Source organism: Ambystoma mexicanum, chromosome 8, assembly GCF_040938575.1.
Source record: "Ambystoma mexicanum isolate Mex_15411 chromosome 8, UKY_AmexF1_1, whole genome shotgun sequence".
In the NCBI taxonomy this organism is placed as follows: domain Eukaryota; kingdom Metazoa; phylum Chordata; class Amphibia; order Caudata; family Ambystomatidae; genus Ambystoma; species Ambystoma mexicanum.
Genome location: NC_090929.1, coordinates 1,239,912,158 through 1,240,873,108, shown reverse-complemented (window position 1 = coordinate 1,240,873,108; position 960,951 = coordinate 1,239,912,158). Strand labels below are relative to the sequence as shown.

At 46.2% G+C, this 960,951-nt stretch overlaps 1 protein-coding gene and 2 long non-coding RNA genes across 5 annotated transcripts; 1 reads left to right on the top strand and 2 right to left on the bottom strand.

Moving 5' to 3' along the window:
* Positions 1-152,334: 152,334 nt before the first annotated feature.
* LOC138472928 (protein FRA10AC1 homolog) lies at positions 152,335-888,139 on the bottom strand. 2 transcript variants are annotated; one of them, XM_069611349.1, is made up of 14 exons: positions 887,995-888,139; positions 838,163-838,242; positions 739,526-739,621; positions 739,368-739,413; positions 711,478-711,554; positions 710,064-710,147; positions 687,557-687,641; positions 545,754-545,799; positions 469,561-469,674; positions 375,792-375,834; positions 257,794-257,912; positions 216,514-216,552; positions 178,651-178,732; positions 152,335-152,451 (listed from the first exon to the last, which is right to left on the bottom strand). In XM_069611349.1, the coding sequence occupies exons 1-14, from the start codon at positions 888,052-888,054 to the stop codon at positions 152,409-152,411; spliced, it is 1,014 nt and encodes a 337-aa protein (XP_069467450.1). In that variant the 5' UTR covers positions 888,055-888,139; the 3' UTR covers positions 152,335-152,408. The 2 variants fall into 2 exon arrangements, with proteins under 2 accessions (XP_069467450.1, XP_069467451.1); XM_069611350.1 differs by lacking the exon at positions 216,514-216,552.
* A 31-nt stretch (positions 888,140-888,170) lies between these two features.
* On the top strand, positions 888,171-905,578 carry LOC138472930 (uncharacterized). 2 transcript variants are annotated; one of them, XR_011268694.1, is made up of 5 exons: positions 888,171-888,273; positions 893,949-894,052; positions 894,299-894,389; positions 900,206-900,393; positions 901,447-905,578. It is a non-coding gene; the product is annotated as an uncharacterized lncRNA (long non-coding RNA). The 2 variants fall into 2 exon arrangements; XR_011268693.1 differs by having other exon boundaries at positions 888,172-888,273; positions 894,302-894,389.
* A 21,543-nt stretch (positions 905,579-927,121) lies between these two features.
* Positions 927,122-954,525, bottom strand: LOC138473762 (uncharacterized). Its single transcript, XR_011268898.1, has 3 exons — positions 954,475-954,525; positions 954,009-954,103; positions 927,122-927,632 (listed from the first exon to the last, which is right to left on the bottom strand). It is a non-coding gene; the product is annotated as an uncharacterized lncRNA (long non-coding RNA).
* Between the last annotated feature and the right edge of the window lie 6,426 nt (positions 954,526-960,951).

Below are 960,951 nucleotides of genomic sequence, written 5' to 3'. Positions count from 1 at the left end.
AAATACGCACATGAAATGGCGCAACCCATCGGAAGGCACCTGTCCACAAAGTATTTGCCTTCCCACTGCATGCATAACCACCTCTGTGACTCTTCTGTCACTGGTAATAGGCGGAAAGCCGACTTTATGTCTGCTTTTGCCATCCATGCTCCCTTTCCTGCCTCTCTGACTATGTGTACGGCTTCCATGAAATCTGAGTAACTGACTGACACTGCCTCCTTGTTGATGCCGTCATTAACTGAGGCCCCTGTTGGGTATGATAGGTGGTGAATCAGCCTAAATTCACCTGCTTCCTTTTTTGGAACTAATCCTAGTGGTGAACATATGTACTCTTTAAATGGGGGAGAACTGTAAGGGCCTCTGATCCTCCCTAGCTCGATTTCTTTGCTGATTTTCTTGGTTACCAAATCTTTGTTTGCTAATGCTGATTTCAGATTTTTGGGCATGTTCGTAGAACCGTGCCCGTCAAACGGGATCTTAAAACCTTCTTGAAACCCTTGCCTGATCGTTTCTGCCATTTCTTGATCTGGAAACACCCGTAGCCATTTCTCCATTTTTTCTATCTTCACTGGAGTGACCCCTTTCTCACTTACCCTTTTAGTTTCGCTTCTCTGATCCCCTGTACTTATTGTATGCTGTTCTCGTACATTTAGTGGTAATATGCTCCCCCCCACAATTCTCGCATTTGTGATTGAATTTGCATTTTTTCCCCCAGCTGCATGGCACCCCCTTCTCGAAATTTCTGCATTGCCCCGGCTGTGTTCTTGGACCCCCATTCTCTCCCTTGCCACCCCCTTGTGCTGTTGGTGGTATGTTGCTCTGCCAACTTCTCTGTGCCTCGTACTGCCTGCTCCGAAAATTCTGCTCGCTGGCCCTGTCACGACTACTATCGAACCTCCTGTTGCTGTATCTGTAATCGCTCCTATAATCGTTGTACCCATACTGTCTTCTGTAATAGCTGCCTGTATTTGACTGTTCTCTGCTGTCCCATTTCTCCTTTAATACATTAAAGATGTACAGATTGTAATTCTCTTCATCCCACCCAATATCCGGGAAACAATCCATCTCTTTCCTAAACTCATGATCATACTCTTTCCACGCATCACCCCCAAATGCTTTGTAAACTTTCAGTACACTCTGCTGATAGGTGACTAGCGATGGGCCGTCCTCAGGGAATTTCTGCAAAATGATGGACGACATTATCTGGAATGCTGCTGTCCAATTGTCAAAGTTCCTTGTCACTGCTGATCTTTTCGATAAACCTTTTTCATCCTCCTTTATATCCTCTTTTGCTATATCATGGCCCCTTTTCTGTACATCTAGCAAGGTAAATATGTCTATCAACACTTTTCTCCATATTTTTTCTTTAACTTTGTCGCTAATATGCCAGGCTTGTGCTTTCAATGACCGCCCCTGTGCATCTTTGCCTAACGTGGGTCTCCCATACTTTGTCATATTTGTGGCTGGCTCAGTTACTGTTACTACGGCAGGCGCTGGCGTTGCTATAGGGTCTGGGCTTTGGGGAAGCCCCGGTGTTGGGATGGTAGCCCCGCTGTCTGTTGGCCCCTGCCCCCCTGCCCTCATGCCCCCTCCTGCCCTGTCCTCTGTATTTCTTCCATTACCTATTACCCCTTTCTTTTTCACCCAGGCTCGCAGGTGGTCTCTCTCTTCATCATCACTACTTTCCCATTCTGATCCCAGGTTATCTTGCTCTCTTTTCTTTCCCTTCTTGGCTCTGGGCGACATACCCTGAGCCCTTATGCATTTGACATTCGCATTTAATACTTTAATCATTTTGTTAATATTGTTATTTAATTTTACGATACCTTTGTTTTTCTGCTTTTTCTTAGGCCTCTCTGGCTCTTGCGACTCTTCCGCCACTCCTCTTGCCCTCTTCTGTCCTTGGGGTACCGCGGCTTCCTCGTCGCTGTCCGTGGAATCCTCTAGCAGCAGGGGCGACATTGCCCTAGCCCTTTCTTCCTTTTGCATCACATCCAGCACCCATTTGGCCCCATAGACTTTTTCTGCTTTTTTGGCCCATGCGCTGAATTCCTGCGCTCTTCTTGTTCTTTCTTCCGTCATTCCCAACTTTTGCCTCTTCTGGCTTTCTTGTAGACTTTCCCTCACTTGCTTGTTCCTCCTGTATTGTTACACTGAGCCCCTGTCTGGCTTCCCGTGTTGCCTGTTCCGACCGTTTGTTCTAGTTTATGCTTTTCCTTTTTCCCGGTGTTAATTGTTTCCTGGGCAACGCTGCCCTAACCAGCTCGGACTCCAGACTGTTGTTCCAGCACGTTGCTGTTTTTCGCTTCGTGCTGTTTGTCTACACCGGTATGTACTGCCGCTTTAAAGTTTATACGGCGTGTCCTTCGCCCCGCCCCCTAGGCGCGACGTTTCTTCCGCGACCTTTCTTTTCCTCTCTCCGCGGGTGTAGGAGGCGCCCGCTTCAGCTCTCCGGCTCTCCTACTTGGCGACGTGTTGCCCGGCCTCTCCCGCTTCTTCCGCCGGTAACGCTGCCTGTTCTTCCCCGATGACTTCTGCAGCGGTCTTCTTCCGCACCTCCGACTGGTTGTGTTGCAGCTCCGGATTCCCAGGTACGAAGCCGAGGGTTCCGCTTCTCGCCTTCCGGGGTCCCGCTCTTCGCCGATGGATGTCGCCGCCAAGCAGAGGTGGGTCCTCCTTCTTCCGCTCCTCCTATGCCTCGTTCCTTTGTTCTTCCCGACACTTAAGCCCGCAGAGGCGAAATTGACCGGGGAACCGAAGACACGGACTACGCATAAGCCCGCAGAGGCAAAACGTATCCTTGTCCCCCTTTTCCAGGCCCTGGGAGCTTACCCAAGTGAGGTGAGCTCCTAACCTGGTTGTGTCTTGGCCACGCTTCCTTGGGTTACTTTTACCCCTTCCCCCTTTTGTTGTGCCGTTGGGGGCCGGCTTCTTCCTGTCCTCCCCCCCTGTTACTTTCACACCTGGTCTTTTCCTGTTTGGCGTTTCCTGGGGAACGCCGAGGGTGGGGGCGCCGCTCTGGCTGCCCCTCCCTTTTGTTTTCCCGACGGTTGTCTCCCCCACCCTGCGCCTAACTCCCCAGGCCCTCCATCGTGTCGCACTTCGTGCAGCACGGGGCCTGTGGTAGAAAGGCGCATTGCCTTCGGGACCGGAATCGGGAACATGCAGCAATGCTTCGCTTGCTGTGGCTGTCGGGCCTCGGGCGGGCCCATGGATGCTGCGCCGCTGGTAGATCGGGTGCTCCGGGCAGGTCACCATTTTTTTTTTTAACGTGGTGATGTGCTTGTTGTGAGTGCGTGACTGTCCATGCGTGTCAGCCAGGCAGGGGTGCACAAACTCAGCGAGTCTTTGCACACCCTGCTTGGTGCACAGGGGCAGGCAGTAGCACAGTTCAGGAGTCAGCAGAGGTGGGCGGCCGGCGGGAACTGAGCATTTTTTTTCAGTCTTTGCAGTCAGGACCAGGACAATTAGTCCTCTACTCAGGCTCCACTCTAGTCTGTCCAGCTCCAACTCCCAGCACCCTCTCTCTCGCTCCAGGTGATTAATTAGTAAAATAAATGTTTCAGCCCATCCCCCCATGCAATTCGCATTCTCACTGGGCCTTACCCAGGGGTGGAAGTGGAAATGTCAAGGGGGTCTACTCCTTTTAGTTTTGTGCGATTTTAAAATTAATGGGTCGGGGGGAGTGGGACTTTTTTTGTTGTTGCTGACAATCGCATTGTGTGTTCACCTACTTGAGAATGGGGAGAGGTAAATAGAAGGGTAAATCGCGCTGTAAAAACAAAACAAAAGAGAAAGATCGCCATTTTGCCTGCCAATACATTAGGCTCCTTTGCTCCTTGTCAGTCAGGCCATTCGGGAAACACACGCATGCAGACACAGGCCTTTGAGAGTTAGGCCCTCACACGTGCAGCCACACTTATAGTGATCACTTTATGGCCCCACTGGGGCTGCTGGTGGACAGCATGCTCTTCTCTTGGAATGCTTCAGCACTTAATGTGCAATATTTTTGGTCTTGAAGCTTTTAACAGGGCCATATGGGGGACACCTGAGACCTGAGACAGGTGTCTGTCTAGCATGAGAAAACACAGCGACTGCCCATGCCATTAAAGCTGAAGTCGCAAATGCTTAGTAACACGCAGGGAATGATTTACAAAGCATTTTTCAATGGGACTGTCCGATTGAAAAACACTTTTGCAAATCAGGCCCTATTGCCCCCATGGTGAAACACTAGAACAAATAAGCCTCCATACCACAGCCACCCCCATGCACTTCCTCCTTCTGCGTGTCCAGGATCACAAACTTTGGCTCAAAGACACGTTGCATAATAAAGCCACATGACAGCAACACATTAAGCCAAAAGAATATCATTGTGGCTTTAATTTTCACACCCTGAATGGTAAATTATAAGTCCCAGAATGCACAATTATGCCAACCTGAAAAATCTAGTTAACCCCTCGGTACTTTCGGTGATTTAAGACATGTAATAAAATAAGTTGTGTAATAAACAAAGATAGATATGCAGATTCTTTGTCTCAAACTTCCAGCTCGTTGTTATTCATGATATTGAAAAGATTTGATTAGTGACTTAAAGCAACTTAATTGTTTTGCATATCAAGATAGTAGACATCATGGCTATAAACACATCTTCAAATGGGGATTTGTTTTGATCACTTTCACTTGCACAGATTTGCACGGTTTATTTAGTTATTCATTGTGCAATTGTAAGGTGCTTATGCATCAAGTAAATTGTGTTTCAAAGCACCCACAGGGCAACAGGGAGGGAAAATGGGAATGAAAGGCAAATATAACAATGAAAAGAGAGACGGTCCTACTAGGCCTTGTGAGCATTCAGAGCGTGCAAGTGCAGTGAGAGAGGGATGAGGAGAGTGCTGGGGGGTCAGTGCTCGGAGTAACAAGGCAGTAAGTACAAGGGAGTAAGTTGCAAACTGTTAAGTGACTGGCAGAGATCACTTGGTGAGAGTGATCAACTGGCAATAATAAGTAAGTGCCGGCCTGTGATAGCACAGACCAGTGGGCACCTAAGGCAAGTGCTGGGAGTGGGCGGAGGCTGAAGGCGATTGGGGTGGGAGGCCAGGACCCAGGTGGAAACATAAGGGCACTGGTCACCAATCTCAGCGACTGTGGGGTTTTAGCAGAGGAGGGGAAAAGGAGGAGATGAAAAGGAAAGTCTTCAGGAGCTTCCTGAATTTGAGGATATCTAGCTCAAGACGGGGAGGAAGGGGGAGGTTGTTCCAAAGGAGGGAGCCAGCTGAGGAAAGAGATTGTCCACCAGCTTGCTGTTCAGCAAATGGCTTGTCACGCAGAGAGTTGGTGCCGGAGGAACATAACGATCTGGAGGGAGTGTATTTAGTGAGAGCCAGTTGTAGATAGCGTAGTCCCCGGCCCCAGATAGCCTTATGGATGATGCAGAGGGATTTGAATTTGATCCTTGCAGCAACCGGGAGCCAGTGGAGAGTTTTGAGGGCTAGAGAGATGCGGTCCCTGGGCTTGAGGCCAAGGATAAGTCTTGCGGCCCTATTCTGGATTAGCTGGAGGGGACGCAGAGAGGAAGAGGGTAGATTAAGGAAGAGGCTGTTGCAGTAGTCAAGCCTAGAGAGTACCAGGGCTCTAAAGACATTGAGCTTCTGGGGAGTCCTTGGATCAAATGTTCTTGGGCAAACCGGAGCACGGCGGAGCACGGCAGCTCCGGTCGGCGCACGGCGGTGGATGGCTGTCGGGTGCTTCTCTTCGTTCTCCTCGGCAGTCCCCTTCTCCGGTCAGCAGCCTTTCGTAGGTCTGTGTACCAGAGAGCTTTGGCAAAGATCAGCTGGTGCACGATGGTCCCTCGTAGCTCGGGGAGAGGTCCCCTTACCAGGTCCTCTCTTGGATCAGTTCTTGAAGACACAGCAGCTTTCAGATTACATGGAAGGGAACAGCGGTTCACCTTCTTCCTCCGGCTCGGCTTCGAGAATAAGCAACAAGTATCAACTTCAGCTTCTGAACGATTTCTAGCAGTGAGAGGCCCTCAAATATACTGTTGATCTCCCATTCATTCTGCTGGGTCACACTCAGGCAACCAATCACTCAAAGGGGCATCCAGGCAGTCAGTCAGCCAATCAGGCGCACAGTGCATTCAGGCCATTCTTCTCCATCCAGACACTCACAACACAGAATGTGGATTCGGACAAGCACTCTGCCATTAAGCACTACACACTGCATTCATACCAGTTTCAGGCAGGGCTGTCTCAGTCATTGTGTCAAACACCAGATAACTAGACACCCACAAGACAGAATGCCTATTTGTCACACACTCCATTCACCCAGGTCCCACCCCACGTGTGTACCCACAACATATGGTTGTTGGGAAGGCTCCAGCCAGTCTGGTCGGCACTTCCCCACTCTACCATATATGGAACTTCCACCCAACAGCCAGTCAGGGGGAAGGGACAGAGTAAGGGCTTCCCGGGACTTCGGGAAGACACAGTAACAGGCGATAGAACGCAAGAGGCCACAGGGGCCATCTTGTCTCCATCAGGAATCTACAGATTCCAAGGACAGGGCCTGGGCATCCCAAAATGGAGGACACTCAGGGCACCTATCACTTCAGCACAGAGCTGCCACCAGCCCATACCCTGCTCTGTGGGCCACACACAGGTGCCCAAAAACATACACTAGGAGTACAGGGTTGTACTCCAAACCATGGGTGCCATAAGGGTACCCCAAGGGTCTGTTCATCAAACCAAGTACAGGAAGAGCCGCACCGTCAGGAGTCCCACATGAACTCCTGCGTGGAAAACAAGACAGAACACATGATAAAAAGTAATAAAGGACAAGGATTCAGAGGCCCTGTCCCTCTGATGCATTTCCAGCATCACAGTTGGATAGTGTGTCGTATGCGACAATGTTAGAATGGCAAGCCTGACTCTGATTCAAACATCAAGTCGCATTGAATGAAATGAATTCCGAAAATATACAAACGTGTGGATGACTGCCCTAAATGGACTCAAATGGGTAAGATTAGTCATTGATAAATACTCAGTCTGTATCATTGGGTATATTGAGAAAAACGCAAAAGGGCAGACATTTTGGAATGGAAACTGAGCAAATATAGACTCATGAACAGAAGTTAACATAATAATTTCTGGAGCAACAGAAGAGGATTGCAGATTAAAATAAAAATGATATCCTAAATTATGGCCAACAGTTGACCAACCTGAAGAAGCTAATCAAGGGCTACACATCATAAGTGGTTGGCATTGACTAGTTTATAAAATCATTTGTTATCATAATATTATAGTTCAAAGGCAAAATATAGCAAGCAGTTTGGGATATATTGCTTAGGAGTCCATATTAAAGGAATTAATCTTTTTTTAAACCGGTCCATCATCCCTGTCCTATTTCCTTGAGCTGCAAAGTTTCTTCTTGCACGAGGAAGAAGAGGAGTGGCAAGACTCGTTCCTCGAACAGTATCACATGCAATGTTGTCTACGTTTTTACTCTGGCCTGGGCTTCCTCTCCACAGCAGGGTATTTTTTTGGTGTTCTTATGATTGATAGGGTCAGAAGTTTTCTCTTCCTCTTGAGGTCTACAATTGGAGGAGTACCTCAACAGGGCTGAGCCAAACATGTCTCTTCGCCTTCAAGTTCCTGTACTGACAAGACCCACCCATGGCATAACAGCACCCCAAACCCAAATACAAACATTGTGGTGTTCTGTGATTCATGTTCTCAAGATTCGGTGCCTAGAGGATTTAGGTGTTCCGGTATGGTGAGGAAGAAACAATCTCTCTGGGGAGGAAGCAGTTCAAGACAGATTGCTGAGCGCACAAAAAAAGGAACTGAGGTCATGGGTCTGGTGTGCTCTATATGTACTGCTGTTGGTATCACTTACAGAGCCGAGAAGTCGGAAATCTGAAGCCAGATGACATGGAGTCCCAGAGTGCCCCTGCAGAGGAAAGGTTTTTCTGATGACAGATGCCGCTGGTGATGTATATATCAGATGAGGAATGTGTGGGAGAAATTAATCAGAATGGGATAATAGGCAATCTGAAATGGAAAAGAAGGCAAGAAACATGTACAGTATTAGAGGAAATGTCATCAATCCGTCTGCATGGAGCGTGTGGAAGCGAAGGCGCTTGAACCGCCATTGATGTTCTGCCACGTTTCCTCCGCATTTGACGGATCGGTCTAGTCTTTTTTAAGATGGCCGCCGCCATACTTATCAACGCCGGCTTTCTCTCGATCACGGCGTTGCAACCCAGTGCATTCTGTTTCGGGTAAGACGCTGTTCACGCTCAGCATGTGCTATCCTTTGTCTCTCCTTTGTCTGTGTTCCAGGCAGTTTCACTACCATCCTCCTCTCTGCATTCTTCTGCCTGATCACTCTCTCTCATTATGCCTTGTTCTTTTGCCTCCTTCCCTTATGCTGTGGCTTACGCTCCATATGTTATTGTTCTTCCGCTGCTTCCTCTATCGGCAGGGTGCTTTCTTGGCGAGCTCTTGCATTGCTTACCGCTCGCACTTTCCAAGGCACCTTTGGCTTTCTCTGAGGAGATTCAGCTTTACACTTCCACAGATTCGCTACATTGTATTTGTATTTACTGATTTATAGAGCGCCTTACACCAAAGTGCTGTACAGTGGAACAACTTAATACATAAATACATAAACAATATAACGGTGGAAGCAAAATTACAATATGAATCAATCAACAAAACAGTGAGAAGAGCAATTAACTGAACAGGATAAGGAGAATAGAGGAGTAGGGCTGGGTAGTGGGGGGAGGGGTGGTGATGAGTAGGAGGAGGGAAGGGGAAGGGTGAGAGTGGGGGGGAGGGGAATTGTACTTACATTGGACTTATCCACATACCTCTCAGGAAATAGGAGCACTTTTTTTATATCTTTATTGTTTGATTTTAACAAATACAAATAGATTGTAAATACAAGGAAATTAATACACTAACACAAACTTTAAGCTTTATCACAACAATATTACACTTCAGTCATATCTTTAGAATATTTTGTAGAAGACGTATCTAGTTCTCTCAACACTTAGACGAAAGGACAAGACAAAAGACTACAACATAAAAAGTCTTAGTTACTTACCTGTAACTGTATTTCTCCAGCATTGGTATCTTTCATAGATTCACATGCTTGAATATTCCCCGTCGTCAGACTGGGAATCCTCGGTGATAAATTAAATAATAATATATATATATTTTTTTTAAATATATATATATATATATATATATATACATACACTGCCACCTAGCAGTGCATGTACATAGCCCATTATAGCCTATGAGCCACTTCATTGTGTAGTCCCTCCACCTCACTTTGGTCCTTTATGGCCCCAGCCAATGAGGTGGCAGGGCTTAAGCTCCGCCCCCGGCAGCCATCTTCAGAGATTAGAGATTACAGTATGATGGATGCCGAGCATAGGAGCAGCCTCTCAGGGGAGGCGGGCGGGCGCATGTGAATCTATGAAAGATACCAATGCTGGAGAAATACAGTTACAGGTAAGTAACTAAGACTTCTCCAGCATTGGATCTTTCATAGATTCAGATGCTTGAATAGAATACCAAGCAGTTAAAACATGCCACCATTATAAACAGATATGCATAAGTACAGAAAAACATATTTCTGATCAAACCTTTACCATGCAGCAACACAACGGTTACATACTTCGGGAAAGGTGGGAAAGGAGGCTGGTCCTACCTTATACAAAGAGATGGCGGAGCAATGCCTGTCCAACTGCAGTTTCTTTGTTGGTATCTTCAGTCAGGCAGTAGTGTTTCGCGAAAGTATGTAGAGTGCTCCACGTGGCAGCTCTGCATATGTCTTTCAAGGCCACCCCTGCGTGAAATGCTGTTGACGCCGCCCTTCCTCTGGTGGAGTGCGCAGACGGCGGTCTAGTTAAAGGGTCGCCTTTCAACTGATGACAGTGGGTGATGCAGGACGATACCCAGCGTGCCAGGCTTTGTTTGGATATATGTTGGCCCTTGGTACGGCCAGAGAAGGAAATGAATAGCCGGTTTGAGGAGCGGAACTCCTTGGTTCTTTGCAAGTAAAACTTCAACACCCTAGAAACGTCTAGAGAGTGTAATGTCCTTTCCGCTTCCGAAGCGTGATTCTGGAAGAAGGTTGGTAAAACAATGCGCTCAGTGAACGACATCTCCGAAAGTACCTTGGGGAGGAACTTCGGGTGAGGCCTTAAGATGACGCGGTCCTTCTGGAACAAGGTAAATGGAGGTTCCGAAGACAAAGCTTGCAACTCACTGATCCTTCTGGCCGATGTGATGGCTACCAGGAAGGATGTCTTCCAGGACAAGAATTTCATATCGCATCTATGTATGGGCTCGAAGGGAGGTTGCATGAGGGCTGTTAAGACGGTGTTGAGGCTCCAGTCCGGAACTGGTGTAGGTGTAGGCGGATAAGTACGCATCAGCCCTTTCAGGAAGATCTTGATCGCTGGTATGGAGAGTAAGGCTTGCCTCTCCGCGGTTACTGTGTAGGCCGCTATGGCTGACAGATGGACCTTGATAGAGGACAGTGAGAGCCCTGATTTAGCCAGGTGCAACAAGTAAGGCAGAATTTGATCAACCGAGGCCGTGAGGGGATCGATCGCAGAGGTCTCGCACCATTTGGAAAACCTGGTCCATTTTCTGGTGTAGGTGAGTTGCGTGGACGGGGCTCTAGCGGCCCTGATGATATCCCAGCATTCTGATGGTAACTTTAGGTGCATTAGTTTACGCTGCTCAGGAACCATGCTTTGAGGGACAGGCTCCTCGGGTCGTGGTGGAGGACCTTGCGGTTCTGTTGTGTCAGTAGATATTGATGTGATTTGAGACGAATCGGGGTTTTGCAGGATAGATGTCTCAGCGTCGGGTACCAGACTTGCCGTGCCCAATCGGGTGCAATAAGAATCAAGGAACAATCCTGTTCTTTCACCCTGCGAAGTACCCTCGGCATGAGGGGAATGGGTGGGAAGGCGTAGAGGAGCTTCCCCGACCAATCCACTGAGAACGCGTCTCCCAGCGATTGGTGCTCGGGGTATCTTGACGCAAATCTCTTGCATTTTTTTTGTTCCTGGTGGCGAAAAGGTCGATCTGCGGATGGCCCTATAAGGCAAATATCCGTCGGGTTTCTCTGTCGTCCAACTCCCACTCGTGTGACGCTGTGTATTCTCTGCTTAATCTGTCCGCTAGGACATTGTCTACTCCTGGAAGGTGCTCTGCCCTGATCTGTATCCCGTAGCGCAAGGCCCATGCCCATAGCTGTTGGGCTTCTTGCGACAGAATCTGAGACCTCGTGCCTCCCTGCTTGTTTGTATAGTGCATGGAGGTCGTGTTGTCTGTCTGGACCGTAAGAACTTGACCAGCTATAACCGGTAGGAAGGCTTTCAGCGCCAACCTTACGGCCCTGAGCTCCAACACGTTGATGTGGAGCTGGGACTCTTGTGCCGACCAAGATCCCTTGGTTTGGAGGTCCGCAAGATGAGCGCCCCAGCCTGATAGGGAAGCGTCCGTCCGCAGCAGGAGGGTCGGTGTCGGTGCTTGAAACGGCATTCCCTGTAGAAGATTCCTCGGAACGTTCCACCATCGAAGGGCCTTGTGCAACGTCGATGGAATCTGGACAATGTCTTCCCAGCATCCGAAAGCTTGTTTCCATTGGTGGTCCAGAGCTTCCTGAATGGGCCTCATGGGAAGCCTGCAGTTCGGTATGAGGAATATGCATGATGACATCATGCCCAATAGGGATTTGTAAGAGCGTACAGATGTTGTCTCTTTCTGTAGGAAGTTCGAAGTTGAGCATAGAATCGCTGCTATTCTCTCTGTGGATGGTCTCACTCTGGGAATGCTGGAGTCGAGCTCGGCTCCCAGGAAGAGAGCTACCTTGCTGGGAACGAGGCAGGACTTCGTCTGGTTGATGGAGAAACCTAACTCTTTTAGAAGGTTGACCGTCCTCGACACTGCCGAACGAGCCTTTGCAGCTGAACTTGCCTTTATCAGCCAATCGTCCAGGTATGGAAAAACGTCCGTTCCTGCTCTCCTGAGACTTGCCGCTACCGGGGCCAGGCACTTCGTGAAAACTCTTGGCGCCGATTTTAGACCGAACGGAAGCACTTGAAACTGAAAGTGGAGCCCTCCCACTGTGAACCTGAGGAACTGCCTGTGTGCTGGATGGATCGGAATGTGGAAGTATGCATCCTCCAAGTCTAAAGTGGCCAAGAAGTGGTGCTTGTTTAACCAAGGTAGCACCCCTTGTAGAGCTACCATCTTGAAAGTTATGCGCTTGATGAACTTGTTGAGAGCCCTCAGGTCCAAGATGGGCCTCCATTGACCGTTTTTCTTTCTGACGAGGAAAAATCGGGAGTAGAAACCTTTTCCCCTCTGAGAATAGGGTACTGGCTCTACTGCTGCCTTCTGGAGCAGTTTTTGCACTTCGGACATGACCTGTCTTATCATATGCACTCTGCGGGGAGTTGGAGGCAGGGAAGGAGGTTGGTCCAGAAATTCCAAGGTGTGACCCTTTCGGATCACCTGTAACACCCATTTGTCCGACGTAATTGACCGCCAGCGTTGGAAAAACTGGCTCACCCTTCCCCCCACCGGGGCGTGGCGAAGGGGGAGGGGAGATTGGTCGTCAGTTCTGCTTGCCTTGCGACCTCCCTTGGGCGGAGCCACGTCTGCCTCTATGGGCGTATCTGTTGGATGACTGATATTTATTGCCTTGGTACGTGCCGCCTTGTGCTTTCTGACCATAGGAGGAGGAACGACTGTATCCCCTGAATTTGGAAGATGAACCTCTAAAGGGCCGAAAAGACCGATGGTCCTTACTTTTGTCCTTTAAAGAACTGATGGCTCTGGCTGTGTCAGTGTCTGTCTTGATTGCTTTCAAATGGTCGTCTATCTTTTTCCCAAAGAGATCTTGACGGTCAAATGGCATGTCCAGAATCTGTGCCTGAACTTCAGGTCTAAAGTTAGTAGCCTTCATCCAGGCCTGCCTTCTGAGCACTGTACCGTGCGCCATCTGTCTGAAGCCTGATTCGGCCACATCAACTGCCGCGTCGATCATGTGATCCGATGTTGCTTCATCATCCGCGATAATGGATTTTGCCTCCTCCTGGAGCTCCGGTGGTAATTGTTTCGCCAAGTTAGACATGCGGAGCCAAAGCTCGCGATCGAATCGTGCGGTCATGGCCAGTGCATTACCCGCTCTGATTGTAAGTGATGCAGAAGATGAAACTTTCCTGCCCATGGCTTCCAATTTGCGTCCGTCCTTATCCGGTGGTGCCGACAAAGGTGAGGAGGGGTTGGCGAGTTTCTTTCTGGCCGCCACTGTAATAACTGAGTCCGGTTTCGTATGACCCCTTAAACAAAGTGGTGCCGAATCCGGAGCTTTATATTTCTTTTCTGGCCTGGACACCAACGCCGGAGTCGATAAGGGCGTAGATAGGATCTTGGATCCGGAATCCCAGATGGTATCGAGGAGGGGAATTGTGGTCACTGTCCTCCTTCGTTTGTCCCTGTGCTCATAGAGCACTGATTGCCTTTCCTCCGAAGAAACCTGAATTTTAAACAGTTCTGCGGCTTTACCTATTATGGTGTGGAAAGAAACGAGATCATCCGGTGGTGAGGCCTTGCCCGGCGAGTCTCTCCTCCTGGGCTTCTCGACGACGTAGTCATCCCAATCACTGTGTGCGTCTGGCTCCTGAGTTATTTCTCCTTCTTCTGGTTCCGAAAATTCACCAAAAGGATCCTCCTGCCAGTCTGATACCGAGATGGTGGACGGTACCATGGTGGGATCTACGTCCGGAGATTGCGGTCTGTGCGATGACTGTGGTGACGGGACTCTTGTAGGTGAAGCACTGTGGGTGCTGCTCCTCGGTCTTCGAGCAGGTGATCTCATCCGTTTCTGCGGTTTACTCCTGTAAGGAGAGCAACCCGATGTGCCTGGAATCGGGGATGACTCTCTAGGAATGGGATTAATCGGAACTTGCTTCTCCCTTTGCCGTTTGTAAAATTCTTCTACAATCCTCTGCACGGATAACATGAGCACCGGGTCATGAGGATATTCGGATTCTCCCGTGGACGGGTGCCAAGGAGGGCTGTATTGTTTCGGTAAGGGACCGCTGGACTCTTCCGCCACTTCTGCATCAGAGAATTCTTCCTGAAGAATTATATGCGGAAGTTCTGCCATGTGCCCCAAAGGTGAAAATTGTTGCACCAGAGGTTCAGTTACAGTATTCTTCTCAATGATATTGCTTGTAATGACAGGAGCTTCCAAAGTAAGAGGCAGTAATTCCTCTGTAACTGCCGAAATTTGCGGTGCCTCTGAAGGCGTTATGGATGGTGTTATTCTCGTCGACGACTGAGATTTTCCCGTCGACGAGGGCTTCGCCGACGACTGAGATTTTCCCGTCGACGACTGAGATTTTCCCGTCGACGAGGGCTTCGCTGTCGGCTGAGATTTTTCCGTCGACGAGGGATTCGTCGTCGACGACTGACATTTTCCCGTCGACGAGGGCTTCGTTGACGAATGAGAGTGCTCCGTGGACGACTGTGTCATGGATGAATGCTTCGTGGACGAGTGGTGTTTCTTGCTCGTCGACGATTGCTTCGTGGTCGACACGTCCGATGACGATGATCTAACTGTCGACGATGTCTTAAGCGTCGTCGTCGTCGATGCTGGTTTCGTCGACGGTATGGCCGATGACGGGCCTTTACCTTTCCCCTCATTCGTGGGCGGTTTACCCGCCGACGACTGCCCCCCCCCGTTTTTTGCGAACTCCTCCTTACCTCTGGAGGCAGATTTTGCTGACTTTTTCTGGCTTGAAAGGTCAACTGGAGGCAGAAAGGGTATCAATTCCAGCTTCCTCTTTTTGGATTTGGGAGAGGAACTCCTTTCCACTGAAGAGGCCCTTCTCTTTGAAGTCTGCCTCTCAGATGGAGTGCTGGATTGGACAGGAGCTGTTCTGACAGACTCTTCGTCCGAAGATTGATCCCTGGATTCCAGGTATGAAAGGAGTCTTCTATGCCTGTCATGAAGGGTCTTGGTGGAAAAAGTTTTACAAATCTCGTATTTTTTAATGTCATGTGGGTACAGACAATAAATGCAATGCTCGCGGGGGTCCTTGTAGTAAACCAATTTCTTCCTGCACCTCGTGCAGTCCCTGAACAGGGAAGGCTTCCTGACAGCCTGAGGTGCCTCCATTTCTGAAGAGAAGTTCAGTCGACGATTTTGAGAGGAAAACAACAAGTTTGGCCACCAAGGTTAATTGGAAAGAAAAGCCCCTAGGAAGGGGAACAAGATGGAATATATTTTACAAATATATTCCACACAAAAGTAGAAAGAATTTGGAAAAGCTCAGAGAGCTTGAGGATTCCCTGTGTCTGATAGACTGCGGTGAAAAATCTGAAGATAGCTGCCGGGGGCGGAGCTTAAGCCCTGCCACCTCATTGGCTGGGGCCATAAAGGACCAAAGTGAGGTGGAGGGACTACACAATGAAGTGGCTCATAGGCTATAATGGGCTATGTACATGCACTGCTAGGTGGCAGTGTATGTATATATATATATATATATTTTTTTTTTTAAAAAAAATGTATTATTATTTAATTTATCACCGAGGATTCCCAGTCTGACGACGGGGAATATTCAAGCATCTGAATCTATGAAAGATCCAATGCTGGAGAAACATCTCTACCATTAACACTACCAAACCTATTAAAACAACTCATTCATCTTGACCAACATTATGCACTCCACTACCATATAAATCAATGAAAGACTTCCTTAAGGACCAATAGTTTTCTTCTTTGTCTTGTTTCCTGAAACATAACCAATTCAAATTCAGATAACACAAATAGGAGCACTTTTTGATTTTAGGTAAGATAGCACTTGAGATAGAATTTCCCCCTGCAAGGTTCCCTCAACCCACACATAATCAATTCTAAGTGGATAAACAGAAGCAGCAGGTAATCAGGAATGACAAATGGAAAACAGAATTAAAATCTGACTTTCCACCCCCAATCAAGAGAGAAAAGCAGATTTTAAAACCGGGTAATGCTAAAATCACACTCGAAAATGGATGAATAAATAAATGAATGAATGTGTCTAAAACGCTTGAAACAAACACAATTCTGTACTGGAGCAACACTGGAAAGATACTAGCAATCACAAACAATGGATTGAGCAAAAACATATAATTTGAAATTAAATGGAAGATTTAAAACAGTTAATAATCAAAATGACACGTTGGAAATTTAACACACTTTTGCAATTCCCGCCTGAATTTACCAAAACGGTTTTTAATAAAAACGGGTGAAATATGGGGTGTAGCTATGGAGCCTAGGTACAATATGAAAGTCAAATGAGGTCTCCAGCTGTTAAATTGAGTGAGTTATGCAAGATCTAGTGAGGTGCGTTTTTGAGAAAATTAAGGCACGAAAAAAAGGAAAATAAATCAATTTTGACAAGGACAGTTTTACTCTACACTAGGGCATTCAGGCTAGGCTACCAGATTGAGATACAGTAAGCTGCGGGGTTGACTCGCAAGTTCAACCCTAGCACCTCCGCGCCCGACCTGGCGGACCCAGTCCGATCACTCAAAGCAGGATTAATAGCTTAGAATTTTACAAGACAAAATTATTAAAGTTGTTGGCACTAGCAAAAGGAATCAAAGGCAGGGTTTGAAGAATGATTTTGACAATATTACAATTATCAGGATAAGGATAGGATGACTTAGAGATCGGGATGGAACAATGCATGGCAAGGTATACTATGGTTTCTATGGTTCCTATTTATACTCACAGTCCACTTTAGTTAGGATTTTGGATAGTCAGCACTCTGGTCGCCACAAGGATCTGGTCTAACACAGGACAGCCGGACAAAATCAGCGGGACAGGATCAGCGGGGCATGGACTGGATACCAAAGGATAGTTCTTCTGGACTGGCAATTCTGGTTACTGGATACTATTGATCAGCTGGATGGCAGGTTTACAGCAGGCATGCATTTAGTGGCAAGCCAGGTTAAGTCAGGATGCTTCCCAAAACACCACAGCGTTTCCCTTGGTTATTGGTATTATTTTAGAATAACAGACAGGAACAGGATACCGGCGTAGGAAATCAGGAATCAGTGTGTGTTTGCGTGTTGTCAGGGGCTCTTATTTATAATGCAGGTGACATCATCACAGTATATGACAGGGGTTAGGCTTTACTACATAAACCCTAACAATAGGATTGGGCAAGGGTAGTAATCTCTGCCTTGCTCTCTGCTGGTTGGATTTCTAAGGGAATTATGTCAGGTTTCTGAGGTGAGGTTTACAATGTCCAGAAACACCCACATTTACTTTACTGAAAATCTGATTTTGCCAAAAACATACATTTATACACTTGCAATCTCTTGGCAAATTATACCCATAGGTTACATATGATGTGCAGCACAGAGTAGTCCAAACCTCCAGTCTGTGCAACCTTGTTCGCCTTTCTGACACATTTTGGTAATTTTACACATTAAAGATTTAGGCCAAAAGTCCACAATTTTATACACAAATGTGAATTATCCACATGTATGTACAAAATCTTATGTTTGCCCTATTAATACTTTCCTGGGAATCTGTCATATTTCATAACTTCTGTTCCCCATGCAGCAATGAGTTCTACCAAGTTTTAAAATATGCCCACAAAATTAGATTTAACACTGCAAACATTTAACATTTTTGCTAATTCTTGCTACAGAAATAAGAGTGTTTAAAGTTTCTTTATAACATAGTCTCTGGCACCAAAAGGCAGACCCTTTGTTACTTGATCCTGTTTTTTTTTCTTCCTTCAATTGCAAGCAGCGGTCATTTCCTTTCCAGTCTTAATTGAAAGTTTTATGGTCCCTTCACACTTGACAGGTGAGTGTCCCAGGACTGCTATTGTTCCAGCCTGGAGCACAGACGAATGTCTGATGAGCATGTGAACTTTCATTGTCCTAACCCATTCAAAGTTTTTCAAGCTGGCACTTCGCACCTACGTGTCCTGGATTTAGGGTGTATCTCCCTTCCTTGGAGGAGTTTCATAGCTGGCAACTGGAATAACAGGTTTTTCTGAGAGCTTGCAACTCCAGCCTATGTGTTTTAAACTTTTTAATTTCTTACTTTGTGTCTTGAATTAAACAAACCTATGACAGAAGATATCCTATGTGTGTATTATCACCCCTAACATAATTCTTTTACATGGCTAAGTAAGCAGGGTTTCATTAACAATTGTGTTTTAAACAGGTCATTTTTTCTCCCTTCAGTCAGCACAGCCCATTTTTCCACATGTGTTAAAAACGGCTATCATTTCTTTCTTTAATTCGGTTTGCAGCTGCTCAGAGTGCCACTATCTTGGCAGCTGTAGTTATTTTCCTGGCAGGAGGACTCTTATCTAAAGTATAGATACATTTATCCTTGACCTGTGTCATGGCCACAGGCCCTAGAACACAAAACCCACACCATCTAGTGATGGGGGCAATGGGTCACTTGACTCGCTTATGTCCCTTTGGGAACCATAAACACAGGGGCCCTGGCTGGCCTCAGTACTGGCACCTTTTGTGCCAGGCTCATATAGAGATGTGAGCAGGAACACTTTATTTCATTGCAGGAGTGCTTTTACTTTATTTCAGTGCAAGAGTGCTTTTATTTTACGAGAACTTTCCAGGAGCTGAAAGCCTTTATTCCAGAGAACATCCTCATGTGCTGGCTCATCGGGTGTGGCTCCCTATGCCTGATCTTCATGTGCTGACTCATCAGGTGTGGCAGGCAGGCTGAACCTGGTGGGTGTGGCTTCAGAAGCTCAGCTATATAAGCTGCTCCATCCTTAAGGCTGGTGCTTCGCGTTACTGTGCACTGGCGTGCAACGTGACGCTCACCACCACTTGGACCAGTTTACTCACCTTTGAAACCATGAGTTCTCCTGCATACTCCCCTCCAGGAAACCAGTGCTTCATCGCTTCATCTGCAGACTCATCTCCTGATATCCAGTGATCTTGATCCCGACGCCGCAGCACCAAACTCTGCATCCACGAACTCGGACCCGGTGAAGAAGAAGAAGAAAGACAAGGTTAGAACATCTGTCCTAGGGCCATGCCGCATTTGAACCCAGCGCACCCCCTAGTTAACAATTTACCAGCTACTGTACCGCTGCAGCCTCGTTCCTTATTCCCTCCGGCTGCCGCCTCGAGCTCTGCAGCTTCTGCCGGGCCGGCAATATCACCTGCAAGGGAAGAAAGCAAAAGAGCAAACATCAAAAGTGGAACGGACAGCAATACAAGACAACAACATTTAAAGACAAAGGCAAACAGGAACACTTACCTGAAGTATAGTGGCTTAGTCGCAGCAGGATTGGACTACCACATGCAAGGGACCATTGAAGGAACTCGGTCCAGATCACACAAGCGCCCATGCCAGAAGCAGCAGGACGGAGTGCTCGCCAAAACTAATGAACAGGTGAGCTTTCCAGGGACAGCGCATCCCACGGTACCACGGTTTGGGACAAGGGGTGTGGAAGGGGATCAGGTGCAGAAGCTGGCATACTCATGCCCCCTATTCTCCACGCAGGAGCAGTCCCAAGCAGCATCACCTATTACCACCAGTCACCACATAAGCGCAGAGGGCGGAGTCGGACCTGAGCAACTTCACCCCCGGGAGGGCTGCAACCGCGCCCTAACACCTCCGCAGAGACCAGGTGAGCGTAACAACCTGGCTCAGAGAGTAAAAAGTCTCTTTGTACTGCTGCGCCTGGATACATTTTGTCAAGAAATTAACGTGTGTTCCCGTGCGAGAGAAAAATGAAGTTGCTTTTGATTTCTCTGAGAGTTGGTTTGACTGGGCCTTTTTACTCACAGTGGTTTCAGAATGACAGGTGGAATTGGCACCAAAGCAGCATTTTGAAAGGGTGAAAAGGTTTCATTCTGAAGGGGAATGTTTGGCTTTTGCAGCAATGCAGTGCTGCCGGTTCCCTTGATTCCATATATATCTCTCAGAACACACTGGCATACTTTTTCAGTGTGTCCCCTTGTTCCATTTTGCCTGAAGTGTGTGAGGCAAGATGGTGCAGCCATTTTTCTGTTGCTGCCAAAACACAGTTTTGAGGTCCTGGTGCGCACAGGAGCCAGCGCAGCCATTTTGCTGTGTCTTGCACAAATGCAGCAAAGTGATGTGGTAATGCGTTGAGCGGGTCAATATATCCGACAGATGATTTTTCACGTTTAGCGCATTGGAAATATTTTTCAATCTTTGGTAAATTATTTCCTAGGATTACCTCTACCTTTAACCCCAGGAGCACTGCTATCTCTGCTTCGTAGGTCTACTCTTTCACTGTGGATTTCAAATATGCTTTGAGATAGATGTCCCTGTCCCCATTGACACAGGTGAAGAACAAGAAGGAATCCAGTGAGGATAGCTACGTCCCCTGCACACTTTCTAAAAGGCTAAGATAGCCTAATGGAGGTTAAATAAAGAATTACAATAATTCATGATACTTTGAATCATATAGGCAGGTAGTTTTCAATAAAGAATTCAACAATACATATGTATTTATAAGAAACAATTTCTTCTTTTAATTTGTTGCTTGGTTGGCCCAACGCGTTTCGAGTTATACATACTCTTCATCAGGGGCAGCATATTCAACAATAAGGTCTAAAAAAGGAAGAATTATATACAACATTAAAATAACCTGAATTTTCAAACATATTTAGAAAAAAAAATTTTTTAAATCAACTTCAAAAGCATGCCAAAAGTTAATATTAAAGATCTTTGCACAATTTCTCTGAATGCTTGTTTCCAGAATAACATCCTGTCATCTATCCTGTCATCTATCTTCATCAATAACCTAATAAATCCTCAACACCGGAGTAGCTCATGTTGTTTTGAAATATTATTTTGTTGCAATGGGTAAAAGTATATTGTTTTTCGTAATTCCATACAACGGAAGCCTAATGTATCCAGCCCTAATGGTTAGAGCCCGGAGTGTATGTAAGGATAATTTCCATGTGGTAAAAAAATAAAAAAATTTATAAAAACAAAAAAACCTCCAACAGGATATGAATCTGATCTAAACGCCAGATGTGATTTTGGAGCAAAGTAAACCTATATATAAAAGGCGCTAAAATGTGTGGTTATGGAAAAGAGTGAAGTTATGGTGTCTTTTAATAGAAAAAAATGTACAAAGTACAGAAAAAACAAAGTACAGAAGAAGGCTTACCTACAATAGACTCAGAAAATCGGTAGAAGAGATCCAAAAGAGATCCATACAACGGAAGCCTAATGTATCCAGCCCTAATGGTTAGAGCCCGGAGTGCATGTAAGGATAATTTCCATGTGGTAAAAAAATAAAAAAAATAATAGAAACAAAAAAAACCTCCAACAGGATATGAATCTGATCTAAACGCCAGATGTGATTTTGGAGCAAAGTAAACCTATATATAAAAGGCGCTAAAATGTGTGGTTATGGAAAAGGGTGAAGTTATGGTGTCTTTTGATAGAAAAAAATGTACAAAGTCCAGAAAAAACAAAGTACAGAAGAAAGCTTACCTACAATAGACTCAGAAAATCGGTAGAAGAGATCCAAAATGGAGCCAGCTAGTGAAGCACCTACCACCTTTGAAACGGGCCTGAATGAACAGTCAATCATCCAGTCTGAAAACAAATTAAGAGAGCCGACCTTTAGAATACTTAAACTAATCAGGTTGCAGATAAAAAGGTGGGCGAAGGAAGCTATAGTTTCACTTACTTTGATAAAGGTGTAACCGGCACACTTGGAACGTTCAGACGCGGACGGGAACCACTGCTGAATGTCCAGTGTGAATACACGGCCATGTATTTATACGTAAAGAGGTTGTGACGTCATCCGCGCATGCGTTAGTAGCATCGGAACTATCCGAGACGTCACTCGCGCATGCACGGGGAGACGTCAACAATGTAAAACGGACAGAATGAGTTGTATACCTCATTTTATAAAAAAAATGGTGCGGTGGATCCTGGAAATAAAGTAATGTCACAGGAGTTTAATTTCTATTGTGCTTGTCATGTCAATATATAAAGAGGTATAAGAGAATTGGTTAGTGCGATTCATACGGGAAGTATGAAGCAGAAAGATAAGTCCAGTATGTAAAAATAAAACCCGAAAAAATGAAGAGATGTTTAATGATCTTAACATATGTGAAGAACGCATCAAGAGCGGCTGTAGGTGTAAAAGAAGAAGAAAAGAAGGAGGTTTTTCAGTGTACTTATGTGTTGTGTATTTATTATGTCTGCAACTTATAAATGCATATGCCGTATCCAAGAGATTATAAACAAAATATATATATTTTTTTCAGGAAAGTCTATTTCGTATAATGCACTAACTGATTCCCAATGCAGCCAGGAAATACATAGTATACACACAATGTCATTTCTATCCCAGACTAGAAAGAATGGGCATACATTCTGTTACTATGAAATGTCAGTTCTTAGAAAAATAATAATAAACATGATCTTAGTCATGAACATGTGATGCAAGAAATACACAACATTGTCAAAGACACTTTAAACATGAATAGAAACATAGATACATTAAAGAAGCTAATTCCCTTGTCATAAGAAATAATGCTAGCGGTCTATCACCTTGTATGTCTGTAGCTAAAGAGGGTACCTCCATATATCTTAGTTGTGAGCCTGTGATGCAAGAAAATAAAACATATTGTAAGAAGACAATCAAAAATAGAGCCATTAAAGAAGCTAATTTCCTTGTCATAAGAATTAATGCTAGCAGATTGTCACATTAAGTATGTCTGTAGCTGAAGGGGGTACCTCCAAGGGACATATATGTATGTGTAACCTTTACAGATAGTCAGGTCTATATTACAAAAAGGGGAAGATTAAATGTTTTGTTTTTATAGAAATTGTCCCAGGTAATAGTCCTCATTGATCCCAAGTGGGGTCATCGCATCCAGTTTATTTATCCAAAAGAGTTCCCTTTGGGCCAGAAGTCTGGGAAGATTGCTGCCTCTGCTTAGAGGTCGTAAGACTTCTAATACCACAAATCTCATTTGTGATATATTGTGTTTCATATCCCGAAAGTGTCTGTAAACTGGGGATGTGCAGTTTTGCGTCCTGATGCACGATTTATGCTCTGTCCACCTTTCTTTGACTTTCCTGTTGGTTTTGCCAACATAGTATTTGCCGCAGGGGCAACGTATGGCATAAATAGCATTGTTAGTGTCACATGTTGCAAAGTCTCTTAGCATGATTTTTTTGCCATTATGAGTGTGTCTGGTGTGGTCGCCTTTTATCAAGTTGTTACAGTGTTGGCAGTGGAAAACAGGCGAAAGTGCCCGTTTTTGGTTTGCTGAGCATCATCTTAGGTGACGGTTTGGGCTTCTCTGCTTTTATCAGTTGATCTCTCAAATTCTTTCCCCTTTTGTAGGCCATCATTGGTGGTTTGGGGAATAGTTTTGTTAGTGTGCTGTCAGATTTGATAAGATGCCAGTTCTTGTATATAATTCTTTTAACCTGGAAGCTTTGGCTCGAGTATCTCAATGTATGGATTAGGCCCATTTCATTTTTCTTAGGATTCCCTTCAAGTAGTATGCTTCTGTCCTGAGTTTCTGTGCGTGTTATGGCTCTGTCTACGACTTCAGATGGGAAGCCCCTGTCCAGGAATCTTTTCTTCATAGAGTTGTATTCCTCGTGAAGTGTATCAGTCTCTGATGTGATTCTCTTTAGCCATAGTAGCTGACTGTATGGCAAATTTTCCTTCAGATGTTCAGGATGGTGACTTGAATAATGGAGGCAGCTATTAATGTCCGTAGGCTTTCTATAGATTTTCATTTTCACGGTGGTGCCTGTTAACTCTACTGTGACATCCAAGAAGTTCACAGATGGTTTTACGATTTCAATAGTAAAACCTATTTTTGGATTACATGTGTTAAGAAAATTCCAGATGGTGAGGAGTTCTGTTTCCGTGCCCATCCATATTCCAAAAATGTCATCGATTTATCTCTGCCAACATTTTATTTTGTTTTTCCAAAGGGAGTTGTCTAGTACATGGGTTCTTTCAAAATGGTACATGAAGATGTTTGCATAACATGGGGCCACTGAGGACCCCATTGATGTTCTGGAAATTTGAAGGTAGAATTGTCCATTGTGTCTGAAATAGTTATTGTATAATATGATGTTAAGTAGTTCCAATGCAAAATGTATTTGAATATTCACTTGTCTGTGTGTTAGTAAGAACCATTCTAGGGCCTCAATGCCTTCAGAGTGTGGGATGGAAGTAAATAGACTGTTGACGTCCATAGTAAAGAGTATTAGATTGTCCTCTGTAAGATGTAGTTTTTGTAAAATTTTCAAAAAGTGGGTTCTATCCGTCAAGTGATTTGTTGTAGCTTGTACCAATGGTTGAAGGGCTGTGTCTAAGTAAATTGCAAGTGGTTGGAAAATGCTATCTGTCCCAGCAACTATGGGATGAAATGGTGGGTCATTGTCAAAAACATCATAGGGGAGGGAAGTGTCAACACTCTCCCGCGAACCACAGAAGTCGACCCTCTACCCGTGGTTGGCACAGATACCTGATATTCAAAACACAGGATACCACGTGGCAGCCAATGGGGGGTAGAGGTTTAGGAGGAGATTGTGGACGGGGAAGGGGAGGTTAAGGGAAACCAGATAGAGGGTTAGGAAACACCTAAAGTGGATAAGATCAGGGGAAGAACAGGAAAAAACCCTACACTGTCTAATATGTAGATCGTATACCATGAAACATAACACACACATAGGTCACCAAACATGCCCCCTTCGTACAGGCCACATAAGTACCTTAGCTAGTGTATTTGTGCTCTCTAATAGCCCCTTGATACAGGCACATGTAGAAATTACCAGGACATAGAATACATGTATGCAAGCGTAAATGAAACAAACTCATGGGATGTGATTCCCAACATGAAGAACATGACACCTGGCCCTTTGGGCAGGCATAAGCAACATAAAAACTCATAGAACATGTAGGACCAAAGGTGTGAGTTCAACACTAACAGAGAATGGATTCCAACGAACAAATACACTGAGGGACCAGTCCCTAATCTAAGTTGTATGTTGTACTGCATGCCAGTTTATTGCCTCCATAATAGAAACATTCAGTAATCCCTTAGAGATGGACTAATCATAGAGTTCTACCCATATGATATGCTCCTGAAAGTCTCTGTTTATCTTCAAAGAGATAATTATGCAAACATTGCCTCACGTTAATTCACGCAAGCAAACAAACTCATTGAGCACTTATCTGTGCGTCTGGGAGACTCACAAGCCGTCCCAGACGAGGAATAATGACGCCTTGATAGAAGAGAGGCACTGTTCACAGTGTCAGCGCCTGTATGGGAGCAGATCTTGAACGAGGCGGCGCGAGTCCTCCTTGCACTTCCCGTGCTCCGCCGTTCGTTCTCTCATGGACTGCATAGTTCTCCGTGTGCTGCTGCTACCACATACCCGGAATCCTTTAGGAAGTTTAGGACGTGCGTGAGACCGCACAAACCTCCGGCATGGCTTCACCTCGTGAAAACAATAAGCCACACCTGCCATGTGCCGTTAGCCCGTGATAAGCTGTTGCTAATTAAAGACAGCTGGCCAACGCGCATGGCAAGGACTACGAATTGTCAAAGGGGCTAATGGGAAATGTAGTTTTTCCAACCCCATGTACCAATACTTAAGCTGTTTTCATATTTAAGCACCTCCTCTTTCGCCTCCACCACCCCATATTCCTGACAGTCATGAAGGTTTTTGTGCATCTTCGGGAGGCCGTAAAATACCAGAGTCACTGGGTATTTCTGTATTAAAAAGTCGGCTGTTTTTTCAGATATCCAATCCATTGTTAACGCTTTGTCCACAGTGGTCTTGATAATGTTTGAAATTCCAAGGATCGGGTCACTGTCCAGTGGTGTATAGGTCCGAGTGTCTTGTAATAGTTTGGAACAACCCAAATTGTAAAGATTGGTGTCCATCAAGTCCAGCGCACTGCCTTTTTCTGCTTGTTTTAAGGTGAGGCTATTGTCCTCCGCCAATTGCTTGATGGGTTTTAATTGTTGTTTCCGAATATTGCTTTTTTTTCGGTCGGGAGTATTTCAACCTTTTGAGGTCCTTGGTGGTTCTTTGTTTAAAAAGGTTAATCAATGGATGGTTAACTTGTGGATAGAAATTACTTTTGTTTTTAATTTCTAGGTATAGTGATTTGGTCTTAGGTTGTATATTGTCCTCGATGTGGTGATCAAGACCAACCTCTGTGATTTGACCTCTTCCACCACAACCAATTCAGAACTGACCACAGCCTTATGACTTCCTGAGTAGAATGCCATGACCTTCTCCCTGCCACTTGAATTGGAAGGTAGCAGTTTTGTCCTCCCCCTAATGGATATCTTGGTTTCCTCTGCTTTTTGAGCGTCTTGATACTCTGGAACCAACCAGGATCTGGTTGACTATTTTGTCTACTTGGAACTCAATAACTTGTATACATTGATTCTGGTGGAAGAATGCTGGGTCAAGAGTAACCCATGTAGCACCACCGAGTATGAGTGTTAATATTTTTGATTTTCCAAGATTGGCTGGCTTAATTGACAGGCCTGGTTCACATTCCATAATCCACCTGGTTCCAGAGCCCATTAGCATTTTCTGGCTCCCTTTTCGGTGTCTTTGAAACCCATTTTCCTCCCCTGAGGATCTGGTCCTCTAGGCCTCTGACGCTAAGCACACTGCACACGGTAGCCAACTGGGTGATGAAATTGTCACACATGTCTATGCAGGTGGGGACACAGGGAGGTGAAGAATTGCACAGACATGATCTCTTGGTTCTCCTCTTCCAAATGTAACTTCCCAAGCCATTTTTCCACAAGGAATCTGATCCACGAGGCCATCTGGAAAGAAGTTCATTGGGAAACAGCTTTCCCTCTTGCAGTTGATGTTGTTGGCACTCTGGATCACCGTACCACCTATCCAGGATGCCATATATCAGTTTGTCGTAGCCTATGACACTCCAGTTATCAAGGGAGCAACACAATGAGGCCCCCTGTTTTCATCATACTTGGCAACTTCAGAAATTCTTTCAAAGGTGTGAAAGAAAGCATCCTGGTCATCACCTTGGGAATACTTTTGGAATAAGGAAACAGATAGCACCAGAGTCCAGGTTTGGAGTTGTCCCAAACTTGTACAGTCACAAATTCAAAATTTCCATTGAGAATCCAGCATTTCAACCCCACTATTGAGAAAAAAGGTTGGCAAAGATAAATTATGTGCAAGTCAGGATGGGTTATTAAAAAAGGGATAAAAGGGAAAAGCAAAGGGGCAAAAAAGTAATTCTCAGAAAAAAAGAAAAATTAAATGAAGGACACATATAGCCAACTCTCCTGAAAGAGCAATTCAAGTTTATTACATGTACCCATTACAACAATGCCAATTGGCCAGTCACCAGCATGTCAAGGATCGAAGTCAACATAAAATTCTAATCAGCGTGTGACGGGCCTTGAGGAAGGAGTAGAGGTGAGGTTTAAAGAGTAGGAATTGGTGTTTTTGTGATACAATCTGTGTTACCTAAGTTTGTGGTTTTTAGTGTGCCAGGTGTTGTAAGGCAACCTGCGTTGTAAATACCCTAGTTCTAACATGTATCTGTGCTGCACCTAGTGCTCAGAAAACGTCCCACCACTTAAAATGCATACATGTCCAGAGTCCTAACAAACCTTGAGCATTTCCAGTGCGCTCATACTTGAGTTTGTTTATTATGATGACATTACATTGAAAAGCATGCATTGATAAATGCTGCGTGTTTTTTGTGGATTCTGTATTCTAGGTGTCATGTTGCTCCCTAGGTTACAATTGCGGAAACATTTTAATAGAAAAGGTATGTAGTAAAAATGAACAGTTTTGTCATAATATTTGTACACGTAGGTGTTATTAAAACATGTCACAATTACTTGCGTTTCATACTTTGAGTGCTTCTTCAGAGCCTTTTGTGTAAAGAATTAAAAGATAAAAAAGAAAAAATAGTATGCGATTACAAAAATAATGCATGAGCGCATATGGGGCACCTTAATGTAGAAATTCCAAAACACACTATTTACCTTGGTAAAATGTAAGAAAATAGCAACCAGCATTACAAATATTTTGTATTGGTTGTTTCATTCATGCAGACACAAATCAATTGTTTCTTATTGTCCATTGTACAGGATCTGTGTGAAAAAAACAAATATGGTGCTGCGCCATGTATTGCTTTAAATACTTGTTCATCCTTGATATACAAGATCTTTTTGTGTACATTAGATTGATTCTAAATATACCTAGAAATTAATCTTGGTGGTATTTAGCCTATATGGAAAGAAAAGCTTCTTTTAGTTCTGATAATATGTGTGTGTTCAACTTCTATGTATAATGACCTACATTTGTTTTTGCAATTATTATTATTTTTTTTTTTAACCCTTACAGGAATCTGTGTAATCGACTTAGCCAAGGTGTCTGAGTGCTAGCATGGTAGCTTTGCCACGTGGTTTCGGCATTTGTGTCGATAGGGAGAGCCATATTAATTTACTTGAATGCATATTTCCATCCTCTTGGAAAAGGATAAACTAGAATGGAACAAACTTGTCTGCCATCTTTTAACATATCAACTATATAGTAATCCTTATGATATGAACTGATTATGCGTGGACTCCAGCTTCTTTCATTCAAATTAAATGAATTGTGATTCATTTTCCTCATTAGTGCCATCCCACAAATCGTGAATATGGAATTTAGATCAGAAAGCCAAGTAAATGGTGAACTATAATAGTTCTGCTGTTATTATTTCTATTCAATATGTAATGAATGATGTATTATATTATCAGATCCTTAACGGGCTGTATTTTAGTAAACTATACATTAAAAACTACTGGTGTATGCTTTAATTCATGAATTCTCATTTCTTTTACAAATTAAGATAATCATTTAGTCAAAGAACCCATTAAGGTATTGTGTAAGGGTGCAGAAGTATGACTCTGACAGAGTGGCAGCATAGTGGTTAGCAGAAACATTTATTAAAGTGGAAACATGAAAATAAAACCCTAACTTGCCCTTATTCTAAGAGGGGATTCCCTGTCTCAACAAAAACTAAGGAATCTGTCAGAATGTCCAAGAACCAAAATGAGTCCAAGTTCTATATCAAAAACCTATTTCCAACCCTTACACTTACAACTAAACTAAAGGGGTTTGCTGTCCTCTTGGTCCAGAAGAATGACTCCCTTCTTATGGACAGACACAGTTCTATATATCAGGGAAAGTGGTTCCTGAGGGAATGGCTCCCTTGCTCATGTCACAAACCTTTTTCAAAGGATCAAAACAAAGCACCTAATTGGGGAAAAACAAAGTTCAAAAGTGTGCAAATCGAATTCACAGCATAGCAAAGTTTTTGGTTCACAAGGAAAACATAGTGCGAGCTCAAAATCTTGATACCAAGAAGTTGACCCCTTTCTCTTGGTCTTACCTAGACAAATCGGAGTAGCTCACTCAGACTTCTCACAGTAGTCACAAACACACCAGGGGGAACGACTCCCTTTACCCTGGCTTCTTCCGGTTTCTCACAATTCCAAGAGAATGCCCCCCCTTACGGCTTTTCACAGTGTTCATAAAATACTGGGGGGAATAACTCCCTTGCCCTGTGCTTCTCACAATGGCAAGAGAATACCTCCCTTCTCTTGGTCTGTCACAGTATCCACAAAATACCAGGGGGAATGGATCCCTTCCCCTGGCTTTCTTAGACTTCACAAATTCCAGAGAGAAGGACTCCATTCCCCGGCTTCTTTCTGGTTTCACAACACCAGGGGGGAATAACTCCCTTCCCCTGGCTTCTTTGGCTTCGCAGTTCTGAAGGCTAGGGGGAATGCCTCCCATCCTCTAGACTTTTGTAAGCTTTCCAACACCAGGGGTATTGACTCCCTTCCCCTGGTTATTCTCAGGTTTCACAGTTCTTAAGACTAGTGGGAATGTCTCCCTTCCCCAGGGCTTCTTTCTCTCAGGCTTTCTAGTGTAGGTCACCAACCAATGTTTGCTAGGTTTGGCAAAACCTGGTTCACTATCCTGCCAGGTCTCGCTTGGCATACCATAACTCCTGTTGACTTGTTATTTTACATGAGGGTCCCAGACCCGTATATCCTCGGTTTGGGAATTTGGCAAACCTGGTGCACTAACCTCCCAGGATCCCCCACAAGGAAGATGACCCAGGATGCAACCTTGCATTGGGTGCGGGTCCCAGACCTGTGCTCTACTGTCCTTCTGCCTTTGGGGTCACCAGCAACCATCCCAGTCCTGGTCTCCCAACACTCTTCCAGGCGCTTATCAGTGTCTCTCAGTTATCTGCAGGCTTCTTCTCCCGTGTTTGCTGTGTTCCGATATCTCCATGGAATGCAGCAGCTCTGCAGCATTTCCCTGCTACTGGGCGCGTGTTTCGACCCGACCACGTATTCCAGCTCCCCCATTCGGCTTGTTGCCCGGGCGCCTGCTTCTTCCTGATGCTCGATCACAGCAGACCTATCAGGGATGCCTCCACCAGTGGGCAAGCATCCTGTCCTCTGTCTTCTCAGTGTCCGATTTTTCCAGCGGCTCACAAAGCTCCTGGTTCCTCCTGAGAGGGTCTCTTTCTGCTGCTCTCGTTCTCCCACGTTTGGGTTTCCGGGGTTCCCTTGGATGGTTGTCCCCATCCCTAAAGGGGGAGTCCCTCCCAATTAGACCCTCCCGCCAAGTACCACCCCCAGGGGTACTATCGGGTAGCGGCCTCACTACCGGGCCTCATGGGACGGGGCTCCCCCCAGGGAGGCAGGGAATACATCCTGGGATTTGTCACAATTGTGATACATTTACATATTTACTTGTCTTGAATTGCATTTTTTGCAAAGGGAATAGTAATATAAAATATTGATATCTTGCCAAATGTACAAATAGGTAGTTTGCTGCAAACCCTGATGATGCATAGTGAAGCAAAAGTACCTGTTGCATGCTCCAGTTTGCTGTAAACATTTCTGAGCTGGTTGCTTAGTGCTCATCATTTGAAGTGCATTATGAAATATATCTCGGTCATTGCATATGTACAGTGACAACAAATTGAAGCCTTACATAAATAAAACAGCAGCTGTTGATTTTGTGTGCAGGTATGATACAATGCTGAACCCACTGTTGTTAAACATATCTGGTTATCAATAAGTTATTTAGACAAAAAAAAATAACATTATTTTAGAAAAGTACTGCAATTCACATCTAATCGTCACAGAAAAACAGTCAGTTCCTTATCTTGTATTAATCCCTGCAAATTTTTCTCTAAGCTGAAATATTATATTTGCCTCTCTTTGGCGCATCAATAGCCCCCTGCCACCACCTCTTTGTTATGGATATATCCTTTCCATACAAATAAATCTTATTTACAACATGCCAGGATTCCTTCTTCTTATGTGCTTTAATAGGAAATCTTTCATCTTCCAGCCTTATTACCCTTAGATCAGTGGTCTTCAAACTTTTTTTTGCCGGGGTGCCCCTGAGCAAAATTTGGGCAGGTCGGGACCCCCCAGAAATGCCAAATGGACAGTATATATTGTGCGCCGTCACCTGCTCCCATCACAGTCGCTGGGCTCCCTCATCCCACTCCTACCCAGTCCCTGGTCTCTCCCCACCCCATCACACACCCTGGGCTCTCCCCACTCTGCTCCCACCACTATCCCATAGTTCCCGCCCATTGTGCTCCCACCATAGTCCCTGGGTTCCCCCCATCCCGTTCCCAACACAGTCTGAGGCCAGTGGCGTCTGGTAGTTTTTTTAAGTGGAGGGGCATAACTATTTCCCCCAAAAATGCCATAGCGACCGAGCATAGTGAGGGAGCCCGAACCAATAAAGGGAGGTTCGGGGGAGGGGGGTTTTCCCCTGTGAATTTTTTTTAAATAATGGGTTAAAATGTTGCATTGTAAAGCATACTTTTAACAAAAAAAAGGTTAAATGACCAAATAGTTTGCAATTGGTGCTGGGGGGGGGGCCCAGGGTGCAGGCATGACATTTTTTACTGGACATCTATGATAGATGTCCAGTAAAAATATACCATCCCTGTCCCTTGGGCCCCACTGAGCCTAACACAATCAACATGATTATGTGTGTATGCAAGGCACTGCACATTCATACAGCAATCACTCTATCATTCACACGAGCATCCATCACCATACACTCACTCATAATATAAGCATACACGCATCCATACACATGTTTAAATAAAAACAACGAACATAAACATACCTTCTGCATTGGCCTGCGTGTGGGTGCTGAAACGCCCTGCTCCAGGCTGCTCTGTCCGTATGTGCGAGGAGGCGCAGGAGCTCCCCCTGGGACATACAGACATGCAGTGCCCCAGCCAGCATTTCCAATGAGCTATGCAATGCTGGCGAAGCAAAACGCCCCAGCACTTGCATGGCTCAGTGAGCATGTGCGGCTGGGGAACTAAACTGAACTGTCAAAGGGAAACAGTGGGGGTCATACGAGTTTGGAGGTAGCCATGGTGCTGTTAGCACCATGGCTGCCTCCAAAGTCGGGTCTGGGTCCGGGTTCTCTGAATGGGGACTTACCGGGTCATTCCAACCTTGGAGGACCCGGTAAGTCCCCATTCAAAAAACCCATCCCCATTCCCATTCGAGCCCCCATAGGGCTCAGGGGAATGGGGAGGGAGCTAATAACAGGCCTGTAAATTACAGGCCCGTTATTAGTTCCCTGGTCCCTTAGCGGCTCCCGCTAAGGACGGCTGGTTTTACCAGTTGGCCTTAGTGGGACCCGCTAAGGGACCTCGGAATGAGGCGGTAAGGGGTTAACGGCACCGGCATCCTTGCCGGTGCTGTTAACCCCTTACCGCCACACTCATAATGAGGCCCAGTGTTTCCCATTGACAGTTCAGCAAGCCCAGGAGCACTCCATCAGCTGGAAAAAGCAGCTGAGGGAGTGCTCACTGTTTCACTGGGCTGGCTCCTTAGCTCCTCCATAATGGGTGAGTGACCACTGGGTGGGCGCCCTCTTCCCATTATGGATGAGCTTCCAGGCTCGGACTGGCCTATAGGGCAATGTCTGTACCAGAAATGTAAAATCCTATTGTGGGCCACCCAATATTTTGATTATTGTCAAAATAGGCCACCATTTTGGCGTGGTGGTGTGTGCCTGTAATCCCAGAATGAGTGCGGGAGGCTGAGGTTGTGGATGGGGGTTCGCAGCTGCTGTTCCCATCCACTGGTGATCTGCGCTAGAGCTAGCCTAAGTATGTTCTGTGTAACCCCAAGTCAAGAGGCCTGTGTTCTGTTCCTGGTGAAGAGCAGTGAGCTGTGCCTCACAGACATAACCTCCAATGAAAATAAATAAATAAATAATAATAATAATAATAATTAAAAAAAAGTGGACCAGTTTGAGGAGTTACTTAACTATGCAGTTAGTAATTTTGATCATTGTTGCTGAATATATCACAATTTACTTACATTTTAACACAATGCACCCCCTTGGGTACTATTGAAACAGTGGGCCTCATTACAACCCTGGCAGTAGATGTGCCGGTTAAACCGGCACGGCTACCGCTGGAGTTGCATCCGGGTCCGGCACCCGTGAATGGGCAACTACCGTGTCATGCCAAGTTAGGCAGACCTGAAAATTGCCCTTTCGCGGGTGCCGGTACCGGTAGATCCCCATTCCCATTGAGCCCCATGGGGCTCATTGGGAATGGGGAGCTCGGATGCACCGGCACCGTTAATAACGGTGCCGGTGCATCCGACGAGCTGTGCTTGTGGGTGCCGCACGGCCTGCCAGGTCAGACCTGGCAGGATGTCAGGCAACCGCGAGCACAACTCTTACTTTGGAGGTACGGTAGCAACGGTGCTGGTAGCTTACCGGCACCGTTGTTACCGTGTCACCATAGTTGTTATGAGGCCCAGTCTGTGACTAAAGGAATGAATATCCATTTACAACTGTGGGCCACTTTTTCATTGTTGCCTGAGACAGTTTCATGCTTCTGCACGACCATGTGAGCCACCCCTACCCATTTCTTCCCATCTAAAAAATATATATATTTTTTTATTTTTTATATTTCATGCTGAGCTCTCGGGGCCCTCCAGGGATGCACCCGCGGACCCCTGGCGGGTCGCGCCCCACAGTTTGAATACAAGTGCCTTAGATGTTTGGTTATTCTTTCCTTGAGTTTCTTTTGGTACTCCCTACGTATAATCTTTTGCAGATGGAAACTATGACATAAATGGCAAAATTACTATTAAACATAATGAATTTATTATTGTCTGAATCTACAGACATTTTCAAATAATTAAGTGCACATTTGCATTTTTAGAGGTTCCACACAGGTAAAAACCCACTCTTTCCTGATCACACCATGTGAGCTTCACTTTGCCCACAGTCAATAAATGGATGGGTGACAATCTTTCCCTAAGCGTTCTGGCTTTCTTGTATACAATGAGTGATTTTTCTTTTTCACTCAACATTTCTCTAATATCAACATCTGATTGTAAAACATGTCAGTATTTATGGATCCATTGTATCTAGGTCTACTTTGTGTGCTATATTTAGTATCTTGTTTTGTTTTTGTTGTTGTCTCTGTTTATTGTGTCTTAATAGCTCAAACCTCTCTTTATTCTTAACATTTTGTGCAGGCTTGTTAAATGTGGTTTGTTTGTACCCTCTTGCCAAAAGCCTCTTATTTATGAGGTCAATTTACTTATCGTAGTCCGCTTCCAGACTGTAATTTCTTCTGGCTCGTATATATTTACCTACCAAAATGTTCTTAACACCATTTGTATTATGAAAGGTACTGCTATACTGCTAAGTATTGTGTTGTTGGCTTCAGTGGTGTTTACGAAAAGCTTCAGTTGGTAGTTTTCCTTTGGATACAAAAAGTGTGAGATCTAGAAAATGTATTTCTATTTTAATAAAAATGTTCAGTGTAGCTAATTCCAAACTCATTTACATTAAGGTATTCAAAATAATTCATCAGACTCTCTTCAGTGCCATTCTATATCATTAAAAGATCATCAAATCATCTCATTCATATAATGAAATTGGCCTTTTAATTTAGCAGCGTGTTTGCTAGAGTGGTGGTGAATTTCAAGCCCATAACTCATATTAATTGATGATAAAGCTCACCATTAAAAATATATTGGGCCTCATTACGAGTCCGGCGGTAACCGCGGCAGTAAAACCGCCTGGTTACCGCCGGACTCGTATTACCATTCCGCCTCCATGACTCCTGGAAATACCAGGGCGTTACGACCATGGTGTCCTGGGAATCCCGGAGGTGGAATGATGTAAATCCCCATTCCCATTGAGTCCCATAGGACTCAATGGGAATGGGGAAGTGGAAACACCGGCACCATCTCGTGATGGTGCTGGTGTTTCCCTGTCCGCCTGCAGGCGGGAGGTGTTCAACCCGCCAGGTCAGACCTGGTGGGAAGATCACCTCCCGCCAGCAGGAATCGGGATCGGCGGTCCGGAATTACCAGTGGCGGCGGGTTTACCGCCACTGTTAATTCCGGACCGCCCGACCTGTAATGAAGCCCATTGTTTTTCACAGTTAGATCTACCATCTGGCCCACACCAATGCCCGTAATCTGGGCATTAGGATACCAGAATCCTTGTCTATGGAAGTCCGGGTCAACATAGTATGCGGATCAGGGTTTGTTAAACTCAAACAGTTGACGAAAGTTCTTTGTTTGTTACGGATAAAATCCATTCCCAGATAGTGGCAGCATATGTAAATGGATATGTTGATTATTGCAATGCCATATATTTGGCACAACCATCCTCATTCAGCGCTTGCAAGTGCTACAAAATACATCAGTGCACTTGGCTACCCATATTCCGGTTGGAGCAGGAGCTACGAGGGCTCGAAAATCTCTCCACTGGCTGCCGATCGAAGCCAGGGTCAAATTGAAAGCTTTGTGCATTATGCACCGGGCGTTGAATGGCAATGGTTGTGTGGCCATTCAGGAGAAACTGCATAGATATACTCCAGTCCGCCCCCTGAGATCCTCAAAGGCAGCTTTTCTGCATATACCTAAATATAGGAAGGAGCGGCTGGGCGGCTGAGCTTTTTTGCTGCCGAGGCCCAAGCTTTGGAATTATCTGCCCCTCCATCTAAGGACTACTGTGGACTTTCTCTCTTTTAAAACTTTTCTGTTCCGGTAAGCTTGGTTTCTCGTTCTGATTCCCTTCACTTTTCTGCAATGTCTGCTTCTCAAGTGCCATGATGCCTTCGGTGAAAGTGCGCTATATAAGTAGTGGTTTGATTGATCTGCTAAATCATTTTATACTCTGTAAAGTGTGATGCAAACTTTTTCTGATAATGATAACGCACAGCTTTTTTGGCTGATTCATGATCTACTGATGGATACAATGCTAACACACCTAGAGTAGCCAACCAGTACTCTGACTTTCAAATGGGTTATTGTAGTAATTGTAGTACATGCATGGAAACTGTAATTTGAAATGGAAGACATTGGCCCTCATTACAACTCAGGCGTTAAGGGTTTAACGGCGCCGTCGGTGCCGTTAACCCTTAACGCCTGATTACAAGTGTCCCTTTGCGGGTTGGTTTTTAACGCCTGCTTTTAGCAGGCGTTAAAAACCAACCCGCAAAGGGACTTTGGAGCTAATTACGGCACCGTAATTTACGGTGCCGTAATTAGCACCTTCCCCATTCCCATTATGCCCTATTGGGGCAAAAATGGGAATGGGGAAGGGCAAATGGTGAATGGGGAATTACCGCCCCACTCACCATGGAATGGGGCGGTAATTCCGCCATCAACCATGGCGGAATCGTAACCTTAGCGGCATGGACCATGGTGCTAATAGCACCATGGTCCTCCGCCAAGGTTGTAATGAGGGCCATTGGCTCTGTTATTGAATTGATTCCACTTGCCTTAGGTTTCATTGGTGATAAGTTTTGAAATTCCTCATGTATTTTAGGTAGAAAATAAATAGTTGGTGTTACTGTGTTGGCCACCCTTAAAACCTTTTTCTTTATTTATAATCATTCCTGTATGTGGCCAGGGGAGGCAGCCATTACCTGATCCTGACCCTGGGGGTGGCTATATAAGGGAGGATCACATGGGGTAGACAAGCTCCAGGGAGATGTCATGGCATCATCGGGTTAGACATATCATCATCCATTTTCCCTTGAAAATATCCCTCCCATATCGAATAGCCTCATGGCCTGTTGTCACACATCTACTCAACACCCTATGAAGAATAGAGAACATCTTCCCCAAGATCCATAGGCCAATCTTCCAACTTTGGTCTGCCTTGTAAAACTTATGAAACCACCCTCTCCAGTTCCACATATTAATCATCCAGGACTGATCTGCCTTTTAAAACCATTGAGAATGTTTATCCAAGTTATTCAAACCAATTGTCGAAACTGGACTTCCTTTGACAGAATGACCAAAATACTGGGACGAGGAAGAGGGATTGAGCAATGCAGAACAAAAAAGGCCACAAGCCCAGCAAGCGCTCCAGTGTTGCTTGCATAAACCTGTGCCTGGGAAATTTAAAGAGCAGAAGCAGAGAGTCGATATCTGCTGTTCACAGGACAGAGCTGAGCCTCTCCACAAGGATCGAGAAACAGAAAGGCTGAGTCCGGCATGGTGGAGCCAGGCTGCTCAATGACGAAGGACAAAGAAGCTGCTACATGAGAAGGACACGGTGCAGGATGGCCAGCAGCCAGCAAGAGACTGCTGGGTACTCGCAGGTGACAGAGAGCAGTGCTTCACTTACCAGAGCCTAGAATGAAGCACTTGTGTCAAGTGGAAGTCGCGAGGGACGGGAAAACCAAGAGGAAGTGGTTGAGAGAAGGAAGCAGACGGAAATGCTTGACCAGCTGACCTTGGGAGAATCCAGGAATGCCAACAAGAGCCAGTGAGTCCACCCAAAGACAGCAGGGACAGAGGGGCGTATCGGCGGTGTGAGAAACCTGAAAGTGTCTCCCTTACTAATCCCCACGGATCTGTAATCCAGGTGGCCAGGACGCAGCCATCAATGTTGGATCCAGTTCCTGGGGGTAGACCAGTGCAGGAGGATCACCTGGATGGGGGTCCTTGGGGAGTGGAAGTGGGATGCCGAAGGGTGAGAGGCAGTACCCCCTTTCTTATAACACCTTTTTCCCATCCTACCCTGTAGGATACACAGAAACTCTACCCTCCCCTTTCCTGACACAAACACTTTCCTACACCGTAGCAGACAACGGACTAACACAGAGCCATTTGCCTGACATGTCTCAACACAAGGGTCAGGCAGAGTCAGGCAATTAATAATAACAACACACAACTAACGGCCCTTTCCCTTCCCCACAGGGATAAAAGGTGAAGCATGAGAGCACAATACGATCAAGGAAAACCGCATGACGAGGCTGCTATTCCAGGACGACCATTCAAGAGGAGACAAAAGGCGGCGAGAACCGAAGGGACGACAAGGAGAGAAGTACCCTTGCCCTTTTTGACCTATGCCCACAATGCCTCCCTGAAAGGAATCATAAGAGCACGAACAATAGCCAGTGTGTGTTGTAGCAGATGTCAACAGTGCACAGAGCCCTCTTACACTGATAAGCAAGGCAGGGAGAGACGCCTGCTACCGTTTACCATCCTTGACTCCAGGGGCAAGACAAGCCAATGGGCCCAGCACAGCCGGTGAGTCAGAGAGAGCTGATAGCAAACCAGACTGTGTTGAGCGCAAGGTTGCGAATGGCAACATTGTATGAACTTGTGAACAAAGAACTTGTGTGTGTCTAAGCTTGAAAGAAAGTCTGCTGAAGGACCGGCTGCAGAGTGGTCAGGCACCACGTGGCACTCATTCAAAGGACTCTGGCTGGTCCCCTTTGTTCAAACTACAAGTACCAGGAGGCCCTAGGAGAGCCCCATGGGAAAAGGTCAAAGTGGCCATACAAGATAGTAGAACAAACGGGATCCTGTACTTGTAAAGTAGCCCAACCGGACAGAAAACAGAAGGTCCATTTAAATCACGTAAATCTTTTGAAAGAGTGGAAAGAGAACCCATCAGCCACCCATGCCAAAGTAGTAGCCTTTTTGGTTCCTGAAGAGATAGATAACTTTGACTTAATTCCTCCCGAGCTATCCACCAACAACAAGAAGATCTAAAAGATGTAGTTGTCTCATTTCCCAATGTATTCTCAGAAAAACCAGGAAGAATAAAGGGCACATACCAGTATATTAGAATACCTAAAGGTAAAGTGGTTAATTTAAAACAGTATAGACTCCCAGAAGCCCGAAACAGATGGTGATTGAGGAGGTCAACAAAATATTGAAAGCCAATATTATCGAGCCCTCTTCAAGTCCATGGTCCTCTCCTATCTTGTTGGTCACTAAACATGACCGTTCCTGGTGATCCTGCAAAGATTTCTGTCAAGTCAATGCCATTTCGGACATCGATGTATATCCCATGCCACGCATCGATGACCTAATTGATAAACTCAGAGCAGCCACCTTTGTATCTACCCTAGATTTAACCAAAGGGTACTGGCAAGTTCTCGTGTATAGGTCCGATAAGGAAAAGACTGCGTTTTCCATGCCTCTAGGACTGTTCCAATCCAAAATCCTTCCTTTTGGATTACCCGGCGCACCAGCCACTTTCCAAAGCCTCATGGATCAAATCTGACAACCCTATTCTGATTTCTGTGGAGCTTATATTGACGATATCGTCATTTATAGTAAGACTTGGGAGGACCATCTCTTACATCTTTATACCACCATGAAAGTCCTCAAACACGTTGGCGTAACTGCTAATCAAGCTAAGTGCAGATTGGCCCAATCAGCCGTAAAGTACCTCAGCTCCTTTGTAGGTAATGGGAATGTACAGCCCCAACATGAGACGGTAAAAGCCGTCTTAGATACACCAACCCCCAAGACCAAAAGAGATCTTTTCTCGGGTTAATAGGATATTACCGTCGGTTTATCCCCATCTTTTCAGACAAAACAGCCCGGCTGGCAGATAATCTTAAGAATGCCGAACCCCAGAAACTTCATTGGAACGACGCGGATGATATATGTTATAACACCTTGAAAGAGACTCTGTGCCAGAACCCAATCCTGAAGGTAGTCAACTTCTCTAAAGAGTTTGTATTACAGATGGATGCCTCCCTTACAGGATTAGGAGCAGTCCTGTCCCAGGTTTGTGACAGATTGGAACACCCCATATTATTTACTAGTCGCAAGCTGTTCCCACATAAAAAAAAAATCCTCTGTGTTGGAACTAGAGGCCCTGGCCATCAAGTGGGCCATTATCCATCTTAGATACTACCTATTAGGATGAAAGTGCACACTTGTTACAGATCACTCACCCCTAGTTTGGATTAGCCAACGCAAAGACTCCAACCCTCGGGCGATGCAATGGTTTCTAGACCAACAATCCTATTGTTTCACTGCGCAAAACCGAAAAGGAAAAGACCAGGGAAATGTAGATTTTCTTTCACAGTTCCCCTGTGAAACAAATGTGGCTACATCGCATGGAGGAAGGGTATGTGAGAAACCTAAAGGTGTCTCCCTAGCTAGTTCCCGACAATCTGTCATCCAGGTGACCATGACACGGCCATCACTATTGGATCCAGTTCATGGGGGCGGACTAGTGTGGAAGGATCACCTGGATGGGGGGGTCCTCTGGGAGTCGAAGTAGAATGCTGATGGGTGAGACGTGGTACCCCCTTTCTTATAACACCTTTTACCCATCCTACTCTGTAGGATATACAGAAACCCCCCGCACCCACTTTCCTGACATGTCCCAACACAAGGGTCAGGCAGAGTCAGGCAATTAATAATAACACACACCTGAGGGCCCTTTCCCTTCCCCACAGGGATAAAAGGTGGAGCACGATAGCACACGACGAGCAAGGCAAACCACACAATGAGGCAGCTATTCCAGGATGGCAATTCAAGAAGAGACGAAAGCCGGCGAGGACCAAAGGGACGACAAGGAGAGACGTGTCCTTTCCCTTTTCGACTCAGACCCACAAAGCCTCCCTGAAAGGAATCATAAGACCATGAACAGTAGCCAGCGTGTGCTGTAGCAGATGTCAACGGTACGCTGAGCTCTCCTACACTGATAACAAGGCAGGCAGAGACAACTTCTACCGTGGTACTGTCCTTGACTCCAGAGGCAAGACAAACCAACAGGTTCAGCACAGCCAGTGAGTCGGAGCAAGCTGATAGCAAACCAGACTGTGTTGAGCCCAAGGTTGCGAACGGCAACATTATATGAACTTATGAAAAAAGAACTCGTGTGTGTTTAAGCTTGAAAGAAAGTCTGCTGAAGGACAAGCTGCAGAGTGGTCAGGCACTACGTGGGTGCTCATTCAACGGACTCTGGCTTGTCCCGATGTTGAAACTACAAGTACCAGGAGGACATAGGAGAGCCCACAGGAAAAGGTCAAAGTGGTCATACAAGGGTCGAGTAAAACCCCTTGTACAATCTAAAGTCTTTGTCCCGTGAACAAAAGGAAAGCTAAGGGAAGTAAATCGCATATCGTGATAAAGCAAAAGGAACTGTAATGCTGGCAAACGTGAACCTGGCTGAAGGATGCCCGCAGGAAGGGGTGAAGCACGGTAACCCCATGAACATTGCGTTGACAGGAGTTAACCTGACTGAGAGAACCTAACTTTTCATTTCCTTTTTTGTACCTCACTTTCGACACAGTCCTCTGACCTCTTACTGCATTTTTTATGTTTTATGTTTGTATAGTCTGTCCGCGCTGTGAGGCCGCCGGGCGAGTTGGCGTTAACAAAAATTCTACAGAGTAGAATAGAATAGAATGTCCACAGTGGATTGTTTAAAAGGACATTGAGACTTGTGAATGCAACAGATTAAATCTTTTGAATAAAAGCCGTAGTGAGCCTGACGGGGGGAGGCTAACATTCGAGAAGGGTGTGAGCCTGGAAGAGGGCGATCCAGGGGTGAAAAGTCATCATCCAACGTACATACGGAAAGGAACTTTTTGTTTTGTTATTTTGAACAAATAAGGTCATCGGAAGACTTTGGGCCTCATTATAAGTTTGCCGGTCTGGTAAGGTAAGCTTGCTGGTACTGTTGTTAATGGACCGGAAAACAACGAGGTCTGCGAGCGGGTGCCTTTTCGCCCACCAGGTCTGGCCTGGCAGGCGGAACGGCACCCGCTCGCAGACCATGTCGGATGCACCGGCACCATTCACGAATGGTGCCGGTGCATCCGACCTCCCCATTCCCATTGAGTCCAATGGGATTCAAATGGGAATGAGGAGTAATATTTGCTGGCGCCCAGGAATGGGCAATTACTGGGTCTGCCGGGGTGTAATGCCCCGGTAATTGCCCATTCCCGGGCACCGGAAAAAAATGGCTCTGGCTTACGCCTGACTCATAATGAAGCCCTTTTTGTAGAAAAGAGACTTAACCACCGAAGATCTTAATACAAGCGAAAAGAACTGTAGCCTGGTTCTGGGAAAGCCAGAGAGTGTGCTATGCTCAGGAGTCCCGCCTTGTCCCGTGCTAAAAAACGTGGGGAAGGGAGACCCAGCCACACCATCCTGACTTATCATTTGGGGAACACATTTTTCTTTTCTTGAGAACATTATGCCACACTATTTCTAACTTAGTTGTAAGGATTGCCAATAGTTTTTTTTTAGTATGGGCCCTTTTAATTTTGACAAGACGCCACTAGGACTGCTTTATTATTATTTGATGGTCGTAGCTTGCTCCCATCTTAGAGTTAGGTTTAGATTAGGCGTTTATCTCACCCATTATACAGTTTAATAAACACCCTTGAACTGTGATCACTTGTGTCTGTCTTTACTGTTGCCACCATGCTGTAAGGAAGACATGGTATCAACAGTAAGACAGACACAAGTGACCACAGTTCAAGGGCGTTTATTGAATTTCAGCAACGGTGTGATAAACGCATATCTAATCCTAAATCTATAGATGGGAGCAAGCTACGACCATCAAATAATAATACTGCAGTCCTAGTGGGGTTATGTCAAAATAAAAGGGCCTATACTAAAACAAAACAATTGTCAATCCCTACCTCTAATACAAATAGTGTGGTGTAGTGTTTATGAAAAAGAAAGAAGTGTTCACAAAAATGATATGTCAGGATGTTCAGGCCGTTGGCTTCCCTTCCCCATGTTTTCAGCACAGGACAAGGCAGTTCACTCAAGCATAGCACACTCTCTGGATTCTTCGGCATGAGGATACAGTTACTTTATCAGCATGAGGGCCTTCGGTGCCCAAGTCTCTTACTCATCAAAGTCTCTTAATTCAGAGGGCCTGATATATGAAAACAAACAAAAGGTTCCTTTCCTCTTACAGTGCTCAATTCAGGTGATTCACTCTTCACCCTGGATCCCCCTCAGCCGGGCTCAGATCCCTTTTATACAATGATCGTTACTTTGGATCCTCCTCTACCGGGCTCAAATCCCCTTCTCCAATGTACAGAGAATATTCTTTCTCGGGTGACACACGGCTCACCCCAGATCCCCCTCAGCTGGGCTCAGATCCTTTCTCTTACACAATTAGTCTCCCTAGGCCGGGCTCGGACCAATTTCAGTTTGCATTAACTATCGAAGACATTTGAATGTGCATGGGGTTTAGCTTGACCCATTGCAGGACCACTTCGATTTCACAATTTACATTTGACACCTCTCAGCTGGATACCTAACAGAGATCTTCGAATGAGCACCCACGTGGTGCCGGACCACTCTCTATACAGTATCTATCTTTCCTTCAAATGTTCAGTCACTCCTTTGATGTTCAATTATATTTGTGTCTCTCATCACATACGTTGGTTCTAACACAGACTGGTCTGCTATCAGTCTCCCAGACTCACCCGCTGTGCTGACTTCACTGGTGCTGCTTTGTTATAGGAGCCAAGGACAGTACAACAGCGACAAATGCTTCTCCCTGCCTTGGCTATCGACACAGGAGAGCCCTGGGTACCTCCAACACATGTTGCACGTTTCTCCAGCTTTAATTCCAGGTCTTATGTTTCTTATTCTCGAAGGCTTGTGAAAGTAATGTTTTTTTCTCTGAAACGGTCAAGGGAACTTACCTCCTTGCAACCCTCTCTGGTCTTGCCATCTTTTTCCTCGTATTAAACTGCCATCTTGGAACTGTTGCTTCCTCATGTTCTTTGCCTTGCTCAGAGTGTGTTTTCCTGCTATGCCTTTTATCCATGTGGAGAAGTGTGATGGAAGTCAGGCGTGTGCAATGATCAGTAATTGCCTGACTCTGCCTGACCATTGAGTTGGGACATGTCACGTATACGGCTCGGGTGTTAGTCCATTTTCTCTCCCAGTGAGCTGTCCGTGAGAAAGTGTTTGTGTTGGGAAAGGGGGGGGGGGTTCGAGTTCCTAAGTATCCTACCTGGAAAAATGGGGAAAACGTGTTAAAGAGAAGGGGATACCACATCTGACCATCCAGTGTCCCACTCCCCAAATACCGCTTATCCAGGTGATCCTCTGCCACTGGTCCAACCCCAGGAACTGAATCCAAAAGATATGGCTGTGTCCTGGCCACCTGGATGACATATCCCCGGGAACTAGCGGTTAAGACACCTTCAGGTTTCTCACAATGGTCTTCAAAAAGTTGACTACACTGATCAAAACTGTTGATGGCGAGCCTTGCACAATGTATCTCCAAAAGTGTTCCGACTTCAGAGAGTCGATTTCATATACAAATCACAAGGAATGCATGTCTGAGATTTTGCTACAATAGGTCGAGGGGCACCTCACAAAGATCCATGATCAACTTACAATTCCCTTTGAACTCACAGCGGATGCCCCCTTCCCCTTTAGATGCCATGTTGCTGCCCATCAGGGCATAACGTGAGTTTTTTCCAATAACAAGTAGCTTCAGATATAGTGGTATGGTCCTCAGATGTACGATTGCCAACTAGGATTTTAACCCTAACTCAAAACTGACCATTGTCAAGGGGACACAATTAGGTACCCTTAAAGCCTTTCTCAGTATAAACCTTCCAGTTTATCCAACTCCAATTTGTTAGTCCTAGTAATAATATCCAGACCATATGATAGGTCTTGAATCACCTTGGATCTATAGAATTGCACAAGAGGTTTAATGGTAAAGCAGCAATATTTTTTGCAATGAGCAACATTTGTGCCTCAAGTTGGTGACCTTTAGCACACAAGTCCTTCTTATAGTAATTGACTTCCTTAGGCCTCTTTAACCCAAAACCCAGGTATTTCAAAGAGGGAACTACCGGTACACGTAACCCCCCCCCATTGACCACTTCAATTCACAAGTTGAGTGTTTGCTTCCTTTGAATCACATGAAGTTAGATATTTTAGGGTTAATGGTGAGTGTATTTAATGTTGCATATTCCTCAAGGCTCGAAAGCAGCCTCTGTAGACCCACCTGCATTCTGTCTAACAGCAGTAGGTCACACAATAGCATCGTTCATCATTTAGCTGAGGTGCAATAAACGAAGCTGCCTTCAGGAATTCCCACAGGTCCGCCAAGCACAAATTAAAGAGGCAAGGGGCAGGTACGCACTCCTGTCTCAATCCACATACATACTTATAGGTTTAGAAACGTCACCTTTCTAATTCAGGCTAACATTTACCACTGTGCCCCTGTGCAACTGAATAAAAATATCCAAAATATATGTTGGCATACCCCATTTCGAAAGCTTACACCAAAGCCTTGCTCTGTCCACATTGTCGAACGCAAGGCTCAGATCTATGCTGGCCACATACAAGGGGTCCTTATCCACCTTACACACCTTATCAAATAATGAATGTATACATGGGCCACTGGCATCAGTACCAGTTTCTCGCCTTAACCCGGTTTGGAATGTTTAAAGTATTCCAGAATCTCTAGACCAAGCTTCAATTTCCTAGTACACATCTAGTGAAGATCTTGCTTTCAATGTCCATCAGGGCAATGGGTCTGTAACTGGTGAGTTCATTACGGTTTCCCTTTTTGTAGATTGGAACTATTATTGGCAAAGCCCACGAGGGCGGGGTGGTTTTGGTATTAAGAACATTTAGGAAGAGAATATGGAGCACCTTAGCCAACACTTCCGGCTCTTATTTCAAACATCACGTTACAGAGGCCGTTTGGGCTGAGTGCACATGAATTTGACCCTGTTTTTATAATAGCTTTCAAGTTACCCTCCAAAATACCCAGGTCCCAGTCTGCACTGATTCTCTTGTTATTTTCTAGGTGTAGACCTCTATATAGTTTGGAAAAGTGACTCACCCAAACCTCCTCTGAGATTGGGTTTGTCAGGACTTGCTCAGGCCTCCCCTTCCTATGATTTATCAAGTTCCAGAAATGTTTACTACTTTTAAGCAATACTGCCTCCAGCATTAACTCACCATCTCTTTGGAGGAGGAGACACCTGTGGCATTTAAGCCAGCTTTTGTAAGCTTGTTTTTCTTTTTTATCAAGGAGGTTTTAGCCGACTCCTTTATATTGCTAGTCTTCATTTTCCAATCTTAGTACGCATCTCCCTTTTCCTAGCTTGGATCTCCGCCACATACTCATGGGTACATTTAGAGCAGGTACACCGCACCCTGCTATGAATACACAAGTCTATTTTTTCCACAAGAAAAATGGGGAAACTCTCAACCCAATTCCTTCAGTTTTGTTTCCAATGCTGTTGTCTCCCAGAGGTCCCTGATAAGCCTATTTAAGTGTTCCATGCACTTCTCACTCCAACCAAGCCTGTTCTTTGGGATATTTGCAGTGATGTTTTTACACTTTGTCATGTCTGGGGGTAAGATCTTTAAGTTAATGTGTAAGCTCAGTTTATCATGATCGCTTACAGGGCTACTAATTACCTCCAACAGGGCTACATACCTGCAAATGCCCTCAAAGGCCAAAACATAATCCAGCCATGATCTGTGCCATTTCTACGCCCAATCAGCAACATGGTCACTCTCCACTATGAGGAAGCCGGCCGTAATCGCGGCAACCCCACCGAGGGACACCCGCATCCCACTAAATACACACTGCACAACATCCATCTACAGACTATAAAGTACTGATATATCCATGAGTGAAATAGAAGCATTAACAAACCCATTGCTATCGCACACACTCCCGGCCTCCTCAGCGTCCTTCCACATGCCTGGCCTCTTAGGAAGCTTATTGTAGCACAGCCAGCCCACCTAACTGCTTATCTCGACGTAAACTCACAAGCATTCTAAGCCTCAAGACATCCTTCACATACCTGGAACCAGGTATTAGAATAGCCTGACCTCTGCACTTACTCCCATCATTATACCTCGAATACCCATAATTTTAGCCCGTCTACTGCACTTATATGTATGACAATTCCCTGCCAATTGCAATTAAAGATAAGCGCGTAGCCTTGATATCGCACCTAGAAGACAGTAGGACAACCAGTCTATCCCACTTAGAAGATGCATTAAGATAGCTTGTTCATGACGCTTAGAAGACCTATTATCGCAAACTGGCAAGTGTGCCTAGAGGACTCTCTCACATGGACAACTTGATCCAACAGTGGCATCAATAACAAAGCTTCACCCGAGCCTCAAGTTACGTATAAACGCATTACTTTGCCTCATTACACCAGATTAAGCCTCAACACTTCTGTCATCAGAATACTGCAGTGATTTAGGACAAAAATGTGGTCCAGCGTGACACAAAGAGTCTCTTGCACTTGGGCGCTCTCCTGACCTCCCCCAGCACCCATCCACATTCCTGATCTCTTGCGTTGCTTACTGGAGCCCAGCCAGCCCACCTAATTCCTTATCTGGGCCAAATGCACACACGTATTCTGGGCCTTTTGTGAGAATGTTCCCATACTCTGGACTGGAGGGAGTTCCCACCATAGCAACGTTGAGGCCATATTAATGGGAAAAGGCGCCATATAAATGACTACTACTTCTACTACTAATACTACAGGGAGCAGAGAATGTGTAGAGTGAAAGTGATGTTGCTGTCCAGCCGTCCGGGCCATACAAAGCATTTAATCTGTGGTTTGTTGGAGAGGGGAAAGCTGAGGCCAAATTCAAAACCGTCCAAGGTCTGATGAGGATCATGTGGTCATTCAATTCTGGTCCAAAATATACATTCCTTTTGAAAGCCATTGAGCTGGAGGAATATTTTGGAAAAGCGCAACAGGAAAAGTGGCTTGTTTTCAGAGGTCAATCCACTTGCTGAAGAACTGTTTATAAAGCACATATCAACACTTCCCATGTCATTCTGGAGACGCTCATTCACCAATTAATTTTTCTTTGCGTTTTTGGAAAGTTAGTCCTAGATTTAAAATTGGAAACGCAAAACAAAAAGCCCCAGAATGCAAAGAAAGACAGATTAGGACCAGAAGAGTGCGCCTGGATATGATATGATATGGCATTTGTAACGCGCCTATACACAAGTGTTTCAAGGCACGACGAGGCAGGGAGGGGGAACAAGGGGAAGACAGACAACGATCCTACTAGGCCAGGTGTCATTCAGATCGCGCAAGTGCAAGGGTAGAGGGAAGGGAAAAGTGCAAAGGGAAAGGGAGGAGGGAAAGTGCAGTACAGGGCAAGTAGAATAAAAAATAAATAATAGGGCCAGCTGGTGGCAAGTGCAAGGTAAGTGCAGACAAGTGCTGGGAAGGAGGGCTGTAGGGATACAGAGACAGTCCCGCAGTGCAGGGGTTTCCAGGGAGGCAGTGCAAGTGGAGAGTGGCTGGGCCAAGGACCGAGATCGGTGAGAGTTTCATTGAGGAATTTAGCAGGGGAGAGGGGGAGAGAAAGCAGAAGCAAAGAGGAAGGTTTTGAGGTGCTTCCAGAACCGGAGATGGTTCTCCTCAAGTTTCAGGGAGGTAGGAAGGCTGTTCCAGAGGGAGGCCCCTGCCGCGGAGAGAGATCTACCCCAGCTCGTTGCTTGGAGAAGCGGCTGACCCTGAGGGAGTTGTAGACGGATGAGCGAAGAGCTTGAGAAGGAAGATATTTAGGAAGAGAGAGTTGAAGGTATTTAGGCCCCAGTCCCCAGAAGGCCCTGTGGACAATGCAGAGGTTTTTGAACTTAATCCTCGCAGCCACTGGGAGCCAGTGTAGAGATTTCAATCCTGGAGAGATACGGCCCCTGGGCTTGAGGCCAAGGACAAGACTCGCAGTCCTGTTCTGGATGGGTTGCAGAGGGCGGAGAGTAGAGGCAGGCAGATTTAGATAGAGGCTGTTACAGTAGTCCAGCTTCGAGAGAACCAGGGCTCGGGAGACAGTGAGCTTCTGGGGGAAGGAGAGGAAAGGAAGAATACCTCTGAGGAGGTGCAGCTGGTAGTGTGACTTCTTAGAGACGTCAGATATGTGAGGAGAGAAGGAGAGTGTGGAGTCGAAGATAACCCTGAGGTTTTTTGCCTTGCAGGTAGGAGCAGGAAGAGGGCCAAGAGAGGCCGGCCAGAGAGCTGCAGGGAAGGAGGGAGTGGATGTGCCCATGAGTAGAATCTCATTCTTACTGGCATTAAGGCAGAGGTCATTGGTGGCACACCATTCTTGGATAGCAGACAGACAGTCGGAGATGATGCAAGGAGAGGAGGAGGCCGAGGGTAGCCTGAACACAGGGCATGTTGGCATCCACTGTAACAAGCAGGTTAAAAATTCCAATCCCTCATCAGGTCCAATCCCGGCAAGATAATGAAGAGATTTAATTTGTCTTCTGCTGTGATTCCAAATGAGCATGCAATTTCGAATACCAGTGAGATAGCTCAGGGGGTAATGTGCCTGCTGCAGACATCTGTATGAATTCTTCAGGCCAAAGGAGCACAACCAAGTAACACATCTTAATGGGATAGTGTGCCTGCTGCTATCTGTATGTACTATCCAAATAAAACAAAGAATTCAACCAAAGCCCGATCTAATATGGGCAAAATGAGTAATGGTCAGTAGAAATTATTATTAAAGAAAAGTACTTAGCTATCCCAGACTTTGAGCAATATATAAAAACAATCTATATTTGTGTATGTAAAAAAGAGGAATGTTTGGGTAGTAAATACAGTTCCAGGGTGTATTTCAAATAAGGCAAATAAGTTAAAGGCACATGCATGTCCTAATTATAGGTCTGAAATCAGCACTGCCCCTCCTAAAGTGGGTCAGCTGAAAAGTGTGAACAAACAAATAAATGCATAACCACTTCACTAGTTGACGGGCTCCCCCTATAAAATCATAAAAACTCAGAGGAGATGTATGCTCTTCCTGCATAACAATACAAGAGCTGCCCGACTCACAAAACACAGCAAAAAACATTGAGTTTTCTTATTGCTCCCTCCGTAGCTCACCCTTTTCACTGAACCAAAAGTGAACCACATTGTTTACAAGGTATGCATGAATCTCTAAATAGTTAAACAATCATCTTGTCCTCTCAGCACCTCTGTTTAGTCACTGCTTTAGCATCACAAAGTAGCATGTGTTCAGAAAGTAGGGTGCCAACTAGTGTCATTTCTATCCTAGTGTAACAGTGCATTGCTGGGGCCAGATGACAAAGAATGGGACCAGGACTTTCTTTCATTTTAATAGATTTTATTGGCATTTTTAACATAAAATACAACTTTAGAACAATGCAGAAATCCATGAAGCCATAAAAACATCAAGGTGCACTACGTAACAATATTAGATATATGACCTTCATAAAACAATGACTGAATTAATATACAGCAGCAAATAATGGAGAAATATTGAGACAATGAATTCTGCGTAAGAGGTACCATTAAATAGCTAAGACAGACAGGGGGAGACAGACGGGGGACATACATAATTCAAACAAGAAAACAGAGGAAGGAAGGGGGGGTATAGCAAGGCAATGGATAACGTACAAAACTGTGGAAATATGATAATGATGGTATTGAGCGCAATATACAAGTGAATCTAATAGTTATTCAAAACAGATAAAATCAAATGTACATAAAGTTCAGGTTCCATGCGGAGAAGCATTAAAACAGTCTAAATAGCGAATGAAAAAGTCAATTTGGCATTATATTTGGGAATAGATTATTAGCCATACATAGTTCCATTCTTTGTATGTGACAGATGTCATTCCACCAACCTCTAGCAGTGAGGTTTTCCAGTTGGCTGTGATGAGTTTTAGAGCTTTGACGATAAATAGATCATACATTTTGGCAGAGGCATGCAAAACGCTGGAGTTGATGGCCAGGCTTCCCAAAAAGATATTCAAAAAAGATAGTGGAACATCTACCATAAAGATTAGTTTAAGGTATTTCCATATGTCCTGCCAAAATCTAAAAACAAAAGGACAATTAAAAAACATATGCTTTCATGAGGCGGGCGTAACCGCATGACCAACATTTATCATCAGCATCCTTTTTAGATTTAGATCATTTTACCGGAGTAATAAACACTCTGTGAATGAAGAAGAACAAATGTTGTGTAATATTGGCTGACACTGAGATAAATTTGATTTTGGAGAATACAAGCGACCACATGCGATCATCAAGAGTTCAACCAAGGTCATTTTCCCATGACAAACCTACAGGCCATACCACAGACGTTGAGGGGAGGAAACTATAACATTTTGAAGCCCTGACGTCGGAGATCATAGTCAACTGCAACATTTGAAAGGCATCAGGTGAAAGGATAACATTTGAGAAGTGTTGGAGAGCATCAAGACAAGAATTGACTAGGTTGTTAAAAAAAAACTTAAATCCGCATTAGAGATGGAGAACAGATATCGTAATTGTTGAAAAGAAAGAATAGAAGAGCCATTTACAATTTGCTGAATGAATCTAATGCTTTTTTTTTTACCAGGATCTCTGACACAGGGCACTATTGTTTATTTATTTATTTATTTGTATATGGTTTATATAAACCTTTACAAAGATAGAAATCACATATAAAGGTAGAAAATCACAAAGTAAATATTACGTCACATGAACTGACAAATAGTTTAAAATCAACAATGCTCAATTATCTTAAAATTTCTTAAAACTTATTTCATAAATACAAAATTCATCGTTCACAGTTAGACTGACAATTCATGATAGCGCACAAAAATTCTTTAAAACGGCTATGATTCTAAGTTTCAATACCGTAGAGTTGTTATGTCGAATCTGAAACCATAACAAATCCCTGTCTACACAGTGCAAATGTCTTATGAATTGCTGAAAGTATTGTATTTGTTCCTTCATTAGCGCCGGGCATAGCAAAATCAGATGCAGCAGGGTTTCTTCCTCCCCTTTTTTTTTTACAGTATTTACACCAACTCCACTCATCTTTTAACATATTCCATCTTTTTAAAACATAGTTAGTTTTAAGAACATCAAAACGAAATCTCATAAAAGTATTTCTAAAATTTCTTGACAGATATTTTTCCAGATAAAACTCCAATCGGGGTTTAAGTTTCCAACATGAGTAGGCTTGATTCATTGTTTTCGATTGGGCTACTGCGTCAAGCGTCAGTTGCCAATCGTTACATTTCAAAATGTTTTTTACTTTCTGGTGATCATTTATTAGCAACTCAAATGATATACCTGCTTTCCTCAGTATTTCTTCAGTGTCTTCTTTAAGTTTCATACAAAAGACATTTGTTACATCTTTCCCAGCTATCGTATATAGCGAATTAGTGTTTAAAAGTGAACATTTTCTCCATAATAGTATTTTTTTCCAGGCAATAATGGATCCCAGAGAGTGTAAACCAAATTCGAAGTATAGAACCCCCTTCCATGTGACACTTTCGAGTTTTATTATCAAATCCGTGTTTTCCAGCTCATAAAATTCTAGACAGTATACCAATTTAGGGATACATGACATGATGTAAAATTGTTTTAATGGAATTGCTGTAAATCTCCCAAATTTTGCATCAAATTTGCGCATCTGTCTTAAAATTTTGTCTGCTTTATTTTTTAACTGTTTTTTCATAGTAACCATTGAATCATTACCTACAAACTCATATCCCAAATATTTGAAAGACTTTTGGCATGTGATTTTTTTCCCTTGACAAGACCAGGATAACTGCAAATGCTTTTTACATGTCTTACCCAGGCATATAATAGTAGTTTTGTCTGCATTAATCTTTAACCGAATACTGGAGATAAACAGCACGAAAGCATTTATAAGTTTCTGCAAACCAACCTTAGTGCAATCCATAAGTAAAAAGTCATCAGCTTAAGCTAGCCATTCTATAGTGATATTACCTAGTTTAGGTGCTACCAAACCTTTACCTTTCATTTCTTTGCCAGCTCTGCAGACATAAAGATTAAATCAAGTAGCTGCCAGTTTACACCCCTGTCTCAGACCATTCAGAATTAGCTGTTCAGAGGATAACTTCCCTTCCGAATTAAGTCTGATTTTAATTTTTGTGTTAAGAGTGTAGCTCTATAATCATTTCTAAAAGATGCTGAGGAATGGATAGTTCACATAAGGTTTCCCATAATTTATTCCGAACAACCAGATCAAACGCCTTCGAGAGATCCATTGCTGCTACAAAAATTGATCTTGTTTTCTGACAGTTTTTGATTGCAGACTTTTCAAGACCAAACCACCACAGTCTGTATCCAATTTTTTCCTGAAGCCTATTTGTTTAATATCAAGCACATTACATCTGATGATCCATTCATCCAAGTCTTTTAGTATGATGGACGTAAAGATCTTATAATCAGGATCTGTTATTGCAATAGGCCTGTAACTTTCAGGAGCAGACCTTAGGCCTTTTTTATAAATAGGAATCACAATGGCAAGCTTCCAAGATTCTGGGATTATTTTGTTGGTAGTTATATTGGTAAATAGTATATTTAAGATTTCCCACCACAAGACAATATCAGTTTTCATTATCAGACTAGATAAATTGTTTGGCCCAGGGGCTCCTGATTTTTTAGCTTTCCCAATCATCTTAGGTATGTGGCTTGGGGAGATATCCAAATCCCATGTCACCTTTTCACTTTTTCTAGTAAAATTATTTTCACAGAGTTTTTCATCACAGGGCATCTCATATAAAGCTACAAAATGTTTTTTCCAGGTGTCTTCACTAATTTGCGTGAAAAGAATCTCTTTTTGCGTCGTCAAAGTGTCATTTAACAGTAGCCAAAAGTTGGAAGTGTTTTTGCTCTTAATTACCGCCAGCATTTTCTCGCCATCGATGTGGTCTTTATACACTTTTCGTGCAATTTTATATGCTTGTTTTAATTTTTTTATTTGTTTAATTTTCTCCGATATAACATCGGTGCCATTATTCAGCTTGCGGATTTCCTTTCTCAGCTCTTTTTTTTTTACTAAGGTCTGATTGTCAAATACATGAGTATGGGACCTTTTTTTATTATTACTTATTTTATTTGTGCATATTTTTTGTGCAATCGTGTTTATATAATCAGTAAATCCATTTGATGACAAATTTATGGTTTTCTCTTCATACAACATAATTCCCCAATCTTTACACAGTTCTGAGGTGAACTTTTTGGTCTTGGTATAAGACCATCATATCCTTGTACCTTTGATGTTGATAAGTATTTCTTCATCATAGATTGCATGTTTTTTTAGATTCTCTATATGTGGAATTTCTATTGAAAGCAAATTATGGTCGCTAATAGACATTTCTACAACTGTTAGCTGAGACATAAAACATTCAAAACCCTCAGTTACAAACATATAGTCAACTATAGAGCTAAAACCCTTAGCATGCCATGTATGTTTATCATTGTAAATTTTGGTTAACCCCATCACTTCTAAAAAGTTCGACCAAATAGCACCTCTCCATTTGTTATTAGATGACATGGCTTTACATTTATTATCTACATCCTCTATATTCAATATCAGTTCATCACACTCTGCCTTGCTAAGGTTACAATTTACAATCAGGTCACCCGCCATTAGCACAAAGTTGTTAGCATTTGTTTCTCTCCATCCATCAATTTTGTGTGATAAAGTGTCTATTTCTTTTAACAATTGACTTTCGGTGTACGTTACATAAGTAACTGCAAGGAAAACCTCTAGGTCCGCCCATACTTTAATATTAACTGGTTCCATGTCAAATTTACACGCGGTAAGGAGTCCACCCATTGGTCTTCCTTTGTCGCCTTGGACCGCCGGAATTTGCCAGGTGTAATAATTCTCCCAAGCTAATTGCGTCATCGCCCAAGTTTCCTGAATAAGGATCATTTCAAAATTATTCAAGTAATCCGTGACTTCTATGTTACATAGCAACTGTGAGTGACCTCTCGAGTTCCAGGATGCTATGGATACTTTACCTTTGTTGTTAAAGTGGCCTAAAGGGCACTGTTGTTAATTACAATGTTTTTGTTGTGCCATAACATAGGGGAGAGGCACTTGTTGGGAATTTTAGTATGAGGAAAGAGAAAGACCCTCAAAGCTGAAACTGGTGCTTTAATGGGATCAGATGTAGCTATAGAGGAATAGTTTGATATGTAAATAAGGTCCGCCAATTCATAGGGATGAACCAAATGTTTCTCATATATGCACCATGAGGGAATATCTGATATCATGCAAACCAGACGCGGGACTGTTTAAGGAGTAAAGCAGAGTGATATAATGTGAAATCAGGAAACCTTAGCCCAACCATGTCATAAGATGCCTTCCACTTAGCAACAGCAATTCTTTTACTTTTACCATTACCCCACAGAAAATTGAGGAGGATAGAATAAATAGACTTAAAAAAGGAAAGAGGCAGTGGGACCGAAGGGAGCTGCAAATATTTTAAGACAATAGTGGAGAGCATCATTTTGATTGTGTCAAGTCGACCCTAGCAAGAGAGATAAAGGGGAGACCATCTGGATGTTAAATCTTTACGTTTATCCAACAATATCTGCAAATTGAGTTTAATAGTGTCATGAATCAAGGAGGCAAAAAACGAATACCAAGATATTTGATAGAGTCATCACACCATTTGAAACCAAAGACATCAATATCATGCTTGAGACAGTAGGGGTTAAGGGGTAGAATCTCAGATTGATCTTTATTAAGTTTGTATCCCGAAACTTGGCCGAATTGATAGTGTGTGTTGAGCAAATTAGGGAGCTGAAGTCTGGGATTTTTTATAAGGATAAGGATGTCATCAGCATATGCAGCAATTTTGATATGTGATATACCCCATATAATTGGAGGTATGTATTTTTTTATCTGATAAGTTCTAATAAGGGCTCCAGGGAGGGAATGTATAGAATTGGGGAAAGAGGACAGCCCTGTCGGTTGCCTCTTAGTAAGGGAAAGAGGGAGAAGATTGCCCATTGATACTAATTGCAGATTTAGGGCAGAAATAGAGAAGTTTGATAAGAGAGATAAACTTTTCACCACAAACGTGTCACTGGAGGTATTGAAACATGTAGTCCCAGTTGACGTGGCCGAAGGCGTTTTCTGCACCAAGTGCAATAGCCGCATAACCTTGTTTATCCTTTTTGTCTTTTGAAGCTAAGTAAATGGCATCCAGTAATAGTCTAGCATTAGAGGAGATGTTGCATCCTTTCACATATCCAACTTGGTCTGATTTAATCAAAGCAGGGAGGGATGATTCAATTCTATTAGCAAGAATTTTAGCGAAGATCTTGGTCTCGACATTAATGAGAGATATCGGCCGATAGTTATTAGGAAGCATGGCATCTTTGTCGGGTTTAGGGAATAATATGAGTAGAGCTATGGAGAATGAGCCAGATGAGGATTTATGAGAGATGAAGTAGGAAAATAGCGATTTGAGTTTAGGTGTAAGGGAATGTGCTAGGCGGTCATACAATTATTCACCATGGAACTATCACAATCATGATTGTCAGCATAGAATTTTTGTAAAAATGATTGAACTGATTGAATAAACTGCAGATCCTGTAATAGGAAATTAAGTTTCCAACGGGAGGAATTCTTGTTGACATCTTCAAGATTAAAGGAGGTGCATACAGGGGCGTGATCAGAAATATTGGTGTTGGAGATTGTAGAATAAACAATGGTACCAGTAAGAGATTTAGAGGAAAAAATATAGTCTAGGTGGGAGAGTGTATTATGTGGAGAAGAGTGAAATGTATAGTCAAGTTGAGTAGGATGGGAGAGTCTGCAGGAATCAATTAAGCCAGTTTCAGCCAAACAGCCTACAAAGGACTTATGAGATTTAGTTATTTTGAATACACAGCTGGATTTCCGATCAAGAAACGAGTCAAGGACCTGGTTGACATCACCACACATAATAAGATTAGTGAAGCTGCTTTTGAGAATCATTTGTTTAAAAGAGGTCCAGAAATTAGGATCGGGTAGTGTTGGCCCAGAGATGTTCAAAATAGAGACATGTACAAAGTTAATCAAGAGCTTGACCCACACCCAACGCCCATTTGAGTCAGCACCTTGATCTAAACATTTAAAAGGTGTTTTTTGCTAAGTAATCTGCCAACACCATTTTTCTTGGCTACTTCGGGGCTAGTAATGACTTCTTTGACCCAAAGGGATTTGAGCTTCATTGGCTCACTGCTAGATAAATTAGTTTCCTCTATGCAGGCTACATACAGATGGTTTAAGTTTATTAAGATGAGATAAAACTTTACATCTTTTAATCTGATTGTTACAACCCTTAATATTCCATGTAGCACACTTACATATTATACACTTGATTGGTAGTAGAGACCTAGTATGGAACCATAGTGAATGGCAGAATTCAGAGTAGTTATGGTACCATTATAACTCCATATACCAAGGAGAAGACAATGAAAACACATAAGGGATCAAGGAAGAGGGGAGGGAGTCTGATCAAGGACTGCTGGAGACAAAGAGGGAGGAAAAAGCCTCAGAGTCAGAAAAAACAAGAACTTCAGCATATGTGATAGTGGGATAAAAAAGAGAAGGGAGATCAGACCAGGAAAAGGGAAGAAAAGGAAGAAAAAGGCAGCAGGTGTAGGAGACACCTGCGGAGCCGCCAAAAGGAAAAAGACGGCATACAGTGGAAGAAAGACGCCAAGACAGCGCCCGTGCCACCAGAGTTATGATAACAAGATAATAATAATGGCATTAAGTGAAATTCAACAAACAAGTCAGATAACCAAAACTTCATGTTACAGAAGAGGTAGAGGAATTTGCTGCAGAAGACGTATGCATGCCTTCAGTTTTGATGGAGCGTATGAAATCCTTAAATTCAGCCGGATCATCAAACATGGCAGAGCGACCTTTGTGTGTGACTTTGAAGGAACATGGATGATATAACTCATACTGGATATTGTGCTGCTTCAAAGCTGGCCGAAAAGATAAGAATACCTTTCTGCGTTGAGTCCTACTTCTAGCCACATCCTGTGAGATGTATAGCTTACTCCCATGCCAAGTAAGAGATTTGTTTTCTCTGGAAGTTGATAGAATAAGCTTGAGCTGGGTGCATTCAAGTAGGTAGAATATAAAAGTTCTGGGAGAAGGGGGGCGAGAGGAAGCAGAGACTCTTGGTTGACCAATACAATGAGCTTGTTCTATGTTGAATGTGGTATCCAAGGGCAGATGAAGAATAGCTGGTAGACATTTTTGCAAAAAAGCGATGGGGTCTGACCCTTTGCAACCTTCTGGCAGACATGAGATTAAGATTATTGCGTCTACTCCTATTTTCTAAGTCTTCTTTGTGTTTCTGATGGTCTTTGGTGGATTTCTCAAACTGCACCACTCAAGGGGATACATCCTCCAAAAGACCTACCCTTCTCTCCACCTCCTCCATTCTGTTTTCAAAGCTCAGCCATCTGTCATCTAATTGTTGGAGTTTTTGATTTGTAGTCTCAATGAAAGGTTTCAGTGCTCTGATTTCCAGTAGAATGGCCTCAATAGCTGGACCAGATAAGCTAAGCGGAGGTGGTGGGTCACTTTTAGGCCTTTTTTAATTGGGAGAAGAAAGATTAGAGTCTTTTGTGGCTGGCAAAGATGTTTGATTGTTTTTGTTGGTAGCCATTTTCACAGCAATTGGCATATGGGTAATATTCAGCGTAGAAACACTAACTCAAAGGTAGCACAAGTTTGGAGCCAAACAGAACGTATATAGTTGAGTTGGATGTTGGCAACACTGGATCCCAAAATCGAAGTCAGCACTTACATAGATTAATGACTTCTAATGGGACGCTTCATGGTTTACTGTTTGTTATACTGTACCTCTTTTTATTTTTTTATTTTTTTTGCTTGTATCTATTTTTTTACCGTTTTTAACCCTGTTGCTTACCTCCTCATTAGTTGGTATTAACAGGATTCAAATGAAGAAGTCCTATATTGAAAACCAAAAAAAGCAATAGTTGTAGATGGGCAACTCAAAACCTCCTTTTAGTGGATTGGAATGCAGCGTAATTTAACAATGCTACTGTGACTTAAGTAACATTTGCATTGCGTCGTGGTAAGAGCAGCTGGGAAGCACAGGAATTCAATCAAATTCATTAAATGCAAAAAGATGTTGAGGAAGGACGCGCAATTGAGAAACTATGTCCCACAACTAATCCTATTGAATAAAATGTAATGCTGGTATTTTTCGCAGCACTTGGTGACCAAGTAATGTTTTACGCGTGCCGTGATAGAAGAAAACACGATAAATAGCACTGAAGACAAGTCAAATGAGATGAAAGGAATAATCAGTACAAAATGCTGTTCAGCATCCTCGTCTTAGTATTTTGTAACGTTATGTGGGCGCACCATAGGACCAAGTAAATAAAATGAAGTGCACTTAACTCAATGATAAAAATGGTCAAATAGTTGGATTGCAGTTTAGAATACTGCGCTTATGTTTGAACAATATCTGCAGCTGTGCACTGTATGACGTACGCCAGTGGTGGTGTTGTCCTGGAGGAGGAGGCGGTGAGGCCAATGCCTGAGCGTCCCGGTAGGAGGGACGACAAACATTTCCACACGAAGGGTGGTCACAGCGAGGAGCAGCTGAACTGTTGAGCTACGCTGCTCCGTGGAACAAGCTTCGAAAGGGCGGAATAAAGTTGAGCTTCCGCGTTAGCCTGCAGAGCGAGCCTCCAATGCCAAAACAGGAAAAATGTAAGTAAAACAAGATAAAGAACACACCAAATGCTGTTTAAATATGATGGTGGGATGGAGCAGCTAAACTAAGCGGCCATTTTCTTCAGCGTCAGGCCATGCCCTCCCCAAAGGGACCAAGGGTTTAAAGCAAGTGGAGACGCATCCTAGTCACTCCCTTCCCCAGATGTTGCTAAAACGCTTTCTCTACTCCTGGTCTCCTTTCAGCCAGGGCTGGTCTGATGCCCAGCGCAAATCTGCCCAATAATAATTCAATCCAGGGATGCTGTTGAACGGTTACCTTTTTCTAATTATGGGCAATTTTCCTGCGTTTCACCTGGTAAACAAGCATATTACATACATGACAGTAACAGAACTAAAAAAAGATCACAAATACCTTTTCAAAGGAATGTCTTTAATTAATGCAGTGTGTTTATCAGGTTTGTAACCTTTTTTTAATCAATAAACAACCATAAGGCTACGTATTTGGCTCAAACAGAATACTAAATATAGTATTTGGTACACTCCTACTTGAAAGTCATACAAGTCTAATCGGATCCCATTGCTAGGTGTGGCAAACCAGACGAACTCAGACTATTGTGTGCCATGATAAGAGTTTTTATTCAAAATAAAATGCCTATCTAGCCCTACTACGATGAGAGAAGATCCCTGCCTAGCAATACTTAAAATAATGGTGCTCGTCAAAGTCAGATAAAAAATAGTCTCGAGTCCAAATCGAAGAAACTAACTGCCCCTACCACCTAGAAAACAACCAACAAAAAGGACGAGGCTGGAGCCATGGCCTCGGTCTTTGGCTTCTGCCTGCCCCAAACAAGTGGTTCTCTTTCCAGCAGGTTTACAAAGTTAGTCAAAGTCTAAAAAACACAGTTCCCAAGGATCTCCTTTCCATAGGTTTACAAAGTTCGCCAATGTCTCAAAACACAGTTCACAACCTCTTTGCATGTTCTGTTGGTTAAATGTTAATATCTTCCATACGGTTTCCTCTTCTTCAGGAAAAAGACATTTTTTTTCCAAAGATGTCTCCAAATTCGACTAGGTGCTTGAAACCGTTCCAGTTTCTCTTTCTCTACAGTTCTCCTTAATAAACTGTGTTATTTGCAGACTCTCCAAAGTTCTCTGGCCCTCTGACAGGCTTAAGTTCTCTCAGTCTTGCTGGGGTCTCAGCCTGTTTGGGTTTTCTCGGTTTCTGCAACCCTTTTGCTTCTCCCAGCCTCAAATGTTATAGTCTTTGTTTCTCAGGACTTCCCAAAGTTCTGTGTCTTTCTATTCACTTTGTTGCAACTTGATTTAAATAGGGCATCAGCCCACTTGGGTTAGTCAGGCTCCAGTAACCTTGCCGGCTTCCCTAGCTTTGACAGACTCTTAGTTTCGCAGGGCTGCTCAGAGCCCTCTGGTCCTCTGATAGCATTGCTTTATCAAGACCTTGTCAAGACATCTGCCCATTTTGGGTTTTCCGGGCTCCCGTAACATTTATGGCTTTTCCAACTTTTATTCTTACTTTCTTTGTTTTCCTAGGGCTCCCCAAAGCCCTCTCGTCCTCTAATGGCCCTGTTTTTATCAGGGCCTCTGCAGTTCATCTGCCCGTTTGGGTTTTGGGGGCTCACCTAACCCTTCCAGCTTTCCAGCTTCTTAAACTACAGTTAGCCACTCTCAATGGTGTTACCTTTGGCAGCAGTCACTTGCCTTATTCTGCCTGGTTCGGCAGGGGTTGCACTTCTTAAGTGGAGATCAGGGATATAACTTCTCCCAGGAGTCTGTTGAAGGGCCCCAGGCCCACCACGGCTTGCACGTGGTTACGCGACCAGGTGAGATGGTCACCGTCCTGTCTCGTCTCTCTCCTGACCTTGTCTTCTTGGTCGGTCAGGACACCCGCCTTCCAGCGTTTTGCTAGCGACTCATTTGATCTCCAGGCTATTGCTGGCTCTGCAGTCTAGTGTGGCTCCACCCCACCACAATGTCTCTTCGTCAGAGGCTCGCCTCTGCGTCGGATTCTTCCTCTTCGATTCAGAGTTCTGCTTTCACCATTCAAAACAATAGGGGTGTGATGTGTATTTCCCCTTTAACTGTGGAGTTGAGGGGAGATCCAGCATCAACTGAAGCCAAAGAGATTCAAGAAAAGTCACTATTTGGTGAATCCAAAACAGAAGTCAAGTTATATTATGTTAGCTGCATTTATTAAGCACTGCCTACCCCCAGCTAGGCAGCATGGCACTGAGTGGTAAACTATGCATGAACCAGGAAAAGAAACAGAAAAACTTGGGCAGAAAACAGAAAAGTTTTCAGGGCGCGCCAAAAAGACAGGTCAATCGCCCGTAGAGACAGTGGTGAGGAGTTCCATAAAAGGCCTGCAGCCACAGAGAAAGAACAACCTCCCGCCCGCCACAGATTGAATCGGGGAACAAGGATCCGCAAATCAGCAGAAGAGCATAAAGAGAAGGCGGGGACATACTGAATACATTCTGCATGCAAGTATTCTGGCCAGGTTTTATAAAAAGCCTGGTGAACCAGGCAGAGGGCCTTAAACTTTGCCAGTTTGGCCACAGGCAGCCAGTGCAAGGCATGTAGAATAGGAGATGCAGAAGCATAGCGGACAGCACCCATAGCCAGCCTGGCTGCAGGATTTTTAAGGACCTTTAACCGCTGGAATTAAAAAACGGGCTGCCCCCAGGAAGAACAAGTTACAATAATCCATGGAGCTGGAATTAAGCGAAGACATTACCAAAGAACAGAGAGAACAGGGAAGGTAGGGCAAAACCTTATGCAGAATGAGCAATTTAAAATAAACTGGCAGATAGTGCAGACCTTGGCCTGCATGGACAATGAAGCAGAAAGCTCCACACCTAGGTTTTTTATCACTGTAGACGGGGTGGCAGGCCAGAAAGATGAGGACTCGGGAGTGGAACCAACAACCAGGACCTCCATTTTATCCCTGTTAAGACAAAGCCAGTTTTTGCCCATTCAGAAGTGGACGGCTGGCAGACACTTACGCCACCGCTCAGCCGTGGCAAGAAGAGAGATCAAGCTGCACCAAGATCTGAGTGTAATCCGCATATGAGAAACACTGAAACCCAAAAGGAGTGAATCAGCTTGACCAGAGGCTGAGTATAAAGATTGAAGAGAAGATGAGAGAGGGCAGAGCCCAGAGGCACTCCATAAGTGAGGGTCTTGGGAAGTGAAAGACAGGGCAAGCGTGAGAGAGACTGTGAATGGTCTAGGAGGAAAGACCCAAACCAGTCAAGGACCGAGCCTGATGACCCTGCAGATGACAACCTTTCAAGGAGACAGCCATGGTTCACAGTGTCGAAAGTGGCAGAGAGGTCCAGCAGTATCAGAGCGTCAACACCACCCTGATCCACAATCTGGGCCAACTCATCCACTGCCGTTACCAGGACAGATTATGTACCCTGGCCAGGGCAGAAACCAGACTGGTATGGCTCAAGAAAGCCTGTATCCTCCAAGAAAGAACAGAGAAGGGGAGTAACCAAAGATTACAAAGGTTTCATGGGATAGGAAAGAAGAGAAAGGACAGATGGGTCCACTGTAGGCTTTTTCAGAAGAGGGATGATGAGGGTGTATTTGAGAGAAGCAGGGATGTGGGAGTTAGAAAAAGACAGATTAAAAGCTGTAGTGACAAGAGGAGCAATAACTGGGATGACAGTTTTGAGTAGGCTGAGCGGGATCAGGTATGCCGGGGAAGCAGGCTTCATATTAGCAGACGCTGTCCTGTCTTCCTTTTGTTGTCCTAGTATTGGTGTGCACCCTGATGCCTGCGGGCTCCGGCGCGTAATAAATGAATGAATAAATAAATATTAAGAGTTGCTCAAACCATGTCCGCCTCCTGAAAAACCGGGAACGTAGACCAAGAATGACCAGACTGTCCAGGAGACCTGACGGCTGAGAGATATTAATTTTATCATCAAAGAATGAGGATAATGAATTGCAAAGGCTTTGTGACAGAATCACCCAATTGAAGGAAGGGAGAGACAAAAGGGACTGAACCATTTTAAATAGTTCCTTCGGGGAGTTAACAGCAACTTCAACCTGATAGTCAAAGCTAAATGTTCCTACTTTGCCTATCGCCTGTTGATACAGAGCCGTAGCTTTGCGGAATGCAAGCCGAGTAGCAGAAAAATAGGAGATTTGCCATTTCCATTCTGCTTGTCTCCGAGACAAGTGGAGGCTGACGGGATCAGCAGAAAACCAGGGCTCGGAGGGACGACAAAGGGGATGTGCGGCTTTAAAAGGTGATAAATAATCAGCTGCAGTGAACATTGCAGAAGAGCGAGCCAAGAGGTCTCACAGAGGGTCCACTGGGATAGCGTTGGCGATGCCCGAGGCAATGACACTGCCTTCAATGTTACACCAGCGCTGTGAAGGGGGGCGAGGATGGGTGAGAACCAAGGTTTTATATTCACAGAAAAAAGAAATTACCATTTGGTCAGACCAGATAATCGGTAGGCAGGGAAAAATCTTAAGCAAAGAAGGGGAAGCAGAAATGAGGTCTAGGGTATTCCCGAGGGCATGGGTAAAGCCCTGTAATAGCTAGAAAAGGCCATGATCAGCGCAGGTAGAAATGAGGCGATCTGCTTGGGCATCACTGGGGTTGTTGGGGTGGAGATTAAAGTCCCCAAGGATCACAAAGGTCCCATGTTGGAGGCATAGGCCAGACACTATATCCAATAGGGTCAAGCCAGAGTCTGGGCGAGGATAACAACGTTAACGGTGTAGTTAGTCAAACAAACATGTTATAACACATTACAAGTCATAACATGCTTCTAATTAATAGAGATTCATATTGAGGAGGGATCGGCAGTAAAAAAAAGATCTTTACACCTCTCTAACTTTGGTGGTCCCATATAGGTGGAAAGTACAGATTTTATCGCAACTCATCCTATCCTGGGTGTCCTTGTCCCAAACGGGGAGTCTTTCTCAGTGAGGTCCCACTTGCCCAAACTCCTAGGAAGGGTTTGGCTGAGTAGGCTCCCCGCCCTAGCCTCAAAGGGGGTGGCTCCCTCTAGGGGAGAAGGGACGAATAACCTTGGATCGGTCACATATGATAGAAAAAGGTAAAACATAGAAAAGAAAGAAGGGAAAAGAGCTTTATAGAAAGAGAAATGTTGATGAAACAGGCAAGTGTCAAATAAGTAGCATTCCCTTAAGAAGGACACATGATCTAGGACGGCTTTAAATGAAAAAAGTCAAAAACTTCACCAAAGTCACATATGCTTTGAGTGTCTGAGCTATAACTGCAAAGAAATACTGGATCTGGAAGAAGAGATAATAAACGGCATGAACACATGCATTCATATGTGTCCCTTTCTGGCACTAACACAGCATTTTCTGCTGCTGTCCTATGTGGCAATTCCTCCCCACTAATAACACCCACCTTATGGAGCTTGCAGGGTGGTTGAATAGGTTGCCCGGCAGTTTTGAATCAAAATAAGAAAGTAAAATAATAAACGTATTCAATCAGGGCAACACAGATGCAAAAACACCAACACTGATTTTCTAGTGTCACAAGTTGTAACAAATGACAAATGAAAAGCAATAAGGATATTCAAGCTTATGCTTTTTATTTAAGGTGTCAAGATTTGATTTGATTTTGAGACTTGTAACGCGCATATCCCAAGGGGAAGCGGGCAGAAACTGCTTCTGGGCGCAGGTGAAAAAAATAATACAGATCATAGGTCACGCAGACGTAGATTACCTGACTTAGAGAGACAGGGGAATTAGAAGAAAATATATGTGTTTAATTCTTTTCTGAAAATAGACAAAGATTATATTTGCTGTAAGTTCAGTGGAAGGGAGTTCCAATACCTGTGACCTGTGGACCTGTGAGGGAAAAGCATCTATCCCCCCAGGTTATGGTCCTAGAGAAGGGGACCACCAAGAGACCTTGGTCCATGGACCGCTAGGATAAATTGGAGCAGTTAGTTACGATTTTGATGGCAAATAAGTTGGGGGCCAAGCCGTGAATACATTTAAAAACCAGGCACAGAATCTTAAACAAAATCCTCTGCTGTACTGGTAGCCAATGAAGGCTTTTTTCGACACTACGAGATGGCTGATTTCAACTTTGTATGTCAGAACTCGCTCCATTGCCTTCAGTGATTGCTTTAGACGGACATAGATCTGGGTGTCATCGGCATATGAATGATAACATAAGTCAAACTGAGAAACAATGTTAAGCAATGGGTGAATGTAGACATTAAACAATAGTGGAGACAGAGAGGCGATGAGTAATGAATCGGACAGGTATGGACCTACTGAAAACAGTCTGTCAAGAAAGAGGTGAACCATTTGGGGGCATCATCAGATACCTGTGCCAATAGTGATGGTCTTAACCTAAGAATGGTTAAGTCGACTATGTCGAAGGCTGCCGACAAGCCTACCATGAAAAGCATGCTAATTTCTCCATTGTCCAGTGCACGCAGGGTCACCCCTACCATGTCCAGGACCAGGCAAAAGTAAGATCCATCACAACAAAGTGTCCCGGCAGGTAGAATACCCTATTGATCTAGCGAGATGAATCACTAGATTTACACTTTGGTTTGTTTATAAATATCATACCCAGATTATTAGGGAGTGCGTTTGGATGTTTTACATATGTTTATCAGAAAACGAATAATTTACCAGTTGATTGGTCCTTTCAAATTGATTTATTGAATTAATTTACAAATGACATAAAAAGTATTGCCATATTTTTAGACATAAAAACATGTGCAAAAGAACAATCAAATATATATATATGGTAAATATTACATACAACCTAAAGAAAGTACTGCAGGTAAATCAAAAGACAAAAAAGGAAAATGACAACTATGCTAATGCAAATCCAAAACAAATAATAATTGAGCAATTGATAAAGCAGAGAGAATACAAAAGGTATCAAGTTTTCTTTGCCTATCTAACTTGACAGCTCTAATGTCTCATTTCTAATAATGCCACATGAATTAAATCAGACAGTTCAGGTGCCACATGAATTACATCAAACAGTTCAGGTGTCACATGAATTAAATCAGACCATTCAGGGGTCTACATAGACCGCTAGTATGTATGTAACAGTAGCGTGGCCTCTCTTAGGTGTGAGTCAATCAGACACATGGGGCTATATGTTTCGGTGGTCTTGTGTTGATATCTCTGCCTTCCTCAGGACCAAAACTGAATGTGACTGGTGACCCCTGAGGAAAAGAAAGCAAACTGGTCTTAGATCTACAACCAGTGTGTTGTCTCAATATAATGGGCTCAAGTCTCATGCATAACAAGCTCAGGACAAAAATGGTGCTACCTCATGTTCCCTTCACCAGTAAGAGCAACAGGAGATTATTGTATTGCAAAGACAATGTATCATTTAACAAGAGGAAAATAATCTCTGGGGGTGGTAAAAGGCCTCTCCAAGCTATCAGAAGCGGCACCTAAGGGTTAAGAAAGTGCAAAAGCCAATATCAGTAAAAGGATTTGTGTGGGCCCGGCAAGGATAAAATAATGTGGATCTGTGTCTGTTATGCAGCTCTAGCATGCCTGAATTACACACGAGCTGACAGATACTCGTGAGGGATAAACGTCTCCTTGTATCCTTCAGTGCTTTGCTGACATAAGCGCCCTCTATCCGGGCCACTCGGTCTGTGAAGAGCGGTCGTTTCCACGGATATGGGTCTGGATGGAAATCTAAAAGACATATGAGGGTACATGAGTAGAAACTATAGACTACCCCTAGGATTACTAAAAAATATGTTCAAGGGCGTGTTGTTGAACACACCGTGTGATATGGCTTGAACTTACATGCCGGCCGTCTGGTGTATGAATTTCATTAGCGGCAGCATCCGGTTGTTTTGGTGTGGCAATGTCGCTATGGATACCTGGCAAAACACATAGTTGTATATCGCGAGATCTTGACTCTGCCTAATCTGTAAGGTGGCGGTAGGCTGAGCTCAATGAAAGATGTGGCCTCAACTGGGTATTGCAGCTAATGACATGTGTTGCTGTATCTGGGTGCTAAAAAACAGATTCAGTATACAATGAGGCATTAGACATGTTATAACGGGTTGCTCATCAGAGTGCATATGCTGCTTGTGTCACCCCAATGTCAATTTTATATTGCAGGGGAACAGGATGAGCTGTGTCTTCAAGAAACAGTCCCGCGCAGTGTGCAGACTAGTACTGGGCACGTATGTAGAAATAATTACCTGGTGTGGGACTTCCCTGTAGGACAATAATATCTCCCAGGTTGCATGCAGAGATGAGCTAGCATGCTGCTGGTCTAGAACCAGGGTATATAACATCAATACTCAGTAAATAATCAGTAAATAAGAGGGTCATGGTTAAACTAGTTAATAAGAAACAGTACCTCTTCATTCAGACCCCTTTCAATTGATTTGAAGCGATGTATCCAGCGTGCCTCTTTGTTGGATAGGCTCCTATGCAGATTCAGTGCATTGCATACCATATCTATAATCCACCATTTCAAATCATCTGGTCAATGTTGGTATTCCAAGAAGTGAGAAACTAGGAGCGCTGTGTGCTTTCTGCACCTAATTCTAGACCTATGCTCATTAATCCTAACATGGGCTGCCCTTGTCATCTGTCCAACATAACGTAAACCACACGGGCATTCTATACAGTACATGACATTTGACGTTTTAAAGTTTGACATAACCCTAAGTTCCCATGTTTTATTCTAAATTTTGAAAGAAAGCATTTTAGTGGTAAATTTACAGGCTTTGCAATTACCACATAGGAAATGTCCCTTTAACGGGAGTAAGTCCAAATTGCATGCGCTAGATCTGGTCCGTTTGGATCTAGAATGAACAAGTTGATTCTTTAGATTTTTCGAGCGCTTGAATGCAAATAATGAATATATTGGGCATGCAAGTAGTAATCATAGGCCAATATTTCTTCAACATTTTCTTAATCACAAAGGAGTTGGTGTTGTATGTTGTGACACAGGTGAGTCTTTCCTTTGTATTATTTCTCTCCTTAGGTTCTTGTAAGGTGTCTCTGGGTGTTCGTGCATTTGAGACCAGTATTTTAGGGAAGCCTCTTGCTCTTAAATCAGTACTTAGGTTATTGGCATTGTGGTAGTAGCCTGCTATTGAGGTACAATTTCATCTCAATCGTAGAAATTGACTGAATGGAACATTTTCTTTCAGAGATCTCGGGGGAAACTCGAGTAGTGGAGCGTGGTGTTCCGGTCTGTCTTTCTTATACACGGTGCAGGTCAGATGGCCCAATTCTGTTTTAATGATCAGGTCCAGGAAGTTCATTCAATATTTATCAAATTCAATGGTGAATTGTACTCTGGGATGAAATCCTCTTATGTACTCCAGGAAGCTTTACAGAGATTCTTGATTCCCTTTCCAGATAAAAATAATATCATCTATGTACCTATACCAACTGGGAATCTTTGGTCTGTACTGATTATTGTCTGTCAGAATATATTCTTCCTCAAATGTTGGTATGAAAGGGTGGCAAGACTTGGTGTGAAAACCGCACCCATTGCTGTCCCATGAGTTTGAAGATAAAATTGGTTTGAGTACTGAAAGAAGTTTTTCTCAGGACTATGCTCATTAGTTTGACAATACATTCTGCCAGAACCCTTTGCTGTGTTGCACTGTGGGCCAAAAACCCACATATGTTCTCAATTGCTTCATCTCCATTGTCGGCAGCCTCGAACATGGATGGTTGGGGTTTGTTATAATTTTCTCCCACACTTCTAAAAGACATGGTATCTTCTTCTCATCACCTTCTCTGTCTCCCAGTGCAGGGTCTCTACCATTCTATTCTCTGCCACCTTTGAGGCACCTCACCGTTCTCTCTGTTCAGGCCCTCTGCCCTTTCCTGCTCTGATGTCCCCTTGGTCAGAGGCCACCACTGGATCTATGTTTAGGTCTCTCCTCAGATGATATTTGGTTAAAATAAACCACTCTACTCCAGGTCTTACAATCTACCCAGGAATCTTCCCCATCTCTCTGGGCCTTGCAAACCATTTTTCCACTCCAGGTCTTATAGCCAGCCCAGCAACCTTCCTCTCCTCTCTGGGTCATACAATCTGGTATTCCACTCCAGGTTTTACAGCCAGTCCAGCAACCTTCCTCTCTGCTCCAGCAATTTTCTTCCTCTTTAACATCACATTCTCTGTCCCACCTTCCACTTTTGTCATGGGAGTTGGCCTTTATATAGTGCTTGGACTGACTGGCTTCACGCTGATTGGCCAGAGGGGTCACATGCCCCCTCTGGGCATGCTACATGACAGGAGTGCTTTGTAGTCATGAGTGCACGGGTTAAGTCTTTAAGTAGGGAAGTGTAAGGACCTCATGGTGGCAACAGTAAAGACAGACACAAGTGATCACAGTTCAAGGGTGTTTATTAAACTGTAAATGCACGGTGGAAAAACGCCTAATCTAAACCTAAATCTAAGATGGGAGCAAGCTTTGACCATCAAATGAAAAATAAGACAGTCCTTGTGGCGTCTTGTCAAAGTAAAAGAACTATACTAAAAAACATTATTGCCAAATCCTTACAACTAATTAAAGAAAGAGTGTGGGATAGGGTTTTCAATAAAGAAAAAAGTGTTCATAAATAATAAATCAGGGGTCTCCCTTCCCCACGTTTTGAGCACGGGACAAGGTGGATCGCCTGAGCACAGCGCACATTCAAGTCTTCTCAGCACAAGTCAACAGTTGCGTACCAGCAATCAGGTTCTTCGATGGTTACGTTTTTTTCAATAAAAGTCTCTTGCCTTCGAGGGCCTGATGCATTCAATAAACAAACAAAAAAAAAGTTCAACTCCAAATGAACATTGGGGTGATGACTTTCCACCACCTGGATCTCCCTCTCCTGGGTTCGGATCCTAATGCCAAGGGGGACAATCCACTTCCCCTGGTCTTACAATCCTTCTTGCATTCACAAACCTTAATGTCTTTTCAAACAATTCACTGTGGACATCCCTCCATCGAGTGCAATCCTGTCAACACACTGTTCATGCGGCTTCAGACTTCATCCCTTCTTGTCAGCATCCCTCCGCCGGGTTCACTCTTGCCAACCATTTGTTCATCTACTAATTTCCCCATGCAGGATTAATTTGCCTTAGCTTTCACAATCATCTGTCGGTCAAAGACTTTCGATGATACAGAGGATTTTACAAGACCCCTGTATGACCTCTTGGAACGCTCTTTGCCTCTTCCCAAGGCCTTCTGGTTACAGTAGTCTCTACCATCAGGTAATCACCCAGCGTTTCCTGCATGATCACCCATGTGGTGCTGGACTCCACTGTTGTGTGGTTTTCCCCCTTGTTCATCAATTGTTTCTTTAAACCTTTCAAAGTTCAAATTAGCCATTTGCTATTTTTTGTTCAACAGTGTTCGGTTTCTTATCAATTCTCTCCCCTCGATTCTTCGGCTGTGATGGACGGCTTGGCTTTCTTTCTCTTTGGAGTCAAGGTTGGTACCTCTGAGATAAGCGTTGCTCCCCGACTTGGTAATCAGTGGAGGAGGGTCTCGTGTACCGCTGGCACCTGCTGTAACACATGCTGGCTATTGTTTGCAGTTGTATGCTTCCATATGAGGAGGTTTCACAGGCTTTGATCGGAAAGGGCAAGGTTGTGTCACTCCTTGTCACCCTCTCGGTATGAACCGTCTTTCGCCTCCTCTTGAACTGCTATACTGGGTTAACTCTCACGTCATGCGGTCTGCCTTGCTCGTCCTGTGCTCTTGTGCGCCACCTTTTATCCCTGGGGGGGAGGGAAAGGGCTATCAGGTGTGAGTGATTCTGGTCAATTACCTGACTTTGCCTGACCCTTGTATTAGGACATGTCAGGTAAAGAGCTCTGGTGTTAGTCCATTGTCTTTTGTGTTGAGCGAAAGTGTTAGGGTCGGAAACGGGGGTTGGCGGGTAGTGTTTTGAAATATCCTATGTGGTAGGATAGGGAAAGAAGGGGGATACAGTGTCCCACCCATCGGTGTCCCACTCCCACAGGACCCCCCCCATCCACGTGATCCTCCCTCAATGGTCCACTCTCAGCAACTGGATCCAATAGCGATGACTGTGTCCTGGGCACCTGGATGACAGATCCCTGGGGACTAGCTAGGGAAACACCTTCAGGTTTCTCACAGAAGCCACCATCTTGAATCCACTTTCAGTCTGTGTTTGCTGGGTGGGAAAGAGCTGCTGATTTGTTTCACTGTCTCGGGGTGCAGTTTCCCTTCTCTGAATTTCCTTTTGCTGTCCTCCTGTGTAAAAAGCTCAGGTTATGTAGTAAGCATTCCTCTTGTGGGGTGGGAGTTTGGAAAAATGTGTTTCTCCTTTGGTGCAATGCTGCTATCCTTTCAATTTCTTTTAATGAAGAACGAAGCTGCAGGTGATACGGTCTTACTTGTGCAGGCAATTGTGAGTAAGGAACATGTTACTTACCTGTAACTATTGTTCTCCAGCATGGGTCTGGCATGGATTCACATGCTCATGAATAACAAATACACAGCAGTACCACATTGCTGTCATGACCACTGTGAGGGGGACAAGTTGTGCCACAAGTAGGCTCCCACAGAACCCTGAGGGCCTTAAAACCACTGCAAAAGGGCTCCTGGAGCTAGTCCTGGTGCCTTTGGCACCAGGCTCATATGTAGGAAGGAAGGGCTGTTCAAACTAGGTCCCATTTATGTACATGGGCCTTTAAATCCAACATGGAAGCAACCACACAGCCTAGATCTAAGAGCCAAGCCATGCGGTCTAGTGTTTTGGGTATGGCAGGCCTGGAACTACTTTCCCTGGTACTACTTTACCTGGGATATATAAACCACACCATGACAGCAGAACACGCTTCGCGTTATTCTGCAACCAGCAGCGTGACGCTCAACGTGTCCAGATCCTGGTCTTCAGCATCTTCCTGTAGTCCTGCAAGAACAAGATTATTCTGTCTTACCTGAGAAAACACCATCCAGCACTCAGCATCTCAACCGGGCTGCAATCTGTGGAAACCGAGAGAAGAGAAAGATCACTCACCTGTGAGTACTAGCTTAAGGACTTCCGGTGAACCGCTACCACAGCTGCTGCTCGTACATAGCGACCTGCAATAAAGAGAAAATGAAAAACAATATTAGAACGCACGCACTTCCAAAACATCGAATTCCATCAGTTTTACCTGAATTCCATCGCGCTATGCCGCGCTTCCATCTGGAGCACCACAGCAACATCTGCAAAGGAAAAAGACATATTTAGGTTCGCTTTCAATATTAAACAACAGCACAGCGCTGTACTTACCTTAATGAATTTCAGGGGCCTGTTTTTCATTGTGTTCTCATCCACTCTCAGCACCACAGCAGCCTGTGAGGAGAAGAAGAAGAAAACACAGGTTAGCTTTAAAAGACAATAAATGCGCAGCGCTTTCTCTTACCTAGAAACGTGCCTCTCCGTCCGGCACGTCAGCATCAAGACCTTTGCACCTGAAAAGAAGGAGATAAAGACATTAACGAATTCCCACAATAAATAGAACAAAGACTTACAATTAACAAACCTACCTGCCTACCAGCAGATTCAGGGTCACAGCAGGCCTACGCCCAAGGAAGGCGTACTGCACCAGTGAAGCAACTCGGGCAGCTCGCCAACAAACGTCAAGTGCCCCTGCACAAGAAACGCAGGACGGATAGCTCACCCTATAAATAACTAAGAATTATTATTCAGCACTGGGCAACTACGCATCCAGGGTTCCAGATCTCAGACCCTTCCAGACGTCCTCGGGGATATCAGGTGAGCGTAACAATTACATAACCACGGGAGGTGGCAAGGCTCAACAGAAGCAATTCACTGTTACCTATGGAACAGACTCGCCTCAAGCAAACAGGTTGCGTAGCAATTCTTGGCCGACTCTGGACTCCTCCCTGGAATCCCTGTCTACGCAGTAGAATTTCGTGAAGGTGTGCATGGAGCTCCACGTCGCAGCCCTGCAGATGTCCAGCAGGGGCACACCAGCCAGGAATGCCGTTGTCACAGCGATCACTCTGATGGAATGGGCTCTGGGATGGCCAGGCCGTAGTCGGTTCATCAACCGATGACAGTGCATGATGCAGCCAGAGAGCCACCTTGAGATGGAAGCCTTCTACAAAGCCTTCCCGTGGTTCACAGGACCAAAGTTCATGAACAGCTTTGAAGTCTTTTGAAAACTCTTTGTGCGTGCCCCATAGAACTTCAGGGCACAAACATCCAGTGAGTGCAAGGCCCTCTCAGCCGGAGATGAATGTTTCAGGAAAAAAACAGGTAACATCAAAGATTCCTTGAGGTGGAATTCCGACTGATCCTTCAGCATTAAAGAGGGGTGCGTCTGCAGAACCATCCTTGATTCATGCAAAGTCAGGTAAGGCTGTTTGCAGGACAGGGCCTGTATTTTACCCACCCTCCTGGTGGAGTTGATGTCCACTAGGAAGGCTGTTTTCCCCAAGAGGAACTTGAGAGGGGCCTGATGCATAGGCTCGAAGGGGGCCCCCCATGAGTCTCATCAGAACCACGTTGAGTTCCCACGCTGGGGTAAGCGCCTTCATCGGCGGGAAATAAGTCCTTTGAAGAACTCCTTGACAAGCCGATGAGACCAAAGTGAAGACCTTCCTGGAGACCTGGTGTAGCGGGAGATAGCCGCCAGATGCACTTTGACCGAGGGATGCCCAGTCCAGCCTTGGCCAAGGATAGCAAGTACGGACAAATCTGCGGGGCCGTGACCCTCAGAGGGGTAATCACCTGCGACCAGGACCACATAGCGAAATGCTTCCACGTGTGACTGTAGCACTTCAGAGTCGATGATACTCTGGCCTTGGTGAGGACCTCTCTGCAGTCTGCCGGCAACTCATATCCTCCAAACTCTAGGGCTGCAGGAGGCAAGCCCTCAGATTGAGCAATCCTGGGTTGTGATGAAGGATTGCGCCTCCTTCTCTGGTGAGAAGATCCGTGACTGCTGGTAGTTTGACCGGTGGTAACGCTGACAGGCTGAGAAGGTCCGGGTACCAAAGCTGCCCCAGCCACGCCGAGGCGATGAGTATAATCCTGCAATGACGCTGTCCGAGTGTGTTGACGACTCTTAGCAGGATAGGCAATGGAGAAAACACGTACAGAAACATCCCTTCCCACAGGAAAGAGAGCACGTCCCCCAGGCTCCTCAGCTGATGGAATCTGCTGGTGAACTGCTGGCATTTGGAGTTTGCCGCCATCTCAAAGAGGTCGATCTGGGGCCTGCCCCACCTGGCAAAGATGTGGTCCACTTGGTCCTGCCGTAAGTTCCCACTCGTGGCAGGAGCGCTACTCCCTGCTGAGGGAGTCCAGAATGGTGTTCTTGACTGACGCTACGTGAAGGGGGATGAGGAACATTTCTTGTCTGACAGCCCAGCGCCACAGTTCCTGCGCTTCCTTGAAGAGGGTTGGGGAGCAATGGCCCCCTTGTTTCCTGATGTATGTTGGTAAGGAACCTAGTTCTTTCCTTCATTTTCAAACTTTCCAAGCGCTTTAGAATTAGGCAAGACTTCTGTTAATTGTTTTTTGGGCAAGATTATGTTACTATTTTTAGGCACCACAAAAGACCAGGGGGTAGGAGGGCATTAATAGAAGGCAGTTATTTAAATATAAGGTGCATTAGCTGAATGAATTTGTAAATGTTGACGCTTATGCAGTTCTTAGCACATGACTCAAAAATACTCCCCCTCCCGTCCTGGAAAGAATGCAGCCTGTACTAAAGTGCACAATGGGCCTCATTACAACCCTGGCGTTAAGGGGTTAACAGCGCTGTAAAAGGCTGCGGCGCCGTTAAACCCTTAACGCCAGATTCACACTTTAACGCCTGCTTTTTGCAGGCGTTAAAGTCCAACCCGCTAAGGGACCTTGGTGCTAATTACGGCACCGTAATTTACGGTGCCGTAATTAGCGCCTTCCCCATTCCCATTGAGCCCTATGGGCCAAAAATGGGAAAGGGGTAGGGGCCATGGTGAATTGGGATTTACGGCCCCTCCAATCTTGGAATGGGGCTGTAAATCCGCCATCCACCATGGTGGAATCCGGCATGGACCATGGTGCTAATAGCACCATGGTCCAACACCAGGGTTGTAATGAGGCCCAAGTATTCCTGCATAGGCAGCATACTGTTATGACTTTGCAGAATCCCTTGAAAGGCAAGAAGGACAATTTTGGATGAGCTCTGCCAGTATCCAGTAACCAAGTCAATAGTATTTAAGCTCCAGGCCCACCACCAGTCCTCAGGACCCGGGAGCAGCTGAGGGACAGAATATACCGCTCTCGGGCAGAGTTCTTTGCCAATCCTCACTTCTATACAGATTATATGTGTTATCTTTTGCAAGATAGACTCATGGCCTTAATTCCCTAGAGGGGCGTATTAACTCTGGTGTGAGCGTGATCAGGGGGGTACCCCATATATATTTAAGGGGTTCCCCCTGCCAATTGGGGTTTGCTTTCATGTAGAACATCATGGTGGTCTTGTCCGTGAAGATCCTCACCACCTTGTCCTACAGAGATGGAAGGAACGACTTGAGGGCCCAGACCACTGCCCGCAGCTCCTGGATGTTGATATGGAGATCCTTCTCCTCTGGCAGCCACAGGCCTCTGGCGTGAAGACGTCTGGAGTGGGCTCCCCAGCCTTACAGAGAAGCGTCCGCCATGACCGTCTCCTGAAATGGAGGGTTCTGAAACCCTGTGCCCTGGGTGATTTTGGGGCGGTTACCCCACCACCATATCGCCTGACAGAACTTTTCGTCCAGACGGATCTTGTCGGTGAAGTTTCGTGACACCTGCACCCAGCGAGCGTCAAGGAACTCCTGAACAGGTTGCATCTGTAACCTACAGAGCTGGATGAGGTAGATGCAGGATCACATCATTCCGAGCAACGACTTGATGGTCCACACCGTGGCCGTCTTCATCGGCAACAGCCGCTGCCCCTTCCCCTGAATGGCTGCTACACTCTCCTCCGAGGGCAAAACTAGGCAGGACACTTTATCGAGCCTGGCTCCCAGGAACAGTGCATTCTGCAATGGTGTTAAGCAGGACTTTGGATAATTGATTGAGAATCCCAGATTCGTCAGCAGCTTGATGGTTGCCTCTGTGTGTCCGAAGTCCAACTCCCACGATCGGGCCCGGATGAGCCAGTCATTGAGGTACGGGTATACGGGAATCCCCCGTAGATGCAGATGGGCCGCCACCGGTGCCAGGCACTTCGTGAACACTCTGGTGGCCGATCTTAAGCTGAAGTGTAGGGCCTTGAACTGGTAGTGCTGTCCCTGCACTACGAAGCATAGAAACGTACAGTGTTTACTGTGAATAGGGACATGGAAGTAGGCGTCCTCCAGGCCCAGCGATGTCAAGAAATTCCCTCTTTCCAGTTGGCCGAGCATGTGCTGCAATGTGACCATCCTGAATTTCTGAGACTTGAGGTGCTTGTTAAGGCTTCGCAAGTCTAGAATAGGCCTCCAGCCCCGTCCCCCCGGCTTCTTTCTTACCAAGAAGTATCTGGAGTAGACGCCGGAGCCCTGGGGTCACTGGGGAACGAGCTCCATCGCCCCTTTTCGCGGCATTGGCCCGTACTTCCTCCAAGAGCTGAGGGACGTGCTGCTCCCAACAGGCCACTAGCAGGATCGGCCATTGCTGGCGACAACGCCGCTGACCTCATCCTCGGTAGGCCTGGAAACGGCCTGTGTGTGCTTCCTTAGTCGTGGATCTGGAAGGCTGATGGTACAAGGAGGAGAAATCTTTCAACGACCTGCCCAACTTTCCTCTGGAAGAACGAAAGGAATAGCAGTGCTGTTGGAGTGGGCCCAGGGCACGGGCCGGCTCTGTATATCTGCCTTGACGGCCTGTAGGAACTCATTATTCGCCTTTTTGAAAAGGTTATCTCCATTGAAAGGCATCCAGTACCATTGTTTGGATCTCCTGATGGAAATTTGCGGCCTTCATCAAGCCTTGGCGACAAAGGCAGACACTGTTCCGCATCTGGTGGAACCATGTGTTGGCAATGCGATGGCGCGATCCGATTCCTTCTGTCCCTCCTAGAAGAGGGCGATCGCCTCCATCCTCTTGTCATCAGGGAGGAACTACAGAATAGGCCCCAGCTTGTACCACAGCTCACTGTCGTACCTGGCTAGGACCGCCACTGCGTTGGCCGCCTTGATGGTGGATGGTGCTGTGTAGTTTACCTTCCTTGTGATGGCGTCCAACTTCTTACCATCAGTGTCCGGAGGGACTGAAAATGACGAGGACGGGTAGGATGACCGCTTCCTCGCAGACGCCAAGACCACCGAATCCAGCGATGGTTGCGACCTCAGGCACTTGGGTGCGGATTCTGGTACCCAATACTTCTTCTCCAGCTTATCCTGTTTGGCTGGAGCTGTGCAAGGTTTCTTAAAGAGGACCAGGACCTCCTCCCACAGGTCATCCAGGATGGGTACCGCCATGATAGTATTCCTCTTGGCAGCTCGCCTCTGGTAAACCCTCCTTGCTGGTCTCCTCAGGCACAAGCTGGAACAGCTCAGAGGCTTTGGCGATCATAAAATGGAATGATCCCACCTCATCTGGCGGGGACGCCCTAGCGATATCGTTGTCATCCGTCATCGTGGCCGTATCCGTCCCCGTACCCGTGTCCAGGTATGACAGGGGAGATGGAACCAGACGCAGGTGTGGAGGCTGAAAATGGGGTTTTAGATGACGCTTTCTTTTCTTTGTCGCAGTTCATTGGGAATCTGGGGGACCATTGGAATAGGCCCTTGTGGAATCCTCTTCTGGATCTCCAACACCAAGGTGTGGAGGGTTGATAGGATGTCCAACGGTGGAACTGGCGTGATCAGAATACGGGGCCCTGCGCCATCATTGCCCTCGCTGTCACCCTCGTTGTCGCCCTCATCCACATCCTCATGGACCGTGTGCAGGGACTCCATATCCTCGTCCTCCGTGGATGAAATTTCCATGGCTTGGGCCCCAGCCTGGGACTGATCGGGGGCATCCCTGCACCCTTTTTTCCACACTGAGAGGCTGGAACTTGGTTCTGAGGGGCCCCTTCTTCAGAGTGCCGGTAGACCTTGTCAAAGTCACCACAGCGGCTTCTCGTCTCAGAGGGAGGAATACCTTCAGAGCAGTGGGGGCTACCCTCTTAGGGTAAGCCCCTTTAGCTTACGAAGGAGCAGCCACCACCAACTCTATCATCGATAAAGACTTTTCTTGTGCGCCCTGGGTCTTCTTGGGCAGCTTGGTCTTCTTCTCCTCCATCCGTGGGTTCTTGGGCTTCTCCTGCGGCTTAGCCGGGTTGGACGACTTTCTCTTCGGGGAGGAGCTTGATTGCCAGCTGGCAATGGAGGCAGAGGGTGATGTTGATAGCTCCCTGCCTGCCGTGGGATCCGCTTCCGCAGTGACCCCGGAGCACCCGAACTTGCGGTGCTTGGCCTTATCTTGGGCCCCCCACAGCTGAGGTGCTCTCACAGGACTTAGAAGCCCGCTCCTCAGACTGACCAGCCTTGGGTGAGTAATGCCCCTGCTCGGGGCACGGGTCTTTGGCATTTAGCCACGTTGCAAATCTACTGTGCCTGTCCTTTGTTGTCTTCTTGGAGAATCCGCGGCACATCTCGCAATCCTCTTCCTTGTGGTCCAGATACAGGCAGTAGAGGCATTGTAAGTGCTTGTCCTCCACAAACACATTGCGAAGCCCGCACTTGGTGCACGGTTTGAAGAGGGATCTTTCTTCTATCTTCTCCTCTGTCATTTCGGAGGGCGCAAAGAAGGCACGATGGCCTTCTGGGAACTTTGACGATCTTCGCCATTGAGGGGCGCTGAACTTCACCGACAACGGATCCCGCTGTCGGCAGATGGAGAGAAGAGCACAAAGGCTCTTTTGGACCAAAAATAGAACCTTTTTCTGCAAAAGAACACAAAAAACCTAGAAGTAGCTTGCAGAGCAAAACCCGAGGACTCCCAACACTAAAGCGTGCGGTAAAAATCTGAAGATGGCTGCCAGAGGAGGGGCTTAGGCTGTCATTGGCTGGGAGCAGTATGACCCAGAGGACAGTGATTGGTTCATGTGAGAAATACAGTTTTGTAAGTGAACGTGAAACTGTTGATCTTTTACTGAGGATTCCCAGCCGGACGACGGGAAATATTCATGAGCATGTGAATCCATGCCAGACCCCATGCTGGAGAAGACAGGAGTTATTTTCTACCCAGTGTTCCTGGTAATGTGGGAACGAAGTGGGGCTCTGTATGAGTGTCCATTAATTGTATGTGTAAGGACTGGGCTTCTTGCTGCCACTTTGGATACCAAATGGGGAAGGGGTGCATGCTCCCCAAGACAGTGCCTTTTGGGGAATGTAAAAAACTGCCGTGGGTTACCCTGGTCTTCCTTTATTATCTTCCTGAGACAAAATCTGTACATGTGTTTTGCTAGTCGGTCCATGTGTTACTCTGCTTGGATGGAGGGACTATGGGAGATGTAGGTCCTTTAAAGTTTTTGTTTGTTAGTTAATATGGTTTGGGCCATCTGACCCCGAGACTTATTTTCCAGCCTTCTTCCTGGCAAATTTGCTCTAACTATGTTTTCTGTATGGGTCCATCCTCTCCGGTGTCCAAAATTTCAATCCCTGGATCCAGTCCGGGTTTTTAAAAAAAATAATGTTTTATTTGTATTTGGTTGAAACAACCTTTTACAAAAGAAAAGCACAACATATTTCATCCTTTTCCAAAAGAAAAATGCAACATATTTCATTCAACAATCACATAATACAAAAATTCTTAAATTACAAAATATAAAACAATCCAAAGCAGAAAATTTAAAATAGAAATGAAAAACAATATGAAAATCTAAAATTCCATACAATTTCTGTACCGAAACACATATTACAGAAGATTATGACATTACTCTTCTATTTCTTGCAAGAAACCAAATCACTAAATTCAAGTTTTGAGGGACGAGGAGAGACCTGCGCGACCTTGATACACATTTGAAAAGTGGTTAATCGACAATGTTACAACTAGTGAACGCCTGCACCACTGCGATTGTTAAGGGATTATGGTCACCAGTGATTAACCAATCCCAAAACATTTACGGTATAAAGTTAACACTATTGAGACCGAATCTAGTGAAAAATCGCGACCTGGCTTGTCAGTCCATTAGGAGATGTCTCAAAGTTTGATCTTTTGGATTAGAAAACCAATCACATAACTTTGTCACTAGATCACCTTGATCTCTCTGTGCCAGAACCTCTCCGGTTCTTGCTACATTGAGCCGAACTCTAAGGAAGTTATTCCTCTTTTTCCAATCAGGGACTTTTACTAGGTATCTTGGGATGTAGCCTAGATTCTTTTCCTCTGCCATGAATTGATGTGTTCTTGCTCCAGCAAGCATAGTTTCTATTGTTTCAATCCAAACCATTTCCTCCAGATTTTTTTGCCTTACAGGGCTTTTGTATTAGAGTTTCCAGGTCCGTATTTGCCTTAGATAATTTTCTTAGTACCTCAGAGCCACCTATCCCCAGATGCTCTCAGATATCCCAAACAGAGAGTCCTCTTGTGCGACAGTGGTAAGCCTAAATGGGGAAATTAGTTTCCAGCCTGCTAGGGTTTTTAAAGAGTTTAACCCTAATTCAAATCTGAGGAGCCCCATTGAGACGCTCATGGGGAGATTGAGGACTTTCTTCCAGACCAAACCCTCCCATTTCTGCCAATCTGTATGCCATAAAAAGGGTTTGGTTTCCAGCCTATTACCGGGATAACCTTAGCCTTATAGAATTTTATCAGTGGTAATATTGAAAATCTGCAATATTTTAGTGAGATTTCTTTCATCTGGGCTAATAGTTGTAGAATTTTATTTTGCAGATCCTTCTCAACCTTAAACATAGCGGGGGAGGCATAGATTTTAAAGCCTAAATATATCAGCTCATCCACTCTCTCAATTTGCTGTCCCCCATCTCCCAATGACTACAAGGCACTTTTGTGAGACTGTGTCTGAACACCAGAATCTTTGATTTTTTCGGATTGAGGGCTAAGCCGTTTTCGCTGGCATAGCTATCCAGTCTGTTAAGCAATCTATGCAATCCTACAGGTGTAAAGTCTAAAAGAATCACATCATCAGCGTAAGCCAGCCAGTGAACCCTTGATCTACCGATCACCGGACTGGCCAACGCAATGGGTTTCAGACATTCTCCTGCATCCGCCAAATACAGGTTAAAGAACAACGGCGCACCCAGAGAGGCTTGCCGGACCGCCTTTTCCACTCTGATAGACTCTGACAAGTTCCCTTCCTCGTCTACTCAAATTCTTATGGTATTGTCTTTGTGGAACTCGATCAGCATGGCAAGCAACCCCTCAGGAATACCCCAAGCTCTTAACTTTGCCCACAATCGGCTCCTGTCCACCTGATCGAAAGCTGTGGAGAAATCCACGAGGCCCCATACAACAAATGTCCTTCTTTCTTCCCCGTCTTCTCTGACATGACATTGAGAGCGACCCCATTTATGGCTGTTGAGAGGCCCTTCCAAAAACCGGTTTGATACTTGGAGAGGATCTTGAGTTCCTTTGCCCATCTTTCCACTTCACCCAGAAGGATTTTCATGAAGATCTTTCCATCAATATCCTAGAGGGCGATCAGGTGGTAATTTATTGGTAACGTCCGACCCCCCCCCCCTTGAATAGTGGAATAATTATAGCCGACTTCCAGGCGGAAGGCAGCAATTTCCTGAGCAGGATCTCCCCAAATAACCAAAGTAACAATTTAGCCCATAGTGTTGGATTCTCTTTTAGCACTAGATACCTTAGCCCATTAGGGCCTGCCGCCTTGGAGGATGAGCTGTTCCTGATCAGATATTCCAAGATCTGTACATCTAACGGCAGATCCCATTTTACACTCTCCAAGGCTGAATAGGTGGGGGTTCTACAGGAGCCAAAGGGGAGTGAAAGATATTCCACCCAAACCTTTTCAGGGACCAGGTTACAAAGTGAGCTTTTTGAGCTACCCTCCATTGTGTTCATCACCTTCCAGAAATTGCCTGAATCCCCGTTTGCCAACAACTTCAGCATGAGTTCAGCTGAAGACGTATGGTCTTCCTTCCCACTGACCATTGTTTATACGACGGGCGTAGTGCTTTGTATTTCTTTCCCAATTCATCCTTTCCGATGTTCAGATTTTTTAGCATCCTCAGCTCTTGATTCAGATATTTTTTCTTCAACATATAATCTTCACCAAAAGCATGACTATGTACTTGCCTTTTACCCCCTCCCTCCATACTCGGTGCACAGGTGGTGCAAATAAATTTGGAAAAACTGTTTGGACTACAGTTAAACCTTAGTATATGATCTGGGGTTTCGCTCAGACGATTATTCAATTTCATCCCGTCCCGTTTGTATTTTTGGAGGTGTATTCTACCTTTTCTGCTTTCAACTAACTGTCTTTGTCTACATTGCCCTTCAAAAACCGTATCTGAGAAAGTCAGTACCAGCCTAGAATGTTCACTCCCCCCTCCCTTTTCAATGATCAAAGAAACATTCTGAGCAAAGAGGTCAGAGGACAGGAAAAAGTTGTCAATAATTGAGCTAGTTTTGCCCCGAGATCATGTCGCATTGACTGGTGTGTCCTCCGGGAGGGACCCATTGCCCATTTTCAGATCCCATCCTTCCAGGAACTCTGCCCAGGATCTACCCTTCTCTGAGGGTTTCCTCCCCTATGTGGCCTGGCCTTCCTTTATCGGGCGCAGCCAATGAGAGTTTAGGAAACCCCCCCCCCCCCAATATGATATGTGCTCCCCCATAGTGGAGCTTGATTTTCTCCAATGAAACTGCCGAATCCCTCAAAAAAGTCTTCCATACTAGCACGTGCAGGGTTCCAATATACATTCACAAAGATCATCTCTGACATAAAAATCTGACATTTCAAGGATACCCAACAAATTTGGATCCCACCATAATTTTTTAAGATTGATAAAGAGTCCCTCATTAGAATATTTCTAATTGCCAAAAGCAACCCGCCCGATGGTCTACCTTTCACTTTTTGGGTGGCAGCCTGGGAGATGACTCTGAAGCCTTTGATTTCAATTGGGTTAACCAACCATGTTTCTTGGAGCATTACAATGTCCCCCAATTTAAAGAGGAACTCCTTCATTTTTTGTGATGTGAATGTATTGGGACCCCCCCCCCGTGTTCCAGCTGATTACTCTAAACTCATTTTGTCTAAAGGTGCTGGGTCCCTACACCCAACTTAAGGAGAACCTGGGACACAATTTCTGGCAGAAGAGAGATAGATTAATTGTCTCTATTGATCCCAATGACCCACCCTCATGGCCATGGAGTGACCTTCATGTGAGTCCCCTGACCATTCTGTTGCTCTTGAGTTCCATTTGGGCAAGTTCTGTTTTGGCTTCTGAGGTTCCACCGGACAGGTATTTGATACTCAATCCCCAGCCCTTCCAACTCTTTTGAGGCTCCTTTTATTGCTTCTTTACACTCTCTTGTGGTCAGACCGAGTTCTACCAGGAAAGCATTTTGGATGTTAGGAAAACGGACATATTCAAAGTCTTCAGACTTGACCATATAAAGTAATACAAAAAAGAGGAAAAAAATACAAGACATTGTGCCCAATAGGGTGGAAAACGTGTTTATTATTAGGTTGGCCCTTAGGTGATAACACGTGTTTCAGCCCTTCCTGGCCTTCCTCAAATCGTATCGTACGTATCTTGGAAAAAGCCAACACGTATGACTGAAGCATTACTACATTTTATGTAGATGGGATTAATCCCATTACAAGTCCGACTTCACTAAAACAAATTTATGACTCCCGGCGAGGAATTATATGGATGTACAATGAATGTATTAGCCATGATTTGAGAAAGGCCAGGAAGGGCCGAAACACTTGTTATCACCTAAGGGCCAACCTAATAATAAACACGTTTTCCACCCTATTGGGCGCAATGTCCTTGATTTCTTCCTCTTTTTTGTATTACTGTTCATGACGGGTTCTTTCCCGGTTTACCGTCAATCCAGTGGCCTGCGACCATACTTGAATTTGTATACCTGGTATCAGGGGTCTCCTATCCCCATTCCACAGTGGATTAAGATACTTTAAGTAATACAGTCGTATTCAGTTACAAGTGTTGAACTACGAGTCGCCGACCAGACCAGCTGTACCCATAAACCTGGCTTACATTTGAAGTATATATCATATAAAGACTTCGCACTTTTTTCAGGTGTGACAGAATAACACTTCTGCAGAGTGTTCTAGTGGCTTTTTTGTTCTATACCAGGGATAGCCAAAGCTTGGGGATTGCAAAAATTGACGTTTCTTCGTCAGTGGCTGCCCCCTGGTTGAACTGGTGGGCCTCCTCTTTTGAAGCCTCCACTGAATGTCTCTAATCTCAATCACTTCCCGGACTTTCCCCATTCCATTATGATCTATATCCAAGGAACACTGTTTGCGCTGCCCCAATTTCACTTCTTCCAGCATCACAGTTTTCCCGGCGATATGGATTTTAGATTGCCCCAACAGAAAAATGGGAGCTATCCTCCTGTTGGAATCGACTGATGACTGTACTTTACTATTTTCACCAGCCACCTTCAATGCTGCATGCTGTTTTTTTTATTAAGAAGATAGGTGCCATTGGGATTTTCTTGTTATTACTGCCCCAGCAGAAGTTAGGGCCCAGTGATTTGTCACCGACCTTCCTTTGCACAGATCTTTTTCCGTTTCCTCCTTCTCTGCTTCCTTCCAATCAGTTTGAAGCCTCACACCGACATTAATCACCCTGATTTCCTCTTGGTTGATGTCTTCCGGCTCATCCTCTTTCTTATCTTTGAGAATAGGGTGCCCTCCAATAGGACATTCTGTTAGTGGGTCCTTCTTGAGAGCCTTTACAGAATCGAAAGCCTCCTCTCAGTTGGAGGGGCTGCCCTTGTTTTAGGCAGTGATTTCAAAAAGGAGATTGTTTTTGTTTTCTTTATTTTTTCCCTCCCTTGATTTTTGGGTTTCTTCCCACGCTCCCGGGCAGGCACCACCCTTTTGCTTTTCCTCCTCCTTCTGGCCTCTCTTTTCCTTTGTCTCTTTTTATTTTTGGATAAACGCTGCCCTGTCCCTGAACTGGGCTGGCTTATCAACTTTATCTGCGAGTTATCTTCCTCCTGGTTTGACAGTTGCTCCACCATCTCGAGAGGCATCGACTACATTGGCCATTTGTAGAAATTCTTCAAGGACAGATTCTGACAGAGGAGTTTCGTCAAAAATAGAGGAATTTCTCTCCTCTGAATCTTCTATTTTTTCCTCTGGCAGCACTCTGATAATTGGTTTGATTTTTGTCAAGAGATCTTGGAGAAGGATCGATGTGCTTACTTCCTCCTCTTTTTTTGTTGCCAATGAACGTTGAATTGCTGATATAGCCATTCCCTGTTTAACCAGTTCCAGTCTAATTTCTTTCACTGAGGGTGCCAGAGAGGAATTCATGATATTGTTGCACCCTACTAAATTTGAGTCCAGGTTTGCCACCTCCCTTGTGAGTTCCAGGAGGATCCCAGCTTGCCCCTGAACCTCGGTCCTTAAATGTTCAAAAACAGAGACCATTGAATTCAGCAAAAAATTGAGGGCTGCCAGGGTATTATTGTCCCTCACTTGCATAATGTTCTGCGGTGATGAAGACTCTGATAGTATAGAGTGATCCCCCAGTTAATTTCTTGAGCTGTCTCCTGATGGTAGAGAATGTATTTCTCCCATATTGCAAGTTCCCTCATTTGTCCGACAAATCTCTCTTTCATCTTCATGAAGAGAATCATTAGAGATAGAGACCTCATGCGTGTCCTCTTTCCTTCTGTCATTCTCTCTTAGCTGAGATGTTGATTCTTGATCAATTAGGAGGAAGTCTTCATCATTCATGCTTATGCTTCTTTTTTACCGAAATGACTATCAATTTTCCTCTGAATTTTCTTGGTTGTTATTGTGTATTCTAATCCATGCTTCAAAGCGCGAACTATGCTCTCCTTTCCCTCGGCTTGACCAGATCTTGATACCGGAGTGTGCAACACCATTCCGGCCCGATTGTGAACCTGAGTATGCACTTGGGCATGGATGATTTGTTTTTTGGGACCCGCTACTAGGTCTCCACTATGTGTCTGCAGACCCCTTTCAGGCTCACTGTTTAGAACTTCAGGGCTGTGAAACCCATTTAGGGGTATTGTGGCATTGTGTTCCGGTGCTCTCAGATCGTCCATCATCGAGGTGCTGCGTAGTTTCATCACCTTCGTGTGATCGGAGGATTTGCCGCTGCCCACTCAACGATGCAGACGGAAATAGAGCACTATATAAGTGAGGCACCTCTTTTGCTTATTACGGTCACTTTTAAGACCTGTGCCACTTACCGCGCCTCAGGCAGCTTTCTTACCCACTTGGGGCAGTTTAGGCCCCTTCCCAAAGCCCAGGACAAAGAAAAGTAACTAAAGAGGGCGAACAGTAAAGAGAGAACGGGGTTTAGTGAGACACGCCCCCTTAACGTGCTCCCCAGACCACACCTTCGTGTTTCCTTTTAGACTATGAGAGTGACGCTTTTGTATAGCCAGCTGCAAGTTTAGCACAATTCCTTATACAACCCTTGACTACCCCCAGCCGTGTATGGACTCACTGAGGGAGTGAGGTTTGCTTTGCCTTGCTTGTAGGAGGCGCTGTTTCAAGCGACGACGCCTCCACGATATCCTGCAAGCCTGTCTGCCACGGCTTGCGGCAGCTGCTTTTCCAGCAGCCAAGGAGATCTAAAGCTATGAAATAGTCTTTTACTAAACTGTAATGCTTATACTATGCCTCCCACTCCTTCTATGCCACACACTTACAGTTCAACAGATGCTTGCTTTTTTTCCAACTTGAGAGTGGGCAACCTAGGGGGTCAATGATGCGCACCAGAAACAGCTGCTATCGGCTTGTACCAAAAACAAAATCAGCTGCGCGGGATCAAAGAGACACGGCTCCACAGTCTCCGGCTTGGTTCTACACATGGCTCACGGCCGCTAACAACTCTTCCAAAAACAATGTCAGCTGCACGGGATCAAAGAGACACGGCTCTGCCGTCTCCCACTTGGTTCAACACGCGACTCACGGCCGCTAACAACTCTTCCAAAAAAAATGTCAGCTGCACGGGATCAAAGAGACACGGCTCTGCAGTCTCCCGCTTGGTTCTACACGCTGCTCACGGCTGCTAACAACTCTTCCAAAAACATTGTCAGCTGCACGGGATCAAAGCTAACAGCTGCTCACGGCCACTACCGGCCGTTAGAGTCACAAAACTAAATGAATAAAAGGTACAATACAGCTGACTTAGTCTCTTACCCCAATGTCACACAGTTGTCGGTTATGGCATTGTAACGGGGACGTTCTCTATGCAAGCTAATTAGAGAAAGATGGGATTTCTTCTCTGGCCCCCAACTGACCACAACAGACCACTTGTCCTCCACTTCACTCCGTGCACGCTCCACACTTGAATGAATGATTTATACAGCTCCTGCTGCCTCTCTCCACATGGGCTCCTCCTCCAACAATATGGGTAGAAAAAAAGACTCTGGCCCCAGACCACAACAGACCACTTGTTCTCACCTTCACTCTGGGTTTTGGCGTTTTCAAGAGATATTTATGGAACATGTGGTTTTTTTTCTGGTTTGTTTATCCCAAATGGATTGGTCTGTGACCGGGGATATCCTTTTACTACAGACAGCTGCTATTGTGGGCCTATGGGTACCATACCCAGTTCAGTGTGGAAAAGTCAATGTGGTCACTTTGCCACACTAGACTAAAAACCCATTTAGTTTGGTGCCTGGATGCAAGTGCTTTCGCTACCTTAACCAGTTAAATCTTGATGTTTCTGGAGTACTCTACTAGAACAGATCAAAATGACACTTAACAAAAGACAGAACAGACAAAACAGATAAACTGTTCTTTTATTTAATTGCTTAAAGCGCAAACCTAGATTGAGAGCAGCTGAGCGCATTACAATGGTAGGGTGCAAGCATTGGACTTGACCTTTTATACAGTAAGGCAATAGGGAGTTTTGTCAGGCAGGCATTGTTGAGAGAGCCATGTTTTGAGTATTTTTCAGAACTGGAGGATGGCGAGGGGCATTTCAAGCATCTACTGATATTGAGTTCCAGATGGTTGGTGCGTTGGGGAGGAGGACTGCATGCAAGTCTTCTCTCTATGGGTTTAGACTGATATTTTTGCTACGTGAGGGAAGAGAACCAACAGAGGCGTGCAGGTCAGCTGCTGAGTGTGTTAGTTTTCCATTCAAGACTGCTCTGTAGGTGATACATGCAGTTTTGAATACGATTCTGGCGGGGAGGGAGAGCAAGTACAGCTTGCGCGATAGATACAGTTGAATTTGCAGGCACAACGTGGAACCTGTCAGGGCTGCTCTTTATCCCCTCTCTTGTTCAACATATTTATTGAGCCCTTGGCAGTGGCAATTTGGATAAATGATAACATTCAAGAGTGGCATTTATGTGTCTATGGTATGACGGTATGCAGATAACTTGCTTCTGTTTCTTTCAAATCCGGAGTACTCATTTCAGAATGTGTTTGAGCTATTTCACCAATTTGGTAAGATATCGAATTTTAAAGTAAGTAAGTCTAAGACGGAAATGTTTCCCATTACCCAGACATGTTACAGAGGTTGTATGCCTGGAACTGAAATCCTGCTGGGCTAAAGATGATTTTGTACATGTGGGAATTTCCGTCTCTAGGGATACTGTTTACATACTAGAAAGCAACATCCGCAATCAAGCTCAAGGATATGATTTCTTACTGTAAAAGGTGGTCCAATATCAATCTTACGATATGGGGGAAAGTTGGCACGATTAAGATGAATGTGCTTCCTAAAATTCTATGCTTGTCTAGCATGCTACCTCTGCCTCTCTCACAAACCTTACTAAAGGAGATTAGGAAAGTGTTTACAGATGTTATATGGTGGGAAAGGAGTGTGCCCGAAAAATTCCAATGTCCATCCTTTTTCGGTCAGTAGAAGGAGGGTTTGGCTATCCGGATGTAAAGAAATATACTGCTTTTTCTCTGAGAAGCCTGCACCACTGGATCAATGACACCAGAGGCTGTCCCTGCATGGGTGTGTATAGAAAAGGAATCAGTTTTGCCTATACTGCTTGATTGCCTCCTTACAATGAACGGGCAACTTCGTCAAGATTAAGTTTCCCCTTCAGTGCGACACGTTGTATCAGAATGGAGATATGCAAACCGCATCTCTGGGTCAAAATACCTGTTATCTTTGGAGTCATGTATTTGGAAGAATCCAGCCATTGCGATTGACAATATGATGTTGCAGTAGTGTACCCGGCAACGTGCAGGTATTTGGAAACTGAAACATGCCCTAGAAAATGGTGCATTAGTAGACTTTGGCTTCTTGAAATTGCAGTACAAATTACAAAATGTTTAAAGGTCAAAGCTCATATTACTATGGAGAATGTTCCCTTCCATTCTCTCTTCACTAAATACCAAGATTCATGACCCTCCTGGCTTATATATCATGGCGAAGAACTGCCCTCTCTCTGCATCTGTACTTTACAGACTGCTCTCTAGAACCTCTACATTATCATAAAAACAATCAGAACGGAAGTCCTGAGAGTCTGAGATGAGTATGGCGATATCTGATTACGACTGGCTGACGAAATGCAAAAATATGAAAAGATTTAAGTTGGAGCTAGGCTTGTATTTACTTGTCATTTGTATTGCACCATGTTACCTTTATTATAGTATCAATGTGCTGTTAGTGTAAACGCCATCAGAAGACCCAAGTTCAGAGTGTTAGAGGTCATGTAGTACGATTAGGATGCATGTGTGCATTTGGCCAAATAAGGCTTAGCATGTCTGGCCAGGCTCTGGTAGACAAACAACCCATGCGGTCAGGCGTGTGAATGGGTGCTGAGACGAGTAGGGGTGGCGTCAGTGCTAGAGACTCGCTATGTGTTCAGCGTGCCCGAATTTATCAAGGTCTTCACTGCATTCTGCTGTCAGAGGTGTTGAGGCGTAGTCTGGTGCAAGTAGGCGGAGAATGTATGCGAACAGCACAACCAAATGTTGTCATAGATCTTGCTGTATACTGTAAACTGATGTGTGTGGCTAGGGTATCCGTAGAAATAACTGAATGCAAAAAAACAAGGTAGAAATGACTGAGTTTCTTTGATCGCATTTGGTAGGGATTTTTGTATATTTTCAATGATAGGTGGGGGTGGGATAATGGTATTAGTTAAGGTAAGGTGGGTGATGAGGTGCTGGGGGTTTCCCCCTGCATTATCCCCCAATAAAATGCAAAAAGTAATTTTTGTTTTTCGACCAAATAAATTTGGTAATTTCTCCTTTGTTTTTTTATTGTCTGTTATTTCATGGACAACCTGTGGATAGTCATGCCTGCGGCCAGTGGAGTGGTTTAGTATATGTACCCTGCCACCGTTGATGGTGCTTTGTTGTTGAGGCACCCGCTCAGGTACTTGGCTTCTTTTGTCGGTTCTTGCGGCTGTAATAAAAATGGTTAGCAGCAGCAACAGTCTATGCTCCAGCTATTTGCTGTGCGAGGCGTGCGGGTTGTGCTTCCAGATTCTTCTAGGTGGGTCGGGTAGAGAGTCTACCCAGATATCGAACTCTTAATGATCATTTTAAGGAGGTACCTTTACCAAGGGCTGCACATCCTATGATTCATATTTGCGCAATACCTACCTACCCCCCCCCATTCCTTCTAGACCGATGCTGAGCTGGTTCTGGATTGCGCCCGTGTGGTGGTGCACAGGGGACCCCTAACTGGCCTGCTGATCTGGGATATGGCTATGGCGGCCCGACTACCCATGAATTCCCCACAGTACATCCCAATCTGCACTATTGCGGTGGTGGGGTTGTTGCTTCTATCACACCACTGTGCTTCTACCACTATTATTGCGATTTGCCCGTTGTCTGTACATGCCTGGTGCAGTCATTCATCAATCCTGTAACATTACATATATGAGGGCTGTGAATCAGTTAGTGGTGCTTGAGGGAAAGCAAGGTCATGAGAGGTGTGTGATAGTGTGTGTGGTATGGCCCACCGCGAACATAGTCAGCACGTCAGGTGTTTGGAGGTTGGTCCGGCCATGAACGCAGCTGGTACTGCCATGCGAGACTGTTCCTATACTCAGGATTTGAAGATTTTAGGGGGGGTTTCAGGATAATGCAGTAAATAGTGAGATTATTAGGGCTTTTTTGAAGTAGAGGTAGTTTTCGGTGCAGTGGATGTGCACAGGAAGAGTGTCCTAGATGGTGGGCGTTAGGGTAGAGAAAGCTGAGCCGCCAACTCTGGTGGAGTGGTGCGGTGGAATAGCCAGGAGAGCTGAGCCCGATCAGATGTTTCTGGGGGGCTGGTAGTAGTTGCACATGGCTTTGAAGGTTGCTCTTGGGATAACTGGGAGACAGCGCAAAATTCTGAGTGTGCGGTTGATGTGTTCTCTGACCGAGAGGGCAAAGAGCAGTCTGGCTGCTGCGTTTTGGATACATTGATGTTTCCTGAGCTGACGTGAAGGGACACGGAGATAGAGGGAGTTGGCGTAGTTCATGTGGGAGATGATAATGGACAGTATTGCTGAGACTCTTTGAGCATAAGAGAAATAAGGAAAGATTCATTTTAGGATGCGTAGGTGGAACTGGCAGGTTCTGGGTCCATGTTGCATCCAAGATATTGGTGGAGGTGGAGGCGGTGGTGGGGCTCCTGGGGGATCCGGCCACTGTAAAGGTTGGGGGATAAGAGGCGTTTTGCCGCATATTAGAGTATCTGATTTGCCTTGGTTGGGGATTAGTTGGATGTCAGTTATCCAATGGTCGATGTCCGAGAGACAAGAAGCAAGGTCAGGAGTTGTGGATGTTTGGATGTTGGTATTTTGAAAATTATCTGCATATCGTCTGTGCATTTGCAGCAGCTAAGGTTATGTGAGCGGATGATAGCTGGCAGTGGGCTTGGGTAGAGGTTGATAAGGAGTGGTGAAAAGGGAGACTCCTTGCGGCACCCCTTTTGTGACTGGGTGGGGACAGAGGAGAAGGGGGAAGGAGAACGATTTGTGAGCAATTCGAAATAAAAGGAGGTAATCCAATTAAGGGCGGAGTCTTTGATGCCTAGAATGAGGAGCCTGTTCCTCAGTGTTGTGAGGTCGAATGTATCAATGCAGATAGATCCAGGAGGATGAGTGCAGCACACCTTTCTGAGTCTGCAGTTCTTTTTAGGTCATCTCAGAAGGAGACAGAAGATTCTGTTCCACAGAGCAGAGAATAATCCACTGTCTGTACTGGTCATGTGGAGGATGAAAGTATGTAAACTGTTACAATCAGATATTTCTTGGTTCTGCAAAAAGGAATCTGGCTCCAATACACATATGTTATGTTCTTGTGGAACAATCTGTCAGTATTGGGAGGGAGTCCTTTCCCGGTTGGAATTGGTGAATCAGTCAGTTTAACCACATACCCCATAATTTTGTGTTCTGTGCTTATTTCCAAAAGACTTAAAGCTATCTGCTTGAGCCTAAAAACAAAGCTTTATTACTGGCTTAGAAACAGATTCTTAAGAAGTGGAAATCAAAGCCCCAACTTGAGTATTGGCTCCAAAGTCTGTCACTATTGACAGCAAGGGAAATCGTATCATATGTTAAAAGACATTTGATTGAGGACTACGGATTGATTTGGGAAACTTTTTTATGTATAGACTCATGAATGTTGATTTTTAATAGTATGTGTGTGATCTAGAACCTGATAGATTGGCTCACCCTTATTACTTCCCCTTCCCTCACCCTTGTCTCGTTATGTGTTACACCGGTCTTGTTTTCCTTGTGAGTTGTGTAAACACATGGCTGTTTAAATTGGTGCTTAAATATGTTTGGCAGGGATGGGATATTAAGTTTGTTTAGGACAATGTTGGGATCTTTTGAAATGTTTCTCTCTATAGATTATTTTGCAGAATACCTCCCCAGTGGATTGTTTTATCCCCCCCCCCCCCATTTTGTTTGTTGTACTACAATTTGACAATACCTTTGTGTACTATGTCTACCTTTTTACTTAAAAATGATAAACAACATATTTTTTAAAGAAAGCTTTAATGAGGCAGACTGCAGCCTGGTGGGCTGCCTTTCGGGGGACATGGTGCACAGCTGGGAACTCAGTAAGGAGGGTATTTCCGCATCGATGTGTGAGATCACAAGGGCTTAGACCATAGTGGGTAAGTCACACAGGGGGATGAAGGGTTTGATTCTGCGGCATTGAGGCTATGGGCTTTAGAAAGGAAAGACTACTGTCATCAATGAAGCCCAGGGATTTGGATGCATTTGACAGCAGTGGGGTGAATCCAGCCATTGATGCACACGTTGTTGTTCGGTGGGGGTATCAATGAGAATACATTTGGTATTGGTTGGTTCGGCTTGAGGTAAGAATTGAACATCCATGTTTGGATGATAAACAGGCATTAGCAGAGACGAGCAATGTCCTATGGGCCACTGACCTTAAGGCAGACCTGAGTGTCTTAAGCATACTGATGGATGGCTATGTTGGGTTCTTTAAGGAGGCTTCCCAAGGGGTCCATGTATATGTTGGAGATGATTGGGGAGAGGATGGTCTCTTAGGGGACTCTTGCATGTAAATGAGAGTCTGTTGCATCTGAATGAGCACTTCTGATTGGGTGTCTGCCGGATAGGTATAATACAAGTTGTTTTAGGACGGTTCGAAGAAGCCTGTTGTGTCATCGAGGAGAAAGAGAAGTGCTAGGTGGTTGACTATGTCAAAGGCAGCCGAGAGATCTAAGAGGACTACGAGGCATGAATTTGTTTTTGAGGTTGGGTAAGCACAACCAATGTGATCTCTTCTTCTGGTAATTAAAATAGTGTTCAAACTGATTTAGGGTGCAAACCCGCTGAGGAAAATGCCTCCGTGGAATGGCACTGCAAAAGACTGTGTTCAAAGACCTTGGCTGTGAAGCTAGCGGTGCGGGCTGCACTCCTATGTCCACTGTTTAGTGGTTTCTTGAAACTTGGGATGGGTTGTTATCCGAACTCATAAAAAATCAATCAAATGTGCTTTAATTCTTATTTAATTCAAAAAATGGTAAAGGTAGGTAAATTAAATTAATGCAGGTGCCTTTAGGAATGGCCAATGCATTTCGGAAGTCCAACTTCCTTCATCAGGGCCTGGTAAGGGTTATCATTACAAAAATATAGCAAAAAACATCAACAATCCGACCCGGTATTACCAAAGTGCCGTATTCAACCATGTTGTATTAAATCATTTGATGCATGATCATATTAAATCACAGTTATTATGCAGTTCGTTCCAACAGTATTTATCCGTTAAATGTCCCAAAAACACAACCCAAAGTAATATACATTCAAACCATAAGAAATCAAAACAAAGAGAGTATACATACGGGTTGCATGAAAAAATGCAGCATGTGTATGTCATCACCACGTATATGTAGATGTTGTCAGAAGAAAAGAAAAGAAAAAAGAAACAGTATGAACGATGGTAGGCGATCGTTCCATAGGGAAAAATTCACTTAATACATGAAAACTCTGCGGGGAAACTAACCTTGTTTCCCTTCGGTGTAGGGGTGCGTATAGAGTAAAAGTCTCCCTGCTTGTTATCTAGTGCACGCGCGTTCATATGTAGCGTTTTCACTGACGTTCTGTAATAACAAATTAACGGTAAAAGTTAGCTTCACCAATGTGTCTGGTCAACTGAATAATTTGGCACACGGATGCTAAAGCTTACCTTTACTCTTCAAAAACGATCGTGAAACTGAATGAGAAGCCGCGAGGACGCGTGTAACTTCGCAAATGGCTTAGTTGTTGTGCGTTGTTATGGTTACCAATATAGGCTAGACAGGGGAGTGTGGTTGGGTCGTTCTGGCGGCCATGTTGTAATGTAACGGCCCCTCTATAAAGGAAGGTAAAGCGTGTCATGTATGGTGCAAACTGAGAAAAGAAACGTTAAGAGAGTGAAATAATCATCAGACTATGAAACTGGGTTATTATGGAAATCTGTGACTCACATATGAGTTCGGTTATAGATGGTAATATTAATTGTTTTCCATCCCTTGCCTTATAGAGAGGCCGTTACATTACAACATGGCCGCCAGAACGACCCAACCACACTCCCCTGTCTAGCCTATATTGGTAACCATAACAACGCACAACAACTAAGCCATTTGCGAAGTTACACGCGTCCTCGCGGCTTCTCATTCAGTTTCACGATCGTTTTTGAAGAGTAAAGGTAAGCTTTAGCATCCGTGTGCCAAATTATTCAGTTTACCAGACACATTGGTGAAGCTAACTTTTACCGTTAATTTGTTATTACAGAACGTCAGTGAAAACGCTACATATGAACGCGCGTGCACTAGATAACAAGCAGGGAGACTTTTACTCTATACGCACACCTACACCGAAGGGAAACAAGGTTAGTTTCCCCGCAGAGTTTTCATGTATTAAGTGAATTTTTCCCTATAGAACGATCGCCTACCATCGTTCATACTGTTTCTTTTTTCTTTTCTTTTCTTCTGACATCTACATATACGTGGTGATGACATACACATGCTGCATTTTTTCATGCAACCCGTATGTATACTCTCTTTGTTTTGATTTCTTATGGTTTGAATGTATATTACTTTGGGTTGTGTTTTTGGGACATTTAACGGATAAATACTGTTGGAACGAACTGCATAATAACTGTGATTTAATATGATCATGCATCAAATGATTTAATACAACATGGTTGAATACGGCACTTTGGTAATACCGGGTCGGATTGTTGATTTTTCTTTGCTATATTTTTGTAATGATAACCCTTACCAGGCCCTGATGAAGGAAGTTGGACTTCCGAAATGCATTGGCCATTCCTAAAGGCACATGCATTAATTTTATTTACCTACCTTTACCATTTTTTGAATTAAATAAGAATTAAAGCACATTTGATTGATTTTTTATGAGTTCGGATAACAACCCATCCCAAGTTTAAGAAACCACTAAACAGTGGACATAGGAGTGCAGCCTGCACCGCTGGCTTCACAGCCAAGGTCTTTGAACACAGACTACGAGGCATGAGTCATCTGTGTCGGTAATTCATAGCGCTTCATCCACCTCTTGGATGATTGCAGTCTGGAGCTCTTCGCAGAGGAGGTCAAGCTAGTCGATTTCGGCAAGTATCTGGGTCACAACTTCTTTCTCAATATTGTCTTCAAAACATCTGGGAAAGCAACTTCACTGAGGGAGGTGTTCACAATGCAGGGGAGTGCACTGAGCAGGTGAGTTGTTTAATGAGGAAGGCTGGAAGGAAGTTGTCTGTGTTTGCGGTAGGTTTAAGGGAAGCAAGTATGTCTGAGAGATGCTTAGGCCAGAGGAGGGTGAAGTCGGCCCAGGAGGGCATTGCCTGGGGGCAGAAAAGTGGGTGAATATTGGGGTTCTATCTGGTATTGAGGCTTTGATGAGAACATTGATCTTATAATTTTTGTAAATGAAGAAGGTATTGATTAAGCTGCATTTCTCTTGTGAAGCCAGCACCTGAGGTGTGAGCTTGTTCCAGTGCTTGACTACAAGGCGTTGCTTCTGTTAGAGGCTGCCGAAATGGTAGCGATATAATAAGCAGATGTATGTTTCTGTGCTGGGTGCGCAGGGATTTAAAGGATGACAGATACTCTGGGCTGCGGTCCTTGCACCACTTTTTTCCAAGGGGTTTGATCAAAGGTTTCTTGGCTGAGAGCTCGGGTGTGTACGAGGGTGTGAACGTTTTGACTTTGGCATGACTAGACTTTAGTAGTGTGTGTGCTCCACTAGTTCTGTGGCTAGGTGGTTGTATGTATCCAGAAGTGCTGAGGTATTTCCTTTTGGGGGGAATGTTGCAAAGGTTGCCACTAGTCTGTCTAGTGAAACATTCTTGAAAGAGCACTGCCCAATCACAGAGCGTTTAGCCTGACCTTTGTGCAGCAGATTTATGTTAATGTTAACGTTAAAGGATATTTGTACCGCGCACTATCACCACCGGAGTGGTCCCCTGGCGCTCTTTATGTGTGATATGAGAAGGGGGATTGCGGCATGGTCAGTCCAACAAGAGGCTGCAGGTTTGAGCACAAGAGGAGCGCTGAGGAGGTAAAGACAAGGTCAAGCTTGTAGCCTTTGGCATGCAAAGGGGAGAGTTTAAGCTCCATGGTGTCAGCCAGAGAAAATGGTCAACTCAATGTTTTGCTGTGTGGACTCCGGGACGCTGAAGTGTTCATGGAGGATGTGAATAGAGTAAGAGACTGTAACTGAGGAGAGGGGGTTGGAGAGATCACTGATTTAGTTACCTCTTCCTTGGGGTGGTTTGTAAATAAGGTGGAAAGTGATTGAATCTTTGTTGATAGCGAACCAGCACGAGAGGGACTCAAGGGATTCAAAGGAGCTGTGTGCAGAAGTCAGGATTACAGTGCAGGGTCAGTCGATCTTATGAATGACTTACACTCCGCCTTCTTTCTTTTCTTGTGCTATAAGTATGTTGTTTACTGTAGCCATGGGGTAGGAGGATGTTGAAAAGTAGGGGGATGAATATGTGAAGTACGTTTTTGTAATAAAAAGGCATCACGATCTTTGCTGGTTATGAGGGCGGCGATGGCAGCCTGGGTGTTAACCATTATACCAGTGCGGATGCGGACAGTAGGCATGTGTTGCAGGGGTGTTTGGGGGTTATTGGTTATGTTCGCCATGGTAGCTGCCTGGGGCTGCTTCGGGCATTTGGCTTGTGATACCTGTAGAGGATTGGAATGGGTTGTGGTGAGAGGAGACACGTGGTAATGTAAACCTGGTGTAAACAGGCATAGTAACTGTCCTTTGGCCCTTACCAGGGTCTAACAGGATCCAACAGGAATGGGCCTTTTCTTCATATACTTAACTTTGGGTGCCCGGGTAAGAACCGCCCTGTGAACTAACAATTAAGAAGGGAATGGAAGAGGCAGGGTTAAGCAACTGGATGGGGCAGAGGTCACGTGACCTAGATCCACTTGCAGCAGCTTACCAATCGTATAAGAAAAGAGGCTGGAAGGCAGCTTAAGTAGGGGAAAAAAAGAGTGTCAAAACATGAAGGCACCAAGAGATTAGCAGTGATTGACAGGTCAGTGGGCAGAGGACAAGTGACAGATTCACTTGCGCTAGCTTAACAACCGATTTTCTGAGTGACCTTTAAATGAAACGTTTCATGTCCCAGTTAATCACAGGGTTCCTTCGATCCACGGATGTTCCCTACAGTGGGTTCCCCTAACAGACAAAAGGTGTCTTATCTGTTTAGAGGGCACCAATTGTAGGAGGACGAGTCAGCGTTCATGTGGGTTTTGGTTCTGGCCAATGGCTCAGAGGACCAAAGGCACTGGACTTGATTCATTAAAAGCAGAGAATGTTTAGCGGTGGGTCACACTCAGGAAAATCTTAAATCCACAGTGCTGTAGGAAACAAACTGAAAACCAATAGGTGCAATTTCAGAATATTTATAAAAAACATGAAAGGTGCTAAAACAATCCCTGATTTATGTTACAGACCTCAATAAGGAACACCTTTTTGTATTCCTATCAATAAAATTGTATGCCAAGTACGCTCCACTTTATGCACTTGATATCAATATGCCACCACATTTAAGATAAAGAATCAAAATAGAGAAGATAACCTCCAAAAGTATCTTGGTAATAGTTAATGTCGAGAGAGGTAGAATCAATTTCACTAGTGTACAAACACAGCAACTGATCGAAAGCATGCGGAGGTCCATAGCAGTGCTTATGATACAAGTTCTAAGTTAAAAGGGGAAATAGGTTGGCAGCGAAATAGAGGATACAGAGAAACAAGATGACAACTATGAATGAGTGCAGTTGAGTGTACGGTCTTGCCGGTTCTTCTAAAGGAAGTCTCTTTCCTACCCAGACTCTGACTGCTTCTACACCTTACCCTCAAAATCCCATGGCTGGTGTAAAGAATGCCGCGTGGAGTGCAGTTGAGTGCATGGTCTTGGCGGTCCTGCTGAAGGAAGTCTTATTCCTACCCGCACGCTGACTGCTGCTTCACCTTTTTTTCTATAATGATTGTTCTTTTATAACGCACTTAATATTGTAGACCAGTTTCTAAGCGCGAGACAGGGATTCGAAACCTGTGTTGCTATGGGTTGTCTTGCTTCCAAGACAAACGTGTTGCCCCTGAGCTAATCTCCCGGCCTAACTTCAAAATCCTGCGTTGGGCGCGGAGTGCCATATGGAGTACAGCTGAGTGCACGGTCTTGGCAGTTGGGGTCGGGCAGTCTGTCTCTCAGCACCAAAGAATCATATTGATTTGCTGCCAATCACAATTGAGTGTTACGCTTTTGTCTTTTGTACACAGAGCCTGAGGCAGCTCAGTAAAGAGCAATGATGTATGAGCTCTGCAGCAAAACTATGGGTACAGGGTCTATTCAGCTTTTTCCCCTGTGCCTCTTATTCCTCTGACAACTTACCACACACTGACAATCCCTCCTATGTGGCAGTCACTGGCAGACCTATTGAACCTCCCAGTGTCAAATCCTCCTTAAAACCTTCAGACTCATCATCTAAACAAAATCCCAATGTTTCTCAAAGAAAAATGACTGCATTTTGGCAAAGTAAATCTGTTCACGGTGCGCCAATCCCTCTTACAGATGATAACCTTGATAAGAGGTCTGAGCACGGTGCTGAGAATGAAGCAGCAACTAAAGTGACTAGTGATAATTCAGAAAGTATTGCTCCTCCTCAAATCAAAGCCTCCCACAATCTCTCATCAATATCTTTGGGTCTGGAAAAACTATCCACATCCACAAATTTGTTCAGATCTACAAATAAACAGTTTAAGAGAAACAGGTGCCTATTCCAGATTCTCTTAAAAACCCTCGCCATCTCAGCTTTGCTCACCACAGCTTATCGAACCATAGGCAGAGCAAACTACATTGGGCCAACCTTCTCTTTTAGCCCTTAACGTTATCCTGAATTCCTGGGTCAAACTGTACTAAACATTTATGAGGAATTCAAGAACCAGAAAAGTACACTGCGAGCCATACATTCCAAAATTCTTTTTTTGGAAGGATACATTTGTGCAAAATCCAGGTTAGGAGCCAATGAGCCATCATTAATGGCTGAACCTCGATTGTCTGCTCCTTCTCCAACACACTCTTTAGACACTCCAGGCACTAGCCAAGACTAAGTGGGTAGTCTGTAAACTTAATCCATCTCAAACTAGTTCACCTCAGACCCGCAAGCACTCTGCACTAAAAAACGGGAGGCAGAAGCCAAATGGAGGAGAACACCTTCTGATCATCATAAAGTCCTCTTTTCTACCACCTCCAAAGAATACAAAACAGTCCGTCCTACTAGCAAAATCACAACATACAATACTAGAATCACCAATGCCAAGTCTATGACCTCTTCACCATTCTTAGAGAGCTGAATCTCCTGCCGCACTTCTTCCTAACCTCATCAAAGACGTGACCTGGTGCACGACTATCCAAAAAGCCCTCCTAGGTAAAATCTCCTGCATGAGAAAATTAAACTCCAGCAAAATGCCACCTGCAAGAACTTACCCAAAATGCCATCTGCAAGAAGTGACCCACCCCGCCCAACCACACCTACGCTTTTTCCATTATGCATCGACCCATCTCCGTAGCGGAAGTCACCTCAATCCTGAAAGGCCTGAAACCATCCAGGTGGCAAGGGTCACGCTTGCCCAGCTTCAATCATTAAGGACTGCTCAGAAGCCCTAATACCATTCATCACCACATTCGTTAACGCCTCCTTCGCTGCATGCGTAGTTCCCGCTAGTCTTGGGAGGATAGCTCAGGGGCAACGTGCTCGCCTTGGAAGCAAGAGGACACAGAGCAACACAGGTTTGATCTCCGGGACTGCACTTAGAAACCTCTGGGTATTAAGCGCGTTATAAATAACCTATCATATCATATCAAAGCCTTAATTAATCTTGGATTCTTCCACTGTTAAAAAAACCTTTGCTGGGCCCCAGTGTACCCAACAACTACAGGCGCATCACTGCAGTCCCCTTCCTCTTAAAGATCCTGGTTCGAGCAGTATACCTCCAAATCCAGCAATATTATTTGGAGGCCAATGGCATCCTGGGAATTTGCCAATCAGGATTTTGCCCTGGCCACGGTACCGAATCAGTCTTGCTGGACCTGAAGAGTCAATTGGACAAAATAAAAGACAGTGGAAAGCCCACACTCTTGCTACTCCTAGACCTCTCAGCAGCATTTGGTCTGGTAGATCACAAAATCCTCTGCCAGCTTCTGACCTCGGCTGCAAAGTTCTTACTGGAAACAACTAGATGGATCACATCTTTCCTGGCTGACAGATCCCTCAGAGTGTTCTCTGAAAATGCAAGTGCCCTCCTTCCCCAATCTCCTGTGTAGTCCCTCAGGGGTCTTGTGTCTCCCCCACCCTCTACAACCTTTTCACCAAACCCCTATTTGACCTACCAGACTGCCGCGGCATCACCTACAGAAACTACGCCAACACGCAAATTCCCCCCCTTTCAGGTAACTGAACAGATTACTCTGCCACACTACTTGCAGTATACCATAATATTCAGGAATGGATGGCCTCTCACTTGCTTTGTCTGAACGATGATAAAACTGAGCTTCTCCTTTGGCTTCCCCTGCTATGTTGAAGAACCTCAACAGTCTTTACTGCTCCTTCACCATTGATGGAATCTCAATCCCAGTCTCTCCGACTGTGAAAACCTTGGGAGTTTCACCTTGACAACGCCCTCTCCTTAACTCGACATGTCAACGCTATTGCTTCCTAAGTGGCATACTCTACTAAAATCATCAATGCCTGCAGGAAGTTGCTAACCCTCGACAGCAGCCTCACAATCACCCAAGCACTCCCGGCTAGACTATTGTAATGCTCTCTTCGCCGGTACTTTAATGAGGAATATGCACAAAATGCAAGTCATACAGAACAATGCCCTCTGTGCAGCCCTCAAAATTCCTAGGCAAGAGTACATCTCTGCCACCAGAAAAGCTGTACACTGGCTTCCAATACAAGAACGCATAACTTTCAAAACGTTGTCTATCACCCACAAGTGCTTTTCTAACTCCGTCCCGCCATACCTGGTACAGAAATTCATCAAAGCTGAAGCTTTGAGACCAACCAGATCCCACTACGCTCACCGTCTCATCACTCCAAGATTTACAAGCAACAGAGCTGAGGGGTCCAGTTTCCCTGTCATTGCAGCAAAACATTGGAAGGAACTACCGGCAGTTCTAAGAGCTGAGAAATTATAGTGAACTTGCCGCAGACAGCTGAAAACCTGTTTTTTTGCACAGTGACCCATTCTCTGTGAATCTCTGCCCATGAACATTCTCTGCCACTTACTATGACCTATGACTGTATATACAATAACTTGCTTTCATAATTCTAGTGTAACTAGCGCCTTGATGCGTAAGGGTTTAGAGCATTGCTATAAATGTAAAAATAAATAAAGGAGGTTTTGCCTGTTATTCCAGTAGTTGTTCTGACCTTGCCTAAGCCTTCAAACCCTAACATGGGTAACAAATCTTATAACAAGAAAAAAGTTGTGGCTAGAAAAAATAGAGGCACTAGAAAATGTTTGTGCAAACTAAGAAAATCATTGCAGGAGGTCAATTATTCAACTGCTGAAGTTCCCCCTGACCTTTCCACTAAAAAGGGAAACAAATAGATAATGGTGCTTCAGACTCGGGTGGCTCAGCTATTCCAGGCAAAAGTGCTGCTAAGCCGTAGATGGGTCAAACATCATCTAATCTAAAGCATCAATTAAACACTATCTAAAACATATTGCCAAAGAAACTCAGGAATAATTGGTATATTTAAACCTCAGCATACTTAACACGTACTCAATAGATGAAGACCAAAGCAAAGCTGAGGGGAATGATCCTGCAGCAAACTCCTAACTGTACCTAAACTCTGATGCATCTGTGGTCCTTCGCCCTCCAACTTCGAACAACTACTTTGATTGTAAGTTGACTCAAGCCTGACTAGCAGGCACTCACAAGATCAATAGCAATCTCGTCTTTGAGGAGCCTTCTTTTCGAGCCCAGGAAGATAAAAGAAAACCGGTGCATTCCAAGTCTCAGTGGCTCACCATGGAGTTAAATAAGCAAACCAGACAGAAGACATCTGGAACATCGTGGGACGCAGCCTTAACTGTCTGCCAGGAATCGCTCTTTCATTCTGATCACCCATTCCAATTAAACAAACGATCCTGCATCTGTAACAATACATTGCTGGCGCTGATATTAGACAAGTTGAATTTACTTTTGATGGCAGAACCAACCACATCATCATTCACCTTTGTATCGCAGCTGATGGCTTCATTATTATTGGAAGATGCACCTTCCTTCCTAACATTGGATTATGACATCTACACTTCAGGAATTCTAAATAAAGATAAACATCAGACTCTCACCTTCTGCAATAATTCTTCAGCCCCGAAGGAGAGGAAATTACGTATATGCCTGAAGAACAATGGGCCTCATTACACAGTAGGCGGTAAGGGTTTACCGGTACCGGTAAATCCTTACCGCCTTACTACGAGGTCCCTTTGCAGGTTGGGGAATTTAACGCATGCTTTTTGGAGGCGTTAAAAACCAACCCGCAAAGGGACCCAGGGAGCTAATTACGGTACCGCAATTTGCGGTACCGTAATTAGCGCCTTCCCCATTCCCATTATGCCCTATGAGGCAAAAATGGGAATGGGGAAGGGCAATGGTGGAAGGGGGAATTACCGCCCCGCCAACCTTTGGAATGGGGTGGTAATTCTCCTTTCCACCAAAGCGGTGGCAGTATTTTACCGGCATGAACCATGGCGCTAATAGCGCCATGGTTCTCCGCCTACCGTGTAATGAGGCCCAATATGTCATCGCCCAGAAGAACTGTTGTGGAAGCCATCCCGGATTTACATCATGGCAATGCCTCAGATAAGTGGTCAATCATAACTGTGTTACATGGACTGAAGCCGGATCCTACAGTGCCAGCATGAGCAGATAAACGTTTTCTCTGCTCAGTAATTTCCTGGAACTCAAGGGGCCACTCATTTATTTAACCCTCATGTTAATCCCCTAAATTCAGTTGATTATATTTTATTTTTACAGGAAACATGGCTATTAACCAAACCTCTAATAGGCAGATGCATTGTATTGGTGCAACCTGTTGTAACGGGTGTTCTGGGACGACCTTTTGGAGACTATTGACCGCTATATGCCCTCAAATTCAATGGATATTTCAGCAGTGAATGTATGAAGACGGGGACGAGAATTCAGAACTCCTATTGGTGAATCTTAACTGGAGCCCACAGAAAATTAATGCGTTAACTTTTTTGCACACCTTAGAACAAACTCTGTATTCTTGGTTCGAAATGTCTAGTGGGGACATTCTATTAGCATATCTCAAACTTTATGTCCATAAGAAGCCTACATAAGGTCAGTGATTATTTTGGTAATGCCACCCTGGTTAACAGCACTTGGTCTAGAGGAGCACATAACTCGACCACTGATTTTCGAGTGAGCCCGTCTGAGAGAAGTGATCACACCTTGTTGCAGATGGACCTGAATCTGAAATGGAATCATAAGACCCCTTTGAAAATGGTTTTCAAACTGTTTGTGAATAAGCAAAAAAAATAGAATTAGGTGGTCCCATAATACAATATCTGGATTCAACACCTCTCTGAGTGTGTTCTTTTATAACTCCGTAAGCTGATTCCAACAGATCTTTGAAGATTTTTTTCTGTGTGGGCGGGGGTCAGAATTTTAAGACTGACAAGTAGAAAGATTTTTATCACAAGTCGCTATTTATTAAATAACTAGTGTACAGGCCTGTGAACACGGGCCAAAGTGCAGGTTTCCATTGACACAATAGGACCACTATTAATCCTAAGCCTCAGCCCTCTAGCAGTGACAACAGGTGAAGCTATGCAAATTGGACCACTGTAACAGGCGGAACTATGCAAATTTGACCACTGCTACAGGTGGAGCTATGCAAATTAGTATTCTCTCTATGTATCCTAAGGCAATAGCTCCCTCTAGCGGTAACAACAGGTGAAGCTACTGCATCGGACAAACATACAGGAACAAACATACATTTGGCCTTTTATTATATTGTTATATAAGGGTGTGATAAATACCTCGCTTTCCCTAACCTAATGAGGATGCCCTTGTCTGTTAAACTAAGACTAGAGGAAAAAACTCTAAACAGTGTGTCCCTCACACTCATACATACAACATAAATCATATAGGTAGCATATGGTTGTTTCAACTTAAATAAACAATAGTTGCATTTAAATGTAACTTTGCAAATATGTATCCTTGTAACCATCGTTGGATCCCCTTCCCCAGGAATAAGTCAGGATTTTCAACAAAAAAGTTTGTATCAAGAAATATATTTCCAAGATATAAGCTATGTCTTTCAATACAACACAAAAGTTCTTATTTCACAAGTCTTCTACTTGCTGCATGAATCTGTGCGTTTTCACAAAGATTGTCAGAGGTCCCCAAGTTCTTGCTTAATAACCACAAAAAACGTTATTTTCCTACTTACGGTCAGTATTTAAAGTAATCTCTCTTTGTTGAAGAATAACTACTTTCACACTTCTTCATATTCATAAAAGGTTTACCAGGATGATTTTTTCACAGTTCATTATAACACAGCATCCACTTTAATACGTTTGTTCCAACACAACTTTATACCACATTGCAGTACTTGAACAGTCTTCTTTCTGTTCCACTAACCTGCCAGGACTACCACTAACACTCCTGGTGTACTCGCTTGCCAGGATAAAACTCCTACTACTAGTACAAGTACGTTGTGGTAAGGTTCAATTCAAGCTTTGGAAAAGTATTCACTTTTAACAACCACATTGGAGTTCATAACTTCTTCCATATAAGGATACAATACAAATTGATGCTGTTTGTTCCTCTGATTTGATTGCCATATGAAATGCAGGTAATTTCTCTCACCCCCTTAAGGATTTCTTCAATGAGGGCTTTTCTCATGCCTCTTCTGGATTCTTCTACAACATCAGTTAATTGTTGGTATTGTTTCTTTTTCAATTTCCCCTCTTTAGGAAAGTCCTTCTCATTTATAATTGCATCTTCTTGGCTTAGGCAATGCTGGATATAATTTCCCTTTTTAAGTAATCTTCCTGTCTGCAGATTACATTTGTTTTGGTTGAATATTGTCCCTTCTTTACTTGGACGATGAAAGTTACAATGTTTGTCCTACGTTCGATCTCTTTCAATACAATTGCTGTACCAATATTGCTTTACAGCATTAATTTGATATTCAAAATGATTGTGTCCCCTCTTCACTTTAACATCAGGGTTACAATGTGCGTCTGCTTGATCTTTCTCAGTGTAAGTGTTATGCTTAAATGTGTTAGTTGAGTATTCAAAACGGTCACTTTGTCCGAACGGCCTAATACAGATTGCACAGGGGTTACCTAGCGAAGGACAACTCATCTGTTTTTCTCTGTGCCTTCTTTTCGACCTGCTGACACTTCCACTTCTTTTCTCTTCTGGATCTGGGCATCAAACAACTCTGGTTGTATCCTCGCTGCTTGCGTTCTCGGCAAAAGAAGCCTGCTTCACTTCTCAAGTACTCTGATGAACTCCAATCACCGGAGTGAGCCACACAATCAGGAGAGCCTTCCTCTTTCACAGGACAGCTGGTCTCGCTACTGCTTTCCACTGCGTGATATCTGCAACTTGGATTACCAGATTCAATGACCCTCTCGGCTCCGCTACTCGCTGGATACACAGCAGCGGTACCAGCTCCCTCTTGCTTCTGCTCTTTCCATCTTCTCCTACTGTTTCTCATGGCCCGCACCTGAAGCGGCTTTGAATAATCTAAAGTTCTGCTCAGGTGTGTGCCATTACTGCAGTTCTGTGCCTCTAAGCCCCTCTTCCTCGTCCCAGTATCCATAGCATTGTGGGACTTTAAGTCCCTAATGTTCGGATTTCTTTTTATGTTAAAGACCTCCATTTTACAATAGGCCATCAAAACTGTGTGATCATCAGGGAAGTTAGCTAGCGGGTTCTCCCAATTCTCCTGCCCCAAGTCCACTCCCATGTGATCCTCCCGCGGAACAACCCCCAGGGTCAGGATTAGGAAGTGTCTGCCTTTCCCTGGCCATATGAGAAGGGTCCTAGGCCAGGGTCTTTGGGACAATCGCTTCTGATTCATCACATTTCTAATTTGGAATTTTATAAGAAATCGCTAATCAATCTGAATATTCAAGAGAAGAGGAGAATTGTTAATAGGAATCTTTGTTTTAACATTATTGTAGCCAGCAAAAAAAAAAGACCTAGCCTAAAATCATTGCAGAATAACAATAATTCCCATTCTTTTAAACTACAAAAAAAGTTAAAAGAAGCCTATACGAATTGGCTGAAATCCCACAAATACAGCCTATACCAAAATGAGGAAGAGGAAATATTTAAGGCTCTTAACCTTTCTCTGATGAAATGCTTCTGGGAGATCATCAATCGATCTGATGTCATTCTACCTGATTCCCAAGTAGATTCGTTACCTGCCCGAATTTGGAAGTCTTATTTTAATGAGTTATATTCTCCTCTAGCTGCTCTGCAGCTTCCAGCTCCACCTTGGAAGGATGCTAAATGGTCGCTTGATTTTGACGAGGACGAGACGAATGCTCTTATTTTAAACACAAAAGCCTCGTGTGCACCGGGCACTGGTGGGATTCCGATTACTATTTTTTTTCTCCAAACTTTATTTATTCGTGCAGAGTCGCAGATTACAAACACATTCACCAACAATGTTATTCATGCGATTACCTCAGTTGCACGTACATTAAACCCGGCTAGCATTATCTTACATGGCTACCATGACTATGGGTTTTATTTAATGCATTCTAACCCTTTAACTATAACCCCTTCAACTCTTCCCTCCTCCCCCCTACCTCTTCCCAACCAAAGCATGTGCGATTACGTCTTGTTCACTCGGGTATAGATTCTCATTAAGCGTCCTTCATGGATTTGGCTTCCTGCTCTCCCCTTCCTTTGTTCAGCATACATGTACGTTCTTCATTAGTGTTGGCCTATAATACTGTCCTTCTCTTTCTTTTACATACTCCTGAAAGGGGCTCCACACCGTCAGGAATTTCTGATATGTCCCCTCCTTCAAGGCCCCTACTTTCTCCATGGCCTTTACAGATTTTGACCCACCAGCACGCTATTACAGGGCCTTTCACCCTTTTTCACCCTTTTGCTAGGGTCATTCTTGCTGCCATTAACAGGTGTGTTATGAGGGTGGCATTATGACCGGGTGCTGCGTAGATCCCTTCCGCTTCTGCCCCCAGTAATACTACCGTTGGTGCATTTGGTAGTTGAGTAGTTCATGTGATCCTTTTTATGTGCCCTAGAACCTCCTTCAAATACATAATCGCCTTAGGGCATGACCACCACATGTGATATAAGTCGCATTCATTCTGTTTAGCACATGGGGGGTCAGATACCATCTGTAGCATATTTTATATGCAGTTTTTTTATGGCTGTGCTCTTGGATGTCTTGTGCGCTCTCCTCCAGATTTTCCCCCATTCCTCTTCTGTGATAGGTGCTTTTAGATTTATCTCCCAATTCTCCTTGTACAAGAGCTAATCTTCCATTTGTGCGTTATCCAGCAGCCTATACATCCTCGCTATAGCTCTTGTTGATAAACCCTCCTGCAATGTGAGTTCCTAGTCCCACAGAGGTTCTTGTACCCGCCTCTCATCTCCTTTCGAACTATCCAATGCCTGATCTGTATATATCAGAATCTCTCCCTTTCCCTTATGCCAACATTTCTATTTACATTCCTCGAACAAAAGGAGAATGCCACTTTGGAAGAATTCTCTTAACTGGGGGGTCTGCGTCCAGTTGTCTCCCAGAATGTCTTCTACCTACCTGGGGTAAAATCTGCATTATGTGCCATAGGGGTGCTATTTTCGACCTCTTAAGTGCTGTATCCCATCTTTGCAGTGAGACTTTGCTACCTTCTAACAACTGCCCTTCTGCCCCTTCTGGCCCTTGCTTCCAGTGCATGCAATGTCTTCAAAGGAATGGATGTGACCCCTGTTCGATCCCCAGCCTTTTGATTCATCCTGCCCTGCCCACTTCATCATCTGTGCTATTTGTGCTGCCAGGATATATCTCTCAATGTCAGGGACCCCCAAAACCCCCAGAAGCGGTGGCCTCATCAGAGCTTTCTTATGTATTCTTGGTCGCTTTCCGTGCCACACAAAGGTGGTTATTTCCTTCTCTGTAATGCCTTACTCATTCGGGGTGGTATATCTACCGGTAAGGAGCCCACTATATATAATAATCATGAGAGTAATGTCATTTTAACTGCCGCTATTCATGCAAACCAGGAACGTTACTGGACGTCTCACCTGTGCAAGTCCTCCTTCAGTAGTTTCCACAATGGAGATTTATTGGCCCTATACAGGCCTTTCTATTCCCCTATTAGGTTTATGCCCAGATATTCTATGCTCTCATTTTCCCATAACAGGGGGAACACTTCACTCAATGGCCTCATTCCGAGTTTGGAGGTGGCCATGCCGCTATTAGCGCCATGGCTGCCACCAAAATCGGTCTGGCGAAGGGAGTAATTACCGGTCCAGTCCCAGGTCGGCAGGACCGGTAATTCCCCATTCACCAGAGCCATTCCCCATTCCCATTTGAGCCCCCATAGGGCTCAATGGGAAGGGGGAAGGCGTCAATAACAGTACCGCAAACGGTGGTACCGTTATTAACATCGGATTCCCTTAACAGGTAAAACCAGGCGTTAAGGGAGGGACCCGCTAAGGGAACTCGGAATAGGGCGCAAAGGATTACCGGAACCGGTGTCCTTACCGGTGCCGGTAATCCCTTTTGCGCCCACCTCGTAATGAGGCCCAATGTATCTATCTCTGCCCTTTCCTAAATTATGTTCAATGCCTTAGATTTGGAGTAATTTATGGCGAGCTCTTGAGCCTCTCCATTACTATGAGTAGAACAAGTTACTTTCTTACCTGGTAACGTTCTTTCGATGGGATGGTCCGACGACGTATTCCATATCTATGACATGTAATCACCACAGCAGTGCTGCTTCGGAAACTTTTTTCGGTGTCTGCTTCCTGCGTTGATGACGTCGATGCGCCGTCGTCGAGGACGTCCTCCGACGTCATCCGATGTGATAAGTAGGACGCACGACGCCCGTAGCCTCAGTTGTAGTTTTTTCCCCCAGAAGGTGTGACATTAGTCAACTGCCAGTCAGACACAAAGCCTTGCGGAACGTAAGCTGCAATGGCAAAAGAAATTCTGCAGCGGGGAAGGCAGGGCGGGAGCGATATGGAATACGTCGGACCATCCCATCAAAAGAACGTTACCAGGTAAGAAAGTAACTTGTTCTTCGAGGGGATTGGGTCGTCCGACGTATTCCATATCTATGACAGACTCCCAAAGCAGTACCAGAGCAAGGAGGAGGGAAAGAATTTAGAATCAAAATTTAGAATAGCCAATCAAATAGCAGAGCAAAGGACCGCCTTGCCAAAGGCCAGATCCTGTCCTCGGATGGAATCGAGGGAATAGTAACGTACAAATGTATGTACTGAAGCCCAGGTGGCTGCATCACAGATGTTGCGAATAGGAACACCCCTCTACAGGGCAGTAGATGCAGCCACACCCCTGGTAGAATGGGCCCGCAAGCCAGCCGGTGGGTCCTTACCCGCCAAGCGGTAACACTCAGAGATGGCTAAAATAATCCAGCGAGACAAAGTCTGTTTCGACACAGCTTGCCCCAAACGCTTTCCAGCGTAACCAATAAAGAGTTGATTGTCCACTCTGACCCGGGACATGCGTGAAACATAAAAGCTTAAAGCTCTCCTAGGATCAAGCCTATGGAGCCTCTCCTCTTCCTTACCAGGATGCGGAGGAGGATAGAATGCCGGAAGAACAACTTTCTGGGCCAAATGAAATTCCGTCACTACCTTCGGAAGAAAAGAAGGACGAACTCTAAGGACAACCCTGTCCTTGTGAAATACAGTGAAGGGTGGCTTAACTGAAAGTGCCTGTAACTCACTCACTCTGCGAGCGGAAGTAACCGCAACTAAAAACACAGTTTTCAGAGTCAACAGCCTCAAAGGGCAAGAATGTAAAGGCTCAAACGGAGCACCCATAAGAAACTTAAGAACAAGGTTTAAATCCCAACTGGGCACCAGGAAAGGTGACGGAGGGAACACATTAGTGAGCCCTTTCAGAAACTGTGAAATTAAAGGGATTTTAAAGTAAGAACACTCTTCAGACGAGCGCTTAAAGATGGACAGCGCCACCAGGTAACCTTTAATGGTACCCACTTGCAAGCCCCTTTGGGACAAAGAAAGTAAAAAGGACAGAACCATGGGGATGTCACATGCAAAAGGATCCACATTCTGAACTCTGCACCAGCCGCAGAATTTACGCCAACGGCAACGGTACAGAGACTTTGTTGCTGGCCTTCGGGCCGAAAGCAACACCTCCATCACGTCTTCAGGGAGGTCCCAATCCTTATACCTCAACCTTTCAGAAGCCAAGCGTGAAGGTTGAGGGATCTGACCTCTGGATGGAGAACCTGACCCCCTCCCGTGAGAGCAGATCATCTCATTAGGGAAGACGACGTGGAGGGCAGATGGACAAGTCGAGAAGGTCCGGGTACCACGTCCTCCGAGCCCACGCCGGAGCAATGAGGATCATCCGGGAACCGAACTTCCGTAACCTCCGCAGCACTTGCGGGATGACGGGGACTGGAGGAAACGCGTACAGCAGCGGGAATGACCACTCCACCACAAACGCGTCTCCTAAGGCTCCTTTTGGAGGAAATTCCCGCGAGCAAAACCTTTCGCACTTCCGGTTGACACTGGAGGCGAAGAGATCCACTTGAGGGGTCCCCCAAAAGGCGAAGATCTCCAGGAGAATCTCCTGAGCCAACTCCCACTCGTGAGAGATTGCGCTCTGCCTGCTCAGAGCGTCCGCCGTCACGTTTTCGTCTCCGGCCAGATGAACTGCCGAGATCGAAACTTCCTGCTGGATGGCCCAGAACTCGAGCTGCATCGCCTCCCTGCACAGAGGAAGTGACCCTGCACCCCCCTTTTTGTTGAGGTAGTGCATGGCCACTGTGTTGTCCGTTAGGATCAGGACACTCTTTCCTCGCACAGTCGGCAGAAAAGCCTTCAGGGCTAGGCTGACGGCCCTCAGCTCCAACAGATTGATATGGAGTCTGGACTCCGACGGAGACCAACGACCGCTGACTGTCAGCCCGTTGGCATGAGCTCCCCATCCCGTGAGGGATGCATCCGTCACGATCGTCACCTCCGGCCAGGGAAGCCAAAATGGAGCCCCCTTCATCAAGTTGCCTTCAACGGCCCACCACAGAAGGTCCCGGGCGACCGAGGGCGGCACCTGAACCGGGTCCGACATCCTGCCGGAGGACTGCGACCATTGCGTCTTGAGTGCCCACTGCAAAGATCTCATCCGCAGGCGAGCCTCTGGCACCAGAAGAATGCAGGATGCCATGAGGCCGAGCAACCTCAAGAACTCGAACGCTGGGAGCGTCTGGGCATGCTGAAACTTGTGCACCATCTGCTGAATGTGAAGACCCCTCACATGGGGAGGAAAACACTGCCCCAGGGAAGTGTCGAGCACTGCTCCGATGTACTGGAGCCGCTGTGTTGGCGTCAAATGGGACTTCTTTAAATTGAGGGAGAAGCCCAGCCTGTGAAGGGAGTGGCAGGTGACGGACAGATGATCCAGGACTTGCTCGGGAGAGCTCCCCCTGACCAACCAATCGTCCAGGTAGGGGTAGACGTGAATCCCCCCTTGCCTGAGATGCACTGCCACCACCACCATGAGCTTGGTGAAAACCCTCGGGGCGGAGGTCAATCCGAACGGCAGGACCCGAAACTGAAAGTGCGAGTCGCCAACCGCGAACCTCAGGTACTACTTGTGCTTGGGATGGATCGGCACATGGAAGTAAGCATCCTTGAGGTCGAGTGACACCAACCAGTCCTGAAGCTGAAGGGCCTGGAGGACTTGAGAGAGAGTAACCATCTTGAACTTGTCCTTCCTGAGGAGTTTGTTCAAACCGCGCAAGTCCATGATGGGTCTCAATCCCCTGTCTTTCTTCGAAATCAAAAAATAAGGGGAATACCATCCCTTGTTCCTCTCCGCTACAGGCACCAGTTCTATGGCGCCTTTCTCCAGCAGGGCTTGAATTTCCTGCGCAAGGAGCGGATCCGGACTCTGCAAAGAGAGGTTCCCCGGTGGATTGTTGCGAGGCCTGTGCCGAAAGGGAAGACAGTAGCCGTGGGTTATGATCTCCAGAAACCACACATCTGAAGTAATGGCTTGCCACTCTACAAGATGCTGTGCCAGCCTTCCCCCAATCTGCGAACCAGGGACATGGCCAGGGACATGGCCTCATGACTGAGTGGGAGCGGCTGTGGCGTTACCTGAGGGCAAAGAGGCAACTGCCCGAGCGGCCTTGGCACCACGGGTACCTTGTCGTCCACCTCTGGTACCCCTGCGTTGGCCTCTTTGACTGCCAGCTCCTCTCGCTTTACTGAAGGACGAGTAATAGCGAAAGGAACCACCCCTCCACTGCTGTCCCCTAGGACGAAACGGCGGAGGTTGGCGAACTGCAGCACCCAACGACTTCGCTGCAGCTTTTGAGGTCTGCAACCTCTCAAGGCTCTCGTCAGCCTTGCTGCCAAAAAGGTGTTCACCGTCAAAGGGCATGTTGAGGAGCCGGGACTGCACATCAGGAGCAAACCCCGACTTCCGCATCCACGCAAACCTGGGTATCACGGTGCTCGCCGCCATGGACCTACTGACGCATTCAGCTAAGTCCAAACCCGACTGAACGGACTCACACATGGCATCCTTACCATCCTGGACCATAACAAGGAAACCATCCCGTTCGTCCCCTTCGGGAATATGTTCAGCCGCTAACGCAACACAGTTCCACAGAGTGTGTGTGAAACGAGATAAGGCACAAATGGAGTTGGCCGCCTGAAGCGCCATACCACAAGAAGAAAACCCTTTCTTCGCCCAGCCATCAAAACGTTTGTCGTCCCTATCAGGAGGGATAGTAGGCTACGACGCCTGCTTTGCCGGGGCCGTGGCCGCCTGCACCACCAAACTCTCCGGAGTGGGGTGCCTGGTCAAGTAGCAGGGGTCGCTACTGGCTGGACGGTATTTTCGCGACAAGGATCTGCCCACCGCCGGGAGACTCTCCGGAGCAGTCCAAGCCGCCGCCACCCTTCTCTGTAAAGCCATATGGAACGGCAGTACCGGGTCAGTTGGGGGGACCAACATCAAGGATGTCCATCAGATCATCCTGCACAGACTCCCCTGGGGGGAGCAGACCATCCCAAGTACTCAGAAACCCTAGCCATAAGGCGCTGGTACGAGGAATCGGCATGAGAGCCAGGCTCAGGCCTACAAAACTCCACCTCCGGAGAGGTGTCCAGTCCACTGGCATCATGCAGTGACTGCCTCAAATCGTCAAACTGACTATGGCCCGAGACAATTTCATCTGGAACCTGACTAGGAACCAGGCCATCAGAATCCTCATCCGCCTCTGAAATATATTCCAGGTGGCGAAAAGAAGGCACCGGAGAGTGCTTGCTCTTAACGAGAGCCTTCCTAGGGGGTTCCCCCGTGCCACGGGGTACCTCTGACACGAAAGGCGTCGATGGCGTCGAGCGAATCGGCGCCGACGTTGAGAGAACAGATGCAGCGCCGCCAGCATCAGCGGCGTCGACACAGCCCTCGAAGCCGGAGCCCCGAGCGTGTCCCTCGACGACCTGAGCGTCGACGGCTTCGACGACTTCCTCGGAGCCGGAGCCTCGAGAAAGCCTGTCGACACCCTCGACGCCTCAGACGTCAACGTCTTCCTCGAAGACTTCACAGGTGCACACGGTCTCGAACGCGTCGAGGACCGGGACCTGGAACGGGTACGTCGAGAATGAGTCTCCTTGTCTGAACGGGACCTCTCCCGTGACTCGTGCCGACCACTCTTGCGAGCAGTGTCTCTCGACCTCTCACGACCGACCCCACTCGGGGGCGCGGACGGCTTAGTACCCTGCGACTCAAGAATCGCCAGCATTTTCTTCCCGAAGGAAGCCCATTCCTCTGGCGTCGCACGGCTGGTGGGGTAAGCGACGTGCCGGGCAGAGTCCTCCGAAGAGGACCTGGAAGACGACTGGTGTCGGCGCTTCCGAGAATGCCTCGAAGAGGCTGAGGAGAGGGGAGACCGACTCCTAGAAGGAGACCCACAAGACTCCCGACGATGATGCGGAGAGTCACCCCTCGAATCATCCGTCGAAAGCCCCGCAGACTTCGACTTCCGGGGCTTGGACACCCGACCTACCGACAACTTCTTCTTACGTTCGCGTAAGGCTTTGGACGTGAGCGACTGGCAGTCGATACAGTCATCCGTGTCGTGGGCCTCCCGAGGCACCAGAGGCAGGCGTCGTGCGAGTCCGTCACCGACATCTTGGACCCACACTCCCCGCACTTCTTGAAACCCGGACGCGGGTTCGAAGACGAAGTAGAAGACATCTTCACACGAAGGATTTTCACAAAACGAACAGGTTCGAAGAACCGAGAAGAACAGAACTCCAAAGAGTCGAGGCGTTAACCGAGATTCACGAAGCAACACGTTCGCGGAAAAAACGGAACTGAGGCTACGGGCGTCGTGCGTCCTACTTATCACATCGGATGACGTCGGACGAGGTCCTCGACGGCGCATCAACGTCATCGACGCAGGACGCAGAAAAAAGTTTCCGAAGCAGCACAGCTGTGGTGATTACATGTCATAGATATGGAATACGTCGGAGGACCCAATCCCCTCGAAGCAATGTTTTAGTGTTTTTCAGGAAAAGCAAGATGTCATTGGCATATAGAGCGATTTTATGTGTTTCTTCTCCGCAAGTCACTCCCTCAATCCCCTGGTCTTGTCTGATTGCCTCCGCTAGGGGTTCCATGGCCATAGCAAATATTAGGGGGGATAAGGGACATCCCTGGCGCATGCCTCTCAGTATTCTAATATGAGCTGTGGTTTGCCCATTGAACAAGAAATTTGTAGTCGGAATTTGAAAGTTCGCCAGTATCATGCTAATGAATTTGTGTCCACATCCAAACTTTTCCAGAACTACCTGCAGGCATTGCCAGTCTAGGCTATCAAAAACACGCTGTGCATCTAGCGCCGCTATGGACAACCACTGCCCTGTCCTGGATCCGAGGTCTATTATGTCTACAGCCCGTCTTATGTTGTCCTGCGTATGTCTTCCTATTATAAAGCCTGCTTGGTCCTCATGGATGATCCCTGGTAGCACTTTCATTAATCTTTTTGCCAATATTTTAGCATACATTTTTGCATCACTGTTAAGCAGGAATATGGGACGACAACTGCCGCAGCCTGTGGGGTCCTTACCCGGTTTATGTATTAGGACTGTAATGGACCTCGCCATGTCCTCAGAAATCCTGCCTTTTTTTGTTATATTATTGAAGAGTTTTGTTAATGGACCTAGTAGCTGGGTCTGAAACATTTTGTAGTACCCATTCCCTAGCCCATCCGGGCCTGGTGTCTTATTACAGGGCAGGGATTGCATCACTAATTTCTTAATTTTGCTGTAATAGGATCTTGCATTGTGTCTCTCTCCTCGTTTGTTATTTGGGGTAATTGCAGTTTTCATAAATAGTTTATTTTTTGCTGTGGTTTCAAGCCTTCCGAAATCAAAAACCCTTAGTGAAATCTCTCCATTATTTCCAACTTTCCCTCTTCCGTTACGCATACTTCTCCTTGTTCATTTTTAAATTGGGCAATGTAGGTGCAGGATTTTTGTTTACGTAATTTGGCATGCAGATATCTGTTGGCTTTCCCACACTGGGTGTAATATGTCTTTTTGATGCTTAGTAGTGTTTAAGCCGTGCGATCTGCGATATGTGCTTTTAACTGTCCAAACCTTTCTCAATGATTTTTGGGTTGGCTTTGTTTTATGCTGTGCTTCCGCTACCTTGAGTTCTGTCTCCAGATTTTTAGTGATACGCCCTCTTTCCTTCGCGTATGCAGTGGCCTATGACATGAATTCCCCACGAACCACCGTTTCCCCGCATCCCACACTATTTTACAGTCTGTCTCCCCATTGTCATTATTTTTAAAGTAATTATTTATTGCTTTCTCCATGTGTTCTCATAAGGGTGTGTCTCTCAATATCATTTAATTCAACCTCCAATTATTCTGTGTTTTCCCCCTTCCATTTGTCATCTCAATTTGGACCATCACTGGTGCGTGATCGGAGAGGTATTTCACTCCTATTTGTACCCTGCCTACTTGGGGGATCAATGTAGCCGAAACTAAAATCATGTCGATTCTTGAGTATCCTTTGTGTACCTCTGAGTAATGTGTGAATTTTCTATCCTGTTCACGAAATAACCTAAATGATTCTATAACTCATAGATCCCTAAAGAGTTTCCCCAATGCTTGTCTTTTTTTCCCATCCATAGCAGTGGGTGGGGGGGTGTTTTGCCTAGGTCGGGGTCCATTACGCAATGAAAGTCCCCGCCTATCACGATCTGCCCTTCGCACCAACCCCCAGCTTTAGCAACATCTCCCTGAGATATACATTTTGATTCTCGTTGGGGGCATATATTGTGAGGCGTTGAAGAGTGTGTATAGTTGGCCCTCGAGTATGCCTTTGAGAACTAGGTATCTGCCTTCCCCATCTTTGTACAGGGATCCTCTTTGAAATTTAAAATTAGCGCCCAACAGCTTTGCCACACCCTTTGTCTTTTTCCCCACTTGCCGCATAGTATTGTCTGGGATAGACTTTCTGCGTCATCCTCCGTTCGTCTGCGGCAAGTAGATGTGTCTCCTGCAAGAACACTTTTGATGTATGAAAGTCCCTCAGCTTCCCTATTATGAGGTGACGCTTCACTGGGGAATTTAAGCCCTGTACGTTCAGGGTTATAATGTTAAATTCTGCCATATCCTGTACATCTAGTGTTATCCATATCTTTGATCATCTTTTCCCACCTATCCGTGTCCTCGCCTCTTCTACGCACTGAACCATACCGCCATGTCATCCCAAATCTCTGGGTTCCCATTTCTCCCTTCCAGTCCCCTGCCCCACCCTTTCCCAACTGCTCCCATTGCCCATATCTCCTGTCTTCCCAAGGCTCTTCCAAGTGTCACCCGGTACCCCTCTGGGGCATTGGGCTCTATACATCCACGGGCTAAGACCGAGCCAGGATATTCCCATACCCTGATTAGATTCCAAGCTGCCCCCGACTCCCGTTCGGGCTTTCTCTTCCCTGCTCTTTATCTCTTCCCTCTCTCCTCCTCTCCCCTCCCCCCGATCTTATAGTACCATCAGCAAAACATATTTGATTCTACATTCATATCGTCCACCCCTTCTTTACTTCCTTTGTGGGCTCGTTAGTTTGGCTTCTTTTCCCAGACTCCTTCTGCTGCTCGCCGACCATTCCCACATTCTAGTATCATCCCTAGTGGTGTTTTGTTTCAGTCCCTGGTCTTCCCGGTCTTCCTCCTCTTCTATCTGTAACAGCACCAGACCTTCTTCACATGTGGAGATCCTCTGCTGTTTGCCCTCTCAAGTGAATATTAGGCCAAAAGAGAATGTCCATTTATAGGTGATCCGTTTTGCATTTAGCACCCTGGTGACTGGTTGCATCATTCTCCCCTTATGCAGTGTGGATAGCGCCATGTCTTGGTATAGATTAACCTGTTTCCCGTTGATTGCCACTTCCTGTTGCGTTCTCGCTGCCCTGAGTATCTCCTCCTTCATGGTGTAGGAGGTTAAGACTATTAAGACGTCCTGAGGTCTTGCCCCTGAGCCCCTTTTCTTAGGTCCAACTCTATGTATTCATCAATTAATATGTCCTCTGGTTGTGTGCTGGATAGAAGGCTGCGGAAGCAGTGCTGCACTGCGTCCTTTAGATCCTTATCTGTGATTGTCTCAACCAGGTCTTTGGCCATAATGTTGGACCTACAGGATCTGTTCTCAAGGTCCTCTGCCTGGATTTCCAGGTTGTGAGTTGCTCTGGCAAACTGTTTGAGGAGTATGTCATTAGGTTTAATTTCTTCTGAGATCTCCAATAAGCCATCTTCTGTTACATCGACTCTGTTTCCCAAGTCGATAATCTCCTTCCTAACCCCTTGTAGCGAGGTCTTGAGCTCTTCTTTCATCTTCTCAAATTTTTCCTGGAAGGAATCCAGCATTCTAGTCTCCTTTCCGCTCAGGCAGTCCTTTAATTCTTCCTTGTTTAGTGCCACTGCGGGCTCTTCCTACTTCTTGCGGCTTCTCTCCACTCCCTCTATTGCTTCTGTCTCTTGAGACTCCAGCTGCCGTTTCCAACACCGTTCCAGCTGTCCCCCTAATGCTCTTGATGCACCTTTAGATCCCACATAGGTGTCCTTGGGCTTGGATCCTGCCATCAGGGCTGGGACTGTCCGCCTGTGCACCTTTCAATGCTTTCGATGTCGCATCTCTCTATGGGGGTGCGGGTGGTTAATTTCGAGTTTTCTTTGCGCAGTTCAGCTTTTGGCAGGGTTTCAATGCTATTTATTAGCTTGTGTGTGGTCCCTCCCTTCCTTCAGGCAATACTTCTGATATCCCTTGCGTCTCAGTGAAACTGCTCCCGGGTACTTGCTACACCCATGCTTGGAGGGCCCTCTTTCATCTTCTCACCAGACTAAGGCACTGCTAGGTGTGTTTCCTGGGACCGAAGTTAGGTCCTGTTCTGGAGCTTCTCCCCTGGCATTTCCCGCTATTTAATTGGGTGCTCTCTGCAAGCTCTGGCGTGGTCTAGTGTGGTGGTGTTTGCACAGGGCACACCGTACTCCTGTGTCCCTGTGTGCTCCTTGTTCACTGGTCTCACTCAATTCTGGTGTATAGGTGCTGTTGCGTCTCAAATTGCTTCCCCCCTACCTGTTCTAGGGCCCCTTTGAACTGGAGAACTCCCAGCCCTTTAAGAAAGGTCAGCAATACATTTGAGAGGAATGAGGATGCAGAGGTTACTCAAACATCAATAAACGAAACGACTCAGGAAGTTGGCAAAAAGATAACTGTTTTAATATCAATTATCTAAAACACGGAGTACAACGAATGTCATAGGACGGATCATAGTAAGGTCTCTAAACAAACTTTATAAAAAAGCACACCTTTATACTAAAATCTCATCATAGGTGATGTACAACCTACGTATTACGAACGTCATACTACGTGGCAAACTACAAAATCCTACTGAAGAGAGTGATAGGGTCTAGGGGAACATCTAAGTATACAATTCATACTTGCCTAAGGGGTGTGAGAAAGGTGATAGGTTTCTTATCAGGTGGGGCAACTAAGCCCTTCCTTTAAAACAGGTCACTTTGAACATTACTAAATATATGACGTCCTATTGGTTATAAAATTGTAGGACCCCTCAATCATGCGATCCTCTATCATTGGTTGGCTTCTAACCTCCATCAGCATCCTTCAGCCCACGCTAGCCGCATGCATGCCAGACTGTCAGGTGCTGGTGAGTTAGCCTTAATCATCCGCTTACCAATAATTAGAACATCATCCATCCTCCCCTCAGTGGTCGGTTGTCAATTAGAGCCTTTGAACTTGTCCTTGGAAGTGGTCTTTTGCTCTGGAAGATGCAGGTGAGTAGAGGCACGCTCTGCCCTCATGTGTAGGTATGACCATCATGCTTGTCCAACTCCTTCTCCCCACGTGACTGGAGACCACGAAATTGAGCTTTCAGTATATTAAAAAGACTATTTTCCAATGAGCCTCTGACATTTTGTTCTCGACAAGTTTCTGAACAGGAGGTTTATTCCTTCACAAGATTGTAACTAATTTCTGTTCTTCTCAGCCGAATACGACCTTGGCTTCTTGGCTCGTTCAACCTCGCCTTTCTGAAATTTGCTTGTAATCCATTTGTTTTCTAACTGTGCCATTCGTGGAAAAGATGGCCTTTCTCCTTTAGCTCAGCTCTGTTTATATTTCATAATGGGACCACCCATTCCTTACTCATTGCTATGCATCTATACATTTGGCACTTGCTGCAATCTTTTTTACTATAAGGAACAAGTTACTTACCTGTAACTGTTGATCTCCAGCATGGGTCTGCATGGATTCACATGCTTATGAATATTCCCCATCAGGCTGGGAATCTTCGGTAAAGAAAAATTCAGTATCAGTTTCGTTTCTGATCTGTCTTTCTTAGTAGTAACCAATCACTGGTCTCTGGGTCATACTGCCCCCAGCCAATGACTGCCCTCTCCCTAAGCCCCGCCCCTGGCAACCATCCTCAGATTTGGTAGCACGTAAAGTGGGAGTATGACCAAGTGAAGAGCTGCAGAGGGGTAGGAGAGAGGGTTTGCATGTGAATCCATGCCAGACCCATGCTGGAGAACAACAGTTACAGGTAAGCAACTTGTTCCTTCTCCAGCATGGGGTCTGGCATGGATTCACATGCTCATGAATATAAGAATACATAGCAGTACACACATGCACAGCCACGGGAGGTGGCAAAGGCTCAACATTAAGCACTGCATAAACTCAACATTAAGCAACTCTTACCTCCTCACCAGGCCCACATTCAGGCGAACAGGTTGCGCAGCACTGCTTGTCTGACCCTGGACTCCTCCCTGGAATCCCGGTCGACGTAGTAGAATCTCGTGAAGGTCTGTGTCGACCTCCACGTAGCAGCCCTCCAGATATCCAGCAGAGGCACACCAGACAAGAACGCGGTGGTATCAGCGATCGCTCTGGTCGAATGGGCTCTCGGACGGCCGGGCAACGGTCGGTTTTCCAACCGGTGACAGTGCATGATGCAGCCGGAGAGCCATCTGGAAATGGAAACCTTCGAGGGGGCCTTCCCTTGGTTCACAGGTCCAAAGTTACAAAAAGCTGTGATGTCTTCCGAAAACTCTTTGTGCGGTCCACGTAGAACTTCAGCGCTCTAGCTACATCCAGCGAGTGCAAAGTCCTCTCGGCCGGCGACGAAGGTGACGGGAAGAAAACTGGCAACATCAAAGGCTTGTTGAGGTGGAAGTCCAACGGCACCTTGGGCATGAAGGAGGGGTGCGTCCTCAGCACCACTCTTGTCTCGTGGAAAGTCAAATATGGAGGCTTGCAGGATAGGGCCTGGATCTCTCCCACCCGTCGTGCGGAGGTGATGGCCACCAGGAACGCTGTTTTCCACGCCAGGAACTTCAACGGTGCCGAATGCAGAGGCTCGAATGGCGGCCCCATGAGCCTGGTCAGCACCACGTTGAGCTCCCACGCCGGGGATGGAGCCTTCACCGGCGGGAATGATCGGAACAGTCCTTTCATAAATTCCTTCATCAGGCAATGAGACCATAGGGATTTTTTTTTTAAAATATATTTTATTTTATTTTAAATGAAAACAGTACAAAACAAACTTGTGGCATTATGTGCAATGAGACCATAGGGATGACCGTCCTGCAGTCCTGGTGTATCGGGAAATCGCTGCCAGATGTATCTTGATGGAAGCATGAGCCAGTCCAGCCTTGGCCAGCGACAGTAGGTACGGTAGCACTTGAGGGGCCGTAATCCATAGAGGGTTAATCTTCTGTGCACGGCACCAGACCGAGAACCTCCTTCCACTTGTGTCCGTAGCACTTGAGAGTTGAGGACGCCCTGGCCTTTGCAAGAACCTCTCTGCAGTCTGCCGGGATATCGTACCCTCTAAACTCTAGTGCTGCAGGAGCCAGGCCTGCAAGTTCAGCGACTCTGGGTTGTGATGAAGGATGGCACCTCCTTCTCTGGAGAGATCTGCGTCCGTCGACAGTTTGACTTGTGGGGACGCTGACAAGTCCAGAAGGTCCGGGAACCAGATCTGTCTCGGCCACGCCGGTGCGACGAGGCTCATCCTGCACCGGGACCTCTTGAGTTGGTTGACAAGTCGCAGTAGCAATGGCAACAGAGGGAACGCATACAGGAACAGGCCGTCCCAGGGGAACGAGAAAGCATCGCCTATGCTCCTTGGCTGGGGAAACCTGCTGGAAAATCTCTGGCACTTGCAGGTCGATCTGGGGTTTGCCCGATCGTTGGAAGAGTCGATCCACTTGGTCCTGACGTAGTTCCCACTCGTGGCACAAGCGCAGCTCCCTGCTGAGTGAGTCAGCGATGGTGTTCTTTTTCCCTGCTAGATGAAAGGGTACCAGAAACATCCCCTGGGCAACGGCCCAATGCCACAGATCCTGGGCTTCCTTGGATAGGGTTGGGGATCTGGTTCCTCCCTGCTTCCGGATGTAGAACATTGTGGTGGTGTTGTCGGTGAAGATCCTCACCACCTTGCCCCTGAGGGACGGGAGAAACGACCTGAGGGCCCAGAACACTGCTCGGAGTTCCAGGATGTTGATGTGGAGTGGCCTCTCCTCCGGGAGCCAAAGGCCTCTCGCGTGAAGATTTCCGGTGTGCACTCCCCACCCTTCCAGGGAGGCATCCATCGTCACCGTCACCTGGTGTGCTGGAGTCTGAAAGTCTGTGCCCGCCGCGAGATGCAGTGGGTGCCCCACCACCGAATTGCTAGGCGGAAAACTTTGTTGAATGGGATCTTGTCCTCGAAACTGCCCACCGCTTGTATCTAACGGGCATCGAGGAACTCCTGTAGGGGACGCATCCGAAGCCTGCATAGGCACACCAGGTAGATGCATGAGGACATCATCCCGAGAAGGGTCTTGATGGACCTCACTCTGCCCACGTCCGTGGCCAGCAGACGCTGCACCTTGCCCAGGATGGCCTTCGTCCTTTCCTCCGACGGCGAGGTCAATTGCGCTACCTTATCGAGCCTGGCTCCCAGAAACAGTGCGACCTGCGATGGAACCAGGTGGGATTTGGGGAAGTTGATGAAGAATCCCAGGTCCGTGAGCAGCTGGATGGTCTTCGATGTGTAGTCGACGGCGAGTTCCCTTGTTCTTGCTCGGATGAGCCAATCGTCCAGGTAGGGGTAGACGTGGATCCCTTGCAGGCGCAGCCGCGCCGCCACTGGTGCCAGGCACTTGGTGAATACCCTGGGCACTGACTTCAATCCGAATGGGAGGGCCTTGAATTGGTAGTGCCGTCCTTGGACCACGAACCTGAGAAACTTTCAGTGTCCTTTTAGAATGGGGATGTGAAAGTATGCATCCTCCAAATCCAACAACGATAGGAAGTCGCCCTCCTCCAGCTGGCCCAGCACGTGCTGGAGGGTGACCATACGGAACTTCTGTGCCTTGATGTATTTGTTTAATCGACGCAGGTCCAGGATGGGACGCCATCCTCCTGTCTTCTTTCTGACGAGGAAGTATCTTGAGTACACTCCGGAGCCCCGGAGCCTCTTTGGGACGAGCTTGATGGCTCCTTTCTTGAGCATTGCCTTTACTTCTAACAGCAGTTGAGGGACGTGGTTTTCCTTCCTGGCCATGGGAGGAATGCAGGGGCACTTTTTTAGAAATTCGAGAGTGTGCCCGTGGGCAAGGGCATCCAGCACCCAACGGTCGGTGGAGATGGACTCCCACACGCTGACGAACTTCGCCACCCGGCCTCCCACTGGGGTGCTCAGGTGGGGGCCCGATGCTACGGCCGGTTCAGTCTTGCTTGGCAGCGGCCTTGCCGCCTTGGCCTCCCTGGCGACGACGGCGAGATCCACCTGACTTGCCTCGTCCTCTGTAGGCCTCTTGCGACGAGGAGCGGGCCGCCTGCCGGTACGTTGAGGAGCCACCACTGAATGCTGTGGAGGCACCTTGCTTGCCTCTGGAGTTCCGAAAGGGCGGCCGTCATTGTTGCAAAACTCCCAAGGCCCGAGCCGTCTCTGTGTCGGTCTTGATGGCCTGAAGTGACTCATCCACTGTTTTTCCAAACAGGTTTTTCCCGTCGAAGGCAATGTCCAAAACTCTGGTTTGCACGTCCTGGCGGAAATCTGTTGCCTTGAGCCATCCCCGCGGTCGAAGGCAAACGCTGTTGCCCAACTGGCGGAAACCGGTGTCGGCAATGTCCATGGCCACCGTTATGGCATGGTCCAACGCCACCTCACCTTCCTATAGGATCGCCAGGGCCTCTGCCCTCTTGTCGTCCGGTAGGAAGTCCAACAGGGGGGCGATCTTGTACCACAACTCCCTGTTGTAGCGGGCCACAATCGCTAGGGCGTTGGCCACCTTAATCATCGTCGCCGCAGACGAGATGACTCGTCATCCCATGGCGTGCAGTTTCTTTCCCTCGCCGTCCGGTGGGGAAGTTGAAGCCGATGCCCCCGCCGCTTTCTTCTTGTCCGCTGCCGAGACGACCGAATCCGGGGTCGGCTGTGCCCTAAGGCACAAAGGGGCAGCATCGGGACCCGGTATTACTTCTCGTACCGGTCCCTCTTGGCAGGCGTCATGGACGGGTTCTTCAGAAGAGCAAGTCCCTCGTCCCAGATGTCATCCAGTAACGGCACCACGAGGACCGTCTTCCTCTTAGCCTTGCACCGTTGCCAGAGGAAGCCTTCCTTCTTCTGCTCTTTGGGGCAGAGCTGGAAAAACTCTGATGCCCTGGCAATCATGGCGTGGAAGGAGCCAATTTCGTCGGGCGGGAAGGCCCGAGGAGGTGGTGATGGGAGGCCCATCCCGTCGTCACCACCGTCATCATCCATCCCTGTCGTGGCCGTATCTGTTCCCGTGTCATCCCCAGGGACAGGGGAAGGAGATAAAGGCTGAGAGGGCCGGAGGGGCGGGGGTGGATGAACTCTCCTTCTCTTGTTTGGAGGACTTCCCGATGGGCCCGGTTCTGCTGGGTCGTCCGTTGGGGGTAGGGGCCATCTTGTCCTTATCTTCGTGCATAAGGTTTAGATTGCCATCAAAATGGCCACCGAGTTGTCCCGTGGCTCGGGTTGTGACGGGCGCGATTGTTGCTCCTCCACGGGAGCCTCGTCGGCGCCACATTCGCTCTCTTCATCCTCCTCGTCGGGATTCCTCCCGTGTGACCGGACCTCCTCAAACTTCTTGTTGAGGCCCTCCACGATTTCAACCAGCTCCTCCTCGGAGGCTGGATCCGTGTCCGTAACGCCCACCGGCCCCCCCCTCTTTTTCCACCGGGGTCTTCTTGATGGGCTGAAAAGAGGATTCCCTCCACGGTGACAGGGAATCTCTGGGCCCCGAGGTCGCCTCCACTGGGGTAGCCTCCACAGGCTTCGCCAGGGCCGTCGCGACTACCTCGATAGGGTGAATCAAGGCTTTCACCACCTTGTGCGAGCTTGAGGCCTTCACCTTGGGGGGAGGGTCACCGCCTCGCTCCCCCTCGGCTGGTTCCTTCGAGATCGACCGGGGCCTCTCCAGAAGCTTAGCCGGGTTCTCTGATTTTCTCTTCCCCAAGCTAGAGCGTTGGCTCGTGGTTGATGGCGCCGGTGAAGGAGCGCCCTGCCTGGCAGCCGAGGAGCCCGACCGTTCGGCGCTCCCAGTGCCCACGGACTCGCAGTGCTTTGCCTTTTGTTGGGCCCCCGTCGCCGGAGCGCCCTCACAGGACTTAGAAGACCGCTCTGACTTCTTCTTCTTCTCACCTGCTGGGCTCTTTCCTTCCAGCCAGTTGGCGAGTCGGGTCTGACGATCGCTCATAGTCTGATCCATCATGTTTATGCAAAACGCACAGTCCTTCTCCACGTGTGTTTTGTCTTTGTGAAGGCAGTAGAGGCATCTAGAATGCTCCTCCTCCTTGAACACATTCTGTAACCTGCATCCAGGGCAGTTCCTAAACAGCTTGGATCCGGGTGTCAAGCCTTTTTCCTGGGCCATGTCCAGGAGGTAGGCCTCAGAAACTTCTGGAATCCTCCAAGAAGCGTAACTCGACGAAAACTTCACCCTTCAGGGGCGTAGAAAATTCCGAAACGGGTCCCGATGATCGGAAGTATAAACGGTGGAGCTTGAGGCTCGATTGACTGAAAAAATGAGATAAAACTCTTTGAAAAAACGCAAAACGCAGTAAAAGCTTGAGAGCTATAGCACGAGGACTCCCAACACTTGAACGTGCGGTAAAAATCTGAGGATGGCTGCCAGGGGCGGGGCTTAGGGAGAGGGCAGTCATTGGCTGGGGACAGTATGACCCAGAGACCAGTGATTGGTTACTACTAAGAAAGACAGATCAGAAACGAAACTGATACTGAATTTTTCTTTACAGAGGATTCCCAGCCTGACGACGGGGAATATTCATGAGCATGTGAATCCATGCCAGACCCCATGCTGGAGAAATGAATAGCTGATGAGGGTCTTTTTGGTTGACACCTTAAGAAATAGTACCATGCAACCTGATAAGAGGTATGGTCATAGTTTTTAGATATTGTTAATTCTGATAGTTGAATATTATGATCCGACGTCCCATCCGAGCAAGTTACTATGGAGACATAGAGACCCTCCACTCCGTTTGTTTAAGTATTGGTTGGGTGAGCTTACAACTTGCAATGCACCATACAATGAAGAGATGAAAACGTCTTGAAGAGATTATTAAGTTTCTTTTAATTCAAAGTTGTGATGTTTTAGCCTTTAAGGATGACACGTGTTTCAGCAAGTTTACATTGCCTTTTATTGCTACATGAACGTTATTCCTAATACAAAAGAGTAAAAGCCCTTTATACTTCAATTGGGCATAACTTAGCATTACAAACAATTGACTACATCTTCATGGACAAATCTGCATCACATTTCAGTTATGTCTGTATGTTAAAGGAAATGCTGCTAACCACGTTGGAAAACAATATATTCATCTTTGAAAATAATTTCTTCAAACAAAGATGTGAAGTCGCAATGGGCATCAAATTTGCACCTGCTCTTGCCAACCTGGTAATGGGAATGTTTGAAGATCTGTTCATCTATCAACTACCAGCTTTCAAAAATCATATAAATCAAATGGACTTGTTATATATAGACGATGTGCTACTAATTTGGAATGGAACTCAAACTGATCTTGACATCTTTTTGTAACAATTTAACAACAATACGTTCGGTTTACAATTCTCTGGAATCGCCAGTGACTCGGAAATTAACTTTTTAAAAATGTTTTATTTGTATCCTTGTTTATACAAAATAAACCTTTACAAAGTCAGATTAAAACATATCGAAAGCTTAAAACAATGTACTATGTTGTTCCAAATATTTAACCGGTCTAAAACAATATACAATTTCAATATGAATATTTCACATTTTCTTACAAAAAAAACAAAGAGACACAGATAACAAAGAAAAAGACAATTTCCATTCAAGTAAATTCGCAGATCTGATGAAACTTCTACTAAATTTTATGTATTTGGAATTGAAAACATAAAAGCAAGGCAGATAGGAGAAAAGAAGACACTACACTATACATTAATGTAAATGCAGAGATCAAATCAAGATTCTTTACAATACCAGTTTTTGTTTTCTATAGTTGCCAGGCCGCACACTTAAATTAGGAAGTTTACCACAGCTAATTTTAGAGCGTTTAACTTCCCATGGAGCATGTACCACCATAATGTTTCAGACAATACCCTCGAGGTATTGTGAACAAATCTACCAAAGTAAGTGAGTCGCTAAGGTGCAACTGTTTCACAGTAAAGAAGTAAATGTTCAAGTGACTCAATTGTGGTTTTACAATTACAGAAGCGACAGGGGAATTTTTGACCAGTACGTGATCTAATTTCTAGTATTTCCCCCTTTGGGAGAACATGAAAACGTAAGTATACTGCTCTCCTAGTTGGATCAGTGAATTTAATCAGGTCGGATTCCAACATGCCTATTTCTTTCCCTTCTGCAATTAGTTGTTAATAAATCTTGGAAGCGGCCACCATTTCCATAGTGTTCGCCCAGTCCAACCATTGCAACCGTTTTTTCACGCCAATTGGGTTTTGAGTTAACATTTCATGGGTTACATTAATGGACTCCAGGAGATCTACACAATCTTTCTGCAACTTTAATATCCATTTCTATTCGCTGGTGCCACTTCTCAGTCTACATCCCAGTAAGGTATATGAAGAATTATTCTTAGATACAATCAAATTCCGATACAGTGCCCTTTTTTTCCACTTAAGTCTCATATTTAAAGAGATGAGACCTAATTCGTAACGAATTGCGGATATGGGCACACTTTGGGGTAGGTAAAAGATGATTTTCAGCCATATTTTGGATTCCATTTTCTGTACCAAACGCGAAGTTTCGAAAGGTAGTATTTCAAGATCATATAATAGTTTTGGTACAATTTTCAGGTTATAAAACCTGATCAAGGGGATAACAGAACATTTGCAATATTTATTGGCAACCTTCCTCATTTGGAGGATAAGTTTATCAACCTTTTCCAAATAGAAATTCCAGTAAGATTGTGTACACGCAGTCCGAAAGACCGGGAAGCCTAGGTAGCAAAGAGATCTTACTTTTGCTAGAGGGCATGCATTTATTCGCCACTTATATTTTACAATCTTTTTCCTGGTGGTGAAGGATATTACCACTGATTTCTTTTCATTTATCACAAGTGCATTTTCATGGACGTATATTGCCAGAGCTGTGAGTTTACATTGTAGACCCACGGGGGTGTTATCAACCAGGAGAAGGTCATCGGTGTACGCGTTCCAGCATATTTTGATACCCTCTACCCTGGGAGAAACAAGGGAAAAGGTCGTGAGGGGGACATTTACATTATCAGTATAGAGGTTAAAAAGGGTAGGATCGAACAAGCAACCTTGTCTAAGGCCATTATAAGTTTGACTTATTTTAGAAAGGTCACCGGACATGTTCAGTCTCACTTGGATTGCAGAATCCTCATGCAAATTAATGAGAATTGCCAGGAGTCCAGAGGGGAGCCCCATTAGGGCTAATTTTGTCCAGTGTCGCACCCTGTCCACCTTATCAAACGGCGAGTGAAAGATCGACTGACGCCAAATATGTAGGGATTGCTGTTTTTTAGACGCCTTTTCTAATAGAAGACAAATAATCAAACCCCCTATCTCAGTTCCCATCCCTTTTCAAAAACCAAACTGTTGGGGCTGGAGGATCTTATTAGAATCTGCCCACTCCTCAATTCTCTATAATACCAGCCCCACAAAGATCTTTGAGTCGGCCTCCATGACCGAAATCGGGCAGTAGTTAGTTGGGCAGGTTCTGTCCCTCTTTTTTTATATCGAGACGACATAGGATATTCTCCAGGACTGAGGAATTACCCTGGATTGCGTGATGGACTGAAAAAGAATGGATAACGATTTAGCCCAATGTTCCGGGGACCTCTTCAATGTATTTTTAGTCAACCCATTTGGTCCAGCCGCCTTTGAATTGTTTGCCCTCTTAATCTGAGATTCAATATCTGTGACTGAGAAATTGAAATCTCAGGTCCCTCTTACAAGTTCATTTGTCATTTCCATTTTGCCTTTATATAAGGTTGAGAAATGTTTTTCCCAGGTTGCTGCCTGTACACTTACAGATTGAACAGTGACCTGACGTTTTTCCAGTGCATTTATCAGACTCCAAAACTCACGTCCGGACGAACCCCTAAGTTCCTCGAGCACGTTAATATTATCGTTATTCTGAAGGACCATCTTATGATTTTTCATCCAGTTTTTTTTGGCTTGTTTAATTCGGAGAATCTGTCTCCTTTTTTCTGTCTGAGTCAGATTGGTTTTCAGAATTGCTCTAATTTGGCGATTGGCAAGATTTCTTTTTTGCCTTACCAACGGGTCGTAGGCATGTGAGTGAGGGGGTTTCACAATGCCTTGTCTACTTACTTTTATCAACCTACCTATCATGTCTTTGATATATTCTGTAAAATTAGATACAGAGAAGCATTGGAGTCTTGTAGACAATGGCATATGATTATATTCTTGGACAAAGACGGTATTACATTTGTTGACATTGCCCTCATGCCAGGTTATGCGATTTCTACCACATGACACTGTAGAATGCTTCTGCATTGTGCTTTGTTTAGATGTTCGTGTTGGATACCATTTTAATTTCCAGAAATCTGTGATCACTCATGTTTGTATCATTTATCAAAAGTTCTAAACATAAGGCAGGTAGAGATTCAGACATAAAAATGTGATACATCTGCGATTTGTAGACACCATTAGACCATGTATGCTCATGCAGAGAGGATATGAAGAGACCATTAATATGGTTAAGTCCCCAGTAGTCAAATATACTCCTCCAGCTCTCACCATTAATTAGCTTTTGTTTAATTGCAAAGGGGCCACCCTCCACATTTTTCGTGGGCTGCATGGAATTTATTACTGACGCACCCATCTTTTTTGCATTACCTTGTCCATGTCTAATTTCTGAATTTAGATCCCCCACAATTATGATGTCTATTCCTCTATATTTGAGCAACATGGAAAATATACAGTTATTCAGATGTGGTGTAACATTTCCCAATGGTACAAGGGGGTTCCAATACATATTTAGCACAACAATCAATTGGGGTATGGATAACTTCCATATTCCAATACAACAACAAGGGCAAAATTCAATAATTCCATTGATTTCAGGACTTGTGTGCCAGATGCAATTTTGACCGCTGTGAGTAATCCTCCAGTCGGTCTCCAACGAATCCCCGTTTTAGCTAAAAGATGTTTACATACAAAACCATCAAGGTACAAAGGGAGAGTAAGCCATGTCTCCTGTATACAAACTAGGTTGAATGTTTTAAGTTTTGCACCTAGAACTCCCGAGTTTACTAAGTTCTAGTTACCCCTTGAGGTCCATGAGAGCAGTTTCCAGTGAGATTTTCCTTTTACGGAACTAAAGTTTTTGTTTCATCTTTTGAACTTCAGAGATTGACTCTCTAAGGACTGGGCAAGCCAAGTCCAGTCCTGAGCCTCCTCCCCCTTATTAGCCATGTTAGTTTCCTTTTGTGTGTCAACTTCCTCCCTTGGTTTGTTGGGATTTATTTTTTGGTGCATGGGGGCGTTTCCATTCTGCCAACCATTGCTAAAAATCAGAATATCATAACCCATTCTATTAAATTGTTCTGTCTCCTGTGTTATCATATCAAAAAGCTATTGAGAGTTGGGGACAATGCGGACATGATCAAGTTGTGAGGGATGAATGAAATCCACTAAACAAATATCCGCCGAAGCAATCAGCCTCAAACGTGGCATCTCATTAAAGAGTGACAGAATGCGAGGTCTATTCAGAGAGGATGGTCCTCCAATGTCACAGGTTATACAGAAGGATACTTGGATATTCCGGAAAGGAGGCCTTCCGCCACATTGAATTCCTTAGATCACTATACTTAATATGAAGCGGCCTAGCAGGTTCATATTGTAAAGAGTTTCTCAATTCCTGTGGGCCTATAGAATGGGACATTACATGTTCATTGGTAGACTGTGTAGGTGCCCTCACATATTCCTCCCTCTGTCCCCACCAGTCCCGTGAGATTGTACTTTTTCTGTGTCCCCCCCTAGACACAGAATCAGAAATAATTTCACTCGATGCCCAACCAGAATTTTCCTTTTCCCCGTGGTCCCTTCCCATCATAGCCTTATTTCCAGGCAGTGCTAGGTCGGGGAAGAAATTCATCATAATCCTTTTTATGGCGTCTGGAAGGCTCGAATTTACCCCTTCATTCCCTATCAGGGGCTGTTGGTCTCCAATCAAAGGAAGTTTGTGCCCCTCGTTCGTGTCCCTCTCAGGGGGTGGGGGTTCCCGGAATTGGAGTTCATATTCCCCTCTATAACATCTGTGCCCGTGGTTTTTGAGGTCCCGGAAAATGAGGGGCAGAAGTCTGAGCTGAGGGTATGGAGGAAAAGCCCAGTCTATTGGATTCAGCAGAGGTCATAGGACGATCAGCCATGAGGTTACGGGGATCTTGAGGCAGTATCTGTCGAGATGTCGATTTCTCGAGAACCTTGTAGAAATTTGAGTTGTAACTTTTTTATTTCCTTGTTCCCCCCCATTTGTTGCAACATTACTTTTTCATTGGCAGTACCCTCTGTCTTATCATCTATATTTAGTTTCCTTTCACCCTCCTGTTTTTATCTATATTTTTTGTTTTTTTCAATTTTTTTGGTTTTTATTATTTCCCGGGGTTACTCCCGGGATGGATTTCAGAGTGTCATCATTGTTTAATTGCAAGGCCTTCCTACCTTCCTACTCTCCTCATTCAATTGTATAAGATCAGATAGGGCAACTTCATTCGGGGGCACCTTCAGTTCTTTTTTAGGAATGTTCGACTTAGTGGGGATCGATCCCTTCTTCATTGGCTTTAAAAGCAAAAAAAGGCTAATCGTTTTTGCCGCTGTGAGAGAAAAAAACATTTCCACGGACACTTTCATCGTCTTGTTTTTTTTTTACCTCTTCTTTCACCCCTATGCCATCGGCAAAATCCATTATTTTGATTAGGACAGATGGACTATCTGGTGTGTCAGTGAGATAGGTGTCCCTCTCCTGAGCTGGCAATGGAGGCCCTGAAGGCATTCTGGGGACGGAATTCCCTAACAATACTTGCATACCTTTTTCCAACATGGACATTTTCACTGAAAGATCATCAAGTACCTCCATAATCTTTTTTTCTTCTTCTAATTCAGGCTTTTGGGCATTGTTTCCATTTTCTTCTTAGCCGTATTCATCCCGATCCCCATGGATATCATATTGGCAAAGGTCGGGCCCTCCTTTCCACTGACTAGGGTTTGAGATCCTTGTGAATTAGTTATTTTTAGAATTGGTGGAATATCTGTCTTCATTGTGGGTACCTTATCGTCCTCTTTGGCCATGAGGAAACCTTCCACTTTGCTGAGTTTTATTTGGGTGTCTAGTACAATTCTTTTCAGGTCTCATCTCCCAATGGGTTAGCTTGTGTCCTTTATCTAAAAGATTCAGTATCCTCAAAATCACTGGAAGTGATTCCTCGAAGTTATCATTATTGTCATTAATCGGGGAGCTCGTAAGGGAGACGCCGGAAATTGGAGGATTATTAATATGTGAGGGCACTGCAGTGTTCGCCAGATTCTCCAGCGGCAAGTGTCCCCCCTGGACCCCATAACGGTCTTGGGTTCCTCACCCCATCCTTCTTGTGTATTTGTAAATATAGAGGCAGAGAGTAGAGGGAATTTCACATTTGCTGAGGAGACTCTATAGGGTGCAAGGGACCTCAATGCGGAAGTGTATTGAACAGATATACGTGGTCAATTCCATTTCGAGCTGCGTTAACAGGCGTGGAAGGGGCCCTTGAGAGCCTGGCACGCCTACCCAATTCCATTCTCACTGTTTGGCCCCATCATAGATACGTCCAGGTTTATATCCTTTGGCATGTTGTCTACTCCCTCAATAAGTTTCTGATTTATTGATTCTTTTACGCATAGAAAACTAGATTGAATAGGAATTTGAGGGTCAAAGCACATGCCAGCAGGCACAAAGGATATGTCTTCCTCCCCCAAAGATTGAGCGCCCAGTTGTGTGTGGAGTTGTGGGTGCATGTAAGAGAATTCCACCTCTTGCTTAATTGCATCCCATTTTTCCCTTTCATCCTCTTCCACATTAGCTCCCTGGGACTTCTCTTCCTGAGTAATAGTACCCAATAGAGGGACCACAAGTTTTTGTGCTTCATCCCCCTACCCCATAAGGGATATTTCATGTGTTTCCCCAAAGAACTATGTCTCTGTCCCCACACATTGCGGTGTCAGATTGTTTTCCAAGGTTGTGGGGAGCACAGGGGTCTTTAGTGCACAAATGTTCCCATTACGGAGCACGGTTGCCATAGTGCCGAGGGTTTGTAATTTTAGCAGAGCTGAGAGGAAGAGAACAAGGGAGGAGGGGGCTGCTTACCCCAGGGTAAGCAGTAGAATTACCGGCCCGCCGCTACCGCTCCCCGGCACACCCGAACAGCCAAACAGCCACTTGGTAGCGCCCACTACAGATGTGTGTGCACCTAGCAGTTATAGGAGGTGGCGAGGGGCGTGACTGGCTGGAGGGCGCGCCGGGAGCAGGGCAGGAGGTAGAGCAGACCAACTGTAAAGAGAAAGAGAAAAACAGAAAAGGCAGGTTCAAACAAACGATGAAGGCGGAGCAATGCAGATTAAAGCCGCGGCACACACTGAAAGTAGAAAAGAACAGAGTCAAAGAGAGTGAACACGATTTGCTCAATTACTTTGCAGCTGAGTAGTCCAAAACAAGCCGCGTTGCGGCAACAGTAGAGATTCCTCTTGCCGACGGGCAGTGATTAAGTCCAATAACCAGTAGTGGGATTCCGGCAAGAGAGGACCAGCGAGACCAGCCAAACAACCACTTGGTAGCACCCACTTCGGACCTTTAGATCTCACAATTTCCCCTTCAGGAGACAAACTAATTACCAAAACATACAGAAAACAAACTGAAGTTAATTCAACTCTCTTCGCTACCAGCTGCCACTACCAACCTGTTATCATAAACATTCTCAAAGGGGAATTCATTAGGGCTAAAAGGAACTGCACAAACTCATCAGCATTTGAATCAGAATATGAACTACTCTCCAACAGGTTTCTTGCTAGGGGATACTCAAAGAACGCAATTACTGATGCTAGAACCAAAGCCAAACAAATGAATAAAACAGCAACATTGACTCCCAAAATTAAATCAACCAAACAGCAGGATACAGTACAATTTATCACTACTTTTTGTGAAAACAACAAAGTGATTAGGAAAGTACTTAAAAAGAATTGGTACCTTCTTAAACTGGATCCCCATATCAACAAGATTATTAAAGATACACCAACCTTGATTTTTAAAAGAGCAAAAACACTAAAAATGATTGTCAGTCCATCCCTATTACCAGACCAGGATGATAATAAAACAACAAATTGGCTCCAAAAACCAGCACTTGGTTTTAGAAAATGCGGATTCTGTACTATATGTAAGCACGCTCTACCGGAAACATTGTCATGCTGTAAAAGTATGTGAATCAACGCCCGCTCGAAAAAGGACAGAGTCAGAATTCCAACATCCTAGCAAACTCGAATCTATTAGTTGTTATAGCTCATCGAGTTCTGTGCCCAGTTAAAGGAGTGACCGAAACGGTTCATCGAATTTTGTATCGGGTTAACGTGGAGAGAAAAAAAGTGCCCGAGACGGTTCAGAGTTGCGGAGATAGCAATACAGATTCCCATCCGAGCAGTATCTTACCGTGGTGTTCGTGTCCTCTAGTGCCCGCCGTCTATGCTTGCAATGCCGTAGCTGAACGGTACTTTAAGTCACCTGACTTATAAATAGTGCTGAGTGGTCGAACATTGCATGTGAACCATGATTGGAATGTCCTTCGAACGGACGCACATAACGTCAGCTGATTTTTCGTAGTGGAATGTTGTCCATCATTTGTTTCCCTTATCCCTGTTCCTCCACGCCGATGCCGTGGCTCGGAATCATGCCTCTCTAGGAAACACTAATTGGGTATGATCTGCGCATGATGTTAGTGAGCCCATGTTAATTGATGCATTATACTGATGTATTGTATATTGTATGGAGTTCTAAGATTACGAGTTCCAATCTAATTTCTCATTGAGGCCAGTCCTAGAGCTACCGGTTAGGAAAATAAGTTGTTGTTCTTTTCTTAGAAGGATCGTTCTATCCCTATTGATGTCCATACTGGGTGTCAATTTGTAGAATATTGTCCATTTCAAATCTTCCAATGTGTGCTGGTATTCCACCCAATGTTCTACCATAGGGGCATTTTTAGTACGGTTTCGGAGTTTCGCTTTACGGTCTGTTTTTCCAATATATACTTTCCCGCATGGGCACCAGATTGCATAGATTACCATGATAGAATTACAATTAGTATATAGTTTTTGTTGCCATTTGAATTTCAGCTCTATGTCGACTTCAGTGCTCTTGGTTGTGTATTTGCAATATACGCATTGTCCACATGGGTGGTGTCCCACAACTTTAAGAAGACCCCATAACTGGGTCAGGCTCTTTATAGGTCGAGGTCTTAGCATCACGTCATTCCTGGTGACCTGTTCTTTCAGATTTTTGCTGCGTTTGAAGGCAACTACGTGTCTGGGCACTGGTATTTCTCCTTTTTCCAAGATTGGCCAGTTTTTCAAAATTATTTTCTTGATGTCATTCGACATGTTGCTGAAGGTATTGACGAAGATTATTTTTGGATCCTCCTTAGTTTTAGAATGTTCTTTATATTCCAATAGGGACTCCCGATTGTTGTTTTTGGCTCGTTTGAGAGCTTTTCAAATTATCTTTCTCGGGTAGCCTCTTTGGAGTAGTTTGGCCTGCATCTTGCCAGATTCTTCAGTAAAGTCATCTTTTTTGGAACTGTCCCTTTTCAACCTCAGGAATTGACCCAACGGGAGGTTATCTCTTACATGTTTTGGGTGTGAGCTGCTATAATGCAGCAGCGAGTTTCTGTCTGTCGGTTTGTTGTATGGCTTAACAAAAATGCATTTCTTCATGGGGTCTACCATGATTGTAATGTCTAAGAATTCCAATTTGGTGGTGCTGTAGTTCGATGTGAATTTGAGATATCTGTCTTTGGTATTGACCCAGACAAGGAACTCTTCAAGGGCTATTTTAGGGCCGTGCCATATGATGAGAATATCATCAATGTACCTACGCCAAGTGCGTATATATTTCAAAAAAGGGTTGGATATGTGCCTAATTTTGCTGATTTCGAAATATTCCATATATAGATTTGCTACACTCGGGGCTAGGGTAGCTCCCATAGCCGTACCGTGTATTTGTTGGAAAAATTCACCATTAAAGTGAAAATATTTTTCCACTAGGCTCATTTCCGCGCACCATAAAATGAAAGATTGGTGTGGAGCCAACTACATGATCAGAAAGGAGTTTTTCTTCCAACATTTCTATGGATGCCCTCTGCGGGGTACTTGTATATAACGCTACCACATCTAGCCCTACTAAAATTTCAATGTCAGGATCAAAAGGTAGTTCTTCCATTTCCTTGATCATCTGTGTGGTGTCCTGAACATAGGATGCCATTTTGCAGACCATAGGTTGGAGAATGGTATCCGCAAACTTCGACAGGGGTTCTAGTACAGAACTGACCCCTGAAACAATTGGGCGGCCCGGTGGTTTAATCATAGATTTGTGTATTTTAGGGAGTGTATAAATTTGTGGTATGCGTGGTTTATCCCTTTTGAGGAAATCAGCCTCTTTCTTGGTAATCCATCCTCTTTGTTCTGCTTTGTCTACTTTATTGATGATTAAACTCTGTAGAGTCAAAGTCGGATCTTGGTCAAGATGTTTATAGCTACTCAGATCCAGGAGTTGTCTATTGCACTCAATTATATAATCTTCACGGTTCGATAGGACAATAGCTCCACCTTTATCTGCCTTGCAGATGACTATCCTTTCGTTATTGAGGAGATTTTTCATTGCTTCATCTTCTTTCTTACTGGTGTTGTTGTATGTATTCCTATTGGTTAGGTTGAGTTCTAATTTACCCAAATCATGTAGGACGCAATTTTCATAGGTTTTTGCCTCCGCGCTCTGTGCTTGGGTAGGTACACAAAAAGCTGACTTGTTTTGCAGACCTGAGTCAGAGTCTTCAGGTTCATATGTTGTTCCTTGGAAGTATTGGAACAAGTGGATCTTACGCATAAACTGGGCAAATTCCTGGCGAAAAGTAAATCTGTCGTGATAATTTGTAGATACGAATCCCATTCCTTTTTCCAGTACTGTACACTCCGTTGGTGTAGGTGTGTAATCTGAAAGATTTACCACAATGCTTGCATGCTTCGTGTCACTTGTGGTTCGAAGCCCCATTCATCCTGGCCCCTCTCTAAAAAAGGTTGTTGTTGCATATTACCCCGATTATGCTGGTTGCCACGATTCAGCATGTTCCTGCCTCTATAATTTCGTTTTCCATGGGGGCGTCTGTTAGATCCTCCTCGGTTAGGATAAGTGTCTCCACTGAGGCTGCCATCACTTGAGCTGAAGGAAGTATTCTTAAATGTTACTTTTTTGGTTCCTCCAGTAGGGGGATCATTTTGTCCAGTTTGTGAATAATTCTCTTGAGTATAGGCAAAGGCCTTCTCATGGGTAAAGTTTGTTAAATCCCGGTTCATCCTCCGAACCCTTTCCTTTAGTGTATCCTCTTTAAAGTTCGTCATCTCCAATAGGAGTGTATCCAGTCTCTTTTTATAGAGTTCCAAAGGAACTGCTTTCTGCATCTCCTCTTCCAGGGTCTTTAAGTCAATTAAGATTTTCTCAGTCATTTCGGTTGCCGTGTCTATTATTAGGATAACCCATTCTCTGCCACACTTGTTGGCTACGTAACTCCATTGTAGGATAAAGTTCTTATTGTCCAAAAAGAGTCTTGGTTCATTCCTTATGACTAGCCCCTGTGGCAGAGTACCGTTGCGAAGATATTCCAGCATTATAGAGCCATGGAGTTCAGTCCTTATGAGTCTTTTTTTCAATTGGCTCAATTCGTTCCAATTACTTATGTTAGATGTTTCTTCACTAGACCCTCCAAGGCCTGATGCTTCTTCCAACAAATCTTTAACATATTGTTCGTCGTAACTTTTGCATCTATCTAGAGCCATCTTGAAGGATCCCTTAGTACTTGAACAAGAAGGAAAAAGTCTCTAATAATAACAAAGGTAAGAAGAAAAAAATGCCGATCTAGACTGGGATTTAGCTTCAGGTGTTGTATCTCATGAAGCTGTAAACTGTATTGAAAAACATCCCTACAGGTTTCTATATAGAGAATGACTTTACGTTGAAGAGTCTATTTATGCAGACCTATAAATGTGTCACCGTTAATCCATCGTGCCCACTGGGCGTTTGAAAAAATACCTCACGGGTCATTGACCGTGCAAGAAATACAAAGAACAACTTAGGAGAGGTAAGAGGATTTTTAGCCCTCTGCTTAGCACATCCTCAATAATTTTAGGCGAAGCCTAGAGCAGCAAACAAACAAGTGCCAAGAGGCTATTTATGTTCCCTTTAATGATTGGGGTCCCAATACCTGAGATGTCAATCAATAATTACAAATCAGATGCCAAACCATTTTACAAAAATATATAGCATTTATTTATTTAATGTTTCGTCTTAAAACCAGAAGTATATTCAATATCAACACAGTTTAGTAAAAACTTAATTCACCAAATAAATGATATAAAGTGCAAAAGCTAATAACGTGTACCCCCTACAGATCAAGAGGTAAAAACAGCAGAGTAAACAGAAAAAACGCAAACAATTCCCAATTAATACCAAACAATGGCAGATTGTGTGAAAACAGAGTGAAAAGGGGTTAGAGTCACTCGGGGGTAGTGTTTTATAGATGGTAACCAAATAAACTTAATCACGCACTACATTCATTCTACTTCAAATTCAGACATACTCATTCTTTCTCCACTCTTCCCAACATGTTTCTTTCTGGACGTGTGTGTAGGTAAATTGAACAGAAATTCATCAGGGGCAGTCTGCCGTCTACCAACTCAAAACAATTAGAAATAACGTAAAAACTTTAATTAGGGTACATTTCTTCTAGTAACTATCACAATTTGATTAATGTGAAGTGAAACGAGAAAAATTAGCTAGAGAGCCAAATAACAATTATAAAGGCCACATGCACATTTCCATGCGGATAGAGTGTCCAAAACTTTTTCTGGTCCTTTGAATGGTCCAAAATTCGTTTGGGACTTGACCTCAGAACTGGGACTCCATACCTACAAAAGGAACTCAGGGTAAGAATCAAGAATACCCTATTTATTCATCCTTTATAGAGTAGAATAAGCATTAAAAAAAATTGACCTATTTTACTAATATTGGTCGAACGGTAATAAACCTACCCTTACTGGTTGGTAAATTACTTTGCGTGGACTGAAAGATAGCGGTGACACCTCTCATAGGTGATTGCATACACAAAAGAGAAAAGAAGAAAAGAGAAAGAATAGGCTAAAAGTCTAACCAGTCTCATCGATGGTAGTACTGTGCGGGATAAATGAACTTCCCAGAGTGCTAATTTAGACCTTTGTTGCCTCCAGTCTGCCTGATCCCTTATCTGCTCCAGCACGTGTCTCCTCCGGTCTCCTGTGCCCTGCATGTCCTCTCCTCTCCTCATATGCGTTGTCTTCTCTGTGATTATTCTCGGCTGTGTCAGGGCTCAGGGTTTCTGTCAATTGCTGCGTTATGGTGGCACCAGGCTTTTCCCTTTCTTTGTGCTGATGTCCCCCATGCTTTCTCCCACTGTGGCTCTGCAGTGTTGTGTGACCGTTGGGCTGGGCGCCTGCTGCTGGTCTCGCACTGCTCTGTGGTAAGGCTCAGGGGCTGTGTTACGGCGGCGTACTTAGTTATGCGGGCAGAACGCCCGCTGCAGATCTTCCACTGCTGTTCCCACGCAGCATTGCGCCTCGGCACCTGATCTCAGGCCCATACGCCCCCGCACTCCACGCACCTTCCCAGGCTTTATTTGGTCGTGCTGGGGCTTGTCACTGCTCCCTCGTCAGCTCCTTAGGCGTTGGGTCAGCACTGATGAACCACTACTCCTCTCCACTTTCTTTCGGCTTCCTGTGGACTAGTCCATCTGCTTCCGTCTCCCGGTCCGCCGCTGCTCACCAGGTCCATCTCTACATCAATGCGAACACCCGCATTCTCCAGTGTTCAATCTGCCGGTCTAATTGTAGTCGGAGGCTGTCACGTTGTCGGAAGCAGGATCCCTCGCTGCTCTTCTCCTCCCCGCTACTTTGTTGGTGGGCTGCCGCAATTTCGCTCTGCTGATTTCCCTGCTGGGGCTCTCAGGCGGGCCCGTTCCGCTCTGCACTTCGGGTTGCTGCCAGAGGTGCGCTGAGGTCGAGGTCTGTGGCTTACTCTATGCCGCCGTATGGTCCACCTTCGCTGTGGGTCTTGGGGAGGTCAGGGGTGTGTATAATCCACCTTTTTTAGCTGCTTAAGTCGCCTCATTCATCCCGCACGGACGGAGCTCGGGAGTGTTCACCCTCATCGATCCGCGGCCATCTTGGAATCCTGATTACTATTTTTAAAGCCAATCTGTCTTTAGGTCCAGACTGCCCTTTGATCAATGTTCTCATATTTTATCATTGAAATCCACTACCTGGTCTTGGAAGACATCCATTATAGTCCCCATATTCAAAAAGGTATAGAGAACTCCCTTCCAATTATAGACTGATAGTACTCCTTGATGCTACGAGCAAGGTTTTCTCTGTGCTAATCTTTAGAAATCTGAACAAATGGCTCACCCAACAGTCCTTAGGAAATCCCTAACCAATCTGTATTCAGAAAGGGTTTAGATTCGGCTTCAAATAATTGTATCCATTCTGTTAAAGCAGCAGTCCAGTTATTCCCGGAAACCTCTCTAATTTGTTGATCTGACCCACACTTTTGACCGTGTCACCAGTATTATCTTTGGTCCAAGCTCTCTCATTTGGGGTGTCCATCTGCAATCATCAAGATTTTAAGCTACTTCAACACAGACACAGTGGTTCAAATTCGTTTAGATATGAGTGCTAAACGTTCAGATTGAATTTGTTCTTTCCAAGGTCTTCGCCAGGGCTGGGTGCTGGACGCACTACTTTTTAATTGTATACATCTCCGATCTGGGGAAGCACAAAGGTCTACGCTGACTACATTGTTTCAATCGATCGAACCCCTATGGGTCGCCAAAGATCGCTGAACTCCCTTTTTGAATACATGAGTAGATTGGACATAGAAATTAACTTGTCCAAGACAAAATATCTTATCTACAATCCAGTTGGTTTTATTGGATGTCGTCAACTGGAAATATCTAGGAGCCAATATTCAAGGCAAAACTTCTGTAAAATCTAGAAAAATTGATCTCTTGGACAAATCCATGGCTCTTGTTTCACAAATGAAAATAATAGTTATAAAATATGGCAGTTTTTCCATCCTACCCCTCACTAGATTTTATAAAGGGAAAGTTGATTTATGGAAGTGAAACATACTGACGTGTGTTGTCACCCATTTTGCCCTTCAGGGGAAAGCAGCAACATATAAGACACCATGGGCCTCATTACGAGTCTGTCAGTACGGAAACAAGGGTGCTGGTAGGAATGTAACGCCACCCTTTCCGGACTGGCAGACTACAACTGTGCTTGCCGGAGCAGATGCGCCTGGCAGGTCTGACATTCCGGGTGCATCGGCCCAGGTAGGCACAGTTGTCACAGAAGCACCAGCACCGTTACTAATGGTGCTTCTGAGTCCCCATTCCCGTGGAGTCCTATGGAAATCCGCTATGGGACTCCACGGGAATGGGGGCTAACATTTTCTGCTGCCTGATATCTCGGGCCGCCGGGACCTGTAATGTCCCGGTGGCACCTGGTTCTCATGCTGCAGAAACAGTGTTAAAGCCAGCAGCAACCTGCCGATAGCAGCAAAGGGTTACTGCCGGACTTGGAATGAGGACCCATGTCCTGTTAGAATTCCCCTCGTATAAGCACAACTAGCCTAAGTCGGACCAGGCCTGACCAGATACTGTTGGTAAAGTTTAGTGCCTAGATGCTATTACATAAGTGATGAGCTAAGCGCTCAAAACAAGATGTATTTAGAATAGCATCATAGTGCCTTGAATTGCAGGAAACACTGAAAGCGCTAGGCGCCTGGTTTAACCAGTATTTGCTTTTATATGCAAACCAACCTCTCCAGTGAGGTTTGTGTTTTAGGGTACATTCACATTTATGAGCATATATATATATATTTCTGCAAATAATTCTATAGCTTGCAGATTGAACCAGCAAAGGAACGCATGGATCCTCGCTTTAAAGGCATTGAACGAACATATTGTATCTAAAAGACAATGTACAATTATTGTGCATTCGACCTGGTTAAAAAGACTGAATCCCAAAATACTGAGCAAGGGGAACTGGGTTTACAGGGGTGTCCCCGCTCCCCTAGTTCGGCATTATGGGATTTGGGGATTGCAGGGTACATTACATGTGTGGCGAGGGGCAAAAAACCCACCAAAAGATTGAGTTACAAAATGCAAACTTAGACACGTAAGACACTTTTTGCTACAGAACGATAGGCAGATGGAGGCAGACAATGCAGTCTTTTGGCGTGTGACAGATATGTCACTGAGCATTGAACATTGTTTACCCCAACTTACTGCGGAAGAAGGTGTACCATTTAGATTGTTGCTAAACATCACACCTTAAGGGCAGGACCTTGACATCCCTGTGCCATAGATCTGTATTAGATTTATTAGTCCCAGAGAAACTCTCCATCAAGTGACATGCGAGTATAATGACTGCAGGTTTTTCCAAATTAAACCTATATAGTGCCATGCACGTTTTAGAAGGGGAGCCTGACTAATAGGATTACTGACGAGATACATGCTGTTAGAGGGTCCTGTCACAGCTGAATAAGCTACAGCCATAAGTGGATGCCTGTTTAACTTAGCAAGCAGACATCTTAAAAGCGATATGGGGAATTTCTTGTGCTAAATTGTGCTCTTGCTGGTCATTTTTCATTTTTCATAAATGAGTGATTGCTTCATTTACATTGTGGTTTTTATTACTGCATTTTTGCTTTTGATTTATACAAACTGGAGAGACACGATTGATTCATTAACATTGCATTAATACTGCATTTTAGCTTTTGATCATTGCTAATTGGAGGTATAGAATTGTACTTTTCTTATTGCATTTTCTCCCACAGTGATATATTATATATTCTGCAATTGTTTTGTTTTAATTGTAATACCTAATATTGCTAGGATTCTCTTAACTGAGTTGGTAATGAAGATATTTGGTTTTCTAAGGAGCCCATATGGGTTATGAGCAGAGCTGCTTTGGTTTTCGAGAAGTGGTTTCTGGTAATCACTGCTCATGAATGTGAGTTGAGAAATATGACCTGGAACCTCCAAAGGGTTGATTTTTCTTGATTTGGTAGTGATTCATTGAGAACAGACATCTGAGAGTTTATATTGTAAATAAATATGTACTCTTCTTTACATTAGTACTTTTTGATTCACTATGCAAATGATGTGCTGATGTATTATGCCATTGAATGCTCTGGTTTGTCGCTCTCTATCACTTCTACAATGCGTGTGATGTAACACTTTATTATTATTATTTGATAAGTTGCAAGGGTTGTGTCAATTCTGCTCATCTGTAAGGTTTGAAAGAGGGAGCTTGCTTAAAGTTCCCATGAGGTTACCTAACGAACCCCATTAATCAACAAGTACCTTTGTAGCAATGCATAAAGTGTCTTTGTACTCAGACATGAAGAGACATCCTTTTTTAAATCTGGGCCAAAAAACAACCACATCTAACCATGTTGCATAGAGGGGATGATAAACCTTTCCTGTGAGTTAAACTATAGGTTGGGTGGGTGGGTGGAAGGGGTTACCTTTCCCTTAATGATCAGCATTCTTGAGTCTAGCCGGGGTTCCAAGGAACACTGCGACAATACCAAACCTTGGTCGAACGGGACAAGGTAGAAAGCAATCTTTGGAGACAGGTTCTTAATTTTCCCAAGGGTTTACCTATTTCTGTCATCCACACTGAGCTGGGGCTGAATTCATTGCAAATGTGCCTTGGTTGTAACTCTCTTCTTCTTTATACTAAGATAATGTACCCTCTCTCCACTTTGGTGTTTACTATGTTAGCCGGACTAAAGGAAACACTGTCTTGCACTGTGCTAAACAACAGGGTCAATAATGCTAAAATGTACTACACAAACTAGGCCGTAATGCAGATTGGCCCTATTGGAAGGAAACATGTTTGGCCAACATTTCACTATATATTGAAAAATCATTTAACAGAAGATGGGGAATTAACTTTAAGATTTAGGGTTAATTTGCACCCGACTCAGGAAATTATTCTTTCTAGATTAAAGGTTTCTACAACCTCCAACGTATGCAGGTTCTTTAATGATCAATTAGCTACAGAACCCATAGAACATTTGTTTATGTCTGCCCTGCTTTACCCTCCAATGTGCACTAAATTTCCGGAAATGTGTAGAGATGTTTAAACATCCATCTGGTATCTTATTATAAGTGAAGAGCAAACTTCAGTGAGTTGCAGCACTGATTTCTTTAGCTGACACATTAGCATTTTAGACACATATACAATTAATGTTTTCTGTAAATGTTAAAGCAAATTTGTTGTTTACACTCTGATGTCAATAATTCTTATTTCCTGGTTTTTTTCCATTTTCTTTTCTTTCTCTGTCTTTCGTTTTCCATATTTCTCTTATATGTCCATATGAGACTGTTAATTTAATTGCGAGAGTGTTATCATCAGAAACCAAAACGCAAATAAAATTTAAAATGTTTTAAACACTATGAATGAGGTGGAATAAAATTGACCACAAGGATTTGAGCATCTCATTTCAGGAGACAGAAAAATAATTCTACAATAAAGCCAGAGCTTGAGTTTCCAGTCAACAGGAGGGAAATGACGATGAAGGGAAGGATCCCTTGTGGAAGGGAAGGTCCACAAAGAGGTCACTCATCTACAGAATGAAAGTGAGCCTCTTCAACGGGGTAGCTAATAAAAACGAATCCCACTTAATACAATGAGGAAATAGAAGCAACAGGCGATATGCTAGTCTTACAATTTACTCAGCCTGTACAGCTGAAGAGGGCATATTCATAGCCCCGCCCTGTACTAACATGCCGGTACCCAGCAAGTCCTGCAACATGATCAATGCTTTATGCCCAAGCCCCATTCTAGCTATCTGCTTCTGAACTGCTGAGAAGTCCTTCCATTGCTGCCTGATAGCATAAGGGAGGGTTACATCTGAATCTGTTGGTTGTCTTCATGACCATCAGTCTGGCTTTAGAGCATCCAGAGGCACAGAAAACGGGATCGGTCTTTTAAACACCCGTGAAGACCTGCTCTCAAACCTTGACTCTAACTCCCCCTCTGTACTCAATCTCCTTGACCTCACCACTGCTTTTGATACAGTAAAAACCACAACATCCTGATCACCAGTCTACGGGATACTCTGGGCATCACAGATCAGGCCCTGGCGTGGCTTGCTCCTTTCTCTCTGATCGTCCTTTCCAAGTGGAACTTGGGTCCTTTCTCTCCACCATCACCCTCTCTACCTGTGGTGTCTCCCAGGTATCTAATCTATCCCACTGGTTTTCAAATGTCTACACGGCCCCTTTGGCCCACATAATCTCTGCCTTCACCTCCAACTTTCAGTGTTATGCAGATGACACACAGCTCTCTTTCAGGCTACCCTCGGCCTCATCCTCCTCCTCGCTCATTCCCGACTGTCTTTCTGTCCGCAATTCAGTCCTGGTGTGCTGCTAACAATCTCTGCCTTAATGCCAGCAAGACAGAGATCGTCCTCATTGGGACCCCCGCTCCCACGTTCTCACTCCCACTCTGGCTGGCCTCCCCCTTGGTCCTGCGCACCTACTCATCAGTGAGGGAAAAAACCTGGGGGTCATCTTTGACTCTATTCTCTCCTTTTCTCACATCTCGGATATTGCCAAAACGTCTCACTACCAGCTGCACCTCCTCAGAGGTATTCTACCTTTTCTCACTTTACCCCAGAGGCTCACTTTCTCCTGAGCCCTGGTTCTCTACAGACTGGACTACTGCAATAGTATCTTTTTCAATCTTCCTACTTCTACTCTCCGACCTCTGCAACTTATCCAGAACGGAACCGCAAGACTTATCCTTGGCCTCAAGCCCAGGGTCTGCATCTCTCTGGTGCTGAAATCACTCCACTGGCTCCCTGTGGCTGCAAGGATCAAGTTCAAGTCCCTCTGCATAGAACACAAGGCTTTCTGGGGACGGGGCCGTTACTATCTACAACACTCTCGTCCTAAATACTCTCCTTCTAGAGCCGTCCGCTCAGCCTCCGCCAACTTTCTGCGGGTGACCTGTTTCTTCAAACAGAGATTTGGAGGTAGATCCTTATCCTCTGCCGATGTCTCCCTCTGAAACAGCCTACCTGCCTCTCTCTGTCTTGAGCCTGACTTAAGTTCTGGAAACGCCTCAAGACCTACCTCTTCTCCTGCTCTTTCTCTCTCCCTGTCCCCTGCTATCCTCCTTTCTCCTCGCTTCATTCCCTCCTTCCGTCTCCTCCCCAACCTGCTCAGTGAGATGACTGGTCGCCTGATGCACCTCCAGAGCCTCACAGGTGCCTGGCTCCCCCGCCAGTCCTGCACTTGCCTCCGGGCCTCAGCACTTAGGCACTACTGCAATATGCTCCATGAGAGGGGCACCCACTTGTCCGCCTTCTCCTCCCTCACACTTACTGTTTTGCGCATGTGCACGTTCCTTGACCTTGAATGTTCTAGGCCATGCAAGTCTGTCTGTCCGGTCCTCCCTCTGTTTCCCTTCCCTAGGTGGGCCTTGCTTGAATTACTCATGCAAAGGCACATTGATGACCAACTACCAAGCAATCCCAAAATGTTGGCCAGGTCAGTACTGTTCTATTGACCTGAATGCTCCTCTTCCTCCCAAGCCCCCCTTACTCCCTCACTCTGTGTCAAGCACTTCACTAGTAAATATGCCTTTGGTCTAGCATGCTAGCTAATGTTGTAAATCATTCTGAATCTTCAAGGCCTAAGAATGACAACTGTACTCCCATGTTCCCATCCCATTTTGAAGCGCTTTGAAGCACTTCACCTGTGTATAAGCGCTCTACAAATAAACAATTACAATTACATAATGGGGGCTGTACCTCTCCTCCGCACAGTTGTGGGACAACAAACATCAGTCATGTGGTGTATAGGCAAGAGAGTTTAGGAAAGCAATAAGCAGATAACTCAAGACTCCCCAGATACAAATCCTGCTATTGGGGAATAGCATCCTACAGTACTTATGTTGCTTCACCGAACCAACAGTACTCTGCATTTGTAGAACCCATGCTCAGAAAACCTTAAAAACCCATTTAAAGATAAAAGGATAGAAGCACCAAGCATGTGCTGAGGAGTGCTGATCATTTTGGATTATATGTTATGTATTTACATTTTGTCTTGCATAAAAGGAGCAAAATCTTATGTACAGCATATTCGAATCTTGTGCCTGCAGGCTCTGGAAAATGTTGTTAGTTCACCTATCTCAAATCAAATTTTTAACCATGTAATTGCTGGCTCTTTCCAGGTTGTACGCTTCATCTGTTGTGAATTTAGTGCTCATCATTACAAGTAAACCCCAGATCACTTCACGTTCTCTTATTCTCTGTGCAGAGTGACTTTTCTTGGTCCTTTTAGTATGGTCACTCCGATCATGTGTCTGCCTATGGTGAGTGACATTCAGCATGTTTCGCCATCTAGAGTTGGTGGCGTATTGCTGCTCGAGAAGGTGCATTTATCAGAGAACTGAGAATGACCATATTCAATCGTCATTATTATCAGAGATGGCATTAAGAACACAGCAACTGTCAAAGTCGGTTCAAGGGTTTTTATTATGAATTTAAATAGAGTCCCAACTACCTGGAATTCCTCTCTCTCGCCTTCCCAGGGTCTCCTTCTGCCTAGCCTAGACGTCCCTAAAACCTAAGATGGTCACTAGAGATGGGTAACGCCTACTATCTAGAAAGAAAAATGATAACAGGAATAGATGCCTTCTGACATGTCTCACTTGACCTTTTCCTTTAACTCCCTTGTATTCCTCACCTTGATGTTCTTTCCTTCCTTTCCCTTCCTTCTACTCTTGTCTTTCTCCTCCTCTCTCTCTGTCCCTCCAATGTTATTCCACCACAGGTATACTCCAACTCTCCGCTTCCCTCAACTACTCCTCACTTCCCACCCCACTCCACTCCTGTCTACACTACTCCCATTACTCTCCACTGCAGGGGGTTATTTCTCTCAGGGGGTGAGAGCAACTACTGCCACTTAAACTCAGGCTATATGGCTATGATGGAGACATGAGTGAGGTGTGGGCAGGTCACCTCTGAGAGAAAGGCTTCAGGAATTTGCCCTTGTTTGGGAATCTCTGGATTCAGACACCTGGTGACAGGCTGTGGTAGAGGCAGACTATGCCACAGATCTCCTTAAAAGTCTACAGATTCAGGCATCATTCCTATAACTTGACCCAGGTCGCAGACCGATGAGTGAATTTGATCTGGGGACCAAGGAATTAATCCAGAAGGCAGAAGTAGTGCCCACCAGGAAGGGGAAACTGGACCAGGAAGTATTCTCCATTACCTTCCTGGTCCAGAAAGTATCAGTGAAGTTCTCCAGCGGGTCAACAGGTGTTTCACGAGAACCCCATTCAAGATGGAGATGCCCTAGAACATTATCCAATGAAATGCCTGGAGAATTCCTATTCTCCTTAGACCAGGAGGGCACACATTTCCATGTCTTAATAAGGCCATCCAACCAGAGCTTCATGCAGTTTGACCCTGCCAGTGCTTTATTCTAGATAGGAACACTACCCACAATCTAGAATTGGCACCAATGTTGTTTACCAAAGTCCTAGCTCCCAAAGTATGGCTCTATAGTCATATTTCCCCACCCCATAGCTAGCATATTGATATGATCATATAGGGGAGACAATGTGTGAGGGGTGTACAGGCCTCTTATGCTCTCCCACCAGAGGGGGCGAGCAAGGAGATGGCCTGTTTAATTAAATAATGAAATGCCTAAATAAAGAAATAAGTGATACAAATAAAACACATGATGCTCTTCCTCCTGTTTGAGCAACGGGCCCCTCCCTTGTGAATATTCTTTAGTAAACCTGCTCTTAATAGGCCATACCACTAACGTATATTCTCCGGGCACTTGGGATCCCCATAGCATTTGTAAACCAAAATAAAAATTGACCAAAGAATTTCACTTGATACAAAATTTAGTTTTAAAGTGAATAAATAGGTACCCTATTCAAAAACACATTTTGGAGGGAAAAATCTCTGAAATGCCCTAATTTCTCAGGTTAGCGTGCTTATGTGCACTTGCTTGCTTGCTGCACTCAATTTCTAAGTTGCTGCAGCATTAGACTCAGAGAGTATTCCCTTATTAAACCGAACATAAAGCATTGTCTTATGGTAAAGCATTATACAGTTGACAAGAAAAATATATAAACTTACTTCAAACAACTTAACGTAAGCGTGTGCCTAGTGTAGGATGAATATGTGTTCCCTGTGCTCAGTTAACGCCTGAAAGTTGTGTAAATGGTATATTCTTGCTTGAGAATGCTCTGGAAACAAGCAAGCACAAGGGTGGCATGTTAACCTGCATCAATACGTTTTAAACTACATGTTAATATTGTCATTCTTGTCAAAGGGGAAAAGGCAGTTTACTGTTGTTTCAGATTAGTTGGTCATGGTCCGATGTTTTATTTTCCGTCTTTCTGTGTTTGACACATGGAAGCAGCCACCCATATTTCGCATATGGTAATGTACTCAAATGCACCTGAACAATTTGACATATTGATTGTTAAAAAAGATTTGTCTTACCGTGTAAGTAATTACAACCCAGACAATAACATGCAGTAGTCTAAAATAAAATGGCAGAAGCTTATTTTAATGTAATTTGAATATGTAACAAAATAAACTGAAGAACATCTGTTTGAATGTTTATAGAAACATGTCTTGAAAATAGTCATCAAATTCTTCTTCCCTGTTAAAGAAAGAGATAATATTGAACATTTGTACATAACGGTTTACAGGGTAGTATTTTAAAAACATGGCTCAACATTTTACAACATTTTAATTTCCCAAAGCAGAAGACTGGGAATTAACTGCAAACTAAGGATACAGACACATATAAACATCATATGTATTACACTACGTTTGCTTTAAAATGAACAGTTTTTCCTCTGCACCACATTTATGATAGACCAGTTATCCAGAAGCTAAAGGTTCTATAAAACAGACAGTTCAAAAGATGAAAATACAAAAGATGACTGAAAACACGATTTAGCAGATTTACAAGGACATAGTTGCAGCAAACAAAGAAAGTGCCTAAAGCGCACACTGTTCCCTTGAGCACCCTTTATACAAATAAATGTGTAGAGGTTTGTGCAAATTGCCTCTGTTCCAGATCACACCTTAATGTAGCTGGCTAGGACAAATGTGTCCTGCTATAAATGATAATAAATAAATAAAAGAGGTGGATGTTGGGTGAGCGTTGGTCACCTGAAGGAGGCTACCAATGCTAACATTTAACATGCCTTTTTGTTTCCCGAACCCCTTCAACCTCAAGATGGAAAAATTACTTGAATATGGGCAGAATACAAACTGTCAAATGTATGACTACAATTCTAAAATGATGAATCTGGTAGTGGGATTTTCCCTGTAATTTGTGTCCCCGAGACATGTTGTTCACAGTGTCCTTGGAACATAAAGATGTGTTAAAACGAACCAATTATTTACCTTCATTAATGCCCTGTCTGATGGATACGCATATTGCCCCCACAGATTCATCAACATCTTATAAAATACAGTCCAGATGCAGTCTGCTCAGACGTTTTCAACAAGATGGCACTGTGCAACTCCGAGGTCTGCTTTGCCACGAATCTTTGGTATTGATTTGTGATGGATGTGACCTCAAAGATAGATATAAACCCAAAGCCAGAGCCATCTCCCTCAGTGCCAACATTTTCTGACCCTGCATTGGCAAGGAAAAGAAGACTTGTCACTTGTAAAAAAAAAAAAAAAGTATTGTACAATTGCAAAAATACCAATTAGCGGACTGAATTTAGCAGGGTGGATTGGGAGTGAAATGAGGAATCTGTGGGAGGAATCAACGTATCCATCAGACAGAATATTACTGAAGGTAAGTAATTTGTTATTCTAATTGATACATTCCTCCCATAGACTCATTTTATAAAAGACTCCAAAAGCCATGCCAAAGACAGAACGGATGCTGGAGATGGAAGAGAGTGAATAACACATTTTGTAGAAATAATCTACAGAGTCTTACATCATTACCAGCATGGAGTCCACGAAGTAGAGCTATGTGAATAGGAGTATGAAGGCTCAAGTGGCCGCCTTACCAATGTCTAGCATTAGGACGCTCCTTTGCATAGCTGAAGTAGCCGCATGACCCATGGATAAGTGCACGCACAAACCTTCGGGAACCTTGTTGGGTGCCTGGCCATAACAAATCCTAATGCAAATGGCAATACATCTAGAGTGTGTCTGATGATTGCTTTTCCTTTTTTGATCCAGCAGAAACCACAAAAGTTGATAGTCTAAACATTGTTTGTTGGCTCTTGAAATGTAAAAGGACAAGAATGCACAGGCTCAAATGGAGTCATCATCAGGTATGTAAGCACTTATTTAAGATCTGTGACGAATCTGAACTATTGGTCTCTTCTTCCAAGAGGGGAGCAACCCCTTTTGAGGCTAGGGCGGTAAGCCCACTAAGCAAGACCCTCCCTAGGGGTCTGAGAAAGTGGGACTTCACTGGGAGTGACTCCCCTCTTGGGGACATGGACCCCCATTCCTATAAGGAACTCCCTATTCAGAATACATTGTCTGCCTACATGAGAATCTAAAAGACTGTTTTAATCCTGTTTTGTATTCACCAAATAGTGAAATGTCTTCCATCTCTTTGGCTTCAGATAATGCTGGATCACGCCTGATCTCCACAGTCAAAGAGGAATGGCACACCCCTTTTGTTCGTGAAGATGCACATAAAAAGACGAGAAACTGTGAATGGAGGAGAGCGAATCCTACGCAGAGGCAAGCCTCTGATGGAAGGATGTCCTGGAAGGGTTTAGCCACGCTAGACCGCAGAGCCGGAAGTAGCATGGAGAGCGGGCTGACTGCTAGCAAGATGCCAGAATGCTGGCGTCCCAAGTGGCAATGAAGCTAAAGTAGTGAGAGAGACGGAGACGGTAAACAGACCGGTTTGCCTGGTGGCGTGACTACACAGAAACTGTGGTGGGCCTGAAGTAATGCCGTTGAGTGGGGTGAACTATTATATACGAGGCTGGGGAAGCAACAAGGGTTATGGGAGCCAAGAAAACCCAAATGCTGGATGCGGGCAGACGCCCAACCGAGGCCCGCTAGAGGAAACCTACCCGAGGGCCAAGGTCCCTTGGAGAGCCCGGGAGAATCAAGATACATTGATATTAGAGGCTGGGAAAGCCAACAAGCTTACGGGAGCCAGGAAAACCAGAATGCTAGATCTGGGCAGACGTCCCACTGAGGCCCCACTAAAGGAAGCCCAACAGAGGGCCACAGGAGTTTGAGGAGCCCTGGAAATAATAATCACCCCTTGGAACCAAGTGACACTGGTGGGTTCCAATGCTCAAACCAAAGACCAGAACATAAACAAACACCAAGTCAGAAATGGTGGAATTAAATTAAGAAAACTATTTTTTCACGTAAATAAGTATTGGATGTGTGTGAAAATGCAAGACTTGCCATTCAGAACCTTCACAGAGGCTGAAAGACTATATTGGGAGGAATTGACAAACTGTTAAAAACCTTCCTTTGGAAAAAGATCCAAAACTTGACAAACTTTTAAATCCTTCTTTGGAGAAAGATCCAAACCATTGGATCAAACAAAGCCAAGGATACAGCTATTGCTCTGGCATATTTTTGTTATGTTTTTTCTAAGTGGTAGGGCCAGAGAGCATGTAGGTTTTGGACTAAGGACTATTATTTTTAGGACATTTGACGATCACCATTAGTTTTAGTTTGCTAGGTAGGGAATTACCCTCATAGCAGTAGGGCTTGATAGGCGTTTTATGATTATTTAAATAAATACACTTGAACATGGCACATCTGAGTCCTCCTCCTCCTCCTGGTTCACCACAGATCGCAAGACCGAACAACATGAGGGTTTAGAGCAATGGTATTTAAAAAAATGTATGCCGTGCCCCCCTTAAGTAAAAATGTTGTTGACGAGCCCCCCCTGGAGTAAAGATATTGTCTGCTGGACCGCCCCCCCCCCCCTGATGTAATTTCTGCTTATATTTTCTATATAAATGTGTCAGCGTACTGCCTTTTGGAAGAGTCGTGCAGCACCCCTGAACACCCTTTGACCCACAGTTTGAAGACAACTGGTTTAGAGGCACACAGAAGTGAAGCCCTTCAGGAGCTGCAGAATCGTCACTATGGTAAAGTATGAGGCCAGCTCTGATGTTCTCCTAAAGCCAGAAAGGGCAGCCAAGTAACCCAACATACCCAATACAGTGTACCAATATTTCAAACCAGATTTAGCTGGGGACAACTAAAACTCGAAACTGTAGAGTGGAGCACAACAATGGGTCAAACTCCCTGTCCTGGCACCAATGTGCAAACATGCACCAGCTACCAGCATAGATGGAATGCAGAGAGCACCAAAACCAGAACCTCCTAAGATAGATCCCAAACCTTGTACCTCAACCTCTCGTTAACAAGGTATGCAGGTTCAGGGACCTGGTGTTGGGGTGAAGCACTCTCCTAGAAGTTTGCGTGAGCAGATACTCCCTCCAAGGTTCCTCCAAAGAGGGTATGGTAGCATGTGCCGCAAGACTGTGTACCAGGTCCTCCATGCCCAGTAGGGCATGATCATGGTTGTTCTGCTATGTTTGAACTTCCTCAGCACAAAAGGAATGAGCCCCTTGGAGCAGAAGATCTTACAGTTCCTGCCTGAGCTGGTTGCCAAAAGGTTGATCTTGGAAAGCCTGCGCATGGAGAAGATCTGCTCAAACATTTCTCTGTTCAGTTCTCACTCATGTGATACTTGTGTGAGATGACTCAGCACGCCCACCTGAGTGTTCACAGGTGGGCCGACAAGGCAAGATACTGTCACTGACACCTCATTATTGATCCCCCAAAACCACAACATCATGGTCTGCCAACACAACTTGAGTGATCTCACACCACCCAGCTTGTTGATGTATTGCATCGAGGTGGTGTGATCAGTGAAGACTTGGATAGCCAAAGTTCTGGTTGGTTCTGGATAATAATAATTGCAATGCCAGACATACTGCCCTGAATTCCAGAAAGTTGATGTGGGCAGACTTCTCCTGGCCATCCCACAGACCGCTCAGTGAAATATCCTGCAAATGGGTTCCTCATCCCACCATGATGCATCAATAACCAAGGTGACGGTATGCCATTGCTTGCCTGAATGGGGACTACAAAGCAAGTTGGTTTAGGAGGCCCACCAAAACAGTGTTACTCTCACCTGGTTCCCACAGGGGCGCCGATCGGACCCGTACAGCTGCAGTCTCCACCAACGTGATGCGTAGTGCAGAGATGACTGCCTGGTCTGGCCCGCCTAACCTTGTCTGCTGGACTCGTAGAAGTATTCTCCTGAAAGTGGAGAAAGGGATTTAGCCACCCGTGGACTTTAGTGATGGCCCCCCAACTGTTCTCGTTCTCCCCACTAATCACCTCCGATATCCCCTCTTGGTAACCTCACCTTATGTTTTTAAATGATGAGCTCTCCATCCTGCATGGCATGCAGGGGCGCTTAGATACCAGTTACTTCACTGGTTTGAAGGTACTGGAGGAGTTGTGGAGGAATATTGACTCCAGTGTCTATAAAGTTCAAAGAGTTCAATATGTCCGATGCTCACTCTTGTTCCATTCCCTCGTTAGGTTGCAGCTGGGTCCAAAAGAATATTGCCTGGAGGCAGCTGATGGCATTCAGGTAAGAGTCTGTATTACCAAACACTGTCCGGTAAAAGTTGCATGAGTTTAATTTGCTGTTTTCTCTCCCTTTATAGGTGCGGCATAGGAAGATGCGGCGAATTAAAGGATAATACCTCTGGTAGTAAAGCAGGTAAGCCTATGGTGGCAAGAGATTGTCTTTGTCGGTTTTCTCGGCTCACCTTGTTATTCCTTTTGTTTTCCCCCCAGGTGCTGGGTTTCGATGAAGAAAATGATGGAGGCAGCGCTGAGTCGAAAGATGCGGTGGACTGGTGAGTATAACATGGCGTTGCTGCTGGCGAAGCGACGCGTGCTGAAATAATGTCCTTTCCAGGCTTGGAGCTGTGTTGGGTCTGGAATCAGGTAAGGAATCAAATAATGTCCGTGATCTAACCTCTTCTCCTTTCTTTTCCTTTTGTCTAGGAGCTCCGGATTCGAGGCGGGCGTGGCAGAAGACTGGATGCTAACTTTCAGACACGGTGACCGTTACGCTGCTGGATGCAGAATAACACGAAGCATGGGCTGCTGTTCGGGCGTGGTTTAAATAGCCTGCAAAGTAGTCCCAGGTAAGAAGTTCCCCAGAACCACACCCGAGTGAAAAATAGTCCCTGTAATAAAATAATCTCATCCAGGCCTCATGTTGGCTTGGACTCATTTGCAGCATGGTCTGCATAAGGTAAGTAAAGTCTATGAGCCTGGCGCCTAAGGCGCCAGGACTGAATCCAAACAGCCCCCAGCCGGGGCTGTTGGGGTTTTAATAAGTATCTGGATGCCTGCTCCCGGGGCTGATGGACTCGATCCGGATGCCCGGGGTAGGCATCATGACAAACAGGTACATGTGGATGTATGGGGAGGACCAGGATGTCGGTCATTCCTATTGAACTGGGACGACTGGCTTCCCAGGAACCACTGTAGCAACCACATTTGCAGTCTTGCTTTCAGGACTTTGAAAATGCAGGATGCCATGAATCCTGGCATCCTCAAGCAAACCCCAGTTTAGCATCTCCTGTTCGGATAGAAAAGGCTACTGTGGTTTGGTTGCTTGTCACTCTCTATGGGGAAGGGAAAGCTATACTTTACACTAAATCTAAGATTGCCCCTATAAACGTCCAAGTGTGTGCAGAAGGTCCGAAAGAGTTTCTCTCTGTTAGAGAAACTTAATTTATGGAGACAGGGCACATCATCCATAGGTCATCTAGGGCTGCCTCTTCTGACCTGATCCGCAAGAGCCAGTCATCGAGTTAGAGAAGGGCAGGAAGAAGCGGGCACACACCATGAACTTTGTGAATACTCTTGGGACTGGAGTGAGCCTGGACTGGGGTACTGTGAAATGGTAGTGATGGTTTCCCACCACAAAATTAAGGTGTTTCCAATGCTTGGGGTACCATGGACAGGTCACTGGCTGCACAAGTGGGAGTACCAAGAGAATGGCACATGGATTGGACTCTCAAAGAGTTTGTTCCTGCAAAACAAAAGTATGTCCAGTAAACTTTCCTCAAAGCAAAAATCAAGATCAAAAGAAAGTCTCTTACACAGTACCGAGCTGGGCTTGTCCTCTTGCCAGTTTCAAAGTCAACAAGATTATCCTTGCCTTTGTCTCTGGGAGGTAGGCTTTCAGGATTCTGAACTCTCCTCTGTTGATACTGGGTGTAAAGGCAGTCCAGGCCCACACACAGGGAGCAATCAGATGGTGTCCTCCACATGACTAAGGAATTGGTGTAGCTTCCATTCCAAAGATCTACCTCCCCAAGACCTGGTGCTGGGATCAAGGTCTACGATATCTTCCAGAATCCTCCCTCTTCTGGGCTCTTAGTGCTGGGGGCACTCCAACTCGGACTGTTCCTGCCATAAGTCTCTTAATCTCTGGTAAGGCTGACCAATCTCGTACCACATCCTGTATCTGAAGTCTGCCCTGGTCAAACCTTTTATGCCAGAACCTCCCTGCCCTTTCTTACTAGCAGGAGCACCCGTTCTCCTCCACCTCCTCAGGTGTTGTCACTTTATGTCCCTCATATAACTTTCCTCCATCATCCTACATAAATGGTATTGGATCTCTCTCTCCACACCCGCCTTACCTCCTTTAATAAAGGTGATTATTTTCCTACAGCTGCCACAATCTCTCCCACTAGATGTTACCAATGTCTCTTCCAACCTCCTCACTGTTCTCCTTCCAACCTCCAATTCGCTTATCTGGAAGGTAGCCTGCCTCCCTCCCTCCAACCACTACCACCTCCTTTCTCCAACCTTAATGTCACTCCTCCCAAAACACCTCTAGCTCACCAATCTCCTCCAAACACCCCTTCTAGCTCCTTCTGAAAGACTTTACGCTGCCAAAAATGAACTGGTTCCATTTTATAGGGTGGTCTCTTCCCCTCTTTGGTGGTGCTTAGGAGTGTTGGTTGCACGTAGGCTGTGGGATGAGAAGAACAAGTTACTTCTTACCTTGTAAAGTTCTTTCGACGGGATGTTCCTCCGACGTATTCCTCATCTTAGATATCTCCTTCCAGCTCTGCTGGCCTCGGAAAATTTTTTCTCTCTACAGGGCGCTGCGCGTCGACGTCCTCCGAGTCGATGTCCCTCGACAGCCGACGTCATCCTGCCTATAAAGGCCGCGCGCAGCGTCCGTTGCTCAGTTCCGTTTTGTAGCCCACAATAATACTTTAGGGACTGAACTAATCACCCTGAAGGAGCGTAAGCTGCAACAACAAGGGAAGTAGAACTGCGGGGATGGATGGGAGGGTCGATGAGGAATACGTCGGAGGAACATCCCGTCGAAAGAACGTTACAAGGTAAGAAGTAACTTGTTCTTTGAAGGGATTGTGTCCTCCGACGTATTCCTCATCTTAGATAGGCTCCCATAGCAGTATTCTATTATCGGAGGAGGGAGTACTGACTTCACGCTGTCTTCTATTGATGAATAGAATGCAGTACAGCCCTTCCAAACCTAGTCTCTTGACTGGAGGAGGAATCCAAATTGTAAAAACGTGTAAAGGTATGGACAGACGACCATGTAGCGGCCGCACAGATGTCTTTAACCGGCACGCCTCTTTTGAGGGCCGATGAAGCTGCAATACCTCTGGTCGAATGAGCCCTAAGGTTTTGAGGGGGCTCTTTCCCTGCCAGTTTATAACATTCCAGAATGGCTAGAATGATCCATCTGGAAATGGTCTGCTTAGTTATTGGTAACCCCAGCTTGTGACCTGCGTAACCTACAAACAGCTGATCTGCCTGTCTTATCCTGGCTAGTCTACTGATGTAAAAACTTAAAGCCCTCCTAGGGTCTAGCCTGTGTAACCTCTCTTCCTCTTTCCCCGGGTGAGGAGGAGGATAGAAAGATGGTAGAGTAATCTTCTGAGTGATATGGAATTCAGAAACCACCTTTGGGAGGAAATTAGGCTTCACTTGCAGGACAACTTTGTCTTTGTGAAATATTGTGTGAGGGGGTTTACAAGAAAGAGCTTGTAATTCGCTCACCCTTCTAGCAGATGTAAGTGCTATTAATAAAACAGTTTTAAGGTAAGGAATCTTAACGAACAAGAATGGAGAGGTTCGAAAGGTGTGCCCATCAGGAAAGTTAGTACTAAGTTTAAATCCCATAGGGGAACTTGGAATGGTCTTGGGGGATAAACATTGGTTAACCCCTTTAGAAACTGTATTACCAAGGGTAATTTGAAAAAGGATGGTTCTTCCGCAGTACGCTTAAAGATGGATAGCGCTGCGAGATAGCCCTTAATGGTGCCAACTTGAAGGCCTGAATTTGCCAAATATAGTAGGAAGGACAAAACCATTGGTGTACCACATGAAAAAGGGTCGATATTATGTTCTCTACACCAGCTGCAGAATCTGTTCCAACGGCAGCGGTATAAAGACTTTGTTGCTGGCCTCCTTGCCGAAAGCAACACCTCCATAACATCATCAGGGAGGTCCCAATCCTTGTACCTCAGCCTTTCAGAAGCCAAGCTTGAAGGTTGAGGGTTTTGATGTCTGGATTGAGAACCTGACCTCCCTTCTGTGAGAGTAGGTTCTCTCTGAATGGAAGTCGAATTGGAGGGCAGATGGACAAGTCTAGAAGGTCCGGGTACCACGTTCTCCTGGCCCAATTCGGGGCAATTAGGATCATGGTTCTCCGGAATCTTCTCAACCTCCTGATCATTTGAGCAATGACAGGGACCGGTGGGAACGCGTACAGAAGCGGAAACTCCCAGTCCACTATGAACGCGTCTCCCAGAGCTCCTCTCGGGGGAAATTCCCTTGAGCAGAACAGGTCGCATTTCCTGTTTAGGCTGGTGGCGAACAGATCTACCTGAGGGGTTCCCCAAAGGGCGAAGATCTCTTGAAGGACTTCCTGAGCTAGCTCCCACTCGTGGGAGACTGTGTTCTGCCTGCTCAGAGCGTCCGCTGTCAAGTTCTTCTCTCCGGCAAGGTGAACAGCCGATAGAGAGATTCCTTCTGGGATTGCCCAAAACCAGAGCTGCATCGCCTCTCTGCACAGGGGTAGTGATCCTACGCCTCCTCTTTTGTTGAGGTAATGCATGGCCACCGTGTTGTCCGTCATTATCAGGACGTTCTTCCCTTGTACAGCTGGCAGGAACGCCTTCAGCGCAAGTCTGATGGCTCTCAGCTCTAACAGGTTGATATGTAGTCTGGACTCCGATGGAGACCAATGACCGCTGATGGTCAAGTCGTTGGCGTGGGCTCCCCACCCCGTGAGTGAGGCATCCGTGACTACTGTTATCTCCGGCCAGGGTTGCCAAAACTGTTCTCCTTTCAGAATGTTCTCCTGACAGGCCCACCACTGAAGGTCTCGAGCCACCCTGCCGGGAACCTGAAGAAGATCTGTCATTCTCCCTGAGAATTGTGACCACTGATTCCTCAGTGCCCACTGGAGGGATCTCATTCTCAGGCGAGCCTCTGGCACTAGGAAAATGTAGGATGCCATGAGGCCCTGCAACCTCAAAAAGTCGAAGGCTGGGAGACGTTGGGCATGTTGGAACTTGGTAACCATCTGTAGAATATCTTGAGCCCTCACCTCTGGTGGCGAGGCTTTTCCCAGGGAAGTGTCCAGGATCGCTCCTACGAACTGGAGTCTCTGCGATGGTATCATTTGTGACTTCTTTAAATTGAGGGAGAAGTCCAGTCTGTGAAGGGAGTGGCACACGTGATTTAGCTGGATCTGAGCTTGTTCCGAAGAAACAGCCCTGATCAACCAATCATCCAGGTAGGGGTAGACGTGAATGCTTTCCCTCCTTAGACTTGCAGCCACTACCGACATTAACTTGGTGAAGACCCTCGGGGCGGAGGTCAGCCCAAATGGCAGCACTCGAAATTGATAGTGAGAGTTGCCAATTGCGAACCTCAGGTATTTCCTGTGTTTGAGATGGATAGGCACATGGAAATAAGCGTCCTGAAGGTCCAGAGATACCAACCAGTCCTGGAACTGAAGGGCCTGGAGGATCTGAGAAAGAGTGACCATCTTGAATTTGTCTTTTCTGAGGAATTTGTTCAATTCTCGCAAGTCCAAGATGGGTCTCAGTCCTCCGTCTTTCTTTGGAATGAGAAAGTAAGGGGAGTACCAGCCCTTGTTCCTCTCCGCTACAGGTACCGGTTCTATGGCACCTTTCTCTAGCAGGTCCAAAATTTCCTGCAAGAGGAGCGGATCTGGAGCTTTCTGAGAGCTGATCCCCGGTGGATGACTCTGAGGTATACGTAGGAAAGGCAGGCAGTAACCTTGGGCAACTGTTTCCAATGCCCAAGCATCTGACGTGATAGCCTGCCATACCGCCAGATGTTGAGTCAACCTGCCTCCTACAGGTATCCTGTGAGGGAAGTCCTCAAAGTGGTTTTGGGGCGGCTGATGCAGATGCCGGTGGTAAAGAGGCACCTGCTGTTGCTGCAGCTTTTGAATATCTACCCCGTCCACCTCGGGTAGATCTTCTTTGTCCCCTTTGAGCCGGTCGTCCTCTACCTCTTCCGAATGCAGAGTAGAAGCGAAAGGACTTGCCCCTCGCAGAGGTTCCTGTGGGACGAAAGGGAGTCTGACGGATTGCAGCTCCTAGGGATTTTGCTGCTGCTTTTGAAGTTTGCAGTTTCTCTAAACTGTCATCTGCCTTTTTCCCGAACAAAGAAGAGCCATCGAATGGCATGTTCAAGAGTCTGGCTTGCACATCTGGGGCAAAACCAGACTTTCTCAACCAAGCGAATCTCCTGGTTGATGTACTTGCCGCCATTGCTCTGCTGATACTGTCAGCCGAATCAATGCCTGTCTGGAGGGATTCGCACATAGCGTCTTTACCGTCCTGTATAATATTCAGGAACGCATCCCTTTCTTCTCCCTCCGGGATGCAGTCAGCCGCTGTAGATGCACACTCCCAAAGTGTATGGCTGAACCTAGCAAGGGTGCAAGTAGCATTAACAGATTTTAACACCATGCTACATGCTGAAAAGACTTTCTTTGCCATAGCATCATATTTTTTATCGTCCCTGTCCTGTGGGACGGTAGGATAAGCCGTCTTGACATCGGTAGAGGATGCTGCCTGTACCACCAGACTTTCTGGGGATGGGTGTTTAGACAAAAACTCTGGGTCGGTAGAAGATACCCTGTACTTTGTAGACAGTTTTTTATTTACTGCTGGTACTACATCTGGGGTTTCCCAGTTTGTCATGATCTTCCTCTGAAGAGCTTTATGAAAAGGCACCACAGGATCCTCCTGTGGGCCTTTGTCAAGAATATCCGTGAGGTCATCTTGTTGGAAAGATTGTGAAGGTGCAGACCACCCCATGAACTCTGTGATCCTGGCCATTAAGGCTCTATAGGGGGTTTCAGCATGCTCCCCCGGGTCTGGCCTAGCAAACTCCACCTCAGGGGAAGTGCCTAACCCACTTGCCTCATGTAAGGAATCATGAAGATCCTTCAACCTGCGTTCTTCAGAGGAAAATTCCTCTCTAATTGGGGTTACAGGTCCCTGCAACTCAAATGTGTCTTCCTGTTCAGACAATTCACCCTCTTCCAAAATTGAGGACATAGTTCTCAATTGTTCTGAACTCATAAAGGGAGTAAATCCCATTTCCAAGGCAGAACTTGCCATTATCGGCCTCGAAAACGTCGATGTCGTCGACGCCGACGTCGAAGGCTTCGAACGTGGCGTCGAAAACAAAGGCGGAGGCCTCGAAGACCTCGACAGAATTGGAATTCTACTCGACAATCTCGTAGCCATCGACGTCGAGGACCTGGGGATAGTCACTGGGTGTGTCGTAACCGTGACTTTTCTTGGCGTCGACGCCGGTGTCGAAGCTGGCCTCGAGTCGACAGACCCGTGTGTCGAAGGTCCCTTCGACAATGGCGTCGAAGACACCGACCTCGGCGTCGACGGAACCCTCGTCGACGGCGTCGACGGAACCTTCGAGGAAGGTTTGGAGGTCATAGTCCTACTCAAGGGTTCGAGACGCGCTCGAGAGGTTTCCTTCGCCGGGTACTGCGACTCGCGGCGTTTTTGACCTTCGGGTCTTTCGACCAGAGCATCGCTCTCGGCAGTCTTCGAGGGGGTCAAGGCCACTTTCTCGAAGACGCTCATCATATTTTTGCGGAATTCCTCCCATTCAGCCCAGGAACTATGTTTCGTGGGGCAAGGGATTCTTTTTGGCGAAACAGAGGAAGATGAAGACGGAGAAGGGGATCTTCGACGTCTCCTCTTCGAGTGCTTCGATCTCGAGTGATGGGACCCACTCCGAGACCTGGAGCGCGAATGGTGACGAGGAGACGAGTGTCTCGACTTCGTCGACGAAGAAGAAGCTTTAAAAGTCTTACCTTTCTCCAGCTTCCCCCTATGCTCCTTCAGGGCCTTAGCTGTCATGGACATACAGTCCTCGCATTCCGAACAATGGTGTTCAGCTCCCAAACACCACAGACAAACTCTGTGAGGGTCAGTCAACGACATCTTTTTCCCAAAATCTCGGCATTTTTTGAAGCCGGATCGAGGAGTTGTCGGTTCCGACGAGGAAGCCATCGAATACGGATCGAATGACTCGAGGTAAATAGGATTAATCTGACTAAGAACTGAGCAACGGTATTCCGAGGCACTGAGTAAGCCCGGAAAAACGGAACTGAACAACGGACGCTGCACGCGGCCTTTATAGGCAGGATGACGTCGATACGGCGGCTGTCGAGGGACATCGACTGGGAGGACGTCGACGCGCAACGCCCTCTAGAGAGAAAAATTTTTCCGAGGCCTGCAGAGCTGGAAGGAGATATCTAAGATGAGGAATACGTCGGAGGACACAATCCCTTCGAAATTGTGATTGTGTAGTGTGATTAGAGGCACTTGGGCTTAAAGGCGGCTTGCCAATTAATATTTTGAGCCCTGTGGCCATTTTGGATTTTTGTAATAGGCTTGGTTTGCATGAGGACTCTCTGATGAATCTGATGGTGTCATCACTCCTTTCCCGGCAGTGACCACTCCCCATGTGGCCAAGGGACGGCAGCCGCTACTTGACCCTGGGGTGTGGCTATTTGAGGGGGGATCACCTGGGGGAGACAACCTCCGGGAGAAGATCATGGCGCCATCAGATGAGACATGCTATCCCCTTCTTTTGAATATACCCCATCACTGCCTAATACCTTAACAGCATACTGTTACACCTCCCCTCATCCACCTAGGAAGGATGCTGCAGATCTGCTAATGAGAAATGTATCTAAGACATCACCATCTGACTTACCCTCTACAATTAATGGAAACTCTGTCTCAGCCTCTACCTGCAATCTTTATCTTTAAAGAACAATTATCCAAACTTTACCTGTAATACCGCAAGAGTGGACTTCCATTCCCATAACTACCAGAAAACTCCAACGTGGAAGAGGAACAGAGTAATGCAGATCAAGGAAGGCCAGGAGCACAGGATGTGTTCTAGTTGTTGCAAGCACATACCTGTGACCGGGAGATTTAAACAAGCAAAGCAACTGACTGATGGGCCCTGCTGGAGAGAGAAAGCTGCTTCTCTCAGAATGAGCTGAGAGACTGTGAGGCTGGAGAAAGGGTCGTAGAGAGAACCGGCTCGGGAAGCAGAGACAGGGAAGCTGACCGTGAGAAGAAAGAGGCTGCGCGAACACTGGAAGCCAATAGAGGGCTCCTGGGCGTTCGCAGGTGTCGCCTTACCGGAGCCTGAAGACATGAAGCAGATGAGCCCAGCAGGGACCGCAGCATGAAGAGAAGCCAAGAAATGGATGGGGCAACAGAAGAGGAAACACTGAACAACCATTACCGTGGAAGAAGCAGTATTTATGAGCCAGAGCAGGTGAGTTCACTCTGGGGAAGCAGGGATGCCAGGGCGTATTGGCAGCCATGCCAACACCGAATGAGTATGTATGAAGCCCATGAAAGAGAAAGAGCGAGAGAATATTCTAACTGTAATTGTTTATTTGTAAAGAGCTTATACACAAGTGAAGTGCTTCAAGGCGGGGAGGCAACAAGGGGATAACAAGTGCCTGACAAAGAGTGGGGGAGAATTGGGAGGGGGGGATAGTGGAACATACAAGACAAAAAGTTTGGTCATCAATGTGCCTACGCGTGCAGGCAGAGCAAAGCTGAGGAGGGGAGATAGAGGAAGACAGGACAGACAGACATGCTAAGGCCTAGTACATTCAAGTTCGTGCAAGTGAGCAGACAGAAATGCGAGGGTGGGGAAAGAGGACAAGTGTGCCTGGTCCAGCATGGGTCAAGGTTAAGTGCAAAGTTGGTGCCACTCTCATGGAACGTAGTCCGAGTGCAGTAATGCAGGCAGAGTACGGAGGCCCGGAGGCAAGTGCAAGACTGGCGGGGGAGCCTGGGACCTGTGAGGCACTGGAGGTGCACCAAGCGACCAGTCAGTTGACTGAACAGGTTGGGGATGAGAATGAAGGAGGGGAGCAGGAGAGAAGAGAAAGGCGGTTGGAGAGGGAGAGAGAGACAGTAAGAAGAAGAGGAAGAAGAATGTCTTGAGGAGTTTCTGGAACTTAAGGAGGTCTGGATCAAGAGAGAGAGAGAGAGGCAGGTAGGCAGGAAGGCTGTTCCAGAGAGAGGCACCTGCAGAGGCTAAGGATCTACCCCAAAATCTCTGTTTGGAAAAGTGGCTCACCCGCAGAGAGTTGGAGGAGGCCGAGAGGAGGGCTCTTGAAGGACAGCATTTAGGAAGAGAGCCTTGTAGATAGTGGGGGCTCGGCTACAGAAAGCCTTGTGGACTATGCAGAGGGACTTGAACTTGATCCTTGCAGCCACGGGGAGCCAGTGGAGGGATTTCATTGGTGGAGAGATCCAGTCCCTGGGCTTGAGGTCAAGGATAAGTCTTGCGGTTCTGTTCTGGATAAGTGGACGAGGTCAAAGTCAGAGGTGAGAAGATTGCGAAAAAGACTGTTGCACTAGTCCAGTCTGGAGAGAACCAGGGCTCTGTAGATAGTGAGCCTCTGGAGGAAGGTGAGAAAAAGTAGAATACCTCTGTGGAGATGCAGCTGGTAGTGGGAAATTTTGGACATGTCCGAGATGTAAGAAGAGAAGGAGAGTACAGTCGAAGATGACCCCTAGATTTTTTGCCCCACTAGTGGGTGAGGGTGCAGCACCAAGTGTGGTCGGCCAGAGTGAAAGTGGGAAAACGGGAGCAGGGGTCGCTGTGAGGACAATCTCTGGGCAGAGATCATTAGCAGCACACTAGGACTGAATTGTGGACAGACAGTCAGGGATGAGCGAGGGGGAGGAAGAGGCTGAGGGTAGCCTGAAAGAGAGCTGTGTGTTATCCGCTTATCACTGAAAGTTGGAGGCGAAGGCAGAGATCATGTGGGCCAAAGGGGCCATGTAGACATTGAAAAACCAGGGGGATAGATTAGATCCCTGGGGGACACCACAAGTAGAGAGAGTGATAGAGGAGAGAAAGGAACCAAGTTCTTCCTGGGAAGGGCGGGTCAGAGAGAAAGGATGCTAGCCACATCAGGGCTTGATCAGTGATGCCCAGGGTCTCAAGGAGACGGGAGATCAGGATGTTGTGGTTTACCATATCGAAAGCAGAGGAGAGGTCAAGAAGAATGAGGACAGAGGGAGAGTTGGAGCCAGGGTTTGAGAGCAGTTCTTCACAGGTGTTCAGAAGAGCAGTGTCCGTGCCTCTAGATGCTCTAAAGCCAAACTGATGGTCATGGAGACAACCAACAGATTCAGTATGGCGGGTAAGCTAAGAGATCGCCAACTTCTCCACGGGTTTGCCCAGGAAAGGAGTAATGGAGATCGGGCGATAGTTAGCTGAAATAGTAGGGTCGGCATAGGGTTTTTTGAGCAGAGGGTGCACAAGAGAATGCTGAGAGAATTTGGGAAGTCTCCCGTGGTGAAGGAGAGGTTGCAGAGGTCTGCCAAGGCTGGAGCTAGCGAGTCAATGTTGTACTTGATGGTTTTGGAGGGCCAGGGCTCCACCTGTTTGGAAGAAGCTTTCATAGACCGGACTTGTCTAGAAACCTCCTCAGGTTAGACGGAGGTGAGACGGAGGAGAGGTGGGGACGGCCGAGGGGGGCCCAGGAGATGATGGTGTTCAAATGGGTGAAAGGAAGAAAAACACTTTGTGGGCGTATGCGATACACATGTGAAAAAGCAGAAACAAGAGACTATCAATTTTGGAGGGGTGCACAGACGCAGAGCCCACCTGAGAAAAGTCCTGGCACGGAAGTATAGCAGGCAAGTTGAAAGTGTAAGGATAGATATCCAAGAAAGCCCTGGCAGGAGAGTATACCAGGCAGTTACAAGTGTGTACATCTAAGAAAGCCCTAGCAGGATAGGATAATGGGCAGATGCAAGTGTGTGCATAAAAGAAAGCTCTGGTAGGTAAATACAGCAGGCAGAGACAAGTTGAACATTGATTAGGAAAATACCTAACTTTAGATCCTGAGAAAGATGTATCAGGATTAACAAAACGCTGTGCTGATCGCAAGAAGAGGAGTGGAAACCTGGCAGGAGAGTACACCAGGTATCCTAACAAGACAAAGACAGAGAGGCAAGTTGTTTTGTACATTTGGCCCTTCTGCTGGTCTGTTGTGGGAATTACAAGTCAGAGCTCCCTCTGGTAAGCCTGTGGAGCTATCTGGTATATTTAGAACTTCCATGATGTAGGATGGTTGTAACTTTGTTACTCCTGCAATGTTCACTAGAAATGAAAAATGGGCTTTGTCAATAATTTTTCTATGTGTGTAAGGCAAGTAATTTTACTTGTTCGCACATAACCTTGCATTTGTGGGGCCTTCTGCTCCATGCGAGTGTGACTTAATGAGAAATAATTCCCTCTGCATAGGTGCTGAAGAAACCAATGCTTTTGCCCACTTGCTTCAGCCTTTGAAATGTTGCAAGTTTGTTTTCTTAATGGAGAAGGATCTATTTTCTCAGCAGAGTGTCTGGATCCGACTATGGAGCTGGACCATCTCTTTAAGGGGGTCAACCTGAGAGAAAGGGACATCTTCAAGGGTCTCTGGTTCCCTCTCTCTTCCTGTTGGCCATAAGTGCTGAAAGAGATGGGTGGGTATAGGTGGTCTGATTACTATCTCCTGCTTGCAGGGAGCCAGTTGGTGTTGCCTGGGGATCCCCTGTATATCTTCTACTAGTTAGGTATCCACTAGTTTCAGTTGGCCCCTGACCTCTTTGACCACCACACTGTGTGCCCTCCAGGTCAGGTAGGGGACTCTGCCACAGACATGAAATTACATATCCAGCAGATCTGAAGGCACATGCCAGTCTTGCAACTCATGAGCTTGGAGGATCAGCGCAAGGATGACCACCTTGAAGAGGTTCTTTCATATGAGCTTGTTGAGAAATCTCAACTCTAGAATGGGTCTGTACCCTCCATGCATCCATCTTTGGTACCACAAAGTAACAGGAACACTAGAGTTTCCTGACTTAGACTACTAGAACAAGCTCCACTGTTCACTTCAGCAACAGGCAAGCAATTTCTTGAAACAGTAGCAGCCTAGGAGGCGGCATAGGCAAGATGAGGGTGGGGGGGTTTAGAGGTCATTTTGGTAACAAAGTCAGGCAACATCCTTGGTTTACAATCTATAAGACCCATTTTTGTTGTCATAATAGCCCGGCAAAAAATCAGTGAAAATTCACAATCTGCCCCCACAGATGACTCGGGATGGCAAGAAAGGGGAGTAAATTAGGACAATTAGAAGACAACAAACCTGATACTTCAAAGAGCCTCTACCTCGTGCAGGGCAGATCCTTGCCCTCAAAAGTATTAGAGCGGTCCGTAGACAAAGATGTCACAGATTCCATCACCAGAACTGTGACATGCTCCTAGGAAGTCAGTAGCAAATATATTGACACCAAAGATGTCGGCAGTGAGGGTTTTGGCAATGCAACTGATGTTCTGCGAGTCCTGGCGCCAAAGGGCCCACTGATGCTCGCATGCCCAGTGCCCTATCTTTACCCGAGAGTTGAAGTGTGAGCAGGCTTTGTGAGAACCAACGCTGTCCTTGGCATGAGCAGTATGGTCAGGGTTGGCATTACGATCCTGCTTGTGTGCTCTTATCCTTGATTGACAAAGTCACTACCACTCAGGGGTGGAGAAAGTAGTACGGAAGGCAGGTCTACTTGCTTCCTTTAGTGTTGACACACTAACCTCAGATTCCGAACAGTTTCAGAATCTCTGGTGCCAGTTCTGAGAAGTAGTAGAATAGATGCAAGGGGAGGAGGACTTCCTTCCCGAGTGGTTGTGCCTCTTTTTTCTTCTCTTTTTCCTCAGTTTGGAATGGGGCACTGATGTCTGCTCTGAAAACCTATAAAATTACCTGATCAGCACCACAGACGTCTATAGGAAAGAATTTGCAGAGGCCAGAAGCTGCCTAGTGATTCATTCTCTCACCACTTTTAGGGGCATCGACTGACAGGATCCACACTCCTCAATATGATGGTCTTTTCTGAGACAAAACAGACTTGAGGAGAATGGATCCCTCACATACATTGAACAATGGCACTTAGTTTTGAAAGAAGTTGATAAAAACGTTGAGAGATTGGAAACATTCCTGCCAGTGACGTGGCCAAAAAGTAACTATAGGATACGGCACTGGCGGTTTGGGTATATTTATGGGTAACATAACTTCCGGCACTAGATGATGCCAAGGAGTTGTGACAAGGCTAACCTCAGAGTCGCACAACACCACCTGGTGGCTGTTGAAATGCTCTTAAACTGGTTGCATCTCAACTGGATTCATAAAATGAGAAATCTGTGGGAGGAATGTTTCCATTGGAATTAATATCACGGGCTGATCCACCCCGTAATATAAAGTGTAACGAAATTAACTTATTAACAGAACGCTCTAACAAAGAACTGAAAAGGGGTTTTGTGGCCATTATCACTTGCAGAACAAGATCATTTAAATGATGTGGGATCCTCAAGTGTATTATGCTCCTGTGACATTAATGAATCAATGGACCTGACTGACTTGCAGATATTCCAATACTGAAAGTGATGAACTTAACATTGGTATAAACATGGATGATTACTTTATTGTCGAGAACTTTACAAAACCAAAGATAGAAATGAAAACGATGGCGGCAAGCTGCTGTAGTTATGGGTTTAGACTTCTACTTCTCCCATTTGTTATTGGATGATTTATGGGACAAGGAGAATTATGTGATTGGGGAAATTCTCTGTACAGTTAAGATACGAGAAAAGAATAATTTAGGGCCTCAATGAAACATTATCCTGGCTCCTCTTTTCATTTTGCTTTATTTTCTCTGAGTGAAAGGAAATGTTCCTTATTGAGGGGTTTGGTCATAGCTTGATCAAACGGTACCCAAGGCTCGGGTTACAGGTCAGAGCGGTGCAGGTGCCTTAATGTGAGCCCGAGCACCATTACCTCACAGGTAAGGCGCACCCATGGGTGTCTATAGCTATAAGCACCTTGCATGCTTTCTGGCAAGCTAATAGTTTAAGTTGAAAAATGGTACAGTTTCCATTTTTACACTTAAAGAAAATACAAAACAAAATGGGCACAATAGACCTAGGGAGAAGAGAACTAAATATAGTCCCTTCACCCTTTCCGTGGCAGCCATTGCCATGAAGTGGAAGGGGCAAGACAGTGAGTGTTCATGGAGGTGGCGAGGGATGAGGTGACCATAGGTAAGTGGAGCTAGGGTTGGGGAAGAGGTGAGGGGAGAAGGCGGGGGAGGTGGAACTGGTGAGGTGGTGGAGTAAAGGCTTACTCACTGGGAGGGAAGATGGTGGCCTCCTGCTTCTCTGGATGGTTATAAAACCATGGGGTATATCCCTTCTTCCTAGCTTCTGATTGGCTGGGAGGCCCCATGTCCAGTCCTCCCGAGTGTTAATTATTAATAAACGGATGGTGTTCTGATCAGGAATACAGAACAAAAGGTCACACCATAGCACTCACAAAAACCTGTGCTTTACATGAGGATAGTTGTACTAGATTGTGGTGTAGTTGGTGATGAGGGTTTAGGGGAACCTATAGTGAGGACAATTAAGATCAACTCATAAACAACATATACAATTAGTACAACTAGCCAAAAGAATGTAATGTCATTAGGTAGAGAGATTGTCGATGGAGTGAGAAGGTAGGAGGGGTGATGGGATTGATTAGCAGCGAGAGATAGGAGATGTTACTTGAGGGCAGATTTTAAATCAGGAAGCATGGTGGTATTCTTTGTTTCAGGGTGGAGGAGATCCAGTGTAGGGAGCAAAGATTGAGAAGGAGGAAGTGCAGGAGGTTAAAAGGCAGAGACATTAATCAGAACATTAGAATGATGGGTACGTGGTCATGAACCAAGGTATACTGGGGTAGTGGTGTAAAGGGGGGGCAAGTCAATGGATAGATTTAAAGGCTAGAAGGGGCATTTAAAGAGGGATCAGTGATGTATAGAAGGCCAACTGGTATCGAAGTGAATGGCATAGGTGTGGGGAAAGTGAGGAAGATTATACAGAATGTGGGATTGAAATGTAAGAATTGTAATTAGGGTGCAAATGAGTTGTAGACCCACGAGGAAACTAGAGCAGTAAACATGTCTGCTTAGTACAATAGTAGAGAAGAGAGTTTTTGTGAAGTGGAAGGTGAGGTGGAGGCAGATCGTCCAGGCGTTCATGGTGTTCCTTCTCGCAGCAGTGGAGGTAATGAAGTTATGGCCCTTAAGTTTGCTGTCAAAGAGAAAACCAAGGTTACAAGCACTGGGGCTGGTACGTTGGGGGAGATGGGAGAAGAGGAGCATCACAGACAGGAAAGTATTTATTTTGGTTTTTGAGGAGTTGAGCGTGAGAAATCTAAGTGCCATCCAATGCTGGGTGACCGAGAAAGAATTACAACTATGTGTGGATAGCTAAGGGGTGAAGTATGAAACTAAGAACATCTGAGTGACTTCAGTGAAATCATGGTAGGAGAAAACAACAGAGAAAATAAGGTTTACGAAGGATTAGGTCAAGAGGGCAGTGTCCTATGCACAGATACTTGGGGCACTGTCACTAGGACAGAGATATGACTGGAAATGTTCAAACTCATTGTGCAAGAGAAAATACAAAGTAATAGATTTGAGGCGATCTTGTCAAGAGGAAAGTTCTGGATTCTTATGTGGGAACGAGTATGGTGGCAACAGGAGTGGTCAACAGAGTCAAACGCTACCTAAATGTCAAATCAGATAAAAGTTAATCAGAGTTTTGAATGATGAGCATTAGTAAGAAATTGGAACACATGGTTCATGCCCGTTTCCCTGGAATGTCTTCTGGTAACCCAGATAGAAAGCGGTTGCAGAGTGATTGCCCTCGAGGTAGCTTGTGATCTTGTTGAATACCATTTACTGTAGAATGTTAGAGCACGGCGGGAAAAGAGAACGGTCAATGGTTAGTACAGTTAATGTGGTCAGCAGAGGGCTTTTTAAGATGGAAAACACTGTCTATTTTTAAGCAACTTGGGAAGATCCCTGAGGCAATAGAGAGTTTGAATTGAATTCAGAGTTAAGGGGTGCAAACTCTTTAAGGCTTTGTGGTAGAAATGCATCCAAATGGAGCATAGTATTGGTTGGCCGCTTGGAGGATGGGTGCCAGTTCAGGGTGGGTGGTTGGGGAAAAAGCTGAGAGAGGGGATTAAAGTGGGGATGAGAGGTGGTGGTTTGAAGGAAGAAGGAGGAAGGGGGAGAAGTCATTGTGTCTTTGATTTTAGAGTAGAAATAGAGGGCAAAGTAATTTGTAGAAAGGGAAGGTGTGATGGAACATGGTTCCGGGAGAGAGCAGAAAAATTAAATAAAGTTCATATAGTAGCTGGACTTAGCAGGGTCCAGGGCTATAGCCAGGATAGAAAGGAACGCCTTATAGGAGTCAAGAAAAGACAGGTAGCAGAACTTACATCAACAGTGGCTGTCTTGAGTTGGAAATGTCAGGGATGATCCAAAATTGGGGGGTGAGAGGGAGCAAAGCTGCCTAATGGGTTGTGATTTTAAAAGGGGAAATAGATAGCAGATTCGAAATCATGGAAAACCTGTTCAATGGATGAAGCCTGGTGTGGTTAGCATGAAAGGAGAGAAGCCCTGATCCCAGAGTACAAGATCAAGTTTTAATGTGTATTTTGTTAACAAGAGAAAAACAAGGGGTTTGGTCGCAATGAAGTGTAACAGGGAGTGCTCAGATGGAGAGGAATCAAGGATCATGACAGACGAGGTGAGGGAGGATGATAGATGGATGTGCTCCAATGTGTTCCCTCTGTCATTTACCAGTTGGTGGTAGAGGGTTGCCAGCAAATGGTCTCAGAGGATGAGCCATGTTCCAGGCAGTGGGTAGTAATAATTTAAGGAAGGTTGAAGTGTACAGTATAGTCGATGGGTTCTCAGTGGGGACTATAGAAGGTGGTCCAGGTCAACGCAGGAGTTGGGAAGGTCTGGAGGCCTATACAAGCAGAATATTTAAAGGGGAGGGAGCAATATGTTGAATGGCACTGTGCTTTGAGGAGAGAGGGAGGAGCTTGCATGGGGCGGAGGTACATATGGGCTTGCCTTCTGACCAAGAGTTCAATCCCTCCACCTCTTAGTCAAAAAAGGAGAAGGAGAAAAGAAAATGCAGGATCTGTGTGAATAGCATCAAGCGTGGCTGTGTCATGAGGGTGGTCCAAGTTTCAGTGATAACCATGACAGTGGGTTTGGGGTAGGGGGAGCAGGGACGTCATTTAGGGGTCGCCAGAGGTCGCAACTGCGACCTCGGCGGTCTCCCTTGCGACCTCTAACAAAAAAAGGTTTCATTTATTTATTTGTAGTGCAACCTCCTGGGCAGTGGCTTTACTGCTGGACTGGCTGGCTTTCTTGTTCAGGCCCCTTAAAAAAAAAGAAGAAAAATAAGAACAGGAGTGCCACAAGCACTGACCCTAAATACGAAAGAATAGGAATACCAAATACCAAATAATGTGCCAAATAATGTGTCTTTCTGGAATTCTATACAATAATTGCTAGACTCATTAAAGGTTTATTTCAGGCACACTTCAGGGGGTGAGTCACTAATTTAGTCTGTTCTTAAACGATAAATGAGTACTAACACAGGTTGGATGATGTTGGTTGTATATTTATTCTATATAAAGCGCTTAAGCGTAAGTGCTATATAATAACACATTATCATTTGGTCATGGACGTCTGCTTGCATTCACAGTCATTTGGTAATATGGGCCCATACACACTGATATTAACAATGCATATGGCGATCCATTCTTGTATGAAATGTACATCACATTATAGTGATATTGTAACCATATTTTTCGTAGTGTACAATGCTATGTGATGCCACTTCCTGTTTTGTCAACGGGTGAAAGGTCGTGTACATCGCTTCTTGCGATATCACTTCAGGGTGGGGTCAAATAACATCACTTCCTGTGTTGTCATCAGGGGGTCAAGGGTCATGTGATGTCACTTCCGCTATCTCTGGCATTTTGGTGAAATGACGTCCCTGAGGGGAAGTCGGAGTGGTTGAGGAGGAAGCAAGAGCTTATTACAAAGTGATGAAGCATACAAGTGTACGAGAGGGATGGGAGTAGGTGAGAAGAGACTGGATGGGGTAGAACTGACTGGGAGAAAATGGCAATAGATTTAGCGCTATACAAAAATTATTATAGATAGATAGATAGATGAGGTTAGAGCAAAAGGTATAGTCAATGAGATGCCTTATTTCAGGTATGGCAGACCTACGAGATGTGGAGAGATACGATCTGTTTCCACCAAACATCACCCCACCAAGGGCTTACAGATCAGTACCCAAAAGATGGTGGCCAGAAGGGGAACACCAATAGAGGAAAAAACTCTAATTGTGTTAAAGGTTACAAATGTTCCAGGAGTGTAGCAGATATTTGATTGTCTTGCAGTAGCTACGTACAGATTTGAAGAGCACTGGATGTTTGAGGGTCACTAGAATTTGCACTGAAACAGAGCGTAGCTATAGAGTTCTCCAGTGGCAATGGCTAAGAATCGGCAGCAAATACAGATAGGGAGCAACAGCAGCAGGGTATCGGGATAAGCCAGCAGCATGATAACTGGAAAGGTAAATTGGAGACCCAGAGCAGCAGATTATTGGGAGAAACCAGCTGTGTGAAGTCCTGTGCAGTTAGTGGAGAAGATAGAAACAAGTGGGACACAAATTACCTGAGTGTTGCGACATGTAGATTCAGAACACAGAGTTCTACTAATGCGTACCCCCTTGCGATCTCCTAGCAATAAACATAGAAATGACTCTGGTTTTGAAATTGCTGGGAGCTGAGAGCTATTTAAGCTCCAGCTTCTCCCTCGCTTAGGTTAGCTTGAAACCAAGAGTTTCCAGGAGCTACATTTGCACACCGGCCAACTGGTGCCATACAAACATACATGTTTGATAACATGAATAAAGAACACATCTAAGGGACATTTCAAGCAGAATGCTGAAAGCATCATGGACAATGATTTAGTGTTTGCATCTCATGTGCAAGGTAGATTTGCGTACCACTGTGTAATAGCTCAAGGTTCTCCAAAGGTAGCTCCTGCCTACTGGGTGATGCCCGAAAACCAGGAGCTTCTTTTAGCTCCTGCTCATTAAATCTAAATTTTGATCCCTGAGTGGTCATGTAAAAACGAGACTCATTCCTGGCAGCCATCTTAGAATGAAGTGTGCATATCCACATTTCACACAAGTTTCAGGTTCAAAGTCCCCACTTTCACCTGTGCCGCAACCCATAGTGATGCATCACACGGTTGGCCATAGTGCCATGGTGCCTCTTGAGATTGGTACAAATGACAGGAATTGAAGTGGAGCAAGGAGACTCTTGAATGTCTGTGCATGGAGTCACTATGAGAGTGGCAGAGAGAAGAGGAGGGCAATGATCAGTGCATGCATAATGTAAGGCAGTGGGGACTAGGTGGAAGCATTAGGTCAGTATTGGCCAGTAAATGTAAATACCATGCTGGTAGGGACAACGAGCATAATACAATAGGGCAGTAAAATGAAATGGCAGGCCGGTAGTGAGGAATGGTATGTAATAGTAGACCACCAGTGGACAGAAAACACAAAATGCAGGGCGGCAGGGACCAGCAGCTAGGGAAATCAGTCAGTAGTGCATGGAGCTAGTAGCTGGAGTGCTGGATGTTGGTGGTCAGTAGGAATTGTAGTAATAATGTGGAAGATCACAGTACCTGGTTGTACGTGGTAGGTATGTTATGTTTAAGTGTAGAAAATCTAGGCACACTGTCAAATAGATGATATCCTATCTAACTGCCCTTCGTCTGGCTGCCCAACAGGCTGGACACCATTGGCGACATGTACATGAAAAGGGCTCATTCCAGTTCCAGGCGAATCCACGCCGTGGATGGATGAGGGACTTGTGAGTGAATAAGGTGCAATACTTGAAGCTGAACGCAAAAGTGACTAATCTCATGCACTTGCTTACTGGAACCTGCCTAGCAAGTGCACGAGATTAGTCGCCTAATTCCTAATTTTGGCACAGACGCATTCTAAACCTTTTCTAATAATGTTGCCATACCTGAACTTCGGTCCCCGAGGGCGTTCCCACCACAAATGTGATGAGGCCATACAAATGGGAAAAGGCGCTATATAAATTACTATTACTTAGCACAAAGGCACCATGCTTTCAATCTGAGGAATGCAAATATGCATCACTTGTTACTAAGTACAAGGAAACAAGCATTCACCGATTCGTTCGTTCTGAAAATTAAACAATTATTAAAAATAAATTTTAAAAAACACTACTTATATGAGAACTGACCGTGATTTTTCATCAGTTTCCTGTACAGGGCCTTTCCAGTAGTCGGCATCTGAAGGACCTTCTTGATCTTCATCATGTTCTTCTACAAGGACATGTCAAAGCACAATAACAAATCTTACATTTGTAAGTTTTTAGTGGTCACAAATCATACATTATTTAAATATGAACATCCAATGTTATCATCTACAATTGTTTACATTGCTCTGTGTAAGAAGGCAGGAAGGAATATAGCTTTTTTTATTGTGTATAAACCTTCGCTTATAGTAGAAGGCCAAACACATATTTCTCAGTAACATTCTTGCACCCTGGGTTCCCGCATATTCCACTACAAATGCTTGAAAAAGCAGGGAGAGGGTCGCTAATTGGTGATGGTCTTGGATAAAACAATGTGTGTTGGATAGCCTTCAATTGGCATTCATTTAAGGGCATCAATCATTTGGACATTGTTTAGTTGGGCTGGAAAGGCAGGTTGTTTTCATCCTGGTCCCAGTTGGCAGATGCATACACCACATCACAATACTATTTGTAATCATGGGAGATGCTGTAGTTACTAGTTTCCTAGCAGAAACATTTTAAAGAAACAAGAAGGGGTGGGAGTAGGCATTCCAAGCTACTGGTAGTCGAGAAAGGGATTGTGTCAAGGCCATACATTTTGATACCACATGCTTGAAAATTGAGTAGCTTTTCAGGCTGCTGGATTAACCAAACATTTTTGATTTTTCATATTGTATTGTAGGGATGTTGTGGTGGGTAACCCCTATGTGTAAGAAATAATTTTGAAAAGGATTTTAGCTTTGAGGGAAGCCTATTGAGGATTCTTCAGGCCTGTGGAGGAAAATGCAAATTAATGTCTAAAGAAGGCTGATGGAAACCTCTGAGTTCCCCTTCTTTGTCTCAGTACTTCTGGCATTACGGGAATTGGGAGTCCTTAAGAGAATGAGTGATAGTAAGTTGTTCTCTATTATTTTCAACTATATTAAATTGTTTCAAAAACGGACAATGACCAGAGTGATGAGGGTTTGGATCAAGAGTTTGCAATTTCACATTAGGGGGAGAGGCTCTCTTTAGGATCGAATCACAAAATCCAAAGGGTTTTCCTTTTAATTCCTGAGCCTCCAAGGTACCAGCTTGACTCTGTTAAACTGGCTGTTTATAACAGGTGTCTGCAACCTTGAGGTTAGAGGGATTCAAGTCTTGATATTATGCCATCAAATATTTGGGAACAATGTCCTCTTCATCTTCTGAAGATGAGTTCTGCGTCTCTCCTAGTGAAGTCGCAACTTTCCCCGAAAAAGCCATCTCCTCCCATGTGATCCCCAGGGTTAGGATCAGGTAGCGTCTGCCTTCCCCTGGACACATGGGAGGAGACTTTATGCTGGGGTTCAGTGATATCTGCACAGGATTCATCACAGTTGATTCAAGAGAAGAATACTGTTGATTAGAAGTGCAAAGGATGTGGCTAATTTCTTTCCTTCTAGTAGTTGCATAGCAGGCACCAGTTTCATTTAAAGAAGTGGATGACAACCATACTCTGATTCCCTCAAAGCAATGCAAGAGCTGTTGCATGACTCTAAACTAATTACACCTACAGGTAGATTTGGGTTGTTACTGATAAACATCACACATTACTAGTAAGGAAAGAGGAGAAAAAGGACCAGATCTTGCCCAGAAACTATATACTAGACTTCAGTGTATTAACTGGGTTCTAGTAAGAAAACATGTTGAAAGTTGCTTAGAAGCCCTATAGACTTGGCAGCCCGGCAGCGGAGTCTTTCAGGATGTGACATGATCATCGCATACATTCGTTTTTGGCTGTTTTGGTGCTCCATTCAGGGTGAAAACGATACTGATAAGGGAAATACATTTATTATGGACATGTGAGTGGAAAGCTGGAGGACCGCATCGAGCTTTACAAAGAAGAACACATTACTTCCCTTCAGTAACGTTCTTTCCCAAGGATCGTCCTACCACAGTTGGAACAGTTCCAGGAGCATTGTAAATTCAGAAATCTTAAACAGCCACAAGGGACTATTTTGTACAACTCTATGACCAGTTCATTCACAGCATTATTGTTATCTTGGTGCAAAATACCACATAGCTGGTATATATTCTTAAAACTGCACATTCCCCCAATACCACAGTTTCATCAAATTCTCTATGCATCTTTCAGGCTAAAAGGAATGGTAAAAATGTCACTAAAAGGGCACAACACTACTTACAAGCAATCATAGTATTCCAATCAGATATGGGGTAGGTGGGCAGGTGATAAGGAACGTGGTGGAAGAGGATCATATCCATCAGAAAGAACATTACCAAAGGTGAGTAATTCATTCTGCCCATTTGTTTCTTCCTCCCACATTTTATTCATCTTTTGAAAGTGTCCCAAGGCAGTATCAACATAAAGGATAGTGGGCAGTAGATTATTTGGAATTAATACTCCAGATAAAGAGGTGCTGTATCACTGAACACCTGATGGAAACCTAGCAAGCGAACATCATCTGCAAGGAAAAAGCAGCTGCCTGATCTCTGGTTGACTGGGCTCTTATAACTTTAGGAACCTCCTCGTTCACCAGCTCAAAGCAACGATGCACATGACAATCCAGCAATAGACAGTTGGTCTGGTAATGGTCTCACCCATCCGAGGGCCAACAAGTCCTACATAGAATTGATTTCTCATTCAATAAACCTTGAACTGAACCCAGTGCTTAATTTGTAAAAAAAAAAATAAGTGCCAAGGCCCAAAAAATCTTTGCTCACTAATGCTGGCCCCGGTGGCGCAGCGGCATGGCTCAGTGCTGGATCGGCCCACCACCAAGTGGTGGTGGACCGATCCAGCTGCTGCTCCATGGCACGGCAGCAACTGCTGACACAGGCTAGTAATGGGATGGATGGGGAAGGAGCACACATGGGTTGAGGAAGTATAATGCTTTAAAGTTGGAAAACAATTGTTATGATAGGTTTAATGGTTATGGCACCCCCAGAGGCAAAAGAGTGCATTTGAACACACTTCTGGACACCTGGTACAATGAGCAGAATACACATACCACAGTATGGATGGGAGGATACAGATTAGTTAGAAGTCCCATTTCTTTAAGTAGTGTTGTCATGAGTGCGCTGTGAAACAAATTGTGATGTGCTATATGGCAGAGCTCCCTATTACTATACATGATGCAGTGCTAACGCGAATGAAACCATAAGTGCAGATTTTTGGAAGTGCGCACACTGAGAACTAAATTATTCTGAGGAGCTGACCATTTTTAAATATTAGTAACTAGGCATGGCAATTATTATAGGATAGGCACAGTGAGATTGAACGAGTTGCCTGGGATAAGATACATTTACTCACCTTGAGCCTAGAGCATGCTGGGAGTGGAGCTGTGGTGGACTACTTCTGTCCCGGTCCCGACTGCTTCCAGGACCGAAAAAAGGGCTCAGTTGCTGCCAGCCGGCTCTGCTCATTCCTGTGCCACCGCCTGCTCGTGCACACCAGCCAGGGTGTGTCTAAGACTCACTGTGTCTATGCATCCCTGCCTGGCTGACACGCACAGACAGTCACGCACATGTTAAAAAACCGGGTGACCTGACCGTGTTACACCCAGCTAAAATAAAAAAGAAATACGCTGGTGCCCTGCTCAGAGCATGATTGATTACTGGCCGGCACAGCAGAAGTTTTAAATTAATTAGGCAACCGTAAGCAAGTTAGGGCAACTTACGTAAGTAAGTATATGTTGTTTGTTGTGCATGCAAAAGACTGGTCAGGTCTTCCAAGCCAGTTGACTAACTTGTCACAAGTTACTGGCCTGGAGCACCCGACCTGCCACAGCATCCATGGGCCCGGGCCCCAATGGCAAGTAGCAGGTATGCTCGGCCCATGAGCATTTCATTGCTGGGTCTGCCGGCCTGTGCAGTGCAAGTGTGCGCAGTGCAGTAGCACTGCAGTAGAATTTATGGGGCAAGGGTCAGTGCCCAGTGATGATCTCCCAAAAAAAAAAAAAAGAAACATGCCAACAACAAAGCAGCTTGGCGGCCGCAGAGCACACCAGGCCCGCTGCAGAAGCCTTGGTGAGCTGTGTGGCTGCCGGGTCTCCTCGTTGTTGGAATTTTGTTTTTTAAAGAAGATCTGTTTGTCATTGTCTGCTTTGCAGCAGAACACTGGGAGAAGTCATTTCTCTCCCCAAAAAATGCCATCAATGATGCAGCCTGACGGACGCACAATGCACAAATGGCCTCTGCAGCTGTCATTTTATTAAACACCATGTGGAGTGATCAATAGCAGGCCAGCTGCTGTAGAGTCCTTGGTGCGTTGTGCGGCCACCTCGTTGTTGGCATTTTATTTTTGAAGCAGATCTGCCTCTCACTGTCTGCTCAGCAGCAGAGCACTGAGAGCAGTCAGATCTAGCCCCAACAAAAAAAATGACAACGAGGAGAGGCCGGGCCCGAGCATGACCAAGGAAGGACTCTGCAGCTCAGCTGCAGTCTGCATTCACACTCAAAAGAGTGCCAGTGCCTACAAATGACTGAACCACATAAAAGCTGGAAGCCCTCCTAGGATCAAAGGGATGAAATGTCTTAGTCTTTAAAAGATGTGGCGGAGGAAAGCACATCAGAAGGTTAATCTTCTGATTAACAAATTCTGAGGCCACTTTTGGAAGAAAGAATTTCACTCTCAGAGCTATGGTCTCTTTGGAAAACAAGATAAATGGAAGTTCCCCACAGAATACCAGCATTTCTCTTACACAATATGAAGAAGTGATTTCTGTCTGTTACAAGCTCCAGTGGACAAGAATGCAAAGAGTTGAAACGGAGCGGTCATCACGAAAGTTATAAAGTTCAACTCCCAAGATGGAACACATGGAGTTGTCAGGGTGGAGGTAACCATCCCTTTCAGAAACTTCATATTAGTTGGATATGAAATGTATGGCATAGTTTTCTCTTGAGTACAGATGTAATAGACCTGTTTGGCAATCACATGATCACAAGTAGCAGCCACCCAACATGGAGGTTATGGCATTCAAAAATATCTTTCATCAGATTAGAAAGAAAATAGCACCAAAAAACAAACAAGCAAAAAACACTATTGCAGATCATATAAGGGTATAGGAAAACAAGAGCAAAGCACTATAAAAGAAGGAATATGTTACTTACCTGTAATCCCTGTTTTCTAGCATTGGATCTTTCATAGATTCACACCCTGTTGAAGAGGTTACAAAGCAGTACTTACAAGATACCATAAGGGTGGAGGCAAGGCCTACCTGGAGGAAACACTCACCTCACCCAAACAGATTGTGCAGCACCGCTTGGCCAACTCTGTACTCCTCTGTGGAATCTGTGTCAGTAGAACCTTGTAACGGTATGCACCGATTCCCATGTGGCAGTGGGATATCCACTAGGGGAACACAGGAGAGAAACACTGTAGTAGCAGCAACAGTCCTTGTAGAGTGCGCTCTAGGCCTGCCGAGAAGGGGCGCCAAGCTGATGACAGTACGAGATGCAAGCGGACAGCTATCTGGAAATGGAGGGCTTGGAAAGACCCTTGCCTATGGCTGAAGAACCAAATGCCATAATAGCTGAGGAGAGTTGCGCAATTGTTTGGTGAGGGCGACATAGAATTTCAGAGCTCTCATAACATCCAAGGAATGTAATAAGCGTTCAGCCAGAGTAGAAAGTGAAACAAAGAAAATCGGTAAAACTACAGGTTCGCCAAGATGGAACAAAGACCGAACCTTGGGCATGAACGTAGGATTTGTGCGAAGAACCACCTTGGACTTATGAAATACTAGGTAGGGCGACCAGCAAGAAAAAGCTTGGATTTCCCCCACTCGCCTCGCAGAGGTGATGGAAACCAAAAAGGCAGTCTTCCAGGAAAATAATTTCAGACTGGACTTGTGTGGGGGCTTGGAGAAGGCCACATTCAACTCCCAGCATGAGCTGGTTTTCAAATTGGATGGAAGGAACAGAAGATCCCCTTGAGGAGCTCTTTAATGAGTCTGTGAGACCATAGAGAAGGCGTACAATGGGAACTCAATGTGGCTGCATGATGTACCTTGATTGAGGAATGTGCCAAGCCACTCTGAACCAGAGATAAAAGGTAAGGCAAGACATCCTGGTCAATTCCCTCAATAGCACACCAAACAGCGAGGCATCTTCACTTGCATTTGTAGCATGAAACCATGGAGGATTCTCAGCGTTGGTGAAAATATCCTGATAGTCTTGAGGCAAAGGAAGGAATCTGTCCATATTCTAGGAAAGCAGGAGCCAGGCCATTAGATTGTGGTGGCCAGGTTGTGGTACCGCACTGTTCCACTGTCTCTGGACAGAAGGTTAAAGAGTGGAGGTAACTTGATGGGAGGTGCTGATGAGAGGGAGAGGATTTCTGAGAATCAGAATTGTCTCGGCCAAGGCCAGGGCCACCAAGATCAGTTTGCACTGATGTTGTCTGAAAATGTTGAGTACTCGTGGGATGAATGGGAACCGGGTAAACGCATGAAGAACCTTGCTGTCCCATGGAACTGTGAGCGGGTCCCCCAGGCTTCCCGCACAAAGCAAACTGCTGACGAATGCCCTGCATTTCTTTTTGGCCCTGGTAGCAAAGAGGTCTATCTCCGGAATTGCTCACTCACAGAAGATGCAATGAACTTGGCTTTGCAGAAGCTCCCACTCATGGCAGGATCACAATTAATTGCTGAAGGAGTCTGCCACTGTGTTGTGTATACCTTGCAGATGAAACGAATGAGGAACATCTTGTGGGCTGGGGCCCATATCCATAGTGGCTGGGCTTCTGAGGCCTGAATGGGAGAGAGGATACTGCCTTGCTTGCGAATGTGTGAAATGGTGGTTGTGTTGTTGGTGAACCCCCGAATTAACCAACCCTGAAGCTGTAGGAGAAAAGACTTCAGTGACCAGAACACTGCTCGCAATTCCACGACGTTGATGTGTAGTATCTTCTCCTGTGACAAGAGGCCTCTGGCATGGTAAGTGCTTGTGTGAGCTCCCCAGATTTCTAGGCATGTCTCTGTCATGCCTGTCAGATGATGATCGGGCAGCTGGAAGAGTGCCTAATGGGTGATATTAGATTGTGCTGCCCATCAATGCAGTGCATCATGAGGGATCGTGAAAGAAGAATCGTGTCCTCCCAAACACCAGCGGGCATCAAGAAATTCTTGGAGGGTCACCATCTGAAGCCGGCAGTGTTGGATCAGGGGACTGCAGGAAGACATTCCCAATAGGAACTTCAGGTTGTGCAGCAGTTTTCCAAAAAAGCAGGTGGGTTTTGGCAACAATGGATTTTACCCTGTCATCTGATGGAGTGGCGATGGAAGACAGTGTGCTCTGACAGGATCCCAAGGACAGAGCGTGCTGAGAAGGAGCTAAGCAGGACTCTGCATAATTGACAAAAATCCTATTGATGATAAACAATGAAAAGCTTTCGTGTGTCGAAGAGAGGGAAAGAAGCGACCCTGGCCAGCCAGTCATCGGGGTACTGGTAGACGTGGATCCCAGAACAGAGGTGCGCTGCTGCAGGGCATTTTGTAAACACCCTTGGCACGGACTTGAGTACAAAGGGTAAGGCCTTGAATTGGTAATGCCTCCCCAACACTAACCGGAGGACACTTCTGTGGCTTTGACGAATGATATATGAAAATATGTGTCTTTTAAGTCCAGTGAGGGCAGAAAATCTTCTTCCACTATCAGTCTCAGGATGTGTTTTAACGTGACAATCTGGAAGGTTTGAGATCGCATGAACTTGGGTCGAGTCGCTGGAGTTCTTTTTATGAGAAAATATTTCGAGTAAATACGCTGGCTTCACTGGTTAACTAGGGCATGCTTGATAGCTCCTTTGGAAATGAGGGAGTGGACCTTGCACGGCAGTAACAATAAGAGTTCCTCCATCTTTTTGGAGCACGGAACAGTGTGTAGATGTTGAGTGAACTCCAACGTCTGTCTGTGTAGAATCAAAGATAACACCCATTCGCCCTTGGCGATGGCAAGACACTGGTTGATGAAACAGGAGAGGCACTGTCCCACTTGGGTGTGAAAAGTGGATGGGTGGACTCAGTGCTCCAGATAGGATTTTATTGAGGGAGTACTTTCTCCCTATTTCTTAAAGTTGGGAGAAAAATATTTTTTAGAGAGTACAAACCCAAGTACAATTCCCAATGGGAGTATTTTAAAAGTGAGTAAAAATGTTTTAACTGGAAGACTGTAATGTTTTTGTAATTCTTATTCATTGACACCCAGTTATTCATGCACATTGAGATACACGTTTACTTCTTCCAATCGGGCAGTAGTAATAGTAGTTTCTTCCTTTGCTACTGCATTCAATACCGGTCCAAACACATCCATGGAGCTGTGGGTAAGGAACAATTTACTTTCCTATAACTGTTGTTCTCCAGCATATGTCTGGCATGGATTCACATGCTCATGAATATTCCCTGTCGTCAGGCTGGGAATCCTCGGTAAAAAGAAAAAACTGTTTCAGCTTAGTTTCTGAACAGTCTTTCTCCTATAAACCAATCACTGAGCTCTGGTTCATGCTGCCCCCAGCCAATGACTGCCCTCTATCTAAGCCCCTCCTCAGGCAGCCATCTTCAGATTTGGTAGCACATAAAGTGGCAGTAAGACCAAGAGAAGAGCCGCAGAGGGGTAGGCAGGAGGGTTCGCATGAGAATCCATGCCAGACCCATGCTGGAGAACAACAGTTACAGGTAAGTAACTTGTTCCTTCTCCAGCATGGGGTCTGGCATGGATTTACATGCTCGTGAATAGACAATACACAGCAGTACACAAATGCATAATCACAGGAAGTGGCAAGATTCAACAGAAGCAATTACTCCTCCTCAGCAGGCACACCTTCAAACGAGCAGGTTGTGCAGCACTGCCTGGCCAACTCTGGACTCCTCCCTGGAATCCCTGTTGACGCAGTAAAATCTCGTGAAGGTGTGCGTCGACTTCCACGTAGCAGCCCTGCAGATGTCCAGCATGGGCACACCAGACAGGAACGCTGTCTTAACAGCGATCACTCTGGTAGAATGGGCTCTCGGACGGCCAGCCATGGGCTGTTTGCCAACCGGTGACGATGAGTGATGCAGCCAGAAAGCCATCTGGAAATGGAAACCTTTGACAGAGCCTTCCCATGGTTCACAGGACCAAAGTTAAAAAAAAAGTTGCGATGTTTTCCGGAAACTCTTTGCGCAGGCCACATAAAACTTCAGTGCTCGAGCCACATCCAGCGAGTGCAAAGTCCTTTCAGCCGGCGACTAAGGCATCGGACAAAACGCAGGCAACACCAAGGATTGGTTGAGATGAAAGTCTGACGGAACCTTTGGCATGAAGGAGGGGCGCATCCGCAGCACCACCCTCGTCTCGTGGAAAGTCAAATACGGTGGCTTGCAGGACAGAGCCTGGATCCCACCCACTCTTCTTGTGGAGATGATGGCCACGAGGAAAGCTGCCTTCCGCGATAGAAACTTTAGCGGAGCTGAATGCAAAGGCTCGAATGGAGCCCCAACGAGCCTAGTCAGCACCACATTGAGTTCCCACACCGGGGCTGGAGCATTCACCAGTGGGAACGAGCGTAACAGTCCCTTGATGAATTCCTTGACCAGACAGTGTGACCACAAGGAGGATCGTCCTGGGGATCTGGTGTAGCCAGAATTAGCCGCTAGATACGCTTTGATGGAGGTGTGTGCCAGCCCAGATTTAGCCCATAAATAGTAAATACGGAAGCACCTGAGGGGCTGTGACCGTCACAGGGTTGATCTTCTGTGACTGGCACGAGGTCGCAAAGCGTTTCCATTTGTGTCCATAGCACTTTAAAGTCGACGACGCCCTGGCCTTGGCGAGTACCTCCCTGCAGTCCGAAGCTCATAACCACCAAACTCTAATGCTGCAGGAGCCAGGCCTTGAGGTCCAGCAATCCCAGGTCGTGGTGCAGAATTGCATCTCCTTCCCCGGTTGAGAAGATCCGCTACCACTGGCAGCTCCACTGGAGGGGACGTTGACATGCTGAGAAAGTTCGGGTACCAGATGTGCTTTGGCCACGCCGGCGCAACGAGGATCATCCTGCACCGGTACTGTCTGAGTTGATTGATGACTCGAAGAAATAGGTGCAATGGAGGGAACGTGCACAGAAACAGGCCTTCCCAAGGGAAGAAGAATGCGTTCCCCATGCTCCCCAGCAGGGGGAACCTGCTGGCGAACCTCTGGCACTTGGTGTTCGTCGTTGTCGCAAACAGATCTATACGGGGACTGGCCCATTCGAGGAACAGGCTGTCCACTTGACGCTGCTGCAGCTCCCATTCGTGGCAAGAGTGCAGCTCCCTGCTGAGAGAGTCTGCGACTGTGTTCTTTACTCCTGCCAGGTAGAACGGAATGAGGACCATCCCCTGGGCGACGGCCCAGTGCCACAAGTCCTGTGCCTCCTTGTAGAGCACTGGGGACCTAGTGCCCCCCCTGTTTCCGGATGTAAAACATTGTGGTGTATTGTCTGTGAAGACCCTCACCACCTTGCCCTTGAGGGATGGCAGGAAAAATCTTAGAGCCCAAAACGCAGCCCGTAGCTCCAGCACGTTGATATGCAGTGTCTTGTCTTCCGGCCGCACACAGACATCTGGCGTGAAGACGTCCGGTGTGGGCTCCCAATCCTTCCAGAGAAGCATCTGTCGTGACCATCTCCTGGTACAGGGGGCTCTGAAAGTCTGTACCTCCAGCAATATTGCAGCACATGCCCCACCACCTTATCGCTCGATGGAACTCCTCGTTGAGCGCCATTTTGTCCTGAAAGGTTCCGGATACCTGGACCCAACGGGCATTGACGAACTCCTGGAGCAGTCGCATCCCCAGCCTGCAGAGCCGAATCATGTATATGCATGACGAAATCATGCTGAGCAGCGACTTTATGTTCCTCACTGTGGCGATCTTCAGTGCCAACAGCCGTTGCACCTTGCCCAAAATGGCCGATATCCTCTCCTCGGACGGGGCCGCTAGGCAGGCCACAGTGTTGAGTTTGGATCCTAGGAACAGAGTCCTGCGATGGAGGCAAGCAGGACTTTGCATAATTCACTGAGAACCCCAGGTCCGTCAGCAGCTGGACAGTCCTTGCCGTGTGATCGACAGCGATCTCCTTTGACTTGGCCCGGATGAGCCAGTCATCCAGGTAGGGGTATAAGTGGATCCCTCATAATCGCAGATGGGCCGCCACCGGCGCCAGGCATTTGGTGAAGACTCTGGGCGCTGACTTCTGTCCGAAAGGAAGTGCCTCTAACTGGTAAAGCTTCTCCTGGACGACGAAGCGCAGGAACTTGTGATGCTTTACATGTATGGGGGTGGAAGTATGCGTCTTCTAGATCCAACGACTACTGTCTCCCTGCTCCAGTTGGCCTGGGCATATGCTGCAGCATGACCATCTGGAACTTCTGTACTTGATATATTTGTTGAGTCGTCGTAGGTCGAGAATGGGCCTCCAGCCCCAGTCTTCTTTCTTATGAGAAAGTACCTTGAGTAGACACCAGAGCCCAGGAGTCGCTGTGGGGCCAGCCTTATCGCCCCTTTGTGTAACATGGCCCGGACCTCCAACAGCAGCTGAGGGATGTGTTGTTCCTGCTGTTGAAATTCTAGAGTGTGTCCATGGGCAAGAGTGTCCAGCACCCAACGATCGGTGGAGATGGTCTCCCACACGCTGACGAAGTTCGCCAGCCGGCCTCCCACCAGGGTGCATGGGTGATGGCCCGACGTCCTGGCCGGTTCAATCTTATTTGGAGGGCGACAGGCCGCCTTGCGGTCCCTGACTATTGGAGTGATCCCTGTTGGCTTCTTGGGTCGAGGAGCGGAAAGGTTGGCGGTAAAATGATGAGCACCCACCGAAACCTTTCAAAGCCTTGTTACACTTCCCTCCTGAGGAACAAAAGTATTGTCGTTGTTGCTGCACAGTGCCTAGGGCACATGTCGTCTCTGTGTCCGTCTTAATGGCCTTGAGGAATTCATCCACAGCCTTCCAGTACAGGCTGTCTCTGTCAAAGGGCATGTCCAGGACCCTCGTTTGGACCTCCTGTCTAAAGTTGGTGGCCTTGAGCCAGCCACGACGGCGAAGGCAAACTCTGTTTCACATCTGGCGGAAACCCATGTCGCAATGTCCATGGCCACTGTGATGGCGTGGTCTGACGCCACCTCGCCTTCCTGGAGGATCTCCAAAGCCTCTACCCGCTTGTCATCAGGGAGGAAGTCGAGTAGCAGAGCCAATTTATACCAAAGCTCACGGTCATATCTGGCCACAATCGCGAGGGCGTTGGCAGCCTTGTCCGTCGTTGCAGCCGAGCAGATAACCTTTCTACCCATGGAATCCCATTTCTTCCCCTCGTTGTCCGGAGGGGAGGAAGAAGAAGACGCCAAACTCAACGATTTCTTCCTGGCGGCGAGACCACAGAGTCCGGCAATGGTTGAGACCGTAGACACTTGGGTGCAGAGTCCAGGACCCTGTACTTTACATCATCATCTAGCCGGTCTCTCTTCTCTGTGGCTGATGCAGGATTCTTCAGCAGCGCCAGTCCCTCATCCCAAATATCATCCAGGAGTGGGACAGAAAGGATGGGCTTCCTCTTCGCCTCCCGGTGCTTATACAAGAAGCCCTCCTTCTCCTCCGGAGTGAGCTGGAAGAGCTTCGATGCACAGGCAATCATTGAATGGAAAGAGTCCACCTCGTCCGGTGGAGAAGCTCTCGGCTGTGGACATGGGGGGAGGGGGGAGTCTCACATCCCGCTGTGGTCATCTATGCCCGTCGTTGCTGTGTCTGACTCCATCCCCCGAGGGGGGGGGAGTGTATCGGCTGGAACGGGGGACTAGGGTGCATTCTCCTCTTCTTTCTCCGGAGTCTGCCACAGCTTCCCTGGAGTAGCTGACTTCCTCTTGGACGAAGAGCTGGAGCGATGGCTGGAGATTGATGCTGAAGAAGATGCTGAGCGCGTCCTGACAGTTGCGCGACCGCCTGAGCAGCGACGGAAGCCGACTCGCACTGCTTGGCCTTGTGTTGGGCCCCCACAGATAGTGCGCCCTCAAAGGACTTAGAAGCCCACTCAGGTTGGCTGGAACCGGACGAGGCATGCCCCTGGGAAGCTCCCGGGCTACAGGCCCTGGCCTTCAGCCACGTTTCCAACCGTTGGTGTCGATCTTTCATCGTGCGCTTAGTGAAGCCACAGCAAATCGCATCGGGTGGAGACAATAAAAGGTACTGGGAATACATTCCACAAACCGCAGTCAGATCAAAGCTTGAAGAGAGAAGCGCTGCCCTTATTCTCATCCAACATGATCCACGCGGTATAGGCCTGATGAACTTCTGGAAGCTTCCAAGAAGAACACTTGACAAATTGAGCCCTTGAGGGGCATGAAAAGAGCCGAAAAGCGGGTCCCTGTTAATCAGAAGGATAATCGATGGAGCACACAGGCTTGATTGACAGAAAAATTTGAGTTTTCCTATCAAAAAATGAAAAATCTCTGAAAAGCTCAAAGAACGAAACGCAAGGACCCCCAACACTTGAACGTGCGGTAAAAATCTGAAGATGGCTGCCTGAGGAGGGTCTTAGGTAGAGGGCAGGCATTGGTTCGGCAGAGGGGGTTGGAGGGGGATTATGACCCCCCCAGAGCTCAGTGATTGGTTTATAGGAGAAAGACAGTTCAGAAATTAAACTGAAACAGTTTTTTCATTTTAACCAGGATTCCCAGCCTGACGACGGGGAATATTCATGAGCATGTGAATCCATGCCAGACCCCATGCTGGAAAAAAGCAAGGGCACAAGGTTCAATGCGTCTGTTTTCTATTTTTACTTCCTATTTTTAGGGAGTATGTGCCTATTTTTAGGGAGTAAAAGTGGTCGATACACCTCTTATCTGTGGGGCTGGATGGATCTGTTTGGACGATTGGCCCCTGCTGTGAGAAGAACTGTATTGTCGCTGGTTGCCACAGTAGGCCTGGCACTTTCCCGAGTAGCGGTCAGCTGTGGCGTATGTGTTTGAGAGGTACAACTGAGACCGATAAGGCCTGTAGTCATGTGATGGCTGAGAAAAACATGCCTTTCTGGAGCAAAAATACTGACAGCACTGCTGAAGTTTACCAAGCGTACAAGCCATATCCTTATGGACCTTGATAGCTTGGGAGGATGTCATCCACATTCTTTCTGAAGAACTCCTCCCCATCGAAGGGCATACCAATAACCTTAGATTGCACATCTGGTCGAAAATGTGTTGCCTTCAGCCCTCCTTGATAGTGCAAGATGGCTCCATTCCCCATCTGGCGGAAACTAGTGTCCGCAATATCGACGGTCACGGATATGGCGTGGTCTGAGCCGGCTTCCTCTTCGGGAAGGAGTAAGAAAGCTTCTTCTTTCTTGTCATCCGACAAGAAACACAGCATGAGGCCCAACTTATACTATAACTCCCTGTCATAGTGGGACTGGATCACCATGGAATTGGCCGCCATGATGGTGGTTGCAGATATTATGCAATTCACAAAGGAGTCAAGCTGTTTGCCTTCCCAATCGGGTGAGACCGTTACGGGCCACTGCAGAAACCACTGACTCCAGGCTGGGCTGTGTACACAGACACTTGAGAGCGGTATCAGGCACCTTCTATATTTTTTAAAACCTCTCCTCTTTGGAGGAGCTGTCAAGGGGTTCTAAATTGTCAATAGACCATCCTTCCATATGTCATAGAGGAGAGTAATGGAGAGCAAAGACTTTCTGGTGGGCTCCCTCGGCTGATACAGGAAACCTTTTTTCTGTTCTTCCAGCAGTAAATCAAACAACTTTACTGCCCTCGACATGAGGGCGGTGAATGAACTAATTTCATCAGGTGGAGAATCTCTGATTGGATGGTCAGCAGGCACACCATCCCCAGGATCCAGATTCTGAATTTATCAGGGGTATCGGTATGGTAAGAAACACCACCATGCAAGGTGCCATCCTTGTCCCGGTATCTAAAAGATTAGCATGGAGACGAGGGGCTGACGTAGGGACATGGGAGTAGCGGGCATTCAGAGGTGGAGGCACAGGCAACAGGCCTGCAGGTGCTTGTTTTGGATATGGTCTTAAAGGTGCAATAGGAGCACATGGGGGTGGCATGACAGGAGGAGGTTGTGCCATAAGTGATGGCTGGACCTAGTTGCATTTGTTCTCCGAGAACACAGCTTCTGTGTCTTCAAAGTCTGTATCAATGACATGTTCCAGTATCTCTTCAAAAGGAATAATGGACGAGCCTGGAACTGTGTGATGCACTTATGGAGCCAATGTGCAGACTGCTTGTGTATGTCTCAAAGGGGAACCAGAACGGTCCCCAGGGACGAGCGGTACTGCTCGAAGAGAATATGTAGTTGCTGCCGAATCCTGGTTACAGGAGGCCTTGTTAGGAGCAGAGGAGGTTGCAGACGACGAGGCATGCACCTTTTGGGTATCGACAGAGTAGTTGACATCGAAGACGTTGTCGGAGCCGTGGACGTTGTAGATGGACTAGACATGTTTATGAGCCGTCGATGAAAGCGGCTTAGACGAAGAGGATGTCGACGGAACAGCAGAAGTCGTGGACAAGCGTTTTGTGGATGACGAAGACTTAGTTCTCGAAGCCGGTAAAGGTGGTGCTGTCGACGATGTAATCGTCATCGCCATCAATGCAATGGCAGCAGGAGTGTGGTTGGCATGTCCGCTCTTCACCCTCTTACCATGGGAAACCTCTTTGTGGGACCTCAACCTCCAAGAAGAGGGAATACACTCTAGGGGTCCGATAGCAAGAGGCATGGCTTCGGATCGAGTCAGAGGCCACAACACCTTTTTCCAACCAAGCCAATAACCTCTGTGACAGTTCTTGAGCATCTTGTTAGAGAACGAATGGCAGATGGAACAGTGGTTAATGTTGTGGTCCAGGTACAGGCAGTAAAGGCAGTCATCGTGATGGTCTACAATGTCGACATTTTAAAAGTGGCAAGTGGAGCAAACCATGAAGAGGCTTTTCTTAGCCTTCGAGTCTGCCATAGTGTCAGAAGGACACACCAACAGGGCCTCAACCAAGGAAGCCGAAACAGGCACAGGAGGCAACAAGATGTTGGGACCGAACCACTGATGGAAGAACCAGATCTCTCCTTGAAGAATTGTCAAAACAAAATTAAGTTTTAACCATAGAATCGTCGAATGAAGTAGAGATCTTTTTGAGGACGTCCAACACTGAACAGTCAGTAAAAAATCTGAAGATGGCCTCCGGGAGTGAAGCTAGAGGGTACCTGTTTATTGGCTTGGGCAATATCAACGTCTCTAAAGAGGCACTAAAGTGATAGCAGTTTTAAAATAGAATGGTAAACTGCTTTTAATGTTACTAAGGATTCCCAGCCTGACTAATGGGAATACTCAAAGAGCATGTGAATCTATGAAAGATCCAGTGTTGGAGCATAATGTATTGCTGCTAATTATTATTCTTGCAAGCCTTGTACCTTAGCTCCTTTGTATTAGTTTGTGTTGATCGATTTTATTTCATTGTTAAATTGCTTGCATATTTCTTAAGCTTACCTGCTTTTAGTGCATTTCTATGCATTTTATACTTTTAAAATAATTTAATGCTTGTATCGTTGTGTGTGAACATCATATTCACCTTGTCAACTCAGGATTACAAGGTCCATCGTTTCTGTAGTCCCTGGCGTGCGTTTTGGTAGTCCTCAGGCGTGTTAACGCCAGTGCGTTAGGGGCAAGCCGGTTAGTGCCGGTTTGTGTCTGGAGTGTCAGGATCCTTATCTTGTGTGCTCCGCCATCTTGCAATCTATCAGGTACGACAATTCATCATTCTCCGTCATACTGTAGTCGCTCATGGAAACATTGAATCATCCGCGGAACACTGGTATATCTCATGCAGACACTGTGGCCAAATATTGTACTCCACTAGCTGCCACAACGAAAATCCCTGTGCTCCAACATGTCGCACTGCCTTACAAGTTTACTTATGAGTGCGCAACAGTGGAAAGAACTCTCCATAGTATCTTGCCGGATAGGGCGAGTCAGGTAGTTGAGCCATTCATGCCTATTCCCCCGTATCACACCATCGTCCATCGAGGAAACGACGAACACCAACACAGACACCGAGTAAGGCACCCCTTTTATCGCCATCTTGCACCTCTACCCAGCAGCGATTCCTTCTTTCAACCTCACAACGAGACAACTTAAATTCAAACAAAATGTGAGCACTCGAAATACTGCAATGCACTTCTCCCTCCTGAACGCTCGCTCACTGGTAAAGCACAGTGTTGAAGTCATTAATTACCTCTCCAAAACACCATGCAACTTCAAGGCTATTACAGAATCAAGGCTCACGCATCCAACCCCCATATTTATTAATTGTTTATTTATATAGCGCTTATACACAGGTGAAGTGCTTCAAAGCCCTTCAAGGCGAAAAGGTAACAAGGGAAAAAAAGTACTCATTCTTAGGCCTTGAAGATTCCGAATGATTTAAACATAAAACTAGCATACTAGGCCTGACAACATTTCTTCTAGTGCAAGTGCATACAGTTGAGGCCAAGCTCGGGGGGAAAACAGAGGGAGGTGGGGGTGGGGACAGGACAGACAAACTAACTGGTCCTAGTAACATTTAGGTCATGCATACGTACAGACGGAGGTGCAGAGATGGGGGAGTAAGCTCAGAAGGACAACCTCGAGTAGGGTAACAAGGGAAAAAAGTAATCATTCTTAGGCCTTGAAGATTCCAAATGATCTAAACATAAAACTAGCATACTAGGCCTGACGACATTTCTCCTAGTGCAAGTGCATACAATTGAGGCCAAGCTCGGGGGTGGGCGGGACACTGGGGGTGGGAACAGGACAGACAAACTAACTGGTCCTAGTAACATTTAGGTCATGCATACATACAGACCGAGGTGCAGAGATGGGGGAGTAAGCTCAGAAGGACAACCTCAAGTGGGGTCTGATGCAAGACACAGCCCACCTTCTGAGCTGGAAACACCATTGTGTCGACCTGTTCAGAGCAATGATTTAACATTTACCAATTTCGAGATCTGTTAGGGAAATGTTTTGGTATCATTCTAGTTAAATGTGATTATGTTGTCACAGCTACTAACCTCACAGTTACTTTAATAATGTACACCCCGACTGGACTTTAATTCTACATCTATGCTTGTGACATCATGTCTGTCACAATATATTTGTGCCATTTTCTACACATTAATTGCAAATGTGTTCGACATTTTTTAAACATGTCTTTTGTTTTACAACTTGAATAAACATTATGTGATTATTTCATATGTTTTTTTGACCATATGTTGTCTTTGAATCACACAACTGTCTTGTAGTTTTCACCCTTCCCGTTGGAGTGTAGACAGGTGGGGAAGCCTGGTCTCAGCCTCCTTGTTCTCGTGTTCTGCGGTCTCTCCTTGGTACATCTTGCTCGGTTGTTAGTGCACTCTCACCATATAAAGACCCAACCTCAGCAGCAGAGCAACATTGCCATCTTTAGTTTCGGCTATGTGGGGAATTAAGGAAGTCCTCAAAATTCAGCCCTGAACTTACTTCAAATCTTTCATAGGTGGATCAACCAGGACACTAATGTTGACAGCATTACAAATCAGTATGAGATGCCCCAGAATCTTCAGAGCGCCTGGAGGACCCCTGAAGTAGAACCCTGCCCGGAGCTCTCACAAGGCACATCTGTGCCTGAGCCCAGCTAGCTAGACTGTTCAACATAATCCTTTTTTAAAATTTTTTATTCTTTTTATTACGTTTTTAACAACAAACAATGCAAACCCAACCCCTCCCCCCTCGGTGCCCCCTTAGGTGTTTCCTCGTTCTTAGTTCGCCTCGACTCCAGGGGTTCAACACAGGTCCAAGAGTTTGAGGCGTTGTGGCCGCCAACCAATCCTGAAATCGTCCCTTAGAAAGGTCAAAACTTCCCCCCACTTCGTAGCGAAGTTCTGTAGGGCATTGTTCATCGCATAAGAGGCCATTCCAACACCATTAATTCCCAGACTTTGCGCAGCCAGTCTTGGAAAGTTGGAGTATTCCATCTTTGGGCGATAAGTGTCATACCTGCTATGGTTAGCAGTACTTGCACTTTTTCTCTAGCTCTTGGGTCCCCTGCTCCTCCCCGCTCCTGATGCCCAGTAATATTCGTTCCGGGGCCCTACTTCCCCCTTTTCCAAAAGCCTGTTCCTGCGTCAGTCGGATTTCTTTCCAGAAGGCTTTTATTTTTGGGCACCTCCACCATATGTGCTTGGCCATGCCCTCCTTTCCACAACCCTTCCAGCAGGCCCCTGATGTTCCCGGGTATATCCTTTTCAAGCGTGCAGGGGTATAGTGCCATCCAAACAAGATTTTATACCAGGCTTCCTGAATTTGATGGGCTCTTTCTATTTTAGGGATCGTGTACCACAATTTTTCCCATTCCCTCTCTTCTAAGCCCCTGCCCAATGTTTGTTCCCATCTCCCCATATAAGCCCAACGTTGCCTCACAGTAGCCCCATCTAATATCCTATACAGGTGCGAGATCAGCCGCCTCGAGCCGTCATTGGTCATTAGAAATTTCTCAAAGGCGGTTGTTGGCCTGGTGGCTGCCTCTTTGTTCACAGGGTGTGTAAGCCAATGGCGAAGTTGGGAGTACTGCATCCTCTCTCCCTCTCTCAATGAGAAGTCACTTTTACATTACTCAAAGGAATTAATCTCTCCTCCTATGAACATATCCCGCATCCTCTGGCAGCCCCCGGCCCTCCAATGCCTAAAACCTCCCCTCGAGACCCGGTGAAAAATCTTTATTGTTATACAAGGGAGTGAAGGGAGACGGGAATGTTGTGATCTCCTTCTTTACCAGCCAATCCCAGTTTTCTGCTACCAGCTTAGTGATCGTGCTTTCATACATATGAGCCGGCCGGTTTTGCTTCGGAAGCCACAAAACATCCTTCAAATCCTGCTTTGTTATTGCCCTGTCCATCTTAATCCAATGCTTCTCTTCCCCTTCGTGAAGCCATTCCCTTATTACCCTGAGTTGGGTGGCCTCATAGTATTGTTTGAAGTTGGGTAAAGCTAGACACCCCCTCTGATCTTGGGGCTGTGTTGGACCATGCTCACCCTTGCTCTTTTCCCTTCCCAAATGAAATCTGTGGTTATGGTTTGGAGCTCCTTACAGAAGCTTCCCGGGACTGCCTGGGGGATAGCCTGAAATAAGTAGAGAAGCCGCGGCAGCACCACCATTTTTATTGCTGCCAGCCTCCCGAGCCATGAGATGCGGAGATTTCGCCACTTAAGAAGGTCCTTTTTAACATTCCTTAACAACGGGAGGTAATTCGCAGGGTATCATCCTGTGATTTTAGGTGTAATCCTTATCCCCAGATATGTAATTCCCCCCTGGGCGCCATGCGAATAGCGTTGTACCTGTTAATTGGCCCTCTCCTCTTTCCCCAGCGCTAATTTCATCAATTCAGATTTTCCCATGTTGAAGCGAAGGCCCAAGGCTTCCCCAAACCTCTCCAACAGGGCCTTGCATGCTTCACTGGATTCGGAGGGCTGGTGAGAGTAAGCAACATATCGTCGGCAAAGGGCGCGACTTTGTGTTGACTTCCTGCAAATGGGATGCCCCTGATCACCTCTGTTTCCCGAATAGCCTGCAGTAGGGGCTCTAAATAGATGGCGTACAGAAGCGGGGATAGGGGGCAACCCTGCTTCGTTCCCCTTTGCAGAAAGAACGGTCGGACATCATTCCATTTACTATTATTCATGCTTGAGGCCCCTCATAGTTCGCTTTTACCATTTGCAAGTAGGTTCCCCTGAGCCCCATCCTTTCCATAGTTCTAAAGAGGAATGACCACTCCACCCGGTCAAATGCTTTTTCTGCGTCCAATGATATTAAGAAAACTGGAGTGTTTGTTTTGTCGACCTTTTGAAGAAGGTGAGCCAGCCTCCTTATATTATCTGACGTTTGCCTCCCTTTAATGAATCCTGCCTGATCCTGGTGTATCAGGTCCAAAAGGAGCCCCTCTAATCTATTGGCCAGGATTTTGGAGAAGATTTTAGCGTCCACATTGATAAGGGCTATCGGCCTATAGGACGATCTCTCCGCGGGGTCCCTTCCTGGCTTCAAAATCAGGGAGATCTTAGCCTCTTTCATAGATGCTGCTATTTGGCCTCTATCCTTGAATGAGTTGAATAAATTGGTTAACTGAGGTGTTACTATACCTGAAAAGGTCTTGCAAATAGATGCCGAATAGCCATCCGGGCACGGTGCCTTACCCGAGGGCAATTTAGCTATGACCCCTCTCACCTGGTCCTCTGAAATTGCTAAGCTTAAACTAGCTTGGGCTTCCCTGTAAATTGTTCTTAGTTCTATCTTACCTAGGAAGTCCTCCTGTACTTGAGCCTGGGGGAACTGTGATGTATACAGTGATTCATAAAATTTGACCATAGTTCTTCCTGTCGTGTGGTTCTAACCCCATTCTCTGTGTTAAGGGCCGTGATTGTGTTCCTCGACTTTGCCCCCCCGGAGAAGGCGCGCTAATAGGGCGTCAGCCTTATTCGCTTTTGCATAATATTTCTGTCTCACACATAGCAAGGCCCCTTCTGCTTTCTTAGTTCTCAGGATCCCTAGCTGACCTACCGCCCTCCTGTACTACCTCTGGTTGAGCCTAGTGGGAGCCTCTGCCACCCTATTCCTCGCTCCTTCTACCTCCCCCTCGAGCTGAATCTCCAGGGCTTGAAGTTGTTTGTGTCTAAGTGCGTTGGCCGCTATACATTCCCCCCTCATCGTAGCTTTGAACGGGTCCCATCTGGCGTCCTCCCCTGTATCCCCTCTTGTGTTATTTTCAAAAAAGTGCCTCATCTTTTCTTCCATCTCATCTCTAAGCACTGGGTCCCTCATTAGATGTTCTGGGTATTTCCACCTCCATATGCCCCCTCTTGCGTTACCCATGTCTAGTTTCATTATTAAAATGTTATGGTCGGCTATCCCCATAGGGCCCACCTCTATGTCCTGGACCCTACCCATCAGGCCCGCTGACAACCAATTGTAGTCTATTCGTGATTGCGTCCCATGCACTTCAGAAAGAAAGGTATATCCCTCTTCGTTCCCGTGAATTTCCCTCCACACGTCTCTTAAGCCCAAGCCCGACATTCTCTCCCTGAGTGCTGGCAAGGCCAGGGCCCCTCCCCCCGTGTCTTTTTTTCCCCGATCTATCTCTGGCTCTGTCCCAGGCCATGTTCAGGTCCCCCAATATAATTATGTACCCTCGCGCCTACTCCTCCATCGTTGTTAGGAAGGCTCGCATAAACGTGTCCTGACCTGAGTTCGGTGCATAGATAACCGCCACTGTGAGAGCAGCATCTCCCAGCTTGCCTATTGCCATTACGTACCTGCCTCCTGTATCCCTTATGATCTCCTCGATCCTAAAATTCACTGACCTCCGAATAGCTAGGGCCACCCTAGCTGTTTTACTTGCCCCTGACGCCTGGAGGATCCGGTCAAAGCCCCGTAGCCTAAGACGGTTCTGATCTTTATGTAGTAAGTGCGTCTCCTGTAGCCCCAGGAAGTCGGGCTTTTCTCTTTTCCTGAAAAGCTCCAATTGTTTCCTCTTCAGAGGGGAGTTAAGGCCCCTAACGTTATGAGTTACCCACTTGAATAGAGATTTCTTGGCTATCCCATCTCCGTATGATTTCCTCAGTTAATGCATCTAACCCTCTGTCTATCACTGACCTAGAGTCTGGCTTTGTTACCCCACTCAAGCTCCCGGTAGGCACCTTTCCAACCCCCCCTTTATATCCCTGACCCCTGAGCCCCCCCATCCCTAAAGCCCCTGTCTTTGGGGCTTCCCGTCTCCACCCTCACCTCGGGCGTCATTGCCCTCTCTGATCCCATGACGTTTGCTCCTCACTCCTCCAAAACCCCATTTTGCTCCTTGTTGGCCACCACCCCTTTGATCTTATGCGCCTTCTGGATTATTCCACCCCGGGAACAGACCCCACTCTCGTGGTCGAGTCTCTAACTCGTTCCTTAACGATGGAGACCCGCAGAGCTGATTTCTTTCTTCTCCCTCCTCCCACTGTTGACCACTCCCACGGTCTGAGCCTTGCCCCTCTTCCAGTCTCGGGTGATTTCCCTGCACTGACCGGCTCCTGGCTGTGTTCCTGCTCCAAATGTAAAATGTCAACACCTTCCTGCAGCGTGGTTATCCTCCTCTGTGTGCCGTCCCAGTCGAACAGCAATCCAAATGGAAATGTCCATTTGTACTGGACCCCTTTCTCTTTAAGTTTTGCGGTTACTTGCCCCATCTGGCATCGTTTGAGGAGGGTACTATTAGACAAGTCTTGATATAATTCAATTCACTGGCCTTGAAACAGAAGGGGCTCGTTCCACCTGGCTGCCCTCAGGACTGCTTCCTTTTGTGACTATCTCACAAAGGCAGTTAGGACGTCCCTGGGTCTACTGCCTTGGCTTCTACCGAAGTGGCCCACTCTGTGCACCCTGTCCAGCTCTATCTTGTCCGGGGCAGTTTCCCCCCAACAGGCCCGCATATATTTCCTGGATTGGTTCTTTCAAGTCCCTGTCCGGGACTGATTCCGGCAGCAATTTTATACGAATGTTGATCCTTCGAGATCTATTCTCCAAATCCTACATTGCGATTTCCAAGTTTCGCGTTGCAATGTCCAGTCTCTCTATTGCTTCACTATTTTTCATGGTTTCCTTGCCCAACTCTTGTAGGCCCTTTTCTATGATGTTGGCCCTCTCTCCCAATTGCACCACCTGCTGCTTAATCTCCGCCACTGCTAAAGTAATATCTGTCCTTAGTAGCTGAAATTGTTCTTGAAAGGTTTTTGCCAGCGTGGACTGTAGGGAGAGTAGTTCCACATGTAGATCTTGTTGAGAGATATGTGTTGCTGTAGTCATCTCCGTAGCTTGGCCCGTGGCCCCCTCCTGCAGGTCCCTGTGGTCTTTGCCGGTGTCTTTGTTCGCCCACATCGTTAAGAGCGGGCCAGAGCTGTTCCCCTGAGGCACTCTGCTTTTATTTGGTCTATTCTTGTTCTTGGAGGACATGGTTGTGAGGTCAGGTAGCAAATACTTCTCAACACTTCTTTCGAGCCCTCCTGCGCCCTCAATCTGTGGACAGGATAGACTGACTTCCCACTCGATCGAGTGGAGACGGACCCTAGTCTCCAGATGCTGCGAGGGGTCCTGTCCCTGTTGATCTTTTTAGAGCGGAAGCACTGCACTACCGTACCGCGACTGACCCCTGCAGGCGAATAGTATGTGAAGCCAGGGGTCCCCGATGGATCGGCTATGAGGGGGCCTACTCCAGTGTCACAGATCCTTACCCGCTACTCTCCTGTAGCCTGAAGTTGCAAGGGACCTGTTGGGCGGTGGGCGGAATCAACTGGGGAAGCACATTCACTGCCAGCAGAGCCTCTTGTGTAGCTCCCAGGTGCCCCACGGGCTCTTACAGTCTTGGCCTACACTACAGTCTGTTGCTTTTTGGGCGACCACTCACCTCACCCTGGGTGCGAATAGAGAGAATCCACCTTCCTGGATAAGGCCTCTCAACATTTGACCTCACAGCATCGTTTGGGCTGGGGCCGCCTCCAGGTAAAGTTTCTCTTTTTGGGGGGCTCTCCTTCCTTAGACCACCATCCCTGGGTTTGCCAGCACAGGCCCACCTCCACACCGCTGGCTCCCGGGCTCACCTCTATGTCCTTCGTGCCTGGCAACCTTTCTTCCGCTGCGCTGTCTTGCCGGCTCCTCCGATCACCCACTGCCGTATTCGTTCTGCTTCACCAAGAGGGGGGGCGCAGCCTCACCGGGCGCCTCAAGATCCCCAGCTAGGTGGCTTGGCGGGCTCTGGCCCCTCCCCCCCATGGTCCGGGCCACTCTATGCCGTATTATGGCCTTAACTCTGCCGCAAAGAGATCTTCGGAGGCCGCTTCCCAGAGTGTTCTTCCGATCGCCCCCCAACTCAAGGGGCTTATTAGCTATTCGATCAGCCTCTTGCTGCCTATTTGGGGTGGTGGATCCGCTCTTTAGGCAGAGGAGGACAGGAGCGCCGTCGCCACACGTCTACCTAGTGTCGGCGGCCATCTTGGAACCCCAACATAATCCTTTAGTATCAATCTTTCTACATTAAATGCACTTCTGACATTAAACTCCTTTGCTTTTAAAGTCATTTTATTCTAAATTGGTACTCACTTTCATTTTACTTAGATTTATTTTAGAGATAAAGAAGACTTTAACCACTATCACTTCTGAAGACCTTTGCCGATTGTGTCCAGTTTTGAGATGTTCCTCTGCTGATTGTCAAGAATGTTCATGGCTTATTCTGTGGGGACATGTTAAATCAGAACATATCTCTAAAAGATGTTCCTACTGGACCATAAAAGCTTTATTTATTTTCCTTACTTTCTTCTTTGAAGTTTTTCTCATATCAGGTTGCAATCATGTACATGTGTTGCACTGATGAGCCTTTAATAGTGTGTCCATTCTAGATTCCAATTTACAAATCTGCATTTTTAGTCTTGTATTAAATATTTATTTTATTTTATTTATTTGCATTTGTTAAGCGCACTTGCAGCCCATGAGGCATCGAGGCGCTGTTACAGAGGATACACAGATTTAAGATTACATTTGGGTGCAGGAGGCTCTTAGTTACAGGTTAGCAGGCATATAGGCAGAAACAGGTTGAAGTCATACAAAGAGTCTGGTTTTGATAGCCTTGCGAAAGGCTAGGTGTGACTCGATGAGTCTGAGGTGAGGTGGCAGGGCATTCCAGTGCGTGGCTGCTAGGGTGGGGAAACTGGAGCCACCAGCACGCACTTTCCGCGAGGTAGGCCTGACAATGGTGTTGGCGTAGAAAGATCTAAGCGGTCTTGTGGCGGAGTGCCTGGTGATTCTGTTCGTCAATATGATTATGTTGTGGCTTTCTGGGGCGGCATTGTTGTTTATTCATGGCTATCCAATAACCAGGTGTACCTCTGGGATTTATTTATTAGGGGCATGCATCTAAAATGTTGTCTAGATTTCATCAGCATAGTTTACTAACTGATCTGTTTAGCAGAAATAGCAAATGGATGCCCTATGAAAGCTTGATCTCTTTTTTTCAAAATGTCACCCACATACATGGAGCACTTCTCTTTACAGTGTGCTGTGGTGCCACACAGCAACTTTATCAGTGCACTTACTGCTACCTCGTGGGTGTTAATGGGTCTTTAGACTTAGTCACTTACATTCTTGACAAATACTCGGTCCTCATAACAGATAATGATGCATCTTCTTAAAGGTAGTCCCCAGCACACCTTTATCTTATTTGCTAGCATGTCAGAGAGTTTCCCTTGAACTGTGGAGGTGAAGGGTCAATCGCTAATCACACTGTCTTCTTGTTCTGTCAAAGGTACTTCGTTTCGGTCCAAATAATTTCTGTGCAGGTTACGTCAATGTTATTTATTTATAGGTTCACTATTATAGTGTGGAGTCAAATGTCCAGTGGAGCACTGTACACCCAACACAGATCAAGTAGAGTGGTGGAAAGAATGGACACGGTGAGCAAGGGATGAGGTTGTGGTGGATGAGAGTGGCACAAGTTAATTTACTTCAGGTCAATTGATGTCATTAATTATTGCGTCTCAAGTATCTTCCTGAAAGAGCTAAGTAAGAGGATAGCCATATTCCTATTTAATGATAGTAAGTTCCAGATTATTGGGATAAACAGGCCTGTTAGGAAGTATTTGCCTTCTTTGTTAGTGAAATGTTCAGTAACAGCCAGGATGGTCTGAAAGTAGAAGATCCTGGACAGAAATAATGTAATCAGCCAGAGTAAGAAAAAGGGAGGTGTCAGGAGACTGACGAATCAAAGGCATTCGTCCCTTCTTCCCACGGGGGAGCCTCCCCTTTGAGGCTTGGGAGGTGAGCCTGCTCCGCAAGACCCTCCCTAGGGGTCCGGGCAAGTGGCGACTCACTGGGACAGACTCCCACTTAGGGGACAAGGACTCCTGTTCCTATGAGGAACTCGCTAAGCCACACAGCATAGTGGGACTATCTGCTAAGAAGACTAATGTAACATCTGCATATTTGGCTGAAGGTAATGCTGGAACCAACCATCTCAGAGAAGAAAAGGAGGATATCTCTTGAAGAGAAGGCACATACTTAACTGGGATAAGTGGAGGAACATGGAGAAGCAGAGAGTATCCTATGCCAGGGAAGCCCCATGACGTGAGCATGCCTTGGAGGAGGACCTGAGACGAGCTGCAGAGCCCGTGACTTTCGAAGAGCTGCAGAACGCCAGAGTAAAATGATGGAGGCCTAGTGTAGTCAACAACGGAGGAGCTGTTGTGAAACAGAAAGCAGAGTTTTGTTCCACGTGCTGGCGAGGCCACATCCATATCGTAGTGGGCAGGACGCCCAACGAAAAATGCCTGGACCATCAGAGAAGACAACTGGGAGTGCGAATAGCTTCTTAGAGTTAACCTCTGTATATGAAAGAAGGGAAGCCGAGAACCGGAGACCAACGAAAACACTGAATGAGAAAGCTACTGGAAACGTGCACAGCGACCCACCGTTAAACTCTGTATACAGCGGAAGGGAAGCCGATAATGGGAGTAAGATGAAACCAAGGAACGAAAAAGGCAGTATCCAAGAGAATCAACCAAGCGAATGCCATGGCACGCAACGTTCCCCGATATAAGGAAAGGAAAAAGGGAAAACTAGAGAAGCGAGAGCCCGCCAGGGCAGCCGAATACAAGAGAAACCCATCCCAGTACTCACAATGAGTGACTTAATATAAGCCTGTGTAACTGGAAGGGTGTAACACTGATAAAGAGGAGATGGAATTACCCAATGTGAGTAGTCTATGGGCCTCATTATGACTTTGCTGGTCCGGAAACAAGAGTGCTGGTTAGCTCATCGGCACCCTTGTTTCCGGACAGTCAAATTACAAGTTTGCCTGCAGGGGCTGCTGCACCCGACAAGTCTGACCCTGCCGGGCACAGCAGCCACGGTAGGCAGACTCTTCAGGGAAGCACCAGCACTGTTAGCAACCAGGAGAGGGGAAATACCAAATAGGAAGAAACCACAGGCAAGCTTCGAAAGCCTGGATCAATAGATTATGAGAGGTCTAAAACCTACACCAAGAAGGTGAGAAAGTAACACAAGGAAAGTTGTCACAGACGCATCACCAAAGAGAGTACAAAACCAACGTCTTGTGTAGAAGAGCTACAAGAGTTAATCCAAGGGATAAAAGGAGACTATTACAGAAGATTATGCTACACAAGCAGAACAAGGAATAGAGACAGTGATACAAATAGACTGTTGGGATATATTGGCACACCAGCAGAATTAAGCCAATCTCCTGGACTTGTTTAAGTTAGTTATCTTAGTTGTAGGGTCAGGTAGAATTAGATTTGTACCAACAACTTTTCTTTTTTTTTTTACTTCCTGACGACAGATAAGTACCTTTAGTTCCTTTAGGTAGGTAGGGAACTTCCTCTAGAATTAAGGAAAGATAGACCTTTTTCTAATTTTAATAAAAGTGAATTAGAATGTCTTTAAAGAGGCCACCTCCTTCTTCCAACCCACCACAAGACCTTGTTTAAGAATATTGTGAGCCGTCAGCAATGAGAGGCGAACACAAAGTTGTAGGGTTCTCAACATTAGCCATATTTATTATAAGAAAATGGGGTTGGAAAAAAGCCTATCTTGCCCTTAACAAAAGAGGATGTCCCTACCTATAAAACCAAAACTAAAGCAAAGTGACCTTTTGTCAAAATTACCTCTGACCCTCACACTAAAATACACAATGCGAAAATGGTACAATATACATTATCTTTACTTTCACCAAATTGTGCAAGACCATATATATACAATTTCCACAAAGCAGTTCTGGTCTCCAGGGTTAAGCTTCCCTTCTCCTGAACTGTCTCAAGAAGAAGTAAAAATGCTCTGTTTAATCCACACTCAATAAGGGTAATGACTATGTCTCCTTTCCACTGATATTCTCCCCAAGATGGCAAATCAAAATGTTCTTTCTATCATACAGTTTGATTTATATTGGAGAAGAGTCTTTCACAGTCTTAATGATGGCAAAGTAAAATGTTAAACTTTCAACCAAAGACTTTATAGAACAAAAACTCATTTTCAACACAAACTTGAATTTCCTGGTATACTCCTCTGCCAGGAATGTTCATCTGAAACTTCAACTGAAACTCTGGATATGCTGGTTTACTCTGCTGCCAGGAATACCCCCCTCTTGGCTCACACGGATCCCCCGGTGGACTTTCCTGCCAGATATCTTTTCCAAAAAGTTCACTACCTGATGCTCTTATCAGGTTTCTCCACAACATTCATATTTCTCTGAAATAGCACACAATTTTACTTCTTGAGAGATATAACTTTGTTGACTTCAGTTATGACTTGCACCAACTTCCCCATAATAGCATCCAATATATGAGGGTTTGTTCAAGCTCCTTCTGTCAACCTTTCTTACAATGTCTCTTGGTTCTTGGCAATGTTTGTTCCAGGTTTCTCCTCACTGACATCTCATGTCAGGAGAATTGTGCAACTCTTGGCTTCTTATTTCTGTTTCAATGTTTTTTAGCTTAAGGCAATGCTAGTTCCATGTTTCCACCAACTGACATCGCTTATCAGGGAAATTGTACCATATCTGCGCTCTTGCTCTCTCTTTGTAATGTCTATTTGGTCTGTATTGAAAATCTTCCTTTACTGGTCCTTGTGCCTGTCAGAACGCCCAGGGGTTACCATTCTCACTGGGCCTACTCATCGGTATCTCCGACCCGTGGCACGCTGCTGTGATTCGGCGTTGCTTCAGGATGGCTTCCGTGGCCCGTCATACCCTCTCTCAGCTTCTTTGCAGTCCTCATAATCCCTTGCTGGTAAGTCTGCCTTTCAGTTTGACAGCAATGCTGGGGACCTCTCTCCGGCTGCCAGAGCCTTTGCGGTACTTGTTGGGAGCCGTCAGCCTCCTCTGAGTCTCCTGCTACTCTGGTACATCAGAATGACAAGAGGTAATCTGGGAACAACTCTCTCCCAGAGCTGGGATTCTGCCTCTCCCTGTGACTCTGCTTCCCGCTCTGCACACTCTGCAGCTTGCTCCAGCTTCTCCTTCACTTTTCTTTTTCTGCAGGTGATGCATGGATTTAAATGTCCAGCTCAGTCCAACGATTGGATAACAACTAGACTGATCGTTCTTCTTGGCAGCACTATTGGTCCTCATTGACTCCATACTCCTCTTCTTTGTCCCAGTACCTAAGAATGTCTGGGAATTGGAGTCTGAAGGACCAATACAGTATTTTAAGTTCTTTAACAGAACACTTATCAACATAACAATCACCATAAATATCAGTTGACAAATAAGTTATAGAGTGGTTAGACATTTGTGAAGGAAGAATAAGCCTTAAGCCTCTCCCTCCATTTTCCCCCATCCCATCCTCACCCTCACCCCTTCCTTTCCCTCCTCCTACCCTCCCTCACTCCCTCCCTCTTCCACCTAGCTCTGCTCCACTTCTCTCCCCCTTCCCTCTGTCTAATTGCTCTACATACTGTTTTGTTGACTGATTCAAAATTGTAATTTGCTTCTTTTGTTACGGTTATTGTTATGTTAAATGTACCCTGTTGTTAAATGTGCAGCGCTTTGGTGTAAAGCGCTATATAAGCCTAATAAATACAAATACAAATGAATAAAGGTTTGCTTAAGATGTTTAACAGAAGTGGATTTTAAAACATGAAAATTAAAAGCGAATAGAGCTCCAGGGTGCTAATATGATTAGGCACCCGTTAAGGCAACAGGCGTGGCCAGTAACTGCCGTAGCCTCTCGTGGGGCCTGAGCCCACCAGGTGCTTAACGCTATAGATCAGGCTTTGATAACATGTTAAAACCGTGCCAGACCAGCAGGTCGAATAAATTTGTTTATCTACTCAACTGAAGTGAAATGCACTTAAGCATTGTACTTGATGGCATAATATTTTTTGCACTGAAAAAGTATGACCTTAGGGAAAACATTATCAGCAATGTTAATGTGCGTTTTCAAAATGATCCTTCTTCTGTACTCGTTGGAACACAATTTTCTTCAGACTGCAAAAGTACAAGATTCCCCATCTGTTAAGTTCCATAAGGTTAGGCTAATATGAGTGCTATAATACATTTGAGTGACATGCTTAGAGCATCCAATACTTTGTTGGTGCGAGTAAGGGATAAAATAAGTTTAAAGTTACGATTTGAGTTAGGTTAGGATAAACGATTCCACACACAATAGACCTTCAGTCAAGGCCTAGGACAGGTTTATAGTGTCGATTAGCATTTGAACGCATTAAATAGAAGGAGCAGTAAATAGCATACGTTCTTATCAGAAAGGATATGATTGACTGCAAACTGATTCAGAATTATATTAATTAGAGTAACAATGTATATGTTAATAGAGTCAATCATTTATAACCCACAGTGCATCTTCTCCAAAAGGATCTGTGTCACATTGCTCAAACGTGATGGCAGACAGCGTGCAAACGGGGCTCCAGGCCACTGCCTACAGTTGGCTCAATATACACTGATGAAAAGGGATGAGCAAGGCATTCATAAATATAAATGAGCTGGCCACCTCCAAGCTAACTAGGCTTTAAGGGCAACAATTTACATATATATATTGAGGCTCAACACTGTGCACATTGTCTGCCCCTTCTCAGGGGATGGTCTGGTTGTGTTTTGGCAGCAATTGCCGGGGGCATCATAGGCACCAGGCTCCTATGTAGCTGCCCCTCATCACCAGCCCCTCACTTCTGATCTGCTCTGCCAGCAATGTACAAATAAAGAGCGCATATGTTCAAAGTCTGTGTCAATGCTGCATTGTTCTTTCCATTTTCTCAGATTTATTACAGACTCTCTGTGGTGCTGTATTTCCAATGGAGGCTCAGTTAGACTACGCTTTGGGTCCCAGCTACCCTGAGCATACCTGTAGGTGCCTGTCCCGTGCTTGCTACTTTATGCTAGGCACCTATGGAGTCGAGATTATCACAATTCCTCCCTCAGTGCCTGGAGGATGTCATTTAGGTTGCTGCTCATGGCTGTGTCCAGCAAACCTTCACCCTTCATGGACACATCCAGTATCACTGCTCAGACCCCATCCTGAGCTTCAGCCTCTTCCAACTCCACTACCCACCACCAAAGGGCCATTAAAAAAGTATTATAGACAATGGGCCACAGTATAAGTTTGCCGGTCTGGGAACTACGGTACCGGTAAGCATGCCGGTAACGTAGTTCCCATACCGGCAAACTACGAGTTCTGCTTGCAGGTGCCATTGCGGCTGCCAGGTCTGACCTGGCAGCCATAACGGCACCTGCGAGCAGAGCATGTTGGATGCACCGGTACCATTCTGAATGGTGCAGTACATCCGACATCCCCATTCCCATTATAGCCCTATAGGGCTCAAATGGGAATGGGGAAGAATGTTTTCTGGCGCACATGAATGGGCAAATACCGGGTCCGGCAAGGCCGTAATGACCCGGTAATTGCGAATTTCTGGCGAAAAAAAAAAAAAAAAAAGTACCAGCGGTAGGTAGCCGTGCCTCTATTACAGCCTCGTACTGAGGCCCAATGTGTTCCTTTTGTAAACCCTTTGCAATATAAAATATATAAAGAATAGTTTTTCTAGCTAATTATCAATGCTGTAACAACACATTTAAGCAATGTAATTAACCCTGTGCATGCCTAGATAACATAGGCAAAACCTTCACATAGTAAGTTGCAGTGTAGAGGCTGGTGAGTTTGATGTGGAGTATTTTGACATACTAACCGGTGTACTGTAAAATATGTATTGTGCCAGACCAGTTCTAGGCCACATGGATGCCATTTTTCGTGCTAACTAACTACATGTCTCAGTGACCTCAACTTTGATCTATTGATTCTCATTAAACATCTAACACAAAGCTGTTCCAAAGCCCACCTTGCAGACCTCCTTCACCAACAGGCTTTATCACCAGACTGCCAATGACTGACTTCAAGATAACTGGGATTAACCTAGTGCACTGCTGCCGGCTAGAGAGCAGCCACGCACAGTGCAATTGATGTTTACAAACCTTTTTGATGGGACACTCGACCAGAGGGTTAAGTACAATGAAAAAAGTTCTCAAACCTCCTAAAAGTACTCTATGATGCCAGTAGACATGTGGATTTCACAAAGCCTCAATGTTGTACATGAAGACGCATCTCTGATAAAGAAAAGAAACTTTCTTGCAAACTCTTTGATCAGCGGGCCAGGAGATACGCTAACATTGACCTCTTCCTTGTGGTGTTGTGGTGATTTATGAGCATGTGGCAACACAAAATGATACAAAATTACCTGCCCAAAAGTATCATGAAAATGAATTGACATATTGGTGGTACTTATAAGTACATGGCACTTCTTCGCACCATTGTGACAGTTTTCAATATTGGTGCACTTTGAAACAAAGCCCTCTGGTACATGGAAATCTTAGACAGATTAGAGAGCAGTTGTGGTCAGCCTCAAATATGACACAGGATCAGATGATCACAACGGTAAAAGGAGACACACAATCTATGGTTTAATGTAAAGCCACAGGGAAAGTAATTACAGCAACATCTAAATAACCCTCCACAATGACACTGTTTGCCAAATTCATATACACCAAAAGGTGCTGGCGGCGAGTGCAAAGAACAGATCAATGTCTAAAAATGGCAGAGAAGAACATGGCAACAGGTCTATATGTTTCTGGTGCAGTAGTGAAGAGCACGATCATCCACAAAACGTGTTCTGCCTTTGGGATAAGTTGTACTTCTTGCAACAGGTGGAACCATGTCGGTAAGGCATGTGAGACAAAGTCCTATGCCTCGTTCTGGAACCTCCAGTGGGATTGACCAGGAGCCTGGTTGCTTCCCCAAGTTAGCAGATGATTGATTCACGGTGGTATTGAGAGGATCCCCAGGTCACCCTCAGTTATTCTGCTTCAAGGCAGAGGATAATGACATGGCACCAACTTGGGACAGGATCCCTTCAAGGGGCACAGCCCCTAAACTTGGAAATCAGATACCATATGCAATTTGAAAAACCTGGCTCCCCTCAAACTGAAAGAACAGTGCTTTCACTTCTACTAAAGCCAGTGATTCTGCAATTACTGGACCGTTAAGGGAATCTAGGGACGGTGGTCCAGCATGCAGCACAAGTGTAGGACCACTATCCACAGAAAAAAAGGGTGTGGGTGTGGCAAGAAGGCTTGTGCCATTAGGAGTGAAGAAAGCGGTAGTCAGGAGAAGGACGGTAACTGAAAGGGTGAAGAAAGTGAGCCAATCAGACGAAGTGAAGGAGGATTACCAAGACTTTAGGTAGCTACTAAGGGAGAAACAAATGGAGGTGATGGACAAGTAGTACCTCACAGAGGCTCTCCTTTTCAGGAAGCAGACTGGCGAGTTCTATGAAAGGGCAAAAAGTCACTCTATTTCAACTGATGGTGCAAAATGTCTACCCGAATCATGAGATTACTATAATAAATTGCTTATTGGCAGATCTGTTGTAAAAACAGTGTGCCTTCAAGGGTTTTAATAGCTTCCAAAGGGGTTTCTAACATTGGTTGGCAACACAAAGCTGTTGTCCACATTTCTCTGCAGCCAGGGGAAAATGTATATGTACTAGCTGCCCACACCACAGCTATGTAAATGTGGGGAACACAAAGGCAAGGGGAGTTCTTGAATCTTTTACTGCTGTGCTCATGGACAAGTTAGGCAAATACCCAGGTTTCCAAAACCACAACATTCTTAGAGAAAAGGTTGAAGCTGCTAGACAGTCTGTGCTCACGGTGCCTATCTGTCAAAAAGGCCCTGATGAAGAGGGAACGGGTGATTGAAGAAATTAAATCTGCTGAGTGGCATGCGACAATAGTTCTGGCACAAAAGGCAGATTAAGTTTGTGCCTATGTGTACAACTATGCAGCTTAATGCAATAGAATGGAAATAATCCCTTTGGAAAATATGAGACCCCTTACATCACTCGCACACACATGAACATGCACTCACGCACGTAAGCACACACACAGTCACTCAATGTGGCAGCCATAACTTATCTATGTGGTCAAAGAGACTCTGGAGTGGTTTTGGCATGACAGATCTGATGGAATGGAGCACGCTTGAAAGCCACATAATATATCAAAATAAGAATACTGCACAAAATAGACTACTGCCTAATTCTAGCAGACATGAGGGAACTAGAATATTCAAGAAGGACACAGTACTGATTTGGATAGACGTAGATGGAGGAAAAGATGTTTACAACGCTGACATTAGCAGCACAGGAATTAAGCAGCTACTCGCACACGGATGCGCTTTTCCACGGGGCATCAATCCAAGTATAGAACTACACCAGCGTTCAATCAAAGAAATGCACAAGTAAAAGAAACGCAGACTTCGGCAGTCAATGGCCCTCATTACAACTCAGGCGTTAAGGGTTTAACGGCGCCGTGGGCGCCGTTAACCCTTAACGCCTGATTACAAGTGTCCCTTTGCGGGTTGGTGTTTAACGCCTGCTTTTAGCAGGCGTTAAAAATCCAACCCGCAAAGGGACTTTGGAGCTAATTACGGCACCGACCGCACCGTAATTTACGGTGCCGTAATTAGCGCCTTCCCCATTCCCATTATATAGGGGGCAAAATTGGGAATGGGGAAGGGCAAATGGTGAATGGGGAATTACCGCCCCACTCACCTTGGAATGGGGGGGTAATTCCGCCATCCACTATGGCGGAATCGTAACCTTAGCAGCATGGACCATGGTGCTAATAGCACCATGGTCCTCCGCCAAGGTTGTAACGAGGGCCGATTTGTCCGTAACATGTTATTTTTTAAAAAACTTGCTCCATCATTGTAAGACAGGAATTTGTTTGGTGCACCACTTAAACATGGATTTATACTCGTAGATAAGAACGCACATAATTAAATTGTGTAAAAGAATAAAGGAAACTTAAGAATTACAGCTACACATGAGTGTTTGAATGCTTACTAGTAAGTGGATAGGGGCTTTGTGGGATGCCCACACATTTAAATCATTGCGCTGTACTGATTTGCAAAGGAAATGTACAAACCTAGCCATATATGTGCTTTTAGGTTTACAGCAAAAGCTATTGCTAGGCGGGATTGAACCCATGAACCCTTGAGAAGTAAAGTTAATCATCATACTGGTAAGAAAGGTATACAATAATTCCAATACATTATAGGTTATTGCCACGTTTTTTTGTCAACTTTGGAAATGACGGCAGCAGGCTTACTATGGAAAGCAATTGTATTAACACTTCATTACATAGAATAAATTGGAAATGATCATGTCTGTGAATAATTGGTATTCCAGAAAACAACTTTGTAACGCTGAATGCTTTGATTTTGCCTGAAACATTATGGACTTCACTGACCACACTTTACTTTGTGTTGTGTTTCTGCAAACTCCTACCTTCCCTACCTGCACCCACCTCCGTTTTTCTCTGTCAACATTTATTTGAAAACCTTTCTTATATTTTTATTTTATAAGTTGCTCCATGATCATGATGTGTTATTGTTTGATTGATTATGTGAACCAGATTTAATTTTACATTGCCCTGATTTGAAAAAGGCACTACTTGGTGCCGAAACACGTGTAATCCAAAGGGCTATTTGTATATTACAATTAAAAACCAAACCAAGGTTTTTTTTAAACAGGACCAAGTGTGTGGTGGATTTTTTCGCAGTGAGTAAATCTTTTATCTGTCTTTCAAATAGAGGTATGGGTCTCTGCCTCTTCTTTTCCTCACGCCTGTGCGACACCTGAATATTAACATTTCGAATTTGGGTGCAGGCATCAGGAAAGTTGACACAACAAAACCCCAACCTTTTCATTCAGGAATTGACCACACCCAACGCTAATTGTGGCATGGCAACGGTCCATGTCTGGGCTGTTTGGGGTTGGGTGGGGAATGGACTGAAGCAGAGTGGAACAGAAAGGTGATAACAGTAGTGTCTGTGTGTAAAGGAGGATGAGCGGAGACAGTGAGAAATAAATGCCTATATGATTTAAAACATGGGTAAAGATTCTAATTGCAAGCTAGTACAAGGCATAACAAGTCACCTGGTTCTTTTAAAACTACACATGCAAACAGCACATGGTTTCTTAATTGTCAAAAAGTAAATTATCACTGGCCAATTAGTAGTGGCAAGTCAAATTTTGAGACCAGATTCAAAATGTATCTAGAATTGCCACAGATGATGCTGGAATAATGAAATATTCATTCAAAATATCACACAATTATACTTAAAATAAAATGCAATCGGATTGAAGTTGGGATGATGGTGATCTTTGCTAATAAAAAGGCTGAATTAATAATATAAAGTATTAGGTTATTGGGGTTATCTACATCAGAACCTGATACAATTGTGATCTCAGACAATGCATAACTAATTAGGATAGATAGATACTATGTGAAATCAGGGTTTGAAATGACTGGGACCTATTTAGCCCCTGCTTTTAGAGTAGGAGTGGGTGGTTAGCTACACGCCAGCAGCCATCAGGGGCTACCTTTGACTCCCTAAATTAAATTGGTGCTATAAAAATATACCTATGTGAATTTAACTTTGCATGTTTGGGAGAGTGTATGAAGAAAAATAAAGAACGAACAATGTTTTCTATCTAATGGACACAATTTAAAGCTCACACCTCATATGCAAGTTAGATCTGTGGAATGCTATGTACTAGCTCCTGGTTTGCCAGAAGAAGTCCATGCTTACAAGGCGAGGCCTGATACCGATGAGCTGCTTTTAGCTCCTGGTCCTCAATTCTTAATTCCGACCCTGTGCAAGACAAGTAACACATTGACAAATGAAGCATTTACTCTACCTTTATCAGATTCATCTCGTCTCTCCGAGGATGAACGGCCTGAAAGTGAAACGGAGATCAAATCAATTTTAAAAACTGCACGTGCAACACTTGTGCAAATATGGTTACATTTAAGAAAGAATAGAGCACACAAACACATGTGCTTAATTAGTCATACTGACTTTACATACATTTGTTTCTTTTTAAATGTACTTGAAAAAGAATGTAGAAAATGATACGTAGATGGAATGCTCAGATGATCTCTTGCTTTAGTAAATCCCTGCCAGTTTGTGATTCATCTGGCCTGGTGGCAGGCCATTACTTGCCAGGCAAGCCCATCCTGCAGAGTATCGCCCAATTATAGCCTAGGAGAGAGTTGATTAGAATGTAAGGAGCAAAGGAATGATGAGAATTATGTAATTAAATACTAGGGGGAGGGCTATGGTGTGGTGCATCTGTTAGCTCAAACAACCATTTTTTGTGAAATGAAGACACTAAAGTGTGCAATGTTGAAGAACTAGACAACGTAGTAGTGAGGTGGAGATTTTTAGAACTGTACATTCTACTGCAATATTTTGCATACGTTTCACAGTAACGTGATGCCTGAAAATGGCCTTACAAAACACGTCTACGTGACAAAGACCTATTTTCATAAAGGCCACATATCTAATAAAATGCTACCTCCCCTTTGAATTGAATCTCTTGACGGTTAATTTTACAAGCTATGAAACACACACTACCTTCCACCATAGATGGTTTTATGCTCACGATTATTTGTAGTGTCATAGCCAATGAAGTACTAATTTATTTTAAGTGGAAGCAGTTTTCAACGGTTATGTTCAAGTGTGAGCAAGAGTCGAGTTGAAAAACTAGCTTAGTTTCCAATTTTCTGCACTTCCAATTAACACTTTTAGGCAAGAACCGTTGATGAAGAGTGCCCCTCTATAAGGAGGGTCACAGCAGCTGGTTGCACATCAGCATGCAAGGAAAAGCAAGCTTGAGATTACCTTGGGAATCCTGTCATTGAATCACATTAGTGGAAGGGTGTAAAAGACCCCACAAACAGCTATGGGCCACCAAACATTAACAGCAGTGCCCCAGATAAGATTTTGAAGTGGGAGTATTATACTTCGTTGGAAGAAAAAATAATTTTAATGAAGTAAAATAGTAAGTTCCATTGCCAATGAGAGTATTGAATAAGCAAGTCAAAATATGTTTTAACTGAAAAAGAGAAATGTTTTGCAATAAATATTTCTTTGCACCAAGCAATTAAAGCGTATTAAAAAGGTACATGTTTACCTTTTTAGACCAGGTAGTAATGTAGAGCTTCTGGCTGTGACATTACATGCACCACTGGCAAAACATATCCGTAGAGATGTGTGGATGAAAAATGGAATTAGGCTCCAATGTGCCTGTTTCCTATTTTTGATGGGAGTATTTGTACTCCCAATTTTTTTTTTTGGGGGAGTATTTGCCTATTTGTAGAAGAAAAAGCGGCTGATGCGATATACCTCTTATCCGTGGGGGTGATTAAGAGCACTGAGCACATAGCTGCCCTAGACTCAAGGTGTAGTCTGGCTTTTGGATTTCTGTAGATCTGCAAACATGGCAGGTGTGCACACATATTAATCTGATTTTAACCATACTAATACCACATAAATAAATGTTTTTGGAAACAAATCATAAAACAGCAGAAGGCCCTTGATCTGGAAATGGCGTACAAGAAATGTTTATAAAATTCTGTTTTGGACCTTTTAAACTTAAAATCACTATCGAAAATAGGAAAAAGGGTTTGTCTGACACCATCCCGCTATCTCCCCCTGTGTCATTGAGCGAAGGGGTAGAGCTGTCTTCTCCACAACCTAGGGGGCTTATATTTTCCCTCTGCAGATGAGGTGGACTGGAGGACAAAGGAAAGGACTATGGAGCACGTTGCTCCTCCATCGCTGGTGCCTCCTGTCCCCATGTTACCATCTACAGCGGTAAACCAGATCCTCCTGACATCAGCCTCTGGGGCCACAAGTTTGTTAGCTTCTAACAAGGTCATCATCCCGCCAAAGCCTCAACCATTGGCTGATCTTCCTGCCACCCTCCGTCCTTTTTTCTCGGTCTGAGAAGGAAAAAGAGGAATCTGCATCTCTTAACATCTAAAGAGCTCCCTCAAGTGAAAAAAACAAAGAACCAATCAATGCCGAAAAACAGAAATTCGGACCAGGCTCGGACCTTCATTAAGAATTTACCAAGCCCACGACAAAACCATGACCTAGCCTTTTCCGATCGACCAGTGACTATAATAAAGATGGCTGATCCTCAACCATCAATGATGGAGCCACAAAACTTGGATGTGGTGGTGGAAGACTACGAAGATCAACACATGATACACTGCATCGGGCATTACACTACCTGGGCACGTTACAGTTTTTGGGTGCGATGGGGGAACTTAGAGTAGCGTCCTGGAATGTCAGGGGTCTGAACACCTATATAAAATTTAACAGGATTATGACTTATGCTATGATATTTTATTTGTATTGCGCTCATACAGACATGTTTCAGAGTGCGACGAGGCAAGGGCGGGGAACAATGGAGGACAAAAACAACAATCTTACTAGGCCCAGTGACATTGAGAACGTGCAATTGCAGGGGAGAGGGAAGGGGAAAGTGCAAGGGAGAGGGGAGAGGTCGAAAGTGCTGAGCAAGGGATAAAAACAACAACTGGTAGTGCAGCCAGCAACGTGGCAAGTGTGAGATTTAAAGCGCAGACAAGGGGTGTCTGATAAGTGCAGGTAAGGGGACTGTGTGGTTACATATACAGACCCAAGTGCAAGGGTTGCCAGGAGGCAGTGCGGGTGTGTGGCTGGGTGGACAAGGGTTGCCAGGAGGCAGTGCGGGTGTGTGGCGGGTGGGCAGGACCTGGGCCCGAAATCAGAGGGTAGCCAGGTGCACAGAGCTGAAGCAGACAGATCAACAGGGGAGAGGAAGAGCGAAGGCAGAAGCAAAGAGGAAGGTCTTGAGGTGCTTCTGGAAACAGAGATGGTTCTCCTCAAGTTTCAGAGTGGCAGGGAGGCTGTTCCAGAGGGAGTCCCCAGCCGAGGAAAGAGATCTACCCCAAACTCGTTGCTTGGAGAAGTGACTGACCCCGAGGGAGTTGGAGGTGGAGGAGCGAAGAGCTTGAGTGGGAAGGTATTTACGGAGGGAGAGATGAAGGTATTCTAGACCCAGGCCCCAGAAAGCCTTGTGGACAATGCAGATGGTCTTGAATTTAACCCTTGCAGCCACTGGGAGCCAATGAAGAGATTTCAGGGCTGGAGAGATATGATCTGAGGGCTTGAGGCCAAGGACAAGTTTCACAATCCTGTTCCGATGAGTTGCAGTGGGCGGAGAGTAGAAGCAGGCCGATTTAGTAAGAGGCTGTTGCAGTAGTCTGGCCTAGAGAGAACCAGAGTTCTAGAGACAGTACGCTTCTGGGGGAAGGCGAGGGAAGGAATAATACCTCTGAGGAGGTGCAATTGGTAGTTTGACTTCTTAGAGACGTCAGAGATGTGAGGAGAAAAAGAGTGTGTGGAGTCGAAGATGACCCTAAGGATCTTAGCGTCACAGTTAGGAGCAGGAAGAGGGCCAAGGGAAGCCGGCCAGAGGGTGACAGGAAAGGAGGGTGCAGGTGTGCCGATGCAGAGAATCTCAGTCTTACTGGCATTAAGACAGAGAACATTGGCGGCACACAACTCCTGGATGGCAGACAAACAGAGGTGAGGGAGGAAGAAGAGGTGGTGGAGGGAATCCTGAAAATTAGCTGAGTGTCATCCGCTTAGCACTGAAAGTTGGAGCAGAGAGCGGCAATGCAGTGGGAAAGGGGTGCCAGGTACTGGTTGAACAGCCAGGGAAAGAGGTTAGACCCATGGGGAGCACCACAGGTAGAGAGTGAGATGGAGGAAAGGAAGGACCCAAGTTGGACCTGGGAGGGTCTATCAGAGAGGAAAGAGATTATCATGGAGACGGTTGAGGAGGATGGCATGGTTGACTGTGTCAAAGGCAGAAGGGAGATTGAGTAGGATGAGGACAGAGGGATATTAGAGTCAAAGTTGGAGAGCATGTCTTCACGGATGTTCAGGAGAGCAGTTTCCATGCTACTGGCAGTTCTGAAGCCAGACTGATGGTCATGGAGGCAACCAAAAGAGTCGGTGTGAAAATTAAGCTGGGAGATGGCCAGCTTTTCCAAGAGTTTGCCCAGGAAAGGAGTGATAGAAATCGGGCAATAGTGAGCTGGGCAAGATGGGCCGGCTGTGGGTTTTTTGAGAAGAGGGTGCACAAGAGAGTGCTTCAGAGGGGAGGGTAAGGCTCCAGAGGTGAAGGAATGGTTACAGAAGTCGGCCAGAGCCAGAGCAAGAGTGTCAATGTGGTCCTTGATGGTTTTAGACAAACAGGGAAGAACCTGTTTTCACAAGACTTTCATAGATCGGACTTCTCTGGAAATCTTGTTGGGGGAGAAAAGATGAAAAGGGGGGAGGAGAGGCGGCTGCAGGGGGGCCAGAGGTATCAGAGAGAGAAGTGGGGGAGTAGGAGAGGACAAGAGTGTGGACAGGATGTTCTGGGTTTTTTAGATGAAATGAGAGGCCAGGGTGGTGCAAAGGGCCTGGGAGGCGATAGGAGAGGTAGAGACTGCAGCAGGGTTGGCCAGTTCCTTGCAGATTTTAAAGAGTTTGTCCCAGTTGTTAGATGCCACAGAGACGCAGGCTTGGAGATGGGCTCTCTTCTTAGTGTGGACAAGGAGCCGGTATTGCCTTTGGAGCAGGCGGCAGGCCAGTTTGTCAGAGGATGCACAAGAAGACCGCCATTTCCTCTCAGCCACCCTACACTTGCGTTTAAGGGTAACTGGGTCAGAGTCGTACCAAGAGTTGCACTTGGCTTTGGGCTTCAAGCAGATGCTCATGGCAGGGGCAAGAACATCAAGAGTATCAGAGATAGAGAAGTAGAGCGTGGAAAGGGGTGTGTCAGGATGTGAGTCAGTCCAAGGTGGAAGAGGGGGAGAGAAAGTGGTAGCGAAAGCCTGTTGAAGAAGATGCATGTTTAGACTTTACTACATACATGGTTGACGATGACCAGTCTGGCCTGGAAGAGCCAGAAGTGGCCACTCGACAGGTCCTACAGACGGACCCGGCCCATCAGTCGACCACTTTGGATATGGAGGTTCTTTCGGTTTTGCCTCAAGTGGTGGCTTTGGGGCTCCAATTGTCTGGGCCTTACACTTTTCCCAAACCTCAGCTGGTAAAACCTATATCACCATTTCTGACATTAGCTGAGAAAAGGCAGAATACAATACTTAAAGCTGAACTAACAGTGCTGCAGGAAGGCCCTCCTAAGAGAATGAAACTCATGTAGCCCCTGAAGCGGGTTAGGGGGCGAGATTGTGGTCCTTCGTCCTTGACGCGAGAGGTGGCTTCAGGCCCAAAAAACTGGGTCTAGCACCCTTCTTAAACCTCAGCCTGTAAAATTTCCATTGCCATTTTGGCTGAGAAAAGGCAGAAAACATTCAAAGCCGAACAAACAGAGCGACAGGAAGGCTCTCGCCAGAGAATGAAACTTGTGCTGGAGGGCGTTATTGTGATCCCCATAAAACATGACATATTCCCCTTTTTCAAGAGAGGCCGGGCATCCCAAAAAACTTTTCTGACCCGAAGTAATCTACTTACTTGGTCAGTCTTGAACGCCTCCTTCCAGTGAATGACAGATTGATTTTGAACTGTGTCAATGTCCTCAGGTTATTTTATAATATTCTCATGCTACGATTTCTGCAATAGGATGACATTACGATTGTAGAATTTCCTGAAGACCATATCACTGACAAGGTGATTCTCCACCTGAGGTCAAATTCTGTGAGATCATCACTATTGGAGATGGCTCAACAGCTTCTCCCAATGGGTTTTGAATGTTTAGATTTAACGTCTAAGCTGAAGTCCTCCCCTTCCAATTCACAGTGTGGCCTCCCGGCCCGTTCATCTTTGAACTACAGACCAGAGAAAATTTCTTTTACTAGTCAGGCATGCTCATGGGTTGTTGGTGGACAGGATTCTCACAAGTTGCTTGAGTGATCCCAGGGTACTCTTGTCTTCTCAGACACTGCTAGAGTTGGCTTCCCCTTTAACCATTACGGTTACCAATGACAGATCCTCTGGTCGAGTGATCACGTTAGCCCAAATGGCTCCAAACAGAAATCACGCCTCCTACGGCCTCAGGGATGCATTCCACTTTCGACTTTCAACGGAACTTAAAAACAAGCATTCAGTTGGCAAATAGCCTTCCGCAACACCAGGGGCTATTTGCACCTACTTACAGACCTGGATCTCTTTTCGGGAGCATTGGATATAATATACCTCCAGGAAACCTGGCCTTGTGCTCCCCATCTTTGGACGGATACAGCTCGCTCCTTAACCCCGCCTACAGAGGCTTCAAAGGACGCCTGGCTTCTGGTCTACTTACTCTTGTGATGAATGAAAGGGTTATGAAGGCAGAGACCTTGCCAACCCTAATCCATTCCTTTTGGGCCATTGGAATCACTTTCAAGTCCTTAGATGGCGAAGAGCCCGAGCGCTGGCTCCTGTTTAACGTATATTGGAACCCGTTGGCCATTACCACTGAGGGCTTCATGAACGCTGCTATGTTGGCTGTAGACAAATGGGTACTGTATTTAAACCCTCACTATATAATAGTGGAAGGTGATCTAAATTGCCCTTGCTCCCAGATCAGAACGTGAAAGGAGAGCATCTGAATAGATGGACCTGATGCATGCGAGAGATCTCCATATCTTAAATGGCCAAACCCCTGGTCATTGTCCTCCAATAACCATGTGGTCCAATAGTTCTCCTTCCAGCATCTTGGACTACGTTTTCGTATCCAGCTTGTTAATCCAAGACACGTCTTCCTTTATAAACCTGCAAGTGACCACGCCTTTCTAAAGTTTACTTGGTTGGCTAATCCTAGTCCTAAGAAAGAAATATGGTCAACTGCGATTGAATTAAATCAAGGTCTAAATCACCTGAGAATAAGGCAGGACATTCAGTCCTTTTCAGAAACGTTTGACACAGCTTGCGACTGGAGGTGGAATAAACTACATGCCCCTACTTTTGAAGTTCAGTTCTTGCGCTTAAAAGGTTCTGATCGGACTGAGACCCATAACCATCTTTATGACACAAACATAGCCAAGGAAAAGAAGCATCTTCAGAAAGACCTTAGACAGATGAGTAGTTTAAACAAAGGTCTACAAATGCAAAAGCGGAAAAAAGAAAACAAAAACACAAGAACTGGTTGCAGATGTACAAGGCTGAGTGTACCCAAAAAGAAGCTGAATGTATGCTGGTGGCACTCACAAAATAGAATGAGAGAGGTATCTGGCAACTTCTTAACTGAGCTGGGGCTCTACGCACATCTCCCCTGTCAAATGCCATTTCTGAAGACTCCTGGATGTCCTTCTATCAACAGCTCTTCACACCAAGACAGAAATTGACAATCCAACACCCCGTTAAGCCAACTGCGGGTTGGCTTCTCCCGCTTGATAGGCTTGATGTGGAGATGCTTATGAAGAAGGCCAACCATTCTAGAGCTCTTGGCCCCGACCGCCTCTCCAACTCCATGATCAAGGAAGCCTCGGAAGAGTGGGTCTCCTTTATCTTCAAACTTTTCACCCAAATTTTGAAGATGGGTGTGATCCCTAGTTCCTGGAGCTCAGCAATAATCGTTCCAATTCATAAGAAGGGAAATAGAGCGGACCTGGAAAATTATCGACCGATCGCCCTCTTGGATTCACTGGGTAAACTCTTTGCAGGCTTTCTCTCACGCCAACTGCAGACCTGGATATCTAGTGTCTAAACAGAGGACCCCTGACAATCCGGATTTGTGAAGGGCGTCCAACTGCCTTGAATCTGTTTTTGCTAAAAATACGCAAAGGGAAAGCATACAAGAGTAAATCTAGAACTTACGTGCCCTTTATTGACCTAAGAAAGACGCTCAACAACATTGACCGTCTTTTATTATGGTCTAAGATCGAGGCCTGGAAATGCCCGGCAGATCTATTAGAGGTCGATAAAATCCCTTTATCAATCAACCAGTGTGCACATTCGACTGAACGCACAAGGCCTTCTAACCGCTCACATCAACACGTTTCGATGTCTAAAGAAGGGATGTCCTCTGGCACCAAGCTTATTCAATCTATTCTCGTCAGATGTGGGTACTCATTTGAGCAAGGCTGAAGCTTTTCCCCCTAGGATGGGTGCCCAACACTAATCGAGACTTCTATATGCAGACTATTTGGTTCTGATTGATTCAACGGCCACTGGTCTTCAGAGGACCTTGGACAGACTCTTTTCATATCTGGCCGCCAACGGGCTACCTATGAACTTAGTTAAAACCAAGAGGATGATACTGGGCTCAAAGGGTCCACAGCAAGGTACTTCATTCAAATGGTATGTGAAAAAAAAGGCCCCGATTCAGGCTTCTAAAATGCTCTATTTAGGGACTTTGGTCAACAACAGCAAGGTGGACCAACCACGACAAATGGCTTTGAGGGCAAGACTTAGAATTCTAACTGCCCAGACGTGATTGATTCATATGATATCTGGAAAGTTTTCCCTCCTCCCTGTTTTGAATTTCTACAAATCCAAGGTGAAGCCAGTTCTCACAAATCGTGCTGAGGGTTTTCTATTTACCCCAATTTGGACTTTACTGGAAGGAAGTTTTTGGAGGAAAGTATTTGGGCTGCCTAATTTAATTCCCATCTAATTTATTCGATATAAAGTTGGCCTAACTTCTCTACTAGCGAGAGTCATTTGGAAATCCTTGGCCCTCTATCATAACTGTATGCTCCCTTGCCCTCCAATACCCTCCAATACCATTTCTAGTGCTGGCAGCGGAGATGGGGAAAGGAACTAAAGACTTACTATTCCAGTGGAGTAGAGGATGTCTGAATCAGCTAGCTCATCTACAAACTGACGTCGACGAATTAACCAGGAATCCAGCAAAAGTAAAATGGAAGCTCTGGCAGGACGACTGGATTAACACCCAAGAGACCAAGAACTCTGTTTTCATTCTTCACTGCCGTATCGAACTAAAAAAACAGTGGGACGTTTTACAAAAATATCTGACAAAGTTTCCTAACAACTGGTACAGGACTCAATTCATGCATTTTAGGATTAACCTCTTCCCCACAAACCAGCTGATGCAGATATACAACTTAACTGACACAGTGGATTGTCGGTTCTGCAAAAAATTGGGGACAAGGGAAACTTTGAAACTTATCACTCTACTTTGAATAGGTTTAACTAAACTAAGAACAAAGGACATGGGTAAATGGGTGGTGGCCTTCCAACAAAGACGCCGAGGCCGTCTGTTTGCGCCTGTTGGGAGGCAAAGACTTTATGATCATTTTTGGCCTCATACAATATCTAAAGAAGGTCTTTATGGGATTAAGACAACAACTTCACTGGAAATGCAGTGATCGATAGTGGTGATGTCTGATGGGCCCTACGTATAGGCTTGGGGATGTCATTGGTTTTATCTGGTGTGGGGGGGTTCTTTCTCTTTTCCTTCTGTCTTGACAAAGGTTTGTAATAAACATTGAGTCTTAACAATAAAAAAAATTAAAAAACTGCAGAAGCTGACCTACTGAGTGATAAGATGAGTGATACATAATGTGTGATAAGACGGATGGAGTGGAAGAGGACTACAATTTGAATTTTGTTAAATTCTCAAACTTAAACCAAATTCTGCCACTCTAAATTGGAAGCAGATGGCTGAATTTATCATTCAGATGAAGTAATTTGTATATTGTGAATGTAGATAAGAGTGAAGCTGTGAATGCCCCCAAAAATATTTCCTCTCACATGCTTTGATTTTTATAAAGTTTTCAGGTTACCAATCTAAAGTGGAAGTCCTTAAAAATATAACTGGTGATACGAGTGCAAACAGACACTTTCTAGTCATCTTCCACTGATCAGAGTAGGGAGAAAAAGTTCTTCATAAATATGAAAAAGCAATAAAAACATTTCATAGTCACTTTTACCCAAATGTAAGTGTGGTAATGAAATTGTATCATTTTGGCTTTCATTGACTGGTGCTAAGATATCAAGTACAGGAAAACAAAAAAACATTAAAACGATGTAGCAGAACAAAACTAAATAGAAAAAACAAACTGGTTTTCATCTATCTTTGACACTTATTTTCATATTTAAGCTGTAAATAGTTTGTTTTTAATAATGTTTTTATTTCACGGTTCAGAGAACTCAACCTTTAATGAAACTTTCAGATACAGAAAAAAAGAACCACATATTTCATTTAATTTCCTTCCTTTCTCCCCTCTCCCTCTGTAATTCAACAATCATTGAAATCAGTGTTTCAAGGGATTACGAATTACGTTACATTTCACAACAAACACAGCAATTAAAAGAAAAAGAGGAAAGAGGATAGAAACCCCCCCCACATATTTCGTTTCCCTTCCCTCCCCCTTCTAATTCAACAATCATTAAAACCATTAAAATCAATACTATAAATGATTACGAATTACGTTCCATTTCATTTAATTTCACATCAATCTCAAAGAAATACGATAAAATATATCACCACCTTTTTTTGATTTGGTAGGATTAAGAGCGAGTGCATGGTATTTCATAAAAATTACAAAAGATGAGATCAGGCGCTAAAGACCAATTTTAGTGGCATCAAACTGAAGAAAAACATCAGGTACAAGAGCCATTGGAAGCGTAGGTTTAACAATTTAGGGCCAATCAGCGAGGCCTCACAAATTACCTCCATTTTATCAGCCAGGTATAAATTGAATAGAAAGGGAGTGACCACACATCCCTGTCTAACCCCCCTGGCGTTAGGGATCTTCGGGTTACATTCTTTTCATTGAAAGATTTTCCATCGAAAAATGTTCATTTAAAATCTTTTTCATCAAAAAAAATCTTTCAATGAATATTTTTCCATCGAAAATGTATGCATGTATATTTGGGTGGCCTAAAGTGTTAAAGGGCAAAATGGTTCAATTCGCACAACAGGGGTTTGGGGGGAGACTCACAATTAAAAAATATATATATATTTGGGAATGGGTGTTTTAAAGGGTGAGAAACAGGGTTTGGGGGACCCCCCACTTTAAAAAGAAAGAAGAAAAAAAATCATTATACAGATTTTTGATGGAAAGTGGTATTAAATCACGTTAGATGAAAAATAATTAGTTTGAAAAAATTCAATGGAACATCTCTTCAATTAAAAAAATTAGATGAAGACATGTAACCGATCTTCCTTGACAAAACCCAGTTATTGTTTATTTATTTATATGGATTTGTAGAGTGCGCTGCAGCCCGCAGGCATTGAGGCACTGTGTCAGAGCTTAAGAAGGCTTGATTAAGGGTTACAAGGAAGCCGCTCAGTGAGAAAGACTTAATACAGTGCAGGATCAGTGGTTACATCTCTGCAGAGATACATATACAATGGTTACATAGAAGCAGAGATATATATACAGAATTGTAGTCATATAAAGAGGCTTGTTTTGGTGGCCTTGCGAAAGGCGGAGTGTGATTCAATTAGTGTGATGTGAGAGGGTAGGGAGTTCCAGAGTGTGGAGGCCAACGTAGGGAAACTGGAGCTGCCTGCACAAGCTTTTTGTGTGCTGGGAACGGATAGCAGGTTGGAGTAAGGAGTTCTGGATGGTCTAAGGGTGGTGGGTTTGGTGATCCTTTGCGCAAGGTAAGGGGGGGGGCCTGGCCGTGGAGACACTGTAGGCGCGAGAGCCTTAAAGATGATCCTTTCCTTAACTGGAAGCCAGTGGACCTGTCTTCTGAGTTCTGAGATATGTTCTCTACACGAGAGACCGGTGGCGGCTCTGAGTGTGTTTTGAACTATTTGAAGCTTGGCAACATTCTTGACTGATGTGCCTACGAGCAAAGCGTTACAGTAATCCAGCCTGGAGCCGATTATAGCCCTGGCAATAGTTAGGCAGTTTTGTTGGGAAATGAATGGTCTAACTGAGTTGATGAGTTTGGAGTGGTAGGCTGAAGTGGAGGCTATGGCGTTAACCTGCCCGTTCATGGTCAGGTCAGGTTCCACGTAGACGCCTAAGGTTTTAATCAATGGTGAAACAGCAATGGCTATACTGTCGAAGGTGAAGGAGGAGTATTGGTTGTCCAACTTGCTCAAGGTGGAAGGGGTGCCAACCAGTAAAAGCTTGGTTTTCTCGCTGTTGAGACAAAGCCAGTTTTCTGCCATCCAGGATTGGATTGTTGTATAGATGGAGTCAAGTGTGTTCTGGTCGGACATGTAGTCACCCGAAAGCTGATAGTCGTATTTAGATAACCGTTCTTGAATGAAGAGCGATTTGCAGGCTAAGGAGACCAGCTGGGATACCCTAGCTTGCAAGTTTCTGCCATAACAACCCTTGAACCAACTCATCAAAAGCAGCTGTTAGGTCGGCGGAAGCCTCATAAACTGCTTCGTACCTTCCGCTCCAAGCCAAATGATGTCATATATTGATAACCAAACCAATGAGCGAGGTCCGCATCTGTCTCCTGAAGTCAGTTTGCCACTAGGAGATTCTTCCAGTCTCTGCAGCCCAGGCTTCCAAGTGGTGTAGCACAATCAATGCAAATATCTTACTATCCGATTCGAGCAGCGCTATTGGACGATAACTAGAGGGGTTGGCTCTCGCTCCTCTTTTAAAGATTGTTATGATGTGAGCACTGGACGAGCCGGGAAAACTCCTGTGGCAATTATATTGGCAAACAGAATAGAGACGGTCTTCACCCACGCCTTCCTGTCCGATTTAAACACAAGGTTAGCCAAGTCATTAGGACACAGAGCCCTCAAAGAACTGATGGTATTCATTACTCTGAGGATTATGTCTTTGCCAAAATCCATCTGTGAGATTGCATAAGAATCCCAACTAGGCGGCACCTCGTCCCCACTCGACCCGGGATTGCTTGCGAAAACCTGGCTAAAGTGCAGTACCCAATCCGATTCTGACACTTCATTTATTTGTAGCAAGACTGCTGAGCATCATTATTGTTAATTGCCAAAACGCTTTTGAGTTATTATCCTTTAGGCTCAAAAGCATTGCATCACCATCCTATTGCTTTCTTAGTGCTTTAGACTGTCTAACCCAATTTGGACGTATTTTCCTAATTCCTTCAATCAGTTCAACAGGGCCACTCTTTCCACATTTATTCAACTGTGCAATCTTGTGACGCCTCTCCCTCTTGCGTATAACCAGCTCTTTATTATATACGTGCTTATGATTAACCTTAGTTCCATTTTGACCCCTACTGGATACTGCCCCACCTATTTCTAATAGGAGCCCAATAAAACTTCCTAATTCGTTGGGAATGAAAGCTTTAAATTTCCAAGACAGGACTGTCGATTTAAGGTAGGTATCCAAAAGGGTGTTTAGATTCTCAACTTTGCCTAAGTTCCAGCGAATTTGAGAGCCTGATCCATTAACTATCAGGTCCGAAGCACATTCTTGTTTGATATCACCCTCCCCATTAATCTTGTTTCAGTACCATATAATATCAAAATCTGCTTCAAATTAGAGCATGATCACTATACGTGGTGAAATTAAATATTGTGCAACAGGCACCCAGCCCATAATCCACAAAGATGTAATCAAGCTTCGAACCTATGGCGACATTAGTCCATGTTGAATGAACCAGGGCTTTAAAACACAGGGCCTCATTCAAGGACCATATCCCCAGGCCATCCAGGGTCGAGTACCATCTCCTTCCATTCCTCCTCTTGGAGCTAGTCAAAGTACCTGAACCCCAAAGATCTGGTCCATTTTCAGAGCTGAGACAGTTTGAGTTTAAGTCCCCCACCTACAGAATGTGTCTCCCCGGGGCAACCTCACTCCATTCTTGCACGCGGGTCGTAATGTCACAGAGCACAATTTCCACACAACCCATCCCCATGTGCCAGCAGACATTTACTACAAATAGCTCATATGCGTTAACCCTCCCAATACTGATTTGTGTCGCTAATACTCCTCTGATGATGTCAAAGGAGTCCATTACTGCTATTTCACTAGAGGATCTAATTGGAGTTAGCAGACCCCCCAGCGACGTCCCAGGGCACCTTGCACTGCTGGCTGACTTCTAATTAGAAAAACATCTAAAATGGGGGCCTGTGTCCGCTATGTTTCTTGTAAGGCAATTATTTGAGCAGTTACCCTCCAAAGCTGGTTCAGAAAACAAGTGCCAATGACATGATATGAAAATTTGACACAGGTGTTCCATGATATTAAGCTAAATTGCTTTCCTCCTACCAGCACCGAAGAGAAAGCATCATGATTTTGTACACAATGCGTTAAATGGCCACACCCAATTATTTGTGGCTTCTGAGTGTTCCATTTTCTGCTTCAGGTACTCAATCTCAGCTCGCGGAGCAGGGATAACTCCTTCCTTGTCTTCATTATAGGTGCAGACATCCAACCCCAAGATTCTCATACTATCCCTTTCTTTAAGAATTGAGTCGAGAACAAATCTTGAGTTTAACCAATGTTCTTTCGGTTCTTCCACGATCCAAGAAATCGACCCTCTTTAAGTCACTTGAGGAGATACCCTTCAAATTTGGTATCTCTGCAAAAAGTTGCAGGATCGTGGAGCATCTCATGATCACTTCCTTATTTTCTGGTAAAATTCTTTCAAGTAGGATTTTCCGGGCTTGGTCAATTCCCTTAAGCGGTGAGTGCTTCAAAATGACTATCTGTTGGAGATCCCCACAAATTCTGAGGTTTAGGCCCCTTATTTAAGAGGGGACCCTGCAGAAATCTGTCCATTTGTTCCCTAAAGTACAAGCCCTTATTATCTTCCACCTGTGTCGAGCCACCAAGTCCCTTATTTAGGGCTTTCCACTGTTGTGTGCCTAAGTTGTCAACGGCCTCAGTCATTCTACAACTCTCCTTCCCAGGCAACTTCTGAAGGCCACGGTCTTGCAGGTCCATTGCCTCCTGAACTGACCCCGCCTCATTGCATTTATACTGCGCAGGAAGGGCAAAGTTAGCAGGCAAATCTTTGGACTCTTGGGGCTTGCTCATTATTCTCTCGTCCCTTGGGAGGATTTGCACCCATTTACCCGTCCCACTTCCCGTCCAAGAGTCCTCTTCAGCGTTAGATGGACTCCCTGGATTAGCTCTTGGTCTCTCCCCAGGCTTCTTTTCAGATTTGCTTATGGCCCGTGGTCCTTTTATCCCACAGACCAGTTGTTGCAGAGGATCTCTTATTTTTGTGGTGCTACTGTGGGTTAGTTGTTGGACACATAAGGGATTCTTTTATTGCTCCCAAGGGTTCACAAAACCTTGGCTCGCTCATACTAGCTGCTTTTCTAGAGGCACTAAAAAACTCAAATCTTTATTCGATGGACTTTTTCTCGGGTTACCTGACATCACCTCTCTCACAAGGGGCTGCTTGAAAAATGTACTCCGGAAATGTTTTGATTGCTTAGTGCGATTCTTTCCAGTGCATATCTTTTCTTTTCATCCTCAACATTTTGCTTGTTGCCCATCTTTTCTTTCTTTACTTGATTTACTGGAAAGGAGTTAACCACCATAGGAAGGCCACTCTTCCTAATCTTGACAGGTGCAACTCCTGCTCGCTTACTAAAAGACCCGGGCATATGGCAATGCCACTCTTTTACAAGAATTACATCATTTGTTAAAGCTTGAGGCAATCAAGGGAGGGAAGAATCTGTTTCTTGCCTTCATTGATTTGCGTCAGGCTTTTGACAGCATCAATAGAACCACCTTATGGAAGAAACTTGAGAAATGGAACTGTCCATTGGAGCTTTTCCAATCAATAAGCGCGCTGCATTCCAACACATTGATCAGAATCAGGTTAAACGCAGAAGCAGATCTCACTGATAAAATACCAACCGAAAAAGGAGTCAAACAAGGCTGCCGGCTTGCTGCGTTGTTATTCAAGTTATATATGGCAGATTTACCAACAGCCTTCACAAGCTACAACTCTTTTCCCCCGAAATTGAATGGACATCAATTAATCTGGGCAATTTATGCTGATGACCTAGTGCTTTTAGACACCACGCAAATAGGGCTTCAGAGATTATTGAGTTGTCTGGTGGTGTACCTAAAGACCAACGACTTGCAGCTAAATACCAGCAAGTCAAAAATCATGGCCTTTGGCACGAATCTGGGGAAACGTGGAAACCATTTCAAATGGCATGCAGCTTGTGAATAACTTGAAAAAAAATCGAGTCTATCAGATAACTGGGGATAATGTTCAATAAATCCATCAGAGAACATCAATGGACTCACGATCTGGTAATGAGAATGAAAAATCTGAGACTGCAAGGGATGAAACTGCATGCTGAGTTTGAAAAATTTACATTTAGACTGGTATTAATGTTTTATCGCCAGAAGGTGCTAGCTACGATCACGTTTGGAAGCGAAGCTGGTCTAAACATTAACAGAGCAGTATGGGAAAAACCAGGTGGCCAATTTTGACGCAAAGTCTTGTGGCTGCCAAGATGTGTGCCAATCGTGGCGATTCATTATGAACTGGGGCTGCAGTCCACGTTCGGTACTGTGCTATGGAAATTGAACTCCATGATGAGAAAGATTTTTATGACGATGTCAGTACCTGCGTACAAGCTCTTTAATTTTAGACCTGTGATGCCATTTCATTGTTTTAAAGGAATGGCTTATGAAGATTCAAGCACAAGTGGCTCATGCAAACATCACTATAGAAACACTGTTAAACAATCCTTGAGCTGCAAAGAAGAAATTAATCTATTGCGATTGGATAGAGACTCAGACAAAAAGAGCAAAATACATCACTTCATTGGAATTGGGAAGTGAGGTAAGAGGCGTGAACCAGACTGCGAAATACCTAGAGGGGGTTCCAAGCAGGTACCACCGTGACCAATTTCTGAGGTTGCGTCTAAACCTCTATCCAACAAAAGGCAATGTTATTTACCAGTCATCAAGCTGAGATTCAAAACGATGCCTGTCGATTCTGTGCGAATGCTGTTGAATGAGTTAAACATCTGGTTATTGAATGTTTACTATTGAAATCTGAAATAATATGTTTTTGAAGAAATATGCACCAAAAAATGACGATCTGAAGGGGTAGTGGTAAAGAGTCCTGTCTGCTCAAAATGTTATGCTAGACTCTGCAGTAATAGATTATCTTGATAAGATTCTGACAAATTAGTGACGTCTGACAAAACATAGATGTAAAAGAATTGCATCATCATCATTATTCCCACTTTCCTCCTCCCCAGGCGTTGCAGAATTTTGTTCTTTGAGCTCTGGTAAGGAGCCCAAACTAATACCATCAAACGCTACGTCAGATAGTTGTCCGAATACTTGATTAGAACAAGTTTCTGCTGAAGCAACTACCATACATCTCTGGGTTTCCCTACCAAACTTGTCGGACAACACTTCAATTTTCCCAAGTAACAAATTCAACAAGGAAGGGTCTACGTAAGGAAGCCATGGCATGGGGATGCACAAAATAATTAACACTCCATGTCCCAATTTCTTTTTTCACCATAGTCAGAAGTTACATTGCGAGTGGTTACATTTAGAAGATCGGAGGACTTGCACAAAAAAATTTGGTTGGCTCTACCAGAAAATAGGGAAGTGCCAGAGTATTCAGATTGTAGTTTCCTACTCTTGGGGTCCCTCAGGTTATTTGGTGATTCTGGTGCCAAATTATTGATCCTTTTGGAAAGATAAAAGATGTTATTAGGTTGTTCCCATGATCTTTATACTGGGGAGTTCCCTTAGATGTTCCCAGAAGTGTTGACCCCTCCCTTATGCCCGCAAACATCATTGAGGCGATAGCATTAACACCATCCCCAACATCTTTCAGAGACATAGTATCCTTAAGGTGAAGGCGGCAGGGGGGAGACTGACCAACATTTCTGCATCTGTAATATACATTGGGATACCAATATTATTCATGACCGGTCCTCCACTTCTCAGATGCATCCAAATGTTCAGTCAATGGACAAATGCAGGCAGAATCACTCGCACAGCAATATATGCAAGGTCACTTAATTCAATCACAGCGTTATTTCTCTTAGACTGGATGTCACTGTGTATCACTGAGGGCTGACTACCCAGTCGCGATCCCAAGGGGGCAAGGGACACCAAACCTAAAAGTATACGGCCTGTTATGATAGTCAGCAAGGCGTCTCAAAGGCTCAAGGCCCGCAGTTACCGCCCTCACAGAATGGGATAAAATGAGAATCCAAAACTAGGGAACTATCAGCCAGATCATCTTAGACAGGGCGGCTCAAAGGCACAATGCCCGCAGTCACTGCCCGCATAATCCAAGATGGACAGAATGCCCTAAGTTTAAGAAACGTGCAATTTATGGAAGGGATAGACTGAGCGGCTCGAAGGCACAAGCCTGCAATCACCGCCAGAAATGCTTGAGTGTCCTGAAAGCTTTATCAGGTCTCTGCCAGTTAATCAGATTGGAACATTAGGACTGGACCACAGAAGCCTCTGCTCCACCATGTGTGCGTACCTTGTATTGAATATAAGTGCTCACTTATTGCTTCACTGTAAGTCAATAGGCTTGTGCTGGGAAGTCACGGCAGACATACAGTCTAGAGCAGCAGTTTATATAGAGGGTGTGCCCCTGGAGCAATCCCCCAGCAACAAGACTCACAATCGCCAGCCGTGACACCAACAAGAAGTTACATTTGGCACACAGATATCCAGGCAAAGATGTAAAGAAACGAATGCTGCCAACCGAAGCGAAGTAGCGGCGTGTGAGCACTCCCACCTTTTGGCTACTCTAAATGATATTTGCTCGCCGATCCTCTCACTACAGTCTGCCCTGCTTTCTTAAACCCACAGCCCATGGGAACATGAAAACACAGAGCGCGCTACGCGTTAGGTAGGGATTTTAAAGTCAGCCTCATGATGGTGCTGTAGAAAGTGAAAGCAGACTGCTACTCCAATAATTCAGCAGGTTCAGTCACCACAGAATCAACACAAAAACACACAGTGCACACATAAATATATTTTTGCTAAATGTCAATGGGATGCCAACTACAACATAAATGCAGCTTTTCGAATGGCCAAAGAAACAGACCCCGATTTCAGTTATCCCGAAGAGAAAGGAGGTTCATGCAGAGTATGAAATGTCTACCTCTCTTAAAACACATTGGGTAAAAAAAGATTGTGTTGACTCCACAATCAGGTGTTAATAGAGCACACAATCTGAATTCAGATTCCTTTGCGTTTTCTCATATGGGAAATGAAGAACGTCATTTCAATGCTGATGTGGTCAATTCTTAGGTGTTGTCAGTTCTGTCTATAATTTAAAGATGTATTTGAATTCATTCATAGAGGGTATGGTCGTTTCACCCGGAAACATTTACAAAAAGAGACAACAGTCAACAGGCCAATCCTGAGTAAAGTGACAACCACTGTCCAGGCAGAAATGCGCCCAAAACACAACTTTTAGTTTTACTTCTATGCTTCACTACTAGGAGAGGTTATTCTGATGTTGGAGTGCTTGCAGTAAATAGTGTTTTTGTATTACTGGTGCAGTTGTTACTTGCTATTTGCAGAGTGGATATTTATTTATGTGACGTTCTTCTCTTCACAGATATGTGCCTTTCTAATATTATCCTTTCTTCTCATTCTTTGTTGATGAGATGATAACTTGTACATTGCATAACCGATTCTACTCAGATGTTTGTATGAAATATTTCAGCTTAGATTTCAATTCCGCTGCATCTGTCTGAAAAAAAATGTTAATTAAGCTTCTGCAATAATGGATTTGTAGTATTGGTTGTACTATATTTACCATTTCTGTAGGAATACTACGAGGTTACACAGCTGAAGAAGGGACCACTGTGGCGAAACATGCAAGGTAGTTTGTTTCAGACCCTCAGTAGGTGTGTTCTTTATATAACAGGAACCTGCAGGATATGTACTATTGAAGCAAGAGGAATACTTTCTATTTATGATGCTCATATAAGCGGTTTTGTGAATACTGAATGTGTTGTATTATGTCACAGTGCGTGACAGTGTTTTCTTATCATGTTTATGTGAAATATGATGTAGTTGTTATGTTAGGACTTTACTGAACTTTTTAGTAAAATATGAACCTGTTGGTTCTTCTATACAGTGTGCAGTTGTATTTCGGACACATTTTTGCCTGGACAGCGGTTGTCATTGTTTGAGGGGTTGTGAGGGTGTAACCCTTCCAACTTTCAACTGAGTTTAATTGTTTAATTAATTTTGAGTATCTTCATTAATTTCACAAGAGGTATATTGACTATTGAGTTCAATCCCCATCGTTCTCGAATCCTGAGTTAGGTGCCATAAGTGAGAGAGCTAGTGATCAACTGAGCGGTGGATGGTGACGAATACATAGAACAGAGACCAGGGACTGACAAGACAGACATATTACATTAGTCATCAGGGACAGAATGTATACCGGGTACTTTGTAATGTGCAGTTAGTTTCAGGGTAGTCAGGGAGGGCAAGAAATGTGAGAGTAAGTAGACGGTGCTTCCTCTTCATTAAGGAGGTTGAGCTTTAGTGCAGATTTGAAAGTGGGGATAATAGTAGTGTTTTTAATATGCGGAGGAAAGGGGTTTCAGTGGTTAAAAGAGGAGGGCAATTGGGGACAAATGTAGTGGGTCCCTTTGCAAAAGTTGAATACTTAGTTAAGTAGGAAGAAAGGGCAGGGGAGGAGTATGTCGAAAGGCTGACCTAGTAGTTCAGGTTGGTGAATAACAAGGTCTGTATGATGGTTTTGGTAAATTTGAAGGGGTGGATTTACATGGTATCAAGCAGGTTAATCCTGGCTGCAGTTGAGGAAGAAGAAAATTAAGTGGTGGAGGTTAAAGGTACTAAAAAAGGACCCCAGGTTTGCTTACCTTCTGGGAAATGGAGTAGGTCAGGTGGAAAAGAGATGGCTAAAAATAGGAGGGGGCCAGCAGAGACAGCAAGGTAGATTACTTTGGTCTTGGAGAGGTTAATCATAAGACAATGAGGTGCCATCCAGTGACTGATCGCAGAGAGACACAATAAGCAGGCAGAGAGGCAAGGAATAAAGGAAGGTAAAGAGAAAACAATTTGTGTGTCACCCAAGAACCCAAAGGAGGAGAGCAGTTGGCCTTAAATATAGGTGCAAAGTGTAAAGCGTAAGAGTCAAGGATGCAGACTTTGGGGGACACCAACAGGGAGGCAGGTTGGAACACAAGAGGCAGAGTACTAAGAGATGGAGAAGGACTGATGGGAAAGGCGGGCAGCAATCCAGGCAGGGGCAGAGCCATGAATTGCAATATCAGCAAGGGCACAAAGAAGACAGGAAAGGTCAACTGTATGAAAGGCAGCTATGAGGTCCAGCAGAATTGATAGTGGATAATTTACAGTGGTGAACAGAGGTTAGCAAGTGAGAAATGTGAGTCAGGGCGATTCGGTAGAACAATGCCTTTGAAATCCAGACTAGAGAGGATCCCAGCAGTCATTGTTATCCAGGTAGGAGGAGATTCTAATACGGACAAGACATTCCTGGAGTAGACTAGTAGCTAGGGAGGAGATACACAGGCCGATAGTTGCAGGATTTTTGGGTAGGCCGAGGACTATACCAAAGTAGCTCAAGAAGTTAAAGAAATAATAGCTGGTGAATGATGCCAGAGCCTTGTCCATGTGTAGGACAAATGGGACAGCCGGGGTTAGAGAGAGGTTGGCATTTCTTATGATAAGTGCAAACTCACAAGGACGGGTTGGGGAGGGAAGGGCGTATAAAGAGAGTGGTAGAGATAGGTGTTTGTTAAGAATGAAGGAGGTGAAAGGAGAGATAGGGGGGCGGGGAGGGTAGTACAAATGATTTCAGTTTTAGAGTAATGGCCCAAGTCACTTGCAGATAGGGAAGAGTAAACAGCCTGAGGGCGAGAATGAAACAATATGGCTTGAAGAGAGAAAGAGTGTTTGCAGGGGTGAGTTTAAAGAGTAGTAAATACAATACTAATAGTCATATGAGAGTAGATTGGTGAAAAGGGTAGATATGACAGAGCCAAAAGACCAGGTGAAGGAGAGGAGGACATTATTATAGGGGAGGACAAGAGAGAGGGTATGGTCCTTGTGCCACCTGGGAAAGTGGTGTGGAATGTCTGTTTTGATTATTCAAATCCAAGGCGTGAGGAGTAAAAGGGGTGAATGCATGAAAGAGACAGTTGTGGTCAAAGGGAGAGCAGAGAGCCAGGTTAAGATCTGAGAGGGCCTGTTTACTAGCGGACGCCATGGCAGGAGCAAGAGACAGGAGGCAGGACCTGACTTCAGCTAGGTAGAGGTCCATGGAGTCAGGTTTGAATTTGCATTTTATCTATAAAGAAGCGATGGGAAGGAGAAACTATTGGAGGGAACAGTGATGCTGAAGTGCAGGATGGAGTGGTCAGCGAAGCTGGGGTCAATTGTGAGGTTAGATGTGGGGAGAGAGAAGGCAAAGAAGAGCAGGTCAAGAGGTTTTCCTTGAGAGTGAGTGGGTAGACTGTGGAGTGAGGCTACGGATGATCTGAGAGGAGGGAGTCGAGTTCAGGTTGGTTGAATAGTAATTTACAATTACAAACTCCTGTACTGGGCAGAATTAACTGAATATAGGTGTAGATGGATCTTAATAGGCAGTAACAGATTATAAAAATTGCATAACTGAAAGGAAGAATGAATTAAGAGAACAGGTATGTTTTCAGATTTTAGCAAAAGATTTCCAAAGATTTCAGAGAATGCCTGGGGAGCAGATTATTCAACAACCGAGGAGCAAGCACTGAAAAGCTTCTGTCACCTCTAGTGGTACAGCATGAGATAGAAACATCGAGAAAGTGCAAATGTGAGGAATGAAGAGACCATACAGGATGATCGGGTTGGATTTTCCGTTCAAGATAATGTGGTATCAGGCCATGAAGGGAGTTAAATAAAAGACCCAGTATCCTGAATATCATTTGACGATGTACGGACAGCCAATGCAATATGTGTCTGGAAATAGAGATTGCTGAATCCCTAGGAAGCTAAAACATGAGGCAGACATCCACATTTAGGATACTTTGAAGACGATGCTACAGGTAATTTGGCAGTCCCACCTACAGGGCATGAGCATAGTGAAGGCTTGAGCTGATCAATACGCTGACCACTGCTGCGTGATCAGAGTCGAGAAGATAGGGAAAAAAGGGCTTCAACATCCAAATACAAAAGAAGGCGCTTCTTACACTGTCATGTATCTGTTTAGTTAGTGCCATTTTGGAATCCAAAACATCACCAAGGTTTTACATTTTGTCAAACAGCAATGCAGGGGAGGTTTGATTTGCAGAGTGTTAAGGTCTCAAAAACATAATCTCAGTTTTGCAAGGATTCAATTGAAGATTACTTAATTTGTTAGACACACAACTGAATTTGGCTAAAAGTGTATTTAGAACTGGAGACCTTAAAAAATAGTTGGATGTAAATGTTGAACAGAAGCAGCAAAAGAGGGAGCCCTGGGGCCCGACACATGCAATGTGGGAGGCGGCTGAGTTGTATGGGCCACACTTAACCTCCTTTGATCTTCTGGATAGAAAGCTCTGGAACCAATGAATGAGCTGCTGAGACACAAAAATGTATCCGAAAGCCATGACAGAAGAATGGAGTGGTCCACTGTGTCGAATGCGACATTCAAGTATAGCTGACCAACACATTTCAATGCCCCACATCAGAGTACTACAAAAGGTCGTCCCAAGCAGAAACCAAAGCTTTTTCCGTACCATGACTGAAAGGGATCTAAAATATGATCTAAAATATGATTGTTCTCTATGAAGTTAGTACGGTTTTGTGTCACAACCTTCTCAAGGATTTTGAGCATTCAGGGCAGGCCGGCTATTGGTCGATAATTTCCTAGCCCAGCAGGATCAAGCGACAGTTTCTTTAATAAAGGAGTGATGAGAGTCAGTTTTAGGCCATAAGGAAAAATCCATATTAAGAGATTGGATGACGAATTGGGTGATATATTTAGTTAGGGCCAAAGCCTTTGCCTGTGCTGCTAAATCCTGCATTACATCCAGGCAGGAAGGCATGGGGTTTATGCTTGTTGCTTCTTCTGAGACTTCAGTAAACCTGAAGTAGACTTTCATACTTTTTGTGAATCTTGGTGATAAAAAATTCATTAAAGTTATTGGAAAGCTGATCTGAAAGTTCCAGTTTCTGCCAAGTGCATGGGGGATTGTTGAAAATGTTAACAATTAAAAACAGTTTGGCATGCCTGATGTTTGCTGAGCTAATTAGTTCCTGTAAAAACAGGGGCTCATTCCGAGTCGTGGGTGCGGGGTCTGGTATGAAAGTGCTGGTATCCAAGGATACCGGCACTTTACCGGACCACCCGACTACGGGTGTGCCGGTGGGGCACCTGGGTTGCCTCCAGCTAAATGTTGGAGGTAAGCCAGGCCCCCCACCGGCCAAAAAAGCCCTTGTTACGTTAATGATGGCAAGTCCCCTCATGGAGTCATACGGGACTCAATGATTGGGGATGTACACCGCTCTGTCGGTACCCGTAATCCGGCAGACCTGGGCCCGGAAACAGTAATAGCCTTTGCTGGTTTCCTGACGACTCTACCGCCAGTATACAGACATGGTTGTAATGAGGCCCAGTGTCTTTGGCCTTCAGAAAAAGAAAAGTGTATGTAAGAAGTGGATCTCATGCTATCTGCCACAATATTTCTTCCAGGAACAAGGAGGAGAGAGAAATCTATATTTTGGAATGATGCTTGAAAAATGTGGTGGGTGGGAGATAATTTGGGGAGGTTAATATCACCCATGAGCAGTAGAATGGGCTTCAGAAGAAAGAGGTTTTACAACTAAAAGATGAGGCATTTCAGGGCACAAGTATGAGAGTACTGGGAGAGGGTAGGGAGAGAAGGAGTACTCTGGGGAGGCGAGACAGATGGGTAAGATTAGAGAGATTATGTTGGTTTGTGTACCTTTTGTGGGTGTGGAAAAGGCAGGGATAGGTTAGAAATTGGTGGAGAAAGTAAAGGAAGAGATTAGAGGGCTTGGAAAGGGAGAGTCTATAAAGAGTTAAATAAGGGTAAAAAGAGATGGCATGTAATAGCAGTAGGAGGATAGAAGGATGCATTTCATAAGAAGCAGCAGTGTGGCAATGGGATGGAATGTGTGGACAAAGAGGTGGGCAGTGAGAGGCAAGGAGAGAGTGTAGGGGAAGAGTGGCAATGACAGAATGCAGTGAACCTGAGGGCCTAACGTGACCAACAGATACGTGGTGCACAGTACACATGTTTAAATCACAGGGCCTTACGAAGTACAGTTTTAAAGCACTGCACCAGAGGTGACCTAAAGATGCAAGGTGGGCAGTACAATTTTACATAGGAGGGCCTGAGGTGTTGCCAACATGCAAGGTGCTAAATTAAATTTAGGAGCAATTTAGGAGCCAAGCACAATGAGGGTCAAGAGAGGAGATCAAGTAGAAAGTGCAGAGCCAATGAAGATACAAACTGAAAATTATGTCGGTTGTAGATGAGCTGGATGGAGGCGGGAACAGGGAAGAAAGGGAGGGCCGAAGGTCCTACGATACCCTAAAACGTCCTCACCATTAGCTTAAATCCTCTTTACAGTGACACCTGACGATGAGGCACCTGGGTACATGCCCAGAATGGCATATCAGGAGGCCACCTACCATGTAATAGCTGCCAAGAAGGACAGAGGCAGGCAAGTGAGCAAGCCTGTAAGATGAGAGGCAGGGGGGTCTTTTACAGAGCGTTACCGCTGAGGATTTATGAGTGCTGGCCTATCCTGAGGCCGGGTGGCAACCATTGTCTTGTGGAGCTTACTAGAGGGTGCAACAATCTTTCTAATAAAGGATTCCTCGAGTCACGTGAACACGATGGCCTACCAGAGGCCACTTGAACTCCAATGGCTGCTAGGCTGGACAGGGACCGCCGGTAATCAGGCCTGCGAGATAAGAAGGAGGTTATCAATCTTGTCTTGTCAAGTCATTATCTACTCTGGAAGAGCATTGGGAAAATCAAACTATGTCATGAGACCTTAAATCTCTACTAAATGCAAGGCTGCACAACACTGTGAAATAAAACTTGAGAGGTTAGACTGTGTGAGGGGTCAGAAATGCGAGGCGGACACAAAGTTGTAATATTCTCATTGTGATGGGTTGGAAAAATGCCTCTCTAGCCCTATCCTTAGGAAGGAGTTTTCCTACTTAGGAAACTAAAACTAAGAATCAGTCGGTGTCAAGTAGTTAGTAACTTAGAAACTGTCCTTGTGTCCAAAATATGCTAACCTGACCCTCACACTAGAAACACACAACTAAGAGTTAAAGGAAATATCTCTGACATATGTCTAGTGGAAAAGTGTTCATAATCAAAACATAAAGATACATCCAAAAGTGTTTTTCAAGGAGAAACCCTTGGCTCCAAAGGATGGTTCCCCTCCCCTGGATTTTTAGTAGGAAGGCCCTCTGTCCCACAATTCTTTGATGCTTTTTTAAGAAACTTCTGGTTCACAAAAACGTTTCTCTTGAACAACAATGTCTTTATATTGGATTCACAAGGTTATTGCTCTGTAAACCTCAAGGTATGGCTAATGCTTTTACATATCAGAACTTCTTTCATGTATTTTCCAGATTCTCTGGCATACTTCCTTGCCCGGTATTTTATATCACTGTTAAACCTTTCTTTACAACTCTAGTGGATAGCTTGGTATACTCCTCTGCCAGGAATCCTCTTATGGGTTCTTCAGATACACTGGAATACTTCCCTACCAGGTATCTTTCCACAGTTTTCAACACCTCATAGATTTGGCTGCAAGGACTTCTTGGACGCATTTCTTCATTGATGGATTATCGAGTATACTCCTTTGCCAGGAGTCCTTTCAAGGGGCTCTTCAAATTCCCTAGTATACTTCCCTGCCAGGTCTTTCCCGCAAATGTTTAGAGTTCTTTATATTGTTTCAAATGCCTGGTGTATTTGACTGCCAGGACTTCTCTTTATGGCCCTCTTAGATCCCCTGATATACTCCCCTGCAAAGTATTCTGCCACAATGTAAAAGTCTGTTCACAACTTCAGTGGATTGCCTGGTATACTCCCCTGCTAGGAATCCTTCTCTGGGGTATTACAGATCCCCTGGTATAGGTATCTTCCCCCAAAAGTCAGCTGCCAGGTGCCTACTCTTTACCTTATTGGTTTTGCTTGTTACTTTCAATATTATCACATCAACATCTACTTTGTTCTCTCCAATGTATTTACTTAGTGTAACGTGTTTCAACTCTTCACCACATTGACATCTCATGTATCTGTAATTGTTCAAATCTTCTCCCTTTTAAACATTGATTCCACATTAGGTTTGGCCTGTGTTTAAATTGCCTTTGTGTATCATCCAAAATATCACTCTCACATAATTTGTTCACTTGCTTGCTTGTTTGTCAGTATGCCCACAAGGTCCCCAATGGCTCTGGGCCGACTACCAGTAGTTTGTGGCATCACCGACTTATGGCGTGCCTCTGCAGCAAAGTTTCCTCCCTGGATTGGCTTTCTATGCGTTTCGGGTGTCTCTCAAGCGTGTCCTGCAGCTTTGTGTTCACTTGCAGGCTTTGTTCCGTGGCCTGGACCGGAGAACGCTGGTTCCTGACTCCACCGTACTCCCAGGATCTCTGCTGTGCTTTCCGGTGCTCCTGCAGTCCTTCAGCTATGCCTGCTCCAACATTCCTCCCTTCATGCCACACCGGTGTCTGTATGTACTCAATCCTACTCCTCTTTTGAATGCTTTGTCTGTAAGCTTGGGTCTCACCTCTCTCTCACCCTCGTTTCCATCTACAGACCCCCTGGCCCTCTCCGAGTGGGCCATCCTTGCCTCCTCCCTCTCAAAATCCTCTTCCAAACTGTTCCTCCTTGGTGACTTCAATATCCACCTCGACTCCCTTGAATAATGCACCTCACAGTTCTGTGTCCTCTGTGACTCCCTCTCTCTCACTATTCTTCCTTCCGGTCTGACCCACTAAGCCGGACACACTCTGGATGCCCTCATCTCAGGTGAAATCCCTATCTCTAACCCGGTCACCACCCCCTCTCGTGGTCTGTCCACTCTATCCTCCCACCAGGGGCCCCTCAGCCTTCTATCTGAGCTACACCAAGCACTGTCAGTCTCCTTTGCAGTCATTCAACCAATGAAGCAAATGTCAGTCGCTGCTTTCAATTCCTCCTTCATCCCCCATCACACCCCTGCTTCTGATTCTCCCTCCGGGCCTCTGTCCTTGCTAATCTGCAACTCTCCATCTCTAACACCCTCAATATCCTTTCCCCTGTCATGAGGATCCGTCTAAAACCTGCCTCCAAGTACAATGGCTGGTATGATTCTGCTCTAGCATCTCTGAAACGTAAGTGCAGAGTTGCTGAATGGAAGTGGCAGACCTTGGGCTCATCCTTTGACAAACTGGCCTGTCGCCTGCTCCAAAAGCAATATCACTCCTGTATCCACTCCAAGAAGAGGGCCCACATCAAAGCTTGCATTTCCGGAGCCACTAACAACATGACAGAACTTTTCCAATTCTGCAAGGAACTCGCCAACCCAACTGCAGTCTCCACCTCTCTCCTTTCTTCCCAGGCTTTCTGCACCGCTTTGGCCTCCCATTTCACATCTAAAACTCAGGACATCCTGTCCTCACTCTTTTCCACCCCAGTCTCCACTCTTGCTCCTGCCCCCGCCTCCTAAGGCTCCCCTCCATCCACCGCCCACCACCCCAACTCTCCTCTCTCCTTCCCAAAGCAGCGGATGAGGCCTCTAAAGTTGTCTGTTCTATGAAGGTCTCTTCCAAAAAGAGCTCCCCTGCTCCTCTGAAAACATTAAGGACATCTTCTCCTCTCTCACCCCGGCTCTTGCCGACTTCATTAACCACTTCTTCGCCACTGGCTCTTTCCCTCTATCCCTCAAGTACTCCCCTTGTACACCCTCTCTTAAAAAAGCTGTCTGCAGATCCTTCTTGCCCAACTAACTATCGCCCTATCTCTACTACCCCCTTTTTGGGCAAACTCTTGGAGAAGCTTGTCCTCCCTAGATGACCATCCACACTGAACTTGTTGGTTGCATCCATGACCCTCAATCTGGATTTCGGGCTTCCAGAGGCACAGAAACTGCTCTCCTGAACACCCATGAAGACATGCTCGTAAATCTTGACTTTAACTCTCCCGCTGTTCTCATTCGCCTCAATCTCTCCTCTACATTTGACACAGTCAACCATTCTATCCTCATAAAACGACTCTGTGATACCCTCGGCATCATGGACCGGGCTCGGGATTGGTTGACCTCTTTCCTAACTAACCGTCCTTCCCAGTTACAACTTGGCCCTTTCTTCTCCACCACTGCACTCTCTAGCTTCCCCCAGGGCTCTATCCTATCGCTGTAGCTCTTCCAAATCTAGCTTGCCGCTCTTGCTCACCCGATTTCCTCCTTCTTTCCTCATTTCCAGTGTTATGCTGATGACACACAGCTTTCCTTCAAACTTCCCTCTACTACCTCTACTTCCTCCTCTCATCCTCGATTGGCTGACCGCTATCTAGGCATGGTGTGCAGCTAACTATCTCTGTCTTAATGCCAGTAAAACGGAGATCCTTCTGATTGGGACACCTGCACGCTGTTTTCCCACTACCATATGGCCTCCCTTCTTGGGCCCTTTGCCCTCACCATCTTGTGAGGCCAAAAACCTAGGGGTCATCTTGACTCTGTTCCTTTCTTCAACCTTCACACCTTGGACCTTGCCAAGAAGGCCCACTTCCAACTCCCCCTACTCAGAGGCATTCTCCCTTTCCTCATCTTCCCCCAGAAGCTCAATGTCTCCAGAGCACTGGCCCTCTCCAGTCTGGACTACTGTAATATCCTCTTCCTAAATGTATCCCATTCCTCCCTACTCCCCATTCAGCTAATCCAAATAGGGCTGCAAGACTTATCCTTGGTCTCAAGCCCTTGTCCAAATAGCGAATCCAAATAGGGCTGCAAGACTTATCCTTGGTCTCAAGCCCAGGGACCGTATTTCTCCAGCCCTAACATCTCTCCACTGGCTCACGGTGGCCACAAGGATCAAATTCCAGACCCTCTGCATCATTCACGAGGCTTTCTGGGGCCTGGGACCATGCAATCTCCAACTCCCCCTCCCTAAATACTCCCCTGCTAGAGCCCTCTGCTCCTCTAACTCCTACTCTCTGTGTGTCAAACGCTTCTCCAAGCAGAGAGTCGGGGAAAGGTGTCTCTTCTTTTTCTGGTGCCTCCCTTTGGAACAGCCTCCCTGCCCCTCTCTGACTTGAGCTGAACCTCCTTAAGTTCCAGAAACTTCTCAAAACTTTGCTTTCCTCTACCTCGTTCTATTCCTTGCTAATCACCCCACTGCCGCTGAGACAGGTGGCCTGGTCCTCATGAATTGCACAGGTTACCAAGTCCCCCAAGCACACAAAGGGGAGTCCCCCTGATGAACCATTAACCAAATAGTTCGAAGACCCAGTTTTTGCTACGACTGGGCCCTATTCCATGGGTTATTAAATTACCTCAAAGAACAGTACACACAGAGAAGAACAAGTTACTTCTTACCTTGTAACGTTCTTTCGACGGGATGTTCCTCCGACGTATTCCTCATCTTAGATATCTCCTTCCAGCTCTGCTGGCCTTGGAAAATTTTTTCTCTCTACAGGGCGCTGCACGTCGACGTCCTCCGAGTCGATGTCCCTCGACAGCCGCCGTATCGACGTCATCCTGCCTATAAAGGCCGCGCGCAGCGTCCGTTGCTCAGTTCCGTTTTGTAGCCCACAATAATTATTTCTTGACTAGACTAATCACCCTGAAGGAGCGTAAGCTGCAACAACAAGGGAAGTAGAACTGCGGGGATGGATGGGAGGGTCGATGAGGAATACGTCGGAGGAACATCCCGTCGAAAGAACGTTACAAGGTAAGAAGTAACTTGTTCTTCGAAGGGATTGTGTCCTCCGACGTATTCCTCATCTTAGATAGGCTCCCATAGCAGTATTCTATTATTGGAGGAGGGAGTACTGACTTCACGCTGTCTTCTATTGATGAATAGAATGCAGTACAGCCCTTCCAAACCTAGTCTCTTGACTGGAGGAGGAATCCAAGTTGTAAAATCGTGTAAAGGTATGGACAGACGACCATGTAGCGGCCGCACAGATGTCTTTAACCGGCACACCTCTTTTGAGGGCCGATGAAGCTGCAATACCTCTGTTTGAATGAGCCCTAAGGTTTTGAGGGGGCTCTTTCCCTGCCAGTTTATAACATTCCAGAATGGCTAGAATGATCCATCTGGAAATGGTCTGCTTAGTTATTGGTAACCCCAGCTTGTGACCTGTGTAACCTACAAACAGCTGGTCTGTCTGTCTTCTCCTGGCTAGTCTACTGATGTAAAAACGTAAAGCCCTTCTAGGGTCTAGCCTGTGTAACCTCTCTTCCTCTTTCCCCGGATGAGGAGGAGGATAGAAAGATGGTAGGGTAATCTTCTGAGTGATATGGAATTCAGAAACCACCTTTGGGAGGAAATTAGGCTTCACTTGCAGGACAACTTTGTCTTTGTGAAAGATTGTGTGAGGGGGTTTACAAGAAAGAGCTTGTAATTCGCTCACCCTTCTAGCAGATGTAAGTGCTATTAATAAAACCGTTTTAAGGGTTTCAAGGGTTTCTGGAGTGGTTCGAAAGGTGTGCCCATCAGGAAAGTTAGGACTAAGTTTAGATCCCATAGGGGAACTTGGAATGGTCTTGGGGGATAAACATTGGTTAACCCCTTTAGAAACTGTATTACCAAGGGTAACTTGAAATAGGATGGTTCTTCCGCAGTGTGCTTAAAGATGGATAGCGCTGCGAGATAGCCCTTAATGGTGCCAACTTGAAGGCCTGAATTTGCCGGAATCTTCTCAACCTCCTGATCATTTGAGGAATGACAGGGATCGGTGGGAACGCGTACAGAAGCGGAAACTCCCAGTCCACTATGAACGCGTCTCCCAGAGCTCCTCTCGGGGGAAATTCCCTTGAGCAGAACAGATCGCATTTCCTGTTGAGGCTGGTGGCGAACAGATCCACCTGAGGGGTTCCCCAAAGGGCGAAGATCTCTTGAAGGACTTCCTGAGCTAGCTCCCACTCGTGGGAGACTGTGCTCTGCCTGCTCAGAGCGTCCGCTGTCAAGTTCTTCTCTCCGGCTAGGTGAACTGCCGATAGAGAGATTCCTTCTTGGATTGCCCAAAACCAGAGCTGCATCGCCTCTCTGCACAGGGGTAGTGATCCTACGCCTCCTCTTTTGTTGAGGTAATGCATGGCCACCGTGTTGTCCGTCATTATCAGGACGTTTTTCCCTTGTACAGCTGGCAGGAACGCCTTCAGCGCAAGTCTGATGGCTCTCAGCTATAACAGGTTGATATGTAGTCTGGACTCCGATGGAGACCAACGACCGCTGATGGTCAAGTTGTTGGCGTGGGCTCCCCACCCCGTGAGTGAGGCATCCGTGACTACTGTTATCTCCGGCCAGGGTTGCCAAAAATGTTCTCCTTTCAGAATGTTCTCCTGACAGGCCCACCACTGAAGGTCTCGAGCCACCCTGTCGGGAACCTGAAGAAGATCTGTCATTCTCCCTGAGAATTGTGACCACTGAGTCCTCAGTGCCCACTGGAGGGATCTCATTCTCAGGCGAGCCTCTGGCACTAGGAAAATGGAGGATGCCATGAGGCCTAGCAACCTCAAAAAGTCGAAGGCTGGGAGACGTTGGGCATCTTGGAACTTGGTAACCATCTGTAGAATATCTTGAGCCCTCACCTCTGGTGGCGAGGCTTTTCCCAGGGAAGTGTCCAGGATCGCTCCTATGAACTGGAGTCTCTGCGATGTTATCATTTGTGACTTATTTAAATTGAGGTAGAAGCCCAGTTTGTGAAGGGAGTGGCACACGTGATTTAGCTGGATCTGAGCTTGTTCCGAAGAAACAGCCCTGATCAACCAATCGTCCAGGTAGGGGTAGACGTGAATCCCTTCCCTCCTTAGACTTGCCGCCACTACCGACATTAACTTGGTGAAGACCCTCGGGGCGGAGGTCAGCCCAAATGGCAGCACTCGAAATTGATAGTGAGAGTTGCCAATTGCGAACCTCAGGTATTTACTGTGTTTGAGATGGATAGGCACATGGAAATAAGCGTCCTGAAGGTCCAGAGATGCCAACCAGTCCTGGAACTGAAGGGCCTGGAGGATCTGAGAAAGAGTGACCATCTTGAATTTGTCTTTCCTGAGGAATTTGTTCAATTCCCCGCAAGTCCAAGATGGGTCTCAGTCCTCCGTCTTTCTTTGGAATGAGAAAGTAAGGGGAGTACCAGCCCTTGTTCCTCTCCGCTACAGGTACCGGTTCTATGGCACCTTTCTCTAGCAGGTCCAAAATGTCCTGCAAGAGGAGCGGATCTGAAGCTTTCTGAGAGCTGATCCCCGGTGGATGACTCTGAGGTATGCGTAGGAAAGGCAGGTAGTAACCTTGGGCAACTGTTTCCAATGCCCAAGCATCTGACGTGATAGCCTGCCATACCGCCAGATGATGAGTCAACCTGCCTCCTACAGGTGTCCTGTGAGGGAAGTCCTCAGAGTGGTTTTGGGGCGGCTGATGCAGATGCCGATGGTAAAGAGGCACCTGCTGTTGCTGCGGCTTTTGAATATCTACCCCGTCCACCTCGGGTAGTTCTTCTTTGTCCCCATTGAGCCGGTCGTCCTGTACCTCTTCCGAATGCGGAGTAGAAGCGAAAGGACTTGCCCTTCGCAGAGGTTCCTGTGGGACGAAAGGGAGTCTGACGGATTGCAGCGCCTAGGGATTTTGCTGCTGCTTTTGAAGTTTGCAGTTTCTCTAAACTGTCATCCGCCTTTTTCCTGAACAAAGAAGAGCCATCGAATGGCATGTTCAAGAGCCTGGCTTGCACATCTGGGGCAAAACCAGACTTTCTCAACCAAGCGAATCTCCTGGTTGTTGTACTTGCCGCCATTGCTCTGCTGATAATGTCAGCCGAATCAATGCCCATCTGGAGGGATTCGCACATAGCGTCTTTACCGTCCTGTATGATATTCAGGAACGCGTCCCTTTCTTCTCCCTCCGGGATGCAGTCAGCCGCTGTAGAAGCACACTCCCAAAGTGTATGGCTAAATCTAGCAAGGGTGCAAGTAGCATTAACAGATTTTAAACCATGCTACATGCCGAAAAAACTTTCTTTGCCATAGCATCATATTTTTTATCGTCCCTGTCCTGTGGGACGGTAGGATAAGCCGTCTTGACATCGGTAGAAGATGCTGCCTGTACCACCAGACTTTCTGGAGATGGGTGTTTTGACAAAAACTCCGGGTCTGTAGAGGATACCCTGTATTTTGTAGACAGTTTTTTATTTACTGCCGGGACGACATCTGGGGTTTCCCAGTTCGTCATAATCTTCCTCTGAAGAGCTTTATGAAAAGGCACCACAGGATCCTCCTGTGGGCTTTTGTCAAGAATATCCGTGAGGTCATCTTGTTTGGAAAGATTGTGAAGGCGTTGACCACCCCATAAATTCAGTGATCCTGGCCATTAAGGCTCTATAGGGGGTTTCAGCATGCTCCCCCGGGTCTGGCCTACCAAACTCCACCTCAGGGGAAGTGTCTAACCCACTTGCCTCATGTAAGGAATCATGAAGATCCTTTAACCTGCGTTCTTCAGAGGAAAATTCCTCTCTAATTGGGGTTACAGGTCCCTGCAACTCAAATGTGTCTTCCTGTTCAGACAATTCACCCTCTTCCATAATTGAGGACATAGTTCTCAATTGTTCTGAACTCATAAAGGGTGTAAACCCCATTTCCAAGGCAGAGGGTGCCAAACTTGTCATAATCGGCCTCGAAAACGTCGATGTCGTCGATGCCGACGTCGAAGGCTTCGAGCGTGGCGTCGAAAACAAAGGCGGAGGCCTCGATGACCTCGACAGAATTGGGATTCTGCTCGACAATCTCGAAGCCATCATCATCGAGGACCTGGGGATAGTCACTGGGTGTGTCGTAACCGTGACTTTTCTTGGCGTCGACGCCGGTGTCGAAGCTGCCGTCGAGTCGACAGATTCGTGTGTCAAAGGTCCCTTCGACAACGGCGTCGAAGACACCGGCGTCGACGGAACCTTCGAGGAAGGTTTGGAGGTCATAGTCCTACTCGAGGGTTCGAGACGCGCTCGAGAGGTTTCCTTCGCCGGGTACTGCGATTCTCGGCGTTTTTGACCTTCGGGTCTTTCGACCAGAGCATCGCTCTCGGCAGTCTTCGAGGGGTTCGAGGCCGCTTTCTGGAAGACGCTCATCATATTTTTGCGGAATTCCTCCCATTCAGCCCGGGAACTATGTTTCGTGGGGCAAGGGATTCTCTTTGGCGAAACAGAGGAAGAGGAAGACGGAGAAGGGGATCTTCGACGTCTCCTCTTCGAGTGCTTCGATCTCGAGGAGTGATGGGACCCACTCCGAGACCTGGAGCGCGAATGGTGACGAGGAGACGAATGTCTCGACTTCGTCGACGAAGAAGAATCTTTAAAGTCTTACCTTTCTCCAGCTTCCCCTTACGCTCCTTCAGGGCTTTAGCTGTCATGGACATACAGTCCTCGCACTCCGAACAATGGTGTTCAGCTCCCAAACACCACAGACAAACTCTGTGAGGGTCAGTCAGCGACATCTTTTTCCCACAATCTCGGCATTTTTTGAAGCCGGATCGAGGAGTTGTCGGTTCCGACGAAGAAGCCATCGAGTACGGATCGAATAACTCGAGGTAAATAGGTTTAACCTGACAAAACTGAGCAACGGTATTCCGAGGCACTGAGTAAGCGTGGAAAAACAGAACTGAGCAACGGACGCTGCGCGTGGCCTTTATAGGCAGGATGACGTTGACGTCGATACGGCAGCTGTCGAGGGACATCGACTCGGAGGACGTCGACGCGCAGCGCCCTCTAGAGAGAAAACATTTTCTGAGGCCAGCAGAGCTGGAAGGAGATATCTAAGATGAGGAATACGTCGGAGGACACAATCCCTTCGAATAGTATTTTTGTTATACTAAAAATGTCAGTTTATTACGTAGGCCATAGGTCCTACAATTACAAGCTTAAAAAAGACCAATTAGGTCTATTTGTAATTATGTAAATACATCAAAACATAAATACATGAACCAGTATAGAAAATGCATGCATACATACATCAACATTTTATGAATTAATCAATTAAAACCTAAGTGACATGGTGTAATAATCAATTTTGAGGAAACACAGGCAGAAAAAGCTATCCCTGTTTGTCTAATGAATCACAGACATCCTCGATTAGTTTCTGTTATTCATTAGACAGACAGGGCTAGCTTTCTATACTGGTTCATGTATTTATGTTTTGATTTATTTACATAATTACAAATAGACCTAATTGGTCTTTTTTAAGCTTGTAATTGTAGGACCTATGGCCTACGTAATAAACTATGACATTTTTAGTATAACAAAAATACTATTCTCAGTGTGTACTGTTCTTTGAGGTAATTTAATAACCCATGGAATAGGGCCCAGTCGTAGCAAAAACTGTGTCTTTGAACTATTTGGTTAATGGTTCATCTGGGGGACTCCCCTTTGTGTGCTAGGTCCGCTACTCATTTGTCCCCAGGATGCCTTTTGAGTATTTATCCCTTATGTGGTAATACCAGGTCCCCCCACCCAGTCAACACCAGCACCCCCTCCCCTCAGCACTGCCCCCTGCATTCCACCCTGAGATTCATCGGCCCTAGCACTTAGCATAAGGCCCTGCCTTGGCTCCCCTGGCACTTCCTTCTGGGCCCCAACCGGCACTTATTCCATTCTTTGCTCCTTCCCCCCTGCCCTCCCCCACACCTTATCTCCTGCACTTCTCCTCACTGCATTTGCACGACCGTTTGCCACAAGGCCTAGTGGGACCACGATTGTATAGTTACTGTTTTTTGCCAATGTTATTTCTGACCTTGTTACTTCCCCATTTTGCCTTGTGGTACTTGGAAACACCATTCGGTTGTATAGGTGCCTAACAAATGCACAATAAGTAAATACATTAAATAACACATGTTCGTGAGCCTCCAATGTGCCGTCTTCTCTTCTATGGTGCCCTCTCGTACTGCCTCGCTGGATACTGCGGTTGCCATTTTTAAATGTCCCGGGTAAATTACTTTGAAGGAAAAAACTAGTCTGTATATTAGTCTTTGGACTTTGCTCAGTTTGCATTAACTTTTCCCTCCTCTTCTTTGTCTCAGTACTTGAGGCATTCTGAGAGCTAAAGTCTATAAATGCAATTGGTTTTCCAAAATGTTGCTCAAAAACTTCACATAAAGAAATGTCAGAAACAGAAGATGTTTTATGTATGTTGAGAATGTTTGAGGTAGAAACAGAGTTTGATTTAGATGTAATGGGTTTATGATTCTCACAATAAAGGGAACTTGTAGGGTGAATACAAGCCTTTAATAATTTAGCTGTTATAGGATCTTTATTAGGAAAAAGAGGGGAATATTAAGTCTCATCCGATGGAATAATCCCACCTGCCCGGTAGTAGTCTGCTCCCCTATGATCTTTCTTCATATAACCACCTCCAGTGTCAGGATCAGGTAGCGGCTGCTGTCCGCTGGCCACAAGGAAGGGGGTGACTGCCAGGGAATCAGTGATGCGTCCATCAGATTCATCACAACGGGTAATCAAGCTGCTACACCTGGCTTTAGAATTAGGTGATGTCTAGTGACGTATGAGTTCATAATGTGGAGGATATACATTTTATTCCAGAATGGACTATTTTTCCTGTGTCTCATGTTTTGATGGCTAAAATGATATCAGTACTGTATAATGGGCATCTGTCAGATCATTAACGAATAGTGTTAAGCCTCACAGTTTCACCCTTCCATTAACTAGATTAGGATAGACTTTTTGGAAAGTGTAATTAAGTAAATCTGAATGTATTGATTTTATTCATTAAGGAGTACAATCATTATTCATATACATTTGAGTACAGAACAGTTTTGGGTGATCTGGGAGCTATTTATGGTATCTGTGTTTAATCTATGGGGAAAAAAGAACAGAAAGAGCAATATTAAAAACATTTCATACCAAATGCCCACAATAAAATATGACCAACATTGCATTTTGATGGATGTGAAATGGTACAATAAGTAAATAAAAGGAGGGAATGGGAGATCATTCGAGAGAATACAGAGGCTTCTCAAACAGGTACTTAGAAGCTCAAGAGGCCATAGAAACATACAGAATCGATTCATCTTCGAAGCTTAAAAGTAATCTCGCTGCTGGTCAAATTAGAAAGGTCATTTGTGGCAAAAGAGTCTTTCAGCAAAAAAAAACAAGAACGCCTGGAAAGCTGAGGGGAAACTTTACACACTTAACAATGTGGAAAGCAAGAAATACCTTTTCAACTATCAAATTATTAAGGCCTCGAACCGAACTGACAAACTCTGAGATCCTAAAATCATTAGAGAAGCCCAAGGCACTGTACATTCCCGTTCAGCCCTCACCCGAGGACTGCTCAAAAGTTAAGGCTGGCTTTGAGGCTAAAATATCAAAGGCTAGGTATATAATCAAAGAATCTCTAACTCTGCCCCCCCCCCTCCCCCGACCATGGAATCCTCGGTGGGAAAGATTTTTTCATAAGATTACCCCTTAATTCACCTTCTCACCAATCACCACTACTGACATGAGGATTATGCAGTCAACCATGCGACCCACCTCCTTTACAGAAAACATCCTTCCTCCCATAATAATCCCGGAACACCAAGAACCGTTCTTTACACGGTTGGTGAGCTCCTCTTCTGGGAGCTCCTCCTTTTGGGAGAACTGTGTGCCTGTTTCTATCAAGGCTGTCACGGTAACCCCCCTGCTTAAAAAGCACGGAACGAACCCCAAAGATTAAGTAATCTTAGGTGCAAATCACTACCTGTAACTTCCTCTTGAAGATTCTCTTAAAATGTGCCATGTGGCAAATTCAAGGCTTTGTGGAAGCTCAAGGCATTCTCCATAAACAGGAATCAGGGTTTAGGCCAGCACATAGAACTGAGAAGGCATTGTCTACTTACAAACCAGAGTGTTGAACATCATGGACCGTGGGAAAGCTGCAGTGCTGGTCTTACTCGATCTATCTGCAGCTTTCGACTTGCTCGATCATGACCGCCTTCTCCAATCTCTCGTGAGAAAATTGTTCTAGCTAAGCCGTCCAATGTTCCAATCGTTCTTGTCCAACCGGATATCTAGTATCCACGGGAGGGACACCTACTCTTCAACGGCACCAATCACCTGCAGTCTACCACAGGTTGCTAGTCAATCCCCTGTACTTTTCAACTTATATAAAAGACCACTTTGCTCGCTCCGTGAGGATTCAGGTGTATTCTTTACGAATTACACCGATGACACTCAGCTGGTTATCGAGGTCAGCAGCGATCACACCAACAATCTCATTGAGTCTTGAAAAGACGTAGAATTGGATATGCCTTAATGGCAGTAAAACAGAACTCCTTATTCTCAGATCTTGGCAGGCCCGTTCCAAATTCAGTCCAGATTATAAAAACTTTAAACTGCATCATACCAGTGCAAGGCAAGGTAAAAAACCTGAGCATCCTGCTGGAATCTTCCAGGAGTGCCGAAGCATACGTCAATCAAATTAGCAGAAATTGCCAGTACTATCTCCACCTCCTTCACAATATACAACCTTATGTTAATGAAAAGAACTGCGGCTCCATTGCCCGGGCATCTATTCTTTCAAGGTTAGACTATTGTAATGCCCTAGTAGTTGGGGCAACAGTTTCTGTCTGAAGAAACGTCAGACCATACAGAATAATGCAGTACGCATTATCAAGAAAATAACAAGAACAAAAAACATTTTGTCCCATAGGAGAGATCTCCATTAGTTACCAGTGCGGGAATGCATAAACTTTAAGACAGGCACCCTTGTACATCACTGCCTTTTTGGGGGCGGCACTGCACTACCTAAAATCGCTAATTAGCCATCACCAACCTAATAGATCGTTGCGCTCCTCTAATCTTGAGTTGATCAGTTGACCTGGTTTTAAACAATCTAACGGTCTAGGTAGATCATTTCCAGTCACCTTGGCAAATCTTTGGAAAGCTCTCCCATTGGCTATCAGACGGGAAGAAAATACACTGGCCTTCCGAAGAGCACTGAAATCCTTCCTGTTCACGTAACTAAATCGGCTCTCTTCCCTGGATCCACTAGGACCTTACTGTCCCGTCCCGATTGTTTGTCTGATTGTGTTTTTGTCGCGCCCAGATGCCTGCTGGCTATTCGGGGTGTTATAAATGAATAAATAAAACATGGACATAACAGGAAATTTGACTAATAATTCAGCACTGGTGCTAAAAACGTTTTCAGACTATTATAAGGAAATGTACACTAATAGAAAACACAGTTTAAAAGAACACCAAGGCAGAGGCTAAAACACCTGGAAGTGTAGATATTGAAAAACAAAGCCATGGCCATTAAAACATTTCCCAGGATTAAAACCCCAAGTCCTACTGTGATATATATAAAGGAGACTGATAGAGATCTGTTTGGCTCTATTCTGGTGAACCAATGTCATGGAAGGATGCCTATATAATTGATATATGGAAAAAGATAAGGACTCACATATATTATAGTTGTATTGACAAGCCTTGGTAAAAGGACTTAAAAATATTGTGCATCCAGATCGATGAAGTATTATAGCAAGACATACGAGAGAGACAGGCATTTCCGGCACTCTTGACAATCAATTATTTTACTTGTACGACATGATTGCAATCCATATTGAATGCTGATGCTAAGCAAGCATTCCGCAGAGCATGCTGCTGGCAATATCTCTGCCCCTCCATGTCAAATGTGGGTATGGGGAATCTGCTTCTAGGTTATGTTAAAGCATTACCAGGAAAAGCACTCTTCTCATCGTTCATGCAATATGAACTTACACTCAATATGTAACTAGTCCATTGATAAACAGCTCAAAATAACACAAAACTCTAGTGGTTTAATGGCCTTCAAGGTGATCTCGAATGGCACTAAATGAGGGCAAAAGAAATAAAAAATGACTGTAGCAATGGAGAACATCATTTAACATCAGTGTGACTCAAAGAAAAGCCTAGTCCTACAACGGGCCCAAAAAGGAAAATCATGGAAATGCACAGTGAACCAAGTGAGGAACCACTTCGATCAACTAAACCCTCTCCCTGAACAGTGAACATCAATGAAATGGCCAATTAGTCTTGTATCACCAATAAACAATCTTTTGAATGTACCCTTCTTTTTCTTGTGCTTGCTTTCTCGTGAGGGGGAGGGCTTGGACTTCTTTCTAGGTGGCTCTTCAGTTATTTCTTCAGTTGCTTGTCTTTTTTTTGTTGGTTTGATTTCTCGCCTCCTTCAAAGTAAAAAGGTAAAACAAAAAATATATTACTGAAAACATCCAAGGATATTGATTCAGTTCCCTATGTGAAGGCAAATACTTGTGCTGAAGTACAATGCTTGAAATGAGTTTATATTGATCTCTGGAAGCATTAAATGGCAAATCAAATTGCTATGGATCTTCTTAATGGTTAACATCATTTAGAAGAAAGGAAGCCTCGCTGTTATACACGTGTATACCAGAGACATAGTCAAGATTCTTTAACAAGGGGGGCTTACGCTAATATAGATCGACCCACCCGATGGGGAGCCCACACAGGGAAGGGGGGTTTGTTTTCATCTGGATTCTTTTTTAGGGAATATTGTCCATTTTAACTGCACATATTCGGGCTGATTCATGGAATTATTTGCGACGAAAAACAGGGATTTGCGCGCCATTTTGGCCGAAAATCCCTGTTTAACAAATGGGGATTTGCAGGCAGAATGATGCACAAATCCCTGTTTTTCAGCGCAACTAATTCCATGAATCAGCCCCTGTATCTTAAAGAATGGACCAAATATTGTATGAATTCTCTATATAGAATATGAGACGAGAACAAATATTAAGCTAAACAAATCATTTTGCTAAAACAGAAAAATCATAGATGAAAAATGATTAGATGAACATGTTTTATAATTAGACACTTTCCCCTGTAAATAGGACTCAGAATCTTTGCTTTTCCTGGGTAAGTAAAATAGAGCAGATTTTCACAGTGGCAACTGTTTAATTTTATAATTGGTGGTGGAGGGGGGCGTTAACATTTCCCATGAATATGTAGGAGTGACCCAGCTTAGCGATGGAGCCCTCATCAACCAAGCAGGACTCAAGGGGGTTCTCCTCCGAGAATCATTTTAAATAATGGGTTAAAGTGGTGCATTTTACAGAACACCTTCTGTAAAGTGACACGCAGTTTACAATCTGGCTTATGGGTTAAGGCATGAAAATACCATTATACACCAAGTCACCAGAGCATTTTCATACACATTTTTATGATGCCTTTGCCTACTATATGCCAGACTGCCAGTGTAAAATGGTATGGTATGGTAATGTGCATTTGTAAAGCGCCTACACGCAAGGCAAGTGTTTCAAAGCGCTCAAGGAGGGAGGGAAGAAGGGGAAAAACAACAGCTCAGAGCCCTTGAAATGCTGAAACGATAATCGTCTGCACAGGCAGAGTGATTGCATGTAATACAATTAACATTGGGGGTAACAGCAATAGGTCTGAAGATGATTCTGCAGTTTTTCCGAGTGCAATAAAGGTGATACAACGCAGGGAGTGAAGACAAGGGGGAACAATCTTCAGGCATGGTGCATTTGGATCGAGCAAGTGCAATAAAGGTGCTACCATGCAGGAGAAATTACCTTTCAACAGGGGGCATAGTGGACCTTGACCCGGCCGTCGTCCATCGATCCATCTTGCTCATCATCTGGTCGTCGGCTCCAGATATGTCAGGCGTCGTATAAGTAGCGCGTCGCTATGATCTGATCTCAGTAACCCCCTTTTTCCAGGGCACCACACACCATCAGAAACAGAGAGAACAAGCGGACTAATGAGCCCTTTCTTAAAAATGTGTAATAAATTACAGCCCTAAGAAGGAGGAAGAATTGGAAAAGAAACAATAATAGTAGTGTCAGAAAGGAAGGAAGGAAGGAAGACAGAAAAACGGGACACAGAGGACCATCTCCAAGTCATGGTTATTTGAAATAGAAAGATGCGCACCAACCACGACTTTCTCACCGGGGATGGATGGGAGGGGAGATGAGGAATCTGCGGGAAAAGAATCCATAGAAAAAGACATTACGGTAAGGTAATTTCTCCTTCAATGGATTTCTCCCGCAGATTCCTCATCTGACAGACTCCCAAGCAGTAATGAAGTAGGCGGGCAGAAAGTCAAACTAAGAGGTTCTGCAGAACTCTTCTGCCAAAACACGCATCAGAAGTGTGAGCCACATCCAGGCTATAGTGCTTTGGAAAGGTATGCAAAGATGACCATGTCGCAACACGACAAATCTCCCTAATAGGGACTTCTTGCTGCAATGCGGTGGATGCAGAGACCCCCTTGTGGAATGGGCCCTGATGCCTGCTGGGAATTCTTTAGCAACAGTCTGGTAACACTCTTCATTGCAGAGGATTATCCAACAGGATAAAGTCTGCTTTGTTATGGGCAAGCCTTTACAGGCTAGGGAAAAAGCCACAAAGAGCTGGTCAGCTCTCCTAAAATCAGCTGGTCTGGCCAAATAGTAACTCAGTGCCCTCTTAGGGTCAAGCCAATGTAATCGTTCCTTCTGTTTAGAAGGGTGAAGAGGAGGATAGAAGACCGGAAGGTCGATGGATTGTGACAAGTGAAATTTTGACACGACCTTGGGAAGGAAACCCCGAGTGAAACTTTTTCTCAGGAAAATCATAAGAAGGGTGGCCTACAGCATAAGGCCTGTAGTTCACTAACCTGCCTAGCGGATGTGATAGCCACCAAGAAGGTTGTTTTCAATGATAGAAGCCGCAATGAGCAAGAATTCATAGGCTCAAAAGGAGCCGCCATCAGAAATGTAAGGACCAGATTATATCCCAATCTAGACAACAAAGGGAGTTGGAGGAAAATTATTTACAAGGCCTTTCAGGAATTGTTCCATTACTGGGATCATGAAAAATGAACCTTGATCCGGGGATCTGTTAAACACAGACAAGGCTGCCAAATCTTTGACTGTAGTAACCAGATGGCCAGCATAGGCCAGGGACAGCAGAAACTCCATCACTGTAGTGGTGGGGCAAGAGATGGGGTCAATCTCACGTTCCTTGCTCCACGCCTCATATCATCTCCATCTGCACGCGTATAAAGATCTTGTAGATTGTCTGCTTACAGCAAGCAACACCTTAAGTACTTCCCCAGAGAGGTCCCAGTCATCATATCTCATCCTCTCAAGAGCCACGCATGTAGATTGAGGTATCACGGGGTCCGATGGAGTATCTGCCCTTCCGACTGGGTTAGGAGATCCGGTCGTCGAAGCAACCGGTGAGGCGGACAGATGGACAGATCCAAGAAGTCCGAGTACCATGTTCTCCTCGCCCAGTCCAAGGCGATCAAGATGATGGTAGCTCGAAACCTCTTCAACCTCCGGAGAACCAATGGAATGACGGTAATCAGAGGGAACGTGTATAGGAGAGGGAAGGTGCAATCCACCAGAAACATGTCACCCAGTACATTGTTCGCTGAGAATTCCCTCGAGGAGAACATTTTGCATTTCCTGTTGGACTCCGTTGCTAATAGATCCACTGGTCGGGTACCCCAGAGAGAGAAGACCTCCTCTAGGACTTCCTCACACACTTGCCACTCGTGTGAGACCGTGCTCTGCCTGCTCAGAGCATCCACCAGTTCTCTGTGCTGGCCAGGTGAACTGCAGACACCGAGATCTTGTTCTCCAACAACCAGTACCAAAGCATCATCGCCTCCGTGCAGAGGGGGCGGGAGTGCACTCCATCTTGCTTGTTGTAGTGCATCGCCACTGTGTTGTCCGTCAGAATGAGGACATGTTTCCCCTGCAGAGACGGGGTCGAATGCTTGCAGGGCTAGCCTGATAGCACATAATTCTAGCCTGTTGATGTGCCACCTAGCCTCTATTGCTGACCAGAGGCAGCTCACCTGCCTATTCTGGCCGTGAGCAGTCCAACCCTTCAAGGATGCATCTGTGATGACTTGGGTCTGAGGCCTTGGATGCCAGAAGGGTTCCCCTTTCAAAAGACTGCTGCGGTGCGCTCACCAGGACAGTTCATTGACCACCAAAGTGGACACTTTGAGGAGATACGAAAGAGTTCTGAAGTACTGAGACCACTGAGCTCTCAGTAACCATTGCAGGGATCTCATGTGCAGCTTGGCCTCTGGCACCAGAAAAATGCAGGAGGCAATGAGGCCTAGAAGGCGGAGGAAGGAAGCTGCTGATAGGGTGACTTTGTTCCGGAATAAATGCACCATCTGTGTCAAGCTGAGTACTCTCTCCTCGGGAAGGAAGGCATTTCCCACTCGGGTACCTAGGACTGCTCCAATGAATTGGAGCCGTTGGACTGGTGTCATCTGGGACTTCTTTAAGTTTAGGGAAAAACCCAGCCTGTGCAGCAGTGAACAGGTGTCCTGGGGATTGGACAAGACCTGCTGTACAGACTTCCCTCGGATCAACCAGGCATCCAGGTATGGGAATACGTGGACTCCGGATCTCCTGAGGTGGGCCGCAACTACCGCCATGAGCTTGGTGAAGACCCTTGGAGCAGAGGTAAGACCAAAGAGAAGCACCTTGAACTGAAAGTGCATGTCTCCTATGGTGTACTTCAGGAACTTCCTGTGCTTTCGATGTTTGGCACGTGGATATAAGCATCCTATAAGACTATGGACATTAGCCAGTCCTGAAATTCGAGAGTGTGGAGAATTTCTCTCAATTTCACCATCCTGAATTTGTCTTTCCTCAAGAACTTGTTCAAGGCCCTGAGGTCCAGAATGGGACGGACACCTCCTCCTTTCTTGGGCAATACGGAATACCAATCGGATCCTCTCTGTTCGGGAGGTACCACTTCCATGGCACCCTTCAGCATCAGGGCTCTCGGTTCTTCCAGGAGATCCTGTACCGATTGGATTGGCGGTGGGAGTGGTCTGTCCGGTGGTTTTCTCAGAAACGACTGATAATAACCACATTGAAAGAGCTGTAAACCCCAGGGATCAGAAGTAATTCCTTGCCATTGGAGCAAGTGCTCCATCAACCGTCCTCCAACCGCTGCGCTGTGAGAGGGGAAATCAAAGCGGCTTCGGAGGCTGGGTCACCCCCGCCGCTGATGCTGCCTGTTGGCCCCTGAAAGCCCCTCTGAGAAACACTTCTGCCCTTGCCTGACCGGTGGAAGCTGTGTTGCTCACCCATAAGGAGCATATCTCCTATAGCCCCATGCTCTTGAACTGAAGCTAAAGGCAGGTTTGGCCGGCTGCGCAGCCCAAGGACTGGCAGCGAGTTTAGATTCCTTGAATTTTTCCAGGCAATCATCGGCTTCAGGGCCAAAAAGTAGTTTGCCCTCGAAAGGCATGTTAGAAGTTTCATTTGGATGTTGGGTGAAAAACCAGGAGGTCTTCAAATAGGCCTGTCTCCTTAAGGTTATGGCCGACGCCATAGACCGGCCCACACAGTCTACGATGTCCTGTTCGCAGCAACTGCTTGGCCATTTCCTTCCCATCCTCCACTAGCTGTATTCCCACACGCATCTCTCCTTCGGAACAAACTCGGCAGCATTTTCCACTGCCGTCCATAGGCCGAAGGAGTATTTGGCAAAACTGCTTGACACATTCCTCGCCTTCTTTGCCAAGGCATCTATTTTCTTTTCCTCTCTGTCTGTGGGCAGAGTGGACGTAGATGATGCTGGTCTAGAAGAGAACGTAGCAACTTGCATAACAAGCCATTCTGGAGAAGGGTGAGAGGAGAGGTATAAGGGGTCTCCCCTAGCCAGACTTTACTTCCCTGAAATGATGGAATTGACAAGAGGAATGGAACATGGTGTTTGGCATAGAGTTGTTAGCGGATCGACAATGGCTGGGTTCAAGGGCATATGTCGTTCAGAGGACAGACCTTCTTCTAGGATGTCAGTCAGGTCGTAACCTTGAGGGGGTGCCACTGTTGAGTGTAAACCCAGAGTGTCAATGACCCTTTCAAACAGAGCACTACATTTGGACACATTGTGGAGATAATGCTAAGACTGTTGAAACTAAGTCTGGAGATGTGTCCAGACCACTGGCGTCTTGGAGACCTTGAGCCAGTTGTTGTAGTCTACTCTGGTCCTCAAAATAGTCTACCCCACCCGAACCCAAGAACATTGGGTCGACATCTTGGTCGTCAGCGTCGTGATCGCTGAATATACCCGTCATGGTCTCGAAAAAATGTGGACTGGGGCTGTGGTGTAAAGACGTTGTTGACAGCCGTCGACCGCGACATCAAGGGCTTGTCCTTCAGTGCCATAATGGTGGATGTCGGTGTCAAAATGCCGTAGTGTCGACATCCATGGACGCACAGGGATAATCAGGCTTCCATACAACATCTTTCGACTTTGAAAGGTTAATTGGCGCAGACGTAGTCAGTGTTAGGCAGAATCACCTGCAGTACCCTTTGGGAACACTACAGGCAATTAGGACTACAAGTGTAAGCACAATTTCACCTTTGGTACAAGCCTGTGCCACACAGTAAAAAGGTCGCGATGGCTGAGCAGCCAGACTTATCTCAAGAGTTTAAGTGAGCAGTAGAACAAGTTACACAAAGGACCAACCAATACAGTGATTCAAATACACTTACTCAAGGTTTCTAGGTAAAAGAATATACATTTATTTACTCAGTCAGTTAGAAAACATTACACTAGCATAAGCAGCTCAATATCACACACTAATATACCACAAATACAACCGGTAAGTAATTGAACAAGTTTAGCTCCAATGAAGTGGGAGCAAAATGGCACTTCAAGGAGTAAAAAGACAAGGTTAGAAGATTAGACAGCCCAAATACACTCATAGGCAGGGCAAAGGGTTTTAGTTAACTACAACCAGCAATTCTTCTCAATTGGCCTGGGACAAAGCCAATGGTTCAGAGTCTTTTGTATAGGATAGCACAGTCTGGTAAATAACAGTTAAGTCTTTGCCACAGAGATTAGAAGAATTTGGCTAGGCAAAAAGTTTGACGAATGTTAAGGGAAGGACAAACCTTCGTAGCACTTTCTCGATGGCCGAAAAGATTTCCGGACCGCGTTTGCACAGTACCTCGTCAATGAAGAAAGCTGTAGCTGAGGCAGTTGTTCCTGGCAGTTCGAGCAGATCTTGCTGTTCCTGAGCTTCAGTCATGGGGACAAGAAGGAGGACGGCAAGAGGTTCCTGCATTGCCCAGGGATGAGGCCAAAAGCTGTAGCTAGACAGCGTTATAAGGGGAGTGCCTTAAAGTCCACAAGCTGGTTTCCTTCCCTCTGGCTATCCGGTTTGCAACAGCACTGTGATTAAAATTCAACCAGATGGGGAGGGTGTCCAGGTGGCTTGCGAGTTGGTTGTTCCCACCAAACTCAAGGGAAGAAGTTAACCTTCAAGGGCTTCTCTGTCGATGGAGTTTCAGGGAATTTGGACCTGCAGCAGGGCTTCACCGGTCGTCCAGGAGTTGCAGCATTCCCGATTCCTTCAGCTTATCTTCGGTTCTTTCGTTCCAGTGGTCGACTCTGCTTTCCAAGTCCCAGAGAATTGTTTTTAAAAAGTTTTCCCCCCATTCATTCTAGCCTGGCTGTCACTCACACAGCAGGGTGGCTGTCCCTGATGGACAGCCAGCCGGCCAATCATGCCAGAGTGCATTCAAGTCTCCTAGGAGACTAAGCACAGGGAGTTTCGGGCACCACCCTCACATCCTGTCCACCCCAGACACTCAGGCGCCAGAGGAGGGCTTCAGCCAAAGGGCAACGAACAAAGGGACCAAACCTGAATTGGCGCGCAGAGCCAAACACAAGACGGACCTTTCCTAAAAGAAATGGCGAAAGAAGATGACCGGAGTCTGTTTTTACAGATCGGTCTTGGGCGCCATATTGAAAAACATGGCAGACCCGATTTTTAGCTACGTTCTTCGCGGTCCGGAAAAATCATGGTAGTTTGATCTAAACCACTGCCACCAGCCATTTAAAGTAGGAAAGGGTAACATTTTACTGTTACATGAGTGTTTTGACTCGCACTTAAGGTGCTGTGTTACACACCGAAATAGTTGATGCCACTGGAGTGGTTTTAAAACTCCATAACCAAAGAACACAAAAGTAAAACACACATAAAATACATGGACGAGTGGGAAAAAAAGGCTCACACTCTTCCCAGGTAAAAAATCAAATCCTAGAAATCCAGCAAAGTTGCTGGGGGTCTCAAAAGGTAAGGGAAATTAGCACATATTGAGAATTCTCCGTAACAGTCGGTACCGGGTTACTAGAGGGGTTGGTAGCAAAAGACGCTGCTCTTGGCTCCGAAACATGCTGCATGGGGGTGGGAGCCGTGCCGACTGCAGCATGCTGCTTAAACATGTCAAGCATTGAGGACTTAAACTCCTCCCACTCTTGGCGGGTGGTAGGCCCGCCGACGGCTTACCTCTTTCCGTTGACGACTCACGAGTCCCGATGATTGCGGTGGTGCCTTTTCTTTTTTTCGGGAGGAAAGCGACAGAGTGGCTCCTTGAGTGGGACCTTGTCTTCTTCCGCCAGTGTTTTTGGGGGGTATGTCCCTCGGTTTAGGCCTCTGAGGAATCGTCGACGCGCCAAAGATTTTGAGGACGGTCGAACCAGAGCGAGATTAGCAGCTCGGTTGCAAAGTGATTTCGGCTGCATCCTGGTGCACGATGGGCACCCGTCAGTCCCGTGACCCGTGCTGAGGCACCAGAAACACAACTCTTGTGGGGCGTTAGGGACCCCTTGGTGCCACAATCGGTACATGGCTTGAAACCGGACACTCATGCGACCGACATCTCACGTCGAGGAATTTTGAAAAAAGGTAAAGACTGGCTCTGTGTTCCTAAAGCAGCGTGTTAGCATACAGAAAAAAGGAACTGAGATCGGGGCGTAGTGGCACGCTACTTATACGACACCTGACTTCATGTCCGGAGCCGACAACCAGACACTGAGCATGACAGATCGATGGTCGACGGTCGGGTCGAGGTCCACTATGCACCCTGTCGAAAATGTTTCAAAGCAGCAAAGCTGGAGGGAATATTGATCAGATGAGGAATATGCGGGAGAAACACAATCCATTGAAAAACACTTTGATGCTTCCTGTGGCCATGCATAGGACTGACCAAAGATCCAAATAACTCAGTGCCAATGAAGAAGAGATTTGAGTCGCAGACCACTGAAGACTAGGCGTAAAGTCAACGCAATTTCGGCATACACAGTTCCTTGTGCAATTTTGGGCCTGCTGCTGTCTCTGACAAACAAGGCCTGCAGAAGGAAAGGACTGACTCTAAATCTGCGCAATGCCTGGCTGCCATTTTGTGTGGATCTGAAAGGTGCTTCTTCTTAGGGATGCAAGTGAAACTTGCATCCAGAGCAGTGCCCCATGGACAGGTTCGCCTGAACCCTCTGGAGAGATCTTGATAGAATTGCAGTGAACCTCAAGTGGTTGATGTGTGTACATATATATTCAGAGACAAAACTTTAGTTAAGAGAGAGTTAAGGTGATTAGATTTAATGTGAAAAATACATAGCAACAAAACCTTTGAAATTCAGTGAAAAATTATTGAGGATGAGATAGAGTTAAGGTGATCATATTTAACGCAACAAAACCCCTGAAATTCAGCAATCGCATTTTGCGCAAGTCAACTTTAACTACGCACCACCATTTGCGCAGCGTATGACCACAATGATGACATCACATATGACATCACATGTTGCACCAGTAGGTTTCTTTGGTGCTAACTAGCCATGGCCGTCAGCCGTGGCCACTGTACATGTTGCACTAATAGGTTTCTTTGGGGCCGACTACCCATTGCCTTCAACGTGGCCAATGTACATGTTGCACCACTAAGTATATTTGGGGCTGAGGCGAATCATGGGATGACATCACTTCTCACTAGAGGGGAGCCATTCCTTGTGAGACTAGAGAGGTGTGCCACCTAACCAGTATTCCACCCTAGGGTGCTGGAGGACCTCACAGGAAGAGACTCCCCTTCTGGGGATAGGGACTCCCACTCCATGATGGAATTCCCTAACCAGTTTGCCCTTGAGGCCTTATGATCACCACAAACACCAGTTACCCACCCAGAGATTACTACAGTCATGCATTGGAAGATTTTAGATGAATAATAAGAATAGAACTGTCTGAATATTTTGTAAAAAATGTATGTAAATATAAATGAAAAGTTTGTTAATTCAATCAAAGCATTTAAAACAAAAAAATAGTCCCTCCAGTACTCATCTAGAAACTTACCAAAATATAATCAGAAAAAGACAAGGCCATTTGCATACCTTTTCCTCAAGTACTGAGACGAGGAAGATTGAAGGCGTGATGATGGTTACTTCTTCGTCAAAGCTAGATAGTACCAAAGATCACCCCATGGAAAACAGAGAAGGACTATGACAGTCCACTGGGGAGGGAGCAGCTTCAAAATATCAAGAGAGTGAAAGGACCACGAAGCAAGAGAAAACCCCAGGAAATTCAAACCTGGGAGTGGAGAGACAAGCTGCAGAGGTCTGTCCTCGATGGAGAGGACACCGAGTCCAGGTTGGAGGTGCACTCCGCAGAAGGCAGGAGTGTTGAGGCAACCAGCAGCTGGAAGAAAGTTGTTGGTGGCATGACCTTGCTGAGGTGGACCGTTCAGATAGACAACTGCGCGGGTACCAAAAGACCAAGTATCCTGCAGGACCAGTGTAGAGTGGCAGAAAGTGGAGAACAGAGAAGAAGGCACAGCCAAGCAGAAGAGCCGAATCAAAGATGGTAACGGGGGCCACAGTAGACCCGGTATGGATTTGGGGAGGATTAAAGGGCGCATGGTGAGTGGGGGGCGCTGTTGCGTGGCATCAGCAATGGCCACGGCCTGAGAGCGCTCCGTCGGAGGCTCGGAGATCCTGTCCCATGCTGGCCACAATACGGCAGTGGGAGTTCCAAAAAAATATTTCCAGCAACGGCAGAACACCTAGGGAGCACTCGGTTTCTGCTGCAGCCCTGACCGACGCCGGTTTGAGGGGAGCCGCTTGGGGGCTTGCGGCGGCTGGATCGTCGTGAGGCATGGTGTACCACCTCCCCCATCTGGGGGGGAGACACTGGTGCCCAGAACAAGTAGCAGGTGTGGCGGGAGTGGACCCGGGCACAGGGCCGGGACATACCTCGACTGAAGCCGCTATCCAGCAGTGGCGGGCCGTCTTCCCAAGGGTCATCAGTCTGAACCGGCTAGCTCCGACATCACTTTGAAGTGGCCGGCCTCAACGCCATCCTGAAGCGGCCAGCTCCGACACCATTCAGAAGCAGCCTGTTCCGACGCCTCTCTGGGGCGGCCGCCACCTCCTCATCACCGGGTCCATCGCAGGCGGTGCGGCAAGGGATATGCCCCCTCGACTTCCTTCTCGGCGGCTGGCCACGACACAGGGCTGGGCAGCCACTGTGGCGGCAGTGAACGTGCTGCGGGCGGTTGAGGCTCCCGGCCTGCCGGCGCCTAGTACGCTCTGGGACTGGTGCACATTGGAGCGCTGAGGTGAGGAGGAGTGGGGAGAGGTGGGAGGTGAGTCACTGCTCGCCTCCCCCTCGCCGCCCGCTGGCTTGTCCCTTGTGGACGCTATTAGTAGGAGTTAATTGCAGGGGGCCTGCACAATAGGGCCCAGCAGGTTGGCTGGGTTGGCTGGCCTTCACATAGATTACTTGGCTTCCTACAATAGTCCAGGCATTGTCAGGGGCATTGTCTGGGGGCAGAGCTGCCCCCCCCCCATCGGGCCTGCAGTGGATACCTGCCAGGACACTGTAATTATACCGCTCTTTGGCCCCCCCCGATACCCGCACAGCTGGACCTCGTCACTCGCACCTATAACCCCTCAATAGGGGGACCCCTGAACACGTGTGCACTCCCAAACTGGGGCCCCTCTGGACACGGGATTGCTGATCCAGGCCGTTAAGCGAGCACACAGATCTTTGGTGCGGAGAGCAGAGGAACAGCCCTTCATTAGAACAGCTAAAGGGGGTCCCACAGAATATCTGGACTGCGGGGCGCATACACAGACCTTCCCCTTCCCCCAGGAGCTGGAACCACACTTGTCAACCGTAGCCCGGGTCCTTGAATTCAGCGGCCGGGTATCCTGCAAGTGAACCATGTTGCACTAGAACCTCTTACACAAGAGTGGAACCAATCGGCTACAATCATCGGCCTGGGCGGGAGTTGGCGATCCCCAGCCTCCCCGTCCTGAATCTCTCGACATGGGCAATCAGAAACGACAATCAAAGATGGAACAATTTGCTAGGACTGACTCGGAACCACTGGCACAGGGGGATTCACTGGGCACTTCGCGAATCGATATCGCTACCCTAAATCAAACTTTAATGGCCCTGAAGGGTAGCACGGATAGCCTTGGTGCAAAAATAGATGCTCTGACCTGTAAGGTGGATGTCTCCGCTGTCCAGACAGAGAAATTGTGTGGAAGAATGTCGGAAGCAGAGCAGAGGATTGGGGATGGAGAAGACAATATTGCCGAACTGCAAAAGGAGATGGCCACCCTGCAACAAACAGTTAAAAAAGTAGTTGCTAAAAATGATGATCTCGAGGGGAGATCTAGGAAGAATAATATTCGCATCATGGGGGTGGCCGAGAGCACCCACATTGACAACATGGAATTATTTGTTGAAAAACTTCTCAAAGAAGTTCTGGGCGACCATCCAGTTACGAATTTTTTCATGGTTGAAAGAGCCCACCGCGCATTGCGGCTAAACCGCCGCCCGGAGCTCCAGAAAGGGCCATCATTGCCCGAATATTAAATTATAGGGATTGTGATACCCTGCTGCGGGTGGCGAGAGAGAAGAAAAATTTGCAGTGGGGCTCCGCGACAATACGTTTATTTCCTGACTTCAGTCAACAAGTGCAGGATCAAAGGAAAACGTACTCAATGATGTATCCTGCAAAACTAAGGGTGGTGCAAGATGGCAGGGTATCTTTCTTCACAACTCCTGAGGCTGCTGAAAGATTTGCTATGAGCATTCCTGACCCGGGGCACGGCCTGCCAGGGACTGTTACGCTCACCTGACTCCCACGGAGGCACTGGCCTGGTTCGCGCTGCTGTGACCTCTTCTAAGGTGATGCGCAGGGTTCGGAAGACGGACTGGACCGGGCCCCCAAATCTGGCTTGTCTGGCTCGCAGAAGTATCCTTCTTAGGGTCTGGAAGGACGAGCTCTCCATCCTGCTTCTGATGCAGGGGCGCGTTGGTATCCAGTTACTTCACTGGATTTTCGGATTGGTGAGAACTAAACTTGCTTGGCTTCCAGGTAAATTTTTTGATAAGAGGTTCCCCTTCTGTCCATGCATTAATGTACTAATGCTAGTGTCTTTTTCCCCATAGGGGCTGGGGTACGGAATGCCGGGGAACAGGCACCGACCCGAGATGAGAGGTGAAATCCTTGTAGAAATCAGGTAAGTCTTTAATGAGCGTTTTTTGGTAATGTCTTTTCATTCGCTCATTAACGCTGATGTCTCTTTTTCCCCTTAGGGGCCGGGGTTCGGAAATGCCAGGATGCGGCGCGGACCCGAAATGAAGAGGGAATGAATCAAGAGGGAAGTCTTAACATGGAGATTTAGCTTTCCTTATTCCCTTCTCTCTCTCACCTTTTGTTCTGGTCTTTTTCTCCCTAGGCGCTGGGGCGTGACTGCGAAACCGGATGATCGCTGCTGAACATGGAGGCGCCCTGTAAAGGTGAGTGGAATGCGGCGCTGCAGCGATCGACGCGATGAGCTTTTAAATTAAAGTCTTCCTTTTCAGGATTGTCGGAGAGATGTCTCCGGGATGCGGATTTAGCAGGTAAGGACTCTTCCTTCTTCTGTTCTCTTCTTCTCTTCCTTTGCAGGTGATCCAGGATGCTGGCAGGCGTGGCAGAAGTCAGGATGCAGGAGCAGACACAGTGAGCGTCCAGCTGCTAGATGCAGAACAACGCGAAGCACGTGTGGCTGTTCGGGTGGTGTTTTAAATAGCCTTGGAAGAAGTTCCAGGTATGTCTCCTTCCTCCAATCAGGTATGTATCCTTCCACGACCACGCCCGGATGGTAAATTAGTCCCACAGGTAAAGTAGTTCCTTTCAGGCCTCAAGGAGGCCGGGATCCTGCAGCATGGTCTGCATCAGGTAAGTGCACCCAAGCATTCCCATAATGAGCCTGGTGCCTATGGCGCCAGGACTGATGTCCTTTATGAGCCTGGCGCCATAGGCGCCAGGACACTGTCCAAAGGGCCCCTATATGGGGTTGCTGGGTCCTTTCTTGGGGACTGGATGTCCGCTTTCGGGGACGCCGGGTTTGAACCGGCTCCCCGGGAGCGTGCATCATGACAGCACTCCCCCCTAAGGCCCCTCCCAAGGTTGTTCCCTCCGGGGGTTTTGGTTTGTCTGGGAAGAGTCCGTGGAATTTCCTGACTAATCGAGGTGCATGCACATGGTCGCTGGGTTCCCACGACCTCTCCTGAGGTCCGTACCCCTTCCAATCAATTAGGTAGAACAGTTTTGACCTGAACATTTTTGAGTCTAAAATGTTCTTCACTTCGAATTCGGGCTCCCCATCTATTAGAATAGGTTCTGGAGGTTTGAGTAGTCGGGTTCCGGGTACCACTGGTTTCAGAAGTGACACATGAAAAACAGGGAGAATTCGCATACTAGCTGGTAAATCAAGTTTAACAGCCACTGGGTTAATTATTGCCGTAATAGAATAAGGTCCCAGATATTTTGGGTTAAAAGTTCGAGGCCCTTTGAGTGTTAAATGTCTGGTAGCTAACCACACTCGATCCCCAATCTGATACGGAGGTGCTTCACTCCGATGTAGATCAGCATTCTCCTTGTATTTTCTCTTGGCTTGTTGTAAATGCGTAGTTGCCTCTTTGAAGGCTTGGGTAATTGTAGAATGCAGATGTTCTACTGCAGGCATTCCGAGGTTCTGAGGTGAGTCAAGGTTTGAGGTTCGAGGGTGATGCCCAAACAAAGTATAAAAAGGACTGTGACCAGTTCCAGAGTGTACCGAATTATTATATGCGTATTCGGCTATCCAAAGAATGTCTTTCCAGTTGCTTTCAGATTGCTGTAACATACACCGTAAGTACTGTTCAAGGGTCTGATTTGTCCTCTCGGTCTGACCATCGGTCTGAGGGTGGTGACTGGTTGATAATCTTACGTCGATCTGCGCCATTTGACAACATTTGCGCCAGAAGTGGGAAATGAATTGGCTTCCCCGGTCAGAGATTAGCATAGATGGGAATCCATGTAGCCGAACAATATTTTCGAGGAATTCTTTGGCTAGGACAGAAGCTGAAGGTAAACCTTTCAAAGGAATAAAGTGGGCCATTTTGGAAAACAAATCCACAATTATCAGAATAGTATTGTACCCCAAACAAGGAGGCAGGTCCGTAATAAAATCCATTGATAGGGTGTGCCAGGGTGCTGGTGGTATGTCTAGAGGTTGAAGGAGACCGGCTGGTCTTTTCTTTTGACTTTTATTTTGGGCGCAAACACCACAGGACATCACAAAAGATTTAACATCTTTTCGCCAAGAGGGCCACCAAAATTGTCGTTTCACCTTTTCCTCTGTCTTGGCAATAACGGGGTGTCCCTCTATTAATGTATCATGATAACCGGAAATAACTAGTTCGTGTAATTCCTTATGTGGCAGGAATAAGCGTCCTTGGAAATAAGGTAAACCATTACCTATGGTAAAGTCTGATCCCTTTTGTATCCATTCCTGTAAGGTTGTAGGGTCCAGGAGTTGTTTCACTCTGGCTTGAATGTCTTCAAGCGTCTGTAACAAAGTCATGCCTAGAATCCTCTGTTCAGGAATTATTGGTACTGGTTCTGAGTTTGTATCAGATTCTCCCATTCCAATTCAGGATAAGGCGTCTGCTTTGCCATTCTTGCAGCCAGGTCGATAGGTAATCACGAAATCAAATTCAGCGAAAAACAAAGCCCATCGGAGCTGCCGTGATGACTGAGCCTTGGCGGTTTTCAAATACTGTAAATTCCAGTGATCAGTGATCACTGTGATGGTATGTCGAGCGCCAAGCAGATAATGCCGCCAGGCTTTAAAAGCGGACTTAATGGCTAACAGTTCTTTGTCCGTGATTGCATAATTAACCTCGGGTGCCGAGAATTTTCTGGACCAAAATGCTACGGGATGCAGTTGGTTGGTTTCGGGATCTCTTTGGGACAGGACAGCTCCCATGGCTAGGCTGGATGCGTCAGTCTCGACGACATAAGGGAGATCTGGACGCGGGTGTTTCAATATAGGTGCGGAGGTAAACTTGGCTTTTAAATCCTGAAAGGCCTGCTCGGCTTCTTCAGACCATTCAAAACGTTTATTTTTCCTCAAGAGTGCAGTAATGGGTTGTACCACGCGTGAAAATTCCGGGATAAACCTGCGATAGAAATTGGCAAAGCCAAGCATGCTTTGAACCCCTTTTACAGAGCTAGGTGATGGCCATTTGAGGATGGCATCCACTTTTCTTGAGTCTATTCGGACTCCTTTGGGTGTCAGGATGAAACCTAGAAACTCAACTTCTGTGGTATGGAAAACACATTTCTCCAATTTAGCAAATAGTTTGTGTTGGCACAGTTTTTCAAGTACTGCCCTGACGTGTTTTCTGTGATCAGGTTCCGAAGAGGAGTACACCAGAATGTCATCGATATATACGACAACACAAACATCGATGAGTTCCCGAAGGACATCATTCATGAAGTATTGGAAGGCAGCCGGCGCGTTACACAATCCGAAAGGCATTACCTGGTACTCGAATAATCCGTATTTAGTACGGAAGGCAGTTTTCCATTCGTCGCCTTCTTTTTTGGGCACGAAGAACAAAGCCGAGGATGCCGGGGACTTTGACGGGAAAATAAAACCATTAGCTAGGTATTGATCCAAATATTGTCTCAAATGCAGATTCTCAGGTTCGGTAAGGGCATAAATCCTGCTACAAGGGGGTTGTGCACCGGGCACCAGATCAATTTGGCAATTGTACGATCTGTGAGGAGGTTACGTGTTGGCCTGTTCCTTTTGGAAGAAGTCCTGAAAGTCTTGGTATTCCAGAGGTAGTTGCATGGAGGCAGAGGTTACAGATGCTAGATTAATCTTCAGGTTTTCTGGGTAGCAGGTTTGTGTACAATCCGGGAAGGTTATTCTCTTAGCTCGCCAATCAATTCGAGGATTATGTGTCTCTAACCAAGGGATTCCAAGAATAACCTGAAACTATGGAGCCTTGATTACATCAAACACAACACCCTCCCGGTGGCCGTCGGGACCAATAAGAGTCACCTCAGTAGTGGAATGTGTTACCGGTCCAGAGGCAATTTCAGTTCCATCGACTGTGGTGATGACATCTTTGCTGGTTTTAGGACGGAGAAGGAGGTTAATCCTAGAGACCAATTCACGATCCACATAGTTTCCAATAGCCCCACTATCGACGTATGCCTTTATTGCATGCAACCGCTTAGGCTGTTCTGGATCTACGAGAACCATTGGCACAATGAAATGCAAGGTCTGAGAGTTAGTTTTTAAGCTTGGCAAGCGGACCCCTACACTTGTCGGGCAGAGTCGTGTCCCGAAACAGAGTCTTCATGGTTTTTATCAGCGGCTCCTACCGCCTTTCGGGGCAGTTTTGCCGGGCAATCTCGTAGAAAGTGTCCAGAATTCCCACAATATAGACATCATTTTAACTGCCACCTCCTTTCACGTTCCTTTTGAGTTAAGGGTCCTTTAACCCCTCCAATTTGCATAGGCTCAGAGACATCAACTCCCTTGGGATTAGCATGGGTCTTGACCAACACCCGGGTCTCAAACCTGGACCGATCTGCTTTTCTGTTTTGTAGTCTGTGATCCAATTGGACCACTAAGTCTATATACTCTGTGCATTCTTGGGGCGGATTTACAACTTGGGCCAAGACATCTTTAAGTTCTCCGCGAAGGCCTCGATAAAACAACGTGACTCTTTTATCCTCTGGCCATCCCGTTTCCACAATTAGTCTATTAAAGGTTGCAATATAGATAGGAGGTCCTGATTGCCCTGTCGCAGGGATAGAAGTTCGTCATCCAGAGCCTGCCCCCGAGAGTGTCGAGCAAATAACCTTTCCATGCTTGCTTGAAACCTTTGAAAATCACTGAGAATCGGGTCATCTAGAGTAACCAGTGGAACTGACCAATCGGCAGCGCAGCCGCTGAGATATGGCAATACAAAGGCTACCTTGGTCTGATCATTAGGGAAGGCCCCAGGTCTGCATAGGAAGTGCAAACGACACTGATTCATGAATACGGCGAATCGTTTGGGGTCCCCAGCAAAGCGTTCGGGTAGGGCCAGCGGCATGTTTCCAGGTAGATTAATCTGCACAGGGTTACTGGAAACCACAGGAGCGGGGTTCCCTCCGGAACCGGGTAGAGGAGTTTGCCCAGCTTGACCTTGCAAAAGCTGTCTAGCCAGGTCATCAGTTCTTTCCTTTGATATTATTAATTCCCTCCTGAGGGCATTAGTCTCTTGACGAGCAGCATGTACTTCGGCCCGTAATTCCCCCAGTAATTGGGCCAACTGATCAGTCTCAGAACTTTCCATAGCGCCTGGGTGGGAATTTGTAGGAGGGCTTTGCGTTCTGTTACGCTCACCTGACTCCCACGGAGGCGCTGGCCTGGTTCGCGCTGCTGTGACCTCTTCTAAGGTGATGCGCAGGGTTCGGAAGACGGACTGGACTGGGCCCCCAAATTTGGCTTGTCTGGCTCGCAGAAGTATCCTTCTTAGGGTCTGGAAGGACGAGCTCTCCATCCTGCTTCTGATGCAGGGGCGCGTTGGTATCCAGTTACTTCACTGGATTTTCGGATTGGTGAGAACTAAACTTGCTTGGCTTCCAGGTAAGTTTTTTGATAAGAGGTTCCCTTCTGTCCATGCATTAATGTACTAATGCTAGTGTCTTTTTCCCCATAGGGGCCGGGGTACGGAATGCCGGGGAACAGGCACCGACCCGAGATGAGAGGTGAAATCCTTGTAGAAATCAGGTAAGTCTTTAATGAGCGTTTTTTTGGTAATGTCTTTTCATTCGCTCATTAACGCTGATGTCTCTTTTTCCCCTTAGGGGCCGGGGTCCGGAAATGCCAGGATGCGGCGCAGACCCGAAATGAAGAGGGAATGAATCAAGAGGTAAGTCTTAACATGGAGATTTAGCTTTCCTTATTCCCTTCTCTCTCTCACCTTTTGTTCTGTCTTTTTCTCCCTAGGCGCTGGGGCGTGACTGCGAATCCGGATGATCGCTGCTGAACATAGAGGCGCCCTGTAAAGGTGAGTGGAATGCGGCGCTACAGCGATCGACGCGATGAGCTTTTAAATTAAAGTCTTCCTTTTCAGGATTGTCGGAGAGATGTCTCCGGGATGCGGATTTAGCAGGTAAGGACTCTTCCTTCTTCTGTTCTCTTCTTCTCTTCCTTTGCAGGTGATCCAGGATGCTGGCAGGCGTGGCAGAAGTCAGGATGCAGGAGCAGACACGGTGAGCGTCCAGCTGCTAGATGCAGAACAACGCGAAGCACGTGTGGCTGTTCGGGTGGGGTTTAAATAGCCTTGGAAGAAGTTCCAGGTATGTATCCTTCCTCCAATCAGGTATGTATCCTTCCCCGACCACGCCCGGATGGTAAATTAGTCCCACAGGTAAAGTAGTTCCTTTCAGGCCTCAAGGAGGCCGGGATCCTGCAGCATGGTCTGCATCAGGTAAGTGCACCCAAGCACTCCCATAATGAGCCTGGCGCCTATGGCGCCAGGACTGATGTCCTTTATGAGCCTGGCGCCATAGGCGCCAGGACACTGTCCAAAGGGCCCCTATATGGGGTTGCTGGGTCCTTCCTTGGGGACTGGATGTCCGCTTTCGGGGACGCCGGGCTTGAACCGGCTCCCCGGGAGCGGGCATCATGACAGGGACTCCGTGATTTGGACATCCCAGCTGCAAGGAATAAGGTATACAACGTGGTGCCGCCGAACACTTGCAGTAAAGGATCAGAACTCTCCTAAAATCAAGAAAAAAAAAAAAAGTTGATAAAAATGTAGAACCACCAAGAGAGTGGGAGCCTTCAATGGTACGTAATCTATGGTAAAGAGCCTCCGGATACAGGGAGGCGCAGATGCCGTCACCACCCCCCATGCCCAGCAGCCACTTAGTGTTGTTTCAGTAGATGCTTGGTATGCTTAGGGAGGGGAGGGCTGGTAGGTTGGGGTGTCTGGCGTGGGTGGGGGGAGGGAGGGTCAATGGTTAAAAGGTTTAGGTCAGATTAAGTTACTTAAAGTTGGGAGGGGATGTGGGGGGTGGGGGGTGGCAGGTGGATACCGAGTTGCCACAGGCATGGACAATTGTATAAGCACTGTCGCTAGTACATACAAAGTGCGCCATTTAACCTCAGGGACTCCTATGCAACAAGCAGTGATAATGACCCTTAGACAAGTCAGGACATGCGTCCACCGTAGAGGGCGAGGGGCAACATGGGGGGATGTGACTATACTGACGTGGAACATTTGTGCGTTCACAATTGAAAAAAAAAAAACATACATGATTGCAAACTACGCCAGGAATCACCACATGAACGTGTTATGCATCCAAGAGACGCACTTGGGTAAAATTCAAAGACTCCCCAGCCTCTCTGGATGGGATGGACCATAGATATGGTTCGTCCTATTCCTCCCAATCCTGTGAGGTGGCCATTTATATACACCGGACCCTGGAGTTTAAACTGCACAATGTAATCTCGGATACGGAAGGCCGATTTATCCTAGTTTCAGGGGAGCTACTGGGCTGGCGCATCCTTTTTATTAATATATACGGCCCTAATTACAACAGTCCAGAGTTCTTACAAACATGCGCAGACCATCTACGCACCTTCCCTAACTATGACGTGGCATGGGCCGGGGATTTAATCTCGCCCTCACTTTGTACATGGACAGATCCTCCTCCACTCAGAGAACGACACCCCCGGGCGGCCTGGAAATGGGAGCCCATAGCACAGGACTATTCCCTCACTGATACTTGGGAGATTGTTACACCCTGTAGACTGGGAATTCACCTTCTATTCGCGAGTACACGACAGCGCCTCCAGAATAGACTATATCCAGATGACCACAGAGATCGCCCGTGTGGTCCATAATGCCCAGATCCTTCCCCGCACCCTCTCGGACCACTCCCCAGTTGTGTTCCAGTCCAGGAAACCCCAAAGCTCGGTAAAACGGCTTAGATGGAGATTCAGAGCCCGTGCGCTGGAAGACACGGTCTTCCGAGAGGCTATCCGGCAAGATATTACAGAATTTATCCACACGAACACAGACTCAGTGCCGGATCCCAGAGTGGTCTGGGAAACCTTTAAAGTTTATATCCGAGGGTGTTGTTTATCTAAGGAGGGAGGTGTCCTAAAATGTATACGCAGGTCCATAGCAAACTTGGAAAGAGAGATTAGAACAAGCCCCAAATAACACCCAGGAAACAGTCCCAGTTAGAGAAAGAGAGTGGGGGAGATATTTGAACTAATGGCTAATGAGGAGAGATTCCTGGGGGACCCTATTTCCACAGACAAATACGTGGGAAGGGGACCGCCCTAGCAGAACATTGGCCTGGGCGATTAGACAGGAACGGCACCCAGTCCCTATACTTGAAATAGAGAATGAGAAGGGTGAGAGAATCAGGGATAACCGGGAAATCAATGAAACATTCCAGGACATTTATGAGGACCTCTACGCTACACGTCTGACAGTAGGCCATGATAGTATCACCCAGAGTCTAGATAGGATAGCACTGGGGTGGCTTGACCCAGAGCAGGGTGCATTATTGAATGATCCTCTGTCCGATGAAGAATTTCTCAGGGTGATACGCTCCCTCCCAAACGGTAAAGCCCCGGGGACGGATGGTATCACGGCAGAAATGAATAAGGCTTATCCTGACCTCCTCATTCCACCGCTGCGCAGCATGTTTCAGAACGCCAGATCGGCAGGTACACTCCCAGAGACCACTAGGACGTCCCTGGTAATGGTACTCCTTAAACCCAACTAGGACCTGAGTAAGTGCTCCTCATACAGGCCCCTCTCCCTAATAAACACTGAAAACAAGATCCTGGCCAAAATCCTGATGAATAGACTTCTCCCCTACATGACGAGCCTGATTCTTTCGGACCAGGCAGGAATCATCCCGGGCCGGTCCACCCAAAACAACCTTCAGAGATTGTTTTCGCTGATACACAATGTCAATACTGAGATCCCAATAGTCGTCGCCGCCCTCGATGCAGAGAAGACCTTCGACTCTGTGGAGGGGCCCTTCCTGTTCGAGGTCCTCCGACGTGCGGGCTTGGGTAATACCTTCCTGAAATGGATTTGACTATTACATACGTTCCCCAGGGCAATGGTGTACACTAACCAAATGCAATCGACTGCAATATTCCCTACCCGAGGTACCAGGCAGGGATGCCCCTTCTCTCCCATCCTATTCGTCCTGGCCATCCAGCCCTTGGCTTGTGCGCTGCGTGAATTCCATTCTCATAAGGGGGTAAGTCTGCACTCATGCACGTCCATTGTATCGCTATACGCGGACGATATGTTGTTGTATGTAAAACACCCAAAGACCAATCTAACCCCGATAATGGAGGAAATCGCAGAGCTTGGGGCACTATCGGGTCTGCAAATCAACTGGTCGAAGTCAGAGATCCTCCCTCTCTCTGCACACGTATTGCAACAAGACGTTGGGGAGGTCTTCGCATGGTGCCCACAGGGGATCAGGTATCTGGGCATTCGGGTCTCTACGTCCGCTGTCAAGCTGTATGAAGATAACTACATGGCAGTCATGGAAAGTATGGAACACAAGGTGGACACATGGATACGCATCCCAATCTCCCAGGCGGCCAGAAACTACTGTTCAAAATGGTGATTCTGCCTAAGTTCTTATACATCTTTAATAATGTGCCGAAATGGCGCCAGCGAGATTTTGGATCCGTTTTAGGGGCCTATTGAATAGGTTGATATGGGCAGGGGGGCATCCCAGAGTTTCCTTGGACACATTGTGCCGTCCATACTCACAAGGGGGATGGACGTACCTGACCTACTTCTATGCTACCTGGTAGCGCAAGCTCAATATGCCGTTTGGTGGTGGTCCCCCACCTCGGACCTTCCACATACACGGCTAGAAAAAGCAATAATATACCCGGACAATATAAAGGGGTTACTATGGGGAGCCAGGGAGCGGGGCGACAAGAATGAGATCACAGTCGTTAATGATCACTCTTAAGGAATGGGACAGCTTGGCGGACAGGGCCAGCCTGGATGGGTGGTACTCCCGGACTTGGCCATCTATCACGTTCGAGGTATCCACCTTACACATGAGGAAGTGCTCCGTAGCCATTTTTCAAAATTGCATATACACACTTAGGGCGACTTGGTGGTGGGGGGTAGATTCATATCCTGGGAGGAACTCAAAGAGAGAGGGGAAATGGATGGCCATACGATGCTCTTGTATTACAGGTTGTGCGCAGTGATGCTTGCCAAGTGGACAACCTTCCCGAGGGCCCATCCTCTTCCCCGGTCACTCCACTCATAAGTGCAAACTGGTATCTACGTTATACAAAACATTCCGCAATGTCGTGCCCCCTCCAGGAACCCTATATAGAAATAAATGGGAGGAAAATATGGGTATTACTTTGAGTGAAGCTCAGTGGGCCATGGTGTGTATTCAAACCAGATATATATCTATGAACAACAGGTTGCGTCTGTGTCATGACCACTGCTTTCAAGGAGTCAGGACCTACCCAACACCCTTGGAAACAGGCTCATAACATGCCTTATCGGCACCAGCAAGTCCCAATAGGGACCTTTTGGACCTTGTCCTGGCACCGGTGGTGCCAGGCTCATAGTAAGGACCCGTCCCGGCACAGGAAGCGCCGGGCTCATATCAAGTGTAAAAGTGCTTGGGTGAACCTACCTGAAGCAGACCATGCTGCTTACTTACCAGCCAGATGATGCTTTACTCTCTTCTAACAGGAACTACTTTTCTTTCTGGGTGGGGCAGGCACCACTCCCTGGATCACTGATGCTGGAACTCTTCTGGAAGCAGGAACTCTTTTACCTGGGCGCGGCTGCTGTGGAAGAAGACACCTAAGTACTCCTATGGGCTATTTAAACCACACCCGATTGGTACCACATGCTTCGCGTTATTCTGCATCTGCAGCAGGACGCTCACCGTGTCAGCTCCAGCGAATCTTCAGCTCCGGATCCTGTAGTTACGAAAATTACCTGCTGGGAACCAATCTTCAATCTTCAGCAGCTCCTGCAAAACAAAAGGCACAGGTCAGACAAAGGCAAAGTTAGCGCTTCAACTCACCCGAGCCATCGGCAGCATCCAAGTCGTTTTCTTTTCTGCATTCCGCGTCCGGCATCGGGCCTGCAAAGACAAAGAACATTGGTTAGTAACGTTCAGTTACAATACTGCTTACCTGTGTTGCGCTTGCTCCAACTTTGTTCGCGCTGCATTCCGGCACCTGTAAAAACAAAAGGGGACATTAAGGTGCATTCTATGGCCCTAAAGCAGTCTTCCTACTTACGTGCCTTCGAATTCACCATCTTCTTGTTACGCTCTCTGCCACGAATCTGGGAGAGCATCTTCTTTGGCTTCGACAGCATCCTAAAAGCAAAAGACATAGACATAAGGAAAAAGACATTTAAAGAGAGCAATCCAAAGAGAACTTTAATACTTACAAGTCACGCTCGTGCAGCAAAACGGCGGCATCGCTCTCACCTACCCTCTGCAATCAAGAGGCGGAACTCACATCCAGTGAAGTAACTGGACCCAGCGCCCCTGCACAAGACGCAGGATGGAGAGCTCAGCATTCACTTACTTAAGGTGAGCACAACAATCATCGGAGTACCACGGGGAGAAAGGGAGAGAGGGGCTAGGAACTTCTCCCATCCTTCCAGCCACTAATACCTTGATTTTCCACTTGCAGACACCTCACTCTGCAGGTCAAGCTTTCGGTGAGTAAGGGGCCAAATCCGGGAGCCAAACGAACCCTACGCCTAACTTTGAAGACGTTTGCAGCGCCCAGCCTAAGACCAGCGCCTCCGAGGGAACCAGGTGAGCGTTACAGAACGCGAAGCCTCCCAAACATTTCCCGCCCAGGCGCAACGGAGACTTCAGACACAGACCAATTGGCCCAGTTGCTCGGGGAGTTGAGAGCAGAAGTTCACGCAGCACGCCAGGAAACAAATGCCCTAAGGAGAGAGCTAGTGGTTTCTAAGGAGCGAACAGACGACTTGGCTAGACAATTGTTACAAGCCCAAGCGGGACAGACTCCTCTGCCTACCCCTGGTGGAAGCCATGCCCCAACGGCTTCCTCTAATCCGGTGCAAATTAATCTACCAGGAAATGTACCTTTGGCTCCGCCCGAACGCTTTTCAGGTGATCCGAAAAGGTTTGCTGTGTTCATCAATCAGTGTCGTTTGCACTTTCTGTGTAGACCTGCCGCTTTTCCAACAGACCAGGCTAAGGTAGCCTTTGTGCTCTCATATCTTAGTGGCAGCGCCGCAGATTGGTCTATTCCTTTAGTGACTCAGGATAACCCTATCCTTTATAATTTCCAGGACTTCCAAGCTAGTATGGAAAGATTGTTCGCAAGGCATTCTCAGGGACAGGCTCTGGACAATGAACTTCTTTCACTACGACAGGGCAATCAAGATCTTCTGGCCTACATTGCATCATTTAACAGACTAGTGGTTGAAACTGGATGGCCTGAGGATAAGAGAATCACCCTTTTCTATAGAGGCCTTCGTGGAGAACTTAAAGACGTTCTGGCCCAGGTGGTGAATCCACCACAAGACTGTTCCGAATACATTGATCTGGTGGTGCAATTAGATCATAGAATACAAAATCGAAAAGCCGATCGTTCCAGGTTTGAAAATCGAGTTTTTTCAAGACCACAGAGCTCCGTTAAAGGAAATGATACCGTGGAACCCATGCAGATTGGGGTGGTGAAAGGACCTCTAACCCAAAAGGAAAGAGAAAGGAGAAGACAACTACAATTGTGCCTCTATTGCGGGAACTCAGGGCACTTCCTCCAGGATTGCCCAGTGAAACCAAAGAAGAAGACAGTAGGAGCTTCCGATAAGGGTGCCAAAGGTTCAGAGTCGGAAAACGACCTCGCCCGACAAGTGTAGAGGTCCGCTTGCCGAGCGTAAAAACCAGTTCTTTGACCTCGCATTTTACCATGCCCATGGTCCTCGTGAGTCCGGAACAACCCAATCGTATGCATGCCATTAAAGCATACATTGATAGTGGCGCAATCGGCAATTACGTGGACTGTGAATTGGCCGCCAGGATGAATCTGTCTCTTTGTCCTAAGTCGGTGAAAGACGTCATCACCACCGTGGATGGTACGGAAATAGCTTCCGGACCAGTTACTCACACCACCATGGAAGTGACGTTGGTAAGCCAAGATGGACATCAAGAGAAAATCGTGTTTGACGTGATCAAGGCTCCACAGTTTCAAGTTATCCTGGGAATCCCTTGGCTGGAAAAACACAATCCTCAAATTGATTGGCGAGCAAAGACAATCCGGTTTCCAGAATGCGCACCTACCTGCTATCCGCAGCCCCTCACGAAACTAGCTGCAACTGCTTCTGAGAGTCCTCACCTGCCTCCTGAATACCGGGAATTTCAGGATGTCTTTCGAAAAGATCAAGCTAATTCACTGCCTCCTCACAGATCATACGACTGCCAAATAGACTTGGTTCCAGGATCCACTCCTCCATGCAGTCGAATTTATGCCCTCACAGAACCTGAAAATCTTCACCTAAGGCAGTATTTGGATCAGTACCTGGCTAATGGATTTATCCGTCCCTCGAAGTCCCCAGCCTCTTCAGCTTTGTTCTTCGTGCCAAAAAAAGAGGGAGACCTAAGAACATGCATAGATTACCGTGCCCTGAACCAGATTACGATTAAGAACAGATATCCGTTACCATTGATCCCTGAACTTCTTGACCAAGTTAAAAGTGCCTGTATCTACACAAAGCTGGACCTCAGAGGAGCTTACCATTTAATACGAATAAAAGAGGGCGATGAATGGAAGACGGCCTTTCGTACTAAATATGGACTGTTCGAGTATCAAGTAATGCCCTTTGGGCTTTGCAACGCTCCGGCAGCCTTTCAGTATTTTATGAATGACGTCCTCAGAGAGCTCATTGATGTATGTGTAGTTGTCTATATTGATGACATTCTGGTCTACTCGTCCTCTGAGGCGGAACATCGAAAACATGTCACCGCAGTACTGGAGCGGCTCCGAAAACACAGACTCTTTGCAAAATTGGAAAAATGCGTTTTTCACGTCACGGAGGTCGAATTTTTGGGATTCATTTTGTCACCAAATGGAGTCCACATGGACTCAAGAAAAGTGGACGCTATCATTAAGTGGCCCTCACCAACGTCAGTGAAAGGAGTTCAAAGCATGTTGGGCTTTGCTAACTTTTATCGAAGATTTATCCCAGATTTTTCTCGAGTTGTCCAACCCATTACAGCCCTCCTCAGAAAGAATAAACGTTTCGAGTGGTCTACAGAGGCTGAACAAGCCTTTCTGGAACTAAAAACAAAATTCACCTCGGCTCCAGTTCTAAAACATCCTCGCCCGGAACTTCCCTATGTCGTAGAGACTGATGCTTCCAGTCTCGCAATGGGAGCAGTGCTTTCGCAAAGAGACCCGGAAACAAATCAGTTACACCCAGTGGCATTTTGGTCCCGCAAATTTTCAGCTCCTGAAATCAACTATACCATTACAGATAAGGAACTTTTGGCGATTAAGTCCGCCTTTAAAGCTTGGCGGCATTATCTCTTGGGAGCCCGACACACAGTCACCGTCATCACGGATCATCGTAATTTACAGTACCTTAAATCAGCCAAAGCTCAATCCTCTAGACAACTTCGCTGGGCATTGTTTTTCGCCGAATTCGACTTTGTGATAACTTACCGACCAGGCAACAAGAATGGTAAAGCAGACGCTCTCTCCCGAATTGGAGTAGATGAACTCACGACCAATCTTGAACCCGTACCTATAATTCCGGAACAGAGAATCCTGGGTTTGATAGATGCACAATCCATTGAAGACATTGAAACTAAAGTTAAAGATCTTCTGACTCCAGCAGAAGTGCAAGACTGGCAGCTCAAGGGAAATGATTTCACAATGGATAAGAACCTATTATACTTTCGAGGAAGATTATATCTACCATGTACCGATTTACAAAGACAGGTGATCTCTTGTTACCATGACTCCTTAATGGAAGGACATCCCGGCATTACCAAAACGTTGGAAAAGATAAAGAGACATTTTTGGTGGCCATCTTGGAGAAAGGACATTAAGGACTTCATTAATTCTTGTGGCGTGTGCGCTCAAAGCAAAAGCCAGAAGGAGAAACCAGCAGGCCTCCTACATCCAATAGACATTCCTCCACATCCATGGCATACTCTCTCCATGGACTTCATCACGGATTTACCACCATGCTCCGGATTTAATACAATCTTAGTGATTGTGGACCTATTCTCGAAAATGGCTCATTTCATCCCATTGAAAGGGTTACCTACAGCTCCAATTTTGGCCCGAGAATTCCTCGAAAACATCGTTCGGTTGCACGGCTTTCCTTCAATTTTAATCTCAGATAGAGGGAGTCAATTTATTTCTCACTTCTGGCGGAGTTGTTGTCGTCTAGCCCAAATTGACATAAGGCTTTCGACCAGCCACCATCCCCAGACCGACGGGCAGACCGAGAGGACCAATCAAACCTTGGAACAGTATCTACGCTGCATGTTACAACAATCAGAGGGCACTTGGAAAGACATTCTCTGGATTGCGGAGTACGCTTATAATAATTCAGTCCACGCCGGAACAGGAAAAACTCCGTTTTTTCTTTCATATGGAATCCACCCTCGCACCTCAAATCTTGACCCACCTCAGACTCTTGGAACACCCGCTGTAGATCATCTGCATTCGACAATCACTCAAGCCTTTAAGGAGGCCACATCTCACCTTAAGCAGGCCAAGGAACAATATAAAAAGAGTGCGGATCTACATCGAAAGGAAGCTCCTCAATATCTTGTGGGAGATCAGGTCTGGCTATCCACCAAACATTTACCCCTAAAAGGACCGCGTACTTTCAATCCACGATACCTGGGGCCATACCCAATCACTGCCATAATCAATCCAGTGGCGGTAAAATTGGGCCTACCTGCTCATATGAAAATACATCCAGTTTTCCACGTTTCACTACTGAAACCCATGCAACCTGAAACCCGTTTGACAAAATCTCCAGACCCTATTCTCGTGGACGGAGAACTAGAATTCAAAATACAAGACATATTAGACTCCAAGATTTCCAAATCTAAATTATACTATCTGATTGACTGGAAAGGTTATGGCCCCCAGGAACGATCTTGGGAACCGTCGGAACATGTTCATGCACCCCGTCTGGTTAAGAAATTTCATCGAACTTTTCCTGATAAACCAAGACCCCCGGAGGGAACAAATTTGGGAGGGGCCTTGAGGGGGGGTGCTGTCATGACCACTGCTTTCAAGGAGTCAGGACCTACCCAACACCCTTGGAAACAGGCTCATAACATGCCTTATCGGCACCAGCAAGTCCCAATAGGGACCTTTTGGACCTTGTCCTGGCACCGGTGGTGCCAGGCTCATAGTAAGGACCCGTCCCGGCACAGGAAGCGCCGGGCTCATATCAAGTGTAAAAGTGCTTGGGTGAACCTACCTGAAGCAGACCATGCTGCTTACTTACCAGCCAGATGATGCTTTACTCTCTTCTAACAGGAACTACTTTTCTTTCTGGGTGGGGCAGGCACCACTCCCTGGATCACTGATGCTGGAACTCTTCTGGAAGCAGGAACTCTTTTACCTGGGCGCGGCTGCTGTGGAAGAAGACACCTAAGTACTCCTATGGGCTATTTAAACCACACCCGATTGGTACCACATGCTTCGCGTTATTCTGCATCTGCAGCAGGACGCTCACCGTGTCAGCTCCAGCGAATCTTCAGCTCCGGATCCTGTAGTTACGAAAATTACCTGCTGGGAACCAATCTTCAATCTTCAGCAGCTCCTGCAAAACAAAAGGCACAGGTTAGACAAAGGCAAAGTTAGCGCTTCAACTCACCCGAGCCATCGGCAGCATCCAAGTCGTTTTCTTTTCTGCATTCCGCGTCCGGCATCGGGCCTGCAAAGACAAAGAACATTGGTTAGTAACGTTCAGTTACAATACTGCTTACCTGTGTTGCGCTTGCTCCAACTTTGTTCGCGCTGCATTCCGGCACCTGTAAAAACAAAAGGGGACATTAAGGTGCATTCTACGGCCCTAAAGCAGTCTTCCTACTTACGTGCCTTTGAATTCACCATCTTCTTGTTACGCTCTCTGCCACGAATCTGGGAGAGCATCTTCTTTGGCTTCGACAGCATCCTAAAAGCAAAAGACATAGACATAAGGAAAAAGACATTTAAAGAGAGCAATCCAAAGAGAACTTTAATACTTACAAGTCACGCTCGTGCAGCAAAACGGCGGCATCGCTCTCACCTACCCTCTGCAATCAAGAGGCGGAACTCACATCCAGTGAAGTAACTGGACCCAGCGCCCCTGCACAAGACGCAGGATGGAGAGCTCAGCATTCACTTACTTAAGGTGAGCACAACAATCATCTGAGTACCACGGGGAGAAAGGGAGAGAGGGGCTAGGAACTTCTCCCATCCTTCCAGCCACTAATACCTTGATTTTCCACTTGCAGACACCTCACTCTGCAGGTCAAGCTTTCGGTGAGTAAGGGGCCAAATCCGGGAGCCAAACGAACCCTACGCCTAACTTTGAAGACGTTTGCAGCGCCCAGCCTAAGACCAGCGCCTCCGAGGGAACCAGGTGAGCGTTACAGTCTGATACACTTTAAATATATACACCAAGTATATTACTCTCTAACCCACCTAAACAAGATTTACCCTGATAGGCCCCCGAACTGTAAGCGATGCGGTCAGTCTCCGGCAGATTTTTAGCATGTCGTTTGGCTGTGCCCCCCGATACAGGCATTCTGGAACAGCATTGCTCAGAAAATGTCCACTATAATAGATGCTCAAACCACTCTCACCCCGGCAGTTTGGTTGTTGGCCCCGATAGAATCCGGCTCCAGAAACGAGAAGCACCTTATAGGCATGGCCTCGATAGTAACAAGATGGTTAATCGCCAAGACCTGTGGGGAGAAAAGAATTCCAACTTTCCAAGAATGGATCTCTGTTAGGGAGAATTCTCTCTTTAGGCTGAATTTCCTAACCTAGTGAGTCCCCCAGCAGCTTTGCTGGATTTCTGGAGTTTGTTTTTTTCCTCCTGCCAAGAGTGAGACTCTTTTCCTCCCACTATTGGACATGATTAATGGTATTCCTTTGACTGGTAATGTGTTTTATGATCTATGGGGTCCTTTACTCCATAGGGTCTCATGTGTTTTTCTTATGTGTGTTACACAGCACCCTCCGTGCAGTAACACAGGGGTCTCATAGTGAAACCCCACTATAGACTCCATACCCTGGGACTGACTACTGTCTCCCAGGGCCTGTAAAGTCACCATTGGCTTTGCTAGTCCCAAATTATTAACAGAAACCAGTACAAACCATCATATTGTGGACGTACTGGTCGGGGCAATTCGATTGCCCCATGGTCTGTTAGTCGAGGGTGCACGTCTCCGTCCCCCCGATCCGAGTTTTGGCTGGTGGCAGTGGAAACTACTTTTTATATTCGACCGCAAATATTTTCCTATGGGATTTTCCCATTGTTCGAGGCTACCAACTTTAATTATTTAATTCTCATAGCCTCGAACATACCGCCGGTTTATTTAATTAATAATAATTCTCCGGTTGGTATTTTTTGCCAAGACTCGATTCTAAAAAGGCGTTTGTGTTCTCTTCTTTGACTCCAACCCAAGTCAAGAGCTTTGTTCCACTTTTTTGGCGGGCTTCTCCACAGAAGCCTCCAAAAGTGGTGCCACTCTGTCTGGGTACCACAGGGGGTGTGGGAGGGGGTTTAGGCACCCTGGACCGAGTTACCTTGATAACTCAGGTCGCACTCTTGTGTGATTGGCCCAAGTGGTGAGCCGGCCAGCTCACCACTTAGCATGTTTGAGTGACAGCTAGGCTGAGTGAATGGGGGTTTTCTGCATAAAAGCAGGGCTTTGGGGACTGGAACTTCAGAAGTCGCCACAGGACCTGAGAATCCGACGAGGGAGAAGCTAAGCCGACCTACCACAATGACACCACCGGTGGAGCCCTGCAGAACCGACTCACCACTTCCCGACGACAGAGAAGATCTCCCGGCTGGAGAGGCTTCTTCCCCTGACTAGTGGGCACAACCAGTTTTCCTTTCTTTCTTCGCACCCCAGCCCGGTTTGTGGTCGAACTGCCCGTGCCAAGCACCCCGGCGGCCGGATAGCCACTCACCACTGAACCGCGAATCACCGGACCGCTCCTTGTACCTGAGAAACTCCGCAGCTGGTTTCTTCCCTGGCAGTGCAACGGACTCCTGTCTTCCTCCACGAGAGCCTCTCTTCCCCCGGACGAAGCACCGACTTGCACCCGCTGCCAGGAACAACTGCCCCCGCTGGAGCGTTCTCACCACTTTAAAGGTACCGTGTCCACCAGGCCTCCCTTTCTAAAGATTGCTACAAGGTAATAATAGCTCCTTAACCTTCTGGACTGGGCTGGCCGCCTTGACCCTCTAACTGGTCCCTTTCTGTGGTCCAACCCATTTTTGAACCTTTTCAAGACTTTTGTGCACTGCAGCCGTGTGACCTGGACACATTTCGTTTGAATCCTCAGAAAGTGGATCCGGCCTCTTGAACTCTAACTTCACGGTTTTACTTTGCATTCCTCTCTTATTGTGTTCTTGAAAAAGTGTTGGGATCTGTGTCAATTTGTTCTCTGCTTTTCTCTCCATTTTTAAAACAAACTTTTAGAGTGCCATCTACGTTAAGCGCTCACCGCTGTCTGAAAATAAGTGGGGCTTTACTTAAGACTTGTCTAATATTCTTTTAAGGGAGTGTATATCTTTTAGTGACAGTGTTTTTGAATTGCTTACTATTAGTGCCTGTGTGTTTTTCTAGATGTGGTTTTAAATAAATAATTATATCTCTTTTACACCAAGCCCTGGTCAGTGTTTACTTGTTTTATTGTGTGCTCTTGACCTATTGTGAATACTCTGTATACTGCCTAACTCTTCTTGAGGGAAGTCTGACTGCTCAGCCACAGCTACCAAGTGAATCTGTGTGGTACAGACTGCTACCAAGTGGGTTTACTGCCAAACACCTGTAGTCCTAAATCTTTTGCAGTGGTCCCAGAGGGAACTGCACAGGTTTCTGCCTAACAATCTCTGCCATGGCCAGGTGCGAGAAGCGGGCAACGCAATATAATCAAATGCTCCAGCTGGGCGGTAGACCGATAGACTACTGGGATCGGTTCAGGCGCTATATGGCGAAGCTGAAAATCCTTAAGAAACAACCAACTTTTGACAACCTGAGGCAGGAGGACTCCCAATGACTCACAATCCCAATGGTGTCTTTGGTCTATACTATTTTGGAAGCAGTCACGCAGCGGGTCGGGGGTGGGGTGTAGAGGCATTCCTGGCACCACATTGTGTGTTGCTGACCTGGACAGTGTGCAACTTGGTGTAAACTAAGAAACGACCTAGCCTGAAATGCATACACCCGTCGATGTATGTATTTAAATGTGGTAGGAACTGTGCAACTTGGGTAACGGGGTGGGGAGGGGAGGGTGGTGTTCAGGTTATAGTTGGGTGTTATTGTTTGATAATAATGTTATAAATGCCAATAAAAAAAGTTTTAAAAAAAGAATGCATTGTGAGTAATCTCGCTCACCAAAGTAGCCACCCTAAGCCTAAGTACCCTGAAAAGTACATCAGGAGTAATTTTTCTCGTCACAGTAGCAACCCTGATGCTACTGACCCTGAAAAGTGCCTTCGGAGTAATCTCCTCATCACAGCAGCCACCATAAAGCTACTGATCTTGAAGAGTGCATCAGGATTAATCTCCCTCGTCAAAGTAGCTATCCTAAGGCAACTGATTCTGAAGAGTTTATCGGGACTAATCTCTGTCATCACAGTAGCCACCCCAAGTCTACTGACCCTGAAGAGTGTATTTGGAGTAATCTCCCTCGTCACACTATTTCCAAGGAAGAGAGTCTTGGGAGTGATCTCCCTCATCATAGTATTTACAAGGAAAAGAATCTCAGGAGTGATCTCCCTTATCTCAGTGCTTGACAGAAAAGCAAGACTGACCAAGGGAGAACTTATAAAAGTGTGGAAAGCCTTGGGAGCAATCTCCCTAGCTCTACTGACTCTAAGGTTTACAATCCAAGTACTTGGAGGAGTACTTGGGAGGAGAGCTTGGAAGTAGTTGCAGGAACTCTTAGTAATAGTCACAAGAACTGAGTAAAGTGCTCATTATACCAGGAAAGGGGAGCCATTTTCCTGGTTCGTAAATCAGACTCTATTTCATCAGACCAACAGGGTAAGCATGGATGGAACCCATTATTATTTGGTTATCTGGAACTGTCAACATTGCTGAAGGCTGGTAATATCAGAAGAAGGGAGCCATTCTCCTGGTCCACTTTGAACTTATGTTTTTAGGTAATAAAAACTGTGATTGATCAAACCAGGAGGAGGGAGCCATCCTCGTGGATAACTTTAGTTGGTTATGTTTTAGTGGTAGGGCTGGAGCAGAGGAGAATTTGGGACACAGAACTGTTATTTTGGGTTGGACAGTCATCCTGAAGACGAGCCCCAGAGTTGCCTTAGTTAGGTAGATAACACTCTTTTAGAATAGGGAAAGTTAGGTTTTCTTTCCTTATTATTTAATAAAAGTTTGTAGCCAAAATCTTTTTGACTCCTTCCTCCAGCACGCCACAGGGCCCACAAGCCATGGCTGAAAGGCCCGTCATTTTACACCTGAACCAATTATTTAGTGTTTCTTTATTTCTTTGTTTTTTATTTGCTCACTTGATCCTAATACACTTTGGTTTTGGGGTGCAGTAAATAAGCACCATAAATAAGCACCAGCGGATGTATGCAGTGTTTAGTGTTACATGTTAATATATATTTTTTTTATTTATCCCCTCCTGTTTTTCCAGAACATACTTAATGCATGGTGGCATATTTGTACATACTACATATAGAGTCAAACAAACAGAAACAACCTATTTTACAGTTAGTAAAATTTCCTAGGAACCTTTGAATCCAGGACCTTATACAAATGGAGCACTCAGCTCAAGCTGCTCATCTCTTACTCATATCACCTCCTCCAGCCGTTCACCTCTGACAGCAATTGGTTCCCATGTGAAGAGGTTCATAGGTGGTATGGCGTACTCTACGGGAGGTTAAAATCTCTATATGAGTTGTGCAACCTCACTCTGCAGAAAACAAAACCCACATTTTAGATAATATACAGTATGCAAGGTAAGAAATTTAAAAAAGTGGGCTAAACCGTAGCATACGTTTCAATAAAGATAACCCAATAAGGGAGCCGGAGCAAGAAACATAGCTCTGTGATAGCACCTGACCTGGACCGGGCAGATTTTTATTGCAGACCCATGACTTTGCCATACAAGTGCTAGCCGAAGTGTAGAGCCCTGACGGAGCAAGTGGCGATTCCCAGAGGCATGGGGAACGGCTCGCAGTGGAGCTTTATACAATGCAGCACCAACGGACCTGAAGCCAAGACGGCGGCTCATGCCCCTGCTGCCCCGGCTACCGAAGGGCTTTTCTGCAATTGATGTGCCGGTGCAGGGCCAGGGGGGCCTGGACCTCCATGGATCTGCCCCCTCTCTCACCCTGGATGCCACGGGGACAGAGCCCACCATCCACTGTGGTCCCACTGGTGCATGAGCTCAGAGTGATCTGGGCTGTGGAGATGCCGTGGCGCCTCCATTAACAGACCCAACAAGGAAGCCTCCTGGTCTGGTCAGAGTCCCCTGGCAGCGACGCAGGGACTCAGCAGTTCCCAGAGCATGTCACATCACGGAGGAAATGCTCCTGGTGCAGCAGGGATGCTGCGGTGCCGGCGGTTAGCCAGATACCCTGACAGGACATGGTTGAAGGGGCAGATTGTGCAATGTGAGCCCCCGCTGGCCACCAGCTACAGCAAAATCCAGAACGAGACCAAGAAATATGAAGTTGCCCGGCTGACATAAGGTGAGGAGGGGAAGCTGAACAGCCTTACTACAGAACCTACTGCCCCAGCTTCATATATCAGTGGCATATAGGGCTGCGCACACTGCGGGCGTGTGCATTGTGGACGAAGGCTAAGGATCTTGCAGGGGCGCAACATATACGTGTGTCTCTGCACTATCAGAGCCGAGACCTACGCACATTGAGCTGCCCATATTGTTTGGGAAGCGCCCTGAGGCCTGCAGTGGGAGGGAGGAAACCCCCGTTGCGGAGCACTGGTGTGGAGCGGCAGCAGTATTGAACGCACCCACCTAGGAGCAGAGGAGCTTATCAGCAGTGTGCAGGGGGATTCTTTCGAAAAGGTACTGCCAGGTTGGCAAGGCTCCGGTGAGTGCCCCCCCCCCGCTCCTTCCACATCTGGGACCTGAGACGGTCTTCCATCTGGTGGCCCATTGGGAGGGTGGGGGGGGTCCCTGATGCATGCTACGCTAACACGAAGAGGCGCTTAGACCAAGTAGCTTCCACGCATAGAGCACTCAGCAAACCCAAGATATCAAGCAGGAGCAAGTGACCGCTAGTGGCGGGGAGAGCACGCGTGGTCTGCGGCTTGGATGATGGAAGTCACTGTCCCTCGAAGGGATCAAGCAGAACTCCTGCAGAACACTATGGTGAAACCCCCCAAGGCCACAAAGCAACTGGACATTGCAACCTTTCTATCAAGCACCACAGAGAAGCCTAAAAAAGGTGAGCAGGTTGAAGTCATGATACACAGAAAAGATATCGCACCAGGGGCTCTGCCTCCCTCCCAAACTGCCATGAAAACGGACTAGCAGGATCTCCTTGCCGCTATGACAAGGGAATACTAAAAAAGCACTGAGGAGCTCCTGAAGAAGATCACCAGCCTGGACAATATTCTTTTGCGAGGCATCCCACTCATGGTTCCCAATGCTGATCTGGAGGACTTTTTGCAGGAGCTTTTCCGCTTCATCCTGGCCCTCCCAGATAGTGCCGCTCTAAAACTGGATAGAGTGCATCTCACCCAGCTGCGGCAGACGCAGGCCTCACCTCCAGATGTCCTAGCAAGAGTCAATTTTTAATGGGTCTTCGAGGAAATTATGAAAGCGGCAAGGGGATCCAGTTCAGGGACGCCTCGGTCGTGCTATACCAAGACCTAGCGGCCTCCACATTGGTGAAGAGGAAGGACTTAAGACCGATCACAGAGTGGTTGCGAGAACGGAAAATACCTATCGATGGGGATTCCCCCTATGGCACTTTTTTTCTCGGCTGGGGGCTAACCATGGAAGGTGCGCTCGATGAAAGAAGCGGAGAACCTGCTCAACCCAGATGCACAGAGGGAGGAGGGCGATAACAACTCAGAGCCACGCGAGCCCACAGCCCCCCATCCGTATAGGCCCACAAAGTCTTGGACATGAGTGAGCAAATGAAGGAGGCCCGTTAAAGCAAGAAGGAATCCGTGGGCTGAGGCAAGGAGGACTATCAGCGAGCGCTGAGGAAAGTTCCTGCTATGGGAGGGTGGGGAGTACACTTGACTTGATTTTGATGAGATTTTTCGATAGCACCCGGGGAACTGGGAATGGGTTGGGGACTGGGATGCCAGCTACTGCAATGTTAGCATGGACCAGGCTCTTCCACAGAACACCTTTGGTCCTTTGAGCAGCTTGTGAAAGCAGGGCCTGGGGGTGGCAGTTGTGGGTCACTGCTACAGTTGTGTTGAATTGCTCTTTGCGGCTGTTTGTTGGGTTTCGGCTGGTTGCCCCGAGGAATATGGGCTTTGCTATTTTGTTGTTCCTGCGAGGGGTGGGGGATGGAGACGTTTGTGGGGGGGGATGGATTTGGCATTGGGGGCTCTTGGGGGACTTCCCTTACATCACATTACCACTAGTGCTGCACTTCACCATAGCGCAGGTCAGGGCTTGCACAGGGGCCCTCCACCGCAGCATGGAACATGCGTTAAGAGCCGCATGCACCGCGCAGGTAAGGAACAAGTTACTTACCTGTAATTGTTGTTCTCCAGCATGGGTCTGGCATGGATTCACATGCTCATGAATATTCCCCGTCGTCAGGCCGGGAATCCTCGGTAAAGAAAAAAATCAGTATCAGTTTCGTTTCTGATCTGTCTTTCTTAGTAGTAACCAATCACTGATCTCTGGGTCATACTGCCCCCAGCCAATGACTGCCCTCTACCTAAGCCCCTCCCCTGGAAGCCATCCTCAGATTTGGTAGCATGTAAGGTGGTAGTATGACCAAGTGAAGAGCCGCAGAGGGGAAGGAGGGAGGGTTCACATGTGAATCCATGCCTGACCCATGCTGGAGAACAACAGTTACAGGTAAGTAACTTGTTCCTTCTCCAGCATGGGGTCTGGCATGGATTCACATGCTCATGAATATAAGAATACATAGGAGTATACACAAGCACAACCACGGGAGGTGGCAACAGGCTCAACATTAAGCACCTCTTACCTCCTCACCAGGCTCACCTTAAGCGAACAGGTTGCGCAGCACTGCTTGGCCGACCCTGGACTCCTCCCTGGAGTCCCGATCGACGCACTAGAATCTTGTGAAGGTGTGCATCGACCTCCACGTAGCAGCCCTGCAGATGTCCAGCAGGGGCACACCATACAGGAACGCCGTGATAGCAGCGATCGGTCTGGTCGAATGGGCTCTCGGACGGCCGGGCAGCGGTCGGTTTGCCAACCGGTGACAGTGCATGATGCAGCCGGAGAGCCATCTGGAAAAAAGCCTTCGAGAGAGCCTTCCCTTGATTCACAGGTCCAAAGTTCACAAACAGCTGTGATGTCTTCCGAAAACTCTTTGTGCGGTCCACGTAGAACTTCAGCGCTCTAGCCACATCCAGCGAATTCAAAGTCCTCTGGGCCAGAGACGAAGGCGACGGGAAGAAAACTGGCAATACCAAGGACTCGTTGAGGTGGAAGTCCGACGGCACCTTGGGCATAAAGGAGGGGTGCGTCCTCAGCACCACCCTTTTGTCGTGAAAAGTCAAGTATGGAGGCTTGCAAGATAGGGCCTGGATCTCTCCCACTCGTCGTGTGGAGATGATGGCCACAAGAAATCTTCCACGACAGGAACTTCAACGGCGCCGAATGCATAGGCTCGAATGGGGCACCCATGAGCCTGGTCAGCACCACGTTGAGCTCCCACGCCGGGGCAGTGGCCTTCACCAGCGGGAACGATCGGAATAGTCCCTTCATAAATTCCTTCACCAGGGGATGAGACCACAAGGACGCCCGTCCTGTAGTTCTGGTGTATCGGGAAATGGCAGCCAGATGTATCTTGATGGAGGCGTGAGCCAGTCCAGCTTTGGCCAGCGACAGTAGGTACGGCAATACTTGAGGGGCCGTAATCCGCAGAGGGTTAATCTTCTGTGCACGGCACCAGACAGAGAACCTGTTCCACTTATGTCCATAGCATTTGAGAGTTGAGGACGCCCTGGCTTTTGCAAGAACCTCTCTGCAGTCAGCCGGGATATCGTATCCTCCAAACTCTAGTGCTGCAGGAGCCAAGCCTGCAAGTTCAGCAACTCTGGGTCGTGATGGAGAATGGCGCCTCCTTCTCTGGAGAGAAGATCTGAGTCCGTCGCCAGCTTGATAGGTGGGGACGCTGACAAGTCCAGAAGGTCCAGGAACCAGATCTGTCTCGGCCACGCCGGTGCGATGAGGATCATCCTGCACCTGGACCTCTTGAGCTGGTTGATGAGACGGAGCAGCAACGGCAACGGAGGTAACGCGTACAGGAACAGGCCGTCCCAAGGGAACGAGAAAGCATCGCCCATGCTCCTCGGTTGTGCGATCCTGCTGGCGAACCTCTGGCACTTGGAGTTCGTCGCCGTCGCGAACAGGTCGATCTAAGGTTTGCCCCACCGTTGAAAGAGCCGATCCACCTGGTCCTGGCGTAGTTCCCACTCGTGGCACGAGCGCAGCTCCCTGCTGAGTGAGTCGGCGATGGTGTTTTTTATTCCTGCCAGGTGGAAGGGAACCAGAAACATCCCCTGTGCGACGGCCCAGTGCCACAGATCCTGGGCCTCCTTGGATAGGACTGGGGATCTGGTGCCTCCCTGCTTCCGGATGCAGAACATCATGGTGGTGTTGTCGGTGAAGATCCTCACCACTTTGTCCTTGAGGGACGGAAGGAACGATTTGAGCGCCCAGAACACGGCTCGTAGCTCCACGATGTTGATGTGAAGAGACCTCTCCTTCAGGAGCCAGAGGCCTCTTCCGTGGAGATCCCCTGTGGGGGCCCCCCATCCCTCCAGGGAGGCGTCCGTCGTTACAGTCTCCTGATACGCCGGGGCCTGAAAGTCCATGCCTGCCGCGAGGTGCGCACAGGCACCCCACCATAGAATCGCCCGACGGAACTCCTCGTCGAGCGGGATCCTGTCTTCGAAGCTGCCCGCCGCTTGAATCGAACGGGCGTCGAGGAACTCTTGTAGCGGACGCATCCGAAGTCTGCAAAGGGGCACAAGGGAGATGCATGAAGGCATCATCCCGAGGAGGGACTTGATGGACCTCAATCTGGTCACATCCGTGGCTAACAGGCGCTGCACCTTGCCCAAAATGGCCTTCGTCCTTTCTTCCGACGGAGATGCCAATCGATTCACTGTATCGAGCTTCGCTCCCAGAAACAGTGCCACCTGCGACGGAACCAGATGGGATTCGGGGTAGTTGATGGCGAATCCCAGCTCCGTGAGCAGGCGGACGGTCCTCGCTGTGTGTTCGAAGGCGAGTTCTCTTGACCTTGCAAGGATTAGCCAGTCGTCCAGGTAGGGGTAGACGTGGATCCCTTGCAGGCGGAGCCACCCCGCCACAGGTGTGAGGCACTTGGTGAACACCCTGGGTGCCGACTTTAATCCGAACGGCAGGGCTCTGAATTGGTACTGACGCCCCTGGACTACAAATCTGAGGAACTTTCTGTGTCCTTTTAGAATGGGGATGTGGAAGTAAGCATCCTCCAGGTCCACCGACGATAGGAAGTCACCCTCCTCCAGCTGTCCCAGCACGTGCTGGAGGGTGACCATCCTGAATTTCTGTGCCTTGATGTTCTTGTTCAACCGACGCAGGTCCAGGATGGGGCGCCAACCACCTGTCTTCTTTCTGACGAGGAAGTATCTTGAGTATACTCCAGAGCCTCTTGGGGACGAGCTGGATGGCACCCTTCTTGAGCGTCGCCCTTACCCTCCAACAGCAGTTGAGGGACGTGATTCTCTTTCCTGCCCACGGGAGGAATGCAAGGACACTTCTTTTGAAAATCCAGCGAGTGTCCGCGGGCCAGGGTGTCCAGCACACAACGGTCAGTGGAGATGGACTCCCACACGCTGACGAACTTCGTCAGCCGGCCTCCCACTGGGGTGCTTCAGTGGGGGCCCGACGCTACGGCCGGTTCAGTCCTGCTTGGAAGAGGCCTTGCCGCCTTTGCCTCCTTGCTGACGGCGGCAAGACCCTCCTTGCTTGCGGCGGCCTCTGTAGGCCTTCTGGGACGAGGAGCGGGCCGCCTGGCGGTAAGTAGAAGAGCCACTGCTAGATCCCTTGGAGGCTCCCTGTCTGCCTCCAGAGCTCCGAAAGTACCGCCGTTGCTGAGGGACTCCTAGGGCTCAGGCTGTTTCCGTGTCTGTCTTGATGGCCTGGAGGGACTCATCCACCGTCTTTCCAAACAGGTTGTTGCCGTCGAACGGCATGTCCAACACTCTGATCTGGACGTCCTGGCGAAAGTCCGTCGCCTTGAGCCATCCTCGTCGTCGGAGGCAAACCCTGTTGCCCAGTTGGCAAAATCCGGTATCTGCAATGTCCGTTGCCATTGTTATGGCGTGATCCGACGCCACCTCACCTTCCTGCAGAATCTGTAGGGCCTCCGCCCTCTTGTCGTCCGGTAGGAAGTCTAGCAGAGGAGCTATCTTGAACCAAAGCTCCCTGTCGTAACGGGCCACAATCGCTAAGGCATTGGGCGCCTTAATCGTTGTTGCCGCCGACGAGATGACTCGTCATCCCATGGAGTCCAACTTCTTGCCCTCGCTGTCCGGCGGGGAAGTGGAAGTTGAAGCCGCCGCACCCGCTGCTTTCTTCTTGGCCGCTGCCGAGACGACAGAGTCCGGCGTGGGCTGGGCCCTGAGGCACAAGGGGGCGGCATCGGGGACCCGGTACTTCTTCTCGTACCTGTCGCTATTGGCGGGTGTCGTGGAAGGGTTCTTGAGGATAGCCAGCCCCTCGTCCCAGATGTCGTCGAGCAACGACACCGCAAGGACCGCCTTTCTCTTGGCCTCTCGTCGTTGGTAAAGAAAACCTTCCTTTTTCTGTTCCTCAGGGCAGAGCTGGAAGAGCTCGGATGCCCTGGCTATCATGGCGTGAAAAGAGCCAATTTCGTCGAGCGGAGAGGCCCGAGGGGGAGGGGGGGTGATGACGGGATGTCCGTTATGTCATCGCCGCCGTCGTCGTCCGTCCCCGTCGCTGTATCCGTCGCCATATCCTCCTGAGGGTCCGGCGAGGGGGATGAGGGGTCCACAGGCCTCGCGGGCACGAAGGGCAGAGCGGGGTGGACTCTCCTCCGCTTGTTCAGAGGGCTTCCCGACGGGCCTGGTTCTGGATCCTCCATCGGGGTCGGTGGTAACCTCGTCCTTATCTCAGTACATAAGGATTGGATCGCCAACAAAATGGCCGCCGAGCTATCCTGGGACTCGGGTAATGGCTGCTCCACTGGGCCCTCGTCGTCGCCATCGTCGCGATCTTCGATCACATCAGCGGGAACCTTCCTCTGGGATCAAACCTTCTCGAACCTCTTGTTGAGGCCTATGAACCTCTCGTTGAGGCCTTTCACGGTTTCCACTGGATCCTCCTCGGAGGCTGAATCCGAGTCCGTAATGGCCACCACCCTCCCCCCCCTTTTTCCACCGGGGTCTTCATGGGGGTCTTAACGATGGTCTGGAAAGAGGATTCCCTCCGCGGTGGCAGAGAAACTCTGGGCCCCGAGGCCACCTCCACTGGCATAGCCTCTGCCGGCTTCGCCAGGGCCGCTGCGACAACCTCGATAGAGGCCTTTGCCGGATGGATCAAGGCCCTCACCACCTTAGGTGCATCCTGGGCCTTTGTTTTGGGGGGAGGGTCATCGCCTCGCTCCCCCTCGGCTCCCTTCGAGATCGACCGGGGCCTCTCCAGAAGCTTACCCGGGTTCTCGGATTTCTTCTTCCCCGAACCAGAGCGCTGGCTCATGGTTGATCGTGCCGGGGAAGTTGCGCCCTGCCTGGCAGCCGAGGAGCCCGACCTTTCGGCGCTCCCGGTGCCCGCGGACTTGCGGTGCTTGGCCTTCTGTTGGGCCCCCGTCGCCGGGGCGCCCTCACAGGACTTAGAAGACCGCTCAGACTTTTTCTTCACCTTCTCACCTGCTGTGCCCTTCTCCAGCCAGGCGGCGAGGCGGGAACGACGATCTTGCTTGGTCCGTTCCGACAGGTTCTTGTAGAACGCACAGTCCTTCTTCACGTGCATCTTGTCCTCATGAAGGCAGTAGAGACATCTCGAATGCTCGTCCTCCTTGAAAACATTTTGCAATCCGCATCCTGGGCAGCTCCTGAACAGCTTGGATCCGGGCGTCGAGCTTCCCTTGTCCTGGGCCATGTCCATAGAGGTAGGCCACAGATCTTCTGGAATCCTCCCAAGAAGCGTAACTTGACGAAAACTTCACCCTTGAGGGGCTTAGAAGAATTCCGAAACGGGTCCCCGTTATCGGAAGTAGAAACGGTGGAGCTTGAGGCTCGATTAACCGAAAAAATGAGTAAAATCTCCTGAAAAACGTGAAAACGCAGTAAAAGCTCGAGAGCTAAAACACGAGGACTCCCAACACTTGAACGTGAGGTAAAAATCTGAGGATGGCTGCCAGGGGAGGGGCTTAGGTAGAGGGCAGTCATTGGCTAGGGGCAGTATGACCCAGAGATCAGTGATTGGTTACTACTAAGAAAGACAGATCAGAAACAAAACTGATACTGATTTTTTCTTTACCGAGGATTCCCGGCCTGACGACGGGGAATATTCATGAGCATGTGAATCCATGCCAGGCCCCATGCTGGAGAACACACCATGCCTGACAGCAGCATAAAAGAGCTATGCATAGTTACATGGAACGTACAGGGCCTTAACTCCCCGGCAAAGTGGAAATCAATTACCTGGAGGCTTACAGATAGATCAGCCGACAGATATATCAGATCTCCTCGCAGCAGACAAACGGTGGATTAAGTCTGGACTGTTCCCTAAAATGTACTTCACTACATCGGTGTATGGGGGGGAACGGTGTGGCGTTGTTGTTTAGTAAAGAGGTGCCCCTAGCCGAAGTCAAAGTGAAACGGACAGATACATATTAGTAAAGGGATGCCTATATGGACAAACCCTCACGTTCGCATCACTCTGTCCGACAGCGTGCAGGAGCAGTTCCTTCAGGCAGTCACTCCAGACATAATCTCCTTTGCAGAGGACCAGATCCTCATAGGGGGGTGATTTTAACTTATTCCCTGGCCCAACGGCCAACAAAACTCTCCCGGCCACAAGAGAGGATTACAAATAGGCCAGAGGGTTTGCCAGGTTCCTGAGGGAGGTGGGAGTGGTGAATGTCTGGAGGAAATCTAATGCAGAGCTGCGCGATAACACGTTCTACTCACACGTCATTAAGGGCCTCTCAAGATCGATGTACTCCTCATTTCGAGCACACTGTTCTCCTGCCTGGCGGAGGTTAGCATCCTGCCAAGGGTAATCTCGAACCACACCATGGTGACGGCCCACATCCAAGCCATCAGGTTCCCAACCCTACCCCAAAGACTGTGGAAACAGCAGGACTCAAACTGGAAGATGCAGTAATTCGGCAGGACATATCTGCTACTATAGCTAACTATTTCACAGAGAACTCCTCCCCTGACCGCTCACTCTCAACAGTCGGGGACGCCATTAAGGCATTGATTCGAGGGGGAGCTTATTACTTGTGCTGCAGCCTATCCAGTTATATTTTCGAAACAATAGTTTTTAATACAAAGTTTCGACAACAAAAAAATTCGAATGCATTTTTTTGTTACAGGTTTTATTTTTGTTTTGTATAGAAAAAAAAAGTTTGTTTTAAAAAGAAAACAGGGCTTGGGGGGACCCCCCTACCCCATAAAAAGAAAAAAGTTTTTAAAAAAATGCATTTCGAAACAATGCTTTTGTGTCCGAATTTTTGTATTTAGAAACGTTGCCTGTTGAAAAAATCACTATAAACCATGCTGCAGCACTTCAAAGAACCAGCACACTGCACCAAGCACAGTTAGAGGAGAATGTGTCAACGCTAGAAAGGGCTTGTAAACTAAATAAGTCCAATAGAGCGTGGAGGGATCTTAAAAGCTGAAGAAGGTACACTCACGCAACAACATCCAAACATTGGGGGGTCTGGACGGGTCTTTGAAGGTCTTGGAGGGGATACGTTGAATGTGATGTTAGAACACCACAGAGGCGTTCTGGTGGGAGTCACAATTGCGAACAAACTATCTGCCACGGTCTCCCCCCAAAACCCATCACGCCACCGGGCTTTCTTGACCCACTCTAACTCCCCATCTCCCCTGAGGAGGTGGCAGCAGCAATTAAGTCCTTAAAACACACAGGTCTGGTGCCCGATGGCTTTACAGCCCAATTCTACAAAACTTACGCCCACGCCCTGACTCCCCACCTCACTATCCTCTCCAACTCCTTCCTGGTCATGGGGCGCATATCGCCATATATGGAAGAATCTCTGACAGTGCTCATACCCAAGCCAAAGAAAGACGCACAGGACTGCAGCTGTTACAGGCCTATAACGCTGATGAACAACACAGCAAAAAGCTTCGCCAAAATTCTGGCATGGCAAACCTATGAGGTCTTGGGGCAGTTGGTCATCCCTGATCAGAAGGGGTTCATTGTGGGACGTACCACCCACGATAATGTCAGGCGTATCCTAAACTTCATTGAGAGCACTCCCAGGGCATGTGAAGAGATGCGCATCGTCTCATTGGATGCCCATAGGGCATATGACCTGTTGGACTTGGGCTATATAACTAAGGTTCTCACCCACTACGGGTTTGGCCCAAATTTTCCAACATTTTTTTTCCAACTATCAGCAGCCCACCATGTTGCTTCGAATTTATGGCCTTTGATCTCCAAAATTTGAAATCTCGCGGACCACACGGCAGGGCTGCCCTTTGTCGCCCCACATTTTTGCACTATCAATGGAACCATTTGCCACCAGGAACCAGGCCAACCTGCAGATACAGGGAATTCAGATAGGAGGGCACTGCAATAAAATCTCTGTAGGCAGACAATGTGCTGCTGTCCCTCACACAATTGGACTCCTCCTTCGAGTGTCTTTGGCAAGAGATCTCGAGGTTCGGCGAAGTATCCTGATTCAGGGTTAACTACTCTAAATCCAGCATGAGGGGGGTACATCTTGCAGAGACAGCTGGGGTTGGTAGCAAGCAAGAGCCCAGTCCCTTGGGGCAAGGCCTGCATTACCTACCTAGGTGTCCGCATCCTGAATGAGATCATGCATGTTTACCAGGCCAACTTCCAGCACTTATTTAAGACCCTGCTGAATGACTTAGACCACTGGCATATGCAAGAGGTCTGGTGGATTGGGAGAATTGCTGAGCTTAAAATGAATCTAGTCCTGAGGCTCCTCTACCACTGCCTCGCTCTGCCTGTCGCGATTTCTGGAAAGGACCTGGGGAGATTGCAGAAGGGGATGATGAAATTTGTTTGAGGAAGGAAAAAAACGCCAGTGGCCAGAATGGGGATGCTTAGGGATGCTCCCAGCTGTGGTCTTCTGAGTCCCAAATACCTCCAGGTATTACCTAGCAGCACATATTGCCTGAACCGACGATCCACCGAGGTGGAGGCACATTGAAGCCTTGTACCCCCTTCCCCCTTTACCTCACCTCAAGCCGGAGCAGCGGGCCATCGACGTAGGCTCACTGGCTTCTACAAAGAACTCCATCTGTTGTTGAAGGAGGGTGGTCAGCGGATGGGGCATCAGCACCACCTTGGGCTCCCCTACCCCCGTTTGGAACAACCCAGAGTTCACACATGGCTGCAACTCGGCAGGGCTCCGCAGATGACGGCAGGGAGGATTATTCCAACTGAAAGATCTTTTTAGTGGAGAAGTTCTCCTATCCTTTGAGGAGTGCAAGGCCACATTCCTGAGCAAGAGAGATTTAGGTACACCCAGCTTCGACATTGGATGTCAAACCATAAGGTGAAAACACATGGGGGCAGGGAGCTCTATTTCTACACTCTAAAAACTGCTGGACAGATCATACACCTCCAAGATGGAGAGCTATATGGCCAGGTGGGAATGGGACCTAGGGAAGGAGCTGGGGGCAGAGGAGTGGAACCGAATCTGGGCCTGCAGGTGCAGAAGCTCCAGGTGCGTTACAAGCAGGGGGCGGGGGCAGTGAAGGTGTGCCACAGGTGGTATATTACACCAGAAATCCTGCATAAAACCAACCCCTCGCTATCCCCATATGATGGAGGGGGTGCGCAACAACAGGCTCACTTTTCCACCTCCTGTGGTCCTGCAGGAAATAAGCCCAATTCTGGAAGGAGATTCGGCACAAATTAAACACATAATCAGGCTGACGGTCCCCTGGGATCCAGGGATAGTGCTACTGGGCGATACTGGAGAGGGAAAAAAATCCCCAGATGGGCCCCATGGCAGAATTCATTATACACCTTGCGGCGGCAAAGATTACAATAGCATGCATTTGGAAGACGAGTGAGGGGCCTGCGATCACTATGTGGTGGGTAAAATACTTCGACACAGCAGTGGGGGAATTAATCATGGCAGTGTGTCTGTGGAGCCTGGAGAAATTCCACAGTACTCGGTCCCTCTTCCTTGAATATGCAGAAAAGTTCCCGGATGTATTGTGCAAGCCACCAAGCCTCAGATGGTTCACAAAGCACTAAGACACAGACAAGAAGGGGTGAGGCCTAAGGGACTGGTGGACTAGCGATGCCAGAGTGGCAACTGACGTAGGGTTCCTTACTATTCCATCTACTGCAAATAATAGTACGAAGATTTGCTACTGTACAAGCTAAGTCATTTAATGAACTATGCTGGCGCTGTGATTGTCTATTGCGAGACAGGCATGGTATCAAGAGATGACACAGACAACATATTTCAAGTTTCAAAGGATATTTTATTTAAATATCAGAATGGTGTAAGGCCTAATCTGCCCTATAACTAAGTTAGGGATTTATCCTGCCTAAAGAAAACTAACGGACGTCTGTGTCTGTAAGTTCAAATCAAATGGTCTGTCTGTGCCAAAAACCTATGCTTATCTTCACATTCAAAGAAAACGTGGTGTGGGATTTTAGCATACACAATAATGTTCAAAAATAAAGTCTGAGCTGTACTTAGCTCAAAGTTTTTCTTGAGCTCGTGGGGTTCCCTTCCCCAAGTTCAATACAATATAGTTCACACAAAAAGGAGGTCTTGTGGTTCCCTTCCCCAAGATAGTATTTCTCAGTTATTGTAATTCTCAGGGTTCCCTTCCGCAAGTTCAGTATTGTATAGTTCACACAAAAAAGAGGTCTTGGGTTTCCCTTCCCCAAGATAGCATCTCTTAGGTCGTTCAATTCTCAGGGCTCTCTTCCCCAAGTTCAATATTGTATAGATCACACCAAAAAGGATATCTTGAGGTTGGTCCCTTCCCCAAGATTTCACCTCAGCATTTATACTGCTTTTCGAATCTACGTGATCACTGTGCCGCACAAAATCCTGACTCCTGTTACTCCAAGAGGAGCGGGGACACCCCCACTTGCCTGGGCTCAGTAATGGAAGTCTGGATGGGCGCAGTACTGGAGCCGATATTTTTGTACGATTCCATGCTTTTGTCTGTTTGATATTCAATACAAGAAAATAATAGGTCTACCCACCTTCCGAAGTGCTTTGCCAAAGGTTTCACAGTTCCTCGGGAATAATTTCCAATGTCCTTCGCTTGATATTATTTGGGCTCTCTGGCCTAGGCGTAGTTATCAGACCACACCGTCCCCCTATTACAGGTCACGCAACCAGGAACCCTTAGCTTCTTCTTGACTTGATTTGAGATGTCTGATCTTCTTCGTGGGAAACTCCCTGGTCTCGTCAGACCGCATGCACCACATTTAAAAGGTCACGCAACCATGAGTTCCCTTAACATTGTTAGACTACCTTTTAGGCTCTTCTGCCTTAGGCTTTTAATTGCACATACTTGTATGCACTTTGGTTATTGTGATAGTCTTCGGTTACTGGTACACTTTTGCCAGTCTTTTGTTTTACCACAGACTTGTGGATCTTTCTCACATTGATGGTTAGACTACTCAAATGATGGTTTAGTGTTCCATATACTTTCGTACTGCCCACTGTGATGTTTGTGAACAATCTGACATTCAGTATGTCTGTTTAACTTCAAATATTTAGTTCGCATTCAACGTGCTGTGGTTTTATTCAGATAGCACTCTTTATTCAGTTTGATGTTTTAAATGCTTAAATATGAGTTTGGTATTCAATATAGTATTAACATAACACTCTCCGTTCAATTTGCTGTTCTGGTTATTGAATTAGTTTCAGTTCAGTTAGGTATTCAAGATACTTCACTTCTTAATTGCCAAGGATGAGATTGCTCGTCCTTTTTGCATAGACTTATATAATAGCCTGGCATTTAGTAGTTTTAATTAAATTTGGTATTCAATATTGTTCACTTTAGTTTGGACCGTTACTTGCCTGCATTCCTGAGAGCGCGCCGGTCCCTCTGTATTCTCTGACACTCACTGGTGCTTAGGTTTGGATGGCCTACAGGCAATAGGCCCATGGGCGCACCAAAAACACAAAATGCTGGTGTGGGCCTGTTTTTTTGGTCAAAGTTGGCCACTTTTTTGGCCAATGTGGGCCAGTTTGATGAGTTACTTCATTATGCAGCTAGTAGTTTTGACCAGTGTTGCTAAATACATATTCTTTAAAATGCACAATTTGCATCACATTTTATCAAAAAACTCTCCCTTGGGTACTATTCATACAGTGTCACAAAAGGAATGAATAGCCATTTGCAACTGTGGTCCACTTTTTCATTGGTGCCCGAGACAATTTTATGGCCCATTCTGACCCTGCTGGTGCTTCGTGGTTTCACAGAGGCTGCTCCTGATGCTTTCGCTCGCTGCTCATGATGCTTTCGCTCCTCTTTTCCGGAGCAGGGAAGCAGACCGCCACGTTTGTTGGACACATCCAGACTGCTCTTCCCACCTACTTACTGTGCCATAGACGCGGACTGCGTCTCTTGTGCTCCCGGTTGCCTTTGCAGCTCTGGATACCTGCATGAACGGCGTACTGACTCTTGGGTCCCTTCCCAACACGGCGGGACACTCCAACACAGCGATTCTCCACCAAAACATAGATGGGTCTGCTTCCAAGCACGGCAGGTCCCCCCTCCCCCCCAAGTAGGAGAATTCTCCCCCCAAAATGATTTTTTTTTTCTCCTCCGTTTTATATACACCTGAGCCCTATTAAGGGTCCTCAGGTGTAAACTGTTAGCTTGTCTTGCCTGACCATATTTAGATCAATGGGACATGCCTGACTTTCAGTCTTGGATGCCTTCATATCCCTCTTCTTCGTCTGAGTATTATAGTGGTGTTTTTAATGGGAAGTGTGTAGTACTCCTAGTTGCTTCTTCCTCTTCTCAGTACCTGGTGTGTATTTACAGGGGAAAACAGGGCATGAATGGAAATAGCCTATGAGGGCTGAGGGAAGGGTGGGTAAGACAGTGTTTGAAAAGGGGGGGATACCATGTCTTGCCCAACGGTATCCCACTCCCAGTCCGCAAAGACCCTCCACCCAGGTGATCCTCCCTCGCTTGTCCAACTCCAGGGTCAGGATCCAAGAGCGATGGCCTTTCCTTGGCCACCTGCCCAGAGGATCCAGGAGGAATATTAGGGAGGTTTCTCACACTATGTAATGATGTTGTTGAAGCCCCCCAAGCCCCTTTTGTTTTTTTGGTTGTAGTCTATTCCTTTGTTTCTTGTTTCTACAATAAATAGAATGCATTGAAAATAAAGATGACACAATAAAGAGACATTGTGATTATTATATAATTGTGATTTATTATGAGTTTAAAGTAATTTGCTTGTGTCGGAAGCGACCTGCTGCTGACTGACCGTTTGATTGTATAGAACGGAGTGCGGCTTGACACATTTGTGGGTTCTTTTTTCAAACCTTGTTGTTGCTGTTGCTGCTGTCAGAGAGCAGGGCAGAGCGAGGTCCGAGGACCGAGGGGGTGAAGCTTTTGGGGGTGAGCTGCACCGTAACCATATTATCTTTTTAGACTTCCAGAGAGCCCAGAGGAGTTCCTGTGCAATTGAAGGTGAGTGCGAGATGAGCGCGAGGCGGGAAAACTTGAGGGCTGAGGGTGAGTTTGGTGAGCCCGGATAGTAAGGCGAGTGCAGGGCAGATTGCACCCCGCTCATACTCCGGTGCAGGCTGTCTCCCCTTCCCTCTTTCGCAGCCCCCCCCCTGTTGTAACCCGCAGCGTAACCCGCAGCGCACTGACTAGAGGGACCTCCCTTGTACATAAAAACCTTGGTATTGCAGTGGCCTGGTGAGGGTCTGAAGGGCCTTGAGATAAGTTCTTCATATAAATCCCTGCCTGACTGCTGACAACTGTCGCAGAGGGGGAAAATCACCACTCAGCATATGGTGAGTCCGACCTGTATTTGTAACAGCCGCAACTTGTCGATCTGGGGCTGTTGAAATAATCAGAATGAAGTTGGCTGGGGGCAGGAAGTCGGGCCTCCATAGGTGCTAAGGTGGGGCAGACGAGTAACAGTCTTACAAGCATGGACAGTCCCACCGCCCCCACGACGCAGCCGACCTTCCAACTTGCCAATCGAACGGCCCAGTCGGTAACCCGCAAATCTAATTACACGCTTTTTTTGGGGCCTCAGCAGTGCCCAACCAGTCAGCTAAGGCTAATATCGCCTTGCTAGCCGATGATTTGTCGGATGGTGCTACGGAGATGCAGTCCCCAGACGAGATGAATTTAAACACCAATCCCTCTTTGGACACTAATGTTGTGCCCCTGCCCTCTGTTCAACCACCATCAGCATTACCTGTATCTACTGTCAGACTTGAGGAGGGAGTGGCAATACCTACACAATCCTCATCAGCACAAATCGAGGAGCTTTCGACTTCGATCGACATAAACAACTCCTTACTTAACCTTGTCATGAATCTCCACCGAAACTCATTGAGGCCTGCTGTGAATAATGTTCTTTTAAAGTCTTCTGTCCAATATGATATTATTGGGACCCAGTTATTAGCTACACCTTATCTACAAAGGCTGCTTTCTTCAACCAGCTCTTCCAGTAGTTATGATGGCGACAGTGAAGGCATGAGTGAGGCTGACAAATGTCATGGAATGCCGGTACCGCCTAACCCAGTGGCCACTCCAACTAATCATCAAAGACAGGAGAGGAGGGCCTTTGCCACGATGGATGCAATAGGAGCTTCACTGGAGGCACTGCTGATGTTATGTACCGATTTGGCAAAGGAACAAAGCGAAATGAAGTTGATTTTGACCAGGCTGGTGGACATTGCCCCAGTTACGAGTGCCATGAGACCTGATTCTATGGTTCCAGGTGAGCCATCAAATCCAACGGTGCCAGTGATATTGAGTAGTGTACAACTATCGAGTAGCGAAATACCCGAAGGGGTCAATTAAGCATCTAGTGTCATTGGTCCCCCTATTGACTTGACAAGCTAATCTCAGCCCCCGTCATGGCTTGGTAAAATAAATGGGGACTACTCAGGCCTCCTATCCCCGGATACAGAGAATGAGGATGCTCTGCATTAAGACTTGGCCAAGCCAAGACTTACAGCAGCAAATGAACCAAAGACGAAAGGAGGATCTTTGCCTTATGCCTCTAGGAAATCAATCCAGGATAACCAACAGCAGGAAAGCCAAAGCTATTTCCCCTCAAGAGTACCTACAGGAAGCACGAGACATAAAGGCTAAGAAGGGGCCTGCCACAATGATGCAGGATCTAAGGGCCCGGTCTACAACTACGGTTATTAACACACTAGCTGATGGCACATAACGGCAAGTTGATCTACAAGGCCCACCTCAAAAATGGCTGCTGTCGGGGCAGCAAGTTAGTCGTTCAACCTCGGAACAAGATGCCTTGTCGAGTGGCAGCACCCTTTCCCCCCCTGGGCAGGGTTAGATATTGACAGGGTCTCAGCGACAGGATAGAGCTAAACCGCTATGGCCACAAATAAGTCAATCTGCTGAAAACCACTATAATGGTTGAAGTAGGGATGTCAACCGGATGCAGGTTCATTCTGAGCAGATTCCACTCTTTGGGAAGGGGATTAAATTGAAAGAACTTGCCCACTGATCGCCAGCCCATTTATGAATCGCAGCTTTCTATTGACCTTCTTCTAATGTATACCATCCATTAGGAACACATGAGCAAAGTCATAACAAGAATTGCCTCAGCCTAAGGTTTATAGTCCTACTAACTGGGCCGTTGTGGAGTTCACTTCATCAGCGATCACAGCCTTACTGAGTTTACAACATCAGGACATAAAACTGTTGGGTTTCCAACTAACTGTGTGCCAGAAATCAAGTGATCCCTTAAGTGACTCCAATTCCCTTTTACAAGTCCAGAAATCTGCCATACACACATGCCTTATTGCAGATAAATGTATACGGAGTGGTAACCATGTATATACATGTTCCCCTGAGGGTGGGCCTATTGGTGGGGGACATAAGCCGACAATCTGGTTGCTTGATTCTTTTGACTATCCTGTTGCGGGTTAAGCATGAACACCAAAAAACGGGTAATGGTGAGCTGGGCATCTTGGAATTCGTGTGGTTTTAATTCATTTTTGCAGAATCCCAAAGGCCTAAAAATGTTAACCACCCATGATGTATTTTTGTTGCAAGAGACATGGTGTACCAACACATTTTATGTTGATGGATATAATGTCATCTGTTCTCCTGCCAAGCAGAACCTTCAAGGGTGTCCCATGGGAGGCCTGGCCATAGAGGTGAAAGCCTCATTGAATTTGGTACATCTGCTGATCGGCCGTAGTTGCGAACATATTTTAGCTGTAGTTTGGTATGACACGGAATCTTTCCAAGCCCCAGCATTAATAATAAATCTATATAAGCCACCAAGAGGTAAGAACTGCGGTCCCATTAGTAAGAAAGTATGTGAACTGATAATTGGTACACCCCCCATGCCAGGGCGGTGGGCGGGATGATGATCATTGCAGGGGACTTTAACGAACATATGTTCCCAACAAAGGAGCAGGAAGTGACACTAGATGCTAGTGTGGGCAGCAGCACACCGTCAAGTGCGTTGGAAGGTTCTTCCCAAATATATGGCTGGCAATAACATTTAGAAACGTATAATCTGGTGAATGAAGGTGAATGCTGGTTTAGATATCCAAAACACCTGGACTAATGGAAGATCTTATTCTAGTAATGTATTCATTAGCCAGGAATTATGGGGTGAATTCAGTCCTATCACCTTGGTGCAACCAAATCTCAGTGACCATTCCATATTGACATTGGCATGGACAATGGAGAGGGGGAAAAAAAGCAATCAGACAGGAAGAGATGCCCAAAGGTAATGGTCAATAATGTGGGTAATCGAATCCAATGGTCTGATGCGAACATTGAGAAGATGAATCCCTCTCTTAATGCTCATGCCAAAACGATTATGAATACGCTGTCTTCCTCTGGTGGGAATCTGAATGCTATGGTGCAGCAGTGCTTTCACCATTAAAAAATATGTAGAGTAGGTGTACAGAGGGTCAGAGCGCGGCATAGGCCCTTTGATACAGCCAGCCATCAAAGGAAAAAAGAACTCTGTAATGATCAGGCAGTAACCATGAATCAAGCCGATCTAACTGAATCGGCCCGTGCCGCACATTTGACAGTGTTGTCTACCATATATAAAAATTGGGTCTGACAGCATCGTAGCTCCTTACATAGTGCTAGTTGGAGAAATAGGTTTCTGACCTACTGCATACTGATGATAATAGAATGTTTTGGAAGTTTGTGAGGTCCTATTTAGCAGGCCTTTCTGTGTAGGAATTGAATCCCATGCCTGAGGAAACCTTGCTATCTTATATGGGATCACTGTTTTATGACCCTTCAATAGGTTTCTCTTTGGTTAATGTCCAGCCTAGGGATTGGAGAGTGTTGCAGCCCTTCGAAGCTGAAGAAATCGAAAAAGTAGTAAAGAACTTAAAAACGTCTCGTGCTGTTGGCACAGATGATATACCAAATGTGGTCTTTAAAGCAAATATGTCAGCTTGGGCAGAGATTTGGGCTTTTTGGTTCAAAAAGATCTTATCAGGCGAGATTCCTGATAGCTGCAGGGAGTCCATCCTGATTGCAGTCTATAAAAGGGGCGATGCAGGGGACCCCGCCAACTATAGGTTTCTCGCTATGCTGGATTCCTGCGCAAACATTTTCGCAATGCTACTTTTCAAACAATTCAGTGCCTGGGCTGAAACCACCGGCCGCTTGCATAGATGTCAAACTGGTTTTCAAATGGTCCACAGTACTCTGCATAACAATTGTGTTGTACAGTATCGGTTGGCAGCCATAATCGCCCATAAACAAAGGATCCATATGTGCCTCATAGATTATTGAAGAGCCTTTGATACAGTCTCACGAGTGAAGCTCTGGCACAAGCTATCACAGTGGGGCCTGGACCTGGTACGTCTACATTTCATTAAGGCCTTGCATAGTGACATGGAGGTAGCTGCTTGATTATCTCAGGAGGGTGTCTTATCCAGGAAAATTAAAATCAATATTGGTTTAAAACAGGGGTGCACGCTTGCACAAAAGTTGTATAACCTATATACGTCGGACCTAGATAGATATTTAATGGGAATTAGATCTTTTCCTCCAAGAATTACCAGTGTGCCAGTTCCTTGGCTAATGTATGCCGATGATACGTTGCTTATGGATCGTACACCAATTGGCTTCTAACGTGCCATCAATGCCCTGGGCGAATATGCCAGTATGAATAATTTGATTATAAATTCATCAAGACCAAGGTTTTGGTTCTGGGCAGTTAGCCAAAATGCTGGGATTCTGTTGTGTGAGTGCTAAATGGTATTATTCCGGCATTGACACATGGCCTCGAATTACTATCAGAGGCCCATGTGGATTGGCTAGACAGGTTTTAGGCGAAGCTACTAAGATCGGATCTAAAGGTACCCAATGCTATGCCGGTTGAGGCTTTGAGATTAGAGTTGGGAGTGCGCTCGCTACATGTTCACTGGCTGCTTAAGAGATGCAAGCTCTACAGTGCATTAAGGTTGAGCCCTCTGGATGATAATAGGCTACTGGGCCTGGTGGTGGCGAGATTACGTATAGAATCTGCAAATGATTTCCTTTGCTCGCTGTCAAAAACAGTCCAGGTACATTGTGATAGCATCAGTTTCCCATTATCTCGGCTTATTGATATGCCAGATTACCTAATTATACTCAAGAAGAAGACCTGGGAGTGGGACCGAGTTGACTATCTAGAAAATAAACACCAAAAGGCGATATCAGGAATACATGCAACAGGCATCTACAACAGATGGCCTTGTTCTTATCTCCTTAAACCCTATATGGTAAAGATGAAAGAATTTATTATATACCTTCGTCTAAATATCTTATCTACATATGAATATAGTAGGAGTGGTGTTCAATATGCTGATAGACTATGCTGTTTGTGTTCGAAACATGTGGAAACTAGCCACCACGTCTTGACGAGATGTAATGTTCTCAGAATTGCAGTATTGCAAGGCCTATGCTGTTTATGTGACAAAATTTGAATATATATATTACTGATCAATTTTGGAGTACTCTCTATAGCGCAAATCTGCTGGTCATTACTGGTGCTGGGTTCAACGTCTGGAAGGAGGCTGTGAAGCACTTCTTGGTAGGTGAATAATAGACGGCATGCGCAATGTAGAGTGGGAATTTTACCTATTCATTAGAATGTGAGTGCTGCTTCTATGCTGACCAATGGGCTTCTTGTAAAAAGTCTGGCTAATTTATTTATGCTTTAGAATTTTAGGGTATGATTGTAATATGATAACCGTGAAAACGGTGGAATTGTTATTTTCTTTTAATATTGATAAAATTTTGTGTTCAAGTTTTATGTTAACCAAAAGGCACAATTAAAAAAAACAAAAAAACCTCATTAACAAAAACAAAAGCCTGGGTTTTTAAGCACTTCCAAACTGTGCTATTTGTTTTTGTAGGCATTATTTCAATCTGTCCTAAACGTTTTGCTACATGGAGCAACTATCTCCAACTAGCAAGTCAGTACACAGAACCCCTTGGCATAATTGCTGCCTCAAGTGTACATAAGCATACATACTGTAGGTTGCAACCCCATACTGTTTTAACTAAAGCAGCTAAAAAAATTCAGAAAAGGCAAATCCCAAAAGGTGGTGGTGGAGGTGTGAGTTGAGGTTTCCACTGGGAGAATACTCTCAACGCTTCACAACCAACAACCTGAAAATGAAGCCTGGAGAAGGGCAGATGAGTATGAACACATCGCCATACATCACAAGTTACAAAAGCAGTGCATCACTCCCTAGAAAGCAGGGCGTGTTGCCACTCTTGAGTGTGATTGCTTTCTGTATGCATTGATACTGCCACAAAACCAACAAAAACAAAAAGTCAGCTTAGACGAAACCTTGCCATGGGCATTGGTGCTTCCACCTACATGTGCTGGCTTTGGCCACAAACCAAAAGTCTGTTTCTGGAACAAAGGGTCTAATATCCCGGCAAAGGATGCATCGTTTGTCTGACTATATTTCACATGTATGTATGAAAGCACCTGTAATCTGGGAAATATGGTAACAGCATTGTTTTTCCAACTCTCCATTGTACAGTACAGTGTATATCCATATGTCCCCCTGCCAGCAACACATTCAGCAATGTTCCTATGCACTATTGCTTAGTTATAGCATGGTTGAAAAGCTAGTACCCATTTCTGTCTCTTGTCATTCCCACCCCAACCTCCACACCAATACCATGCATGCTCTTTACAATACACTTGAATTCTCACCGCCCTTGTCAGTTCATTAACTTTAACCAGATAGTGTCTTCATCGCGCAGACTTGGCAGTTACCTTCTCAATGGAAGACCACCAGAAATTGGTAGCATTGCCATTTGATTCACAAGTCACTACGATGGAAAAAGTTTGTTGCTCAGTGTCTCCAGGGAATTTGTCCTCTCTCCTCAAAGGGGAGACACCTTCGTTGGGACTGGAGAGGTGAGCCTGCTAAGCTTAACACCCCTAGAGGACACGGCAAGCGTCTAGGGAGGAACCCCCGCCAGCTAGCAAGTAATCCCACTTGCCCTGCCCTCCATTGTCCTAGGAAGCTAATGTTTTTATTGGGTACATGGGGAATGCACCAGATAATTATTTATTTATTCATTCATTGTTTGCTTGTTAGTCGCTTATACAATACGGAAATACTGTTTCAAAGTTCCCACAGGGCAGTGAGGGAGCAAGGGTAGGAAGCACATTAAAAACACAAAATTTAAGAGCAATAGGGGGAAGTTGGAAGGGACAAACCTACTATGCCTTGTGGGTATTCAGAATGTGCAAGTGCAGCAAGGAAGAGGGAAGAGGTGGTAGGTGCTGGGGAGTCCGAGCTCATAGGTGAGCCACAAAGTGCTTGCAATGTTGAGTGCTAGACAGACTGGGGCCGCAAGAGGTGTAAGTGCGAATCTCCAGGGTGGAGGGTGTGTAGATGCAAGTGCTGTGGATAGGGAGGAGCTGGAGAAAATTGGTGAGGGAGGTCAGGGCCCCGGGGATGCATAAAGATGCATATAGAGCCCTGGGGCACACTGAATCAGCAACTGTGGGATTAGCAGAGGAGAGAACAAGGGAAGGAGAAGGAAAAGAGGAAAGTCTTAAGGAGCTTCGGAATTTGAGATGGCCCTGCTCAAGGCGCAGGGGGAGGCTATTCTATGGGAGGGAGCCCGGTGAGGAAATAGAACAACCACCTGCCCTCTGTTAAGCAAAACGCTTTACACACACAGAGTTGGTGCCACAGGAACATAGTAGTCTAAAGGGAGAGTATTTAGTGAGATAAAGTGGAAGATCGTGTGGTACCCGGGCCCAGACAAGCTTGTGGATGATGCAGAGGGATTTGAATTTAATCCGTTCAGCAACCGGGAGCCAGTGAAGACTTTTTAATGCAGGAGAGATGCGGTCCCTGGGCTTAAGGCCAAGGATAAGTCTTGCTGCCCTATTCTGGATTAGCTGGAGGGGTCGCAGAGTGGAAGATGGTAGATTCAGGAGGAGGCTATTGCAGTAGTCAAGCCTAGAGAGAACCAGAGCTTGGGTCACATTGAGCTTCTGAGCGAAAGTCAGAAAAGGTAACTTTCCTTTGAGAAGGAAGAGCTGAAATTGGGACTTCTTAGCAATGTCTTGAGTGTGAGGGACGAAGGAGAGAAAAGAGTCAAAGATGACTCCAAGGTTTATGGCTTCAGTTGATGGCGGAGGGGGAGAGCCCATGAAGGCCAGAGAGAGGGGAAGAAGGAGGGAGCCAGGGTCCCGACAGGAAGGAGCTCAGTTTTACTGGCGTTGAGGCAGAGATTGTTCGAGGCACACCAGGACTGATGGCAGAAAGGCAGTCAGGGATGATGGAGGGTGCAAGAGGGTCAGATGGGAGTTTGAAAAAGAGCTGTGTGTTGTCTGCGTAACACTGGAAGTTGGAGGAGAAAGAGGTGATGAGGCATGCAAGGAGAGCAAGGTAGATGTTAAAGAGCCAGGGGGAAAGTATAGAGCCCTGTGAAACACCACAAGTGGAGAGGGAAGTAGGAGAGGAGAAGGTGCCCAGGATGACTTGGGAAAGAGCGGTAAGTGTGGAAAGAGGTCAGCCAGCCCAGTGCCATTTCTGAGATAGCAAGGGTATCATGGAGCCTTTGTATGAGGATGGGGCGTTGGGAGTCCAGAGATGCCAGCAGTTCTTCATATGTGTTCAGAAGAGCAGTGTCCATGCCTTTTGATGCTCGGAATCCAGATTGATGGTTGTGGAGACCACCAACAAGTTCAGTTTGGGATTTGAGTTTGGGGCAAGGCCAGATTCTCAAGCAGCTTCCCAAGGAAGGGGATGGAAATAGGGTGGTAGCCGGCAGGGCGAGTATGGCCTGATGGTGTTGTTTTCAGAGGTAGGCGCACAAGAGAGTTCTTAAGGGGAAGGGGAAAGATCCAGTTACAAAAGAGTGATTGCAGGAATCAGCGAGAGCAGGGGCAAGAGACCAGATGTTATCCTTGATGTTCCTGACCTGTTTAGAAAAAACCTTAATGGAGCAGACACCTTTTCCAGGTATTACAGGGGAGAAGGAGAGGAAGGAGGAAGGAGGGGGGTATGGAGGTGAGGGGTGTGGGATGAGTTGTGAGGGAGTGTAGAAAGGGTGGTCAGGATGTCCTGAGTTTTGGTGGCAAAGGGTGAGGCCAGTGCATTGCAGAGGGCAAGCAACTGAAAAGGGGAGGAGGAGACTGCGGAAGGATTGGCTAGTTCCCTGCAGATCTTGAAAAGTTCAGCCGTGCTATTGGATGCGCCGAAGACCCGTGCCTGTATGTGGGCTCTTTTCTTTGTAGCGATGGCAAATCTGTATTGCCTTTGGATCAGGCGGCGGGCCAGTTTGTCAGAGGATGAGCCTGAGGTTAGCCACTTCCGTTCTGCTGCCCTGCCCTTTTGTTTCAGGGCCTCAAGTTCGGTGTCGTACCAGGCGTTATGCTTCCAGTAGGTTTCAGGCGGATCCTCATGACTGGGGCAAGAATGTCAAGAGTACTGGTGAAGGAAAGATGGAGGTTGTTGAGGGCTGAGACAGAGGTAGACTCAGAGGTGGAAGGGGTTAGGGGGGGGTGAAGGTGGAGGCGAAGGCAACCGCAGTCACTTGTTTCATCAGGCGGAGATTAGTGAAAAAGGTTGGTGGGACTTTTATGGGGGCGTTCAGGGGGCCAAAGGGACCCAGGCAGGTGGAGAGGAGAGAATGGTCTGACCTGGACAGAGGGGTGACTAGTTGGAGGGAGAGTGAGATCAGAGTGTATGAGGGCATCCAGAGTGTGTCCAGCTGAGTGGGTTGGGCCGGAGGGGAGAAGAGGTGCAGAGGTCAGTGAATAGAATGGATGCAGAGCCAGGGGAGTCCAGTTGAATATTAAAATCACCCAGGAGGAGGAGGAGGAGGTTAGAGGCGGATGAAAGTAAGGAAGAGCAGAAGTCAGCCCATTGAGAGAGGAATAGGGTGGTGGTGCCTGGAGGCCGGTAAATGGTAGCAATGGTCAGGGTGGAGGTGCGAGAGATGACCAACTTGCAAACCAGGCTTTCAAAGGAGGAATAGGGCTGGGTAGGTAAGGTGGCAGCAGGAACCCACTCGGGGAAGATTAGGGTGGAGGAGATCAGTACCTTCGAAGGTTTTCTGAGGTGGAGTACAGGGGCGTGGTACACCATTCTGAGGAGGGAGGGAGAGAGTAAATGGGGGAGATGCAGGCAAAGTAAGGGAGTAAATAAGAGAAGGCAGGATCCGGTCAAAGAGAAGGAGGCTGGGTTGTGGACCCTGAACCAGGATGGTGCCAGTGTGATAGACATTAACAAAGCAACGTGAGGATGAGAAACCAGCCAAGAGGACTTTGCACTTGGTGCCACCGTTAATGGAATGGCATGTGTAAGGAGAGAGAGTAGAGATGAGATGGGGTTCCGTAGATCTGGAGAGGGGACAGAGGATATCAGAGAAAACCTCTCTAGAAGAAGCGCTGACATAGGAAGTCCAGGGTTTGCACTCAATATGTCTTTTTGTGCTTTTTCCTTCCAGTATTTGAGGGGTGGGGGGTTGGGTGATAGTGTAGCAGTTAGAGAATATATGAGACATGGGGAGAGCCATAGCTTGGCAGAGGATTAGACAAGGAATGAAGGAGGAGTGGCTGCACAGCACAGTTCTAGCTAAACTCACCAGAAGACTTAGTAGATGGAAATGGGAAAAGAATAAATGCAAACCAGAGGAATAGAATTACATCAGATAAGTGGTACATAAATGTATGTACTATACACACCTAAATTCGATATTAAAATGGCTGCAACAAAACAATGCAATGCAATGCAGATGGTGCACAGATGTAATGCTATACACAAATGGAAGTCACAAGTGCAGTGAAAGAAATTAAGCTAGTTGAGGCGAGGTTGGAAGAGGTGAAAGGCACTGTAGACGCTTCAGGAGAGTTAGTGTTGGAGGTCAGTCAAACTCACTTGCATGACTGTAGGGATCGTGGATAGTCTGGGATCCAGTGACAAAGGAAGCAGTCAAGTAATTAGTCAGGACGGCGGATCTTAGTTTGAACAGGGATTCCGAGGCCCTCCACGGCCCCGAGAGGCACAAACAGGAGCCTTAGTTTGGGGCCTTGGTGGAAATGGTCCAGATTCCACCTGCCGGCAATGGGGATTGTCTCAAGTGGAGCTGGCCTGCCAATCAGAGAGGAGCAGTTGTCTTGCCTATGGGTGTCCCCATTAGGATGAAGATGCAGCAGCCATTTTGGAGCGAACAATCTTCATTTAAAATTGCCATGGCCAGGTGGCGTCTGCAGAAATTACACCCCAAAGGGAACACCCTCCGCTCAATGCGCATTACAAGGTGAAATGGAGAATAACTGCAGTTATTAAATATTGCACTTGGAGTGCTCGCCGCAAATTTCACTTTCAAATCAAAATGCTTTCCAGGATCAGCATAACATGGCCTAGCAGGGCTTACCTAAAAGATATGACCATGTGCTCAGGACACGCTGCTCCTGAAGCATTCGCCGGTGAAATGGTGAGAGAGCAGCAGTCAAGCCTTCTGCTCTCCTGCCCAAAGTCGATGTAATGTAACTATGGGAATGTAAATCAAGAGGTAGAGGATATGGTTTCGGACCCTTTAGTGTTGCCCTTGATGCATGAAATGCAGCACTAATTTACTGAGACCAGATACTCCTTGAGGGTGTGTGAAACCAGAGACCCTAGGGCAGGGAGAGGCTCCATTAGGCTCAAAGTGGGCCACCGCAAGAGGATCAACCCCAAAAGGGGATGTGCAACCCGAGGCCCAAGTGAGAAGTCAGAGTCAAAGGGGTTCTGAATCTGGACGAGGTCCGGATATTTAAGGACATTTAAGAGTACTCTACATTCAGAACTAGAAGTGAATAACGGGTCAAGAGGGCTAGAGACATTCACTGCTCCATTGTATACTGGACGGGAAGCCCCAAGGAGACTTATTGAACATTTCTGTTATAACTGTGAAAGGCTCAGAGACATTGGCTGGTGATAACATTGGAATCTTGCTCAGGGCAAGAAGCCCTTGTCTTATCCTTAGACATTCTAGGATTGGTCAGAAACCTGCCAAGTATATAGAATTGGGTAGAGACCCATAAGTATTTAGTGTTCTGATTAGATTATTTTGATTTGTAATGGAAGGGCTAGGGATCATAGTTAGGTTTCTAGACAGCAGATAGACTTTATTTTATATGGCATCCTTATGTGCACCCTTTAACGCTTCACATTTTATTTTCTTATTATAGGGACTAGAGTCGTAGGGCTAGTACAGTGTTTTGTTACTGAAATAAAATTATTAAGTTTTAATTACCATTAGTTGTCCGTCTCCTGATTCTGACTTGGCACACTACCCATGAAACTCACTTTTGGAGAAGTTGAAACTCTTTGCAAAAACTAATAGATGTGAGCTTGGGAAATGGTAGGAGTACACTGTGTAGAGAAAATATATGGAGGCTCAGATGATTTCTAGAGGTCAAAGATTATTAACTGTCCCAACTTAGAATGAAAAGAAGAGTGTCCTGCTTGAAGAGTGGAGGTGGTAATGCGGACAATATAGGAAAATATGCTGAAACGTCTGGTCAAACATGCAAAACTGGCACATCTAACACTGATAGAAGACAGGGAGAACCAGAAAAAAGATCTTAGATTAAGGAACGTATACAGCATTTGTGAAAACGCTTTTTGAGTGGTAATCGACTGAAGAATTAAGAGAAATTGGGGCAGGATAAAATCAGGACATTTCAGAGGGATAAAACAAATAATGCAGTAGGTTGAAATCACATTTTTACCAAAAAATATGACCATTGTATATAAAAAGGAACTAGAAGGTGTAAGTGTGGAACCATAAGGAGATGCTATACATGAATGATCAGAAGCTGAAAAAGTAGTGGAAGAATAACTAGCGACAATATCCTCAAGAGCAATCCACAATAAAAGGGATTTTAAAAAAGAGAGTGGGCAGTCTGTGGCAGTCCCTCTCAGTTTCAGTCTTTCTACAGTGGCCACACTTCTTTCAAAACCAGAAGGCAGCAGCGAAGCGGAGCGGAGTGGTGTGAGAGTGGGCAGTCTGTGGCAGTCCCTCTCAGTTTCATTCTTTCTACAGTGGCCACACTTCCTTCAAAACCAGGAGGCAGCAGCGAAGCGGAGCGGAGTGGTGTGAGAGTGGGCAGTCTGTGGCAGTCCCTCTCAGTTTCGGTCTTTCTACAGTGGCCACACTTCCTTCAAAACCAGAAGGCAGCAGCGAAGCGGAGCGGAGTGGTGTGAGAGTGGGCAGTCTGTGGCAGTCCCTCTCAGTTTCAGTCTTTCTACAGTGGCCACACTTCCTTCAAAACCAGAAGGCAGCAGCGAAGCGGAGCGGAGTGGTGTGAGAGTGGGCAGTCTGTGGCAGTGTAATGGCGGATGACGGAGACGCCCTGGAACCTGAGACATAATATTTCTGGAGGTGAAGACGAACCACAAAGGTTGCGGAGTGCCAACAGCCCTTCGGCCCTCTTGCTGGCTTCATCCCTACTCACCGAAACGCTTCCATCCTTACACTTTAACACCTTATCCTGTGCAGGCTCTGTAAAGCGGTCAGGAGGTAAATTACAAACACCTCATCAAGAAAATTGCCTAAACTAACGATTCAGCATCAGCACACTACAAAAACAAATCAGCATGCCCAGAAGCATAAACAAAAACTTTTACCAGAAGGATGGTTTGAGCGGATCCTCTTCGTCTGTGGACACTGCCAACAGGGCGAAGCACACGGAGGAACTAGTCGCCTCCGGTATGGAGGTGGACAGTAGCATCGGAGAGCCCACGTTGTTGGGGCCACAGTTTCCGACAGAGGACCGTGCAGGAGGACCCCCCCTCGTGGGAAGAGAGGCCTCCCGTGACGGAATCCGGGAGGAGCTGGTACCGGACCTCATGTGTGGAGAGGCCGCAAGTGGGGCCGGCGGCGGCTCCATGGGATGGCGGAACCACGGTGCAGCTTCTCCGCAGTGCCATCCGGAGACTGAGGCAAACCGCGGAGGAAGTCCCAGCGAGGACGCGCAGCTCGCAGCTCAGCCTCCGTGTTTGCCTGACGACACGGAGGAGCCGTCCCTCGAAGGAGGGGCGGCCACCCGGGTCAAAGGCTAGGGAGAGCCGCGAGCGGGCTGCGCAGGCCCCGCTGCATTCCTGGAACCTCGGGGTCCTGGCGACGAAACCAGAGTCTCTGGGATAGAGAGGCCTTTATCCTCATCTGCTCTTGGCATAGCGACACCACAGTACCACCAAGCGGCCAAAGACATTGTGACAGTGATTCCTTCGGTAAAAACTGTAAAGGCTCAAATTCACAATAGCTCAACCTCAACACGTCCTGTTTGTGACGAAATAGATCATCATGAAAGAAACAGCCCACAGTCACTAGAGGAGAAGCTCAAGACTGTGGGCCATCCTGTCGAAACAATTGCAATCTCGCCCTCATTACCACCTTTTTCTGCGGCCCCCTTACATTCTGATACCAACGAACCAGTTACTGCCAAACCCAGGGATCTGAGAGAAGGCAGTAAACAAGGGGTCCCAATTAAACAACCACATGGAATTCCGTTTAGGCTGTTATCAAAAAAAATGTTCGATCTCCCTATGACTTCTAAGACAACAACAGTAAAAAAGCCTTCGAAATCCATCAACTCGACAGCTTCATCGGCGAGTCACCATCTGGAAAACTCGTTGAAAACGCTTTTCCAAAGACAAGCCAAAAAGAAACTGCACCACGCAGGGCTTGAGGAAATCTTAGATGCGGGCTTGCTAGAAGCGCTTCTTGAACCCTTGGTTATAGCCTCCGCTGGCTCACAGAAGAACATCTCTAGCAGTGGGTCCCTTGCATCTCCATCACATCAGAAAGAGCAACCAAAAGACACTTCCATCCCGGGCCTACCGGTTCAATCAGTCATCCCGGAACCCCAAGAACTTTGCTCAGAGGAACCACCAATAGTACCATCCTCATTACCTCATCAGGTGCTTGTCAGTGAAATCCCAGAGCCCCTTACTGAAGCCCTATTGTCTACGGACCATGACGTGCAAATCCAACCTTTACAGGGAAGAATAAACTCTATTCCCCAGACAGATCGAATGGCCCACAAAACCGCTATTCCAGAGCCATTGGAAGAGATCTTTGAGAGAAGGAACTTGGTGTCTAAGCCTTCTTCCTTGACCGTCCCTTTGGATATTGAAGCACACAAGGGAAATGGAAGTAAAGAGACCGTGATAGACCCCCGGGGGGGCCAAATGCCGAGGTTATCGACCCCTCAACACAAAGCAAAGGAAGTACCGCGGCTATGGCCTCCTCCTACTCCGGTGAGCTCTTCATTTAACAGAAGAGGAAGTGAGTCTTCCTACACTACCCCAAAGGAGTCTTCCTATACTATCCCAAAAGAGACTCCGGCAAAAAAAGCAGACTTTATGTACATCATGTCGGCAGTAACAATCGCATTAGCCCCATTTTGCAAGCTATATGAGGGAATTAATGATTCCTTGAAAGATCACACGTCTATTTCTGCGATGATGAACTCAAAGCTCATCTATCTAGAGGGCTACATTAATGCTCTGGAGAGAAGAAAAAACGACCTACCTGGCACTTCCTACCAAGCGGAGCCTACAGAACCTTTACTAGGGGTAAGAAATAACAACAAAGACAGGCCAAGGAAGGACGCAAGTTCTCAAACTCCGGCATGGGACATCTTGTGGCGCGAGCCTTCCAATTTGGATTGTGGGACGAGTCCCAAATCGGGTGCAAGTACTTCACAAGGCCTTAACTGCTTATTAACAGTTGGTCCGAATCTGAGTTGCACCAAGTCGGGAGAAAATGAAGTGATGTGTCTGGACGATACTCCCCCACTTAACGACCAGTCAAGATTGAAACCTACTCAAGGACTAAGCCAAAAATCACTGGGCTTAGGCCCGTCTTTTGGGGAGAACTCAGGTTTGAGAACTAAACAGCAGACTCTCACCGCCCAGCCATGTCTAAAAACGGCACCTCTGTTTAAGCCAACCCATGTGACTCAGCAACTTGACCCTCGTCAGAAGGAACCTCTACCAAAGAAGATCCAACTGCAGGCTGAGAGGATACCAGCATCAGCAACCATCTTAGACACTGGCAATCCCACCGAAACGTTGCCTCAGCCAGTAAATGCATTAGTAGCCTCTCCCCTACATAAGGAATTAATGGACTTAAGTCAATACCTCGATGACTCCACTGATAGCCAACAGAATGACGTGACTTCCCATCTGCCTAAGCAGTCTCCCAGCCAACAGACAGTAACTAGGGATCTTTCAGGCTTCATTTCATTAGATGATCGATTCCAAATTTTAAGAACCAAGTATGGGGATCCTGCCAGTAACCCCATTGAAAAGAGAATGGAACAAAACCTGGACTCAGCTACACCTTCTCGTCGACCACATATGGTATACAGATCGAGAGTCCACATCCAAACAAAATATCTAGTGTTAAACAGACACACAGTGCTGAGACTGCTACATAGCATCTCCTCCTTAAGAAATCTAAAATCAGAAGACCTTACAACGGTGGAACCTTCCCACGAGGGACATAAGGCCTACTGTTTGTTATACATATCATCAGAAAATGTGTCCACTTTGCTGGCAGGTGCAGCGGAGTCATTATACAAACAAGGGTTTGAGCTAACTCGACTCACACCTCCTAAAGTAGGTCATGAGAACCCAAAAGTCTGCGTCACTGATCACAGACCAACAAATGAAGAATGTTGGCACCTTAGCTCAAGGGTCGATTTGTCAAGTAAACTACTACCAACCATCCAGGCGGATCAGGCCCAATCGTCACCTAACGGGCAAGATATCCACCCCAGCAACTTAATAACGACAAAGGCGACTACTCCACTAGAGGAAAATCAAAGGGCGACACAGGCAAGATCGAACTTTAACTCCACCACATGGGCATGGTTACCCAAAGCTTTGACTACTCGTCTTCACAAATAGCCACCAGTTGTTTCAAAAACTGTCCAAGGACAACTTTCACTCTCTCTGGCGACCTGGAACACAAGAGGGTTTCTACACTTAACAACTCCCGGTGACATCAACCTAGGAGAATATGACATCCTTTGTCTTCAGGAAGTTGGCTACAATCTAAACCCTCACTGGATGGTTTTGAACTCGCCTTTGTAGAAGCATTAGCAGGAAACAAAGGAAGGCCTTCCTCAGGCCTAATTGTTGCAGTCCGGATGGGAGTGGGACTAGAAATAACAAAAATCATATTGAAGTCCCCTTACGTCATCGCAGTACTAATTTCCTGCCTGCGAAGAGAGCCCGCCGAGGACCAGTATACTCGCACTTTTTTGCTAGTGATGTCCATTTATTGGAATCACAAAACGATGCAACAGACTGCACTATTCGACACAGTGTCTTCTACACTGGACTCAGTATATCTAGAGTTCGGGATTTGTGACGTCATAGTATGCGGAGACTTAAATATCAAATGTCCAACCCCCAGTTCGATCGTCTCAAGTCCCACACAGACCATTCCTTGCAGACAAGGTCTAGCTTGGCACAAGTTGATGTTGACCAGGCAACTGTTTAACACTGCATTTGCTCTCCCAGACTCCACTGCTCTACCATTATGGAAAGGAGGCATGGCCCATTCAACAATAGACTATATCTTCGCCTCTGAATTTTTGCTTGCAAGGCTGACAGATTTCAGCATCCGCCAGACTAATCAAAGTGACCACAATCTCCTGGTTGTTAAATGGGCATTTACAAAACCAACATTAGCCCATTACTCAGGTAGAATTGAACCGGAAGGAAAAGGCAACCGGGTTAGAGTTACAAAGGCAAACATTCGAGCATTTACTTCTTCATATGGAAGTGTGCAGGAAGCAGAGAAGGTTGACTACAGGCCACTTTTGGAACCTCACAGAACCAGGACAAAGAGCTCGAAGGGGATAAATTTAAAACAAATCCACGCTCACAATTTTGATGCCCTTGTGGTGGTCCAGCGAAACCTCCTTCGTAAAGCAAAAAGGACGGCCCTGAGAACGACACGCCCTCTAATAGGGCGTATGCAAAAGAGGCTTCGAGAGCCTATAAAAACTGGCTACGGGAGCACCGTTTAATATTATTTCAACAAGACTCCGAAAACATATTGGAACAAATCCAAAAATCCAACTCTAGAGAGTTTTGGAGTTTGGTCAACCCACGAGCTAAAGAAACAGCCTCAATGATGCTGAACAGCATTTCGGAAGCATCTTGGATTGAGTTCTACTCGAAACTCTTCTGCTCTCCAGATATGGCCGAGCTCCCTGTAACACCCCAGATAAGAGCACCATGGGTTGATCTTTCAGACAGAACTGAAATCTTGGAAAAAATATCAAAACTGAAGAAATCAAGATGGTTTGTCAAATGAGAATGTGAAATCTGCACCAGAAGAATGGTCACATTTTCTGAGCTTAATATTCTACAAATGCACAACCTTTTGTACAATCCCGCCTACCTGGACCTCAGCGATTATTATCCCTATATTTAAAAAAGGTAGGAAAGATGATCCCAGGAACTTTCGCCCAGTGGCTCTGCTCGACGTTATAGGGAAGATCTACGGCTCCCTTTTGCTGGATCATTTCAACCAATGGGCAAAAAGTGCACCCTGTAACGATCATTTTCAATCTGGGTTTAAAAAGGTTGTAGGCACCAGCATAAACATTTTTATTCTGAGCCTTTTGAAAGCCAAAGCTCGTGAATCCAACAGGAACCTTTATCTGGCATTTATAGACCTTTCCCAGGCCTTTGACCTTGTCAATCGCAGGAAACTCTGGGAGAAACTTACCAAATGGAACTGTCCACAGGAAATTCTAAATCCCATCAAGGCTCTCCATGCTTCCACTTCGGTACAGGTACGATTGAACACTAGAGGCCTGCTCTCGTCAGCTATAACTACTGACAGAGGAGTTAAACAGGGCTGCCCTTTAGCACCAGCCCTCTTCCTCTCATACTTCGGAGACTACAAAGAAACCATAATTGGTTTACGAGCATTTCCTCCAGAATTAGGCAAAGAGAAGATCTCAAGGCTTCTGTACGCGGACGATCTTATACAATTGGATCAGACCCCAATTGGCTTACAACGCCAGCTGGTGGCATTGAACACTTACACAGTAAACAATGACTTAGAGATAAAAAACAGAAAACAAAGATCATGGTGTTGGGAAAAAATCTCCAAAGGAAAAATAAGAACTCGTGGTCCCTGACAGGAAACAAAATTGAACGAGTGACAGAATTTAAATACCTGGGAGTCCTCATAGACTCCACAGCGAAAGATATAGCGATGCAACACCAGCTTGTGGAAAAAATGAAAACACTAGTTTCTCAAGCGAAACTACTCGACAAAAAATATGGTCGCTTCTCACTGATGCCCCTACTTAAATTCTACCGGGGCAAAGTTATTCCAGCTATCACTTATGGAGCCGATGCAATGCCATCTTTACCCCAGTCCCTATGGGCTAGATTGGAGAGTCTTTTTTGGCGCTCAGTCTTGAACTTACCATCATCGACTCCGATCGCCTTGATAAGACGCAAACTCTCCCTCTCCTCTCTAGACTCAATAGTCAAAAGGGCGTCAGTCATGCTGTACAGGAAGATCAAAGATCCTACTTCCGCAGCAATTTTTTTGATCGTTCAGGCTGAGATGAACCTACACAACTCAACGCTACTCTCCAAATGGGAGCTTATGTGCCTACATCAACTTGAAAATTGCGGCAGCTCGAAGGAAGAACTGATGGGTAATCCAACAAAAACTAAAGCACGAATTGAAGAAATGGATTGGATAAATACATTGGACAAGGCATCTGAGTACAAACGTGCCACCCACTTACCTCCAACATGTAGAAAACTGAATGTAATCCAACCTTTTCTGATAAAACACCCAAGCAGAAAAACTCGGAATACACTTCTTCGTGCAAGGTTAAATTTATTACCTACAAACGAAATTTTACATTGAAGAGATCTTTCACCAACTAACACCTGCCGCTTTTGTAACGACCCCGACCAACCAGAAACATTACGTCATCTTTTGTTATTGTGTCCTGGTACAGACAAATTTAGATCCCCATATATATTGCACCATCTAAAGAATGCCTTCCTGAGGGAAGAAGATCTTTGGTGGGAACGCTTAATAGGAGGCTTGAGACCTTCCTGGACCATAGCAGCCACAAAAAATTTTGGACCAGATTTTTCTACAAGCACCACTACAGCCTACCCAGAATGGGTCAATACATACAGATTGTGGGGAGTGAACCTCTTCTGTCCGGTTCTGTTTGCCTTCGTCCTCACTTTTACCATCTGTGTTTCCACTTTGGCTTTCATAGTTAACCAGTTCTTTAGTTTTATCTTCTACCTTTACTTTTTTCTACTACTATTTTTGCTTTAACCTTCACTTTTACTTCTGAAATCTTACATTACCTTCATCATCTTCTTGTAAAAATCACTTCAGTGATTATATACTCGTAATAAAAAAAAATAAAAAAAAAATAAAAGGAATTTTTCAAAATAGGAAACAAGGTTCCAATATATGGAAGGGAGTCAGCCCAACAGAAAATTATGACAGACAAGTTCACAGAAACCATAAGTCTAAATAGCAATGTCATTAATTTAAGTGTTGACAGTACATGAAGAATCGATTCATAGTTTTGGACTGTCCTTACATCCCTGTATCGAATGGTTATGCTGATACTCCTATTAATGCCTTCCAATGTTATTGCAAGCTAATTTTAACAAAAATGCTTAGCAATCAACTACAATGCCATTTTAACTGCTGTATCTGAAGATAGTGATTTGAGTATACAAGTTGCGATTCACTATTATTGTTAGAACAAAATGGATTCAGATTATAAGAGATTGAGTGGAGTAGAGATGGACTATGAATATTTGGTAACAAATCTGGTAGGACTGTTAACAGTGCGTTTAGATAAAAGTCTACATACCTTCCACCCAATATTAAATGACAGATAAATAGCAACTAAAAGTACATTTGCAATGAAAGTTAAAGTAGCCCCTGTGCCTCAAGAAGTGTGTGCTCAAGGCGTAAAAGGTCAAGTTCTCTTTAAAGGGAACAACACATCTGGATGAAATTCATAATCCATTTTGAAAGACCCAACTTTGAGACAGGATCCCCTTCTCTTCCAGTGGCTATGGAAACAAAGAATTGGTCTATTTTCCGTGGTGGTTTTATTTTGATGTAATACATCACAGCTCTCCTGACATCTAATGTATGGAGTCTGCCTCCTGCTGAATTTGTAGGGTTTTGGAAGAAATATGGAAGTTCTATAGGCTCACTGACATGGAACTTTGATATGAATTTAGCAGTGTGCTCAAATCCACTTTTTCTTTGTGAATGGTGACAAATGGGTCTTGATCTGAGAGAGCCTGCAGTCCACATACCCTCCTCATAGATGTAATGGCCTGTGAAGGCATCATGAAGTAAGACATAGACAATAGATTCACCTTTCTAAGAAAAGCTTTATTTTCTTTAAATGTCAGGATGGAGAAACGCCTAACCTGCCCTATGCTTAGGTGGTATGTAACCACTTAAAGAAAACTAAGGATAGTCAATATCAGCAAGTTCAAATAAAAAGTCTACGTCCAAAACCTATGCTTGCCCTCACAACTAAATCTATACAATGTGTAGGGATGTCAGCAACAACATAAATAGTGTGCAAAATAGAAGTTCTGAGCTATGCCCAACTCTTTGGCTTTCTCTTAGCTTTCCCTTCCTCAAGTTCTAAATATCTCCAAAAAGGCCACTGGGGTTCCCTTCCCTAAGAGTACAACACAGTTCAACAGTTCCTCAAAGACCTCAAAGTTTCCCTTCCCCAAGGGTTCAAGACAGCTCATAAAGTCCTGCTGGATCCTTCCCCAAACGCCAACTCTTCCAAAGCCCAAAACTAAATTCAAATCCTCTGGCTCTCGAAATAGTACCAGTCTAACTCCTTGTTCATTCTGAGTGGGCCACTCAGTATAAGCACAGTTGTTGGACCATACGGTCCACCCATTACAGGTCACACAACCGATACCCCTATGCATTCTGCTATACCTCTGGATTGTTCAGGCTTTGACCAACAGAGGTTCCTTCCTCTCGCAACCTGCAGTCCTGTTGACTCTTGTATCTTGGATCAACACTTAGTTCACATTCTTCTTAGGAGTCTTTGTGGCTTTGCCACAACTTGTATCTTATACAGTTTGTGAGGGTTTATTCTCTCTCACCCCCATGGCTTCCACTACATTCAGAAATGCTCATACTGGTTCATCACTTATTTTGCTTCGTTGCCATATTGAAAACATACTCAATATATCCTTTAGTTGGTTCGGTATGCAATAATGCTCTTTGTATCTTTCCAAAGTTCTTCAGTTGCTTTGGAGGCATATTCATCATATCTCTCAATTAGTTCAGTATTCAATAAGGGTTATTGCATCCTTCAACAGTAATTATACTTAGTAGCTTATTTGTTATTCACAGTCATCTCATTTGACCCCCCCATGGCACGTACAATACGCTTCAGGTTGTTCGGTATTCAAGTACCTCAGTTTCCTTGACCCAGAGCACCCCGGTATGAGTGTTCCCCTTTCTGCACTCACTGCTACGCGTTCGCTCCTCCGGGTTCCTCGGTTTGCTTCTCTGTGTTCTTCCTTCCTGTGGGATTCCCAGCAGGCCGCGTTCGTTATCGTAAGCAGTTTGCAGCCCTGCTTCTCCACGGTAGGAGCTGCTGAGAGGCCCTTCGCTCTCTTGGCAACCGGCAGCACATCGGAGGGTTCGTGCCCCACGGCCTCTGTCATGGGCAGCAGGGAGGAGGAACTACAGGAGTCTGGACTCTCTCGCGCCCAGTCATGGCCCCAGCGTCTCCTGTGTGCTCCTGCTAACCCAGCTTTCCTCCAGCCAGTTCCTCTCCAGCCCACTCCTGCTCCATACGCTGCATCCTTGGCCAGCTCCTTCTCACAATACTGTCTCTCCTTCCCACTCTTAATACACCTGGGGCTTGTTAACAGGCTGCAGGCCTAAGACCTTTGCATCAACTGCCTGACCTTGGTAAAATGGGTTAGTGGGACATGGATGTCTATTGTAGTAGAACTCCTCAGATCTCTTCCTCGTCCCAGCACCAAAGTGGTGTAAAGGCAGGGAAGTGTGCAAAACTCCTAGTTGGAAAAAGGACAGTGGGGCATTTTGGTCAGAATAAAGTGTCAAGGGGGGACATTAGATTCACTTTGACAAGGGAAAGGGGGATACCATGTCTCACCAAAAGACACCCTCTCCCCACTCCCCAGGTTCCCTCCACTCAGGTGATTCCCCCCCCTCACATATCCACCCCCAGGGTTGGAATCCAGGAGTGATGGCCTTTCCCTGGCCACCCGACAGGAGGATTCAGGGGGAGTAGAAGTGAGGATGCCCTCAGGTTCCTAACAAGACACAAGAAAAGAAGTCTTGTAAGTGAGACACTTAAGACTGGATTTATGCATTAGCTCAAATGGAGGGCCCATAAGTTTAGTAAGGACCACATTTAAGTCCCATTCAGGAGTTGGATTTGAAATTGGAGGGTGTCATCTTTTGACGCCTTCCATAAAGGCTTTGATGACAGGGATTTTGCACCAAGAAATTTTATTGTGGAAAATGGTCTCAGCAGAAAGAGTAGCCAGATGCACTCTATGCACTCTTAGTGAATTAAAGACTAGTTCTGCTTCTAATAGGTAAAGAAGCTATTAGACAATGTTAGAAGGTGTGTAGTCAGTAGGATTGATGCTACGTGACCTACACCAAATGACAAAACATTTCCATTGGTTAAAATAACAGTGCCTGGTATTAGGTTTACATGCTTCTTTAAGAATGCCCATATATCTTAGAGGCAATCTATCCTTCTCTCAATTCTTACATTACTAGTGTTCGCAATATCTACTTCTACTTTCCCTCTTCTATTCAAACATGCTATTAAACCTTCCTTGGATCCTGTCATTCCCTCTAATTTTCGCCCCATTTCACTTCTTCCTTACCTTTCGAAATTATTGGAACATCTCGTTTACTCCCAGGTTTCTTCCTTTGTTACTCTTAATTCTATACTACCTCGCTTTGAGTCTGGTTTTCAACCTCCTCATTCTACGTAAACAGCTCTTCTTTCTGTCTGGCTCTCTCTTTTCTGCCCGTCACACTAAACACTCTTCTATTCTTATACTCTTGGACTTATCCCCTGCTTTTGATACTGTGGATCACACATTACTTCTTCTATCCCTTTCCTCCTTTGGATTCTCTGGTTCTGTAATCACATCGTTTCAATCTTATCTCTCTGATTGCACCTACTTGGTATCCTGGTCTGGTGTCTGTTCAGATCCTCTTCCTTTTATACACAGGCTATTGACCAGAAACCAGACACCCACAACATAGAATGTGGATTGGGGGCTACTCGCCAGCCCTTCAGTGCACCACACAGCATTAATTCCAGTTTCAGTCAGGGCTGGCTCAGGTATAGTGTCACACAAAAGAAAACAGACACAACACAGAATGTACATTGACTACTCAATCCATTCAGGTAGGCTCCATCCCAAAAGTGTAACCACAACAAGCAGCCCCTGGGAAGCCTTCAGCCAGTCTGGAAGGAGGCAGCCCCAGAGCCATATAATGTCTTTCCACCAGCCATTAAGGGAAAGGTAACAGAGTCAGGGCTTCTCAGGACTTTGAGAAACAAGGGGGTAAGGCAAAGGAACCAAGAGGCCATCAGTGGCCATCTTGCTTTTGTGTAGGAATCCTTTGATTCTTATTGCAGGGCCTGGGTATCCCAAAAATGGAGGATACCTAGAGCCTCTGTCACATCAGCATGTAGCTGCCACCAGACCATACCCTGCTTTGTGGGCAACACACATGTGCTCAAAAACAAACTATGTGTACGGGGTTGTACCCCATACCCATGGGTGCCCTAAGGGTATGCCCATGGGTATTGTTCACCAATTACAAAATGAAGTGCTGCACTGCCAGGGGAACTGGACTCCTGTGTAGAAAATAAGCTAACACACAGAATAATGATGTATAGGACAAGGCCAAGGAGGCCCTGTCCTTCCAATGCATTTCTAGAATCACACTGTGGCAGACTCTTTTGAAGGTCCCATCAAAGGCTGGCTTTGGATTGTGGGTTTGTGTCAATGCACGTGTGTGTCTTTTTCGCCAGAGTACCTCCCCGTAGGAGAGCTTTTGGCCCACCTGGTGGGGTTGGGGACAGACACTGGGAGTCCACCAACAACTCCTGCATGTCTTCGGCTTCCGAAATGGAGATGTAGCTACCAAGCTCTTCCTCGTCCAAACCAACAGTTCCTGTAGGGGAATGGGATTCGGCCTGCATGGCGTAGGCCGCCCACTGCTTGGTGGTCTTTAAGCGTTTTAGGCTTAAAAAGCGTTCATGACCGGCAACGCTTTTTGACGTGATCGCATGGAAGGCAATTGTACACACTCGGTGTGCATCTTTCCGGGGGACATTTCTATTGCAGGAAGGACAGAATTTAAAAGTCGTCCTTTCCATAATTTTGTGTAAATGTAACAGCAGCTAGACAAGTACAAGTAGAAAGGAAAGCAGAAAGAGGCATTATATAAGAAGAATTTAAATGTGTTAGACTTCCGCTCTCCTTAGTGCAAGGGCTAAAGCCTGGTGAAGGCTGCCGTCAGCTGTCGAGAAGGCAACATCTGTCGAAATATCCGATAGTAGTCACCAGACGTTGAGGAGTCGTTCGTCTTGACGGCTGCCGAAAGGGCGACAGTATTAAGTATTAATATAATTAAACTGCAATATATACTCTAGTAGCAAAGCTACGAACTCCGCAATCTGAGGGACCTCGACACATGAAGCATGATGGGTATAATACACATCACACGGATGGGTATAATACACATCACACAGGGATAGCATTACAACACGCTCAGTACAAGTCCCTTTTAGATTTTCAAAAACAGAATGCAATGTCCTGCACCTACCACTAGATGTCGGCCTATGCACAGCATGTGATTCTAAGCATATTCACAAGCCTCAGAAATATATATATATACACATATACACACACCTCTCTCACCATGTACGCTATATAGCAAGATTCAGTGCCTGAAGACTATCCAGAGGTCCGAAGGAAAGTGGAGAAGGAGGGAAGAAAACTGCAAGCAGAACAGCACGAGGGGTAAACTAGGGGTCAGCAAGTATAATAGTGGTACAGTCACCAAGAAGTCCAAATGTATCAGTGTGGGTCTTCATGTAATCCAATAGAAGGCACCAAAGTACAGACAATGTTCATGGGTGAAGGCAAGCAGCAGTCTGTAAGGCAGGCAGGGTCAATACAGAGGGAGACAGCCGTATTAGGCATGGGCAATACATGTCTGCGAGGCAGGCAGGGTTGATACACAGGTTGATAGTGTTAGTGGGCAGGGGCAATAGCAGTCTGTGAGGCAAGCCAGATCAATACACAAGTATACAGATTCATAGTGCAACACAAGTAGCAGTCTCTGAGCAGGCAGCATCACAAATTCAGAAAAGTAGTAGAAAAAGGAGAATACAGAACGAGATTCACTGATGCGTTGCTGAGAGCGATGTCCCTCCAGGAGTCTTACACAGCGTGCTTCTCTGTCGGAGTCACATGACACTGAAGGCTCCTGGGAAATGCAGTTTGCTGCATACCCACCAGGGCAGCCACCAATGTTCCCAGCGTCGATTCCAGGGTTTCCATAGCCTGCTTAGTCTATCTATAGGTAGGGTTTGCCCTTCATATGGTGTAGACCTAAGATAGCCTGACTTGGTATTCACCATTTCAACATATTGATATGGAAGTTTGACGCACTGGAAACAGGGACCCCGGTTTCACTTCCTTAAATAGGTTTACATGAAACACTGAGTGTATACCCCAAGAATCGGCTATAACAAGCTCCATGTCCATAGGATTTGTCACCCTCCTGACAGATGTGAGGGGTCAGAAATGTGAGGTGTACAACTTGTGAATGTTTGTGGTTTGATAAACACCTCACTATCCCTAATTTAACAAGGATTTCCCCAACTATAAAACAAGCTAAAGGAAAAACACTAACAAAATGATTCTGTCCCTCACACTTTCACATACAATTAACTCAACAAGGTAGCGCATAGCAGTTCAAACATGACAAAAATGTACATTGATCTGTAAGACCTAATAAAAGTTCCACCTTGTAATCTGGGTGAATTACTATTCCCCGGATTCAATCAGGATTGCAGTTAATGATTCAAAAGGATAAGGAAATCCAGTATAACAACAAAGTTGAAATAAAGTTCCTCTTCCGTGATAAGTCTTCCACTTGTGATTAAGCAATTGTTCAAAAAGATTTCATAAGCCTTTTGCCTCTCCACTGTTTATAGAGAGTTCAATTCAACTACTTCAAAATTTGTCGTGCAAGTCTTTTGGCTCTCCACTGATCGTAGAAAGTCCTGCACATCAGCTTATTGGCAGCAAACAGTCATAATTCCAGTGTATAAATGTCAACACAAAGACTAGTATCAGAATGATTCTGCAATAGTTCATAATGCACTTTCATCAGTAATTACTTCTTTGCAACAAAAGGATGTACTTCCATAGTGCATTTATGTCAACGGAAATAATTCCGCCAGGATGCTTCTGCAATAGGTCACAATGCACTTTCATCAATAAAGTTGATTAGCCAAGATAATTCCACAACACTCACTCATGTGCTTTGGTAGTCTTGCCAGTTCTTCAACACTTTCAGTAATACTACAGTACTTCAAAAGAGTTCTGCATGGTCTACTCACCTGCCAGGCCTATACTACAAAAGTTTTTCGCCCTGGTTTACTCTCCTGCCAGGACAATGAAAATCAACTACTACAAGTACTTTTGTACAACTTATAAAGTCTTAAACTTTACACAACTTCAATGTTGACTACTTCTTCTGGGAAAATGAAAGACACATTTGTGCTGATTGTTCCACACTTGTGATTGCCACATGCAATACAGGTTATGCCCCACTTTTGTTCTCGCACTCTGGTTTTAACCAAGTGTTGATACTAGATTTATCCCACTCCTGCTTCTTTTTGGCTTCAGCAATGTTTGTTCAGGCCAGTTTTTTCTCTTGTCTTTGTTTCTCTTTTACAATAGGGTACATACAGAACTGGTTGCTTAACTTCTCCCGTTTAACTTTGGCAATGTTGGTTCTCTTCAAATAGATTCACTATTGCCCTCTTTTGGCTTTGGCAATATTGGTTGGCTTTGGGTTTTAGAAATACTGCCCTTTTGTGTTGTTGGAAATTGTTCTGACCTTTAGATTTATAATGGTTCTGCCATTGTTCCCCTTTGTATTAACGTGCCATTCAAAATGAATATTTCTTAGCTTTGCACCAGTCTAATTCATAAAGTATCTAATTTTCTGCCACTTAGTTTTCTTTTCGTTTGGTATTCAAAAGGCCCACATTCAGCTATCGGGTGATCACGGAGTGCTCCGGGGTCACAGTAGTCAAGTGAACACAACAGGTTAGCCTTGCGCGTCCGCTTGTTCCGCTGCTGGTGGACTCTCGGCTTCTTCTGTTCACAGGGACTGCACAACTGCCTCGCTCAGCTTTCTTCGTGCTGTATCTTTCGAAACTGGAGCGTTCTTTGCTACCCAGGCTGTCAGGTGCTCGCCTGCCACCTGCGCCTGTTCGGCTTGGGGGAAAGCTTTCCTATGTCATGCTTCCTGCTGCACGATCTCTGCAAACATGATCCTAAGGGGGAAAACATTTCCATAAAACGCTTCCCGATGCGCAACCTCGGCAAACAGAGTCATTGAAGGGAGAGATCCTTGCAGAACTGGCATCCGTACACCAAAAGTCGGCGGTTCCGGCGTCTCTGCTTCCCTTCAGCTGGAATCTTGCCACGGAGTCACAACAAGCACACCACATTCCACTACTGCTGCTACTCCTCATGATTTGCACCTGAGGGGGCCTTTTATGCCTCTCAGCCTCCTTCAGGTGTGAGTCATTAACCTTAATGAACTGCAACCTGCAGTTCAAAGCCTCTGCATCCCTCTTCTTCGTCTCAGTACTTTTGGCAGTGTGGGACTTTAAGTCTGCAATGTTCAATTCACTGCTTTTAAAGAAATAATTGTTACAAACTTAGTTTCTTTCCTTAAAGCCCTGTTTAAAAGGATAATAAGGTTTTACTGCATGGTTTTGCTCTCTAAGGAATTTATGACTTACAGAATCAAATCTGGTAATATTCACAGATTCATCTTTCATATTCCCTTGCTGAACATGAGAACTTTTACTTTTACAATTATGCTTAACCATTTCTACTTCCAATACAGGACTGATCAGAACAGTTTTTTTACACCATCAGAATAATTATCCTTTGGGAAGAAACACTTCTTCTGGCAACAGGCTATTATAGACTCAGGGTTGGGATCCGGTAGTGGGTGCCTTCCCATGGCCACTTGGGAGGATACGTTAGGTAGGGTTTTTGTGAGGACTCTGCAGGATTCATCACATAGGATAGAGCCCTAAATCTCTGTGCAGTAGTTTTTCAAACCAATTAAGGGTATATTGTTAGTTGATAACCAGACAAATGTTCCCACCGTGACGGTGGGTGCCAGAGTTTGGTGACGGTCAGCCTCGTCTTTCATGTGCAGTTGAGAAGTGTTTCAGTAGTTCTTTCTGTGTCTGTAAAATATGTATAACAGCATTTTTGGCTGCTGGAATTTCAGAGAGGGGCATAATATCGACTAGTAGCATGCAGGAATGGAACCCATGGCTAGCAAAAAATTGGGACACCCCAGTGAATGAATGTAAAGTGTTATTTGTAAGTAGAAGTAGACACGGGACACTGGCATGCTTATTGGTGTAGACATTTATTTAACAGACAATAAGGAACAACCCCATCTGTCCCTATAAGTAAGAGGAGTTTCCCTGCCTCAAACAAAATTAAGGATGGTCTCAGAATGCCTGTCAAAAGTAAATAGTCCACTGTCCTATGTCCCAAACCCATTTATGTCCCTTACACTTCAAAAGAAAGCTATTTAACAGATTTTGCTCTGACTCCAGAAGGGTGGCTCCTTCCTTCTGGTTGGTTTTAGGCAGTTTGTGAATAATGGGGGAATATTTTCCTTCCCCTGACAATCACTAGGCTTTGTATATTGTTCCACACAGGTTGGGGATGGGGGGTCATGTCTCCCTTCCCTAGGCTTTCGTAGGCAACTCTTTGCAGTTCCAGCAAGATGGATAGATATCTTCCTTCCACTAGTCTCTTCCAGGCTCTTTTTCAACAGTCGCAATGATATATGGAATTTTACTAGAGGATATATCTTTCCTCCTCTGGTCTTCTGACAACTTTTGCCAAAGGGTATATGTCTCCTCCCCTGGTCTTCTCTTCATGTGGGTCCCAGACCCCTTCTTCGCAGATTTATAATGTTTCTATGTTCACTATCCTGCCAGGCATTGTTTGCGTGTAAAATTCCTGTCAAAGGTTATCTCCCTCAGCCCCCCTCCCCGGTGCCCTCTTCTGGTTATGTGGGTCCCAGAGACCTTTTTTTCAGACCTTTTTTCAGACCCTAATCTCTTCTGGTTTCCTTGGGGTGCTATTTCACCCAGTATGTTTTGTTCATCTGTTTGGTCCCACTTGGATGAGGAAGATGATTCTGTACTTCCTCCCAACCACAGCCTCTCAGGTTTTCCAGTGCCTTCCGGGTCCCTCTCTACATACCTTCTGACTTGGTCTGCGAGGGTCTCGGTACTCCAGAACACCAGCAAGCTCCTATGGCTTCCCCTGGGCTCTTGCGGTCTGCTGTCGGCTTTTGCCAGCTCGACCGTGCTGGTTTCTCCTCATACATTGGGTCTCGCCTGCACCACTCGGATGGCCTCCTTCCTGCCACCGGATGTCGGGTTTCACAGCCTTCAGATGAGCCCTTGCTCCACTCAGCCTTCTCAGACGCCAACTTCCTTCTCTTGGCATCCGGGTGTACAGCGTGTCTTTCCAGTGCGGCATCGCTTCCCAGCTCAATGCTCTTCCGGGGCAGCAGAGTCCAACAGTTTTTAAGGTAAGCCATCTTCTGAATCTTGGACAGCTAGTATGTTTATCTTGGTTCCGTGTAGGGGTCCTCACTGCCCTGCTCCTCTTCATGTCAGTACTTTTCGAGCCACCTTCTTCCACTCTTTCCTCACTCTTACTTGTCAAAGTATTATCTAGCTCATAGACAGGGCTGCTATGTGTGAAATGACTATCAGTAAGAGGAGCTATGTAGGGTGGAGGAGCTTGGGCCCTACCCAGGTTGTTGGGTGAGCAATGTATGGCGGCCTGGTGGTTGGCATACCACGTTCCCCTGTGAAAGTCTTACTTCTTCTGCGGAGGGTGTCTCTTCCCATGGGATCCTCCTACTGACTACCAGCCCCAGGAGGGCTATTGGGTAGCGGCCTTCCCTCCCTGGCCCCATGGGAAGAGTCCTTCTCCGGGGAAGAAGTTACAACATCAAGGGATTTGTCACATATTATATGTAAATTTTGTTGGCTCACGCATCGCAAGTACTGTTCCAGTGTTTGATTTAACCGTTCCGTTTGTCCATCAGTTTATTAGTTTGCGGATGGTATGCAGACAACAAACAGTAATCAATAGCCAATAGCCAATAGTCGAGCAAAAACCTTCCAGAAATGTGCAGTGAACTGGGAACTTCGATCGGTAACTAGAACAGATGGTAAGCCATGCAAACTGAATATTTCCTGGATGAAGATCCGGACTAGGGCAGGTGCTGAGGGAAGACCTGAACAAGTCACAAAATGTACTGTTTTGAGGAAACTGTCTACCACGACTAAGACTGTGATCAGGTCACAGACAGATGGCATGTCCAGGGAGACCGTGTGCCATGGAGACGGGTGTAGCGGCAAGGGTCTTAACAACCCTGCTGGTTTACCATGTTTATATTTGCACAGAGCAAACACATGACAGGAATCTACACGGATGGAGGGCCACCAACACAAACGGCTAATCATTTCCAGGGTGTTTGATCTTCCTGGATGTCCAGTGACCATGGAATCGTGGATCCACAGTCCACAAGGATTTTTGTCTGCTAACAGTCTGGAAGACATAATGCCTCCTTCTTGTAGGGAAACCAGTTGCATACTGTTCCACCTTGGCACAGTTCCTTAACACCAAGTTGCGCAGATCTTCCAATATAGAGACAGGAGTGTCACACAAGCACAAGACATGCCCCTCAGGTATAATATATGTGAGCGTCTCTGGGGCTTCACAATGACTACCATACATTCGAGACAAGGCATAGGCATTTGCATTAGTCGAACCAGGATGGTATGTTACAACACAATCTAAAGCAAAAGCACAAAACAAACAGATGTCATTGTGCTTGATGTCTGTTAGCACACTTGGCAGTGCTGATGGCTACTACGTTTTTGTTGTCAGGGTATTCTCTTATCTTGTGATAAGCCCCTAATAAATGAGGTCTCTATTCTTCAAATGCTACCTTCATACTGAAAAGCTCCTTATCCATGATGGGGCCATTTACTTCAGCCGGACTCAAGTTTTCTTGAGTAGACGGCGACTGGATGCAAAGCCTGTATCGGGACATTGTTGGGACAAAAAAGCAACCATTTTGAAAGGCTTTTTAAGGGTCTCAAGCAGCTGTTGAGCGGCGGAAGTCCAGTGGAGCGGGACATCTTTTCGGGTCAGGAATGTCAAGGGAGAAACTATGGCATAAAGACCAAAGCGGACCGTACCTGGTCCAGAAATACCTTGATAGGGGGTAGCAGGTCTAAATGATGAAATTTATTGCCCGGTAATCGATACAGGTCCTCAATTGGCTCCCCTTTTTGGGCACAAAGAACAGGGGTGAGGCTGTAGGGATTTGGAGTGCCAGATAAACCTGGATTTTAGGTTTTCTTGTAGGTATGCTTGAAGATGTAGATCCTCTGACCTTGTCAAGGGATAAACCCTGCTACATGGTATTTTTGTCCGTGGATGGAGGGCTATAGGACAAATCAAATTTACGGGGAAGCGGTAGTTGCACAGCTTTCCCCTAATTGAATGCATTAGTGACGTCCGAGTAACATTCTGGTAACCCCAAAATAAAAGTAGCTATATAATGGATCGATGATTTCAGCGCTAGGCTGGGGATTCTCTCAAGAGGCAGTATATCAATGGGGTTGGTGAAAGTGGCAGCACAGGTACTAGACAATAACACCACTGTGCCTGCTTCTCAGTTAATCTGTGGGTTGTGATGCTTCTGCCAGCTCACGCCCAGGATTATACCATATCAAGGCGTGGCAATAAGGTCAAAGAGTATGCGTTCAGAATGAAGGCCCAGGCCCACCATGATCAACTCTGGGGTGTTTGCAGGGAAGGGACTCAAGGACAATTGCTAGTTGTACACTGCTCTCGCTGTTTCCGGGCTTGCTTTACCCATGGAAGGTATACCTCACTCAAGAGCTAGGGCAAGATTGTAATTGGTTATTTATAATGGGCTTAATACCCAGAGGTTTCTAAACGCAGACCCGGGGATCAAACCCCGGGTAGTGCCGCGTTGTCTTGCTTCCAAGGCAAGCATTTTGCCCCTGAGCTACCCTCCTGAGATACATACAAACGCCGGATGTACCAGATTCGATATATGCGGAGGCCTCTACCAATTTCTGGCACCCCAATTCAAATACACTGATATGCTTAGTAGCAGAGAAGTGAGCAACATGTTTATGAGGGTATCGGGGTGGGTGTGGTCACGTCCATGCGATTCCCATCCTGGACAGACCAGAGTGTTTCCGACCTACGCATGGGTTACAATGTACACTCTCTCTGAAAATGAGCAGACTGGACACTGTTTAGACACAGGTTCCCCTTTCATCATCGTTCTCTTTCTTCATGGGACAAAGAATGGTGAATTCCACCCTTTTGCATGGGTTCTTCCTGAATTGGGACTACGGAACCAGAACCACAGGATTGTTCCCACCAGGCGATGGAACAATTGGTCTTTGAAAGGCTTGTCAGTGTTCGCTCTGTCTCTCGCTGAGGCATGAATCCACCTGCAGCACCAAATCAAGGAGGGCAGGGTAGGAGTTGGGCAATCCGGGAACCACTGCCAAGGCATCTTTAAGTTCTTCTGTCAGACCTTTTTAAAATAACATTGCCTTTTTAACTTTGGGTCCATTAGTTTCCGCTGCAAGTTGGTTGGACTGTGCTATATATGTTTGGAGATCCCTAGGACCCTGGGCCAGTTCTAAGAGCTCAATATCTGTAGCTTGCCCCTTATGTTTGGTGTCAAACGCCTTCCGCATAGCTTCAATCAGGGCATCAAAATCATACAACAGAGGGTAATTTCATTCTAGCAGCAGATTGGGCCACGGTCTCACCTCAATATGACAAGACAAAGGCCGCTTTAGCAGGCACAGTGGGAAAGAATGCAGAGAGACTTAAAAATGCACTGGTTTAGGAAGGTGCAAAACAGAGGAGAGTCACCTGAGAAGCATTCGGGAGGCGCCAATGGGAAGGGGATAGCATTGGTCACAAGGGGATCAACCTGCGCTGAAGCTTCAGCCACCGGAAGTCATGGGGGGCACTGCAAATTCCCCTTATTCCAGGGACAATGGATGATCACTGGCCTGCATGGCGTCCAACCAGACATGTATGTTGGTGTTCGCCAAGGTTATGTCTGTGCGTAAAGCCATAATAGCCTGGACAAGGGCATTCAGTGAACTACCTTTTCTGAGTTCGCTGACTGACACTAGAGCTCAACAAACTGTCAAGGATACGTCCAGGCAGGAGTGTCCATGGGTGAACCCAGTCTGCTCAGTAGTTATTCCCCTCAAAATCTCAGCCTGCGACCTTCCTCATGTGGCCTGGGGAAGGCAGCCGCTTCCTGATCCAGAACATGTGGATGGTGTTCTGCGGCAGGATCACATGGGGGAGGAAACAGGTCAGGAGGAAGGGAAATTCCCCTGTTTAACTTCCTCCGAGACCCCAGTCTCTTGATGGCTTATTGCAAGGCAGTAAAAGGTAAGAAAACAAACTTTATCATTAGGGAGTTCAAGTTCTCTAATTCCCTCAGTACTGGGACGAGGAAGAGGGATGCAGAGGAACAAAGATGCAGGAGTGGTCGGCTAACTAGTCAAAATGACCTACTCCTGAGGGAAACCGGAGGCTTAAAAGGCCCCCTCAGGAAGAGGAAGCAGTGTTGAAAACAGTGCAGGCTGTGCATGTGGTGGGTGGAAGAAGTAGAGGAGCAAGAAGATGGCAGGACAAGGACAGGTCCTGAGAGGGTCTGTGCCTCAAACTCCAAACTGCAGAGGTCGCGCAGTGGGAAGCGTAGAGAAGAAACACTTACCCCGTAAAACTATACTGCACAGTGGGAATCAGATGTGGTGCGAGCAGTTGAGATGTCTCAGGTGGCTGGGTTGCACCCGCGACTCTCTAGAGTCAGAGTGGCTGCAAACCAGCGTGGTGGAAGCAGCAGTGACCAAGGAGAGAGGGAGCGCCTGGTCGGGAGAAACTACAGGCCCAGTAGTCCTGCGAACAGGAAGCAGAGTACCTCGAAGCGACTTACCTGGTGAGTCTGTGAGGAACGAGTGACTCCGGAGCGCTCAGGTGTAGACTGCATGTTCCGCGTAGGCAGGATCACTTAGGCAGGATCACTCGCAAGCGAGTGAAAAGCAGGCTGACAAGTATTACGAATACCGAACTGGTGAAAATGTCCTAAAGCAGGCTAATAAGCGTTACGAATACCTAACTGGTGAAAATTCACAAAAGCAAGCTAATAAACATTACGAATAACGAACTACTGAAAATTAACAAAAGTGGCTGATGTTAAATCAAAAGAACCCTAGAACTGAATACTTGAGAGTGTGCAAAAGACCAACAACCCGGTGCGGAGGCCTTATTAGAATCTCAGGCATACCACAAATACCCAAGCCAAGTGAAATGAAAGAACAGGCAATGTTAGTCAAACAGAAGTTGCCAAACACAAGAGGGATTGTTAAAAAGCCCCAGGGTCATCAAGATTGCGACTCAGGTTCTAGGACATCTATGAGTGCGGTTCATATAAACGCATATTGCAACAGCCAAGACACAAGCAGGGGAAGACTTTATCCTGACTACTATTTTGGTGCAGATGCAGAGGGGAAAGAAAAGTGGCAAACAGGCTGTCCTCCTGGAAAAAGCTATCCAGAGGGAGATGACCATCGTTTGTGGAAAGGTCCTAGTATGGATCAAAGTGAATGTTCTAGTCCCTGAAAGTTGCTAACATTGTAATACCAAAGAAGATTATCGAAGTGTTATTATTCTAATCTGAAAGTTACCAATGAAGCACTTTACTGTTGTTGAAGTAGACGGGCATTCGAGTAAACCCATAGGGCCAGAAGCGATTGTCCAAAGAAACCTGGTGAAAGGATAAACCAGGTGGTAGAAGGTGCAAGTGCTGAAGAGTGGTGCAAACAGAAAAAGACAATTTGAATTAAGATATTTGGGCGAGAATTGCGAAAGCTAGTTGAAGAAAATTCTTTCTGCAGTTAAAATTGAGGTGAACCATCCTAACCAAGTTACTTGTTGTTGCCAACATTGTGGAAGAGGTCTTATTCCAGGAGGAGTAAGAACTATGAATTTTTCAAGGTACTTTATTGAAGCAATTGAACTTTGTGACTTTAAGTACAAGACTTTAAGAACTTTCCTGGAACTTTGTGTTAAACTAGATTTCCTTGTTTTTCCTTGGAACTGTGGAAAAAGAACCTGGTTTGGATCCGGGGAAGGGAAGTTAACCCAGACCATGACAAGAGTCATTGATCACACTTTGAAGAAATTGCCATTTAATTCCTTTTGCTTTGATTGTTGTGTAAGTGTGAGGGTTACATATCCCTTGGTTACAGTGCTCCCTTTAGTTTATTTTAGGCATGAAATCATCATCGCATAGTTTGGCGTTTATGCAACCTGTTGATTTAATAAAACGGCAAAAGTTGAAAACTCTTTACCCTCACATATGGTGTCAGAATGGGGATCGGAATCAACTGATACAAATTGGGGAACCCTTAAGTTTGCAAAACTCAGTAAAAGGGGATCTACTCCCACTATAGCTACTGAGCAATCAAGGGGTTTGATGCATATAGCAGTAGAATCGAGTTAATTCAACCAGGAGAAAGTGCTCTGGCCCCTACAGATCTAATTTGTATCCCTCCCAAGGGTACTTATGTCTGCCTTGCCTCTAAGCCAGGTCTGGCCTGGCGCTGGCACTATGGCCTAGACGTATTGGCAGGAGTGATTGATCCTGATATATAGGAGATGTTAAAGTATTAATCCAAAATAATGGGAACAAGGCATACCAAATTAAAGCCGGCAAAATGATTGCACAAGGCATTTTAAGAAAGCAGTGTTTTCAAAACCCAAGGAAGTTAAACTGTAGCCCGGGGGCGTGGACAGGCACCTTACATGATGGCAGGTTAAAACAGAGCTCCCGCTCCTTGTGTACCAATATTAAATTCCGGAGGGACTACAACATTACTTTTATATATTTTCATCGCCAACCTGTCTTCCTTACTCCGCAGTCGAGTAATGAAGCAGCTTTCAACTCTGCTCGGCAACCTTCGCTGAGGTCCAATACAGTGGTGTGAGAATTGACAGAGCAATTCCTGTCAGCGGCGTCAGGTCGCGTCAGACATTTGGCACAGTCGTACTTCTGGAGGAGCTATTTTGACCACAACATCAGCAATTGTGCCGCAAATGAACCTCTCTATTGATTTTTTGCCCCTAAAGGTACTGTACAATAAATGTAAAGATTATTTCAGGAAATGACAGGATTTTATTTTCAAGGGGGTGGTTTTGACACCATATCTCTTGCTGAGAGACAACTTTATAAGAAAATATGTTTTCATTCTTAATGTTACTCGCTCATCTAGATATAACCAAATAATAATGGAGAACTACATGTGAAAAAAGAGCTTATATTTTTACACTCTGGCAGTTGGTGACTGGAACTCTTAAGAGGTGCTGGGGTAGCGGTGATACCCTGTGGCTGATTTGCTTATATCTTCAAGCATAATATTGGTGATACGCTGTGCTCTGTAGGATTATTTAGCGTGTTTTGGGAGCACAGCACCATTGCATCGGATTAATGTATTGCTATAATGCGGTACAAGCAATTGCACCATTTTTTTTTCTTCTCCTGAAATGCCTCTGTTGCAGGAGACACAGAGGATTAATGAACTAATATAATTAACAGTACTAACATGATCTTAAACAAATAACATCATAATGTGTTCTCCAGTGCAACATGAGGTGGAAAAGACAGGCTCTGAAAGTCATTTAAATGTGCACTTGGATTCATTTTTTTTTCTCTGTTCACTGTGTTAGCAGGATGCGAAATCTGCATGCCAGGAAATGAGTAGATACAGTTTCTAAACCGTATAAGCCAAGCCATTGTTAAAAGAGGAGGATAGATTATTGTGCATTTTCATTGGTGATATGTCACCTTAAGGGCTGTAACAGAGGAATCTTGGTACATTTCGGGGAGGAAGAAAGGCAGAGGACATTTTACACAGCTCTGGGGAAGACCTGGCTGGAGTTTCTATGGGATTTCCTGATTGAGAGGTGCCGTCCCAGTCCATTGCTGACTTTCGCAGGCTGAGGATTCCAGTCGATAAGCACCGGCTTGAGAGACCGCAGATCAGAACTGCATGTCCTCGCTGGGGTGCTTTGAAGGAAAGCCTTGAGCCATTTAAAGAAAGCAACCAGTCCGGGGAGTTCGCGTGCTAAACAGCTACAACTTGCTGGTAATTATCTTGTATGAAAGTGAGGGTGCGGTATGTGCATGAGATCTATTTTAGACAGGCAGCGTAGCAATAGCTTTTCATTGTGTTCAAATGACACATTTCAATGTTGCCAGCTGAAGGCAAAACAAACGATGTAATTTTTTCTCTCTCTTGTGCAAATATGAAATGAAATTCGTAGTGTTCTTGCATTTTGTCTTTCTCATGTTTTTATTTCAGAAGAGGATTGTCTCACGAATGGTAATGTATCATTGTAAAATGAAATTGTGATAACAGTCTGCCTAAGTGTATTCTTGTTTCTGTTTCATTTGGTGTCTAAAAAAATTATTATGCCATAGAGGGAATGATGCTTAAAGCGCCAAGTTTCTATGCAGATAAAGTAATGTTATGAGCAATTATAAATAGCTGTGTGCGTGGTTCCACTCAGTGTATATATGTGTGTGTGATTTCTGAGTGGAACATAATGAAATAGTTTGCTGGATGTATATGAGTCAGCAGAAAGAGCGGCCTCTGGAAATAGTTTCACTAATGTAAATAAATTACTGATTATACCACATGTTATTGTGAATACTTTATGGAAGCGTAGCTCACTGGTGTAGATAAATCAGTGATAACAGCCATAAGTGGCATTCCATATGAAAATGTGGTGTTCTTGAATAATGTAGAAGCCTGGGGCCTCTAGAGATCACAAGAACAGTATAAACAAAAGAAAGGGGTTTTGTATGTTGGGGCCACAAATAAAACAAAGAAATTATGCTCATCACTATACCACAACGAAATGCATCCCAACTAAATGCATCTGTGTACTGAAATAATGCACATCCACTATATTACTATAATACCAAACCCAATCTGAATGCAAGGAGTGATTATTGCTGAATTACTTTATTTTTGACGGTAAGAAAATACCGCTAGGCCCCAAATCTACACAAAATACCCTACAGCTCTTAAGATTTCACCAAACTATTTAAGGAAAACTAGTGGGGATGCCATTCTGTGTGACATAGGTTTTTCCTGGCTATTCTGATTACCTCTCACTATTGCTTCACTAAAAGGCCAAGCAAAATGTTCTGCTAATAAAGAAGCTTGTGCACCAGTGGCAGCCTCTTTAAAAAGGCCAAAATGTGACTCCCCTCCTCCTACTCAAACATTATTAGAATCGAATATAGAAACTATTTTGTTGGAAATAAGAGTGCTCAAGCCGCCCTTTATGGAAACCACCAATGTCAATCTCCAGCAAATGGATGAACGCTGGGCAAACTTTGAAAACAGGATAGAAGAGGTTGAAAGAAGAATCAGCGTGGCTGAAGATATTGCCACTCAAGTAGCCCATATGGAAGTATCAATTTGTATGTTGCAAAAACAAAATAAAGATTTGGAGAACAGGAATCCCAGAAATAACATGTGTTTTTGGTTTTCCAGAGGGAGTGGAGGGAGAAGACATTGCCCTCTTCCTTAAGAAGGCTTTGTTTAACATCCTAAATGTGCATTCTTCCATTGTCCTCAATACACAACGGGCACACAGAATTGGGCCGAGGAAAACAGACTCACACAAGAAATATGGGCCTAGAACAATAATTGTTCTGCTTCTTGAGCATAGGCAAATTTAGTTGATCTTGCAAAAGGCTAATGGAATGAACCATCTGATATGGAATGGGCACAGAATTTATCCCACAGGATGTATCTAAATCTACTGCTCAAAGGAGAAAATAATTACTTTCCTACTGCCCTGCGCTCATGCAACTAAATGCAAGATATGGCCTGATCCACCCCTGTACCTTTAAAGTCACCATCAATGGCAAAACCTCTTCATTCCTAGACCCAACTGACTTGGAGAACTTTGTAAGACTTCAACAGATGGAATCAATGGATATCGGCACCACTAAGCACACCTAATGCCATGCCTTCTTTTCCCAGTTTTCATCCAATGCCGTCATCTCATTATTAAAGTTCTCTAAACATCTTTCCTCTGGAACTGTCAAGATTAATAACTATTTTGGAGCAGGCAATCGCTCCCGTTGGACTTGCCATTTCATCTGCTTTTGGATGCTCTTGCACATCCTTTATACACTTGACATTGCAACGCTGACTTATCTGATTTTGTTTTTTATCATACCTGATTTGTTTCTTACCTGTTGGGTGGATTCCTTCTGAACAATGTACCCTTTTATTCTTTTAATTTCATAGCACCCTGTGGTCATTGTTGCAATGCTTGCTCTTTTTAAGTTTTTTTTAGCAGTCTACCAGCATGATCTGTGTTCTGTTATATATGAATTACTGAACTGAAGTTTAACTGAAGTTTCTTGGTTTGAAACAACTTTTAGTTGGTATCATTATTGTTGTCACTTTTTAAACTATGACCATAAAATGTATGACATGGAATGTTAAGGGTCTTAATAATCCAATTAAGAGACCAAAGGTTTTAGCGCACATAAATAGATTCAAACCAACCATTTCATGCTTACCGGAGACCCATCTATCGCTATAAGAGTCCATGAATTTGAAAAAGTATTGGCTAGGCAAAGTATTAGCTAGTCAAGTGGACGGCAAACATAACCGTGTGGCAATTTTAATTAAAAAAGGCTCTGATTATCAGATTCACTATAAAGATGCAAATACTACGGGCAGATGGGCCTTCGCTAAATTATCAATTGTCTCTGAGATCTTTTAGAATCTTAATGTTTATGGCCCTACCAATACTGATCCCAAATTCTGGCGTGATCTGAAATGTATGATACTACAAACTGACCTCCCTAATCTGGTAGTATGTGGAGATATTAACAATATTATTGATCCTTTTTTAGTTAGAAGATCCCCTTGTCAATTTAAAATTAATAAATCGCACATGCAATCTACAAGTTGTTTAAAAGAAATTGATGTTATTGACTCGTGGAGATTTTTATATCCTACAGATATAGATTTTACCTTTCATTCCCCTCCGCACAACTCATTCTCCCATACTGAATATATTTGTGTTGCCAAGTCATTAGTGACTTCAATAATAGATTCTACTGTTGAATGCTCAGTTATCTCAGATCATTCTCCCGTAATAACTAATATTGAATTGCGATGTAGTAGAAATGTTACTAATAAATGGAGATTCAATAACTTATTACTCCTAGACACCAACTTCAAAAAATCTTTCCTAGACTCATTTTATCTTTCAAATCAATAAAAATGATGACACTTCCCCTGCCAATAACTGGAATACTTATAAAGCGGCTTTTGGAGGACATATTTCTTTTTTGGTCAAAAGAAAGAAGGAAGAAAAAAAACATCTAGATATCCTTCATAGCCAATAATTCTAAAGATAATTATACTATCTTTCGACAAATTCTTGCTCTTCGATTCATATTAATAAAAAACGAATGGAGCTGGCCTCTGGGGATCTTCTAAAATGTAAATCCCAAATCAACCAATCGTCCAATAAGGCAGGTAAAGCTTTAGCCTCATATCTCAAAGACAAGAAATAAAGAACCAGGATTTCTGAAGTTAAAAACGAACAAAGTAGTAAGCTCTGTTACAGATATTCTGAGTGTATTTACCACATTTTATGAAAAAACATATTCCTCGGAACAGATGAACTCTAATATTAACTTTGTTGGTAGTTTAAAAAACAATCACCCAACTAATATTGATCTAAGTAGTCTTAATTCACACATCCATATTAATGAAATGACCAGGACTATTAATAACCTTAAAAAAGGTGAAGCTCCTGCACCAGAAAGGTTTTTCTATTGATTTATTTTTTATTGTTCTCATACGCTCACTCCAAAGCTAGAAGCATTATATACATTTTTCTCCAAAGTTGGTAAACCATCAGGTTCCTTTACCGAAGCGCTCCTAGTCCTATTTCCTAAACACCACAATGATAATGAACAACCCAAGAACTATAGGCAAATCTCCTTGATTAATTTGGATTGTAAAATCTTTGCCAAATGTTTAGCTAATAGAATAGAATCTTTTATGATTAAGTTAGTCACATCAGATCAGGTAGGCTCTGTTAAGGGAAGATTCATGACAGCTATCACTAGAATTTGTATGAATCTGATCCATTGCATAAATAAAAAGAACCATCCAACAAACTTGGAAGTTACACTTGATGCTGAACAAAACATTTGACCACATTCAGTGGAACTTTCATTTCTAGGCCTTAAAATGGCATGGAATTGGAGATAGCTATATTCGATTGGTTAAACCTTTATACTCTGATCCCAAAGCATCATTTATTTAAATGGCCAAATTCTCCCCATGTTTCTACCTTCATAGAGGTACAAGGCAAGGCTGTCCCCTCTCCCCTATTTTATTTGTCTTAGCTCTTGAGCCCCTATTAGAATTAATTTGTAGAAATAAACATATTGTAGGGATTAGCTGTGGTAGGTCCCAATTCAAACTTGCAGCATATACTGATGACATGCAAACACAATTCTACCTGATTTAGTAGATACTATTGACCTACCCTCTCATTTCTTGAGATATAATTTAAATAAACATACATCTGAAATTAATCTGCTTAATATATACTGGATTAAAGAAGACGCCTTGGTCTCAATTGGAACCCAACTAAATATCTGGGTATTTCAATTGCCTCTTCACTTGCTCAAATGGCCAAGATACATGTACAACATCTGCAATTAAAATTAAATAATTCAGTAACCACATGGTGCCCCTTATATTTAACATGGTGGGGAAGATTTCAGACCATTATGATGATGCTCTCGCCGGTGATTCTTTATTATTTGCAAATACTCCATATCCCTCTACCAGCCTCTTTCTTTTAAATCTATTAACAGGATACTCATTAAGTTCCGTTGGGGCTCCAAGAAAAAGAAAAGGATTGTTCGTAATAAGCTTCAATACTCATTTGATTGCGGTGGTGTTGGATTTCTGAACTTTAAGAACAATCATAAATCCTTTGTTTTACAGCTTGCCAAAGACTGGTTTTCCCTGATGAGATCCTAATTCCTCCTGCGTGGTAGGTGGTTGAAAAATCTCCAGTGTTGCCATTTGACATCGAAGATGTTATATATCTTTTTAAGGGTACAAAATGGGTTTTTTTATTTTATTTTTGTATTGATTTAGCTGACATATCAACTTTTCAATATCAATACAAAATACAAAATATGCACATATATAAAAGTAAACATTGTAGTTCATGATTAAAACATACATCAACTTAAAAGTGAAAAATCGCTTCTGCACAAAATTATGAGTCCAACTTAAGAGCTTTTAGAAAATTCACAGAGGCTAACTGAATAGACATTTTACCAGCACATAAGATGTAAGGCCATAGTAGCTCCATTTCCAAGGAGCCCAAGTAAGAGCAATGGTCTCTAAAATAAATGTGTCGCAACTCTGTTAATACGGGACAAAGTGAAATAAGATGTTCAAGTGACTCCGGCAGGCACGGCTCTATTCGCACAAAAACAACAAAAATTAATTTGTATGTCGATGATTTTGTGTCTTGCTTAAATAACCTGCGTGGGCCACAGGTTGAAACGTAACCTTAAGATGGCACTTCGCATGGCCGGAGAGGGAGATTTTATCAGATACAGTTCCATAATTTTCATGTGTTTGGGGTAGAAAATGTGCTTATAATGATTCTTGTATTTTAGGCATCTGTTCTGGGTCGCAATCCAGTCATGGCGGTATAACATATGTTTAGCCTTGTCTGGGTTTGTGGCCAAGATTTCTATAGTAATTTCAGCTCTGGCTAAAGCATGGTAAACTTCCCTCATCCATGTTTGTACGAAAGCATGAGTAGTTGAAAATAAGTATGATGACAACATTTGTAAGAGGTTATAGCAGACAGTCGAGATAAAGCATTTCCGAAAAAAAGAGCTCAAAGGTGCCACAGATAGACAGCGTGGAGCGAGACTAAGCCAAGTTTGTAGCGAAGCCATGAACCTGGGATACATTATGGCAAGGAGAGAATACTTCTCCAAAATGTAGCTTCCAATTTGTCAAATGAGGATTGAGTCCACATCGGCTGCGTTTCGAGGCCGTAGAGGATGCATGGAATGGCTTTCTGATTCCAGTAGGATAAAGCTGGTTTCAGTGTGAATTTACCATATCAATGTAAAATTATCTTGGTTTGTGATATGGCAGTGGCTAATTTTCGCTTTACGCCATCTACTTGGCCTACAGCATGTGGTCTACCCTCAAAAGACATACCCAAATCCATGTAACTTGGAACAATCAACTATTTGTTTTCTTTAACTGACCATGTGAATTTATTATGAGTAGTTCTGGTAGCAGAATAAACTATGATTTGTGTTTTACTAGTGTTGATGATGAGTTGGTTTGAATCAATGTAGGTACTGAATGCGGTTAATAATTTTTGCAGACCTTTTGATTTTTTTGCAATAAGGACTAGGTCATCGGCATAGATTTATGTTTTGATGGCAGATCCATTAAGAATTGGGGAGTCAGAGTTTACAGCAGCGAATGTCTGGTTAACATCATAGATGAAGTAATTAAAGATTGCAGAAGCGAGTAGACAGCCTTGTTTGAGGCCACGGGCAGTGGGAATTGGAGTGGATAGTAGCCATCTAGATTCAATCGCATGCGAACAGAAGTTTGGGAATGTAGGGCATAGATGATTTCATGCATGGTGGCAGGGCAGCGGTCTCTCTCCAACTTCGATATCAGCATAACCTGGGATATTGAGTCGAAAGCGGCATGCAGGTCTATAAATGCAAAATAGACCGATTGTTTGGATATGTGGCACTGAGCTTTTATGGCATTGAGACATAATAGATTAATTTGAGTACCCAGGCCGGCAACAAACACTGATTGATGTGGATCTCTAAATTGACCGGCTTTTGTCCATGCATTGAAATCACAGAGTATACGTTTTGCAAATAACTTGCCCGGCGCGTCCAACAAGGCGATCGGCCTGTAATTCTGCAGCTGGGTACATCACCTTTTTTTTATAAATTGGAACAATGATCGATGTTTTCCATGATTGGGGCATCTCTTTGGCTTGTACAACTTGTTTGAATATTTTTTCGAAAATCACAGCCCATGAACTTGGGTTGGATTTGAACATTAAATTGTGAAGTCCATCACGGCCAGCTGCCCTAGATGAGCTTATCTCCCGAATAAATTGTTCCAAGTTGGAAGGAGAACAATCTACGGACCACGGTACTGCTGCATTGGTTCCAAAATGGGTTATTCTAAAACGTTATGTCTCACTAACTTTTATTTAAAAGATTTCTTGTTTTATCAAATTAATAAGCCTGCAAATGCCTTCTGTACATGTATTTGGTGTAACACAAATATAACTATAACAAATAGATCTATTTTTTGAAAAACTTGGATTGAGAAAGGTGTGAATTTATCAATCAAATAATAGGGGAGACGATAGCCTTACAATAGAAGAATTTAAAGTTACATTTTCACTTCCAAGACTTCCTCTTAATCAATATCTCAATTTAATTAATGCTTGTCTTGATGCTAAAAGAAGAAAGGAATTTAATGAATTGGTGGCTGATCCTACTAGACTGTGTTTCATGGAATCCCTTGATACCGTCAAAGTCTCTTGCTTTTCCAAATTATTAAGAGGAGAAAGATCCCCAAATACGAAGTTGACATCTGAACTTCAATGGGAAGAAGTATGCATTTTGATGATGAACTGTGGCCTAAAATTTGGACTAAAACTAAGTGTGATTCTGCTTCTTCAAATCTAACCCAAACATTGTATTTATTCACTCAGAGCCTCTATTACACCAAAAAAACTATTTTTATTCAAGATATCTAATGGTGATTTATGTTGGTCAGCCACTGGATCCTTTAGTCATATGTTTTTTGATTGTTCTCTCATAAATTCCTTTTTGAACCAAGTTTGGAGCTTTCTGCAATGCATTTTTAAAATGTCTAACCCTCTAACTTTAACTAATATTCTATTGGGAAGTTTAGCAGTCAATGCTCGGAAAATTAAAACATCCTATTATTTTTGACCTCTTCATACTCCTTGCCATCTGCTTAATTATATCCAATTGGAAAGATTTTACCAAGATCTCCATCAAAGGGTGGTGTAATAATATATGTGATGTTCATAGAAATGAGAAATGTAATGCCAACTCACCCTCGCTCTTTTTTAAACATGATAAGAAACGGCAATACTTTGTTAGCTATTTAAGTGACATAAGTGTTTAACCCAGTTACATATTTCATCAACAATGTTGTCTATGCTAATTGCTGTCAATTTGTTTCTCCTTATTGCTTCACTTCATGCATTATTTTCTTTCACGATCAATCTCAATTGACTGACACTTTCACCATCTAATTGTTATTGATTATAACATTCTCATTTATGCTTTCTAGCCACAGTATTTGTTATTGTCACTGATATTGTTGATCTATAATTTGTGCTATCAATATAATAAAATCCTATAAACTAAAAAAACAGTAGCCCAACAGTAGCACTCAAGGTTTTGGAGAAGCAGACCTTGGCGGCCAAAAAGATTACATTATTCCTGATTTACCTTTTGCCCAACGCAACGATCCCTTACTAGCAGAAGCCTTTAATCAAGCAACCCGTGTGGAAGAAGGGAAGAAAAAGAATGCTCCATTTTTTTCTTAAGACTGGTTTGAAACATAGAGCGGATGTAGATCCTTCCGGTATTCCTAGAACTGAACCTGTAATTCCTAGAAGTCATGAGAACATTGTATTGGAGATGGCTCATGCTCAATAAGGGCATGAGTCTTCTTTTGGATTCTCTAATCAGAGTATCACAATTTGGGTGCGAGTCCCAGACTCGCCGCAAAAAACCTGGTATACTCTCTTGCCAGGTGTTCTCATATAGTTACTTTACACAATTTGGGTGCTGGTCCCAGACTGGCAAGGCACCTGGTATACTCTCCTGTTAGGTTCTCTCTTTATTATTTTAAACAGTTCTGATATTCTGTATTGCTCTTATTGAAACACCTGGTCTCAAACCCACTTTCATTCACTTCCTTTATCAAATGTCCCAGTTACCCAACCGTCTTGTTCGGGTTCACCCGGCTCATGTAACTGGAACTATCGGTACTTGACAGAGCTGCCGGAATGCCCCGGTGACCCAGCTTTCCATCTCAGGGCTCACCAGCTTTCTTTGGTGTTCTCCAGACCTCTTGCGACAAACATATAGAAATACCCCAGTGTCACGTCTGCACTTCACAGGCTTACTGGCTTCATCTGGAGGTTTCCACATCCTTCGCGATTCCTGCTTCTCTCCTGAGCCCTTCTCTGTGTTTGTGCAGCATTGGCACTGCTTCTCAGTTCCCGCAGGGTCCTCTTCTCTTCCTGCTATGATCCCAGTAAGGGGAACCAGCTCCTGCAGTCCTTCCTCTCTCATCGTCTCCCCGAGCCTCTTTGCTCCACGGTCTTCTTAGAGGCTCTGTAGGTTCTCAACCGACACATCGAAGCGTCCTCGTACAGCATTTCCGGGTTTCCCGGCAGTTAAAAGCCGGTCAGAACTTTGTTACTCTCAGTTGTTTCATCTTTAAACTCCCGCTTAAAGAAGGATTTGCTCAAAGCCAATCAGCTTCCTACATGCCCTAGACTGCTCCTTCTGGTTCTGCTGAGTATTCAGCATTACTCGGCTCCTCTTCCTCATTTCAGTCTTTATCATTTTGTTTGTTACAGAATATTGAGAGTTACTGTCAGCATGCTTTATGGGTTGTTGAAGGGGATGATCACAGTAATTCATCAAGGCGTGAGGAATGGAGGGGATATTCCTTAAAAGCATAGGTGGATACCATGTCTCATACAATGATGCCTGGCCCTCCCCGTGAAGGTCGGCTCCCCTCATTTGATCCTCCCTCACATAGCCATCCCCACGATCAGGATCAAGTAGCGGCCACCTTCCCCTGGCCACATGAGGGGAGACTTCCTCCAGGAAAGGAGTGATGACATCATCGGATTCATCACATTTCAATAAAAAATGATTTGTTCTCTATGGGCTGTATAGTTGGGTTCAGAGATTGGAATCCCAGCAGCCTTTTAGAAATATTATTTTGCTTAATTTGTAGGTATCCAGTGTGCTCAAAGTCCCATAAGTTTCAGTGCTGTTAGCCTTTGTTTCTTAATCCCTTACGATAATTTGAACTGGTTTGGCTTTGTATAGTTGGGAAAACTTCAAAATACAACCTATGCTTTGAATTAGTCTAGTCGCTTGTTTCACAGAATGAGGGTGAGAGATTGCCGGTAATGAGGTTTCCTGTGCTGAGCAAACATAGAAATAGGACAACAAAGGCATAGCGCAGCGTTCACAGAGGACAGAGTAAAGCCGCTGCAGTGCTGTTACGAACTTGTCGGTAAGTCTATCTAGATGCACGGAACGGCTACCGATAACAATTTACGGTCAATAAGACCCTCACACTAGCTATAGTGGCAGGAAATGTTTACAAGAGCATTGCTCTCGGTTATATTTGCCTTATATATACGAGGAGGTGAAATCTGAAATGACGAAGCACAACACTAGCTATTCGAGGAAAGCCCAGCAGTAAAAACGTATGATGCAGGAACAGTATTTGGAGACTCCACAAGGTAAAAATCATTCATTTTGTACAGCACGGGAGTGATATTTATAATAGTTGTGCAAATAAGTACATAGCCCTGGGAGTAAGGCTGCTTTGTTGCTCTGTAGGTCCAACACAGGTTACCTCTGCAAATTAACTACTTGGGAAGTATGCAGAGCACAAACTAAAGTGTCATACTGCACAAGAGCAATCACACGTGGAAGCAAGTTAGAAAACCACGTAAGGTTACTAAAGAGTTGCGACTTAAAATTTGGGGGGCTGATGATACCGTTTGGCCCATGAAGACAACCAAATGCAAAATTTGAACTTGGCTCCTGTATGTTTATATCTTTGACAGCCCCGGAGTGTAAGGGGCATTTCAAGACCCTTCAGGAGAAAGACAAAGGGAGTAAAGAGGTAAATGTGATAATTTGCTGCAAGAGCACAATAGCCTAACAGGCCACTGGAAACATCAGGGCCAGTGTTCTAATTAAGTGAGTGAGATATTTTCAACACGCTGTTGTGTTAGTAACATCTTAACTCCTATGGAGTTCACATCCATAATTGTTATGCAGGTGGATTTGTAAGAAATAACAAATTAAAAAAAAATATGGGGCCAATGATCCGATAGAATGGGTCAGCCATAAGAGAGAGATTTATAAAGATATGTGAGATCAAATGGAATTAAGAACAATGCTAGTGCACATCCCAAGTCGGGACTCACTGGAATGTGGAACAATGGGAAATTTTAGCCTGGATGGTTTATTAAGGAAAAGATTACATGGGAATTCAGATTCATGTTAATGTCATTTCAGAGAAAAAGAGTTGTCTGGAAACAACTCTATCTGTGTACAGATCTATACTGACCAGGAGACGTGACGGGTTGTAACTGTAACGTTGTGCAGCATCTAGCATATACAGACAGTTAATTTGGGAAAAGCGGGAACCGGCGTGCTCCTGAAGAAATTCCTGTTAATGGATTTTAATGTGCAGAGAGGAATGAAACATGTAGGGTGAATGTGGTATGAAATTTGAATGAAAGAATGTGTTTCTGGAGTGAATGAATGGCTATTATTAGCTTATTGAATTGCACTTTTTTAAAGCACTTTAATAGAAAAATGGTGGTGAAGAGCTGCGGACCGCTTGTTTGATATCGATAGTAACAATGTATGTTTAGATTTCTTCGTGACAACATTGTTCTCTTTAAATATCTGTCTGCTGCTACATTAAGGATCAAATGCTGCCACTGTTTATAAATTGTATTAAGTGAAATAATATATTGTGATTTAATAAATAGCTAATTTTTAGACTGGTGCACCTTTACTGGTTAAAATGACACTGACTTTACTGAAATGACCAGATCGTAAGCAATTGTGTATTTGTAAGGATAGTACCCTTCAGAGGGGTTGCTTTACTGGGTTGTTAAATAACCCTCTTGTCAAAGTGTGCTGTGAGATGATCACAGTAGGCCACCAAGGAATGTCGAATGGAGGATTCATCCCTCAAAAGGAAAGGTCTATACCATGTCTCATCCGATGATGCCTGGCCCGCCTCCTGGGGGTCGCCTCCCCACATGTGATCCTCCCTCGCTAAGCCGCCCCCAGTTCCAGAATCAGGTAGCGGCTGCCGTCCCCTGGCCACATGAAGAGAGACTGCCTACGGGAAAGGAGTGATGACATTATCAGATTCATCACACTTCAATAAAAGGAAGATTTAGTTCTATATGGGCTGTATAATTGAGTGCAGAGATTGGAATCCCAGCAGCCTCTTAGAAATATTATTTTGCCTAATTTGGGGGTATCCAGTATACTCAAAGTCACACAAGTTGCAGTACTGTTAGCCTTTGCTTCATAATCCCTTATGATCATTTTAACTGGTTTGGCTTTGGTATAGTTGGGGAAAACTTAAAAATACAACATATGCTTTGCATTAGTCTAGTCGTTAGGTTCACAGCATGGGCCTTCGCAGACAGGGACTCACTAAATCTCATTACCAGATAGCCATATTGACAAACAGATGGAATCAATGGAGAATCAGTTTTAAAGAATTTTGTTGCAGATTTCGCTCTGGCGGTGGTTAGGCAGCTTGCTGAGGAGAGGAAGTGTTTGGCAGCGTTCATGAGTTTTGTTGTGTAGGCAGCCAAGGAGGCGATTGCGTTCACTTGTTTGGTGAAGGAAAGGGTGCCGTCCATGTGTACCCCTAGTGTTTTTACTGAGGAGGATTTTGTTATCTGGAGTCCATCTATGCTGAAAGAGGTCAATTCACCACTGAGTTTCTTAAGCATAGTGGGCGAGTCCACTAGCAGAATCTCGGTCTTGTCGTCGTTCAGGCATAAGAGGTTGGCTGACATCCAGGTTTGGATGGCTGCGTAGATTTTGTTAATGGCGAGTGTGCCGTCCGGGTAGGATCCGGATAGGGGGAGGAAGATTTGGGTGTCGTTTGCATAGTTAGTGTAGGAGATGCAATATAGTCAAGGAGGTCAAACAGGGCTTTGGTGAACATATTGATTAATGAGGTTCGAGCTTTACTGTCCTCACCCCCCAACTCTGGAACACCCTGCCACTGAGCATCAAATCATCCAATTCCTTTCAGTCATTCAGGAAACTTGTCATTGGGTGGCTTCTGACAAATAGTCAACTTTGAAGCCAGACCTAGCTATATACTGCACTATCTGTCCATGCCTCACCTATGTCAATATTGGGTGCTATCACCACCAATGCCTGTATATAACTGCTATCTTAATCGTTCTAGCATCACTATTTAATACCATGTATTGTGCTCACCTATGTCACTATTGGGTGCTATCACCCCCACTGACTGTATATAACTGCTATTTTAAATTGTTCTAGCATCACTGTTTATTACCTTGTTCTGTGCCTTGTAACCTTGTACTAAGCGCCCCTATACTCCTGGGTCTGGAGCGCTATAGAAATAAAATAAACAAACAAACAAACAAAGACACATGACCCTTGCGGGACCCCACAGGGAAGATGGGTAGGGGGTGCACTATCCGTTTCTGAGAAGACTCTCAGATATCTGTTGGTCAAGAAGGAGTTTATCCACAAAGTGGCTACCGGGGAGAAGTTGGCAGCTGTGATGAGATGGTGGCATAGGGTGTTATGGTCGACCAGGTCAAAGGCAGCCAATAGGTCCAAGAGAAGAATGAGAGCCGGTTTGCCTTCGCCTTTAAAGGAGTCAAGTTGCATTTTTATGTCTAAGAGGGCAGATGAAGTGCCATGGCCTGGCTGGAAGGCACATTGGCGCATCCCTAGGATATGTTTGGCTTCGAGGTAGGCTTGAATTTGTATGTATGCTGCCCTGCCTAAGATCTTTAGGAGAAATGGTACTGTGGTGATGGGACGATAGTTGTTAGGAGAGAGTGGGTCAAGTGAAGGTTTCTTTAGCAGTGGGAGTACCCAGTATTCTTTTAGACTATCAGGGACTTAGTTTGAAGAGAAGAATGCATTGATAACACCGTTATAAACGGGACTACACTTTCAGAACATTCTTTGATGATCGTGGCTGGATATACTTTCCCTTTGCACCTCAATGGTTTAAGGGTATTGAAGATCTTAGCTGTTTCAGCTTCAGCTACAATTCTGAATTTAAAGACTGAAAAGGTGTGATATGACCTAGTGTAGGAGGACAAGTTAGTTGGGGTAGCTGTTGCTGGTTTCCTGGCAATTATTTGCTGAAGGGAAGTTATTTTGCCATGCATGGCATTCTGGATACTACTGCAGCATGTTTTGTCCTTAATGATAGTGCTTGGCGGGCGGAAGGGGTCTCTAGTGTCTGAGAATTTTGAAAAGCTCTTGCGATTGGGAATTGGCATTGGTCATCCTTAAGTTGTAGGCTCAAGCTTTTGCCTCACTTATAGCATTCTTGTATTCGTTAGCTAGGCTTGTAAAGGTGGACTTGGTGAGGGTGGTGGGATTTTTCTTCCAAGCGCTTTCCGCTAGTCTCTTTTTCGAGCATAGGGGCGAAAGGTCAGAAGAGAACCAGGAGTTGATGTGGCTTATAGGTTTAGCTTTTCTTGGGAGGAGAAGTGCTACCATGTTTACTACGTTGGTTAGAGTTGTTGTATAGAGGTTGGCAAGGAATTCTGGGTCAGATGAGTCAGCGTGATCGAAGGCAAGATGGGCAATGAATTCTTTGGTGATGTTTCTAGAGCTTCGTGCTAGAGTGGGTGGTAGACTCTTGGTAGTGAGTGGAGGTTGTTTCTGTAGGTCGAGTGAGAAGCACATGATGTGGTGGTCTGACCAGGGGCAAGGGTTATTAGGTATGATGGAAATCTGGCTGTTAAGGTCTGATATCCAGTCCAAGGATAGCCCCTTGGATGTGGGTGGGTTCACAGACTGTGAAGCCTAGGTTTGTAAGAGCCTTTGCTAGTGCTGTTATGGCTGTATCATGAGGGTCGAGGAGGCCTAGGTTGAGGTCGCCTAGGAGTATGACTCTGGAAGTAGGTTTAATGTTGATTACGAATGAGTGGGCAATTTCTTCTTTGAAGGACAGCTGAGGGCCAGGTTGTCTATATATAATGTGGATGGTCATGGAGTCCGAAGGAGAGGATATGAGTTTGAGTGATAGGAGTTCACAGTTTTTTACCAAGGTAGACTTGATAGGTCAAATTTGCAGGGAATCGTCGTGGATGAGGGAGACACCAAAACCTCTTGCTTTGATTCTTCCATTCACGAGTATGTTGAATCCCTCGGGGAGCGTGCAGAGCCCAAGGCAGGATTGAGCCAAGTTTCACAGATAGCCAGGAGGTATCATTTCTATGAGATGATGAGGTCATTTATGTTCAAAGCATGTGCGCAGAGAGATCTAGCATTGATGAAGGCTGCATGGAGAAGGTGAGGCTTGGGGACAGCTATGAATTTGCTACATGTGGCTGCGGAAGTCTGGGGGGCGTGCATTTTCATGTACTTGGGAGGGGCTGGGTTAATAGCGTATTTCTTTACATAGTGTGTGTCTATGAGGGATGGTTGTTTCTTGTGTGGTTTGCTCTGGTGTTGGTTGCACTGCAGACTAGGCAGGGGCTCGGTGTGTTGTTGGGGTGGTGCACGGCTGACTGCTAGGTCGTGGCGGCCTGTAGTGAGGTCTTCTGAGTGGGCTTGCAGGGTGGTACTTGGCCTCTATAAGGGATGAGTTGTTGGTCTCTTATAGGGGTTCTGGCCCAAAGTGGGCATTTCGTGTTTTGTTTGGAGCAGAATGGCAGTGCAGGGATACCACTGTTGTTTGCGAGCTCAGATGTAAGTTTCTATGGGCTGTGGGGACTGGGGTGGAGTGTGTAAGTTTTGTTATGCAAATGGAGATGGATGGAAAGAGATGTGTAGTGCGTGTGAGCTTATAGACCAGGTAGGAAGTATGAAGTGTTCCTGTGAACAGCATATGTAAGAAATGGGATATTGACACCTTCCAAAGTAGGCACATCTAAACTCGGCACAGATAATGTATCACAGAGCAAGTTAGTAAAAAGGTTAAAGCGTAGAGGGAAAGAACACACCTCTATCTAAGGGCCTTGAAAATTAAGAAGTGAGCCGTGACCTTGTCCATCTCCCCAAAATAGAACCACTGCATTCCTTATGTTGGTGATGTAATTCCATTAGAATGTCTAACAGGTTTTTAAGTATCGCTATGTCACTGAAAACCAACCATAACTTGTTTTTCCTGTCAACAGCGACGAACAAGGTCTTGATGTCCAAACAACTGCAAAGACTCATCTTTAATATAAATTGATTTTGCAGCTCTCAAAGACTAGTGGCCGTTCTAAGGACCCTGCAAAATCCCATCTGTATTTCAGTTAGAATACCATGCTCGTGGACCCAATCTTCAAGCCTCATTATATGTATGCTGTACATGTAGAGGAAACATGGATCTACTATAAAGGTGGTCTGGGCGAAGCTACACAGGGCATCAGGCACCCCAATGTTCTGCTTATTAGTTGTATAGCTTTATGCTTGGGATAGGGGAGTGTTATTGTTTTACAACCCAAACCTCACTATTTCCTTTTTCCTCACCCCCTGGGCCAATGTACCTTTGCATATGTATTTATTTTAGCATTTATTATAGCGCAGCAAAACCCTCAGGTATCTAGGCGCTAGTTACATTGAAGGAGACAGGAAGAGGGGAGAGTGGGAAAATGCATTAGGAGGAGTGATGAGTCTTTTGGAGGCGCAATGGTAGTTGAACAACCAGGTCTTAGTTTCTGCGGAAGGTCCAGGGGGAGCATACAATAAGTTGCTCGTACCTGGGAGAGAGGATTCCTTACCTTGTTCTTCTTTAGGAGGGGGGGGGGAGACTTTCCCGAGTTTGAGGGGCCCTCCCTTGTGTATCCCAAGAGAGTACAGTTTAACCTTGTCAGGTCCGATTAGCGATTTGATATGTGTGCAGTATTGGCCACAATGATTAATAGCGTTATTCCCACCCTTTTCTGTCTTGCAGTGAACTCGTATCAATGGTCTGCAGTTTGATTGTGACACGTTTGGGCTACAGGAATGTGCGTTTTACAAATCTACATGTGTACTAAGCATTGAAACTGAAGTTGAGGCAGTGTGTTGCTTCTTGAATGCTGCACAATGTTTGGCACTTCAAAAATATTACCCTCATATTGCATGATCTCCAGTGGCCTCCTAGAGTCATCCCTGAGCAGCGTAAACTGGCCATTATGGTTTTTAAGGTTTTGCAGCGAGACAGAGCAATTTGTCTGTATTCACAAGTAATGCATCATTGAGAGTACCTACATGTTCACATCCTCCGAGGGCATGCTTTGAACAAAGGGCCTCCAATGCTGAAGGGACTACACCTTCAAGTGCAGTTCTAGAGCATTGGCATGTCCCATTCCTTTCCGAGGTACATACTTGTATCTGTTCAGGACATGCTGAAATACCCATTTATTCTGCCTTCCCTTTCCTGCATAATTGTTTTAGATTTTATGGTGTTTTTGAGGGGTTTTTGTTACCCATGACCCTTAAACTAGACAATACATTTGATTTAATATCTAATCTCTAAGAAAGACCACTTACTGGGTGGCAGTGATTTATCAGCTTTTTTGCCAACATGCCAAACACTTTTCAAGTGCAGTAGATTACCATTGTTGGCAAGAGTGCTTTGTTCGACAAAGGGTTCATTCTATATACCTGAAAAGCTGACAAAGTGTTATTGCACGTTTCTACATTAATAACTGTCCTAAGTAGAATGACAAGTTAAAGAAAGATCAGTAAACAGGCACGAATGAGTCTTCAACTTCCTCTCCAACCCTAATTGCAGAACACAACTTATGTTGACTTCTATCAGAAAAGTAATTTAATGTAGAAGTAAACATACTTCTCAGAACTAAGATTCTTTTTGGTTATCAATAAAATGCAGGGTGTAGCGAACCTTCCCTTTCTACTTGTAGAGAATCTGCCCCTCACTATAGATTAAGTAATATGTCCTTTCCAAGATCAGAGTAGCAGAAAAACACAAAGATAATTATATGAGGATGACTTAATCTATGTGGCCCTCATTACGACCCTGGCGGAAAGGGGAAAACGATGGCGGAAATGCAATACCGCCATCGAAAAGCGCTCGGTGCGACTATGACCCGTCACCGCAAAGTACGAAGCCATTAGCGACACCGTAGTGAACGCCAACGCTAACTGCACTAAGCACGCGCGCGCGCACCATGCCAAACCGCAAACACCACCATGGTGCAACGGTACGCCAATTCCGACCCTAGCGGACATGTACCTAACGCCATCAGGCATGGCGGAATGGACCATTCCGCCATGGCGAGAAATACGGCATCGTGAACCAACCGTAAATGGCCCACTGAGTGCCTGTACTCCACTCCCTGGCCACATTGCACAACTCCTGGCAGGCGCAATGTACTCACACCATGCAACCAGTGAAATCTACAATTCACCCATGCATGCCAACGTAGAAATGCATGCAGGTGTTCGAAGCGCCCCGTGAGTGGGCATCCATGTACGGCATTTCACCATAGCCGTACTGATGCAGCACAGGCATGTGAAGGTACAAGACATCAAAATGGAAATCAAGAACACATGACACAAAACAACAGTAGTCCCCCATCGCTTGCCACCAGCGCAAGGCAACATCCAAAACAGCATCCTGAGGGGGATTGCACCAGACCTGTACTCTTGCCAGTAAACAAACCAACCATCAGCAGAAGCATGTACCACACAAGTTGGCAGAGTGACTGAGCAGCCAGGCACATCCCAAGAGGGGCCGATGGGAGCTGCAGGGCACAGATGGCATGAATACAGAAGCTATTCCAATGGACATGACCCCAGTCCCCCTCCAACAAACGCACGCAAACACAGGCACCTGTGACCAGCCACATTCTGAACATCCCATCATACCATCAATCGACCTGGCTGACAGGCACCAGTCGGCCAAAAGCCAATCCCCCGCCCCTGAACAGCACATCATGTAAACAGTCACAATGGCAGCCCCTATCCGTGACCACACTGTGCTACGTAGGCAAAAGCGGCCAGTACTGTACCACACAACTCAACTCAGAAGGCGGAACACAATGCAGATCATCTCGCAATACATACCGCCACAAATCGAAAATCGCCACATCACCTGCAAAGAATAACGCAACACGCCAAATATCGGAATACAATTTAAATGCACATCCAAATGACAAAGGCCTCACAGCAATTTGTAAAATAACACCAAAACATCCATCATCACCGAGGGCTGCATCTGCAATAATTGACCAGCTTCCACTTGTGTGACGCCCTGTACCATCATGGCACACAGGGCCAACATCAACGTTCCAAAAGGCAACATGGAAGCGGCAAGAACCGCAGGTCCGTCCCATGAGGCAGGCACTAGTCCAGCTGAAAGGCCGAAATGTTGCACCTAGCCACCAGAACAGCGTAAGGGCATGTGGCCCATTGGCGATCGTCCCATAAGATCGTAATGCTGCTCCACTGATTCACCCGAAGCAGCAGGTGTCGAGAGTAAAAACCATCTGGAGGAGTGGCGTACAGATGGCATCTGCAATAGGGCAGGAGATACCTGTCACCAAAATGAAACACAAATTAACCGATTGCACTACATGACACATGATGCATCACTATCTTCATTCAACACACCAAATCCACACCCATATGCATGCTAGCCCACTCCAAATGAATATACACACCCCTAAATCAGTATCGATACATAACGAAACCAATCGAGGTTAATACACCATTGGCAACGTCGGTTACTGTGCATGCGTCCGTCAAGATAGAACCCATGACATGGGATTAGTAACGTGCCTAGACACAAGTGTATGAAGGCGCGTCGAGACAGGGAGGATCCGACAAGGGCAGATAGACGTAAGTCCCACTATGGCAGCCTTGCATCACATAGCGCAGGGGAAGGGGATTGAATCAAAAAACACATGTACATGGCAGACCCTAAATGGAATCATCTGTCCATGCATCCATTCATCATTCCCTCATCCCGCAATGAAAACGCATGAACATTCACTCACATAATATGTGAAACTTCCATCGCGTCTGTGCGTAATGCAGTCTGCAAAAACCACTGTGCTCCTGGCCGGATCTGTAGTGTCGTGAAGCTAGATGGACTTGGGAACGTCCTGCCTTATCGTCCACTACGCTATTGCGCATCCCATTCAATTCATGTCATTCATTGCTTGCTCGTTATGGGCCCTGTCCCAAGGACATTCAACAATAGAACGTTACATTTCCAGGCAGACCTGTGGGCGTCTCCTCACCGCTACTTCGCAACCAAAAATCCTGGCCTTCGAATTCCTCACTTGCAACATTACGTCGAAAAGGCTTCTGTGAACGCTTGCATTCACAATTACATCAATGTAGTGCGGCTGTGTGTCATAATGCTAACTGGCTGCAATCACAAATGGGACGCCACGCCCGTCGGTGAAGTACGATACTGTGCTGCATGAGGGTCGGCCATCGATCGAGCCCTACATACCACTGACTCTTCACAGGTATGTAAGCGGCTGCAATCATAGCATGTGTAACAATGGGAGCATAGCATGAAAATCAGTCAAAGTACATCACACTGCCATCGGGATTTGATACATGATTCCAATCCCAAGATGCCATGCGGCCAAATGCAGCCTTACGTGCGGGACGTGCTCGGCCAGAAGGGATTGCATCTGCCACAGATTCATTCAATCAGCACAGGTGGAGGCCATACAGGCCGACAGCACATATATAGCAGACCCAAACCCCTCCCACAACCACTCCCACTCCAAAATGCTACCGGCAGGACTAGCGATGTTGGGCCTGGGGCACCAGATAGCACTGCAAGTGCTACAACTACAAGAAGACGACGAACAACAACAGGTACAACAACCGGGCGCACAGGGGAGACGGAGGAGAAGGAGGAGGAGGAGGGCAAGGCAGGGTCAGCAAGGCCCACAAGCACTGCCACTACCACCACGCAGGCGGCCCGCAATCCCACGCCTCCGAGCTGATCCGTTCAACCTCACTGCTGAGCAGATCCACACCCTCTACCGTTTGGACCGGGACACCATAATCGCCATTGTGGACATGACACATGCTGACCTCGTGAGCATGATAGATAGCCCAACCGCCATCCCACCCCTACTGAAGGTGGTGTCTGTACTCCACTTCCTGGCCACAGGCACCTACCAGCACACAGTGGGACAGTTGCATGGCATTTCACAGCCACTGTTCTCACGGACACTCTCCCAAGTGCACGATGCCCTCCTGAAGCACGCCGACGACCACATCACACTACCACGCACGTACCAGGAGATTACCAACGCAAAGGTGGGATTCCATGCACTTGGCGGCATCCCGGGTTGCATTGGTGCCATCGACTGCACCCATGTTGAATTGGTTGTCCCACATGCCATGGAGGTCCAGTACCGCAACCGGAAACAATTTCATTCAATCAATGTGCAAATGGTGTGTGACTCCAACAAGATCTTTACGCATTGTTGTGCCAGATTTCCAGGATCTACCCATGATTCTATGGTCCTGAGGAACACAAGAATACCACGCTACATGGAGCGACACGCAGGGCACAGATCCTGGCTACTCGGTGAGTCTCATTCCATGCATGACATCGTGGCCCATTTGATGCGTCAATGACCTTGCAGGAGGGGGGGGGGGGGCTACTTAGCACTATCATTCCACTGACACCCTTTATTCGTCCCATACAGGTGATGCCGGGTATCCACTGAAGAGATGGCTCCTTACACCAATCCGGAACCCACAGAACCAGCATGAGGAGGACTACAACCATGCCCACTCACGTAGCCGTGTGGTCATTGAACAGGCATTCGGCCTACTGAAGGCTCGTTTCCGCAGCCTCAGCAGGTCTGGCGGGGCACTCATGTACAGCCATGAGAGGGTTTCTAAGATGGTCATGGCATGTGTCATGCTGCACAACATGTGCATACGTAGGAATGTGCCCATGCCCCCTGACGCTGTACTGCATGCACCTGAAGATGATGATGATGAGGGTGGGGATGTGGAGGCACCCCAGGGAGTCCATGAGGCACAGGATGCACGTGCAATCCGACAGAGCATCATAGATGCATGCTTCTAGCAACCACGCATGGTGCCTATTACACGGAAAGGGGACCTGTGGCACTGTGTGTGTGTAGTACAGGCACATAGTGGACTGTACGCCTATGAAGGCCTCGTACGCAAATATCAATGTCCACACATGTCATTGGATGATAATGAAGTGCTGTATTGTTAATGTGATTTGATTCATACACCCTATGGACCCGCCACCCAGTGAAGCCCAACACACCCCCTCCACCCTACTTCCTCCCCCCCCAACACCAGTGTCCAGATATGCATGCTGCCCGTGGGTAGACGCTATTGCAAGCCCCCTCTACGGGTATCAGGGGCACCCCTGCCCGTGGAGCGCAGGTTCCTGCCAGATCTGCGTTGGGGGCTGCCCTGGACGGAACTTGCCACGGATGACGTCTCTGCCTGCTCGCGTCCATGCATGTCTCTGAGGGTTTGTGAGAGCTCCGAGAGCACACGGCGCACAGCAGCAAGTTCAGCACAAACGTCTTTGGACGTCGCATGCAGTTCCCCCCTCAGGCTCTCGGTGCTTTTCTCCATTTGTGCTCTCAGGCTCTCGGTGCTTCTCTCCATTTCTCCCCTGAGGCTCTCACTACTTTTCTCTATTTGTGCCCTGAGTGTCTCGGTGGATGTTTCCATGGCTGCCCTTGAACCCCCGCATTCATTTGCATGGTCCTTGAGTAGCGTGGACGCTTCCTGCTGTTGCTCGATCAGCAGGTCGAGGGACTGTTGCCTCTGCTGGGCCATGGACATTTGCGGTGGTGTGACAGGGGGGCTGCTCAACACATGTTGCCTTGGCACAGGACTTGTGGGGGTTGGCCAGTCGTCGTCTTCAGGGTGCCCCTGCGTGGTTTCGTCATGGTGTAGGGGATGGAACATGCAGGGGGATTGGGAAAGGTCATGGATGGTACCTACGTCGCCAGCACTGTTTTCCGTGTCGGAGCATGCTGGCATGACAGCTGTGTCACCTATGGTGCTGCTACCACCAGAGGCAGTGCCATCAGATACGTTCTTTGGGGGGACCTGTGGTGCTGGGGTTGTGGACTTGCTGGCTGCTGGGGTGCCTGTTGCAGTCCCCTCCAGTGTGCTGGCACTTGATTCCTGCTGCTGCCGTGTCTTGATCCTTGCACCTGAGGTGGAGGCTCTTGGGACGTTGGTCCTGGCCCTCTTTGCAGGCGTGCTGGTAGGGGTGTCCTGCAGCTCGTCGTTGGTATCGGACCCTGTGGTGGAGTAAAGAGGGGCGAGCGTTAGTTATGGGTCTGTCGGATTTGGAATGGCAACGTATCAAATGCATTGGGGTGGTACATGAGGCTGATATGGGACTGGGCCTTGGAGGTGGTCTCATTTTCGTGTGGATTGAGGATGCATTCATTTGGCTGCCTGCAGTTAGGGGGTGCATGCTGCACATGTAGGGGTTGTTTATGGCATCTTGATTCATTTGTTTATTCATTCTGACTTTTAGAGGGCGCTGTCAGGGCAAAGTATGTATTGCACTATGGGGTCACATGGTACTGCACATGTTCGTGGTTTGTGGATTTCGCATTGTTTCTCTTGGCAAACCTACCTGATTCTCCGGATGTCGGCACTCCTTTCTCCATCCCTCCGACTCCCTCTATGCTCTCCATTCCTATGGTGGAGGCGCAGATCTCCTCCCAGGGGGTCAACTTGATGGGCGACTCTGATCCCCCCCCGGTAGCTGTGGCGATGTTCCTGTTCGCAGAAAGTATGCTGCGTACGCGGATCCGCAGGTCGTCCCACCGCTTGCGACATTGCTGTGGCGTGCGGGGTGTTGTCCCCACCGCACTTACGCGCTGTGCCACAAGGGCCCATATGGCCTTCTTGTTGGCAAGGGCCGTCCTGGTCATTTGACTGGAGAAGACGACGGCGGCATTTTCCTGCAGGGTCTCGGTCAGCACGGTCAGTTCCTCTCGGGAGAAGTGGACCTGCCGCTTGCGATCACACGCTTTCTTGGCTACCTTTCCCATATTTATTTTTTTAACTGGGGTTGCTAACGGGTTGGGATGTGTGTCAGGGTCGGATTTTTAATGGTTGTGTTGGGATTCGGATTTTATAGTTGTGCGGCGTGCTGTTTCCCGTTCCGGCCACATGCTTTTACTTCCGTTTCCGTATATTTACGGTGCCCGTAATTTGCGGTGCCCGCTCATTACGGTGCCCGCTCATTACGGTGACCGCTAAGATGGGTGGCGGTATTGCACCTGGTGCAGCGTACGGCGGCGGTAAGGGCCGTTTTGGGGTCATTTCCGCCATCGCAGCCTTTCGGATTCCGCCATGGCGTAATGCTCGTGCCCGATGGGTCGTAATTAGCCGCACTTTGCTCCTTCGTGCAATGGCGGAAACGCTATTTACGCTGTTGCGGTCCGGTCAGTCAATTTCCGCAAGGGTCGTAATGAGGGCCTGTGTGTTGATAACTGTATGAATAGGTGAAGCAGAAGAAAGTAATTCATAAATAGTCCACAAACAATGCAACAAGGAGTTGCTTTCTATGTAATCCTGAACCCTGAGCCAAAGAAAACTTAACAGGCACCCAAGATTTGTGAATTGAAGAAATAATTGACTTGTGGGATGAGATACCAAGTATCAAACATACAGTCTGCACATAGAGGGAAACCCAAGGTTTCAATTGACGTGGAAGATGACCAAGCTATTTGACTCTATCTGGATCTACTTCTCTCGTGAAACAAAAAGACAGTGACAGAGTAGATGTCAACTGCATATTCCAAAGGATCCGTGGTGTGTCAGTATAACTGGGCATATTAAGATCCTTCCCAATCAAGTAGAACATTTCGGGGATTATGTTATCAGGTTTTATACCAAGTTTCACTGACATTTGCATGGTCACTTGGTGCTCAGAAAAAGAGGGGGCTGGGTTCCATCTGTTGGTCCAGTTCGGTAATACCTGAAGGTGTGTCTGGGTCTGTTCCAGGGTGGTCTGAGTCAAGATGAGGTATTTCAGTCCAGAAGGGCACCTTTTGTGCCCATAGTGTGAGGATGCATTTGTCGGGACTGTGATATAAAAGTTGGTTGGGCAGAGCTGTACTGTGAAGATGTTTTATCTCTGTTGAGAGGGGTGTTCATTGGTCATGTGAGGGTGGTGTGGTTGTGTATTTTTTGTTGGAACCTAGAATTTGAATATGTTAGTGAGCGAAGTAGTCAATGAAGAATTTAATAGGAACTTTGGATGCTCAATGTCCTGCTAGTGGTCCAACTGTGGTAGGGTAATTGTGAGAAGGCCAGAGGCCCCTGTGAGAAATCAAAAGGTGTCTAACTTTCTAGTCCCCAGGGACTGACCTCTCTCTCTCTCGGGTGGCCAGGGCACGGCCATCACCTTTGGATCCAGACCCTCAGGGTGCACCAGTGCAGGAGGATCACCTGGGTGAGGGGTCTTCGGGCAGTGAGGGTGAGGCAGCCGATGGTGAGACGCGGTATTCCCCCTTTCCCGTTCCCAATGCACCATCCCTATTTTATAACATCCTCCAACATCCCAACTCCCTCCCAAACCCTTTGTACACAATGACCGGGCCGAGGAAGAGGGAGACTGAGAATGGAGAGGCTAACACTTACATATTTCATTGGACATGTCCCGCTAATCGGATCAGGCAATGCCAGGCACTTGAGTTTAATTAGATACATCTGATACCCATTAGCTCTCCCCACATGGATAAAAGGAGGAACATAGAGACACACTCTGAGCAAGGTGGAACACGAGAAGGAGCAGAACTTCCGGGACGAAGGCAAACCTACTGAAGGAGGACGACCGATCGAGGGACTAGAGCAAAGGGTAGGGAAACCCTGAAGATCTTTGCAGGAGTTTGTTGCTTCCAGAAACCCGTGAAGGAAGTGCAGAGAAAGCGTTTCAAGGACGCCAGCGACCTCCCTGGTGAACAACAGAGTTGGGTAGGCGAGGCCAATCCTCTGGTAGTTACCTTGACTCGTGAATCAAAGCCGCAGAGACAAAGGAACACGCACAACCAGTGAGTTAGTGAAAGACATGAAAGGTCGGTTGGATGATTTAGCACAGCTACCCCCTGTTCCTCATCTCATCTATAATGTGGCCTATTTGACTTGGAGAACACTGCTTCTTCCTCTGTCTCTCCTACTCCTCTCGGCGCTACAGCACCAAATCACTGGAACATCCTCCTAACACTCACACTACTGGCTTCATTTTGCCTACTATTATATATTTGCTTAGTCACTAATTGTTCCAATGAGTGCTGTGCTGTGTAGGTTGGTTTCCCCTTATTTGCTAAACGTCAATGTGCATGCTCCAGTGTTGAAGGCTTTCTAATGACTCAATTCGGCTATGCGATAGCCCTAGGGCTTAAACAGTGGATCTCATTACGAGGTTGCCATTGCCGGGAATCTCGTATTACCATTACTGCCACCTGCCATCCCGGTGCTACCTTTCCCATGGAGTGCAACAGGACTGCATGGGAGGGGGAACCCTGAAACACTGGCACCGCTGTTAACGGTGCCAGTGCTTCAGTGAAAAACCTTCCAGCAGAGGCCTGAACTCCTGGCAGGTCAGGCCTGCCGGTAGTTCAGTGCCCCTACCGGCAGACTTGCAGTGATCCAGTGCGGAAAAGGTGCTGGTGACTTGTTACCGGCACCTTTATTTCCAGACCGGGTCACCTGTAATGAGGCCCAGTGTATCTATAATCTTAGCACCAGTGTTGTCTCACAGAGCTGAGCCTGTGTTCCGGCCACTAAATCCATCAGTACATTTTCTCACTCCCTAAAAGGTTATTTGTGCAAAGTGCATACACAGTGTCGGTGTCCATTCCCACAATGCCATAGAATTCTCGTTGTGCTTCAATTAATGACCCACCTTGGGGATTATGAACCAGGGGGGTGTTAGTCCTGGAATCCTGCTCCAATTGTGGATTCCCGAACAGAGTCTAAACAAAGCGGCAATGTCCCTGCATGTACTGATTGGAAACCCCCTTCTGAGACTGATTTTCTCAAGGTTCCAGTCCCCCAATATTTTCCGCTCTAGAGGATGGTTTTCATGGGCTCTTTCTTACATTCTACACAAGAAATAAATCCTGGTGGGGGACACTTTCACCGTTTCCTAGGAGTGGTGGCTGCATGGCACACAATTCCCCAAGTACCCATCAATGGTTGCTCCAAAAGTGACTTCATCGCACCTGAAAAATGTTTCAATAATCTCTGTAGGACTCCTTAATTAAGAAATATATTGCAGAATAATGCAACACCTATTTGTCATAACTTCACATAAGTTTAGGGTTTGCAAATAATACTGCTCAGTGTTTTGGGAAAACAGGTAAAAACATGGAACTAGAAAATGTAATAAACATTACAGCCTTGGATTTGGCAGTAGTGACAGCATCCCACCACAAAGCCCCTGAAATGTTCATGGGCATCCTGCTTCACAGCCTGATTTTGGTCAGGGTGAAAGAGAGTGGAGAGACTTGAGTGATGAATATGGCTGCAAGGACAGTACACTTTTCATCATCTAGATCACTGTTTCACCCTCCTCCCAGGGACCTTAAAACATGTTTTCTTTAAGTGTCATGGAGCTCTTGTGAGTGGGAATATACTTTTTTGCATGATTGCCTATTGAAGGAATTCTAAACCAAGTAAGAACTTCCCCATCACCGAGCCAAGAAACTCTTTCAGCCCAATTTCGTTCTTAAAATTCTTACTTCTTCATTTTTTAGAATATTTTTCACTCAGTGGATGTGTATTGATCTTTTCAGAGTTTAGCATTACCTGTGATGAAAGTTGAGTTTATAAGAGCATTCCGAACATAGTCCTGAAAGACAAAGAACAACATTAAACTTGCAAATGCGTAGCTGCCTTTCAAGACTGTGAACAATAGACTACATCTAATAAAGTACATTTTAAGAATAATATGTCATGTTATGTTTTTCCTTCTTGCATTTGTATTTCAAGAACCAGTTGACGTTTTCATGTGGTTAGAGAATGTGTATACTTGTGGGACAACATCGCAAACTAAAAGACTGTGTTTTACTGTTTATTTTGTAGAACGTCTGTTTGCAAAAACTTTGTACAAATGTAGGGTTACAAAATATTTAAAAAACAATTTACTGGCTAATACATTATTATTATTACTAGTAGGGTATTTACTGAGGGCAGACATAGCTTCGGGAAGCAACAGAGCACCCTACAATCATAGGGAGAAGAACAGAGTGAGGGAATCAGAGAAACAAGGAAGCAGGGGGTTGGAGGGAAGGCCGGCAATTTGGCATCAAAGGATCTACAACAAAACACCATATTAACTGTAGTCACTCCTGTACTACATTCTACAACTCCTTTTCCTCAGAAAGCTTATTACCATTGAGAATTTTATAATCTTTCTGTCAAATCCAATAAAATAATTTAACAAACAAATGGGTCTAGAAGCCCAAGACCACATCAGCCTCACAACACCTGATCGGCTCCTTTGAGTCAGCTGATTTTGCCTCCTTTAGCACCATGCCATAAATACTTGAGAGAATGGTGAACTGAAGAACTAAATGCTTAAGAGTCATTGTTTACTCCTATGTCCCAGCCATCCTTCCTTGAGACTTGCAGAAATGATGGAGCAGGCAGAAAAAACAAGTTACTTACCTGTAACAGTTGTTCTCCAGCATGGGACTGGCATTGAGTCACATGCTCATGAATATTCCACATTGTCAGGCTGGGATTCCTCGGTAAAAGAAAACCCAGTTTCACCTTCACTTCCAAACGGTCTTTCTCCTATAAACCAATCACTGAGCTCGGGTCATACTGCCCTCAGCCACTCTCCCTAAGCCCCTCCTCTGGCAGTCACCTTCAGATTTTGTAGCACGTAAAGTGGCAGTATGACCAAGAGGAGCTGCAAAGGGGCAGGAGGGAGGGTTTGCGTGTGAATCCATGGCAGACCCATGCTGGAGAACAACAGTAACAGGTAAGTAACTTGTACCTTCTCCAGCATGGGGTCTGGCATGGATTCACATGCTCATGAATAAATAATACATTGCAGTACATACATACAGAACCACGGGAGGTGGCAAAGCTCAACAGAAGCAATTACTCTTACCTCCTCACAAGGCTCACCTTCAAGCGAACAGCATGCATAGCACTGCTTGGCCGACCCTGGACTTCTCTCTGGATCCCTGTCGACGCAGTAGAATCTCGTGAAGGTATACGTAGACCATATAATAACAATTGAGCAAGGTCATGGTGGTCCAACTAATGATACAAACTTGTTCAAGGTACAAAGCAGATGTTTCGTTTTGTTGGCTTGCAACCTTGATTGTCTTCACATTATATGTCCGCTTTGTACCTTGAACACTTGCAAACAGTGATGTCTCATTTCTTCCTACATTTAGAGAATGCAATTGTTAAAATTCAATCCTCAAATATTGTGTATTTGATTTTATATACCCATGTACTATATCATGTATACTTTTACAACAGAATTTCCTATGACCCAATTTGTATATGTATCACTACATTCACTGCATACAAATTAAATAGCAACTGCAGTATCTAATCAACTAACAGTGTCAGTCCAGATTCCTTTTGGTCTGTCAGAAGCAGCAAGTTTGTATCATTAGTTGGACCACCATGACCTTGCTCAATTGTGTTATCATATAGTTCACTTACCTGGGTAGAGCAAGGCATTAACCAGGTGCCCTTTATATACCCGGTTTACGTAGACCTCCACGTGGCAGCCCTGCAGATGTCCAGCTGGGGCATACCAGACAGGAACGCCGTTGTCGCAGCGATCGCTCTGGTAGAATGGGCTCTCAGACGGCCAGGCAGCAGTCAGTTTGCCAATGGGTGACAATGAGTGATGCAGTCAGAGAGCCATCTGGAGAGGGAAGCCTTGGACAAGGCCTTCCCATGGTTCACAGGAGCAAAGTTCACTAAAAGTTGAGATGTCTTCTAGAAACTCTTTGTGTGAACTTTAGAGCACGCGCCACATCCAGAGAGTGCTGAGTCATTTCAGCCGGCGAAGAAGGTGTCGGAAAAAACACAGGGAACACCAAAGGTTTGTTGAGATGAAATTCCAATGGACTCTTCAGCATGAAGGAGGGGTGCATCCGCAGGGCCACCCTCGTATGGGTAGGAAGTCAGATAAGGCCGCTTGCAGGGTAGAGCCTGGATCTCACCTACTCTCCTGGCAGAGGTGATAGCCACAAAGAAAGCCGTCTTCCACGAAAGGAACTTTAGAGGGGCTTGATGCACAGGCACAATGGAGGCCCCTGGGAGCCATTTCAGAACCATGATGAGTTCTGATTCCGGGGCACGCGCCTTCACCAGCGGTAACGATCGGAACAGTCCTTTAAGGAACTCCTTGACCAGGCAGTGTGACCAAAGCGTCCCAGAGACCTGGTGTAGCGGGAGATAGCCACCAGATGCACCTTGATGGAGGCATGAGCCAGCCCCACCCTGGCCAAGGACAATAAGTAAGGAAGGATCTGCAGGGCCATGACCCTCAGAGGGTTGATCTTCTGTGTTCGGCACCACATTGCGAAGCGCTTCCACTTGTGCCCGTAGCACTTAAGAGTCGACAATGATCTGGCCCTGGCAAGGACCTCCCTGCAGTTCTTCGGAAGCTCGTACCCACCTAACTCTAATGCTGCAGGAGCCAAGCCTTCAGGTTCAGAGACCATGGGTCATGATGTAGGATTGCGCCTCCTTCTTTGGTGAGCAGATCCTTAACCACTGGCATCATGACTGGTGGTGACATCGACAGGCTGAGAAAGTCTGGGTACCAAATCTGCCTCAGCCACGCCGGGGTGATGAGGATTATCTTGCACCAGCACCGTTTGAGTCCATTGATAACTCGCTCAGTAGGGGCAACGCAGGAAACGCATACATGAACAGGCCTTCTCACAGGAAGTAGAACGCGTCCCCCATGCTCTTCGGCTGGTGGAACCTGCTGGCGAACCTCTGGCATTTGGAGTTCATCGCTGTCACAAACAGGTCGATCCGGGGCCTGCCCCACTTGAGAAAGACTGTCCACTTGATCCTGCCGAAGCTCCCACTCGTGGCAAGAATGTAGTTCCCTGCTGAGGGAGTCAGCGATAGAGTTCTTGACTCCCGCCAGGTGAAAAGGAAAGAGCAACATCCCCTGGGTGATGGCTCAGTGCCTCAAATCCTGCACCTCTCTGGAGACCGCTGGGGACCTGGTACCCCCATGCTTCCAGATGTAGAAAATCGTGGTGGTATTGTCTGTGAAGACCCTCACCACATTGTCCTCGAGGGATGGGAGGAATGACTTGAGGGCCCAAAACACTGTCTGCAGCTCCAGGACATTGATGTTGAGGTCCATCTCCTCCGGCAGCCACAGGCCTCTGGCATGGAGACTTCCCGTGTCAGCTCCCCAACCATCCAGGGAAGCGTCCGTGGGGACCGTCTCCTGGTAAGGAGGGCTCTGGAAATCCGTGCCCCCAGCGATGTTGGAGCGCACGCCCCACCACCTTATCGATCGACGGAACTAACAGCCCTCACACCCGGCCCAGAATGGACGCTATCCTGTCTTCCGAGGGAGCCGCCAGGCAGGAGACCGTGTTGAGCCTGGGCGCAGAGCGTCTTGCGATGGAATCAAACAGGACTTCGGATAGTTTAGGGAGAACCCAAGATCCGTTAGCAGCCGGACGGTCCTCTCCGTGTGATCAACGGCGATCTCCCTTGACTTGGCACAGATGAGCGAGTCATCGAGGTATGGGTACACATGTATTCCTTGTAGACGCAGATGGGCTGCCACTGGTGCCAGGCACTTCGAAAAGACCCTGGGACCGACTTGAGTCCGAAGGGAAGGGCCTTGAACTGGTAGTCCTTACCCTGTACGACAAAGCTTAGGAACTTGCAATGTTTTTCGTGAATGGGGATGTGGAAGCGCGCATCCTGTAGATCTAGCAACGACAGGAAACCTCCCTCCTCCAGTTGGCTGAGCACGTGCTGCAACGTGACCATCTGTCACACCGCTTCCTACTAAGTCAAGGACACGCCCCTCCGCGTCTATCTCTATCCGCGCTCCCCGGCACACACGCTCGGATTCATGTACTACGTTTCCCACTCACGTTTCACACAACAGGGCACGGCATGGCATGTTTGGCGGAGCTGGCGTTTATCGCCCTTCACGGCTGTGGCAAACTAAGTGGAGACTCCTTCACTCCAGGAACTCACATCCTTCGCGGAGACCGGCGCTGCCCGGCGTGTCACGGATCACGTGACTCTTGGTTGCCTAGCAACGCTACAACGCTTTCGGTTCACTTCTCACGTGATACTGTCACGTGCGTCCCTTCCAGGGATAAAAGGAGTTCGAAAACCGAAGGCGTTGCTTCACAGCTGTTTCAACTAGGATCACGTGACGCTCTCTCTTCGTTCAAGGACCTGTCCTATTCTGACCTACGCTTGCTCCACGGATCGTCTTTGCTTAACCCTTCACTGACTCTGGAACTTTGGATTGCCTATTGCCGACTTACGCTTGCTCCACGGATCGTTTTTGCTTAACCCTTTCACTGACTCTGGAACTTGGATTGCCTATTGCCGACTTACGCTTGTTACACGGATTGTCCTTGCTTAACCCTTCATTGGCTCTGGAACATTGAATCATCTGTTTTCTGACCTCGGACTGCCTGGAGTTCTCTACGGATCACGTGTTTCATTAGGACCTCGGTCCTACAATAGGTGGTTACCTGCTCTACCTTACAGCCTTGTCCAGCCACAGTCTGGAGGTTCACGCCTTTCAGCCTTGGGAAAGACACAAGTCCTCACAGGTATTCCAGTGTTTTGGTATTTGCATTTGGGAAGATTGTGTCCTGCTTTCCTACTTACATAACCATTGTACCTTGCCTTACAGCGCTTAAGGGGTTCTTCTGGCTGTCCCGCGTCCTGGCTTGGGGACTTCCATCTGTGGCCTTAATAATCACGCTGACAGTATTTCTGGTGTTGTCAGGGTGTTTCTTGGGGACAGAGGGGTTGTTCATATTCTACACGACCAACGAACTTCGTAACACCATCCTTGATTTTTGGGAATTGATGTTACTTGTTGAGCCTTCGAAGATCGAGAATGGGCCTCCAGCCCCTGGTCTTCTTTTTTACTAAGAGGTATCTGGAGTAAACTCCGGAGCCCCGGAGCCGCTTTGGAACCAGCTCTATCGCCCCCTTTCTTTTTTAACATGGCCCAAACCTCCAGCCCCAGCTGAGAAATGTGATACCGGTGGTATCCGCTGACACCAAAGTGTGTCCGTGGGAGAGAGCGTCCAGCACCCATCATCGGTGGAGATGTAGAAGTTTGCCAGCTGATGATGTTTGCCAGCTGGCCTCCCACCAGGGTGCAGGGGTGGGGGTCCAAGATCTTGGCCAGTTCAATCCTGCTTGGAGGCCGGCGCGCCACCTTGGGAGCCTTGATGACGACGGCTTCCACCTCCGAAGGCCTTCGAACTACCCCTGTAAGCCTCATGGGTCATGGAACAGAAGGGTTGGCAATATGAGGACGGTCCTCTGCCGAAACCTTTTGATGATCTGCCCGACTTCCCTCCTGAGGAACGAAAGGCGGACGGTGCTGTTGCAGCATGCCCATGGCACAGGCCGTCTCTATGCCGGTCTTGATGGCCTGCAGTGATTCATTGACAGCCTTTCTAAAGAGACTGTCCCCTTCAAACTGCATGTCCAAGACCCTCGTCTGAACTTCCTGCCTAAAGTTGGTGGCCTTCAACCAGCCACGATGACGGAGGCAAACCCTGTTCCCCATTTGGCAGAACCCTGTGTCCGCAATATCCAGGGCCACGGTGATGACGTGGTCCGACGCCACCTCGCCCTCCTGAAAGATCTCCAGTGCCTCGACCCGTTTGTCCTCAGGGAGGAATTCCCATAGCGGGGCCATCTTGTACCATAACTCCAGGTCGTACCTGGCCAGGATCGCTAAAGCGTTAGTTTCCTTGACCGTCATAGCCGCTGAGTAGATAACCTTTCTACCCACAGCGTCCAACTTCTTCCCCTCGCTGTCTGGGGGAACGGAGGCGGAGGATGATGGGTTGGATGACTTCTTCTGCGCAGCCGCCGAGACCACTGAGTCTGGTGATGGCTGTGATCGCAGACACTTGGGTGCAGACTCCGGCACCCATTATTTCTTCTCCAGCCGGTCTCTTTTTGCTAGGGCTGAGGCTGGGTTTTTAAGCAGTGCCAGGCCCTCATTTCAGTGTTCGTCTAGGAGATGCACTGCCAGAATGGTCTTCCTTTTCGCCTGCCGGCATTGATAAAGGCAGCCCCCTTTCTTCGTCTCCTCCGGCGTGAGCTGAAAGAGTTCCGATGAGTGGGCGACCATGGAGACCATGGAGTGGAATGAACCCACTTTGTCTGGGGGAGAAGTCTTTGGAGGCGGAGCGATGTCGTTGTCGGTCTTCGCCGTGTCTGTCCCTGTATCGATAGGGGGGAGGGGCACATGTGGCAGCTGGTGAGGTGGCGTAGTGTGCCGCTTCCTTTTCTTTGGCGGTGGTGGTCCCGGTGTCAACGGGGCTGGTGCCGGTGGTGCCGTCGGTATCCTCTTCTGTATCTCAGACACATGTCCTGTGACAAATCTCTGGGAGGTGTCGCGGGAGCAGGCTTGCTGGGCTCAGCGCCTACATCGCTGTTGCCCCCTTCGGCAACTTCCTCCTCCTCGACATTCCCGTCATCATCCCCACTGTCCTCCGGGACGGTGTGGACGGAAACCATGACCTCTTCCTCCCAGCGGTAGCTGACTTCCAGTTTTCTTTGAAGAGGAGCATTGGCTGGAGACTGAGGCCAATGGAGAAGATGAGCTTGCGCAGTGACCCGGACGGAAGCAGACTGCAGTGCTTGGCCTTGTCTTGGGCACCAATGGATGGAGCGTCCCTCAATGGACTTAGAAGCCCGCTCTGACTGGCTGGATCTGAGTAAGGCATGCCTCTGTGAACCGCACAGGGTAGAGGCCTTGGCGTTGAGCCACACCACCAATCTGCTGTGCCGATCCTTGATGGTGCGCTTGGTAAAGACACAACAATTCTTGCAATCCTCCTCCTTGTGCATCAGGTGAAGACAATAGAGGTACTGCAAATGCTTGTCCTCCACAAACACATTCCTCAAACTGCAGCTGGTGCAGAGCTTGAAGAGGAAACCCCCGTCCTTCTCCTCTGACATGGTCCGGCATGCAGTGTAAGCCTGATGGCCTTGGAATCTTCGAAGAAAAGACACACAACGATTCTGCCCTTGAGGGGCGATGAAAGACGCTGACAAACGGATCCCCATTAGTCGGATGAAGAAAATAGAGAACACAGGATCAAACAAACAAAAATAGGAATTACCTAGCAAAAATGCATGAAAAATGCAGAAAAGCTCTAAGAGTGGAATACAAGGACTCCCAACACTTGTACGTGCTGTAAAAAAAAAGATGGCTACCAGAAGAGGGGCTTAGGGAGATGGCAGTCATTGGTTGGGGGCAGTATGACCCAGAGCTCAGTGATTCGTTTATAGGAGAAAGACAGTTTGTAAGTGAAAGTGAAACTGTTTTTTCTTTTACCAAGGATTCCCGGCCTGACGACGGGGAATATTCATGAGAATCCATGCTAGACCCTATGCTGGAGAACCCAACTTAGAAGTAGCAACTACCTACTGAAACAATCATTGGCAAAGCCACCAATTTTAGCTTTTGTGTAGGCTTAAGGAGAGCAGCACCTACGGCGTGTGTACCATTTCGTTTTCAGTTTAAAATTCCGGTACATGCACTGGGCGACTGTGTTTTACTTGCTGTAGACAATGAGAGAGTCTCATGCCGAGCTATACTCTAGAACAACAATTTACTTTCTTACCTGGTAACGTTCTTTCGATGGGATGGTCCGACGATGTATTCCATATCTATGACAGTAATCACCACAGCTGTGCTGCTTCGGAAAATCTTTCGGCGTCTGCGTCCTGCGTCGATGACATCGATACGCCATCCTCGAGGTCCTCCTCCGACGGCACCAGATGTTATAAGTAGGACGCACGACGCCCGTAGCCTCAGTTGTAGTTTTTTGGACCAATCTCCTGCCAGTATGACCACAGAAAGCCTTGCGGAAACGTAAGCAGCAATCGCATAAGAAATTCTGTAGCGGGGTAGGTAGGGAGGGAGCGATATGGAATACGTCGTCAGACCATCCCATCGAAAGAACGTTACCAGGTAAGAAAGTAACTTGTTCTTCGAGGGGATTGGGTCCTCCGACGTATTCCATATCTATGACAGACTCCCAAAGCAGTACCAACGTAAGGAGGTGGGAAAAGAATTTAGAATATACAAATTTAGAATGCCCAATCAAATTGCAGAGTAAACAACCGCCTTGCCAAAGGCCAGATCCTGCCCCCGGATAGAATCGAGGGAGTAGCGACGTACAAAAGTATGGACCGAAGCCCAGGTGCCTGCATCACAGATGTTACGAATAGGAACACCCCTCTGCAGGGCAGTAGAGGCAGCCATACCCCTGGTAGAATGGGCCCGAAAGCCTACCGGAGGGTCCTTACCCGCCAAGCGGTAACATTTGGAAATTGCCAAGATGATCCATTGAGGCAAAGTCTGCTTACTAACAGCTTGTCCCAAACGCCTTCCAGCGTAACCAATAAAGAGTTGATTGCCCACTCTGACCCGGGACATGCGTGAAATATAAAAGCTTAAAGCTCTCCTAGGATCCAGCCTATGGAGCCTCTCCTCGTCCTTACCAGTATGCGGAGGAGGATAAAATGCTGGAAGAATAACCTTCTGGCTTAAATGAAATTCCGACACCACCTTCGGAAGAAAGGAAGGACAAACTCCAAGTCCAACCCTGTCCTTGTGAAACACAGTGAAGGGTGGCTTAACTGAAAGTGCCTGTAACTCACTCACTCAGTGACCGCAACTAAAATACAGTTTTAAGAGTTAACAGTCTCAAAGGGCAGGAATGCAAAGGCTCAAACGGAGCACCCATTAGAAACTTGAGAACAAGGTTCAGATCCCAAACGGGCACCTGGAAAGGTGACGGAGGGAACACATTAGTGAGCCCTTTCAGAAACTGAAAAATTAAAGGGATTTTAAAATAAGAACACTCCTCAGACGAGCGCTTAAATATAGACAGCACCACCAGGTAAACTTTAATGGTACCCACTTGTAGGCCCTTGCAGGCCAAAGAAAGCAAAAAAGACAGAACGACAGGAATGTCACATGAAAAAGGATCCACATTCTGAACTCTGCACCAGTCGCAGAACTTTCTCCAACGGCAACAGTACAGGGACTTAGTTGCCGGCCGTCTGGCCGAAAGCAACACCTCCATCACGTCTTCAGGGAGGTCCCAATCCTTATACCTCAACCTTTCAGAAGCCAAGCATGAAGTTTGAGGGAACTGACCTCTGGATGGAGAACCTGACACATCTCCCGTGAGAGCAGATCGCCTCGGTAGGGAAGACGACGTGGAGGGCAGATGGACAAGTCGAGAAGGTCCTGGCCCATGTCGGAGCAATGAGGATCATCCGGGAACCGAACCTCTGTAACCTTTGCAGCACTTGCGGGATGACGGGAACTGGAGGAAATGCGTACAGCAGTGGGAATGACCACTCCACCACGGACGCGTCTCCTGAGGCTCCTCTTGGAGGAAATTCCCGCAAGCAGAACCTTTTGCACTTCCGGTTGAGACTGGAGGCGAAGAGATCCACTTGTGGGGTCCCCCAAAGGGCGAAGATCTCCAGGAGAAGCTCCTGAGCCAGCTCCCACTCGTGAGAGATCGTGCTCTGTCTGCTCAGAGCGTGAGCTGTCTCGTTTTCGTCTCCGGCCAGATTAACTGGTGAGATCAAAATTTCCTGCTGGATGGCCCAGAACCAGAGCTGCATCGCCTCCCTGCACAGAGGAAGTGACCTTGCCCCCCCCTTTTTGTTGAGTTAGTGCATGGCCAACGTGTTGTCCGTCAGAATCAGGACATTCTTTCCTCGCACAGTCGGCAGAAAAGCCTTCAGGGCAAGCCTGACGGCCCTCAGCTCCAACAGATTGATATGGAGTCTGGATTCCGACGGAGACCAACGACTGCTGACTGTCAACTCGTTGGCATGCGCTCCCCATCCTGTGAGGGATGCGTCCGTCACGATCGTCACCTCCGGCCACGGTAGCCAAAACGGAGCCCCCCCCTCCAGATTGTCTTCCACGGCCCACCACAGAAGGTCCTGGGAGACAGAGGGCGGCACCTGAATGGGGTCCGACATCCTGCCGGGATGAAGGAGAATCCCAGCCTGTGAAGGGAGTGGCAGGTGACGGACAGATGATCCAGGACTTGCTCGGGAGAGCGCGCTCTGATCAACCAATCGTCCAGGTAGGGGTAGACGTGAATCCCCCCCTTTCCTGAGATGCACTGCTACCACCACCATGAGCTTGGGGAAAACCCTTGGGGTGGAGGTCAATCCGAACGGCAGGACCCGAAACTGAAAGTGCGAGTCGCCAACCGCGAACCTCAGGTACTTCTTGTGCTTGGGATGGATCGGCACATGAAAATAAGCGTCCTTGATGTCGAGAGACACCAACTAGTCCTGAAGTTGAAGGGCCTGGAGGACTTGAGAGAGAGAGTAACCATCTTGAACTTGTCCTTCCTGAGGAGTTTGTTCAAACCGCGCAAGTCCATGATGGGTCTCAATACCCAGTCTTTCTTGGAAATCAAAAAATAAGGGGAATACCATCCCTTGTTCCTCTCCGCTACAGGCACCAGCTCTATGGCGCCTTTCTCCAGCAGGGATTAAATTTCCTGCGCAAGGAGCGGATCCAGACTCTTCAAAGAGAGATTCCCTGGTGGATTGTCGTGAGGCCTCTGCCGGAAAGGAAGACAGTAGCCGTGGGCTGTGATCTCCAGAACCCACACATCTGAAGTAACGGCACGCCATTCTCCACGATGCTGCGCCAGCCTTCACCCAACCGGCGAAGCATGGGCCTCATGACTGAGCAGAAGTGGCTGTGGCGTTGCCTGAGGGCAAAGAGGCAACTGCTTGCTTGGCCTTGCACCTCGAGTACCTTGTTTACCACCTCTGGCACTCCTACGGTTGCCCTTTGACTTGCAGCTCCTCTCACTTTACTAAAGGATGAGTAATAACAAAAGGAACCTCCCCTCCACTGCTGTCCCCTAGGACGAAAAGGCAGAGGTTGGCGGACTGCAGCGCCCAACGACTTTGCTGCAGCTTTGGAGGTCTGCAACCTCTGAAGGCTCTCGTCAGCCTTTCTGCCAAAAAGATGTTCACCATCAAAGGGCATGTTGAGGAGCCTGGCTTGCACATCAGGAGCAAACCCCGACTTCCTCAACCACGCAAACCTGCGTATTACGGTGCTCGCCGTCATGGACTGGCTGAGACAGTCTGCCATGTCCAAACCCGACTGAACGGACTCACACATGGCATCCTTGCCATCCTGAATAATAGCAAGAAAACCATCCTGTTCGTCCCCTTTGGGAATATGTTCAGCCGCTAAGGAAATACAGTTCCACAGAGTGTGCGTGAAACGTGACAAGGCACATACAGAGTTAGCCGCCTGAAGAGCCATACTCCCTGAAGAAATCACTTTCTTCGCCCAGCCATCAAAACGCTTGTCGTCCCTATCAGGAGGGATGGTAGGATACGGCGCCTGCTTTGCTGGGGCCGTAGCCGCCTGCACCACCAAACTCTCCGGAGTGGGGTGCGTGGTCAAGTAGCAGGGGTCACTACTGGCTGGGCGGTATTTTCGCGGCAAAGACTTGCCCACTGCCAGGAGACTCTCCGGAGCAGTCCAAGCCGCTGGCACCCTTCTTTGCAGAGCCATAGGGAATGGCAGTACCGGGTCAGTGGATGGACCTTGGTCGAGGATATCCGTCAGGTCATCCTGCACAAAATCAACTGGGGGCGCCGACCACCCCAAGTAGTCAGTGACCGTCGACATAAGGCGCTGGTACGATGACTCGGCATGGGTGCCAGGCTCAGGCCTACAGAGCTCGACCTCCGGAGAGGTGTCCAGACCACAGGCGTCATGCAGTGACTGACGCAAGTCCTCAATCTGGCTATGACCAGAAAGAATCTCATCTGGTACCGTATCCGGAACCAACCCATCTTCAGAACCCTCTTCCACCTCAGAAATATACTCCATAGGCTGGAAAGTGGGCATTGAATAAGGGACAAAGACATGTTTTGACTTGGCCAGAGCCTTTCTAGGGGGTTCCGCCGTGCCACGGGGTACCTCTGACACCACAGCCTCGAAAGGCGTCGAGTGAAACAGCGTCGACGTTGAGCGCGGCGCCGACAGCATCGACGGCTTCAACACAGGCCTCGAAGGCGAGCACTGAGCGTGTCCTTCGACAGCCTGGGCGCTGATGGCGTCGACGACTTCCTCGGAGGTGGATCCTCGAGAGAGTCCGTCGACGACCTCAGCGCCACCGGCGTCTTCTTCTTCGAAGACTTCACAGGTGTACACGGGCTCGAGCGCGTCGAGGACCGGGACCTGGAACGGGCATGACTGGAACGATTCCCCTTGTCCGAGCGGGACCTCTCCCGCGAATCGTGCCGACCACCCGAGCCCAAAGGCGTACCAGCGGTGTCTCCAGTACGGTCACAACCGACCCCTCTCTGAGACGCGGACGGACCGGACCCCTGCGATTCAAGAATTGCCAACATTTTCTTCCCGAAGGAAGCCCATTCCTCTGGAGAGGAACGCTTGGTGGTTTAAGAAACCCGCCGATGGGCAGAGTCTTCGGAAGGGGACGGGGAAGGCGACCAATGACGGCGCTTCCAGGAGTGCCTCAAAGAGGCAGAGGAGTGGCGGGACCCACTCCGGGACCGAGACCCCCTAGACTACAATGAGGAGAGTCGCAGCTCAAATCGTCCGTCGAAAGCCCAGTGGACCTCGCCTTCCGGGGCTTGGACACCTTACCGACCGACAGCTTCTTCTTACGTTCCCGCAAGGCCTTGGATGTAAGCGACTGGCAGTCGACACAATCATCCGTGTCGTGGGCCTCCCCGAGGCACCAGAGGCAGGCGTCGTGCGAGTCTGTCACCGACATCTTGGACCCGCAGTCCCCACACTTCTTGAAGCCCGGACGCGGGGTGGAAGAAGAGGAAGACATCCCGATACAGTTCACAAACGAACAGGTTTGAAGAACAGAAACTCCAAAGAGTCGAGGCGCGCCGAGATCTCCGAAGCGAATACGTTCGCGGAAAAAACGGAACTGAGGCTACGGGCGTCGTGCGTCCTACTTATAACATGCCGTCGGAGGAGGTCCTCGAGGACGGTGTATGGACGTCATTGACGCAGGATGCAGACGGCGAAAGATTTTCCGAAGCAGCAAAGCTGTGGTGATTACTGTCATATACGTCGGAGGGCCCAATCCCCTCGAAATGCTGACCACAGTAGCATACCATTGAGAGTGATTCCATATTAGAAGGTGATCGTTGTGATCGTTGTGTTCACCACAGTACATGGTCAGAGGTAATAACCTGCCCTGATGAAGGACCTTGAATTCCGAATTGGATTGGCAAATTGGCAATGGCCTCAAATTCTGGTTGATTAAATAATACTCTTTGGTTTTATAACCATTTATGAATTGCATTTGATGTAGTGCTCCTTTTGTTCAACATTGACAAATAACTACCTACATATTTTATGAATGCCATCTAGCTATTCATACTTGGCAAAGGGAGTGCAACCCTTACTGATGGCTTTTGAGTTTAGGTCCAGTTGTTGTGTATATGCGAGTGCCCGGTACGGAGGCACCTCACACCAGATTAACCGCTGATATTAATTTGAGGAGTAAAAATTGGAAGCATTTATGAATTGGAGCGGTGTCTGCTCACCTTTGTTCTTGGCGTGATGGGATAGGCATTTGCCATGCACTGCCACAATGATACGACAAGGCAATAACATGGTAACAGATGGAAAATGTTGCAAGCGATTGGGCCTATGGTGTCAGTGCCTGGCAAATGGCTGTCTAATTACTATACACAAGCCAAAACTGTTTGGCGTTGCCAATGCTTGTTTTTAATAGGACTAGCCAAGAAACAGAATGGGGATATCTATAGTTTACCTATCAAGTGCCTGAAGGTACACCAAGTCAATACATTTTTTATTAGCCATGGAGCTTGATTACAACTGCAATTAAGACATTGGGCCTCATTACGGGGCTGGTAATTTATTTTTCCGGCGAAATGGCCAATTACTGGGTCATTACGGCCTTGCCGGACCTTGTATTTGACCATTCCTGGGCGCCGGGAAAAATTCTTCCCCATTCCCATTTGAGCCCCGGAGGGCTCAATGGGAATGGGGTAGCCAGATGCACCAGCACCGTTATGAATGGTGCCGGTGCATCCGACATGCTGTGCATGCGGATGCCACTCTGCCCGCCAGGTCCGACCTGGCGGGCAGAAAGCCAACCGCGAGGACAAGTCGTAGTTTGCCGGTCCGGGAACTACAGTAACGGCAAACTTAATGGTGCCATAGTTCCCGGACCGGCAAACCTATAATGAGGCCCAATATTAACTCTCAAAAGACTGCTTAGAAATAAAGCTAGCAGGCCATATGTAGCATTTGATAATACTACTTGATAGTTCTAGCTCCAAGAGATCCCACAATGGTGTCTTTTAGACGGGAAGGTGTAGGTAGTCAGTGGGAGTGTCATACGGAACAGAATGTCCTTGGGTGATCAATGGGTGGGTAAAAAGCCAAACAATACTTATATGTTGTGTGTCCCTACTCACATGCCATATACCTCCTATTTGCACTCCAATGCATTAGCTCCAGCTTCCAGTAGCCAAAACTAAAAAAGAAGCCGTTTGGTTTAGGTACAAGTGTCAAATAGGACAAATGACATAAAAAGTATGGAATAGGAGAACTACCATATCCCTTTTAAATGAGGTCATGAACAGGTGTGAAACTAATAGAAAAACATGTTCTGACAGGAACATGGGGTGGCTTGAGAAAACACCCCCACCTTCTACTTGCCTTGCCTTCGACTTGCTGGTACCTGAGACACCTGTTCCCTTTCACTTCTGTGATCGGACAGCTGCGGTGGAAAAATGGAGTGTCTTTATCAAAAAATGCCTGATCTGTGAGACAGACTTCAATTGAATCCAGCGCTCTACTGGGAGCCATTAAAGACTGCATACACGACCAGTTTGATCACCCGTGGTTTTAAACCAAGGAGCACACATGCGGCTGTGTTTGAAAGTCTTTGGACTCGTAAAATCATATAATTCTGGTGGCGTAGATCTATCCAGTTGTATAATCTAATTCCAAGCAAACTACTGGACTAGGTATACTTTCTCTCTGGGGGTAAAGGTAGAAACGGATAGAAATAATCTAATTTAAGTGTAGCTTTGATTTCTGGTTCTAAAGAAAGTTCTTGGTACATTCATGTTTCCAAAAGCTGCCTATAGAACCAAACATGGGACTATACTACACCAGCAGATAGTCAATAAGGTAATAAAATATGTTTCAAGAAAATGTTCACAAAATCCAAAGATTACATTACAAAAAACTATCTATACAGGTTTCATAACGGATTGTGGCAGATTGTGAGATTGGCGGTAATAGTAAAACATGCAGTACTTTCAAAATCCTTTTTTTTTCCTCAGCAAAATAATGGGTTGAAAAACCTATTTTCAACAAATTCACATGCGTTTGAACATTTCTTCCAAGCAAAAGCACTGTCAAATGCCATATTACTCACACAGTAATACTGCATGTGCCCAATGGAGTCCTATAGGAATGCAAAACAGAGAATAACTAAAAGTTCCACATGACTTTAAATCATGCAGACTGCTCCCATTAACACATGTTTATCACATGCTGTGACAGTAAACCTTTGGCAGTATTACCTTTAATAATTCCATCAAACTTGGAATCAGGCCTACGATCATACAATATTTGCTCAAGTTTAGTTAACTATGGCTGAAAATCAATTTAAGTGCGATGGTAACGTTAAAGAATTGATGTCTGAAATATGTTTTATTGTGTTCTGGTTTGCAAACAAAAACTTCCACAAGATAAAACATTATTTAAAAATACAACACAAAGTGCAGAATATATGTTACTAATTTGCCATACAAACAAAAAAGTAAAGGAAAAGAAAAGAAAACATCTCAGTTCATATGTGTTTCCAAAATGTCATACAAATAAATAAAACATCTAGTCAAATCGAATACTAATGATACATGGCATCCCCTTCTGTGTCGGGGTCACCTGGTGACTGACCAATAGCTTTTTTTTACAAAAGTAGTCAAAAAAGCAGTTTACACAGGCAAGAAGTAACAGGTTTATTCAGGGCCCAGACGCAGCTGGGACAGCTATATTCAAACAGATCGGGGAACAGAACTGTGTGAAAAGCCGCTCTCACAGAGACGGCCCTCAATCTAAAACTTTTATAACAATCGAGATAATTAACATTAGTAACTTTCAACATGAATAATTCTCTCCACACACAATCTTATTGGTGCTCGCACATTATACCCTTACAGAAAAATATACATTGTGTCTACAAACCTTTCCACACCACCCTTAATTATAATTTGTGATATCACAATCCAACCCCTACTTCCCACATTATAATGACAATTAAATGAAACATTAGAGTTGACGAGCAGAACTTTATTAATCCGTCCCGGTCATCTGGTCTACGCTCTCATGAGAAACGCTCTCTACCATGGCACTGTCAGAGCCTTGAACCACGAACATACTGCTATACAGATTTTGCATATTAAGAATTATTCAACCTTCTTCCCAGGCAAAACATACTAAGGGGCAATTTGAAACTTCTGCGTTTTTTTTTACTCCATCTAAAACTAGTGTTTTGCAATTAATTTTGAATTATAAAATGGTTATGCCCTCCTTGACTGTCGGCAGTACCAATGGGTTCTAATCTGTGACCTCGAAAAGATAACAACTATTCTTTGCTTCTTACCATAACAGCCTCGGATCGTGGGACCTGTGATGTGTTACCAGCCACTGCGGCTTCGTTGCAGATTAATAAAAAGCTAACACACGTTTTCTGCAAAAGCATGCTGTAAGGCCTATTTACCGCGTATAAGCCTACTTGTAGGTTTGGTTATACTTACCTGTGCCCCTGCATGAACTTGAATGTCATATATATTGAACGCACATTACACAAAGGAAATCTGATGAAGCAAACTCTGTAAAATATCTCTATTGCTGGAAAATGTTGAATACTCGCTGCATAAAGAATAAACTATCCAATTTATGTGCCATATTAATCCAATCCCAATCGAAGTATTTTTTTTAATTTTTATAGGATTGATTGATAACTCTGCTGGATCAATTCTCAAACAAGTCAACATATTATTGTTATTATTAACAAACTAGATTCCTTAATGGCATCCAGTTTATCTTTGTGGGCAAAATCTCCATCCCAATCACTTAAGCCCTCCCAATCAACAGCAATCATTGGAGCCTACAAAGAATCACAGGATTACATTTGTTTAAAGTAAGTGACACAAGTTGCTTCATCAATGATGTTACAGGTGTCACGAGTTCTACTCTGAGAATCTCATGTAGGTTCTCCCAGAACATTAAAGTATTTTTGCCAGTTAAATATGCCAATGTTTTGGGCTGTATTTATAATCCATCTGTTATTTCTGACCTGTTATCCAATTTTGATTTGTTTGGCACACCTAATTTATCCATAACATAGCTTTAAGGGTAATTTCTGTAGATTACTTAAATGTGTCTAAACTTTGCCTTCTTTTCTCTTTTTTAACAGCTACTTGGGCATCGAAAAATGTTTTGAAGCACAGCATGTCACGTTTGCTCCCTTGATGGACATTCGTTGAGTACAATTTGCCACAGTGTGATTAATATTTTCTACAGTAAAAAGATCTTCATTTATATGTAAAAACACATTATTGCTTAGCTTGTTTAAGAGCATGTTGTTCCAGAGCTGCAATGTGCCACTGAATACCTCTACCTCGAATGTGAGGGGTTACAACAGCCAAATAAATTGCCCCTGTAAGAACTGGACTTGAAAAACCTAGTGCACACATAAAAAGGCATGGCCACTACGATCTGTGAATACTCTTTTTAAAGGAGAGAATTACTCAAACATGGAGGAAGTTAAAAAATAGCATTTTAATAATTTGTTTGGTCCCCTATGCCTAGATACTAAATTCTGACTTGTCCCTATTTCTGAGGGAGTAAGCATCTCTAAACTCAATTTTTCCATCATTTCTCACAATTGGGACCCCTTTAAGTGCTTCTCATGGCGTGTGCATCTTTGTTCTAAGCACCATAACCCAGTGAGGTAACGGATTCCAGATGGCTAATAGAGTTGGATTGTCCTGAAAGCAATATATTATGTTTGTTCCCTGCTTCCAACCAAAGCGTGGAAATTGAGTCCAACTGATCAAATAAAAACTGTGTTTGGAAATTCAAATTCCAATGCAGACTGACTAAGAAGAATTCCATTTCACCATCTTCAGTCATCATGCAAATTATAGACTGTCTCTTAAAATGTCTTTATTACAGCAGGAAAAACGTAAATTCATGTCCACAGCCACTGCTAGACCCCCACATGGTCTTCCTTTTGGACCTTGTTGCGCGAGTTTAACATAAATGACATGATAGTAAAGTGCTCTGTTGCTTCCCGAAGCTAGGTCTGCGCTCAATAAAGACCCTAATAATAATAATACCCCTGGATACACAACCACACAGTCAGCCATGTTTCTTGCAGACCGAAACATGTCTGGGTTTGCTTGTGGTCTCATGCAGAAGGGATGTGACTAAGTTGAACTGCCCTTTTTTGTGGTGGGGCCAAGCTGAATTTGCATATGGTCTTTTCCCTTTCTGTAATGGTTTGGCAGGCTGAAGAACCATGGTCTGGAGGGTTGCCCAGAGCAATGCCAGTGGTTAAGATTAAATGTAAACCTTACAGCCATCACATATTTTGTTTGTTTAAACCATGTTTCTTGCAAAAATATTAAACCAAAATTCACAAGGTGTGATAGAGGGGGGAGACCATCAATATTATTCCATGAGAGTAGTTTAAAGGATTTTGTACTAAAGGTTGAGCTCTCTAGATGTCTTATCTGGCTAAACCTAATGTTGTAGGCCGACATGACCAGTTCATAAACTGGGAATCTGCTACTTTGAGACTTTTGGCCAAAGAGACCAGCCTCCATCCATTGCCCCCAAGATCGTATATGATGGTAAGCAGATGATTAATGGGGGAAGAACACGTGATCACGTAAGCTGTATCCAAGTTACCCTTGTTAAAACCCCTCGCTCAGAATAAGAAAAAAGATTAGGTCGCGCTGTGGGGTAATAGGTGACGTACAAGCGTATATGCCACCCTGAACATTTGCACGCCGCACTGCAAAGTGAGTAAGCGCTACCTGGCAGGCTGCATGCCAGGCTGTGTTTACTTTTTAGTGTGAGCACCGCATGGCAGCGAGCGTGTACAATGGAACCGTATGCGGTCCGCCAGCTTTATGCTGGTGCATAAATCGGGATCTCCAGCATTTACGCCGGCATGATATTCCATGCCAGTGCAGATGCTGGAGCATTTGTATGGCGGGGAGGACAGGAGCGGTGGAAATACAAGTTTTGTGATGCCTCTCCTCTCTGCCATACAAATGATTGAAAATGAGCAGTGGCATGCATGCAAGACATTAAAGCTGTTTACGCCTTGCATTTACTTTATGGCTCTATTGAACATGAGCCAATTTGTGATTTATTTTTGCTTATTAGGCTTATGTGATTTTTTCTTTTCAGCTTTTTTCTTTAATACTTCTGCAATTGGAGTTTTTTTTTCGCTGGCCTCAGCAAAGGATATAGATCTCAGGAATTTCCTAGAGCAACATCTTCTATTAAGATTTTCTGTGTTTTGATTTTTAGATTTCTTTTCGGCTTTTTTTTAGGTCTTTCCATTCTTACCTCTATGTCTACATCGGGCAGAATCATTGGCTCTTTTACAGACTCATCCACAATAGTTTCTTTCCAGGGACTTTAATCTGCAGTCTGTCTTCGTTGTTTACTGTAATTATCTCAATCACCATGTTAGTCACTACAGAGTAGTTCAGCGGGGAAGGAGGATCACTGCATATTATGTTTCAAAAAATGATAATATAGATTTAGGTTTTTTTACCTTGAAAAGAGGCATGGTATCTTTTTAAAGACAAGGGCCACATTATAAGTGAGCCGGTCCAGAAATAAGGTCCAGGTAACAAAGTTACTGGCACCTTTTCTGGACCGTCTCACTCCATGTCTGCCGGTAGGAGATTTGAACTACCGCCAGGACTGACCTGCCGGTAGTTCTGGCTCCTACCGGCAGACAAATCACTGAAGCACCAACACCATTACCAATGGTGTTGTTGCTTCAGTGTTTCCATTCCCTTGGAGTCCTATGGAACTCCACAGGAAAGGAAACTTACTGTTCCGGCGCCACCCATAATATACCAGTATTACTGAGATATCGGGCGACAGAAACAGTAAGCCGAGGTTGCCGGCAGGCCGCCGGTAGTACTGCCGGCCTACTGGCAACTGCAGGGGCTCCTATGAAGTGTACCAGTTATGGAGTCCAATTCCCTTGGAGTAGGATTCGTGGAAGTACAAAAAAAGTCCCCTTTTAAGGTAGCATCAGAATGACGGACCTCACTTTTCCGACATAAATCAGTGAAAAATCTTAGAAAGGAGGCATCAAGCAAGGTTGATTGGTTGCTCAACAGGGTTTCACTGGTAGGAGGAGGAGCCGTATTGAAAGTTGTCTGTGGAATTAGGTGGAAGGGAGAAGTAAGGTTATTGGAAAAGAAATCAGTAATTTTCCCCATTTCTTTTCCTGGTTGTAAAGTTTCCACCACAACCTCCTTCACCCATCAATTTCCATGACTCTGCTAATTTTCTGATTAGTGTTATGAGGTGGAGTACTAGAAACTTTGGAGTGAGTAAATGTGCTGCGTAAAATTATATTCCATTCCTGGATTGCTCGCCATATGGCAGTCCCAAAGATAGACGCAGCAAAAATAAATTGTGGTAGGGATATTCCTGAAAGTCAATCCCTTTAAGGTGTTTGACCCAAAACACTCTTGCCATCTGTGCCTGCTCTGGCTTCAAGTGGCGGACTGAGACAGACTGCACTTGTGCAACACGCTTTGGTGATCGTGGTGCAACAGGGTAACTGGTCATGGGAAAACAGCAACTGTGGTGGACCAGACGAAGGACTCAGACTACAGCGGGTCTGTTTCAAGACTATTTATTTAAATCAAAAGAAACATGCCTTTCTGGCCCCATCTCTATGAGGAAGTTCCCTACCTTCTAAAATAAAACTAAAGGTGCTTATCGAAGTCCAAAATAAAGTGTCAGCAGTCCAAATCCTAGGTGACTAACTGGCCCTACAACTTCAGAAAATGTAACTAAAATGAAAGGGGAGGCTTTAGCAACAGCCTCTGTGTGAGATTCTGCCTGGTCCATCTCGTAGATGACTTGTTGTCAGTCTCAAAGTTCCTTTAGAAGAGAATAACAGTTCCCAGTCTTTTTGTGTATTACAATTATACGTCCCCTGTATTATAGTCTCTTCCCCCTTCGAAAGGAAGAATTCTTCTTAGATTACTTTTTCAGATCTATACACATGTTCAAATCCCTACAGGATCACTTTAAACACAATTTTCTGTGTCTCACCTGCGTGGCAGAGGGACTCCCCAAAGTCCTGTGGCTCTTTGACTGGTGTCTTACTTCCCAATAGATGTAATAAACATATGTCATCTGCCCACTCAGGTTTTGCAGGTGCTTGTCACTTAATTGACTTTGGTTGCAGACTGTTCATATTCCTTTCAATCTGTTTCACATAGCACGCAAGCTCGGCCGGTTTTATCAGTTCCTCGTACTTTTGTCGGCTTACACAACCTTGGTAGAAAGCACATCTATCCCTTTCACTCAGTTTTGCATAGGTTGTGTGCCCCTTCCTTTCATCCATGCTCTTGTACTTTTGTTGGCTTCTCCAGCCTTGATACACAGTGCTTGTATCTCTTTCACTCCCTTGTGTCTGGGCTGTGTGCCAATTCTGTTCTCTAAGGTTCTCGCACCTTTGTTGGTTTCGAGTCGACACGCATGGTAACCAAGTTTCGTAGCCCTCTTTTGCGTTTGCTTCCTTGTCAGTATTTCTCTCGGCAGCAAACACATTTGTCGTGTGGAGCTCGGGATCCATGCTCCTTTCCTTCGTCTGGTTTCGGCGTTGATTGCCGGGCAACAGGCCCACCATTGTTCTCCAGTGGTCGCACCACCAGTGAGGGAGGTTGTTTTCCCATCTCTGTTCCTCTCCTGACCAGAGCCTCTTGCTCGGTCAGTACTCCTGCCTGTCAGCCTCCAGCTAGCGGGTCTTGCTTCTCCCTTGCCACCGCTGATTCCACAGCTTTGCATAGCTCCACCCCTCATTGTTGCTACAGAGGCTCACCGCTGCATATCGGATGCTCTCCCCCGCCGCAGGAGTCTCTCTCCCATTCGCTGTCCATTCTATTCTTATACGCGTCATCAGTTTCAAGAGAACTGTGTCCTTCTTTGATTATGGCATTCAGGTGATGTTCCGCATTACCTGAAGCCAACAGAGTACAAGAAAGTTCTTGGTTTGTGTAGTCATAATGGGAGATACCAAAGTCTTTCCAACACCCATAGAGGCAGAAAGGGTGTTAAGGACTGGGAGTTCATTATCAGAATGGGAGTCCTTTAACCCATGAGGGGTGTCACTCCCAGTGAGGTCCCACTTGCCCAGACCCGTAGGAAGGGCCTTGCTTAGCGGGCTCACCTCTCTAGCCTCAAAGGGGGTGGATCCCCTCAAAGCATAAGGGACAAATTGTCCAGATTCACCAAACAACACTGCAGAAGTCTTCCTCCAGGCAGACTGCACTTGTGTGACAAACTTCTGTGCCTTGTGCCAAGCAATTTTGATGAGCGCTCCTCCCCGTGGTGCAACAAGGTTGCTGGTTGTGTGGAAACAGCAACACTGCAGAAGTCTTCCTCCAGGCAGAATGCACTTGCTCGATGCACTTTCAGTGTTTGAAATATCACTTCTTTTTTTTCTAAAACACCTATTTAAAGGGATGTTCTAGTAAAAATTTTTATTTAAAAAATAGATAGGCCACATAAAAAAAATACTAGCATCCTCCGTTTTAAAACTTCCTATGTAAAATTTTGAGCTATTCAAGCTCAAAATTCAAAAAAGCAAGCACAGGGGCACAGCCATTTTGTGAAATGGAGGCCCTCCTGTGCTGGCGCTGGCTTTTGCGGCACTAATGAAGGAAAAGCCAGCCAGCTGTAGTAAACAAAGTCTACTGCTGGGTGGCTTTCCCTTCATTAGTGCCGGGACTCGGAGGACGCGGACCGGAGACCAGAGCAGGAAAGCTGCAGCTGAATCTCAGTAAGTGCTATTTATTTTTTTTTACAAAAAATAAGCACTAGCTGCGTTTTTTTTTTTCTACGTTTTCCGGGCTGGAGGAGCCCGGAAAACTTAGAAATAAAACTGCAGCTTTAAAAATGTTGTATGTGAGTAGCCCGAGAGCCCCAAATGGGAAATGCTAAATGCTGCGTTGTCTGCCTAAATCTTCTTTCCCATTTGGGGCTCTCGGGCTCCCCGTGGGGAGCCCGAGAGCCACAAATGGAAAAGCAGATTCAGGCAGAAACAACGCGGCATTGCGGAAAACAACCGCGTTGTGTCTGCCTGAATCTGCTTTACCATTTGGGGCTCTCGGGCTCCCCACGGGGAGCCCGAGAGCCCCAAATGGGAAAGCAGATTTAGGCAGACAACGCAGCATTTAGCATTTCCCATTTGGGGCTCTCGGGCTCCCCACGGGGAGCCCGAGAGCCCCAAATGGGAAATCAGCTGCAGGTAGAAACACTACGCGACATGTAAACATAACCGCGTGTGTTTCTGCCTGCTGTGGCTTTCACTTTGGGTCTCCTGTGCTCCCATGGGAGCACAGGAGACCCAAAGTGATAGCCACAGCAGGTAGAAACACACGCGGTTGTGTTGGAAAACGCTGCGTTTTTTCTTTCCAAGTTTCTCAGGCTCCTCCGAGCCGGAGGAGCCTGAGAAACTTGGAAAGAAAAACCGCAGCGTTTTCCAACACAATAACGTTGTATTTATGTTTTCGGTCGCTTCAAAAGCGACCGCAAACATAAATACGTTTTTAAAGCTGCGGTTTTATTTCTAAGTTTTCCGGGCTCCTCCAGCCCGGAAAACTTAGAAAAAAAAACGCAGCTAGTGCTTATTTTTTGTAAAAAAAATAAATAGCACTTACCGAGATTCAGCTGCAGCTTTCCTGCTCTGCGTCCTCCGAGTCCCGGCACTAATGAAGGGAAAGCCACCCAGCGGTACACTTTGTTTACTACAGCTGGCTGGCTTTTCCTTCATTAGTACCACAAAAGCAAAAGCCAGCACAGGAGGGCCCCCATTTCACAAAATGGCTGCGCCCCTGTGCTTGCTTTTTCGAATTTTGAGCTTAAATAGCTCAAAATTTTACATAGGAAGTTTTAAAACGGAGGATGCTAGTATTTTTTTTTATGTGGCCTATCTATTTTTAAAATAAACATTTTTACTAGACCATCCCTTTAACAGTTGGACCGCATGGAATATTTACTGCATGAGGTACATAGAAAGTAATACACAGGAAATGTACTCCAGGAGCTTACAATTCCATGCAATGTCAAATCATAATTAGATGGTATTTTAAAAGCAAGTGGTATTTACCACATATCTTTACAGTTAGCTACTACAATACACAAAATGAATTGCTTAATGTGAAGGCGTGTTGGACATGTGAAGTGTTCAATGTGAAGGAGTTTAGTCCTCTGGTGCAAATTCTGATTGGAAACTACTCATGGCCATAAATGCCACAGAAGGGATAATGTATACCTGCCCTATACAGAAGGGTAAGCCCTTTTTAGGTGCCAACACTGTAGCTGTTGTCACTTTATGCCAAAGTGGGGATACTTTTTTCTCCTTTGCAGGTTAAAGGGCATCTCATTTGGATGGTTCCTGAGCCTCTTCGCACTTTCTTCCATTAGAATCTATGGGTTTTAAGGATATGTGTTGTGTCTGTTCAGTTTCAGATGCACCAGCAGGCTTTTATTTTTGTAACTTGTTCTCCATGATATTTGGGGCTGATTTGGGAATTTATGAGTGCAGTGTCCTATAGTTTTATGCTAGGATTGCGTAAACTGGAAATGTCAAAATGAGATGATACTGGGGTGTGCCAAATTAAGAGTACACCACCAGGATTGTATAACGGAGAATGTACTGGGATTTTGCAGCCTGAAACTAAACAAGGATTGTTTAACTAGGAGTACACTGAGATTCAGCAGACTGAAAATATAAAAGCATTTTGTAAACTGGCATTTCATTGGAATGGTACAACAATGGATTGTGAGTACACTTGAATGGCAGGATAGGTTGACCATATGCTGTAAATATATATTTGCAAACTGTAGGCATACTAGAATTATGAATACTTAAGTGTGGCACAGGTCTGTGCGTCTTGGGGATATGTCACTAAACTTCTTCGCCATATTCACCCTTACATTTCACAAAAAAACAGCTCTCTATTGGCTTCAGGTTTGATCAATTAATGGCTAGAGTATTTTAATGTCGATTATTGGGTACAGCTAATACCAATATCCAGGCTTTGCAAGTTACTCAAAATGGGGCAGTGTGTCATGCGCCCACCCCTTTGGAGGACCTCGGATCCATGGAGGATCCAGAGCCATTAGAATGTTCCATTTTTTTTGTCCGCTTTTCTCTGTCACCGGTCTATTCTTTTCCAACATGGCTGCTGCCAGTAGCTCTTATCCCTCCCACTCACGACGGCCACCGCGTTGCAACTGTGTGTGTTTTTGTTCCACTTTGTTGTGCACGCTCCAAAGTTTTCCCCTTGGGTATTTTGCTGCCTTTCTTGACTTTTTCTTCAGCCTATGGCTTTCCACAGCCTCTGCCTCCCTTTCATTTCATTTCCTTCCTTTCTCCTCATTTCGCTTTCGCTGTCCCTCCGTGTCCGCTCTGTCTCTTTCCCCGTTTGCAGATTCTCCCTTTTTCTCAGACATTACTTTTCCCGTACCTCTAGGTTCCGCTTTGCGGTTCCATCTCTCCATCTCTTTCCACTTTCCTCTCACCTGCGGCTTGCTCCGCTCCTTTCCGCTGTCCGGTCTTCGGAGGACCTGCTCCCTGTTGACTTTCGCTGCTCGCTGTCTCACTGCCATCTCTCATCGCTGCAATTACTTATTTTACCTGTCATCCTCCACCGGAGATACTTCTACCCACGGACTTGACAGGCACCTTACCTGCATTGGACCTTCTGCCTGGCTGTTGACCACGCGACCTTCCTAGGTTTTTTTTGTTGCTGCAATGCTGTTTTCCCCTTCTTGGGACCGGGGCCATTGCTCGTCTGGCTTCATACAGACCACCGTGACGTCGTCCGCGGCAGACCCTAGCTCTACAAAAAGAAAACAAACATCAAGGGCAAAGCAAGAAAGGAACCGAAGGTTCCGCTTTCCACTACCTCAGGTGAGGACTCCTAGTCAAGCCTTGAGGCTGAATGTGAGCTTGACACAGTGAGAGCTGTTTGTGGCCTTTCTAGAAGAGAACATGTAACAGAGGCCAGAAGAGGCTTAAATTGGCTGCCGGTTTAACACCAGATCACGCTTAAGGTACTTTCCATCACCTTTAAATGTTGCAATGTGGTGGCGCCACAGTATCTGGCAAATCGTCTCGCCAACTTCGTCCCAGGTTGCCGTTTACGATCTTGTAATCCATTGAAACTATCTTAGCCGAGATTTAAACTGAAAACCTTTGGTGGTACCATGTTTGACTGTCAGGTGCAGTCTTTGTGGAACATACTTACACCTGAGCTTCAGAAGAACAAGTTACTTTCTTACCTGGTAACGTTCTTTCGATGGGATGGTCCGACGACGTATTCCATATCTATGACATGTAATCACCACAGCTGTGCTGCTTCGGAAACTTTTTCGGCGTCTGCGTCCTGCATCGATGACGTCGATGCGCCGTCGTCGAGGACCTCCTCCGATGTCCGACATCATCCGATGTGATAAGTAGGACGCACGACGCCCATAGCCTCAGTTGTAGTTTTTTCCCCCAGAACGTGTTACATAAGTCAACTGCCAGTCAGACACAAAGCCTTGCGGAACGTAAGCTGCAATCGCAAAAGAAATTCTGTAGCGGGGAAGGCAGGGCGGGAGCGATATGGAATACGTCGTCGGACCATCCCATCGAAAGAACGTTACCAGGTAAGAAAGTAACTTGTTCTTCGAGGGGATTGGGTCCTCCGACGTATTCCATATCTATGACAGACTCCCAAAGCAGTACCAAAGCAAGGAGGAGGGAAAGAATTTAGAATCAAAATGTAGAATAGCCAATCAAATAGCAGAGCAAAGGACCGCCTTGCCAAAGGCCAGATCCTGTGCTCGGATGGAATCAAGGGAATAGTGACGTACAAATGTATGTACTGAAGCCCAGGTGGCTGCATCACAGATGTTGCGAATAGGAACACCCCTCTGCAGGGCAGTAGACACAGCCATACCCCTGGTAGAATGGGCCCGCAAGCCAGCCGGTGGGTCCTTACCCGCCAAACGGTAGCACTCCGAGATGGCCAAAATAATCCAGCGAGACAAAGTCTGTTTCGTCACAGCTTGCCCCAAACGCTTTCCAGCGTAACCAATAAAGAGTTGATCATCCACTCTGACCCGGGACATGCGTGAAACATAAAAGCTTAAAGCTCTCCTAGGATCAAGCTTATGGAGCCTCTCCTCTTCCTTACCAGGATGCGGAGGAGGATAGAATGCCGGAAGAACAACCTTCTGGGCCAAATGAAATTCCGTCACTACCTTCGGAAGAAAAGAAGGACGAACTCTAAGGACAACCCTGTCCTTGTGAAATACAGTGAAGGGAGGCTTAACTGAAAGTGCCTGTAACTCACTCACTCTGCGAGCGGAAGTAACCGCAACTAAAAACAGTTTTCAGAGTTAACAGCCTCAAAGGGCAAGAATGTAAAGGCTCAAACGGAGCACCCATAAGAAACTTAAGAACCAGGTTTAAATCCCAACCGGGCACCAGGAAAGGTGACGGAGGGAACACATTAGTGAGTCCTTTCAGGAACTGTGAAATCAAAGGGATTTTAAAGTAAGAACACTCTTCAGACGAGCGCTTAAAGATGGACAGCGCCGCCAGGTAACCCTTAACGGTACCCACTTGCAAGCCCCTGTGGGCCAAAGAAAGTAAAAAGGACAGAACCATGGGGATGTCACATGCAAAAGGATCCACATTCTGAACCCTGCACCAGTCGCAGAACTTACGCCAACGGCAACGGTACAGAGACTTTGTTGCCAGTCTTCGGGCCGAAAGCAACACCTCCATCACGTCCTCAGGGAGGTCCCAATCCTTATACCTCAACCTTTCAGAAGCCAAGCGTGAAGGTTGAGGGATCTGACCTCTGGATGGAGAACCTGACCCCCCTCCCGTGAGAGCAGATCGTCTCGGTAGGGAAGACGACGTGGAGGGCAGATGGATAAGTCGAGAAGGTCCGGGTACCACGTCCTCCGAGCCCACGCCGGGGCAATGAGGATCATCCGCGAACCGAACTTCCGTAACCTCCGCAGCACTTGCGGGATGACGGGGACTGGAGGAAACGCGTACAGCAGCGGGAATGACCACTCCACCACGAACGCGTCTCCTAAGGCTCCTTCTGGAGGAAATTCCCGCGAGCAAAACCTTTCGCACTTCGGTTGACACTGGAGGCGAAGAGATCCACTTGAGGGGTCCCCCAAAGGGCGAAGATCTCCAGGAGAATCTCCTGAGCCAAATCCCACTCGTGAGAGATCGCGCTCTGCCTGCTCAGAGCGTCCGCCGTCACGTTTTCGGCTCCGGCCAGATGAACTGCCGAGATCGAAACTTCCTGCTGGATGGCCCAGAACTCGAGCTGCATCGCCTCTCTGCACAGAGGAAGTGACCCTGCCCCCCCCTTTTTGTTGAGGTCGTGCATGGCCACTGTGTTGTCCGTCAGGATCAGGACATTCTTCCCTCGCACAGACGGCAGAAAAGCCTTCAGGGCTAGCCTGACGGCCCTCAGCTCCAACAGATTGATATGGAGCCTGGACTCCGACGGAGACCAACGACCGCTGACTGTCAGCCCGTTGGCATGAGCTCCCCATCCCGTGAGGGATGCATCCGTCACGATCGTCACCTCCGGCCAGGGAAGCCAAAATGGAGCCCCCTTCATCAAGATGCCTTCGACGGCCCACCACAGAAGGTCCCGGGCGACCGAGGACGGCACCTGAATCGAGTCCGATATCCTGCCGGAGGACTGCGACCATTGCGTCTTGAGTGCCCACTGCAAAGATCTCATCCGCAGGCGAGCCTCTGGCACCAGAAGAATGCAGGATGCCATGAGGCCAAGCAACCTCAAGAACTCGAACGCTGGGAGCGTCTGGGCATGCTGAAACTTGTGCACCATCTGCTGAATGTGAAGAGCCCTCACCTGGGGAGGAAAACACTGCCCCAGGGAAGTGTCGAGCACTGCTCCGATGTACTGGAGCCGCTGTGTTGGCGTCAAATGGGACTTTTTTAAATTGAGGGAGAAGCCCAGCCTGTGAAGGGAGCGACAGGTGATCGATAGATGATCCAGGACTTGCTCGGGAGAGCTCCCCCTGATCAACCAATCGTCCAGGTAGGGGTAGACGTGAATCCCCCCTTGCCTGAGATGCGCTGCCACCACCACCATGAGCTTGGTGAAAACCCTCGGGGCGGAGGTCAATCCGAACGGCAGGACCCGAAACTGAAAGTGCGAGTCGCCAAACGCGAACCTCAGGTACTTCTTGTGCTTGGGATGGATCGGCACATGGAAGTAAGCATCCTTGAGGTCGAGTGACACCAACCAGTCCTGAAGCTGAAGGGCCTGGAGGACTTGAGAGAGAGTAACCATCTTGAACTTGTCCTTCCTGAGGAGTTTGTTCAAACTGCGCAAGTCCATGATGGGTCTCAATCCCCCGTCTTTCTTCGAAACCAAAAAATAAGGGGAATACCAACCCTTGTTCCTCTCCGCTACAGGCACCAGTTCTATGGCGCCTTTCTCCAGCAGGGCTTGAATTTCCTGCGCAAGGAGCGGATCCGGACTCTGCAAAGAGAGGTACCCCGGTGGATTGTCGCGAGGCCTGTGCCGAAAAGGAAGACAGTAGCCGTGGGTTATGATCTCCAGAACCCACACATCTGAAGTAATGGCTTGCCACTCTACAAGATGCTGCGCCAGCCTTCCCCCAACTGGCGAACCATGGGACATGGCCTCATGACTGAGTGGGAGCGGCTGCGGCGTTACCTGAGGGCAAAGAGGCAACTGCCCGAGCGGCCTTGGCAACACGGGTACCCTGTAGTCCACCTCTGGTACCCCTGCGTTGGCCTCTTTGACTGCCAGCTCCTCTCGCTTTACTGAAGGAGGAGTAATAGCGAAAGGAACCACCCCTCCACTGCTGTCCCCTAGGACGAAAAGGCGGAGGTTGGCGAACTGCAGCGCCCAACGACTTCGCTGCAGCTTTTGAGGTCTGCAACCTCTCAAGGCTCTCGTCAGCCTTGCTGCCAAAAAGGTGTTCACCATCAAAGGGCATGTTGAGGAGCCGGGACTGCACATCAGGCGCAAACCCCGACTTCCGCAACCACGCAAACCTGCGTATCACGGTGCTCGCCGCCATGGACCTACTGACGCATTCAGCTAAGTCCAAACCCGACTGAACGGACTCACACATGGCATCCTTACCATCCTGGACCATAGCAAGGAAACCATCCCGTTCATCCCCTTCGAGAACATGTTCAGCCGCTAACGCAACACAGTTCCACAGAGTGTGCGTGAAACATGACAAGGCACAAATGGAGTTGGCCGCCTGAAGCGCCATACCACCAGAAGAAAACACTTTCTTCGCCCAGCCATCAAAACGTTTGTCGTCCCTATCAGGAGGGATGGTAGGGTACGACGCCTGCTTCGCCGGGGCCGTGGCCGCCTGCACCACCAAACTCTCCGGAGTGGGGTGCCTGGTCATGTAGCAGGGGTCGCCACTGGCTGGATGGTATTTTCGCGACAAGGATCTGCCCACCGCCGGGAGACTCTCCGGAGCAGTCCAAGCCGCCGCCACCCTTCTCTGTAAAGCCATATGGAACGGCAGAACCGGGTCAGTTGGGGGACCAACATCAAGGATGTCTGTCAGATCATCCTGCACAAACTCCCCTGGGGGAGCAGACCATCCCAAGTACTCAGAAACCCTAGCCATAAGGCGCCGGGACGAGGAATCAGCATGAGAGCCAGGCTCAGGCCTACAAAACTCCACCTCCGGAGAGGTGTCCAGTCCACTGGCATCATGCAGTGACTGTCTCAACTCGTCAAACTGACTATGGCCCGAGACAATGTCATCCGGAACCTGACTAGGAACCAGGCCATCAGAATCCTCATCCGCCTCTGAAATATAGTCCAGGTGGCGAAAAGAAGGCACTCGAGAGTGCTTGCTCTTAACCAGAGCCTTCCTAGGGGGTCCACCCGTGCCCTGGGGTACCTCCGACACGAAAGGCGTCGAGCGAATCGGCGCCAGCGTCGAGAGAACCGGCATCGGCGCAGAGAGGAACGGCGTCGACGTCGAGGAAATCGGCATCAACGTCAGATGCAGCGCCTCCAGAATCGGCAGCGTCGACACAGCCCTCGAGGCCGGAGCCCCGAGCGTGTCCCTCGACGATCTGAGCGTCGACGGCATCGACGACTTCCTCGGAGCCAGAGCCTCGAGAAAGCCTGTCGACGCCCTCGACGCCACAGACGTCGAAGCCTTCTTCGAAGACCTCACAAGTGCACACGGTCTCGAACGCGTCGAGGACCGGGACCTGGAACGGGTACGTCGAGAACGAGTCCCCTTGTCCGAACGGGACCTCTCCCGTGACTCATGCCGACCACTCCTGCGAGCGGTGTCTCTCGACCTCACACGACCGACCCCACTCGGGGGCGCGAACGGCTGAGTACCCTGCGACTCAAGAATCGCCAACATCTGCTTCCCGAAGGAAGCCCATTCCTCCGGCGTCGCACGGCCCGAGGGGTAAGCGATGTGCCGGGCAGAGCCCTCCGAAGAGGACCTGGAAGACGACCGATGTCGGCGCTTCCGAGAATGCCTCGAAGAGGCAGAGGAGTGGCGAGACCGACTCCTAGAAGGAGACCCACAAGACTTCCGACGATGACACGGAGAGTCACCCCTCGAATCATCCGTCGAAAGCCCCGCAGACTTCGACTTCCGGGGCTTGGACACCCGACCTACCGACAACTTCTTCTTACGTTCGCGTAAGGCTTTGGACGTGAGCGACTGGCAGTCGGTACAGTCATCCGTGTCGTGGGCCTCCCCGAGGCACCAGAGGCAGGCGTCGTGCGAGTCCGTCACCGACATCTTGGACCCACACTCCCCGCACTTCTTGAAACCCGGACGCGGGGTCGAAGACGAAGTAGACATCTTCAGAAGGATTTTCACAAACGAACAGGTTCGAAGAACCGAGAAGAACAGAACTCCAAAGAGTCGAGGCGTTTAAACCGAGAAACACGAAGCAACACGTTCGCGGAAAAAACGGAACTGAGGCTATGGGCGTCGTGCGTCCTACTTATCACATCGGATGACGTCGGACGAGGTCCTTGACGACGGCGCATCGACGTCATCGACGCAGGACGCAGACGCCGAAAAAGTTTCCGAAGCAGCACAGCTGTGGTGATTACATGTCATAGATATGGAATACGTCGGAGGACCCAATCCCCTCGAAAGTAACTTCCCTCATGGATTTTAAAAGGGGCGTAAAGACTCTTGTTTAATAAAATTCCGGATTAGCCGCTATTAAAGGCCCGTTATGCTTCTCTCCTTTCTGATAGATTTTTATCTTCCTTCTTTTCTTTTGGTCATGATCTGTCCTTGTCTAGTTGTTTGTCTAAGCACTTTGAGGCCTATGGGCGATGTAGCGCTCTATAAAAATTCAATCAATCAATCAATTCAAGCACTTTCAAACTGAGGTGTACTGGGATTGTCCAGACTGTGCATATAGTGGGAATTTTCAGACCTGGATTTGTTTAACAGTTAATATTGATATTTTATTTCTATCGCGCTCATACACAAGTGTTTCAGAGCGCGACAAGGCAAGGGAAGGGGAACAGAGGAGAAACAAAAAACAACGATCTTATTAGGCCCAGTGACATTGAGAACACGCAAGTGCATTGTAGACAGAGAGAGGGAGAAGTGCATGGAAGGGGGAACAAAAGGAGAGAGCGGAGCAAGGAGGACAAAAAACATAAATAATAATAATAATAAATAAATTAATAAATAAAAAGGCACCAAACAGAGGGAGTGCAGCCAGAAAGTGGCAAGTGCTGGGTTTAAGGCAGCAGGCTGGGTAGGTCTTATAAGTGCAGGAAAAACAAAAAAGGGGTGCGGGCTGTATGGGTACAGATACAGACCCCAGTGCAAGGGGTGGCCCGGAGGCAGTGCATGCGGGTGGCAAGAGGAGCAGGTACCTGGGCCCGGAGGAAAGAGGGTGGCCAGGTGCATGGTGTCGTACAGACTCGCCCTGATGAAGGAGATTGTTTTCTCCGAAATGCATTGGCATGTTAAGTCAACTTATTTTGGATGCTGTGACATATTTGCTTCCTCGCTAAAGAGTTATTAGTGACTGTCAACTTTTGATATAAATCATTTGTTTTTCAACTACGGACAGCGTCATTTGTGATAATTTACCACAATTTCATTTGAATTTATCAAATTGAATAGAGAATTATCTACTACATTAGTGTTTTTCTAAGTACTTTTGAAATCCCTCATCCCAATTGGGACCAAAAAGGAGAGCGACTGCGTGGCTCGGTTACTTGGCCTTTTGCTTTGTATTTAGAAAAGTGACCCCTGACCAATCCCAATGCATGGCACTCAATAAATAAATGTTCTAGGATTTCTACAACAGTTGAATTCATGCAAAATCTCCAAAATCTGTTTACGCTAGGGATCTTGGCTCGATGCCATATTACGTCATTGGTTAGGCAAACATTGAATCTATTCCTCAAAATATAGAATTTTGCAGGAGTCTGGAGGTAGATTTCAATAAATATGGTGACAGAACAGATTTTCTTTTCTCTCCAGGCCCGAGTGGTGGAATAACTTATACTGCTCTAGGGAGGCCTTGTCCTACACTAATCATACTTGATCAACACCATTGTGACCGCCACAGGATTATTAAACAGCACTCCCCTATTGAAATGTAACTCCCTCAGAAGGCCATCATACATAGTCACACAGTCAAGAAGCACACTGGATGACCTTTTCCATTATCGGAGCATTGATACTTTCAAATAAGGAGTGTCATGGGGGATCCAAACCTTTAAGAACGAGGGCTAGCCTTCTCTATTTAATTAAGGCTTTGAGGGATGCGGGACTAGATTCATATCTAAAAATTGGGTGAGGCACACCATTCGGGAGAGCCAGAACCTTTCTCGGAGCACTTCTTCCAGCGTATACCAAATTGATTCTCGCTTCAGCATGAACAATTCTGCTTCATATAACAAGCTGGGGACAACTTTGGCTTAATAAAATTCCAGAACTGGGCGAAGGAAAAATTTACCATATTTTTAAATTGATTTTAGACATGTGTGCAGCGAAGGAAAGCGCCTTGTTGCACAGATATTTAAATGCCCGCCCTGCACTTTGTGAGAAACATGAAGGCGTCTCACTTTCTAGTCCCGGGGATCTGTAATCCAGGTGGCCAGGACACAGCCATCGCTATTGGATCCAGTTCCTGGGGGTGGAGGGAGGATCACCTGCATGGGGGGTCCTCAGGAGTGGTGGTGGGACACAGACAGTAGAGACGTGGTATCCCCCTTCATATAACACCTTTTCCCCATCCTACCCCGTAGGATAATCACTCTACCCCCCCTTCCGACACAAACACTTTCGCACACCACGAAAGACGACAGACTAACACCAGCGCAGTTTCCTGACATGTCCCACCACAAGGGTCAGGCAATTGACAAGAATTACACACACCTGACGGCCCTTTCCCTCCCCCACAGAGATAAAAGTTGGAGCACAAGAGCACAATACGAGCAAGCAGACAGCACGACAAGAGAGCTAACTCAGCACGGCAGTTTAAGAGGAGGAGTAGACGGTGCAAATCGAGAGGGTGCCAAGGGGAGAAGTGACCTTGTCCTTTCTGACCAAGGCCCGTGAAAACATTTCGTTAACTTTTTTGTTTATTATTTTGAGCCCATCAGACCCTCGGAAGCGAGAAGCTACTCTGAAGCACCTGATATTTCTAAGAACTTCTTGTGGATCTGAGCCCAGAAGAGGGGGATCCATGGGTGAAAAAGCATCACCCAACGTGTAAACAGAAAGTAACTTTTGTTTATTCATTTTGAAGAAATCAGGTCCTTGAAGGCAAGAGGCTTTTTGTAGAAAATAGACTTAACCACTGAAGCCCCTAATAAGCAGAGAGCAGAACTATCCGCCAATGCTGGGTAGAGCCCCACCTTGTCCTGTGCTCAAAATGTGGGGAAGGGATACCCCGACTACTGCATCCTGACTTATTCTTTGCAAACACGTCTTTCTTTCCTGTGAACTTTATCCCACACTCTTTGTTTGTATTTAGCGTAAGGATTGGCAAAAGGTTTTTCTTAGTGTAGGCCCTTTTATTTGACAAGATGCCACCAGGACTGCCTTTATATTATTTGATGGTTGAAACTTGCTCCCATCTTAGACTTAGGTTTAGATTAGGTGTTTTTTCCAACCTTCCTATACAGTTTAATAAACACTCTTGAACTGTGATCACTTGGGTCTGCCTTTACTGTTGCCACAATGAGTTCCTTCCAACTTCCATTCCCCCAAAGACGAAACCGCAAGGTAGGTGAACTCCATGCGCTCTATACTGGTGTTACCCAACTTCCAAAGAGAATCCGTGCTTATTCCTATGCCCGGAGAGGATGAAGATTTTAGTTTTGTCCATATTGTCAAATCATTGATCATCATATACTTCTAAAAGGCTACCAGGGACCTGTGGAAACCAATGGGTGTTTGGTCCATAAGCACATAAGTATCAAATCATCTGAATATGTCAACTGGTGTAACCTTAAGGTGCCCAATTAGTGATAGATGGGTTCTCTTTGCCTACTAGGTCAGATATACAGAGATTGAAAAGGTAGAGGGACAATAAACACTCCTGTCTTAAAGTCTTAAACATTCGTACATGGACAACCTCTCAGACACTAAATCTTGTCCACCCAACCTTATTTTTAACGATATATGATATGATGTGGCATTTATAACACCTGTACACAAGTGTTTCTAGGCACAAAAACGAGGTGTTGGAGTGCAGATGAAAACAAATATCCAGGATGGTCGGGTGCAAACCTCACGTATATAATTTGTGCCACAGCAGGGCTCTGTTGACAAAGCGGTTACACCCAGGACTACAATATATAAAGGGCTATGTTTTTTTACAGCTTGTAATTGTAGGAGATGTAATAGGTGGCCATTTTACTCAGTGTCATTCCACGTCTAAACCCAGGTGGTTAAAAATTAGTGCTGAGTGCAGAGATAATTTGGGCACATGTCCAGTAAGGTAATAGGGCGATAATTGGTTGAGCGTATATGACCCCTTTAAAAAAGAATTTAACAATGAATCCCATTTGTCAAGAAGATGGAATTACCTTAGAGGCCAAGATGTGTTGAAAACCTTAGTCTGCACGCTAGCCCATAGTTCAGGATTACCTCATTAGATCCAGAATGCGGCCGCGCCCCTGACAAGTCCGCAGACAGCGCCTGCCATCACACAGCCCAGCCGAGAGCCCAGTTCGGGAGGCCGAGTGCAGCCCAAGGCCACAGGCCCAGGCACAGCGCTTATGTACACACACCCCGAACCCAGATACAGACAGATGTTTTTATGGGTCCCCAGCCAGAAGTTCCACCAGGAAACGTCACAGCACCTCACCTACGCTGGCTACTGCCTTGGGCGCTGTAATGGGGCACCTCAATGACATGGAGGCAAGCCAGCACCATATAGAAGGCCTTGCCATGCCCCACAACAAACATGTGCTGGCCATCAGTCGAGCCATCAGAGCGGCCGCAAAGAGGATGGGCCGGGACGATGTGCGTACCAGGGCTGTGGTGGATGCGTGCACTGCTTCCCTGAATGCGTTTGGCCAGAGGGTGCGGGAGCTCTGTGAGGGATTCTCTGCCTTCGCGGAGCAGATGAGGAAAGGTAATGCCCTCAACTGCCAGCAGCTGCAGATGGGAGCCTCAAAACCCTCATCCTCCACCACCCCCATGGAGGAATCCCAACAGGGAACATCCAGGTGCTGGTCCCAGCGCCAGCTACGTTCACACTCCCCGGATGCTGATGCTCGGCGGAAGAGGGGACGGCCTTCATGACTGCCATGCGTACTGTTGGCCTGAGTCTGCTCCATAAGGACACATTGTTGGGTGGGGGAGGGTGCATAGTGTTCTGGGGTGTTGGTGGTGGGTGGGGTGCGAGGGGATAGTGTGCTGGGATGTAGGTGGTCAGGGGAGCAGGGTTATTGTGCTGGGGTGTTGGTGGTCAGTGGGGAGCGGGGTATAGTGTGCTGGGGTGTTGGTGGTGGGAAGGAGGGAGATAGTGTGCTGGGGTTTTGGTGGTTGTTGGGGCATGGGGGGATAGTTTGCTGGGGTGTTGGTGGTGGCTGGGGGGGGAGGGGGTAGTGTGCTCGGTGTTGGTCGTGGGTGGGGGAAGGGTGAATGGGGGTAGAAAGTCATTAAAGCCTGTTGAATTAAAAAAATGCAAGGACATTCATGATTGTGTACTTGTGCTCTTTAATCAATATGTACAGGTTGCGTACTAGGTCAGGTCACTGTACTAAAAGTAATTGTGAATCAGTGCCTGTCGGGCCAGTCTCCCTTTCCTCACTTCATCCCTGTGTGTCTGTCTGCTCTGGCTCCGGACTAATGGTCATCGTCCTCATCTTCCCCTGAGTGTTGCCTGCCAGCGTCAGGGGGTAGGGGCACATTCCTCCTGAGGCAAATGTTGTGGAGCATTGCACACACCAATACAATCTTCCCTACTTTGTCTGGTGCAGACATCAGGACCCCTCCTGTGCTGTCTAGGCACCGGAATTGTGCCTTCAGTAGCCTGAAGGCACGTTCTATGCATATGCGTGTCCGGCTGCAGGCATGGTCATAGGCATGGTCGTGTGGTGTTTGTGGGTCACACATAGGGGTCATCAGCCACATCAGCTGCGGGTATCCTGAGTCACCTGCATGGGGTGGAATACCAACATCAGTCATTTGTCTCATTCGTGGGTCTGCAGTCTCAATGTATTTGGCCATTGTGAGCTGTGGGCATTCTTGTGTGCATCCGGACCATGCAATGTGTATGTGGGATGGGTGTGCATCCTTTGTATATCATGCCATGCATTGATTCTCCTATACATGTGTTGGTGTGGCGGCTGTTCTGTGGCGTGTGACGGATGACTGCACATGGGAAGACTGCTGTGGCACAGGTGGACAGGCTGTTGGTTGCTGCTGTGTGGAACCTGCGCTGTAGCACATTCAAGGTGCATTTTGGTTGATGTGGTCTGATGTGTCATTGTGTTGGCACACGTATGTGTCCATCACCATGTGTGTGTCCAGGTATGGTAGACGTGTGCATTCACCCTTGGATTCCCCCTCAATGTTGATGGTGCTGCATGGGTGCTGCCAGTGCCCCCTCTCGACATGCAATGCTTCCTGTGGCTATTCCCCCCCTTTTCCCCTTTTTTACTTTTGCTTCGACATGCATTGGTGGCTGGGTTTGTACTCACCCACTATCCAGGTCCATTATCATCTGTGTCTCTCCATGTATCCCGGCAGTGTGCTGTTGCGTAGGACCATGGAGTTGTGGGTGGATCCAGGGTAGCGGGCACAGCAGTGGGTAATAAGGTCAGGGCCACAGGTCGCCTGCACGTTCATGGAGTGATAGTGTTTGCGGTTCCTGTAGACTGCCTCATGGGCCTGGGGCACCACCAACGCAACATTGGTGCAGTCGATGGCTGCTATCACGTTGGGCAGTTGGGCGATGGCATAGAAGCGTGTCTTCATGTCATGTGCTGGTTGACATGGCGTAGAAGGGAATTCAGCACCTTGCCAAGGACAGTGCTAAATGTCAACTGTGCTATCTCATGCATCATGGACACGGAATGCTGGAAGCTTCACCAGGCACGGCTATGCAAATGTTAATCCTGCTACCAATTTCCTCATGTATTGTGGCCAGCAGCTCAGTGATGGTCTCCCTGTCCAGGCGGTACTCAGTTGCCAAATGGGTGTCAGTGAGGGCCCAGGGTGATGGCCTGGCACTGAGGATGGGTGCTCGTCTTGCTAGGGCTACTCCACTCCCCCTCCTCATTCCACGCCCCGTACTTCCTGTGACCTAGCCTGGTTGTCCTGCATCAGAAGGATCATGGCAGCCAGAGCAGCTGCCTGTCCCAGCTTGCATCGAAAAATGGCAGCATGGTCTTGCAAACCGTGTTTTTGGCCTGGGTGGGTCTTATGTAGCCATCTGGTGTGCATTGTGTTCACCTGTGGCTTGATTCCTGGAACCTGGATTCATTTACCTCCAGCAGGAGGTAATTTGCAGCTGTATTAGTGCCTGTTTTCGGCAGTAATACCACAGAGACTACACTTGTGATACGGCTATATCTGCGTGTGGTGTTGTCAGCAATATTAACGCTGGCTGTAATTTCGCCAGCTGTAATAGCGCTGGTGTGTTTTGGGTCCAGCGATATTTGATACTACTCGTGATCCAACAGCGTGGTTTTGGCAGTGCTAATACTGTCATTTCCCCCGCGACGCCTGGCATGTCCTTTGCAACCCCTGCTTTAAATAAAATAGCACAAGCCTGCGCAGGGGGCGGCAGGCGCGGGGCCGCACAGCGGCGTCTCTGTGTCTTGAGTGTTCTCAATGTTGCAACAATGTGAGCTCGTAGTTCGACTACGCTGCAGCCACTTTGGAGCCTCCTGACATTTGCCGCTTCTGGGTTATTAAATGCGTGACGTGCTGCCCTTTACTAGAAGAGGTCTGCAGGTGGCAGTGTTTTCAGTTTCATATTTTATGAGCTGCACAGTTTAACGCCTTCCCCTTTTACCAGGTTAGGGGCTGGGAGGCTAATGAGCGGGGCTATGTTTTTGCAGCCGCTGGGATGCGCGTTGAGGAATCCATGCAGCCGAAGAGCAGATAAACAGCCAGTACCGTAAGTTCTGCACTGCAGTCTATTCTTGCATAGGAAATGGTTCTATGTATGTGATAAAAATAATTGTCTTGTGGACGTTCATAGCAAGCTCCGTTGTAATGTTTAAAATAGTCTGGTGTTTCATGTTCTTCTGCTTAACAGCCCAGTCCCCGGCCGTAAATGGCATGTAGTCATTCTTTTCAGAGCTCTTGATTGTAATTTGGTGTGCACGTGCGTATTACTTGAAATGTATTAATTATTTCCTGGATGGAAAAATAACAGCTCTCAAACTTGCCTTAGTGATCAATGCTGCTTCAGACTGCAGCTCATTTACCCTGCGTACACAGACAGGAGACAATATTTGTTAGGTGAGGAGGGGTGGCTGAGGGGCAGATTAGAGGCATCTTACTGTGTCTGTGGAATGGATGTGAATGGCCCTAGATCTGCCGGTCAGATTTTGGCGGTAACATTTGCTGCCTGGGGTAGAGCCCTTTATTGGATAGAGTGTTATACTTTAGGGATACTACAGAATGACTCCAAAATCAAACCTAGCACAACAAGCTATGTTGATTACCTCGCTTGCTGACTTTTCCCCAAAATATTTTTTGTGAATTAGTAAAACAGATAAATGTTCTGTATGAAATTATACTTTTTCCACATTTTACTTTACATTCTTAGCAGTGCCACCCCGGGAAGGCACCCCACACTCAAAGTTCTGCACAGTAAAAGGTTACTGTGAAAATCTGTCACTTCTTTTCATCCGTAATTTTATTTAATTGCAGAGCATTCAGCTTAAAAAAGAAAAAAACAGAAATATTGAAGTAAAAAACAAAACGCTATTACAGTTATGTTGAGGTTGGATATGGCAATCTCACAGTCATATTTACAAGAATTTTAAAAGTGAAAGTGTGACAGATAACGTGCTTTCTTGCTATCGGTCAGCCCCAGACTCATCATGAGATGTAAGTCTGAAGCATTGGAGCGCTGCGTTGCAGTTTTCAAGATCTCTTTTACCTCAAAAGCGACCACCGAGTTGTTGCCAGTCTTACATTATATGCCCTCATTGGCTGTGGGTTAATACGTTGAGAAAAACATATACGTTTCACCCAAATCTCGGAATGCCAGCTTGGATAGCTCCCCCTGGGCATTTCCATGAAGTCATTTGTCTAATGACATGTCGCAAGGAACACGTTTTTCTTATTTCAGACGACCAGTGGGCATGCGTTTGCTGGATTCTTACAAACAAACTGCTTTCAGGGTTGCTGTAGTGTGGCGATTGGCACTTGATTGATGCACTAGGTTGGCAATGTCTGACCCAAAAGGGAAGTTAAAAGCACACCACTCCTGTGCCAGGCAAGCCAAGGTAAGTGCAAATGAATAAAATATTGGTGTGTGTGTGGCATGTATTTTGCAGTCAGTCTAGCCATTTCTTACTGTGACATGACATATTTTACTGGGAAACTATGATAAAGCCAGCATGATAAGTGTTCCTCTGTGTTTAGAATGGCCTTCATTGGAGCCAGTTTGGACATGTTTTCTTATTATGGCATTGCATTTGTAATCGCAAAGCGAACAGGAGTATATTATTTGGGGTAAGTGGCATACTGGCAGAGCCAGCCTGCACAGTTTTCTTATAGTATCATTACTGGCATTAAAGCCAACATGAGTATTGTGTTATATGGGAACACGGTACATATTCGTGCAGCCACCATGGACCACACACAATTGCTAGTGAAGAATGTAGGCTTGTGGCAGGCCTTGGCTCATTATGCAAAGCGCAGGAAACAAATCAGAGTCTCTATAACTGTGTTTCATAAACACTCAATATGTGAGAACTGTCTAACACATGAAAATGCTTCAGAAAACATCTAACACCCGTAAATATATAGAAATTGCTACAATCTATATGTTCAGCTTTTTGCACATCCCGCCAGAGGATGACTGTAGATTAGCTTGGCCCTGGCTCACTTACTAAGGGTTGAATTTGTTGACACACCTTTCATTTTATACAATAGTCACATGCGTTATCTTTCCATTGCATGGCATCATTTGGCCCGGACGTCTGCTTACATTCACAGTAATTTGGTAATATGGGCCTGTAGACACTGATATTAATGCCATATATGGTGATCCATTCTTGATAAATGTATATCATATTGCAGTGTATCGTAACCATGTTTTTCTTAGTGTACTGGAACAATGCTATGTGATGCCACTTCCTGTTTTGTTAAGGGGTGAAAGGTTGTGTGCCATCACTTCCCGTGATATGACCTGAGGGCGGGGTCAAATGACATCACTTCCTGTGATGTCATCAGAGGTCAAGGGTCGTGGGATTTCACTTCTGCTACCCCTGGCATTTTGGTGAAATAACGTCCCTGCGCGCTTTATAAATGTAAAAAATAAATACAAATAAATAAACTGTGATTGGACTTGGGTTGCAAAAACTGCTGATATATTGGGATTGGCAACATCGAAATAGACTGAGCTCAAACCGCGATTGATATTGTCAAACTGTGAGTGTACTGTTATTCTCAAACTGGAAGTCTTCTGGAATTGTGTAAACAGGGAATATGTGGAGGTTATCAAAAAGGGAGCATGCTGCAACTGTAACTCACTCAATATACAGGGACTGACAAAGTAGGATATTCGAAACTGTACGTATGGTGAGATTGGCAAACTGGTGGGATTAGGCAAAATTAGAACATACTTGATTTTTAAAACTAGGAATTTACTGGCATTGTGAAAACTAGGAGTCACAGTGTATTGCAATGTTAATCTAGGCATATAATGGGATTCTGCAAAGGACAATTACTAAAATTGTGCAACCTGGTAATATGCTTGGGTTGTCAAACAACAAGTTTATTTGGTTTGCCAAAATAAATGTGAATTGGGTTTGTGTAAAGTTGTAATATAATGATGTTCTGAAACTGTGAAAAGAATGGGTTTGTCAGACAAATATACGTGGACTGTCAGACTGGGAATATTCTTGGATTGTGCAAACTGAGATTATACTGGGGTTGTCAAACTAGAGATCTGTTATTCATAGTGGTAATATACTTTTAATGACACCAGAGCGCACACTGAGCTTGCCAAACTGGGATTCTGCTAACCGGGTGCATAGTGGGACTGTTACAGATGTCAGACTATACTGAACTTGTGCCAAGGTAACCAGTAAGAATACTGGAACTGTTTAGACTGAAATACTGAGCATAATGGGAACATGAAGGGATTATCAAAGTGGTAAAGTTATAGGGTTCAACAAACATGAAACCTACTCAGGCAACAAATCCTGACATAGTACAACTGGAAGTGTAGGAAGCGTACTGGGATTGTCAAACTGGGAATACAACTGAGAATAAACTAGAACGTGTGAATTTAAACTAGTCTAGGTTTGCCAAACTGGCAATAAACCGAATTAGATATACTAGGAATATGTGGTTACGGACCTGAAAGTTATGTTATGTTTGTTATGTTATGTTATCAGCATTTATAGAGCGCACGTTCGCCCAAGGGCATCATGGTGCTGGCAGCAGGTAGCTGGTCATTACGAAGGATCAGAACAAATAGGTCTTCAGAAGGCGACGGAAGATGAAATGGTCATCAGTCGTCTGCAAAGCAAGAAGAAGGGCATTCCACGCCCTAGCAGCGGCCACCTAGAAAGCACGTCCCCCCACGCGGGAGAGTCTCACACGAGGCACTGACACCACAAGGGCTGACTGTGATCGGAGACAACGGGATGGAACATAGCATGGAAATTTGTATTGAAGATATTCAGCCCCTAGGCCATAAACGCACGGTGGACGATGCACATGGACTTAAAGCAGATCCTTTTGTCAACCGGCAGCCAGTGGAGCTGTCTAAGCAGATCCTTTTGTCAACCGGCAGCCAGTGGAGCTGTCTAAGCAAAGGGGACATATGGGCCCCAAAAGGAGGGCCAAGAATGGCCCTGGCAGCTGCATTTTGCAAAAAGTTGGAGCCGGTTTATAAGAAATTGTGGCTGAGCCAAATATATTGAGTTGCAGTAATCAACTGCGCTCAGCATAAGAGCAGCCACCACAGGAGCCTGAGATTTTGCTGGGACAAAAGGGAGCCCTTTCCGAAGAACGCACAGTTTAAAATGACCAGCTTTACAGATCGCTGCCACCTGTCCATGCATCGAAAGGGAGGATGTGTTTTGCACCCCCAAATTCCTGGAGGAATGGGACCAGGGAAGCCGGCTAAAAGTCTGTTGTCCAGAACAGCAGGAGGAGTTGGTACCAACAAGGACCTCAGTTTTGTTTCCGTTCAGCTTTAACCAATTAGCTGTCATCCAGGCCCCAAGACCCTCCAGGCACCTCCTAAACCGAGCTGCCATGTCAGGGCGGGAAAGATCAAGGCGAACCAGGATCTGTGTATCATCAGCATAGGAATAGTAGCAGAAACCGTGAGAAAGAATAAGGGGAAGAAGAGGCCGGATATAAATATTAAACAATATCGGAGAGAGAGCAGACCCCTGAGGGACACCGCACTGCAACAGTATATGTTTAGAACGAAAAGGAGGAAGAGAGACAGACAGAGCGGTCAGTAAGAAACGCTGTGAACCATCTAAGAACCTGTTCAGACAGGCCAGCGGTAGATAGACGAGAGATCAGGGTGGGGTAATCCAACGTGCAAGAATACTGGGATTGCCAAATAGGGATTTTGTAAACGTGTAGAATAGTGGGATTGTTAAAGTATACTGGGATTATCACACTGGACGGATTCTGGGATGGTCACATTTGACATGTACAGGCATTGTGAAAACTGGAAATGGTAAATGTACGAGTATGTTGCGATTCCATGGCAAAACTGGAAGCTTGTATCATGCGGTCTCTTTTTTATTGCAACTTAAAACAGAAAAAACATTAGCACACAAAACACTAAATTTTACATTTGGGACAATTGCAGTCCACATTGTAAACATTTTACTTGAATTTCCAATCACTGAACAACATCTTGTCCAATCAGATGCACATATATTCGGCAATTTGTATTGCGCTGCAAACGGAAAGCAGGAAGGGAGCAGGGAATAACTGCAGGGGTCCCACCGTGCAAGTATGGTAAAATCAGAAGCAACAGAAACACTGTCACGGACTACACAGTCCAGCCTCTGGACTCACACATTATTCCTTTTTTATTAACAACATGTAAAGTAGGCATATTTAATGAACAAAGATCTCATCAACAGCAGGTCTACATGTCTGCACTTTTGTGAGCTTCATTGAATAAGGGCAAATGCCTTGGGAAGTGCCAAAGTTCAGTGCCTTTGGTGACCAGATTTTATGTACTACATTTTTCAGTCTACAGGTTGGTTCGATTAATCCATTTATTGTGCTCAACCACACGATTCTAGATGGAGTACATTTCTTGAAGAGGCTGGAGATGTAAGGAGGCACACATTAGCTCCAGGGACATGGTCTGTTTATTTAGGCTCAGGATCATACTTGCGGCCCTGTTTTGAAAGCCCTTTCAGTGGCTTATTGCTTTTTCTGGGGCCTCCATACATGTTGTTGCAGTAATAGAGTTTTGTTAGCACTAACCCGTGTATGTGGTAACTACAGAAACTGGAATGGAGTCACTAGGGAACCTGCTGCCACCAAATATTGATATTACCCAGTTTTGTATACTTTTAAAGCCCTCTCTATACATAAACCTAGGAGTTACTTTAAACCAGTATCTTCCTATTTCTTGAGATTTATATGTAGATCTGGCAAACATAGACATGCCTGTACAAAGCTACAGCTGCACTTTAACAAGGATCCAATTACAGGTAGAACTGTTTGCTCAATTCAGAAATCTGGTGTCCAAATATTGCCAATCGCAGAGATAACTGTTTGGTCATGAGATCAATAGTCACACCCAGGAAGAGATTCCTTAAGGTAATGTGAGTGAGATCATCCGAGACACAACTAGGGTTCAGTATTTTAAATCCCATCACGATAATATAATGAAATAAAAATTATACAGCTTGCTCGTCACCATACTTCACACAGAGCATGTTATATGTTAACAAGTGAGAGATTACTTGAAAAAATACCTTAGGGAATTGTAAGGAAGTTATCGTATCAAAGTAAAACAGACACAAGTGACAACAGTTCAAGAGTGTTGTTTGAACCAAATCAAGGGTGTGATAAACTCCTAGCTAAACCTAAATCTAAGATGTGAGAAAGCTACGACCATCAAATAATAATAAGAATGCAGTCCTAGTGGAGTCTCGTCAAAATAGGTTTTAGTTACTTACCTGTAACTGTATTTCTCCAGCATTGGTATCTTTCATAGATTCAGATGCTTGAACATTCCCTGTCGTCAGACTGGGAATCCTCAGTGGTTTAAATAATTATAAAAAAATAAAATATATATATATACATTATTTCCATAGAAATACAATGTAGATTGCCCCTTATGGCCTATGATTGCCCCTTATGGCCTATGAGCCATTCACTTGTGTAGTCTCTCCACCTCACTTTGGTCTTTATGGCCCTAACCAATGAGGTGGCAGGGTTTAAGCTCCACCCCCGGCAGCCATCTTCAGATTTTGACCCGTAGAAGACTACAGGAAGGATGGCTGCGGGAAGAGGGAGCAGCCTCTCAGGGGAGGCGGGCGGGCGCATGTGAATCTATGAAAGATACCAATGCTGGAGAAATACAGTTACAGGTAAGTAACTAAAACTTCTCCAGCATTGTATCTTACATAGATTCAGATGTTTTTTTTTTTTTTTTTTAAATATATTTTTATTTTATCTCAACCAAACAACATTACAACAAAACATAAATAAAACACCTCAATCAACAAAACCAAACGAACAAAAAATAAGGCACTGCAGTCCCCATCCCTCCCCCCTATGAGCCTGTAGAGTGTCCGCCATCAGTGTCCGTTCCATACGGTGGGGCCTCATCGCTCTCAAGTCCAGCCGAGGCCGACCCCATACCAAACAGCTCAGCTAACAATAACTTCCATGCCGTGAGAGAGCCTGTTTCTTCCTCCTCCCCTGGCATACTGCCATCCTGCCACACTGCCGTTTCGGCATCAGCCCATTTTTGGAGATCTCGCCACCAGACCTCCACTCGCGGCTTATGACATTTCTTCCACCCCATGGCTATCCTACGTTTGGCAAGCACATAGGCCAGATCTTTAAGTTTCTCAACATGTCGAAGCTTACGCGCACTGGGATACCCTCCCAGCAGACAGGCCCAAGCCGAATCCACCTTAAGTGTGATACCCCTCCCTGCCAGCCTCCGCGCCACTTCACCCCAGTAGGTTGCAATCACTGGGCACGCCCAGAACATGTGTATCATGTCCGCATTCTCTTTGTTACACTTGGGGCACGCCTGCCGCCCATTATCCAGAAATTTGGAAATTCTAAGGGGGGTCATATATGCCCTGTGCGTAATATAGAGCTGTATCTGCTTAAACCTGGCGTTCCTCGATACCTTTTTGTGGTACCCCAGGGCGCGCTCCCACATCCCATCCGCCATCGAGGCCCCCATCTCCGCTTCCCATTCCAGTCTCAGATGCCCCAAATCCTTCCCAACCTTTGTCATCAACATCTCGTACAACCTAGAGACCTCGTGCCCACCCTCTGATGCGTCATACATTATTTCCAGCGTGGCATCCGGTTCATAGGCCAAAGTAGTTTCGGGCCACGTGCTCCGGACCTCCCGGACCACCCTATGATATGTCACATATTGACCCCTGTGTAGCCCCGACCCTGCCTCCAGTTCATCGAACTCCATCAGGGTCTCATCCTGCCAGATGTCGCCCATAGTGATCAACCCCACTGACTCCCAGTATGTCCGGAGAATAGCTCTCAGCTGCCCGTCTTCCTTCGCCAGGGCGACCAGAGGTAACTGCGGCATACACGGCAAGGGGTCACCCATCATCCGACAGGCACGCAGCCATATGTTCCTGCCAAGGGCTAGCATCTTAGGACGCTCTCTCATCCATGAACCGGTCACCCAGATCACCTCCCGCAGATAAAAGGGGGAACAGTCTTTCCCTAGCAGCCTGTGTTCGGAGGTCTCTTCATCCGAGAGCCACCTGGCCACATATTGCAGTTGCGCCGCCATATAATAGGCCTCAAAGTTCGGCAGCTTCACGCCACCTTTCTCATAAGAGTTCTGCAATTTCCACAATGCGACCCTGTTGCGCATGCCGTGCCATAGGAAATTCCTACATACACTATGTAACCTGGCAAAAAACTTCCTAGGTACCATATACGGGATGTTATTAAAGTAATGCAGGAGCCTGGGCAGCACCACCATCTTAAGCATAGCTCCACGACCCATCATCGCTAAAGGCAATCTTTCCCAGAACCTCATGCACTTCTCAATCTTTCCCACAGCTAGCTCAGTATTATGCCTGTGTTCTTCCTCGGTCGTGTGATACACGTCAATGCCCAGGTACCGGAAGGAGCTCGTCGCCCACGGGATCCAAGAGCACTGGCAACCTCTCCACCGGTATCCCCACATAACTGCCTAGCGGGAATAGTGCGGATTTCTGAGGGTTGACCGCTATGCCGGACAACCAGGCGTACCTCTCCAATACCTCCAAGATATACTGCAAATTCTCTTCCGGATGTTTCAGGTATAACAGCATATCGTCTGCATACATGGATATAAAATGGCACTCCCCTCCCACCTCTATGCCCACCGGATCATACTGCTGCCGGAGGTAAATCGCTAAGGGCTCGAGGGCCAGTATGTACAACATTGGGGACCAAGGACACCCCTGCCTAGTGCCTCTACCTAACTGCCATCTATCTGACACCACTGCGCCCGTACGGACCCTAGCCAGAGGCGCACTATATAATAGCTCGGCCCACCTCATGTAGCCTGGTCCCAGTCCAAACCGCGTCCAACGCCACTATCGCCATTTCGCTGTCCTCATTGCACCCCCATTCAACCACCCTGTGAAGGCGTCTATGATTCTGAGTAATATTCCGATTCGGGACATAGCCCGTCTGGTCAGGATGGATCAGCTTGCCTATCACCCTCCGCATTCTGGCCGCCAGGACAGCTGTTAGGATCTTGCTGTCCTGGTTCAGCATCGACAGGGGCCGGTAGGAGCCACAATCATGTCCCGGTTTATTGGGTTTGGGGAGCGGTACTATAATCGCCTCCCTGAGCGATTCCGGCAGCCGCCCCCACCTCGAACGCTTCATTAAGCATCTCCAGCATGGGCGGGAGCACCTCCTCTCCATACGCTTTATAAAATTCACTGGGGAACCCATCCGCTCCTGGGGCCTTGCAAGTGGGTAGCTGCCGCACAATCTCCTGCAGCTCCTCCAGAGTGATCGGAGCATCCATCTCCTCTCGCTCTTCGTCACTTATCCTGGGCAGGCCTATGTCTTCAAGTACTACCTCTATCTCCTCCCGGCTTCCCCCTTCTCGATCCTCATATAATGCTTGATAATATTCCGCGAATGCCCCATTCACCCCTTCCTGGGTGTCCTCCTCCACGCCCTTTTCAGTGATAACTGATCGGATCAGGGATCTCGGGGTCTCGCTCTTATACAGCCAAGCAAGAAGCCTGCCCGTCTTGTCCCCCCCCGCATGCAACCTCTCAATGTACTTCCTGTAATTCAGATTACAGAGCCTGTCCCAGTGTTCTGCGCACCTCTGCTGCAGATTAGTGACCTCCTCCGTATCAATCCCACCCTCCCCCAGCTCTTTTTCCAACTCAATCTCGGCTTTACGCAGATCAGCCAGGACTCCACCCATTAATCCCTTGGACTTCGCAATGGCAACCCCCCTCATTACGACCTTAAAGGCCTCCCATAAAGTACCAGCCGACTTGACACTACCTGTATTCGCCTCAAAGTAAGCAACTATCTCCTCCCTCATGTCCTCCCTGAAGACTGGATCCTTGAGCGCTTCCGCCCTAAGGCGCCATGTTGGAATTCGCGCATGTGGGGGACAAAGCTGCCATCGCATGACCAGGGGCGAGTGGTCCGAAAGGACTCTCGCCCTGTAGTCTATCTGGTCACACTCCGCGACAACGTCCGGAGTGGCGAAAAAGTAATCCAGCCTTGTGTGTAGTTGGTGCGGGGCCGAGTAATGCGAATATTGCCTCACGCCAGGGTGTCTCGTCCTCCACACGTCTGCCAGGCCAAGGTCTACCAGCAGCGCCTGCAGTACCCTAGCCGCCGGGCTGGGCCTGACCACCCTGTCACCCGACCTGTCCTCCCTGGGGTTTAGTACACAATTAAAGTCCCCACCCCAAATCACCGGACCCCCCATCCCTTCACCAAGTCTAGTGATCAGTGTCCTAAAGTATGTCGCCGTGTCCTGTTTGGGAGCATAAGTATTTATAATACACACTACTTTATTTTCCACAAGCCCTCTTACCATGACCAGCCTCCCATCAGACTCCACAACCTCCCCAAGTAGCTTAAACGGGACATGTGGTGCAACCCAAACCAGCACACCTCTAGCATAGGCAGAATATGTAGATCCAACTACTGTCCCTCTCCACTTCCTCCCCACCAGTTTCAGTTTATCCCGTGTCAGATGCGTCTCCTGTAACAAGGCGACATCTATCTTTTGCCTTTTTAGGTACAACATGACCTTGTTACGCTTAAGGTAGCTGTTAAGCCCTCTAACGTTCCACGTTAGTATCCTAAGGTCCCCCATGATTTATCAGTAGCTCCCTCCTCCCTCCCAGGTCTGCTCGCCTCCCCCCCACCTCAAAGACCCCCATTTCCAGTTTCTCTCCCAGGCTCATATAAAAACTGACACACCCCACCCCTCTAACCCAACCAACTGCCCAGCTCCATCCCTGGATCTCCGGCATCCCCGTGTTCGGTTCTCTCTGGAACCCAAGTAGAGAACCCGACAGGGTGTCACCCCACACACAGTGACTAACCTAAACTCAAACTGGGGTACAAAGAACAGCCCCTGGAGGCTCCCCTCCCTCGCATCCGTATCCGCGCACACGGACCATGTTCCAAACTCCTAACGCATACACTTCCATAACAAAGTCACAAAGACTATATTCCAGTCCCAATGTTCATAGCCCAACCGTGCCCGCAGCGTCACTTATCTCTTCCCGTTCCATCCGCCGTCCGCTCATCTGGCTCCTGAGGACAGTTTTGTGCATCGAGCCATTCCATGGCCTCCTCCGGAGTGTCAAAGAACAGCATCTTAGTCTTGAAGAAAACCTTCAGTCTGGCCGGGTAGAGCAACATATACTTGTACCCAGCTGCCCGCAATCGCCTCTTAACCACCCCAAAGTTCATGCGACTGCGCTGCACTTGCAAGGTGTAATCGGGGTAAGCAGTAATGGTCGCCTCTCCTCGCCGTATGGTGCCCCCCTTACGAAAGTGTTCGAGGATCCTTTCCCGATCCCGATAATTGAGGATCTTGGCGATCACAGGCCTAGGCGGGTTCCCCGGCGGTGGTCTCCTGATCAAGGCCCTGTGCGCCCTCTCCACCGCAAACCCCTGCGACAGGGCTCCCCCAGTGATCTCCTGCAGCAGCAAGCTCTCAATAAACTCTGTGGGATTCTGGCCTTCAGCCCCCTCCGGCAGGCCCACGATGCGAACGTTGTTTCTCCGGGCACGTCCTTCCGCCTCTTCAGCCCTACTTTCCAAGTTGCCCACCCGCTGCACCAGGGCATGGATATCACGCTTATGTGCGGTGCAGTCCGCCACAGTAGGGCCCATCTCCTTTTCCAAAGTTTCCGTGCGCTCAGCCAGGGCTCGCACATCCTGCCTCAGGAGGTTCACATCCTCCTGCACCGCCCCAACCTGTAGTTCCATCGCAGTTTTCAATTCGGCCACAGCAAGTTGGAGCTTGGTCTCCCACGTCGCCTTCAGGTCCGCGATCGCAGCGAGGACCTCCTGGTTCACACCACCGGCGGCCATCTCCTTGGTCTGAGCCTTATCCTTGCTCCTGGCTCCTTCCGGGCTGGGCGGCGTCTTGGCGTATTCGTCGAGCGTGGGCTGTTTATTCTTCGCTCTCAGAAGCTTGTTCGACATATCTCCAGTCAGGAGCGTCCTTCTGGCCGCGCTCAGGTCCAAGGCAGGGAGGCACTATGCCCATACACCACAACTCAGTTTGAGAGTCCCAGCTCGCCCAACAATCTCAGGCACCGCTGTTGTCCGGCGCTCCCCCCAGATGGGCCGGGTCGCGCTACCCCCTTCGTAACGCAGAGAGGGCGCACGTATGCTGTGGTCCCGGTCCACCGCTCCTTTGTCCCCTCGTCAAGCGGCGGCGGCCATTTTGTCGTCCGTCGAGGTCTCGCCACCAGCGCTTCACTCGGCTCCTAAGTACACGTGCGCAATACGAACCCGTGTAAAAATGTATCCTCGCGTGCAGCCGAACTTCATGTACACAGTCTTCACAATCATCGCCAAATCGGAGCGGTCCTTGCGCGGTATCAGTTGGATTATGTAGATTCAGATGCTTGAATAGAATACCAATTAGTTAGGCATGTCCATGACATACGTACATTCTGCAGATCCTTCTACTCGCCTTATTATACAACAAATAACAGGTTACATTACCAGGGAAGGCGGGAAGAGAAGGCTGCTCCTACCTTACGCAAAGAGATTGCAAAGAATAACTTGTCACACTGCTGACTCTTTGCTGGTATCTTCTGCCAGGCAATAATGTTTGGCAAACGTATGCAGAGTGCTCCTGGTTGCAGCTCTGCAGATGTCTTTCAATGATACTCCAGCGTGAAAAGCAACCGAAGCTGCCCTCCCTCTGGTGGAGTGAGCTGAAGGCGGTCTAGCAAGTGGATCGTGTTTTGACTGAGGCAGTGGTGGAAAACCAATGTGCCAAACTCTGCTTTGAAATGTGCTTTCCTTTAGTCCGGCCAGCGAATGCGATGAAGAGTCTAGTCGAGGATGTAGAACTTTAGGACCCTTGCAACATCAAATGAGTGCAAAGACCTCTCCGCGTCAGAAGAGTGATTCATGAAAAAGGTAGGAAGTACGATGCGCTCGGTGAGCGTCATTTCTGACAGTACCATGGGTAACAGTTTCAGGTATGTCCTTAGTATGACACGGTCTTTAAGAAACAAGGTGAAAGGAGGCTCTGAAGACAGGGCTTGCAGCTCGCTAATCCTCCTGGCTGACGTGATAGGTACTAAGAAAGCTGCTTTCAGGTATAAAACTTTTAAGAGACACCTGTGAATTGGTGCGTATGGTGGCTCCATGAGCGCTGCTAGAAGCGTGTTCATGCTCCATGTAGGAACAGGTGTAGGAGTTGGTGGGAAAGTATGCATCAATCCTTTTAAGAATATTTTGATAGCCGGTTTGGTGAGTAAAGATTGTTGACCTGGGTTAGTCGTGTATGCCAATATGGCAGACAAATGCACCTTGATGGATGAAAGGGAAAGCCCTGTTTTTGCTAGTGCAACAGGTACGGTAGTATTTTGGCGCGGGCATGTTGGCGCGCTACAAAAATTAAAATAAATAAATAAATAAATTTGCTCGATGGAAACAGACAGCGGGTTCACTGAAGATGTTTCGCACCACTTGGTAAAACTGGTCCATTTCTGAATGTAGGTTGATCGTGTAGAAGGGGCCCTAGAGGCCTTAATTACGTCCCAGCATTCTGCAGGAAGATTCAGATCGATTAATTTTCGCTGCTCAGGAACCATGCATGCAGTGACAGGCTTGCTGGGTCGTGGTGGAGCACCTTCCGACTTTGTTGGGTTAAGAGGCTCTGATGAACTTTGAGGCGAATCGGCAGGCATTGAGACAGGTGATGCAGGGTTGGATACCAAACCTGGCGAGCCCAATCCGGTGCTATCAGGATCATCAAGCAGGCATGTTCTTTCAGTCTGCGTAGCACTCTTGCTATGAGTGGGATAGGAGGGAAGGAATTTGCTCTTGCAGTCCACTGAGAAGGTGTCCCCCCATCGAGAGGTGTTCCGGATACCTGGAGGCAAACCAGTATCATTTTTTGTTGGCCTTGGTGGCAAAAAGGTCGATCTGTGGACATCCCTACATGTGGAAAATCCGCCGGGTTTCTGCTTCGTCCAGCTCCCATTCATGGGATGCTGAAAAATCTCTGCTTAACTTGACTGTCAGGGCATTGTCCACTCCCAGTAGGTGTTCCGCCTTGATGTGGACCGTGTGATGCAAAGCCCAGGTCCATCGCAATTCCGACCTCGTTGCCCCTTGTTTGTTCGTGTAGTGCATCAAGGTCGTGCTGTCTATTTGAACGGTCACCGCCTGCCCTGCCAGTACCGGGTGGACCAAGTGCCTTTGGTTTGTAGATATGCCAAGTGTGCTCCCCAGCCCGATAGCGAGGCATCCGTCCTGAGAAGAAGGGTTGACGTTGGAGCCTGGAAAGGCCTTCCCTGTAGCAGGTTCCGAGGTAAGCTCCACCATCGGAGGACTTTGTGAAAGGCCTCTGGTAGTTGTATGGTATCCTCCCATGAGCCAATCGTCTAAATATGGGAAGACTTCCGTTCCCGACCTTCTGAGGTATGCTGCCACCGGTGTCAGGCACTTAGTAAACACTCTTGGTGCTGATTTTAGGCCGAACGGGAGAACACAGAACAGAAAGTGTGACGCCCCTACGGCGAACCTGAGGAATTGCCTGTGGGCACGATCAATGGGAATGTGGAAATATGCATCCTCCAAGTCCAGGGTGGCCAGGAAGTTGTGTTGGTTGAGCCATGGGAGAATGTTCTGAAGAGACGTCATCTTGAATTTGATGTGCTTGATAAACTTGTTGAGAGCTCTCAAATCCAGAATCGGTCTCCACTGACCGTTCTTTTTCTTCACCAGAAGGAACCGGGAGTAGAAGCCTCTTCCCCTTTGTCAGTATGGTACTGGCTCTATAGCTGCTTGTAGGATTAGCTTGTGAACCTAAATAGAATCAGAGTAGCTTCTGATGATGCACTTTGCGTGGAACGGGGGTAAGGGACAGAGGTTGGTCCAGGAATTCGATGGTGTGACCTTCGCGGACCACTTGTCTGATGTTATTTTTAGCCAACGTTGATCAAAATGGCTTACTCTCCCGCCCACCGGGGTGCGTCGTGAGAGAGGAGGACGTTTTGCTTGCTCTGGGCCGTGGCATGGTTGGAGCCATGCTTGCCCCTATGGTTGCACCTGTTTGATGACTGATGGTATCTGTCTTGAAAGGTGTTCCTCTGCGTTTTTTGATTGTAGGAGGGGTGGCTAAAACACCTATATTTTGAGGATGCACCTCGAAAGGACCGAAAGGATCTACGATTGTTGTCTTTGTCCTTAAGGGAACTGATGGCACGTGCCGTATCAGTATCAGCTTTAATACCCTTGAGATGGTAGTCAATCTTTTTACCAAAGAGGTCTTGCCCATCGAAGGGCATATCTAAGATCTGAACCTGAACCTCTGGTCTAAAGTTCGTAGCCTTCATCCAGGCTTGCCTTCTCAAGACTGTACCATGGGCCATTTGTCTGAAACACGACTCTGCTATGTCAACAGCCGTGTCGATCATATGGTCGGAGGTGGCCTCGCCATCCGATATGATTGCTTTGGCCTCTTCTTGCAGGTCTGCAGGCAAATGCTTGGTCAGTTTGTATATACAGAGCCACAGGCTTAGGCATAATGGTGTTGTGTCCGGTGCCTTATACTTCTTCTCTGGCCTTGAAACGAGGGGCCGATGTGGACAATGGTGTAGCTAAAATGTTTGCTCCAGTGTCTCATATAGTTTCCAAAAGAGGGATCATAGTCACTGTTCTTCTACGTTTGTCTCCATGTTCATCAAGCACCTATTTTTTCTCTTCTGATGCAACTTGTAAATTAAAGAGGTCCACCGCTTTACCATTTATGGTATGAAAAGACACTAGATCATCTGGTGGTGAAGCATCTCCTGGGGAGTGCTTCTTACTTGGCTTCTCTACAATGTTGTCCCACTCGCTCTACATGACTGGCTCCTATGTAATCTCCCCTTCTCCAGGGTCTGAAATATCCCTGAAAGGATCTTCATGCTAGTTAGAAGCTAGTTAGAAACAGATGCAGTGGATGGGACTATCGTGGGGTCCCTTGTGGGTGGTCTCATAGTATCCCATGTGGGTGGTCTTGGCGTAGGAGATGATCTAGAAGGGGAGACCCTTGTCACCGAAGCACTAACCATCCTGCTCCTGGACCTGCGGGGAGGTTCCGTCGAGCGTGCTCTCTTCTGAGTTTTGCTCCTGGTAGGAGAACTTCTTGGAGAGTTATGAGGCAGTGAAATCTGCCTTCGAGGAGCTCTTTCCATCAGTGTAGAGGAACGATGCCTCTGTCTCCGACGCCTATTGAATTTGTCAATGATCCTCTGCATCGAAAGCATGAGTTCTGGATCATATGGGTCTGTGGGTTCAACTGGAGTGGGATGCCAGGGAGGACTGTTCTCCTTGGGAGTGATGGTCGGTTGCTCAGGAATCTGAGAAATTCTCCTGTAGAATTATGTCAGGAAGTTCTGCCATTTCTTTTAAAGGAGATAGTTGAGCTCCTATGGGTAGAATGAGGTCTTCCGGTGTATGTAGGCCTGTGTCCATTGGTCCGAACGACTTGCTTTCCTTGGAGGGTGTGTCAGAGATATCTGTGGACAGTGCCTTGGACTTGTTTTTCTCTGTCAATGAGGGGTCAGTAGTCATCAATGGTATCTTCGTCGACGATGGTTTGGATTTCGTCGACGAGGATTTAAGATCTGTTACTCAATACTCAAATTAGAATTCTGTTCCAACAAAGTTCTGTTCAGAAAATTTGAAAATTATTTTCCAACCACAGAGTCTTCCTTGAAGAAATAACATGTCCTTTTTACTACAGCTGGTTATTAGTTCAAACAACACAATGGCCCTCATTATAAGTTTCCCTGAATGTTGCCAGTGATACCGTCAAGTGACGGAATCACCGACATATACTGACTGCGTAGGCGCGCGCACCCCGAATTACCAGAAACGTTACTGGATTGATGGTAGCAACGTCAAAAATGGGAAATGCCGGTGCAACCGGGGGAAATTATCCGGTACCAGTGGTTCCATCTCACATTGTGACAGAAACAGCAGCAGCGTTGCCTCCAATGCCAGAAACACTGGCGACGGCAACAAAGGCACTGGAAACAGCATCATTGTAGGAACTGGAAGTTCGCCAGCGCCCATTTGAAAACTCAATCCACTTAAAATCTAGCATTTCCTGTTGCCATCCATCAACAGTAACAACGCCAAGATGTCCGGAGGATCCAAATCAGTCTGGTACCTCAAGACTTGCTTCTCAGAGGCAGAACTGACCACCCTTACAGACCACATAGTGGCGAATGCAGAAGCCCTGTTCGGCCGGGACAACCGTTGCACAAGCCAACGGCCAAGAGTTGGCCATATGGGAGGAGGTGACCAGCAAAGTAACTGCAGTGGGGCCTGTCCCCCAAGCCCAAAAGACTACTGCAAAAGGTGGGATGACCTGCGCCTGGGGTGTGCAACCTAATAGCAGCCCATTGTTGTGAATCCATGGCCACAGGAGGTGACATGGTCTCTCCCCTAAAACTGATGCCTTCGGAAGACCGATGCAGTTCAAATATGCATCTCGAGGGCATTGAGGGCGTTAGAGCTGCTGAAGCCGGAGCAGTGACCCAAGGGGATGGCAGTGAGTACAACAAGCCACACCTGAATGCCCAGCAACACACACATTGTGAACACACCCAACAGATCAGGGAAATGTTTCCAAAGAAAGGGGTACTAAGTTTGACGTCCACTTCAAAAGTCACTGTGCACACATAGATGACAGGGGTCAGGGTCAAAGTAAGCCATGTAATTGCATCGTACTCCAAAACCATCCATGCACATGCGCAATGGCATGACTGGACAAATAGCACACCCCCAATGCACACACAACAACAAGCCACCGTGCCATAAGTCCCACCAAAACAGACACCACACGTATGCATGCACGCACGCATCAGTGCCCAGTTCACCCTGTGAGGTTGCCATCATGGAAGGAGACACAGACAACGGATTCAAAGCTGAACAATAGTATTTAATAAAAGAAAAGGTCAGGCTGGAGTAAGCCTAACTTGCCCTATACTAAGGTGGGATTTCCCCAACTAAAATAACTATGGAAAGTATGTGTCAATATGTTCAACTTAAAAGTATGTATGTGTCCAAATCCTATACTTCACAACTACTACAAAGCAATGTACAGGGATATCAACCATAACTCCAATAGCGTTCCAAACATAACGTTCTGAGCTGGTTCCAGCTCTGCCTTACTTTTCTGCTTCCTTTCCCAAATTTCAAATAAGTTCACCACAGGGTTCAGTTTATCTTCCTTTGAATATTTGAAGAAACACAGATTTATACCTTTGTGACAGTCAGAGTGCCCTTCGCCAGGTTCAACACAGTTCTAGGGTAACAGTTCCAGGGCACCAATGCTTAGGGTTTCCTTCCCAAAGCTTCATGTCAATGCCAAAAGAAATATCTTGTAGTTTGTGTCTTTCAGCTGAACCTTCGCAATTCTTTATAACTCAGGATTCCCTTCCCCAAGTCTGATGTTCATCATTAATTGTTTTCCTGCTTTCAGCAAAGTAAACTTCCTTGTTGGCATTGAGATGTTCTCTGGCCTGGGCACAGTTTTAGACCACACAGTCCACCCATCACAGGTCACGCAGGAACTTGCAGGTTTCTTTCGGAATTCAATATGTAGCTCAATAGGCCGATTCTCAAAAAGAAGCGTCACCACTTTACCACATAAGTTGTTTCTTAACATTGATTCTGCTGCATTAAAAGTGTTTTATTCAATGTTTCTTTCTCTTAATTTCAGTTCATTGTCAATTGTACCTTATCTTACTTCATTCCATTCAGATAAGTAATTCAGTCTGCCATAGATGTTGCTTTCACTTATAAAGGTAGCTTTCACTTAAATGAGTATACCCTTGCTGTTTTTTTTCAATTCTGTAGTGAATGTCATCTTGCTTGTTTCATTCAATGCGGTATTCAATAGAAGTAATTTGCCTTGTTACATTCAATTCAATGAGTTATTTTCACTTGTTTCATTCAGTTCCATATTCAATAGAAGCAACTTTCACTAATTTCATTGTCTATGCGTTGTAAGTTCACTTGATTCCATACCCCGCTACTGTGTTCATCGGTTTTCGGAGCTCCCTAGTGAGTAAAGTGTCCCCGACACTTACCCGCGCATTGCTGATTCTCCACCTGGCTTCTCCCTTTCTGCGGTAAAGCCTACTGGCCAGGCGCTCCTCGCAGCACTCTCCAGCTATCGTGTTGAGCCACGCCGTTGCGGTCTGACAGCTCAGGCTGTTCGCCTTCTCTCCAGGGGCTTCTCCGACCAGCACTACTTCCCCTGACAGGCTTTCCCAGGGATTCACCAGGCGTTGCGAAATTTTGGCTTCTCCTGCTCTTTCACAGTTCCTTCTTTCACTGCTCTCCTCTTCCAATGCTCTACTTGCAGCTTTTATACACCTGTGGTCCAATAATGGACTGCAGGTGTGTCCCATCAATTACTGCCGCCTGACTCATTAGCAGTACATGTCTGACCTTCATGCATCTTCTTCGTCCGAGTTCCAAAGTGGTGAGAGGAAGTCATCTTTACTACTCTCGGTTGCTTCTTCTTCGTCTCAGTACATGAATGTATTCCAGAAGGAAAATGGAAGGAAACATTCCTAGCATAACCCATAAAAGTCGGGGGAGGGGTAGGTTGATCATCACAAGCATAAGGGGGATACTGTATTTTATCGAAAGGTTTTTTATCTCTACCCTTTCTCTTCCTCTGTTTGACCCATCTAAGATGATAATATCTCCTGACCCTCTCAGGGATCGATAAACAAGGTGAACAATATCCCATAACCACTTCTGGGATAGGGTTTCCTACAGGAAAGGAAGATTTGGAATACTGTGCCTCAACAAAGGTCAACCCAACTCCAATCCCCAAGGACCCTCTATCCAGGTGATCCTCTCTCGCTTGTCCATCCCCAGGGGCAGGATCCAAAAGCGATGGCTTTTCCCTGGCTACCTGCATAGAGGATCCTAGTGGAGTACAAGTGAAAACCCCTTCAGGTTTCTCACAACCCCCAGACATCTTGTCCAGGCCAGGGAACATACAATGTGATATTTGTGTAAGGCAAGTGCATCAATGTGACGCAAAGGCATCTAACTGCTTCCTCATCTCACCCTAACAGGCACATCCACTGAAAGTGCTGAACCATCCAAGCCCGTGCGAGATTTGGCCGGACTGCGGCCCCCACCACATCCAGGGCAATGCCTGCTCCACCAACCCAGGCAGCAGGTCAGGCTGAACAGCTGACACCACAGGCCCAGGCAGCAGGCAACGGAACAGCTGACACCACAGGCCCAGGGAGTGGCACAGCCAAGGCGCACATACAAAGCGCCCATCATATATCAGCCCCTCGCCTATCACAGCACCACCTCCAATGAGGCAGAGGCAGCAGATGGAGGGCAAGGCACTGATGCCTCACCAGACCGCACCACATATCCCTCCCCCACCTTCAGTCCCTCAACCTTCCAGAGCCCTCCACGACTACCAATGCCCAATATTTGTGATATGGACCAACTGACCCGTTCGATGGGGGCCCGTCATATTGAAATGGTAGAATTCCTACACCAGCATCTAACTGAATCCCAGTTGATGCAGGAGTGTGCACAAGCAACCGGCCAGCAATGTGCCCATTCCCTGGGCTGCACAACATCAGCCCTTGTTCTCCTCGCACAGAGAGTCCGGGAGGGCAAAAAAGGGGCTGTCTACTCTTGTAGAGTCTGTGGCACTCTCCCTGCAGGCCAATCAGGAGGGCACGGGGCTCAGAGATCAAACCCCCTTCCAGTCCCAGGCACCGCTCACAACGACTAACAGGCACACCCGCCCATGGCATGGACTGTGCCATGAAAAGGTACAGCGAGTGACATTGTAGACAATCACATAAGACACTTTGGTATTGGGGTGTATGGGAAGGGGGTAGTGGCTGTGTGGGGAGGGGGTGATGAGTGTGTGAGGAGGGGTGGTAGGTGTGTGAAGAGGGGGTGGTGGGCACAGGATGTTATCTATAGTCAATTCATTGTAATACATTTAATTTGTCACTTACAACAATTAGTGGACAGTTCTTATTAATGTGTTCGAATGTATTGACCGAGTACATCAAATGCAGTAATGTAGCCTGACTAGTGCGCAATGTGGGACCTCAGAAGAAGTCTACGAGGTCTTGTCGGAAAATACGCCCACCTTGGCGTCCATGTTCCCGTGCCTTTCCCTGGCTGATGATGTCTCGCCATCATCATCATCCTCCTCCTCCTCTCCTCCTCCCTCTGGTGCTGGTATGTCCAGGTCTGAGGACAGGGATATGTTTTGTCTTATGGAGATGTAATGCAACATTGCACAGGCCAATACTATCTGCCACACCATCTCTGGCCTGTACATAAGTGCACCCCTGACCAGTGTAGGCGTCTGAAACATGCCTTCAACAGCCCAAACGTCTGCTCAATGGTTGCTCTGGTTCGTACATGGGCACGATTGTATGCCAACCCCTCTGGTGTCTGCGGATCCCTCAGTGAGGTCATTAGCCTGTGCAATAGCGGATATCCGGAATCACCTGCAAGGGGGGGAACCCAAGGTGAGCCATTGCATGCATGTTGTTGGACTGACGTTCTCATAGCACGTTTGTGTATTTCTTGCTACATCATGCATCTTGGACCCTGGTGAGTATGTGCGTCATGCACTGTGCTGCACACTGTGACAGCCAATGTGCGTAATCCATACTGTGATGTTTGTTTGTTTATTTATATAGCGCAAAACCAAACCCGCAGGTAGCCGGGCGCAAACATTACAAGGATACTTGAGAACTTAGTTACAGTGACACACACAAAATAGGCAGTAGGACAGTTCAACAACATTACAGTCTGAATATACTTATACGGTTAATGCCAGGTGTCGGAAGCATAACGAGCTAAGTAACAATCAACCACAGTTTTGAAGTCCCGGTAGGATCCAGTGAAGTTCCTAGATACTAGCAGTGGTAGTCGGAGGTCCCTATGGGGGGACAGGTTAACAATGGGCATAGTCGGGAGGTGTCACTCAGGACGAGTGGTTCTAGTAAAAGAGGGTGATCACATTAGATGTCATTAGATCGTATCCATGAAAGAACCTTGCGCCTGAAATTTAGGTAAGGTTGGTCCTTTCTAAGTTCTAAGGGGAGTTTGTTCCAGGCTTGGGCAGCTATGACTGGAAAGCTAGCGCCGCCAGCTGTACTCTTTTTTGTATCTAGGCACCATCAAGGTATAAGCGTTAGTCATTCTTGTGGGGCGGTTTGAGATTCTCTTGTTGATTCTGTTTGCTAGACAGGGAGGAGCTATATTGTTGAGGCATTTGGACGTGAGCGAGAGAGTTTTGAGGGTGATTCTGTCTTTAATTTTTTGCCAGTGGATATTCCTTCTAGCATGCGCTCTGTTAGGAATGTTAAAGGCTACTCTAAGAGCATTATTTTGGAGTGTTTGGAGTTTGTTAAGGATATACTTGTTAGATCCCGCATATAGGGCATTACAATAGTCCAATCTGGTTATGATAAGTGCATTAGCTAAGGTAATACAGCTAGCCTCTGTTAGGAGTGGTCTACATGCTCAGATCAGTTTACAAGTATGGGTGGAGGAAGCTAGGGAGTTCATTTGTTTCTTAAAAGTGAGTGCTGAGTCCAGATAGACCCCAAGGGTTTTGACTGCAGGCATCACTTTGATGACATTGTTGTCAAAGTTAAACGAGGCATAGTTAGGGTCAAGTTTTTTAATCGCTGTCTCTGTGCCGAGGATCAGTATCTCCGTTTTGTCGTCATTCAGACAGAGGCCATGGGATGCCATCCATGCCTGAATGAGGAGATATATCTTATTTACCAAGGCTGAGTCTTCCAAGAAGTTACCTGAAAGGGGGATGAGGATCTGAGTGTCATCTGCATAGTTAGTGTAGATGACACCCAATTTATCCAACTTGTCAAACAAAGGTTTGGTAAAGATGTTGTACATAGTAGAAGACACACATGATCCCTGGGGGACACCTCAGGAGACTTGTATGGGATCAGCAGCTGCTAGGGGGGGGGGGTGACTCTCATAGTCCGGTTAGCAAGGAAGGATTGAACCCAGGTTATGGCATCGCTTGAAAATTGGGCAGCGGAGCCGAGGTGATTGCATAAAACTGCATGATCTACCAGGTCAAAGGCTGCCGAAAGGTCAAGGAGGAGTAGCATAGCTGATTTTCCATTATCCTTCAACTCGTCAATTTGAGTCTTAAGATCAATCAGGGCTGTTTCAGTGCCGTGAAGGGGGCGGAAGCCGGATTGTCGTGATCCTAGCTATTAGTTTCAAGGTAGTCCTGGATTTGCAGGTAGGCTACCCTGTCGATAATTTTGAGTAGGATTGGGACGGTAGTGATGGGTCTGTAATTTGTCGGGATGGAAGGGTCGAGAGTTTGTTTTTTCAGCAGAGGTAGGATCCAAGACTGTTTAAGGTTATTGGGCACTAGGTTAGTCTTAAAGGAGGCGTTGATCAGTTTAGAGATGAAGGGAGCTAGGTCTCTCACTGCATCTTTTATAATTTGAGGAGGGCAATTATCGCCTTTATAATTAGAAGGCTTGAGTGAGAGTATCATTTTTTCTGTCTCTAGTATGGTTATTTGTTTGAAGCTACAGGGGTGAGGAGTGTTATTGGACTGGTTTAGGGAGGGCTGTACCTTGGTAGTAGGCTCTGCTGGCAATAGCAAGGCAGCTTTTTTAATTGCAATTTTGGTTTGAACAGAGCTATTTTTCCTGCAAGGGCATTTTGTATATTAGTGCACCAGAGCTTATTTTTGGGGGTATTATCAGTTTGCGGTATGGGTGATTCCATTTCACGCAGGATGGAGAATAATTCCTTAGTGTCAGATTTGGCTTTAGCTATTCTGTCGTGGTAAGTGTTTTTTTTTTGTGGTAATAATTTCCTTTTTATATTGTTTGGTATGGGTGGCTAACTTGATTTTGTTCTCCTCAGTAGGCGAGTGTCGCCATATTGATTGCCATTTTCTTTTTTGAGTTCTAAGGTCTTTCAGTTGAGCTGTGAACCAGTTATTCAGGTGGGAGAGTTGTTTGCGTTTACGGATTTTGGTGGGGGCAATCAGATCTAGTGCTTTGGTCATGGTGTTTTTATAGGTTTCCACAAGTAAGGTCTGGTCTGTAATATTGTCTACATTGTTAAGAGTGGGGAGGAGGTGTGGAAGGAGTTGTTCTACTGTGATGTCTTTTTTACTTCTAGTGGGGAGTGGCGGGGCCATAATTTTAGGTTTAGGGTGGGTAAGGTCAAGTGAGGCAGAGAATGAGATTTAATGGTGGTCTGTCCATATTTGAGGAGTTATACTGGTGATACTGATGTTGCAGTTCAAGTCAGCAACCCAATCTAGAGTCCTGCCTTTAGAGTGTGTAGGGGTATTGGCTTTTTGCGTTAATCCATAATCATGCAGTAGTGCGGCGACAGATGTGGCATGTTTGTCATTACAGTCATTGAAGCCAAGGTAATAGTCTCCTAATAGTAGGATTTGTGCATGGTCTTTTGTATTGTTAGTCAGGTCGTCCTCAAAGGTTCCTAGTGGTCCAGGTGGTCTGTAGATCACATAGATGGTGAGAGTATGGTTACATGAGAGTTGGAGTTTGGCAATGAGGAGTTCACAGGACTGAAATGGCGTAGTAGTTGCTAGTCTGATAGGCAGGTTGGCTTTGTGGATAAACTCTAAGCCACCTCCTTTGGTGTTAAGTCTGTCAACTCTTAGCAGTTGTTAGCCGTCTGGTATTGCTAGCATAATAGCAGGGCCAACAGCCTCATGGAGCCAGGTTTCAGTTATGCATAGCAGGTCTAGGTTCTCATTAGTTAGGGTGTCTGAAATCTCAGTGGCGTGGGCTACCCTGGATCTAGCATTAATGAGGGACCCAGTTAGCAAAAGGGTGCTAGTTGGTATGGTAGTAGAGGGTTGCATCTTTTTAGTTAAAGTAGCTACTTGAGATAGTAACTGTTTGTTCGTTGGGTTAGTTAGGTTGGTATAGCCCCTAAATGTGTGGTAGGATGATGGTTCATGTAGATGGGACAGTCTAGCCCTTAATCTCATGTTTCTATCTTTAAGTGGGCAACGGGTGCAAGTGCCATGATAGTAAGGAGGCTCAATGCAAAGTGTGCTGTATGCTTTTGGGAAGTTTTCATTATGGTCGTGGACAATGAGTAACTAAGTTTGTTGGTGCAAGTTAGGCTAGGACCTGGCCTTGCATGGACATGTGTAGTTTAGACAATGTGCTGGAAGTTGGGTGGACTAGGCACGTGCAATTACACTATAAGCTACAAAGGCCTAGACATATGCAGATTAGGCAAAGTACTGGATATAAGGCTGACTAGACAAATACAGATACGCTATGAACTGCAAGGCAAGGTCAAATGCAGTCACAGATTAGGCTAAAAGCATTGTGCAGGCAGGTAAGAACCAGTATGGCAACAGAGTCTGTCTAGGTTTGAAAATCACAGATTAGGCTAAAAACACTATGCAGGCAGCTAAGAGCTAAGGCAACTGGCAGTAGTATTGTTTCTAGTGGCCACTTAAAATTGCTCTAATAAAGCGGAAGCAACAGCAATACATCTCAATCAAAGCATTACAGTAATATGCATGGCAGTAGTACCAGAGTGTAAGTACATGGTTAGCAAGAGAATAGTTGGCTAAGTTGGCTAGTGAAGTAGTCAATTATACGTTATGGCTAGCCCAAGTGAGCATTTTAACTCATTCAAAACTTGAAAATATGATCTGGTTCACACACCATATAGGCTGAGGTGGGCCCGAAATTCAAAGGTGCAGCTCAGCACGGCTTGCCATCGTACGAGCAGGTATCATATTTGCTGAATATAAGTGTAGGATGGGTGGGGGTAAGCAGTATGAGGTGCTGCACCGGTAAGAATGCGTGCTGGTAAGAGTGTAATTATTTGTCCATATATAAAATGCATACCTGATGCGATATGTGAGCCCAACAAGGTCAGACAACTGTGAAGCCAGGTGGCAGTGCACAAGTGCAAGAGTCAACGCACAGGCAGCAGAAAAAGTGTCTTTTAAGTGTCTTTTAAACAGTTCCTAGCAGCAATGTGAACAACAATCAAACAGCACAACAATGGTTGCAATGAAGGTTTGACCAAAACACTGGTGAGCTGCTTACCCTAATATATGAGTATGCATGAACAAGATGTTACAAGTGGGTCCCAGGAGGAGCAGGGGTTCTGGCACTCGGCACTTTCCGGATCCTGACAGGTTCACGACAGGAGGAAGCCATAGGCAGTGCGTCTTTGGTGGTGGGCCGGCTTAAGGGTCTGCCGGCTTGCTATTGGCCAGGAAATAGGGACTCCAGGCCAATCAGGATGCAGATCTGAGCCTGGTGTGTTTCCTCGAGTGGAAACTACTGACAAAGGTTGCGGGCGGCCATTTTTAAGTGGCTATAGTCCTCGTGGTAGTCAATGGCTGCAATTGCACTCCGGAGTAGTGGAGGCAAGCCTGGTGAAAAACGAGTGGCATTAAGCACAAATTGAGTGTGCTGGCGAATTATGGAGGGGCTCCAGAGAATTAAAAAAAATGTTATCAAAAGGTGCAGCGGGCATCAGGGAGCTGTGGCATGAGGCAGATGGGCTACCTTTAGATGGGGGCAAGCCTCCTGGCTGGGCACTGCTGTGCTGTGCTCTGCTGTGTTGTACTCCCTGGGATGGATTGCTGTGGGTGGGACTACACTAGCCACTGAAAGGCCCTGCATGCCTATCCCCATGGTGTAATGTGGTAATCACCATGCCACAGCCCCAAGAGTGTATGCACACACTACATGATGTCTGTGATGCAGTCTGGACATTCACTGACATGCATCAAGGCAGCATGACTGCTTACATGCACAGTATACACATGACATGTTTAGCATCACAGTAGCTGGCAATGGCTATCCATGGACGTTTTGTCCATCTCCCATTTGATCACACTGACCTAACACCCCTTTGCTTGTCAGATTGCAGTCACACTTAAGTACCAAGCATTCAAACAAGTGGCAATAGTGCACTACATTAGGCCCCTTGACGTTCACATTGACTATGGACATGCATTGCAGATGGTGCACGGCAGAGGTGTTGCCTGTGACTGATGGTTCTACACAGCCTGTGTATGCATGCATGCACCTCGCATGAACATGCCCTTGTGGGCCTGGGTGGGACAGTGTATTGAAGGACTTAATTTGGTGGAGTGGCAGTGTTGCATTCTGGTACCTGTAGTGTGTTGCCTGTTTCCATCCTCATGGTACAGGTATGTAATTGCCACTGACTGACACTACAACAGTCTGGTGATACATCAGTGTATTGTGGACTGACAATTGGGCATGCGCTGGTTGTTCGCACTAATACATGGTGGTTGTGGGACATCCATTTGTGTCATTGGCCCCAGCTTAGGCTTGTGACCCATGCAGCAATGTGTGTGTACTGGTCCATGTACTCACCCAACATCCAGGTCATTTGTCCTCTGTGCCGCGCCATGTATGCTGGCAGGGTGCTGTTCCACAGAACCACGGATATGTGGGTTGACCCTGGGAACTGGGCGCAGCAGTGCGTGATGGCCAGGTCGGTGTCACAGGTCATCTGTACATTGAGAGAATGGTACAGCTTCCGGTTCATGTACACCTCTGTGGCATGGGAGGGCACCAGCTAAACATGAGTGCAGTCCAATGCACCAAGAACGTTTGGCATGCCTGCAAGCATGTAAAAGAGGGCCTTGGTGGCATACACCAGGGCGATGTGCTGACCCACATGGCACAGAAGGGCCTCAAGTACCTGCACCAGCACTCTGGAGAAGGCAGGTTGTGATATGCCATGCATATGACCCACGAGTGATGGAAGGTGCCTGTGGCGAGGAAGTGCAGGACTGACACCAGCATCAACAGCAGTGGTATGGCTGCCTGGATGTTGATCCTGCTCTCTGTGTCGCCCTGGATTAGGTTCAGTAGTTCATGTATGGTCTCCCTGTTTAGGTACAAGGTATGTATCTGGCCATCTGTCAGGGAGCAGGGTGTGGCCCTTGTGTGAGGTATGACAGCTTGCCTCCACCTCGCCACTTGCATCCCAGCCATCATTCTCCCCCTCCTCCTCCTCCTCCTCCTCCTTCTCCTCCTCCTCTCCCTGGTCTCCTTTTGCCATTGGTGCTGCTCCAGCTCATTAAGCCTCCATGCCCATTACTACTACTGAGAGAGGCAGCATGGTTGCGATGGGGGAGTGTTCTGAGTGTGGTGTGGGCCTTTTCTACTGTTCCTAGTTGTCTAGGGTGCACCTTGGAGGAATTGGTGCACCTGTGGCCTCATTAGCCCCACCTGGGACGATTTACTGCTAGGGCTGCAGTGCCAGTGTTTTTCCCGCATGGATTTTCCAGTACTGCCAGCATTTATCCATGGTCGTAATGTGCGTGTGGTTTTGTGAGGTTGGTGTTACCGGCAGGTGTCTGGGGGAAGCCGCTACTACCATTGTCTGTGTTTCAGGCACCGTTAGTACACAACTGAAGTAGCTGCTCTGCTCATTCCTTGACTGTAGGTTTTACACATACCTCCACCCTCTCCCCGATATAAGCAAGCCTCCCAGTTGCAAAATGTAGAAATACGACATGCAAATCCATATGCAGGCTTACAGGATCCAGCAGAACAGATCGAAGTTCATGTTGATTAGATCACATTGTATGCTTCCAGGATAACGCCCCCTTACAAATGCTCAATGCAGCATTGAATTTTACCTTCACCTTATCTTCTGCCATTTCCCTCACCAACCAGCACCATACTTCCCTGTGAAGAAGGGAACGAGAGAAAAGGGCAGAAAAAGAGAGCAAGCAAACGGGAGAGAAGAGGGAATTAGAGATAGAGACAGGAACAAAGAGGGGTCCATATGGTAAAAGAAAATAAGGAAGGATAGATGAAGTGATACAAATGGATAGATAGAGGAAGACTATGACTGACTGACAGAGATACAGTGTCAGAGATAGTCTGACTAGAATGAAAGACTAGGATAAATAAGTACTAGGAAGGAGAAGGGCAATGATAAGGGAGAAGGATGAGAGAGAAGGCGAAGGAGAGGGCAGAGAAATAGGACTAGCATTGGGACAAGGCATACAAAGTAAGACAAACCAGAAGGACTAAGATACAGGATAAGGGATAGCAAGAAGGAGATGGAATAGGATGAAGGAAGAGGACAATGACAAAGGAAAAGTACTACGTTATAAAAAAAACAGATGGGCAAGGATGAATGACTGTAAATGCAGGACACGGATAAATAAATATGAGAAGGGACTAGGATGAATGACTGATAGAGGAGAAGGGCTATGATGAAGAACTACAAAGGGGAAACACCATGGTGAAGGAGGTCTAGGTCAAAGGACCACAATGAAGAATAAGAACTATGAACAAGGATCATGAGGTAAACTATGATGAGGTCTAAGATGAAGGAGAAGGATTGGGGCCAAGGACTAAGGACCAGGATGAAAGACTACAATGAAGAAGGAGAACTAGGACCAAGGACAATGACAAATGACTATGATGAAAAAAGACTATCATGAAGGAAAAGGAATATGATGAAGGAGAATGACCAGGGCAAAGGAGGAGGACTATGACAAAGGTCTATGATAAATGAGAAGGACTAAATTCAAAGCCTACATGGAAGTCCAATGAACAAAGTCCATGAGGAAGTCAATAAAGACAAAGAACTATGTTGAAGGAGAAGGACCAGGATAAAGGACTTTTATGAAAGTCTGGGACAAAGGACTAGAATGCAATACTATTATGAATGAGAAGGATTGTGACAAAGGACTATGAAGAAGGAGAAGGACTATGATGACAGGGAAGCAGTAAGACTAGAATACAAGACTATGAGGAAGAGGAGGACTATAATGAAGTAGTAAGGCTATTACAAAGGACAATGATGTAAGGGGTGGAATACAAAATGAAATGACCAATATAGACACATTGAATTACCAAAATACAATGAAAACACTATCTTAAGCAGACAGCATTGCTGATTCGACCAGCACTATGGATAAACTCCTGGCTGGAATTCATCTCAAATACATAGACGTATTTACAACAAGGCCAACTAGGCCCAAGTCTAGGGCGGCAGATTTCCAGAGAAACTATTTTATTGCAGTTTATTTTCATGTTATTGGTTCTCATTTTTTAAATATAATGCCATTTTTGTCTGGGTGATCCACAACTCTGCGAGTCATTTTGAACTGTTTGCAGTCATTTCACTCTGACAGCTAAATATTTGAAGGGCAAACTTGTACATATGCTTGATATTTGCAAACGGTTAATTGTTAGGGTGACTTTTGTTTTAAAAATAAATAAATAAATAAAAGGAAATGCGTAGCAAACCCAACGTGCTTTAGGTATTTAGTGATTCAGTCATACAACTCCTGGGAAGGTAGTTAACCTTTGCCCTTATAGAATACCCATAGTCTAGAAAGGAAATAATCCCAAAGAGGTATAAAAAATGTTTGCAGTAGAAATCATAGAAACATCTGAAAGTCCATGGTCTTTGCCAATAGTCCTGGTCGAGAAACCAGATAAATTGTGGAGATTTTGTATATATTTAAAAAAAAACGGAACGCAATATCCCAGTTTGACCAATATACAATGCCCCGGATCAACAATCTAGTTGACAGACTGGGATCTACGGTTTTCATTTCCATGATTGATCGAACTAAGTGCTTGTGGCAGGTGCCATTGAATCCCACCAACAAAAAAATAACTGCCTTCTTCACTCCTAGGGGATTATTCCAGTCTGGGTCATACCTTTTGGACTCCATGGCGCCCCAGCAACTTTCCAACGACTTATGGATAGGATATTGCAACCCTATTCTTCCTTTTGTGGCGCATATCTTGATCATATCGTAATCCATAGTCAGGCCTGGGAGGAATATCTACGCCACTTGTACAACATTTTAAAAGCTCTGAGAAGCTAACCCAAAGAAATGCCACTTGGCCCAGTTGGCCACAAGATAGCTGGGTTTCTTTGGGGGGAATGGCTTGGTAAGACCTCAAGCGGAGAAAGTTAAAGCAGTTAGCAAATCTCCTCCCCATATGGTCAAAAGAGAGCTAAGAGCAATCGTGGACCATACAGGCTATCATCGACGGTTCATTGCAAATTATTCGACCATCACATCTTGCTTGACCGATAAACTAAAGAATGCTGAACCGTAGAAAATCCGGTGGGACAAACAAGTCCAGAATGGTTTTCATACTCTTAAGCACAACCTCTGCAATGAACCGGTACCTAAGGTACCCAATTTCAATAAAGAGTTTATTCTGCAGACTGATGCTTCGAAGGTTTGTCTTGGGGCAGCCCTACCACAAATCCATGATGGGGTAGAACATCCAGTCCTTATACGAGTAGAAAACGGTTTCCCACATGAAAAAAATTATACCACCATAGAATTGGAGGCCCTTGCTATTAAGTGGGCCATGGGACATCTGCGATATTACTTTACAGGTCGCAAGTTTAAATTAATGACAAACCACTCCCCCCGAAATGGCTCAGTGTTACGCTCACCTGGTCTCTGCAGAGGCCTTGGGGCACGATTGCAGCCCTCCCTGAACTTGAATCACCCCCTTCAGGCCTCTCCCTCAGTAGAAAAGCTGTGAGCGGTGGTACGTGGTGATACTCCTCCTGTGAATTATGGAAGATAAGCTCTCAGTCCTGCTACTTCTGGCAGGGGCGTGTCGAATGGGATCTAGTTCCTTCACTGATCCCTGATAAGTATTAGTCCAGTCCAGCTGCGACTATGCTTCGCCTTATGATTGGTAAGTCTTTCTTGAGCTCTTGTGATGCTGTTCGTTCTGTTTAATGTTTTTATATGTTGCTCCTATTTATGCCCGCAATAATGTCTCTCTTCTGTTTTCTTCCCTTAGATAGAAATGCGGCCTCAATGCAGCTGTGAGATGCGAGACGCGGCCGGATGGAAGATGGACAGCAGGTAAGTGATGGTTTAAGGAAAAGCGCGAAGTATGGCGAAGCGCAACCTTAAACTGACTGTTTTTTTTTATGTCTAACCTTGTCTTCTGTTTTTCCTTGTAGACGCTGCTGTCGACGATGGAGCGTGTCGTGCTGCGGTGCCAAGAGGAAGATTTCGGCGTTCCAGAAAGTGTAAAGATGAATATTTGGTTCGCCGAAGAGATGTACAGGTAAGAACAGCTTAAGGATCAGGGCATCTTATATAGCTGAGATCGTGGGCACGTCCATTAGGGCAGGCTTACCAGCCACACCCTGCCACTCCTAGAGAGTGAGCACGTGCGAAGGCAATCCATTAGCAGCCACACCCAAGAATGCACTTGGGGTTGCCCTAATGGATGGAATGTTCAAGGTTAATGCATCCTGCTTAATGGATGGAATGTTCAAGGTTAATGCATCTGAAGTGCTATGTCCATAATAAAAGCTTTTTGGTGTTAAATGGATGTTCTTGTTTACTTTTGTTCATGAGCCTGGCGCCAAAGGCTCCAGAACAGTGTCCACCCAGGTCTCCTGTGCATGCAACCCCTGCATGCCTGTGCCCCTGACTTCATGAGCATGACACTCAGTCTACGTAAAGACAAAAAAAAAAAACATTATGCACTCGTTTTTGGACTTGCAGCCATTCTGTTTTCATGTTGGGCACAGGAAGGGAAGGGAACAGAGACTTTGATTTCTTGTCTAAATTTCCGATGGGAGTAGATGGGGAAGTGACGATCCTTCAGATAGCATCACTTCTTCCCAGGGGGAGCCCCTTTTCATTAGGTTAGGCAGATGAGGCCGCTAACCAATAGTCCCCCTAGGAGTGGTAACATGCGCAAGGATGTTATGGAGAGGGATTCCTCTCCTGGAGATAAGCACGCGATTGGGAGACACAGCCCCTTTAAATCCGAACCCCGCAGGCTGATGTTAATGCCTGAATCTTCTAAACATACGCTCACGTCCAAAACTATGCGCTATTGTAAAATATCAGACCATCCTTATATTATAGGTTCAGGGAAAAAGAAGAGCTTGACAATGCTACAATCGAGCCGGGGAAGGCTCAATCAGCAGCTGCCAATTGGAATAACATTAAGCTGGGGCCATCCCTGCTATTTAACCTGACCAGGAAAGAAGGACTGAGTTCTCTGTCGTCTTCTGACCCGTCTGGCAATGCCTGTGCTATTCTGGCATGCTGAGAGCTGTTGTACGTCCAGAAGGAGAACCCGGTGAGCAAGATAGGTCAAGCTTGGGCTTTGGGAGACTGCAGCGAGGCATGTATCTAAAGTTAAAGAGACAAACAGCAGGGTGCCCATGAAACATTTCGCGAGTCAGTTGGGAAGCAGCGCAGTAACCTGGAGAGACGGAAAGGTGGCTGCGCAACCATCCGGTCCGACAACTGTGCCGAGACCACCTAACCTAGCCTACAGCAGAGCCATGCAGGTGAATGTGCAGAGAGTATAAGACACTATGGTGGTGGCGTAACCTGTCATGGGTGGACCAAGCAGTACAACCACTGTGCCGAGGCGCCAACAACAAGTGGCTGCAGAGAGAAGCAGGCAGCAGAAGCAGCGTGAAAGAAGAAGTTGAAGCAGAGGTAGATGACCCGCGGCCTCTGGCGAAACCGGTCAACAGTTCCCCGGGAGAAGGTAAAGGCAACAAATACAAGTCCGGGAAGGTGCCGGGAAGATTTGAGACTGTAAATCGTGAAGAAGCAAAGAAGGTAGTAAACCACTTTGTACCACAATCCCCTGGGTAGTTCAACAAGAGTGTGGTTCTGGAGAGACAAAAGGAACGCAGAGTGCATCTTCGTTATCCCATTGGGGGCAAGCAAAAGGGTACAAAGAAAGCAGCGTGTGTTATACTCTCATTGAAAGAACTACAAGTTTTGTTGAATGAACATTGGGGGAACCTGATAGGAGAAATGAGTCATTCTACTAGCACCACAAGAATCACGTAGAACTGTTTGTTTGTTATGAATAGCTTGAAACTTTTACTTTGAGAAGACTTGATGTCCTTTGCATCCAGGAGAAGGGAATCATTCTCCTGGGTTCCGGATCAGAAACAGAACCTTATTACAATTTATTGTAGCTACAGGCATAGCGTAGGAGCTATTGAATGTGACAGTGCCTTTTGATTTGGACTTCCTAATGAGCATCTGAGTTTCTTTAGTTTAAGTAGGGAAACCCCATTACAGTTAAGGACAGATAGATGGACCTTTGTTTTTTTAAATGAAAATCTATAGCAACCACAATGGCACCACTTGGTCAGTCTCGTCATTCCTGGTCACCACACATACTTGCCTGCTGGATTATGCAAAGACGGGACTGGACATGCAGCGTCCTGTCAGTAAAAGGAAGCAACCTGCAATTTTAGACACGCAGTGTCTAGAAACCGAAAGGAAGCGAGAAACCAAAGCTGACGCAGGGCGTCCTTATCCTGAGAGGGTGTTCAGTGGTGGCATGACCACAACCGAGCAATGGTGGATTAGAGGTCCCTCGAACAATGCCGATACCACTCTGCCATATCCGACGCAAAGCCTAGCGACACAAAGGTATACTAGAGAAATCATAAGAGGCCAATCTGACAAACTGGAGAGAAGGTTCCCGCCAAATAGAAAACTCTGTTATCCCTAAGCCCAGAAGGTAATGGGGAAAATGGAAGGGGGTCAGAAGAGAATCATTTCTGGAACTCTCATACTTATCCCAGTCGATATAAAGCATTGTCATTGAGCGAAGAGAAAGGGAATCATTACGGAAGTGTTCATACTCATCCCATTCAAGTAGAAAGTCTTGACATACTGCAGAATAATAGATGCAACAAACCTCAAGATTGGAATGGTCATATTGAGATCCAAACAGACCAAGAAGGTCTAACCAGAGAACAGGAAAGCCTGAACAGAAGGTGGAAATAGAAAATAAGTGCAAAAGCCGAAGAGAAACCATGGACTATGAATCAAGGGCCAGAGAAGTCCAGGAGCAAGTTCAACTACCTTGGACAAAGAGAAGAATAACTAAGTAAAATAAGTCCAGAAAATAACAAGAAATAAGTATAGAATAGTTATCTAAATAAAAAGAACGAGGAATTGAATAATGCTATAACAGAACTGAATGAACTGATGAAAGCAATCACCACAAACTATTTGGGGATAGTTTACTGAACTGATTGTGGTGAGAAACCAGTCTTCAGAAGAAGTGAGTCATTCTCCTGCTTTTGTGCGTTATAATAGTGGTAACGTTAGAATAGGTCAGTTTGGACATTGGACTCTACCCAAGGTTGTCTCAGCCAAGGCGGAGGAGCTGAAGGGTCACTGCAGACAGAATAATGTGGGAATCCTAGGAGTGGCTGAAACAACTGCCACGCAGAACATATAAACTTTCGTAGGAACAATGCACAGGGATATCTTTGAGAGAGAGAGCGAGAGAGAGATTTTCCACAGTGTTCGTAGCAGAAAGAGCCCATCAAATACTGATGCCAAGGTCTCCTGCTGGGGCCCCTTCAAGAATGATAATTGCAAACCTACTAAATTACAAAGATAGAGACAACATTCTCAGAGAAGCTCACGAGAAAGGAGCACTCAGATACAAAGACATGGTTATCCATCTCCATTTTCCCTGCCGTCACTACCTCAGTGCAGTCGGCTCAAATATCCTTGACAGATGTCAAGCAGCAACTAAGGAAAAGGCAAATTCAATATTCCAAGATGTTTCTGGCAAAGCATTGAGCGGTGGATAGGGGCAAGACCAACCTCTTTACACTCCACCACAAGCAGAAGAAATTACGTCGAAGTTTAAGTCCTGAGAGGAGTATCTGCTGGAAATAAAGGAGACATTCGACAAACAGGGTAGTACACAGGAAGATTTGCATGCATTCATAAACTTCTAAATTAGCGAAAGCCAGTGAACATGTGGAAAAATCCAATGTTTTGAAAGTAAAACTCTGACATGACAAACAAGATCATCTTCAAGATCAAGTGAATAGTATAAGGGTGTAGAAGTAAGAGAACAGAATGGTGGCATGTTTATTGCAATTAACTTTTATTAAAGAGGTGATGGTTGAGGAAAACCTAACTGTGCCCAATAATAAGAGGATTTTCCTCAAAGAATAATGTAATGAGTCTGTCAAGATGTCCAAAGAAAAAATCCACTGTTGTGTCAAACCTATTTACAGCCCTTACACTAAGAACTCAAACTAAGGCGAATGGTGATCTTCTTAGGCTGAGAAGAATGTCTTTCTTCTTCTAGAAGTGAGATTAAAAGTAATTTTCCAGCTCGCAAAACAAAGTTCCAATGGTGCAAAAACAATCTTCCAAAGGATGTGCAACATAACGCAAAAAGGTTGTCGAGTCCTCACAATGCCAAGAGCATGTCTTCCTTCTGTTGACTTTCCAAAATATTCCCAATCACCAGGGGGCACGACTCCCTTCCCCTGGTTTCTCTTTAGCTCCTTGAAAGTGCCAGGAGAATGCCTCCCTTCTATTGGCTTTCTATAGTGTTCGCAAACATCAGAATTATTGCTTCCCTTGCCCTGCTTTCTTTGCAGCTTCTCCCACAGCCAAGCTGGTGCACTAACCTGCTAGCTACTGTGACTATGAAGATTTGCAATGATTTAATCCTCATTTTGGGTGCAAGTACCATACTAGCCTTTTCCAACCTATATTCTGTTTTCTGCTATGCCTTGTATACTCCCCTGCCAAGTATTATAGGGTGGTTTTGAATATGTCAACATTCTCTCACCTCTGACATGGTCTCAGATCCTGTCTTGTGGGTTTTTCTCACCCTTCCGGGTTCTCTGGAATGGTCCGCAATGGTTTTGGGTCTTCCCGGGCACCTGCACTCTGCTGTGGCGTGTCCCAGACCTACGTGGTCATTCTGTGGCGGCTCTGCAGTCGAAATCTTCCTCTGGGGAACGCAATATTTCCCTCTCGCGTTCTTCAGTCTGCTGCAATGCCAGCAGATTCTTCCTGCAGGTGTGTTGAGCGGTCCTTCCACTCCAGTCCCACCTCGCTTCTGCTTGCTCCCGCCTCAGCATCTCGGTCAGCCTTCTTCTTTCTCTCCGGTCGCCGGCAACTTTCGCAGCTACTCTAGGGAGGGCTCAACGCCATTCTCAGTCCTTCTATTTTTATACTCTGTCTTACTTCAGATTGTCCGAATTGACTACACCACACTGTTTGGACCTGCGCAGTATTGTGCATTACTCCATACCTCTTATTCATCTCAGTTTTCCAGTGACAGTGTTCACATGAGTAGTCACCATTCTCTCTCGTCTCAGTGTATCGTAAGGAATTGGTATCATCTAACTTACAATAATACATAGAGGAGGGAGGGACCGGGTTGCCCTGATTAGGGTAGGTGAGTGGGTAAAGGGTAATTACATATTACGTTCTCCCTGCAATGTCGTCACATGTGATCCTCCTACGGTGCAACACTTCCAGGGGGACTATTGGACTGTGGCCGCACTGCACTAGCCCCAGGGGAGTGGCCCACATATGGGAGAAAGGACAAGATCCAAGGACTTGTCACATATCCTTCCCCTTAGGATGCTGGGCTCCTCTTCTTCCACAGGCAAACAGACTAGGAAATCGACGTTTCCCTGTTCTTTTCCCTTTCTGTGTTCTACAGAGAAACAGAAAGGTTGAAGATCAAGGAACCAGCGCATTATTCTGGGGTGTGTGTACTTCCGGAGGTTATGCCAGGTGAAAGGTGACCGATTGGTTAACAACCTGAATTTTCATCCCGTTAGGTAATATTTGAGATGTCCTATTGCCTACTTTATAGCCAAAGATTGTAGCTCAATTGTTGCAAAATTCCTTTCCGTAGGAAAGAGTTTACGGCTAATGTAGAGTACGGGATGTTCAACTCCCTCATATTCCTGAGATGGAACTGCCTCCAATCCTACCTTAGAGCCATCCGGCTGGAGAAAAACACTTTGTTGAAGTTGGGTGCCTTTAGGAAAGGCTCACTACATAGGATAGTTTTTAAAGTATCAAAACAAGCCTGGTCTCTTTTTCCCCCCAATGGATTTTCCAGGGTGCAGCATTCTTTAACTTGGCAGTTAAACTAACTTTGATGGTGGAGAAGGTGGGGATAAACCTCGGGTAGTAACCCACTAACCTTAGGAAAGCTCTTACATCCCTTGTAGTCTAGGGCACTGAGGTTTCTTGTACTGCCTTAACTTGTCCGACTGAGGTTGAACTAACCCATTCCCAACAAAGAAGCCTAGGTATCTCATGGCGGATTGTGCCAGGTGACATTGCTTGAGATTAGCCGTTAGGCCTGCTTGTTTAAAGGCTTTTGTGATGGTATATAGATTTGAGAGATGTTCTTCTCAGGTTTTACTATATATGACTATGTCATCTAGCTAGGTGTTGCAAAAGCTTGAATATGGTCTTAATATTAAATCCATTAACCTTTGAAAGGTAGCGGAGGCGCCGTGCAGTCCGAATGGGAGAACTTTAAAATGGAATAGTGCATTCAGGGTGGAGAAGGCATTTTTTGCTCCGTCCTCAGGATTTAAAGGAACTTGTCAGTAGCCTTTAGTCAGATCAATTGTGGAGAGATTTACAGTGGAACCCAATCAGTCAATGAGGTCGTCAATTCTGGGTATTGGGTAGTTGTCAAACTGTGAGACATCATTGAGTTTCTGAAAATTGATACAGAACCTTCACAAATGATCGTGCTTGGCTACTAGTACTATGGGGGGAGGACCATGGGCTGTAGGAAGTCACTGTGATGCCATTTGCTAACATTTTCTGTACCTCTAGCACAATTATATCTTTCTGGGCTTCAGGGATTCCGTAACGTTTTAAGTTGATTATTTTACTTGGTGGTGTGCGGATATGATGATATACGCCTTTAACTCTCCCCGGTTGCTCACTAAAGACGCCTGGAAAATAATTTAAGAAGACTTGGATGTCTTTTTTTTTTTAAGTGTTGGGTGGTCGAATGGAACCAGATTTAACCTTTTTGTCTCTTCTGACAGGAGAATGGCCATTACCACCGAGGATGATTCAACCGGATCCTCCTTGCAGTCTATGAGCACATTTATATGGTAGACTTGGGTTTTTTATCTTTTATCCGATTGGGAAACTCAATAATTACAGGCACCAGTTGTTTCCAGGATTTCATACGGTCCATACCACCGAGATAGCATCTTGTGTTCTGAGGTTGGAAGTAACACATACTTTTTGGCCATTGGAGAAGGATAGGGTAACTGCTTTTTGTCATAGAGGGTTTTCTGATGTTCTTGAGCTTTACTCAGATGTTCATGGACTACAACTCTCACTAGGTTTGTGTGTTCCTTAATCCGTTGTGCGGTTTGTGACAGTGGTAGGATGGCTTCCTCTCTCTCCTCCCAGGTTTCACACAACCTGTCTAAGACATCTCTGGGATCTTTACCATATAAAAGTTCAAAAAGTGAAAACCCTACGGAAGATTATGGGGCCTTTCGGATGGCAAGCAAAGCCCAGGGATGTCATAAATCTCCCCCCGTCTCACCTGTGATCGGGATCTCCCTTGTTCGGCCGCAGGACTCTTCCTGTGGGTGGTTCGGGTCTTGAATAGGCTCGCCCGAGCCTCGTCAGGTTGCAGAGCGCGTTCAGAGTTCCGGGAAGTTCGTGGTTCCAGGGTGTCCAGGATTAGCGATAAACAAGCAATGTAGGGGGGGAAGTCCAGGAACAGGAAAAAAGGCAAGGAAGGAAGTATGAGGATCAAGGAAGCAAATGTAGAGAGCAAACACACGTCGGGTCACTATCGAAGATAGCGTTGAGATGCGCGGACCCGCAGGGGCGTGACCAATTTATAGTACGTGCTACGACGTGAAAGCTAGTGCGTAGCACGGAGCTTGGTAGGCCCATGTTGGGAGGAACAAGGAGTACAAGCCCTTCGTGACAATGACCATGAGGTCCAAAAAGGGCAATTTTGCCGGGTCATGACAGCATGCCCCCTCCGAAGACTGGTTCCTCCAGGCTTGCCTGGGTGAATAAGATGGAATCTTCTGAGCAAACGAGGGGTCTTTCAATTAGAAACTGGTTCCCATGTTCTCTCGCTAGGGGGGTAGCCTTTCCACTCGACCAGATATTGTAATCAACCCCTTCTATACCTGGAATCACATATCCTGGACACCTCATATTCCAACTGGTCGTCCACAACAACAGGTGTGGGTTTGAAGGGTTTTCGAGTAGAACTAACGTAGGGTTTCAACAGGGAAGTATGGAAGACTGGATGTATCTTCTTCCAGGAATCCGGGAGCTTAAGTCGGAAGGAGACAGGATTGATGATCTCCTTTATAGAAAATGGACCATAATAGCGAGGAGCCAATTTGTTTGGTCGTAGTTGTCGAGGTAACAGTTTCGAGGCTAGCCAGATTTGATCGCCAACTGAATAGGAAGGTGATGGTCGTCTCTTAGAGTCCGCATATCTTTTGGTTCGCGTCTGGGCCTGTTCTAACTGATCCTTGGCCTCTCTTTGTAAGTCGATCAGCGTCTGAATCCAAGAGTCAAGGGTAGGTACCGGAGTAGATTCTGGAAGAACTGATGGTAAAACAGACGGATGATAACCTTGACTGCAATAGAAAGGGCTGATTTTGAGAGCTGAATGATCTGAGTTATTGTAGGAGAATTCGGCTAAAGATATAAGGAGAGACCAATCGTTTTGAACCTTGGTGGCAAAACAACGAAGATTTTGTTCCAGGGTTTGATTGGTTTGTGGATGGTAGCCTGAAGAAAGGGCATGTTGGATTCCTAGAACACGACGGAGATGTTTCCAGAATTGTGAAATATATTGAGGTCCCCGATCCGAAATAATCTTGGAAGGGAGGCCATGAAGACGAAAAAAATGTTCCAGGAAAATTCCAGCAAGTTCTGAGGAAGATGGTAGTTTATACAATGGTGTAAAATGAGCTAGATGAGTGAACAAGTCAATGGTTACCATGATGGTTGTATATCCTCGGGAAGGTGGTAATTCAACAATGAAGTCAGTGGCAATAACTTCCCAGGGTCTGGTTGGCAAAGTAGGTTGTAGAAGCAGACCAGCCGGCCTCCGATTATCGTATTTGTTCCGACTACAAATTTCACAGGTCTTGATGTATTGAACTACACTGGACTTCATCCCTGGCCACCAGGACTGTCTTTGTATAAGACGGAAGGTGTTGGTTACCCCTCGATGGCCGAGTGAAGAGTATCATGGCATAGATTCATTACCTTCTGTTGAAGTTCTTTTGTCGGAATGACCACTGAATTGTTCTTGAATAAATATCCTTCCTTGATTGTCAAACACCAGGGATTTTTCTCGGATATGTCCTTCCAGAGTTCAGATGATCGAGTCTGTACTCTGATTTCTTCCAGGAGATTGATCGCTTGAGCTACAAAGATTGTAGGTGGAAACATTTTAGGATAGATCTTATCCTCCAAGGGAACGCAGTTGGGACGCTGAGAAAGGGCATCGGCAATCATGTTTTGCGGTCCAGGAACATGTGAGATTTGAAATTGATATTGAGCAAAGAAGTAGGCCCATCAAGCTTGTCTACTGTTCCTGCACTCCATGGATTGTATGACCTGAAGATTTCGATGATCAGTACGGACTTGAACTGGATATTTAGCACCCAGGAGTAGATGTCTCCATTCAGTGAAGGCATGACGAATGGCCAATAACTCCTTCTCCAGAACTGAGTAGTGAGTCTCACTGGTAGTCAGGGTCCGTGAAAGGTAAGCAATGGGATGTTCCAACTTATCATCGGATTCTTGTTTTAAAACTGCTCCTATGGCGTAATTGGAGGCATCTGTTTCCACTAGAAAAGGACGATTTATGTCAAGTTGGGCCAGGATGGGGGCCTGAGTGAATTATTTTTTCAAGCGTTGGAATGCCTTGTCTTGTGGTATAGACCAGTTGAATGGAACGTCTTTCTTCAGGAGAATATCAATGGGTTGAACAATCTTGGAAAAGGTGGGAATTAATTTCCGGTAGAAGTTGGCAAGCCCCAGGAAGGACTGTATTTGCTTTACAGATGTTGGGGCGGGCCAAGCCAGTATGGCCTTCACCTTTGAAGGATCCATACTAATTCCTTCTGAACTAAGGACAAACCCCAGATAGTGAACTGATGTAGCATGAAACAAACATTTTTCTGGTTTGGCTAAGAGTTGATTTTCACGGAGACGTTGAAGTACTGCCTTTACATGTTCTTCATGTTTCAAGGAATCCTTTGAGAAGATCAATATGTCATCCAGATAGACGATAACATTGAGAAATAACATGTCAGAGAACACCCTAGCCATAAAACGCTGGAAGACTGCGGGAGCATTAGTCAGACCAAAGGGCATGACTAGGTATTCAAAGTGACCAAAGGGTGTTCTAAAGGCTGTTTTCCATTCGTCTCCTTCCCGGATACGGATCAAATGGTAAGCACCTGGGAGATCCAGTTTCGTGAATATCACTGCACCTCTCACAGCTTCAAGGATATCCGAGATCAGGGGTAGTGGGTATCTGTCTTTCAGGGTGTGTTGATTTAGGCCCCGATAGTCCAGGCAAGGTCTGAGCTCTTTGGTATCCTTTTTAGGAACGAAGAACAATGAAGCACCAGCTGGTGATTTTGAAGGTCTTATGGTGCCATTCTCAAGATTAGTGTCTAGGTATTCCCGGAGGGCACTCTTTTCTGGTTCTGAAAGGATAAACATCCTGCCAAAGGGAATCACTGCTGAGGGTTCAGTATCTATGGCACTGTCTTCGGGTCTATGTGGAGGTAAGGCTTGAACGATGGCAGATGGCAGTAGAGAATACATGAGCATACCCTTGATAGATCTCTGGAACTTGTAGAATATTGGAAACCATGAGTGGTGTCTCTGGACACCTTGGTGGACTTTTAGGGGCTGTGACTGAGGTATCCAGGTTTAAACAATGGTTCATACAGAACTCCGAGCCCAGGAATAAGGATCCGGCCGTCCAGTTGATATATGGATTGTGCCTTTGTAACCAGGGCATGCCCAAAACCAAGGGGTAATGGGCTGATTTTATAATGTCAAACACAATTCTTTCTTGATGATGATTTATGGAAAGATGGATCTCCCTTGTTTGCAGACTTATGGGTCCTGAGGAAACAGGTCTTCCGTCAATCGCTTCCACTGGCTGTGAAAAACTTCTTGCTTCATACGGAATGTTATGACTTCTGACCCAATCTTTATCAATGAAGACTCCCATTGCTCCCCAATCCACCAAGGCCAGTATGGGGTAGACCTTGTCCTTGGATGGCGATAAAAAGGCCTGTAATATCACCAATTTGTTTTGTCTAGGAGAGTTCAAGGATGGAATTGATGTGGAGCAAACATCGCTCTCCCGAAACCTTGCTCCATTTAGGATCGGGAGCTGGCGTTTCCCGAGCGTCGGGGAAGAGCCAGAGGACATTCTTTAACTAGAGGTTTATCCGAGGCACAATACATGCATAAGCCTGTGTGTATTCTTCTTAACCTTTCCTGCGGGGAAATTGGTCCACGAAAGGCTCCAAGTTGCATGGGTTCAGAATCAGTGCTCGGACTCTTGGCAGATTCTGACCTTGTAGTATTCTTTAGGGAGTATCTTTGAATTGATACTTTATTCTTTTTCTTTTCGGCCTTTCTTTCTTGGATTCTAAAGTCTATTTGCATAGACAAGTCCAGGAGGGCCTGGAATGAACTAGGACGTGCCACCCTGGCTAGCGCGTCCTTAATCTCTTCATTTAGACCCCTGTGAAACAAAGTAAAACTGGCTTCCTTCCAGGGGCCAGTCCGCCTCTTTGGCTAGCTGTTTGAATCCGGTAACATAGGTCAACATGTCTTGGGATCCTTGTTGGAAGTCAAGTAGCTTTTCTTGAGCACTGTGAACCAGCTCTGGTCGTTCGAACATGGTCTTGAGTTCCGCGATGAACCCTTCATAATCATCCAGGAGAGCATCCCCTGAATTGAGTAATGGAGTGGCCCATGTAAGGGCATTACCAGAAAGATGCGATATTATGAAGCCCACCTTAGCCCTAGGAGTTGTGAAATAGTAGGGCTTAAAGGTAAAATGTACCAAACAAGAATCCAGGAATCCACGTAAGGTCTTTGTTGAACCGTCGTATTTATCAACCACTCCTCCCAATAATACGCTGTCCTTGTTCGCAGAGTCGCGTGACAAGACGAGATGTCCCGGCTTTCATATTCTGCATCTCTGTGGAAAGTTCTTGCATTCCGCGCATCAGGTCCTGAATAGCATTCTCCATGGTAGAATCCGTATTGATCGTTCGGCGTCTCAAACTGTCATAAATCTCCCCCCGTCTCACCTGTGATCGGGATCTCCCTTGTTCGGCCGCAGGACTCTTCCTGTGGGTGGTTCGGGTCTTGAATAGGCTCGCCCGAGCCTCGTCAGGTTGCAGAGCGCGTTCAGAGTTCCGGGAAGTTCGTGGTTCCAGGGTGTCCAGGATTAGCGATAAACAAGCAATGTAGGGGGGGGAAGTCCAGGAACAGGAAAAAAGGCAAGGAAGGAAGTATGAGGATCAAGGAAGCAAATGTAGAGAGCAAACACACGACGGGTCACTATCGAAGATAGCGTTGAGACGCGCGGACCCGCAGGGGCGTGACCAATTTATAGTACGTGCTACGACGTGAAAGCTAGTGCGTAGCACGGAGCTTGGTACGGCCATGTTGGGAGGAACAAGGAGTACAAGCCCTTCGTGACAATGACCATGAGGTCCAGAAAGGGCAATTTCGCCGGGTCATGACAAGGGAATCATTGCAACCCAGTTTTTACCATCAGGTTCCACCAATGTTTTAAATATGGTTTTAAGTGTTTTATTTAAGCATTCGACTAGGCCATCCGTTTGAGGGTGATATACGAGGTTCTTAGCGTCTTTATTTGTAATATTTGTTTGACCTCATACCATGATCTTGCTCATAAAACTGGTCCCCTGGTCAGTTAGAATTTCCTCCGGGAACCCTCCCTGGGATAGATGAGGGATAAGTAGCTTGCATATTTAGTGCAAGATGTTGTTACGCATAGGGAAGGCCTCATAGTAGTGGGTGGCATATTCTATGACCAGGATGTATTTGATTTCCATTTTTGATGTTTCTAGGGGTCCTACAATGTCCATCCCAATCCAGGAAAAGGGAACATCTATAAATGGTAAAGGTTGTAGGGGGATTGGTAGAGGAGTGTGAGGAGCATCCTTTTGTCATAAGGCACACACAGATTTAAAGTCATTTAAATCCACGTATACCCTGGACAACAGAACCGACTTACCACCTGTCCTTGGGTTTTGGCACTACCTAGGTGTCCAGAGGTAGGGTGAGCATGAACAATATCTAACACTACTCTTGTATGACTCCTAGAAGACTACTATTTTGAATCTAATCTGACTCTCACTATTAGTGTCGCTTTGAAATCCAGCGTAGCTTTTTTTCCCGGTATGCAATAGTTTCAGGTCTTCCCGGGCACCTGCGGTCTGCTAGGGGCCTTCTCTGACCTTCGTGGTCGTACTGTGGTCTGCAGCGGCTCTGCAGTCAAAATATTCCTCTGAGAAACACAATGTTTCCCACTCACATTCTCCAGTGTGCTGCAGCGCCAAGTGTTTCTTCTTCCAGGTTTGTTGAGCAGTCCTACCACTCCAGAACCGCTCTGCTTCTGCTTACTCCAGCCTCTGTGTCTCAGTCATCCTTCTTCCTTCTCTCGGGTCTCCACTTGCTCTCGTGGCTCCTCCCAGTCCTTCTATTTTTATACTCCGTCCTACTGCTAGAAGCGCTGGAGCACTCACACTGGAGCATGTGACCCCAAGCCCCGACTCAGCCAACCTACTTCTGATAGCAAACAAAATCCTACAAATCAGCACTTATAGCAAATAAATCAAACTCCCTGAATTCCTGCATGAATAATGCCTCCTCCAACACCAAGGAGCTGTTCCTTATACTTCGAGAATTGGAAGCCCCCATCCCTGCCACCACCCCCATCAATTCTAGCAAAGCATGGTGCACTACTATTCAAAATGCACTTGCCTCCAAAATCCTCACACTTCAAAACGAAATGCAAACCAAAAGAAACCTCTTGGCCAGCAAAAACCTGCCCTTCATTGTGCAGGATGTCTGTGCCTCTAAAACTGCCACCCAATTCAGATTCACCAACGTCTCCCAAGACCAGGTGCTGAACACTATCTCCACATTGAAACCTTCCAAACTCAAAGGCAACAGCTTCCTGACCTGCCTAGTCAAATTGTGCGCTCCTACTCTAGTACCCATCACCACCAACTTCATTATTGCTTCATTCAATGCCAATTCTGTGTCCACCGGCATTAAAGAAGCTTAAAAAACCCTCATTAGGCTCCACCATAGGCACAATTTACCGACTCATCACGACAGTTCCTTTCTTACTGAAAATAGTGGACAAGATAGCCTACATACAAGTCCAAGAATATCTAGCAAGTAACTCTCACTAGGAGCCAGACAATCTGGCTTCCGTCCCAAGCGCAGTACAGAAACAGCCTTATTAGATCTCAAAATCCAAATGGATAATATAAGAGATTCAGGGAAAATGTGCATCGTTATGCAGTGAAAATCGTGGTAAAAATGTCAACTGAACAAAATAAATCGCAGCAAAAATGACCCGTTAAAGGTATACCCCATTACACCATTTAAGGGGAGCAGGGGTTGCGGGGGTGGCCCCCGCTCCTCTTAAATGGTATAATGGGTCTGGGGGTTGCGGGGGTGTCCCCTGCATCCTTTACATGGATTGCGGTGGCAAAACCAGTCTTTTTACCGGGATATTTTGTGTTCACTGCCATTTTTGCCGCGATTTTAACACATGGAACCTGTGTATCCTCCTCCTCCTGCTCGATCTGTCTGCCACATTTGACTTGGTTGACCACGACAAGCTATGCAACGGCCTTGCAGAGAATTTCAACTTCTCCACAGAAGCCGTTCTATGGGTTAAGTCTTTCTTAGCGGATCGAACCTCAAGAGTTTCCATCAATACTGAAGCTGACGACCCCATCCCAGTACCTCTAGGGGGCCTCCAAGGATAATGCCTCTCTCCCACCCTCTTCATTGCATATACAAAATAACTTTTTGCAGCCCGGGATGCCATGGGTGTCATCTACACTAACTTTGCAGATGACACCCAAATCCTCATCCCCATCACGGGAGACTATGAACAAGACTCTGCCAACATTAATAAGATTTTTATGCCATTATTCAAAATTGGATGGCCACCAACAGTTTGTGTCTCAACGATGATGAAACTGAGGTCCTCAATGTAGGTCCCCCCTCCTGTCTAAAAACACTCCATGCCAACTTTTAATCTATCACCATCGACGGCACACCCATCCCAGTACTCAACCAGGTCAAAACCCTAGGCGTCTCCATAGACTCCAACCTAACGATGAGCAAACATATCAGTGGGCTGGTTCGGCGACCGCCTACACTGCCAAATATATTGCGCTCAGCCACCAATTTCTTACCCCACAAAATTGACCCACCCTAGCTCGAGCCCCTATCCTACTGAAAATGGACTATTGCAACATCCTCTTACTAGGAACCACAAACACTAACCTGCAAAAATGCAACTGTTACAAAACAAAGCCCTATGGGCAGCTTTCGGGCTCAAAAGAAATTACCATATATCCTACATCAGGAGAGAAGTACATTGGCTACCCATCAGAGCTAGAATCCTATTTAAAACTCTCATTATCATCCACAAATGTATCACCAACGTGGCCCCTTCATATCACAATAATGTTGTCCCTCACAAAAAGACCACTTCATCCCTCAGATAAGGCTCCAGAACAGAACTCTTCGTCCATAAGTTCAAGATCATAGAACTGCCTGCAGAATTTTATTTATTTATTTATTTGTATTGCGCCGGTAGCTCTTGTGCTTCGGGGCGCAGAGACAAGAACACAAAGGACAAATGACAAACGACAAACACAGTACAAGTAGCACGATACATTAGATCTACAAGAATAGGTGGGCAGGTTGTATTGTGTATATTACTTAAAGATGTGGGTTTTCAGTTGTTTGCGAAAGCGTTAATAGTTAGCTTCCATCCTTATCTGGCCAGGGAGGTTATTCCATAGGCCTGCTACAGTTATAGTTATAGGGAAGGATTTACTTGCCCCGTTTTTACGTCTGAAAGGAGCCACCACAATCAATCCTTGCTTGGCTGATCTTAGCTTTCTGGCGGGCTTGTATGGAATGATTTTAGTTTTCAGGTATGAAGGGGCTTTACCAAAAATACATCTATCTGTAAGTGTGAGGGACTTAATTGGACTCTCTCTTCAATTTTTAGCCAGTGAAGTTCTTTCCTGGCTTCGCTGATGTGTTGATTCCTAGTTTTTTGCTTAATGATTCTCACTGCATTGTTTTGCAGAACTTGGTAGCTGTGGTAGCAATTTTTGTTAGAACCTAGTATTAGGGCATTGCCATAGTCTAAGTGAGATAAGATGGTAGCTCTTGCGACTGTGTTGCACTGTTCTCCTCAGAAAGGTAGTGTCTTATGGCTTTTAGTAGACAGAGGTGGTATGAGCACTTTTTGTAACGTAAAGGGTTTGGGCATCTGATCCCAGAGATGATCCTAGCATCATCCCAAGGGTTTTGACCTTGTTTAGGACCTTAATTTGGATATTTTTGATGGTGAAGGTGTTGGATGTGGGATGGAGCTTAGATCTGACTAAATTGGTACCAAAGAGCATAAGCTCTGTTTTGTTGCCATTTAGGCACATCCAATTTTGGTCCATCCATTGCTCTACCCCTTTGTACACTCAACTTAGTTTTCATTGCCCTTTTGATGGTCTCCACTTCATTCAATTACCAGCTGAGTGTCGTCAGCGTAATTGGTAAAGAACATGTTGATGTTATCGAGAACTATAAAGAGAAACCTGAGGTATATGTTAAACAGGAGTGGGGACATGCTGGAGCCTTGTGGAACTCCACAGGCGATTTATTTTTCTATTGAGAATAGGGTCCCCCAATGAACTCTAGATGTTCTGTTTTGTAGGAAAGACATGATCCAGCTTATTGCTTCATCTGACCAGTTTGCCGTTTTTTTTTAGAGCTGTCTTGAGTAAGTTGTGATCTAATAGGTCGAAGGCAGCGCTCAGTTCCAAGAGTATGAGCAAGCCGGCTTTCTGCTAATCAATGATGTTGAGCCTCTTAGTCTGTAGATTCAGCATAGCTGTTTCTGTGCTATGCGCTAGTCGAAAACCAGACTGTTGGTGGTGGAGGAGTTCCGAGCTTTCTACGTGTTCTTGGAGCTGTGTGGTGGCAATCTTGTCCATGATTTTAAGTATAAAGTTGCAGTTGGTTATGGGCCTTAGATTGTTTGGGTCCCTTTGGTCTAGATTAGGTTTTTGAACAAGGGGAGTGACTGTTAACCTTTTTATACTTTTAGGCACAATTTGATCGCGGAAAGATGTGTTATCACTTTGGTTAAGGCTGGTGCAAAGATGTCAGAATGGTCTAGGATGATGTTTACCGAGAGTATGTTTTCAGCGCAAGTGATGGGTTTCATGGATGCCAGGGCTTTTACCATTTCATTGGCAGTAATGGGCTTGGACCTAAATTGGGCCGTCTGGTGGGTAGGTTCCTCTGGTACGTCTTGAGTGGGTGACTTGGTGGCCCCTTGGGATTTGGCTATAATAACCCTGGCATTATCGATTTTGTTAAAAAATGCTATCTGGGTTGCGTCACATTCTTCTTGGGTGGACGAGAAGATGGGGTGATGCCTTTTGGTTTATCAATAGATTTCAATTTATTGAAGAGTTTGCTGGTGGAATTAGCTGCCGCTGAAATCTGTTCATCATAGTAGTTCTTTGCCTCAATTATTTCTTTATAGGTTTTCTCAGTGGTTTTCCAAAGTGTTTTATTTTCCGGCGTGGGCTTTTTTCTCCACTCATTTTCCCTTTTTCTTTTCTAGACATAGCATCAGATGCTCTTTGCTGATGTTTTTATAATTCTTCAGTGATTTTCTAATAGGGAGGTTGGGAAGTTTGGGTTTTTGGGTACGTGGAGAGATATGGAAGGTCACACTGTAGTGGTCCGACCATATGCATGGGTCAGTTTTAGCTGCAAATAATATTCACCTAGTTCTGTAAGGGGTGATTTATGGAAAGCAAAAGGTGGGAATGTCCTCAAAGTGGTTTCCTTGAAGAATGGGGTGGAGGTAGAAAGGAATAGGCACATGTAAACTACAATGAGGGAAATCAAAAACATTCAAACAAATATTAAGATGGCTCCACAAGGGAATGGGACAACAATAAAAGACGAACAAAAAATATATATACTCACAATGTATTGATAGACAAAAGGCAAAATAGATTTTCTGTCAGTTCTATCTTGAAATATCAATGGTTTAGGACAATAAAACATTGATATCACTAGGCTACAAGAAACCCATGTGAAGGACCCTGAAATGGAGCTGATGTTCATGGAATAAAAAGATGCTGCATCCATTAAACAAAAATCCAACATAGCTATAATGAGATAAGTTAGCCCCACTTGTGTGAGCAACTTTTGTGAAGGTGAAAATGCCTTCATTTTAGCAGCAGTACCAGGGCAATTCTGATTGTCTTACTATCTACTACGAGAGCTCATTGAATTCCACAGAAAGCTCCTCATGGTCTACGCGATGAATCAAGAGATTCAATCACTTTTCCCAAGCGGGAGCCCCTCCCTGTAAGGCTAGGGAAGTGAGCCTGCTACGCATCATTCCCCCCTAAGGGTGGCGGTAAGCGGGACCTCACAGGGGGAGACTCTCCTACTTTGGACAGTGACATCTACTCTATGGAACAGGCTCCCGTTGCCCATAAGAGTTAGTGAGGAGTAACTTCCCCTTTGTAAGGCACTAGAAACCTATCTCTTTTAATCGGTCTGTTCTTTTACATTGCTAAGGCCCCCCTCTCCTAATACCCTCCTGTGCCTACGGATCTTAGTTGTGCTTTATACATCTTTTTTATTATTAATATTATATTATTTGGGATAAGGACCTTTCCAATGAGGAATGCGCTTTTTTCTACCCTCACATAGCCAATCCAGTTCTAGCAAATGACAGACACCAAGACTCCTCTTGTATGTACTATTGTAATGTAATTACTAAAGAAAGAGACCAGTGTGGTACTGGGAACAGTAAGATCACAGGAGTAATGAAGAATGGCCGTCTATCAAATAATGTGACGAAGAAACCACACAGGTCCAACACAAAGAAGACTATGTTGACAGGCTTGGAAAGTCCCAGCCTTGCGTGATAAAAATGGGAGGAGTCAGATACAGAGAGAGCGAGATACCCAGGAGTTTCAAACCGGCTGGCTGAGGAGAGCCAGTGACTCAGGGAGAATGCTGGTTTGCACAAGAGCAAACCAGGCGAGACAAGCAGTGCCCGAGGTACACTACGCTGCAAGCAGACGACGGCAGGAGTGTGCAGAGACTGCTAGTCCCAGGAGGGATTTTCGTCCAGGGGTGGCAGAGAGCCCAAACTCTGGCGTGCCGCTGGAGAAGCACACAGCAAAAACAAAAAGGTGATGGCTGGAAGGTTTAGAATTAATCTTAACCACTGGCATTGCTCTGGAGAAGCATAGCGGCAGCAGATCCAAGAGGTCTGCCTAATTAAAACACTTCCCATGAAACCTGATGCGAGAAGTGGTGGCCTAGAGGGAAAGGAACAGAGGAACACTCACAGAGCAGATGCCATGTTGGGACGCCAAAGATGGTGTGTGGGGAAAATTGAAGAAATCGGAGAACCCATCCTGAAAAGTAGCGAATTCAGAGCAAGAAAGAATGCTGAACTGGTGACGCAGCACCAGCAAAGGGGAGAGTGGGAGACCCAGGGAGAAGAGGCAATCTTCTAAAGAGGGACAGTGATCCCTACGAAGGTCACAAAGCCGACCATAAAGAGCAGAATATTCATACTCGTCACAGTGTGTGGCAAACTCATAAGAAGAGTCAGAATCTGGATGGGGCAAATCCTACTTGTCCCAGTGTGTGGCAAACCGATAAGAGTGAGACTAATAACGGGGCCAATCATACTCGTCTCAATGGCTGGCAAACATATGGCAAACATATAAAGAGAACAAGAATAAGTAGAGTGAGAATAATAACAGGACCAAATATACTTGTCCCAGTGTGTGGCCAACTCATTAGAAGGGTGACAATCAGAACGGGACAAATCATACTCGTCCCAGTGACTGGCCAATTTATACGGAGAACAAGAATCATAATGAGATTAATCATACACGTCCGAGTGAGTGGCAAACTTACAAGAAGAGTGAAAATCCTGTGGATAAAAGGAATAGGAGTTATAGGAGGACTACAACTGACTGAGCCCATGAGAAGAGGAATAAAGAAAGGAGGGAGAGCAATGACAAGTGTATTCTACAAAGACACAGTTGAATTGTAAAGAAAGTGCAGTGAGAACTGGGGGAAGCCAAAGGAACTGATACTGAAGGGCCTGGAGGAGTCCTTGAAGGAACTGGACGAATTACTACAGTAAGTGGCAAGGGGCTATCTAAAGATCCCCTATTGAGGAGAACTGTGCTGATCAAGCAATCCAGGAGAAGGGAGTCATTCTTCTGGACCTTTTCTTTTGTTTAGTGCTAGTGGTAGGGTCAGGTCAGGATAGCTTTTTGTAACGGAAGGCAGACTCTTGATTTCAGACTTCCTGATTGACGACGAGCAGCCTAGTTTAGTTGCGTTAGGTAGGGAAACCCTTAAAAGTTAGGCGTTTTCTTTATTATTTTATAATACACCTTGTGGAAACATGGCACCCATTGGTCTGTCTCCTCCTCCTGACCTACCACATCAGACTGTCATTCAGATAAAGTCAAAGGGGATCACTTTGGATCTGCCTGTCAATAGCGCAGAGGGGACTGCTTACGAAGCAGCCTCCTCTGTGCTATTTTGATACTTTTTGTCACAGGGTGCGTTTCTAACACAGAAACGCTAGCACACCCAGGTATTTAAGATTTACACTTGTGACAAAACAAATTGTAAATGTTACCTGGTATGTCCGTTCATAGCAGACGGCATATTTTGCAAGGGCAAACACATGCAGATTCCAATTAATCCTAATCATCTCTGCCCGCATTTGAGTGAAGATGCTGTTAGACTTGCTTGACAGACTGGATGGTGGTGGCAGATTTGGACATTATGATCCATAGCCGACTTTCGCAAACAAATACATTAAACTCACACAGTGCGAAAAAAGGCATGCGTAAAATGTTTTGTGCATGCATTCTGCACAAAGTGCATAAGACCCACCCTAACAAAATTGATCCCCCCCAACATGTTTCCTCAATTGTTCTTCTGTCAAACTTAACATAAATAATATTTCCAAGCAATATGAATTGACTTACTTAATTTAACAAGTGCATTCCTTTTTTCACCATGCTCCAAATATCCAAAATTCACCTCCCAGCTCTTCAGTCCTTCTTTTTCATCGCAGTGCTTGTTCCCACAAAAAAACTGACCTAAACACAATTTGAAATAAGAGTTTCAATATTATCACAGCATTACAGCAGCTTTTTATGTAATCAGATTAAATAAGACACAGCTACAGTATTTTAGTGGTGAAATTTATATATAACTGGAAAACAGCTTTGAAAAGATGTTATCACACAAAGAATAAAGCACAATTTATTTTCTGACTTTTGAGTTGTGATTTACCACCTTGAAAATGCGGCAATCAAGTAGCGTTAAACTTTCTTGACGTATAACAATCAACAAAATTGAGACAAATATATTTGAAAGAGTAACTTTTTCTAAATTGGCTGATCACACATCAAAGAGATCATTGGCAATAAGGAACATCCATGATAACTCTTAATTGATCATTATTATTATTTGCCTGACGTTAAAAAGGAAGTGAGGTTTTTTTATCTTTATCCACGCACCCACAACAGGGTAGTTCATTTGTGCCATATTTCAACATGGTCACTATATTTGACTCAATCACAATAGTCCGCTTTCAATCCTATTTAGTCAGAACCACATGTGCAATGGTACCTGTAAAATACTCTGCCTTTGATATAGAATGCTGATGCTGCAAGCGCTAGGATGTAAGCACTGGTCAGCTCTGGCGAACAGTTATTAAATTAATTTGGAAATTCTAATCCCATTAAAAAACATAGGCAGAATACCTGTGTGACATAACATACACTTTCTAGGATTGCATCCTTTTTCTTTTTTTAAATGAGGGATTACATACAATGTTAATGGTACCAAAATATGATTAATCGGCAAAAAGCTTCCACCTGACACCTTTTTTGATTTTGAGTGCCAAGTTTACTAACAGCTAGTTCATATTACATATTAACATCAGAAACAATGGCTATTCCCTTTACAATGAAGAAGAATATGCATTATTTATTTCTATGAAGAAGCAAAATATATGAACTTTTTCAGAAATATTTATCACAGTTTGGAAGGTACAAAAAGAGACACATCTGTTAGGAGGTGCTTAGTACCAACTTGAGATCTCATCTCCCTGTGCAATATTGTTGTCACTCATGGCATTGGGTATTTTAGTTACAAGGGACCCCTGGCTGTGTTGACTCAATAAGGGTTCCAGATTTCAGGGGAGGTTGAGAGCTGAAGGAGAGCAGTGGTTCACTGCTTTGGGCCGTTCTCATGGATGTATCTTTTCTGAATAAAACCTCTCAACTCATGTGAAGTCTCTGAAGTGTATTACAGAACCTTTTTAACAACATCTTTGTAGTCAGCCGATATAATGTCAATACATAGGTAAAACACGTCATATATCTCGTTGCTACCTATGTAGCCATTTTTACATCTCAAGTCTCCAAACATTTCAAAGCATATATATGGCCTTGTCTACAGTCATTTACACAATACAAACTTAAAAATGAAGACTGAAATTTAGCAAATAAGATATATTGTCGACGACTGATTAATCCACCAGGGTAAAACGTATTCAGAAAAATTCAAATATGAGTAGAATTATACAATAGTGGGCCATTAGCAGAAGGAAAAATGATACAAGATAATTAGAGGATGGAAATAGTGTTTAGATGAGGCATCCACTAAATGTTTACTGCAAAATAAAATGTTCTTTAATAGCGTTTTGTTCAGATTGACAATAGAGCCTATATAATTCTAATCACTCCCAGCATAGGTGCTCCATGTTAATTATTTTATAATACAATGTTTCAACTCCCATTCTAATGATGTATTTACTTTTTTTAGTTGTTCACAGATTATGAGGATTCAATTCCTCAGTTGTATTGATCAAAATGTGACTTGTCTAACAAATGTTAACAATCAGAAATCCCTCGAATGGCAAGAAAGACATGGCTTTTGGCTTTTAAATGTTCCTGCAATCAATTAATTGGGTATAACGATTTATTGTTTACTTCCCTAATAACGGACAGAGAGGCAAAGTATTTCTCTATACCAGCTAAGGCCAGAAGGTATGGGGAGAAAGACAGACCTGGCAGGCCATTAGCTAGACTCATAAGAAGTGAGGTGGCAGGGATGGAAGCCCTAGTGGTGCACACTGATCTGGGTGATATATGCTTAAATCGTGAGGCCATAACTGACGCGTTTCTGCTTTTCCACAAAGTGTTGTATGCAAAAAGGCCAGACAAATCAAGTTATTATCACCGGAAGCAGTGGCTAAGTTAGTTGTGGCATTCACACTAGAGGAGATTACGCTACTAGATGAGATTACGCTAGCTATTAACCTGCTGCCTAATGGTAAGGCGCAGCATTCAGATGGGCTCTGCACTGTCACCCTGGATGCTGAGAAGGCTTTCGCCTCTGTGTCCTGGCAGATGTACTTGAGTACTATGCACTTGGCCCTTATATACAGTCTTCTATTAAATTATTATACATTCAACCAATGTCTAGGATCAAGCAAGGGCAGGGCCTTTCACAAGCTCTGCCTTTGGGTAAAGGCACCAGGCAGGGATTTCCGCCCTAGTAGTAGAACAACTGGCAGACTTGTTAAGGAGTAAACATGCACAAAGGGGGATTAGACTGAAGGGAACTCCTGAGATAGTTTTACTAAATGCGGATGATATTTTTATATTCGTCAGAGACCCGGTACCTATCCTCCACCCGATAACGTTGGATGCTGTAAACTTTGGTAAGCTCTCAGGGCTGGTTATCAATGGGGCCAAATCAGATATATTTCCCCTTACGGACAGTACATCCCATCACAAGACGAGCGTGACTCTCAAGTGGTCGCCTCGTGAGATCAAGTATGTGGGGGTGGCAGTATCCAGGGATGCCGAGCAATTGTACATGAGTAATGTCGCAGCATACATGAAGTTACACCAGACTAAGATTGTAAAGTGGAACAGATTGCCCATATTGCTAATAGGGAAAACAGCATTGGTAAAAATGTTTGTGCTACCAAAACACTTATTTCCTCAATGTTCCCGTTAAAATGAGAAACTATTTTTGCTAAATTGAACTGCCTAATCACCCAATGCCTACTGCACTCTGGCAGGACACAAATGCATATCAAAGATATGATCAAGCCAAGTCTCGGGTTTGTATTAGCTAACAGCGCAAGCACATTTTATTTCCTTCTGGGGGCATTAAGCATCTCTCATCCACACGTTAAGATTGAGGAGAAGGCAGTGGTGCCAATACATCTTGGGGAGGCCATGACTAGCAGTGGGTATGCTGACCCTTGTCCCTTTGACACTCTAGGAGCCTGGGGTAGGATAATGAAGCGACAAGGTATTGCATATACGTACAGCAAAAAGGCACCCATATAGGGCATATTAGATGCACAACCAAGCCTGGATAAGGGCCTCTTTGGGGCTTGGTCACGGTTGGGGCTTACGTGATCTTTTTCCAAATGGTGAGTTCATTACATTACTGGAACAGCAGGGGGGACTGGGGCCTGGCGCTACCACAGTTTTCCAATACTTGCAGGTCAGATCACTGCTTGGCACCAAGTGGTTGGGTTTCCACAGCGAACCCACGGGGCATAAATGTGTTGAATGTATGTATTCATATTTACCATGTCGGCACTTTGTATCTACTTTCTAGATCTTGATACAGGATGAAACTATGGAGCTTCTCTCGAGACACTGTGCTAAATGGGCCATGGCCCTAGGCACAGAGCTTGACGATTACATGTGACGAAGGGCATGTACGCTTACTAAAGAAGTGTTGTTCAGTTCTAAATTTCGGTTGTGTGACGAATCCCTAGATGTCGTTTCTTCTTCCCTAGGGGCTGCCCCTTCCCATGAGGCCAGGGAGGCCAGGCTGCTACCCGATAATCCCCTTGCAGGTGGTACACAGCGGGTGGATCTCATGGTGAGAGAAACCCTCTATGGGAGTAGTGATGACCTGGGGATAACATGGTATACCCATAACCCACCTTACCCTGTCATACCTTCCTACCACCATGAAACCAACACTATCCCACATATTCCTATATGTTTTTGTAGATCTATCAGTATAGGAAGTATTGGGATGGGGAAGAGTGTAGGCTCCACAAAGGAAGAGGAGCCAATAAGTACTGAGACAAAGGAGAAACCAATTGACCCACTGGAAGATCTCCAAGTTGGTACTAAGACGAAGAAGTGGCGCAGAGCCTTGCAGATGGCCCTGAAAAACCAAAGCGAGCATTCTAGCTGCATCAGAGGAGGTATGAAACAACCTGTCACTAAAAGAGAAGAGGGATAACCAATGTTGTCAAACCAGCCCTGAAGAAACCGATAGATTCGAAGCCGCACAGACCAGACAAGCCAGCAGAGCGGAGACCGGGATGCTTACCCGCAGGCAGAAGTGTCCCTGAAAGGTCCGCCGTGGACGGACCAGCAAAGGAGAAGAAGCAACGGACAGCCAGCCGATCGAGGAAGCTGGTACGTGTGGTCTGCAGGAGACGCGCAGCACGGGAAAAGGGGAACACTGTGGAGCCGCCGCAGACCTTGGAGAAGCCAAGAGAGACCCAAATGGGAAGGTGGAGAAGCCCACAACTAACTGGAGGATGCAGGTAAGCACCCTGCAGAGCTCTGGGTCACCGGGAGGGTTGGTGGGGCACCTGAAGGATGGAAGACTAAAGATGGGAATGAGACCCAGAACCCATAACAAGCAGCCGCCTAAGCCATCTTCCTCATGGTGTTAGCTGGCAGCGTAGTGAACTAGGTCTCCCAAAACCCTGACAAGAGGAAAGATGGGTCCGGAACCTGCATACAAAGAAGAATCTCTTAAACCATCTTCTTCCTCGCAGTGCTTGGCAGGATAGTGAACCGGGTCTATTCACAGCAGAGATAGAAAGAAATACGGGTCTGGGACCCGCACCCAAAGAATTGAGACACCAGTGAGGGATTTGCCACCCAAAGCAAAGGACTACCTTACAAAATATAATACTGACAAGGGGAAGGGAGTCATTCCCCCAACCTTCGTTAACTGTGACAAAGAGCCTGCGAAGGGTCTGTGGAAGAATCATTCCCCAGCCTTCATGAACTGTGGTAAAGAGCTTGGGTAGGACCAGAGAAAGAGGGCCATTCCCCCATCCAAAGTGAAACTGCAAGCCAAGTGAGATCAGGGGAAGGAAGCCATATCCCCCTGATGTTGTGTACCATGAAGCCAAGAAAGATCAGGGGAAGGAAGCCATACCCCCTGGTGTTGTGTACCGTGAAACCAAAAAAGAAGGCCAGCAGAAGGGAGTCATTCCCCTGGCACTAATCTCCTGGCACTTCTCCCCTGGCACTGTGAAAGTGTTGAGAACAAGCTACCTGGTGGAGACATTGGGTCTCATTACAAGTCCAGCAGTAACCAGCCGGCGCTGCCGGACTCATAGCACTGTTTCCACCGCCTGAAAGTGTAAGTCCCCATTCCTATAGAGTCCCATACGGGGAATGAGGACACGGAAGCACTGGCACCGTTACTAACGGTGCCGGTGCTTCTGTGAATATTCTGCGGGTGGGTGCCGTTATGCCCGGCAGGTCAGACCTGTCTGGCGCAACACCCCCCGCCTGCAGAGGTGTAATGTGGCAGTCGGGAAAGTGTGCTGGTACACTGCAATCGGCACCCTTATTTCCCGACCTCCACCCTTGTAATGATGCCCATTCTCTAGGAACTCAGTGAGAAAAACTATGGGCAATAAGGAATGATTTTTGAGCCGGAACTTTTGAGTTTGAACTGAGAATTTTACAGCATCTCAATCTGCATCCTTGTGTTGCATCCTGGAAAGGCACAGAGACCTGGAGAAAGGAATCATTCTCACAGTCGCAGTATTCACCTGCCAACTGGATCTATGCCCAAGTGTCCAGAAGAAGGGAGTCATTCTTCGGGGACCAAGAAGATTATAATTTTTTATAATTATAATTAATTATGTTTGGTTATTTATTCATAATGTGCTTAATACCGAAGAGGTTTCTAAGCACAGACCTGGGATTCAAACCTATGTTGCTCTACGTCGCCTTGCTTCCAAGACGAGCGCATAGCCACTGAGCTATACTACAGAGTCTTTTAGTTCAGTTGTTAGTGTAAGGGATAAAGGTAAGCATTTTGACACAAGACGGTGAACTCTCATTTACTTGGACATTCTGCCAGATTTCTTAGTTCCTTAGTAGAAGCAGGGAAACCACTCATAGTTAGGGAGATATAGGTTTCCTCTTTATTTTGAAACAATAAAACTCTATGCCAACAACCATGCCACTGGTGCGTCAGTCCCCTCCTTCTACCCTGACACATTTTAAAATATTGCGTAACCTGCACTACACCCACAATGAAGTTCAAACTCTACAGTGACACTGAGGGGTGCTGTCCCAGATGCAGGTCCCCTGATCCAGACCATTACCATCTGTTTTGGAACGGCCCCAAACTTATCACGTATTGGACTTCAATCTGTGCAGAGTTGTCGTAAGGGTGGTGGCGACGGTGCCTGTTGAGCCACAGTGGTGCCTGTTGGGCTGCTATGACAAGATGGAAAGGATTAAGCACAGATTCATGAATATTGCTTTCCTTCTGGCAAAAGAGTCATCTTGCCACAGTGCAAAAGTACTAGATCTCCAAATATGAAACACTGGCAGCGAGACCTAACATGGGTGAACAATAATGAAGATGTATATTCGCTCCAGTCAGTAGGAAATCATCCCAAGGACATATGGGTCTATTATCAAGCTTACTTGTTGATGTGTAATAACGTGCAGGCTGAGGCCTAGTGTGGAGGCCCAGGCATGCCGCAGCGACTGGACCCTTCACTGCAGTACCATGTTGGAATATCATTGTCTTCTATGTGTGTGCCTTGCTCATGTATACTGTGTTAACAGATTGTAATGTTATATTGAGGCATTGTACACTGTCATGCTGTGGCTTAAAATAAAGTTATATATAAATAAAAAAAGAATGCAGTCTTCCTCCCTTGCTGTGTATGCCACTTTCACCAATGCTTTTATAGCCAGGGTTAGGAAATGTAGGTCAGGCCAGACTTCAGTGTGGCCAATATAAGACCAGGCAAAACAAAGACGATGGATGGAAGGTTTAGAATGAATCTTAAACCTCTGGCAATTGCTCTGGACGACCCTCCATACCATAGTTATTTGCCTGCCAAGCCATTACAGAAAGGGGAAAGACCATATGCAAATCAGGCTTGGTCCCACCAACAAAGGGGCAGTCCAACCCAAACTGCTAGGTCACATCCCTTCTGCAAGAGACAAGCCACCCCAGACATGTTTTGCCCATATAAGATGCCAGCTTTCTGACAGTCTTGCGCCATGATACATAGGTCCCTCGATCCTGTCCCAAAAGGTCTTGGATGGCTTCTCTATACTTTGCAGCAATGGAGTCATCCAGGATCTAACCAAAAACAATAATGGTTTAAAATGCAGCCTGCCGATATATGCTTTCTAAGTCGGTCTCCGGATACAATGGTGGTGTGGGCATACTCTTAGTTAGAGACAATTTTTTCTGTTTTCAACAGCGATGGGCAGGCCCCAACTCCTTATACCTCTGCCCCATAAATTGCAGTTTGCTTTGCTTTCTTTTTGTATATATTATGTGCGGGGCTCAATGCTCCTTGTCCATGTGACCATGCCACCATGCCAATTTAGGGATAACAGACGATGGCCTAGATCGAACAATATTCGCATTTTCAATGTGATCAATCCAACTACTAGTGGAAGAAAATATGACTCCCAGGTAGCCAAAGCATCTGACCTGTTCAATCTGGGTGCCTCAATTGATACATTTAGTCTTGGGATTTTTTTCAAAGGTAGGTAAAAGCGCAATATATTTCATTTTCTTTTTTATGAATCCTTATGACTCTACTATGACAGAACTCCTCAAACACTCTGAGCTGCTTCCTAAGTCCTGCGGGTGTAAAGGATATGAAAACTGCATCATCAGCAAATAGAATGGGACATTTATCCTTTCCAAGGGTTGGTGCTTAAGTTGGTACAGATAGTAGATCTTCAATGACCCGTTAATATACAGGGAGAAAAGCAGGGGTGCCAAAACACAGCCATGTCAAACTCCTTTTTGGACCTTGAAATAAGCTTCATACGGGAAAGAAAGGCATTGAACGATATTTTATCATTATGTAGTTGTAAAAATGTTTACTTTTCAGTTGCTGCAGTCTGGGTAGCCAGGGAGAGCTCAGTATGAAGGAAAACACCCACAGCCTGATTCTGGGCTCCATGTAAAATAATAAAAGTGTCAGGAGTACCAAGCAGAGTACCAGTCTGCACCAGTCCGCGGCAGGAGGTGGGGAGTGGAGGCGGACGCTTTTCTCACCCATCTCCCGATTCTGAGGTAGGCGGCAAGCTTTCATTGTGACTTTTGGCCTGACCTTGTGAACTTTTTCGAATATTTGGCCCGTTCTCTTGAGCTCTCAGAGTTACTCAGAAGCTACACGTCCAATCTGAGTCCCTGACCCCTGTAACAGAGCCTTTTCCTTCCTCCCCTCCTCTCCCCACGCACACTGCCCATGCTCCGTGTCTCATGGAGAAAGATTCTGACCAACGCCTTTTAAGAAGCCATGTGAAAAAAAACGTGTTGCCTTGAAGCTCACCTCTCAGTCTAAACATCCCATCCCTTACACCCACGATGAGAAGTCCTTTGGTTTCGCTCGATTTTGCCCCCTGCCGAGGTGTACCACTTCCCCCCGCTGAAAATCGGCAGCAATCGCCACACTGCGCTTCCCTCCCTGCATGACGGAACTGGACAAAACAACTTAAACAACTCACCGGCCTCAGGTACTAGGGAGCCATTGCTGCCATCAGCCTCGTCCTGCGAACCCCTGACTGACTCCGGCCTGGGAGGTGGAGTCCCCGGATCTGCCGCTGGACCGTGTTCGGACCGGCCAGTCAATGCCATCCGCCCCTTCACCGCCTCGGCGAGTGGCCCGTCCTGCGCGGGGATCGGAGGGTTCCCGACAGGGGGTCTGAGGGCAGAGGCGCTGGCGTCCGGAGTCGTCCAGCCATCTCATCAGCCATCGCCTGCTGTTTATATGCATGGCACTCGAAACATCCGGTCTCCTCCTGCATTTTCAACCTCATTGGAGACGAATTCACTGGCACAGTCCCATTCAGAGGCTCTGTCCTAGAGCAGCGCACCAGTCCAACGCCCGTGAACTACACCTTGACCTTCTGGAGAGACCTGCTCAACGGACCATCATGGTCATGATGCACTCCGTCCCGGAGGCCACACCTGCTAAGCCCATCGATGCAGATAAAACCGCATTCCCAGTCAATTTACTAGCTCCACCTGCAGCAGCCCCCACATCTAGTGAGCTCACATCACGGATAACACCATATCCTGCTGTTGCTGCTACAACGCCTCCCCCACATTCAGACTCAACCTCGGAGGAAAATCCGGGCTCTGACTCTCACCCGGTTCCCCAAAATCAAAGTCTACCCTCTAAACCCACCTCAGAGTCAGACTCTGAGCCAGATTCCGACCAACACTTCATACCGTCGGACAACTGCAACCAAAAATCAAATCTCCTTACAAACAAGAAAAGAACACTGTACAACAAAAAAGGCAAGTCCACACCTAAAGTCCCAGTGTCACAAGGTCCAAACAGCAAACATCTCACCAAAAAAAAAAACCCACCAAAATCAAAACTTAATGCAAAAAAAAGCAACCAGACCAAAAACACTGGCATTCAACTAGGATTCAAAAAGCGGGGCCTTGGGAAATCCTCCCTACCCACCCCGCTTCTCTCAAATGCCTTATTGAACTTTTTCAAGACCCAACGAAAAGGGGAGTTATCGAATGACTCCGAACTTTCGGACGCAGAAATCTTGGAAGCTCTGAATGAGACTCCACCTCTAACCAAGTGCAGAAAAACTATTGCCGCCCTAGACGCTCATCCACCTGCAGCTGGGAAAGACGCCGTTCAAGTGCCGCCCAGCCTCGGAATTTCCACTGCCACAGCGGACCCTCCCCAAATGGAACCTCAGTGTTCAGACAACACTAATCTAAGTCCACCAACAGACCGGCAGGTGGGGAAAGTGTCACTGCCTGTCCAGAGGCCGGGTGCCAGCACATCACACCCCCCAACTATTGATGCCCGGACGTCCCATCATGGAGTCTCGGGCATTCTGGATCTACTGCAGCCAAAAGCCTATTTGCCCCAAAGAGAAATGAGCCCCCAACCATGGACAAAGGTCGACTTAGCTACCCCGAAACCCTCCTCTGTACTGCAAGAGCCCGCACCATACCCGCTTCTCTCAGGAGACTCCGACACAGGCTCACGGATCGCCTCGCCAAGGCCATTTAACCCCCTGGAGGCGGGCGGCATCAGCTCCGGGCGCAGGCATTCAGTTGCGAACTGCACATCCACAGAGCACAGGGACACTCCCCTGAAGAGCGGAAGACCCAATGACTTTCCCTCACCTCTCCATAAAGAGTCACCAAACAACAGGAAAGACATGACCACGATCATGTCAGCAATAACTATCGCCATGGCTCCCTTTTGCAAGCTTTACAAAACACTAAGTGACGCCTCAAGAGACAACACGGCAACCCTTGCAATCATCCAGTCCAAGCTAACCTTTTTGGAAGGCTATATAACCGTCATAGATCTGAAGTACGACATCCCACAAAGAAAAAGGGACGCGTCGGATCCTACTGCGGAAAAGCCTCTGGCTTGCACTTTCCGCAAAGACATGCCACCCGAGACAGCGGCACACAAATCAACACAGACATGTCTGCTCAAACAGAACGGCAAAATTGCTCCACTGTTCCTCAATAAACCCAAACCAGCAATAACTGTAAGCACGACAAAAGTGACTACTAACCCAGCACCTTCATACAGTTCCGGACAGAATCAACACCTGGGCCGGGGAAAAAAGGCACTAAAACTGGCCATGAAGGACCAACCGGAACCTCACACTCACCACCCCACTCACCGCAGATCCGATTTGACCACGCTGGGTTCTCAGTCGCACACACCCACTGGCAACGCAGATTCAGTGATCAACCCGGCGGGCTCTGTGACTTACTTAACTCAGTCACCCAAATCAACGGCCGAATTCATGGACTCAAGCCTTCTATCTACTATGTCTCTTCACCTTGATCGAGAGTCACCTGATAAAGGCAGCACTTCCAACGACCGGAAGAAAACATCCAGCTCTGTCAACAAGTCAGTAGCCATATCCTATGCTCCACCCCACTCAACGGATGGACTAACACCTCATAGACCTTGGCTAGACACGTCCGAACGCTCCCTCAATAGCCTCACCAGCCTCATGGCGCAGACCCTCTAGTAGAACTCACTCAAACGGATCTCCGCCCACTCGGCTTCACACTTCTCATAAATCAGCAGAAAATAGAGAGGCAGACTCTAACAGAGATAAATCCACCCGCATTTTTAAAATTGAGCACATCTCCAGCAAAGACTGAAAAACAGTCTTGAAAATAACATTTTCTATAGCTGGCCTAAAGAATTTGAAATCGGAGGATTTCAAGCGGATCGAGCCATATCACAGCGACAGCAAGGCAAAAGCCTACCTGCACATCTACGCATCCGCAATCCAAGATCTGTGCCGAAAAGCTGGAGAAGAACTAAAACTATCAGGTCTTCTTCTGTCTGAACTAAAAACTTCAGCCCACAAAAGACACATCCGGGAAGATCTCCCTTCAGATAGAAGTACCTACGACCATGGCCCTCTGCACCAACACACTGCTCGAAGAGATGAACTGAAGGCCCATTCAAAGTTCCCTCAGAGAACTTTGAGGAACACCGTGGACTAGACAAGTACCCCACTCTGATCGCAGTTGGCGGCCCCGACCCGGGACGTCCCACAGTCCAACTCGATCGCACTAAGGCGGCCGACACAACGGACCTATGCCCGTCTCGAGGCCAACAAGAGACAAGCAGGCTCAGTCTGGTTAACCGCACTATGGACAGGCATCGTCCTTGTCAAAGAAGACAAAGCTGGAGAGATTACTCTCTGCATAGAAGACCACACAACTACAGAGCCTACAAGCAAGACTCGCCTACTCAGACACTCTCAGATACAGCGGCCACTCCAAAAAAATTCACAACATCGGGTGGACCATGGCACTGGATAAAAGGAGCACTAACCTCAAACCGAACCAGATAGCAATCACAAACTGAAGCCGACGAACCCTTCCATCAAAAATCCCTGACGTTAGCCTCATGGAACACCAGAGGACATGCCCACCTCGCCGACCCAGACGGTCTGGACCTGGGTCGGTTTGACATTTTCTGTCTTCAAGAGACTTGGCTCCAGGAGAAACCGTCAATGGACGGTTTTGAAATTGTGATCTCTCCAGCTGCCAAAGGTCTGTTAGGCGTCCCTCTGCAGGCCTTCTCATCGCTGTATGGTCAGGCCAGAACCTAAAAATCATCAAGACAACGGTTAGATCCTATGGGGTGCTAGCTGTTCTCATTGAGTGGAACCGTTCTGTTGAAAATACAGAGTCTAGGACAAAGCCTTGGTCAACGCTTCCTCTTGCGTTGATCACTACATACTGGAACCCGCAAAGGACGTCGACAATAGACTTCTGCCAAACTATGGCCAAAACCATTGACACCATCCTTATCGAATGGAACACCCCGTTCGTAATAATTTGCAGAGACCTCAATGCAAAGTGTAGTCATCGGAAAGATCTATCTTCAGTTCCTGCCCTGTCCACGCAAGCGGAACTCAGAGGCCAAGCCTGGATGAAGCTAATGTCAACAAGAAACCTACACAATACTGCATGGATTTTGGACGGGCATCAACACATACCGACCTGGGAAAGAGGTCAGTCGGCTGCCACCCTTGATTACATCTTTGCCTCACACGCTATGGCCCAGAAATCGAACACTTCCTGGTGGTCAAAACTACAGCTAGTGACCACAATATGTTAGCATTAGGATGGTCCTCTACTGCCCGGATGGCGAATTGCTACTTACACCCGGTCGAGACCAACCCCCAACAATCGGCTCCGTCTGACAGCAGTCAGTGTTAGAACAATGATCCAGCAGTACACCGCAGAAACTGAGGCCCAGCTGACTCTTGACTCAGCATCGAGACCAAACTACCTCCCTCTGTTGATCAAATACAAGCAACATCAGACTACTGGAAAGGCTGTTCCTAACACTTACAACCACAACTACGACAAATGGATAGCAGAAAAGAAAAGGGCGTTAAGAACACTAAAACGCAGCGCTAAAGCGGAAAACACACCGGTCGCGTGGGATTTGTGGAAAAATGAACATAAAATCTCCAAACATGGATTAGATCACGAAGGGCCGCTCTATACCAAAATGATGCTGAAACGATGTTGAGAGCCCTCACGACTAAAAAAACAGCCGACTTGATAAACAACTCTCAAGGTACTACAGCTACAAACATGATGAACTCAGTTACGGAATCAGCCTGGGTTGATTTTTTCACCGACCTCTTTGCCAGTCCGAGATTGGCCACAAACCTCTATCTGGAGACTACGCAAGCGCCCTGGGTTGATCTTTCGGCAAAAGCAGATATAAGCTCAACCATTCGGAAGCTAAAACCATCAAGAGCTCTGGGCCCTTATGGCCTTACCAACATCGATCTAAAAAAACATTTCAACGAATGGACAACTTTTATCAGCCTCTTGTTCGAACACTGCAGAGCCAGCAGGCAGATCCCATTATCATGGTCCAAAGCTACTGTCATTCCAATTTTCAAGCAAGGAAGCAGGGAAGATCTGGGCAAATACCAACCGATAGCTCTTCTGGACATTTTGGGCAAACTGTTTGCATCCCTCTTCTTGGACCACTTTCAACGCTGGGTGAAACTGGCCCCCTGCAGCGACCCATTCCAGCTGGGCTTCAAGAAGAACGGGAGCACTACGGTGAATATCTTCATACTCAGCATCTTAAAGGCAAAAATAAAATAGGGCGCTCCGACAGTCTACGCTGCTTTCATCGATCTATCGCAAGCGTTTGATAAAGTTGACAGAATGCTATTATTGGCAAAGCTGAAACACTGGAGATGCCCGGATACTATTCTAAACCCCATAATAGCGCTGCATACCAACACAACACTCAGTGCCGGCTGAACAGGCAAGGGACTCTTTCTAAGGAAATCCAAGCATATAGAGGAGTCAAGCAAGGCTGCCCGCAGGCCCCAGCACTCTTTGTTGCCTTTCTGGGGGACTTTAAAGACTCGGAAGCCACTGTTCAAAGCTTTCCACCGAAGTTTGGAAACACTGAGCTGTCCCACCTTCTTTATGCCGATGATATGATCCTTCTTGACCAGACGCCCATTGGCTTCAAACGTCAGCCTGACAATTTGGCAGATTACATGAATACTAACAACCTACGCATAAACAAGACCAAAACTAAAATCATGATTTTCTCTAAAAACCGTCAATCCTTGAAAAACACCAGCTCTTGGTCAGTGAACAAAGCTAGAATAGAAGTGGTCCTTCACTTCAAATACCTTGGAGTTATCATTGACAGAACGCCTCAAGAGTCGAATACGCAACAACATCTTTGGGCCAAAGCCAAACATTTCACATCTTAATTGAGAACGATCGACCGAAAGTTTGGAAAATTTTCACTGAGCACTGCTATCAATTTCTACAAGGGCAAAATGGTCCCTGCTCTAACTTACGGCATGGATGCCATGATCACCATGCCAAATGGGTTTTGGCAGAAACTGGATGGGTATATTTGGAAATCCCTCCTAGGCCTCCCGAACACCATTCCAATTGCGGCTGTCAGAAGAGAGCTGCGGGAGGGGGCACTGTTGCGCACAACGTTGATGGCCGCCTGAAGGGAGAGCTCCGGCCCATAACATATCCTATCATAAAATGAATCCTGTTCGGGGCCACCTACACGCCAATAAACATCTGTTATCGGCAGCGGAAGACCTGCGGCATCATTCCACTGATTCCCCTGCAGAAACGCTGGCTCAATCCTGAGATATCGGACTGGAACCCTACACCGTGAGCGTGGCAGCGGCATACCCGGACCACGGTTCCAGAGAAATCACACGACAGCCGGAGGCGTCAGCTCGCCTACAGGCCGGAGAGGGGAGGAGCCGCGCTGCATGCCTTTTTGCTGCCGGATGCCTTCCTGATACACTTCGGAGTTGCCGGCGAATATATCCTGCTGGCCCCCGGTTCTCCTCCTGGGTGTTCGCCGCAAGCCCAGTCCGGACGGAACATTACTCTTTTTCAGCGGGTCAGCGACCCGCTTCCTGAGCCGTTGCTGCCCCGCGAGCTGATCCTTAAACTGACAACCGAGTCGGACCTTGCCAATGGCGGCGTGCCTGCTGCGTTCGCTCATCGGGGCCTGCTGATAGCATCATAAGGTGGGTGCCCTTGCCGTGGCTCCTCCCGGGTCGCTCTGGCACATTTCCTCCGCACACCTGCCACACAAGCAGTGTTGCCCTCGGCTCCCCGTATGCAGCACATGCTGCCCACAAACTACGCTGATGATTGAGTCACACGCCTAAGTGCCGGCGATCGCTGACCACCGACTACCACTGGGCACCAGAACGTGTGCGGACGCAACCCAACAGATTTAATATATGGGCCGCAGCGAAAAGAAAAGTATGGGCCCCAAGAAAACTGGTCCGATAGACTCCTTTGCCAGCTCCCAGCCACATGAGTCTGCCGAAGCACCCACTGAGCCCCCGGGCGGCCAACCGGAATCTCCAATGAACGAGAGAGTGGACAAACTATTATCGATGGTCCAGAGTGGATTCCTGGTGGTTAACAGCAAACTGGACAATATAGGGGCCACGATCAGCTCTCTGAAGGCAAGGGTTGACAAGCAAAGTGCACGCATTACGGAGGCGGAGAACAGAATTGGAGTCAAAGAGGACTCGATAGCACAACACAACCGCGATATCGCCCAGTTAAAGGGTGACCGGCAGAAAACCCTGAGTAAGTGCAAGGACTTGGAATCTCGTTCCAGGAGAAACAACATCCACCTGGTCGGGGTAGCTGAATCCTTCAGAAAAGGTTCCATGGAACGCCAGGTTGAAAACCTCCTGAAATCCCTCTTGCGCCCCGAAGATTTCTCCGATCATTTTCTCGTGGAGCTGGCCCATCACACCCTGGCCCCCCCCCCTCCTAAGCCTGGAGCAGCGCCCTGCACGATCATTGCCGGACTCCTAAATTATAGATATCCTGAGACTTTCCAGGGAAATATGCTCCCTCCATTATGAAGACAACAGGATACACATATATCCGGATTTTTCAACTAATGTGCAAACGCTGAGGAGGTCCTACGAACCGGTCAAGAGACAGCTGAGGCTACTCCAGATCCCATATGCACTTGTCTTCCTGGCTAAAATGCGCATCCAACACGGAGGCCGAGCACACTTTTTTGAGAATCCTTCGGAGGCCATGATGTATGTCGAGGCCTCAATCCCACTTCCCCCGGGAAGCCGGGAGACTAACCGCAACTTGCCGCCCCGGCCGGTGGCGGAACCGGAGGACCATGCTGGCTGATAAGACTTACTCCGCACTGCCTTGCCATAAATTCAATAACCCGTTGACGAGGTGGCCCTGTCCACCATATGTTGTCGTAGGGCCGTGAGCCCCCCCCCCATGTTGGTAGGTCACGTGAGTACAGCTCACACCCCCAGGAGACTTCCCAAGTTATGGTTGATGGGATACATCATCGGGTTGGGGTTAATGATGCGGGTGGGGGTTGGCGGGGGAAACAGGTAAAAGTTTGTCCTGGTGTTATCCCAGGCATGGTTGGGGATGTTACAAAGTTAAAATCAGGGGACTATTTTTCAGCAGGACTCTTACATCACTTAAGACAATGGCGCCATACTTGGCAAATGCTCCTTCCGATAGGCAACTATGGCGCAGACTAAAAGTGGCTTAAGCATTAGACTACTCTCCTGGAACATTCAGGGTCTGAACAATCCAGTCAAGGCAAGGAAAATTGCTGCATACATTACACGCCGCGACCCCCGCATCCTTCTGATACAGCAAACACATGCGCTAGGGAGTATCGGTACCGAATTCCTCCCACGATGGGGTCCTCATAGGTACTTCACAGAGTATTCGGCAGAGTCCAGGGGAGTCCTGACACTTATACATCCCAAGCTATGCTTCAGGTATCTTTCTAGTAAGATAGACCCTCTAGGTAGATACGTGTTGGTATGGGAGGAGGTGGCGGGACGGCAAATATTACTGATTAACACATACGGTCCTAATATAGACGATCCGCTGTTTTACTGCACAATCCCCGATATGTTTTAATATGATACTTGATCACTCCCTGGATCGCTCATCTACCTCCCCCAGGACCCCGTCCAAAGCGGCACTTACTGTTAGACAGATGATGGAACAGACCGATATAATTGATGCATGGCGCACCTTACATCCATATGAGAGGAAATTCACTTTCTACTCATCTGTTCATGACTCCCACTCCCGTATAGATTATTGGTTCATTAGTTCATCCCTCTCTGGGGCGATCACTTACTGTGCAATACACCCCCGCATGCTCTCAGACCACTCGCCGATAACACTAGACATCAGCCTATATGACTCCCCACCTCCGGCTAAAAGGTGGAGAATGCCCTCTGGGATCCTTAGGGACCCCAATAACTGTGAGGCACTACATATTGAAATTGAGGAATTCCTGGAGTTGAACGAGGATTCGGTGAGCACCTATGCTACCCTATGGGAGGCATTCAAAGTTTGGATTCGGGGTGCTATACTGGGTAAGTCTACGGGTATGCTGAAAGCAGTGAGAAGGGAACGGGGTGTGGCCGAAGCCACAATAGACGCATTACAGACGGAATATAGCGCCACATTGAACAAGGAAACCCTATCTAAGATTCACGCTTCCCTTAAGGAATTCAATGAGCTAGCCAACAGGGAAGTCCTATACATGGCTGCCCCGGCTAAGGCCCGCAGGTACGGAGAGAGTAATAGAGCGGGGAGGTTTCTGACTAACATGCTTAGAACAGACAGGCACCTTAACCCAATCGTTAGTATCCAGAACCCGGCTGGGGTCACGGTCAATAAAGAAAGGGACATTAATTCTACTTTTGCGGATTTCTACTCTGCTCTGTACTCTGATCATGATGTTAAAACCAGGGAAGACACGTTCAGGTACCTAGACTCCCTCGATCTCCCAACACTTACCCAAAAGACACGAAACATTTTGGATCAACCCGTTACTATCGAAGAACTCACTTCTGCCATTAAATCTCTATTCGGCCTCACCGCCGAACTGTACAAATTATTTCAGGGTGAGCTGGCACCACTATTATTGAAAGTGTGGGAAGAGGCTATGAATCGTGGTATCCTTCCAGACTCGATGCGTGAAGCAGTCATTACGGTCCTCCTGAAGCCACGCAGGCCAGCACAGGATATGGCCTCTTACAGGCCCCTTTCACTAATCAACACTGACGCGAAAATATTCGCCAAAGTGCTGACCACCAGTCTCCTGCCGTACATGCCAATCCTGGTCCACCCTGACCAAGGTGGCTTTAAACCAACCAGATCTACAGCTTTAAACCTGAGACGATTATTTAATGTTCTGGCGCAAATAGATCCGGAGGCAAAAGCGGCTGTAGTGGCCCTAGATGCCGAAAAGGCCTTTGATTCCATCTCCTGGACATACCTATTCCTGGTACTCGAGAGGTTTGGACTTGGGCCATATTTTATTAAATGCGTCCGGCTGCTATATACCCAACCATCTGCCAAGGTCCTAACTAATAACACCTTGTCCCCTTCTTTCCAATTACACAGAGGGACCAGACAGGGCTGTCCTTTCTCGCCCATTCTCTTTGCACTCACTATTGAACCAATGGCGGAATACATCCGTCAGCACCACTCACACAGAGGTCTCAGGATGACTGGCACTCCCCAAATTATATCACTGTACGCGGATGATACGTTGTTATATGTCCGGGACCCACATGAGAATGTGCAACACATTATGTCCGATATACACGAGTTCTCGGAATATTCAGGATATAAAATCAATGTCCCAAAATCTGAACTATTTCCATTGACCCCTAATACAGGCGACCTATCTCGTATTACGGGGTTTAAGCATGCCCCCACGCAGGTAAGATACCTGGGAATCATGGTGGCCAGAGATAGACAGCTGCTGTACTCGCATAATCACGGCAACTTACTTCTCACCCTTACGACCAAGCTCCAACTATGGGCTAATCTCCCTCTGTCCTTATATGGCCGAGTGGCCCTACTTAAAATGGTAGTTCTACCCAAACTCTTATATTTCTTCAACAACATCCCGATTTGGCCCGGTAAACCCTTTTTTTGCAAAACTTAAATCATTGGCGTCTTCCTTTATTTGGAACGGGAAAACTGCTAGGCTGGGCTGGGCCAACATGGTGGAGCCATATTCACAGGGCGGGATTGCGGAACCTGATTTTTAATTATATCGCATAGCAGCACAGGCACAATTTGTGAAAACATTGGTTTGACCCCGAACAAACAGCCCCACACATTCTTCTTGAAAAGCATGCAGTCCGCCCTAACGATATACAATCTGTCCTCCTGAACCCCACTTATGTAACATCTGCCCATTCGACCCGGTATACAACTCCACACGAGCTTGGTCCAGGATCTACAGGAGAATTGGCCTGGAGATCCCCTATGACCCAGATATACCCCTGTGGAACTTCTCTAGTATTTCCCGACCTTTGAGAAGGCCCTTCCGTGAACCTGGGACCCAAATAAACTTTTCAGGATGCGAGACATGTTCCCCGATGGCGTGTTTTGTGAACTCACAGATTTCCTGGGTGCAGTGGGGGGTGGCCATCTTAAGCGCCTTCAATACTATGGTATGAAAACAGCTTTTGCTGCTAAATGGCCTTGCTTCCCGGCAGAACCCCAGACACACACATGCATTAGAACTGTGGTGACGACGGATGGTCTTAATAAGGGAGTCTCGTCGCTATACACCTTGGTGAAAACACATTCCCCCTCACAAAACACTATTAGAGAAACCTGGGAACGGGATGTTGGTACCCAGATTGAGGATGTGAGATGGGCCCGATATTGTCAACTCACCAAATTGGTCTCTATGAACTCAGAACTCCAACTGATTCAATTTAAAATCCTGAATCAGTTACATTACTCCCCGGCTAGGCTGGCTAAGTTTGTGGAGGGTTGCACAGGGACATGTTCGAAATGTGGCGCCCCCGATGCTGGAGCATACCATATGTACTGGTCGTGCCTTGTTATTGCGGACTTTTGGCGAGAAGTGGCTGAGCTCCTCGAGGAGATAACGATGATCCCAGCCGCTCTGTCCCCCCTGAAATAACCGTTTGGTGACATTGGAAAGTTGAAGGAAACCACAAGAAGGTTTTTTAATATCTCATGTGTTATTGCCAAACGCTGTATCCTTAAATGTTGGAAATCCGCCGCAGGGCCTACCCGATCCAACTATCTGAAAGACTTATGTATGGTGAATGACGATGAGGACCTTTTTGTCTCATCAGTCCAGGCGCCCTGTCATCCCAAAGATATATGGTCGCTTTTACATCTGTACCTGTGTGATCTGATGTCTGATGCTGATGTAACACCTACTCAGTCACCTTAGGTGATGATGCCTGCCTCATTGCCATAGATGAACAAGTTACTTACCAACTGTAACGTTCTTTCGACTGGATGTTCCTCCCATGTATTCCTCATCTTGCTGTGCTTGAGGTCGTAGCGTCGATTGTCCCTCGACATACTCTGTACTCTGTCGATGTCACCGATGGTATAAGTAGCTCGAGCCGCGCTCGTTGCTTCAGTTCTGTTTTTTCGATGAAATATATATAGGAGGAACACCCATGACCGATACATTCTTCGTGAGAGGAAAGTGTAAGAAAACGTAAACTGTACTGTGGGGTAGGATGGGAGGGTCGATGAGGAATACGTGGGAGGAACATCCAGTCGAAAGAACGTTACAGTTGGTAAGTAACTTGTTCCCTTGAGCAGACTGATCGCACTTCCGGTTGATCGCGGTGGCGAAGAGATCCACTTGAGGGGTTCCCCAAAGGGCAAAGATCTCCAGAAGGACTTCCTGAGCCAGCTCCCACTCGTGAGAGACCGTGCTCTGCCTGCTCAGAGCGTCTGCCGCCATGTTCTTCTCTCCAGCTAGGTGAATTGCCGACAGAGAGATTCCTTCTCGTATTGCCCAGAACCAGAGCTGCATTGCCTCTCTGCACAGTGGCAGTGACCATACACCTCCTCTCTTGTTGAGATAGTACATGGCCACTGTGTTGTCCGTCATTATCAGAACATTCTTTCCCTGTACAGAGGGCAGAAAGGCCTTCAGAGCTAGTCTGATTGCCCTCAGCTCTAATAGGTTAATGTGTAGTTTGCACTCCGATGGAGACCAACCACCGCTGATTGTCAGATCGTTGGTGTGTGCTCCCCACCCCGTGAGTGAGGCGTCCGTCACTACCGTTATCTCCGGCCATGGTTGCCAAAAAGACTCTCCCTTGAGAATGTTGTCGTTGCAAGCCCACCATAGAAGATCCTGAGCAACTGCGCTCGGAACTTGCAGAAGATCCGACATATTCCCTCAGAACTGGGACCACTGAGTTCTGAGTGCCCATTGAAGGGATCTCATTCTCAACCTGGCCTCTGGTACTAGGAAAATGCAGGATGCCATGAGGCCGAGCAACCTGAGAAAATCGAAGGCCGGTAGAGGTTGGGCATTCTGGAATTTTGTTACCATCTGCTGGATGTGGAGAGCTCTCACTTCGGGAAGCGAGGCTTTTCCCGATGAAGTGTCCAAGACTGCCCCGATAAACTGGAGTTTCTGGGCTGGTATCATGTGGGACTTCTTGAAATTGAGAGAGAAGCCCAGTTTGTAGAGGAAGTGGCAGGTGATCGAAAGATGTTCCTGAGCTTGTTCTGGAGAACTTGCTCTGATCAACCAGTCGTCCAGGTAGGGACATATGTGAATACCTCCTCTCCTGAGACTTGCTGCCACAACCGCCAACAGTTTGGTGAAAACCCTCGGGGCAGAGGTCAACCCGAATGGCAGAACTCGAAACTGATAATGAGAATTGCCAATCGCGAACCTCAGGTACTTTCTGTGCTTTGGATGGATTGGCACATGAAAGTAAGCATCCCGAAGGTCCAATGATACCAACCAATCTTGGAGTTGGAGAGCCTGAAGGATCTGAGAAAGAGTCACCATCTTGAACTTGTCCTTCCTGAGGAACTTGTTCAAGTTGCTCAAGTCCAAGATGGGTCTCAGTCCTCCGTCCTTTTTCGGGATGAGAAAATATGGGGAGTACCAACCCCTGTTCCACTCCGCTACAGGTAACAGTTCTATGGCACCTTTCTCTAGCAGGGTAAAAATTTCCTGCAACATGAGCGGATCCGGAATTTTGGCAGAGTTGGCTCCCGGTGGATGATTCTGAGGCCTTTTTAGAAAGGGGAGACAGTAACCTTGGGCTACTGTTTCCAGTGCCCAAGCATCTGAGGTAATGCCCCGCCATTCCTTCAGATGTTGAGAGATCCTGCCTCCCACTGGTGTTTTGTGTAACAAGGTCTCAGAGGGATTTGGAGGCGCCTGCAGGAGTGGCTGAGGGTACAGATGCCGCTCCTGAGGCTGATTTTGCACCTCTTACTCGTGCTCCACGAGGGAAGTTTCTTTTGCCCCTTTAAGAAGCCTGTCCTCTTCCTCTACCAAAAGAGGAGTAGTATCGAAAAGAACCACCCCTCCAGGAAGATGAGCCGGAATAGGGTTTTAGAGGCTGGCGCAAAGAGACACTAAGTGATTTAGCTGCCGCTTTCGAGGTCTGAAGTTTTTCTAGGCTTTCATCAGCCTTTCTGCCAAAGAGCCTCGAGCCATCAAAGGGCATGTTGAGGAGTCTAGCTTGCACGTCCGGTGCAAATCCCGACTTCCTCAACCACGCAAATCTGCGTAGCACAACGCTTGCAGCCATGGATCTGCTGATACTATCAGCAGTATCCAGTCCAGACTGGAGGCATTCCCCCATTGCCTCCTTCCCGTCTTTGACTATATTCAGGAAGCCTTCCCTTTCCTCGCCTTCCGGAATATGATCAGCCGCCGCCGAAATACAGTCCCACAGGGTATGGGTAAACCTGGCTAGGGTACAGGTGACATTTGCTGACTTAAGTGCCACACTGCCTGACGTGAAAACTTTACGTGCCCAGGCGTCCATTTTTTTATCCTCTCTATCTGGAGGGATAGTTGGATAAGCAGTTTGTTTTGAAGTAGATGCTGCTTGAATGACTAAACTCTCTGGAGTCGGATGTTTATTCAAATATTCAGTATCCGTTCCAGCTGGTCTATATTTTCTTGGAAAAGTGCTATCTGCAGCAGCAATAGTTTCTAGTTTCTTCCAGTTTTCATCCACAGTCCTTTGAAGGGCCCTGTGAAAAGGGAGAACAGGATCCTTCTGAGGTCCCTTGATGATAATATCCGTCATGTCATCTCGTTCAAAAATGGGTGAAGTATTACCCCAACCCATGTATTCAACTACCCTGGTCATAAGACCCCTGTACCCAGCATCTACATGCTCTGCAGGATCAGGTTTGGCGAATTCTAATTCTGGGGATGTGTCAACTCCACATGCAGAATGTAGAGTATCACTCAGGTCTCTCATTCTAGATTCCTGGTCAATAAGTTCTTCAGGAACTTGTCTTGTACCATAAGTAACTCCCAAAGGAGTAACCTCGTCTTCTTCTGAAGCAGACTCTTCATAGATTGCAGACATAGACTTGAAAAAGTCTGATCTGGGCAAAGGAGTGAATCTCCTTTCTTCCTCTTCCATCTGCTTCGAAGGAAATGGCAAATCCCTCGAAGTTTGAGGGTGTCTTCGAAGTCTTCGAAGATGACTTCGATAATGGCGTTGATGACGCATTTGGCTTTGGCGTTGAAATTATCGACGTCGAGGGCGTCGACGAAGTTGTCGAAGTCTTCGACGACTTGTGTTTCTTGGCCGGCACTGGAGAGGTGCTCGACTCTCGAAGATTCTTCGACAGTTTTACGTAGACTCGCGGTTTTTTGTATTTCTCGACGCTACTGGTCTTGGCCATAGTAGCCTTGGACTTCCCTTTGTCGTCCAATGGAGCGACTTTAGGGGTATGGCTTTTTCGAGGTTCTTTCGAGGGGGTCGAGGCCGCATTCTAGAAAACCTCCATCATCTTTTTGTGGAATTCTTCCCACTTACTGGCAGAATCCGATTTAGTCGGACAACGAATTTCTTCGGTCGACTCTGAAGAAGAAGATGATGAGGGAGATCTATGTCTCCTCTTCATTTTTTTCGATGACGACGAAGAATGTCTCGATCTACTCCTAGATCGAGATCTCTTCGAGTGCCTATGGCGATACGATCCCTTAGAATCAGTCGCTTTATGTCTTTTTGACGAAACCTTTTTTGAGGCCTCCCTCCCCACCGACAGTTTACCTCTCCTCTCACGAAGAGCTTTTTCGGTCATTGATTGGCAGGACCCGCAGTCATTGGTTCGGTGACCAGAACCGAGACACCAGAGACAAATCCGGTGGGGATCGGTGATCGACATCTTAGATCCACAATCTGCACACTGTTTAAACCCAGTTCTGGGTGTCGAAGCTGTCTTCACAGAAAATAGAAGCGCGCCATTCTCGATAGCGAAGCGTTCGGAAAAACAGAACTGAAGCAACGGGCGCGACTCGAGCTACTTATACCATCGGTGACGTCGACGGAGTACGTCGAGGGACAATCGACACCACGACCTCGAGCACAGCGCCCTCTGCCGAGAATTTCTTTTTCCGAAGCAGCAAAGCTGGAGATAACGATTTATCACAAGATGAGGAATACGTGGGAGGACACAATCCATTCGAAATATGTCATTGTCGAAATTATGCTCATGCTATGTCGCACTGCTTATGAGAATTGTCTTGCTGTGAACCGTTCCCTTAATAAACAAAGTTTAAAACGAAAAAAAGAAGAGAGCTGGGGCTTCTGTCGCTGAATGCCACCGTAAGCGCGGCCTCATTGGCCCTCTTCAGGAAGACTCTCATGCAAGATGGTCTTCCAATCTTCAACATCATCGGCCAGGAGCTGGCCTCAACGAATTGCAGCAAGGTACTGCAGAACTGGATACACCACCAAAAAAACAAATTGCAGGACCTTGTATGTTCGACAGATGAACTGATCACCAATCCACAAAGAGTAACTGAAAAACTGAAAATCCAAGACTGGATAGCCACCACCAAACAAGCTGCAGCAATCAAGTTTCTGTAACACTTGCCACCCACGTACAACAAGCTAAAAACTCTTTTGGTGTATTGCGCAAAATTTCCGGACAAAAAGCTACGCAGCACTTTAAGAGCACGACTCAATCTGCTCCACACCAGAGAAATCCTGGGGATAAGAAGTCAATCCACTATAACAACCTGCAGACTGTGCAAAATCCCTCATTCCATCAAGACAGTTCGTCACCTCCTGTTAAACTGTCCTTCTTTAAAGCATGAACGCTCAGCCTATCTGGTACCTTTATGGGTTGATTCCGTGTTGATCGAAGAAGACACATGGTGGTGTCGCCTTATTTCGGGGGAAAAATCCCGTTGGGCTGTAGCCACGTCTAAACTAATGGAAGCAGCCTTTATCAAAATCCAACGGGCATCTACCCACCATCACTGAATCCTCAACCTAACCATACTCCCGATCTACAGAGCCAACTCTAGTCGGAGTAGCCCTGTTCGTCTTCTGGGCGTGGTCCATCGCAGACATTCCCCTACCAGGCGACGAATTGCCGGATATCTGTCAAAGACTCCCACGTGTTGCGCCATTGATCTGGCTCGACTCTCCAATCGCTCACTACAAGGTGCAATCCTCCTAATCTGAAACTGTGGAAACAAACCTTTGTACATTGCACGACTTCTCTCTTGTAAAAATCATTTTCTTTGATTACACACAAGTAATAAAATAAAAAAAATAAAATTGTCATTCTATGAGGGAATGGCACTTTTCTTATTTGCTCCATATTATGTGCTTCTATTTATATATACATCAAAACATCACTTTATCCTGATAAAGGTCTTTGTGGGCCAACGTAGAGGCTCTGGCCATCTTCATAGTCCAGCCATTCACAAATACTCACGCACTGCATACACCCATATACCAATAAAAAATAAAAAATAGATATTATGTTTTTGCTTTATGCAGCATTTAAAATAATTCACAATGTCTTTCAATGCGTTAAGCATTCAAAATACCTGGCTTTTGCTTTAAACAGCATTCAAAATTGCTCCTCGTCACTCTGAGTTAGTTCACATTTCCAAAAGCACTTGTTTCCACCTCCCCGAAGTACTTATAATTTCCCATTCATTCAGTAACTTAAGAGTGCATACGTCAAGCTCCCTGAGCGCCCCGGTATGAGTGCTTCCCTTTTGTCACTCACCGGCTCCATACAGCGGCTCCCTTTGGCTTCGCACCTGCTCCTCTCATGGCTGTCTGGCTTCTCGGGTCTCTGCTCTTCTTTTGTGGAGACCGGGGAGAGCACTGCTTGCTCTCTGTGCATTCTACGGCCGCTGGAGTGTCCCATCTCCCACAGCTCCTGCTGCGTGCACCCAACAAGGAGGGTGGGCAGGCCTTTCATACCCTCTCGTGAGAGGTGTCCGCCACAGTGTCCGCTAGTCCTTCCGGGCACTGCTTTCAGCTCCCGCTCTTCTTGCTCTCCAGCCAGCTTTTTTCGCACTCGTGTCGGCAACCCACCTCTTGGTTCCTTCCTGTGCTAACTTTGCTGTGCGGTAAGACTTCTTATATCTAGTGGGATTGTCAAAGGCCACAGGGTGCGTCATTTAGTTTAATTGCCTGATCTAATGGAAACCTATTAGCTGGACAGGCCTGGCTATTCCAACTGTATACTTCCATAGCCATCTTCTTCGTCACAGTACCAAATTGGTGTACAGGGAAGTTTGAAAAGGAAGTGTGCATTACTCTGTGTTGCCTCCTACTCGTCTTGGTACTTGACTGATGTGTGTCTGCATTAACAACATAAGGATAATATGGGTTTCTCTTACCTATAGGAGGATATGTCCTCTTAGTTGGTCTCTTCCTCGCCCCAGTGTTCGAGATGATAATTTTGTAGGACATTTCAGAAGGAAGAAAAGGGAAAGGGCCGACAGTAACCTACAAAGGCTCAGGGGATAGAAGATACATTTTGGAAAGGGAATGGGGAATACCATGTCTCCGGTAAGGACGTCATCTCCCCACTCCCCAAGTTCCCTCCACCCAGGTGATCCTCCTCGCATAGCTACCTCCAGGGTCGGGATCCAAAAGCAATGGCCTTTCCCTGGCCACCTGAGAGGAGGATTTGGGGGAGAAAGAAGTGAGGACGCCCTCAGGTTCCTCACAGGGGTTAGAAATGCGAGGCGGCACATAGGTAAAGTTTTCCCACAAGTCGCTATTTTATTAAATGATAAGGGGTGAGACAAACGCCTATCTTTCCCTAGTCTAAGAAACTAAGGCTAAAGGAAAATGACCTAATGTTCTAAATTATCTGTCCCTCATACTAGTACATACAACAAAATCATTCATAAATTATTTGGCTGTTTAAACTTAACAAAATAACATATGAATTCAAGAACAAAAAGTTAAAAACAGTACTCCTTGTGACAAGGGTTGGATTCCCTTCCCCCGGATCAATTCAGGATGTTTCAAACCAAAGTTCAATTTAAGGAAAGTTCTTATCACTAACCAAGTTCGACTTGAGGTAAAATACAAAGTTCTTTTAATTCAGTATGTCCTTCAATTGGCAAAGTGACTATCTTCGTTCCAAAGGGTTTCTCATACTTAAAGACAATTGTCAAAGTTTCCACAACCTCCTGCTTGGCAAACTAAAAGACTTTCTCTTCGCACATCAAGTCCGAAGTCAATTGTAAGTGTTCTATTCTTTGAAGACCAATCACTTTTTCATCAGATACCAATTCTCCTTTAGAAGCAACACCTCAGTCAGGATGGCTCACTCAAAAAGATGTGCTTTAGTCATTCATCAAAACATGGTAGTGGAATTGCCATTCTTTTCCACCACAACCTTCTACAACATTCACAGTACTTCAAATTATCTTCTTCCTGGCATACCCCCCTGCCAAGACTGACTTCTCTTTGTCCCTTTCCTGGTTTACTCGCCTGCCAGGATAAAACTCCTACTACTACAACTTGTACTCTGTGGTAAGGCTTGTTTCAAACTTTCCACACTTGCATCCTCAATGGGGAGAGTTGAACCAATAACTGCTTCTCAGGTTAGTCTTTTGACTTTCAACACAATTGGCTTACAGCTTCTTCCACAAGTATACTGTACAAAAGGACAATGATTCAAAGTTTCCATAGGCAATGCAGGTTACAGTTCTCTCCCCCTTGATGAGTTTCACAAGGAGGGCTTTGCTTCTGCAGTCTCTGATTTCTATCTACCCAACCTTTTGGCTGCTGCCAATGTAGTTTACAAAGATCTAATTGCCTTGATTTCACACTTAACTTACTTTGGCAGTGCAAGTTATAATGTCCCCTTATTGGCTATCCCTCTTTAAGAAAGTTGTGTTCCCCTTGCTTTACTATTGCCCCTCTTTGGCAATGCTGGTTACAATATTCCCCCATTTGACGTCTCTTAATAGGAGAGTTGTGCCTAGTTTGCTTTAATTCAAATGTTTGGTATTCAAAACGTTCATTAATAGCCATCGGTCTCCGTCTACCTGCATCAGGCCAACTCACCCGTATGTCCTTGCGTCTCCTTCCGACTCACCAGTACTGCTTCTTAGTTCGTCTGGACTTCCTCAGGGTTTGGCAGCTCCTGCCACTCTGTTTCTGCTTGCGCTGACCGTCAGTGGAGCTTTCACAGCCTCTTACACCAGAGAAGGTCACAGGGCACAGAGAGCTTCTCTCTCCCTTGGGGTAGCTGGCCTAAATACCACTTCCCGCTGCGCGTCCTCTGCATAAACGGGGAATCCTGAACTATGCCACGTTTTCTGCATGGTGTCACGCTGTCAGCCTAGCGGTAACTCCAGCTTCTGCTTCTCCCTGCTGCTCTTTCTTAGCCCACACCCGAAAGGCCTTTAAATGTTTAAAGGTCCAGCTCAAGTGTGAGTCATTACAACAACTAGACCATTCATCACAGTTTGGTAACTCTGCACCCTTCTTCCTCGTCTCAGTACTAAGAGCATAATGGGATGTGAAGTCCATAATGTTCTTATTTGTTTTAAGATCAAAATTATCAATTTTACAATAAGCCATTATTTTAAGGGGAATTGTTCAGAGGGTTCTCCTATTCCTCCTGACTCGAGTCTCCTCCCATGTGATCCTCCCATATTATACCACCGCCAGGGTCAGGATCAGGTAGCGGCTGACTTTCCCTGGCCACATGAGAAGAGGTCTAGGTCAGGATTTTTGGGATGATCACCTCAGATTCATCACAGAGGACACAGACATAAGAGCCGGCATCCTGCTTCAACCCACACAGTGCCACAAATGCGCTTGGAGCATTGGTAAAGCAGTGCAGTGCCACACAAAGCATCTCTAATATTATTACTTCCAGATCTGAAGAGGAACTTTAAGGTAAATATGTGTCCTTTAATTTGCAAAAGTATGGATAGCAAAAAGATCTGCTTAACAATGTCCTTTTACTCACCTGAAATATATCACCATTAGGAATTGGAATAATTTGTTTTACTTCTTAAAAACCCAACTACCAGAAAGCAGGCATCAAAAATATCCCACTATAAAGAAAAATGGTTAGAACCACACCCATGTTTTGTGGTTATGATAAGCCCTCAAAAATATTGAAAACAGTTTGGTGGGGTGCTGTGCTAGAGAATAGACCAAATAAATATGGTTTATATAAACACTGGGCCTCATTACGAGGTTGGTGCTAAGGGAAAAAAAATGCCAGTAAAGGAATACCGGCATCGCTTACCGCTACGGGCTATTCTGACCAGCTTGACCGCTATTAGCGGCATCGTAAATTATGGTGCCTCTGATAGTGGAATGGGCGCAGGCACGCGGCCCACCATGCCGGCAATAGCGGCATGCCGTAAACTGGAGGAGATCACAAGTGAAGCGGACATGCAAATACTGGCTTCATGAAGGCATTAAAAGTGCTTACCGGCATGCCGTAAATACCGACATCGCAGACCAACCGTTAAATGCCTTCAGCAGTGTTCAAGAACTGCCACAGGTGCACACAATCAGCACAGGTGGAGGCAATGGAGTCTGGCCCAGTATGAAAGGAGCACACCCACACATCACACCCCCTCCCACACCAAGATGATTCCAATAGTAGTAGCATTACTGGAGCTGGAGGACATGCTTGCATTGCCACAACATCAACAACAACAACAACAGCCGGCACCACAGAGGAGACGCAGGAGGAGAAGGAGGGTGAGACAGGCCCAGCATGCCCCACCAGTGCAGCCACCACTACCACGCCGGCAGCCCCCAATCCCTCGCATCAGAGCCAGACCTTTCAACCTAACCCATTAGCAGATCCACACCCTGTACCAGGACACCATCACCACCATTGTGGCCCTGATACACGACGACATTGTCAGCCTCATTGAAATACGCACCGCCATCCCCCCTCTATTGAAGGTAGTGTCTGTGCTCCACTTCCTTGCCACGGGCACCTACCAGCACACAGTGGGGCACATGCATGGCATATCACAACCCTTATTTTCTCGGATTGTGAACCAAGTGCTGGATGCCCTCCTCAAGCACACAAGGGACTACATATCGCTACCAAGGACTCCCCAGGTGATATTTGATACAAAAGTGGGCCTCCATGCAATGGCAGGCATGCCAAATTGTGTAGGTGCCCTCGACTGCACCCACATGGAGTTGGTGGTACCGCAACCAATACCACTCCATCAATGTGCAGATGATATGAGATGCCAGCAAGATCATCACACATTGTTGTGCCCGATATCCCGGATCAACCCATGACTCTATGGTCCTGTGGAACTCCATGCTACCACACTTCATGGAGCGACATGCTGGACGATGTGCCTGGCTGCTTGGTAAGTTGCAGGACTGGCACATGGCATTGAAATGGGGGGGAGAGATGCACACACCACCATGCTGCGAATGTTGATGTTACTGCACGATGTGCACATCACTGAACATTGTGCCCCAAAGCATCACTAACGGTACATGACACCCAAATCCCATATGAATGAAGTAAGGTTGACACCTATCACTACATGACTAACAGGAAAACACCCCACATCCCACAACACGTGCACCATTCATCAGCGGCCCTCACCCTCCGTAACGCCTTCCAGCACCATGCAGTGCATATGCACTATGTTGCTGTCTCCAGCATATCACCACACAGGACAAGCATCCCGTGGAGTGCATCAAACTGAACCAACTAGGGAATCCACTGTCTGTCACAGGGCCGCCACACCCACAGGAGTGCTGCATGTCACCATGGGAATGATCTGCGCTGATTGCCCAGACTACTGCCAACGCTCCCTCTAAGTAAAGCTCACAGAACACAACACCTCACAAATTTCACTCTAACACAGCTGTATGCGTACACGATGCATGAGCTACAAGAGGGCAGAGCACACTGTGTATCATCTTGAAGATACAACCCACACCATTAGTCCATGGCACAGGACACATTGAGGGACTGAAAATGGCGTAAATACATCCAGGGACATGTGCATGTGGCCAACGATAATCTGCAGGCATGTGTGACTAGTACAGCTGTCCATCATGAATCGACTAACATTTACCTTTCATTGCTTCTCATGCAGGTGATAGTGGCTATCCCTTGAAGCCATGGCTCCTCACCCCTGTCCGAAACCCACAGAACAGGCACGAGGAGGACTACAATTGTTCCCATACCTGTACCCATGTGGTCATCGAGCAGACCTTTGGCCTGTTGAAGGCACGATGTCACTGCCTCTGCTGGTCGGGTGGGGCACTCCTCTACATGCATGAGAAGGTGGTCAGGATCATCATGGCATGTGTCATGCTGCACAATATGTGTATCCGCCGGAACGTGCCCCTGCCCCTGACATTGAACTGCTACCACCTGGTGATGATGAAGGGTATGAAGAAGATGTGGCTGGACATCATCGCGGTGCCGATGCACAGGAGGGACGTGCTCTGCGCCAGTCAGTGATTGCACAATATTTCTGACACACATGGCAGCAGAGGTGACATGATAGATGGACAGAGGGCACTGGGTGTGGGGGTACATGTACACTATGCACTGTATATGAATAAATGACACATGCGCAATGATGAACATCCACTCAGGTCTTGCTTTTCACACAACGGGTGTATTAAATATAACAATGTTACCGAAAGTGCAAAAACCCTCCACCACCCTCCCCCTCCCTCCACAACTCCCCCACACACCCTCACCCGCTTCCCCCTCAAATCCCCCACACACCCTCACCTCCTCCCACTCCCCCCACACATCCCATCTAGTCACCAATGCCTACATGAGGCTGCCCCGATTAACAATTGGCACTCCCTGGTCCAGGTGGCGGCATGTCTTGCCGGCACAGGGTACGTGCCTACTTTGTTTTTGTTGAACTGGATGCCGACGGTGTGGCCGCCTGCTGGGATTGGGTAGCCAGATGCCCTGCCTCCATGGCACCCGCTATGCGGCCTAAGACCTGGCGGAGGGCCGAGACCTCCTTGCAGAGGAGGCTGGTGTTATCTGCAATGGATTTGGCCATGGAGGCGGTGCTCTCCGTGATGGACCTGCCTAGAGAGGCGAAGTTCTCACGCCACTCCTGTCTGGCCAGTCTGTTGTCCTCGACAAACTGCCGCACAAGGGCAGTTAGCTGTTCTGACTGCTGCAGCCCTGCGGGTGCACCTGTGGAGGTTGATGCTCCCTGGCTGTCCTGCTCAGCCTCCACACTTGGCAAAATGGGACTGATGTTCCCTTCCATCCGCTCCTGACCAAACTGCTCCAGGGTGGTGGTGTGGTCACTTTCGAGGGACGATATTTGGGGGGTGCCAGTAGACTGGGCATACGGACCACTTCCAAAGTATCGTCCTCAACGAGCACCCATATGTCATCCGGCGGGTCCTCCACAGCAAGGGGTGCTGTGGCTGCCACCTCCCCAGCCAAACTGGACTCCTCTGAATGTGGTGCCTCGCCTGACTCCTCAGGATGGCCAATGGGTGGTGGGGGTGTTTCGCCACCTACGGGCCTTGGCGGCACCAGTGTAATGGCTATCTGGGGTGTCTTGCCTGTTGGTGCACGGCTGCCCCTGGGTTGTCCCCTCGAGGCCGAAGGGCGGTCTGTGTCATCCCGGGACCTCTTCCGGGGTGTGGTCTTGGCTCGGGTTGCATCCTGCCCATCGCCGTCATGGTCAGTGCCTGTGGGGGTCGAAGAGAGGGACGGCATGAGTGATGTTTTGATAGGCATCATACATACATCTGGACAATTGATCATCCACACAATTGGGGGTAATAGGCATTCGTGTTTGGATGAGCATGTTGTATGATACATGGGTGGTTTATGCAGGCATACGTTGGCGTCACTCATGTTGGCCAAGAGCTATGCTGTCTGACATGCACATTATTTTGGGCCTGCCCGCTGTGTGACTCATGCCATTTACATCTTTGTGTGGTATGTGTCAGGTACGGCATTGCCTTGCAGCAGGCATCTGCATGTGTCTGTGATGCGTCCGCCTACTTTGCTGGGAGTGTGTGTGTGTTGAACCATGGCTTGACTCTTTGGACTGACATATTGGTTGACTTTCATCAGACTCGGCATTTCAATGTTTACTTAGGACACTCACCTCCATTCCCCGATGTTGTGGCGACACTCCATCTCGCCAACACCTTCGATCCCCTCCATCCCAGTCATGCTGGCGCAGATGTCCTCCCATGGGGTGAGCTTGATTGGTGAGCTGGGACCTCCTCCTGTTCCCATTGCCTGGCTCCTGTTCACTGAGGGAATATTTCGAACTCTGAGTCGCAGGTCATCCCAGCGCTTACGGCAGTCTTTGATTGTGCGTGGGGTGTTCCCAACAGCACTGACCTTCTGAGCAACAAGTGCCCAGATCTCTTTTTTTTTTTTTTAAAGTATTGCCTCCCTCTTCACGTTGTTTGAGAAAACTATCCCAGCATGCTCCTGCAGTCTGTCAACCAGCATATGCAGCTCATCCTCATTAAATCTCTCCTTCCGCAGGCGAGCAGCTCCCTTCTTCAGGGCCTTGGGCATAGTGGTGTGATAGTAAGGTGTTTTCACGACAACAGCAGAGTCCAACGGGTCCTGTGTGGTGAGGATGGCAATGGATGGTGTTTTTCAAGATGGCCGCCGCGCTCCTTCCCGTTCCATTGCGATGACGCTACTTCCGGTTCCGCTTATTAGCGGTGACCGTTATTAGCGGTCATCGCTAATAACGGTCACCGCTAATGCCGCATTGGACCTTGTCGGTAGTGCTATCTGCGCTAAGCTTGATGCCGCTAAGGGCATCTAAGGTGCCTTTAACGGCATGGCGGTGATGACCTTACCGGCATTGGCACAAAGCTCGTGCCCACGAAGTCGTAAAAGTCCTCTATTAACGGACTGATGACTGCCCGGACACGCTATTTACGCCATGCTGGTAATGACCGTTACTTACCTCCAAACTCCGAATGAGGGCCACTGTTTTGGAGTTTATTAGAGGTTCCATGAGGAACAATAAGTTCTGTGGACCACTCCCATGTTCAGCCTCAAAATGGGAGTGGTCCACAGTACCCATTGTACCTCATAGAACCTCTAATAAACTCCTAAACAGTGTTTAGGTAAACCATATTTATTGTCTTATTTCCTAGCTCAGCACCCCACCTGTTTTCACTATTTTTCTACTTTCTGCCTGACTAAAAGTGAATATCAGTTCCAGTTAGGCTGCTTCTGCAAGGATACAGTTATATTTCATACACCCATCTACTTGATACAGGATGGCGCACAGGCACTATATTCACTTTACCCTCCCAATACTAAACAATATTGCTCCTTGTTTAATTTGCGTGCCATTATTAGCATATCCAACATAAATAGTTGCTTAATACCTCCATTGTGTGCTAGTGTCATTAGCAATGAACATTACAAGAAGCTCTTACATGGGCTTGCAGTACAGCCTGAACAGTGGATTCCTTGGCAGCGGCCAGCTGTATCTGCCTTGAAGATAAAGCAGTGTGTTATAGGGCTCGAATGTTTAAAGGGTATCAGCAGCAGGAATGTGAGGTGAGCAATAGCTATAGCGAAATCGTCAATGTCTCCTCTAATTATTTAGCTTTCAAATGGACTGTATATTTTATTGACTTGACAAACTTTAATAATGTCTGCGGCTGACAGGCTCCATGCGTTATTAAATATAATGGGTCAGAGTCTCAAAAAGTAGCGCAAATGAAGAAGCGCAGAGAATTATTCTCAAAGATGACCTGCTCATTTCAGGAGAGGCTGGATGGGTGCTCAAAGATGCGCTGTACAGCCCCCTTGCATACATTAGTGCTGTTATAACGAGCTCGCAGAAACCACCTGGGAGAGCATTTCAAAGAGACAAAGCATTTCCAGCCCTGTTTGTGGGATGGAAATGCAAGTGTGACAGCCGTGGTTTGAACTATTGCTGTCACACAAAGAAAAGTTTGTGAAAGGGTCAGAAATTACCCTGTCATGAGTTGCGCCTCCCCCTACAGGTTTTTACAATAGGCACCACAGGATGACCCACATTTTTGCGCATTTAAAAGTGCAACCAGTTAGTGAAATAGGGACGTACTTTTAAATGCACACAAATGCCACCTGATATGCACAAATGCGCAACGGGGTGAACAAGGGCATCTGAATGAGCGTATCTCACATGCGCTGATTCAGAAGCCTTTTGAGAATCAGCCTGCTTCTTTTTTGATGCATCTCAAAAAAGGTTTTGAGAATTTGGCCCAATGTAATCAAAGCTTCTTTAGCAACAGAGGTGTGTTGTTACAACAAGCAGTTAGTTGCATGTTTCTTTACTGTCAGTAGACGATAATATCACCAAGTCAGAATACCTGCAATCCTATCAGAAAACATTTTTTATAACAATGATGTAATTTCCAAGACCGTTTCCAGATTGTCAAGATTTCAGAGAGTACACAGTGGCCCCTGTAAAAACCTTTTCTGGTATCCCATAAGACTCCATACACTCTCCCACACTCAACTTGCTTTTTGAATCTTTGGATGAACTACTTTGTGAATCTCGTATCTAAACCCAGCAATACCGCAATGACACCAAGCTGTATCTGAAAGTATCAAATGGAGCATTTATGAAACAGAAATTAAAGAATGGACGTCATTGAACTACCTTCATCTTCACCCAAAGGAAAGAGAACTTTAATTTGCGATGTCACCCAGACTTTCCTTCTCCGCCCAGAATTGGCTCTCCTCCCTAAACTCTGTAGGGATCGCTTATGGTTTGTCTCACCATATCTCTGGGCTTCATAATTAACAATTACCATCACCTCAAACTACACATGGGAAATGCAGTGAAAGGTGCCCAGTGCCACCTTCATCTGATAAAAGGCATCAAAGAGGTCAGTTTCGCTTACCACCTGGGCTCTGTTGTTCACGCCCTGGTAATCTCGAGACATGTCTATGGAAATGCCCCAATGGCAGGTCTTCCAAAGCAATACAAAATGTGGCAGCTAGATTAATGGTGGGTTCTAACAGATTGTATAGTCCTGTTGCCCAGGTTCACAGATGCATATTTATGACCTAAAAGGCTGATCCCTTGAACACACCCAGATAGTTGGCAGATAAACTGACAATCACCAAAGGCTCTAGAGTCCTTATATGCAAAGATAATCTATGTCTGAGAATCCTACATTTCAAAAGAAAACGCAACCGAGATCTAAATCTGTCTCCCCCTGACCTGAGGTTGGCTCCCACTCTCACCATCTTCAGGAAACCTCGAAAACAAATTAAAGTCAAGAAATTCCTCAGAGAAGAAATTTGAACACCAGCCTTTTTCAACAATGTACTCCAAAGTCCTAGAAATTGCCTGGCGATTATTATTGGCATCTTGTCTATATTTTCCTTTATTACTTCTTGGAACTTTCCTTAAATATCTTTTTTTATTTTATATATTTGTATTTTATTGAATTTATATAGCGTTTCAATCCAAAATGGTTTACAAGAGGAACAAACAAAATACAACAAGCATAAGTAACAATTGAATTCAACCAGAAAACAGTACAAAAACAATTTACATTATGGAAGAGGATTGGAGAGTACAGAGGGACCAAGGTGTGAGTGGAAGTAGGTGGAGGTATGAGCAGTGGTGAAAGCAGAAGAGACGAAGCACACTGTGTAAGAGAAGAATGGAAGAGGTGAGGATTAGAAAAGTGCAGGAAGTGGGGTAGGAGGGAGTAGAGTGAAAGGAGAGGGTGAGGTGGAACAGAAGTAAGAAAGGGAGTAGGAGGAGAGGGTAGAAGTAGTAGCAGAGGTGAGAGAAGAAGCAAAGGATTTTAGGGAGGTGAATGGAAGAGAAGGTTTTAGAGAGGTGCAGAAGTTAGGGAAAGAGGTAGCAGAGCGGATGGAGAGGGGGAGGCGGTTCCAGTGGAAAGGAGCGAGCAGTTGTGGAAAGAGCGGAAGTGGGAACGGGCGCAGGGCGGTGGAGGAGGAGAGAGTAGGAAGAGATCGGCAGAGCAGAGAGAACGAGAAGGAGGAGGAGTATAGAAAGTGAGGAGGGAGGAAAGGTAAGAGGGGGGCAAGACCATAGAGGGATTTGAAGACTAAACAGAGGAACTTGAATTTAAGCCAGGAGTGAAATGGGAGCCAACTTAGAGAGGTGAGAGAAGAGGAGATGGAGTCATGAGGAGATAGAAGGCAGAAGGAGCCGAAGGCAGAGTGGAAGACAGATTTGAGTGTGAGAGGTGAGAAGAGGGGAGTCCAAAGAAAAGAGTAGAGCAGTAGAAAAGCCTAGAGAAGATGAGGGAGGAGATTAGTCGTGTGAAAGGTTAGGAAGGATCGAATTTTACGGATGTTGTGAGGTGAAAAAGGCACGATCTGGCAGTAAGAGAAATGTGGTGAGAAAGAGAGGGGTGGGGGTCAATGTGAAGACCAAGGTTACAGGCATGGGGAAAGAAGGAGAGTTTAGAGGGGGGAGAATAAAAGGGGGTGGGGAGGGAGTGTGTTGGCAGGGAAGAAAAGGACTTCGGTTTTGTCAGTATTGAGAGGACATGCAGAATTTAATGGGATTTGTGGGCAGGACACATTTTACCTACATGCTGTTCTTTGCATCTAACTTTGAAATAGAACACAAAGTATGTATTTATTGTCTTAAAACTTGCCTACCATTGATTGTGCTTTCCTGTACTAAATCTGATTATTAAGCACTGTTACGTCTATTAGGGCCTGGTGCATGCTGTAAAACACAAAATCAATACATACAAATTGTGTGTCTAACAAATAACCGTGCAACAAAAATTTGCAAAAAGAGGGACAAGTCATGAGCCCTAAGTTCTCGTTATATTTCCCCATTTGTTGTACAGTAGGCGGATAACCTTGATCTTCTGGCCTCCCATTTAAACATATTCCCTGAAGCAGGAAGGGATCGCCTAGCAGCCTTACTGCATTGGAGGAGCCCAGGAGGGATGTGGCTTCGATAACGGAGCCTGGCAATGAAGAAGTTGGTCGTCAGCGGGCTTCCTCCCCCACAGCTGCAGCGACAGGCCAGGTTGTAAGAGGAGGAAGAAGCGTCAAGGAGAACCTCTCTGAGAGAAGCAGGAATCTCTGAGGGCACCCAGGCTGCTGGCAAAGAAGCAGACGAAGCAGCAGCCAAAAGCAGGAGGCAAGGGGAAAGTGGCAGACCTCGCTATCAATCTCAACAAGCGCTGATGAGACCCGGACCCGGCGCTGATAACCAGGCTCACAGGAAGGTAAGTCATGGGAGACAGCCCCGCAGCGCATCTGGGGAATGGTGGGGGCCCATGATACTGGACTCTCTGACCTGGCTCCAACAAAACTTGCTCCGGGTGGGACTTAACAGCGGAGTGGCAGCATATTGGTGAGGGAGCATTTATCGCAGCGGTGAGACCTGGTAGGCAGAGTGGGCCCAAACACACGACCACCACCCCCACCCTCTGCGGGCCAGATTCAGGGAAACCCCGGTGGTCAAAGTTATGCAGAAGGCTCTGCCTCCACATATTGAACAACGCAAAACATACCGAGACCCCAGAGGTTTCAACTATTGCCTCTCCCCGGCAGACACAGGGAAACATCCTTTGAGGAGGAGCAGCACATGGTGCAGGAGGCCCCTCTGGAGGCCTGGAAGGAGTGAGACAACCATACCACCACAAAGGGAAACCAGCAAAGGAGAGAGGTGAGGAGGGGGGGACCAGGCAGTACCAGAGGGGCTCCAGAACAATGGTATAGTTGCACATAAGTAGTACAACAGGGCCCCCCCATACTCGAGTGAAGAGAGGCGGGCCGAGCGCTGGTGGGGGCGTGTCCACACCTAGAAGGACACGTCCAAGAGCCGGTCAGATCAACAACTAAGCTGGAAGGAGAGTGTAGGGGGCAGTAACCCTCCAAATGCCAGGTGCAAGAGGCACGAACCCCCCCCACCCAAAAGTAAATCTACCATAGGCCCACAAGCAGGACAATTAGAATGCTGCTGGGGCCAGTTACAAGAGGAAGGGCTCCCCAGAAATACAGAAGCCACACAAAAGGAGAAGAATAGGGTAGAAGATACCTACACTAAGGCCCTAAACAAAGCAGGTTTTATGGAATGTCTGAAGGATATGGAAGAAAGGATGGTGAGCTCCTTTCAGGACCAGCACACAAAAGTGAAAGACTTGCAAAGCTCCCTGGAGTGAGACAGGAGATCAACAACCTGGGCACCAGAGTAGGCATAACGGAACAAGGACTCTCAAACCTCTTTGAAGAGGTCAGGCAGAATAGCGAACTTCTGGAACAGGTGGCCACGGCTACACACAATCTGGAATTGCAAGCAGAAGACCTGGAGAACCGATCTTGCAGGTCTAATATTCGAGTGAAGGGCCTGGGCGAATCCACCTCGGATGTTGAGCTGAAAAGCACAATACAGCAGTGCTTAAAGGGATGGTCTAGTAAAAATTTTTATTTAAAAAATAGATAGGCCACATAAAAAAAAAATACTAGCATCCTCCGTTTTAAAACTTCCTATGTAAAATTTTGAGCTATTCAAGCTCAAAATTCGAAAAAGCAAGCACAGGGGCGCAGCCATTTTGTGAAATGGAGGCCCTCCTGTGCTGGCTTTTGCTTTTGCGGCACTAATGAAGGAAAATCCAGCCAGCTGTAGTAAACAAAGTCTACCGCTGGGTGGCTTTCCCTTCATTAGTGCCGTGACTCGGAGGACGCGGACCGGAGACCAGAGCAGGAAAGCTGCAGCTGAATCTCGGTAAGTGCTATTTATTTTTTTTACAAAAAATAAGCACTAGCTGCGTTTTTTTTTTCTACGTTTTCTGGGCTGGAGGAGCCCGGAAAACTTAGAAATAAAACCGCAGCTTTAAAAACGTTGTATTTATGTTTGCGGTCGCTTTTGAAGCGACCGCAAACATAAATACAACGTTATTGTGTTGGAAAACGCTGCGGTTTTTCTTTCCAAGTTTCTCAGGCTCCTCCGGCTCGGAGGAGCCTGAGAAACTTGGAAAGAAAAACCGCAGCGTTTTCCAACACAACCGCGTTGTGTCTGCCTGAATCTGCTTTACCATTTGGGGCTCTCGGGCTGACCACATGATGTCCTAGTCGCTCTAGTATCATATCCAGAGAATGAAAAAATACTGCGGGCTGTGAGGTGGCACGCAGACCTTACTGTAAATGGATCCTCAATCCAGCTATTCCAAGACCTAGCAATAACCACATTGCAGAAACGGAGAGCGATGCAGCCAATAACTAGTGCTCAATGCCAAACAAACTCCTTACAAGTGGACCTTTCTGTTCAGGCTCCTCTTCTCATCTGAGGACAGAGAGCCAGCAGAGAAAGAAGACCACAGGGTCCTCAGGGCAAGAAAGGGAATTCAAGACTCCAAGACTGAAATCAAATCACGATTCGGGGTGCCGGCACCCGAAGGAGATACAAACTTATGAGGCAGCACGCTGGGGTGTGCTCGGTACCCACCAAATGTGGACACTGGAGCAGGGGGTAGGAGCCCATTTGGGCCAAGCCGGAGGAGATGGCAGACTGTCATGGAATCATTAAAAGGGTGTCGTTCACTCTTTGAGGAGGAAATCCCAGGGTTATACCAGGTCCGACACAACAGATTAGTATCTGGAGAAGTTCTCCAGACCACAGGCCCTGACCGGAGTAGGAGGGAGACAGACGGAGACGCGGGTGTGGGGAAAGAGGGTTGGGGTAAGGTGGGGTGGGGGGATGGTGAGGGACAGGGGAATAGGGAAGGGGGAAGAAAGGGGGTGGGAGGGTGTCCACACGTCAGAGGGACTAGAGAATACAGTAGCTAAGATACAGAGCCCGACGGCGGGAGGAACTTATAGAGGCAAAGATGGCAATCACAGTCCTATCCGACAATGTTAGGGGCCTAAACTCCCCTGTCAAACGCAAGAATGTGGAAGGTCAGGTGAAACATAGTATAGCCGACATTATAATGCTACAAGAAACCCATACAAAGAAAGCGGAAAAATCTATCCCCCAATTCTATCACTTCTCACAACTATATCAGTTGAATGCACAAGGCAAAACGACAGGGGTACTGATAGGACTTAGAGACTCGTTGCAGGTAAAGGTACTGCAGATTTTGAAGGATCTCCAGGGCCGGTATGTTTCCTGAGAGTACAAATAGATCAAAGGACAATGACCCTTTCCACGGTATCCTCCCCAACATGAGACAAGAACAATTCTTTCAGGATATTTTACAGAAACTAGAAAAGTTTGCAATATGGGAGATCATCCTGACAGTTGACTTCAATATAGCATGGGAACCCGATATAGATAGAAGTGCAAGTATAAATCAGGGTGACCGTCCTGCATCCAAAACCCTGAGAGAAGCTTTTGTCAATTTTACACTTAAGGACACGCGACGACATAAGAAGTGTAAGGAAAAGGGGTACACTTGCTTCTCCCACGGATATCAAACTATGTGCAGAATAGACTATGTTTGGATGACACTGATCATCCTGAGGAAAGTAAAAGATATTCAAATGGGGGCGATAGCACTATCTGATCACGCCCCGATGAGGGTGAAAGTGAAAAGGTGGGAACCACACAGGGGCTTGTGGTCATGGACATTCCCCAGGGAACTATTGGAGTACAGGGGGTGACGGCAGATACATTGGGGGACAAAATACAGGAATACTTCGAACACAATGACACCCAGGAGGCCTCACAGGAGGGGATATGGGAAGCCTTTAAGGCAGTGGCGAGAGGGGAAGCCATTGCACTTCATACCCAAAAACACAAGTAGAGAATTGCGAAGGAAGAGGAGCTAGAGGCCCAATTAAAGGAGGCAATGCTAGAGGTGACTAAGCAAAAGAATAAAACAACCATGAGGAAACTGAAAGGGATTACAAGGCAATTAGAGATGCTACGGACACACAATGCAGAAAAGGCCCTACTGCACACACAACAACGTAACTATGTTAGCGCAAATAATGCAGGCAGGCTTTTGGCAAGGCAAGTGCGAAAGGCGGGTGCAAATCGCACTATGGGTCGATAGCAACGGACTGGGAGATAATAGTGGGCTCCTTCGAAAAATTCCACGGGAAGCTATACTCCTCTGACAAATCAGACCACTCCGCAGTGACAGACTACTTCAGTAACCTTCAGTTTCGCAAACTCACATCCACGCCTGGAACAGGCAGGGCACGCCTGGAACAGGACATAACTAAGGAAGAAGTTGAGACAGCATGGGTTTCCGGCGAGCTTCTATGAAACATATAGCCAGAAATTAAGCTGCAGTCTAGTGAAACTCTTCACCTCCATAGGGCGGAATTGTGACACGCACCATGGCGGAGGCGAAAGTGGTGGTATTCGGGAAACCCAAGAAGGATCAGACGTATACATTTTATACCACCCTATAACATTGGCCTCAACACAGTTCGGTTTACTATCAGCTTCCTCTGACTCACCAGCTGTGCTGAACCCGTTGGCTTCTTTGTTTTCTGGAGTCAAGGATAGTACCACAGTAGCCAGCTTGCCTCTCCGCGTGCGTTATCAAATTGGCAGGCCCCATGTACCATTGATGTCTGCTGCTTCGCATTCAAGCTGTAGCTCCCAGTCTTAGGTTTTCCCTTTCTGAAGCTTTGCGGGTCTGAAGTGAAAAGGGCAAGGGCAATTCCCCCTTCATTGTCCTTCCAGGTCTCGCTGCCTTTCTTCTCCTTTTGAACTGCCAGTTTTGTGTAGCTGTCTCATTGTGCGTTCGACTTTGCTCGAAGAGTGCTTTCGTGTTCTGCCTTTTATCCCTTTGGGGAATGTAAAGGGCCGTAAAGTGTGCGTAATTATTGTCAATTGCCTGACTTTGTCTGATCCGTGAGTCAGGGCATGTCAGGTAAACGGTTTTGGTTCACTGTCTGTCACTGTGTGAGCAAGTGTTGGTATCAAAAGAGGGGTTGGTAGATCTTCTAGATATCCTATGGGTAGGGTTTGTGAAACAAGCAGGAATGACCGGGATTACCAACTTGAAATGAACAAGGGGTATTGTGGGAACAGTAATGTTTGGTTAAAGCAGACTGGGAGTTTGGAAAATAATAATCAGGGGAACGGTGAGAAGAATGACTGGGAGTTTTCGAGTGAACAGGACAACAGGGATTCTGGGAGATGTAGTTTCGCACGGCCGCAGGATTTGGATGTCTAATAGGTTTGCCAGATGTGGAGGGGTTGCTGAAATTAGGGAAGGGAGGTTCATTAGGTGGAAGGGAGGTTGATTTAGAGTTGCCTATCAAAACCTCAGAGACTTGGTCCTCCTCGTCTTCTTCGCCTGTGTCATACCGCGTCTCACCTGGGTTGTTTTCCCAGAGCACGACCCCGGGTTACCCTACCAAGGTGATCTTCCCCCACTGGTCCATTCCCAGGAACTAGATCCAACAGCGATGGCTGTGTTCTGGCCAACTGTATAAGGGATTCCTGGGTCCTACTCAGGAGAGCACCCTTAGGTTTCTCACAGATCCCAGTGGGAACAGAAGGGAGAGGGGCAACCCATCCATGCTATGCCATGAATGGCTACACTGCGTCCTAAGTGAGGATTAGCCTTTCGAGCATTCCGTGCATGTGAGCTGACATGTGACGTACATGCGAGGCAATCACTACTAAATCTGCATTGTGGGTGCCATGCACTGTGTACAGTCGCAGCTGTGGCAGGGGCATGTCAATGTCCAATCCAGACAATGTTAAGTTGCAGGTTATGGGTGACTCATAGTACGGCCAGTCAGTGGCCAGTTCTGTCTGATCCCCAGAAACCCATCCTAGGTACCCAAGCCCTGCACACACAGCATTTCCAGCAGGGCTATTACAGGGTGCAGCAGGGTGCATAAGGGCCCGCTCGTCCTCAGTCCCAGATGCATTTGTTAGGCACAAAAAGACATTAACTGAGAAAAGCTCTGTCCAGCCACATGCATGAAAGGGCTCACCATTTGATTCAGGTTATCCACTACTGCTGTGTTTGATGACCCCTGTGAGAGACTCCCAGACGCAGCAGGAAGTGGCCTACAATCGTGCACATGTGCGATCGCAGACAACTATTGAGCAGACCTTCGGACTATTGAAGGCACGTTTCTGATATCTAGACCGGTCAAGGGGTGCACTCATGTACAGGCCAGAGAAGGGTGGGAAGAGGGCCTGTACAAAAATATATGCGTCTGACGCAGCATTCCCCTCCCCCTGGATATTGACATGCCACCACCAGAAGGTGAAGATGATGGAGATGGGGAGGTAGCTCCAGCCATGCAACAAAATGTACGCATGAATGTCAGGAATGGGCGTGCAGCCCATCAGGCAACAACAGACAACTTCTTTTGACAACCCATCCACTGCACACAACCCATGCCCCTCACTGCATGTGACACGCAGAACCAATGAAATCAGACTACACCAATAAGGAATGTCCAGTAATTGATTTTTCTGCATAACAAGCTGCATCTATTAGGTTGAACAATGTGCGATCAACACCCTGTGCCCCACTCCCCCTCCTCAAACACTCCTTCACCAAACACTCCCTCCCCAAACACGCACTCCGCAGACACCACCCTCACCAAACACCCCCGTGATTCAAATAGTGTCAGTAAAGCTGTGGTTCATAGACATTTTTTATTGTCATAGGCCTTGCCTTGTGTGGGTGACCCTGACAGCCGCTGGGAGGGGGGTCCGATCGCTGGACACCCCGGCAGTCCAGGACCGTCTGTAGGGTATGGGTGAAGGACTCCGCGAGAGCTGAAACGCCCTTGTTCCCCTCCCGGAACTTGTATACTAGCACAACCAGGGCCTAGGTAGTGCAGCCCAGGTCGCAGCGCCAGCTGGTGGCCTGCACGCATTCCTGCATCATACTGGACTCCTGTTGCTGCTGCCTGACCATGTCTGCCTTCTCTTAATACTTGTGTTCAATTCTGCGGATGTGTGGTCCAGGGAGCAATCTGTGCTGTCGCCAGCTTCAAACACTGCATCATGGACTGCTGATGTTCCGGGATGTGACGATGGCTGGTGTTGGGTGGGCACTGCCCATGTTGCCGGGCCAGAGGGCTGAACTTGGGCCACAGTGACAGTGTGCTGCACTACAGGTGCAGGTGGTTGGGCCACAGCGACAGTGGGCTTCACTGCAGAAACAGGTGGTTGGGCCACAGGGCCGGAGGGTTGCTGCAGCTGGCATTGTCTGTGCTGTGATTTTGCCAGTGTAGTCCTCTTCTTTTGTGTCGCTAGCTGGGATGTGGCAGGTCTGGCATGGTCACTGTCAGAGAGTGTGCGTGTCAGAATGAGAAGGGCATGCAGTTATTCACCTGTGTGTCAACTCAACAGAGGGACTTGCAATACACAGATACATCATTGCGTTTGATTCTGCTTGTACATGGTGTTTGGTTGTCAGGAGACTACTATGATGCATGTGTGTGTGGTATGGATACGCATTGGTCGTAGTGCCGCCACACTGCCTTGTTTCGGTGTGTGCTTCCTGTATGTGCTACTTCTCAGGTCTCTGTGTGTGTGTGTTTCCGCTGACGGACTTCAGGGACTTGTGCTTTGGCTGGTCCTGACATGTTGCCGGTGTTTCAGTGACTGGACGGCTACAGGAAGCGGGTGATTTTATATGAACAGACTTTCAAAATGGCTGTGGGCGAGCTTCCAGTTTCTGCGATGACACTTTTTCCGGTTTCGCTGTTTACGTTGCTGGTGTTTCCGTCAATTGTCTCTCCGTTGCCACTCTTTCTGTAATTTTACTGCCGGAATCATTGTTACCAGCATTTTCAATCAAGCCCGTAACACTGATTCCAGCAATATGGGTTGCACGCTCGCACAAGGTTGCAATGTGTCGGTGATTCCGTCATTGTGGTTGCCGGAAATGGTGCTACTGGAATGCATTTGTGAATTTGGGATGCCCTTTAACATGCACAGGAGTTCCCACAGATTTGTGCAACTTAGCAAATGGGTGAAAAGGGACATTTGAACGTGTGCCTCTTCGCGGCGCACATTTCAATGCGTTCCCGTGCTTTTAAAGCAGTTCACTGCAAAACACACACCTCTATGAAACATAACACTCAATCCTGCATTTTATAGGAACGAAATCAATTTTTTTCTTAAAGATATGAAATAACTTTCTGTTTCAGAACCTCTGCCACGAGCTATGCGGTGTGCGGATAATCCCTATAATGTATTATTGGTGTTTTGGCGCCCCTTAGTGTCCGGCGTTTTAATCAACAGCTACAGTAAATCTGCAACACTAGACGAATATATCAACTTGTACCACCCCCAAATCAGCGCAGCTGATCATCACTGCGTCATTGTCAACGGCCTCAGTGGTCACGCTTCGATTTATGATGTTGCAGCTTTCAGATATCTTTAATATTGTATTAATATTTTGTTTCACATAAAACAAATTATGTGTTTGGATTTCAGGAATAGTTATTGCAACGAATTATAAATAGCGGATTATTCTTTACAGCCTGAAAATAGAAAAAAACGAACTGCAATGTATACCACATACACCTTAAACTTCTCTGCATTGTTCCCAACACAGCATCTGATATGGAGATATGGATAAAGAAGCCTCCAGCAGCTCACAAGAAAAGGTGGAGCTTGCTCAATGAGTGAAGAGGACCACTCCAGTGAAGAACTAGTGCTAAGGTTCTGTGACGTGTCTATCACATCTTGAGTGTTTCTTCCACACATTCCAAACATTTGAACAGAACTCCAAGCTGCACTAGCGCACTAAGGGAGAAGTGGCAACGCTCCAGCTGGGCACAAGAAGGCTTCCAACATAAGCTGCCTACAATGAGATTTAGAGCAACACATTGAACAAAATACTCGGGGGCCAATTCACAGACCTGTTTCCAGGAGTAAAAGTTAACCACAGTGGGAATTGTAACTTACGATGTACATGTTACAATTAATTCAGAAAAAGACTTATGCTGGATTCAAGAAATAATTAATAATGGGTTATTTGTGTAGGTTTAGGCATCATGTACATACAAGCCTGTAACTTACACATGAGTCATTTACTGCCAGGCGAAGGAGGGGAAGGGGATGACAAGGCATGTGCTTGTGGATCCATTGTGTCGTAAATTGCATTGGTAGCCACAAAAAATGTGACTGCATTTCACACACTTATGTGTCTATCTAGCTTACACCTGAATGATGATCAAAATGTGAGCCAATGTCATTATCAAAGGTGTTTTGGTCCCTACTTTATAATACTGTCCATGCGATCCATCAAGTAATACAGAATGAATGTAATCTGTATTTGTTTCTTACCGAGTTACGGATTCCTAGTTACTATGTGATGTACACATACATACTAGCTCTGGTGTCATTCTGTGCATAATGGGTGATTCAGCGGTTTAGGGACGGATGTTCAGAACCCAATAAGACCCTTTCACTGTGTCTATTACAAATAGTTTTTTCCCCAACCTTGAAGAGCACCAGGGACACCAATTGCGTGGTATACAGAGCTATACAAACTACATTTTAACGGCTTATGACAAAATCAACTGGGACTGTCTCGTGAACACTAATGAATCACTTACTATGAGATTGGTTAAAGGTCCCATATCGAAGAGCAAGCCTACTCCCCAACCCAAGCCTTGGCTATCTTTACGCACTCATACCCCAGCCCAACCACAGCCACCGCCCCTAGAACCTTATGCCTTTTTTTGACCATTTTCGTTGCCTCATCCAATCTGTTATTTAGCCCTTAAATTTCATCCTTGTGCTAGTCACCCTTTCATCAATTTTTTCTCATTTTGTTTCCTCTGTTTTTTTTCTCCCATATTTTAGTACACTGCTTTCCCTAGGCAACACCTGAAAAGATTGTACAAAAACATGAGGGAATTTGAATGCTTGTATTTGCCGTCTGAAATGTGTAGGGCAAAATCAAAGACAAATAGACTCCCTCAATTCAAAATTAAGAGGCACTAGAATAATGCCTTATTTTATTCCTGTGTGTGTGTTGGCTTTCATTTGTCCCTGCTGAGGGATCCTTTAATAAAGAATTCAACTTTGTGCCACGTAGAAAGTCTTGCCGGAAGTTTGTGCCATTAGATGGTGGAGGAGTGCATTGGCGACGTGCGCAACACGTTTCTTTTTCTTTTCTTATATACAGTGCTGGTCATTGGGGCGGCTCTCGGCAGATCTGAGATCCGGCACCAGATATGGAGCCGGATCCGGGATACGGCCACAGTCAGCCGCCCAAGCCCATGAACCGCACTGGAATACTTAAAAAAAAAAAGTTTGAAAAAAAAAGTGCCAGCGACAGCAGCAATGTCTTTTACCGCCGGCTTTGGCACTGGTGTGTAATGCACAATGTTCGCTACATGTACAACTGATTCCTTTCATGTACATGTAGCGAGCATTACACACCAGTGCCAAAGCCGGCGGTAAAAGGCAATGCTGCTATCACGGGTGTTTTTTTTTTTAACGTATTCCAGCATTGCTGGATGTCCATTACGAGCCCTGCCCCCTCTAGACCATGCCCCTCGGGCACCGCCCCGCCACAAAACTCCTCCCCGACCCTTGTGTTGTGGGATCCCCAACACATTTTTTCCATTTCCACCACTGCTTATATGTATATATGTATATATACTAATAAAGAAAAAAGCGCATTAGCTCGCGCTTGGGATAGCACTCACAGGAACCCCTCGATAATGCCTGAAATAAAGACTGTCGATGAAAAAAAGGTGGAAATGCCAATTTCAGTTTATTTTCGTAACATGGACTGAGAAAGAAACACTGAATAACGCGTTTCGTAACATGCCGGTTACTTCTTCACACACACACAATATATATATATATTGCATGGCCTGCGGTAGTGGCCATGTAGTTATGGTTAAGTAGCTAAACCCATAGGAAGAGCACTTTTTGGGCGGCTTTTAACTTCGCTCCCTCTGGATGAACCCTCACCAAACTTTGCAAAAAAGTATATGGTCCACTCTTATGCAAAGTTTGGTGAGGTTTGGTCAAGGGGGGGCAAAGTTATAGGGGGGGTCCCAAAATGTATTTTTTTCCCATAGACTGAATGGAGAAAAAAAAACTTTGCTCACGCCTACAGCCCAAACCGCTGGACGGATTGTCACCAAATTAGCGACAGGAGCGGCGGCTTGGTCCCGAAAGTGTGCTTTTGTAAATTTGGTGGAAATCCATCCAGTAGTTTTTTTTAAAAAGACCAAGACGTAAGTCCCAAAAAATGTGTGATATCTATGTCCGCTCCACAGACACTTCCCTGTTCGCTCCGCGGACAGGACTCCGATTGGCTTAGAAGGCAACGTGGTGTCCACGGACATCGGACGTGTCCACTGAGTGGATGGTGAAAAGTGTGAAGTGCGTCAGATTTTTGGAAACGCCATCTTGGATTCACGGACAGCGACCAGTGTCCGCAGACATCGCAATTAAAAAACACAACATTACATTTGTCAAACTTATCAAATAATCTCTGGGGAGGTGAGGGGTGATGTCATCAATCATATTTGTGATGTCATCTTCGATGTCATGGGTGTTATTCTTAGCAGTGCACAGTGGTGGTGCGAGTTATGGTTGCTTAGCTTACTATAACTGGCGAATTTCAGGGTTTTTTTGGTTTTACTTGTAACCATAACATCCCTTTAACAAAGTTTTTTTACTGAATTTCATAGGTTTTTAGTAGCGCAACTTAACCATAATGTCCCTTTAACAAAGTTGTTTTACTAAATTTCATAGGTTTTTATTAGTGCAAATTAACCATAACGTCCCTTTAAATGGATGAAGGCCATTACCACCCTATGTTCCCAAAGTTGGAACCCGGGGTGCTAAAAAAAAGATTTTTCTTCGGTGTAGGAAGGAAAATCCTTTACCAAGATGGCCACCATGGAAAGGGAAGGCGGGGTTCCATACAGGGCCCCTCTTCGCTTTCCATGGCAGCCTACAGAAGGCAAAAAGAGAACTCTATGAACATATTACCACAAGCACATTTTTCTTCCTTTTGAAATCTATACCAATTTCAAATAAATTTACCACAAAGTCAGTCCCAGGAGGACATGGCCACTTTAACCCCATGTTTTGTCCCTCATGGTCATGGCCAGTAGCCAAATTGTCCAGATCATTACCTTATTTTATGACCCGGACAATGTGGCCACAGGCTACACCTCAGTCACCAAAGGTATACCACTATTTTTTGTACCTACATTATGACACTGGTCAAAAAATAAAACACAGGCACATTTGCAAAAACATGCTTTTAGGTCCTTTTCAATGCTCCTTACACAAGTTTGCTGGAAATCCACCCATGTTTTATTTTTTCAAAAGTGTCAAATATATGCACAAACAATCGTCATATAACCTAGCCCCCACTTGACAAAATCCATTCAGACTTTACAAAAACATTTATGTCTAGAGCTATAATCTTTTTGCAAACCTTTGTGTAGATTTGTCCAATGGCACCACATTAATAAGCCTATACAATATTTTGGGACCCCCCTCTAGTTTTGCCCCTCTTGACAGAATCCCACCAAACTTTGCCAAGAGCGGGTGAAGTGCGCGGTTTTTGTTTGCTCGTGTCACTACCTCTGCTGCGGTCTTCACTGATACGTGTTTCGTCCAACGCGTGTGCACAGACTTCTCTGCTGTGTGAAATCTCCTATGCGCGTGCGCTTTGCAACGTGAACTCTTCTACGCATGAGCGTGGTCTACACTGCAACTTGCTTCCTTTAACACTTGTGCGCGATTTCCGCAGCTATGTGTTATCTACACACTTGTGTGCGTGGTCTTCACTGCTACATGTTTTCCGTTAATGCCTGTGCGCGGTCATCATTGCTGCGTGTTTTTCTTCAACGCGTGTGCGTGTTCGGATGAAGCGCGTGTGAGCTCGGATTCATCTGTTAAGAGCGTGCGTACGAGTTTGAAAAAGTTACACCGATACGTGCTTCATTCAATGCGTGTGCGTGGTCTTTGCAGCTACGTGTCATCTACAGCATGTGTGTGCGGTCCTCGCAGCTATGTGTTTTCTAAAGCGCATGTGCGTGGTCCTCGCAGCTACATGTTACCTACATCGTGTGTGTGCGGTCTTCGCAGCAATGTGTTTTCTACAAAGTGTGTGCATGGTCTTCACAGCTACGTGTTTTCTACAACGCGTGTGCATGCTCTTCGTAGCTACGTGTTATCTACAGCACGTGTGAGCGGTCTTCGCAGCTATGTGTTTTCTACAGCGCATGTGCGTATTCACATGAGGTGCGTGTGAGCTCGGATTCATCTAATTTCTGCGTGTGTTTCTTCAACGCGTGTGCGTGTTCGGATAAGGCGCGTGTGAGCTCAGATTCATCTGTTAAGAGTGCACATGCAAGTTTGAAAAAGATACACTACTACGTGCTTCCTTCAACGCGTGTGCGAGATCTTCTCAGCTATTTGTTATCTACAGGGTGTGTGCATGGTCTTCGCAGCTATGCGCTATCTACATCGCGTGTGTGCGGTCTTCGCAGCTGCGTGTTTTCTACAATGAGTGTGCGTGGTCTTTGCAGCTACGTGTTATCTACAGCGCATGTGTGCGGTCTACGCAGCTATGGGTTTTCCACAGCGCGTGTGCACGGTCTATGTGTTTTCTGTTAACTCCTGTGCGCGGTCATCATTTCTGTGGGTTTTCTTCAACACGTGTCCGTGTTCGGATGAGGCACGCGTGCGAGTTTGAAAAGGAAAGTGTCTGCGCGTTTTGACTGGCGCTGTATATGTCAAGAGCGGGTGAAGTAGTTGTGCGCGTGTGCTTTACCATGTGAACTCTTCTATGTGTGAGCTTGGTGTACACCGCTACGTGCTTTCTTCGTGTTCGGATGTGTTAGACTTAACACGTTTTTTTGCATCTTGCAGCCATATTCCATCCCATCCTCATCACCCCTCACCTCCCCAAAGATTATTTGATAAGTTTGACGAGTGCAATGTTGTTTTATTTTTATATGTTTTACTGCGGTGTCCTATGTCCACGGACCTAGGACGCAAATCCAAGATGGCGGGTGTCTCCAAAAATCTGACGCACTTCACGCTTCACCCCAGCCAATCAGAGAGCACGTCACATGTCCACGGACATGACGCAAGCCGCTTGGCCAATCCGTGTCCTGTCCGCGGAGCGAACATAGATATCGCAAATTTTTTCCCCTTACGTTTTGGTCATTTTAAAAAAAACGACTGGACGGATTTACACCAAATTAACAAAAGCACGCTTTTGGGACCAAGCCACTGCTCCTGCCGCAAATTTGGTGAAAAACCGTCCAGCGGTTTGGGCTGTAGGCGTGAGCAAAGTTTTTTTCCCATTATGTCCATGGGAAAAACAGAAGTTTGGGACCCCCCTGTATAATTTTGCCCCCCCCCCCGGACCAAACCTCACCAAACTTTGCATACAAATTCAGAGTGGGCCATATACCTTTTTTGCAAAGTTTGGTGAGGATTCGTCCAGGGGGAGCGAAGTTATAAGCCGCCCAAAAAGTGCTCTTCCTATGGGATTAGCAATTAAACCATAACTACACAGCCACTAACGTGGCTGTGTAATATATATATGAGAGATATGAGAGAGAAACTTTATACCTTGGTACAAAGTATGTGGATATGTGGAGTGCACTCCAAGAGGCAGTCCGGAGAAAGTAGTCTGCTCCAAACATTGAGCCAAAACACCAGTAATATGCCGGCCAATCAAAAATTCCTTTATTTAATAAAATGTCATGGACAAAAATTAAAGAACACGAAAGCGACGCGGTTCGCGGTAAGCACACCGCTTGGTCACGTTTGGTGTGTAAACAGAAATGAAGGACTTTTTAACTGGCGTACTCTCTATGGTTGTGGTGTATAGAGTGATGTACTGCTCAAAACTGCCTGCACACAAGATCCGCCATTTTGGAACGGTGTGTGTGTCAAGGTGAGTACAATTTGACATACATGTATTTAGCGAAACATTTGCTTAGCAGGCATTGTTACACATATAAAGACAGAATCTTTAGCAATACAATGTTGATGTCATTGCCAGATCAAATGTAATGGTCATGTGGAGTTGAGGCATCAAGAACGTATTGAGTGTACATACTCTCATGTCTCCATGTGTACGGCTTTATTACTGTTGCTATCCCTAATTCGGTAAAGCACACAGAAGAACAAGTTACTTCTTACCTTGTAACGTTCTTTCAACGGGATGTTCCTCCAACGTATTCCTCATCTTAGATATCTCCTTCCAGCGCTGCTGGCCTCGGAAATTTTTTTCTCTAGAGGGCGCTGCGCGTCGACGTCCTCCGAGTCGATGTCCCTCGACAGCCGCCGTATCGACGTCGACATCATCCTGCCTGTAAAGGCCGCGCGCAGCGTCCGTTGCTGAGTTCCGTTTTGTAGCCCACAATAATTCTTTCTGGACTAGACTAATCACCCTGAAGGAGCGTAAGCTGCAACAACAAGGGAAGTAGAACTGCGGGGATGGATGGGAGGGTCGATGAGGAATACGTCGGAGGAACATCCTGTCGAAAGAATGTTACAAGGTAAGAAGTAACTTGTTCTTCGAAGGGATTGTGTCCTCCGACGTATTCCTCATCTTGGATAGGCTCCCATAGCAGTATTCTATTATTGGAGGAGGGAGTACTGACTTCACGCTGTCTTCTATTGATGAATAGAATGTAGTACAGCCCTTCCAAACCTAGTCTCTTGACTGGAGGAGGAATCCAAGTTGTAAAATCGTGTAAAGGTATGGACAGACGACCATGTAGCGGCCGCACAGATGTCTTTAACCAGCACACCTCTTTTGAGGGCCGATGAAGCTGCAATACCTCTGGTCGAATGAGCCCTAAGGTTTTGAGGGGGCTCTTTCCCTGCCAGTTTATAACATTCCAGATTGGCTAGAATGATCCATCTGGAAATGGTCTGCTTAGTTATTGGTAACCCCAGCTTGTGACCTGTGTAACCTACAAACAGCTGGTCTGTCTGTCTTATCCTGGCTAGTCTACTGATGTAAAAACTTAAAGCCCTTCTAGGGTCTAGCCTGTGTAACCTCTCTTCCTCTTTCCCCGGATGAGGAGGAGGATAGAAAGATGGTAGGGTAATCTTCTGTGTGATATGGAATTCAGAAACCACCTTTGGGAGGAAATTAGGCTTCACTTGCAGAACAACTTTGTCTTTGTGAAAGATTGTGTGAGGGGGTTTACAAGAAAGAGCTTGTAATTCGCTCACCCTTCTAGCAGATGTAAGTGCTATTAATAAAACAGTTTTAAGGGTAAGGAATCTTAACGAACAAGAATGGAGTGGTTCGAAAGGTGTGCCCATCAGGAAAGTTAGGACTAAGTTTAAATCCCATAGGGGAACTTGGAATGGTCTTGGGGGATAAACATTGGTTAACCCCTTTAGAAACTGTATTACCAAGGGTAACTTGAAATAGGATGGTTCTTCCGCAGTGCGCTTAAAGATGGATAGCGCTGCGAGATAGCCCTTAATGGTGCCAACTTGAAGGCCTGAATTCGCCAAATATAGTAGGAAAGACAAAACCATTGGTGTACCACATGAAAAAGGGTCGATATTCTGTTCTCTACACCAGCTGCAAAATCTGTTCCAACGGCAGCGGTATAAAGACTTTGTTGCTGGCCTCCTTGCCGTAAGCAACACCTCCATAACATCATCAGGGAGGTCCCAATCCTTGTACCTCAGCCTTTCAGAAGCCAAGCATGAAGGTTGAGGGTTTTGATGTCTGGATGGAGAACCTGACCTCCCTTCTGTGAGAGTAGGTTCTCTCTGAGTGGAAGTCGAATTGGAGGACAGATGGACAAGTCTAGAAGGTCCGGGTACCACGTTCTCCTGGCCCAATCCGGGGCAATTAGGATCATGGTTCTCCGGAATCTTCTCAACCTCCTGATCATTTGAGGAATGACAGGGACCGGTGGGAACGCGTACAGAAGCGGAAACTCCCAGTCCACTATGAACGCGTCTCCCAGAGCTCCTCTCGGGGGAAATTCCCTTGAGCAGAACAGATCGCATTTCCTGTTGAGGCTGGTGGCGAACAGATCCACCTGAGGGGTTCCCCAAAGGGCGAAGATCTCTTGAAGGACTTCCTGAGCTAGCTCCCACTCGTGGGAGACTGCTCTGCCTGCTCAGAGCGTCCGCTGTCAAGTTCTTCTCTCCGGCTAAGTGAACTGCCGATAGAGAGATTCCTTCTTGGATTGCCCAAAACCAGAGCTGCATCGCCTCTCTGCACAGGGGTAGTGATCCTACGCCTCCTCTTTTGTTGAGGTAATGCATGGCCACTGTGTTGTCCGTCATTATCAGGACGTTTTTCCCTTGTACAGCTGGCAGGAACGCCTTCAGCGCAAGTCTGATGGCTCTCAGCTCTAACAGGTTGATATGTAGTCTGGACTCCGATGGAGACCAACGACTGCTGATGGTCAAGTCGTTGGCGTGGGCTCCCCACCCCGTGAGTGAGGCATCCGTGACTACTGTTATCTCCGGCCAGGGTTGCCAAAAATGTTCTCCTTTCAGAATGTTCTCCTGACAGGCCCACCACTGAAGGTCTCGAGCCACCCTGTCGGGAACCTGAAGAAGATCTGTCATTCTCCCTGAGAATTGTGACCACTGAGTCCTCAGTGCCCACTGGAGGGATCTCATTCCCAGGCGAGCCTCTGGCACTAGGAAAATGCAGGATTCCATGAGGCCTAGCAACCTCAAAAAGTCAAAGGCTGGGAGACTTTGGGCATCTTGGAACTTGGTAACCATCTGTAGAATATCTTGAGCCCTCACCTCTGGTGGCGAGGCTTTTCCCAGGGAAGTGTCCAGGATCGCTCCTATGAACTGGAGTCTCTGCGATGGTATCATTTGTGACTTCTTTAAATTGAGGGAGAAGCCCAGTTTGTAAAGGGAATGGCACACATGATTTAGCTGGATCTGAGCTTGTTCCGAAGAAACAGCCCTGATCAACCAATCGTCCAGGTAGGGGTAGACGTGAATCCCTTCCCTCCTTAGACTTGCCGCCACTACCAGCATTAACTTGGTGAAGACCCTCGGGGCAGAGGTCAGCCCAAATGGCAGCACTCGAAATTGATAGTGAGAGTTGCCAATTGCGAACCTCAGGTATTTCCTGTGTTTGAGATGGATAGGCACATGGAAATAAACGTCCTGAAGGTCCAGAGATACCAACCAGTCCTGGAACTGAAGGGCCTGGAGGATCTGAGAAAGAGTGACCATCTTGAATTTGTCTTTCCTGAGGAATTTGTTCAATTCTCGCAAGTCCAAGATGGGTCTCAGTCCTCCGTCTTTCTTTGGAATGAGAAAGTAAGGGGAGTATCAACCCTTGTTTCTCTCCGCTACAGGTACCGGTTCTATGGCACCTTTCTCTAGCAGGTCCAAAATTTCCTGCAAGAGGAGCGGATCTGGAGCTTTCTGAGAGCTGATCCCCGGTGGATGACTCTGAGGTATGCGTAGGAAAGGCAGGCAGTTACCTTGGGCAACTGTTTCCAATGCCCAAGCATCTGACGTGATAGCCTGCCATACCGCCAGATGTTGAGTCAACCTGCCTCCTACAGGTGTCCTGTGAGGGAAGTCCTCAGAGTGGTTTTGGGGCGGCTGATGCAGATGCCGATGGTAAAGAGGCACCTGCTGTTGCTGCGGCTTTTGAATATCTACCCCGTCCACCTCGGGTAGTTCTTCTTTGTCCCCTTTGAGCCGGTCGTCCTCTACCTCTTCCGAATGCAGAGTAGAAGCGAAAGGACTTGCCCCTCGCAGAGGTTCCTGTGGGACGAAAAGGTGTCTGACGGATTGCAGCGCCTAGGGATTTTGCTGCTGCTTTTGAAGGTTGCAGTTTCTCTAAACTGTCATCCGCCTTTTTCCCGAACAAAGAAGAGCCATCGAATGGCATGTTCAAGAGCCTGGCTTGCACATCTGGGACAAGACCAGACTTTCTCAACCAAGCGAATCTCCTGGTTGTTGTACTTGCCGCCATTGCTCTGCTGATACTGTCAGCCGAATCAATGCCCGTCTGGAGGGATTCGCACATAGCGTCTTTACCGTCCTGTATGATATTCAGGAACGCATCCCTTTCTTCTCCCTCTGGGATGCAGTCAGCCGCTGTAGAAGCACACTCCCAAAGTGTATGGCTGAATCTAGCAAGGGTGCAAGTAGCATTAACAGATTTTAACGCCATGCTACATGCCGAAAAAACTTTCTTTGCCATAGCATCATATTTTATATCGTCCCTGTCCTGTGGGACAGTAGGATAAGCCGTCTTGACATCGGTAGAAGATGCTGCCTGTACCACCAGACTTTCTGGGGATGGGTGTTTTGACAAAAACTCCGGGTCTGTAGAGGATACCCTGTATTTTGTAGACAGTTTTTTATTTACTGCCGGGACGACATCTGGGGTTTCCCAGTTCGTCATAATCTTCCTCTGAAGAGCTTTATGAAAAGGCACCACAGGATCCTCCTGTGGGCTTTTGTCAAGAATATCCGTGAGTTCATCTTGTTGGAAAGATTGTGAAGGTGCTGACCACCCCATAAATTCCCCCGGGTCTGGCCTAGCAAACTCCACCTCAGGGGGAAGTGTCTAACCCACTTGCCTCATGTAAGGAATCATGAAGATCCTTTAACCTGCGTTCTTCAGAGGAAAATTCCTCTCTAATTGGGGTTACAGGTCCCTGCAACTCAAATGTGTCTTCCTGTTCAGACAATTCACCCTCTTCCATAATTGAGGACATAGTTCTCAATTGTTCTGAACTCATAAGGGGTGTAAATCCCATTTCCAAGGCAGAGGGTGCCTAACTTGTCATAATCGGCCTCGAAAACGTCGATGACGCCGACGTCGAAGGCTTCGAGCGTGGCGTCGAAAACAAAGGTGGAGGCCTCAATGACCTCGACAGAATTGGGATTCTGCTCGACAATCTCGAAGCCATCGTCATCGAGGACCTGGGGATAGTCACTGGGTGGGTCGTAACCGTGACCTTTCTTGGCGTCGACGCCGGTGTCGAAGCTGGCGTCAAGTCGACAGACCAGTGTGTCGAAGGTCCCTTCGACAACGGCGTCGAAGACACCGACCTCGCCGTCGACGGAACCTTCGAGGAAGGTTTGGAGGTCATAGTCCTACTCGAGGGTTCGAGACACGCTCGAGAGGTTTCCTTCGCCGGGTACTGCGACTCGCGGCGTTTTTGACCTTCGGGTCTTTCGACCAGAGCATCGCTCTCGGCAGTCTTCGAGGGGGTCGAGGCCGCTTTCTCGAAGACGCTCATCATATTTTTGCGGAATTCCTCCCATTCAGCCCGGGAACTATGTTTCGTGGGGCAAGGGATTCTCTTTGGCGAAACAGAGGAAGAGGAAGACGGAGAAGGGGATCTTCGACATCTCCTCTTCGAGTGCTTCGATCTCGAGGAGTGATGGGACCCACTCCGAGACCTGGAGCGCGAATGGTGACGAGGAGACGAATGTCTCGACTTCGTCGACGAAGAAGAAGCTTTAAAAGTCTTACCTTTCTCCAGCTTCCCCCTACGCTCCTTCAGGGCCTTAGCTGTCATGGACATACAGTCCTCGCACTCCGAACAATGGTGTTCAGCTCCCAAACACCACAGACAAACTCTGTGAGGGTCAGTCAGCGACATCTTTTCCCCACAATCTCGGCATTTTTTGAAGCCGGATCGAGGAGTTGTCGGTTCCGACGAAGAAGCCATCGAGTACGGATCGAATAACTCGAGGTAAATAGGTTTAACCTGACAAAACTGAGCAACGGTATTCCGAGGCACTGAGTAAGCGCGGAAAAACAGAACTGAGCAACGGACGCTGCGCGCGGCCTTTATAGGCAGGATGACGTCGACACGGCGGCTGTCGAGGGACATCGACTCGGAGGACGTCGACGAGCAGCGCCCTCTAGAGAAAAATTTTTCCAAGGCCAGCAGAGCTGGAAGGAGATATCTAAGATGAGGAATACGTCGGAGGACAAAATCCCTTCGAAATAGAGGCTTTACTGTACTGCACTGGCTAAAGTAGACACAAGGACATACCGTCTGAAAACCTCTGCAGCCCACATATTGCCTACAATTAATCTTGAGAGGCTGACATTATATTAGGTCAATCAATGTAGATCTGTATCCCTTATTAGTAATTGCTAAGATGCATGACGTATTATCTGTGCTATCTGCCTGGGAGGGTTCTCTGATGAATAACTAAACCATGCATAAGATGTGATATATGCTTGGTGATATGGTGTTGTTACTAAAGTGCATAGTGCACATAGCAGCAATATGTGCAAAGATACTAATGGCCGGCGTTACCATATTAAAGTGTTATATATATATATATATATATCTCCAGTGGAGGGGGGGGTTAGAGTACAATTTTGTTTGCAAAATTTCAGCCAAGTCCATCATATAAGTTAAAGGTTATTAGCAATTCATATTTCGGGTTTACGATGGAACTTGATACTCAATTATAGTGTGCCAACCGCTGCAGTTTAATACATATATTCTTTTTTAACTACTATGACAAGGGTGTACTTATGTACTTATAGCATACAAGTACCTGTTCCATTAAAATACAGCACCCCACAAATGGCAGAGTTTCACAAATACCAGGAACTCAGGTGAACTGGCACAAGGACTGAGTTTTGAATAACTTTAAATTGATAGCAGGAAACGCTGAAAGCTCAAAAACACTCTGTATCCAAGATGAACTGTGCATGCACTACTGGAACAATGCGCAATATACAAACCAGAGATACAGAGCAGCATTACATTTCGACATATGCTTCTTCGTTCCTTACAAATCATGGAACTGCACATAAAAACCAAGTGAATTATCCTGTGATTTTATAGGATGTTATAGGAAACTCGAATCTGGGTGTTTTCCATTTCGTGATGTTGTTTTGAAATTTAGGCTTTTTCCCCCTATAGCCAGGAACAGCGAATCTTGAATAGTTTTTAGGATTTTTTCCTCTATCCAGGAATCAGAGCGAAACAGCAGAACAGATTTACCCACACAGAAAGGGACTCCAACCCTAGGTGCTCCACCACCCCCATAGCCCCATAACACTCACAATTTAGCAATTGCTAGGTGTAGTTAACCAAAGGAGAAGGGACACCTAAGTCGCACACCCAGGAAGCATCATCCCCTCCGCCTCCAAATACCCTCCCTATCCAATCTACTAGCTATGGACAGTAAGACCCCTCTTGACCACGCCCCCTCGTCCTTAACCACAGTCCACCAAAAACAGCAAAGAACCAGAAGGAATGCTAGAACCGAGAAAACAAACTGGAAAGTGTTGCAGGTGGGCAAAAGCCCCTGCGACACAAGCACAATAGCGCAAACTCACTAAACTAGTAGAATCCAAAATACCACAACATGCCACGACACAGAACGGGTGATTCGAGAGAAAACTAGGAGAAAGAACAAATCAAATGGAACAACACCATGGCACCTCGCCAACAAATACAAACACGACAACGGAACACACACCCATAAGCACAACAGAAAATAGAACAAACTCCAAAAGAAGGGAAAAATCTTCATACCTAACAAACCTCACTACAGACCACCCACCAGAACAATTCACAACCCCCAACGGTACTAGACACTCCAGCAAGTTACCAGGAACACACAGGAAAAGACCGGAAACATCTGGAAGAAACAAGTGGGAAAACAACACCCTCATATGCCATATAGCAACAAAACTCTAGGGCACCTACAGAAACGGCAAGGAGATACAGAAGAAGAACCAGAAGAAGCCAAGAACCCAATACGAAACCTAGCAGATTTACTCAATGACGAAACAGACCCTATGTTTGTTTGTTTTATTATTTATAATGCGCGATCATACCCTAAGGTAACAGGGCGCAGCAGTTACATGAATATGCGAAGTTACAACAACAAGAAAATATACATACACACAGTAATAGTAATAGCAAGCTTATATACAAATATACAGATAAGCACATGTGGGTACAATATGTGCAGAGGGATGGAATATGAAAGGCTTAACACCTGAATGTGTTTGAAAGCCTAAGTTTTCAACCATAAAACAACCGGAAGTTTTGATAATGCAGGTCCATTCTGAGAGTTGGAGGTAGCGAATTCCACAGTTTAGCTGCTTTCACTGGGAAGCTGTTGCCCCCTATGGTGGAGCATTTAAAGTTAGGGACAGAAAGGCAATCTTTAGATACTGTTCTTGTGGATCTCAGGGAGGTCTGTCTGTGAAATCTATCGATCAAATAAATCGGAGCAGCGTTATTGAGAGATTTGTGAGTGACACAGATTTTAGGAGAATTTTGTCTTTGATAGAGAGCCAGTTATTCTGTTGGCCATGTGATGTGATATGATCTCTTCTGGAGATGTCCAATGCCGCTGTAAGAGCGGTATTTTGAAGAGTTTGTATTTTGTTAGTGGTGGCTTTGGAAGACCCAAGATAAAGAGCATTGCAATAGTCCAGGCGGGACAATATAGGGGCTATAGCGAGGGTCAACTAGTGTCGGACAGAAAGGGTTTGGCTGCACGGATCAGTTTACACGTGTAAGCCGGGGAGGAAGCTAAGGAGTTCACCTGTCTGTTGAAAGAAAAGTTTGAGTCCAGGTAAAAGCCCAGCGTTTTGACCTCTTGTCCTACTTTGATGCTATTGCCATCAATTGAGAAAGAGGAACAGACAGGGCCTAATTTCTTTAAGCTAGAGGTAGTGCCCAGGATGATAAGTTCAGTTTTATCATCATTCAGGCATAGTCCATGTGTGGCCATCCATGCCTGGATGATGATGTACACTCTATTCACCAAGGCCAAATCCTTTCCATAATCCCCAGAAAGCGAAAGGAGGATCTGGGTATCATCTGTGTAGGTGATACCGAGATGATCCAGATCATCGAAAAGGGGCTTGGTAAAAATATTGTACAGTGTGGGCGAGACACAAGAGCCCTGTGGCACACCGCAGGTGATGGGTATGGGGTCTGCTGCTGCTGTAGGTGAAAAGACCCTCATGGTTCTGCCGTTAAGGAATGATCTAATCCAGGTGAGGGCCTCAGCGGAGAAGTGAGCTGATGTGTTGAGGCGGGTACAAAGACAGAGTGGTCGACCAGGTCGAATGCTGCAGAAAGGTCTAGGAGGAGGAGTAAGGCGGCTTAGCCATTATCTCTAAGCTCATTGACCTGTGTTTTAAGGTCAATAAGAGCAGTCTCGGTCCTGTGTTGAGGACGGAAGCCTGATTGTCTAGCTCGTAGTAGGTGGTGTTCTTCCAAGTACTTCTGTATTTGTACGTAGGCAATCTTATCTAAATTTTTAGAAGAAATGGTACGGTCGTGATAGGTCCATAGTTTGTGGGCGTGGCTGTGTCAAGTGTGGGCTTTTTTAGTAGTGGAAGTACCCAGGATTGTTTTTAATTGGTAGGGATAGAGCCGGTGGAGAAGGAGCATTGATTAACTTTGTGATGAAAGGGGAGAGGTCTCGGGCAGCATCCTTAATGAGCTGTGCAGGGCACCGATCTCCCTGACAGTTGGAAGGTTTCAGTGACAAAATGATATTTTCTACTTCAAGTATGGTGACTTTGGAGAAGTTAAAGCGGGTGGTTTCAATTACAGTAGGGTTCTCAGTAGGTTTGGATGGGAGGGGGTCATTCAAGGAGGTTTTTTTGCAGGAAATTTTGTTTTGTAAGGTAGCAATCTTATTTGCTAGGGCATTTTGGATCTCTGAACACCAATTTTTATCTTTAGTACAAGTATCGGGTGGTGCTAAAGGGGTCTCTAATTCTTTGAGGATGGAGAATAATTCCTTCATATTTGATTTGGCTTGGGATATACAGGAGTCGAAGGAGGTTCGTTTTGCAAGGCAAATTTCTTTTTTGTAAAGGGCTGCGAGTTTAGTAAATTTGAGTTTATTAGCTGCTGAAGGGAGTTTTTTCCAGGTGGCCTCACAGTTTCGTTTTTGCTGCCTTAGATTATTAAGGAATGGTGTATACCATTTATACAGGTGCGTTTTGGGCTTACTTGGTCTGATTTTGAGGGGGGCAATTAGGTCCAACCAGGTGGACATGATTTTATTGTATTCTTCGACCAAAGTCTCGGGATCAGAGTTGTCAGGGAGTGTGTTAAGAGTGGGGAGTAAGTTCGGGATAAGTCTCTCCACAGTGATACTCTTTATTTCTCGTAAGTGTAGGTAGAGCCCTGCTGACCGGCAGGGGTGGGGGTCGGGTAGTAGAAAGCATAAACAATACTAGATGGTAATCAGTCCAGGCTAAAGGTGAAATGGCGGTAATATTAGCTAGACAATTGCCTCCCAATCGAGTATTCTGCCTTTGGCATGTGTGGGTTCCGTACCACTTTGGGTAAATCCTAATTCAGAAAGGGCATTAAGCGTGGTACTGGCAAGCTGGTCTGATGGGTCATTGAAGCCCATATTAAAGTCCCCAAGGGTAAGTACTTGTGTGGAACTTTTGAGGTTACTGGATAAAATGATGTTAATGTCCTCATCAAATGTGCCTATTGGGCATGGAGGACGGTAGATCAAGTGGATGTTGAGGGTTTGGGCATTACCCTCACCCTACTGAACACATCTCACATTCTGAGAGAAACAAGGAAACCCACACAAAAAAGACCACCGTAAAACGAAGCCAAGAACAAACAGAGCACTGTTAAAAAATACAGTGAAACCTAATCAACGCAAAATCAATATCCAAACATGCTACAGAGATCTACAAACTACTTTATGACGGTGAAATAAACATCTTATTCGCCGCAGAAACCTGGTTAGATGATAACTACAAAGTCACACTTCACAGCTGTCTACCCGACAATGTCAAATGCACACAGTTGCGCCTAGAAACACATGTGTACAGCCGCGTTATAAATGAATCATCATATCATATCATATCACAGGTAAACAGAAAAGGAGAAAGAGGAGGATGACTCGCAATAGCCTGCAAAGAACACCTGAAAATAAAAACTGATGATCTGCTGAACAGCAGAAACTGCACATTCCAAGTCCTTCACCTGACAGCGAACTTAAAAACAAACCTAACATTCATACTAATTTATGAACCAACAACCTATGATGCGGCCTTCGTAGACACCTTCATAGAAGCCATTACGAACCTGGCCATCAAACACGATCACCTGATAATCATTGTTTACTTAAACATATGGTTTGAAGAGGAGAACGCAAACTGACAAAAATCACAAATCAAGCAACTCGAGACAATGAAACTACGCCAGAAAAACACACACACACACACACACACACACACACACACAGGATGCAACCTTTGCCAACAAAAAACGGATCTCAACTGCGCCACCAATACAAATACTATGGAGCAACCACCTCATTATACAATTTGTGATCCAACTACCAGTCAAAGCTCCGACTTTGCACCAAAAGCTCCCCGCGATCTGGAAAAGAAACTGGAATACCATCAAAAGTAGTAACTTAAAAGAAGAACTGGAATCCTCGAAACCATCAACCACAAACCTGGCCGGAACTGACCTAGAAGAAAAAGCAGACCTAATCCAGAAATAGATCGCCGAAACAATAGATGACATCTCCCTGGAAAACCTCTTCACCCAATCATAATAGAAAACAGTGGCAATATGGTTTACAAAAAAGAAATTCTCAAAGCCAAAAAGAAATACTACGACAACCGAATCACAGAAGCTACCAACACCCAAAAATAACTATTCATCATAAATGTGATCAGAAACCCACCTGGATACAACAATACACCAGTACCTTCACAGAAACTATGCAACAACCATGCAAACCACTTCAAAAATGAAATCCGTAACATGCATAGGATTATGCAACGCAGACCAATCAACCAGACTGTGTGCCCCTTACGCCACCTACCCTGGAACCACAGAACAAGCTGAAAAGCTTCACCCAAATATCAGTACAGTGATTCATGGGGATCCACAGGGGAGGAATGATAGCTCAGGGGAAAATCGTTTGTCTTGGAAGCAAGACAACTGTAAGGAAGGCCTGGTATTAAACAGTAAGACAGGCACAAGTGATCACAGTTCAAGGGTGTTTATTGAACTTCAATCGGGTTTGAAAAACACCTATCTAATCCTAAATCTTAAAATGGGAACATGCTATGACTAACATTAGTAACGCAGTCCTAGTTGAGTTTGTCAAAATAAAAGGGCTGTTACTAATAAACCTATTGCCAATCCTTACTACTAAATTCAAAATAGTGTGGGAAACAATGTTATGCAAAGGAATTGATATTTCCGGATATTCAAGCAGTTCAAGCTCCATTAACCACATTTTCAGCACGGGACAAGGCGTCACACTCGAGCTTAGCATAGTCTCTGGCTTCTCTAGCACGAGGATGCAGTTCAAATCTCAGTATTAGGGCTGCCTATGTCAAAGTCTCTTACTTCAGAGTGCCTGATGCGATAAACATTCAAAAGTTCCTTTCTCCTCAGGATTCTCATGTACAACTTCTTGGGTGATTTTCGATTCACCCCGGCCCCCCTCTGTCAGGCTCAGACCCACTTTAACACAAAGCTTTCAATTGATCTCCCTCTGTCAGGCTCGGACCAAATCCATATGCCTTTCCAAACTTTCTCTAATTCATCGAACTCGAAGACTTTCGAATGTGCACAGGATTTGACTTGACCCATCGCAGGATAACTTCGATTCACATTTATTTGGTCTCTTTCAATTGATCTCCCTCTGCCCGGCTCGGACCAACTATATGTAATTTTATCACTTCTCAGCTGGGTACCTTACAGAGACCTTCGATTGAGCACCCACGTGGTGGCGGACCACTCAGTCTTAGGTATTATAGCTTACTTTAAAGTTCAAGCACTCAACAGCAGTTTAACTTCATTTGCGTCTCTTATCACACACGTTTTAACAATGTTAATTCCAGCGCTCACCATACCATGTTGCTGCTTGCAACCTTGGCTTCAACACAGACCGGTTTTGTATCGGTCTCCCCAAATCACTGGCTGTGTTGATTTCACTGTCCATTCTTTCTTCTTGGAGCCAACGGCAGTACCACGGCAGCTGGAGCTTCTTCCCGCCTTGATTATTGACACGGGAGGTCCCGGCACCTCCGACACACAATGCAGGATTCTTCAGCCTGGTTTCCTGGTCTTACATTTTCTGTTCTCGAGGTTTCTTGAAAGTAACGGTTTCTTGCTGAAAAGGTCAAGGGAACTTCCCTCCTTGCGACCCCCTTATGTTTCGGCGTCTTTCTCCTCTCGTTAAACTGCCATCTTGGAACTGCTGTTTCCTTGTGTGCTTCGCCTCGCCTAGAGTGTGCTTCTCGTGCTTCGCCTTTTATCCATGAGGGGAAGTGTAATGGAAGTCAGGTGTGAGTGATTGTCAATAATTGCCCGACCTCGCCTGACCATAGTATTGGGACATGTCAGGAAAATGGCTCGGATGTTAGTCTGTTTTCCGTTAGAGAGGGCGGTCAGTGAGAAAGTGATTGGGTTGTAAAAAGGAGGGGGTAGGGTTCCTAAATATCCTACCGAGTAGGATGGGGTAAAGGTGTTAGTGATGGGAATACCGCACCTCACCAGCTGGTGTGCCACTCCCAGAGGTGATCCTCCTGCACTGGTCCACCCACAGGAACTGGATCCAATAGTGAGGGCTGTGTCCTGGCAAACTGGATGACAGATCCCTGGGGACTAGCGGGTGAGACACCTTCTGGTTTCTCACACAACACAGTGAAACACAGGTTTGAAACCTGATTGCGTGCTTAGAAACCAATCGCTGGTATTAAGCATGTTATAAAGGAACAATTATAATTATAAATATAATAATCAAGCTGGTGAAACATGGCAATAAAGCAGGCTCCCCAAAGGACCCTTGCCCTCCAGACATCTATAAATCAATCCTTATGCAAGGCACATGACTGAAATGCCACAGAAACCTCTTCAACCAATCGCTCTCATCAGGGAGAGTACCACAGTCTTTCAAAACAGCGTACATCAAACCACTCCAAGGATACTACGAGCAATGTGGAAGACCGCTCTAACTACAGACCGATATCAAACATTCCGCAACCGGCAAAACTATTAGAGACCTATGTATACGAACTAACACTGGACCATGTAGAAAAACAACAACTTTTGGACCAGGCACAAGTCGCTTCAGAGCAATGAGAGGGACAGAGACGGCACTTCTCTCCATCTGGGATGATCTAAACACCAACACAGATTCCAACACAAACACAGCGCTGATACTACCCGACCTCTCTGCAACATTCGACAGTCAACCACAACATACTCCTCATCAGACTGGAAGAAATAGGGACCACAGACACTGTGCTGTCCTCGATTAAATCCTTCCCATCAGAAAGAATATTAACAGTATGGAAAAAAAACATTCAAATATGTGCCATGGGACACAACCTGTGGTGTACCACAAGGATCCTCCCTATCCCCACTACTCTCCATCATCTACCTAACTCCACTAAACCTCATCAAAAGGCACAGATCCACCTGCTACAACTATGCAGGTGACACCCAAATCATCTACAAAATCAAAGATGTACAAGAGGAGAACACAACGCTAGTAGACCGTCTGAAAGAACTCAATGAATGGATGAACACAAACAGCCCCAAACTCAACCTGGTAAAGACAGAAATTATGGTTATATCCAATAACCAAGGAAGAAAACAATACATGCCATAGCCCACAGAACTAGGAACACTGCCCACGCCATCAAAATAGTAAAAAACCTTGGAATTCTAATGGACAAAAAGCTAACCCTAGAACCGCAAGTAAACGCAATTATCAAGAAATGCTTCTTCCAGCTACACACAATCAAAAAGATTCTACCATTCCTCTCCCTCACGCACAAAACACTAGCCTTCATCTCTCTCATTATGTCCAGGATGGATTACGCCAGCAGCCTATATCTCGGAATGACAGAGTATCTACTGAAAAAACTGCAACGTATACAAAATGCAGCAGCCAGACTTCTCCACAAAATCACATCACTCTTGCGCTAAAGATACTACATTGGCTGCCAGTCATAAAACGAATCACATTCAAAACAATGTGCATAACACCCAGAACAATCCACAGTCAAGGAGCAGAATTCTTACAAAAGAAAATCACCATTTACCAGCCGCCAAAACATTCAGATCCCGCAATGAAGTCCACCTGGAACCTAAACCATACACAAGGAAAAGCGTGGTGGATCAGCATTCTCCTGCGTAAGCCGCAAACATGTGGAACTCCCACCTGAAAGAAATGTGAAACAAGAGGGACCATCTAAAAATCCTGAAAACCTGGATCTTCAACAGAGAATCGGACAAACATGAATGAGCAACACACATCCCCCTTGGACTGATCACACAAGGCAAGACGGAGGAACAGACCCTACTACGACAAAGTGCGGGAGGTCCAGAGTAGTCAGAGTGGGAGGGAGTCCCGGGTAGATCAACTTCCTTGGAGGGATCAATGGGAGGCAAAGGAGAGAGACAGGAGCATCCTAGGTTAACCACAGACAGAGAGCATTATTGCTGAAGGGGAAATAGTAGCAACCCAACAAATAAACCACGGGGACCAGGGAACCTAAGGACACAGGGAAGAAGTACCCCCAACCCCTTCAAGGGGCCTAGGTATTCTTAGCAGCTGCACACAAGGATACGTCATGGCCAAAGCGGTCCAGAAACCCATTTGTCTGAACATGGGGGGAGGGGGAGTGGAGGAGGCTTCACCACTAAACAGGCCTGCAGACAACTCACAACTCTGTGGTGCCACAGGAGGGTGACCTCCTTCTAGCACACCACAATGGGCGACACTTGCAGGGTTGTATACCATGGTGGCCAACGTGGACGGCCTACAATGGAGCGCCACCACTAACCAACCAACTAAAAAAAAAACTCTCCCCTCTGCTTACATCTCTCAAACTCTAAACAAAACACAAGCATACCTATACAGCACAATACACCACACGCACTTCACTACACCACAAAAATGAAACAAACCACACATAGCCTCGCACAACAGTACACAACTTAACCGACAAAAATCACACCTATGCTCAGTGAACGGTGTAAACAGAACTGAAACTGCCAACAGCACACCACAGCTCTCTCGCACTTTTTCCCACTCAGTCCTACTAAAGTACCCTATCCTCTTGCTTTTCAGATCCGCTAGAGTGCCAGGGGACCACTCCGGTGGTGACAGTGTGCGATATAAATATCATTTAACATAAAATAACGTCAGAAACAAAATTAAAATCCTAGGACAAATGCCTTGTGAATAGAATGAAATGTGTGGTCTTCACAGAGATTAGGAACTGAAGTGATCAGATGGTCAAAGCTCGGTTCTCCCCAATCTCAGAATTCAGAGGAAAATGGATGCACTTAGCTGTCACCTTTCAACCCTGTACCCTCATAAAAGTTCACCAAAGTGTCAGCTAAAGCAATCTGAACCAAGAGACCTGTCCTATAACTTAAATCAATCATTGACTGAAAGGCATACTGGCACCATGTGTTTCAGTACCTCATAAATTAAACGAAGGCTGGAACTCCTTAGAAAACAATGGAACATTTAAATCAACATCATAACTTTATGAATAAATGTCTGGCATAGGTATGCTGCAAATCAAGATATCTGTGTAAGATAACCATTTACCGAAATTTTTTTTTACATATAGATGGGAGGGTTCCTCCCTTCAATTATGGTATATAAACAAACAATCTTGCACTAAAAATGATTAAGAAGAAATTGCCCACCATTTTATTTTCTGGTCACATGTATAGAAAGTATAATTATCCAATGAAGACTGGGGGTGTGTATTCTGTGGGAGTGTTTGACTATCAAGCAAGCCAATGGAAAGAGTTGACCCATCAAAAACTGTGACAATATCATGGGAATATTGCACATTTATTTTAAAAAGCAGGAACAAACAGGGAAGGCTGACTCTGCAATTAAAAGCCACAGGGAAGAATACCTCTGGTTATCATTGGATGAGTGCTGAATATGGATATTATCTGGAGATGACAAGGCAAAAGAAATTGGGGTGTTTTTAATTTCACTGAAAACTACAAGGCACATTTTAAGTGCCTACGGGGCTGTAGCTAAATCTGTGGCAAAATATGGGGCATACATTTGGAGTTTTAAGGAAGTACCTAGCACACAGAGAAATTAAAATGCCATTTGCAAGAAAGTATTAGGTCTACATTTGGGTACTTCAAACAATGCAGTTCATAAAGAACTAGGTATGGGAATCGTTCAAGAGGACATTTTAGCTTATCCAGTAGTATTGGTTATGATGAAATGCAAAAATACAAGAGCTATCCTATCCCATAAATTATTAAATGAAATTACTCTCAGTGTTAATGCAATAAGGTTCCCTGGCTTAACTATACTAGAGCCACACTGGCCAGAACAAAATATTTTTTCTTGCCTTATTAACTTCACCCTACTCCAGAAATGAGATAAGGAGGATTCATCAAGTATTAATAAAACTTCAAATGTTGTTCTAGAATTAATTACTAGAGACAACAGAATTCAACTCTACTTCGATTGGTCACCATACATGAACTTCAGAAATGTGGTAACACAAGTTTGTTTTAATTGTGTTAACGTGAATGGGAAAACGTTTGGGTGGAGGACAAACTCTGATGTAAGTCCCTATTTTCCATTCTATCCTGACCAAATTGAGACTGAAATGCATTTAATCATATTTTGTCCTTGTTATAGTGTTCCAAGAAAGAGGATGATTTTATCTATACTGTGAGTGGTTGTGTTTCAGTAATGTCAGCCAGCTCTTTTATATTTATTGCAAGTGAGTTGTCCTAGCTCGATATGGAGTTTTAAAAAAAAGCATTGTATTTAAGATTGAAAGGAATTAGCTTTGAGAAAATGTTTCTTTTCCCAAGCTGCTCTGCATGTTCTCAGTATACCACACCATATTCACAGAATATAAAGGGACTGCATTGAGGATACATATTGGGGATTTTGTTGAGCGATCTAAGGCTGCAACTCTTTTATTGTCTGCTCCTTCATGCCCCTAACTACGCAAATAAAGGGTTTTTGTAATAAATAAAAGTAAAAGATAAGAATGATGCATGGGCATTATTAGTACAGGATGATGGTTTATTGGGGTGTGTAGTCTCTGTGGCAGGGTTAAATATACAGGGACAACAAAAGGGCACAACACAAAGTTCCAGGCAGGTAATTCTCTGGCTCAGTTCATTCCAGTGCTCAATTCTTTTCCCTTCTTCTGGCGATTAATAGGCTTCTCTAACGCTCTCTGGGTTTAGAGAATCCTCCCCTTATATAGTGTCTAAAGGCTCTCCCCACATCTTCAGGGGCTCTCCCCTAGTCTGTCGCTCACTCAAATCTGCTGTTGACCAAGAGGAACTTCCCTCTCTCTTAGCTGAATGCTTTCCTCATCTGTGAACAAAGGGTCTCTCTCTCTCCCTTTCTATGCTCAACCATTCTTCTTGGGATCTAGGCGCTACCCCCTCTCTGGTGCCAACCCTCTCTTCTGGGGTTAAAGGCACTGTTCTCCTCTTTGGTGCTCAGCCCCTTTTCTGGGGATCAAGAGGTGCCCCCTCTCTCTCGTGCCTACCATCTCTTCCTGGGACTAAGGGTGACTCTGCCCTCTCAGCTGCTCACTCCCCTCTTCTATGAATCAAGGGTATCCCCTTCTTTGATGCTCATCTTCCTATTGGCTGAGGCAAATCTTTTGTATTCATTAGATAATTGGTTAATAGTCTGTCATCACTCCATTGGTTGTTAGAGTCAGGTGTTCAGGAAGCTCCCTCTGATTGGGTCTGGGCTATGTAGTGACAGGGAACAGGGGAAGATAGAAAAGCCTCTGGAAAGTTTCCCATTTCGGAAAACCTCATTTCTTTTGAGACAGTAAAGGGATGCCATTCTCCCACTAAGTACTGCACCTGCATGGGAACCAGAGGATCCCCCAACCCCCTAGATGCTCTGCTGCTGTGTGGGAAAGAGTTAGTTAAGCTTCTCCCTTCAAGGATCCCCACCTGTTGCCTAAGGGTCCCCCAGGGGTGGGGTAGGTTTTCCTCATACCTTTTCTTTCTCTGTTATCCTCGTAGGATGTCCTGGTTCTGCTCATTTCTAGATCCACTCTGGGTTTTGGAGCTTCACATGTAGTGCATCATGAGATATCCATTCCATTTCATCCTATTTCTTCGGCATATGGAAGTTATGAACCGGTAGAACTCGGAGTTCGGGATTAGTCCAGAGACAGCATGTCTAACATCTTGTGTCTAGTTTAGAGATGAGGTGACCCTTGGTGGGGTCTTTGGGGAGTCTCATGTTGGTTTAGTCTGTTAGGAACGCCCTCCCCCTCTCTCTCAGTAATAATTCCCCTTGTAGGGAGCAAGACGTAGGGTCCAGGCTGTCAAGGATGGAGTTAGGGCCCTCTCAGTCATAGTCTTGGCCAGGCTATAGGTATGTCACACTGTTGGAACTACGGCCACATCACAGAACTCCACCACAGTACATATCTGTGCACACTTTTTGACTGACATTTTCGCCTCTCATTATTATTATTAGTTTATTTATTGAGCGTGGAGCTAGATGCGAGAAGCAACAGAGCACTTTACAATCGTAGGGGGAAGAACATGTGGAGGGAAGCAGCGAAACAAGGTAGCAGGGAGCACAGAGGAGGGAGGGCAGGCAATTGGGCTGCAAGGGATCTACAAGCAATCAGGGGAGGAAACAGTAGGGAGAGGATTGAACAATCTCAGTTAGAGTGGGGAGTGAGTGTGTGGACCTAGGTGTTAGGGAGGAGTCATTCCTAAGAAGAGGATATTTAACTCCTTCCTGAAGAGTAGAAGCGAGGAGGAGAGTCCGATATTGACAGGGGGGCAGTTCCAGACTCTTGGGGTATAGCCAGAGAAAACCTGCCTTCTAGTTCTTTCCTTCCTGCACCAGCAGAGTTCAAATCTGCACATGTTCTTACATGTGGTGGCTCATAGGCGTCCAGAAATGCTGTGTTTCTCAATGAGATAGCTTTGGAACTTCAGGGTGACAGTCTTGTAAATGGTTCAGCAGGATTTGAAGATGATACATGCTTGCATCGGGAGCCAGTGCAGTTTGATGAGGGCTGGGATGATGTGGTTGAATTTGCGGAGTCCTTTGACGAGTCTTGCTGCAGCATGCGGGACATATTTTAGGGGTGCCAGGGTAATCGCTGGAAGGCCTTCCAAAAGGGCATTGAAACCATCCAGGTGGGAGAGGACCAAGGTTTGGAAAGCAGATCTAAAATTGTTTTCTGGGATGAAGGGCTTGACTAGCCACAGGAGAGAAAGTTGGTACCAAGCAGTTTGTGTGTTCCTTGCTATGTGCTGTTTGAAGGAGCGGTGGCTGTCAATGTTGAACCCAGGAGACTTGGCTCAGGTGGCCAGCTGGGGTGTGAAGCCCAAGAGGTTCATAGCAAAGAACCAGATCTAAATGTCAGGGTCATCAGTGTTGTTGGTCAGCAGTAGAAATTCAGTCTTGGAGGGGTTGAGTTTCAGATAAGCACTGGTCATCCATGACTGGATCAGTGTGATGCAGGCTTTACGCCTGTCGACGTCTTTGATGGAGGCTATCTTGAGCTAGAGCTGTAACTCACCTGCGCATTGGTGGATGTTGTTTGGAGTGAGGAGGGTTCCAAGCAGTTTTGCGTAAAGATTGAAGATCACAGGAGAGGATCGATCCATGTGCAACCCTATGGGTGATGGATAGAGTTGCTGATCTGGAGGAATCTATTTGTACAAACTGCACCGGATATGTACATATTGCACCGTATCCTGCTCAATTTGAGAGGGTGATGGGGTCCGAAAAGCAGAATTGCACATCACATTGGCAAGAGGTGTGAACTGTGCACAGAACCCGCCATTCTGATCAAAGTTACCCAAACATTTTTTTTTTTATCCAGCCCTGTATTTGATGTTATGTTAGCGAGCCACGCTAAAAGGAGAAAAGTTGAATTATCATACCTACAGAACATAGGAATTTGTACTGTGTTTGTGATCAGTAAATAAGTCATGAAAAAGTAGCATGGGTGTAATAGTCTTACAACAGTATATGAACACTATGAGCCACATTCTCCAAACAATTGTTGGCCCAAGTGAGAAGAGAAAATCACCTCACGCCAAAAAAAAATCAAACAGCCCAATTCACAAAGGGCAACTGACCGGGCACAACTAATATGCACTCATTTAGATTGCCTTTATCCTGCATCTGCACGTTTGTGCAAATAAGGGGGCATTCCAGGGCATTTAATTTAAGAGTGTATCCAAATTCATAAACAGGATGCGCTTTTATATGCTCTGAAATGAGGGTCAGCCCCCTGCGCCTTTTGAAACAGGTGCAGGGGAAAGGGCGAATCATGACAGGTGATTTCTGACCCTGTCAGGATCTTCTTTTTAAGTCCGACAGCCGTGGTCTAAACAGCAGCTGTCACACTTGGATTTCTATCCTCAAAACGGGGGTGGAAATCCTTTTTCTCCTGGTCACTTCATGAAGTCAGAACCTTTAAGGCCCGTCTCAGTGAAATGGGCTCACAGCAACCAAGTGGTTATTTGGATCCTAACGTGCCTTAGTGCCGGGAACCTAAGCAAGAGGGCTGGAGAGCGCAATGGTGTAGCCCCTCCTGAAATGCTCCGGTCACCTTTGAGAATAAGGTGACCTGAGAATATCTAATTGCAGAACTAATTAAACTAGCACAATCTCTGCACTCCTTTCATTTGCAGTGCTTTGTGAGGTTCTGTCCATTTATGTTACCCAAAACAAAATGCTCTTTCAATGCCTGCAGACTGCTAAAATGTACAAATAGTATCAGTTTTTAAGGGGTATTGCTAGTATGGGTGTTCGGCACATTACTGTGAAGAGTGAATATGGTAGACACATAGAAATCAAAAATATATGCAAAGAACAAATTCATTCTGGGTGGTGACTTTTGATAATAATTCTTTGTGTGTGAGATTATCAGTGATGAGACAGACAAAATATAAGGCTGCCAGATATGTGCACTTTTGAAAGCAATACGTTTTTTGCTTTGTGAATGTCTGTGTATGGTACATCATAAATCATCTCAAGGTTGATGTAATTTGTGATATAGTAATGTTATCAATTATATTTTTGTTGCGAAAGTGGTCATAGTGTCATTAGCTGTGAATTGGAGGGGAAAGAACAAGGCTACATAGTCTCTTCACATTCTTAATGGAATGTATCTTATTATATGTTTTCATATGATCCTGTCTTATGTACATGGTTGTGAATTTGATTCAGTGTGTGAATGTGAATTATTAATATTTTGCAACTAACAGACATGCAGCCAATGAGGCGTCTGTCTCTCTTTGGGTGATGCACCAATATGGATCGATAGGAGCCTGAAATATGAGGTGTTGGAGAAAAGGTAGTAGATTGACATGGTCTCTGAGTGCGTATATGTGCTCCACTTTCATATATATATGTGTGTGTGTATGCATGGACACACACACACACAAACACACGTACATTATGACAGCAACAGTGTGTGTTCAGGCTATACTTAGTAAATAGAGTGCTAAATAATATGCATTCTCCATCCACCCTGGTGTAATATTGAGAAAGCACATAATATTGTGGCCAACATTCAGAATAGCAACTGTCTTTTGTGATCAAGCGTACCTTTTCCTGAAATTACTTCCTTCTCCACTCGCCATCTGAATCCAAACTGTTAGAAGAAAAATCAAAATGTGCACAAGATTTATTAAAACATTGACACACCACATCTCGATATGTTGTTTGAAACATCAAAATATTCCAGAGGTTTAAAAAAATATATATACACAAGAAACTATATTTTACATTTAAATGAACAACATGATAGCGTGAAAACTGAGGATCAGAAATAAATGACATTTAAATCAACAATTCTGAATCAGAAACTAGGAGTAAATGAGTTTGCAGGCTAAAGTCAAACATCTCGCTCCATTCCTTTCAATACTACATTAGAATTCCCATAGATGAAACTATTTCAGGTTTTGAATTGTCAAAATGGGCAAGGTAGTCTCCATTGTAATTCAGATACTCATCTCAATGTTGAATGACATTAACTAAGCAACATCAAGCAGATGTGTAGACGTACTGCCCTCCCAAACACCATGGTCTATGCCCACATATGTTACATATTTGTTCTACTACAATTTGGAGATGTGGAGGTCTCCATGGATGAAAAGGAGGGACTATGCTAGGGGAACACCGTCTATGAGGATGAAAAACAATTGGGAGGGGAAGTCGAGTAGCATGGTCCCAGAATTAAGTTGAATCGGCCACAAGGAACAGGCTGGGCAATATGAGACGCAGCTATGAATTGTGCTGCAATTGACAAAGAAATTCTTGCACAAAATGTGGGGAATAGCTCACATGTTCCCAAGAGTTCTGCAAGATTTTACAGCACCAATATCCTCGAAAAGTCACTAACTCGGTATTTGCTTTGATATCACCCAACTGTAAAAGCAGAGTGGTATTAGAGCTGCAAGAAATGAAAGACAGGCAGTAAATGTTAAGGGTTACTTTCACATGGTGAGGATCAGGTTAAAGTCACTAACAGATCACCAGAATGTATAATCCCTGTGAGGCTGGGCAGAATTCTCCAACTCCAGGCCTCCCATGCTGGATTTTCAGCATACCCCTTATTAATATTCATGAGATAAATTTACATACAAGTCTAAATGTGTGTCATTTTATTCTCATGAATATTAATGAGGAATATTCTGAAAACCTGTCAGGTATCCAGCCATCAAGGCCTGGCGATCTACAACCTGTAGAGTAAGAGCCCTCATCAGATCCAGTTTCTGGATGGATCCTTGAACAGCCCATGAACACAGTCTACAAAAGAAAGAATATCAAAGCCACAATCTCTTGACTGATGTTAGGGAGAATTCTCTTATAAGGCTAATTTCCCAAACCTAGTGAGTCCCCCAGCAGCTTTGCTGGATTTCTGGGGTTTGTTTTTTTCTCCTGCTAAGAGTGAGACTCTTTTACTCCCACTCTTAGGCATGATTTGAGGTATGTCTCTGACTATTTGTGTGATTTTGGGCTATGGGGTCTTTTACTCCATAGGGCATAATCTGTTTTTTTATGTATGTGTTACACAGCACCCTCAGTGCAGTAACACAGGGGTGTCATAGTGACCCCCAAACATAGACTCCATACCCTGGGACTGACTACTGTCTCCCAGGGCATGTAAAGTCACCATTGACTTTGCTAGTCTTAAATTGTGAACAGAACCAGTACAAACCATCATAGTGTGGAAGCACTGAAAGGGGTTAATTATATTGCCCCTGGGTCTGTTTTCAAGGGGGCACTGTCCAGTCCCCCCCTTGTCGAGTTTCTGGCTGGTGGCAGTGGTTACCACGCGAAATATTCCACCGGAATATTCTCTATGGGATTTTCCCATTGATTTTAAATGCACCACTTTTTGGTGCAATGTTAAAGATACCGCCGGTTTATTTATTTTAATTTTAAATCAACGGTTGGGTCTTTTTGCCAAAACTCTTTTCTAAAATGGCGTTCGTGTCCATCTCTGTAACTCTGACCATGTCGAGCCCTTTGTTCCACTTTTTGGCGGACTTCTCCACACAACCCCTCCAAATGGTGCCACTCTGTCTGGGTTCCACAGGATGGGTGGGGAGGGAATTGGCACCCTGGACTGCATTGCCTTAGCAACTCAAGTTGCACTCTGTTCTGATTGGGCCAGTGGTGAGCCGCCCGGCTCACCACTTAGCTTGTTTGAGTGACAGCTAGGCTGTTGAATGGGGGGTTTTCTGCATAAAAGCAGGGCCTTTGGGACTGGAACTTCAGAAGTCGCCACAGGACCTAAGAATCCGAAGAGGGAAGAAGCTGAGCCATCTGCAACGACGACACCACCGGTGAAGCCCTGCTGCAACAAACTCACCACTTTCCCAACGACAAGAGAAGATCTTCTGCTGGACGAGTCTTCTTCCTTTGAGCTGGTGGGACTAACCAGTTCGCCCTTTTCGCCTTCCAAAGACGTCTCTTGGTCGAATTGCCCGTGCCAAGCACCCTGGCGGCCAGATAGCCAAGCTTCACCACTTTGACTGCAAATAAAAGGAACGCACCTTTTATCGACGAACTCCGCGGCTGGTTTCATCCCTGTGCAGTGCAACAACTTCACATTTACTCCTCGACGAGATCCTCTCTTCCCCTGGTCGAAACAACAAACTGCAACCACTGCCAGGAACAACTGCCACCGCTGGAGCGTCCTCTCTCTTTAAGGTACTGTGTCCTGCCTGGCCTTCCTTTCTTCGGTTTGCCCAAGGTGACCCTTAAATCCTTGGCCTTGCAACTGGGTTGGCCCCAGACCTTCTAACTTTATCTTCTTGAATCGCCCCAACCTCTTTTGAACATTCTGCAAAGACTTTTAGTGCATTTCAAACCGTGTGATCCTGGGCACATTTTGCTTTGTTCCATTTAAAGTGGCTCTACCGAGTATAGTGCCTTCTTTCCCTTGCTGAGAACTCCTAAAAGCGTTGGGACTTGTTTTATTTCTATGCTCTGCCTTTTTCTCTCCCTTTAACTGAACTATTGGAGTGCCATCAGGTTATGCGCTCCTCTCTGTTTAACAAATCGTGGTGTTTTAACTCTGACTTGTCTGATAGTTATCAAGGGAGGTGTGTATACTTTACCTGACTGTGTTTTAAATTGCTTTTGATTTAGAGTGCTAGTATATTGCCTAAAGTGTGTTTTAAATAAATAATTATATACTTTTTATGCAAAGCTCTGGTCAGTGTTTGTTTGGTCTACTGCGTTTTTAGCCCTATTGTGGATACTCTATATACTGCCCTACTCTTCTTGAGAGAAGTCTGACTGCTCAGCCACAGCTACCACGTACATCTGGGTGGTGCAGACTGCTACCAATTGGGTTTACTGCTTACTCCTGTAGTCAATCTTTTTGCAGTGTTCCCCAAGGGAACTGCACAGGATTCGGCCTAACAACTGATATTAAAATGGCAAAGTATCTTTAGAAAGAAATCTAGATGCCAAAGAACAGTTGCCATGGGCCTGTGAAAAAGATGTAGTTGCTAAAATGGTGGTCTCCAGACCACTTGCCAGACGGCTGATGCAAAGACTGACACACAAAGGACTGTTACATGTGGGCCGAGGCACAGTACATTGCGTTTTAGGCCTGCACACTGGCGGCCAGAATCAAGAAAGGAGTAGAGGGCTGTGGGATACATCTACCAGCCCAGCAGAATCCCCAACCTCACCAAGCTACATCTCAGCAGTCACCAGCAGAATGGCTGCACTGGTTCTGTTGAGCACTGTCGCCTTGCATTAAAACTGTGCTTTGCATTCTCCAAAATGATGGCTGTGCTGTCTTTGCCAAACACATATAGAGCAAGATGAAACAACGAACACCTTGGAAATTGCTACCAGTAATTTTCTTCAATTGCACCAAAGAAAAGAATTCAAAGACAGCACTGCTATGCTGCCAGGTCAAAACTTTTTCACCGAGAAAGAAAATATGCTAGCATTGAAAATGACTGCACCCTGATGCTCTTTTTAATCTGCACACTGTACAGTAATTAGTACACAGTTTTGATCCAGTGAGATCCAGCTAGGTCCCTCCATGTTTAGGTTGTGTTCCAGCAAAAAGGGGACATTTCTCATTGAATGACAGGTTGTGCCAGGCAAGATCTGTGAAATAACAGAACTTCACTTCAGCCATACGCAAAAACGCTTTACCTTTGCAACAACATATCACAGATGAACCCTTCATAAGAAGCTTTCTCTCTCTTTGCTCACGTCAATTTCATTGGACCCTTGCTTTGAACAGATTCCTGTGTAGTAGAAATTGGCTATGGCCATGGAAATGCTCAAAATAAAGATACCACGAAAAGTCGCATTTGAAAGTGACAGCAAAGGAAAAATGAACCACGTGTAAATTGGTGCTTTTTACAAATAAGAAAAAATCTGTTTAAAAGTGAAATGTTGAATGAAGGCCCTGTCCTTGCATAGAAATGTGATGGGGGTTTGTGTTAAAACATATATAGGATGTGTAATGCCAACAGTCTTGCTTTCAGGTTCAGGAAAGAAAAAATGAATAGGCAGGGGTGAAGCTTTTCACGCCCTCATCAGACTCTGTGGCAGTGCTCCAGCTGGGTACAATGGATTTCTGGGACACGTAGGTGTGACTTTTTAAGCAGCACCTCCCCTCAACTTAAAGTGGGGAGCTTCAAAGACAAATCCATGACAAAAAAGTCCCTTATTTGGAAGGCAATGCTGGCCATTTGGGGAAAAAGACTGTTCTGAATTAATAAACTTTAAGTCTTTTATTTCTGCAACCTAGCATGTAGGAGACGCAAACAGCAGAAAAATATAAATTGTGGTAAAAGTGTACTTGGTGCAACTTTAACATTTATTGCAAACGTGCTCTGTGATAACAGGTACACATATATAAAATTGCAGAATGTTAGGTGAAATATTTCCCACTGAAAAGTGTGAAAGATTATTAGGAGAGCGAAATGACAAAGTACAGACTTGGGAGTCGGAATGCCATGCTCTGTATGAAATGTGTCATTTGCCTATGTGATTTTCAAAAATGCCACAACTGTATAAATGTACAATTTATGTCATAACTGATTTTTGGCAAAAATGACTGTGGGAGGGCATTGGCAATTTAAGCTCACCCCATAAAACTGATGTCATGTTCTTGAAGCCCAACCGGTTAACAGGAAGGCGGTAACAGTAAACCCTGACCAATCCAGTGGTTAGAGGTATGTCAAGCCAAAGGCCTGCCCCCATGGTAAATCCTGTGATGTCACCCGCCTTATAAAAGGGGAAGACTCAGAGAGACAAAGGACACTCTTCTGAATTTTCCAGCTCCTGCGCATCCAGATATTCCATCTTCACTCAGTCGAATCTGGAATCTTGCAGCCAGGCCAGAGCATCGCTGACCCTATCCAGGCAGGACCATTGATCCAGAAAAACCCCACTAGAAATGCCAATAACTCAGGGAGAAAGGGGAAAGGTGGCTGAATCCTCATTGGGATATCCAGTGCTGCTTGCTTGCCCTGCTATCCGGTCTATCCAGCTGAGGTGCAGCTGTTCCGTTACCAGACCTTTGCCCAGTTGTTTTCTTCTCGGAGAGATTGCTGCTGTGACCAGTGACCAGATATTTGCTTGCTGTCCAGAAACCCAGTGCGCTGTCCAAAATACTGTATTCAAGTGTTTGTTCTGAGTATATCCCTTACCCAACAACCACAGACTGCTTCCGTTGCTCCGTACCTTGTATTAGGTTCCACCCCATAGAAATCACTACCTTAGCCGGAATCCTTAAAACTGTCAAGAGTTCTCTGTGCATCCCGTCCTTGATCTCCAAGTGTTCGCGCCATTCTTCCACTCATTTTTGTCTTGTGTAAGTCCTTAGTACCATTTTGATTAAACTAATTAATTCCCACATAAAGAGCCACACTGCGCAAAGGGGTTACACTTGCAAAGTAACCTGTGTCACGGGCGCCATCTCTCTTTTCTAGCCACTAAAATATAGTTTCTGTAAGACTTGTCCTTTCCTTTTTTAACCGATTTTCTCGGTCAACTGCTTTTATTTTTAAAACCGAATTTCCTTTCTGGTTAATAATCTCATCCAGTCATTCACCTAGAGTTCTCTTTTCACTTTCCTATTATCCTGTGATGTGCATCTGTCACCCAGACCAAAAACTGCATTCCGATTTCATCTATTTCATCCGCTTTTCAAACCGTATTTGAAATGTAAACCTGTGTAAACTAGCAAATGCAATTTCTATGCGTGAGATTTGGCTGCACTGTGTTCTACACTTTCAAGTTGATTTTCTGAATTGTATGCCCGTTGTTAGGACATTGCTTTTATTCTGCTAATGTTCTTTCATCTGTGCTAGTGCAATACTCATATTTACCTCATTCATTTAACTGCACATTTAAATTAAATATTTAGTAATTCCGAGTGCTATTTTATGCAATTGCCAAGGTTTTAAAATCCAATTTTACCTCCCATTTCGTGGAGGGAGGTTGGATTTTAATTCTGTTTGCTGCCTAGTATACTTGACTCCTTGCTGCTCCTTTCTATCCACTCATAATTCGGTTAATGGGTGTTTGAGGGAGTAATGCAAGAGGAAATCTTAACTGGGTGCTATCTACCCGAACAGTAAAATTGCTCACATTCAGTTGTGCTTTAGATATATTATAGTAGAAGGTCAAACTAAGTGTATTTCATCAATTTACCTTGTAATTATCACCCCATTGGTGATTGCTGCCCAATATTAAATTTGTGCGATTGCCTTTGAATTTAAAATAAATATTGTATTACCACCCACCGGCCTGGTTCATGGTCCATTGTGACCCGGGGTATTTGTAAAAGGTGGTGTGAGATGAGTTGGGTGCCAGCTCAATCAGAATTCTAGGAAATTAAGTAAAAGTCTTTTAATTGTGTGCTGCATCCTAGACTAGTGGCAAGAGTCCAGTCTGGTGTGTGACGCCCGATTTGAATCCTTAACAGGGTCGGTGAGGCAATGAGGGCAGAAGTGCAATACAGGAGGAGAGTGGTGCCGGGGAGAGGGGGATGGGACTGCGGGCCACAGTGGAGTGTAAAGGGGACCTCCGAAAATGGACAAGGAAAATAGACAAGGAAAAGGGGGTATTAAACGAGCAACCTTGCATGATGCGTCCTTTACTGGGTGGCTTTCCATATCGTAGTTCTTTTGCAAGCAACATTTAGACGAAGATCCAGTTGCTGATGTAGTAAACGTTCATCTCCCCAAGTGATGTGCTCTTCAGGAGGATGGTAGATTGATTTGAACAATTTGACAACCATGGAGAGGAGTATTTTTGCTAAGGAATGGACTGGTTGGAAAACTAATATGAAAAGTGAGATGAATTAGACTATCATCAGTTTACCAGCAAAATATTCTAGATAGATAGGAGGTTGTAACCAAAATATTTTTGAGGGTTGCAAAAGATTTTTCTTTTAATTATGATTTTGTACATATGAATAAAACAAACAAATTAAACACAAAAAGAACATGCTCTTCAATTTAAATGCATGACTGTCTGCCTGGGTTGGGAAATTATTCTCCAGAGATAGAAGGGTATCTCTATATCGAACAGGTGGCAAATGCTTTAGCCAGAACCAACATACGCAAAAGGGGTGTCACTGAGATGAAGATCTTTATAGGCTTCTTCTTCTAACTCTTTGTATGGAAAGCATGGGGTGGGAAAGCATACAATGCTTGACCGGATAACTTCAGTAACAGGGCGCCAAATTTCTTTTCGAACTCTCTACATCTAGCACACCATTTTGCTTGGCGGATTAGTGGCACACTCGCCAATTGCCAGCTGTTGTCATTTACATAGCAGTAAACTGAAGAGATCGAATGGATTGAATACACAATTCCAAACATTCCACGCAGTGCATGCGGTTCTGCATGCAAAGTAGTGAATTGCAAAAGGAGTGTACTGTCAGGCTTTGCTCAAAGAATCTCACGACAATGAATACTTTTCAACCTTTTAGTAGAAGAGACAGGTATTTGCAAATCAATTGGGGTTACCAGATCTGGGGTAGTCCTTGCAGCTTACCTGGATGTCCAAGTGGGCTCCCACCTCCCCTGGCAGTCCTATTTCCCACAATGATTCAAGGTAATTGGTAGACTATCGCTAGGTGACCTCCTAATGTCTGGATCTATTCTTTAACCTAAAAGGGGGAGGGGCTAAAGGTTGTGGCTTTATCTAACTCTCTCATTCAGGGACTTCCTAAGGGACCCAACCGGTTTTCCTGCTTCATCTGTTTCTTTAATTTCAATGGTTGATTGCACAGATTCTCCTCACTCACCTGACTCTTCTCAAGTCCTTCCCCCTTCCTTGTCACACTGTCTCTCTCAATCCCCCTACACATTCCTTTCACAGATCTTCCTGTTCTCTCCCTCTTCTCCTAGCACCACCCACCAACTGGTTTCTCCCCTCTCATGCGCTGCTTCCTGCTATTTCCCTCCCTACACTCTCCTGTCTCTGACTGCCTTCTACCCCCAGCGTGACTCACACCTAATGTTAACTCTCCCCTTTCTCTTCATCATTCCTCCAGTCAATCTCTCACTCATTCACAAAGAAACAACTCAACTTGTGCAACCCTCTCAGACTCTTCACCTTACTATCACTCTCTTGCTAGACTCCAACAGTGTCCTCCTCCTCCATCTTCAACTGGTCACCCTTGTCGCTGGCCTCTTTGCACTGCTCCCGACATGAAACAAACACCTTTCACCCTCTACAACTTCTGCTTTTTATAGCCCAGCCTCCCGTGGTGTGGAGTCTCCCTTGGCTCCCACTGACCCTTAAGGTACGGGGTGTATATGTTAGTGGAAAAGCACTCGTCTTGGAAGCAGGAGGACAGAGGGCAACATAGGTTTGAATCCCAAGTCTGCACTTAGAAACCACTTCGGTATTAAGCGCATTATTAAAAAATAATTATAATTAATGGCATCTGTTCTCCTTGACCAATCTCTAGCTGAGTTAGCCCTGCAGTGACTTTTCAATCTCCATTCTTGTGCATGCAGACCTGTGCTCAAGCAGCTAGTTTTTCCTGGGGTAGAACCAGAATTAGCTGTACTCAGATAAGCTGCACACCCCAGTTTGAGAGGGGTCCTTACACCCCCCTGACAGGCACATGATTGCTAGGGAGTGAATGTTTTGACGCAATACCTGCAATGGTGTAAGTAACTGGACTCTTCATGGCAACAGCAGGTACATCTATACCAGTGTGTCAAATGATGTGAATACCAAACCAAATAATGGTACTACCTGGACAAATGGTGTTAATAACTGCTGAACAGTGAATGTCTATACAAAAACCTCCGCTGATGCCAACATTATGGTTCTTTCCTTATGAATATGTTCACATCCGTAAGACTATTGTTCGAATCTCTACAAACTGGGGTTTAAGGGCCCATCTGTTAGAACTGGCCATCTACCTGTCTGATCACCTGGTCTACCCTTGGCTCTTAACCACAGCAAAATAGGTTTCTAGCAGGAAAGAACCTACAAGACAGAGTTTATTTCCACAGCCTCACCTCCCTTTCGTAATATGGCACAGAGTGCATTTCACCTGGTTCCATATGTAAAACCTATCACTGATGCTTCATTGGTGGCCAATACTTTATTGCCATTGCAGAGAAGCTTTCAGCACACTTTACTACACATTTACTACACTTTACATAGCACATTCAGAAATGGTCTTGTATGGAGGGAATTTTCTCCACATGAAAACAGGCAGTTTAGGAAACTTTCAATTTTTGAAACTCTGAATTTGGCATAGCAGTAAAATGTGCAGAATTGGGAAATATCACTTGTTTTACTGTTACAGCCAAACTGTAAATGGGGCCTAAAGTGTATTCCCTGAAGCATTGTGAACTCTCTAGATGCCAAAATTCTCTATAGAAACAGGGAAATCGATATCTTTGCAGTATAACTCTTCATAACTGCAATTTCTGTTAATTCATTAGCACTACCTTTGCGTGGTTACCTGAGAGCCCCATATCAAAACACATGCCAATGATGATGTAAAAGCTGCATGCACTGGGTTCAGGAGAAGGCACTCTGGTAAGTCATCTAAGCTTCTTAGGATAAAGGTTAACGACCTGCTGGCACAGACGAGCTGCCACCTGTGAGAAAACTAAGGGTATTCTCCCATGTGGACCCCAAGAATCCTCTATTCCGGTGGCCAGGGCACGGCCATCGCCTTTGGATCCAGACCTTGGGGTGGACCAGTGCGGGAGGATCACCTGGCTAGGGAATCTGGGGTTGCATCAAGGAGGGTACCCTGGGCGATATGCGGTATCCCCACATCTTGAGAAGCGAGGAAGGTGAAGTCACTAAGGCTTTTCTGGGGTATTGTCATCCAGACCCCGTCTTACCCCTTGACTTCCACTCAAAAGAAAAGAAGATGAGGAAATATACGGCTAAGGGTAAAACAAACCTTTCCTTTCCTTCTCGACTGCCTTTCCCAAATAATTTACTAAGACAGGAACAACTACTCATTCATTTCCGTTACACTGATACTCCCCATCAGGGGAAGTTAGGAACACCACTCCTTTTCTATCGCACACAAAACTGTACCCCTAAGGTGAGAACATAACTTACTTATTATCAAAGACACAACTCCCCCCTCCCCACTTCCATCTAACACTGGGACGAGGAAGAGGCGACTAAGAAGGATGATGATGTCCAATAAGAACAACCTGACAGAAGTAAGGGAAACTGACTTTAGAAAGAAAAAACAATGTGCCACTAACAAGGGTCAGGCAAGTCAGGCCAGCAGAGCTCAGAACTCACACCTGCAACCTGTTAAAAAAGCACAGGTGTATAAAAGGTGGAGTTCCTGGCAGAACAGGAAGCAGCAGTAGGGAGAACTTAAGAGAAGCTGCGTGGCTGAGTCCAGCAGGGGATCCCTTGTCAATCCCAGCCCCACTTGCAACCTGGACCAAAACAGAGCAGGACGCTGGAACGCGGACCTGGTGTGGCTGGAGACTTGTAGCGTGGTGAGGGAGCCAGAGCAAGGAGGTCTGCTCCCAGCAGGCCACGTCCTGGCCGGTGCTGCTTCCCCTGGGGCGGATACCAGTCTCCAGAGAGTCAGAGGGGCAGGCGGTGAGACCCTGCCCTCAATCCACAGATCCTGAGGAGTTGCCTGCTAGTGCTGTGCCACCTGGGTTAGTGAAAGGGAAAAAGTCATGGTCATGAAGGCATGCAGGGGTTGCATGCACAGGAGACCTGGGTGGACACTGTCCTGGCGCCTTTGGCACCAGGCTCATGAACAAAAGTACACAAGAACATCCATTTAACACCAAAAAGCGTTTATTATGGACATAGCACTTCAGATGCATTAACCTTGAAAATTCCATCCATTAAGCAGGATGCATTAACCTTGAACATTCCATCCATTAAGCAGCCCCAAGTGTATTCTTGGGTGTGGCTGCTAATGGATTGCCTTCGCACGTGCTCACTCTCTACGAGTGGCAGGATGTGGCTGGTAAGCCGGCGCTAATGGGCGTGTCCACGATCTCAGCTATATAAGCTCCCCTGATCCTCAAGACAGACGCTTCGCGTTATTCTGCACTTGCAAGAAGCGTAACGCTCACCATCGCCTGAGGTCAGACTTACCTTTGAAGATCCTGCTTCCTGGACATCCTGCTTCCTGCCAGCATGCTTACCAACTGGGGGAAGCTGTTCTTACCTGAACATCTCTTTGGCGAACCAAGAATTAATCTTTACACTTTCCGGAACGCCGAAATGTTCATCTTGGCACCGCAGCACGGCACGCTCCATCGTCGACAATAGCGCCTGCAAGGAAAAACAGAAGACAAGGTTAGAAATCGAAAAAAAGAGTCATTTTAAGGTTGCGCATTGCCATACTTTGCGCTTTCCTTAAACCATCACTTACTTGCTGTCGAACATTGCGGTAGCATCCATCTTCCATCTGGCCGCGTCTCGCGTCTCACAGCTGCATTGAGGCCGCAATTCCATCTAAGGGAAGAAAACAGAAGAGAGACATTATAGGAGCAACATATAAAGACATTAAACAGAATGAACAGCATCACAAGAGCTCAATAAAGACTTGCCGATCATAAGGGGAAGCATAGTCGCAGCTGGACTGGACTAATCCTTATCAGGGATCAGTGAAGGAACTAGATCCCATTTGACGCGCCCCTGCCAGAAGTAGCAGGACAGCAAGCTTATCTTCCATAATTCACAGGTGAGCTTTATGGGCCGGCGTATGTTCACAGAAACCATATTTTGTGGTGAAGGGTTCGAGAGGTACAACAATCACAGATTGGCATACTCACACACTCTTATCTCCACGAAGGAGCAGTATCACCATGTAGCACCACTCACAGCTTTTCTACTGAGGGAGAGGCCTGAAGGGGGTGATTCAAGTTCAGGAAGGGCTGCAACCGTGCCCCAACGCCTCTGCAGAGACCAGGTGAGCCTAACAGAAAAAAACCCAGTGGCGTGTAAGGAGCTGAAGCAGGACAGAGATAAAAGTGGATATTGTAAGTTGAAAGAGGAAAGACGAAAAGGAACCATTCCATTCTGGGAGATGTAGTGAACTATAAATCGAAGTGGTTCTGCAGGTATTTGCAAAACCCTTGTACAGTCGAAAGTCTTTGATAGGGAAAATTGTGATGGGGGAAGGTCTGAGCCCGGCAGAGCGAGAGCTGTGGTGAAGTTAAAAAAAGTGTGTATTTTCCGAGCGTGACAGAGGGAGACCTATCGTGAACTATGAATCTTGAGTTCTGTGAACTGTAAAAACGAAAGTGAACAAAGTTAACCCAGACAGAAGGGGAGAGTGTAAAGCTGGACCCTGAATTTTGAGTCAAAGTGGTCCTGCGGAGGTCTTTGAAGTGAGCCATGCACATTTGAAAGTCTTCGACATCCGAAAGCGGTCTGAGCCCGACTAAGGGAGACCCGAAGTGTAAAAAGCTTGGGCAAGGGAGCCCCTCACAAGTATTATTAAACTTTGGTTTTGAAGAGGTCTGAGCCCGTCAGTTGGGAACCCAGGTGAACTTGGTTGTGAAAGGTCTGAGCCCTACAGAGGGGGACCTACATGAACTTTTTGTTGAAATGTTATTTGGAAGTCTCGGAAAGAGACTTTATCATGGAAAGACCCTGGATTGTGTCCTGAGCTGCATCCTCATGCCTGGAGAAGCCCATGTGTTCTAAAACCTGAGGGTGTCACCTTGTCCCATGCTGAAAACGTGGGAAGGGACGCTTGTTGCTCAGATATCCTGATATATTATTTCTGAACACCATTTTCTTTACATGTACATTTTCCAGCATACATTTGATATTATAGCGCAAGGGCAGGCAAAAGGTTTTGTTAGTATAGGCCATTTTCTGTTGATGGAAACTACTAGGACTGTTTTATTTATTATTTGATGGTCGAGCGTGCTCCCATCCTTAGAGATCGGGCCAGACAGGCGTTTATGCAATCCTCATTGTTCAATAAACACCCTCGAACATTGTACCTCTTGTGTCTGTCTTCACTTGTGATACCATGACTCCATTACACACCAAAGAGCAACAATCTTTGGGGCAGTGTTCTGACCCAACATGGGGTAAATTATTGGCAGCAATGGGCACTGTTTGATTGTGGCAAAGTTACCACAACCCAATTGTTGCAATCATCAAACAAGAAACCAATATTTATCTAACAGTTTGTATGATGGTTAGTCCACATATTAACACATTTAAATATATTATTCACAAACTTTGGGCTATTCTTGAAGACAATCGGGCATTATTAAAAATGTATCAGAGAGACCTTTCATTGTCCTAAGATGCCATGCAAACTTACAACTTGAACACCGTCTACCACACTCTCCTAATTTAATACAAGCGCTTTTTTTGAGCTTCTTTATATTGGACCACGTGTTATGTCACGTGATTCATGTGTATTGGTGCTCTGCAAGCACCAGCCTTGCGTTTTGGTTTGTTTTATTGTACGATTCATTGTGTCAATTTAACTGTGTTTTTCGGTGCATTGGATAATTCCGGGGCGTTTAGTTTGAGACGGCAGACCCGCTATGTCCCTAAGGCTGTAATGCTTTGCTCAGCTTTCCTTTACCGCGTGCGACGCGTGATGTCATATTAGACGCGCCCTGCCGCGCGTATGGCTCATTCGAGTTGAGAGGCTTGTGACGCCAGCTTTGACACGGCCTTTGGCGTATTTAACTCCAGTTGAAAACAAACGCGGGAAGTTCGGTTTCAGACTTCCTGCACTGGCGCTTATGGCGTTTTTTGTAGAGGTGAGTGTTCCACAACCGCTAGCTAGACAGAATTTTCTTTGCTTCTGGTCTTGGACTAGGCCCATTTGGGTACTTTACGTACTTTACGATCTCCTTTGGCCGCGCAATTCTTATTATTATTTCTTTACACAGCCTGGCGATGCTATTTTTATGTTATGTTATTGGCGGAGGAAACTGATTTGGATTAGTTAGGCGGACAGACTTTCTTTCTCTCCTTTTTCTCCTATAGTCGGCTGATATGTACAAAGTAAGTTTATGTACAATCACATTTGGGGCACATTAAATGACTTACCAACTCTTTGTGTCTGCCATTATTCCATAGATTTTGTTTAGTCCCGAATGACATTGTGAAGTTCACCTTTTTTTGGACCCTACAGAAATCCTGAACTGCTCGTGCATTTGAGGCCGTACCACAGACCAAGGAAAGACCAATTGATGGTACTCGATTGAAAGATGCAACTTTGATTATAGGTGAGCACAACGATGTTTCATGCGACTTGTGCATGAGTATACCGAGAACATTTCGGATGCTGTTTATGTACTATTCTCATCTGTTTCTGGAGTTTAGGGTTTTCTCTCTTCTTTATCACTTATTCTTAATACTGGTGATTTATTTCTATCACACTGGTGGTCTCATCTTGGGTTTCAAATGTCTGTTTAATTTGGAGCTAAGTTTTACCCTTTCTTTGGGCTCCTTTTATCTCACTCGAGCTCATCTACAGAGAATTTTCGTGACCACACGTGGTCATTCTTCTTTTTTATTATATTATTACAGATCGAATTCATTTGAGATTTGTTTTCGGTGTGGCCAGATGGTTACTTCCTGGACTTCTTGTCAGGCTCCTGGGCCCACCCCCGAAGGGTTTGAGATCATGGTAATTAGATTTTCTCCCCCTAGTCACTTTGCATGTCCTGACCTAGCGTTGAAGGACCGGTGCTCTTTTGGGATCTTCAGATCACTTGTTTTTTTATATACAAGAATGATGTATGAATGATTGTACTGTTTACATGTATGTTCTTCAATTTAAGTTTTATTATCATCATAAAAAATTTCAGTAGAAAGGGTGTTTTTTAATGTGTAACTTTTGTGTAGGTGTATTAAAGACACAGATGAATTTTCAAGAATGTATACACGGGAATGCCACGTCCTGACGAAGATGGACATCATCTGCAATTCAGATAGATGTGCTTTCCATCGAAACTACTTGTTTTTTGGTGCCATGCTTACTATATTGTTTTCATGTATTTGTGTTCTAATTTGCATGTCACCGCAGTAGTTGACGTATTGCATCCCATGTTAGAATTTTTAGAGTATGGGTTTAAATTTGTGATGCTTTTCAGTTTCTTATTCAGTATCTATTATTGAACGGCCACATTTGGAAATAACGAATCCTCTTTCTTGCCATTTTTAGGATTTAACCAGCCTATGAATGTATTTCTAAATCATTCAAACTTGTTCAGTTGACCAGAATTTTTCACTCGATAGATTCCCGTCTCCCGAGTGCGTCCAATTCACTGGCACTGATCTAGATATGTTTGGGGATGATTGTGATCGCTCTCCAATTTGTGATTTGGCATTGGGTTCTTAGCAGTCTTTTTTGGAAATTAGTATTTGCTTCACATTATGCACTTTATTTGTGTTTATAATTGTATGTCATATATTTACTCTTATTCATGTATGAGCTCTAACTTATTTAATAATCATTTTAATGTTTCTAATCTAATAAAGACATTTATTTAAATAATACTGTTGTGATTCATGTGCAGTGATCTGAGGGGTTGATTGAGGGTCCGTTCCTGACTCCGCTGGTGGGATTGTGCTCCTTTCAGTGTACTTGCTTGTATGTCTGCTGGCTTGATTCTTGTGCTTTGATGCCAACTTACTAGACATATTGGAATGCCCGGATACTACAGAGAATCAAGTTCTTTACCAAGTCAAAAAGGGCACTTAACTGCATTCCATGGAGCTGCTGCAAAAATGTATTGAAGGGGACATCATTACACATCCAATATCTAGGCAATTAATAAAATAACATCACTATGCAACATGTTGTACAACGTCTATTATCTATTCAGTACAATTTGTAGGTTAGCATATGTGGGAAAAACTAAACATACGATCAAGGAACGTATCACTGAACATAAAAGTGACATCAAAACGTTTTCACTAAGCACAACACACAATGTCATTAGTGAAGTTTAAAGTTGAAGTCATCCACAGACATCTAAGCAACAGAGATCAGCGGAAACGGATACACTAAACAGAAACGTATTGGATTCATTGGTTACAGTGTTTGCCTCTGGATGGAATTAAGGAATTTACTTCTTTTGTGACTTTTATTTAACTTTCAAATTCATTGGAAGTCTGTGTTGAGCAGTTCAATAATGTTAGCAACCTTCAATGACTTGCTCTCAGGAGCAGGACTTTTAACAGTTGCAGCAGTAGGACGTCATTTTATGTAGCAGGTGTTCCTTTAAGTGCTTTTCCAGGTCACTCGCACAATGAAAGGCAACCATTGTACCACATGGTTGCCAGTTGCATGTTCGGGTTTGAAACATGCTGACCACCAGACGAAGGTACAAGTTTTATTTTATGTTTTTAAATTGCTCCAGTTCATTTGAGCAGCAGGTAGGTTTTATTTGAGAAACTTTGTTAAAACTAACCACTAAGCTTAGTCGTTCACCTAATTTGTGTTACATATTTAATCCACTCGCCACCTGAAGAAGAGCATGAAAGCTTGAAACATTGTGGGAATCTCGGACTAATGAAAACAAATAAGCAAATATGGATTTCATACAGGTGAGGTTGGGAGTTTCTTTTTTCAGAATCCATTGTGCAGGATTAGGGGCTCCCCCAGGAATTGTCCCTATCACCTTTATTATTTCATCTTTATTTACGGCCACTAATGGACATAATGCAGAAGCATATGGTTTGATTCAAGTCATACGCGGATGATACGCAGGTGTTCATTAGATTGGACAATGTGGTGGAATCCTTTATCAGGGTAACCATCTGTATGGATGAAATTAGTAGCTGGATGTCTGCCAACTCTCTTCAGCTCGAATCCAACAAGACAGAGATTGCCTTATTCGGACCAAAACATCTCCTTATAGAGGACAGATGGCCCTTGCCTCGGGTTTTGTTGGGTACTGTGAAGGCATCATGAAGCAAGACAGACAACAGATTCACTTTTCTTAACAAATGGATTGATTTATCTTAATTGTAAGTATGGAGTAAGGCACATTTTGCCCCAAGCTAAACTGGGGTCTCCCTACCTATAAAAACTATGGACAGTCTGTGTCATTAAGTTCAACTCAAATGTCTGTCTGTGTCCAAAACCTATACTTGCCCTCACAACTAAAGACATACAATGTGTAGCGATGTCAGCATCAAAACACACAGTCTTAAAAATACAGTTCGGAGCCTCTTCCAGCTCTGGTTTATTGTCAGTCTAGAAAATTAGACACCCCTCGAACGGAAGGCAATGCAGGATAATTGGTTGGCCGAAGACCAACTGCCTCATTTAAAGTGTTAAGAATATATGCTCATTAGTCATTACATAGTTACTAGCTTAACTAGAGTGCAGCCATTTTAAGATGACAGAATCGCCATTTTGTTTTCTCTCCGTTTTCTCCAACGTTGCCACTTTGTCTCATGTAAAACTGATTTGCTGAAGATATTATTCCGCTTCAATGGTCCAAGGTTACTAAAGACATGTTGAAACATTACGCTAGAGAGCCAGACAGAAATGCTCGGTTCCCTCCCGCACATATCCTTGAAGGCAAGGAGCAAGGCATTTTAATCAGTACATGGATGCCAGTGAGTCTCCTTAAAAGAATAGCAATGCACAAAACTAATATTAAAGGGTTTGAATTATGTTCTTCTGTACGGCCCCCCTTCTGAGCACTGTGAGGCCCCGGACAGCAAGCTGACCTTTAGAGCGTGAATCGAAACCAGGAGATACTAAGGCCTGGAATGTGCCAGTCCCCCTACGCGCAGCTTGTCCATGAAAACAGAAGCGCTGTGTTTTCACAAACAAAGAATAGTGTCTGTCAATTCGAGATTGCAAACTGTTACTAAATATGGTGATCTAAAGTGTCATATTCGTCACCATGATCAATCATCGCCTCCACTTCAAAGGGAATGAATTAGGGGCGGCATCGAATGTGTCAAATGTGTCATTACTGATTGCAAGATGCTCATTTTGTATATATGTAACTGATGTACGATTTTCGCTCTCTTGCGTCCCCCGAGGTCTGTTAGACACACGTCGCGGGGCGTGGGACCATTTGGCCAACTGGGACTATTTGTTTTGCAATAAACCCTAGATTTTTGGGAATACAACCTCGTGTCTGGCCTATCAGTTCGTGTGTGGTGATTGTGCCTTGTTTCCACATCCGCGGGTCCCTCAGGGGCCCCTTCAGCTTCACCTTTCTGAAGTTCAAAATAGTTCCAAAAGGTCTCGGGGTTCCCTTCCCCAGGTTCAACACAGTTCACAAAGTCTCTTGACTTTGAATAATACTTCTCGTTTAAGTTTGTAATCCTCTATGCTCTTTAATAGTTCAAACAGATGGTTTCTTTCACTTTAGCACTTACTATACAACACAGCCTTCATATCTTGGCTTCTCCTGGTTGTTTTCCCAGATAGGGGTTTCTCGGTCTAGGCACAGTCCACCCATTAAAGGTCACCCAACCGATAACCCATGGCACTTTGGGATGCTATTGGTTTTTCTTGGCCAACACGTCTTCTCCCCAGACCTGTGTCAGTAACAAGCATTCACTGTAGTTTTCTCCTTGGCAGTCTTTTGGCTTTGCCACAACTTGCATTCAATTTGTACTGTGGTGTTCATCCTTTTCCACCACCTTGCTTTCACATAGTCTATTAATGTTCATCAACTTGCTTATCACACTTGCTTTCCACTTAATTCATAAGTGCTCATTACGGGTTTTCATTTTGTTCAAAAATCATTCTTAACGGTTTCCCACTACGTTCGTAACTACATATCATTCGCTTTACACTCGTTCTGTGTTTTCACATCATTTCCATATCTTCTCTTTAGTTTGGTATTCAATTAATCTTATTGCATTCAAAAAAGTACTTTGCATTTTGTTCGGTATTCACTCATCTTGCATTCGGTTCTAAATCCCATTCTTCAAAGTTTCAGTTTGATCAGTAATTGCAAATGTTCAATTCCCGCCCCTGGAGTGCCCCGGTACAGAGTGTTCCCATTTTCACACTCACCGGTACTCGGACGCTCCTCTGGGCGTCTTTGCAGTTTTTCCGGCTTCCACTTGTTTCCAAGGTATGCTCTGTGAGTTACAGCTAGCAACGCTCGCCACCTGTGAACCTCGCTGCAGCGGCCCACGGCAATACAGAGTCTTCTGTGTTCCCGAGCTACAGCTAGCAACGCGCAGCACAGGGGACTGCAGGGGCTCTGACCCTCTCATGGACCATTCGGGTTGCAGCATCTCTCTCGCCCCTCAGCAACACACGCCGTTCTCTCCGCCGGCCACTCTCCAGCCTGCTCCTCGCCTCGCAGCTGTGTCCTTCTCACCAGGCAGGTTCTCTCTTCCTCCCTGTCGGTCTCTCATTTTATGAACCTGTGGCCTCTCAATTGGTTGCAGATTCAAGTCCTTTGCCTGACCACATTTGCACCTATTAATGGGACATGCCTGATCCTTGAAATGGTTTTCCTCTGTAGTCCTTTTCCTCGCCCCAGTACCAAAGTGGTGAAACTGACTAGAAGTGTGCATTATTCCTAGTTGCCTCTTCCCCGTCCCAGTCTTAAAGGCATATGATTGTGGGACAGTTGGTGTGTTTGGAAGGGATAAAGACTGACAATACTCCGCAAAGGTAGGGGGAGGGTAGGACTAATTCTCAAAAGGGAAAAGGGGTTACCATGTTACCATGTCTCACCTGAAGACATCCTCGCCCCACTCCCCAAGGTCCCTCCACCCAGGTGATCCTCCCTCACATATCCACCCCAGGGTCATGATCCAAGAGCGATGGACTTTCCCTGGCCAACTAAGAGGAAGATCCACAGGGAGTAGATGGGAGGATGCCCTCAGGTTCCTCAAAGTACCAAATTAAAATATGAACCTATGTTAAAAAACCTTGATTGCATATGGAAGAACAATCTGTGCTGTGAAGGCCAAATCGGAGCCAAAGTGCAGGTCGAATTCTATTCTATCCGCTTACTCAGACAAGCATTTCCTTTTGTTCCTGAGAATGATAATGCGATAGTGGTGGAAGCATTGGCAAATTTACAGCTGGGCTACTGTAATAGTCTTTTAGCCGGTGTCCCGGCAAAACAAGTTCAGAGACTTCAAAAGGCGCAAAACACTGGAGTTATAATGGTGTTTGGATTAAGAAAATCCACACCCATTTCCAGGTTACGGTGGTCTCTTCACTGGCTAGCTGTGGAGGACAGGATTAAGTTCAAGATCCTGTGTCTGATATACAAATGTCTCAATAATTTAGCACCGGTTTACCTGACCGAAAAACTAAATGTTTACCAGCCCACACGGGCACGCTGATCTCAGCACAAGCTACTTCTGGCTATTCCTTCCTCGTCCTGTGTTTATAGAGGTGACCAGAGATTTTCTGTATTCCGACCCAAAGAATGGAACAGTCTCCCATGGGAGATTAGGAAGCTGGAGTTCTGCAAGGTGATAAAAACCTATCTTTTTAAATAAGCGTAGGAAGTACTACCATATCTGTTCCTGAACGTGTCTTTCTATCAGTTTATCGATTATCCAAATCATATAGTTTGCCATCTGTGCCTGGATTCGATTTAGTTCATCATGCTGCATGTTATAAATCTCTCAAATCAAATCAAATATTTACTAAATTACTTCACAAATTTAATGGGATCCGTGGAACAACCAAAATCAGCAAGTTTTCATGTGTCACACAAAAAAATTATCCAACAGTTTCATGAAAACATAATTGAATCATTGGCTTGTCAAATGTTTTTACTCAAGCTATCGTATACATCATATGTAGGATACATAGGAGTGAGTGCCATTGAATCATTGGATATTTAATTCAAACCCGGCAATGAACACCTGACCAGCCATCTGACATATCTGAGATGACCTTCAAACATAAGGATGTGGAAATAGGTCTCTTTAAGACCTCCAAAACATAGCAAAACCCTCGCTTGAAAAGCAACCAAGCTGTGATCATTAATTTCTCCAGCACCAGGTATTTGTTCAGACCAAAGAGGACTAAGGTATGTCTTAATCCTTGCGTCTTTGTACTGCAGTGAAATAGAAAAGGGATAAACCCTGATTAAACAGCACTTCTGGACTCAGCTCTATTACAGAAAATGAGTTGATGAAGAAGCGGGTGAGCAACTTTAGAGGCCTTGCAAGGACTATAGGGAAGGTCTGGTCAAAACTTAAAATTCATATTATTACCAGATGATGCGATTGCTTTAGTATTGTGGGGAGAAGGAATGCAGGTAGCAACAAGGTGCAAGACCAGAAGACTAGATGTCTGAGGCCTAACACAGGTCTCTAACCCAACAGGAATAAAAGCTACCCTCCTTCTATGGGTGCAACCTTTATAGAGCTGCCGTTGCTCATACATTAAAAATAAGGTTAGTGCAAGTATGAAAAACAGTTGAGTCAGAACCCAGAAGTGCAGTGTTGAGCTATACAATATATATATATATATATATATATATATATATATTTTTTTTTTTTTTTTTTACAGCAAGCATACAAGAACCAGTTAATTGCACATAACTGTTGTTTCTCCTAGTCTGCCACTACTTTCAGATAACCATTTTGTTCAAATGCCTTGCATCCATCCCAAGGCTGCAGCTCATTTTGACAGTTTAAAAATCGCATGTGCTGGATTTCTGCTTATGGCCTCCCCGCCTTGCCCCCTCTAAATCATGTATAATGGGTGAAATCATATGATCCTGCTATGGATTAATAGCATGTAGATTATATCTTCTCTACACACCCATGACCATCTTAAAATGCATTCCAGTTTTTGGAAATATGTGACCAAGTAAAAGTAGGCCATGTGAGGTTGGCATCATGGAAGGAGACGCAGACAACATATTCAAAGTTGAACAATGTTTTATTAAATAAACGTCAGGATGGATTAAGGCCTAACTTGCACTATACTATGGTGGGATTTCCCTACCTAAAGAAACTAAGGAATGTCAAATGTCAGTAAGTTCAACATAAAAATCTGTCTCGTCTCAAAATCCTTTACTTTCCCTCACAACTCACACAAACACTTATGTAGGGACATCAACCATAAATCAAATAGTGTTCCAAACAAAGTTCTGAGCTTCTCCCAGCTCTGGCTTACTCGCCAGCCTTCTCTCTCAAATGTCATAAGTTCACCACAAAGTTCAATTTCTCCTCCTTTGAATGTTAGAGGAAATACAGTTTTATGACTGTTGGTGTGCCCTTTCCCAAGTTCAACACAGTTCCAAGGGAACACAGTTTCAGGAGACCAAAACTCAGGGTTCCCTTCCCCAAGTTTAGTGTAGATATCAAAAGAAATATCTTGAAGCTTTGAGTCTTTTGACTGGACTTGCACAACTCAGGGTTCCCTTCCCCAAGTCTGAATATTATCAAGGGTTGTCCTGCTTTCACCACAGCATGCTTCCTTGTTGACATAAAGGAATTTTCTGCTCAATGCGCAGTTTCAGACCACACGGTCCATCCGTTACAAGTCACACAACCAGGAACGTAACATTTGCTTTTGCATCATCCTTCGTTCACAAGTGGTAGTTCTCTGGTCTTGGTGCAGTTTCCGGCCACACGGTCCACCCATAAAAGGTCACCCAACCTGGAACTTTCAGACTTCCTTCAAAAGTCAATACGCGACTTAATTGCTAGTTTCTTAAAATGCAGCTCCAATTTTAACAAATTGGCATCTTTCCATTCATTTGGCTTCCTTTTGATTTTCACTTCAATGTTCATTAAGCTTAGTTCATCTTATACCATTGCATTCCTATATCAAATGATTTTGGCTTCTGCCTTTCAGTTCTGTATTCAAAATAAAGCTCAGCTTACTTGCTGTATTCCAAACAGAGTTCAGTAAATATGCCTTCTCTGGTACAGAGATTCCTTTTGAAAAGGAAGATATGGAATACCATGTCTCACCCATGGGTATCCCACATCCAATCCCTGAGGACCCTATGTCCAGGTGATCCTCCCTCGCTTGTCCATCCCCAGGGGTACGATCTAAATGGATGGCCTTTCACTGGCCACCTGTATAGAAGATCCAAAGGGAGTAGAAGTGAAGATACCCCCAGGTTTCTCACACCATGCACTCAACAAAGTTCTAGAAAGAAGCACCAGGCGAATACATGGAAAGTTGCGATTGTGGATATCCTACAAATATCTTTGCATCAGACAATGTTTTTCAATGCCTCAGATGCTGGCTTTACTCGACTGGAATGGGCATTTATATCTGTGAGCAGAAGCTGTGTCTGAATCTCATAACAGAGAGCTATGAAAGAGAATACATTATGAATATAGCGATTGGCAGCAAGAGTGCCTGCTATAGGACTAACGCAAATGACAACCATCTAGGGAAGCGTCTCATCTACCAACTGAGTAAACAATAAAACCATAAAGTTCGCCTTATGTTAACCTTTTGCAAAGCTTATTTAGCAGAGAGTTCATTAGACTTTACGAAGACGACTATGGGAACGATCTTCAACTGATGTACAAATTAAATCACATTTTGCTGTTACGGAAAAATGGATTCTGAAGACCACATTGTTCCATTTATCAACTGCTGCACAATACTTTCAGCAAATGTGCTGCACAAGTTCATAACTACATTGGTAGTTCCATCTGCAGACGTGAATATAGAACTCAAGGAATTCCACAACAATGTAAGAGTTACAAGGCACAGACATTTATGGATATGTCTTGGCAACTCTTGCTCTCAGAACACTACACAGCTAGCACAAATCTTTGACACATGAATGTGCAACTTTAGCATGGAAACACACACACATCCACTATGGCCATCAGTACTAAGTAATGAGAGGAGCAATGACGCAATAAGTATTGTTTTTCTTTTAGAACAAACCAGATGCATTTGCAAACAACACTTACAACCTGTTGAACTCTCAATAGATCCAACATTTTGCTTTTGAAAAACATTGTGGAGCTTATAGCTTGAGAAGAACTGAAGCTTAATAAGTCTTCTATAAAACAAAGGCAAACCATGCATTGATCCACTTGGATACTTATATTAATAATAATTTGGTGATTTATATAACACTTCATGTCAGAATCAGAGTCCAGTTTGCAATCACTGTAATAATTGTTTTCACCATTATTGCCCACTCAATGCATCTACCTCAAGAGAATTCCTGATACCGAGTTCCAGGCCTTGGTATTGATCCCATGTTACTCAGCATTGCCCTGTTACCAAGACAATTGTGTTTCGCTTGAGTTGTCTACCCAGCCAACAACCAATGGCTTAGAACAATTGTAAGGACAGTCTATTAAGTGGCGAGATTAAACATGGACATGTTATAAAAAGGGTATTTTCAGTGTTGTTGTTCTCCAAATGAGTACCATTAATGCTGTGGGCAGCAGAGTGTTACATTCAAAAATGTTCAGAAACAAATGTGCAACTACTTGAAGTGAGATGTTCAGCCTAGTGAGTGTGGGTATTTCCTGCTGTTTCCCTGTGTCACAACAGAATAGCAGTATCAGCCATTTCAGTTCTTAGCACATAAGGAAGACATTATAAAATGCAGCTGAATTCACTTTGTCTGTGCTGGCTTTCAGTGACTCAAGTAATCCTCAAAGTATGTAACCAGACAGAAACATCCAATGGAATGTGTTTTATTATTCCGCAGATTTAAGTTAGTAACTAGAAAACGATGGTATGAATCACCATGAAAGAATTTAAGTTCAAAATATGAAAACTAGGCGCTTTGAAATGTTCATAAAAATTAACAGAAGGACCCAAGGATTATGGAATATTTATTCATGAAATCTAAAGTTAGGCATGAAGCAGCATGCTTCGCTTAAATTAAAGTCTACCTTTTCCAAGCACCTTCACACTGAATGGCGAAGCTTAGGAAGGATTCAATCTGCATTTTTGGGTAGAATTGCTTCTTTGGTTGTGTTATAAACTAATACCCTACCCAGAATCTTACAAACTGTTGTTCAGGTCTCTTGGTTTACAGAAATCAGCTCCAGGTCATCGAGCTCTATGCTGTGTACTGCCTGTGAGTAGAACTTACAATTTACTTATTCCATATCCTTGCACAAAAGACTGAAGGTTATCTGAAAAGGCACATTTCCTGACAAGGTTAAAGTATTCACATCCACATTTAACTATGGCAGAAACCCATTTGGTCTAGTTAACATGAGCAAATTCTGTCAAAAGATAGACAATCTATTATTATGGACATGTTGGCTATAACCATGCATCAATGTCCATCTAAAGCGAAGGCACTCTGCTCGCAGCAAATACTAGAGTCCAAAACCTAACTGGAATAGCATGACTTTTGCCCTTCCCACCTCCCCCACCGCTTGGATGCTGTTGTGTTGCAGTAGCTAGCAAGAAGACGCTGGCATACACTTGCAAGCTAGTTTCAATCTAACTTACTCAAGGCATGAATCATAAATCCTTTTGTGCATTATCTAAAATCAGTTTCCTTCAGTGCTTGAAAGCATATTCCCTTCTAGAGACATGAAGACTTTGGAATGTATGAGCAAACTTTCAATTTCTAAGAAAGTGGACACTGAAAGAAATATGAGGGGTTCTGAACGAGTGGTCTCTTACAATTGCATTTGGGAGTCTTTAAACAGCAATAGGGGCCAAATTCCAATTTCGAAGTGCTCAGTTGTCACTAGGCACTATTTTGGATTCAGGCTTCATACCTGGCACTGAGTATAGCACACATGCTTCTCTTTTAGATTCACCTAATAAATTAGGTGTTTAGTGGCGCAATGCTTTAGAAACCTTAAAACTGCTCTTTTCAACTAACCTGCCCCTTCTTTCCCACTCCTCGCCCCTCCACCCTTTCTACCTGCTCTCAAACTGTTCCATGCAAAGTTTACTTTAACTATGCCTGTATGTTTTCTGATATGTAACTAAGTGATGTTCATTCTCTGTAACAAGCGCCACGATGCCTCTGGGCTGTTGTGCGCTCTACAAATATGAATAAAAAAATAAATGCTGAAAGTTCCGTCATACAAAACTGCAGTGATCGGACCTGGTTTTAACTGACTTATCTCTCCTCTGTGGCTTCATCAGAAATGCCAACACCAAGTGTGATATTGAAATGCCCAATGCCTCTCAGGGTTAGGATACCCAAAGTCACGTGTTTTCCTTGTGCAAGTGTTCTTGGTCACCCGTCGGGTTTGTTTCAATTGGTTAATTCCAGCCTTTGTTTGATTCCAGTGGAGTACCAGTTGCTGTACCCTAGGGATGTCCCCAATGGAAAATCCTCTGTGAATTTAGTACAATGTCCAACAATGCATTGTGTTGAATTTGTATGTGCATATATGTTTTTTAGATAACGTGCTTCAAACAGAAACACTGAACAACAACTGCATATAGGTGTGCGTTACAATAATGCAGCATTGAAACGTGGAGGTAGCAAGCAACTATTTGCTGAGGGGAAAATTGGAAGCCTTAAAAGTTGAAAGAATAGACTAACATTTCAATAATATACCACAACTTACAGTAATTTACAATTAGGTACAGGTGGGAACAGAATACAGCATAACTGCATGGGGAGCGAGGGGAATCAGACGGCTGCTCAATGCAGGTGGGAAAAGGGAGGTAAACAAAGACTTGAGTTAGCTAGGCAAGGGCGAGCTACTACACGTATCGATCTGAAGATAATTTGGGGAGTGACCAGTGTTGCATGGACAGGCACCCCACTTTGTAGCATTGAGCAGAGGTGGGTGAAGTAAAAATGTGAAATAAAGGTTGCATGAATAAAGGAATAAATTGATAGTCCCATGAGAGGGCTGATGCAGCCGTCCATTATGCAGTGAACGCGAGTTGACATCAGGATTTTCATTGAGTGATAGGCAAGGTGGGAACAGTTTATGCAATGTTCTGGTGGCCTGGAAAGGATAAAAGTGCTCGAGATTCTGGTTACTGCCAGAGTGAATCCCTCGGTTGAAAGCCTTGTGAGATGGGATGAGGGAACAGAGGAGAACATCAGAGAAGGGGTGAGCCATTATGAGGAGAGCCAAAGGTCACTTTTGTTCTGAAGAGCAGAACATCAAGGAGCAAAGGGCCATGCAGTGACAGTTGGAGGAGAGGGTGTTAAAGATGCAAGAGGATGGTTCACTGGTGAAGAATGGGAAAGAGGATTAGAAAAAGCTGAAGGAGATGAGTTTGAAGATAAAGGAGGTTTTGAATGTGAAGAAAAGGTGATCATGGATTGACCATGTTCCAAGAGATGGAGAGCCAATAGTTATAAAGGTAAGAAGCACTCCAATCTGGGGCTGTCTTTTGGAAGCAAATACAGGAGAGCATAAGGAGGATAGGGGGATGTTCTACAGTGGCAAAGACAGAAAAGTGATTGAGAAGGATAAAGATGTAACAGAGTGGTGAGCAGTAGCGAGGAAGATGGAGGGTGATTGCTGTTTCAGTAGAGTGACTGCTGATTAATCTTGACTGGAGCTGATTACAGAGTGTTATTTCCCATGCAGGTTGTCATGCATTCAAACATCACATGTTCTAGAGCTGTAAACTGGTGGGGAGGGTTGGGGATAGTGCAACAAGGGATAGTTTGTTGGGTTCTAAGGGATTCCCGCAGGATGGTATGATGGTAGCCACTTTGAAGCAAGCAGGGAAGATCCCAGAAGCAAGCGATAGGCTGAAAAGAGGAGACAGGAAAGAAGTGGGGTTGGAGCCAAATGTGCCCGAGTGGGTTACTAGGAGTACAGGAAGGGTTGGCCCCCAGAGATTGACTGAGAGGTAAGTTGGGCTTGTGGAAGGGAATGAGCACAGAAAAGAGGGAAAGGAAGATAGGAGAGCAGTAATAGTGTCCCTGATTTTGGTGATCTTCAAGGGGAATGTGAGAAACTAGAAGGTGTCTCACCCACTAGTCCTCGGGAATCGGTCATCCAGGTGGTCAGGACACTGCAATCACTTTTGGATACAGTTCCTAGGGGTTAACCAGTGCGGGAGGATCACCTGGGTGAGGGGTCTTCGGGGAGTGGGAGTGGGGCACCGGATGGTGAGACGTGGTATCCCCTTCCCTCTAACACCTTTACCCCATCCTACCCAGTAGGATATTTAGGAACTCTACCCCCACTTTTCCAACACAAACACTTTCTCACTGACAGCCTGCTCTAAGGGGAAAACAGACTAACACCCGAGCTGTGTACTCGACATGTCCCAATACTATGGTCAGGCGAGGTCAGGCAATTATTGACAATCACTCACACCTGACTTTGATTACACTTCCCCACACGGATAAAAGGTGGAGCACAAGAGCACACTCTGGCAAAGCACACGAGGAAACACCAGTTTCGAGACGGCAACTGAGCAAGAGAGGAAAGGCAGTAAAACCAAAGGGGATCACAAGGAGGGAAATTCCCTTGACCTTTTCGACAAGGAACCGTTACCTTCCCAAAACATCGAGAGAAAGCATAAGACCAGGAAGCCAGGCTGAAGAATCCTGCATTGTGTGTCGGAAATGCCCGGGGCCCACCCGCGTCAATAATCAAGGCAGGGAGAATCACCAGCCATCGTGGAACTGTCCTTGGCTCCAAGAACAAAGCCACTTCAGCGAAAGCAACACAGCCGGTGAGTTGGGGAGACCAATACAAGACCGGTCTGTGTTGAAGCCAAGGTTGCAAGCAGCAACATTGTATGGCAAGCACTGGAACGAACATTGTTAAAATGCGTGTGATAAGAGATGCAAGTGAAGTTAAATTGTTGATGAGTGATTGAAATTTAAATCAAGTTACAATACCTTTGACGGTGTGGTCTGGCACCGCGTGATGGCTAAATCGGTCCATGTAAGGTATACAGCTGAAAAGTAATAACAGTATATACATTTGGTCCGAGCCCTGCGGAGGGAGACCATTTGAAAGTGAATGAATAAACGTTAGTTGAAGTTGTCCTATGATAGGTCAAGCTAAATCCTGCGCACAGTCGAAAATCTTCCATTTTGATGAAATAGAGAAAGTTTGGAAAAGTACGTGATTTTGGTCTGAGCCCGGCAGAGGTAGATCAATTGAAGGTTTTGTAATAAAGTGGTTCTGAGTCTGGCGTAGGGGGATCCGAAGTGAACAGTAAATCACCTGAGAAGTTTTATAAGTAAGAGACTTTGAATGGCAAAAAGACTGACACAGAAGGCCCCGATACTGAGAACTTAAAATGCATCCTTGTGCTATAGAAGCCAGAGGGTGTTCTCAGCTCGAGTGTGCCTCCCTGTGTGTGCTGAAAACATGGGGAAGGGAAGACAACGGCTTGAATATCCTCACATATCATTTCTCGAACACTTTTCTTTTGCATAACATTGTTTCCCACACATTTTTTTTTTAAACTCTTTCAAATTTTAACAACAAAGCAACAGCAAAAGAAAGAAAACTTCTCCCCCACCCCTCCCCGCCAGGACGACGAGCATTCAAAATCCCCCATCTTCCCTCTCCCAGACAGTTCCCTCACCCTATTGTAGCTCAAGAAGTCTCAAACGCTGTGGACACCATATCACTCTCTTTGAGAAAAGTCATAATCTCCCCCCAGTCGGCCGCAAAGCTTTGCACTTTATTCTCCATGGCATAAATTGCCCACTCCAAGGCCACTATGTCCCAAACTTTCCACAGCCAGTCCTGTACCCTTGGAATCTCGGGGCTCCTCCATCTTTGGGCTATCAACGAAAGGGCTGCCAGCGTTAAGATTGCTTTTGTTTTCTCCCTTCTCCCTACCCCTGATCCTCCCCTCATTAGAAAGCACCCAGAGGCCCAGGAGGATCTGCATTGGAGTCCGTGTATCTCCTGGGCCAAATGCCCTTTCCTGCGCCCCTTGTACCTTAGCCCAAAATGATGCAATCTTGGGACATTGCCACCAAACGTGGTCTGCCGTGCCTAGCAAACCAGAACCCCTCCAGCACCTGTCCGGTCTCGTGGGGAACATCTTATGCAATTTGGCCGGGGTGTAGTGCCATCCAAATAGGAGCTTATACCATGCTTCTTGGAGCTGGGAGGCTCTGGCTAATTTGGGTATCTTCTTCCAAAGTCTTTCCCACACTTCTCTACCGATTTCCCTCCCTAGGGCCTTTTCCCATTTCTGCATGTAAGGACACTGAAGATTGGGTTTCGAGCTATTCAGGATCTTTTAAATATTGGAGATAAGGCCTTTCGTACCGTCGTTGGTCAGCAGAAATTTCTCAAATTTTGTCGGCTCCCTAGTTGCCGCCTTTCTAACTCCTGGGTGTAGCACCCAATGTCTTATTTGAGCGTAACGCAATCTTTCCTTCTCCTGTATTGCAAATACCCATTTACAGTCCTCAAATGACAGCAATTCCCCATCTCGAAACATATTACACAACTTCCCAAATCCTCCTTCCTGCCAACTCTCAAAAGCCCCCCTCTCCAGACCCGGGGAAAAATCGCCATTGCCAAAGAGCGGTGTAAACGGAGAGGGGAAAGAAGTAATTCCCTTGGCCCTTACCAATTAATCCCAGATGTCCACCATAAGTTTGGTGATAGTGCTTTCATAGAGGTGCCGCGGTCTATGCTCCTTTGGGAGCCAAAGGACTTCTGTGAGGCTACGGTGGGCCACCGCTCTGTCCATTCTCACCCAGAGTTTCTCTCGCTGGCTCTCTTCCCCCCTGCAGCCATTCCCTGATGATTCGTAGCCGAGTTGTCTCATAATACCGCCAAAAATTCGGCAGAGCCAGGCCACCCTCTTGTCTAGATGCCATTAACAACGCACCCCGCACCCTTGGTCTTTTCCCTTCCCACATGAAATCTTTCGTCAGAGTCCCCAATTCCCTAAAGAAGCTGGGTGGAACAGGCTGCAGGATAGCCTGGAATAAATACAACAGCCGCGGAAGCGCGACCATCTTCACCGCCGCAATCTGCCCTAGCCAGGATACTCTAAGGCCTCGCCATCTACGATAGTCCTTTCGAATCGCTCGAAGGAGCGGGGGAAAGTGTTTCCCAAACTATTAGTATTTAATAATAATGATGTGTTATTTATATAGCGCCTTAATCCAAAGTGCTATATTTAGAAGGATTGGCAATAGGTTTATTAGTATAGGCCCCTTTTATTTTGACAAGACACCACTAAGAATGTGTTATTATTTGATGGTCGTAGCTTGCTCCCATCTTTAGATTTAGGATTAGAGAGGCGTTTTTCAAACCAAGTTGAAGTTCAATAAACACCCTTGAAATGTGATCATTTGTGTATGTCTTACTGTTTGATACCATGCCTTCCTAATACGAAGTAGAGCGGAAAAATGGTCAGTCGAGAGAGAAGATGGATGAGGGATAAAGGATAGTCCAGATGGCCTGGAAAGCCAAAGATATCTTGCAAGGGTAGAACTGAACAGACAAAATAAGGTTTTTGCAAGCCTCTCACAAAGTTCTTCCTCACCTGAGGATTCGAAGCTCGACTCTGAGGATTCCTGGGACGAAGAGGTTCCAGCTTTCTTGTTACGTCCTAATCGCTGACCCTCGAAGAGGTACGGTCTGCCTTTGGAGGAAGCCACTCTGTCCGCTAGATATAACAGCAGGACTTTGTGCTCCTCAAGTCCAATCCTCAAAATAGAGGGGGAAAAAGCCAGCCGGCATAAAAAAAACTGCAGTCTTAAAGCGAGGATACAATGTAAACAGCAGGGCGAGGCAGAAAGTACCTCCGAGGATGATCTCAATGATCCTTGCAGAGCAACACACCGGACAGAAAGCCAAAATGCACAGAAAGGAAGGCAGAGAGGCGGAGGAAATCAAGGAAGGAGGAGGAACAGTGGCAAGGGGAAGCACACAAAGAAGGTTAGGAACACAGTGTAGCAAGGAAGAAAACTAGCGTCTTACTCAAAGACATGAACAGGGTTGTAATTATGTCGAACGGGAGGACGCTGACTTGGAAAAACAGCGAGACTGCTTACCAGCAAACGGAAGGAAACGTGACGGCACATTCAATGGCGTCTCCAGGCATGCCATACCTTCCAAGCCTGACGAGTCGTGACAGTATGCCCCCTTCTTTCCTGTTACGGGTTTACCATGATGTTGCTGATGGAAACATCAGAGCAAAACTGGGGCCTTCATGCGCAAACTTGGTTCCCAAGAATCCTGGGAAGTTGGAAATCCCTCCCAATGCACAAGGTATTGCAGAGTTCCTTTGTGGTATCTGGAGTACACTATTCTTGATACCTCGTATTCTTCAGTATCTTCAGGGTATATGTACTGATCTTGTAGTTTCTTGTGATGCCTGTCATCGGGGAGGTAGCTTCGCAACAGTGAGGAGTGAAAGACGGGGTGGATTATGCAAAGGTGTTTAGGCTCAAAAACCATTATATTAAAAAAAGACAGTCACAAGGGGGCACGGATGGGGTAATTTGAAGGCGACAGGATTTATCTTCTTGATTATCTTGTATGGCCCGATGTATCGTGGGGACAATTTAGACAGGGAAACCCACCTTGGGAGGTTCTTAGTGGATAACCAAATGAAACTGTCCTTGTCCCAAGTGGGACCGGATGGCGATGTTCATCGGCATAGGTCCTGTTCCTTTGCTTGCTTTCCTCCAGATGATCGTAGGCCAGTCTTTGTGTCTGTGAGATGTTATCCAGTAAAACATCAACAAATGGCATACAAGAAGAGGGGAATGGTCCACATGGAAAGGATCTAGGGTGGTAGCACAACAGGCAATAGAACTGACTCATCTTTATGGCTGTATGTATGACATTATTGCATGAGAATTCTGTGGTGGGTAGCATGTTACCCAGTTGTCTTGCTTAGCATTGGTGAAGCAGCATAGATATTGATCCATGGTATGGTTTAACCGTTGCTTTGTGGGTGGTATCCGGATGATAAAGAACGCTGTATTCCAAAGAGATTGCATAAAGTCTTCAAAAAAGATAAAGTGTATGGAGATGTGCGGTCTGATTTGATGATTCTTAGAAGTCTGTGAATGCGGAATATGTCTTGTAGAAAAACTTTAGCCATCTCCGGTGCAGTAGGTAGTCCAGGTAACTGAGAAAAATGTGCCATTTTACTGAAAGAGTCTATGGTTACCATGATAGCAGTGCACCCCCGAAACTTGGCCAGATCCACCACAAAGTCAGTTGACAATTGACTCCAGGGAAGTGCAGGCATATCTTTTTGAGTTAAAAAACTGATGGGTTTGGAATTGCTGTATTGAGCTTGAGCACACACAAGACATGACCTTACGTAATCTTTGATATCCTTCCTGACCGAAGGCCACCAGAATAACCGTAGCACCAGGTCTTATGTGGCAGTGTAACCCTCATGACCTGAAACATTTCTGATGAACTTCCGATAGAAGTTGGCTATTCCTCAAAAACGTTGGATGCCTTTAATGCTGGTAGGAGTTGGCCATTTCAATACTGCCGATGTTTTTCGAGGATCCATTTCAATGCCTTTCTCTAACAACATGAATCCCAAATAAGGAACAGGTGTGACTACAAACAAAAACTTCTCAGGTTTGACTAGTACATGATGATCACAAAGTCGCTTCAAAACCTCCTTGAGCTTAAGTCGATGAATGTCTTTGGAGGTTGAAAACACGAGGATGTCATCAAGATAGATTATCACGAAATGAAAGAGGAGGTCAGAAAACAATCTATCCATGAAGCATTGAAAAATGGGTGGTGAATTCACCAGACCAAAGGGCATCACCTGGTACTCGAAGTGCCCATAAGGTGTCCTGAAGGCCGTCTTCGAATCGTCTCCTCTCTTTACTCGAAGCAGATGATAAGCCCCTCAGAGATCAAGGTTGGTAAAGATGGAGGCCCCTTGCAGTGCTTCAAGAACATCCTTTATGAGGGGCATGGGATATCGATCTCAAATGGTAACACCGTTGAGTCCTCTGTAATCAGTACATGGCCTCAATTCCTTGGCGTCCTTCTTAGGAATAAAGAACAAAGAAGCCCCTCGCCGGAGATTTGGATTCTTTGATAAGCTCATTTTGAAGGTTGCTATCGAAGCTACTCTCTCAGGGCTCTTCGTTCGGGCAGTGTGAGTGAATACATCCTGCCAAAGGGTAAAACCGCTTCCGGAACTAAATCAATAGCGCAGTATTCTGCCCTATGAGGTTGTAGTTCCTTTGGATTTTGATCTTCAAATATGTCAGCGAATTCCCTGTAAGGGTCTGGAATCCGAAATATCTTACAGACAGCTGTCTGTGTGGCAACGTAAGTGGCAGTGAATGTACTTCCTTCACTTTCAGGTTGACGGTGAAAAGTGCAATAATCAGATGAGAATTGCAAAGTGTTCTTAACCCAATCTATTTCAGGGTTGTGTAGGCGTAACCAGGGAATGCCTAGTATTATGGGAAAATGAGCTGCCCTGATTATGTCAAAACTGAAGGTTTCCTGGTGTTCAAAGATGGAGGCTACTACTGGTATGGAAGAGAGATTTATGGGTCTGGAACAAAGAGGTTTACCATCAACTCCTTCCACGGGTAGATTGACAGTTTTGAGACAACAAGGAAAGTTCTCCTTCTCTGCCCAGATGGTATTCATGAAATTTCCTGCTGCCCCTCTATCCAGCAAAGCATGCACAAGTGTGGATCTTTCTATCTTCTGCGAAGTAAAGATATGTGGGAATGACCATTAAGCGGCAATCCAATCTTCCTGATACGGATTGAGTTGAGACTGTGGGACACCTCATGACACCCTGGTTGGTGGTCCCTCCTAGGACCGGGGTCTGTCGTTTCCCTAGCATAGAGGAGGCACGTCTGGACAATCACGAAGTAGATGTGCATTGGAACTGCAATACAGGCATAAACCCATATCACGTCTCCTCTTTCTTTCTGTAGCCGTAAGTGGTCCACAGGCTGATCCAATTTGCATAGGTTCCTCCCGAAGAGAACATTCCATGGTATCCTGTGTATGTACCGTCTACAGCGATGTAGAAGGACCCTTACTGTTCTTCTTTTCCAATCTTCTCTCTGACAGTCTATAATTGTCTATCATTTGACTCCTGCTCCCTCTGAACCTACCCCTATGCATATTTATGTACTCGTTTTGTATATCCACTAGTTAGACCTGTTGATTATGTATTGCCCTTATATTTGTACTCATTCTGTAACTAAGCTTGATGTAACCTTGTATGCTGTGGCGCCCAGTTACCTAAGGGTCCAGCGTGCTTGACAAATAAATACACAAACAAACATAATCCATCTGAAGAGCCAGGGACATCAGATCTGATAAGGTGTCGGGGGAGTGGAGTACGGGCTAATTCGTCCTTTATGTCTTCATTCAGGCCTCTGCTGAAAATGGTGTGAAGTGCTCCTTTTGGCCATCCAGCCTCTGTGGCAATACGTTTGAATGTGGAAATATACGGTAATAGATCCCTTTTCCCTTATCGGACATCGAGAAGGGATTCACAAGCCGAGAAGACCACTTCAGGACGTTCAAATGCTTGTCTTAAGGAATTGATAATGGCTGAGTAATTCTGCAAAATAGGACTGGCTGCGGTCACCAACGGGGTAGCCCAAGCCAAGGCATTTTCTGTCATGTTCGATACCATAAATCCCACTCCAGACCCGTCTGTGGCATAAGTGGTGGGGCAAAAGGTGTAATAAACAACACATGTGTCTATGAGTTCTCGTCGTCTCTTGGGAAATGTTATGACTGGAGGGGGGTTATCTGTACTCTTGCCCTTTATATGGCAGAGTAGAAGCACAGAGCACCCCAGCCAAGATTGTTGGTAGCAATCAAGGCTTAGCTCTCAGGAGGTGATGCGGGCTGGTTCTTAAGTACAGTGTAGTCCCCAAGCTCCCACAAAGGAATATCCACACACTATGTTAGTGATAACACAGTTCTTTATTGCCCCCGCTGGAGCTTTCTCACCATTTCAGGTACTGTGTCCCGCCTGGTCTCCCTTGCAACAGACTGTTCAAGGTGTCCCGTAAATCCTTGACTCTCTATCCTGTGGTGACATCGGACCTGTTAACTAACTTTTCTGAACTGATCTAACTCCTTTTTGAACTATCTGCAAATACTTTTAAAGTGTACTTCAACTGTGTGATCTTGGGCACATTCCGCCTTGCTCTCTCCAAGAGTGGCCCTGGCCTATGAACTTTTTGCTCTACAGTAGACCCTGCCTTTCTTGACTTGCTGTGGTTCTTTAAAAGTGTTGGTATTGTGTGTTTTCCTATTTCTGCCTTTTCTCTCCCTTTTTAAATAATTATTGGAGTGCCATCTTGGTTAAGCGCTCACCTCTGTGTTGATAATAAGGGGTGTACTTTTTTCCTAAGACTTGTCGAATAATTAATCAGGGAGGTGTATATATTCCTAATGACTGTGTTTGAACTTGCTTGACATATTAGTGCCAGTGTATTTTTACAAGTGTGTTTTTAAATAAATAATTATATACTTTTATACCAAAGCTCTGGTCAGTGTTTGCCTGTGCTACTGTATTTTTGTACCTAATGTGTATACTCTTATATACTGCCTAACTCTTCTTGAGGGAGGTCTGACTGCTCAGCCACAGCTACCAGGTAAATCTGGGTGGTGCAGACTGCTACCAATTGGGTTTACAGCTAACACCTGTAGTCTTAAACTAATTGCAGTGGTCGTTAAGGGAACTGCACAGATTTCTGCCTAATACATACAAATCAATAGCAAAAAAGGTATCAACCATAGACTTGGAAGGAAAACCAGTTGGGTTAAACAATTGGAAGAATAGTACTTTAGCTACTAAGTCACAGTTCTGTTTGAGGATTCCCCCCACCCAGGCAACCTGAAAATAAGATATTGACAAGCCCAGTCCACATATTGTTTAGCAGTCTCTTATTTCCTTCTACAAATGTTCTACTACCCCAATGTATTGTATTGTATTGTATTGAATTGTATTGTATTTTATTTATATAGCGCACCATGCCCTGAGGCAACTGGGCACATTTCTTGGGTACATATAAGTATGCATATTTACAGTTACAGGCAAAGTAATTCACACAATTTACAGTTACAGGCATTGTAATTCACACAATTTACAAGCAGGGTAATTAACCAATTTACACAAAGCACAATGTATTTACACAATATGGACAATTGGAAGAGTGAATATTCACAGGGGATAAAGTGTGCAGAGACCGGCAACAAAGAGGGTTAGTTTTTTGTTCAGAATAAGCCAGGTGTTGGTCTCTTTACAGAATTTGTGGATGGAGGGTTCTAGCCTGATGTTAGGAGGTAGTGCATTCCAAGTTTTGGCTGCAAGGACTGGGAAGCTTTTACCCCCTGCTTTTTGCAGTCTGAACCTCGGTATGATGAGGTAATTGGAGTAGGAAGATCTGGTTTGTCTTACTGAAGTAATGAGTTTGAATTTGTCACAGAGGTATTTAGGTGCTTGATTATGTATACATTTGTGTATGAGAGAGAGAGTCTTGCATGTGATTCTTTGGTTAATTGAGAGCGAGCCAGCGAACACTAGGTCTCATCTCTGAGATGTGCAGTTTTCTGGGGAAGTTGGTTGCTGCTCTGAGTGCATTGTTTTGATAGATCTGTAGTTTGTGTAGATTGTGCTGACTAGTGGCTAGGTATAGTGCATTGCAGTAGTCTAGCTTGGTTAGTAAAAGCGCTCTGGTCAGAGTGATGCAATTCTCAGGCGTCAGGAAGGGTCTGCAAGCGTTAATGAGCTTGCATGTGTAAGCAGTAGTAGATGCTGTGGCATTGATTTCTTTTCCTAGCGAAAGGGTGGAGTCTATGTACATGCTTAGTGTTTTGACGTCTTTTGAGACTTTGATGTTGTTGCCGTCAAAATTGAAGGTGTTAAATATGTCATCAAGTTTGTTAAGTCTGGCTTGTGTTCCCACTAGGAAAAGCTCAGTCTTGTCGTTGCTGAGGCAGAGACCGTGTTGCGCCATCCAAGCTTGGATGATAAGTTAAATGTCATTGAGTCGTTGTGAGTCTGTGTCGTGGTTGCCTGTGATATGTATGAGAATTTGTGTGTCGTCGGCGTAATTAGTGTAAGAGATGCCCAGATAGTCGAGGTTGTCAAATAGAGGCTTTGTGAATATGTTGCAGAGTGTGGGGGAGACAGAGGAGGCTTGTAGGACCCCACATGTGACAGTCGATGGGGGTGCAGAGGCCGATGGTGCAAACACTCTAGTTGCTCAGAAATGATTGAATCCAGGTAATAGCATCATTGGAAAAATGGGCTGCTGAGGAGAAATGATTACAGAGGGTTTTATGGTCGACAAGGTCAAACACCGCTGATAAATCTAGTAAGAGAAGGAGGGCAAGGTTGTCCTTGATAATCTCAATATGGGTTACTAGATCTAACAGGGCTGTTTCGGTGCCGTCTCTAGGTCGGAATCCAGACTGGCGTAGCCCTAGCAAGTTGTTGCTTTCCAGGTGGTGCGGGATCTGCAGATAGGCTGCTCTATCGATCTTCAGAAGGAAAGGTACCCTGATGATTGGTCTGTAATTAGAGGGATTACTGGGGTCGAGGGATGGTTTCTTGAGAAGTGTTTAGCAGAGTTTGACGACGGGTCGTCGACGGATCCTTCTCGAGTGAACTCCCGTCAAGGCAGGAGCCACGTATCGCCAAGATTCCTCATAGAAAAGGTGAGGCAGCAGCTTCGGCAGCAGCTTCGGTCCTTGCAGTGCTTGTCGATGGTCGGTCGTGGACGTCCTGTGAAGATGAAGCGTGCAGTGCACCTTGGCGACGGTAGTTTGTTGCCGCAAAGAGTCAATGAAGGACATAGGCCCAGCAAGGGTGTCGGGTCGTCTGGCGTTGGCGATTGGGACTCGACGAGGGCTGGCTTTCGGATCTTCGTCAGCGTCTTTGAGGACTTCGGGTGGCGGGAAAGCCACCAGTGGATTCTTCTTGGTTCGTCAGCGACCTTGACTTTCTCCAGCAGGACAAAGCGGTCGACGGTGATGAGCAAGGGAGTCATTGATTCAATGTGTTAGGTAATGGAGCGCTGCGGCTCTGGTCGGCGACGGTGATGGACTTCAATATCCGGGTGCTTCGCTTCAGATTCCTCGGCGGTCCCAGTCTCCGGTCGGCAACCTTTAGATGACTGACTTCCAGGGAGCCTTGGTGAAGGTTAGCTGGTGCACGATGTTCCCCCGTAGCTCGGGAAGAGGTCTCGTAGCCAGGTCCTCTCTTGGATCAGTTCTTGGAGACATGACAGCTTTCGGATTGCGTTGAAGAAAAGCAGCAGCAAAGCCTTCTTCTTCTAGCCCGGCTTTAAGATACGCAACAAGTTTCGACTTCAGCTTCTAAACGATTTCCATCATTGAGAGGTGCTCAGATATACTGTGTGGTCTCTCATTCACTCTGCTGGGTCACACTCAGCCAACCAATCATTCAGAAGGGCATTCAGACAGGCAGGCAGCCAATCAGGCTCACAGTGCATTCTCCATCCAGACACTCACAACAAGGAATGTGGATTGGGACAGTACCCAGCCATTCAGCACTCCACACTGCATTCATACCATTTTCGGGCAGGGTGTCTCAGTCTTTGTGTTACATACCAGACACCCATAACATGAAATGCATATTGGTCACACACTCCATTCACCCAGGACCCACCCCAAGGCTGTACCCACAACATACAATCATTGGGAAGGCTCCAGCCAGTCTGGCATGGACTTCCCCATAATACCATATATGGAACTTCCACCCAACAGCCAGTCAGGGGAAGGGACAGAGTCAGGGCTTCCCAGGACTTTTGGAAAACCAGGTAATAGGCAATAGAAAGCAAGAGACCACAGGGGCCATCTTATCTCCTATCAGGAATAAACTGATTCCAATGACAGTGCCTGGGTATCCCAAAATGGAGGATACTCAGAGCACCTGTCAAATTCAGCATGGAGCTGCCACCAGCACATACTCTGCTCTGTGGGCCACATACACTAGGGGTACAGGGTTGTACCCCCACCCATGGGTGCCATAAGGGTATCATTGCAAGGGTCTTTTCACCAAACCAAAAAGAGGAAGAGCTGCACTGCCAGGAGTCCCACATGGACTCCTGTGCAGAACATAACACAGAACACACATGATAAAAGGACTACAGGACAAGGACACAGAGGCCCTTTCCCCTCGAAGCATTATCAACATCACAGGAGACCCTTCAAACTTTCTGCAGGCTAAACCCAAAGGAGGCGGAACAGTGGTATGACCTTCCAGAAGGTCATAAACTTCTTAAGTACAGCATTCTCAGCCTTTAGTGACTGTACTTCCATGGTAAGTCCTTGTACTGCAGAAAATAGTTCCTGCAACTGCTCTACTGTTGCCATATTCTCTTGGTGTTGCAATCTCTCACAAAGTTCTTCCTCACCTGAGGATTTGAAGCTCAACTCTGAGGATTCCTTGGACGGAGAGGTTCCGGCTTTCTTCTTACGTCCTGATCGCCGACCCTTGGTAAGGTCTGCCCATGGAGGAAGCCACTCTGTCCGCTAGGTATAACAGCAGGACTTTGTGTTCCTCCAGGTGCAATGCTCAAAATAGAGGGGAAAAAGCCAGCTGGAATAACAAAACCCTCCCGTCTTAAAGCGAGGATACGATGTAAACAGCAGGGCGAGGCAGCAAGTACCTCTGAGGAGGATTCCAATGATCCGTGCAGAGCAACACACAGAACAGAAAGCGTAAGTCCAAATGCACAGAAAGGAAAGCAGAGAGGCGAAGGCAATCAAGGAAGGAGGACCAAAGGTGGCAAGGGGAAGCAGACAAAGAAGGTTAGGAACACAGTGTAGCAAGGAAGAAAACTAGCGTCTTACCCAAAGACACAAACAGGGTTGCAACACGTCCGCTTGTTGAACCGTTCTGCAATTATGCCAAACAGGAGGACAACACCTGGGAACACAGCTAGACTGCTTACCAGCAAATGGAAGGAAACGAGATGGCACATTTCAATGGCATCTCCAGGCATGCCATACCTTCCAACCCTGACGAGTCGTGACAATGCCTTCGATTTAAAAGATTTCAGAGCACTGTAGAGAGCAAGAAGAGATTAACCGCAGAAGGCAAGTAGAGAGTGAAAGTAGGCTCCCACAAGCAATGCAGATGACGTCGTATGGTCAGTCTACGAATGGGAATCAGTGGCTGACCAAAGTTGGGGCAGTGTCAAGAAGCAGTGAAGAAAGAGCCGGATAGTGGTGTTCAAAATAAGAGCCTATTGCTGAGTTGAAGTTAAAGAAGGATTATTCAAAAGGGTTGGAAATGTGTGGTCAAACGCTTGAAGGACCTTTCTTTGTCAGGATACTGAACAAGGGAGTTGTGTTTGAATTTGCATTTGATGATGGGGAAGTAGTGGGGAGGAGCAGTGTTGGGGGAAGAAGTGTACAAGAGAATCAAAAAAGTAGCAATAGAGGGGGAGAAAGGTTGAGTGGTGAAGATATGAAAACATCAAGAAATGTGCAAGGTTATGAGTGCGAAGGTTGTAACGTGCCATAAGGGAGTACTATGCAAGGGTAGAGGAAAGTTGAAGATGTTAAGTGCTGGATAAGCTAGGGAGGTTGAGGCACCCCATGAGTACAATTGGGGCCTGGGACAGTCGAGATTCGATTAGAAGATCAACATCGGGATAGAAAGAATTGATAGTGTCAGCGTGTGTGCCAGAGGAGAAGGGAGTAGTTTCTTACCTGTAACTCCATTTTTCCATCGTTGGTATCTTTCATGGATTCACATGCTGTGAATATTCCCTGTCAGGCTGGAAAACCCCAGTAACTTCGACTTAGTAATTTTCCTATGGAAAAACTTTGACACCTTGAGTGTCCCATCGACATAGTTGTGGGTGCTTTTGGCAGCATAATTGGGACGTCCAGTGTATAGCTATGCCCCAGCAGCTTCCCCTCAGATTTTAACCACTCCAGCTGGAAGATGTCCCTTAAAGGATGTTCGGCTGAGGGGGGGTAGGCTGGAGGGCGCATGTGAATCCATGAAAGATACCAAGGCTGGAGAAATGGAGTTGCAAGTAAGAAACTACTCCCTTCTCCAGCATTGGATCTTTCATGGATTCACATGCTGTGAATAGATTTTGTAGCAGTATAAATGCTTGGAGGTGTAAACCAGGCAAACACAAATTAGATACTATGAAGATGTGTACATTAAAGCGAAAAGAATACATCTTTTAGGTAGATAACAGGAACAACCCCAGAAGCTGCAGGGCTTACCTTACTGGAACGGTCGTTGAAGGACTGCCTGTCCCATCTGCACATCCTCAGCGTGTTGCTGGTGTAAGCAGTAGTGCCTGGTGAAAGTGTGGGGCACCACCCATGTTGCCACTTGGCAAATGTCTCTGATGGGTACCCAAGACCAGAGAGCCACTGAGGCAGCTGTGTCTCTAGTGGAGTGCGCTCTTGCTGTCGATTGTACCGGCCTGTTGGCCTTTGAGTGGCAGAAGGATATTGTAGATGAAACCCATCTTGAAATGCCCTGTTTTGATATGGATCTTCCTTTGTTGGATTGACCAAAGGCTACAAAGAGTTGCTTAGTGGATCTAAAAGACTTTGTGTGATCAATGTAATATTTCAATGCCCTTTTGACATACAGAGAGTGCAGACCCTTTTCTGCCGGTAAAGTGGCATTTGGAAAAAATGTGGTTAGAGTGATGGTAGCATTTTTATGAAACTCAGATGGTACTTTAGAAATGTAATGCAGGTTAGTGGAGAGAACCACTTTGTCTCTCACGAACCGTAGATACGGAGGATCAATAACCAAGGCTTGGAGCTCTGAAACACGTATAGAAGACGTAATGGCCACTAAAAAAGCCTCCTTCCACGTTAGAAACTTGATGTGGGTTGTTGACATGGGTTCGAATGGAGGCTTCATAAGTCCTGCTAAGACCAGGTTCAGGCTCCATACCGGTTGAAATACTTTTCTTTGGTGAAAAGGTACGAAAAAGTTATTTTAAGAAATGTTTGGTTAGCCTGTCACTGCAGAGCGTAAAAGATCTTTTCCGTGTAAATCTGGAGATCGCCGATAAATGCACTTTGATGGAAAAGACAGCCAGACCTTCTGTAGTTAATTTCAGCAGATAAGGAAGGAGCTGATGAGGTGTTATAGCGAGCGGCTGCTGATCAGGTTGCTGTGCACACCATGCACACAAATCTCTTCTATTTTCGGCTATAGGAGATGTTGGTGGCTGGGGCTCTAGCTGCTGTTAGAATGCGCCGGCAGTCATCAGGGATATTCAAATGATCGAATTCGGATGGAACATCGCTGTTAACTTGAAAGATCCTCCCGTTGTTCTGGGATAGTCAAGTCAAACACCTTTATTCGGCCAAAAAAAGACCATCAAAGTACATCCTGCAAAAATTCTAAAAATAAAGATACAAATCAGAAACAGAGTTACAGGGAACCAACATTAAGGAAAACAACACGGCAGTTTAGGAGACCCTAAACAGTTCTTTGAGACAATGGTCTAAACCCACCATCCCCTTACTTCAACCAGTTCCCATGGCGCCTCTGGCACAAGGTGGTCAGATTTGCCCCTGAGAGGGGGCTGTTAGAAAAAACCCCAGTGTTTACTCTGGCGGATCTGAGAGGGGCAGCAGAGTTTAGAAAAGGGCCCACGCTGATTGAAATCCCACTCATAGCTAGTTGGCCTGCCCGCCCCCAACCTTCCAAAACCCGGTTAGCTGTACTATGGTCCCAAAAAGAGAGTTTGATGCTATCCATGGTGTTCTTACCCATACTTGGAATTCTGCAACAGCCCACCAAAGCTTCTCTGCGTACAAACGGGCAACCTCCAGAAGTGTTCAGCCAAAATAAACATTTGTTAAGTAGGGCGTCCTTTGGTTCTGATTTGTTTACTGCCAGTTTGGGCACCCCCTGTAGGAAGACAATAGGGCGTTTGTGCTTTCCTTGTTCAGAGGGTTTGTGCTGGTCCCCAGACTTCCACAAGCCCTGGTCTTTGGACTCAATGCACACAGAGCCCAAGATAGCAGAGGACTGAGCCACCGAAGGCAAAGACATTAAACTAAAGTTGGAAACCCTGCTACTCTCCCTGGTAATGGCATGGGGAACACAGGGCCCGTTGTTGGAGAGCGATTCCCCTAGTACCAGGTTAAGGGCGACGGCAGTCCCTTTGAGGGTGGTCAGGACTGGGGGGACCTGAACAAGTAAACTTTCCAAGGAACTTTCCAGGGATAAGATCTTATGCCCCACGGCAGCTGAAGCGGTCACCATGGGCTCCTCCTGGACAATTCCACCACCCTTCAATTGGGCCTCTAGTACAGATAGTAAGAGAACCTTGATGATGGCCAGTTCCGCCAGAACTTGATTACACCCACACCCCCTATGTAACGGAGCCTCCTCTGGGAATCGGTCAATGGACGTGTTACACTCATGGTTACTGGCGGCAGTTGGTTGGTTGATGGTCTCGACCATCCGGGGTGGGGTGAAACGGGGTCGGAGGGACTAGCCCCAGAGCTTGTAGACGAGAGAACATCACTCCACGAACTGTTATGGGAGCTGGAGGAGGGTTTGCCCCCTTGGACAATTTGTTCCAGTCTGTCCCCTACAGCCAGGAGGGATGACGCAAGTGCTGAGGGGGTTCCATGGGAGAGGGGTTCGATGGTTGTGGCTGTGGTCAGGACCAGAGCCGTGCTTTGGGACAGGGGAAGACTTAGTTCCGGCTTGCCACCAGCATCTGCGCTGGCATCCGGAAACAGCTTGAACAGTCCACCCTGATTACTATACAGGGTGTCTTGGCTTCCCAGGTGCTGCTGGACCATTACTGGAGGTGGATTAAGTGTCACTGCTAGGGTGCCAGACATAGACAGGGACTGATTAACAATGGGCTTAGTGACAAACAAGCCGGCACATGTCCCAATGGCCCCCAAAGTAGTGCCCATGGTAGTTGCTGAGGGTACCCCCCCTGTGGCCGCTGTCTCCTCAATACCACAGTCTTACGCTGGTATTTCTGCAGGGGGGTGGGGGTCATGGTCAGTGAGTTGGGGGCAGAAAAGGAGTGGGGGAAACGGGGATAAGAGGTCAGTAGTCGGCTGCGCCATAGCCGATTCTTGTGAGGTTTCAGTGTCCAGATACTTATGGAGGGGCACGCCACACACCTCCATCGTAGTCCGCCTCCCAAGATCACCTCTGTATTCAATGTCCAGTCCCAGTGCCAGTCCCACGAATCTTGGTCCTAGGTCCTTGGACTCCGGCTGGACTCCAGCAGTGCGGAACACCAAGCAGCGCCCAACACTGCGCCCTTGCCCCGCCGCGGGCTTCACCGTTGCGGGGCTGGGAAAGCGCAGATAAGCCCAGGGGGGCGGGGCCAAAGAACCAGGAAGTCCCGGAGTCCCTCCAAGCGGCGCCAAACACTGCGCCCTTGCCCCGCCGCGGGCTTCACCGCTGCGGGGCTAAGAAAGCGCAGATAAGCCCAGGGGGGTGGGGCCAAAGAACCAGGAAGTCCCGGAGTCCCTCCAAGCGGCACCAAACACCGCGCCCTTGCCCCGCCCGAGACCGTAGATGAATTGGATCGTCCACTGCCAACTGAAGCAGATCGGAGAACCAGGTCTGCCTGGGCCAGTATGGGGCTACCAAGATTATCCTGCAAAGACCCTTGAGTATCATCTGTATGGTTTTCCTTATGAGAGGAAAAGGAGGAAACGCATAGGCAAACACCCCATTCCAAGGGAACGAAAATGCATCCCCTTGAGAGTCTGGATGCGGAATACTGCTGGTCACTTTCTGGCACTGTTTGTTGTTGGGGCTGACCCCATTTTGAGAATATTTTGGCTATCTGGATGCTGTGCAGTTGCCACTCGTGTGTCTGCGAGGAGTCCCTGCTGTGGGTATATGCTAGCTTGTTCTGCATCCCGAGTAAGTACAAGATCTAAATTAGAACGTTGTGCCGGATGGCCCAATGCCAGATGGTCTGTGATTCCTGTGATAAGGTGTCTGATCGCGTCCCGCCTTGCTGCTGTAGGTAAAACATTGCAGTTGTGTTGTCGGTGAGGACACGTACCAGCGAATTCTCGATTAGAGGAAGAAAGGATTTGAGAGACCAGTACACTGCTCGTAATTCTAGTACATTGATGTGTAGGGCCTTTGACCTGTTGCTGGTCTAAATGAGCACCCCATTCTGCCTGGGAGGCATCGGTCACAATGGTAAGTTGGAAATTTGGCTCTATCAGTGGCATTCCTTTTGTGATGTTGAAGGGTGAGTCCAACAATTCAGTGGGTCTGACAGAGACCGGGAGATGTTTACCTTGTCTGACCAGGAACCCAGTATTTGGGACCATTTGGTCACGAGAAACATTTGCACTGGCCGCATGTGAAGCCAAAAGTGGGGAATTAGCGGAATGCAAGAGGACATGGTTCCCATAGGTCTACAGCTATGTTGATGCTGTGATTTATGAGCGGACTGTGACTAGCTTGTTCGGTGTGAATGAGATCGCTAGAGTTACCAATCTTTTGACTCTTTCCGCAGGTTTGAACAGATTGTGGCTTGTAAAGAATTGTGCCCCCAGGAAAACCCAGCTCTTTGAGGGAACTTTACAGGATTTTGTATAATTGATTGTAAAGCCCAACTGTTGGAGCAGTGTGCCTGTTTGGTTGAGAGACGATAAGCCTTGTTGATACATCGATCCTCGAATTAACCAATCGTCAAAGTACAGGTAAACATGGTGGCCTTGCTTCCGGAGGAAGGCTGCTAGTGGTGCCAGGCACTTCGTGAATGTTCTGGGTGCCGATTTTAAGCCGATTTTAAGCCGAATGGTTGACCCCGAAGTTGATAAAGGCTTTCGCCCACTACGAATCTGAAGTATTTCCGGTGACTTGTATGTATTGGCACACGGAAGTATGCATCTTTGAAATATAGGGCCGTGAGGAACTCCTGTGGCTGAACGGCTTCCATTACCCCTTGAAGCGTTACCATTTTGAATTTTTGTTTTTTGATGTTTTTGTTCAGTATTCGTAGATCCAGAATAGGGAACCACTTGCCATCTGGTTTTTTGACAACAAAGTACCTTGAGTCTTGCTGAGGGAGGCACTTTTTGATGGCTCTTTTCCTTAGCATGTGACATATCTCGTGCCGTAAGTCGTGATGGTGCAGGTGAGATACCGTTAAAGAGGGGATCAGGAATTGTGGGTGCTTGAAGTCCAACAAGTGGCCGTACTGGATTGCATCTAGCACCCACCTGTCTGTCGTTATTGTTTGTCACTCGTCAAGGTAGAACACCACATTTCCACCCACTTGACTGCCCTTGTCGCAGTCATTGTTGTGTCTTATTCTGACAAACTCTCTGGGAGGTGGAAGATCTGCACTTTCTTTGCCCCTGGTATTCTCTATTGTGCTGGGAGGATTGTGCCTGTAGCCCTGAGAATAATATCCGGGTATACTGTAGCCCTTGCAGTCTCTGGACCCTAGGAATCTTGCGTTGCCTGAGACTCCTCGAAAGGAGCGTAAGGAATGAAAGAACCTCCTGTTTTGAAGGGCAGTGAGAGATCTAGCCGTGTCTGAGTCCGCCTTCATGGCTTTAAGTGCTTCATTGATTTTGTCACTGAATAGATTTTCCCCTTCGCATGGCATATCGATAACTTTGTGCTGTACTTCTTGGCCTGGTGTTTAAGGCCTACCCCGTTGCTGATCTGCTTAAAGCCAGTTTTGGCCAGGTCTACAGCTATGTTGATGCTGTGATTCGAGGCTTCTTCTCCCTCTCGCACCAACAGCATAGCCTCCTTTCACTGTTGTATCCGGAAGGTGTTCCAATAAATGGGCCAAACGGTGCCACATCTCTTGAGCATATCGAGCGACTATAGCCAGGGTATTGGCTGCTTTTACAGTTGTCGCCCCAATGGCGAAATCCTTCTTTCTAAAGGCATGCATTTTTCGATTGTCGTTGTTTGGAGGAGTGACACACTTATGCTGTGTTCGAGCCTTGCGGTTTGCTGACCCTGTGACCACCGACTCAAGTCTCAAAGGGAGGCATTTCTGGGTAGACTCTGGAGCCTTAAACTTCTCCAATCTTCCTTTCACTGCAGGCTCCATAAAAGGATGTTTCATGGTACAGAGGCCCTCCTGCCACAAGTGATCCAGAATGGGTATGGAAAAGACTGCCTTCTTTCATTAGCCCATATAGTGGAAGAAGAAACAATCCTTCTTCTCTTCATCTGAAATTAGGCCAAACTCTTGGCATGCTTTGGACATCATGGTGTGAAAAGCTCTGATATCGTCCAGGGGTGAAGGCTGATCCGGGCTACCGGTGCATCTTGGTCTGAATCTGTATCCCATGTGTCGGCTCTCCTTGGAGAGGATGAGGCGGTGGAAGTTATATGCCTCGGATCAATGTCCTGGTCTCTTCACCCTCTTCTTGTTCCCTCCTTCGTGGACTAAATGTACATGGAGGTGAAGGTCTAGGAAGAGTTTACATCCTAGGGCGTGTGCCATGGTCTCGAGCGGCGTAAGTTGCATCCCTTTGTTGAGGGGTAACGTGTGGATCTCCATATGGATGGATTTGGAGGAGTGACACACTTATGCTGTGTTCGAGCCTTGCGGTTTGCTGACGCATGGATGGATGGATTGTTGGAGTTTAAAGAAGAGGAAATCTGGCGTCAAACTGGCCTAGTAGAGACTGCAGTGTAGTAAGGACCTGCATTGAAAGCAGAGATCGAGGATTTATAAGGGAGTATTGTGTCTGCATACCTCCTATTCCTGCCAATGTTGAAGGTAGAGTAGGTGTCTGAGACCTTAGAGGCATGTCTACCACTGAAGCCAGTGCCTGAATGGGAGCATCAGAAGTTCCTTCTTCAGGATCCGATTCAAACACACCTTGGCCTTCACATGGCCAGACAAGGCGATTGAGAGAAGGCAAAAGGATCTGTATCGAGAGCTGCAATAGTGGCTGTTTTGGGGGATTTATCCATGTTTATGTAATAACCATGATAGAAATATGGGGGGGTTGAGATTTCAAGGGGTCAGTAAGGATGGAGTTTATATTGCAGAGTGATTGGGCATTTCAGAGCCCCAGGATGAGGACAAGGGGGTAGAGAATGCAGAGAGGATGGTTGCTCCAAGAGAGAGACAAGTAAAGCAGGCAGGATTGGATAGGTTACAGTGGCATGAGTAGCTTTAACGTGTTTGTGATCTAAATGCTGCAGCCCCCGGAAGACAGAAGAACAAAAGGTTGCGCACAAAAGCGCAACGAGCGGTGCGTCTGGCTTCTGGGGCCATAGTTTCAAGATGCAAATGATGAAGGAAGGAGGCAGCCGGAGGCCAAAGCCTGCAGCAGGCAAGTGGGGAGGGGCAGATAGAGGAGGTTGAGGGTGCTGCGCAGCGCTAAGGGGTTTGCAGTTTGGGGGACCCCCCCCGAAAGGGTCCAAGGGATGGCCCGTTACAAATGGCTAAACTTGCAGAATGCAGCCTTTTGTTCTGGAATCTGCAGGTTCAGCCTTTTGAAATCGGCCTTGGTTCAAAGGGTTTATTATTATTATTATTATTATTATTATTATCTGAAATAGTCCCTGAGATTCGGGTGGACTGGATGTAAGGTGGGGAACAACCAAAGAAACTAAAGGTGAGCAATTCTAGTTTAAAGATTGTAATCTGTCAGTCTGTCACTCCCTTCCTTTGGGCTCTGCCTCCTGGCAGTCAAAAGAAAGCCTCACAGTCTGTTGGGTTTCAGGTTTTCCCTGCACCTCTTTCTTGTTTTGAATGAATGGTCACTCTGTCATAACCTGGTCAGGATATCGATTTCACAGGAGGGCAATGCCTCTCTTCTGGGCTCGAGTGACACCAGGCACCTTCTTCTAGATGCCAATTTCCGGGTGAAGCATCGGCCAGAGTTTGCTAAAGAGGGCACAGGTATAAACAGGGCTTTTGGTAGCCTCTGCCAGTCTCCAAAAAGAAATGGACTGCTGGCCGTTCCATTAGGCTGGTGCCTCTTAGCATGGAACCACCTCCGTCGTCCTGCCTGCCCTGCTTCTGCCTTCCCTGCTGAGTCACTGATATCCCTGTTCATGCCTCCTTAACACCACACAATTATTTAAGCCTTTGAACCTCCATTCTTTGCGTGGATCACATTTCATTTCATTTGAGGAAACATGGCACAATCTACCAAGAAACGAATCAATTAATAATTTGTCAATGCACCAACCAAGAGGGTTGGCAGCTACATGAGCCCACCTTGGAAGAGAAGTGATCCAAACGGCTAATGAGAATCAGAGAGCCATGTACTCATGGAAGCCGGTTGTGGGGTCCAAGTAAAGTAGCGACCTGAAGCATGGTGCTCATGGGAGAGAAGAAAATCAGGCCCTGAAGAGACCAAGCCTCATCTAACCAGTACCCAAAACAAAGACAAGGCGTTTCCTACTGGCAGACAGGAGAAAACAATGGTCGGATCCTAGTCTGGAAGTAGCAGTGTTATGCCTGTGGGAAACAGGGACACATCGCCAAGTTCTGTCCAGAAAGACCTAAGGAAAAGCCTATGGAAATTAAATACTGATGGTGTATATACTAAATCCTGTTGTACTAGTAGAGGTCTGAAACAAGGATGTGCCCTAGCCCATTGGGCTTCAGCATTCATTGAATGCCTTGGTTGAGTATGCAGCTAGGAATTCCATAATAATAAATAAAACAAAAACAATGTGTTTGGGTAAAAGCATGAGGGGTATGGTTTCCCGGGAATGAAAATTAGAGGATTAGCCTCTTGAAAATGTGAGTGAATATACTTACCTGGGTTTTCCCATTAGAATAAACCCACCTTTACCCTTTTATGAGGAGCGAATAACAAATACAATCTGGAAAAAACAGCTGGTGGCAAGACACTATGCGATACACTGTACCGGCCATAATGTGCAAGGATTGCTGGAAGTGTACCGCACAGCCATTTTTCCAAGTATATTATATGCGCTGGTGGGGATGCCATTAGCACAAGTGAAATGGTTGGACAGGCTGGAAGCAAGGACTTTGCGCACAGTCATTAATATTTCCCAATCCGTGCCAGCTGAGGCACTGAGATTAGCATTTGGGCAGATGGCCATAATGAATATGTGGCAAGTCCACCATTCTTTGCATGGATCACATTTCATTTAATTTGAGGAAACATGGCACAATCTACCAAGAAACTAATCAATTAATAATTTGTCAGTGCACCAACCAAGAGGGTTGGCAGCTACAAGAGCCCACCTTGGAAGAGAAGTGATCCAAACGGCTAATGAGAATCAGAGAGCCATGTACTCATGGAAGCCGGCTAAATTTAGGCAGACCAACCAAAATTCTAATTGGTTATTAAAGCTCCTGGGTGTAAATACTGAGAATGGGGATAAAAATGGGTTTCTATTGGAGCTCAACCACTCTGCTATTGCACATTTGCAATCACTTGGGTTAGAAAAAGCCATTTTTGACACTACGCCAAATTAGGAAATGATAAAAAAGAAATCAAGATTATGGCCAGAAATGCTGATATACTGCACGCTAAGAAATGTTATAGAGAAATTTCGTACCACAGTTTTATTATTAGCCCACCACATAGCTACCTGATTAAGCTTTGTACCCTGGAACTCAAATGCTTTATATTGCAATTGGGATTAAATATATTGCCTACAATGGAGTTCATGGCCAAACGGAAACAAAACTGCTATTGTCGACTCTGTCACTTAGAGTTGGAGACATATATTAACGAATTGTATAATTTTTTTTTAAAAAAACAGTATAATAAGGGCTATGTAGGATTATGTCACTCAGATAAAAGACATTAGGAATGACCAATTTTGGTCTACCCTAGTGGGTGCTGAATCCATGCTTATAACATCTGCCGCTTTTGCTATATGGAAAGAAGCACAAAATATTTTTTTGAAATAGAGGTCCTTGTTTGATATAGATTTTTTTATGATAATAGTCTTTTTTTTTTATAAAGGAAAGGTACTTGGGTATACCTTTTGATACATTTTTAAAAACATTTAATTAGTTTTACAACAATATACACCATTCACCTGTTAACTTCACAGTGACCATGGTAAGTGAAGCAATAATAGAGTCTAAATGGCAGTTAGATACTAAATCATTACATTTCCTACGTCTGTCCAACTAGCCTCTGCGTAGACCAAGTAGGACATTTTCGCAGTCATTATCCACCAATAAGCACTGACCAAGTATTTTTCAAATAGGTGGTGTTCAACAACAATAATTACTTGCATATTTCCTCCCCTTCCTCCCTCCCCCCGGCACCTCAGAGTAGTACCCAAAGCAACACTGCTCATGTTATTTACTTTTAAGTTTCGCTAGATCTTCCTTTCCGTGCATTTGAGCTTTTCTTTTTAATTGTTTTATTTTTAATTTTCCATACCCAATGTGAACTTTTTGCTCATCCATGCTACCTCATTGTGGTCGCAGCTCAGGGGCATTACGAGCTTTTTGAAAGTCCTGGTGGGGATCCCTCTGCTGAACCTGATCCCTCTCCTCCTTACTTGTCTCTGTACATATTGCAGTAATCCAAAAAGGGAAACCAAATCATGCCTATATGAGAGTGGGACTCCAGCAAGGCCACTGTGATGCTTTCCATTTGATTTATAATATGCGCTTTTGTGAGCCATTGCACTTTTGTTGGCAAGGTACTACATTTCCATTTAACTGTTAAGCACAATCTGGCTGCTAAAAATAGATTTCTAGGCATATGAGATAGGATTGTGCCCGTCTCCTCTGCATCAGTTTCGATATCAAACAAAATGAGAAGTGGGGACAGTCTTCTCGTGATTCCGTCTATTGCCTGAATCCAACCCAGGACCTCTTTCCAGAACGTCTGCACCCTTACACACCCCACCAGTGATGCCATTAGTCATATATTTCACCACAGCCCCTCCAAAAGTACAGCACTGTTCCCGGAAACATTTTCGACAGCCGATGTGGGGTGAGATGCTATCTCATTAAGTGCCTACCATTGTGCATTTTGTATTGCATCGATATGGAGGTGCTCCACACCGCTTTATATATTACGGATTGATTTTGCAACTTTAAATCTGCATCCCATTTAACCTCAGTGCAGGGTCGTGCAAGATGGCCTCTGGTAAGCAGTGCACTATATAGTTGGGCAATCAGTCCCTTCGTACCCCTGTGCTCACTCAGGATGTGCTCGAATGCCGTGAGGGACCTGCTGAGAGTCTCCCCACCGCGGGTCCTGCAGCACGCTCCTCAACTGCAATTAGAGTAACAGTGTTATCGTGGTACCTTGCTGGGTTTCTTCTAAATCTGCCTTTGAAATGTATTTTCCATCCCTCCACATCTGCCCCACTCTTACCAGACCTTCATCGTATTGTGGCTGAAAGCGGTGTACGTCTTTCAATTCTTTTCAAATAGGGGGGCCCCCATATACAGCTGAGGAAAGAGGGCCAGGATGTTACACCCTTCATAGTCTGCATGAGACGCCATAATTACCACAGCACTGCTAAGACTGGGTGTTCTCGAATCTGGCATGGCATTGTTCGATATGGGATCCACAGCCATTCACCTAGGGTGACTGGTGAAAAAAAAAAAAAAATCACATTTTCCAGGGCCGCCCATTGTTTCTCTGGGTTTTCCCTCAAGTGATCCGTGAGAATGCGGAGTTGAGAGGCCCTGTAGTATTAAAAAAAGATCAGGGTATCCCATGCTCCCTTTGTCTGCCCATAAATATGCCAAGAGAGACCGTTTGACCTCGTCGTGAAAAGCCTCGGGTACAGCGACCGGGAGGGATTAAAAAAGAAACAGAAGACTAGGAAGTATGTTCATCTTAATTGATTTATACCTAGCAGCCCAGCAGAGTTCCAATTTAGACCATCTCTCTAAGTCTCCCTTGATGGTACTCCAAAGGGGTCTATAATTTGCATTGAATACATTGGCCAAGTTTTTCATGATGTCCACCCGCAAGTAATGTATTCCCTCCATTTGCAGTTGGAAGCCCCATTCTGCTACAAGTTGGGTTGGGAGGACCGCGTCCGGCTGGAGAGTCAATGCTATCATTTTGTTTAGGTTTGCATGGAACCCTGAAAGCGCCATATTCCCTCAAGGACTTATAGAGGGCTGGCACCGATTCTAATGGTTGAGAAAATATCACCGCTAGGGCATACAAGAAGGGAGATAACGTGCAACCCTGGCGCGTACCTCGTGTCAGGTCAAAGAGCCCTGAAGCCACCCAGTTGACCAGGACTTGGCAGAGGCATTGCAGTACAACGCCAACACACCCGCCATCCATGTTTAACCAGTCCCACCCACCTCATTACCGCGTGCAGGAAAGGCCATTCGACTCTGTCGAATGCCTTATTGGCGTCAATGGACATTAAAATGGGGCAGTCGTCTTTTTCATCTATAGAGGCAATAAGATCAAGGGCTTTGCGGACGTGGTCTGCGCCCTGCCTACCTTTCACATATCTGACTTGGTCTGTGTGAAGTAACTGAGGCAGAGTTTGGGCCAGACGGTTAGCAAGAATGCTGGCATAAATCTTTGCATCAAAGTTTATGAGCGATATTGGCCGCTATGATGCGCATTCTGTGATGTCTTTACATTTTTTGGGTATGACTACAATTCTAGATTTGGTGAATGATGGCGGGGCTCGACTGTCCAGGTGACAAGCCTGCTTTCATTTTGGAGATGGCTATTTTGATCTCTTTGGTTGTGATTGGTCTATTTAGCATGTCGTGATGTATTTGTGATAGTGGCACACAGGGGAACCCAGAGAGATAGTGCTCAATTTCGGCTTCTGTTCCCTCTTCTTCGGCTGAGTATAGGGAGGTGTAAAATCTTGAGGAACGCTTTTTAATGTCTCGGATGTTCAATAGGTCATTACCTCTTTCATTTTTAATTTTGGGAATTGCCCTATCAGCCCTTTGTTTTCGTAAGCGGTTGGCTAACATGGTGTGGGCTTTATCACCTTTTTCATAACATTTCTGTTCCAAATACCGCAATTGTAACAATGCTTTACCATGCCAAACATCCTTTAATTCCTTTCAAAGTTCCCTGATCTTTGCTAGGGTTCCCTCGGAGTCCATTGGCTGCGCACAGAGCTCAAGTTCCTTGCGCGTTCTCAGATTTCAGTTCTTTCTCCCTCTTTAACCTGATCCTGTTCCTGTGCGCCCCTTCCGCAATCAGGACACCCCGAATTGTGGCTTTGGCCGCTTCCCACAACATGTTTAGAGGTAATTTGCCTGTGTCATTCGTGATGAAGTAATCTTTCATCGCAGCTGTCAGGGTCTCTTTAAATAGTGAGTCTTTATAGAGGGTCTCATTACAGCTCTATCTACGCTCTGTACAATAGGATTGCCCAAATCCAGTTCCAATATACATAAATCGTGGTCAGTGCAGGCCACTATCTCTATAGCTCTATTCGAGAATAGGTGAGATGCAGGGGTAGGGAGGCCCATGTAGAAGGTAAGGGCTCTCTCTTTTGGGTGAACCGAGCGCCAACTGTCGATTAAATGGTTTGCTCGTAACTGGATCAAGAATATTTCCCCTGAGGTGCCACTCGGTGAGTGCGCTCCATGTCTCATGGAGTCCCAATCCAAACCTGGATCCGCTATAATATTAAAATCACTGCCACATACCAACGTACCTTCTTTCCAGCCCTCTAGAAAGTCGAAAAGGGATTCGTTAAAGTGAGTTTGATTTTGGTTGGGGGCATAGACAGAACAGAGTGTAACTATGCGTGATTGTATTTTCCCTTTAAGGGCTAGAAACCTCCCCTCCCCTTCCCAGTGTACTTATTCTATATGAAGGCCTACTGATTTCCTGTAAATACCTCCTACTCCCCCTCTCTTGTGGGTTCCCGAAGCCCATAGTGTGCTCCCTATTTCCCTACTCACTATCCGATACTCTTTACTTCGAGTACATTTTGTCTTCTGTACGAATAACACATTTTTTTGGATAGTTCAAATTCCCTAGCCAGCATGGAACGCTTTTGCAGGGAGTTGAGGCCTTTAACATTTAGGGACCCAAATATTATTCCATCAGATAATGTTATGTTGGTATACTAAATATCGCATGAGGACCCAGCTAAGGTTAATTGTCTTGGAGCGGATGATTAACTTGTGCATGGAGTATTGCACACTGAGAAACGTATGAGGTTGTTTTCGTGGAGCTTTGGAAATATTTGAGAGCTCTCCCCCCACCTTCTGATGTGTACCCCCATTCCCCTCCCCCTCCACCTGTGAGAAATGCCACCGCAGGCATTTCGCAAGATCTGAAACGCTCTTGAAAAAACAAGGGCCACATTACAGGACCCCTCTCCAGACTAATTTACATAACTTCAACAGAGCTAATAATTAGATGGCGGCACATTCCCGCAACATAACTTTACTTTTAGAACATCCCAACTCTGATAACCACTTAAAGGCTACAAACCACATTTCCCACATTGTCAGCACATGAACTTTTCTGTAACCATTAATGGAACAAGCTGTTGCCCCCTGATCAGAGCGTGTATCAACACTCTTTGGGAGACTTTCGCTAACAGAGTCCTTCCCAAGTGAGTTAACGGTCAGGGCGTGTTGTAACACTTGTATTTTTGTGTTCCTGGAGCCTGGCCTCTTCTCGGTGACGAGGGCAAAGCTTTGTTCAGCGGTCCTCCAAGTCTTCTGGACTTGTCTCTGTCGGAACCCAAAGTGCCTGCTTGTAGGCCCTCCAAGAGTCCTCGAGCCTCATCTTCTGAAGTCACGCGGTAACCTTCTCCATCATGTTCAAAACGTAGAGAAACTCCCATCGATACTGAATTTCATGCTCTTGTAGCCAGGTGGTCAGAGGGCGGCAGCCTCTCCGTCTGTTCAGGGTGGTAGCTGAGAGATCCTGAAGATTTCGACATTTGATTCCTCAAACTCTATGGGCTCTTTCTCTCTTGCTCTTTGTAGAATGTACTGCCTTTGTCTGTAATAGTGACATTTGACAAGAACTGAGCACGAGCCATTTGGTGGGCTGCTGGCCCTGTGAATACTATCAAATTCAAAAACGGGGGCAGTAGTTGAGTCGATCAAGGGTTCCACTAGAGCCTTCACCTTACTCTCTAAACTGGCCAGGGTTTCTCCTTTCTTTTAGCTGAGGCCCATTATGCGAATATTTTACCTTTGTTCCCAGTTTTCAAAGTCATCGAGTTTCAGCTCTATGTCTCTCTCTTTTTGTTTGAGGTCCTGGAACATGGCTTCACAGTTCATCACTGCCAGGTCTCCCGACAGCTGGCTATTTTCCACTGCTTCCAACCGATCTTCAACTTTTACCATCTTAGTCTGCAGGTCTGAGATGGTTTCTGTAAAGCTGGAATTTATGGAGCACGTTTCTTCCAGCAAAAGGCGGCTATCTGACTTGGTAGCACTGTGCCTATCATTTCCAGGTATTTCCGTGGAGCTCTGCACCTCATCTTGTTCCATTCCTCTTAGAATTCGACTAAATGACTTCAGCTTTGATAGTGTTCTCGGGTCCAGTGCTCCGATCGGCGAAAGATTGCTGGAGGTGTCTCTCGTGGTGGTCTCTCTAGGCTGCTTCAATGCAGGCCCTCCATCCAAGGTTGGGGGCAGTTACACTTTCTGTTGGTAGATCCTGTGTGCTCCCTTTTTTATTTTAATAGGAACTCTTCATCTCCCCAATGGCCTCTCGTGTTGCCCGTCATGTGGGTTAACTCAGACGCCTTCCAAGCACTACCTTTCTGATAATGTCTCTTCTGCAAGGGAGTTAGTATACTAGGAGGATGCTGTGTCTGCTTTATATACACTGTGGTTGTTTTATACAGGCGCTGGGTAGCTTCGAGATCTCCTTTTCCCCCCAGGGGACTATGCAATTCCAAAGACCTCAAAACTACGTTGTTGGAGCACTATCGAGTGTGACAGCTCAAGCAAATCACCTCCTATGCTTGATCTTGCTCAAGTCACTCTTGCCCTCTGCTGATTACCATGAAAGTGCCCCCAGCGCTCTTCTCTGCTTCCCTACGTTGCAGCCAGCCGTCTGCTTTGGGCGTTACAAGCATCAGTGCTCATATATAACGGAGAGAGCGGGCGGGGTTGCAATCATTGTTTGCCCGCCCTAGTTAATGAATGAAAACCCTCTTGAGCTCTGTCCACCTTGCCTGTGCTAGCGGGGGGCTATGCAACACCTCTAGCAGCACCTGGTCAGGCAATGCGCATGGAGGAGAACGTGCTTTGCTAACGGAGTGTATTACGGGCTTAGCTTGTACCTCTCTGGCCCCTGCACCCGCGGCGCTGCTTTCCAAAGTCCATCGCTTTCACTTCACCGGAGGGCCGGTAAAAGACTGTTCGCCTTCCTGCGCTGTGGGTCACGGCTGCCGCAGCTTCTATTGCCACCGAGGACTCCACAGCCGCGGTTAGACTGACGCCATCTTTGTTTCTGTGTCGCGGCAACATGATGCCTTTCTTCTTCACGTTTGCTGCCAACAGTTCGCAATTAAGCAGGATGTTTAGCCATGATCCGGTGTCTGGAGAGGGAGTAGATGGCTCAGGCAGCCATAACATCTGCTTCAGATGGTGGTCTCCCCTTTTGATGAATTTTTATGTATTTGTGGTTTTAATTGTTTTGTATTTAGTATTTTGATGTGCTAAAAGTCAACTACTACACAATAAAAATTAAAATAAAAAAAACCTATGGAAATCGAGCTCATAAACCTAGAAGTACCAACACCTCTGGGGGACATCACGCCCGAACGGGAGTGAGGGGAAGAACTGACCGACCCCAAGTATCTTATCAACCTTTTTCCGGACAAGGAAGATGGGCCGGAATCAACCACCTGGACGATCTACACAACGGCTGTGGCCAACTGGAAATTCCAACTACTTATAATGGTTCAAGGATCCCTGCCAGGGATCTGTTGGATTCAGGCAGTAAATTGGACATCCGGGCTAACCTAATCAGTTCTGAAGAACTTCACCCAGGGTCCTTGTCTCAGATAGTCTGTGTGCACGGGACACTGATATTTATCTGCAATCCAGTGTGAATTTTGATGTCATTGGGAAACACCTCATAGTTAGAATGGCAGTCATGCCAGGAATACCCAAAGAGGTTTTCCTAGAGACAGAATTTCCTCTCTTCGTTCTTTACCTTAGGAAGTTAGAAAGGGAAGGGAAGATCAGGGACTAACTCTCTTCCCCAGTATCCCCAGGTCGCTAGAAGCCCAGGGTAGGAAGTGAACATGAGAGCAAGTGTGGAGGAGTGTGACAGGGTCAGGATTTGAGCCTGTCCAGAGTGGATGGGGATCCCTCTCAGCCTACGGCCAGAGGCCCATCACAGTACACAACAGAGCCAGTCCTGTCCCAGAAGCAAGACAAGGGAGTTGGGAGGGCCCAGTTGCAGTCCCTACTACATGTGCCTGCTTGCATGAATGAAGTACCATTTCTGCATACCTGTTGTGTAACATGCTGGACAGTGTTAGTTTTGTCTATAGCTACCAGAAGTCCTTGCAGTGGAAATCCGACCCCAACGCTACCCGGAGAGAGAGAGCCGACGACGAGCAGAGTTGCAGCAGAGCACAGCATCAGTCAAACCAGCAATCCAGATGCTCCATTCCATGTGGACACAAACCTGTAAATTGATTGTGTGAATGTAGCAGGTCACCATTTCCTAGAATTGGTTGACCAAGGTATGAAAAGTGCTTGAGGCCTGTTTTATGTTCTCTGATGTCTGTAACCCAGACCTTGGAGAAAATGAAGGCAGCAATTGGCCCGGGCAACCAGATGATGCAAAGGAACAAGCAAGGGGGAAGGGTGGGGGATCAAATAGCGCAGAAAGTAGACGGCAGTGTGGGTTGTTCGGGTGAGGTCAAGGCAGGAGAAGGCAGACCAAGAGACAAGGTGGAAGAAGGACGGTGCAGAGCAGCATGGAGGAGAATTATAGAAGGAGTTTGAAAGGTAAGGTATTGGTTGGTGAGAGAAAAGTATGCCGAGTATACTAATCCCGGATGTTGACACCATTGCTATTCATGTGGGAACCATCGATAAGATTCATCAGGAAGACCGCAAAGTGAGTCAGCTAGATAAGGTCTTTGCCTTTAGGTCATCACATTTAGCCTGTCAGCTATTAGATCGAAGAGGTTACTGATCTCTAGTGACCACCTTGGGATTTGAGGGTGCCTGGCCTAGGCGGGGAAAAGCCCATAGGAGATTAGAGAGAGGGACGACCCTTAGTGTGTCACTTACCAATTATTTCAGTAAAATCTCTTCAACTATCTTCGAAGGTTATTGTGTTCTTGAGGCTATCTGTGACACCACTCATTGACATTTCATAGACAAGGTAATGTCTGTGGCCATTGACATTTAATGGCTTAATGTGAACTGTTAATTGCAGATACAAATATACTACTGGTATAATAAAAATGTCTTAGCCAAGTGGCCTTCAGCCACTTGTTTTGTAAGCAGTATACAAGTCCTTACATTCAAGTCCCATTAAAGCCAAGCCAACATTTTGGTTTAGGTATACATATAGGTATTAGACAGGCATTTTCCAGGCACTGCTATGTTATGCCCAGGTGCTCCCGTCATTTTGCAGCTGTTACCATCTTATGACCAAGTTGTACCATTATGGCAATGCCTGGCAAATGCCTATCCAATGCCTGCACAAAATAGAAACTGTTGGCGTTGTCAATACATGTTTCAGTTGGTCATCCAGTTCACATACCATTGTACCCCAGTCTAGGATCTACACAGGGATATGATACCAGTAGTGGTGATAGAGTGCAATAAAAATGTGAATAAATGGAAGTAAAGAAATAGAAATATGTGCACTGCAGAGACATAATTAACAACCAAAAAGATTCATCCCAAATGCATGCCAAGAACACGCATGCAGTTCGTTTTTAACGCTGAAACTGAATTAAACCAAAAGCATAAAATAGCATTATACCTCTCTTTGGTCCAAGAATAGCTCTAGAAAAACATTTTTAGTAATAAAAACAACCATCCTTATGTGAGACACATGAAGGTGTCTCACCCGCCAGTCCCCAGGGATCTGTCATACAGGTGGCCAGGACACAGCCATCGCTTTTGGATCCAGTTCCTGGGGGTGGACCAGTGCGGGAGAATCACCTGTGTGAGGGGTCTTGTGGGAGTGGGGCACCGGATGGCGAGACACGGTATCCCCTTCCTGTAACACCTTTACCCCATCCTACCATGTATGATACTTAGGAAATGAAACCCCCCCTCCTTTCACAACATGAACATTTTCTCACGGACAGCTCGCTATGTGAGAAAACAGACTAACACCCGAGTCGTATACCCGACGTGTCCCAATACAATCGTCAGGCAGTGTCAGGCAATTATGGACCACCACCACAACTAACTTCCATTACACTTCTCCACTCAGATAAAAGGCGGAGCACGAGAGCACACTGTGAGCGAGGCAATGGCAGTTTAACACGAGGAGAAAGATGGCGAAACAGAAGAGGATCACGAGGAGGGAAGTGCCCTTGACCTTTTCAACAAGGAACCGTTACTTTCACAAAACTTCGAGAATAGAAAGCGTAAGACCAGGAAACCAGGCTGAAGAATCCTGCACTGTGTGTCAGAGGTACCCGTGGCCCTCCCACGTCGATAATCAAGGGGGGGGGAGGGGTGAAATCGCCTCCTGCCGTGGTACTGTCCTTGGCTCCAACAACAAAGCAGTGCCAGTGACATCAAAACAGCCAGTGAGTTGGGGAGACTGATACCAGACCGGGCTGTGTTGAAGTCAAGGTTGCAAAAGGCAACATTGTATGGTGAGCGCTGATGCTAACAGTGTATGAAACACATATGATAACCAACGTGAGTACACTTGAACAACAGATGAACGATTGAACTTTGAAACCACGATACGATGCCTTTCACAGAGTGGTCCGGCACCGTGTGCATGCTTATTCGAAGGTCTCTAAAGTATCCAAGTGAGAGGTGGCAAACATGAAAGAGTGGAAAAGGATTGTGAATCGAAGTGGTCATGCAACGGTCAAGCAAAATCCTGTGCACAATCGAAAATCTTCAATGTTGACCCTGCCAAGAAAGTTGATGACAACGTAGATCAAGTTGGTCCGAGCCCGAATGAGGGAGATCAATTGAAAGCTTTGGATTAAAACAAGTTTGTGTTAAAGTGAATTAAAATGGTCCGAGCCCGGCAGAGGGTGACTGATTGAACATTGTGTTAAAACAGAGCTGAGCCTGGCTGAGTGGGATTCGGGGTAAACCGTGAATCACCCTAGAAATTGGATATATAGAAATCCTACGAACATTGTATTAAAGGGGATCTGAGCCCGGCTAAGGGGATCCGAGTTGAATAGAGGGTCACCTGAGAAATTCAGTATGTGTGACATCCTAAGAGGGAAGAACTTATTGTTTGTTTCTCACATCAGGCCTTCTGAAAGAAGAGACTTTGGGCCTCATCACGAGTTGGGCAGTAACACCGGCGCTATTACTGCCGGCGCTATTAGCCCTACCGCCAACCCTCCGGCGCTATTAGCGCCGGATCACGGGTTTGGCAGCACAGTTAGTGCCCATTCCCCATTGGGCCCGGGGCCCATTCGGGAATTCCTCATTCTCCATTGGGCCCAATGGGGAAAATTTACGCTCTTACTGCCGGCAGATTTCCCGCCGGCGGTAATAGCGCCGAAAATCAGCAAATTTGCCGCAGATTTCCCCGCAGCTCAGAGCTGGGGGGAAATCCCCCAAGGCCATGATCTGGCTGACCCTTAAATCCGGCGGTAATATCGCTACCGCCGCATTTAAGGGTTACTGCCAGATTCGTGATGAGGCCCTTTGAAAGGCAAAGAGACTTGAGCACAGAAGGCCAAGATGCTAATGTTTGAACTGCACCCTCGTACTAGAGAATGCAGAGACTGTGTTAATCTCGAGTATGCCGCCTTGTCCCATTCTGTAAACGTGGGGAAGGGAGATTAACGGCCTGAATATCCTGACATAACACTTCTTTCTTTTACATAACATGGTTTCCCACACTTTTTGTATTTCGAAGTAAGGATTGGCAATAGGTTTTTTAGTATAGGCCCTTTTATTTTGACAAGATTCCACTAGGACTGCGTTAATATAATTTGATGGTCGTAGCTTGCTTACATCTTCAGATTTAGGATTAGATAGGTGTTTTTCAAACCCTCTTTGAAGTTCAATAAACACCCTTGAACTGTGGTCACTTGTGTCTGTCTTACTGTTGATACCATGCCTTCTTTACATTTAACACAGGAATAAATCCAAGGTTTGAAATCTCTTTCAACTACCCAATCATATTGATTGATTGGTTTATTTATAGAGCGCTTTACACCAAGGCGCTGTACAATGGAACAACTAATACAGTGAACAACAATAAACAAACATTGGGAGCAAAATTACATAATGAATCATTCGACAACAAAACAGTGCAAAACGCAATTAACTGGGGGGGGAGTGGAGAGGGAGTAGGATTGGTGAGGGGGAACAGAGAAGGATAGAACAAGTGAAGAATAGAAAGGTGGGAGAATGAAAGGGAGTGGGGATAGAGGAGTTAGAAGAGGGAGAGAGGGGGGAGGAAGAGACACTAGGGAGGTCTTCAAGGAGGAGAGTGGAGGAGAAGAGATTTAAGGGACGTGCAAAATGAGGGAAGGGTCGTGGAAGAGCAGATTGAGAGAGGGAGTGAGTTCCAATGAAGAGGAGCAAGGAGTTGGAAGGAGCGGAACCGGGAGGAAGCACAAGGGGAAGGAGATACAGTGAGGAGGAAATGGTCAGCAGAACGAAAAGAGCATGAGGGGGAGTAAAAGGTGAGAAGGGAGGAGCGATAAGGAGAAGCAAGACCATGTGAGGATTTGAAAACAAGGCAGAGAAAGCAGAATTTTAACTGTAAGTGGAAAGTTAGCCAACGAAGATGAGAGAGCGAGGAGGAGATGGAATCACAGGAGGTAAGGAGACAAAAAGTACGAACAGCAGAGTGGTAAATGAATTTAAGGGGGGCAAGCTGGGATGCAGGAAGTCCAAAGAATAAAGGGGAGCAGTAGAATAGTCGGGAAAAGATGAGAGAGGAGATAAGGAGTTTGTTCGCATGGAATGTGAGGGAGGGACGGATTTTGCGAATGTTGTATAGGTGGTAACGGCAGGAACGAGAGGTAAGTGAAATGTGTTGTGAAAAGGAGAGAGTGGAGTCAAATATAACGCCTAGATTACGAGCATGGGAGGAGATAGGGAGGTTGGAGGGGGGGGAAGTGGATGAATGGGGGAGGAGAGGGAGGAGGAAGTGAGTTAGAAGGGAAGAAAAGGACTTCAGTTTTATCAGTGTTAAGAGAGAGGAAGCGGGAGGACATCCAGTTCTTGATAGCTGTGAGACAGGAGGAGAGTTTGAGATGGAGGTCATGTGTGAAGGAGGAGAAAGAGAGAAAGAGTTGAGTATCATCAGCGTAAAAGTGCTGGGAGATGTCAAAGGGGGAGATAACAGGGGCGATGAGTGAGGTATAAAGAGACAAGAGGAAAGGACCAAGTACTGAGCCTTGTGGAGCACCGTACATTAGAGGGAAGGAAGAAGAGGTCTGACCCCCCCCCATGAGACGGTAAAGGAACGAGAAGAGAGGTAGGAAGTTAGCCAATTCAGAACAGGGTCCTTGAAACCAAAGGAGGAGAGAGTGTGTAGGAGGACTGGGTGATCAACAGTGTCAAAAGCTGCAGAGACATCAAGGAGAATAAGGATGGAAGATTGCTTGGCATGCCGAGCAGAGAGGAGAGAGTTGAGGATAGAAGTGAGAGCGGTTTCAGTCAAATGTTTGGGTCGGAAGCCAGATTGAAAGGGAGGAAGGAGAGAGGAGGAAGAGACAAAAGAGAGTTGAGAATAAGCGAGACGCTCAAGGAGTTTAGAAAGGAAAGGTAGAAGGGAAATAGGTCTGTAGTTAGAGGTGAGGAGTGGATCAGCAGAGGGTTTCTTTAGGATAGGAATAATCGTTGCGTGTTTGAAGGCTGAGGGAAAGGTTGAAGAGGAGCGGCAGGAGTTAAAGAAAGTGGTAAGGTATGGGATAAGAAGAGGGTAGATTTTGGGGATGAGAATGGAGGGGAGAGGGTCAGAGGGAGCGGATGTGGGGTGGGCTTTGGACAGGAGGGAGGAGACATCCAAAGCAGAGACAGGTGAGAGGACAGACATAGTGGAAGAGGGAGGAGAGGAGGGAGGAAAAGAGAGGGAGCTAGAGCGGGAGTTCATTTTTTGGCGGAGTGAGATGATTTTGGAGGAAAAGAAGTTAGCAAAGTCAGAGGGAGAAAGCGCGGAGTTGGATGAGGGATCGGGAGTAGGAGGAGAGAGAAGACGGGTAAGAGTTTGAAAGATTCGACGAGGATGAGATGCTTGAGACTGGAGGAGGTTAGAGTAGTAAGAGGACTTGGTGGTTGCAAGACAAGAGTTGTAAAGAGCGTGGTAGGAAAAGTAAGAGGTTAGATTAGGGAGCGAGGGAGTTTTGAGCCAGAGTCTCTCTAAACGCCTGAGAAGGCGTCGCATGGAGCGGAGATGGTGGGTAAGCCAAGGTTGAGAAGGTTTCCATGTGGGGTGAAAGAGAGAAAGGGGGTAAAGTTGGTCAAGGGCAGTGGAGATAGAGGATGAAAGGGAAGAGAGAGCATCATCGGCAGAGAGTAATGCAAAGTCTTGGTGAGATGGGAGAGAAGAAGAGCAAGTGTCAAGGAAGAGGGTAGCGGCAAAGTCCCGGAGGTCACGACGCGAGTAAATTGGGGGAGAAGGATTAGTGGTACTAGGTGTAGAGAGAGGGGAAAGGGAGAAAGAGAGTAGAGCATGATCTGAGAGGTAAACAGGGAGAGAGGAGACAGGGGAGGAGGAGTGGGAGCAGGAAAAGAGGAGTTCAAGAGGAGTGAGTAGAGGGCGAAGGAAGGAGGGAGAGGTGATAGGAATCTAGGATGGAGAGGAGATATTGGGGGGGGCAATCCTATCAAAGACTGCAAAAAACAGGGGCGCCTTTTTGACACTACACTGTTTTTCAGACAACACATTGATACATCAACTAAAAGAGCCCACCAACAACTACACATGATCAAAGTCCCCACAGCTTTCAACAGACCACAAGGTGGAACTAGTACTAGCAATGATCTTTAGAAAACTAGACAATTTCCCTGATCCCCATAAACTTGTAAAACAAATGCAAGTAGTCCAAAAGAGGAAAGCTAGGCCAGTCTACAGCTTCACCAAATTCGGACATGTATCATCAGCCTTGAACTCTCTGGAGGGGCTTTCAATTCAGAAGAGAATTCCCTTCCAAAATGTGTGCCAAAAGCACAAAGGCTACTGGACAAAAGCCATTGATACCTCTCCTGCCAATTCACAGAGAACATTCCAGCTACAACACTGAGGCCCTCAACATCACAGAAACCGATGCCAACTGGCTTTAAGGCAAAATCACAAGTGCTTCAATTGCGCATTGGATAATATACTGCCTAAATAAACCTAGAGGCAAGACCTTCTATTCTCTCCCTCTGAATTTTCTCTCCTCCATATCCCCAATACTAAAAACATTAGAGCACTTCTACCCCCCAGACTAGGTCATTTTAGCATCTAACAGTTGCTAATACCCTGTTTTGGCTAATCAATGCTAGTTTGTTTCCCCTTATGTGTACCTGCCTTCTGAACATACATGTGTACCATTCAATGTTTCTGTTTCACCATCATGTATATCTTTCTATATAGTGCCCTGAAATGGTCAACCCATGCGGGTGATTGTATTGCTAATTTGTAAAATGCAAGCCTGAATAACATGGCGTCGATGCGCAGCCATTTTGAACACTCATCTACCACTGCAGTAATAAAGTCTGCCCTTCCGCAGGCCTCACAGAATGAACAAGTAGCAGGGAAAACAGAACAAGGTCACATAGATATTTTGTAAGCAGACTGACTACAGAGAATAGTTATTGTATTGTCCAGTGAAGGACAAATACAGAAGGGGAGTTGGAGTGCGCTGCAGCTGCACGATAAGGGGTCTAGGAATGCATGCAAGTAGAGAAGCGCTAGGTTTTTCCACTTTCAACTGGATTTTTCCACCCTTTGTCTCTTCAACTTGTGATCTGCCTTTCGGCCGAGAGCAGAACGCACTTTGGAAGGGCGGGGGGATGCCCCATAAAGGTGAGGGCATCACAGAAAGGTGGTTGTTGGATGTTGAACACCGGGGTTTGCAGTCTCGCTGATAGGGAGGACGCTCTGCTTCAGACCCTGTTGACCATAGTGATCTCTTCACCTACCTGCTGAGGGACTAAACAGTGTTGTTTGGTGGTCAAGATGACGTTTTCCTCTGCCTCATGGATCACGGTGATGCAACTTATATTCTAATCTATCTATCTGTGTGTACATGTTTGTATGTATTAGTGTTCTATTTGTTTATTATTAGTTATTTCATACTAATAAACGGCCTATAATGAGCCATATTTTATAACTTTATATGGTGTGTGTGTATCTCTTCTGCTAGTCTGAGTCCAATTATCTGTTATTGTGAGAAGGAGCTGGGGAGACATAAGTGTTTGTGTTATTTCCTTATAGCCAAATAGACGCAATACATAATTGGCCCTTTGTGCTGTAATGGATGCCAAAGAATCTTGTTAATAAATTAATGTTTATGATATTGGACTCAGAATGCTAGAAAAAAAAAGTGGAGAATTTCTTTTTTCCCCCCCTTCAGGAAAAACATGTGTGTTGTTTTTAACATGTGGGACGTGAAACATTCCTTCCTTTGTTATGGCCTCTTTGTTTAAAAAGAAGAGTAGCTCCACTGGCAGAGATTGCCCAGATATAACAATCCCAGGATGGTCAAAAATCCCTTATGATAAAATCGCACAGACTTGGGCATGTGGTTCGGGATTAAGTGAAACATGGGATACTAGTATAGGAGAAGCAAGTCCAGATGAACTAATTAAAATTTTACAAATGGTCCCCATGGAGACGGGGAAGGAGTGTTCAGCTCTCGGGAGACGGGGATGGATTTTATTGCATGCTTTCAGAAAAATGCATCAATTAAATGTGGAATTACAAGATTCAGTTCAAAAGTTAGAAAAATAATTGGCTGCTGAAAAACAAATTGCTTTCATGCAACAGCTTCAATTGAAGTTATATCAGGACAAAGCAGTGGATGTAAATTGTCATCCTGATAAATGGAATGGTGATGTTTTTGATAGAAATTCTACAAGTAGTGATTCGGATACATCAGATCCTACACCAAAAGCGAAACCAATATGTAAAGAAGTGACTGTCAATCCCATAATTCGCAGGAAAATGGGCCGCCATCCATTAAATCCATGGGACGCTGTTATAGATGTGACCGCCCTTGAAGATTACTCACAACAAGAAATTGGTGAAATTATCAATAGATTGAAACAGAGGTCAGGTGAATCTTTGATGGTTTGGATTGTCAGACTGTTCGATGGAGATGCTGCGGGCCTTCTAGTCGATACAACAGATTCTGCTAGGTTTTTACCTAATGATGTTTAAGTTCAGGAGACCCTGCGTGCAGGTCCTCCTCGCGATTGTAATGCTGATGATGGACAATTATCTCTTTTGCAATTGGCTGCACAGGGATGTAATCACAAATATCCAATCACGCCGGACTGGCCTACTAATGATAAAAACTGGTATATTTTGAAGGAAGCTATTCAAAAGATAAGGGAACATGCTATGAAGGAAGCTATTCATCTTGATACTCCTGAACATATGGGAATGATACATTTGTCTGTCTCAGCTACAAAATTTGCTTATACGTACAGCCCCTCCGCCATACAAACATTTTAGAATTACATTGTTAGTGGGAATTACTGGAAAACACACTGATGAGGTAGTTGATGCAATTAGACAACTATCAGATTTAGGTGAATTGGACAAGCCCCAAGAACATATTCATGAGAGGGAGAGTCGATCAAAAAAACATACTCCTGGCAAAAGGTTTGATAGTAGAGATTCACGCATATCCAGAAAATATATGTTTTTGGCTTTACTGAAAGATGGTGTCCCTAGAGAAGAAATAGATGAAATTCCAACGCATGACATGTATCTATTAAATAAAAATAGAGGTTTCGATGGAAAGGACTGCTATAAACAAGTAAAGTGACAGGATTTGCATAAGCCAAAAGATTAATTGGATCCTTATGGATCGTCACAAGAGGGGGGTGAAGATGAGCTCTCTCAGATCTTGATACCCTCCCAGCCAATTTATGCTGATTTGGTCAAGCTTCAGTGTCAGCGGCCCATGTTAAAATAGACAGACGACCTCATGTTAAAGTTAAATTATTCTGGCATACCGGCAATATACAGGTGGTTCGTGCTTTAATTGATACTGGAGCGGAGGCCTCTTTGATTCACGGAAACCCTTCCAAATTTAAGGGTAAACATTTTATGATTACTGGATTGGGTGGTAAAGAAACCCCAGCTGTCAAACTAAAATTGACATGAAAATTGGGCAATTGAAAAGAGGCACTTATCAACTACTAATCGTTCCCTTGGCAGAATATATTATTGGTTTTGATATTTTGGAGGGTATGACCCTAGGTCTAGGAGGCAAAACACATCAATTTGGCGTAGATGCTTTTACTTGGCCTCCAGTTGTAGTGGGTCAATTGAACATATACCCTGTGGAGGTTCAGATAGCAACTAAACAAGCGTCCATGAAACAATATCAGATTCCGGGTGGGCAAAAGGATATTTCAAACACTATTAAAGACTATGGTGATGCGGGCGTATTACGTTCCGTGACTACTGCCTGGAACAATCTGATCTGGCCTGTTAAAAAACCTGATTATAGCTACAGGATGACAATTGATTACCTCAAATTAAACAAATATACTCCTCCATTAGTGCCTGCGGTACCTGATGCTGTGACGTTAATTGAAAATATACTAAAATTTGAGGGCATCTGGTATGCAGTGTTGGATTTGGCTAACGCCTTTTTCACTATGCTGATTGCAACTGAGTGCCAAGAACAATTTGCATTTTCTTGGAATGGGAGACAATACACTTTTAATCGTTTGCCTATGGGCTTTATGCATAGTCTGACTATTTGTCACCGGCTCGTGGCTGAACATTTGGATAAAATCCCATGTAAATCTTATGTGCAAATTGTGCCCTACATGGATGACATACTAATTCAAGGCAAAGATGAGCAAAGTGTGTGCATGCATGTAAGCCTTATCATGGAAGGTTTGCGCAAAGAAGGGTGGGATACAAATGATGCTGAGACACAAGGTCCGGCAGAGACAGTTATTTTTCTAGGAATACAATGGCATGATGGACATCGTGAAATGGTGCCTAAAGCGAAACAGAAAATTCTTGAATTTCCCACGCTAAAAACTAAAAAATAAGCACAACAATTTATTTGTTTATTCGGATTTTGGAAGCAGCATATTCCACATTTGGGACACATTTTGGCACCTCTTCATAAAATTACACGTAAAAAATATGATTGTTTATGGGGTGAAGAGCAAGACATGGCATTTCAATTGGCAAAGAGTACCATTCAAAAAGTGCTTGATCTATGGCCATTGAGGGAAGGTGAAGTTGAGTTGAATGTTTCTACTCAAGATTCCTACGTGGATTGGAGTCTATTGCAAAAGCAAGACAGACAACGAGTGCCCTTTGGGGTTTTGGAGTAGGAAATTACCTGATGCAGGTGATACATATAACCCTTTTCAGAAACAGCTGTTAGCCTGTTATTGGGCTGTAATAGACACTGAACAGATGACTGTGGGTCATGATGTAATTATACGACCAGAAATTCCTATTATGCAGTGGGTGCTTAGTTCTCCTAAGACACACAGAATTGGGCATGCTCAGGAAGCTAGTGTGATCAAATGGAAATGGTATATACAAGACCGTGCCAAACCTGGTAAGACGGGCGCGGCAAAGCTACACAAACAAGTGGCAGGAGTGTGTAACGCTCACCTGGTTCCCACGGGGGCGCTGGTCTAGTCTGGATTGCTGTGGCCTCTTCTAGCGTGATGCGCAGGACCCGGAACACCGATTGGACAGGACCTCCAAATCGTGCTTGCCTGGCCCATAGGAATATCCTTCTTATGGTTTGGAAGGATGAACTCTCCATCCTGCTTCTGGTGCAGGGGCGCGCGTTCGTCCAGTTACTTCACTGGTTTTCAGAATGGCGCTGGCAAAATCCACTTGACTTTCCTGAGCAATGCGCCGTAAGTATGAAAGTTCAAGTGAGGCCCCCTTTATGTTGTCTTTCTAAACTGTGATCTGTCCTTTATTTCAGCTGCAGAATGAAGGCGATGCGTCGAGGGGTTAAACTGCCGAGGTGAGTAGTGATAAGGGCGATCCCTCTAAATGTCCTTATCATTCCCCAGAAATGTCTTTTGTCCTTTCCCCATAGGGGCCGGGGTACGGTACCTGCCAACGGGGCAGCGCCGACCCGAAATGTGGAAGAAAAGTATTATGGCTGTTAATCAGGCTTTCCTTCTGTGTTCTTTCTGCTCACCTTTTGTTTCTTCCTCTCTCCCCTAGGTGCAGAGATGTGGCGTCCGATGCTGACAGCCGCGATGGAGCCGGGAGATGTCTCGAGGATAGGTGAGTGAAGCGTGGCGCTGCAGCGAGCAACGCAATGCTTTTAAATGGAAGTCTTTCTTTAGGGATGCTGGCGAGAAGATTCCGGATGCAGGTAAGAAGTTTGAAATAGTCCTTGGTTTTCACCTTTCTCTTCTCTTCCTTCCTTGCAGGTCTTCCAGGTTCGAGGCGGGCGTGGCTGGAGTCCAGGAGCAGGAGCAGACACGGTGAGCATTAAGCTGCAGGAAGCAGAACAACGCGAAGCATGAGCTGCTGTCTGGGCGTGGCTTAAATAGCCTCCAAAGAAGTCCCAGGTATGTATCCTTCCCCAACTAGGTATGTATCCTTCCCTGGCCACGCCCGAGTGAAAAAATAGTCCCTATGAAAAAATAGTCCCTTTCAGGTCTCAGGGAGGCCTGAAGCGTGCAGCATGGTCTGCATCAGGTAAGTGCACAAAACACCTCCCTTTGTGAGCCTGGTGCCTATGGCGCCAGGACTGATGTCCAACATGAGCCTGGCGCCAAAGGCGCCAGGACTGAGTCCAAAGAGCCCCTATAAGGGGCCGCTGGGCTTTTACCCGAGGGCATGATGCCTGCTTCCGGGGGTGCTGGGCCTGGCCTGGTGCTCCGGGGGTAGGCATCATGACAGAGTGCCGCTAATTGATCTTGAACCGGAGGATGATAAATTTGTGGAAAAATCTCCAGTTACTTGGGGGATCCCATATGGAGAATTACCTATTGAACAAACTGAACATGCCTGGTTTACTGATGGCGCAGCTAAATATGTAGGGATCGAGCAATATTGAAAAGCAGTTGCATACAATCCCAAGACAAAAAAGATGCTTACTACATCCGGAAAAGGAAAGAGTAGCCAATTTGCAGAACTATATGCTGTGTATCAGGCATTAAAACAGGAATCGCCTGGTACCTGACATATTTATACTGATTTGTGGTCTGTTTCTAATGGTCTGGTGGACTGGCTGCCGACTTGAAAAAAGAATGGATGAATTATCACAAAAAAAGAATTGTGGGGGTAAGGAAATATGGCAAAACATTGCTGACATGTTAGTGCATACTACTGTTACTGTATTTCATGTAGATGCACATTGTGCAACAGATTCATTGGAACAATTGGTTCAATTCTGTTGCAGATGGACATGCAAGAGTTAAAATTATGGACTCAAAAGCTGAGGAAGAAGACTTGGAGGGAATTGCTAAGTGGGATCACCAGAAGAGTGGACATCTCAGAGAGAAGGCTACTATCAGGTGGGCGCAAGACAGGGGAAATAATATCCCTTTAGAAATAGTGAAAACTATGATTTACAATGCCCTATATGGCAACATCAGAAGCATAGGTCTATTCCGCACATAATTCATGGCACATTAAAACGTGGGAAGTTACTAGGTCAAATTTGGCAAATTGATTATATTGGCCCTATGCCTATACGTAAAGGCTGTCAATATGCATGTACAATTGTGAACACATACTCAGGCTACTCACTGGTCTTGCCATGCAAGAGAGCAACTCAATTGAATACCATAAAATTACTTGATCAGGTGGCTGTATATTATGGTATGCCGTTACAAATTCAAAGTGATAATGGCTCCCATTTTAAAGGTAAAATGGTCATGGATTATTGTATTGAAAAAGGGATTTAATTGATTTTTCACGTCCCGTATCACCCGGAAGCATCTGGTCTGATTGAGCGCACGAACGGGTTATTGAAACCACAACTGCGCAAAATTGGTGCTGGTAATTTGAGGAGCTGGCGCAAACACTTATCTGAAGCTGTCCAAATTTTGAACAACCGTCCTATTGCTAATAGTGAAACCCCATTAATGCGTATGTTAACACCAGCTTTGCAAATGAATCGAAACCATGCACCTGAAACTTTGCTTTATTGGGAAACATCTCCGGGCGCTTTGGCTCCTTAACGCGCCACTCCGGAGTCTTCATGGGTGGATTTACATGACAGAGAAGAGATTTGCCTACAGCCTACACTGCTGTGATCGATACTGGTATTGGTGTACATATTCTCTCTGCACACATGGGTCGAATTGCTCCAAGATTGGGATTGGCCCTAAAAGGTATCCAAGTATTGGGCGGTATAGTTGACACAGATTATCAAGGCGTCATTAAAGTGATTCTTTTGAATAGTGATGAAAAGATACTACCCATTCACAATGGAGACCGAATTGCACGATTGATTGTTGTACCTGTTAAAATATCCATAATTACTAAAGGTGAACCTCCCACAACATTGACTATTCGTGGGAATAAAGGGTTTGGTTCATCTGACACAATGGTTCCTGGTGCAAAGGTATGGGTTGAGAAACCTACTGGTCCGCTCGTGCCTGCTGATGTAATAGCATCCGGAAATGATCAACTTGTTTTAGTTATGGAACCTGGAAAAAAGAAATGGATGCACATCCCTGCTGACAAATGTTATTTACGCGAGTGATGTACTTCACTGATATCTTCCTTTTTTGAAACTGTCTTTTAGATCCTGAGTGAATTGAGTGCCTGTGTGTGGCAAGTAGGAGTCCTTTAGGGAGGTCCGGGTTCATGTCAGAGGATGTGGCAGACTTCTCCATTCTGCAAGTGGTGCGTGGCATTTGGATGAATGATAATTCACTGCCCATTACCTACACTCCTGAGGATGCATCTATTGCTGCCTATCAGATTGCATTCAGGAAGCGACGTGAGCATAAAAACAAGGTCTTGCCTTTGTCTCTTCCAGGAGTTACTAATCCCTTTTCCCATCAGGGGTATTCTGCTCTAGTAAGACAACCTGGAAATGTTTGGATATATTTGGCCCAAAAAGTACTTAATATTTCACACTTTTGCTTGTCAGATGTGTACAGTTCTGCAGACCTAATTTCTACTTGTTTAGTGGCCATTCCGACACCCACATTTGTGTTGAAACATATATTTGGTACATTGCACAATGACTCTTTGGTGGAACATTCGTATATTCAAAATTTGTTTTCAGTATATGAGTATGTTACATTTTGTAAGGATACGTTTCATAAATATAATAATATGACGTTTGTTATCACACACGACATTGCTCCTGCTGACGTTGGTTATAGCATGACATGCGATGCTACATATATAAAAAAAATTCAACAATTGAAATTTGATTAACAATTGAAATGTACTGATTTTGAAAAACAATTGTGTACAAGATCTATTAAAACATGCACTGATGTTTCCAATGATATGATATGCAACTTTACTATCGTCACTGCTAGCCACCTGAAACATGTTAAACGTCCACCTGGTTGGTTATTTTCTAGGGGTAATTTGTCTTATTCTGATATACCTGCTAATATTTCTGGTGACCCCTGTGCTTTGACGCGGCTTGGTTTGATGATATACCCATTAACACCTGCAATTAAACATTCTGTACGTGCTGCTTCTTATCATACCTTAACTCCTGATTGTAATTCTGATGTACATTTACTCTCGGAGGCTGAAGTGATTGCTCTAAATGTTTCTTTTGTTGGTGTTTGGGGTTTGGCTGCAGGTACTTATAAAACCATGATTAAGCTTGCTTGTTTAGTAGATAAAGGGCTTAATGAAACTTCACAAGCATTAACTGAATTATTATTAGACAATCAACATTTTAGAAAAACTATTCTTCAGAACAGGGCCGCTATTGATTATTTGTCTTTGAAACATAATTTAGGTTGTGAGGCAATAGAAGGCATGTGTTGTTTTGATTTAGGTGATCATTCCCGCTCTTTTGAAAAGCATATTAAAAATATTAAGGGTCTCATTGCAAAGGTAACACAAGATCAATATGAAAACTGGTGGGACTATATATTATCCTGAATCATTGCGTTCTGCTTTATTTTGGCGTTTTGGTACCATTATAGTTTTGATTGGTCTTTGTTGTTGTATTTCATGTATTCCTAATATATGGAGAATTATTTATAGATTTTGGTCTTCTTATGAACAACATACTGGTTATGGTAGTTGAGTATTCAAGGGGTGGAGTGTAATGCTAATGTGTAAAATGCGAGCCAGAATAACATAGCGTTGATGCACATCCATTGTGAACACTCATCTACCATTGCAGTAATAAAGTCTGCCCTTCCGCGGACCTCACAGAATGAACAAGTAGCAGGGAAAACAGAGCAATGTCACACAGATATTTTGAAAGCGGGCGGACTACAGAGAACAGTTATTGTTTGTTTGTTTATTTTATTTATAAAGCGCACCTGACCCAGAGGTAATTGGGTGCTGTATGTCAAAGGTTTCCCCCCCGGCTCACCTGAGTTCTCTTCTTGTGGCGTTCCGCGGAGGACTCCTTCTCCCGGCCGGACCGGGACTTGTATAAGTGTGCGCGAGTCGAGTTTGACTCCAGCGCGAGCGTTCAAAGTTCCAGGAAGTCGCATGTTCCAGGACGTCCAGGAAGAGGATCGAACAAAGGTAATAGATACTGGAAACAGGGGAAAAGGGAAGAAAGAATAAGGGAGTTGGCCAGGAACTTGGAAGGGTAACGCCGTGCAGCACACACAGGTCAAGACACTACCTAGAGATAGCGTTGAGACGCGTGGGGGCGTGGCCCATTTATAGAACATGCCGTGTCCAACGTACAGGCTAGTACGGAACACGGCACTGGGCACGGCCATGTTGGAAGTATCAAGGAGCACACTCTCTGTCTGGACCAGGAAGACCAGAAGGGGCTATGTCCATGGTTCATGACAGCATGCCTCCTCCGAAACCCCGTCCCACCAGGCTTGCCAGGGTGTATGAGATGGAATCTTCTCAGCAATCGAGGGGTGTTTAGGTTGGATAGTGGTTCCCATGTTCTCTCGCTAGGAGGATAGCCCTTCCACTCGACCAGGTATTGAAGCTGACCCCGTTTGTACCTGGAGTCACATATTCTGGATACTTCATATTCCAGCTGATTGTCCACAATCATAGGACTGGGTCTGCCGGTTTTCCGGGTGGAGTGGATGTAGGGTTTGAGTAGAGAAGTGTGAAAAACTGGATGTATTCTCTTCCAGGAGTCTGTTAGCTTGAGCCGATAAGAAACAGTATTGATGATTTCTTTTATGGAACGGTGTCTATTCCATTCACCGTTTCCCTAACAACAGTTTCAGTCAGCGATGCACAACGGCTCGCTGCGTTCACCGCCGACACCATTCTTTGGACCCAGGTAACTGGGCACCGTGTGGCTCACTCTACTCCGTTTACTTACCTCCTACAACCTCACCCACTAAAGTTGGTTTCGCTTTTACAGATCGCACACTGGACTCCCTCCAGCATTTGATCGTGTTCTTTGTGAAAACATATGTCTGACATTGTTTCTTTTTCTTTCACCGCGCCTGACTTCATTCTAAAAGCGAGGTAATCTTCTTTCCCTCACAAGCACATGACAATAATTTAATGTCTGCAACCACACTTTTTTACTGATTTCCATTTTCTCTGTTTTTTACATATTACACCTTGACTTGAATTCTTCTATTGGGGTATGTAATCATTATTTTTCTTTTATGTGCCATATGATTATTATGTCACCATTACATTTCATTGTGCATTGCTCTTTCTCTATACATTTTCTTATGACTTTGTTGATGTTACCTTCCTCCAACAGTACAGACTTGCCCTGATGAAGGAGTTTAACACTCCGAAATGCATTGGCATCTTAAGTCTACTCGAATAATGAAATATGTCAGCTGCGTCCTCACTAAAATTTGATTAGTGATCATTTTTTAGATTTCTTTGATAAAGAAATATATACATTACCCAAATGAAGTCTTTGAAGTTATTTTGGATTTATGAACAATTCCTAGATTAGGAGGAATAAAACCAGCACTGTTTGGAACCGTTTTTTCAAACAACATTACCCAGATCGGGTACAAACGGAGAGTGGTTGTGTGACTAGGTTCCCATCTAGTCTATTGCCTCACTTTTATGGAAAATGGACCATAATATCGGGGGGCTAACTTGTTAGGGCGTAGATGTCGTGGTAATAGTTTCGGGGACAACCAGACCTGGTGACCAATAGAATAGGAGGGTGCTGGTCTTCTTTTGGAATCAGCATATCGCTTAGTGCGAATCTGGGCCTTTCCCAATTGTTTCTTGGCTTCCTTGTGGATGTTGAGGAGAGTTTCAATCCAGGAATCAAGTGAAGGTACTGGAGTTGGATGTGGTAGAACTGAAGGTAACACGGAGGGATGAAAAACTTGACTGCAATAGAAGGGGCTAACGATGATCGCTGAGTGATCTGAATTGTTATAGGCAAATTCGGCTAAGGGTATAAGAAGGGACCAATCATCCTGTACCTTGGTTGCGAAACAACGAAGATATTGCTCCAGGGTTTGATTAACACGTTCTGTGGCCCCGTTGGTCTGTGGGTGATATCCAGATGAAAGAGCGCGTTGAATCCCTAGAACACGACAGAGATGTTTCCAGAATTGTGAAATATATTGCGGTCCTCGGTCCGATATGATCTTGGAAGGGAGTCCATGAGGACGGAAAATGTGTTCTAGGAAAATTCCTGCGAGCTCTGAAGAGGAAGGAAGTTTATAGAGAGGTGTGAAATGTGCCATATGAGTAAACAAGTCTATGGTTACCTGGTCGTGTAACCCCGGGAAGGTGGTAATTCCACGATGAAGTCTGTAGCTATACATTCCCATGGTCTTGTTGGCAGTGTAGGTTGCAATAGAAGGCCCGCCGGTCTCTTATTGTCGTGCTTATTCTGACTGCAGACAGTACAGGTCTTGATGTACTCTTGTACCTTGCATTTCATTTCCGGCCACCAAAACTGTCTTTGTATAAGACGGAGCGTGTTGGTTACACCACGATGTCCAGAATGAAAAGTATCATGGCAGAGAGTTATTATTTTATGTTGAAGTTTCGGTGTGGGAATGACCAAGGCATTGTCCTTGAATAAGTATCCTTCCTTGATTCTTAAGTTCCAGGGATTCTTCCTAGAGACGTCCTTCCAGAGGTCAGAGGACTGGGTTTTGGCTCGAATCTCTTCCAAGAGGTTGATCGCTTGAGCTATAAAGATTGTGTTGGGAAACATTGTAGGATAGGTCCTATCTTCAGTGGTTAAATAGTCAGGACGTCGGGACAAGGCGTCCGCAATCACGTTTTGTGATCCAGGAACATGAGTGATTTGGAATTGGTACTGGGCGAAGAAGTAGGCCCAACGCGCCTGACAACTGTTCCTGCACTCCATAGATTGGAGAATTTGTAGATTTCGATGGTCCGTACGGACCTGGACTGGATATCTAGCACCCAGGAGTAAATGTCGCCATTCTGTGAAGGCTTGGCGGATTGCCAACAGCTCCTTTTCCAGGACGGAGTAATGGGTTTCGCTGGTTGTTAGGGTTCTAGAGAGGTAAGCCACTGGGTGGTCCATCTTGTCCTCAAGCACCTGTTTCAAGACTGCTCCTATGGCATGGTTGGAGCCATCCGTTTCCACTATGAAAGGGCGATCTAAGTCAGGCTGAGCCAGGACGGGGGCTTGCGTGAATCTTGTCTTCAAGCGTTGAAAAGCCTTTTCTTGCGAGGAAGACCAGATGAAGGGAACATCCTTCTTCAGCAGAGCAACGATCGGTTGGACGAGCTCAGAAAAGGTAGGAATGAACTTTCGATAAAAGTTAGCAAGTCCCAAGAAAGACTGAACCTGTTTCACCGATGTAGGAGCAGGCCAGGCCAGTATGGCCTTTACCTTTGAAGGGTCCATTCCAACTCCTTCTGGGCTGAGGATGAATCCAAGGTAATGAACTGAAGTCACGTGAAAAAGACATTTCTCAGGTTTGACCAAGAGCTTGTTTTCACGGAGCCGTTGTAGTACCGCCATGACATGTTCTTCATGTTTCTAGGGATCCTTGGAATAAATAAAAATGTCGTCTAGATAGATAATGACAAAGAGAAAAAGCATGTCAGAAAACACCCTATCCATGAAACGTTGAAAAACTGCAGGGGCATTAGCTAATCCAAAGGGCATGACTAGATATTCAAAGTGACCAAAGGGCGTTCTAAAGGCGGTCTTCCATTCGTCCCCTTCCCGGATACGGATTAAGTGATAGGCACCCCGGAGTTCCAACTTCGTGAATATTACGGCGCCTCTGACAGCTTCCAGGATATCTGACATCAGAGGCAGAGGGTACCGATCTTTGAGGGTGCATTGATTTAGACCACGGTAGTCGAGGCAGGGTCTGAGTTCCTTGGAATCCTTCTTAGGAACGAAGAACAATGAGGCACCCGCTGGAGATTTTGAGGGTCTTATGGTGCCATTTTCCAAATTGATGTCCAGGTATTCTCGGAGGGCCTTTTTCTCAGGTTCTTAAAGGATAAACATTCTGCCAAAGGAAATTACTGCCGAGGGATCTGTCTCAATGGCACAATCTTCGGGTCTGTGAGGGGGTAAAGCCTGGACTATGGCAGTCGAAAAGACATCAGTATATCCTTGGTAGACCTCTGGGACTTGTACAATGTTGGAAACCAAGAGTGAGGTTTTTTTCTCTCCTGAATGTTCAATAGCTGGTGTTAAGGAGAGATCCAGGGATAAACAGTGGGACATACAAAACTCAGAGCCCAGAAACAATAACCCTGCTGTCCAATTAATGTACGGATTATGTCTTTGAAGCCAGGGCATACCCAGAACCATTGGGTAATGGGCTGATTTGATGATGTCGAATGTAATCTGCTCTTGGTGGTGGTTTATGGAGAGACGGACCTCTTGTCTGTAGGGTTATGGGTCCTGAAGAGAGTGGTCTCCCATCAATTACTTCTACCGGCTGTTTAATGTTCCGTGACTCATGGTATTTTATGTCTGATAACCCAGTCTTGATTAATGAAAATTCCCATAGCTCCACAGTCCACCAGGGCCAGTATGGGATAGGTCTTGTGCTTGGAGGGCGATAGAAAGGCCTGTAGCACCACCAGGTTATTCTGTCCAGGAGAGTTCAAGGATGTGATTGATGTGGAGCAGACATCTTTCTCCCGAAACCTCGCTCCATCTAGGGCCGGGAGCTGGCGTTTCCCGAACGCCGTGGAGGGGCTAAAGGACATTCTCTAACGAGATGCTTGTCTGAGGCACAATACATACACAGGCCGGTGTGAATTCTTCTCATCCTTTCTTGTGGAGTAATTGGCCCACGAAAGGCGCCTATTTGAATTGGTTCGGAGTCGTTATCAGGGGTTGAGACAGGATCGGATTTCACAGTCGACTCCGGAGGGGTTCGTTGAAAGGCAGTCTTAGCCTTTTTCCTTTCAGCCCTTCTTTCCTGGATACGAAAGTCTATTTGTAAGGTTAGATCTACCAAAGCCTGAAACGAACTGGGGCGAGCCACTCTGGCTAATTCATCCTTGATATCGTCATTTAGACCCCTGCAAAATAAGGTGAAACTCGCTTCAGGGCCCCAATCAGCCTCCTTTACCAGCTGTTTGAATCTGGTAACGAACGTTAGCATATCCTGGTATCCTTGCCGAAAATCAAGTAGGCGTTCCTGGGCGCTGAACACTTGTTCGGGGCGGTCAAACATAGACTTGAGCGCCTGGATAAATGCATCATAATCGTCCAGGAGGACGTCTCCAGAGTTCACTAGGGGAGTGGCCCAAGATAATGCATTCCCTGTAAGATGGGAGATTATGAAGCCCACCTTGGCCCTGGAAGTTGAAAAATAATAGGGCTTGAATGTAAAATGCACCAAGCAGGAATCCAGAAATCCACGTAAGGATTTTGGCGAGCCATCGTATTTGTCTACCACTCCACCCAGTATCACGCTTTCCTTATTGGCAGAGTCACGTGACAGCGCTAATTGTTTCAAGGCTGCTTTCTCTGCCTTTAAGTTCTGTACCTCGGTTGTTAGCTCCTGCATGCCGCGCATGAGGTCCTGGACCGCTTTCTCCATAGCGGTATCAGTGTTGATCGTTTGGCGTCTCAATCTGTCAAAGGTTTCCCCCCGGCTCACCTGAGTTCTCTTCTTGTGGCGTTCCCGCGGAGGACTCCTTCTTCCGGCCGGACCGGGACTTGTATAAGTGCGTGTGAGTCGAGTCTGACTCCAGCGCGAGCGTTCAAAGTTCCAGGAAGTCGCGTGTTCGAGGACGTCCAGGAAGAGGATCGAAGAAAGGTAAGAGATGCTGGAAACAGGGGAAAAGGGAAGAAAGAATAAGGGAGTTGGCCAGGAACTTGGAAGGGTAACTTCGAGCAGCACACACACGTCAAGACACTACCTAGAGATAGCGTTGAGACGCACGGAGGTGCGGGGGCGTGGCCCATTTATAGAACGTGCCGTGTCCGACGTACAGGCTAGTACGGAACACGACACTGGGCACGGCCATGTTGGAAGTATCAAGGAGCACACTCTCCGTCTGGACCAGGACCAGGAAGACCAGAAGGGGCTATGTCCATGGTTCATGACACTGTAAGGACAATAAATGGTTACAAAGAGCAGTCAAGGTAAGATTTCCGACAGTAAAGTATATACATATTATACAAATAATACAATTTATACAGTCAGACGTTCAAGGTCATAACGAAAGTACAGGGCAATGTATGTGCAAGATGTGTAGTGAACAAAAGGTCACTAGTGTTACAGCTTGTTTACTAGTGAAGGACGAATACAGAAGGGGAGTTGGAGTGCGCTGCAGCCGCACGATAAGGGGTCTGGGAATGCATTCAATTAGAGAAGGGCTGGGTTTTTCCACTTTCAACTGGATTTTTCCACCATTTGTCTCTTCGACTTGTGACCTGCCTTTCGGCCTAGGGCAGAATGCAATTTGGAAGGGGGTGGGGAGTGCCCCATAAAAGATAGGGCATCACGGAAAGGTGGTTGTTGGATGTTGAACCCCGGGTGTCGCAGTCTCGCTGATAGGGAGGATGCTCCGCTTCAGACCCCGTTGACCATATCGATCTCTTTGCCTACCTGCTGATGGACTAAGCAGTGTTGTTTGGTGGCCAAGATGAAGTTTTCCTCTGCCTCATGAGTCACGGTGATGCAACTTATATTCTAATCTATCTATCTGTGTGTACATGTTTATATGTATTAGTGTTCTATTTTTTTATTATTAGTTATTTGATACTAATAAACGGCCTATAATGAGCCATTTTTTATAATCTTATATGGTGTGTGTATGTATCTCTTCTGCTAGTCTGAGTCCAATTATCTGTTATTGCGAGAAGGAGCTGGGGAGACCTAAGTGTTTGTGTTCTTCCCTTATAGCCAAATAGACGCAATACAGTGATGCAGTCATAAATTACAGTGATGCAGTCATAAACTCACATTAAAACAATATAGGTTGATCAGGATTCCTTACCGTGGGTCAATTAATGGTTTACTGCTCTAAACATGTCCCATGCAGAAGACCAAATTGAGTTGTGCCCAGGGTTTAGAAAACGGACTACTTTCTTAACACCTTTTGGAGTATCTTGTTTTAAGTGCATGCCATAGAGACTAGCATTTCCTTCCGCTTTCGGCATATAGAGTGATTTGAAGGTAGTTGCAAGGAAAATGGTTAGAAGATAGCTTTAGCTTCACGCTCTGAAACACTTCAATTAAAAGCCCTTTGAGCAGAGAAGAGAAAATTGTAAGTCTCTTGGAGAAACATGCCATCTAAAGAAAATAAAACACAATTTAAACGTAATATCGACTAAGTACAAAACAGAAATCTTACAAACCAAACGAGAAACGTATAACGACAGAATCAACAAAGCTAGTTCCAGTACTAAGGAACTCATTGCGATTCTGAGGGAAATGGAATCCCCTATCTCCCTAAGGACTTGTGTACCATGGATAAAGTATTGTGCACTAGAATACAAAATGCCCTATCCGACTAAATTGCCACTCTCCAAAGCAAAATTGCAGCAAATAAGCTCAACCTATCTAAACCAGACACCGGTGACCACCACCAAAAACACCCCCCACAAATTGCTACATGAATTCTAATTCGCTCAAGTCACCACCTATGAGGTGGAAAAAATCATTGCCTCACTTAAACCATCAAGATGCCAGGGAGACACTTAAAGATGCGGCTAGAGACCTGCCACCATTTATCACCAAAATGCCTCATTTCGTGCTTGCAATGTCCCTACAAATCTGAAGGATGCGTGGGTACTACCTTTGCTAAAGAAATCATCATTGGACCCTTCTATTCCAACCAACTATAGGCCAATCACAACAGTCCCGGTTTTACTCAAAATAATTGATAAAGCGGCATAGCACCAAATTCAGCAGTATTTGGAAACCAATAATCTCATAGGACTAAAGCAATCGTGTTTCGGACCTCTTCATGGCACAGAAACTGCGCTAATTGATTTAAAAATGCAAATTGACCAACTCAAAGACAACAGACAATGTGCCTTGTTACTTCTACTTGACCTATCGGCGGTCTTCGATTTGGTAGACTACAAAGTGCTCTGCAAACACTTGTCCAACGCTGCCAATTTCTCCCAAGCAGTCACAGATTGGATTCAATCCTTTCTTAACAGGTCATTGAGAGTCTTCTCTCAGTCTGCCGCGGCTGACCCTTTTCCTATTACTTGTGGTGTACCACAAGGCTCATGCGTTTCTGCAACTATGTATAATATATTTACCAAGCCTTTGTTTTGACGATTTGGATCATCTGGGTGTCACCTACACTAATTATGCAGATGACACCCAGATACTCCTACCCCTTTCGGGTGATTACAAGACAGATTTGGCTTTGATCAACAAAATATATTCAATCATTCAAGCATGGATGGCGGCCCACGGACTTTGCTTAAACGACAAGACCGAGATCTTGATCTTAGGAGCCCCGGCTAACCTGAACAAAGTTGGTTGTCAATACACCTCATTCAAGATTGATGGTATCAACATCAAAGTCGCCAAAGAAACAAAAACATTAGGATTCTATCTGGACTCAGCAATGAACCTGAGCAAACAAGTTAATGCTACGGCCTCTGCAACAGTGTACACATGTAAGCTGATACATGCATGCAAACCCTTCCCATCTACTAATAGCTGCATCACCTTAGCTAGAGCCCTAATCCCATCCAAACTGGATTATTGTAATGCTCTCTACGCAGGTGCCAACAAACAGATCTTGAACAAACTCCAAACTTTGCGAGGCCAGAGGAAATCACAACTGGCTAGCCATTAAGGACAGAATCCAGCACAAAATAGTATCCATCACGCATAAATGTCTAAACAATGGTGCTCCACAGTACCTAAAAGATAAAATCATGAAAAAATCTTCAATATGTCCAAACTAGAACAATCGACTCATGTTGTATTGTAGCTCCCAGATTTAATCTAAAAAAGCCGGGCAGTATCAGCTTTCCTGTTCAAGCCGCCCACTTCTGGAATTCTCTCCCCATTCACCTACGAACTGACCAGACCTTCCTAAACTTCAGGAAAAATACCAGGAACTGGCTAGTGGCTAATGACATTTAACTCCCTCAAGTGTTCTATTGCCCATGAGTCCATTCCAGCACTAGCTTCACATTGTATTGTACCAGTGTCAGCATTACTTGTGTATTTTACTGTATTCAAACTGTTTTGTTATCACTTAATGTATAACAACTGCTATATCTCACTGTGTGTAACTATCTTTTGTGCAACTGAATCCTCTGTGTAATGTACTGCAATGCGCCCAGATACCTACGGGTGAGGTCCGCTTTATAAATGAATAAACAAACAAACAAGATTACACTTTAGAATGTGAAAGATACAATGGAAAATTATGAGCTGTTAGGCTAGGCACTTAATCTGTTGCAATGGCAAGATTAGAAAAGGGGAATACAAGAGGCGCAACAAATAGGGAACATATCATAAAGCAGGTAGGGATAAACACCATAATTAGTTGGATTAAGGGTGTGTAGAAGGATCTGCTGCAGGTTAACAAGGACCAAATGTGTGTATTCCTTAGTTAAACAAATAATATGGCACTTTCGAGTTTTGTGTTGCATTGATCATTGAAAAATGCTGTGCAGTTTTGCTGGTCTAATGAATGAGAGGTAGCTTTTAGGAGGGTTATGGAGGAAAGCATTTATGGAAATGCTCTGTTAGGGTGCAGAACGAGGAGACTGACACACAGGTGGCATGCCTGTTGGCATAAACCTTTATTTAATGAAAATAAAGAGGACGTCTATCCCTAACTCTAAAAGGGGTTCCCTGTCTTGACTAATGAACTAAGGATTCCATCAGAATGTTAAAGTACACGAAAACAGTCCACCGTTGTGTGTCAAAATGCCTACGTCTGTTCCTCACACTTGTAACTAATACTGATGGGGTAGTGGATCTTCTTGGTCCAGAAGAATAGCTCACTTCTGCTGGACAATGGGAACCTCGCCTGAGAGAATGACTCCTTCCTTATTGCCCACAGTTGTCTTCACTATAGGGTTCCTGGAGATTGTCTCCTTTCTCCAGGTATCTTGTTATCAATACTTGCACAGTTCCATGGGAATGACTCCCTTCTCCCATTTGGTTTGACGGTACACAACACCAGGGGGTATGGCTTCTTTCTCCTGATCTCTCTTGGCTTGCAGTTTCAATGTAGTAGAGGGAAATGCCTCCCTTCCCCGGGCCCTTCTCAGGCTCTTTATTAAGGTTCACACAGTCTGGGGGATTGACTCCCTTCCCCAAGCCCTCCTCAGGCTATTTACCAAAGCTCATGAAGGTTGGGGGAATGACTTCGTTCCCCAGACCCTCCTCAGGCTCTTTATCAAATGTCTACTCCACCACAGGGGAAATGCTTCTCTTCCCCTGGTTTTCCTTTCACCTTGTTTTACTAGCCAGTAATTGTGGATCCCAGACCCGTAGGATTCTGCTGCTTTCCTTTGGCAGAACTGGTTCACTTTCCTGCCAGGTACTGCTCTGTAGACTAGAATTTGCAATGCTCTTCTCAATTGGGTGCAGGTTCCAGACCTGTAGTTCTTTCTCCAATTGTCCTGGCAGGCCTGGCTCACCTCTTTGCCAGGTACTGTGCCAACAAAGAGAATTTGTGATGCTCTTCTCAATTGGGTGCAGGTCCCAGACCGATACTTCTTTCTCTAATTGCTCTGGCCGACCTGGCTCACCCCTCTGCCAGGTGCTGTGCCGAAAAAGAGGGTTTGTGATGCTCTTCTCAATTGGGTGAGGATCCCAAAATCATGTTTCATATTTCTTAAACCCTTCCAAAGCCCCACCAAGCGTCCCAGTAACTCTGGTACCTGTGAGGGCCTTGCCTATGCTCTCTGGGAGGTGTGCGGCTTTGTTGAGTCTCTGGTCAGGTTCCTCCCTGTAGAACTCTGCTCCTCGCTGGCTGCGTGTCTGCTTCTTACCGCGACGTCCACTGGTCTTCGTCATCGGTTGGCTCCGATATCCTTCCGGGCCGTCCAACCTCTGCGAACCGTGAGTGAGCTTCCCAGCAATTTGGTAAGCGTCCCAGATGCCGTCTTCGAGTTCCTCTGCTTTCCGGCTCCCAGGATCCTGGCTTCTCCACGGATACCTTCTCTGTGGGTTCCTCCAGGGAGTGCCAAATCCTGTTTCGAGTCCCTCCTCACTTGTTATGCTCATACAGTGTCCGCATCAACTGGAACGCTTACTTTGGTCCGGCGGGTTGTTACTCAGGCTCCACACTTCTTCGTCATCCCAGAAGCGGCATGGTCAATCTCTTCTGGGTTAGTTGGATTCTTCCTCGCCCCAGTCTTCGAGTGTACTTCAGGTGGATAGTCCCTACTCTTCCTCGTCTCAGTGTTTCTCATGAGGGTTGTGTTATCTACCCTACACAAATACATGGCAGTGTGGGGAACTAGTGTGCCCTAGGATCCCTCCTCGAGATCCACACACTGAGAACCATCCCCATGGGGACCATTGGGAAGTGGCCACACCTCGCTGGCCCCATGGGAAGGGTATCAGGTAATATTGTCCCCATAAATAGAGTCGCCATACATATTGTTGCTGGGAAACGGCATAGGTGACATTATTTATGGGGACAATATATGGGGTAAATGGGAGCTGGGGTTGCACGGGTGTTTCCCCGCTCCATTAAAAAAATGTGGTGGTAGCGGGGGTGTCCCCCGCAGGTTCCATATGATAATGTTGGCACAAAAAACCGACGCCATTCTTGCATGGCGACATTTTTGCGGGGACATTATCACATGGAACCATGGGAAGGGGCTCCCCTAGGGGATAAGGGGAGACAGCCAAGGATTTGTCACAGCTCCCACTCTGCACATGTTTAATTCCAGAGATTACACAATGGTGCCAACAGATGCGAGCAGGGTAGGAAAAAGAGCAACGTTCGAAGCAGAGAAAATTAGGAGGTTTTGCTTAGGTTTACCTCCAGGTAGCTTTGCGGAGCAGAGAAAACTATGGAAATAGAGACCAATGAACACTTTACAATTTTCTTGCAGGTTAAGACAAATCATAAACCTCTCGTCCATGCTTTCTCAATTAAATGTTTACAGAGTACATCACCTAGGATAAGTTAGAGGGCTTTTAATTTACAGAATTAAGGGATGTATTCATTTAGCAAAGGGACCAGAGAGGAACTGGCAGGAGTTTCTGAGGGAGACAAGTTGAGATTATCTACTACTCCCTAATCAGTTACAAGTGTTGAGCCATTTGTGCCACATTTTGTGGGATTTAGCACGTTTCAGATAGAAAGTGTATCCCAGAAGGATTAGAAATGGCTGGCTCGATGCACATGAAAAAGATGAAAAGGACAGGAAAGCATTGTGAGGGACATTAATGGAACTAGTTCAACAACAGACGCAGGGTGAGATCAATACAGATTAAGGTTGCTGAAGTGTTAAGGGTCAGGAAAGATGACCTGTTATGAAAGGTGAATCAATATTCTCTGAGATGAGAAAAGTGTCCGACTTGAAAGATTTAGTGGTGATGCGGAAATGTGTTTAATTGTGTGTGTGACAGGGTCAGTGGCCTGACCATGTCATGGGGGACCCCTGCGGACCTGCAAAAGGAGGGCCATCTGGACATAAAATAGTGGCAGCCCTGTCCCAGCAGCCGGCACACAGAATTTGGGGCAGGTGGGCTTGGTAGTCAACTCTGCCCATATGCCATGCCTGTTAAGCCCAGTACCACCCTCGATCACACAATACCTCCAGTACTGTTTCTAGCCAGTGCTTTTCTTTTCTTTTGGGAGCAACCAAGAAAACCTGGACCGGAACCCAACAAAGGGCAAAACAGAAACACTGCAACTAATATGGAGTGAGTATGAATCTTCACCACAACACAACAGTGCCTTAGCAAAACAAATAAATCACCACACCGACAGAAAAATGCACGTCCAGACCAACAGCATGCCAGAGAAAACATCAGAGTGCCAATAAAACTGTGCTTGAAAAGGGGGAGGTTTGTATAGGGTTTTTAATGCTTTTCTCCTGTGTAACGCAGCCCATGCGGTAAAGACAGGCATAGAGGGGGGGCCTCCAAAGTCAGGTGAGTGCTGGAACCAATGGAAGGGGGAGGTAGAACCAGGTAGAGCACGGTATATAAGGGAAGTGATCGGAAGACAAAGTGGCAGGTATTCAGGTGAGATCAGGAGACATGAAATTGGACCAAGAGATTAGAGGGAGGAAAGATGGCAGAGCAGAGTCCTGAGGAGTTGGTGACGAGTAGAGGAGAGAGATTAGTAGTAAAAGAGAGTAGTACCAGTTTGTGAGAGTGAAGCAATGAATGGCAGAGTGTTTTGGAGGGTGGGGGTAGTGGTGAGGGAGATAGAAGTAGAGGAGTGAGGGCAGTAGGTAGAGTGAGAGGGAGTGGGTGTTGGAAGAGATCAAGGGGAGGGAAGAGGAGGGAGCGAAGAGGGGTGTAGGAGTGGGGTGCAGGAGATAAAGAGGGGAGATGAGAATAATGAGAGTCCTTGAGAGAGTGAGCATTAGAGAGAAGAACAAGTTACTTACCCCTGGTGATTTTCTTTCGACTGGATGTTCCTCCCACATATTCCTCATCTTTGATATTCGATATCCAGCTTCGGCTGCTTCGGAAAATAAATTCGGCAGAGAGTGCTGTGCGTCAGTGCTGTCGGTTCTATGTCTCTCGAGGGCCTCTGTCCTGAGGATAATGTCATCAAAGGCATATATAGCATGCACAGCACCCGTTGGCTTCAGTTCTGTTTTTTCTTACAGTAGAAAACTGCTAGAGAAGAGCTTTAGTTCTTTCAAGGCCGAGTAGGTTTGACCGTACTCGTCCTTGAAAGAACGAAAGCTGTAACAACATGGAAAATTCTACTGTGTGGTAAATTGGGAAGGGGATGAGGAATACGTGGGAGGAACATCCAGTCGAAAGAACGTTACCAGTGTTAAGTAACTTGTTCTTCGAATGGATGGTGTCCTCCTACGTATTCCTCATCTTTGACAGACTCTCAAAGCAGTGTTTGATTTGGTGGAGTAAGTAGAATTTAGATTTTAATTGTTTTCATGAACTGAGTGCCGGACTGCTTTTCCCAAACTCCCATCCTGACAGAGGGAGGATTCCAGGCAATAATGCTTCGTGACCGTGTGAATAGTAGACCATGTTGCTGCTTCACCAATGCTTTATCAGTACACCCCTCTGCAGGAGTATCAGGTAATATTATCCCAACTAATAATATCGCCATATATATATGGTCGTAGGGAACGGCCATAGGCGATATTGGTGGGGATCATTTATGTGCTAAATGGGAGCGCAGGTTGCGGGGGTGTCCCCTGCCGGTTCCATGGGTTAATATTGCAGCAAATAAACAGCACAATTTTTGCAGGGATATTAACACATGCAACCTCTGCAGGGCTGTAGAGGTAGCCATGCGCCTGGTGGAATGGGCCCTTAAACCTTCGGGAGGATCCTTCCCTGCCAGCCTGTAACATTCTGACATAACCAAAATGATCCAGCTGGATAAGGTCTGTTTAGTAACAGCCTGAGCCAGTTTGTGGCCTGTATAGCCAATGAAAAGCTGATCATCAATACAAGGTTTTGACAGCCTAAATATATAGAAGCTTAAAGCTCTGCGAGGGTCCAACCTATGTAACCTCTCCTCCTCCTTGCTAGGATGATGTGGGGAATAGAAAGAAGGTAAAACAATGTTCTACCCTATGTGAAAATCAAAAATGATTTTGGGTAAAAACGAAGGTTTAACCCTTAGAACAACCCTATCCTTAAGAAAGATAGTAAAGGGTGGCTTGGACGAAAGTGCCTGCAACTCACTCACTCACTCACTCACTCTACGGGCTGATGTTAGAGCTACCAATAGAATGGTTTTAAAGGTTAACAACTTTAAAGGACATGAGTCCAAAGGAACAAAATGTGCACACATTAGGAATTTTAGAACCAGATTAAGGTCCCAAAATGGAACCTGGAAAGGAGATGAGGGGGAACACATTGGTAAGCCCCTTTAGAAATGGTGTCACCAGGACAATTTTGAAGTATGAACATTCCTCTGACAAGCGCTTAAAGAAGGACAGCGCTGCCAAATAGCCTTTAATGGTACCTATCTGGAGCCCCAGATTGGCTAAAGATAGCAGAAATGATAAGACATCCAGTGTTTTACACCGAAAAGGATATACATTCTTTACTCTGCACCAGTTGCAGAATTTATTCCAACAGCAACCGTACAAAGACGTTGTTGCTGGCCTTCTGGCCAAAAGCAAAATCTCCATTAAGTCATCCGGGAGATCCCAATCCTTGTAGCTCAGCCTTTCAGAAACCAAGCGTGAAGGTTGAGTGTTTTGACCTCTATATGGAGAACCTGAACCTCCTCTTGCAAGAGAAGGTCCTCTCTTTGTAGAAGACACATTGGAGGACAGATGGGCATGTCCAGAAGATCCGGGTAACATGTCCTCTTGGCCCAATCCGGGCAATCGGGTTCATGTGTTTCCCGAACTTTCCTGATCACGTGAGGAATGACGCAGACTGGAGGAAACGCGTACAGGAGTGGAAATTCCCAGTCCACCACAAAATTGTCTCCTAGAGCTCCTCTTGGGCGAAATTCCCTGGAGCAGTTCATGTCGCACCTCTGGTTGACAGCAGAGGCGACCAGAACCACTTGAGGGGTTCCCCAAAGGGTGAAGATCTCATAAAGGACTTCCTGAGATAGTTCCCACTCGTGGGAGACTGTGCTCTGCCTGCTCAGAGCATCCGTCACCGTGTTCTCCTCTCCGGCTAGGTGAATTGCTGATAGGGAGATTCCCTCTTGAATTGCCCAGTACCAAAGCTGCATTGCCTCTCTGCACAGTGATATTGACCCTACACCTCCTCTCTTGTTGAGGTAGTACATGGCCACTGTGCTGTCCGTCATTATCAGGACATTCTTTCCCCGTACAGAGGGCAGAAAGGCCTTCAGCGCTAGTCTGATTGCTCTCAGCTACAAAAGATTGATATGTAGTTTGGACTCTGATGCAGACCACTGACTGTCAGATCGTTGATGTGGGCTCCCCACCCCGTAAGTGGGGCGTCCGTCACTACTGTTATCTCCGGCCATGGTTGACAAAAAGGTTCTCCATTCAGAATGTTGTACTCGCAGGCCCACCACAGAAGATCCTGTGCGACCCTACTTGGAACCTAAAGTAGGACCGACTTGCTTCCTGAGAATTGGGACCATTGAGCTCTGAGAGCCCATTGAAGGGACTGCAACCTCAGACGGGCCTCTGGCACCAGGAAAATGCAGGATGTCATGTGGCCGAGCAAAAAAAAAAAAAAAATGGAAGGCCGGGAGACACTGGGCACTTAAAAATGTGGTGAGCATCTGTAGAATGTCTTGAGCCCTCACCTCGGGTGGCAAGCTCTTTCCCAAGGATGTATCCAGAACAGCTCTGATGAACTGGAGTTTCTGAGAAGGTGTCATATGGGACTTCTTGTAATTGAGGGAAAAGCCCAGTCTGTGAAGGGAGTGGCAGGTGACATTGAGATGATCCAAGACTTGTTGGGAGAACGTGCCCTGATCAGCTAATCGTCCAGGTAAGGGAAGACGTGACTCCCCCACTCTCCCGAGACTCGCTGCCACTACCGCCATCAGTTTAGTGAAAACCTCAGGGCTGAAATCAGCCTGAATGGCAGGGCTCGAACTTGATAATGAGAACCGTCAACCGCGAACCTCAGGTATTTTCTGTGCTTGAGATGTATTGGCACATGAGAATAAGCATCCTGAAGATCCAATGACACCATCCAATCCTGAAGTTGGAGGGCGTGAAGGATCTGAGTAAGTGTGACCATCTTGAACTTGTTCTTCCTGAGGAACTTGTTCAAGCATCTCAAGTCCAAGATGGATCTCAGTCCATTTTGGGTATTAGGAAATAAGGGGAATACCAACTCTTGTTCCTCTCCGCTACAGGCACCCGTTCAATATTGCCTTTCTCTAGCAGGGTTAAAATTTCCTGCACAAGGAGCAAATCTGGAATCCTCAAAGGGTGTTTCCCTGGTGGATTGTCCTGAGTTCTCTGTAAAAAAAAGGAAGGCAGTAACTGTGGGCTATGGTTTCAAAGGCACAAGCATCTGAAGTAATGTCTTGCTACTCTTCTAGATGTTGAGACAGTTTGCCCACCAGTGGTGAACTGTGACTCAAGACCTCAGAGAGGTTTTGAGGTGGCTGGTGCAGTGGCAGATGGTAAAGATGCCCCTGCTTGAGCTGGCTTTGCACCTCTCCCTTGTCCACCTTGAGGGAATCTTCTTTGGCCCTTTTGACCAGTCATTCCTCTCGCCCTTCCAACTGAGGAGTACTAGCGAAAAGATCTACCCCTCCAAGGTTGTCCACTAGGTTGAAAAGGCAGAGATTGCATAATAGCGGCACCTAAAGATTTGACTACCGCCTTGAGGTCTGAAACTTCTCAAGACTCTCGTCAGCATTGTATCAAAAAGGTGAGACCCGTCAAAGGGCATGTTCAGCAGTCTGGATTGCACATCTGGTGCAAAACCCGACTTCCTCATGCATGCAAATCTGTGCATAAAGGTGCTAGTAGCTATGGCTCTGCTGATGCTGTCAACAGAATCGAACCTGACTGAATAGACACACACATGGCTTCTTTGCCATCTCTAACTATGGCTAAAAAACAGTCTCTTTCATCCCCTTTGGGAATGTGCTCTGCTACCATGGAAATCGGGTCCCATAGAGTGAACATACATTTTGCAGAGGCACATGTGGAGTTGGCAGATTTGAGTGCCATACTCTCTGCAGAAAATACTTTCCTTGCCCATCCATCTACTCTTTTGTCGTCCATATGTGGAGGGATGGTAGGATTAGCGCTTGATCTGACAGACAGAAGTTGAAGTAGCTGCCTGTACCACCAGACTCTCTGGAGTGAGGTGTTTTGACAGGTAGTCGGGGTCACTGCTGGAAGGGCGGTACTTCTTGGTAAAGTTTTTATTTACAGCCAGATTGGTTTCCGGTGTTTCCCAATTCGTCACCACCCTTTTTTGCAGAGCAATGTGAAACGGTAATATAGGATCTGACTGAGGTCCCTTATCTAGAATGTTTGTCAGATCATCCTGTTCGAATGGCAATGGAGGCCTACTCCACCCATGTAGTCTGCTACCTTAGACATGAGTTGTCTGTAAGACGCATCAGCATGCTCCCCAGCCTCTGTTTTCCTAAATTCCAACTCAGCTGAGGTGTCTACCCCACCGGCAGTTTGCAGGTTGTCAGAGGTCCCTCAACCTTGACTCTTCTGATATAAAACTTTCTGGTACATTTGGCATACCAAATTGGAGGCCAAATGGAACCTCGTTATCTGAAGGCTCATTCTCCTCATATATAGAAGGGACTTAAAATAGTATTTTCTTGGTAGAGGGACATAGGTCTTCTCAGGTATGAGGGGTTTTATGAAAAATGGATTTGACGCTGGAGGAGCCGTCAAAACATTTTTTATAGGCGCTATAGGCTTTGGTGGGGCGCTCGGCATTTATGCCGCAGCTGGCAATGATGGCGCAGCTGGCGTCGATGCCTTCGGCGTCAAAGTCGATGACGATGTCGAGGGTTTGGGCTGGTGTCGAAGGCGCAGCCGGCGTCGATGACCTCAACTTATTCTTGTGCTTTCAGCTCGACGGATCCTTCGATGTTTCATCATCGGATCAAGGCCTCGATGGCCTCCCGATGAGGATCATGCCTTTGTCTCGGGTTCAAGGGCGGGCGGGATTTAGGTTGAGCCCTTTGCTTGCCAGCTTCTATCGAAGGCGCGGTAGGAGCATGGGTTGGAGGCTTTTGTTTTTCAAATATTTTGAGCATCTCTGCTCTGAAGGCCTCCCATCCGGCACAATTGGATTTTTTAGTTGGACAAGATACCCACTCAGGAGAAGCGTCCGACGATTAAGTCGAAGAAGGCGACCTACGGTGCCTCTTCTTAGACTTCTTCTTCGACGACGAAAAGGAATGGAATGGTGGGAGCCACGCTTCGATCTCGACCGCTTAACCTTATTCCTCCGAGAGTCGCCTTTCGACTCGTCGGCCAAAGGTTTTTTGGTCAGGGTAGGAGATTTGGGGTTTCGACCTACCATCAACTTCCCTTTTCGTTCTTTCAAGGCCTTTCCTGTTATCGACTGGCAGTTGGAGCAGTCTGAGGTGTTTTTGTCTACTCTGAGGCACCACAAACATATACGATGAGGATCGGTAAATGACATTTTCAACCCACAATCACAACACTTTTTGTACCCGGTCTTCGCGTCGTCCATGTCGACGAAGATGACATTTTCTCTTGTTTTTTCTCGAAGTAGAGATGTTTCATCATGAAGTGTAGAAGCGCGCCGTATTTCTCGAAGCAATAGCATTCACGGAAAAACAGTACTGTAGCCAAAGCAGATGCGTGTTCTATATATGCTTCGATGACATCATCCTCAGGATGGAGGCCCTCGAGGGATATGGAGTAGAGGCCATCGACGTACAACGCCCTATGCCGAAAAAAAGTATTCTGAAGCAGCTGTAGCTGGATAGCGAATTTCAAAGATGAGGAATGTAGTCGGAGGTGAGAATAAGGGTGTCGATGGTGAAGAGAGGAGGGAAATGAGAGGCAAGGAGAGTGATGTAGTGAAAGGAAAGGAGGAGGGTAGAAGATAGGTGAGAGGAAGAGAGAGAGTGTGTGAAGACCAGAGGCATAAAAGAGAGAGAGAGAGAGAGAGAGAGAGAGAGAGAGAGAGAGAGAGAGAGAGAGAGAGAGGATAGGGAGAGTAAGAAGACCAGAGGGAGGAAGAAGGGAGTGGAGATGGTGGGAGAAAGAAAAGGGAAAGGAGACCAGGGACAGTAGAAAAAGGAGTGACTGTGGCAAGAGACTGCATCTGTTTTTGCACAATTGACCATTAAGACTTGTGAAAGACTTTTGCAGAGTTAGGGGACAGCTAAAATTTCTTGGAGGAAGAAAGACAGGTAAGACTGTAGCCTTTAGAATGTGACCCTAATAAGATTCCTATATAGTAGAGGTTATGTGAGATACCATAGGGTCTCTCATCTGCTAGTACCCGGGGATCTCTCTCTCTCTCTCAGGTGGTCAGGACACAGCCATTGCCTTTGGATCCAGACACTGTGGGTGGGCCAGTGCCGGCGGATCACCTGGGCGAGGGGTCTTCGGGGAGTGGGTTTGAGGCAACCCATGATGAGACGCGCTATTCACCACTTTCCCGCACCCATGCCCAATCCTATTTATAGGATTCGCCGATATCCCCTCCCCTTCTGCACAAACACTCGGCCGAGGAAGAGGGCGACAGAGCAAAGAGGCTTATCCTTACATATCCCATTGGCCATGTCCTGCTAATCGGGTAAGGCAATGTCAGGCACTTGACTTCACATACATCTGATACCCATTAGCTCTCCCCACACAAATAAACAGAGAGACACTCTGAGCAAGGTGGAACCCGAGAAGGAGCAGATCTTCTGGGGCGAAGGCGAACCCACTGGAGCAGATGACCGATCGAGAGACGAGAGAAAAGGGTACTGAAACCCAGGAGATCACATACATCTGATACCCATTAGCTCTCCCGACACGAATAAACAGGCACACACTTGGAGCAAGGTGGAACACAATAAAGAGCAGATCTTCTGGGGCAAAGGGGAATCCACTGGAGCAGACGACTGATCGAGGGATGAGAAAAAAGGGTAGGGAAACCCAGGATATCCCTGCAGGTTGTTGGTCTGAAGAGCCGTGAAATGTACGCAGAGAAGATCAAATCCCAGACAAGAAGACTGCATTGTGTTCCAAGGATGCCAAAGACCCTCCCGGGTGAACAACAGAGTTGGGGAGGCGAGGCCAAGCCTGTAGTATTAACCTTGACTCATGAATTAAAGCTGAAAAGACCAGAAAGGAATGCACACAGCCGGTAAATTACAGAACGACATGAAAGGCTGGTGTGTGTTAAGGAAAGATTGAAGCTGCAACAGTATATCTCACGATTGAAGGCTGTGTGCATGCTGATGAGGCACGAAGGAAGGCAGACCTGTGGTGAGCTTTAAATTACAGATAACTGTGAAGTCAGTGATACAGAGTAAACGAGTGGTCCGGCGACAGGAAATAGTCCACTTGAAACTCTCTGCTAAATATGTGAAATCTTGTTGTAAAGCAGCAAAGTGAACAAACTATTTTAAGAAAAAGATTTCTATGAACATGTGTGCTTACTGATATTGATATTTTATTTATATTGCGCTCGTACACAAGTGTTTCAGAGCGCGACAAGGCAAGAAAGGGGAACGGGAAAACAAAACGATTTTACTAGGCTCAGTGACATTGAGAACACGCAAGTGCATGGGAGAGGGGGAAGGGAAAAGTGCATGGAAGGGGTGAGATGTGGAAAGTGCGGAGCAAAGGAGAAACATATAATAAATAAATAAATAAATAAATAATAAAGGCAAAAACCAGTGGTAGTGCAGCCAGCAATTGGCAAGTGCTAGGGTTAAGACAGCAGACAGGGTAGGTCTGATAAGTGTAGGAAGAAAAAGGGGGACTGTATGGGTACAGATACAGACCCCAGTGCAAGGGGTGGCCCGGAGGCAGTGTGGGAGGGTGAGCAGGTACCTGGGCCCGGAGGACATAGGGTGGCCAGGTGCACAGTGCCAAGAGAGAACAAATCAGCAGGGGAGAGGGGGAGCGAAAGCAGAAGCCAAGAGGAAGGTCTTGAGGTGCTTCCGGAACGGGAGATGGTTCTCCTCAAGTTTTAGAGTGGCAGGGAGGCTGTTCCAGAGGGAGACCCCAGCCGAAGGCAGAGATCTAGCCCCAGCTCATTTCTTTGAAAAATGACTGACCCGGAAGCAGTTGGAGATAGAGGACCGAAGAGCTCGAGAGGGGAGGTATTTGCAGAAAGATAGCTGACGGTATTTTGGATCCAGGCCCCAGAAAGCCTTGTGGACAATGCAGAGGGTTTTGAATTTAATTCTTGCATCCACTGGGAGCCAATGGAGAGATTTGAGAGCTGGAGAGATACGATCCCAGGACTTGAGGCCAAGGACAAGTCACGCAGTCCTGTTCTTGTTGTAATTGCAGAGGGTGGAGAGTAGAGGCAGGTAGATGTTACAATAGTCCAACCTAGAGAGAACCAGAGCTTGGGAGACCATGAGCTTCTGGGGGAAGGAGAGGAAAGGCAGAGTACCTCTGAGGAGGTGCAGTAGGAAGTTTGACTTTTTAGAGACATCAGAGATGTGGGTGGAGAAGTAAAGTGTGGAGTCAAACATGACCCGGAGGTTCTTAGCCTCGCAGGTGGAGGTAGGAGGAGGGCCAAGGGAGGCCGGCCAGAGTGTGAGGGGCAAGGATGGTGAAGGTGTGCCGATGAGGAGGATCTCAGTCTTGCTGGCATTCAGACAAAGATCATTGGCGGCACACCAATATTGAATGGCAGTTAGGCAATCAGAGATGAGAGAGGGAGAGGAGGTGGCTGAGGACAGCTTGAAAATGAGTTGAGGGTCATCAGCGTAGCACTGGAAATTTGAGCAGAAAATGGCAATGCAGTGGCCGAGAGTTGCCAGGTATTCATTGAAAAGCCAGGGCGAGAGGTTAGACCCCTGGGGAACACCACAGGTAGAGAGCAAGATAGATCATAGGAAGGGCCCAAGTTGGACTTGAGAGGGCTGATCAGAGAGGAAAGAGGTCAGCTAGGCCAGAGCCTGATCAGTGATAACCAGGTTATCACGGAGACAGTTGAACAGGATGGTATGGTTGACCGTGTCGAAGGCAGAAGAGAGATCAAGGAGGATGAGGACAGAGGGAATGTTAGAGTCAAGGTTGGAGAGATGATCTTCACAGATGTTCAGGAGAGCAGTTTCCGTGCTTCTGGCAGCTCTGAAGCCAGACTGGTGGTCATGGAGACAGCCAACAGAATTGGAATGAAGGTTATGATACTGAACTATCAAGACCAAGAGACATTGGGACAAATAACACAAGAGTGTGAGCTGAAGAGAAAGTCAAAGTGGTCCTGCAGAGGTCTATAGTAAAAGTCTCGCACATTTAGGTCTTTGACATCAGTGAAAGGTCTGAGCCCGACTGAGGGAGACCGGAAATGTGATAAGTTAGGGGAAGTGAACGCCTAACTAATTGATTGATTATTTATTATGTGCTTATACGCAAGTGTTTCAAAGTGCAACCATCTATAGGAGGGGAAGACAAGACAAACAATCTTACTAGTCGTGGTACATTCAGATCATGCAGATGCACAGAAAAGGAAGTGCTTGGAGGTGGGGGGCAATAGGGACCAAGTGCGCCCTGTCCCGTCAAAACATGGGCTAAGTGCAAGAGAGATACCACTCTCATGGGTCATAACCGGAGTGCAGTAGTGCTGCAGCAAGTGCAAGGCCCACAAGCAAGTGCAAGAGACTGGCGAGGGAGGCTTGGGACTGTAACGCTCACCTGATTCCCACAGAGGCGCAGGTCTGGCTTCGAGTGCTGATGCTTCTTCAATGGTGAAGCGCAGGACTCTGAAGATGGACAGGAAGGGCCCTCTACTCTGGCTTCTCCGGCTTGCACGAATATTCCCCTGTGCGTGAAAAGGGAGTATTACCTACTGACTGAGTTATGCTCAAGCCTCCCACTCTCTTCCAACCCTCCACGATACCCTTCCACGATTCCCCGTGAAGTCTCACCTTAGGGTCAGGAAGGATGAGCTCTCCATCCTGCTTCTGATGCAGGGGCGCGTTGAAACCCAGTTACTTCACTGTATTGAGGATTGATGGGAGTTCAGGTAAGCTTGACTATTCAGGTAAGGCTCTGTAAAAGTTCAGTTGCAAGTTCAAAAGTCCAAGCTTAATAATAATGTTCATTGTCTTTTTGCAGCAAGCGCTAATGCTTATGTCTTTTTTCCCCTTAGGGGCCGGGGTTCGGAATGCCGGAGATATGGCGCCGACCCGAAGTGAAACGTGCAGTTCCAGTTCCAGTAAATGACAGGTTAGTTCTGGATGAGCGCTCGGGAACTGTCTTTGCATATGCTCATTCAATGTCTTTGTCTTTTTTCCCCATAGGGGCCGGGGTCCGGAACATGCCTGGAAGCGGCAAGACCCGAAATGAAATGGGAATGACCTAACAGGTAAGTCTTATTCCCTTCCTTCTCTCACCTCTTATTCTTGTCTTTTTCTCTAGGCTCTGGGAAGTGGCTGTGTATCCGGATGATCGCTGCTGAAGATGGTGGAACCCAGGAAAGGTGAGTGAAATGCAGCGCTGCAGCGATCGTAACGAAATGCTTTTAAAAATAATGTCTTCCCTTTCAGGATAGTCGGTGATGTCTCCGTGGTGCAGATTTAGCTGGTAAGGTCTCTTGTCTCCCTTTGCAGGTGACCCAGGATGCTGACAGGCGTGGCTGAAGTCCAGATGCAGGAGCTGACACCGTGAGCGTCCAGCTGCGAGGAGCAGAACAACGCGAAGCGTGAGTTGCTGATCGGGTGTGGTTTAAATAGCTTTGGAAGAAGTTCCAAAAGTGTATCCTTCCTCCGATCAGGTATGTATCCTTCCCTGACCACACCCGGGTGGAAAGTAATTCCACAGGTAAAGTAGTTCCATTCAGGCCTCAAGAGGGCTTGGATGTGGCAGCATGGTCTGCATCAGGTAAGTGCACATTAAAACACTTGAACACATGTCTAGCTTTATGAGCCTGGCGCCTAAGGCGCCAGGACAGGGGTCCAACATGAGCCTGGCGCCTAAGGCGCCAGGACCGCGTCCAAAGGGCCCCAGCTTGGGCCCGCTGGCACTCCCCTGGGGGAAATGATGCCTGCCTCTGGGGTTACTGGGTCGGACCTGGCTCCTTGGAGGTAGGCATCATGACAGTACCCCCCCTCAAGGCCCCTCCCAAGGTTCTTCCCTCTGGGGGTTTTGGCTTGTTCGGAAATCTCCTGTGAAACCTTTGTACTAATCGAGGTGCGTGGACATGGTTACTAGGCTCCCACGATCTCTCCTGAGGTCCATATCCCTTCCAGTCAAAAAGATAGAAGAGTTTCGACTTTACTACCTTGGAGTCTAAAATGTCTTTAACTTCGAATTCTAATTCCCCTTCAATTTGAACTGGATCTGGAGGCTTGGACAATCGGGTTCCTGGTTGTACGGGCTTCAAAAGTGATGCATGAAAAACTGGATGTATACGCATGTTGGATGGTAGATCCAGTTTAAAGGCCATTGGGTTGTTTATAGCCTTGATGGGATAAGGTCCTATGAATCTGGGATTGAAGGTTCACGGGCCCTTGAGGGATAAGTGTTTAGTTGCTAGCCATACCTAGTCTCCTACTTGGTAAGGCAGAGTTTTACTCCAGTGCAAATCTGCGTTTTCTTTATACTTTTTAATGGCTTGCTGTAAATGAGTTGCAGCTTCTTTGAAGGCTTGGGTTATTGTGGAATGCAGATGATTTACTACGGGCATTTCCAGGGTCAGAGGTGGATCTAGGTCAGAGGTCCGAGGATGGTGACCATACAAAGTAAAAAAGGGGGTTTGTCCGGTTCCAGAATGCACTGAATTGTTGTATGCATATTCTGCGATCCAAAGGATGTCTTTCCAATTTAACTCGGATTGGTGTAACATGCACCGAAGATATTGCTCGAGAGTCTGATTGGTTCTCTCGGTTTGTCGGTCGGTCTGGGGGTGGTGGCTGGTGGATAACCGCACATCTATTTGTGCTAGTTGGCAACACTTCTTCCAAAAATGGGAGATAAATTGACTTCCACGATCCGAGACTAATATGGAAGGGAAACCATGTATGCGAACTACATTCTCCAGGAATTCCTTGGCCAAGGTGGAAGCAGAAGGCAAACCCTTTAAAGGAATAAAGTGGGCCATTTTGGTGAATAGGTCCACAATTACAAGGATTGTGTTGTAACCAGCACAAGGAGGCAGGTCGGTTATAAAGTCCATTGACAGGGTGTGCCATGGCGCCGGTGGAATATCCAAGGGATGAAGTAGGCCGGCTGGCCTTTTCTTTTGAGCCTTGTTTTGGGCGCAAATTCCGCAAGACAGAACAAAAGACTTTATGTCTTTTCTCCAAGAAGGCCACCAGAAGTGACGTTTAATTTTTTCCTCCGTTTTAGCGATACCAGGATGTCCTTCCATTAAAGATTCATGATGATGGGCAATAACAAGTTCTTGCAATTCTTTACTTGGCAGAAACAACCGCTCCTGGAAGTAGGGTAAGTCATCCTTAACGGTGTAATGAGGACCCTTCTGATTCCATTCCAGTAAGGTTGAAGAGTCTAGAAGTTGTTTTACTTGCGTTTGGATGTCCTCAATAGTGTGCAATGAGGTTAAGCCTGAGATTCTTTGTTCAGGTATGATGGGCACAGGTTCTAAGCTTGAATTAGGTTCTTCCATGCCAATCCGGGATAAGGCGTCCGCTTTTCCATTCTTGCAGCCAGGGCGATAGGTAATTACAAAATCAAATTCCGCAAAGAATAGAGCCCAGCGGAGTTGTCGTGAAGATTGAGCTTTGGCCGTTTTTAAATACTGTAAGTTTCTGTGGTCCGTAATTACGGTGATGGTGTGTCTTGCCCCGAGAAGGTAGTGACGCCAAGCCTTGAAAGCAGATTTGATGGCCAGTAACTCTTTATCGGTAATTGCGTAGTTGATTTCAGGAGGAGAACATTTTCTGGACCAAAAGGCCACTGGGTGTAGTTGGTTAGTATCTGGGTCTCTTTGCGACAGGACAGCTCCCATGGCCGAACTGGATGCATCGGTTTCCACTATGTACGGGAGATCTGGGTGCGGGTGCTTCAATACAGGTGCAGAGGTGAATTTGGTTTTCAGGTCCTGGAAGGCTTGTTCGGCCTCAAGAGTCCATTCGAAGCATTTGTTTTTCTTTAGGAGAGCGGTGATGGGTTGGCCTGTTTGGGAAAATTCCGGGATGAATCTTCGATAGAAATTGGCAAAGCCGAGCATGCTCTGAACTCCCTTCACCGAGCTTGGAGAAGGCCATTTGAGGATGGCGTCCACCTTTCGCGAGTCCATTCGGACTCCTTGAGGTGTCAGGATGAATCCGAGAAACTCAACTTCCGTGGTATGAAAAACACATTTTTCGAGTTTTGCAAATAGTCTGTGCTGGCGCAGTTTCTCAAGAACTGCCCTAACATGTTTTCTGTGATCAGATTCTGAAGAAGAGTACACCAGGATGTCGTCAATGTAAACAATGACACAGACATCGATAAGTTCCCGAAGAACATCATTCATAAAGTACTGAAAGGCGGCAGGTGCATTGCACAAACCGAAGGGCATCACCTGATATTCGAAGAGCCCAAACTTGGTGCGGAATGCAGTCTTCCATTCGTCGCCTTCTTTTATGCGCACCAGGTGATAAGCTCCTCGGAGATCTAACTTGGTGTACACACAAGCGTCTTTCACCTGGTCGATAAGCTCAGGGATCAGGGGCAGAGGATAACGATTCTTAATCGTTATTTGATTTAGGGCGCGATAGTCTATACACGTTCTAAGGTGGCCTTCTTTTTTCGGCACGAACAACAGAGCTGAAGAGACAGGAGACTTGGACGGGCTAATAAAACCATTGGCTAGGTACTGATCTAAATACTGACGCAAATGCAGGTTCTCTGGTTCCGTAAGAGCATAAATCCTACTACAAGGTAGTTGAGCATTGGGTACCAGATCGATTTGGCAATCATAAGACCAATGGGGAGGTAACGTGTTAGCCATTTCTGAAAAACGTCTTGGAATTCTTGGTATTCTGACGGTAGCTGTACAGGGGTGGAAGTTGCTGAGGCTAGACCCATAGCTGGATTTCTTGGATAACAAGTTGGTTCACAATCAGGAAAACTTATCTTCTTTGCTCGCCAGTCAATTCTGGGATTACGTGTTTCTAACCAAGGAATTCCAAGAATTACTTGAAATTGTGGGGCCTTTATCACATCAAACACTATTGCTTCCCGATGTCCATCCTGACCCACCAGTGTCACTTCAACAGTGGAATGCGTTACAGGCCCTGAGGCTATTTCGGTTCCATCTACTGTAGTAATGACATCTTGGGTTACTTTCGGGCGGAGAGGAAGCTTAATCCTGGAAGCCAATTCACGGTCTATGTAATTTCCAATAGCTCCACTGTCGATGTATGCTTTTATAGCATGCAACTGCTGAGGCTGTTTTGGGTCCACGAGCACCATTGGCATGACAAAATGCGAGGTCAAAGAGTTAGTTTTCAAGCTTGGCAAGCGGACCCCTACGCTTGCCGGGCTAGGTCGTTTCCCGAATCAGGTGTCACTAATTCGTTATCAGTAGCTCCAACCACCTTCTTAAGTGGTTTAACTGGACAATTTCGAAGAAAGTGACCGGAAGTCCCGCAATACAGACAGAGTTGCATTTGCCGCCTTCTCTCTTGTTCTTTCTGCGTTAATGGTCCTTTAACACCACTGATTTGCATAGGTTCAGATACGTCGGTACTCTTGGAGTTAGCGTGGGTTTTGATCGGTGCTCGGTTTTCATACTTGAACCGATCTGCTTTTCTATTTTGAAGTCTGTGATCAAGTTGAACCACCAAGTCAATGTAGTCTGCGCAGACCTGGGGTGGGTTTACTATCTGAGCTAGAACATCCTTAAGCTCTCCGCGCAGGCCTCGATGAAACAATGTGATCCTTTTGCTTTCTGGCCATCCAGTTTCTACAACCAGTCTGTTAAAGGTGGCTATGTAGGACAGAAGATCCTGATTACCTTGTCGTAAGGATAGCAGTTCGTTATCAAGGGCCTGTCCTTGAGAGTGTCGAGCAAACAATCTTTCCATGCTGGCCTGGAAGCCCTGAAAATTCTGGAGAATGGGATCATCCTGATTTACCAATGGAATAGACCAATCGGCAGCACTGCCACTGAGGTAAGATAGTATAAAGGCTACCTTGGTCTGGTCGTTAGGGAAGGCTCCGGGTCTGCATAGAAAGTGTAAACGACATTGGTTCATAAAGACGGCATATTTCTTGGGATCCCCCGCAAAACGTTCAGGCGCGGCCAAAGGCATGTGTCCAGGTAGATTAATTTGTACCGGGTTACTCAAACCCATTGATGTGGAAATGTCCCCGGAATTAGGTAAAGGAGTGTGCCCTGCCTGGGCCTGTAATAACCTTTTGGCTAGGTCATCTGTTCTTTCCTTGGATAAGATCAGTTCTCTTTTGAGAGCGTTAGTCTCCTGGCGGGCTGAGTGCACCTCCGCCCGTAATTCCCCCAAAAGTTGGGCCAGCTGGTCAGTCTCGGAAGTCTCCATAGCGCCCGGGTGGGAAATTGTGGGTAGGCTTCGCGTTCTGTAACGCTCACCTGATTCCCACGGAGGCGCAGGTCTGGCTTCGAGTGCTGATGCTTCTTCAATGGTGAAGCGCAGGACTCTGAAGATGGACAGGAAGGGCCCTCTACTCTGGCTTCTCCAGCTTGCACGAATATTCCCCTGTGCGTGAAAAGGGAGTATTACCTACTGACTGAGTTATGCTCAAGCCTCCCACTCTCTTCCAACCCTCCACGATACCCTTCCACGATTCCCCGTGAAGTCTCACCTTAGGGTCAGGAAGGATGAGCTCTCCATCCTGCTTCTGATGCAGGGGCGCGTTGAAACCCAGTTACTTCACTGGATTGAGGATTGATGGGAGTTCAGGTAAGCTTGACTATTCAGGAAAGGCTCTGTAAAAGTTCAGTAGCAAGTTCAAAAGTCCAAGCTTAATAATAATGTTCATTGTCTTTTTGCAGCAAGTGCTAATGCTTAGGTCTTTTTTCCCCTTAGGGGCCGGGGTTCGGAATGCCGGAGATATGGCGCCGACCCGAAGTGAAACGTGCAGTTCCAGTAAATGACAGGTTAGTTCTGGATGAGCGCTCGGGAACTGTCTTTGCATATGCTCATTCAATGTCTTTGTCTTTTTTCCCCATAGGGGGCGGGGTCCGGAACATGCCTGGAAGCGGCAAGACCCGAAATGAAATGGGAATGACCCAACAGGTAAGTCTTATTCCCTTCCTTCTCTCACCTCTTATTCTTGTCTTTTTCTCTAGGCTCTGGGAAGTGGCTGTGTATCTGGATGATCGCTGCTGAAGATGGTGGAACCCAGGAAAGGTGAGTGAAATGCAGCGCTGCAGCGATCGTAACGAAATGCTTTTAAAAATAATGTCTTCCCTTTCAGGATAGTCGGTGATGTCTCCGTGGTGCAGATTTAGCTGGTAAGGTCTCTTGTCTCCCTTTGCAGATGACCCAGGATGCTGACAGGCGTGGCTGAAGTCCAGATGCAGGAGCTGACACGGTGAGCGTCCAGCTGCGAGGAGCAGAACAACGCGAAGCGTGAGTTGCTGATCGGGTGTGGTTTAAATAGCTTTGGAAGAAGTTCCAGAAGTGTATCCTTCCTCCGATCAGGTATGTATCCTTCCCCGACCACACCCGGGTGGAAAGTAATCCCACAGGTAAATTAGTGCCATTCAGGCCTCAAGAGGGCCTGGATGTGGCAGCATGGTCTGCATCAGGTAAGTGTACATTAAAACACTTGAACACATGTCTAGCTTTATGAGCCTGGCGCCTAAGGCGCCAGGACAGGGGTCCAACATGAGCCTGGCGCCTAAGGCGCCAGGACTGCGTCCAAAGGGCCCCAGCTTGGGCCCGCTGGCACTCCCCTGGGGGAACTGATGCCTGCCTCTGGGGTTGCTGGGTCGGACCTGGCTCCTTGGAGGTAGGCATCATGACAGGGACCTGTGAGGCTCTGAAGGTACACCAGGCAACCAGTCAGCAAAACTGAGCAGAAGTAGAGGAAGAGAGCGATAGAGCAGAAAGAGGTGGTTAGCAAGGGAGAGAAGGAGGAGGCGAAGAGGAAAGTCTTGAGGAGTTTCCGGAACTTAAGGAGATCCGACTCAAGATGGAGAGAGGCAGGGAGACTGTTCCAGCGGGAAGCACCTGCAGTGGATAAGTGAATAAAGCTTGGGGAAGGGAACCCCTGGAAATGCTGTGATTGCGAGGTCAGAGCCCGGCTGAGGGAGATCTACATTGAATTAGGTACTTTTTGGTTGAAAGGTCTGAGCCCGACCGAGGGAGACCTACGTGAACTTTTTGCTTTGAGAGGTCTGAGCCCGACAGAGGGAGACATTTGTTAACTTTTGTTGAACTGTGAAATAACTTTTTACAGGGGCTGCCTTACTCCATGCTGTCCAACGTGGGAACGAGCTGACTCAGTCACATTGATTCTTTATGTTATAACACTGACTTTCTTTTGCATACATATTCCCCTTTACATACATTTTGTATAAGAGATGGGGCAGGCATTAGGTTTTGTTAGTATAGGCCTTTTTGATTTGACATGGACTGACTAGAACTGTATTTTCTTTATTATTTGATGGTAGAGACTACTCCCATGTTAGCTATAGGGCAGAGTAGGAGATTCACCAAACCCCAAAAAGATTCTAAAACTTGTAACTCTTGTGTCAGTGTCATATTTGTGATACCATGCCTCGCTTACAGTTACCAATTGCTAAACAAACTAATCTCGGATTTAGGGATAACTGGTCTAGGGATGCGAGGCCATGGGAGACGAGAGAGGGACATCCAATAGAGTAGCATCTACCATCCCCACCCCCTTTCAAGCCCAATGCATTCCTGTGAAAACATTTACGTGTCTCAATATTGAACCATCTGCCTGTCTTAATACTGAACAATCTAAACAATTATGATGACAGTCGCTACACCTTTCACTGTTTATTTTGTTTATTTTTTTAAACCTTAAACTTTCTGGGAGACTGCTCAAATTATTAGTGCCATCTGTGGCAAGTGTTATTAGACTCATGAGAATTATGAAATGTCAGGATAAGAAGGTAAGGCAAGAATGAGACATTAGGAGAGGCATTCGGAATGGGGGACATTGTGTGGGAAAATGAAAAAGATTGGAGTTGCCAGAGCATTAGAAGGTAGCACACATGATGCATTTGCCAATTATGGGGAACAAGCTAATACATCTGTGGGTCAAGGTAGAACAGGGCCCTTCCACTAGCGTATCATCATTTGAACATCTTTGTACAGACTTGTGGCTGATACCATTAGAGGTGTGTGGTAATTTGACTGTGCTGATATTCTAGCTAGCCATTTTAATCTGACATGTCCCCTGCACTACTCTTATCAAAGGATGACACAAAACTGAACCCTTCCCATTATAGTGACACAAATCCCCCAAAAACTGTTAGGCGCGATTTTAAAAGTTATGGTGCAGTAAAGTAAGTAAGAATGATGTGGAAAAGGCTTACACCTGGCTTTAGACTTGTTTGACCGCTCTAGCGCATTTTACAAATCTCCATCTACAAAAGCACCTTTTTTTGTACACCTGCACGACATTTTCAAGAAAACATAAAACAAAGGGATTTCTATGGATTCTGTATGCTTTTAGAACAAGTTAAATAAATGCAGACATTCCACAGGAATACAATGTGGATGGTGTACAGAGGTTAATTTGCAGGCCACAGTGCATACATGCCAACAGAGGTCTCCTGCATGCAATGATCATTTTTTGGTTTTGACTTATTTTGGTGGCACAGTCACCAAAACCATTGCTACATACAGAAAGCTGACTTTGTGGTTGGCATGACAACTGGAAATGCTGGGGCATAATCTGCTAAGGCACTAAATAATATTTCTTGTTTCCTTACGCCAATGTAATCCAATAATTCCAGAAAGAGATGGGAGCACTAGGAACTAGCGTTTGCCGCACCTTACTCGTGTTCCATCAGGTCTAGTTGCACTTACAGCCAGTTGGTAGAAACCATAGGGCCTGTGCTCTTGGTGCCCAAAGTGTAGGTGTATGCAATTTGGTTGGTGTTTCTACTCGTATGGTGCCGGTGCATTTGAGTTATATGCATTTGCTTAATTCACTGTCGAGCGTAGTATGTATAGTCCACACGTTTTGTTTTGGATACCATTAGTGATTTACTGAAAATGTATTGTTCACCAAAAGTGCCGACACGTGTTTCGACCATTAGCGGGTCTTTATCAAGGCTACAGTTGTTGACAGGTTCATAGGGTATCATTTGTTAGAACACATCATTGTTGTGACATGTGCAGTGTGATTAGTGATTAAGTGCAAAGCGTGAAAAGAAATACATTTATATTAGTATTTTTAAAATTACATGAGGGTCATTTTAGATCAAAGCAGAGGGGTGGCCCAGTTTGAGTATTAGGACACAGATATTCACATAATGTAACAAAATCATTGACATTGAAAATATGGTAGGTACGGAATGGTAAAAGCATACATCATAGCAGTATTAAAGACAGAAAAAATGAGGTTCATACATCTACAATTATGTTCATGAAAGGAGGGAGTAAAGCACAAGGGAAGGAAGAGGTAGAGGAGAGTAGGTTAGCTGGGTTATGAGCTACATGCTGAAGGTACATTACCGTGTGGGAGTATAGTAAAGAGTGGACATGCTCACCTAGGGTTTGGGAGTCTCATGAGTAAAGAATATGGAAAAGGCGTATAGCCATAAACTGTAGTTCACTTTCTGGCGGGGAATATGGAGAAGGTGTGTAGCCTCAGGCTGAAATTGTCTTCGTGGTTAGGTGCATCGGTGAGGAGAAAATTATATTGGTTGGATAGAAGTGGCGTGTGAGTAGTGCCTTTTAAGTTGTGGTGTTTAAAGTACGAGTGTTGTGCCGCACCTGGCTGCCAGGGATCCGTGGCAGGGGCTATAATATCGACCTACGAAGGCCTGGGGCCATGAAAATATATACTAGTGTGTTGCATTTGAGAATTGCAATGTGATTGTGCCAATGGGATGGCGTTACAAGTGGTAAGGTCCAAGTGCCTGGTAAAACAATGTTGTCAAGTGCTGGTCCTGGGTATGTGAACAGGCGAAAGCACGCATGCGCACGTGCGTTATAGAATTCATCAAGGGAAGAGTATTAATGGAGACATGAAAAAATTTGGGCACTGATAATCAGACCATATTAAAGTTGCTAGCGCCCACCAAAGTAACTGACTGGTGCCGAGTGGCGTGTCGCGAATGTGATCATCCTGCTGATGCTAGGAGGCTGGAGGTTGTGAATGTGATGGGTGCTGGTACACAAACATAGCATAGAGACAGTTGTACACGATCTGTGATCCCGCGTGGGAGGCATGAGCGAGTGAAAGCGTCTCTTATAATACAGGGCACGGATGTAATCCAATAATGGCTTGTTTAACTTATTTTTTCCCAATCAGGAGTACTGCAACATGTCACGTGTGTGAATATTTCAAAGCTGGGCCTAGGCCTCCTCCGACCCATCAGATTTGGAGGACCTTTATAACAAAACCTTGACCATGGCGCTAGATAGCATTGCCCTGCTAAAATTGCACAAAAGCAAACCTAAAGCACACCTGAACTCGTGGTTCACCCCCCAAATTAAAAGCCCTAAGAAACGAAAAAAGAAAATGCAAAACATCCTGGAGCAATAACTCTTTCTTAGTCAATAAAGATATCATGCTTAAAATCTCAGCCAGATATAAAGAAGAAATTCTAGCAGCTAAACGAGACACCTACAATAATAGGATTGAAAAGGCAAGCTCAAATTCCAGAGAATTATTTACTATCTTAAGAGAACTTGAATCTCCCATCCTCTCAACTGATAACTGCATCAAGGGCAAGACCTGGTGCACAAAAATTCAAGAAGCTTTAACTAATAAAATCACTCTGCTTCAAAAGAAAATAGCAGAAAAAAAAACAGAATCTGATTCCACAGCATACTACGCTCAAACCCACCCCTATCTTGCCGAAACCACTACAGCGATTCAAATTCACTGCAGTATCCACCCAAGAAGTAATTAACATTATTGCCTCACTTAAACCCTCAAATTGCCAAGGTGACTCCTGTCCTGCATCTGTCATCAAAGACGCAGCCAAAGAATTGGCCCCCTTCATAACCACCCTCATCAATGCCTCTTTTTGCACACGCACAGTCCCAACCAATCTGAAGAATTCATGGGTACTTCCACTACTTAAAAAAAACAAAAAAAATAAAATAAAAAAAAATAAAAACACACTTGACCCTAGCATCCCCACCAATTTCCGACCCATCACCACGGTACCCTTTCTCCTTAAAGTCATTGACAAAGCTGCCTATAACCAAATTCAAACGTACCTTGGGGCCCGACAATCTAGATTCAGGCCCCAACATGGGACAGAAACTGCCCTAATCGATCGGACGATCCAGATCGATGACCTGAAGGACAAAGGGAAACCTGCGCTCTTGCTTCTGCTGGACTTGTCAGCCGCCTTTGATCTGGTTGATCACAAGGTGCTTTGTAGACACTTTTGCACTGCGGCCCACTGTTCAACAGAAGCAACAGCATTGATCCAATCTTTCCTCAATAACAGATCCATGAGAGTCTTCTCTGCCTCTGCAGCAGCTGATCCCATCCCCATTACCTGTGGTGTTTCACAAGGCTCATGTGTATCACCTACCATGTACAATGTGTTCACCAAACCACTGTTTGATGATCTGGACCACCAGGGTGTCACCTACATTAACTATGCAGATGACACCCAGATCCTCCTGCCTCTGTCAGGAGATTATGACAAGGACCTTGCCCTTGTCAACAAAATCTACCTCATCATTCAGGCTTGGATGGCCACTCACGGTCTATGCCTGAATGATGAGAAGACCGAGTTACTCCTTTTAGCCTCCCCTGCCAACATGAAGAAACCGAGCAACCTATACCGATCTTTTAACATTGATGGTAATGATATAAAGGTGGCTAATGAAGTTAAAACCCTGGGTTTTTACCTAGGCTCTTCCATGAGTCTGCACAAACAAGTTAGTGCAACAGCCGCCACGAGTGCATACACCTGCAAGCTGATCCATTCTTGTAAACCCTTTCTCTCTCCAGAAAGCTGTATGACCCTAGCGCGTGCGCTTGCCTTATCAAAAATGGACTATTGCAACTCTCTGTATCTAGGAGCAAGTAAATGTATCAAAAATAAACTCCAGATCTTGCAGAATAATGCCCATAGAACTGCCTTGGGTATCTCCAGACAGCTACATATTTCAACTACTAGAAACAATAACTTGCTCTCCATCCAAGAAAGAATCCAGCTTAAAACAGCCTCCCTTACCTATAAATGCCTTAATAATGCTGCCCCTCAATACCTGGCAGAGAAATTTGTCAAAACAACCCCATCAGACCAACCAGGATGACTAACGCCTAAGGGTGCCGAGATACAAATCAAAGAGAGCTGGGGTTAGCAGCTTCCCAGGCATGGCTGCCCAACTATGGAATTCCTTCTCCCCCACACTACGCATATACCAATCCTTCTACAAATTCAGAAAAGACACCAAACTATGGTTGATCTCTAGAGACACACCAGCATAGACACCTACGTCCTTCCTGCGCCCAAGTTGATATATCTCCCCTCAATATTACTGTATTGTATTGCTCTGCTTCTGTGTGTATATACCTTGCCTCTTTTTTAAATTTTATAGCCTTATTCATGTCATATACCTGTGTATGTAATTACTGTGTGTACTACCTATTCTGTAACCATGAACATGCATATTCTTGTAATGCGCCCAGATACCTCAGGGTGGGGTGCGCACTATAAATAATAAACAAACAAACAGTGATCTTTCTTGTTAGAGTCAGAGGGAGTTGGGCTATATTTGGGCTACTTTCCTGGCCCAAGTTGGGCTACAGGTAGGTATCCCTCCCTAGATACTGTTACAATACAAACATTTCTTTGTAAATGTGCAGTAGCAATGACAACATACAGAGGTCCTCACAAGAAATCTCAGAGGACCTCTGTATGCTGTCAATAGTACTGCACCTCTCCAAAGGTAAATGCTTGCAATTAATTAATCTGCTATAAAAGAACTTAATACCAGAGACCACTACCTAAGCGTGGGACTGGGATTCGCCATCTTGCTTCAAAGACAAACACGTTACCCCTGAGCTATCCTCCCGGCCCATTGTAATGCAATGTAATGATAGTCACAAATTGCTACCAATATTTCTAAGCATGATGTGAGCTAAGTAGATTTGCATAATTCACCTTTGAGACCTGGTGGGTAGGACATGAGAACAGGTGTAAAGATATGGCAAAGGGAAGTACTTTCAAAAACTAAGTAAGGATCTATCAATGGCAGGTGCTGCACCGTTACTGTGGAAAATGTGACTTTAATGTGAGAGGTCTGAGCTCACATCCAACGCTAAGCTGGTCAATCGCCTAACAGACTTCCCTAACGGGTGAACTGATCAAGTAAAATGACTAAGCCCACCCACTCCCAAATAATCTCACCCCATAAAAAGACAACTGTTTTAAACTTTCATTCCCTTGATACGACACTCTTGTCACTGTTGAAGATATTTGAGCAATGTTTGGTTGGGATGCAAGCTGGTGTCCGAGTATAAATGTTTTCACTAAGGAAGGATTTAAAGCTTGTTGACACTCCTCGCCTAGAGACAACCTTTGCTACCCGTTACTATCTCCCCATCCTTCCCTTTCCCTTCCTCCCCTCCCCTCTCCCCAAGGCTAGAGTACTATTAGTCACTGGTTGCTGTGGTACTGGGGGCCGGAGGCTTTCCTAGGCAGGCCTGAGGGGCTATAGGCCCTGGTCTTTCGGTTGCAGCCCTGGATAGAAGCTCAGGGGCTACAACCAAAACGCTAACTATCCCCGAGTCCTGACAGCCCCAACATTAGCGTAGCCCCAGACCTTTTTCAGACCTAGCAACATCCATGCTGGGAACAGCTAGTCCATCAAAAGCGGCTGACATAGTCAGTGCGGCTTGATGGTTTTCTTTGCTCTAATCAGCACAAATCAAGTACAAATCAAGAAAGTTCCATCTGAACTGAATGAGTGGACTGCCTGGGGAGGTCAGTGTAATTTCCTGTGAAGTAGGAACAGACTTCTACTAAGTTGCTGACATATACAGCCTGGCCCGGTCTGAAGCTAAGACACTGAAAGTGGCAGACACAGTTGGTGCAGTGTGCTACTTTTTCTTTAAAGAACGCAGCTCTAGGAGGTTTGTGTTAAAGTAGCTGAATGCCTGGGGCGCCTGTTACATTATTTTGAGAAGTGAAGTCCTTGATAATAAGCGATGCTCTGGTTTGTGGCTAAGTGAATGCATAGAAAGCGTCTGACATAGTCAGCGTGGCTTGATGTTTTCGCTCTAATAAGAACAAATCAAGAAATTGGTGTTTGACCTGAAGGAGTGGACCCTCTGGGGAGATTGGTGCAATACCCTGTTAAGTAAGAACAGACGTATACTAAGTTTGTGACGACATACACCATGAGGCAAGTGCGGGTAAAGTGCAGAAACAGTTCTGCAGGAGGATCTGTACTTTGATATGGACTTTGGCTTACTATTGGACTCGGCACTCACTTTACAATTCTTGCACAATGAGCAGGTACATCTGCCTAGGAGCTCGGTGCTGGGCAGCTACTGTCTCTTGATCAACTTCAAAACCCACTTTCGTGTACGAAAGCGCAGGTAAAGTCCAGAAGCTGTTCAGTGGTTTTGGTGTAAGGTGGAACGCAACTGACTGAAAACAGCAAGGCACAGAAGGTATTTTTGGATTTCTGAGTGATACGATTTACTTTTTCTTTCCTGAAATCTCACCTGCTTTATCCCTGCAAACAATACATCAGCCACCCCAATAAATATCAGCACGCTCCACCATTTCCTTTTCCACCTTGCAAGAACGTAGCACTGATGATGAATAAATCAACCTACTCGGTAAGAAGCTAAGCTCTTTTGAGCACAAAAGACTTGATGAACGAAGGGTTGGTATCAGGTTGTGGTCGATTGTGAGGGAGGGCCCTGGATGATGCGACAGAGGTTGCAATATTATCTTTAATGGCTGCAATGGTTGAGAAGTCAGAATGGGAATTGGCAAATAGAGGAGGGTGGACTGAAGAGGAAATGATTAAAGGTTTATGTGTTAATCTGGGTGAACCACTACAGGAGACTTTTCACCCTACGAAAGCAGCAGAGGAGTGCAAACATCTAGATTCGGTCTGAATTACCCTGATTGATGGCTACAAAATCACTTAATTTCCCCTTTCCCCACTCCCCACTTCTCCCCCCACCCCCCCAGGTCTGGAACCAGCACGGAAGTGAGACCAAATCTACCTATTTTAGTCACAACCATTGAGGAAGGGATGAATGATAAAAGCATTTTGGAAGCGACTGAGGAGCTACAAAATCACAGTCTCTCTACTGGGCCAGAGGGGGACAAAACCCACATTATTTGATTATTAGAGAGCACACTATCTGCCATTCAAGGTGAACCTCGGTCGGGAATGCTGACCCTTCTTACAGAGTTACTATCCAGCAATAATGTAACATCTATGCTATCCTCGATGGATGGGAGTAAGCCCTCCATGCATTACACTTTAAGGGACAAGGATGAGAAAATAAAACTCACATCCCCACCAATATCGGCCTTGAACGCTATAATTCCGTGCTTTCATGGAGTTATATGAAAATATTAAGGACTTTAATGCTAAGTGAAATTTACATAAAAATAGAAGAGTTGAATGAGCGAAATCACAGTAATGGAAACAAGGCTGTTAATCAAGTGACCCAGGTGGGGATGGATCCAGCAATAGAGAAAGCCACACCTAATTCTATAGTATCCAACTTGTGTGTAGCCTTGTCAATTTCTCCTACCCAGCCCTATAGGGTAGGGGTAAAGTTCCCCCTCAGCCAGGTAATGCACTGGGTTGCCAGGGTGTGACAGGGGAAGAATTTGTCAAAATACCAGATCACCCGGATCAACATGACAGGGCACCCTTTCATGTGGGGGAGCAAAAAACAGTCCAAGAAGCATAAGAACAAAAGTAAATACCCGCATAGGGCTCGTAAATGTCTGTGTCACATACATGACATGGAGGCTGAGCCAGTCCGTACTGCTGAAAAATTAAGAGATCCTCCGTTGAGGAAGAGGCTTTCTGCAGTTTTCAACAGTCTTAAAAAATCACAAAATGTTGACCACATGTAATTACTGCTACTACTTTGGAGGACTCATACCAAGTCCTCCTTCAGGAAAACTGCAGTGCAACTAAAAGTGATGGTTGGGTGCAAACGGAAGGTAACATCGAGAACATAGATAGGAAGAACTGAACTTGCGTACCGACAAAACTATTAAAAGCTGTGATGCAGGCTATAACACCATTGAAACTCAAACTACTGTCATCTTTGAGGCAAGGTCTAAAGTAGCCCCTCTTTTGGTGGTGCCTAAAACTATGAATGCTGCCTCGCAATGTGCAGAACTATTCCAACACTTACCTAGGGGGCTTGGAACCTGCTAGAGAACAGAGAAGCGGGGATTGCAAATAAGGTCTATGTGCCTGCTTCCTAATGATAAATTCTGCAGGAATGAAACTCGTAACAAAGAATCCCAATGTAAGCTAGGAGGAAAGATTGAGGCATCTATCATGTCAACGGAAGACTTTCGGGCTTGCTGTACCTCCTCTTTGCCCACCTCTTCTTGTAATCCTATCCAGCCTAAAGAAAAAAACTATTAAAAAAAGACCCATGACCATTGAGGGCCAGGCAGTTTGTCAAATGGACGTACAACATCTGCACATGCAGATTCAAACATCTTCCATCACATATCTGAGGAAGGGTGGTGATTCTATGGTTCCCCAGAAGTGAAAAGACGTTATGTGTGTTACAAATTGTAGACATCTAACAATGTTGGGGGAGGGTAGTTTCTGCAAATATCTAAGCCTGAGGGACAACTTCGAATTGCTGCAAAATTTGATTGAGGAGAGGAATTACGGAGGAAATGTCGCACTGGGTTATTCGCCTAATAAGACATTGGGTGATACCTTCCCACTGCTAATTTTAGAATAAGCCTTGGATCCGTCATATAATCTGGGACTCATTGTAAATAGATCAAACATACTAGTATTATTTAACTATATTCTTAGGTAAGATTGATATCAACGAAAGACATAGCACCAGTTGAAGTTTGCGACAATAAAAGAAATAAAATTGTCGTTATTAATATTCCATCACTGGCAGTCTACTCCATGCTGTTGGAAGAAATCGAAGCACTGAGACAACTAGGGTTTGACATGTGCCCATGTATGAGTAAACTTTACCCGAGAACTGGCCCTTCAGGTCCAACTAAGAAAGATAATACTGTAATGGATGCCAATTTAACAATTTCTCGGGCCCAAGATAATAATAACAGAAAAATGTGCTTGTTCAATACACATGTAGCAGTTCCTAAATCTAATGAAGACTGGAATTGTGTCTCTGCTTTTTTTCTCTAAGCAGAGTTGAAACCAGTGTGCATGTTCACAGGATCTTTGACGTGCCCTCCAGTGTAGCAGGGGACGAATTTAAATTATCAATACTGTCCTGGAACATTAAAGGCTACTGCAAACTCCTGAAATATTTATACATGCTCTTAGTTCAGAGCCTATAATTTGACTCCAAGAAACCTGTGCCTTACGGTCCTTAATTTTGGATGGATACTCGACATTCACACAACCTGCCGTGAACATCTTAGGTGACAGACCTTCAGGGGCCCTGTTGACGGCCATCAGGAACACCTCAGGACACCGTAGGCCCTCCCCCCGGAGATTCTCCGAGGGCTGGCGTCCCGCCACGGGCCCCCGCACCCTCCCAGTGTGAGCCAGCTTTGGACCAGGCGTCCCGGGGGTATTCGAGCTTAGGGGAAACACAGTACGGCGGCAGAGCTGAGAGCTCCGCGCGGACCCACATGGAGGCCCCATCTGGTGCAGTTTCCTCCCGGCGGAACGCGTCTAACCCAAGTGCAGGGTGGCCGCGACTCGCGCTCTGCCTCTCTTCGGAAGTGGACAGTTAACACAGCTCCCAGAGGCACAGGGCCTATCACTCTGGTTCACAGTTCCATATCCCTACACCCGGCAACCTCACAAGCTGTGCCCGTGAAAGGCACCAGCAGACCTCCAAGCGCCCCAAGGCAGCACCGACAGCTGGAAAGCCCTCACAGTCAAGTGAGAAGAGTGCAGTCCAGCGGACCACAAAGTGCCCCAACCCTCATATATCTGAGGGGGCGAACAATCCCCAGCAATACCCCTAGACAAACATCCATGACAAAGACGCCCCCCCCCCCAGACCCTGTCACAGCGTGACAGCAGTCATCCGACGTACACGAAGCTCCTCAGTGCATCAGAGTTCTCCAGGCCAAGGAGGCTCCATCCCCGCCCACTGGACTGGGCAGCTTGCACCCCAATGTGGAGCTGGTCCTCGCCTACCTAGCCAGAACGTTATAACTGGAAACCCGAAACCCAACAGGTGAGACCAGTGGATCAGCCATATAACCCCCGCGAAACATATCATCGTTACCCATGCCGAACAAGACAGGGGGGTCATCGCTACATCCAAGGCTGTCCGGGGGCTGGGCCGAATGGGCTGCAGTGTTGGACTCTCTAAGACACGGATGAATCGTCGGCCGGATCCCAACTGCACCGGCATGGAGACAGGTGCCCCGGACTCCAGATAAAGAGCCAGAAAACGCCTGGGCTCCCCCGAGACCACCACAAGCCATCCTGCACACCGAGACGGCCCCGGAGGCGCACTCTACCCATCAATAGAAGCCAGGCCAGAAGGAGGGTAGGGCCCCTGGAAACAGGGCGTGTGCCTCCTCCTACCCTGTGAACACTCCACATGCCACATAGGGTGTAGAGACGCCGCCACCACTCCAGCAGTGCACATCTGATGCCCCAACTCAACGCTAAAGTCAGCCGCTGTCTGCAGAAAAGGTGATAGCTCACGCATCCTAGAACGGGTTGGTACAGAGGGTAAAGCCCCCAAAAGAGGAACGTGTGCCTCCTCTGCCCCGACAATTGCTTCATGACCACTACAAGCAAGTTAGCCAAATACGCATACGCTCCGCTCCTCCTGAGCTCCGAACACCAAAATACGATGTCCACTGAAGCCTCAGAGACGGGAGCAGCGGCCACCAAGGGAGGCATAGCTGCCCTCTTGAGCGAAATTAAAAGCATGGGGCCAGCCTCGGCGGCAAAATTGATAGGATGACCCAGAGAGTGGATAACATCGAAGAGAGACTGGAGGGTGTTGAGAACAATTAAGCCTCAATAGATACCCTCGAAACCCAAATGGATCTTAGGATACGCACCATAGAGAAGAGGGAGGAGGAAATTTGTCTCAAGATGGACGATTTGGAAAACAGGGAAAGAAGAAACAACTTACGGTTCTTTGGAATACCGGAACGCGATGGGGAAACAGAAGAGGACCTCAAACAAACGATGCACTATATCATTAAAATCCTGACAGCAGATGAGGACATTGATGAACCCACAACCGAGAGAATACATAGAGCAGGTGGCCCCCCCAGGCGGCCCAAGGTCCGTCCTCGCCAGATTTCATCGATACCAGGACAGAACAAGGATACTCGCGAAAGCCAGGTCCGGGGGGCCCCTCACGCTGGGTAGGGCGCAGATAAGCATCTTTCAGGACTTGTCCTCACTCACCCTGGCCCTCGGACGTCTCTGCAGCCCCCTAACGAAATGGCTCAAGGAACAGGGCTCGAGATACAGTTGGGGCTATCCCTTCTCCCTCACGTTCGAGCACGGAAGCAGAAAAATACAGCTGCGATCTGAAGAAGAGATCAAAGACTGCATCGCAGACCTTCTCGGACCAGGCCAAAGAGAAGGATCAAGAGAGGAGCCTGACCAGAATAAAGCGAGATCGGAGCTCCAGGGCCCAAGGAGGAAAAGGGTTAAGGGATCAAGGAAGTACAGGAGGCCCAATGATACACCAGAGGGCGAAAAAGGATAATATCCTCCTCCATCTTGAATCACTGCAACAGTTGACTGGATGACACCGCGCAGACATATATTGACACTTCGGCATTCCGTGTGTCCCTGATGCGGGGATTGTCCCTCACGGAGACCTCCGCCAGAAAATGCAGGAGGGAACAGTCGGTCGACAAGGAAGCATGAAACCGCATGTATCAGTATTCATTTCTAGTACAAGTTATTGTTTGGAATTTAAGTGTTGGGGAGCAGGGGGGCGGGGGCTCAAAAACGTTATAAAAGTAATAGTTGAGACAGGGACCATGAAGTAATGGTCCCCACCGGTGGTCCCATATTGGACTGACTGTTTACCACAGGTCCAATCCGGACGCCACTGAACCAAGACGATGACCCTCAGCGACAAGGGGAAAGAGAGAGAAAGTGAACAGAGGGCCAGGGGTATCACAATGAATACCTCTAGAGGGAGGGGGGAGGGGAATTTGCAATACCACAGCCTCAGCCAACCATGTGCTTCTACCAGACAACTTCCATGGCGGCAGAACCCAGAGACGGTCGACGGGACTCACACCATCAAGACAACTTACAAGTGGTCGACGGACATGACACATCAAGCGACAGGCATGGCATAATTAAAGTTGGCAATTTGAACGTAAAGGGACTTAACTCCCCCACTAAGAGGTCTCTAGTGTCCAGAGAGTTCAAGAGAGCGAAGCTTGATATCCTTTTTCTACAGGAAACCCGATATAGCAGGGGTGAGCAAAGGAAAGTCCTATATGCCAACATTAGCTCCGAGCACTGGGGGTCAAGTCCGCTCAAGGAAGCCGGCGTGGGCATCCTAATAAACAAAGAACTCCGGTTTGAAACCTTTAAAACCTGGGCCGACGTAAGTGGCAGAGCACTGGTGCTGGTTGCAAAATACAGGGCACCATCATCACACTTGCATCCATATAAGCCCCGAATTCTGGACAGTCCAGGTTCCTACAGCATACAGTCCCCAAAGTCATGATGGAAGCAGAAGGCGAAGTGATCCTGGCGGGAGACCTCAATACATAGATGGATCCAGAATGGGACAGACAGGCAGGCAGGCAACCCCCTGGTAGACACACCATCTGAATCTGGGCGTTCACAGCTCGCAGACATGATGGAAGCCTACAAACTTAGACGCGTGGCGACATATGAACCCGAGACGAACAGGCTTCACGTTCTATTATGCACCCCACGCGACGTTCACCAGAATCGACTACATATACCTCACACCAGATCTCACCAAGGCGATGTCCGAATCAAATATATCGCCCGTAACCTGGTCGGACCACGACATGGTGACGACCACCATCAATCGGTCGGCACTCCCCCTGAGAAATTCCAAGTGGCGATGCAACGAGACACTATGGAAGGACTCAGTATTCCAAGAACAACTTAGGCTAGACATTGCCCAATGTTTCAAACTAAATAACACAGGCGAGACTTCACTGAATACAGTATGGAAAGCGGGCAAAGCCACATGGAGAGGGATGCCCATCAAAGAAGGAGCAGCAAAAAAAAATAGAACGCTTACTAGTGGAAAACAGGCTCCGAAAAAAAATAACCCAGCTGGATCACATCGCTCAATCGGCTGGACCGGAGAGACCCCGAAGGATCGAGGAAGCCAACGACAATAGAGATTAACTGCAGAGATTGGAAACCGATCACATTGTGTGTAGACTACAATACCTAAAGCAAAAACAATATGAAAAAGGAGACAAGGCCAAAGCCCTACTTGCTGCCAGGCTCCGAGGGCAGCGTAGAGACCGATGGGTGCCGACGATACGAGATGAAGAAGTATCCCATGAACCCGCTCCCACTGACATACCTGAAGCCTTTGCCAGCTTCTACGAGAAACTATATACCTCAAACGCCACCCCGCACCAGGAAGTAATAACGGAATACATGGACAAGATATCCCTCCCAAGCCTCCCCTTAGACGTAGCGCAAGCCCTCAACGCCCCCATCACAGGGGAGGAAATAGAAGAGGCAATTAAAAGGCTCTCAACAGGGAAAGCTCCTGGAAATGATGGATACACGGCGGGGTTCTATAAGACTTTTACCTGCGCTCTCCTCCCATTCATCATCAAGCTCTTCAACAACATCCTCCAAACGGGCTCCGCCCCGAATCCTTCTCAGAGGCGCTAATAACAGTCATACCCAAGGAAGGCAAGGAGCCCCAACTGTGTGCATCATATCGCCCGATTTCCCTCCTGACCACAGATGCCAAAATGTATACGAGAGTCATCACTGCTAGACCTCGAGTCACACAGGCCAGCCATAATGCACAATGACCGAGTGGGATTCATCCTCGGCAGACAGGGGGCAGATTCCACCCGGAAGACCCTTCACTTAATACATGAGGCCAAGAAAATGCCCAACTCACCAGCTTTATTTTCGATTGACGCTGAAAAGGCGTTTGACAGAGTCGAATGGCACTTCCTAGATGCCACACTACAGAAAATAGCTCTGGGCCCAACCCTCCAACGAGGAATGAAGGCTGTTTACATGGCACCACGAGCTAAGGTAGCAGTGAACTCACAGTACTCTCGCTGGTTCCCTCTTAGCAGAGGGACTAGACAGGGCTGCCCCCTGTCCGCAATACTGTTTGCGTTGTCACTAGAACCGCTGGCCCAAATGCTTAAGATGGACGACAGCATCGAGGGGATGAGAGTGAACGGCAGAGAATACAAGTTAGCCCTGTACGCAGACGACATCCTACTCCATGTGCTGAATCCGCTTTCATCGATTCCCCAAGCAATCCATCGGATAGAAGAATATGGAGCTCTGTCGGGCTTCAAAATGAATAGAACTAAGTCCATTCACTTCCCACTCCATGAACTCACCTCGGACCAACGAAGGAACCTCGAACAACTGGGTTTAATCATCGGCGGCCCCACGTTAAGGTATCTCCCTCACGATTTCCTGGATGGGCCGTCTGAATGCCATCAAGATGGTAAGCCTCCCACGCTTCCTATTTCCCTTTCAGGTACTCCCCGTCCCAGCTCCAGAACAATTTGTATTTGTATTTTGTTTATTTGTAAAGCGCACCAGGCCCAGGGGCAACCGGGCGCATAACTTAGTACAACATAGTAGTCATGTCACAAGAAAATACGAGGCAGTAAATTACAATTATATACATATGATACAGATATGAAGGAATAGTACAATACAGTGTGGTTTACAGTTATATCCGAAGGCACATTGCGGACTAAGCAACAGAGCGCGAGCAGCTAAATCAGTGGAGAAGCTAGCGGTAATTGCAGGGGGAGCTTGGTCAGTGTAGAGGGTGAATCTTGGGAGGATAGCCAGGCTCTGGTCATGTTTTTAAATCTATGGAAGGAAGGTTCCGCTCTTAGCAAGTTGGGGACCTCATTCCAAAGTTTAGCGGCCGGTACTGGGAAACTGATACCGCCTGGACTCTGAAGGCTGAAACGAGGTATGGAGAGTGAGTTAGTCTGGGGGGATTTGAGGGGCCTGTTAGGGTTGTTCGGAGTGAATCTGCTAGCTAGGTAGCCGGGGGCTTGGTTGGCGTGGCATTTATGGGTCAGGGTGAGAGTTTTCAGGGAGATTTGTTGTGGGACTGAGAGCCAGCGTAGGTCACGTCTGGTATCTGAGATACGTTGGTTCCTAGGGATGTTGAGAGCTGTTCTGATCGCATTATTTTGGATAATTTGTAGCTTACTTAGGTTACCCGTGTTAGTGCCCAAGTAGAGTGCATTGCAGTAATCAATTTTGGACAGCACAAGTGTCCTGGCAAGTGTGATACAGTTAGCGGGTGATAGGAAAGGGCGGCTGGCTGTGATGAGCTTTCAAGTGTAAGCGGCTGCAGATGCGACAGCGTTGGTTTGTCTGACCAGGGATAAGGTGGAATCGATGTAAATCCCAAGAGTTTTTGTGTCTTTAGAGACTTTGATAGTATTACCATCAATCGTGAAGAATTTAAAAGCAGGGTCAAGTTTGGTTAGTTTTTGGGAGGAGCCGATGATGAGGAGCTCTGTCTTTTCATCATTAAGACAGAGTCCGTGCAACGCCATCCAGTCTTGGATGACTAAGTATATGGCATTTACAGAGTGCGAGTCGGAAGCGTGGTCTCCTGAGATGGGGATGGGTATCTGGGTGTCATCGGTGTAATTGGTGTAGGTGACACCCAGATAGTCCAAGATATCAAATAAAGGTTTTGTAAAAACGGTTGTATAGGGTGGGGGACACACAAGAACCTTGTGGTACCCCGCAAGTGACGGGTGAGGGTGAGGCTGCCGCAGAAGGGGAGAAGACGTGCATTGATCTATTGTCAAGGAAAGAACTGATCCAAGCTGTGGCTTTATCTAAGAAATGTGCCGCTTGTTTAAGGTGTTGACACAGTATTTTGTGATTGACGAGATCGAAAGCTGCAGATAGATCAAGGAGGAGTAATAGGGCAAGTTTACCCTTGTCTTTTAGGTCTTCCATCTGGGTCTTGAGGTCAATGAGGGCCGTTTCCGTGCCGTGACGTGGTCGGAACCCAGATTGCCTGAGTCCCAGGAGTTTGGTAGATTCAAGGTATTCTTGGATCTGTAAGTAGGCGGCTCGTTCGAGGATTTTTAGTAAAACTGGCACGGTAGTGATGGGCCTGTAGTTGGTAGGAATATTAGGGTCCAAGGAAGGTTTTTTTACGAGCGGGATAACCCAGGCATCCTTCAGATTGTTAGGTACGACCCCTGTGCTAAAGGATGAGTTGATGAATGAGGTAATGAAGGGGGCTAGCTCATGGGCTGCCTTCTTGATGATGGGTGCAGGGCACAGGTCGCCCTGGCAATTGGAAGGTTTGAGGCTGTTAATGATCTTTTCCACTTCAGCGATAGTAAGGGAAGAGAAACTGAAGGGTGTTAGTGATTTAGGGGGTGGGTTGTTGATTTTAGATTGTATGTTAGGTTGTGGGTTAAGTTGAAGACTAGTATGTTTATCATTGATTTTCACTTGGAGAGAGTCGATTTTGCCAAGGAGTGCATTTTAAATGTTGGTGCACCAAGTGCTGTCTTTGGTACAAGTGTCAGGTGCAGAGACGGGGGTTTCCAATTCTTTCAGTATTTTAAACAGTTCTTTTGTGTTAGATTTGGCTTGTTTAATTAGTTTATTGTACGTGTCTTTTTTAGCCTGGAGTATGGCTTCCTTGTAATTGAGCGTAGCTAGAATAACACTAGCTTTATTGGCTTCAGTGGGATTGCTTTTCCAATGTGATTTGGCGGTACGTTTATTTTTTCTGAAGATTCTGAGCTGTGGTGTAAACCAGGAGTTCAAGTGAGCACGAGGTTTAGGTTTTCTAAGTTTAGATGGAGCGATAAGGTCAAGAGCTTTTAACATAGTGTGGTTGAAGGTGTCAACCATGACAGTAGGATCGCTACAAGAGCGAGACTCTTCATTAAGGGCTGGAAGAATGAGAGGGAGGAGTTTTGCGCAGGTTATGTCACGCTTATTTCTGGTGAGAATCGCAGGTGCAACATCAGGGGTGGGCCTCATTATTTTAGCGTGAAGGTTAAAGGTGATTAAGTGGTCGTCAGTCCACACACAAGGTTGGTTGGATTCAAAGTTAATTTCGCAGTTGAGGTCAGCTATCCAGTCGAGGGTTCTCCCCTTGAGGTGGGTCGGGTTGTTGATGTGTTGGGTAAAGCCAGAGTTGGTGAGGAGGTTGTCAATTGACAGAGAAGCTGAGTCATTAAGGTCAGCAAACCCCAAGTTAAAGTCGCCTAATACGATAATGTGGGAGCCAGTTTTGGTGTTGTCTAGCAGAATGTTGGATAAGTCTTCAGAGAAGGTAGATAAAGGTCCTGGAGGCCTGTATAGTAAGTGTAATGTGATAGAACGTTTAGGGGTGAGGGCAGGTTTGGCGGTTAACACTTCCATCGAGGAGAAGTGGTGCACCGTGGAGAGGTGGAGGTTTAGGGAGTTTTTGTGGATAATGGCAATACCACCACCTTTGGACTGATTGGTGTTACGGTCGTGTCTGATGATGTTATAATCAGAGGGGATGGCAAGTGAGAGTAAAGGCCCTGAAGCCGCATGGAGCCAGGATTCAGTGACAGCCAGGAAGTCAAGGTTGTGGGCAAGGATAATATCAGCTACGTCTAAAGCATGGGCTGTAATGGATCTGGCGTTGATTAGTGTGCCTTTAATAGTATTGGTAGCGGCGAAGTCGACTTGGAGGGTTGGAATAGGAGTGTGAGGCGGAGACACAGACCTAGTGGCTAACTGAGAGTATTTGTTCTGACAGAGTTTCGAGTGGTGGTGAGAGGCATGTTGGAGTCTGGAACCCAGCCTAGTGTTTCTTGTGGAAAGTAGGCAAGGTTGATTGCCGGTAGGTTTGGAGGCAAAGTGGTGGAGCCATAAGGTAGGGTTATTCAGATATGGGTTGATGTGGGTGGGGGTGCTAGCCATGGTTGTGGTATTGTGATAGCAACAGTTAGGTGGTACTGGAGCGGTACAAGAGTTGTACCAGAAGGCTATGTGGAGTGTAAGGTAAAGTGTGGTGATAAAAGCTAGTGCAGGTAGCTTGGGGCGGAACGGTCTGTAGGAAGAATTCATTAGGAGAGGACGGGGCATAATGGCAAATCTCATCAAGGCTTAGGTACACAGTTGTCGAATTGAAGTGCAATATCACTGTGAGGCCGTTTAGCTGAAACGATATTTGCAAAGGCAGTCAGCCCCAACAAACCGGTGTGTACTAGCGTGAATTTAATTAAATGCGTAATAAGCAGCAGGCCTGATCAGGTGGGTACATATGCGTGAAGTGAGGGGACTTAAGGCGGCAGTGATTTGGCAGTGTAGGCACATAAAATACAATCATAGGCAAGAGTATCAATAGCTAAATAAGCAAGGCATACGTTAGAGTAGGCTGATTTGGCAGTGTAGGCACATAAAATACAATCATAGGCAAGAGTAACAGTAGCTAAATAGGCAGAGCCTACGTTTGAATAGGCTTTTTTGGCAATGTGGGCAGGTGAAAATGCAGTCATAGGCTGAAAGTAGCAGAAGCTAAATAGGCAGAGCATACGTATGACTCGTCAGATTTAGCAATATAGGCACATAGAGTGCCGCCAAGGGCTGAGAGTAAAGACAATTTAGTGCTCACGGATTGCATTTAACTAGTGCTGTGAAACAGGCAGAATGAGCAAGTGAAACGGGACACGATAAAGGGCCTCATTACACGGTAGGCGGTAACCATGGCGCTATTAGCGCCATGGTTGCCGCCGGTATTTTACTGTGTCCGCCTTGGTGGATGGCTCTTCCCCATTCCCATTTTTGCCCCCATAGGGCATAATGGGAATGGGGAAGGTGCTAATTACGGTACCGCAAATTGCGGTACCGTAATTAGCTCCGAGGTCCCTTTGCGGCACCCTACTTTAACGGCTGGTAAGACCAGCCATTAAAGTTGGGTCCCGCAAAGGGAACTCGTAGTAAGGCGATAGGGGTTTACCGGTGCCGGTGCCCTTATCGGTACCGGTAAACCCCTACCGCCTCCCGTGTAATGAGGCTCATAATGTCAGCTTGATCTATGCGCGGATGTTTGAGTGGAAGTGTAGTACACTGCAGTCATGGCAGGTAATGCGCATAAAGTACTGAACAACTTGGAATAACATCCGTTTTGTGAACAGCGCATCAATTGGAAGAGATGTGCGCAGATGAAAGGGAACATAGGTTGGACGTGCCGGAGTTAGGAATAACCTCAGTTGGAAATAAGGAGACGTGCAGCAACCTCAATGCACGCTCCTGAATAGGCAATTCTTTAAACAAGTGAAGGCAATAATTGAATTTTTATGGGAAGGAAAGAAGCCAAGAATACCGTACGCCACCCTGATACTACCCAAAGAACGAGGAGGGGTAGGCCTTCCGGATATCGAGCGTTACTACCAAGCGGCGGAACTGAGAATCCTTATCCCACACCTTCGAGACAGAAAGGACTTACAATGGGTCCAATGGTACAACGACAACCTCACTCCCGCAACTCTAGCCGAATGGTTGTGGGTTCCCAGACCAAAGCTAACGAGAAGATCGCGCAACCATCCAATACTGGGGACGATATGGAACATTTGGAAGGAAGGGGAAGAAATGACTACTGAGAGAGGCGTCATAATAGCGCTTCCCAAACCTAATAAACCTGGGCACAGCTGTGGTTCCTATAGACCTTTGTCAATGCTGAATCAAGACAGCAAGATATTAACTGCTGTTTTAGCAAATAGACTGAAGAAGGTTACTGGCAAACTAATACACCTGGATCAAACGGGCTATGTCCCTCATAGAAACATTACCAATAATCATAGACAACTCCAGAGAATCATTGAGTTTGGCAGAGAAAGAGATGAGGAAATGGCAATTGTGTCTTTGGATGCAATCAAGGCCTTTGACTCCGTTAAATGGCCATGGCTGCTTGCGGCCCTGAAGTACTATAGATTAGGGCCTGGATATGTAAGGTGGGCGAAAATTTTATATAGCGAACCGCTGGCTAGAGTTAGGACAGGATCTGTGATATTGGAACGGTGCCAGCTCAGCAGGGGTACTAGACAGGGATGTCCGTGGTCTCCAATGCTTTACATACTGACCCTGGAACCTCTAGCAATATATCTGAGGCAGTAATATGACACCATAGGCATCGAGGTGAAAGGGGAGCAGCATCTGATCTCCCTATATGCAGATGACATGCTGCTGTACTTGCGATTCCCAGAAGAAGATCTCCAGTACATCCTAGAAGTGCTGGAGAGATACGCTGTGCTGTCCGGTATAGCAGTGAACCCCCAGAAGTCCAGCATGTTCCCATTAGGGGGGTACATGGGGATTCCAGCAGAGCGACTACCTGTATTGCAAGTGCTGTGGGCGGTTAGCACATTTCGGTACCTGGGGATAGATATATACCACACCGTGGAGGAAGAGCATAGGTGCAACACAGAAGTAGCCATTAAAGAAATTGAGAAGTGCATGCAATTTTGGGCAAAGCTGCCCCTGGCGATGATGGGGCAGGGAACAATGCTAAAGATGGTGGTCCTGCCAAGGCTCCTACACTACTTCGGGAACATCGCGTACCTGATTCCTCAGAAGTTCTTCACCAAACTGAATAGCATGTGTAGGGACTTTTTGTGGCATGGCACGCGAAATAGAGTGGCGTTATGGAAGCTACAGAACTTCCATGACAAAGGAGGGATAAAGCTACCCAACTATGAGGCGTACTACGTGGCAAGCCAGTTACAGTATGTTGCCAAATGGCTCTCTGACGAAGAGACCTTGGAATTTAGGCTGTTTGGGCGTGATTGTGCACCTTTTTATTTGAAAGAGATGATGTGGGTACCCAGGGCGGAAATGGTGGGGCGCCCTAAAATGATGCTACTAGGGTGGAAGGTGTGGCGCAGGGCAGGTCGAATGATGGAGAACCCGTCCCCATGCTCACCGCAGATACCACTGGTTGCATTGACGGGGGCTACGAATGATACTCAGGAACCACTGGGAACCGGCTGGGCTGGCAACAATGGGTGATATTTGGCAGGAGGGCTCTAGTATTACTTTTGAGGAAGAAACTGGGTTGCACGAGGGCCAGTATATGACGTATCATAGAATGGTACAGAGGATTAAGAGAACATGGCCTGAAACTGTGTTGGAGGAAGAATCAGATGCCACCATAGCCATGATATACGACATAGCTGAGGGGGGTCATGAGATTTCCAGATTGTATGAAATGCTGATGTCTAAAGTGGGAAAGGAGGTCACGCAGTTGAGGCTAGATTGGGAAACGGAGGTTGGAGCCCCGATGGAAGATGGGATGTGAGAACGGGTGCAGGGGTATCATTAGAAGGTATCTAGAAACGCGAGGCTGAAACAGATTCAGCTGTACATAACGCATAGGGCATGTATGACGCCTTGGAGGATATCAAGGTTTGAAAATGCAGGGCGGCAAGCATGCCCCAAGTGTGATGAGGAGAACGCGGGCATGGTGCATATGTTCTGGTCATGCCCGATCATAGAACGTTTCTGGAGGGGAGTGAAAGGGAAACTGGAAGAAAAAGGGGTCAAGATTGTAGTGGATACAGTGTGGGCCTGTCTGCTGGGGGGGGTTCCCAAGACCACAGAAGCTCAGGCACGTGAGTAAGCTGAAGGATCTGGCTTATGTGCTTGCAAAGAGGAGGATTGACATGGGATGGAAGACATGCCATGTGCCAAAGGTAGAGGTGTGGTGGAGGGATTTGCAAAAATTGGCGGAAGCCGAAACCATGGCATGGCAAGAAGCGAGTAGCACAGGGGGGGAGGAGGAGGAGACGGAGTCCCTGATGGCCTGGAAATCACTGATAACCGAACTGTTTGGGTCATTAGATGACCCGGCGGAGCCTGTGGAAGAGCAGACCGAACCACAGGATGCGGAAACTGAAGGTTTAATGCAATAGACACGTAGAGGGGAGTGGGATAAGGGAAGTAGTGGCTAGAAGTTAAGAAAGTGTAATGAAACTGTTGGAACATGCACTGTTTGTTTGGTTTGTATTGTTTGGTTGTTTTTATAACTCAATAAAATGTTTTTTTTTAAATAAGGGAAAGGAATGACTGGCGTCACCACATGGCCTTCCCCCCTGAGCCATCTTTGGTCCCCCGGAATCCGAGAAGAAATCCCCGAACACGCCAGATACCAAACCTGGTTTGACGTCGGACTTGAAAGGGTCGGCCAGCTGTGGAGAAATGACAAATTCATACCAATAGCCGATCTCGAAGAAGCTCTCCAACTGCATCCGATCCCAGTCTTCCTGTATTTGCGCTTAAAGGGAGTCCTATCCAAAAAAGAATGGAAAGCTAAGACACGAAGAGAGCTCACGCCCTTCGAAATAATTCTGGACACGACCACTGCAAACAAGGGCCCGATAGCAAGCATGTACAACGCCTTGATCTGCAAAGAACAAGCCCAGAGCCTCCGCCTCAAAGAAAGATGGGAAAAAGACTTTGGCAGAGAATTCGATCAGCAAGCTTGGGGCAGAATTTGTGAGACACCCTCCCGAGTATCCATTGCGGCCCAATACAAGCTACATGCAATAAAGTTACTCCACAGATGGCAGTATGACCCATATAGACTCTCCAAGATGTACCAGACCTCCAGCCCAAGATGTTGGCGACTATGCGATATGGAAGCCAACTACTGGCACTTGTGGTGGGGCTGTCCCAAAGTCTGTATATACTGGCAAGAGGTCCTGGGATGGATCAAACAGATAGATGGTATTGATCGGGTACCATCCCTCTCCTGACCCTTTTTGGCTTGGAGCAAGAGGATGAAGAACTAATCAGGATAAAAGGACTGGCATCCCCATTGCTGTTGGCAGCGTGAGCCGGAATGGTTAAGTTGTGGAAATCTCCTCACCTCCCAGGCAAAAAGGATTGGGCAAAGATTGCGATAAGCATCTACACGATGGAAAGAATCACTGCAGCCCTCCATGGCAGGGCCGCTCGACATGAGGAAGTCTGGTGTGACTTTGCCAGCCAGTACATTATGGGCACAGAGGGGGGCAACCCACCGCGCTAAGATTGCTAGAAAGCAGCGTGCTCCAACTCGACTCAGCACCACCTGGTCAATTCCACGGCAAACGCGCCTGTCGCAAATCTAGTCAGAAACTCTGATCCCAAACAGACCAACAATGATAATCGTCCCGTCGACTACCAAACCAGAGCAGAACCTACGCCAATGAACTGGAAGAACTAAAATTCAGCTGTGGGGAGGGAAGGGGGAGGGAGAGTGGTTGAAAAAGGACACTCAAATGTACGGGGAAAGTTATTTGTTATTACAATGTTACCTTGGTTGCACGTTTATGTATCACTCAAGCAAAAATGCGTGCGCAACTTACGCTGCATATGTATGTATCACCCTTATGTTAAAATTAATAAAACTCAAAAAAAAAAAAAAAAAGATGCCACATGACTCAGGCTACTAGGGAAAACAGAGGGAGTACAGTAATGCCTGGAGGGATCGCTGTTCGATAGGGGATTTGTATATTGTTAATTGTAGAGAGATACCTCCTAATCTTGGTTAGATTATGTCGCTCTCTCTCGTAAATTGTTTGCCCTATGCACCAAAATTACTGTCCTTAAGCATGATGCTTGCGATCACTCGATATTGAGCGCATATTTAAACGCATCAACTAAGCCATTAGTGCAGTCTGCATGCGCAAACATCAACGTTAATGTACAAATTACTAAACACAGAGATGCATTCGGTTTGACACTCCACTATCTTACTACATAAGACAATGCTGGTCTAGGTGGAGTTGTTCCTCCCATATATTGTCCAAACCATATCAAAGATTTGCACCAGAAGGTCTAGACCAGGGAACTTGTCCACTCGAACATCGGACGATAACAAAGAAGTACCAAATGTGAAATCAGTGCAGATATTAGAAGGATAAACTGTGAACATGAGTTGGAACATAAACTGGGGAAAATCAGGAAGGTAAATCAGAATTACAAAAATTGGTTCACGGCCAACAGGTTTCTGCTGGCCCATAATGACGGGGAGGTCATGCTTAAAGCGGCAGTGGGGAATAATGGTAGGAACTTCTGGTCTATGGTAAAGGGCAAACAAGGGCACTGTGGGGAAGTGCTAACAAATCCCATTCCGGAGCAGGAATGGGCGGTACATTTCAGGAAACTATACCAGGCCATGACAATGGACAAATGGCATGAGGAATTCGAGCGTAGTTGGAATGTTAAGCTCCCTGTGGAGCAAGTCCGCAAAGCCATTAATCAGCCTCTAATTCACTGGCCCCTGTCCCCAATTGCCTCTGTAACCATGTTACATACTCTATGAAAACATCTTGAAGACCAAAAAGCTTCCAGCAACCTGGAGCCTCTCGACCATCGCCCCAATTTATAAACAAGCCTTGGCAATGCCAATTGTTTGGGCTTCTTTGTAGGGATTGGAAAGGTCGTTAGGTATTTACTGGCCATTGATAGTAGCAGTTGCAAAATGGTGCGACTACCTGAGCATCTTATAGCAGTGCCTGGAAAATGTCTAATACTTAAACACAAGCCAAACATGGCAATGCTGGTTTATAACAAGACTTCAGTGAAGGACACGCATGGTGCTTATAACTAGTGGCTGAAGGCCGACCTGCGAGTTGAATTTCCATGAGAGGTGTTTTGGGCATGGGTTGGGAGGGTGCAGGAACTGGGTGTGAATGGCCATAAAGTTGCCAGGCTGAGATATTTTTGACCTTATTAACAGTTACCATGTTACCCATACGCCTGCCCTAGGCAGTGTCCACTGAAAGTTTTCTTTTAAAACTGAGAAATCCAAACCAATTTAATTTCCCTCGAGAAAATCCTCCTGCAGTGTAAGTATATCTTCATGCGTAATTTTGTAAGAATTATCTCCTTTTGCGGCAAAGTTAAAAAATAATCGTCACCTCAAAATCTATTCATAGGTATCTTGCAATTTCCATTACGAAGTTGCACTGGAGGGTAAAGTGTTGTTCTATCATGGCATTTCACCTTTTCGCTAGAGCTGGTTGCCATGGAAACTGGTTGCGGCCCAGCATTAATAGCGTCCCACAATGTACCGAGATACAATACAAAGACAAGCAGCAGTACTCCTTCCTATGAACAAGTTTGCATTCAATGTACTCATTTCTACTTGTGCGTTTTCTTTCTTACCAATGTAGCAACACGTACACTATTGAAAATGCAGCCTCTTTCTTGTCTTTTGGTAATATTGATAAGGCCATGCAAGCTCATCTCTATCACACTAGGGGAAAATAAAAAAGAAAAAACTGAGGACTGATAATAATGACTCTGTTTTTGTATTAAACTAGGGACGGTCAGGAACAGCTGTTATATATGCAAACAGGTTTTTGTGTGCATGGTAGCAAGGTAAATGCTGTTGCCAAATTTGGAAACAATGTACACATCTTATTTTTATTGAGGCTTTTAATAAATTCAGCCTTTATTGCCTGAGAATCTGTTCCATTTTTAATAAATAGTGTTCACCCGTGTAGCTGCACCTTGATAGGCACTGAATGATTAATTCACAGCAGGTAGCATGCTGTTTGCAATACCTATGAATATTTGGGACAGATCGTGGGGGAGTACATATATAGCAGCCTCATCAAAGTGGGAATTGGTTTATATAATTTGGAATGTCCTCGTACAAAAGTAATTTTTCTTAGCGAACAAAAGCAAAACACTCCATCCAGTCTAAGCTGCCACAGCACTCATCAAAAAGTAGGTAAAGCACATAAAATCAGACCTACCTTGCAACACAGCACACCTACGCAATCCTTGTGTGCTGTGCGCTGCAGACCTGACTTCGCCATCTTCCCATTTACAAATTGTTCAGATGCTGCGGTCATCAAAATGAGATGAGAAGCAGCCCGAACAGAGACTCTGCTCATGTAAACTGAATTTGTCAGTAGAGAAAAGCATTGGGGTGGGAGCAAGACTCGCTCTTGCGAGCTGTCCTGAAGCTGCGACTCCTGCATGTCTTTTCTCTAATGGTTCAAGGTTTGTAGCAGGCTACCTTAAAAGCCACTTGTCACATTTGCTGAAAATCTGGCTATGATAGGAATACATGGAATGTAGGCTAGATGACCATGAACCTTTGTAAAATATCCGCGGTACAGAAATAGTAGCTGTTCAGCTGCACAGAATAATGTTACAGGACACAATGCTTTGCAGCAGCCCTGTATCCGCATCTTCTTTACACACCGGTCACTGCTGGAGACTGCAAGCTCTAAAAATATTGACCTAAAAAACATTAAGACGATTTCAGCAATGTGTCTCTGGGCAAGCACTTTGCTGAAGGATATGTGGTGCGCATGAGCTGTATAGAAGCTCTGACTCTATCTCAGCCCGTGAAGCTCGCTACTCCTCCCCTGCGACTCCAGCTCCTCCATCAGACTGGCCGTAGGTGGCAAAAACACGAGATGTTGCAGGAGAAAGTAGTTAAAAAACAGCTTCTGAAAGGGCAAAAATAACGTGCATTTACAAGGAGTCTTGTCCAAAAGTTGTAACCTGTATCGCCCTCTGAAGAAAACAAGTCACCATAGTGGCAGCTTACCAAACAAACCCTCATTTAATTGCTAATCAAAACAAGGTCCCAAAATGCAAATTACTTCAGCTACTTAAAACAATGTATCCTTTTATTTGGACAATGCCGGGTATATTTACCATTCAAAGATGACTTGGTTGTTTCCAGAGCGCTTCTTTAGAGACAGTCATCCAAGATGGCGGCCTCCATGGAAGAGCTCACACAAAATCAAAGAGTTCTGAGATGGGCAGGAATGGGTGAGAGTAGCCAAAGGGATTACATTGGCTAGGGGCAGGGAATGGGAGGGATTACAACTGCGTATCCCTCATCAAATGTCATCTCCATTGGAAAAGCATTACAGACCCTCATTCAAAGCCCATATTTGAAGCTCTTATGTTAATGACAATAGTTTTGGCTCTTCAGCGCCACCTAATAGCTCAAAACTAAAAAGGGGAGTAGTTGGACCCATTGAGTCATCGACAGATAGCATTACTAGACTTTGAGAGCAAGATCTCCTCCGCTGGTCTACTGGAGGAGATAGATGCATGGATTGGGACCTCTAGTATATTGTCGAAGTTCCAGACAGGATTTAGAAGGGGGATTGGCACAGATGCCAATGGTTTAGCCATAAATATGCTAATCAAAAAAGCAAGCAGGAGGCAAAGGCACAGACCCCCTCTATGTAGCAACCGTGGATCTTAGTCTGGCCTTCAACATGGTTTATAGGAATAGACTGTGGCGGAAACTACACAGTTGGAATTTTTCAGAACATCTACTGGATATCTTAGTCCATATCCATGCTAAAATGGCAATCCAGGTTAGGTTAAACGTGCTGGAACAGGTAACCGAGCCTTTCCCCACCGCAAGAGGTCTAAGGCAGGGGTGCGTATTGGCCCCCTGTCTGTTTAACCTCTATACATCAGACTTGGGTCAGTGCTTGGTCACAGCATCTTTCATATCACCAAGACTAGACAATGAAAAGGTTATTGGCTAAGCTATGCCAATGATATCCTACTGTAGACAGGACTCAAGAAGGTCTGCAAAGTTTATTAACGAAACTTGCAAAATGCATGACATTAAACAGGCTGAAGGTGACCCCTCTAAAAACTAGCATCATGTGCTTTAAAGGATCTAGGAATAAACCTCCGAAATATTCTTGCTCATTAGGAGGAAAAGTACTGGTAGTTGAACACAAAGTGAAGTATTTGAGATACAGGCTCGCTAGAACCTCACTTAGGACTGTATGGGACAATACCCTATTGGAGAAAGCGATACCATTAAGGGCACAGATATCATATCTACAAAACATATTGTAGATTCACTTTAATACCCTTCTATAAGCAAAAGGTAATTCCTGCCTTAATACATGGCTGTGAATTAACTGCCTTTTCACATGCCTTTGATTTTGACAAACTGGAAGGCTTAACATGGCGGAAGGTACTGAACCTTCCAAATTGTGTGCCCATCTGTATTTTGCACTATGAGTTTGGCCTTGCCTCTATGTCTTGTCTTGTTAATTGGAGAACTCTTCCAATTTATATGACATTAAGGATTGCCAAACCAAACTGTTTATACCATCTAATCTACAAAAACTTGTCAAAATCTAAAACAGAAGACTCTGTACCGTTTCTAGGAAATTGTGCTAACATTATAGGAGTATGAACTATCTGAAGAAACTCTTAGTTTTAGTTATGATTTATTGAAAAGGAATGTTTTAGAGCAAGACTGGATTAAAAATTGTGATAAGAGATGTTCATATAAACTGTATAGTGACACAAAAAAAGAAGCACTCTGCTAAACTGTTTAAGTCGCTGTGCTGATGGGAGATTTATGAGAACATTTCTGTGCATAAGAGTTAATCGAATCCATACTCTGGAGATTTTGTACATCAGAGGACAAATTACTAGCCCCTTGTGTAGATATTGCTGTGAGGCAAAAGAATCAGAAAAACACTTATATGTCGATTGCTGTTCTCTACACAAATTACGTATACATTTTTTTATAGACTATGGGGGTCATTATGAGCAAGCCAGTCCAGGAAAAATGCTTTAAAACAGACGGTACTACCGGCTACAGCATTTTTCCTGGACCGGCTTACTCAGAGTCTGCCATTAGGGGCAGTGAACTACCGGCAGGCGCGACCTGCCGGGAGTTCAGGCCCTTACCGGCAGAGTATTCACTGATGCACCGGCACTGTTACCAACGGTGCTGGTGCTTCAGTAGTCCATTAGGACTCCACGGGATGGGAATTTACTGCTTTTGCCAGCGCCCGTAGTATCCCGGTAAGGCGAGTCTGTCGGTAACCCAGCGGGTTAGTGGAAGACTCGTAATGAGGCCCAATGTCTATGAGGAACGTTTTCTCAATACTTCCTTCTTTTGGCAGCGAATTTTAGTGGGTCAACCGACTTCATTATTAATTAAAGCTGTAATCTTTTTTGTTTAAATTGAAGCTAATTGAGGATTTTTAATCAGAAGTTTCATTGTGTATTCTTTCTCGTTTTTCTTTTGTTTTTTCTTACTTTCTTCTAATTTTTTCTTTTATTGTGAAATGGTTGGGTAATTTTTTCTACAGGCATTATGTATTTTTACATTTTATAAATTGAAATTAAATCTACTGTTTTTGCTATGAATATGTTTTTTAAATGTTTGAATAAGGTTTGAAATAACCAAATTCAATTAAAAAACAAAAAAACTAGTCACAAGTTATTTTATTACATTTTCACAGCTAAAATAATAAATTTGTTGTTGTTACCCAGCCTGTAAGTTTATTTCCTACTAAATGCAGGTTATCAGATGATGACATGTTTCTGGTGCTTATCTTTCACTTAGCAATCTGATGCATTCTGGGTGATGTGGTCTTTGTGCACTAGAATGAAGTGGTTTGTAAAATGCAGGTCCAAAAATGATAACATGGTGTTCGCTGTACCACTGAGCCTAATGATAAAAAGGTGGATGGCTTGCCCCCCTGAGTTTTTAGCTATGTACACATTACTGTATCATAAGAAGGTGGCATGCCGCTGAGTGAAGGGGAGTTAAGCTGGAAACAGGCTCCCTGTTATTAATGCTGACAACAGAAGTCTCGAAATAAAGTCGCTAGACACTTTCCATTTGACTTTAACAGTAGCTGTATATATGTGTCATTCCCTTCTTCGCAGTCACCACTGCTTCCCTGTGGTTGCTATGACAATGTGCTTTCATGAGAATTTCATAACAGGAAACTCGCCCCTTTTTTCCTTCATTTCTGCCTTCACAATTTGGAAGGAAATCTTTTCTCCAAGACCGTCATAGAACATTTTAACACGTTTTCCTCTTCTTTCATTACTACCACTAATAACAGCTTTCCACAACTGTCCAATAGCTTTACACACAATATCTGCATGCAAGCATTCTAACTGAATTGCACCTGCGTAAATGTGCATTTATATGTATAATAGAAGTGCACACTCCTTTCTCTCATCTCTCTCACTTTATATGATGTATATGTTAAATAAACATATGTATGCTTATATGTCGAAATAATATGCAGACATGTATGTAGTGTCCAGGAGCCTGGGGCATGAGGAGTGTAGCACACAAATATTAAAATACACATGTAAATGTTGGCCACATATTGAACCTGTTACAAAGGAGGTTCAAAGGGCAGCATGGTGAGTCCTTGGGTTACTTTATTACATTGCACGAATACAAGTTACATCTGCAACATCAGGTACAGGAGATGGTAGGCAGGACCTTAGGCATTACAGGGAGAGTGCCCACTGGCTCCTACCACCCAGACTTCATGTCTCTCTATTTAACTGTCCTTGGAAGGCACCAAACTCAAGGCATAACATTCCAGGCTGATGCAACAGCATGTGCTGTGCATTCCATGACATCACAGCCATACAGGATGAATCTACACAGATGCGCCAGGGGGTGGGGAAGCAGGATATAACACCTCCTGAAGGGGTCCATAAACTACATCGCTAAACGCTGACCATTACCATGTACCGCATGTCCGATCCCCATCAACTCACAGATGCAAATGCTTCCCTTACCATTGAAAACAACCGTCGACCACACGTCCGGACACTAAACCAAAATGACTGAACACCTCAGCAAAAATCTCAATTTCCATGTGTAACGACCATGGACTACACATCTGAGAACTCAATTCACTACATTTGTGTGCTACACTCAACTCACTACCAAAACGCATAGTGGCTTTGTAGTGTGTTCCTGATACTTTCCAAAACACAAACACTTCACACTGGGGCCTTAAATCGACCTCCTGACGAATGACCCGTGAGGCCTTACAGCGTCCTCCCTGATGCATGCCTACACCACAATGCAACTGTGACCTGGCGGCGTCTCCCCGACACTTTCCAAAACGCCCAACAGTTTCGCCGTGGGGCCTTATAGCGTCCTCCCTAATGCTTGCCCCATAAGGCAGGGGGGCCTTATAGCGTCCTCCCCAACGCTTTCCCCATGAAGCCTTATTGTGTCCTCACTGAAGCATGCCCGCATACACACTAAACAAAAAGACATAGTGGCCTCACTGTGTCTCTTCAGACCATGCCAACACTACTTCTCAATTTCGTAGAAAAATGTATCTCTTCATGTCCGCTGCAGTGATGTTCTACTCCTGATACCACCAGTATTTCTGTTCCACCATGACCATAACACCACTCTCAATCCACATGACCACAAACTATGCAACACTCGATACACTCCCACTCAAGCAGTTCAATTTTGAGGCATGCCCCACACAAAACATTTTTGTGCGATCATATAAACACATCCTAAACACATTAGAGACTGTATTGATTTTGCTAAAAGTCCATTGCTGCACACATGTGCAGCCTGAAGCTGGAAATTCCTCAAAATATGTTAGAACCATGCATTTGCATAACATAGCAAACGCACACCATTGCCACACATTTCCCATAATTTTCTGTCATGGCTGGATGTGAAACATAAAAGTCCTTGTTGCTCACGGGCAACGTAAGGCTGACAATCCTCAAGCTGGTTATTCCTAAATGCACATAACAAATTAACAGTTAGGCACAGAACATGAAATTGTTATCTCCTTCACCACCAAAAATCAATGGCTTCATCTACATATGTGTGCAGCCTAAAGTTGAGGGATTGAATCATCTACATAAGCATTCATGCCAACACTCGAACTTCAGGTGTGCTATGTAATCCCTCAACAAAACAAGGGTTGAGGACAGCATTGAAACATAAGGGGCTGGGCTGCAATTCCACAGCTGGAACCTTAAATGACATCTCTTGATGCCTTCACATGCATTTTCCTTGTATGATCCACTGCACGGTACACATACGTAACACATACCGTGTACAACATACTAGTTTAATCTCCAAAATCAAGTTACCTCACTAAATCAGGCATCGTGTCTTAATCATCCCGCTGCATAAGAACATGAACTAGGTTGATGCAACTTCAACATCAATGGCAAGTTAACAAACGGTAATTATGTGCCTCATGACAGAAACAGTACATATTCCTGTTCGCCAGATGGGAGGCAGTGCCCACCAAGAATGCTCCAGTATGGACGCGGAGCATCGTGGGACACGAAGATCCATGTCCAACTCCAGTGACCATTGATCTCATATGCAAAATACCTCTCCCTGCATTCTATGCTCAGCTGTGACCTATCGCACTCTGCAGCCCCCAAACTCTGCAGCAGCCACCTTATACCTCTCTCCTCAGGTACCCGTTCTCCTTCTGGGTTCGCTTGAAGTTCCTTGTCGACAGTATTACGAAGGAGGTTCATGGTGAGTCCTTAGGTTACTTTATTACATTCCGCAAATACAGGTTACATCTGGAACATATGGTACAGGAGATGGTAGGCAGGATCGTAGACATTACAGGGAGACCCCACTGGCTCTCACCACCCAGGCTTCATGTCTGTCTGTCTGTCTCTCTCTCTCTCTCTCTCTCCAAATGTCCTTGGGCGGAACCAAACTCAAGCCATAACATTCCAGGCTGATGCTACAGTGTGTGCTGTACATTCCATGACATCACAGCCACACAGGATGAATCAACACAGATGAGTCGGGGGGTAGGGAAGCAGGATATAACAGAACCCTTTGTCTACTTTCAAAAATCAAAGTCATATTCCAAAAAGTAATGTTTGTAATCAATTGTACTGCAAGCATTATTTTTTTGAAGGTGGAATACCTTTGACAACATAAAGATATCCTCATAAGAAATCTGAGAGAACCTCCTCTCAGCCCCCAGCACTGTCCTTCATTCCCTCCTTTGCTGTCATTTCTTTTTACCTGTGCTGTCATTCCTCCTTCCTTCCCTCCATGCTAAATGTAAAATACCATAAACAACTACAAACGCCAAAACTATTGCCATTGCCAATGCTGGTTTGTAATGTAAATGTTACTCACCAAAGTGATTCTTGTACTAAGAGCCCTTAGTTTGCCCTCCAAATTCAATGGACGCGAACTGCCATGAAATTCTACCTAGACTAATTTCCAGCGGTTAAGCAGTCTAAACTCAAACATTTCCATCCATTACCCTTTGCATTTCTCAGGGTTTCATCCTAAGTGGGACAGGTATGTCCTGACATGGGTACCAAGCTCACTTAAGTTGAGCATCACTGATGAGCCCCACAAAAGCGAAAAAAAAGTCTGCATTGCTTGTATGCCCATTCAGAGGGGAAATTACATAGAAATTGATACTGGATTTCTCCTTTAAGAGGAGTGGGTGAAGACTCATTTGAAATGATCACACTCTTCTGAAATAGCATACGCAAGCTAAATGCAACAAAATAGAATGCTTCCAGATGTTAAATATGTTAGCATAAGCATTTACAAACATCCCTTTTTGCTGTTCTCCGTCGTTTTTGTTTTAATCCACAACAAATAAATTGACGAGCTTCTGGGGAATATTTTATTGAAACATGCTACTTGTTTGCAGTATGTTGCTGTGTTTAATTGAAATGATTATGTTACCAATTATACTGCTTGTTAACAAAACACAGAAATAATATTCAGAAATTCAAACCTGGTTCTCTTTGTATCTGCGAAGATCTGCTATGCAGTATTCTTTGAATAATTTATCATAGTACTTTCTTGCCATCCTTTTTTCCCTGTCAATAGAAAAATGGTCATCACTTGCAGGCTGAGCAATAATATTGCAAATGTGTGCGTCTAGAGTACAGCAACATTTCACGCATACTTCAGCAACTTCAACTTCGACTCCCCATTGTCTAGGGCATTCCTAACACAACTCCTGTCATACTCGGTCTGTGTCCTCAAGATAGTGAAAAGGTACAGCCTGTAACCTTGGGGCAGCTCGATGTACATATTTTGCAATTTATACTGTACCTAATCCAGAGAATGACCTTTCTTAACCTTGATAAAAACAAAACCTTTTCAGAGATTCAAGCACCCATTCCTGCTGTTTGTTGATGCCTCCACCATGATGGTATTATAGGTGCTGAATAAAGATCCCGCAGCTTCATTGTTTCTGGATTATAGGAGATTCCCACATTGCTGTCCCAAATTGATAGTACTGATGGGCCGATCTCAGTCATGTAGCCATAGTTTGTCGATTAGGACCCCACCCCCATAAAGCTTGCACATGGGATTGCCATCGTGAAAACCATATGAAATGCTGCACCAGAACCGGAATACTCCAAATCAGTGAGTATGATCGCACTGATCATAGCATTGCATGCTTCTGATCAATATAGCAATATAACTTAGCAAACAACGTATGTGAGAACAAGAGGATGTACAGTGTTTTGATGACTGTAGATTGTCCATATTTGGTAGTAGAGGAAAGTCTTGATTTTATTGAAGACACAGAGACAAGCATTATGCTTCAACCCAAGCAGCTGGTAGTAGATGTAACAAGTACTTTGCTTCTCAACCTCAGGGAAGTATTTTACACATGATCATGTCCTATCCTGGAAGTATGCAGTTCCTTAAAACATGCCTTGCCCAGTCTTCTTTCTCTTTCATTGAAGCAAGAAAAATGTCAAACAGCAAACTATCGTGACGCTCATCTGAGGTTGCAAAATCTTGCAGCGCTTGATAAACCTGACAAAGATTTGATTAAGTTGACACCTTACCAGAGACTGAAATAGAATTGCAAATGTGTTGAGACAACTCTCGAGGGTATTGCAGAGCTGTCAGGTTTCCTAGTTCCATGTGGGAGAAAGTTATCTAATCCTATTTTTCCCAAAACCCAGTCCCCCTCTGAAGAAGCTACTTTCTCAGGAATCATGTTGATTCCCATCACCCCAAACTTTTGATTATGGCTACCATCAAAGCCTGGATTCTTGCACATGCCCCCAAAACGCACTGAGCCCTTCTCACCAACTTTGCATCTCTCTCTTACTTCTCTCATTTACCTAAAAATGGCAGTGATGCTTATGATCAGCGCGGACACATCATGAGTACCCCTTCACCTCTCTCAATTCCCTCCTCCTCTGAGCATGCCTCAGTCCAACTCCTCACTCTCACCCCTCTGAGTATCCTCCTCATCTAATGCCCACCCACGCACATTCAACCTCAACTTCTCTGATCTTGACCTCTTACATGCCTGCCGTTGTACATCCTATCATAATGGGTTCACTAAACCTTTTTCATATGTCTAAATCACAACAGCTTCAATTTACACTCCTGCTTGCGGACAACTCACTAGTCAACCTATATAACCGTCCAGTCCACACCCAAGAAAATGCCATCAATATCAATCTTGCACCCTGGTCTTGTCTGCTCCCACCTGAAACTCCTCCCCATTGAAACAATCCCATTCACTTCATCATCCCAATTAATCTGCCACACTCTCATCCCCTCCCTCTTCTTTCACCAAACATAAGTTCAAGCCTGACCAAGTAAACTTCTTGTTCCGAGCTCTTCCTCCTGCACTTGCTCACTACAGCCAGCTTGCATTTGCCAAAATGAACTCTGCACTGTCCACACCCTTCAAAGATCACTATGCTGCAAGCTGCTTCACCTCCTCCCACCAGTGTCCTCAACGAAAAATCTTCTGAGCAATTTCAGCTGCTGAGGACAACAATGCATTGTGGCCTGCACCACAGGTGCCAAGAACAATCCCCCACTCTTCTCACTGCCTACATAAACTCTCTACTGACCCTGATCACAGCGCAAAACACTGCAAATCCTTCTATTGCACTAAATTAGTTTCCTCTCTGTGCTTGCATCCTCACAATGTATCCATGACCCTTCAGGCCATGTCCCCCCCCCCCATCTCCGAGGACTGCTCTATTTCTTCCTTTCTCTCTCCACCAACGGATTACCTCCCATTTCTTGACAAAAGAAAATCGCCAAGATGTGGGCTATGTTATCCACACTTCTATCTCTCCCTCCCGCATTCTCTCTTCCAACCATCTTCCCCACATTCAACCCTCGATCTCACTTTTCCCCCACCTCCATCACTGAACGCCAACCCATCCTTTGCTCCGTCTTTCCAGTCTTACCTACAATCGATGCCCTTAAACCACAACTTGTTAACACGTGTCACACCACACGGCAGCTGAAATTCCCGGTCTTATGATTTCCTTTTCGGAGGCTTTGCGGGTCTGAGTTGAAAAGGGCAAGGGTAATTCCCCCTTCGTCATCCCTCCTGGTCTCTGCACCTTTCTCCTTTGTTTGAACTGCTGGTCCGGTGTAGCTGTTTCCTTGTGTATTTAGCCTCGCTCGAAGTGTGCTCTCGTGCTCCGCCTCTTTTCGCTGTGGGGAAGAGCCGTCTGGTGGGCGTAGTTATTGTCAATTGCCTGACTCTGCCTGACCCTTGTGTTGGGACATGTCAGGTACATGGCTCTAGTGTTAGTCCGTTGTCTGTCACGGTGTAGGAAAGTGTTTGTGTTGGAAAAGGCTGGGGTAGAACTTCTGAATATCCTACAGGGTAGGATGGAGTGTCTAGGTGATCCTCCCGCACTGGTCCACCACCAGGAACTGGATCCAAAAGCGATGGATGACAGATCCCTCAGGGACTAGAAGTGAGCGACTTTCAGGTTTCTCACAGTACAAATCATTATGTAGAACAGTCGCTCATGTGGTAACTCATAACCATAGAGAAGGTGACCTGCATTACTGTATCCTTGTTGTAATATGGTGCGATTACATGGCAAATCCACCCTTCGGTGGTACCTTTTGTGCCAAGAGAATAGCAGTATTGAGGAGCTTCCACAAACATGATATTGTTAAAGCAGTTGCTGCTATGTCAAATATCCCTGCTGTGCACTGCAGAATTGCAGCATCACATGTGGATTGCCCTTCACAATGTCTGCTGCATAGTCCAAGAACCGACCTGCTCACTTACACTTCAGAGGTGGTTCAAAGTTACTGATCGTGGACCGAGTGCACCCTTCAAGGTGGTAACAAGTCACTCTGCAGCACTCATTATCATGGAACACTCTGTTCCTTTACTGCCAGTATGATTCTGAGCAAGTGGCTGCCTGAGACGACTAATATTGGTGCAGTGACAGCTTGACTCACGAGGAGGCACCAGTAGGTCATCTGATGTGCATGAAGATGTGAAAGCGAGATAGCCTTCTGAAAACATGCCATATGGATTTTTAACATTCCTTAACAATTCATTCAATCTGTCACAGAAAAACAATTCATACAGAACTCCAGATAGAAAAAACAATGGTAGGCCAAATTCGCACGGATCGCTGATCGAGCAGCAATGAAAGATGAAGAGGGATGCATATAGGACATGAAATAATGGAATTAACGCATTTACGACTGCCTATTTTGCAAGGAAACTGATATATTCTTTTTAGAATCAGATGTAAGATTACTTAATTGAAGATCGCCATGGGTGGTTTACTAATTATTTCGAAGGGATGAAGCTGGTAATTTCTTTTTGACACCACGTATACCATGTGATTGCTTCAAACTCTTTGCATGTTCGATGAACTCAGCAATACTATTTAACAGGGTTTATATTGATTCAACTCTGAACACAATACAACAAGACAACTATTAAACCTTGAAATGTGACAAAAGCAGGAAAAAGTAACACATGGAAAACTCTCTTAACCGAATGAGAGAATTTAACATAGCATGTTTCCACATGGATTTTAAGGACATCAGGGAGTTCCGGCATCATAATTAAGTCACAAACATACAACCCAAAGAAAATGTAAAGATTGGTGAATAGAAGGTGTCACAAGTACTTCGAGTGGAAATCAGGCAAGATAAATCAGGCTGATGATGTCCAAACTAATGTATTATATTAAATCAAGATAGAGTGTCAATGCTGATATGGATTCTTAAACACTGTCTTCTTGAAAGCTACAACCAAAACATGTTTCTCGTGAGCATACAAACAGGTGTTCCTAGGGTGTGTCGGGTTACTACAAAAACAAAATGATTACTATCCCGGAAAAGTCCTAGTGGTGTGATCACATTCAAACTCAACTTTACTCTAACTTAAAGGAAATTAGTAGAAGGCAGCCCAACTTAAGTCTAGAAGTATGAGAAGTCATTCTTAGGGTCTCGTTTCCCTCCATCTCACCCATTGGGTAATGAGAAGTCCGAGACCCCACTATTTTAGGAAACAGGTTCTTCTTCTTGAGGTTGCTAATATCCCCAAATCCCATATGGAGTACAGGCCCAGGAATCACAGTTCATATAACCATGAGTATCTTTACCAGTCTGTGTGTAGCCCTACGTCTGGGCTCCAGTTCAACTCCACCTAGATGTAAGAAATGTCCTGGTATTTGCCTTCAAGTATATATTATGGAGTTCTAGAACCCTCATCAGAAAGGTCTGCCCCCCCCCCACATCCCCCTAGGCCGGCCCTCCGAGGATATTGGATCCTCATAGGGTTGATGTTTCTGAGCTTGGGCAGCCTTTAAAAAGCTTTTTCTACCATGGCTGGGCTGTGGCAGGGTCAGTGCAATAGCTGTCCTTTGGGACTTAAAAGCATAACAGGCAATTGTCCAGACAGGAGCACATCCCTACTCCCAGGTTTTGATCTGAGGGGGTTACCCTCTCAAGTGAGGGTCTACTGCACACTCTGTATCCCTGCCATATGCCTTCATCTGCCTCTGGATTCTGCCCTGCACCTGTATGAGCAGTTGGAATGTCCTTACTTACTAGGACTAAGAGTTTAGCCAACACTCCACCCTCTTCCTCTCTAGCTGGCCCCTACGTCTCAGCGAAAGACTTTGATGTTGGTATCAACCTTTTTCTCAGAGTCCCCTTATCAGATGTTAACTTTCGTCCTTCCATCAATTACCTTTCATATGGCAACACTCCTCCACTACAGCAATTTCTCTCTGATAAGACTTTCTGCTCAGATAACCCTCCTCCTCCCCCAAAACAACCTTCTTCTCGCAGCCTCCAAATACCTCCTCCAACCTCCTTCCTCCTTAATACACCTCTTGCACATCCCTCTCCTCAAAACATTCCTCTCCAGTTTCTACTCCAACACCCCGCACCTTTGGAATGGCCAGCTCTCCTTTTATTTCCCGCATGCCCTCCCCTTAAGGTAGAGCCTAGAGCATCCTTGTTGTACATGGTTGGATGGATTGGCAGGATTGGCCCAGGCACCTGTGGTTCTGGGTTGTCTTAAGTTCTGGGACTGAGGTCATTCACAGCCTGCCATCATTTTTGCTGTCACAATGGGCCTATCTAAGTGAGAGCCACTCTCTTCATCCTCCAGGATTTCCCGTGAGGCTGTCTTTCTCACTCCAAGCCCCTCTCTTTCCTTCGCATTTGTAACACAAGTTGCAGAAACCCCACGTAAATCATTGAAACCTTTCTGTCTTAAAAAGCTATAGATGAAAGAGAATTTCCACTGTTGAACTCCCACAATGTTGGTTTGACTTACTGGGGAAAATACACCATATCAGTGAGGTTCACATGAACAGTGCTGAGACTTTTCTCAGTCATTGGGGGTCATTACGAGATTTGCGGTAAAATTCAGTTTTTACTGGCATGGAGGAAATACTGGGTCCCGGTAGCATTGACGCCGCTAGCAGTGGCCGATTAGGAGTATGCGTGCACGTGCGTAGCGGCATGCCGTAAAAGACCCAAAAACGTCCCTTAGCGGCATCATGGAAAGCATTGACACCTCTTCTGCCTCCGTACACCCTTAAATAACGGGCCCGGCATTAGCGGGCCTGCTAATACCAGAACCAGAAGTAACGTCATCACGCCGGAACGGGAAATGGCACGGCGGCCATCTTGAAAAACACAATCCATTGCCATCCTCGAGATACAAGACCTGGAGCCTCAAACCAACAGTCAGAGCAGCATCTACACCACAAGCACTAAGCCAAAGGCCATAAAGAAAAGGGCATCCTGGCAGCGGAAGGAGAGGTTCTCCGAGGATGAACTTAACATGCTTGGTGACACTCTGGCAGAGAATGCTGATGTTCTCTTTGCCTTAGACCTGAAGAGAGCTGCTCAGCTAAAACAAAAAACAGGTATGGGAGCTAGTGGCCCAGAAAGTCAGTGCGGTTGGCACCACCCCCCGCACTGTAAAGGACGTTAAAAAATGCTGTGACGACCTGCGCCTCCGAGTGCGCAATATTTTGTCTGCCAACCGGAGCCAGGGTCTGGCTACTGGCGGTGGGTCCAACTCACCCATTAAACTCACCCGCTGGGAAGAAACCTGCGCCAGCACCATCGGAATGGAGTCCATAGAAGGAGTGGGAGAAATGGAACATGGAGCGTCGTCATCGGCAGATGGAGGTGAGTGTCCAAAGAAAACACTGTAATGCAAAGTATGATGATGGTCCACCAATGTGACTGTGCCATGAGGCAATACATGGGCCATTAAACACACATGGACACATCCCTGCCTAGATGCCGTCCCCAGCACTGTCACATCCACATGCATGCAGCATGCCAATGCCATACCTGAGACACACACCACAAACAGGGAAACGGCACACACAGTCCACAACACAAAGGCATGTCACATAGCATGCACCACCTCACACGTGTGAACCTAACGTATGCCTGATTAACCCCACCATATGGCAAGCAACCTGTATGCCACAACTGTAGGACAGCAAGTCATCAAATGTGTACAACTGCACTAATACCATTGTATGCATGATGCATGTACAACCATCACTGATGCTGTCCCTCTTTCGGTCCCCCACAGGCCGTGATACCGACAGTGATGCAGAGGACTCTGCAGCACAGGCCACCACTCCTTCAAAGAGGGCCAGCCACTACACCAACACCTGTGGAATCCGCTGCAGTTGAGCCAGTGGCAGATGGGACCCTGTCTGCAGCTAACAGCTTGGTAGGGGAGGCAGCTGCCACTGCGCCACAGAGTGGCAATGAGGAACTTTCCCAAGGCGAGGTATGTGTCCCTGAGGAGGATAACTGCTCACTGGAAGTAGGTGCCACACCCAGCCCCGCCAAAACACCCCAGTACACCCCAAATAGCACACCCGATGGCACCTTGCACGTCCAGTCTGGGGGAGAGGCAGAACCAGAGGCCTGGAGCCCCACAGAGGACCGACCTGAATTGTGCCCCTTGCCACACGTACCATCCACCTCCACAGGGGTCCGGGACGGGGAGTTCAGGATGGCACAGATGGAGGCGCGGCAGCTGGAGCTGACAGGGCTCTTAAAACAATATGTTTCTGATGGTGACGTGACGAGAAAGGAGGCCAGAGAGAACACTGCGGTCATGAAAGGGGCCATAGAGTCCAGCACCTTAAAGATCTGTGAGGAGCGGTCGGCAGTGAGGCAGGTCCTTGCCAGGATTGCGGATGCCTTGGAGGCTCAGCGTCCTGCCCCGAGAGTAGAGCATGCCCCTACGGGCTCATCGTCAAGCTCCACACAGACAAGCCCCCTGCGCAGGTCTGTGCGCACCATGCGGCGCCCCAACATGCCACCCCCGGAGTCCGACCCAGGACATAAGTAGCAGGGTCAGCCTTCATGTGCAGACTTATGCAGACTCAAGTGGCATAACATTGCACGCCATGTGTGGGGGAGTTGTGGGGGGAGGGGGTGTGTGCGGGAGTTGTGGGGTGAAGGGGCTGTATGGGGGAGTTGTGGGGGGAGAGGGAAGGGGAGAGGGAAGAGGTGTGTGGGGGAGTTGTGGGGGGAGACAGAGGGGGAAGAGTGTGTGTGTGTGAGGAGGAGGGTATGAGCACTTTTTACTGTTAAATACACCCGTTGTGTACCAAAAAAAATCACTTGACTGGACATTCCTTATTGTGTATGTGTGCTTTATTGGTTTACAGTGCATAGGGTCCATGTACCCCCAGACCCAGTGCCCTGAGTCCCACATTCATGGCACCCTCTGCATCCATGTGTCTTAGAAATATTGGCCTATCACATACTGGCGCACAGCACGTCCCTCCTGTGCATCGCCACCTGGATAATGTGCAACCCCATCTTCTTCATCCTCACCTGGTGGTTGATGTTCAATGTCAGGGGGCAGAGGCACGTTCCGTCGGATGCACATGTTGTGCAGCATGACACATGCCATGATGATCTTGGCCATCTTCTCATGCCTGTACAGGAGTGCCCCACCCGCCGATCGGCTAAGACAGCGAAAACGTGCCTTCAACAGGCCAAAGGTCTGCTCGATCACCACATGGGTAAGGGTATGGGCACAATTGTAGTCCTCTTCGTGCCTGTTCTGCGGGTTCCGGACAGGGGTGAGGAGTCACGTCTTCAAGGGGTAGCCACTATCACCTGCATGGGTGCAAAATAAGGTATGTGTAAGTCAATTACTGATAGACACCTGTACTTATCACACATGCCTGCAGATATTTGTTGTGCACATGTCCCTGGATGTATGCACAAATTTTGCCTTGCCACAATGTGTGCTGTCCCATGGTCTAATGGTGTGGGTTGCGTCGTCCAGATGATACAGGGTGTCCACTCTCCTGCTGGTGGTCATGCACTGTGGATGCATACCGCTGTGTATTCTATCATGATGTGATGTGTAGTGATTAGTATGAATTTATTACCAGCAGCATTGGCACAAGTCTCAGCATGATTTCTCATTCAGCGCTTATTCCCATGGTGACATGCAGCACTGCTGTGGGTGATGGCCCAGTGACATGCAGTGTATTTCCTTGGTGGGATTGATTTGTGCACACTCATGGATGCTTGTCCTTTGTTGTGTTTTGCTGCGGACATTTACATTGTGCATACTCACAGCATGTTTCTGGATTGTGTTACGGAGGGTGAGGTCTGATGATGTGCATTGGACGTGTTGTGGGATGTGGGCTGGTTGAAAGTCAGGCATATTGTCATTGGTGTGCAGCTTCCGTCATTACTATGGGGTTTGGTTGTCATGTTCAGTTTGGGATGCTTTGCGGCACAGTGTTTTGTAATATGGACATTGTGCAGTCACCACAACAATGACATCAGGGTGGTGTGTGCATCTCTCCCCCCATTACACTGCCATGTGCCTGTCATGCAACTTACCAAGCAGCCAGACACGCCGTCCTGCATGTCGCTCCATGTAGCGTGGAGTTCCGCAGAACCACTGAGTCAGGAGTTGATCCAGGAAATCGGACACAACAATGTGTGATGATCTTGCTGGAGTCACATACCATCTGTACATTGATGGAGTGATCTAGCTTACGATTGCGGTACACCACCTCCATGGCATGCGGGACCCCCAATTCCACATGGGTGCAGTCAAGAGCACCAATACAATTTGGCATGCCTGCCAGTGCATGGAAGTCAACTTTTGTGTCAAAGATTTCCTGGGCAGTCCGTGGTAGGGATATGTAGTTGCTGGAGTGCTTCAGGAGGTATCCAGCACTTGGTTCAGCATGCGAGAAAATAAGGGTTGTGATATGCCATGCATGTGCCCTACTGTGTGCTGGTAGGTGCCTGTGGCCAGGAAGTGGAGCACAGACACTACCTTCAGTAGAGGGGGGATGGCGGTGCGTATTTCAATCAGGCTGACAATGTCGTTGTGTACCATGTCCACAATGGTGGTGATGGTATCCCGGTCCAGGCGGTACAGGGTGTGGATCTGCTCAGGGGTTAGGTTGAATGGACTGGCTCTGATGCGAGGGATTGGGGGCTGCCTGCGTGGTACCACTGGCTGCACTGGTGGGGCTTGCTGGGCCTGTCTCACCCTCCTTCTCCTCCTGCCTCTCCTCTGTGGTGCCTGTTGTTGTTGCTGGTGTAGCAATGCAAGCATGTCCTCCAGCCCCAATATTGCAACTGCAAGTGGAATCATTTTGGTGTGGTGTGTGGGTGTGCTCCTTTTGTGCTGGGCCAGACTCCATTGCCTCCACCTGTGCTGATTGTGTGCACCTTTGGAAGTTGGGAACACTGCACATTGCTGTTTGCGGGTGATTCGTGATGCCGGTAATGCCGGCATCCCGGTATCCCTTATTTCCGCCTTCATGATGCCGGCATTTGCATGTCTGCATGACTTGTGATGTCCTCCTGTTAGGCTATCCCGGTACGGGGGTGCACGGTCTCAGCAGTGGCGCTGATACCGGGTTGTTGACTCGTAATAGGCCAGAGATGTATGCAGTGCCGGTATTCCCTTACCGGCATCGTTTTTCCATTACCGCGAATCTCGTAATGACCCCCATTGTGTATATTTTGTATGTGAGTGGATGGGTCCACGAACCACACCAGTCTCTTGACTTTCTTCACAGCATTTCCCAAGCAACAGCACCAACGAAATACAAGCAATTATACAACTAGAACTTTGCTTTAAGGTGCTTTTTTTCTCTGGGACTATTGCCAGAAAGAAGAATGTATCACAATCACCAGCCGAGATAGTTTTAGTAATCAGCACAAATGTTGAGCAAATTATTGACAACTGTATGTAGCAACAGCGGAGCTTCATCACCAACAGTAGCGGGGGATGCGGAAGCAAATAGGACAGCTGGGAGGACCCTGTATGAGGCTAGCAAGGGGGCAGTGGAAGCGAGAAGGAGCTGAGGGCACAGTAGCGAGGGAAGAGTGAAACTCCCAAAAAGAAGACTGTGCCGTTAAGGAACTGCATGCTACATTGTATCCTGCCTGTCCTCATAGTTGCAGATCTTGAACGAAGGGTGCGGTAGACAAGATCAGTGCGAAAAGACATTCTCCCTAACAAAGGACTGGGCGAACAGACCTCCGCAACACCGGGAGGCGAAGAGTGCAATTGCCGAGAGTTGGATGGAGCCAGGTCAGAGGATGGCTGGCAGCACAGACGTGCTCAGCTGGTGTGAACGGAGGATCAGTACAGCGGAACATAGCCAGTGGGCACACAATCCCCCCTGCAAGGACAAGTACAGCCAGGAACGCTGAAGCAGAGGATGAAAGCAGACTATTTTTGGAAGCGGCAGAGATGACACAGAAGCGCTAAACAAACAAAGGTGGATGCGCCCCATAAGAACTGCAATAGACGGGGCGACAGTGCTAATCTGAAAACAAGTAAGCCTCCGCGGAGGGCGACTGGAGAGTACAGTGCACGCTCCGGCCATACGTTTGCGAATCACCTCACGGATAATAGCTCCATGGTAGCAGTGAATGGAAATGAATGGAGGTTAGCGCCGATATGGACACATGGAATGCGAGGCAGCGGTCGGTGGCAGGTTGGGAGCTCGCACAGAACGGCAGTACGTCTACACAATATACAGTAACACTCTTTCGCTCCGTAGGCGAGATTAATTGTAGGCGGCGAGCCGCGGCTGCAGACACAGACATGTCATTGATTGGCCAAAGGACCCGGGTCCCGCTACACAACCACGTGGGAGGCGCACAGAGCTAGATACCAGGCCCGAGAGGGAGAAGACCATGTGCTAGTGACAAATATTGTGTGCTGAGCAGCATCCACATTGAACAGCACAGTGACACTGTTTCAGGCAGCCATTTTGTCCGAAGCCAACAAAAACAAAGGGAAATCCTCCATAGACACACTGTCACGACCTTAACCCCTGGCCAGGGAACTCGGGCCCTCTGGCACTTGCCACAGTATTTCTACAAGGCCCCAAGGGCCCAATCGTGCCCCTTTTGGGTGCCCTGGAGTCAGTCCTGGCGCCGTTGGCACCAGGCTCATATGGCAGTTGTGAATTCCATTGGGCAATGGACTAACATGGCTGCCCCAAAAGGATCAATGGGGAACTGCAACATGTAGTCTAGCATCCAGGGCGGGGCCTGCCCCAAAGTCACCTGGGATACCTGCTGGGTATTTAAACCAAGCCCGACTCGAGGCACGCGCTTCGCGTTATTCTGCTTTTGCAGCGTGACGTTCACCGGGTCCTGCTCAGCATCTTGGCCTGCACGGGCGAGAGGAGAAGAAGAACCACATTATTCATCCTTACCTGCTCAGCATCCAGCTCTGCCATCCATCCGGAGTCTTCCCTGGAATTCGCTATCTTCCTCCAGCAACATCCTAGAGAAGAAGGACGAGAATAAGACAATTAGTGAGCTTACTTACCAAACTCTCCTGGAAGTACACCGCCATACGAACATCTTCCATCCGGCGTCTGGTTCATCCGACCACTTTCTTACAGGATTCTTTCGACGACCTGCAAGGAACAACAGCACAGGTTAGCCAACTTCCAAGGACGCTCTTAGCGCCGCGCCTTGCGCTTCTCTTACCTTCTCGCGCTCAGCCCTCAGTATCAGCTCGAAGCTTCCATCATCCCTTCGGCATCTGCAAGAAAGAAGGTGAAGGTTATTCTGGGCAACTACAATTACGGACATTCATTCTTAACTATAAGAAAGACTTATGTCAAAAGTGGAGTCGCAGCCGGTCTGGACTCCAGGCTCACGCCAGTGAAGTAACTCGGCGGTACGGTGCCCAGCGACGACGCGCCCCTGCCCAGCACGGCAGGACGGAGAGCGCACCTTAACGAAATCCAAGGTGAGAAAAGTTCCTAGGGGAATCGCAAGGGGAGCACGGGGAAGGTGGACCCCGAGGGAAGGCGTAGTAGCTAAAATCGAACTCCTGTCTTCTAGAACTGGCCCTTGGCAGCACGAGTCCCGGAGAAGGTGCAGTGTTCCCAGAAGCATCCCAGACCAGTCGGTTGGCGTCCCTGTGGATACAAGGTGAGCGTTACACACGTTTGCTAAGCCTGCACAAGCATTGGAAAGCATGAAGACGACCCCAGTGACCCAAAGGGCAGAAGCCCCTGTGAGCGGAGATCAGAAAACTTTGGAAGCCATAGCAGCTTTAAAGTCCTCATTGGAATTCAAGATAGATGCGATAAGTATTGATGTAAACCTCCTGAGACAAGATATGAGGTCGTTGGCGGAACGCACAAGCATGTTGGAAAAGGAGGTGCAAATAAATAAGAAGAACTGCAACGAGAATAACAAGGAAGTCTCTGTGTTGCAACAACAAATACGGAACCTGGAAAACAGAGCAGAGGAAGCAGAAGGATGAGCCAGGAGGAATAATGTGCAAATGATTGGGCTTCCGGAAGGACAGGAAGGCGCAAACAAAACAGACTTCATTGAGACTATGCTGCTGCAGGAAATAGGCCCGGGGGCCCTCACACAGGGCTTCACGGTGGAGCGAAAGCACAGAGCTCTGACAAGATGGCCGCTGTCTGGTGCTGAACCTTGGCCAATATTAGCCCAGATACAAAATTATAAGGACAGAGAGAAGATCCTCGAACATTTTGGCTGGGTACAGCAGCATGTACTTTCTTCTGAAGAGCGTCGACTAACATCACAGCATACCCGGACTATACATTCCTGGTGCAAAAACAGAGGATGAACAATAAGGCAGTCAAGAGGAGGTTGCGAGATATGAAAGTACATGCTGCTGTACCCAGCCAAATTGAAAGTCCTATACAAAAGCCGAGCTATCTTTTTCGAAATTCCAGAAGAGGCAAGTAAATGGATGGATGAAGCTAACCTGATGGACGAGGCGGATGATCAGCCGAAAATGACAAACGGGAGGGTAACGCCTAACCAATGTGTAATTATGTGGATATACGTCCATAAGACATTATTAAGCACGTGTGTAAAAAAGGAAAGCTATAAATGCTGTTACAGGAATGTTTAACAAGCGGGAACCACTAATATCAGACCTCACGTGGACCGCACATGGAGAAATCAGCGTATACCCCATACTAGATTAGATCATTTAGGATACTACTACTTACGTATCCTCCTGCTGCATCCCGAACTCCAGCACTAGGACCTGGGATAGGGGTAAGACACAGGGATGCCTGAGCACCGAATAGGGAGCTGTGCAATTATTGGGACGGGGTGGGGTGGGTGTAGGGATAGTTAGAGGGGAGTTGGCCTACAGACACGCATGAGGGTGGACTAGCGAAGGTAATGGGGAAGAATGAGTGCAGGAACCACTAGATGGGATGGGGGAACTTGAAATTGCAACCTGGAATGTCAGGGGTATGAACAGCTGCATTAAGAGAAACAGGGCCATGGCATATTTGAGACGCCAGTAAATAGATATAGCTCTTCTGCAAGAAACTCATCTCACTAAGGAAAGGCAAGATACCTTGGCACAGAAGTGGGGAGGGGTGACCTTGGGTTCAACATGTTCAACATATTCCGCATATACCGGAAGGGTCCGAATATGGGTGGCACAGACAGTCCCATTCAAGGTCCTTCAGACCGTCCTAGACATGGAGGGTAGGATGATAGTATTACGAGGAATGGTGGAAAATAGGGAACTATATGTGTTATTAATACGTATGCTCCAAATAACGACACAGCAACCTATTTTAGAGCTCTATATCCCAAGATAGGCTTGTACAGGGATAGTGCGTTGATATGGGGGGGTGATTTTAACTGCACGCTGAACCCGGTAATGGATAAATCGGATGGCAAATTCACTCATCCAGCCCCTTGATATGATATTTTATTTATATTGCGCTCGTACACAAGTTTGTTTGTTTATTCATTTGTAAAGCGCACCTCACCAGTAGGTATCTGGGAGCATTGCAGTACATTACACAAAGGATTCAGTTGCACAAAAGATAGTTACACACAGTGAGATATAGCAGTTGTTATACATTAAGTGATAACAAAACAGTTTGAATACAGTAAAATACACAAGCAATGCTGACACTGGTACAATACAATGTGAAGCTAGTGCTGGAATGGACTCATGGGCAATATAACACTTGAGGGAGTTAAATGTGTTATAATCTGTAAATGGTATTTTTGCTGTATATTGTGTATATTTGAGTAAATTTATTATGTATTTACTGTTACTGTAACCTGTTTTCAAGAGTATGCGCCCGGTTGCCCCAGGGCCTGGTTTGCGATTTACAAATAAACTAAACTTCAAACTTCATTAGCCACTAGCCAGTTTCTGTTATTTTTCCTGAAGCTTAGGAAGGTCTGGTCAGTTCATAGGTGAATGGGGAGAGAATTCCAGAAGTGGGCGACTTGAGCGGGAAAGCTGATACCACCCGGCTTTTTTAGATTAAATCTGGGAGCTACAATACAACATGAGTCGATTGTTCTGGTTTGGGCGCATTGAAGATTTTTTCATGATTTTATCTTTTAGGTACTGTGGGGAACCATTGTTTAGACATTTATGCGTGATGGATACTATTTTGAGCTGGATTCTGTCCTTAATGGCTAGCCAGTTGCGATTTCTTCTGGCCTCGCAAAGTTTGGAGTTTGTTCAAGATCTGTTTGTTGGCACCTGCGTAGAGAGCATTACAATAATCCAGTTTGGATGGGATTAGGGCTCTCGCTAAGGTGATGCAGCTATTAGTAGATAGGAAGGGTTTGCATGCATGTATCAGCTTACATGTGTGCACTGTTGCAGAGACCGTAGCATTAACTTGTTTGCTCAGGTTCAGTGCTGAGTCCAGATATAATCGTAATGTTTTTGTTTCTTTGGCGACTTTGATGTTGATACCATCAATCTTGAATGAGGTGTATTGACAACCAACTTTGTTCAGGTCAGCCGGGGTTCCTAAAATCAAGATCTCGGTCTTGTCGTCGTTTAAGCAAAGGCCGTGGGCCACCATCCATTCCTGGATGATTGAATATATTTTGTTGACCAAAGCCAAATCTGTCTCGTAATCACCCGAAAGGGGTAGGAGTATCTGGGTGTCATCTGCATAATTAGTGTAAATAGTTACTGAAACGCATGAGCCTTGTGGTACACCACAAGTAATAGGAAAAGGATCAGCCGCGGCAGACTGGGAGAAGACTCTCAATGACCTGTTGTTAAGAAAGGATTGGATCCAATCTGTGGCTGCTTGGGAGAAATTGGCCGCGGTGGACAAGTGTTTGCAGAGCACTTTGTGGTCTACCAAATCGAAGCCCACCGATAGGTCAAGTAGAAGTAAGAAGGCACATTGTCTGTTGTCTTTGAGTTGGTCAATTTGCATTTTTAAATAAATTAGCACGGTTTCTGTGCCATGAAGAGGTCTGAAACCCGATTGTCTTAGTCCTAGGAGATTATTGGTTTTCAAATACTGCTGAATTTGGCGTTATGCCGCTTTATCAATTATTTTGAGTAAAAAAAGGACCGTTGTAATTGGCCTATAGTTTTCTAGAATAGAAGGGTCCAATGATGCTTACTTTAGCAAAGGTAGTACCCACGCATCCTTCAGATTTGTAGGGACATTGCAAGCACGAAATGAGGCATTTTGGTGATAAATGGTGCCAGGTCTCTAGCCGCATCTTTAAGTGTCTACCTGGCATCTTGATGGTTTAAGTGAGGCAATGATTTTTTCCACCTCATAGGTGGTGACTTGAGCGAATTAGAATTCATGTAGCAATTTGTGGGGGGTGTTTTTGGGGGTGGTCACCGGTGTCTGGTTTAGAGAGGTTGAGCTTATTTGCTGCAATTTTGCTTTGGAGAGTGGCAATTTAGTCGGATAAGGCATTTTGTAATCTAGTGCACAATACTTTATCCTTGGTACACAAGTCCTTAGGGGGAATAGGGGATTCCATTTCCCTCAGAATCGCAATGAGTTCCTTAGTACTGGAACTAGCTTTGTTGATTCTGTCGTTATACGTTTCTCGTTTGGTTAGTAAGATTTCTGTTTTGTACTTAGTCGATATTACGTTTAAGTTGTGTTTATTTGCTTTAAATGGCATGTTTCTCCAAGAGACTTCCAAGTTTCTCTTTTCTGCTCGAAGGGCTTTTAATTGAAGTGTATCAGAGCTTGAAGCTAAAGCTCTGAACATGCGATTACACGCATTTCAGTTGGCTGATGTATGGAGAACAATGTGCCCGCAAGGCAGAGTGTACTCATTATACGGCTCCCAAGAACCTCTACACAAGGTTGGATTATATGTTTGTGGGAAAAGAAGGTCTGGGAGAGTTCATAAAGGCTGAATATAAAGCAAGAGTCCTCTCAGACCATGCCCCTCTGTTGGTTACTTGGCAGTTCCTTTCCCCCTGAGCTAGGATCCCGACATGGAGACTTAGGGTTGAGGCATTTAAGGATGCAGGGTTTCGGGAACACCTGAGGAAAGAGGTGAAAGAATATTTCGAGCCCAAAAGAGGCTGTGTGGAATCTGCAGGTACACTGTGGGAGGCCTTTAAACTAGTGGTGAGAGGGGCAGCTATTGCGAAATCGAAAGGAATACAAGATGTCATTACACAGGATCTACAAAACACGGAAGACAGACTAGAAGTCATAGAGCAAGCAGGAGATAGGTCCGTAGAGGAGGCTAAGGCGGTGTCCCGTCTGCAGCAAGAATGTCGAGAACACTGGGACAGGCTAAGCAAAATGAGTTACAGGAAATATGTGGAGAGACAGCATGCCGAAGGGGACAAGCCCGGGCGGCTGATAGCCTGGCTTTGTAGAAATGAGAATAAACGAGAGACAATTAGATCGATTGTGGGAAGGGAAGGGACGGTGAATTGTGCGAGACGCAGGAGGAGGTGAACACATGTTTTTTTGATTATTACAAACAGTTGTATGGGGAAACCTCAGTGTGACATGTTAGAGATACAAGAAGCACTGTTAGAGATTAGCCTCGCCAGGCTAAACACAGAGGAGAAAGACAGGCTAGAAGACCCCATCACCATAGAAGAACTAGAATATGTGATAAAAGAACTACCGACAGGCAAAGTCCCAGGAGTGGATGGGCTTCCCAGTGAATTCTATAAAGAATATAGGGCGGAAGCCCTAGCTCCACTTCTAGCAATGCTGAACGAAGCGCTGAACATGGGCAGGCTGCCCGGGTCTTTGAGAGAGTCGATAATTGTTCCCTTCCTTAAACCAAACAAGCCGGTTACGGACTGTGGCTCATATAAACCCCTTTCATTACTGAATCAAGATGGGAAGATTCTTACAGCTTTAATGGCAAAAAGGCTTAAGCCGGCCATCGCCAAGCTTATACACATTCGGACCAAACAGGATATGTTCCACACAGAAATATTGCAAATAACCTGAGAAGATCACCACATACACCACATAATAGATTGTACCCAAGGAGATACGCAACAGTTGGCAGTGGCATTGCTCGATGCAGTCAAGGCATTTGACTTCAGTCAGGTGGCCGTGGCCATTAGCGGAGCTAGAGAGGTTTGGCATCGGACCCACATTCATCAAGTGGGTGCAGTTGCTGTATAATGAACCGATAGCGAGGGTCAAAACGGGCACAATCATCTCAGAACAATGGCAGGTAAGCAAGGGCACGGGGCAGGGATGTCCGTGGTCTTCGATGCTTTTCATTTTAGCGTTGGAGCCATTAGCGGTCTATTTACGGGAAGAATATCGGGAGACTGGCATAGTCACACCAGGAGGGCGGCATCTGATTTCATTGTACGCGGATGACATGCTCCTGTACTTGCAGCACCCCAAGACTAATTTGCAATACATCCTGGATGTGATGGAGCGCTATGCGGCCTTTGTCATGCATAACAATCAACCCACAGAAGTCAAGTCTGTTCCCTTTGGGGGGATATGCTGGGAGGCCCGTGCACATCTTGCTGGTGCTACCAATTAAATGGGAGGCAGACACATTTAGATACTTGGGTGTGGACATTTATAATGATCCTAAAACAGAACGCACACAGAACACTGTGAGGGCAGTAGACAGAATTGCGAACTCTGTGTCTTTCTGGGCCAGATTGCCGCTGTCCATGATGGGGAGAGCGGCATTACTAAAGGTGGTGTTGCTGTCGAGGCTCCTTCATTATTTTGCAAATGTCCTGTTTGCGATACTGAAAACGTTTTTCAAGAGGCTGAATGGTATATGTAGGAGCGTCCTATGGCACAATTCAAGGTGCAGGGTGGCACTAGAGAAGCATCAGAACTCGAATGAACTGGGGGGAATAAAGGTGCCTAATTTTGAAGTAAGTCATTTTGTTGCTAGCCAGTTGCAATTTGTGGCCAAATGGCTGTCTGATGAATCACGGTGACTGCAAGCAGTTAGTACTCTGTTCTTTCTGAAAGAAGCGATATGGATAACCGACCCTCGTGCAACTCGCCCGCCCTTGCTGTTGAGGCTGAGGTATGTAATGTGGCATAGGGCCTGCCAATTGCTGGGTAACACCACACTGTATTCCCCACAGATCCCGCTAGTTGCGCTGGAAGGGGGGGATAAGCAATTGAGGATAAATGTGAGGAAGAACTGGGAACCGAAGGGCGTGGTGACGGTGGGAGATGTGCTAAAGGAAAGTTACCCAAGGAGTTTGGGGAACTGACAGTAGACACTGGGGTGAACCGGGGGCAACACCTCACATATTCCTGCCTTCTAAAGAATCTTAGATGCAGATGGCCAGAGGCCACAGTGCCCTTGCAGTTAGATGAGACGATAGAGAAATTTTATGATGTATCAGAAGGAGGTAATGAAGTCTAAAGGATATATGAGCTACTGATGTCCAAGATGGGAGATGCGTTAGTGCAGACGAGGCAAAGTTAGGAGTCAGACTTGCAGGAACCAATGTCAGAGGCAATGTGCAGTAGAGCTATGGCTTACCACAAAAAGGTGTCCAGAAAAGCATGTTTCAATTATACGTGACCAATAGAGCACATCTGACACCGAACATAATAGCTAAATTCAGCCAGGCAGCAACACAGTCATGCCCGAAGTGCGGAGAGATTAACGCAGATCTGGTTCCCATGTTCTGGGCCTGCACAGAGATTAGAAGATTTTGGTGAGAGGTAGCCCAAGTGTTAGCACGGGCGGATATCACCCTGGATATTGGATCCCCGCTAGCATGTTTGCTGGGGGGCTTCACAAAGCCCAAAAGAGCAAGAAATGTGAGTAAGTTTAAGGATTTGGTATATATACTTGCAAAATGCAGGATAGCAATGGGATGGAAAGCATATACGAGGTCAGTAGTGCAGGGTTGGTGGACGGACCTGCTGAAATGGGCAAACGCAGAGACCGTGGTGTGGCAAGAAGCAGTGGGTCGGAACATGGAACAAGGCGATGGGAGGTGGATGCTTGGAAACAGCTGATAGCGGAGTTGGCCACGGAGTTGGTCACGGATTTGGCCACCTCTGAGCAGGGCGCTATAGACTTGGAGAATACACCCGTACAGGAGGAGACTGCTACAAGAGTGGTCGCTAATGAACAGAGTTGTGAGGCAGTGGAACTATTGAGTGCGACGTAGGCTGGGGGTTGGGTTGGGGGGGGTTGGGGAGCAGACGATCAAGACTTGATGCGAAATGCGATGTATATACTTATGCATGTCTGTAAGTTACTGTTTTTATATAACATAATAAACACTGTTTTAAAGAAAAATTACTTCTCGTATAAGAATGGCCATGATTTAGGAAGCGTATGTATACTTCCATAAAGTGAGAGATATTTCCCCTTCCCCACCCCCAACTCAATGTAAATTCTGTTTTACTAATATACAAACAGACATGCACAAAAAGGCCTCATGTGAATGCTGTGATGAATCCAGAGATCACATCCCAGAAGTAATAATAAGGAATAGAATTCCCACACCAAAACCCAGAAATTTAAGGCAAAATCCCACCACTTACACAAAATCTTACCAATAAAATCCAAATATACCATACGGGTATATATATTATGGTAAAGCAAAAACCCCATATCAAAACATTGGGACCAGGAGGCTGCTTCCGGAGGGGAAAGGAGTGGAAGCTAACATCCAAAACCTTAATCCTTTTTTCTTGTTGGACAAAGTCAATAAGAAAAGGAAAGAAGGAGTGGGTTGGTTGTTGCGTGAAGAGAGTTGCAGTAGTGGTGGTCAAGGAACACGAACAGAAAGAAAACTGAAGAAGGTGTGGGAGGGTGGTGGCAGCAGTTATGAAAGGAGGCGAAGTGCACCCTACAGAAATAAGAAGCGGGTGAACGTCCGCCAAGAAGGTGAAGTAGGGAGTGGTTAATTGTGGCTCAACAACCCGGCCGGAGGCGATGGGATTCCGAAGTAACCATGTTCCCCGCGGCAGGGGATGCCCAGACGTCCAAAGGACGGCAATGTTATCTGGCAGGGAGAGTGTGGTAACGTTATCTGGCGGGGAGAGCGCACACCCCAGCAAAGCAGAGACCTACAATCCCTGAATGCAGTGCCTGCATTACTGGGAGCAGGGCCACAGATAGTACAAGTGAACAGACCCCAATCTAAAACTGGGAGGAGGGGCAGCAGACGAGCAGTGCCACTAAGAGACTTTAAAGCCTGGTGTGAGGTGCGTCGGGCCACGAAAAGCGAGTGGCGCATATAAAAGGCACATGGAGCATCTAGTTTTAGGAACCCGACGTTTTATGGAAACAACAGGACTCCTTTCGAGAACCACCAAAAGGACAGCAGCACTGAAAGCAACAGGTACGGCTCGGGAGAAGAGACGTGGGGCTTACTAAAGGTATTAAATAGTTGCAGATCAACCCAAAGAAACATGCAAATTAATATTTATTGACCAGACCACATGCTTCCTGATTACCAGCCTGTTTCTTTTTTCATTTCAGTACCTCTGGGGAAATTAAAGCAGATAAACGAAACACAGCAAACATAGGTTATACAGTTGTTTATGTATAACGCGATTGTGGGCTACCTAAGGCACAATGAAGAATCTATGCAAACAATGAAGAATCTATGCAAACAATAGATTCAGACTGAATGACAGGCTTGTGATAAAAACAAGCAGCTTGCACAATTTGCCAGAAAAACTTAAATAAGTGACCAACTCAGAAGGACAGAGACAGTGGGCTCCAAAGCCCGACACATGGGAAAAGACCAGGGATGGGGAGTGTCCCCCTGGGATTGTGGGCTACAAAGCCTTAAAGTGGAAAAGACCAGGGAAGGGGAGTGTCCCCCAGCACATATTTCAAGGACAGTGGGTGTAAGAGGCATTACACGGCTAGAAAGACAGCCAAGTATTTTTTATTCTTCCCAGTAATAGTTTTGATACATTAAGTGTGAGGGTTAGAGTAGGATTATTTTGGACATAGGACTGTAAACATTCATTTTGGACATCATGACAAAGACTGCTCCATTATTAAGTTGTGTTGGGGCAGGGAAGCCCCTCATAGAATTAGGGACAGTGAGGTATGTTTCCTCCCCCTTTTGATTTTAAATAAAAAGAATTGTGAAGCACACCCCTGTGTCTTCGTCTTGTTACTCTGGCATTTCAAAATACACAGACAAAAATGACCTCTAGTATCTTGGTCACAAAAGATTGCATTTTACAACAGCGGAAAATTACCAAGTCATGTCCACTTCATCTTCCTCCTGCCAGAGGAATCTATGGTTTTCTCGAATGACATCCAAGTCTGTCTTATCATTCTCGCTGTGAATAGAAAGAAGCAGAATATAGGAATATTAAAAGGAAAAGACAAGACAGTTGTACAATCTTTTGGTGTGCCACGATACACAAATGTTCTGTTCCTCTAGATCAGTGTAGGTCACCTCCACAATCATGCCAACTCTAAATACCCAAGAGCCACCGGCTTTAGTGCACACACCCGTGGAGAAAACAATACACCGGAAGAAACAGACATTTTCATTTATTTGCTTTACTACAAAGAGAAGAAACTGGTTTATCAGCCATCATCCATTGCACACTTTAAGGACAAAAGCTACTCTCAACTTTCATAGCAGCAGGATATACAGAGGGACAGGAAAACACGTTTAATACCATACTGTTCTTCAATTCCATTGGTCTTGTAAGATGCCAATGAACTATTATTAGACTTTGCAGATCGAATACTATCCACCAATTGCTCTTGACCTATTTTTTGGGAGGTCCTAACATAATGCATTGAGCAGATAAATTAATGACATTCTGTAGTTTATCTCTAATCTTTGCACAAGTAAGAATGCTTAATCAACATGTCATTTAATATGACTGCTCCCTGAAGTCAGTAGCAGCATCACTATTTTGGGCACCAGTGCAGCCCACCAAGGAATCTTCCGGTAGCGCAAGGAGGATGGGGACAATGCACCTTACCATCTTTAATTAACTGATTTCTTTACAGTAGCAGAGGATAAGCAATTAAACAATAACCTGGAAAACATATTGTTAAGTAGAAGATATATGCATCATGAATAAATCCTTCTGGAACAAATTCCCCAACTATCTACGTACCTCTGATTGTTCAAATCACAAAGCATTAGGGAAAAAAATGTAAAGGAGAAGGGTTTGGCAAAACCCTTATGGTACACTGGCTGAAACTTTGGAAAAGTTTAAATCCAGTTTAGAGAGATCAATCGAATTATCTTCACTTTAGAATGATGCTGACGACCAAACTTTTCACAGACTCGTTTGACTAACTGTCTTGTCATTGCAAAGAATGAGTATAACTGAAAGCCGGACATAAACTATAGTAATAAATCTACATTCTGCATCTCCTTCGGCCTCACTGCTAAGCCCCCGTCCCACTCAGCTTGGTCGTCAACCTTCATCCTGTCATACTGCTGCTATTCCTGTATCCTATCACTCATAATCTTAAACTATGTATGTAACCATTCCCACTAGCTCTGATCTTACTGGCTTTCCACTAGCCTCACTTTGCATTTTGTTCCTTACACATCTCTTGTACATAAGCATTTAGAAGTAGACGAAAGGCAACAAACTTGCGACTATATAAAATGCCCTAAATAAATAAATAAATACTTACCGGGAACGCTTAAAGTCTTCTTTTTTGCCCCCATAATACAAAAGGTAGTCATTCACAAACTTTTTATGTCTGGCAAACTAAATAAAATAAGGTTAAGGAGTGTTCTCATACACATGCTGTTGTTGTTCTACAATAGTTGTTCAAAATTGATTAACACCAATTATCAACACAAGTAAAACAGTTACAGTAATTCATTGTATGGCCCGAATATTAATTAAAACCATTATCTCACGAAAGGTGTAGCTGCATATTAAATATGAGCATTATTTATATGTTATAAAGAACTGAATAACAACATGAAAAGATTGTACAAGATTTCTAAAAATGTCTACTGTTCTCCCCATGGAAACAAGTTTCTAAGTGCTTAAAATAATTGTACAATTCTCAGTGCTTGCTGTGAGCTAAAGTGCATCTGGTTTAAAATTCCCCATTACTGACTACAGTAAATTCAACATTGAAACAAACAAGTTACTTTCTTACCTGGTAACGTTCTTTCGATGGGATGGTCCGATGACGTATTCCATATCTATGACATGCAATCACCACAGCTGTGCTGCTTCGGAAACCTTTTTCGGCATCTGCATCCTGCGTCGATGACGTCGATGCGCCGCCGTCGAGGACCTCCTCCGACGTCCGACGTCATCCGATGTGATAAGTAGGACGCACGACGCCCATAGCCTCAGTTGTAGTTTTTTCCCCCAGAACGTGTGACATTAGTCAACTGCCAGTCAGACACAAAGCCTTGCGGAACGTAAGCTGCAATCGCAAAAGAAATTCTGCAGCGGGGAAGGCAGGGCGGGAGCGATATGGAATACGTCGTCGGACCATCCCATCGAAAGAACGTTACCAGGTAAGAAAGTAACTTGTTCTTCGAGGGGATTGGGTCCTCCGACGTATTCCATATCTATGACAGGCTCCCAAAGCAGTACCCGAGCAAGGAGGAGGGAAAGAATTTAGAATCAAAATTTAGAATTGCCAATCAAATAGCCGAGCAAAGGACCGCCTTGCCAAAGGCCAGATCCTGTCCTCGGATGGAATCGAGGGAATAGTGACGTACAAATGTATGTACTGAAGCCCAGGTGGCTGCATCACAGATGTTGCAAATAGGAACACCCCTCTGCAGGGCAGTAGATGCAGCCATTCCCTGGTAGAATGGGCCCGCAAGCCAACCGGCGGGTCCTTACCCGCCAAGTGGTAACACTCCAAGATGGCCAAAATAATCCAGCGAGACAAAGTCTGTTTCGTCACAGCTTGCCCCAAACGCTTTCCAGCGTAACCAATAAAGAGTTGATCGTCCACTCTGACCCGGGACATGCGTGAAACATAAAAGCTTAAAGCTCTCCTAGGATCAAGCCTAGGGAGCCTCTCCTCTTCCTTACCAGGATGCGGAGGAGGATAGAATGCCGGAAGAACAACCTTCTGGGCCAAATGAAATTCCGTCACTACCTTCGGAAGAAAAGAAGGACGCACTCTAAGGACAACCCTGTCTTTGTGAAATACAGTGAAGGGTGACTTAACTGAAAGTGCCTATAACTCACTCACTCTGCGAGCGGAAGTAACCGCAACTAAAAACACAGTTTTCAGAGTTAACAGCCTCAAAGGGCAAGAATGTAAAGGCTCAAACGGAGCACCCATAAGAAACTTAAGAACAAGGTTTAAATCCCAACCGGGAACCAGGAAAGGTGACGGAGGGAACACATTAGTGAGCCCTTTCAGAAACTGTAAAATTAAAGGGATTTTAAAGTAAGAACACTCTTCAGACGAGCGCTTAAAGATGGACAGCGCCGCCAGGTAACCTTTAATGGTACCCACTTGCAAGCCCCTGTGGGCCAAAGAAAGTAAAAAGGACAGAACCATGGGGATGTCACATGCAAAAGGATCCACATTCTGAACTCTGCACCAGTCGCAGAACTTACGCCAACGGCAACGGTACAGAGACTTTGTTGCTGGCCTTCGGGCCGAAAGCAACACCTCCATCACGTCTTCAGGGATGTCCCAATCCTTATACCTCAACCTTTCAGAAGCCAAGCGTGAAGGTTGAGGGATCTGACCTCTGGATGGAGAACCTGACCCCCCCTCCCGTGAGAGCAGATCGTCTCGGTAGGGAAGACGACGTGGAGGGCAGATGGACAAGTCGAGAAGGTCCGGGTACCACGTCCTCCGAGCCCACGCCGGAGCAATAAAGATCATTCGGGAACCGAACTTCCGTAACCTCCGCAGCACTTGCGGGATGACGGGGACTGGAGGAAACGCGTACAGCAGCGGGAATGACCGCTCCACCACGAACGCGTCTCCTAAGGCTCCTTTTGGAGGAAATTCCCGCGAGCAAAACCTTTCGCACTTCCGGTTGACACTGGAGGCGAAGAGATCCACTTGAGGGGTCCCCCAAAGGGCGAAGATCTCCAGGAGAATCTCCTGAGCCAACTCCCACTCGTGAGAGATCGCGCTCTGCCTGCTCAGAGCGTCCGCCGTCACGTTTTCGTCTCCGGCCAGATGAACTGCCGAGATCAAAACTTCCTGCTGGATGGCCCAGAACTCGAGCTGCATCGCCTCCCTGCACAGAGGAAGTGACCCTGCCCCCCCCTTTTTGTTGAGGTAGTGCATGGCCACTGTGTTGTCCGTCAGGATCAGGACATTCTTTCCTCGCAAAGTCGGCAGAAAAGCCTTCAGGGCTAGCCTGACGGCCTTCAGCTCCAACAGATAGATATGGAGTCTGGACTCCGACGGAGACCAACGACCGCTGACTGTCAGCCTGTTGGCATGAGCTCCCCATCCCGTGAGGGATGCATTAGTCACGATCGTCACCTCCGGCCAGGGAAGCCAAAATGGAGCCCCCTTCATCAAGTTTCCTTCGACGGCCCACCACAGAAGGTCCCGGGCGACCGAGGGCGGCACCTGAACCGGGTCCGACATCCTGCCGGAGGACTGCGACCATTGCGTCTTGAGTGCCCACTGCAAAGATCTCATCCGCAGGCGAGCCTCTGGCACCAGAAGAATGCAGGATGCCATGAGGCCGAGCAACCTCAAGAACTCTAACGCTGGGAGCGTCTAGGCATGCTGAAACTTGTGCACCATCTGCTGAATGTGAAGAGCCCTCACCTGGGGAGGAAAACACTGCCCCAGGGAAGTGTCGAGCACTGCTCCGATGTACTGGAGCCGCTGTGTTGGCGTCAAATGGGACTTCTTTAAATTGAGGGAGAAGCCCAGCCTGTGAAGGGAGTGGCAGGTGACGGACAGATGACCCAGGACTTGCTCGGGAGAGCTCCCCTTGATCAACCAATCGTCCAGGTAGGGGTAGACGCAAATCCCCCCTTGCCTGAGATGCGCTGCCACTACCACCATGAGCTTGGTGAAAACCCTCGGGGCGGAGGTCAATCCGAACGGCAGGACCCGAAACTGAAAGTGCGAGTCGCCAACCGCGAACCTCAGGTACTTCTTGTGCTTGGGATGGATCGGCACATGGAAGTAAGCATCCTTGAGGTCGAGTGACACCAACCAGTCCTGAAGCTGAAGGGCCTGGAGGACTTGAGAGAGAGTAACCATCTTGAACTTGTCCTTCCTGAAGAGTTTGTTCAAACCGTGCAAGTCCATGATGGGTCTCAATCCCCCGTCTTTCTTCGAAATCAAAAAATAAGGGGAATACCATCCCTTGTTCCTCTCCGCTACAGGCACCAGTTCTATGGCGCCTTTCTCCAGCAGGGCTTGAATTTCCTGCGCAAGGAGCGGATCCGGACTCTGCAAAGAGAGGTTACCCGGTGGATTGTCGCGAGGCCTGTGCCGAAAGGGAAGACAGTAGCCGTGGGTTATGATCTCCAGAACCCACACATCTGAAGTAATGGCTTGCCACTCTACAAGATGCTGCGCCAGCCTTCCCCCAACCAGCGAACCATGGGACATGGCCTCATAACTGAGTGGGAGCGGCTGCGGCGTTCCCTGAGGGCAAAGAGGCAACTGCCCGAGCGGCCTTGGCACCACGGGTACCCTGTCGTCCACCTCTGGTACCCCTGCCAGCTCCTCTCGCTTTACTGAAGGACGAGTAATAGCGAAAGGAACCACCCCTCCACTGCTGTCCCCTAGGACGAAAAGGCGGAGGTTGGCGAACTGCAGCGCCCAACGACTTCGCTGTAGCTTTTGAGGTCTGCAACCTCTCAAGGCTCTCGTCAGCCTTGCTGCCAAAAAGGTGTTCACCGTCAAAGGGCATGTTGAGGAGCAGGGACTGCACATCAGGAGCAAACCCCGACTTCCGCAACCACGCAAACCTGCGTATCACGGTGCTCGCCGCCATGGACCTACTGACGCATTCAGCTAAGTCCAAACCTGACTGAACGGACACTCACATGGCATCCTTACCATCCTGGACCATAGCAAGGAAACCATCCCGTTTGTCCCCTTCGGGTAATCTGTTCAGCAGCTAACGCAACACAGTTCCACAGAGTGTGTGTGAAACGAGACAAGGCACAAATGGAGTTGGCCGCCTGAAGCACCATACCACCAGAAGAAAACACTTTCTTCGCCCAGCCATCAAAACGTTTGTCGTCTCTATCAGGAGGGATGGTAGGGTACGACGCCTGCTTTGCCGGGGCCGTGGCCGCCTGCACCACCAAACGCTCCGGAGTGGGGTACCTGGTCAAGTAGGAGGGGTCGCTACTGGCTGGACGGTATTTTCGCGACAAGGACCTGCCCACCGCCGGGAGACTCTCCGGAGCAGTCCAAGCCGCCGCCACCCTTCTCTGTAAAGCCATATGGAACGGCAGTACAGGGTCAGTTGGGGGACCAACATCAAGGATGTCCGTTAGATCATCCTGCACAAACTCCCCTGGGGGAGCAGACCATCCCAAGTACTCAGAAACCCTAGCCATAAGGCGCCGGTACGAGGAATCGGCATGAGAGCCAGACTCAGGCCTACAAAACTCCACCTCCGGAGAGATGTCCAGTCCACTGGCATCATGCAGTGACTGCCTCAAATCGTCAAACTGACTATGGCCCGAGACGATTTCATCTGGAACCTGAATAGGAACCAGGCCATCAGAATCCTCATCCGCCTCTGAAATATATTCCAGGTGGCGAAAAGAAGGCACCCGAGAGTGCTTGCTCTTAACCAGAGCCTTCCTAGGGGGTTCCCCCGTGCCACGGGGTACCTCCGACACGAAAGGCGTCGAGCGAATCGGCGCCGGCGTCGAGAGAACAGGCATCAGCGCCGAGAGGATCGGCGTCAGATGCAGCGCCGCCAGCATCAGCGGCGTTGACACAGCCCTCGAAGCCAGAGCCCCGAGCGTGTCCTTCGACGACCTGAGCGTCGACGGCTTTGACGACTTCCTCGAAGCCAGAGCCTCGAGAAAGCCTGTCGACGCCCTAGACGCCTCAGACGTCGATGTCTTCCTCGAAGACCTCACAGGTGCACACGGTCTCGAACGCGTCGAGGACCGGGACCTGGAACGGGTACGTCGAGAACGAGTCTCCTTGTCCGAACGGGACCTCTCCCGTGACTCGTGCCGACCACTCTTGCAAGCGGTGTCTCTCGACCTCTCACGACCGACCCCACTCGGGGGCGCGGACAGCTTAGTACCCTGCGACTCGAGAATCGCCAGCATTTTCTTCCCGGAGGAAGCCCATTCCTCCGGCGCAGCACGGCTGGTGGGGTAAGCGACGTGCCGGGCAGAGTCCTCGGAAGAGGACCTGGAAGACGACCGGTGTCGGCACTTCCGAGAATGCCTCGAAGAGGCTGAGGAGTGGCGAGACTGACTCCTAGAAGGAGACCCACGAGACTTCCGACGATGACGCAGAGAGTCACCTCTCGAATCATCCGTCGAAAGCCCCGCAGACTTCGACTTCCGGGGCTTGGACAACAACTTCTTACGTTCGCGTAAGGCTTTGGACGTGAGCGACTGGCAGTCGATACAGTCATCCGTGTCGTGGGCCTCCCCGAGGCACCAGAGGCAGGCGTCGTGCGAGTCCGTCACCGACATCTTGGACCCACACTCCCCGCACTTCTTGAAGCCCGGACGCGGGGTCGAAGACGAAGTAGAAGACATCTTCACACGAAGGATTTTCACAAAAACGAACAGGTTCAAAGAACCGAAAAGAGTCGAGGCGTTAACCGAGATTCACGAAGCAACATGTTCGCGGAAAAAACGGAACTGAGGCTACGGGCGTCGTGCGTCCTACTTATCACATCGGATGACGTCGGACGTCGGAGGAGGTCCTTGACGACGGCGCATCGACTTCATCGATGCAGGACGCAGACGCCGAAAAAGGTTTCCGAAGCAGCACAGCTGTGGTGATTACATGTCATAGATATGTAATACGTCGGAGGACCCAATCCCCTCAAAATTATTTTTAAAGTTTCACATGCATAGTGGCATAACAGTAATTGAAAGACCATTTATGCAAATACCGAAGCGCAACCCAAACATAACACACTGCTGCATTCTTGCCTCCTGCACTAAACGGAAGATGCTGAATGTAGGACGCATTCTATTTTGAAGCAGTTCACACCATGTTCATCATCATCTTACCACCTACTGCAGGCCACACTACAATATATTCAAATAAAACATACACAAAAAGGCATGATGACAATAACTAGCAAAACACACTAAAATAAAAAATAACAGCAAGCAAAGTTTTGATCTTAAATGATAATCTTTAACTCTAATACCAGCATAAATTATGATGACTAGGTAGGTGGCAGCTTTTGGTCTGCTGTAAAATGATTGCACTAGCTGCAAACTAATTTGCCTGGGCCGCATTTTTGACTCTCCCCCTCCATTTCATTAAATTAGGTTGTCTTTGTTTGCTCTGAAGGGTCACATTCTTTTTCCCCATTTGTGTGCGAGAGAGTAGGTGACCCTCTTTGGCCAAAGGATACGTGTACCCCAGGAATGGGGCGCTATAGTAATTTTGGAACCACTTGTGACTGGCTTATGCCTATACCTGTTTGAGATGGTCTGGATTCCCTTCCCTTGCATGTGAGGGCCATTCCTGAGAGTCTGGGTTTGTGTCATGCCTGCCAGGTCCTCTCACGCTCGAGGTCAGCACCCTACACCTACAGCCCAGAGATCAGCCAGACCATTTTATACTCGGTGGCGACTCTGGGGAAAGATTCCTGGCAAACGCCTTCATTTCCGCTAGTCCATTGTCAGACCTTATTATCTTCTGCGGAGGGGCGAACATTCTTTGTTAATCATACCGCGCATACCATTCACATTACCAGTTCATTCCACAGGTATGCGCGAGTATCACATGACCAGACGTCAACGCTCTACTTACGCGTTTCACGTCAGCTGACTCCTATTTAAACAGGAAGCCTCCCGCTAATCGGCGCTTCTGATCGTTGTTTCTTTGATCTTCGTTCTGGAGCTCGGTTTCTACCTTGCTACTAAGCAGCTTCCAAACTGCTTTTTCCCTTTTGCTCCAGCCGGACCCGCGCTGCTATTTCTGGTGGTTTCCTGAACTGATCTTTCATTTCTGCCAGCCGGACCCGCGCTGTCTTCACATCTGGTCTTCACCTCCAAAGGTCCCAATCAGTCCCAGTCTATTTGGACAATCAAATTCTAGGAATTTCCTCTCCATCCAATTCCTCTCCCAACTACTTCCTACAAGGATAGTGCACTGAACTTTATGGACGCTATCCGGTGTGCACCAACCCGTCTCTAGTGCGGCCCTCGTTCCGTTCGGGTTAGTCACCTTACTAATCTCCCCTTTTCCTTCGTTGGTTTTTATTTTCGGATTGTATTCCTGGAACTCAATCTTCAGTCTTCAGTCCATACAACCACAGGTTAGTGTATCCTCAATCTAACACTTACTTAGTAATTAGGTAAATTGACTAGCTACTAAAACGTATCATTCTTATCCAACAGACTGGGGGTATCCATCCAAATATCTGGACCTTTCCACAAAATACTCTATCAGGCTGTGTCTGTTGATCAATAGTCTGAGAGTGGCATTGGTTGGAAGGTTTTCAATCATCAAAATCTTCTCCTTAGAAGACGCCCGGAATAGCCATTCGGGAGAAGCTCTACGGGAACTCAACTTGTATCCTTTTGTACTTCTGAGTATCCTTTTGGGTGTTGTGCTAGTGTTATACCTTATAATTGTAACAGAATCCTAACTCTGAATTGTAACAGTTTGTCTGTAGGTATGCAATTCATTGGCTGACAACCCATCTGTTTGAATAATGCTTGGTATGTAATTGGATGCTGTGTTTACTCAGGGCCTCCCAAGGGGGATACAAGTAGACCGTCTTACTCATTCACCTGGTATACCGTTGGAACTATGAGCCTGCACTCCTGGAAAGTCCACTGATGAAGGAAGGACTGAAGCTTTGTACCAGTATCATTAGATGCTCCACCGAATGAGACGGCAGAACTCTATTCCCCCAGAAGGAATGGACTGCAGTGCTCCTTCCTCCCGATGCGGTAGGGACAACTGGATCACAGCTCCTACTCCATTGCCTTGTCTCCCTGAAGCTCTCAACTGTGCCTGCATCACTAGATCCAGTGGGGGTAGAGGGAAATGGGTGTCATTCGATGCCGGGACCACGAAAACTCTCTATGTTCATCTGTACTGGAGTTCCTTGACTCCAAGACTATAGGCAAGAACCCCAGATTCATCGCCCTCATCTGGGAAGCTCAATCCAGGGGTCTGTGCTGCCCCTTTTGTCCTGCAACTTCTGTGGCAGGTTCCTCTCCAGTGTGACCCTTTGTCCTCCAAACAGACCACCAAACTGGTCTCCCGACCTTCTGTGGCTGGCTCTTCTACTGTGTAACTTCACAAGAAAATCTTCACAAATTATTCTTCCCTATGGTCTTCTTAAACTGACCCGAGACTCTGAAGCCATAACCTGTGCCTGAGGATGACAGAGAAACCCTGCAGCAAAGACTACTGATTCTTGCAGTTTCTTCATCTTTGAACACCTGTGGCGTAAACCTTCAACCCCCGAACCACTGAATCATCAATAATCCCTTTTTCCAAAGGTGTTGGGGTCTCTCCAGCACCAGTGTGTTGTCTCTGAAACCTAAAGGGGTCACTAAACAAAATGCACAGGGACTACTTCAGGAAACCGAAAAACCACCTGATGCAATACTGCTTTTTGGACCCAGCATATTGCTTGCCGGACTCTGAGCTGCTGGGAAGTGGTTTTTTTCTCTTGAATCTTCATTACCAATTTTCTTCTGTGGCTTAAACTCCACTGGAACTCCAGAAACTGCTCCTTTTGATATTTTTGCAAAAAGTACCTCTTTTCCAAAAATGCTTCTCAAGTCAGCATACCTGGTTGTCCTTGGTCTCTCTGAAAATGTTGTCCTGCCTGTGATGAATCCCAAAGACCCTGACCTGCGACCCTTCTCATGTGGACAGGAAATGCCAACGCTTCCTGACCCTAACCCTGAGGGTGGTGTTCCGCGAGAGGATGACATGGGAGGGGACTCATGTAAGGAGAATTATAATTTTTTATTATAATTGTTTATTACCACTGAGTAGTTTCTAAGCGCAGCATCGGGATTCCAACCTGTGTTGCGTTGTGTTGTCTTGCTTCCAAGACAAACGTGTTGCCCCTGAGCTATCCTTCCTCCCCAAGTAATGGGAGAACCCTTGAAACAACTTCCCTAGTGATCCCACGGTCTTAATGGCCTATTGCAAAATTTAAACATTTGATAAGGAGAAAAACAACATTAGGGACTTCAATTCCCATAATGCCCTAGGTACTGGGACAAGGAAGAGGGGCTCTGAGGCACAAAACTGCAGAATAAAGTCTAGTGTTTCGAACGACACACACCGGAGCGGTAATTTGATTATTTAAATCCCCTTCAGGTGTGGGCCAGTAGAAGGAGTAGCCAGCAGCCGTGTATGCAGCAGGAGCAGAGAAGCCAATACGCTGCGACCGCTGCCGTGTTCATAATGGATGATGTGCTGAAAAAGTCGTACAAGGCGGAAGCCCCAAGTGCACAAGTTACGCAGTGGGAAGCAATGCTGTAGCAGGCTGCCCTGTGAGAAAGGAAAGTGCTCCCTGTCCGGTGGCTGGCGAACACCAGAGAAGACGAGGAGAAACGTAAGCTCCTGTTTTGAGAGGCGCGGACCACGGGAGTGCGAGTGGAGCTATCAGAAGCTCTGAACTCGACAAAGGAAGAAGAAGGTGCAGCAGCAGCAGATTGAGTGGATGAGCAAGAATAGACCAGTGAGTTGAACTTTGATAGGTGACCCAGGGGCACTCTGCGATAGACCGTTGCCTACTTACAAACATTCTGACTACTGAGCTAATGAAAGAAGTATTTGTGGTGCAATACTCGTTTTCAGAAGAAACGCAAAAAGAAGACTTGCAATTTATCATTACCAAAGTAAAGAGGGGACAATATTGAATCCAGACAGGAACCATCATCGTCAAAGTAAAGAGGGGACAATAAGGGAACAAGATTATAACCAGCATGTGGCAAACAAGTCAGTGGACCAAACAGTATCAATGGGTGTTGCATACCTGTGGGAAAAGTGGTTAATCTCAATGTTGTTGAAAGTCGAAGACTTTAAGGTATTGAAGTAAACTTCACCACAGTATTTGTAGTAGTGGTAGGAGTTTTATCCTGGCAGGCAAGTACACCAGGAAAGGGATTGTTAGTGGTAGTCCTGGCAGATAAGTGGACCAGGAAGAAGATATTCAAGTACTGCATTGTGGTGAAAGGTTGTTGTTGAAAGAAAGTGGCAAAGCGACTGATGTGTTTGATGAACTGTGGAAAACCATCCTGATGAAAACATTATTGTTCATAAAGAAGAGATGTGAAGTAGTTGTCTTTTCCAAAGTGGAGAAGTTACATTGAAATACTCACTAGAAGTGTGGAGACAAAGACGTTTGGTTGGATAACCAAGAGCTTTAGGAAACTTCATTTTTCTGCAGAGTGATGAACTTTCTTTTAAAATAATTCAAGTACCAAGAAGAATCCTAAAGGAGGAAAGGAACTTTGAGGTGTCTGTGAAGCGGAATTTGATTATTATAAAGCCCTTTTCTAATTGGAACTTGTATTTGGAAAATCCTGCATTAATCCTGGGGAAGGGGATCTGACACTAGTTACAAGGATATAAGTTTGTGTTTGAGTATTACTGTTACTTTGTTGAGTTTGAACAGCCATATCAATTCCTATATGCTTTTATTGTATGTATAAGTGTGAGGGACAGATACCTTTTGATGTTAGATTGTTCTCCTTTAGTCTTAGTTTTACAGGCAGGGAAATCCTCACTAGTTTAGGGAAAGCGAAGCATTTATCACACCCTTATAAGTTAATAAAATGTCTTGTTGTGAAAAACCTCTACCAAGTTGTCCGCCTCGCATTTCAGACCCCTCACATATGGTGTCAGCAATGGTATTGGCGTCAATTGAAACAATTTGGGGGCCCCTTATATTTGAGAAAAGCAGTAGAAGAGCCTCTGATCCTACCATTGCTACTGAAAAGTTAATTCAACCTGGAGACAGAGCATTGATATCCACTGATTTGATTCTTATTCCTCCCACTGGCACCTTTATCAGACTCGCCTCCAAGTCGGTCATAGTCTGGCGCTATGGCTTAGACGTACTGGCAGGAGTACTTGATTCTGACTATAGGGGAGATATCAAAATATTAATTCAAAATAATGGGAAGAAAGCTTATCAAGTCAAGGCTGGAGAAAGAATAGCTCAGGGAATACTGGAAAAGGGTCTGTTTCCAAAACCACAAGAACTTAAAACCAGTGACCAAAACTGAGACAGGAACTCGAGATTTTGGGGAAGCAAATGTAGAAACTCCTATGGAACCCATAATGCAACCCAATGTTGATGAAGAGGAAGATAGAATCCCTGATTTGGCTTTTGTTTAAAGAAATGACCCTTTGTTAGCAGAACCATTAATTCATGTAATCTCAGAGGATGAAGGAAGGAAAAAAACCAGACCATTTGTTTCTAAAGTCTGTATTTGTACATAGAGGGGATGTAGGATTGGCAGGTATATACCGGTCACAAATTGTAGTACCGAAAAGCCATACAAATGTTGTTCTAGAAATGGCTCATTCTCATTTAACAGGAGGCCATTTAGGGACTGGAAAAACTCAGGCACAAATTGAAAATTAATTCTATTGGCCTGAGATTTATGCTGACATAACACATTTTGTCAATACATGTAACTCATGTCAGAAAACCAGTACTCAAATTCCTCCTCCAGTTCCATTACAACCCTTGCCTATTATAGATGTTCCCTTTTCAAGAATACGAATGGATATATTGGGTTCTTTAGAAACCTCAAAGCTAGGAAACACATATATAGTGGTAATTTTAGATTATGCAACACGTTATCCGTAAGCTTTTCTTTAAGAAATAACAACAAAGTGTGAGGGACAGATCTCTTTTGATGTTTGAGCGTTTTTTTCTTTAGTCTTTAGTCTTAGTTTTACAGGCAGGAAAATCCTTGTTAGGTTAGGGAAAGCGAGGCGTTATCACACCTTTATAAGTTAATAAAATGGCTTATTGTGAAAAACCTCTACTAAGTTATCTGCCTCGCATTTCTGACCCCTCACCTGGCCTGGTTAGGACAAGTAAAAAGAAAAGCAAGAAGGTTCCCCGTTAGGGACCTCCCGTCCCCTGCACACGGTCTATGGCCTAAGGAAAGCCCAACAATTAACGAGAATTGGTAAATGGCTCCAATCTAGAGACCAACTTCACAACTTTTGAATTAGAGCGATTGATTGCGTGTATTTTACACAATACAATTATTTTTACAATTTCATTCAGACTGAAATATAGTAATACATTCAAATAAATAATTAAAATACATTAATTTAATGTATATAAAGCCCAACGCGTTTCGAGAGAACTCTTCATCAGGGGTGTGTAATCACTAGATTTTTATAAAGAAATTTGAAGAAAGATATACAATTTTCATCAGTACTATTGTTAAGCATAAAACACATTCAAAACAGCCAGAAATATTCATCTTAGATAATCAAATCATGTTTGTACCAAGATTACCATGCTTAACATATTGTAATCAATAACCTCTCAAAATACCTCTCAAAGACATCTTGCTTGAATAAACTATAACAAGTGATATACAGTCTTAAGTCCTAAATCTATAAGTGATTGGCACGTATGCTTCTTCCTGTGTTCTGCTGGAGGCAGATGTAGGCACTATTGGTCCGGTAAGTTCAGTATCCCTTAATTGTGCAATAGTTATCTAAAGTATTGGAATTACTTACACATACATTACAAAAAGGGGGGCAACAAATAAATTAATTCTGACCTTCAATTGTGTCCTCATTTCTCCATACTATGTGGCGTGGTTTCACAAAGAATTCACAATTAAGGTTTCTCCCAAAGAGATCACCCGTTAAATCTGAATGGAAATGTTAAAAAAGTATGTATTAGATGCTTTTCTAACTTTAAAAAGACCTGCTATAACCGGAAAGTCTTACCATCAAACTCCTTGGTGATGGTACTTAGTCCAAGTAGTAAGGGGTACTCATCTGTCAACTGCGGCCGATTGTCTACTCAGCATATCTGGATGTAAGGGGCTTTTCATGGATATTTGTGAGTGCTGACCTAATCAGGTATAATTTAGTTTAAAAAACGTACAAACAGAATCTGTGATGAGAAGACACGGCAAGTAGTTGTAAGAAAGACTTCAGTCAACCTCTGGCTGCTGGTGCACGTGGCGCATCTTCCGAAAAGGAAGACCGAATACTGAGTGTGCCGATTCCCTAAGGGGTATGTGCGAGTCTTAGATTGATTCAGGCTAGTGCCAGTGTGAAGCGAGATGCAAGCTGCTACTTACACAGTGCTAATCACGTGCTGCAAGGAATTACAGGAAAACGCGAGGTGTGTCAGTGTTGCTTCTTGGTTAATTATTCAAAATGGCAGCTTATTTCTAACAGCGTGTGCCCGTGACCTCAACACGCTAGGACACGTGTGATGTTATATGTAAACACATGTTTTTACACAATCTTTATCGGTAAGCCTAAAATTGTCATAATTGCGAAGCAGTTATGTATAAATAGCTTTGTGAAGGGGTGCCAACCCATTGGAAGTATAATTGTGATTCTACCCATCAGTCATAAAGATGGTACATGAGTAAAATGAGAGATAAAAACAAAAATTCAAAATTTTTATATAATTGAATGTGCTAAATACTATAGATCTAATTAATTAGTCCACTGGATAAGTGGAATTAATCGTGTATATTACTATGACATCTGCACTAAAGGTTAAAAAAATAATATTAGGTTGATGAAGATAGTATTATACTACATATTTCAATGATGACACTAATTTAGTGTGCTGGTCCAATACTGTCATGATCTCTGCTTCCAAAAGATCAGGACTTGCCCGACTCCCTTGGAAGCAGGCCCATAACCCCGGTTCCGAGTGCCAGCCAGTCCCAATTGGGACCTTTTGGACCCTGTCCTGGCGCCAGTGGCACCAGGCTCATAAAGATGCCCAGTCCCAGCGCTGGAAGCGCCGGGCTCATAATGCTTGGGTGGACTTACCTGCAGCAGACCATGCTGCTTACTTACCTGCCAGTTGAACCCCTGATCCTCTTCTGTTTGGGACTACTTTTACTGTTGGGTGGGGCAGGAGCCACTCCCTAGGTTCAGAACACTGGAACTCTTCTGGAAAGCAGGAACTCTTTTCTTACCTAGGCGTGGCTGTGGAAGGAGACACCTAAGCACTACAGGAGGCTATTTAAACCACACCCGATGGATGAATCTTGCTTTGCGTTATTCTGCATTCTCTGCAGCAGAACGCTCATCGTGTCTTCTGCTTCTGATCTTGGGCCTAAGGGAACAAAGGCTTACCATCCTGGAATCCAGTCTTCAGCAGCATCTGTAAAGACAAAGAAAGAACAGGTTAGCACTACGGTCTTCAGTGGCAGTGCATCTCTTACCTGGTCCATCGGCTGTCACCAACGCCTCGCGCTGCATTCCGGCATCTGAAAGACAAAGGCTTACCTACTCTTCGCATGCTCCGGAGGTCTTCGCACTGCATTCCGGCATCTGAAAGACAAAAGCTTACCAGCTCTTCGCACGCTCCGGAGGCCTTCGGCGCTGCATCCCGCATCTGAAAGACAAAAGAAGGTGCGTTTAAAGACATTGGGCAACTTTATTACTCACGTGCCATTACTCCTTCCCACGCCGAATCCAGTGGGTATTCCAGCACCCTTCAGCTTCTCTAAAGCTCCGAACTTGTACCTGCAAGATAAAAGGGACAGTTAGTGCACATCGTGAAGCAGGCTACAAGCGCTTACTTACGTGCTTCCAGGCGCTTCTATTCCTCACGCGGGTTCGATCCTCAACTCTCATCAGCCCGCCATCCGCCATCGCCGGAACCCTGCAAAACAAGAGATATCATTACAAAAGACTTTTAAGACATTTGAAGTGCCCAGAACTTACCGTTCGTGCAGTTAACGACGGACAGCAGTCCTCTGAGGTCAAGAGGCCTGCACCCTTATCCAGTGAAGAAACTGGTTTCGGCACCCTGCCCCGAGGCAGATGGAGAGCTCGGCGTTCACTTACCTAAGGTGAGGGCGTTAACCTTTGGGGTTCTACAAGAGAAGAGAAAGGGAAGAGGAGAGAGGCACCCAATAACCCCAGTTCATTAGTCCCATATTTTCTATCTGCAGACATCTTACTCTTCGAGTCAGACATACAGTGCACAGAGGTCCAGCCCAAAGAGCCAACCGTGTGTTACACATCACCTTTGAAGATACGGCATTCACCCAGTCAAGACCGGCGCCTCTGCAGGAATCAGGTGAGCGTTACAGAACGCAAAGCCTACCGCAAAACTCCCACCCAGGCGCTATGGAAACCTCGGATACCGACCAGCTAGCCCAGTTACTTGGGGAACTAAGAGCAGAAGGGCATGCAGCCCGTCAGGAAACGAATGCTCTAAGAAGGGAACTGATTATTTCCAAGGAGCGAACAGACGATCTTGCTAGACAATTGCTACAGTCACAAGCCGGACAAATTCTGTTACCCGCATCAGGGGCAAATCTTCCTTCAACATCCTCTACGAACCCAGTGCAGATCAACCTACCTGGGAATGTACCTCTGGCTCCGCCCGAACGATTTTCTGGTGACCTAAAGAGGTTTGCAGTATTTATTAATCAGTGCCGGTTGCACTTCTTATGCCGGCCAGCAGCCTTTCCAACTGATCAAGCTAAGGTAGCTTTCGTGCTTTCGTACCTTGGTGGCAATGCGGCAGACTGGTCGATCCCTCTAGTTAATCAAGATGATCCGGTTCTCCATGATTTTCAAGCTTTTCAGCTCAGTATGGAAAAACTGTTTGCAAGACATTCACAGGGGCAGGCCTTGGACAATGAGCTCCTTTCATTGCGACAGGGTAATCAAGACCTTTTGTCTTATATTGTGTCTTTCAACAGACTGATAGTGGAAACTCGATGGCCTGAGGACAAAAGGATTACGCTGTTTTATAGAGGTCTACGTGGAGAGCTCAAAGATGTGTTAGCCCAAGTAGTGAATCCCCCGCAAGACTGTTCGGACTATATTGACTTAGTCGTTCAAATTGACCACAGACTGCAGAACAGGAAGGCCGATCGTTCCAAGTTTGATGCTCGAGTATTTTCCAAACCACCAACTCCTACCAAAGGAGTAGACTCCGGGGAACCCATGCAAATAGGGGGCCTGAAAGGACCACTAACACAAAAGGAGCGGGAAAGGAGAAAACAGCTGCAATTATGCCTCTATTGCGGAAACTCGGGGCACTTTCTTCGAGACTGTCCGGTGAAACCAGCCAAGAAGGCAGTAGGAGCTGCAGTTACCAGGGTCACAAACTCTGAGCAGGGAAACGACCTCGCCCGACAAGAATAGAGGTCCTCTTGCCGAGCGTTAAAACCAGTTCCGTGTCCTCGCATTTCGTGATACCTATGGTCCTCATTAGCCCTGAACATCCGGATCGATTACATGCGATTGAAGCTTACGTCGACAGCGGTGCCATCAGCAATTATGTGGATCATGAAATGGTTTTGAGGATGAATCTGACTCTTTGTCCAAAGGCTGTAAAGGACGTCATTACTACGGTGGATGGTACGGAGATAGCCTCCGGACCAGTAATGCATACCACCCAAGAAGTGACGCTAGTAAGTCAAGATGGACACCATGAGAAGATCGTGTTCGATGTGATCAAGGCCCCTCAGTTCCAGATTATTCTAGGAATTCCTTGGTTAGAGAAGCACAATCCTCAGATCGATTGGCGAGCAAGAACCGTTCAGTTTCCAGAATGTGTCTCTACTTGTCACCCTCGACCTGGTGTTGCACTGGCAGCAATTTCCTCAGAGGCTCCCCAGTTACCTCCTGAATACCTAGAATTCCAAGATGTTTTCTGGAAGGATCAGGCTAACTCTCTACCTCCTCATAGGTCTTATGACTGCCAGATAGACCTGATACCTTGATCTACTCCTCCTTGTAGTAGAATTTATGCCCTCACCGAGCCTGAGAATCTTCACCTCCGACAATACCTGGATCAATACCTAGCGAATGGGTTTATTCGTCCTTCCAAGTCCCCTGCTTCCTCAGCTTTGTTCTTCGTTCCAAAAAAAGAAGGGGACCTTAGAACTTGTATAGATTATCGCGGCCTGAACCAGATCACCGTTAAGAATAGATATCCGTTACCTTTGATCCCTGAACTCCTGGACCAAGTCAGAAAAGCATGCATATATACAAAGCTGGATATTAGAGGAGCCTACCACTTGGTACGAGTAAAAGAGGGCGATGAATGGAAGACGGCCTTCCGCACCAAGTATGGGCTATTTGAATATCAGGTCATGCCCTTCGGACTTTGCAATGCCCCGGCCACCTTTCAATATTTTATGAACGATGTCCTCAGAGAGCTCATAGATGTATGTGTTGTTGTTTACATTGACGACATCCTCGTTTATTCTTCATCGGAAACTGAACATCGGAAACACGTGAAAATGGTCCTCGAGAGATTGCGTCAACACAAACTTTTCGCTAAGTTGGAAAAATGTGTTTTCAACGTGACTGCAGTTGAATTCTTGGGATTCATATCACCTAGCGGAGTGCGTATGGATTCAAAGAAGGTCGATGCAATTCTCAAATGGCCATCGCCATCCTCCGTAAAAGGTGTTCAAAGCATGTTAGGCTTTGCTAACTTTTACCGCAGGTTTATCCCCGAATTCTCTCGAATAGTCCAGCCCATCACCGCTTTGGTAAAGAAAAACAAACGTTTTGAATGGTCTACCGAGGCGGAACAAGCTTTCCAGAATTTGAAGACTAGATTTATCTCTGCACCGATCTTAAAACATCCTCGCCCAGAACTCCCCTACATCGTTGAAACTGATGCTTCGAGCTTTGCCATGGGGGCAGTTCTATCACAAAAGGACCCAGTAACCAATCAGTTGCATCCCGTGGCATTTTGGTCCCGCAAATTCTCGCCTCCTGAAATCAATTACACTATTACTGATAAGGAACTTCTAGCTATCAAGTCCGCCTTTAAGGCTTGGCGGCATTATCTTCTGGGGGCCCGACACACCGTTACTGTGATTACAGATCACCGAAACCTGCAATATTTGAAAACCGCAAAAGCTCAATCCTCTAGGCAACTCCGTTGGGCCCTATTCTTTGCCGAGTTTGACTTCATAATTACCTATCGACCTGGTACAAAAAACGGTAAAGCTGATGCCCTTTCTCGGATGGGAGTGGAAGAACATTTGATCAATCCTAAACCTGTACCTATCATTCCCGAACAAAGAATTCTAGGTGTAATCGCCACACAATCCATAGAGGAAGTTAAGGATAAAGCCAGGCTACTGGTAACTCCAGCAGACATACAGAATTGGCATCTGCAGGGAAAGGACTTTACGGTGAAGGACAACCTATTATATTTCCAAGAACGGTTATACCTGCCCAGCACGGATTTACAGAAAAAGGTAATCTCTTGTTATCACGATTCTTTAATGGAAGGACATCCCGCTATGACCAAGACCTTGGAAAAGATCAAGCGCTACTTCTGGTGGCCGTCTTGGAAAAAAGATATCAGAGACTTTATAATGTCCTGTGGAGTATGCGCCCAAAACAAGAGCCAACAGGAAAAACCAGCCGGCCTCTTACGCCCTATTGACATCCCGCCTCGCCCTTGGCATACGCTTTCTATGGACTTCATCACCGATCTACCTCCATGCTCCGGATACAATACGATCCTAGTAATCGTGGACCTATTCTCCAAGATGGCGCATTTCATTTCACTCAAAGGCTTACCAACAGCAGCAACTCTGGCCCGAGAATTTCTCGAAAACATCGTCCGACTGCACGGTTTTCCTTCAGTTCTAATTTCGGATCGAGGTAGTCAATTTATTTCTCATTTTTGGCGAAGTTGCTGTCGGTCGGCTCAAATTGATGTGCGACTTTCGACCAGCCACCACCCTCAAACCGACGGACAAACCGAGAGGACCAATCAAACTCTGGAACAGTATTTGCGCTGCATGCTACAACAAACTGAAAAAACTTGGAAAGATATCCTTTGGATAGCCGAATATGCCTACAATAACTCTGTCCACTCGGGAACTGGGAAGACCCCGTTTTTTCTTTTATACGGTAGTCACCCTCGAACCTCGGAGTTGGATCCACTCCAAGATCTTGGAACACCAGCAGTAGACCACCTGCATTCTACAATCTCCCAAGCCTTTAAGGAAGCCGTTTCTCACCTTCAAAGGGCTAAAGAACAATACAAGAAAGGAGCAGACCAACATCGGAAGGAAGCCCCCCAATATCAAGTAGGAGATCAAGTCTGGATATCCACCAAATATCTACCTCTAAAAGGACCACGCACATTCAACCCAAGATACCTTGGTCCCTATTCCATCACTACCATAGTAAATCCAGTAGCGGTCAAGTTGGACTTGCCCCCTCACATGAAGATACATCCGGTCTTCCACGTCTCTCTATTAAAACCCGTGCAACCTCAAACCCGACTAAATACATCTCCAAAACCTATTCTAGTTGATGGAGAACGCGAGTTTGAAGTCAAAAGCATCCTGGATTCCAAGATCTCCAAATCTAAACTATTTTACCTGATTGACTGGAAAGGCTACGGTCCCCAAGAAAGATCCTGGGAACCTGCAGAATATGTCCACGCGCCTCGTCTAATCAAAAGATTTCATCGAACATTTCCTAACAAGCCCAAACCCCCGGAGAAGCCCGGTTTGGGAGGGGCCTTGAGGGGGGGTGCTGTCATGATCTCTGCTTCCAAAAGATCAGGACTTGCCCGACTCCCTTGGAAGCAGACCCATAACCCCGGTTCCGAGTGCCAGCCAGTCCCAATTGGGACCTTTTGGACCCTGTCCTGGCGCCAGTGGCACCAGGCTCATAAAGATGCCCAGTCCCAGCGCTGGAAGCGCCGGGCTCATAATGCTTGGGTGGACTTACCTGCAGCAGACCATGCTGCTTACTTACCTGCCAGTTGAACCCCTGATCCTCTTCTGTTTGGGACTACTTTTCCTGTTGGGTGGGGCAGGAGCCACTCCCTAGGTTCAGAACACTGGAACTCTTCTGGAAAGCAGGAATTCTTTTCTTACCTAGGCGTGGCTGTGGAAGGAGACACCTAAGCACTACAGGAGGCTATTTAAACCACACCCGATGGATGAATCTTGCTTTGCGTTATTCTGCATTCTCTGCAGAAGAACGCTCATCGTGTCTTCTGCTTCTGATCCTGGGCCTAAGGGAACAAAGGCTTACCATCCTGGAATCCAGTCTTCAGCAGCACCTGTAAAGACAAAGAAAGAACAGGTTAGCACTACGGTCTTCAGTGGCAGCGCATCTCTTACCTGGTCCATCGGCTGTCACCAACGCCTCGCGCTGCATTCCGGCATCTGAAAGACAAAGGCTTACCTACTCTTCGCATGCTCCGGAGGTCTTCGCACTGCATTCCGGCATCTGAAAGACAAAAGCTTACCAGCTCTTTGCACGTTCCGGAGGCCTTCGGCGCTGCATCCCGCATCTGAAAGACAAAAGAAGGTGCGTTTAAAGACATTGGGCAACTTTATTACTCACGTGCCATTACTCTTTCCCACGCCGAATCCAGTGGGTATTCCAGCACCCTTCAGCTTCTCTAAAGCTCCGAACTTGTACCTGCAAGATAAAAGGGACAGTTAGTGCACATCGTGAAGCAGGCTACAAGCGCTTACTTACGTGCTTCCAGGCGCTTCTATTCCTCACGCGGGTTCGATCCTCAACTCTCATCAGCCCGCCATCCGCCATCGCCGGGAACCCTGCAAAACAAGAGATATCATTACAAAAGACTTTTAAGACATTTGAAGTGCCCAGAACTTACCGTTCGTGCAGTTAACGACGGACAGCAGTCCTCTGAGGTCAAGAGGCCTGCACCCTTATCCAGTGAAGAAACTGGTTACGGCACCCTGCCCCGAGGCAGATGGAGAGCTCGGCGTTCACTTACCTAAGGTGAGGGCGTTAACCTTTGGGGTTCTACAGGAGAAGAGAAAGGGAAGAGGAGAGAGGCACCCAATAACCCCAGTTCATTAATCCCATATTTTCTATCTGCAGACATCTTACTCTTCGAGTCAGACATACAGTGCACAGAGGTCCAGCCCAAAGAGCCAACCGTGTGTTACACATCACCTTTGAAGATACGGCATTCACCCAGTCAAGACCGGCGCCTCTGCGGGAATCAGGTGAGCATTACAAATACCACGGTGAGGATGGTATTTCGAACTATGTGACATATCAGTTGAGGAGGTAACTTGATTAAATTCAGGTAATTCATCAAACCCCATATAATAAGAGCCTGATGCGGCAGATAATCTATCTAGGAAAAAATATATGTTGATAGGCTAACTTATCTCTGGTATGGAATATAAATGCAGTATATAGATAACTGAAGGGCAAGGAAACACCTGGTGTGCTAACAACCCAACAATGACTAAGTTATACAGTGATTAATCAGTAGACCAAATTATGGCCTACTTAGGGTTGTTCTCATAATTCAATCGAGGGGTAAGGGCCTCTGATGTAACAATTGTTCTAGTCAGGTGATGGGACTCAAGGACCCAATGCTAACAGACGTTCAATGATTGTAATGTGATGCTGATTGTAACTGTCCTTCCCTGACCAAAATCTCAACATAAAAAGCATAGAAGTTAACTAAATCAATGTGTGATGAACTATTACCTCTCAAGAGACCTTCAGATTGTTTTACCTTTCGTGACCCTGTCTCAATATAGTTCCCATTCTTGTAGTCAACCGACCTGGGTTTATCCCAAAAATGATTGTTCACAAAGTATTTTGAACATGAGCTATATTATACACTGTTGTCTTAATGGTGAACGTAATTTTCTCTGTAGACGTTTGCACTGTTTTGGTGAGATATTAGGTAACTGAAAACATTGAGACAGATATAAATGATGTGACCTCCTGTCTCAATTGAGTTCACATTCTTTGGGTGAAAATACCAATATAAAATATATTCTTAATCAGAATCCAAGTGTCCCATCTGGTGTCAACCGTGAACTTCACTGAATCTGTAAGAGTTCACACTCTATGGTCTGTCTCAGAGACATGTATATGTTAGGACAAGTACCTTCCCCCCACCTGTAAATACCTTTGCCCTTGTAGGAAAGATTTGTTTCACTGGACTTTTAATCACTCTTTCAAACTATTTCCTTTGTCCTGTTACAGTGCTGCATTTATTGTTTAATGCTTACTTACCTCTAAGTTTAGTGTTTTAGCTGATGCCTTTTCCTATATTAAAATTGTATAGATTTTAAAAATATAGTGGGTGGACAACCTCTGATTGGGCATGTGTGAGATATGTGTGCTGTACCTGTTTAACACCCTGCTCACCTCCTGAGTAAAATGTTTAACAGGCTGTTCTGCCACACGACCACCTACAGAACCTGGCAAGGCTTGTAGGAAGGGAGCTTTGGTACCTAAGTAAGAAAAACATACCTAAACACCCTGTCGACATGGTTTGAAGAAAATATCCCTAACAAGGGCTGCTCAGCCGCATGGATGCTGGTTTCTGGACTCAGTGAACACAAAGTTGTAAATACCCAGGAGATACCCACATTAAAGGTTTTGTGAAAGAGATGACCTATACCGACAGTATTTCTATAGAAAATGAAGGCGCCATTGTTGCAGCAATGAACAAATGTAAAGTTATCTGAATTATGTGTAGAAAGGAAACAGGCTGGCACAATGTCTGAGCTACTAGAGGCCATTTGCCAGTATAACGTCCAGTTCTCCACAGAAAAAGAGGAATCCCCAAACACTAACTCTTGCCTTATTCCCCAATCTGTGCACCTCTGCCCTGCCATAAATAAGTCCATATTATTTCATCAGATGGGGTTAAATTGTAAAACTGACCCAACTGGAAAAAGACAGGAAAAATGAGTGGAAGGAATTGGAGTTGATTTAATTCAAATTCCAGGAAGCCAAGGAGAAAAAGGAAAGAGAAGGACTGGAGCAAGAAACGGTAAGGGCAGAAAGAACCAGGGAGTTGGAACTTGTGAGGGGTCAGAAATGAAAGCCAGACACAAAGTTGTCATGCTTTTGGTCATTGAATTTTATTCAACTTAAATGGGTTGGGAAAATTCCTCTCTGACCCTATCTAGAGGAGTTTACCTACCTAAAAAACAGAAACTAAGGATCTATCTTTGTCAGGATGTCATATCAAAAAAGCTGTCCTTGTGTCCAAACGTTCTATCCTGACCCTCACACTAAAACAAAATAAAGTGATAAGGGAAATGTCTATAACCTGGTGTTTGCAAAAAAAGGTTCTTAAATAAAAGTAGAATGGCTCCAACGTAAATGTTCTCCAAAATGGAAAATTCCTTAATTCCAGAGGGTGATTCCCATCCCATGGATTCTTCACTTGTATCACAAATGTCTGTGGGGCTAACAGTTCTTTATGCTTTCCTTGGCCTACAACAATCCTGTTAGATGGACACAGTTTAACCTTGTAAATTCTCCTGTAACAAAGGTTCCTTCTTTTAACACAAGTTCCTTCTTTTAACAAACATTGCTTATGCTTGACACTCTTTGTAGATTTGCAATTTGTTTGGTGTACTTTCCTGCCAGGACTTCTCCCACACTCACAATTGCCTGGGGTACTCTCCTGGGAGGACGTCTCTTGCACTTTCAAAGGTCTGGTATACACTCTCCTTACAAGACTTATTTTGTCTTACAGTTCCTCTTTATTATTCAAGTAGCATATACCTTTCTTGTTGACTTGGTAAATCTGCTTGACAAACAATCCTCTTTTACTTTACTTTCCAAGATTTCACAATGTTCAAAATCTTCTTCCCTTTTGATTAATTAACAATCTTCATCATTTCACTTTCCATAACTTCCCAATTTTCTAATTCTGTTTGGCATGGTCACCGAAACGCCCCGGGTCCGCTCTCCACCATGGCAGACTCACTGGCTCACTGTAGTGTTTTTGGGCTTCCTCACGCTCATGTAGTGTACCTTCTCTCGTGGCTCCGTTCCTGAACTCTGGTTTCTCTTCGGCTGCCGTTAAGGACAGCGCTGCTTCTCTTGACTGATGGACACCCAGGGACCCTATCATGGTTCCTGGCGTCTCTTCAGCATGCCTCGCTTGCATCACGTTTCTTTCCTTCTCAGCCGGCGAGCTCCTTCCCTTTGCCACACCAGCCAGCGTCTCCAACTTCTGCACACAGATTCGTGCCTCCAGCCTCCGTCGCCTTCCCTGGAGAAATCACATCTTCTCCTGAGCTCCCTCTCTCAGCCCTTCCTCTCTGCCCATTTTGAAAGGTCCTGTGCACAGGTGCTTTCATCCAATGACTAGCACGTTCACCATGCTTGCTGCTCTGTATCAATTTTCATCCTCCTCACCTCAGTACTTGAGGTGTTGTGGGATTTGAACTCCACTGATATTAACTGAGGATTTAGGTGGTTGTGGGAATGAAAGTCCATTGAAGGTTTCTGATGCATAATACTTGGAGGATTTTTTCCACAGATTTCACATGGAAGATCAGTTCTACCTGAAGGAGAACTAGTATTGCAATAGGCCACTAGGGTATTGGGCAACAGGGGTCTCCCTCATGGGAAAGTGGGGGATACCGCGTCTCATCCAATGAAGCCATGACAGCCCCCCAGTGACTATCTCCTCCAATGTGATCCTCCCTCATACAGCCACCCACAGTGACAGGATCAGGTAGCGGTTGCCAACCCCTGGCCACATGCGAGGAGGTTACTGCCGGGGAATCAGTGAGGTCCACTGGACACATGCGAGGAGGTTACCGCCGGAGAATCGGTGAGGATTCCATTGGATTCATCACAAACTACAATTGAAAATCAAGGAGTTGGAAGTTAAAGCAGCAAAGGCCAAAAGCACCAAACAAGACAAGTGATGGTAAAGGGTCAAACCCTTCTTTCAGAATTCCCAAGGGATTGGCGAGTGAATACAAGGAGGGTAATGAGGTCTTCTGGTTGCAGTCCTTTCAGAGAGCTTGTAGGATGGCTAGCTTATCTGATTCTGAGCAGGCCACATGTCTGATGGGGAAACTGTCTCACAATGCCTTAGAAGGACTAATGGAACTGATTGAAACAGAGCAAGAAGGTTATGTATGTATAAAGAGCAGACTCACTGTGAAGTTTGGTAAGACTCCCTCTCAATTCCTTGAGGGATTAGGTTACACAGGAAAAAAAGATAGTTTGACTTGGTCCACTTAGGGGACTGCTTGCCTTATGGATATGGGAGGTTGGATAAGAAGTTACGTGGTGGACTGCTTTGAAGGTTTGCAAAAATGAATAAGGTATGAACACATTCTGAATGCTTGTTCCCCAGAGTGAGGTCAACACCTTGCTGAGGCTGAGGAACTTGATTCAAGGAAACTGCCAACTGCAGCTGACCTCTGGGTCTCACAAAGGGTGTCCAAGAAGTGGGCCTTCCGAAGGCTGAGGGGCACAAGCCTAACCCTGAAAAACATCCTTCCAATAGGAGGTACTATGGTTAGGGGTACCTGCCCACAGCAAGGTCAAGGAGCCCGCCTCTAGATTTCCACTTAACTGAAAAGGAGACCACAGGTTTAAAGGGACACCAAAGTGGATCCAGGAGACAAGCCTAACTTTTCTGTCCGAGCTACAGTCCAATGGAACTTGCCCAGAATTTACCCTGGTCTCCCTCGGTGCCTGGGAAAACCTCCTTGACACTACAGCAGAAGTAATACTAGTAAATACACTCAGAGGGTTGGTATCAATGGCAAGGGAACAACTGGGCTTCGAGAAGCCTCGCAGGACAGTTTCGTACAAAACTCTAATCTAGCCAGAGAACTTTCTATCCACAGAGACACAGATCGCTTGACTTGATGGTGGGCACCCCAGAAAATATCCTATAGCCAAAATACAGGTGGGTGGATTATCTGCATCCATGAAAATGTCCCAGCAACACGGTGAGGCTAATTCCCCCAAATGATACTGTTCTGGTCTCTAGAGCAGAAGCAAAATTGAAAAGACTGTCCCCACTTCAAAGGAGCATTAGTCTTCTAAGGTATCAAAAAGGTTACTGAAAATCTTGTCACAGCTGCCAAGGTTCAGGCAAGGTGGGAGGCCAGTGGTGGTCAGGGAGGTTCCATTTGAGAGGGTGGGAATTGTCACGGTCAATTCATAGACCCCCCTTCCTCCTCAGGAAGCAGATGTATTCTGGTTGTGGTTGACGATGCCACCAGGTATGCTGAGGCAGTGCCTATAAGAACTGTCACTGCCAGAGCAGTGGCCTGGTTACTCCTTGGTATTTTAATGCAACTTTCTTTTGAGGGTGCTTAAATGAATATTGCTAGGGTCATGGTCAGAAACATTTTACACTAAACATCAGGTTAAGGTTTGGATCATAGCACACCCCACATATGTCACTGTGTAAGTGTAGCAACGTGCTTGTGAGTTTGATGTGTGTGTTTCACTATTTATGTTTGTCTCTGTCTTTCTCATGATGCTGATCACTTTGTGAGTCTAAAACGGTTACCACAGCACAGTGTAAGAAATAGATACATTTACTGCTTGCAGGCTTATGATTGCAAACTCAAAATTCCATAGATCAATAAATGAATGTAGCATGGCCTTACTTCAATGTACAAAATTCCAGGTTTTATTTATAGGATATAATCATGCCTTCTCCACTCAGCTTTACAGTGAGCCAGTAGCAGTAATTGGGACTGCGGTGATGTATGCTAATATTTGTTTTTCTCTCTTGTGTAGTGTGCAGAGGTTTTAAGTCTCAATTTCCTTGTAGGTCATAGTAGACGGTATTACCTTTGTGAAACCTCCATGCAATAGGATAGTAGGGAAAGACTTCTTTAAAACATATGCATCATTCACATCTCATAATGTATTACATATTTTTCAAGTTATGTTTCTATGACAGAGGTCAGTTCCCATTTATACAGCCCACTAAAATTAATTTAAGTGTTTTTCCATTCACAATCCTAGATGGCTTTCAAGACGTAGGGAATACGGTAGAATAGTATGAAGTGTAAAATATCAATACTAGTCCCTCCAATTGGAAAGCACCATTAGGACAATGTTATTATCAATTAGATTGTACAGCCTTAGGGAAGCACTGTAGCTACATTATGTGAAATGCCATCTCTGCCCAAATAACAATTTCATTTAACTACAGATGATCGTTTTACCACTTGCTGCAAAACTACAGATTTCAAGCCACAAAATTACAATTAGCCATTCCTGTTCGTCTTCGTTTCACATAGTTGATTGCATGCACACGTTACTTTCAATCTGTATGACAAAAAAATTGAAAGAATAATTCTCCGATGTGCGGTGGAAACATGGACTGAACTTGGTTTGTAAAGTTTTCCCCAGCACAACAGAGACAGTTCAAAGCTAATTGTATAATACTTATCAAATTAAAAGGATACCGCATCCATAGAGATCAAATGACATCTCCAATTTCTTGCTTCTTCCCTAGTAACAGAAATGGGCGTTAGTTTCAAAGTAGAAATTCATGTTTATCGATTTTGTTATAAAGTACAGATACAAACCAGAACATTTTTACAAAGTGCGACCGATGACTTACCTGTCCCATTCATCAGCGGCAACTTTGTTATGGGCCACTTTTCCATATCTTTCTTTCTGGAAGGGCTTTTTAAGTAATTCATCATCATACTTTGTCCTATAAAATAAAGAGACCATAGCATATGTAACATGACATGCAAATTGTGACCTCAAGCTCCCATTTGTAAAATACAGGCATAGAATTTAGATTCAGAAATACCCACAGAAATATGTAGATAGACAAAAGATTTGATAAATACAAAAAAAAGAAGATTTGGCACTGTGCAACAAAATGTCAAGTATCGAAAGGTTGGGAATGCCAACGTAAAGGTAGAAACATTTGCACATTATTCAACCATTTCCTAATACAAAGTCCATCATACTAGAAATTAAAAATCAACTCACACTAAACCACTACTTCACAAGACTCACTTTATATATACCATTGCAGCAAGATACCAAACATTTCAATCAAGTTCTGTGAAGTAGTAGTGTAGTGCAAGTTCAGGTTTAAACTGTAGTGTGATGAACGTTGTATTGGGAAATAGTTCATTTGGACTAGTAATTTGTAAAATAACTCATTCCAAACATTTGTAAACTTTTTCTTATCTTATCATTACATTTGTATAGACAGTAACCTCAACTTGTGTGTGTGTGAAAGCATAAGAGAGAAAGAGATAAGGTGTTTGTATTTGTATTCATCTTCCCAGTGTATTCACAGTGACTACGTACAATATGAGTGGCTTATGGGCATGCACATTCTGAGCCTATTGTCCATCATCACATATCCCTTAAGTTGTATATGTGTTTACTGCACTTACATGCCATGCATATTGTGTATGTTCACTTACATACATTGAGAGTATTGTATGTGTGTTTTGTTTGTTCATATTCTGAGCATATTGCCTATTCTTGGATACGAATGTGCTTGTACTGTGCCTACTTGTATTCTGAGTGTATTCTATGTTCGTATGCATAGTCCAAGAGATTCCTGCGTGGGCATTATGTACATGTGTGTCTGGGAATATGTATGCTCCGTGAGCCTGTGGTGCAGCTGGAACGCCTGTGGTGTGTGTGTGTATTTATGTGGGGTGTATACGTATGTTTATTCAGATCATATCAGTTGTGCATATGCATATTCTGGTTGTATTGCCCATGGTATGTGTTTTTGTGGGGTGTTAATTTATATTACTTCAGAGCATATCCGCTCCATGTATGCATGTTCTAAGTACATTGTTCATATTTCCCTATATTCTGTGTGTGTTGTATGTGCGTATTGGGCTAACTGCATTCCAAACAAATCCAATGGGTGTATGCAAATTAAGAGCATAGCATTGTGTACAATGTATGTGTGTAGAGAGGTTGGTGTCTGTGTGTATGTGGTCGGAGATGGGGCGAATGCAAATTCATGCCAAGCACAATGGATTTGCATGCATTAATTGAGAGTGTATTGCTGGCAATCATGGATTTGAAAGTGAACGCATAACTGGCAAAGGCACACCTTTTCTTGAACTCTGGACCTGCTGCACTGGTCTGAACCATAGATAACAATTTTTGTGATTTTAAAAAAGTGATTCTCTCCAGTTTGGCAGATTTGATTCTCAAAATATTTGTGGTGTACCTAAAATGGAGGTAGTACATTTTGAGACATGGACAGGAGCTTTTGAAAAGATATTAACTACATTTGAAAAAACATGCTTTTGGAAGCAGACAGCGGTTCAGTCAATAGGTAGTAAAAAGCTTTTCTTTATGGGGAACTAACGGAATAACAAATATTTTGCGACCCCACCAATGATGCAGATTCGAAATGAATTCAATCTGGTCCACATCGATATGGGAATGTTTTGTGAAGATTCGCCAAGGTTAAGTCTTCCAGAACATGCTCCTTTTATGGGGAGTTCAACTGAACCATAACTAAACCAACCCTGTAATATGCAGTGCTGTTCTGGTGAATGCGCTAGAAATAGAAGGAGAGAGAGTATTTCAAACTTTGCCAATAGAAAAAGATTTGATGCCTCACACATAGATAGACCTTTGAAAAAGCATTGAGATGATTAAACAAGCTATTCGATAGCAACAGTAATGAGCTGAAACACAGACAGTTTTTCTTTCATAGTAATCCAATGGCCTACTAAACCAATATAGGTTTTCCTCTCAGCATTAAGGTAGCTTGCAAAGAACTGGCAGTTAAGAGAATATCTATACATCATGCTACGAGACTTGTAAGCAGCACTCTGTCAAAATGCAAGAAATAATGTTACAGGCAAGTATACCAAGCTAGAAGAAATATTGATGACAGCACGTAACATATTGCAAACCCAAAGAGGGCCGAAGAAGATTGTTGAGAAGAAAAGAGCAAGGGTGACTGAAGACAATGGGAAGACTATTGGCAGAGAAAGAACTTACAAAGGGGTAGTGAATCAAGGCAGACGAAGATGTAAATATTCAGAACAGTCCAGAAGGCGAGAATGCTTCAGATGTGGGATGAAAAACAACATGGAAAACAGAAGCAAATGTTCCGCTTTGCGAAAAAAGTATGCCAAATGTCAAAGATTCAGACATTTTGAAAAGGCATGCAGGAATGCGATGGTCAAACAAATAGAAATTGAAGATGTTAGCAGAAGTAAGTCAGAAGAAGAAGAATATCAAATACCAGTAAGAATACTGAGTGAAAAATTAAGAAAATAAAGGAAAAGACGACAAAACGAGCAGGCCATATTGTGAAGTCATAGTAGATGGAAAATTGGCACAGATGATGGTTAATTCAGGATCAGATCTCACACTCATATCAGAAGAACTGCACCTAGAATTATGGATAGGGTAAAGAGAAGAAACTGAAGAAAACAAAAGATAAATCCGGAAGTATACAGTGTGACAAGTACAGTTCCCTGGCCTTGCCAAGAGGGAAGGTTGCCCAAAAGGAAAGCCAGTGCCAGCACTGACCTTGGGAGACAACTAGCAGAGATCCAATCCTTAACCTTTTCCCTGTTGTAAGAGTATTGTGTTCCAGTACATCTCTCTCTCACGCCTGGCTCGATTCCAAAGTGCTTGCCAGTGTTTTCTTTCATTTGCATAGATTGACAAGATGGTAGAGAACGGGGAAGAGAAACTCTAAAATCCAAGATCAACTGCTTACAAAATGTGCCAGCAGCACGGGACAGCAGGGGAAGCCGCAGTGCCGAAGAGACAGAGCCCACCAAGTCAACAAAGAGCCGCGGACAAAGGAGAGGGCTACGGCTCTACGCAACATTCAGGGACATAGATTGGGGCAACCCAGAAGCATCATATGATAGCCACATACATAAGCTGATCCCCTAGACCACCAAGGAATGTTGGGGTAGACCTGTGCTACCCCTGGAGAACTTGCCTTACCGGGGAAACCCCCAAAACCCCAAACCCCAAAACACAAACTTGAACATTAACTTCGTTTTACATGGCGAGCACGCATGGAGAAAGTGGGTGGGGTTATCCCCCTATTTTATGCCTTCTTTGAATGTAACACCATCAGGGTGGAGCTTAGCCTTTTTGTAAAGATTTCTCCTTGCACATAAACCTCCCAGGAGTGTAAGATAGATCAGGATTTGCTGTGGAAAGCTGGCCAATCAGGGAAGAGAGTGGGAAATGTAAGCAGGGGACAGGAAACAGAAGTGTGGGTTATCCAGTTAAGGTCAGCAGTGGACTGGGAGCGGACCAATAGACCAGCAGGAGGAAGGAAGGAGTATAGAGGTGATTACTGAATTAAGGTGAGGTATTGGCTTAGTGAGTGTAAGGGTACTGCAGAGTGAGTGCGCCTAACTGTGTGGCAGGTAGATATAGTTATTTGGTGAAAAGAGAGGAGGGGTAGTAGTGGGAGGAGAGTAGTAGGACGACGACGAGGAGAGTGGCAGTAGTAGTGGTAGGAGAATAGTGGCCATACTGGAAGGAGGAGCAGTAGTAGTAGGCGAGTGGCAGTAGTAGTGGGAGGAGAGTAGTAGTTGGAGGTGTGGCAACAAGGAATGAAGAGTGGTGCAATAGTGGTTGCTACAGACTTTAATTAAATGAAAACCAAAACCTATCTATCCCTACCTCTAAGGGGTTTCCTTAGCTAAATTAAAGAAACTCTGGTGTTCTTCTGGAAGTCCGTGTGAGTCAAAATAAAAATGCACTGTCTCAGTCACAAAGGCTCCTATTCTTTGCCTGTCACTACAACAAAACGCCATAAAGTCCATCTACTGTTCATAATCCTGGAGAATAACTCCCTTCTCCCGGATGTGAAGCGTCCAAATGCCAGTCAGGTCGTTCAAAACAAAAGTTACACAAAAGTTCTGGATTTTCTGTAACCCAACAGAAAATAAACAGTTGCATAAAGTTCTCGTCGGGCTAGGAGAATTACTCACTTCTTCTAGCTGGTTCCCCAATGTCTTGCACACTTATTAATAAGAATTGTTGCTCCCTTACAGAGGATTTTACAATCTCTTAGTTGTGCACAATTCTCGATCTGCCCCACTGGGACGATGAAGCTGTTCCCCAGAGTGCCTTCTGACTCTCCAGCACGAGACTCCTTTGGAACTAGAATGGGAACTAGTTCACAAATTGGTTTACGACTTTCTCTCTTTCTTTTTTAGTTTACAGTCTCAAAGGGTTTTCTATTTTCCAGGTGTTTGAAGCTGGAAGGAAATGACAATGTTAACGGTTTTCTTCTGATCTCTGAGTAAGGGAAGGGGTAAGGACATGAGCTGAAAAGACGGGACTCTTGGCAGGATCTTGTGTTGACCAATCAGCAATGAGGAACAGTCGTATGGACAGATGATGATTGGGGTTTTGCTCGATGAAACAGTCCTAGATGATTCTTGGCGTACACAGCAATTCTCTCCTTTGGCAGGGGTTTCCCCAGCTATTCAATGTTTGGATAAAAATGGAGAGCATCAAGTATCCAGGGCCCCCAACCCTTTTTGGCTTTCGTTAACTCCTGTTACCTATATTGGGGTCAGGATGCTTCAGCTTCTCCCACTCTCGTCAGGGTTCCCTTCTTGGGCCCTGTACGGCTGGCTGTCAGGAAGCGAACCAGGGACTCTACCTTCCTTCCCTGCCGAGAACGTCCAGCCACACCTGTCTGGATACTGCTCAGGTTTGTGTAGGAAGCTGTGCGAACGGATAAGGTTAGGGGTTTCAGCACAGTTGTTGGACTGCCCGGTCCACCCACTACAGGTCACGCCACCACAAATCAATCTCCGTCCTTCTGTAGGGCCAACTCTTGGCTGAATGGTATGACGCTCCCCCCCCCCGTTTAAAAAAATGTTCTGCTACTCCTTCTCTTGTTCAGCTTGCCTCTCACCCAACGACCGCCAGCTTTCAGTTTTATAGCTTTTGTCATTCTGTTTCCATGCAGGATGCTTACTCGCTTCTTTGTTTCTGCTTTCTCCACAGCCAATACCCTGTCGCCCTGTGAGACGTCCTTGTGCGTTCCCCTGAACTACACCCTCCACGACTCTTGCTCGATCTTCTCGGGCTGCCTTCAAGTGTTTTCTCTGCTTAGATCTCCCTCTGATTCTCGATTTCTCTCTCTACATCTCTAGTACTCTCTCTGGTATCCTTCCTGTTACCCTTGCACCTTAGTTTGTTTCCGACACCCTGTTATAGTAGGGTCTGCCCTAACATAACGTCCATTTCATTGACTACAGCTGCTGTCTTTTCTCCGCTCACTTGTAGCGTTCTCAGGAGTTTCTTCATCTCAGTACCTAAACCCTCAGGTTAGTTTGATGTTTCACAGTAACACATGGTTTTAGAAATTAGTTTAAACTCATAAGGTTCAGGTCCTACTGTCAGTCTACCAGGTTGGGGTTTAAAGGGGCTGTCCCTCCCAATCACGTCCTTATCCCCAGGAGAGGAGCCCCTCACCATGAGATCTTCCCTAGCCTCATGGAGAGGGGTTCTCCCCTAGGGAAAGGTGACGCCATCTGAAGGATCGTCACAGAGGAGAGGGGCAATAGTAGTGGGAGCAGGGGGAGAGTAGTAGTTATAGTAGTAGTAGGAGGAGAGGGGCAGGAATGGTAGTAGAAGAGTGGGGGGAGAAGAGTTAAAGGTAGGAGGCAGGAGGAAGGCAGAGTGAAACATCAGAGGGACAGAAGAAAGAGTGGGTTGGAGTCGAGAAGGAGCAAGTAGGTAGAGTAGAAAGGACAAGTTGAGAGTGAGCGTGCTTGCTTGTAGGTGGCTCCAATTGAGTAAGTGAAAGGCACCATTCTCTATCTCCGGTAGAACACAAAGTGGGGTTAGGGTAGGGTAAGTTAGGAAGTCCCTTACGCAAGTAAGACAGCCAACATTTAGGGAGACCCTCAGTAGAGAAGGAAGATCATAGACAGTAGGGGTTACTACCGAGCCGTAGTACTAACTCTGGGTTACAGATGCATTGGCTAGGGTGAGCAGGGGAGATGAGAGAGGGACGGCCCTAGCACCATTTACCAAAGCCCCCTTGGTCAGCCAGCACCTCAGATCGGAACGATGAATATGAATATTCATTCAAAGATAGAAGAATGAGAGGCAAGGTATAGGCTAGGAAAGATGGTTTCTTTTTGCAACTTTCTTTCAAATGACATCAATGGAACCCCATCTATTTTGCTATGCCTTAATCCCTGCTCTGACTTTGGAGAGAAGTAAAGCCTTTTTGCTTTATTTACGTTTCTCAACTCATTTATTTTGGGGAGAGTGGTCAGCCCTAAGGTTACTAGCGCAGATGGAGTGTGCCCTTTCATAATTTCTTGTGTTGTTTTCAATATAAAAGACATCTAATAGTGAAGTGCGGCAGGGTTATTTTGTATCCCTTTTTCCTTTGTTTCCTGCATCATCCTGTGTACACACCTTTTCGATGTGCCTGGGACACACTGGTGGCACTAAACCTTGTGCACAATTTCGGACATGTAATGTACCATATACACAAAATGGCAGTGACATGTGATTTAAGCCCTGTTACTTGGCCACCTAGTTTGGTTGTCTTATCTGCTCAGGGCAGGGCCAAGCCATATAAAATATTTCATTGGATCCGGTTTGGATTACCCCACAAAGTGATTTGTGTAACTGATATGGCAGAAATGAGGATTGGTCCCAATTAACATTCATGTCATACCATGTCTGTTGTTGGGCAAATATAGGGTTTGTGGCTGTACACGATTGAACAGCTCTTATCTGTTTTAATGGTGCATGTCTTTTTCACTGGTGGGCTGGGGCAATTTTGAATAGAGGGGGAGTCTTGCAGCCATTCCTGAGATCGTTCACTGGAGCCAAGAGATCTGGGATACCTTTTCATGGTGTCAATTTCACCATATTTTTGTAGCATTTGTTTCAATGAGGAGCCACGCCCCCATCTCCCCCACACAGCTCCCACCTCCCTCACTACCTAAATAAGAATTATATAATCCCTTACGCACTGAAAATGTCTATAAAAATGCTGCAAAATGACCATTTCACCAGATGTGGTGACATGGCTGTTACGGGATGGGTACCTGAGCCAAGATCCCGAAGAAGAGAAGCCAATGCTGCATCGGTTGTTAACTGGAGCTGGCGCTTGGGGTCTGCAGGTCCTCAACTTGTGGCCCAAGATCATCCGTCCTATTGTTGCCTCCCTCTTGGATGATGAAGGGCCCTCCTGGAGTCGAATTTTTACTTCTGCCACGATTCCCACTTGCTGGTCCCCAGGAGGAGTTTCTTCACTGCTGCACTGCTTCTGTTGTGTCCTGGAGCTCTCTTTACATCATGGGATTTGCTCTGGCTGCTGTCCTGAGGTATCTGGCCTGTCCAGCTGCAAATCTGTCAGAGCCCTTCCAAGAACCGGAGATCAGAAATGCTGCTTAGACAAACTCAATCCTGGTACTATCTTCAGGCACTGCACCTGCAATCCCGGTGCCTACATCGATGGGACCACCAGCAGAAGTAAGTGTCTCCAGTGACTCTGAGTAACTCTGGAATGGTCACTCTGAAAATCAGAGTAAGGGGCACAGTTGGACTTACCTGTTTTCTTTGCCCACCATCTGCATGAGGATTGGATGGGCAAAAGGTCTACTCCTTAACACTCTCTTCCTGTCTCTGAATGGGGTGTTCTATCCAAGCATCCCTCCCCACAGGGTCGTGGGATTGAGTGTGTACACCTACAATTGTTACTTAGTTTCAAAAGTGCTTTTAAACTGCATCCTTTTATCAGCCTGTTGGCTTTGCAAAAGTGTGTGCTGGGGAAACCTCAAGACTTCCTGCCCCCTTCTCGGTACTTATCTGGAACTTTGACTGATAGGGAAGGAATGCTTAAGATAGGCGTCTGCCTGATATGGGTTATGTTTTAATGCATTGTTCGTTTCACACTTTCATTGATGTACTTAACTGAAGTGCTTTTGCCGTGTTTTAGTGTAAGGTGAGACAATCTCTCTTTCAGATTACCAACTGTGTATACATATATGGGTAAATTAGTATGCTGCATGATATATGCTTTACTTGAGTTGTATCTGCTTTGTGTTGTACAGCGTAATTAATTTGTATATTGTTGTACATCTGTGTTGACTGTCTCTATGTGTGGTAAACTGTACTTACACACAACTACTCCTAAAGTCTGCCATACTGCGTAGCTCACATTTCCTACACAGAGTTTGCTAGACTAAGGGTCAATAACTGAGTCCACCAACTAGGTTGGCTTCTCAGAAATCCCCTCCCAGGGCTGGTTCTAAAAATCCATCTAAACAGTCTGTCACAGATGAAAGTGATTCTTTGCTGAGATGAGAACACCTGATGGACCTTAGTATTAACAGCTGAGCCCTACCACAGAATAGCAAGTCATGGAAGTGAATGAAAACCCAATTGACAAAATATTGTAAAGAGATGTCAAAGTGTTTGCTTCCACTTTAGGGACACTAAAAGGGGATATGCATGAGCTACAAATAAGAAAGGAGCTAAACCTGTAAAACAGAAAGCCAGACCAGTTTCTGTGACAACTTGAGAGGAGCTTCACACCCCAACTACAACCTACTGAAAGAAGGAATTATAAAACTCGAAGAAACCTCTGAATGGCTAAGCCCCAGATTTGTGACAGGAAGTAATCGGTCAGGCATATTGAGAAGGAGAAATGACTCACTGTAATGTTCTTTCTATGGATTCTTCTCCCGCAGATTCCTCATCAGATAGATAACCCCTTCTAGCTTCAGCTGCTCAGACAAACTTCGACAGGAGTCGTAGTGGACCTCGACTCGGCCGTCGATCCGCCTTGACTTGGTGCTCCATCGTCGGTTCTGGATGGTCGGCATTGTGTATATTTACTGCTTCACTATGCCCCGTACCTCAGTCCCCTCGCCCTTGCCGCTCAGCTGCTGCAGAGGAAAACTAGTGAGAAAAAGAAGGCCAACTAGCGAATAGAGGGTTCAAAAACAAGGGATACGCAGAATTTGTAGAAAAACTTGTATTTCTTTTTACTAAGAGAGAGGCATGCCACTTGCCAGCCAGAAGAGCACCCTACTCTGACCGTCAATGAGACGCCCCTTTCTCGAGAACAGACATACACCAACTGCCAACGCTTTCTGAGCACGGACGGATGGTAGGGGTGACGAGAAATCTGCGGGAGAAGAATCCATAGAAAGAATATTACGGCAAGTAATTTCTCAGTCAATGGATTGCCGTTCTCCCGCAGATTCCTCATCAGATAGACTCCCAAAACAGTGACAACAATGGCGGCGGGAAGAAAGTTCACAGTAAGATATTTTGCAACACTGCCCTTCCGAACCGAGCATCAGCCCTGCGGGCAACGTTCAGGGTATAGTGCCTCGTAATGTATGGAGCGAGGACCAGGTTGTCACCTTGCAGATGTCCTTAACCAAAACCCCACTTTGCAGGGCTGTAGAGGCAGGTACCTCTCTGCTAGAGTGGGGTCTGATGCCAGTAGGCAATTCTTTGACTGCAGAGTGGTAGCATTCTGTATCATAGTATTATACACCACATAACTATCTGTTTGGCCACAGCTAGGCCTTTTCTTGACAAGGAGTAGGCTACAAACAACTGGTCTGTTTTCATATAGTCCGCTGTTCTTGCCACATGAAACTGAACGCCCTTTTAGGGTCCAACCAGTGAAAGCTCGCGTCCTCCTTGGAAGGATACGGGGGTGGGTAAAACACAGCAAGATCTATCGCCTGAGAAAGATGGAATTCCGACACCACCTTCGGCAGGAATCCTGGTCTCACCTTAAGCGATACCTTTTTGCAGAAAAAGCACTCGCTGACCAACCTGGCCGAAGTGATGCCAACCAAAAAGTCAGTTTTCAATGTAAGCCACCGCAAGGAACAAGAAAGCAAAGGCTCAAAGCTAGCCACCATCAGGAAGTTGAAAAATCGGCTTCAAATCCCAATCTGGGAAAACAAAAGGAACAGGCAGAAACGTATTCACAAGGCCCTTCAGGAATTGGGCCATAACCGGGATTGTGTAGAAAGAGCTTTGATCCGGAGACCTTTTGAACACAGACAAAGCTGCCAAGTATCCTTTGACTGTGGTGACCTGAAGGCCTAAAGAGGTCAGTGACAGAAGGAACTCTATCACTGTAGTGGTGGGGCAGGAGATAGGGTCAATCTCACGTTCCCTACAGCACAAATCAATTCTTCTCCACCTGCACGTATACAGAGAAAAGGCAACCAGAGAGGTGGGTAGAAGGACCAATCCAGAAGGTCAGAGTACCATAGCCTCCTCGTCCAATCCAGGGGCGATCAAAATCAGGTGTGCTCTAAATCTCCTCAACCTCCTGAGACCCCATGGAATGACGGGAAACGGAGGGAAGGTGTAGTGGAAAGATCCAGTCCACCAGAAACGCATCCCCTAGCGTGCTGTTCGCTGGGAATTCCCTCGAGCAAAACTGTTTACACTTCCTGTTGGACTCTGTGGCAAACAGATTCACTGCTGGGGCCCCCCAGAGAGAGAAGACCTCCTATAGGACTTCCTGGCACACTTCCCACTCGTGTGAGACTGTGCTCTGCCTGCTCAGAGCATTCCGCCAAACTGTTCTCTGTCCCCGACAGATGAACTGCCAAGACCGAGATCTGGTTCTCTAAAAGCCAGAACCAAAGCTGCATTGCCTCTCTGTAGAGGGGGAGGGAGCGCACGCCACCCTGCTTGTTCAGGAAGTGCTTGGCCACTGTATTGTCCGTCAAGATCATGACATGCTTCCCCTTCAGAGATGGACCTAACACCTTCAGAGCTAACCTGATGGCTCGTACCTGCAGCCTGCTGATGTACCAACTAGCTTCCACTGCTGACCAAAGGCCGCTCACCTGCAATTCCTCGCTGTGAGCGCCCCAACCTTTAAAGGATGCACCCGTGACCACTCAAACCTGAGGCCACAGAAGGATTCCCCCACTTATAACCTGTGTTCCCCCCTTTCCCCCTTGGTCGCCCGCAGTATGTATGTGTTCCCCCCCTCCCCCCTTGGTCGCAAGCAGTATGCAGGTGCTCCCCACCTGCCCCCTGGTCGCCCGCAGTATGTATGTGTTCCCTCCCTTGCCCCCCTGGTCGCCTGCTGTATGTGTGCCCCCCTGCCCCACCACCCTGCTCTCCAAAGGGTCGGCTGCCTTTTACCCATTCCACCTACCTCGGAATGTAAGGTATTGTATGCTACTGCCGACCCTAGCCAGTGGTTGACACGAATACCATGCCGCCTACTCTGTCCGCTGCACCAACAGTGTCGCCACCGTTCTAGAGGAGGTTGGCGCCCCTGTCCTTTGTCTCCAGTATTAACCTTAGGCATGACCTGTGGCTACCAACCCGCTATACGGGGCTAGCTTTCATATCTTACGTTACCAACTCTGACCTATGCATTACCTGCTGCTGCCACCCATCAAGATAGGGTTGGCTCTCTTGTTTTATGCCACCAACTTTGACCAAATGCCTTATCCTGATTCTGTCCTTTGTTTTAACTGTTGTTGCCTCTCTTCTAGAAGGGGTGGCTATCATGTTATGCTCCACCTATATTGACCCTATGCATTACTTGCTGCTGCCACACCTCAAGTAGGGATAGGCTCTCATATCTTATGCTACCGATTGTGACCAATTGCATTACCTGTTGTTGCCATCCTTCAAGGTGGGGTGGCGCTCTTGTTTTATGCCACCGATTTTGACAAAACGCATTTCCTTTAGATGCCACCCTTCAAGATGGGGCTGGCACTCTTGCTTTATGCCACCGATTTTGACAAAACGCATTTCCTTTAGATGTCACCCTTCAAGATGGGGCGGCGCTCTTGTTTTATGCCAATGATTTTGACAAAACGCATCTCCTGTTGATGCCACCCTTCAAGATGGGGCTGGCGCTCTTGTTTTATGCCACCGACTTTGACTATATGCACTTATGTAACCAAGAAGTATTCTTAACAGCGCCACAATGCCTGAGGGCAGTTTGTGCGCTTACAAATTCAAATAAATAAAAATAAATAAATATAAATTGCTACTGATGGCCCGCCATGAAAGGTTGTGGACCACAGGCCTGAACACCTTGAAAACGTCCTTCAGGGTTCCGAGGTACTGGGACCACTGACCTCTTGGGAGCCATTGCAACACTCTAATTCGCATCCTGGCCTCTGGCAAAAATACAGGAGGCCATGAGGCCCAAGAGGTGGAGGAAGGAAGCCGCTGGTAAGGTGATGTGGTTCTGCAACAGCCGCACCATCTGCGCGATGCCGACTACTCTCTCCTCGGTTGGAAAGGCCTTCCTTGCCCGAGTGTCTAGGACTGCCCCGATCGATTGGAGCCTCTGACCTGGTGTTGTGTAGGACTTCTGCAAGTTCAGGGAGAAGCCCAGCCTGTGGAGTAGTGAGCAGGTGTCCCCGAGATGGACGAAACCTGCTCCGTCTATCTTCCTCGGCTCAGCCAATCGGCCAAGTAAGCGAATACGTGGACCCTGGATCTCCTGAAGTGATCCGCAACTACTGCCATGAGCTTGGTGAAGACCATTGGTGCGTACGTCAACCCAAAGGGAAGCACCTTGAACTGATAGTGCTTGTCCCCTATGAGGAACCTTCTGTGCTTTTGATGTATCAGCATATGGAAGTAAGCATCCTCAGGATCTTGTTCAAGGCCCTGAGGTTCAAGGTGGGACGGAGACCTCCCCCCTTCTTGGGTACCAGAAAATACTGGTAATACCAGCCCAACCCTCTCTGCTCGGGCGGTACCTCTTCCATGGCACCCTTTCACAACAGGGCTCACAGTTCTTCCTGGCGCTCCTATTCCAGCTGGCAAAGGGGTCGTGGGGGTCTGATCAGAGGTGTTCTTAAGAAGGGCAGACAATAACCTCACCGTATGAGCTTCAGGGCCCAGGTGTGGGAGGTAATCTCCCACCATTGGGGCCAGTGCTCTGACAGCAGTCCTCTAACCAGTGAGCTGTGGGAGGGGAAAATCAAAGCAGCTTTGAGGACAGAGCCACCCCAGCAGCTGCTGCCGCTGCCTGCTGGTCTCTGATTGTGTTCACGTCCTCTGGGCCGACTGTCCCTTTGTGAGGTTGGAAGGTGATCTGGCAGTTGAGTTAGCTGCTAAAAAGCTAGTTATAGCCTTGGGTTCAGCATTGTCAGGACCAGCTTTCGCAGAGTGAATGGTGAGGATTTTGGGGGACCCCCCAGTGTAAAGCTGGGCTCTTAAGGCACAGGATCTGTGAGTGACGGTGAAGCGGATAGCTGTGGTCTCTTCTGAACGGGGGATCTCGCCGTCGCACCTTGGGGAAGAGCCACCACCGTCTGTAGGCTCCTTCTCTCCACCTCTCCTACTGTTCCACATGGATTTGCTGGTTATGATTTTGCTGTCAATCGCCCTTCCATCCGTTGGCTTTGTCAATGCTTGTTTTTAACAGGACTTCAGTGAAGGACATGCATACTGTTTATAAATCAAGTTGTTGAAGGCAGACCAGGTTAAGACATTTTTAAAACACCAGTAGTGTATTTACAACTCCATTTAAGTCATTAACACTCAGAAGACTGCTTTGAAAAAACACTGGTAGGCACTTTGAGTGCAAAGTCTGATGGTAAGGCTTGATTAAAGCAACCTCAGAGAGTTCCCATGAGGAGGTGTTTTGGGCAGAAATGGGCAGCAACCGGTGGGAATGGCCATAGGGTGTAGCATGGCCATGGGCTGTCAAAGCATGGGCAAATAACCACACAACACCTACAAGCTTTGTGTCCCTCCTGTGAGAAACCTGAAGGTACTCTCACATCTACTCACTAGGGTTGTTCTGTTCAGGTGGCCAGGGAAGGTACATCACTTTTGGATCCCCCAACCCTGGGGGTGGACAAGTGAGGGAGGATCACCTGGGGAAAGGGTGCCGTGGGCAAGATATGGTATCCCCCCCTTTCCCGATATGGATCTAACCGCCCCTCCCTTAGCCTTTAAGGGCTATTGACAAGCGTATCCCATCCTACCCTATAGATGTCCCTTAAGTGCTGAGAAGAAGATGCAACTGGGAGCAGTGCAGATTTCCTATTTAAACCACCCCTCTAGTACTGGGACAAAGAAAAGTGATCGGAAGGCATGTGGCAGTGAAGATCGGGCATGTCACATTAAAAGGCTCAAGGAAGGTAAGGCAATTGGGGCTACTTCATTTCACCTGAAGCCTTTCAGTGACAGAGAACGGTATAAAAAGAAAGCATCTGTATGGCAGAGGTACAGTCGCAGAAGGAAGAAAGAACCAAGGAATTGCTGTGCTGAGGAGGGAGAAGCCGACACGCTGACGAAGATCCCGAGAGTCTTGCCGAAGGGACTGTGCAGGACTGGGAGGCCCTGTGAGAGAAGGCGTACAGCATGCGCTGCCAGGGAGCAGAGGCGGGACCAAGCATGAAGGCCGGCGTATGCTGGAGGTAGCACCCGGTGAACTGACAATTTGGTTTTCCCGATATGGGAGAAACCACCAAACTGAGTCACAGAGACCCAGTAAGTGTCGGGAGGCACCAAGAAGGCCGGAGCGCTCCGAGGGACCGTGGAATACATAACCGTCTGCGAAAGTAGTTAGAGTCTGCGAAAGTAGTTAGAACTACCTCTGTTGAATACCAAAGTGTATGAAAGGTGCTGCTTAAGTCTGCTCAAGTAAAACTACATCTACTGAATACCGAACTTTATGAAAGGCAGTACTTAAGCTTGCACAAGTAAAACTACATCTATTGAATACTGAACTACATGAAAGGTATTGCTTTAATTTGCACAAGTGAAAACTGCATTTGCTGAATACCGAACTTCATGAAAGGAGCTGCTTAAGCTCACACACGTGAGTGCTACACTTATTGAATATTGAACTGCATATAAAGGTGCCCTTCAAGCTTGCACAACTTAAAGTTACATTTTGTGAAGGCTGAACAGAAGGTACTATCCTGAAGAATGTAAAACAATATTATATTTCCTGAATCTGGAGCGACAGGAAAGTCATAGTTTGAGAGAAACCTAGTAAATGTTACATTACTGAACAATGGCTTTGGGGAAACTCATGGTTGCGTGACATGTGATTGGTAGACAGTGTGGTCCGATAACTGCGCCGAGACCAGAAACCACTAAATATTGGAAAAGCAACAAAGAACTGCGAGTCCTGGGTGAAGCTAACTGAAGGATGGGTTAAACGGACCAAGCATTCTCTTGTGACCTTCTGAACAGAGGAAGCAAGTCAACTGATCAGTACACATCTTGTGGAAGGGAACCCTGCGAACCAAAGAACTGGAGTGTTTATCTTGGGGAAGGGAGTCCCAAGATCAGTGTTGTATGAACGTGACTACATTTGAACTTGGGGAAGGGAAGCCCAAGACCTTCTTTTGATGAGAACTGTGCTGGCAGAAAACCTACAAAAGATAACTTCAGAAAGTGAACAAACCTCCTTGACAAAAGGTAACTTCAGAAAGTGATCAACCGTCCATGAAATAAAATTACATTTGAACTGTATTGAACTTGAACACTTATTTTTGATTGCGAACATTTCCCCACTAGACTTTGTTGTAGTTGTGAGAACAAGCATAGGTTTTGACACAGACAGACTTTGAGTTGGACTTGTGGACATAGACTTTCCTTAGATTTATTTAGGCAGGTAAAATCCCACCATAGCATAGGGTTAGTTATGCGTTATACCATCCTGATTATTAATATAGCTTTGTTTAGAAATACACTTCTGCCGTCTGTGTCATCCCACTTGATGCCATGCCTGTATCACACTCTTCAGATGCCATTTCTTCCAATCTGTACTCCAATGCCATTGTTAGGGCTTATCGGTGGCACTAAAGCGCCACCTATAACCCAAACTGAAAAGAGACAGAAGAAAATAGTAGTGTCTCATCGATCACCATTGTTTCTTCATATTTGTAGGTAGTGTTTACTTTTCCACGAGACGGAGGGGAAAAAGGAAGGAGTACATTAGAGTTTGCATTCCTTTTACTATTTCCTTGTCCACACCACCTCTTGGATGTTTACAATGACATGCATGGGCCAGCACAGTACATTCGTGCTAATGCAGGTTGTACTCTGCATGCAATTGCTGCGTCTTTAAAAATGAGTCCGTTAAGGTCTTGCATGGTGATTAACATTACGATGTGTAGCTTGTATGGTGAAAGTCTAAGCAGCAACATGCTCAGCAGATGTAGAAAATCTTGCATGCATACAAGAATGGGAAATACACAACTGGTATATTGTAAAGATACCCTAGAAATGTGAGCAAATAATTCCTATCTCAGACATTTTAATCTTTTGACAGCAGTGTTTAAATTGAGATACAAAATAACTCCTCTTTAAATAATCAAATTATAGCGAGCATTGTGTATTTAAAACTCACTAATTTAAAAAAGACCCAAGACTTAATGAAACCCTGCGGTTTCAAAATCCATCAGAGAGTGGCACACACATGCTATTCCCTGGGGCAAAGCAGAACGGCCCATGAGCGCATTAACTAAATGAGAAAACAGCCCTTTTTAATTAGATTCATTCAAAGCTGAAATAAATTACAAACACGCAAAAGCATTTCAAACTTGTATGCTGCTTGCCATTCATGAATACTTTTTCCTCAATTCAAATTATATTACAATATAAAATCATAAATATTTCATAGTGATCAATCTATTAATGGTCATGTTCTTTTATTTTTTTATTATGGATCCACCAAATGATGTTAAAAGGATTACACATATTTCTGCAGAATATAAAGCAGGTTACATGATTACCTTTCCGCTCGTACTCTTTAATCTACTTTACAACACAATGGTGTTGCTGCCATACACTTCTAAAATAGACTTGTTGATGAGAATTCTCGGTAAAAGCAGTCAGCATCACGTGGTGTTTCAAACTCCGAATAATAAAGTCAGTGTTTCTAAAGGTTCAAGAGGCAGTGATTCCTACGCGCACACCCATTTGTGAAAGGCAGTAAGGTGCCACCACAGTTTAGCTTACCACCTAAAATGTAAGATCAATAGTTATATCAGTAACTGAGGGTCGTTACTGTGAGTTTGCTAGCATTGAATTTTTCACCACCCACTTGACTTTGGTAAACCGAGTAAAAATCTGTGGTTTTAGCCCATAATTTTACCTCCACTCAAAAGGTAGAGAAAAGATTATATTGTTTGCACCAAACTACGGGGGATGGGAGGCCCTCCCAAAAACATTATTTCCATCCAAGTGAAGTAAACGTGCTAGCACATCCCCTTTGCTCCCCTGAAAATATTCTTTGACCCAAGTCATCAAAGATGCACATCAGAATGTGTGCCTGACAGGCGGAAATATCCTGTCCCAATTCTTCTCAGAGAGCTCCCACACCAGCCCTTAGACCAAGCAATTCTATAATCAGGGATGTTCGAATTTGTCCTCACAAACAAAGTTTTGTTTATCACTGATAGGAGCCCTTTTGCTGAACATCAGTAATCAGTCACTTCTTCAATTGGGGGTCAATTTTGCAGCTCATCCCACTTCGACCAGTGGTTGTTGTGCCTAATGGCTCAGCTGGCAGTACGATAGTCTATCTTTTTCTAGAAGACCATACTGGTTTTTCCTCACCTCTTTTGTACGTGTCTACCAGTCTGAATGCCCAGAATCCACCTGTTATATCTCCCATGAAACAAATAGGGGAAGAAATATGGATTTTGCAAAGTCGGAGTACTTGGCGAAGGACGTGTCGGCAAGCCATTTCCCCATCTCAAAACATCCCAAATCTAGAAGGTATGTTTAGTGATATGATAGGGTTAACCTCCAGGGAAGCAGGCCTGGATGAGTTACCCAGGCATGGTTGTTTCCACAAATATTGCCCAGCTACAGTCTGTTCCATTGACACCCAGTGTTTCATACTTTATTGTACCATTCTACAAGGACCCAAGTTACTCTCCCTGGGAATATTTCAGTAAATATTGGCAGCCCACTACCCCCTTCTCCTTCAGCTGAAATAAGACCTTTCTCGAAATTCTGGGGTTCCCCCTTTCCGTATGAATGGCAAGATACAATTTTGCGCCCACAACAGTCCCCATAATAGTACTAGGGAGCGTTTGAAAGTGGTAGAGACAGCATTCATTTTTGCAAAAGCAATTCTGTCAAACTACAATTCACATTTTTTTTTTTTTTTATTGATTTAGCTAACAAGTCAACCTTTCAATTTTTATACAATACATAACATTAATACAATAAATGTACTGTTATACAATATGCTCTAATAAAAGATTTTGTAATTCTCATCGCAAAAATATAAATCATCATACACTGTCAAAAGAACATTCATCATTAGGCAATTTCATGCAGTCTTTTTGTCCTTCTCTTAAACAATTGATACCAAGTTTGCTTTTCCCCCCATTACCAATTAATTGATATTACGAGACCTTACAATTCATATAATCCTATCCATCGGGCCAAATCTTTACGGATTTGGTCAAACTATTTGACATGGTTTGCTTTTTACAACTGTTCAATCGTTGGGGTGATATGAATTCCCATGTATCGAATAGATTGTGTTGCCCATTGAAAATAAACTATTCACTTCAACTCAAGAACCGTATCCCTGGGTAGCAAGGTAGACATTTCTGATTTAGAAAGATTGACTTTAAAACCAGACAAACTAGTATTCTTCAGTCCGTTGGATACTCCTAGGCACTGGATGCAGTGGATCAGAGACCATCAAGAGCACAATGTCCACTAACCTACACATTTTCTGCTGAATACTGCCCCGCTAGCCCAGTGACTGTTCCTTACCATTGCACTTGCATATTTATCCAATACCCCCTCTATCTACCTGCCCATTGTGCTATCTGTTTCTCCTATCTACTGAAACTGTTTTACTATCAACTATCCCTCCCTTCTCACTAGGTCTGTCAAGAAGAAATTTAAAAAGGATATCTTGGCCTCCAAACCAGATATCCCCATTGGTGAGACCTATTCCAGCCCTTCTGCCAGACAAACCCTCACCAACATCCTCTTTGTCGTTCCTGCGCCTCATCTTTGGACCCCTCATATGATCTCTGTGATCTGTCCTGTATCATCCTCTACCATTAATGGTGGCACCCGCTGGGAAGTCCGTAGGGATTCCTTTGACTCCTCCAAAGTCATCATTAATGTCTACCTAAATGGCACTGTCCTGGTGCAAGGCCCTCAGGCCATTCTCCGTCTCTTTGATAGGCAGTTCCCTCACCTCATCAACTTCCTCTCATCTCCAGCTGTCCCCTACTCCCCTCCCTTGGCTACCTTGCTCTTTTCCCCTTCCTCCACTGCCCCATCTCATACTCCCTCTACACCTCTGCAGGGCGTACCTCTGATTTGTACCCCTCCCTGGAAGGTCTTTAAGGCTGGCAACCTTCTTCATCTGGCCACCCTCAATCCTTGCTCCGCTGTCAAACACTCCTCTGACATCTGCCACCTTCTTGAAGAACTTGACCTTGATGTCCTTGGTCTTACCGAGACCTGGTTCACGGCCAGCTCTGTCACAAGCTTTGGCACTCTACTCCCTGACAGCTACAAGATCCTCTCCGCCCCCAGATCCACCTGGCCCAGAGGGGGTATAGCCCTGATCTTCCCCGAGTGGATTCCTGCCACTATCATCCCTACTCAGACTTATTTCACTTTCGAATGCCTTGTCTGTAGGCTTTGTCTCTCCCACAGCCACTCCCTTACTGTTGCTACTCTCTACCGACCCCAGGGTCAAGTCACCTCTTTTCTCTCTGAGTGGGCAGACCTCACCTCTGCCCCCCTGGCCTCTACCTCTCAACTCCTCCTCCTTGGTGATCTCAACATCCACCTTGATTCTTCCTGTTCCCCATCTGTGCTCTTTTGCGACCTCTGCAATTCACTCTCCCTCTCTATCCACCCCTCCAGCCCGACTCACTCTTTTGGCCACACACTTGATGTCTTGATCTCCTCGGTCCTCCCCCTATCTTCCACCCTCGCCACTCCTCTCTCCTGGAGTGATCACTGCCTCCTCCCCTCTCATCATCCATCTCCTCCCCTCAAGCCAGACATGCCCCAAGATTGCCACCCAACCTCTCAGACATCCGGCCCATGAAGCGTGTGTCAGTCAAGGCTTTCGCTGCCACCTTCACACCCCCTCCTTCACTCCAGGCTGACTCACACCCCGAGACAGCCCTCTCTCTGCTCTACTCCTCTATCTCTGCTACTCTCAATGCTCTTGCCCCTGTAATGAGGATCCGTTTGAAGCCCAAAGTCAAGTGCAATTCTTGGTATGACTCTGACCTAGCTACACTTAAACGTAATTGTAGGGCGGCCTAGAGGAAATGGAGGGCCTCTTGCACATCCTCTGACAAGCTGGCCTGCCGCCTGCTCCAAAGGCAATACCGACTCTCTGTACGCACCAAGAAGCGAGTCCATATTCAAGCCTGTGTCTCTGCGGCATTCAACAACTCGGCCGAATTCTTTAAAATCTGCAAGGAGCTGGCCAACCCTTCCGCAGTATCCACCCCGCCTTTCGCCTCTCAGGCTTTTTGCAATGACCTTGCCTCACACTTTATCTCTAAAACCAAGGACATCTTCTCCACACTCTCCTTCTCCTCTCCCCTCTCCTCCTCCGCTCGCTGACCCACCCTCAGCTAACCCCCCCTCCCTCTTTCTCTGACTTTCCACTTCTCTCCCCTAATGAGGTCGCTAGACAAGTCCGATCTATGAAAGCCTCATTAAAACAGGTCCATCCCTGTTCCTCTAACATCATTAAGGAACACATCGATACCCTTGCCCCGGCTGACTTCTGCAACCTCTCCTTTGCCTGTGGATCTTTCCCCTCCCCTCTGAATCACTCCCTTGTGCATCCTCTCCTCAAGAAATCCACAGCTGATCCTTCTTGTCCGGCTGCCTATCGCCCAATTTCCATTGCTCCCTTTCTGGGTAAACTCCTGGGAAAGCTTGCCATCCCTCATCTTAACCTTCATTCTGACTCTGTTGGCTCTCTCCATGACCATGCATCCGGCTTCCGAGCTGCCAGAAGTACGATAACTGTTCTCCTGAACATCCGTGATGACCTGCTCTCCAATCTTGACTCTAACATTCCCTCTGTCCTCATCCTACTTCATCTCTCCTCTGCTTTCAATACGGTCAACCATACCACCCTGCTCAATCGTCTCTGTGACAACCTGGGTATTACTGATCAGGCTCTGGCCTGGCTGACCTCTTCTCTCTGATCGACCCTCCCAGGTACAACTTGGGTCCTTCCTATCTTCTATCTCGCTCTCTACCTGTGGTGTTCCACAGGGGTCTAACCTCTCGCCCTGGCTTTTCAACCAATATCTTGCAACTCTCGCCTACTGCATTTCCACTTTTTGCTCAAATTTCCATTGCTATGCTGAAGACACCCAACTCATTTTCAGGCTTCCATCAGCCACCTCCGCTCATTCCCTCATCTCTGACTGTCTAATCGCCGTTCAAAATTGGTGTGCCGCTAATGATCTCTGTTTAAATGCCAACAAAACTGAGACTTCCTCATTGGTACACCCTCTCCATCCTTTCCCCTCACTCTCTGGCCAGCCTCTCTTGGCCCTCCTCCTGCCCCTACCTGCGAAGCTAAGAACCTCTGGGTCATACTTCTCCGCACACATTTCTGATGTCTCTAAAAAGTCAAACTTCTTACTGCACCTCCTTAGAGGTACTCTTCCTTTCCTCTCCTTCCCTCAGAAGCTCATGGTATCCCAAGCTCTGGTTCTCTGTAGGTTGAACTATTGTAACAGCCTCTTTCTAAATCTACCTGCCTCTACTCTCCGCCCTCTGCAACTAATCCAGAACAGGACTGCAAGACTTGTCCTTGGCCTCAAGCCCTGGGATCGTATCTCTCAGCTCTGAAATCTCTCCATGTCAGAATTGTCTTTTTCTGCTTGTGTGAAACTCGCATCCAGAACCCCCTCCTCCTCACCTGAATCTTCGGGTGGGAGTTCCTGTTTTCGTCCCTTCTTTTTGTGGTCCTTAGGTTTCTTTTTTGAGAAGAGATACGGCCTCCCTCGGGTGGAAGCCACTCTGCAACCTTGGTGAAACAGGAGGACAGAGGACCCCCTCCCGAGAGCGCCAGCGAGAGGAAAAAAGCCAGTGGCTAAAAAAAAACTGTTCCATGTCATTTCATCACGGGATGTTTTTTGCAGGGTTTTTGACCGCGTTTTTTTTTTAAACCCATTGAATAATTTTTTTTGGGGGGGGAGGGGAGTAAAAAACCCTGCGAAAAAACATCCCGTGACGAAAGGACGTCGTACCAAAAAAACCTCTCTGCTTGTCGATGTTGGATCAATCCTTGTTGTGGAGTGCTCAATAGGTTGGTACAGTCTATAAAGTCTGGTGATGAGGTAGACAGCCAGAGTTGCTTGTCCAGCGTAGAACTGTAGGTAGAAAGGAGATCTGGGTAAGAGTACAACAGTTCAGTTCTTCCCCATATAGAAACCTGGCGGCAAGTAAGTGTTATCAAGCGGATGCTCCGCCCAAGTAGGGAACCGGGACAAACAGAAGAAAAAAATGGAACAGTTTCAAAAACAGGTAAGAACCGCTGAACACCGAAGAAAGAAGGTTGCAACAGCACCTGAAGACCAGAAAGGACTGAAGAAGCACCGTGCGGTAAGAGAACCGCGAGGTAGGACGGAAAGAGGAACGGAAGAAGAAGAAGAGCGAGGAAAAGCATAAGAGAGTGAGAGCACAGAGCAGTAGGGTCGGTCCCAGCCGTAGCCGAGCAACAGTAAGGCAGAACAGAACAGGAGTAAGAATACAGGTGAAACAGAAAGGATTACGAAAAAAAGGCACAAGGGCAGAGAAGTGCGAGACGAGACCCGTGAAGGGAAGAGGGGCCAAGAAGGCAAAGAGAATGAAGGAAATAGCCAAAAGCATGAAGCAGCACAAGCGCGAACACCCGGAACAAAAGCGATGGGTTGCAATGCGCCGAGTTGAAAAGTGGGCATGGCTAAATACGGAACAGCCACAGTGAGACAGAAAACACTAGAACGGAAATACAGGAAGTAAGAAGAAAAGAGTGGAACATTCTAATGGCAGTGTAGCCGTCAGCGACCCCATAGACACCAAGAGGGCAGGCGCGAGTAGCGCATGACTCTACTCCCAGTGGATGCAAGGATTACATTTAAAACCCTTTGCATTGTCCATAAGGCTTTCTGGGGCCTGGGTCCAAAATACCTTCAACTATCCCTCCGTAAATACCTCCCCTCTCAAGCCCTTCGCTCCTCTTCCTCTAACTCCCTCAGGGTCAGTCGTTTTTCAAAGAAACGAGCTGGGGGCAGATCTCTGTCTGTCTATGTCCCTTTGGAATTGCCTCCCTGCCACCTTGAAACTGGAGGAGAACCATCTACTGTTCCGGAAGCTCCTCAAAACCTTCCTCTTCGCCTCTGCCTTTGCCCCTTTTCTCCCCTGCTGATCTGCTTTCTCTATCAGCACTGTTGTACCTGGCCACTCCCTGTTCTTCGGACCCAGGTACCTGCTCACCCTGCCAACCTCCTGCACTGCCTCTCGCCACCCCTTGCACTGGGGCCTGTATCAGTACCCATACAGTCCCCCCCCATTCTTCTTCTGCACTTATCAGATACACCCTATCTGACTCACCTTGCACTTTGCCACTCACAGGCTGCACTACCATTCTTCTTGATCTCCTTATTTATTTATTAACTTATTATTTATCTCGTTCTCTCCTATGCTCTGCACTTTCCAATTTCTCCCTCCTCCCATGCACTTTCCCCTTTTTCCCTTCCCCATGCACTTGCGCGTTCTCAATTTAACTGGGCCTAGTAAGGTCGTTGTTTTTGTTTTCTCCCCTGTTCCCCTTCCCTTTGACTGGTCGCGCTCTGAAACCCCTGTGTACGAGCGCAATATAAATAAAATCTCATATCATATATCATATCATGTGATTCCCCCCTAATATCATTAGGGTTCGCTATCCTTTGTGAAAACAGTTCCAGGATGAAATCAAATAGCAATGGTGACAGCGGACAATCCTGCTAGGCTTCCGTCGGTATATGATATGATATAAGTTATTTATAACACGCCAGTAAACAAGCGTTTCTAGGCGCGACAAGGAAAGGAAGACAGAAGGAGGACAAAACAATGATCTTACTAGGCCTTGTGTCATTCAGATCGCGCAAGTGCGGGGGGACGGAGGGTGAGAAGTGCCAAGGGGAGGGGATAGTGTAATGGAATGCGTAAGTGCTGCCAGGTGGCTAATAAGTGCAGCAGATCAGGGGACTGTAGGGTTGCAGATACAGGCAATGCAAGGGCAACCGGTCGTGCAGGAGCCTGGTCCTGGAAGTTCAGTGGGTGGCTAGGTAACCAGTTTGCGCAGCAGACAGGTGCATCAACAAGGGAGAGAGAAAGCGGAAGCGAAAGCGAAAAGGAGGGTCTTGAGTTGCTTCCGGAACGTTAGGTGGTCCTGCTGAAGTCAGAGAGGCAGGGAGGCTGTTCCAGAGGGAGGCCCCAGCCGAGGTCAGCGATCTACCCCCCACTCCCTGCCTTGAGAAGCGTCTAATGCTAAGAGAGTTGGAGGTGGATGAGTGGAGGGCTCGAGAAGGATGAAGCTTAGGAAGAGAAAGTTGGATGTAGTGAGATCCCTGGCCCCAGAAAGCCTTGTGGACGATGCAGAGGGTTTTGAACTAGAGCCTTGCAGCCACAGGGAGCCAGTGGAGAGATTTCAGGGCTGGAGAGACACAATCCCTGGGCTTGAGGCCAAGGACAAGTCTTGCAATCCTGTTCTAGATTAGTTGTAAAGGGCGAACAGTAGAGGCAGGCAGATTTAGAAAGAGGCTGTTGCAGTAGTCCAGCCTAGAGAGAACTAGGGCTCTGGAGACAGTGAACATCTGGGGGAAAGTGAGAACAAGGAGAATACCTCTGGGGAGGTGCAGCTGGTAGTGTGACTTCATAAAGACGTCAGAGATGTAAGGAGAGAAGGAGAGGGTGGAGTCGAAGATGATACCAAGGTTCCTAGCTTCACAGGAAGGTGCGGCCAGAGTGAGAGGGGGAAGGCGAGAGCAGGTGTCCCAATGAGGAGGACCTCGGTCTTACTGGCATTAAGGCAGAGATCGTTGGAGGCACACCATTCCTGAATTATGGACAGACAGTCGGGTATGAGAGAAGGAGCAGAAGAGACTGAGGGGAGCCTGAAAGAGAGCAGAGTGTCATCCGCGTAACACTCAAAGTTAGAACAGAAGGTAGAGATGGGGGGGCCAGAGGTGCCAGGTAGCAGTTAAAGAGCCAGGGAGAGAGATTAGACCCTTCGGGAATACCACATCTAGAGAGAGAGACAGAAGAGAGGAAGGACCCAAGTTGGACCTGGGAGGGTCGGTCAGAGAGAAAGGAGGTCAACCAAACTAGGGCCTGACCAGTGATGCCCAGGTTGTCACAGAGATGATTGAGCAGGCTGGCATTTTTGACCGTGTCGAAGGCAGAGGATAGAGCAAGGAGAATGAGGACTGACAGAAGCTTAGCATCAAGATTAGAGAGCAAGTTTTCTTAGGTGTTCAGGAGAGCAGTTTCTGTGCTTCTGGCTGCTCTGGAGCCAGACTGGTGGTCATGGAGACAACCAACAGATTCAGTATGTAGATTAAGCTGGGAGATGGCCAGTTTTTCCAGGAGTTTGCCCAGGAAAGGAGTGATGGAGATTGGGCGGTAGTTTGCTGGAGAGGAAGGATCGGCAGAGGGCTTCTAAAGGAGGGGGTGCAAAAGGGAGTGCTTAAGGTGGGAGGGGGAAGGTTCTGGTGGCAAAAGAGTGATTGCAGAAATCGGCCACGGCTGGAGCAAGGGTGTCGATGTGGTCCTTAATGGTTCTGGAGGAGCAGGGGAGCAGCTGCTTTGATGAGACTTTCATAGATCGGACTGGTCTAGAAACATTGTCGCGAGGGGCCTGGAGTGGTAGACGGAGAGGAACACGAGGTAGAGGAACAGGAGAGAGTGAACAGGATGTCCTGAGTTTTAGTTGTTAAATGAGACAGTGTCTGACAGTCTACAATTTACTCCCACGCTTACATCAGGGAGTGCTGTAATTCTTGTGTATCATATTTAAGACATGTAGCCTAAAGGCCAGTATTCCCAGCATCTTGACCAAAAATGACCACTCTATTCAGTCGAACGCCTTTTCAACATCTATTGTGAGATGTAGTGCATGCTAGACCAATCTGGACACTTTGTCGATGGCACGCAGAAATCTAATATTGTCTAAGGCGTTCCTGTGCTTGAAGAAAGGCGGATTGATCTGATTCAATCAAGTACGACAACACCTACTCAAATGGGTGAGCAATATCCATGTACATATCTTTGCGTCAGTATTAATAAAGAAATTGGGCAATACGCTGAACAAAGCTGGGGAACCTTGCCCAATTTGGGGATTAGAGTTATATTGGAAGTTTACATTTACTCCGTTAGGCATAATCTATGCAGGAATACAGCCTTTTTACATGTGCGACTAGAAGGAATAATCCCCATCTTCAGGGTGGAGGTACCTATACAAATCTATTCGCCCCATGACAATTTATTATAAAGTGTTCATATTTTAGGATTCAGTAGTTGAATTGAATCTGGGGATTTTAATGAGGCTGGTAGTATACTCTCCTCTTTACTTTTAAATTCTTTTTTAGGGACGAGTACAATGAAACTGTTTAAAATTTGTAAAATTATTGATTTTTTTATTTTACCTCTGTTTTTGTTGGCTTTTTTTCAATAAGTTTTTATTTACAATATTGAACATTAACAACTTTCAACATTACATTAAATTCCCCCCCCCCACTCCCCTTCTCTCCCCATCCCTCTCTCCTCTCTCCCCTCCTGATACGGATGCAGTCTTTGCGATGGGGCTGCGTTGGAGTGGTGCTGCTATGGTGTCATTGGGTTTCCCAGGTCTCTGTCCGGAGTGTTCCTTCGTTCTGTGTCATCATAGGTCTCCTTCCCCCAGGAGAGCAGTTATTCCCATGAGGCTCATGGACCTTGGGCACCATGCCCCGCGTGCTCCGTCTCTTAGATATCTCAGCAAAGTTGACCAGTCCTTGTTGACCCTGGTGTGCTCTCCTTGTAGCGAGTATGTAAGCCATTCCATGGCAAGAAGCGACCAGATTTTCGCTATCCATTCATGATCTTGAGGAGCTTCTCTAGACTTCCACTCACGTGCCAAAACCAATGCGGCAGCCATCATCATAATGATGTAGAGTTTTCGGTTTGCTTTTGTCATAATGCTTTCAAGGACCCCATTTAGTCCTATCAATGCTAGTCCCCTGTTCCCTCTTGTCTTGATCCCTAAAACCTGTTCGATTGATTTGTGGATACCCGTCCAGTAGTGGTCTCATTTTGGACAATCCCACCATATATGGCTCCAGGTGCCCACTCCTCCACAATTCTTCCAGCAAAGTTGTGAAGCCTCTGGGTATATTGTATGTAGTTTGACCAGAGTTCAGTGCCACTGCAGAATTAGCTTTAACCATATCTCTAATTTGGAGGAATCCTGATAATTTGGGAATCTGCGCCCATTCAATTTCCTCTATCGTGCATCCTGAGTCTGCTTCCCATTTCCCCATATATGTTCTGCTTGGGGGGGCCTCTCCGTCCTTAATGAGCTTGTATATGTTTGCAACCACTCTCCTGTCCCCAGGGTCAGTGATTAAGTACTTCTCGAAGGGGGTCAGTTGTCGGGTCCCCGCTTTCCTCATAGAGGGGTGTAACAGCCAGTGCCTCAATTGGACATAGCTGAACCTTTGACTTTCCCCCACACCAAAGTCAGCTTTGCATTGCTCAAAGGATTTAATCTGTTCTCCGTTAAACAAGTCTCTAACCCTGTGTCATCCCCCTTGCTGCCAGGGGTCAATTGTGGGTGTTTTATGTCCCGGGGTGAATTGCGGGTTATCGAAGAGTGGTGTGCATGTGGAGGGGAAGGAGGTGATGTGTGACCTTTTTACTGCATGATCCCATGCCTTGGCCACTTCTGATAAGATTAGGCTACTATACATTTGCGCTGTCTGTCCCCCCCTGGTTTCCACAGAATTCCCTCTAGGTGCCCCCCTGCGACCACCCTGTCCATGGGCCTCGATATTTTCCCCCTATCATCCGTTTGCCAATCTCTAATGACTCTCGTTTGTGCTGCGGTGTAGTAAGCCTTGAAGTCTGGTACCCCCATTCACCCTAGCGAGACAGGGTTTCTCATTCATTTTGCCGCTACTCTGTGGGGTTTATTGTTCCAGAGAAATTGATTTGTTGTTTTGTGAAGGGCTTTAAAAAAGGGGGACGGGATGTGGATCGGGAGAGCCGTGAAGTAGTATAGAAGTTGCGGCAACACTACCATTTTTAAGACATTGATACACCCCAACCATGATACAGATAGAGGGCCCAGTCTATCATTTTTGTTTTAAGTTTCGCCAAGAGGGGTGGATAGTTGGAGTGATATAACCCACCCACTGATTTGGTCAATTTTACCCCTAGATATGCTATGGAGTTGTCGACCCATCTGTACTGGAAGGACTTTTTGAGGTTTTGTTCTGCTATGGTCGTGAGGGTGAGGCTGAGTATTTCTGATTTGTTTGTATTCACTTTTTGTCCTGCCACTGCCCGAAGTGGGCAAGTTCTAGGTTCACTGCTCTTAGATGTGTCTGGTTGTGTCACCGTCAAGAGCATGTCGTCCACAAAGACGGTGACTTTGTGAGCGTCTCCCGCGAAGAGTATTCCTGCTATGTTCTTGCTTGCTCTTATAGCTGCTAAGAAGGGTTCTAAATGTAATGCGTATAATATGGGGGACAGCGAGCAGCCCTGCTTTGTACCTCTCCTGACAGCTACAGGGTCAGTGATGTGCCCGTTTATGGCGAGCCGGAGGAGAGGGTGCTGGCAGTTAGCTCTAATTCGCCTCTGAAAGTTCAGCCCGAAGCCCATCTTGGTGATGGTAATGAAGAGGAATCCCCACTCCTCCCGATTAAAAGCTTTCTCTGCGTCCACTGCTAGGAGGAGAGCAGGGATTCCTCTCTTTTGGGTCTTCTCAATTAGATGCGCTATTTTCTTGACGTTGTCTCCTGTCCGTCTTCCCCTGATGAAGCCCGACTGGTCGGCCTGGACTATCCTGAGGAGAATCCTTTCGAGTTTAGTGGCTAGGATTTTCGTGTGAATTTTCGCGACGCCATTTATTAGTGCAATGGGGTGGTAGGACCCTTACTCAGTGGGACCTTTGCCTTTTTTGGGAATTAGTATCACCTTAGCCTCTTGCATTGATTTGGGAAATGCTTTGGATGTTCCTATGCGGTTAAATAGGTTTGTGAGGTAGGGTATTATATTTCTTTGTGGGTTCTATAAAATTCTGCGACATAGCCGTCTGGCCCCGGGGATTTATTTATTGGCAGTGAGTTTATAGCTGCCCTAACCTCATCCCTTTGGATTTCCCCTTCCAGTGCTTCCCTCTCCTCCCCCCGTTATTTGTTGCAGGTCTACTTTGTTTAAGTAGGCTTCCTGCCACTTATATAAATGCAAATTAGTATTATTAATTATTATTATTGTCTGAGCTATATAGTTTGGAATAGAACTGCACAAACTCCTTCTCTTTGTCTTAGTTTTTAGTGCTAGTCAGTCCTGCCTGTAGCTTAATTTTTATTATTGTTTTGTCCTTTTCTTCTTTTCTCAGCATTCTGGCTAGGAGGAGGTCTGATTTATTAGCTTTGATATAGTACTTTTGTCTAAGACGCAGCAGGTTGTGCTCCGCCGCCCTGGTTTGTATGAGATCTAATTGCCCTCCTATCGTCCTGTATACTCTTTTTATAGCTGGGGTTTGCGTTGGGCCCATTTTAGCCATTATGTCTTTTAGTTTCTCCTCTAGCTGACCTTCTTCCAACCTCAGTTCCCTTGCTCATCTTACTTTTATGGCTATAATCCTGCTTCCCCGATCTTATTGTTCTCAGAGAAGGTTTCCACTTCTTCTGCTACTTCTCTTATTAGTATTGTGTCTTTGAAGAGCTGGGTCAGATATCTCCACTTCCACAGGCCGGTTGGGCCTCAGTTTCTTTTTATGGATAGGGTCATTGGCGCATGATCGGAAAGTGTGATAGCGCCCAGTGCCAAGTCGCTCGTCTTGCCAAGCAGCGTTCTGGAAAGCCATATATAATCAATCCTGTAGTGTGATCTGTGTGGGTGAGAGTAAAAAGTGTATCCCTCCCTGTCCCCCCTGGAGTTTCCTCCATACATCAATTAAGGCAAGGTCTTGCAGTTTTCGCTTGAGGTCCCCCGAGGGTCGCACCAGAGGTCCCTGGGGAATCGTACTCCTGTGTTTGGTGGGGTCCCAGACCAGGTTGAAATCCCCTGTTAAAATGACAGGGGATCCTGCGAACTTCTCTAATCGGGTGAGGGCTTTTTATATGTAGGCGTCTTGGCCAGCGTTTGGTGCGTAGATTGTCGCAACCGTGTAGGCCTCTCCCCTCCCCTCCAGCGCTACTGCAAAGTATCTCCCCTGGGTATCCTTTTCCATCCCCTTTACCGACAGGTCAAGTCCGCCCTTCAGTGCTACGAGGACGCCCCTTTTTTGAAGGTTTGCGTGGCCTGGAAGATTCTCCTATAGCCCAAGATTTTTATCCTACGAGTGTCCCGGGTTTGGATGTGGGTCTCTTGCAGGGTAAATATATGTGGTTGCTCCCTCCTCAGGAATCTTTCCACCTTTTCCCTTTTGATCGGTGAGTTAAGCCCATTAACATTTAACGATAAGACACTTAGTTGATCTGCATTAGCCATTTTCGCTCCCTTGGTTTACTGTTGTCTGCTCGGTGCCCCCTTTAGTTTCAGGGGTGCCCCTTTGGTTCCCCTCTGCCACCAGTCGTGGCCACACTCCTATCATATTTACAACCTCTGGATCCCCTTCACTCTTCCCTCCCGCCCTCCCTCCCTTTTCCCCTCCCTCTCCCCCCCCTCTCGTCCCTCCCGTGCTGGGTGGGTTCAGCTGGCCCTCAGCCCCACTCGTTTTGTGGTCACGAGAGCTGGACCCTAGGAGATGCCCAGAGTTACCCCACGCGGGACATCCCAATCCCATTGCAGTGTGCTGACCCTCCCTCCACCTCCCGCGAGGTTGTGGATTCATAACATCTGATTAACGTTCAAGCACGGATCCTATCTCCTTGTACGCCCTCCCCAGGCATGTAGTTGCTGTAGAGCCTGTGCCTTGATTTGAGATCATTTATCACTCTCGTTGGGCTACCCCGCTTTGTCCGAGTCCTTATTTTGGTTGGCGGGCTTCTGTGGGGAGTTGGTTTTCTCTCTTCTTGGATCTTTTGGACTTGGCGGTCGACCATTCCCATGGCCTCCGGGCACTAAATTGACTGTGGATGGGTGGTGTTGCTTGCCCTTCGTCATAGATTCCCAGTAGAGTTGCCCCCTGCTCACATATCGTAACTTTGTGCTGTTTTCCTTGCCAAAAGAAGCTCAATCCGAATGGGTGCAACCACCTGTATCGAATGTGTTGATCTCTCAGGTGTGCCAGAACTGGGGCCATGCACCTTCTTCTGTTGAGGGTTATCTGCGACAAATCTTGGTACAGGAAAATTTCCGCCCCATTGTAGGTGATCTGGTTAGCTTTTCTGGCCTTGGATAGGATTTGTTCCTTGAGTGTGTAGCTGTGGAAGGCCACCAAGACGTCTCTTGGTCTCGCCCCCTGTTCCTGACGTTGCGGGCCCACCCTGTGGATTCTATCAAATTGGATCTCTGCGCCTGCCTCCGATTCCGGCAGGTTCCCGAAGGTACTCTTCAGGACCGGAGTCAGGTCTTGGTCCTGAGTCTCCTCTGGCAAACAGGTTGTTGGATATCCTGTACCTGTTTTCCAGGTCTTCTGTCTGTAGCTCGAGGTTGTGGGTGGCAACCCCAAGGGTCTCCAGCAGGGTGTCAGCTTTCCTTGCGTTTTCTGTCAATTCTTAGATGACCCTCTCATTGGTATCCACTCTCTCCTCAATTTTGTTAATGTCTCTTCTTATTTCCTGTATTCCTTCAGCCAGATTTTCTCTCGGTGCTTCCATTTGTTTTTGGCCCGCATTGGTGATTTTGTCCACCATTTCTCCCAATAGGTATTTAAGTGAGGCGTGAGTCACTAGTCTCTCCTGGTCTTCCTGCGTGACGGCCGTTCCTGTTTCCGCAGCCCAGTCGCTCATGGTGTGGCCTCCCAGTGGGTCTGTTTCTCTGGCCCATATCTGTGCTAGGGTTCCGTCCTGTGATTTTTTAGAGTTTTTGAGGGCTGTTGGAGTCTCCTTATTTCTGTTTGTGGACATCGCCAGGCATGGTTGTGGAGGGTTTGGCCCCTGGAGAGTCCCGCCTGTGCCAGATGTAATCCGGGGGTTGTAACGGCCCGTAGTTTGAAGGTCCGGCTAATGTTCCTGTTTTGCCGGGTCTTCCACCCCTTGTAACCTCTCGTGTCCCCCCTCTTGCACTCAGTAGTGCTTCGAGGGACCAAGGTGTGGTAGTTGCCTGTGGCCCCTTCGTGAGGGCTCTCCTGAGGCAATTCTCGCTTTGATTGGCGTGGTGAGCCACACCCGTGCTAGGGTTTGATTGCGGTATCTGTGTTCCTTTAGGGTTAATTGGTAGGCTCTACCAACGTTCCTTTAGTTGTGCTAGATGGTAAGTTCCCCTATCGCTTGGCAGTGGGCCTCTGTGGCATGGAGTGTTTTATATGCCTTTGGAAGAAGTCAGGATCCCTGTTGGGTTTTGGAGGCCTTTGCGGCCGCATTGCGGTGTGACAGGAGCCTGGGTAGGGCGCCTTGGTCCGGACAGTGTTCGCCGCCTGGTGCAGTTGAAGCTGCTTATATCCGAGCTTCTGGCTGATGTGCTTTGGCCGGAGGTAGAGGTTCTCAGCCCGTGCCACAGGGTCCGGTCCCTCCGGCATACGTAGCTAACTGCCGGGATCCCAGTAGCTCCTCCGTGTGGGGGGCAGCGTTGGGCCTTAGGAGGGATATGGCCCTGGGGAGCCTGGTCGGAATGATCTTGCAGCAGTTCCCTGCCCGGCACGGGTTAGTACAAGTGGGCCAGTCTGTGTCTCTGGTGATTTCCCTTTCCGGGCGCGTGGAAGGGTTCCCAGGGTATCGTTGGGGTGCCCCTCCGCACTTACTTGTGATCCTGGAGCTGTCAAGGTTCTGAATGACTGGATGCACCTCCGCCGCCCGGGGGATCTGGAAGGTTGCACGTTCCTCAGATGAGAGGGCTCACTTCTGGGGGCCCGCTCCGATGGTTCCCTGCTTCACGGCTGAGAGGTTGGATGTTGTCAGGGGGGGCCACTCTCCTGAAGTCCTGGCCTGTTGGTGCCCTGCTACTCGGCATGCTTGCGTCAAACACCCCATTGATGGCCTCGGAAGGGGTCCTTAATACAATGATGGCCGGAGGGCCCCCGCTGCACCACTGCATCTCGCGGTGTTCCTTCCTGGAAGGGGGGCGACCTGCCAGTGGATGGCGGTTTGCCGCCTAGTCCTTTCTTGGTTCAGCGAAGCACTTATTCTGCCGACGGGTCCTCTATAGTAGCTCCTCTCCTGGGGTCGTTGGGATCTGCAGCGAGGGTCTGATGCCACGCAGTGGCGAATGCCCCACCGGGTTCGCTGCGGTCTTGAGGGTAGCAGCCTCGGCGGCCTGCGTCTTCATCGTATCGCGGTGTTCGGGGGCCATAGGGCCAGGTGGTGTGGTCGCCGAAGTCGCTTTTTGTCCCTGTACCGTGTACAATATGCAGTGGCTCCTGGGGAGGGCTTGCTCTTCTGCTTTTCGTGCTTTGCTGCTGTCTCGGTACGGAAGCTCGGAAAACGCGGTGCTCACCCGCGCACGGTCATCTTGGAATATCCTTCGTTTGTCTGTTTTTATATGTACTTTATGGTTTTTACACAGAGTAAAGTATTAAAATTAAATGATAATTTACCCTTCAGCGATTTGGACACAGCTCCATTGTTACTTGTTACATTCCGATTGTACCTTTCCTTACAAGCAACCATCACCGAATTAAAATCACCTGCAATCAACAATATGTCTTATCCAAATCCTTGTATGCCCTGCAAAACCCCCTGTAAAAATGTATATTGCTGGTTCAGTGCATGAAGAGACACCACTGTGTACCTTTGTTTGTGTAGGTTTCCTACATCCATCGCATATCTATTTCTGGGCTCCCTTCCAACTGCAGAAACCTTGAAATGAGAATCCCTATGGATAAGTACTGCTACTCATGCCTTCATAACCTCTAGGCACTGGATAGTCCCTACTATGCTGTGTATGCACATCTGACTTAGTGAGGCGATTATTCTGAAGGCATGCAAAGTCCGGCGTTAACCTTTGCAGCTCTCATAGTATCACCGTCCACTCAGCTGGAGAATCTTTCAGACATTTCATAAACAAAACAACCCTATTTTAAATAGTGTATTTTTCCCACATATAGAACCACCCCATTTTCAAGCTTCTTTCTTCTTTGTGACCTGCATAACCCCCCCCATAAAATAAGTGTTCGAAAATTAATGAACGGTCACCAACTGCTTCCCCCACCCCCTCCAGGTACTATCTGTAACACTCATCCAAAGCCATCACGTGACCAATCTTCCCAGAGAATAGTTGTTCCCTCTTCACTCATCCCTGTAACCTCCCCCTCATCTGTAAGGCTGCAGAAGAGATCAACACAATGGTGGCATGTTTATTGCTATAAACCTTTATTAAGCAAATGAGGGTTGGGGAAAAACCTAACCATACCTAATAATAAGAGGGGTTTTCCTGCCTCTGAGAATAATCTAAGGAGTCTGTCAGGCTGTCCAAAGAATAAAAGTCCACCATCGTGTCAACAACTATTTCCAACCCTTACACTAGGAACTCAAACTAAGGGCAATGGGGACCTTCCTTGGTTCAGATGAATCCCTTTCTTCTAATGGACGCAAGATTTCCAACTCGTGAAACAAAGTTCAAAATGATGCAAACACAAACTTCCAAAGGATGTGCAACCTTGAGACAAAAAGGTTGCTGGGTCCTCACAATGGCAAGAGAACCTCTCCCTTTTCTTGGCTTTACAAAATGCTCCCAAACACAAGGGGGTCTTTTCAGCTTCTCTCACAGCCAACCTGGTTAACTAACCTGCCAGGTGCTGTGACTATGAAGATTCCCAATGATTTAATCCTCATATGGGTGCGAGTCCCAGACTCGCCTTTCCGACTTATATTTCGCTTTCTGATATACTTGGTATACTCCCCTGCCAAGTATAATTGGGCAGTTTTGGAAATGCTTTTTATTTTCTCACCCTTCTGTGTTCTCCACCAGCCTCTTGGGGCCCTTCTGCCTCCCGACAACCAGCATACCTTTTGTTCTGGTCTGCAGTGGTTTCAGGTCTTCCAGGGCACCTGCTGTCTGCTGTGGGGCTACCCCGGCCTTCTTGGTCGTTCTGCAGTCTGCGGCAGCTCCGCAGCCGAAATCATCTTCTAGGGAACACAATGTTTCCCTCTCACGTTCTCCAGTCCACTGCGCCGGCAGGAGATTTTTCTTCCAGGATTGTTTGAGCGGTCCTTCCACTCCAGACCCGCTCAGCTTCTGCTTGCTCCTGCCTCTGTGGCACAGTCTGCCTTCTTCCTTCTCTTGGGTCTTCACTTTCTCTCACGGTTCCTCTAGGGAGGGCTCAACGCCATTCCCAGTGTTCCTTCTATTTTTATACACTTTTATACTTCAGATTGTCCACATTGACTGTGACCACGTTATTTGAACCTGTGTGGTATTCTGCATTACTCCAAGCTTCTTCTTCGTCTAGGTTTTCAAGTAACAATGCTCAAATGGGTAGTCCTTATTCTTCCCGTCTCAGTGTTAGGTAGGGAGTTGGTACATTCTACCTTACAGTAATACACAGAGGAGGGAGGGACCAGGTTGCCCTGAATAGGGTAAGGGAGTGGGTAAAGGGGTATTTATATACCGCATTCTCCCCGTAGTTTCGTCCCTTGTCCCATAAAGGATTTCACCTCCCATGTGATCCTCCCACGGTGTATCACCCCCAGGGGGACTATTGGACTGTGGCCGCACAGCCATGGCCCAAGAGGAAGCTACCCCCCCAGGCCCCTATGGGAGAATGGACGAGTCCAAGGATTCTAACTAATAATCTGTCTTTGTGTCCAAAACATTGTATCCTGGCTCTCACATTACAAACAGAACAATAAAGGGTGCAAGGACAGGTCTTTGACTTGATGTTGGAAAAAGTGTTCAAAAATCAAAATACAATAATAACTCCAACGAAAATGTTCTCCAAGGTAAAAGATCCTTGGACTCAGGGGATGTTTCTCTTCCCCTAGATTCTTCAAACAGGATTGCAAAAGTATTCCTTTAAGCAACAGTTCATTTAGACCTGCTTTAGACTCACAAAGTTCTTGTTGAAATCACATGTTTTGCAAGTCTTTCTATAAGGTTTTCTTTTACTCTGCAGATGGCCTGGTGTACTCCCCTGCCAGGAATCTTCATTCACTGCTTTAAACCCACAAAGCTCTTGTTGAAATCACAGGTTTTGCAACAGTCTTTTTGTAGAATTCTGTTTTACCTGGTGTACTCGCCTTCCAGGAATCTACAATCAACCACAATTACCGGTTATACGCGATTGCCTGGGTTTCTTGTATAGTTCTTTTCAGATCACCTGGTATACTCCCCTGCCAGGGATCTTTACCCAACTTCAAGCCTGGTGTACTCGCCTGCCAGGACTTCTTTTAATTGATTCACAGTTCTCTGGTTACACCAAAAGAGCCTATACTGTGAGGTACTTGGTATATTGGCCTATAGTAACACTTGTTCAAACTTCTCCCCAGACTGGCATCTAATAAACCTGTATTAGTCTGTTTTTTTTCTTTGTACTGTTTCTTGTCTGCATACAAAAATTCTTCTGATGCTCTTTTCATCGTTAGCAATCTCATATTTATCAAATATTGGCTGGCCCGTTTGTCAGAACGCCCTGGGGTATGCAGCGGTTTTGGGTGGACTCACTGATCTCTTCCTGCGTCTCCAACTCTGTGCCTGCGCCTTTATGGAACAGCTGCTTTGTTCGCTTTACACCCTGGAGTCAACCCAGATCTCTCCAGATGTCGGTGTGGCTCTGCAGTCACAGGATGGCTTCTTCTCTCGCTCTGGATCGATAAACGCTGCTGGCACGAGCGGCCTGATGCCCAGGAGCTTCTGCGCAGCTCCGTCTCAACAGCTTTTCCTGCTTGTTTGCTGCATCCCTCCTTCTGTCCCGATAACCTTCTTTGTGTGTCCTACTAGGCCTTGTGGCATTCGAAGTTCAGTGCAGTCAGGAGAAGGGCAGGAAGCAGGAAGGGGAGCGGAGGGGGGAGGGAGCAGAGTAAGGACAAGTGCTGTTGGGGGCCCGGGAGGGAAGTGCCAAGGTTCCATGTCAATTCATCGCAGGATGTTTTTTCGCAGGGTTTTTTACCGTGATTTTTTTAACGAAAAAAACCCATCAAATTTTTTTTTTAATTCATTTGGGGTGGTCCCCCCAACCACACCATTTTCTAAAAATGTGATGGGTTTTTTCAGAAAAAAAAAATAATAAAAAATACAAAAATCGCTGTAAAAAACCCCACGAAAAAACATCCTGAGATGAAAGGACGTCGTACCAGTGCCCAGGGGGGCCAAGGGTGGAGGCCAATGGCTAAGTGCTAGAGCGGAAAGATCCCAGGGGAGGATACATAGCTGCCTGGCTGGGGGCCCGCAGGGAAAGTGCTTAGGAGGGGGGAGGGGGTATGCTGGTGTCAACTGGATAGAGGGCCTCATAACCCTTGGAATTCATGAAGGTCCAGGCCGCCAGTCTCAGCAGCAGTGGGGTGATAAGCAGGAAAGGGACAGAGGCAGAGAAAAGCAGAGTTTTGAGAAGTTTCTGGAACTTAAGGAGGTCTGGCTCAAGTCTGAGAGGAGAAGGGCGGCTCTTCCAAAGAAAGGCACCAGCCGTGGTGAGAGACTTGCCCCCCATTCTCTGCTTGGAAAAGCGTTTGACAAGCAGGGAGTTCGAATTAGAGGAGTGGAGGACTCTAGCGGGAAGTATTTAAGGAGGGAAAGTTGAAGATCGCGTGGTCCCAGGCCCCGGTCTTATTGAGACCAGAAGAAGTGTTCCAGTAATGATTCTCCCTCTCTCATGGGGTGTTTCCCATACTTGATCCTTACTAGGACGGGTATGAATGTTCCGTTATTTTCGGTTTCCCACTTGGGTCTCCTGCTCTCCCCGTCACCGTTCTGTAAGGGGGATCACGTCACTGGGCTTCCAGGCTGCACAAGGCCTTCTCTTCAGTAGATGTCAGGTTGGCTTGTCCTTTCCCCTTTTTTCGGCACACTCCATGGTGCCTTCAGAAAAGTGGTCTCTGCATTGTATAGGGACGTCCAAGTTCACAGAGATTTGGTCATGCCACCACATCTCACTCGCTCACTCCTTCCACCTTCTGACAGTCCTTCAGCTTCTCCGATCTTAGCTACTCCTGAGCCCAAGATATCCGGCCTTGCACGTACGCTTCCTCTCTGCACCTGAAGCTGTGCGTCGCTGCCTCCTTCAGCTCTGCTCTCACAGCAGGTTTGGATTTCCTGGGCTTCTCTCACTCCCAGGTCTCCTCCTCTCCGACTTATGACATGGCTGTGAGATTTCCCTGCGACAACGTACCTCTTCCCTGTCCTGTTCGGACTCTGTATTACTCAAGCGATTTTCTTTGTCTCAGTATTGAATAGGTATCCCTTTTCAGATGTACTACAGGGTTCTACATGACAATAACAAATCTCAGCTTGTTCTTCAGGTTTTCTTCTGGTAGGTGTTAGTAGTGACAGGTTATAGGTGGGTTTGTTCAGAAGTTCCTCCTAAGAACAAGAGTCCTTGTACCCACTGGGGTACTCACTCCGTGAGGTCTGGCTTGCCTCTAACCCTACGGAGGGTATTGCATAGTGGGCTCACAGGGAAATTTTACCTATTCTTCCTTGTAAAAATCATCTCCTTTTGATTATATACAAGTAAAAAAAAAAAAAAAAAAAAATAGTGGGCTCACCTCTTTAGCCTCACTCGGAAAAGCTCATGTGTTGAATCCTGTTGAGTCATCACTGATTCCCAGTTGATGATCTCCTCCAACATGGACAAGAGATGGCAGCTGCTACCTGATCCTGACCCTGAGGTGGGGGGTATTATGAGGGAGGATCATGTGGGAAGGGAGGATTACCGGGAGGAGGTGATGACTCCTTTAGGTGGGATGCAGTATTCACCCCCCCTTTTGAAGAAACCCCAATGGCATCTAAACGTCTGCTGGCATACGGTCATTCTAAGCAGAAAACAACAATGTATGCCTCATATACACGCAACATCTAAAATCTCCTGTCTCTGGCGTTTTTTTGTTGTTTTTTAAAACACTTCATTAAGTTTGCAATAAACAATAACAACTGCACAAAGTAAACAATGTCTCACATTAAATCGTCACAACTAAATTTGCAAAACATCTTAAACATCATATATCGTCTAGTCCAACAAAATAGCTATATCCTGTGAAACATAATAGTCAAACTGACAGGTATACACAAAACAACACAAAAGACAACACAAGTGGGAAGAACGAAAGAGAAAAAAAAAACACCTTCACCTCCATCTTATCCCACCTTCTCCCATATACTTCACATCCATTATAACAGCCTTACCGTTACATCAATCATAAAGAGCCAAAAAAGGTCCCCATAACTTCATGTATTCCTCTTCTTTTTCTTTATTTTTCAATGAAACCTGATCATACTGTGAGATAATATGTAACTCTGTCAACCACTCTTCAACATTAGGCTTTTTCCTCTTTTTCCAAATTCTGAGAATTAGCTTAATTGCTACCATCACGGCCCTGTCTATCCAGCAAGTATGTTTTCCAGCACGTACACATCTATCTTTATGTGACAGCAAAATTATGTTTGCTGCGGACCTTTGTAATATTATTCCAAAAATCAATCCTATCAATGACATCTTTCCAAAACAATTGCACTCTCGGACATTCCCACAGTAAATATAAGAGTGCCTCTACCAATATCATAACACCAGCATAAATCATTAGCTTGAAGCCCTAATTTAAACATCTTAACTGGTGTCCAATGCAGCCTTCCAATAACTTTCTGTCGAATCAATCGCAAACCCATGTCCGTTCCCAAGTTCAAATTCACCTTCAGAATGTTTCTCCAATCCTCATCCGAAATGACCCTATCAACATCATGCGACCAATGTTCCTTCAATACAGTCCATGCTAATTGAAGTTTCTTATCAATAGACATAAATTGTATATATGTTTGCACACAATATTCTTGACCTTCTAATAATTTGCTAATCTCTGTTTTTTCCCAATAGAACCACCAACCATATCCATCCTTAAATTAATCATGGTAGCTAAATCCAAGTATCTGTTCATTTCTCTCCGACTTAAACCATATGTACACTGTATTTCCTCAAAACACAACATTCGGTCTCCATCCATCACATCCCCTAGCCTCAGAATTCCCTTATTTATCCAACTAATCCAATTCAGACATTTATTATTTATCTGCAAAACTTCATTATACCATATAGAAGCATCTGGGCTGAAGCCATAACTCTGTCCATTTTCTCTAAACCATGACGTTATCAACTGTCTAGTTGCCACCACCGGAATTAATTTCAACTGTTTATTTGGTAATTTACTCATACTATAAATATTCTCCAGTTCATATGGTACACATATACCTCTTTCCATACGCAACCAAATCGGTTCCTTTTCATTAATTTCTCTAAAGTAATATGAACTCTTTTTAAGTAAAAATGCCCTGTAATAGTTCATTAAATCTGGGTATCCAAATCCCCCTTCTTCAACACTTTGCATCAGTATGGACTTTGGTACAAAAGGCTTTTTCCCAGTACCCCATAAAAAGGATTGAAAGATTTTATCAATCTTTATCAATTGTTTTTTATACATCAGCAAAGGGATGGATTTAATAACATACAAGAGCTTAGGCAAGAGAACCATTTTAATCGCCTGAATTTTTGCCAATTAAGTCAATGTTAACCTCTCCCATCTTTTTATCATTAACGATATGTTCGTAGTTACTACGTCCAAATTATATTGGAATAATTTACTCAAATCTCCAATAATATGTATTCCTAAATACGTGACCCCCCCTGGTGACCACTTACAATTCCACAAGTGTAAAACAGTACCATCACACGTCCTAGACAATGGAAAAATCTCAGTTTTATTCCACTTTACTTTATGTCCCGATAGTTCACCTACCTCCTTAAACATATCTTTAATTAAATCCCCACATACGTCTGGATTCGACAACAAAAGCAGCATATCATCTGCATAGGTTAAAATCTTAACTTCAACCCCTCCAACCATAATTCCCTTTATCATTTCACATTGTCTAATGTATGCAGCAAGAGGCTCTAGCGCCAAGTCAAACAAAAATGGTGATAATGGACAACCGTGTTGTGTGCCCTTCAACAGTGGAAATGAGTTAGAAATTATTCCATTAACCAATACCTGAGCCCTAACATCATGATGTATACACTCTATCATCTTCATGAATACTGGCCTAAATCCCATCTTTATCAACGTGTATTCCATACATTATCCAATTAACCCTGTCAAAGGCTTTTTCCGCATCAAAAAAAACAATAACCCTATTCGAGTTCTTTCCATAATGTTCACCAATCACATTCAACACTGTTCTAATATTATCATACCCAAACCGTCCCGGAATGAAACCTACCTGTGATTCATCAATCAGATCCCTCATACATGACATTAATCTATGTGCCCATAGTTTTGCAAAAAATGTTAAATCTACATTTAGCAAAGAAATAGGCCTATAGTTTCCACATTTTTTATGATCTTTATTAGGTTTCGGAATCACTATAATCAATGCCTCTTTCATTGAATCACACATTAATCCTGATGCTATAAATGCATTATAAAGCTCACATAAAATTGGTGCCAATTGAGTATCATACTTTTTATAGAATACTGAAGCTATACCATCCGGCCCTGGTGATTTCCCATCTTTCATTTGTGAGATGGCAGTACATACTTCAGCAACTTCAATCGTGGAATCAAGCAAGGCTTGTTTTTCCAAAGCTATTTTTGAAATGGAAATCTTTTCACAGAACGTCTCCAAACTGTTTGTATCAGGATTAAGATCCTCCCTATACAGTGTCTCATAAAAATTCTTAAAATAATCGCAGATTTCTCCATTCCTGTGTAAAGAATTGCCCTCTTCCGTTTGAATAGAAGTAACACACGTGTCACTTATCATCCCTCTAAGTTTATTAGCCAACAATTTGCCATTTCTATCCCCAAATTCCCAAAATCGATGTTTTGAATGAAACATACCTTTACCTGCCAAGTTCTGTATATGACTCTGTAACTCTGCCTCTAGTTTTTTTCAAGTTTAGCTTATTCCGACTCAAATCATCATTTGCACAAACCTTTTGCATTTTTTTAACTTTCATTTCCAAACTTCTAATCTCCTCCTCATTTTTCTTTTTTGCGTGAGCTGTTCTACTTATCAGTTCCCCCGCTTAATACTGCCTCGAAACAGTCCCAAACAGATCTGATACCAGCTGAATCTTTATTTTCTTCAAAATAATGAGTAATAAGTTCAGCCAATCCCATTGTGACCAAATTGTATTTTAGTGCGCTGGCTTGCATTCTCCATCTTCTAGTTTTGTCACTCACAGTTTTCAAAATCACCTGCATATCTAATAGAACATGTTCAGATATACCCCTTTCCAGAATATTTGAGGATACCACCTGATCACTAAGTGCTTTACCAATAAAAAAATAATCAATTCTTGAGTGCGAATCATGTACAGGGGAATAAAACGAATAATCCCTTTCATCATGATGGAGCTCTCTCCATATATCTATTAGCCCATTTTTGAATACAAATGTCCTTAATTCTTCACTAATCCTTTCACTATAATATTTGCATTCTGACTTCCAATCTATCTTACTATCCATCACTATATTAAAGTCACCTCCCAGAATTAATGACTCACCTTACATACCGTCAAGCAAGGAGCCTAATTGACTGAAAAAAGACGTATTTGGTGAGCATGGCGCATACACAGTTCCAATTATCATTTTCCTACCATCATATAGTACGTCAAGCAATAAAATCTTAACCTCCTCATCTACAACTGACGTCTCAATCTTAATCGGTAAACCCCTCTTAAACAATATACTCACTGCTCTAGAACTAGAATCATAACAATTTGAAACTACCTGAGAATACTTCGAGTTGGATAAATATCTCTCACTGTGCTCATTCAAATGAGTTTCCTGAAGGAAAATCACATCAGCCCTACTCCTCCATAACCTTGCCAAGACCTTACGCCTTTTTACTGCATTACCAATTCCCTTAACATTCCATGAGATGAAAGTCAATTAAGCCATATCACCATATTCTGCTTAAATATAGTTGCACAACAATCTACATATTCTGGAGGGAGGGTCCAAACTACAAAAACCAACAAGTAAGGGAAGGGTACACACAACCACAAAAGACCCATATAAAGACAAACAAACCTAAAGCTTAAGCTTTGCATAACATTTCCAGTCTGATAAACATCAGACGCAAAATAAGCATCTATATGTACATCAAATACAGTATTCTGAACTATATCCACCAGAAACCCTGTGCCCAAATTAACATAAAAATAAAAACAACCATCAATACTTACCCTATTCTATCAATAACTATATGAACTCTCCCCATCTCTCCCAAACCCATCATCAATCTATTTCACTCCACCCTATCCTGAATGGTAACATACTATGTATTCATTATCTCGCCTTTATTACCAATGCAACCTACTAATCATAGTCACCATATTCCTAACATTAACTGTCTTTATAATGTTCAACATCTATAAAAGTAATAAACATCTATTCCATCTACCCAGACAACATCTTATCCCCCGTCATCATCTGGTGTTTTTGTTCTGAACAATATCACTTTAGAAGTCCCAGAAAACCTATGGACGACAACTCCCGCAAAGCCTCAAGTACTGAGACGAGGAAGGAGGAGTTAATGTTCATTGAAGGAAACACCAAGTTAAACATGCAGAGTAGTTGCTGTAATGAAGCCCAGGTGTGTGGGGCATTTAATAATGGTGTCCACATTCAGAGATCCAGAGAAGAAGGAAGCAGAACTGAGGGACAAGGCAAAGGCACGGGAACTAACCGTGCTGGAGAAGGCAGGCACTTCCAAACTGCTGCTCGCAAGTTTTACCTACCGGCATGGCGACAGGTAAAATGAGACACAGCAGGCACCATGGGAAAGACGACGGGGAGCCGGCAGCAGCAGCATAGCTACAGAGAATGCGGGCATGCCGATTAGTAGCAGTCTTACCGGCGGGTGAACGCAGAGCTGGCAGGAGAGCTGTGAGAAGATCAGCAGAGCGAGAAATGCCGTCCCAGAGGGGACGCTTTACCGCAACAACATGCCACGTGTCTGGGACGCTGTTGAACACAGGTGAGTCTGCCCAGAGCCATAGGGGAGTGCAGGGCGTACTGACAGGCATGTGAGAAATTAAGAAACTGTTTTGAATACCGACCAAGTAAAATACAAAAACAGAAGTTGCACAAATCCTTACATACGAGATGTAAATGTGGGGAAAGTTGGAGCAAGTATTACCACAAGAAAATGAATACTGATGAAGAAGTTAAAAGACAGAACTTGAACAAGTTTCCATATATGAGATATCAAAGCAAAGAAAACTGGAACAAGTAGTGCCTCAAGTCAATGAAGTACAGACACAGTGAAGTAATATAACTGTGCTATACTAAAAGACAGTGAACTCAAAGAAGTAGTCCTGATGAAAGAAGCACATCAGGCAGTGAGCATTTTGCGGGACGGGGGGGGGGATTCCTGGCAGAGAAACATACGAGGGGGTCTGCAAGGTCCCAGAAGGGGATTCCTGGCAGGGGAGTACACCAGGCAACCCATTCGAAATATACAGAAGAATAAGACTTTGTGGAAAGATACCTGGCAGGAGAGTATACCAGGGGATCTAAAGAACCTATTGAAGAATTCCTGGCAGGGGACTATACCAGGAAGTCATTCTTAAGAAACTGTTGCTTGAAAAAGACATGTTTGCCATCCATAAGGAACTGTTGTTTAAATAAGACACTTTTGCCATCCTACTTTAGATATCCATGCAAAGGGAACCAAATTTCTCCCTGGGAAATACAATTTTTTTGTTGTATTTGCATTATTATTGCTACTTGCATTAATTTTGAACACTGTATGCCAAACATTAGTCGGAAACCTTTTCGTTACGCTCTTAGTTCTTCCTTTTCAGTGTGAGGGTCGTCAGATTAGTATGTTTTTGACACAAGGACAGTTTATTTAATTTTGACGACTAGACACGGGCTGATCTTATAGTTGTAATTTCCTAGGTACGGAAACTCTATTTAGGATAGGGACAGAGAAGCCTTTATCCAACCCTTTTATTTTAATAAAGATGTCTGATAATGAAAACATTACAACTTTGTGTCCGCCTCTCATTTCTGACCCCTCTGACCCTCTCACACTCCTGTGATTAATCACATTTCCTTTCCAGGCTTTGGTTAAGTAAAGCTCTTTCCCTTGTTGGTGGTGGACAAGTAGTGTCTTGTATGAGCTGAACTGCGCATGTGCACTAGAACTGCTATGGGCCTTATCACGACTTGGGCGGTAACGGTAACGCTATTAGCGCAGGCGGTATTAGCCCTACCGCCGAACTCCCCGGCGCTAATAGCGCCGGATCACGAGTTCGGCGGTAATGTAAGTCCCCATTCCCCACTGAGCCCATTCGGGAATGCCCCATTCCCCATTGGGCTCAATGGGGAATCTTCATGCTAATACCGCTGGCGGATTTCCCGCCGGCGGTAATAGTGCGAATTTTCGGCGGATTTCCCCCCAGCTCAGAGCTGGGGCAAAATCCGCCAAAGCCCTGATTCGACGGACCCTTAAATCCGGCGGTAATAGCGCTACCGCCGGATTTAAGGGTTACCGCCGAAGTCGTGATGAGGCCCTATGTGCTTTCTGACCATCTCAGGTTACTGGAACAATGTAAATGGACAAAGGCCAGTGGATCACACTTGCACAAGCTGGTTCTCACAATAAGCCATTCAATAAGACCAGAAATGGTGAGAGGGGACACATGCCCGAAGCCGCTCGCCTCTTGGGCCGACTCTTGAAGTCCTATGGTGGCGGCCATGTTGAACAAGAAGAAGTACTGTTGCATGTCATCAGCAGCGAGAAGGGACTAGCTGTCACGCTCACCTGGTCTCCACGGGGGCGTAGCACATAGCTGTATGATCGATGTCTGCACTGGCGTAGCTCTGGTGGTATGATGATGACCTCTCCCCTGTTACCTCCCCAGAAGGCGTTAGCCTGCAATTTTGAAATAAGATATTAGCTGTTGAGTGGGCTGAATTGGTCCCACTTCCTTCAACCTCCTGATGCCCAACTCCTCTTCAGGCTCACCTTGGAGGTTTGTGAGGTTGACTCTCCGTCCTGCTTGACTTTCAGCAGGGGCGCAGTAAGCTCAGTCTTTCCCCGGACACAGTTACTTCACTGATCCAGAGTGGCTATTGCGGTGTCTGGAATATATGGATTAAACAGGTAAGTCTCTATTTCAATGAACGCTTGGTATAGGTGCTCAAGGTCTTTGTTTTCCCAAGGTTTAAATGTGTTTTGCCTTTCTTGCAGGCGCGGATTCGTACGGAAGTTTGGATGAAAAATTGACTCTCCAAGGATGCTGGGCAGGTTACCTCCAGGTGAGTGGCGCTGGATGGCTGAATAATTGTTCGTTTTTGTATTGTGCGCGACTAACCTGCTGTTTTCTGTTCCTTCCTTGCCGGCGCAGCGCGGTCCCAGGATGATGAATGGAAGAACCGCTCCGACGTATCCCGGAGGAATGCAGATCCCCGGATGAGTATTGGATGCCTGCGCGGATGTCCTCTTCCGAACAAGGATGGCGATCCGAAGACCAGCTGAAGGCGAGACCGATGGATGAGAATTGCAGGTAAGGCCCTGGTCGCTGTAATAACACCTGTTCTTCTCTCTTTCTTCTTTCGGGCACCGATGGGTCGAAATCTCACACAGGCGTGGCTGTAGAAGCTCGAGGACAGAGCAGACACGGTGAGCGTTACGCTGCAGGAGTGCAGAATAACGCGAAGCGTGTTCTGCCTGCAGGGTGTGGCTTAAAAAGCCTTGCAAGTAGTTCCAGGCAAAGCAGTCCCTTTACCACACCCTGGGTGTGCAGAAAGACTCAGCCTCACTAGGCTGATTAATTAGTCCCATACAGTGCAACCCATCTTATGAGACTGGCGCCAGCGGCGCCAGGACGGAGTCCAGGAGGTTCTGGGGCACTCCTTTGGGGCTTGATAAGTCCTTTTGGGTGACAGTGACTGGGGTGGGCCCAACAGTTCCAGGGGTTTTGGAGCACGCACCATGACAGCACTCCTCCCCAAGGCCCCCCCAATGGTGGGTTCTCCGATTGGTCCCGGTTTTCTCCGGTGATTATGATGAAATCTTTTCAACAACCGTGGTGCATGAATGTGTTCACTAGGTTCCCACGATCTTTCATGTGGTCCATATCCTTTCCAGTCTATTAGATAAAACAGTTTTGATTTGATGCTTTTCGAGTCCAGGATATCCTTAACTTCAAATTCGGGTTCTCCGTCGACCATGATCGGTTTTGGTGGTTTCAGTACTCGGGTTCCTGGTTGCACTGGCTTCAAAAGTGAGACATGAAACATGGGATGAATTTTCATATGCGAAGGTAAATTCAGTTTCACAGCTACCGGATCGATAATGGCCTTAATGGTGTATGGACCTATATATCTGGGATTGAAGGTGCAGGTTCCCTTTATTGGTATGTGCTTTGACGCCAGCCAGACTTCATCTCCAACTTGATACCTTGGAGCTTCACTTCTATGCATGTCTGCCGACTTCTTGTATCTTTCTTTAGCTTGTCTGAGATGGTCAGTTGCTTGTTTGAAAGCTTGATTAATAGTAGTGTGCAAACTTCTTAATGCTGGCATTTCCAGAGGTTGAGGTGGGTCAAGATTAGAGGTTCGTGGATGCAACCCGTAAATGGTATAGAAGGGACTCTGTCCAATTCTGGAGTGCAGGGAATTGTTGTAGGCGTATTCAGTTATCCATAAAATGTCCTTCCAACTGCTTTCTGTTTGGTGTAACATACATCTGAGGTATTGTTCTAGAGTCTGGTTGGTCCTCTCAGTCTGACCATCAGTCTGGGGATGGTGGCTGGTGGAGAGTCTGACATCGATTTGCGCTAACTCGCAACATTTTTTCCAAAATCATGAGATAAATTGGCTGCCACGATCTGAAATTAGGATGGAAGGGAATCCATGTATTCGGACTATTTGTTCTAGGAATTCTTTAGCCAGGATTGAAGCTGAGGGTAAGCCCTTCAGTGGAATGAAATGAGCCATCTTTGAAAACAAGTCCACCACCACCAAAATTGTGTTGAACCCATTACAAGGAGGAAGTTCAGTTATAAATTCAAGAGACAACGTATGCCAAGGCGTAGGTGGAATATCCAGTGGTTGCAGTTGACCCGGTGATCTGTTCTTCAGGGCCTTGTTTTGTGCGCAAATTCCACAGGATAATACAAATTGCTTGATGTCCTTTCGCCATGTTGGCCACCAATAGTGACGCTTGGTCTTGGCTTTGGTTTTAGCTATCCCAGGATGACCTTCTACCAGTGATTCGTGGTAATTCGAGATGACCCTTTCCTGAAGTTCCTTGCTAGGTAGGTAGATATGTCCCTGAAAATATGGTAAGTGGTTTGAGACTGAATGATGAACACTTTTGGTAGGCCAATCTCTCAGAGTGTCAGCATCCATGAGCTGTGTGATTTCTTCGTGGATGTCATCTAAGGTTAGAGACGTTGTTATTCCTACGATTTTTTCTCCAGGAATGATGGGCACTGGGTCTGGGTTGGTGGATTCCTCTTCTACCCCAATGCGAGAGAGCATCTGCCTTGCCATTTCGACAACTAGGTCGGTAAGTAATCACAAAGTCGAATTCAGCAAAAATAAGTGCCCATCGGAGTTGGCGGGATGATGGAGCATTTGCCACCTTCAAGTACTGTAGATTGCGGTGATCAGTGATTACTGTAATTGTATGTCTTGCTCCTAGAAGGTAATGCCGCCAAGCCTTGAAGGCCGCCTTGATGGCCAGAAGTTCCTTGTCCGTAATAGCATAATTCAATTCTGGTGCTGTGAATTTCCGTGACCAGAAGGCCACTGGATGGAGTGGACCCGTTTCAGGATCTTTTTGCGAGGACCGCTCCCATTGCCGAACTGGAAGCGTCGGTCTCAACTACGTACGGTAGGTCTGGACGTGGGTGTTTCAGGATCGGGGTTGAGATGAATTTTTGTTTTAAGTCCTGAAAGGCTTTCTCGGCCTCCTCTGACCATTGAAAACGTTTGTTCTTTCGCAGTAGAGAGGTGATGGGATGTACTAGCTGCGAGAAGCCTGGAATGAAGCAGCGACAGAAGTTTGCAAATCCGAGCATACTCTGAACTCCTTTAATTGAGGTTGGAGAAGGCCAGTTGAGAATGGCGTCAACCTTCCGCGAATCCATGCGTACACCATGTGCGCTTAGGACAAACCCAAGGAACTCGAACTCCGTTAACATGGAAGAAGCATTTTTCCAGTTTTGCAAACAGTCTGTGTTGTCGAAGTTTGCCCAGAACAGCACAAACATGTTTCACATGTTCCTGTTCAGACGATGAATATACCAGAATGTCGTCTATGTTTACTACGACACACACATCAATCAATTCTCGCAGGACGTCATTCATGAAATACTGGAACGCCGCTGGGGCATTACAAAGGCCAAAGGGCATCACTTGGTATTCAAATAGCCTGTATTTGGTGCGGAAGGCGGTCTTCCATTCGTCCCCTCTCTTGATTCGTACCAGATGATATGCCCCTCGAAGATCAAGCTTGATATAAATTCGGGCATCTTTAACTTGGTCCAAAAGTTCAGGAATTAGTGGCAAGGGGTAACGGTTTTTAACTGTGACTTGGTTCAATGCACGGTAATCGATGCAAGTCCTAAGGTCTCCTTCCTTTTTAGGCCCGAAGAATAAGGGCGAGGCTGCCGTGGACTTGAATGGGTGGATAAAGCCGTTAGCCAGGTAGTGGTCCAGATATTTTTTGAGATGCAGATTTTCAGGTTCCGTGACTGCATAGATTCGCACACATGGAATCTGTGCGCCAGGTATAAAGTCGATCTGACAGTCGTACGATCTATGGGGAGGAAGAGTATTAGCTTGATCCTTCTGGAAAACATCCTGATAGTCTTGGTATACCGGAGGTAGCGGATTAGTCAGACTCATGATTGTTGTCACTTCCTTAACCAGAGGTTCCTTTGTTTGATAACAGGTACGAGCACATTTGACTGAGAATGTCAGCCTCTTAGCACGCCAGTCGATGCAAGGATTGTGTGATTCTAGCCATGGCATTCCCAGAATTATTTGAAATTGTGGAGCCTTGATTAGATTGAACACGATATCTTCCCGATGTCCGTCTTGGCACCAAAGTGTAATTTCTGTTGTCGAGTGCATTACTGGACCCGAAGCGATCTCAGTTCCATCAACAGTGGTGACTAAGTCTGTTGTTACCCTTTCGCACAGAGGAAGATTCATCCTTGTAGCCAATTCTTGATCCATATAATTTCCAATGGCTCTGCTATCAATATATGCTCTGACTGCATGCATTCGGGACGGCTGTTGGTGATTTATGAGGATCATTGGCAAGACGAGGTGCGAGGTCTGAGAGTCCTTCTTTTCGCTCGACAAGCAGACCTCTACGCTTGTCGGGCGAGGATGTTTTCCGACTCCGGCTCTGTTGCCACTTTGCCGACAACCCCGACTGCCTTCTTGGGTGGCTTTACGAGGCAGTCTCGGAGGAAATGGCCGGCTGAGCCGCAATACAAACATAGTTGTTGTCTTCTTCTATCTCTTTCAGCCTTGGATAACGCCCCACGTACTCCTCCAATCTGCATGGGCTCGGCTAAGTCGGTGGTTTTGGATGCATTCTCCTTTGGGCGCACAAAAACCTGAGTGTCCATTCTAGCTTGATCTGCCTTACGGTTCTGTAGCCTATGATCTAGCTGAACCACCAAATCTATGTATTCCGCACAATCACTGGGAGGGTTGACCACTTGAGCTAAAACATCCTTTAACTCCCCTCTTAAACCACAGTAAAACAGAGTTGTTCTTTTGTCGTCTGGCCAATCAGTTTCCACTATCAGTCTATTAAAAGGTTGCGATGTACGCAACAGATCTTGATTGCCTTGACGTAGGGACAAGAGTTCATTATCCAATGCCTGACCCTTAGAGTGGCGGACAAACAACTTCTCCATGTTCATTTGGAACCTCTGGAAGTCTCACAAGATGGGATCGTCTCGGTTCACTAGAGGTACCGACCAGCCCGCAGCACTGCCACTGAGATACAACAATACAAAGGCTACACTCGATTGGTCGTTTGGAAAGGCCCCTGGCCTACATAGGAAATGTAGTCGGCACTGGTTCATGAAGACCGCATACCTTTTTGGGTCTCATGCAACGTATTCTGGAGGTGCCAAAGGTACGGCTCCTGGAAGGACTACTTGAACTGGATTGCTGGGGGTAGTCGGAACCGTTGACCCCAATCCTGGTAACGGTGTTTGCCCCACTTGGGATTGAAGCAATTGTTTAGCGAGCTCATTAGTACGATCTTTGGCCACAATTAATTCTCTCCTTAAAGCATTGGTCTCCTGCCGGGCTGAATGTACCTCGCCCCTGAGCTCCCCCAAAAGCTGGGCTAGTTGGTCTGTCTCAGAGGTTTCCATGACGCCCAGGTAGAGAATTTGTAGAAGGCTTTGCGTTCTGTCACGCTCACCTGGTCTCCACGGGGGCATAGCACATAGCCGCATGATCGATGTCTGCACTGGCGTAGCTCTGGTGGTATGATGATGTCCTTTCCCCTGTTATCTCCCCAGAAGGCGTTAGCCTGCAATGTTCAAAACAAGATAATAGCTGTTGAGTGGGCTGGATTGGTCCCACTTCCTTCAACCTCCTGATGCCCAACTCCTCTTCAGGCTCACCTTGGAGTTTTGTGAGGTTGGATCTCCGTCCTGCTTGACTTTCAGCAGGGGCGCAGTAAGCCGAGTCTTTCTCCAGACACAGTTACTTCACTGATCCAGAGTGGCTATTGCGGTGTCTGGAATATCCGTATTAAACAGGTAAATCTCTATTCCAATGAACGCTTGGTATAGGTGCTTAATGTCTTTGTTTTCCCAAGGTTTAAACGGGTTTTGTCTTTCTGCAGGCGCGGATTCGTACGGAAGTTTGGATGAAGAATTGACTCTCTAAGGATGCTGAGCAGGTTACCTCCAGGTCAGTAATAGCGCAGGTGAGTGGCGCTGGATGGCTGAATAATTGTTCGTTTTTGTATTGTGCACGACTAACCTGCTGTTTTCTGTTCCTTCCTTGCAGGCGTGGCCCCAGGATGATGAATGGAAGAACCGCTCTGACGTATCCCGGAGGAATGGAGATCCCCGGGTGAGTATTGGATGCCTGCGCTGCCTCTTCCCAACAAGGATGGCGATCCGAAGACCAGCTGAAGGCGAGACCGATGGATGAGAATTGCAGGTAAGGCCCTTGTCGCTGTAATAACACCTGTTCTTCTCTCTTTCTTCTTTCAGGCACCAATGGATGGAAATCTTAGACGGGCGTGGCTGCAGAAGCTCGAGGACAGAGCAGACACGGTGAGTGTTACGCTGTAGGAGTGCAGAATAACACGAGGCGTGTTCTGCCTGCAGGATGTGGCTTAAATAGCCTTGCAAGTAGTTCCAGGCAAAGTAGTCCCTTTACCACACCCTGCCTTTCAGGTAAAGTAGTCCCTCTGCCACACTCTGGGTGTGCAGAAAGACTCAGCCTCACTAGGCTGATTAAGTAGTCCCATACAGTTCAACCCATTTTATGGGTCTGGCGCCAACGGTGCTAGGACTGAGTCCAGGACGTTCTGGGGCACTCCTTTGGGGCTTGGTAAGTCCTTTTGGGTAACGGTGAAGTGGGGTGGGCCCAACAGTTCAAGGGATTCTGGGGCACGCACCATGACACTAGCCCCTGTATGAATGATTTCTTTGTGCAAGGCGGGAATCGGGAATAGTGTGTACTTGACAGAAGATTTGATAGTAAGGTGGCCGCACCCCTGTAAAACTGCAGGTCTGGAGGGTGAGTCAGGTTAGTCAGGAAGGAACAGGTTAACGGGTGAGATGCTCTCTGTCTTGGAAGCAAACTAATACATCTACTTTGTTTTGCTATCACCGAAAAGAGATGAGAGTTTATTTACTCTAACAGTTGGAGCTGCAACTTGGAGCTGTCGCACAACGTGGGTGCTTCATCACATATGTGAATGACCCCCTCTCAAAAGCCCCATGTGAATGACTGGAAAAAAGGTAAGGAGTGCCGATTAAAATTTCAAAAGAGTAATCAGGTGGAGGAGGCCCACGAGTGGTGCGCTCCCGCACCAGAAACTCAGGGAAAGCGAGGATTTGCTAAAATGGTCAAACAAGAGGAAGATTGGTTTTCGAGGATATGCAAACAAAGAGTGGCTGTTTTACAATGGCTATTTCACTGTGATACTCCACTTTTCCTCTTTTATTATTGTCGTATGGACAGTTCTGTTTTATTTCAACACTAAAATAGGTCTGGCAAAAAATTGGCAGTGGTTATTTAGGTAGGCTGGTCTGGGCTCTCGAGTTTCTCAATCAGGTTTTTAATGTATTCAGGGTCTGGTTTTATAGCGAGAAAGCCTCTTTCTGTTTTGATGTTTGTTGTAGATAGGGATTAAAAAGGAGGCAAATAAAGGAAAAAGGTACAATGAATCGCCAACAGCATAAATAGGGAAAAAAGTGTGTGCACGGACTGAATGTCCCGTAGCCCTTTTCAGTACCTCTTTGAAGAGCCTCTGTAAAAAACCCTCCATTCTCATGATCGGGAAAGAGTGGAGTAAAAGAGTGCTAGGTACAGGGGCGACTGGCATGGGGTGGTGGTGAACAGGGCATTTGCTAATAAAACGAGGGACAGAGACTACCAGAGAACACTCGAAGCAGGTGGAGATCCCTTCAAGGGGTACCCCCACTCATTTTACTTAGACCAACTTCAACAGTGCTATATGCAAGTTTCCCGAACTGTGGCATCTACTGACACAAGCTAACAGATATACTCAGTTCTCTCTAGAAGGGACCTTTAATTTGGACAAAATGAGGACAGGGACTTTGAGGCAGGTATTAGAGAAAAAGAAGAGAAAGGTGAGCCCTAGACAGTGCAGGGAGTACACTACGTGACAGGGGGAAGGAACATCTAGGCAGCACGAAGATAAGAGGACTAAAAGACACAAATTGCTGGAACATATTAGGTTCCTACAGACTAAGGGGGAGGGGTGCTATTGAGTACCTTGCTTGCTGCGCCATAGGGAATCAAGCTGCACCTCACTGTGGAGGTCCAACAAGGCCGAAACATGTCTGGGGTTGCTTGTGTTTCTGTGCAGAAGGGACCTGGCCTAGCAGTTTGGGCCAGGCTGCTACCATTGGTGGCAATATGGCTGGACCCCTTTTGCAATGTGCAGACGGGCTAAAAAATGGTGGTGTGGAAGGTTGCCCAGAGCAGTGCCAGTTGTTCAGATTCATTCAAAACTTTCCACCCATCACATTTTTGGTTGCAACACCCTCTAGGGATCAGGGCAAGTGGGATATCCTCCCCCAGCCCCCAACCACCACTTAGAGGACAAGCAAACTATAAACTGGGATATGTGTTACTTTCCTTTGTCTCAGGCAGCTAATTTCGTTGGTAGCTATATGAGGATTGCAAGAGACAACTTAGAGAAGTGGCTAGTGTGATTTCTGACCCTTTACTGTTGCCATCCTTGCATGAAGCGCAGGACCAATTGATTGCCCCACTTCATTACAGGGAGAAACAAAGGTCCTGTGTGAGCGACACAAAGTGGTAGACACGGAGAGACGAAAGCCTGCGGAGTAACACATAGGAGAGAACATTCCCCCTTGAGGCAGTGCCAGGAAGCAGCATCACACAGTGAAGGAGAGAGAAAACCCATGGAGCGCTGCTGCTTTCCACAAGGTCAGGAGTCAGCGAAGCTTGGGTCCACTGAATGAAGAAGAGACGCAACTGCTGAAACATCGGTCGACCAGCACCTGCTGGAACCGATGCTGAAGTTCCATCCAGCCCCGATGGGAAGAACGGATGCAAGAGAACCGACGAGGAAGACCAAAGGGAAACCGGAGTTGCGGTGCTGCACCAGCCGAAGAGACTCCCTTCCACGAGGAATGCTGCAGCAGGGAACCAGGTACGCAGTGCGTCCAGGGAACTGGGAGGATGGCAGAGGGGCCCGGCCATAACCCAAGACAGGGAGTGAAACCAGACAACTCAAGAAGGGATGAGAAACCAGATAGCCCAAGAAGGGGCGAGAAACCAGCTAGCCCAAAAAGGGGCGAGAAACCAGCTAGCCCAAAAAGGGGCGAGAAACCAGATAGCTCAAAAAGGGGCGTGAAACCAAATAACCCAAGAAGGGCGAGAATCCGGATAATCCAGGAAGGGGCGAGAATCCAGAATAACCAAGGAAGGGGCGAGAATCCAGGATAACCCAGGAAGGGGCGAGAATCCAGGATAACCCAGGAAGGGGCGAGAATCCAGATAGCCCAAGAAGGGGCGCGAAACCAGATAGCCCAAGAAGGGGCGCAAAACCAGATAGCCCAAGAAGGGGCACGAAACCAGATTGCCCAAGAAGGGGCGAGAAACCAGATTGCCCAAAACGTGGTGAGAAACAAGATAACCCAAGAAGGGGTGAGAAACCAGATAACCCAACATGGGGCAGGAAACAGGATATCGTAGAACGTGGTGAGGGACAGGATATCCAAGGTGGGGTGAAAGGCAAGACAGCCCAAAGCAGGGTGAGAGCCAGGAGAACCCAACGCAGACTGAGAGACGAGAGATCCCAAGACGGGGTGTGAGAAGCCGAACACCAAGGCAGGGAGCAAGAAGAAGGACCCCAATGTAAGGTGTGATATGATATGGCATTCATAACGCGCCTATACCCAAGTGTTTCAAGACGTGACGCGACAAGGGAGAGGGAAGAGAGGGAAGACACAGACAACAATACTACTAGGCCGAGTGTCATTCAGATCGGGCAAGTGCAGGAGAAGGGGAAGAGGGAAGGGGAAGAGGGAAGGGGAAGAGGAAAAGTGCAGAGTGGGAGGTGGGAAGGGGACAGTGCAGTACATGAGGCAATACAATAAATAACAATAAGAAGTAGGGCCAGCTGGTGGCAAGTGCAGGGGTAAGTGCAGACATCAGGAGGTGTCAAGTGCTGGTGGGGGACTGTAGGGATACAGAAAACAGTACCCAAGTGCGGGGGTTGCCGGGGAGGCAGTGCAGGTGTGTAACTGGTGGGGGAGGGGACCTGGGCCCGAGATCAGAGGGTGGCCAGGTAACCTGTACAGTTTAGCCAGGTTTTGAGGTTCTTCTGGAACTTGAAATGGTTCACCTCAAATTTCAGGGAGGCAGGGAGGCTGTTCCAGAGGGAGGCCCCAGCTGAGGAAAGAGATCTACCACCAACTAATTGCTTGGAGAAGCGACTGACCCTAAGGGAGTTGAAGGCGGATGAGCAAAGAGCTTGAGAAGGAAGATATTTAGGAAGAGAGAGTTGAAGTTATTGAGGCCCAAGGCCCCATAAGGCCTTGTGGAAAATGCAGAGGGTTTTGAACTTAATCCTTGCAGCCACTAGAAGCCAGTGTAGAGATTTCAGTCCTGGAGAGATCCGGTCCCTGGGCTTGAGGCCAAGGACAAGTCTTGTAGTCCTGTTCTGAATGAGTTGCAGTGGGTGGAGCGTAGAAGCAGGCAGATTAAGAAGGAGGCTGTTGCAGAAGTCCAGCCTAGAGAGAACCAGAGCTCTGGAGAAAGTGAGCTTCTGGGGGAAGGAGAGGAAAGGAAGAATACGTCTAAGGAAGTGCAGCTGGTAGTGAGATTTCCTAGTAACGTCAGAGATGTGAGGAGTGAAGTAGAGTGTGGAGTCGAAGATGACCCCAAGGTTTTTTGCCTCGCAGGTGGGAGCAGGAAGAGGGCCAAGAGAGGCCGGCCAGAGAGTGACAGGAAAGGAGGGAGCGGGTGTGCCGATGAGGAGAATCTCAGTCTTGCTGGCATTAAAGCAGAGATCATTAGTAGCACACCACTCCTGGATAGCAGACAGTCAAAGATGAGAGACGAAGAAGAGGTGGCCGAAGGAAGCTTGAAAATGAGCCGAGTGTCGTCTGCATAGCACTGTAAATTGGGGCAGAGAGCGGCAATATGGTAGGCAAGAAGTGCCAGGCATTGGTTGAATAACCAGGGCGAGAGGTTAGACCCCTGGGTACAGATAAAGATAGAGGAGAGGAAGGACACAAGTTGGACCTGAGAGAGTCTATCAGAGAGGAACAAACCTCTCAGGGATGAAGAAGGAAGAAATATCCCAATGTGGGTGAGAGACACTAGTTCAGGACTGAGTAATTACGAGCCAACTCAAAAGACAGATTGTTACCCAAGGAGGAGAGGAAGAATAAAGAGACATTGGGCAAACCTGAACTTTAAAACATATCACTGTGCAGATGACTGGGAAAAACCAAAGACATTTGGGTGGGGGTAAGAAGCCAGCCACCACTTCCAACCTTCAGACCTGGTCTGGTGAGGTTTATGTCAATCCTTTTTGTTAGTGGTAGGGACAGGATAGAGAGTAGATTAGGTATTGGACAGAGGACTGTTTTAGTTGATCAGACATCCGGACGAGCACCCTTTATTATTTTCTTTATAGAGTAGGGAAAAACACTCCTTAAAGACAGGGATAGAATAAGCCTTCCTTTCTTTGTTTGCTTGTAGTGAAAAGGATCTCTTGGCCACCTCCTGAACTAATATACCACAGTAATACCACACTAACATACCGCAGAAAGTACAATACTTGGGGCACAACATTACATTAGGGCATCAAAGGATAGCCCCCTCTCATAAAGAAACAGTCTACAAGATCCTGAGACCCCAGACTGTTCCCCAAATGAAAGCGTTTTCAGGTATGGAAGGAAATTGCAGCCATAGGATTTTATGTTATGTTTACAATGCTCTCCAGAAGCGGACGAAGCATTCACAAATATAAAGAAGAGTTTGGTAAAAGCGCCAGCCCTGGGGTTACCAGATTAAAACAGTGTTTCACCCTGCAGTGCCATGAGAAAAATGGATTTACCCTATGAGAAAAATGGATTTACGCTATCTGTTATAGCTCAGTAGCATGGGTTTCACCATAAACTTGTAGCATATTATTGTAAGGAATCGGACCCTGTTTCTGCAGGCTTGCCACCTTGTTTACGACAGGTCGCGTTGGCTGCTCTAACGGTGCAACAGTATGAGAACATAGTTCTAGGATCCCCTAGGAGGTTGCTGTTCCACACTCGGTGGTGTTCTTATTGTTGAAAACTAAGACACAACATATGTCTGTGTCATTGGCTAATAAATATGGCATATTATTGATCAACTCTTCCAACATCACTTTAACTAGATGCCCAGTGCTGAATTGGGTAGCTTTGCTACCCACTCCCTAGGATGGTGAACTGCTAGATGTGTAACCCCACGATTCCGTTGCTGGTACTCATTTTTTACTGACACCTCAAAGTGACTTGCCTGACACCCCTTTACCTGATCTCATTTATTTTGTGGATGGGTCATTGTATTGTAATCAAAACAGAAACTTGGTGTTGGGGTATGCAGTAGCAACACCTGGGTAGGTGATGAAGAGCAGGAAGCTGCCTTAGGGTAATTCTGCGCAAAATGCAGAGCTTGTGGCACTCCTTTGGGCTCATGAGCTTGCAGCTCAACAATCTGTCAACATTTATACTTATTTTAGTTATGTTTTGGGGTAGCCCACGGCTTTAGTCAACTCTGGAAACAGAGGATTTTTGACATCCACGGGTTCCCCTATTAAGAACAGTCAATACTTAAGAGCACTTTTAGATGATATAATGCTCACAGAAAATATTGCCATAATTAAATGTGCAGCTCACTAGCCCTTGGATAATTAGATCAACTCTGGCAACTATTTTGCAGAAACTACAGCAAAGCAAGCAGCAGTGACAGTATCGAAGGAGGAATAAAGAACTAAACTCCTCTCCCTACAAAACTTCAGTGGAATTGGCCCAGAAACAGGAACATACATCCTCAAGTCAAAAGGATGGTTGGATAAGAAAGAGATGCCGGTTTCATGAGGACTCCCTGTGGATAGGTGCTCCATGAAAGTGCCTTCAATCACTTTAGACACACATATTAGAGTCCCTCAGAGAATGTGGTTGAATTGTATAATGCAAGCATTTAGGGGTGGTTGGGCTACATTTGGCCTTTGCTGCTTCTCTGGATGGAGGATAGCCATGAACAATTGTTAAAATCTATATCAGTTTTTGGATTACTGCCGTGAAGCATCAGCAACATTGAAAGGACCAAGACTGTGCCAAGCTAGTTTCTCCCACTGTGTTGACACCGGAATACGTGCCAGCAAGCCCTGCTATCACCTTGAGATGAATAGGTACCTCTATATTCAGAATTACAATCAGATCCCTCTGGACCGCCAGAAGCCAATAATAGTGTCGGCTCAGTCTCATGGTTAGGATGGATGGGTTCTGGTCGAGCAATAGAGTCACTGAACCACTGGCAAGTTTCAGTATGCTCTGGTAGGTTCTGAAGTCCTATATAGGTACCAAATCACATTTGCATTCTCTTTACATATTCTGTTAGGCTGCATGAGTGTGTGTTTACAATGCAAGACCACAACCTGCATTTTAAAGAAGTTGTGATACATTTAAAAGTTTGGTGATCTTTCTTAACAGAGCATACTTGAGTGCTTTTTGGTCTCCATTTGCCCCCTTTGGCACGTCTATGCGTTTAATGGACAGAATTGTCGATGTTTATTACAACAGGAACATAATCTTAGTATCAATCCAAATGTATAATCATGGACAGAATAGGGTGACTTATTGTACACTCTGAGGAGTAAGATATAGGAAACCTTATTTTTACGTTGTAAAGATCAATATTCACAGTTAGACACCACCGAGAGGGTCCGATTGTACGCCCCAGAGAGGGACGAGCGAATAAGTAAACAACCGTTTGCTTGATATTATACATGAGGAGCGTGCAGAATTGTTCCAGCTAATACGTCACACTGGGATTGAACCCATGACAGCAGCTTGGTGAAGTCCAGTCCGTAACCAATTCATGAGGAATGATAACTTGCCCTGATTTGAGGAAGGCAAACCAGCCGAAACACGTGTCGTCAGAAAGGGCAGCTAGTTACTTGTGACAAATAAACATTTGACAAGCTACATAAATTTGGCGCAAGTCTCCGGGCGTTCATTCGTCACTTCACTGTTGTGCATATTGGGTGGTTCTCGACTTTCCCCACACCCACTCCAGGGAGACGCGACAACAGAACTTAAACTCACTGCGAATAATAATTATCAACAGTTTACAAATACCAATACCTAAGTCGCCAGCAGAAGACCAGTTTGGAGGGAAAGCAACCTCTTTTGTTATTATACATCTTAGCTGACCATCGCATCATCAGGAATTGTCTGATCCATAATTTCCATGATTTGCTTTCAATGTAAACACTTCCTAATGTCATGTCTAGAATGAATTCCACAATAGAGCAGTGCTCTTTCCCTTTTTCTAAATGGTAATGTAGTTTTTTGGGCGGATTGGTTTTTAGGAGGAGTACGTTGGGTGGCTGATCTGTTTAGAAATGACATTTGGATGACTGCGAGGGAATTTCAGCAGCGCTATAACAGAGAACTTTAAAACCTCCGATTACCTAAAACTTAAACGGGCGATTGGGGATGTAGACTTTGAGCAGAGAATGGATTTGGATCGGTTTCCTAGGAAGGCGATAGGGGGAGAAGGAGGCCTGGCCAGTCGAACATATAAAGTGATTGTATCAAATTATAATGGTAATGACTTATTAAGAGATGAGTGGAGAAGAAGAATTGGATCTAATATCTCTGAGGACTTGTGGCAACAAATGTGTATGAATGTTAAATTGTGCTCTTTGGGATTTACGGAGAGGTCGAGACAGATAAAGATTCTTAATCGGATTTATTGGACTCCAAAGAAAATGTGGAGGAGAGGGATGTTGGAGAGCTTGGATTGTTGGTGATGCATGCATGAGTCGGGTACCTTGGAGCATATGCTGTGGGACTGCAGGTTGGTGAGATTGTTCTGGGGTGAGATTCGTGTGTGATGGGGTGATTGAGGAGTTGCCTGTTCTGGATTTCAAAGTGGTGATATTGGAGAGTGATGAGCCTTTGGATGCTCTTACTCAAAATCAGGAGAAGTGGTTATTCAGAGGGGCAATGATTGGTAAGAAAATTATTTTGCGGAATTGGAAATCTACATTGACTTTGAATATTGAGACATGGTTAACTGAAATGCACGCCTTGGCAGAAATGGAGAAGATGCTTTACAGGAGAGACGGGTTTGTTTGAGAAAATCTGGGGTAAATTTCTACAGTTATACTAGACTTGGTGTAGTACATGTGTAAGTGGGGGGATGGGAGTGAGGGTGATTGAGAGATGTAGCAGATTTGGTGGTGGGTTATGATTTGATTTATATCTCGCACTGTACATAGTAGTTTTGCAAAATGCAAAATGCATTGATTATTTCAGTATTTGTCTGTTTCATGGAAAGTATTTTAACGTTTGTAACATGATATTTTGTAAATAAACATTTCCAAATTTAAAAAAAAAAAAAAAAACATTGGAACCCTTTGGTTTTTTTCACTCTACATCCATTTAATACAGACCAATATAGCATAGGCATTTATCTATATTTCTTTATGGACTGCATTTGGCAAGTCTTATAGGTTTTGATAAAACCTCTCTTCAATATCGGTTGTATCTATTGGATCATATACAGTTAGAATTTGTACCACTAACTCGGAAATGATACAAATCATCATTGGTCCTTTTTCGATTCAGATAGAATTCAACCAATTAAATTATTTCAATAGGACCCGTGCATACATTTAACCCAAATTGTATGTGTTTACTGATGATGTCCCCGCCATCATAGCGTGATGACGTCATCAGGTACTTAACACATGCTGCTTTATATAGTGGCCATTTCTTTTGGGACCTCCCGGCGCCTTGATGAGGACAGAACAACACATTTGGACCTGACAAATCCCACATTCTGGTAAATACTTAGAATAGGTATTAACCCCAACTTACCATTACACACGCAGTAGCTGGGCTATACTTAGTAGAAAAAAATTTAAGGGAAATGTATTTAAGGCTAAATGTCATGTGAAATACCTGAGGGTATCTCACCTAGCAAACCTCAAGAGTCCCTTATTCAGGTGGCCAAGAAGGGGAGGACCGTCTCTTATCCCGACCCGAAAGGCAGACGAACGGGAAAAGATCACCTGTGTAGGGGAGCCCGTGATTAAGCGCAGGAGAATGCCCAAAGGGAGACGCAGTATGTTGCCAGAGAAGGAGAGGAGGGCAAGATTTATGAGGCTTTCATGGGCTTTACTGCATCTGCCTCCCTTTGTCCTGTTAGAACTCTCCTGCCCGATCCAACATCCCCTCCATACGTAATCAATCCTCTAAGGTCCCAACCCCAGTTATTCCCAAAAGGCCTAATTTCCAGAATCATTGTTTCACCGGTCTCCATTCGAATACTTCCTATCCTTCTTCCCGTCCCTCCAATTATCATTTTCAGCATTCCCAACCTGATCGGACAAAAGATTCCCAAAATCCCCTTTGTTCATGTCATGAACCCCGCTATTTCCGCTTACCCAGCAAACGGACTAATGATGAAACGGTTTACCTGACATGTCCCCAACCCAAAGGTCAGGCAGAGTCAGGTAATTACTGGTGATAACCACACACACCTGACAGCCCTTTCATTTCCCCACAGGGATAAAAGGTGGTGCAAGAGAGCACACTACAAGCACGGAAGACAGCACAACGAGACGGGTAAGCAGGCGCGGCAGCTCAAGCAAAGGAGAAAGGCGGCAGGAACCGAGAGGGTGGTGAGAAGAGAAGTGACCTTGCCCTTTTCATCCCAGACCCACAGAACCTTTGTGGAGGAGAACCTAAGACCGCGGACAATAGCACAAGTGTCTTGCAACAGATGTTAACGGTACACAGATCGTGTTGACGCTGATAAGCGGGAGTGAGGGAAACCCATGCTACTGTGGTACTGCCCTTGACTCCATTAAAGCAGAAAGCCAAGCGGTTCACCACAGCCGGTGAGTCAAGGAGAGAACCGATAAGAGCCGGGCTGTGTTGAATGAGGAACACAAAGTGAAAAGTTTGAAGCTAACTTCAATGAACTGTGAAAGAAGTGTAAAACTGTTGAGGGGAGACCAGCTTCAGAGGGAACCAGTACCACATGGGTGTCGCTCCGAGAGACTCTAGTCGATCCTCGCCCAAATTAAACAACAGAAACCAGAAGGATGTAGGAAAGCCACCAGAAGAGGTCAAAGTGGTCATACTGAAGGTCTAGTAAAATCCTCGTACAATCGAAAGACTTTGATCCACAAACATGAGAAACAGGAAAGTGAATACTGCATGGTGAAAGTAATAGGGAAGTGAATGTGAAGTTGGCGAGAGTGAACACAGAAGAGGGGTGCTAACAAGGAGGGGCAAAGTCTAAAGTCCTGAGAAACAGTGCGTTGACAAAGGCAAGGAATATCCACTAAGAACTATTTGAAAAGACATTGAGACGCTGAGGATGGGACAAGAGAAGTACACTGTCCCTCTGGTTGTTTGGAATCCGAGCCCGACCGGGGGAGAAACCAAGAGACACCGTAGGACAGGAGAAGTACATCGTCCCTCTTGTCATAGAGGGTCCAAACCCGGCAGAGGGAGATCCATGTGTGGAAGGCTAACACCCTGAAAATACGCAGAGCAATCATGTGAACCTGAGCAAGGGAGGTTCACAGCGAACTGTTGAACAGACTTTTTTTTTGTGAGAACAATAGCAGGAAGACTTGTTGAAAGCCATAAGGAAACTGGCAGAGGGAAGCCAACAGTCGAGACGGGTCCGAGCCTGAACGAGGGAGATCCAGAGGTGAAGTCATCATCCGAAATCCATTAAGAAAAGGAACAGTTTTGAAGGGTCAGCCCCAGAAGAGGGGGACGAGGGTGAAATTATCACCCGACGTGACCTGCAAAGAAAACTTTGTGTGTGTTTGTTTTGTGAATACCTCAGGCCCTGGAAGGCAAGAGGCTTTCAAGAAGATACAAGACTTGGCCATCGACTGTCCTGACGGTCCCGATTGCTGCCATTGGAAGTGTTAACTCGTGCTGGGAAAGCTCGAGTGTGTGCTGTGCTCCAAGCGCTCATTTTACCTATGCTTCAAAATGGGAAAGTGAGTTCCAAGCTACCGCATCCTGACATATTATTTACGAACACGTCTTTCTTTTCTTAAAAACTATCCCACACCGTATTTGTATTAGTTATGAGGTTTGGCAATAGGTTTCTTAGTATCGGCCCTTATTATTTGACAGAACGCCACAAGGACTGCCTAATTTTTCATTTGATGGTCGACGCTTTTTCCCATCTTAGATTTAGGTTTAGATTAGGCGTTTTTCCACTCTGCATACAGTTAAATAAACACCCTTGAACGGTGATCACTTGTGTCGGTCTTACTTGTTGCCACCATGAGTTTCTCAGGTATAGGATAAAATTACCGACCCCACCAAAAGACCTAAAAAGCATACCACCAAAAGTTCAAACTACTAAATGTTTGAACCTTCAGTGGTATGTATTTTTTGGTGGGGTCGGTAAAAAAAGAAAAAAAAAAGGCTGCAGGGTATGAGGGGGTGTCCCCCGCAACACCCTGCTCACCATACTTTACAGTATAGTGAGTGGGGGTTGCGGGGTAAGACCCCCGCAGCTGACCCGAAAAAAAACAAAAAAAAAACTGTACTTTTAAATGCGGTCATTTCCATCGTGGAAAATGTTGCCACGGATAAGTCACTCTGATCCGTTTCTCACACATACTACAACCGTTTGTTGACATTTAATAGGGGAAGACTTTCAAGACCGCCACCTGCAGTGTACAATTACTCCAGAAACTGCACATCGTGCATACCTCTATTATGGGGTGAGTTTAGTATTTGATTTACTTATTCATAGAACTCAGTCTAGGCTCTGGTATCGAAGAGAATGTATCCAACTCACACAGTGCCCTTTTGCTTCACAGGTCACAGATTTGCTTATCTCCCTGACTCTTACATTGCTCAGTTGGGCGAATCTCACCAATCGTAAAAAAATGTGACTTTCTAAGGTTCTGCCAGCTCTTAACATAGCATAAATGTTTAATGAATGTTTAGTGAATCGGCACCCCCAATTGCTTTCTGCATACATTTTATTAATAGGAGGTGGTCATTGTTTAACAAATGGCACGTTACAGTGAAAACTTCTACCTTCTCAAACTCCATTTTAGAAGAAACTGTATGTGCCTATGGGCCAAAGGGGATAGGTGAGATGTCTCTTTAGCTCTTACATTTTTAGACTACAATAGCAGGTTATTTTGTAATATTTTGTTATTAGGGACGGAACGCCCTATTGTCGAATTTGTAAGCCTCTGCATTTCTACTCTGTAGAACATTGGTGCCACTGGGACCATGGAATTAATAAAGTAGATGTTTAAATACATATGATGAGATTTTAAGTTGGAATGTTGATTTTCAAGATTACTTTTTGACAGTATACACTCGTAACCAAGATATTATGTTGATCGTCTAAAGGAAGATTTAGGATCATACCTACATAAGACTCTTATTGTTTGCAGAAGTATGAACTAGTCAAGAACCCTGATGAAGAGATGAAGTCTCGAAACGTGTTGGGTCACACTAATACATTTATTTTTCTGAATTTACATCTTCTTGCCCGGTACCATGTGAGGAGAGGGTGCAGGCGGTTGTGCAAGATGAGATGTAAGAGCAAGAACAGAGGTGGCTCGACAGTAGATATCTCGGAAGAAGGAAGAGGCTCAGGCATCTGCACAGTTCTGCTCTTGCAGGAGATAGGGTCAAGGCAGGCACATGTGTCCCTTGTAAAGTATCAGGTGAGAAAGAGGACATCCCAGGCCCAGACAGTACCCACCTCCTCATCAATCTGGGAGAATTTTAGGTTGTCAGAGGGGAAGACACTGAGGAGGCAGGTAGGCAGCCATATGTAACTTATGCAACAAAACAGTCAAGCGCAGTTTAAAAAAAAGAAGGGACTCACAGCTCTCTGGAGACCACTGCGATGCATAACATGAAAAGGAAGCACAGCCTGACTAGTCCTTCACACAGACAAGCTTCCAATGACCTCTCTACTACCACACCCTGTGGCATTGGGGACACATTTGCCTGTTGGTGGCTCCCGACACACCAGCACAAGCAGACCTCATTCTCCTCTCTGCCTAAGCACTGCTACCCTCAATGCATGGTGCGCCAGTAGCACAATATACCATCATGGCCTTGTTCACACCACCATCACCTCATCGTGCCGTTTGTAGCCCTATGCGTGTGCTGCTTTTTTGAGCATGCAAAGAGGGACTGAATGATGTGTTATGCTGACACATACTACCAGGGCCTTGGATTCCAAGGCACAGGATTCCTTCTGTAAAAATCGTAACAGGGACCTGGACTGTCTGCCACTAACTCCTGATACTATAGGTCGGGCTACTCCAGAACGTACATTGGGAAGGGGTATTACTGATCCCATAACGTCAACTTTCTCCACAGCCGTGACCTCCCTATTAGGAGGGATAAGGAATTATTCCAAGAGAGATCTTGATTACATGACATCATCACCCTTAACACTACCTAAGGGCTTTAGGCCGACTGCTCTTCAAACTGATGATACTGCTCATACTCAGTTTTTGCATTTTAGAACAAGCATTTCCAAAGAGCTTCTCCAGTGTCACACTCTACATGACCTCTGCTGACTGATGGATACTCTGAATGAGTTTGTTTCGGCCACATGTGTCCACAGAGAAAACACTGCTACACAGACCGATGTACAATTTTCTACAAGCCGGGTTGTGTCAGCCGATAAAAACGGGTACCGGTTGCCAAGCAAATCTACAGGGCGAGAGATCAGATCAAGCCTCCCAAACCAATCTTATTAAAGTTATCCCCACTGTATCTTCTAGGATCTTACCTGCAACTAAAGAACAGGCTAATCATCCCAGCACCGACTCCAATGATGAAGTCATGGAAACACCCTCCTTAATCCCGGTGTCGGATCACAACCTTAACCAAACATACAAGCCATGGAAGTCAATGCTGTACCTAAGCGGATAACCACGCAAAATGTGCGGTTAAAAAAATCTCAAATGCCATGTATTAAGGACACCAGCACTCATGCCTTTATTGTGGACCAAAGAAACTTTGTCATTCCCAACATTGGGAAAGCAGCTGGAAGAGACACCAGAAAAGCACTACGCAATAAAGTACTTGCTTGGCTGCGTCAACGTACAGGCCCTGAGGTTGTTAGATTGCCTGACTTGAAGGTCTTTCACCGAATAGGCTTGAGCGATTGGTGTTCAGTATCAAATAGTGACTGTGTTATAGTGGGCTGTGGGTCCAGCACGTTACCGCATTTTCTTAGCATGTGCAATTATTTCCCCAGAGGGGGTTCAAATTGTAAATTAATACTGTAAGCACTCTGTTAGATGGAAAATGTACGATTCATGCCTTTTTGACCAGTTTTGATTAACTTTGGGACGACCAGTCTTCCTTGTGGGTTTACCTGGTTTTTAGGTTGTACTTAATTTTGCTTTATGCTTGATGTTTCATGTTGTATATTCTTACTGTTTGTCTGTATGCGCCATTATGCCTCAGGATCTATCTATCTATCTATCTATCTATCTATCTATCTATCTATTGCCTGTATTGTCAGATGACCATCAGTTGGATGGGAGCTGAATGAAAAAACAACTGTGGATGCAATGGAGAGGCACATGCTCCAGCACCAAACTATCCTCTTTTAGGTGACGGACTAGGCATTGAGCAAGAGGGAAGGAAAAAGGGCAGGTGGACTGACTAAGCTGGAAGAATGGTCCCCAAATATGGCAGGAGTGGTTTTCAACGTGTGAGAAAGGGTCACAATTAGCTGCTGAAGCTACCACTGTCTGCAGACTTAAAAAGTGAAAGAGTAATGTTGAGAAAGACGTTTATTGGAGTTACAGGAGCACATCCAGAAAGGAGTGAAATGAATGGCCGAAAGGTTGGCCCACACTGTTCTGCAAACTTCGGTTGCTGGTACAATGCCATCAAATCTTCAGTGAACAATGTTCCACCTGTTAACTGTGCTCTCAGGCCTAGTAGGGAATGTAGCGTGCCTAAAATGCCAATTTTTGCATCTCTCATTAAACAAGGAGAACTGATCAAATTGGCCAGAGTTACTACTTTATGTCATGCTGGGAGTTGGCGCAAGACTCAGGAACAGAACAGCAGTAGTACAAAGAATAATGGTATCTGTAACTACTCGGTCAGCCCCACTGGAATCGCTCACTACAGTTTTGGCACAACAGCAGCAACATTTTCTGAGGTGACAGTACATGCTAGGGGTTGCATGGAGACTAGGTACTGGTGGTGTAAAGGCTACAGTACAGATAATCTGGGTTCAACCCAGTCCTGTGCATGGTGTTGGATCATATGACAGCACAAAGATGCAGTACCTAATGTGTCCAAGCCCTTTGCGAAACACAGTTTAATTGAACAGAGTACAGATGAAGAGATGCCATCATTCTTTGTTCTGTAGTAAGAGGAACTTCCACATTTTAATCTGGAGATCAAATAACATGAAAGAGGACATGATACCATCCCTCACCAGTTCCATTTCTGCAATCCACACCCTAACTGACCCCATAAGAGGAATTGTGGTTTACGATGTCTGGATCACAGTATCCCTTAACTTTATCACTCCTACTAAATGCAGAAATGAAGAGAGAAAGGTTATGAATCTAAAAGTGCACTGGAACAGGCTTGAAAGGGACATCATAAGAAAAAAGAAAATTGCTTGCATGCGTCACAGAAGATCATACGACCAGGGCTCAAAATCTGCACTCGCCACTGGCTCTTAGTAAGGGACAATAGGTGAGCACTATGTACTGTGTGTATATGTTTAGAATTTAGATGGCGAGTAACTATTACGACTGGCTGGAGTTTGCAACGTTAAATGTTTACCCTCACTCCCCTGATACCATGCCAACAATAAGAAAGTCAACTCTAGTTTCTAGTCGGATCTACTAGAGAAAGCCAAGAACCCACAAAGGGTTCACATTTATCCCAGAATTTTCTGAATCCTTTTTGCCTTCTCAGCACACATCATTCCTTCACCATCACTCTGCAGTTTGTTAGCAATTAAGTTTCAACTAAATCAGAATTAACAAAGAAATACCCAGATTCTGTCAGTGAACAGGGCAGCAAGCTCATTTATCAGTTTCTTCTTCTTAACCGGAGATTGTAGCTCTTATTTTAAAAAAGCAGTATTAGTTCCCACTAATCATAGCAACTTCAGGGCAATATCATGCTGCAGATTCTTAGCCAAACTTACTGACAGAGCACCCTCCAACCAACTCATGCCATCCTCTGAGAACAAAAAGTTGATTGATCCAGCAGGTGGAGGCTTGAGATCCAGACACAGTACAGAATCAGGTCCACTTTCCATATGGGATGACATGCTACCTAACGGGGACCAAGACAGTGCTTTGGTGCTGACCCTGTTTGACCTATCAGCTGCTTTTGATTTAGTTGACCATGAAATTCTGAGGTTCCAACATTTTGATCAAAAATTTGATCAAAGCATAAGTGATGGAGCACAGGAATGGATCATTTCCTTCCTCACAAACCGCTCACACTAGGTAATTGTCATACCCTTTGTTTCGAAAAATCCAAACAATGCCTTTTACTTCACTTTCTTTTCTCTGCTTAACCTATATTTTTCTCTTCTCATCGAACTTCTGAAATCTCTCCACCTCTTCTGCCAAAATGATGCTGATGATACACAACTAATCCTGACGCTTGCTCATTCCAACATCATTGATTGTATCATTCAGTGTGATCAGTGAGTAACAGCTACCCACTTGTTCCCTAACCAGGATAAAACAGAGATCATAATCACCAGTGACAATTCGCTTCGTCCTCACTTTCTATCAGATTTACATAATTAATCTCTTGCTGTGGCGTCATCCCTAACTGTAAAGAACCAATTGATAGTTTCAAAAATGATGCTGGGGCTATACATCACTCTTTTGGACATCTTAAATCACTGAGAAGAATACTCCCATTTCTGCCTTTCCAGCAAAAATGCACAGCTATCACAGCTCTCATACATTGTCCATACTAGACTAATAGTCTCTGTCAGGGAGCAACATAGTGCTTGCATGATTGTAAAGCATGCGGAGGCCGATCTGCTCTTCAGACTACTCAGCCTAGTATGCAGCGCACAGCTGAAATGCTTATTTTATGAAATATATAGGTTCAATATTTTGAGTGATATACCACTCATATCACACCCCTTCTCAAATACCCCAGGTCACGATGGACCAGGAATCAGGCTGGTTGGTAAAGGTAATATTTATTTATTTAAAATTCAAATCAAACATGTTCTTTTAATAGGGAGCAGCAATCACCAATGTGGTGACAAAAACAAAGAAGAAGGTATGTAAGGCACTTAGATTCACTCTTTAGCAACACAGAAAGAAAACACCAGAGAAAAGAACACTTATGGCTTGTTTGGAAAGATAGCACTTAAGTTAGGATTTCCCCCTGCAAGATTCCTCAACCCACAAACAAACAATTCTAAATAGATACAAGGAAGCAGCAGGTAATCAGGAATAAGGAATGGAAAGCAGAATTCGGATCCAACCTTCCCTCCCCAAACAAGAGAAAAACGTATTTGAAATCTTACACTTTAAAATGACATTCGGAAATGGCTGGGTAAAACAATGAATGTGTGCAAAAATCCTTAAATCAGTACAAATTTCTATGGGAGCAACTTTGGAAAGATACTAACGCTCATGAGCTATAGTTTGAGCAAAAGTAAACACTTTGAATCTGAATGGAAGGTTGAAAATAATTTAGAATAAAAATCAAACATGTAAATCTTTGCAAAATGGTGGATTCCCGCCTAAAATTAACCAAATGATTTTTTAAAAGAAGTCTCTAGCTATTAAACTGAGGAAGATATGCAAGGTTGAATGAGAGGCGTTTTTAGAAAAATCGGGTAGTGAAAACAGAAAAGAAATTCAGTTTGGACAAGAAAATATTTACTATAGTGTCATGCCTGTGGCACTGGCGCACACATTGGCAACCATCATGGACTATTTGGAACTCTTTTATCTTCAGAATACTCTGTAAACAACCCCTATTCACACTTTGGTCCTTAATTTCCATTTGCACGACTTTGGTACTTTCTTATTTAATTCTGCTAACTACATGTACCATAATGCACCTGGCTACAGTTATCAATTCCTGGCTATTCCCATTCATCAGTATTGGAACCACAATCCCCAGAAGCACTAGCGATCAGTACTGCTTCCATCTTCTCAGGACCAGAGAGGGAGGAGGCAGATTACCTTCAGGTGTACTGCTCCAGGTGTTGCCAATTAGCCTGCCTCAGTACAGGGCAGGGCTGTATTTAAGCAGCTGCCCACAGGAGCTCAGTCTCTTGCATCAAGAGTTCTCCCAGCCCCTTTTTGCCTTGAATCACGAATTGTATGTTGTTCCTGTTGCCGTATTATCTGGCTTCTGATCCAGTGCCTTGCTGCCCTGCTCCTCTGGGCTCCTTGCCTTGCAGCCCGCTACACTCCTCTGCCTTCAGTCCTGCTCCTCTGGGGTCCCTGCCTTGCGGCCCTGCTCCTCTGGGCTTACTCCTTGCTGCCCTGCTCCTCTGGGCTCCCTGCCTTGCAGCCAGCTACACTCCTCTGCCTCGCTGCCCTGCTCCTCTGGGCTCCCTGCCTCGCGGCCCTGCTCCTCTGGGCTTCCTGCCTCACGGCCCTGCTCCTCTGGGCTCCCTGCCTTGCATCCTGCTCTGCCTTCAGCCCTGGTCCTCTGGGCTCCCTGCCTCGCTGCCCTGCTCCTCTGGGCTCATTCCTTGCTGCCCTGCTCCTCTGGGCTCTCTGTCTGCAACCTACTACAGCTCTCTGTGCTGCTCCTCTGGACTCCCTGCCATGCAGCCTACTACAGTCCTCTGCAGTCCACAACAGTTTGCCTGCACCTTGTGCCATTCGTTACTGCAGCCCGGCTTCCTTGTTTGCAGCCCCCAGTTTCCTGGCTACTGCTCCCGTGCTCTCTTCCTTGTTTGCAACCCCCTGTTCTTGATCCATGTCCCTTCTCTTCCTTGAGTCTTCTGTCCTCCCCCTAGGTTATCCATTTCAGTTATACTGTTTCCTTCATTTCCTTCTGCTAGCTTTCTCTGGTCTTTCCGGCTCCGAGTTAATGTTCTACTATTCGGTGTACAGTTTCCGGTCACCATTCCCTACAGTTAGATACTAAGTTTCTGCCCTTCCTTTATTTCTGACCCTTGTTCTCTTTAACTTCCTTTTCCCTGGATATTTCTGTTCTTGTCTTCACGTGTCTTATGTAAATCCTTTGTACAGAGCTTGACTGTTGGTTTCCGGCAGGCAACCTCTGCCCCTTCCCTTGTCGCGTTTTCAGTGTTGTACTTCGTGTCATTGATTGGTTCCTGCTGGACCCGTACAGGCTTCAGTCTTGTGAAGTACTGTTACCTTGTTCGTGCCTTAGGGTTCAGGTACAGACACCCACTGCTGTCGTTGCCAGCCATGAGCATACAGAGTGGGCCCCTGTAATAGCAATCTGTGCAGAAGGCTAGTTTCCAAAGGTCCGTGGAACACTCTTTCCCATTTCTGCATACACCTCAAGAGGGTATCCAGTTTGTTTGTACCTTTGTATTCCCTGCCCCTTTTTGTTCACAGCTACTGTTGCCTATTCTTCTTTCTTGTTGACCTTCCAGCTGTGTGTGCTTATCTGTCTCCTTACATAAGCACAGCCACCAAAACCTACCTGGGTGCCCTGTGCCACTCTTGACAGAGTGCCATCCCTGACAGAATGCAAGAGCTAATAAATTCTTGTTCCGTAGGCAGGAAAGGCACACACAGACCAGAGATGCTTTCATTTCGGTTCAGGAAACCTCTGCAGAAATCTAAAGTTTTCCTAAGGACAGCAAACAAAAACCCTAGTTTAAAAGACTGATTATCCCTAGTAAACCAAGGTTTGCAAGCACAGTACTACACTCACTGGCTCTCTGACCCTTCTATGTTAAACTACTATGACATTTGTAACTACGATCCGCAGTCCCTATCTGTAGAAGAACTACAGCAAGATAATTAATTCTTGCACATTTTGTTAGCCCAAACAGTGGAAAACAGTCATGTGCTTTCTGGCACTTCTTCTGACACTGCATTCGACATTCAGCCTGTACACAAACCTTGTATTCCTTTATTCCAGGCTGCCCTGTCTCAGGACCAATGTCTTAACACTGCTACAGCCAAAGATATTGCACTCATTGTGGCAGACTCTGAACCAGAGTACGCTGTTGCCAAAGTGATATGCTGAAGATCAGCTTGGCAAGCTACACAACCTACCCAGACTGCTGATAACACTCATTTAACAGGACAAGGCATTCAGTATCCTGAGGTTAGTGCAGCTGGTCCTGGGTACAAAAGACCAATACTGACCATCGGTTGTCTTGATGCTTCCCCAGTAACTACTAACCACCATAACACTAAGGTCAGTCTTCACATTGCAACACCTGAGTTTTCGGCTACACCAGATTCTGAAGTTGTAGAACTGGCAAATGGAACATACCAGTTACAAGAACAGCTCTTGCGCCTTAAAAGACAAACCGAAGACCTCTATGATGAATTTGTCTATTTGCATTGTAAGAATCTAGCAAAGGGACACAGTGTACCAGACCATCTGACACTATGCCAAACACCAGACATTCTGTCTTTAGAGATTGATATGATAAGGCCTGGAATGGTAACACAAAAAAAGATACAGACTTATACAGAGCAGATGGAAGACCTGAACCTGGCATATGCATACCATCTAAAGCTTGACACAGCTCATTCACTTACTAGCCACAGTAATTCAGGCTGTTGTTCAGATAGTGAAGAATTAACTCCTCCGGTGGACCAAATCACTCACACTGCCATTACACCACAAATCAAGTGTAATCATCTGACTGGAGATCCTACTGAGTCAAAGGATTGTCCCGTTCTTACCCTTGATGGCGGTCCTTTCCTCACACTTACAGCCTCTACTGAAGTGACCAAGTCAGAGATGTACTCTGCTTCTATGGACTTTTGTGCACCAGACCATGAGTCAGATCCTGAACTATACCCAGTACCTGTCTGGAATCCAGCTTTGCCAACAGTCAATACCCCAGACCCATCTATCAACCTGAGCACACAAGACTTTGAAGGCCAGCCATCAGAAAGCCTACCCTTTCCTGATCCTACATCAGCCATGCTACCTGTTACAGAATCTGCAAGCCCAATCTCTGCTGCTCCTCCTGCTAGTACTCCTGAATCTGTTACTGATGCAGCATCTCAAATCACTCTTACTGCAGTAGAAGCACCCCCTTCCTCTCTGCCTGCAAGGACAGTATCTGTTGCAAAGCCAGTTAAAAATTCTCCTATTAAGGCTACAGCTCCGGTTATTCCAGCTGGTGCCTCTGCAGCACCTAAACTACCAGACTACTTCATCAGTCTCAGTTGCGTCCCTGTCCGCTGGTACTCCTGTGGCACCTATACTCCCAGCTGCTACAGCACCTGAACTTCCTACTGCTATTCCTGGTCTCCCTGCTGCTGTGGCTTCTAACCTCCCTGCAACTCATGGTGTCCCTGCAACATTTGTGACTCCTGAAGTCCCTGCTGCAAATCTTGATGTTGCCCCGCTAATGGGCGCCCCGGAGAGCTCGCCGGTTGGAGGCGGGATATCCTATCTCTCAGAGCCTTCTCCTGTATCTCCCTCTCCCTTTTCTTCTGGGCCCCAAGTTTTATAAGGACCCCTCTCAGGGTAGCCTGAAGGCGTCCCAAAGCGTGTGAGTGGCTACCTCCCCGTTGTCGTTTAGGTCAAAGAACTCTGTTATGGAGTCCAAGACCTCCTGAGAGAGGACCTCATCCTTTAACAGAGCGTTGTTGCACTTCCAGCGCCCTCTGCGTTCCCTGCACCACCCCATCGCTATTGTGACTAACTAAATCATGGTCTGACCAGGGTACAGGGTCTATTCTGTAGCCCGACACATATGGACTGAGTGCCTCCTCTACCAGGACGTAGTCTATACGGGAGAAAGAGTTGTGTATAGCTGAATAATAGGTGAAGGAAGGGATTCCCCCTCTGGGAAGAGGAATTGTATCAGTTAGGCCCAGTTCCACGTTTACCCTCTGGAAAGATTGTGCCATAGCTTCTTCTGCAGCTCTGGGAGTAAGGGGGTCTACCCTTTTCCTATCCATAATCGGGTCGAGGACCATGTTGAAGTCCCCCCCTACCACTAGCGGACCTCGCACGAATAGTCTGATCCTATCTCTCACCGTTTCCCAAAATAAGGCCTGTCCTTCATTGGGGCCATATACTGCAGCCAGAGTGAGGGGGGAGCCCCGTAGGGTGCCCCGGACCAACAGGTATCTTCCCTCCGGGTCTTTTAGGATATCTGCCTTCTCGAACCCTGCATCTCTAGCTACCAAGATGGCCACCCCTCTCTTTTTGGTCCTATGGGAAGCGTGGAAGACCTCCTCGATTTCCCCCCCCCCGCAACCGGGGCTCCTTTCCCCTTGCCCAGTGCGTTTCCTGTACAAACAGAAGGTCCAGTTTAGCCCTCCTAAACTCCCTGCAGATTAGGGATCTCTTCGATGGGGTATTCAGGCCCCGAACATTCAGGGTGCCCACCCCCAGGCCCGGCAGACCATCAGCCATTGTCTATGAATTCTATTCTAACGGATGGCTGCCTCGCAACAATTCTCCTTTCTAACTCCCCATGAATTGACTTATGGACACTTTTGACATGTTTCCCCAACTGACCCCCAAACCCCTTCCCGAACAAACAACCCCCAATTTGTTTCCATCCCCCCACCCCCTGCCCCGGCGTCCAGCCAGATAGTTCAGCCATCACTGGCGCTTTGACCGGACCACCAGCCTGCCCCTCTCGGCCAGGCCATCGTTAACAGGCACATTATCATGAGCCCCCCCTCGATCCCCTCCCCGATTTTGCTCACCCAACTTGCTTTGCGAGGGGATTCTAGTTTCCTCCTCTTCTCCTATCTTTTGCCGGGCTTCTCACCCTCAGGTAAACCCGTGCCATCCGGGAACTCCAGAGGCCACGTTCACACTGGGACTGCCCAGCTACTGCCCCTCAGAGTCGTTCTGCTGCCCTTCTTTCCTTGGGGAGGGCATATTCATTCTCCTGAATTTCCTCGCTCCTGACTTTTTCCGTCTTTCTCTCGGCGGGCCTGGGTCTCCAGCTCCGACCCTGGCCGGCCCCCGTGGCTCCCGACGGGGCGCTGGATCAGAGACATAGTCCTGGATAGCCCCCTTAATATCTTCCTCCGAAATCAATGTCGTTCTCTGGCCCAGGTACTCGAATGATAGGGAGAAGGGGAAGCCCCATCTGTATGGCACTCCTTTTTCCTTCAGCAACTGCGTGAGGGGGCGGCACATCCTCCGCTTGGCCAGGGTGTATGCTGAGAGGTCCCCTGGCAGGAGTCCCCTCACCCCGAGGCGTCCCGGCTCACGCCTCCTGAAGGGGGAGGTGAAGGCCAGCGCCGATGGGTCAGCTCGCTCCTCCCCAGGCTGTGCTCGCGGCCTCCTGCGACGATCCCGCCACAGCCGCCGCACTCGCGGAACTCCGTCGTCCGGCGGTCCCCGGACCCCGTTGCTTCGCCCCGCGGGGGCGCTGGGGGGTCACCACATCGATCGACTCGCTTGCGCTCCGTGGGGGGATCTCGGGGGGGGCTCAGACCCCATACCGACCCGGCCTTAGGAGGAGCTCGCAAATCAGGCTGCCATTGCCTGTGCGCCCCCTGGTGGCCTCCTATAAGTATTTTTAACAGTAGCAAATCCCAAGCCTTTACACAACAATGTACTTTTAAATGGCCGATTTTCCCCCTTCAGTCAGGAAAAAGCACATTTTACTATTTCTTTAAACTCGATTTTCATCTCCAGCAAATATACACTTTCTGCAGCTATAGTTCTTTTCTTGAGTTCTGGGGTTGTTTTGCAGCATGGGTACAGTTACAGGCATCTATTTAGAGTCTTTCTCTGGACAGCTGATTCTTGATACTGTTGCAAAGAAAATAGACGTGTTTCCCGTGTAAAATGAAAACAAAGGTCCGGGTTGATTTTTCAAGGATACATTTGACAGGAGCTGTCATTCAAATGAGGCCTGGTTCCTCTGAGATACAAAGAACGATCCTGGGCATTGTAAGGCCTTTTTAATCACAGGGGTTCATGAGAAATTGATGAATTTAGCGCCATGCAGCACTTCTAAGGTTGAGAAAGTGTCATTTTAAAAAAGCATTTTGGTTTTTCAGACAAATAATGTTGCCTATTTCACTTCACTCCATGTTCAATGTTGCAGAGCACACTGGCACATTCCTGCAGCAAGTACTCTGTTCCACCCCACCTCAAATGTGGGTGGCAGGGTGGTGCAGCCATTTTCTGGTCGTTAGAAAAACGCAGTTTAGAGATCTTGGCGCGCACAGGAGTCAGTGCGGACATTTTGTGCCGTTTCTTGCACCAATGTGATGTAGCATAGCGCAGCTGAGTGGGTCAAAATTTTCCACACTTCGACATCTCACACACTTTCCCCTGGAACCAATTTCACTATACTTGCTTCCAGTAGAAACTAGAAGTGACTTTAAAGTCATATTCATTACCTTCAAAGTAATTCTGGAGTAAGTAATGCATTAATCAAGTCAACATTAAAAGGTTGCTTTCCTTATGAAAACTAAGATCATTGTCTTACCTAGCCCGTAATAAATACCTGTTTGGCTCTTGCTTGCCCACCCTAGCTCAACAAATTTTAACTTTTTACCTCACATCAGAACCATTTAATAATTTAATAATTTTCACTATTAAAAAAGCCATAAAAAGCAGGACATTTCTATATTAATGTCACCCGTTTGATCTGTTCACTCCTACTCTCTATTTTGGAATTCATCTTTAGTTCAGCATCGAACCACAGTATTGGCTTGTTATTTTACTTTGGAGGCTCAAATGTATTCTATTCCAAAACCGCTTGGGAATACAGTTCCATTCTGGCCAGTAAGGAGCAGAGACCGAATTTTGTAAATTACACCTGGAAAGTTACATTTCTGATTAACTTCAAGATATCTTTTTAAGATAAGAATAATTATATTCTTTAGGTTTTTGCCTGAGACTTTCTCCTTTATGCTGCTTTAAAAGAGTACCTGCATAATGGCATACCAATCACAGCACAATTAGAGAACTACATTTTTATGTTAAATATTGTCCTAATTAAAGATCTGGTGGCCAAAATGAGGGTGAATGGACAGGTGACTGATCCGATGAATCTCGGGAGGGGAACCAGTCAGGGCTGCCCGCTATCTCCCCTCCTGTTAACTTTGACGATAGAGCCACTAGCGGAAAGGATTCGGGAGTTGCAAATACATAGAGGGGTCCGGCTGTATAATCATAGGATGGTGATATCGCTGTACACGGACGATATGGTTCCGTTTATACAAGATCCCATTATCAACCTAGATCCTCTTATGTGCGAAGGTCAGCAATGCGGCAAGGTGTCGGGTCTGAAGGTGAACACCAGTAAATTCATATTTCCCCTTACTGGGGCAGTGAGACACTTCCAAGATAGTTGGGGCTTCCAGTGGGACCTACACCAGACGAACTACCTGGGGGTAACTATCGCTAGGGACAGGAAAGAGTATATCACCAACTATGTCAGAACATTAGAGTCGGCCAAATTGGCCATGTCCCGGTGGTATAACCTGCCACTCAACATTTATGAAAGGATATCGGTGGTTAAGATGACCATACTACCCAGATTTCTGTATATATTCCTGAACACACCGGTGGCGGTACCAAAGGGCTACTTCAAAGAACTCAGATCAGCCATAACACAATATATGTGGGCAGGCAAACAAGCAAGGATATCCTGGGATAAACTAACAGCTCTGTGGGCAAGGGTGGCCTGGGGCTACCGGAATTTGAACTGTATTACTGGGTGGCACAGGCCGGATTCTTGCTGTACTGTTAGGAGGCAGATAGAGATAGGAGGCACGTGGAGGTGGAAAGAGCGCTGGCGGCCCAGTGTGCTGCTGAGATCCATAATCCTTACGGCCACTAGTCGGCCGTGCAAACCCGAACATATGGTGGATCTAACATGTAAGGCGTGGACCTTGTTGGAACAAAAGTGCAGGGGCGGGGGGGACAACTTCCCACCACATACATACCATACATTCCCCTGTCTAGCGAGACGAGATACGTGGCAATAATGAAAAGACTGGGACTAGTGAAATTTTACCAGCTGTTTCCCAAAGGTACGTTCATAACGATGGAACAGCTCAAAGAGAAGGGGGAACTATCAGCGCTGGATATCTTTCAGTATTACAGACTGTGAGTGGCCCTGCAACGCACATTCCCATCCTTTCCTGTACAACCCCAAACCACAAAGATAATTGACGGTGTGATACAGGGGACCATAGGACACTGGATTGTATCCACACTCTATGCCGAGGTGCTTACTAAGAGGTCAACACACTCCCTCAGCGCCAAGACAACCTGGGAACAGACACTGGGGAGAGAAATATCGGAGGAGACATGGGAATACTGTTGTGGAATGACCCGGAAAGGGGCTGTTGTACATGATTCAAATTGATTCACTTCAAGTATTTACACCAATATTACTACACTCCGGCTCAGCTGAAAGGATTCTACCCACAGGCTTCTGGGAAATGCAAGGGGTGCGGGTATGACGGGGCAGACTTCCTTCACGAAGCATGGGAGTGTGGTGTAATTAGACAGTTCTCGGAACAGGTATTTGAAGTGCTGGGAGGTGTCACACCGGTCTGGAGATGACACCCGATCCGGTCCTTGGCTTACTGGGCTATTCCAAGTTGATACCTAGATGTGCCAGGAAACTGGTGGGGTTGCTGTTAATACTAGCTAAGCGAAGAGTTGCAATGGTGTGGGGAGGTGGGCAGCAACCCACGGTTGAACAATGGTCCAGGGATATCCTGTATTGCAACGATATGGAAACAAGATGGGGCAACATGCAGGGCAGCTGATGGGGAGATGGGCGAATGTGGGACTTGTACACGCAGTATCTGTTGAATCTACACAAAGACGGTGGTGATACAACACTATCTCCCACTGGGAATACCTCAACAAGCCCAATGGGAAGTTGACACTTGCGACTTTGTTAGTACCCCTCTATAGTGTGAGGGCTGCAAATTCAATAGAGACTGTACTGAAGGTATACAAGAATACCTTTAACGTATGATGTAGCACCTGCAAGGAAGTGGTCATGCGGCCACAGCGCGGAAACAATTAAGGATTGTGTGTTGTGGACAGACGAAAGATGCTTATGGTATATAGCCGATGTGTTTAATTTTTAACTGCCATGGTCCCCCACCCCCAGTGCCAAGGCCCTTTTGGTGATTTTGGTATTTCGCCATTCAATGCCTTCTAACGTTTTCTGTTTCATTAACTGTATCAAGGGGGGAGGGTGGGAGGAGAGGTGTTCTGCAGTTACTGCCATTTAATATGTTAAATACCAATAAAAAGAGTTTAAAAAAATATATATATTGTCCTAATGTACAGGCATCTATGAACATCATATGACATGCATTGGCTTAACTTGGCAAGCTATTGTAATGCCTCACTTTTTAGTTATTAAACTTAGTACTTTAATGAGAATAGCCCTAACCTTTAATTAGATGTATTGGTGCCTGCCACTTAAATAGTCAACATAATGTTACTTGAATTCATTACAAAGATGACAATCACTCCTGAGTACTACTAAATGCAGCCGTATTACGGTGGGGATTTGACTCTTATTCGTGCTCAAAAACTGCGGTTGTAAGTTATCAGGCTTTAGGTAAGTCCTTCCTTTGGGTCTTTCATCGGATGGGAATACTAGAACACTCTTCTACTCTGGTCAATCAAAGGGCCTATTTGATTCATTATTAGGCATTGTTGGCTAGGGCAGTCTCAGGAGAAGAATCTCTCTCTTGGGTACAAACAAGTAACCAACTAATTAGGTGCATGCAGAACTTTTAATCAATTAAGTATTCAGACTTACTATTTATAGTGGATGATCTTCCTTCACCTCTACCGTACAGTTGGATGTCCTGCAAGGTTCCTATAGTACCACTAATTCATACTCTTCATAATGCTCGAGGGCCAGGGAGTGTCTTCTCTGAGGGGTCTGAAAAGCGATGTGGATAACTTGATAAAGGTTTTTCACAAGAAGCCATTTTATTTACTTAAAAGGGTGTGATAAACGCCTCGTTTAACCTAAAGTGGATTACCCTACCTATCAAACTAAGACTAAAGAAAAACATTAACATAAAAAGGTATCTGTCCCTCACACTTATACATACAACAAAAACATTTCAGTTAATTATATGGCTGTTCAGTTAGAATCAAATATTGTTGGAACCAGGGCTGGATCCCCTTCCCCAGAAGTAGAATTTCCAAATAATAGTTCCAATGAATAAAGTTCACTGTAATAAATCAGGTTCTACTTCAAAAAGTAACACACAAAGGTTCCTTCCAATCTGTTTCCAACACAAAGTTCATACCCCCCTGGAGGGTTTCACTTTGCATTGTGACAGTCTTATAATTAACAAAGGTCATCATTCTTTAACATAAAGTTCCCACAGGCTTTTGTTTGTCAAACCAAAGGTCTTTGTCTTCACTCCTTCAGTGAATATGTCAATACGATTTCTCGCCTGGAAACACAATTTTTTTTGTATAGGCGCCTAACAAATGCTCGATAAATAAATAAATTCTCTTGAAAAAGACAACTACTACGCACTTTTTCTTGATACACAACATTGTTTTCATCAGCATGGTTTTTACCACAGTTTATCAAACACATTAGTGGTCTTGCCGCTTTCCTTCCATCTCAACCTTTTACCACAATGCAGTACTTCAATGTCTTTTTCCTCGTCCACTAACCTGCGAGGACTACCACTAACAATCCCTTTCCTGGTGTACTCGCCTGTCAGGATACATCTCCTAAGACTATTACAAGTACTCTGTGGTGTGGTCCACTTCAAACATCAATGACGTTTTTGACTTTCAATAACAGTACAATTACAACTTCTTCCATAAGGATACAACACCCATTGATGCCGTTTGTTCTACTGATTGATTGGCCACATGCAATGCAGATTATGTTACTCTTCACCATGCCACGCTCCACAAGGAGGGCGACTTCCCTTCCGCCTTTGAGTTTCCACTATCACACCAGGTAATTGTTGGTAATGTCTCTCACTCGTGTTTCTTCCTCCAAGAGAGCTGTTTTTGTTTTTATCTTGCAAAACCTTTATTTTGCTTAGGCAATATCGGTTGTCATCTGTGTCACATATTGCCTCCTCTTTACTTTGGCAGTGCTGGTTATAGTTTTGATTTAACATTGCCTGCTTTTTACTTTGCCAATGGTGGTTATACTTTGGGTACACTACTTCCCCCTCTTTCCTTGTGCAATGATAGATAGCCTTTCTTAAATATTGTTCACGCTTTACTTGGGTGGTGATAGTTATAAAGTTTCTCTTCTTGTTTCCTCTTTACGTGAGTTTTGGGCCAAAAACTCTTTCTCTCATTAGTTCGATATTCAAAAAGTGTACAAGCGGTCAGCAGTTCACCACGGAGTGCCCGTGGTCACCTGTCAAAGGCCAACTCACCGGTTTCTCTCTACGCGTCCGCGTGTCCCACTGCCACTTCTTCTCTGCTCGTCAGATTTGGAGCATTTGACAGCTCCGCTTGCAGTTCCGTGACTCACACCTTGCCGAACAGGAGCCCATGCTGTTTCTCTGACTCTCTGATGATCGCCAGCCACCAGAGTCAGGCACACAGCATGGAGAGCGTCTCTCTCCCACAGGGTAACCTGCAACAGCAGCGCTTCCTACTGCACAACCTTCTGCAATTCGGGCTTTACCTTCTCACGACTCTCTCAGCACCAGTACCAGTAACCGCTAAAGACAAACCGGTGGTCCTGGCATCCTCGACTATCAGCCCCTGATGCATACACGGCAGCTGATGATTTCTTCTTCTACTACTACTGCTACCACTCCTCTTGATCTGCACCTGAGGGGGATTTAAATAATTAAAATTCCCACTCAGATGTAGGTTGTCAGGAACACTAGACTGCGCACTGAAGTCCCCAACTTTTTTATCCTCATTTTTTTCACATATTTTGGTTTTAACTTTCCCAAACGTTTTCTGTTGGTAAGACACACTTCTGCATAAAGGTTTTAAATATATTCATTGTTGGTTCTTAATTTCACATCTCTGAGGAGGAATACTGGTATTGATGTTCTGATCCTTACAAATTCTACTCTTATGTAGACCATAAGGGTTTCATTATTAACATGTTGGATACCTTTGGGAAGGGGAGCCTTACTCTGAAGGCAAGCCATTAGATGTTCCGGCATCATGTATATCTCATCCTCCGAAGAAGAGGAGTACTGCGTATCTCCTAGCAAAGCCCTCCTATTCCCTTGAGGGCCTTCTCCTCCCAGGTGATCCACCCAGCTACTACCACCCCAGGGTCATGATCAGGTAGCGGGTGCCTTCCCCTGGCCAACTGGGAGGAGACTTTAGGCTGGTATTCTGTGAGGACTCTGCAAGATTCATCACACTCCCCAAACAATATCCATAGTATAGGATAATTGCCGACCTTTGCAGCATTGCACAGTTTCATGGACCAACAGAGAATGGTCATACACCTCTTTTAGGTACCCTTTCTTTAACCTTATATACAGCCTGGGCATGCACCAACTGATATAATAACACATCTAATGCAACTGGGGTGCCAAGGCTTGCAGAGCTTCCTGTAAGCCTCACTTACTTCTGTCCGCCTTCTCCCATGTTTCCATTAACATTCACCTATCGTGGACTGGGCTGCTCTTGGTGCCTAGCTACTATGTTGGTGTTTGTTTAGACAGAGACATCAATTTCTTCTCAGACAACGTAAGCCTCCACTCTTCAAGGAGTCACATGAGAACATCTCGAATTGGCACTGCAGCCATACACTACAATTTAAAATATTTGTATTAAACTGCCCTCAAGCCCTTTATCCAGAGACAACCTGAAACCAACATGTCTCTTTCCACTCAATTCATTTTTGTTCCAGGCGTATTGGAGTTGCACAACCAGGCTTCTACATTCATTACCATTCTCCTTTTTATCTTGCACGCCTGTCCTGCTTTCTTTGTCCTTTGTATCCACTGTTTCTTTTCCTATAATAATTTCCAATATTCTTTCTCTTTTTCCCCTTCTCTCACAGACTACTGTCTACAAACTCCTAATAAGGGCTCAATACACTTCTTTTCTGAGACGACAGTGGTGATTTGGCACAGTATAAACAAATCATAACATAGCATAGCAGATGCAACAGACATAGAAAAAGTTATTTTATCCATTATGCTCATATTGTGAGTCAAGGCTTGGGGTATGAACATAGTATGACAATGTCTTTTTAGATTCATAGGTCTGGTGCTATATTAAAATAGGACAATCTATATTACAATTTCAATTTGGGTATAGAAATAACAGAAGGTAATCTTTCTAGGAGGCCTTTAGGATAGGTAGAGCAAAGAGTTTAAAAAAAAAATCCAACAAACAGGTCACTCAGTTCTGAAGAAGCTGCTTTCCCCAAGAAAGCCTTTAAAACATTTTTAAAATGTGGGCTCTGCAGATCCTTGAAGAACCTGGTTCCCAATGCAATGTCTTAAACAGTTGCTAAAAAGAAAAAGGTTAGGGGTGGTGGAGACAACAATAACTTTAAAGCTGTATGTTTGTGATGGAAATCAGGAGCATTAATTGACCATAAATATGTATGAATTGCCCCATGGGTTAGTACAAGCATACACATTGCATTTTAAATGAAACAAAAAGCAGGCGCAATAGCTCTTACAAATGTAAAACAGACACATCTTCAGTCACCTTCTAACTACAATTAATGTTCTCTTATTTCCAGCAGGCTGGACTATTGTAATGCTCTCTACCTGGCCCAGCCCTCAGGCCTAATCCATCGCCGGCAACTGCTGCACAACCAGGCTGCTCGGCAAGCCACAGCCTCCCCTTAAAGTTCCCACATTAGTCCAGTGCTATGTTCTTTGCACTGGCTCTTGGTGAAACAAAGAATAGTCTTTAAATCTCTGTCTTTTTCACCGGGCATACTACCAGGCTGGTGCCAATTTCTTGAGGGATACAGTCACACCTTATATTACTGGCCGCCCTCTTTGGTCAAGCAGTGACTGTCTGGTCATTGTCCCCCGATTTTGTCTTAAAAGAGTGGGTGGTTGAGCCATTTCGGTGGCCGCTAGTAAGTTATGGAATGGTCTCCCTTTAACTTTGAGGCGGACCATGAACAACTTGCACTTACGTCACTTGTTAAAAACTCTGCACGTTCATTAGTCCCCTAGATTGATGTTGTACTACTATGACTATCCTCACGCCAAGATGACTTCGGGTGTATGTGCATGTTATGTTGACAGGGCTAAGGCGCTAATAATAAACTTATTAAACCAGATGGTTTCCATTCATAAACTTACTACTATATCGTTTTTGTTGGCTATCCTGATGTTTTAGACTACAATTCCCATTACCCCTTGCCAGTATAATCAATGGGGAAGGATCAAGGGAGTCATAGTCCAAAATATCTGGAGAGCTGCAGGTCACAGACTGCTTACTTACAAAGAAGAATTACCTCTTATAGTGTGAAAGATTCCCAGTGTCAGCGGTTTGGTAACTCAAAGCAGAAGCGAGGATTGTATTCAACAGGAATCTGATCCTGCCTACACCTTGACGAGATTCAAGATGGAAGACACAATCCCTTACACCAGTCACACAGCCCCAAATCAATGGCTTGAAAAGGGTCTATGAAAGATTAACTATTTAGTTCTTTAGAGACAACGTGATTCCAGACAACCAGGGCTAAGAAATCTACAAGCAGAGTGACTGCATTGGATACAAGAAAGTTACATGCAAGGTCGGATGTAAGCACCAAAAATAACATTATGTGGGTAGTGGTGGTCAGGTAGAAAGGCATTCTATGTGAGGATAGCAGGGATTTATTATTTTTCCCCAACCTAGCCACAAAGACGTAAATAAGAAAGAGGGCCTTACAAGAGATTTTGAGAAAACAGTTCTTGTGGCATCAGGAAAAGGCAACTATGTGGCAAACTTGAAAAAGTTACGTTATGTTTCAACCAGATACCTAAATTACCTTGATTCTTATAGGGTTTATCCCTTTGAATCAAGCCAAAAGAGAGTGGGTACAGGGGTGGATTGGTTTGCTGACATACTGTAGTGTTGAAAGTGTACAGTCAGAAAGGAGTTGGAGCAGTCCAAGACCCCAGCCATCGCAGCCCATTTAGTCTCTCAAGATTGAACTGAGAGTCCTGTGATGAATTGAGTCATTTATCACTGAGAGTTTAAAACATGACAGGCAAAAAGGCACACCCGCCTTGTAGTAAGTAGAGCTTTCCCCCCCCATCACTAATATAGTCATCGATATAAAAAAAATGGAAAGAGATGTGACATTTCTTGATTGAAAGTGGGAAAAGGATTTGACAAATCTTGAATGAAAGTGGTGCAAAACAGTATTGCCCACCCTCCCGTTAGCTCCCTGCTTCTCTTTTCTCTGCTTCACTCACACCCGAGCAGCATACCCGACATGTCCCACGACTATGGTCAGGCAATTACTGACAATCACTCACACCAACTTCCATTAAACTTCACCACACGGATAAAAGGCAGAGCAAGAGAGCACACTGAGCGAGGCAAAGCACACAAAGGAACAGCAGTTTCGAGTCGGCAGCTGAACGAAGGGAGAAAGACGGCAAACCAAGGAGGGTTCTGTAAGGAACTCATGGTGGCAACAATAAAGCAGACACAAGTGATCACAGTTCAAGGTTGTTTATTAAACTGTATAGGTTGGTTTGAAAAACGCCTAATCTAAATCTAAGATGGGAGCATGCTTCGACAATAAAACAGTAATAAGGCAGTCCGAGTGGAGTCTTGTCAAAATAAAAACACCTATACTAAAAAAAAAAAAAAAACTATTGGCAATACTTATGCTAAAACACTAGCCTAAAAAACTCTTTCTGTCCTGATGAAGACCTGTTCCATCAAAAAGAGAAGACCACCGTATCGATGTGGAATATCTCATCGTTTAAGGCCGAAACGCAGTGCGTCAACATCACTTTTGTTTATCTATTGGTTCCCTTCTCAGTGAACAGAAGGGTGACAATCAACAAGCACCCAATGGGGACGGTGTGAGGTACCTAAAAACAAGACTGTGAAGGAACACAGAGACATTACAGAACTCTCAGTAAATACAAAAAACACGACTATGAAGTGTGACTATTCTAAATAATCAGAGTCAAGTTTACTTCTGTTAATTGCAGTGTATGTGATTCCGTTCTTTGTTCTATAGGCACACTGTGGTAAAACACTGCTCCAAAAGTGAGGTTTATACATCTATTAGACCTCTCATAAAAACAGACACAAGCGTATGAAAAACACCATGGCACAATTATATAGGTAAAAAACAAACTAACCCAGAATGAAAGTTATTGTATATTATGATGATTGCTTTGTTTATATGTTTTGTATTCATGTATGAATTAAAGTGTATAGGCAACCAGAGTAATATATATATATTTCTCTTTTGTTGAATAAAATATTTTTTTTTTAATAAGAAACAGTGTTTCTTATATGAAGTGGTCCGGTCCAGAGTGACATTAGTCAGTAACTCTTTAGGTATGTGTTCTGCTGGGTGTTGACTATTATTAGTCGCAAGAAAAACAGGAACAGGAGGAAGCCTGTGCCCCCCCCTTTTTTGTTAATTGTTATTTACCTTATTGACCACTAGCCCCTCGGAAATATAAAACCACAAGGTACGACCTATCTCTACACAGGTCAGGAAACCAGACTGAAGAATCCTGCATTGTGTGTCAGAGATACCGGAGGTCCTCCAGCATAACCGACTAAGGCAGGGAGGAATTGCAGCCGCCGTGGTATCGTCCTTGGCTTCAAGAACAAAGAAGCGCTAGAGAGATCAACAGAGCCAGTGAGTTGGGGAGACCGATGCAGGACCGGTCTGTGTTGAAGTCAAGATTGCAAGCAGCAACATTGTATAATGAGCGCTGGAACTACCATTGTCAAACGTGTGTGATGAAAGACGCAAGTAAAGCCAAACGACTGATGAATGTTTGAACTTGGAAGGAAAGATTAGATACTATTGACACAGTGGTCTGGCACTATGAAGGTTCTCAATTGAAGGTCTCTGTAAGGTATCCCGCCAAGAAGTGATAAAAATTAAAGTAGAAGATTGTTCAGAACATTGTACGAATGGATCGAAGTGGTCCTGCGACGGTTTAAGCAAAACCCATCGAACATTCGAAAGTTTTCGATTTTGATATCAAGAGGAAATGGTAGAAAGTGAGACTACATGGTGCGAGCCCGAACGAGGGAGACCAAATTTGAATATTGTGAAAAAGGGATCCGAACGAGGGAGATCCATGATCTGAGCCCAAACGAGAGAGACCAAATGTGAATATTGTTGAAAAGGGATCTGAGCCCGAACAAGGGAGATCCGAGCCCTGAACGAGGGAGACCAAGTGCGAACATTGTGGCAAAAAGGGCGTCCAAGCCTGAAGGAGGGAGACACATGATGAATACTGGAAGCAAGAATTTATGCATGTGAAAAAACCTGATGAGAGTGGAACTTTGATATTTATTTGTTACGAAAGGCTCTCTGCAATAAGAGACTGTCATTGGAAAAGAGGCTTTGACAGAAGGCCTTGATACCTTTGCTTGGAACTGTATCCTCGTGGCAGAGAAGCCCCGAGTGTGTGCGAAGCTCGAATATGCCGCCTTGTCCTGTGCTGAAAACCTCGGGAACGGAAGCCAACTACTCAACCGTCCCGACATATTGTTTCTTGAACACTTTCTTTTTGCATAAATTAATGTCCCACACCATTTGTATTTAGAAGAACAAGTAACTTACCAAACTGGTAACGTTCTTTCGATTGGATGTTCCTCCAACGTATTCCACATCTTTGACATGTAATGTCCACATCGGTGTACTTCGGAAACTTTTTCGGCAGTGGGCGTCCTGCGTCGATGGCGTCGGGTCGATGTCCCTCGAAAGCCTCCGTCGAGGGCGACGTCACCGGATGTTATCAAATAGGATGCACAGTGCCCGTAGCCTCAGTTTATGTTTTTTCCTCCAAAACGTGTGACCTGCACATATCCAATGCCTGCTTGACTACACATGGTCTTGCAGAAACGTAAGCTGCAATCGCATAGGAAATTCTCCAGAGGGACAGGCTGGGAGGGCGATGTGGAATACGTTGGAGGAACATCCAATCGAAAGAACATTACCAGTTTGGTAAGTAACTTGTTCTTCAAATGGATTGTGTCCTCCAATGTATTCCACATCTTTGACAGACTCCCAAAGCAGTACCAGAAAATGGAAGAGGGAAAAGAAGAATACCCAATCAGATGGCAGAATAAAGAACTGCCTTTCCAAAGGCCATATCTGGACCATGGAGCGCATCCAGGGAGTAATGTTTTACGAAGGTGTGGATAGAAGCCCATGTGGCTGCATCACAAATGTTCCTTATAGGAACTCCCTGCTGTAGGGCTGTGGAAGTAACCACGCCCCTAGTGGAATGAGCTTGCAACCCTTCCGGAGGGTCCTTGCCTGACAAACGGTAACATTCAGAAATAGTGAGGATAATCCACCTGGACAAGGTCTGTTTTGACACAGCCTGGCCCAATCGGGGACCAGCATACCCCACAAAGAGTTGATCGTCCACTCTGACCCTGGACATCCTAGAAATATAGAAGCTCAGAGCTCTCCTAGGGTCCAATCTATGGAGTCGTTCCTCTTCCTTACCAGGATGAGGAGGAGGATAGAAAGAAGGAAGAATCACCTTCTGGCTCAAATGAAATTCAGATACTACCTTAGGTAGAAAGGAAGGACGTACCCGAAGTACAACCCTGTCCTTGTGGAACACTGTGAGACAAAGAAGGAACAGAGTCAATGGCTACCCTAACCCAAAACGTGACATGGGGTCACAAAACATTGCAGCGAAGCTAGGTAATTACTAGCTTGGGTGACAAAAAACACCTTGTGATACAAAAGAATATATATTGAAGAACAAGTTTTATTTTACACTAGCACAAAAAGACATTTACAAAGAAAGTGCTGAGGCACTCAAAGTATGCATCATTGAGCACATTTTTATCTGCACATTCGTGGGTTAGTAGGCAGAGTGAGAATTCATTTCATGTATTGCTTAGGATTGCAATACGTTCACAATGTCGACACACAGATTGGGGTTTCTGGTTCAGTGTATTTATGACCAGATGCAGTGGCCGTAAACAGTGAGACAGCGCTGCTTGGCTGTACCGAACGGTCTTCAGGACAGTTAATTGTGGTCGGAGCGAAGTTGGGAATGTGCGTCCATCTAGAGTAGTAGAAATGGACTGAATTAGTCAAGGGGAGGTGATGTCAATGATTAGAGAAAGAAAGCTGCAAGGGGTGGACCTACCATGGTAAGGTAAGTAGACGCCTGGGTTGAGGTCTTGAATTCCAACGAGTTGTTTTTAACTGGGAAGGAATCTGCAAATAAGTCAGATGCCAGGAGCTAAATCAGACAGAAATAAATAAGGCAAATATTCGTGTTAAAAGCAGGGAGTGCCTAAATTATGCTGTTAGCTGTAAATAATGTAGCAGAGCTACACGTGGTGTGGCAGAAATGCCGTTTATAATAGTTAGTGCAGAGAAATAATTTGGAGTGCAGAAGTTGCGTGAGCAAGGGAGGTTGTGCACCCCTGGGGCAAATATCACAGATTGCGTGATACCATGGTTGTAAGTACTGGTGATGCATCCAGTCATTTAGGGACGGAGTGCCTAATCAATTTGTAATAAAAATAAACAAACACTAATGGCGGCATTTGAACTCGTTTAACAGTGATCACCGGTGCAGATAAATGCTAACAGTGCCGGCATATCGCTGGGTCTTGTCTCGGTGTAGGGAAACAACTACACATAGGTTGAACAAAAAAGCTGGAGGGATTAGTTGAATACCTGTTTTAATCCATGAAAGGGCTGTGCTACGTGCGGAGCTCTGTCCCGTGGCAAGAATGAGCTGTGTCACTGCTGGGAGTCGGTGGAACGCATGCGCATTGGCGGATAGTATAATAGAATGAAAAGAAATATATATATATATAATAATCGCTCGGGCTGTATTGCACATGCCTCCATGGTGTAGTGTCTCAGGAGAAACGACAATGTGGGCATTTACAAACGCATGTAGTTAATCCAGAGAAAAAGTCACCATAGTACATTTCTACATCATTTTGATTTTACTGCTGACAACGGTTGCAGAAAGTCAAATAATGTAAGATTTTGAGTAAAAATCAATTTTTTGGAAAAAGCCACAATTTTAAACATTTGGAGAAACGTGGTCAAATGGAAATGCACACAGGGTTTTGAAACCAATGATTACAGTGCCTAGCATTGTGTGTAACATTGCGGAAACACATCACTGTATGGGTGCAAAGAATAGCTCTCGCATATGATTTTTATTTAGGTGGTCATTGCTAGGCAGCCTTATAGGCTGTATTTACATCCAGGTTGACATGGATAGATGGCAAAATCACACATTTATGCATTATTGTGAAAAGTGGCGTTTTTGTACAATTCGGCAATTGACACGGGTGTATTACGGTTCATGTAGTGGACCAAAACCTAGGGCAGTGGTGGACATTAGCCTAGAGATTGTAGCATGTCATGCAAAACAATCAGCACAGGAGTACCTTGTATATCCCACACTATGGTATTGCTGGTTTTATGGAATGGCAAAAAAGGCAGATACTTGTTTGGTGGTGATCACTTTATTTGTTGAAAAAGAGATTCCATTCGATCGAAATGTTGAGACCGTGTTTAACAGAGTCTAGACGGTAAATCCATTTTTGCTCGAGTTTGCGCAGGGCCAGATCCCTATCGCCTCCGCGAAAGGGGTTCCCTACTGTTTGCAGTACTGCCCAAAAAATGTCATTGTGAGTATGGTTTTTGGACTTGAAATGTGCCACCAGTGGTTTGTCACTACTTGGTTTCGCAAACAAGAACGGTGTTCACATATTCGTTGTCTTATTTCCCTTTTAGATTTTCCTACATAGATGAGGTCACATGGACATTTGATTATGTATACAGACCATTTGGTTTTACAGTTTGTGAAGGAATTTAAGGTCCACAGGTTTCCTTTCAGGTCAATGGTTTTAAGGTTGGTAGTCAAAGAGCACACAGAACAGTTGCCACATTTGAAATGCCCTTTTACTGGCGGAAGGTGCCAAAGTGTGGTTTGTTGATTGCTTGAGGTCTCAACTTCCGTGTCTGTGTGAACCAGGTGATCTTTGAGGTTGCGGCTTCGTTTGAAAGCGAATCTCGGTTTCTCTGGTTTGAAAGAATCGGTTTGGAGTATATCCCAATGTTTAAGGATCACTTTTTTGATTGAGTTACTTAAAGGCGTAAAAGTGGTCATGCAGGTCATCTTGGTGGCCAGTTGTTCTCTTTTGGTTGGTGTTAGACATGATTCTCGATTTGTGTTTTTAACACGCTTGCGGGCTTGACGGAATATGTGTTTAGGATAACCTCTTTCTTTTAGGCGGGTGACTAATTCTTTACTCTTTGATACGTATTCACTTAGTGTGGAGCAGTTCCTTCTTATATCTTCTTCTTCTTTTCTTGTGGAACACAGTAAAGGGCGGCTTAGAAGAAAGTGCCTTCAATTCACTCACTCTGCGAGCGGAAGTAACCGCAACCAAGAACACTGTCTTGAAAGACAATAATCTCAAAGGACATGAGTGCAAAGGTTCAAACGGAGCACCCATTAGAAATTTCAAAACCAAATTCAAATCCCAAACTGGCACCTGGAAAGGGGACGGCGGGAACACATTCGTCAGACATTTAATAAATCGAGAAATCAAAGGAATCTTAAAGTAAGAACATTCTTCAGACAAGCGCTTAAATATAGACAGAGCCGCCAGGTAACCTTTAATGGTACCCACTTGAAGGCCCCTGTGAGCCAAAGAAAGTAAGACAGACAATAGGAATGGAACACTGAAAGGGATCAACATTTTGTTGATCTGCACCAGTCGCAAAACTTACACCAACAGCAACGGTACAGGGATTTTGTTGCTGGCCTTCTGGCTGAGAGCAACACCTCCATCACATCATCCGGGAGGTCCCAATCCTTATACCTCAACCTTTCAGATACCAAGCGTGAAGGTTGAGAGTCCTGACCTCTGGATGGAGAACCTGACCCCCCCCTCGCAAGAGCAGATCCTCTCGGTAGGGAAGACGGCGTGGAGGGCAGGTGGACATTTCTAGAAGGTCCGGGTGCCACGCTCTCCTGGCCCAATCCGGAGCAATGAATATCATGTGGGATCCGAACCTCTGTAACACTTGAGGAATGATGGGGACTGGAGGAAACGCGTACAGTAGTGGGAATGACCATTCCACTATGAATGTATCTCCTAAGGCTCCTCTCGGAGGAAATTCCCTTGAGCAGAATCTCTCGCACTTCCGGCTGGCACAGCTGGCGAAGAGATCCACTTGTGGGGTTCCCCAAAGGGCGAAGATCTCCAAAAGGACTTCCTGAGCCAACTCCCACTAGTGAGAGATCGTGCTCTGCCTGCTCAGAGCATCCGCCGCCGCATTTTCGTCTCCGGCCAGATGAACCGTCGAGAGCGAAATGCCCTGCTGGATTGCTCAGGACATTCTTCCCTCGCACAGACGGCTAGCCTGATGGCCCTCAGCTCGAACAGGTTGATGTGGAGTTTGGACTCCGACGGAGACCAACGACCGCTGGCGGTCAAGTCGTCGGCATGAGTGCCCCATCCTGTGAGGGGAAGCATCAGTCACTACAGTCACCTCTGGCCATGGTTGCCAAAACGGCTCCCCCTTCATCAGGTTCCCTACGTTGGCCCACCACAGAAGATCCTGGGAGACCGAGATTGGAATCTGAACGGGATCCGACATCTTGCCTGAGAACTATGACCACTGCATCTTGAGGACCCATTGCAGGGATCTCATCCGCAGCCTGGCCTCTGGCACCAGAAAAATGCAGGGTACCATGAGGCCGAGCAACGTTAAGAATTCAAAAGCCTGGAGACTCTGGGCATATTGAAACTTGTCCACCATCTGCACAATGTGATGAGCTCTTACCTCGGGAGGCAATCACTTCCCCAAAGATGTGTCAAACAAAGCCCCGATGTACTGGAGCTGTTGGGAAGGTGTCAGATGAGACTTCTTGAAATTAAGGGAGAAGCCCAGCCTGTGGAGGGAGCAGCAGGTGAGACCGAGGCGATCCAAAACTTGCTCTGCAGAGCGTTCCCTGATCAGCTAGTCCTCCAGGTAGGGGTAGACATGAATCCCCTCTCGCCTGAGGTACACTGCCATCACCACCATCCGCTTGGTGAAGACCCTCGGGCAGAGGTCATTCCGAAACGGCAGGACCCGAAACTTAAAGCGTGAGTCGCCAGCAGGTACTTTCTGTGCTTGTGATGAATCAGCACATGAAAGTAAGCATCCTGTACGTCCAGAGACATCAACCAATCCAAGTTGAAGGGCCTGGAGGACTTGAGAAAGAGTAACCATCTTGAACTTGTCCTTCCTAAGAAGCTTGTTCAACCAATGCAAGTCCAGGATGGGTCTCAATCCCCAATCTTTTTTTGGGGTAAAGAAATATGGGGAATACCATCCCTTGTTCCTCTCCACTACAGGCACTAGTTCTATAGCGCCTTTCTCTAGCAGGGTCAAGATTTCCTGCACAAGGAGCGGATCCGGAAGCTTCAAAGAGAGATTCCCCGGTGGACTGTCTTGAGGCCGCTTTAGAAAGGGAAGGCAGTATCCGTGGGCTATCGTATTCAGCACCCACGCATCCGAAGTAATGGCTCACCATTCTTCAAGATGCTGAAACATTCTGCCCCCAACCGGCGAACCATGGGACATGGCCTCATGACTGTTTTGGAGCAGCTGCGGCAGTGCCTGAAGGCAAAGAGGCAGCTGCCTGAGGGGCTTTGGCACCTCTCTTTCCCCGACCACCACGGGTACTTTTTCGCTGACCCCTTTGACTGGCGGCTCCTCTCGTCCTACAAAAGGAGGAGTAGTAATGAAAAGAGCCTCCCCTCCACTGCTGTCCCCTACGACGAAAAGGCAAAGGTTGACGCACAGCTGCGCTTAAAGATTTTACTGTAGCTTTCGAAGTCTGCAACCTCTCAAGGCTCTTGTCAGCCTTGCTGCCAAACAAATGCGTGCCATCAAAAGGCATGTTCAAAAGACGGGCTTGCACATCCGGAGCAAAACCCGACTTCTGCAACCACGCAAATCTGCGTATAACGGTGCTCACAGCCATGGACCGCCTAACACTTTCTGCTGTGTCCAAACTCGACTGAAGGGATTCACATATGGCATCATTACCATCCTGCACGAGAGCAAGGAACGCATCCCTTTCTTTCCCCTCGGGAATATGATCAGCCGCAAGAGAAACACAGTTCCACAGAGTATGTGAAAATCTTGCCAAGGCACAAGTGGAGTTGGCTGATTTAAGTGCCATACTCCCCGCAGAAAACACTTTGCGTGCCCAACTGTCGAAGCGTTTGTCGTCCCCATCAGAAGGGAAGGTAGGGTGCGCCGTCTGCCTCGAGGTGGCTGTAGCCGCCTGAACCACCAAACACTCGGGAGTGGGGTGAGAAGAAAGGTAGCTGGGGTCGCTACCAGAAGGGAGGTATTTTTTGGTTACCAATTTAACAGCCGGAAGAGATTCCGGTGACTGCCAAGCAGCCGCCACCCTTTTCTGCAGTGTGAGATGAAAAGGTAACACCGGGTTTAGAGGACAGACCTTGATCTAAAATGTCTGTTAGATCACCCTGTACAAAAGCTTCAGGAGGACTGCACCAGCCCAGATACTCCATGACCCTAGCCATGAGCCTCCAGTAGGACGACTCAGCATGAGCCCCAGGCTCAGGCCTGCCAAATTCCACCTCCGGAGAGGTGTCCAACCCACTGCCATCATGAAGAGATTACCTCAACTCTTCAAATTGACTGTCTCCAGAAAATACAGGATCCCCATCCGGCTCAACACGGTCAACATCTAAGTCTGACCACTCCTCCTCCTCATAGATGTCATCCAGAGGGAGGTAAAAGACCTGCCTTGGGACAAAAGAGGGTCTGGAGTCCATAAAAGAACTTACACACTTCCTTGGATAATCCCCAGCAGTAGGGATCTCCAATGGTAAATTACGGCCAAAAGGCCCCAAAGGCGGCGAAAGTGCCGATGGCTTCAGCGTCGACAACGGCACCGACGGCGCCGAGGGCTGATGCGAAGGCAAAGCTTTGACGTCTGTATCCGACGGAGTCAATGCCGACCTCGAGCCCATAGCAGGTTTCTGCGGTCTCGCTGGGGACTAGGACCGAGACCTGGAAGCACGTCTCTTGCGATGATCCTGAGCCTTGTCCGAATGGGACCTCGAAGGTTCCCGATGAGGATCACACCGAGGACCTGAGCCCGAAGGCGTACGAGCCACGGATCAAGACCATTCCTTGCCGGTTTCATTAGAAGGTGCGGACGGAACTATGCCTTGCGATTGGAAAATCGCTAAAATCTGCTACCTAAAGGCAGCCCATTCCTCCGCAGTCGATGACTTAGTTGGACAAGCCACTTTCCTCGCGGCGCCATACTCCGAGGAGGTCAGGGAAGGTGACCGGTGACGGCGCTTTCTAGTATGCCGGGACGAGGACGACGAATGGTGGGAACCGCTCCGGGACTTAGATCCCCGTGACTCCTTCTGACGCTGAGAGTCACCCCTCGAATCGTCGGTGGACATACCCTTGGACCTATTTTTGGAAGTACGGGACCTACTGGGTTTCAAACCCCTACATACCTGAAACTTTCCCTTACGCTCCCGCCATGCCTTAGCAGTTAGTGATTGGCATTTGGAACAGTCGTCGGTGTCGTGACTCTCACCCAAGCAACACAAATGCGATGCGGGTCGGTAATCAACATTTTCGACTTGCAGTCCCGGCAAGTCTTGAAGCCAGACCGCGGAGTCAGAGGGGTTGAAGAAGAAGACATATTCACGAGGAATACACGAGGTGCGCCGAGTCTCCGAAGCAAACACATTTGCGGAAAAAACGGAACTGAGGCTACGGGCGCTGTGTGTCCTATTTATAACATCTGGTGACATCGCCCTCGACGCAGGCCTTCGAGGGACATCGACCCGACGCCATCGACGCAGGACGCCCTCTGCCGAAAAAGTTGCCGAAGTACACTGCTGTGGACATTACATGTCAAAGATGTGGAATACGTTGGAGGACACAATCCATTCGAAGTAAGGATTGGCTATAGGTTTATTATTATAGGCCCTTTTAATTTGACAGAGTCTCGACTAGGACTGCGTTATTATTATTTGATGGTTGCATCTTCCTCCCATCCTAGCTTTAGGTTAGATAGGCGTTCAACCAACCAATTGAAGATCAATAAACACCCTTGAACTGTGATCACTTGTGTCTGTCTTCACTGTGATACCATACCTTCCTTACAGCACTCAATAAATACCCTATCAATAACAATAATAAAATATTATGGCTTTAATGTTGCTCATGATATATGCAGAAATCTTGGCTAATAAGTAAAACACTGAGCCACTGACGAATTAGCATTTGTAGAAGTTAGAGAATTAAAATCAAAACGAAAAGCTACATTGGGGTTTTATAGTCATAACTGGAATATATGAAACCTAATCATACTCTATGCATGAAACTATGCGTTTTGAGAAAGGCAGGTGCAGCACACAAAAGAAATGTTTATCACTAGATACAATTCATTCATTTGTTGCCGTTCAATGGATGTGTGGTGTAGGCAATACCTTTTCTTCTTGAGACCAGATTTTCCTTCACCACCTTCATCATCACTAAAATCAGAGTCATAACCTCCAAGCCCAGAACCCTGAAAAAGAAAACAAGACAACCCTTTGAATGAGGCAACAGGATATAAAATGCAATGATGGTTTTCCAGACTTTATTCAGATTCTTTTTGCTGTGAGAAGTATCTGTTCAAAGTTAAATGTATACTGCAAAGTATATCCGTAGTAACAGATCAGAACTGTAAATGCACATTTTACAATGAAATCAGTGAAACCCATTTTTAACTTTATTCGTCCTCTATCTGCTCTCCTAGGGAAACGCTGTTTATAATGTAATCATCAACATGGTGAAAACATAGCCAAACACATGAAATCTCATATTCCAGGGCAGACTTAGAAACCATGTGTGTTTGAAAACAAATTAGAAACATCCATCATATTGCTATTTGACTTTAAGCAGTTCAGTGCATAAAAAAAATGATTCAGATGTCTATTTGGAACGTTAAGTAAAGGAAGACATGTCCACGTTAAACGGTCATGTGCTTGACCTGGGTTTTTTTTGCGGGGGATGGTCTGAAATCGGTCATGACACCCCGAGACCTAAGACGATGAACAGCAGCTTTATTAGACCACTAAAGTACATCCAGATATTTTGTGGGGTCAATATGCCCACAAACCACAGCACAGGCAGGGATAGAAAAACAATGAAAGTGGGTTATCATATATTAGAGTACCCCAACATACTTGTGGAGTTGTCTGTGAGGTGTCAACCTATCCCTTGGCTTTACATATTTCTGCGAGTCTGTGACTGGGAGGGGGCACGAGGGCGATACATGCATTCAAACCTCCTTTATAAACATTTATCAAGGCAAACCATCTGTGGCTAGTCTCTGATGTCTAAGGTTATGGCTCAAACTCTGAGGACTTAAATCCATTAGGGGTTCCTTGGGTATGGAAGACTCTGCCAGATGATGCCCTGGGTTTTATGATAGAGGGGTCAATCCTCCTCACTGTTAGTGTTTCGTACCTATTCAAGGTCCCTGAGCCAGAAATGGGAGATGTGACTTGTCACATCACTTTGGCTCCTGGTAGATGTGCGGAAGTTGCACTCTGTGTGTGCGAGTGCACAGTAACCCCCCGCCCCCATCATCAATCCAGACTGTTAATCCCTCATATGGTAATGCCTTCGATACGTGGAAGGTGGTAATCCTACAATAATTTACCATATGGATGAGTAAAGTTAATAGCTCTGTGGAACAATAACAAAAGTCATATTGGGTTCTTCCTGGAACCCACATTTGGCATAAACGGAGAACCTTCCTCAATGTATAATCCAAGCTAAAATGTGCACAGGATGAAAAATGAAGGTGGCAAAAGATTAAAAGAAGAGGTATGAAAAAAAACATAGATCCTGAACTGCTGGTGACAAGAGATCAAGATAGCCAACAGTTCCTACTTGGATATTTAGAAGGGTCACGTGCATTCAGTACCCGAATATCTGACCAAGTTATAACATCAGCAAGGGCAGCTTTGATTAGCCTAGTGAGGCAAAATGTGAATGCCATCCACTTGGGCCTAATATGGAGACTATTGTCATATGAAGAGTATCTGTACAAAGACTTACAAGAAATGGCATAAAAGGGAGTTGCTAAGGATACAAGATGGGTCCATGATCCAGATTTAGACTCGAACACTGCATCTGCATGCATGACCTTCGAAACTCAGGCGCACTTCATGGTGCTTATCGAAATCTAATAGCCTAGGGATACTGGGGCCATTTTACATGCGTTTCCAAAAGAAAATGGTTTAGACAGAGAGGTGGGAATGATTTGATGCTGTGTAAGAAGTATGGGGAGAAAATCAACAGGACAAGTGGTAAAAGGACTGGGGACCTGGGAAACCCACACACTTCGATCAGGTGGTGATCTCCCTCCCCCCCTCCGCAAAGGCAGGAATGGCTGCTATCTTGGCTGGCCTCATTCGTCACACAGAGCATCCTCCAGGGCCGAACGTAGTCTCAGGGTCTGGAACAGACCGGCAAACAGGCGATATACAAGGGAAGACTCCCTGGCAGTGTAGACTTCCTTGCCCTACTCGGTCTCCACATGGCCATGTGGGATCAGCCTGTTGCCAGGCAGTCACCCTGGACTGCATCAGTAGGGGCCGATTGGAATTCAAAGCAGAAGCAGAGTAAATTGCCCTGCTTTGAAGTTTTTTTTTTAAATGAGCATTTGGGAAACTTAGCTGGTGGTTTCAATTCCCCACCCTTATAAATATCCTGGCCAAGAAAGGTGTGCGGAGAGAACCTCAGGTTTCAACTACACAGACTCTACAATGGAACAGTATGTGAGGGCTAAGAATAAACGGGGGAGACATATGAAGCAGGGCACGACCCAGGACATCGCCCAGGTCAAGGAGGTAGTAACCAAGGATGGCCTGGTGGAGGCCATAAAAATATCAATGTAGAACAAGATTCAGGAATTTGGGGCAGATGTGTCCCTTATCAGAGCAGACCTACGAAAGATCAATGAGAGGGTGGAGGTGCCGTCGAACAATGGGTTAGTGATGCGGAAGATTGGTTGACAGTGCTACAGCAGTGTGTGGAAGTTCTGATGAGGGCAACCAGGATGCAGAAGGGCAGTCCCTGAGATCCAATACATGGATTATCGGCTTACCAGAGGGTGAGGAGGGTGAGGAAGGTCAGTGTACAGAATTGTTCCTGGAAAGCCTATTCCTGGACACCCTTCAAATCAAGGGCCCCTCGAACTTTTTCACGATTGAAAGAGCACACATGGTGACGGGGACACGTCTTCCTCCCAGAGCTCCACCTCGGGCGATGGTGGCAACATTTGTCAACTTCAGGGATAGGGACAGTGCAGAAGGTGAGAAATTGTCGCTTCAGATTGGGGCCTACCAATATTTCACCGTTCCCTGACTTCACCCAAGATCTACAAAAACAGCGCAGATCCTTTTATGCGGTGAGGAAAACGTTGAGGGAGGACAATATTAAGTACATGATGTTTTTCCCATTGATACTAAAGATTATGGTGGATGGTACCTCACTGTTTTTCATGAAAGCACAAGACGTCTGGGGCTGGTTGGAGACTAGACCGCAAAGGACCAGAGAACATGGCTCACTGAGCCCAGTGGGATCTTCTACTGTGCCAGATTGATATTGATGGGCATATCAGCAGTCCAGGTTCGCCCCGAGTGGGTTTATCCCAACGTAGCAAGGACTGACTGATGTTGGGACCGCCTGGATCCATTGCTGGCTCAGCTTTATTACCACCTGCTTCAAGGAGTTATTCCGGTTCACTATTGACAGTAGACATCTATCCACCCCTCTGAAGACACGTGTGTGAGTTCAAACCCATGGATGTTGGGAGTGTAGGTACTATGCAGGACAACTTCTTGACACTGTTGATTTGGCTGGAATATTACTCGGGCCAGAAATTATTGGGCCCCAGGATAACGTCGTGGCATGGTTTTGGACTATGCTCATCTCATTGTCAAGGGGGGAGATTTTAGGGGTTCATTTTTTCATATGTTTTCTCTCCAGTGTTCTTCGTGGAGAGGTTCAATATATCTTCATGCAACAGGAAATGGTGGTGATGGGCTTCGGAGCTTGGAACGAACCTCCCAGGCTCAAAGTTTCAGTGTCCATGGGCCGGATGCGATCCCCGCAAGTGGGTGTCTGGAGTCTGTGGGCATACATTACGAGTTTATTCTATGGTTCGAGTTAGGTCGGATGTTGGGAGGGGAGCTAGGGGGAGAGCGATAACAGGGAATTCTATGATGGATGGCTGGAAGAGTTTGGGATTTTGAGTCAGGGAAGGGGCTGACCCCACGGGGTAATATGGGCATTACACTGACGAGGGCTCCTGAGTGACTTCTTGTGGGACTACAGTGGGATGTTGCCTAACATGTTAAAGTTGATTACATGGAACACACAGGGGCTCAGCAATAGGAGGAAGTGTGCAAGGGTGGGTAGCTTCCTTAAACAGCATGTGATCCAGATGGTGCTGCTGCAAGAAGCGCACCTTCTTGACTAAGGTTTGATGGATGTGAAGAGTAAATGTGGGAGGTGGGGGGGGGGGTTCAGTTCCGGTTATTCATCATATGGATGGGGGGCATGACCTTCTGGAGAGTGGTGTACCCATACTCCTTGAAAAGAGGATAGAGGATTCATGTATCTTGGTGGAGAGTCTAAACGGCAATGGCATGTGTCTTATCAATTCTTATGCACCCAATGTAGATAACAAAGAATACTTCCAGGAGGTGCTGGCACAGGCAGGTGGGTACAGGCATGATCTTTTCTTGCAAGTTGGCGATTTTAATTGCCTGTTAGATGCAGTGTTGGACAGGTAAAATGCAACATGCCCTTTTAAAAAGTTATCTTCCACAACTATGAATCGGATGAATGGAGGGTTTGGCCAGCAGCCATGCAGTGAGCAGCAGCTTCACTGTACTCCTGCATAATCTTGCAACGATTAGCCCAAAAACAAGCTCCTTTTACAATGTAGTACTTTTCAAGCAACAGAACCTATGCTGAATAAGTAGATTCCGGCAAAGGGAGAAGGAAACCCAGGGTCTGTGGCATAAATGTGTTCAGGAGGCCAGATAGGGATTCCAACATGGCGCCCACCACCCTCCTACACTCGGAGTGAGATCCGACTTCTCTCGTGCATTTGCAAACTGGGCTGTGGACACTCTGCAATGCAAAGGGGTGAGCATCAGGCCCTTGTAGACCGTGCTGGGCACGCCATTAGAGCTGTTGGGAGTGCCCCCCGGGTCCCTGCATGGTTGCTGCAGTGGCAGTCTGATTGACAGAAGAGGTGGAGGAAAGGCGCTGGGCACGCAGCTGCGGCTGGCCCGTGTGCGCCAGCGGGCACAGTTTTGAAAACTCGCTCCGGACACGAAACTCCATCTAGGACACTGGGCAAACTGGCTGAGAGACCAGGGGCTTAGAGGGTTCAAGCCTGTTCGCCAAGTAGGCGCTGGGGCTGCACGGGACGACAGCATTTCCGAGGCGAGGCAGCTTGGGAAATGTTGATAACATCAACTATCTTTTTCCGAACTAAGTGCCACAGGCGCCTGTCCTACGTTCTGCATGCAACAGGCTCCAGTTCACCACGGATTTAGGAGCCACCATTTTATTCAAGCACTGGCATGAAATCCTGCCCCCTATTTAGCTTGGCATCACCATCCTACCAAGAAAATCTTTCTTTTGCAAGTCCTTTAAGAGCTACTTCAGAGATCTTTGGCAGAGCTGGTGATTCCCCCCTGCTGGGACACTACATTTTGGAAGAAGAAGTGGATCCCCCCCATAATCCCTGGATAAAAGGGATTCGAGTGCTGAGGAGGGGGTGAGGTTGAGGGTCAGGAGTATGGCTCGGCCCCTGGGATGGCTGGGATCCGAACATATCTCTGCCTAGACTGGCGTGCCCAAAGTGTGGTCTCACACAAACTAATGGGTTGCACCTCGGTCCTGAGCCATGTGCTTAGGATCCTTAGGCGGGCAGCACATGGCTTGCAAACTTGGGAGGCGAGTGGTCACAGGAGGTGCCTGCAAGCAACACCGAGCAGAAGGGCCACTGACAACTAGCTTTGTGGTGTGCCACATTCATACTGCGTGGTCAGACGCAGAACGTGGTTGCAACGGAGCCTCCTGTGGGAGTACGAGAACCTGACTCCCCGAGCCATACACATGTACGGAGGAGGCTTGCAAGGGCAGCCGCTGCCAGCCTGTAGTTGTCAGCAGGACGTTTTGTTAGCGAATAGAACTAGGGGCGCTGTCGCGTGGTGAGTACTGGACCTCGCTGGTGACCCTCGCAAATGCCTGGGAAGCACCAAAGAAGGAAGGCCAGACAAACAGTCATGGAGGCCTTTGTCCGGAAGGATGAGATGAGTGCTGTCCCCCGTCTCCAACTCCAGAAGTAGGACCTGCCCTGATACCCTTGAGCCAGGAGGGAGAGGGCCCGATCCTTACAGCCATTGCAGCATTACAGGTGACCCTTGAACGTAAAATCGACTCGGTTATCGTATATGCCGGTCTCCTCAGGCAGGATGCTCGCTCACTTGTGGACCGACTGGGCACAAGGGAAGCGCTAACACAGTAGAATAGCACCATCATCACCAGGCAGCGATTGGAGGTAAGTGCATTGATCGAAACAGTGCGAGCACTGGAACACAGGGCTGAGGACGCCGAAGGCGTAGCAAGGAGAAATACTGTTTGCATCCTTTGGTTGCCCAAAGGTGAGGAAGGCGCGGATCCTACTTCATATATTGAAAATGTGCTATTACAAGAGGTCGGCCCAGGTACCCCGACGCAGGGTTTTACTGTGGAGTGTGCACACAGACCCCTTGCTAAACGACCCCCGCCAGGTGCTCCCCCAAGACTGATAATTACGAGAATCTTGAATTATAAGGACAAAGTGGATGCTGGCCTTCTCGAGGGACGGGGGCATCATTGAGCTTGCATCTTTTAAACTAACAATGTACCCAGATTACACGCAGCTGGTGCAGAGGCAAAAAGCGGCGTTTGGTCCTTCTAAGAAGCGGCTACACCAAGCTATACCTGGGAGACATTCTAATTTATCCAGCCAGGCTCAAGGTGCTCCACAATGGCCGTTGCCTCATCCTGGATGGATTCAAGTGGGATTGCGCAGTTACCGGCTAGGAGGAATAGCGTACCCAGATGGCAGCTTTGGCATGGCAACAAGGTACTCGTTTGTGGCACAAACTAAGGGCATTTACTTTTTTTTTTGCAGCAAACTGCAGGAGCCGCAGAGGACAGCACTTAAGCAGAGACTGCTGCGGGCTACTGCACTGCTACAGACGGTGCCTTTTTGATGCCAGTTTTAAGGCATCCCGCTGCTGTACATTGCACATAGGGTGTGGGGGGCAGGGGGCGCGAGCGGCATTTGGGCCTGAATAAGCTATGCGCTATTGGGCCAGTTTCCTACAATTTAACCGTGTGTTTCTGTTTTGGTTGTTTTTATTGCAGTGTTTAAACGGTTTGTTTATTTGGTCCTGCTTGTTGAGCTGTACAAACCCTCCAGTCGATTTGTGATTGCGGCTGGCACTGCGGCTGGTGTTCACTGCTTGTGTGGTCGCCCTCCTCCAGTGGGCGGGGGTGCGACCCCCCCAGGGTATTGCATTCACTCTGGCTTGTGATTGAGGGTGGGCCAATATTGCATGGGAGCAGGGGGAGTTGGGGCTGGGGGGTGCGGGGAGTCTGTGGGGACGCTTGGCACCTGGAACACATAAGAAATGGAAAATGATGTGCAAGTTGAATGGCCGGGGATTAATGGCTTTGTTAAGAGGGTTACTGTGCATGCATACCTGCGAAAGGCTTGGGGTAGGGATCACATTATTGCAGGAGACACACCCAAAGATAGATACAACACGATAGCCAGGAAGTGGGGCGGCCAGTTGTATGGTTTCCCATTCGCAGCATTTGCAAGGGGCGTTCTTGTGTGGGTGGCCTAGACCATCCCCTTTAAACTTTTGGAAAAAGTGACAATGAAGGCAGGATGGTACTAGTGCACGGGTTCTGAATGACAAAGAGGTGTGCATAATAAATACATACACTCCCCATCATGATGCCACAGCATTTTTTTAAGACACTGTACTCTAGGTTTGCATTCTATAGAAAAGCCTTGTGGATATGGGGTGGGGATATCAATTGCACTTTGGATCGGCTGGTCGATGGATCTGATAACAAATATCGGAGGCCTGCACCCCGTGCCTATGCTTTAAATGCACTGTTGTGGAATCTCAACCTGGTAGATATGTGTAGGCTGCTACACTGGAATGACCGTGCATACTCACATCGGCCCCACACAATTCACAGAGGCTAGAGTCCTCTCCAATCATGCCCCACTGCTGGTCACATGGCGAAGGGGACCAGCTAGGCCTCTAATCTCTACTTGGGGGTTGCGGGCAGAAGCCCTGCAAGGTGACATGTTCAGAAAGCATCTAAGGGAAGTAATAGATGATTACTTTGAAATCAACGTGGGTAGCGTGCATAGGATAGGCACTATGAGGGAAGCTTTTAATACAGCGATACGAGGAGAGGCGATCGGTAAGATGGGGGGCCTTCGGATGGAGCCGTTAGACTCCCTAGCCAGCACGGAAGAGGGGCAGAGGCAGAAGATCGGATCAAGCTGCAGCAAAAGTGCCTTTTGGACTGGGAGCGACTAGGAAAGTTTGACTTCGCCGAATATATGCAGAAGGTGCATGCGGAGGGAGATTAACCAGGGTGGTTATTGGCATGGCTGTGCAGCAGAGAGGATAGGAGGGAGAGGATCTGCACCCAACAGGATGACAAGGGGGTCCACTGAACGAGAACAGTGTGAGATTAATGAGGTATTTTCTAATTATTACAAAACCTTGTATATGTCAGTGGAGATAACCAGCGGCTCTGAAGTTAGTGAATCGCTATCTAATATCAATTTACCCCGCCTCGACACTGCAAAGAGAGAGATGCTGAACGCCCCTCTCACTGAGGAGGAACTTCTGCTCATCATACATTCATTGACGATGGGGCCCCTGTGGCTGATGGAATACCTGTAGAATTCTACAAGGAGTATGCTACAGTACTTGCACCTAGACTCCTTGACGTGCTGGAAGAATCGTATGAGATAGGAATGTTATCACATAGCTTGAGGGAATCGAACATAGTATCGATACTAGAGCCTCACAAGGCACCGTTGGAATGCAGCTCTTACAGACGACTCTCTATGGTAAACCAGGATTGTAAGATCCTCGCGGCTGTGCTGGACAGACTGATAAGAGTGGTCAATACCTTGATACATACGGATCAGACCGGTTACGTTCTGGGCAGAAGCACCTTGTGGTACTTGAGGAGGCTGTACCACATTATTGACCGGACCAGGCACCTGGAGCTGGACTGCGTGGACGCTTTAAAATGGGACTGGCTATACGGTACCCTCTGACAGTTTGGTATGGACGAGAGTTTTCTGAAATTGGCACGGGCGGTGTGCACTAAACCAATGGCCAGGGTGCGCAAGGGCAAATGGATTTCTAACAGGTGGGAATTGAAGAAAGGCACCAAGCAATGATGCTTGCTGACCCCAATGTTATTCATGCTTACTTTAGAGCCACTTGCAGTGTTCCTACGTTCAGAATATGTTGAAGCTGGCATTTATATTGATGGGGTGAGGCACCTAAGTTCTTTATATGCGGACAATATGCTCAAATTTGCCACATATCCCGAAGAAAACCTCCAATACATACAGGAAGTGATAGACAGGTTCACAGACCTCTCGGGCATGGATCTACGTGATCCGACCGCGGCTGAATGTCCCGCGGCCGGAAAGTTTGCATGAGAAAGGTGCGAACTACCAAAAGTTTGCATATTTCTCATGCAAACACACGTACATACCCACACCCCTACCCACACCCACAACACACACCCCACCCTCAACACACCCCCACCACCCACACCCCCAACATAAACAAACCCTGCTTACCTTCTTCTTCACGCTGGGTCCCTGCGGCGCCAGTTCCCTTTCACTTCCATGATCGGGAACCTGCGCCGCAGGGCCCTTTTCTTTTTCTTTACGGAAGGCTGCAGGGGTTCCCCCCCAACCCCCATTTTTAAAAAAAAATGTTTTAACAGAAGGCTGTGGTGCTACCACCAAAGGATCAAACTTTTGGTGTTCGAACCATTGGTGGTAGCATTTTGAGAACTTTTGAACTTTTGATTCATGCAAACCATTATATTCAGTAAAAAGGTACAATCCCTCGGGCATATGCATCAAACATCACAAATCCTCCTTGTTCCCACTGGCTAGGCTTGCTGATATCCATCAGAGTCAATTGCCCAACCTAGACCTAAAATGGGAAACAGGCGCTTTCCGATATCTCGGGTCAATGTTTGGCGGGATGCTCACGCCTCGCATAAACATAATACACAGAAGGTTGTGGATGGAGTGGTAAATTATATGGTATTCTGGAGAAAGCGCTCCCTGTCAATGATGGGACGAGCGGCACTCTTGAAGATGGTAGTACTCCCATGCTTACTGTACCACTTTGTTAATATACCCTTCAACATCCCCAAAGCGTTTTTTTAGCAAGCTTGATGCTTTGTGAGGGACTTTATTTGGGGAAGGAAGAGGAATAGGATAGCTCCAAGTACGCTGCAAATAGACTATGGGGAAGGGGAGATAAGGTTGTCCCACTTTGAATTGCACTATCTAGCAGGGAAGCTGCAGTTTGCCTTGTGTTGGCTGGCCGGTGAGCCATCAATAGACACTATTTTATTGCAACCCTCCATTGGAAACTATGTTTTGAACGAGGTGCTGTGGGTACATGAGTCTAGATTCATGCATCTGCCCCACCTGGTAGCCTTAGACAAAACTGTGACTCAGTCTACCAAACATTCCCCTGGTAGGGTTATTAAACAGTAGGCACACCTCAGTGAAAGTGATCAGGAAGAAATGGGAGTCCTGTGGGGTGGTGACGATGGGAGACGTGTTGCAGCAGCAAAGTGGGATTGACTTTGAGACCCTAGTACAGAATACGGGCATACACAGGGAACAATTTCTAATGTACACGGGTTTGCTTAAAGAGATTGCAATCAGATGACCCGACTTTAAGGGAGGCATGGAGAGTGAACCACTGTTGGAAGCTATATACAGCATGTCTGAAGGCGGCCTTGTGGTCTCCAGAATATACGAGGGGCTTTTAGAGATATAGAATAAACCAAGCGCGCATGCAATGGGAAAATGATCTGGGGAGGACCATCACTGATGCGGAATGGGCCGGACCTTGATTTATGCTAAAAAGGTCTCCAGAAATGCCAGATTTAAGCTATTGCAGTTGAACGTCACACACAGGGCATACATGACCCCACACAGAATATATCAGCTCCAGGGTGCAGGTCAGAGGAGTTGCCCTAGATGTGCGAATGACAAGGCAGACTTAATGCACATGTTCTGGACTTGCCAAGTAGTTCGGGAGTTCTGGGCGGCTGTTGCCCATAGGGTAGCAAAGAAGGGCAGAATTGAGATGCAGAACTGGCTCCCAGAGGCCTGCCTCCTGGGAAAGTTTCTGCAGGAGGAAAAACACACTATCCACCTCTCCAAGATGAAAGACCTAATGTGTGTGCTTGCTAAGCGCAGGATAGCGATGGCTTGGAAGGCAAGGGAAGGACCCCATATTAACGCTTGGTGGAAAGATTTGTACAGATGGGCGATTGCAGAAACTACTGTCTGGCATAGGTCGGTTTATATTGGTATGAGAGAGGTGAGTAATGACGTGAGTGGATGGAACACCTTTTGAGGCAAGTGCCGTTTGCCCGTTCAGATGATATTCCTCCATAGTCATCTAATAAAACATGACGTGCAAAGGTGAAAATGACTAAGTACCCATGAGTTTGTCGGGAGTGCAAGGACATGTCACTATAACATGGATAAGGGAAGGTGTAGGACCATATCAGCATAAGCAGTTGTTATTGTTCGTAAGGACATCAGTTCTATGTGGTGTATGTTAAGAAAACAAAGATTGTGTACACAAAAAAACGAAGAATTAGGTGATTCAGGAATTGGTTTTGGTGGAATTGTGAGGGCGAGTTGGGCGAGGTTAGGAGGTACTCATTCTCTCACCTTTGTGGCTCTCATTTACATCTTGATTATATTTTTGTGGGGATGGAACATTTTGAATTATTCGCCGATACCAATATCTGGTATTCTCTGATCACTCTCCTTTGGCAACCATACTTTCTTGGACAAAGATGGCACCCGTTGTGTCATCATGGAAAACACGAGCTGAGTCTCTGGAGGATGTGACTTTTCAGAACCAATTTAAGGAGGAGATAATTTTCCTTTTTTTAAAGGAATAGTGGATCGATAGGAGGACTTTGGCTTGATGTGGGAGGCCTTTAAGGTTACTATTAGGGGATAACCCATAGCCAATACGATAGGGGTGCCTAGGTCCTTCATGGAAGGTGAACAGACTATTAAAAGACTGGAAGGGGAAATGGTGATGGGGAATCTCTGCAGAGAGGATCTATCCAAAGAACTTAAAAATCATCAGCACCTGCAAGAGTCACTGAATATGTTTCAATATAACCAATATACAACGCGTGTCCATTGCGAAGAGGATAAGGCAGGTACGCTTTTGGCATGGTTAATTAAACGTGAAACACCTACATATATTATTAAACAGATCTGCAATGGGGCAAGTGCACTGGTATCCTCACAGGAAGGGATAAATGCTGTATTCAATGAGTACTATCAAAACCTCTATTCTAGAGGAACACTTAAGAAACATATGCTTCAGTTTTATTAGATCTGGTGAGAGTACCCCGGCTGTCAGATGATGCGAGGGAAGCATTGGAAGCCCCTATAGGTGAGGGGGATATCCAAGCGCTATGTGTTCCCTGCAGCAGGTACAAATACCGCGTACCAATGACCTTCCGGTTAAATTCTTCACAATATTCATGAATTTGTTGGTGCCCCAATTGCAGAAGGTGTATGATCACACTTAATGCATGGGAATTCTTCTGGAATCGATGTGTGAGGTGATTATTATTATATTACTTAAAGCCCAGAAGGACAAAACAATATTGTGATTCATACCAATATTGGGTAAGATAATAGCCTTGTGATCGCTAGTCTGGTACATCCAGATCAGTGTGGTTTTGTTGTAGGAAGGAATACATTTATGATTTTAAGCTGACTCCATCATGTTATGGCCACAGTTAAAAACTTGGAGGAGGAACTGGCGATAATGTCCCTTGATGTAATCAAGGCCGTTGATTCACTTGAATGGCCTTGATTATTTAAGAATTTTGTTCTGGGACTGGTTATGATGTAATGGATTTGCTTATTGTACAATAGACCAATGGCAAGGGGTAGGACGGGACGGTGGATCTCCAAAAGAAGGACCCTGGAAAGGGGCACTAAGAAAGGCTACCCGGTATCCTTCGGTATCCTTGGTTCTATTTGCCCTATCATTGGTACTCCAGGCAGGGTATTTCAGGAATTGCATCTCTGAAGCCGGTATAAGGATCATTGGGTGCATACACAATGGGCCTCATTACGAGTAGGGCGGTATCCTGGCAGTTAATTTGCCAGCATACCGGCCAACTGAATTACTGTTACTGCCACTTAGTCCGGCAGAATTACCGCCAGATTGCAAGTGACGGTGGCAGTGTAAATCCCCATTTTCTTTATAGTCCATTGGACAATGGGGCTTTTTAGACAGAATTACCACAGAATAATTTCGGCTGCGGTAATTCTGCCGATTCTGCTGATTTTTCGGCAGTGAGTGGAAGAATTTACCTCCATGATTTTTCTGGAGATAAATCCTGCACTCCAAACCTAACCTCATAATTTGGCTTAGTGGCAAGGTTGGTGGTAATGGATTTACAGACAATTTTACCAGTTAACGCCATACTAATGAGGCCCAATATCTCTCTGCATGCGGATGATGCATTACTCTACGTATGTAATACTCAATACAATATTATGATCATCCTGGAAGCGTTGAATAATTTCAGGGTGTTATATTTCCGGATTAATAGGGATAAATCAGTGATCTTCCCCCTGGTTGCTATGAGGCATGAACACAAGGACAAATTTCCGGGTTGGGGATACAATGGGAACATAAATCGTTTAAATATTTGGGTGTCCAGCTTTTTTATGAGATCAAGGAGAGGTTTGTATATAACACGGGAAGAGCCCCGACGGGGATAGGAGATGCGATAGCCTTCTGGAAGGTACTGCCAATCACTCTGATGTTTTTTGTAAAATTATTCTTCCTCGATTATTGTATTTTCACACCAATATTTCCTATATGATGAAACCTTTTTTTTTCAGATGTTGGATACCAATATCACAGAATTGTTGTGTGCGGCTGGTAGAAGAAGAGTGGCACAATCGACGTTGCAGAGACATTATCAAGAAGGTGGCCTGTCCCTTCCGGATTATGAACTCCATTACCTTGCCGCCCAGCTGCAATATGCAATACATTGGAACAAAGCACCGGACAGCAAAATCTGCATGCTCTGAGGGGCCTTCCAAAATAAAGACAGGGGGTTGCGTGACTGTGGGATACGATGGGGACGAGCAAGGACACATGTATAATACAAATAGTGCAAACGGTGTAGAAAATACTTTTCACTAGATTTCGTCTAGGAGCATTTTATCACCCTGATTTACCTATTGGGTTTCACAAGGACTTAGCCAGGATATTCAGAGACATGGGACTCTCCACTCTGCATTCTGGTGGGTGTAAATCGCTAGGAGATTTTTTCCGGGAGGGCTCCCTTTTAATTAATGGGCTTTAGAGTATCATATGCCGCAAGGGAACCTTTTAAACTATGCTTGAACGGTTGGACAAATGAGGGCACTATGGCAGGTTGTACCGGATGAGCCGGAATCCACTCTATTACGGCAGGACTTATTTTCAAGACTGCAAGGGAGGGGAACATTCTTGTAGACTTATAAAGTGTTATAATATGAGAAGCCAACCCTGGTCACATCTATCAAGGGCTAATGGGAAACAGACTTGGGTCATGCACTTTCAGATCGGAATGGCTTAAGATTTGCAAACACATTAAAAAGATGTCCAGGAATGCCAGATATAAACTAATCCAATTTAATTTTTTTCATAAGAGTCTACATGACTCTGGCCAGGTTGCATGTTATTGCCTCAGAACTACCTAACCTATGTCCTCGATGTAAACATGACAGACAGGATTTTGGCACATGGTATGGGAATGTCCAGTAATCCAATGTTAGTGGAAAGAGGTAATAGACAGGATCAACACCTTACTTCATGATTCCAATGACTGTGACCCACCCTTATATGAATTGGGTAGGTTACTGAGTAGCAAGAAAGAGGAACAGAGGGTTAGTATTGCTTGAGTACAATTGTTGGCGTAAAGAAGGATGGCAATATCCTGTAAGTGCCCTAGGGGTCCTCTCATCCAGCAATCGGTGTTGGATATACGGAAATGGGGATTAGCGGAATCAGAAGTAACATTAGGCCAAAGAGATCGACACGGAGGAAGGTTTATGGATTGACACGGGGAAATTACTGAATGTACTCATATCCTCCCCTGATTTGAAACCACTGTGAGGGAACACACCTGCTAGAATTGAACCATATGCTGTCAGGTATGGAGTTTGAGCCGAGCGAAAGGGCTCGTTCAGGGAGATTTTTACATGTTCTTTGCTTGAGAACGCAGGATATTGTGCTTCACCTCAGGGACCAGACTGACGAGCTGGAAGGGCCTGGGTTGCAGAGAGTTTACCATGCCTATTGCCGTAGGGGATCTTGCAACTGTGACTATGATTGCGTCACTTATTGCCTAACGGTACAGGTATAAAATGTTGTATGACACCCAGACTCTTTGGTTACTTATTTTACGTAATGCTTCTTTCAGTTTCTATTTTTGTGTTGTTATTCTTGTTTTTTTTAAATGTAATAAACACATTTAAAAAAACAAAAACAAATGGGGTTACCAATGTCAAGACAATTTATTGAGTACTCTGCTGTAGGGTATCAAAGGAGCTTAGAACTTCGATGGCAGAACCCCTTGCAAAACTATTAAATTGATTGATAGGGACAGAAGAGGGGGTCAGGGGACTGGAGAAATGAAGATGTTAGCCACAATTCACAAAACTCAGAGCAGTGAGGTAGCAAACAACAATAGACCAATAAACCACAAATTATAATTTATGAGGGAACGAACATTAGAAATTCTTGGATTATCAGGTTATAGGAGCCACGCTGGGACAGTTTAAAAGTGGAATTTCATGCCAAAAATATCTGAGGCATGTTTTTGAAAGGATAATAAGGAAAGTTGATCAAGGGAGAGCAATGGATGTGATTGATCTCTGCTGCAGTTACTACAGCAGTGGTCTCCGGGCTCTGAGGCTTGTCCAGAAAGCGTGCCATACGGACATCTTGAACAACCTGAGCTTGGACAGTGGAGACGAAAACAGAAATGGGAAAGAAGAAGGAGGCATTGCAAAGGTAGGGAATTTGCCCGTTTCTGATTGAATGTATAGGATCTAGCAGATGGCAGAGGGAATTGGCATGGAGGTTGAGAATGGTGAGCTAGTAGTTGGTCAGTGTTTTAGTCAGGTCTATGTAATTCAATAAGATAGCAAGTGTATGCGAGTTGTGGCACGATGATCCTCAGTGTGCTGAAATGGACATGAATTCATTTCTCAGCAGAAAGGGCAGCTACAATTAGTTTCCTAAACGCAAATTATTTTCTACACAGATGTTAGAGACAAAGGGAGTCAACACGATTTGGGCGAAGCGGTAAAATGAGGCGGCAATGCTGTTACCACTGCATTTACTGCTCGGCCCAATCTAGAGTTGGGCGGAAAATTGGAGTTTTACCTCCAGCTTTTTGCTGGAGGTAAAAATCACCATTATCTGCCCAATTTTGGCACTATTAGCGCAGTGCTAACTGCGCTGGCGCTAATAGCCCCAAGAAACCACCATTGCGTCCCATTGACCCAATGGGAATGGGGATTTAACTCCCCACCGCAACTCGGATCTGGCGCAAATTGCACCAGACCAAGTTGCGGCAATGCTTATAGCATTGGGTGGTATACCGGCGCAATTCCCGCCGGTTACCGTCTAACTTGTGATAGAGCCCAAAGACATGTATGAAGCAGACAGAAAATCATTCCTTCCTTAGCATTTATTTGGCTTCCATTTGTTTTCCAAGCAGATGGGGTGTACACAATAATTGTTTAAACGGGTAAGATACCCCAATGAGGCAAATATAAGGCCAGAGATTCATATCTTAAGTATGTGGATGGTGAGATCACAATTGGTTCTTAGGCGGATATAAGGCACAATTAATTCTTTAACAACTTTATTTAAAGTCGGTTGCAGCAGAGTGGTTACAGAAATTTGTGATAAAACAGTATTTAATTTTGACATAATTACCACAGCCCCTCCCATTCCCCTTAACGACCCCCCCCCCATCAGCCTGCGGTTCAGACCTCTCCTCCACTAGGACCGTAGGGTCTGCTCCGCCAGCTTCTGTTTAAAAGGTGAGTGCCGGGAATTCACGGTCGTATTCCAGCACGGGGACCAGCAGTCTGTGAAGCGATGTAGAGCTCCCTCTTTCGCAGCTGTGCTCTTATCTGCCACCAAGAGAGGGCCCTTGCGTGACTTCCACTTCCTGGCTATGGTGAATTTCGCCGCCAGAAGGAGCTGGGTTACCAGTTTCGCCATTCGACCATTCCTTGGATAGCTGTCTGCTACCAGGGCTCCCAGTAGGATCACCTCTGGGTCCATTGGTAGTCCGCGATGCATGATTGTTTCAATGGTCTGGAGCACCTCTTCCCAGAATGTTCCCGCTATTGGGCTGTCCCACCACATGTGGAGGTATGTACCCCGCGCTCCACACTGTCTCCAGCACTCAGGGTTCCACAAGCTCTTAAAGTGATGCAGGGGCTCCGGGGGGTGGGGGGGGGGGGTAATGCCACCTGTTTAAGTGTGCATTCTTTATTCATTACGCATCTGGTGGCTTTATTGTTCCTTGTCCATATATCTATCCATGTGGCGTCTTCTATCAGGTGACCCAGATCCTTTTCCCATTGGGTCATGTAGCGGGGGCGTTCGACTAGCAGGTCCTCCTGTAACAGGCCTGTATAGCTTTGAGACAAGGCCTCTTCAGGAGCTCTCGTGCAGCATTAGTTCAATGGGGCACAGCGTTCTGGTAGCTACCCACTTAACCTGTGGTTGGGAGATCCAGTGGTGAATCTGTATGTATGCAAACCTGTCTGTTTCCAGTACAGCGAATTTGGGCTTGCATTCTTCAATCGTATAATTGTGAGATTCATTTCAGCCCTCCTTGTTTCAAATTTTTGAAGTTGGTCACTACTAGGCTTAGGGTAAGTCTGGGTTTAGTAGGACTGAACAGTTCAGGCTCTTTCCCAAACCTTCCAAGAGGTTCTCGTTGAGGAGAGGACAGTTGTCCAGTGTCTGCGGGCTGGCCCTGAAGTGTGCAGCAGGGAGCTTAATGGAGGAGGGCACCTGGCTTGTTCCATCAATGCCCATTTCTGGGTTTGAGTGGGGAGTGACCACGCCACTGTGTTCGTGAGTTGTGCCGCCACATAGTAGCGGCGCAGGTTTGGCACTCCCATTCCGCCCCATTTGGCAGCCCCTCTCATAACTGCCCTTGGGATTTGAGCCTTCCCCTTTCTGCCATATGAACCGAAGTAGTTTTTGGAGGTGCTGGAGTTGTTTGATAGGAATTTCAACTGGCAGGGTCAGGCATTCATAAAAGAATCTAGGAAAAAGGTTCATTTTGCAGGCCGCGATTCTTCCTAGTAGGGAGATTTCCTGGCCTGCCAATCTGTTGAGGTCTGCGTTAGACAGAATTATATGCAGTAGCCTTCGGGAACACCACACACAATTAGGACTACAAATGACAGTACAAATTCACCTTTGGTACAAGCCTGTACTACACAGTAAAGTGGTAGCGATGGCTAAGCAGCCAGACTTATCTCAAGAGTAAAGTGAGCATTATCAATAGTTACACAAAGGACAGCAATTACTATGATTCAAACAAACACTGACTCAAGGTTTCTGAGTAAAAGAATATACATTTATTTACACATCAGTTATTAAACATTTCACTATTTTCAAGCAGTTGAAAAATCACATTACTAATACACTACACCGCACCCAATAGAATCTGGACAAGTTAGGCTCAAAAAGAAGTGTGAGCAAAATGGCACTCCAGCAATTTAAAAGGGAGGGAAAGACAAAGTTAGGCAGAAATTGAGCAGCACCATCAAGTAAGTAAGCAGGGCAATCTAGAAAAAGGAACTACAGTGAGGAAATCAAAGTAAAGGGGCCTGGCCCAAAGTCAATGGATCAAATTCTTTGCAGAGGATCACACAGTTCAGAGTAGTTCCCGGTTAAGTCTTTGCCAAGAGTTCAGAACGAAGTTGGTAGGACGAAAAGTTACTTTAAAGAATGGAGAAGGACAAGGCCTCGGATTGGCGAAAGATTTCACACACTTTCACCGCGGCTGGACGAAACGAACAACCGGGTTAGCACAGTACCGTTAGAGCAGAAGAATGCTGTAGCTGCGGCAGACGTTCCTGGCAGGCTCACGGTTCCTGAAACGACTGTCGGACTGACAAGATGGAGGAACACTGGAGGGTCCTGCACTACCCAGGGAAGAAACCAGCAATGGAGCAAAGCAACAAATAAAAGTTGCGCTCCTTAAAACGCAAGCAGGGTCCGTTCCTCCTGGCTATCCGGTTCACTGTAGCTCTGTACAGCAAATTCGACCAGAGAAGGGAGGCCTGGCGGGCAGTTTGGCGAACTGGTTGTTCCCACCAGTTCAAGGGGAGAAGATTCATTGCAGATCTTCCCTGTCGTCGAAGTTGGAAGATTCGGACCCGCAGCAGGGCTTCGCTGGGAGGTTCAGTCGTGGTAGAGGTCCTCTTCTGTCAGCTTCTCGTCGGCTCTCTCGATCCAGTGGCGACTCTGCCTTTCCCGACCCAGAGACCTGCTTTTTATGCAGTTTACCCCCATTCACACAGCCTGGCTGTCAATCACACAGCAGGGTGGCTGTCCCGCCGGGACAGTCACCACAGCCGATCATATCAGAGTGCGACATGGGTCTCAAAGGAGACCCTGTGCAGGGAGTCCTAAACCCCTCCCTCACATCCTGTCCCCCTCAGACATACAGGCGCCTAAGGAGGGCTTCTGTGCAGAAGCCCGCGAAAGGATGGCGAACAAAGGAACCAAACCTGGCTTGGCGCACAGAGTAAAACACGAGAAAGACATTCACAAAAAGAAATGGGGAATAAACCCAGCCGGAACCGTATAAAAACGTATATGGTCCAGTGGGTTTAAGTTTGAGGCTACCAAGATAGCCTAAAACAATACCATGGCTATTTAAGATAACCACGGTAGGAAAAATAGGGTAGTTACCACTGCCAACAGCCAAGTCTTAATGAAAAGGGAACGAAACAATGTTCCAAGAGAAAGAGACAAAAAGGGATAAGTATTAACCCTTTCCAGAACTCTATGTAAGATAGTTTGTACTGAGTCTGTGAGTTTTAAAAAGACTCATAAAGTCAATGGCAACTTTACATGCTCTGGGAGACAGTAGTCAATCCCAGAAAATGGAGTCGAAGTCACTGCACTGAAGGTGCTGTGTAACACACAGTAAAGAGATGAGGCCTATGGAGTAGGTGAGGCTCCACAGTCTATGAACACCAGAAAATGTTAAACACACACAGCAAAACACATGTAAGAGTGGGAAAAAAGGCACACACTCTGACCAGGTGAAAAAAAAAATCCTAGAAATCCAGCAAAGCTGCTGAGGGACTCAGTAGGTAAGGGATATTAGCCATTCTGGAAAATTCTCCCTAACAGTCTGTTTCTAGGCCATTAAACAGAGTGGTGAAGTTCTCTGCGTAGAGGTCTCTGCTGTGATTTGTACTCAAGTATTTTATTGCTTTTGTGTTCCATGCTATAGGGCATACTTGGCATAGCTCATTTAGTGTACTCTCGGGCATCTCTATTGTTAGGGCCCCAGATTTGGGGTAATTGACAGAGAAGCCTGCCACCTGTTCGAATCGATCCAGTTCGGCCAGGAATTCCAGTAGAGAAGAGGCACTATCTGTGAGGGAGAGCATTACATCGTCTGCGTATAGGTACACCTTGTATTGTTTGCCTTTTTACGTCTACTCCTCTAATAGCCAGGTTATTGCGAATTCGTTGGGCAAAAGGCTCCATTATGAGAGCGAAGACAAGGGGGAAGAGGGGGCATCCTTGTCTTGTCCCACGCGAGAGAGAAATTGGAGTTGAGCGCCTCTGGTTCACTTTCAAGGATGTTCTCAGGGATTTGTAGTTGGCCAGTATCATTTTGCGGTAAAGAGGGCCGAAGCGGAATGCCTCCAGGACCAGTTTCGTAAAGGCCCAGTCTATTTTGTTGAAGGCCTTAGTGGCATATAAGGACAGTAGAGCCATTTCCTTATGCGCTGTTGACATCACTTCGACTAGGTTGATTGCTCGGCAGATGTTATCCCCGGCACCTCTTCACAATACGAACCCTGCCTGCCTGGTCTGTGTCTATTAGGTCCAGGAGAGTTTTCGCCAGTCTGTTTGTCAGAACCTTGGAGTATATGTTTGCATCTATGTTCAGAAGCGATATGGGTCTGTAGGAGGCGCAGCTTTTTGGATCCTTCCCGGGTTTCAAATAAGAGTATTGTGGTCGAGTCTTGCATCAATGGAGTTATTGTTCCTGTTTCCCGTAATTAGTTGTTAGCAGCTTTTAAAAAGTTTGTATAATTTGGGGGAGAAGTCAACCGGGCCGGGGGTTTTGGGTTTCAGGGCCTTTATTACAGCGTCTACTTCCTATGATGAGATCGGGAAGTCTAAGGCCTGTCTGTTTCTGAGAGGTAGGGAAGGGCGGTTTCCGCAATGTACTGCTTTTGCTGATCTGTTAATCTGTGGTAAGCCGTCATGGTGCTTTTTAGGTGTGCCACTGCAATTTGTAACTTGGTATCCTCTGCATATTGAGTTACCCCTTCAGTGTCCTTCAGGCCTGTAGTTCTGGGATTGGGCTTTCGCCAGTTTCCTGACTAAGAATGTATTGGCTTTGTTGCCGTTGGCATAGTAACTTTGTTTGGTTCTGCTGAGTTTTTGAGCCGCGTCTTCCGCATACTACGCTTCGAGTTTGCTGCAGGCAAGCTGTAGGGCTCGGACCGCCTTGGGTAACCAGCCTTTATGCTGTTTGGCCTCTGCTACTGCTATGTCTTTTTCCAGGGCTTTGAGCATTGCTTTCGTTAAGCTGTTGTGTGGGCTATTAGCTCCCCCCTTATGATCGCCTTCATTGCTTCCCATTTTATGGCAGTAGACGTAGCTTCAGTGCAGTTTTCTACAAAATAGTTAGCTGTAGTCAGTGCGTCCCGCAGCGACAAATCATTTATTAACGGTTCGTAGAGGGACCATTGGGGTCTCGTCGGCGAGTCTGGGTCATACACTCGGGATGTCAGGATTACTGGGGGCATGGTCAGATATCACTTTTATCCCTATTAATGTCTCGTCTGTGAAAGAAAGCAGCTGGCGGCTAGCGAGTAATAGGTCAATACGGGAGGAGGTGCGGTGCACCTGTGAGAAGAAGGAGAAGTCTTTTGTGTCTGTGTTCAGAATTCTCCAGGCGTCTACCACTTCGCAGGTTTTGAAGAGGTGGAGCAGGGCCAGTGCGATTTTGAAGTCCTTTGGTGCTGGTGGATGGGATTTGTCCATCAGTGGGTTTGGGACCCCATTGAAGTCTCCTCCCATCATTATAAGGCCTTCGAGGAACAGATGAAGATCTGTTTCTAAGTCTTGATAGAAGGCCTCTTGTTTCTCGTAGGGGCCGTATATTGAGACTAGATTGTAGAGCTGCCCCAACAGCTTGCCCAACACAGCGATATAGCATCCTTCAGGGCTTTTGAGCACCTTTAATTCTGTAAATGGGACCCCTCTGGGCACTAAGATCGCGGGCCCCCTCGTTTGGAGCTGCTGGGCGCGAGGTGCTGTTTCAGGAAGGCTCTGCTCCTGAGCCGGTGGAAGTCTGCTGGGACCAGGTGGGTCGCCTGTAGAAAGACCACCGAGCTGGACAATTCCCTGAGTCGACGCAGAACTGACTTCCGCTTCCTGGGGGCGTTCAGGCCTCTGGATTTAACGGTTACGGAGCAAGGTTTTTGATGAGGCGGAGCGTCCCCCGGCGGGTCTGCTTCTTCTAAAGGTGCAGAGGGTTTTGGGGTTTGGGGGGATTCCATTGTTGTCTTAGTCTGTAGTTTTCTTGCGTATCTGCTGCAACTGGGGTTTTAACATTTTGCCAACGGGCAACATTTCCAACAGTATAACTTTGAATGATAACTAACTTCCAGTTGGGCCCATCTGGCTTTGAGCCGAAGAGAGTGTACACTCCTATGGCCGGGGTGAGCCGCGAGGGCTCCGGGTGTTTATCTTGGGGAGCTACGATTGGTGTTGTTGGGGTCCGTGGGTTGCAGGGCTTTGTGAGAGAGTTTGAGGGTGAACTTTCATGACTTGAAGGGCGAGAATTTTGTTTTTCCTCGGAGCGCCACTCTGGCCCAGGAATTTTGCGGGGCCTTCGGGTCTTCTCTCGGGCCACCTGAGGGTGATGGATTTGTCAGGTCTACATCCGAGGTAGAAGGTCCTCCTGTCAATATGCCTTCGGCCTCTCTCAGAGAACTGATTGTGCAGAGTTGGCCTTCAAAAGGTGAAGCGGAGTGTTGCTGGGAAGAGCCCACGATATTTTATCTTTTGGTCTTGGAGGAACGTTGTTAGAGGTTTTAGCGACTTCCGCTTTTGTACTGTTGCTGCTGCCAGGTCCTGATATATCTGGATTTGAGATCCCTGGTAGGTAGCAGTAGGGCTTTGTCACAGTCCGCTTGTAGGGCCTGGTCCGTATTTGTTGTTGGGATCCCTCGGATGTGAATATTGTTCCTTCGGGCCCTGTTCTCCATGTCTTCTTGCTTACTTGCCATATCTTCACTGTTATTTTCATAGGTTTGCACTTTCTTCTGGAGCTCCGCAAGTTGGGCTGCGTGGTTTAAGGCTTGCGCCCAGTTTCGCTAACCCTTTGTTCCACCTCCCCCACAAGGTCATCGAGGGTCCCCACCTTAGATGATATTTCTGTCATACAGTTCCTGGACTCCGCCATTAAATCCACCAGAAGGGATTGTATGTCCTCCTTGGTGGCCCAGTGACCTGTCGATCCATCCGGAGAGTGGGCTGCGGCTCGTCCCTGATCCGATTACTTGTTCCTGTCCTGCTGAAGCATGATGGCGATGCCGGTTGCCTTCTGGGGGTTGGGTTGCTTGGCCATTGTAATTTGGGGGTATCCCAGGATGTGGGAATGTTATGTTAATGTTAAAGGATATTTGTACCGTGCACTATCACCACCGGAGTGGTCCCCTGGCGCTCTGTCGGCTCTGAAAAAGGGGGGGTGAATTAGTGGGAATGAGCTGGAAAAGTGCAAGATAGCAGTGATGTGCTGTTGGCAGCCTCAGCCCGGTGGGTCCGTTGGCTGGGCTTGGGGTGTTTTAGGGTCGCTAGTCGTTGTGTGCTGTTGTGCAAGACTATGTGTGGTTTGTTTTGTTGTTGCAGTGTCGTGAAGTTTGTGCCGTTTGCTGCGTTTAAGGCTTATGGTTGTGTTTGGTTCGAGTTTGAGGGGTGTATGCAGAGGAGTGAAGTTGTTAGTGAAGTTGTTAGTGTAACACCATATGAATTGTATGTAGCTAGATGCATAAGGTAAACTGCCAACTTCTTGTACCACGTGCAAGTCTTACGCTCTACATGGTATAACTCAAGTAATTGGTCTATTCTGTCTACTCCCCTCCCCCCATGTACCTGTTGTAGTCCAGAATACACTTGGGTTTTAGCACTTGCTGAGCCTGCCCGTGTACAGTGACAAGGGAAGTACTTTCATCTGTGCACATCCCTTCTTACACACAAGTTGTCTGGGGAAGCCTTTGCGGTTACTGCGGATTATACCGCATGCCATTGGGCCCACATTGTACAATTCCTTGAACAGTGGTATCCCTGTGTAGAAATTGTCCACATACAATTGGTGATCCTTGTGGAACAATGATGTGGCAAGATCCCACACAATCCTCTCACTGGTCCCTAAACGGGCTGGGCAGCCGGGAGGGTTCATGCTCAAGTCTTTTCCAGTGTAGACTTTCATGTTGTAGGCATATCCAGTGGTACTTTCACACAACATATAAAAATTGATTCCATATTGTGCTCTCTTGCTTGAAATATACTGCTTGAACAGTAGCTGGTTTTTTAACAATACCAAAGGTTTATCAATGAACATGCTCTGGCTAGGAACATACACCTCAGAAAATCGCTGTGCAAAGTGCTTCAGTAATGGCTGAATTTTGAATAGCCTAAAATTATTGGGGTCAGTTCTTGGCAATGCTGCAAAGTTGTCATTGAAATGCAGCATACGTTAGTGCTAGGAAGCAATATTTACTCATTGGTGCTGGAAAAAAAGGACTGCAACAACAAGTTCTGTTGTTGCTGGCTGTACTCCCAGCTGTCTTGCTGCTCCTACTACCCCCTGCGGGTTGTCAACGTGGCTTATGTCTTAGTGGAGGGGGGGTCTTGTTGCCCCCTTTGCCACTTGATGGTCTGCCGGTCACTTTACTGGCGATGCTGGCGGGGGCAGAGAGCCCCGGGTTGTGCCGGTGTTGGCTACCCCCTTCTCTCCCCTTTCAGGTTGCTACTAGGTGCAGGCTACTGTATACCGTCTGCTTCACCATTCTATTGTTGCCTTTATCTTATGCTGGCATCTCCTTTCCAACCCCCTTTTTAGGCAGCTCTTGGTTGGGTGTTGCCTGTAATGATGCGCATGTGGGTCAAGGGCCACTCTGCTGGTACAGCCGGAAGGGGTGGGAGAGGAGGGATCTGCTCTGTTGGAAATGGGCTTGCCTCTCCTTCCCCTTTCAAGTTCTCTCTGTTGGGTGGCGGGCCACTTGGATCCTTTGGGAGGTGTGGGGGAGGGTTGTTCGCTTCTCGTGTGCCTGCGTGCCTGAGGAGTGCTGACTTACTTTGTGTCTGCTCCCGCTGTTGTCTCTCCAGGGGCCGCTTCCTCCTCACTGTCTGCTCAGCATCCACTTCCTTCGTTGATGGTTCGCTGCGCTGGGGCTCAGTGTTGCAAGGACTGGCGGCTGGTGGTCTGCCCGTGCTCTCTGCCGTGCTTCCCCCCAGCTCACTGAGGAGGGCATGTCGACAGCTGCCGGTCTGCTGGTCCCGACCTCAGCCCTCCAGGGCCCCCTTCTCACGGTGGGGCAGAGTCGCCGGCTCACCTCCCAGCTCCAGCGGGCATCAGGTGTTTCGGAGCCCCTCTCCTCTTTGCCTAATCCACAGATGCCGGTTTTCTGCTGATGTCCTGCAGTGTGGATGGGATGGAACGCCTTTCGCTTCCACCGCAGCAGGGTGGTACCCATGTCTCTGTGCTTTCCTCCGGTGGTGTGGGAGTCCATGCACGCCACACCAGGAGGCCGCCATGTTGTGGGCTGGCCGTTGATGGGCCGACCTTCGGCTTCAGATTCCTGCGGTTGTAGGCTCCGATTTTCCCTGCAAATTCTGTGATTTATTTAGTAAGCATTCCACAGCCGTTTAGTGCTGCCCCTTGTTCGATGCCATGGGTTTAAGCCCATGTAACTGCTGATACGGCTCGGAGCCCGCCAGAGCTCTCAAAGAAGCAACCGCGTAGCCGGCCCTCAAAGCCACGCTCCCCAGGCACAATGAATTCTTAAGCAGGTAGAAACCCCAGACAAAGTCACAATCAGTTGCTTAAACAGAATCAATGGCCATAATACATTTCTTACACAGGTGTGGTGAGGGGCGTTATTTCTTATCTTGATGGAGGATACACAGCAATATGCAAGTGGGAGGATGCGGACAATGAATCTCACTGGCATCAGTATATTCACTAAATAATAGTGAGGACAAACAGGTTTTGTAGACATTAAGAAGGAGACAGACAGCACTATACTAGAGGGCATAGCAACTGATTCTTAAGCAAGACGCTCATGGTATTCACTAGAAGGAGCTGACCAGGAGTGTAATAGGCCAAGCAATGATACACTGGATACAAAGAGGCTGGTTTAACCGGAATGATCTTCATTAAGGGCGTTTACAGGTAGGGGGTTGGATAAAGCCTCCGGGACCTTGGGAACAACCACAACTAAGGGATTCACTGTTGTAAACCGGCAATGGATTGGGACAACAAAAAGTGGGGGTTCTCAGAGCTCTCAGACAAAGTCAGTGCTTCTCCTCCCAGGGAATGTAAATGATATCCTATTCTTAGGAGTCTCTACTTCCTCCCAAAATACCCCATCTACAACAGAAAGTTTTTGTAAAGATGGCCCCCCTTAAAGACTTCATGCAAAGTTATCCTACACAACAGAAAGGCGCCAAGGGTTGGCCCAATAAATGTTCACAAACCTATACGTTATACACTTAGCCCTTTTCTAATCAACAAAACATATATTCTTCAGTATAGTGTGACGATCCGATGGTATAATCACTCCTTTCTCAGCTGTGACCTCCTCCCACGTGGCCAGGGGACAGCAGCCGCTACCTGACCCTGACCCTGAAGGTGGCTATATGAGGGAGGATCACATGGGGGGAGACCCCCCCTTCCTTCCATGGAGATTATTGAATCCCTTTTGTTGCGAACTACAGGCCAACCCTCAAACATGGACTTGTCTTATAAATCTGCTAAAACCAACTATCATAACTCCACATACCAATCCCTTCTAACTGACTTGACATCAAAACCCATCATGAACATTCACCCAACTTTTTCTTTCAAGTTTCCAAAAGGAGACTACTATTCCTATAAACAACACAACACTGCGACGAGGAAGAGGAGTGGAGGAATGCAGAGCAAGAGATGCCCCGAGCACAGGCAGGGCTCTAGTTGCTGGGAGCACACTCCTGTGACTGGGACATTTAAATCAGGGCCACAAAGAAAATATGAGAGACTGCTGGTGGGAGTGGGCTGCTCCTCTCTGTGCGATCAACGGTCTGGAAGAAGGTAGGTGAAGCCAACCAGCTCAGGAGCTCAGAAGCAGAAGGTTGCGCAGAGAAGCTAACACAAGGCAGGAACGCCAGAGGTCAGTGCAGGACTCTTGAGTGTTCACCGGTGTCGGAAAGCAACAGTTCACCTACCGGAGACACGTGCGAAGCAGAAAAGCCCAGCTGGAGCTGCAGGAAGCAGAGACGTGGAAAGCAAAATGTCTCAAGGAAGAAATCACCTGAAGACTGTTACTGGTGGGCTGAGAGAGGAATAAATAATGCAGTGAAGAGCCGGTGAGTCCACACTGGGACAGAGGAAACACTGGGGTGTATTTACAGCCACGCCAAATTCAAATAATTAAACATAACGGGCCTGAAAAAGAGAGCCATTCACAAAACCTGAGAGAGAGAAAGTGAAAGTGCATCTTCTAAAGAAGGAAGACTTTGAAGTTTGTGAGTATGTGCTGCATGTACATATAAGAATTGCTAAACAGGCGATATACAACAGACAGAGTGTATTAGCCAATAAGGCGAACTATCAAGAGTGGAAGTGTGAGCAAAAGCACACAATTTGAAAGCTCTGCCAGGAGAGTATACCAGGCAGGCAAAGTGTCCAAAGAAAGTTCTGGTAGGGAAACACACCAGGCAAGGACAAATTGAGGAGCACATAAGAAAAACCGAAAGGGCGGTGCAGGTCACAGAGACCAAGGAGCAAAAACCTGGCAGGACAAAAGGTCAAATAATTTGTATGATTTTGTTGTCGATCAAGAGGAAAACATTAACTGTTATTTATAAGCGTCCCGGTTATCTTGCAGATTGAGTATTCGGATCCTTCTTTATGAAAGAATTTCACGCGTTTCTGCTGTGGTTGTTACATGCAAGTTTTTATTTGCATTGAAATAAAGTTTAGACACATCGGGCCTCATTAGGAATGTGGCGGAAAGGCAACAACGGCACCAGTAGTACTATTGGCGCCGTTGTTACCTCTCCGCCACATTACGAGTTCTGCTTGCCGGTGCCAGACTGCACGCGTGGTCTGACCAGGCGTGCAGACCGGCACCTGCGAGCAGAACTCGTGATTGCACCGGCACAGTTATGAACGGTGCCGGTGCAACCATGCTCCCGACCCCCATTCTGCCCTATGGGGCAGAATGGAGAACAAGAGGCAGGCCATACCGGCACCCACGAATGGGCAATTACCGGCCAATTCATCTCGTAATGGGCCGGTAATGGCCCATTCGTGGGTGCCAGGGCCGTTAGCGAGTTTGGCGGTAGCAGTGCCCTTAATAAGGCCACGGCTACCGCCAAACACGCAATGAGGCCCATTGACTGTTGGGTGATGGTCAGTCAATGCGTCTAAACTTTATTTCAATGCAAATAAAAACTCACATGTAACAACCACAGCAGAAACGCGTGAAATCCAAATACTCACCCTGCAAGATAACCAGGACGCTTTTCCTAAAATGTCCCCTTCAAGAGGCACTGGGTTTGCCTCTTCCAATCTGTGATCTTGCAGAAACAGACCAATACAAAGAGAACTATACACAGAGCTCAGAACAGGAGTGTTCACTATCTAGAACCCAGCTTTTCACTCTATACTGTTATTTATAAGAAAATGTGAGGAAGAAGGCAGTATTGGTCCAAGGTACCAAGGAGCTAAATCTTGGCAGGAGAGTATGCCGGGTATCCTGACAAAACAAAGACCAAACCAATGGATATTGATATTTTATTTCTATCGCGCTCGTGCACAAGTGTTTCAGAGCGCGACAAGGCAAGGGAGGGGAACATGGGAGAACAAAACTGCGATCTTACTAGGCCCAATGACATTGAGAACACGCAAGGGCATGGGATAGGGGGAGGGGAAAAGTGCACGGAAGGGGGAGAAGTGGAAAGTGTGAAGCGGAGGAGAAATAGATAAATAACAAATAAATAATAAAAGCAACAAACAGTGGTAGTGCAGCCAGCAATTTGCAAGTGCTAGGTTTTTTTTTTTTTTTTTAACTTTGTTTATTTTAAATCAAGGCAGGATGACAATTACAAGCATTATAAGCAGTGATTATTTAGGAATGTTGATCCCCAGTCCTTTATCCCCCCCTGAGTTTCCTCCCTCCCTCCTCCCTTTAGTGCCTCTGTCCCTTAGGCATTGTAGGCGGAAACTTCCCTCCTGGGCTGTCCAGTTTGCACCTCAGCGTCTATGTATCTTCCTCAGGGATCTCTTGATTTTTCAGGATCCAGCGGGCCCTGATAGGTTTATAGGTCAGGGCGTGGAAGCGCTGGTCGAATTCCAGCACTGGGGCCCAGATATTCTGGAAACGATGGAGAGTTCCCGCTTGTGCTGCCGTCACCTTCTCCGCTACCAGAATGTCCCAAAGTTTGGTCCACCATTGGGCTATGTGAGGGCCTTTCGGGGTTTTCCAAGCTCGGGCCACCACTGTTTTCCCTGCTAGTAGGCAGTGAATTAGTAGATTCGATCTGGTCCCGGAGCGCGGGTAGATCCCAGGGATTGGAGCTCCCAGCAAAACTGGTTCTGGTTCCAGGGGAATTGTTGTTCCGGTAATTTGTGTGATGGACCCCAGGCATGATTTCCAGAATTGTTGGACCTTTGGGCAAGCCCACCACATGTGGAAGAAGGAGCCTGGGTGGCCGCATCCTCTCCAACAAGAATGATCCACGTGGGGGTTCATATGGTGAAGTCGGAGGGGCGGGTAGTACCACCGCAGCGTGATCTTGTACGCACATTCCCTATTGGTAATGCAGGTGGATGAGGTGTGTGTTCTGGTCCATATGTCCACCCAGGTTTGATCCTCTACTGGGTGACCCAGGTCCGCCTCCCATTGAGCCATGCAGCAGGTCTTTGTGGTCAGGAAGTCACTTAGGAACGCCTGTATAGGGTGGATACTCTGCCGTGGGTTAGAAGGTCTCCCAGAGTGAGTTCTAGGGCAGTAGGAGGGTGTGTCGCTGCTTGCAGAGTTTGGGGGTGTGAGCATCAGTGGCGTTATTGAATGTAGGTGAATCTATCCCTTTCCTGGAGTTGGAATTTCTCCTTGCATTGGGCGAATGTGAGAGGTCTCCCCCCATATACAGCTGGTCTATGGTCTCCAGCCCGCCCTTAATCCAGTTACGAAAATTGTGAGGATTCGTTCCCGGTAGGAACGTTGGATTATGGAAGACCGGGGAGCGTGGGCTCAGTCCTCTTGGCACTCCCTTTCGTTTTAGCGCCCAGTCCCAGAAGCTAAGGGTGTGTTTGGTTGATAGCAGGAGATCTCCCCATTGAGTCCGGAGGGGGGGCGGGATGTGTGGTAGAAATCGTAAGGGTAGGGGCACTTGTGATTGTTCCAACTCTACCCATCTAGGGCGGTTTGTCGTATTTTGCCATGCCTGGACCTGTGCCAATTGAGCTGCCACTCTGTAGGCCTGCAAGTCTGGGACCCCCAATCTCCCCAGTTTGGAACTCCCCAGCATAGTTCTGAGAGGGATTCTTGCTTTCTTACCTTTCCAGATAAAGTTCAGCATTTTTCTCTGGATCCCTCGAAGAGTTGGTATGGGGATCGCTACTGGTAGGGAGGCACAGGCGTATAGGAACCTCGGAAGGAGGTTCATCTTGCATGCAGTGATGCGTCCGAGCAGTGAGATTTCTTGGGTCCCCCAGCGCTTCAAGTCGCCTTCCAGTTCTTTAAAGAGTCGGGGGAAATTGGCTTTGTATGTGTCTCTTGGGTCAGCCGGGATGTGGACCCCTAGGTAGGGGATGGCTCTTTTTTCCCATGTTATCGGGCACATCTTAGTCAGTGGTTCCCGTTCTGCTGGGGTGAGGCCGATGCCCAGGGCGGATGATTTATCGAAGTTTATGGTGAGGCCTGAGACCTCGCCGTAGCTGGCGATTTCTCGTATCGCGTGTTTTAGAGAGGAGTGGGCCTCCGAGATTGTGAGCAGAATGTCGTCCGCGTAGATTTTGTGATGCGTGGGGTCACTTTTTATGCCCTTGATTTGGTCGTTTCGCCTGATCTTTTGTGCAAAGGGCTCCATGGTGAATGCGAAAAGCAAGGGCGACAGTGGACAGCCTTGCCGGGTTCCGCATGATAGGGGGATTGGAGCCGAGCTGTGTCCGTTGATTCTCAGGCTAGTTTTAGGGCTATTATAGTTGGCTAGAACCATCGTTTGGAAAGTTGACCCGAAGCCGAAGGCCCCTAGGGTGTGTCTCATGAATGTCCAATCCACCCTATCGAATGCCTTAGCTGCGTCGAGAGCCACTAAGACTAGTTTTTGGGAGTTCCGGGAGGCAAGGTCCACCAGGTTCAGGGTTCTCCGGATGTTGTCACCTGCTGTCCGGTGTAGGATGAAACCTGCCTGGTCGGGGTGAATGATCTTCGGCAAGATGCGATTTAAGTGGGTTGCTAGAATTTTTGAGTATATGTTTGCATCGATGTTTAAAAGTGCGATCGGTCTGTAGGACGTTAAGCTTCTTGGATCTTTTCCAGGTTTGGGCAGGAGGATGGTGGTTGATTCCTGCATCGATGGGGTCACTGCTCCAGTTTCCCTGAAGGTGTTGAATAGGGTAACCAGGTGGGGGGTCAGTTGTGCTCTGAATAGTTTGTAAAACCTGGTTGAAAAGCCGTCTGGCCCGGGGGACCGTGTTTTAAGTGATTTGATGGCTTCCTCAACTTCCTCACCTGTAATGAGCTCCTTTGCTGTGTCGGAGAGACGGGGCACTGTTGCCTGCTGCAGGTATTCCTTCTGTTGTGATAAGTTTTGTGGGGTTCCCTTCATGATTTGGGTCAAATAATCTATTGCGAGTCGTTGCTTTTCGGGCTCTGAGTATAGTGTGACCCCGTTGGGATCACGCTGACCAGTGATCGTGTTGACGCGTCTCCGCTTGGCTAGCTTGGCCACCAGGAACTTGTTCGCCTTGTTACCCTTCGCGCAATACGACTGTTTGGCCTTCGCCATTAGTTGGGCGGTTTGTTCCGCATAGTGGGCTTCCAGTTTTTTCCTTGCTGTACGAATGATCCGTTGCGTTTTGGGGGACCAGCCTTTCTCCTTGTGGAGTGCCTCGGCCTCTCTTAGTTCGTTCTCTAGAGCCGTCCGGGTCTGACGCCTGTCTCGGTGGTAGGCTGCACCTTGGGCAATTAGGGAGCCCCTGATTACTGCCTTCATGGTGTCCCAGTTGTTCGCTAACGAGGTGTCCGAGGCTGGATTTTCGTTAAAGAAATTTCTTATTCCTGTTGCGATCTTGTCTCTGGTAGTTATGTCGTTAAGGATCGGGTCGTACAACGTCCATTTACGTGGGTTATTGAGGTTGGGATTCTGAACCCGGAGTTCCAAGAGCACTGGGGCGTGGTCGGATATCGCTCTTGTGCCGATGGAGACTTCTTTGACTGAGGGGAAAGTTTGCGGGGAGATCAGGAACAGGTCGATCCTTGAGAAGGTGCGATGGACAAATGAGTAAAAAGAGAAGTCTTTTTCGTCAGGGTGGAACACCCGCCATGAGTCTATTATCTCCAGGGTCCTGAAGAGTCGGAGGAGGCTAAGTGCTTGGGTGAAGTCGCTTGGAGTCGGGGGGTGTGACCGGTCTTTGGTGGGGTCGGGAACGCCATTGAAGTCCCCACCGACTATTGTTTGGCCATCCACAAAGCTAGCGAGAGATGTGCCCAAGGAGTCATAGAAGTACGATTGTCCAGTGTTAGGGGCGTACACCGAGACAAGAGTATATAGATCTCCCATTAGGAGGCATTTGACCGCTGTAAATCGGCCTTCTGGGCAGATTTTCGTTTCCAGAATCTGTGGGTTCAAGTCTTTCCTGAAGAGGATTGCCGTACCTCCTTTTTTGTTTGTGCCAGAGGCAAAGAATTGGAGCGGGAATAACCGGGAACGAAGCCGGGTCACATCTACCGGGAGCAAGTGAGTCTCTTGGAGCATGCCTATCGCTGCGTCTTCATCCCGGAGTTTCAGTAGAATTGCCTTTCGTTTGTTAGGGGAGTTCAGGCCATTAACATTCAGGGAGAGGACCCGAGGCGTCTGGAGGTCTGCTGAAATCTCACTCTCCTTTCCTTGGGTTAGGGGGGGGGGGGGGCGAGTCCTGTGGGGGGTGATTCAGCTGCCATGTCTGTTGGGGAATCCCTTGATATCATCCTGCACTTGAGGTTTTAACGCGGAACCCCAACGGGGGGGGTCGCAACTTTAACTGGAGGGTAGACCGACATTGTAAGTAGGGGCGTACCCTCGGCCAACAGGGCCAACTGTCCCATCACGTATTGTGTACTGTGGGTTTCCAAGGAACAAAGGTTGGAAAGTATCCTTGGAGTGGGTATGAACCATGGGTATGGCCCGTCGCCACCGCCTTCAAGGTTCCTTAGTTCGAGACAAAGTTGGCGGGTCCTAATTTAGGTAAGGGCACTTGCGTCCAGGCTAAATTGCTGACAGAACCTGGGACCGTGGAAGCGTCCTCGTTCATCTCTTTCTATTGCTCCGCTGGGTTGACGACCATGACGTGCGTTTGGTCTTTGGGGAGGGAGGCGGTCCAGAGTCCTCGGTCCTCTCTGGGTTTGGCGTGGAAGGATCTCGGGGCGAGGCTGGATGTAAGATTCTCTCTGCGTCTTCCAGGTGGCTGATTTGGCATAGGGTGCCTTTATATGTAAACTGGAGAGCTGTCGGAAACAGCCAACTGTAACGGATCTGTTGCTCCTGAAGGAACACTGCCAGAGGTCGGAGTGCTCTTCTTTTCTGAAGAGTAAGTGGTGAGAGGTCCTGGTATATTTGAAGTGGGGTGCTCCGAAAAGTGATCTCTTCTCCTTGGCTACTGATCGCTGATATTGCCTCTTTGGTTGTGAAGAAGTGGACCCTGCTAATAACATCTGGGGGGATTGGGGTCTGAATCTGTCCCTCGGCGCAGGCGGAGTCTGTGGGTCCGGTCCAGCAGGAGCTGAGATTTGTCCAGATCCGGGAGTAGGGCCTCGAAGAAGCTTCCCACGTAATCCACTAACTTGCTGTCGGGGACATAGGTTGGGACGCCCCGGATGCGGAGGTTGTTGCGACGTGCCCTATTTTCAAGGTCTTCATGTTTGAACTCCAGGATCTCGCATTTGTGATGCAGGGAATCGATGGACCTTTGCATTTCCCCCAGTGTGGTAGTGTGGTCCTGAGAATGGTCCTCGATTTCTCCGAGCCTCTGTTCGATTTCTGTGACCCTTTGGTCCGTCTGTTCAACTTTAGCTGTGAGTTCCGAGAGGCAGGCGCGGAACTCCGATTTAATATCCGCCATGAAGGCTATCAGGTCTCCTTTGGTAGCGAGGGCACCTGTCCTCTTGTGGCTTCTGTGGAGTCAGTTTAGGAGGATCTTGTTTCTTGGGTTTCTCCGGTGCAGTAAACATGGCGGAGATATCTGTGCCCTTGCTCACCTTTGTTTGCCTAGACATGCTGCTCGTGTTGGACGGTCTTGATTGAAAGAGTAGCAGCGGGGCCCAGGGCCGTGGGAGGCTGCACTCGGAGTGTGTATCGCTCTCAACCCCCTCACTGGTTCAGGTCTGGGCGAGTGGGCAGGGGTGCCCCAGGAAGCATTGGTGTGGGGGGGTCTCAGTGAGTCGGGAACGGTGCAGGATGGCTGACTGTTGCGTGAGGGGGGGTATGTCGCTGCGATGAGGCCCACAGGCTCAAGGCCTCTCTGGATGAAAGCGGTTCTCTCGTTGCTTCCCCGCCCCTCATCAAGTCTCCATCGGTGGTCCTTCGCTGATGGAGGTCCCAGGTCCCTCTGTGAACCTCCCGTGTGCGGTTCTGTAATGATGTCGGCTGTCGCTGAGAGGAGGTCCCGACTCGTTCCACATAGCGGGGGGGAGGGGGAAAGCCCGCTCTCCCGGTCCCTCGGAGTGTGCGTCGGGCACTCAGGCCCCAGTAGCCGAGGATGCACTCGTGTGCGTTCCAGGCAGCCTTGGTATGAATCGGATGGCTCTGTGCTGGAGTCCGCTCCCCTCCTCCAACTCCCTGGCGCTCTAAGGCCCCGTTACCAGCAGGTGCGGAGTGTGTTGCTGGGTTCCGGCTTGGCGGCCATCTTGGTTTCTTCGGCTGGAGACGGGGGGAGAAGTTCGGCCGCTGAATTCTGGTAGAACGCCTCCTCGGTCGAAGGTTATGTTTGGCCAGGTTGTGCCATGTCGGTTCCGGTCGCCTTAGAAGGCATTGGCGACACGGTAACCCGCTTAGAACCGCCGGGAATTGACGGCGGCGGCGGGCATCCCACGGGTGGCCTCAGAGGAGCGACCACATCGATGGCGCTCCAAGCCACGCCCCCGCAAGTGCTAGGTTTAAGGCAGCAGACAGGGTAGGTCTGATAAGTGCAGGAAGAAAAAAGGGGGGGCTGTATGGGTAGAGATACAGACCCCAGTGCAAGGGGTGGCCCGGAGGCAGTGCGGGAGGGTGGCAGGGTGAGCAGGTACCTAGGCCCGGAGGACAGAGGGTGGCCAGGTGCACTGTGTCAAGAGAGAACAGGTCAGCAAGGGGGAGGGGGAGTGAAGGCAGAAGAAAAGAGGAAGGTCTTGAGGTGCTTCCGGAACTGGAGATGGTTCTCCTCAAGTTTTAGAATGGCAGGGAGGCTGTTCCAGAGGGAGGCCCCAGCCGAAGACAGAGATCTACCCTCAACTTATTTCTTTGAAAAACGACTGACACTGAGGGAGTTAGAGGTAGAGGAGCAAAGAGCTCGAGAGGGGAGGTATTTGCAGAGGGATAGCTGAAGGTATTTTGGACCCAGGCCCCAGAAAGCCTTGTGGACAATGCAGAGGGTTTTGAATTTAATCCTAGCATCCACTGGGAGCCAATGGAGAGATTTCAGAGCTGGAGAGATACGATCCCAGGGCTTGAGGCCAAGGACAAGTCTTGCAGTCCTGTTCTATATTAGTTGCAGAGGGCAGAGAGTAGAGGCAGGTAGATTTAGAAAGAGGCTGTTACAATAGTCCAACCTAGAGAGAACGAGAGCTTGGGATACCATGAGCTTCTGGGGGAAGGAGAGGAAAGGCAGAGTACCTCTGAGGAGGTGCAGTAGGAAATTTGACTTTTTAGAGACCTCAGAGATGTGGGCGGAGAAGGAAATGGTGGAGTCAAAGATGACCCTGAGGTTCTCGCAGTTGGGGGTAGTATGAGGGCCAAGGGAAGCCGGCCAGAGAGTGAGGGGAAAGGATGGTGAAGGTGTGCCGATGAGGAGGATCTCCGTCTTGCTGGTATTCAGACAAAGATCAATGGTGGCACACCAATCTTGAATGGCAGTTAGGCAATCCGAGACGAGAGAGGCAGAGGAAGTGGCAGAGGGCAGCCTGAAAATGAGTTGAGTGTCGTCAGCGTAGCACTGGAAATTTGAGCAGAAAATGGCAATGCAGTGGGCGAGAGGTTAGACCCCTGGGGAACACCACAGGTAGAGAGGAAAATAGAGAATAGGAAGGACCCAAGTTGGACCTGGGAGGGTCGATCTGAGAGGAAAGAGGTCAGCCAGGCCAGAGCCTGATCAGTGATACCCAGATTTTCACAGAGACAGTTGAGCAGGATGGTATGGTTGACTGTGTCGAAGGCAGAAGAGAGATCGAGTAGGATGAGGACAGAGGGAATGTTAGAGTCAAGGTTGGAGAGCAGATCTTCACGGATGTTCAGAAGAGCAGTTTCTGTGCTTCTGGCAGCTCTGAATCCAGACTGGTGGTCATGGAGACAGCCAACAGAATTGGAATGAAGGTTAAGCTGAGAGATGGCCAGCTTTTCCAGGATTGTGCCCAGAAAGGGAGTATTGGAAATTGGGTGATAGTTAGCTGGACAAGAAGGATCAGCTCTTGAGAAGAGGATGCACAAGTGAGTGCTTCAGAGGGGAGGGGAAGGATCCTGAGGCAAAGAAGTGGTTGCAAAAAACAGCAAGGGCCGGAGCGAGGGTGTCAATGCGGTCCTTGATGGTTTTAGAGGAACAGGGATGAACCTGTTTTGACAAGGCTTTCATAGATCGGACTTGTCTAGCGACCTCGTCAGGGGAGAAAAGAGGAAAGGACGAGAAGGAAGGTGGGGGGGTGGCTAAAGGAGGGTCAGCAAGCACAGATGGAGAGGAGACGGGAGAGGAGGGGTGGAGGTGGAGAGGGTGGACAGGATGTCCTGGGTTTTTTAAATGAAGTGTGAGGCAAGGGCATTGCAAAGAGCCTGGGAGGCAACAGGAGGGGTAGAGACTGCAGCAGGGTTGGCCAGCTCCTTGCAGATTTTAAAGAGTTCGGCCGAGTTGTTAAATGCCGCAAAGACACGAGCTTGAATGTGGGCTCTCTTCTTGGTGAGGACAGAGAGTCGGTATTGCCTTTGTAGCAGGTGACAGGCCAGTTTGTCAGAGGATGAATGGGAAGCCCTCCATTTCCTCTCTGCCACCCTACACTTACGTTTAAGTGTAGCTAGGTCAGAGTCATATCAGGAATTGCACTTGGCTTTGGACTTCAAACAGATCCTCATGACAGGGGCAAGAGCATCAAGAGAATCAGAAATTGAAGAGTAGAGCAGAGACAGGGCTGTGTCAGGATGTGAGACAGCCAAAGGTGGAAGGGGGGAGAGAAAGTGGCGGCAAAAGCCTCAACTGACAAACGCTTCATGGGCCAGATGTCCGAGAAGGTAGGTGGCAGTGTTGGGGTAGGCTTGGCTTGGGGGGGGGGGGGAGAGAAGGAGAGTTGAGAGGAGTGGATGGAGCGATTGCTCCAGGAGAGAGGAGTGGTCAGAGGGATGGAGAGGGGGAGGTCTGAGGAGATCAAGACATCAAGTGTGTGCCCTGCAGAGTGAGTCGGGCCAGAGGGGAGGATGGACAGGGAGAGGGAGTCACAGAGGTCACAAAAGAGTACAGAGGAGGAACAAGGAGAGTCTAAATGTATATTGAGGTCACAGAGGAGCAGGAGTTAAGTGGCAGAGGCCAGGAGGGAGGAGGAGAGGTCCGCCCATTCAGAAAGAAATGAGGAGATTTGACCAGGAGGCCGGTAGATGGTAGCCACAGTAAGAGAATGGCGAGAGAGAGAGCCCACAGACAAGGCATTCAAAAGAGGAGTAGGTCTGAATGGGAATGATAGAGGCAGGAATCCACTCAGGCTACCCCCCCACCGGACCGGGAGGATGTGGGTCCGGAGAGGATCTTGTAGCCATCAGGGAGGAGAGTGTCAAAGCTCTTGACATAGCTGGCCATGAACCATGTCTCAGTGAGACCAAGGACATCAAGGTCTAGTTCTTCAAGGAAGAGGCAGATGTCAGAGGAGTGTTTGACAGAGCAAGAGTTGAGAGTGGTAATATGAAGAAGGTTGCCAGCCTTAAAGACCTTCCGGGGAGGGGTACAGATTAGAGGTACGTCCTGTCGAGGAGAAAGAGCCCTAGAAGGGGCAGAGGAGGAGAGAGAGGGCAAGGTAGCCAAGGGAGGAGAGGAGGGGACAGCAGGAGATGAGAGGAAATTGATGAGGCGAGGGAAGCTCCTATCAAAGAGGAGGAGATTGGCCTGAGGGCCTTGGACCATGACAGTGCCATTTAGGTCGACATTAAAGATGACTTTAGAGGAGTTGAAGGAAGCCATGAGAACTTCCCAGCGAGTGCCACCATTAATGGGAGAGGAGGAGATAGGGCAGAGCACAAAGATCATATGAGGAGTCCATAGATCTGGCGAAGGAACGACAAATAGGATGTTGGTGAGGGCCTGTCTAGAGGAAGCATTTGAGTAGGTGTCTGCGATAGGAAGACCAGGGTTAGAGGCCAAGATATCCTTTTTGAACTTCTTCCTACCAGACTTAGTGAGAAGGGAAGGATAGTCAATGGAGAAGCAGTTGGAAAAGATAGGAGAAACAGAAAGCGCCATGGGGGTGGAAGTGAGGAGAGGATGGAGAAACTGGGGGGGCTAAGGCAGGTAGGTGTGGGACAAAAGAGAGTGGTGATGTCACTGGGCTGGCAAGTTACAGAGAAGCATCATTATACAAGCAAAATACAGAGATTTGACTTTTTAGCACAAAGCAAAAACAGCAAGATTTGACTTTTCAATCTTGGAATCAGATGATAGCAAAGGGTTTTAGTAAGCACTGCGCATCAGGATAACAACATGGGAGTAACAAGCAGAAAGAACAGCGATAGTCAAAGGTGGTAGGAGTGAGTCCATAAGGAGGGAACTAACCCATAGTTCTGGAGGAGGCAAAGTCAAGCCAGTCCGGATTTCTTAGGAGGAGTGAGGTGGCAGCATCATTGTCGTTAAGGGGCAGGGAGAACCCCAATTAGCATTCCGGAAGCTGACAGGGAGCCGACCTTAGAAGCGGGCCTTTGCTGAGAGGGCCTTTGCTGAGAGGGCCGGCTAAAGCCTGCCGGTCCCGGATTGGATGGAAGAAAACCCTCAGCAACCAATGGCAGTGCTGCACAGGGAGAGGTGGTTCAGCACAGTCTGCCTACACAACAAAGAAAACCACGGCGGCCATCTTGGAAGGCCCAAAAACAGTCAAATAAGCAGGCAAACATGGGAAAAACTTGTGCTTTCAAAATAGCACGGCAGCTCTAGGTATTAAAAAGCTCAAAAAATGGCAGCAGGATGAAAATGCCAAATAAAACAGTCCTTTCCAACAATTTTATGCAAATTTCATTTTTTTTTATCTTCATTTTTTCAAATTTCGATTTGTCAGGTTCAATAATTCCCCTGGAGGTGCAGTAATGCACAGAAAGTGCACCTACCTAAAGGAATGGTCAGCAGCCAGGCACAAACTCCACATGTGCAGGAAAACAACAGATGGCCAGGAGGGTGGAAACAGGACCTCACTCTCAGTGAAAATCAGATTAAATGCGTGTATGATTTTGTTATTGATAAAAAAGGTACACCTAAAGAACAAAGAATACTTGGTAAGGGAATATACCACGTATCCCGGGTAAATAAAGATAAAAAGCCAAACTGTTGGTGAACTACTTCATGATAAACTATCCAAAAGGGAGAGGGGAACGAGAGGAAGAGAATCACCCTCTGGAACAAAGATATTTAAGAAGTTTCTCTATTGTGCGAGGGGTCAGAAATGAAAGCCAGACACAAAGTTGTCATGCTTTTGGTTAAAGACTTTTAAATGAAAATGTGTTGGGAAAATGCCCTTCTCACCATATATTAACAAGGAGTTTCCCTACCTAAAAAACAGAAACTAAGGATCTGTCTGTGTCTGTAAGGCAATAACTGAAAAGCTGTCCTTGTGTCCAAAACATCCTATCCTGACCCTCACATTACAAACAAAACTATTAATTGTCCAAAGAAATGTTTTCAATCTGATATTGGCAAAGAAAGTGTTCACAAGTGAAGATTAGTATAACTCCAACAGAAATGTTCTCAAGGGTGAAAGACCTTGAACCGAGAGGGTGGTTCTCTTCCCCTCGAATCTGAGGTGGATGGCAATGCCTCTCTTACTAACAGGTCCTTTTGCGTCTCTCCCGGATTCACAATGTTCCCGTTAGGCAACAAGTTCTACAACAGTCTTTCTTGAACACAAGTGACTCTTGTCTAGCAAATACTGTCCTTCTTTTAGTATTTCTTGTAGCATTGCAAATCTCCTGGTCCAGCCAGGATTATTTGTGCAATTCCAACTGCCTGGTGTACTCCCCTGCCAGGACTTCTCTTGTGGTTTCGATTGCCCGGTACCTTTCCTTTTCCAGGACTTCTTATGCGTTTCATAGTTCTTCTGTATCACCAAAACTGCATATACCGCTTTAAGATTGGTATATCTTTCTGCAGTAATACTTGATCAATCATTGCACCCACACCTGCATCTCATGCATCCATATCTCATTGGGGCTGGAATCTGTACTTTGCCTTTTCTGCATTCAAACAAGCTTCTTGTATTTTCTGTGTTATGTGATGAATCCAATGGAGTCGTCATGGATTCCCCGGTGGGAACCTCCTCCCATGTGACCAGGGAACAGCAGCCGCTACCTGATCCTGACCCTGGGGGCGGTTACATGAGGGAGGACCAGATGGGAGGAGACAACTACAGAGGAGATGTTAGGACTTCACTGGAGGAGTCACAGTGCCCCCCCTTTCCCATGAGAAAGGCCCCCTGAGCGGGGGCGCTGTTGAGCAGCCTGGAAAATGGCTGCCTAGCTACATAGCTCTGTGTACCACCAACTGCAATCCGGATACAGCAGTGCTTTCATAGCTTTCCAGCACCTACAAATGCCATCTAGTGTTGATGAGGTAATGGGGCACAGCTGGCCCAAATCCTGAGAGGTTTTGATGATCTGGGACTGAGATCTGGTCCCCATACCCCGTGGCGCAGCTGTGGTGCTGAGCTGCCATGTGCCAGTGGTGGGCATTTGCTAGCACGAGTGGCCTACCGGGCTTTGAGGTGCGGTAGCTATGGGGGAGGATATCAGGTCAGCCCTCCGCCTGTGGGGCCGTACCGACTGCGGACCTCACCTGTTGCAATAAAGACATGTTTAGGACCACAGTCCAGTGGGGTAGCTCAGTGTATATGGCACACACAGTGGTCTACAGTGTCATGGTTCAAAACCCAGCAAGAAAACCCTGCTGCTTATCGTCCAGAGGTGAACTAAATAATTGCTCAAAAGACCTACTATTATGTATATTGTAAGAGACAATCCACCGTGAGGAATGTTCAAAACAGTATCTTCCTTTATTGTATTTCCTGGAAATAACTGCAGCTGTCCATCGTCCTTTGTTGTGGGCAGTGAAGGGGTCAGGTTTGGGTTTGGAAAACATTCAGAATGCTTCCAAGACGAATAAGAGGACTTTTGAACACACTAATAAATCGCTCACATCGGTTTGAGGATGTGGTATAGCCTAAATGCTGCCATTTGGCATAGAAGTCTGGCGTAGATCCCTTTGGACATGGTACCCCATGTCAGCATAAGGCCTCTTGAAGGACTTCAAGCCCACATATTTAATTGTATTGGTAATTTATAATAAACCAGACATTCAAATATACTTAAATTCAGGATGCCGTAAAGAAGGGGAGGAAAGTATGATATACAGTTGAGATGTTGAAAGGGAAAGGTTACAGAAGGAGTGTAAATATTCACGAGTGCCCACAGTCAGCACACCTGAAACTACCAAAGTGAGGGTGCTGGAGATTCTTCCTGTCAGGGGGCAGCAGAGATGTTATGAATGAAATAGTGCACAAAACGTCAGGCGTGGTGCTTTCACCCCTTTTACATCGATGCCAACATGGCTCACCACACGAGATATGTTTAGCCAGTCCTAGTTACGTTTGGCTTTAAGTGGTTCTGTAAGCACTGCCCATAATCCAAAAAGATTGGAATGGAAAGTGAAGCTAGGAGAGATGGGATGCATATCTGCCAACATTCTGTGACAAAAAAGATGTAGGATTTTTCAAGTTTCAAAACAAAAGTTAGCATAACAATGACATCACAGGAAATTACAAAACACACATTGTTGGCACCACTGAAGCATTCTAAAATGCACAGCGGCTCAAACAGCAAAACATGGAAAGATGTTCAAATTGTATAATTATGAATGTTAAGTTAACATACTTCACAGAAAATAATCACATAGCTGATAGACAACGTTTGCCACTGCTCTGTAGTAGCAGCCCCAGCACTACATATTTATTCCTGCAGTGCAGGTTTAACACTGAACCTGGAGGCCGATACCCTCCTCAGTCTGATATGCAGATGCTGTGTGATGGTTTACGCTCTGCCACTTGCCTTCACTGATGGCTTACCTAAGGCCTGTCCCGGCAAGAGTGCAGGGCAGAGTCATGTAGCTGTCAGGTCAGTGGATTGATCTGAGCCCATCACTCAAATGTATCACTTACCCGCCCACTGCAAAGATAGATACATTGCCTTAGAGTCACATACATTACCTGCCACTATAAAAAGCAGTAGGGCTGCTTAAAAAGCAGTAGCCTACTGCCTAAATCAGTAGGGTTGGCAAGTATGTGGGATGCGAGGAGAAACACATAGCCTGTGGGAGTCGTTTGAGTTTTCCCATGCTTTGCCCACAATGGCAATGCTAAATCCTATGCCCATTCCTATCAACAACCTGTCCCTCCCAGAGATCTCCTGCCCCCCCCAAATCTCGGTGCTAGCTCCGAGCTTTTAAGGGGATCCTAATTTTAGTTTTCTGAAAGCTAATGGCTTTATTGCAACTGCAAATGAGCTCGTGGAGAAATACAAATGGCTTCAGCCACTTGATTTATAAGAATGTTTGTCCTTGAATCTATTACTTGCACTGAATTCCTACTAAAAACAAGCTTTGGCAAAGCCAACAGTTTTGGCATTTGCCGAGCCATTTCTGATAACCAGTTAAAACGCCCTACCTTCCCTGGTCTAAAAGGATGACTTTAGAGACCATCCTGGGGTCATTTGATGATCATCAACTACACTAGAAGTCATTCCCACATCATCAGACGTCATCACGCTGTTAAAGTCATCAGCAAATATCTCAGAATGGCGGATGACGATTTGGGGATGAGCTTAGGATGACTTAATGAATATGCTAACATTATCCCCATTTTAGAAAAATCTTTGTTCCTGATGCTTTTAGGATGACCTACTGATCACTTCAAGAGATTGCATGTTTGTCCCTGATGATTTGGGGATGATTCTGGGATGACCTGCTGATTACTTCAAGAGCATTGCCATGAAACATGTTTATTCTTGATGATTTGGGGATGACTTACTGATTACTTCAGAACATCAGAGTTTGTAGGATGATATGCGGACTAATACAGATCGTCATTCTGCTTTTGCTTAGTTGCACTTACGCTGAATGATCCCCCACTGTGGCAAGTGTAAAGCTTGAGACTATGTTGGGCCAAAGTAGAAGCCAGAGGCCTAAACATAGCATGCACCCGTGAGAATCCTTTGCCATCACAGTCAAAAGCAGGCACCCTTCACCCTCACAATCCCCAACGTGGCATGGATAAAGCCTGAGACTATGTTGGGCCAAAGTGGAAGAAAGAGGCCTAAACATAGCATGCACCCCCTGGGTGAGAATCCTTTGCCATCCCAGTCAAAAGCAGGCACCCAGCACCCTCACAATCAATACATTTCCCTGCTGACTTGTTAGGTAAGAATTGTCCCACTGTGTGAGACTACACAACACTTATCTGCTTGGTATTAGGTAAGCCCACCTTTTGGTATAGGTCTGAACTACACAGGTTGGCAGTGTGACTGAGCAGCCAGGCCTATCTCAAGAGGGATAACTGAGCTGTAGAGCTGTACAAATGAAATCTGTAAATACAAGTAGCCAAGTAACACTTACACTCAAGGTTTCAGTTATAAATAGTTATTTATTTAATTAACATCATTTTTTAAATAAGTGTTCTTTAGAAAGGCAATTCAGGTAACAATGTAAATATACCTTTAAATTACTTTTCAGAATCAGAGCAAGTTAGTGGATAATCTTTGGATATGCTTCATACACAATTGCTACACCATGGGGTGACTTCAATCACAAGGACAGTAATGGCATTTATATATCACACTTGCAGATTCTGAGGTTGCAGAAAGGAAAGGTTTAAGGAAGGAAAAAGGTTAAACAGGTTCTCAGTATATGTGAGGACAAATACATCTTCCAATGAAATCTAGACAAGCCTTCCCAGCAGTAACCGGCTAAAACAAGTTACCACCTATGAGGGACAAACCATATCAAAGTCAGTGGGCTAGAAGAGTCTGCAGGGACCCAGGACAAAGTCAATTTGAAAAAGTCTATGGAGCTGAGGCACTTCTTAGAATCAAATGTCTTGCACAAAGTTAGAGAGTTTGTTAGAAAATCACTTGTAGGGTCGCAAGCTGTGAAAACAGAGTTTGAATCAACTCTAAAAGTAAGCAACTGCAATTCCCAACTGAGAAAAGCAAGGCTACAAGACAGTGAGGTAAGTACCCTAAGTCTAAACAGTACCTCTGGTTTAAAGAAGAGTGGTCCAGCTGGCTTCTGTCCTGCTACAGCGTTGCAAACCCCGTATTCCTGAGCCTTAGTCGTGGGGACAACAGGGAGGACATCTGTAGGGCTTCTGCGGTGGTACTTCGGAGGTCGTTGGCGGCTACAGGCTCTTTTCGGTTCAGCGGCACTTAGCGGGTTTCAGCGCTTAGTAAACAGCACTGTTGCGGATCTCTGGTACCGGTTGGGCTTCCTTCACTCCTTGGGTCTGGTGAGGGGACTCTAGCTCTGGTCGTCCTGCTTCTGGAGGGTCCTTAGGAGACTCCTCGAGCTTCTAGCCGGATTTCAGACGTTTCACTCGACTACGGATTACTCGACCCCTGGCACTTGGTTCTTGCAGCAATGAAGAAGTACAGCTAGACAGGGAAGATGGTCAAGTGGAGTTCGTCTCTGGGTTAGTTGGTCCCACTAACCCAAGGGGAGAAGTCCATTCCGGAGCTTCTCTGTCTGAAAAGGGAGTTTCACCACAGCAGCAGGGCTTCACCGGGCAATTCAAAGGTCTAGGAGGATGCAGCAAGCTTTGTTCACGGTTTCTTCGTCGGGTGTTTCTCCCAGTGGTCGACTCTGCCTCTAGTCCCAAAACCCTCGACTTTTAAGCAGGTTTCTCCCATTCATGCACAGCCTAGGCTGTCAATCACACATCAGGGTCGCTGTCCTGAAAGGACTGCAAGCCAGCCAGCCAGCCATTCAGGACTGGTTGCATTTAGGCATTCCTAGAGACAAAGGACAGGGGAGTTTCGGGACCCTCCCTCACATCCTGTCCTTTCAGACACACTGGAGCCAGAGGCGGGACTCAGGGCTGAAATGCGCCAATGGCAAGACAAACAAAGGGCTTCAATCTGTTTGACGCACAGAGTAAAACCCAAGAAAGACCTCACAAACAGAAAAAAAGAAGACAAGGGCCGTTTTGATAAAATGGTCACCCCTGGGTGCTATACTGCAGCTGAGGGTTCAGCCTGCGGTACAAAAACACAATGGTAGGAAGAATTAAACCACTGCCACTAGTCATTTAAAAGTAGGGAGGGCAACATACAAATGTTATATGAGAATGTATGATAAAGGGCTACTAGGTAACCCCCCAGCACTCCACATAAAATGGTGTGTGCTGGATCCACAAAGAGAAAAGGTAAGTAAAGTCATTTTCACTTTACTATTGTTGGGAACAGTAGTTCACACAAGAAAAGGTATTTTAAACCTTATGAGAAATCTAAAGGATTTCTCAGTGACACTGCACTGAAGTTGATGTGTGTCACCATACAAAAAGTAGATGCATATGGAGTTTGTCAGACTCCCAAAATAGTGGAAATACATAATTCAAAAGGTCAAAACACATGATGCAGTGAGGGTCTCACTCACTCCAGGGTTAAAATTAAAAGGTCCTACAGTCCAGCAAAAGAGCTGAGGATCTCTAAGGTTGAAGGGAATTAGCACAGAAGTGAGAATTCTCCCTAACATGAATGCACCAATATATGCCAGTATTCACATGCACTCCTTCACACAATATTCCTGTTTGCTTTGCGCAAAATCCAATAATCAACAACCATAACGAAAAGTACCTCCAGGATAAAATAAATCAAAAGAAAAGGATCCAAAAAAGAAAGAAGCAATAAACAAACGGAAACAACAAAATCCCATCAACTACCCACAACCTACCAAATACAAGCAACAACAAACCACAAACAGCAAAGACTAAACCCAAAAGACCATGAAAAACACCAATTGAAAGAGGACGCCCACTAAGGAACACAACCCAGGCATCATGCCTCGCCACAAGAAAGACAAAGAAGCCAGAAAAGACAATAGAAATAATAAGAAATCCCAAACCACTCGGGAAGGCACGGACCCACAACCCCAGAAAACTCGACAAACATCTGAGATGGCCCAAGAGACATACAAATAATAGACCAAAGACAGACTACAATCCTTGCTACCTGTCCACATACGACAACGTGGTAAACAAAAACAGCACAGCAACAATGAACCGACAGCCAAGAAGCTTCACGAATACGACCCAACCAGGACACCAAACGGATGACAACTAATAAACCATCCCAACCCGGTCTCCACCATGGACAATACCCCAAGCAGAACAAGGAAAAAATTGGAAACCATCACACTCACTCTACACCCCCTATATCAACAAGACTGGAACAACAGAGGGGTAGCAACCCGATTTACCACCCAGAAACGAACCAACCCCACCATAAACCTTATCGGTCTACTCGACAAAGAGACTGACCAAACAAACAACCACCCCACCCAAAAGACTCAACCGGGAAAAACCCACCTGGAATGGAAACCCTAGAACAAGCAATACTAACAACAACACAAAAGGGAAATCCAGCAAACTGCATTGCAGCCTCCTCAACATTAGATCCATGGCAAAATACTCAACAGAAACCAATGACCTAAGCGAAGGAGGCACAGACGTGCTCTTCCTTACAGAAACCTGGCTATCAGACAACTATAAAGCCATCGCGAACGAAGCAATACCCGACAATTATAAATTAATACACGCCAACAGAGAAAACCGAAGAGGAGATGGAATCGCAATTATACACAAAAAAAACACACCTGAGCATCTCGAATCATCACAACCAACGCGGAAGACTATGAATCCCTCCTAATCAAGATAGAACTCAACGACCAATCCAACATAGTATTCCTACTGATCTACAGACCATCTTCTTACAACCCCAACTTTGCAACAAAACTAGCAGACGAGGCCGCCATGCTATCAACCCACCACGACAACCTAGGTGAAAGAGATCCCACTGATACAAACATAGATACAACAGAAGACACACTCAACAATTGGATCACCAAGGCCATTGACCAATTAGCACCAGCTAAAACATTCAAAACAACACCACCAAAAAAACTGGCAGCAAAATGGTTCACAGAAGAACTGAAAAAACACCCAAAAAATAGCCGCAAAATGGAGAGAACAATACACCAGACAAGACTAAATAAAATACCAAAGACAACTCAAACTGTACAAAGCAACAGTCCTCAAAGCAAAAAAAACAAAAAAAAACACTACTACGCCACAAGAATCGGCAAACAATTCATAGAAAGAACTCCATCACCCCTTCACAAACACTTTGTGAAAGTCATTAGCCTGTGCAGGTATCATTATATATGTAGTCACTTACAACAGAGCAAGATGTGTGTAGTAGCTGCACAGCAGTTACTGCCTCTGCGGGCATTATCCTGCGCAGGTATAATTATATATGTAGTCATTTGCACCAGAGCACGGTGTGTGTAGTAGCAGCACAGCAGTTACTGCGTCTGCGAGCCTTAGCCTGCGCAGGTATTATATATGTATTCACTTACCAGAGCAGGGTCTGTGTAGTAGCTGCACAGCAGTTACTGCGTCTACGAGCATTATCCAGCGCAGGTATTATTAGATATGTTTCACTTACACCAGAGCAGGGTCTGTGTAGTAGCTGCACAGCAGTCACTGCCTCTGCGAGCCTTAGCCTGTGCAGGTATTATTAGATATGTAGTCACTTACACCAGAGCAGGGTCTGTGTAGTAGCTGCACAGCAGTCACTGCCTCTGCGAGCCTTAGCCTGTGCAGGTATTATTAGATATGTAGTCACTTACACCAGAGCATGGTCTGTGTAGTAGCTGCACAGCAGTCACTGCCTCTGCGAGCCTTAGCCTGTGCAGGTATTATTAGATATGTAGTCACTTACACCAGAGCAGGGTCTGTGTAGTAGCTGCACAGCAGTCACTGCCTCTGCGAGCCTTAGCCTGTGCAGGTATTATTAGATATGTAGTCACTTACATCAGATCATGGTCTGTGTAGTAGCTGCACAGCAGTTACCGCATCTGTGAGCCTTAGCCTGTGCAGGTACTATTATATATGTACAGGGTCTGTGTAGTAGCTGCACAGCAGTCACTGTGTCTGCAAGGATTAGCCTGTGCAGGTATTAGATATGTAGTCACTTACACCAGAGCACGGTCTATGTAGTAGCTGCACAGCAGTTACTGCGTCTGCGAGACGTACAGGGTCTGTGTAGTAGCAGCACAACATTTACTGCCTCTGCAGGCATTGCAAAGCCTGAACCGTACCGTAAATGAGCTTCGGAACAGCTACTGTGTCTATGACAACAACAGGCTGTCCCGTGTAATTTCAAAACCAGATGTTTAGAAAATCACGTACTTACAATATTTAATTTCAACAAGTGATAAGTGCAACACAAAGAATTACAGCTTCAACGGGCATTCCTAGAGGTTGCAAAACGGCTCCTCTTAGCAATATAACAAAGGGATAAGAACGTCCAAGTCGATGGATGCTAAAAGAAATGCATATAAAATTCACTACAAGAGCTGGATCGCATGCACTCACCAGATGCTGCCTGGAAACTGGACATAAGCGTTTCATAAAGGGTAGTTTTCTAGTTCCCATTCAAGAAACAGACAATAACAACACTCCGCCTCCACCTCAACACGTGGGCTGCTCTGCATCACGTGGGTTTCAACGTCCGCTTCATCACGAGGGCTGCTCTGCATCACGTGGGTTTCAACGTCATCATCATTTTTGCACGAGCTGGCAGGCAAGGCGTCGCGAGAGCGATTCCTCCGTTGCAAAGCACATTTCGAATAGTTGATTGTTATTTGGTTTCTGGTAAGCCTTAACATTTTCTCATGTTGATTGTCAATATTGGGTTGGTGGTATTTCTGTGTATTTTGGTGGTTTATAATGTGCATCAGTGGTGAGAATGACTTAAAGTACAGGCGGATTCCGGTTTTTCTCATTATTTCGGTATATTTTTGGGATATGAAACGTGCATCCGTGAGGCAATATTGGGGAGGGGGTATTGTGTATTTTTGGGGGTGAGATTTACTTAAAGTACAGGTGGATTCTTTCCATATTGGGCTTTTCTCATGCATATTTATATCAATTCCACTTTTAACCACTTCCAAGGCACTGGCGATGAGTTACTTCACTATGCGAATAATAGTTTTGACCAGTGTTGCTGAGTAAATATTCTTTAAAATGCACAATTTGCATCCCATTTTATGAAGAAAAAAAAACTCCCCCCTTGGGTACTATTCAAACATGGTCAGAAAAGGAATGAATTGCTGTTTACAACTATGGGCCACTTTATAATTGGTGCCCGAGGCAATTTTATGGCCCAGTCCGACCTGCACTTGTACAAGGGAACAAACCGTACCATCCATCTGTGCACCTAAACTACCAACAGCAGTGTTAGTCTACACTGTGATCCGAGCTCATACAGAGGATTATTCTAAGCAGACTGTTAAAGAATCATTAAAAGGAGCAATTACTCTAGCTTATGTTATGTTAAAGGTACTTGTATAGCGTACCGTCACCAACGGAATTGGTCCCCAGGTGCTCTGGTGGATCTGTAAACAGGAAGGGCGGGTAGGGTTAGTCGGAAAGAGGGGAGAAGGAGAGTGGGAGAAGTGGTGTGCTGTTGGCAGCTTCAGCTCGGTATACACCGAGAGCTGGGCTTTGGTGCTAGTATCGGATCGGGCGAGCCCTCGAGTGCTGTGGGTGAAGTTTATGTGTTGTTGATGCGGTGTGGTAAAATGCGTGCGGATTGCTGGGAGAGATGGTTGTGTGGTTTTGTGTGGGTTTAAGTATGCAGAAGATTGAGGGTTGGGTTAGTGGGGTCTGTATCCTGATTCAGGTACTTATGGTTCAGTTAGAGTTGTATACCTGTGGGTTGGGTTGTTGCTGGTTCCTCGTGGGCCGACTCGCTTTGATGGTGTTGCGCTGATCCAACTGTATCCTATTGCGTATAGTTTGGATTGGTCGGTGCGTCTGAACCTAATCTTCGGTTGTGGGACTAGGTAGGTAATATCTATTCTCAGGTTATCTAGTGAGACCCTGGTCGGTTAAGGCTTTGAATGATTCAGGGTCAGAGTCGTGTTGATGTGTTGTCCTAGTGGATCCGTCTTGGTGAGCCTGTGTATTCAGTCGTTCGTATCCTTCTCTCCTGACTGGTTCATTGGTTTCTGTGGGGTGAACTTCCTTGGGACTATTGTTTAGTTGTAGTTTTTGTGTGGTGGGGCATTGTTTCCTGCTGTGTTGTCGGTGGACAGTGTGTAGTGATGAAACATCCTGTTTCTCACTCACTGGATTGGGGCTCGTGGTGCAGTGCTTCCTTTCCCTCTCTATATTTTGTCCTTGGGGCTGTTGGGGAATGTAATGGGTTATGGTCATGGTCCTCTTGATGATTCGTCCTAGTGTGTATTAGTTTTCTATATTTACTGTCTTTGATCGTATTGCGGCCGTCTCCCGTTTGGTCGTTTGGTATGTCGTGGGATATTTACCTTGGCTTTTCCCCATTGATTGAACGTTGTATATTGCGGACGCTCTACGTTCGTTGATGTTTGTTATGTCAGTGCCCCTGTGACCGGTCTTTTCAGTTATGACGCAAAGAGCCAGGTTTTGAGTACTTTCCTGAATAACAGGTGGTTTCTTGTGTTCCGTATGTACTTTGGGAGGTCGTTCCAGGTTTTCGGGGCTTGGTGAGAGGAGGATCCTCCAAGTTTCTTTTTTTGTAGGGCTTCGGTTCCAGGCGGATGTCCATGCTTGATCTGAGCGTTCTTGTTGGTTGATGTAGGTGCAGTTTGTCTCTTAGGACCTCAGCATCTTTGTTGTGTACTGCTCTGTGCGTAATGCACATTGTTTTGAATTGTATTCATTATTTTATTGGTAGCCAATGCAGTGTCTTCAGTGCTGGTGCAGTGTGTTCTCTTCGGGGTAGTTTCAGAAGTAGTCTGGCTGCTGCGTTTTGAATGCGTTGTAGTTTTTTGTTAGGAGTCGTTCGGGCATGCCTAGGTATAGGTTATTGGCGTAGTCTACTTTGGACATGACGAGGGCGATGATGGTGGTTGTTTTGTTGGTGAACGATAGGAACGGTAAGATTCTCTTTGCCGCTCGCCGGAGGAAGAAGCATTTCTTGAGGAGAGCGTTTACTTTTGGCTCTAGCGTGAGATTGTTGTCCATCCGAACCCCTAGGTTTTTTACAATTAGCGCGGGTGCTGACGTTGTCCTGAGTTCCCTTGGCCAAGGGATGAATTGGTTTTCTCCTCCATTTTTTGTGACAATCATTATTTCAGTTTTGCCTGGGTTGATTTTGAGGGAGTTGGAGTTCATCCAGAAAAATACATTGCAGAGGCAGTTTTCTAGCGTTGAGTTTCTTTCCGGGTTGTCTTGTATTTTGAAGATTATTTGTGTATCGTCTGCGTAGTGGTGAAAGAGCAGATAATCTGTGGGGAAATCATGGTTTAAACCGAGGAATTGTCCTGCAACCTCATTCTTAAACCTGCTGATTTCTGTTCGCCATAAGCAACGTTTTCTTTTACTTGAACCACGCCCGGCACATCTCCTGCAGCTCCCCTCTGAAAGCCGTTGGGTGGCTGCATATTGTGGGATAGTTTCAATGATAATAGGGGTCATTATTTATTCAAGCAATGTTTGACGGCTACATGTATATATTTTATGCAATGTTTGTCGGATACAAGTATCCGACAAACATTGCATAAATAAACTGTGTCGTGGCTGAGGACTAACTTCTTCTGGTGACCCTGGGCACCCTGCACAGGGTCACCAGAGGAAGTTAGTTTGCTTTTCCTGCAGCTGTGACCTGTATCAAGTCCTGCTGTGTACATGTAGGGGGCGGAACCATCAGAGTGCTCATGGCGGCAATGAGCTGCTCCTCCCCCACCCCCATCTCTGTGCCGCCGTGGGCGCTTTCTTTTCTTTCTTTTTTTTCCAAAGTAACCAAGCGCAGAGCATGGGTTTGGGGTTTGCAGCGGCTGACTGGTCAGATCCCGCGATCCGGCTACACATCTAGTGCCGGATCTCGGATCCGACGAGAGCCGGCCCAATGACCAGTGCTGCCGTTATCTGCGCAACACAGCTTTCACTGTTATAACAGTAATGAGCTCACTACGACGGCATGCAGTTCCCGTGGTATGATTTCTGTAACTTTACTGCCTTTACGAGGTGAGGGGTTATGAACATTGCAGGGAGATGTGCCTGACTTTACCGCTCAGTGCTGCCAGACAGTGCATTGAGCTGTACCGGCCAGAGTCTCTACCACAAGATGTCTCTTGACTCCCGCCCCCATATTTCTTTCTTTCTGTATAGGACCGACTTCCTTCATTTCCCTGCGACTTCCTTGATTTACCTGCGTTTTCTGACTGACTAGGTGCCTGCATGTTGTTTTGCTAGTATACAGTGAAAATGCAAACTCCTATGTAGTCTTGCCAGCAAGATAACCATGAGTATTTAGCCCTAAAAAATAGCCATACTGTAGGCAGAGGTCTTCAATCTGTGGGGCGTGTGATTCAGGACAGCGAGAAAAGAGAAAATACGTGCTCAGTCAGTGCAACGTGATGAGGGCGCGGGAAATAAATGCAGCCTGGAAGGTGCTCTTTCCTGAATTTGGATTGCGTGTCCACGCTGCATTGTTGCTTCCTGCTGGTGATGCCAGCGTCTTATTGGCTGGTAAAGGAGGCCACTTCTCGCTCTGACCGCCACACCCAGTTGGACGGAGTGCCGGGAAGCAAGCATTTCAGGCCTTTGTCGGTCCCTCTGCTTCCCTCTCCCTCTTTGTTCCCACGAAGACTAACGCGTGGGGAAAGGGGAGCAGAGGGACTGGATGGCTGCAATGCTGGTTCCCCCTGGACTCCTCCCCCCCCTCTGTGCTCCCACCTTGCTTGGCCATGGGGGAAGAAGAGGCGAGCGGCGACGGAAGCATGCATTGCCAGTGTTGTATGATATCCAGCTCCCCCACAGCAGATTGCTGGGCTCTCCAGCAATCTGCCGTGGGATAGCCAGATATCGTACAACACCGGTCCCCTCTGCCTCGTCACCCCTCTGGTCCATGGGACAGTGCTGGCTGGGTCCGAGATCTGGCATCAGCTGTCTGGCCGGATCTCGGGACCTGGCCTGCCTCAGCCATGACCAGGCTTTATCAAGCCCCCAGCTTTGCAGAGGGAAGCTGGGGGCTCGGTGACCTAATCTAAGCAGGGCTCCTTTCCCCAGCCATCGCTCGCTCATTTCCTGGCTCTGTTTGCTCATCCCGTTTGTTTTTTCTGTCCTGAAAGGGACACCACGGAAATCAATGGGCCATGAACATCACTGTGGCGGGGAGGGGTGTGGTCACTGTTGAAAGCAGGCATTCTACATGCTGGACACATTATTGTTCAAATGTGTGTTTTACACATTCAAAGGAAAGTAATTTCCAAGCTCAGAAACGCTGCATAAACTTGCGTTCACTAGTTTTCTTTGAGATGTTTTTTTTTTCTTTTTTCTGAGCACCACACTAATACAATTTGTGTGCCCCTTGCTTTGTGTTATATCACAGGTTATATTCATAAAGATGTTATGTTTACAAATAAATGCTTCCATTGTGCTGACAGCAGTTATTAGGAAATTAAACTGGGTTCATGGGTGCCAAACGGAGGCAGAAATACCCCAACCCATCCCTTGGCCAAAAGCATTTTATAGCACTTCTTTTTTTATAAGTAATTGCAAAAAGCCCGATCGATTACAAGTTTTGCATTTTTTTTATTGTTTTGGTTAAATTCAACCTTAAACAGTCTCAGCAATGGTCTGTCAATCTGCTGAGCTACCCTGGGAGCCATCTACTAAAGAGCAAGTCTATGCATCCCATGATATACTAAAATCACTGCATTACCAACAGTACATTTGTTGCACCGCTGCCACAGAAGTGATTTAAAGTGGAATTAATGTATATCATCCTGCTGTGGGTGCCAGGCCTTCGCCTGCATGTGGCACCATATGTTGCAGAGAAGCCAGGGGCCCTCGTGTCTGGCATGGCAGCCGCGGCAGTCTGCTGCTATGTCAGCGCTGTCACCTAACTTCAGTATGGCCTACATGGCTATTACTCGATGTTTCCGAAAGTTGGCTCGGTGAGTTAAGAACTCCTGTGTCGTAGTCTATGTAAGATATGTAGATGAATGATTTTAATGTCAGTAGGCTGCACTTCACAACTGTTAAGGGTAACCTATAACAAGCTGATGCTCTTACTCTTGCTTTGCTCGCTCTCTTATTTTGTTTTGTCTCTGTGACTGAGTATGAGTCACGTTTTCAGGTATGTGCTCTTGACTGCTCTCTACCAGCTGGGGTGGACTGGCCTATAGGGAACTTTTGGAGATTTCCCGGTTGGACACTGCACCCTAGGTCCCCTTTGTGTGCGGGGGAGGATGTGTGCCGACTGACAGAATATAGTGCGCACATATTGGTACGGTCAATCTGGTACGTTTATATGTTTTATTGTACTTTTTCATTTGCAGGAACACACATTGGCTTAATCATCCCATCTTGGGCAGCAAAGTCCACAGCAGCAATGGCATGGCACCATAAAAAATCCTGACATCTGTATTAGGACTTTCCGACGGTAAGAATGTCTTTTTTTTAAAAAAAAAACAACTGTATTCCTTATGTCCAGTTTGGGGCGGTACTGAAAGTTCACGTCTCATGTGGGAGTTGCATTTGCAGTGCATTGTGTACTCTCTCCTGGTTTCCCAGCGTTACGTCCTGCTTACTAGCTGATGCCTAACACCCAAGAGCTGGTTTTAACCCCTGCTCATTTTTGAAGTCTCAGGTAGACCCATGTATCCTTGACTAACTGTTTTCATTCCAGCAGCATCGCTCCAAGCGTCGGTGTGTCAACCTAACCCCCTGTGTCCCAGAAAGAAAAATCCAGTGAAGCACTTGACCCAGTGATGCAGCAAGTAAGGATTTCTTCTCCCTATGTAATATTGGTTGAGTAGAAGTGCTGAAGGTTTATATCAGCCCTGCGCAATGTGCATCCAGGTGTGGTTTTTGCCATCCTGTGGCCTAGTCCTGGACCACACTTCAACAAAAAATTAGAGCTAGAACTTCACGACCTGAACAGGGAGTCTTCTGAGACTTGTATCAATGTGGTGTTTTTTTAAAATCCAAGCAGCATTTCTGACCCATTACTGCTGAGTTTGTTTTTCCCCCAAGCTGTTCACATGGTTTTGTTTTTCGCCCCCCCGGCCCCAGCCTTTTTACGTGGTTTGTTTTAAATCTTATGTGGTGTTTTGTCAATTTAAATCTTTTAAAGCATTTTTAATTTTTGAAAACTTTAAATGGTTTTTAGAAAATAATGTGACATAAATTAACGTGGGGTGTTTGCAATGTTTTCAGAGTCAGGCTCCTTTTTTAGATGGATCATTGGTACTAAGTGAAGAAAATATCTTTTTCACTGTACCGATTGGGGGGGGGGTCGATTTAGAAAGACCGCTCTTTGAGCGGTCTTTCTAAATGGAACGATCATACTTGTCAAACCCCTGTCACACATGAGTGCCTGCAGGGGCTGACGGGCGTTGTGAGATCCACCAGAGTCGTCACAGGAGGCAGAGGTGTGTTTTGGACTGTGTGTGCGCATGTGGGAAAGATGTGGTTGTTGGGGGATGGAATTTGGGGGTTCGGGGTCCCCCCCCTGATTGACGAGTTAATGAGCGGGTGGGGAAGGAGGGGGGCAGTATGTGAATTCCGCACTTTAAAGTCATTACAAAAACGGCCGGGGAAAAATCAGTCTTTCTTTGTGTTCCGACTTTAAAATGCAGAAATAACACATAGAACTGGATAGTTTCCTAGTGCCCAAAGATGGTAGGAATCTCAAACGAAAAGCGGAAGGAGAGGTGGAAATGGACACGAGAAATGTAAAAACTCGGAAATATGTCTTTTTTGTGTTTTGGGTTCACATGGATCACAGTTGCTGACAAGTTAAGCTGCAATGTGTGGTTTGTGGCGCTACGTTAGCAAGCCTGAAGCCAACACTTAAGGCGCATTTGGAAACAAAACCTTAGCAAAAAAGACCATGTATTTGTTTGTACAGCAGCTACAAGGCATACACAAGCAAAAGACGCTGTTAAAATGTGGCCTCAGTACCTGCAAATGCTTTGTAAGCTTCTTACCACATTATCTGGGGGGGGGGAGCCCTTTACAGATGCTGAGAGTAATTCTGCCAACAATTCTCACTGTCAACCGGGTAATGCTTAGTGACGGTGCAGCAGAGAAATGCAAAAGTATCTTTGACACCACAATTTTCCGCCGCATCACTGACCTGTTTTCTTCTATCAGTACAGAATTTATATTGTGCTTTCAATATTTTGTAAACCAATTCAAGGCAGAGCAACTGCATCTATAGTCATTGGCATTGTTAACTACTTCCTAAATTCCCCACTGCCTAAAGTGGGAGGTGTGTGTTGGTATTTGCTTGGATGGTGCTCCTTCAATGTCTGGTGCTAGAAGTGGGTTAAAAGCAAAAGTGTTGATAGTTGCTCCACATATATTGTGGACACACACTGGGTGATCCCCGGGAAGCTTTGCCTGTGTGCAATATGGGGAATGGACTCTCAAAGGTGCTGACTTTTTTTGTAAAGATTGTGCATTTTATAAAGATGCACCGCACAAGAGCCCATCTGTTTGCCACATTATGTCCAGAAATGGGAGCTGAACATGATGCGTTGTTTCACACGGAGGTCAGGTTGCTCTCCAGGGGGAAAGGTTTTATGTTGTGTTTAGCAACAAAGTGAGATGCTTTCTCCTGGGTTTAGACCAGACGAAAGAAGAGCCTCTGTGTGATTCACACTGGCTTGTACTGTTAGCTTACTATGGTGACCTCTTTGAAAAGCTACATTTTCTAAACCTCTCCCTGCAAGGCACAGAAAACAAACCACATCATTGGCTATGAACGCAAAAATGTCAGCATTTAAGAAGTTGGAGCTTTGGAGGAGGAGGAGGGTTAATGTCTGCATTCCGACACGTTTCAATATTAGCAGATGCTCTTGAGGAGGTGGAGTATGATATTTTCATGTGTTGCTGAACTAATGGGAAACCATCTCAGAACCACTCTCAAAAGTACTTTCCAGAGGACAATTGTAGCATCAATGACTGAGTGGTTCAGCCTTTCCTATCGGACGTAGAGGCCCGCCCACCCCCCAATACACCTCCAGGAGGAACTAATGGGACTTCAAAGTGACCGCCTACTGGAGTCATTTCAAAAAATTGTCCTTGGGTGGATTTTGGCAAAATTCAGTTTCCTCCATTTATCCAAATGCAGTCAATGTACTGTTACCTTTCAGCACCTCGTACCTTTGCAAGATTGGATTTTCAACTTTTGCCGCCCATAAGACTAAATATTGGTCAAAGCTGGAAGAAAGCCAACCAGAGGTTATTGCAAAAATTGAACCCAATAGTGATGGCTGGCTGGAGAAAGGCAGACGCCCACACTTCATACTAGCTCTCCAGTATGCCACTGTCCAACTTGCAAATGACTGCATTGATAGTATCAAGTTTTTGTGCTTAAGTATGTCCTACATTACTCTTTGAAATAAATATCCAACGCTACTTTTAGTCAGGTCCCCTGTAGCAAAAAAGTTGGAATGCTGCGTTCACAAATATGTGCCCTCTAATTAATTTGAGTTATTGCAAGCAGTGATTTTGAAAGAATGTTGTTTGGCACCCACACCTCCATTTGGCACCATTCTACACCAGATAAACGTTTTGGAGTCCATGTGGATAGAGGGGCCTAAGCCAGGTACCCTTTTCTTAGGGAGTGCTTGGGGGTCAAACAAGTTTGAAGACCACTGCCCGTAGAGTTATCAAGAAAATGTATTTTTTTTTTTAAAAAAAAGGCAAAAAACCTAATTGCTATCTTGCTGGCACTGCTATATGTTAACATATATTATGATTGCTGGTTTGGAGGAGCACGTATTCTCCCTGGTCCCTAGGGGACAGTGCACGTGTGGGCTTAAACGGCAGAAGCTTAATGTACTAAACAAACCTTTGCAAAATCCCTTGTTGCTTTAAAGTGGTCCATTATCCATGTGCTTGCTGTGCCCTTGTGTGTGACGTTGCTGTGTGTCCGCTACGTTGCATATACAACTCGTACACATGACCGCACCTTCGGTGGGTAGGAGCTAAATCATTCCGGTGCTTTACTGGGAAGGAAAAAGTTGCACGGACCCAGCGATACTCCAGATTTGACTCTTGTCATCTGTTTAAGAACATTGCATTGTCGCATAGCCCCTGTGAGAATGTGTCTCTTGTATATAGAGGGCACAATGCTTGTAATTTTCAATAGGTTGCCCAGACAGCTGCATGCCAGTGCATACACCTGCTGGCATAGTTTTCCATTGTGTGGGGATTGTTGATGTGTGGCTTGTGCGAAGCGTGTGTAACTTTTGCAGCATCTTTAATGTTGCTTAATTCTGAAGCAGGGTGCTGAGTGGCAAGTTTTGTTTGGCTAGCATGAAGGCTGGCTAAGTTTTGAAGTGTGTGGCACACTGTTTGAGCCGCTGTTTGGTACAGGGTGTGCTGCACACACCGCCAAGTGTAGTCTCAGGCTGGGGATGGTTGAAAAGCCCTGATGAATGAGTTCTTTGATTCCTGCGTTCCTCCTTCTGGTGGCACATGCTGCTTTGGGCTTAAATTTGCTGTTGTGATTCTGCGCACAGAGAATGGTTGCAGATATTGGCCATACAAGCTCTCAAGTATAAGGGAGAGAAAAAGACTCCTCTAACCAACAGTGGACAGATGCCCCCCATCTATTTATTTCTCTTAGCAAAAGGGCACATAGATGGCTTGTTCACCCCCGTGTTCCATTGCCATTGCCTTTTCGGTTCACAGTAGGGATAGTTGTGCCAGCCTTTATGCGCAGGGGACCGTGTTCTAATTCCCCTCATGACTCATGCTCTACTCATCTAAGTTTAGTTTGTTCAACACTTTGGGGAAATCGCTACATGATTTAATATATACAAATCAGGGACTCTGGATTGCTGCATGTTCTAGTTATACTTGTGTCACATTCTCTATATAGGTCGATGAGGTTCCCGGAGGGATTGTATTTCCCCTTCAATGCGGTTTGCTTGACCTCAGCAGTTAATTGAAGATAGTTTGCCTGTAAACTTAATTGAATACTTGCTAGGGCTAGGGATAGTGATCCCTGTCATTAATTTTGAAAATATCTTTTTTGATCATTATTTATGATGATCTGGGGTGAATGCTTTTTATGGTTTTTCTTTTTATCTAATGATGGGACCAGTTCATTTGCGTTAGATGATGTTGAGCTATTTTCTTGCTTGTCTGGATTTTTCAGCAGCCTTGTGTATCAGGACTGGCGCGGTAGCAGGAATTTTCTGACCTGGGCGTGAAAGGAGTGCTGTGAATTGCTTTGCTATTTGAAAGTGGGAGGTCATTTTATTACTTAACCCCTTAAGTGCCAAGGGTGAGGTATCTTGTCCCTGGGATTACCTCCCTATTGCCAAGGATGAGGTACCTCGTCCTTGGCACCTAAGGGGTTAATGAAACAGAAAACGTTAGAAGGCATTGAATGGTGAAATACCAAAATCACCAAAAAAAGGCCTTGGCACTGGGGGGCGGACCCATGGCAGTTAAAAGGTTAAGGAAGTGGTTTTCACGTCTTTTATGCAGAGCCGTCCCCCCCCCCTTGAGTAAAATAATTTCTGCCCCTCCCCCCCGCCACAAAATCTTAGATTTTCTATTAAAAAATCACCATAATCCTTCAAGCCCCCCACCAACTGGCATTCTTTGGGCCCCCCAGTTTGAAGGCCTCTGCCATACGACGCCCTAGCTGTTCAGCATACAGACGCCCCCTTTTTGTGGGTGGGGCAGCTCCTTCCCAGTTCCACACAATGACTGTTATACGGATCAGGCTGATTGCTTTCAAACCGTTGCCAAGTAGGGGATAAATGCTCCTACTGGCTGCCCGCTCTGGCTTTAATACGGTTGCTGCTCCAATGCCCCCACAATGTTCCACACAAATAGTCCATGCCTTCCTCAGATAGGTGCACCCGATCCTCTACGTAATAGGTTATCTACATGTATCCAGCCATGGTGCATGTGTGAGAAACCATGCCTCTGCAAAGTTTACCCATGGCTTGGTTTTCTTTTTTGCAGGATTTTTCCACTGCTATGAGTGCTGTACTAGTTCAGCTGTAGTGCATTATTGATTGCACATGAGCGATGCTTTGGGGGGGGGACTTGTGACCCTTCTAGAGAATAGTGCCTGGCTCATATGAGCAAAGGCCTTCCGCTAAGGTGTAATATTTACTTTTTGTTCCCCCAGTAAAGATCACTTTGGTCATGAGTTCTGTCACTGCATACCCTATTTCCTGTACATGTTGCTGTCTACAAGGTGGGGCTCTGTATGGTTGATATTTACATTTAAGAAACTGAAACATGTGTTTGTCTTTTAAAGGACACACACAAAATGACTGCAGCATTTTAGGTGCAAGAGCTCAGCAGTTAAGACCGTATTGCCTCTCCAGAACACACACCTCTAAATTTGCAAACAGATGCAACTAGTTAAAGCGACAATGGGTGGAAGTCTTGGAGGAAGTTAACCAAGCACCAAGAGACGCTTCGCTCAGAAATCGGGACACATCAGGCAGGAACATCCATTGCAAGCCCACTATAAATTAATGGTTTTGGGTACAGACCTGGTTCACAAATACTTGCCACATACTAAATTTACATATTTTATTTCTTCTTTTAGACAATAACTCAAATCATCATGGCACTCTTTGATTCAGACACCTCTCTGTGCATTTGAAAGGATGGGGAATTTGAGCCTTTGCAATTCCCGGTGAAGTTAATTGGAAATTGCTGATAGAAGGTATCGATGAAAGGAGAAGAGAAATATGTGAAGAAAAGGATTTCAAGGAGTCATGCTTTTCTAGTTAGGTAAGCAATGTGTTTTCTGTTTGTTTTTTTTGTTAACCTTTTTGATGTTTGGGGGAGGAGGGTACATCTGACGTCCCTATGTGGAGTTGTTCCCCTTTTTCACTCATACAGATGAATGCTACACAATGCCCACCTCATTTACAGCATCTCTTTCCTCTAGAGTAACTATAGATGGTCTACTGATTTCTTGTATGTTATTGGCGAAGCGCTATGAGTTGGACGCCCTAGGGGACTGTAGTCCAGGTCAGAGTATGTGTGCAGCTAGGACAGAGAATGGATTGCTATTGGCGAATCACACTATACCTCCTTAATGTTAGGTATACAGTCTATTAGAATGAAAGTAAAGCAATATCATCAGGGAATTCATCTGTAGGTGAATTTATTCCCATAAAGTCAGCAGACACATGTTTCGACCTTAGCCGTCTTCAAGGCCTTGAAATTGGACACTTGGTATGGTGACCAGGTTTGGAAGTTGATTGTGAAAATATCTTGAAACAATATTCTGATAGTACTTGATGATTAAAGGGTTGAGTCCCGAGAGACCTGTCAATGGCTGGTGCGTTGTGCTAAAAGTCTTCAGTGGTGCTTGGACATCCTGGATTGGTTCCCCAAATCGAAATTCCTAAACTATCTTTTTATTTATTTATTTATTTATTTATTTACACCTTGGATGCAATCCTGAAAATGTAGTCCACTGGTTGGGGAACTAATCTAGGATGTCCAAGGTAGAGCGTGATTCGCAAATAACAATCAATTTTCTGTCCTTTTCATTCAAGGTCTTTATGAGTAGACCTTGTGGAATTATAAATTATAGTGGTCACGGCGCACTCTCAACAGTATGTACCCATACACATTGTTATGTGTGCAGCTACACTGAGTTGTGGGTAGCTGAATGGGAGAGAGGGAAAGCGCCAAAGAGAGCAAGAATAAGCAAAACTCCAAGGGGGCGGATAGGGTCACATTTAAGGGGAGTCACCCCAGTGTACAGCTCAGGCAAAATGTTGTATTGGTAGTCACATTATGAAGTTTCATCTTGCCTTTTCTTACCCGCAGCCAGGAAACAATATTAAGACACAGGAAACATTTGATGAAATAACGAAAAGCTCTAATTGAGGCATTAAAAAGAAAGGTAGAGGAGAAAAAGCAGCTACTGGTGGAAAAATCTGGAAAAAGAAGATGCAGTGAAAAAAACAAGAGAATTATATTGTAAAAGCTGATGGGTGAAAAATGACTATTCCAAAATGTATTAATGGCTGTTCACAAAAGCTGGAAAACCTTTTTGGGAGGGATGGCTAGTGTTCTTCATTCCTTCCTCGGAACCTGCACATTACTTCACCTGGACAATTGATAGACCAGTATTAAATCAGCAGATGTATGTGTAATGTTGCAGTTCCCAGAGATGTAGCTGTGCAATAACTGCAAAATATTGGACATAAAGTAACCCGTCAATTGTCTGCTACAAATGTTTTGTCAGACAGATCTAATTTGACAAGGTCGACTCTATCACCACGTCTTCTTAACAGTGTGTTCTTGTTACAGTATGATGGTCATGCCGGTTTGGACCACGAAGTGACACCTACACGTTACCACACACCTGTACAATCTTTCAGATTACGGTTTTTAAAAAAAACAATGGATTTGGAACATCCCCACAACCGAGTTTGGTTGCTACGTCAGCCACTGCTACTAATCTACAATGTAATTGTACCTCACATGCTGCTCTGTGAAACTGAAGATGCAAGGGATCTTGTGTGTAGAACTATTATAGTTGATCTGGTGAATTTGTAGGTTGGTGCCAACTTGTAAATGGTACATGTTTTTGTGCTATTGGATTTCTGTTGGGGGTCAGTTTTCTTGGGTGTAGTGAATGGTCGAACAAATTGCTAGCTGCTCATAGTGATATTGGGTGAAGTCATCGACAGTCTTGTCATGCAGGTAGACCTTCTGTTTATGTCACTGAAAGGGTTTATTTTAGTGCAGTGATTTGTAATTGTGGGAGTTTATTGGGTGTGATGCCATGTTAGCTAGAGGTGAGATATGAAATGAGGGAGTTCGAGGTTGGTTCGTGACGGGTGGATTTGTATACTAAATCAGCAAACCTTGGTTAATGGCATTTGCGTGCTCTAGCAAAGATGGCAAGTAACGGCTGCAAATTCCATGTCATTACACTATCCATAAGTCTAACCCTATAGTAATACCACCCATCTTACACACAAGGAATCAAAAACCTTTTCCTAAATCGTTTGAAAGCAACATCCTCCTGAAGTTGTCACAGGGTCATCCTGGAGTAATCCCCCCACCTATCCTGAAGTTGTCTTGGGGTCATCCTGGAGTAATCCGCACCATCCTGAAGTTGTCATGGGGGTCATCCTGGAGTAATACAAGATCATCACTGGAAGTAGTCAGAACTCCTCTTGGCGTAGGTTCTGTGACTACTGTAGAGTCATCTCATTTGAATATTTTAGCCTATACACATACTTAAGGATGGTTTCGGATGATCACCCTGAACTAGCCATGGATGACTCTAGGATGGAGTCACCTGATGACTCAAGAATGATTCCAGGAAGATCTTCCTTTTTGACTGGGGTTAACATGACTAGCTGCTAACACCACTTTCTGACAGTTGCTAATTTATGCCTACACAAAAGCCACTGTTGGCTTTTCAATGCTTGTTTTCTTTCCATTGAGGTACTTATAGTGCTGGATTTAAAAAGGGGGAAACCAGTACTTCAGATCCCAAAATGCAAACAAAAACAAAAAAAGACGACTAGGGTAGCATTTCCTGAATAGATTGGCTCGTGCTGACATAATCAGCAAGGACAGCTTGCATGTTCAGCAATCAATGCCTTTAAACGTCGGTCAAGTTGAACCACCTACTAGAGCCAGGCCTGTCTCGCTCACCTCTAATGCCAATACCTGGCAAACGATGTTACTTCCTGGGCATATGAGAGCAGCAGCCAGAGAATGAATACATGGTCATATGATGCAAATGCTTCATCAGCAAAAGCTATCAGCTTTACAAATGCATGTTTGACAAGCAATTGGAGTGGATGCACCAGTGTGTGTTGTACATTTTATAAAAGTAACTTTGTCAAGAAATGCCAGTTACAATAAGACAAACAAAAAAACGTTATCAGAACTATTGATGAAATGTGTTTGGGAAACTTTAGAAACAAGCAGTAGCCACCACAAGATGGAGCTCTGTGTTTACACCGGTCGCTGTGGGTGGCACCCTGATGATTGCAGAACAGCAAGACGCCCCCCCACAAGCGTCTTATTTGTGTGCATTGCTGAGGCAAAGGCTCTTTTACTCACCGATTTTGGAAGCAGCGCTTGGGAGAGATGCATTTCGGCAGCTACTGCAGAGGCTTAAGCGCCCCCGTGCTTTCGTTCTATCCCTCGGCCTGATGCTTTAGAAAAGCTGGGTCCCTGGCGGAGGATTAATGTTGGTGCACAGTCCGTCCTGAAACTCTGCTTGCCTTACCACCGTATTGTGTTCCGCTTGTGGAAGGGGCAGGGAGTAATAGCAACAGAACGATACGAGGGTTTCAGGATTGCGTCGAACCTGTTGGCCGTCGGTAGTAAAGAGTTTGTCAAGTGACGTTAGTGGTAAATAAATGCATTGATGTGCTTTGTCTTGCATTATGGGGTAATAGGTAAGGGGGGAGGGGTTAGTGGCTGAGCGCACTGCCTGTCGCGGGGAAGGCCGGTATTGTTATCGGTCGGGCTGGTGCTCAGAACAGTTTTTTAAACATAAGTTGTTCATCATAAGGCATTATTACAGGTGGAAAAGGAAGAGAATATTGTCACCTCGCTGTTCGTTTATTTTAAAGGCAGGCAATGTGGCAGCCAGATCCATGGTTGATGAAGATGGCTCAGTGGGTTGTGTGTGCACGCCTAATACATGTTTTAGCACTGAGGGCGATGTTGGCTGATGGTTGCATGCAGTAAATGGGGGGACGGTGCGGTGTTCATTACAGCATCGATGTAGAAACACAGGTGGTGTTACAAGCTTGTTTGGAATTTTTAAATGTGGATGGGACAGTTAATGCACAGGGCAGTGGTTGTTAGCCACTGTGCATGCGGGTTGGGGGTTAGGTGGGGGGCGGGGTCTATTCTAAGCGGTGCATGTGCTAGTGGGCCGTCAGGGATTTTATTGTGGTGAGAGCTTGGTTTCGGGGAGGGAAGGTGAAGAAGTTTACAGCGTCCGTGTAGTAGGAGTATCACCGTTCCAGAATGTGGGCTTGTGGTTCCAGGCGGAAAGGTGGTCGTGTTGCATTTAGAACCGAAGAGAAGGTACAGGATTAACTCTTTTACACTGGGTACAGTATGGTAGCGGTTTATAGTGCGCCGGGCTGTTCATGAGGCAGGGGTGGGCAGGTAATGAGTGCCATCGGAGTGTCTTGTTGTGCGACAAGGGAAGCGTTGGGCCATGCATTACCAGGGTACATAAGTATGCTGGTTTTAATCCAACGGTTCTGGGTAACGCTGCCGGGCAGCCCCAAGCAAGGCGGGGTAACTGCTGCCCCATGGCTGCAGGCCCCAGAGAGGGGCAGCACCATCCCCCAGGGGCACAGCTCCGCTCTCTCCTCCACCAGCAAGGAGACACGCAGTCTCCACCCTGCTAAGTGCAGGAAGGATGAGGTGTGAAAGAACACCTCACTCTTCCACAATAACTAATGGGTGCTAAGCAAGGTCGGCCAGGCAGGGGAACAACAAAGAGGAGCCCCCCCGTCCCCCAGGGACGCATACAGTCGGCAGCAAGCCGGCCTGGGGGCTGGCTTCACAGCCCCCACAAATACACCCAAAGACTCAGGGGCAGCCCTGGGTCCTATATAAGGAGCTGCTCAGCTCAGAAAGATACAAGCTTGTTTGTGGATCCTGCACGGGGACCCAAACAGCCAGAGAGTTCGCTGTGTACTCAGCGTCTCTCTCCTTTTCTTTTCCGTAAACCCTCCCACCCTAGAAAAAGGGAGAAGAACAACGGAAGGAAAATCAGGACACCGTACGGTGACCACAACAAGTTGTGGGACAAAGAAGGCGGCACGGGCCTGAGGAAGTAACCTCAGGACCCGGTGCCCAAAAGTAATATATGATTACTGATATGCAAATATTGTTTATGTTCCATAACCATATCTGTAACAATAAAAACCTACAGCCTTTTTATTGCCAACACTTGACCAAATGTTGTGGTGTAATAATTTATGGTGAGGCAGGGGTCTACCAGACATACACCCACATCCCAACACAACAAATGTAAGGATGACTGCATATGGGTCCAGCAGTTATCATTCAATGGTTCTAAAAGTCCAGGGTTACGGATGTGGTTTGCATGCTCGCCAAACGGGTATTTCATCATGTTGAAAACAAAGTGGGTGTCTTCTTAGTTATAGATGAACAAATACAAGTAATCTGGAAACGATGTAAAATACCGTCTACAACCCCTAATGGGCAACAATGGTTTCTGATTATTTAACTCAACCAGCTTAATTTGATGATAAATCGAGACTACAACTCCCAGAATGCTAAATAACTAGCACAGTTTAAAGCATGTGAAATAGTGGCTTACGAAAGCCGACAATGTTTTACCAAATAGGTGGCCATGCGGTTTCAAGCACAAGGGGCATTTAATATGGGCGCATTTTGCAAAAAGGATTGCATGCAGTTGGGTGCCGAGCATTTTGAATGCGCCTGGTTTTGTACTACTGTTTTGCTACTCTGAACGCTCACATCCCAGAATGATAAGGTTAACAGGGATTATTGTTACACAGATTTTACAGGTCGATGCTGACCCGCCTCCTTACAATAACTTAATGTCGTCTGCCTAAGTTTATGGGCGTGATTTTGTTTAAAAGAAAAAAACATTCATTCATTGGTATTGCTCTAAACAAGTTGTGGCTTTCACTGGGTGCGTATGCGGCTTGGCGGACTGTTCGTTGCTAGTATTTCCAGGGTAGACTTATACAGGGAAAATGGATAAGAGGGTGGGGGAGTCCCACGTAAGGGGGGACAAATTAGGTCTAATATCAGGACGAAGTGACAAGGGTAATAGAGTTGTGTGAGGTATAAGCAGCTGGGCTGCTAGGAAGAAGGCAAAGCGCTGCGTTATGCATTAAGGCTATGTCCGAGGGAGTGGGAATGGGGTTATGTGATGTGCTTGTTGGAGCCGGATTCGTGGCCCTAATAGAATTATCGGCGTATGCTTGAGATGTTTTGTTTGAGCAAAAGGAGTGACGTGGGACCTGCAGTTGCATTGCCAGTGGGGGAAAACCATGCTTAGCCAGCATAATATCCAATGTATCGTGCATGTTTTGCAGGAACAATATTTTTTTTTAAAACAATTTTAATTGATTTTCACAACAAACTATAAACATTTAACACACCAGCAATATGCATGAATCCACAACATCTGTTATTTACGTGTAGTCTCTGCTGTTTATTTCCCCCCTGCCCCCAAACTCGAGCCTACCCCATCTCGCTTCCCGCCATTCCATAATTCCGCGGCGTTCCTGCAACCTCCTCCTCAGCATGTTCATTCTCATTGGGGCCATCCTAAGTGGGCCCATATAATATGGCTGTCAGTTCGCCATTCCATCAGGGAGCCTGCTTCTTCTTCCTCCTCCTCCTCCCCCCCCTGTTGCTCGTCTCTTGCCATACTGCTGTCTCAGCTTCTGTCCATTTCTGTAGGTCCCTCCACCATGCCTCTACTGTGGGCTTATTGGCTTGCCTTCCATCCCATGGCGATTCTCTTGCCGAGTATATATATATGCCAGGTCTTTCAGCTTACTTACATGTCTCAGTTGGCGCAGTCTAGGGAACCCCCCTAACATGCATGCCCATACTGATTCCACATTTATTTTTATCCCTTTCTCCTTTAACCGATGAGCTATCTCTCCCCAGAACTTCCCAACGTCTGGACACGCCCAGAACATATTTATCATTCCAGCGTTAACTGCTCCGCATCTAGGGCATGTTTGTCGTTCAGCTTTCCCAAATCTAGCTATCCGTTGGGGGGGTCAAGTATGCCCTGTGGGTTACGTATAGTTGTATGTGATGCAGTCTCAAGTTTCTGGACACCTTTTTGTGGTACCCGTGGGCTCTTTCCCATTGACCATCACTCGTACGTTCCCCAGCCTCTTCTTCCCAGTCTAATCTTAATTGAGTCACTTCTTCCCTGATCTTGGACATTAGGAGCTCGTAGATCCTGGAGATCTCATGTCCCCCATCAGCCATGTCTTGCACCATTTCTATAGCTTCATCAGGTTGTTCCTCTAGTATTATTTCTGACCATGTCTTTTTAATCCGCCTTACTATACTGGTGTAAATGATGTATTGCCCCACATGTAGGCCAGTTTCCTCCATCAACACCCCAAACTCCTTTTTCTTCCCCTCTTGCCATATGTCTCCCACTGTTGCCACCCCCACTGATTCTCATCTCCTCCGGATCGTTCTCCTCGGTTGTTCGTCCCCTTCTGTGAGTGCCACTAACGGCACTTGCGGGGAACATGGGGTTGGGTTCCTCATAACCTGACATGCTTTGCCCTATATCTTTCATCCCAGTTCCAGCATCCCCAGACTCCCTTTCAGCTCCGACCTGGGGAGCCATATCATCTCTTTAAGGAAGTACTGGCCGCGCTATAAGCTCAACAGTCTAGACTCTGACATAGGGTCTTCAGATAACCATTTTACCACATGTTTCAATTGGCTTGCTAGATAGTAGACCTCGAAGTTTGGCAGCTTGATCCCCCTCTGTCGTACATATTCTGTAATTTCCACAGGGCAATTCTGTTCCAGGTGCCATGCCAGAGGAACCCCCTACAGATACTCTGTAGGTGAACAAAAAAACGTTTTGGTATCATATGTGGTATGTTCCCGAAATAATGCAACAATCTAGACAATACAACCATTTTCAATAATGCTCCTCTTCCCATCATAGCCAGGGGTAGTTTTGTCCAGAATTTCATACTGTTTTCTATGTTTGCTACCGCTCTCTGTGTTATACCTGTGTTCCTTCCCCACTGTGTGATAAATGTCTATCCCCAAATATCTGAATGTGTCAATCTCCCATGGAATTTGTAGGACTGGAAGGTGTTCCTTTGGGATCCCTACGTACTTCCCCAGCGGGAATATACATGATTTCTTAGGGTTGACAGCGATGCCCGACAGTGAGGCAAATCTCTTCATGATCTCCATTATATACTGGAGGTTCTCCTCCGGGTATTGCAGGTACAACAGCATATCGTCTGCATATAACGAAATTAGGTGGGGTTCTTCATTTGCCTGGATCCCAATTATTGCGTATTGTTGCCTTAGATATATCGCCAGTGGCTCCAACGCCAGTATGTATAGCATCGGCGACCAGAGGCATCCTAGCCTGGTGCCCCTCCCAAGCTGCCATTTCTCCGAGATACACGCTCCCGTCTTGACCCTGGTCAACGGCGCACTATATAGTAGTTTCACCCATCTAAGGTATCCTGGTCCCATTCCATATTTGTGTAGGGACTCCATCAGCCAGGGCCACCTGACGGAGTCAAAGGCTTTGACTGCCTCAAGTGATACAATAGCCATCTCTCGCAGGTCCCCTCTCGTGTGTTCCATGACCCGGTGGAGCCTTCTCAAGTTATCTGATATACTCCTGTTCGGGACATACACTGTTTGGTCGGGATGTATCAGGCTGCCAATGACTCATTTCATTCTTTTGGCTAGCACTGCGGTGAGTATGTTGCTGTCCTGATTAAGCATAGACAGTGGTCTATATGATCCGCACTCACGCCTGTTTTTTTAGGTTTAGGGAGCGGGACAATACTCGCCTCCCTCGGGGATTGCGGTAGCGTGCCCATTTCGAACGCCTTGTTCAGCATTGCTAGCAGCGGGGGGAGCACCTAATTCCTATATTTTTTTATAGAACTCGCCTGGGAGTCCGTCAGTCCCGGGGGTCTTACCGGTGGACAGCAGCACCACTACTTCCTCTATTGTGATCGGGGCTTCCAGGCCCTCCCTCTCTTCAGCGCTTATTTGGCCAATGTCTTCCAGTGTTTCCGCTATCTCTCCACTATCTCCTCCCCCTTCGTCCTTATACAGTTTCTTATAAAATTCCAGGAATTCTCTGTTTACTTCTTCCTGAGTATCCACTGTGTGCCCACTTTCTCCCACCTCTGATCACTGGCCTTGGTGACTCATTCTTATACAGCCAAGCCAGCATTCTTCCCGGTTTGTCCCTGCCCGCATGCTGCCTCTCCGTGTATTTCTTATAGCTTAAATGACCCAACCTATCCCAGTATACCACACATTCATGCTGCAGTTGACTTTTGGTTCCTGCCATTTCATTTCCGCTTTTTGTATTTCCTTCAATATCCCTCCTTGTAATCCTTTGTATTTAGCTATTGCTGCTCCCCTGAATGCTTCCCATAAGGTGCCCCCTGAGTCTACGCTGCCAGTGTTTTCAAAGTAATCTACGATATCCTCTCAGGTTCTCTCTGAATTCCATATCTTGCAATGCCTCTGCTCTGAGCCTCCATGTGGGAATCCTAGCTCTCGGGGGCAGGTATTGCCACGTTAGGACCAATGGCGAGTGGTCCGATAGGACCCTCGCTTTGTATTCTGTGCTAGTAATTTCCCCCATCATTTCTTGTGTGGCAAACTTGTAGTCTAGCCTCGTATGTAGTTTCTGTGTGGCCGAGTAGTGCTAGTACTGTCTATCACATGGATGTTGTACTCTCCACACATCCTCTAGCCGGAGCTCCAACAGCAGCGTCCCCAGGGCTTTAGCCGCCAGGGCAGGCCTATCCCATTTTGCATCTGATCTGTCTACCCTTGGGTCCAGTGTACAGTTAAAATCCCCTCCCCATATCATCGCCCTCCCCAGGTATGCGTTGACTTTGGTGTATAGGGACCTGATGTACGACACTGTGTCTTGGTTTGGGGCATATGTGTTTATAACACATATTCTCTACCAGCCCTCTTATTGCCACCATTCTTCCATCTGTATCTATTGTGGCCTGTAATAGTTTGAATGGGACATGCAGGGCCACCCACGAGATCACCCCTCTCGCATATCCCGAATACGGCACTCCAATTTCTTTTGGATCACCTCCTACTTTTCTTTTGTTAGATTAGTTTCCTGTATCAAGGCGATGTCTATCTTTTTCCTCCTTAGCCACATCATTATCCTATTTCTTTTCAGGTAACTATTGAGCCCCCTGACATTCCATGTCATTACTTTAAGGTCCCCCATTCTGTATCCTGTTCCTTCCGGCCCCTCTCCCTCTTCTGCATATGGCGCAAGTGCGCAGGTGCGTAAGCTCGTTTCCCGTTCTACAAACTACTCCCAACATATAACACTTCAACTCCCCTCCCTCCCGCCCCCCTCCCTTCCCAAACCCAACAATTGCCCAGCTCCATCCCTGGATCTCAGGCGATCCCACGTTTCGTCCCGTCCCGGGTTACCGGTGCTAGGGACACAGTAAGAGACCACCCCTCTATCAGTGGGCTTTCTAACTTTACTTATGGGGTATGAGAGTGTGGCCTCTGCGGCTCACGCGCTTTTCTACATTCCATTATGTGTGTTAACTTTATATTTTACAGTCCTAACTATTTCGTTATATGTGCATGACATTATATTCTAGTCCCAGTGTTTTAGTCATACAGCACCTCTGCCCCTCGGGCAACCAAGTCATTTTTCAGTGCCATCTTCCTTCTGCGCATCTATCTCTGAGGGGCAGTTCTGCATGTCTAGCCACTCTGTCGCGTCCTCCGGGGTATCAAAGAACAAAGCTCTACTTTTGTGGAGTACTTTTAGCCTTGCTGGGTACATCAGCATGTACTTAAGGCCTGCCGCTTTCAGCCTTTTCTTCACTGCGCCATGGTTCATTCTCTTCCTCTGCACCATGAGCGTGTAGTCCAGGTAAGCTGTTATGGGGGCAGATGCCCTGTGTATCGTGCCACCTTTGCGTAAGAATTCCAGGATCTTCTTCTTGTCTCTCTAGTTCAGGATTTTGGCTGTTATCGGCATGGGGGGCCCTGCAGGTGGTGGTTTCCTCATCAGTGCCCTATGCGCCCTCTCGACTGCAAATCACTGCGTGAGCGCCCCACCTGGTATTTCTTGCAGTAGTATGGATTCAATGGATTCCGTGGGGTTAGTGCCTTCTTCTCCTTCAGGGAGCCCCACTATGCGAATGTTGTTCCTCCAGGCCCGTCCTTCTGCTTCCTCCACTCTATTTTCCAAGTTGCCCACTTGTTGGCGCAATATGTGGATCTCCGAAGTGTGCGACGCACATGCGGCTGTATTTGTCGTTGCTGCCTTCTCCAGCTCGCCTGTACGTTCTGCTATTTTCCTCACATCTTGCCGTAGTAGTTTGACATCCTCTTGTACTGCCCCTATTTTGAGGTCCAATGATGCTCTGATTTCACTCATGGCCGCTTCTAGCTTGGTTTCCCAAGCGATGTTCAAGTCAGTGATCGTCTCCAGTATCTGCCGATCGTCTCTATGTGGCCTTGCTTCCGCCTGCGGTTCTTGTCCCTGTTTCTGGTCCCCTCCGACTGTTGGGGTGTTTTTCGTGTAGTCCTCCACGGTTTGTTGTTTCCCCTTTTGTCTTGAGTGCCTTAGACATCATCTTGGTGCCTCCCCAGTTCTGCTTGCCGTCTCCCGGGCTATAGTCTCTATCCTCCTTCTTTGCTTCAGTCCTTGTAGCGCTTACTCTTAGTTGGGGGCTATTTCGTGTCCTCCCGACTGCCAGGTATGTGCTCCTCCGCCCATGGCGCCTTGGTTTCACTACCCTGGACCGGGTTCTGCTGCGCAGGTTTTGTCCGCTGTGGTTGGCGTGCTTCCGGTCCTTTGTTACCAGGCCTTGTTTAATGTGTGTCTCCCATGCTTTGTTGCAGGCCTGGCCCATGCATCTGCACCCAGGGAGTCTCTCCAGCTGTTTGCTTCAGTGCCCTTCTCGTGATATTAATTGCGCCTTTCCGCAACCTTGTTGGTGGGCGCTTTGTGCTCCTGGGGAACACTGCCTATCTTCTAGTGGATTACTTGGCTGTGTCTCTCACCTGGGGTCTCCCTGGTGTGGGGTGTGTGCCACTACCACCTTGTTGTCTCCCCTCGTCCCGGGTTGGCACTGTGGTCTTGTGGGGAGCACCCCTGGCAGCCTACTTGTCACACTGCTTCCAGCTGCCCCTATGCCTTATCTCATTTTTCGTGGCTGTCCGCTTTGGGTGCGCTCCTTTCTTGTTATCTGTTTCTTTTGTGTGTTCCTTCCCACTTGTCCTCTTCTTGCGTCTGCCTATATTGGGGATAGGTGTCCTTGGTGCCTGCTTGAGGCCAGTCCTGCACACTGTGGCGCTTTCAGTCTAATACTGCCATGTGCGCTGTCCTTTATTCCTGGGCCCCCCCTTCCGTGGCCGCATCTCTGCCCGTTACTGCAGCGGATACAATGCAGGCAGCCCCGTGCGTGTTCGGGCAGCACAGTACGATTGCTTGTTTCAGCTTCGGAGCGGGGCTACTATGTATCCCGCCGCTTTCGTACCTCGCTCTCGCAGACGCTGGCTCGGCTTTCTCTCGTTTCGGAAAGGCTCTCGTTCTCCAGCCTCGTCCGACCCTTACAGCCCGTCCGAAGATGGCATACTGTTCAGCATGCCTGTGCCGCCCGTGTCCTTGTTCTTCAGAGGGTCCAGTGACTCTCAGGGCGCCGCCTCGTTATCCAGGGTTGCATCTGCATCTCCATTGCCCACAGTGGGTCGCTTTGTCTTTTCACTTTCTGCCGGCAGCCATCTTCTGCTTTGTTTGGTCGCCCTCATCTCGCAACCTTCTTTTGGGCACCGTTCCTCTCCTACTTCCCGGATCACACACAAAGCGCAGCTCCTCGTTCCCCAGAGCTTCACATGCAGCATCCTATATTTCCCAGTAAAAACGCTGTTGTTTGCACTATATTGTACCAGATTATTGCAGGATCTGCGGAGCCCACGGACAATCCCGTCCTCTTACATGGCTCCTTGGCCATGCCCCCTTTGCAGGACCGATATTTGCAATGTGATTGATATACCTGTCCAATACGTCTCGCTTTACCTGGGTGCTCTAAGTTAAAGGGGCAACAGAGGAGCGCACGGGGGACCACAGACACCAGAATGCTAAAGGCATCAATAACTAACGGCAGGAAGGGAATGGTTTTAAATCTGCAATGTGTTTACGAGACAGTGGTTTAGTATGGGGCGGGGGACACTTACTGTGCGCCAGGATGCTGGGGTCGTGCACGAGAGTATTGTGTACTATTGCCAAAGCCGTAATGGAAATTGAATGTATATAAGGTAGGAGGATTGGATGGCTGTCGAGAAATGGGGTAGCAGCGCACGGTCGTGTAGTTTTTTGGTGCTGGGCCTAGATGTCGCCTTTGTTGGGCGGGTGTGCAGTTAGCATGACAGGAGTCGTTCGGGTGTGCAAGACAATCCCTAGGCCGCACGCGGCCGCAATTAAGTATTCCGTATGGGAGTCTGCAGTGTGGCTACTGGGTGCAGTACGTTTTTGGAAGAGACCAGAATGCATTGGGCGGGGGCACTCACTGAAGGGAGGGGAAGCCACGCGTCATGTCACTGTACTGCGAAGGTGTGGGGTGGTTTGCACTGGGCATGGATGATCAGTACTGGGTGATGGTCATGCAGCTCGGTGCATGGGAAGGTACTCTTGTGGGCAGTCGTTGGTTGACTTCATTGTTTAAATGAGGCCGCCGATCCGTTATAGCAAGGTTTCATATGTGACGTGGTGGGAAAAGGGCAAAATGTTGCGACTGGCGTTACAGGGACAGCTTCATTCATAGGGCTTGCTGCGCAGTAGGTATCGGGGAAGGCTGGTTTGGGGACTGAGGTTTTTATGTGTTCCATTGTTCACAGAATAAAGAAAGGCAAATATAGTGGGGGCGGGGGTAAGCATGTTGAAAGCACAGGTGCTTTAAGCCGCGTGGCCTGAGTGTGTGGGTTGCATTCTGGGCGTGCAGTTTTGACCGGCTCCTCGGGCAGTTCATACCGGTTCTAGTAGTCATCTGTGCAATCGGAAACCCTGAGCTGCCTTTCAGTTGCACCCACACTTTATCATCGCTGCTGGCAGGGTGGCAGCTTCACACGTATTTCAGTCCTGGGCTAAACGTGTGTGCGTGCATTGTCACTTATGTAGGGGGGGGGCTTGTTGCCTTGAGCCCCATGAAGCATCACAGTCGCTGTGGTTGGTGGTGGTATGGTACAAAATGGCAGTTGGGCCCCATTTGGTTTTGTTTGGCATAGCGGTGAGTGAGATGTAAGGGGCATACCATGTTTTAAAAATTCATGAAAGTCCTAAATCTGTGTATTGTTATAAATCGAGACGAGGAGCTCGGTGAAATGAATGCACATTGTGCAGTATGAGATTGCGATTGCTCTGCCTAGGCTTGGTTTCCCCCATTAAGTGAATGGTAGTAACATTTTAATTGTTCGGCAACGTAGAGCAACATGTTTGTACCACTGTGTTGGGGGTTCCCTTGTGACGCCATGTGTTGGTAGAATAACCCAGCATTTTGTTTGATTTCTTTGGTGGGCTCTGCTACAAAAGGAGTAGCAGCGGTCGGAATTGCAGCGGTTTATTAGTGTGAACAGGAAAAAAGTGGTTTCTTTGGTGATGCATAAAGCTTATAGGGCAGATTCTAATGTCTGGGTCTCTACTCGCTTGGGAAAGCCATCCCCATTCCTGTAACTGGTTTAGGGAGATATGCAATGTTGCTTTTAGGACGTTTCTGTTTTCCTTACCTACTTGTCCTTGCTGTTGGTAAACTGTGGCAGTTCACCGAAATATGCTGGCTCAGATCAGGGCAGTAATATAATGGGATCATGCGTTGGATGCGGATCCGCGAGGAAGGCAATCCTACATAATGTCACTACAGTGCACCCAACTACATTTCCTTCAGGCCCACTTGTTAGACAATTCTGGCTACGGCACTGGGACAGTGAAGGCCCATCATGGGCGGGTGGCATCCTTTCTTGCCACTACACTCTTAGGATCTGGAGAGAGGAGAGGGCGTTGAGACTTTAGCAAGAAAGGAGAGGCTGTGCCACTCATCAAGAGCTAACGGCACATAACAAGATGGGTTCTAGGGGCCACAGTTAACATTTCTGGGACCAAGCGCAGTATCAAGTCTGGAGGCGCGGGAAGTGGGAGTGGGCTGCAGAAACAACGCAAGGGGAATGGCAACGCAAAGGGTCCAGGCACACTGAAGCACGGGAAATGAATAACTGTTGTGAGGTAAATTAATGTATGACTTATACATGTTGTCTTGTGTTTTCAAGGTGGCAACGTACAGTGGGGTCACAGTACTGGGCCACCCTGAGAGTTTATTTAATTTAACACTGGGTACAGGCTTCCCACATAAATTGAATCACTGAACATCCAGGAAGAACAACTAAGGGCTAGTAAAACCATGCAACTGAGACTACACTCTTAGTGTAAGGCGGTACCATCTGAGTTCATGGTAGCATAGACAGAGCAGCCATGCTTATCTTAGGAGGGGGAGAGTGCTGTAGAAACAGTACAGCCGGTGGGCACTACTAACAACTATGCTCAGCAATGCAGGGACAGTAGACCCCACCACTTGCTAGCGACACCCAGTTCAAATCACATAAGTCAACTGGAAAAAATACCTTTGGTAAATAGTGGGAAAAATATCCCAGGTACTCAAACAAAAGAAACAAAAAATGGGTTCATCCAATCCCATCATAAATGTAACATGAATGATGATCAGATGGTGTGACAATGGGCCAAGTGAAGTTATTCGGCTGCTCCAGAAATACTTATCTATGCGTTTTGCAAAACTGTGCTCAAATTAGGCCTAAAACAAAGTGTTACTATTAGCAACTACGTTCTGCAATGCAAGGGCAGCAGACCCCACCGGTTGCACAGTGACTCTCCACAAATCTCATAATCCATCACCTTGACAACATACCTCTTGAAATAGGGGGAACACTTTTCCCAGGAACTCATTTGAGAAAAGCAAGCCCCTTGGTTTGGAGGGGGGTGGGGGGGCGGGGAGGGTTAGAATGTGGGGAGTGAATTATTGTTAACAAGGTGGGAAGTGAATTTCTGTGGCCCCAAGGATTTGTACACCCTAAACAAAAGCAAGAAAAGCGGGGGGCCATTAGTAAGTGGGGAGGTAAATCAATGTGTCATGACATATACTAATACATTCTGTCTTTTGTTTTCAAGGAGATGACGTTCATGGGGGCAACTAAAGTAAATGTGGGGCTCACAAATAGTGGTGTTTAATTACACAATGGCATGGGTAGAAAACGGGGGAGCAATACCATACTTGTCAGCAGGAGGCACATTTAAACAGAATGGGTTCCACATTTGGGGTGCTCAATGGCTCAGATAAGATTTGGGAGCAGGGTAGGAGTTCACCCCAATGATTAAGGTAGAGAGCACTGCAGTTGTTCGGGAGATGATGCAACACTGCATCCAACAGGAGCTATTTATAAACTGATAAATTCACGCCAGCAGTAAACAAGGGGTTGGCCAATATCATTTCCTTGTGCCTAATTAATCAAATCATTAGGAAGGGAGGCACACTCCTCTTGTGTCCCCCCCTCACCCAAGAGGGAGGGGTGTCCTTAGGCCCAGCCACATCCGGCTTGGCTCCGGGGAAACGGATATAAAGCCGGGGGACTGCAGAGCCCAGTCTCTTCCTTCAGCCCCCCGCCTGAAGTCCAACCCGCCCTCACCTAACCGTGGATAACGAATATATGTGGAGGCATTTCTTGGTGCCCAGGATTAAGGGCTGAGTCATGGGTCACAAGGGTCACCCTTTGGTTAAGGCAGGGATTTCCTTGCTTTAAGCGGGTTTAGAGGGTGTACGTGGTCGGTTGTGACAGGAGGGAAGGGGCCCCAGGCTACAATAGATTAGGTAATGGTGGAAACTCAGCGGACACAAGAGACACTTTCACACATGGGTGAAGAACGGGGCCAGTGCTCCTCTACAACTTCGACACACCGACGGACAGGTCCGGAGGGCCCACTTTCAAATGTATTAATGACGGGTTGCGTCTGAATGCGTGCACGCCGCCGAACACGTCCAGGGGGCCTTTGGATGTTTTAAGGTTGGGATGAGTGTGAATGCGAGCAGGTAAGCAGAAGTTATGGGGAAGTCCCTTGCCCCAGGGTGAGCCACGACCTGGTGTCTGGGAGGGAACTCTCTGCCACCGTTAACCAGCAGAGAGTCATGGCTGAGTCACGGGTCGATCCACTAGAAAGCACTGACAGATCCCGAGGGGACTGCGCAGCCAATATCTTAGAATTAAAGGCACCCAGGAGTACTAGACTCGGGGGAGGCCCCTGGTAAAGGGGGACGTGTTAAGGGACTTGGAAGTCATTCCAACCCCAAATGCTGGAAGGGAAGGGAAATGAAAAACTAGGAAAAAGGGAAGTCGTGGGGAATGAGAAGGTGTCACAGTAAGGTGTGGGAAAGAAAGAAGTAGGGGAATGGATAACGAAAGAAAATAAGGAAGGGAAAGTACCTAGGGTATAGGGAAGAGTGGGGACTGGAAGTGCTCTATGGGGGGTTAAGGTTGGCAGGGCGGGGAAAGGATTAAGTGGTTTGGGGAAATAACTTGCTGGGGAATGATGGCTAGAACCGGGGGAGGAGGGGTAGGAAGGGGCAGGCCACTTTGGAAATGGATAGAACAGAATATGGAGGCAAGGGGTGGGGAAAAATGGAAGGAAACTAAAGGGGAAGGAAGAGACTACGGAACGAAGGGTGGCGGGGAGAAGGAGAGGTTTGGAATTAGATTGGATGTACAATCAACGAAGGCAGGTAGGATGGAAAATCAAGAACAGGGAAATAAATTAGAAGAGTAGTATACTAGACAGAACAAGGGAATAGTATATAGAAGGGAAGTAGTGAATACTAAGCGCTAGAATTAGAATGGTAGATGAGTAGAACAAGGGAATAGAAATTAGAATGCAAGAAGGTATGTGAAATTGGGACCGGTACTGAAGAGTAGAAGACAATGTGTACTGTGAATAAAGGCACCGAAAAAAGTGTGTGGGAAATGTGTACTTTGAATAAAGGCACTGAAAAAAGTGTCTGGGAAATGTGTACTGTGAATAAAGGCACCGAAAAAAGGGCCTGAAGTGTACTGTGAAACAAACCAAAGTAATCGCCATTGGTAGAGAGGGAAATGTGTATGGAGGGCCGGGGTTAACCGGCAGGGTCCTCAGGACGCTGAAGGTGGGGGAGGTCCTTAAGAAGCCACACCCGGCATAGAATATCCTGTGGTGCGGTGGAGAAACGGATCACCTGTAAGAACTCCTTGACTTTATGCAAATAAAGCTTGCTGTGGCATTGTAAATTTCCACCTTTGAAAACTGGTCTTGCCTCTTTATTCAGTGAATCTCCTGGAGGTCTTGTTGGTGGGGGTGGGGGATATGAATGAGGTAAGCGTGTCGGTGTGTTTGGGGAGGCGCAGCTGTGGGATGTCCCTACTAGGGACATTACAGGAGGTGATATCACGGCATAATCTACAGCATGTAGAACCATTTTGTGCATGTCCCTGGTGTTGTTACCCCACACACTTGAAATGTCATTGACGGTCTTAAAGGAGTTTACCTTTTAATATCAAAACATACCAGATGTTACCTTTTTTTGTGGGTGCTGCTTGTGGCACTTGAAAGACCCCTTAACTCCAACCCACATCTCCAGCTCCACAGCGCTTGCTGCGGGGGACTAAATGGAAATGGAGTAGGAATAAGGGCAGGTTAGTGAGGGAGAAAAGTAGAGGAGTAGGTAACATGAACACTTATGGGACAGGACAGTGGAGAAAGGAGGGCAGAAGCACGAGGGAGAAATTCAGAGTGAGGAAGGCAGGAGATAAGGTGATTGAATGGAGTGCATTGAGGGTAAAATGGTGTATGGGTACAGAGAATGAACAAGGGCAGGAGACTGGGGCAATAGTTAATAAGGCACAAGAATGAGGGGGAAATGCAGGTTAAAGAGTATTAAAGGGAGGAGAAAGTGCAGGGGGTTCCGGAGTGTAAAGAGAATTGGGAATAATGGAGGTCTAAAGAGTGAGGGAGGGCAGGAGAAAGGGTGAGAAGGGAGACAAGTGAATAAGGTGTGGAGGTGGAGCAATGTAAAGGCAAATGGTGTGTGACGTGGGTAACCAAGGGAGGGAACAATTGAGTGAAGGAAGGCAGGGGAGTATCTGAAAAGCAGCAAAATGAGCAAGAGCAGGATCTTTATAACAAAAACCTTTGGCAATAAATGGAGAAAGAAAAAGGCAGGTGGATTAAGAGAGAGAGGCAAGAACAGGGGACGACAGTGTTCAGAAAGAGTAGGATAGTAGAGGGGAAATTTCTGGTACGGAAAAAAGGGGGACGAAAAGAATGCTGTATGTGAGAAAAAGGAAGCAGGAGGGAAAGGAGCAAAAGGTGAGCATATTTGTGATGCGAAGTGAACAGGTGCTTGCCCTAGCTGTGCACCTATATGCAGTCACAGCTACAATAGATAAATGAGATGGGAAACAATTAAAATGCTGACACTTAGATATGGTTCTATTGAAATGGGCCAAAAAGATCCACATGGATGGCAAAATTAACTTTTGTGCAAGTTTTCCGTGTTCACCTTATACCAAGTTGGCAGCTAAACAAGCCAGATGAAACCCAAAGCCGGTGAACAGGGCAGGGAGTGTCTGTAGGTTAGCCAACCATCCCACGTTTTGCGGGACTTTCTCAATTTTATGGGCCGTGTCTCGTACACAGGCAGCTCGGGACATAAATAAGGCCTGACTTTTCTCCTCTGAAACAGGATCAGCTATGCAAAGTCTTCCCAGCTCACACTTTTCGAGTGATGGTGAAAAGCGCTGGGAAGCACATCGCCTTTCCCACTGCTCCCTCAGTACCCCCAGGTTTAGTTTTGTGTCAACCTCATTTCAATCAACTGATAAGAGATTGATGTCCCAAGCACATCGGGCCTTGATAAGGAATGTCGTTCTTTATAAGGTGCAATAGGTGGGTGATAATAAATGGGTGGGGAGTATGAAGCTGCATTCTATGTAAAAATGGCACCACCTGCCACTCTTGGCTGCCCTGCCTACCTTCTCACACTTGTCAGTGCGCAACCCTCTTTTGCCTGGGTTCACTTGGGCACCACCACTGGGCATCTATCTAGTGCTCTGCCTGCTACTATCCGGGCTCGTCGTATCTACTGCCCCTACACAATCACTGGGGTCCTGGGCACACTCCTCCAGCGGACTGCCTGCTACCTTCAGGGCCTTTGCCTCCTGCACTGGCTGCTATCATCTGGGCCCTACCTGATTACTGGCCCCTGCCACCTCTTGGGCCCTTCATATCTACTGACCCTCTGCCTTCACCTGACTCTTTCGTCCTTGGACTGCCTGCTACCACCTTAACCCTTGGACCTGCACCACTTGGATTCATTCTTCCCTTTCGCTGCCTGCTACCACCTTAACCCTTGGATCTGCAAACTGCCTGCTACCCCCTGGGCCTTTCCTGCCTACCGGTCCCCACCAGAACTTGAACTCTCTCCTCTGTGGGCTACCTCCGGAGCCATCTGTTCCTTCGGACCAACTGTTACCACCAAAGCCCTACCTGATTGCTAGCCCTATACCACCTCCTGGGCTTCTCCGTTCTGTCGTCCCATTGTCCCCACATAGTTTCTATCTCTCGAAGTACTGCCTGTCACCACCTGGACCCCGGGCCTTCCTCTTGGGCCTTCCTGTCTGCTGGACCACCCTACCATCTGAGCCCCTTTTTGACTCGTATTTCCTGATACCTTCTGAGCCCCTTCTTCACACGACCCGCCTTCTTCTCCTGGACCCTCCTGACCCACTCACTCAAGCTTCTCTGTCATGCACATCGCCAGTCCTCACTCTGCTCGTCCCCCTCACTCCTTTCCCTCTTCCCCCTCTCCTTCCCTCCCTATTCTCCTTTCCCTTCCCCTCATCATCATGTCCATTCCCTTGCTCAACCCCCTTCCCCGTCCACCCCATCCCCTTCCTACCCTTGCCCTTCGTCCCAATCTTATTTAGCCCCCTATTCTCCAACCCGCCAGGCTCATCAACATTGCTCTCTGGAATGTTAGATCCATCTGCAATAAGACCGCAGCTGTCTTGGACATGTTCTTCCGACTTAACCTTCACTTCCTCTGTATAACTGAAACCTGTATCCCACTTCACAACTCTACTGTTCCTGCCTCTCTCACTAACTCCTGCTCCTCCTTCTCTCATGTCTCGTTCCTATGGTCATGGCGGAGGCATTGGACTCCTCTTCCACCCTAAATAAATAATTTCTTCTACCTCCTCTGTACCTCTCCCAACCTTCCCTTCCTTTGAATACCTCTACAAATCCTTCGCTTTCCCTCACCCTATCTCTTTTCTAATTATATATAGACCTCCTGGCCTCCTTTCCTCCTTTTATGAAGACCTTGACCACCTCCTATCTCTTCTCTCCCCCTCCCCTTCTCCTCTCACCGTCCTTGGCGATTTCAATCCTCACCTCCCCTCTCCTTCCCCCCCTTTCAATCTGGCTTTCACCCCAAACACTCCTCTGAGACGGCTCTCGCTCAGGTTCTCAACTCCCTCCTCACTGCGCGCTACTCTAAGCAATCCCCAGTCCTCATCCTCCTTGATCTCTCTGCTGCCTTTGACACCGTCGACCACCCCTTACTTCTCAACACTCTTTCCTCTTTAGGTTTCAAAGGCTCTGTCCTCAACTGGCTCTCTTCTTACCTTTCAACCTTAATATTTGTGAAGACATGTAGACGAGTGCTTAAATCACAGTCTGGGTCCAAATACTGATTTCAACACGTTAGTGAAATGTGTGGTCCTTAGCAAATCATTTAATCTCACTGTGCCCGATCAGTTGACGTGTGTTTTGCGAGAAGTGATTTTGTTTGCAGTTTTTCCTATGAAGATAAAGTCTCATGGTTTACTACACTATGGAGTTGTTGCCTATTAATTATAGTGAATATTTATATATTACACAGCACATTATTCTCTTGGCCTACACGTAAAAAAAGCCTTGTTTAATGTCTTTGCCAATGGTGCCCTAGAGTACTGAAGACTGATGCCACTGCTTGTAATGTTATTTACTGTAATGTCGCTTTTAATCATGTCAATCCTTATGGTACAAATTAGGGTTCTGCGTGTCTTTTGCTGCATAGGTCCAGAAGACAAATTAGAACATGTCAGTGCCTTGTATGCCTAACAGTCCCACAGTGTTGTGACTTTGTTCTAAATATGTGCTCAAGAGCCTTAGGGAAGGAGGGGGCCTAAGCAGCTGTCCCTATTTTGGCTACTACACAGCAACATATTTCTTTCCTGGCATTAAATGCGCACTTTGCCTTGTGTGTATGTTACATGATGCCCTTTGCTGGCTGCTGCCACCTTAACTGAAGACTTTAAATGTGTGCTTGGCAGCAGGTAACAGACTGGCTTTGATAGCACCCAACATACAGCTGTGTTATCACCTATTTGCCTTTACTCTGTTTTCGTCTGAGTTAGCACCTTGCTGACCGAGCAATTACTAACTTTTCAGCAGCAGTATGGTGTTTCAGCTCCCCACAGGCTACCTGCCCTGTGAGATTAAAGAGCATTCCTTTGCATTCATCCATTCTTATCCAAGCAACCCAAGTGTGTCCACCCACCCCCTAATGGTAGGTAATGGGGGGCAATCATAATGAAATGGGCCCCCACAAGCCCTGACAAATGTTTAGCCAGGCCTTGTGAGCAAGCGCTGAGACTGCTCTTTGTTGTTCCAATGTGCTTGACTGCTATCAAGGAGGGATGAGGATGTGTGTGTTGTGGCTAACGTGAAGTTAATGGGAAGTTGTCGGACTAGGACATGGCAGGGCCCGCTCGACATTTGTCCGTCATCAGAGTGCTATACACCGCTGGGGACCCCCATGAATGGAGCCGAAAACAGACTATAATTACGTTATAATGGACACAAAGAAAGCCACACAAGACGACCAGCCAGCAGGGAGCTGAAACACTAAGGAACACATGTTGGTCAAAAGTGTAATTTGGCAGTAGGGAGCCATTATGTGTTCACACACGTATGCGGCTCCCTGCCGCCAAATTTGCCTCATTTGCATGGCAGAATGCAAAAGTGCAGGGTGGTATGCCGCCTTTTTCCCTGCATTTTTGCACTCCACCGTGCAAAGTGAGTTAACACAGTGTTTACTTTTATCAGTGATCACAATTAACAATTAAACGCTGGCCAATATGCTTGCATCTCGCGCAGTGCTAAATGTTCAATTTACTGCTTACCATAGGTGCATGCTAAGCAGTGTTCACAATTACAAATAAATGCCTAACAGCGTTAATTGTAAGTGTACAATGTATCCCTGTGGGGTCCGCCTCCTTTATCCTGGTGCATAAAGCAGGCGGATTCCACAGAGATCTACAGCATTTGCGGCAGCATGAAAATCCATGTCAGCGCAAATGCGGCCGCATTTGTATGGCAGAGAGGAAGGAAGATGGCAGTAAAGTTGCGTTCCGCCCCTACTCTGCACCATACAAATGAATGAAAATGGGGGGGTAACATTTATAGAAGGCGTTACACTACCATAGAATACATACTCCTAAGGAGCATTAACTTTACTCTCTTAGTGGTGTAACGTGATTGAAGGAATAAAAGCCTTAAGTAAGGCTTTAATGCCTTTCAATCGTACCACGCCACATATATTCAATCATATTCAATCATTTGTATGGCAGAGAGGAGGGGTGGAACGCAACTTGTGTTTCCGCCACCTTCCCTTCTCTCAACCCTTCTCTCAACCATACAAATGCTTCTGCGCTGGTGTGGATTTTCATGCCAGCACAAATGCTGTAGATCTCTATTGTGTCTGCCTGCTTTATAAGCATAACGCAGAAAGACCCCATAGGGATACATTTTACATGCTGCCAGCCATACACGCATTGCAGGAAGTGTGTACAATTACAATTAAATGTGACCTGACATGTTCGCATGTCGGGCAGCATTTATTTGTAAGTGTGCACGCTGCTTCCCATGCATACATGGTAAGCAATGTTCACAATGAAAATGAAATGCTACCCGTGATGTTTATTTGTAATTGTGAGCACTGCTTGCCATGCGAGCAGTTCAGGCAGCATTTACTCACTTGGCGTGGCGGAGTGCATGGCACAAGGTGGCGTACACACGTGTATCTCGCCTTTTGCCCTGCATTTCTGCACTCTGGCCTGCAAATGATGAACTTTTTGCAGCAGGGAACTACCTATGTGTATGTCAACACATACCGCCTCCCTGCTGCCAAATTACGAAATGGAGGAACATGAGCTCCTGAATGATCATGGAAAAGCTATAAATCCTTCTTTATCAGCAAGTGGCTGGTCTTGAAATCTTTTGTTAAAAGGCAACTAGGCGATAGGAACACTTCTGTATATCCTGAGCAAAGTGGCGGCCGGAAGGGCTCCAGCAAACGCAGCTTGTAATGCGATCACCGTAAAGTGCATATTTAAAAACCCCAGAATGAAAATAATAAAAACAAATATATTGCTGTGTTATAAGACTGCTGACTGGCAACCTGGGGGGTAGTTGCTGGGGCCCTCCTTGAGGCTCAAGGCCCATTTCAACTGAAAAGTTTGAAAGGCCCTGATACCGTCCCTAACTATTTACCTTGACCCAGTGGTGTCTCTAGGAATTATATTAAGGGGGTGCTCATGGGGGAACCACAGGCAGACGTCGGGCCACCTATTTTGCCGGTAATGAAAATGAAACAAACATGTATCTATGTATCTACATATCCAAGCAATGATACATGTGACAACAAATAAGTGCTATGGAAGTTTCTACAACTGAACTAGGGATTTAAACATATGTTTGTTCTGCATCTTTTTATGTGGCTCATTATGTCGCCATAGTGAAGCTCCATCTACTCGTGATCGTCCATTCGTGGCATTTTGCCGTTGAAGGAAAGTGACATTAAGGGCCCGATTCTTAGAAAACCTGTGAAGACCCCTCAAAGTATTGTGCGGGTAAAACAACTTTGTGCATACGTGCACGCAAAAGTTATATTGCATGCTTTGCATATTCATGGAATTATAACCTCAAAGTAACCCAAGGAGCAAGTTGCGCCGAAAGCCCACGACTCGCTCCAGCCGCAAACCGAAACTAGTGACATATACGGACCTTTGCGCAGACATAATCCGCACCATCAAGCATCCTGGTAATACTGCGGGCCGTCACACTGCAATTAAGGCAGTACCCCAGAGAGACTGCGTACAAACGCCCGTAACCCAAAACTGCACTCAGATGATCTGCATTCCATTTCACGTAGCTCATGGCAGTACCCTGATAATTTGTGTACAAACCCCCATAATTCAAAACTGCACCCCACTAATCTGATTGCGATCACCCCTAACTCCAAGCAGCACCTCAACTACATGCCTTCACCCCTAAAATGCTATGTAAACCTTACCTTTGCAGGTAGGATCCTTTGCGCACAGTGCTCTGCGCCTCCTATCATGTGGCAGTAAGTCCACAAGGTTTGCGTGTGCCTTTTCCCGATGTGAAGTTGCGCGTTGGAGGCCATGAATTAGGTTAGAACTGCACTTGACTGGGTGTGCGGTTTCATTGCCTGGTCTGTCCCTCAACAGGCCCACGTTATTCCTTGTTCTTCCTCATTTTGCCAGGGGAATGGGGAATATGCATGTTCTGCCCCCTATTTATTTAGTTGCATAAGATAGTCCCACATTTTGCGTGGTGTGTCGCGTACAGCGTTCGACTGCACACGAAGATGTGACGGGCCTGCGCAAAGCCACAGAAATACACGAATAGTCTGATCCATGAATTGCTGAAAGGAGTTTTTTGTGCAAAGTCACTTTTTAGCATGCAAACAATTCTGTGAATCAGGCCCTAAGTGTGTTCCTGTATCTGCTTCTAACTGTGCAGATCATGGTTGCTCTACAAGCCAGTATGGTGAATTTGGGAATTTCTTTCCTCATGCTCCTTGGACTTTGCACTTGCATTGAAAAACTAAGTGCCTGCGTTGGCCAGGTCTTGCGAGTGTCTTGCCTGGCAAGGTCTTTGAGGGACTTCTTGTAAACTCTCATCCGTATAACCTCGATTGTTAGAGGTTTATTATCCTCCTATGGGTCCAAAAGGTGGGCGTTAGTCATTCTGATAAGGAAACGTGAGAGCTTTTATCCCTCGCTGATTGTATGTTTCTGAATATCTTTGATAGAGAGATCTTCAACGTCTTTAAGGATTTAATACAGTGCCTTGGTGGGAGTGACAAGCCAATGGCATTCCCACTATTTACACACTCTGTGAGGCACATGAGATAGCGGTCGGATCAGCGCAGTCCCTGGTGACTTAACCCTCACATAATAAGATGGGGAAGTTGGGAAGTTCCTTCCATTCAAAGTATATGTATATATAGTAAACACGTTGTTATCCAGCAACTTATTGACCAGAGCACTCTTTTAACCGGCACCTCCGTAGTCGATAATAGTAACAGTTCAGTGCTGGATAACAGAGCAAATAGGCCAGTGGTCTTGGTTATCCAGCCTGTTTGATTTATCTGGCTCGGACAGGATTATTATCTGGTACCAAAGGTGCCGGATAGAGGGGGTTAGGGGGGAGACGGGACAGGGGAGGTCTGAGGGGGGGACAGGTGGGGGGGCAGGTGTGTGTGTGTGTGTGTGCGTGCGTGCGTGTGTGTGTGTGTGTGTGTGTCTGTGTGTGTGTGTGTGTGTGTGTCACATTCATAGCCCAATTTCATTCAGCTTCAGACATGCCAATATAGAAATAAGATTCTTAGATATCTCAAAGCTAGGAAACACGCAAGGAAATGCTTGGATTTGATTTTATATGGAGGTCTGTCCAAAGTTGAATAAGAGTCACAGAAAGCAACACGTAAACAAGACAATGGCATTGTTCTGAACCTTTGCTTGAAATAATTATTGCTAATATTCAGGCATTTATAAAATGTATCGTTCACTTATGTAGCGGTTTTGCCAAAGTGCTTTTGTATAGAAACTATGCAACACCAATAAATAAAAAAGCACTACACCAGCATGGTCCCACGTGGCCACTATCCTCATTAACAGTCTGTAAATAACCAAACTCTCTCAGATGTTACTTTTCTTTACTCCCACTGCTGACATCTTCAAACTGGTACAAGGCATAGAAAACCGGTCCCACATGCAAGAACATATTCCTCCCATCCTTTCCAGATGCTCTCAAATGTTGTTGCCTAAAATGGAATGAGAGCAAAATTTAGAAGGGAGAGATTAAGCGTGGAAAAATCTATGCCATGTATTTAGTAAAATTGCAAGGTTTTGCATGTTCAAAGCACATTCACAACCACCGGCAAAGCATGCAGAACCGGTTTCAAACGGAACACTTTGAAAGTGGAATCCTTGAACCAGCCAGCCGATAGGGAACACATGAGCTGCTCAGATGGCCAATCTATAAAGATTAGCAGTACAACATGCTTTGCCTTATTGCAAAAAGCTAGACTGATGATTTACTACCTCTACCACCAAGCCTCTCCACACACACCAGCGTACCCAAGCTCCCCAAGACTTGCAATTACCCTTGGACGTTCCGGTGGCCCATGACTCCCTGATGATGGAAGAAGGCTCTGGAGATCCTAGGAACCACTTAAAGCTACCAAACCACTAACTGGGACGATCCTTTAAGAACCAGGTTATGAATTCCCCTCATCCCCTGTCTGGATCCATCACAAAGGTGAACATGAAAATTAAATGAGGACAATCTATGGATATCTCCAGCAGGACAAGAAATCATGCTTGAGATGGCCAGAGAGGCGTTACTGGGATTACGGAGGGACTCTACAGCCTTGCCTGCTGAATTAGTCTTGGAATCCTCACGAAGGGAGGGAAGGCATAACCTCTGATCTGTGGCCTATTCTGCCGATGTGCATTCAGAGCAGCTGATTCTGGATCTGGTCTCCAACTGAAAAACCAAGGAAGTTGGGCACTGAGGCGTGATGCAAAAATATCCAACTCCTGAGGGCCCCACAGATGACAGATTTTCTGAGTCCAAACATATGCAGCCTCCAATTGCTGAAGTCTCTAACGTTCCTAAAGTTACAATTCACTACAGTGTTGTGCAGCACAGGAAGATAATGCAGCCTGAATCACAATATTCCTATCAAGGCGAATGAGCCAGCACTCCTTCTCTAGCTCCACTAGCATGCGAGAGCAGGGACACCCATGTTGTTAACATACTGAGTGCTGATGCATTGTCCCTTCTCAAGAGGATACAACCGTTCACCTGATCTTTGTCTAAGCTCTTGGGGGCAAACAACTCCCTCATCAACTCTAGAAAGATTATGTGAAGTTCCCCCCTTCTGGGGAGTCCATCTCCCTCCCGTGGATGGGAAGCACAGTGCACCCAGCCCATAATACTGGCATCCAATTCTATAATTGGGCATGGAGCCGTAGCAAATCTTGCCTTACTGTACAAGGCTTGCACGTGGTTTAACTACCACTGGGGGTCTGCCCTGGCTTCTGGGGAAAGAATAATCCCATTTGTATAACTGAGACCCTTACTGCAGTGTTGAATTTCAGCATGTCAAGGGCTTGATTGTGAAGTGGCCTGAAACAATTGCCTGCATAAGGACAGCAGACCCGCAATTTGTGCCAGCATTCTGAAAGATATCATCTGGGCTTCCAGATCCATTCTGATTTTTCTTGATTGACCTGAACTTGGACGATGAAAATTGAAACAAGACTTGCAAGGTGTCTTTCTGGAAACCCAATAATTCTATTCTCTGACCAAGCTCCACCTAGGATTCCTTCCAATATGTGACAAAGCCTAACTCTTGTAGTAGCAAGATTGTGATATGTAAATGGTGGGCTCTTTGACCCTGGATTAGGACATCAATAGGATGTCGTCCAAATGTATTATAAGTCGAAATCTCTGATGAAGCTTTCAGCACTCACTTCATAACTAAGGTGAAGTAACCATGTGCAGATGGCAGACCAAATGGAGTGACAATATTGTCCTAGGGAAACTGAAGGAACTGATAGGGGGTGTGATTAGGAATAGTCAGATGGGCATCCTTGAGGTCCAATCTGGTCATCCAGTCTCCTGTTAGTAGGGTGTCGCTGAGCAGATGTATGCCTTTCATTTTTAAATGATTCTACTCTAGGAACCCATTGAACTTGCTGAGGTTTATCATAGGCCGAACCCCATCTAATTTCCTCTTCACTGAGAAAAAATGGTGCTCACAAACCATAGTATATCAACGGGAACCTGCATAATAGCTCCTAACCTACAAATGTCCGGAACCTGATGAATCGGGAGTGCATTTTCTAGAGGAGGGGGTAAAAAATCAGTCAGGAGAGCTGCACTGGTTCTGTGTAGAATACAATGTGAAATCCTCAAATGGTCTGAATGTCCCAAGAATCGTGTCTGATGTTGCATCAAGAAAAACCCAGCCCAATCTCTCCCCGGTAGTGGAAAGGTTTGCACTGGATATAACTCACTGGCAAACTCTCCCACTGACCTTGTTGGGTAAGGCAGCTCTCTTTAAAATGCTAACGCTTCCCAAATTTCTTTATATCTCGCAGAACGCCCCGCTCCCAATTTCTAGACAAGTTTTCAGCGATTGAGGGTTCCCTAAGCAGGTTACTCTGGGGAGGGAAACAACCCCAGATGGCACTGAAGACACTGCAACGGTCGGTATGGGAAGGGTCATAGGTTTGCCCAATCTTCAACGGTGTTACTGGGCTGCACAGTTTGGGTAGTGTGAGAAACCAAAGGGTGTCTCACCCGCAAGTCCTCAGGGACTTGTCATCCAGGTGGCCAGGACACGGCCATCGCTTTTGGATCCAGTTGGGGGTGAGGCGACCGATGGTGAGACGCAGTATTCCCCCCCTTTCCCTTATACGACTCGTCCTATTTTATAGGATTCTCCAATGTCCCAGCTCTCCCCTCCCCCTTTCTACACAAACACTGGGCAGAGGAAGAGGGCGACAGAGAGTAAAGAGGCTAACCCATACATATCTCATTCGACATGTCCTGCTAATCGGGTCAGGCACTTGACTTTAAGTGCATACATCTGATACCAATTAGCTCTCCTTACACGGATGAAAGGCGGAACGTAGAGACACACTCTGAGCAAGGTGGAACATGAGCAAGAGCAGAGCTTCCGGGGAAAAGACGAACCTACTGGAGCAGAGCGACGAACCAAGGGACGAGAGCAAAGGGTAGAGAACCCCACAGTTCCCTGCAGGAGGTTGTTGCCTCCAAAAGGCCTCGAAAGACACATGGAGAAGGCCAAATCCAAGACAAGAAGACTGCATTGTGTTTCGGACGCCAGCAACCCTCCTGGGTGAATGGCAGATTTGGGGAGGCGAGGCCAAGCCTGTGGTATTAACCCTGACTCGTGATATAAACTGCAAAGACAAGAAAGAAATACACACAGCAGGTGAGTTGGCAATCGATATGAAGGACTGGTGTGTGTTAAGGAAAGATTGGAGTTGCAATAGTATATCGCACAATTGAAGGCTGCACGATTGTGGATGAGATGCGAAGAAAGGCAGACCTGTGATGAACTTTCAATTACTGATAGCTGTGAAACCAGCGATGCTGAGTAGTGGAGTGGTCTGGCGAAAGGAAGTAGCCCACTCGAAAGTCTCTGTGAAAGGTGAAATGTGTTTTTTATGAAGCGGTAAAGTGAATGAACTATAAAAAAACAAAGTGATCAAAATTGACCCTGGGAAAAGGGGGGTGGGTAAAAAGGTGAATGTTGAACTTTTGTGCTTGTCTGTCACGATCCATGCCCCTGACCCCCTCAGGTATAACAGCCCCCTGGCAGCAGTGGGGCTAAAGCCCTTCACACTGGCGTCAAGGGCCTTAAATCTCCATCAGAAACAAACATGGAGTCAGTCCTGGCGCCTTTGGCGCCAGGCTCATTAACAGGAATAAAGCAATACCAGTTTTGGACCTTAATCCAACATGGAGGCCTATTACACAGCTCAGTTCTTTAGGACCAAGCCATGCGGTCTAGTGTTTTGGGTGTGGCTGGGCCTGGAAATACTTGGCTTGGAACTACTTTACCTGGGCTATTTAAACAGCAGAACACGCTTCGCGTTATTCTGCACTCCTGCAGCGTAACGCTCACCGTGTCCAGCTCCTTCTCATCTGCTTCTCTGGCAGCCCCATCCTGAAGCCCGTAGATCTGGATTCCATTAATAACCTGGAAGAACAAGAACAGCATTAGCGAGCAAGAACACTTATCTGTGAAGTAACCGGTCTTGAATCCATTCTGCGCTTCGCTTACCTCGCCCATTTCCGGAGTTCGCCGCAACCTGCAAAGGTAAAGAAACAAGGACAGCATTAATAACAATTCTTACCTGGGCAAGCAGCGAGTCCTGGCAGCACCCTGCGCTTCTCTTACCTCGCCCATCTCCCGGTTCACCGCAACCTGCAAGGGAGAAGGAACAAGGTCAGCATTAACAAAGCACTTACCTGCGCAAGCAGCGCTTTGATCGCTCATCACTCCGAAACATCATCGCAACCTGTACAAAGAAGGGAAGAGAACACAGTTAGCAATTAACGCCAATAAACAGCGCAGCGCTCCGCGCATCAATAACTCACTGTGGTTGTCGCCATCGGCGCGGCAACTCCGAGATCGCAACCATCCCTGTGAAAACAAAAAAGAGACAAAGAGACATTGTTAGGGAACAGCGTAGTGGAGCAAGACGCTGAGAAGACAGAGAAAACGGAGGGAAAGAAAGAGACAGAATAAAGACGGAAAAGACATTATAACTCACCTGGAAGACAGCAAGCAGAGTCGGAGTCACAGCCGGTCTGGACCCGACATAAGGGCACACGAACCAGTGAAGCAACTAGGCCCACGGAACGCCCACACCAACCAAGCGCCCCTGCACAGAGACGCAGGACGGAGAGTTCAACACACAAAAACCTAAGGTGAGCAATAACCCCAAGGGAGGGGATTTGGATCAGAGGGAGGTGGGAGTCCACCCATCACAGAACCAGTATTTTAACCTTACATTCTCCTGTTATAGGCGCTACCCAACGTCTGCCACAATAACCAAGCAGAGAGGGGCCCGGGATAGCGCTTAGACCTCCATCCAGTATCGTGTGGCGCCCCGTGGATTGCAGGTGAGCGTAACATTGTCACATCGAACTACCCAGAGACACTGGGGCAAGTAACACAAGAGTGTGAGATGAAGGGATGGTCGAAGTGGTCCTGTGGCGGTCTATAGTAAAAGCCATGCACATTCGAAAGTCTTTGACATCAGGAAAAGGTCTGAGCACGACAGAGGGAGACCGGAAGTGTGATAAGGTAGAGGACGGGAACCCCTAAATGATATGAATTCAGCTTGGGGAAGGGAATCCTTACAAGTGTTGTGTTTGAAAGGTCCAAGCCCGACTGATGGAGACCGCCGTGAACTTTTTGTTGAACTGTGTTTTGAAAGCTGGAAAGAGAGATTTTAACGTGGAAGGCCAGACAATTTGAAGTGGCTTCGTTTTGAAAACCTGAGCCAGAGTGCGCCATCCTGCCTAAGGGGACCGCCTTACTCTGTGCTGTCTAATGTACAGAGGAGAGCTGACTAAGCCATATTTATTCTTTATATTCTTACACTGATTTTCCTTTGCATACATATTCTCCTTTACACACTTTTTGTACTTCAGATAGAGCAGGCATTGGGTTTTGTTAGTGATGGCCATTTTGATTTGACAGACTCAACAACAACTGTTTTATTTATGATTTGATGGTAGAGACTACTCCCATCCTTGCTATAGGGCAAAGTACATGTTTTTTTCCAAACCCCGAAAATTGAATAAAGGTTTTACAAATTGTACCTTTTGTGTCAGTGTCATACTTGTGATACCATGCCTCCCTTACAGTAGTAAATGACTGGCTGCATGGGGACGCGCACTTCCTCACATCGCAATCAAGTGGGGCTGGATGAAGGGAGAGCCACCTGGACAGGTATTGTCTGGCGGGGTGAGGAACAGAGGGGCTCTCCCCGGGTTGACGCTGCACACATGCCAAATATGGGTGGAAGCGCATCAGGACATCGGATGGGGTGGCAGACCTTCCCTGGATTAGCCCATCTGGTGTAACGCACACCTGTCTGAATTGCTTAAGGTGGGGCACTGCAAGAGGGATAGTTGCCCTCACAGATGTGATGCAGGAGGGCCGACTCTGCTCATTTGAGATGCTGCGCACAAAATGTGGCCTACCATGAAGGGAACAGTTTAGACATGTGCAAATGGCACATGCTGTCGGCGCTCAGGTCCCCTCTTTGGAAGAAATCCCGAAGAGCTCACCCCTGGAGGCTAACTTTTTCCCAGCAGTAATCCCTTCCAAGGTAACATCCACACTGTACCAAGTGATCACGGCCTTTGGCACCAGGGAATTGACCCACCTGAAGGAGGCATGGGAGCAGAAATGTGGGGCTGTTGGATCCAGAAGAGTGGGTGGAGGCTCTAATGTTTCCATGGTAAGTGCGAATTGCGGCCAGGCTCCGGCTAACACAATTTAATACTGCACTGGCCAAATGGGGCGTTGTTAGGAGTGACACATGTCTCAGATGTGGAAGGGAGAGCAGCACTTTGTATCACGTACTGTGGGACTGTGCGCAGAATCAAGTCTTCTGGGGGAGATTTATGCGTAAACTGTCCACCGTAATGGGCACTCTAGTACCTCTGGTACCGAAGTTGGCCCTGCTGGGGACATGGGAAAAAGCCGGGTTGACGAAATACGAAAAATTATTTTTGGCAGTAACAATTGGGCTTGCTGAGAGGATGATTGCAGCATCCGGGGGCTCTGCGGAGCACCCCAGACTGAGCCAGTGGATTGCAGAAGTGGACCATGTTTGTCACTTTAGAGGAGAGTGTACAAGGCAAGGGGATGCCCCCAAACATTTTTGAAGATATGGGACAGATGGGTGGGGGAGGGGTGAGGGAGTATGGATGTTTGCTTTTGTTTAAATCCCGAACCCTTAAAACGGCTCAATATTATCCGCTGACATCCTCTGATTTATTATGTTACTGCACTCATGTTACCCTGTGGAGGCCGTTTTATCATGCTCATACGTACCTATGTTTGTTTTTTGTTTTCTCTCTTATTTCAAAGCAAATAAAATGTTGTGATAAAAAAAAAACAGCCAATCTGCTGCCTATTTTTCTCTGGCAGAATCCTGTTCCAAGTTAGTGGTCCTATCTCTCTGATATCATTGTATCTGGAATACCATGTTATTTCCAGTTTTGGGCTGCCACCCTTTGCCATGCTGAATGAAAAAGGTAGAGGTCTGGAAGTTGTCTTTGGATTGTGGACAGGGTACAGCTGTCAAAGAGGTCATTGAAAAGCATGGATGGGCAAACAACCCCTCCTTTCCTGGTCCATCCAAAATACATCCTTCAAAAACTCTCTTCAGGGCGGCCTGAACTTTTGTCTACTGAGATACAAAGATCTATATACGTGAAAATGTCTTTGATAAACCTTTCCTTTCTTAGAACAGATGTGTACCTGCTTCAGCACCTGGCTCCCTGGTCCCTTGATGGAGTTCCTGGCAGGGCTGCGTATACCAGGAGCAACCCAGCATTGATTGTAGCAGCAGGGAGGATTGAGGGGGGGGGACGAGGTTCTCTAACCAGGGCCACCTCTGCCGGCAGCGTCCTGGGGAGTCAATCGGGCCTGCCTTGACAGGGGCGGGTCTAGCACCAGTCATGCAGCGCTCCCCTCCTTCTCACACAGAGCGCCGCGTCTATCAGAGCAGCCCGGGAAGCAGCTTCCTGATTTGAGCGAGGGTCCTCATCAGCCCACGCTTTCTGAGCTGATTGAGGGTCTTCATCAGCCCGCACTTAGTGTTCTGAGCGAGGGTCCACATCAGCCCGCTTTTCTGCATCCTAGACTTTTGTGTCACGAGATGCGTTGTCAGGCGATGCTTCGGTAGCGAGCCTGAGCCGGGCCTTTCTCCTACGGTACACCCCGTTTCGGTGCTGCTAGTTCGACACAGGCCGATTTGCCACGGCCATTTTGGTGCGGCCAGTTCGGCGATGGGATGTTTTGGCGCTGGGATGTTTTGGCGCCAGTACATTCATATGCTCTATGGCATATGGGTTCTTGGTGCTTTCTCACATGCAGCAGCTTCTCGATGCTATAACGCAAACTGCTCCTCCTTGGAGCTGCGGTCCTGAAATGCACTCCTGCTCTGTGATAATGCTACTTTGACATCAAAGTGCACCCGCGCCGCCTCTCAGAGAACAGAACACTCACAGTCTGCCTCAAAGTAGCACGATAGCTATTTAAGTACACTGAACATGTCAAGACCCCCCTCCTCGGTAGGAGCAAAAGACAGTTCCTTGATAGTTGGGGGTGAAACGTTTGCTAAGTGCCGATTGCTTGGATGGGAGAAAAGCAATGCATGCATGGACCAGTGGCTTAGATCCATCCTGCTAGAAACGTAAAGGTAAAATACTGGCAGATCGGTTTCTATGCACTAGCCTTTAGAACAAATGGAGCACTTTACAGCGTGGGGAGTTTGATGTTCTCTCTCCGATCAACCTGCTCTGTAATGCCGGTGCATTCGGCTGCCGGAGCAGGACATTTGGATGCGGCCAGTTTGGCACGGGCTGCCGCGCCGAACCGGCTCCTGCACCGAACCAGCTGCGCCAAATCGGCCTGCGCCGAACTGGCAGCACCGAAATGTCCTGCTCCGTTCTCCTAAACAGAAAGGACTGTTCAACGGTCTCTGCCTCCACCTAGTGGCGGCAAGTGGCGCTCTTGTAGCCCTCTTCCTCCGCTGAAAAGCAACCTTCAATTCCTTGAAAGAGCTCTTTGCACTTCGCGTGCACCCCCTAACTGTCCTTTTTAGGGCACACCTGAGCTGGTTCTTCCTTTCAGCTTGTATATATAACAAACTGCTCTGATAAGAGCAAGCCTCTAAAAGAGCGGCAAAGAGCACTCAACCCTTTCCCCTCTTTATCCCTCTTTTTTCTTTCCTGTTTTCTCTCCACTTTGTTCTCTCCATTCTCTCCACTTTTTTCTCCCCCTTCTCTCCACTTTTCTCTCCCTTCTCTCCACTGTTCTCCTAGATCTATCATGGCGGCGCAGATGTCTGAAACTCCCCACCTCCAGGACACTGAGGTTGAGATGCAAGGGATGGAACAAGTCTTTCACAAGCGGAAGACCAGTGGAAACGTGTCACCAGCTGCATCACCTCAGAAGTGGAAGAAGACGATGACTGAACCATCTGCTACAGGCGTGAGCACCAGCAACAGGTTTGGTGTTCTACTGCACGAACAGCTGACCACAGAACCTGGCAACGCGGCAGACGAGCAGACAACCCCACCCCCAAGAAGATCTGGATCCCCCCAGTGTTCGTGAAGAGCCTGAAGACCCACAAGGACCTGGTTGACCTGCTGCAAGACCTGTGCGCCGAACCAACCTTCACCACCAAGCCTCATAGTGAGCATGTGAAGATCTCGCTCACCACAGTGGAGGACTTCAGGAGCGTGACAGACGCCTTCACCGTACAGCACCTGCAGTACTACACATTCCCACTGGAGCGAGTGAGGTCCCAGAGGTTTGTGGCCCATGGCCTGCCGACATACACCAGCGTTGAAGACATCGCGGAGCAACTCGCAGCTCAGGGCCTCCCGGTGAAGTGTTCACCTCGCCAGCTGACAAGAGCAAGAAATTCCCTCTATTTGTTGCCACCCTGGCACCAACCAGCGATGGAAAACCAGCGGACCTGACAAAGATCATACGGTTATGCAACTGCACAGTTACCACCGAAGGGCAGAAGAGGACCGATCATGTGTTTCAACTGCCAGCGCATCGGCCACACATCTTCCTTCTGCCACCAGGATCCACGCTGTGTGCGATGTGGGGAGAACCACATATCGCAAACCTGCACCCGAGCCCGAACAGATCCGGCAACCTGCACCAACTGCAAGGGACCTGCCAGCTACCACAGATGCCCAGCCCTTACCAAAGCTAAACAGGATGAGCAGCAGAGGAGGGCACCACAACCACTACTGCGAGCTCCACGGAACCCACCAACTACTACAAAAGACTCACAGAGGAGCAGCGGACAACACCAACCACACCAAATCACTGCACATCGCCAGGACTCAAAACCAACAGCTGCCGCGCAGAGGAACAACCCACCTCACCCACCACCAGGCCAAGGACCAGCGAAGACCCAGAGGACACCCACTACATCTGGGCTGAGCTACGCTGGAGTCCTAAATCCACCACCCAACACGCCGCAAGCTGCCACCTCAGCGCAGGAAGAGGTAAGAGCGAGCTCCATCGACTGGAAGAACATCATTGTGAAGATCGCAGCTTTTGTTGCAGGGTTTAACATCGACCCCACCATGATGACGGTGGCAAAGCTCATCCTGAGCGTATTCCAGGGCAAAAAAAAAAGAACCAACATGGCATCTAAACCCAGCTGCGCCATCGTGATGTGGAATGCCAACGGTATTCAGAAGAAGACAGACAAACTCCTTCACCTGATGGAAACGAGAAAGGTGAGTGCTGCTTTGCTTTCAGAGACCCACCTGCAAGGAAACCAGAAGCTAAGCCTGGCGAAACACAGAGTGTACCGGACCGACCAACCTGCAGGAGCCAAAGGAGGGGGACAGCAGTGATAGTGAAGACGACGATTGACCACCATGAGATTGCACTCCCACCCCTCAGAAGCATTGAAGCCACTGGAGTGCAAGTCAAGACTGCAACAGGACCCCACCGACTGATCGCAACATACTGCCCTCCGAAAGCAAAACTGGACCTCAGAGACCTGGATGCTTTGCTGGATTCGACGGTTCCGAAAATCATCGGCAGAGACCTCAACGCCAAACACTGATGCTGGAACTCCAGGACTCCCAACCAGAGGGGACGGACACTGCTGGCGTATTCCAGGAAGAACAACTGTGTGGTAGCAGGCCAGACTGAGCCCACGCACTACCCAGGTGTAGCAAGTCACAAACCAGATGTGCTGGACATCGTGCTACTGAAGAACCTGCAACAATCTGTGGAGCTGGAAACACTGGTGGAGCTGACCTCGGACCACAACCCAGTAGCAATCACTGTGGGAGATGAGATGGAACCCTACCAGCAGCCCGAGAAGTACAACTTCAGAAGAGCTGACTGGAGCCGCTTCAAGGAAGAGCTGAACAGCAAGGTCACTCCAACCCCGCTTAGCAGCAAGGAAGACATCGACAGGGCTGTGGAAGACTTCACAACAGCAGTCCAGGAGGCAATCAAGAGCAGCGTTCCGAAGCAGAAGACAACCCGATGTTCCATCTACGACCTACCGAGAGGCATCCAACAGTCAATTGCCGACAAGAACAGGGCCCGACGCCAGTGACAGAAAATGTGCACGCCTGATCTCCTGCAGAAGTACAACAAGCTCACAAGACTCCTGCGGGAACAGATCCGACAGCACCGTGGAGAGAAGTGGGAGGCTGCAACAGCCAAGCTGAAGGAGGCAGACAACTCAGTGTGGAGAATGACTCGTCGCCTGAGTGGGAAGAAGGAGCCAAGCCCACCAATCCAGGGACGAACCCACCTTGCATGCAGCAACAAGGCAGAGGTTCTTGCCGAGACATTGGAGGCTTCGTTCACCCCGAACAAGGTAAGTAGGCTCTCAGACAGATTGGAGGAAGCAGTTGAGAAGCATCTCGCAGAAGACCGAACTGGGTTGGGAGCAGAAGACATCAAGGAGTGCACAAGCTCTGAGGTAGCAGGACTTGCAGAAAAACTGGCGAATTACAAGGCACCAGGGAGCGACGGAATAACCAACCTGGCAATCAAGAATCTCCCACCAGCATCAATGGAACACCTCACAGAGATCTTCAATGCATGCATGAGGCTCCAGCACTTCTCGAGTTCCTGGAAAGAAGCAAGGGTCATCGTTTTCCCAAAGGCTGGCAAACCACTGAGGGATCCTGCGAACCGCTGCCCCATCAGCCTGCTCTCTGGATTATCGAAGCTCCTGGAGAAGGACATCCTCGCTCGACTCTGCGACTTCGCCTCTGAAAGAAATCTACTAGCAAAGGAACAGTTTGGATTTTCGAAAAGAGCATGCAACAACCTACCAGCTGCTGAGAGTGGTGGACACCATCAGCCACGGATTCAACATAAAGAAGTCCCAGTAATCGTCTTCCTGGATGTCGCCAAAGCATTCGACCGAGTCTGGCACAAGGGACTGCTGCATAAGATGATTGGCCTGGGATATCCAAACTACCTGGTGAAGACGATTCCAAGCTACCTGGGAGGCCGCACCTTCCATGTCGCCATGTGGTCTGAGATGTCCTCATCACATGCCATCCGCGCAGGCGTGCCACAGTGATCAAACCTCAGACCCTTCCTGTTCAACCTCTTCACCAACGGCATCCCGACAGATCTCCACAAGACCGATCTGGCACTTTATGCAGACAATGTCGCAGTCATCTCCCAGTCATTCAACGAAAAGGAAGTGGCAAAGAACCTGCAAGCTTCACTGGATACCATTGCAACATGGTACAGCGACTGGCGAATAGAACTCAATGCCAGCAAGACAACCGCAACGCTGTTCACCAGAAAGAAGATCAAGGAGCACCCACACATCAGCCTCAACGGTGAGACCATCAAATGGGAGAGCAGCAGCCGCTACCTCGGTGTGACCCTGGACAGCAAGCTCAACTGGGAAAGCCACATCAAGAATACTCAGCAGAAGGCAACAGGAAAGATGGCAGCGCTGTACCCACTCCTGAAGATCAAGTCCATGCCCTTCCGGACAAAGATCAACGTCTACAAGGCGATCATCAGACCAAAGTAACCACAAAATGGAGTCGAAAGGCACTCGCCGCCTGTCTATACCTCAGTATTGTAACACAATAGTGACAGAAGGCTAATTTATTTTCAAAGTTATTCCTAAAACTGAGTCCCTAGCACAAGTTAAATAGCCCTATCTGTAGAAAATCTTGTGTCCATTCATACCCGCCCCTAGTTGGTGCTGGTGTGCCGACTACAAGGGAATGTCAAGATCCTAACCCTATCCTCTCTAAACCACTTTCCTAGTGACTAAAAGTAAGTGCACACAGGGTGGAGGTTGGTATATGTATGTAATGTTTCCGCCCCCAGAGCGTGTGTCTTATCGCTAAAAACAAAAAAATATATATTTGACTCTATGACCAATGTTCAATAGAGTAATGTAAAAGACTTATCTTCTCACCAATGTACTATGTTGGGGAGAAAATGAGTGGTGATAACTTAATGCATTTCTTTATACAAGCCCTTTTCTTTTATTTATAAGGGTATCGGAGTCTGGGTTATCAACCAGTACTACTATATGAACAGACAGCCTGTTTCAGCGGGATTCATAGGTAGCCAATTTCTTCAGGACGAATACTTGTAAGTCTAGTATTCTATGAATGATCTTCAATTCTGTGAAGTTTTTTGAGGATATCTTCCGGAGTCCACATGGGCTTAATGGATCAATCCCTAATCCTAAAGGATAAAAAGACAAAAGAGACATGTGGTACTATCATAAGTCTCAGAGTGCTCCTAAAACCTAATTCCAAATGTATTCTAGATGGTCCTTCTATCTGCTTTGAGGTAGAACACTTCTTACCTCTATATTTCAAATTTCTTATTCATGCCTACTGTGTGCTGCGAGTATCTAGAGCTCGACCGCATGTGTTGGTTGCAGGATTCTGTAAGAGATGGGAGATCAAATACTAGTATCCCACTCTCTTATTCAAAATGCCAGCTTATCCATTGTAGATGCATAGTACTCAAAATATTCTTTTACCTGTCTTTAAACTTCAGTCCTGTCGAAGGAAGGAAGGTGCATAGTCCTTTCTTTTCTCCTGGAGTATTTTTCTGTAATAAGAAACAGGAGGCTCAGGATATATTCTCCGATCTTGATATACTCCATACGATGTTATTCTGGAGGCTTAAATGTTCTCTATTTGTCTTGTTATTAAAACATGCCTTCCAACTATTCGGTCTCCCATGTGTTCCTAGATGTTTGTTTTCCGTTGGAATGCCACGCAATGTTGTGCGGCTTGATTTACTTCTAACCACTCCCATTAGTGCTGACATAGTTAAATATACAGAATGTGGTCAGCAATACCCATACGAACTGTAATCTACAATTCCAGCCATAGGTAACGTAACCGCAATTACGAACACTCACATTGTTCCTAAATGTTTCTTTTCCATTGGAATGTCACGCCATGTTATGCTGCTTGATTTACTTCTAAACCCTCCCATTAATACTGGGTGCTGTTTCTGTATCCCTATTGTCTCTACGGCATAATTAAATATACAAAATGTGGTCAGCAATACCCCTATGCACTGTAGTCTATAGCTCGAGTTACGAGAGGCGGCCACTAAAGAAAAGAATCGAGGTGAGCATTCGCAATTGCGGTTATGTTACCCACGGCTGAAACTATAGACTACAGTGCGTAGGGGTATTGCTGACCACATTTAGATATTTAATTATGCCGTAGAGACAATAGGGATACAGAAACAGCACCCAGTATATAATCGTAATATAATCAATTTTTGGGAGAGTTGCATGAATGACTTCCAGCTGCCGCGCCCCCCCTGATTTTCTTGGTTTTGTATCTATTATTATGCGTTTTTTAATTGAAAATGATTTGTAATGTTTGAGAAACAAATATTATTTACTGCTAAATGGGAACTAATTATGCTATATAGAATATATTAGTGCTTTGCACTATAATAATAAAATAAAAAGGAACACTCTCACTGGATGGGATCCAACTTTAGTGCAAGAGCATTTAATGAGAAATGCATCAATCCACCATCATCACTCCTTTCCTCCAGCTCGCGTGTCTCTGTTCTGATTAAGTCTTTAAACATTGGAGGTGGGAGATATCATCGACACAGAGCCAGAAAATGACATAATTTACACTTTGGATCAGTAACAAACTAACCATGACCAGCTGGAATACGATAAAGACAACTCCTGACATGTGACCCACTGTTATTATTTCTCTTCAAAGAAGTATGGTTTAGCGCAGAATATCAAATACCTTAAAGGCATGCTCACTTCCTGATTACCTGGATCATTATAAAATGTTAGAGATTTAATCATTCCTGACCTTGACTATTGCAACCCTTAAGGGGGTTAGCTATAAGGCTTTTAAAGGCTGTAGGTTTTACAGAATTAATTACTCATATGTGCTCCGAAAGTTGGAGGCATACTCATTTCGAACATCCCCTGAACTGTTTTGATTGGCTTCCAGTTTAGGAACGTTGCCTATTTTAGGTTCTTACTGTCAATCATAAGGCCCTTTTAGAAGAGTCCTCCCAGTCTGAACCGCTCAGTGATTGATTAGTCCTGCAAGGCAACTCCAATCCTGTAATTCTGTAACAAAATCCCATTGAGGAGCAATTTTACAGAAACATTGCATTGGGATAAGTGCAGTTTTGCAAAGTATCAGCACTAGGCGAAACACTGAGCTTGTGCAAATTGAAAGAATATATTATTTTTACCTAGTTTTTCCCTACAGAAAAAGTGAGGGGAGTATTGCACTTGCAGTGGTGCAGTTTCTGGTTTACAGCCCCATGTGGTATGCTGAAAGACTACTCTTGTTTTATCAAGGGCCTTTAGTTGTAAGATACCGTAGGCACGGAAGAGATATGTTACTGTTTGGAAGAGCAGTAACTGCATAAATGGCACTTATGTATTTTTATGGCCGTCCATGTTCACAGAAGTCAGAAAACATGGGCCACTTAGGTATTTAGGTAAAATGGCACAATTAAAGTAGCCAAAATCATGTTAGTGTAAAATAAAATGTTGGTTTGGAGGTGTGAGTTCCACATCTCTTTCTGATGCCAGTTAACCAGAGGTTAAGGTTCAGCTAGAGCTTGTAACCTGTGGCAAATAGGATTTATCTGGGCACCCCCACATTTCTGCTTCAAATAATTACAAAGACTGCAAAATGCAGTAACCTGTATTCTGACCAGCATGGCAGAAAGCCATCATATTTTGCCAATCCGTAGGTCCCTTCACTTGCTTTCCCTAGAGAAGCACTTCAAATTCAAGGCCCTCTATAGTGTCCGTGACTGCAAGCCATGCACAACCTCAGCTCAGCCTTCATACAGTGAAGGCCGATCCCATACCCTCCAAAAAGACCTTTAATAGACTAGCCACGAACCAATGCTTTTGATGAGCATAAGCAGGAGTGAGAGGTGTAAGGGTGCAGAAATATGAGTCTTTGTCACAGTTGTGAAAAAATTGGTTGGCATCAACTTTCATTTACAACAGCTTGCCCTACTTACTGTGAAGGGTTGCTCTTCCTCATAAAAATACTAAGGACCCAGTTAGGATATCCGTAAAGTAAAATATCCACTGTCCTGTGTCTAAACCTATTTCCGTCCCTTACACTTTCAAACTAACTAAAGGAAACTTGATGTCTCATTAATCCAGAAAGAAGCCCCTCTCTTCCTGGATGTAGACTCTAAGTCACAGTTCTTGTGAGAGAATATATAGTTAAATGTTCACTGCTTGAATGTTCAGACCAAAGAAAACACAGTTCCTCAATCTCCTGGGAGGAACCTCTTCCTTGATTTTTGTTTCCAATAATAAATAAAACGCAATTCTCCCCTCTTCTGGAGGGAACCTCTTCCTCCGTTTGCGTCTTGGAATCTTAGAGAAAAAGGTTCCCTCCAGGAGAGGGGAGAACTGTGTTTTGTTTGTCTGTGAAACAAAATTAACCTTTCCAGTCTTTTATCAGGCCTGGTTCACTAACCTAGTAAATTGAAATGGAGGAGCAACAAAAAATCGTTGTCAATTTAACTGATTCACTCTTCTGGCTATCGCAGAGATCGCCCTTTCTCTCAAATTTCCGATGCACAAGGGTATCGCCCCCAGGCCATGAGGGAATTTATACTTACCCTTATGAACTCCTAACGGACAATGTCCTTCGAGAAGATTTGTTCACTCTTTAGTATATTAAAGATCAATAATTTTTATGACTGGCTCAACGAGATCTCATGTTATACATTTAACACCCAGCGACTGGGCTTATATACATCCTTTATGACCAGTTTTTGTTTACAAAAAGATTCAATCTTAAAGGTTTGTAAAAAAACAAAACAGAAGAGCTTAAGCAATCAGTACAACTTCGTTATTAAAAGAAAAAAGAAAAAATACATACAAATTCAAACTTGAAAAAAAGAACTTCAACACAGAAACTCCAACATAGAATTCAATCAGTACCAACGCGTTTCGGATAAAACAAGTTATCCATCTTCAGGGCTGTAAGCTGTACTTTCAATAGGAATTTCATAAATGTTGTGTATTCATCTGTGAGTTACAATTAATACATATCAATGATTCTAGTGTCCTAGTCTGGGTGACTCATGAGATACTTAATATGTTTTTTGAACGTGAATTAACCTTCTGGCTATGATGGTTTTCTACATAAAATTCAACCTGTAATTAAATATAACCCTTTACTTGGGAACCTGTGACATAGATCATGCTCCAACAGTCTCATAGTTAATGTGTCATAAACCACACTAACCCAGCCCATGTGAGAAGGCGTGTGCTGTGAATCTTAGTGCAGTCACCTCTGTTTCCCTCCACCGTACTCTGGTCTAATATCAAAAATTGGATATAAAACGAATAGCTCCTTTCATGATGGCGCTATCTCATACATCCTCCTCCCAATGCATAATTCCTTCTACTGGTGCTTGGGATCCCCAGTTCGTAATGGATTTCCAAGTAATACCAATTTTTTGAGGCGCTAGATCTCTTTCTCCCCACTGCCTAGCATAACAGCTAGCAGAGCATAGTGCCCCGCTGTATTTAGTCTCAGCCACTTGTGGTTACTAACCTTAGAAATGGTATTGTTGGAATGCGGGGCATCAGACCGGCATCAGCGGTCCTGTGCCCCGCGTCCGTCCTAAGTGCTACTTGTAGTCAGTTTCCATGACTTCCGTACGCCCGCCGACATCAACACATGACGTCGGCTCGGCGGCCAAATTGGTTTGGCAAAGCGCACTAAGGAATACCAGAGTTCCCTACCTCCATTTGTTATATTTAGAGGGGTTCAGAGTACTTCTTTCCTGCGAACAGAACACAGGGCAGAAGACCGTAGATCCGGTCTGGCGCCCCATGGCAGTCCCTGACAACACTCGTCTCATTGCCATGGCAACAGAATGCCATTCCGCGTCATAACGGCACAGCCACCCTAGGCATATATTTGAGCCAAGTCGCACATTCCACAATGCCCCCTAGTAGCCATCGCTGGAAGTTCACCTCCAGTTCTGAGCCACAACAGCAAGGCATTGTGGGTATGCAAATTAGCTCAAATTAAATCTTTTTCGCCAGGAAATTGTCTCTTCTGGAGGTGGAGCAGAGCTTCTCTGTTGCAGCAGTTCTCTGCATTGTCTTTCCTGCGGCTCTGCAGCTCCAGACTGTGCCTCATGTCTCTGGCTGCTTGCGTCCTCATTCTCTGCCTTTTTCACCCGTCTGGCTTCCTTTCTCTCTGTCACCGGCCAGGTCCGCCCCGCTTGGACCTCTCTGATAGTTGTGTCTCTGCGTCCCAACTTCCAGCCATCGATCCCCTGTCACAGAGGGCTGGCTTGGCGGTCCGTTGAATCCTTCTTCCCTTTTTATGATTGGGGCTGCCTCTTGCAACTGTACTGTGTGTGTTGGTTCCGCGGTGGACTTTTGCCTCCTTGTTACAACTTCTTCGTCTCAATGATATGTTGTATTTTGGGTAAGTCACCCTCGTCCTCATCTCAGTATTGTCAATGATGCCTTCTGCTCTGCTATAACATACAGCGATGTGAGGGTCTGAGTGGGGACACCAAAGAGGTAAGTGAATACTGCATTCTCCCAGGGCCATTGTCACTGGTCCCATGAAGGATCCCCCTGCCCCCTTGAGATCCACCCGTACCAACCCCAGGGGGACAATCTGGTAGCGGCCTCCCCTCCCTGGCCTCATGGAAACTGGACTCCCCCCATGGAAACAGTGACAATACCTTGGGATTCATCACAGAGGGCGCTCTGTCTCATACCAAGCACCCCAGCTTTGAAATTCCCATCCATGGTACTAGAGACATCTTGAATCCCGCAGTTGTTTCAGAAAGCCTAACAAATTGACTTTTCACTCTTTGAATCCACCTCTTATCACAAACAGGAAGCAATTCCAACATCATAAGGCCACGTTGCTGGCAATGGGGCACTATAAATACAAATAACAGCACAGCATGGGTGTGTGCCGTGCAGCTTAACTGCCGAGCCATAGGCCACACCACACCACTGGCTTTTTGCATTGTATTCATTTCTGATCCAGTGAAGAGGTGCTGTTTGCGGCCCTACATTGGAAGCCTCAGAGAAGACCATAGACCAAGGCGGACATAGCCCTGTCAACAGCAGAGGCATAATATGGTTGTTGTTGAGGACAGGGAAGGCATTCCGTGATGCTATGTCCCCCTCACCATTTTATACCAAGCAGATCGTTTTCCCTTTACAAAGGCTTTTGAAATATGGCATTTACAAGGAAACAAATCGTATTCTTTTGTTTGTGGAGACGACTTAAAGGCAGCAGTCTTCTAGTTGTCGGATTGCCTATGGGAATTTGCTGCTTGGAGCCTTGGTGCATTCAGAGGTTTGGTAAGCCTGAAGGGTTAGGTGTGGTGTGTTTCTGTGTGATGCTTATGCTTCCCTTGGAGGAGCAATTCTTTGCCGTGTATAATGCTGGTGTGGTTCGGAGCCTTGGTGCCTTCAGAGGTTTGGTAAGCCTGAAGGATTAGGTGTGGTGTGTTTCTGTATGATGCTGATGCTTCCCTTGGAAGAGCAATTCTTCGCCGTGTATAATCCTGGTGTGGTTCGGCGCAGACCATCAATATTTGTTTTAGACCGTGCTGCTAATAAAGCATTCTACTGCACTGTACACGTCAAGACAGAGTTGGCAAAAGTGACAAATCCGATATGTTAACAGTATTTACGGGTAGAGTTGTGTCACCCTTCACATTCTGTTGTCAGATAGGGGTATTTATGGTTCATAAACAAATAAGTGTGTCATCAGTGTTAATGCTTTCTAGTTTGGATGTCCCCAACCAGAATGAAACACCCTGTATATATATCATTGATATCAAGCAAAGACAACTATGATGTTGTGGACCTATATGCCTGGCGTGGGCTTCAAGCTAAATATCCAGTACACATGCATTGCTTTGGTCAGAAGAATATTGTGCAGTGACTTGCTCTAGTCACAAACATACAGTGATGGCCTCAGCAGTTAGTTAGTCCTTTCTAGTGAGGCCCAGGGTAGTGTCCGTTTGGGACCCAACATTTTCCCAAGAAACTCTCTGGTAGCATTCCAACAAGAGAATGTGCAGCAGAGACGAAATGTGCATCTTATGTGATAGCTTCACTTTCTGCATGTGGGTACACCTCAGGGCAAGCCATCAGATAAGGAAAGCAGAGCTCGCCAGCCCCCCACCCCGACCCTCAGAAACGCCATTGTGATGTAGTATTATGATAGACTGTGTTAAGCCATGGTCATCTTCTATTCATTTACAGATTTTATTTTTAGAGCCGATTTTGAAGATTAATGTGCAGAGAATGGGAAACGATTCCAAATTCGTGCACAGTTCGTGGTAAAAATAACCTCAGAATTCTTTTTAGGCTGCATTGTGGCACATTGATTGTTTTACTGTTAAGTATGTCTCATGGTCACACTGAAGGAAATAGTCAATGCAGGTTGGCTCTCCACATAGCATTACTTGACGACTTTACATCCAGTCCTTTTCTAACCATTCATTTGGACTCAGAGGTTTAATATTCTGTAGATCAACCAATGAAGGTAGGTTGCTCTATGAGGATCGTCCCCCCCAGTTGACAACAGACCAATCCATACATGTACTGTATCTAAAAGTTTAGAAGCTGGGCCATTCCAGGAGGATATAAAAGCAGTGGCACTATGACGGAACTACTAGAAGGCTAGTTGGTCTTGATGTCCATATTATTAACGCTAGACCTCACAGTTACTTAATTATTTATAGCGATAAATTTGACCTCCTAGTGTGGGTAAAGTGTCAACCTAGTTTGTATGTGTCAGGAAGAATCAGAGTACACATTCTTCTACAGATGTAGACCAACATAGGCAACTGTTGGGCAAGAGCTGCTCCTGAATACACCAACTGGTGATGACTGATGGTGCACACTATCAGACTGTTGCATTGGGATGTCAGCAGACGAGAGATGGACAGGGCTGCTAGGGAAATTATGACGACCATGAGTCCCCACTGGATGGTTGGAGACCGTAGGACAGGATGGTGGCCACATAACGAGGGTTAAGTGGCAAATGGCAAGGAAGGCATCTGCATCTCCCGGTGACTTCTGATGGGCAGTTTGTGTAGTTTTTAGCAGCTGGGATTGAAGTAAGCGGTTTTATGAAGCCGAATCTATTGCATTGGAGTACAGATAGGAAGGAATGACGAATGAGGAGGGACAGAGTCTGTTGGTTTTGTTTGGTTATGTGCCCACCCATTGCCTGCCCATGGACATTCTAATCCCTATGGCAATTCCTGCTTCTGCCCGCCCAAAACACCTCCTCATGGGAACACTTTGAGTTTGCTTTAATCCAGTCTTTCCATCAGACTTTGCATTCAAAGTGCCTGTCAGTGTTTGTTCAAAGCAGTCTTCTGAGAGTTAATTGCTTAAGAGAGTAATCTGTTGTGATAAAAATGTCTTACCAGTTATAACTTCAACCACTCGATTTATAAACCCTCTGCATGTCCTTCATGGAAGTCCCTTTAAAAACGAGCATTGGCAAAGCCAAAATGTTTCTCTTGTGAACAAGTTTTAGGCTTTTGCCACTTGCCAGACACTGCTATTAGGTGCCCAGGTACTCGCACCATTTTGTACCTGCTACCAATAATGGGTAGTTAATACCGCTACAGCGGTGCCTGGCAAGTGCCTTTCCCATGCCTGCACAAAATGTTGGCATTGCCAATGCTTGTTACATCTGTATCATGTAATAAAATGAAACTCTTCAGAAGTTCTCTTTGCCTATATCAGAACTTTGGATCTTTGCATATGATAGGCTGGTGTGTGACTGGCCTTTCTGCTGGCATGCTCCACCTGTTAGCCTGTGGATGTTTGTGGGGTTATGTGGAAAGCGTGCAATGGTCACCTGAGATGGTCGATGCTTCTTAAGATAGTGCCCGAACTTTCAAAAAAGATTTGTTCTAGAGTTAAAATGGTTGCACATCATCTTTCTAAGCGAGAGGTTCCTACTGATAACAAGCGTGTCTTTCTTCCCATTTAAGCCTTTGAAATAGTAATTAGACGTTATGTACTGGAAAGACTGTCATGGAGAAAGTATTGAACCATACAAACTGTGGTAATGGTAGCTGTGAAGTATATGATTTCTCAAATTACAAGTTCTGCATTCTGGTGCGTATTACATTGCTCTAGCAAAGATGGATATTTTAGAAAGAACAATTAAAATTAAAATAGGATTTAGGGACAACTTTTCCAAAAGATCTCGATAGTACAAAGACATCGCTATAGACAACGGCCAACATTGTGCTTTCACGGCCCTAATTTGCAAATGATCCGTTGTCCTCTGTGGTGGTCGTGAAAGTTCCTTGCTAATCACTGTATCCAGCTCGAGCACAGGCGTGGTCTGTATGATAATGTGTGCTCCGACATAAAGGAGAGGTTTGAGATGATGATCTGAATTGCAAACCTTTATCTTCTCAGTGGCATCTCTTGAGAGTATTGCATTGGAGCTCGAGCGCATGTATTTCAGGCTGCACAGACAATCCGTATAGTCAACGTGCAGTGACACCTAGGCCCGTCTACATTGCGCTTCCCCTCTTTTTATTCGATAGGAGTCGTATTTCATGATGTGTAATGTCCACTCTGTTCGTTGTGGTCTTTTTTCAGCTTCGAGTTTCCACCATGAGCAACGACCAATGGGTGTATGCTGACGATTGTCTTTGTTTATATGAATGTTGAAGATAGTGTTCCTTCCATCACATGATGGCTGAAAGCGTTAATGCACATAATGCAGAAATGTGTGTGGGCAACCTGAAAGGCACAATTTTGAGTTCAGCTAATGGAATGGTATCCGTTGGAAGTCAATAAAATGAGTGCCAGCGAGTTCAGTAATAGCAACAACTGCTATCGGGGGCACAGTGGGTTCTGTTTATGTTGTGCACTTTGAGGCAGCCTGTCTGTATGCTGCATTCCACAAAAAGGGGCTTTTGCCACACCACCATGGAACATTCAGCACTTGACAATGAAGAAGTGCTTTCGCACCACAATGCCACAGAGCTCTGTGAATATTCTTCGGTGCCGCATCTTGTCCGTTTCACTATGACACTATTTTCATTCCACGGATACAATTGTTAAGGTGCACAGGGGCCATTGATTCTAAATTGTGCCTAGCTCGAATAATGGTTCAGGGGAAAGGGTGTATCTCATTTAGTCCTGGTGAATCCCAATAAGCAGGTCCATTAAGGTGGGTCTGGAGCCTCTGAAGCCAGTCTGAGAGGTCCCTGGAAGCCTATAGTTGGTGCAGCATTGGGCCCATAGTGTACCGGCACCCTAGGAAAGAGAGAGTGCCTGATCCAAAGATGACACTCTCCCAACACTGTCACTCCAAAATGCAGTAAGGCTTGAGAGGGAGCGTGACCAAGATGAAAGACTGAGAGGGGGGCTGAGGCCTCTACCAAGAGGGCTTACTCCTATGGACTTGTGTTCAACTGATGCTCTAGAAATGATCTGAAGGGCAGCAGAATGTGCTCCACACAACAGCTCACCAAAGGAGGCATGGGCTTGACATCCCAGCGCATTTTGCCACAGAATGACATGGGCGGCAAAGACAAACAAATGGGGATGGAACTCACACCATTAGCCTTCTCAAAGGAGGATCTGATGGCTTGTCTACAAATGTTCCAAAACACGTTAACGGTGAGCTTTAAGATAGAGATTACCAAACGTTTGGCAGAGATGAAGATTGAAATTGCCTTGCTGGGAGACTGAGTGAATGCCATGGAACAGGCCATAGATGAAATCAAAGACCCGAAGATCGTGGAGCAAATCGATTCACTCTAAAAAGCAGCTGCTGATTTGGTGGCGAAACACGAAGGTCTTGAGAACCCGTTGCACAAGGATAGCATCCTCTTGAATTTCTTGAAAGGAAGGTAGTGAAGGTGATGACCTCAGGAAGCTGATGCCTTTTGTAGGGACATTTATACAAAAAGGAGAAAATGAAAAGTCCCACATTTAAAAATAAATATAGGAATTCGATTCTACGCAAAGCATTTGAAATGTTGTGATGTCAGCAGACAAGCTACATCTAAAGTATATTGACAAGGCCCTAAATTAATCTTTTCAGTTATGTGAAAGCATACAGCAATCTTTATTAAATGGAGAACAGTCAATCTGGGATGAAAAAGCAGTTTTTATAGAAAAGTGAAAAATCGTATTGAGGCCTACATTATTTCTCCTTTGTTCTTAACAGAACTGTGAACCGGAGCCAGCCAATCAGATGGCTTCGAGCACGGGCTTGAACCTCAGGTACAAGCCCGCTTTCCAAGCAGTCTGACAGCTGGCTCCCCCTGCCGCCATCTTCTCCCCACCCTCTGTTCCCTTTTTAAAATTTTCTTTAAATCCTCGACACCCACTCCCCCCACCTCCACCCAACTTACCTTTTCTCGTCCGCGGCGAGTCCCAACGCTGCATCCGCTTCTTCTCCTTGCGTCCCGGAGGCTGCCATGCAAAGGGAAGAAGAGCTCCGTACGGAGCCCCGCTGTCCCTTTCCATGGCGGCCATCTTTGTAAAGGATATTGCCTTGTTCAAAGGGACGCGCACAGCCTCCTGTCGAATGAGGGAAAATCCTTTTTTTAATGGCCTTAACACCCGTTCCAGCCCACAGGATCGGGTGTTAACGCCACAATATAAAATTAAACCTACAGCAACTTTGGGCCTGATTTACAAAATCGTTTTTCTGTGGCAAAATCCCATTGATAAATGCGTTGTCAATCAGGTCCTTAAACTGTACACTTTTATAGATAGGAGCCTGATTGCAAAATTGTTAAAATGCCTCTATTTAAAGCGCAACAGATGCATGTGAGAACAAAACCAGCAGCAGTTTTAGGCCAGAAAGCGAGATTGAATTTTCTCTGACCCCAGCAACAGTGCTATGGAGAAAAACAAATACTGCTCATTAACAGGCTCCATTTTTCACTGGGTCTATCCAAGCATTCACTTAAAATACAGGAGTATATGCTCAACCCTGGGATTGCAGTGGATTTCCCCAATTTATCAGCAACTTTCATCAAACCTGCCCTCCACTAAGAATGCATTACGCTTACTCAAGATATGATGTTTGGCATCAGTGGCAGCCAGATGGTGTTAATAATAAAGGTGCCTGGACTATGTCAACATTTGGCTCGAAGCAGCCTAATTTCAAAGAACCTTCTGACAACAGTACCATGACAACAAAGCATGCAAGGGTTCATACATTTCCCTGGTGTGGACCCTCATAACTGACACTATATGACTGTTTCCAGTCCAGGGAATGTAATTCTATTTAATATTTTGTCAAACCCATTACATGGACAGAAATATAGCGCATCTTTAAATCTTGCATATGGGATCATACTTTCCTAAATCTCTTTTGATAGGAGTGCCATTGTAACTTAATTTTTCAAACAAATTGCTGAATGTAAAACAATATTTTTATTGTATTTGTTTGGTCATGCAAGTTATATTAATGGAGATATTTTTGCACAGAAAAATCATACATCAGTGATTCACATATCCTAGCATCTATGCCGGCTATGTCAATATTCTGAGATGGAAATAGAATCTTTGAGTGAAAATATCAGAGAATAAAAAGCAAAAATCTGCACAACCACATTTTATGCCATACTGAGATGAGACTAACATTATTTGATTCACCCGAGTGGGAGAAATCTGGCAAACTAATTAGTAACGTAGATACTTGTTCCACACAAAGAAAAATGCACCACAAATTTTGTTGTGTTATCAAACAAACTTGTATTTGTGAATTGTATATAATCATTTGATTGCCGTATAACTTTGTTGACACGTGTTTTGGCTTTGAGCTAAGCCTTTTTCAAAACATAGAGGGTATATATTACTTCATCCGCATATCTCTACAATTCATCCATTTCAACTCATTTGACATATTCAATAGTGTATATTATTGCATTGTATATCAAAAAAGTATTTTTGACAGAGAAAAAGGAAGGGCAGAGGGGTTGGATCGGATGGGTTGAAAAAAAGAGAGAAAAGAACATTCAATGCAAAATAAGACATGCATGAGAACATATAACAAAAGAAAAGAAAAGGGAAACGTTATAAACTTAATATGTATATATTATGTATGAAAACGTTAGAAAAATCATTAATGAGTCATTCATTGTTCCCTATGCATTTGTTTCCTTTTAGTCCTATGTTGAGCATTGTACTTCATATTACATACGATCATTACATTCGTTATTCTGTGTGCGCTAAAAATAGGAAATTGAAACCTTCTTCACATTTTTCATTACCATAATGCACAGCATATTATATTGTTCAAACAATCTTACCAGATTGTGGTGTAGTCAACTCATAGTCGTGATTTGATCTTGTCCAAGAAATTGTTTCATTAGGGGACTGCACAAGTCATTGGGATAGATCCCTCCTGCAAATCATTGGTTAAATATTTACAATGTATCTATGCTGAATGTTTATTAAACTGATCTTGCATTGGCATCATGCATATTTTACAGATGCCGTGTTCACATAGTTGTTTAATTATTGATTTAGATATAGTTGCCAGTGCCTCGGTGTACAGATACGCTTTAGGCGTGTAATAAGTACAGAATAATTGTATTCTATCTGTCGTGCCCTGCCGGTGCCGTGATTAGGAAGTCCTTCCACTCAACAAAGTTATAACTCAGTCAGTGATTCCGTGCACGTTGCATATCATCTAATTCTATATCTATCCATGCAAACGTTATTAGTTTACGAAGCATGCCGTACTTCGTAAGGGACTCGCAGAATTTTTCTTACCTCAAACTAGAAGTCTTGTGAAATCACACGCGTCGGTCTCGTTGCTTTCCTGAATGTGAGCACGAGGCAGAATCCTTGTGTATATCTTTGTGTTCCCATAGTAATGTGCTGAGTCATTTTTCTATTACCTAAGTTCCACAGTACGGATTAATGAACCGCCATCTTAAAATAGTGCACTTCATGTATTACCTACTGTTTTTTCGATTTAGTTCACTCAATGTTAGTATTTCAAGTTTACTTAGTAGGCATAAACTTTGTTTCAGCATTTATTTAAAGTTTGTATTGAAACACCTGTATATAGGCGCGTTACAAATACCATATCATATCATATCATATGTGTGGCATATATTATATGGTAAATATGTACCCCACATGTACTACGCAAAGGAATAATACAGTAAGGGTGGTAGATGGAATTGAGAAATCGATTACATTTTGGACACGCCTGCCACTCTCACTTATGGGAAGGGTCTCCATAGTCAAGAGGATTATCCTTCCTAGACTGCTGTATGCATTCATGATGTGCACTACCACATAGAATTTAGGTGCTTCTGAGCTCTCGAGACCACCATCAGGGATTTTCTGTGGGGGTGGACGGCGCAGGATTGCAATCAAAACACTAAATCTATTGTACCGCGATAGCAGAGTGCAGGCTCCCCATCCGGAACTGTATTACGTGGCTGCGTTGGGTGACAATGTGGCTGTCAGATGAAATCACCCCTGAAACTGGCCTCCTACAAATGGCAGTGAAACCGGCTAGGCTTAAGGAAATTCTGTGGGTCCCTAGATGCTATATGGGCTCCTATGTCTTAATAGTAGAACTGGGTAGGCAGATTTGGGTCAGAACGCTGAAAACAGTCCGCTCACCACACCCATATTCCCGAAATGTTCCAATTGTAGCAGATGTGTGCACTGATTTGGAAGAACTGAGGGTGGCTAGATACTGGGAAACATTTGGTATATCCACTTGGGGGGACATGTTTGATAGCGGAAGGTTCCAGGACCTGAAGAGTTTGACACATAATGAAGGGCTGCCTGGAGGTCAGTTTTTAAGATATAGGAGGGTGGAGAGAGTGGCTAAAGGAAAATGGGGCGGGGGTGGTCTGCTGAGCCAAAGGAGATGGCATTGTTAACTCTATATTATGGTCTAAAAGATGGCTGGAGACTGATGTCTCGGATTTATGGATGCTTGCTGGGAATGGCCAGCACAAGAAATGAGCCATTGAAAAGCAAATGGGAAGCGGATGTGGGACTGCAGATTACCGAGGTACACTGGGATCAGGCCTTGATTTTTTTTTAAAATGTGTCCCCGAACGCACAGTTCCGTCTTATTGAACTAAATGTATTACACTGTAGATACATGACACCCGGCAGAGTGGCTGAATTCAATGCAAATGTGACTCAAGCCTGTTTCTTGTGGAGCAGTGAAGGGGCTGATTTGATGCATATGCTCTGAAAATGCACTTGATGGCAGAGATTCTGGTTCAGTATGGAGCAGGCATGTAAAAAAGCTGGAATCATTAGATTTGAATGTAGCCCACTTGAGTGTCTCCTGGGAATGTACTCCAGACTGAGTAAATACAGCCATGTAATTAAGTTCATGGACCTAGCGTGTATCTTGTCAAAGAGACGTTTAGCTATGTTGTGGGAAGACAGAAAAGGCCCCCAATACAAATAGTGGCACAAAGGATTTGAGTGTTGGTGTCTGGCTGAGACGAAAACATGGGCTGGGGCTGCGCGAGAGAGGGAGGAAGAGTTAGCAGACACGGTTGATGCCTGGAAAAGTCTTAATGTAGCAATGATCTACCTCTCCGATGATAAACCGCCTTGAGCGGGATAGCTATATGGAAGTAATGACAACTTAAAATAGAAATGACTCTGCAATTGATTGGTACTGTCACATCTGCACAATGCTTGGAACGTTCCCTGAGTGTCTGATTATATCACACCTGCTGCTCCCCCAGGCCTATGGATTCACTGGTGAAAAGCGATTACCTAAGCTCCTTTTGTTTCTGTTCTGTTTTTTTTCTTTTGTTTTTTTGTTAGTTTGTTCAACATCAACAACTGGCTGTTCACATGTAGTGTAATGTGATGATAGAACAGCAGAGTTGGAAGCTGAGGTGGAAGCAGTCTGCGGCAGTCACCCTACACTGCTGGAGCCTTAGTAGTCTCTTTGCTACCCTATTGCTGTGGAGGAGGAGCTTTTCTTAAAAATCTCTTTGCGCCGCGGAGCGGCCGCAGTGTTGGAGCCCAAGGTGGAAGCAGCCTGCGGCAGTCACCCTACACTGCTGGAGCCTTGGTAGTCTGTTTGCTACCCTATTGCTGTGGAGGAGGAGCTTTCTTTAAAAATCTCTTTGCGCCGCAGTGCTGCCGCGGAGTTGGAAGCCGAGGTGGAAGCAGTCTGTGGCAGTCACCCTACACTGCTGGAGCCTTGGTAGTCTGTTTGCTACCCTATTGCTGTGGAGGAGGAGCTTTCTTTAAAAATCTCTGCATGCCTCAGAGCTGCCCCCGAGTTGGAAAGCGAGGTGGAAGCAGTCTGCGGCAGTCACTCTACACTGCTGGAGCCTTGGTAGTCTGTTTTTTACCCTATTGCTGTGAAGGAGGAGCTTTCTTTAAAAATCTCTTCACACTGCAGTGCGGCCGCGGAGTTGGAAGCCGAGGTGGAAGCAGTCTGCGGCAGTCCGTGGCTGTCCAGTGGCCCCGGTATGCAGATGTCATCAAAATGCCTGCGGGAAGACGGATGGCACCGACTACGTAGTCATCGTACCAGTAGTGAGGATAGTGTCTCAGGACACAGAAGTCCTCAGAAATCACCCTTGCGTCAGAGAACTGTTCCCAGCCCTCTGAGAACACTCACCAGGAAGGAGGTAAGAAGGTTCAGAAATCACCTCCATATAAACGTACATCGTCACGAATAACAAACTGTCTGTCAGACAAAGAAAATCATTCACCACGTTTGCTAGTGCTGGCACAGACACATTTAATTAACCGAGCACAGACTCGCTTTATAACAAATAACATTTAACTTACTCGGACGGAGCGGGAAAAGATGGGTTGCAGCGCTGGTCTGGGTAGTGGGAGCAAGGACGGGGATCGGCGGGTGGAGTCGGAGGCTCCAGGGGTGGTGAGTTTGGCCACGCCCATGCTGGCTTCACCCACGGGCCAGGAGGTGGAGGCCTCTGAACACTCGGCCGAAGTTTCAGGGGAGCTTGGTGGACCACTGTCTGGCTCCAAGGGAGATGGAGTGAACTCGGAACCGGACAGAGACAAGAGTACATTGAGCCAGCACTCTCGTATGTCGAGGTCCGAATTAGGCGAAATCCGAGGATTGCATGTAGCCACACAAGAGTACCAGCCTTCCTTAGTTGAGCCTGATAGCAATGTTAACATAGGAGCTCAGGAAGCTGGAATAGAGGAAAAAAGTACATGTATTCAGAACAAACCATGGACACCATTGGAGGGAAGAAATGAGGATCTGGAAACACCTCAAGTACAAACGTACTCGATCCTAACTGGAGAAAAAGGAAAAAGCTCACAGATGGTGGACTTAACAATGGAACATACACAAGAGGGAAATACACTAGATCCAAATTGCAGTTTAAACATGGAAGAAATAAATGAAACAAAGAACAACCTGAGCGCTCCATTAAACTCAACGGATGTGGGAACAAATCAATAAGAGGTATTGGAAATAAACGATCCAGAGAAAATTGCGCAACAAAATGAAAGAAGTGACATAAAACAAAGCCTAAAACATGTGAAATTGAGATGGAAAATGACACCGTCGCAAAAGTGAGTCACACAGAAAGAGACCATGAAGGATTTGAAAAAAACAGAAAAAAAACAGAATATACAGAAAGATAACGGTTTATAGTCAAAATGTCAAAAAAAAAATGTCGACAAACAAAAATGTCGAAAAAAAAAATGTCGAAAATAATAATGTCGACATCCTATACTTATAATGTAGTCATTTTTTCGAAAAAAAAATGTCGACAAAAAAAATGTCACTTAAAACTATCAACACCTCACCCAACACCCCCCTGCCACCCCCCCCACATCCCCCACCACCACCACCCTCCCACCCCTCATACTCAACACATTCTAATTATATATTTATTTATTTATTTATTCAATAAATAAATAACCAAAAAGAGTATCATTTACTATTGTGGGGGGGGTCCCCCCCAACCCCCCCTCACCCAACACCCCCCTGCCACCCCCCACACCCTCCCCAACCACCCTCCCACCCCTCATACTCAACACATTCTAATTATATATTTTTTTTTTTTTTTTTTCAATAAATAACCAAAAAAAGTATCATTTACTATTGGGGGGGATCCCCCCCAGCCCCCCTCACCCAACACCCCCCTGCCGCCCCCCCCCCAACCACCCTCCCACCCCTCATACTCAACACATTCTAATAATATATTTATTTATTTAATCTTACAATAAATACAAAATTTCAAAAAAATATCGAAAAATTTCGACATTTTTGTTTGTCGACATTATTGTTTTTCGACATTTATTTGTCGACATTTTGACTGTCGACATTTTGACTGTCGACATTATGACTGCACACCAAAGATAACAATACAAAACAATGGAACTATCTCAGGCAGACCTATACCTTGCTTCTTTAAAAAAAATACCAACACAAAACAAAAGCTGGGTGAACTCTCAGATGCTGAACTATTGGAGGGAGCCCAGGATCACTTGAAGGACGAAGCTCGGATAACCCAAGGCTTCTCTTGGTCAGGTGTCCACCTGGCAAAGGAAAAAAACATGGATAACATGAAACCATCAGAGCCTACACTTCCAATAAATATAACAAAGTCATTGGCAACGAGATTTGGAGGACACTGTAATAGTTCAGCACCTCCAAATCGGACTTTACCAAAGAAATTGACATAATTCTACGTTGGAAAAAAGGACCTCAGGGGTCATAACTCCTGCTGACTTAGAGGAGGATAACCTAAGATTGTTCACAAAAGCACCAGATACGTGCACAATCCCTAAAACATCAAGAGAACACAACAACATGGATAATAACAACGTATCCCCTTGTGGGTTAAATAAAGAAGCAAAAAATCTAAATACAGAACCTTTATCTGGAGAGAATGATCAATGACAAAAAAGGGCTGATACACCAACCAATCTGCCTTTTGAAGAGAGAGAAGAAAACAAGCCGATTCAAATATTAACCTCAGATACTAGAACACCATTGCCCCAAATAGATCAATGGCAGAAATCTCATCCTGTTACAAGAAGATCCTCAGTATCAACACCGTCTGGTTTGGAGAAAGAGACACCGACAAAAAAAACGCAATTATGTCGTCAATGACGTTGTGCTGGCACCATTTACAAAATTGTATGAGAGTATAAAGGATACCCTGAAAAATCATACAAAATTGACTGCTATGATGCATACAAAGCTGATTCACGTTGAAGGATACATAACAGCTTTAAAAAAACAAAAGAGGCGGCCTTAAACAAAAGAGCAGAGAATGAAGTAATGCATAACACAATCTCAGTGGGGGAGAGAGGGAAAAACTAAGTAAGCCATTAACAGCATCTGTTAGTACCCAGACGCTCGTTGAGACAAAACATATACAGACGACAGAGATGCATAACGTTTCTCATCAAGAGGCCACTGATACTATAACTGAAGCATTAATGCCCACTTATAAAGCAAGAGGTATTACCCACTTAGTGGTGTCTAAACAACAAAAACTAAAAAGTAGCATCGAGAATCCTTCACAAAAAGCACCACAGCTCAATAAATCGAAGACGAGCAGATGTATGTATCTAAAACTAAACAAACAAGAGGATCAAACCTTAGGAAACCTTAAACGCAAATGATGACACTTACCCATTGTTCAATAAGAAGATAAACTTGAAGCACTCGGAAATAGTAAAATCAACAATTGCAGAGGGCAGTCAGTTTAAAGTGATACCATCCCAAGAAAACATTGAATGCAAGGAAACCAAACAACTGCCGATTCCTGCACCAAGAAATTTAAGACTGAGACTGCACTCTAAAGAAAAGGGCACATCCCTACCAGACCATGCACAGGTAAATACAAATGTATGTGGAAAAGTCATGGACGAATCAGCAGTATCAGTAGACCTGATGGATATCTCACAATACACAATCGAAGAATCGGAAACAGAACTCATCCGAGAAAATGAGAGAAGCAACCCAACACTAACAAACAGCCAGAGAGAGGCCAGACCATCTTCACTAAAAGTCAACAAAACAATAACTTTTAAGACATTAGTACAAAGATGTAAACATTTAGTAGAGTTAAAAGAACGCTGTTTAAATGGCTCTAATTCAAAGGAGCGACAAAACCGAATTAATAACAAAAATTGGGAAAGGGGAAAACAGGAAGCAGGGGGAAAAAATAGGAGTCGCCGACCAAACACAAATCGCCAAAATGCAAGAGAATCAGACTCCACAAAGAATAATAAAATTGC

Bases quoted from the DNA above. Each gene is read 5' to 3' on its own strand.
- LOC138472928 (XM_069611349.1), bottom strand. From the start codon at position 888,054: ATGGGAACTAGAAAACTACCCTTTATGAAACGCTTATGTCCAGTTTCC. The intron at 711,555-739,367 runs GTATCCTTTTAA...TATTTTATTTAG, and splicing joins ATTTGATCTCTATGGATGCG to TTTGCCAGACATAAAAAGTT. The intron at 687,642-710,063 runs GTAATTTTCCGC...TTCTATTGACAG, and splicing joins GATGAAGTGGACATGACTTG to GGAAAAAAGGATGGCAAGAA.